The sequence below is a fragment of the Pleurodeles waltl genome, chromosome 2_2, assembly GCF_031143425.1.
Source record: "Pleurodeles waltl isolate 20211129_DDA chromosome 2_2, aPleWal1.hap1.20221129, whole genome shotgun sequence".
NCBI classification, from domain to species: domain Eukaryota; kingdom Metazoa; phylum Chordata; class Amphibia; order Caudata; family Salamandridae; genus Pleurodeles; species Pleurodeles waltl.
This window is the reverse complement of record NC_090439.1, coordinates 871,629,295-872,782,727: the sequence shown is the minus strand read 5'-3', so window position 1 is coordinate 872,782,727 and position 1,153,433 is coordinate 871,629,295. Positions and strand designations below refer to the sequence as shown.

The window sequence follows — 1,153,433 nt, the reverse complement described above, 5'->3', positions numbered from 1 at the left end:
CTGAGTGGCAGAATGTTCTAATAGCCTTAGAACCCGCCGTAGCGGGCTCTACTGGCTATTAAAGGCCCTTTCCCTTGTTAAATGCCCTCGCCTTCGGCTCGGGCATTTAACTCGGGAGCGGGCCTTTAATAGCCGGTAGAGCCCGCTACGGCGGGTTCTAAGGCTATATAAGACCGGATGCTCCTGCTATGCTTACACAAAGCATAGACGCAACAGTACTAGCTATATTAACAACTGGTTTGCAATAATAGGTTTCAAAAGTATTATCATTTGTCAAATCCCCTGATCTGAGAATATCCTCAAGTCCAACACCAGCCCAAAAAGCCTTTGAAATCATCGCTTCTGTACCGGAATGAGCTCCAAAAGCGTTAATGTCAATACCTGGTTTATGAGATTTCTGGTATGATATTAAAAGTTGAACGAAGGAGGACGCTCTCAGATTTGTGGGTGCTAATAGATAGGTTTTCAGACAATTTCTTACACATAATTTAGGTTGTGTTGGAAAATATGGGTAATGAACAGAAGATTAATTTGTTTTTGTCCTTCTAGAAATCTGAAAACTTACCCCAGAAGGGGTATATTGTAGAGAAGATGCATCTATGGCTTTACCATGTGACACACGTTTCAACAAGACCAGGCACAACAAATCTTTCAATTTCGCAGACGAAAATGTTAAAGAAAGTTTGTCTTTGTTCCTGCCATGAAAGAAACAATTGCAAATCTGAATTAACTTCCCACAAATAGTTATATTTACGTAAAGGAGGATTCGAAAATTGTACCCCCTTCAACAAACAACATAATAAAAGATATTCACCCACCAGTCTCCCATTCACTCGGACATGTTGCTAAAGCCTGAAGATCTGGTCTCCAACTGTAAAAAAGAGGATGTTATGAGTTTTCAAGCACGCCTGGTCCTTAGTAAGTTAACAAGGGAACGCGTATAGGTCGATGAACCTTTTGAATCGCATGGAGTATCCTATTCATGAAGTGATCATTGAAATCAATAATTAACATAAACTACCATTAACAAAACATCTTCTCTTGAATAACCACAACTCGGTGAAGAGTAAAACAATTTTTATTTCCCTATTGATTACAATTCTAAATCATCTGTTAGATCAATCTTTATTCAATTAGTTCAATTATTAATTTGTTAATGAAAACATCATCTCATAACTTGAAGAAAACCCATGCATAAAAGCATCTACATATGCCAAAGGAATACCAGCATTAATAACAGAGTTCAGCAAATAGCTCATCAGTCATTTGTCACTGTCAAAGTCACCTCTAACAGCCTACCTAACCAAGATTAGCATCGGCATGTGGGGCTTCATGCAAAACAATTTAAAGAAAAACATTAATTTGGAAAAGATCTATCTAAGAGAGAATTCTATAATCAGCGCAGTTGGTACCTAGAAGAAAAGGCATAATTAGTCAGTCACACTTTCATAGCTACCTATCCACAGAATGGATCAGCAACAAAGTCAGTCTTCGTCTTCAGGTCATCAATTAGTCAGCTTAACATCAGGCTCTCAGAGTATGAGCCCAACAACAGGACCTCGGACAGCATTTCCTGACGTCATCAATTCACCCCTCGCATCTCCTAAATTCTCTCGCATCTGAAGTTTTTAGCCCCTTGTCATGACTTTTAATTAGGGTCTCCCAGTCCATCCCCCTAATTCCTAATTGGTCAATCAGTCAGCAGATATGACTTTAACATATAGTATTTGTTTACCAAATCTACTATTTTCCATATTAGTCCTTTCACAAGATGTGGATTGGTCTGCTATACGATGTCCTCATCATCCGGCTCTTCAGGTATCAAAATTGTTGCATGTTCCTCTTCAGTCACTGCCTTCATTGTTCAAGTCCTGGGAAAGTACATTTAGCCTACTCTACACATAATTGTATCAAATTGTCTTCATCATCTCCTGTCTGCCAGTACATTGCAGAAAAGTCTAGCTAAGCAACTTTAACGTCGAGTGAGTCAAGGACAGGTCGTAGCAGCTTCTTGCAAACATGGTTATTGTTTCTGCTCTCTGTGTGCGAGGCCTAGGAAGACTAGGCCTTAAATTCAGCTAAGTTAACACTACAAATTGAAGTAAAACATAGGTTATACATTTCAATATGACACTTTACTACATTTTTCTCATATACAGGGAGTGCAGAATTATTAGGCAAATGAGTATTTTGACCACATCATCCTCTTTATGCATGTTGTCTTACTCCAAGCTGTATAGGCTCGAAAGCCTACTACCAATTAAGCATATTAGGTGATGTGCATCTCTGTAATGAGAAGGGGTGTGGTCTAATGACATCAACACCCTATATCAGGTGTGCATAATTATTAGGCAACTTCCTTTCCTTTGGCAAAATGGGTCAAAAGAAGGACTTGACAGGCTCAGAAAAGTCAAAAATAGTGAGATATCTTGCAGAGGGATGCAGCACTCTTAAAATTGCAAAGCTTCTGAAGCGTGATCATCGAACAATCAAGCGTTTCATTCAAAATAGTCAACAGGGTCGCAAGAAGCGTGTGGAAGAACCAAGGCGCAAAATAACTGCCCATGAACTGAGAAAAGTCAAGCGTGCAGCTGCCACGATGCCACTTGCCACCAGTTTGGCCATATTTCAGAGCTGCAACATCACTGGAGTGCCCAAAAGCACAAGGTGTGCAATACTCAGAGACATGGCCAAGGTAAGAAAGGCTGAAAGACGACCACCACTGAACAAGACACACAAGCTGAAACGTCAAGACTGGGCCAAGAAATATCTCAAGACTGATTTTTCTAAGGTTTTATGGACTGATGAAATGAGAGTGAGTCTTGATGGGCCAGATGGATGGGCCCGTGGCTGGATTGGTAAAGGGCAGAGAGCTCCAGTCCGACTCAGACGCCAGCAAGGTGGAGGTGGAGTACTGGTTTGGGCTGGTATCATCAAAGATGAGCTTGTGGGGCCTTTTCGGGTTGAGGATGGAGTCAAGCTCAACTCCCAGTCCTACTGCCAGTTCCTGGAAGACACCTTCTTCAAGCAGTGGTACAGGAAGAAGTCTGCATCCTTCAAGAAAAACATGATTTTCATGCAGGACAATGCTCCATCACACGCGTCCAAGTACTCCACAGCGTGGCTGGCAAAAAAGGGTATAAAAGAAGGAAATCGAATGACATGGCCTCCTTGTTCACCTGATCTGAACCCCATTGAGAACCTGTGGTCCATCATCAAATGTGAGATTTACAAGGAGGGAAAACAGTACACCTCTCTGAACAGTGTCTGGGAGGCTGTGGTTGCTGCTGCACGCAATGTTGATGGTGAACAGATCAAAACACTGACAGAATCCATGGATGGCAGGCTTTTGAGTGTCCTTGCAAAGAAAGGTGGCTATATTGGTCACTGATTTGTTTTTGTTTTGTTTTTGAATGTCAGAAATGTATATTTGTGAATGTTGAGATGTTATATTGGTTTCACTGATAATAATAAATAATTGAAATGGGTATATATTTTTTTTTGTTAAGTTGCCTAATAATTATGCACAGTAATAGTCACCTGCACACACAGATATCCCCCTAACATAGCTAAAACTAAAAACAAACTAAAAACTACTTCCAAAAATATTCAGCTTTGATATTAATGAGTTTTTTGGGTTCATTGAGAACATGGTTGTTGTTCAATAATAAAATTAATCCTCAAAAATACAACTTGCCTAATAATTCTGCACTCCCTGTATTTTCATTATTTCATACAATTTCAGTTATCTTAGTACAATCTCGTACACATGGCGGTCCTACCCCGATGGCACATTTTCAAACATGCACATTATTTTTCTCTACGATTAATTCTTCTACAAAATTTTCATTATTCAAACATGTAAACATCATTAATAATTTTCTAATTAGTATATTTGCTTCAGCAGTCCCTCCTCTGATGACTAAATATGTAATCACACCTTTCTTTACCAACATTTTACAATTCCGTTTCTGATGTATTTTGTCTTCTTCTTAATTTTTCCCTATATATTCTTTCCCTAAGTTGTTCTTCCATCTTCTGATTATTTTTGGACCTTCTTAATTTGATTCTCTGCCATAATTTACATATGCCCCATAATCCTAATATGCAAGCAATCACAATTAATATTCTCTGTACAATTTTCAGTAATACCCCATTCCAAATTTGACTAAACCAATTACCCACTGAAGCAAATCCTTTTCCAACTGTCTCCCAAACTCCTGGTTCCTTTAATTCTTTCACATCCTTACTTGAATTAGTTAAGTTAGTTAGTAAGTTTCTTATCTCCTTATCATTATTGGGACTATATGAACAGCAATGCCTAGCATTAATCATCCTACAGACTCTGCCGTCTTTTGCTAAAAGTATGTCTAAAGGAAGCCTATTTTGAAGCACCATAGCTCTATCCGCAGCTAATTCAGTATATAACAGAAGTATTGCCCCTGTAAAATTTGTCAGCATGTTATCCACAATAGTAGACAACTTCTGTATCTTATTTGCATTCAAAATAACTCCTACAGAAGGAATTACTGCACAGAAAATATCTCCCACAATTGCAGAAGAGGTTTCCCTCCCCTGTCGCTTATGATGTAATTCAGTCACTTTCGGGAACTTATTTAGGTCATCTAGCTGATAAATGTTAGGGAAAACTATCCCTAAATAGCATGTCCCATACTATCCTCTAGGAAGACGGTAATAAGCATTAAGTCCACAAATATAGTAGATCCCAGGAATCGCAGGGTCCTGACCATTCAGCATAAAGGTCCATTTACTCTGAAACAGAAACACATGCCTACATTCACTCTACCCACAAATAAAGTGTCTGTGCATGATTTTGGCCTATGCATACAAAGCTTTCCTACATGTAAAGCATCTAAAGCTAACTTCCCTTGTGTTTTAATAGCAGTGTAAGCATAATCATTCCTATAAATCCTTTTCTCTAATCCCTTCTCTAGCTTTTCCTTCAATGCCTTTCTCCTGTCGTCAGTTTGCCCTATGAAGCTCTTTTCTAATGGTGTAAGTAAACATGTTAAATTATTCTTATGAGCGTATGCGGTACCAAACGTTAATGTCGGTTCAAATAAGCCTCTAACTAATATTATATCATGCTCCTTAGCTATCTTACTCAAATACTTAATAATAGGAACAAATGAAAACGCTAAATCATAATTGGAATAAAAGTATTGTATATACTCTTGGTTATAGAATCTTGTTAGTAGCAGACTACAGCGTATGCCATATGTTAATGGCAGACTATGGTACGTAACCCCTTCTTCCACTGAGGAAGGAATTTGCATGCATACAAGACAAAAACAATCTCTTGCATCCGTAGTCTCAACATACTCACTCAACAAGCGGAAGCATTAGAAGAAAGCTCTCCTTGAGCATTAGCATAATCATGCAAATATTTCTCATCTAAACTTGAACCTTTCTAAAACTGTTAGTGTAGTAGTTTCAGGAACAGAATTAATAGCAGCCTCTTTCATATCATGAATAGACATCCCCACAATCATTATTATAAACATTATTTCACACATAACTGCCACTTCAACACTCAAATACCTAGAATACCTAACATTCCTAACTTGATTATTTAACTCAGCCATGATCTGTAAAGAATCAGAAAGCAGAAGTAACTCTTAGATAAAGTGCAACAGAGAAAAAAAAAAAAAAATGAAGAAAATATCTCTATTCTCACAGTTCAGTTTCACATCCAGGAACCCTTCTTTTTTTTTTTTCCTTTGTCAAATTCGATTAGCAGCTTTTCACATCCGGTTTTCAATTGTCATATCAGGTTATCAATGTCTCTTCCAGTTTTATTTCAACAGTCTTTTCTTAGGTTTTCTATAGATCAGCTCAACAACTCAGTCTTTTGAGCACCTTCAAGTTACATCAAAGTACTGACTTCTCTATCAAAACAAAAGGACATAAACTCATATTGCCATTCATTTGTAGCTGCATATGCCCACTCAGGACCTGCGTATCTTCAACTCACTATTCTCTTTCTTTTCAGCCTACGCTCACCACCTAATTCTCCTTCACTCAATTCATCCTTTCTCGTAGTATCCACTTCTTCTTCTATTGTTTCATTTATGACCAATTCCTTCTTCTTTCCGATTTGTGATTCAGGCCAATTATCTCCTTTTGTCGTTCCTTCTGTCAGTATTCTCCTCAGGATTGGACTCTTTTCCTTTTCTTTCTCTATGGTGTTTTCTCTTGATGGACTTGCAGCGGGTTCAAGGGGAGTCAAATCACTTTGGCTTTGATCCGTCTCAACTCTTTCACCCTCTTGATCTGGCACCCGCTCTGTTTGCTTTCCAGCACCGTCTGCTTCTGGGAGACCTCCTGTTGTGCTCGGTTCTCCTGCTGTATCCGTTGAGATAGGCTCTTGCTCACTCTCCTGTAATACTTTACTCTCGTCTCTTGGGACTTTCACAGTTTGAAATGTACTGACATCACCTCCTTGCTGAACAACACCATCCTGCGCCATCAATGGACACTCCTGCTTCCAGTGACCCACGCACAAATTACATGGTAACTTCTTTTTCATTCCCTGCATGTCATTCTGATAGTTCAGAATGATTTGGGTACTGTGGTAGTGTACCAAAATCATGTCCATTCCACGACTACTACCTCTCACTTGAGGCTGGAACATAATAGTTCTCTGCTGCTGCGGCATTGGTTGTACTAAAGCTCCTTGCACTCCTGTCTGAGCTGCCTTTATCTGCATCACCATTGCTTTCTCCTTTTTCTGCTTCAATTCAATCTCATCACTACAGTATTTTGCATACCGCAACACCTCATCAATCGGCTTTACCTGCTAGCAAATCAAATGACTTTTAATCATCTGTCCTATTTCTGGTCTCAACCCTTTGATGAATCTGAACACAAAGTGCAACATGTCTTTTGGCTCAATTGCTGCCTTACCACTGTACTCCTTGAATGCTTTCAACAATCTCTCATAGTAAGTATGTATTGACTCCTTAGTTTCTTGAACTGTTCTGTCAATTCTCTGCCAATCAGTGTTTTTGGGAGAAGTTCTCGTCTTCAGGAATTCAATCACCTTAAAGTAATGTTTCATCACCTCAGGTGAGGGTGCACCTGTTACTCTATCCCTTTCCGGTTCACTTGTTGGCCGATCCACTGCTCTTTTTCATTCGACCCACAAATCAGCTGGAACCACTATCTCCAACAATGTATTTAAGTCTTCCCACAGACATTTAGAGAGTTCCACAAACCTGTCTGTCTGCTGATACCACTCAACTGGTTTCTCTCTCAGTTTTGGATAATCATTTGTGAATGACAATATATCACTTCTGTGCCATGGGACATGAACAAACTGCCCTCCTGGAATTTCTCTCATCTGAAGCATTTTCACTGATTCCCTTCTTTCTGAACATTTTCAGACCCTTCTTGAGAATTTCGTTTTCGCTTAACCTTCTTCTTTGCCCATCTACCTTCCCACTTTTCTAATGCTCCCCAGATCTGAGCACTCTGCAACAATTCTTTTAAATGAGCCATCATTCCTGTTGACCTCATATGTTCAAAGTCCTTTTCCTCAAAACCTAACCTGTAGCTTTGTTTCAAATGTTTTGTTTTCTCAATCTCGATGTCATGTTTCTCTGCCAGCTCTGACAATTTCTGGTGTATCTTACCCACCTCCTTTGTAATCTTTGGACACAAGTACCTCAGTTCTTCCTCCGTGTAGGATTCTAATCTATTTACTCCCGTTGTTCCTTCAACTAGCTCTGTAGCTTCTGTAGCTAACCTCACACAATTTATCTGATCTTCACCCTTAGATGTATTATGAGGTGTATTTAGACTGTCCAACCATTCTCTCAATTGCTGAGCTGTCAATCCTTGTAACGAAATGTTATTTGCATTTGGCACAGGTACCTGTTGCATCGCTCCGCCTTGAGTTTGCGGCGACAACGTTTTCAAACCTTGACTCGCATTCGGGCCATTTATTGCATCTGGAAGCCCTACAAGCGGACTAAGATCCATTAACGGTCTAGATCCATTAAAGGTCTGACCCACAGATGACATCATCTGTACTGGATCACTCACTCCCCTTCTCACAAGGCTTTGTGACATTTTACTCTGATCTCCTGCACTCACTTTCTTTTGTGCAAATAAAGGTACCGCTGGACCAACAGTAATCGGTAGCGATATCACGTCTGGAGCTGCCCTGACATTTGTACCTTGTGGGAAAGTTACCCCCATAGCCTGATTCATTATTGGTGTAACATCTGACTGTGTTCCTGTTATTGGTGTAAACTTCGGCAAACCCTGTGGCTGTGCTGGAGGCAATAACATTGGAGTCGGCTCAGTCTGAACTAGCATTGGCCTTGGGAGCACTTGCTCCGATGGCACTACTAAGTTCGAGATCGTCTCAAGAACTGGCACGTCTGGATAAATTCTCTGTATCGATGGCGGATGCATCTGTGCTTGGACTACAGTAATAGTCCCTGCATTAGGTGTACTCTGTACTACCCCTGGTATCTATCCACTATCTGTCTGCACTGGTCCTACTATTCCTGATACCTGCGCTGAAGCAGTCGGATCAGAACTAGTACCTGGACCCCCTGGATGGGTTGCATATGGCGGAGGTCGATCCCTCAACAACTTTGTAATAAGATCCTCAACATCTGAGTCCTCATCGTCTACATAAGGCTTTTTGTTTTCTTTGGTTCCTGTACTTTCACCTCCCTTGGCAGTATCTTCTTGCTCTGACTCATCTTCCTCTGCGATTGCAGGAAACAATTTAATTCCCTGCAGTGTCTCTTTTCTCCACTTTTTCTGTTCCCAATCCCACCTAGCTTCTGCTAAGGATTTCTCCACTCTCGTCAGTCTCCTCTGGCCACTAGCTCTCAAACCGCTAAAGCCTCAAACTGTGCTGGTCTCGGTAATGGCTTTGTCTCACATAGTGCCATTCACAATTCGTCCAAAATTCTCAAATTAAATGTTCCATGCTCTGGAAACGCTAAAGCTCCTAACTTCTTTGTCAACTTGCACCACTGTTTTAACCAAAGACATGGTGCGACACCTCGTTCCTCCATTACAATATAAGCCGGAAAATTTTCCGGTGGTGTTGGCTCCCCCACTGACGCCTTAATGTAAGTATCACCCTTCATAGCACTTCTGAACGCCTTGAAAAACTTCATTTTGTCTATTGTTTTTATTTCGATAAAAAAATGAAATGACTTTTATTCCCAAGATTCCCTTCACCCGCTTACTCAACCAATTTGCTCTTACGGACGGCTGCCAATCCGCTCGCGACTCTTCTTACTAACCAACCTATCCCAGCGTGGCACACTCTGACGTCACATTCACACACTGCGGCTGACAAAGTCTTGTGGCTTGTCCTCCTAAACTTCAGTTCACGCAAAAACTAATGCAAACTATTGCGAGCACTTTAACCAAATACCAATAACTAAAAAAAAACTGCTGGTTTACTACAGGAAGGGACACAATCGCTTCAAAGATCTTACGGATTTTCACCAATAGCCCTTTCCCTCATATAGCTATTCCTCTTTCTCAGTCTCCCTCATTCGCAAGCAAAATTGGACCTGCGAATTTTACTCTCAAATGATCAATGGGTCTGTCCTGGTGCACATAGGACTCGCCAAATCTAAGCCGAAAAATTATTTTGCTCCTTTAACTCACACACCGACTTGTTGACCACGCCCAATCAACCTACTAAACCAGGCAGATTACAACATATAACCAAGTGTCTCCTACACTTGTCAATATACTCCAGCGTCTTTTTCTTCGCTACAATTGCCATTTCAGAAAAAAAAATCAAACCTCATAAAAATACAAACAACTTAACCTTAACTTAAACTACCACCATAGCCAATAATCACCACATAACTAGTTCTCCAAGGAAACTAACCATCAAGCTGCTACCAAAAACTGTAAGCGCGCCTGGTCCTTAGTAAGTAAACTTACAAGGGGACGCGTGTAGGCCAATGAACCTTTTGAATCGCATGGAGTATCCTAGTCATGTAGTGATCATTGAAATCAATAATTAACTACCATTAACAAAACATCTTCTCTTGAATAACCACAACTTGTTGAAGAGTTAAACAATTTTTATTTCCCTATTGATTACAATTCTAAATCATCTGTTAGATCAATCTTTATTCAATTAGTTCAATTATTAATTAGTTAATGAAAACATCCTCTCATAACTTGAAGAAAACCCATGCATAAAAGCATCTACATATGCCAAAAGAATACCAGCATTAATAACAGAGTTCAGCAAATAGCTCGTCAGTCATTTGTCACAGTCAACGTCACCTCTAACAGCCTACCTAACCAAAATTAGCATTGGCATGTGGGGCTTCATGTAAAACAATTTAAAGAAAAACATTAATTTGGAAAAGAATGGTTCTGCAACAAAGATCTTCATCGTCAGGTCATCAATTAGTCAGCCTCACATCAGGCTCTCAGAGTATGAGCCCAATGACAGGACCTCGGACAGCGTTTCCTAAAGTCATCAATTCACTCCTCGCATCTCCTGCATCTTCTAAATTCTCCCACATCTGAAGTTTTTAGCCCCTTGTCATGACTTTTTATTAGGGTCTCCCAGTCCATCCCCCTAATTCCTAATTGGTCAATCAGTCAGCAGACATGACTTTAACATATAGGGGGTCATTACAACCCTGGCGGTCGGTGTTAAAGCGGCGGTAATACCGCAAACAGGCTGGCGGAGAAAAAAAGGGAATCATGACCCTGGTGGAAACCGCCAACAAAGACAGCCACTTTAACACACCGCCCGCCACGGCGGTACAGACAATTAGCGCGGTGGTCACCGCCAACAGACAGGCGGAAGACAATGTACCGCCCATAGTATCACAACCCGCCAATCTGCCACCTTTTCCAGGGCGGATTCACCGTGGATAAAAACACGGCGGAAACAGTTTCTGCAATGTGAAAACGCTCACCTGAACACATCCCACGAGGAAGGAGGACACCATGGAGCCGGAATTACAAATCCTACTGGCCCTTGTATTCCTACTCATCTACGAAGACCAACGCCGGCGCCGGCGAAGACAACAGTAAGTACTGCACCTACGACATAGGGGAGGGGGGAGGCAAAAGTCAGGGGGACACACACGCAACACCCCCACGCCCACCCCCACCCTCGCATATTACAACACACACACCAATGCATGTAGAAACATCACAGTAACAACCCACAACCCCCCCGGAAGGATGCAAAGACAAAACGAAATCAGTTCAAACATTGTAATGTATCAATATACATGTCTCAAATATATACAGATATATTATAAAATCATTCAAAAGTATATACATTACGAGAAGTAGTGCAGATATGCACATATCAATGTCCGTGCACCACTAGTCCAAAAATGTATGGGCGAGGCCCACACAAGATACCTGTCCACAAACGGAGAGAACACTGCCGGGGCATCAGAGAGAAATACAACAGGCACGTCTGGGGGAAGGGAAGGGGGGGCACCTCAACCGGATGAGTGCAAAGCCAGATCCACGACGGGGCTCCATGCCCATTGATGTATCCTGGGGAGTGCAAAGCCAGTTTCTCAAGTCTCTACAGTGGGTGGTTTGCCCACTGTTACATCCTGGGGAGTGCAAAGCCACAGTCTCTCAAGTCTCTACAGTGGGTGGGTTGCCCACTGGACCATCCTGGGGAGTGCAAAGCCACAGTCTCTCAAGTCTCTACAGTGGGTGGGTTGCCCACTGGACCATCCTGGGGAGTGCAAAGCCACAGTCTCTCAAGTGGATAACAGTCTCCACTGGTTCTGGAGGGGGAATGGTGCCCAGACTGGATTAGTCTCCCCGTGACAGTTCCGGTCCCGTCACTGTCCCAGCTGCACATGGGATAACGATGCTTGATGTGGCGGTCTTTTCCTTCTTCAGCGGTGCATGCCCTGTTCAGCGGTGCTTTGCCATGGCGGTCTCTGGACTGTTCAGCGGTGCTTTGCCATGGCGGTCTCTGGACTGTTCAGCGGTGCTTTGCCATGGCGGTTCTGGACTGTTCAGCGGTGCTTTGCCATGGCGGTCTCTGGACTGTTCAGCGGTGCTTTGCCATGGCGGTTCTGGACTATTCAGCAGTGCTTTGCCATGGCGGTCTCTGGACTGTTCAGCGGTGCTTTGCCATGGCGGTTCGGGACTGTTCAGCGGTGCTTTGCCATGGCGGTTCAGGACTGTTCAGCGGTGCTTTGCCATGGCGGTTCTGGACTGTTCAGCGGTGCTTTGCCATGGCGGTCTCTGGACTGTTCAGCGGTGCTTTGCCATGGCGGTCTCTGGACTGTTCAGCGGTGCTTTGCCATGGCGGTTCTGGACTGTTCAGCGGTGCTTTGCCATGGCGGTCTCTGGACTGTTCAGCGGTGCTTTGCCATGGCGGTTCTGGACTATTCAGCAGTGCTTTGCCATGGCGGTCTCTGGACTGTTCAGCGGTGCTTTGCCATGGCGGTTCGGGACTGTTCAGCGGTGCTTTGCCATGGCGGTCTCTGGACTGTTCAGCTGTGCTTTGCCATGGCGGTCTCTGGACAGGGCATTGGTGTGTGGCATGACGTTCTCTGGACTGGGCATTGGTGTGTGGCATGACGTTCTCTGGACTGGGCATTGGTGTGTGGCATGACGTTATCTGGACTGGGCATTGGTGTGTGGCATGACGGTCCCTCATTGCCCAGCGGGGCTGTGGCTGCCGGGGCCCTCCTGGGCAATGACTCTGGCGGTGGTCTCCTGACCAGTGACAATACTCGTGCCCTCCTGGGCAATGACTCTGGCGGTGGTCTCTTGACCAGTGACGATACTCGGGCCCTCCTGGGCAATGACTCTGGCGGTGGTCTCCTGACCAGTGACGATACTCGGGTCCTCCTGGGCAATGAGTCTGGCGGTGGTCTCCTGACGAGTGACGATACTCGTGCCCTCCTGGGCAATGACTCTGGCGGTGGACTCCGAACCAGTGACGATACTTGGGCCCTCCTGGGCACTGACTCCGGCGGTGGCGGTGGTCTCCTGACCAGTGACGATACTTGGGCCCTCCTGGGCACTGACTCCGGCGGTGGTCTCCTGACCAGTGACGACGGTGCTGGCGGTGGCATCCGGGCCGCCGGGAAGGATGCCGCCCTTCTCTGCCGTGATGCTCACACCAGGCTGTGCAGACTTCTTCTGGCCCTTCCCCACCTTTGGAGGAGTCACAGCTGACTCTGCAATCCCCCTGGACCCCTGTGAGTTGTTTTGCCTCCAGGAGTCTTCACACGGTCCCGTCGGCCACTTTCCAACTTCAGAGCCTTTACAGGGAGTGGACTGGCAGTGCCTTGGCTCCGTGTCACACTGCCTGCCCTGGTGGCCGGTGCACTCCACACACCTTGAACACGCACCACTGGTACTGGAGGCTTTTTGGCTGAGGCGCTACGACGGGACTGATGAATTGGAGGAGGGGTGGGGGCAAAAAGGTCAACTTTGCAGAGGGACAGTTTCTGACGAACACTGGGATGGGTAGCTGGAGGGGGTCTGGGAGTGGAGGAAGAGGAGGTGGTTGTAGGAGGTGTCACTTTAAGTGTTTTGGGTGCAGGTGCAGGTACTGGAGGCTGTTGTAAGGTGGATGGATGTTGGGTGTGTGGGTGCCCGCGTTTGTGTACTTTGGGAGGGGGCGTCACAGACACACCGGGAGAGGACACAGGGGACGTGTAAATGGGAGTGGAGGTGGTGATTGCAGGTGAGCGGGGTGTGGTGCTGGGTGTTCTGGTGCGAGTCCTTGTGCCTGTAGATGTAATGCATGCAGGTGAGAGTGTAGACGACACTGGGAGGGAGGAGGGAGACGATGAGGACACAGTGGAGGCAGTGAATGTTGCTGTGTCCTTATGTGGGTGATGCTTGTGTGAGTGCCTGTGGGATGTGTGGTGTCTATGTTTGCCTGAGCTACTTTTGTGTGTTGAGGTGTGTGCATGCTGGTCTGATGGTGTGCTTGGGATGGGGGGAGGCTAGAGACAGGGACAATGGCTGCCATCAGTGCTGAGGCCAGAGATTGCAGGGTTCGCTGAAGGACAGCCTGACCAGAATGAATGCCCTCCAGGAATGCATTACCGTGTTGCAACTCCCTTTCTACACCCTGGATGGCATTCACAATGGTAGACTGCCCAACAGTGAGTGACCTGAGGAGGTCAATGGCCTACTCACTGAGGGCAGCAGGGGTGACTGGGGCAGGGCCTGAGGTGCCTGGGGCGAAGGTGATGCCCACCCTCCTGGGTGAGCGGGCACGGGGCGAACACTGAGGGGCTGCTGGGAGGGCAGTGCTGGTAGGGGAGGTGGCGGCTGTACCTGTAGAAGTGGGGCGCACAGATGGTGCCGCCACCACAAGGGAGCTCCCATCGGCGGACGAGTCCGTGTCGCTGGTTGGTGATCCGGTGGCCGACGTGAAGCTCCCCTCGCCCTCCGTCCCACTTGTGCATTCTGAGTCCGTGGTGTGGCCCTCCATGGCCATGTGGGATGCAGCTCCCTCGTGCTCTGGTGCCACTGTACCTCCGCCTGATGATGCTGATGCACAAAAGAACAGGGAGAGCACAAAAAGGGGGGGGAAGACAGAAGAAAGACAGGTTGAGAGCATGGCATACCGCTACCGTTGGCGGACAATACAGACACAGCAGCCCCCTGCACTACGCCGTGCTCCTGGCCTCTACAGATGCAACTTCTGGGATCTGGCCTACATGGCTATGGTGGACATCTGCACACATGGATGCCACAGGGGCATGTATACCTGTACTTGGCACTCTACTGCGGTGGGGTAGAGTGCCACATGGCCTGCATTACGGAGGGGCCTAGCCTACGTATTTCTGCCTGGCCTAGGTACACCCACAGCCCTCCTCCCTCAGCCAGCCCCTCCACTGCGCGCCAAGTACCCAGAATGAGGTTGTACTCACCCCCTTGTGTCTGCTGTGATGCCCTCAAGCGCCCATCCAACTCCGGGTAGGCCACCGCCAGGATCCGGAACATCAGAGGGGTCATGGTGCAACGGGCCATCCCCAGCTGAGCCTCCGCCGTCTTCTTGCTCCAGCGGCGAATGTCCTCCCATCTTTTACGGCAGTGGGTGCCCCGTCTCTGGTGGACCCCCAGGGTCCGGACGTCCTTGGCGATGGCACGCCAAATGTCCTTCTTCTGGTGGGCGCTGACCTACATGACATGCACAAGGGAAGAAGAGAAGTCATTACCAACTGCACCGTCGATGTGAGTGTCCCCCCTCCCTACCCTAGACATGTGGCACATTCATTCACATGCATTAATGTTCCCTGAACTCTGCCCCCTTCCCTCTTACAACCAGCCCTCTCCACCCAGGCCTAGCCCATACAACGTGCTACCTGTGTACTAACCTGTTGGTCTGGAGGACCGTAGAGTACCGTGTACTGGGGGAGGACCCCGTCTACTAGTTTCTCCAACTCCTGAGCATTGAAGGCAGGGGCCCTTACCCCAGACGCAGCAGCCATCGTCGCTTCCAGACCGAGGTCACAGCAGCACTTGCAGTGTAGGTCCTCTCCTGTCGAAGATCAGGTATCTAGTGATTGAACAGATAGAAAATGGTGGTGACGTCCGTGGCAGTGACGTCCGCGGCGGTGCGTATCATCACCGGCGGCACACTTGTTCATTGGCTCCTGGGACCCATGGGGTACAATGCTAACCAATGCAGCATTGCGCCGCGGTCTACGACCGCCTACCGCGACGGTGTGCAACGGCAACGCAGTTACCCCACAATCCCATTGTCCCAGTTTAGAGGTCAGGCAGCCGCCATGTCAGGGGCCCACATGGCTTCATTTACTTCTGCGTCACACATAGCTAGGCCTAAACTCAACACACATACAGGAAGGGTTTTGTGTTTGGTGTCGTGTTCTGTGTAACTGTGGGTACATACCTGGAAAAAAGTTGACTCTGTGGTCACTGTTGTCCTTCGTAGGCACCGTCATTTGGGACAATTGAGAAGATGGCGGAATCCTCCAGTGTACCGACTGCTGGTGGACCTGTTGACAATGGAGGAGCGACATTTAATCGTCACCTACAGGTTTGACCGTGCCACTATCCATGAACTATGTACCCAGTTGGAGCCAGACCTGATGTCACCAATCCGCCATCCCACTGGAATCCCCCCCGACGTGCAGGTGCTGTCAGTGCTCCATTTCCTTGCAAGTGGGTCTTTTCAGACAACAGTGGCCATGGCATCAGGGATGTCCCAGCCTATGTTTTCCAACGTGCTGTCCAGAGTCTTGTCTGCCCTGCTGAAACACGTAAGGAGATACATCATTTTCCCTGAGGTGGAAGATCTGGCTACAGTGAAAGGTGACTTCTATGCCCGTGGACATATCCCCTACATCATAGGTGCTATTGATGGGACCCATGTAGCTCTGTTCCCCCCCCCACAGGAGTGAACAGGTGTACAGGAACCGGAAGAGTTATCATTCCATGAATGTACAGATGGTATGTTTGGCAGACCAGTACATCTCTCAGGTAAATGCTATGTTTCCTGGCTAAGTGCATGACGCATACATCCTGCGGAATAGCAGCATCCCTGATATGATGGGTCAACTCCAGAGGCACAGTGTGTGGCTATTAGGAGACTCTGGTTACCCCAACCTGTCCTGGCTATTGACCCCAGTGAGGAATCCCAGGACCAGGGCAGAGGAACGCTACAATGAGGCCCATGGGCGGAGTAGGAGGGTGATCGAACGCACCTTCGGCCTTCTGAAGGCCAGGTTCAGGTGCCTCCATATGACAGGTGGTTCCCTATTCTACTCACCGAAGAAGGTGTGCCAGATCATCATCGCCTGCTCTATGCTTCACAATCTTGCATTGCGACGCCAGGTGCCTTTTCTGCAGGAGGATGGTCCAGATGACGGTGTTGTGGCAGCTGTGGAGCCTGTGGACAGTGATGAGGAGGTAGCTGAGGAAGAAGACAACGACAACAGGGAGTCAGTCATACAGCAATATTTCCAGTGACACACAGGTGAGAACATTTTCATTTTTACCATTACATTCACTCTCACACGTCTTCCTCTATCCTGTGTGTAATTTCATAGGATTATTTGGTAACTGAGTTGTTCCTTTCCATTACGGTTTCACAGGTGTGCTTACCAACGTGTGTCATCTGCATGCATCCTTCAAGGACTTGTGATGTGTGACATAGGTATGTTGCCTTTACAACTAGAAACGCATTTTGACACTGTCATTGATAATACATTTTACCAAATCATAGACTGACTCAACATTGTTTTGTGGTTCAAGGGTGTTTATTTAAGTGCTCAAAAATGGAGGGGGGTTGTAAAATGGTGATGGGTGATGGTGGAGGAATGTCCATGGCAGAGTCCAGTCTATTAGTCTCACAGGTGCACTGCCCATATGGGCATAGGAAGTGGAGCTGGGGCAGTTTAAGTATGGACAGGGTAACAAAGTGGGACAGTGGGCGGACAATCAGGGTGGTCTCATTTCCTGGCGGGGTCTTGCCATCTTGCTCTGTCCTGTTCCTGGATCTCAGGGACCACTTGTGTGGTGGTTGTCCGTCTGCAGGGGGTGGGGTGCTGGTGTGGTGGTCCTGTGGTGGGGCGTCCTGTCCACTATCGCCAGCGGAGGTGGTGGGCAGTTCATCGTCCATGCTAGTGTCAGGGGCCCCTTGGAGAGCCACGGTGTCCCTCAAGGTCTGCTGTATGTCCTTCAGCACCCCTACGATGGTGCCCAAGGCGGAGCTGATGGTCCTGAGCTCCTCCCTGAACCCCAAATACTGGTCCTCCTGCAGGCGCTGGGTCTCCTGAAACTTGACCAGGACCGTGGCCATCGTCTCCTGGGAGTGGTGGTATGCTCCCATGATGGAGGAGAGGGCCTCTTGGAGAGTGGGTTCCCTTGGCCTGTCCGCCCCCTGTCGCACAGCAGCCCTCCCAGTTCCCCTGTGTTCCTGTGCCTCCGTCCCCTGGAACGTGTGCCCACTACCACTGCCCCCAGGTCCCTGTTGTTGTTGGGGTGGTGGGTTAACCTGGGTTCCCTGTAGTGGTGGACACACAGCTGATTGACCTGTCCTGGGTACGGAGGTTTGGGCCCGCTGGGTGGGTGCTGTGCTGGTGTTACCAGAGGGTGGAAGGTCAGTGTTGGGCTGTGCCTGTGCAAGGGGAACCGACTGTCCCGAGGCCCACGATGGTCCGGGCTGGTCATCAGGATCCAGTAGGGCAGAGCTGCTATCGTCACTGTGGGCCTCTTCTGTGGGTGGAGTGGAGTTGTCTGGACCCTCCGGTGTGGTGACGGTCCTTCGTGATCCTGCAGGGGCATAAGAGCATGATTATTGCATGTGTGTGTGTCATGGTGTGCAATGGGTGGGTGTGCGTGTACCCCAGTGCAAGCATTCCTATGTGGGGGCTTGTGTGATGAGGGTTAGGGTTTGTTATGGGTATGTGCAGTGAGCATGCTTTAGTGATGGGTGTCCATGCTTAGTTGTGTCATGCAGGGCTTGGTGTTGGGATGTGTGGTTTGTGTTATTAGTACATTAGTGAGGAGTTGGAGTGATAGGGGAGGGTGTGAGGGTGGGGGTGTGTGATAGCATGCAGGTAGGGTGGGGGATATGACAGTTAAGATTTGACTTACCAGTGTCCATTCCTCCACCGACTCCTCCGAGGCCCTCTGGATGCATGATGGTCAAGACTTGCTCCTCCCATGTTGTTAGTTGTGGGGGTATGCCGCAAGTCCGCTGAACCGCGATGTTGTGCCTGGAGACCGCTGAACGCACCTTCCCCCGTAGGTCGTTCCACCTCTTCCTGATGTCCTCCCGATTTCTTGGATGCTGTCCCACAGCGTTGAGCCTATCCACGATTCTGCGCCGTAGCTCCATCTTCCTGGCTATGGATGTGTGCTGCACCTGTGAGCCAAATAGATGTGGCTCTACCCGTAGGATTTCCTCCACCATGACCCGGAGCTCCTCCTCGGAAAAGCGGGGGTGTCTTTGGCGTGACAAGGGGTGGTGTGTGTCTGATGTGTGGGACGGTGTCAGTGTTGATGTGTGTGGTGATGTGTAGTGGTGTGTGGTGTTTTGTGCGTGGATGTTGTGTGGGTGATGGTGTTGTGTGCCTCTGTGTGGTGGGATTGTCTATTCTGTGCTGTCTCTCTGGCCTTCGTGACTAATTTGTGGTCGTAGGTGTTTGTGGGTGATGTGGGTGTGTGTTTTATATTGTGTTGGGTGTGTGGGAGTGGTGTTTGTATGTGTATCAGGTGTGTGTATTTTGAATTGTCCAATGTGGCGGTGTTTTGGAGATGTGTGTGTATTTTGAGCGCGGCAGTGTGTACCGCCAATGGAATACTGCGGTTGAAAGACCGCCGCGTGGATTCGTGGGTTGTAATAGCATGGGCGTGTTTCTGTTGCCGTGGAGGTGGAGGTTTTTTTTTCACCAGTTTAACACTGACCTTTGGTGTGGCGGACTTGTGTGTGTGTCTGTATTTCGGCGGATTCCGAGATGTGGGTCATAATAGCTGTGGCGGAATTCCGCGGCCGCGGCGGTGTATTGGCGGTCTTTTGCACGGCGGTAAGCGGCTTTTACCGCCAATGTTGTAATGACCCCCATAGTGTTTGTTTACCAAACCTACTGTTTTCCATATTAGTCATTTCACAAGATGTGGATTGGTCCGCTATACGATGTCCTCATCATCCGGCTCTTCAGGTATCGAAATTGTTGCATGTTCCTCTTCAGTCAGTGACTTCGTTGTTCAAGTCCTGGGAAAGTACATTTAGCCTGCTCTACACATAATTGTATCAAATTGTCTTCATCATCTCCTGTCTGCCGGTACATTGCAGAAAATTCTAGCTAAGCAACTTCAACGTCTAGTGAGCCAAATACAGGTTGTAGCAGCTTCTTGCAAACGCGGTGATTGTTTCTGCTCTCTGTGTGCGAGAACTAGGAAGACTAGGCCTTAAATTCAGCTAAGTTAACATTACAAATTGAAGTAAAACATAGGTTATACATTTCAATGACATATTACTACATTTTTCTCATATATTTTCATTATTTCATACAGTTTCAGTTATACTATTACAATCTCGTACACATGGCGGTCGTACCCCGAGGGCACATTTTCAAACGTGCACATTATTTTTCTCTACGATTAATTCTTCTACAAATTTTTCACTATTCAAACATGTAAACATCATTAATGATTTTCTAATTAGTATATCAGCTTCAACAAGTTTAACCAGTTAACCAGGATGCAAACATAACTATCAGCACTGGACCACACTTTGAAGAAATCTCCTTGAATATAGAACAATGTAGATGCCAACCGCTGGAATCCTGAAGATTCCTGTATCACCCAATCTGCAATGGTGTTGTGGTTTCAAGGCAGGTATTTCACTTGAACTGAAAGTTTCTGTTTTAGACTGAACTTTACAAAGCTCTTGGCCAAATCTTGCTAAGGGTTTGAACGTTATTTGTCTCTGATGACTGATGTAGTGAACTGCCCAAAGATTGCTCATTGTTAACAGAATCAAACTACCGATTCAATACCTGGTGAAGGTTCAAATTGTGAAAGAACATGCAAGTAATTCTAAGCAACTTATGCACAATCAAGATTCCTGATCTGACCAAGTGCCTCCAGTCAAAATATGACCAAATCTTGCACCCCAACCAAATCGACTGGCGTCGGATTCCAAAATAAGATCTGGAACAGTGGAAAATATTGCTGTTCCGTCCCAAGCCTCTAGGTGATTTAGCCACCATCGTACCTCTTCTTGAGATTCCAGATCCAAAGGAATTCATTCTAAATAAGAAAGCCCTTTGCAAAAGTGATGAATTTTAAACTGCCGAAGAGCCCCATAATGTAGGGGCTCTGAAAAAATGGCCTGTATAGAAGACGCTAAAAGGCCAACTAAACAAGCTAAAGGTATTAAAGAAATTAGCGAAAAAATTTAAGAATATTGAATTTCCTTCCTTACAAGAATGACCTTTTGTTGAACAATCGCCTTGTTCGTGTCTATGAGAAAACCCAGAAATTCTATTTGTTGGGAGAGGGTGAGAAATGACTTTTTCCAAATTTACGCGAAAAGCAAGGTTCTGCAATAACTCCAGACAACTGTTGAGGTGTGTCTGAAGTTGAGTTTTGCCTGAGCAAAAAGAAGAAAGTTGTCTAAATACACAATAAATATGGTTCCTTGAGCTCCTAAGTGGGCCAACACGGATTTCATCACCCTCATGAAGCACCAAGGTGCTGAAGAGACACCAAAAGGAAGGGTTCTAAATTGGTAAACTTTAATTTCCCTTTAAAAACTGAAGGTACTACCTGTTTAAGTGGGTCCACCAGAATGATCAGATATGCACCTTGCTGATCTAAGTGAATCATCCAATAGTTCTGAAGTAAAAAATCTCTTAGATGAACAATCATCTCCATTTTGAATTGGTAATAGACCACAAAATTGTTGAAAGATTTCAGATTTATTACTGGACAAACTTTTTTGTATTTCTTCTGAACTAAAAATATTGTACTTATGAATCCAGAAGGGTAGAATTTTGTGGGTTCTATTACCCTCTTGGAAAGAAGAGACTGAACCTTTATTTGTATCAAATTGGATTGTTTTTTAGAAAAAATTAGAGGTTGAGGCCGGAAATGCTGGGAACGGGTTTGGTATAAATGTATACGCTAGCCCAGAACCGGTTGAAAGACCCAAGGATCTAAGGTATTTGATCAGACATCCGTCAGGAAATATTTTAAACGACACCCTATGGGAAGACGGTCAGAAACGTAAAGTCTTACCTGTAGATTGTGATCCTCTATGCTAATAGCCTCTTGAGCTGAAACCTCTGCTCCAATGGAGATAGTAATGGGGTTTGATGTCCTGATTGAATGCTTGACCATAGGAGCCTTTATAGCTGATTCCTCTAGAGCGCTAGCGGGTGACAATGGAACTCCGGGCTTTTCTGGCCTCCTGAAAACATGAGAGCCAAAGATTTTTCTCATGGAATACAGAGCCTTGTCAGTAGAAGCAAGGTTGCTACATATTTACTCAACTTCTTGATAAAAGTGTCTCCAAATAGAAGGCCATTCACCTGTTGACCCTCCTCATTGGTCGATTAGTTGCCCAATTTACGGTCAGTTTTTAAGAAGATACTTTTCCTTTGTTCCTGGGCTATGTAAGCATTGGAATTACCTAGAATACATATAGCTCTCTGAGACCAATTAGATTACATTTCTGGGCCAACTTGTGAATTGTCTAATTCAGCATCCTCAGCCAAACCCAGAATTCTCATAAGAAAATCACTTAGGTCAGGGAGTCTGTCCTGACAATTAGTCCAGGCCCTGTCCACTCCTTTCCTGGGATCTTTCCCAAGCTTAGAGAAAAATATTAACATGTTAGGATCAATCACAGGAGTAGCATTTATACTGTCTGGGAGAGAAGGACAGGGACATTCAGAATGTAACTTATTTCTAGTGGGTTTATCCAGTGGGAGTTTAAGATGGAGGGCGATATAATCTGCTACATGATCTGAGGGGGACCATTCCAGAGATTTTGGGTGATGAATCAAAGTCGGGTCAAACATAGGTTCCCCCAAATGATCTGAAACCATTGGCTTTGCATGTTGGGAACATTCTCAACATTCAACTGAGAAATTCCACGCCTCTTCTCAGGAGGCCCTTGCCAAATCTTAAGATCTGAATCCACGTCATTGTTATCCCCGAGAACATCATTTTAATCATCGATATCAGCATCAGTATCACTCAGCTTAGTAATTTGTATTGGAAAAAAATGTTTTATTTCCTGCATTATGAATCTCTCGGCCTGGAGGACCTGAATTTTTCGGGGATACATTTTCCATAACAATCAATGTATTTTTATTAGATGATAAGTGCCTTTTTCCTTTCCCTCAAGCAACGCTATACTTCTGATCAAGCATTTTTTGACAGAGGCTTCCAAAGATTTAGCAATGCCAGTTATAGAGGATGAAACCACTTGTTGAACAGAGTCTTTAACGAAAGAACCCAAATCCTCTATAAAATTGTGAACCTCTTCCTCCTCGTTATCGCTTCCTCTGTACATTGTTAGAAAAAGAGAACATAAATGGAGAAATAACTAGGTCAAGGTAAATTAATACAGGTTAAAAAAAACTTAAAGGTCATTGTATAATTAAAATTAGTTACCAATTAAACTAAGTATAATTAATATTATTTATGTAATTACATTTTTTTTGTCTCATATCATGGAGAATTGAACCCTTTGTAAATTTAGAGTAAAGTAAAAAAGGTCTGTAGTGAAAAACTGCAGGAAAAACAATAAATCTGCTTATTGGATGTTCCTTTAAAGGATACTTAAGGGAAAGGTTAGACAGTTATAAGGCCTGCCCACTGGGTGGAGAGCTGTTTGTGAGGAAGAAGCTGTGCCGGAGAACAGCAGAGCAACTGATCTCAGAACAGAGCATGTCAGTGGATGCCTTTGTTCAAAGCTGTTGACGAGGCCGCAAAGCGCCAAAGACAGCACACGACTGGAACAAGGTAGATGAGAGCCACGCCGGAGACACCAGCAGCCAAAATTCCCAGAGGGAAGATCGCGATCGGAAGACGCAATAGGCTGAATCTACAGAGGAAAGAGCAAAGAGCACACATCAGAAGACGCAACTGTCTAAAATGTAGGGTCACAAGCAAAGACAGGACAGCGCACAACAGTGAGAGGAGAAAACTATTAATTTCAAATCAAGAATAGCAGAAACCACCCCAAAACACTACTCATAGACAGTAATGAGTGACACAACTATACATAATTAAGTGATAATTATGAAAACTGACATATACCATAACACAATATGTATCTTGACTGTGAGCAGCAAGAAAAGAGGGCTTGTTTCTCCCAGTCAAGATAATGATTAGGTTACACGTATTTTGATTAGTTGAGTTATTGTGGTTACATTGTTTTCTTTTTTTACCTGATGTTTCTAGGTAATGCAGGTCTTTTATTCTTGGCTGCTATTGGGATTCAAAGCAAGAAAAAAATGTAACATGAGCCTTTAGTCTTGTAATAAAATGTAATTCTATGCTCTTTCACTAATAAACATTCTTCTATCAACTGTTCCATCTTTGTAATTTCTAGTTGTGTGGGATGGGATTGTGCAGGATTGGACCTGGTTGTGTGCATTAGTTTTCTATTTCTAGGAACGCAGACACAGAAATTGTATGATGTATAGTTATCTAGGAAAAGCCTTTGGTTTTGAGACATTTTCATTGTGTGAGGAAGTAGATTAAGATTCCAAGATGCATGGTTCTGTAAACTGTTGAACATTTGGGGATGGACAGTTGGTTTTTAGGAAGTGCACTAGAAGCCGAAATATAAATTTTTACACTTTACATTTTGGTATCACTTCTTTTAATTTTTAATGTGGTGTGCCTCTCTGAGCCCCCGGGTTACTTAGGATTTAGACACCTTACATCACTGTACAGAGCTAAAATTCACGTGGATCAGGTAGAGTAGGAACTGATTCATAACAAAGATCCTGCTTCACATGATTGATTCTATGTCAGGATTATGAATCATCTTTCTTCACTTTTTATTCAATTTTTATTAACAGAAGGTTCAAAGTTCAACAATAAAAAACGAACTACAACACCCATGGGACCACATCCCCATGGTAACCAATGTCCAATCACAATGTTATCCGACAGTCCGTATAAATATCCCTCCGTGACGACGTCCGTCCTCTCTTTCTTCACTGCTCATTCGTCAGTTAAGTGTCATTCCTTACTGTCTCTGAGTTGGAAGAGTGCTTGCGTGTTATTTTTGACTTTTGCGTCATTCTTGTGGTCTTCGCTTAGCGCTCGCCACGCGTGTGCTTGTTTGACCTTGCTGCTTGGCACCAGGGACACGCGGTAGGCATTTTTACATTGCCCGAGTGCGGTTTGATTTAAATCTATGCCGGGTCCACCAGAGGGTGCTCTTTCACGCGCTCTGGTTCTCGAAGCATTTCCTCAAGCGATTTGAGCCCCGTAAAGCGCTCGATCGCCCCAGGGCAACGCGCTAGGGTTTCCAGTGAGTCCCTGCTCACTTTTAACCCTCCAACCCCCGCATTCCACCGTGTTTGCGGTTGATTGACCTCTCTTGCAGAGAACAACGTGACAATCGCGGATCGCGCGTCGAGGCCTTGCTGTCTCTGACTTTTCCTGACAGGTGTGCGGGGGGGCTTCCCTGTGTATATTATAAGGGAGTTTTTTCTCCTGTCATTACCCTCTCTCTGTCCCTCGATGCAGTCTTCACAGGACCACGACAATTACCCCAACCTGTCCCCTGGGAGGGCTCCTCTCAGCGGGTGCTGCCCCCTGAGGTGGACCTCCTCATTACCCAGGCCATCAGTAGGGCCTTGGCCCCCTTAAAGGATAGTGTGGCCAAGCTGTCGGATCATGTGTGTAAGGGGAGAGGCACGTTTGGGGGGACGGGGGCTGACCAAAAGGGTACGGCGGCCCCCAAGAAAATTCGCAAGCGTGACGCGGGCACCTGGAGGGCTTCGGTATCCTTACTGAAGCGTTCCATTAGAGTGCACGCACGCTGAAGAGTCCACCCTTCCGGGAGGGTTCAGAACCCAGAGAGACCGGTGAAGTGGTTCACCTCATACTGGACCCTGACGCGGGGTCACCCAAGCGGGTCGAGGGGGACACAGAAGGGGATTCCTCCTCGGAGGAGGACCAGGATTCAGGGCGTCCGTGGCGTCCAACCTCCAATTTGTCTGACCCGCAAGAGGCTGAGGACTCCGATTCAGAAATGTTTCAGCCAGAGGATATATACCATCCTAGATCCTCGGAATGGCATCCAGACAAGAGAGTGGCGGACTATGTCGCCAGAAAATCCGGCAGCCTCTAGAAAAAGAGGTTAGAGCCAGGTTGCGGGTCGAATGCCCTCGCCCTACTCTGCCAGACAAAGTAGCGGCAACTCCCGAAATAGACCCGAAGATGTGCACGTTCTTCGCTATATACGTGAGGGATCCCAAGAACGGCATAGACCGCTCCTGGAGGGGTTGCCAGGACAAATTGTTGGACGTCCTGGGACCCCTAACTCAGATCATTCAACTCGCCGAGCACGCGAAGCGCAACAATACTCCCATGCCTACAGATATCGTGGCGGGATGGGCCCAGAGGGCGGTATGCCTTTTAGGAAATGCCAACTGTGCCCTCTTGGCAGAAAGGAGAAGGTCCCTTCTCATTAAAATCGACCCCAAGTTAGGAGAACTCTCCAACTCAGAGGCTGGGGCTATTGCCCAAGGGAATTTGTTTGGCGATCCCTTCGTGAAGGAGTTGAGCAAATTTGTAGCCACCTTTTCAGTGCTTGATAAGGCGCAAAGCTCCATTACAAAGATCTTCCCGGGGAAGGTTTTTGGCGGGGCTGGAAGAGGCAGGGGTCGCTCCTCCGGCCGCGTGTACCAGCAAGGCCCCAGTTCCTACCCCTCAAGGAACAACGGATGGAGAGACGGCCAACAGGGCGCCTTCTTCCCCAATCGGGGTAGAGGAAAGAACAGAAGGGGAGCCTGGGGTGGAGCCAACGCCCCCGGAGGTGCCAACGGTGAGTATTACCCTTTTTTCCCCTCAAATTCTCGGGGGGGGCTGCAATTATTTGCTCACAAGTGGGCCCAGTTAACATCGGACGCCTGGGTTCTTCAGACAGTGTCAGGCTTCCACATAGAGTTCTGGGGGACTCCGGTTCAGGAAGTACCACCGCGTCCCTTGGTCATTTTGGAGTTGGACAGGGCAATGATAGACATGGAGGTCCAGGGGCTCCTGCAAAAGGAAGCAATTTGCATATCTGTCCGTCATCCCAGAGGTTTTGTGAGCAATCTCTTTTTCGTAGAGAAAAAAGACAAGGGCTTCCGACCAGTCATCAACCTCAGAGCCTTCAACGAGTGGGTCGCTTATCGGCACTTCAAAATGGAGGGCATTCACATTCTCAGGGATCTCCTGCTGCACAGGGATTGGATGATTCGGTTGGACCTCAAGGATGCTTACCTTACGGTCCCAATCTTTCCCCCTCACCGACGATTCCTTCAGTTCATCTGGAAGGATCAGGTGTTCGAGTTTACGTCCCTGCCGTTCGGACTGTCGTCAGCACCGTGGTGTTTCACGAAGCTGCTCAAACCAGTAGTGGAGTACCTACGGTCTTGAGGGATCCACTTGATCATTTACCTTGACAACATCCTCCTGATGGACCAGTCTCGCATGCGGCTACTATCCAATGCAAACACAACTATTCAGCTCCTCCAGGACTTGGGGTTCGTGATAAACCCCCAGAAGTTGGACCTTCTTCCCTCTCAGTCCATGACCTTTCTGGGGTTCCTCATCGACTCCCAGGCGGCCTCCCTCAGTCTCCCAGGCTCGAAGATTACAAAGATCAAGAAGGAGTTGTCCAAAGTCTTGAGGCGGGACAGGATCTCGCTACGGCAGTTGGCCAGAGTGGTGGGACCCCTCTCATCCTCGATTCAGGCTATCTTCCCGGGCCCGCTCCATTACAGGGCCCTCCAGCGCCTCAAAGCTCATCACCTACGGCGTGGCCTCTCTTACTACGAGCTGATAGCTCTTCCCCAGGAGACGCGGACAGAGATCCAGTGGTGGCTGGATCATATGGAGGCGTGGAATGGCAGGGCGATCTTTGGAGCCTGGCCGGATCTTGTGATCGAGTCGGACGCCAGCCGCTACGGCTGGGGGGCTCGATGTGGGGATGTCTCATTCGGGGGACGCTGGACCCACCGGGAACTCAGCCTCCACATTAACTGCCTGGAAATCCTAGCGGGTTCCTTTGTGATCAGATCCCTGACGCTGGACAAGGTCTCCTGTTGCATTCTCCTGATAATGGACAACATTTTGGCGGTACGGTATATCAACCGTTTGGGGGGCACCCACTCGAAGGCCCTGGCGGAGTTTGCAAAGGACTTCTGGCACTTCTGCCTCCAACGGCAAATATCGGTGACGGCGGAACACCTTCCAGGGTCCCAGAACACCCTGGCGGACTGGAACTCCAGATATCTGGAGGATCCCAGCGATTGGCGACTGGACAGAGCGGTGTTCCTCGCTTATGGAGCGCTGGGACCCCTGTTCAGTGGACCTCTTTGCATCCAGGTGGAATGCCCAGCTACCTCAGTATTTCAGCTGGTATCCGGATCCCGGTGCGACGGCAGTGGACGCTTTCCTTCAGGATTGGGGTCAGGAGCAGAGTTATGCGTTCGCCCCTTTCCTCTTGATCCCGAGAGTGACAGCGCTGATTCGTCGCCAAGGGGCGACAGTGATCTTGAGTACCCCGCTTTGGAGGTCCCAGGTGTGGTTCCCTTCCCTTCTGGAACTCTCCCGCGATCTTCCAATTCCGCTTCCGGTCGGCCCGACGATCCTATTGAATCCAGAGGGACAGTCTCACCCGCTGGTCCTTCAGGGCCACCTCTCTCTGGTGGCTTGGAGGATTTCCGGTATTATTGGACGGACCACAGACTTTCACAGGAGGCTGAGAAATTCATCAGACAAGCCTGGGCCCCAAGCACCTGTAAGAGGTACAGATCAGCCTGGAACCGCTGGGCTCGTTGGTGCGTGGGAAGGCACATCAATCACATGGGGGCCCAAATTACAGATATCATAAACTTCTTAGCGGATCTAGCGGAATCCAGTCAGTCTTATTGTTCGATTACCTTGGTTCGATCCGCGATATCGGCGGGACTCTCCCCGATTAACAATTCCCTGGTGGGGAAACACCCGTGGGTGTGCAAACTGCTGGAAGGCATTAGATTGGCCAGACCTCCTGAACCCAGGTATTCTACGCTATGGGGTGTCAACCAAGTTCTGCGTCTTTTGACCTCATGGCCAGACAACCAGTATCTCTCATGGAAAGAGTTGTCAGCAAAGCTAGCTACTCTGCTATGCCTCATCTCGTGCAAACGAGTCTCAGATGTGAGAGCTCTAGATATATCCGCTAGGGTTTTTCTTCTGAGGGAGTGACATTCACGATATCCAGACGGACAAAGTGTAATACCAGGTCGGTAACTTATCCAGCATTTGAGCATACACCCAAACTGTGTGTGGTAAGGTGTCTAAAGACATATGAGGAAGTGACGGCCAAACTCCGCCCACTGGGGGAAAGACAATTGCTGATTTCAATTATTATTAAGAAACCCTTCAGGGCAGTATCCTCCCCCTCCATTGCCCGATGGGTCAAGTGGGTCTTGATGGAAGCTGGCATCAATGTTTAGGTCTTTGGAGCTCACTCCACCTGGGGGGCTATGGCTTCCAAAGTAGTTCAGTTAGGGGGAAGGCTGGAGGACATCATGAACGCAGCTGACTGGTCGTCAGAATCTACGTTTAAAAAGTTCTATTTTAAACCTATTCACGAAGCCGCTTCATTAGTGGTAAGTAAGCCTTAAACGTGCATAATCCTCGCCTCTGGTCCTGACATAGAATGAGAAATTTCCTAGCTATCAAGAAGGAAAGTTTCAATTCTATTAAGGACGCGGAGGCGAGGATTATCCCACCCGACATCACGGGCATGTCGCCCTCCCAGGATGAATTCACCGGATTTGGAGGTGGTATTCATATTTTCCTGAGTTGAGACTGTGGTCTTCTAAGGTTGTAAGTTCTAACCGATTTATGATGTTGCATACATTGTAGTTCATACTATTGAGGGGAGTGGGATCTCAGAATGGTCGTTTACCTCACCTGTTTATACTTGGAAGACATGGGCTCCAATCTCATTGTTCACATTTCTTCCTAGGAACGGAAGCTGCACCAACCTAACGACAACCTAACTTCATATCGCAGTGAAGTCGAGGACGGACGTCGTCACGAAGGGATATTTATACGGACTGTCAGATAGCATTGTGATTGGACATTGGTTACCATGGGGATGTGGTCCCATGGGTGTTGTAGTTCGTTTTTTATTGTTGAACTTTGAACCTGCTGTTAAGAAAGATGATGCATAATCCTCACCTCCGTGTCCTTAATAGAATTGAAACTTTCCTTCTTGATAGCTAGGAAATTTCTCATTCATCCTCATGCCTGGTAGGATATGAATTGCTCGCACCATGTCCAGAATTCCTTCCCGAAACAACAGCTGCACCCCCTTGAACCCTCTTTAGTATAATTAGATTATTTATAAACTGCTTTATTACCCATAGGTGTCCAAGCATTATAGAGAATATCAACACCATCACCCCTCTTTGGATGCAAGTCTGCTGATTCTCAAAGCTGCACTCACTCCACTCTAGATTGAAAATTCTTGACATTTTTGTTTAAAACGACTCGCCAACGAGAACCTTTTTCTACCTACTCACCTCCATATATGCATCTCCTCCCCTTAAATCCTGCCTGCTGTAGTTAATCCTGTCTACTCGGCCTCCTACATTTCCTTTACCTGTCTTCCACCCCCCGTGCCCTGTCACTTTCATCTTTGAATACTAACCATACTTTACTCCTTCACTTTCCATAATCCTTCCTTCTCCTGCTATCAGTCACTTGTTTTCACACAATCATATTCCTTCCCACTCTGATTCCTTCACCCATCATCGCCTATTACTTCCCTGCACACTCACTTGGTCCATCCTCCCGGCATTCATTCTATTTGTGTCTGTAAACTCTCTGATTCTTACCCTTTATCTCCACTCACCTGCACCACTGGAGCTTCTTATAGGGTATAATCCTCTCCTCTTCATCGTCATTGCTTCTACCTCCCTTCTACACATCCTGTTTTTCATCTGACCTCTACTTCCTCCAGCAGCCTCTCACCTTTCAACTCATGACATAGCCTCTGTCCCCTCCAGATCAAGCCTTACTAATCTCCCCTCCCTCTGCTCCACTTCCTTCTTCCCCTCTATCCAACCCTGGAATGCCACTACTGATCCTACTTGACTCAGTGAGTGACCCCATTCCTACTCTTCCTTCCTCCCTCCTAACCAAAGAATTCATCTTTATAAACCCCCTTCTTCCTATCTAAACCTACTAAACCTACCCACGTACTTTCCATTAAGCATTAAGAATCCTCAGGAGAAAATGCAACTTCGAGAAAACTGGAGAGATTGTAGCCATGATACACAAAACTATCAATAAAATGAATAGCAGATTATGCTGCTTTATAAGTGAAGCCCTGTTTGTCCTGTATTCTCCTGTCCCATTCTAAATATCCTAATTTCTTCTTATTCTGAACCCAGACTCTACAATCTTGCATTTGCTCACATGTTCCTAGGCTTTGTCTCTGATATGGCTCTATAACATTACAACTCTGCATGCTTGTGGACTTCAATCCCTGGTTTGACAAACCTGTATTTTCCATGGCCAGGTGTCTCCTATCCAACCTGAAATCTTGAATCTCGACCAATTGACCTCTGGTCCCACCCACGCAGCTACATATAGAGTTGGTGCACAATTGACCTCTTATGGCCTCATCACAGTGACCCAAAATATCATGTCACCTGGTATGAATGTGTTATAATTCAGTTCAGCCTGCCCAACTCACCTTCCTCAGCCCAGCATACTAGCACAATCACCTAAACAACTGCTAAAACAAGGAATAATTTGCTGATCTATACTATATTTTACTTACCAAACAACACGGTGATTTCAATTCAAGGTTTCTGACTCAGTCATTTCAGTTCTAGAGTTCTGACATTGATGGGTGTTTGAGCTAGTGTTTAGTGGACTGATGTGGTCACGTAGTAATGCCAATCAATGCTGGAATTCTAGGCAATATCTGTATTTCCCACTGCCAGTCCCAAATGGAACAGTGCTGCTTTGTACCTGTCTGTGTCTGAGGAGAAGTGTAAAGGCACCAGTTCAGTGTTCTGGGTAATGTGCCAGATGAGTACTCTGATATCATGGCATGATGCAAGTATTGGTCAGGTGGTGGGCATGACTTCCACTAGGAGATTCTGAAATCACACCAATGATAAACATGTGCACTCCAGGATGTCATGCATTTGAAGACTAAAGGAAAAACTCTCTCTGGTGTGGCACACTATTGTTTCCTTGGAGGGTAAGATGTTGCTATGACTGTATAATGCACACAGTATGAGTATGGGGAGATACTTTTGGGTAAAGATGTGCACCACGCATTGATATGAAGACTTTGCATCCCAACAATTGATGCTCTGCTTACATATCTTTTCTGTTTAAAGGTGAAGAGTCTCTGACGGATCCTGAAAATCCTTATCTTGGATCATTCCTGATGGTGCTTACTTTGGAATTATAACAGACAATATTTTAGGAAAAAGAAAATCTGAAAAAGCATTTCCACTGAACCGAATAAGCTGATAAAACCTTCCCAAGTTTAAAAACTTGTAAGGGTGTGATCACTCAAACTGAGACATCGTGACCCTTCCAAGGAATTCATCATGGACACAGACACATCCAAGAGAGCAGTGGGAACAGTTTTGCTGTATAAACAAGAAGATGACACTCTAGAGCATCCCATATTTTATCTTTTCCATGTTTTTACAGCCTGTGAATGTAATTACTCAGTGCTAAAGAAAGGACTGCTGGAAATGTAACACTGAGGTCTAAAGAATACAAATAAACCTACAGTCCCTACAGAAATTTCAATGTAAAAACAGCAGTGTTTTCCACAATATGACATTCACATCATGCATATTTCGGAGTCAAGAAGTATAGAACCTTAGTTTGCTTGCTTTTCCTCATCAAGTCATAGGAATTATGCATTCCTTTCTACTAACAGCTACACATGCATAAACATATCCATATGAAATGGAGGAAATGGTTAAAAAGTCTCCATTATCTAGTCAGCAGAATTTTTATTTCCCACAACAAGTACTTTTCATCCCTACATCAGAGTTACAGGAAGAAAGGTTAAGAGTGTTCCATGATTTTGCTTTGCCAGCACATGAGGGGTCCAAATTTCACCCTGGATTTGGTCATTCAGTCCTCCTGATAGCCTTTGGTTCAAGGAGATGTACTAAAATACATTCAGGCATATCCAAAAAGTGCTTAAGGAAAACACATACATACTAAGCCCTTTGACTACAAACAGTCCTAACTATTGGCATAAAATTACTATTGATTTTATTGTGGGTCTGATACGTTTTCTAAATTGCACTTTTCACCTTTCAAGACTATTCCCTCAGCTTCCTTCATGGCTAAAGGATTATAATTTGCCCCCGTGAGTTTCCACACACAACTGTTTCTGAGAGAGGTGCTGAATATTTATGAAGATTCTGGAAAGCTCTTTGAGAATCGTTAGTGAGAACAGAATTTGGCCCTGGGTGTCATCCTTGGTCCCAAGGACAAGCTGAAATAACAATGGTGGGCCTCATACAATATTGTATTTTTACATTGTTTAGGTACTGCAACTCAAAATAATTGGTAACTTATCTGTCCTTGTCAGAGTGTGCTTATAATAATTCCATATATTCTGTAACTAAACTATCCTTTTTCTATTGTCTCCCAGGATTCAATCCACGTATATTTCATGACACGCTTTGCCTTGATCCTGTTGTCCAAGCTACTTGAGATTGCCTCGAACATCTTCAAGAATAAAGACAACATGCATTATACAACTTGTGAATGGCCAAAAATACCATGAAAGATTCACCTGGCAGACACAGAACAACTCCCCCAGATCTGCATGTTGGAGATAAACTCTGGTAGTCTTCCAAGTTCCTCTTAGCTCACCAATTAGTGGTCAACTTATGGCCACGTTTCTCTAGACCCTTTTCTATTGTGAAAGAAATCAATCTTGTTGCCTTCTGATTTCCTCTTCCAACCACTTAGACAATGAAATGTCCAAGTGCAAAATCCACACCAAAATAAAAGCTCAAAATAAATGCAAATCCAAACTAAAACTAAAACAAAGTCACTCCTCCAGTCCAGATTTTGTGCGGTCTTGGCCATCCTGGGTATATGAGATTGCTTTATTGCTCATATAACTGAGAATAACAAAGAAACTGATGTCTCCTGAGCTGAAGAGAGCAAGGTCTTTGATATCAGCATGCAGTTTTTAAAAAAATAATATTATTTAGAACAGACAGAAATTGATTGGACTTTTTTCCAAGTCTCACTCATACTTATTGTAGGGCTAATTCTGAAGATATGCTCCGTGGAATTGGTGAGTGCCATGAATCCACGTATTTTTTCACATTATATTTTAAAGTTATAGGCTCGGCTGTATTTAATCTGTTCCAGTGGCAAAGGATACATGCCTTCTGGGTAAGGATGTGGTTGTGAAAGTTGCACTTCAGTCAGATTTGATATTGAGGAGCAGACATGGACGGTGAATCAGTTTTCTAAGAAGGTTACATAGTGCTATGTTCAACGAGTTGTGAGTCTTGAGGGCAAGGCTTCTGACCTGCATGTGAGTGCTGGTAAGAAATTTGCTCTTATTACCTCTGAAATATGAGTTAGTGATGGACCTGACATATTTCTGGCTAGTGTTTTGAGTGCATGCTGCATTGGGGGTATTTGGGGATCCATATATTGAACATATGGTTTTAAGGCACCTCTTGTTTGAAGGTGGATTCCTAAATATGGATGAGTTTACCTCCTCAAATTTTCCTTCCTCCATTTAGTCTCCATTTAAATGTGTGTATTGAAGAAGTTACTAATTACATAATCTTTGTCTTGGAATGCTTTACTTCTAGCCGTTATCTGCAAATAATTCAAAGTGTATTGGAGGTTTATCTGCGTTTGACCCAAGGCCACAGGGTTATTGGCTTATTAAATAACATATGAAGGTTTGTTGTTTAGTTTAGAAGGATATGCACCTGTTGTTTTAGGAGCTGGTCTCAGCATGGAATATATGTTCATTTATGGTGATATCTAATGTAATTATTATTTTTTTACATGTGTTTAGTTTTTGTAGATGCTGTTACTGTGCATACTGGAGGTATGTGTATACTGGTATGTCCTTAACTATTTATTTTACCTTTTTCATTTTGTCCTGGTGCTATAACTCCCAGCTTTAATTGACTTGTGTGTCATTTTTTGCAGTTCCTAAGCATGGCCTGGTATGGTGTGTGACTTACTTCAAGCCTCCCCCTTGCACCATAGTGATCTGTTTTGGACATTTGTTGTTGCCATTCTCAGCACCATTCTGTCTATACCTGGCAAATACTTGTCAACTGGCATATCACTATCCCTCCCACTGATTATTGAAATATTGTGAGCATTCACAAAAATACTTTGGTTACCTCTCAAAACAGTGGTTCATCCATGTTATATTATGGGCATTCTTGGCATAATTCTGGATATCACTAGCATAACAGTAGTGGAAAACCCCACAGTATGGTGGACAGCCCTATTGTTCAGCAGACCTGCCAAGTTTCCTAGTTGCATATGTAATGTGTTGCTCCAGTCCAGGCTTTTTCTTTGAATTCTGCGAATTGTAGACTTGCTTATTCCGTTATAAAACAGGACTACAAGCACCAGAATTCCAAGGGAAAGACCCAGACTGATGCAGCACATCGTTCACGGACGTGGGAAATTTTGTAGCTCTGATTTGGTGATCTTCCTTTATTGTTCAGACTGCTGTATTGATGATTTCTCATATGTATTGTTATTCTACCAATTATATTGAAAACGTTTTTTATATTATCACTACAGCTGTCAAGGGGTTGTGAATGCAACACTGATTTAGTCTGTCTGATCTCTGATCCATTAAGGCAGAGATACTCAAAGTATGGCCTGGGGGCTGCATGCGGCCCTCTTGACCTCTAATTGTGGCCCCGTGGTTAATGAAAGCACTGGGCTGCTGTACACGTGACAGAGCAGGAACATTTAGAAAACCGTGAAATGCACATTATTTATTTACACGTTAACTAAAGTAACAGGAAAGAAGCAAAGATGGTGTCCTAGCCAACTTAACTTTGGGAACACCTTTAGTTTTAAAGACATCTTGCACTAAACATGTAGAGACATGATAAACTTCTCTTGAAACTTCAAAAAATGGTGCTTTATTAACATGCATGAGCGTTTTTCCTTAGTACATCAGGTTATGTCAGACATTTATTAGCAGTGATACTTTTCAAACATGATCTTCGAAACAATCATGCTGCCCACATTCGGAAATCAATGGCATTAGAGTCATTTGTCAGGTGCATCTTGTGCTTAATCTTGGTTGTTATACAACTGGACCAACATTATAGTTTATTAAATAAACCACAAGAGAAGGTATTGTACAGCGCACATCCTGAACTCGTGTATTTCAAGGACTCTCATGTGATAATGAAGAAAAATGAGGCTAAGTGAAATTAATTAATTGCCTATGATCACACAATTTGGTCAAGTGGGAACCCAGCACAGATACCAGGCTTTCTGGTTTCACATTTTGAAATTCAGCCATCAGATGAGGCTCTCTTTTCCTCTCCTGTTTCACAAGAGCAGTTTATGCTTTGACTTTAATTCTTGGTGCATGAGAATAGAGCATTGGTAGCAGAAGTCACGCAAAGGCTCAGTTTGTTGTCCGCATCTGCTTCGCATCCCCCTACTCCCACCTTTCATCACCCGACCCCTTCCCTGCTGGTTTAGGTGCAGCCCTAGGGCAAGCCACAGAGTACTTTGTGGCCCCCGAGGAAATGTTTGTGAGTACCTATGCCTTAAGGTCTCAGTTTAGCTGGAGCACTAGTGCATGAGCATTTATGACTCATCTAACTGCTGCGTATGCCTTTGATTGAGAGAGGTGCATAACTTCTAGTTTTTCCACCATGCCAATGCCACACAGATTCTCAGTCACAGTGAGAATCTCTCATATGACTAAGGGTCTGCTTGGAAAGATCCAGAAGGAAAAATGAAAGCACGTGGAATGTTAATATGAAGCAATGTTACATGCATTTTGAAAAGTAGTAAGCCATGTGACATTGCATTCCTTCCTTTTGTTTTATATCCCGTTCGCTACTGTCCAACTGCATGCGAGGCATCTGTCTGCTTCCTAGAACTTGTGTGTTGCCACTGGTCATACTAGAAATAATATTTTATCAACACACTAAACTGCCCCTGGTTACAGCCTTGCATCCAACCAGGTGCGCAGGTAATGTCAACAATCACAAGTCGGAAGGCTACTTTCCCATTGTTGCCTTCCAGGCAACCAATCAACTATTAAATGAAGTGTTCTGTTTCTACCCGCCCTTTCCCAACGCCAATCATTTGTCCTCTGAAATGTAACTGGATCCTGGAGACTACCAATCCTCTCCCTATGCCCGTGAGCGCTATGCATTGTCCTCCAGTGGCCTTCAGTTGCTTATTCCAACCTAGTTTCCTCTCTTCTTCAAAAACGTGTTTGGCACACTAATAAATATTTAATTCACAGGGCACAGCAGCAATTGCCGGTTTTCTATGGTAAGAAAGCATTGGCACATTCCGATTGCATTATCATTGATGCCAGTCTTGCATTCCAAAGAGCGGAAGCCTTAATTTAAACCACGGCAATAATGTTTCTCATCATTTTGTTTGTGCTTAAGTCAGGCACCTCGGCGGGTTTTTTTTAAAGAAAAGAAAGGAAACGTGGAAATTACTTTAAGTCGAGCAGTGTCGGAGAGCAAGGGAGCGTGACACGCACACATGGCGGTGCTGCTTCCTAGTCTGTCAGAGGCGGCCTCGCGCGTCTTGTCCGTGTCTGCATTTGTTTACAGGGCTCGAGACAGTCGGACTCACGTAGGCCCGGCGCCTGCCTCAAAAACGCCCACATAGAAAGCGCCCCTCACAACAGGCTGCAGTCACTGCCCACGCTGCACTTATTCGTGCCTGCGGACACTTGCGTATCATATCTGTGTTCTATTAAGCACATTTTGCTTCTGTAAAGGCTGCGATGCCGAATGTGTCCTGGTTTTAATAAAGAATAAGTAAAGTGGATTCCGATGCAACACACAGCCGTTATAACGTGTTGCTCGTTTCAGCTAAGATTCTCATTTAGAGTATTTGGGTAAGGCTGCGGAGTAGTAAAAATATGCAGTAATCGAGCCACCACACATTTTTACTTGTTCTGCTGATTTTCAGCTGTGACACAATTACCAGGGTGCTGTGCAGTAACTGTGTCACAATTGTCACCAGCAGAGATGGTCGGTAATCGACAGTAGAGGCATTAGATTTAGGTTTGCATGTCAACCATTGGATAATTAAATAATAGTAGTGTGTGGTGATGTGCTACTATTGCAGAGCATTACACCTGCATCTCGTTCCCACTCTTAAATAAGGTCTTAAATCAGAAGTCCGTGCGGTAATTTCAGCACTAAATTTGAACCTGCCCTTGGTAGGCGTTTTCTTTGCCAATTTGTAAATGGTCAGGGGTGAACCACTTCCTAAATGCACACTTTGTATCCTGTGTAAAATGTTCTGCCAGTCTCTCGTCAGGCTTACTGAAGCAACTGCATCTTAGATAATAATGCATGTACTGCAATAACTAGGATAATAAAGCATGACAGGATTAAAATTGTGACACGGAGAGTAAAGCATAAACATAACGTTACCATATTGTCACTATAATCTTTAAAATAATTCCTAGCTAGGCTATGTTAGAGCACAGCATGTTAAGCTCTAGTTCTGCCCTTCAGGTTCCCCTGGGAAGACATCATCCCTCATACCTGAGCAAGAGGCCTGTAGTCTACATAAGCAGCTGTGGCGAAGCACTCATCAATCAGCATACCTCAAGGTGTAATGACTGGGACAAGGATGAGAGATGTAGCTGTAATGTTCTGACTACTAACCGGTAGCAATCTTCATTAACCTTAGTACTACTTGTACTCGTCACAGTCATTCCAAACACTCCTTGCCTTTGATTAGGCATAGACATTTCAGGAGTATTCTGTGTAAGGCTACCATTATATAGCACCAAGGAGGGTGGGTAGAGCTTACCAAGAGTTCTCCTGCACTTTTCTGTCTAATAGATCGAGTCACCTGTAATGACTGTGATGAGGATGAGCGACACAGAAGTAATGCACGTTTGGTCTTTCTGGGCTTATAACTCTGCAACCGCTACATGGAGTTTGAAGTGATTTGTGGCATTCAGCTCAGCAAATTATCTCTAGTGCACAGGGCTACTACATGTCACGTTTGCATGCCCCCTGATGGATCTATTCATGATCAGTGCACAATCATCAGGATAAGGCATGATGGTCTCTTTCCTGCAGCGATTGTGGTGGCCTCCAATACCATTTCATTTTTTACTTAAATAGATACTCCCCCTGAAGGATGTCACCCTATGTTTGACTATTTGACTGGAGATTCCAACACTGTGAAATCCGGCCATGGAGAGGAGTCGAGCACCCAGGTTTTTTGAAGGGTGATGATATCCATCTTTCAAAGATTTCAAATGGCCTCTTTCTTTTCATTGCCATTGATAGACCTCTAATATCCCAAGTACATACGGGAATTGAATCCGACTATTTGCCAAGTCATTCCCTAGAGACGCTGGGCTAATGCTCCCAGGAGCCATGCTCAGTCTGTGATTTTTGGCTGATCACAATAGAGAAACAGTGCTACTTTAGGTTTCAGAATTAATCACATCATGTCTAGATAAAGGTGAGAGCGCCATCTTTTGCTAGATTTTTCTGCGGCATTCTACACAATAGCTTATCGGACACTGCTTCAAAGGTTAGCTGACATTGTCAAATGTGGGTCAGCCCTTCAGTGACTCAAATCCTTCTTTAGTAACAGAGGTCAATCAGCTTCACTTGACTATTTCCAATCTGGCAATAAAACTCTTATATATGGAGTCCCTCACAGGTCTTCACTAAGCCCAACGTTATTTAATGTTTACATTGCCCCTCCGGCTCAGATCATAAAATCTTTTGGCATTCAGGTTGTCCTGTATGCTGATGACACTTAGCTTATTTTATCTACAGGACAAAAGGCCAATACCACACAAATGGTTTTCAAAAACAGTATTGTTTCAGTGATTGATTGGATGAATAAGGGCAGATGGACATGTAACTCTGAGAAGACCGCAAATCTTGTTGTTCAGCCCAGCTTAAGATGATTGGTCATACAACTGGTGGCCAAAGGAGTTGGGGCACCCCCACGCATTTCCCCCTCACAAGCCATCTTCTTTGGCAGAAAATCTCAGGATGAAATTTGATAGCGAACTCTCCTTTCATCCTCAGACTATTATGGTGGCAGGCACGTGTTTTCCCTCATTGGAACTGCTCCTGAACAAGACCAGCAGAACCATAGTCTCTGCCTTGATCACCTCAAGACTTGGCTATGCTAATGTTCTCTACTTAGAGCTCCCAAAATATTTGACGGATAGATTACAGATTGTTCAAAATGCAGCTAATTTTGAAAATACCATACAGAGTGTCCATATCGGTTCATCTGAAACAGCGTCATTGGTTGACGATCAAAAAAGGATACCATTCAAGACTCTGGTGTTGGCCAATATAACTTTATATACAAAGGGCCAAAATATTTCAGTGAAAAGCTCATTCGTTACTGTTCTAAGGTATTGAGATTGGCTTGAGGCCACTTTTTCAAAACTCCAGGATCAGATTAGAGAAAAGGGGAGGACTTTCCTTCTCCTTTTTGGCAACCTGGTCATGGAATGATCTTCCATTAGGCTTGTGGTTCATTGACAAAGACATTTCCAGAAAGATGCTGAAAACCTGGTGATTCAGTGGCAAATACGTTCTCTGTGTACTTTAAGTGCTTGTCTCTTTTTCATATTTTAGTCCTGGTATGCCTCTAGGCAGCTGTCCGCTCTATAAATTATTATTATTACTATTATTATCATCATCAACACAGTCACTATGTCAGGAGGTGGGTGAGTCAGACAGGACTGCCACACACGCTTCCACCTGACATAGTAATCCAACCCTGCCATATTTCCTGCAATCTCAAGGTCAGGCCTGGCATGTATCATTCAATATTTCTCCATGATTGTTCATTGAGTCCAGGAATGTCCAAGACATGCCAGGATGGTGATTAGTTAGACAGGGGTAACCAGCGCCTTCTTCCACGTGCTGCAGATCTGGCCCTACCATTTTCACTGCTATGTAATATGAAGGATTTTCTCAAAATATATTTTTGCTGGTGTGAAAATTTAATTAATGTGACGACCACAATAAGAAGTAAACTGACAAAATATTCTTCAATATGGAATTATCGACGAGCAGAGTGGAAAGTGTCCTATGCTGGGGATGAAGCACATTGAGGTGGTGGTGTCTTTGGGGTGCCGGAGCCTCTAAATTCTAACAGCAAATCGAAGCACTTTTTAAGATACTCCATATAAACAATGTTTGGACTGGATACCGTACACAATGGGCAATGCAGAAAGAAATCCAAAACATATGGGTGATTTTGCAGCTCTGCAAGCCTCTTTCAATTCTTAGTACACAGAATGTTACGTGCTTGTCCAACTGCGCAAACATGGGCAATATGGTGTCTAGGAAACTAATATGGAATTGTTAATTATAGCAGCTAAATTGTATAATTTGGAGGTAAAACTTGAGCTAATGCGGCTCAGAATGGACTCTCTCACTACAAGGGTATATGAAAGAGAGGCAGCATGAGATCAAATGAAAAATGTACCAGGGCCCTTGAACACGCTGTACTGTCTCTCACAATAGAACTAAATGATACCAAAATTAGTTTAAAAGACCAAGAAAAAAGAACTCGAAGAAAAAATGTATACATTTTTAGTGTTCTAAAGAAAATGGAGAATGGATACATGGAGCTATTTCTTGAAACAAATAGACAGAAAAAGAGTGTCTTGGAGTAATCAAGGTCCAGTATATACACTCCCACATCTAAAATGATTAACAAAACAATGTGCTGTTCCCTAAGCAAAGTTAGGGCTGACACCAATTATTTAGCCCAACCTATCTCGGGCTGGATGGGATATAGAAAATATCGGAGCAAGACCCATCACCCACCCCTTTGGGTGGCATGCTTCATTATTGGATTAGCTCCTCGTTGGGCCAGCGCTGCAGTGCCCCACAGACCCCTGAAAAGGGTCTCTTTGCCAGAAATCTTTTCTCGAATTTGCCATGTGGGATTGGGAATCCCCTCCCCCCCGCACATCCATTAATGACTAAAAATGTAGATTGGTCAAATCAAACAATATTAAAATGAATAAGGGATCTCTTAAAATTACTTTTTTGTAAGGTTCCCTGTCAAATGTTAAAAATAAAAGAGGTAGAAATATAAAGGTAAATAACGCACCTCTGTATTCCCCTAAGAGGTCGACATCTTTCTTGCCTAGTGCGTCTCAAAAAATCAATGGCAGTTCTTCAAGACCATATTCCCTAATCTACAGCTAGAAAGGCCCTATGCTGTATCTATATAGTGACCCCAATGATTATATCATCATTATTATGCGAGCAAATAGGTATGATTGTATACCTATACAATGTAGTTGAGCCCCTTGGATCCGGCCTGAAGGGAGTCAATAAAATATATAATATAAGACAGACAACATATAGAAGCATTGAAAGAACATAAAGTGAGTCACGTGGTGCAGGGAACAATATGTGAATTAGTAAAAGCAAGCAAAAATGAAGTTTCAGTATAGCTCACCCAATCCCTACTCGAATCGTGCCCCTTGCGAATCATAAGAACTTCTGCGTACCATAGCAATTTCTAAACACAAAAGTATCCACTCAGGTAAGTATATTTCTATCCAGTTGAAATCTGTTGCTATCTATGATGCCTACGGTCAAATGGCAGAAGTTTGTATTCTGGTCACTTGCCTTCTGGTCCCTTGCCTTCTGTAAATTATATATAGAGACAGCATTTTTCGAGTGGCAAGAGTTAAAGTGGGCAGCAATAAGGATAATCACAGGATTTTGTTTTATTCTGATTTCATGACTGTGATGCAGAGAACCATGAAACAGTTTAAAAAGTCAGGGATAGACTTTAGGACAGATATGTAAAATATTCTAGAGAAAAACAGACTATAACGGGAAACAAGTCTCAATTAATTATGGACCCAGCAACTGCAGTAGAGTATTCCTCCACCCTCCTCCTGGGAGTACCTAATATTATCAAAGGAGAAAACAGCATGCAAAGGGGCTTTCGGAGCACTGCAGAATGTGCACAAGCCCTGGTTATTAACACTAGAGCAGCACAGGATCATGGCACCCCCTGGATTGGGTGGACGAATAGCCATTCAGACCTCTGTCCTCCAGGTATGTCACAGAGATGTGCAATGATCCTGAAAATAGCCTTATCATTGTCGAGTGGGTCTTCATTCTCTGATCACTTCAGTGGACGAGGAATCAACCACTGGGATTAGTATTTATATAAAAACGCATACTACTGTTTACTTGCAGTCAGAGATAGAAAAATATAGCTGTTTATGCAGCATTTGGCCAATTGTGAGTAAATTATGTAGAGGCATTAACTAACACAGCTACACATACAAGGTACAACACTGCGATGAGTGGCAGTACCGTAGCAGTGACAGGCTGAAAAGAAGAATGTTTTTTTAAAGTGAAATGGGACACATAGTGAGGGTGATGATATACATTTATACGACTAAGAGTAGTGGGGACTAGAAACTCTGGTAAACATATATGTGAAGATCTACATTTCTGGATCCCTGCAAAGTTGTGGATGATAGGAGAGGGCCTTGCATTAAGAAGACAGTGCAATGCGTACAGTGCATCACGTTATCCACACACTGTTGGTAAGTAATGTGTAAGATGGATTTTAAATACCTATTTTGATCTTGAGGTAGCATGGAGTCTAACTTGTAGTGTTGTCCCACTAACAGGTTTTACAAGAACACAGGAATGCATGAGGATGAACAACTGAAATACAAATCTTTCACTCCTAGTAGAGTAAAGGGTTTCCATGCACCCTTTAAAGTCAGAAAACATGTAGTTGATGGTTACTTCATTAGGCGGATTTAGATTTATAGGGAATCACTTCCACGTTCTGAAGTAGGATATCTGGGGGAAGAGTAGAAGTGGAAGTATAACACCTCTACCTGCACTAGCTTAGGTGGCTGGCAACATTCCTTGTTTTGACTACTTTACTGCAGCTTAATTAGTCACTGACTTTGCCCGGCTCTTTGTTGTGTTTACCCTATTGATTCCCCTTCCTTCCTCTTCTGAACTTATCTTCACTTTCCATCCTCTTGAACTTGCCTATTACAGTTGAATTTACTTGTGGATGCATTTGTTCTTGGCTGCCCTCTCTCAGCATCCTAGGGCTTCAGTCCTGGTTCCAGGATATACATGGAGCTCATCTCTATTTATTCATGCTGAGAAAGAGGTAGGTTTATCACTGACTGCAAAATATTACACACTGGTTACTTGAGAGCATAATGCATGCTCATTGTTTCCTGTTGTATGCTTTTCTAAGCATACTGAGCCATGGTTTTGTGAAGGTGAGCCAATGTCTATTACCTGCACATTACCAGTATTTTAGGTGTCTCTCCCTTCCACCAGATTGAATGAGGAATCAGATATGGTAATAATTACTCCTGCGTATCATTAATTCAGAGATTTGTTTCACAAACAGGGCACAGAGACTCCCCCCCCCCTTCCCCCACATCACAAGTATGCTGACGTTTCTTGATGGTGACAGCATTCAGTTGCAATAGTCTATAAATGGTCCAGGGATTAAGACAATAGGTGCTGTCGTGGTGAGTTTAAATATTATCTCAAAACGCCATCCTCCTTAATTGTTAGAGGATAGTTATTGGCCTATGATTTCGTGCAGTTTATAGTGGAACCCACCCAGTGCCAAGGAAATAACAGAATACAAGTAGAAGTTGATTACTTCATAAAATTGGGTCACATTATTTCCCCTAAAAAAGGCTTACTTCTTCATAGACCATGTATATAAATGACATGGATTACCAGCCCTTATTATCACCGATTGAGGCACACAGTTCACAGCACATTTCTGGATACAGTTGAGAACAAAACAGCTTCCACATATGTCCATCTAATAATCATCACCCCTGGATGTACGGACAGACAGAGAGACTGAATCGATCCATAGAACAGCATCTACAATTGATCATTACACAGAGTCGAGCAAGTTGGCAGACTATGCTTACAATAATTCTCTTCATTCTTCTCTGGCACTTCACCTCTGTACTGTTCCTCTGTTACACATCCATGTATTTTCCCTTCTACCATTTCCTCCTCTAAAGTACCCTCTACTGCATGTGTAATAAAACAATTATGGATCACTAGGCAGTTAGCAACACAGCTTTGGCTGATGCACCTGTGTGCCAGTGAGTGGTACTGGGACCTGAGAGGAGTTTGGCAGCATTTACAGCAACCCCAGAAAAAAGCCTGGTGCTCTCTACTGATGAAACGCTAAACCCAGAAACAGGTGTATAGAGATATACAGCACTAGCTGCATCTAGCTAGGTGAAAAACTACACGACAGATGAAGTAAGCACAAATTTGTACTGCATTTCCCATAATGTAATGGGGCAAACTGCATGCTGGAGTGTGAGACAATGTGCTCCCAACTGTTTCCAGCAACCCAGCATTTCTCAAAAGCCACAGCAGATTATAAAAAAATAGGCTAACAAACATCACAGACTAGCACCTTGTTATACGGTGCAGAAAAAGATCTGGCTCCCCATTAAAAATGTTCATCCTGTCGGTTCCCATTCCATCTTTGCTCCCTGATATGTGGGCCCTTTTGAGATCAAAGGTTTAAAGGGCTCAGCAGCTGTACAACTTCAGTTACCCCACATTAATCTATCCATCCTGTTTTACATGTATCTAAAATGAAGCCTGCAGTATCCTGAGCAGAAAATACTCCTCTCCAGTTCTGGTTGATGGCTTCCAAGAATATAAGGCTAATGCTATTTTAGATTCATGGGGAATGCATCATGGGCAGCTACAGTACTTGATAGCCTGGAAGGGTATGATACATCTGACCTTTCAAATGAACCTCCGTCTGTTACACTTACATCCCAAAAAAACTGTTTAGCACCAGCTTGCACCATTTCTGTTCACCAGCTGGGCACCATATTTATGGAATGGTGCAAGCCGATGCAAAGGGTAGACTAGCGTAAAAAAAAAATGACGTTAGTTGGGTGGGGCTGGCGGTACGGAAGAAGGGAGTTTTGCACCAAAAAATGACGTTAGGCAGGTTAGAGTAAAAAAATGACTCTAACCTGCCTAGAGTTATTTTCTGATGGAAAACCATCCATACCACAGGACTCCTGCCTTGGAAAAGCCAGGAGTCATGCCCCCCACCCCAATGGCCAGCACAGGGGACCAGGGTCTCCTGGGTATGGCCATTGCACCCTGTGTCATGTAGGGGGGCCCATTTCATGGCCCCCAATGGCACTTTAAAAAAAAATTACTTACCTGTACTTACCTATACTTACCTAGGATGGGGTCCCCATCCTCTGCTGTCCTTCTGGTGTGGGTGGGGTTGTCCCAGGGCCTAGGGGATAAATATGGCACTAAGGCCATAGAATACTTTTTTGCATGGGAACGCCTACTTTGCATCTCATTGACGCAAAGTAGGTTTCCACTTACAAAAAAATGACTTTAACTCCATAAATTTGGCGCTAGATGGGTTTAGCGCCAAAGTATAAATATGGAGTTCATTTTGCACCGAATTTGCGTTAAAAAAATGATGCAAATTTGGTGCAAAACAAGTATAAATATGCCCCAAGGTCTCTCATTTCTAGTTTAGTAAAGTGTTCCTACACATTGTCTAAAGAAAGGTGAGGTCAGGAATGGAGATAGTGCAAAGGGGTATTTGGAGGTTAGCTCATTAAGTTTAGACTTGCAGGGAATCACTACAGGGATGCCTTCCTACACTAGCTCATGAGCCTGGCAACATTCAATGTTTACTTTGGCACCGACTTTGTCCTGCACTTATGAAGTTTTCCCTATTAGTCCCCTTACCTTGACTTTCCATCTTCTTAAATACTGAACTTGAAATCTCCTTGTTGATTTATTTGAGCTTGGCTCCCTGCACTCTGTGTCCTGGGATTTCAGAGCTGACTCTAGGTTGAACACGAAGTTCATCACTGTTTACCCACACTGAGAATTTAGTAAATGTATCAATGAATGCAAAATAACACATACTGATTGCTTGTGGTATGAGTATACTGATTATTTCATGGCGTGTTCTTTTCAAAGAGTACCAAGCGATGCTTTTGTAAATGTCCAGAGCTGATATCCAGTGCCTGCGTTAATCAGTGTCTTTGATGTTTCTCTTTTCCCTTATTTCCCCCTGGTTCCTAAATTGAGAAATTCCCATTCATTATTTCAGTTGGAATGGGTGGACAAGTAAGATTCTATGTGGGCCCATTTTTTATTTCAGTTGCACTTTTTCCCTATAACTGACGCCCACAAGTGGACGCCCCTCTGACACCAGGGGCAACTGTGTGCTTTTAGTGTGTAACACTTAGATAGAACCACTGGGGTGTGCAATAGTACTTTAGAGGTTACTGAGAGGGAGGTTCTAATTAGGATTTTACATGTGGATAGTTGAGAACGAAATGAGGGTTGGGGGGTTAAGTGGCCATAGAAAATGTTTGAGTTATTGCTGCAGAAATGTTATGAAGAACAGGCTGTGCAAAGAGAGGTTCGGTGATGATGCACCGGAGGGATACAAAAGGATTTCGTGAGTGTGAAAGCTGAAATGCAAATCCAAACGATTAGAAAAATAAAGTGGAATATTGATGCCTCAACTTTATTAGGCAAAGTAAAGTACTATCATATGTAAATAGGCTCAAGATAAGATTTCTAAGGCTTCCAGAAACACAATTTGCAGCTAGCAAGGGTCAGAACAAATTCTATGCCTCATACTTTATAGATTTTATGGGAACACTTGCACTAATGGGAGTACTTACACTAATTCATAGATCTCTGCACATTAGGCATACTTCAGTACAACTGGGCTCAGAAGATAGGTTTATGGTGGTTGAGGTGTATTAGAGGAGCAGCCAGTAGTGATCTGTAATGTATATGGACCAAATACAGACAAACCTTTTATACTAGGCTAATTGTTCTTTACATAATGTTGGACAATAGACAAAAATTGTACCCTAAGCAGTTCAGATATGCTACTGGATCCATTTATTTATTCTTGATATAGTGCGTCAGGACCCTGATCAGAGGACTATAGAGCGCTTTGCTGAGACAAGAAAATGCACAGATCAACAGTGAGGCACGCAAAGTCTTTGGAAACAGGAATTGTAGATCTTCATAAAACAGAGATGGTGATATCTTTGTGGTGCACAAGTACAACCAGTGTCGAGATTACGAAATGTCTTTTAGGAAGCATTATGTGAGTTTTTTTGTAAAAAGCAGAGATCAATGTAGTCTGTTAGACGTGTCGTTATAGCATTCCAGATTCTTGGAGCTCTGATCATGGACTGTTATAAATAGTAGAGATATTTGACCTCTGAGATTTGTAGTGTGAGATCATTGAGTAAGAATCAATTTCTGCTTTATTTATCCGTTCATGACTGGTCCTCCATCGTAGATATTTTCTCACAACATCTCAGACACACTGTTCAAAAGTGTACAATGCACCCCCAAAACCTGTCAACTAACAGCCTGATGGATGCTGTTTTCTCTCTCTGGTTCACCTCAACCTCTATCTTGGCAATTGAAAGTGGAGTCTGTGTGATATGGTGTTCAGCTGTACTAAAGCTAAACATATTATCCTATTTTTATATTAACGAGCTCTCAGACAGTGACCAATATTTTTGTCAAGATAGCATAAGCTGTTCTCGTAAGACAACCATTAATGATATTCTTAGTAAAAAAAAAAAGTCAGGAATAGTCTCTGGGAGTCTTCCTCAGTGGTTTCTAGGACAATAGATGTCCATGGGAAGGCTCGTCGGTTCTGTGCGATGCTTGTGAATGCCTCTCCCGCCATAGTATGGGTTTCTCCCTCCCTAGTTCAGTACCTTCCATGATTGTACAATACTTTATTGCCCGTTTTAACTCTGGAGGTGCAGGCAGCACCTGTGATATCCCTTGGTCAGCGGGGCAGGGCCACTCTGAGTGGTGTGAGCCTAGCATGGCCCACTGAGCAAGAATGGTGGTGGCCTAGCCCTGTCCCGTCTCCCTCTCCAAAGCTGTAAGACACGTGTAGTGTGCCAGCACATGCTGGTTCAGGCTTGTGGCTGGAGCCCTTTCACTGACTGCAGAGAAGGCTATGTCAAGGTCATGGTGCTCGTGGTCCAGTGGATCTGGCACTTGGGCCCTACCTTGGGCACAATCATAAAACCCATTACCTAAATCTAGGTGCCCACCCCTCGCCCTGACTGTGATTAATCAGAACTTACTGCATGCCTTTCCCTTGAAGTAGCGCTTTCTCTGGCAAGCTGGATACTTTCATCGAAAGAATGCAGAATATGTTTAGGATTTTCTAGCACCTGATATTTTTGCTCAGCTTCTTCAATGGAGCACATGCAGGTTGTGTTCATGACACCCTCTGATCTTGATATAAAGTTATTAAAAGGCATTTCAAACCTCCTGTAGCTTTTCTTTAATCCTTCCCCCGCTGTGTCTACAGCAAATGGAAATAATATAAGGACAAAGTGGCATGGAAGGCACCAGCCTAAGTGAAAGCCTTGTGGCCCTAACACAGTTTCACTGAGTATGTTTTGACACAGCGTGTTCACACTGCATATACCATCTAGAAACTTCAAACTTAGAGAAATATATATTTCAGGAAATAATCAGCACAGGCCGGAGACTCAGCAAAAACACACCTATATAACTTACTTTCTGGAATGGTTTGCAGTTCTGCAGGTAGGTGGATATTTTGAATAGGAACTCTGACTAAACAGTCTCTTAAAAAAAGGCTTCTCCAGCCACCTGTAAGTAGCTTTCCTGTGTGCAGCCCACTCTAATAAAATAGAAGCATTTGCTTTGGTGAATTTATATATGTACCTCAAAATTTAAAACCCTGTATTTGAGATGTAAAGGTGTGTATTTTCAGAACTCATAAGCTATTGTTTGGAGTAAAATGGTTGCATTTCCAAAGTATCAGTAAGAGCTCAAAGTTTGAGTGATAAACATTCAGCATCAGTGAGGCTTATTACCAACCTTTGGTGCCAGGGGCATTGCAGCTATGGCTGTCATATATTAGCCATGTCAAGGCATTTCAAATTGATAAAGCCTTTTTACATTACTCCTGGCAGCCCTTTCTAATGCACTGAGGTCGTTAGTGGTAATCTTGCATGCAGTGGCCACTAATGTAATCTTGTCTGAAGTGGTCACTATTACAACACCAATAATATTAGTAGCTCTGGATCATTTTCATTAAACATAAGTAGCTCTTATTAAAGAAAAGGTTGGAGAATCCAGTAGCGTTCTCCAGGATCCTTTTTTCCTGAGTTTTAACATTTCTTAGTAGTTTCTTCTAGAAGCCACTATGTTTAGGGCTCATGGCTTCATGCATGATGTGTTTACTGACTGCAGGTCTCAGATCAGACTGTGCTTCAATCCTGTTGCTAAACTACATACACCCTTCCAATTTCTCCCTGAAAAGTTCCACCCTCCACTTGCAGCTTGTACTCCCAGAGGAAACACCTGACTTCAAGCTCTGGCCAGGCCACAGGCTACCCATATGCAGGGGTAGAGTGGCTTGGGTTGAGGACACCTTAGTCTCCTTCGGGGTCTCATGTAAGCTCGGCTATGAGAACATCTCCAGCCTAGTTTAACACACCCAAGAGTAGAGCAGACTGGAAAGCAAACAAGCCATGCTAACCAGCGCATCACCCACTGGGAGACACAACTAGAGATAAAGACCATGCTAGATTATAAAGGCCTATATTGGTCCTACAGTCCAACAAACTGTCAAAGGCATGCAACGCAGACGATCACGTGCTCCATGCTTAGTGATGGCGGAAAGCAGAGTGAACCAGGGGACACAATCAGGAATCAAACTGTAGAGAGGCTAGACTGTCCATTCAGAAAGACAAAGAAATAGAAGCGAAATAGAAGTTTAGAGGTGTTTGTTCCTGCACGGGCCACACAGGTATCAGAGAAACAGTCAACGTTTTTCTAGAAGGGAAATACTCCGAAGAAAAAGTGAAGCACAAAACATCATTCCAGGAAAGGCATCAGAAGAAGCTGCTAGATATTCTGCCAGATGTGTTGCATCAAGCTAGACATAAAATGCAATCTTACACGTTTTACCAATTATTTTTATACTTCTGTGAACACCTTTGTAACAAAACGAAACTACTGTTTGGCTCATTCACTATGTGTTGTGCATTCATTTTGTAAACACTGGTGTATCTTGTCATGTCAATAAAGTGTATGTGCATTGAACGGGACAGTTGAACTGGAATAGCACAGGCCGGTCGCCTCTCTTACGCGTGTTCACGAAGACCCAATAGGAGGGCCCACAGCCTGCAGTCCTCTTTTTATGGCACTCCAGGCTCGATGTCGTTATCAGAGTGCAGCCTCTTCTGTGGCAGTGAAGTCACTGTCTATAATGAATTACTAATGTTCAAAGTCCAGCGGCCTGAGACTACAATAGTGCAATAGTTCTTATTGCGGTGATGTCTGCAGCGAATGGTCCGATGGCAAATCAGTGACTAATGGCCCACGGTTCCTTCAGCACTGAGACAGCTATGAACAATGTGTTCAAAACTGAGTCGGAATATTACTGTGCACCAACACGCGACATGAAATGATGTATGCAACCGTTGTGACACTGCATGTCCAGCAGCATGGGTGATAGGTTTCATTATTTGTTTAGATTAGTCTTTGTTTTATTCTATTTGTGATTGAACTGTAGTTCTATAAATTCGTTTTTTCCACTAAATGGGGTTTCGATTATTATTATTTTTTCCGAAATGGGTTTCTATTGTTTTGTTTTCTCTGAATTTAAGCAGTGAACAGATCTCTTTATAGTGGGTTTCAGTTCTATAATCCAAAGCATCTAATCACAGAAAATCAGTTCATACTTTTTTAAACAAGCAGGTACTTGCGGTTATGCTATCACAACACTTGCAGATTTATACAGTAATGCAAATACAATATGAAACTATACTTTTTTATTTAAAAAATATGTCACGCTGATGTGCTGCATGAAACAGAATTGAATGAATAAATAGTACTTTAATATCAGGTGGAGCGTGTGCAAACATAAACGGTTTATGTACACACCGACGCAAAAAAAAGCACTGGTTACTTGAAAAGATTTTATTTCAGAAATATAGTCTTAAAGATATTTTGACGCTCAATCTCTGTATCAATATGAATTGAAACAGTACAATACAAAACTTTATTTACAGAGCTCGAAAATGAGCCGCTATATGCACAGAGGGGCGCTCAGTCTTTGGTTAAAGCTTTATCATCCAAGTGCATTCAAGTCCTTGAGCGCAAGTGGTGAGGGCGCTGCCTCAGTCAGGGGTAGGGGTAGTATCAAGGGCCACCGGGGAGAATAGGCTAGGTCCAGCAGCAGATCTTGCAGGTGGTAACGGAAGTGCACTAGGCAGTTTTGGGGAGCAAGGATGGATAAATATATGAAGGGGCACAGTGAAGGATAATGTGGATGGAAGCCCGGGTGCCGATGTATTTCCAGTTGGGATATAGAGAATCCTCGTGAAGAGATTTTGAGGGTACCAGAAAATCTAGTGATGTGCTGAAAAGTGGAAGTAAGGTTGGTGTAAATGCGGGCCTGTGGGTGATGAGAAATACTGACCAGAGTTACAAAAAGCACAAGGATGGTGAGGAATGTGAGGAGGTGGTGTTGTGTCAGGCCCAGACTCAAAGGCCACTAGAATGGCTGGGCCTAGAGCGTGCACCATGCTGGCTGGAGAGGAAGTGGTGGCTGAGTGGAATGGTAGAGGGGAGCTCTATGTAAGAATGATAGTCTTGGGCTGAAGGGGTATTTTAGGCGTGGTTGCAAAGAGTAGCAGGACTGTGTGCAGAGCAGCCTGGCATGAGTGAAAAAGTGTTCTAGGCTGCAGGGATGAAACAGATTTCCCGGGCTTGAGATAAAGCCTGGCTTGGAGAAGTGCTGGAGTGAATGGAAAAGCCACGCTATGTACAGAGTTCAGGTAGCTGGGCCAGATGGACAGAGACAGATGGTCAGAGAGAGGCACGGCTGGATGAAGAATCCTTGGCATAAGGGAGAGAGTCCTCGCAACAAGAGCATCCTGGTTTGGCCGCACAGTCCTTCACTTGAGAAAGAGTCCTGACTGGGGGCAGAATCCTGGGCTGGTCAGAGTCCAGGCTCAGAGGAAAGTCCAGGCTGGTGAAAAGGCCTGGGCTTGAGGGAGAGTCCAGGCTGTGCTAGCAGTCCCTCCGGGGGCTGTGAGTCAGACTGTGCCTCCGCAGGTCGCAGTTTCGCCTGAACACTTTGCCGCACTGCTCACAGCTGTAGGGCTTGATGTCTGTATGGGTAAGAAGGTGAGTTTTCAGATTACTTCTCTGATTAAAGGTTCTTCCACAAGTGGGGCATTTGTGTGGAGATTCCTGTTCAGATTTGAAGCAAGCAAAGGATTAATCCTTTCCAAACTACCTCACAATACGTTTTAGTCTCTTTACACTGAACAGCACAAAACAGAGGTGCCTGGCACCCCGTGAGGTAAGCAAATATTAATTAATTCTATAACTTAACACCATTTCACTTCTTACCCCATAAGAGTGTAGCACTGAAGCATGCAGCTATTTTATTTTTTAAAAAGGCATAATGCAATTTGTCTATCACAAATTATAGAAGCCAGTTTAAACATGCCTTTGAACAACAACACTGACAAATCTCTTTATAAAAAGTAAAAAGCGCAGGATTCACACTGCACATTGTTTCATTACTTCTGCCTAGGTTTTATTTTCATGAAAGGGAAACAAACTCTAAACATTGTAATTGCAATAAGTGGTCACTGTTAGCTGCACTTTGAAGACCGCAGGTTTTTAAGTCAACTATCCCAAAATAAACATGTAAGTGATATTAAAAAAAAATACAGAACATGTAATATGGTCCTATATTGCCATCTCTAGATTCTAGTGACATTTACAAACCACCAGGCTGAATGATGCCACCGGAACCATTTAAGAACAATATTTAATCACATTACATGGTTAGCCTTAATGTCTAATGCATAGATATATCTACATAGACACACACATACACCCATCAAAAATACATATCTATTAGTATTTTGAAGAACAATGAAAGTCAAATTACTACTACATGTCTCTATATGTGCTATAAAATACAGTGCTAATGTGGTCAACTTGCCAGATAACATTACAAAATTCTAAATCATGCACGCTTGCAGGCAAAAAGACATACACAGAAAATGCATACATGCCAACATCCGACTTAGGAGAGATAATATACATTTCAAAAGCAAATACAACTCTATTATTTTAGTTTTCGCCTAATTAAAACTACCATCGCACCAATATAAGTGATGAGTTAAATTTAATGTACTTTATGTGAATCTCCCTCTTTGTTTTTTCTAAATGTGGGCATGTGTGATACATTTCCCAAATAGTTTCCTGGGTTTGTAAGGCGCACATTTGACGACCAATGCGCCTACTCTACGGCCTGGTGCGCAGTGCTGTGGCGGCTCGAGCGCGGCCTGAGCGCGTGCTGCGGCGCGCGGCGATGGGCCCTCACCTGCATGTGCAGAGTTTTGTGCACCGCCAGGGTCCTCGACTGGCAGAAGCCCTTCCCGCACTCCTGGCATTTGAACGGCTTCTCCTTGGAATGGATGTATCTGTGGGTTAAGAGAGAGCAGGGCTCAGCGGAAGCAACAGGAGAAAGACACACAAACAAGACCAGGCGCTCGTGTACGTTTCTGGAGATTTAAAAAAAAAAATTGCGTCCGTTTTGTGGCACAAGATTTATCCTTCTACAGCAAACAACAAACACCTTCTTAGAGTTTCATTATTGTGAACAAATGTATTCATTTCTACTTTCAATTTAATGCCGTTGTGTGCGCGCGGTATTGTGACAATAATATGGATGGCCAAAGACGGACACCTGGAAGCGTCACTGCGCGAGGTGGCGGTCTGGTTGTCACTAAAAAATGAAGGTCTTCCTGAAAACCCTGGGATCCTGAGGGCAGGCCTGCGAGCGCACGTGCGCTGCCGCGAGACACGGGGTCTCTTCGCCTGAGCCTGGGATTAAATTGAGGAACGAAACGAAAGCCTCGAACCGCTAAACCGGGACATGTAGGCGCTGTGCGCAGGCCTGGATAAAATAGCCTTGAAACGTCCCAGAAGGTGAGGAGGGCAGCTGACGCGGGCGCCTCTCCTCTCAGGCGCCCCTCACGCGCGCCGGTGCAAACCAGGGATGAGTTTCTATGTCCGTGTGCGCGGCCCCGTCCAGCAAACTCCCACGGAGGGGGACTCCTGTACTCCTCGCCCCTAACACTGCTCGGGGCTTGTTATGAGACAGAATTACATTATTAGGTTGATACTAGTAACACTTTTCCTGGGCTTGGAAACGACAAAAACCGCAGCAAAAAAATGAAATCGATAAAATACCACAAAAGGGACATATTGCCTCGGCTGAGGTCTGGCTCCCCATCGCTGCCCGTCTGTCTTACAAGTAAACGTTTCCGTTTCCGTACTATACAGCATGCTTCTGGTTGTCACCTTCGCAGGGGCGTAAGGTAAGAAGGCCCCTGCGGAGCGTGAGGCGTCTACAACCCCCCAAACAAGTCACAGGGGCCCCATTCCGCCCAAGGCCCCAAGCAGTATCTGTGAGCTACGGGCGCTTCGGGCGGGTGCCCTTGAGTTTCACTGATGTGTTGTACTATCAGTTACCGGACGCGCAGCCGACAACGATTCCTTCTAATTGGCACTTTGCCTTTATTATGGTTATACCAATAGCAGCTAATACTATTAGCACCACTGTTATTAATAAAAATGAAATCAAGTAATAATAATGATCTACTAATAGCGGCGATAATAATAACAAAACAACAACAGTTATTGTTATTATTAAAAACAACAGTAACAATAATAGTAACGGCAGTAATAATGATAATAATAGTAGTAATAATAATAATACATCAAAAGAACAATTATTAACAAGCAAGAATAAAAGTAATTCTTATCATCACCGATAATAACAATAATAATGGTTGTTCGTTATTATATTGTTGTTAACAATAATGGCGGTTGTTCTTTATTATTATTGCCCATTTCATTTTAGAGTATCAACGCAATTATTTTTATGATAGATTAAAATATATACAGCACCGAGAAGCGGTTCGATTTCAATAATCACAGATTCGCTCCTTTGGTGACATTAGTTTATTGTAGATTATCCTGGATAATTTGCCTAGAAAAATTCAACATATGCCACGTGTCTCTTAAACAGACAGTAAACGCTATTCTTCATTTATGACAATTCTGCAGTGTTATTGTTACTTACGATTTGGTCATTTTCTTAGCCAATACTTCGTCGTCCCTAATATTTTTTGGTAGTTATAGAATTTGGTACTGTTTGTTTAAAGATCTAAACTGGGTTTACTGACATTAACAGGTGTTTCTTCGGGTTTTCTCCGACTTTCTGGATGTCTCTATAATGAGCTCCCTCTGTCTGCAGTCTAACTTTGCTCTTACAGTTCCTGTGTTTTTCTATTGTTCTGCTATTTTTTCTGATATTTTTCTCTCTGTGAGTCTCTCTTCTCCGTCTACAATCGTTCTGTGATCACTATCTCTGCCTTCTCTATATTGGCTCTCTGCCTCCCTGGGCCCATTTATTTCTCCGAAGACTCTATGCTGTTTCGGTGTTTTGTCTGGGTGTTCCTCTCTGATGTCCTGTGGTGCTTCTATTTTCTATCTTTTAGTGCCACCTCTATGGTGTTTCTGTTTTCCAAGGTGCCTTTCTCTACAATTCTAATGATGTTTCACTGATTTCTTGGACGTCTCTCTGTCATCTCTTATTCGTCTCTCTGTTTTCTCTTACAAAGAGCCGAGTGAGTAGTGTTCCTCTGAGTTAATTGTGAAATAGCCAGAGTTACAATTTACAAATCACACACTATAGCTACTGCATAAATTAGCTGCCACTGAAACACCTGCTCCTCTGGGATATCGAGCCCTATAACAACTTGTTTTCTTCTCTGATTTTATGTATTAGTATATTTTATTAAAGATCACCGTGAGGACACCAGTATAATTGGCTTATAGTTAAAAAAAGAAAAATAGTTCAGCTGTTTTTGGGCCCTCGATACTTAATTTGCCAGGTTGTATAAACCCCAGATCGTATTGCTAGACAGGGATTGCTCCTCCAGTTGGTGCCTGGGCACACCCTCGCTAAATGCACCAGCACATACCAGGGCCAGGGTCGCCACTTCCTGCTGCACATGCTCTACCTCTGCATTTGCTAATGTGCTGCACACTACATAGCACAGAAAAAAGGTTAATCTTCTGCTCTGTGTTTCTACTCTTGTGCAGGTTCAGTCAAACACTACATCTTCCCTGATGAGCGCCTTCCACCACCCCTGGCCAGGGTGCGGTGTCCCACTGCATAGAATCTGCAGCCCTTCCTTTGGAGAGAACCATGGAGCACTTGTTGCGCTTCCGGGTCCCTTTGGTAGCATGCCCCCAGGAGACAAAGGATGAAAGGGGCAGTGGAGATTATGCATAAAGAAGACAGGAAGCACTACTTTGTCTCATCTTGCATCAAGAAGGGCCTGGTTGAGGATACAGGGATCTAAAGCAAAGGTAGAAGTAAAACAGCGTAAAGTGATTCTCAGCGTCACACAAAGTTAACACATGAGAGTAAAATATGTGTGATCTGCTTTGCTTGCAGTTTTAGAACCACCTTCTGACTTATGGATTAGTTAAGCAGGAAAGACAAAAAAAAGATTTCAGTAACACTAAGGAACTATTATAAACATGTACATGCGTGTAAACACTTAATGCGTTTTACCAGAATAAAAGATTTTTTAATCAGTTTTAGGTCTGGAAAATCCTGATTTATATTATTAATTATTGCAATAGCAAAGAGTATCCTATATTTTGGTAAGAGCTCCGTGAGTCCCGATGAACACAAGCTGGTGTGGCCCAGCAAGTGCTGTGTGCACAGTTTTACTCATGCCTGTTTTATTCGGTGCACCACTTGCCCCATTAGTTATGCAGTGCTCTACTGATCTTTTTTGTAAGTGTTTCTCTAATTCGGTTTCATTCTGCAGTGGCGCCCTCTCTCGCTCGGCTTTCTCTATACTGTTTCTCTGGCCAATGTACCCTTGAGTGTCGCCTCGTCTCCTACACAATGTTATGAAGGGTGTATATTTTTATTAAGTTATATCATTTTTTAAACTGTTTGCTACTGGTCTGGAGTTGTGAATTTGGTTTGGTGCTGCTTCATCCGGTAGTGCTGGGTACTGTTCACTACCCATGAATCCTCCAGAAGTGCTGCATGCCCTACTGACAGTTTTGCGTCCATTAGGCAATCCTCTGTGTCCTGTACCCCCCTCCCGTTACCACTCAGGTAGCTTCTCCAATCCTACCATATAACCTGTAGTGCCTCAGCTAATCAAGTTTGCAGGCTTTATCGCTTGTGACCCTTCACTTGTTTGTGTGTTCCCTGAGATCCATTTGTGATGTGGTGAAGCCAGCCCTTACCATCACCTGTGACCCCAGAGGAGGTTTGTCCGCTCTCTTTTGCCATCTGAGTGGTTTATTTTGCCTTTATAAGTCACTTCTTCCCACCAAGGGAGTACATCCTGACCCCTTTCCTGATCTGTGGCCCCTGAGATAGGTCTTCTTCCCTGGCTGCTTTACTTGTAGCCCCATAACTGATTTCTCCCACTCTTCTCATGTTCTGCAGTCCCTTAGATGGTATCACCTACCAAATCCTCTGTGACTTAAGAACTGGTTCTAGCTGTCCTGCTCCCTATCCATTTGCCTTAAAAGTGGACCCTCCTCTCCTCCCCCCTCACCTCTTGACCTCTAGATGGGCTGTCCAGTCCCCTCACCTGTGGTCCCGCAGGTGGTCCTGCCTCCGGAAGGCCTTGTGGCAAATGTCGCAGGTATATGGCCTCTCGTCAGTGTGGGTCCTCTCGTGGATAAGGAGGTTGTAAGACTTAGTGAAATGTCTGCCACAGAATTTGCAAATGAACTCCTTCTTGGTCTTGGAGGGCAGTCGGCCCCGCGAGGGCTTTCTGTCAGGGGACAGCTTACTGATCTCAGAGCCCAGAGTGGCCCCCGGTCCTGGACTCAGTTTTGCCAGATCCCCGAGCTTGGGTGGGTCCTCCTGAGTGGCGGCAATAGCCAGGTTGGCAAAGTCAAAGCGTGGCCTGTCCTTGCGGTGCAGAGTAGGAAGTCCTCGGGCAAGGCTACCTTGCTTGGGGTGGAAAAGGTGGGCAGCAGCAAAGGGCAGCCCAGGAAAAGAGAAGCGAGCGTCCAGCAGGCCTTGCGCAGCTGCCATTTCAGTGATAGTTGAGCTGCTGATGCCGTGCAAGCTGGGATAGCCCAGAGTCCAGTGGTTCATGTGCATGGTCTGCACCGCGCTCAGTCCATAGAGGCCCTGCAGCTGGTCTACCGCGGCCGGAAACGTGTTGACAGCTTGCAGGAAGGAGTAGTTGGTGAGCTGCAGTGATGGGTGCAGGGGAATAGGGGCAGGCAGCGCTTTACTCCCCATCTTCCCTTCCCAAGCAGGCGTAATCACAAGAGGCAGTGCTTCTTTTTTCGGACTGCTGTGCTCCACTCCGACCATGGGCAGGAATCCTAAGGAAAGAAGAGGGTCAGACAGTCACTCAGGTGGCATTAGCACTAGAATCACTCCGAAGGAGAAGAGGGGCAGACAGTCACTCATGTACCACTGGAGCAGGAATCAATCTCAATGAGAGAAGAGGGGCAGTCACTCACTCGTGTAGTATTAGCACAACAATCACTACCAAGGAGAAGAGGATCAGACAGTCACTCGTGTACCATTTGAGCAGGAATCAATCAGAAGAAATGACGGGCAGACAGTCACTCTGGACTTAGGGTGGAAGATTCAGCACTAAGTCACTCGTGGCATTAAAGTAGGAATCACCCCAAGGAAAAAAGAGGGGCAGTCACTCACATGGCATTAAAACAGGAGTAAATCTCAAGGAAATAAGAGGAGCGGGTAGTCACTCGGGTGGCATTAGGAGGAATACATCCAAATGTGAGAAGAGGGGCAGGCAGTCACGCATGTGGCATTAGTGCAGGAATCACTCCAACGGGGAGGAGCGGGGCAGTCACTGGTGGTACACTAAGGGACGTGTTCGGGATAAGAAGGATGAGAAGGGCAGCTACTAATGTTTTATTGGGTAAGAGGTGAGGGCCAGTGTTCGTCATGTGTCCTTGTAGGGTGTGGATCACATTGCGAGCGAGGACAGTCAGTGGCGTGACTGCGAAGTTAAAACCATAAGGGGAGAAGAGAAGAGCGGCATTTCATTGCGAGTATGTGAAGAAATAACTTTGAAGAGGAACCTTTTTTCCGGGTTTCACTCACACAGGACAGTTATCTGTGGCATTCACTCGTGGAATACACTCCTGGCATCCTGACAGTTAACTCTGCAGTCACTCCTACCTCGCTACCGCCCCAATCACCCCCTAGCAACCCTGTGCATATCTTCACGGGCCACTGAACACCGACTGAACACCCACCCCAGGAGGAGATAGGCGCCCGACCACACACCACTTTCTATGTGAAAACCACAAGTACAAATACCGCACAAATACCCAAAAAGGCGAAAACCCTATTATTCCTTAACCGTTATTTTCTGTCAGTATATAGTGCCACGACTGAAGTCAATCAAATGTTACGTTAAAGACAATAGAGTGGGTTTTTTAAGCAATTATCGGGCTAAGCAATGTTTTCAGAGTAACACAGGAAGCTCCACGCTACCCAAGTTTGCTTCTGAGACTGACAGTGCGTGCGTGCGTGTCTGCGTGCCTCAGCGTGGGGTGCGTACGCATGCGCACTCTACGCGCGGAGCCGACGAAGCCAGGAGGGCGCCGCGGTGCCAGTGCGGACTGCTGGCGGTCCGCGCGGGGGCGGTTTTAGGCACCTCCCTTGCGGTAACAGTACGTGTGTGATCGTAGCTTCTACGCGCCGAGCACAGTGTGCCCGCGCTCAAGATAACCGTTCGCAAAACAGACGCCTTAGACTAAGATTGGGGATACCGGGCCTTGCGGCCTCCCACCCCCCGGGGAGGTGTGTCCTGATTTGTAACACTTTGCAGAGTCCATTAGGCGTCGAGGGATCATCTTCAGCGGAGGTGGAGGGGTAGGCTCGTCTCTTCCCAGCCCCAGTGCTTATTTTCTTTCCTTCAACATCATCTAATTTATCAGGATTTCTGAAGGGGGAAAAGTAACACTTCCCAGCTCTCCGGGCTTCGGCACTTTGCATCCAGATCCTTTCCAGATGGAGCGGGGCGGCAGCATCTGTCCAGAGGTGCGCAAGGAGGGGCTCCTCCGACAGGGGTGGGGAGAGGAGGTTCTGCATGACCAAGCCGCTGCATTTTAAACTGTACCTGCCGGTGATCGTTGAATCTGCCTGCACCGGCATGTACCTTCATCACCTCGAACCTTCTGTCTGCAGGACTGTGTAGAGGTTACGGACCTCACCGTACCGTACCGAGGGATATTTCAGGGGGTAATTATGCATTTCACTACTCAATGATGCAGGATTGTACACGAGTTTATTATGCACTTCTCTGCGCCCCCTGCAGGATAGTACATGGGGTTATTCACTTCTCTAACTCTTCCAAGGGATTTAACAGAGGGTTATTGTGCACTTCTCTACACTCTCTTGCAGGATAGTACACCGGGCTATTATACTCTTTGCTGCTCCCCAGTAGAATTATACAGTAGATGTATTAAACCCTCCGTATTTGCATGGACTTCAGCACGTCACCATAGTCTCCTTACAAATAGTACAGGTCATAAACACATCACCATGCCCTCTTTCAGACAGTGCATTGGGCTGCACGCACTTTTACATCCTCCTGCAGAATCGCACGGGGTTAAGCACACTACGTGCACATCACGTAAACTGCAGGGTTGTACAGGGGTAAACGACATCACCATGCCCCCCTGCGGATAGTGCAAAGGATTATATTAGTTCAGTACCTTTGAAACGTGTTGGTAAATTTCCACAGAACAGTGCCATGGTGCAAGTTAAGCACCTCACCCTAACCTGCAGGTGTGTACACGGGCGGCTATGCTACAGACGTCTACCATTTTTGTAGTCTACATATCCTGTGCAGGGACAGGAGACAAGCTAATGAAAGATCACGAGGCACGTAGTGTCGCCCAGGCTCGAGACGGTTCGCAGACAGCTGCGCCACCGTGAGAGTTCTGAGGACTTTGGGAGGGGGGGGGGGGTAGTAAAGCGCTAACCGTGCCCATACTGAAGCGGTTCACGTGTGCTATACACGTGCCAGGCCAAGTGCATTAGCACAGTTGTGAACTGAATGGTATTAGCACAGCACATTCTAACTAACGGTCTTGCAAAATACCCATTTAATGAATCCCACTCCTGGGATTTAACCCCTAGTGCTTGGAATCTCCTTGGAACAAACAGAAGGCGTTCAACCATAAAGTGGAAAATGCTATTTACACCGGTGTTGAGGGACAGACGTGGCCTCTCTGGTCACCCCCGAGCACTCAGTACTGGTAATAAACAGCACTGTGGGCATTTGCATACATCACATACATTCGTGACTATGTTGTGTTTGTGCACAAACAGGTTTATTTTAAATAAATACAAATAGCGGCAGATTAGCAAATGGTTGTTAATATCAACACTAGGCCTCTAACATCTGTGCACACGGTATTTCTAATAGTGACGGTAAATGCTGCTGATACAGTCTCTCGGGCGCCCATTTCAAGCAGAGGAAGTTACGAGGTGACTGTGAACAGTGTACGCTATGCGCAGATATGGACGGGGGTGTCTCCGTGCCTCCCTGGGCGCTGCGGCCCTCATCCGCAGGTATGTGACCCCCGGGAGAAGATGCGTGGGGGTAATGAGAGCTGGGGACAGTTTCACTCAGACCACTGGACCGAGGCTGTAACCTCCCTCTTCTAGTAAACATTCCCACTGTTAATCTCGCGTGGGGGGGGGGAGAGGGGGGAGGCGTTTTACCGTCGAAGACATCCAGGAGTAAAAGCTTTTTTTTCCAATTAAGACGCCTCTCATTGCCTGCATGGTACAAGGCATTACTTAGAAAAAACACTGCAACACAATTGCCACAGATGGAAGCGCACCGAAAGACAAACGAAAATGAACAGCCAGCAGGAAGAGCTCATTCACAGAAACTATAATCCATTGTGAGCATTATGTGCAGCTGATTTGCACAAAACAAGACAAATGGAATGTATGAAAAGACACGCTAACATACACAAAACACACAAATTAAAGTGTACAAATACACCAAGTGAAATGTCATAATAGACAATCAAAATACACAAATGATAATAAGAAAATCTGGTGCACAAATATACACAACACACAAACAGTTACGGAGACAAGTTAAAACGTACAAGTGGAAATAAAAATTAAATTGCACAAATAAAATAAAACACAGAAGCTAAAATGTAGAAATACGCAAACTAAAATGCACAAATATCTGAAATGAAATCCACAAATTACAATTCAGATTAAATGCAAAAGGCGCATCTATTGGGACGAATCATAAATAAGCCGTTCTCTTATACGGCTTTAGTTTGTTCACATTCAGATACAGCCGCCTCAAACAGTCGTCAGAAAACGACAAACTGCGTTTGACCGTTGTATATTCCGGTTTCAGATTGAAGTGTTTTTATTTTTTTCTAAAAACCGACACATGGTCCTCGACGCACCCTAGATCGCAGGGTAAACTCGCACTTCTGTGCGCGAGATGTACCCTCGGACACATTTCTATAACTCGCCTCGCTGTGGAATTCAGTCGGGGTCGCATCTGGACATTCTGTTTTAACGTTAAATTTTAGTTCTTGTTTTGTTGTTCAGTATGATTCAAAGCATCCACGTCACACGCACCTCCCACGAATACAGACTGACCCCAAATTTACACGTATCATCTCTAGAAAGCACTAATTCAAAATAAACCCCCCTTTCCCATGATGTCCTTTGTTTTACTGACTACAGTCTGCCTTCATAATACGTGCGCGCAGATTTCCCTGAGCTGTGGCTGTGAGTATTCAGCCACTGCAAGTCTGAAGTTCAAAGCACTCGGAAGAGGTTTGATTCCGTGGCACCAGAATGGAGGCTTGAGGCACTTATATCAATTTATTTTTGTAATAGTGTAACTTCCTTGCCAGTGAATCCATTGATACACCCCTCCCCGCATAATGTAGGCGCTATTAGAACCTTCCGCTGCCCCTATCGCCCCCGCCATTTTAAGTCGTCTGAACATAACGTGTGGTAGAAGCCTTAGGGGTAGAACCTCGTAGGCTATGGGTGCAATGACATGTCTTTTTGGGACATATTTGATTTGTATTGCCACCTATTTGAATCATTGTGATTATTACTACTAAGTTATGTATTTATCAAAGCAAACGAAAACACATCGATGTACAACTGCCCCCTCCCCTTGAGTTTTTGGTGAGGGGACACCTCTCCACCAGAAAAGTATATCATTTAATTTACAGGTTCTCGGAGCAGTGTTCGACGCTTGTTTTTCTCCACTTTACCACAATGGAATTTCCCTTCCCTGCGCCTCTTGGCGGGCATTCGCGACCACACGGAGAGGTAGGTGGTCTGTCAGATGTGGGGCCAGAGGAGGCGGGCTTTCCCACTTCTCCACACTGCGTGATCCTGAACAGAGCGCTCAGCTTCCCGTGGCCCCTGTTATAAAAGCATGCAGCGTTCAGAAACAGCTTGGACCGGTCTGAGGCGCTATACTTAAACAAGTTCGTAGTTTCTCGTGTAGTTCATTATGGGTAGTTATTTAGTTCGCACTTCAGCGGGGTATCAGATCAACCTGTTGTGCAGTAAGTGTTCGCCCTTGGCGGAGTTTAGTACGAGTAATGGCACTAGCACATACAAATCATGCAGAGACTTGAGCGGCCAAGCCACCGGGACTGCGGGCATAGTTCCCAAGCTGTTCTACGTAGCTGCAGTCATAAGTAGGCCTCGTGGAATCCACGCGTAGATTGAGAACAAGCTCTGGGGGCTGCAGGCTTTGCCCCTAACAGCTTGCCTCCTAGGCAGCCTGGATATCGCCGAAGGCCAAGGCTCAGGGTAGGCAGGTAGTATAAGTTAGCCTTCATGGCCTACATGCATAGCGCTTAAAAGCAAGCACTCCTCGCAGGATACTGGGAAGAGCAAGTCTGGCAGGTGGCATGCTTAGCGCCGAGACCACATCTTGAGGTTACCCATAGCAGGCCGCAACGCCTGCAGTTTATCAGCCAACCCGGGGCCATAAGGCGACGACCACACGGGCCTGGTGTGCGCTTAACTACGAGAGGCTTGAACAACCTGCGAATTACTCTTCCAAGAAGAGGGCCCTCCCCTGTGCCGAGGAGGACGGGAGGGGTGGCACCAGAAGGTTATAACTTTACTGTCACTGAAGCTGCTGCTGACACGGAACGTGAGAAGCGTTTTCAGACTCGACAACACATGATACATGTATGTTTCTATGGGCTGGAAGTATGAGAGACTCTAAGAACCCACAGCCTGCGGCCGGTTCCAGTGAGCCACTGAAGCCGTGTCTTGGTCCAGACCACAAGGGGCAGTCCCTCGGGGTCCCGGGGGGGCCCACATATTGTCACTGATCCCGATCTTTCTTCCTCAGCGATATGTTCTTATTACACCTGCCCCACTCGCCGCTCTGCATGTCACCGATTTCCCATGCTCCCCTCGCCGTCCGCATGTCACCGATTTTCCCTGACCGCTCGACCCTACATGTCACTGAATTTCCCTCCCCCCCTCATTCCCTGTGTCCCTGATTTTCCGCTGCTCGTCCCTCTTTGTGTCAACGGTCCCCCCCACATGACACACGTTTCCAGGCCCTCGCCGCCCCTGCGTGCGGTCACATCCCCGGACTTAGTGTGTTTCTCCCTACCTGCATGACGGCGGGCACTGCCCCACCTATAAGTTTATGGCGCTGCCTGTGCCTGGCACCGGGTTTCTCAGGCAGTGGAGGCGCCAGCGGGAGCCCAGCCCGGGCCTTTAATCTGACAAACCGCAGAGGCAGGGGCTCTGTGCAGGTCAGGCACAGGGCACAAGCCAGCTGTCTGTGTCACTGCCTGTACTATGCACAGAGTGACTGACCCTGGACGCACTGCTTCCAGCGCAAACACGCACGTGCTGTGCACAGAACAACCATGAATTTCACTGTAGCGATTAGTAGTGGCACTGACCGCTAAGTGACCCCCGCGCCCCCGAAACAACGTAGAAAGAAAGCTACAGGGTATATCCCCGGTGTCCTGTGTGCACCTGTGGGCGATAAGTGCACAGTGTAATACTGGCTCTTGTGGAACATGTGTGCACAAATGACAGGGCAATAGAGGGGGGTCTGTGTGTGACCCCACCTCTGGGTGATCTCGTTCACAGTGTAACACTGGCTCTCGGTTGCACCTGTGTACGTAAGTGACAAGGCAACGGTCTATGTGTGACCCCACCTGTGGGCGATCAGTGCACCATGTAACACTGGCTCTCGGTGGAACCTGTGTCCTTTAGTGACAAGGCAGGGGTCTGTATGTGGCCTCAACTGTGGGAGATCCCTGGAGAGTGTAACCTGGCTCTCGGTGGAACCTGTGTGCATAAGTGACAAGGCAACGGAGGCGGGTCTGTGCGTAGCCGCAGCCTTTGAGCGAACCTGTGCACCGGGTAACACAGTCTGCCTCACCACCCACGGCAGATAGGTGTGTAGACATGGGAGCAGGCGTGGCCCTGGCAGTGTAAACTGTTGTGCACTGCGTGACCCAAACTCTGTGAAGAAGCGCGTTACACAGGTGTCAAAGCACAACAGTCTAGGCTCCAGTCCACAGTGGAAAACCAGATGTGTGAACAACCGCTACACGTAAGCCGGGGAGCATCGTGCACCATTAATCACTGAACTGCACAGGCACATAAGTGATAAATCACTGCAGCGCAGGCGGGCTATGGCCTCGGCAGAGTCATGCGCTCAGTGTGCCGCTGGTTCTGTGAATCAGTGCCCAGCAGTGCCACCCCAGCAGCTCAGGCCCCTGTGTGCACTGACACCCCCTCTCAGAGAAGCACTCCGCACACGTGACTGCAGGAGTCTAATCTCATGTTCACAGCATAACATCTCCTCCACATGGGTGACGAGGCTACAGTCACTGATCTAAGCTACAGTGGGCAGTGTAACACTGAAACTCTCAAACTGCACTGCACATAGGCGGCAAGACGTGGCTGTGTGACCCTCTGCAGTTTTCTAGAGTGCAGCGCGGACTCTGGGAAGGAGCGCTGCACATAAGTGACCAGTGGCGCTAGGCACACAGGGAGCTCGACAGCCTAAACTCGTATGGGGAGTGTAACACAAGCAGCTCTGCACATTGCTGAAGTGGTGCCGGGACGGCTGAGTCTGATCTAGTAGGGTTCTGGTTTATAGTATTTGTAACACTGGAACAGGTTCCACTGTTTTAGACACGCGTGTGTGATTCCGACATTCTAAACCACCGTTAGTTGTGCAACACTGGAACAGCTCTGCACAGGCGTGTCACAACAACAATCGTGAACTCTAGTGAGCGGTGTAACTCTGGACCAGCACTTCAGAGAGATTACCTGCTGTTCTGACAACACTCTAAACTCCAGTGAGTAGTACAACACTGGAGCAGCAGTGCAAAAAGGGGATAGGCTGTTCTAAGCACGGATGTGTAACTGCAACTCTACGTCAAGTGAGTCGTGTGGCACTGGATAAGCTCTGCAGGCAGGCGACGGACTGTTTTAAGCTCCAGTTAGTAGTGTAGCACTGGAGCGGCAGTGCAGAAATGTGATAGGCTGTTCTAAACATGGGTGTGTAATGACAACACTCCAAGCTCCAGCGAGCAGTAGAGCGTAAATGTGGTAAGCTGTTCTAGGCATGGATGTGTAACTGCAAAACTTTACGTCCAGTGAGTAGTGAAACTCTGGAGCGGTAGTGCAGAGGTGGCAGGCTGTTCTAAGCACGGGTATGTAATGACAGCAGTCTAAGCTCCAGTGAGAGGTGTAACACTGGAGCAGCAGTGCAGACTGCTGTAAGCACGCGTGTGTAACCACAACACTCAAAGCTCTCGTGATAGGTGAATCACTGCAGCAACAGTGGTGCAGTGTCCCCTCCGTGACTTCAGACACTTACCCAGCTCCAGAGGCTGCTCCCGGGCCTCCTCGGGCTCCGCTGCGGCTCCTCTGTCCTGCTCTCAGCGGCTCCCAGGGCCGGCCGGTGGCTCCACCGAGCCTGGGCTCAGCGGGGCTCCCCGGGGGGACTCCACCCGCCCGCGGGCATGATCAGACTGTGACAGCGCCGGGCGCGGGTCTCTCGCTGCTCCGGGCTCCGCGGCTCTCCCCCTCCGCGCTCCCACAAAGTTTCCTCCGGGTCTGAGCGCGGGCTCCGGGCGCCACCACCTTTCAGCAGCGAGGAGGCCTCCACCTCTGGCCCCGCCCCGCGCCCCGCCCCCAGCCCGGCCAACGCCCCGCCCCTCAGGCGCCGGCCTCCCGAGCCCCGCCCACATAGAACCTGAGCCCCGCCCATCAAAGAACGGAGAGCTTCGGCCCGCACCGTTCGGGACACGCCCATTGATGACCACGCCCCTTATGTTTGTATGTAACTGGTTCTTAAAGGGCTACAGCACCCGTTCCAAGGCTGGAACTTCTGTCTGGGGCGCTTCAACGTGGGAAATAAGTGTCCTATAATTGCACTATAGCCAGTGCTTTAAATGGGCCGGTACTCTCCGGTACTGAGTACCGGCACTTCTTTATTTTGAGACGGAGAGTACCGGCACATCTCAGGAAAAACGTAATACTTTTAATTGGAGATTACCGGCACTTCTCAGAAACAAGCAGGTACTCTATTAAAGAGTACCTGCACTTCTATTATTCCATTTAAAGCACTGACTATAGCAGTAGTAACATATATAAATATATATTAATACTACAGCAGTAAACGCCATGAATGTAGTAGCTATATTTATTATTATTGTCTGTGAAACCCACAGGAACATGACCTTTCCCCCTAAGCAGGAGTAACTCTGAGAGATTTGGTATGGTCTGAAGCGCACTGCGGTGACTTCTGCTGACACCTGTTTGTTTGAACACAGCGCCGGGTCTGTGACACCTGCATGCGTGGTACCCGGTGGGCCTATCGACATGTAGGCACTTTAAACGATTAACTGTCCCTGGGGGGCGCAAATCGGGGAATTGTGGATCTTACAGGAGGGAGAGTATTCTGCAGCTAGAGCGAACATGTACATAATTTTACTAATGTTGAAATGCCGATATTTTTAGGATGAGAAAGTATAAACAACCACTGGAATGTAAGATGTTTTTAAATAAAAAATCCAGTCAACATTTCAGGGCTTGCGACTTTTACGATCTGTAAGCTAAATTGAACCGCTCTCTAGTATCCGAGATGTAATTTCTCGTTAATTCGTTCTATTATCCATAAAGTCGGACTCCTAGTGCGGCCCCTTATGTGCCTAGTTTTCAGAGAGAGAGCTCTGATATGGACTGGCATCATACTAGCAGAACACAGCCCTGTGCCCTCTGCCCGCGCTGTACATACCACCGGGGCGCCTACTGTGCCAGGCAGATCTGTCCTGCAGATGATTACGCATACTGCTCCCAGTGCTCCGATTTTATTCTAGCGCTTGCTGTCGCACCTCAGCCGGCTCACAGCACTGTAAAAGAAACCGCATCATTTACCGCTTCAATGGCACTCTTTTCATCGACTTATGAAGGAGGAAAGGCAGAGTGGCCCGCCCAAGATTCAAACCTACGATCTCCAGTCTGCTTAAAGTGGCGGCAGCGAGCGCTTGACTCACTGATTTATCCCACCTGCCCGAGCGCCGGTCACCGCCGCCTTCTTGTTTCAATGGACTTTTGCCTTATTCAGTTCTCTTGGGAAGGGCGCCGGCCCAGAGCGGTGCTTCTGTTACCGCAAACTACTCAGCTCAAAGCCAGGAGACGTTATTAGAAGCAGCTTTTAGCGGCCTCTCATCACCCTCTGTTCCCAGATCCCAAGGGGTACTGCAGCAGATATACTCTTACACATCCAGCATCATGACACTGAGTGCAGGAGGTTTGATGAGAAATGACCATGTCAAGGATCTAGAATGCTAAGTGTAAACTACAAACACTGCTCTTCAAAATCATCACATTAATCAAATAGGCACTCGCACAGCTCTTAATATTTTTTAAAACGGTTGAAAAAAAGAGTGTACAAACCTAAGCCACTAACACATACATATTGCATGCGTATTTGCTTTTTATTGTACAAAATGCTGTGAAATGTGGGTTACATCATTTTTAGAACATTCCGAAACTATTCTGCAAACCTTTGCCATTGCCCATTGTTCAATAACCAATCTGTTAGTAAAATGTAAACACAGCCCGAACTTTCTAATTCTAATCAGTGCCCCGCAGAGAACAGGCTCAAACATCTCTCCGATGCAAAGAAAGAATGTGTGTTTTTAACAACCCCAAGGGTGTTTTTATCGTCTCTATAGCCTTAGCTATATACGTATGTGCCGTTCTCTCTTTTTTTTTTACTCTATACAGCAAATAGCCTTTTCAAAATGTTTTAAGTATCAATTTCTGGTGAAAATTACAAATTACTTAGGCCTTGTGGTTTATGATTTCATTTGAACTGCTTGACTGACGTACGGGACGATATTAAAAAAAAAAAAATATATATATATATATATATATATATATATCATGAATAGCGTCTCATACAGTTTATTTTTCCATAATGTAATTCATACAGTTTATTTTTTCATAATGTAATTCCGACGAGTTCCCGATTTAAAACAATTAGATGGCTGTTATTTTGACAATGTGTTCTAGGCAACAGAGTACAAGCAACGCATGCATTCTGTTTAATAATGCTCTGTCAGACATCCGGTAAAGTAAACGATTTTCTTAGCTTCTGGGCATACACGAATTAACAAGAAAGCCACATATTTTCACACCAGTACAATATTTTAGCTAACCTTCCGTTCATCGCTCGTGCGTTGTATTCTTTTTGTTAAGCGCCCTTCTCCTGACTGCATTTCAAATGCTTGCTGTGGGATCGATATACTTAGGGCAGGTGTTCAGCAGAGCTGCCTCTAGGCGCTACGGAGGGGCGCCCACGTCGGTGTTTCGGTACTCACTGCGAGGCAGGACTCAGGAGCCGGCGCCTGAGCTGTGCCCGAGGAGCTGCCCCACGCAGATACCCACCTCCATCCTCGCCCCCACGGAGGCTCCTGGGGGCGCCTGGAAGTCCAGGGACACCCCGCCGCCCCCACATTTTACCTTTCGTTGGCATTGTTTTACTGCAGACTTCCTACCTCTATAAACGAGTTCCTTACAACTCGAGGACCTACTGCGTGTTTAGGAAATCACAAAGTACTGAAATACTACGATGTTAACACGCTAGTGACAGACACCCCTCTTACAGGAGACCCCACTTAGCGCCCTGTGGTGGGCTCCCTCCCGTGGAGCTGCGCTTTCATGTGATACCAAGTTTGAAATAAACAGGCGCCTCGATAATCCTTGGGGTGGGGGGTGGCTGGGGGTACACTCGCGCACTGTACCCCCTGGCACCCTGTTTCCATTAGTTTCTCTTCCAGTGTCATTTCCTGGGGTGTCATGTGTTGTGTGTCCTCGGCGCCTCACACTCTCCTTTGCCACAAGCACGGAAGTGTCAGCGCCCCTCGTGTGTGTGGGACCCCCCAAGTGGCTACAGGTGCAGTCCGTGCAGCCTGGAGCCCCCCTCCTCTCACCCCACAGACAGATCACCGGGAGCACGTGCGCTTCATGTCTGCAATATGCGCCCCTTCTCTGTAAATGTACACCTCATGCCCCCTAGAGCAGGGGGCGGGACACCCACAAACCCCTTCAGGCAGCGGGCGCTTCACTTCAGACACCCCGATAGTTGGATGTTCTCAGGTCCCTGTGGTTCTAGGTGTCTTCTATCCGTGCTGCAGCGCGCTGCTCGCCCCTTCTCGGTGCAGGAACGAGGGAGGAGTTTTGGGGGGCCCTCACCCCACTGCCCTGGGAGCAGCGCTGGCGGGGGTCACACGTGTCTTCAGTTAATACCCACGGACTGCCCGCCGTACCTACATCCGTCCATCCATCAAACTATCTATTCATCCATTCATTGCTGTATTGTCTCTTTCACTCTCTATTCTACCTTTTTCAGTGAAGTTGTATTTCTTTTTGACAATATCAACATTTCTGAGGAAACATACAAGACAGGGGGACAGAGCATCAATTACATGCAATCACAGTGAGTGGGAACAGACAGAGTAATCCTACGCCCAGTGCTCTCATATAGCTTTTTCTCTAACTGACCATATCTGTCTTTACATATTTTCTTGTACCTAGTTATCTCCGTGTCCCCGCACCTTTGCGTCACTATACATCAAATTATTTTCCCTATACCAGTTCATGTATTTTTCAGTTTCGATGGTTCCACGTGTCACTAGCTCTGATATTTGGATGCCACAAATACATTAGGGAGTGGATCATTTCACAAATAAATAACTATGAGTGTGTCTTTCATGTTTCGCTCTCACTATTGCACAAACAAACAATGTTTCAATTCACAGCATAATGGTATATCCTCATGTTATGCTCCATAATTCAAAGGAATATTACCCTCTTGCATTGGGGACTTGAATGAACCGGGAAGCCTGGAAAGTGAGTACATCTGAACCGCCCAAGGATACCTACTTAGTTTTTAGCATTAATTTCAGGCTTACAGGCTGCCATAACATTTTTTTTTTTTTTATGAATATATACTTCATTAATTAGTCTGCTAAAGGTATTTAATTTTCTTAACAGTTGTGGACATCCTGAGTAGCTGTGGAAGACCCCTAGGGAGTAAGAAGCAATGCCTTCAAATGAAGAAAGCTAATAATCACATCAAGCAGATTCCTTTATTTCAATCAACATTCTAGTCATGATGAAAAAAGAACAAAAACCATCACTCACTGCCATCTAGCCACTTATTGCAAGCTCAGCATCCATTACAGCAGCTGCAAACCTCTTATCACCTATGATGAGTCCTCCCACAGAACCAGCTACCCCTCCAGTCACTGCTGGGCTGTGTCCGCGCCTCTGGCCCCGTACAGTGCCCCTGCCTTTCCGAAAGGTTCATGCTCTATAAATACCACAGACTTACGTCCCTTTGGCGACCACAATCACTCAAACAGCGGTGATTTCAAATCCCGTATGTTTCACGTGAATTTCACCGTCTAGAGAACTGTAGTGTGCACAGTCAGATATTGCATTATTCATGTCCATTGTGGAGTCCAACCAATGGGAAGGCCAGAAAATGTGTTTATTTCCTTGAGTTTGTTTTTTATCAGGAAATAAGTGATTTTGTTGCACGAGTGAGCGTTGTAGGAATCATCAAAAGAGTTGAATTTTCACCATTTAATCTGCATTTTAAACAGGGAGTGAGAAGAGAACTTAGACATTGTTTACAATGAGTTGTTAGCAGCTGAAAATTTCACCGAACATCTGTTAAATGCCTGCACTGATAACAGTAGTTTAAATTGAACACATCTTTCGTCTAACATAATCACATACATTTAGTCATGTTTTCTTTTGTTTACAGAATCGACTACCAGGTAATAAACTGTGGTATGCAACGTGCTGCTTCCAATGAGCATAGTCCTGTTCGAAAAATACATGGTGTCTTACCAACTATGTAATATTTGAAATATGCAATAGGTGATTTGTGTGGTCCAGTAATGCCACCTTTGACTTCCGGTGATACTGACAACCCCCTCAGCGTTGTGGGCTGTTTCCCCAGGGATACCCCGTGGAATGAAGGACCATGGGATATCGTACCTGTTATGTTAGGCATTGCTGCAATGTGGTAACAATGGTAATTTAAATTGTGTGCTACAAAAATGCCAACAACACACCACCGGTTGCCATATTGGCACGAAGCCTGAGGATGCAGGCAACATCGAGACGAAAATTGTGTGTGAACAGTGAAGAGAAAAGCAGTCAGCGGAGAATCTGTGGATCAGGCTGCGGATAAATATGAGTGAAGCAGGCCGCCGGAAGGAGAGAGGGGCACTGCACAGCGGTAAAAGATGGGCCAGGTGGCGGAGGCAGGAGGGTGCAGCAGGCAAGGGAGGCGGGCAGAAGAGCGAGAGGTAATAACTACAGGGGCAGCGGGCAGCCTGAAGAGGCCTGCCTCAAGATTTTGCCTGGCTCAAGGTGTCTGGCGCCATCTAGTGGTACTATCTATGGGAGATGCCGAGCTGGGGACACCCGGGCCGAGACTCGGACTCCGACGTGATGGGTGTGGAAGATAGGCGTGGAGAAGGGGACGTGGTTGCTAGAGAACCGCAGAAGAGGTCGCAGGGACATCTGTGGACTGACGACTAAGGAGGGGACGACTGCACACTTAAACTCAACACATAATACAACTTGAGCCGACAGTCGCCTCCATACCACAGTTTGAACTCTTTCTCTCGCCATGGAGACCTGCTATGTACGGAAGGGCGCTGCGCAGAAGCGGCTAGAGACTCCCTTCCAGGGACACGCCAGATTGTGAGGCCTAAGTACTTTACGCCAGAGACCCTGAATATGTGTGTTTGAGTTCTTCAAGTCCATCATTACGTAGCTTTCTAGAGTGGATCCAACGCTTAACACACATTTAGAATACTGCGCATATGTTAACACACATTTAGAATCCTCTGCATATGTTAACACAAATTTAGAATACTCTGCATATGCCTTACACGCTCACCCAGTCAAGCCCTGTTTGGTATACAAAGGGTAACTTTTGAGATTAGTATTTAGTCACATAAATATACGTCCAGCCACTCTGTAAGCTTCTTCCACATCAGGCCAAGAATTTTATGTTTTTGAAGTTATGGAGTGGGAGTAACATATAGATGAGTATAACTGGGAACATTATACAGAGGACTGGTTCAGAAATGTATAGGAACAGTGGGGGCAGGAAGCCAACATTTTTTGTTTCCGTGTTTGATGTTTCATATTGCCCCCAACAACCTCCCGGAGTACCTCGGAGTCTCACCAAAGAACACAACGTGGACTGGATTCGGCCACGCGTAGTTAGTTACCAGCGGTTGAGATTAATTCAAGCATGGCGCCCATTACTTTTTTGCTTCTCTCTCAAAATGTACAAGCTTTTCAATAAAATGTAAAGCTGTGACTTGGGAGGTAACGTTGGGTACAATCAGGAAGAAATGAGCCTGGAGAGAGCACAGGGTTTAAAAGTCACTGTAGAAAACACGGGGACATTTTCGAAGGGGCAAGTGGGAGATTTTGTAAACAAAGTCGGGGGAATATCATTTCTCCATTGGCTTATGTTGAAGCAGAGGCAGAGGCAGTGTCAGGCGAGAAACAGCTAAAAGAACGCAATTGTGCTTCACAAATCGGGAGTCTCCCGCCTGAATCGGGTCTGTCTGTGTAGGCAAAAAAAGGCAGCAATTGGCAGACGGTCTCGGAGACAGAGTGGGCAGGAATAGAACTGTAATCCGTAGAGCGGGGGGCAGGCGCGCGGTGCGGGGGGCAACTCTTAGGGGGCATTCAGCCCATGGCCAATAAATATCTTTGATATGTGGGAGAGCCCTAGGCCCCTCACCACATTCTGCAGGAGGCGCATCGTGTTACCTTACGCAACTGGGAAGCAATTGGTTTCATGGGCAGGCAGCGCAGGCGCTTTAGGGCAGAGGAAGCACGAGGGACATGCAAGGGTGAGTATAAGATACACGGTGATGGGTAAAGGAGAGTGAGGCTCTTACGAGGGAGTCACGCCCTCTGACGGGCAGCGGGAGGCCAAGGACGGGTAGTGAGGGCAGTTGTATGTGAGGGAGGGGGCATGGGGCGGCAGGTGCCCTGTGCAGTTGCACAGTGACAGCTGCGCTGGGCAGGGTGGTGCCGCCGGGTTTCGCATTGAAAGTGGAGAACATGAGCGCCGCGGGGTGCAGGATGCTGCAGGTCTCTCGTGTTAAGGGGCCCTGAATGCGGCCTTGTGGGCACGGCCCAGGCTGTGAAGCAATCAGGGACGGAGCTTGGTGAGTAAGATTTGCCAACAATCAGGCTGGCACATAAAGTTAAAATACATTGTAAGACAAGCTGGGCGCACGAGAGGGGCAAAAGGGGCAGCGGGAAGTGAGAGGAATGAGGGTTGGTGGGGGAACTAAGTGAAAGGAAGCACATTATTTTGTGAAAATCAACATTTTTTAAGTCTTCCCAGAGTGAGGGAGAGCGTGTGCGCCTTTTGTGTATGTGTGTAACAATTCCTTGTGAAATCCGACAGACACCGCACCATAACTGGCTTAAATAACCTGTAGCCAACTATTTATTACAAAGTAGACTTATTAGGGGTGGGTGTAGCACCCAACACCCCCTTGAAGCTACGTCCCTTGAAGCAATGCTTTGCCGCGTGCTCTGCGGCGGTGCACAGAGCCCGGGCAAGGAGAGCTGGCGCTGCTGACAACTGTTAGGAACTGTTGGAGCTCAGGCAGCTCCTGCCAAAGAGCTGCAGCGCCGACTGGCGGCCGGGCCGGGGCACCGCAGCGGGGGGCGGAGCGGCCTGCAGAGGCGGCCGGGAGCCGCTCTTCCCTCACTCAGCCTCTGTGAAGCACTCTGAGGTGCTCACACCCACATTTTATTACCAGAGAAGGTGGCGTGGCCATGGGTCTACCCACCCACATCCAACACTCCATATCCACCCCGCGCACACATGGGCATCGGCTAAAGGAAACCCAAGCCCCCCTCCAGCCACCACACACACACACTGCAGAATGTGATGAGGGCCACGGGACAATACTATCCCTTAAGGATTGGGGGTTGCCTGCGCGGCAGCAGGACGCAGGAGCAGTGGCACACCTCGGAGCGCCGGTGGAATAGTTTCTCTTTCTTTCGGAAGAGCGGCACGGGAGGAGAGTGTCTGGGCTCGCAAACCCATTCCGACTCAGCAGTCATATGTCCCACGACACAGGCTCGAAGGTACCTTGACGGGGCCAACATCATCATATGAATCTAACAGGGTCACACATGCAGGGGCCGTGTCAGGTTAAATACGCTAGCGGGCCCATACCCCATCACACTTAGAGAAAGTACCAGATCTTAGAAGCATGTGGGCTGGTGGCCATCCAAAACTAACACCTTAAACGGGCCACACCAGACCATGTAGCTAGCGTTCACTGGGTAATTTAAATGGAAACATTTGCAGCTCTGAACAGGGCCCATCTCATCCTAAGTGCATGGTTCGTAGGCACTTTCTGACCTTCCCGTGAGGCGAATATAAAGTCCACGGAGTTAATGCATATTCTCCGTAGGCCCGCGAGAAGCGCGCAGAGCACACCTAAGAATCCTACATGCATAAATTAAATACTGTAAAAACAATAGGGGCTATGAGGTTCCAAGCTTCTTGTTATTTAATACAGCGCTTGCTAGCTGAGTTTACTCACTGCTGGTAGTGGCTGGTGTTACCATTTCCCGTGTCACAGGTATTCCTTTTACAAACCCACAAGACTGAATCTTTGAGTCGGCCCTGCAGTGTTTGGAATCTGTGACTTGTAGGGTACACATTGATGCCAGCGCCTATCTCCAGGAGCAACTTTACCTTCAGTAAAATTAGTTGGAAAGCTATACGCCACCTTCCTGGGCTCTAGTCGCCATGTATGCCAGAACAGCAAAGGGTACTCAGATTCCTAAAGCGGCACGGGGCCATCCGACTGTTGGCAAATATTTATATAAGTGCACGTATAACCGGCACATATATATATATATATATATATATATATATATATACATGTGCGTATGTCTATATATCTATCTCTACAAATATATATATATATATAAAAAAAATACACACACCGTGTGGATTCAAACATGTGTGTGTATATATATATATATATATATATATATATATATATATATATATATACATATATATATACACACACACAGTGAAGTCAAACATATATATATACATATATCTGTATATATATATATATATATAGAGAGAGAGAAATACGCTATTTCTGTCTGTAGTACAATTCAGAATATGATATGGCTCGTTATGGGGCAGTGTGTGAACATTGCCAGTCTGAGGCTAGAATGGTGCGATTCTTTTGGAAGTAGCTTGGGCAGTACGCACAAGTCTTTATAGCGCTGCGTATATTGGCGACTAGAACGGTGAGCTGCAATGGGAGATACATGAAACTTTTCGATAAGGAAAGTTGGCTGATCACCTGAGATTACATTTCTAAACCAGGCAAGGATGGGAAGGGGAAGCCCGGTTTACATCTCTACTTTACTTGATATGCTTCCTCTCCTCAGCAAGTTTTTAAACACACACCAGAACCATTTTAATATTTAATATTTCATATATTTTGAATTTGTCGTTTTGTATGAATAACGTGTTCGTTTTTCATATAATTATTGAAAGATAGTGATCGAGTCAAATCCTGTTAATTTCACTATCATCATGTCAGTATCTTTTCTGTTATTAATGTATTAATACTAGAGCTCTAGTCATATTATTGTTATTATTTAATTCATATTTCTGCTTTTATTATCTGCGTCATTATTCACGTTATTTTACTTATTATCGGTTGATGGGATTATTGTGAAATCTCAACTCAATTGAAATTACATGGGATGAAAGATATGGTACCTGTGGTGGCTCAGTAAACGCTCTATAGGGCAGGGAGGGCACCGGGGGCTACTGTGGGTGCCCCACCGCAGTCTTTTTCACCCGCTAGGCCCGGGAGCCGCATGCACGGGGCTGCTCCAGAGGCGCCACCTCAGAGCTCCTGCCCACAGGCCCCGCCTAGGCCGGGGAGGTGGCGCATTGGACCACCCACCCGCCCTCGGTTATCCTGCAGCCAGCGCCGCTCTCAGCCCCTCCCGGCGGAGCATATAGGGCCGCGGAGCCTGCAGGGCGTGAGGCGGGGTGGAGAAGCCGAGGGCGGAGGCTGAAGGCCCCACACTTTCCCTCTCTTAGGTGTGCTTTTGCTCACGCCATCGAGGTGATGTCACTCAGGACGTCACGAGTGTAATTCTGGCATATACACAAATCAATCAGTGGATTTCAAGGCACCTTGATATATAAAAACCCTTTTCAGATCAAGTTCAAAATAATATTTTTTACATTTCAATTTCGTTAAATGTACTTTCTTAACGCACGTTGAACTTGGTTTAAAAGGCCACATTTGTTTGTGGGGGCGCTTCTTTAAATGCGAATTTTAAAAGCAGTGTTTCCAGTTAGTTTATTGTTACATATTTTGAACCTGATTTGTTATTTCTGTTGCAGGGCGCTGGCACGATATGGTTGTTCTGCATTAAAAAATAATATGCAATCTTTTTATTGCGTGACTTTCACCTTCGCAATCTTCGATATTACACATCAGTTAGATAACTCTTTTAAATGTGATAAAATGTGATTTAAAAAATCACTCAGACCTGTTATTACTTCTCCTAAGTCTTAAAATGTGATTAGGGCACCTATCCCTGAACGAACGAACCGCAATAAAACGTAACGTTAAATTGAAACGGTGAAATAGAGGCGTGTAATATTACACAGAAGCCCACAGAGAAAATGTGCGACTGGCCGTCCTTCCCTCAGTCGCAGGTAAGTAATACCGCATCGTAGATAAAAGAAAGACAGTTACGAAGCTTAAAATATACCCACGTGAGTCAAAACCGTAGACGCACGCAGCGCGCACGCGCCCTCCACTCAGTGGATACAGGCAGGGGCGCGAAGGACACACAGTTCGGATTTAGGTCAAGAGTGATCAGTTCTATCACCGACCTATATCAAATACCAACAACGACAGTAATATTATTATTGCTATTAACTTTTTCCACCTGAAAGCCCTCTTTGCTGTAGTTTTGTGGGTCGCTAGCCCTGTAGATAAAGCTAGTTAATTTCACAGCGTTCGTTACCACTGGGTGCGGGGACGGGTCACGTGCTTCACGTATTAGGTACGACGTCTGACGGTGGGTCGCAGGCGCGAGGCTACTGTGTACACTTCTCAGGCGTCTCAAGGCTCCCAGAGTTGTTGCGTGGGGTTGGCGGGCCGGGCGAGCCCCCACAGCGCGTGCTGCCCACAGTGAAGGCCATTGGTTGCGCGCGGCTGTGGGGTGGCGAACTAGGCAGGTCGTTGTGTGATGTCACAGCGCGAGCTATTCCCCGGGGACTGTGCGTGGAGTGGCTGTGATGCCGCAGGAGAAGTCGTCTTCTTGCGGGGTTATTTTATGAGTCAACAGCTAGCTTCGGTTTATTTCAGGGACTCGAAGGCTGTCCGGCAGTGAGTTGTTGGAGGAGCTTGCGAAATCAGCTGATTAGTGTCAGCTCAAAGAGCAGCCTTGAAGGGGTGGGAGAGGAAGGTTAATGGTGTGATGGGGCCGTCTTCCTCGTTATCGAGGATTTTATCAGCACCTTCTGCTATAGGGCCAATAGGTTGCACATAGGTGTGTTCTGCAGACATATTACCCACTGACTTAATTACCAATGTCTTTGTAGATCCGGTGTCCATCATGTGACAGGTAGAAGCCCCCAGGCTAGAGAGATCTCAGTTCCAACCAGCATCTATCGGGATACTACAGACTGCGCCAAAGTCATGGGCTAAACATCATCATTGCATCATCATTGCAAGGGCTAGTGTAACTATTTAATTACACTGTCTCACAGACCTTGTAGGAAGCACACACGATGCCTGATGTGTAGAGCGTTAATAATGCACTCATAATTGTGTGGTCTTTTCTGCCCGACCCACAGTGGTTACTGCAGTGACGAACTGGGGCTCCAAGTGAGTGCGATGCAAGCTACCTAATCCGTGCCACGTGCCCTCAATAAATATGTTCACATGAAATGAGCCCCGCATGCAGACCAAGATGGTGTCTGTCAAATAGCGCCAAGTCCTTCCTGTGGGTCAGACTGATTAGTGAGCTGCAGAGATAAAGAAAGATCTGCAGCAAGAAATAACATTTTTAGAAGTACAAACCAATAAAATCAAAATACCGTAAATTAATCATTTAAGGGGAGGCGTGTCTTTACTGGATCTAAAAACATACTAACATCAAATGGGAAACAGGTAATTTATGCTGATCTTAATTCTGTTTCTAAAGCATGAACACTTTTTTACACTCAAACTCATGTTTACAGATGAATCATTGAATTACATGACCAGCAAATACAATTGTCACCTAACCGACGGGAACAGATTGGCTCTCTGAATGAGCAAAGATAGCAGACTGTGATCAAATAATCTATAAACTGAATGACCAGGTGAAACACTGCAGTCTGGCATAAGAGCCTCCCCATCTTGCATCCACAAGACGAGAGCAGGTACCACTGGCACGGTAGATCTGGGAGGCAGACACAAGGCTAGGACCCTTCTGCTCTCTGATAGCGGAAGTCATGTCAAGGTGGTATGACCATTTAGGTGGACGAGGGAAGGACCCATGAGTAAACACCCAGAAAGGAAGGGTTAATGAGGGGGAAATGTTTGCAATACAAAACGAGAAGCTAAGAATATATGGGTTGTGTTCTGAAAAAACAGTGGTTTTCTTTGGGTTGCGTGATTTTCAGAACCTCAGCCCTGTTGATAAAAGAGGGGGAAGAAGGGGATGAAGAAAAAAGCGGGATGGGGGTGCGGGGGCTACGGTTACTAAAGTTTGCTTATTGCTTCTCTTAGCTCGTTGGGGCTACTAAATACTTTTAGTTAGTAAGGCTAGGTGAGTCTCCGCTATTTGATCCTACAAGGGCGCTAGATACCAAGCCAAAGCACTCCTTTATGTGTGGTGTATGATTGTGAGATTTGAATAACTTTTTATTTGTCACACCAGCCCCATCCAAGCCTTGAACATATGAGTGAAAACCTACTTGGAACGGCCAGGGAGTGTAATATACAAGTGAGTAACAATATATATTGAATTTGAAAAAAAAATAGATTATATTAAAATTGTTCAAAAATGTGTTGTTTTGAAGTGATATTTCAAAGTTTTTTTTTTCTAATGAAAGGTGAACCTAAACTACCAACTAGATAGTTAAAGGTTAACTGGAACAAAATAAATGCATTGAGGGTTTTATTAGCACCAATTAAGACCTCTAGAATTTTAGTCAATTTATATGAAAAATGTGCTTCAAAATGCACACTTTGGCCCTTTTCTTTTCATTTCCCAAGGTAGTAAATGTTCTTCATTTTTCATAGTCATTTTAGTACAGGTGTCTACACTCCACCTCTTTCAAAGTTCACTACCTACCACTGCTTGTAAGTGGTTATCTTTTTATTTATATGATTTCTAAAAGGTTCACAAATAGAGAATGTAAAAAAAAAAACACCATCGTGCAGCCATGAAGAAAATGGTAGATCAGACAGCAGCACAACACTTGCTCCTAAGACATATTTCATTCTATGTCAATGCTTGCTTTTTAAACATATCGAATAAGAAAGCACATACTTTTCAGAGACACAACCGAAATGCAACAACACATTCCTGGATAGCCATTGAAGGTTTCTCTTCAATGTCACAGCAAGGGTTTGCCTGTTCTCTTGTGGGTGGCCGATGAGTACAGAAGGTCAGGAGTTAAGCCACTCTATCTTTCAAATGAACAGTTGTAGTAGGCCTTTTTTCTTATGTATCGGTTTTTATGAGGCAACAATGATGAACGATCACTAATTTCTAAGAACAGAAGAACATTTTAGAACAATTTTCCTGTGTCCTTTTGCACTTTTGCAATGGTGTCTCTCATTCATGGGAAGCGAGTCATATGAAATGAGTACATTCTCACACTATAAATCATATTTTTAACATTTTAATATCTTACTACATACCTCCGTTCAAAGTGGCCTGTTACTCACTGTGCTACAGCTGTCACTGGTGCCCAATGGTCCGTCCTAATTAGGGCAAAAGTCCTAAGCAAGCATTAGCAAAGCCAATTGTTCTGGCATTAATTTGTTAATACATGCAAAACACAGGAATGCACACGTGCTATTTGCGTATGATAGCACTTTAAAGCTTGACCCATTGGCTTTGCCAATGTTAAGTATCTCAAGATTGAGGATCACAAGACTTCAGTACAATAAGCTGTTGTTAGTTGTCTAGAGAGAGGATAGCAGAAAATGGCAGAACCACGGGCGTTTACCATGTGCCTCGAGTTACAAAAAGGAGCAATTTATTGCATTGACTCAGTACTTATATTATCATATTGAATTAATTGTTTCTCGAAAGGAACTATACTCGTACTATATTTAAGAAGGGCCACAACAGCACATATTATCAGCAACTTAGGAGAAGGACTAGAGTGGCACATACATCCAGTGACAAGACCACATCGCAGACAGAACCACACATAGAGAAAGATCACAGAATCACACAGAACCTACACTGAGGCAGGACCACAATGGCAGATGCAACACCGGTGCTAGAGAGGAAGGACTACAAGAGTACTTTCATTAAGCAACACTCAAAAAGGACCACAAAGGTACACACAAACAGAAACATAGAAAAAGGACCATAATTGCACACAGAAGCAGTGCCATATAATGACCACAGTGGCACATGCGAGTCACATTGAAGTACCACAATGAAACATACAGCCAGGGTCATAGAAGAAGACCACAGTGGCAGACAGTCTTTGTGAGGTTAATGCTCACAATGAAAAGCAATCAGACAATCCAGCTTCGAGAATGAAGCACGAGCCTGAGTAAAGTAATAATACCGCTATCAAGAAAAATATGTAAATGTTGGCTATAGTTTTCAAGTTACTTTTAAAGAAAAATATTTGTATGCAAAAATGTTTCCACCCCAGAAAATAAATTTCTTTATGTGTATTGTGACATCTACCTCCAATCATTTACAGTGACATTTCACAGAGACCTCATACATAGTTGTCTAACGTGTACACGTGTGAGAGGTACACATGGTAATGGTTGTTTTGACATGACATTTGTGGAGCATGCCAGCTCTCCTTGCCTGTCACAGCTGCTGAGATGTGCAATACATTGTTCCTTGCCGGGATGGCCTGGGAGTGTCAACTTGCCACCAGTGCAGGCCACACAGTGGCTAGGTGAGTTAGATTTTTGGCCATTTTGAGGCCTAGTTGAATGTGATAGAGGCAAACCGAGGAGTTTGTAGCATATGTGACAGAAGTCATCGGGTGGTTAGTGCAGGTTTAATATGTGTGCTGTCAATACCAATCTGGTTCTGCCTCATGGAGGCTTTGCGACCATTGTTTAGTTCACTGGGTAAGATGTCCTGCCTGTCCTCAATGGTTTCATCTTGGGTTAGTATGTCAGGATGGAGCTAGGTAGACAGACACATCTCAGAGCTGGTGTGTTTTTTTGATATTTGGAGAAACAGTGCCTCCTGGGAGTCAGAGTCAGGTCATTGTCACCACTATACACACTTGACAGTTTACATCGTCCAAGGGGTGTAGAGTTCAATTGGGTTTTCTCTACTAGATGGGTTTGGGCAAGTGTACACTGATTTTGGTTTTGGAGTATGTGGAACAGGGCCTATTGGGCTGAGCTTTCCGGTCAGTCCCACTGCTTCCCAGAATTACACAAATGGTATCCACACAAGTGAGTACACATCAATTGGGATTTCATAGAAATTGCTATTTATGCATATGGACTCTGTGGACCGCTCAGCCCTCCACAGGGCTTGGTCGCCCCACTCACTGCTGCCGCTCCTGCCTGCCTTTGCCGCCTCCTGCCTGCAGATTCCTTCGCTCGCTCGCTGCTCCTGGGATTTCCCGCCGCTGCCTCCCTGCGGCCCCGCCCCCCTGTGATTCCATTCGCCGGACCGCTCCCGCCACCCAGCTGCTCCTCCCTCCCGGCTCCTTACTTATGACGCCCCCAGAGCGACCGCGCAGCGGACGCGCGCAGCGGGAGCTCCGACTGAGCGCCGAAGGTGCGCCAAAGGTAAGCCCGTCTGCGCCCGTCCGCGCCTGGACCGCGCCCAGCGCCAGACCCCCTGGTCCTCGCCCTCGCCAGCACACCCTGCACAGCTACGATGCCAGAACCCTCCACGCACTCAACGCCGGCCGAAACACCGCCTGCTACCGAGCCACCCCGAGACGCACCCACGGACCCTTCACCTGCCTGACCTGCCGCTTCACCAGCCTACGACCCAACACTGCACCTACTAAACCGAGCCCCAGCAACAAACACCTGATGTGCATCCTGCTCAACACCCGCTCCGTTCACAGGCATGCCGTCGAACTCTGGAACCTCCTCGACTCGACAGCACCAGACATCGCCTTCCTGACAGAAACCTGGATGAACGCCTCCTCAGCACCCGACGTCGCCATCGCCGTCCCAGAAGGCTACAAAATCACCAGGAGGGACCGCGTCAACCAGACAGGAGGAGGCATCGCCATCATCCACAAGAACACCATCCGCATCACGACCAACTCTGATGACACCTTCACCTCCGCCGAACACCTCCACTTCCAGATACACACCAACCCCAAGACCACGCTCAGAGGCACCCTCATCTACAGACCACCGGGACCACGCACACAGTTCAGCGAAGACATCACAGACTTCGTCAGCCCCCACGCCATCAATTCCACCGACTACATCCTCCTGGGGGACCTCAACTTCCACCTGGAGGACGACAAGGACCGCAACACCACTGCTCTACTGGACAACCTGGCCAACCTCGGACTCAAGCAACTGGTAACCACCCCTACACACCACGCCGGCCACACGCTTGACCCAGTCTTCTCATCCAGCAAATATGTCACCTTCAGCCACTCCACCAATCTCCAGTGGACTGACCACAGCTGCGTCCACTTCAGCTTCAGTAAAACGACGACCCACCACCACCCTCAACAAACCCCCCGCAGGAGCTGGAACAAGATCACCGGCGACCAGCTCACCACCTTCCTCAGCCAGAACCCCCCCACCAGCTCAACGGACCCCAACGAAGCCGCCAACAACCTCACACAGTGGATCACCAACTGCGCAGACGCCCTCGCACCACTGAAGAAGAACCCCCCCAGCAGACGCAGCAGCAAGAAAGCCTCCTGGTTCACCGACGAGCTCATCACCTCCAAGAAGAACTGCCGCTCCCTGGAGAACACCTGGCGCACCAACCAGACCACAGACAACATGACGGCCCTCAAACACGCCACCCGCAAACACCACCAACTGATCCGCGCCACAAAGAAGACAGCCTTCAAGGAACGACTGGACAACAACACCCACAACAGCAAGGAACTCTTCAGCATCGTCAAAGAGCTCTCCAACCCCGACGCCGGAAACAATGACATCACTCCCTCGCAAGACCTCTGCGACTCCCTCGCAGCCTTCTTCCACAACAAGATCGCCAACATTCACAACAGCTTCGGCCCACCAACCACAAACCCCACCACCGAACCGATGCCCCCCACCGCCACCCTCCGCACCTGGACCCCAGTCAGCACCGAAGACACAACACGCACAATGAACACCATCCACTCCGGATCCCCTACGGACCCCTGCCCACACCACATCTTCAACACGGCTGACCACATCATCGCACCCCACCTCCGTGACATCGTCAACGCCTCCTTCAACACCGCCACCTTCCCGGAGTGCTGGAAACACGCCGAGATCAGTGCCCTGCTGAAGAAACCAACTGCAGACCCCTCCGACCTCAAGAACTACCGCCCCATCTCGCTCCTCCCGTTTCCTGCCAAAGTCATCGAGAAGACCGTCAACAGACAGCTAGCTGCCTTCCTCGAGACCAACGGATCCCTCGACCACTCGCAATCCGGCTTCCGAGCCAACCACAGCACGGAGACCGCCCTCATCGCAGCCACAGACGACATCAGATCCCTAATGGACAATGGGGAAACTGCGGCCCTCATCCTCCTGGACCTCTCCGCAGCGTTCGACACTGTCTGCCACCGCACCCTGGTACAGCGCCTGAACAACACCGGCATCCAGGGGAAGGCCCTGGAGTGGATCGCCTCATTCCTCGCCGGAAGAACCCAGAGAGTCCGCCTCCCCCCGTTCCGGTCAGCGGCCACCGAAGTCATCTGCGGAGTTCCACAAGGGTCATCGCTCAGCCCCACCCTCTTCAACGTCTATATGAGCCCCCTCGCAACCATCGCACGTCAACACAACCTCAAGATCATCACCTACGCCGACGACACCCAGCTGATCCTCTCCCTCACCAGCGACCCGGACGCCGCCAGAGCCAGCCTACACGAAGGGATGAAAGACGTCGCCGAATGGATGAAGAACAGCCGCCTGAAACTGAACTCAGACAAGACGGAGGTCCTCATCCTGGGATCATCACCATCCGCCTGGGACGACTCCTGGTGGCCCCCCGCCCTGGGAGCCACCCCCAAGCCAACGGACCACGCTCGCAACCTAGGCTTCATCCTGGACTCCTCCCTCTCGATGACCAGACAAGTCAACGCCGTCTCATCTTCATGCTTCAACACCCTGCGCATGCTTCGAAAGATCTTCCGGTGGATCCCCACCGAGACCAGGAAGACGGTCACCCAGGCCCTCGTCACCAGTCGGCTGGACTACGGGAACGCCCTCTACGCCGGCACCGCCGCCAAACTCCAGAAGAAACTCCAACGGATCCAGAACGCCTCAGCACGACTCATCCTGGACATCCCCCGACACAGCCACATCTCCGAACACCTGAGAGACCTGCACTGGCTCCCCGTCAACAAAAGAATCACGTTCCGACTCCTCACCCACGCACACAAGGCCCTCCACGACCTGGGCCCCAAGTTCCTCAACAGCCGCCTGACCTTCCACAAGCCCACCCGCCAGCTCCGCTCCGCCAGCCTCGCTCTCGCCACCGTCCCCCGCATCCGCAGAGCCACCGCCGGAGGAAGATCCTTCTCCTACCTGGCAGCCAAGACATGGAACTCCCTCCCCATCCACCTCCGGACAACGCAAGACCATCTCGCCTTCAGGAAGCAACTCAAGACCTGGCTGTTCGAGCAGTAGCGTTTCCCCCCCCCCCCCCAGCGCCTTGAGACCCTCCGGGTGAGCAGTGCGCTATACAAATGCCTTTGATTGATTGATTGATTGAGCTTGTGTCTGGAGTGTGAGCTATATAGGCTCCTCTCTTTCTATTACACACACTATACAAACGGTATCCACAAATCAGAGTAACATGACATTAAGAGTTGGGAAACTGTGCTCTTATATGTACACTGTGTTCCAGTGCTTGTAGTCAGAGTAACAGTGCCTCCTGTGAGTTGCAGTTGGGAAAGTCCAGGTACTTGACACACCTGGCCAATATCATCCCCAAGGTGAGTACACTTGTTTTGTGAGTTGACAGACAGGGGTATTTGGACAAGGGTACACTGTGCTGGTGTTTGGAGTCACAGAAACAGTGTCTGCTGGGAGTTGCAGTCTTGTCAGTCCCTATAGTACACACACTATACATATGTGAACCCCCAGGTGAGTATACTTCATTTGAGACTTGCCAGACAATGGTATTTGTAGCAGTGAACACTGGGCTGGTGGTTGGAGTTACAGTAACAGTGCCTCCTGGTATTTGCAGCCCTGTCAACCCCTGTACTACGCACTCTATACATACAGATAAATCCCAGGTGGGCATACTTCAATTGGGAGCTCACATACAGGAGTATTGGAGTGGAGAACACTGGGCTGGTGAGTGGGGTGAAAGTAAATTAGGGAAAAGGTGAGTTGTGGGCATGCATGACATAGCATTTTGATGACATTTGTGGTGTTGTGACTTACCGGACTCCACTCCCCCAGGTATGCAGGATGGCCAAGGCCTTCTCCTCCCAGGTAAAGAGGTGTAATGGGGCCACCTCCAGTGTTCCTGGCATGCAGCTGGCGCGTGGAGGTCAGGGAACGGACCTTGCCCCTGAGATCATTACCCCCTGTTCCTGATGTCCTCCCTTGTGTGCTGGGTGGTTCCTACAGTTTTCACTCTGTCGAAGATCCTCTCCCACATTTCCATTTTCGTGCTGAGAGGAGAATGCTGGACCTGTGCTCCAAACAATTGTGGCTATAGTCTCATGATTTTGCCCACCATGACTTTTAACTTCGTCTTTAGAGAAATGGGGATTTTTGGAATGCGACATGGTGGAACTAAAACAAACAGGGGGAGAGACTTACTAAAGAGGGGACGTGCAATTGGGTGAATGGACAAAAGTGTGTGCAGAGTGTTCAATGTGATGGATGAAAAAAGGGTGCAGAATCTATGTTCTCTATGAAAAAAGGTGCTCGGGCTTCGTTATCTTGCTGTGAAAATGCAGAGGATTGTGGTCTGTGAAGGGGTGTTTTATAGTGTCCTTTGCAAGTGTGTCGAGTGTGGCAATGTGTGTCAGCTGTGTTGTTTTCAAATCCATCCAATGTGCCGTTGTGTATTACTCTGGTTCGGACTGCCATTGGCTAACCGCGATTGGTGCCTGTCACTGCGACTTTGGACTTGCAATACAGTCATTGGTTGGTCACAGTCCTTAACACTTAATGTATCTGTCACTCTCCATTCTAAAAAAAATACTAAGTATAGGCAAAGTTTCAATAAAAACGGAGAAACAAAATTGTAGTTCAATTTTAGTCTTTGTAGGAAAAAATTAAACATTGCATGCTGAGCACACAATAATGTGCTACCAGCAAGATACTTCCTTTGCATTGCCTAGAAGTTTTGGGTTCTTGTCGGCAATCCATCCAATAAATAATCATCAAAAGGGAGAGCTGAAAATATTCCTGTAGTTGGAGGTGAAACACCATGTACATTTTAAATAATATATATACATTGATAAGTAAGGAAGAGTATCAAAAGAAGTCTTGAAAAACTGGCATATGCTATAAAAAGAGTTAACATCCGGACAATTCAAGAACTACAAAGAAGGGCAGGACTGGGTGAATTAAGTTAAGATCATTGGCTTGTAATTCACAGATGATTTACAAATTAAAGGTTGGTCACAAGGCATTTTATGTATAATGAATTCCATGTTTCCTTCGAACCTCTCAGAAAGAAAACAATATACACAAAGAAAAAACTCACAAGATAAAAAAAAACACTTAACAAAGTTAAGCTAAACTATGCCACAATCCAGAATAAACTATAATAATGTATTTCATTGAAAATAAAAGAGATTGTCATTACCATTTTCACTTTGCTGCTTCCCACCAGTGCCCTCTAGCGATTGCCTGCAAGATTTGGACATCAACTCTGTGTTGCAATAAAAGTTGAACCCCAGTGACCAATTAGAAAATTAAGCACTGCGAAGTGAGCACAGGAGTTGGGGTACAGAAAGGAAGGACACACCAAATGGATCTTGTGTCAACAAGGTGGTGATTGCCACTTTGCTCCTCCAGCTTCCTTTCACATCCACAGAGTAACTGCATCTCAAGTGTAAGCAACATTGGAGCGAACTAGGAGGGAAGGGCAGACTGAAAGAGGGGCCGATTTTTTAAAGTTAAATAAGTTTTAAAATGGCCACATCAGGGAAGAGGCCAAGCAGCACCGACCAGGCACCAGATATGTGTAAAAAAGGCCACGTCTATTGAAACAGGTACCCCTGACATAAAATCCCTGGGTCTTTGCCTTACAAAACTAAAATCTCACTATACAAATAAGTTCACCTATGTTAAACTATCCTCTACCACCTAAATGCCCCCTCAAAAACGTAAACCTGCAAGTATCATCCTCCTCCTGGGATGATCTTCAGCAATTGAGACTTTTTAGCTTCCCATATAGTTTAACTGCAACTATTTACCATCCAACTAACTTAACATAATGAACCTTAAACGTCCTGCCTCGTCCGATCGTGAGCTTGTCTACCCATTCCCTTTCAGTCTGGATTGCTGCTGTCAACAAAAATAAACTTTGCTAACCCATGCCAACTTCTCAGCCAACTGCTCCTGCACCGCCTTCAAAGTGACAACCATACATAATTCACGTTCCCCTGCACACCTGTTCCAGTCTGAAGCCTGCCATATTAAAACAAATTGCAAGGTATCCTGCGCCCAAGCAACTGAAAACAGAGAGTGGGTGGGTGGGAAAAACACTACTAGGGCATAATACCAGCCACTGTGTCACCAAGATAAAATGGTGGCTGATGATAGAAAATGTTGGGTTTTATACCCCTGGGATATGTCATAGCCCAAACCAGCCCAAAACTGCAGCAGTTGGCAGACTGCACCAATTCCCCAATCTTCCCGGGGGGCAGACCTTCTGATGGTCAGCTGACCCCCAAGACCCCACTGGCAGATATAACCAGTGACATAGAATTAGTACTACAGTGGCACACACAGCCAGTAAGAATGAAGACAGACCATAATGGCTCGAACAACTAGTGACATAGAAGAAGGACTACAATGGGCCATACAATCTTTCTGAGACGCAAACTCACATTGAAATGAAACCAGCTGATGCTTGCATTAAGTGTGGACACAATTTACAGAGAAAGTGTGTTAAAGTTGGAAAATACTTGTTTAGAGTTATTTTTAAATAAATCATATATTTCAGTAGAGATGTTTTCCATAAAAAATGATTTTCTTGAAAACTAACACAATACATAATATAGAGCACTTACATACTTAATTTGAGATTATATTTTGAGTAAGAGTTTGCTCAAAATGCACAATGTGTTGCTTTTAGAGCAAGAAGACTCTTTTTAAAATGGCCTCTGAACTCATCTTGTACTCAATGCCATATGCTGGAACCAATGCAACTCATGCATTGTAAAGGAGGCACTTCCTAGGAGGTGGAATAATACACCAAACAGCTAATAGATTGAGATGAGAAATTCTTACTCTTATAAATCACGTTGTATGTATAATTTTTAGAACAATAGTATCAAAAGCACTGGCAGACAGCTAATCTGTCAAGCAAGACTAATTAGCATGGAAATTTGTAATAATGTCACATGGGGTGATCACTCAGAAAGTACTTTCTCAGCCCTATCATATCCCTCCTATCCCCCACTTTGGGGGTGGGCCTGTTCAACAGTCTAAATTGATGCACCATTGATTATAAATATATACATATGTATTCTTATCTAAATGACATGTGCAAGTATACCTGCTTGCAAAAGAGTGAAGGTTTTAGATACTAAGAAAGTATACACTTGAAGTATAGTCTATGCATTTATAAACATTTCATTATCTGCCTAGAATAAAGTAGTAAGCACATGTACATACTCACTTTTCATTTAAGTATAAACTAGTGAATATTGATATTATGATATTATCTAATAAACTATGTGCTATTAAAGTTATCTTTTATATTTGGGACTCATCAAATCAACATCAGTGTTGACGTATGAAGTCAAAGACAGTATTTGATACATTTAAAAATATTACATCATAAATGAAGTTTGTGAACATTAGTATGTTTTATTGGTTCTGCGAGTGGCCACTGACCCTATGTACACTTTACAAAAACAAGAAATACAAGTAATCAAACATAAACATGTGAAAAGAGGTGGTATTTATTTCAGGTTTACATTTTGAAAACCACGTTTATGCTTTCCACATATAAAAAGTAAATTGAACCTAGGCGTGACTTAAAGTAACAACATATTTGGACACGTCTGATACTTGGTAATTACATAGGAAAATTGCAGTTGTCATGGTGTAGTAAAATATGATTGATGTATTTTTTAAACCATTAAACAGGTGATATCTGCTTCCTAACTAGCATCAAGATAATGGGCATAATAAAGTGAGGAAATGTTATAGAGTTAAACATAGTGACAGATGATACATTTGTGCCATTGTGGCTTATACTTTCTGTAAGGCCCAAGTTCATCTTAGGTTAAAAAATACGGACTCCAGCTCTGATAAGTGATGTTTAGACATGTCTGGCTTCATTGAGGACAGACGAGAAGCTTGTAGAGAACCTGCAAGGATGGAGACAGTTGATGGATGCTTTGATTGAAAGTCTGTAGGTGAAAGTTTTTCTATTATTAACAATTGTGAGATACCTGGGCCTGTCATTTCCTTTGAATGTGATCTAATGAAGCGTAGAGGAAAATGCATATGCGCTTGTCCTCTTGACTGGCGGTCCTGTCCCGATGCTGCTGGGTGATAGATTGATGCTATGTCAGATTACTCTTGGACTTTCAGCCTTTTATGCCCTGCATAAATAAAACTGTTTCAAAACCAGCTTTAAAGAACCTGAAAGCACGATATTTTACTCATACTCACACCTCATTAAGTCAAGAAAGACGTAATAATGTGCAGTTCACTTCCAGTAAAGATTACCTTTTTATATATATTTTCTTTATTAAGAGAGTTCCCGAAAAATAAATCATTAGAACATTAAATTCATAAAACATCTTGGTCATTACTCATTAAAGCTTCATAAATCAGAATTTCACATATAATATCATCTAAGATAAAAACAATGTCTCCGTAAAGTTAAGATATCACATAACATCAAAAGTTATAATTGCACCTTACCTGTCAAACTTAATTTATTCCCTCCACCCCAGTGAAAGACAATCCATTTCAATATATGATTTCCTCATCCGAGACCCTCCCTTAAGATTTCCAATGACAACCTCAGTGGGCATTCTCAAAGATAAAGAGGATGCTGCTGTGGGGTGAGATGACTGGCTTATGGTGGGTGAGGGGGGTATGATTCAAAGTTTCCAGAGACAGTAGGTGTATACAATTGCATACTTTTGCACGTTTTCCAAAAACATTGGGGGTACTCTGTCCACTTGCACCCACCCTTGGTTATTTACCCAGTTTCTAGCATATCCATCAGAAAAGTGTGCACTCTGGGGCTGATCCTAGGAGTTTTAGGTCCCAGTAGAAAGGACACTGTGCAAGGTTTCTCTAACTTGCATATGAAATGACATAATGGGAAGCTATATCAGTTGATCTTTAACCCTCTTTGACATCTCTGCAGTGACTTCTCTGGAAGGGGCACGAGTAAAATGCATACAAACATAAGTAAATAAAATCCCTAAGTAAAATAAAATGATATCCTTAAGCTCTGTTAAGTAGATGTACATGATATTAATCTTACTAGATAGAAAATATGCTCCCAGGTCTCCCCTAAAATGATATCTTTACTCCATTGTTTACTGAGGGTTTCAAGAGTAGTGCATGATTAAATAATAGCCATCAGATTATTATTATTATTTTTCTTATTCTTATTCTTATTATTTCATCAATACGTTTCTTCCCAGATATAGGGGGTCATTATGAGTTCAGTCGAACTTCCGACGGGATGTTGCAGCCACACAGACTACATCCCCGCTGGCCCCATTAAGAGTTTCCCACTAGGTCAGCGGGTGGAAACCTGAGTTTCCGCCTGCTGGCCTAGCGGGAAACAGGCTACAGCATTGTCTCCGGCCTGTAATCGAGCCGGCGGTAATGCTGAAGCTTGCAGGTTGCACCAGCACTCTCGCAATGTTCACTGTCTGCAAAGCAGACATTGCAATGGTGCTGGTCAGGGGGGCCCCTGCACTGCCCATGTCAAGTGCAGGGGCCCCCCTGAGGACTCTGCACCTGTTCTCCTCCAGCATTTTCATGGCGGTGGTTCCGCAATGAAACCGTTTGCAGAGATGGGGATCGTAATCCCCAGGCTGCCCTGGCAGATTAGGTCCTCTATTACCTCCAGAACGCCGTGATCTCTGATCCCGGAGAAGCTAGTGAGTCCCTAGTGGCCAGGCCGCCAGGGTTGTATTGTGGCTCTCAGACCACCGCATTGGCGGTGGTTCGACCGCCATCTGCAAGTCTGGCGGTCTAGTGACCGCCAGATTCGTAATGACCCCCATAGAATGATAAGTTATGCAGCACAAAACATTGTAGTACTAAACCATATGAAAGCACCATGGGCAACATGTGCATTATTTCCAGATATCGCAAGTGACTGGATAGCAGTTTGAATTTGGCCTGTGGTGTTAAAATACCATATTGTTCCATTTAACTGTCACTGTCAAAATAGCTTAATTGTTAATTGCAGACACAACCAGGATGTGCAGTATTTTTCAGAGAGACATTTGCTGGAATTGGAGCACATTACCCACAGGTTACGTGCAGACAGGGCCGGCTTTAGGGCAGTGCGACTGGTGCGGCCTCACTGGGCTCTGACCTGGAGGAGGCACATTGACCTCAGAGGGAGCGCAGTTTTGGGCAATAAATTACGATTTAAAAACACCTGCTCAAGAGTTCCTTGTGCATCCAATTTTCATGATAACTTGTGATTTATGTTCCTGCTAGAGAGGGTGAGAGAGAGATCAGAGTTTTGTCTAGTGGCAGTTTTGACTCGCCATAAAGTAGCACAAAGGGTTAATGTGCCTGCTGCAAAGAACTGATCTGTATTTTATGTGGATAGCTGAGTGGATTAGTAAAACCAGCCTTTCTCAGAGCTTTAAAACAAATGAAATGTATGTGAGAGAGGGGCTATGGAGAGATGAGGTGCACTTTTTTCAGGTGGTAGTGAGGGAATCCAAGGAGGAGGTTGGGGAGGTGCAAGAGAAGATTGCCGCACCTGGCGCTACCAGTGCTAAAGCCGGCCTTGCTCGCAGATCACTACAGCAGACTCTCAACCTTCTGAGCTACATCCTCAGGGCTGGACCTGTCACCTGCAGACACTGCAGCCCCTTTCCACCGCACATTTTGGGTCTCTTACACCTCGCATTGACACTTTGTGACTGAACACTCTAAGCCTGCAGACCAAATACTCTATCCTTTCCTCTTGATTCCCATAGCACACTTTTGGTAGGTCATTTACTAATTCTGATTGTCTTTTTCCCTGAAGTCTACTGTCACCCTCTTAATATTTTTTTTTTACCCTTATTTCTTTAAACCGTGCTCTTCCCGGTGCCTCCCTGGGCCGGTGCCCTGCGCCTTCCTGTGATGTATTCCATTTCTACAGGGTAATCTAATTAGCACCTCACCGAGTCAGTGTTATTATTAGTCTCCTCGCTATTCTCAGCCACAGTTTCAAGTTCTGTCCACAATGGCATGTCTCTTGTCCTTCTCCAGCTTGTGTCAGGCCTTCTCGATATCCCTTGCCCTGATGATGACCTGCACATTTCTGTAGGCTCGAAATGCCATCAATGCGAAATACGTGTGGACCAGAAATCCAATATGTTTGATCTGCTTTGGAATAGTGTTATAACCATCATTGTTGATGCCTAACCTATAATCCATGTACTGGGCACCCCTTCTTTGTTGAATTTTATGAATTGTCTAAATATCACATGTGACCCACCTTCCTTTGGGCACAGCGCTTCTCCCATGCTTTCCCTTTATGCATTTTCCTGAGCTGCAACCCACAATAAATGTCTTTGTTGCTATTCAGCTGTCGACTTCACTCTGTATCATTTATCTAGTACGTTGTCCATGAATTATATAAAATCAATTTTCATGGTTACCAATGTATTTGTGTTTTTATACAGGTGGAGAGCTTAGGATCACCTGGAGAAAAGGAGCAAAAGCTGGATTCAAGGGCACAAACAAAGTAACCAAGACCAACACCCGCACTGGTGCTGCACGCATCCCAGCCTTCATCTCAGGACTCAGACTAAGATGGGGCTTGCTCTGCTGTTCTGTCACAGTGACTTGCTGACCAGTCTCACTGTTTTTAGAGGTGACCTGGTAAGAACAGAGCTGGAATGGACTGGCTGGCTGATTTTGATCACTAAAAAGTGCCCGGCCAGCCAACAAGCACTCTGGCACTGAAGCAAACAGATCACTGGAAAGAAACATTAGTTAAAAAGCCAAGTTCTACTTTCCTGTGGCAGTCAATTAGGTCTGCCTTTTCCCTTGGTGGAGCTTCACTGCAGGATTTGCCCAGGGTGACAGCTGCAGACTGCTTAACTAGGGTGGCCCCGATTGTTTTGAGACAATCTGTAGAAAAGGATGCTATACGTTAATTATTGGACAGGAAACTCTTCATGTGCCAGGAGTTTTGAAAATGAGTTCATGGAAGTTGCACATATCTCTCTCTCTCTCTCTCTTTCTCTCTCTCTCTCTCAAACACACACACACACTCACAAAATAATAATACAGTGCTGGTGCTTCCATGAGGGCGTAGGAGCGTCACCCCTCTGATGAGATAGCAGGAAACATAAAAAATAAAATGGTTAATAAAGTCAATTTTTTTACCATTTCATTTTCCATGCTGGCAGCAGCAGTTCTGAGGGCGGGCCAGTAGCAGGGAGGAACAGTGTGCACTTCAGTTTAAAGTGCGCATGTCACTTTGACCGTCTGCCTTGCTACGGCCAGCCTGATGTTCACTTTAAACACTCCAACCCAAGCTGTCCTAGACAGCTAATTGGAGAGCAATCACAGGCCCCCTCCGGCTGAAGGAGCATAGAACCAGCATGCTCCAGCCAATCCTGATGCTTCTCTCATGCTGCCTGAGCAGCGTCTGGATTGGTAGAGGGGAGTTGCTGGCTGGATCTCTGGGAGCCTGTGCTGCTGAGATGAAGAGGAGCACCAAGCATGAGGCAGTAGGTGAGTACATTACTATTATTTTTTATTTTACGTTGGTTTAACTCACTAATAGGCACTGTGAGGAACTGACAGTGCCTCCGGTCTCAACTCCAGAGCTCTCATTCGTGGCCCGTAATAAACACTGTTTAAAGCGGACCACCATTGAGGGCTTTGAGCTTAATGGCACTGCTGGTTTTTATTAGTGCCTGTCAGCGGATTAAATATTCGCCTCACCTGTTTTATTTGCCGCTAGCCGCCACTGCACACAAAATATCTCTGTCACTTTCTGCCAAAATATTAATCCCTATCCCAGGAGTACTGATCTCAGAGGGAGTGTGAAGTGCTTCTCCCAATGACTATACATCTGTGACATTGATTTATATGTACAGTTTTGATATAGTATGCCTAAATCAATCAAGGGCACTAAAATTCTATTTGCCAAAGTGTAAACCATTTCATTGCACATCAACTGCTCTCCCATAATCCTCTACCCATCCTTTTTCACTCTTACGACTATCCCATTGGTGTCTTGTTTAACCAAGTCAGGAGACCGTAACTGCACTGGGACAGTTAAATATGAGAATTAGTCTGCTGATCTTTGAATGTGTGTCTCTAGGGTGGGTGCAGGCAGGATGGGGTCCTCCGGTGTATGGACTTTGCTGGAGCCTCAGGACTGAAGGATCATTGGTTACGGTTCTTGGACGTGGTGGACATGATGTGATACAGGGAGTCCTCCAAGGGTGATACCAGGGCTTTAGAGAAGGGGAAGGGTGTCTGGCATTGCAAGAGGCTTGTTGGATGAGGCATTGGTAAATTTCTACTGGGGGAGATAGGTTGGCCTCTGCATTTTTATTTGTTTTTTAAGAACGGTGTATTGTTTTATTGAGTTCTCCGCATATGATGAAAGTGAGTCCGATCATTCTCTGTCACTGGCACAGTTTTGCTAGTGAAGGAGTTCACCATATTTTTTTCTAAATTTGTGTCATGAAGCAGTACAACTGCCACAAAGCTACCTCACAGAAGATGGATGACAATCAGAAACCTCAGGAGGATTTTAATGATGCCTGGAACTCCAGGGACAGGCAATCTGCAGCAAATAAACAGCCAAAATGAAATAGCAACTGTATTTGATTTGCATGTAGCATTTTTATAAAAGTTGCTTTTCTGTCCTATCATGACAGGTATGATGGAATGTGCCTAATCAATATACACAGGCAGAATCGAAACTGAAACTTACTGGGCTTTTAAATGGTTACAGACGACAAATGAGGTTAACGGTTAATTATTAAAGAAGTTGAGAAGGTCAATATACTGTGCTTTGACTGGGGTCAGGGAATGAAACCATTGCTTACGGTAAACGTCATTATCCTGAAGCAGGGCTCCCTCATCCCAGTTCTTCACAACTGGCCTCGACTAGCTTAGTACACAAGTCTGTACCATGCTAGTCGTATTTATTTTTCTATGTCTCTCAAATACAAAATGCTCTCTCCCGTTCCCCACATCCTGTGTGTAAAAGAAGACCAAAAGGAGATGCAGAACAGATCCTCAATGGGAGGGAAGGAGATGCACTCACTGGGACGAGGGGACCTGATTCTGAGTAATGAAGTTTACCAGTAAGTAATGGTTTCATTACCCCTCTTTGTTCCCACTCGTCCCAGTCCTTCACAACATGAGGATTTCACAAGCCCCAGAAGAAAATAGGTTCTGCACCAACTTTTGATACTATCAAGATTCATTATTAACAACTTGAACTAAAATTATCAGCTGTAATGTATCAACCTGTACTGTTTGACAAATGTATGGTGGGAAGCCCATGTGGCCATCCTAGCTATTTCCTGTGTGGAAACACCATCAGTCTCTGCCCATGAAGCTGACTGGGCTCGTGGATCAGCCTTTGATATGGGATTCAGGAGTTTCCCCAACTGAGTTGGAAGATTGGGAAATAGCCTGGTGAATCAATCAATCAATCTAATCAGCGTGAAGGAGGACAATTTCTTACCCTTGTTAACACTTCCAAAATAAATAAAGAGTGAATTTGAAAGACTAAAGTCATTGGTGCACTGTAGGTACAATCTGGCTGCTCCTCATCCACCTGGAGTACTAGTAGTGTTATCTCCTGCTGAAGATTACATTTAGAGCTAACCATGGAAACAAAAGTAGGTTCTGCTTTCAATATTACCTTGTCAGGTAAACATTTAGGGGTATGTAATGACTGGTGACCCTAATTCCCCAATTCTCCTAACATATATGATTGGTAATACAAAGGTCGTTTTCACTGCTTACTAAACAATTTTTGCAATCTCCAAAGGCTCAGCCTGTAGCCAGTGCTTAATTTGTAAATAAAAACGTGCCGGTGCCCAAAGCCCTCCTCTTAAACACACGGCTGTTGCAATTAAATGTGGGAGCACCGAATACTGAGGCATGTAATCCTGAAGCCATCTCGGGCCTGTCCGTCCATTTACAGCCAGTCCCTGCCCCTTCAGCTCACTCTAGCAGAGCTGTACTTTCTCCTTTTGTGACGCTTTTTCGTTTTTTATTTCCTCTGTCTTTCCCATATGTGACATTTTCTCGCAGCAAATGCTTGAGGCAGAAGAATAAACGCCGGTCCTCAAAAATAAGTGCTGGTGCTCCGTACCGGAAACAACAAGTACAAATTAAGCACTGCCTGCAGCCCTCTCAACACCATAGGTAAATCCAAGATGGAACAATTGCTGGAGCAACTGGTATACTCGAATGAAATCTCTTTATAACCTGCAGATTAAAGGAGTCAGATAAACAAGCTCTTCCTCACCTCTCCTGAATGCCTTAAAGGCTGCCCATTGGGCAGCCAGAGTTGACAGAGCTAGACATTTAATGAACCCCCCTCCCTTAAAAATTCCAAAATCTGATAAGGATCACCTAAAACAGGATCTAAAGACTTGGATGAACACCATTTTAAAATTACCTCTGATGTTTTTTGTAAGAGGCGCAAGTAGATTATTTCCGAGATAGTAAGATCAGTCTTCTGCTACCTGTCTAGAGCAACTCAGATTAAGTCAGTTATTCAAGTGCCAAGGCTTTAGTTTAAGGCACTCTAACTGTCTCAGAGGCAGCTTCAGAAAGTGAAAAGGAGATGGATTTATAGGAAATCTAAAGAATTGTAGTAATATAGTTGCAAAAAATAGATATTTAAGTTATTTTAATGAGTTTAGTAAATATTTTATGTGTTAGTATCGTTGGTATAATTGTTGTTAATTTTTTAAAGTATAGTTTGCCATTTTAAGTGATTTAGTAAAAGTGTTGTTAGTAATTCATAATGTCATAGCAGGTTTTGCATTCCTAGGAGAATAGGGTGGGATGGTATTAGAAATATTTATATTTTATTAATGTGTTTTCTATTGTTAATTAGGTTTTTTAATTGATTAATAATTATGTATATTTTTAGGTGTTATTTTATATGGTGAATTTAAAATTGAAAATGTATTTTTTATTTTATTTTAATAATTAGTAATTAGTAACAGTAAGCTATATTGTAGTAGCGTGTTGTTGGGTTTGTAGTGGTATTAAGTGGGAAGTTAAGTAATGAATAATTAAATATTGTTAATTAGCTTCTAATTGTTGATTATTTGATTAATTGTTAATTATGTTACTAGTTTAATACTGATTAATTTAAATTATATTTTAGTTGCAGGTTGCTGGGTTTGTAGGGATTAGAGTGGGAAGTTAAATGCTAACTTTTTAAAATGTATTATTTTATGATCGATTATGTAAGTTACTTAATTTATTAATGATTGTTTAATTGTTCTATTTCATTTATTTTCATATGTAGTTTTATATATTGATTGCACATGAATTTTTTACGGTGTTTTTAGGTGAGTAGGTTTTGAAGAAAATAAATGTGTACTTTTTTATAATAACTGATATTTCTATGGAATTTATTAATAGGTAATTAATAATGTATTTTACTTTTTTTGTTAAAAAACATTTAATTTATTCAATGGTAAGTACTTGTAATAATTTTTCCAACGATAATTGTTACTTAAATTGTATTTGTTTTTACGTATTAATTGAAATTGAATAAACCTAAATAGATTCCGGAATTTCGTTATTTTGTGCTAGTTAGGGAAAGTGATTTTAGTATATGTAATTTTCTTTCTTTCTTTCATTTCTTTCTTTTTTAATTTATTTATTACATTATTTATACAAAGACACATATGTACTGTAATTTAATGTTTTATGAAGTGTTTACAATATTTTACTAAATTAATAGGACCATTCAAATATGTAATACTTTTGTCAAAAACTTTCCCTTCTGTTACTTAGACTGGAGTGGGAATAGTAAATCTAATCCCTCCAAAATCCAGCATTTTCCCTACTGTTGTTTACACTGGAGTGGGATTAGTAAATTGAACTCCTCCTAAACCAGACACTTTCCCTACTGCTTTTTAGACTTCAGTGGAAATAGGAAATTCAACCCCTCCAGAGTCCATTGGTTTCCCTGCTGCTGCATAGATGGAAATGGGAATAATAGCAGATACTATATATATATATATATATATAATATACTAAATATACATATATTTATACAAACACATACATAGATATGTATGTGTTTGTATAAATATATGTATATGTAGTATTAAAAAAGTAGTGGAATCTATTTATTTAATATCCTATTAATGTTATATATTAAAGTATTGAACATATATTTCTTTACACTATATACATATATATATATATATATATATATATATATATTAAAATATTGAACATATATTTCTTTACACTATAATATATATATATATATATATATATATATATAGTGGAAGATGCAGGATCACAAGAAAACAACAGCCAGCCAGGGCAAAAATCTGGATCCCAAAGGATACAAAGAGCCACAAGAAAATGTAATATCCAAGAAAGAAGTGACTCAAACAGATGATCTCATTAAAGAACAAAAATATATTTCTACTACAACGTTTCAGCTTCCGCCTTCCTCAGGTAGTACAAGATGGTTTGCTCAGTGGCTGCACAGCTGACACTGGTGGATTTTCAAAAAGCATCATGAGTGAAGATTCCAATTGGAATGTGGAATCAATGCAGTCCTGAGAACTCTTCAGATATGCAGAAATCAAGTGGTATTGTCAGTGATGTTCAGTCCATCTGGATGCAGAGATTTTAAACGATACATCCAGAAATTTTCTTTGATGTCCAGTAGTTCTTCCTTTAAAACATGTTCCACAGGGAAAATCTTCAAATCTGATAGTAAATGGTCCACAAGGTTAAAATGGTTGGCTACAGGCTGGTCAAGTTTCTTGTTAATTATTGCCGATTTGTGGTTCTTGAATTGTGTACGGAGGTCATTCACAGTTTGACCTACATATTGTTTTTTACAGCTTTGACGTTGGCACTGAATCACATAAATAATGCATCTAGAGCGACATGTAAGATGGTGTCTTATTCCATAGGTCCTTTTTGTAACAGAGCTAGTTACTGATGATGTTTGTAAAAGGTATTCACATGTGATGCACCTTTTGGAATCACAGCAATGAACTCCTGCATTTGTTACAGCTTGCTTAAGTTCAGCTCTCACAATAAGTGATCGTAAATATATTTTTGTTCTTTAATGAGATCATCTGTTTGAGTCACTTCTTTCTTATATATATATATATATATATATACACACACACATATACACACACATATATTTATGTATATTAGAAAAACAATATTTTTGTATTGTTTGGGCAATATCATTGTCAGCGATATTTTTTTCATTTCCATTATAAGTATAGGAACACAATATTGTGATAAACGATATTTTTTGACACAATATTCTTGTTGTGATATTGTTTATCACAATAGTGATCCCTGAGAGGACCACCAGAGTCTTTCCCTCCAACTGGGACTGAAAAAACTGAGCTGCTTTTAATATATGCAGCCAGTTTTCTCAACTTGGAAGAGAAAAGCTTGTTCTCTTCGGACTACTATCACTTGCAATCCCAGTCTGCCAAAGATGCACCCTAGCCCTACAGATTGGCATCCGTTGTCAACTATAGCGGGAGAGGAGTAGACTCCCTTTTCCAAGTTGGGGATAATAGCCACCAATTGAGATCTTGGGCTATCCCAGGAGTCACTGGAACCTCTGCCTTGTAATCATTTGAAGCTGGATCTGAATGACTCTGGAGATGCTTCAACAGTGGTTTTAGGTGAAATCAAGACCACTGGGTCACCACTGTTGTTAAAGACATCAGTCCTTGCCGATGCTGAAGGATGAGCCAGTAGAGCAATTTAAAGGCAAATAGGCAAAGAAGATCAGCTATTGCGTTCACTGCCTTTTGAGCTTTAGAAAAAGAGGATGCACAGATTAGCCAATCGTCTGGATAGGGGAAGATAGAAAAGCCCCTAAGCTTTAAAATTTGCACCATACCTTTGTGAAAGTTCTTGGTGAAGTTAAAAACGTCTTCCAAATCTAGGGTAGTTAAAAAATTGCCTTCTTTAACCATTTGTGTCTGTAATGAGAACATCCAGGTGGACCCACTCGTTCAGTGCCTCAAGGGCCAGTACTGGATGAAAAGATCCATCCACTTTTAACACCAAGAACAGATTCAAGTAAAAACCTTCTTCTTCCTGCTGAGGAGGTATCACGGCTGCGACCATGCACCCCTATTCGGGGTGCACAGTGTAGCAGAATACCAGGGAGTAGGAGAGGAGGCTGTATCAGGGAACACTGGTGTTTCTGCGTTCTGTTGCACAGGCACAGCCTCCCAGAAGTCTGCACTAGTCACGGTCAGGATTCTTGAGTGCTGCAGTATCCATGTTGAACTCGAGTCCTGCTTTACCTGCATCTAATTAAACCTTTGGGTACTTACCCTATCCACAACAGTCAAGCTTCTGCTCATTCTCTGACTGCTTTGAGGATTCCTGCATTTCTTCCTTTTTTGCTCCTTGTGTTCCTAGCTAATTGACATTTTCAGATCTTGTCTACTCTTCCTCATCAGCACCTGTGGAGACTAAGTTGGTGAGGTGCATGTTTAAAAGATATTGTTAGACATATACTCACTGTCCAGTGCTGCATCTCCATGAACCTTATGGATGGTGATTATTTACTCAACAAAAGAAGGAAAAGACGGTTAAATTGTGGTCACCCTACTAAACTCAGTGACTAAGATTTAAGGACTATTCTTTGGAAATCCTTGGGACATTATTCAGTCACTATTCTTATAGAAATTTGATTTTTGCAAGACTTTTAAGGAATAACAATTCCAATGCATACCTGGTCAGTCTTAGACCTCTATCTTTTTGTTTGTCAGGTAACTATGGTACTGTACTGATGTCCTAGTAGTTGGTTTGTTGAGTACTTACTTTACATATATTCTGTATATATTTATTTTCCTTAGGATTACACTGCAAACACAGGGTTCCAGCTGATAGATGCTAGGAGGAAAGTGGGAGGTGTTAGGTAAAAACTTACACTTAACATTTCAGCCCATGCATGGTTAGGTTTATTCTTTAGGAGGACACGTTCTAAAACAAATATTGTATTCTTGTAGATACACAAGACACATATCATTGAGGGATGCCACAAAATATGTCTAGCCAAACATCTGTATAAGGAAGCGATCGTACTGCTTGTGTTCTATTTTTAAAGATAAGATGAATTTCAGCCAGACATATTTGGTGCTGCAATACCCACAGTTCTGACGCGTTGTAATAGTATATTGTGATCAACAGTGTCAAAGCTCCAGATAAATTTGATAGTATGAGTGCAGGTTTGGAGCTCATTACTGCTCTCAAATTGTCGATGACAGACAGAATTACTGTCTCTGTATTATGGTTATGGTGAAAACCAGCGTGTAGGGGGTCCAAAATATGTTATTTGTAAGTAGGAACTGACTTCCTGTGTCTTATTCAAATAATGTGGACCAGACACTGAGTTGAACTGTCATGATGTACAAACAGTATGTGACAGCTGTGTTCAGTTCACCTATTAATACAATTATTATTGAAGCACCCATCGTTCTGTTAAAGTCATCATAAAAGCTGATATTATTGCAAATTCATTTTTTGTGAAATTGTAGGTTTGAAATGTGATAGGAAAAGAGGCAATGTAATAAGCCATTTTAAACCTGTGCGTTAGGAATGTCAGTTAGTTGTGGATGACTGTGTCTCCTGCGGTCTCTAAAAAGGGTAATTTAAAACCAAAGCTCTATCCAGGTCTGTATCTACCAATGACTTTGGAGGTCATTACGAGTTTGGTGGTCTCAGAACCGCCAAGTTGGCAGTGGCGATCGTGCCGCCAACAGGCTGGCAGAGAAGACCACCAAATTATGACCATGGCGGTATTCACAATAGAATACGGCCAAAGCACTGCCGGCACTGCTTCTGCGGTCTGGCCGCCAGGGATGACGGTTGCCACCTGCAGGCCGGCAGAGACCATGTTTCCACTGGACAGATTACAAGGTTGTACCCCACCAAGGTTTCTGTTGTGGTCGCACCTCCACAGAAACCCAGGCAGAATCCAACTGCATAAAAGGAGAAACTCACCTTCAGGAAGCCATACTCGTCTGGGGCCGCCATGGAACCAGACCTACACGTCTTCTCGCTGCTCCTGCTCGCCCAAAGACTTTGGAATCTGCCACAACAACATCAACTGTAAGTACACACTCTTACCTGTTACTTCTGTAGATTGTCAATTTTTGTACACTCACACAACTGACATTCAGGAAAGGGGTGTGAGGGTGACACCCACATGTAACTGCACACTCACATACAGCCGCACACACACTTGCATATACACAACAAACACGCCAGGGCCACCAAACACACACACATACACATACACACATCACAAACACACACAGGTACGCACGGAAACACTGCACAGTTCCACACTCACACAGTACCACAAACACCACAACATGTCACAACCACAACACAACCACACCGTCTCCAATCTCTTGGCAGGGACCCACAGGGGACACTATCTAGATATACATCACACATACATCACAATGTAACACCAACAGGCATAAAATACATGCAAATACACAATCATACTACTTACTGATCGACTTACAACGAACACCATATCTAACATTTCAAACACATAACAATCACACAGTCAAAGCACACAAAGCCACACAGCACACCAAAAACACATCTCAACATAAACAACACATAATACCAACACAACAATACCTCTTGGACACACAAATGTTTATCACACAACACATACCCTAACACTTTCAGATAAAAACCATGCATACAACCTCACCTACTGCCTAACCAACACATGTAGCCCAAGCAGAACGCACGCACACATACAGACACACAACTAATGTGAGCCAGGAACAACCCCATATTAGGAAAAGAAAAGCATGACAAAGATGTAACCAGGAAACTAACAACTGTTTGGTTCAAATAATTATTAGAACCATAGCATTTGTAAAACAAAGGCCATAGGCCAGTCCATCATAAAACGTCTCAATGCACACAGTTCACATATGTGTGCCCCAAACTTGACTCCTGACTGCCATGTAACCTCCACAGGTAGGGGCATCTATGGGGCAGGTAGGCACCTCAGGGATTATCTGGTGTGGGGAGTGTTTGGGTTTAGGTCTTGTAGGGAGACCTTTGGGATCTGGCTTGGGAGGGGGGTGGACTTAGACTTAGTTTTAGGGAAGGGCTGGCATTTAGGTGGAGGGTAGACTTCTTGGCAGGGAGAGGGGCATGGGAATCTGCAAGGGGGGGCAGGGAAGGTCTCGGAGGTGGAAGGGCCGGACATGGGGAGGGACACAGCACGTTTAGGGGTATCACGGGGTGGGAGAGGAGTAGGGGAAAGGGAAAACTCTGCAAGGAAAGCTTTCTTTGACACACGGGGACAGCCATAGCAAAAGGGTTTGTGTGTGGAGGGAGAGGGAGTGGTTGTAAGAGGTGTTGGTGTGGATGTCTTGGGTGCATGTTTGTGCGAGGTATGCTTGTGGGTGGTGGGTGTCTGTTGGGTGGGTGAGTGAGGGCATTCATGTGTCTAGGGATGAGGGGGTGGAGGTGCTGTGAAATGCCGTGGTGGGAGGGTGGGTGAGTGTCTGTTGGGTTGGTAACTGCAGGAATGGTGGATGTGCTGCATGTTGGTGTGTCTCTGGTTGTGGTGTCTGCGGGTGTGGTGACTGGGGTGGATGTCTGAGGGTCTGTTGTGGTGCTGTCTGTGGGTAGGATAGGTGTAGTGGCTGGATCTGTGAATGTTGGTGTGGTGTCTGCAGGTGTGCTGTCTGTGATGCTGGAGGTGGTGGGGGTGTTAAGGCAGGTTGTGACTGTTGCTATGGGTGCAGGTGTGTGTTGCTTGTATGCATGCCGGTGGCATGTCTTGTGGTGCTTGTGTTTGTCAGAGTTACCCTTGGATGTTGAGGTGGATGCATGCTTGTCTGTCTGTGTGCTTTTGCTGGGTCTAGAAAGAGAGGTTTGGGGCTGGGAAAAGGAAGGTGGAGGGGGGATGGTAGACAAATGGTGACTGGCTGCCATCAGTGTGGAGGCCAGAGCCTGAAAGGATCTCTGTAGGCCAGCCAGTACACCATGAATACCGTCCAGGAACACATTACTCTGTTGGATCTGAGTTGCTAGACCCTGGATGGCATTCACAATGGTCGGCTGGCCCACAATGAGGGCAGCAGGGCTGACGGGCAGGGGCAGAGGTGCCCATGGCAAAGGAGACACCCACCTTCTTGGGTGAGCGTGCTCAGCCAACTGGGCGGGGAGCTACAGGGAGGCCGTGGTAGTAAGGGGGGTGGCGGACTGAGATGGTGCTGAAGTGGTCCCAGATTGGTTCACCATCGCCAGGGAGTGTCCACTGGAAGAGGATTCTGAAGATGTAGACGTGGATCCTGTCTCCCCTGTGGCACTCCCCTCGCCCTCCGGACCACTGGGTCTCTCGGTGTCGGTTGTATCAGTACTCCGGGTCCCGTGGCCTGCAACTTCCCCACTCGGCTGTGCCTCGTCTCCTTCACCTGCCGATGCTGATGCAGAGAAACAGAGAGAGGGTCATCACATTCTTAACATAGACATACATTACACAATATACAACATTAGCAACACATCTATGTCGAATAAAGCCCCAGGTAGGAACCATTTAGAGCCTACATCATGTCACAGCTACATACTTCCATCAATCCAATATGACAATAGTATCACCACAACATAAGGAAACCATCTGACCACTACATCAATATCCCTTTAGATCAGCTGAAACACAAACTATTCATGTACACGATGAATTGGCTACATCAAAAGTCCCTCCCGAACCAGACCATCACTGTGTATCAACAAATCATCCTTAGAAAATGCTCTTAACGGACAACACAATATCATGCCTACCCCTAATCCACACTTGCCCAGTTCATCAGCAGTAGTCATGTTACATGAAAGTACTCATCTCACTCCAAATACAACACAACATGTTGCTGTACATAACATTCACAATGTCAAATACCTCAGAAGAAATCACTACATGTGGCATACCAAAATTGTGAGCCTCATAAAATAACATAGAGGCCCTCATTCCGACATTGGTGGGCGGCGGGCACCGCCCGCCAAGCGGAAACCGCCATTTGGCCGCTCCGCGGTCAAAAGACCGTGGAGGCCATTCTGGCTTTCCTGCTGGGCCGGCGGGCGCCCGCCAAAGGAGCGCCCGCCGGCCCAGCGGGAAAGGCCCTGCAACAATGAAGCCGGCTCCGAATGGAGCCGGCGGAGTTGCAGGGGTGCGACGGGTGCAGTTGCACCCGTCGCGATTTTCACTGTCTGCAATGCAGACAGGGAAAATCTTTCAGTGCAGGGGCCCCACGACACCCGTTCCTGACATCCTGTTCCTGGCGGTAAAAACCGCCAGGAACAGGATGGCGGGAAGGGGGTCGGAATCTCCATGGCGATGGAGATTTAGCCCAAGCAGGGGAAATCCGGTGGGAACCCGCCGGATTCCCTTTTCTGACAGCGGCTTTAACGCCGCGGTCAGAATGGGCATTGAAGCACCGCCAGCCTGTTGGCGGTGCTTCCGTGGGCCCCGGCCCTGGCGGTCTTGGACCGCCAGGGTCGGAATGACCCCCAGAATGTCATACAAACATCTATCAAAAGTATCTAAAAAAGGGTTAGAATGAGTTTTGTGACACACTAATCTTACTCATTGACACACAGACAACAATGACATGTCCAGTAATAGGGGCCTACTTAGCACACAGGATACACCCACAGAGACCACAGGGAGCATACCAGCACCTGCAATACAATGGACACTAATCAAGTGCATAAAAGCAACATACTATTCCACTATTCATGCTGAGTATAAACTTCTACATGAATATATCAAAATACCTACATCACTAACACATGTCCAGACATGTGTAACCCAACACCTTTGGACTGAAGTAACACTGACATAATCCACTACTAATGTAGCCATGATTGACGCATACACCTAGAGTCCAGCATATTGACTGACAACATATCCCATTGCATCCAACATGTGTTTGTCAAATTAACCCCAGCTACACTATTAAGTGAGGCAGAAATGAGCTGATCATTACAAAATCTATCTTACCTGCCTGATTAGCATAGGTTAGTCTGGCAAAGTAGAGGGCTCAACATAACAATAGGCACGAAGTACCAATTGACATATGATGTAGGCACACAACAGTGTATTTTGTACCCATATAGGTATGGTACAGCCCTATGTAGTATGGACAAAATATATGGCCTAAGGGATCAGCAGGATAGCCACTTACCTTCTCAACACCATATACATGGTACAAAATATTTGGAAACACATGTCAATGATATATCTTGTACTGTTAATGCTTCGTTGATAAATGACATACACAGGACCTGTGTTCAAGTGTGATTTATTGTGAACAGTAAAGAAATATGTGTGACTAGAAACTTACAAAAACACAATATAAACAGTGAAGGGTTCAGTCATGGTGGCTGGAATCATGAGGGTAGCTGCTACACCATTAGGATACACATGTTCAGTGCCCTTGTACCATAGGAAAACGGAGATTGGTTTCAGAACAGTTAACAGAGGCCGTGGGGTCAGGTGAGTTTAGTGCACATGTGGCATGCCACAGAGGGGTACTGGCACATTTGGACAGAGGTGTAGTGGGTGGTATGTTTTTTGGGGTGATTTAAGGTAGTGAGGGAGCATGCAGGTCATGACAATTGGGTGATGTGGATTTTGTGAGAATTTACCGGATTCCACTCCCGCAGGTATTCCTGTCAGGCCCTCAGGATGCAGTATGTCCAAGACCTTCTCCTCCAAGATGTGAAAGTAGGGGGGAGGAGGCAGGGGCCAACTGCCAGTCTTCATTACCGCTAGGTTGTGCCTTGATGCCTTGGAACATACCTTCCCCCTGAGGTAGTTCCCCCTCTTCCTGATGTCCTCCCTTCTGCCTGGATAGCTGCCAACAGAATTGACCCTGTCAACTATTCTTTGCCTCAACTCCATGTTCCTGTCAATAGATGTTTGCTGGACCTGTGTTCTGAACAGGTGTGGCTTTGCCCTGACAATTTCGTCCTCCATGACCCTCAACTCCTCATCCATGAAACGTGGGTGTTTTTGTGGAGACATGGTAGTGGTGGTTGTGGTGTGGTAGTGTTCAAAGAAAAAAGGCTGCAGAAAAAGGTAAATGGTGAGGTATAGGTGCTGTGATGTGAGTGGGTGACGGTTGTTGTGGATTGTGTGTGGTAGTAAAATGTGTGTTGTGTATGCAGGTGTGTGATGTGTGCGTATTGAAATGTAAATTAGCGCCTATTCCTGTTTTTTGTTTCTCTCTTAACTGTTGCTTGTCTGTGGCAGTGTGTGGCGCTTTGGTTGCAAAGGATTGTGGGCTGTGTAGGGGTGTGTTTTATAGTGGAGTGTGTAGGTGTGTCGGGTGGGTGGATGTGTGTCAGGTGTGGGGTATTCAAACTATCCAATGTGGTGGTGTGTTCAGTGTGATGTGAGTTGAGACCCCGCTGTTCGCACCGCCAATGGTTTTCCGTCATGGCAGAACCGCTGTCGTGATTTGTGGATTGTAATCTGATGGTTGGATTTTTGTCGGGCTGGCGGTGCTGATGGTGGGACCGCCTCTTTACTGTCCTCCAGTTTCCTGGCAGTTTTGGAAAGTTGGCAGTTTTTTGGCAAACTTCACAGTTTGACTCAATACAGCGGTTGGATTACCACCAACATGGCAGTCTTTTGGCAGCCACCACCGTGGCGGTCTTGCCAAAAGACCGCCATACTCATAATGAGGACATATATGTTAGAACACAAGATCCCTAAAGCCTTGTCTAGTTCATAATATTGCTAATCCTGATGGCAGAGAAACATAGCTGTTGCAAAGTATGCGGATGTAATCATGTGGTAGAGAAGCAGGATTGAGCATTAAATAATGGGTTCCCTGGCTCATGAGGATCGGAAGACCCCAGTGATCCAAACTTTCAGTTCATACTATCATTACTGGGGGCCTTGTCCCCTGAAACAAATACTCCTGGCTACGGCCATGCCTACATTATGTCTGGGAATTTATAGACCTTGTCTGATACATGCTTGGATGGCTCATGTACCTGAATATGCATGGTTGTAGGTAGGTGCAAAGTCTGTATGTATGTCTGTATGAGCGCATGGTGGAGTTGACTGAACTCTGCATGTGTTTGCGTGCCCTTCAAAATGATGAATGGCTTTCAGTAATGGCCATTCAGAGTTCATGATGGACCTGGAAACTTGTAGGTTAGCGCTCCTTTTCCACCTGCACCGAGACAGGTGCTCCTGTGGATAGGAAAGATGCTGCTCTGTCCTTTGATGTCTACTCTGTGCCTCTGCTAGGGTGTTACCTGCCAATCCCACAACTTTTCTTTCTGGTGCTCTGCATCCATTAACCATTTGGCTTCCTCTTAGAGGGCAATATAAATTCCTTCTAGACCAGCCAAAAACAGACCAGGAGAGAGGACAGTGCGATATGACCCAAGCATGCACTGATCAGAGTGATCATGCCACCGCATATTGTAGGGGACTTCACATTTAAAAGGTGCAAATGCTTTGTTGGGTCAGAGCAGACCATTTGCACGTTGTCTTAGGACTAGTTCTTTGTTGCACAATATCTCATGAAATAGAGAAGGAGTTGCACACCCAGGTACATGAGATGGACTGTGAGCCACGGTTAAAACCTTGCTGCCTTTTAATACCACAGCCTAGCCTGAGTCACAATCCTGGTCGAATTGCTGCTATGACCCAACCTATAGGAGAGAAACCTGCCTCTCAGTAGAGAAAATGATGAACTGCAATTTTCATGGGAAATAAAAGCCCCCAGCTAAGCAAGAGGGTCTGCAGCACCAGATGTGGCATTACACCTGCTCCAGAAAACCATGGTGCCCCCAGCCAGGTGGTAAGAAACTGTTCATCATCACCATCTGAAGCTGCACATTGCCATTGGGGACCAAGGGGAAGAGTTGTCTCCGGTCACTGTCATGAGGGTGAGCCTGTTTTATCAGCAGGGGGCTTTTGTGCACATTATAGTCATATCCAGCGGTCTTGAGGAGTACCCTGCCTTTATGCCTGCTAGCAGGGGGATTCAAAGAGGTAGCTTGAAGAAATCACGTTGGGTTTGGAATAATTGACCACATCTTCCTACCCCCAGCAGTCCCAGAGGTATTCATGTTTGAACCACTGATCAGTTACCTCCAATCTCCATCTGACTAGCATGCCTCGGATATGCCCCTTCCATGACAATCCTCCTGTACCTCCATGAAGAATCATTGTTTTTATTTTTTAAGAATGAGGTGTGCACTTTGCTCTTTGGGCATAGGGTCAGTAATCTATTCTTTGGGCCAGAATTTTTTTGGGCATGTGCATCAAACCCAAATTAGCATACCAGCACCAGTGAAATCTCACTAGTACACACGTTTACAGCTGCTAATTGACGTGTTGCAGAGCTAACCTTGGAAGAGAGCTTGATCTATATGAACTCCTTCATTGGGTAATATTGGCCACAAGCCCTACATTAAGGGCCTCATTACGCGTTTGGTGGTCCTGTGACATGCTGGCGAAGAAGACTGCCAAATTATGAGTTTGGTGGTGGTACACACAGAAGGCCTCCAAACACCGCTGGCACCACCAGGCAAGACAGACCGCCGCGGTGGAGACACCAACAGTCCGGCAGAGACCATGTTTCCGCCGGACTCATTACGAGGTTGCACACCGCCAGTATGACCGCAGCGGTCAAACCACCACGGAACACCAGACGGAAACGAACAGTAGAAACACTCACCTCCAGGAAGCCATACACGTCTAAAGCCGCTATGGAACCACAACTAGATGTCATCTCGGTACTCCTGCTCGCAGAAAAACAATGGAATCATCGCCGGCGAGGAAGATAACAAATGTAAGTACACACACTCACCTGTTACATTTGTCAATTGTAATAATTTGTACAGTTAAATAACATACCATGGGGGGTGGGGGCTGCACTCACACGTAACAGTACAGTGACACACACACTCACATACTGCATCAAGGACACCCCCACATAGATAGCACACACACTGCAGCCAGCACACACACACACACCACGTGTCTTTACCACACAGTTACGCACGGCAACACAGCACAGGCCCAGGCTCACAGATTAACATACAACATACAAACTTGTTACAACAACACAACAACTGCACAAATATAAATATATGTCACACACTCACAACCAACACTATCCAGGGACTCAACACACATACAATACAATGTACAACCATCTGTGATGGAACACACCAAATAGCACCATCATACAACCTAGCAATCGACACACACAGCACATCGAACCTATTATGCCATGCACAATACACACAGACTCAAAGTCAAAACACACAAAGCCACACAGCACAACAAACACATATCACCACAAACACTATGCAATACCACAACAACAACATTTCAGCTACATACACATACCCATCACACAACACACACCCTATCCCTGGGGAACAACAGAACTGCACACAACCTCACACACTGCTCAAACAATACATGAAGCACAAGCAGCACACACACACAAATACTGGCTCACAACCAGTTTCAACCAGGAACAGCTCAAAACTAGGAAAGGAAATACAGGACAAAGATGTAACCAAAAACACCAACAACTAGTTGGCTTTAATTGACGGAAAATATGTAATGAATATGTATGTTCAAGGCCATAGGCCAGTCCATAGTGCTCAATATTAGCACCAAAGGCACAAAATTGTGCTGCTGCTTGACTCCTGGTTGCCATGTAATCTACACAAGTTGGGACATCAATGGGGCAGAGGTTCTTGGAAGGTGGTGGGGGGGGCGTGTTGGGCTTGTGCTTGGGATGGGGATAGGTTTTGCTTTGGGAGGGAGTGGACCTTTTTGGAAGGTGTGAACTTCTTTGTGGCAGGGGAGGGACATGGGTGCTGGCAGGGGAGCTAAGGGAGGCCTTGGAGGTGAGAGGGATGGCCTGGGGAGGGAAACAGATCTTTTGGGGTTCTCATGGGGTGGGGGAAAGAGTAGGGAAAAGGTCAAGGTTACAAAGGAAAACTTTCTTAGACACACAGGGACGGTCATCAGAAGGGGGTTTGGGTGTGGAGGGTGAGGGAGTGGTTGTCTGACATTTAGATGTGGATGTCTTGGGTGCATGTTTGTGGGTGGTGGTTGACTGTTGGGTGGGTGAGTGAGGACATTTATGAGTCTTGGGCTGAGGGGGGATGGAGGTGCTAGGTGATGCCACGGTTGGTGGGTGGCTGTCTGTTGGGGTGGTGACTGCAGGTATGGTGGATGTGCTAAATGTAGGCATGTCAGTGGTTGTGGTGTCTGTGGGTGTGGTGGCTGGGATGGCTATCTGAGTGTCTGCTGGGGTAGGATGGGTGTACTGGCTGAATCAGTGAATGTTGGTGTGGTGTCTGTAGGTGTGTCAGGTATTGTGTCTATGATGCTGGGGGTGGTGGGGGTGCCAGGGAAGGTCGTGACTGTTGCTGTACCTGCAGATGGGTGTTGTTTGTGTGCATGCCGATGGTGTGTCTTGTGGTGCTTATGTTTGTGTGCACTACACTTGTCTGTTGAGGTGGATGCATGCAAGCCTGTTTGTGTGCTTTGGCTGGGTCGGGGAAAGGGGGATTCGGACTGAGAAGAGGAATGTGGAGGGGAGACGGTAGATATGGGGTGACTTGCTGCCTATAAAGGTCTCTGTAGAACAGCCAGTGCATTGTGAATGCCCTCCAGAAATGCATTGCTCTGTTGGATTTGATTTGCCAGTCCCTGATAGCATCCACAATGGTGGACTGACCCACAGAAATCGACCTCAGGAGGTCAATAGCCTCCTCACTGAGGGCAATAGGGGTAATAGGGGCTGGGGCAGAGGTGCCTGCGGCAAAGGAGATGTCCACCCTCTTGAATGGGTGGGCACGGACAACTGGGTGGGAAGCTACATGGAGGGGGTGTGGCGGACAGAGATGGTACGTGGTGCACAGAGATGGTACTGGACTGGCCCCAGGTGGGTCTGCTACCACTAGGGAGTGGCCATTGGAGGATTCAGAAGAAGATGTAGCGGATCCAGTCTTCCCTGTGGCACTCTCCTCGTTCTTCGGGCCACTGGGTCCCTAGCTTTCGGTGGTGTTGTATCTGGAGGTCCCATGGCCAGAAACGTCCCCACTCGGTTGTGCCCCGTCTCCTTTCCCTACCAGTGCTGATGCTAAAGAAAATGAAGTATGGTCATCACATTCACAAGATGACACTTTCATCATACATTACACATAAGTCCCATAACATCCTGTTCACTAACACCCATAGGAAGTGCCAACATCATGTCACGACAAAACACAATATATGTCCCTCTAAATCAACACTGTAACACACCAGCAAAGCTAGCTGACAGGCACCTACAATACCATGATTACATAGCCCAATCATACTGATCATACCATTACAAGGTGACTATGCCACTTGATACTGGTTCCCTATCCAGAACAAAATAGTCAAGCAGCAATCAAGTAATAGCTCATAAACGTGAAATAACTTGCCACAAATCCAGACAACATACTTAACACACAAATACTTTACCCTAGTGTCATGTACCAGGCAATGGCACATATTGGAAAGTAAAGGCAAGCAAGCTTTATGTGAACAAGCCATACCTTCTCAATGTCACATAGTTACTACCATACACTATGGACACATACCAACATGTAACACCTCAAATTGTCACACATGCAAAAATGTAGTCAAGGGGTTCGAACATGTCACACACATGCACCAACTGTGATGTACCAAGGTGTGAGAAAACAGTGTGGACCAAGGCAGTTATGAAATTGGTCTCCAGAAAACAAACAATATCAGTCATGTAAGGACCAAGTAAGCTCAGACCAATGTCCCATACACAATCACAAATTGTCAATAAAGTGTATGTATCAAATGGACTACTGTACTGTGCAGGAAGGTGAGAAACAGACCTAGCTAACTATGCATTAATATGCCACTCACTGGCTATCAACATCACTACCCACACATAAGACATGGCGAGCCTGACATCTGTCTGTAGAGGATTTCTAGAGCCAAAGCACGTGATTCCAACATAACTGATACACCAACCATGATGCAAGCCAACAGCCTGGACACACTTATCAAGCTACTCACAGGTGTATATGAACTACCACAACTGCACCAAATAGGTGTCATGGCAAACATGAGGGTCCCAAACAGCCAGGCCTCATTTGACATATCCTCCATAGCAACAGCAGGTACACATAACAAATACCAATGTTGAGTCATGACCAAACCTTTCCATTTAAACAAGATGTTGACAATCAACTGTCTGGCCCATAGCAGTGATTAGGCTATCATTGCCTATGTATCATACCTGCAACAGTATGTCAGTGGACAAAGCTGTGTGTCCAGTTCCTACCATCAGAATATCAGCTTGATAGTTACATTCCTACATCTGATACCAACATATATGTGTTCCTGTAGAAATGTTGCAATATCTCAATGGTATCCAACATGCCTACAGTCTACCCTGACGAGACATTCCAAAAGTCTATGTACATCACTCACTTACCAAGGGGGATTACCTTGCAACAGGTGTAAATATGTTAACCATGTATGTCATGTGACATGCCAGATGGACATCACAGCTTCATGTGATGCTGTCAATTATCAGAAACCATTAAAAACTAGAGGTGACTTGCATATGTCTGACACTGTGTTGCGCATAATCATGAATCTTGAGACTATGCAGAGGACAGAGAGCAAGGACCTACACACCTTACCACTATGACATTGGGAGGATTGACCTGTTCGTGGGAATTAACACACAGTGAGCGCTCCCCTGGCTGTGGACTCCCAGTGTCCGCACTTTCCTGGCAATGGCATGCCAAACCCCCTTCTTCTGATGGGCACTGACCTGCATGGATGACATAAACAAGAAAGCATATCATGTTCACATGTACCACACTAAAACAGGCAGAGTTAAGTACAAGTCTGTTCAACAAGCCAAAAACTGATTGTCTTGAACATCCTCTCCGCTGATAGATAGACACTGAGACAGTGAGGGCATATGTGAAGTGGAATCAGGCAGACACCATGCATCTCCAGCACCAGCTGTCATGTTATCACATATGACCAGACACCAAGCACATATGAAGATGGGATTTTTCAGGCAGAGTCTGGCATAACACTTCCCCTAATCATGTGTAAAGTCATAAGAGGGGTCAGGGAACATACATGACACTCTCCACAATGTCTCAGGACTCTAAATCTGTCACCAAACATAAGTACATGCCCAGGAACTCACCCAATTTTGCACAACTTAAGTACAAAATCTGAAACTTTGCCCATCAGCCTTTGCTTACCATATCAAAGAATAGTAGAGCTATTGAAACATGTGCACATTATGCTCTTACCTGCTCCTCTGGTGCACCATAGAGCTGTTCATAGAGGGGTAAGACCTCCTCCACCAGCTTCTCCAGCTCTTTGGACGGCAAAGTTAGGGGCCCTACCACCTGTAGGACGTGGCATGATTGCTCCCAGAGACAGTACACAGCAGCTCAGGCTGGAGGTCTTGCTGGCAGCAGTGTCAGGAGTCAAGTGAGAGATTAAATATGAGACGGCGGTCACGTCTGCCATCGCCATTGACCCTAGACCGCCAAAAGCATTAATGTGTTCCAATGGCAATGTTCACCATGTTAGTATCTGCCTACCGCCATGACGACTTTCGCCGGTGGTCGCAGGTCGTTTCCTATTGTCCAGTACAGCAGGTCAGGCGGTCGTCATTTTAAGGCCCTTACATGGTCGGAAATATGATTTTCATGATGCGTCACAAGGTGTGAAATAAATCTACAGCATAGTCTTCAGTGCTGGCATTGTACAACCATGAATGAATATCCAGATTAAAGGAACATGTTGTCATGTTGACAAGATACAAGTAAGGCATTTTTGGTGGCACAGTCAGCACCCTCTTGACAATTGGCAAGATAGTTTTTGTGGCTTTTTAATGTAATGCATAGTTGGATGTCAATATATCAGAGAAAAGCTGAGACGTGCGCCAACATTTTCATGTCATAATTGAGGGAAGGTGATGAGATTTCACTAATATGACATCATTACTATTGGTCTGTGCTGTGTACCATGTTCCTACTGTGTCATATGGCATGTCAGATCATTATGAGAGTCATATGTATTGACACAAGGGACACAATGAGTGATGGACATACCTTCTTATTTTCTCTCACATAGTTACCCCGAAATGAGAATGGTCAGACAACCTCCAGTGTAACGTCCACTAACAGACCTTAAGGCCATGGAGGATCGACATGTCATTCAGATCTACCACCTGGATAGGGAGACAATCATGGCTCTCTGTCATGAGTTGGAGCCAGATCTGATGCCTGCCATTCTTCATCCAAATAGCATACCACCCATTGTAAAAGTCATATCAGTGCTGCATTTCCTAGCCACAGGGTCCTTTCAAAATACCGTGGCCATAACTGCAGGGATGTCCCATCCTATGTTCAGTCTAGTCTTGAAGGCTATACTGTCTGCATTGTTGAAACACCAGGACAGCGACATCCGAATTTCCACAATGTGAGGATTTGGCCCATGTGAAGGATGATTTTTATGATTTGGCACACATCCCACATGTAGTGGGAGCCACTGATGGTACCCGTGTAGCCTTGGTTCCCACACAGGGCAATGAACAGCTGTATCGGTACAGGAAGAACTTCCACTGCATACATTTCCAAGTAGTCTGTTTGGTGGACCTCTACATTACCCAAGTATGTGCACGGTACCCAGGTTCAGTCCATGATGCTTTCACCATGCAAAACAGCGCTATCCTGTGGCTGATGACACAACATTACCCAGAGAGGGCCTGGCTAGTTGGTAAGTCACATATGTCATGTGTGTTAGTATCCAGTGTCTGCTGCCAAATGTAAGGTTGTCCAAACTTTATGTTTGCACACATGTAACAATTCCCTACAGAGGACTCTGTCTACCCAAACTGTCCCTGTTTGTTGACACCAGTGAGATCCCCAGCCATGCCAAGGGAAGTCTGTTTCAATGAGGACCATAGAAGGACACGGCATATCTTGGAGTGGACTTTTGGGCTCCTGCAGACAAGATTCCATGTGTCAGATCATTGTGGCCTGCTGCATGCTCCACAACCTCGCCATGAGGCATCAGACCCCATACCTCCCAGATGAAAGGGAGCTAGCAGTTCCATAGGTTGAAAATGTCAAGTGAGGATGACAGTGATGAGGATGAAGGTGGAGACATACAGGCAGATCTCATCAATCAGTACTTCACATGAATGTAAGTATGTGATGTTCTGTAATTTGACTAACTATGTGGGGGAGTGGGGTAGGGCTTCTTTGAGAAGGGTCTTTGTATGACCATCTGACATGACATTTTGCTTTGCAAAAAATATTACTTGGCGTTGTGACTATCATGATGATCTCCTTTGTCAGTGTTTGTCACAATGCACAATCTAAGTTACCATTGTATTTGGGACATGTATTTCTAGGTCATGTTTACCGGTACCTGCCTAAACTCCTTGCGTTTTTACTTCCCAGATCTCTTCACAATGCCATCCTCATGTGTACGTTTCTGAATTGTGTCACTGGCAGGTGGGTTTAGCTGGTCAGACATGTGACATAGATTGATCCAGGTACTGTATGAAATTATTTTGGCGGTGTAGGAGCCCCATGCCCAGGCTGTCAGGGCAGTGGGATGGCAGTGTTCTGTTCCACACAATAAACCTGTTAGCAATGTTATCTGAGACTAATGGTGTCATATGTGTTATCATGTGTCTATGACACATGACTTCCTGTACAATCCTGTGCAATCCTGTGCAATCCATTCACTCAACCTTTTCCTTGCTTTGATAATAGTACTATCTAAATTGTATGTAGCTGTAACTGTGTTTCGTCATTGCAGGCCATTCTGCATGTGTGTCAAGACTGACGTAGGTGAGTACCATGCCTACAGATACCTGACCTGGGTAAGGGGAAGGTTCCCTGACAGGGGACATTTGTACTGACCTCTGTATTATGGGGTATGTTAATTTGGTAAGTATGGTATAGGTATGTGATAAGGGTCTAACTGATGACAAATTACACCAATTACACCAACTATTAGGATAGACAAAGTCTGACGTGCGCCTTACTTCAGTGGTCTGTGGGATGTTAGTTATTGACACATATGCTGTAGCACAAAGTTGTGAAGATGACCTTCACTGTGTGATCATAGGCATGTGGTCAGTGTAGGAAGCTGTATCTGTATATACTTTATCAAAATGAGATATAGTTTGCACAGAGTCCAGGGGTTCCCCAGAGGCTTAACAGAGGTTAAAGTAGATAATACGAATGCTCTCTTTTGTGGTAGTGTGGTCGAGCAGTTAGGCATATCAGAGGGTAGTGCAAAGCATTTGTTGTACACACACAGGCAATACATGAAGAACATACTCAATAATTAACTCCAGGCCAGTTGTTTTTATATAGCAAAAATATATTTTGTTACTTTATTTGTAGAACCCAAACGATCTTGTTGCAGGTGAGTACATTTGCAAATAAGTATATAACATATGTATCAATAGCACCTTGTTTATATTTGGCAAAGAAAATGGTTTACAGGCAAGTAACACTTTTCAAAGTTGACACTGTGCAATTATCAGAATAGTCCTGGGGGGAGTGTTAGTGCAGTTTTACGGTATGTACTCGACTTCCAGCTCCAGTCTCCAGGAGTTAGGATATCCACTGGTTGGGGTTCAGGATGACCCCAAACTTAAACCACCAGCAACATGGGGCCGACTGGGTGAGAGGTCAAAATTTTTCTTAGATTCTGAATGGGATCCTAAGGAGACTATGGGCACTTAGAAACAGATCTGCTGGTGGGTAAGTACCCGTGACTTCGGAGGGCAGACCTGGGGGTTTAGGTGAGCACTGGGGAGGGGCCACAGGTCAGCACCAAATACACACCCTCAGTGGCACAGAGGCGGCCGGGTGCAGTCGGGCTCCCAATGCTTTCCAATAGGTGGATCCCGGGGGTCACAAAGATGCTGGAGGCTGGGTCCGGGGGTCGGTTCCGGGAAACCACAGGCTGGACAAGGAGGAGGGCCGCCTGCTGAAAGTGGCTCGAGTGGTGGTCAGATTCCCCAAGGTCAGGGGGCTGCGGATGCAGGGGTACCTTTAGGCGTTAGGAATCTTCATTTGGTTTTCTCGCAGTCAGGAGCTTCCACTGGATTTAGGCTGCAGGCATCTTCACATTGACCAGGAGGCATCAACTTAGAGTGGATACAAGGTCGCAATCGCCTGAGGACCTGCTCTGGACCAGTGAGCCACCTGGACTCGGGCCCTGGGCGTCTGGTGCAGAGTGGGCAGGACTCATGGATCCCGGGCAGTTCTGGAGTCCTTTTGGAGGGTTTCTTCCGAACAGGGCTGCTGTCCTCTGGCGTTCTTGGTCCTCTGGTGGGCAGGCAGTACTCTGGGGGTTTGGTAGGGTCACTGGTCCTGCAGGATGTGTCGCCTGTTTGTAGCAGGGCTTCTGAAGCTGCAGACAGGCCAGTAGGGCTGGGGCCAAGTCAGTTGGTATCTGGAGTTTTCTCTGCTGGGGTCAGCTTAGCAATCCTTGCTTCTTTTTTCTTTGTGTTGAGATCACCAGGAATCTCATGAGCTAGGTTCAGGGAAGCCCTTAAATCCTGGATTTAGGGGTGGTACAGGAGTCAGGGGGCAGTAGCCAATGGCCACTGTCCCTGAGGGTGACTACCCCCTTCTGGTGCCCTCTTCCTTTGGGAAGGGGGCATGGACCTAACCCTATTGGTCCCTGTCTACTAGACCAAGATGGAGGATTCTGCAGGGAGTCTCTCACTTCAGCTCTGGACACCTTAAAGGTGGTACTAGCTGGACTGGTCATTCCTCCCTGTTTTACCTAATTTTCTCGCCTGTCTTGTCACCAAAAGTGGGGCCTCATCCAGGGGGCAGGCATCTCCACTAGCTGCAGTGCCCCGGACCACTGTAACAGGAGGCCTGAGCCATTGAGGCTCACTGCCAAGTGTTCCAGTTCCTGCAGGGGGGAGGTGTGAAGTACCTCCACCCAGAGCAGGTTTTGTTTCTGGCCTCAGAGAGCACAAAGGCTCTCACCTCATGAGGTCAGAAACCTGGCTGGTAGTGCAGGCTGGCACAAACCGGTCATTCCTGCACTAAAGGGTTGGTTAACATTGATGCCCTCTGGTTATATTTTACAATAAATCCAACACTGGCATCAGTGTGGGTTTATTGTGCTGAGACGTTTGATACCAACTTCCCAGATTTCAGTGAAACCATCATGGAGCTGTGGAGTTCGTAATGATGACTCCCAGCCCATGTACTGAATATGGCCGCACTGCACTTACAATGTCTAAAAATTTACCTAGACACTGTAGGGGCATATTGCTCGTGCAGCCATTTCCTCATCTGTGTATAGTACACCCTGCCTTAGGGCTCTAAGGCCTGCTAGAAGGGTGACTTACCTATGCCACAGGCAGTAGTTTGTGGGCATGACATCCTGAGGGGGATGCCATGTCGAATTTGCCTTTTTCTCACCACCAGGGTGTCACAATACATACTGCAGCCCTCCTTGGCCACAGTGCCCTTTGCACAATAGGTACCTGTTACAAGGGATTTAGCTGGGTGCCAGGGTTGTGCCAATTGTGAAAACAATGGTACAGTTTTGGGAAAGAACACTGGTGCTGGGGCCTGGTTAACAGGATCCTACCACACTCTCAGTCAAGTCAGCATCAACATCAGGCAAAATGTGAGTGGTAACCATGTAAAAAGCGGCATTTTCCTACAGTCAGCCTATATGCAGCACAGTGCTATAAATGGGAATTGATGATTGTCCACTTGTATCATTGTTTATTAATTGAATCCAGAATCAACAGTACATGTGACCTGTCCCTTCCCACATTTCCTACATTTGAGTATGTCATGTGAATTCAAGATATTTCACAGTCAACTGTTTAACATAGATTAAATATGAGTCTAAAACATTTATTGTGGTTTAGGTGGGTTTATTTACAAGTGCACAGGAAAATAAAATGAATGGGATCAAAACAAAGTGCAAACAGTGAATGGTTCAGTCATGGTGGATGTTATCATCAGAGTAGCTGCTACAACATTTGGAGTCTCAAGTCCTACTATCCTTGAAAAATACAGTGGTCGTAGTAGAGTCAACAGGGTGTATCAGTGGCACAGAAGGGGAACCAATCATTAGAGGATCACTTCCTGGCAGTGGTTGTAGTCCTTGCAGGGAGACTGGAACTGTAAGTCTTGCTTTCCTGGCGGCAGTGGTTGTAGTCCTTCCCCTGGCAGAGCCTCCATTCCACTGGCTGCCACAGATGTAGAAGGGGCTGATGTTACATGGGCAATGGAAGGGGTCTGGTGTTGTGGACATACCCTGCTCAGGGTGGTGTTAATGTCTCTCAGCACCCCTGTAAGGGAGATTATGTTGGCATTGAGGGCCCCCACTGTTGCATGACTTCCTGGTGGTTGTCCCTCTGCAGCTGCTTGATGTCCTCCATCATGGCAAGTACCTGGCCCATCACGCCTTGGGACTGATGGTAAGCTCCCAAGACTTGGGAGATGGTGTCCTGGCCAGTTGTATCCCTAGCAGCCACTAGCCCATACCCTCTTTCCCATGCACCCTACGCCCACGTACCTGCACCCTTGGCACCGTTTGCCCACTGCCACTGGTGCCAGGTCCTTCATTGTCAGGGTTTTGGAGTTGGGACTCCAGTACCTGTACTGGGGACACATGATGGTTGTAACTGTCCTTGGGACACAGGTTTGGGGCGACTGCTTGGGATGTAGATGCAGCAGGGATGGGATTAGTCGATGTGGGCAGGGTGAGGCTAACAGTTGTAGACTGACTAGGTAGCTTAGATGGGGCAGAGTCATCATCATTGTCTACATATCCAGGAGTGCTCTTTTCACTGAGGGCTTCATCCAGGGGGGAAGTGGCTGACTCAGGTGTCCTCTCCATGGTCTCAGTGGCAAGTACACCTGTTCAAGAAGTGGAACAGACAGTTGCAGATTGAAATGCAACATGTGGTGTGCAAATCTGACAGCTAGATATGCTTTGAGCCATGTTCAGATAGGCTTTGCTAGATACTCTCATTTGACAGTGACACCTGCTTTCAAATCTGGAGAACAGCTATATGGGATACAGACAATTCCTATTTCATTCACCTTGCTAGAGGATGTCAGAGTATGTTGGATGTTGGATGTCTGTTCACAAGCTCATATCTTGGCAGAGGTGTAGCTTTATATTTTTCATGTTACCTCCTTGTTAACAGTAGTTCATTATTGAGTCAACAGACAGCTGCATAGTGCGATGTGGAAACTGACCTGGACATCAAATTAGTTGTAACCATTCTACCTGGCCATATGTGTCAAGTTACACCAGGTACAGCCCACTGCTTACATGTTTGTTCCACCCAGGTGAGTTGATTTCAATAGGTGATGGAGGTGGGGGTAGAGCTAGCCGTGCCGACAATATTGCCGTTTATTAGACCAGCTCCCGCTGGCGTACTACAATCCTACATTATCCTGCAATGAAAACAAATAAAAATTAGCAAAATGGACCCGACATCAGCGCGGTATCCCCATTAGATGCCCTGCTGGTTTGCTTTCACTAATGACCAAGCTGACAAAAATCTCTGGAATGCTCTTCTTAGTTCAAAGAAGACATTTATTATTACTTCACCACTAGGTTCCTAAAAAGAGATTAGTAGGTCGAAAGCACACGTTTAAAAATAGTCACAGCAAGGAAAGGAAAATATAGCGATATGATTCTCAACTGCAATGTACACAGCAAATATATGTGATTATGTTATAGCATAATTACAAAGCAAAGGATAAAGTCAAAATTCATCACCGAAGGGCCTGCCAAACTCTTCATCTTTCTCATGCCAGCAAGTTGATGACCCCTGTTCAACTGTGAGACAGAGATATCCACCCTCATGGGAAAATGTCAGACATTTGACGTCCAATCCTGACTGAGGCCTAGGAATTTCCCTCGCCACCGAGCAGGGCCACCTTTTTATATCTTAAACAACCACGGAATGAACCCTCTAGAAGGCCCCTCCCTATCAGATGGAAATATTCAAACATGCTGGCTACTGTAGGTCAGAGTTGGAAGAAAAAAATAGAAAATTGGCCAACCTTTCAAGGCTTTCCTTCCAAGGCCAACCTGTTCCTTGCACTGGAGAAAAACAAAAAATATGTGCTTTCTTATCAAGAACTGTTCGTGTTCAGTGAGAGAAATACGAAAAACACAAGCTTAGTTTACCATGTGGAAAAACACAGCTCATCTGCAATGTCTCAACTGCAATGTCCAACGCCACAATAAAGCCAATAGGCAGCTAGCCTGAATACAAAATGTAATCTGCAACTGGTGAATATTGAACTAATATGCACAGTGGTGAAACACAAAGTCAGTGGTCAAACCTACCTATTTTCACTACACCTGCCGGCAGCGATGACTTGTGGGGAGCAGCCATTTGGTGGCGATCGCGTAGCGATACAATTCTGGGCCTGGCGGAGATGTGCCTCGCGGTGATGCCATGCTTGGAAGTTGCCACGACTGGTGAGCCCAGTGCTGACTGGGCCCCGCAGATACACATGCTGAGGGCGGCGGTAGAGGTGAGGCCCGAGCAGACAATCATGGGCTGAGAAGCTGACTGACGGAGGTCCGTGAGAGCCCCCAGGGGTTGGAGTAGGACCACCCTGTCTGTGGACAGGCGTGAGTGCCCTGATTGGCTACGAGGCTGCTGCGGTGAAAGGCAACTGTGGTGTGGAGCGGCAGGGGTGCAGGCGATTGTGGCCCTGCAGATCAAGATTACATGCTGCCCTGGAGACGAGCAGATACCCGGGAAAGGAGACCTGGATGTGAGTCCCCAGGTGAGGAGGCGAGGGTGCCCCTGCCTGAGTTCGGTGGTGCCTGGTGGTCCCCGCCACAGGACAAGAACCTACGTGTGTTGTGGTGGGGGGGCAGTCTTGCAGGGGGCCCCCCTTTGGGGACAGAAGAGGTGAAAGAGAACTATTGCACGGACAGTCCCCCCACTGTAATTTTTGGAGGAGTGAAAAGTTTCTGAGATTGGCGAGTAACAGATACCGACTTAGCTGAGGTGTACTCTCCTTTGCCCATTACACCACGGCTTTAACAGCAGCATCCCAGTAACAGGGGCTGGTGCGTAGATGTAGTGTGGTCCGGCCGGCGTGGTGGGTCTACCACGGCTGGGCTGTTCTTGCTGGCGCGGATCGGAGTGATCGCTCATAGTACGACCACAACACATTTGCTATACTTCGAGGAAGGGTGCAGTGCGGCCTGCCGGATAAATCGCAGTAGAAACTTCAGTTTGACCGAAGGACACCAAAGGCCCAGAATCATGGCGCTGCACCGCCAGAGGACAGAACCAGTGATGTGGATATAGACACAGAGTCAGATCTCAAACAAACACTGAAGACAATGCAGCAAAGCCTAACCAAAAGTGATAGTAAAATGTATGCACTAACGTTCCGTAGGATGTCAGATCATTTAGATAAGCATGCAGAGCACCTGGATCAAGCATGCAGAGCACCTAGATCAAGCCGAATGCCAGTTGTCAGAAGCAGAGGAGAAAAGGTCATGCTGGGAGGGGCACAGAAAAAGGTAGACAAACTGTTAGCGGCCCTTCAAGCCAAGCCAAACAGATTTGGAAGCGAGGTCAAGGCGGGACAATTTGCGCATCATGGGGGTGGCAGAGAGCACCAACATAAACAATATGGAGAGGTTTGTAGAGCAGCTCCTCATTGACCTCATGGACTGCAAAACTTTCTCTGAGATGTTCATGGTGGAGAGGGCGCATCGCTCCTTGGCAGCGAGCCTAGTGCCGGGGGCAATGCCCCACCCTATAACAGCGCACTGCTGAACAATAGGGATAGAGGTGCTGTGCTTCGTAGGGTGCGGGAACTCTAGACCCACGGTGAAGCAGAGCTATCCATACACCCAGACTTCACCCAGCAGGTGCAATATGCGTGACGGCAGTTCGCCCCAAGTAAGAGGAAATTGAGGGAACTAAAACTAGAAGATAGCATGCTCTACCCTGCTAGACTTAGAGTGATGGCGGACGGGAAGCGACATTTGTTCTCTGACCCTAAAGCTTTACAGCAATTAAGAAAGAATATGGAACGGACAGCTGAACAACATATTTCCCTGGAGCCAGATGTTGCAGCAGAACCCAGCGATTAGCCAGGATGTATGTTACTGTTTCCAGTACATTGTTGCGTAAGAGATAGCGGCTGGTTGGGGGTCGCTTACTAGGAGAGGGATTTGTGCCCTTACTAGTGCTTGGCGATCTGGCAACCCCCAGTGTCAGGAGTGTCAGTACTGAACAGCTGGGTTCCTCAAGAGCAGAAGCTAGACCCAACAACCCTTCACCAATGTTCACCCCAACCCCATATTACAGTCAGTTTGAGATAAGAGCAGAAAAGAGGAAGTGGACAAAAATAATAGAGACTGCCTCGCGGGGAATTCATCGCTGCTATGCTTCTCTGGTTCTTAATGTAAAAGTTACCTGTAAAGGAAGACATAAACATACCCTTTGTATTTAACTAGATGCTAATTTTCATGAAACGCTAATTCTGTTCAGTATACATCAAGGTTTCATACCCCCATAGAGCAAGACTTGTGCCCCTCTCCAGCTCTTGATTAATTCTGTAACTAATTAATTCAATTTTACAGCTCTACTGACATACTAGAGGATTTAACAATGCAACATTGTAGGAAGCTGGCTTTGTATATACTATATCAAAATGAAATATAGGCCCTCATTATGACCATGGCGGTATATACCGAATACTGCCGCGCTGACTGCCGCCAGCATACCGCAGCAGAGGCGGACATCCTTCTGCCAGATTATGACACATACATACAAAACCAACAGAAAACAGCCACAACCACAAATCCGCCAGACCCACTTAACGTGATTAACTGTCTTTACTACCACCCAGACCGTTATGCCACCAATACTACGCCCTCCAAATAATGACCCCCCAAACACCACAGCGGACATTCAACAGCGGTAAACCACTGGCGGTGCACACCGCCAAGGCGGATATGGCCATCCAACTACAAAACATGACAACATTGACCAGAACAAAAAAAATACACACCTGATTCCAATACACACACCCCACACACCCACCAACAGCACTATAAAACACACCCCCACATCACCCACAATCCTTTGCAAACACAAGAAGACGGTTACACTTTGGTTTGCCAAACCCAAAGAGAACTGCACACACATATCTCAACTACCTATTCATCCATCAAGCACCACACACCCCACCACTTCACACATAACACTCTGTACAACATACACACACCACACGCCACCCATATCCCCACAAAGGCACCCCCGGTTCACCGATGAGGATTTGCGGGTCATGGTGGAGGAAATAGTGAGGGTAGAGACACTGCTGTTTGGAGCACAGGTCCAGCAGATATCCATTGCCAGGAAGATGGAGCTATGGCGGAGGATTATGGAGAGGGTGAACGCCGTGGGACTACATCTACGCACAAGGGATGACATAAGGAAGAGGTAAACAACCAACGGGGGAAGGTGTGTTTCATTGCAGCAAGGCACCAACTCGCCACTGAGAGGACTGGCGATGGATCCCACCTCCTCCACAGCTGACAGTATGGAAGGAGCAAGTCTTGGCAATCCTGAGGGAGTCACTGGAGTTACCGGAGGACTAGACACTGGTGAGTCAACATTTACTACCTATCACCCCCTCATGCCTGCATGCCATCTCGGCTCCTCACCCTGACTCCCATTCTCCCACTCCATCCCACACAGTGCACCCCCCCAAATAACAAACCTAAATGCCAAGCCCTGCATGGCATACCCACTGCATGCACATTCCTACCAACACAGCATGCACACCCACCACCAAAGCATGCACAGCATAGAGAACTAACAATCCCACAATCCATCACCATACACAACCAAAGTTGGGAGGACAACAGCAATCACATACGGAAAGCTAGTAATGCTAAATATGTCACTGATATGTACCATAACACATCACTTACATCCCCACAGGTGCCCCAGCCAATGTCAGTGGCAAGGAGGTGCCACGGCTACTAAGTCCCCCACCTGAAGATGCCCCCAGTGATGACAGCAACTCAGGAGCTCTGGATCTGGATGAACTGCCTGGCCCATCTGGTACCACTGGTCAGTCGGCTACCCCATCACACACCCAGTCCACCGCAGGCCCCTGCCTCTGAATCTAACTCCACAGCAGCCAGCCAACGCCCCCACACCTCTGTCCCCAGGACACGTCAATCAGTAGAGTGCCCACTTGTACAGGGACCCGAGTCCATACCACACAGGCAAGACAATGAGGGTCCTGGTGTCAGTGGGAGTGGGCACACCATTCAGGGGACCCAGGTACAGAGGGCCAGGGACACTTGGAGGACACTGTGCACCAGGGGGAGGACAGGCCCCAGGAACCGACTGTCCAGGAGGCACTTACAAATGTCCTGGGGGCAAACCAACAATCGCAGAACAGGATGGGTCAGGTGATCACCATCATGCAGGAGAACCAGTATCTGACCAGGAGGTCATGCAGCAGTTGCAGGGCATAACTGCCAACATGGCCTCCATTGTAGAGGTGCTGTCTGACATGGCCAAAACCATGCTGGAGGACAGAGCACACCAGCGGGCCACTTCCACTAGCCACTCCACCTACATCTACTGCAGCTAGTGGTCAGGAGGCCCTGCCCCAGGACCCACAGGCCACCAGCACTCCCCCCCCTGCAAAAGGTGAACCACCCTGCGAACGTTCCCTGCGACCCAGACAGACACCCGAGACAGTTGCCAAGACCACCGCCGGGAAATGAGCCCCTCCTGATTGTACCCCTTGTCTGCAATGTGTCACCTTATCCACTTTGAACTTCCATTGCTCCCCTTCCTAAGGCCCCTTGGACACTGGACCTGTACTACAAACAGACTGGCCCACTACACTGGACTATTCCCGACCATCACCCCACTCCATTGCACTTTGCATATTTTACCAATTTTTCAAATAAACATCCTTGGACACAACTTGAGCAAGAGTGTTTTATGTGAAGGAAATGTACAATGTATTTACTGTATTGTACTGCATGATCCTGAGCAAATGTGCAGTGATATGTTGATCCATACTACATATGTGTCTCAGCAGTCTGTACACATCACAGCATTACACTGTTGAAACCACACCAACACCTGCAATAAGGGAAGGCATAGGTGACAGTTAGGTGGGATGCAAAGCTAGGGACTGGCATTATGTTACAGCCACAAAGCACTAAACATAAAGGTGTAATTTATAGTTTAACAGTCTTACCTGAGTGGCAGTGGAAGTATTGCAGTATTATTTGTGTCCCACTGTCCACATCCTCCTCTTCTTCCTCTTCCTCCTCCTCACTGTCCGTAGTGTCCACTGCTGTCACAGGTGCATTGTCACCAACCCTTCTCCTGCAGATAGGGCACATGGTGTATAGGGCCAAATTGTGCAACATGCAGCACACAACAACAATCTTGCAGACCTTCTCAGGGGAGTAGCATAGGGATCCACCTGTCAGATGGAGGCACCTGAACCTGGCCTTCAGGAGACCGAAGGTCCTTTCAACAATCCTCCTGGCACTCCCATGAGCATCACTGTACCTATTCTCAGCCCCTGTTCTAGGATTCCTTACAGGGGTCAAGAGCCAGGACAGGTTTGGGTAGCCGGAGTCACCTCGAAGAAGTGAGGGACACACATTTGCCTTGCACAATGGCATGGGGTATGACACCTGAAGGCATACACTTACATACAATGGGTGGGGACTCAGGCTCACCTATAAGCCACACTCTGTACCTCTGTAGTTGTGTCATCAGCTGTGGGACAAAGGCATCATGCACCGACCCAGAATACTTGGCAGTGGCATGGGAGATGTACTGGTCAGCAAGGCACACCATCTGGAAATTGAGTAAGTGAAAACTCTTTCTATTCCTGTACACCTGTTCATTGGCCGGGGGTGGGGGAGATGTGGCTAAGGCAGTATGGGTCCCGTCAGTGGCCCCAATCACATGTGGTATGTGTCCCATTGCATAGAATCCAGCCTTCACAGTGGGCAATTCATCTACCTGGGGAAATGCGATGTGGCTGCACATGTGTTTGAGCAAGGCAGCCAAAACCCTTGCTAGCACAATTGAGAACATTGGCTGTGACATTCCTGCAGCCAAGCCCGCTGTCACCTGGAAAGAGCCAGTTGCCTGGAAATCGAGCACTGATCGTACCTGCACAAGAGGGGGAATTACTTTGGTGCAACGGATAGCAGATCAGGCTCCAATTGTGCGCACAGCTCTGTGATTGTGGCCTTGTCCAGACGATAGGTGAGTATGATGTGTCCTCTAGTGTAGCCAAGTCCACAAGGGGTCTGTACACGGGTGCTTGCCTCCTCCTCCTATTCCTCTGCAGTGGTTGGTACTAAGGGGTCCAAAAGTAAGAAGGGAGTGACAACAGGAACCATGGAAACACTACATCAGTGTACACAGAGCATGTTTGTATGTTGGACACTGGAATTGTTTAGATGTGTTCAGTCAACAACAATGACACACTTTTAAATCAGTACATGTGTACTAGCAGTAGAAAATGGCAACCGCCTGTCCTGTATGCAGGGACAGGTGGAAGTGAGCTCACTCCGCCGGCGTTAGGCGTCAAGGCGGGAGCAGTCTGCACTGCCATGCAATTCCTCATTGCCTAACATGGGCCTCTATGGAGTATAGGACCCAATGATGATCAACGCCCGCGGTGACAATGTTCACCGCCGCGGCCGTGACCGACATTTTCTCCACTGCGTGTGCTGCTGTGACCTGTGTCTGAAACCTGCTGTGGCTCGTGCAACAGAGGAAAGGGCCCCAGCCTTTATGTCGGATGAGTTGGAGAGGCTCGTGGGTGGGGGCCCTACCCCTGTATGGGCAGTTGTATGGGCCTCCAGACCAACAGGTGAGTACACCATGGGTACGTTGCATCCAACATGGCTGTATGGAGATGTGTGTGTGCTGGCAGTGTGTCATTTAGGGGGGTATGGCTTGTGGCAGTGTCTGTGCAGTGGTAGAGGTCATGTATGTGCACGATGAGGGGCAAATGCAGAATGTGAGCCATTTGTTTGATAGGTTGGATTGTCTGGTTAATGGTGTCATTCTGTCTCTGTTTCCTCTGCAGCCCATCAGAAGAAGGGGTTGTGACATGCCATCGCCAAGGATGTCCGGACCCTGGGGGTCCATACCCAGCAGAGCACCCACTGCAGGAAACAGTGGGAGGACCTGAGACGCTGGGCCCGGAAGACAGCGGAGGCCCAGCTGGGGACGGCCTCCCCAAGAGGCAGGAGTGCCTATTGGAACCTGACCTTCCTGATGGCCCACATACTGGCGGTGGCCTACCTAGAGCTGGATGGGCGCTTGAGGGCAGCACAGCAGCCACAAGGTGGTGAGTACAGTGTGTGTGACAACCAACTATGTTGCCTGGCATGCAATTTCGGTGCAGGTTCTAGTCAGTGGATGTCCCAGTATGCCAGCTTAGACATTGCAGCATGGTCTAGCTTAGGTTTAATGGGTGAAATGCATGTTTTTGATAGCTAGGTAGCTGGCTTTGCTTTGCATGCCAGACAGGGCTTAGTTGGTCCCATTTGGTGTGCAGATGGCAGTGTTTGGTTCCTACCTACTGTGGTACTTAGCCAGTGGTATGCCAGTGTGGTCCATACTGCATTAGTCTCAGTGTGTGACAGTTATGTGTATGCCATCTGTGCTGTTGGTGCTGTGATTGATCCTGTGCTCCCTTTCTTTCTCCCCCCTTGTCCTTTTGACATCCTATCCATGTGTGCATTAGCATCATCTGGCGAAGGAACTGGGGCACCGGCTAGTGACAGGGGGCCGCAGCCCATGGGAGCCAGGAGGCAGAGTCCACCAACGCCGAGGGGACCAGTGGGACAGAGGGCAAAGGGAGCACCACAGGGGACAGGAGCCGATTCAACTAACTCTGATTCCTCCTCCGACGGGATCTCCCTGGTGGTGGCTGACCCCTCTGGGACCACGCCAGCTACAGGTTTTACTGCCACCCCCTACCAGCACCTCCCTCCCAGTAACCCCCCACTGAGTTGCCCATGCCCACTCACACAGGAGGGTGGGCATCTCCTTCGCCCCATGCACCTCAGGCCCTGCCCAGTCAGCCCTGCTGCCCTTAGTGAGGAGGCTATTGACGTCCTGAGATCCATTTCTGTAGGGCAGTCAACTATAGTCAATGCCATCCAGGGGTTGGCATCCCAGATGCAGCAATGTAATGCTTTCCTGGAGGGCATTCACGGTGGCTTGGCGGCCCTACAGAGATCATTTCAGGCTGTGGCCTCTTCACTGATGGCAGCCAGTATTCCTTTTTCTTCTGGCTGTACTCACCGAACTCCTGCACATCTTTAACTTCGTATGGCCCCCGGAATTTTGTAAGACCCCTTCCTACACATCCTCATGTTATTTTCACCAAATCTCCTTTTTTATGTTCTTCTCCAAATTTAAAAGAGATGTTCCTACTCTTCTTTTAACTACACTCCATCCTTCTAACAATGCAGACATCCAAGGTGGGTTAATTTTTGTGTCCGACCTCCTACCCCTCATTTCCTCAAACGGTACCTTGCCCTTCACACTATTCTTAGTAGAATGATAAGCCCATACTAATTCATTCACCATAGTGTGTATATTCTTCCTACCGCTTAACGCCATTAGGATAACTCCCTTCACCATTCAATTGCACCTATCAACAATACAATTAGCCTGTGGATTGTATAGGGCGGTACGAGAATGATAAATCCCACACTGGTTAAGAAATGTTTCCATCTCACTGGACACCAATTGTGTCCCATTATCCGTGATTAATTTTACTGGACATCCCTCCTCATTAAATATTTCTTTCATTGATCAAATGGTGCTACTAGTGGTGACATCCCTCAGGAACTTTACCACCAACCATTTCGAATGGACATCCACCATTACTAATGCATACCTCAGGTCATATGCAACTCCACTTAATGGCCCAATGAAATCCATGCATTTAGTATGCCACGCCTTTCCAGGATCTGGTATTATTCCCACTATGTTTTGTTTTCCCACTTTCAACTTTTCTTTTCACTTTACTTACAATCTACACACCTTTTAACCCAGTTGTCCACATCACTATTGACCCCTGGCCACCAAAAAGTCTCCTTCAGTCTTCTCTTGGTTAGCGTTTGACCCAAATGTCCCTCTTGTGCCAATTTGAATAATTTGTGTCTTACACTCTCTGGAGGAACAAATCTATCACTCCTTACCACAACATCTTTTTAAATCAAAGACAATTCCTCCAAAACTTTTTAAAATGGTCAACCTGAACACTCAGGCGGTCATTCCAACCCTGGCGGTCCGACACCGCCAGGGTTGGGGACCGCGGGAGCACCGCCAACAGGCTGGCGGTGCTCCCATGGGCATTCTGACCGCGGCGGTACAGCCGCGGTCAGAAACGGAAAACCGGCGGTGTACCGCCGGTTTTCCGCTGCCCTGGGGAATCTTCCATGGCGGCGCAGCTTGCTGCGCCGCCATGGGGATTCCGACCGCCATCCTGTTCCTGGCGGTTTTCGGCCGCCAGGAACAGGATGGCGGTATGGGGTGTCGTGGGGCATGGGCACTGCAGGGGCCCCCCTAACAGGGCCCCACAAAGATTTTCAGTGTCTGCCATGCAGACACTGAAAATCGCGACGGGTGCAACTGCACCCGTCGCACCCCTTCCACTCCGCCGGCTCCATTCGGAGCCGGCACCCTCATGGAAGGGTGTTTCCCGCTGGGCTGGCGGGCGGCCTTCTGGCGGTCGCCCGCCAGCCCAGCGGGAAACCCAGAATAACCGCGGCGGTCTTCTGACCGCGTAGCGGTATTCTGGCGGCTCCCGCCGGCCCTGCGGTTACCGCGGCCGGCGGGAGTCAGAATGACCCCCTCAGTGTACTTTCTCTCCTCCCTCTTTCTCTGATCATTTAAATTACTCCCTTCATTGTGTTATCATTATCCATTCCTTTACACCATTCTTCATGTGACACTATGCCTTACCTTCTATTACATCATCAACACTGGCTACTGCTCCTTCTTTTTCATATTCATACTCGTTGTTTATCTACTTCCTGCCAATCCAGGGGCAAGCGAGATAAACAATCTGCTTGGATGTAACGGTATCCCGGAATGTATTCAATCATGAATTGGTGTTCCTGCAACCTCACTGCCAACCTGGCTAATCGTGCTGAAACCTTGCTGGCAGCTCCTGGTGATAACACCCTCAACCGTGGCTTATGATCCATACGAAGTATTATCTTTCGTCCCCAAATGTAAGTTGTGAAGTATTCGATGCCGTATGAGGCAGCAAGTGTCTCTCTCTCGATTACCGAGTAATTTTGTTCCGACTTAGTCAGTGATCGTGAGGCAAATGCAACTGTCTCTTCCTTCTTGTCATGAATTTGCCCCCAAACCAATCATACTTGCATCAACTGTAATAATGGTTCTTGCATTAACATTGATCGGCACTGGTATTTTTGCTTCACACATCTCTGTTTTTATGTTTTGGAACACAATCTTCTGTTCTTCTTCCCATTGGAGCTTTTGACCTTTGCGCAAAAGCTTCCTTATGCTTTCAGTTTTATCCGCAAAGTTCTTTATGAACTTTGAATAATATTTGATAAGTCCCAAAAATCTCAATTGGTCCTTGTCTTGGGGAGAAGGAACCTTCCCAATTGCTTCCAGTAGACTCCTTTTCAGTTTGACTCCTTGTTCCTATCGAGTGTAATCCAAGTACTCGATTTCTTTAACCAAGAATGTACACTTTTCTCTCTTTAACGTAAGCCCTGCTTTCTTGATCTTCTCACTACGATTTTGTGTACATACCCTTTAAGCTCCCCTAACTTGTCAGTAAAAACTTCTTTATTCTCGTCTAAAATTTCTTCCAGGGTGATGTCTTCCAATACCACAACCCTGTTATGTGCTCTTGGATCTATCTTAATGTGTAAGTCATATTGATGATGCCATCCCAAAATTGGTGGACCATTGGTGGCTACATAAACCTTCCCCTCAACCTGTCTTCCTCCAAATTCAATTTTTGCCAACATGTACCCTACTATATCTATTTTCTCACCTTGATATCCACCTGGATTGATATCTTTGGGTAAAAGGTGTACCTTAAGCCATTCTTTCACAAACAAGTTCTGGGGTGTAATTGCATACAATGATCCAGAGTCTATCATTCATTAATTGAACGCTCCTTCCACGCACTGTAAAGTTCGCCATTGGTCTAGGCGGCCTGACTACATTATTGTTCCCTTCTGAATTGTTCTCTACTGACAGAACCCTGTCTGCCTCTTCTTCAACGCCATACATTCTTCATGGATGACCCCCACCCTAAATTTAGTGCTGGTCTTACACATGCGAGCAAACATTTTTTCCACACTTCAAACATTCTTTACCCAAAGCAAAACATGCCTTCGACTCTGCATTGTGAAATTTGCTCCCACATCTGGTACACATCTTACTAGAAGGTTTGTTAGCGTTGTTGTACACACTTTTGTTACTTTTTTTAGGTGTACATGCACCTTTAGTGCTCACTAATACATCATTACCCTCTTTGCCAATACAGTTTATATAAATTTCATCACTATTTGTTTTGTCCTTTTTTCCCATTTCCTTCATGCAGTTCTCGGATTGTTGCACTATTTTTGCTATTTCGATGGCATCTTTTAATGTTGGATTTTTTGCAGCCCGTAACTTCTCCTGCATGTTTTTGCTGCAACACTGTACTATCAATTGGTCATGTATCAACTCTACTGTCATCACACCAGATTGGCATTTGGTAGACAATTCTCTCAACCTTGTAACAAACTCATTGATGCGTTCTTCCAATCTTTGTGGTTGGGTATAGAACTTGTGTCTTGTCATCACAATGTTAACTTCCTTCGAGAACCTTTTTTCCAGTCTTTTCCTTGCTTCCTTGTATATATCCGCTGCCTATTGCACATCCTGCTCTAATATTGGAGATAAATATTTAAATATACGCTGTCTTTCCTGGCCCAATGTGCTGAGGAGGATGGCTTTTTTCCTTGCTGACCACAAATCCTGACCATCTAGTGCTACCAAATAATTTTCAAATATATCTATCCATTCTTCCCATGGAATAGGTGGGTTGCCAGATTGAATGAGGAAAGTAGGAGGTGGTACTATTCCTTGTGTATTGGTTGCCATGTGCGTTTTCTTAACGAGGGAATAATCTTCAATGCATTGTATATATAATCTCCAGATTTCTTTTAGTGTGTCCTTAATATATATATGTATCAAAAACGAAGTTGTCCTCATGTGAAAGCGCACTCCCAACAGGTTACATAAACGGAAAGAAAAAGCAAAGCCAGCAACGCACAGTGAATTCTTTAAGCAGTTTCATTATTCCAGGCCTTAGATTATAAAATCCTCTCTGGACACGTGTTTCTGGGTCAATCCCTTCATCAGCAGAGAAAAATATAAAAGTGTTTCACCCTCGTAGGTGCAGCCAGTGCTGGAAGTGTTCCAGGCATTTTCTATCTTAGTGAAAAGAGTGGCATGGCTTCAGTTTGTCTAATTACAGGCATCTGATTAGTCTCTTTAAATACCAGTCCGCCTCCACAGGCCTCTCAATTGAGTAACAGTGTATGCTGGTTGTGGTAGTCCTGTAATTTTTTCATTCTGCCCCAAGTGGGTTGCTGGAGCCAAACAAAATAATTAGATAATGTGCAAAACCTGTGTAAGCGAATCCAAAGTAAAATTGTCAGATTTGCGGTGAATATCCCAATCTGATTGCTCTTATGTGACAATCCATTTTTAGTCACACAGACCTGCTTCGATGTGCAGTGGTGCTGCTTTCCCGGCTGTACAGGCCGGTTAATTATCAAAAACGAAGTTGTCCTCATGAGAAACCGCACTCCCAACAGGTTTTATAAACGTGAAGAAAAAGTAAAGCCAGCAACTCACAGTGAATTCTTTAAGCAGTTGTAAGGCATTCTTGCAAATTCTTGTTACACTGTCCCATTTCCAAACAAGACACTAACCCATGATTTTATGAGTAATAACACTATTCTGAAATACCAGTAGATGAGCACGTTAGTATGCTCAAATTATGTGCATTTGGTTAAAGTTATAGAGGCAAAATTGATTCCTGCGTTGGCCTATGAATGAGTCATTTTTCACGGCCAAGACATTGTTGAATAAGCCACAAATAACGACCTATAAATCGGTTTTTAATGTGCCAAAGGACGTAGGTCATGCAGAAATCCACCTTGAGTTTAGACTACAAAATCAAACGTTGGTAAGACAGGCTGCCTTTTTAAAAATGTCTTCACATGTTTTTTTGTCTGCATTATTCTCAGTATGCGATTGCTTGCAGAGCTTACTTCTCTGAGTGGCTATTGCACCTTTGATTTCCAGGTTTCAGATTCTGAAACAATCAACAGAACAAGTCTACGAATCCTCATAAACCGATCGGTAAAGCAGTTATCAATTGAGATGTATAAACAGGCACTGCTAAGGAAAAGTAATGGTTGGTCTGCTGTCAACAGTTATGAAAAGCTTGAGCTTCTGTCCTCTGTGAGAGATCACTTCTTGACTTGCATAAAGAGTAAGTTTTTACAGCTGAGACCGGTACATTACCAGGGCTGGTCTACCAAGGTGAACTCAGCAGTGGACAGCAATGTGCTGCAGACCTTGCGGCTACAAAAGAGAAACATTGCTACACATAATTTGTACTTGTGCAGAATTATTGCAGGCAAGACAATATCTGCTGAAACCGTTGCTTCTAGCTGAAGAAGTGAGAACATTAAAGGAAGCTGTAAATTTGTGTCTGTCCGGCAGGTCAATCTTGGCAATGTGCCTTTTGGTGAAGTTTTTGTCTTTGGCTGACAACTTGCTGAATATGGCCTAAAGACAGTCAGTCATGGTTTTAATAAGGCACATTTGCTCTTTTAATATGCTTTAATCATGAAGTGCTGTGATTTATGTGGTAATTGTCATACATTTTAATGTCTTTAAATGAATTTTAGTATATATTGAAATGATTTTAAATAATCAATCAATAAATATTTACTTACTTACTTAGAGTGGATATTACAGAAACATTCTAAAGAAGCATGAGATATTCCAATATACTTAAAATGCCATCCAAGGTTGGGGATGCCATTGAATCTCGAGCCAGTCACCACAAAGTGACTCTTTAAGGTAAAGCCATAACAATGGTGTTAACATATCAGTTATTTATATCTTCATGGTGCCTAATGCAATTTTATACATTTCACTTTCCACAGAAATAATCAGAAGCACCATATCAATTGCTCTAGGGAAGCTGAACTGAAAATAATAATGGGGATTTGTGGGTACTGAAATCTTTTATTGACTATGTAGGGAAGTACCTTCTTTTTGGCATGATTCCCCCCACTTTTTGCCTGCTGTCAGTATGCTTTGTTTTTACTGGGATCCTGCTAACAGTTCCCTAGTGATTGTGCTCTCTCCCTCTAAATTTGGTTGCCTAGGACTTTGCACACGCCAAAATTGGCATTCTGGTGTCCCCACATAAGTCCCTAGTATATGGTCCTTAGGTACCAAAGGCATTGGTGCACCAGGTGTTCCCCTTTGGCTGCAGCATGTAGTGCGCCACCCATGTGAGCCCATGCAAAACGTGTCTGCAGGCCTGCCATTTCAGCCTGCGTGAAAAGGTGCATGCACCCTTTCACTGCACCTGGTCACTGTAAGTTACCCCTTTGGTAGGCCCTCCTAGCGCAGAGGTCAGGGTGCAGGTACCTTTGTGTGAGGGCACCAGTGCAGGAGTAAAGGTGCCCCTACAAACTCCAGCTCTATTGCACTAGACTTCGTAAGTACGGAAAAGCCATTTTACCTGTGTACTGGAGACAGGTCACTGTGTCCAGCTACATAATGGAAACTCCGAAATTGGCCGTGTTTGGTATCAAACATGTCAGAATCATACCCCAATACTGTTGCCAGTATTGGCTGTATGATTCCATGCACTCTGGGGGCTCCTTAGAGCATTGCTCCTACGAGTCTTCTGGAGTTTTCCGGGTATCCTGCGCTGCTGCCACTTTTCAGTCAGGTTTCTGCCATCCTGCTGCTTGACCAGCTTAGGCAGAGGAAGGCAGAACAAAGGATTTCCAATGGGAGAGGGAGATAACACCCTCTCCCTTGGAAATAGGTGTTACATTGTCGCGTGGGCTCTCATTATACTAAATCAGACTACTGGATTTCTAGGCAGCAGGATCAATAACGGTATGGGGACTGAGTCTGACCCACGTGTAAGGAACTCTGTCACCCTAAATCCGGTTTTTGCTCCGGCTAACTAGCAGTGCCTCATTTCTCCCACGGGGAAGAAATGATTGGGCAGCCGAGCACATGACATCTTTGGAACTTCTCAGGGAAGTCGTGGTCACTCAGATCCAAACCAACTCTCTCATTTACAATATGATCTCATATACAAATGACAAAGAAAGTATACGTTTTATATAATGATTTAATAAAACGACTGTATTTTAGATAATAAGGCGTGAGCCGCAATAACCAGAACCATACAACACAGTAGGATTGAAATAGTCACCAGGAGAGTAAAACATAAGAACAAAGCGATCATCGTGTCTAATAGTTTCTACTCTCCCTCTGCTTGTTCTTTTTCGAGCGCAGAATGTTAAGCTTCTAGCTTGCCTGTCTGTATCACTGGGGAGACATCAGCCCTCATACCTGAGCAAAGGCCTGTGATCTTGGTTCAGCATCTGCAACGAGGCAGTCAGCGTCTAGTTGTGGTTCCCTGGTCGGAATCTCCCTCTCGCGTGTATTGGGACAAGGAAGTGATTTTATAACTAACATGTCAGCGTGATCACAAAATGTCCCTACGCAGGAATGCCAAGTCTAAACTCCTACCACGTCTATCAGCAATGTACCAGACTGTACCCTTGACTGAAGCACGGAGTGAAATGTGTTATGGAGAACTCTAGTGCTGAAGTAGGCTAAACAGTGTGATATGAATAAAAAACAAAACCGTAGAACTGGCTATTTGAAAAATAACAGTACGAAGCCTAATAAACAGCAGTTAGAGCAAAGTGCACAGAGGCTCTAAGCTGCAAGCAAATGAATAAAACACATCCAGGGCAAAGTGCACAAAGGCCTAAAGCCTGAAGCTAACGCGCAAAGGATACATAAAACTAACCACACTACACCCTCCCCTTGTCGGTAGCAAGTGGTTCCAATAATATAAAAATATGCCCCAGATATAAACAATACCTAAAATTATATACATATTTCGACAAGGTCAAAAGACAACAAAGTCATAAATTTAGGAAACATGTGACGATAAAGCCAAATTCAATATAATGTAAATTTTGCAGGAGAGGAAAAAATCCAATTGTTAAACAGAAGCAATAGAAGCTCCTCCACTTCGATATATGTCAATATCGGAAAATCCACGCCACAAAGTACCATGGAGCAGGTGTGTTCCAAAGCCCCAAAACCATTCAGGGCGGCACCCCGTGCAGGGCCTATAAATGAGACAAAACCATCTTCCTCCAGGAAGGGAATCTCATAAACTGCCTCACGAAGCAAACGCAACCGTAGTGCACAAGTCTGGGAATGAGCCCTAATCGGGAACATCAACAGATCAGGAACATACATTCGTGTTCCGAACAAGCACTCATATGAAGTACGACCCCCCAGTGACCTTCTAGGCAAGTTATTAAGTGCTCTCTGTACTCCATACAGGTGGGCTAGCCAACCACGACCCGTACCTATAACTCTGGCCGTTAAGGATTGCTTTAAATCACGATTTAAACGCTCCACGATAGAATTTCCCTCGGGATGAAATGGAGACGAGAATTGGAGTTGGACCCCCAACGAAGCCATGGTGTCCCTGAATGCCTTAGAGGCAAATGCAGGGCCCTGGTCCGAATGAAAAGCCGCAACTGCAAATGTATCGACAAAGATGCGCAAATCTTTAATAACAGTTCGAGCGTCAGCCGAGCGCTGTGGCCAGACCCACACAAATCTGGAGCACGAATCTACAGCAACCAAAATATATTTGTATGCACTATCTGGTGTCAGCGGACCACAATGATCCAAGTACACACACTGTAAAGGTTTATTTGAAGTCAGAAGGGGCGTCTGCTGCGGGCGTCTAACCGACAAAGCTTTAATTTGTTGACAAATGTCACAACAAAGGACATACTGCTTTGTCTCTTTATAGAGACCAGGCCACCAGTAACGAGCCTGTAAAAGTGAAATCGTAGCAGCCACACCAGCATGTGCAGATGCCGCCCCCCTCATGTGCTGCAGAAATTAATCGAGGTCTCTCAATTTTATTGGGTAGTTCACGTACACCAATGCCTGGAATATTAACAACAGCATTAAGCGCACTACTCAAGCAGTAACTATATTTAGAAGGAAATCCTTTAGGAAATGGCGTGCCATCAGCCGTAGCTTTTACGGCAGCCGAAATCTCTGTGTCTGGTTTGGAACCCGAACGAGTCACTGCGGCCACAGTGGCAACAGCCACTGCTGATTTCGCGGCTTCATCAGCCAAAGTATTCCCAGCAACGTATATTCCAACGCGCTGGTGTCCAAGTGTATGTATAACATGGACCGTAGGAAGCGTCTCTTTCAGATCCGCAACCTTACCCCACAACAATTTGTGTTTAATGGTGTTGCCTTTAGAATCTCTGAACCCATTCAACTTCCAATAGTGTAGATATTCATTGAAAGACTGTACACAGTAGTAGGAGTCACAGACCAGCAAGGTTAAAATCGCCGGATCCGCATGCCCCAATGCTAACAATAGAGCTTTGAGCTCAGCAAGCTGTGCCGTGCAATCTCCCAAGGTTTTAGTATAAGTATGTCGGGGGCAGAACACTTCCCCCTCCATTGTACCGCTCACCACCGCACATGCAGCAGAATACTGTTGTTTAGTCCCAACCGCTGGTTGCGCAGAGCCATCGGTATACATGACCACCTGATATTGGTCAATAGGCAATGTGCCAGCAGGGACTGGGTATTCCATTTCATATTGAAGAAATTCTTGAGTCTGCAGTTTAGGGTCAAATATGTAATCTACATCAGTGGCCGTCAAAGACGTAGCCCATTGTATCCATTGCGGGTGTAAAGCTTTTGAATTAGGGACACTCGCTTTTGTAACAGCCTCTAAGGCCGGAATCGGGGAAACGACAACAATGCGTTGACCCTGGGCAAGCGGTCTTTCTTTAATCACAGCCATCTGTACGGCAGTGAGTATCTTCTCAGTTTGCACGAATCGTTCTGCAGCAGAATACAAGTGGGACTTGTATGCAATCGGGACTGTTTCACCCTCATTAAAGGTGACATATGTAAACCCAACAGCCCCAGGTATCACCCTGATGACTAAATGCGTTTTATTGTCCCGTGTGTGTAAATGTTTAACTGCTTAGAGATCAGTTTGCAAATCTCGTAGTATATGTGTATGCTCAATCGTCCAAAATCTACTCGAAAAATTCGGACGAATCAACTCGTATAAAGGTTTTATACGCGTAGCATAATCAGGAATGTAAGTTCTGCCAAAATTCAGAAACCCCAACAATGACTGGAGCTTCCGAACCGTATTAGGAGGCTGCAATAAAGCACATTTCTCCAAAAAATGTGGCGCTAAGCTCTTGCCCTCACTCGACAACTCATATCCCAGGAAAATGATGCTGAGGAAGGCAATCTTCGATTTCTTAAAATTAAATTTATAGCCAATTTCAGTAAACCCCACAACAATGCGTGATACACGCCTTAGATGTTGCAGAATCTCATTGTCCGTCAAATATATGTCATCCACATATGATAACGCTTCATGGTCCAACTCGTGCAGAATTTCAGTTACACGAGCCGAGAATAGTCCTGGGCTATTCTTATACCCCTGAGGCAAACGACAAAACTTTTTCTGAGAGCCAAACGCACTGAAACTGGTATAGTCCCGACTTTCGGGCGCTATATTCTGGCAGAAAAATCCATTCGAGATATCTAACGTTGTTTTGTATTTCTTACGCACTATATTATTCATAAGCGCTTGGCTATGTGAATTCTGTATTGCATATGTGCGTGTATGACCATTTAAATGTCTGTAATCCACCACTATCCTATATGAATGGTCCGGTTTAACAACCGGAAATAAGGGATTATTCATCGGCGAGACACAGGGCTCAATTACACCCTGGTACTCCAATTGTGTAAGAATTTTCCTAACCGATGCCCTTGCCTCAAATTTGATAGGATACTGCAGCTGTGGCTGAGGTTCGCCCTTTATTGGAATTACATGATAAGGTGATTGTCTATCCCACCCCACGTTATTTCTATATAGGGCGGGAGCCTGTGCTAGAGCCCATGTTTTACTATAGGACTCCGCTAGTTCTCTCGGAACAAGTGGTGAGAAGGAAGGTGTAATAACCTCCTCCCCAACCGGACAGTCGCGAACAAAGTCAGGTGGCCAATCCTGTTCGGCCAGCAGAACATCATATGATTTTACCACATGGTCCCAAAAGATGGCGTGTACAATGTGGTCAATGTCCCCTTCTAATCGCAGAGTCACTTTATATACTCTATCAGGATCAGAGACTCGCATATCCGCCGTTTCGACTTGTTTCAATAAAAATCTTAAAAATAAAAATAAAAATAAAAATTTTGTTTCAGTTGCTTTCACCTCCAGATGCTCTAGAAGACTCCGGCGAACTATTGTGACCTCTGCCGCGCTGTCTAACAATGCCAACGCCCATGTCTTGTTCGTCAAGAGAACTCTCTTCTTGAGCGGCATGTCCAACTGAGACTGCTGCCACTTTCTTCTTTTTAAATTGCTGTTTCTGTTGCAGCGGTTTCTCTTCTTGCTTAATAGAAACCTCAGTTGAGCGTTGTGAATCCTGTCTTGGTTTCACGTACTCCGTTCTCCGCTCTGACCGTCCACCTCTCTCACTTCTCTTCTCTGAGGAGTCCTGAAAGGAACGAGATTGGCATGTATCAGTATATTGATATCTATCAGGTGTCTTCAAATTATCCCTATTCCTGAGATTATACCTATTCCGCGGGGTCTCCGGTTGCGGAGACTGTCCCCCATCTTTCTTAGGTGTTTGCTGTTTCTTTTCCCAGCGCTTTTTAGTACCCTCAGGTTGCTGTTGTTTAGCATTGTCTTTATTATTTTTACCATGTAATTGGGGTTTTTGTGGTCTAGCCCCTAGGCTATCGCGACCAATACTGGAATATGTCTCTGCTATTATTCTCGGAAGTTCCCGCTCCTGATTAATCTGCGGAACGTCCCGAAGACGCATTCGCACTGCTAGTGCTACTGCCTCTCCCTTGAGATTACTCAAAATAATAGAAGAAACTGCGGCAAAATTGCCCATTAACTGCATGCCCAAATCTAAGACAGGGGCATCCCCATATTCATCTTGAATCTGTTTAAGCACTTCTGGTAAATTAGCTAATGTCGGTGTACCGTGTGCCGTAGTGTAGAGCGCGGCAAACACCGTGCCCCAGGTATTACAAAGGTCCACCGGAGGAACCATCCCATATGGCAAACACATCAATATTCTATGTTTATCCTGAGGTCCCGTATGGGGAAACACTGCTTCCAGCGTATTAATTTTTTGCGCCAGCCAAAATGGAGTTTCCTCACGTTTAGCCGGTACTTTACCCATAACTGAGTGTACAGTGGCCGGATTGATACCCGGAACCACCGCTTGTGGGTGCGCCGGAGCAGCACGCGCTGCGTTTGTATTTAGTGTCTGCATGACAAACTGAACTAATCGTCTATAAGTAGCCGTCAAATCTGTATATAAACAACGAACTTCAACCACTGTCAATTGAGCAGCCGCAGGGTGAGGTGTATATGTAGCCAATAACGGCCAGGTAGGACCATCATTACTCAGTGGACCTAACCTAACTTGTGCTACTGTGTGTGAGAGGGTGCCATCAAGCCAATTATGGTGTTCTTGATAAGATAAAGGTATCTCTATGTATGCATAAGCCCTGTATTGTCCAGGGACATTCGCAACAGTGTATTCGTGAAAAGTGTTTGTACCCCCATCAACTGCTAGAAAGACGACCCAAGAATAAAAAAGTTCTGTTCTATAGGCTGCATGGGCGTCCACCACAAAAGTGACCGGACCCCCCTGGACCGTCAGTCCATGTGCTATCAGATGTCCTGTGAGCGGGTGTCACATATTAAGCGCTACTTGCACCACTACCGGATTCGCCATCTAGAGAAAAACAGCACTTGGGTAGAGAAGGCACACCAATAACGGGGTTTTTCCTTTCAAAGTTCAAGCTTGAACAACCAACCACTAAGTAACAGGATGTACCTATAACGTGGTGGCGGAAACCCTCAGCCCCACGGACGTCTCCGCTTACGGAACCGAGGAGTCAAAATATATATGAGACCGAGAGAGTCAGCCGGACCTAAATATTAGAGCCAGACCAATTGATGGCGGCGCCATGTCGCGTGGGCTCTCATTATACTAAATGAGACTACTGGATTTCTAGGCAGCAGGATCGATAACGGTGTGGGGGACTGAGTATGACCCACGTGTAAGGAACTCTGTCACCCTAAATCCGTTTTTTGCTCCGGCTAATTAGCAGTGCCTCATTTCTCCCACGGGGAAGAGATGATTGGGCAGCCGAGCGCATGACATCTTTGGAACTTCTCAGGGAAGTCGTGGTCACTCAGATCCAAACCAACTCTCTCATTTACAAATGACAAAGACAGTATAAGTTTTATATAATGATTTAATAAAACGACTGTATTTTAGATAATAAGGCGTGAGCCGCAATAACCAGAACCATACAACACAGTAGGATTCAAATAGCCACCAGGAGAGTAAAACATAAGAACAAAGCGATCATTGTGTCTAATAGTTTCTACTCTCCCTCTGCTTGTTCTTTTTCGAGCACAGCATGTTAAGCTTCTAGCTTGCCCCTCTGTATCACTGGGGAGACATCAGCCCTCATACCTGAGCAAAGGCCTGTGATCTTGGTTCAGCATCTGCAACGAGGCAGTCAGCGTCTAGTTGTGGTTCCCTGGTCGGAATCTCCCTCTCGCGTGTATTGGGACAAGGAATTGATTTTATAACTAACATGTCAGCGTGATCACAAAATGTCCCTACGCAGGAATGCCAAGTCTAAACTCCTACCACGTCTATCGGCAATGTACCAGACTGTATCCTTGACTGAAGCACGGAGTGAAATGTGTTATGGAGAACTCTAGTGCTGAAGTAGGCTAAACAGTGTGATATGAATAAAAAACAAAACCGTAGAACTGGCTATTTGAAAAATAACAGTACGAAGCCTAATAAACAGCATTTGGAGCAAAGTGCACAGAGGCTCTAAGCTGCAAGCAAATGAATAAAACACATCCAGGGCAAAGTGCACAAAGGCCTAAATCCTGAAGCTAACGCGCAAAGGATACGTAAAACTAACCACACTACAACATGGCTTGGAAGGGGGAGCCTCCCCAAGCCACTGGTATGCTTTGACGGGCACATTTGGTGCCCTACTTGCATAAACTGGTTTGCACCAGTCCAGAGACTCCCGGTCCCTGCTCTGGCATGAAACTGGACAAAGGAAAGGGGAGTGACCAATCCTCTGTTCATCACCACCCTAGGGGTGATGCCCAGAGCTCCTCCAGGTGGTCACTTGATTCTGCCATCTTGAATCCAAGGTGGGCATAGGCCCCTGGGAGCATCTGAGTGGCCAGGTCAGGTAGGTGATGTCACAGTCCCCTCCTGATAGGTGGTAACCTTGCTAGGTGACCAATCCCCCTTCCTGGGCTATTTTGGGTCTCCCTCTTGAGTGGGTCCTCAGATTCAACATGCAAGATTCCAGCAGGACTCCTCTGCATTGTTTACTTCATCTTCTGTCCACTGGGAATGCAACTGGACCATCCAGGAACCCGCAATCTACAACTACAGCAACAACTTCACTCTGCAACATTGTTTCTCCGGCTCCTTCCGGCAACTGCAACATTTCCCCGGCTGTGCAACCTCTGAGGGCAGCGAGTCTTCAGCCTACAAAAGAAGTAAGAAGGAATCTCCCTTGGGATGAAGGAGTCACTCCCCTGCATCTGCAGGCACCAACTGCAATGACGATCAGCTACGTGGATCTGCTGTCCTCCGGAACTGCATGGATCCTGCATCACAGGTGGTGGTCTGGAGTGGTCCCCTTGGTCCTCTCTACCAGGTATCCAACTTGGGAGACAATAAGTCCTTGCCTCTTCTTGCAGGACAGTACCTTGAGCACTGTGACTCTTGCAGCTAGCAAGCCTTGCCATGGCAGACAGTACGTATTCCCGGTGTGCTGACAGGGTTGCCACACACTGGCCAGGACATGGCATGGGCAGTGCAGGGGACCCCTTGTGGCCTTCTTCATGTCTTTCCACCAGCTTTTTCATGGCAGTGACCCCGCAATGAAAAGGCTGGTGGCAAGTTGTGATCAGCATCAGCACTGCCGTGCTTGACCATGACTTGCACCGCCGCCAGCCCGTCAGGATCAATGATCCTGGCAGTGGCGGCTGTCTCCTGCCAGTCTGACTGGCAGCATCATAATCTGGTTATCGGACAACCAGAATTGGAGCTGTCGGACTGCCACTGCGAGTACAGCTTCTTAGGCCGCCGCACTCATAATTAAGCCCTTATTCTCAAATTATATCCTAAATGGCCATGAAAGAGGATTCAAGTTTAAACACCTTTAATAAAATATCTTCTGGATATATTAATCATGTAATGTGAAAATTATAGCCATTTAATGAACTAAAAGTTGAGAATTTCGTATTTGCTTAAAATGGTAAGAGAAATGAATACATAACTATCTACATCCAATGCTCTTAAGCCAGTAAAAGAAATACATCTATGACCCAAACACCACCAGTGCCTCAGAGGGTATGGCTGCTATTAGAGCATGGAAATTTTAAGAGGCATCACCTAGTGGCTTGTCATTATTTGGGGATAATATTCTCTTTAAGTAATCTTCTGAATACTATCAATAATGATTGCAGTAAATAGAACAATGGGTTGGAGAGGGTGTTTGTAAGACATTCACCACCAAATGCATTAGAGAAATTGAACTGTAACCTTTCAGATTTTGAAAATGCTTTCCTGCCTTTGGCAGCAAACTCAGGGGCTCATTACAAGTTTGGCGGACAGTTTACACCGTCCACCGAACTTGTAGCAGGGAGATTGCTGCCATAGGGCTACCTCTCTCCCGGCCCATTAAGAGTTTCCCTCTAGCTCGATGGGCAGAAACCTGAGTTTCCACCCGCTGGCCTAGCGGAAAACAGCATACAGCATTGTCTCTGGCTCGTAAACAAGCCAGGGGAAATGCTGTAGAGCGCAGGGTGCACCAGCACCCTCGCAATGTTCACTGTCCGCTTTGCAGACAGTGAACATTGCGAAGGTGTTGGCCAGGGGGGCCCCTGTACTCCCATGTCAAGTGCATGGGAAGTGCAGGGGCCCCCCTGGGGCACCACGCACCAATTTTCCTGCCAGCATTTTCATGGCGGTGATACTGTCATGAAACCGTTGGCAGAGAAGGGGGTCGTAATCCTCAGGGCAGCGCTGCTTGCAGTGCTGCCCTGGCAGATTAGGACCGCCGCAATCGCCAGACCACCAATATCTCCGATCCTGGCAGAGCTGGCAGTTTCCTGGCGGCTCACCCACCAGGGTTGTAATCTGGAGGTCAGACAGCTGCACTGGCGGCGGGCCGACCACCATCCACGAGTCTGGTGGTCTAGTGACCACCAGACTCATAATGAGGGCCTCAGTCTGAGTTTTAAAAAGTGCATGTTTTCACCAGGTGCATTTTGGCATAGGGTTAGCATGCTTTTTGTTTAATTGAGAAATCAGGTAACAAACCTTCATTTTTCTAGGACATATTTGCAATTATGTACTCAGTTTCTTTCAAAGAGATATCTGCTATGTTCTCTAGTGAACATTATGATCTTCTTAGCTTAGGGACTGGCCAAACAGCTCCAGAGAGGGGCATTATTACATTCCAATCCAGTGGTCCATGTGATATTCAGTTGTTTACTCTGAGGCTACTTGAAAGCAAAAGCTAATGAAATGTCAGTCAGTTTTTGCAAAAGCATTGTCAGCTTTAGACTACATCAGCGTTTCCCAAACTGCTGGGTGTGAGATGATTTTTGGTGGGTTGCAAAAGTCCAAGCAATAAAGATGCTTTCAAATTCAATATTTATCTTGTCACAATTCTTGTGCTTCAAAGACGGAGGTCAAATGTCAGGCTACGTCTTCTGAAAAATTGCTGCTTATTTTCTAACTCATGGATCGGTGTTTACATGCTCCTCCTATGCTGCAGTCGGGGGAAGAGAAGTTAAGTGAATTATGTGCCAATTTTGCTGGGATACAGTGGTTGTGAAAGGAAAGGCTGCAGGATGTCATTTTTGTAACACACAACACGGTGTCTGTGTACATTTAGTGGCCAGTTTAATGGAAAATGTGCTGTCTATAAATGACTCTGTGCTACCACATGATGCTTTAGTTAAATAAAAAAAATGTCCACTTCATATCCATTAAAGCCAGGTGGGTTGTGAATGCTTGTTGTTCTAAAAAATGGGTTGCAACTCTAAAGCATTTAAGAAACACTGGTCTACATGGTTTGTGTTTATATCACTATCAAATCATGCAGTGGAGCCAAGCACTATTGTTGCATTACTTACAACTGCTGACCATGTTTCTTTGTATAAAAAGTATTACTGATGAATAACTGTGAAAGAATGAATGAACTAGAAAGCAGTGGTTGCCTATTTCTTTCTGTAACAAGAATGATACAATAAGTAAAACACAAAACCTTAAAATATATTTTTCTGAGGAAGATGCCTAAAACAAGAGCAACTATACCATTTTTGTTTACCCAAGCCTCCATTCACCTTTACGTCAAAAGGTCATTTTCTACCTCTCCAAGAAAAACACAAAAAGTGATGGTTGGAATGCATTCATTATATATTTGTCCTTCAAATTCTTTTATTATTATTCTTTTTTATTACTGCATTTTTGTATCTGCAAAGAATGACATATAAACATCATCTATAAAATCCTCAATGTTTAATAAATAATATATTCTTAAAACATTCTGTGAAACTTGGTCCATTATCTTTAGAGTTGAATTCCATTTCTGTAATGTTTGACATACACATTTAACAATGTTTCTTCCATTTATTGCATGCTACTTTCACATTTAGCTGCTAAAATCACATTGTCCAATCACTGTCAGAGAGGCATGACATCCATTGTAACTTAAGAACCACTCCGTTGTTTTATTATTTATGGTTTCTTGTAAATTATATTACAAAAAGCCAACACCAACTATATTCTTGCCACTTTGCGATATTCTCCAGGAAAGCTTCATTTTTTTGCCTGGCCCATACATAAACTTATCACTTATGTGATATATATTGTTTGAGTTCTTGGTTGACAATATGTAGGATACATAATAAAAACACATAGATAAATATTGCAACCTTCAAAGAAAGTTCATTTTAATAGAGTGAACGTTTCTCTACAATTTTCAAGTTTAAGGCCCCTCATCTTTCATCTTTTTTCTTTCTTTTTTTATTAGAACCTCATCAATATTGTGTTTACTTGTGCTTTTAGTTAATAATGATCTTGACATCCAAACATGTTAAACCTTTCAGTGCCCACTGTAGTCCCAAGCCTTGTAGATGTGTTTGAATCATGTTTTGAAACTGGCATTGTAGTCGTCCTTTAGATCACAGTAAGACAGAGTTATACTTATCAACTAAGATAAGAGCATTCTCATTAATTTCCCTGGACATGCCAACAGTAAGAATACAGCTGTACATACCAGTGCTCTGTACTGTCAACCTCCACTGATATTTCTTTGAAGTAAATCATATTCATATAATTGAATAAATGGGGCTTCTAATATTGAGCCAAATAACATGGCTGACTGTGAGCTTCTTTGCGTAATAGCTTTCAGTAAAATCTTTGGATATCCTACCATTTATTTGAACTATAGCCTTCAAGTTGCTATACGGATAATGTATAAGTCCCCCAAATACGTCTGAAAAAACCAAGGCCCAGATTTAAGAGGGTCTAGCGCCATTCTAACAACATATTGGCGTCATTGTTTTTACATTAATGTGGCATTAGATGGCCAAAAACGCCAAGCCATGTTTACAAACTGGCGCAATGCATGCATTCCTACACTTTGTAACCAGTTGTGCTACATTATGCATGCGCCAGGCATAATGTATGCAAAGGGGGCGTTTCCCCGTTAGGGGGGCTGAAAAAAAATGGGCCAAAGAAATCTAAGAGATTTCTTTGCGACATTTTTTTCAGCACTTTTAATGCATGCTCTGAGCAGGCGTTAAAAGAAGGCTCCCATTGGTTACAGTGGGCCTCTGGGTGCTTTGCAGGATTAGTGGCAAAAAAAAATCCGCTAATCCTGCAAAGCACTGAACTAGTGTCAACAATTCTATATTAAATAAGGCGCACACATGGTGGTGCTAGGGGGGTGCTAAGGCGCGCTGCACCATGTGCAGCGCCACTTTTCATAAATATGCTCCCAAATCCCTTCAATAATGCTAATTAGAAGCTTGGATTATCCCATCAGCTGATTGTTCCCCCATCTAAATTGACAGGCACTGTAGAACTGCATGTTACCAAGTTTAGATCATAATATTCAACAAATCTCTGATGTTATATTTTCCATACCGACCTTTGATGAAATATATCTTAGTGTGCTGAATTGTTTTAGGAAGAAAATTCATGAATTTTTGGTTGGAATTTACGTTCATATATTAAGTGTACCTTAAGTAATAAAATTGTAAACATAACATGTTTATCTTTATCACGGTTTAGAAAAGAGATGTGTCAGAGGTACATCCATTGCTTTTGGTTTTATATTCCTATTTAATATGTGGTTACACATGTATAGAAATTAGGTATAAAAATATGTCTGGAACCTTTGGTGGTGCTCCACTGGAAAGTCTTCTAACTCAGGTGATTTCCCTGACTTCAGACCTTTAACAGTTTCTAAGATGTCTGTCTCCAGAAAAAGGTTTTATTACATAATTAGCATTGTCTTTTTTAACTTTGGTAAATTAATTTCTGCAAGGAAGTTTGTCACCTTATATACCAAAGCATCTATGCATGGAGTACTTAACTTCATATGTTATCCTAAAAGCCTAATTAATCCTATTATCATTGAAATTTATCACATCCAAATAATATATGATGGACACAATCAGCCTAGACACTCTCATGTGCTATATTTAATCCAACTCATTAGTAAATACTCTGGGTCACATTCCAGTCCATTATTTTTTTGCCCACTGTACCACTATAAAGTGGGACCAACCTCATGCAAATCATTCTGGGCCCTGCTTCAGTAGGAGTAGTGCAACCCAAAAGACTAGGCCAAATTCCCTCTAAATGGGAACAAAAACCACATCAGTGAGGTGCAGCTTAAGTCCTATGTCACAGTTAGTACGGTACCAACATCTGGGCATACCCATGGCAGTCAGGGCACAGCACTGAGAAAAACAAAAATGTGATGGCTAGAAGGCTTGAATTAATCAGAGTCACTGGAAGGTACTCTTGGTTACATCACATTCCTCTGTTTTCTCAGCTGTGGATGCAGCCAGGAGTAATTACTGAAAGTTGTGATTAATTTAAGAATTCCACCTTTCACCTTTTTGGTTTTCACATAACTGATTTCCCAGTCATTAGTCTTATTATGACACTTTAGCAATTACACCAATGTTGCTTTATACTCTTCCATAGCAAAGGCTCGTTAAGTACTTACATTTCTCAATATTGAGCAACCACTCTTAAAATGTTAAACAATTTCAATATATTCCTTCATTGGACCTCAATTTCTAGCCATTAACCTTAGGCGTTTACAAAAATCTAGAGACTTACAATAATAATAATAATTATTATTATTATCATAACTATTATTGGCATTTGTTAGATCTTCGCCACAAATAAGTTGCCTCTAACCGTCAAGCATCAGGGGAGTTCAGTGGGATCAGTCATAATATACTATATTAATTTACAAAAGCAAAGCAGTAGTCAGCCACTTCACTCTTCAAGACTTGAAACCCACTATTATAATTAGTTGCACTGTTAGCAGTATTATGGCTTGGTCATGCAGGCAGCAGCCAACCATGGGAAAAAGGTTATCACTTTGAGGCATACAATATCACGTAACAGATTAAAGTATTTTTATTTGGTAAGGAAGAGACAGAATCATCATAGTGCCCGTGTCAGGAGACGAGTGACTTGTTTCACATTTCCTGATGGAGAAGACATAGCAGGTTTTGCCAGAATGATAAAATGATGCGCAGGCTGTCACATTGACAACACTAAGGACTTTTGGCCCTAGAGTCTGATCACCACAAATCACATTTCTAGAGATTATGATTGTTCCCTCTGTCATCTGCTAGAACCAACGTACTACGAAGTTCATCACCATTCACATGGGAGAATCCTGCTGTATGTTCCATAGGGGAAAATATTCTTTGCAATGAAATAGACAAAAAAATCAACTTTAGGTTATTACTTTTTTTATGACCGTCAGGCAAGTTAAGAAGTTAAGGACAGAACCAAACAAGGACGGAGCCAGTTCAACATCCACATTATGGGATAAACCTCTTTCTCAATTGTTACCCATTTTTGTTCTAACATGTCATTCTGGCGTGTTAAAATGGTACAAAGGTATCAATCTGTGCTAGAATGGTGTAAAAGAGCTCCGGCTAGAGCCTTTTTGAGCCTCTCAAAGGCCTCTTAACATGCCATAGGCTAAGAGCCAGATGTATCAAAGGATTTTGTCCATTCTGTGTCTATGGGAAAATGTGTTCATACATATGGCCCTAAATTTCCTATTTGGACTGCAATCAACAAAGCAACAATACTTCATTTAATTCTCCCCAAATCTGCAACACACACATAATTCTCCACAAAACTGCATTACTGGTTAGTTCAAGAAAGACCATCGCCTAAGTCTGGACTAGGACAACTTTGAAGTCTAACACAGCTTAGAATGAAGCTGGGCCATCCTTCCACCTACCTGAAGCCAAAGGTAGGGCAGTAAGTTCTGTCTGATCTGACGCTTGCCTTGATTCTCATCTTGCTCCCTGGAGTACTTGCTCTCTGGAGTGCTTGCAGATTCCTACTCTGGTGGGCCTTCCAGCTGGCATTGAAGACTGCTATTTTATTCACGTAGGTGAAGGAGAATAACTTCAGCAAGGCCAACTTTCAGCAACTGTTTAAATGTTTACGGTGGTGTTCATCAACCCCAGCAGCTCAATTCAGATCTGATAAAGTTGAATAAGCAATGTATTTGTGACTACATTGAGACCATGGTAGTCCACACAAAATGCCAAGTCGGTGATACCTTGCTTAAACATCAACACTACTGGGCTTTCCAATGGACTATGGGAGATCTTAATAACCTTGACATCCAGCATTTTAGCTGCTTCTGACTTGATGCAGCACTATGTCTTGTCTGACATCTAATAGGTGAGGCTCTCTTTGCAGAAAATCTATTTCCAGTGTCAATGTTGTGCATGGACTCAAGTGAAAGACCTGAAATCTGAAACAGCAGCAATTTTCAGTACAACCCTGCACTCTTTGAGCTAAGTAGGTTTCAGATCCCAGAACCCATTCATGCAGTCATCCATACGGTCTGTGCACAGCATATTTGGAACAGGATCACTCTTTACCTCATCATTTTCTCCAGCTGCCAACAATACAACCATCTCAACATGTTAGTAGATTGTATTCAGTGTGTTATCATGACAAACCCAGTGGAGTGCAGAACCTAAGCAGAAGTACTTCTGTGATCCTGTAGAATCTGACTCTTGTGCAGCACCCACCTTTGCACCATCTCCTTTATTGTCCAGTCTGGCTACATCCCATCATGATATGCACATGCTTCACAACAGGTGACCTCTGTGACAGGTATGGTGGCACGGATAGGTATGTGGGAGGTTACATTTCTAAGAGAGAATTGTTTAGGTACTTCATCTAAGATCATGATCAGTCTGGTGGTGATCATCAAATTGATCCACACGTCTTCTCCCACCTCGACAAACAGTTATCATCTAGCGGAGACTGCAGTCCAGAAAGCCTGCTGAAACTGCAACATTGTGGGTCGAGATACACCTGGCAGCCAGAAGGGCAAGAAGAAGGTAAGGAGAAGAGTGGCCATAGGCACTGTCTACGATAGCTAGGACAATGTCAGAAAAGAAATGCAAACCATCTATTTAAAGTGGGGTGGCTATGTCCAAGAGGGTTACCCACTCACCGAATCCAGATTCACCAAAGCTGCCTCACTTTCCATTAATTGTGTACTGTGATCATGTGGATAGAAAGAGGGTGAATCAAACTCATACCATATAAATCCCACCATTGAGATCTTCAGCTGAGACTAGCTGAAGATCTGGACAGCGCCCAACTGGTCCCACCTTTCCTGTTACACAAGTTGGGAGAAGACAGAGGAAGAAGGAGATTGATTAAATAGATGGGTGGAAGAGAGAAAGCACAGAGGGGGACTCAATTGAGATTTGTCTCATGCCCTGACCAACCTCACATTTTCCATATGATTCCTTGGGTACAATACAACTCTTAGATATGTTGATGCCTTGGAATAGTAGAAAGATCGTTGATGGGGTTGTTGTCTGTGAGGGAAGCCTACAGGAAGATTGTCGAAAACCCTACTATGAACTGGCTGCAAAGTGAACGTACAGGACTGGAATTGACACGCTATATGAAGGGAGGTATTCACCTTTTATTAAGCGAGAAGAGAACTAATTTTCTGGGACTGTATGGTGTAACATTGGATACACTACTTTTTGTGATAATAAAAATTCAGAAAAAAATATTGAACATCCAACACTGACTTAGCATCATCCTAAATTGGCGACCAGTATCCCTAGCTCTGATTTAAGGATTTGAGCGTTGCCATAGTTTAATAACTTTGCATTTTCAATATTTTGTTTTGGAGAAGACTTGGGATCCTTACCTTAATGTGTTATTTTTGGCAATGGCTTGGGGAAGGGTAGTGGAATGGGGTATTGAGAACAGATGAAAGAAACGTTTACATGACTCTGCTCACAAACATCGTCCGATCACAGAACCTCAATATCGTCTCATACGCCGATGACACTCAGCTGATCCTCTCCCTCACCATGGACCCTGCAACCCCCAAAAGCAACCTCCACGAAGGAATGAAGGCCATCGCCGAATGGATGAAGAACAGCTGCCTGAAACTGAACTCTGACAAGACTGAGGTCCTCATCCTCGGTTCCACCCCCTCTGCCTGGGCCGACTCCTGGTGGCCTGCCACACTGGGAACCGCACCAACACCCACCGACCACGCAAGCAACCTTGGGTTTATCCTGGACTCATGGCTATCAATGACCCAGCAAGTCAATGCCATCTCTTCCTCCTGCTTCAACACCCTCTGCATGCTTTGAAAGATCTACAGATGGATCCCCACCGGGACCAGAAAGACAGCCACCCAACCCCTCTTAAGCAGCAGACTGGACTACGGCAATGCCCTCTACGCAGGAACCACGGCCAAGCTCCAGAAAAGACTGCAACGCATACAGAACGCCTCCGCACGCCTCATCCTGGACATCCCCTGCCACAGCCACATCACAGCCCACCCGAGAGACCTGCACTGGCTCCCCATCAACAAGAGAATCACGTTCAAGCTCCTCACCCACGCTAACAAAGCACTGCACAATGCCGGACAAGAATACCTCAACAGACGACTCACCTTCTCCACCCCAATCCACCAGCTTCGCTCTGCTGACCTTGCCCTCGCCACCGTTCCACGCATCCACAGAACGACAGCTGATGGCAGATCGTTCTCCCACCTCGCTGCCAAGACGTGGAACACCCTTCCTATCCACCTGCGACAGACACAGGACCTGCTAACCTTCAGGACAGGAAGCACCTCAAGACCTGGCTGTTTGAGCAATAGCAGCCCCCCCTCCTCAGCGCCTTGAGACCCTCACGGGTGAGTAGTGCGCTTTACAAATGCTATGATTGATTGAATTTGCATGGTGTGAAAATACTATCGACCCGATTACGATTCTGGCAGTCTGAAGACCGCCAGACTCACGGTGGAGGTCGGACTGCCGCAGCTGTGGCGGTCTGACTGCCACATTACAAGAATGGCGGTCGATGCCGCCAAAAGACCACTGTCTCCGCCAGGACACCTGATTCCAATGGGATGACGGCAGTCGTGGTTGTAATCAGCCACGGCGCAGTGAAATCAGCGCTGCAGTGATGATTACAACCGTGTTCTCCGCCAGCCTTTTCACTGCAGTTCAACCGCTATGAAAAGGCTGGTGGAGAACAAGTGCAGGGAGCCCAGGGGGTCCCCCGCACTGACCACGACATTGTTGTGGGCAGTGCAGGAGCCCCCTCCCCAGCACCGTCAGAATGTGCTGTGCGACAGTGGCATTCCACGAGAGCTAGGGGGGCCCTCTGTGCGACAGCATTGGACTCACCTCCATGTGGAGCTGAGTCCAATGCCGCCCACACTTTTTCCACTAGGCTGACCAGCAGAAACGTTGGTCTCGCCGGTCATCAAAGTGAAAAACTCCATTGGTCCAGTAGGGAGATCACCAGCTCCGTGGAGGTCTCCTCACCACGGGTCTGGCGGTCAGGTTTTCCAACTGCCACACTCGTAATCAGGCCCGAAGTGTCATCATAGCTGGCAGCACTGTTATGTGAAGTGGAGTCACTGGGGGTGAGCAACACTCTTTGTTATCATAGGTGCCATAATGCTTCACCTACTGGTGCATGATCCTTGTCTTTTCTAAACCTGTGCTACAGTTGTTGGTAGGTGGAATCACTCTCTGCAAGGATAATACATGAAAATCCTGAGCCAATGTTCAGGGCTTTAATTCTTTGTGAAACACCTTCTACTTGATTGATCAAAACAAATGCAAGCATTGTTCGCTCCAAGAAATGCACCTTCTCTGCAGGGATATGCAAAGATTATGGGCCAGGTATATTAAGAACTGGTTGCAAAATATTGGTGGCAATTTGTGACCAGCATTTTTGCGACCAGTGTGGAAATTTGCAAACCGACCTATGCATTAATACGTCAGTTCGCAAATTACTGATTCCTAGTGGGTCAGAACTACACTTATCTCATGAACATTAACCCCTCTGCTACCAGGCCTTTTCCCCTTCCTGTTCCAAGCCTTTTTGTGGGTATTTGGGGTAGTTCGCGCTTAGACCCTCATAACTTTATGTCCACATAAGCAACCCACACCAGATTTGCGTTCTTTTTTCCAACATCCTGGGGATTCTAGAAGTACCCAGAGTTTGTGGGTTCCCCTGTAGAAGACCAAGAAATGAGCCAAAATACAGCAAAAAGTTTTCTTTTTTTTCAACAAATGGGAAAAAAGGGCTGCAGAAGCAGGCTTGTGTTTTTTCCCCTGAAAATGGCATCAACAAAGAATTTGTGGTGCTAAAATCACCATCTTCCCAGCTTTCAGGAATAGGCAGACTTGAATCAGAAAACCACATTTTTCAACACAATTTTGGCATTTTACTGGGACATACCCCCTTTTTACTATTTTCTGTGCTTTCATCTCCTTCCAGTTAGTGACAGAAATGGATGTGAAACCAATGCTGGATCTCAGACAGCTAAACATTTCTGGAAAGTATACAGGATTCTGAATTCAGCAAGTGGTCATTTGTGTAGATCCTACAAGGTTTTCCTACAGAAAACAACAGCTAAAATAAAACAATATTGAAATTGAGGAGAAAGAAACAGCCATTTCTCTCCACATTTTACTCTGTAACTTTTTTCTGTGATGTCAGATTTTTAAAGCAATATACCGTTACGTCTACTGGACTCTTCTGGTTGCGTGGATATATAGGGCTTGTGGGTTCATCAAGAGCCCTAGGTACCCAGAGCCAATAAATGAGGTGCACCATGCATTGGGTTTTCATTCTATACCGGGCATACAGCATTTTATTTGCTGAAATATAAAGAGTGAAAAGTAAGTATCAAGAAAACCTTTGTGTTTCTAATTTGGCACAAGATAAGGTTTTGAGAAGCAGTGGTTATTTACACATCTCTGAATTCAGGGGTCCCCATACTAGCATGTGAATTACAGTGCATTTCTTAAACGCTTCTGTGTTCCCCCAAGTCTCCCGACAAAAATGGTACCCCTCTTACATGGGTAGGCCTAATGCCCGCGACAGAAAACGCAACATGGACACATCACATTTTTACACTGAAATCTGAGGTGTTTTTTGCAAAGTGCCTAACTGTACATTTTGGCCTCTAGCTAGGGAACCTACCAAACCTGTGCATTTTTTAAAACTAGACACCTACGGGAATCCAGGATGGGGTGACTTGTGGGGCTCTCACCAGGTTCTGTTAACGAGAATCCTTTGCAAACCTCAAATTTTGGCCAAAAAAAACACTTTTTCCTCACATTTCGGTGACAGAAAGTTCTGTAATCTGAGATGAGCCACAAATTTCTTTTCACCCAGCGTTCCCCCATGTCTCCCAATAAAAATGGTACCTCACTTGTGTGGGTAGGCCTAGTGCCCGCAACAGGGGAGAGCCAAAAACATGTAGAAATTAAGGGCGAACAAAAGTGGGTCTAAAAGGGCAGTTAGAAAAAAAAAACACTTGACAAGTGGGACAGAGTTTTTATCAGTATAGATGAGACAATGCTGAGTGGTAGGAATTTTGGGGATTCCTGCAGATTCCGGAAGGTTCCAGCACACAAATGTGGGAAAAATGTGTGATTTCCAGCAAGTTGGAGGTTTGCAGGGCATTGCGGGTAAGAAAACGGAGCGGGATGTATCTGAAGCACACCACCCTGGATTCACCCAGATGTTTACTTTTCAGATGTGTCTAGGTCTTGTATATTTTTCTACATGGCAGCGTCCCAAAGTCCAAAAAGTGCAGCCCTCACCTTTCTAAGTGGGACGATTTTGAGAGTTAGACAAGCTCTCATAGCCCAAATGTAAAACCAAAACACAAAATAATCAACTGTCCTCTTGCTTGCCATGGGATAAGATGTTTTAGTGAGTGGGGGGAGAGCTGAAAGACTGTTACCCCCTTCAGTTGGGATGGAGGCATAACCATGCCCATACTGGTTGGTAGCCACCACCCCACTATTTTTTTTAATTCCCTTGCATCTAGTAGGTTTTCTGCCCTTGGGAGTGAATCGGGGGTAATTGCCCCATCTGCCCACCGGTGGGCAGAACAACTTTAGCCCCATTTATTTGGGGTGGGGGTATGGCCATACCACCATCTTTTTTTGAAAAAAGAAATCTTCCATGGTCTCTGGTGGGCTTTCTGTCCCCCTTGGAGGCAGATGGGCCTTCCAAAATTACGCTGATGTGACCCCAAGGAGGGCAGATATGGCCAACGGTAATGTGCCCCCATGGGGAGTGACCCTTGCTCAAGGGGCTGCACCCCCAAACAAAACACCCACATACACACACACCAATCCCTGGTGCCTAAGTGGTTTTTGCCACCCGGGGGCAGATTGGCCTAAAATAAATTTTTCGTAATGGATTTGATTGGGCTGGAAAGCTGTCCAGCAATCTCCAGGGATGGTGGACACTCCATCCCTGCCATGCCTGCAGCAGCCTGTTTGCTGCTTTATGCAATGGCAATCTCTCCAGTGGGATGTTTTCGCTAAAAGTGATGCAGTGACACTATAAGACCACTTTCAGCAAATAAATGCAATGCCGTGCACACCCTGTGCCATGGCAGTCCACACGGTATTAACATGGATCACTGACACAGTACTGAGGTAAACAATATTGTTGACAAAAATATTATGTCAAAAATATAGTTTTCCACAGTATTGTGCTTCTATACTTATAATGGTAAGTACAAAAATAGCAGGGTTGAAAATATCGCTGTTACTAGTATTGTCAAATAGTACACAAGTTTTTTTTTTTAAATCTAAATAGAGTTTATAATAATAAATGTTAAATATTTTAATATATACATTTAATACAATGCCATTTAAATATATTCTACTGACATTTAATACTATATACAAATATATATTTATATAAACACATATGTATATATGTTTATATATATATATATACATATATATATATACACATGTTACTTTTTTATATTTTACATTTATTACAGCGAATATATATGATACAATTAATTAAAATATTTTACATATGAATTGTTTTAATACTCAGAACGTATTAATATGAAAATGAAATATAAATAATATATTATTATAATATAAATGAAATATAATATGAATATATATATTCATAGTAATAGATTTAAAATAGTAATGCAATTATATATATATATATACATATATATATATATATATACAGATATATATATATATATATATATATATACAGATATAAATACATATACATATATATCACACAGGAAACAGCACTGGCACTAGGCCTATTCAGGGCTTGATTTTATTACAAGACTTGAGGCTCATATTATGCTTTCATAAACACTCTGTTTGCGGCCTCGTAATGATTCCAATCTACTGTTACAAGACTCGCTTTGTCATTCACGCTTTCATTGCTTCAAGCAAGCTGGCTTCACGAAGCGTTTCATGGAGCATCTATACATTTCTCCTTACCTAGCACGACTCGTAATGGTAGGCTGGAACCTTTACGAGGCAGTGAACAGAGGGGGTAATTCCCAGTATGGCGGTAACTGAACCGCCACGCTGACGGTGGTCTTTTGACCACCACCAGGGTGGCGGTGCAGACCGCCATATAGCGAGTAAGGCGGTGAACCCAGCGCAACACAGACAACTGACCGCCAGCACTGCCACTGCCGACGGAAGCCGACTTCATGCTAGCAGAAGCCAATGTCCCTCCTGCCATATTCCGAGTCACCACACTGCCAGGATATGAAAAACCTGGCAGAAGCAGAAAGTACAAAGGGAGACACCCACCTCCAGGCAAAAAGACGCCTCCGCGGCCGCCATGGCAGACAAACTGCTACTCTTCTCAGCGTTGTATCTCGCCATATACATTCAGGGCCACTGACAATGACGAAGACGACAACCATCAGTAAGCCTAGCACAGAGGGGAGGAAATGGCTGTGATACACTCCTACACATAACACGTTCCTTGCACAGACAGCTAAGGCCACACACAGGCACACACAATATACGTAAATGGCAAGTACCCAATACACACACAAAGCCAAGCAGATACGTGCCAAACATACAGCACAACACACAGCAACACCACCAACACACCACATAACAGCAAAACTACAACTAGACCACAAACACTTCAATGCAGGCATAGACAGACACTTTGTGCGACACCATGAACTGTATGTAGAAATGACAATCAATAGTAGTGAACACACATCCAAACAATGACATAGGTGACAACACATAAAACCAACAATCAAGGAAATCTACACATGCAGCACCATACACATGGATGCACACAATTCCCCATACAATCCCACAAATAAGCAGTCACACACATTACAACATCCCCATGGCCCAAAACATCTACCCAGCATATGCAACAACACAGACACAATCCATACACAGACCTCACACACCGTTGCACACAGATGTCACACCACCATGTAGAAAGAAACTAGGACAGGCATCCCAACTTGCCAACCACAGCAATGTGGCCAGTTGTATTCTACTACAAATTATAAAAATAAACTATGTACAATATGTGCCAATGGCAAGTCCAATGTCCAGAAATGCAGGACACATTGTCCATAAATCATGGGCCCAACTTGACTCCTGACAGCAAATAGGCCTCCACGTCATAGGGGAATCAATGGGACAGGCAGGCACCTCAGAGGTGTGGGGGTGGTGGGGGAGGCTTGGAGGTGGAAGGGGCATGTTTCGATTTGGGCTTGGGAGGGGTGATTTTGGCACTGGGGGGTGGATTTCTTGCTGGGTGGAGGAGCAGGGGAAACACCATAGGGGGGACTCGAGGAATGGGAGGTGGGAGGTGGAAGGGCCCGAGAGGGGCAGGGGGACACAGCGTTTACGGGGAACATGGGGTGGGAGAGGAATAGGGAAGAGTTCAAGGGCGGCAAGGAAGACTTTCTTTGGTACACGGGGTGGTCACATGATTGAGGATTGGGAGTGGGGGTAGAGGGAGTGCTTGTCTTACGTGTTGGTGTGCTGTACGTGGATGCAGGTGTGTGCAATGTGTGTATGTGTGCGGTGGCTGAATGTTGGGTGGGTGCGTGTGCATTCATTGGAAGGAGGAGGGCAGAGATGCAGGAGGAGGGAATGGGAGAAGTGTGAGTGAATGTTGCAGTGGTGTGTGCAAGTGATCTGGATGTGCTGCAGGTGGCAGAGATGGCAGTTGTGGTGAGTGCAGATGTGGTGTGTGGGGTGTGTGTCTGTGAGTCTGCTGTTGTGGTGACTGATGGTATGACAGGAATGGTAGCAGGACCAGTGTGCGATAATGAAGTGATGGCATGTGTGAGTGGAGATGTGACTGCAAGGGAGGAGGTGGTGGGGGGAAGTGTCTGTTGTGTCCGCAGATGTGTGTTGTGTGTGTGCATGCCTGTGTGCACGTTTGTGAATCCTATGACTGTCTTTGTGCACCTTGTCTGTTGTAGGGGGTGTATGCTGATATGTAGGTGTGCTTTGGACGGGTGTAGGGAAAGCGGTTGTGGATTGTGAACAGGTAGCTGGAGGGGGGGACGGAAGATGAAGGGACACTGCCAGTCCCTGGATGGCATTCACGATCGTTGTCTGCCCCACAGAGATGGACCTCAGGAGGTCAATAGCCTCTTCATTGAGGGCAGCAGGGCTGAGGTGTCGGCAGCGAAGGAGATGCTCACCCTCCTGGGTGAGTGGGCATGGGCAACTGGGTGGGGTGCTATAGGGAGGGCGGTACTGGTAAGGGGGTAGCGGACAAGGATGGTTCTGTGGTGGTCCCAGATGGGAGCCCCCATCGGAGGAGGAATCTGTATCAGATGTGTTGGTAGCTCCAGCCTCTCTGTGGTGCCCCCCTCACCCTCCGTCTCACTGGTCCCCTCGACTTCACTGGTTCCCGTGGACTGCAGCATCCCCACTCGCCGGTGCCCTTCCTCTTTTGCCAGATGATGCTAATGCACACATAGACAGAGGTGGAGAGAGAGAAGGAGGGTGGGAGAAACAGAAAGGGAGGAAAGTATGTTAACCCACACATCCACTTCACATACAAACAATATAGATGACACCCTCTGCCGGGGAAACAAGAGACCATTTAGCAATCATTTACTTATGAGTCATGCGAGCAATACCCAAACTCACCTCATCCCTGCAGCCTAAACACCTGAATGAAGACCACTACATGGCTATCAACTGCCTAAATTACTTATCCAACAAACCAGCCCAGGAACATACCCATCCACATGTCATCCATTACGGGATGATACAAATCTGAGCACAGAGGGACTGAGAACACTAACTAACTGACAGGGATGTGTGGAGTACATGTGGTACAGAGGTCCATTGATGTAGCAAATGAAGCAATTGCAATGTTCATGTAACATGCCTGTTATTACCCATATACAGTGCCAAAATGACCACCTTGAACAACAACAGTACACGCAGAGATGGAGGATGCAGCCAGTGACATGATAGCATACTTGAGCGACCCATACCTACAGGTGAACGTGTGTCACAGTACCACCACTTCTTTTCCTGCATGGCTCAACATAGTTAACGTCACACACTCCTACATGATGGGTGTGACAACCAGGACTGTACATTCCCTAAATCACATCTGACTACCTAAATTCCTAGTCCAGTGAGGGTCACAGTACACAACCATGCAGTAGTCACCTGACAGTCAACACTTACCCCCTTGTGGCTACTGTGCTACCTTCAAGCACCCATCCAACTCTGGGTAAGCCACTGCCAGTATGCGGGCCATTAAGGGGGTCAGGGTCTGACGGGCACCCCTCGCATGTTCGGAGGCCATCCCCATCTGGTCCTCTGCGGTCTTTTGGGCCTAGCGCCTCAGGTCCTCCTACAACTTCCTGCAGTAGGTGGTCCGCTGGCTATGGCGCCCCAGGGTCCGCACTTCCTTGGCAACAGCTCTCCATAACCCTTTTTTCTGGTGGTCACTGACCTCCATGGGAAATATTGTGAAAATGGGGGACATGATGTTAGTTACAACAATACAGCAGTAACCTTTGGTGACACACACAAACACAGACCATGCACACTGCCAATATCCCACACCTATCCTGTGCATGCTAAACACCTGATCAGTCATGACAGGTCAATGTGCACACACATACATCGTCAAACACCACCCGACACGTGAGACAAAAGGCGTTGTACTGACCTATTGCCCTGGAGCACTGTACAACCACTCATACAGGGGTAGGACCACTTCCACCAGTTTCTCCAGTTCCTCCGTAGTGAAGGCTGGGGCTCTAGCCCCTGTAGTACGTGCCATTGTTGCTCCAAGAGACAGGACACAGCAGCACACGAAGTGGAGGTCTGTCTTGCCCGAAAGCCAGGAGTCAAGTGAGCTGGTCCATACAAAATGGCAGTTACGACCACAGCAGTCATGACCGGCACCGCCGGTGGTGATCGTCAATGGTCCCAGTCTCTCATAGATGTCAATGTTAACCAATAGGGAGTTGCACTGCGGTTCAGACCACCTTCCGCCATGACGACTTCTGCCGGCAGAATGAGTTCACTTCCAGCTGTACAATGCATGCCGGACAGGCGGACGCCATATTAGTCTGAAACATGACTGTCCTGAGTTCACACTGCGTAATAACCTGCATGTCATCACAAATAGATACATCAGGTCACATATTGTGGATAATGACACATGTAGTGAGTGTCTGGTGACATCACCACACTTGTACAGTTGTCAGCATATATGATCACTATAGTGGAATACATGGAAGATGTATGTGTACATGTCCTGTATACGTCCATTGCCACAGGGATCATGTGCCATCATCAGGTTAGGAATGGAATGTGGAGTAATGTGTCTTCCCACAACATGACAGCCAACTTGCATGAATAACACTTTGTGACATATGTCATACTTCAAATCAAATCATTAGCATTTATAAAGCGCGCTACTCACCCGTGCGGGTCTCAAGGCGCTAGGGACAAAGGGGGTGGTTATCGCTGCTCGAACAGCCAGGTCTTTAGGAGTCTCCGGAAAGCGGAGTGGTCCTGGGTAGTCCTGAGGCTGGTGGGGAGGGAGTTCCAGGTCTTGGCCGCCAGGAAGGAGAAAGATCTCCCACCCGCCGTGGAGCGTCGGATGCGAGGGACGGCGGCGAGTGCGAGGCCAGAGGAGCGGAGGGGGCGGGTGGGGACGTAGAAGTTGAGCCGTCTGTTGAGGTATTCCGGTCCCTTGTCGTGGAGGGCTTTGTGTGCGTGGGTGAGAAGTCGGAAGGTGATCCTTTTGCTGACTGGGAGCCAATGCAGGTGTCTCAGGTGTGCGGAGATGTGGCTGTTGCGGGGTACGTCGAGGACGAGGCGGGCTGAGGCGTTTTGAATGCGTTGCAGGCGATTTTGGAGTTTGGCGGTGGTCCCAGCGTAGAGGGTGTTGCCGTAGTCCAGGCGGCTCGTGACAAGGGCGTGGGTCACGGTTTTTCTGGTGTCGGCGGGGATCCAGCGGAAGATCTTGCGGAGCATGCGGAGGGTGAGGAAGCAGGCGGAGGACACGGCGTTGACTTGCTTGGTCATGGTGAGAAGGGGGTCCAAGATGAAGCCGAAGTTGCGGGCGTGGTCTGCGGGGGTCGGTGCGGTGCCGAGGGCCGTGGGCCACCAGGAGTCGTCCCAGGCGGACGGGGTGTTGCCGAGGATGAGGACTTCAGTTTTTTCAGAGTTCAGCTTTAGGCGGCTGAGCCTCATCCAATCTGCGACGTCCTTCATACCCTCTTGTAGGTTGGTCTTGGCGCTGGCGGGGTCCTTGGTGAGGGAGAGTATAAGTTGGGTGTCGTCGGCGTAGGAGGTGATGATGATGTCGTGCTTGCGTACGATGTTAGCGAGGGGGCTCATGTAGACATTGAAGAGTGTCGGGCTGAGTGATGAGCCTTGAGGTACGCCGCAGATGATCTCAGTGGGTTCTGAGCGAAACGGAGGGAGGTAGACTCTTTGGGAGCGGTTTACGAGGAAGGAGGCGATCCAGTCCAGGGCCTGGTCTTGGATCCCGGTGGAGCGGAGGCGGGTGATTAGGGTGCGGTGACAGACGGTGTCAAAGGCAGCCGAGAGGTCGAGAAGAATGAGGGCGACTGTTTCACCGTTGTCCATCAGGGTTCTGATGTCGTCTGTGAATGAGATGAGGGCGGTTTCAGTGCTGTGGTTGGTTCGGAATCCGGTCTGTGAGGGGTAGAGCAGGTTGTTGTCTTCCAGGAAGGTGGTCAGCTGTTTGTTGACGGTCTTCTCTATTACTTTGGCTGGGAAAGGCAGAAGGGAGATGGGGCGGAAGTTTTTCAGGTCGCTCGGGTCAGCCGTAGTTTTCTTTAGTAGGGCGTTGACTTCGGCGTGTTTCCAGCATTCGGGGAAGGTAGCAGAAGAAAAAGAAGAGTTGATGACGGTCTGGAGGTGCGGGGCGATGATGTTGTCGGCTTTGTTAAAGATGAAGTGCGGGCAGGGGTCCGAAGGGGCGCCGGAGTGGATAGAGTTCATGATGGATTTGGTTTCTTCCGTGCTGATGTGGGTCCAGTTGTTGAGGGTGATGGTCGGGGATGTGGGTTCAGTGGTGTTAGGTTGGGTCTGGTGTCCGAAGCTGTCGTGGAGGTCGCTGATCTTGCGATGGAAGAAAGTGGCGAGGGATTCGCATAGATCCTGTGAGGGCGTGACGGCGTTGGCGTTGGTGCTGGGGTTGGAGAACTCCTTGACGATGCTGAAGAGTTCTCTGCTGTTGTGGCTGTTTTTGACCAGTCAGTCGGTGAAAAAATTCCTTTTGGCAGTGCGGATCAGGTGGTGGTGTTTGCGGGTAGCGTTCTTGAGGGCGGTCATGTTGTCAGCGGTGCGGTCCTTGCGCCAGGCTTTCTCAAGTGCGCGACAAGTTTTCTTTGATTCTTTGAGGGTGTCAGAGAACCAGAGGGGTTTCTTGGTGTTGTTCTGTCGTTGCGAGCGTTTGAGGGGAGCAAGGTTGTCTGCGCAGTTGGAGATCCAGTTTGTGAGGTTGAGGGCTGCGACGTTGGGGTCGGTGGTGAGGGTGGGTTGGTTGGCGGCGAGTGCGGCGAAGAGTTGCTCTTCAGGGATCTTGTTCCACTGTCGGCGAGGGATGGGTTGAGTGCGGAGGTGGCGGGTCTCGCGTCGGAATGTGAAGTGGACGCAGCTGTGGTCGGTCCAATGAAGGGCGGAGGCGTGGCTGAAGAAGACGTGTTTGCTGGCAGAGAAGATAGGGTCGAGTGTGTGTCCGGCGATGTGGGTGGCAGTGTTCACCAGTTGTTTGAGGCCGAGGTTGGCGAGGTTGGCGAGGTTGTCGAGCAGGGTGGTGGTGTTGGGGTCGTTGTTTTGTTCCAGATGGAAGTTGAGGTCGCCTAGGAGGATGTAGTCCGGTGAGGCGAGGGCGTGCGGGGAGATGAAGTCGGCGATGGTGTCGCTGAAAGGGGCGCGAGGTCCGGGAGGACGGTAGACGAGGGATCCTCTGAGGGTGGTCCTCGGGTTGGTGCGAATCTGAAAATGCAGGTGTTCAGCGGCAAGAGGGGAGTCTTCAGTGGAGGTGGTGACGCTGATGGAGTCTTTGAAGACGATGGCGATGCCTCCTCCTACTTGGTTGGTGCGGTCTTTCCTGGAGATCTTGTAGCCTTCGGGGATGGCGGTGGCGATGTCTGGAGCAGAGGAGGCGTTCATCCAGGTCTCCGTGATGAAGGCGACGTCCGGTGCTGTGGAGTCTAGGAGGTCCCAGAGTTCAACGGCGTGTTTGTGAACGGAGCGAGCGTTGACTAGGATGCACTTGAGGTGGTTGATGGCGCGTGGGCTTGTGGTCGTAGTTGTTGCGTGGTGGAAGATGCGTTTGCAGGAGTTGCAGGCGAAGGGTCCATGGGTGCGTTTGGGGTGAGCTTGGAAGCAGGTGTTGGAGCGTCCTGGGTTGAGGGCATGGAGAGTGGTGGGGTCATAGCGGATCATCGGGGCTTGGGAGTGCTGGGGACCAGGGGTCATGGCGCTGGGCGCGGGCCAGGCGCGGACAGGCGCAGACGGGCTTGCCTCTGGCGCGCCTCTGGCGCACCCGCTGCGCAGTCGCGCAGCGGCCGCCATATGAGGTAGGAGGGGGGGAGGGGTCAGCTGGGGGCGAATGGGAGCTGGGGGGCGGGGGCGTGCAGGAGGTCGCGGCGGGAAAGCACGAGGGAGGGGGGGGACAGGTAGAGTGAGAAGAGCTGGGGGAGGGGGGTTTAAGGGTGGAGGGGGGAGAGTGTTAGGAGGTTTAGGAGATTAGGGAGAAAGATAGGTGTAGGGTTGTGAAGATAGGTGAGGGGGGGTTGTAGAGGTGGGTGAGGGTGAGAGGTAGAGTGAGGGGATAGGAAGATAGGTAATAGAGGGGGTGGCGGGAGGGGGGGAGAGATAGAGAAATAGGTAGAGAGAAAAGGTAGATAGAGAAATCGATAGATAGGGAAAAAGATAGAGAGATAGGAAGATAGGAAGATAGGAGGAGGTGGAGAGTGAGGGAGTTGGATAGTGGGATAGAGAGATGGAGAGATAGGTAGATAGGAGGAGTGAGGGAGGTAGAAAGTGAACGGGTTAGATAGGGGAGATAGAGGGGGGGATGCGAGTGGGGGAGGGGGATGAGGCAGGAGCAGGAGGGCAGGCGCGGGGAGAAGAGGACGGAGGAGGCAGAAGAGCTGAAGGCAGAAGACAAGAAGACAAGAAGAAAAGAAGAACAGAAGAAAAGAAGAACAGAAGAGCAGAAGACCGGAAGGACTGAAGACCGGAAGAGCAGAAGACCGGAAGAGCAGAAGACACACAGAAGAACACAGAAGAACAGAGAGGAGTACAGAAGAACAGAGAAGAATACAGAAGAACACAGAGGAAGACAGAAGAAGACAGAGGAAGACAGAAGAACAGAGAAGAATACAGAAGAACACAGAGGGAGACAGAAGAACACTGAGGAAGACAGAAGAAGACAGAGGAAGACAGAAGAAGACAGAGGAAGACAGAAGAACACAGAGGAACACAGAAGAACACGGAGGGAGATACAAAAAACGAAGAAACAGGGTGCAGAATACCACAGCAGAAGATGAGGAAGAAGAGAAGAGGAGAGAAGACGGGGAGAAGAGGAGTACAGAAGAAGAATACAGACGAGGAGCGAGGAGGAAGAACAGAGAAGAAGGAAAGAGGAAAAGAAGCAGGAGCAGGAGAGAGGGTGAGTAGCGCGGGGCAGAACGAGGGGCTGGGAGGTGGGGGGTACTTACTGTGGGGTGGGTCTCAGGAACTCAGGAACCTGGAGGAGCTGCAGCGGCAGGGGGAGCGACCTACCCTTGGGTCAAGGGTCGCTACCACTGTCGCGCAGCGGCCGCCATATGAGGTAGGGGGGGGGGAGGGGTCAGCTGGGGGCGAATGGGAGCTGGGGGGCGGGGGCGTGCCGGAGGTCGCGGCGGGAAAGCCCGAGGGGGGGGGGGACAGGTAGAGTGAGAAGAGCTGGGGAAGGGGGGCTTAAGGGTGGAGGGGGAGAGTGTTAGGAGGTTTAGGAGATTAGGGTGAAAGATAGGTGTAGGGTTGTGAAGATAGGGGAGGGGGGTTGTAGAGGTGGGTGAGGGTGAGAGGTAGAGTGAGGGGATAGGAAGATAGGTAATAGAGGGGGTGGCGGGAGGGGGGGAGAGATAGAGAAATAGGTAGAGAGAAAAGGTAGATAGAGAAATCGATAGATAGGGAAAAAGATAGAGAGATAGGAAGATAGGAGGAGGTGGAGAGTGAGGGAGTTGGATAGTGGGATAGAGAGATGGAGAGATAGGTAGATAGGAGGAGTGAGGGAGGTAGAAAGTGAACGGGTTAGATAGGGGAGATAGAGGGGGGGATGCGAGTGGGGGAGGAGGATGAGGCAGGGGCAGGAGGGCAGGCGCGGGGAGAAGAGGACAGAGGAGGCAGAAGAGCCGAAGGCAGAAGACAAGAAGACAAGAAGAAAAGAAGAACAGAAGAAAAGAAGAACAGAAGAGCAGAAGACCGGAAGGACTGAAGACCGGAAGAGCAGAAGACCGGAAGAGCAGAAGACACACAGAAGAACACAGAAGAACAGAGAGGAGTACAGAAGAACAGAGAAGAATACAGAAGAACACAGAGGAAGACAGAAGAAGACAGAGGAAGACAGAAGAACAGAGAAGAATACAGAAGAACACAGAGGGAGACAGAAGAACACCGAGGAAGACAGAAGAAGACAGAGGAAGACAGAAGAAGACAGAGGAAGACAGAAGAACACAGAGGAACACAGAAGAACACAGAAGAACACGGAGGGAGATACAAAAAACGAAGAAACAGGGTGCAGAATACCACAGCAGAAGATGAGGAAGAAGAGGAGAGAAGACGGGGAGAAGAGGAGTACAGAAGAAGAATACAGACAAGGAGCGAGGAGGAAGAACAGAGAAGAAGGAAAGAGGAAAAGAAGCAGGAGCAGGAGAGAGGGTGAGTAGCGCGGGGCAGAACGAGGGGCTGGGAGGTGGGGGGTACTTACTGTGGGGTGGGTCTCAGGAACTCAGGAACCTGGAGGAGCTGCAGCGGCAGGGGGAGCGACCTACCCTTGGGTCAAGGGTCGCTACCACTGTCGCGCAGCGGCCGCCATATGAGGAATGATGGGGGGGAGGGGTCAGCTGGGGGCGAATGGGAGCTGGGGGGCGGGGGCGTGCACGAGGTCGCGGCGGGAAAGCGCGAGGGAGGGGGGGGGACAGGTAGAGTGAGAAGAGCTGGGGGAGGGGGGTTTAAGGGTGGCGGGGGGAGAGTGTTAGGAGGTTTAGGAGATTAGGGAGAAAGATAGGTGTAGGGTTGTGAAGATAGGGGAGGGGGGGTTGTAGAGGTGGGTGAGGGTGAGAGGTAGAGTGAGGGGATAGGAAGATAGGTAATAGAGGGGTTGGCGGGAGGGGGGGAGAGATAGAGAAATAGGTAGAGAGAAAAGGTAGATAGAGAAATCGATAGATAGGGAAAAAGATAGAGAGATAGGAAGATAGGAAGATAGGAGGAGGTGGAGAGTGAGGGAGTTGGATAGTGGGATAGAGAGATGGAGAGATAGGTAGATAGGAGGAGTGAGGGAGGTAGAAAGTGAACGGGTTAGATAGGGGAGGTAGAGGGGGGGATGCGAGTGGGGGAGGGGGATGAGGCAGGAGCAGGAGGGCAGGCGCGGGGAGAAGAGGACGGAGGAGGCAGAAGAGCCGAAGGCAGAAGACAAGAAGACAAGAAGAAAAGAAGAACAGAAGAAAAGAAGAACAGAAGAAAAGAAGAACAGAAGAGCAGAAGACCGGAAGGACTGAAGACCGGAAGAGCAGAAGACCAGAAGAGCAGAAGACACACAGAAGAACACAGAAGAACAGAGAGGAGTACAGAAGAACAGAGAAGAATACAGAAGAACACAGAGGAAGACAGAAGAAGACAGAGGAAGACAGAAGAACAGAGAAGAATACAGAAGAACACAGAGGGAGACAGAAGAACACCGAGGAAGACAGAAGAAGACAGAGGAAGACAGAAGAAGACAGAAGAAGACAGAAGAACACAGAGGAACACAGAAGAACACAGAAGAACACGGAGGGAGATACAAAAAACGAAGAAACAGGGTGCAGAATACCACAGCAGAAGATGAGGAAGAAGAGAAGAGGAGAGAAGACGGGGAGAAGAGGAGTACAGAAGAAGAATACAGACGAGGAGCGAGGAGGAAGAACAGAGAAGAAGGAAAGAGGAAAAGAAGCAGGAGCAGGAGAGAGGGTGAGTAGCGCGGGGCAGAACGAGGGGCTGGGAGGTGGGGGGTACTTACTGTGGGGTGGGTCTCAGGAACTCAGGTACCTGGAGGAGCTGCAGCGGCAGGGGGAGCGACCTACCCTTGGGTCAAGGGTCGCTACCACTGTCGCGCAGCGGCTGCCATATGAGGTAGGAGGGGGGGGAGGGGTCAGCTGGGGGCGAATGGGAGCTGGGGGGCGGGGGCGTGCAGGAGGTCGCGGCGGGAAAGCGCGAGGGGGGGGGACAGGTAGAGTGAGAAGAGCTGGGGGAGGGGGGTTTAAGGGTGGAGGGGGGAGAGTGTTAGGAGGTTTAGGAGATTAGGGAGAAAGATAGGTGTAAGGTTGTGAAGATAGGGGAGGGGGGTTGTAGAGGTGGGTGAGGGTGAGAGGTAGAGTGAGGGGATAGGAAGATAGGTAATAGAGGGGGTGGCGGGAGGGGGGGAGAGATAGAGAAATAGGTAGAGAGAAAAGGTAGATAGAGAAATCGATAGATAGGGAAAAAGATAGAGAGATAGGAAGATAGGAAAATAGGAGGAGGTGGAGAGTGAGGGAGTTGGATAGTGGGATAGAGAGATGGAGAGATAGGTAGATAGGAGGAGTGAGGGAGGTAGAAAGTGAACGGGTTAGATAGGGGAGATAGAGGGGGGATGCGAGTGGGGGAGGGGGATGAGGCAGGAGCAGGAGGGCAGGCGCGGGGAGAAGAGGACGGAGGAGGCAGAAGAGCCGAAGGCAGAAGACAAGAAGACAAGAAGAAAAGAAGAACAGAAGAAAAGAAGAACAGAAGAAAAGAAGAACAGAAGAGCAGAAGACCGGAAGGACTGAAGACCGGAAGAGCAGAAGACCGGAAGAGCAGAAGACACACAGAAGAACACAGAAGAACAGAGAGGAGTACAGAAGAACAGAGAAGAATACAGAAGAACACAGAGGAAGACAGAAGAAGACAGAGGAAGACAGAGGAACACAGAGGAACACAGAAGAACACAGAAGAACACGGAGGGAGATACAAAAAACGAAGAAACAGGGTGCAGAATACCACAGCAGAAGATGAGGAAGAAGAGAAGAGGAGAGAAGACGGGGAGAAGAGGAGTACAGAAGAAGAATACAGACGAGGAGCGAGGAGGAAGAACAGAGAAGAAGGAAAGAGGAAAAGAAGCAGGAGCAGGAGAGAGGGTGAGTAGCGCGGGGCAGAACGAGGGGCTGGGAGGTGGGGGGTACTTACTGTGGGGTGGGTCTCAGGAACTCAGGAACCTGGAGGAGCTGCAGCGGCAGGGGGAGCGACCTACCCTTGGGTGCCCTACTTGGTGCCCTACATTGTGAGAGGTTCCCAGATTGTTGTTTGTGTCCCTGCACAGATATCATCACAATAGAGTGATGAGGAATGCACCAGTTTCCTGGCCACTCGTAGATCTTGATACATTGGAAGAGCGCCACATCATCCTGACCTATCAACTGAACCGTTTGTGCATCAAGGAATTGGTCGCTCAGTTGAAGCCAGACCTCCTGCCGGGTTTGAGAAATCCCCATGCCATTCCTCTAACAGTCCAGGTGTTGTCAGTCCTGCATTTTCTGGCGAGTGGCTCTTTTCAGGTTACAGTGGGACTGGCTGCAGGATGTTCACAGCCTCAATTCAATAAGGTGTTGCAGGATGTGCTGGATGCCCTACTCAAGCAGGTGCACAGGTACATTAGGTTCCCACAACCTCCAGAATTTCCCACTGTAAAAGCAGCCTTCTACAAAATATCAAATGTCCCACATGTAATTGGGGCCAGTGATGGTACTCACATTGCCTTGGTACCTCCAAGGACCAATGAACAGGTCTATAGAAACAGGAAGAGAACATATTCACTCAGTGTACAAGTCGTGTTTGTGTCTTGCAGACGAGTACATAACACACGTGAACACAAAATTTCCAGGATCAGTAAATGATTCCTCCATCCTGAGGAACAGCAGTGTCCCTGCAATGATGTCACAGCTACAGGGAGAAAGGGCCTGGCTCATAGGTATGTGACCTGCCCTCCATGTCATATGTTTGTACCCCTCATAACACAGTCAGCACTCTCTGGATACCCCAACCTGCCCTGGCTCCTGACACCTTTGAGACATCCAACTATGTCAGGGGAGAACAGGTACAATGAGGCACATGGCCGGACGAGGCGAGTGACTGAGCGGACTTTCAATCTCTTGAAAGCTAGATTTCGTTGCCTTCATGCGTCTGGTGGTACCCTAAAGTACCAACCAGGGAAAGTCTGCAAGATCATTGTTGCATGCTGCATGCTCCATAATCTGGCCCTCAGAAGGCACATCCCACTGTTGGAGGAGGGAGACATTGATGCTGGAGCAGTGTTTGGGGCCGGTGACTCTGATGCTGAGGGGGAGGCAGACGAGAATGAGGCACATGACAACAGGATTGACATGATTCGTCACTACTTTCACTGATGTACAGGTATGTGTGAACTGTATGTTATCTGCACATGGAAGATGGATTGCTGAAGCCAGTCTGTAGCCAGTATTTGCATGCATCAAGGTGTGTATGAGGGCTATACCCTTCCATCTTGGTTTCCGAACTTGAAGGGTAGTTGACTTACTATGAGGGGTAGTGGTAATGCACTGCTGCTAAGTACATGTGTGGAATGGTGGTGCTATTGCAGTACAGCCTTATAGTTGTACCAAAGGTTTAGGGTCTTCAGTCTGACTGTTTGGGGATATGTTAGGGGGACTTATCAGTCTTGTACTGCTGTGTAGGCATGTCATGCTGCATTGTCAGCTGCTGTGTGGCAAGAACCTGTTCCTGACTACTCAGGGAGGTGAACAATAGAGGATGTTACCTATGTTACAACTTTCCTGTCCCACTCATGCCTATCTAGGCCATTACATATGTGGTATCATAGCTCCAGGGCCAGTCATTCTGTGTATGTGTTCAAATGCTGTGGATGTATGTCTTTGATGTATGTCTTGGTTCACATGCCTTACAACTTTGTTCCTGATTCCATTTAATTTTCCCTCTTCAGCTCACATCGCTGTCTGCAAGCTGATTTTTGTATTGTCTGTTGCCATCGTTGACACTGGATATCATTACAATTTGGTTGTACTTACACGCATGCCTGGGTGTCCCACTATATCTGTCACTTCAACATTGTTGTGGTGCCGACATATGTATATATTTGCTGCTTTGAAACAAGATTGCCACTACATACAATGAAGAGACGTGCGCCATGACTTGTATGAATTTGTGTTTATTAAGTGTATGACATCACAGTCCAGAGGAGTGGGATAATGGTGTGGGTGCTGATCAGAGTGGGTGGTACAGCTGTTTGTCTCACAGGTCCTGTGGGATGTCTGGGTGGGTGGCCTCTTTTGCAGGGGGTCCCTCAGCTGTAGGGGTAGGGGTGTTGTGGCCTGTGGGTCCTCCTGCTGTGCTTTAATTCCAGTAGCAGGTGCTGATGTTGTTTGCACTGACATTGCCTGACTACTGAATGGGGCCTATTGTTGGGTTGAGGATGTCCACAGGATGTTGTTCAATTCCTTGAACTCCCCTAATATGGAGACCATGGTGGCATTGAGTGCCTGCCACAGCTGCATGGCCTCCTGGTGGTATTCCCCCTGCAGCCTTTGTGTGTCTTGCAAGGTGGTGAGTATCTGGCCCATCTTGTCCTGGGTTTGCTGGTAGGCTCCTAGAACTCTGAAGACGGCCTCCTGGCCAGTCGTGCCCTGTACCAGCCTCTCCCCTTGACCCATGATTGCCCTCCCACTGGCTCTTGCCCCCTGTGCCTGTGCCCCTGGTGCAGTGTGCCCCCTCCCACTGACACCAGGACTGTCACTGTTTTCTGTTTGCACCGTTGACTCCTGCACCTGTCCTGTGAGTCACACTGTTGTTTGATGTGACCTTAGGCACAGGTATGGGAAGGTGGGCTTTGCTGTGCACTGGATGCCACAGGGGAAGTGGTTTCAGCTGTGGGCAGGGTGAGGCTGGTGGACTGACCACTCATCAATCAATCAATCAAAGAGATTTATAAAGCGCGCTACTCACCCGCGAGGGTCTCAAGGCGCTGGGGGTGTGGGGGGGAAAAGAGGCTGGGAGGATCACTGTTCGAAAAGCCAGGTCTTGAGGCTCTTCCTGAAAAGAAGTAGGTTTTGGGTCTTGCGGAGGTGGGTTGGGAGGGCGTTCCAGGTTTTGGGTGCAAGGTAGGAGAAGGATCTGCCCCCGGTGGTGGTGTGTTTGATGCGGTGGACAGAGGCGAGAGAGAGGTCGGCTGAGCGGAGGTTTCGTGTGGGGGTGTGGAAGGTGACTCTTTCGTTGAGGTAGGCAGGGCCTGTGTTGTGGAGTGATTTGTGTGCGAAGATGAGGATCTTAAATGTGATCCTTTTGTCTATGGGGAGCCAGTGGAGGGATTTGAGGTGTGGAGAGATGTGTTCGTGTCAGGGGAGGTCGAGGATGAGTCGTGCTGTTGAGTTCTGGATGCACTGTAGTTTGCGCTTGAGTTTTAGAGTGGTGCCAGCTAAGAGGGCGTTTCAGTAATCAAGTCTGCTGCTGATGAGTGCGTGAGTGACAGTCTTTCTGGTCTCTGTGGGGATCCATTTGAATGTTTTTTTCAGTATGCGGAGTGTGTTGAAGCATGAGGAGGTGAGAGCGTTGATTTGTTGGGTCATCGAGAGGGAGGAGTCCAGGATGATGCCGAGGTTGCGTGCGTGGTTGGCAGGGTGGGTGCAGTGCCTAGCGTGGTGGGCCACCATGAGGGGTCCCAGGTGTTTTTGTGTGGGCCAAAGAGGAATATTTCGGTTTTGCTTGAGTTGAGTTTCAGGTGGTTGGCTGTCATCCATGTGGCGGTGTCGATGAGTGCATTGTGTAGGTTGGATTTGGCAGTGTTGGGGTTGTGGGTGAGGGAGAGGATGAGCCTGATGGGCAAAGTTTGTCGTCCATTTAGACTTCCAGGGGAGTCCTCCCCTATTGGACCTGCTTCCAGGCCTGGGCTTTCTGTCACTGGGCTCCTCTGCTGTGTGGTAGTACTTGGGAGACCTGTGGAATGAGAGGTATTGTGTCAGATGATGGTATTGTAGCAATGACACACATGGTTGTATGCCATCCTTAACTGTATTTGCAGGGCGGTAATGGCATTGACAATTACCAGTCCACTGCTTGTGGTACTATCAGTGGAATGTTACAATGAGCTTGTTTTGGAGGATAGTTAATGTTTGCCTTGCTACTGTCATTGCCATGTACTGATATGCATTCCTTATACTTATTGGTGATAGGGAGTGAGATGGTTTAACGTGCAATTGCAGAAATGTGATGTGGATGTAGCAGTCATGCAAGGGTAGGGAGTGTTGCATTGTGGTAGATGTGGTACCTGCTGCAGTGTGAGGTATTCATGCACTAGGTGGGCCTGTGAGGGAATGGTGTCAGTAGGGTGTTGTGGCATGCAAGGGTAGGTATTGGGTCCATGGTGGGTTTGTGCAAGTTAGGGTGGTGTGAGGGGGTGAGAGGGTGGTGGGGGTACATGCTGTGTATGGGGACATGTTGGCGGGGGAGTACAGTAGACTTAGGGGGTCAAGCCGGGGTTGGCGGTAGCACCGCCAACAGGCTGGCGGTGCTCCGCCGGGCATTCTGACCGCGGCAGTACAGCCGCGGCCAGAAACGGAAAGTCGGCGGTGTACCGCCGACTTTCCGCTGCCCATGGGAATCCGCCGTGGCGGCGCAGCTTGCTGCGCCGCCATGGGGATTCCGACCCCCTCACCGCCATCCTGTTCCTGGCGGTTCCGCCCGCCAGGAACAGGATGGCGGTGAGGGGTGTTGTGGGGCCCCTGGGGGCCCCTGCAGTGCCCATGCCAATGGCATGGGCACTGCAGGGGCCCCCGTAAGAGGGCCCCACTTTGTATTTCAGCGTCTGCTTTGCAGACACTGAAATACGCGACGGGTGCCACTGCACCCGTCGCACATCCTCCACTCCGCCGGCTCCATTCGGAGCCGGCATCCTCATGGAGGGGTGTTTCCCACTGGGCTGGCGGGCGGCCTTTTGGCGGTCGCCCGCCAGCCCAGTGGGAAACCCAGAATACCCGCGGCAGTCTTTTGACCGCGCAGCGATATTCTGGCGGTTCCCTCCAGGCGGGCGGCTCCCGCCGCCCGCCGGGGTCAGAATGACCCCCTTAGTGTTCAGTCCACTAGGAATTCCTGTCAGCCCTTCTGGATGTAGAATGGCCAGGACCTTCTCCTTCCACTGTGACATTTCTAGGGGAGCCGGTGGGGGCCCACCACCTTAACTCATAACGGCGATTTGGTGCCTGGAAGCCATGGCCCGTACCTTCCCCCTAACGTCATTCCACCTCTCCCTAATGTCCTCCCTTGTATGTGGATGGTTCCCCACTGCATTCACTCTGATGACTATCCTCTGCTAGTAGGTTGTTCTTCCAGGCTATGGGTGTCTGCTGGACCTGTGCTCCAAACAGCCGTGGCTCCACACTGCCAATTTTGTCAACCATTACCCTCAGCTCCGCTTCTGTGAATCGTGGGTTTTTTGGTGGTGCCATGGTGGTTGTGTTGTGGGTGGGGGTGTTTGTTGTGCAGGGATTCTGGGTGTGCTGTTTGTTGATATGAATTTGTGTAGTGGTATGTGTGTGTGCTCTGTGGTGTTTGTGTGCAGTGGTGTGTTGTGTGATGCGTGTTCAGTGTGATGGAGCCTGTGATATCTAGGTGCAGTGCCTTCTTCCAGTGTGCCCTTGCCTCGCTCTGTCAGAGTTTCTGGTTGCAAAGGGTTCTGGGTATGTGTGGGGGGTGTTTTGTAGTGCTGTGGACAGGTGTGTGTATGTGTCTCAGGTGTTGGGTAATGGTATTGTCCAATGTGGTGCAGTGTTCTGGTGGTGGTGCCTTTTTTCCCCCGGAGGTTCAGACCGCCAATTGGTTGCCGCTGTGTTGGGTCCGAGGTGCTGATTTGTGAATCGTTATTTGGCAGGTGGTATAGTCTTGGTGTGGTGGTGCTGGTGGTGCATCCCCCTTCTTCACGCCGTTGTTTCACCCGACGGTGTAGTTTTTTGGGTGTATTTTGGGCAGTGTTGTGTGGGTGACTCGTAATACAGCGGTCTTCACTCTGTCATCACTGAGGGTCTTTCAGCGGCCGCTTGCACGGCGGTCTTCGGTGATGACCCCAAAACTCGGAATGACCACCAGAGTGTTTATGAAAGCATAATACTCACCTCTGTGTCTTTAATAAAATCTAGCCTTTCTGACACCAAGGCTAGGATAATCTCAATTTTTGAACACACTCTGGTGGCATTATTGAACAGGAAACCTTTTAACCAATAGTCAATAATTCTTATTTGGGGATATACTTGCATCAAGTTAAAATAATCCCATGTATATGAATTATTTACATTAATGTATTCATTTTTTAAGTCATAGGGTAATGAATTGTTTTGAAATGAAGAACAGTTGATTTTTGATTTTTAATACTGTTTAACATCATGGTCAGTGGGAATAATTGGAGTATGGCCAGTTTGTATATTTTCAAATTGTTCTAATATGCTGATGGAGCTGTCAAAGAATGCCGTTCTAAAATGGCCAGAGTTTGCTTCTCTGTAAAATGGTGATTCCCTTTTCTATGTCTATGATTGACAATCAGTGACAATGGTTTTTTTTAAGAGGAGGTGCTTTTGTTTTGTTTAATCATATCAAAAGGCGGAGAGCCAAAACACGTCTGTTTTAGGTGTCAAACTAATAAATTGAATTTCTAAATCACCCTGCAAGTGTCTGTTCTTTTTACTGGTTTGTCACTATATATCCTCTGCATAGCGGTGCCTCTGTCCGTGAGAGTAGAACTCACATGCATCCACTTTTCCAGCTCCCTCCTAGGGATGAATGACGGGCACTCCGGGACTGCATTTTCGTAACTCTTATTGCCACATGCAAACAGAAAGACATGTTTTGGCACTTGGCTGTCATCATATATAATTATATATTACAATTGAATTTCCAAAGCACCCTGCAAGTGTCCGTCATTTTTACTGGTTTGGCGCTAAAAGAACATACATATATATATATATATACACACACACTTAAAAAACCAAAGGTTACAGGGACATTATAGTTAGGCTCACATTTTAAATGTACAAAACCATAGAAATTCAGCTGTTATAGTTAGAGTTATTTCAAGTAACTATAACTCATGCCCATGCCATGCACAGTTTTCCCATCAATAATGTTACTGCAAATGTTACAGTGATGTTATCAAAGATGTCATGAATGTTGTAACATCTGGGTTAATTAGCAGTGCATGGCGAGTTATAGTTAATTTAGAGCACAAATTATAGTTACTTGAAATAACTTTAACTATAACAGCTGAATTTCTGTGGTTTTAAAACGTGAGCCTAACTATAACATCCCTGTAGCCTTTGTTTTTTTAGTGAATTTCTCTTAATTGCTTTATGTTAATATAACCACCGCTGCACATGCGGGCCCTGTGGTGAACCCCGTATAACAACCAAACCCTGCACCACAAAAGTGGCGAGGGTTGGCTGCAGGGTCTGGCCTGTGTCTAACCCCCAACCCTGCGCCACATACAGCCTCCTTATTAGTTTAAGTGAGCATCTGGGGACAAAATGAAAAGCAAGCGTGGGAGACTGCACTTGTTTTTTTTTTTAAATTCATGATGAAATTTGTGAATATTGCCATGCATTAAAAAATAAGATTTTTTTTTGCCCTGGCGGGGTCCCCTGGGGAACCCAGGACCAAGGCTTGGGGGTCAGGGTATTCCTACACTGCCCCCTTTTGCTTTTTTGGGACTCGGCTAAAGCAAAGTCCCAAAATGGCTGCCAACACTTTCTGGTTAAAGTGTTGGCAGCCAATCAACTCTCTGTACGATATACAAAACATCCAAATAATAAAAAACATGCTTTCTGGACCAAAAGCTACCTTTCTGCCAAAATTGGTGTAATTCCGTCCAATGGGTATTAACATGGGAAACACACTTTTATTGAGCCACCCTTTTTTCTCGCCCCCCCCGCTTGTTGAATCACTGCAAAACTTTCCATGCACAACAAGAACCAATTTGACACTTTTTTTGGAAAATTTCATAAAGAGTGGTCAAACGGTGCCAAAGATATAGCCAACTCAAAAAACACTTTCTGTATGGAAACTAGGTCCTAACTATAACTACCTACTGGTGACCGATATACCCCCCTTTTTTCTCGAGCCCCACTTGGTGGATCACACGGAACCTTCCATGCACAACAAGAATCACCATGTAGCTCAGATGGCTCATCAGGATATGCACGATACGCCCCCTTTGTGTCACTGTCTAGAGAGGTGCAAAACAGCCTAACTGTCAAACTGACCCAGACAGACAATCCACAAACAGGCAGAGTCACAGAATGGTTTAAGCAAGAAAATGCCTTCTTTCTAAAAGTGGCATTTTCAAACAGACAATTTAAAAGCCAACTTCACTAAAAGATGTATTTTTAAATTGTGAGTTCAGAGACCCTAAACTCCCTATTTGTATCTGCTCTCAAAGGGAATCTGCGCTTTAAGGATATTTTAAAGGCAGCCCCCATGAGACAGATACGCCTTGCACAGTGAAAACTGAATTTAGCAGTTTTCACTGTTAGGACATATAAAACATATCAGTATATGTACTACCTTAAACATACACTGCTCCCTGCCCCTGGGGCTACCTAGGGCCTACCTTAGGGGTGCCTGACATGTAGTAAAAGCGAAGGTTTACGCCTGGCAAGTGGGTACACTTGTCAATTCCAATAGGCAGTTTAAAACTGCACACCCAGACACTGCAGTGGCAGGTCCTAGTGATGTTTACAGGGCTACTAATGTGGGTGGCACAACCAGTGCTGAAGGCCCACTAGTAGCATTTGATTTACAGGCCCTGGGCACCTCTAGTGCACTTTACTAGGGACTTAACAGGAAATAAAATATGCCAATCATGGATAAACCAATCAACAGTACAATTTACACAAAGAGCATATGCACTTTAGCACTGTTTTAGCACTGGTAAAGTTCCCAGAGTCTTAAAGCCAACAAAAACTGGTCAGAAAAATTAGGAGGAAGGAGACAAAAACAACTGCAGATGAGCCTGCAAAAAGGGCCAGTTGCAACACTCCACATATTATATCACTGATGGCATCCTCTAAGACATCTTTGATATTATTACATTTTTTTCAGTGAATATATATATACACACAAGCATATACACGCATACATATATATAAATGTATATATATATATATATATATTAGTGTATATAAATATATCATAATAATGATCATGTGACCAAGACCCACAGAGTTCGAAACGCGTCTTGTTTTGTTTATCTGCTGCTGGAAAAAAAAGTTTGCGAATTCATTGCCTCTGGTGTGGCTAATACCTTTTCTGATCCCAGCACGGAGTAAGGAGAGTTTCTGAATATATATGACAAATATGCATTTTTGTATGTACGTATATATACATGTGTATATATCTATATATATATATATATACATATATATATATATATATATGTAAGTGTTATATATATATATACATACAAAATAAAACCATACAAAATATAAACAACTGAATAAAAAATATAAATTAATGTAGACAATGATTAAAATATTAAAAATTGAAAAATCCAAAATAGCACAACTATAAAAAATACTTTAAACAATTAAAAAAAATAAAAATAAAAAAATTACAAAATATAAAAAAACAAAACAGTTAATGCTACACAATCTATTTAACCAATATTATGAAAACTACGGCAGTGTAAGAATTTCAAAAATACTATTTCCACTCTAGTTGATGTAACAGTAGGAAAAGTGTTGGAATGTGGAGGGGTTAGATATACTATTCTTACCCCAGTCACAGCAATAATAGGAAAAGTGTTGGACTTCGGAGGAGATGGATTTACTGTTCCTACTCCAGTCAGTTCAACGTATGGAAAGCTTTGGAATTTGGAGGGTTTAAATTTGCTATTCCCACTACAAAAAACACAACACTAGGGAAAGTGTTGAATATAGGAGTGGTTAAATTTACTATTACCACCCCAAACAACACAACAGTAGGGAAAACATTGGATTCCTGACGGGTAAAATTGACTATTCCCACTCAAAACATCACAACATTAGTAAAAGCGTTGGACTTTGGAGGGGTAAAATGTACTATTCCTACACCAGTCTGTGCAACAGTACAGAAAGTGCTGGATTGTGAAGGGGTGAACTCTAATATTTCCACTCTGAACAGTGCAACAGTAGGGAAAGTGTTGGACGTGAGAGGTATAAAATTTACTATTCCCACTCCAGTCTCTGCAACAGTAGGGAAAGCATTGGATTTCATAGGGTTGAGATCTACTGTTCCCACTCCAAGCAGCACCACAGAAGGGAAAGTGTTGAACTGGGTTAAGATTAATTTTACTATTCTTACTGCAGTCTAAGCAAGAGTAGGGAAAATACTTCACTTCAAACACATCACATAAATGAGTAACACCATGATTGTGGAAAAAAACTAAACTCTTAATTAAAAAATATTAATTCACATATACATATATTTTATGTATTAAAAAATAAAAACAATAAATCAGTTTACAGAATCACTATTCAATAAACAATGAATTATCAATTAATATTTTTTATTCAATTATTAATTAACTTCCCATCCTGTATCCCTACAAACCTAGCTGCACGCACCTCATATATAACTAACAAAACCTATTCCATAACTTACACATTTAAAATAAATTAAACAATTAACAATTAATGAATAATTGTTCATTATTACTTAATTAACTTCCCACCCTAGACACCTACAAACCTAGCATCCTGCAACTAAAATAAAAGTAAATAAGTATTCCACAATTTACAAATTTAAAATTCAATTAAATAATTAATTTACAAATAATAAATAGTTTTTTATTACCTAATTAACTTCCCACCCAACAACCCTACAAACCAAGCACCCTACAACTAAAATACAAGTAAATAAGTATTTCATCAATTACGTAATTCAAAATCAATTAAATATTGAGTTTTACAATTAATAATTATTTTTTCATTAATAACTACTTAATTACCTTCCCACTCAATATCCCTACAAACCTAACAGCCGTCAAATAACATATAACAAAAAGAAATATTACATAAATTATATACTAAATATCAATCATTTAATTAAATAAAATGTATTAAATAATTGTTATTTATTTATTACTTAATTTACTTCCCACTCTCTCCCCTACAAACCCACCAACCTGCTACAACACTAAATTACTATTAAAAATAAAAAAAACAATCTAAATCACTTGAAATGACAAGCTATATTTTAAACACAATGACATGTATATAAACAATAGTAACACAAAGTTAATATCTCAACTAAAACATCTTAAAATAATATTAAAAAACAATATTTTAACCACTATATTAGTGAAAACAAAATTTAAAACATTGATATTATTTATAGTACCTACCTCAAAAACAGATATTCTTGTCAATTATACTTGGGGATTACAATATCTGTGTACCACAATATTAAAATTCCAATATATCCATCAATTAATATTTCTAAAACTATATTTTTGTTCAAACACCATTAATATTACCCTTCAGAAAGTAACTGTTGAGCTCTGAATTAGGTTCTGAAAAGCAAAATGTCAAAGGCCCAGACGTGCTGGGAGTTTTCTTACACTGCGTAGGGTCATTGTTTTTCTTTGGGCAATTTCGTGCTGGTTACCTGTTGAGGACCCTGCTCACACACAGTGGTGTAACGAAACTTGAGGGGTACCACCCTGCAACGCATATGGAGGGGCCGACTCCAGACTCACTCAGGAACACTCAGGCCAGGGTACGGTGCTGACAGACCCCATGGAACTCTGGGGCCTCCCACACTGCAGGGGCCTTTGTTACGCCACTACTCACAAACAGGCACAAAGTCTTATATTGTTTATTAGCGAAAAAAAAAAAAAAAAAAACTAATCTGTGAATCACAGAACTGGGCCACAAGAGGATCCACCTCCAATCTGTGAGCATGAAAAGTAAAGAAAGCACAGACGATGCATTTATACATTGTCGTACAGAGAGTCCTAACGGAGATCACGTGGCCGAACTGAAACAAACAACGCTTTGCAGGTGAGAAACTGGATGTGGGTTAGTATACATTTAACATTATAAATTATACAAAAATGTAAACTTACAGAGCTCAGGAAGCTACTTGTGGATTTCGCCATGTATGAGAAAGAGCCTTTATACATCAACGGCAGCACATCTGGGTATCGGGTTAGTATTAGGTAGAAAATGGTTGGAGCTACCAGTTACACTATGGCAAATAATGATGATTTCACAATCTGCAGTTCTGAAAAGGGCAAGTTGGAGCTACCACTGACATTAGGGCAAATCATGATGATCTCACAATCTGCAGTTCTGAAAAGGACAAAGGAGCTCTGGAATCCCCTGCGTATGTAGGTCCTTCAAATGCTGAGATTACAGTAGCGCTGTGCTGGGTGAGCCTTCTGGCTAAAGAGTTCCAAGGGCAGAGCCAGATGAAGTGAAATGGGACACCTATCTCAGTATGGCTCATGTCCCATGGTGCCACACTCTTTGTTTTCTAAGCAAAACGGCCTCTGCCATGTCTCATGTAGTAACCATACTGTATGATTTCTATAGGTCGTCATGCATTAATGTTAACTATGTCAAGTCATAGGGATTTACTAATTTCAAGCTCATAATGGTTATGCAATTCAACCCCTCATCCTGTCACAGTGTCCATGTCGCTTCTCAGACCACTATTAACAAATATTGGAGGTCTCTTTACTCAGAAGATTGGTTTATGTCAAGATGAGTTTCCCATCTAAATTTCTATATCTGGTGCAGTCACTTCCTATAGTGAATCCCTGCTGCATGATGCCCTGGTCCAATCAGAGTTAAAGGGTTTTATCAGGGTGAGCAATTCACCATGGTTGCAAGACTCTTTTTAGAAGCTCTCTTCGGAAATAGGCCTTCTTGATAATCTCTGACATTATGGTCCTGATTACGAGTTTGGCTGTTTGAATACCCAACCATCAGACCCGTGGTGAGGAGACCGCCAGCTCCGTGGCGGTCTCCTCAACTGCCCTCTTAGGAGTTTTCCAATGGGCTGGCTGGCGGAAACAAAGGTTTCCACCGGTCAGCCCAGTGGAAACGTGTAGCGGCATTGGCCTTGGCTCACATGGAGCTGAGTCCAATGCCGTCGTAAAGGGGGGCCTCCTTAGCACACTCAGAATGCGCACTGCCTGCTGGGCAGACAGTATGCATTGCAACAGTGCTTGGGAGGGGAGCGGCCCAAGCACTTGTGCCGTTGAACCACCATGAAAAGGCTGGCAGAGAACATGGTTGTAATCAGCAGGGTAGCACGGACTTCAGCGCCACCCTGGCTGATCACAACCATGACTGCCGTTAACCCGTCAGGATCAATGATCCTGGCAGAGACGGCGATCTTTTGTTGGTCTGACTGCCAGACTTGTAATGTGGCAGTCAGACCGCCACAGCTGTGGCGGTCCGACCACCACTGCGAGTCTCGTAGTCTTGAGACCGCCAGACCCATAATCTGGCCCTAAATGTTACACTGTAGTGATCAACTTATGTGATGCCTAGAGTACAGCTGTAACATATTGTGAGAAGTATTGGGTATTTTAGCAGTAAGGTCAAGTGGTTGCCTGCGAGACACAGGGCTTGTAGACTCTCTTTATGCTTTTCCACCTCCGCTGGGATACTGGGTGTTGGCTGTCAGGGCATACCAGGCCATTACATTCCTCTTGACACTTACCCCAGTGATGGACACTCTAGGTTTTACTTCAGATTTTGGGAAGTGGCTCTTATATGCCTGCAAGAGAGGGGATTTATATAATCACTTCTTAAGGGTTTCCAAGTGATAACACACCTGCTACAACATTGGCTAAGTAATGCAGGCATTTGGTGATTAGCAACCAGGTTGCAGTCAGTGATGGGAAACATTTTTGTGAAGCCCTCTGCATACAATGACACATGACACGCCGTTAGGCTAGGTAGGTGATTTTAAGAAGCTGAAGCACATACACGATATGTGATATCATGATCTAACTATATGTTGCTTATTGCTTTCTCAAAATATCTACGACTGATGGTGAATGGTTGTGATGATTAAATTATATAATCACCAAAGGAAGAGAATCCTAAAGTTTGTATGTGACACAATGATTTGGAGAATGATCAGAGAAAGTGAGATGGAACAACAAGGATAATTAGAGTGGAGAGATAAATAGGTCCACAAGTATAAAAATGGAAAGGCAAGGGAAGCCAGCTAAGAGAGAGAGATGAGAAAGAGCACATCTTGAGGGCAGGAAGAATGATGGCCGAGTGGTTGAACAGTGCAGGGGAATAAGACCCATATGCATAAAGTTCAGCTAAAGGAAACATTTTACTGCTCACCTATTAGGCTTTTAAGGAAGTGCACACTCTGATGGGAATCAGTGGAAGAGTCTAGGTGGTCTCTTCATAGGCAGCTATAAGTCTAGAAGCAAGGTGGCAAGAGCTAATTGGCAAAGTGCACCTTGAGGAACACAGAATTATTACTATATAGAGAAGCAAGCACAATATGCATATCTGTACTAGCAACAGAATGTGTGAAATATATGTCTCAATAAGTGATATTACATTTGTATGTCACCATTACACCAAATTTTTGTATAACTTAAGTCATTATATTGGAAGTATTTACATCAGACGTCTTCACACAGCAGGAAAGTTTTCAGTCTTTTACTTTGCAAATAAATTTGTGTTCGATGGCATCTGTAGCTGTAGATACACATGTTCTGCATACTTCTGTCATCTAGTGTTGGTTCTGGATGTGTACAAGTTGTTTTTCTTCAAAGAAGTTGTCAGAGTCACAAGGTAAAATGACCCCTCCTGTTGGTGAAACTGCACATGGGCATGACTCCATTGTTGGATTTGTTTCCTTTCCGCCACTGGGTTTGGATGTGTTCTTCAGTGCTCCGGTTCGAGACCAATTCGAGCCCCTTCGGAATAATTTTTACTTTTTATACTCATCTGTATTGTTTTCGATCGTGTTTGATTCACATACTGCGAATGGGACACAAAACACACTTCGTCAGGTCAACGTTCTCCGCCCTTGGCCTCTGGGCTTTGCCCAATCGGGCCTTTCTCTTTACACACTTTGGTATCTAACTGAAATGTGCTGCTGATGGAACAAACACCTTTTCATTTTTGTCATAGGTGCCATGCCAAATACCCTCACATAGACCTCCACTTGGTGTGTAACCTTTGTTTATCACAGGTTCATAAAGAAGAGGACTGTGAGGGCCTGTTGATCATTTCGGTTGAAGAAGTCACTATGAGATTGTCGGGCACGCCAATGAGAAATGCAGCAAAAAGACCTCAAGGACACACCAGATTTCTTTGGTCTCCAGGACATTGAGCCGCAGGAAGAGCTCCACAAGGCTACTGCAGCCAAAGAGGAGGCCTTTTCCATTTCAGAATCCGAGTTGGAGGCTGAAGAGGGCATACAGATACCATTGGCGCAGCACGTAGTGAGTACAAAAATACCAAGGAAGCATTCCGCTTCAACGGAGACTAAGGCTATCGGGCCACCACTGCCAGTAGACATTGATCGTCACCAAATGATTGCCAAGGATGCCCTGCCTTCTGGCTCAGCTCCGAAGGCCCAGCCTAAAGACTCCTCCCACAAAATGGACTCTAAGGTTTTGGTACAAACCCAACCTGGCTGTCTTCGGTCCCAACAACTTCGACATCGAGCTTTTCGGCATCCAACTGAAAACATTCTGCAGAACCGAAATCAAAACATTCTTCAGCACTAAAAGTTTCACCATTCGGATCGAAACAACGTGTTTCAGCACCAGAGCCTCTTTTACAGATTATGGCAGAAAGCTTGATCCAAAACAAAAAACAATACATATTCAACCAAATACTTGTCTGACAGTTGCAAAATCTTTCCATCTTAGGCCTCAGACTTCATTTGAGGAGGCTACTGATTGTCCAACCACCTCCACAGAAGAAGAGGAAAAAGGACATTGCCACCAGTCCAATACCTCCACCTTTACCACCCTCTCCTCCACCTCCACCTCCACCTCCACCTCTTTCACCACATCATTCACACTCGGAGGCAGAAGATTTAATACTTGAAATTCCATTAGGGTCACCACACTCCTATCTAGAAGATCAGAGGAGGGAGGATAACAAGCAACAGCCATCATTAGATGCTTGGGACACATATGATATTGACCCACCAGAGGACACAGATCCTGATTTACATCCGGCAAAACCATCTCCACCAGATGACACTACGGCCCTCATTATGACATTGGCCATAAATCCCGCTTACCACCATGCTGACGGCTGCCAACATACCGCCTCAGTGACGGATATCCGTTCACCATATTATCACACACACACACACCAATCCGACAGAATACAGCCACATACACAAATCCGCCAGCCCAAAGGTCAGTGCTAAAGTGGTGGTCCCAAAACCCATACCGTTACGCCAACAAAACAACGCCCATCACATTATGACCCACAAATCACAACGGCGGACAATCAATAGCAGTAAACCATTGGTGGTACATACTGCCGCACTCAGAATGGACACCCACATACAAAACAACACTACATTGGCCAATACCAAAAACACACACCTGACACCCATACACACACCACACTCACACCACTATAAAACACACACACACATTAACCACAGCCCCTTACGAACAACAATTGCCACCAGGAGACTGAGAAGAACACAGAGACAACTAGACACAAACACCACTTACACCCATACACCCCTCACGCACTCCACATCACACACCCCACCACATTACCCAACACACCCTCACCAACACACATCACACAACACACATGGCACCACAAAGGCACCCCCGTTTCACTGAGGAGGAGTTAAGGATCATGGTGGGGGAAATTGTCAGGGTACAGCCACAGCTCTTTGTAACACAGGTACAGCAGATATCTATAGCAAGGAAGATGGAGCTATGGTGGAGAATCGTGGACAGGGTCAATGCCAGGGGACAGCACCCAAGAACAAGGGACAACATCAGGAAGAGGTGGAATGACCTACGGGGAAGGTACGTTCCATGGCAGCAAGACACCAGCTCGCCCAACAGAGGACTTACGGTGGACCCCCTCCTCCATAGCTCACAGCATGGGAGGAGCAGGTACTGGCAATATTGCATCCTGAGGGACTCGCTGGAGTTGCAGGAGGACTGGACACAGGTAAGTAAATATTTACCACCTATCACCCCCCCCAATACCTGCATGCCATCTCACACCCTCACTCCCAGCACTCCACAACATCCCACACACTGCACCTACGCATCTCACTAATCCAAATGCCAAGCCCTGCATGCCATACCAATGCATGGACACCCCTTCCAGCCATGCATGGACACCCATCACTAAGTCATGCACAGCAAAGGGAATCTAACAATCCCACAATACATCACCATACACAAGCAAAAGCTGGCAGAGCAACACCAACCATAGAGGGGAAGCTAGGGAAGTACAAATGTCACACACCTTAAGCATAATACATCATATACATCCCCCAAGTACCCCAGCCAAGGTCAGTGGAGAGGATGTGCCACCACTATCCAGTCCCCCAACAGAAGAGGCCCCCAGTGATGACAGTAACTCTGGACTTCTGGATCTGGAGGACCGACCTGGCCCATCAGGGACCACTGGACAGCTGGTCACCCAAGCCCACTCACGGACCACCACAGAGCCTCCCCCGTCAGGAACCAACACCACAGCGCTCACCCAGCGTACCCAAACCTCTGTCCCCAGGACACGTGAATCAGCAGTGTGCCCACCTGTACAGGGACCCCAGGCCACACCTCGCCCCAAAGACAATCAGGGACCTGGGGTCAGTGGCAGTGGGCACACCATTCAGGGGACAGAGGTACAGGCCAGCAGGGAAACTGGGAGGACTGCTGTGTGCCAGGGGGAGGAAAGAAGCAGGGAACTGACTCTCCAGGAGGCACTCTCTGAGATTCTGGGAGCCTACCAACATTCCCAGGACACGATGGGCCAGACTCTAGACAACGTGCAGGAGAACAGGCAGCTGCAGGAGGGACAGTATCAGGGGATCAGAGAGGACTTGCAGGCTAACAATACCACCCTGATCTCCATAGCAGGGGTGCTGGCAGACATGGCCAACATCATGAGGGAGGCAACAGCACACCAGCGGGCCCCTACCACTAGCCAGTCCATTGGACAGCCCTCCACTTCTGCTGCAGCTACAGGGCAGGAGGCCCCACCACAGGACCCACAGGCCACCAGCATCCCTCCTGCTGCAGAAGGTGAACCACCCCGCAAACGTTCCCTGCGACCCAGACAGAAGCCAGAGACACTTGCCATGACCACCGTCAGGAAATGAGACTCTCCTGATTGTCCCCCTTGTGTCCCACTCAGTCACCTTGTCCAACTTGAGCTGCCATTGCTCTCCATCCTATGGCACCTTGGGCACTGCACCTGTGCTACAAACAGACTGGAACAGTACCCTGGACTTTCCTCCTTCATCACCCTATTTCATTGCACTTTCCCCTCTTTTTTTAGCACTACAATAAACACCCTTGGATAAAACTCGACCACTAGTAGTTCATGTATTGCAAATTTGTATTGATTGAAACAGCTACATCCATTGCAAATGAACTGTACATAATGAGAGCATAGAATGAATGAGCTGTTGCTGGCTGTAATGATCACATTAGGACATTGTTGTCATATCACCAACATCTGTAAAATGATATTCCATAAGGTGACAGTAAGTAGAGGTAACAAATGGGTAATGTCAGCATACCACTGCCACACAGAATATAACAATAGTCATAGATATTGTAAGATGCACCAGTGTGTCATTGGAAGTACTGACGGATCACTGATGTTCTGTTGTCCACATCCTCATCCTCTGCCTACTCACCCTCACTGTCCTCAGGGTCCACTGCTGCCACAGGGGCATCTCCAGTCTCCTCCTCCTGCAGAAAAGGCACATGTTGTCTGAGGGCCAGGTTGTGCAACATGCAGCATGCCAATACTATCTGGCAGACCTTCTCGGGTGAGTAGCACAGGGATCCACCTGTCAGATGGAGGCACCTGAACCTGGCCTTCAGGAGGCCGAATATCCTCTCAATGATCCTTCTGGTTTGCCCATGTGCTGAATTATAATGTTCTTCAGCCCTTGTCCTGGCATTCCTCACTTGAGTCAGCAGCCACAATAGGTTTGGGTAGCCAGAGCTACCTGCAAGTATTGAGGGAGAACATTTAGCCACATACTATCCTATTTGTTTAACATCAGAGGCATACACTATCATACACTGGGTGGGGACCAAGGCTCACCTATAATCCACACCCTGTGCCTCTGTAGTTGGCCCATCACAATTGGGATGCTGCTATTTCTCAGAACAAAGGCATCATGCACCAACCCAGGATATTTAGCATTGACGTGGGAGATGTACTGGTCCGTCAAGCACACCATCTGCACATTCATATAGTGGAAACTCTTACGATTCCTGTACACCTGTTCATTCTACCGGGGGGGGACAAACGCAATACGTGTTCCGTGAATCACACCAATAATATTGGGGATATGTTTCATTGCATAGAATCCGGCCTTCACTATGGCCAAATCTTCCACCTGTTGGAAAGCAATGTAGCTGCACATGTGTTTTACCAGGGCAGACAAGAGGATTGAGAACATTGGCTGTGACATTCCTGCTGCTAAGCCCACTGTCACTTGGAAAGAACCCGTTGTCAGGAAATGGAACGCTGACAGAACCTGCACAAGAGAGGGGATCCCAGTCGGATGACGGATAGCTGAGATCAGGTCAGGTCAGGCTCTAATTGGGCACACAACTCTGTGACTGTGGCCCTGTCCAGTCTATAGGTGAGTATAATGTGCCGGCCCCAGACATCGCCATAGCCATCCCCGACGGCTACATGATCACCCAGAAGGACCGCGTCAACAAAATCGGAGGAGGAATCGCCATCATCTACAGGAACACCCTCAACATCACGACCACCACCGAAGACACACCCCTCGCCGCCGAACACATACACTTCCAGATTCGCACCGACCCCAAAACCACCCTCAGAGGAACACTCATCTACAGACCCCCGGGCCCACGCGCACAATTCAGCGAAACCATCGCAGACTTCATCAGCCCGCATGCCCTAGCCTCACCAGAATACATCCTCCTCGGGGACCTGAACTTCCACCTGGAGAAAAACAACGACAAGAACACCACCACCCTGCTCGACAACCTCGACAACCTCGGACTCAAGCAACTGGTGAACACCCCCACCCACATTGATGGCCACCCCCTTCGACCCCTTCTTCTCCGCCAGCAACCAAGTCTCCTTCAGCCACTCCTCCGGACTACACTGGACCGACCACAGATGCGTCCACTTCACCTTCAAATGGGAGACTCACCACCATTACACACAACAAATCACCCGCAGATGCTGGAGCAAAATCACCACAGACCTGCTCCTCTCAACACTGAACCAGAACCCACCAGCCAACATCACTGACGTCAACAACGCAGCCCACAGCCTCACACAGTGGATCACCAACTGTGCCAACAACCTTGCACCACTTAAGAACCACCCAGGCGGGGCCAGCAACAGGAAAACCCCATGGTTCACGGACGCCCTCAAAGAATTTAAGAAATCCTGCTGAACACTCGAAAAAACCTGGCGCAACGAACGAACCACAGAAAACATGACAGCCATCAAGATCGCCACCCGTGAACACCACCAGCTGATCCGCTCCACCAAAAGGACATCATTCAAAGAGCGACTAGACAACAACACCCACAACAGCAAGGAACTCTTCAACATCGTCAAAGAGCTCTCCAACCCAAGCGCCAGCTCCAACGACATCACACTGTCACAAGAACTCTGCAACTTCCTCGCCACGTTCTTCCACCGAAAGATCACAGATCTACACGACAGCTTTGGACCCCAGACCCTGCCTCCTACCACCGAACCAGCAGCCCCCCCCCTACCCTCAGCTCCTGGACCCCTATCAGCTCAGAAGAGACCAGAAGCATCAGGAACACCATCCACTCCGGCTCCCCCTCGGACCCTGGCCCCCATCACATTTTCAACAAAGCCGACACCATCATCGCATCCCATCTCCGGAACATCATCAACTGGTCGTTCGCATCAGCCACCTTCCCCGAGAGCTGGAAACACGCAGAAATCAACGCCCTCCTGAAAAAACCCACGGCAGACCCCAATGACCTGAAGAACTTCCGCCCCATCTCTCTTCTTCCCTTCCCGGCCAAGGTCATCGAGAAGACCGTCAATAAGCAGCTGACCGCTTTCCTCGAGGCTAACAACTCACTCAACCCATCCCAATCTGGATTTCGAGCCAACCACAGCACAGAAACCGCCCTCATCGCAGTCACTGACGACATCAGGACCCTGATGGACAACGGAGAAACAACCGCCCTCATCCTCCTGCACCTCTCGGCAGCCTTCGATAAAGTGTGCCATTGCACCTTAATAACCTGCCTCCGCACCACTGGAATCCTAGGAAAGGCCCTGGACTGGGTCATCTCGTTCCTCTCCGACAGAACCCAGAGAGTCCACCTCCCTCCCTTCCGCTCAGAACCCACTGAGATCATCTGCGGCGTACCCCAAGGATCCTCGCTCAGCCCAACCCTCTTCAGTATCTACATGAGCCCCCTCGCCGCCATTGCACACAAACACAACATCAACATCATCTCCTACGCCGACGACACCCAGCTGATACTCTCCCTCACCAAAGACCCAGCCACCGCCAAAACCAACCTACAGGAAGGAATGAAAGACGTCTCGGAATGGATGAAGCTCAGCTGCCTAAAACTGAACTCAGACAAGACGGAGATCCTCATCCTCGGACAATCCCCATCCGCCTGGGATGACTCCTGGTGGCCCACGGCGCTGGGCACCGCACCAAACCCCTCGGATCACGCATGCAACCTCAGGTTCATCCTGGACTCCCTCCTCACGATGACCAAGCAAGTCAACGCCATCTCGTCATCATGCTTCAACACCCTACGCATGCTCCGGAAGATCTTCCGATGGATCCCCGCCAAAACCAGAAAGACGGTTACCCATGCCCTCGTCACAAGCCGACTGGACTACGGAAACACCCTATACGCAGGAACCACCGCCAAGCTTCAGAAACGACTACAACGCATACAGAACGCCTCTTCACGCCTCATCCTCGACATTCCTCGCCACAGCCACATATCCGCCCACCTGAAACACCTGCACTGGCTCCCCATCAACAGGAGAATCACCTTCAGGCTCCTCACCCACGCACACAAAGCACTCCACGACATGGGCCCCGAATACCTCAACAGCCGCCTCTCGTTCTACCTGCCCACCCGTCAGCTCCGCTCAGCCAGCCTCGCCCTCGCCACCGTCCCACGGATCCGCAGAACCACCGCCGGAGGAAGATCATTCTCCTCCCTGGCAGCCAAAGCATGGAACTCCCTCCTCGCACACCTGAGAACTACCCAGGACCATCTCGCCTTCAGGAAATACCTCAAGACATGGCTCTGCGAGCAGCAGTAACTCCCCCCCCCCTCTCCAGCACCTTGAGACCCTCACGGGTGAGTAGCGCGCTCTATAAATGGACTGATTGATTGATTGATTGTCCTCCAGTGTGTAGCCAAGTCCACAAGGGGTCTGTACAGGGGGGTATGTCTTCTCCTGCTATTTATCTGCAGCGGTAGGTACCTAAGGGACAGAAGAGTGAGAAGGCTGTCACAATTTGAACAACTATACCGCCACAGCAGTCCACATCGTGCAATTATGTTTTGGGTCAGTGTAATTTTCAAAGTATGTGCCTATTCATCCTGTGACGCAGAAATTATCAATAGGCCTGTTCACCCCCCCCCCCCAAAATGACGACCACCAGTCCTGTGTGGAGGGATAGGTGGAAGTGAGGTAATTCTGCTGATGTTAGGCATCGTGGCGGTAGGTGGTCGTGAACTCCCGTGCAATTCCTCATTGGGTAATATTGGGCCCTATGGGCTACAGTGGCCAATGGGGATGTACGCTGGCGGTGACGGTGAACACCGCCGCTGACGTGACCGCCAATTTCTCAATCATTCCTCACTTGTTTTCTGACCTTCCACAGGAGAAGACCTGCACTGCATGTGCTGCTGTGACCTGTGTCTGGAACCTACCATGGCCTGTGTGACCGGGGAAATGGCCCCAGCCTTCACTTCGGAGAAGTTAGGGCGACTGGTAGATGGGGGCCTACCCCAATACGGACTGCTGTGTGGGCCTCCAGACCAACAGGTGAGTACAATGTGGCACGATGCTTGTGGCATGGATGCATGGGGATGTGTGTGAAGGCGTTGTGTAAGGGGGGTGATTATCTGTTGGTGGTGTAAATGTTGTGCGCTGGTCAATGTGTGTGCCAATTGTGATGGAAACAGGCATGGTGGGCCATGTGTGTGACAGCCTGGACTGTCAGGTTAATGGTGTTTTCCTGTCTTTATTGCTTATGCAGGGCAGCACCCATCAAAACAAGGGAATATGGCGTGCCATCGGCAAGGAGGTGCAGACCCTGGGAGTCTATGGAAGGCAGAGCACCCACTGTCGGAAACGGTGGGAGGACCTGAGACGCTGTGCACAGAAGACCGCGGAGGGCCAGCTGGGGATGGCCTCCCAACGAGGAAGGGGTGCCTGTCAGACCCTGACCCCACTGATGGCCCGCGTACTTCGGTGGCCCACCCTGAGCTGGATGGGCGCTTGAGGCAATCACAGCAGCCACAAGGGGGTGAGTACAGTGGGTATCATTACAACTTTTGGCTGGTGGGGTGGTATCTGGGTGGTGGTTGTGTGTTAGTTGGTGCCCCTAATGCCAGGCCAGACATTGCAGCGTTGGTCCTCTGAAGGTTAATGGTTGCATGGCAAATATAGGTAACCTAGCTTGTTGGTAGTCACTTCTAGGCAGGGCTGCGTGGGTCCCAGGTGTGCTGCATTTGGTGGTGTGTGCTCCTCCTCATGCCTTGGAGACTAGCCATTTCACTGGTAGTGCAATGCATAGTGTGTAGGCCTGTTCCCTGTGTGTGAGGGAGCTGTGTACGCCAACGGTGGTGTTGGTGCAGTCACTGACCCAGTGTATCCTTTGTCTCTCCCTCCCCCTTTCTTGTTTTGTCATCCTGTCCTTGTGTGCAGTAGCATCATCTGGCAGAGGAGCAGGGGAACTGGCGAAGGAGGGAGCTGCATCCCACAGGACCCAAGAGGCACAGTCCACTGACGCCGAGGGAAACAGTGGGACGGAGGGCGAGGGAGCACCACAGCGGAGACAGGAGAAGACAACACTGACTTAGATACCTCCTCTGATAGGAGCTCCCTGGTGGTGGCAGACACCTCTGTGACCACCCCAGCTGCAGGTACAGCCGCCACCCCGTACCAGCACTGCCTTCCCAGTAGCCCCTCAGCAAGTTGCCCTTGCCCACTCACCCAGGAGGTTGGGCATCTCTTTTGCCCCAGGCACCTCAGGCCCTGCCCCAGTGAGCCCTGCTGCCCCGAGTGAGGAGGCTATTGACCTCCTGAGATCAATCTCTGTAGGGCAGTCAACCATTGTGAATGCCATCCAGGGTCTGGCATCCCAGATGCAGAAATGCAATGCATTCCTGGAGGGCATTCACAGTGGATTGGCGGCCTAACTGAGATCGATTCAGGCTCTGGCCTCCTCTTTGATGGCAGCCATTGTCCCTGTTTCTACCGTCTCCCCTCCAACTTCCACTTCCCAGTCCCATTCTCCTCAACCCCAACCCATCCCAAGCACACATACAGACGAGCATGCACACAAGGCAACACACAAAAGTGGCACAGGCAAACACAAGCACCACACTTCATCCCACAGGCACTCACACAAACACCATACTGTTGCAGACACTACAACATCCACTACCTCCACTGTCTCACCCTCCTCCACCTCGTCCTCCCCCCTCCCAGTCACATCCACAATCACACCTGCATGCACTACATCTACATCCACTATCAGCATCACCACACCAAGCAGAACACACCTCACTGGCAGACACCTCCACAACAGCCATGAACGCGTCCCATGTGTCCTCTCCCACCGTGCCTGTCCCCCCCAAGGACACAAATGCAAGCACTCAAACACCTAACAGCCATCCAGCTCACATCAGCATACAGTCCATGCACCTGCATCCAAATCCAGTTCAGCAACTGTGGCCTTGCACTCCCCAGGACAAAACAATGGGCATGTTGCCCCCTCCAGAACCAGTGGGCAAGTCACCCACTCCAGAGACTGTGTGGGCTTGCACTCCCCAGGACAAAGCAATGGGCATGTTGCTCCCTCCAGAAGTAGTAGGCAAGTCACTCACTCCAGAGACTGTGGCCTTGCACTCCCCAGGACAAAGCAATGGGCATGTTGCCCCCTCCAGAACCAGTGGGCAAGTCACCCACCTGAGAGACTGTTGCCTTGCACTCCCCAGGGCAAAGCAATGGGCATGTTGCCCCCTCGAGAGCAGTGGGCAAGTCACCCACTCCAGAGACTGTGGCCTTGAACTCCCCAGGAAAAAGCAATGGGCATGTTGCCCCCTCCAGAATAAGTGGGCAAGTCACCCACATGAGAGACTGTAGACTTGCACTCCCCAGGACAAAGCAATGGGCATGTTGCCTCCTCCAAAAGCAGTGGGCAAGTCACCCACTCCAGAGACGTTGACCTTGCACTCCCCAGGACAATGCAATGGGCATGTTGCCCCCTCCAGAAGCAGTGGGCAAGTCACCCACCTGAGAGACTGTGGCCTTGAACTCCCCAGGATAAAGCAATGGGCATGTTGCTCCCTTCAGAACAGGTGGGGATGTCCCCGTATTCGGCTGAGGTGGCCCCTCATCCACCTGAGGTGCCTTACCACTTGCAAAATGATGCCCCTGCAGTGTTCTCTCCGGTAGTGTCAGGAAACATGATGGGCTTTGGAATGTGCCTTGTGTGCCCTCATGACTTTGGACTGGGCATTGGCCCTTTATGGACATTTGTATATATTTGGTTTGTGTGGTGGATTTTGCTATGCTAATACATTGTTGTTACTCTAGCATTATGGTCCATATATTATTCTGCCATGTCTCTTGTGCGATTGGTTTACGTGTGCAGCTGGTTGTGTGTATTGTGTGTGTCGTGCGTGTGTGTGTCACTGTTGTTTTCCTCCCACCCTCCCTTGTGTGCATGGCGGCTGTACTCACCGTCGTCGTCTTCCTCAGCATTGGTGTTCCAGGTGGAGCATGACATAGAAGATCATCTGGAAAACTTGCAGTTTGGGTTCCGTGCCGGTGTAGATCTTCCCTGTGTCTCCAATGGTGAGTCCTTTCACTTCTGAGCTCTGTTTCCACCAGGCTTTTGTTGGCGTTGGTACAGCCCCGGAAAAGGTGGCGGATTGCAGTGTCATGATATGGTGGGCGTTACTTTGTTTCCCGCCTGGCTGTTGTTGGCTACCTGAATGTTGTTTCCCTTGTGGTGGTTGGTGTGGTATATTGGCTGTCTATGGGAGTTACCACCGCCATGGTCATAATTTGGCGGTAGTTCCCGACAGCCTCTTGGCGGTATTACCCCCACTTTATCACTCACCACCAGGGTCATAATGAGGGCCTACATCTTTTAATGGGCTGATAGCTGGAGTGGCTGCATACCATCAGGTTCCATTGCATAAAGACCCTATAGAAAATGATTTTCTATTCAAAACCCTTTCATCCACCACTTGGGCATCTCAATATCTATATAGTTACACCCAGGGTTGACAAGAAATATAAACCAGCCCCATCAGATTCTGCTTATATTAAGGGACAGATTTCAGCAGATTTCTTAGTAGTCTCCTATGCTCGTGAAAGAGCTAATTCTCAAACTTCTGGGGATGCACCTCCTCCAGACAAAGAGTCAAAGCTCATTGACACTTCAGGTAAAAGGATGGGGGTTCAAGCAGCCAACCACTGGAAGACTGTCAACACACAAGCCCTAGTGGAAAGATATGACAGAGCACACTGGAAGATCTTGTTCAACATCTCCCAGAAGAACTTAACAAGAAGACAACAACTTGTACAAGAGGGCACGTTTATTTCCAATAACTGTATTAAATCTTTTCTTGATGCAGAAGACACAGCTGCCAGGGTAATAAACACAAGCGTATTATTACACTGTCATGCATGGCTAGGTATATCAGGTTTTAAACCTGAAGTCCAACTAATGTTAAATTTCCCCTTTGATCAGAAACATCTTTTTGATCCACAAATAGACCAAGCTGTAGAAAAAATGAAAAAAGAGGCGGATGTTTTCAAAGTCTGTGGGTGCTTAACAAACTCCTGGAAGCTAAGGCTCCTTTCGTAAAACAACTTTCAAACAAAGTAATAGACAATCAGCATCAGAATCATCTACCTTTTTCAGACAGCAACATTCACCATTCTCTTCAAGAGGTTTCAATAGAGGATCATATAGGGAAAACAATTCCAAAGATAAAGAGGTGCCTCCACTTGCACCACCCCTTCCACCACCCCTTCCACCTCAAAACAGTGACTCTCTCCTCATTCCCCCAATCACACAACAACTTTCGGGGGATGTCTACAACAATTTTACCATAGCTGGCAAAATATAACAACAGACCAGTGGGTGTTGGACATTATCCGACATGGTTACTGCCTGGAGCTAATAAACACACCTCCAAATGTACCACCAAAAGTACAAACTCTCTCTAGAACATCTCCAATTGTTAAATCAAGAACTACAGGCTTTTCATATGGTCACTCTACAAAATGTAATACCACCATTACAACAAAGAGACTTCATGTCAGCTCTAGATCTAAAGGATGCTTATTTCTACATCCCAAAGCATCCAGCACACAGAAAATATCTCAGATTTGTTATAAAAGGCAGACATTATCAATTCAAAGTTCTCCTATTCGGAGTAACAACTGCACTTTTTGTATTCACAAAATGTCTTGCAGTAGTTGCAGCGCATCTATGCAGACAAAGCATTCATGTCTTCCCATATCTGGACGATTGGCTTATCAAGTCCAGTTCCCTTCAGCAAATGTCTGCAGCACAAACAAACAACCATTCATCTTCTACACCAGTTATGGTTCACCATCAAAATACAAAAAATCACACCTATCCAATCAGGATTCAAAACGTAAAAACTCGATTGAGTCAACTATTTCTCAATCAACATGTTCCAGTACGAACAATACAAAAAATTCTAGGGATGATGGCATCTTGTATTGCAATAGTCTCATATGCAAGACTATACATGTATCCGCTGCAGGAGTGTCTGGCAAGTCAATGGTCTCAAGCACAGGGTGAGATACACGATTTAGTGTTAGTAGACAACCGCACTCCCTCTTGTCTGCAATGGTGGAACACACAAAATCTGACAAAAGAGCAGCCATTTCTAGGCCCTGTTTCCCAGCTCACTTTTGCAGCGGACAACTCACTAACAGGTTGGGGTGCTCATCTCCTCAATCTTGTGGGACACTAAACGTCAAGCTCAACACATAAATTACTTGGTGCTTCATGCAAGTTACCTACCACTCAAAGCCTTTCTAGTTCACCTCCAAGGCAAGACTGTTCTAGTCTGAACAGACAATACAACAGCCATGTTTTATTTACAAAAACAAGGGGGACGCTCTCTACAGTTGTCTCGACTAGGTCAGACAATCTGGCATTGGACAATTCGACTCTGCATTCAACTGCTAGCAGAAAACCTCCCGGGCACGGACAACGATCTTGCCGACGGGCTCAACAGGACGAGGCAACAAGTCCACAAGTGGGAACTCCACCCTCAAGTCCTACAAAAATATTTCTATCAGTGGGGATGTCCACACATAGATTTGTTCGCAACTGCAAACAACTCAAAATACCCAAACTTCGCCTCCAGGCTCCCACACCCCCTCTCCAAAGGCAAATCTCTATGGATGAATTGGTCAGGGATATTTGCTTATGCTTTTCTACCTCTGCCTCTCCTTCCCTTTGTGGTGAGGAAGCCCTCACCCTCATTGTGGTGGATCCCACTTGGGCACATGAACCATGGTTCACAACACCTCTCAAACTTTCACTAGTTCCACACGAGAAGCTTCCCCTACGCCCAGATCTTCTCATTCAGAACCATGGAGAAATCAGACACCTAAATACCAAAGAATTCAACCTTGCGATTTCGCTCCTGAAGTCACTGAATTTGGATATTTACACTTACCTCCTGAATACATTACCATTTTTAAGGAAGCACGCAAACCCACAATTAGAGCATGCTACACCGCCAAATAGAAAAGATTTGTTATTTATTGTCAAAACAAACAAATTGATCCGTTTAACGTAACTATTCAAGATACTGTTTGCTATTTGCTCTACTGCAAACTTGTGGCCTAGCATATACATCACTATGACTGCATTTGGCAGCAATAGCAGCTAATCTACAAAATAGGCAACATTTAACATTGCTCAAAATCCCAGTTATTAAAGCATTTACGGAAGGTCTCAAAAGAGTGATTCCAGCAACTGTGCCTTCAGCACCAACATGGAATCTTATTATTGTGCTTACCAGACTTATGGGACCTCCATTTGAACCTTTACATAAATGTCCAATCCAGTTTCTTTCTTGGAAAGTAGCCTTTTTGGTGGCAATCACTTCACTACGACATGTGAGTGAACTTCAGGCATTAACCTTAGAAGAACCTTTTTTCCAGGTACATAAGGATAGTGTAGTTCATCGTACCAACCCAAAGTTTCTTCCAAAAGTAGTTTCTGCTTTTCACCTAAACCAATCTGTTGAGCTTCCAGTTTTCTTATTACATTATCACAGTGATTTTTGTATCACATTGATGGAACTAAAGACTTTCGTAACACTAAACAACTTTTTGTGTCTTTTTCACCTCCACATACAGGAAACGCTATATTTAAAGCAGGTATACCAAGATGGATAATTAAATGTGTCCAAACATGCTATACTAAAGCTAAAAGATCTCTACCCATACCTCCTAGAGCGCACTCAACACGTAAAATAGGTACATCTACGGCTTTTTTGAGAAACATACCAATTATTGATATATGCAAAGCAGCCACGTGGTCAAATCCACACACATTTACCAAACATTACTGTGTAAATGTCTTCGCACAGCAACAGGCAAATGTTGGACAAGCTGTGCTCTGTACTCTTTTTCAGACAACTGCAACACCCACGGGTTAGCCACCGCTTTTGGGATGGCACTGCATTTACAGGCTATGCAGATCATGTGTATCTACAGCTACACATGTAATCAAACGGATTATGTTACCCTGTTAGCATCTGTTCGTGGCATGAAGTGCTGTAGATTCACATGTACAGCCCACCTCCCCTGACACCTGCGGCTGTTGTAGTACTTCTATTACACTTGACATGCATGAACATCTCTTACTAATACTATGGCCCTCATTATGAACATGGCGGTCCGTTCTGCTATGCCAGCGGTAGAAACCGCCAACAGAAGAGTGGTCCGGACCGCTAAATAATGATCCAAACAAAACACACGCATCCCGCGAAGCACCCACCGCCAGGAAAAGAGTCCCGCCGATGACGGCAGAGTCCGCCCACAGGCCGTCGGAAAGGCCCAACCTGCCCATCAAATTATGAACCACCATTCTGTCGCCAGTTAAGGGGCGGGAACCACTGCCACACAAAGCCAGACGGAAATTAACCAAATATAAGGAAACACTCACTGGAGTTCCACAGAATGTGCAGCGGCAGCCATGGACAGAGAGCTGCTGATCATGCCAGCCCTGCTCCTTGCCATATAACTACACGACCGAGACTGCAGACGAAGATGACGACGGTAAGTACCGCAACCTACGACACAATGGAGAAAAGGGCACAGTTACATACCCACCCACCCCACCCACACTGCAATGCCCCCAACCTTTCCCAGCAGCACAAGTCAGACATCCCACACCAAGAGGTACGTACCCGACGAAGCCCACTGCAACTTGAGCATAGTACATACAATAGCCCCACACCCATAAAAATGTCAAACAAACACCAGGGTGTAACTGTGTGCAGCCCAAACACAGGCCACACAGAAACTTTTATTATTAGTTCACTGAGCCAAAGAGTGCTAACAGGGCCAATGGCCAGTACATAAAATGTACATTGTCCTGGGCCACAAATGGCCACACCTGACTCCCACAAGTGCTGGGTACTCCACAGAACGGGGCACCATATGGGGATCCAGGCACCTCACGGAGGGGGGTGGGGAGGTGGGGATTTTCGACAGGGGTGGGACTTTGACTTTCTTGTGGAGGTTGGAGGGGGGTGGGCTTCTCCTTTGAAGGGGGTGGGGGCTGTTTGGCTCGGGTGCAGCTTGATGGCCTAGGCTCTGACCGGCCTTCTTCTTCACCGGGGAAGGTGCACGGAAATAGGAAGGCTGGACCGGGGTGGGCTGTGATGTGGAAGGAGCGGAAAGGGCAAGGAGGTGGGCACGTTCGGGGACAAGACGGGGGGGCCACTGGGTTGGAAGAGGTCAGCACCGGAGAGGAAAGGTTTTTGGGGAGCAATTGGGGTGGGCGTGGATGAAGGCGTGGGAGTGGAGGCAGAGGGAGTTGATGTATGGGGTGTAGGTGTGGTGTAGTGGGTGCAGGTGACTGCTCAGTATGCTGTGGTGTGGTGGATGTCTGATGGGTGGGTGTCTTGGTGCATTTGTGTGTTTTGGGAGGTGGGGGGTGGACAGAGTGGGAGAAGACAATCAGCTAGTGTGGATGTATGTTGGGTGGGTGTCTGCAAGTCTGGTGAGTGTGATGCATGTGTCAACTACAGTGTAGGTGGCGAGTGCAGGTGTGGTGTATGGAGTGCATGTATGGCTGTCTGCTATTGTGGTGAGTGCAGGAAGAGGAGCAGTAACAGTGAGTGAAGGTGCAGTGCATGAGGGTGTGGATGTAGAGGGGACAGACAGGGAGGTGGAAGAGGTGGGCACACTGGGGGAAGTGGACGTTGTTGTGTGTGCAGGTGTCTATTGGCTGTGTGAATGCTTGTGGTGGGAGGTGTGGAGCTCGTGTTTTGAAGTGTGCTTCTTGTGTGTTGAGGTGTGTGGCTGCGTGTCAGATTGTGTGCTTTGGACGGATGAAGGGAGTGGGGTGCAGGAAGGGGTCAAGGAGGTTGGAGGGGGGGGCGGAATGACCTGGGAAACCTTTCAACAGTGGGTGCTCCGCCGGTTGTAGACCCCCAGGGTCCGCACCTCCTAGGCGATGGCATGCCAAAGTTCCCTCTTCTGGTGGGTGCTGACCTAAAAGGGACACACAGAAATGTAACACAGAGGTCAGGCAATTGGCAAATATATACAGCTGGCTATACGTCCACTATGGGACGGACTGTGAAAACAGACTAACAGCACATACGCACGCAGCATGTCAAGAACCATGGCCCATCCAGGGTCAGAGGTGCACACGTATGTACTGCCAACACCATCCATTAGACACAACCATTGCCCACAATCCTCTGACTCACTGGTACCTTTGGCCGTCCGTAGAGCTTGGCATACAGGGGCATGACCCCATACACTATCCTCTCCAATTACTCCTGGGTGAAGGCCGGGCCCTTTCACCTGCAACACGAGCTACTTCCATGACCAGAGGCAAGACACAGCAGTACACTTAGTGGAGTACCTGCTTGCACGAGATCAGGGAGTCAAGTGAAGTTGGGTTGACGACTTCACGTACGTACCACGGCGGTGTGCACCGTCACCGCCAGCTGCAATCATGATACGCTAGGATTCCCCTTTGACATCCATGTTAACCAATGACTGTGCGCACGGCGGTATGTGGTCACTTCGACCACAACAGTTCTGGATTACAGGGGGCATACATTTTGCCAAAAGCTATGCATTTATAATACTGCTATCTGCCCAATACAGGCCCTAATGTTCACCTAACACACCTATGCATGTGACCTTTAACAATACCACACCTGACAAACCCTGATCAATAATTATGGTCTTGTTGATGTTAGATCAAAAACATTTAGCATTTGAGTCCCTACAATCAAGTCAGCAGTGCTCAATGACTGACAATGTGTGCCAATGTATGTCTTCCTCACACGTGTTTCAAATTCCTCCTAGGTACAGGCCCTTGTGGCAAAGAAGGGCCCCATCGGTGTACAGACCACTTGTGGATATGCAGACCATGGTGGAGCGTCACATCATAATCAATTACAGACTCACCCGTGCAACTATTCTCAAACTTTGTGTATTACTGGATCCTGCACTGACTCCGGCATATTGTAATCAGCATGCCATCCCTACTGAAGTGCAGGTGCCCTCTGCGCTCCATTTCCTGGCCACAGGCTCTTTTCAAGTGACAGTGGGCATGGGTGCTGGATTTTCACAGCCAATGTTCAGCTTCATACTGACAAGATTTCTGAATGCATTTGTACGACACCTGCAGTCCTATGTGAGGTTTCCCCAAAGTACTGACCTCCCTGTCATGAAGTCTGACTTCTATGCCTTTGCCAACATACCCCATGTGATAGGTGCCATCGATGGCACCCACATACCTAAAATCCCCCCAAGAGTCAGTGAACAGGTGTACAGAAACAAGAAGAACTTTCACTCCATGAACATTCAATTGGTATGTACTGCAGACCAGTACATCTCACATGTGAATGCCATGTTCCCCGGTTCAGTCGATGATTCCTTTGTGCTGAGGAACAGTAGTGTGCCACACAAGATGGAACAACTACAAGAGGACAGAGGGTGGTTCATATGTAGGTGTTTCTATCACTAACTGCCACCTAGCAAACACCCATGCTGTCTGATTCTGAGGCTTGTCAATGACAGTTCTGTTTTGCACATTTTTCTAGGTGATTCTGGCTATCCCAACTTGTGTTGGCTCCTGACACCAGTGAGGAATCCTGGGACAGATGCAGAGAGGAATTACAATGAGGCCCATGGACGTACTAGGGGGGGGTGATTGAGCACACTATAGGTCTCCTGAAGGCTAGATTTCATTGTCTACATATCTCTGGGGGTTCCCTGGCCTATGGGCCTGAAAAGGTGTGTAGAATAGTGGTGGCATGCTGAACAACGTGGCAGTGAGTGCTGTATATCCAGACCAGCTTCCTCAGAGAGAGGACAAGAGTGATGGTGATGATAAGGAAGGAGAAGATGTCAATTCCAGGACCCAACTTATACAACTATACTTCCAGTAACTATGTGGGAGTAAGGGTTGAGATTGGTGTTTGTGAAACATACTGTCAGTGTGCCTTGTCATCTAGGGGGGATTGAATGTACTAATTGCAACTGTTTCCAGGTCTGCATAGGACAGAATACAATTCAGTGGTTCTTTTTCTCAACATATTTAGGCACAACAACATGTAAGGCAAGTGTGTACTTTCATGCTACGCAGGTACAAATAAAGTAGTTATCAGCCAGTTGGATCCATACTTCACTTTGTTCACACATTATGACAGGGGACAGTGTTACAGGTGTGTTATGTGTTGTATTTGGTGCAGGAATTGAATCGTGCAAATTACAGTGATGACAGTTGGTCATGGGTGGATATCCTAAATGCCAACATGGTGGCAGCCTTGTTGTAAGTATTGGTAGGTCCATCATTGCTTACATGAGTTCTTATTTATAGGTAGCACTGTTTGGTGGTTGATTGTGTGGGATAATTGGTGGACAGATTGTTGCAGAGTCACTTCTTTGAGGGGGCCTTGTTTTTGGCAGGTGTTCCAGTCCCATATCTTGGCCAGAGGGTCCGTTTGGGCGCCTGTTGTTGACCTAGAGGGGATGAAAGGGTTGTTCCTTGTGTTTCCTCTGAGGGTAGTTCGTGGGAAGTTGATGCTGATGAAGTCATTGTGCGGTCTGTCTCCTGTGCTGTAGTGAAGGCTTCCTGTACTGTGTGGGTCTCAGACTGGGTTTGTACAAGCTGCAGCAGCGCACCTGCTATGCTGGCCATTGTGGAGTTGTGCATTTTCCACTGCTCCATGGCCTCTTGATGGTGTTCCTGCTGCATCCTCTGACTCTGCTCCAGGGTGGATACTATCTGGGCCAATCTGTCATGGGTATGCTGGTAGGCCCTCAGGACCTCAGAGCTCACGCCCTGGGCTGCAGGATCCATCCTGTGGCCTCCCCCCTGAGCCAGTGATGCCCTCCCACCGGGCCTAGCCCCCTGTGCCTGTGTCCCCTCTAGAGGTCTGGTGGTGCCACTTGTACTGGGGCCATTGTCTTCCTGCCTGTTCGTAGGGGGTGACTGTGGCCTCTGTACTTGTGTTCCACCAATCTGTGGCCTGGATACACAGGTGTGGGGACGGTTGCCCTGGGGTGCTGTTCTTGCCTGGGTGGTAAGGATGTCAGGGGTATCCTGGGTGGGGCTGATGGATGGTGACAGTCCAGGACTGTGTGAGGGGCCAGCCTGTTCATCAGTGTCCATGGTTCCATCCCCAGTGTCCTGTGAGGTGCCTCTGTCTCCCTGGGGGGCACTAGCACTCCTTGTCCTGTCCGTCAGGGTGGCATGGATGGTGGTGCCTGTTGGGGGAAATGGACATGTCTGTTACATTCGCATAGTCGGATGGGGTGTAGAGGCCTGGGTGGGCTTGTGCAGCTTACACACTTTGGGAACACGCAGGATGCTCTAGTGGGGTTAATATTGCTTTTAACTTAGGGTGTAGAGGTGCACTGTGGGTGTTTCATTGCAGGGGTGGGTGGCTGTGCACAGGGGAGGGATGTGGGCCTGTTACTGGGTTTGTGAGCATGCATTGGTGGTGGATTCAGTGCCTGTAGGCTGGGTGGGGTGTTGATCCTGGTGTGTGTTGGAGGGGTTGGGGTGGTGCATGCATTCCATGTGTGATGGATATGGGGTAAATGTAGACGACTTACCCGAGTCCATTCCTCCAGTGAGTCCCTCGGTGCAGGATGGCCAGTACCTTTTCCTCCCAGTCAGTGTAGTCGGGTGGTGTTGGTGGAGGTCCTCCCCCAGTCTTCTGGAATGCAATGTGGTGCCTGGATGCCATAGCCCTGACCTTCCCCCGCAGGTCGTTCCATCTCTTGCAGATGTCGTCCCTAGTGCGTGGATGGTGTCCCACTGAATTGACCCTGTTAACAATGGTCTGCCATAGCTCCATCTTCCTGGTGATGGGTGTGTGCTGTACCTGAGCCCCGAATAGTTGTGGCTCCACCTTCAGGATCTCGTCCACCATGGTCCTTAGCTCCCTTTCTGTGAAGCGTGGATGTTTGGGGGGTGAGTGTGGTAAATGGTGTCCAGGGTGGAATCGCGGTGAGGGTGCTCTTCTGTGGTTCGGTGTGAGTCTTGTGTATTGTGGCGCTCAGTGTTTGCTTCTGGTGTTCTCTGTCTTCATTGGCCTACTTTCATTGCAAAGGATTGTGGGGTGTGTCTGTGATTGTTTTTATGGTGTTTTGGACATGTGTCAGGTGTGTGGGTTTCTAACTTATCGAATGTGTGTACTTCTTACTGTTGGGCCACTTGCCGTCTGTGGCGGTCTGCACCACCAATGGTCGTTCATCTTCCACTGACCGCCAAGGTGATTTGTGCATCATTATTTGGAGGCCAGGATGTGGGTGTGCTCGGCGGTGGCGGGTGGGAGGTCCATCATTTCCGCCGACAGGGTCCTGGCGGAGACGGGTGGACTGGTGATTTTTGACGGAATCTGTTTTTTGGTTCATTATATGGTGGGTTTCTATTCACCGCCAATGGCGGTCTTCTGTTCACCGTCGCCACGGCGGTCAGCGGTGTTTCCTGCCGTGTTCATAATATGGGCCAAAGTCTGATATTCTAAGTAAAATATGTACTTCCAACAGCAACTGCAGCCTGTCAATTGATTCCCCCAGCGTTTTACTGAAGCTTCATACCAATGTTCTAATGAACAACTAGAGCATTACTACTGTGTATTTATGACAACACTGTGGCACACCTAAATGTCATCTTGATGGAATTAAAACTGTAAAACTGAAAGCATTTTCTTTAGAAATTAACGGAATGAGGAACTTAACTTTGTCATATTAATTATCTAAAATAAGAATACTGTTTCTTACAAGTCTCAAATAGCTTCCTCGGATATCTACATCTCAACTGACATAATTGATAACACGACTGATGACATCATCCACCATACTGCTGTTCAATTTACTCTGCAAACCAGTACAGCCTTGAAAATATGTGAATAAGCATTAATGGCCTTGAATCATGTAAATCATAAATTACATAAACATATATGCATATATGTGACAATTAGACTGCAGTCCAGTGCCCTTAAACTACACAGGTCCCATTACGTTGCCAAACCCCTACTACTCACAACCTTCACACTTTACATACATTGTCAAAGAGAATCCACTACCTCCAGACACCCAAGCCCATTTAAGTGCCCAAGCCCCTACTACGCACAGCCTTCACCCTGCATAAAATCTTCATGGAGAGCCCACTGCAGCTAGACACCAACGTTCCATTAACTGATCAAAGTTCTACTATGTAGCAGTACTCTTCACGGAGAATCCACTCCTTCCACTAAGTTTCTATGCCCTATTGGGTTGCTAAGGCCATACTATGTATAGTCTTCACCCCGTGTACAGATCTTCACAGAGAGGTCATCCCCTCCAGACAACCAAGCCACATTAGATCGTCAAGCCCCTACTATGCACAGCCTTTGCCCTGTGCACAACTTTCCACAAAAAGCCCACTACCTATGGACTCTCAAACTCTTTTAAATAGTGAAGGCTCTGCTATGCACAGCCTTTGTCCTGTGAACAACTGTATATAGAAAGCCTACATTCCCCACACGTGTGAGCCCCATTAGGAGGCTAAGCAATTGTGAAAAAGGTTGCACTTGTTAGCAGTACAGAAGCTACTGAAAACCCTGTGCATGGCCAGCCAACAAATAGGTTAATCACAATATAAATGGGTGTCATTTTAAATAATGCAGGTCTACTGGCTGTCTAAAGGGGTCACCACATCAATATTTAAAATTCAGGCCCATAGGCTTTGTCAAGAGGTGACCACATCGCTATACAAGGCAAGTCGATTGGCAATGTCAAGGGCTTACCACATCATTGTATAAAGGCAAGCTTATTGACTTTGTCAAGGGGTGACTGCATCAATATATACGGTAAGCCTATTGGCTTTGTCTAGTGGTCACCACATCATTATATGAAGACAAGCCTCCTTTTTTTGTCAAAGAGTGACCACATCATTAAACAAGACAAGCCTACTGGCTTTCCCAAAGGGTGACCCAATCAATAAACAAGGCAAACCTATTGGCTTTGTAAAGGGGTCACCACATCATGACATGAAGGCAAGCGTATTCGTTTTGTCAAGGGGACACCACATCATTATATGGAGACAAGGCTTTTGGCTTTCTCAGGGGTGGCCACATCAATACACGAGGCAAGACTAGTAGCAGCGTCAAGGGATCACCACACTGTAACATGAAGGCAAGCCTACTGGCTTTGTCAATGAGTGACTACATCATTATACACAACAACCCTATTTGCTTTGTCAAAGTGTGACCACATCAATATACAACGCAAGTCTACTGGCTCTGTGAAGCGGTTACCACATCATTATATGAAGTCAAGTCCATTGGCTTTTTTCAAATGGTTGTTGCCAGATCACTATACAAAACAATCGTATTGACTTCGTCAAGGGGTCACCCTGACAGGAGGCGAAATATTGAATATATGAATATATACATCTACACAGGACTTTTAGATTACACTTCATGAGATTTTGAGATAGAATATGAAAATATAATTGACATACCTGACATGTGGAGCCGACTGCGCCATACACATTCATATATTTTTTGTTTGCCGTATTGTAAACAAATACTGGCTTCTGATTCTTTAAAAGTTAAACAGTATTTTGAAATTATTATTAACTCTGGATACCCAAAATAATATTTTCTGGACATCTTCAATAAACATGAATACGGTATGCTATAGTGAATGACAGAATAATCCTAACGAGGAACTTGCAGGCGAAACATCTACCCCTGTTCAGTCATCGGTCACAAGAAATGTGTGAGGCATATACCATTGACATATAGGTTGTAACCAGGTGTGAAAGCACTTCCAAATTTTGACAAATATGGGTAATTTTTTCTCAAATTTAAAATACAACCACGTACTTGTTTTTTTCTGTCTACGATTTTTTATCGCCATTTATTTTGTCTGTCACTTTTGTTTGGTATTATTTATATGCCAGTGATGAAAAGACTAATTAAAATGTAATATTTTTAATATGTGCATAACCTGCTTTGTTACCCCATGAATTTGTGTCTGCTCTCTGACTTAGTGTCACACAAAAAAAGAAAACCGGCAGGAAGAGTAGCAGAGAGAGCAAAACACGTTCATAGCAGGAAAACAAAACCTAGGAGAAGGGCAGGGCAATAAAACTGATAAACGACGCTAGCAGCGAGCTGGCACTGCGCAACTGCCTGGACTATCCACATGCAAACGTAATTATCCTTCAAAATTAAATCGCCCTGTTGGCTAATTGTAAAATGTTTCCCAAACTCTTCCATTTAGACCAGAGCATTATGCAGGGGCCCTCTTCATGTGTGCCATTTCAGTGGCTTACCCAGGAATACTATTTTACTAAGTAATATGTAAATAAGCTGAGAATCTAAAATGAATCATCGTTTGTACGTCGTAATACATCCTTCATCCAGGACAAACAACTGCTTGACGCTAGCAGGGATCGTTTGTTTTATTTTTGCCCTAAATGCTCCAGTCTGTGGCTCATATATGTGCCACGTGGCTCCCGGTATCTGCCATCTGATCTTGTCCTCAACACCTGCAGGCCTCCTCGGCATTAACCCATCACGCTCCCCTTATCTCTCGTCGCAGACTCCTGCCGGAGCTCCCTCCCTTCAGCCCCTGCACCCTCGCGTGTTATCAGTGACCAGTCAGTGGCCCAACCGCAGAGGCCTCGCCTCGCAGCAAAGCCCGAGCTGCGGCCAGTAGGGCAAAGCGGCGCGCAATGCGGAAGGCAACTCCCAAACCGGAAGCGTTTCAGGGGCCGCTTCTCACTGTGAACTCATTTCATAGGTTTATCCAGTGATATTTTAAGGATTCTATATGCATAATCATGACACGAGTGAAGGAGCTTCTTTGTCCTGTTTGGTAGCCTACTTGCCAACATTTTCAAAGTAGGAGATTTTGAAAAGAAAATCGACGGAATGTATTTTCCCCAATGGCTTATGTTGAAGCAGAGGCAATTTTATCAAATTTACCTTCTCCTTCCTTTAAAATGTTATAATGTTGAGTCAATTATAAATTAAACTGCATTTTTACTCTATGAAAAAATGAATCTGATAGGTGAAATAACCTTTAAATGTCCTTTTTTCTTTCCTTTTTTTCCATTCCTTTTGTGCTAATATCTAGTTTATTGTTTGCTGTAGAGCTCAAGCAATTGGGAGGTCTCTTTGGGGGCACTGATAAAAATATAAAAATATCATAAACCACTGAGCTCTCTGCTTGTAGCTTGGAGATCAAGAACATCATTGTAAATAATATGGCAGGTGCAAATATAATATACCTTGCAAACTTTTTTTCCTGAACTATCATTCAAAGGAGGTATGATGACGTTGTTTCAGCCCTTCTTGTGATGAGTGACTTTGTTGCATATTGCCTGTGCTAATTATTTCCTCGTCTACTTTTTATTTCTTGTTCCCTGCTATCAGGGTTCAAGGAAGGGCAGGTTGGGTGACCAGGGCTGGCTGGTTAGCGCTATACAAATAAATAAATATGTGGCTTGTTCACAGTTCTGGATTCTGAGAGTGTTTGTGCATTCCTGAGTCTTTCTCAAAGACTGTCACACACATTGGTGAGGCATCCAGCTAATAATTACATGAGGCTGGCCCCTGTGCTTTAACCCCTTCGCTGCCAGGCCTTTTCCCCCTCCTGTGCCAGGCTTTTTTTGGCTATTTGGGGCAGTTTGCGCTTAGGCCCTCATAACTTTTTGTCCACATAAGCTAGCCAAGCCAAATTTCCGTCTTATTTTTCCAACATCCTAGGGATTCTAGAGGTACCCAGACTTTGTGGGTTCCCCTGAAGGAGGCCAAGAAATTAGCCAAAATAAAGTGAAAATTTCGTTTTTTTCAAAAAAATTGGAAAAAGTGGCTGCAGAAGAAGGCTTGTGGTTTTTTCCCTGAAAATGGCATCAACAAAGGGTTTGCGGTGCTAAAATCACCAGCTTCCCAGCTTCCAGGAACAGGCAGACTTGAATCAGAAAACCCAATTTTTCAACACAAATTTGGCATTTTACTGGGACATACCCCATTTTTACGATTTTTGGTGCTTTCAGCCTCCTTCCAGTCAGTGACAGAAATGGGCGTGAAACCAATGCTGGATCCCAGAAACCTAAAAATTTCTGAAACGTAGACAAAATTCTGAATTCAGCAAGGGGTCATTTGTGTAGATCCTACAAGGGTTTCCTACAGAAAATAACAACTGAAAAAGAAAAAGATTGAAATTGAGGTGAAAAAAATGGCAATTTTTCTCTACGTTTTACTCTGTAACTTTTTCCTGCAATGTCAGATTTTTGAAAGCAATATACTGTTACGTCCGCTGGACTCCTCTGGTTGCGGGGATATATAGGGCTTGTAGGTTCATCAAGAACCCTAGGTACCCAGAGCCAATAAATGAGCTGCACCCTGCAGTGCGTTTTCATTCTATACAGGGTATACAGTAATTCATTTGCTGAAATATAAAGAGTGAAAAATAGCTATCAAGAAAACCTTTGTATTTCCAAAATGGGCACTAGATAAGGTGTTGAGGAGCAGTGGTTATTTGCACATCTCTGAATTCCGGGGTGACCATACTAGCATGTGAATTACAGGGCATTTCTCAAATAGACGTCTTATTTACACACTTTCTTATATTTGGAAGGAAAAAATGTAGGGAAAGACAAGGGGCAATAACACTTGTTTTGCTATTCTATGTTCCCCCAAGTCTCCGGATAAAAATGATACCTCACTTGTGTGAGTAGGCCTAGCGCCCGCAACAGGAAATGCCCCAAAACACAACGTGGACACATCACATTTTTTGAAAGAAAACAGAGGTGTTTTTTGCAAAGTGCCTACCTGTAGATTTTGGCCTCTAGCTCAGCCGGCACCTAGGGAAACCTACCAAACCTGTGCATTTTTTAAAACTAGAGACCTAGGGGAATCCAAGATGGGGTGACTTGTGGGGCTCTGACCAGGTTCTGTTACCCAGAATCCTTTGCAAACCTCAAACTTTGGCTAAAAAACACATTTTCCTCATATTTTGGTGACATAAAGTTCTGGGATCTGAGAGAAGCCACAAATTTCCTTCCACCCAGCGCTCTCCGAAGTCTCCCGATAAAAATGATACCTCACTTGTGTGGGTAGGTCTAGCGCCCGTGACAGGAAATGCCCCAAAACACAACGTGGACACATCACATTTTTTGAAAGAAAACAGAGGTGTGTTTTTGCAAAGTGCCTACCTGTAGATTTTGGCCTCTAGCTCAGCCGGCACCTAGGGAAACCTACCAAACCTGTGCATTTTTTAAACTAGAGACCTAGGGGAATCCAAGATGGGGTGACTTGTGGGGCTCTGACCAGGTTCTGTTACCCAGAATCCTTTGCAAACCTCAAAATTTGGCTAAAAAAACAAATTTTCCTCACATTTCGGTGACAGAAAGTTCTGGAATCTGAGAGGAGCCAAAAATTTCCTTCCACCCAGCATTTCCCCAAGTCTCCCGATAAAAATGATACCTCACTTGTGTGGGGTAGGCCTAGCGCCCGTGACAGGAAATGCCCCAAAACACAACGTGGACACATCAATTTTTGTAAAAGTTTTTTAAAGAAAACAGAGGTGTTTTTTGCAAAGTGCCTACCTGTAGCTTTTGGCCTCTAGCTCAGGCGGCACCTAGGGAAGCCTACCAAACCTGTGCATTTTTTAAAACTAGAGACCTAGGGGAATCCAAGATGGGGTGACTTGTGGGGCTCTGACCAGGTTCTGTTACCCAGAATCCTTTGCAAACCTTAAAATTTGGCTAAAAAAACACATTTTCCTCACATTTCGGTGACAGAAAGTTCTGGAATCTGAGAGGAGCCACAAATGTCCTTCCACCCAGCGTTCCCCCAAGTCTCCCGATAAAAATGGTACCTCACTTGTGTGGGTAGGCCTAGCGCCCACGAAAGAAAATGGCCCAAAACACAACATGGACACATCACATTTTTTCATAGAAAACAGTGCCTACCTGTGGATTTTGGCCTCTAGCTCAGCCGGCACTTGGTGAAACCTAGCATACCAGCACATTTTTGAAAACTAGAAACCCAGGGGAATCCAAGATGGGGTAACTTGTGGGGCTCTGACCAGGTTCTGTTACCCAGAATCCTTTGCAAACATCAAAATTTGGCCAAAAAAACACTTTTTCCTCTCATTTCGGTAACAGAAAGTTCTGGAATCTGAGAGGAGCCACAAATTTCCTTCCACCCAGCGTTCCCCCAAGTCTCCCGATAAAAATGGTACCTCACTTGTGTGGGTAGGCCTAGTGCCCACGAAAGGAAATGTCCCAAAACACAACGTGGACACATCAAATTTTTTCACAGAAAACAGAGGTGTTTTTTGCAAAGTGCCTACCTGTGGATTTTGGCCTCTAGCTCAGCCGTGGGTGGCAGAAATGGCCTAAAATAAATTTGCCCCTCCCACCTTCCCAAACCCCCCCCGGGAGCGACCCTTGCCTATGGGGTCGCTCCCATTGCGTGACATTGGCGCAAAAAAAAAATCCCCGGCGCCTAGTGGTTTCTGCCCCCTTGGGGGCAGATTGACCTAAAATCTGCCAATCTGCCCCCAAGGGGGGCAGAAATGGTCTAAATACAATTTGCCCCCCAGGGGAGCAACCCTTGCCTAATATGTCGCTCCCCATCTCTAAAAAAACAAACAAAACAAAAAAACACAAAAAAACTATTTGCCCTGGCGCCTAGAGGTTTCTGCCCCCCCTGGGGGCAGATCGGCCTAATAATAGGCCGATCTGCCCCCGGGGGGGCAGAAATGGTCTAAAATTAATTTGCCCCCCTACCTTCCCAAACCCCCCCCACCCCCTGGGAGCGACCCTTGTCTATGGGGTCGCTACCATTGCGTGACATTGGCACAAAAAAAAAATCCCTGGTGCCTAGTGGTTTCTGCCCCCTTGGGGGCAGATTGACCTAAAATCGGCCGATCTGCCCCCAAAGGGGGCGGAAATGGTCTAAATACAATTTGCCCCCCAGGGGAGCGACCCTTGCCTAATGGGTCGCTCCCCATCTCTAAAAAAACAAACAAACAAAAAATAAACACAAAAAGAAAATTTGCCCTGGCGCCTAGAGGTTTCTGCCCCCCCTGGGGGCAGATCGGCCTAATAACAATAGGCCGATCTGCCCCCAGGGGGGCAGAAATGGCCTAAAATAAATTTGCCCCCGCCCCCGAACCCACCCTGGGAGCGGCCCTTGCCTACGCGGTCGCTCCCCCTGCGTGACATTGGTGCCAAAAAAAAAATCCCCGGTGCCTAGTGGTTTCTGCCCCCTTGGGGGCAAATTGACCTAAAATTATCCGATCTGCCCCCAAGGGGGGCAGAAATGGTCTGAATAAAATTTTCCCCCCAGGGGAGCGACCCTTGCCTAATGGGTCGCTCCCAATCTCTAAAAAAAAATATATATATTCTCTGGCACCTAGAGGTTTCTGCCCCCTTGTCCAAGGGGTCGCTCCCCATCTGTTAAACAAAAAAAAAAAAAAATCCCCAGTGCCTAGTGGTTTCTGCCCCCCTTGGGGGCAGATCGGCCTAATCAAAATAGGCTGATCTGCCCCCCAGGGGGGCAGAAATGGCCTAAAATAAATTTTCCCCCCAGGGGAGCGACCCTTGCCTAAGGGGTCGCCCCCCTTGCGTGAAATTCACGTAAAAAAAAATAACTCCCTGGTGTCTAGTGGTTTTGTCCCCCTTGGGGGCAGATTGGCCTCATAAAAATAGGCCAATCTGCCCCCAAGGGGGGCAGAAATGGCCTAAATATAATTTGCCCCCTAGGGGAGCGACCCTTGCCTAAGGGGTCGCTCCCCACCTCCAAAAAAAAAAAAAAAAAAAATGATCCCTGGTGCCTAGAGGTTTCTGCCCCCCTGGGGACAGATCGGCCTAATAATAGGCTGATCTGTCCTCAGGGGGGGCAGAAAAGGCCTTCCAAAAAAATGCCCCCCATTGGGAGCGACCCTTGCCCAAAGGGTCGCTCCCTTATGACAATTTCAACCAAAAACAAAAATCCCTGGTGTCTAGTGGGCGTTTCAAAAGCTGGATTGCAAGCAATCCGGCTTTTGAAACGCTCAGAGAGACTTCAAAGGGAAGGAAATACATATCCTTCCCTTTGAAGCCTCTCTGGGCCTCCCCCACGTGATCGAAAGAGAAATGCAAAGCATTTCTCTTTCGATCGCGCTGGAAGCTGAGCTTCCAGCACGATGGGAGGAGGCCCTGTGACAAATCAGCGTGCAATTGCGCGCTGACGTCACAAGGGGGGTGTTGGGGGGGGCGGGTGTGTAAGGGGAAGGGCTTCCCCTTCCATCCCTGCCTTGGGGGGGTGGGTGGGGAGCACAGGGGGGTAGCGCTAGCGCTCCCCCCAGTTCCCGGGTGCAGGACAAGGTGATCTCGTCCAAGGTACCCGGGAACCGGTGCCCTGGACGAGATCACCTCGTCCTGGGCACAGTAGGGGTTAAATCATTTATTGCATGTCAGAGTAATTATAATCTTAACATGCCTATGTTTCACTTATGTTTCCTCCATCACACAGCTAAGCGATGCGACCCAAGATAGGATAGGAGCACCACACTAGTCACTCGCAGTCACGCACATGTGACACCAAAGCACTTCACATAGGCTCATAGTAGGTACAACCGCCTCTGAACCAAGCACTGCCCTACAGGTTAGCATGCTACCCGTCCACAAAGCTCTTCAGTGTATCCTCAGGGTAGAAAGCCCTGTATAAATACTACAGCAAAACCATATGAGTCTAAGTTTGTTTTGCGATTCATCTATTATTGCATAGCTCATTTGAATTTGAAAATGAGGAAAGAAGGACTTTAAGAGGCAGTGGCGGGTCACAGTGCAGGCGCACCCATGTGCTATTAGCATTTTTGACTTCTGAGTCAGCGGCAGAAGTAGCAACCAGCTTCTCTGTTAATTATGCTGTTATATTTGTCAACATATAATTTAGCTTGCGGTTTCCACCATGTAAACAGTTGAATTAAATTCTATTTCAGGACCGGAGGAGAGGATTATGCCTTCTTTCTCCACTTTATTAAATTGCAGCGGAATATTAAAACAAGAACTACTATCCATGAGCGCCTGGGAATCAGAGTACAACAAAGAACCAATCAAAATATATAAATAAAACTAATCAGGATCAGGCAGTCCATAATATAGTCCATTAGCTGTTTCCAGGATTACTCTTTCTTTGCTGCTCGCAGTTAAAATAAATTGAATTCCTTTATTCTGTTTCACTGTTGGTTTTATTGCTTAATATTTTACAGTTTGCTAATGTTTACAGCTTTTGAAATTCATTGATTTTGTCATTTATTTAACTTCAACATCGCAGGAACGTTATCGTTCCTTCGCAATTGTATTTTAATTTTTACTGTGCACTACTTGCGATGTTCGAACGCCACCAGGTGACACCCATACGAACACTCATGCTGAGGAGACGCGCTGAGGTGAACGCGCGGCTTCGATTCCTGTCAGATTACGGAATTGAAGCTGCGTGCCCACCTCCAGCTGTGCGTGTGTCTCTCTCGGTTTCTTGTTTCAGCCTGGAGAGTGACTCCATTTATAAACGGTTTGTAGCCTGGCATTTCAACGCCCCGCTTTCACTTGGGTCTGTACCATTTTTTTATTTCCTCATACACCCTGCAGGATTAGTATTTGGGCATTCCTGCCCTTTAGGGACACGCTCCTAGGCAGCTACCTCTAATAATATATTTAAATATATATATATATAGAGATAGAGGTTTGATTCCCCTTTTAAATATCTTCTGTGCACTGGGGAGAGGTGTCCCGGGCTGATGACCTTGTTCCATTAGTGTGAATTCACACTTTTAATCCTCAGCTGACACCCAGCTCGCATAAAGAATTATAAGTATATATATACATATATATATATATATATATATATATATATATATATATATATATATATATATATATATATATATATATACACATATATATATATCTATACTGTTGCATATATAAAAAGAATTTATATTTTTGGAATTTCCACCTCTGGTTTATTATGGAATTAACAGATGATGAGGAGTTTTTTTATGCTGTTGATGCCTCCATTTATAGAGCAGTTTCTGCAGCAACTGATCCTCTTGAGGACAGACGTTTTCAACAGATTGCGTATGAGTGTGCAAAATTTACAGCCTCTGACCTAGCTCCCTCAAGGCCACCTGTATCCCTAAATGATTCTCAATCCACTACCACTGCCGCGACTCCAGCAATGCGTCGTCGTGAGGCAGGAGTTAATCACAATGTTTTCAATCATGTTAAAAATTCCCTTTTATCCCCTGTTGATCCCTCTCTTTCTTAGATCCTCAGCCACACTCTCCGTCTCTTCAATACACTGACTCCTCTGAGAATCAAGATGATGAAGACGTCGGTCTGTCTAAACTGTGGCTTCCTTCCACCTCTCAACCTACTCCTCACAATTCCTTTTCAGGCATTTCTGACATGTTAGACCCAGATGAAATTATCCATCCTAGGTCTTCTGAATGGGCCCCGTCTGATAACATCATAAATTATGTGGCCGGTCCCATCCGGAAGCCTTTAGAGAAGGAATCCTGTAATTATCTTAGGGCTGAGTGCCCCACCCTTCTCTACTTGACAAAGTAGGCACAACTCCTGAACTTGACTCCAGAATGTCTCCATTCTTGCAGAAATTCATAAAGGACCCAAAAAAGGGAATAGATAGGTCATGGCGACTTTGTCAAGATAAGCTCTTGGATGTTTTAGGCCCTTTAACCAAAATACTAGACATGGCTGAGGACGCTAAGTCCTCGGGTGTGCTTGTCTCTCCCGATATCCTCTCAGGTTGGGCTCAACGTGCTATAATTTTTTTGGGCAATGCAAATTTTGCGCTCTCTACTGAGCAGCGCCCTTCTCTCCTCAACCAATTGAATCCCAAATTAGATTTAGCTGATTCAGAAGCGGGCGCTGTGGCTCAAGGTGGATTATTTGTCAAACTCTTCATAAAAGAACTGGGAAAGTTTGTGAACACTTTTACTTCCTTGGATAAGGCGCAATCATCTATGAAGAGGGTTTTTCCCACCCGTTTTTTTCCACGGGGCAGGGTCTGCTTGACCGGCCGTACTCAAGCACCTCCCTCATTCAGAGGACAAGGCTCCAAGCAAAGCCAGTTCCAGGACCATTCCAGATTCACCACCTTCTACCCCACAAGAGGCAGCCGCTTCAGGGATCGAGGTGGCAGAGGAGCTTCAAGATCCATTTCCGGTAAGTGTTATTCCTTCTTCCCTTCTAAAAGTAGGGGGCCGCATGGCGGATTTTACCCAGGCATGGGATTCATTAACAAAGGAGACAATCAAGGGTTTTTGGATAGAGTTTGTTGGCACTCCCAAACAAGTTTCTCGTCCAAGTCCTCTTGTGTTTTCCTCTCAAGATACCATTCTGGTAGACGTGGAGGTTGCTGCACTGTTAGACAAATGAGTTATTTCTCTGACGGTGCCGCATCCTCGGGGGTTCATCAACAATCTGTTTCTAGTAGATAAAGCTGATGGAAGTCAACGACCAGTCATCAATAAATGGTTGATTTATCGCCATTTCAAAATGAAGGGGATCCACCGTCTTCGAGACGTGTTGCGTCCTATGGATTGGTTAGCTCGTCTAGATCTAAAGGACGCTAATCTGACAATTCCCATCTTTCCGCCGCACAGGCGTTTTCTTCAGTTCATCTGGAGAAATCAAACGTTCGAGTTCACAACCCTTTCATTCAGTCTCTCCTCAGCACCATGGTGCTTCACAAAAGTTCTCAGGCTCGTTGTGGAACACTTCAGGGCGCAGGGGATTCGATTACTCATTTATCTTGACGACATCTTACTCCTGGCTCAATGTCCCAGGAAATTCTCTGCCCAACTTCAGATAACTGTCAACTTATTACAAGACCTAGGTTTTGTTATAATCGAGTCCAAATCTCTATTAATTCCTTCACTATCGGCAGTCTTCCTAGGTTTCACCATAGACTTCACCTCCGCCACCTTAAGTCTTCCATCTCGAAAGATGGCAAAGATTTGTCACGAATTGCGACGTACTCTGACCAAACAAAGGGTTTCACTTCGGCAGATTGCTCGCTTAGTGGGACTCCTCTCTTCCTCTATACAAGCAATTTTACCTGGTCCTCTCTCCTATCGGGCTGTTCAACGTCTAAAGGCGTATCACCTTTGCAAAGGTTTAACTTATTCTCAGAAGTCCTTCTCTCGGAAGAATCAATAGAAGAAATACGTTGGTGGCTATCACACATGGAGGCTTGGAACGGAAGAGGAATCTTCGTTTCTGCTCCGGATCTCAAAATCGAGTCAGACGCCAGCAGATCAGGCTGGGGTGCTCGATGCAGAGAATTTTCCACTGGGGGAACATGGTCTCCGGAGGAACACAATTAGCATATAAATTGTCTGGAGCTTTTAGCTGGTTCATTTGCAGTCAAGTGCTGGACCAAAGACTCGATCCACTCGTGTGTTCTCCTGAATATGGACAATATCTCAGCGGTCCGTTATATCAACCATCTGGGGGCACTCGTTCCAAAGCTCTTTCCAATCTGGTGACCAGTTTTTGGCAATACTGCCTGGATCATCAAATTTCTGTCACTGCTCAATACCTATCAGGCAGTCAAAATCAGATTGCAGATTTTTATTCCAGACATTTCAAAGACTCCAGTCTTTGGAAACTTCATCCAAAGGTGTTTTCTCATCTTCAGGATTTATGGGGTCCGTTTATGGTAGATCTCTTTGCATCCAGATTGGATCACCAGCTTCCCAGATTTTTCAGCTGAAAACTGGACCCTTTGGTGACCGCCATAGATGCTTTTCTTCAGGATTGGACTCCGGAGAAAGGTTATGCCTTCCCTCCCTTGCAATGATAACTCGAACGTCCGCTCATGTACGTCGCCAACAAACAGACATAGTTTTGGTGACACCAGTTTGGAAGTCTCAAGTTTGGTTTCCGTTTCTACAGGAACTTTCTTGGGATTCTCCAGTCTGACTCCCCGTTTCCCTCGCTGCTTCTCAATCTGGACAATATGCCTCATAAGGTGGTTCTGGAAGGCTATCTATTGTTGATGGCGTGGTGAATTTCCGGGGACGGTAGTCGGTCCCAGGACTTTCTCAACAAGCTGAGGACCTATTATCAAAAGCATGGACTCCAAGCAAGTCTAAGCATTACAGATCAGCTTGGGGTCAATGGACCCGCTGGTGTTTTTGCGAAGGAGTTGCAATCCCGTGGAAGCTGGTGTAGTCCATGTTCTTAACTTTCTGGCTTACCTTGCTTCTAGAGGAATGGCATATCGATCCATTAATACTTTCAGGTCAGCTATTTCAGCCGGACATTGTATGGTTGATGGTGTTCCGTTAGGGGAACATAAATTAGTGTGTCGCCTCCTTCGAGGTATTAGACTTTCCTTACCTCCTGAGCCTCATTATTCATTCCTTTGGGATGTCAATTAAGTACCGAATCTGTTTGTGTTTTGGCAACATAATCATTATCTTTCCAGGAAAGAATTTTCTGCCAAACAAGCCATGCTTCTTTGTCTTATATCCTGTAGAAGAGTTTCTGATGTTCGTGCCTTGGATGTATCTGATAGAACCTTCTCCCCTTCTGGAGTATCCTTCACGGTAAGTAGACAAACAAAAAGTAATACCAGAATAATCTCTTATCCTGCTTTCTCAGATGTCCCAAATGTATGTGTTGTTCGTTGCCTCAAAGCTTCTCAGGAGATGACATCAGATATTCGCCCTCCCGGAGAGCGACAAATTCTTATCGCACCGCGTAAATTGCATAAAGCAGTTTCCTCACCTACCATTGCTCTGTGGGTTCGTTGGGTAATGCAGGAGGCTGGCATCAGTCTTTCCCTCTTTGGTGCCCATTTCACTCGTGGAGCTATGGCTTTCAAGGCATTTACTTTAGGCGCTCGTCTGGAAGATATCGTGAATGCAGCAGACTGGTCTTCGGACTCAACCTTCAAGAGATTCTATTTCAAACCAGTTTTTGATATGGCTCAATTAGTGGTAAACAAGCTTTGAACTAGCATAATCCTCGTCTCCAGTCTTGACATAGAATGAAAACTTTCCTAGCAATCGTAACCGAAAGTTTCAATTCTATTAAGGACTTAGAGGCGAGGATTATCCCTCCCCGTCTTATAAATTTTTTCAGGAAAACCATTGAAATTTAAAGGAGCCCTCCCCATATGTAGTAAGTACTTCCTAATTATCCATTCAGATTTATTGTATCTAGACTTTTAGAATGTAATGAATTGTTTAAATTCCTTCAGATGTCTCTTCCTTTCAGTCTTTTTCTTCAAAGTACCGAATACCTTGTTTTTAAGATTATCCTCTCTTCGTAGGAACTGTAAAAGCGAAACAAGATACTTAGCCATGGATGACGGCCTGGCTCACACAACGAAAGAGGAATCCTGGAAACAGCTAATGGACTACATTACGGACTGCCTGTTCCTGTTTGGTTTTGTTTATATATTTTGATTGGTTCTTTGTTGTACTCTGATTCCCAAGCTCTCATGGGAATAGTAGTTCTTGTTTTAATATTTGGCTGCAATTTAATAAAGTGGGGAAAGAAGGCATAATCCTCGCCTCCAAGTCCTTAATAGAATTGAAACTTTCCATTACAATAGCTAAGAAATTATTCATTATCCACATCATTTACAAGGAGAGGTATTGCATGAAAAGTTGCTGTTCTAACAGGGGTGCCCCAGTAAAAGTCTGACTACTTCCAGTGCACTTGCTGCTATATGTGTATATTTCCACAGGTGCATGGTATTCGTGTTCATTTCAGGTGTACACTGTTTTTTACTGACACTACAAATAGACAATGTCTGCACCCAAAACATTTGTTTTTTATCTTTTCTTCACATGAAAAACATTTTCCTTGTCATGTGTTCCCTTCTCTGCCTCACCAGAGAAAGAAGCGTCCTCTGCATTTTCCAGACTTTTTGCAGCATTTACACCTGATTGATTTAGGTCTAAGTTTAGAAGTACAGATACGTATGGAACAGGAATTGCTAATGTTTAGGAATACCCAAAAATGTAGGACTCTGCTAGCTGGACCACATTTCTATGAACTACTTCCCTGAAAACACACACTAAAGCTCTCATTAGGAGTTTGCCGGTCTGAGGACCGCCCTGGTGGAGGTGGCTGTCGCACCACTGCAGGCCCGGCGGAGTAGACCGCCATATTATGACCATGGCGGTGTTTCAACCGGAACACAGCCAAGTCACTGCCTGTCCCGCCAGTGCGGACGGGCCACGGCAGCCGGCAGTAGGCATCTCCAGGTGGTGGGGAGCATGTTTCCACCGACCATATTACGAGGTCACACACCGCCAGGATTTCTGCTGCAGTTGCCCCACCACGAAAAGCCTGCCGGAAACTAACAACATAAAAGGGGACACTCACCTTCTGGAACACAGGCACGTCCGCTGCCGCCATGGAACCTGAACTGAAAGTCTTCCCAATGCTCCTGCTGGCCATACAACTCCAGAACCAGCGACGAAGACACCAACCGTTAAGTACACCCGCCTAGCACATACTGGAGGGAAGGCCATTAGTACACACCCACACACAACACACACACCCAGCACGGCTAGCGACGGCCACACACATATGCAAACAAATGCCTGTAGCAGCGCACACACACACATACACACACTCACACACAATCCACACAGAACAAATTGCACATATGCAATACATACATGTAGAAGGAAAGCCAGGAGAAGTATGTTACCCTCAACATCAACGGGTCCCTGGTGCAGATATATTATATTGAAATTTCCAATAAATGAATACCTATATACAATATAGGCCTAATGGCCAGTCCACCTGTATTGTGTGCCCCAGGTACACAGCGCAATGTTCATGGCCCCAACTTGATTTCTGACTGCAAAGTGGCCTCCACATGGCAGGGGCATCCATGGGGGGTGCAGGCACCTCAGGGGTGAGGGGTTTCGAGGTGGGGGTTTAGGTTTTGATGGGCGTCCTTAGGTGGGGGTTTGGAGTCAGGGTTCTTTGGTCTGGGTTGGGGTGGTTTAGGTTTTTACTTTGATTTTGGGGGAGGGGGCTTGGGTCTGCGATGTGGGAGGGGTAACCTTTGCCTTTGTGGGGGTAGAAGTCTTAGGTTGGGGAGGGGCATGGCTGGTACCAGGGGGACCATGGGAGGACTGGGAGGTTTGGGGAGGGTAACAGGGCCCTTGGGGGGGAACAGGGACTGGGACAATGGGAGGGAACAGGGAAAGCTCTTGCAGGAAACTTTTCTTAGGGGCACAAGGTTGGTCATGGGATAACCGTTTTGGGAGTGGAGGGAGAGGTAGTGGTTGTGAGGTGTGTACGATGAGGTGCCTTGGGTGAAGATGCAAGTGTGGATGCCATGTGTGCGCTGTGTGACTGTTGGGTGGATGAGTGTGGGCGTTTAGGTGTAGTGGGAGGAGGGGGGATTAGATGCAGGGAGATGGCAGGGTGCATGTGCTGCTTGTGGGGGTGTTCACAGTCGTGCTGAGTGCGCATGTGGTGTATGGGGTGCATGTATGGGGTCTGCTTGTGGCAGGATCTGGGAGTGATGATGTGGTGACTGCAGGTGTGAGTGGTGTGGTGTCTGTGAGGAGGAGGCGGTGGGGGAGTTTGTGTAGGGAGTGGATATTGTTGTGTCTGCATGTGTCTGTTGTGTGTGTGCATGGCGGTGGTGTCTTTCATGGTGCTTGCATTTGTCCTTGCGATTTGTGTCTGTTGATGTGAATGCATGTTGGTATGAAAGTGTGCCTTGGATGGGTGAGGGGACAGGGCTGTGGGATTGGGAACAGGTAGTTGGCGGGGGGACAGAAGAAGAAGGGACACTGACTTGCATCAATGAGGAGGCCAGAGCCTTTAAGGATCTCTGCCTGGCAGCCAGGGCACAGTGAATGCCTTCCATGTAGGCATTGGACTGTTGCATCTGTGATGCCAGTGCCTGGATGGCATTCACAGTGGTTGACTGCCCTACAGAGATAGACCTCAGGAGGTCAATAGCTTCTACATTGAGGGCAGCAGGGCTGACTGGGGCAGGGCCTGAGGTGCCTGGGGTGAAGGAGATGCCCCCCTCCTGGGTGAGTGGGCATGGGCAACTGGGTGGAAACTACAGGGAGGGCGGTGCTGGTAACGGGGGTGGTGGACAAGGATGATGCTGGGATGGTTCCAGATGGGTCCGCCACTGCCAGGGAGCGTCCATCGGAGGAGGAATCCGAAGATGTTGTTGTCGATCCTGTCTCCCCGGTGACACTCCCCTCACCCTCTGTCCCACTGGTCCACTCGGCTCTGCTGGTGCCAACCTCCTGGTTCCCGTGGGCTGCACCTTCCCACTCACTGGTGGCCCTTCTCCTTCACCTGGTGATGCTGATGCACACAGACACAGAGGAGGAGATGGAGAGAGGGTGGCAGAGAAAGACAGGGTGCAATGGGTCAATACCAACACAGCATTCACACAGAGTAACAACATCAGTATCTGCTGCTGTGCCATGGCAGGCCATGCCCTCACCTATACATGCTACAACAGTAGGACACCATGGGGGAAACTACAGCAATGCTGATGTAAACTGCTGATGTGGGAACAATAGCACTCATGTACTTGATGAGACATCTATTGTACTCCTTATTCAATAGAATCCTGCATGGGTAGGTAGCATGGCCACTTATCCATTGACACATAGCACAGTGACATCTGGGTCAACTTTGCCTATGTACACATACAGTATATGGCAGCTGATTGAAGACTTACCAGTTACCTCTGTCACAGTGGTAGGCTCTTGTTGAGAGGATGTCCCTAGCTGGGCCTCTGCGGCCTTATGTGCCCAGCATCTCAGGTCCTCCCACTGCTTTCTGCAGTGGATGCTCTGCTGGCTATGGATCCCCAGGGTCCGCACTTGCTTGGTGATGGCACGCCAAATCCCCTTTTTCTGATGGGCGCTGATCTGCATGGGTGACACAGACATAAGGACAAAGGGGGTCATTCTGACCCCGGCGGTCATGGACCGCCGGGGCCAGGGTTGGCGGGAGCACCGCCAACAGGCTGGCGGTGCCCCGCAGGGCATTCTGACCGCGGCGGTTTGGCCGCGGTCAGATGCGGAAAACCGGCGGTCTCCCGCCGGTTTTCCGCTGCCCTTTAGAATCCTCCATGGCGGCGCAGCTCGCTGCGCCGCCATGGGGATTCTGACAGCCCATACCGCCATCCTGTTCCTGGCGGTTCTCCCGCCAGGAACAGGATGGCGGTATGGGTTGTCGTGGGGCCCCTGGGGGCCCCTGCAGTGCCCATGCCAATGGCATGGGCACTGCAGGGGCCCCCGTAAGAGGGCCCCACTTTGTATTTCAGTGTCTGCTTTGCAGACACTGAAATACGCGACGGGTGCCACTGCACCCGTCGCACCTTCCCACTCCGCCGGCTCAATTCTGAGCCGGCGTCCTCGTGGGAAGGCTCTTTTGCACTGGGCTGGCGGGCGGCCTTTTGGCGGCCGCCCGCCAGCCCAGTGCAAAAGCCAGAATCACCGCAGCAGTCTTATGACCGCGGAGCGGTGTTCTGGAGGGGGGAACTCTGACGGGCGGCCTCCGACCGCCCGTCAGGGTTAGAATCACCCCCAAAGTCTTGTAGAGTGGCATCACAGGGACAGCAGTGCACATCACACATCAGACACATATCATGACCACACTCGTGTGTCATCACGCCACTAACGCTCAGACTCCTCACCCATCTCCATGCATCCACTCTGTCTGCCTCGTCCCAATGCCTTTCATCCTCACAGCCATCACTATCAGACAGGACAGTGACATAAGATTCACCTGCTGCTCTGGTACCCCATACAACTGTCCATACAGGGGTAGGACCCCATCCACAAGCTTCTCTAGCTCCTCCTGGGTGAAGGCTGGGGCCCTATCCCCTGCATGACGTGGCATATTGGCTTCCAGAGTCAGAACACAGCAGCACACGCACTGAAGGTCTTGCTTGCATGAGTGACAGGAGTTAAGTGAGTTATGCTATGTAAATGGCGGTCATGCCCACCTGGTACATGACCATCACTGCCAGTGGTGATCACCATTTGCCCCAGTCTCCCATAAGCAACAATGTTATCCAATGAGGAGTTCCACAGCGGTTGAGACCGCATACCGCCATGACGGCTAACGCTGGCGGAATGAGGTCAGTTCCCTCTGTCCTGTGCATGCAGGACAGACGGCTGCCATTATACATTGAAATAGTGATTAGCAGTTGAATTTTAGGTATGCCATGGATGACATATAGTGACTACTGAATAGATTGACTATGTCCACACAATAAATACATCAACTTATGACTTTTCCTCTCTCCTAACCCCAGATACGGTGCAATGTTGCTAATGAGACATGCCCCTGTGTACCGGCGCCTAGTTGACCTTGCCACCCTGGAAGAGAGACACGTCATACAGACGTATCAACTGAACTGTCAGACCATCATGGAGCTGTGTATCCAGTTGGAGCCGGATCTGTTGCCTGCCATACGTCATCCCTATGCCACCCCTCACACAGTACAGGTGTTGTCAGTTCTCCACTTCCTTGCCTCAGGGTTATTTCAGAGTACAGTGGGCTTGGCAGCAGGGATGTCACAGCTGATGCTCAGTAATTTGTTGAAGGGTGTACTATGTACTTTGCTCAGACATCTGCCCTGCTACATCAGGTTCCCCCAACGTGCAGATTTGGCCACTGTTAAAGCTGCCTTCTACGATTTGGCACATGTCCCTCATGTGATAGGGGCCATAGATGGCACCCACATAGCCTTGGTTCCACCCAGGATAAATGAAGAAGTGTAAAGGAACCAGAAAAAGTTTTATTCCATTAATGTCCAGGTGGTGTGTCTCGCTGACCAATATATCTCACAGGTTACGGCCAAGTTCTCTGGTTGTAGGAAGCTGGCCTGGTGTGTAGTGGGTACCTAAGGTACTTAGACCTTATACTAGGTCCAGGTATCCCCTCTAAGTGAAGTTAGGCAGTGTCTAGAAGCCAGGCTGTGGATGAGCAACCAAGACTTATCTAGGAGACATGCAAAGCTCATGCAATACCACTGTAGTCACACAGCACTTACACACATGAAATAAACACTCAGTTGTACAAAAATAAAGGTACTTTATTTTTTTAACACAATACCACAAAATAGTAGAAGGGCAACTCTCCAATAGGAGGTAAGTAATACACTAAATATATACACTAGCAACCAGAAATAGGCATAGAAAAGGTTAGAAAACAGTGCAAATAGCAATCACCAATAGTGATCCTAGTGGGAGCCCAAACCATATACTAAAAAAAATGGAATGCGAACACAGGGACCCCCACCTAGGTAAGTGGAATGTGTAGAGGGGAGCTGGGAGTACTAGAAAACCACAGAGTTAAGTAACACAATACTCCCCAGGGACCAGGAAAGCAGAAGTAAATCACTAGATTTTCCCCAAACCACCCAAAAGGAAGGAAAAGAAGAAAGGAAGGCACCAAGACAATACTGCAAGAAACCAGCAGTGGATTCCTGAAGAACAAGACTTGTGGGGAGAGGGGACCAAGTCCAAAATCCACAGTGGAGTCCAGGAAGAGTAGCAGCTACTACCCACCCAGCTGTACTTGCAGGAGTTGGTCGACAGTGAGGAAGAACAGGTCAGCACTGCAGCCCTGGAACCGGAGAAGAGTTTCTGATGGATGCAGAAGATGTCCCACACTTGAGGGAAGACTGCAGATGGGTGTTGGTGCAGGAATTCCACAAACAAGCCTTGGCAAAGGCAAACTCGCAGTTAGTGGAAAAGTGGTGCTGCCGGGGACCAGCAAGGCCTAGGAGGACTCAACCCAGGAGGGGGAGTCACAGGGAACCCTCAGCATCACAGACATTCCATAGGAGCAGAGGAAGCATCCACAGGAGTCCCACAGAACGGGAACACAGAAGTTGCAGAAGGAGCCCACGCAGCACTACAGAAAAGGATCCCACGCCGCAGGGGCTGCACGTTGCCTGAAGATCCCTTGGAGGAGATGCAAACAAGCCTTGGCAGCTGCAAGAGACGCAGTGCACGGGGGTACTGTCCTGTGTGGGAATGCAGCGGCTTACCTCCACCAAAGTTGGACAGCTGGCAGAGAGGACCAGGAGGACTACTCCGGACCACCACCCATGATGCAGGATCTACGCAGCTCAAGATGAGGGGAGATCCACGCAGGTGGTCGTTGTTGCAGCAGGTGCCTGCAGATGCAGGGGAGTGACTCCTTCACTCGAAAGGAGATTCCTTCTTCTTCTCGTGCAGGCTGAAGAGTTGCTGTCTTCTGAGGATGCATGGCCGGGGAAATTTCGCAAAGCTGGCAGGAGCCATGGAAACAAAGTTGCAGAAGAGTCTTTTTCCTTGATTGCAGTGTGTCGGTCCCTGGAGGGTCCAGTCGCGGTCCCAGTGACCAGAAGTCAAAGTGGAGGTTGCAGAGGAATCCTGCTGGAGTCTTGCAAGCAAAATCTGAGGACCCACCCAAGAGAGAGACCTTAAAGAGCACTGAAAGGCGGATTGGTCACCTAGCCAGGTAAGCACCTATCAGGAGGGGGCTCCGACGTCACCTGTCTGGCCTGACCACTCAGATGCTCCCAGAATTTCCTTCAAACCTTGGAAACAAAATGGCAGAACCCAGGGACCCCGGGGGGCGTGGCCAAGGATCCAGAGATGGTGCACGCCTGATTTTCTCGCTCCGGAGGGGCCGGCTGGAAAACGAGAAAAAGCGCACCACATCTGGGCCGATCGGGGTCCGCACAGAGGTGTTGAACTGGGGGGCCGATACTGGGCGTGATCGGGCCCCCGTGGCGACCCCAGAGGGTATTGACGGGCAAACCTGGCCCGATCGCGAGGAGGAAGGCCGGCGGCCTGTACACGCGGCTGAAGCCGCGACCTCGCGTTGAGCCGCGGGCCGACGCGGTTCGGGGGCGGAGAGCCCGAGAACGGCGGGGGACTCCGGACGAGTCTCCCCACTGCAGAGGAGGTGCCGGTGGGGGCCTGCGGGCCCGAGTGAAGATACACCCCGTCGGGCGGCGGAGCAGCGCTGCTCCTGGACGCAGGCGCGGCCCCTGACAGTGTTGGGACCGGCCCGCGATCGTGACGGAGCAATACAACATCGGGGCGGCGGCACGGCCCCTGGGCATATAACGAGGCCGTTTGACCAGTGGAGGAGCACTGGGCCCTGGCAGTTGCCAATGCGGAGGTGAGAGTGGCGGATTATGGACCCCGGTGGGCCCCTGTGGGCCCTGAGGAGATCGTGGTGGGCCGGGTTGGCCGATTAAGGTGAGGCACGGCATGGGGCGGCCCGGGACCGCGCTGAACTGGGGCTCCTGTGAGCTGGCCTAGAGACAGCGGCAGGCCAGGCCCCCCCTGACAAGACCAAGCCAGCGAGGGAAAGGAACAACCAGCGGTGCTGGTGAGAGAGGGACCATACCCCGTGGAGGGAGCGGTGGGCAGCTTACCCGGCAGATGGAAATCATGGACCCCCCCGGGTACCCTGGAGTGTCAACGACCCCTGAATGAGTAATGTAGTGGACGGTGTATCTGAGGAAAATAGATCCTGAGGGGTGGCTGAGGGTGCCTGGACGTGATTTTGGCGCCACAAGGAGAACAAAAAGGAGACAGTATCGGTGCCAAGAGGAAGGGTGACCAGGCTGGGCCTACGACGCACTAAAGGGCCCAGAGCTGTAGAGACTAGCAATTAACCATAAAACGTCAACGCGGAGCCCCCATCACCGCGGCCCGGAAACAGCGGGGTCCGACGGGGTGTCAGGAACCTGCTAGGGACTGCCTGGAGACTGAGGTGCGGCCTACAGAGAACAGGGCGTGAAGACTCAGAGAGGAGCTTACGATACCTCTTGGGCTGCTGTCGGGGCCCCTGGGGTGTGACCCCCTACCCGTCCGATGCCCCCCAAGAGCCGACACAAGAACAAAACCATGGACACCGAGGCTCTGACTGAGCGCAAAGAAGCAGGCCCACAAGACCACTCATAAATCAAAGTACAGGATACCCTAGATAGAATACTCGGGGCGATAGAAGACACAAAGTCAACGTTGCAGCGGGAAATCAGCCAGGTCGCGGTTGAGGTGAGTCTGCTGAGAGCGGACCACCACAAACTGGTAGACGGAGTCAAAGAGACAGAAGCCGCATTGGCGGACATCGCACCGAAACAGAAAGACCTGGCGGCTGAAGTGACTTCCATTGTCGACAGAGTGACGAGCCTCGAAAAGAGAACTGAAGATGCGGAGGGGAGGAACAGAAGGAATAATGTACGTGTGGTGGGCCTCCCGGAGGGGGCCGAGGGGACGAACATGGTTGAATTCCTGGAGAAGTGGTTCAGCATGACAGTGGCGCCTGGGCGCCTGACTCCCTTCTACACGCTAGAGCGGGCGCACCGAGTGCCGTCGAGACCTCTTGCTCCTGGTAGGCCCCCCGGGCTGTGATCGCTAAACTGTTGCATTATAGAGACAGAGACACCCTCCTGCAGAGGGCCAGGGAGTCGGGCCCTTTCAAAGTTGCAAACGGGGAGGTGACACTATTCCCGGACTTTACTCTGGAGGTACAAAACAAGCGAGCTTCGTTTCTGACAGTCAAGAGAGCCCTAAGAGAAGAAGGGATCCAGTACTCGCTACTCTACCCAGCCAGATTAAGAGTGATGCTGGAAGGGAAGACTGCGTTCCTCCAGTCCCCTGAGGAGGCGTGGGAATGGCTGGAGACACATGGCTCCCAGGCGGGGAGGTCAGCAGGAGAGGGCCCGCCTGGGAGCAGAGCTCGCCGGGCTCTGAGGGGACGGAGGTCCAGAGACCGTCGACGAATGGCACCTACGCAAACACAGAAGGAGAAAGGCAGGAAGGCAGCCCTGGAAGCAGCTGCTCGCATGGGTGGAGAGGCGTCTCCCCAGGAGGGCTCTGGGGAGGAGTCGGACGACACATTGGTGTCCTCTGCTGGAGAACTGGAGCGCTCGGCCCGCGCCCCGAAGGTGACCCCGCAGACGGCTGACGAGCTTGGCTAACCTGGACCTGCCGAGGGCCCTGGAGATAAGGCATGACATGGGAACAAACGGCCCCTCCGGACCTGGCCACCCCCCGGACCAGAACCTCGCCTATCTAAACAGACTGGCGAGTACTGCTGATAAATGGTTGAACAAGTTGCACTGCTGCACAGTTTGCTGGGCAACCTACAGTTTGGGAGGCGCCCTGGGGATTGGGAGTTGGGATACACAGTTACAAGTTAATATGGCAAAGTGGGTGGTGGAAACCGATTATAGCAAGAACCTGAGCATGCGAAAGAACAAATCCGAGGCCTGGAAGAGCCGGGGACAATGTCACCAGACTGATATTATGAGATGGCAGACTACAATCTCTTAACATGGAATGTTAGGGTGATGGGCACACCAGCTAAAAGACATAAAATACTCTCCTATTTAAAGAGAAGGGGTGTACAGGTGGCATTGCTGCAGGAGACTCATTTGGCACCCGGGGAGGGAGAGAGACTGAGACGCAGATGGAGGGGGCAGGTATTCGCTTCGGAATATTCAGCTTACGCAAGAGGCGTACTGGTGTGGATCAGAGCGGGGGTCCCTTTCACAATAGACTCTTCCAACATAGACCGGGAGGGAAGATTTGTGATATTAGAGGTGAGGCTATATGGTATACCGATAGTCTTAAGTTGCATTTATGCCCCTAACAAAGACCAGGTACCCTTTATGACAGGCCTGTCGAGCCACCTCACACGTCAATGCACCAGAGAGCTATTAATTGGGGGGGACTTCAACGCAGTGCTAGACATAAACATGGACAGGTCTATCCCGCCTCTACAGGGGGCAGTGACAATCAAAACAGCCAAAAAGCTAGGCGAATGGTTGGGCACGTGGGGGTTGGCGGATGTCTGGCGAGAGCACCACCCAACTGCTAGAGACTACTCATATTACTCGGGTCTCCACCGGGTGCATACCAGAATTGATAGATGGTCTGCACAGCAGGCCTGATAAATAATATGACACGCTCTGAATATCTTGCCCGCACCCTGTCTGACCATAATCCCTTGCTATTAACGATGAGGGTATCGGAGGATAGACCCCCCATACCGTCGTGGAGACTGACCCCCTCGGCGCTTGAAGATCAGGCGTACAGGGAGGCCCTGAGCTGCCACCTAGCAGAATATATTGAGACGAACAGTGGGTCCACCCCTTCTAGGGCCACGGAATGGGAAGCACTCAAGGTGGTGACGAGGGGCTACTGCTTGGGACAGTCGGTGGGGGTGAAGCGCACACTTGAAAAGGAATTGAATGCCCCAGAGAAAGATATGCATGAGGGAGAGCTGGGACAGGGGCCTGCAGCTCAGGAGAATGAAAAATACAACCGTGCCCGTAGAGAACATTCCCGGATTGAAGAACAGCTTAGGTGCCACAACACGCAAAAATACTTAGCATCCCTACAGTCGGAGGAGGGCAGATCGGGGAGACTGCTGGCGTGGCTGGTCCGCCCAGGAGGGCATAGTGAGCCCATCACGTGCGTGCTGGATGGGGGGGACTCCGAAGGCTCAGACCGAGCCCCATAAATGACGCATTTAGGGAATATTATACGCAATTATATGGGAAACCTGTCGACCTGGGGACGGAGACCTTTGATAAGTACCTGCAGCAAATCCCACTGCCAACACTGAACACAGAAGAGAGAGATAGCCTGGGGGGACCAGTGACAGTGGAGGAAGTAATCGAGGCCATTGCGCAGTTAGCACCTGGGAAGACCCCTGGAACAGACGGTCTCCCCATGGATTTTTACAAAAAATATAAGTCCCTGCTGGCTCCCCAGCTGACAGAGATGTATGCGGAGGCACTGCACTGTGGGGAGCTACCGCGCACGCTGCGGGAGGCATTGGTGGTGCCACTCCCCAAGACAAACGCCAGGGAGGCATCGGTGATGGACTTTAGGCCTTTATCGATGCTAAACAGCGACTTTAAGATTCTTAGCAAGATCATGGCTAGCCGGCTGCTCCCCCTTATGACCAAGCTCGCACACGCAGACCAGAACGGCTTTGTTCCTGGCCGCAGCACCTCCCTGAATCTGAGGTGGGCTTTCACTGTTCTGCACATGCCCAAGGAACTGAAACCGCCAACGGGGGTCTTGCTCGCGGTAGACTTCGAGAAGGCCTTCGACTCAATCAGGTGGGACTATCTAAGGACTGTGATGTTAAAAATGGGACTGGGGGAGGGGTGGGTGAAATGGGTGGACCTGTTGTACTCATCCCCGCTAGCAAGAGTAAAAACCGGGAAAACGATATCCAGTGCATACCCAGTACACCGGGGAACCAGGCAGAGTTGCCCCTTATCCCCACTACTATTTGCCCTGGCAATTGAGCCCCTAGCGTCGCAGCTGCGACGGGAAGGCGTGGGTAAGGGTATCGATTGGGGTCCGACTGAGCATATTGTCTCCCTGTATGCCGATGACATACTTCTTTACCTGAGGGACGGGACAAGCGGACTCACATGGGCATTGGGGATCCTGGAGGACTTCGGGGGATTATCAGGACTTCGCCTTAATCGAAGGAAAACATTTGTGTTCCCCGTGCAGTTAGGCAGCGTACGCCCCGATGCATGCCCAGCGGACGTAAACTGGGCTCCGCAGACTTTTAAATACCTGGGCATACAAATATTTCACGAACTGAGTGACCTCCGGGATGGTAATCTTGCCAGGACACTCAGATCCCTGCGCTCCTCGGTGGGGTTTTGGCGCTCACTGAAACTAACAATAATGGCCAGAGTAGCGCTCTCAAAAATGATTATGCTTCCACGCCTCCTCTACTACTTTGCTAACTTACCATTACAGGTCCCATCTGCATGGTTCCGTGAGTTGAACGCTCTGCTCAGAGAGTTGGTATGGGACGATGGCCGTAGACGAACGGCGCTGTCGACCATCTGTAGACCGACCCATGTGGGAGGACTGGGTGCCCCTGACTTCGAGACATATTACTTGGCATCCCAGTTACAATGGGTGGCTGGCTGGCTGGCGGGCAGGGGACGACTGGACCTGCGTACTGCACACGGTGAATTAGACACAGCTCGGATCGTAGCACGTATGGCAGGCAGGAATATTGCCCCCATAGGGGACACCTTAATGTGTAGTGTTGCAATGAAATGCTGGAAACGGTGCACGAAAAGGACCGGAGTGGGCCCACCATACTCCCCCGCTCTCCCACTGGCGGCCGTAGCCCTGAACCCGGGAGTAAGGGAACGGGGGGGCTGGGACTGGGACCATGGACGAGAGCGGGGATGGTGACAGTGGGGGGGCTATTCAAGGAAGGGGTGCTGAGGAGTTTCACTGACATATCCGAGGGGGGAGTACCACGGGGACAATTTTTGCTCTTTAGGAAGTTGGTGCATACCCTGAAAGACCATTGGGACACAATTAACGCAGAACCCGCTGTCCACGGGGTGTTGCACCTCCTGTTGACAGCAGGAGAGGAACCTCACTTGATTGCTAAAATTTACCGGGCCCAAATTGAGGCTGCAATAGACCCCCTGCACTCACTAAGAGAAAAATGGGGGAGGACGGTTGGGCGGGACCTGTCAGAGACAGAGTGGACCAGAGCACTAGCTTATCCCAGGACGATCTCACGCAACACGAGGCTAAGATACATCCAATACAACTACCTACATAGAACATACCTCACTCCTCACCGATTGCACGGCATATATGGGGGGACACACAGGACATGCCCCAGATGTGGAGACGGGGAGGCTGACTTTGATCACATGGTATGGGGATGCACAGTGCTTCAGACGGGTTGGGGTGCGATGATGGCGGTCCTTACAGGGCAGTTTGGGACGGAGCTGCAGCCAACCCCCACCATGTGCTTACTGGGCCTTAGGGCCGGCGCCAAGGGGGGGAAAATTAGGGGTCGTTTCCTAGACCTTGCTCTGGCCCTCTATAAAAGACTGATTACGAAGGGCTGGAAGTCCCCCAGCCACCCCTCACTGACTGAATGGAAAAGCGATGTCACAAGATGGTCCAGGGCTGAGCTGCAGGTCCGTAAAGCCGAGGAGGCCAGGGGAGTTCATCAGACCCCCATCGCTCCGGAATGGGAGAACCTAGTGACAAACTGGGACGACCTGATGAAAAGACCGATAGCACCGAGGGGATAGGGTGAACTAGCTAATATGGCCGATAGACGTGACTGCTGGGGAAGGTCCCCGAAACCAGAACGGGGGAAATGTCATGAGCCTCACCAGACTACACGCAAGGACAGAGAGCAGAACGGGACAGGACACAATAACTAAAAAGACATTGGGGGGGGGGGAGCGGACGGCTGGCCACCCCCGCACAATTAGACACGCCCGGCAAACCTCCCTCTAGAAGCTGCACAGATCCACCCACACGAGCCAATAAGTTTACATACAGTTTGAAGTTGAGGGTAAGTCTGTTATAAGGTCACAAAATACAAAAGGTAACAGGGGACACTGAAAGAAATGACCCCCCCCCAAAAAAAAATGGAACGGTTAATGTGCTGGAAACAATGATTAATGAATACTACACTATATGGTAATTAAAATGAATAAGGGATTGTGAAACACAGTATCTGTAAAGCATGATAAGGGCACGGCCCAAATGTTTGATATGTATAACAAGAACAAGATGTTGCTGCAAATAGACCTACATATGTAAAACAGCGAAAAGTTAATAAAAATATATTTTAAAAAAAATAATAAAAAAAAACAGGGACCCCCTGGGGGAGCTCTGAGCACCACTCCTGGGGTGGTGATGGACAGGTGACTGGTCACTACCATTTCCATTGTCCAGTTTCGCACCAGAGCAGGGACTGGGGGGTCCCTGAACCGGTGTGGACTTATTTATGCAGGGAAGGCACCAAATGTGCCCTTCAAAGCATACCAGTGGCTTGGGGGAGGCTACCCCTCCAAACCCAGACACACCTATTTCCAAAGGGAGAGAGTGTTACCTCCCTCTCCCAAAGGAAATCCTTTGTTCTGCCTTCCTGGGCTTGATCAGATCAAGCAGCAGGAGGGCAGTGACCTATGTCCAGTACATGCGTAAAGTGACGTCCTCTCACTCACAAAGTCCAGGGTAATGGATCTGGAGTTTAAGGTGTCACCTCTGCTAGTGCAGGGGTGTCCTCACACACAGGTACCTGCACACTGCCCTCTGGGCTGAGAGGGTCTACCACAGCGGTGACTTACAGTGACCTCGTATAGTGACCTGTAGTGAAAACAGGTGCATGCACCTGTTTCACGCAGACTGCAATGGCAGGCCTGCAGAACCCTTTGCAGAATAACTGCTGCAGCCCATAGATATTCTTTGGTACCCCAATGCCCTGGGTACCTACGTACCATATACTAAGGGCTTACATGGGGGGACCAGTATGCCAATTGTGGGAAGCAAAAGGTACAGTTAGTAAAATTTACAGGAGAGAGCATAACCACTGGAGTCCTGGTTAGCAGGATCCCAGTGGACATTCATTCGGAAGAGCAACGTCCCACACATGATGGCAAAACTACAGAGGGACCGGGCCTGGCTCATCGGTATGTATCCAATAGTATGTGTTCCCCTGTAATCTCACCTCTCTTCACAATCTGCCCTGTTTTTCCACCGGTATTGAGATGGGTCCAACCTTTGTGCACACACGGGACTCTGGCTACCCTAACCTTCCCTGGCTGCTCACACCTGTGAGCTATCTGACTACAGATGCTGAAAAACGTTTCAATAAGGGCTACGGCAGGATGAGGCGCGTCATCGAGAGGACCTTTGGGCTACTGAAGGCCAGATTCCAGAGGTGCCGTACTCTACAAACCACTTAAAGTCTGCCAGATCGTTGTTGCCTGCTGCATGCTACACAGTCTGTCCCTGAGACGTCACATCCCATTGCTGGATGTTTAGGAGGTGGCAGCTGGACCAGTGGCTGATGAAGGGGACATAGTGTGTGATGAGGAGGCAGATGATGAGGATGCAGCTGACTCTGGAGCAGAGTTAATTCAACAATACTTCCCATGAGAAACAGGTATGTGTCAACTGTTTTGCATGTGACCTGTACTCCTGTCTGCCTTGTGACATAGCTCCTCCTGGTGTCTGTCATCAGTGGAGGTGTTGAGTGCAGCTCTCCCTCTGGCTGGGTGGTGGGGGGGACATTTTGCCCATCAGAGGAGGTGTTAATGTTCAGAAGTCAGTGTTATGTTCACTCTGTTGTTGTGATGCATCACTTATGCAATGTATTATCCATGTTCTATATTCCCTGTACTGCTATGTCAACTGCAATTGTAGTGCCAAACACAGTGGTGTCATCAGTATTGCTAATTATCTACACACTCCACAATGGGAGAATGTATAACCTAACTTTTACTGACTGTGGAACAGGCCTTTAGTTGAGTTTTGTCATCTGTGAGGGAATGACCATTGAGTATGGATGTCTAGGAAATGTGGATCTGACATGGGCATATGGTTGAGATTCCACCTGCCAAATCACACTAGGGATTTCAACATTGTACTGAGTGGCCAAAATTGACTCCTATTGTGATAGTTGTCCCTGTCTTGCTGCATGTTGCTCACCCTTCTGTGTATCTCACATACCTTTTCAGGACAATGGGTTGACTGTTATGACATATTTTATAACAGAAAATCTTACTTGTTACAATAAAGACGTAAGCAGTAGCTGTGCTCAAAGGTGTTTAATGTGATTCACAAGTGCAATGGGTGGTGAGTGGGGTCATGGTGGGTGAAATCAACAGAGTAGTAGTCCCAGTTGTAGGTAGTCCAGGTCCAGTATCCAAGGGGCCATGGGAAAAGGGAGACATGACAGTGGACTGTCAACAGGGTGTGTCAGTGGCAGACAAGGGAGAATGTTCAAGAGAGGGTCACGTCCTGGCAGTGGTCTTGGTCTTGACATCAGGTCCTGAAGGAGTCTGGATGGACTTCCTCGCTTGTGTGGGGGTTCCTCAGCTAGAGGGGGAGGGGTGCTGGTGGTCTGCGGGTCCTCTGGTAGGGCCTCCATTCCATAGCTGCCGCAGACGTGGAGGGCTCTGATGGAATGTGGCTAGTGGAAGGGGCCTGCTGGTGGGTGGCGGACGCACGCAGGATGGTGGTCAGTTATTTGACTGTGTGCCCACTCCCAGTTACACCAAGGCCTTCATCGTCTTGGGTGTGTGGCCTTGATTCTGGTTCCTGTACTGTGGGGCACGCTGCTAATTGACCTGTCCTTGGGACACTGGTTTGGTTATGAAGAGTTGGCTGTGCTGCATTAGCCACATTGGTGGGGGACTCTGATGTCTCCAGGGTGGGGCTGGAGGTGGTGGACTGACCAGTTGTCCTAGATGGGCCAGGCAAGTCATCAATATCCAGACATCCACTGGGCCCTTCATCGTGGGGAGGGCTGTCTATCTCTGGCAACCACTGCCGGGTGGCAGTGGCAACGGGACATGTGGATGGAAAGGGAGGGAGTTACATTGTGGAGAGGTATTTGTTTGCATCATTGCCTGATGCATGGAGTAGCTTGACTTGCTTCCCAGTGATGGCAATGACAGATGCACCACTGCAGACATCGCTTGCGGGTGACGGATTGTGCCATTGTTTCCATTGTCCATTGAGGGTTGAGGATAGTGGATAGTGGATAGCATTGCTGTCATTGCCGTGTGCTGGGACGCAGTAGAAGCATCCAGCTGATGTGGCATGTGCTATGGTTTTCCATGCAGGTGTCCCACTGTGAAGTGGGACTGTGATCTTTTGATGTATAGGGAGTGATGCCCTGTGGGAGTTGTGGTGCTTGGCATTGTGATTGGTATCCGTGCATTAGGGAGGGACTGTGTGAGGGTAGTGGCAGTGGGGTAGGGTGGCATGCAGGGGTGGGGCGTGGTGTGATTTGGGGGGTGCAGAAGTGTGAGATGGGGGGATTAGGGAGTGATGGGTGGTGGGGATGCATGCTGCACAGGAGTGGTTGGTGCCTGGGGAGTGTTGTCCACTTACCAGAGTCGAGTCCTCCAATGATTCCAGTCAGGCTCTCAGGATGCATGGTGTCCAAGACTTTCTCCTCCCACGATGTGAACTCAGGGGGAGGCGGTGGGGGCTCACCGCCAGTCTTGTGGATAGCAATCTGGTGACGTGATGCCATGGAACGCACCTTCCCCCATAGGTCGTTCCACCTCTTCCTGATGTCCTCTCTTGTGCCTGGATGGGTGCCCACTGAGTTGAACCTATCAATGATCCTCCGCCATAACTCCATTTTCCTGGCTATCGAGGTTTGCTGGACCTGACCTCCAAACAGTTGCGGCTCTACCCTGATGATTTCATCTACCATGACCCTCAACTTATCATCTGTGAAACGTGGGTGCTTCTGACGGACCACGGTGGTTGTGTTGTGGGTGGGGGTGTGTGTTGTGTGCATAGGGTGAAGTGTAGGGTGCTTGGTGAGGTCGGGTTGTTTGGTTGTGAGCTGGTGGTATTTGTTGTTTGTGTGCAGTTGCGATGGGGGTATTGTGTTTCTGGTGCAGATGTGTGGTGTGTGATGCGTGGGAAGTGTGTTGGTGTCTATAGTATTAACGTGCAGTGTCATCTGTTGGCTTTTCTCCACGATGTCTCTGTCATTAGTTGTAGCTGCAAAGGATTGTGGGCGTGTGTGAGGGGGTGTTACATAGTGCAGTGAGCAAGTGTGTGTATATGGCTCAGGTGTCGGGTATTCAGACTTTCCAGTTTGGTGTTGGGTTCTGGTGGAGGTGATTTTTAGACTGCAGCGATTCGCACTGCCAATGATTTTTTGCCGTCCTGATTTGTGGGTTATAATACGGAGGGCAGGATGTTGTTGGCGTGGCGGTGCTGGTGGTAGGACCATCACTCTCCTGCCTTTGGTCAGCCTGGTGGTTTATGATTTGTGGATGTTTTTGGGCGGTCTTCTGTTTGTGACTCATAATACAGCGGTCACTGTACTGCCATCACTGGTGGTCTTTCTTTGGCGGCCACCAGGGCGGCTGTCTTGCCAGAAGACCGCCAAACTCGTAATGAGGGTCTAAATGTCACTTAGCACTTTGAAAACAATCTCCACACATGGAAGACGTTCCACACTCTTCACATCTTAGCATGAAAAATATGCCTATCTTGCCTTTGTTAATCATGACCATAAATTATGCGCAGTTTTGTACTTTTTCTATGCATAAGTTGGCAAACGTGAGGGAAAAATGTTGGAAATCGTTGCTTTTGACTTTTCTTGGCCTTTTGCCATTTAAACATTTGAAAGCTTTATATGCATAGAACAAGATCATGAAAACCTCCAGATATAAGAAAGAACAGAGGCAACTGATGCATAACATATTATGAATTCAAAGCATTCATACAGAATTTGTTTTAAATTGCTTCAGCCTATTGGTTTCCTGCATGGCATCATTCACTCATACATTCCTGAAATAGATTGTTCACTTAATATTTCATCAAGAGAGTAGGTTTATACTTACAGGCTGTCCCTTGAGTACCACAGTGGTGTAACACAAAATGATAGGGCCCCCAATAGTATGTTATGTGAGTCTCATAAGGCTCTGGGTCCCCTTGCACCAAAGGGGCCTGAGTTACGCCCCTGAAGTGACTGGACTTAGCCTAGCTGAAGTCATTTTGGACAATCTGACATGCTAGGACCGTAAAGGGACAGCATTTATTAACAAGCTTGTTCATGCTTTGTAACACAGACAAATGCCTGCCAAGCACCAGCAACTGAGTGCAGGTATGACTGAGATGAAGCATGACCAATCAATGTGGTCAGCATCGTACCCATATTTGGTTTTAAGCAGTTCCTCAAGTAATGTATTTGGCAAAGTAAAAATATTATATTCACTATAAGGCGAACAGCTAAAGTTTGCTGTCCTCAAATATTGAGTTAGATACGAAAATATGTTTTGTGGTTACATTCTGAGTGCCAAAATTTCATATTTACCAGACTCTTAATTTTGGAAAATTGCTGTGGCGAACACCTGTAAAATATGACACTAGGTCAATATCGAGAAGAGTTGTAAGCATCAGTCTGTACCCTTTTTTCAAAGCACATCTAGACGAACTACCCCTACTCTCCATGACTGATCTGTAATTGTTTTTCAGAGAGTTACTTTTCAAAGTCAAGAGATGTATATGTGCTAAGAAGGCTGGACATGCTGGATATCCAAATGATATAACTCCAAGATGCTGAAGAGGACCAAGACGTTGAGTATCAGACAATTGGATTCAACATCCTCTATCGGGGAAGGGAAGCTATGCGAGGTCCCCTTTTCAAGGACAAATTATGTGTGTGCAGTCCAATAGTCCTTTAATGTACAACAAACATGGCCAATGCAAAAATGCCTTCCTAGCCTTCTCATAGGGAGAAGACGTGTTCTAATTGAAAAGCTGTTGACCTTAGAGCATGGAGGCCTGGGTTTAAATCACATCCTTGGTGCATGATTGTGGGCAAATCACCATTTCTCTCTGTATCTCAAAATTGTAAACATTTGCCATGTAAAATGCAAGAGTACTGTTTAGTACTGCTACACTCACGGTTTTCAACCATTTTATTTTTGCATTTTCGTTATGTCATTTAACATGAATACAAAACTAAGTAGTAGCCCATTCCTCTACCACACCATCTCAAAATTCTAACAGCTGAAAAGATTGTGCCCATAGAGTACACACAATTATGTTACATTCATATATCCATTTCTTGGACAACATCTACCGCAGTATTTTGGCATTGCTCATCACTCCCCCCCCCCCCTTCTCAACAACTCATTTTCACAGCACCTAATGTAACTAGTAATGTACAGTGTAATGTCTGGGTGAATAGGAAATGGCAGAAAGGTCGCCAGAAGGCCCTGGGCCATACACTAGGAGGCTGTAATCGTGCATATAGCTCACAGTTTTCATGTCAGAATATTAAGTGTTGCTACCATGCTGCCACTGGTGGTGAAGGGCAACACCACAATTTCATGGCAGGCTGTCTTTTGGCCGGTAGCAATGCCAGTGCAGTGAACTTACAGCCTGCTTTGTAGACTTCGCCAATACAATTACATGTTTACAATCTTCCCTATAAAACCCTGTTTTTGTTTTGTAATCCGGTCCCACAGATAACCCAAAAACATACACATAGGCACACAAGGAGACTGTCTGCTTTTCCTTATGCAGCAGCCTAATTTCTAAATTCTTCTACTGCAACAGAACTGCTCTATATAGTATGCTCTTGTGCTGCTTGGAAAAGGCCCTGTTGTGGGAAATAACTAAAAGAGAGCATAAAACACTTTGCTCGCATGCCAAAGACATTTAAGACAATAGATCTGTGTTGATCTGAGTATAAAAAAATGTAGAACTGAGATGAAACCCCATCTTCTTATCTGCCTGTTATGTCTCAATTTGGCTGGTTGCTTAACATACTGTCGACAAATGGTGATTGCATGAACTTAGAGTGGGCTCTAAAGGATGAGCTGTGATGCTGTGTCTTCTGTATGTTTTTTTTATAGCTCCACAATAGCTAACAAGTGTCCTCTTGCACTAAAACCAGAAACAGTATGAAAAGGCACACCACCATGGTTTCAAATAGTGGATTCAAAGGAACAGCGCATTCTAAGGGGAACTGCTAGGAAAAGTTGTGTCTTTCTTCCAGTCCAATGACAATACTTCTTTTATGAAGGTGGTCCCGTATATTGGCAGCTGACACTGTGAAAGGCCACTTACCAGTCCAGTCATCCCTAACAATAAGCACTTCACGTAGTTGGAGAAGGGCTCAACATAAGCTTCTAGAAGATAGATATAATATAAACATCATTTGAAACAAAAAAAACATTTGATGGTGCATCTTTCTTAAAAAGGAAGCCAATGCTTTGAATGGAAGAAAGAAACAACTGGCTCCAGCATTTAGGCCCAGCTGTGCTCCTACAGCAGTGTTTTGCAGCCATGGTAAACAGCATAAAGGGTCTTTGGGTAGACCAAAGTAACTACTGTAAGAGTAGACTGATGTAGAAAGAACAAGAGCAAGGACAGTCTGGGCCTTATATTGCTAGTTCAAGTGAGTAAGGATTCCCTTCGGGTTTCTCAGGTGGAATAATCTACAACCAACGTGATCTCAGTGTGGGGGAGGCTTTGTTAATCCAGCCTCTCTCCTGATACCCGCTTTCCTTATCTGTGGTGCTAGCATAAGGCAGACACTTGATGGAACAAGACAGGTATCATGTAGAACCCTAAAGTACATCATATGATAAAATGGCTTTAAAATCAAACTTGACATGCTCAAAGTGTGAGTTATAGATGTCAAAAGGATCTTATCTCAGACAGAGCTGCTCCATCTATCTGTGCTTTTGGGAAATTACCAATCAGGGTGCCTAGGTGAGCAAAGTATAGTGTAGCTGACAGAGTATAACCTGCGTCCGTCCACTACTACCCTAACTGATATTCTGTTTCAGCTCATCAAAAAAGTGGTGATGGTGGGAATGGTTTACTACTAGCTGTCTTAGGCCTGATTAAATTACATTTGGTATATGTCCGCAACTGCTCAGCGATAAATCACCCCAACAATTTGGCCAGATATACCAGAGTGGAAAAGGCCAGTAATTTGAGCGTCTGGATTGATATACCATTTTTTTTAACAAGGAGTAACAGTTTAGAGTTTTAGCAAACACATACAGGCAACAAAGAAAGGGTAGTGGAATTTCTGGGTGCATTAGCAATTTGTTAACATTTTGCTAACCTGCAGCTGGAGGGACATTTTTTGTGAGAATAATACATACTGCTTTTTAAAAGCTTGGTTTGTAATTTCTCTTCGTTGATTATATCAAACCAAAGTAGTTTGGTATACAAGTACCACATGCTAGAACTAAATGACACTTGTGGGTCAGAAGATGTTATGCGTATTGGGGATTTAAATTGTATTGTTTTACATTTTCTGAAAGAGGTATTTAGAGAGTGAGCCCCTCCATGCCTTTGTATGGGTGCAACGCTACCACAGTCACAAGGTGTGGAAGAGTTAGGAGTGCAAAACCACTGTCCACGATGATGGGAATGTATACATAAATATATGCTCACTGAAAAAAACAAAGTAAAAAAATTAGTTATGGCTCAAACTTGACAAATCACTCAAATTTGCCAGTAATTGTTACCAAAGCACATAAAACGTGCCATAACTCGTGCCACTATGTTGCTTTTTTGATAGCTCTTTTTTATTTCTGTGCCATTGGCAAATTGGTGTCTTGGGCATAGCGGACAGCACAAGCCTTGTTGCTGGGGCCAGGGCCCAATACCCTGTTGGCAGCCAACCTTCACTGCACACAGCCTACGGCCCTGCAACCTATCTTATTCCATCAAACAAAGTCAGGCACTCATTGTAGTGGCTTTGCTTTTGCTTTTTCTTCTACATTGACTCAAACTCGCAATGCAGAAATGATTTGCTAGTCAGACACAAGATGCTGTCAAATCCTGAACCTAATATGGCCACTTGCGATTTCCTTATGAGTTTCATGCCGTCTAGGCCTTTGTTCCTGCCAATCAAATTTCTTAAATAATTAAAAATTTGATTGACAGGATTTATGCATTATGACTCACAAGTTAAAACAGCAGAGATATACAGAAGTATTAACCCTCTATAAGCAACTTAGCAACTTTTTAAAATGCTGATATCTTAAAAACCTCCTTCATGCCAAGTTTGGTGTAAATATGTTCAGCGGTTCGGTGCGTGGAGACAAGGAAAAAAAACATTTGCAATGTAGTGGGTCTCTCGTTTGCTCTAGTCAGAGCTATTAGAGTTGTAAATTCGTAACTGGACTTTTCTTGCCACATAAATTGAAAATTAAAAGTAAAACAGTTGACATAAGCGAGCTGATTCAAAGTGCCACGGCCGCCATGAGCATGAGCGCGAAGGAGAAAGTGAAAAGGAAAAAGAAGTTCGCTCACAGTCAAACGTATCCACACATGTGCAATTATCCATGTAACAGGGTCAGAGTCCAAGGCGGTAACAAAACCCCCCAAAGGCGGGACAAAAGTAAAGCATTTACCAATGATAACAAAGGCAATTTTAAAGGCAAGCCCAGGAACGAGTGATAGTGATGGGCGTGTGGTGGGTGTGGTTAAAAGCCCACAACACTTATAACAGGTTAAAGTGCTTGCGCGCTCAACCTAATATATATATATATATATATATATATATATATATGCATATGTTTTTATTTGCCCACAATGTTCCAATTCAACTCCAGGTGATGACTTTTTAATCAAAAAGATTCCTTTTGGCAACAATATATGACTGGCACTCTGGGTGGCAATTTGTAATTATTATTATAATTATTATTATTATTATTGTTACTGAAAGTTCAATAAAGAGATCATGGAAATGTACCCAGTTACCCAACAAAATCCAGTCCTTGTTGAGTTTCGTTCTGGCCTATTGCTTTTACAGTCACCTACAGATTCCCTATTGGCCCCTCCATACTCACAAATACTAGCTATTTGGCATACATGGTTCAAAGCACACAGCGTAGACTTCATTTCATTGTGGAGCGTCACCGTGTGTGAAAATTAAGAATTCAGGAGTTACAAAAAATGGGTCGAGTCTCATTGCAGTTAATTTACTCCTTCTCAGTCTGTTGTAATCTGTTTGTACATAGTTTTAAGGAGCGCTCAGAGCCTGGGTGTTCTACTGTTGTCATGTTGGCGGAAACGTTCGAATCTTTGACAGTAGTGAGCAAAGAGAGATGTCATGCTTGATCTTCAAGATGAATTCAACTCCTAATATACTCAAGATGCCGTTTCCTGAGTGCTTTCATTACAACACAGTCCCCTTGATGAACAAACTTTATTCACAGTTAAATACTGTTGGTCTATTGAGAAACTTGGTACTTTGATCCTAGGGTTCTCTAGTTAGGATCCCAACTCTGTTTGATAGTGCATATAGGAGTTAGCTACATAGATTAATTTGTGTTGATCTCCATTGATTTTTTGAAAGATAGTGTCTGAAAGCTATACATTCCAATCTTTAATTTGATATATTAATGCAGACTGACCAAACTTTGCATACTTCAAAACAGTTTGAACTCTAAAGGTAGCAAGTGGAGTGCGCTTTTTTCTAACATAGGTAAGCTATGCTGATTTTTGAGCCAGGATCATGCCTAATGTGTGTCTCTGCATAAATAGATTAAAGGTTTCCTTCCTACTCCTGCTTGTCCCACTAATACCTGATTTGTGATTGTAGGGTGCTGGATTAAGGTTTAGTATTTAAGGTGCACCCACTCTAGGTGTGGCCCCTTTACCTAGCTTTTAGTTTTAGTGGGTTTCCAAAAAGGGCAATGCAGCATTGTTGAATGCCTTTTCAGCATTGAGTGCTATTGCTGCCACAGGGGAAGTTTTGGTTTTGGCTAACTGTAAGATATGGCCCCACAGTCTAATGCTGTCATTGGGGAGTCTGCCCTTGAGAAAGCCGGCCTAATAAGGGCCGATTAAGGAAGGTAATATTGCTTCAGTTTGCCTCGCTAAGATTGTTATGTATAACTTACAGCCCAAATTAAATAGTGATATTGGCCTATAGTTTTTAGGATAGGTACAGTCCTTTCCTTTCTTGGGGATAAGTGAGATTCTTGCTTCCGCTGTGGTACCCTGGCTAGTTCCAAACTCAATGTAACTATGAAAGAGATTGAGAAGAGTGGAGTGGAGCTTGTCTTTGGATTGTTTATAGCAACGAGCAATAAGTCCGTCTGGACAAGGAGCTTTCCCCAGTTTGGGTAATTTGGTGGCAGTCAGTAGCTCGGAGTCTGATATCCTGATTCAGGAGGACTTGGAATTGTGCATCTATTTTGGGAAGGTTGAGTTTACCTAAATACTCTAGGCTATCTGTGGAATTCACATTTGTATTTTCATTGTATAGGTTTTGTAAAAATCTAGAAAGGTGTGAGAAATTTCTATTGGATCTTAGTGTAAGCAGGCATCCTTATCTCCGGCTGGTGTCATTTGGGGGTGGTTTTGTGTGTATTTTAGGTATCAGGCTAAAACTTTTCCAGCGGAGTTGCAAGCACACAGTTTTATTGAGTTGAATTTAGATACCCATTGTACTGCCCTGGGGCTTAAGATTTTGTTATACTTGTATTTTCTATGATCTAGGGTGTGCAATAGGAGAGTTCCTTTCTCTGAGTGGTGTCTAATTTCCTGTTGTTTAATTTCGGTTTCTAGGGCCTTTATCTGGGTGTTTACAGATGTATTAGTATGGGCAGTAATTCCTATTATCTCTTCTCTAGTAGTGGACTTGAGGGCATCCTAAAGTACTGGGGGGGAACAGTTTTCCGGTCGGTTATTCTCAAAGTAGTTTATAATGGCTGATTTAATTGCTGCAGTGTGTGCAGGGTTTTGTAGAGTTTCTGGGATGAGTCTCCAGGATTTATCAGTAGGGCTAGAGTTGGACTAGACGAATGTGACATATATAGCTGAGTGGCCCGAGATCAGCCTAGGTTCAATGCTAGAGTCAGTTATTGTTCTTGCTAAGTTTTTGGACAATAAGGGGGTCATTATGACCCCAGTGGTCAGCAGTAATATGGAGGAGCGAACTGCCACCAGGCTGGTGGTACTTTCCTCCATATTATGACATTGGCGGTTTGGCTGAAGCCAAACCGCCAATGTACCACACCGACTGCCATGGCGTTAATGGCCGCCGGGCTAGAGACATCAATCTTCAGCCCGGCGGCCGTCACTTGCCTGCCTGCGGGATTATGACCCCACCTACCGCCATGGTTTTCGTGGCTTCCTTAGAGCCACGACACCCATGGTGGTAGGCACTATCAGTGACAGGCAATCCCTTCCCTGTCACTGATAGGGGTCTTCCCCAACCCCCCCTACCCCTCCACAGGTTCCCCCCTGCCCCCTTCCTCTCCAGACACCCCTTCACACACACACATACACACACTGATTCCCACATTCATCCACGCATGCATACATCCATTCACACACACATCCGCACACACTTACATACATACATGCACACATGCAGTTACACAACTCAACATAAATGCACTCACATCCCCAGACATGCACACACATACAACACGCAACACACACCTGCATACACGCATGCACAGACATACACCCCCACCCCCACCCCCACACAACACCCCCCGCCCCTGTCGGAGCACCCACTTACCTGTGTCCAGGGGGTCCTCTGGCAGGAGACGCGACGGTGCACTGCTGCCAGCAGCAGAGCCGCTAGCAGAACACCGCCAGCCATTGTATTCTCATAATACGGCCGGCAGCGGTCTACTGGCGTGGCACTGCTGCTGGCAGCAGCGCCACCTTACCACCATCCGCTGCCATGGCCACAGCCGGATTTCTGCCACCCTTCTGGCGGAAATCCGGATGAGGTCATAATATGGCAGACGGCTGGTAGCCGCGGTGACGTTCTTTTGGCGGCCGTCGCCGCGGCAGTAGGCAGATTTTACCGCCAATGTTATAGTGAGGGCCTAAGATGTAATCAAGCATGGAGTATCATTGGTAGGGAGTAGTAGAAGGTGTAATTCCTGGCGTCTGGGTATTGAAGGCACTGGGAATCAGAGAGAGAGTCGATAGCAAAGCAGTTTGTGAGAGGTGGAGGGTCTAAATTTAGTTCTAGAGCTGTGATCTATAGTTGGATTGAGTACGGTGTCCAGAAGCCATCTCATCAATGCGTTTCTAGAACCCTATATCATTTACATTAGGAGTGTAGATGTTCAGTAAATAAAAAATGTAGATTCTTGTAAAACAAGTATATCGCATTTGAATTTGTAGTTGTATTTGAGAATCTTCCACCTGTTAACTGGATGATTCAGCCTTTAGTGTTCAGTGAGACCAATTGCAGGGAATCTGTCACCACTATTGGGATAACAATAGGATATGGAATGCATAAGAGTCAGGCAAACATAAATAATGACATGGAACCCATAGGTGGCATGCCCACCATGATAAAGAGACATGTTTAAGCGTGTCTTCCAGAAACAAAGGCAATAAGAAAAAAGGGTAAAAGAAGCAATAAAAGAGGGGTAACATAACAATATAACCCATCAACTCTTAAACCTGCCCACACCCTCACTTACCAGCCCACCCCCACCTGAAAGGGGCACAACGTGGAATCCAAAAGAAATAGCCGTGCGTCTCCCGAGCACCATATGAAACCATGACCTAGATGGTAGACGGAAGGCATATATGTTTAGCTGAACTGCAGCCCCATGAATGAGTAAAAAAACGCACCATTCTCCATACTTGAAGGTGTGTGGAAACATATCAAGGAGGTTACATCTCGCATAGGCAGAGTGTCTTTTGAAGGATGCGTATGATGTCCAAGCGCACATAAAAATTATATATGTTTCATCAGGTTCTAACCGAAAACAGATATGGATACAATAATCTTGAGAGGATACATTTCAGCAGGGCAGTATGATAATCAAATCAGTAACACAATTATGATCACGGGAAAGATGAAGGAAAGTAGAGTATAGGTGAGGGAATATTTCAATCATGAGGGACAAGCTAATATCAAAGGCCATCTCCCAAAGGGGGGGCTATTGCACCTAAACTGTTGACAGTAGTTGGAGCCTAAATGTGTAAAGTAATCCAATGAGCATAGTAAGGAAACTGTATGTGTAACATATAATTACAGGCATAACAATATTGGCGAGGAAGAGACAAAGATTTCTGCAAGTGCATTACAGCGCTCCAGCATTGGAGGGAGAGGTGTCTAACTCAGCGTCCTGGAAGTTATCCAGAAAGGATGACAGGGCTCAACAGTCATCGAAGAGGCAAGTAAAGTAGAACCTTTATATGTAATGCGAAACCTGGCAGGACCTGAAAACAAAAATGGGATGTTCATGTTTCAAAGTCTAGGTCTGAGGGACAGAAAGCCTTTTTGTACTTGGACAGTAGTTTTGGAGTAGTCCTGCGAGACAGTTCTCCGGTGGCCTTCCCACTATATAAGTTTATGCTTACAGATGAAGTCTAGAATTAATTAGATGTGTTGGTAGCGCAGAGGCTTACAGATGATTGGACTAGGTGGGACAGAAGTTGCAGAATGGCCACTTTGGCATGAGGTAATCTGTGAACGCTTTCAAGTTTGAAGTATTTGTTGACAGATATTAGTATGATAAGGAAGCCAATCCTCCAGAAAGGTGATGCATGAGCCATGTTTCCCTTCAAGGCCTTCAGGAAAACCAAAAAATCTGATGTTGCCTCTTCTATTCCTGCCCTCAGGTTCAGTGATGTCTTGGTGCGTGGAGATGGATAATTTGTGCATTGAGCTGAGGTCTTTTTTTGTGGACAAGGATTTATCCTCAAAGTCACTGATGTGTTTTCCTGCCACAGAGAGCTTGTCAGTGATTTGTTTAATGTCTGATCTCATTCCAGACACATCTAGTTGCATGATATCTATGATGATTTTCATCGTTTGAGCCAGCTGGAATACATCAGATAGCTTTCTGAGGATTGTACCCATTGTTTATTTCAGTTCAGTTTTGCCTTTAATAAGGTATTCTGGCAGTGGTGGTCCTGGTTTTGACAGTTTTGTGCCTGTTACCAGTTTTGTGCCTGGTTTAGAGTCTTTTTCTGACATTTTGCCATTAGTGAACCCCAAAATTTGAGGTGTGAATTATGGAAGAGGAAGAGGGCCCACTGGTGTGAAGCAGAGGCCGGTAAATGAAAATGGAGTCTATTTTATCACTGGGTTGAAGATCCGTATGTGAACAGGTAGCCCAAAAGCGACAAGAGAGGTAGAAGTTCATTTCACTGCAATATCCAGGAGCTGTCAGGCAGAGGAGGGCGCCACAGTGGTGCCCGTGAGACCCAAACGGTAGATAACGCAGCAATCACAATAACTGTAAAGGTATTGTAATGCAACTCAGAAGTAGCAATAGTCCAGACCTCGGCTTACTGATGTGAGACAGAGGGCCATAATTCACTGTGATAAGGAGGAAGAAGGAGCATCCTGGAGTAGGCCAGTGAGCGCCCCGCCTCTCAGGAGTCACATATAAGTGAGATATCAACCATTCCATAGCCAGCTCACACTATTAGATTAACTCAAGGGGAATGTAAGAGAGTCTCTTCAGCAGCCCATAAGTGAGGAGAGGCCGGGTGAGCTGAATCACTGTAGTCAGGAAAGGTGAAAAGAGGCCTGCGTCATAAGCTCAGACAGGCCTTTCAGATAATATTGAGGCTTATTGGGGACCTAAATTACACCTCCAACTGATTTTTATGTCACCCGTGTTCCAGGAATGCGGGAGAAGGGATATAATCAGCACCCTTAGGGGCTTAGTCAGAGGACTCGCTGCGATCCATCCAGATCATTACTCACAGCCTTTTTGCAGAACAGGGCCTAGAGCGCAGGTGGAGAGCGGGTTGCATCTGCAGCTCATCTTCCAGGTATTTCTTCGAAGAGAAGCAGCTGAAAATATCTCACCTCATACCCTGGTGGTTCCGAAGTGCTTCACCGTGTGCCACGCTGAGTTCCTCCCATTTGGCTCAGAGCAAGACAGAGATTGCGGTGCCGAGAAGACGGACCTCGTGCTCGAGCAGCCATTTCCCTTCGCGTCAGGCCGCACCCGCAGTAGTATTTACTTTGAAATTATATCATTCTAGGGTACAGGATAAGTTCAGTAAACCAATCATTTTCTTATCCGCATACATAACCTCAGTAATACATTTATGTGGATCAGAAGTTATGGGACGTTTGAAGGTCAGTATGAAGGTATCTAACCACCTCTTCAGACCGATGGTCACTTTAGACAAGGGAGTGAAAGTCACAATTGTAACAGGAGCAATTATGGAAAACGCCAAAGAGGAAGATTTGAGATTTAGCAAGTCCCTCCTTTCATGGTTTTTTATCTGTGAGGGAAAGGCGAAGTATAAGTGGAATGACAGCTAATCTGTAATGAAAGAGTCGCAGAGAATGTTAAGCAATACTTTATATTCCTGATTACTGCAGTCTGCAGGCATCTACTAACAAGACAAAAGGGGGATGAAGGGGGTGTAGTAGAGGAAAAGCAGGAGTAGTTAAAGGGTTGCCAAGTTAGTGGCAGGTTTTTGAGTTGAGTGTGTAATCCTTGAGCACAATCATACCGAGTAAAAAGGGGGTTACCTTATGCTGGTGGTGCAATCTGGGGCCAAACTGTACAAGAAGGAAGTAAGTACATTATTTAAATTAACAACATTGAGACAACATTGTAGTCACGTCAGCGCAAAGACCGCTAAAACTTACCCCAGATGTAATGAAGTCAAATATGGATCCAAACAGTTGTGCGAACTGTATCGGATTATGAATCAAGGAGAGAGATCTTCATTATTCAGCTGAGCAAAGTCAAGGTTTCATGACTAATCAGAGTCTCCTCTGTAGCGGGAATTATAAGTTTATGTTAAGAAAAGGTCATGCTCATAGCAATATTAACAGTGAGATGTGGGTTGAACCCAACCACAAAAATTATGAACTTGCAGCCATAACAGTATTGTTGATAATGTCTGTGGAAAGGACAATTTACAATCATATTTTTGTTACGTACAGTAAAAACCAAATCCAAATGTGGAGTACAACTACTTGAATTTGTGAAGTTGGTGTGGTCAATGTTAACAATATGGAATTAGATGATTTGGTGGTTCTAGTTTAGAGATCGGTTAGCAAGGGGGTCTGGTGCATGGAACATGCAAATGATGCCACACTACACACCTAAATAAGGTATATCTATTCAATTTAAATAGTGTTACCATACTCCACAGAAAACAGTATATTTATACATATAAAATAGTATTGAAAATGTAAAAAAAAGGAAACATGTTCTTAGAGTATCAGGTTCAAATAAATAATTTAACTGCAACTGTTGTAAAAAAATACATTGCTTCTCACAAATATTTACCTTCAGATAGAATTGATCAATCATGACAAATCAGGGCAGAAGAAGATAACATATATTTCATCTTGTAATTGATATGCACAAAAGGGAAAATCTCTCGTATTTCTCCCTCAGAAGACTATAGGTTTGCTTCCTGAATGAAGCCCACCTGACTTAAAGTTAATAAAGAGTATCTAGGCTTAAAATTCAGATAAACACACATATAGAATTGTATATATACATTTTGGCAGCCCTGTAAAGGTTTTATGAGCCCCACAAAGGTTTTATTTGTGAACAATGTGAAACTTCTGGAGTGTGATGTATACATCACTCCAAGAGAAAAAGCCTGCCTGCTATCAATTTCTTTTAACCTTGATATATTTTAGCCTCAATAGAGACACACAGAATTTTTTTCTCGAAAATGGCGACCAGAAAACTAATGATAAGTCACCATTTAGCGCATTCAAACATGATTCATTTTATCACATTTTTTCACATTATTTTTTTAACATGGTGTCTGGTGTTTACAAAACACCTCTCACTTTGTAGCAAGAGAAAGAAAAGTAAAGTGAATTATATGACAGTCTTGCTAGAGTACAAGAAGTGTGAGGGAAAGCTGAAGCATACTGTATATGTTTTTCATAACAGAACAAAATGTAAATACGTGTAAATGAACTGTATACATTCAGCAGTTAGGAAAGTAAAAATGAAGCACGTTTTTGTAATTCTGAAGTGTGATGGAAACAAAGATTTTAATAGGGTCAGAACAAACTTTACATAGTGATGCACAAATAATAAATATTTACTAAAACCCGATTTCCACACATTATCATTTGTGTGCAATATAGTTTTATCAGTAAAACTGAGTTTCTGTGCAATTTTAGTGACCATTTCAATAGAAAATGTGCGGTCTGTAAATGACAATGCACTAACGCACAATGCTTTAGTTACATTAAAAGATTGCCCACCTCATGTCCATTAAAGCTAGATAAGTTGCGAACATTTGTTGTCGTGAAAAGTGGGTTGTGGTTCCATAATGTTGTAAAGCACTGACAGAGTATGTTTTGGGTTATTCCCCCTCAATCATTGGCTTGTTTGGATCAGCCAAATTTATCCACAGCTTTCAGACAGATTTTCCCTGTCATGCTACTGGCTAGCTGGTGCAAAATGTGGCCTCCTAGAAAGTGCTTCCATTGCAGTGCACTGGAAATATTTTAAGTCTGTGAAGTACAGTCCATCATCACATTCTTTGTCATTGTCAACTCTTTATCTTATACGCTCACTGCAGAAGACAATCCCCCTTGTTATTTTGTGCTAATTTAATATGGCTTCTTAATGATTTTATCAGGATTCCAGTATGAGCCCAACCCTAGCATTGGCAAGTTTTTTTTAATGAACTTTATTGTTTTTTTCTTTTAGGGCAAGGTCATCATTCAATGCATAGCAACACAGAAGGACGATGGACGGAGTGCCGAAACCTTTCAAACACTCACCCACCTTCACAATCATTGTTCTTTTGCTCACCATTCCACCCCAGTTTGGACCTAGCCATATGCAAATCAGTCTTAACCCTGTTCCACACAAGAACAGTCCAGCCTGAACTGCCAGGCCAAGTCCTCCCTGGACCGGAAACAAACATCCTAGGACTGTGTGACAGGTAAGTAAATCCTTAAGTAAGTAAGTAAGCAGAACACTAATTATGGGTTTTTATTTTCTTCTTTAGTTACCTTATACTTTAGATTATTCTCTAATCTTGGTATACGTCTTTAGGATGTTTCTTTCTTTTCCTCCTATCAAGTCCCTCATATATCTTCTTTTTTCTTCCTTCAAGTAGCAGTGTTCCAGGGCTCCATGATGTTGTCCATACCAGGAGAGGGAGAGAGGAAAGAGTAGGAAGCCTTTAGTAGGTAGGTACAGGGGCAAAACTAGTTGCTGTTTTCTACAAGACTGTTTAACTTTCTTATTACAACTTTCCTTTACCCTTTCCTGTGTCTTTCGGTGTGTAGTGCTCTGGTTAATTCCTAGGTTTTCCTTCTCTCTTTTTATCTCTCTAGGTTAGTAACATGCTGCTCCGTCTGTTAATCTGTGTACTCTTTATTAATTTTCTTTTTTATTACTTTTTCCATTAAAAAAATACATCACCAGCTTCCTGTCACCTTGTGCGCTTGTTTTCTATATTTTATTTGTGCTCTTGTATTTACAAGTGTCTAATTAGTGCCCAAGTAGCTCTTCCCCGCTTTGTGATCCTCTGTTCCCTTCCTGCTATTAATTACATTCTCTTCCCCTGCCCCTTTCACATACCTGGATGAGCCACTCTCCTCCTGGAACGTGGCTGGCTTCCGCGTATGCCGCTCTCCCTCTCGGTCTTCTCGCAGCGGACTTTCTCTCCGCATTGTCTGACGTCCGACCACTTTTATTTCCTCCTTTGGTTCGTCGTCCTGCTTCCCCTCTCCAGTTACCATGCTCTGTGTTTCTCCTTGCTGCTGTCGAACGAGCCTCCTTCTCCTCGCCCTTCCTTTCTCTTCCCCGTCTCTTCCGGCTTTTTCTGTGTCTACTTCTGGCATTCGCTGCCGTCAGGACGTATCGGCCGTAACGCCCCTCCGATGTTCTGAGTAGTGCCCTAGGGGTATGGGAGGTCCGCCCACGTTCCTTGTGCCCTGTTGCATTTGCTCTCCCTTGTGAGTGGCTGTTGAAGCCACAGCTCAATGGGGTATCGAGACAGAAAGTCCGCATTGGAATGTGAGGATCCTGGGGAATGTTTCACCTGAAACATAAAAGGTTGTAACGATAAGAACCACCGTAGTACTCGGGCATTTGTGTCCTTAAGTTTTGATAGCCAGGTCAGAGGAGCGTGGTCAGTAAGGAGCGTAAACGATCTCCCTAAGAGGTAATATTGAAGGGAGTCGATGGCTCATTTGATAGCGAGACATTCCTTCTCCACCGTAGGGTAATGTTTTTCTCTAGGTAGAAGCTTCCTATTGATGTATTATATTGGATGGAACTGTGCATCTTCCCCTTCCTGTGATAATACAGCTCCTAGTCCCTGATCTGAAGCATCAGGTTGTAACTGGAAAGGCTTCTGAAAGTCAGGACAGTGTAAGATCAGTTCGGTGACCAGTAGAGATTTAAGATAGATAAATCGTTGATATTCTAGCTCATGAAAGTTCACTATATGGTGGGGTTGCCGCTTCTCTAGTAAAGCTGTGAGAGGAGCGGCTATATCACAAAAATGTGGAATGAATCGTCTATAATAACCAACCATACCCAGAAAAGCCCTTACGTCTTTCTTATTCTTTGGGATGGGAATCTGTGTGTTGGCCTCCACTTTACCTACTTGTTGTTTGATGGTTTCCTTCTCTATCACATAACCCAGGAAATTAATTGAATGTCTACTTATGTTACACTTCTCCGGGTTAGCCGTTAGTCTGGCTTTTTGAAGGGCCTGAAGTATGTATGACAAGTGTTCTAAATGTTTTTCCCAGGTGGGACTGTATATCACAATATCATCTAGGTATGCCACCACATATTCCTGATGAGGGCATAATACAATATCTATTAATCTCTGAAAGGTAGCTGGTGCCCCATGTAACCCAAAAGGTAAAACTGTGAATTGGTATAGCCCTTAGGGGGTTGAGAAAGCTGTTTTTTTTCCCCTCTCTGATTCCTGTAGCGGGATCTGCCAATAGCCTTTTGTTAAATCCAATGTAGTAAGGTATTTGGCTTGTCCTAGTCGCTCTATCAGATCATCTATGCGTGGCATGGGATAGGTGTCAAAGTGTGATAAGGAATTGAGTTGTCAAAAGTCTATACAGAAACGAATAGAACCATTGGGTTAGGGAACCAATACTACAGGAGAACACCAGGGACTGGAGGAAGGTTCAATGATGCCTGCTTTTATTATTTCCATGACTTCTTTTTCTACTACTTGCTTTGTAGCTTCAGGTATGCAGTATGGTCGTTGTCGGCATACCCTTCCATCTAAGGTGCGTATGTGGTGTTTTATGAGGTGTTTTCTACCCGGTTTTCTAAAAAATACCCTCTTGTGGGTCTGTACTATCCCTTCTATTTGTTGTCGTTGGGATGGTGTTAGTCCAGTACCATAATGAGGCCCTACCATTTGGTTAGATTCCAGGTGAGTAGGGAACGCCGGAATTTCTGAGTCTTGATTTGTAGTAATATATAAATTCAAGCCATTGTCATCATTCTTCTCATGCCATGTTTTCAACAAATTAATATGATAAATTTGACTTTTATTGGACCCTGTGGGAATATCAATCCAGTACGTTACCGGAGTCACTTTTTCTAGGATTGTAAAGGGTCCCTGCGACGAGCTAACAATTTGTTCTCGGTCGTGGGTAGGAGTATTCATATTTTTTGACCTATGGTTAGTTCACGTGTCTTGCTTCCAATGACATATTGGGTCTTCTGTGTCTTTTGGGTCTCTTCTAGTTGGGTGGGTACGTTCTCCAACTCTGAATGTAATGTTTCTTTTAAATCCCTTGTGTAGGTAAGAATGTCTTTTGTTTCCTCCTCGGTTTCTTCCCACTGTTCAGCCGTCATGTCTAAAATGGTCCTAGGTTGTCTCCCGAAGAGAAGCTCAAAAGGACTGTGTCCAGTGGAGGATTGTATATGTGTACGTATAGCATATAACACTAATGGCAGTTATTTATCCCAGTCCCTACCTGTGTCATTTATGGTTTTCCTTAAGAGGTTCTTGATTGTTTTGTTGTAGCGTTCTACGAGGCCATCTGTTTGAGAATGGTATACTGACATCCGTATTGCTGGACACCCAAGCTCTGACATATTTCAGTCATTAAACAAGACATGAAAGGTGTTCCCTGATCTGTCAGAAGTTCCTTAGGAAATCCGACATGGGAACAAATTCTATCATGGCTTGAGCCACACTTTTAGTCGTCATGCTCGACAAAGGTATGGCTATAGGATATCTAGTCGCATAATCAACCAGGACTAAGATATATTGGTGATCTTTAGATGATGCCACTAAAGGGCCCACCAAATCCATACCTACCTGTGTGAACGCTGTTTCTATAATAGGTAAAGGGAGGAGGGGAACCTTGGGTTATAAGGAAGGGTTAATCAATTGACGTTTGGGACATTGTTGGCAATGTTTTCAAATGTTCCCATACATACCTGGCCAATAAAACTGTCTCATTGTGTATTCTTCATTTTTTTCTCTTGCTAAGTGTCCTTCCCTGGTCTCCCATGTGCTAAGTGTAGAACCTTGGCTCTGTAGTCTTTGGGAACTAGCAACTGTGTCTTTTAATTTCTTTGCTGCGTGACCACTCGATATAGCAAATCATTTCTAATGTTAAAATAAGGACCTACCATAGGACTGATATTGGTGATGGCAGTATGCCAGGCCTGTTTAAGGGTGGTGTCAATTTGTTGGGCCTGTCAGAAGTCTCCTGCGACAGATAATACATTCTTCATTGGATTAGTATTCCTTCCTTCTTTCTCAATATTTTCCCTATGGTACGTTTTCTTCTGTTTTCGCTTCTGGGCTTTTGTCAATCTTTCCCTTTGTACGTTCCTTTCTATTTCTACTGTAGAAAAAGGTGCTTCTGTCCACCAGGACTCTGCCTGGTTAGTATGTTTTAGGCTGTCTAATAGCTCTTGAAATGCCACATAATCAGTTCCTATAATGAGCTCCTCCACTAGATCAGGGATAACCCCTATGACAACTTGCTCTTCTTCTCCACGCCACTTCACCTCTATGACACCCACTGGATAGGTTTTTCTTTCATTGTGTACACATGTGATGAGTACATACTCTCCCTTCAACCACTACTCTGGGTGTACGTAGTTTGGGTTTACGACACTTTGACTACATCCCGAGTCTACCAGGGTCCGTCTTACTTGTTGGTTTACTAGTAGATATGTGGTTTACTGAGTACGAGTAGCCGTATTACCCAACCACAAAACTCTCCCTTTACAATCCCTATCTCCATGGGTTCTACCTGGTTCCGTTTCTGTGGACAATATCGTGCATATGGCCCAACTCTGCACAGTGATAACATTGGGGGGTAGACATGGGCTCCTTCAGTGGTGGTCGCTAAGGAGGTTTTTTTTCCATGTTTAGTCCAGTTAGAGGTTTTATGGCGAAGGGTTGAGTAGATGGTGTAGTAACAGGTGGGATTGTTCTTGTAACAGTACCTCTAAAGTCCGGGGCCCTGTGATAAGCACAGGCTAGTTCAATAGCCGAGGTGTTGTCCAAGCCGAGATGTTGTCTGATCCAATTTCAAGTGGTTGTAGGTAGGGCTTCTAAGTATTGTTCAAGTACTATGGCTTGGAATATCTCGTCTTTGGTGGTTTCTGTAGGCGACAGCCATTTATATGTTTCATGTTGAACCAGACAATAAAGTGTCCGGGGATTCTCGGTTCTCATCCACTTAGTATGTTGAAATCGCATGCTATAGCTTTCCTGATCTAATCCCACCCGTTCTAGGATAGCCTTCTTTATGTCTACAGAGGGAGCTATCCCACCTGGGTTTTCCGCTTGATAGGCTTCCTGTAGGGGACCAGTAAGTAAATGAGCAACATACTGGCCCTCTCGCTCTTGTGGCCAGGTAGCCGCCCTTGCTACCCTCTCAAAGTGTGTAAAGAATTCATCAGGGTCCTCACCCTCCTGATATTTGTGTAATACTGTGCTAGGGACAGTACGATGCACCCTAGTGGTAGCGATTGTCTCCGTGAGCTTTCCTAGCGCAGTTTCGTGTACAAGTTGATTGTTGGCTATAATTGCCTGGCTTTTTAGTGCCGTCTGTAAGTCACAATCTTCTTTGGCCTCTTTTATCTGTTCCTACCAAACTAGTTGTGTTTTTCCTTGCTGTTGTCCAATGTGCCTCCTTCTCCTCGCCCTTCCTTTCTCTTGCCCGTCCCTTCTGGCTTTTCCTGTGTCTACTTCCGGCGTTCACTGCCATCAGGATGTATCAGCCGTAACGCCTCTCTGATTTTCTGAGAAGTGCCCCAGGGATATGGGAATTCTGACCCCGTTCCTTGTGCCCTGTCACAGACCGTTTCAGGGTATCACCCTTCCTCAGCCAGGCTATCTTGAATCCCGTGGCACGGTGAACACAGGACCCACGTCTGGGCATACCCTTCCCACTTAGGACAACTTCAGAAATACAAAAGGATGATGGACGGAGGGCTGAAACTTTTTACACACTCACCCCTGGTCCCAAAACTGTGTATAATCCATTACTCTTTTGCTCAACATGCCACTCCAGTTTGGACCCAGCCATATGCAAATCAATCATGACCATGTTCCCCCTAGGAACAGTCCAGCCCAAACTTCCACACCAGGTCCTCCCTGGACTGGAAACAAGCATCCTGGGATCAGTTTAAGGGTATCAAGTCTTCCCAGGCCCAGCTTTCTTTCATTCACCCCTTACCATCTTTGCCTCTCACCCTCCTTTATACCCCTCCTCCTTCCTCTTGGTCTCAATCTTATCTCCCTTTCCTGTCTTTTGACTCCTCTTTTCCTCACCATGGGCCCCCCTTTTGCCTGTCTTTCTTTCTTGGATTCAGTTCTTTAAGCAAACCATCTGAATGCGTTTGTGTTCTACGTCTATGAGGCAGGGTCGCATTGGGATCACAATTAGGCCCGAGTACTTCAAAAATGTTGGTACACATTCCCGGATAGTGCCCTCTCATGCTACACCTCCGGTTAGTCTCAGTCAACTTGTTTTTAGAGAAATGTTTGGTTTTAGCTCTTTAAAGTCTATAAAACTAGTAACATTGGTGAAAAATAGAAGCAATGCATTTTAGCCGAGTGTGTGAGGTGAAATAAAATAGCTGATCTTGCTAGGGTTGCCACTTGGCTGGTTTTTAAATCACCCAGTGGGTGTTTTTTCCTCTGATCAGTATGCATTTTAAACAGGGAAAGTAAAGTGAAAGTACTTTAAATGCGTTCTAAAGCTGCCTTATTGATCCATGACTGATCGTTCAACTAAACAATGGCAGAAAACCCATGTTAAAAAAAGGATAAGAATGTTTTAATAGAAAGGTCCTCTATGTTAATTGTGCCGGCCTTTGCAGAATCTTAAAACATGAACAAACTTACTTTTTTGCAGTTTTAGATAGGGTGAACTCGGTCCAATGACATTTAAGCAATTTACATGAGTACCAGTTACCCTACTTAAGATCACATTTATTTTTACCATAACCCTGGGCAGATTAAATGATTTGCTCAGAATCATAGGATGTTCAGCCAAAGCTGGGAGACAAACTTAGTTCCCCAGGTCCAAGGTTGTGGGCTTTGGCCCTAACGTCACATCCTCTCTATTTTTTAACACTGGACAAGGTGGTGTCAAGGTGAGGCCTTTGCAAATACACCCCCCCACACCAAGGCCTGAGGACATTGGGACCAAGGTGGCAACTCCTGGCCAAAGCCTGCTCTCTTACTCAGCCTCTCCTCAGCTCACCCTAGCCTAAGGGAGATGGCCTGGCAGAAGAGGGGTCAAGAAAAGCACACAGCAGCAGCTGCACAGGTGGGCTGAGGAGAAAGTGGCCCAATGGCCACAAAAACACCTGCCTTCTAAGCGAGGCCCCTGCATACTCCCACCATTGCCCAACATGGTGTGAATGTGATGGCCCAGTGGGGAAGGGGCCAAGGAAAAGACCCTGATTCAAGGCCAGGTGGCCAAGTGGGTGGCCCGGGTGAAGTGAAGATGGCCCAACACCCAGAGCAATGCCTGCCCCCCAGGGAGGCCTTTTCTCAGACTCACACCTTCCCCCACCCACCAAAACCTCAGTGTGATGGCCTGGCAAGGAAGAATGAAGCAGAGGCCCTAAGACACCAGCCAACAGGTTTTCCTCAGGCACCAGCCCTATGCCTCACTGCTCACCTTCTCAATCCAACGCTATAGAAAAGGGCCCCCAAGTGTGCTAACATCACAAACACTGGTGCAGAAAGCCTGCCTGGGGTTAAATGCTACACTTCCTTGCAACCTTCGAAGATGCAATTCTCAGAAGACTCACATGGTGGGAATGGGAACAGCAGACAGGGAGAGACCATTGTCCAATGGCCATACATGCCAACATTTTAGGAGAGGAAAGTGGGAGATTTTAAGAAAATAAATGGGAGAATGTATTTTCACTCATTGACTTGTATTGAAGTAAAGGCAGTTTCAGGTGGGAAAGAGCCAAAATAAAGCCATTTTGGTTTAAATAAAGCCATTTTGGTTTAAATAAATTGGGAGTCTCTTCTCTGAATTGGGTCTATTGGCATGTGTGAATGACTCACACAAGGCACCAAACAGTGAAAAATGATGGGTTCATAGAGACTACCTAAAATGGACTTTAAAAAAATTTGAAGAAATATATTGGAGTCTGCTAGACAGGAAAATGCATCTCCCGAACATGTGTCTAGGCATAACCAACGGGTGTAATCAACAAGTGGCAAACAAAAACAGTGCATTACAATGTGCTCAAGACTCTTAAAGCTCATAAGGACCAAAAGCAGACTCCAAACTGTGAAACCATCATACTTGGGGCTGTTGTGAGGTTATTTTAGTAGTTTTTATGGGCATGTTATTTTAGCCATAGGCCTACAGCTTGTCCCCTTTAGCCTAGTAACAATTAATTTTAGTTTCTGAGCAGAAGCTCTCTCCTGTGATGATGTTTTATTTTCCTTTATCTCATACGCTTTTAGCATAGAAACTGTTTTCATTCCTTTTACTATGACATTCTCGTTCCGTGCGTTGCTCAAGGCTTTCTCCAATATGTTGTCAGTACAAAAAGGAACACCATAATTTTTGTCACTTCACGAGAAACATATCTGTTTTTTCGATAGAGCAGGTTTCTCAGAACACCAGCTGTTTTACTATAAAACATCACTCTGTCCCCATATGTTAGAGGGAGAGTTCCAGACAGAAACTTGGCACTGCATGCTGTTGCTTAACTGCAGCTGCCTGCTGAGACTTGGCGTCTTTCCTTTTACACAAGAGAGGATTCTCAGTAGACCAACAGCCCTTTTCACTACTATCATAATCAGGTACGGGGGATGGTGTCTTCCTAGGGAACCTGAAAGGTAGATTAGGGCTAACACTGCTGTGTGACTATGGAGGAACTTTTCATGTGTTTCAATTTCCTTGTCACTGCATTGCTATTATTCTGTTTTATTATCCTAATAATTGAAGTACATGCTATTTTATCTAGAACACAGTTGATACAATAAAATATATTCAACCGATTTCTGCTTCTGTTTGTCTTTGCATGTGTGAGACAAATGTAACTGAGAGAAAAGGATAGGATCCGTTACACCACAAATTCCCTGAGAAATCAGACTGTCATGCGCATGACTGCCACAAATCACTGCCATTTTTAGGTGCAGGTGAGGTACTGTTAGCTGGCTGGAAGGGTTAGACCAACAGCTTCACACTGTGTGGAACTGGACTCAGTTCTCCACAGCCTGGTGGTGCTGCCGCCCAAATCCAGCAGTCTAATTTAGTATAAGAGCCAAACACAACAGGGCAAACAAACAGTTCCGTAAACTAATGTACCAGTGTCTTTGACTAAGCACCTTAACTAACACAACGGATGTTTAACCTTTTATGCTTAACGCATCTGCAGTTTACAGCATTTTCCAAATTAACAGAACAGAGTGCACTGTATAGCAACTGATTGAAAAATGTGGGTAACTCCTGTAATGCCAACAAAGACACAATGCAGTCTTCAAGACGAGAAACCATTGTATTAGAGATTCTCATTAAGCACTTTAAGTTAAAAGACGTTTATACATTCTATGCATTTACACTTTTGCAGTCAGTCTCACAATTATGTAGATAAATATTTAACTGATAACTTATGGTCTTAGCATATAGACTATAATACTGCAGCTCTTTTACGCTATGTTGTTTTGGTGTTTTATTACAAACTCTGGCACAGCCATTTTATCAACAAGCCCTCGTTGTAAGGTGATGCAGCTAATTTGTTTTAACTGCAGCAGACATTATGTTTTAACTGATTATTATTAGAATGTTCTTATGTTATGGTGGAATTAATTATTAGAATGTCTGGTAAATTTCGGTAATAGTTTTTATTAACTATACACTATTGGTATTCACCCTCAAGAAGACTTATTTACTTTCTCAATGAGCCTTGATTTGCTTCATTTCGCTGTTCATGTCCTCTGCCATATTGTTGTAACATTCTCTTGCGGAAATTCCTGTATTCCTGACGTAAATGTCTGCGTTCAATTACTATTAATGTAACCCGATGTAACTCCATATTCTGTGTGTTGGGCCATGTCAGTGCTATATAAAATTGCAAAAATAAAATAAATTCAATGAAACGTACTTCTTTTCTAGCTAATGTACCAAAAAAAGTGATAAATGCACAATGAAGGAAAGACACATCCTTTCCTTTCAAAGCTATTATGAAGTGCCGCCTTGACTTTGGCCAACCAGTTCCTTCTCACCAACTTCCTATCATGGGTTAGGCGTTAATGCCTGGTGTGGAGGCATATTGGATTTGCCAATGCGTGTTACTCATACCCACAAACTTTGCCTGTGTCCCACCGAACTAGGAGGAATTGGGAAAACGAAGCTCAACCACAAGTCCCTTTAAATATCTAATGTGCGTTTTGGAGAACCTTGATAGTACTGTCGACCGTGCAGGGAAATTATGTTTTTATTATTTATTGTATGTGACTTTCTCGGTTCCCTCGACCCTGGCTCTGCCACGTCTAAACGCTACTAAGGTGGGAAAGATGCAGAACTGATACCCACGTTGCTCGGAGCACCGAGGCTCAAGCAGAAAAACAGAAGAGGGACATGCCGCCGCACTCCCACAATGCTCCGCTCGAGATTTCGCTTCCTGCTTTTCTCCCAGCCACTCAGAAACAAGGCAGCCCCTTTACATCTGAAGTTGCAAGTGTTGCCTTGACTGGTTTAACCACCAATCGCCGGGGGAGTTTGAGAGGCAGGCACCAATCACAGCCGCGAGAAGTCAGGAGGGCGGGTAGAGCCGGGCAGTGGGTTCGGTGGAGCGGCAGAGGTGTCAGGCTGGGTTGAAAGCAGCATGAAAGTTGTGTAGAGTTACACCTGATCTGCAGCAACAGAGAAGTGACAGTCGCTGCGAACACCGGCAGCATGGATCACCCGGCGCCCAAGAGGTAAGGGTCGAGCCTTGTGGACTGGGGTTGCCGCACTTTGGCCAGTGCACGAGACTGAAGATGATGGAGATCGTGGTGTTTGTGTCCGGACCCTGGTTATCACTTGGCCTGGCATCCCAGTGCAGGACCCCCAGTGCCCATGGACGCCCACTGTGCATGATGGCATGCATTCCCTGTTTACTCCGCCTTTGTATGGTCGTTTAGAGAGGAGCCCTTACTTGTGCCCTTGGTCTCTTTTGACTGGCAGAGTCTGTGTGCTTCAAAGTGCAGTCTCCAATGCTGAGTACGCGCTATGCAAAGAGCACACAAGTATCGTTTTAGTTAGTATTGTACGTAATTTAAGGCTCCTAACATTTGTTAGCATGTATTCGAGCTACAAGAATCATTATTCACGTACGTGACAGATGCAGCCCATGCGAGCGATTCATGGTTATCATCTAACATGTCCCGTGCGTGCATTACGTGTTGTGTTTGTATGGTCTCGGGATTATTTGATATAAAACCTAGCATTACAGTCATATTCTGGTCAGTTTTTATAATCATATGAACGTGCTTTGTATGCACCTGATATCTGGAGGCTTTTCTCTTCTGGCCACAATAGTTTTGATGTTTTTTGTCCAGTTTCTTTTTAACATTCCAGTTTCTGTGGGGCTTGCAGATTGCAAATAAAGGTATCTAGTGCTGCTCGTCTTCTGAATGTCAATGCCTGAATGATGTCAAGTGTGTTATGGCTTGTACAATGTTAAACTTTAAATCGATTCCATGTTATAACGCAAGGGTTATTTAAAATTAACTTTTCATGCCAATCTCAAATGTCGACAAGTTGCTAAAATACACTGTGCGAGTCTTCGACCGTTCGCCCATTGCATATGTGCGAAGTTTAAGTTCAGTGGGCCAGATCCATGCCAGCACCTTGGGACAACCACTAAAAATGTAGCATTTCAATTTATCCTAATTGTATGAAAAATTATCTAATGTGGATATCGAGAAAATTTAGCGTGAATTTGGCTGAAGTGTTGGCATGGTGCAGGAATGTGCTGTGCTTTAACAGCAAACTGACACTGTGTAGGGGGGTGAACTGGAGTAATGACACGTTTGTCCGACTCCATTTTTATTAGCAGTGCCATCTGACTTGGTGGCATGTATGAGAAAGGGTTGCATGCAGGGATGAGGGACAGCCCATTGTGAGAGGGAGCTGTCTGTGGAAGTGTCCCACGACACAACATTGCTCACCTAGTACCACGTTGGATATCCTTGAGGTATTTAATCATGAAATCACTGTTCTTTACAACTGTCGTGTATGTACGTTGAGGGCACACTGTTCATAAGAATGAGATTGTACTCAAATCTGCTTAGCCACCCTTTGTGAGGATAGCAAATTATTTGCAATATATCAATGACTGTCTTGCATGCGCTGAGCCACTCGCGTAGATGGGTGGGTGGGGATAATGTGGCACAACAGCAATCACAAATGTACCCATGTTTTTTAGCAAAGCCTTATGAGTCTTCTGAACAACAGACTTTGGCATGAGAGGTGATCACGGTAGCACTCTTGGTATCCTTTCGATGTATATCACAGACACCCATCTATGAGCACTGAAAGTATGGGTGCTAGGGGTTCTACAACACCCCCAGAATAACCATGCTGGAGTTAAGAAGGTAGATGAGCAATAAAGATGCCTTACATTTTTTACTTTATCTTGTCACATTTGAAGTAGTTCAAGAGGTCAAATGTCCGGCTGTGTCTTCTCACATATTGCTGCTTATTCGTTAATCACGCAGAATGTTGTTTACATTTCTTTCTCTGACCTCAAAGTGAGAGGATTTATAAATGTGAACTATGTGACAATCTTGCTGGTGTACATCAATGGAGTCTATTTTTCCCTAACCCACAACAAAATTTAAATCCTAGTAGATGAACCCTACAAATATTTCAAACTTCATCACCAGTTAGGAAATCACAAATGTGGCAATTTGTTTTGTAATTCTGAAGTATGAAGGAAACAAGGTTTTAATATGATCAAAACTATTCAAGACACTTTACTTAGTGATGTGCAATTAATAAATATTCGCTGTCATTCCATACATTATTCAAGACACTTTACTTAGTGATGTGAAAATAATAAATATTCGCTGACACCCATACATTATATATTGTGTGTGTCATATAAGCAAAACTGCATGTCTGTGCACATTTAGTAGCCATTTAAATGGGAAATGTGCTATCTGTATCTCACAGTGCAGTACCACTCCATGCTTTAGTAATGTTTTGTCAACAGTTTGCTCCAAAATGCATAACTAGCTACCTGCTACACCCTTACCCCTCTCCTTCTGAACGGGCTCGACTCATTTGCTACTCTTGTTCTTTGCATGATTCTTGGATTTTTCGCAATCCCTATGTCTTCAATAATGTAACACTGACGGCAGTACCAAATTGTTCTAACTCTAGCACTACTGCTCTAATCTACCAGTAGACCGATACTCTCACCCCAGCAGCTCAATGGTAAAACTGCAGTGGGAGCGTACTATTTGACCACAGTATCCTAACAAATTCTTTCTCCTTTGATTCCCTATCACACGACCATTTCCCATGTCTTTTGCCAGTCTTATGCCTGCTGATAAAAGTGAAATTCAAACCCAAGTAAATGTCAATTTCGCAGACAGTTGAAGTCAGTATCTTATCGGCTGAAACATGCCTTTTTATGGAAATGTCTTGGTATATTTAACCACTTACCTTTTAAACTGTATTATCTCAAATGGCTGCTCAGGAGAAGTCATACAAAGGCAACTAAAGGCTTTGTTTCCGTCTGCCACATTCCACTGGTTGGCTATGAATCATCCACAGTTGAATCCTCTCCTATTTTCTCAATGCACCTTCCTGCATATTAGGGAGATGCTATTCCACTCACTATTTCCAGTCAGAATAAACCAATTTGGCAAATATTAAATGTGTTCACATAAGATAGGAAAATAATCTCACATTTGAATGTTTAATATTGGCAGCAACCCAGTCGGATGCATATAATAATTTATTTTCGCTTGGGTAAATGAGGTGCCAACATTATCTTCTCTGTACTGCTGTTTTAATTGTTCACAATTTATTAAATGCAGCCTATGGTTCTTTGGTAGCACAAACGCCCTAAAAACCACATTACCAGTAAATACCTCCTGTAATTACAGGTGTATCATGTAGATATTCATATTTAGCATGAAGAATTATGTTCTTTCCTCACGACAGGCTTGCCTTGGTGTTTTTCACGACCTTAAACTAAGTCATGGATTATCACCCTACACCTGGGGCTCGTTTTGTCTACTTTCGGAGCATAAAAGGTTGTGTTGACTGTGCAGTGTTTAAAAAGCTATAATCCTGAAGTAATACAAACCGTAAACCTAGCACATTAAACAGCTGCAACTTTGAAATGAGTGGCTGTTGGCATTGATACATCTGTGTCTGTTTTTTCATGCGTTATGAGTGGACATTGTGGGCACTTTCTGTGGAGTCCTAGCACAGACAGGGGTTATTGGGTTAGGTTTGTGTTAATCGGAGCCATTTACCATTGGTGTCCTGGGCAGATCCTTACTCTTGAGCCCACAACCAAGCACACCACTTTAGCATTATGACTCTCAAAGTAGTATACTGGATCAGTGTGAAGCTTACTCTGGGAGGAGGTGTGGCGAAATTCAGAAGTTCTCTACATAAATGACATACAATGTAATACTATCCATCGGGATTCATAAATGCAGCATGCATTTATAATCACCCTGCTCTGATTATAGCGAGAAGTGGCATTGGCTACTAATGTTGGAAAGCATCATAAAAATGTTTCATGTACCACAATCTCCATTTAATTGTGTGTTGTCCCGGTAGTATATTGGGGGTTTAGCAAATCAAAGGACGGCCACCATATTGGTCTTGAGACTGTGTTTACTGTCCTTGTCTTGTAATGCAGGCTTTAAATCCCGTCCTCGGGTTTCCTTAGTTGCATACTATCCTTGGTAGTCAGTTTGTAGCACAAGGCTTCCATGTGGTATTTGGGTGACATAGCTCGACCCTACTCCCGGCGGGGTATGAACCAAATGGACCCAAGAGCCCAGCAACCAGGCACCTTGTGCAGGGACAATCAGCTGGTGTGCAGTCAATGGCTACTGCACTGATCAACAGAGACGGAGGCAGCACCAGTCATAGAGATGACAGAGTCATGGTGATCGCATCTCGAGTCTTGGGACTTGGAGTTCTTCCTCGGGTGCCAAACAACTAGGTGTCCACCCCGAGAGTACTTGGATGGGGTGTCACTTTCTGTGTTGATGCAGCTCTTCTCTGGGATTTCGCTTTTTCTTTTGGTTAGACCCTGGATTGCTGTCTGGCTTCACTTGGAGACTCGTAGCATTTTGGCACTTAGCTTATATAAAGGAGATTGCGGCCTTCTAATGTTCCTAATTACCTGCCGTGCACGGAGGTACACAACTTAATCATGCTGTGATGCCGCTTCAGGGACTCTGGTGCGTCTGCTAAGTGGAGTTGGACAGGTTCCTCTCCATGTGCACAGCAGATGTCTTTGTCTTCACCTGCCTCAAATCCTTTAATGCCACGCTCCTTCTGAGTAGGGACTACATCATGCAAGAACATGTCCTATGTCTCGCCAGAGTAGTTGGTGAACAGCTCTTCCTCGAAACAAAATCCAGACAGTCTATTCTGCAGCTGTGATCGAAGTTCCCAGGTTTCGGGTCCCGGACCTGGGAGGTGGGGTTAGCGAACCGTTCAGCATAGAGGATTTCTCTTTGCCACTGGTGCAGGGGCCCTTAATTATTAGTAGCTCAATATTTGCACACTGACTAGAAGTCCCTGCCCAAGCATTATACTAAACTGATAGAAAGGTGCTGTGTATTCCAGTGCATGTGGTGTACGACCAGTTCAGGGCAGTTCTATCCTTTTGGCTATTCTACACAGTATGAGTATGGTGAGGCCTTTGTCACTAGGCGTGAGCAGAGTTGAGGTGGAGCTGGAAATATTCAGACGGGAGAAACCCAAAACAATGGACACAAAGGCAGGGGAGACTGACCCACTCAACTACCAGTTAACCTGTGGGCATAGCCCTTCCTGACAACAATGGGTTAGGAAAGAGCAGGAGGAAGCTGCCTAGGTTCAAAGAGGCCTCTGCCTCATTCCGTTTTAACACTTTTTAGTCTGAATCACAGCATTCCTGGAATGTCTTGGTGCCTGCAATTTACACCTGCTGTCTGAACCGTACCTCCAACACTCCATCTTCGGTACCACTTGAATATAACAAATACAGAAATGGTCTCAGAATGGCGGTGTTCACCAGTGCCATACACACACCCTCTGCATTCGCTAAACGGATACAGAAGCAATATCCATGTCCCAGATGGATGGGCAAAAGACTGTGTACCTGGGGACTGGCAAAACCTTTTAAAAACGTGGGAAAGGCTAGTAGTTGATTCTTCCTGGCAGAGGCATATATAAAGGTATGGCTTGCCTCTACAACTGGTAGCGTTGCCATCATTGTCATTCCTCTGTTGTCTGGTGAGCTGGCGGTAGCCATACTCGGTAAGGAGAGTGTATATGGTGCGCCCATGTAGACAACACAGCCACTCTCTGAGTCTCTAATCAATGTCACAAAAGTACCTCCAGGGCACATCCAATATTTCATTGTGTGTGCTGAGTCAGGGGTGAAAACGCCTCAGCTTGTTGTGAATTCGAGGCAGGGGCACATGCTTTCCGAAGCCATGCAGGAAAGCTTTCTCCATCTCCGCAATAATCGTAGTGTACTGCTTTTTACAGACATTACTGCCTTAAGCCATTCTTAGATTTGCATGTACCCCCGCGGAGACTATATGAATACTAATTGATGCAGACCCTTATTTGTGTACACACACAAACAAAAGCTTGGCAACTATTTGGGGTAGTAGGTGCTTACTTTTGAATTATTTACTATGTGCTTTCCTTTGCCGAGCTTGCTTTTCTGACTGGAAATCTCTTTGGTACATATTTTAACTCATTTTTTGTAGAATATAATCACTGATATTTTTAAAGCAATCATTGTTGTCAAGTCAGTGTTATGTCTAGAGCTAGCTTGATCTCTTCTCTGAAAATAGGAACACATTTATTTTCAGTTGGAAATATGGATGATTATAAAACATGCATATTTAAATGCACAGCGAACTGTCTGCGATGATTTTTTGCGCTAATACCACCAAAAACAATATTGTGATCCAAACTAAATTCGCATATTTCCATAGATAGGGCTGAAGAGTGAACTGAGGATATGGAGCTCCGGAGAGCAGTTGTTGCAATCTGGCTGTTGTATGTGGGCTCCTATTTTACCAATGTAATAATTAGACTGCATGTCGCCAAGCAGAAAGCTTTTGAAATACTATGCATTCTACAAACATTTCACAAGCTATTACACCATACATGCCAACCCTCCCGATTCAGGCAGGAGACGACCGATTTCAAGGCTAGTCTCCCGATTCCTACTTGTAAAAACCGGATTCCTCTATCGGCTTCAGCTGACAGGGCCTGGTCTTATATAACTCGGAGTATGCATCGCCAGTAACCTGCACCTGCATCACACTCTATCTGCCTGCCATAGTGCTTTCTCTTTGCTCTTGAGAGGTAAGGAAAAAACTGTAACTTTGCGTATCTATTATCCGATCCTGCCGCAGCAGACTTGCAAGTCCAATACAAAACAGTAACGTGACTCAGCCCCCAGTAGAAGTCAATGGGGGAAATACGCCCAATCTTCTCTTCTAAAATGTTGGCATGTATGTTATATTATATTTCCAAGGTAGGTGAGAGAATGTATTGACTGTGCATTTAGATTGTGACTTTCTGTAAGTGTTGTCACGAGGATTCTTTTGAAGTGTAAGAAAGGCCAGAATTGAGTGTAGTGTTCACAGTCACCTAAGCCTCTCTTTCAAAATAAGGAAATGAGGAAATGTATTTGTTTTGGAAATAACTGTTAGGACACCAAGGCAAATATCTAAAAATTTTAACTGTGCTTGAAAATCTGGGACACTTGCTCACATTACAGTAAATGTTCACTTTTCTCAATTCTTAGCATCTCTAAATGTAAAAATATGCCCCTAAAGATGTTTTTAGCAGCCCATCTTCCCGGTTGCAGCTCCACCCTTCCAGTTACCTTTTAAGCACATGAGGATTCACCGGGGGCATCTCTTCACACCTCATGTTCAGTGTGCAAGACCACTCAATGGAAATCCAACCTATGCTCCACCAGTGACAATGAGCTATGCCATGTCAAGTCTTCTTATTCGACTGCCGAAGCCCTTTCAGAATTTTATAATTTATCAGTCTCCTACGGTAGCTTCTTCTCTGAAGACATTTTCTATGTTCTGGCCTAAAAGCAGCTCTAAAACGGTACCATCCCTTTCACCTTTATTTCCAGTGTAGCACAGTTATGCAGTATTTCTATCTAACATACCTACTTTGTCTCTTACAGTGGCTTTAGTTTTTTTTATTAGTCACTAAGGAAGACCTAGGTTGCATGAAATTATACACACCTTCTTTACTCAGCCATCGCAAAATTACATATACCATTGTGTAAGATAAAGCCATTTACAAACAAGGAAGAGCTGTAACATACAATTTAAAACTTGTAATACTTGTTTAGTTACTTTAATGACTTGTTCTTGAATCACTATACTACTTAATCTTCATCCTGCAATACATTTGTTGCTGTCCTCATAAATTAGGGCACGTAATCTTAAAATAACGATTAACGTTCCTTATTAGTTAATTTTTCTGCTTTACGCTCACCAAGGAACCGTCCTTCTCTGACTAACCCCTGACCTAAAGAAGAAATCTCTGTTATACACACACAATGGACATTCCTAAGATTTAAACAATGTAGTAGTGCACCCTGCTATTTTCAAATACTCTGCAAGTAATGTGTACACCTGCATACTATGTAGTACATTAGTCCACGTACCTGCTATTGATTTTAATTGGTACCCCCAATACAAAAATAGCCTAAGCAACTCTGGATGTAAAAGTCAAGTTAAGGATGGTTGCCTAAACACGGATCATGGTTTTTAAAGTAGTGTATTCTTGTAGAATGATGTTATTAATGGTTTGCTTTAAGGTATTGATCATATCTTTGTCAACACAAATTTATTTCCGTATTTGCACAAAAGGTTTTTCGATTCTGCTTGTAGTGGGTCACACCCAAATCAACTTCTACAAGCAATAACGATGGATAAACTTCTTAGTAACTAAGATCACAGGTACAGAACATTGTTGTAGCCTGATTACATCCTGATTGTAATGGGGAATACATTTCCTTATCGATCTTGTTTGTTGCTTCTTTAGTGTATATCAAAACAGCATAAAAAATTACAGTTAAAACTGTCACAACTTATTGCCTTAAAAACTAAATTTAGCAGCAAGAAGACACTAAATCATATTTCATTTTCAAAGTAATGCTTTTGTTTTTTCTCTCCTGTAACAAATGAGGTTTCGTGGAGAAGCTAGATGTTGCAGGAGCCCAAGTACTAAGAAGTACATCTACCCATTCTGCTGAACACACACCAGTTTTCCAAACAAACATCTACTAAGTCCCATATTTTAGTTTTGAACATATTTCTTAATAATTCTTTTTTACTATAAATATCTTATTAGCAGTAAAAGTTGGGCATCTGCAAACATTTTATCACAGATTACACCATGGGTGTCCATCAGATTGTTCTTTCATATAATTTCCAACTTCCGTGAGATGGACTTTGCTGATCTCATTCTTTTTGAAGATCTGAAATACAGGTTTTCAAAGGGGGGGGGGGGATTTAGAGCATAACTCTGCTTTAGTCATTTCTGTAAATCTATTTTTGCTCAACTTGCCCCCACTCTCAGTTGTACTCTTGTAAAGTATTCAAGAGTGATATAATACAATGCTAGTATCCTTGTCCTATTCATGCAGTTTTCACCATAAGTGATTGTAATTGTCCTTTTCGAATTTTTCAGTGTGTTCAATAATTGATATAATTATTTCTACCATCTCTTTTGACAAAAATTGGTAAAGGCATTATACTTTTCAGGGTAGACTCATCTAGATGGAAAACAGATAGGGGGTGATTCTAATTCTGGCGGGCGGCGGAGGCCGCCCGCCAGAATTCCGCCCCCATAATACCGCTCCGCGGTCAGAAGACTGCGGAGGGTATTATGAGTTTTTCCCTGGGCTGGCGGGCGGTCTCCAAAAGACCGCCCGCCAGCCCAGGGAAAAACTCCCTTCCCACGAGGATGCCGGCTCGTAATCGAGCCGGCGGAGTGGGAAGGTGCGACGGGTGCAGTAGCACCCGTTGCGTATTTCAGTGTCTGCAAGGCAGACACTGAAATACCTTGCGGGGCCCTCTTACGGGGGCCCCTGCCGTGCCCATGCCATTGGCATGGGCACGGCAGGGGCCCCCAGGGGCCCCGCGACCCCCCCTACCGCCATCCTGTTCATGGCGGCTTTCCCGCCATGAACAGGATGGCGGTAGGGGGGATCAGAATCCTCATGGCTGCGGAGCGCGCTCCGCAGCTATGGAGGATTCAAACGAGCAGCGGAAAGTCGGCGGGAGACCGCTGACTTTCCGCTTCTGACCGCGGCTGAACCGCCGCGGTCAGAATGCTCGTTGGAGCACCGCCAGCCTGTTGGCGGTGCTCCCGTGGTCGGTGGCCCTGGCGGCCACCGGCCGCCAGGGTCAGAATGACCCCCATAGTGTCTAGGGTATCGTGTGGGCAATTATTTTAACATTGTGGTCTAGGCGTGTTGTCAGTCGCTAGTTACGTGGATTGTAAAGCAAACCTTTTTTATGATTTGCCCTGCCACATTGCACTTTAGACCTGAGAGGATAGTCACAAGTGGATTATACAGTCCTTGGGGTATAATTTATGATGTATTCAATAGAATGTTGTGCTTCTTAATCTCTCAGGTTCATGTTTCTAAATCTGTCTTACAGTGCAGTGGTGTGGTGTCCTTACACTATTTAATATATCCAGAAGATAATGATTCAAATGTGCCTACTGGAATGCTACATTGCACACGTAGTCCTATCCAGTGCATATTGTATAGACTTTTCTTTATCAGTGATTTATGTTTAATTTACCAATTCTCATTTCATATACTGGGAAGTATTTTCATGGTATTCATTCTTTTAGTTATAGTTAGTTTAAACAAAAAAGTAATAGGTATTGTGAAATACTTTTGGTTCCACAAAAGTTTATTTTAGAAAAATAGTATCTGTCAGACGTAGTATAAAGAGCATTGTCAATGCTTTTGTGGTTCTTCCTCAGGAGCCTCGATGCTCCTAATAAAGAGTTTACATGGCTGGTGAATACCACTTAGGAATTAGTAGATGTAACTATAGACTTATTCACCACATAGGTTCTATTGTAGTGGTGATTTGCTTTTGCAGACAAGGGTTCTAGGAATATATCTTAACTGAACAACTGGACATAGCGTTGATGATGGTTTCCTTAGCAAATGTAAAACAGAGGATATTTGTGTATAATAGTCAAGATGAATTTATACTGTAACATTGATTTAGTGATAACTTTGAAGATGTTGTATCCTTTGAATTGTTTAAATGTATGTGATAATTGTATGATTGATGGCTTTCCCCAGCAAAGTGATTGACTTGTAGTATTCAATTTTATTAAGCAACTATAAAACCCCTTGTGGGGGGAAAAGTATTGTTACTCTACCTCTAAACCTTTGGTTAAACTATGTTTAAAGGAATGAATACTACAAAAAATGATCTGAAAGGATTCCGATTTATGGAGTGAGAATTGGTAAATGGAACATTATAACATTGATTAAAAAAAAAAAAGTCCATACAAGACCCATTGTTTATGTCTGTGTGTGCATTGGCTGTAATGGATCCCTCCGTACCAATTGCCGCAGTATCGCCACTTGTCACAACTTAGTCTTTTGGGTGCCATGACTTAATTTAGAATTAGAAGGGCTATTATATAAAGTTCCCCAGGCAGAATTATAATACCTAATCTATACATTTTGTAGGAGTAACTGCATGCTCAGCCTCTATAAACGTGCCTTTAATTCTTATCATTCTAGAATTGTGTTTTAAAAATAACAAGTGTGTGTGTGTGTGTGTGTGTGTGTGTGTGTGTGTGTGTGTGTGTATATATATATATATATCACCGAAACAAACTAAGGTTGCAGGGATGTTACAGTTAAAATAGAGTTAAAAAACCCATAGATATTCACTTAAAAAAACAAACGTTACAGGGGCGTTATAGTTGGGTTCTGAATTTACTCGTACAAAACCACAGAAATTAAGCAGTTATAGTTAGTTATTTCAAGTAACTATAACTTCCGCCCTATGGTAACTATAACTTGTGGCTCCACTATGCAGTTTTTTTTCTGCAATAATTTGACTTCTAATGTTTCATTGAAATTTTTATTGACGTTATGAAAGTTGTCATAATTGCTGTCATATCTGGGGTAATTAGCAGCGCATGGCGAGGGCGAGAGTTATAGTTACTTGAAATGACTCTAACTATGGTTTTGTATGAGTAAATTCTATTTCCTAACTATAACGCCCCTGTAACCTTTGTTTTTTTAATTGAATTTCATTTTTTTTTTTTTTTAACATTTAATAATTTTAATTAGTATACATTAATCCTGCCACGCACGACCTTTGGCCATGCGCAGCAGGGGTTAGCTGCAGCCAGGACCTGGAACCAACCCCCATAATCACGCAACCCTGCACAGCCTTTGGCTGTGCGTGGCAGGAGTTGGCCGCAGGGTCTGTCTCCCTGGGTGAAAATAAGTGTGAGAGGGTGTCTGTGGGTGTGAGAGTGTCTGTCTAGGTCTGAAAGTGGGTGCACGAGGGTCTGAGTGAGTCTGTGAGTGGATGTGTCAGGGTCTGAGAGTGGGTGCGTCTGTGTCAAGTGGTGTAGTGATATTTTTGTTTTGACAACTGTCTACGCGTCGCACCACTTTGCACTTGGCTTAGCTGTCCACCGTCACATTAGTGGTCACCAGTTACAGAGTCCATTTTGTAGTCAGCTTAGCCTTAGCTTCACCGCCACGTTAAAAGTGAGAGTATCTTTCTGTACAAAAAATGTTATGCAACGTGTTTTCTATTCTACGTGTCTGCTTGCTCTTTTCTCACCAAAGGGCTAGGACATAACGTGGAGGAGTCAGTCAGCCATCCCAATAAGGATGTACTAGAATGATGTTTATGTTACAGCAGGGAACGGCTTAGGATTGGGAGAGACACCTTGGGAAACTGGCCAGTTCCAACCTGTTTCTTTCAACTCTGACCTAAAATAGCCCGCATTTTTTAATACTTCTTGCGGAGCGGGAGGGTTTTTTCCAGAAATCTCTTTCCTCGTTTGTTTAAGAAATATAAGAAATGCAGGTCGACAGTGGGAGATTCAGAGACCTCAATCATGATTGAGTCATCGAATGCCTGATATATTTCCCATGAGGGTAGATCTCTCTTGTACTTGTTGCCGTTGAACCAGGGTCAGTGACTTGCTGGCAGGAGAAAGATGAAGCACCAGACAGGCCCTACGGTAATGCATTTTTATTAATTGTTTGCTTTGTATTGTGTATAAATATATATACTTATATAAATATAGGTGTTTGTATCTTTGCATGTATATATCTGCTGTTTATAGATTGAAGATTATTTGTACATGTTCTTACTACATTGTTGCACATGTTAAAAGTACACTTTCGGTTATACTGACCTTCCTTCACAAGCCTTGCAAAAAGATACAATAAATGTCTTATATAGACTAAGAAGTGCATTCCAGAGAATCTTTTCGACGCCTCTCAGTGTGTGTATTTTGGCTCGGTCAGCAGTAAAGCAAAACAAGTGGATCTGAGATTGGGTGCGCCAGTGTCTGAGTGGGTCTGCGAGTGGGTGCGTGAGGGTCTGAGTGGGTCTGTGAGTGGGAGCGTGCGTGTTTGAGTGGGTCTGTGAGTGGGTCTGAGTGGGCGTGTGAGTGTCTGTAGGTCTGTCAATAGGTGCGTGACAGTCTGAGTGGCTGTGAGTGAGTGCATAAGTGTCTGAGTGGGTATGTGAGTGGGTGCGTGAGGGTCTGAGTGAGGCTGCAAGTGGGTGAATGAGGGCCTGAGTGGGTCTGTGATTGGGTGCGTGAGTGTCTGAGTGCTTCTATCAGTGAATGATTACTGTATAAATGCTACTGAGAATGCCTTTTTTTTTGTGGCCGATATTTGTGAATTCATTGTGATGTTACATGTGGGGGTCATAATTTGACCCTCAAAGACCCCTATATTACAGCTCTGGGGGTCAGGGTACCTCCACCCTGACCCTTTATTCCACTTTTCATTTTATTTTTCAGCCCCGGGGGACTGTGTCCCGTTCCTAAAATGCCAGCTGCAATTTTCTGGTCAGGTTGCTGCCAACCAATAACAGCATTCCTGTTGGCACACACATTCACAGATTCGCTGTGAAAATCATGAAACCGTCACGATGGATCTGTGGCCCTAGAAAAACAAACTTATTTCCCTTTTAAATCTCAAAAACTATTAAACAGATTTACTCCAAATATCCAAAAGCGTAATCTGCATACCAAAACCTACCTTTCTGTCAAATTTGATGTAATTCCATCCAGCGGTTCGGGCTGTAGTTGCGTTCAAAACTCCTATGGGAATTAACATGGGAAATGCGTGTTTTTTTACACCTCCATCCCCTTTTTCTCGGCCTCCGCTTGACGGATCGCCCCGAAACTTCCCATGTACAACAAGATTCACCTGCACACGTTTTTTTTTTTTTGTTTTTTTTTAATGTTGTGAAGATTTGTCAAACGGTGGCAAAGATATAGACAAGTCAAAAAATGCTTTTTCTATGAAATCATAGTCCTAACTATACCTACTGGTGACTGTGAGTAATTTTATTTTATATTTATTTATTTATATATATAGCTTAGGAACAACTTTTCCTATAGACAAAGCATTTTTATTTTGCTAATAACTTTGGTGCTGTTTAACAAATCTTGATGAAATTTTCAAAACTGATATGCTAGTTGAAACGTTTCAGGATGATTTTTCAAGCTGCGGCTGAGAAAAATGTGGGTGGGGGGATCCCAAAACGCCTATTCCCATTTTAATGTCTATGGGGATTTTCTTTTTTTTTTTTATTATGTGACTACATCCCGAACCGCTGAATTGATTTACACCAAATTTGGCAGAAAGCTAGATCTTGGTCGACAAAGTTCTCTTTTTGTTATTTGGTGTAAATCTGTTCAGTAGTTTTGGAGTTATTAAAGAAATAAAAATATAGATATCTAGGGTCGTGGATCCACAGATCTGGGCAATAAGCAAGCCCCTGATTGGCTGGCTGCAACCTGAAAGGAAAGTTGCCACCGTCATTTTAATTTGTTGGGCTGGGCCTCCAAGGGAGAAAACAGAAATAAAAATACCTGTAAGAGGTCAAGATAGAGGTATCTTGACCCCAAAGGACACATGATGGGGTCTCTGAGGTCCCTCATGGGCAAATAAATTGTTCTTTTTTGGGGGGGGGGGCGATCCGTCATCCACCGCGGCACACAGCACAACCCCCAGTTGCACAAGCACAACCCCCAGTGTAAATACCCAGTGTAACCCCCAGTTGCCCAAGCACAACCCCCAGTGTAAATACTTGATGGATCCGTGGGTCTGAAGCCCACTGGAACAAAGAAAAAAAAAAAACTCACACAACATACCCCATGCTCACGGCCAAAGGCCGTTCGCAGCGGGGGTGGCTGCAGGGCCTGGCTTGTGGCTAATTCCTGCTGCACAAGTGTTTTGGCTGTGCACGGCAGTGGTTATATTAATGTACGGTAATTATATATTACTTTACGGAAACAAAAATAGAAATTTACTGAAAAAAAACAAAGGTTACAGGGACGTTATAGTTAGGTTTACACTTACCCATACAAAACCATAGAAATCCAGCAGTTATAGTTACAGTTAGTTATAGTTAGACTTATCTGAAGAAACTATAACTTCGTTGTTAAATTCCTTTAGGTCGCTGGTTATAGTTTCCTAACATAAGTATAACCATAACTGCTGAATTTCTGTGGTTTTTGTGCGGATAAAACATGACCCTAACTATAATGTCTCTGTAACCCTTTTTTATGTGAATATTTATATATATGTTTCCCAGTCTTGACGATAATAATTTTATTGTCTATTATGATGGGCGCAAAGCTAAAACAACTTCCACTGCTAACAGTCCAACCAACGTTCATACACAATGAATATAGAAATGTCTTCCAAGCTTCTGTGATCATCGAAGGATTCCTAGATTTGCCCTGGTTGCGATCACCAGGAGAAAAAGTTTATTTGGCCTTCCTGCTTGCTCCAAAGATAACCTTTCTATAGAAACACAATTGTCCTATGTGCCTCTATCTTTAAAGATTTACATAGTCACACCAAAATGTGGTGAATGTACTGTGTGTTTCAAATGGAAGCATGGGGCCTACTCATATGTAAAGTAATGTGATTTTAGTTATCAATACTTGGAGTGAGCTCCACCATCAGAAATGTGGGGCATTTCTCACCATAAAACCTATGATAGGTTTGGAAGGCGAGTTAGTTCTTACTTGCACCTTGAGCAAGTGGCAACATCTACAAGAGCTGCCTGTACTCGTGTCCTGGGATGAACTGGGGGAAACAGGCATGGTGGCTGGAACACAAATAGATCTGATTAATTTGTCAATCACTACACTATGCATAGTGTAGTATCTTGGCAAGCGATTCTAGGGTTATGTGAGCTTATCTTGCATGTTCTAACCCCCTCTCATTTCTTTCATTATGGTGATATAAGAGAAAATCAGTGTTGAGGACAGAAGAAATCTTTTACTACTTCAGCCAGAGGAGGTAATCCTTTTAGCTTGCTACTTGATATCTAAGCCTGGTATAATTTCCCCCAGATTAGATTAGATTCCAAGGTACTGACATTGCCTTACTGTGGGCTAACCCCTTGCAGTGATAGCATGTTTCAACTTTGCCATTCAGAGACCCACAAAGCAATGTAATTGTAAAAGAAAACCTGATGCGTTTTGGTAGTTTGGACATGTTCGGGTCTTACACTTCAGGTTTTAGCTAGGGTCTAGACTAGTGTCTAGGAAAATAGATTTCAACTTGATGTACTTCTGAGGGGCACTGCCTTATTAACACATTACATGCTAAACAGACATAAATTACTTGACTTCTGGCATTTTGTGTATGTTTGATTTCACCCATCTCCTTGAAATCGTGTTGCTATTTTGTTTTACTGGAGGCTCATGAAGTCTGAGAGAATTCATCTGTGTTCAAAGTATTTGTACCTATTGGACAGAACGCAAGTGTTTCTATTAGTTTCTCCTACAGAATGTGGCTTGTTTCGTATTATAATTCAAAATTCTCAAGTGGTCAGAATCCCAGTGAAGAACCTGTCGGTGAAAAGAAAGACTGCTTCTTTCAGGTGCACACGGACAGTTTCACATTTTCTTTAGCCAACCGTATCCTCCTCCTGATCTGAAGGGCTGTATGGTTAGTATCACAGTTGGCACCCCCAGTAACGATTAAGCTAACAGTGGTATGCACTTGTGCAAACCATGTTTCTTTCGTTCCAGACAAAGTACACGTTCTTGAGCGCATACACTGATAGGAGGTTATACATAGAGGAGAGTTCAGAAGTAATGGTTCTGCCATTTATTTATGTTCAGTTGGCATAAACAGCAATTCATAACAGACAGGGCTGTTGCAAATGCCGTTCTAGGGAACATCATTCATTCTAGTTCCATTCAAATTAGGAGCATGTTTTGTTTAATTGCCCCTCTGCCCTATTGGCATAAAGATACTAAAGTTTAAAATCTACTGTTCATGCCTACGGTTGGGATTATGTCCACTGTGGGCTGTTGGCAGACTAGAATTATGCCATGTGTACGTATTATCACTGGTCTGCACTTCTTTCTTAAATAGATTATTCATTTTTATGCCGAAAAACTAGTACCATACACACCAAACATTATATGTTTGTGCACAGGTTGAAGCTTATGGGCTAATAGGCGCCAAAAATGTGCCTGCGATTTATTTTATTGTTGATGTTGCTTAAACTATCCTATTTCCATAGCCTTTAATTAGCCTCAACAATTTGTGTAATAATATGTTTCTCATTTTTCTGTACCCAAAATTTCCCATTACCACTCACATGCTTGGTTCTCTGTCGGCAGGATATTTGAGAGTTATGAGGACCAGAGGAAAAAAAAGCCATTCTTTCCCGTTGACTGTGGCTCCTCTGGCAAGACACAACTGTTGCACTGTTGGCTAGCACTATATCTTGAGTTGGAATGTCTCTGATTTGGCGAATTACACCACTTTGGTATTATTGTATTTTTACTCTGAGTTTAAGTTAATAAAATATACGACTGAAGCACACTATAGGGTTCTTGTACTATGTTGGGAATGCAGTCTACCACAGGAATTACTGTCAGGGATTCATCGATGTTCCTCTGTGTATCTCAAGTTCCTGTTAGGCTGTTTTTTTCCTTTAATGTTCTTCATGTCAATAGGACACCCTCACCAGCCCAGAGAGTGGCATGCTTTATCAGAGTGGGTCTCATTACATTGGTAAATACTAATACCAATGTGGGCTACACATCTGAGAAACGGGAAAGCTCTTGAGGTTTTAAATATTGGGTGCCCTAATGATGTTACTGGTGTGGGTGTAGGCTGATGAAAACAGAGGGGGTAGGGGTACAGGTATATAAACAAAAACTACCTAGTGGAGGATTGAATTCTTGTATTGCTGCCTCCAGTATTTAAAAATAAAGTGGAATATTCCGACCATAAGAAAAGGCCTTATTGTTGCCATAGAAGGACGGTGCATGGGATTACTTTAGGTCCTGACCCGCTCTGTGAAATTCTCAATAGCCATAGAGAATAAAATGAGACCAGGTATTCCAGCTGTATATAACAAGTAATTGCCTCGAGTGGGTTAGAAGTCTACCATTACGCAGGGCCTAAAAAGAGCAGTGGTAGTAGATAGCGACTGAAAGAGTCTTGAATTGTTTGTCCCCGCCGACCCCCTCTGCCGCCTTCCTCCTCTCCCACCACCCAAGAATGCAGTGCAATCTTCACATTTGACAGCGCTTTACTTTTACTGTTTAGAGATGAAGGTACTTTGGTTAGGACACTTGTTCCAACGACTTCTGTATATTTTAAGCCTTAGTACTGCATATACTTGCCTTTTTGAGATATGCTGCGCCCATCATCAGAGAACTTAGTTGAAATTCCATAAAAAAACAAAGTAATGCTATTCAGTTATAATATTGGAAAGAGTCCGCTGAGATGATGGGTGCTCACTTCCGGTGACCCTTCCACTCCAAACCCCACCCTCGAGACACCCAACTTTATGTGCATTATTACACTGTATGAGGTCGGTAGCAGCGGTGGGCAGAATAGTTAACAGATATTGTTCAGTAACCCTGACCCTGGGCGGGAAGCGAGAGTTTCTAACCGCAGACCTATCGCCTCCACCCCGAAGGCCGCTTTTATTCCGCCTCGTGCTGTCCCTGTAAGCCGCGCCGGCAGGAGGCCGCGCTGAGCCGCGAGGTGTGGAGCCGTTATCCGCCCCGCGCACCTTGCGGCTGCCCGCACTCATGCCTCTGTGTTGTGCAATTCCTCACCCAGGCGAGGACGGGGACAGATTGAAGCCTCTGCTCGTGCACGAGTACAAGCGGAATTATTTAAGGCAGGTTAGAATGGAGGGAACGAAGGTTTTTTTTCTGAATGGAGACTTGCAATATCTGCGGGTTAGAGGCCCAACGTTCCAAAATGGCTTCGAATCGCGTTGAATGCTGGCCGTGGTGGGTGCAGTGCGCGGCCGTGGTGGGTGCAGTGCGCGGCCGTGGTGGGTGCAGTGCGCGGCCGTGGTGGGTGCAGTGCGCGGCCGTGGTGGGTGCAGTGCGCGGCCGTGGTGGGTGCAGTGCGCGGCCGTGGTGGGTGCAGTGCGCGGCCGTGGTGGGTGCAGTGCGCGGCCGTGGTGGGTGCAGTGCGCGGCCGTGGTGGGTGCAGTGCGTGGCCGTGGTGGGTGCAGTGCGCGGTTGTCCGTATAATAAGTGTTCGTTTTACGTTCTGCTGTTGTGGCAGTTAGCCTTGTCAGCACTGGCAGGCTATTTATACGATTTAACCGAGCTGGACTTGGTTCTTAAAATATGTCGATGAAAAGGCTGGAACGTGGAGGTTCTGAGAGAACGATTTCTTGCTCGGAGTTGTGCTATTATGGTGTGCAGAGCGCTCCTTAAAGCACATGTGGTTTCTCCCGCCTCCCGTGGTTGATCGCTGCTTCGCTTGGAGGAGGCTGGGCTTTGCTGTCGTGTTTCTGAAATGAGAGTATTTTAAAAAACAACAATTTATTAATCTTTTGTTTATATAAACTGTTTATTGCTCGTAACCAATTGGTTTAAAAACAATATCAATTTGATTGAATTTATTTCTTCCTTTATAATGTATGTGTAGCCACGCCACAGCAGGTATCTGGCCAGCATGAGATTGGATGCAAATCTCAGGCTAGCCGGGCCGTCCTATATTTTCCGTACGTTTATGATCTGCTGCAAACCAAAGATTTTACGTCTTTGGTAACTAGCACAAAGGAGCTGCAGGAACCATATTTTTCGTTGTCTTTATCTGTGACATTGCAGAGGGGCTGGAAGGGCCGTATGCTGAAAGAGCCAGAAAATATCAAAGGACGATGGCAGTTTTGATGACTGGTCGAAGATCCAGCGTGAGTTCATGCGCACGAAGTGGAGAGACCATTGGTAGTAATGTACGAGGGGCTACATTTACAAATCGCCCAACAAAAACGCTGTGTTGCCACTCTAGGTTTAAGAAAGGTTGTCAAGTCTTCAAGGTTACATTATTGAATGATAAAGTGAAGATAGATGGCAGCTATCCAGAAAAATTATGCAATGTGTTGTAAAGTTTGTACCAGAAATGTTTGGACGAAAGATAAAAGAACTTGTTCAATTACACGCAGGACAATAGGATGTATGATAACAGTATTTAAACAGTTCAAGGTGTGAATTTGCATAATCGCTCTGGGGTACCAAATGCAAGGAACTACATTCCAGCACGCTTAGTGGGTGCACATTGAGAAGTCTAATACAAAAACGCAAGCACTGTGGAGTAATTGCAGCAAAACTGAGACACTCATTCTGACCTGGTGAAGCTTCTGGCTTGGCACGCTCTCCCCCAGAGCAAATATTTTACCTCATGATGCAATATTTCCTCCGGGTGGATTAGCTCCCTGATTTCAGAGTTTCTTAGGACAAAATTAAGTATTTCTGTACTGTCAGATGTGGAACTGGAATATTTCTCCCTGCGCAGATTTCAGAAGACATTATCTGGCAAAATGTGTGCAGGGAAAAGCTTTGCTTCACTGTGGAATGTGTTAAGTGAATTGGTTGCAAAACCCATTTGCACCCGATTGACCATTACTGACCAATAAGAAGAGAAGCCTAAGTAGTGTACATTGAGCTTATGGGAGGCAGGTCAATGAGTGGACAAGGTGGCTTTTGATCTCCTTTGGTTCCATCAGGATCTGGCTACCTGTCTGTTCTGCTGCTTCTCTCTTGCCTTTTAGATGCATTACAAACACTGCCCCGAGAGTCTTTTGGTCCATAATATCCAAGATTTGTTGTTCAGCAATTGTCAAGAGTAGGGGAGCATTAGAGAGCCCTTTTCAAGTGGTATGTTTCTGCTCGCAGGTCCACAAAATCCAAGAATTGTTGTTGAAGTAGCTTTAAGGTGGGGGTAAATGGTGTATTTCCGAGCAGTAGGGACCTGCTTACTTATATTTGATATCCTGTTTCTGTTGCACTTGTCACCTACTTTTCAGCTCACAAATGTTCCTACATTTGTGTTGCTCTGTATGTTGTTTCACATTTTCAATTTATCCTGGTTACAGTCCTCTAGATCCCAGATATATTGGTTCTGAACTTTAGGACAACCTCAATGAGGCTACAATCGAGGTCCACTTCACCTTCATTTTAAATGTTGTCAATATGTACTTTGAATTGGCCATTTGTGATCACAGTTAAAACGTGTTGATTGATCAGTGTCTGTGCTGTAGCATAAACATTTTATTTGCAGTGCATTAAATGCACAGTTTCTGCTTACATTAACATAAATGTCCAGAATCTCAATTAACCCTTGCTTTTTGCATCTCTTAGGGATACAGTTTTTCTCAACCCAGAGTCCGCTTTTAATTATGCCACTGTCAACTTGGCATTATCTACTTCGTCACTTTGAATCCAGGCCTGATATGCCAAGATAGATGGTGACTGTAAGAGCTAGCATTGACAAACCCAGTGCACCAGCTGGTATCAACATTAAGGGTTTAAGCTTCAATTTGGTGTGCTTTTCGTAGTTCAAGCCTCAATTTACCATCATTACCCCCATCTTTCTGAAATAACTCTTGGAGGTGAGGTGAATCTCGACTATGAATTCATCTCCCTTGCCACTGCCTTTGCAGCTATGTGCGAATCATAGTCCTTGAATGTTATACCTGCCATGTGGTTACCATATTACATCATCTTACTGATAAATTAAATATATTGTAGTGTCCTAGTGGTGTGTTTCATACAAAGTATGTGCAGTGTGTTTCATAAACATTTACTGCCACCAAAATGTTTCCAAAATGTGTCTTAATTTGTGCAAAACCCCATCACTGGAAATGTGGAATGTTGAAGTGTATCTGCTGCAAGTTCATCTATATGGCATTTCGTATTATATGCTGAAGCACACCAGTACTTGTGTATTCCATTACTTGTTAGGGTCGAGTGTGCAAAGCGCTCTGTCCCTGGTGTAATCTCTCTGTGGGCTTTTAACCACGCCCATGTCACGCCCATCAGTTTGGTTGGTTCGTGGGCTTGCCTTTCAAAATTCGCTTGATTTCGTTAGTGAAAGGCATGCATACTTCATGCCTTTTCCAGTGTTTAGCTCGCCTCGATCCCACCGGCCAACTACTGAAAACAAACATACGAGGCTCCATGTTTTCGGTATAGTTTCTGGATTACTTTTTCTCCTTATTTCATAGGCATCGTGATCTCGCTGGGCAGTAGTCACGCGCTTTGCATGACATCGATCCTGTTACATGGATATTTACACTTTTACTGGTTACATGGATAATTTCACTTTTGCCGATACGTTTCACTTCGAGCGAATTTCTGTTTCCCTTTGTGTGTCTGCTTTGCTCACAAGCGGCTGTCGGCTCACTTATGTGAAACTGTTTTACTTTTCATTTTCAGTTTGTGGCAAGAAAAGTCCGGTTAGGAATTTACAACGCTACTGGCTCTAACTCGAGCAAACGCGAGACCCATTGCATTGCAAATGCTTGTTTTTTAAAAATAATTGAGACTCCTTTTTAGGGTCGAGCCTGCTTAGCATGCGCTTGCGAGACGCTGTAGTAGTTAGAAAAGGGCTCGGAGCCCCGTCCATGACACATCAGTGTCTTTCATTGGTTTGTGGGCTTGCCTTTTAAAATCTGCTTGCTTTCATTAGTGGAAGGCATGTATACGTCATGCCTTTTCCGGTGGTTAGCCCTCCTCGAGTGCAGCGACCAAGTACTGAAAACATACGAGGCTCGCTGTTTTCCATCCGGTTTGTGGACTACTTTTTCTCTTTTTTCACAGCACGATCACGCTTGTTTAGCAGCGCGATCGCGCTCGTTTTTTTTTCATTTAATGAGGCAAGAAAAGTCTGGTTGGGACTTGCTAATAGTTCTAACTCGGAGAAATGCGAGACCCGTTGCATTGCAAATGCTTGTTATTCTTGTGTCTGCTGCTTCATGCTCCACGTTTCTCCAGCGGCCAGAATTGTTAGAGGAGTTTGTCTACAGTATACGCTTTACCTGAGCTTCATGTTTTTGAGGATTTATAAGCATTGTATCTAGTATAGATTTATAGTGAGCAGAATGTTATCAGAAAATTGTGATGTTTAATGTAATCGTAGCTTTTTGTGTAATCAAGGACATATCTGTTGAACACAAATACGTGTTTTGTGTAGCTCTCTTAGATTTGTGTGGAAAGACTTTAGCAACATTGCTTTATGTTTTTGTTTTTTTCGGATCTTGAGATTCACGTTACAAATTGAAGTAATAAGAAACAAGTTTACAAAGGTGACTAGTTTCTGGGTTGAGAAATTCCCCATCCCCTTCCTCTCCTCGTCTGCTGCCGGTATAGTTTAATAAACTCACCAAGGCATGTTTTAGACGGGGACTAAAATATAACAATTTATTTTGAGGTGCCAGTGCCTCATTGTACTGCGAAAGAGAATCCGTTTAACGTTTTTCATTATTTAATGTCGGAAAATCTCATTGTATCAAGCTTGTGCTTAAATGTCTATGCACTGTCATGTGCGCAAATCCTGAGGACCGAGAGATGAGTGGCAGATTGTAGTTTTCACACATTGTTGCTGTGTGAAAAATTAATAGTGCACACTTTTAATCCATTTGAATTGCGCAGCCGGGCAAATTTAAAAAAAGATCCAAATGCTAAATATAAGATTAACACACCCCACAACCCATTTCCTTAAACATTTTTTCAACCGCAACTGATGCAACAATGTTATGCCTGGTACATGTCAAAGTGTTGCAGTCAACCCTGGCATACCTTTGCGGTTTCAGTTCATTGAAAGTAGGCATAACTGCAGGCGTATGCTGTTTTTTCTCTTTTGCACCTAGCACATGCACTTCTGCTGCTGGCACAATTCCTCCACAGCTCATGCATGTAATATTGCTGCAGCTGCCCTTCTCCGGACGCCTCATGTTTTTCAGTGTTTGTTCATCTGGTGATGGGAGTGCTGCTGGTGTGACACTGCATTCGCAGGTCTCCATGCTGCCTATGTTGCGCTATTTCTGTTATATATTCCAGGCATCACTGTAGCAGTCGCTCTGCTTCTGTATACCTCAGGTATGTAGTACTACAGATATCAGGATTATAGCTTAGTGGGCTGAGTGCCTGCACAGGGTCCTGCACATCATGGGATCTGTTGAGACGGAAACATCCTCTGCATGGCAAAAACGTGTACCCCTGCACTGAATGCACCATGTACTGTTGTGGGGCTCCCCAATGCTGATTTTCTGTTGTAGGTGTACACGGATCATGCATGTGTGCCTTGACCTAGGCCTGTCTCACGGATTGCGGTATTGGATCGGGAGCAGCAGCCAAAGCGCCACCCTTATAGTGGTGGAAGGCTACTTTCTTCACCAGGAGTTAAGCAGCACAAGCTCAGTGGTGGCAGAATATCATGTAGTGATCAGTAATAGTGAATAGAACCTCTTTACCCTGTTGCACTAGAGTGAAGCTTACAGGCTCACTCACCTTTCTAAAGTTCTGCTGCTGTGTGCTTACTCACCCTTGGACTACATCAGGTAGATGTGGAGCGCTACATAGCGCAGCAGTAGTAACTGTGTTTGCTGTATGTATACTTGCGAGGTGCTGCGTGTATGTGTGCTTGCATGAAGTACAATACATGAAGGATGAAGTGTTATGCAGTGTGCATGTAGTGATGCGTATGTTTAAAATAACACACCCTGGTTAAACACAGAAAAGCTTCAGGGCTAAACAGTGCACACATACTGAGTGTGTGTGCTGGAAACATGGGTACATGTAAATGTACAGTGCATGGAGGAACAGTGCTGGGCTGAAAGTAAGTGTGCTGTGAAAGTACACTGAGTGTGCCTGGTATGGCACATTGTATGGAGGATCCTGGGTTCCATTTGGGGAGGCCTAGATCTCCCTGGTAAAGACATGAGGAGGAGAGGAATCTCCACAGACAGATTTATGCTTTGCTGCATTCCTGTGAGCTGGGTGGGTACACACGGGAGGGAAAAGGAAGACCCTTCCTTTACATTTTGAAAGACTGCTCTTTGATTCAGTGATAGACCACAAGGAAGGAACCTGGACACACATAAGGAAGGCAGTTAGGGCCGATAAGAGAATCATAAAGAGTAGGGGTAGAGGGCTGGGATTAACCTTTTGATTCACATATCACTGAGATTGACATCCCAGTCACTTCCATGAATTGTGTTGTGGACAATTAGCTTCAAAATTGTGCCTGCTGTGGCAGACCTCTCCCATGAAAGAAGATGAAAAGGGGAAGTGCCCCTTCAAAAGAAACAGAGCCCCAACATAAAACCTCAAAGACCCAGACCCTAAATCACATTAGGTGTCTGGAAAAGGACTTTATAAAGGGGTGGTTGATTCCCCCAAAATGTCTCATCAGCCAAGCAGCCAGACGGGCTGTGTGAGAAGGGGAAGCTCTGGAAGACTTCTGCCTTTGCCAAGGACTGGCCTGCTAGTCTTCCTGCTGGGTGAGGAGACATCAGCCAGGGAAACCAAGACCACCTGCCCTGGATGCTGGAGCACCAGAGCCTGCCTGCTTTCAAGAACGGTGTGCCTCGTGAGGAATAGGAGAACGTTGGAGGGAGCGCAGTCCATTGGGGAGTCCTACAGTGAAGACTCCCTGTGTGAGATGTAAGGATTCGGCTGTGCACCAAAGAGGCCATAGTCTGTGTGCAAGACTGTATACAGCCACTTCCATGTGCCAGGAGAGAGCCACTGTAGACTGTGCCAAGTATAGAGCTCTGTGTGGAGGGTGAGAAGCCCACGTGTCCTTGTTGCGGTGATGCCGTATGCCAGAGGAGGCCACCAGTGAAGAAGTTGTGTAACCAGCGTGCCAAAATTCGTGAATGCCTGAGCAGCGACCCCATGTGCCTGGACGGGACGTTGTGGTGTGGGTGATTGCACGTGAAGAGCCTACATTGCGTCTGGAAGGTACTGCGGCAACCCTGTGTGCTGAAGGGGGTGGGTGAGGTTGCTGGGATTAAATCATCGAAGACGTAAGGACGTCTCCTGGGACTGGATTGAGGCTGCGACAGGCGATTCTAGCCACACAGAAGCCCTGACTGATCCCCGTGGGCCAAAAGGACTTTTAGGAGGAGCACACAAGGGGACTCCAGTCGGGAGCCAAAGTACTGAATTCCCTCCACCGGAGAGAACTTTACTTACAGCATCGCTAATCGGATTGCTGGCGACAGTGGCCGCGCCACTCTGGAGAGTGAGCCTGTGCCCACAGGTGCAGCCACATGTTCTGTGAGCAGCCTGATTTCTCTGAACAGGATCTGATCTCAGGCATGCTGGCGCTGGGGGGCACCTGCTGTAATGCAAATGCTTCTGTGCTCCAGAAGCGGTTAAGACTTGAATTAGGGAACTTTGGGGTTCTGGGGGATTCACTACTGAAGGTGCTGCAGCACCCTATACCATTCTGACTGAAATCCTGAAGAGTCAAAAGGGTAATACTCTTGAGTACGGCCTAATAGTTTGTATTCTCTGATGTAGCTAACAGTGAATCAGGAATAACCCTGAACACATTACAAAAAGGAGGGTGGGACAGGGATTCGCCTAACAACTACTAGAGCCCCGACATCAAGGGGGATTGTGTTATTGCATTTGAGTGTCGCAATTCATCTTCCTCAGGTTATCAAAATGGGAGTATGTAAGTTATTATAATAATTTTTAAGGGCCCAAAGGCATCTTCGTTTATGTTGGGTGCTGTAAAAAGTCTATTATTGATATTAGAATTATTAGTATACTGAATAGAAATTAACAATGAACACCAAGTGCAAAACATAGTGCTGCTCTTACATTGTTCTGTACATCTGGTATAGGTAATGGGATGCTGCCATACAGTTCTGTATTCCTTATATTGAAAATACTGTTGTTGTGGCACTGTTTTGAGCACCTGTATTATATATTTCTCCTGCTATTGACACTGTTTGTGTTACCCATGTGCACAAGTTACCATTGCCACATTGTGTCTGTGGATCAAGTACTGGTTCAATGGTGCTGCAATACTATTTATGTACACCCTTCAGTGATAATACTGCCTTAGCAGTGTTTCTGCACACATTAAGAAGATAGACCTGCTACTGTCACATTATGTGTACACCTGATGAAAGTAATAATGCTAACTTGCCCCAGTTTCCCTTTTCGATGTACAGATGGTACTGCTGTGCTTGCACTGTTTCTGTACAACCCATGGAAGTACTATTTCTGCCATACTTTTGGTTCCTCCTGGTTTGAAGAGATAGTAGTATTGGTTCTGCTATTAGATTGTTTCTCTATACCTCTGGCACGTGGTACTGAAACAATGATTTGTGACTACATTCAACAACTGATGCTTTAGTGCTGGGTGTCTACTTTAGTTATGTACCTTAATATAATAAGTGTATTTGTAAAGCACACTTTTCCCCCAGTAAGAATATCTTGTGGTGCTGTCAACAAATAACAGATTTTACTGTTCTCTAGTCAATGGCACTGATTTTATCGACCTTGGTAGGGTAAAACACTAAGTAAACCTACTGAGAATCAAACCTGTGACCATGGGGGCTACAGGTTGCAGGCGTCAATGCATTAATCCCTAAACCAGGAGCCCCAGCTGTCTGCAGATAGTACTGCTGTAGCACAGTGTTGGCAAGCCATACTAAAATAGCGGTGTCATTGTCAAACTATTTTCCATCTTGTGTAGAAAGTTATGCCCAGTGGTAGTCGTAATACTCTTTTGTTAATACCTAGGGAAGGCAGTCTTGAAACTGTTCTGTACACCTCTGATTCTTAGTACTCCTCTGCCGCACCATCTCTTTGTGCCAGATTGAGGTAGTGAAGCTGCTGTAACATATGTGCACCCTGAGGGACTCACAAGACCTTAGTTGACGCATGTTGTTTACGGAATAAGCTGGGATAGTGAAAACATGCAACATACGCTTTTTGCACCATTTTATGAGGCAACAAACAAAATGTTCATGAGGTTTATTACTTCAAAGGGGCCTTTATTGATCATAGGACACAAGCTGACTTTGCACACATTAGGTTGTGTTTTTGTGAAAATCACTCTCACTCTGTTCATCTGCTTGCACTGTGAGGAGGGAGGATCAGTTTAGACGAGCTCTATGAGCACAAAAGACAAAGGTAGATTTTGATTATTTTGTTTCTAAGTGCATTGGATACTATGCAATCAATCTTGTGTATTGTATAACCCGGAATTTAGAAAAGCAATGTGAACCTTCTACTGTGCAATCACTGCAGCCAGACAGACACTCTCCCTGACTTCTTGAAATACACATATAATTAGTTACTTTCTTATAGTATGTACTTCTTTATCTATTTCTTTATTTAATAGCTAATATTTATTATTATATTTTCCATTACATCAAGGCAAAAACCAGAAATAAATGTTACTCACCCAATATCTACAATTTCTACGAAAATAAGTTCCTTAAAACCTGAGACCTAGATAAATCAAACCTAAAAATAAACCTAAGCGTCTACATAAAGTGACTAAATGTGACTATATGTGTGTAAGTAGGTAGGGGGCGTGGCCAAGTAGCCGAGATGGCGCACGCTTAATCTCTTGGCTCCGGAGGGGCCGACAACAAATATGCCGCAATTGACCTGCCCGCGGGACCATCAGTGTGGAAAATCGGTGCCCGATGCTGCGGAGATCCAGCAGGGTGTGACGGAACCCGCTGCCGGAACGTCCAGGGCGCTGCCGGGGCCAGATTTGTTTGAGGCGTAGAGGCCGGCGTTGAGGCCGGGGACTGGTGTAGCGGCGCACGCCCGCCCGCCCGCGGCTCTGGCAGTCTCCCGGTCGAAGCATCGGAAGGGAGGCTGGGACCGACCCTGCTGAGATGCTCGGCGGGGCGAGGCACCCCGGCAGACCGGAGGAGCCGTGGAGTGCGCTGGTTGGCTGCTGTGGAAAAGAGGAGCCGGGCTCTCTGGCGGGAGGCAGCGCTGGAGATCAGAGAGTGGGGCAGGGCCCCAGTGGATTGGGAGAGGCGCCCGAGGCCACCTGGCCGACCTCACATCAGCAGCACGGTACGGGGCACCGGGGAGCGCTCCATCCCCTCTAATGTAACAAGGGTGAAGCGGTGGAGTGTGAAATAGCCCACCACCACAAGCGGACCGAGTAGAGCAGGACCGGCGTGGAAGACGAGGCGAAGGGGGCTCGTTGCAGCTGGTGCTGCACCGGGAACCACACTGCGGCCATTGGGGGAGCGCTAGGTGGAGATGGCGGCGGAGCCAGGGGCCCAGTAGTGAAGGTGGTAACAAGGAAGACCGCAGATCTCCTAGGAGAGAGCCCAATGAACAGGGGGGTGCGCCCTAAGGAGATTAAGGTATGGCTGAGTTGGTGCTCTGACTGGCACCAGTGGATGGAAGTAGCTGGCTTGGGATAGACTTTCCTTTCCTGGTGGATGAGCAAAAAAGAAACTTGAACACAAGAGTTGGGACCCATGTGGCCCTGAAAGACTAGAGTATCCCCACATTCGAGCTGAGATACGGTTCAGAGACCAGTGGCCCCTAATTGAAGAGACGCTGCAGTGGTAGACTGCTCACCTTTCTGTCAGTACTGGTATAAAGCACTGCAATTCCAATGTCATCCAAGAACCAGCACAAGAACAAAGCCATGGATCGTACGACGCCCTCTGACTGCAAGGAGGGAGACCCACAGGACCTCTTGCAGGCTAGAGTGCAGGACACCTTAGACAAAATCCTAGGTGCCATCAAGGATACAAAAACTACATTACAGCACTACATCAATCAAGTCGCTGTAGAGGTAGGGCTCCTGCGGGCAGACCACCAGAAATTAACAGACAGAGTTAAAGAGGCGGAGACAACACTGGCGGACCTAACGCTGAAACAAAAAGACCTAACAGAATATGGTGGAATTCTTGGAGGATTGGCTGCGCACAGTTGTGGCACCAGATAGACTGACCTAGTTCTTCACACTGGAACGTGCACACCAAGTACCCTTGAGACCCCTTACCCCGGGTAGACCACCCGAGTCGTGGTTGCCAGAGTGCTGCATTACAGGGACAGGGATGCTCTGCTCCAGAGGGCCAGAGAAGCGGGCCCCTTCAGAGTTGCGAATGGGGATGTGACGTTATCCCCGGACTTTACATTTGAGGTCCAGATCAGATGAGCCTCATATCTGGTGGTTAAGAAGGACCTCAGAGCGGAGGGGATCCAGTATTCGCTCCTATTCCCGGCTTGGCTGAAAGTGATACTGGAGGGCAAATCCTTGTTTTTCCAGACCCCTGAGGAGGCATGGGAATGGCTGGATGCCTGTGGAGGTCAGTTGGCCCAGCGTGCAAGAGACAACCCTGGGGAGAGTGGAATCCGCAGGGGCCCAGGGAGACAGAGGAATAGGAACCGCTCCCGGGTGGTCCCAACGCAGTCACAGAAGGAACTTGGAAGGAGGGCAGCCCTGGAGGTGGCAGCATCCATGAGCAGAGAGGTGTCGTCCCCCTGGGGGGTTCCGGGGAGGAGTCGGACGACACAGCTGTGTCCTCCATGGGAGGCTCGGGCTCTTCATCGATGGCCCGAGGGTGACCCCACAGACATCGGATGAGCTTGGGTAATAGTATATATATCCCGGTCCTGGGGTGAGGAGAACTGAACGAATATGAGGCCCCTCCGGACATGGTCCCCCGCACTTGAATTCTCGTCCACTCAGTCAGACTGGCAAGAGTTTTAGACAAACTGTTGAATACGTTGCACTGTTGCGCAGTTTGCCGGGTAACCTACTGTTTGCGAGGCGCCCTGGGGAGAGGGAGTTGGGTTTTATTGTTACAAGTTTTCATGGTGCATTGGGCGAGGTGGCGAGATGATCCTAAGTACACAAGCGAAATCAGGGGGAGACCGCACTCAGGGCGGGATCGGGCAGACTGTATTGCTTATAAGACACCTCCATGGCAGAATATAACATATTAACATGGAACATACGGGGTATGGGATCTCCAGCCAAAAGACACAGGATATTGTCCTATCTAAAAAGGAGGGGTGTACGAGTGGCAATGCTTCAAGAAACTCACTTAACCACAGGAGATGCAGAGAAGCTAAGACGCAGGTGGAGAGGGCAAGTGTTTGCCACTGGTTATTCAGCGTATGCGAGGGGCGCTCTGATCTGGATCTGGGCTGGGGTTCCGTTCGAAATAGTGTCCAAGGACATAGACCGGGAGGGAAGGTATGTGATAGTGGAGGGGAGGCTTAGCGGTATTCCAGTCGTGCTAGGTAGTATCTACGCCCCCAACCAGGATCAGGTCCCCTTTATGACGCAACTGTCGAGCCACCTTACGTCAGCAATTCGAGGGAATGCTAATTGGAGGAGACTTCAACGGAGTATTAAATGTAGATCTGGAACGCTGTTCTCTGCCGATTACAGGGGCAGTGACGCATAGAGTGGCGAAAAAACTAAGAGAATGGTTGAATGCGTGGGTCCTGCGTGGTAGTGTGGCGTGAACAACATCCCACCGAAAAAGATTACTCATTTTACTCAGGGCTACACGGAGTGCACACCAGGATAGATAGAGTTGTGTGTACAGCAGACATTGCACAGGGAATGACCCACTCCGAATATCTTGCTCGCACCTTATCCGATCATAACCCCTTACTGGTCACCTGGAGGGCGACAGTGGATAGACCCCCATCCAGATGTGGAGAATGACCCCTGCCTCATTAGAGGATCAAGCATATAGAGAATCCCTCTGCCCATATTTGTCTGACCATATTAAAATTAACAAGGGATCTGCCTCTTCCAGATCCTTGGAATGGGAGGCCCTCAAGGTAGCAACAAGAGGTTTTTTCCTCGGTCAGACAGCTGGAGTGAGGCGTACCCTAGAGCGGGAACTGAATAGCTTGGAGACGATAATACATGAGGGGGAGCGTAGAAGGGGGAATGGGGATACGGAACAGGAAGAGTATGTCCAGGCACGGAGATCCTACTCCCAGGTGGAGGAACTGCTCCGCTGTCATAACCAACAGAAATATTTAGCTTCACTTCAAGCTGAGGAGGGAAGATCAGGTAGGATGTTGGCGTGGCTAGTGAGATCGGGAGGGGATAGTGAACCCATCACGAGTGTACCTGACAGATAGGGGGGAACGTCTGTGTAGGCCAAGAACCATAAACTACGCCTTCAAAGACTACTATACTTACCTCTATAGGGCTCCAGGCGAGTTTAGGGCAGACAAACTAGATAGTTTTTTGCGTCTGCTCCCTCTGACCACGCTAACGCACGAGGAGTGGGACAGCCTAGGTGGTCCGCTGACAGTTGAGGAGGTGCAGGACGCCATAGTGCAGCTGGCCCCCAGGAAGATCCCAGGGACAGACGGACTCCCAATGGACCTTTTATAAAAGGTATTCCGTGCTGTTGGCCCCTCAGTTGGTGGAGACGTACACAGAGGCACTGCATCTTGGTGTATTACCAGGTTCACTCAGGGAAGCATTGGTAGACCCTTTGCCCAAGTCGAAGTCGAGGGAAGCCTCGGTAACTGATTTTCGACCTTTATCGATGCTGAACAATGATTTTAAAATTCTTAGTAAGACCCTGGCCAATCGACTGCTGTGCCACATAACTGGGTTAGTGCACGCAGATCAGAATGGTTTTGTCCCGAATCGCAGCACCTCCCTGAACTTGAGGCGCCTTTTGCTATTCTACATATGCCTGAGGAGGAGAGACCCTCGACAGGAGTACTACTCGCAGTGGACTTTGAGAAAGATTTCACCTGGTGGGACTACCTGAGACCAGTGATGCGGCGAATGGGCATGGGAGAAGGTTGGATAAAATGGGTGGACTTACTGTATACGACCCCGTTAGCAAGGGTGAGGACGGGCAGGACAGTATCTGATACTTACCCTATACACCGGGGAACAAGACAGGGATGCCCGTAATCGCCACTACTGTTCGCCCTGGCCATTGAGCCACTTGCGGCTAGGATGCGGGCGGTGGTGTGTATAGGGAAATAGAGTGGGGTCAGTCAGAACATATCATATCACTATACGCCGACGAAATTCTCATCTATCCTAGGGACGGGGAATCAGGCCTACCTTGGGCCCTGCTGACACTGGACCATTTTGGAACACTGTCGGGGTTATGCCTCAATAGGAGCAAAACGTTCGTTTTCCCCATGACACAGAATTGTGAGCGCCCCTCCTCCTATCCAGAAGACGTGGTTTGGGCTCCACGCACCTTTAAGTATTTGGGTATACAAGTATACCACGAAGTGAGGGATCTGCGGGATGGAAACATTGGTAAGGCACTCCGCTCCTTGAGGGCGTCGGTTGGGTTCTGGCGCTCGTTAAAGCTATCCATAATGGCTAGAATATCCTTATCTATAATGATTATGTTACCACGCTTCCTCTATTATTTCGCTTATCTACTGTTGCTCATACCCTCGGCATGGTTCCGGGAATTTAACTCCCTATTTAGGGAACTTATTTGGGATGATAGACGCAGGCGCACAGCACTTCCGGCCCTCTGTAGACCAACGCTAGCGGGAGGCCTGGGAGGCCCAGATTTTGAGACCTATTACTTGTCACACCAACTGCAATGGGTTGCCAGTTAGTTTGCTGGGAAGGGAAATTTGGACAGATGTATCACCGCTGGCGGGAAGGGCACGGATCGGATTATAGCTCAGATGATTAACAAAAGAGTGGATCGCCAAACGGACAGCCTGATGACGAGAGTAGCTGCATCATGCTGGAAGAGATGCACAAGACGGGTGGGCCCCTTACTCTCCGGCTCTACCGCTGTCCGCGCTAATATTGGACCTGGGGGAGGAGGGCTTGGTGGGTACAGGACTTGGGATTTAGAGGAGGGTGGGAGTGGAGACAGTAGGTGATCTATTCCGGGACGGGGTGTTGAGGTCCTTTGCCGACTTAGTAAATAGTAGTGGAGTCCTGCTGGGGCAATTCCTTCTATACCAGAAGTTAACACATTACTTACGAGAACACTGGGAGACCGTGAACGAAGAACTCGCCACACACCGAATATTACACCTCCTATTAACATTAGGAGATGATACCCACCGTATTACTAGATTGTACCGAGCCCCACAGGAGGAGGCTCTTGACAAAATGCAACCTTTAAGGGAGAGATGGGAGAGATCCCTGGAAGGCGAGCTAACAGACCCAGAGTGAGTAGGGTTTTAGCATACCCACGGGAGGTATCGAGAAACACAAGACTGAGATGTACCCAGTATAATTACACCCATAGGACGTACCTTACCCCACACCGCTTATTCTTAATGTACGGAGGTGATCCCAAACATGTCCCAGGTGTAAGGACATGAATGCAGATTTCGACCACATGATGTGGAGCTGCCCTGGAATCCAGCCGGGTTGGGGCAATGTTTTGACAGACCTGACAGGACTGTTTGAAACGGAACTGACTCAATCCCCTGCTGTGTGTCTTCTGAGCCTTAGAACGGGACTCCCACGGGGGAAGGTGAGGGGTTGTTTCCTGGACCTGGCCCTAGTACTATACCGGAGACAGATCACGTTGAGTTGGAAATTCCCCAGTTGCCCCTCACTGAAGGAATGGAGACGAGATGTAGAGAAGTGGGCCAGAGCGGAACTACAGATCCTGAAGAGAGAGGAGGAGTGGGGACTCCGCCAGACCCCCTATTGCCCCAGAGTGTGAGGAGATATTGACAAAATGGGTAGGGGTGGTGAAGGGGGAAGAAACCCCAACAGAAGGACTGACATGAAAACAGACCGAGGAGCAGGAATAGCGGGAAATGGGGACGCAATAACTGTGCTGAGGAAAGGCGAGCCCGAGGTCCAGATCATAAATGGAAGGGAGAGGGGAAGTGGATGTCGGCATGGGATTCGACTTTTAAGGATACAGAGCAGACTGAAATGGGGAAGGAGAAAGCAGACACTGCATGAAGGGGCTGCGGATCTAGAAAGAGCAGACAGGGAATGCAAAAAGAACTGACCCCGATCTAGGGAATATGTAAAGAGGTTTACCCCAGAAAGTGAAATCACCTGCTCGCATAGGCACCATCATATCACTAGTTTGTTTAGTTTTAGTTAAAGTCTGTTTTGGAGCTAGGAAATCAGATTGGTGGACATGGCTCTCGTAGTGATTTCAGGTACCCACACAAGACTTAAGTGAACCTAATAAGGAGAACTTTATAAATTGATGTAACGGTATAACGCACAATGTGGTGCCCTTTCAGATCATGTAACATCATGCGACACAGAACCGAGAGCCAACTTCTGTAATAAACTATACTGTGTTTGTATAACAGCAAAAAGTTAATAAAAAATATTGGGGGGAAAAAAAAGTATAATAAAGTCTCTTCGAAATTAAAAAAAATAAAATAATGTGTGTAAGTAGGTTCAGCTTGCTTTCTCAAACGTGTACTCCCCTCTTACTTTTTCTGGTATTTTGAACCTCAGTATGTTAAATGGTCTTACAGTTCTTATTAAGAGATCTTTTAAATGTTGAGTGTGGTTATTTGTTATTTTTTTTTTATATTTCTTTGTGAAATGATATTAGTTACCCATGTTTTAATATAATATGCTTCTAAATTACTAGTGGGGGTGCTGTGTGCAGTATGAGACAAATGTAATTTGGTTACTCAGGTTAATAATTTTGGTTGTGATAGGTGTGTTCTGGTTTATAGTTTAAAATGAATTGATACGATTTGTAAAGTGTTGTCTTTCTAGCGATGTCTGTCAGAAGTTGTTTTATTATAACACCTCAACCCTTTTTATAATTTAAACTTGAATATTAATGGATTATTTTAATAAGTAAAGATGGTGTGAGTACATGGTTGATGCTTCCATTTTAGGTTGGAAGTTATGGGTAAATATTTGACCAAAGGCTATTGCGTCCCATATATTATTGAGTATTAGATTGTTTCAAGTAAGTTATTTATCAGTGATGGTTAATAAATTAAAAATATTGTAAGAAATCAATAAAACATTGGAAGTCTCCCCACTGCAAAACAGTGTAATTTCCCTGGATCTGTTTATGCGTCTGAAGAGATGTAATGCCGTACAATGCAGAGGAGGCAATGTAGTGGTCAAGGAATCAAGTAACTTAAACCAGGTGAAATAATCAGACTGTGGTGCTCTGTTCATGTGTCTGGTTTCTGCCAATTTTTGAAAATGGTTCACACAATTGGCTTTTATTTAAAAGTTCTGTTTTTTTCCAAGTGAGTCCTTCATTTAATCGATTGGGAATACGTTGGATTTCACTTGCCTATTGAGCAGCCCCTTTTGTAATTCAGGATGGGCAATGAGTATTGTTTTTCATTGGCAAATATAAATGGGCAATGGCAGTTAATGAATATCGGCGGGGCAATAATATGGCACCCATCACTGTGGTTTATCACCAACCGAGTGACCAGCATTTAAAACGTGTATTATTTATATCTTTCTATATCATACTACATGTTTAAAATCTGCATCTCAGTTGTGCTGTGATCCTGCAGGCCATCTAACTCTGTCAAGGAGTGCTATATTTTAGTGTAGTTAGATCGAAGCATGGCACTTCTCCACAATTTATTTTACATCGTGAAAAAAAATAGCAAGATCCCATGCAGGAAGAAATGTGGCATTTGGCTGCCAAAACAATAGTAATGGGAAAATGCCATGGCAGGACATGGAAGCTCTGAACATGTTTTAACCTCTCTATTTGCGACAACACAAACTATTAGCAAAGCACAAACCAGGCTATAATTTTCAGGAATGGGAAGGTTCAAAGGTTAAACCAACTAGTTTTGTCCCCGCTGAGGATATGATCAGTCACTTCTTCTTCTCCACTGCTCAGCAGCTAGATACGTAATTGTTTTTCATATTCCTTTCATGGAATATGTGTGTGCGGTTTAGAGTTTCAACGATTCTTGAAAGCTATGAGTGCTACATTAGCGCGTTTTATGGTTCTTGGTTTTCCTTGCTATGTTTGCTTTTTTAAGCTGGTAGCTGCAGGAAGTCCTGGGCCTGTATTATGTAAACCGGACACTTTTCCTGTTTGCGACAAGGTGCATCTTTCAAAGAGTGATCCAGGTGCAAACAGGGAAAGTGTGCTGTATTCAGAATGCGCTACCCCCGGGCAGTGGTGAACGTATGCCACCCTGGGGGCAGATTGTTCAAGTAAAATACTGAGCAAATGCTTCAAAACTGCTTCATGTTTTAAAGTGCAGGCGGTATGCTCACCGTACTTTTAAGAGGAGAGAGAGATCCTCTTGCAGACCGGTGCAGTGAGTGATTGCAGAGGGATTTTTGGGGTGTCCATGGGACCCACTTTTCTCCTCGATGATATCCTCTGCACTTTCCATAATGGCTACCTCTCCATTCTCATTCTAATGTATTTAACTATTTATTTTATTTTGTAGACACCTATCTAAAAATAGACTAGTTCCATTCTGTACAGTGCTAGATGCCTCCAGGCTTCTCTCTGTCACAAAAAGAGGCAGCCTGTTACCCCCGCACCTCTTATCTTAATGGTTACCAATCAAGGCACCTTGCACTTGAGAAACTGTTGGCCTCTGAACCTCCAAACTTCAAAATATCTAGCCCAGAATCTTTCCTTGTCTGGAGACTCTCTGTCTCCCCTGCAGTGTCAATAGATCTCTCTTCACTACCCCTTTCGGAAAAATATCCATTAGTTGCAGATTTGTTTTCCCGGTATTTATCCCAGAATTTGGAACATCCTTCATCCTCACATCAAAAATATGCCTTCTCTTCATTATGAGATCCCTTCTTAAGGAACAGCTCTGAAAAGAATGTGTTATGTCCTGGCCAGTGCTGCCTTGGTGAGGAGCTCGTGAGCCTGTGCTCATGTTCTATGACTGAATGTGGAGTGCTGGGATTTTGGTGGTTCGGAGTGCAGTTGGTGATCAGGCCCCAAGAGCTCAGAGGATGCAGCTTGTCTCCCTCTCTTTTTTTTGTTCTGCTTCCTATAATAAATTGCTTGCTGCCTCCATCTGTATCAACGTGCCTGCCCCAAACAACAAGATACATGAACCTACAGTCAATTCTGCCATCATGAACTCCTTTCTCAGTGCCATCTGCGGTCTTTTCTTTATTAACTCCTTAACTCTAGGCAGCCGAACACTCCCTGTGGAATCCTCTTATCCGTTGCTGAACCTGTACTCTGTTACTGACAAACCTATAAATACACACATATATCTGCATTCCACAGTGCCAACGCTTAAAAAAGCAGGGCGAGCCGCTCCTGAGCCAGTGATAAGCAGAGAGACACATCTGACTATTCATTGCTGTTTTCTTTGATTTATAATCCTGTCCATCTCTTGTTCACTGCTGTACCATTTAAGATTCTGTTCTGCGTCTTCCAATGCTCTATTTTTACTTTACAAAATGCCATTATTCCCAGCATTCACACCTTGCCATTGCCCATTCTCTTATATGTCAACATTTAATACATGGTCTTAAATTGTGCCAGTTGTATTTCGGGTTGCTTCTTGTATGCACTAACTGCTGCTAAATATTTGTACCTTGTTATTTCTCATTGATACTGAACCCATATATAAGTTATCATAACCTGTATTAACCACTATTCATGCTTATACTGTTGTATACGTCCTGTCCTCTTCAACCACTTCTGCTTCTGTAATTCCTTACCCAAGGATGTGCTGCATAAAATTGTCTAGTTTATGCCATCAGTCAATGTAGAGTTTACTGACCTCTGTGTGATGTTTGTGCGCAATTCTCCTATGCAACCAACAAAAATCCAGTCTGGTTTAGTTTAATTTACATACAACTAATAAAGTAAAATTCTCAGATAGATGTCATCAGTAGCTAATTTAATGGAAGGGCGCTAGTGTCATTCAGTGAAGCATTGGCTTTCAGGATCGTAAACCAGCATATTTGACAACAGGGTGAGATTGCTTTTTCAAATATGTTTTCTGTCCCTTTAAGCTGTTGTTGGTAGGTAACCCCTGAGAACATCATAGTATTGCTCCATGGTTCTGTGTTAAGAGTCCTATTCAACCACATACCAAGCTTTTTTTTTTTTTGCAATTCATTTTTAGGTTTTGCCTGCACAACACTTATAAATCTTAAAAGGGGCTTACATACAGCCCTTGCTTTTCATTGATTCCTGTGCTTGCCACTTACTTTTCCTCCGTTTCCAATGGCCGTAGCATATTTCCTGCATTTACCAATGCTTGTTCCTCATGTGTTTGCTCCTGTCAGTGTCCCAAGGCCCAAGTACTGTTTTAATCCACTTTGGTGAAACTTCTTTTAAGTATGTCAGCATCCCTGCTGTCACTACAAGATTTACATTCTCACTTTAAAGCAACAGCGCTGCCAGACTGCCATGGGCTCAGGGTGCTGTGCTGGTCTCAGTGGAAACCTCGTGATCGCAGTTCTGCCTGCTTTGTGGGAAGCCACCTCCCCCATCACAACGGCACTCACCAGTTCCCCCCGGGGCAACGCGCACTCACCAATTCCACCGGGGCCCAAGCAGGGACCCACTCTAGAGCTAAAGCCACATCAGAGGCCTGTGCTTGTTCTTCAAGACAGCACCCGTATCAGTGCATGTCAGTCATGGACTTTCCTAGTGATGATGGGCAGAGCACTGTGCCTGCCTTCCCAAGACGGCTATGACTTGCTCCACACAGCACAGCAACAATGCATGTTTTCAGCGAACGATGGAAGTAGTGTTGTGGTAAGTGCATAGAACCCAGGTACGCATTTTAATAACGTGGTGCTTTGAGAATCTAACGAAAACAAGACCATTGGACATAACAGACTTATTGCTGAAGACCGAGGCACAGTAAGGTGCTCAAAAAAAAGAACTGCACCCATGATAAGGGCCAGCGGCAGCTGAACACACCAACTAAAACCTACACATTCCATTGCCATTACATGTACAGTACACACAGACATTCATTACAAACACACATTCCACGCTCCATGAGCCACCCACCCACAATGTCCATTCCTAATCATAGATTGTGCTGTGAAGAGATAAGAGATGTTCTCACTTTTCGCAACCCTTTCTGAACCATCAGAGCATACCCTTGTAAATTGTGCCTCCTTTGGTTCTGCATGGGCATCAAGCTGAATTTGTACTTCAGTTAATCATTGGCTATTCAGCCACTTTGATAATTCGAGTGATTACTGCACATTCTGGCCCATTTTCCTCCGGGTAATTTCAGCTCACTCCGTCACCTTTATCCCTTGTATATTTATTTTGTGCAGGCTTACACCCAGCAGCATGTCTGCCTCCCAGGTGCAACTGCCTCATTGATGAACCGTGTGCTTTCTGAAGAGGCCACAGCATGGGCGCTGATAGGCAACCAGGGATAGGAGAGAAGCAGCCGCATGCATTGTTCCAACCCTGCCAGGCTTCAGATGCTCTAACCAGCTGGAAACCTCACGATTTTCTTATGGACCAATGGGCTTCTGTCTGTGACAGTTTGTGGTACTTTTCAAGTATTTTTTCTTTGTCTTCCGCCATTTACTGAATCTCCCCGTATTATAATACCACTACTTACTGCACAATATATTGGCTTTCTCCATAAAATAGCCACAACACTTTTTTGGAATTTCAGTAACTTATATTGCACAACTGCTCACCAAGCTAAATCTTGCAACAACAAAAAAATAATATTAATCACATTTTATTTGATCGCAGTAAGAAGTAGGTCATTTAAAAATAAAAAGCTAAGCATATTTCAAAAGTGAAGTAAAAATAACAGTAATTTAGAAGCACTGTAGAGTGATGAATATATACCATATTGTTTTTTCTCTAAAGTCATGGGAGTAATCTGGATTTGTATGCTGAGACAAATCTATAAGAGCCCGCTTTGTCAGTGAAACGGTTGATTCTATGTCAGGACCGGAGGTGAGGATTAGGCTTATTTTTCCTAACTTTCTTCTTATAGCAGCCTCAACTTTTTAAAAAAGAACTTTGAACAAACTACATTTCCCATAAGTATTATTGCCAAATAAACAGTTCCTCGTATCAGATCACCTTGCCCCATATAAACACCACTGAAGACTGTCTTGTTTCCTTTTTCGTCGTGACTCATGGCAGCTCAAGATAAGTGACTTTGTCTCTTGTTTATTCATATGTGCATTTATTGCCAGCAGGAGCATTGCAGCAACACAGAGCGAAGGGGCTTGCTTTGCTGAGGTGCACGTGCTTCCTTGTTAGTATATTATCTGTTTATTTAACTGCTGTTTTTGTTTCAGCGTGGCCATTGGAACGGTTTCACTCCTACATGGCTACTCCTACTTCCAGCCTGGCTCTGGTGTGCGATAGGTTTGCAGACCGCTAGAGGGCTCGCACACAATCCTTGCATGCCTTGCGCGTCATAATCTCCTGCTGGCTGGCACATCAGTTGCACTCCGCTTGCTGGCAGTGACACGTGCCCGTCCACAGCTAAGCACGGGGCTGTCACTTGTTTCCACAGAGAGCCACCGCGACATGGGTAAGATTAGTCCTTACAAGGACTTTGATTAGGGACATGTCCCAGGTGGCAGTAAGACCCGAATAAGATACGGGTCATCCCGGGCCTCCTACGGCCTGCATACCTGTGGTCCCAGTAGGTCCTCAGTCCAGACTTTGTCACTCTTCACCATTGCTCCTTATATATATATATATATATATATATATATTTAAAAAATAGCTGCATATAGAGACCCCCTGCCTTGTTCCTTGAATTTAGTTCCTGAGTTCTGGACAAGGTAGAAGGGGTTTTAACCCAGCACTATTTTGACATTATGAGGGGCTATGAGTAATCGGATTCCTGTTTTGAGGAAGAGGGATTTACCCATCTCCCAATTGATGACCAGTTCTGTCATGTGATGGATGCCTCCATATTTAAAGTAGTCACTCAGCTGGTGGTGCCCCTGGAGAAGAAAATTGTCCAATTGTAGGCGCAATGCCAAGAACCCCTTGATCAAAGGAAAAATGCAACTGGAGAGGTATTGCAGCTGGTGTCCGGATCCCCAGGCAATGGCAACTAATGCATTTCTCCAGGACTGGATAGGTGTTCCCTCAGTTTGCGATGATAATGAGGCTGTCCATGCAGGTCCAGCTGCAGAAGGGGTACACAGTGGTGATCACCCCGACATGGAGGTCTTAAGTTTGGTTTCCGGCTTTGATGAAACTTTCTTGGGATTTTCCCATCCCTCTACCCCTATTTCCAGATCTGCTCTGAGATCCCTTGGAAAGGCTTCACCCGCAGTCCTCTCTAGCTCCCTCGGTCTCATGGCTTGGTTGAAAGTCCTGGGAATTTTGAGCGAAGCTGCCTCTTTACTCACTAAAGACTAGGCGGATAGCATGTCCAAACGATACCAATCCGCTTGGGCTAGATGATTGGGTTGGTGTGTCCAACTGCAATTGGATCCCTTGGGGAAAGACGTTGTGCATATCTTTAATTTCATGGCATCTCTTGCCACATGCAGCATGGCTTACAGGTCAGCTAATACCTTCCAGTCGGCTATCTCAGTGGATCACCTTCCTATAGATGGTCACCCATTTGGGGAGCACCTGCTGGTCTGCAAACTCCTGAGGGGTATACGGCTGTCCAGCTTTCCTGCTCCTAGATACTCCACTTTGTGGGATGTGAATAAACTTTTGCATCTGTTTAAATTGTGGCCCTCTAACAAATACTTGTTGAGGAAGCAGATGCCAGTTAAATTAGCTACCTTGTTATGTCTAGTTTTTTGCCGAGGAGTTTCGGATGCTAGAGCTCTGGATCTAACAGATCGAGAGTTTGCTCCTGAAGGGGTTACTTTTCATTTTACGCGTCCCACAAAATCCAAGTCTAAAGTTGTTGTGTATCATATATTCCCAGATTTTTCAAAGTTGTGTGTGGTCAAGGCAATCAAAGCTTATGAGGCGATGACGGAGAAGCTTCGTCCCCCAGAAGAGCAACAGTTGTTGATTGCACAAAGCGGTATTGCGGCTATTGCCAGGTGGGTTTGATGGGCCATGCAGGAAGCTGGCATTAAAACGTCCTGTTTTGGGGCTCATTCGGTAAGGGGAGCCATGACTTCAAAAGCTTTCTCTCTTGGTGTCAGATTGGAAGACATCCTCAATGCAGCGGACTGGTCTTCTTATTCTACTTTCATGAGTTTCTGTTTTAAACTGATCTCAAATCTGGTGACTTTGGTGGTGGACAAGCTTCAAACAAGCCTAATCCTCACCTCCAGTCCTGACATAGAATGAAAAATCTTCTAGCTATTGTAACAGAAAGTTTCAATTCTACTAAGGTCACAGAGGCGAGGATTAGTCCACCCTGCCATTTCATGCAATGGTACCCACCCGAAAGAATTAAGTATCTCATGAGTTGGGATTTCCTCGTTTATCAGAATGTTCACATGTACCTTGTTGTCTGGTATATGATTGCTATAAAGAAAACTCTCTGTATGATACTGTTGAGCTTTGCTTTGACTATGAGAACATAGATGTTTACACACAAAGAAGGAGGAGGCTCGACAGTCTTCAGTGGTGCTTATATGGGACAGGGCGATCTAATTGGAGGAACTGTTTATTTGCCCATAAAATTGATGGGAAATGTAGTTTGTTTGAAGTTGTTTAAAAAAAAAAAAAAAACATTGATGGCTGCTGTGAGAATAAAGTGAGGAAAGATCAGGTCTAATCCTCGCCTCAATGTCCTTAATAGAATTGAAACTTTAGGTACGATAGCAAGGACATTTTTCATTACTTATAGGAACTTCTTCCATGCCTAAAGAACTGCAATAACTGGTTCTGTGCCAACCCCAAAATGTCCCCAGACAAACAGTAACTAAATATTTAAATATGTTTGTCACAAAATTCCAAATCCCTTGGGTAGATATCCGGGTAGAGCATTCCCGTACCCATTTTGATGTTGATCGGATGAAGGAAATACCCATCTCTACCTTCTGGGTAATTATGTTCTAGACTTGAGTCACTTTTGCAGTGCAAGGTAATGCCACTTGCCTTTCCTTTTCCACAAATCACAGTTTTGTCACACGCCACACGATCACCGCTTATTTAGCATAATATGCTCCGTAGAGTGGACCTCTTTAATCCGTTGAGCAGCAGCCTGTTGTTACAGTACCACGCAGCAGTTAAGACAGCATTACCATATTTCTCAACATAATGCAACTCATCATGGATGAGGCAAGTTCAGTCCAGAACTCTGGAATGCCTAAGTTCGTTTGCTAGTGTTTTTATGTTGCTAGTAAACTTTCAGTTCCTAAATTCTTCTGCCCTGGTAGATAAATGTCATCAATGAAGTAGATGTCAGGGAGACACTCCTGGGCCACCTTCCTCTGCCTCCCCAGTGGGTGGAGATGGACTTTTTCCATTTCATGTTTATGTCTGAGACCATTGCAAATGCTTCCACTTCCTCCATTAGTAAAGGAAATGAGGTGTCCAGATCTTGTTATATGTACCAGGAGGTTATGAGTTTCAAGCGATAATATGTGTGTTGTTCCTCCACAGCTATGCCTTTATCAACTAAATTTGTACAGCACAGACAAACCAGTGACTCTTGTACTGGGCATGCAGTAATGGTAAGAGTAGACATTCCTGACTCAGCAAGTGTCAGTGTGCTTTCATTTTAGTGGACTAGATGTCCTTTCAATGCAATATGCGTGTTCTTGATCTTCCACATATCTTAGCCCGATTTCTGCTGTGCACTTAGGAATATTTGAACCAGAATTCCGTGCTGTCATGCCAAACCCAAACACCCGAATGACCAACTCCTAGAAGTTGTGTGCCAGACTTCAAAACGTCCTTCAAGGTCTAGCCCTTCAACACACTCCAGCAGACCACCCACCTTTATGTTACCTAGATATCCTGCTACCTCTTCTACTGCCCGGGGGTCCTGGTCACTTGTTTTGCCCGAATGTTATAGTACCTGCTGATGCAGCGTTTCTACAGACCTAAAGCAGAACGTAATTTATACCCATTCAATAACACACAACCAACGTTATAAACAAGTAGCCTATGCTTCTATGACATGAATGCTAATGTATATGCATATGTATGAAAGCAATGTCTTCAGAATTGTGTGACAGATGTCGCACCAGCGTGTGTTTTTTCGACATGGGAAGTTGAAACGGAAAGCAGAAAGTTCATCTATCCAAGGGTAGCCCAACTTATCTTTAAAGAAGATGGTTGCACCAAACTCTCAAAAATAGACATCAACAAAGAAGCATTATATTGCGTAGTACAAAATGTTTCGATAGAATTAAAAAAAAAATCACAGTTAATATGCATCACTAAGGGGGTCATTCCGACCCTGGCGTCCATGACCGCCAGGGCCGGGGACCGCGGAAGCACCGCCAACAGGCTGGCGGTGCTTCCAGGGCTATTCTGACCGCGGCGGTAAAGCCGCGGTCAGAAAAGGGGAACCGGCGGTTTCCCGCCGGTTTTCCCCTGGCCCAGGGAATCCTGCAAGCAGCGCCGCCATGGGGATTCCGACCCCCTTCCCGCCACCCTGTTTCTGGCGGTTTTCACCGCCAGAACCAGGATGGCGGGAACGGGTGTCGTGGGGCCCCCTAACAGGCCCCCACAAAGATTTTCACTGTCTGCTTAGCAGACAGTGAAAATCGCGACGGGTGCCACTGCACCCGTCGCACCCCTGCAACTCCGCTGGCTCCATTCGGAGCCGGCTTCCTCGTTGCAGGGGCTTTCCCGCTGGGCCGGCGGGCGGCCTTTTGGTGGTCGCCCGCCGGCCCAGCGGGAAAGTTGGAATGGCCGCCGCGGTCTTTTGGCGGTGAGCGCATGGCGGGCGGCGACCGCCTAAATGTTTTCCTCACCCAAACAACATTGTTTTTTTTTCTTTATTTTAAGAAATTTTTCTTGATTGTGATCGGTTCGAGCTGTACTTATTTTTTTGGCGCTCAAACTTTATATCCTTTTGTATGAGATCTGACCCATAAATCAGTCTCGTCTAAAGTCAGTTTTAATTTAAGTAACATTCTAGGAAGCACTGCGTGCATACCTTTGGAATCCCTCTGACAATTGTACATTGTCTCTAACAGGCTCAGTGCTCACACAGGCCCTCGTGAGACTGTGAACCACAGAAACTATATCACCTGTGAATCCTCGAGATGCAGTTCTCGGTCTTTGATTCCGTAGAATTGACAGGATCCACCTCAACTGTGACATTGTGCAGAGATGGGGAGTGTTCTCTCATACCCTTCATTTGTTTACAAAAAATTCACGCATAGCATTAGGAATAACGCTAATGCCAACCTGCATAGCTTCCTCTTGAAGTGCAATGGAATCATCAGGATTACAAAAATGTTCACATTTTTATAGGGGTGCCTAATAATCTGCTGTTGAAAATATTTTCATTTTTGTACATGCGGTTTTGTTGATGTTGAACAATGGCTGTCCATCAATGTAGATATGGATGAGGTCGTGCAGGTTTGTGATTGTCCCTATGACATTTGTAAATAGCTCTTGAGAAAAGCAACATGTGGAACATGTGGAACCTATAGTCATTGTACCTTACATTTCTTGTTATTGATCACTTGAAAGTGGCACTCGTTACACAGTTTATCACTGGGGCATCCCCTCGAGTTTTATGCTTAACCCCTTTTCCACAGAACTCTCATCACCTGTCTGTGACACGTTCAAGGTGGATTTATCCGTATTGGATAAAAAAAAAAAAAGTATAGCGTTTATTTTTTCCAGGCCTGCTCAAAACTCCCTTTCTACATAATGTGCATTTCACATAGTTCTTCTCTTTTCTTTGATTACCCAGAGTATTTGAGTGCATCTTCATAAGATCCCTCCCCTCTCTCCCTTGACTGGTGATATCTTCTGTCCTCCTCTCCCTAATCACTTGAGCTTCCCCACGGCTTGAATCTGTATAAAAACCGTTAATCCTCCACAAATTGGGTCTTTTTCCCATGTTACAATAGATGCATCTGCCATTTGGCAGAAATGTAACCAAAATGTGAGGAATTTCAGTGTTTTTACAGGGAGAGTCTATTTAAGAAGTAGTGTTGAGATCCATGCCTGGACTCCCTTCCACATATTTATATTGCAGAGCCGTCGGTGGTTGGTAGACTTCTGTATTTGCTGACCTTTGGCCCAAGGATGGCAGCCTTCCACAGGGGTGTGGCATTTATTAAAATATCTACTTGTCCAGGGGACAGGTTGCTTCTCAAATCTACTTGTCCTGTAAAAAGATCTACTTGTCCCTTTGGTGCCATGTAGTGTGGCGACAAATTATGGCAGCAATTAATAGCCTCTCTGATTATGCCAGGGCTACTACCATAGTAGGGCTTGAATACTTGGAGTTTCAATCCCTACTGTAGCAATTTCCTTATTTTGCCACCTTTCTGCATACTGGGGCTGGAGGAAGCAGTAAGCAATAGTTCCAGGGCTGGAATACCTTTGAGTCTGCAAACCTACTAACCTGCATGTTTTAAAGATTTTTACCAGCTTCTCTCTAATATTTTCCCATAATAAGAAAGGTTGGACATTTACTCCTGACAATGGCAGAATTAGAACTTCTTCCAGGGTTGGGAAGAAAGTGGCTGGAGGGAAAATGAACTTGCAAATGCTCAATAGATTTTCACATGAGCACATCTACATATCGTATTTACCCACGCTAAAATACAGTTCACAAATATTTTATAGGGGTACGACATATACTATGGGTGCACTTTTGTGACTTTCTTTAAGAATTTGGGGCCTCAAGTAGGTAGGTTCAGATTTGTGACCTGCAAATTGCAAGTCGCAAATCCGAATGTAGGATGGTGTCCTTGACACCATCTGTGATTCGCAAGGGCCTCGCAAATGCCCACATCATGAATAATCATGAGGTGGGTCGCAATTTGCGACCCCCTCACGAATGGTGGCCTGCTGGAGACAGCAGACCACCATGTCTGTGACTGCTTTTCAATAAAGCAGTTTTTTTGTTTTTTTTTTGTAATGCAGCCAGTTTTCCTTAAAGGAAAACGAGATGCATAACAAAAACGAAAAATGAAACGTTTTCGTTTCATTTTTTCAGAGCAGGCATAGGACCACTGCCTGCTCTGAAAAAATGTTTACAGTGACATTCACAATGGGGAAGTGGTCCCATGGGGATCCCTTCCCTTTTGTGAAAGTGTTAGCACCCATTTGAAATGGGTGCAAACTGCGATTGGTTTGCGCCCGCGTTCGCGGTCACAAAACAATCCTACATTGCACTGCGAGTTGCAATTAGGAAGGGAAGACCCCTTACTAATTGCGAGTCGCAAACCCGTTTTGTGATCCGGTAACCAGGTTACTGAATCGCAAAACTGGGTTTGTGCATCGCAATGTGCTTTTTGCACGTCGCAAACAGCGAAAGTCGCTGTTTGCGACATGCAAAAAGCTACCTACATGTGGGTCTTGGTCCCTAATTAGGTCTGGTGTTAACAAAGACATTTTGTTTTTATTAAACTTCTATTTCTCTCTCTTTCGGCTGGCTTTACTGTGAGTGATCGCATTCTGCTCTTCCACAAGGAGCATATTGCCACACAAAGTAGTTTTGTTCAGTGTCAGGAACTACAGTGGCAATCAGTGACGTAACGAAACTGGAGGGTGCCCCTTTGCAAAGAACATGGAGGAGCCTCCTCTCCAGACTCACTCAGGGCAGGTGCTGTGCTGACGGGGCCCCCTGGAGGGTGGCTGCGGGGCCTTTGTTATGCCGCTGGTGGCAACGTGTGCTTTAAGAGTTCAAAAACTTTTTGGGGGGTTTTTGCCAATGTTTGTTACAATGTTGAGGGCCTGGTAGCTCCCACAACAATAAAGTGTTACAAAAGCCATGTCAAAACAAGACACGCATTGATGAAACTAAAAGACTTATAAAAGTATGTCAGATCAGTTGGCTTTGTCAGTGTTTGTTTATTTTCATGCTTCCCATAATCGTGTTGAAAATGGTTACACTGATTTTCCATTAGAAATATTTTTGGGAAATACTAGCATGCATCAACACATTTTACTAAATGACACTTCATTTGCATCTAATCAGAGAGCATTCTGGGAGCATTATACTTAGTCTCTTAGCCTAAACTTTTCAAACATGTGTGTACACGTTTTTTTTTTTTTGTACTGGAACCAACGTCAGTAGTGAAGTGTGACCTTAAAACATTTATTTACAGCACGCACCCTAATAATGAAGGCTTTCAAATAATGAACCATAAATACAAGTTCGAACAGCATTATCTTTTGGAAACACATTACCTCAACTACAGAGAGTTCAACTCTCTGTAAACAGGCAGCCAAAGGGTTTGTGCTGCAGGGGGTTGGGCCTACTTGTCCCAAGGACAAAGTAAACATAAAAACTTGTTGCCCTTGACCCCAAACAAGATGTCCCGGGCGTCGGGCGATAGGAATTCCACACCCCTTCTTCCACCATAGGAACCCTGTTTTTTTATATCCATTGTCTGACATTTGCAGGATATTCTGCCTAAGTAAGACTTGTATCATCCATAAAAGCCATATTTCCTTCGATTTTTCACATTCTCTAGATTTAAAAAATATCTGGGGCAGGTAGTTTTCCTTGACAACTGTCTGACCCTGTACTCTAACACTGCAGCCATTCCATATCGACTTTATTTATTATAATTGTTTTCCTCAATTACAAGTCCTGTGAGTCACACTAAGGTTGCAATTTTGACCCTTCTATGTCTTATACAATTGATCCACCAAACGTTTGGGGTACTGTTTTTGTAAGGAAGACTGTGGGAATGCTGGCTGGCAGGACTTTTCTACCACCCCTTCCACAATTCGTGGAGTTTTGTATTCAATACGTTTGAACTAATTATTTTTTTGTCCAAGGTTTGACATTTGCTGGTAGGACAAAGTGGTGGAATCCTGAGCAGCTACACAACGCTTGATTTCCCAGATTCTTGTTGTCAACAGTGACTGAGTGAAATAGATTTTGTTGTCATAGTTAGAAGATTGCAGGATATTTTGGGTAAGCAAGACTATTGGGATCCACACAAGCCACACAACCCCTTGATTTACTTTGGTTAGTATGTTTACCTAGGGCCAGGCAAACCTGTCTCCAGATATGTTCTTGTCATTGCACAGTGACAAAATTGTCAATGCATAGATGCAGTTTTGTCTGTTCCCTGCTAGCATTATGACCACCCAGACTTTTGGTTGATTCTTGACCTTTTTCATATAACTGGGTGAGGGGTCACAAGAGAACCTCATCCTAGGCTCGGTAAACAATTCTTGTAAGTTCTTTATTTATAGTAAACAAATTGTTCCTTGGAGTTTATGTATATGTGCTCCATTAGGGCGCAGGATGGCAGGGAAGTCCCGCAATATGTTTACAGTCGGAAACAGACGTGGCTGGTAGGTAGAGGATATCGAGAGGCACAACTGTATCAGTATACCCAGCTCTCCACTCTTTATCTATTTTTTTTGATTATCAAAAAACAACTTTAATGTCCAGAGGGCATTTCACGTACCAAGAAGAACTGCTCGGGGATTATCGTCCCTGATCTGCTTTCTTGAAAGAGCTGAAATGCAGATGATGGGATAGAGGCCAGAGAGAAGTACACCTTGTGCCAGAAAGCCCAAATTCTCACTCAGTTTCCATTTTTTGTTTTGTCGAAAAAATTGCCATCAAGTCCCAGAATCATTTCAAATATTCCTTATCTGTTCTCCCCATTGGAGCTGAAATGCAGATGGTAGCTGGTAGTCAGGAAAACACACTCCTCATGGCAGGGAGCCAAACTCCAAACTCGGTTTCAATTTTTTTGCTGGTCAAGTGATTAACATACAACACCACGTGGCCTTTCTTGGTGACTCCATGTCTTCTAAGCAATTGACAGACCAATATTCACAAGAATGCAATAACCACATACGTGTTCTCTAGAGCAGGCACAACAAATCCTGAATTGGATATGGAGGGATGTCTAGTGTTGACTGGGGGAAGATACAGTCTACTGGAGTTTGGCTAGGAACTAGCCTAGTGTGGTTCGAGTAGTTCAGATGCTAATGGCCCAGGGGCCTCTGTCAACAAACAGTGAACCAGTGAGAAAAGGCTTGAAACAGTGTACCTGTTGGGGTTGGTACTCCAGTTTGGAAAGTAACTATCTTTTGAATCTCTTGTTGTCTGTCCTAGGAAGATACAGTTTGCGATTCAGGAGTCATTGTGACTTCTTTGTTACCCCTTTAGATACCAAGACAGGGCAGTGAAGTCAAGGTTATTGTCGAGACATTTGGAGCCAGCGCACACAAGCTTCCTGCTGCAGTGGGACAAGGCAGTCAGGAATGATGCATGTTCACCCTCACAATAGCAAAGGCAACAACTCTTTCCTGGGCCAAGATGGCAATGTTTAATGTTAAATGATAGTCTTGATTGGCTTCCTGAATTGCTGGCTTGGGAACATCCACATTTTCTTGGGAAGGCGTAGGCTAACAGCTCACACAGGGCCTCTAACTCAGCTGGACTCTGTACTTCACTGGCAGACATTTTGGCTTTCTGAAAGATGCCATGCAGTATCATCTGTGTAGTAGGCAGGATTATCCCCTAGCAGGTCGATCACAGCAGCACTCTCTTTAGGATGTAGGTTGAGGCTTATTTCTTCTGACTAGCAGTGTACTATCGCTAGAACAGAGTCCTTTGAGCTACACTGCTGTGCAGCTTTTTCCTTGTTTATTGGGAGTTTGTGGAATCATGTAGTGTTCAAGAGACTCGTAGCTTTGGCCAGGTTTAAACAAGCAAGTGATCTCCATCTTTCAAATTTTGGAGTCCATCAAATCCTGGAAAAGTAAGGTTACTGATTGATTAGTGCATGATGAGGTCATGATACAGTGTTTCCACTTGTGGGACTTTTGTTCTGTTTGATTAAAAATGTTTATTGGCGCAGTACAACATGAAACACACAAAAGGTGAAGGAATAAATGGAGGCAAATAGTACAAATCACTGGCAATCACTCTTAATAGCATTCCAACTCATACTTTTTATTGCCTACTTTGCAACTCTTTAATAAGGCCCAACATCTGTATATGGATACTGACCATGCTCCTCATGTGTACAAACCATCCCAAATAGCCAGGCAAGGAGGCAAGCTTCCTCAAGAAGGAATCACAGGCATCCCCACAACAATTTGGGCTTTGATGGCCTCATCATTGAAGTAAAGCTTCTATTATGTGGCATAGGAAGCAAATAACCCCATGTCTGCCCAGACTCTTGACCAGTTAGGGTGTTACATCAAGTGCACAAAAGATGATAGGAGAAATGCTTGCCAGAACAGGCATAGCAACTACTGAATTGGATATGGAGGGATGTCTATACAGGGCTCAAAATCATAAAAATGTTACTAGACCTGCAGGTCGAGTAACTTAAATAAACTACTCGACCTAACTGTAATGTACTTGACCCGTAAACGGGTCTAAAATTGTGTGAACCTACGCAGATAGTTTACAAAGTCAACATTTTCTTAATTCTCACATACGATTGCACCTTCAAATATATGAGCTCAGCATTTCTGCAGTACAAAAAAAACTCTTTTGCTTGATTAAGTAGACTAAAGTTTGCTGCATACAATCACAAGAATCTAGCCCACATACCCTTGAGGTCTAGCCCACATAACCTTGGACTTCTGTTAGTTTACTAACAAGATTTCCATCAGGACAGGAGTGTTTCTCAGTTTGTTTAAACACTCAATTTTAATAAATAGATTTCTTAACCATTGTCATCTACACACTAACATTCCAAGAAATGTCCAATAACCTCTCCACTAACTTGCAGCTTTACTGATAAAACTATATAGTGTATTAACAATCTGTGAAAATTGGGTTTCAGAAAACATATCCTTTGCACATCAACATGTAAAGTATTCTGATTTGTTTTCATCCTATTAAAATATTGTTTCATCACACAGAAATATAAAAAAGGGCTTTCACAATTACTAAAATATATTTTGAAATGTTTACACAGTTGACTTAGTCATTTAAATATTGTGTGTTTGGAAAAATCTGACACCCTGTATCCTTTTATTTTACGTTCTAAGCAGCAAGTCACACAGTTCACCTTACAAAGCCCTGGAACTCTGCATTCAGAAGGAAAATTAATTGTAAGAAAAACTGACCTTTGAACTCTGTTTGTGAACACAGAGCAAATGTAACATAATAACAAGATTTAAAGGCATCTTTTATTGCCCCCCCCCCCACTTTTCAACTAAACAAAACACCTGTTCATTGTCAACTCTCCAGAGGGAATGAGTAAGTACTAAAAATAGCTTGATCAAATAGCCAAATCTAGTGGTCGAGTGGGTTTTTCGAGCCCTGCTATAGTCCAAACCACTTGCAGTCACTCTGGGTGGTGTTCAGTCCTGGTGCAGTATAGAATGTTCCCATGAGGAGTAGGGTCAGTACTGATTTTCATAAGGCAAAGCTCTTTCTAAAGTGGCACAGTGGGCAAGAAACAATGGACTAATCAGCTTGAGAATCACAATCTTCTGACTCTTCTGCTAACCAGTTATGGTAGCCAACTGGTCACACCATTGTGTCAGGTGCTTCTAACTCTCTTGGACGCTGTTTTCTCCATTAGCCATCAACTTTGTCAACAACTTCCAGAGGCCCAGAATATAATACAACCATCATATTTTCAGTCTCAAACCTTCTTCACCAGTATTTGGGGGGCAAATATAGGGTGTGCAAACAAAAATCTCAAACTTTCTTAAATCCCTACATTGTATGGCTTGACAGATAGGTCATACTTTTGCCTCAAGAACTGCTTCAAGGCACCTTCTCTTATGTTCATCAGCCTTTCGTTGAAGTGCTCCAACAGCCCCATGGGTTAGAAGTGGTTTGAGGTGGAGAACCTGTATGTCAACAATAATTTTTTACTCACTGTATTTATAAAGGTGGACATAATATGTGTTCCTCCTTTTGCAAGCTTCATTACAACACCACCCCACAAAGTATTGCAGAACACTGTGCTCCATTGGTGTGGACAAACAGAATGTGGACAAACAGAAACTCAGATGTATCCAATCACTGGTTCACAGATGCATTGTACAAAAGCAAGCAGTGTTTAGAGAACTTTTGTGCAAATGGAGAAAAAAACTTTAGAGAACTTAAAGAGCTAAAAAAAAATGACAAAAAGGACCTAATCACTGCTAAACCAACATTCCTTCTACTAAAGATAAACCAGCCATTAAGCAAACAAAAAACTATTCCAAATTGTTATTGCCAAATCAACACCTCCCTATTAACTTTAAAGAAAAGTGCACTGAATTTTTAAAATACTGTACTATCAAAATCTTAACAATCTGTAAACACATACTTTCCCTTCCGTGTTCCAAACGGTCTCTCACTCATCACAAATATAAGTGAGCACATCTTTACCTGTAACTGAAGAAGACCTTTTACTATGAGGAAGTCCATCTGTTTCTTTTATTAAGTCTTCCTTGTTTGGGATACAAAGGGGTGTGGAATTTAATAAAAAATCTACTTGTCCTTGGGAGAGATTGCTTCATAAATCTACTTGTCCTGTAACAATATCCACTTATCCCTTTGGCAGGGGTGTGGAATTCCTATAGCCTGAGGCCCGGGACATATTGTGTGGGGTCAAGGACAACAAGTTTTAATGTTTATTTTGTCATTGGGACAAGTAGGCCCTGTCCCCATCAGCACAAACCCTTTGGCTGCCAGTTTACAGGAAAGGGAACTGTCTTCAGTTGGGGTAATGTTTGTGTCCATATGTTAATGCTGTTCGAACTTGTATTTATGGTTCATTAACCCCCGGGGTGCCCAGGACCTGGTGGTCTAGCCGTCGGCCAAGGTCGCTGTGTGCCGAGGATGAGACCACCTCATCCTGGTACCAACCCTCGGTCGAAGTGCTAGCGATCCCCCTGATGTCCTCGCACCCCCCTCCGATGGGCAGGGATGGAAGGGGAATCGCTTCCCCTTCTACTCTGCCCTCCACTCCAAACCCTCCAGTGACATCTGATGACATCAGCGTGTGATCGTGCGCTGACCTCATCAGAGGTCGCCCCCACCGTGCTAGAAGCTGATCGGAAGTGAAATGCAAAAGCATTTTTCTTATGATCACGTGGTGGGGGGCGGAAGAGGCATCAAAGGAAAGGAAAGGCCTTTCCTTTCCTTTGATGTCTCTCTCAGCATCGGGCTTCAGAAATGCCCACTAGACACCAGGGATTTTTTTATTTTTTGTAATCAATAAAGGGGAGCAACCGCTTAGGCAAGGGTCACTCCCCTGGGGGGGGTGGGGAGGGGCAAATTGTCCTTAGGCCATTTCTGCCCACCTCCCGGGGGCCGATCAGCCTATTTTTCTTAGGCCAATATGCCCCCAAGGGGGCAGAAACCACTAGACACCAGGGATTTTTTATTTTTGCTACACTTTCACGCAAGGGGAGCAACCTCTTAGGCAAGGGTCGCTCCCTGGGGGGAAATTTTATTTTAGGCTATTTCTGCCCCTCTTGGTCGCAGATCGGCCTATTTCTATTTGGCTGATCTGCCCCCAGGGGGGGACAGAAACCACTTCGGCACCAGGGATTGTAGGTGTGTCTCTGTGTGTGTGTGTGTGTGTGTGTGTGTGTGTGTATTTTGTTTGGGGGGGCAGCCCCTTGGGCAAGGGTCGTGCCCCATGGGGGCACATTACTGTTACTTGTAAATGCTCAACAGATTTTCACATGAGCAAATCTAGACATACGTATTTGCTTGAGCTAAGATGTAGTTCACAATTTTTTTTCTAGGTCCTCCATTTCCTGGCATACTTCTGTGAATTCTTTGTAGTTCATGAGTCGTAAATCTGCATAAATGCAAGGGCATATACCATGGGTGCACTTTTGTGACTCCTTTAAGAATTGAGCCCTGAATTAGGTCTGGTATTAACCAAGGCCTTTTGTTTTTATTACAATTCTTAGTCTCTCTCTGTCTATTGGCTGGCTTCACTATGAGTGACAACATTGTGCTCTTTCACAAGGAGCATATCAGCACGCAAAGTAGTTTTGTTCAATGCCAGGAACTACTGTGGCAATGTGTGCTTTTTGAGACCAAAAATATTTTTGTTTTTGCCAGTGTTTGTTATAATAGTTATGGCCTGGCAGTTCCCACAACTATAAAGTTTTACAAAAACTATGCCAAAACAAGATATTCATTGACAAAACCAAAAGGCTGACTACCAGTGTCGAACCTACTGAGTTTGACAATGTTTGTTTATTTTCATGTTTCCCGTAATCTTGTTGAAACTGGTTTCACTGATTTTTCTATTATGGATATATTTTTTCGAAATACTAACAAGCATCCATTCGTTTTACTAAGTGATGCTTAAAAAAATGTTACCTAAAATTTCACAGCAGCTTATAATTATTTTTCTTTTTTTTACCTCATTGCATTTTTTTAATGAACGTTTTCATTTTGAGATAAAAAATCCTCAATATTGTTTTCAAGCTTCTGCAAATATTTGCATCTTATCAGAGAACATGCTGTGAGCATTATACGTAGCCTCATATTGTTCAACTTTGCAACCAATGTAGACATTTTTATACTGGAACTACTAACAGTAGTGCTGCCCAAGCTTACAACATTTCCTTAGCACGTGCTCACCCTAATAGTAAAGGCTTTGCATTAATGAACCATAAATACAAGTTTGGACAGAATTAACATATGGACACATATGTTACCTTTACTGTAGGTGATTTCCTTCCCTGATCTATAATGTGCTATGGTAAACTGGCATCCCAGTGGTTTGTGCTGCAGGGGGTTGAGCCTACTTGTCCCAAGGACAGAATAAATATGAAAACATGTTGTCCTTGACCCTAAGCAATATGTCCTGGGCGTTGGGCTAGAGGAATTTCACACCGCTGAGGTTTAAAAAAAACGTGATCAGTCAATTCTTTGCTCTCACTGAACAAGAAAACGTTTTGAAAACCTGTTAGTTTGGTTTCCAAAAAGGCTACCTCACTGAAGCGACCTAAGTCAAGATTATCAGTGATTTTCACCACATGTTGGACTATGGAGAGAGGCCTGTCTTCTAGTTTTACTTGATATATGTGCAGTCTTTGGGGCCATAGATCATCAGAGACTCATCAAGCTCCTTGAGGCCACATGGGTTTTCAGACATTGTCCTAAGCTAGTTACATTCTTACCTGCCTAAATGAAAGCATAGTGGGAGAGTTCTGATCTGAAGCTGATTTAGTTGATTTCAGAGTTCCCCAGATTTCCATTCCGACTACCTACTCTGTTCGTTTATATAAAGAGCCCCTCTATGTCTTGATGGATGAATCTGGTATGTCCTTCGCCAGTACGCAGGCCCCCATGTGAAAATCACCAACTTAAGTGTTGATCATACTCTCAATAACACCTTAACCAGCACTAAAAAAAAAATGGATGTCAGCAAAACGTCTGAAATTAAATCCTAATAAACACAGAATTAATTTTCCTAAGCAGAGAGGCACTGACACACATACACACACAGACTGGATAGATTAAATAAAACAAGCATTGGCATAGCTAATAAGTCGCTCATATGCAAGAGCTATTGGCTTTACCAATGTCCTTTAGCCATGTTCTACACCAGCGAGACTAAACGTTAGTGGCATAGAGGAGAGCCACGTAGAATGGTTTAGAGTGGAATAGTGTAGAGTGGAATGGCAGAGAATGTTGTGTATTGGAGTGGCATAGTTTGGAGCCGATGAGAGTGGCATACAGTTGAGTGTCATAGAGTAGAGTGGACTGGTGTAGAGCGCATTGGCGTAGAGTGTTGCAGAGTGCAGTGGCATTGAATTCAGCAGCACACAATGCAGTATTGTAGAATGCTGTGGCATAGATTAGAGTGGTTCATATCGAGTGGAGTGTTGCAGAGTGGAGTGGCACAGAGTAAAGTCAAGTGACAGAGTGCAGTGGTGTAGAGTAGCGTAGAGTGCAGTGCTGTAGGGTACAGTGCCAAAGGATGCAGTGCCGTAGAGTGGAGTAGTGCAGAGTTCAGTGGCAGAGAGTGCAGTTTTGCAAAGTGCAGTGGTGTAGAGTGGAGTAGACTGGCATAGAGAGCAGTGCTGTAGAGTGCAGTGACGGAGTGCACTTGTGTAGAGTTCTTTGGTGTAGAGTACAATGGTTATGAGTGGAGTGGTGTAGAGTGCAGTGACGTAGAGTACAGTACCATAGAGTAGATTGTTTCAGAGTAGAGTGAAGTGGCATAGAGTAGAAGTAGTAGTGAATGCTAGATTGCAGTTGCGTGAAGTGGCATAGAGTGTAATGGCATAGAGTAAAGTGATGTAGAGTGCAGTGTCATAGAGTGCAGTAGTGCACAGTAGATTAGAGTGGCTTACAGTGGATTGGTGTGGCTGCAGGGGCATAGAGTTGAGTGTTACAGAGGAAAGTGCATTGGCATAGAAGGTATTGGCATAGAGTGCAGTAGCATAGAGTGCAGTTTTGCAGAGTGGCGTAAGGTACAGTGGCATAGAGTGGAGTTGTGCAGAGTAGATTGATGTGGCCTAGACAGCATGATGCAGTGGCGAGAAGTGCAGAGGTGTAGAGTACAGCAACAAAGAGTACATTTGGCACATAATAGAGTGGTACAGGGTAGAGTAGAGAGGTGTAGCCTGAAGTGGCATAGGGTACAGTGGCATAGAGTATAGTGGTGCAGAGTGCAGTGACATAGAGTGGTGTAAAGTGTAGTGGTGCAGAGTATAATGTAGTGGTTTGGAGTGGTGCAGAGTAGAGTGGAGTGGCGTAGAGCGGAGTATGCGTGGTATGGTAGCACACTGCCATTTACATACAACACATTTTCGGTTAAAATGACCATTAGATGTGCACAAATATACAGTTTCACTAATAAAACTATACAGTGCAGAAACGAAAGTGTGTGCAAACTTCATCACCTAGTTTAATGTATTTTGATTATATTAAAGTAGTTGTTTCCAACACATTTAAAAAGTAACAAAAAATGTGGTCCTAATACTGATATATTCTGAAGTACTTACACAGTCAGTTTAAATGTTGCCGTGTGCTAGAAAAAAACTCTTTCCTACCCTAGTATCCAGGAGGATTGGTACATAAATCCTCTCATTTGAAGTCAGAAAAAGAAAAGTGAACAAGTACCTTCAGAAGACAGCGCCTGACATTTGACCTTGATATTTGAATGCACAGCAAATGTGACAAGATGAGAACACGATTTAAAGGCCTATTTACCATAATACAATATTACAGAAAGGGAGTTAGTGGAAGAATACAGTAAACACAGTTTAGACAATGGGAGGGACGATCTAACCCTGGAGAGACAAAAGCAAATAAAGCCAGCAAGTAGAAAGCCAGAGAATGTGAGTTACAAGCCACAAAGCCCATGGTAATCAGGCAGAATGCATTTCTAGGTCAACTTTATGAAAGTCCCAAAAATGTCTTTAGCAAACCAGACAGATTGTGACCTAATGACATGGTTCTAAATTAAAAGTAATGCAGGAAGTCAAATTCCTAGGCTTTTGGGTTGATGCCAACCTATTCATATGTCAAGCATGACTTGCGGCTTACTCCACTGCTTCCCTGGCATCCCGCGTTATACAGCCTTAAACATTTACCTGCACCCTGGGAAGTCCTGCTAGGGAATGCGGGGGGACATTCTTCACATCGCTTGTCGGGTTGGCTGGAGGCATTTCTCTCCTGGGGGGGCTATATTCTTGCTCTCTGTAGTTCCTTCTTCCCAGAATTCCTGAGGAAGGGTTTTTAATTAACCAGTCCATCTTGGAGGTTCTATCATGTATTCCTGTCAGTGTTTTCCAGTTCATCATGGCGGCCTCACTTCTTCCTCTAAGCCACTTCTTTTTTTTTTGAGTATATAAGGAGCATAACTATCTTTCTCCTTTGCGTTGCAACACCCTTCGCTCCTGTTGGTGTCTCCTTGCTCCCGCTGGTGATTCTTGCTCCTGTTGTTTCCCTTCTGAACCATTCTCTTTTCCTGGTTCTGGCATTTCCACTAGCCTTTGCTGCCCCTTCTGAGCTTTGCTGCAGTCCTGGTCTTCCACCATCAGTTCTCGTCCGCATCAGCCTCCCAGGAGTCTCTGATCGCCATCAGAGTTTTTTTTTCCTTCGGGGTTATTCATCTTGGGGCCTCCTTCTGGAGTTCAGTACCTGCTTAGACATCCCATTGTCGGTGGCAGAAATGGTCGTCCTCTGCCTGTGGCAGGCAAGGACAGTGAAAACCTAGACTCACAGATTTTCCCATCGCTTCAAGGCTGGGGATAGAAAAGTCTGTCCACTGAAGAACTTGACTAACACCAAGCACGCTGTCAAGTCAGCTTGAACAGCTCTTTTCTCTTTGAAACATTTCAAACCACTTCTGCAACCTGATTTCCATTTCCTAATCCAATCCATAGTTCTTTCTAAAATTGATTATGGAAATGCATTATTTATTGAAGCTACAAAATTATAATGGGTTCCACTCTTCTGCAGGTTTGACCACAGATGTCAACTGACTTGATCAAATAACACCAGTGCTGAGAGATCTTCTTTAGTTAGAGGCAAGGTTTAAATGGAAACTAGACCTACATGACATTTGAAGTCCTAAAACATCAGCTACACTACCTACTTACTTACATTCCTCCCTTTACAGCTCAGGTGGTATAAAAAAACGTGGAATGAAAAAAATAAAATCCTATTCAGCTTCATTTATAAAATCCAGCTACATCCTTTTCTGGAGATGCCTGCCTACTATGGATCTCTCTTCCTGAGGACATCAGACTTCAAGAGACGTTAAGTCTTCCCAAAACAAGCTACAAACTTTAAATGGTTAAATGCAGGTTGGAGAGTAAACACCTGTAACATCATTTTGGTCGAATTAATAGACTAGGTTCCATCTTCCTGTTTATTCTTTCTTTTTCATCTTCTTTTTATCTGCTCTCCTACTCTAAATGTGAAACACTATTTGACTGAAGTTTTGTTTTGTCTGTGTTTGCTGTTACACAGTTAACTGTATTACTGAGATTCTGTCTTGGGGAAATTGTTTCATTGTAAAGTGCTCTGACGTGTAAAGGATAGAGCATCGCTGTATACAGAACTTCACGTAAATAAATACTTTAACCATGGTGTTTGTGAGTAAAGTTTAGAGGTTTTGGAAATATGTTACGTTCTTATAGTTAATTTGAACTGTAAGTTCACTCTATCATTTGTTTCTCAGTAAATTTCTGTTGTTTTTTGGATGATTTACTACATCCAAGTTGACCACAAGGCTTGCATGCACAGGGGGTTGGATGCAGGTTCAAACCTCTGGCCAAGCCCTGTGGCCAACCTTTTGCTGGCAGTAAATGTAAGTATATACTTATATGTGGTGGTATGTGTAGAGCACAAACCTAGCTCAAGAACAGTAGAGCACTGAGCACAAGACACAGCTGCTGGGAAGGTACAATAATTGGGGGAAGGATGGTTGACTCTTTTTAAGGCTCCGGAGATGTTATGCAGGGTCAGAAGGCATGGGCCGTTCCTGTCATTGAGGAGGAGTGCTTTGTTGCCTACTTGGAGTGTGGTTGTTTTAGTGATGCAGCGTGACCTGAAGACTGAATTGTTGTCCTGTAAAAAATGATTCTTGCTGAATTATTCCTATGCTGGGTGCCAACTCATTTCCTGATCAGTTATCCCTGTGAATAGAATATGGGTCATAGGGCAGAAGATAGTGAGGTCAGCTTGGTCCACGAATGGTTTCTTTAGCAGGCAAAGGATATAATAGGTCTTAATTACATCTGAGAAAGTTCCTTGGTCATGAAAGTGTTCCTTGGCTAAGGGATGCTTTTTTTTTTTTTTTACTTGAAGCAGGGACTGTGGCTTCTGGGAGAGCGGGTGCAGTACTCAAGGCTGCATCAGTTGGTTTCCTCACTGATGGTGGTCTTGTAGTAAGAGGCTTTAGCTGTGATCACGAGGGATTGATGATTACAGAGGAGTGTTTTGATTTGGATGAGATCATCCAAGAGCTTTGCTCCTCTACAGTTCTTTTCCTGTTTTTGTATAAAAGGTTTAGTTCTTAAGTGTACTGCGGTGCTAGGGTTTTGGCATGGTGGATTTCACTGGAACATAACATTCAGCATTAGTTCTCATGATGGTGTTGTAATTGGTGAGGAGAGTTTTGACATCTGTGGCAGGCTGGAAGTGTACTGGCAGGTTGTTTATTTCAGCTTGGATTTTCTCCAGATGGATGTATTCCATAGAGCAGAATATTACTTTTCCCTTTTTGGTGGTCCTTGATGCTGAGGTGTTGATTATGCAGTGGTGAAGGGGATGACAATGTGGTTGTTCCAGTCCAGGGCTATAGGATACTAGAGGATGCTGATAGGATTAGGTCCAGCATGTTGCGTTCGAATTGAGCTATGTAGTTACTGAATTTGTTTTATTTCCAGTATATTGAGAAGGTGTAGAAGCCTTTATTCATTATGTGCTTTAGCTGCTGGGAAATTTTAAGTCCCAGGGAATGTGGTGGGCGTATTGCATGGAGTAAGTGTTGGACTGGTGTGAAATGTGATGTTGGCAAGGCACTGAAGCCAACCCATACGGCCAGAAAACTCCTTGTGTGAAAGGTTTTAAGCTTTACATAGGCGAGTTGGCCGCAAGGTCTGGCCTGCAGTTAGTCACTGCCTGCATCCAACCTGCCTTCTGCTGTCCTACGAAAATTTAGAGATAAGTTCTTTTATTGAGTTTTGCTGATGGATCTCAGAAAAGCTTTTGCCTATCTCTGAGTATCTCTACAACCTAGCATTTTCAAGAATCCTCGCTGTGTTATAATTGCTTGTTCGCGCTTTTGACTAGGTTCATGCTATATAAATAAAACATACATATATACATTCACATATACAAGCACAATCATTCGCCATTTTACCATCCCACAGAATTTATTCTCCAACTTGATGTTCTTTTATTTTTTTCCCCAACAGTAAATTGAAAAAGCTGAGTGAAGATAGTTTAACTAAGCAGCCTGAAGAAGTATTTGATGTTTTGGAAAAGCTTGGTGAAGGGTGAGTACATTCAACTACTTTTGCAGTCTTTCCTTTCAATATCTAAAATGAGAAAAGGATACCACGGTGGGCTGGGAGGCAAGGCCTCCAACCCTGCGACATACAATTTCTCTGACATATGTTCAACTAGATTTTATTTGCATCTCGTATTGTTGTATGTGTTTTACCTGTGCCGATTACTGGAACCTAATATAAATATGTTAAGAAAACAATTTGGATTGATGGTAACAGATACCACACTCACCCACATGTTACGGTACAGCAGTGTTGCTCATATTTAGAATGGTGTGTAAGTTCTTTGGGACCATGGATTAATTGCTAGTGAAGCAGATTACAAGCCTGTATACATGGAGAATGCATGTAAGCTAACCATTTGTCGTGATGGCCATTGGCCACTCAATTATGAGTGCCCCGTTCTCCTAGAGTGCTGCTTTTTTTTTTTTTTTTCTAATTACAGGTTTTTATTGGCATCAAAAACAATATAATGACATTCTTAAGCAAAAACAGACGATATTGTATAGAATATAAACCATCAGCAATATGAGTCACTCCGGCCTAACCCATCAACTGGAATCTTAAATACAGATATTATATCAGCACACTGAAGGGTTATGTTTATTAAATCACCACCATAATTTCTTCCTATTTAACCTGCCCCCCCTCGTCACAATGTGCTCGTGTCCCCCAGCCCCTTCTTCCTCCCTCTGGGGTCCCACAGGGTCGATCTCCGAAGAATTAAGTAAGTCAGCCAGTATGACGGCCCAGGATTGCAGGTAATCGGTGAATTTAGCTTCTTTACAGGACTTACACATGTAACATTCTTCTGCAGTCGGTCATTTAGCCAGGTCACCCCTCGAGTCTGATGCATTTGGGACCCTGTCGGGCATCCACCAGATAGCCAATCTCTTTATTGCCAGTGTAAGTCCCAGTATTAAGAACTTCCTGCTTGGACTCTTTTTCGTTTTAGACATGGTCCCATATCCCTGGGAGTGTCCCATCCCATAGCTAAATTGAGAGCAGGCAGTATCCCATCCCAGTAACAAACCACTCCTGGGCACTGCCATATCATACGTATGGAGTCTGTGTCCTCGTGACCATATCGTGTGCAGGCAGAGGGCCTCATGGGGTATATTGTGTGCAGGGTCTTATGGAACCTATGTACCTGATGGATGATATTAAATTGTGTCAGTTTAAAGCGGGCATTAGCAGAAACTGTCCTAAACCCCTTGTGGAAAGCGGCCATATTTTTTGGCGTTAATTGGGAGTCTAGTAAGTGCTGCCACTTGTCCTGCACTGGCAGATCCTCCCTCAGTGCCTTGCATAGATGTGAAACCAATCTACATCCACCCTGTAAATGCAACCAGGCACCCAGGAGTTGAGACTCTGGGGGTGCTTCAGGAAAGGAGGGACATATTGCACGAGCAGTTGCTGAGAGTTTGGCATATTGGAGGACTTGCCCTAAACCAAAGGAAGATGGGTCGTCTGTTAGGGTAATGAACCGACCATCTGGATATAAGTCTCAAAGCTTCTTGCAGCTTTATTCACATCACTTGACCACAGTCATCGATTTTGCTATGTGGGAAAAGGGCCTAAGGACCCATGATGGTGTGTCGTAGGTGAATGGTGCCCATGGCAGCACCCTCTTACTGGCTTGTTCCCACATCTTACAAAGCTGGCTAACAACGGTGGGGGCCCCAGCCGGAGCCCAAGAGCCCATCATGAGGAGTTCAGAAAGTGGGAGGTTGCCATTGGTGCCTGCTAGTAAATGTGTTTCCCAAGTCTCGCTGTTGGCAAACCAATGTGGTGCATGCTGCAGCTGTGCAGCGAGATACTATAATTCCAAATGGGACAATTCCAGGCACCCCCGTTCCAAGTACGCTCGAGTGTTGATAGGCTTACCCTCTTCCTCCTGGCCACCCAGAGTAGCTTGGTGGTAAGCTTGGTGGTAAGCTTATCCAGCTCATCCTCCCTTCTGGGGATATCATACAGTGTCCCCAGGAAGATATATAAGTATTGAGGTAATGTAATAATTTTAACTAGCGCAACTTTAACCATTAATGACAGACGTAGAGTGTTCCAGAATTGTATAGAGAACTTAAATATCTGGCGTACTCTTCCCATATTAAGGTCCCCGAAACGGGCAGCGCCATGTGTGAATTTAGTCTCAATGTATTTCATATTATCTATTGCTCAGAAGATTGCCGTCTGAGGAAGTGACTCCAGTGGATTATTAATTGGACCTCCTATTGGGAGTAGCTGGGATGTAGCGTTCTTAACCTTAAGACCAGAGAGTTAACCAAATTCAGTAAGGAGCACCAAGGGAATAGGGACTGAATATTCCGGGTGGCTTAGAGCATGCATCATCCGCATACAGTAAGATCATGTCTATGCAGTCTCCAACCTGAAGACCCCAACCCTGTAGTGCAGTTCAGAGGCGAGCTGCGAGAGGCTCCATGGCTAAGGAGAACAGATTGGGGATTTGGAGGTACCCCTGCCGGTTGCCTTGGTAGAGAGAGAATCTGTCTGAGGCAGTGCCCCCCACTCGGACCGGAGCTGTGGATTGTGTATGCAGTACACAAACTCATTGTATGAGGGTGTTTCCGCCCTGTTAGGACATCCCATAAAAAGTCCCAAAACAAGGAATCGAAGGCATGTTCTATATCTAATAGGGCCAGGGTGTATGGGTCTTCCTCCTATGTGAGAGACTGCCAGACCAACGCAAGTCTTCGCGGGTTACAGACTACGAGGGATAAAACCACATTGGTCATCATGTATCAAACGGGGCTTGTGAGGTAGGTGGCTTTCGACCAGGATCTTACTTAGGATCTTTACGTTAACATTAAGCATAGAAAGGGGCCTGTACGAGGCAAGTTTCTCAGGGTTCCAATCAGGCTTCCCGCATAGAACCAGGGAGCAGACCCTTCTCGAATGCCTCTTTCTAGGCTTCCATGAGTTTTTCAGCCATCTTTCCAGCCCTTTGTTGATATAACTCCACAGCCGGACCGTCGGTGCCTATAGCTTTAGCTGTCTTCAGCAACTGTATTGCTGAGACTATCTCCTCCTTTGGCGGGGGCCCCCATAGTGGCCCCCTCATTTCTAGTTAGGGAGGGCAACGCAAGCCCCTCAAGTTATTACAGTCTCGCCTGCACCGAGCAGGGTTCTGGGCTTGCATAGAGTGATTCCAAATGCGATGCAAAAACTGTGGCCATGCTGTGTTGTGTACAAGCCCTAACCCCTGACTTGTCGCAAATCCCTCTTAAAGGGGAGCATGCCATTTGTTGCGGGGAAGGTGACCAGCATCCTACTGGCCTTATCGCCTTCTTTGTGGAGTTGCTGCCTAGATCTGGTACGAACACATTTACCTAACTTATCCCACGTCTCCAAGAGCTCCCTCTTACATTCCTTCCACTCCACTAGCGACCCTGGACACTCCATGACCACATTGTCTAGTGTGGCCAGACGCAGCTCTCACAAGTTTAGGGATTCCATGAGCTGCTTTTTCATCCTATATGATACTTTTAAGCACACCCCACGGAGCACGACCTTCATGGCATCCAACTCGACTCCTCGTGTCGATGCGCTTCCCCAGTTTTCCTCGAAGTAATGATGAAGTGTCTCGCGTACAGTCTCCCTGGACACTGGGTCAGTGAGAGCTTTGGCTCACAATCGCCATAGGGGTATTCTAGGGGGTTTAGAGACAATTGACAGGTGACCAGCAAAGGGGAGCGATCTGAGATATACCTAGCCCAGTAGGTCTCGTCTGTCGAACTGCGGGACATAGAACTGGTGGTCAAGCAATAGTCTATGTGTGTGTATGTCACCGCTCTGGGCACATGGATGGAGTATGCTTGAACTTATGGATTCCGCATCCTCCAATCTTCCTGGAGTCCCGCCAAAGTCATCATCTTCCTGAGAGCACCAGACATGGCGGGCATGGTATCCATTTGTGGGGGAATGCGGTCCAGGCCACCATCAAGCATGCAGTTGAGATCCCCCATAATAATGATCTGGGAGTCTAATTGCTCAGTCATGGACCCCAACACTGTACCAAAGAAGTCCCTGTTGTCTATGTGGGGAACATAAATATTCACCAGGCAGACCTCCCATGCATCCACAGCCCCCACAACGATCACAAAATGTCAGTGGGGGGTTAGGGAGTCAATCCTGGTCTCCAAGGTGACAAAGGGGACCCCAGGGGCCACCCAGATCAGTACACCCTAGCGTACCTAGAATATGACATGGCATAGAGTTGTCCCCTCCATCTGCTTCTCAAGGCAAAGATGCAGTTCCCCCAGGTGTGATTCTCTTGTAAGAAAGCAAATAACATCCCCTATCTGCGCAAATATGAATGCACCCTCTTTCTTTTCTAAGACAGTCCCAATCCTAGCAAATTCCAAGGGATCATCTGCCAAGCATCATCCTTAATACTTTAGATCTCATCTATTTCCTCACTTGCTGCTCTGGGACAAACATATGCTGACGCATTCTCCTGGTAGCATAGCGAGGAGACCAAAGTATATCATGTTTAGTTCGCCAATACCTATACTGCAACAGTACCATTGCACACAATAGCAGAAACCCAACCCCCCCTACCACAGGCAATGAGTCTAAACACAGAGTGCTGCTTTTTAATGAGGAAGGCGGAAAGAAAACCAAGCTGCCCACCCAGGCAATGTTATCTCACTTTTATATAGTCTCTGTTATTTAGGTTAGAAGAGTGCACTCTCTAGTATGGATCCATAAATCAATGAAGGGAAACATTAACAAGTGTAGTTAAACCAATCACTGGAACTGAAGGAGGATCAGTGAGAGTTTAATTGAGAGAATCCATAAACAAGCATTGGCAAAGCTAGTAGGTCTAATCTTAATCATAAACTTTGTATACATTTGTTACATCCACATCTTAGAAAACATCTGTGTTACGTGGGCGAGATCCTCCAGATGGAATATGGAATTGTGGCGATCAGTTATAGTTACAATTTATTATGGAATCCCCTTTGACCTTCAGTAAAAGTTAATTATAATTGGGATGCAGATATTTATTTACATGGCAAGATACTGATGCCACTGTACAAGTTGCCAAAGGATAGTTTTGTACCTAGGTTCTATCATCAGCAATGCGGTTGACTTCTCCTCATGTCACAACGTTAAATACTTTCACCCATCCGAACGTTTTAGCCAGGATCACTGAGCTTACTGGAACTTGTATGACAATGTTTATAATTGCAAACCAAAACTGTTAGCGGAGTCTTGCTGAACCGAAGTGGGAAGGGGTAAAGCTATACTGATTGCTGGGGAGGAGAGCTACAAGTAGTGTGGGATTAAACATGGAGAGCGTGGAGATGGAAGCAAGTGGACGAAAGAGTGCAATTGTGGAGCTAGGGGACAGAAGCACAAGGACAAAGAAGTAACAGTGGCTATAAGCATATGAGGGCAAGCATTAGGAAGGGGCCTGGGGAGAAGCACATGAGCAGGGAAGGAGCAACACAAGCACTGCGGACGGAAGGAGTATAGGAGGAAGACAGCATACTTAAACACAAAGAAAACAGCACTGCCTAAAAATGAGCAGTGGAAGGACACATGCTTCAGGGTAGGGACAAATAGACGAAGACGAAGGAAGCCTATAACAGCTGACCATTAAGAAGCAAGCAAATGAGAACAGCAGTGAAGCCCACCAATGGTAAGCATTGGGCGGCCTCTAAATCCACTTTTAGGAAACAAAAGGTCTCAAAGAGCATATGCGGTCTAGTCAAGACCTAAAAAGAAAGATGAGTGCTTCTGCGTTTTTTAATGATAACTGACAAACTTAAGGATGCTTCCATCTAGTCACAATGGTTGTACTCTGAACCTTTGGAAGTCCTTAACTTAGAAAGTGATAATAGACTATGAATTGTTAGAAATGTTGACAGAGCAGAGTATCTTGTATTATCCCGCCAACACAAGTGGGAGTGATTCCTTTTCCCAACATATATTGTTTTTTTTGGTGCAGTATGAAAAATGTACAGCATGCCAGCCACGCATCCATCCCCAAAAAGGTGGTTTATGCTGAATAACTGTCGTCATATGGTAGTTGCTGGTAAAGGAGCCCAAATATCTGAAAAATATAAAACCAAATATTCTTTGAATGTCATCAAACAGCCCTAACATAATTATGATTCTTACAGTCAAGAAATATGTTCTTTTGAATATACTCCTTTCCTAAGCCTCTTCCAAATCTAGCATTTATCATATTTTGGACATAATATCATACACTATGGCCCTTCATTATGACCCTGGTGGTCCATGGACCGTTAGGGCCGCTATGGCGGTCTCACTGCTGCGTGACCGGCTGTGCAGACCGCCATATTACGACAGCGGTGGTTTGACCACTGCCAAACTACTGTGTCCCTGCCTGTCCAGCCGCTTTACTGTGGCCCGCCGGGCTGGAGGTTTCCACCTGCAGCAGGGCGGTAGTTGGATGACCGCCGAGGTCATTCCGACCTTGGACACCGCCAGCATTTTCCTGTCGGTCTCATTGTCACAAAATGCTGGTGATAAGGTATCCCGACGACAGGAACTTGTGTTCTTGTCACCAGGATACCCCCCAAACATCTCCGCACACGCATGCATGCACCAACACACACACACAATCATACACAGTCACACCCACACCCCCACTCACACATCCACTCACATTTATCCCCATAAATATGCATACAGACCCATACACATAACACACGCACCCATATATTCTCCATCCCCCTCCCTTTAACTACATACATACATACATACATACATACATACATACAGGCACCAGCACTCACTCACACCCCCTCTTACCCCTTACACATTCACCCATGCACCCACCCCCCACCCCGGTCCACATGCATACACACACGCATCACTATCGCCACATTTACACACAGGCACACACGCACGCACAGACAGTCCCGCTTCCCACCCCCCTTCATGACACGCAAACACACACTCACACCCATTCACCCCCACCCCCCTCACCTTGCGGTCGGCACTTACCTTCTCCGACGAGGTGATCCTACGTTAGAGAACGGGACCGGCGCTCCCACTGCTGGCACTGCCACACCAGAAGATTGCCACACAGAATTACTAGTTGTAATTCTGTGGGCGGTCTTTTTCTGGTGTGGTGGTGCCAGCGGTGGAACCGCCTAAGAGCCGCCGGCCACCGTGATGAATGCCACCAGATATCCAACTGTTGGTGGTGCGGATATCTAGTGGCAGTCGTAATACGCAGTCGGAAGACCGCCAGCACTGGCAGTCTTCCGACAGCTGCGGCAGGCTTAGCAAAAGACCGCCGCAATCATAGTGAGGGCCTATATTTTCTACCTATTTTATAACACTTTTGAGTTTAATAGTTTTTCTTATTGAAGACATGTTCACATCTGTCCATCTTAGATTTGTTTTATCCAAGATCGTTTTTCTCAGTAATACAATTTAATAGGTAATGCACATTAGTAATTTCAGCACACCTGCTTACCTTACTGGTAAGTTGTTTAAATGTTCACAGTTTTTTGGTTTATAACTCCTTACTTTGGAACATCTGAAGGAGAATCATAGGGTCCTCCTAATTGGATATTAATCTTGCTATTTCCTTTAAGGAATAAAGGTTTGAGTGCTCTCAACCATTCCATCTTAGAGGTACGCAGTCTCAATCAGTTACTGTTTCTCCATAGGACAACTTCAAGATGCTGTCTTGAGATCAGTTCCTGACAGCCATTCATAACCACAATAGAATGTGTTCAGTAGACATTCTGGATGCTTATTTCCAGGTATCTTTCAGGAATGGCCTCAGGAAGCCTAGCTAAATCTACTTACTTGTTACTTAAAGCTTTTGAAAATGTGGGTTAGTCCCGGCCTATTACGAAACTTTGGTGAACAAATATCGAAGCACTCCTAACATATTCAACTGCATGAGCCAAAACAAATGTTGCTGTGGTTTCAGTGCCAGTGAACTCGGTCATTCAGTTACACCCATACTACATTAAAAAAAAAAACTTTGCCACATGTAACTTTTGCAGTTCTTCAAAGTTAAGTATATGGTTCAAAGAAGAGGTGTGCCATCTTCAAATGAATCCCCAACACAATCATGCAGTTATACAGTTTTCAGAAATAGTAGTCAACGTTATATACACATGCACATCATTCTTGTCCTAATTAAAACGTATCCTGCTCTCCATCATGTATATTCAGTCGTACTTGTATTTTAATGTGCAATTCCTATAACCTGAATGAAGATGTGATTGAAACTGTTCAGTAACCTAAAATCTGAAACATTGGGAATTATGCCCATTTGTTGGAGGAATATTTCCTAACCGTGGTAAACTCACATTTACATTACTAAGTGCTTTTTTTAAGTGAGCCTCCCCTCAGTCTACACAGAGATCTTGAATTTAGTACTTGTTTGCTGTGACTGACTGGGTTCACTACTGTCATTACTTGGCTGACTGCTTGGTAAGAGTTTAGTCTCACCAGGTAATCATTACCTGTAAGATTTCCGTGTAAGAGTTTAGACTAGGGGATTAATAGAGCCCATTTTGGCCTTGTCCACAGAGCATTTTGTAGACTTCGATAGTCGGTGAACTAGCTAGAATCCTCCCTGCCCTTCATATTTGTCTCCTCCTTGTAGAGATTTGTAGTCATTAAATTGCCTGTGGGTCTCTAGGGTTTCCAGGGGCCTCTGTCAGCCTAGTAATTCTGAGACTCTAGGACTAGGGATGGTTGAGCAGGGCGAGACTTGAAACCAAAATCACCCCTGGCAAAAATGCTCAAACTAGCCCAGCGCTGCAGCTGGATGCAGCTGGAATTTGGTCACAGGATTTCATGTTTGGACAAGGGTAGCCCATCCTACTCTAAATGCAGCCTAGAGTCTAACGGAGAATTACCAGAATAGCCAGTCTGGCTCTAGTCGTGAACATAGCTGCTGTGATTTCCAGGCAAAGCTGCACAAGCCCTTTCTGCAGCTCCACAAAGCAGTCAGATCCTGGACATCCGGGCCAAGGTTCTTCCAGTTCAACTGTCCCTCATATTGACCCTCAGAAGAGGGCCCAGGTTTCCAACATTCTTTTTGTGTGTGCTTTTTGCATCACCATGCATCAAAGCACCCTACTCATCAGAATATGTGTAGGACCACAGCACCAATCTATCTGGTATTGCTATTTTGATGGATCCAATGCATACCACCAGATAAATCGTCTGTAGCTATAAGAAGACATCATTCCAGTAATCTGGTGCAAGGTGGCATTTGTCAGAAAAGCCACACAAGAGTTCCTGATCCCAAGAAAACAAATTACCGGACATTTGTAAATGTATTCTTAATGGGATTTCTCCTAAACAAGACGAAGGCCCTCATCCACGGAAATGGAATGCTTCATCATCGAGCCCCTCTTCACCAAAATCCCAGATATTTGGTGGGCTCTACCTAAAACTCTTGAGTGGGTTGTCTATTTTTTTAATTCTTTTATATATTGCTACTTAGTTGCTAAGACTACAGGCACCCTAGCTAAAAAAGAGAGTTAAAAAGAATCTATGGAAGCTAAAATGTTATTGGTGCTTCAGAGTTGCATCACGAAACCTGAAAAAAGCAAGGGTCAATGTAATGTTAGCTCCTTAGTATTAGTATGAAGTTGTGTGCTTTTTTTCGTCCCATACTTGTGAGTCCAAGGGCGATGGGTTGCGGCCATTCATCAGGACTGGGGTCCTTATTTATAGGTCATCTAATTAGTTCTCTACAAGGTCAATCACTGTAGTCAAGAGAAGGAAATACTTTTATCCCTTAATGTGTTGTGTGTCACATTCACATAAGAGGTCATATCAATGCTGTACAGCCTCCTGGAGAAATTTTTGAACAGTAAGTTTGTAAAAGGATCCAGCATCCAAAACACAGCACAAGGAGCTAAAAGCACCTCTGTTATAGTTCTGTGTAGGGATTACCACAACAAAAGTATGACAGAGCCACCTGGCTCAAATAAGCTTATTGGTGGTACCTAAAGAAATGGTCGAAAGAGTCACTATCATTCATAGTGCTCCTTATGTCTGTGGGGAAACAAACGAGCAAGTCGCTACCTTTTAGGATGGATACACCTAGCTGTATGGAATTCTGTTTGCTTTACATAGTCAGTCTAAAGCTGTGGTTTTCAAACTTTGTAATGCTGCCTCCCACCAACCCCTCAGTGGAAAAAAAAATCAGGCCCCCCTCAAAATGTTTCACAATTATTCTAATAGGTTGGCAATGTTTAAATATGTCCAGGCTTATTTAAACATTGTAGTTAAGTTCTGTTACATTTTTAAGAATAAAAATACATTCTTTTCTGCTTTAAACAATGCACTGTTAACTACACAATGCTTCTTTTGGCTAGAACCTGACACCCCCCCTCACACCACCAGGATCACTGGAGGCCCCCCCTAGTGGGGCCCGCCCTCCCACTCCCACCAGTTTGAAGACCCTTGGTCTAAAGGCGATCAGACAGCCAGTGTTGTAATGTGGTGGTCAAACCGCCAAAGCCACGATGGTCCCACTTCTAAATTATGACTTTGGCGGTTATATGACCCCCAAACTCGTAATGAGGCCATAAGTAGGTAAGTGGCTGTCATTTTGAGATGATTTCATTGTTTTGGAATCGGTATTTCTGCTGAGATGAATTTGTATTATCATCCATGATGAGTCATTCACTCTGTTGGATTTGTTATGGTACTCTAATGCTCTTTGAAACTGTCTTCAAAAGTTGTGTATGTAACCATATTAGAATGTCAAAAAGTTGGGTCCTATTAAAAAGTTTGAGGTATATCATCACTGCTTCAAATGAAACAATCAAATGGCAACAATTGTGAAGAGGTTTTACCTTTCATATTTCAGTGGGTCTTCATTTTGAATCAATGTGATGAGGGCTGAATGGGGACATTACAGCTATTTGCATGTTAGTTAGATGAGTTATCAACTGTTCAATGCTTTCTGTAAGTAAGATTAATCAGTTAGTGCATATTTTTAAGGCACTCTGTGTATTGAGAAGGTCATAATTAGCTCCATTTGCTGTTGTCTTTGAGGTGTGAGCCCAATCTATGCACTCACTGCTCTTCAAACTTGTAAACGTTACTTTTGTCACACCTGAGGGCACATTCAGTACCAGTCCACTGTAGATAGTCTTGAGAATGGCCCATTTGTTTGAAATGGAACACTAGTTTCCTAGTAAGGTTTCCTGATCTTATATTACTTCGATGTTGAATAATGCATGTTCTTATTTGCCTGCCTGTCATGACAATGTATTGAGGTTTACAAAGGCACCGAAGCAGGTAGTTCGAAGGGCTGTATTACAAATGGTAAAGGACATTTGCTTCCATTGGTAAGGGAGAAACAAGTTAGGGGAATTGGTATGCATAGTGTCCTTTCATATTCTCCACTTCCTGCTAGAGAAGTGACCAACCACAGGTGGTAGTTTCCATAGTTTATTTTCTGCATCATTAGAATGCACTGTGGATTTTACATTTCTTTTGTAATTTGTTTCAGATTGGTAAGAATGTTGTAACATGCAATTCTGTCAGTGTGTTCGTCATTAAAAGTTTCAAGCAGTATATCCCTATTATTATTCCTTGTGTGTTTGGACTATTTTTTTAGGATTCACCATTTCTATGGTGTATTTTTTGCCAGAGCTTTGGGTTGTTCATCAAAAGTAAATATATCTGTGCAATTCCTTCTGATTCAACGAAAGTCTGAAAGTAAGATTGTAAGATTGTGGTGGCTGTCATTTAGATTCTTCACCTTTTGCTTGACTGTTATATTTTTGCTGTGCACTTTAGCCCTTTTAACCAGTTATAAAGTACATATGCTCCTCCATTCAGCATGATGAAATTTGGGTCTACTCCTAATTGGTATATTTAGGTATTGGTATATTTACGTACCTATAGGTCCCTAGTATATGGTACAAAATGTACTCAGGGCCTGTAAGTTCAATGTCACTAGTGGACTGGGGCACCTATTTGCCATGCAAAACATTAACACCGTAAAACATGGCTTCATGCCTACCATTGTAGACTGACTGTGGCAGATCGAAGCCTGCCTTTTAAATATTAATAATACACCGCTTTGTAGGCTTTCTAGTTCACAAGGCAGGTTACATGGTATTTAAAGATAGGAGGAAATTTACTGTTAACATAGATTTATAGTGACTAGCACCCAAAAGTCACTTTTTACTGTGGCAGGCCTAGCTGGCCTGTCCAATGTAGAAAACAGAGTATAGATTAAAAATCCTAATACTGTATCTTGTGAGGGGGACTTGCTAGAAACATATTTAAACAACAATTTTCATACGTATTAGAGTCTAATTCAATCGTGAAATCATTTTTCATAAATATTATGGAAAATAACTTTTAGAAAGTTACTGTTTACCTGCCTGATGTTCTAGAGGCAACATTTTCATTTGCTTTCCCATTTTTGCCAGCCAGTGATTAGCATTTGAAGAATTGTGAAAACTGCGGTTGGAGCAGAGAAGAAAGGCCAGTGTGTAGGGAGGTGATGTTGTTCACTTGACAGCATGGCCAGTGGGGTTGGGTCTAAGAACTGGGTTAAATTAAAAAAAGACCTCCCCTGTCACAGGCAAATCTTAGCTGACACGTGGGCAGAGCCCCTCCTTCGTGTCCCCCAGCAGGGCAGACTCAAGTTACAATCAGCCTCTTTTTGACATTACAGTGTCAAATCCTGTTTGAATATTAATTCCTGCTTGACAAGTCTACTGATTTTTTACATATAACACTGGGGTCACACTTGAAAAGAATTGAAACAAGATGCCAAAACAAATCTTCTGTTTCCACTGTTTTGTTGCTGGGAAGACCTGCTTTGTTCTAGCAGACATCTGCTTCTGGGTTTATGGGGGTTCAGTGACTGGATTTTAGTGTTAGATGTAGGAAGACACTAGGATTACCATTGTACACCCTCCACTCACACCCCGTACAATCAGCACCCAAGTTTACTATGGTAGAAGACTTCCACCATCTTGAAAATGCCCAAAGGGCATAGGGTTTGGCCTGGGAACTTTCCTCACATTTGTTAGGGCATGGCCAGGAATCCTTAAAAGCCGCTAGTTTGTGGCTTGCATTAATTAGGCATCTTCAGCCACCTGCTTAAGAACTTCCCTGGACATGTGGAAGATCAGTAGAGGAATAAACTCGCTGTCTGAGACCTGATGGGAGCCTAGAAGACTGGACCTGCTCTCCCTCTTTCACACTGGCAGGAAAAGTGCTCTCTAAAAGATATAAGGCTGAGCTCCTGTTCGAGCTACAGGGAGACGACAAGTTACAAGAAACCTTTTCCTTCAGCCACCCAGCTGCCCATTGGTCTGCTCAAAAAGGGAAGGACAGTACCTGGCCCTGCAGCAGCAGAGACTATCCAGGAGGAGAAGCCCAGCCATGATGTATAGAACACCCAGAGAACACTGACTGCCAAGTGGGAATGTCACAGGGACAGACTAGGTTGTGAGGATTTGTCTGGTCTCTGAAAGCGCAGCTGTTGTGGTGAACTACATGAGGAAAATCTGAGCCAAGCAACAACGTGCCATCCAGTACGTATGCAGCCCAAAGGGCTGGTGTTGCTGCTTGTGACGTGTGGTGCAACCTCAGAGAAGCTGTCATTATCAAAGATGGAGGACTGCACTAATCTGTAAGCCGCAGCTGTTGAAGCTGAGCACCCGCCAGACTAGCCCAGGGGTCGCAGCTTCCGAAGATGAGTATCCATCAGTTGGCTTGCCTTGCTTATAACTGTTGTGGTCAGAGAGAAATGAGTGGGACCACTGCCATAGTTGAACAAAGATTCCAACTGTGTAGGCTGACATGGGTGCCTTCCAGCTTTAACCAGGCATGTCGCCACTGACTAGGTGAAGTCGAGGCTAGTACTTAAGAGACTGTAAGACTGTAACATGAACAAACATATGCAGCAATAAGCATAAGCCATTATTTTGGGACTCATTGTGCTAATAACTTTTTGGTCTGACCTACAAGTTGTTGAGGTGACAACAGCTTAGTGAAGCTTGCACTTGTGTCTAATAATGCCTAACTTGACTTACTGAGATGTCACCACAGACATTGGAGGGCATGGCAGCGGGAGGTGAGGGGTCTTTAGAAGTTGTAACGCTTTATTGGGAGTCTTGGCTGGAATTGTTTAACCTTGTAGTTGTACACCTAATTAAATTGTGTAGTATTTCCCACTGCTGTGATAGTAAAGGTATTTTCCTTTAATGTAAAGACACTCGCAGAGCTAGACTGTGATTTATTCTTTCTGTTTCACTGTTGAGTGGTGAGTATCTGCCTTATCTCCTCCCCCCACTACCCACGTGAGAAGGCTTTGATTGCTCACTCTTGCTGCCCCGAGAGTCAAGAGTGAAAAGGGTGTACTTGGAGCAGTTTGCAGTGCCATAGTAGGATGAACCCCAGTGGCAAGTCACCCCAAGCACCATGGTTGTGGGCCAGTATCCCCTGTCTGCCTTTTGGCTTCCGGGCCTTGGTCTGGCACAACCTTATCAGGCATCTTGCATCTCCTTTCACCAGAGAGATATCCCTTTATCAGTCCTTGACTCCATCTGTTAGAGAAGTGCGTGTCCAGCTGTTTCTGTCTTGGGGACCCACCAGAAGTACAGCTGTGAGGAGACCTGTTCGATAAACTGTTAGGTCAGTCTGATGTTACGTTTCATTTTCTTTCTTGATTTAATGAACAGCAAGATGACTTAAAATCAGATATAGGTGTAAGTTGCACTACTTTTGCAATTTAACCCCAGTGTGAATTTCTGGGAAAAAATGGTACGACTGACAGGCTTTCTTTAAGGTTCTAGGCCTTTCTTGTTGAAAAGAAAAATACTCGGAACATGCAGAAATATTTTGAAATTAATGCAAGGAGTGGGGTTGGTGAAATCTGTGCTATTCCAACACATTAAAAGGTGCTTTCAGACTCAGACCAAATGCTGAACATATATGTGCCTGTCTGTTTGAAAGGAGACCACTGTGGTTTGTTCTGTATCATCTGCAGAACCAAAAATAACTCTGTGTATTTGACCCTTATAATCTTAGGGTTTATGAAAATATGGTAATCATTTATTGTGAAAAATGTGATTAAAATGTACTCTTGTCACACACTTCACTATATGCAATCATAAATCTCTCCTGCCTTTGCAGCAAGGACGAGAATTTGGAACTACATTTGCATTGTTGAAATGTTGTTCTTCATATGAACTATTCAGTTTTTCCCTATATCTAAAAAATGAATATGTCAAACCTACCTAACTGGTAATAATCCCTTATTAGAGTGTGTGTTATGCGTTTAGAAATAGTCCATCATTTTGTTAATACATTTTCAACCATGAGGTGATCAGATTCTGTAAGCCAGAAATGTATTCTCTTAAATTTCATCCTACATTTGCTTTAAGTTTACACTTCTACGCACTTCAGCAAAATACCATGGAGTAATTACAGGAGTCTTTGAAAGTTATGCATTTCTATATGGGAATCTTACCCATGACACTTAAAAACCTTATTTATTCACTCGGTGAAAAATGTGTTAGACTAAACATTAATTGGGTAGGTTTTCATCATTACGAGGATTTTCATTCATGAAAGACAACAAATACTAATTTTGTGATTTTAGAATTTGAATTTTACAAATGCTAATCCAACATTTTGCCCTCTTTAGTGACCCTGAGGTAGACTAAGCATTTAGTGAATCTGGCCCAATAATTGAGAGTAGATGAAAGAACATAGTTCATACTTGGGCTAAAATACTAATTATAAACCATGGAAGAGCATATGTTGCGGTGGGACCCACTCATGGCTATTCATCAAGAATTAGCAGCAAGCCTGCCAGGTAATATTTCAATGCTTTCACACCTTTGGTGGACTTGCCTTAATATCATGGGGGGGAAATAGTATGGCTCATTATTTCCACTCACTCCCTTGAAAAGTTTGTTGGTACCCTTATTAATCATGTATAACCTTATGTTCGATGGCATCTGTCGCTGTAGATACACATGGTATGCATGAGCTCGCCATCTGGTGTTGGGTCGGAGTGTTACAAGTTGTTTTTCTTCGAAGAAGTGTTTTCGAGTCACGGGACCGAGTGACTCCACCTTCTGTGCTCATTGCGCATGGGCGTCGACTCCATCTTCGATTGTTTTCTTTCCGCCATCGGGTTCGGACGTGTTCATGTCGCTCCGAGTTTCGGAACGGAAAGATAGCTGAAGACGGAAGATTTTCGACGGTATCGTTGCGATCCGGTTACAGATAGACACATACGACGACGCGTTGAACATCGAAGCGCTTCGGTGCCCTTCGGGGTAGATTTCGGCACCCCGTCGGGGCCTAGTCGGCCCGACCGCGTGGAGGACAACGCCGATGGATCGGACCCCGTTTCGATTCTGCCCCGAATGCCACAACAAATATCCTTATACGGACCTGCACTCGGTCTGTAATCTGTGCCTGTCACCCGAGCACAGTGAAGAATCCTGCGAGGCCTGTCGGGCGTTCCGGTCCCGAAAAACTCTGCGCGACCGTCGAGCGAGAAGACTGCAGATGGCGTCCACGCCAAAAGAGCGTCGACAGTTCGAGACAGAAGAAGAACAGGAGGAATCCTTTTCCATCCAGGATTCAGACTCCGACGAGCTACACTCTACAAGAACTGTGAGTAAGACGTCGAGATCAAACCCTAACAAAGGAAAGAAGGCCCAGGGGACGCCACTGCCAACCGGCCATGGCTCCACCCAAATTCTCGGTGACCAACAATCGGCACCGAAAAAGGCCCATTCAGTGTCGAGATCGTCCGACTTCGGTCGAGACACCGGCACGCAGCCTCCTCGGGACCGAGAGAGTGCTAAACAGAAGCATCGACACCGAGAGTTCGGTGTCGACACCGATCGACGCCGAGACAGTGGCGCCGAAGACCATAGAGGCCAAGAATTTTCGGCACAGAAAAAGAGGAAGGTTACCTCGGAGCCGAAAAAACAATCGACAGGGCTTTCGGAGCCGAAAAAAGCGACATCAGACCCTGTTTCTGGCTCCTATACCGAAGAGCATTCTATGTCTTCTCAAATGAAGAAACATAGATTTGAACAAGAACTGCAATCCACTGACGTGGATCACACGCAAAAGCGTATCTTTATTCAGCAGGGGACTGGGAAGATCAGTACCCTTCCACCTGTCAAACGAAAGAGAACGCTTCAGTTTACTCCTCAGCAACAAACAACACAAAAGGTAACACCTCCTCCCTCGCCTCCACCTGTAACTCCGGCTTCGCCAACTTACACCCCGTCACATTCGCCAGCTCACACCGCCATGAGCCACGACGACCAAGATCAGGATGCGTGGGACTTGTACGACGCACCAGTGTCTGATAACAGCCCAGACACATACCCAACTAGGCCATCACCACCGGAAGACAGCACAGCCTACTCACAAGTGGTGGCTAGAGCAGCTCTATTCCATAATGTGGAACTACACTCGGAACAAGTAGAGGATGATTTTTTATTTAACACCCTCTCCTCAACCCACAGCTCCTACCAAAGCCTGCCGATGCTCCCAGGCATGCTACGCCATGCAAAGGACATTTTCAAGGAGCCAGTTAAAAGTAGGGCAGTGACGCCTAGGGTGGACAAAAAGTATAAGGCGCCTCCTACGGACCCTGTCTTCATCACCTCTCAGCTGCCACCAGACTCTGTGGTGGTAGGGGCTGCCAGAAAACGGGCAAACTCACACACTTCTGGGGATGCACCTCCCCCAGATAAAGAAAGTAGGAAGTTCGATGCAGCCGGGAAGAGGGTTGCTGTCCAAGCAGCAAACCAGTGGCGCATCGCAAATTCACAAGCGCTGCTAGCGCGATACGACAGAGCCCACTGGGATGAGATGCAGCATCTCATTGAACATCTCCCAAAAGATCTGCAAAAAAGAGCAAAACAGGTTGTTGAGGAGGGTCAAAACATTTCCAACAATCAAATACGCTCCTCCATGGATGCAGCAGACACGGCCGCAAGAACCATTAATACGTCGGTTACCATCCGTAGGCACGCATGGCTCAGAACGTCTGGATTCAAGCCAGAAATTCAGCAGGCAGTGCTTAACATGCCAGTAAACGAGAAACTTCTGTTCGGTCCGGAGGTCGACACAGCTATAGAAAAGCTCAAGAAGGACACTGACACTGCCAAGGCCATGGGCGCACTCTACTCCCCGCAGAGCAGAGGATCTTATAACACCTTCCGCAAAACACCTTTTAGAGGAGGGTTTCGGGGTCAGGCCACACAAGCTAGCACCTCACAGTCCGCACCGCCCACCTACCAGGGACAGTACAGAGGAGGTTTTCGGGGCCAGTATAGAGGGGGGCAATTTCCTAGGAATAGAGGAAGATTTCAAAGCCCCAAAACCACTACCAACAAGCAGTGACTCACACGTCACTCACCCCTCCCACACAACACCAGTGGGGGGGAGGATACATCAATATTACGAAGCATGGGACAAAATAACTACAGATACATGGGTCCTAGCAATTATCCAACATGGTTATTGCATAGAATTCATGCAATTCCCTCCAGACATACCACCAAAATCACAAAATTTATCAAAATACCATTCACAACTTCTAGAGATAGAAGTTCAAGCACTACTGCAAAAAAATGCAATAGAATTAGTACCAAGCACACAAATAAACACAGGAGTTTATTCACTGTACTTCTTGATACCAAAAAAGGACGAAACACTGAGACCAATTCTAGACCTCAGGGTAGTAAACACATTCATCAAATCAGACCACTTTCACATGGTCACACTACAAGAAGTGTTACCATTGCTCAGAAAACACGACTACATGACAACCCTAGACCTCAAGGACGCATATTTCCATATACCAATCCATCAATCACACAGGAAATATCTAAGGTTTGTATTCAAAGGAATACATTACCAATTCAAAGTATTGCCTTTTGGTTTAACAACCGCTCCAAGAGTATTCACAAAGTGCCTAGCAGTAGTCGCTGCACACATCAGAAGGCAGCAAATACATGTGTTCCCGTATCTAGACGACTGGCTAATCAAAACCAGTTCGCTCACACAATGCTCACACCACACAAATCAAGTCATACAAACCCTCTACAATTTAGGGTTCACCGTCAACTTTGCAAAATCAAACATTCTGCCAAGCAAAGTACAGCAATATCTAGGAGCCATAATAAACACGACAAAAGGAGTAGCAACGCCAACTCCACAAAGGATCCACAATTTCAACAGGGTCATTCAACACATGTCTCCAAACCAAACAATACAAGCAAGAACAATACTACAGCTCCTAGGCATGATGTCCTCATGCATAGCCATTGTCCCAAACGCAAGACTGCACATGAGGCCCTTACAACAGTGCCTAGCCTCACAGTGGTCTCAAGCACAGGGTCACCTTCTAGATCTGGTGTTGCTAGACCGCCAAACTTACCTATCGCTTCTATGGTGGAACAGTATAAATTTAAACATAGGGCGGCCTTTCCAAGACCCAGTGCCACAGTACGTAATAACAACAGATGCTTCCATGACAGGGTGGGGAGCACATCTCAATCAACACAACATAAGAGGACAATGGAACATACATCAAACAAAACTGCATATAAATCATCTAGAATTATTAGCAGTTTTTCAAGCACTAAAAGCTTTCCAACCAATCATAACCCACAAATACATCCTTGTCAAAACAGACAACATGACAACGATGTATTATCTAAACAAACAAGGAGGAACACATTCAACGCAGTTAAGCTTGTTAGCTCAAAAAATATGGAAGTGGGCAATCCACCATCAAATTGGTCTAATAGCACAGTTTATTCCGGGGATCCAGAATCAGCTGGCAGACAATCTCTCTCGAGATCACCAGCAAGTCCACGAATGGGAAATCCACCCACAAATTCTGAACACCTACTTCACACTCTGGGGAACACCACAAATAGACTTATTTGCAACAAAAGAGAACGCAAAATGCCAAAACTTCGCGTCCAGATACCCACACAAGCAATCCCAAGGCAATGCCCTATGGATGAACTGGTCAGGAATATTTGCTTACGCTTTTCCTCCTCTCCCTCTCCTTCCTTACCTAGTAAACAAATTGAGTCAAAACAAACTCAAACTCATTTTAATAGCACCAACGTGGGCAAGACAACCCTGGTACACAACACTGCTAGATCTGTCTGTAGTACCACACATCAAACTGCCCAACAAACCAGATCTGTTAACGCAACACAACCAACAGATCAGACACCCGGACCCAGCATCGCTGAATCTAGCAATCTGGCTCCTGAAATCCTAGAATTCGGACACTTACAACTTAGCCAAGAGTGTATGGAAGTCATAAAGCAGGCCAGAAGGCCATCCACTAGACACTGCTACGCAAGTAAGTGGAAAAGATTTGTTTGTTACTGCCATCATAATCAGATACAACCACTAGAGGCAACTCCAAAACATATAGTAGATTACTTGCTCCATTTACAAAAAGCAAAGCTAGCCTTCTCTTCTATTAAAATACACCTTGCAGCAATATCTGCATACCTGCAAACTACATATTCAACTTCCTTGTATAGGATACCAGTTATCAAAGCATTCATAGAAGGGCTTAAAAGAATTATACCACCAAGAACACCACCTGTTCCTTCATGGAACCTAAACGTGGTTCTAACAAGACTCATGGGCCCACCCTTCGAACCCATGCACTCTTGCGGAATACAATTCCTCACCTGGAAAGTTGCCTTTCTCATCGCCATTACATCTCTAAGAAGAGTAAGTGAAATTCAAGCGTTCACAACACAAGAGCCTTTTATACAAATACATAAAAATAAGGTCGTCCTACGACCTAATCCAAAATTTTTACCAAAAGTTATTTCTCCATTCCATCTAAATCAAACGGTAGAATTACCAGTATTCTTCCCACAGCCAGATTCTGTGGCTGAAAGAGCACTACATACATTAGATGTCAAAAGAGCATTAATGTACTACATTGACAGAACGAAGAACATCAGAAAAACTAAACAGCTATTTATTGCATTCCAAAAACCTCATGCAGGTAACCCAATATCAAAACAAGGTATAGCCAGATGGATAGTTAAATGCATCCAAATCTGCTACCTTAAAGCAAAAAGACAACTGCCCATTACTCCCAGGGCACATTCAACAAGGAAAAAAGGTGCTTCAATGGCCTTTTTAGGAAACATCCCAATGCAAGAAATATGTAAGGCAGCCACTTGGTCTACGCCTCACACATTCACCAAACACTACTGTATAGATGTGCTATCCGCACAACAAGCTACAGTAGGTCAAGCTGTATTAAGAACTCTATTTCAGACAACTTCTACTCCTACAGGCTAAACCACCGCTTATGGGGAACTAACTGCTTACTAGTCTATGCATACCATGTGTATCTACAGCGACAGATGCCATCGAACTGAAAATGTCACTTACCCAGTGTACATCTGTTCGTGGCATCAGTCGCTGAGATTCACATGGACCCACCCACCTCCCCGGAAGCCTGTAGCAGTTCAGAAGTTACCTTCAATTTTGTACATTTGTATATATATTACTTAATCCTTTAATAGGTACATACTTACATTTTTCATTGCGCGGGCACTATTACTATAGTACAACTCCTACCTCACCCTCTGCGGGGAAAACAATCGAAGATGGAGTCGACGCCCATGCGCAATGAGCACAGAAGGTGGAGTCACTCGGTCCCGTGACTCGAAAACACTTCTTCGAAGAAAAACAACTTGTAACACTCCGACCCAACACCAGATGGCGAGCTCATGCATACCATGTGAATCTCAGCGACTGATGCCACGAACAGATGTACACTGGGTAAGTGACATTTTCATACTAAGTGGTCAGTACAAGGCAGGTGAACTTATTTTAGGTTCCATCCATGTTACCAAATGTTCAAATATTTACTATTATTTGGAGCCTCTATATCAATTCTGTTTCAGTGTAGTGCATATCTATCAAGGTTAGTGTCATGGCTCTCCAGGGGAGGGAAAGGCAAAAGATGTGAGATTGTGAGAGGGGTGTGGTTGAGGTCATTGTATTGGAAAATTACTGAGTCTTTTTGCAGTGTGTCACATACAATCTCAAAACGGAATGAGGAGGCGAAATTTCCAATTTACGAGATCACAGTTGATTTTTGATGAAAATCCTGTTAATATATGTGGATCATTCCTCGTGGTGATCTATTTAAAATCAGATTAATTGTTTGAATCATTAAAAGGTGTGTAGTTCTTGTTATTATTAGTTTTCCTTACAAAAACCAATATGATCATGCATCGAATCAGCATCAAGGACTCGTACTCAGACATTACAATACAGAAAGTGGTGAATTTATTATTTCATGTTTTAAGTTTTGGGTGTAATTTGAGAATTATTAGAACATTGAAATGTTGGGATCTCCATTACAGACAATGGAGTGCTCCGGGCTTTTACTGGCTGGTAAAAGCCCGGAGCGTCAACATTCTAATGTTCTCTTTGTTCACAGCAAGAGCTGTGAACAAAGGCCTCACGGAGTCAGTTATTCATTAGAACATTCTGCCCTCTAGTGGCAGAATGTTCTAATAGCCTTAGAGCCTGCCGTAGCACGGGCCTTTAACGCTGGAGTGGTTCTTTAATGGCCGGTAGAGCCCGCTAAAGCGGGCTCCAAGGCTATAGTAGAGTCCCTGAAATGTATTTTTATTTCTATGTGGTGTTTTCTATAGTACATATTTCAGTGTAAATAAGGGGGAAAAAAAGCATGTATTCTAGTGCATATAATTTAATAGACTATTCATGAGACACAACAGAGGTAGCTTTCTTTGACGTATGTAATTTGAGGTGAGTAGGCTTTGAGGAGGGAGCAGGGAAGTTGATACCGTGGGAGATATGCAGGTGGAAGGGTAGAGGAGCCAGTTGATCATTGTGCTGTGGCAATGGTTTGATTCCAGACATAGAAATGTTGCCCCTAAGGGGGAATGTACAAGAAGTCAGTTGAAATGTGCTAGCTGCAGGTGTTTAGGTGGGATTGGCCCCTCCTCCTCGCCATGTATATGTATCAGACACTGTATACTGGGGTACCTTGTTCATGTCTTCTTCAGTTCTGATGATTTCCAAAGGCTCGTTCCTCACCATAGGAGGACCTCTTTTGGTGGTTAGACCAAAAAATGTGGACTTCTCCCATCACCTTGAGTTTAGAGCCGGGCTATATTTATTTGAAGAATCTTCCTAAACTCCATTCATCTATGTTTTTTAATTTGTCCTTTTTTTTTCTCATACTTGACTCCTTTCTTCATCTATGTGTTCTGCTTCTTCCGTATATACACTAGTTAAAGAAAGACCAATACTAGAAGTAGTTTGACCTGTATTTAATGTGACTGTTATTGATGGAATGAGAGTTGTGATTTTGCTTTTGAACATTTTTGTACACATTTTAGTTACATTTGTAATAAAGTAAAAAGTGATTGCCCTTGTTCTATTTTAGGTCCTATGGTAGTGTGTTCAAAGCGATACATAAGGAATCTGGCCAAGTGGTGGCAATCAAACAAGTTCCTGTTGAATCGGACCTTCAGGAAATCATCAAAGAGATCTCTATAATGCAGCAGTGTGACAGGTATGTAAAGCATAGGTATCTAGGATAATTTATTTTTAGGTACAATGCGTTCCAAGCCAAGGGAGCATGTCATTGCAGTATTGCCACACTATGCATGCTGGTTCTTTGTTCACTTAAAAATGATACTAATTAAAAAATCTTATGTTTATCTTTTTTTATTTTTTATTTGATGGGCTGCAAAAATGACTGACAAAGCAGATAATCCTTTTACTAAATTGATTTGACTGCAAGACCATTATATTTTCTGTATTGTCCCACATTTGGGATTTAAACCTACTTTCTCTCTTTTTTTTGTTTTAATTGTAAATATAGCTGTTGTAAAAAAAAAGAAATACCACATTTGTGTTTTTACTCTGCCAAAATTGGCAGTGTCTGATATTTCTAACAAATCCATTATTGTTGTGATGCAAAACACTTCAAAAATATACATAACACTTCCTTTTACTAATCCAGTACATTGTTAAATTAAATGACAAATCTAAGAGAAACATTTGCACTTTCTTACTAGCCTAAAAACATAACCTATACCAGCAAGTCAAGACATTTTATTTTTGCTCTGGTTATTTGCTAGGGACATATGTTATATAATTTGGTCTATAGTGGTCTTAGATCATATGGATTTCACTGGTATTTTATAGCCTTCACATCTTTGTTGGATGGTGCAGAAACTCTGGATTAAAATACACCAAACACAATGCACGCCATTAATTGCCACACCTGAACACCAGACCTTTATTCTTTCTCTCAACATGGAACTTCTATTGTGGATATGAAATTCCAGTGCTAAGGGGGATTTAAGTATGATACTTCTGCAAAGACAAATCCAGTGTTGCTATGGACAAAGAAACTTAAGGTGTTCGACGTGGACTTTATTGGGCAATGTATATTAAAAGCCCTTGCAGCGTGTTCCCTATAAGTTAGATCTTCCTGGCTTCTGTCAACTGCCTGGTGATTACCAAATAATTCTCTTGGTGACAGAAGTCTGACCATTCACGTAACTGGTCTGTCCACCAGATTTCAGAGTCTTTGAACTCTGTTCAAGAGACAAACTGAAAGGCCTGCTAAATGGAGCTGTCGTAATCCAACTTTGACATCACTCATGCAATATAACATGAAATTGTGATTGATAAAGATAGATGGTTCTATATCTATACATATTCCCAACTTCTTAGCTACCTCAGTACGTCTTGGAGGGAGCCAATTACAGAAGGTCAGATGTATACTTTTTTGAGGGAAACCCTCATCAGAATGTTGATGTGGAGGATAAGTGTCTGTAGATTGTGATTTATCCAATGCTATAATGCCTTGATCAAAAGCAAGTCCTGACAAACAAAGAGAAAGTGATCCTAACTCTATTTTGATGTGTGGCATTATCATAATTCATAATATCAACTATGAATCATTCACTTGAAGAAGCCAAAGGTTGAAGAAACAATTTCATTATGCTTGATTAGATTACTCCTTGCCCCTTCACACTTTAGATGAGGATTCATTCATTGATTGTGTTGAATGTTGCTATCAGGTGTAAGAGGTAGGTATACTGAATTTGTATCTGTAGTCTACTTGTCCAAGGGACATAATGCTACATAAATACTCGTCCTGTACAAAAATCCACTTTTACCACCCACCCCTACACCAGTGATGTATACATCCTGGCACAGACCTCCCTCCTGCGACATATACACAGCCCTGCAACAATCCCTTCAACAGCCATACTGATACCCTTTACAGTTACACAGAAACCCTGCACAGGCATACACATCACTTCAAAGAATCACCTGCACAGACTTGGAGAGACGCACATACCCACACGCAGCTACAGGCAAACATCCAGAAAACTTACCTCTCTGGCACAGACCAGACACTCACAAACCCATATCTGCAACAAACACCTCCCCGTGCACAGTCACACACCCACACCAACCTGCAGAATCTGACTCCCACCTGCACAGAGAAACACACAAACCTTCAAAAACACCCACCCACCTCCACAGACAGTTTCAAACACTCTTGCCCTCCTTCTCTATCTCTCTTTCTTGCTCTTGCTCCCTCTCGCCTCAAAAACGTCCATAAATTGCAAAGTCAAAAACACATAGGTCCACCTACAAAAACACACATTTGATATGCACACCTAAAAAATGCACAGACCTACACAAAGAGCCTGTGCACATGCACACTCTGCAACAAATGCATATCTCCAGCATGCCTAACTTCCATCTAACCATCCACTCAGATCATAGATTTTGCTTCCTAAATCAGTGAGTGCAGTGAATGTTAGAGGAAGCGTTGCATTAGGTTCTGTTCCTAAGATGGACTGGCTTGTCCAAATGGGGATATGTTAAAGAGTGAGGGATCCCACTCAAGCTCTGTGCTGTCTATCACAGAAAGAATAGGACATTGTTACTCTCACTGAAACAGGTGAATTGAAAGGTTTGGACCACACGCTAGTTGTTTTAGTCATGTCACCCTGTTGGTTTAGGGCTCCTTCACTCGAGCTGGTCTCATTCCTCCACATTATCAATTCTTTCAAAGGTGCTTTCAGACATGTTTTTTGAGGGCCAACTTTCGTGCAGCATCAACGCCCTTCCGAATATCTGGTAAACAAAGTAGATCCTGCACTGGCATTTTACTCTTCCATAGTGCAACAGGAAGTCCATGAGGGACAGGCATCAAATGCCCAGGGGCAAATAACCCTGAGTAAGTGCACTGATAAAAGCAGCAGTATGAGAAAATAGCAGCAGACGGGACAAAAAGCAAAGCATAGTCAGGGGAGAGCAAACAGCTTAGGCCAGAGAACTTAGCAGCTCCCATGAAGCCTGCATCTGCTCCCACCCTCAATCCTCTTACAGGCGGTGCTAGAGATGTCCTTCACAGAGTTTTGTTTCCTTTGATGTGACTTCTGCAGGCCCTATCAATGCAGTGTGTGTTGGGCTCAGGAGAAATGCAAAGATGAGCTGTTGTAACTATATCCTCCCTGCAACATCTAATAGTAGTCCAGTGGAAGCTCCAAGCCCTCTCTCAGGCTCTCTTCCCCAGGAAGAAGTAGTGTTTTAGCTGGGGTGACCTCCAGATTCTTCCCCAGCCAAAACACGGCTACAGACTAATGATAGGGTTTAGCCCTCAAAACTTTCTTTTTCTCAGTGGGGTTTAGGCCCTCAGTCTGGTTTCTTGATTGACTATGAGAACCAGACTGCCACCGTCTGTCCTTACTTATACTAATTTAATGTTTAGCTGTCCATCGAACAAATAAACATTAACATTTCTTAACCCTGACAGAAACCAACATGTGTCTGATACCACTCAATATAATTTCCACACCCTCAGAAGGACTGGGGTACCGACTTAGCCGCTCAGCATATTTCTTTTGGCTAGAATTCTAATATGTAGAAAACACGTAAAGTGCTAGTAAATGGACCCATAAGGGCAACTGTAGATGACCTAGATTTCCAAGATATAAATGTTTTCCCTGCACTTTTTAGTACTGTGTCACGTGGAGTGGCTGAACGAGTAATCAGATAACAGAAAATGCTGAGTTTTGGTTCTTGTCTAAGCTTGTGAACAGCCTGACATTTAAGATAATGCTCAAAATGGAAGAATGTTATCTTGATGCAGAAGATTAGAAGTCCACCTTAAAACTATTTATCTCACTTTCAGAATTAGTGCATTTTAGGTTATCATATTCAGAAATCCAAGAGTGTCACCCATTTAATCGGGGAGCATATAAATCAAAAAGCCCAAATTGATCCTTCTTGCTCCTTATCATTGGATTTGTAATGGAATTTTTTTTATGTTAAAATACCACATATTGACTGGCTTGACTGCATAGTTTCCCTACCTATCTTGGGTTGAGTTTCTTGGACATCTGTCTCTGTTACTGAGTGGTATCCCATCGATTTTCCCTTATGCCCTGCTGTAGAGGTGCATTTTAAGAGGTTATGGCATTGGTTTGGTACTCTGTACAAGCCTTTGTTCTGTAAATCTCTCACCCAAACAAAGCTGAACATAGGTATAAAGTTCTTGGAATTGTTTCAATAAATTTTTAAAACTTGTGATGATGTGATATATTTGCTTATGATTTGTCTTTATGCTGAAGCTGAATCGAATGTGCTGTGCCTTTATTTGTAAAATTTTAATTAAACAAAAAATCAGATCATAAATGTGATGCTTGCTCCACAGCAACCTCCACAATCTTCCTCTTTGGTGTTCTACATTTCCCTCTGTACCCAGTTACTTGGTTGGTTTAAACCCCCATTCCTTGTGTTCTAATTTTGTATCTCCCATTCCAACATGCCTATTGTCATGACATCACTTTTGTACCTTCTCCCTCATAAAACCCCACATTCATACTCCTTTCTCCTCTAATCTATGAATCTCTTCCGTAATGTATGAAACTCCGAAAACCTATTTTGATGTGCTGTCCTCAGTTGCCCAACTGCTGCCTTCACTGCCTATATTTCACTACCTTTTCGCACTGAGGACCCAACTCACAAATGTTCTGTGAAAAAAGTCAAATATACGAACCCCTAAGATTGTGCCTAGGTATGGAGTAGATTTCTTGCTTTGTAGGAATTCTGGAAGAATTACAAGAGTACTCCTGGGATTCTCCCCATTTCACATATTACCAGGAGAGCAGTACTCGTGCTAAATAATTTCTGCATTGTGAAGTGGATGTCTAATTGCATTTGCACTTTCTAATTTAGGTCCAGATATGCATAGCTTTATTCTTGCCGCAAAAGGACTGAGTCACAAACTCAGGCCTTTTGCGACAAGAAAAAAGCATTTTGCTATGTACAAACTCTATTTTGCGATTCTGTAATCTATGTACCGAACCGTAAAATAGATCTGCAAATGGCTATTTGGAAGGTGTGTGCCGAGGGCGTCCCTTCCAAATAGCGAGTCGCAAGGGGATGTATAATTGTTTTGTGACTGCAATTGCTATTGCAAAACAATCGCAGTTACCACCAGCTTCAAATTGGTGGTAACATATTCGTAATTGGAAAGGGGTCCGCACCGGCGTATTTTCTGATGCAAAAATATTTTTTCAGAGGCGGTAGTGGTCCCACGGACCACCGCCTATTCTGGAAAAAATGAAACAAATGTTTTTGTTTGTGACTCGCAATTTGGTATTCGCCTACGAGTCGCAATTTTTGAGTCACAAAACTTGCGGTCGTACATCTGGCCTTTAATGGTTTTCCGCTTGGAGATGTTATTTCCCCTTGGAGAAACCCCTTCCATTAAATGCCTTTTAATTGTGGGGTGTCCTTTCCCTATTCATACCCCAGTGCTATATTTAACTCTTCTCTTTGCACGGAGACAATTTACAGGATTATTCATGGTGGTAAATTGCCTGCAAAATATTGTTAAGTGACATGCAGGTTTGTTGGTTTTTATCAACCTTTTAAAATCAAACCATTCCTGTTGTTGTGAACAAAGGAAGGGCTTTGCAATCTGTAATTACATTTAATTACATGTTTTCTGTGTACCTAAGGAGGACCTATGTGCACAAAAATGTTTAGAAATAGGGCCCGCATGCACATGTTAGTAATTGTATGCTTGCAGCTCAGCGCTTTGTCAGTGCGTTTTCTGCACAAGTACATTCCTACTTCCTACTGGCGGAGCGTGCCATAGTCTTCCATCCGTCTTCGCTTTAACGTTTCACAGCTGATCTCCTCTCTCCTACATTTCATGGGACAAAGCAGGAATTAGAGTGTTACTCAAAGTCTTTATTTATTTTGTGGATTTTGTGAGTGCATCGTGCTATTTTTAGCCAATTAAGAGTAGCTTCGGATATTAATCGATTTTTAATTATGCTTTCTTATATTGGCCTTACCGATGAAGTGAATTTGATGGGAAATAAATAAGAAAAATTGGAGCTATCATGAATTTTATTTTAAATTATATTAATGACATTGAGGGAAGGATTTTGTTTTTGCTTGAATTACTTTAACTCTTTTTCATAGAAAACCACAATATTAATGGAACTACAGTTCCCATAGTTAGAGAGTTAAAAGATATTACATGACAATTCAGGTGACCCTAACCATCTAATGGTAACAAAACAGTCCCAGAGTAATCTTTGTACCCTTTCATATAGCATCCTTTAACCCTCAAATCACTCTCCTCACTTATTCTGACTTCACATGTCTTTTTCTATTTTAGTTTTTGCACTGTTCATACACAAATGAGCTACCACACAGTAGGAAATATGCATTTTCTGCATGATCAGTCTGGATTTTTTTGCCTTTGCTGCACCCTAGTTTTGTTACTGCTTTGATCCCTGACTGTGCACTTTACTCCTGCCTGCCAGTAGAAAAGAGTATGTTTGTTCTCCCTTTGAACATGGATGGATTGTCTTACTCCTAATTTGTATATTTAAATTGCCTATAAGTAAGTTCCTAATATATGGTACAAAATGTACCCAGTGCCTGGATGTTAAGTGCCACTGGAAGCCTGCAGCACCTATTGTGCCATCCACTACAGTGGCAGTGCAAACATCCTTTAAGACTGAGCATTGTAGCCTGCCTGTAGCAGTTTAACAACTGCAGTTATGCCTGTCAGATTTAAATAATAATAATTCACCGCTTTGTAGGGCTTGTGGCCCACAATGCACGGGGCATGGAATAGGTGGAAAATAATACAGCTGTGTCCCTACACTCACAAGGCCCTAACATCTGTTTTCACTGTGGCAGGTCTAGCTATCCTATGTAGACATCCAAAACACAGTTTAAAATATTAATACTGTATTTTGGAAATGGGACCAGCTAGATAAATAAAACAAACAACTATTTTTAATAATTACTAACAATTCAATTCAATTCAATGGTGATGTCAGATTTTTAATAAAGAAATAAGTAAAGGGAAACTTTTAGGAAGTCACCTTTTCCCTGCCTGAAGTTTCTGGAAGCTAGCATGCATTAGCTCTCCAGCTTCTCCTAGCGAGTGATTAAGCTTTAATATGTGTGAATTAGGTGTGTAGTGCCTCCCAGGAACAAAGAATAATCTGGTCTGAATGGGCAGAAATTACTCCTCATACTCCACAGAATATACAGGTTGGGGGCTGTGGGCATCCTTTCTGACACTACAGTGTCAAATCCTACCTGACAGGTCTGCTGCATTCACATATAACATTTGGGGGTGCACTTGAAAGGCAGAGAACACAAGGCCAAGACAATTCTTGTGGATCTCCTGTCTGGCTGTTGAAGGATCCTGCTTTCGTCCTACCTGACTTCTGTCTCAGGGTTTGTTGTGGGTACAGTACCTGCTCCACACTGGAGTTTAGCGTTCGATGGGGGGGAGGACAGTAGGATTACCATAGTCCACTCCCCACAATTCTCGAGCCCTCAGCGCCCAAGACTAGCATGGCTGAAGGCATTCACCGACTATTTTTCTAATTCGGTTTATGATTTTAATTGTTTTGCATTTTGACTTTATTACTGCTATGGAAGTGCATAGATACTGTACGCATTTCCCTAATTTAAGCCATTTTACCCTGTGCCATACCAGGGGCTGCGCACCAGAGGGTTGAGCACAGGTTAGTTGAGTGACTTGGAGGGATTAACCTGACAAGGGTTGTGATTATTTCTTGAGGCGGGCAGTCGTCCAACCCAATTAATGATCCAATTTCTTACACACACTTGATCATGTTTTAGAACTGCATCAGTACTAGAGCATTTACAAACAATATCTAAAACCAAAATGTACATCTAATGCACCTTTTATAATGCATTATGAGGCATCACTACCGCCCCAATGTCCATGTAACTTCTGACCTAAGGAAGGATATTCCTTGCCTTTGGGTCCTTAATTCACAATGGCTTTCACATTTTTTAAACTTCTTTTTGGGGACTGCAGTCAAGGATTGTACTGTTTATAATCTTACTAGCACATAAGCCATATCTGAATATCGTTTAAAGGTTTGATACCCACAGAATCTCCAGTTTCTTCTCTCATTAGCAAATGTACTCTTGATGAGGGAGTTAATTTTTTCCCAACATGGAGGGGAGGGTTGTAGGGAAAGTGAATTTCCATTTACTCAGTTAATTCTTGGTTATGCAGATATATCTGTATATATATATATATATATGTTCTCATGCAAACATGGAATTCATAAAAGTCTGTTAGGAGTATGGTTTACAGGCCTACTTTAAGTAAACTCTTATGAATTCCTGTAAGTTGTAAATCTTCACAAATTAAATGACCTATATCTGTAGTTTTGTGACTTTCTTTATACATTTAGGGCCAGATGTAGCAAAGGGTTTTACCCATTCTGTGTCTATGGGAAAATGTGGCCCTTAGTCCCTAATTTAGTCTCATGTTATAAAGTGCCCCATAATGGTTTTACGCTGATTCACCATTATTAAATAATGGTTTTACTCTCATTAACCATTATTAATATTTTTTAATATTAGCACAAATCAAACGTGTATTTTCAAGTTGAACCTTTTTTCTGTCCATTTTAGTTTGGAAAGCCGCAATCATGAAGCTTGCTTTCATGCTTATATGTATGTTCACAGATAATTGGGGGGCATTCTTGGAGAGTTACAAGATGGCTTGGCTTCAGATTGTTACATTTTAAAAATACATGCATACTTCTTAAGCTAGAACCACGGTCGGTAATGTAAGGTGAGCTCACAGGTCACTGCATTTTCCTGACTTTGCATTAATGCATTAATGAATCATATATGTAAGTTTGAACAACATATGCAGTTGGTTCCAGCTAGAAACCATACTTGTGATCTGCAAATAGAAAGGCGAGCAATTAGCCAAGATGCAAACAGATGCCCCTGACATGGGTTCCATCTGTAGACATCATTGCTTGAAAAAACGTCCACCACTATAACACAGCCACCTAGGTATCTAGTGTTACAATTTGTTAGACTTTCAACGTCCACTGACTACAGATATGTTGTCCCTCTGCAGAGGATAGAATACCTTGCCTTGTCCTTTGACATGCACATGATCATGAAAGAACTTACTTTCAGTTCCAGACAGTTGATATGGACACTCAACTCTTCTCCAGACCACCACCACCACCCACACCTTTCCTTTTCCTGAAGATGGCCTTTCTGCTCCAGGCCTTCTTGTGTGACAGGAGAAATTGACAGTATTGATGATGTCAGTAGACCCATGCCAGACAGTGCAGCGGAATTAAATTGTATGTTCTTGTAAGTCCATGCACAACTCATTCTTTCTGTTGGCAATAGTGCACTGTTGATGCAGTGTCATGGACACCAAATGCACCATGAGTCCTAGAAACTTCATTTTTCTCTTTGGAGTGAAATCCATCATCTTTTTATTTATCAGTCACCCTAAATTCTGATCGTGTTTTACTGCCATCCTCAATTGTTCTTTCATTGTTATTGGATCCTGAGCCATGGGCATCAGAACATCTCAATGGACAACAACTATCATGCTGTGGCGCACTAACACTCTAGGACTCGCTTAATGAACTTGGTTATGCACCATGGGCCGGAGGAAAGACTGAATTGTAATTACATGAATTTGAAAACCTGTTCTTGCAATTGAAATCGTAGGAACCTTCTTTACGGGCTGAATATTAATATTCTGAGGTATGCATCCTTGGAAATTAATCTGACCGTATATTCATTTTCTCATAATAGACCTTTTATAAAAATGGAAGCTCTCCACCGTGAAAAAAACAACCCTTTGTTGTTGAATTTTTACAGTTCAATCACTGGTTTGAATAGCTTGTCCTTTTTTTTTATGAGAAAAATATTGTTTAGAAATATGAAAGGGTGCAGGGTGAATTGACAAGTGTTGCCTTTGAGTTCCGGCTCCCTGCTACTGTCAGCTCTTGCAGAGAGAAAAATATCTTGAGCCTCACCTGCTGAACCGGCATTATGAAAAACACCAAAGTTAAGCCCTTTCACTATCTGCAAAGCCCCCACCTCCTTTGCTTGTTAAGCAAAAAAGATCAAACTCTGCCTCCCACTACTACTTGTGAAAAGTGGTTAAGGCTCACCTGTATAACTTTCTGATGATTTGTTTGCCCCTCCTCCCCAATATGGGGTGTCTGTGGTAGCAGCAAATCTATATCTCCGTCTGGACAGGTATACGTGGCTTAATCTTTACTGTTCTTGGAAATAGCTTCCGAGTTCAGAAGTGCTGGGACTTCTGGAGACCTTGGCCATCTTTTGCAGCTCAGCAGTCGTGAAGCTGGCAGTCTTTTTCATGGGTGACTATGCATTTTCTGAAATGGCTCTCCAAAGGGTCATCCCACTACCAAGGGTCCGTCTTCAGTTGAGCAGTTCTGCTAACTTGGGACGTATTCTGAGCAACAGTGAACTCTTTCTCTCCACCACTATTGAAAGAATTTGCATTGCCTAACATGGAGATTGCCTGACGAATCTACTCCATGAGGACCTCTGGGTTCATAACAGGTCCCTTCTCTTTAACCAATATCGCCATGCCAATTATTTTTGTTTGCAGGCTCGCTAGATCTAGTAATTTGTTCTTCCATGCCCATTAGGGCCTCTCTATGCCCTTTTTGGGTTACCTCAGAATTTTCCGTTGGACTTTACTGTTTTAAGTAGACTGAGTCTACTTGCCAGTGGCGGCCGGCAGTTTTAGGAGGGAGGGGGGCGGACAGGAAGCACACACACACACACTCTCTCATTCTTTCACACACAGACATGCACGCACATCCATTAACAACACTCATAACATTCAAACATGCACGCACACACCAAACATTCATTTTAAAAGTTCACACACACTCATTCTTTCACATACGCACGCACGCACGCACGCACTTCCATTAACAACACTCATACCATTCAAACATGCACGCACACACCAAACATTCATTTTAAAACATCACACACACACTCATTCTTTCACACGCTCGCACGCACATCCATTAACACTCATAACATTCAAACATGCACGCACGCACCAAACATTAATTTTAAAGCATCACATACACACTCATTCTTTCACACGCACGCACATCCATTAACACTCATAACATTCAAACATGCATGCACGCATCAAACATTCATTTTAAAACATCACACACACGCACACACACTTACCTTCAGCCTCGAGGTCCCAGGAGGGTTGGGACTGCTGCCTCGAGGTCCCAGGAGGGTTAGGTCAGCCAATGAGGGAAGTCAGCAGTCCCAGCCTCGTCACAGAGTGAGATGGGGTCAGTGAGACTGCTGACCCCACCCCACTCTGTGATGAAGTGTCACTGATTGACACTCGCCCTGGGCACTTCAGGGCTTAAACCTGAAGCGCCCAGGGCGAGTGTCAATGGGTGACGCTTTCCTCGTCACCCAGGGGAGGGCCTCGAGGCATCTTTGCTGAGCCGAGGAGGTCACGCCCATAAGTGCTGGACTGAGGAGGTCACAGCTAAGTTCAGCTCAGGCAGCCAGGAGTCGGCGCAATTCGCGCATGTCTCACTCCTGGCTGTCTGAGCTGAAAATGAAGAGTGTCTGTCAGGCTGACCTTTGTTCAGCCTGACAGACACTCTTCATGAGGGGCAAAAGGTGGGGGGCGTGGCCCCTTCACCCTGAAGGACTGGCCGCGCCTGCTACCTGCCCTCTACAAAGCATCTGTAGTATTCTGCCTTACTGCTGTTAAACTAGGGTCACTTTCTCAGAGAGAACCCACTGAGCAGATCTGGTCAGGGTTAAAAAAAACAATTTTATAATGTCGTCCTTTAAAGTCTGGTCTGCTGGCTCTGACTCATGGCGTCTCTTCCTTGTTTGGTGTTGAGTCTGCACGTTTCATCCCTTAGAACTGTCTCTACTGTAAGTGGATGGATCTTCACCTTCTGCATTAAACATAATCATTCTTTTGAGGCACTCCAGGGCATACAGATAGGCAGCGTAGCTGCTTTTGTCATTAGAACTCTCCTGCAGCTGGGTGTTTTTCTTGCCCTTGACTACCACTTATTTGGCTTCTTTTTGCTCATATTCTGTGGCAACCTGTGTGAGAAAGTTGACATAAAATATGTTTTTCCATTCTCTTACCCGAGGGCTGCCACCCTGTATTTACTGATTGATCAGTTGCATAGTAGGCCCTCTTAAAAGATAAAATTATGTACATTTCTACAATATCTCGCCCATTCTGAGGGAGACCTCAAATCCATATTGCGCTATAATGGAATACCAAGAGCACTATACACTTTATCTGTTACTGCACATTTTGTGGAAAAACATTCATAATGAATGCGATGTCTGTTTTGTGCATCTGCAGGAAACTGTATTGTGTGGACACAGCTTAGGCCTCACCTCTCACACGCACTCATATATGAGGAACCACTGCTTGCAAAGCAACACAGTTGCTCCTGAGACTAGCCTACTGAAAGATTACCCTCATACGCCTCAAAATAAATTCCTTTGGAAGACAGACTGTGGCAGAACCAGACCTCAATGTGCCCTGCAGCACATTGACAGTCCTTGCCTTCCCATACTCTCTTCAGATGGGAGCAGAAAGATGACTGCTTCTGGGCCCTGTGTGTAACCCAAGGATCTGTGGTCCAGCTTCCTTGGATAGGAGCCTGAAGCTTAATAAAAGAGGTGGTGGCTCCACAGAGCAGATTTTATAAGGCTATAGTCGCTGTGTGGGAAGCAGGTGCTCTGTCCTCATCCAGGGTACACAGGCCCAATAATGTGTTGAAAGGTGGATACAGGCGTAGATGGTTGACAGCAACATAAAGTACTAAATGACAGAATTAACCTATACAAAAGCACATCTGTGGCGTACGAGCCATTCTATATGCCTTTCAGAACTCTGAAATACTACACATAAATACAAAGTATACAAGATCACTCATCGCAGTCTAGTGAACAGCAGTGGATACCTGTTAGAACTATATCGCTATGGTTATGATATAATTGGTTATTGATAGTCGTGTGTTTTCTTGGAATGTGTGATAACTTCCTGGTTCAGGATAGTGTACTTTTAGTTGTATGGTTGTTATTAATGGCTGCTAAGTTAAAATTAATGAAAAATAAAGTACAATCCTCGCCTCATATCCTTTCTAGAAAAGATGTGAATAGATTTTTTCCTTTTAAATTGGTATCTAATGAGGAGACAGAATTTGCATAAATCTTTCAATTGTACAATGTGCTGTAATATAAAGAAACAATTATGAAAATACAAAATAAGATAAACCAGAACATTGAAAAATGTATGCGGAGAGATGAGATAAACAAGATAGGTCTTTAAAATTTTAGGGTTGGGAAAGTTCTGTTTAAATTTGTACCTCAACCCATAAAAAAGAAATTGAAACACAGAAGGGAACAACTGGTAACATAAAGCAGGTAAGAAAAAAACTCAGTTGGTTAAAAAGAAGCAAAGAGAGGGGAGTGGATGTGTAGGTGAACCTGTGGACGGGAGTATGGTGAACCCCCAATTTGTGGAGGTTTGTCTCCCCTCATCAGGAAGAAATACACAAAGGGAACAGTAGTGCAGGGATAGAAAGAAGGAAAAATAAGAATTATGTGACCTCTCAGGTTTAAATAAAAAGTAATAAAATAAAGCCAGTTTTATAAAAATGCAATCTAAATTGGTTTCTATCAAATGTTGAATGTTATTTGTCTTGGAAAATCCCATTAAACAGTTCAGGGGGAGTGGGTTATCTGGCAGTTTACACGTGTGTTTCTCAGAGATCATCTTAACATCTACATTACTACCTCCAGAAAAGCACAAATTATAAAATGAACAAAGCTTGGTAAAGGGAGCACATATAATCATAGCTGGGTAAACCGGTGCACAGAGCAGGGTTTGCAGGAGCTATTGTCAGGAAAGAGCATTCCTTTGAGTAATAGTATAAGAGTGTTATTCTGCTAAATTAGGTGAAGATGGGTGCATTTCAGTTCCTTTGATGTAGCATTGCAGTGTTATATTTATCTAAATGTTGGTGTTAAGGTATCCTTCTTTGTCTCTATTTATAGCCCCTATGTTGTCAAATATTATGGAAGCTACTTTAAGAACACTGACCTATGGATTGTTATGGAATATTGTGGAGCAGGATCGGTCTCTGACATAATTCGGTTGAGGAATAAAACGGTAAGTGTTTACAAGCATGTGCAAAATGAGAGCCCCACTGTTGAAAGTCAGAGGAACTTGGATAAATCTTCGTTTCAGACAGACAGAACGCATTGTGCGACTCCCTCGTGGCCCTTCTCTGTGAAAGCAATTTAATATTTAACTATTAGAAAGAAGACGGTGTCTATTATTCTGTGTGTGATGTAGTTTTCGAAGGATGTTGACCCACAATTATTTTGTAGCTTTTGTATAATTGTATTTGTGAATAATTGCGTTGCCTTGCTACAGTTTTCCAGTAAAATGTATTGTTGTAGTGATAACATTCAAGTATGCCTTGATTTTGATTTTACTCTATTTAGTGTAGCGCTCCCTTTCCCTTTGTTTTAACCTCTACAATAAGAAGGTTATTTCGGTCTTTATTTAGATGCTTTTTGTACAGAATACTGGTGAAAGTAAACGACGTTTATTTGCATATTTCTAAAGCCCCGATAAGAGACGGGTGTCTCAAAAATGCCTTTGAATGAAAAATATAGTATTTCGTGGCGTTGAGTGACATGTTACCTGCAAGTATTTTAGAAATGTAACATTTCTTGTGGGCTTTCTTCTTGCCGCTGACACTGAGCAAACCCAAGCCACATCGCAAATATTTATTTATATTTGATGTATCACAAACAAATAATTTCATTGCATATTTTCAACATGTGAACTGTTTATAAAGTAATGTACTTTTTTTAACTGGCATGGAACATACTTGTTGTAATAATGTATTTTCTGTTCGTGTGCCGACTTGAAATCAGGATGTATTTCTGTGTTTGACCTCTGTGACTTGGCACTCTTCCAGGCGAATGCCATGGAAACAAGCAGGGACAGAAATATCCTTGAAGTTAAAGTTAGATCTTTTCATTGTTAGAGGCTTTGCCTTCAGCTGTGCACTGGTTAATTCTGAATATGTGAAACAACCCGCTTAACTGTGTTTACCTCTGCATAGGCCTGTGTCCTGTCCTTTCCAATTACCAATTAATTGGACTCTGTTTGTTGAAAACATGGAGAATGTGTCAGAAAATTGATCTAGAAGTCGGGAGGAAGGATATCTTCCGTCCATTCCTAAGTTCTTTATTTCCTCCTATCTCCATGTGATTTAAAACCTGTTTCGGAGCTTGCTTCATTTCATTTGTGTTCTCACCAAGGGACTTTGCATCTTTTTTAGATGTCACTTCAGACTTTGCATGCGCCATCGCTTGTGAGACATTTTGTTTACTTAAAAGGGGGTTGGAGGCCACCCATTACTTACCATTGGTTGGCTTAATTGTCATTCTGATTTTCTTACTTCTTACGTCGGTGTGTGCTAGTCTCACCTCCGCTTCATGTGTTTGCATATACCAAATACTTCTTTCTTGCAGTGCCCGGTGTCCTCGGTCACTTTCTGAGATACTTTTTAAAATTTAGTTGCAGCATCCCATAAGAGTGCATGTGTTTGCAGGCTGTCTTCCCCACCTCCAGTCCCGCGTTGTTGCTTGCACTCACCCTCCCATCCTATCAGTTTGTGGGGAAAAGTCACGGAGTTGACCCTATTGAGACAAATCCTTTTTTACATTAAACAAGCACATCATGTGAGGTTTTTGGCAGCCAAGCTTGCAGATAAAGTAATTTTTGTCAGTGTTGGGGTCAGACAGTGGAGGAACATTTACGGTGACTGTGTGCCCCAGAGGCACCCAGGACAGCCTTAAAGTAGCCCACTGACTCACCAACGACTAACCTATACGTGTAATTTCACAATGCGTAAGGCATTTATTTACCCTGCCTGCAGCTGCAAAATGGGGAGATAACAAGTGTGGTCCTTCAGGACATAACTACCTTTTTAACAAGCACCACTTTGTCTCAGCGAATTTGGAACTGATTTCTGAAAAAATACAAGCAAGACTGCAAGTTCCTCAATGCAACATTCTGTTTATGCATGTTGCAAGCATGTTGATGTATGCTGAGGGTTGGGCTGGTGGGACAAATGTGGTATGAGACAAAAGCTCCATGGACTCACTGAAGTGAATAAAGACAAAGACCCTTTTTGGTGACAAAAGTGTGTTTAGGAGATGGAGCAGTTATGGATTTGTCTCAATATAATTAGTTTTTATTATGAAGTATTCTTCTGTATAGCACGTCTGCCATTAACAGGTGCTCATGGTGCTCCAAGTCTCATCGCTCATCTGCAAATTATCCAGTCACTTAGACTGCCTTTTCTCACTATTTCCTTTTGGCTCTTTAAAATGATGATGTAGGCTTTTGGAAAAATATTACTGGTATTATATTTATATGGGGAAATAGGGTATCACACTAACAAACTCTCTCACACACCCACTCAGACAATCACAGGCACACCAGACGCAAACACCACCTACACCTACCACAACCTTCTCCACCCTACCACCACTCCCCAGCAGCCCTTACTACAACCACCTTATACTACCACCACCCCACCACTAGCACCTACTACCACTGCTCTGCCACCACCCTAACCGCCACCACCACCCTAACCAACCCACCAACTGTAACCATCACTTACACCGCCCTCCTCTAACCACTGTCACCCTAACCATGACAACCACCTTAACCATGACCTTTCTATACAGTGTCTACCACCACAACCCTAACTACCATCCTTATCAACACCACCCTACCCTTCCCACCATCACCCTAACCACCACCACCTTCACCACCACTACCCTAAAACTTCCACCCTCACACCACCAAATACTACCCTAACCACCAGCCTACCACCACCATAGTAGATGTAACTACCACTACCCCGCCACCCCACCACCATAGTACAACCTTACAACGACCAATCTAAACAACCTACCACAACCCTACCACCACCTTAACCATAACTACCATCCTAACCTAACCTCCACCCTTCCCTAATGACCACCACTGCCCCACCTAGCCATCACAACCACCACCATCCTACCTCCCACTTCCACCCTTCCTTAACCACCACCACCTCTCAAACTATCATCACCACATCCCTAACTGCTACCACCTTGACCACCTCCATCCTCACTAGCCTCACCATCATCACCACCACCCTTTCACTAAATTTGGCTCTTAATTCCTGTAGAAACTCGTCAGTTTTTAACAGCCATTTTCAACTCATTACTTGATTGTTGTTTTCATGGAAAGTTGTGGCCTATGTTTGCATTTGTTTACTTTGGAGTAACTTGTCTCGCCTTAAACTATGCTACTAGGTATCTAGTAAAGCTAATTCATATGAATGATTAAGATACATCTACACATTGTCTGTAGCTATTTATTGACTCATCAGCCTATTCTGTGGAAATCAATATGTCAGCCTTGTGAAGAAAGTCTGTTGTAGGGTGTTGCTCTGAATCCTAGGATGAGTGCTTGCTTGGAAGGTTAATTTGTATAAACTTCATATTTAATTGCCTTGTACATTTTAATTGCTGTGCAGTGGGAATAAGAAAACAGAGTGTTTATCTCATTACATGGCTTACTTTTAATAAAGCAACCTATGAATGCATTCAATCCTTCTTCGAAGACAGGTTGTGGGTGCTTTCCTTCCTCTTCTTGTGTTTGACCCTCCCCTGGAGAATGGCCCTACTGCTGGTGTTCTTTAACTGCTTACTTTTCAGTGACTCCTATTTTCCTTTTGGTAAAGCACTCAATAAGATTGCATGTGGTTACTAGCTATCTTGCTCTCATACTTCTCTGTGCCCCGCTGCCGCCCTCATGCTGCTCTCCCTGTGTGGTCCTCCTCCACACCCCTCTGTATTGTGCTTGTCCTTATTTGCTTTCTCCCTACTTTACTTTCTTGCCCATGTCCTTCTCCCCTTTTCCATATTAAGCTCTCTCTCGCCTGTGTGCTTCTGCTCTCCTGTGTTACATATTGCTCTGTCTCACCTGTGTTATGTTCTTCTCCCTCCGCCCCCATGTGGCTTCCCCCCACTCTTTATTGCTTCCCCTTCCCACATGCTGCCTTTTTTAAATTTACCATTCCAACTTGGATCAATAAATAAAAAGCAAAAAAATTCACCCACTCATTTTGTAGGCACGTACGTGCGCCGGGCACACGTCTACAAAAATGACAGGCTGCAGAGACTAGACCTGTTGGCTTTGCCAATGCTTGATGTGTATCTGCAAATGGCTTCCCTAGTCTTATTTTCACTGTTGCTGACCTTCATCATTTATCCTTTCGGTTCCTGTCCGTCCTTATTACGATTGTCAGGGCAAGACTATCAAGTCATTGCAGCGCTCAATACACTTAGAATTTTGTCCTCAAGAACCCCAGTCTCTATTTTGTTCATGTGGTGCTCTAGTTAGTAAGAGCTAGCAGTGCTGTTCCTGCACTCCTCTTGCTCAGGTTATAGGAAAGCTTGCTTCAATGTGTGTTGTTCATTTTCTATAGAGCCACACCATCAAAAGGTTAGATGTAGTCCTAACCAGTCACACTGGCACTATGCCATCAGCATAACTTTATCTTTTACGTGTTTGACACGGAGTTCTGCAACAAGCATTTATTTACACCTGGAAAGATACAAAGAGATATTCATTATTTGCGCTGGGAGTTTATACACTGTGCTGACAAGTCTTCATTAACCTATATCAGAATATCTTTAGAAACAATGTTTTATTTACCTTCTGACCTGGTGCCCGATGACCAGTGTACTGAACGTTTAGGCCGTTTTCTCCCCTATATTGCCTTTGTTCAGTTTCTGTTTGACTAAGACGCTGTCCACGTTCGATGGAAGGCCTTCAGTATTATTTTGCTTTCTCCTCAACACTTGTTCCTTACCTCAACATAAATTTGAAATATAATTTTTTATTACATAACTTAATCTTGACATGTTTTTTCTAATGGAATCATGACTCAAGGAGTCCTATGTCCCAACATTTCATCAGCAGTATTTACAGACATCAGCATTTTTTGTCATTATTCTCTAAATATACCAGATGCAAGCTTAGCAATTAGCCATCATGGCTTCATTCCAGTAACTCAGATTACTCCTGAGCTGGCCTCTTAGTACATTTTCCATACGTGCCCGCCAGTCTTAATCTTTAGCAGGCACTCTTTCCTTTCGCCCCCCACTCATTTTGCTACTGGAGTGACCTATTTCATCTCTCCAGTCGTACTGTGCTTTTCTAACTTCACACTTCTAGGCTATGTAAATGTCTGGAATGATATGCCACCCAAGCCTGAGTAGTCCCTGCTGTTGGGTTCTTGCTCTTTATTAAGCCTCAAACCTCAAATATGTTGTTAATTTGCATACACACATTGTGGCCGTATTCTGAATCCTGACTTTTCCTCCTATAAAGGTTCATCAATCTCCTTGGCATTCTGTCTTTTCCTCTTATGAAGGCTCATCAATCTCTTTCTTGGCTTAATGCTGGCAGCGGGGCGATAGACAATTGTCTCTAGGTGCACTTCAGACCATGGCCCAAAGCTAAGCCCTTTAACCTCATTACTACTCTATCTTCCCATTTATCTTCAGTTACTATGGGGGAGGGCAGTTTTAATGTCAACACCTAGTATCATGATTTGCTTGAATGTTTGATGATCTTGACCCATTTAATTTGTTAAAATGTAAGGGTTGCACCATTTTCATGTTGGTGCTTTGATGCGCTGGCCTCTACTGTAAGTTCTTGCAAGGCCTTTTGAAAAATATGGAGAACACATTACATTAACAGTGGTAAATCTGACTGTAAAAGGGTATGGCACACTTTTCAAGAAGAAGCACTGAGTTTACTCAGGTCACAACTCTTGATTGAATTGTTCAAAATAACTATTGACCTTGTAGACCCTTAGCCTTGCTCCACAGTGTTTCAACTTTCCAAGAACACTTTTGATTCTCTTTTAGACCTTTTTCTCATAAAATTGAAAACATTCAGTCTGCCTTCAGTTTCATAGTGCTCCATTTTCGGAGCACACCCCGGTTGCCATCACCAATTTCATTCTGCCTGCCAAAAACAATCTTTCACAGACTCCAGTGCCCTAAGCAGTTCTTTGCTCATCTCTTTGGTTTCCAAAATTATGGAAAAATAGATTAACCCTCAGCTGTCTTCTTTTATTGAAAACAATAAAATAGTACTGAAACAACACCGCTTGCAGTAGCAGATCTTTGTTCCATTTCATATCAAGGCAGAAGAGATGCTTTCATCCTTTTAGGTCTGCTTCATTTGACACTGTATTCATGAGGTTTTGACCCTTCTTCTGTCACAAGGTGGCATTTGTGGTAGCGGACTATCCTGGAGAAACTTCTTTTAGTTGGACAGCTCTTAAGTCACCTAGTCCCCCTCCAACCTCCATTCTTCTTTCAAGCCTGTTGACTGTGCAGTTCCACAGGATCCTCCAACCGCCCATGTTTAATCTGCATCTCTCATTATGTCTCTTCTTGGTTTTCTGTGATGTCTTCTGCTGATTGTTGGAAATGGCCCTTTTTGCAGGGTTATCCCCAAACTTTTTGCTTTCTTCCTCCTATTTTTTCAGGTCTGTTTTTCTAACACTGATGATACACAGAGATTGTTTCATTTAAGGATGACTTGGGGAACGGTCAATTTGAGTGTAAAGCATGTATGACAGATGTTGTTGATTTGATGAATTTTAATTTGATGAAAACTAACCAGTGTTAAAATGGAGGTGCTGATTTTTGGAGGCCCTCCCTTTGGTCTGGCCTTTATTTTAGTAGCCTACTGAATTAGGCACCCTCATGTTCCTTAGGCAACTGCCCAAAATCTTGGAGTGGTTTTTGGTGATTCCATTTGTTTTTCCAGACAAGTTACTGGGGTTGATGGCTCTTGATCGTCTTATCTCCAAATGTTGTGCAAGATTGTTCATCTTCTCCACTCAGCGAGCCGTCAAACAGTGGCACCTTTTGTTTCTTGTAATGGACACCCCAAAATGCATTTCCAGCCTCTTGGCAACTGTTGCAAAAGAGGGATCTGCAAACTGGATGCATCCTTACTTTAAGTACTTTGTGACAGAGTTCATTACAATTTACGATTTGAGATTGTTCATTGTTCACTGAACAACAGCAGATCTCAGGGCAATCTATGTGGAACTATCTTACCATCTCTGGTTGCCCTCAAACAACAATCTAGCTGATCCAATTCAGTCTTCCTCATCTCGTTTGCTGGAAACTAGCTAGGAGTCATCAGCTTGTTCCCTGATATTTTTTAATAATATACAAGAAATCCTGATAATAAGATTAATGTGAAGACTCAAGTTTTGAACTCATACTTGCCCTTCAGTTTCAAAGTCTGACTCAAATGTACCTTTTTGCTTTAAGAAATAACCTTCCTTCATACCTGAACAGTGTCTATATGTACCTTGTAGCAATCACTGCAAGTTAAAATATGTGTGTTTCTTTAGTACACGCCTGAACCTTGACAGACTGGTACATTTGCACTTGTGAGCTGAAGGGATATTCGGGCCTGCTTGCGAGTAAACGCTACGCTTGCTCATTGACTGATGTTTAATGCCAGTGTGCTGGTGAAGTGACCATAGGGGACTAATGAAGGAACCTCCTGGTTTCAGGGATGTGATGCAAATGGCAGAGGCCACAGAATAGTGTAATTGGTGCGTTTTTAAAACATGAAGCCTGTGAATAAGCATTTCTGAGTCTCACATTCTGCATGTAAGCATAGTAAAGAATGGAAATAACTGCTGCCCCAGCTTTTGATGTCCTTATATACTGCACACTGCAGAGCAAACAGCCTCTTGGGAGTCATGTACTGCTTAAAAAAATAAGAGAACCATGCTACTTCTCCTCTCTCTTTTTAAAAAAATATTTTTTTTGAGTGGGATGTAGAAAACATACATCATATATAAAACACAAAATCAATTCATCAATAGTGTTTCTTAACAGGAATATCATCCCTACGGGTATTACAAATATATATGTATATATTTAGCAAAACTAAACTCTATTTAGGTTTTAGATGAACTTAGCAGCAGCAACATACTAAAATGATGAATAAAAAAAACTACAAAGTGCCTCGTGTGGCCCAGTTCTGAGCAACTTCAGTGCATCCAGGACCTAAACCATATGTAGCAGCAAATGCCTAAAGTGCAAAGCATATAGTAGCCAGATGCACTGTGCAAAAACAATTTCCCCGAGTGCAACCTACTAAATGAACATAGCAACAAGATGTTAAAGTGCTGGGAAAAAAAGAAAAACAACCAAGTATTTCGTACAATCCAATACCTGACTACTTCAAATCATCCAGTACCTGATCCGTGTGTATAGCAACAGATGTTTGAAGTGCACAAGTAGTTAGCAGCCAAATACATTGAGCTGGACAATTTCCCCGAGTACTACCTCGATCAAAAAATCAGTTGCAGTTCAGCAGGCCACTTCGTAAATTATAAATCACAATAATGTAAAAGATCTGAGGAAGCAACTCTTCACATACAAAAACATCATAGACCTTCTCAAGCCACCCCTCCGAAGGGCCACCACCCGCTTAGCATAGGCCTCTTGAAATGTCCGAGTCCTAATCATTTTGTTGTGCCAATGAGAGTATGCAGGGACCACATCTGTTTTCCAATTTCGAAGGGTCAAAGAGCGCGCCACCGTAGGTGCTATTGAGATAAAATATTGTTGTTTATGTAAATGGTAGACTTCATAGGATAAACCAAAAAGTACCAGCATCAACGAAGGAGAAACTATCGCACCCAAAAATTGACTAATTGCCTGGAGCACCTCTTCCCAAAAACGTTGTAGCATTGGGCACTCATGAAAAAATATGGACCTTACCCACCTCCCCACCCCACATCGGCTGCCATGCATCTAAAGCACTGATCTGGATGCAAAGGAATCATACTGTGCTGACCATCTGGATAGAAATAACAATCTCTTAAAGTTGTCAGCTCAGAGCGATTGATACCCTACGTTGGAGAAGCGCTGCCGCTCTTTAATATTATATCTACAATTAGTTGACTGATGGACTTTGAGCAAGAGATCTGGAAGTATAACCTTACTATTCTGTTGGCGTAACAATTGGTACCAATTACCTACTCCTCCCACCCTATATATATATATATATATATATATATATATATATATATATATATATATACGAGAAACCATATTACGAGACTCCTCCTTCACTACTAAATAAATATTTTTTTAAAAACTGGTCATCTGAATGAAACTAAGCCATAAAAACATATTCTAATTGCCAAATTGTTGGAGTAATAATTCCCATGTAATGAAGTTCGGCCCATTGTAAAAGTTCCGCCTTTTTAGATACTGCCACCCCCCAGACTTCACAGTCCTGACGGTTCAAAGAAAAATAGGCAAATGTACTTGACTTGCCACTGCCAGACAATCAAATAGAAAATTGTCATGGACTGAGGTACCTGCTAACAACAGAACCAACAGATCTAATACGGCAGCCTGATAATATGTTCTGAAATGTAGTAAGGAGAGGCCTCCCTGCATTCTGTAAAGCTGTAAACTCGACCCAGGGTTGTTTCTTTGCCCAAACAGAACATCTTATTATAACTTCTTGTTCTTTAAAATACGCACTCGGGATTTTTAAGGCAAGATTTAAAAAGAGAAATAAAAACAATGGGAGAAGAGACATTTTAATCAATGCAACTCTGCAAACTAGGGAGAAAGGCAGTAATGCCCACCTTTCCAGTAACTCTTTTGTTTTTGCAAGATTTGCACCGTAATTTAAGGGAAATAATTGTGTAAAATAATTTTTACAAAAATCCCTAAGTAGCTCACGGGATGCTGTGGGATCCTCCGCAGAATAGGTGGAAGCTCAAAACAAGGTGAGTTAAATAATAAAAGTTCAGTCTTGGCCTGATTAACATTATAGCCACCTTTTCGCTCAAAATTGTCAATTTCATTCATAGCATTCAAGATATTACGACTGTCAGCCCTTAAATATACAATTGTATCATTGGCAAATAGCTTCATTTTAGCCATTTCCTCAGTAGGTGGCTAAATGGCTCGATTATTACGAATCCTAGAGGCCAAGGGTTCTATTAAAAAAAAAAAAAAAAAAGGAGCGGTTAAAGGCGGCAACCATGACCTGTGCCGCTATTTATCTTTACAACCCTGCCTCCTGCGTATTGATAATAATCTTAGCCTTGGTCCGCTGATAAAGCCACTTGATCATATCTATAATTAATAGGGGGATGCCGAATATACCAAGGATTAAAAAACAAAAACAAAACAACAATAAAGGGCTGACAAATTAACCAGGTCAAACCCCTTTTCTGCAACCATTATAAGGATAGCCACTTTCTCTTTATTGACTGAAAAATAGTCAGTTCATCTGTATTAGTTGCCATCGACCTTCTGGACAGAAAGCCACTTTGATCAGGATGAATTAATGATTGTGTGCATGAAGCAAGCCAATGTTCCCAGATCTTCATGAATAATTTATAGTCCACATTCAGTAGACTTATGGGGCAGTAAGAATTGGGATTTGTGGGATCTTTACCTTCCTTAATGAAGCTGACCACAACTGATTCTTTTAAATTTTGGGGTATTTCAGCGCCTGCTTTTATACTATTGAAGAGGGCTAGAAGAAATGGGAGGATTTCCTCTAAAAAGATTGTATACACTTCTGTAGGGGTCCCATTACCTCTACTCGCCTTGGCACTGGCGATACTCTTTAAGGCTGTTATAATATAATCTATTTTACTATTTAAAATACCTGTCGGACAGTACCCTTTTTTTGGCATGGTTACCTCCATTTCTTTGCCTGCTGTCAGTCTGTTTTGACTGTTTTCATTGGAATCCTGCTAACCAGGACCCCAGTGATTGTGCTCTTTCCCTCTAAATGTGGTTGCTTAGGTCTTTGCACACCCCACAGTTGGCATACTGGTGCCCCCATATAAGTCCCTAGTATGTGGCACTTGGGTACCCAGGGCATTGGGGCACCAGGGGTTCCCCATGGGCTGCAGCATGTATTGTGCCACCCATGGGAGCCCATGCAAAATGTGTCTTCAGGCCAGCCATTACAGCCTGCGTGAAAAGGTGCTTGCACCCATTCACTACAGACCACTGCACCAGGTCACTGTAAGTCACTCCTATGGTAGGCCCTCGTAGCCCAGAGAGCAGGGTGCAGGTACCTGTGTGTGAGGGCACTCCTGCTTGAGCAGAGGTGCCCTTATGATCTCCAGCTCCATTACACTGGACTTCGTAAGTGCGGGGAAGCCATTTTACCCTTGTACTGAACACAGGTACTGTGTCCTGTCCAGCTACATAATGGTAACTCCGAACCTGGGCATGTTTGATATCAAACATGTCGGGATCATACCCCAATACTGTTGCCAGTATTGGTTGTATGATTCCATACACTCTACTGGCTCCTTAGAGTACCCCCAGCATTGCTCCTACCAGTCTCCTGGAGTTTTCCAGGCAGCCCACACTGCTGCCACCCCTCAGACAGGTTTCACCCTCCTGCTGCTTGACCAAGCTCAGGCAGAAGAAGGCAGAACAAAGGAGTTCCTATGGGAGAGGGAGGGGTAGCCTCCCATGCCACCCGTATGCTTTGAAGGGCACATTTGGTGTCTTCCTTGCATAAACCAGTTTGTACCAGTCCAGGTACTCCCAGGTCCTGCTCTGGCACGAAATTTGACAAAAGAAGGGAAGTGACCACTCCCCTGTCCATCACCACCCTAGGGGTGGTTCCCACAGCTCGTCCAGGTGGCCACTTAATTCTGCCATCTTGAATCCAAGGCGGGCTGAGGCCCCTGGGAGAATCTGAGTGGCCAGGTCAGGTAGGTGACATCACAACCCCCCTCCTGGTTGGTGGTCACCCTGCTAGGTGACCAGTCCCCCTTTCTGGGCTATTTAGGGTCTCCCTCTTGGGTGGGTCCTCAGATTCGATGTGCATGATTCCAGCAGGACTTCTCTGCATCGTTTACTTCATCTTCTGGCCACTGGGACTGCAACTGCACCCTCCAGGAACCGACAATCTGCAACTACAGCGATGACTCCACTCGGCAACATTGTTTCTCTGGCTCCTTCAAGCAACTGCAACATTTCCCCAGCTTTGCATACTCTGAGAGCGGCGAGTCTTCAGCCTGCACAAGAATTAAGAGGGAATCACCCTTGGAGTGAAGGAGTCACTCCCTTGCATCCACAGGTACCAACTGCAATGATGACTGGCTGCGTGGATCTTCACTCCTCCGGAGCTGCGTGGATCCTGCATCACAGGTGGTGGTCTGGATTGGTCCCCTTGGTCCTCTCTACCATATGTCCAACTTGGGGGACAGTAAGCCCTTGCCTCTCCTTGCAGGACAGTACCCCTATGCACCACGACTCTTGCAGCTACCAAGGCTTGTTTATTCCTCCTCCAAGGGATCTTCATGCTCCATGTAGCCCCGGCTCCTAGCACTCCCTCCTGCAAAGCAGTCTCCTGCCTGCTGCTCCAGCGACGTGGGATTCCTCTCTAGGTGTGCTAAGTGGGCGTCACTGCAACTCCTGTGCCTGCTGCCAGTGGATTGCCTGTGGGGCCTGCCTCCTCTTCTTGTGACTCTCCGAGCTGCTGAGGGTCACCCCAAACTCCCCTCCTTGGGTCGAGTCCCCTGAACCTTTCTGGTCCTCTTCATCCTTGCAAACCTTCTTCTCTGTCTCTTGCATTAGCCAGCGCTTGTTGGTGGTTTTCTAGCACCACTAACCAACTGCATCTCGACCGCTGACATGGAACATTACTTCTGGGACTCCTCTTCAGCTCCTGAGGTGCACTGCTGACCTTCTTCATCAACCGTCGACTGGTCCTACATCCATAGAAGGGTGGGTAATGGGTCCTGCCACAACTGGACACTCCAACTCGACCTGGACTTAATTCTCATCCTCTGCAGGTCCTTTTCTGTCAGGATCCACTTTTGGGTTCTTCCAGTTTTGGTTGGGTCTTGCACAATCCTTTTCCAAAGTCCTCCTGTTGGTTTTGGGGGGAAACCAGGTGCTTACCTCTGCTCTTTCGGTCACTGGGGATCTCTCTGGTACTCACCTCTTGGGGTCATAGTTCCTCCAGCTCCCTTCTACTGATTCCACTTCCTTGGGTGGGGGACTGACTTTCACATTCCACTTTTTTAGTACATGCTTTGGCCTTCCCCTAGGGCCCTCTCTTTTTGCTTTTACCAATGCCTATTGCTTTGTATGCTATTTACTGATTACTAATGTGTATATAATAGGTGTTTACTTAACTCCAGTTGGGGGATTGCATATTCAGTATTCTAGTATTTGTGTTACTATAATAAAGCACCTTCATTTGTGTAACACTGTGGTTTTTTCATGTGTGATAGTGCTGTGTGACTATAATGGTATTGCATAAGTTTTACATGTCTCCTAGATAAGTCTTGGCTGCTCATCCACAGCTACCTCCAGAGAGCCCTGGCTTTCTAGGAACTGTCTACACTTCACTAATAGGGGACACCTGGTATAAGGTGATAACACCATAGTTGTTCACCACACACCAGGCCAGCTCCCTACAACACCTTTTTAAAGATCTGAGATTTTGTCAAAGCTGCAGCCCATTAAAATACTATTATAAATCGAGCTCCGTAACCAGCTCTGCTTCATAAATAGACCTATAATGATTTTAAAAGCTCCCAGACATTTCTATATTTTCCGTCTCCAATACTCCTGTTCTGGGATTTCAAATTTTATTAACTAATTGTTTATTTCTCTGAGTCTTAGTTGACCAAGCCAGGAATTTCCCCAGCTGTTGGCTCTCCTCATAAAGCTTCTTTTGGTGTGCTCTGCCACCCGTAATTTCCTCTACAAGAAAGAAAATCCCTTAGTAGTTCTTCTGCCCTGGATAACTGATCTTGGAGAGTCTGACAATTTATTTAAGGAGGGAAACTCCCCATTGATCCCAATAAGTGGTTACGGGCATCTTCTATCACTGTCTGAAGCTCCTGTATCCTATCTGCCTAGCCTGGCATAATTTGGCTTTGCAGTAGATATCCTTCCCCCTGACTGTGGCTTTAAAAGCTTCCCAGACCAAAAAAGAGGAGCAGGATCAATATTTATTGCAGAAAATGTGAGAATACTTTGTTTAGTGTCCCTATAACCCACGCTTGCTCCAGGAGCCGAGCCCTGTCGAATTGCCATCATGACCTTGGCCTCTGATTTGCTTCTAAAATTTAATTTGGCTTTGTAGGAGATAACCTGCCCCCTAAATGTCGCTTTAAAAGCTTCCCAGACCTCAAAAAGAGGAGCAGAATTAATATTTATTTCAAAAAAATTAGTGAATAAATAGGCTAGTGTCCTTAACCCAAGTTTGGTCCAATAGCAGAGCCCTGTTGAATTACCATCCTGACTTTGCCCTCTGTTTTGCTTCTAAAATTATGCTTAACAAGACTACTGACAATGCCCTTTCTTAAAGATTGAGCCACAAGTAACTAAAATCTAAACACAAACCCAACTGAAATCTTTTATAATAATAACTATATTGGGTTAATTTGGGATATGCTGCCCGCCCGGGATCCTCCAGCACAAGATGCTGCTTGATTATACTAAGGAGTTTGGCAGTTTTTGGTTTCATTTGTCTCCTATCCCTATTGGATGTGTCATGGCTCAAATTTTGAATAAAATTAAAATCCCCCATTACCAGTGATGCCTCGGTCTGTAATGCCAAGTTATTAACTTGTTCTAAAGCCTCAGAATTGTCAGATATGGGGCCATTATTATTGAAAGCATTCAATACCTCGCCTAGCACACTTGCTTTGACCCAGATCCACGTGGACTTATAGTCCATTGAAACCAACTTCATCTCTCAAACTGGAAAGCAATATGGCTATCCCGCATTGCCACACTTGCCGAGGCATAGAATGCCAATGAATATTTTTCTGGAATATGTAGTATCAGTTTCTTTTAAAATCTGCTCCTTGAAGATAATTCACCTCAGAATTGAACGAGGAAAGTCACTTCAATAAAGCCCGACCTTCTGCTTATTTAACAGTCCATACACATTATATGTAATAATTTTCATTTGTTGGTCCATTTGTTAATCTGTATAGTCGGACACTGCGTGTCCGCAGGTGGATCTTATCCACCTCAATAGGCACGCTTTCCCTTTTAAAATCACATTTCTACCTGCCTCTGATTTGATAGTCATGATAAAAGAAAAAAAACCTGTCCCCACATTCTGCTCTTTTTTTCCTGCAAGCCATTCCCCTTGACCCCCCGTCCTTATTTATGGGAATTACCCACCACCCTCCCAAGGTGACCCAAACCTCAAAAGGTGCCATCTCTTTGCACTCTGCTTCCCTTGTGTGCCTCCCATGTTCCTCCTATAATGTGCAAATATGTTCAAACTGACAAGTGAAACTCAAAATCAAGATGTAATTACACATTTGATATTGACAACTTTTTAGACGTTTTTGCAAGGAGGGCCTGCACCTCCTCCACTGCAATAATCGTATGAAATTGTCCATCAGCATGGACCTTAAGCTTCAACTACCGTACCAAAGATGCTTGAGTCTCTATTGATTTAAATTCCTGAATCATCCCTTGAAATATTTTGCTGCTGTCAATATCTGTTCTTTTAGCCTATAGTCCGCAAAATTAACTGTAATAGTTTGAGGATATTTCATATGTGCTGACAGATGATCAGGAATCCTATGTGCCCTCAAGATCGTCAAATTGACTGGTGCAGCTGGTAGAATATGTTCACGAATTGCTCTACGTTCTGGGCTCCCCCTGTAACTTTCTTCCTTTTGGGATGCAGTGAATCTGAGTTAAGAGTGTTTTGCATATTTTCCATTTCATCTAGTATTTTTTCTAGTTGTTGTGTCTTCCTTTGCCCAATTAAAACCTCTTTACCCAGAGACAGCAACTTATCCTCTAAGTCGGGGATTCTCTGTCTCCACCAATCTCTGTTGTATTTGTGACAGACTGTGCTAAATTTTTGATAATTTATCTCATGAACTTGTTGCTTCAGCTCTCTAATCTCCAGAAAAATTGTCTTGAACAAAGTTTTTAAGGTCTCTGGTTGCATTGAGGAGGCCCAACCATAACTTTCTTTAATACTTGATGAATTGCCTTCTGTAAACTATCTCTTGGCTCTGCAATTTTTGTTTGACTTAGCAGGGCTATGTTTTCCAATACACAAACAGGTGTTTCGCTCATAAACGCACTGTCCACATGTAAGTCCATGATAGTTTTGTTTGGCTCCCCCTTATTTTATTCTGCATCAATTTTCCCTCCTTATCAAGCCAGCTAGACAATGACTTATGAAACATGGGATAATCCTTAATTTTAGCAGCAGTATTAGTATTGGGGTTAACCCTCGCAATAAGTCCTGGCTGGGTATCCTCACATACCAGAGACTGTACCAGGGGCCCTTTGTTACAACCATTTACCTGCGCATGATTGAGGTGAACTACCGGCACAGGGCTGGCATTGAGGGCATTGATAGAGAGATTGGTATCCGCCATGCCCAATTGCTGATCCTCTTGGCTGGGTGACAAACTTTTCTCTGCCATTTTTCCTGTAGCAGCGTCTCTCTGTCCCACATTCCTTCAGGCCATCACAGCTAGCTGTCCCCGAGCAACATGCCGTTGAAGTCTTGCTGTTGGCGAGCTATGAACAGTTCCCCTTCCTCATCCTGATACCTTAGAGTGCAGTTGCTGCATCTTTAAGAGTCTGATCTAATTCCTAAAGCCTCCCAGGGGCATACCCCAAAATCTTCTTATTCCCTGTAAGGATCCCCCTGCCACGGCTCCTCATGGCCAATGCTCCCTTACCTCGGGAAGCCGGATAAACTGAGGGAGCCCGCTCCACCACCCAGTGCTCGAAGCTCCCCTTGTCCACTTCTCCATGTGTGCGTTCACGGTCAGAAAGCCACCACAACAGCCCTCAAAGAGACAGCTAGTGTCTGTGCTTTGTCGTGCCTCGTCACAAACCAACCAGGGAACGCATTACTCCTGTACCTGCATACGTTTGGACACCAAGAGCCTCAGGAGAGCCGCCATCATTCGCCAAAGCCTCTGGCCCCAATCGGATCTGCCTACTAAGGCTCTGCAGCTATAATCGTGTATTAAAGCATTAATTAATGCTTTTGAAGTTTGTTAATTAATTTTGGCAGTACAAAGGAATGAATTGCATAGGCATATTCTATTAAGGAATCCACTACAGAGACCTTACTGGTTTTGAGATTGTGAAGGAAATTGAGTTTAATGAAATAAAAAACTCAGACTCTGAGTGCAAAAGCCTTTAAAAGAGACAGACTAGCTTACGAATAGTGCAAAAATCCTTCACTTATTTGCAATGTTAAGCTGAGAGCAGTTTGGTTGAAGATTGAACAAAGTGCATGTGGACCTTAAGTCAGTAGTAGCCAGCCGAAAACACTCAGATTTTAACATCATTAATGGAATTCTTGGGGGGCGGAGCCAAGATGGCGACCGGGAAGGACGCTTAATCAAGCGCTCCGTCTCGGGTTCGCCTAACAAATACCTGCAGGGCGCTCCCGGGGCGCCATTTACTAGAAGCGGAGACGGGATCCGCGCCGAGGAATCCCGTTCCATATCAACGGGGCCGATCGAAGTCGACCATTTTTTCTGAGGCGTGGCGAGGACCTGGTCTGCCGGGCGCCTGGCCTCCGGAGCCCCGTTGCCAGGAATCCAGGACCGCGCTGCATCTGTACCAGGAGGGAGGTGCTGTGTGGCGCGGACAAGAGGACTTGTCGGAGCGACTGCCACCTCCGGGAGGCGAGGAACAGCCAGGGTGCTCCAAGCTCCGGCCGGAGTGCCCAACAATAAGGTGGGTGCGCGGCGGCGGGAGGGGCTCGTATTGGGGAGTAGTGACCCCATACCTGGGCCCTGCTTCCCCTTCTCGACCCCCTCCACCCCCCACCACCCCTCCTCACCATAGGTCCCCCCAGCTTGGATGGGGGGGCGGCGGAGGCTGATGCCTGGCTGCCTGGGCCCTCTGGAAGTGCCCCCCCTTCAACATCCACTAGCGAGGCACGCCCCCCCAGAGAAGACCCGGGGGCCGCAAGAAGCACTCGCTACCGGGGCTTGCGGGACACGCGTGCGGTCGGACCAGGCCTGGACCGGGCGGACGGCGTGCAGTGCCGCCTCACCGCGAGTGCGTCTGACCCCTGCGGTGAATCAACGAGCGCTGGGAGCTCGCTCAACGCTCGCCTGCGGGAGGGATCCTTCCCCCCCATCTCATCAGAGGATCCAGGGCCTAGGAGCTGTCGTCAAAGGGGGAATCGGTAGGGGCACGAGGGTCTTGCCCCCCTTTTATCTCCTGCCCACGCTGTTCGGCGGACCCAGCGGCGAGGAGCCCCCGCCCATCCGAGTCAGAACCTACCTCAAGAGACCAATAGGAGGGCCGAAATCTTAGAACGTGGAGTGCATATCGGTGGTGGCCCGCAAGGTCGTGCAGCCCCCCCCGCCTGACCAGCCCGGGGAACATGGGTGACCGCGTGGGTGCTCGCGAAACGAGGATACACAACAGAGAGGCGTGGGCGCGCCACCAGCGAAGTCATCCGCCTGGCTGCACCCGGTGGAGCAGTACATCCACCCAAAGGACATTTACAAATAAGGAAGAATGGCCGGGAAGTCCAAATCGGCGAAAAGCCAAGACCGGAACACGCACGGACCAGCAACCGGCGATCAACAACTCATACCTACCCTGCAGTCATTGGAAAGCAAACTCCAGGCCCACTCCTCACAATTCGAGAAAGTGCTACAGGCAATCATGGACACTAAATCCTCATTGGAGAGCAGGATAGACACGGTGTCGCAAGATCTGAACATCCTCAGAGTAGACCATCGCAAATTATCCGAAAAGGTGAAGTCAACGGAAGAGGCGCTAAGTGAACTGGCCCCCACAGTAGCGGAAAATCAAAAACAAATTCACCGCCTGGACGCAGAAGTAAAGACACTGCTGAGAAGAGCAGAAGAGGCAGAGGGCAGATCCCACCGTAACAACGTACGGTTTCTGGGATTCCTTGAAAAATCACTGGATCAAAATTCGGAACTCTTGCTGGAACACTGGCTAATCAAAGAGGTTCTGAATGGAGCCCCATCAAAGTTCTTTTCCGTAGAAAGAGCGCACAGGATCCCTGGGCGGCCCCCGTTCCCTGGCCAACCCCCAAGACCGTTAATAGCCAGGTTCCTGAACTTCAGAGACCATGATGCTATACTCCAGCAGTTTCGCAACAAAGGCCCATTTAAGTATGAGGACTCAGTTGTCAATGCCTATCCAGACTTCACTCAAGAGGTGCAAAAACAATGCAACTCCTATGTCAAAATAAAGCAGCGCCTCCGAGAACATGGCATAAAGTATGCACTACTATTCCCTGTCAAACTAAGAGTATCAACAGACGAACGCACCCACGTGTTCACCTCACCGGAAGACGCTTGGACGTGGATCTATGCCAAGGGGCTCGCCCACCCCCGAGAGGCGGATGGCACCGACGAGGACTGGTCATTGACCTCATCGCGGAAACGCTCCAAGAGGCGCACCAGGAGTCAACCCACGGAGAAACAGGCCGCAGAAGAGAGAGTTAAGGTCCTGAAAGAAACCCCCCTACTGACACAGAACTCCTTTGAGACTCTCAGGACGCACCCGGAGGAAGGCTCGGAGTCGGACTCAATCAGCTCAGACTCCACGTTAACAGATGTGCTAAAGGGACCCGAGCTTACCCCCAGGACCGCAGATGCACTCTGAACGAGTATCGCTGACCCAACCCCCGCCGGAACCGGCCGCCGCAACTGAGGAACAGAACGGAACTTAGCGTACCCCACTGTAAGTGGGCGATTACCACACCTGAACTTATGTATCTTTTCTTTATTCTTGAAAACTGCTTCCACACCCAAACTGCGCGCGGCTGGCGGCGATAGCAAACTAGGTGGGGGGGGATCAGCTCACTCCCGGGAGCGCCCCAAATCATCTGCAGACCGGGTCTGCAGAAGGATGCGAGCCCCATAACGAGCCGCATCCGGATAGTAAAATTGCTCCCCCACAGATATCCACATGGACACAGTTTTGTTCGCACCCCAACGGGGTGTGCAGTTTGTCGCTAGTTCACAGTTGGGGAAGGGATCCAGTTGGGGAGGGAAAGAGGGTAATAGTTAGTTTGTACACTACAGGTCCGTCCACAACACAGGGAATATTGCCAAGAGTGGGGTGGCCGACTGCCGGTGGGGTGGGGGGATCTGACTGGGTCCCACTGGCAGGAAGAGTGCCAGATGCACCATCACAAAATAAAACATGGCCCAACCTATAGCTCATAGCACGCACAAATATGATATAGTCACCTGGAATGTCAGGGGACTGGGGACCCTGAGCAAAAGGTCCCGGGTGCACGCACGACTTAAACACCAGAGCATACACATCGCAATCCTACAAGAGACTCACCTGCGGGAGCCAGACCTGCAAGAACTGCGGAGTAAATGGGGGGGACAGATAATAGGCACATCTTACTCAACCTTCGCGAGAGGGGTTCTTATATGGATAGCAGGGAGCGTCCCCTTCCTCCAAACATCGCACAGGATAGACCAGGGAGGCAGGTATGTGGTAGTGGAGGGTAGACTAGACGGCAAACAACTATCACTAATAGGGTTATATGCCCCCAACAACGCGTTACCTGTGTTCCTGAGTACGCTTACCCCAGCATTACTGGTGAACCCTGAAGCACCCGCCTTATGGGGTGGGGACTTTAATTGTATACCGGACCCAGCGCTGGACAGGTCAAACCCCCCCCACACAAACGATAGCCAATAGACACACCAGACGCCCACTGCAAGCATGGGCCAGCGATATGGGCCTCCATAACATATGGCTCGTGAAGCATCCACTACAAAGGGAATACTCATTCTATTCAATACCACATAAAGTACACACCAGGATAGACACACTGTGGGGCACTCAGGAAATCTGCACAATCGCCAGCAGGACAGAATACCTAGCTAAAACACTATCGGACCACTCGCCGCTCATAGTAACTTTGGGCTGGGGCAGGAAGCGCCAAGTGATCCCAACATGGAGACTTCAGGTGGAAGCCCTCCATGACCCAGCATTCACAGACACATTGAATACAGCGCTAAAACAGTACTGGGAATTAAACGCTGGCACCACAAACCTAAGAGCGGTGGAGTGGGACGCGCATAAAGTAGTTGTCCGCGGCCACTGTATCTCAACTACATGGGGGGTGAGACGTACACTCCACGCAGAGGTCAGCAAATTGAAAAAAAACTAAGAACACTAGAAAACGCAGTAGCTCGCAACGAAACACCATACACGACATTAAAGGATGCACGCACAGAATACGCCGCCGCCGACACCACACTCCGCGTTCATGATTACAAATAGCACTTGACCCGACTTCAAATGGAAGGCGACAGATCGGGTAGGCTACTCGCGTGGCTCCTGCGCGAAGACCGGCAGCGCCCCCCTATCGGGGCAATAGAGCCAGGCGCAGGTACACTGGCAATCACGCAGGAAGAAATAAATGACGCGTTCAGGGAATATTATACAAAATTATACGCCAAACGTACATCATGCACCACCCAACAACTTAGGTCTTTTCTGGCGGACTCACCCCTGCCCCAACTTACACAGACAGATAGACACTAGAGGCCCCCCTGGCACTAGGAGAACTCAGTATGGCCCTTGAGCAATTACCTAGGAATAAAGCACCAGGTGCAGACGGCCTTCCTTCAGAATACTACTCCACCTTTGCGACACACCTTAATACACACCTCATGAAAGTATTCGAAGAGGTATGGGCCAGCGGGACCCTTCCCCCCACACTGAGGGAGGCAATGATAGTGGTCCTCGCCAAACAAGGACGCGACCCCACAGACGTTAAATTCTACCGACCTTTATCACTACTATCCCAAAACGCAACACTTTTCTTAATATCCGGAGGCTGCTGAGCGTAATGGGCGACACTCTCCCGAACGCACCTGAGGAAGCGGTGATCTCACTCGATATTGAGAAAGCGTTTGATAGACTAGAATGGGACTTTTTGTTTGCCACTATGCAGCACATGGGTATTGGCCCAAAATACACATGCTGGGTATGTATATTGTATACTGATCCACAGGCTAGGGTGAAAACAAGTGGGGTCATATCAGGGAGCTTCCCGTTTAATAGGGGCACAAGACAGGGATGCCCCCTGTCCCCCCTGTTGTTCGCCTTGGCAATGGAACCGCTGGCCGCACGCATTCGTGCAAAAAAAGAAAGGTGGGGGGTAGTCAGGGGCGGGACCCACCACGCCATATCGCAATATGCAGACGATGCCTTGATATACATACGAAGAGGGGAAGAGGTGTTATCCTCGGTGATGTCGCTACTATCTGAATTTGGAGGGATCTCTGGCCTAATAGTTAACTGGGGAAAATCCTGTATATTCCCACTAACCAACTGGCCCTCAACGAAACGTGAGAATGCCCCACCAGGCCGCCTAAAATGGTTCTTCGATACATTTAAATACTTAGGGGTTAACATTTACCACAGAACAGAGAACCTCAGGGATGGTAATTTGGGGAGAGCGGTGACCTCCATGAAAGGCTCAATGCGATTCTGAAATAAATTACCACTCTCACCACTGGGCAAGGTGGCCTTAGCAAACATGCTGATACTACCCAGATTGTTATATCACTTCGCGGCCCTGCCACTTATTATTCCCCAAAGTTTCTTCAACAGTCTGAACGTTATCCTACTGCAACTTGTGTGGGGAGAGGGCAGAAAGCGGGTCGCACTCACCACGCTACACCACCCGGTAGCAGCAGGAGGGCTGGGCGCCCCAAACTTTGAGCTTTATTTCGCGTCTGCGCAGTTACAGTGGATACTGAACTGGATCCACAGGCCCAGTTCGGCGGAATCCATTTGGCTCAAGTCCAGACTTCAGGGAGTCCCCCTGCTCGTATGGCTCACAAATAAGCAAATCAGAGGGCACGCGGAAATCCATTGATGGTGGCAGCTCACGCATGTTGGAAGAGGTATATCCAAAGAAACGCAAAAGAACTTCCCTACTCACCGCTTCTCCTGCTAGAACGGCTTCCCGGGTGGGCTGAGGCTGGATCATATTCGCCTGCAACCTGGACAGACGCGGGCATACATACAGTGGGAGACTGCTTTGAGGAGGGGAAATGAATGTCTTTCGACTTCATGCAAGCCCTCACAGCAGTGGGCCCGGGACAATTCCTGGCCTATCATGCTATATGTCACGCAATCAGAAAACCATGGGCAGCTGGAGAACTAGAACCAGACACCTCTCCTACACTGCACCATATGCTGAGCTGCGACACCCAAGCAAAAGCAGTCTCAAACACGTATAAACTCCTGAATAAGCCCCCGGAGCCCAATTTGCTAAAAGCCTGGGAGAGGTGGAATGCCGTACTGCCTGCCCCGATCTCTGGGGCAGAATGGCAAAAAGCCATGAGCCACACTCGCAAGGTCTCAAGGAACCCCAGATTCTGATACACACAGTTTAACTACATACACCAAACATATTTAGCACCGGCCAGGATCAAACGCATGTTCCCTGGGACGGACCCTGTCTGCCCCAGATGCAAAACACCAGTGGCACAGTTCTACCACATGGTCTGGGAATGCCCACAGATACAAAAAGAATGGGCTGGGGTGGTTAAAACATTAGTAGAAATGACGGGTCTTGACCTGGACGTGAGTCCCAAGTCCTGCCTACTTGGCCTCAGGACAAGGGCGAAAAAACACAAACACATACACAGGTTTGTGGATCTGGCTTATGTAATGTACAAAAGACTAATAGCCATGAACTGGAAAGCCCCCAACGCACCCGACTTGAAAGCCTGGCTCACCCTCACACTGCTATGGGCCCGTGCTGAGTACCAGGTGCTAACGATCCTGGCGCGAGGGGGATTGCGTCACGCGGGTTGCGAAATTTGGAACACGTTTGTGTCTAAGCTAGAGGCAAAAAACGACGAGAGACCCCCGTGAACTGTGAATTGCTGTGAATACCTAGGCGGCCACATGCACGGACTCGCCCACAATGCAGCACTCCGTTAGGGGATGCATACACCCCCATTAACAACACCTCACCCCCACCGACAATACACTAAAACCCCACGAGTACATACCTTAGGCAGCGCCCACGGGCCAATACGCCCAACCACTAGACACTGGCACTCCAACAGTTCGCGCATCCGCCGCCTCTCCCCCCCCCCCCCCCACCCACCCACGCAGAAGATAAGACCCCACCCTGGGCGACTGCGGGACCCCTCCACACTAGAATGCGCTAGTCGTCGGCGTAGGCAATAACTTAAACATACTGATTAAATTGTCCGGACCTGGAAGTGTACTAGGTGTTCTTAGTTGTTTGTTTATTTTAATTTGTGCAAATCTACAAGTATTACTTAAACCATCAATATCCTGTCATTGATAACACGTGTGTAGCACAATGTTTTGTTTTCTTGGAAAAATCAATAAAAACATGTTATAAAAACAAAACAAAAAAAAAACAATTAATGGAATTCTTGAGTTTGGAATACCCATCAGAACGACCAGACGCAAGACAGTACAACTGAATTTCAAATGTTCTCCAGAGGCATAAATGTGTTATGAAGATAAATGCTAAACATCAGGAACAAAGGATTAGGCAACTGGGTAGTTGGCGGAGAATAAAGGACATATTTGCTGAAAGGTAGTCTCTGCAGGGTCTGATACATTAGTTACATTGTGAAACCTGTCTGGGTTGCCTTTGTCACTTACACTGTGAAAGGACTTAGAAAGGTCTTAAACTCATTGATTGGGAGTGTGTAGCTTTTGAGACCCTGCCAGGTTATCCATCCTGTAGGTTATCCACACTGCGAGGATGTCAGGTTCATAGCAGCGAACAGGGTGAAAGTGTGATTGGTATGAATTGAGAACATATTTAAAACTCTACATATTGCTTGGGACGTGGGAAATCATTTTGTTAGGGTCCAGTGTTGTCTTGTACCCCAGCCAACTAAATATGCCTCTGAAACAAATCTACCAATGAGAACTCTTGCTGTGGGTTTTAGCATAGAGTAATTAAACCCACTGTATTATTGCCCTGCAGGACCCAGATTTTTCCAGGTCATTACACACATGGTGTGAGGAAAAAGTGTCAAGTATCAAGTTCTCTTTGTAGAGCTAAACAAGACATGCAGAATGTGGTCAGTTATGAAAGGCCACTTTTAGAATACCAGTAATCATCTGGCATTTGAGAACATATTGATTCTGGAACAAATCCAGTTTGGTCCCCACGTGTTATTGTTGAGAGATTTGGTAGAAGTCTAGTCACAAGAATTTAACAGAGAATTTTATACTCTGTATTTAAAATCGACAGGGGCCTGTAGTAGGAAGCATCCAAACAGTCCCTTTCTGATTTGGGTACCAAAGCTGTAAATGCTTCATTCAACGTGGGAATAAACTTTTATTTTAATGGGACAGTTCTAACTACTTGGGAACAGTAGGTTTGATTGAACTCCCTAGGGAGCCTGTCTGTGCCCAGGCTTTTCTCCCTTGCATCTCAGATTTCCTGTTTAGTAATGGGAGATTCCATCTCCTCTGACTGAGTAATGAACAGCTAGGGCAGTGTTACATTCACCAGGAACAGGCCAAAGCTTTCCCTTGGTGGTGCTTCAGGAGCTGAATACATGGCTCTATTAATTTGCCCCATCGGTTGTTCCTGTACTGTTTCTTTAAAGCCTGCATCCTCAAGCATGGTGAGTTGAAGCCTCCAAGTGGGATCTGGCGTCTGTCGGTTTTGTCCTATTTAATACACAATGTCATGGTCAGATTTTGTGTTACTAATGTATGCAGCACTGAACATATTATACTGTAGATCACTTGTACATAAGATATGATACAGACGTACAAACTATGTGAGACTGAGAATCATAAATAGCATCACATTCCAGGGTTTAGTTTAAGCCACAAGTCTAGCAGTAACAAATGACATAGCCAGTGTTCAGGGTCTTTGGCTTCTCCTAAAATCCATGATTTCCCAGCCTAGTTCGCTAGTTTCTGAAAAAGCATATTCAGAAAGGATTGCTGTTATATGTGGGGGGTATATGTATACTACTGAGTACCACAGGCATGTCAACTAATCTACCTTTCACAAGTGAGGGTCTAACTGTATAGAGTCACCTACAAAAGGAACTCCTAGTCAGAACCATATTAAGGCACTGTGAAGGCTGGACCCCTGTGAAGGTGGAGTGGGAGCTAGGAGAAGAGATGCTGCCATGTCCTGAAGCCTGCGACAGTAGCAAAGACAAGAAGCACTGCTATGGTCTGGAGTCAGCCTGTGGCAGGAGCTGGTCCAAGGAGAGAAGGCACCATCTCCACCCACTATCAGCCAACAGTGTCAGGGTCTTGAAACAGTGGAGGGCTGGCACGGGTTATTCAGTAGACATGAGCTGGGCGGGAGAGAAGAAGCATTTGCAAAGCGTGAGTCTTCTGGAGGACCTCGGGTTCTCAGGTCCAGTGAAGGATGCAGATATAGCATCTCATTGTTCTTCAGGTTGGAAAGTCGCTCTAACAAAGGGTGTGGGCTTGGAGGGGAGCGTCCAGGTGAGATTCTCTAGGAATTGGTTCTGAGAGAAAGAAGTGCCCTTGCTTGGGTAGAAACACAAGAGGAGTTACCTCCTAGTTCCTAATTGGAAGGTGAGAATCAAAGGCCAGTGGGGCTCCTGGAGTACGGCACACAGAGAAATTTCAGACAGTGATTCCAGGATTAACGTGCTGCTATAAAAGCAGATCTCCTGAGAGAGATGACGAGAAGCAGAACAGAGGGAGTATCTGAACCTCTGTTTCTACTCTTACTAACAAGTGGGAAGGATTATAGGGCACAACTGAGGAGTTAACATGGGGCATGGAGAATCCACCAAAGAGGCAAGATTTGGTTCTCAGTTTCTCCCTCACAGGTGGCTCCAGAGCAATTCCAAGTTGCTTAAATGAGCAAAACAAAGACCTCAGCTTTGGTGGACTGTGGTGCCCCTCATATGAACTGGAGTATAGAGCATGCCATAACTACATGATGTACTTGAATGCTGGAAAACAGTGAGCTGACATGGCCTGGAATTATGTTGGACTATTTACTGGTACCCATGTCACAGGCAGAGTATGTAGTGGAGAATATTTGGCCCCTCCATCGTCACTGCCGTCTAGTACTTTCTATGCTAATCAAGTGGGTTTGCCTGGAGAAACACAATACGGGCCTGCCGTTAGAATTTATTTTGCACCTCTTACCTGCCATTCATATTCCCTGGTTGTTTCAGATTACAACTATACATTTATTCTGTCTACACATTGTGTATTATGATGGGATGTCTAACAAACTGTTGTGGTCTAAACTGCTCCTGTGTCTACACCCATACATAATTGCTAGCTTGCCCAGTACCAACCAGCGGCTTCCAGTACAACTTCCCAACTCATTAAAGAATACCATTTGCTCAATGAACTACAAACATAATGCTTCTTGAAAATCTGAAATTTCACCAAGGTAAGTAACCAGGAACGTGTTGAGGGGTTGGACTGATGTTGTTCTATGTTTGGTTCCATACCAGTCACCAAGTATGTGGAGACCAGGGTGTGGAATTTTTGAAAATATCTACTTGTATAATAGGCCAGGCTGCGTAATAAATCTACTTGACCTGTAAAAACAAATCCACTTGTCCTTTGGCGCCATGTAGTAGCCATGCCCTTATTTTGCCACCTTTCAGCATATCTACATACTATGGTTTGAGATGAGGGTAAGCGATAGTTTCATGGTTAGAAAGCCCACTTGAGTCTGTGCAGACCTACTAACTTGCATATTCTACGGGTTTTCATAATCTCTTCTCTAATCTTTACCCTTAATGAGAAAGGTTGGAAATGTACTCCTAACAAGGGCAAAAGTAAAACTTCCTCCAGGGTTGGGGAAAAGGTGTTGTAAGGAAAGTGAACTTGTTAACTCCCAAAAGATGTTGGCGTGAGCAACTTTACAGATGCATCTGTGCGTGTGATAAAATGCAGTTTGCAAATATTTTCTACGGCGTGCTTGAATGCAGTTTACAAATATCTTCTAGTAGTAAGATTTCCTATCCTACTTCTGTAAATTCTTGCAAATTCATGAAAGCGGAAAATATGCACTAATGCAAGGACGTATACCATGGGTGCACTTTGTGACTGTCTTTAAGAATTGTGCCCCTAGTTGGTCATCCAAAACCTTTTGTTTTTATTAAATGCTGTTTCTCTACTTATTGGCTGGCTTCACTGTGACAGCATTCTGCTGTTTCACAAGGGGCCTATTGCCACATAAAAAAGTTTTGTTCTGTGTCAGGAACGACTGCGGCAATGTGTTCTTTTGAGACTAAAAATGTATTAGCTTTTTGCCAATGTTTGTTATTATGGTGAGGGGCCGGCAGCTCCCACAACAATAAAGTTTTACAAAACCCATATCAAAACAAGACATACATTGACAAAACCAAAGGGCTGATCAGCAATGTCAGACCTGTCAGCTTTACCAGTGCTTGTTTATTTTCATGTTTCCCACAATCTTGTTGAAACTAATTTCGCCGATTTTTTCATTATGTGTATATTTTTGGAAATACTAGCATCAACACATTTTACTAAGTGATGCATCAAATAAATAGTACCTAAACTATCACTGTTGTTTAGCAAAATATTTGTTTTTCATAGTTGCATTTTTTGTGAACATTTTACTTTGATAGCTAAGAATCATCAATCTTGCTTACAAGCTTCTGTAAATAATTACATCAAACCAGAGAGCATTCTGGAATAATTATACCTAGCCTTATATTGTTTTTTTTTTTTTTTTTTAATATATTTTTATTGTTAACAATTACTGCCTTACAAATATATAACAGTTTATAACGTACCTGAGTTCTCGCCTTATTCACAGTTATCTTTGTTATCAGCACAGATGATTTTTACCATTTCGAAAGTATAACCACGTTATTAATACCATCTGTGACTCTCAGTAGGGCTACTTCAGAATTAGTGCTTCAGACTCATCTCTCTACTTTCCCCCCAAGTGTGGGTGTCGTGTAATGATTTTTATTTTGTGACTACAGGGCTGGCTTAAATTGTGTTAAACCAAAGTTAAACATTAAACTTAAACTTGCTGGCACCGTGTAGAGTAAGTAACTACATTCGCTGGAGTTTGTCATGCTTGGGTTTCACCTGTGAGTGGGATGTTGCACTGCTCTTACTCCCTTCATGCCCTGTTGGACGAGCTGCCTTTCGTACCCCGTGTATGTCTGCTTCCCAGGGCCCTCGGTTCAGTCCGGCTGTTATTACTACACTGGATCCACCCTCTGTCCTGCTGATCCACTAATAGGACACTCCCGAGTAGACCTGAGGTCTACCCTCCCTTCTTCCTAATTACTGAGACCTCTAATTTGCTGGCTCCCCCGTGGGTGTTCCCGTCTCCCTCATTATGTCATCCCAGCTTGTCACTATGACCTCCCATTCTGGCGCTATTGGGTTTTGGCGCAGGCCTCTCGCCTCTTCACTCTTCAGAGCCTGCAGTTCAGCTCTGGACCATTTCGACACATCTCGTTTCCACTCGGTCAGCAGGGGACGTCCCGGGGTCTTCCTCCCTTTTGCGATCAGTCTCCTGTAAAGAACTAGAGCCAAGTCCAGAAACCGTCCTCCCACCTTCCCCCGTGGTTGTCCCCTCCCGAGGCCCAGCAGGCATAGAGCGGGGGTCGGGGACAGGGATATCTCCAATAATCTCGATAGGTCAGCCATTACTGCCCCCCAGCCCAGCTGAATCTCCTGGCAGCCCCATACCATGTGGTCATAGTCAGCGTCAGCGACTTCGCATCTCGGGCATACTCTAGGGGTTCCATCGTACATTAGCATTAGTCGATGTGGTGTGAGGTACGTCCTATGGAGGTAATTATATTGGATATATCGCAACCGTGTGTTGCGGGAGACCCTCCGGGGGTAGGCCAATGTCCTGTTCCACTCTGTGTCTGAGAGATCTCTACCTATCGTCCTTCCCCCATCTCTCCCTCAGTTGGCCAAGCGGGTCCAACCCATCCTCAATTTGGACCCGATACAGTTTAGTAATTAAGTGGGCCTCCTCGCCCGCAGTCAGCAGGAGATGTAATACCTTATGAGTAGTGGGCTCGCCGTTAATCGTGTCCCAGTGCCTTTTCAGGGTGTGTTCTAGTTTACGGTATAGTAAGAACTGTCCCCGGGGGACCCCTCCGTCTATCAGATCATTGAAGGACTTCAGCACCCCTTCACGGAACAGTCCCCCTATTGTCTCCACTCCCGCCCTCTTCCATAGTCCCAGTCCCGAGCTCCCCGGAATGTTCCCGCCTGGTTCGAGGGCGAGAACCGATAATGGTAACGCTGGGGAGTACGGCGAGCCAACACCGACACTCTTTGTGCATCTCTTCCAGCACGACATCGCTACTCTTGTCATCAGGCCATCCGTCCGGAGGATGATCTTCCTGTTTATCATACGTGCAATGATCCGATTTATATCTATTACTTCATGGGTGGTGCACCTGTCTAACTGTCCCCTACCGACGAACCACCCGGCTGCCCATTGTAATTGGGACGCCAGATAGTAGGATTGGAAATCTGGGGCACCCAGTCCACCTAGGTGGGATGGTCTGCAGAGAGTTGAGAGCGATGTGCGATTGCGGCCGTTGTCCCATATTAGCTCTCTGAGTAGGGTATTCAACTTGCGGAACCATGCCGAGGGGATCTGCAGGGGTAGATTAGCAAAGAAGTAAAGGAAGCGGGGAGCATGATAATTTTTAACAGCGCTATCCTGGCCATAATCGTTAGTTTCAGGGATCGCCAGAACCCAACAGAAGCTCGCAAGGAGCGGAGTGCTCTATCTAGGTTACCCTCCCGAAGGTCTGCCATGTCATGGAATACCTATATACCCAGATACAGGGCGTTCATAGTTCGGCATTATGGGGAACATGAATGTTTTGCCTCGGTTGAGGCGGAGTCCTGACAGTGTCCCAAAGTCTTCCAAATTCCTCAAAGCCCATGGGAAACCGGCCTCCCCGTCCCTGATATATATATATATATATGAGCACATCATCCGCGTATAGCGATATGACGTGCTCAACGTGTCCCCACTCCACTCCTAGACCCACTCCATCCTTGCGCATCCGGGCGGCCAGGGGCTCAATGGCCAGTGCAAATAAGAGCGGGGACGGGGGCATCCTTGTCTAGTTCCCCTGTAAACTGGATAGGTGTCAGATATTGTCCTGCCCGTCTTTACCATCGCCAGTGGGGATGCATACAACAAATCCACCCATTTTACCCAACTCTCACCCATTTCCATTCGCAGCATCACTGCTCTCAGGTAATCCCATCTGATTGAGTCAAAGGCCTTTTCGAAGTCTACCGATAGTAGCACTCCCGCTGGGGGCTTCACTTCATTGGGCATGTGTAAAATAGTAAAGAGACGTCTTAGGTTTAGGTAGGTGTTACGATTCGGGACAAAGCCATTTTGGTCCTCGTGTACGAGTGTCGGTATATGGACAAGCAGACGATTGGCCATTACCCTACTGAGTATTTTAAAGTCGCTATTTAGCATAGACAGGGGGCGGAAGTCAGTCACCGATGCCTCTTTGGATTTTGTTTTGGGGAGTGGAACCACCAAGGCCTCACTCAGGAAACACGGGAGCACCCCATGTTGTAGTGCTTCCGCATACATGTCCACTAACTGGGGGGCGAGTTGTGTCTCAAATTTTTTATAGAAGTCTATAGGGAGGCCGTCCGTCCCCGGGGTCTTCCCAGAGGCTAGTTGTCTTATAGCCTCTCTGACCTTCTCTAGGGTAACCGCCCCCCCAAGCCATCCCTCTCTTCGGACGCCAGGGACTTCAGTGGGATCTGTTGTAGGTAGTCATAGAATGCCGCTACTTCGATTTCTACGGGCTTCCCATACAGTTGGGCGTAATATTCCTTGAATTCTTTGTTTATGTGGTCCGGCCTAATTCTGCATTCTCCTTCCTTGTCCAGCACATTCGTAATGGGCTCTCCTCCTCCCCCGGGCCTCACCAACCACACTAGTATTTTCCCTGATCTGCCCTCCTCCGACTGTAATGAGGCGAAATATTTTTGCATATTGTGGCATCTAAGTTGTTCTTCGAGCTGGGAGTGGTCTTTTTTTGTCTGGCGGTATTCCTCGCTCTCTTGTGCTTCTTCTCCCTGTTTCAATTCCCCCTCATGTATTTTCTTTTCTAGGTTAGTTAATTCTCTTTCGAGTGAGCGGCGCACCCTGATCGACTGACCCAGACAGTAACCCCTTGTCACCACTTTAAGTGTTTCCCATTCCCTGGCTCTAGAGGAGGCAGATCCCCCATTGAGCTTAATATGGTCGATTAAGTGTAGTCTCAGGGCTTCTCTATACGCCTGGTCCTCAAGAGCCCCAGGGGCCAATCTACATGACGGGATAGGACGCCTATCTTCAGTCGCCCTCCATGTTAATAGTAAGGGGTTATGATCAGATAGAGTGCGTCCTAGATATTCCGAGTGGATCACACCCCGTGCTAGTGCTGCGGTACATACCACTGTGTCAGTTCTAGTATGGACCCGATGCAGACCGGAGTAATACGAGTAATCTTTGTCCTTCAAATGTTGTTCTCGCCAAATATCTATAAGGCCCCAAGAATCCAACCACTCTCTATGTTTGCTAGCTATCTTAGTTGACACTGCACCTTGTAGCGGAGGTGTGGATGTGTCCAAGTCCACGTCTAGTACGCTATTGAAATCTCCCCCAACCAGATGCTCACCCCTCTGCTAACGAGTGAGGTGACTCGATAACCGTGACATAAAAGGGGCCCGATCCTGATTGGGAGCATATATACAGCTCAGGACTATCGGAATGCCATGAAACTTCCCTTCTAGGATACGAACCTTACCTCGCGGTCTATATTGGATGAACCTACCTCAAGGGGGACCACTGCTCGTACCCATATCATTGCTTTCCTTGCGTATGCTGAATATTCCGTAGCGAACACCCACCCCCTCCATCTACGCCTTAGTTTTTCCGCTTCTCCCGCTGCTAAGTGGGTTTCCTGCAGCATTGCAATTTGTATGCCTCTCCTCTTTAGGTATGATAATATTCTATGCCGTTTGTCCGGGGTGCCCATCCCCCTGACATTCCATGTTAGTAGGTTGTATTCAGCCATGTGGTGTGTCTGGCCATTAGTGTCTATCCCATTCTACCCCAGATGACGGTCCCCCATTGTGATCCCTTGGGTTTCTGATATGATTTAACTCCATCTCCCACAGTGCCAACCTAACTAAGAATTGCATTTCCCAACTCCCCCTCCCCAGGGCCCCTCTCGAACAGCAGGTAGCCCATGAACCTGTGCAACAGTGCATCTTATTCAAACTTTTAACTACAGTTCTCGCCAGTCTGATTGATCAAGCGAGATTCCAATTGGGGGGTAGGCCATGCTCAGAGGGGCCTCTTGTATGATTATTTCTCACTGCCTCAGGGTTCACTCGTAAGTTTAGACATTAAAGGTTGTCTGCTGACCGCGGGGTTACTTCCGGGGCCCGCCCCGAGCAGCCTGTGCCCCAGGCTGAGGACCTCCCAGTGTCATCCGATTCACCTCCAGAACCTTCCAGGGGGGACACCTCTCCGCTCATACGGGAAGCTGCCTCCAACGCTGCTTTCTTGCTTTTTTCCTTTTGTTTCTGGGTCGGCGCCAGGCGAGGGCGGCCCCGGGCGCGCCGTCCACCAGGGCCCCGATGTGATCCGCTCTCATTTGATCCCCGCTCGCCTGTCGACCCAGTTGAGTCCCACGGGCCTCTAGCCACTCCCACGCCTCTTCGGGGGATTGGAAAAATGTGGTTTTGCTGTCACACATCACTTTCGGTCTGGCTGGATAAAGCAAAGAGTACTGGATCCCTTCCTCTCTTAGGGCCCTCTTAACTGCCATGTATGAGGCACGTTTATTTTGGACCTCCAGTGTGAAATCCGGGTATAGTGTCGCCTCGCCATTAGCTACCTTGAATGGGCCCACCTCCCTTGCCCTCTGCAGGAGAATGTCTCTGTCCCTGTAGTGTAGCAATCTAGTGATCACCACTCGGGGCGGTCGGCCCGGCGCGAGAGGCCTCAATGGTGAGCTCGTTCCAGTGTAAAGTAAGGGGTTAAGCGATCCGGCGCCACAACTGTGCTCAACCATTTCTCGAGGAAATCCACCATATTAGCTCCTTCGGCCCCCTCTGGGAGTCCCACCACTCGCACATTGTTCTGCCGGTTTCTCCCTTCTACATCTTCTGCTCTTTGTTCTAGGCGTGCTACTCTGCCCGCGAGGCTTGTCACCTCGGCCTGTAGGTCTTTTTGTTTTGGTGCTATCTCTGCCAGCGAATTCTCCGTCTCTTTAACTCTGTCCGACAGTTTATGGTGGTCCGCCCTCAGGAGCCCAAGTTCAATCGCCACCTGATTGATGTCGTGCTGCAGTGTTGTCTTTGTGTCTTCGATGGCCCCTAATATTTTGTTTAGTGTGTCCTGTACGTTAAGTTGCGACAGGTCCCGTAAATCTCCTCCTCTGCGCTCGGAGGGTGTTGTATTGTCCATGGTTCTGGACCTGTGTCTGTTCTTGGGGGACATTGAGTGTGTGAGGGGCCGCTCTTCCGGAGACGATGCGTGGTTCAGATTATTCTTACAATCGCGGTGCTTCCTGTAGCCTCTACCGTCAGGCCCGTTCTGGCCAACAAATTGCTCACAGTGAGTCTCAGAGCAGTCACAGGATATTTTTACACTTAATCACTGGCCTCCGGGGACCCTGGGCATGGATGAAATCCCTGTCTGGGCTCTGAGGTGGGGTCCCAGCCCCCTCTTCTATCTTCTTGCACTGGGTAGCTCCCCACGGGATGGCTCAAGTACCCCCCACCAACTCACTCCGGAGTACGGCGCAAGCGTACCTGCCCCCCCCCCCCCCCCCCCCCCCAGATCAACAATTTGGGGGCCCCGCTCACCTTCTTGTTACTTTGGGCTGTCAGGAATGCCCTCCATTCTTCACTCCTCAGGTGGCCACTCCCCGGGTCTGGATTTGCCTCGCTGCATGATGCAGGCACCCCTGGTGCTCTTACCGGTGCCCGGGAGACTCCTCGGTGCCCTCCGGACTTTTCTGTGGTTCAATGATTCCAAACCCAGGTCCTCTGGTCCCCGGCAAGGCCTCGGTTATTCCACGTCCTCCTGGGGAGTTGTCAGCTCCCCCACCCAATATGATGTGGGTTCCGCCTCTTCTCCCTACGTGGGGGGGGGCACAAGCCCACACCAGCTGCGTCCCCCGGGCCCTCGGTTTCGCTCACGATGTGCCGCAGGAACTCCAGAGGGTCGGGCCGCGCCCACTCCTGATCTGCCCGGGCGCCTCCGGCTGGGATCCCGAGGCGCCTCGGGGCTCTCTGCGGGACGCCGCTATCCGCAGCAGCTCCGGTCGGGCACTCTCCCGAAGGGCGCCCGCTCCAAGCTGGTCTCAGGGCTGTCGAGGAACTCAAGCCCCGCCCCCGCCGGGAGCTCGCCCCAACACTCTGGCAAATGGGTTCCAGACTCCGGGCCCGCACATTTTTATACTTGAACCATTGTTGGTAGTGCGCTTGAGAGGGCTAACCACCGGAAAAGGCATGACGTGTACATGCCTTCCACTAATGAAAACAAGCAGATTTTACTAGGCAAGCCCACAAACCAATGAAACACACTGACGTGATGTCAACAGGGCTCCGAGCCCTTTTCTAACAACTAAAGCGGCTCTCTGCGATACGCGAGCGCATGCAACGCAGGCTCGACCCTAAAAAGGAAGTGTCTTGACTATTGTTTAAATGTTAAAATGTTAAAATGTTTATTATTGCTGCGATAATGGCAAGCGTGAATATTGACCTAATCTTAATCACGTGCTTTAGTTAAGGGGGAAGTTTCCCTCATCAGCTGAACTGACGTTGAGTTAATTATGCGGTCTATAAAATCTGATGTGGGGAGTAAATTTGTGGGACAGATGTAATCACTTGATAAAGACGTAATGTTGAAACGCGTTGTGATATATGCGATATTTGATGCCCTCCGAGGAAATAAATAGATGACATTTTATTTGACAGACCCCAGGGGTGCCACGTTTATTTACTTGTTATAGATATATATATTATTTTTATTGGTATTTACTTCAAAACAGTAACAATAAAACCGTACAATCTCCTGTCCACACAACAGTTACTTCCATGCATATACATTCTATGAACACGCTGTCAACCATCATCGCGCTTGGTAAGCCATAGATGTTAACAGTCAGATATGCAGTCAGCGATGTGTGTGTGTGTATATATATATATATATATATATATATATATATATATGCAAAAAACAAGGAAGAACTCTGGGAAGTTCCCAAATTTAGGTGGAGAGCTGCTCTAGTAAGGAGCACCCTGCTTATCTAGCAAAGTTTTTAAGCATAGGATCAGCACAGTGCTATCCTTGCCGAGCTAGATAGTGACAAAGTCTTTTGCCATTTGTACAGCAAAATCTTTAAGCATAGGATTGACATAGTGTCATCCTCGCTGAGCTGTAAAATGACAAAAGCCATTTACCACTCCAGGCAGCTCCTCCTCATACTTTTCCAACTGTTCTCTGCTGTAAGCCATATGCTGCTACCATTGTTTCTTGATCTGTGAAGACCTACCCTCACAGCAGCTGGCTACCCTACGCTTGGCCAGTAGGAGAGCCACCTCTGCCAATTTACAATTTGCTGGTTGAAGCGATTTGACATAGCCTAAATGACAAATATGTGGATCACATAAAGCTGGTTCACCAAAGACAGTAGAGAGGATGCCTGCAACAGTCACCCAGAATGCATATATTCTGGGACAACTCCACGCAAGGTGCAAAAAATCTGCTGCATGACATCTATAACAGCTATCATCCTGCCGTAGCCCGAATCTAGCCATCTGCATCGGTGTGTTGTATATTTGATGCAAGAAGTTAAAATAAATTACACGCTAATTACCATCAGCAGTGAGTCTACCTGTCAGGGCACAGCAGAATGACCATTCCAGAAGGTCACTGGAGTGTCAAGTACTCTGTTCCATCTATCCCTAGGGCTGGATTCTGGTACAGCGTGTCTCCCCTTGTAGTATTATATAGAGTAATAATTAAGCCAGTGTGTGCAGGTCTGGTGAGTAGTGCCTGAAGATCCACAGAAATAGGAGGGGACATGAGGAAAGCATGGAAACTATTCTCTCAGTGCTGTTTGTAATTGCAGATATGTAAATTTCATGAGGGGGACTCACAACTCTTTTGTGGCAGATCTGAAAATGAGACAAAGTTGTTGGCGGGGAATAAGTCCCCAAATGTTCGCAGTCCTGCATCTCAAAATAAAGCTAAATAAAGCTTTTGCTTCTAGAGTGACCGAGAGATGAGGGTGGTGTTCAAAGGGGATCGCCGGAGCATATAACGGGACTTTGCGGGTGCCTATGGACTGCCATGCTTTCAGCATGCCACCAATAGTACTTATAGTGCTGCGGGCTCTTGAGTGCTTGACTAGTGTTCATGTTGTCCATGCTGGTGTATTCAGTAGATTCAAATTGTTCTATTTATAGCCAGGCATCTTCCAGTTCCTTAAAAAGTGTGTGTGTGTGCTGATTCGTGGCCATTTTCAGTGTTGCTGGGAAGAGGAGCACATACTTCAGCTCCAACTCACGTAGCTTCCCTTTCACATTCATGAAGGAGGCTCTGTCATACTGCGCCACCAGTTTGTAATTCAGGCAGATCATTACCTGTGGTGCCTCAATTTCATTACATCCTCTTCCTCCGGCAGGCTGCAGTATGGTGTCTTCAGCCCGCTAATTGAATTTAATTTAAAATCAGTGCCACTGTGAGCCTTAAGCGAAAACAGATCACAGCACACAATATGGAATAGTAGAACAAAAAGAGTCATAGCATTTTGTAATGTTTAAATAAAGGTAGATGAAGCAATCAGGCACATCGGTATTCAGATCTTGTCTTGAGAAGCGAGTTCCTTTATTGTGAGCGAAGTTGTATTCAATAAGCAAAGAGCATCATTCCAAACACAGCCAACACGTGTTTTGTCACACTGGTGACTTTTTCAAGGCTGTAGAGAAACATATATATATGTACTTGATGTATCAATAGCAGATTTACATACATAAAACAATTGTATGTGACAAACGGATGCTATCGTATACAATAATTGGTGCGCGTAGGTGACAAGATCAAAGAAATCAAGCAAGCAAATATATATACCATGGACATGGCTAAGAAATTCCAGAAAAGCACCTGTGTGTACCTAAAACACCCAAGTTTAAAAAAGTGCAGAAAAACGGCAGAAATCTTATAAGTTAACCCTGTATTAAATGGTGTGGGAAATTGGAGTATCCAAGTGTAGTGAAGTGGAAAAGAGCTCAGTTAAAGTGACTGAAAGCCAAGTGATAAAACTGAGAAAAAGTAGCAAGAAGGGTTAGACATAAGTAAAAACCTAAAGTCAGACAATTAAGGAGACTAATGGTCTCAGAAGATACCCAATCTGACGTATTGGTGACAACAAGATAAGTCTGAAAGATCTCAAAAATAGTAGTAAGTCCAAAAAAACGCTCAGTTGTCTAAAAGAAATGGGGGGAAAACAGAGTAAACTAAAGTAAATCATGTTAAACATGAACGTTCCAAGTTAAAAGTGATGGGATGCAAAGGTATCCAAATGTTAGAAATACCTGTAGCTATTATGCCTATGGACGTAGAGGAGATGAGGTGTTCCCATTCCCCCAGAAGATCTGGATCAAGGTCATCAAAAGATGGAAAAATGATGACTCGCAGTCCCCTAGGTACCTGTTTAAGTTCAATGTATCGCTTTAGTGTGGTAGCATCCCACCATCTGGCTAACTCATGTTTTTTAAGCCTTTCAAGTTTGATAAATTTTTGTCTTAGACCCTCCTTGTTGGTCGAAGTGGTGGCAGTAGAGGAGGAAGTAGGTTTCCTTGCGAACAGTTCAGCGGCTAGAGTGTCACGGTTGTCCTCAAAGGAAGCCATGTCCCTAAAAAAGAAGTATAAAAGTACTTATCAGTGAGTAAATGTAACCCCAGGTGCAGCCCACCACAAAATGCCAAACAAGGCCAAAACATTAGATATAACGGGTAGTAAGGGTGAAGATTGGCCGCACTCAAAGGGGAATGTACAGTAATGTGAAATATTTGAGGAACAGAATATGGTGCACGTGATCAAGTGCCCTACTACCCCTGGACACAAACACTGTGTAAACTTATACACAAGTAATAGTAAGCGAAAACAGATCACAGCACACAATATGCAATAGTAGAACGAAAAGAGTCATAGCATTTTGTAATGTTTAAATAAAGGTAGATGAAGAAATCAGGCACATCGGTATTCAGATCTTGTCTTGAGAAGCGAGTTCCTTTATTGTGAGCGAAGTTGTATTCAATAAGCAAAGAGCATCATTCCAAACACAGCCAACACGTGTTTCGTCACACTGGTGACTTTTTCAAGGCTGTAGAGAAACATATATATGTACTTGATGTATCAATAGCAGATTTACATACATAAAACAATTGTATGTGACAAACGGATGCTATCGTATACAATAATTGGTGCGCGTAGGTGACAAGATCAAAGAAATCAAGCAAGCAAATATATATACCATGGACATGGCTAAGAAATTCCAGAAAAGCACCTGTGTGTACCTAAAACACCCATGTTTAAAAAAGTGCAGAAAAACGGCAGAAATCTTATAATTAACCCTGTATTAAATGGTGTGGGAAATTGGAGTATCCAAGTGTAGTGAAGTGGAAAAGAACTCAGTTAAAGTGACTGAAAGCCAAGTGATAAAACTGAGAAAAAGTAGCAAGAAGGTTTAGACATAAGTAAAAACCTAAAGTCAGACAATTAAGGAGACTAATGGTCTCAGAACATACCCAATCTGACGTATTGGTGACAACAAGGTAAGTCTGAAAGATCTCAGAAATAGTAGTAAGTCCAAAAAAACTCTGAGTTGTCTAAAAGAAATGGGGGGAAAACAGAGTAAACTAAAGTAAATCATGTTAAACATAAACATTCCAAGTTAAAAGTGATGGGATGCAAAGGTATCCAAATGTTAGAAATACCTGTAGCTATTATGCCTATGGACGTAGAGGAGATGAGGTGTTCCCATTCCCCCAGAAGATCTGGATCAAGGTCATCAAAAGATGGAAAAATGATGACTCGCAGTCCCCTAGGTGCCTGTTTAAGTTCAATGTATCGCTTTAGTGTGGTAGCTTCCCACCATCTGCCTAACTCCTGTTTTTTAAGCCTTTCAAGTTTGATAAAAAAAAAAAAAATTGTGAGCCTTGTTGTGGTCTTCAGTGAGGGAGGAGATTTGAAGGGTCATCGTGCTGGCATTCTGATCTCTTTCCACCATACAAAGGGAGACAGATTCTGAGGGGCTACTTGATTTTGGAGCCAGGTTTAAATATAGGTTGTAACATTTGAGGCAGTCTGTGCTCTCTGGCAAACCAACAGCCTTCTGCATCCTCAGTGTGCCCCTCCAGAAATCAGACTCATTCCTTGAGCATGCCTGTTGAAGTCTTAGGTTTAAGAGAGGAGGCCTTGCGGTGCACTCCTATTGTGGTGTGCTCTTCCCTTTAGTTTCTATTGGTATTTCCCTTAATAGCTGCAGATCTGGAACCACTGCATCTGTTTTTGTGTCTAGTGCATATCCAAGCTTGCAATTGTTCAAGATTCTATTTAATTGTCTGGAGAGCACCCACCTTCATCTCGAAGAGCTTGCTTGCACTGTACCTCTCGTGCGATCATGCAGGATTCAGTTCAAGTATCTTCCATCAGCTGACTAATCTGCAGCATTGTATTGCTGCCTTTTGATTTGGCCATGGGTCCTGAGTAATTGAGATCACTTCTACTGGTTTGTATCAGTTTTCTGTTGCAATGATTTTTGCCTTCTGGGGTCAGCAAATAAGTGTCCAGACACCTCTTTATCTGTTACAGCAGATTGTGTAATCAGGGAGCACTTTCTCCGTGTTGCCAAATGTTGTTCAAATGACATCAGGTTTGAGGATGTTTTGTACATTATCTTGTCCAGGCTGACCAGTTTTCTGTATTAGGTTGATGCTTTAGCGACTAGGTCCCCGACCCGCCTTACACACTCTGATTATCTAATGTAGCATCCCAACACTATTAAAACAGAGTAGGCATGAGCAGGTGTTCTCACCTGCAATTCTGATTGTCTCTCAAGCTATTTGTAGCTAAGTTTAACAGCTGATGCAGTGGGGAGGCCTTTCTGTATGCAGGTGTAGTCACTTCTTGGTATATGCTAATAGGCTAGGCTAAACAGTTAGTCCCATGTGACCTCAGAGAGGTTGATCTTGGGGGGAGGAGATTAATGAGAGAGTCCCCAGCCCCCACATCTTGTTTCACCATCGATTAATAAATGTAGTGTTCTTCCACACATTAATTGTGGGAGAACACCAACCTGTTAGGTCATCATGTTTTCGGCTGGGGCGAGCCTCCTGTCTGTTCTTTATTTAATTTGTGGGCTCAATCAGCTCTCACATGCATCATTGTTTCTGTCGGGTACAGCGGGAAAGTGCAAGAGTCATTTCTAGAAGCAATTGACTGAGCGTGCCATACACCGGGATAGTTCAGGGGGTAGGCATAAGCAGGACATCTGCTCATCCGCATTCCAGACCGTATCCTAATGGCCATATAGATGGAGGCAAGGGCTTGTCACACATATGAAATCACCAATACGCTTTTATGCTTTCATACATCAGTAGAGGGGTATAGGAAAGTAGCCTCTAGCTAGCACGGTTACCCCCACTTTTGGCCTGTTTGTGAGTGTGTGTGTCAGTGTGTTTTTTCTGTGTCACTGGCATCCTGGTAGCCAGGACCCCAGTGCTCATAGTTTGTGGACTAATGTGTATGCCTTTGTAGTGCCTAACTGTGTCACTGAGGCTCTGCTAATCAGAACCTCAGTGCTTATGCTCTCTCTGGTTTTAAATTTGTCACTGTAGGCCAGTGACTACATTTACCAATTTCAGTTGTCATACTGGACCCCCTTATAAGTTCCTAGTGTATGGTACCTAGGTACCCAGGGCATTGGAGTTCCAGGAGATCCATATGGGCTGCAGCATTTCTTTTGCCACTCATAGGGAGCTCAGACAAACCCTTACACAGGACTGCCAGTGCCGCCTGCGTAAAATAACACACATGTTATTTCACAGCCATTTTCACTGCACTTAAGTAACTTATAAGTCACCTATATGTCTAACCTTCACTTGCTGAAGGTTAGGTGCAAAGTTACTAAGTGTGAGGGCACCCTTGCACTAGCAAAGGTGCCCCCACATAATTCAGGGCCATTTCCCCGGACTTTGTGAGTGCGGGGACGCCATTACACGCTTGCACTACATATAGGTCAACACCTATATGTAGCTTCACAATGGTAACTCCGAATATGGCCATGTAACATGTCTAAGATCATGGAATTGTCCCCCCATTCCAAATTTGGTATTGGGGAGCCAATTCCATGCATCCTGGGGGCTCCACCATGGACCCCCAGTATTGCCAAACCAGCTCTCTGAGGCTTGCACTGCAGCTACAGCTGCTGCCACCTCACAGACAGGGTTCTGCCCTCCTGGGGTATGGGCAGCCCAGTCTCAGGAAGGCAGAACAAAGCATTTCCTCTGAGAGCAGGATGTTACACCCTCTCCCTTTGGAAATAGGTGTTAAAGGCTGGGGAGGGGTAGCCTCCCCCAGCCTCTTGAAATGCTTTGAAGGGCACAGATGGTGCCCTTCTTGCATAAACCAGTCTACACCAGTTCAGGGACCCCTTCTCCCCTGCTCTGGCGGGAAACTGGACAAAGGAAAGGGGAGTGACCACTCCCCTGTCCTTCACCACCCCAGGGGTGGTGCCCAGAGCTCCTCCAGTGTGTCCTAGACTTTATCTACCTTACTTTGCAAGGTGTGGGGGACCTCTGGAGGCCTCTGAGTGGCCAGTGCCACCAGATGACATTAGAGACCCCTCCTGATAGGTCCATACCTGATAAGGTAGTCAATCCCTCTCTCAGGGCTATTTAGGGTCTCTCCTGTGGGTTCTCTGCAGATTCTGCTTGCAAGTTTCCTTCAGGAATCCTCTGCAACAACTTCAGACTCTTCTGACCTCAGATCAACCGCAGCCTGCTCCAAGAAAGGCTGTGACTGCAACAAAGTGTCTACAAGAGACACTTTTCTTCAGCAACCTCAGCTCCAAGTCAGCAACTGCAACAGTTTCCACGGTGTGCATGCTCTGGGGACTCCCTGTCTTCATCCTGCACCAGAAGAACCAAAGAAATCTCCCGTGGAGTGACGGATTCACTCCCCTGCTCCAAGCAGGCACCTTCCAAGATGACGACCTGTACCCTGGGACTCCTCTCACAACGACGAGCGTGCTCCGAAGGACACAGAGGGTGGACATCATCGACATAGACAATCCGGAGGTCCTGCTGACGCAATTTGGAGGAGGTAAGACCTTGCCTTCCCCGAGAACGACGGTACCCCTGTGTACTGTGTCTTCTTCAGCTGCTGAGGCCTCTGTGCACTCTTTGCAAAATTCCTTCATGCACAGCCTGGCTCAGGTCCCCTGCACTCCACCCTGCCACACTCAACTCGCTGAGTTGTTCTCCGGCGGCGTGGGACCTTCTTTTGTTGTGCTGCATCAACCGCGTTTTGCACCTCCTTTGAACCCAAATCCTGCGGCTTCTGGGGGTGCTGGCTTGCATCCTGAGGGCTCTCTAAAGTGCTGAGAGCCCCCTCTTCCTCCTCACACAGAGTTGAGGGCCCCAGGTCCCTCCTGGGTCCATCTAGCACCATTTTGATGAAAAACACACTTTTGTCGTAGCCAAGGCTTGTTGGTGCCTTCCAACACGAAATCTCATCTGCAACTGTGGGACATCTTTTGCATCACGCAGAAACCCGCTGGCATCTTCCTAGGGTGCATTTCTGCAGTCTTCGACTAACCGGGGACTCTTCTTTTGCACACTCTTCTGGGATGGCAGGGGCTTTTGTTCTTCCTGGAACTTCTTTCGACTTCTGGACTTGGTCCCCTTTATTTGCAGGTCTTCAGGTCCAAAAATCCAGCAGTTGTTCTTTGCAGACTTGGTTGGCTGCTGCAAAATCCCAAAAACAAGGTGTAGTGTGTCCTAAGGAAACTTGCAGTACTTTACTCCTGCTTTTCTGGGCTCTGGGGTGGGGTAATTTTTCTTACTTTTACTGTATTCTTACTCTCCCAGCGATTCTGCACACACTACACTTGTCTAGGGGGGAATTCGTGATTCACATTCCACCTTTTTAGTATATTGTTTGTGTTTCCCTAGACCTGTTTTCTCCCATTGCATTCTATAGGATTTCCTACTGTTTGCATTGTTCTATGACTATTTACTTGTCTAATTTTGGTGTCTAGTGTATATATTGTGTATAATACTAAACTCCAGAAGGAGTATTGTCTCTAAGATATTTTTGGTACTGTGTCACCCAAATAAATACCTTTATTTTTGGGTATTTGGTTAACACTGAGTATTGTCTTTACTTGTGTATAAGTACTGTGTAACTATAAGTGGTATCGCATGAGCTTTGCATGTCTCCTAGTTCAGCCTAAGCTGCTCTGCTATATCTACCTCTATCAGCCTAAACTGCTAGAACACTACTACTTCACTAATAAGGGATAACTGGACCTGGTATAAGGTGTAAGTACCCAAGGTATCCACTAAAAACCAGGCTAGCCTCCTACAAGGGGAAGACACCCACCTGCCGGTCTCAAACATATTGTTGAAGCAGAGCGTGAGTCTCTTTACTCAGCTGACTTAGAAGTAAACCAGTCTTTCTGTCCATTTATAACAGCCCCACAATAGAGAGCGGGGCTATTAGAGAGTCAGGATCAAGCTCAGCAGATGACCACAGGAGTGGCAGTCACCCATGGGAGCTCAGCAGATCATTGTATAGATAGTTGAGAGCCCACAGCTTGGCAGCCCCATCTACCAGTTTGGTTGCCATGCAGACCCATGCCCACCATCTGTAGTCCTCTCACAGGCTAGCGGGTGCATCAGTTGTTTCCTTTTATCAGTTGCACTCTGCTGTGTTAAGTTCTACTGCCGGACATAGGCCCTGGGGTGAATAGCGCTGGGCAATGCAGGTGATTGTAGTGGGCCTTATAAATAAATAGTTGGGGCCTTTGGCCCAACAGACCAGTTCGCCGGGACAGGCTTCACCTGGTACAGTGCAGACGGATGCATTCCATCTCCTGGGCCAGCTGCATCCCAGCAGTGGCATGCCCACCACTAATTTTGCTTCACCCCGGCCACATTGGAGTACTGCAGCATTTGCAAGCTCCTTTTCAAGGCAAAAAGCTGAACCAGCTTATGTTTTTGATTTGTCATGCCCCTTCCATCACACCCTCCTCCATCCTACAGTTTTGGTAGAAAATGCTGGACAAAATATTTGGGTCAACAGGTGAAGTCACCGATGGGTGCAGTAAGTTACATGCAGATTCGGTAGAGATGCTCATCTCTGTTGGACACAATTACAATATCAAGTGTGGTTAATTGTGATGAGCTTTGTGGAAGTGTGAGGAGGTACAACACCAAGTGATTATGCACCCTATTTGAAAGTCCATAGTTTTGTGTTGGTGAAGCACTTCGTGGTGGGCTACATGGAATATTCAACATTTAATGCGTACTTATCTCGGCAGCCGCGGTAGCCATTTACGTATGATCAAGGGGTAGGTCACTTTGTTGGCCTTTAGTTTTGGATCACTTTAGCTAGTTGGTTACACTGGCAGTGGTGTACTCTGTGATGCCAGCTCGTCTGATATTAAGAAATGGATTTTGCGGAACAGTCAGCAATAGGCTGCATTGTAGTGATCATTCTTGGAGTTGGCAGTAGTGGTCCAGAAATGATGAACCCCGTTATGGTCCTCTGACAGGGCAGATATCACGTGCTAGGTCGGGAATTGAAAATGGAAGGGTGATTGGCTGTGACACTATCAGGAGTCAGAGTTTATGTGTGATTGTAAGCAGTAGAATCCCTGGTCAGTCTGGAAAGAGTACATTTATTTATTTCACAGATTTTCGTAGCTCATGGTCATTCAAGGTACATATGCACTTTACGGTTAATCTTTAATGCGACACAAGGTCTCACAAATAACTGCAGTAGCATAGACAGTACAAGGACACTAAAAAGGTTTAAACTAAATTATGGAGTTGGGGAGAAGGAAAAGCAGGGGGTGGGGCAGTGAAAAGATGGAAGGTAAAAAAACGTGCTGGGCCAACAGAAGACTGGTAGAAGAGAAAGGGAAACTAACGTCAGGGGGAAATAGAAGTAAAGAGAAAAGATTACAATAGGCCTGAGTGAAATGTTAATTATGTTGGCGTCATTTGAAGAATTTCGGATTACTTTTGACTCAAAATTATATAAAATCGCAAGATTACATGTGTTTGCATAATTATGAGTAGTGTGGCACAAAAATCCTATTGCAGGGCAAAAAATGAAACAACAAATTTAGTGAGCCGCAGCTATTTGTGTTTTATAGCATGTAGTGCTATTTTGTTTGCGCAAAATGCATCCTCTGGTCCATTTTAGACACAAGGATGAATTTTACGCTAAGAAAATAGCACTGAATGCTATGTTATGCTGCTTGTGTAATTCTGCATATTCTTCCGTAATTTTGCTGTAATTATGCTCCTTGTGTAATTCTGCTTAATCCGAAGTAATTTGCAGTAATTACGCTACAGCAAGTTTATGCACATTATGCCCAACCCTTACAAGGAAGAGGGTGTGTAGTCCGGACGAGAGGGTGGTTAATTTGACTAGCAGATCAGTCAGAGTGATGAACTTCCTAGAGCTGTGGAGTTATTGGGTCAGTTAGAGAGTGACCATTTTTATATGTAAGTGTGTTTTCTGTTAGCAATGGACTTTCGAGACCATAAAAAATGATCCGGGGGATCAATCTCATCGTTTAAAAGTTCCTTAGTAGTTGGTTTCTCTGCGTCTTTGTGCTGTTAGTCGTTTTGAAAGTTGGATTAACATGAGCTCAGTGAGAGAGAACTTGAATACTTTGAATTGATTTTGGTTAACCACAAATGGGGTTTGGTTTGATTGTGGAAACATAACATTATCCCGAAGGGACGTTTCTTTTGCGCTGGGAGCGTGTGCTACAGATTTCCTTCTAATTTGAATGTTATACCTTGAATTTGAGTTTGTTAAAAGGGGGTAATTAGTTTTTCATGATCGCTTTTGCAGTTTTGCTGGGATTATGAGATCAGTCACATTGTATAATTATATTGCTCCGCATTTCCAGAGGTCACCCTTGCATTTTTACCGAAAAACACGACTCTTGACTCATTCAGCGCGGCTAAATGTTAATTGCAGTGAAGCCAGTTAAAATCTAATTGGATGCTCTTGACTTGTACTGCACGGCGAGCCAAAAGAACATCTGTGTGTAAGACTGACACAGTGACTGTGGGCGGACTAATGACGCCTTGCAGAAAATGGTTTTGACTTTGGGTGGCCCATAAGCAGGTAGGGCTGATGATCGGACTGTGCAGACAGAGTGTATTCGAATAACGGACTTATGTGCTGCTTTTCTAATGGCACCTTTCATGGTGTGTTTTTCCTGCATTAGAAATTACGAGCTAAATAAATAAAGTGTAACATTAAGACTCAATTTCAGTAAAAGATATTGAGGCAAAAATGTAGCCTGAAAGAATGTATATCAAGCAGTAATAATGCCTGATAAAAGTACTCCTGAACACTTAAGTCGATTCAATCAATACTTTAATTTAATAATTCATAACAGATTTTGAAGTGCAGTATGAGTTGCCCATTAAAGATATAAATCTTGCTGTAAATAGCCTGTGAGCACACCAACGTTGGGGACAAAGGAGTAGATAATATTATTTTGGGGAACAACATTTAAACTGTGGATTGCTTGGGGTTGCTTTCCAAAAAGGGTGGGTTTTAGGGGACCTTAAATTAGCAAGCTCTTGATTTGAACGATAATGTCAAGATGCACACTTCATAGTGTGGTGCTTATGGAGAGAGAGAGATCAGATCATCTGTCTAAGGGGTGTGTAATTTGGTTTTTCCCTTGAGATTTCCAAATTCTAATCTATTGAAACCACGTTTTTATAAATTTTTGATCAAACAAGAACAGATGATTGATCGCTAGTCAGATCATCAAATTCAGGAGAGGGCATATGACAAAGTGGGTACACTGTGACTTGTATATTATCTTATAGTATAAAATGATACATGAATCATTGCAGCTATGTTGGTAGCAAAATACTTTCTTTTTGGTACCTAACAACTGCTATATTGAGCATAACAGTCTTGCTCCTCCCACCCTCCCCTATCATTCCCTCCTAGGAGCGGCCTATAATTGCATCTGGTAGAGAAAATCATCCCTGGTGTGTGGAGGCACACATGAATACACTGATACTAATGCTAAGGTGACTTGGACCACAGGTCCGATGCCAGGGAGTTCCACATTGTTCCTCATCTGTCTTCGGGGGGCTTGAGCGATCACAAGGGGGCATCTATAAAGGGGTCTGTTGAGATAACTCAGTACCGCTTATCTTTTATCTCCCCATATAAACTTTTAGATGAAACAGGACTTAATCTAGTTTCCTTTCAAATGTAGCTAAAATTCGAGATTTTGATGTTGGGTGATTCAGAAAGTGGTGAACCAGTGATTTCTGGCCAGCTGGTGTTCTGGATGGATATGGAGCTCAGCGTTGCTCCACAAATTGAAATTTCATTTAATTTAAATCTTGTCTCTAGACCCCCAGATACTAAAAAATAAATTATTTCTGTTCTTGGCATAACAGGTAAGAACACTGATGCAACAACAACACTGCGATTCAGGATTGACGGTTTGTGTGAATCATGCATGATCACAGCAAATTCAAAATTCCTATGTTCTTCTCAAGATTATGGCATATTCTTACCTCCGCCCCCAAATACCTTCATTAGCTTCCATAGATCAGCCACTTAAATTGAAAGTGTTTTTTTGTAACTCAAAATACAGTTTATGCCAGTATTACAGTTTTCATAAGAAAATTTGGACGGCATCTTTCTGCCCATCTGTTGCGTCCTTCATTGCAGTAATAGTGTGCCCTCCTCTTCGAGGGACCAAGCAAGGTTCCTTTGTTATTGTAAGCAACTCAAAACAGTTAGTTTTCTAAAACACATTGGGTAGGAGAACTAGTTCAGCCTTCACTTGAGCTCTTCTAGCTTAACTCTTCCAAAGTTTGGTTTTATATTTTACCCTGTAATATGTGACAAGAAGCCAATGTAGCAGTAGAGCGCTGTATAAAAGAAATTTTGTGAATGATAAGAGTATGTGTAATAGTTGTTAAGGATTGTTTTATCTTTTTCCCCTTGTTTTCAGGGCCAAAAGCTGAAAACAGGATCGATCTATCTCTCTGTCTGTCTGTCTGTCTGTCTGTCTGTCTGTCTGTCTGTCTGTCTGTCTGTCTATCTATCTATCTATCTATCTATCTATCTATCTATCACTGAAAAAAAATAAAGGTTTCAGGGACGTTATAGTGAGACTCGGATTATACCCATGAAAAACCATAGAAATTCAGCAGTTATAGTAATATGACCTAGCTAGAATTTACACCCCCCGCAATGCACTCCTTATGACTTCACATATTACATCATTCATGACATAGTCAGTGACATCACTTATGACATCTGGAATGAAATCTCTAATGACATCATCCAGTGAGTGTTTAATAAATGTGTCTGAGACTTAAAGATGTATAGTAAGCTATTGCATAAGTTAAATTACTATTCTTTTTGTAATACTGAGTGATGCTATTTCTAACATATGTCATCTGATCTTTAATCCCAATTTTTAAGTGAGTGTACCATTTATCAATGAACTAGCCTCTACACTGACATGTCCCCTGCTGATGTATGTGTATAGTAGTGCTTTGCAAAAGTCTAAGCTGTTCATTGAGACTTCAAACCACAGGGATGTCTCAGTATAGTTCTGTTTTATGTCATACTGACCAGTTTCCTTAGACCTCTCTCCTTTGTGATGAATGACTGCAGTAGTAGATTGAACTAAGATGTTCACTTAGACCTTTCTCTAGGGTGATGGATCAGAATGTGACATTTACAACATACTGACCCCTCTGCTCACACCTTTATCCAGGATGAAGAATAATTTAACTAGTGGTTTGCAACACATTGACCTGTCTGCTAAGACCTCTTTTATTTATGTTGCAGTGGCTTGTGTAAATCTGGCATTTCACAAATGGTGTTGTTGTGGTTTGCAATAGACTAGCCTATACGGTTAAACATTTTACTTTGGTAATTAGAATTTGGAGTAGTGGTTCAGAAGAGACAGGACTATCTGCTGAGAACTGTCTCTTACGTGATAAGTGAGTGTAGTAGTTGATAAGCTTTTAGTGAGTTCTCTGCAGTATGTCCTTCACCCGTGTTGTCTTAATTTTTTTGGTTTATTTTGCAAGATGATGTCATCAGTGGTCATCAGTCATGTCACTGACCAGCACATGAGTGAGTTAATATGTGAGGTCATAAGCAGTGCATTACAGGGGTGTAAGTTATAGTTTGCTTGGATAACTATAACTGCTGAATTATTATGGTTTTGTGAGTGGTAAATCTGAGCTTACCTATAACGTTCCTGTAATCTTTGTTTTTTCAGTGAATTTCTAAGGTTATTTGAATTCTGTTTGCTATCTATAATGTCCCTATAGCCTTTGTTTTTTTCAGTGAATTTCTATGGAATTGTAATGCTATTTCCTACCTATATCGTCCTGTAACCTTAGGTTTTTTTTGTCAAGTTCACCTGTTTTTTTTATTTAAATTGTACTACAATTTCACCTTGAGTTCAAATTAGTAATATACATGTTTTAAAGTTAACAAATACATTTTATTAGCACATTTATTTCTATTATACATTTTAAAAGTAACTAATCAACATATATATCTGGGGGAAATCAGATTTCCAAATGGGATTAGCAGACTCTTAGTTGAATGGTAGGGTAGTAGACTGTTTAGGCAACAGATGTTTATTATCAAATGAAGGATAACCCACAGTAAGCAAAAATCATTAGAAATGGAATATATGTTTCCATAAAGCAGAGATCTAACAGTGACAGAGCTGGTGGATTGTGTTAAACTTGATAGAGTAAACAAAAATGCTAGAGGAGATGAAAGTGCTAAACATGTAAGAGAGTTATAACTGACGGCTTGGAGAAACTAATGGTTTAAATCGAGTCAGGACAGTGAAAAAGGACGGGCGCAGCTTTGCAGCCACCAAGATGGCTGCACACTAGCGAGGCTCTAAGCAGTCGGAGGCCTCATCTCTAAGCTCTGTCCAGCATCCTCCAGTGTTTTCACCCCAACCGAGCGCCGAAGCACTCTAGACACCGCCTTGGACCGAGGCATCCCTCGATAAGCTCCCTCCGAGGCCCGTCGAGGCTGTTGCCTGGAGGGCCAGACGTTAGAGCAGAGACGATCCCGCACCGCTGGTGGGAGCCCGCGGCCCTACACAAGAGTGGGAGAACAATACTGAAGGGGGGCTGTCTGCCATTGCCCCTTCCCTGCCATCCTCTGGCCCAGAAACCTGAAACGGTCGGACACTGCGACCTCTTGGTGGGGCTGCACTGGCTGTAATAAGTGACAGCAGAGGGATAGCCTAGGCCAGCTGCAGATACCCCGCGTGTGCCCAGCGGGCTACTGTCGTGAGGCGCTCTGGCCCGACAGTTTGGCCGAGTTGGAGGCCTGTTGTCGCCTGGGACCTGCAGATTAAACAGACGGGAATGTGTGCCCCTGCCTGGATAGCCCAATAAAAGCCTGAGAGTGACGCCCAGGGTCCCCGGCCTCCGACCTTCAGACGTGGCCTTGATGGCCTTGACGACGCTGGGCAGCGTGCAGTGAGGTGACCCCCAAATATAGCACAAGGTGTGGGACGGACGCTTGGAGAAGCCCATCGGGCTCTGGTTCTCCTCCCCACCCCCCTCCCAGACTCCAGGGATGGCTTGGGCGTTTGATCGGCACTTGAGATGCTGAAGGGGGCGTAGGGTAGAGGGGTGAGAGGAAGCTGAATGGGGCAGCCCAGAGGGGAGAGGCTGCTCTGAAACCACAAGTGGACAGGTGAGGAACTGCAATTCCAGATACAGGCTAGCGGTGGCTCCTCCTCTATAACGGAGGAGTGTTGCCCCACTGCCAGCAGCAGCTGCTGTTAATCTTTATTAACAAAAGGGTAATAAAATATATTTATTACCCTTTCCTTGTTAAAGGGACGAGGCCATGGATGATAACCTGGATGAAGGGAGTGCACTGTACACTTCCCTCAGTGCGCCTGTGTGTTTGGCCGGTAATCTCGGACAAACACCCATGCGCACTCTGATCTCTCCAGCCCGGCACTGTGTTGCCAGGCTGGAGAGAAAAAGCACAGACTCCCAGTCTGCCTAGGAGCGCCCTGGCTGGGCACTCCAGCCAATCCTAAGGCTGCTCTGAGCAGTGCCAGGATTGGCCGCATGGAAGGCTGGGAGCCTGTGCATGCTAAAAGGAGCGGTGGCGCGACGCTCAGGTGAGTTTTAAAAAACGTATTATTTTTATATTAAGAATACCCCCCGCACGCCCCTTTCTTGCAAAAACCTGCGAGCCACGACTGATACAGCCTGAACTGAGCTTTGTGCCAGCCCCTGCAGCCGATTACAACAGCAGGGGCACGGCCCGGGAGGGCCACAATGAGGGTCCCCGAGTCAACATGGTTAGGACAAAAGGCCACACGCTCACCCAAACCAACAAGAGGGACAAGTATGCCTCTCTCCGAAACTGCCTGCGACGAAGGCGAGCCAGACGACACAAGCATCAGATGCAGAGGAACCCTCCCTTGGCACCATTGTGGCTGCAATCACGGACCTAAAACACATCATAGACCTGAAAATTTACACAGTGACCATGGAGGTCAACCTCTGAAAAGGTAACGGAAGCCGAATCACACATAAATATGCTGCAAGTCTAAGAAATTGGAGGAACAGGTCCAGCAGCTTGCACAGCAACAAGCGCACATGGTAACCAGACTGGAAGATCAGGAGGGCAGAGCTCGCAGAAATAACCTCAGAGTGGTGGGGGTCCCCGAAGTGGCAGAGGGCCCCAGCGTTGACTTATTTCTGGAGGACTTGATTCTTACCCCCCTTCGGCATAAGCACCTCTCTAAGTTCTTCTCAGTTGACCGAGCCCATAATGCGCCGATACCACCGCTAAAATCAGGTGCCCTGCCACAGACTATAATTGCTAGGATCTTTAACTACAAGAATAAAGACGTTATCCTCCAAGCTGCCGGGTCCCAGGGCAACTTGAAGTTTGAGAATGCCTCCATCTGCTTTTTCCCCAGACTTAATCTTTCAGGTACAGTGACAGTGACGAAGCTTTGAGGAGGTAAAGAAATCACTCCGTGTAAAGAACTCCGATATATGATGCTGTATTCTGGAAAACTACGTGTGATAGCCGATGGGAAATTATGGCTCTTCTCTGTCCAGGAGGAGGCATGGAACTGGCTAGAGGGGTGGCGTGCCTCTGGCCACCGAAGGCAGAGAACAGCGGGTATCAGCCTCAAGGCAGAACAGACAGTGGCAAAACAGTTGGAGTGGAGGGTGGACCGACCACACAAGGGAACTCCGACAGGCCGGGTGGAGTGAGTTCCGGTGGACCCCAACCCACCGAGGGGAGGGCTCGCGTAGGTGCCAGCGATGGGGGTTGGAAATGAGACCAGTAAGGGGGGCTGCGGCCTCCGTGGACAGAAACTAAATTAAACTTGCCGCATCCTGGCTCTCTGTTTGGCTTGGGCCACAGGAGGAGCAACTGCTAGCCCAGGAGCACGGCGAATAAAGTGGATATTATACATAGATGAGAAAGGGAAGAGGCACGACTAACGCAGTTTGGCCTATTGTGATGGAGTTAGCCAACCCTATCTAGCATGTTTGGGCAACAGGCACTCTGCAAATTGGGGGTGGTGGGCAGTTCAGAGCCTAAGGTGCAGGGTAGCAGGGTGAGGGGGAGTTGGGATTTCGAAAGTTAAAGTTCTGTTACACGGTTGGGTTTACTCTTCTTAACATGCATGGCCCTGAAAGCCTGGTGGATACACAGGGTTGTTGGAAACAGGGAGGGGCACACCATATACTAATAACATCAATACCAACCACACTACACATAGTCACGAATGTCACAACTCTGACTCACGGTATGGTCATGGAACGTAAACGCCCTGAGCAGCAAAATTAAGTGCACCCTTGTGATGCAATACCTGCGCAGATGTGCCCCGGATCTGCTTCAGGAAACACACCTCCGGGGGAAACCTACACAATGCCCTTTATAGCTTTGAATATACATTTGTGGAACACTATGGATATACTACAGATGCGCACGGGACTGGGATCCTCATTAGGAGATTGGTGCAGTTTATTTTCCAGAGCACTTGGTATGACCCACAGGGCTGAAACGTGGCCCTTGTGGGCACGTTGGAGGGCATTCACTTAAACATATGTTGTCTATATCCCACCTAAGCTACACAGTGCCACACTACCCGAAGTCAACGATCTGCTTTTTGCAGATGCCCCAGGGACTCTTAATATTGGGAGGAGACATGATTGCAGTAATGGACCCCCAACTAGATTGGATGGGCGAGAGCAGCATGAGAGACTGTCGTAGAGGAATGCAGGCGTTTGTGGCAGCAATGGGGATGACGGACTTATGGAGGGAACTCAATTTCTCGTCGCCGCATGCGAGCCTCTCCGATCTGGATTATATCTTAACGCAACACGCACATGTGGCTACCTTCCAAGCAGGTTTATTTAAATGCGCTCTTTGTTAGCACAGCGTCTTGAAAAGCTCCATGCCGGGAATGTAGTTGGCTGGTCTTGCTCCTTTTAAGTATTAGTCTAGCTGCGCTATGTTACTACTTATACAGCGCTACTGCAGCTTATGCATCCACCTGCCTTAAGGCACTGTTTCCATTGTCCTGAGGAGGCCGGATTTGTTATGGCCGAAACGCGTCAACTGTAATCTCAAAGGAGTGAGTGTTGGAATTTCTGAACTATTGGATTTAATAATTTTTGGACTGTATCGGACACTTATTCCAGTGATTGACTTCACTCACTGATGGAAGATACTTTCCCTGTACAACTGTCACTACCTTCTAATGTGACTGCTTGCCACTGGATGGCCAAGCAGCCTATGTTTTATGTACTACGGTGCCCTAAAGGAATCGTTGGTTGATTTGTTTTGTCTATGTGTAGTACTTGTATATAATTAGATAATTTGTGTTTTTGCCATATATTTTGTTCATTAGTTCTTTAGGTGAATAGGTATTTTGTTGACACTATGATTGTATTGATTTAATTGTAATAAAGAAATTACGTTTCAGTGAAAAATTGAGGTTTTCACTTAGATATTTGGTTACATATTTATCCCTGCTGGATATCTTGATTTCAGTATACCTTCCAAGCAGCGGCACACTTAGCCAGAGGTATTTCTGATCACTCTCTGGTGGAGATCCAACTGCGGGGGCCTTCCCGGGACCTAACCTTGCTCCTCTTACCCCCCAAGGATCGACCCCTGGTACCTGTGCGACACGGAAACAAAAGGTATGCTCAGAAAGGACGCTGAGCTCTATTTCCAGGGCAACCAGGGGTCAAAACCGGGTGCATAGCTACGCCTTGGTGACGCTTGTATGATGTGGGGGACAAGGCCACCAAATTGTTAGCTTGGTTGGAAAAGAGAGATGAGGAGCGCTCCTGGGTCCCAGCCATCCTGAACCAGGCCAATGAGCTGCAGACCATTAACGATAGTTTTGCGACATAGTACAAAAACCTGTATTGGTCTGCAGAGGGGGCATCAGAGAAAGACTGCGCAGACCTCTTAAGGGACCTAACCTTCCTGACCATAACATGAGATGAGAGGGAGGTGCTAGATGGGGAGCTAACCATTGCGGAAGTCACGGAAGCTATCAAGAGCCTACAATTGTGTAAGGCAGCGGGCCAAAACGGGATACCTGCTGAACTATACAAAAGGAAGGCTAGTAAAGTAGCTAAACCCATACTGGACATGTTTGAGTATACATTGAGGGAGGGCTGCCTGCCAATGGATCGAAGGATGGCCACAATATTAGTTATACTTTAGAAAGGCAAACCCCCGACATATTGAAGCCCATTTAGGCCTATATCCTTGTTAAATCTGGAGGCCAATGTACTGGCTAAGATACTGGCAAATATATTATGTAGATTTATCAGCTCTGTAGTCCACCCAGACCATTGGGCTTTATGCCCCAAAGGAGCACACATCTAAATCTTAGGTGCCTATGTGGAGTACTCTGAGTACTCTATGCAACCGCTTCCCCCTAAGCGAATCAGGCAGCACTGCTGTCGCTGGACGCTAAAATGGCATTCAATAGTATAGAATGGCCCTACATCATTGCTGGGCTCAGCTTTGGGCCCAAGTTCTGTCAATAGGTCAGACTCTTATATCACAGGCTCCTGGCACGGGTTAGAGTCAATGGGGCAACATCTCTGGCCTTTCCTCTCCACAAGGGGACTAGATAGCAGTGCCCCCTCTCTCCTATGATCTTTGCTCTGATGCTTCAGCCGTTAGCGGCATGGATTCGTCTAGACCCGTTGGTATGGGGCTTAAGGTCAGAGGGTGATTGGGAGGCGCGTATCTCTCTATTCACAGACAACATATTACTGGGGCTGACTGCATGCTGGAGTGTGAGATAATGTTCTCCCTTTCTGGTTTTCCTGTTTAAGAAGGCTCCCTTGAGCCAAAGAGCTGACAAGCTCTGGTTGAAGCACCTGCGTGCCAGTGACTGGTACAGAAACCTCAGAGGACTTTTGGCAGCATTTCCAGCAACCCCACAGACAAAGCTGCTCTCTGCTGATGAAGGGCCTACCCAGAAACACATGTCCAGAGATTTACAGCACCTGCTGCACCTACTAAGGTGAAAAACTTTAGTTTACTTTATGGATAAAAAACGAACTTGTACTGCATTTACCATGATGCACTGGGGCTGACTCCATGCTGGAGTGTGAGGCAGGGTGCTCCCTTTCTGGTTAACACATTACTATATCTAACACAGCTCCCATACCCTGCTCCATGGCCCGGCTGGTGCAGAGCTTCCATATTTTTGGTAACCACTCAGGATATAGTATTAACTGGACCAAGTCGGTAGTCTTTACTTTGGCAGGAGGAGTGCCGCGACTTCCCTCAGACTGTGTGGCACCGATAGAGACAGGAGGATTCACATATCTGGGAATCTATACCACCCGGGATCTGCAAGAGTTTCTCTGCAGAAATGTTTGCCACAGCTTAATCACCTGTGACTCGATGTGGAGCACTGGCGAAAGCTCCCCCCCTCCTTAATGGGCAGAGTGGCATTGTCTAAGATAATGGCCCTCCCACGCTTCCTATATGCGTTACAAAACACGCCTTTCAGAATTCCCCCAGATTTATGCCGGAAGATAGAGGCTGAGGTTAAGCTTTTGCTCTGGGATGGTGGGCCTCTGCGAATTGCACTAGCGAAGTTGCAGCAGGGGTTATACAATTGGGGCCTGGCAGTCTCTAATATTAGACTGTACTATTGGGCAGCACAGCTCCTGGTGATAAACGAGTGGGCATTCGACAAGAGCCAGCATATCGTGCTGACTGAGAAGCCATGGGACACAGAGGGCACGAGTCGATCATATACCGCAGAAAAGTGGAACGCAATCTCCCGCACCACACGCAGGCAGTAGAACGGGCATAGAGAGAGGCCACAGCCTACCTGGGATGGAAGGGCAAACTTACCTCTATGACACCATTGTGGGGTTGGGACTTGTTCTGGAAGGTGGGGAACCTAACAGGATTCTCGAGGTGGGAACTCATAGGCATTGAGTATTTGGGTGATGTTTGGCAGGCCAGGAGCTAGTTCAATTTAAGACCCTTCAACAGGAATATGAACTAGCAATCACTGAACACTACAGATACCTCCATCTTCAACACACCCTCTGCAGACACATCCCAAGAGGGACACAACTACCAGAGTCAGCTCCTATGGAAGATCGATTAGTTAACGGAACCCATAGGAGGGGAAAGGCATCTCAGTAATATACCAAACGTTAGTCAGCAACTCCCCTGATTCACTGGGGCCGCTGAGAGCCTCCTAGTCATTGGACCTGGGAGATATAGAGGATGATGACTGGGCTGAAGCAACACAAAGCCCCCAAGAGTTAGGAATTAGGGTTAAGTTCCAGCTGGTGCCGCTCAAAATCCTACACAGATCTTACCACTCGAGAACCCTCTTACACAAAATAGGCAGAGCAGGCTCGCTGCTGAGTCTTGGGGGGATGTGGACAAGACGGTACCTTCTTCCATATCCTCTGGGACTGCCTGTTTATTCAGGACTATTGGAGAAAGATCACAACAGTCATGTCTTGAGCGCTATCAGTAGAGATGCCCATGAGCGCTAAATGGCTCCTACTAACGATTACAGAAGAAGGCTCCTGGACCAAGAATCAGAAACACTGGTTGGCGCTTGGGGTTGCCAAACGAAACATTGCACGGCCGTGGGGAAGTCAGCTTCCTTCTCACTTGCAGAATGGGAATCGGGCTTTGACTGGTGTCAAAGAGCCAAGAAGATGGTATATCAAAGCAGAGGTTGTCCCAAGAAATCAATCAAGTTTTATAGAACGCAGCTACTGACCCGTAAGGGTCTCAAGGCGCTGAGGGTGTTTGTCCTCGGAGCTTCATTTGAAGAGTCAGGTTTTAAGGTCCTTCCTGAATTGAGGTAGTGATGGTGACTGAAGTGCAGGGGCAGGATGTTCCAGCTCTTTTCCGCAAGGTAGGCAAAGGATCTTCCACCCGCCGAGGTCTTCTGTATGCGGGGTGTACTGGCTCGTGAATGTTGATCAGAGAGGTCTGGAGAGGAAGTAGAAGGTGATGCAGTGGTTCAGGTAGGCGGGTCCTAGGTGGTGGAGGGCCTTGTATGTATGGACAAGGAGTATGAAGTTAATTATTTTCTCGATGGGAAGCCAGTGGAGGTCTCTAAGGTGATTGGAGATGTGTTAGAGGCAGGGAATGTCCAGTATGAGTCTGGTGGATTTGTTTTGGATGTGCTGTAGTTTCTTCAGGTGCTTCTGGGTGGTGCCGGCGTAGAGGGTGACTGAGTTGACTTGGAGGGTCATGGTGAAAGATCCATGGAGTCCAGGATCAAGAAGAGATTGCATGTGTGGTTTCTAGGGGGAGGGAGTGGTGAGGGTGGATGGCCACCAGGAGTCATCCCAGACTGATGTTGAGGGTCCCAGGATGAGGATCTAGGTCTTGTCAGAGTTGAGCTTGAGGCAGCTGTCCTTCATCCACGTGGCGACGGCTTCCATTCTGTTGTGGAAATTCTTCTTGGCAGTTGTGGTGTTTTCTGTCAGTGAGATGATCAGCTGGGTATTGTCTGCGTAGGAGATGATGTTCAGCCCTTGGTTCCTGATGATGGATGTGAGCGGGCCATGTAGATGTTGAAGAGTGTGGGGCTCAGGGAGGAGCCCTGTGGAACTATGCAACTGATCTCCTTAGGTTCTGACAGGTAAGGTGGGAGTCTGCCAGACCAGAAGGAGTGTACCCATTGAAGGGCCTTTCCGTGGATACCAGCTGCGTGGAGTCTGGAGCAGAGGGTAAGATTCGACACCATGTTGAAGGTGGCCGATAGGTCCAGTAGGATGAGGGCTGCTGTATGGCTGCAGTCGAGGAGCGAGCGGATGTCATCTGTGGCAGCGAGGAGGGCGGTCTCTGTGCTGTGGTTGCTCCTGAAACCTGATTGGAAATGTCAAGGATTTTGTCCTCGAGGTGCTTACGGAGCCGAGTGTTGATGGCCTTTTCAATGACCTTGGCTGAGAAAGGCAGCAAAGAGATGGGGCGATAATTCTTAAGGTCCAGGGGGCGGATCTCGGCGTGCTTCCAGTCCTCTGGGAAGGAGTCTGTCTCTATGGAACAGTTGAGTGTGTGGCGGAGTCCGGATGCGATGGAGGTGTTGGCTTTGAAAACATGGTGAGGACAGGAGTCCATAGGAGCTCCAGTGTGGATGCTGCTCATGATGGTGTGGGTCTCATCCACCAGAGTGGGTCAGCAGTGCAGGATCTGTGATGGTCCAGTGGGTCGAAGCTGGGGGGTTGTTGGAGGGCTCGGAGGGTCTTGGGATCTGAAGCTGCTGAATATGTCTTTGATTTTCTGGGGGAAGAAGTTGGCTAGTCGGTCGCAGAGGTCTTGAGCTGGAGGGATTGTTGCCATTTCCGATTGCGTTTTGGGAAACTCTTTGACCACGGCAAAAGAGCTCTTTGGTGTTGCGAGCGGTGTAGTTGATACGGTCCTGCAGGGCGGATTTCCTGGTGACTCTTATGGGGTGGTGGTGGGATTTGGTGGCAACTTTGAAGGCCTGGAAATCTTCTGGGGACTTGCTGTTTCTCCATCTTTTCTCTAGTTGTCTGCAGGTGCACCTGGAGTCCTGGCGTGCAGGGGAGAACCAGCTGGCCTTCTTGAATTGGTGTTTAGCCGTGGTCTTACAGAGAGGTGCTAGGATGTTGGCGCATTCGGAGATCCATTGGTGGAAATTCCGTGCTGAGATGTTAGTGTCTGTGGTGAGGGCGGGTAAGACTTGCTGAGGGTGTTGGTGAACTGTTCCTCGGTGATCTTGTTACATCTTCTGCTTGGAGCGTGCGGCAGTGGATAGTCAGTGAGGTGGTGGATGCAGTGGTGGTCAGTCCAGGGAAGTGAGGAGGTGTTGTAGACTGTGATGTTGTTCCTGGTGGAAAAGGTGACATTGAGTGTGTGTCCAGCGAGGTAACCAGTTGCTTCAGTCCTATTGTGGCCAAGTTATTGAGTAGGGAAGCAGTGTTGGTGTTGTTGCCGTTGTCAGTATGGTAGTTGAGGTCGCCAAGGAGAAAGTAGTTTGAGGAGGCGAGAGCGTGCCGAGAAATGACGTTGATGATGGAGGTGCTGAAGGCTGGTCGGGGGCTGGGTGGCTGTAGATGAGGGTGCTGCAGAAGGTTGACTTGGGGGTGGTGTGTATGTGGAAATGGAGGTGCTTCATGAGGGAGGAGTGTTCTTCTGCATTGGTTGTCAGGCAGAGAGTGTATTTGTGTATGTTGGCCAGGCTGCCACCTGGGTGGGAAGGCCGGTCTTTGCAGAACAGTTTGTAGTCCCTGGGGATGGCGATGTAGATTTCAGGGGCAGATGCTGGGTTTGTCCATGATTAGGTGAGAAAGGCAATATCTGGGCGGGTGGAGTCTAGTAGGTCTGCATGCTTATGGAGGGAGCTGATGTTGAGGAGGATTCCGCTGAGTTGCTCCGGGTTGGTCTTTGAAGGGTCAGTGGTAGGAGGGTCTGGTGCTTGGTGTAGGGTGAGAATAGGAGGAAATATGGGGGGCATGGAGTGCCTTCACAGGATATTGATGGGGCTTGTGCAGGGCGGGAGAGGGGAGGATTCAGATAACAGCCAGCATGATCTCACAGGACTTCATGGACTCCCCTGCTATGGGCCGTAAAAGCGCCCTCCTCCCGTGTGGGTTCTCATATAAAAAAAACGTTGCAACATGTATCCTGCATAACGCAATAATACTTGTGAAGTCAGCTTCTATTATTTGTTTATTGTGTATGATGAGCACGTTCAATAAAAAATGTAGAAAGTGCATAAGAAATGCCATAATCTACTAGCTTTTTGTGAACACTTAGCAACGTGTGCTTACTGAAATTTTCAATAAAATTTAGGATATTTTTATGTCCATTATTTTGTGTGGTAAGACTCCACATAGTAGTCAAAATTTAACAAGCCCTAATTCTAAAATACAATTTTCATTATTAGAGTAACTTTATTTTGGAACAACTGCTTAAGAACGTGCAAATCTACTTTAAGGTGCTAAATTTGGAACATATACATCATTGATTCTGATTTAATTTTGATGTCTTAATAGCCTGTCTTTGGTAAAAATATTGGTATCAGTTTATTACAGGATCAATTATAAGCAGCTGTTATAAACCTTGGAATCACTTTAGATCAATATCTTCCTTTTTACAGTTGTCATATTGCACCCCCCCCCCCCCCGAATTCCACACAAAACAGGAACATATTTTTGTGATAATCAAGTATTTTCTAATAAAGTAGGAGATTTAAACCACTGAATACAACTGTTAAGAGATGACTGTTTGTGTATGTGGTGTTTCTATTGTGTGAACCTAGCCAAAAGGAAGCTGAGACTTTACAGGGTCAAAGACAAACATAATGTCAACGAGTGATGGGAGAGGTAGTTTGTTTGTAGATGGTTAATGCATTGTGATATAGTGCACTTTAAAGAGGTGATTCTTCACTTCTTTCCTAAATTTGAACAGCGTTAGGCTGGTCCTGAAGGATATGATGATGTTATTCCAGACCCGAGTGCATAGAAGGAAAAAGCCTGCTGCCTTGTTTTTTTTCTTTTTTACACTTCCTGTTCTGCAGTCTAATGGTGTCCTGGCTTCAGATGTGCAGGGAACCACCTTAGGTGGTGAGCTTGTCTGAATAAAAAGCAGGAAGGCCGTAGTGATGGCTTTGTAAATGATGCAGCTGGTTGTATTATGGTACTGGTCTACAGGGAGAGCCAGTGGAATTCCATTAGTATGGGTGTGATGTTATCATTTTTCTTAAGGCCCTGGATGTGACATGCTGCAGAATGGTGGATGCCCTCAAGGGGTGCCATTGTGGAGTCTAGGAGGTCGTGAAGGAGGGTGTTAACAAAATGCTAATGCATGTGTATGGTAGCTTGAACAGCAATTCTGAAGTCGTTTTATAGCAGAAATAGTTTCTCTTTCTCTAGAAGAAACAGCTGGTACCAGACTTGCCTGTGTTTTTTTAGCAATATGCTCCCTGAGGATGAGGTTGATAAAGTTTAATGCTGAAGTGATGATATATGCAATTGAGGAATTGGCACATGTTATATATGTATAATAAATGCTTGAGTATTTTCAAAAGGTTTTTGGGAACCACCTTATTTCAACACTAAACCACTTGTTCTTCAAAGTATTATTAAAGACCTATTTTCAAATTACACTGAATGCATGAGGCACAATCCTGTTGTCTTTAAACAAATTGGAATAACATTTGTTAACTTTTCATTTGTGCTTCAGAGTTCATTTGATTAACTTCTAAATTTATATTGCTTCATTTTCCTTTATTACATTAGTTCCCATGAAAAGTATCCCAGTTTACTCAGTGGATTCCGAGATGTTTCAATCTTTTCTCCAGTAGTTATAATTCACTGTTTCATTTACATGTATATTAGGACAGGACAAAACAATAAAGGAAAATCCACATGGTTTGTTTGTCAAGCTTTGATTAATAGTCCGTAGAGTTGTATTCACAGTTGAACTCTGTAACGTGGTACAATCATTGTGTCATCTTGTTTCTCTGTATATAGTACAACAGCACTTAATCAGAGCACCCGATTATTGATGTTTGCTCATAATGTCGCTATTAATTTTTTCTGGGAAATACTAAAGCAAGAACTAACCTCCATTAATTCTGATGTATCCAGTTACCTAACTTATTGAAAGAAATAAATCTAGACTGAAATGTGAAACGAAAAATGTTGCAATCCAGTTAATATGGGAATTGGGTAGTGGGTAGTGTGAATAGAGCTGCAGTTTATAAATTGTTACTATCATATTTAGGCATAATATTGACAGCGTGAAATTGAAATGGACATCACCAATGAAAACAGGTATGGCAACAGAGCCTTGATTTGGATGTTATTTAGAATTTCAAGGTACATTGGCCAACCTGCTCCTTAAGTTGTTTCAGTACCATAATTGGTAGTTCTACTGATCAGAGATTGGTGGAGTACTAAAGAAGGTAACTGAGCATGAGTTTAAGATGAACTCTAGTTTCATTATTTTGAGGATTATCAGGTTTAAAAAATCACCAGGTATGCACAGAATTAGTGTTCTGTTTAGTTTTGTTAGATAGAATCTTCAAATATGAGATATTGACTCAGTACAAATGATTTGCGATGTACGCAGTGGTGGGAGGAATGTCTGAGAGCTGAGTATTGCATTCATTTTTTAGGGGCACACAATTCCTAAATACACAGGATGAGATATTTGTGGCTTCTGGTGACCAATTGCTGAGGTGAGTTCTGTGAATAGGGGAGAATTAGGATTTCCTTTCCTTTCTCTGGGATTTGGTTTAGGGATATAAGATGGATGATATTTCTCAAGAACTTCTTATTGCTCTGTATCTGTATGTATGGTGCAAAAGCTGAGACATCATTGTATCAGGTGTCTCTGCTTGCAGTTTTATGATAATACAGTATCCCCTAATTTACTTTGCCAGAGGGATTTGTCTTTAGTTGGTTTTGACTGTGGCTACAGTATAGGGACGTTATTTTAAAAAAGAATACTTTTTGTGTGTATGTATTTTGGCTTGGCTGACTCTTGTTACTGGTTAATAAGACCAGCATTATTAAGACGTGGAGTGTGCACTATACCGAAGGCTGTTTGTTTTTTTGTTACGGGTACTACCACCAGAAGGTGTGTCTGTGGTGTTTGCTATATCAAACCAGATGTTAAGATTTTACTGCATTCTTATCCACAAAAGTATGACGTAGTACTGGATTGTTATGTTTCAGTATCTTCAGGTCTCAGGTTAAAGTTTTGAGCCACTATTTGTGTGTCGAATCATGTTAGCTTCTGATAACAAATTAATATTTTAGAATCTGTAAATAAGGGTCTGGCAAATTATGTTATGTTGATAACTGATTATATTAACTTTGGTCAATATATTACATTTATAGATATTTGTTATCATACAAATATTACAAATATTCTGGTTATATATTTGATGAATTTAGATAAATGCCTTGTTAGTTTTATCATTATTACTTATTTTTCTGAAGCAAATTGTAAGGTAAAGTTTGTGTATAATTTTTTTAAGGGTTTACGGCATTTTTGAAGGAACCCTGGAAGTTATTAATTAAGTCTTGCATTAAGTTAAGAACCTAAAATAGCAACAAAGAATTTGACCTCTGATTCATTGTTAAACAATAAAAAAACGGTTGAGCTATATGAAAGCAGAATTCATCAAATTGATGAGAGTACAAAATTTCCTAGCTATCATAAAGCAACATTTTCACTTCCATTAAGGACAGAGAGGCGAAGGTTATGCTGTTCCTTCTTCGCTTTATTAACTCAGCATCCACAAGGAACATTAACATCCTACTCTTATGTAGATTTATCAGTATCTGCAGAGACAAACAGTGTATAAATAAGAGAACCACCAAATATTGACAGCATCACACAATCATTTAAAGAACACGTCATAGCTTAGTGAGCAGCCATGAATAATGCAGAACAATGTATACAGAAGTCATTACTCAACCGGAATGAAAACATCTCACCTCAGACTTATTAAAACTTTTGGTGGCATATACTGGTCTCCGATTATTGTATGGGAATAATCCTCACCTTTTTGTCCTTAATAGAATTAAAAACTTTCCTTTACACTAGCTAGGAATTTTTGTATTGTGTGTCAGGACTGGAGGTGAGGATTATGCAAGTTCAAAGCTTACTCACCCCCAATGGAGCCATTTCAATTACTGACTTGGAGTAGAAAGTCTTAAAGGTGGAATCGGAAGACAAGTCTGCGACATTGGTAATATCCTCCAAACAGGTACCCAACCCAAAGGCGTTAGAAGCCTTGACACCTCTCACAGAATGCATTCCAAAAAGGCAGTTGTCAATGCCTGCTTCCTGCATTACCCTCCTGACCCAGTGGGCTTTGGAGAAGAAGCTGCCTTGAAAGGCTTCCTGGGGGAAATAAGGACCTGTTATTCTCCAGGGGGTCTCAGCTCATCTGTCATTGCCTCATATGCCTTAATGCATCTGGCGACACAAAATTTGACAGTATCAAGAAAAGAAGGATAATTAATTATCCTGGTGTGTGTCTTTGTGAGTTGAGAAATATGAAAAATAACCCTGTCTGGGGTAACAACTCTACTTGTAATCTCTAGAGCCCGGGCATCCGAAACTCTACAACATGAGACTAAGCGTGGGAGCATGGCCAATGTACCAGAAATCTCCTTCCTTGAGAGATACTTATTACTTTGCCGTGACAGAAGAAGATTAAGCAATATATTAACATCCTATAGAGAGGAATACCTGGGTTCTGGTGGGATCGAAGGTCGAATACCCCTTAGCAACTTCCATACCAAAGGATGTACGCCCCACCTTAAGACCTTCAATGGGGTAATGACCGGCTGACATCTCCAGACAAAATGAATTTACCAACCTGTAAGCCATGACTTCCGCTGCCATTTCCAGCATGCATTGCATGCACCAACTAGACCATTTGAACCAGGCAGACTTGTAGCGGCATACTGTGGAAGACTACCATGCCTTTCCGAGGAGAGCTTGAGCTTGTTGTGAAAGTCCCAGGACTTGCTATCATTTCCGGTAATCTGCCACACCATGAGGCGAAGAGACTGTTCCATCACTAGGTTGTGGAGATTCCATGGAGGGTCCCACAGGAGATCGGGATTCAGGGATAGAAGGATTTGAGAATCTCAAGAAAGTTCCATCAGAACTGGATACCATGCTTGAGAGTTCCAAAGAGAGGTCATCAGGGTCGCCAATTGCTTCCAGACCTACGCCGGTGATCGAGTGATCATGGAGACAGCAATCCTGTGGAAATGAATCATTTGCTTCTGCCAGCGGGTCCAGCCTCCAGCTGAAGAACCGGTCCAGTCGATGACACAGGTGAGGCAGGCCAGGGGCCGGAATATCCTGGGATTGAGTTTCCATGTGCTTGCATCCTGAAGATGCCTGAAGTTCCAGTCCGCTACAATAGTGGAAGAGCCCAGAAGATGCTCCTCTGTCAAAGAAACCTTGTAGACAAGTTAGCATTCCCAGACGTTCCCGGCAAGATCTGAAAGAGCTTTTGACTTTGTTTCTCCGAGGTGGTTGATGTTGCGCACAACGGACACATTGTGCATCTTCAAGAGGATGCAACATTATATTTTGTCTTTGGTCCAAATTGGCCTGCGAGTAGCTCCAGGCAGTTGATGTAGAGAGTTCTTTCCTGAGAAGACCAACTTCCACCTGTGGATAACTCTCCACAGCAGGCACCACAGCCCGTCATACTGTTGTCCAACTTGATGATAAGGTCTGGACTGGAGCTGAAAATTGCCCTCCCATTCCATGAGTCCAAGTGGGATAGCCCCCACTGCATCTCCTCCTTAGCTTTCAGAGTGAGTGACACCAGTTCCACATTAGACAGGCCGCGTCTGAGATGGAAGGCCTGCAGGCGCTGCAAGGCACGGTATTGCAGGTACCCTAGAAATATCACCTGGATAGAAGATTAGAGGAGGCTCACTCTACGTGCTTTCTAGCATAGTGACGTCTTAGGTTTCACCAAGGTTTTGTGAAGCATCTGCCTGTTCTTGTCAAGTTCCCAGAAGGAAGGCTAAGAGAAGATTCCACTGACTTTATGACAAACCCCAGGAAGGCAAGTGACTGCGTCGGCATGAGCAGAGGCTTCTCTGAATTGGTGATGAAGCCCAGGGACATGAGGAGAGACACCGCCAGTTGGAGCTGTTCTGAGAGATGCCAAGGGCATTACTCCATCCAGGATGTCGTTCAGGTATGATCAGACGAACTCCTGGGCCTCCAAGTGCTCCATCACCATCATCCAGTACATTGATGAAGCACCAAGGGGCTGAAGACAGACTGAAAGGAAGATCAGTAAATTCGAACACCTGACCTCGCCATTGAAACCGTAGAAACCTGTGCTGAGGAGAAAAAATTAGAATCAAGAAGTTTGCGTCCTTGAGATTGAGGCGCACAATCCAATTGCAAGAATGCAACAGATCCCATAGTAGATGGATCCCCTCCATCTTAAAGTGGCGATAGACCAACCACCCATTGAATTCTTTGAGATTGATCACCAGGTGGTGACCCCCGTTGTGCTTCTCCACCAAGAAAAGTTGCTCAGAAGCCCACAGGGATGAAGGTGGGCGGGGATGATGGTCTGTTTTTCCAGCAACTGTGTGATGTCAGAGTCTGAGGGCGGTATCTTGCTGGGAAAAAACAAAGTGTTGACGGTGAGGCTGAGAAGTGAAGCCATAAAAATATATATGAAACCCTCCCATAGTCAGAAGCACACATGCATCTGAGGTAATCCTCCACCACTTGTCTGAAAGTTGGGCCAGCCTGCCCCTAACGGGCACTTGAGAGGAAAAAGTTGAGCTCTCCGTTCGAACGTCTGTGGGTGAACTACCCTCTTCACGCACTTGTGGGGCCACGGAGGCGGGGGTCCAGACTTGGAGGGGATGAAACAGCCAAACCGATTGTAATCTTGCCACTGTGTACGTCTGCCCTGACCCTGGAAGGAGGGCTGTGTTGCAGCGCAACCAGCCGTGTGCCCCCTACCACAACCAACCCCTTAAAAAGCCCTAGGTTTGAAAATGTGTTTGGTAGAGCCCCTGGGTCACCGCCCCTGAGTATGCCAGGTCTCCCAGCTTGGGATCGACCTTAATCAAAAAAGACCTGTGGCACTCTGTAGATAGAGGGCAGTTCGCATTACCCAGTAATACAGTGGCTCCCAGTGTCCAGCCTGAGAGTACATCTGGTGCCTTAGCTTCTTCCGCCATGTCTAGCGTTTGGGTGAGGGGCCCTGTCACATCTAGGAGTTTGTCCCGGCAGGCCCTCCTGGACTAAATAATACCATTTTTGGGGTCTCATGTATTTAGAGAGGAATGTCGCCATTTTAGAATCAAGCTCGCGATGAGGGCAACCTTGCCTTCCAAAGAACAGAGAGGGCATTATGCCCGGAGGCAATTCCGGACCTCCTTGGCTAGATGTTGTCTAGGAAGCCTCCTTGGCAGCCGGGCTCTCCTCGGAGGGCCGAGGTTGTATTGACCAGGGGTGCATTTAATTGTCAGGGTCTCGCCTATCACCGTCAGGCATAGCAGAGGTGTTGGAGGCCGGAGCGAACCATTGGAGGAGGGGCGCTAAGGCCTGGATTGCTCACCCTCCACCTCAGACCCTGTCAGGGAGTCGTCTCCATCGGGATCTGTATAGGAAGGGGGTATGCTTGTCTTGTCTCCGTGAAGGGATCAGGAGTGTGGGATTACCAGAGTGTGGGGCATCCGTGGCCAGGAAGGCCCGCTTAAGCCTGTCAAAGACATAGGTATCCAAGTCGTGTTTGTGCATCACCTTGTCCTTGCCAGGCTGAGAAAGTGGCAACCCACGAGATTGTGTGGCCAGAGGGGGGCCAATGCCTTCCCTCTCAGAGGAGCAGAGGGCAGGCCGCAGCCAACTATTGCAATTTCCTCTCAAAGGGCCCCATGGCTTTGGACACGTCCTTCTGGATGGATTCAACCACTGCATCTCAGAATTCATTTTCCAGAGGGAAATACTGGGCCTGCTCTTCCTCCATATAGTAGGCTTCTTCACCCTGCATGGCAGGAGGTTTTTGGGCGTTCGGGTTACCAGGCGCAGTCACAGCAGTGTTCGTATAAACCAACGGTACTCAAAGTACAGCCCGCGGGCCGCCAGCGGCCCCACGGACCTAGCTTGGCGGCCCGCGAGACGCACACCAAACGCCACATCATAATGGCAGCAGTATGTAAACATAGAAGAGGGCCGTGGGAGCATGCTCCCGCGGCCCTCCTCTATGTTTACATACGGCGGCCATTGTTTATGGCGTTGCCCTGACGATCCTGGAAGCCAAAGCCCCATAAAAGTCAGCGCTTGCAACTAACTTTTATGGGGCTTTGGTCGTCTGCTTCCTGTCACCGGCTCCACGTCTGCTGCCCGCCTGCCTGCCTGCTGTTCCACATTTGTGGCATCTTTACAGTGCTTTGAGTCAGGTAAGGCTCTTTGGTTATTTATTTATTTGTTTTTAATGTAGTGTGTGTTACTGGGGTAGGCGTGAGAGCAGATTGCGCTGTGTGTGTGTGTTACTGGGGTAGGGGTGAGAGCAGATGGCGCTGTGTGTGTGTGTTACTGGGGTAGGGGTGAGAGCAGATGGCGCTGTATGTGTGCGCGCTGTGTGTGTTACTGGGGTAGGGGTGAGAGCAGATGGCGCTGTGTGTGTGCGTGCTGTGTGTGTTACTGGGGTAGGGGTGAGAGCAGATGGCGCTGTGTGTGTGCGCTGTGTGTGTGTGTTACTGGGGTGGGGTGAGAGCAGATGGCGCTGTGTGTGTTACTGGGGTAGGGGTGAGAGGAGATGGCGCTGTGTGTGTTACTGGGGTAGGGGTGAGAGCAGATGGCACTGTGTGCAGATGGCGCTGTGTGTGTTACTGGGGTAGGGGTGGGAGCAGATGGCGCTGTGTGCAGATGGCGCAGTGTGTGTTACTGGGGTAGGGGTGAGAGCAGATGGCGCTGTGTGCAGATGGCGCTGTGTGTTACTGGGGTAGGGGTGGGAGCAGATGGCGCTGTGTGCAGATGGCGCCGTGTGTGTTACTGGGGTAGGGGTGAGAGCAGATGGCGCTGTGTGCAGATGTCGCTGTGTGTGTTACTGGGGTAGGGGTGGGAGCAGATGGCGCTGTGTGAAGATGGCGCAGTGTGTGTTACTGGGGTAGGGGTGAGAGCAGATGGCGCTGTGTGTGTTACTGGGGTAGGGGTGGGAGCAGATGGCGCTGTGTGTGTGCGCGCTGTGTGTGTTACTGGGGTAGGGGTGAGAGCAGATGGCGCTGTATGTGTGCGCGCTGTGTGTGTTACTGGGGTAGGGGTGAGAGCAGATGGCGCTGTATGTGTGCGCGCTGTGTGTGTTACTGGGGTAGGGGCATTGTTTTGAAAAAGGGGGTGGGGTGGTTGTTCCCCCTCTAAGCCCCGCCCCCTCTAAGCCCCGCCCCCCGCTGTCACTTCAGTGCGGCCCTCGGCCGCAAACCATACTGCAATTTTGGCCCCCGAGAAAAAGTTTGTGAGTACCCATGGTATAAACCAAGGGGGACTCCCTGGGGCACTTATGTGCCCTTACAATACCTGCGCAGGACTTGGGTGCTTGTCCCCACTATGCACTTAAAAGAGCTAAACAGTAGAATCCATACAGACCCTTCATTATGCGCGCTTCGCCTGCACGGTGCTGGGAGCACTTATGCATGGTACAGAACCTTTAAACACCCAGCGTCCCACTCCAGGCCCGACGGGGATTCAGGAGTCTCCGCGATGGACTGTCAGTGCGATGGAAGCACATCGCCGATCACAGAGCCCCAGAGGGGCCCCCTCACATAAAGCACCCATCGCCTTCTAGCGGCCAGCGGAAAGCACTGTGTGCCACACCCGCTAAGGGCAGCTCTCGTAGGGACTGTAAACATTCTCATGAGGGGAAATAGTGCAAGGCACTAGAAAAACATGACAACTTGATATAAAATAAACTATGATGGCACATTGCTTTCAAGTTCAGACGGGGCACCCGCGATGATCGCAGAGCCCCAGAGGAGCACGGCACGCCCTCTGGCTGGCAGCTGGCGGGAGCACCGCTGACCAGACTTCTCTAAGGAGCTGTAAACATTCCCGTGAATGAGACGGGAAGGTTATTATGGACAATCAGAAATTATAAGCATTACCATAATAAGAATTCCGATAACCATTACTTGATTTAGTCCAGAGTAAAGACTCGAGACCTGGCCTGATGGCTGTGGAGCAGCGAAGAAAGAAGGGGAATTAGCACTGACAAGGGACTATATAATGATGAACTGAATACTGATTGGATGTTATTTTGGATGTTTTTATGTCTACATTCCCTGGCTTTCATGGGAAAGGTAGTTTATTGGATGTTACTGTTTCTAGTGGCTGCAGTGTTAATAAAGTGAAGAAAGAACAGCAAAATTCTCGACTCTGGTCATGACAAAATCAGAAATATTGCTGCAAATGTTGCGTTGCGTGAAAGTAGATACGAATTGGAGAAAAAAAGGTTCCGAACAGTGAGGAAGACGTGGTCAGTAGGGGAACGCGATTGCCTCAAATATATGCTTTGTAGGAATAGTACATCGAAATAAAAATGAGCTGGATTTTGCACAAAGAAAACACAATCCTACTGACTAGCAGGCTTCACTGAAGAAGAGGTAGACGAAGCTGCAGCTATGCATGAAAGGATTGGTTTTCTGAATGAAGGAGAAGAAGGAGATAAAAACAACGAGGACCAAGATGGGACTTCTGTTCTATAATATGATAGACAGGGAGTGAAAAAAGTTAGGTTATGAAGTATGCAGAGAGACCAGAGAGGTCACATATGTAAGTGTGATTCAGGCCTCAGTGAGTCAGAGGAAGTAACTGTTGTCACAGTGGATGAGGATGCGATTAAGGATTGATTTATTGCAAAGGACAATCCAACATTTCCCTAGACTGATGAAAACCATATGGGGTATAAGTTTGTAGTTGATTGTAATTGCGGTATTAGAAAAAAGAGCATAGCCTTCTTAGCTCTCCTAGTACCAGTGTCCTCGACTTGACCACCATTAAGGAAAAAGGGGCCTGTAGAAGATGATTATTCAGGGACAGAAGTGTGCCATAGACCCTTCCCAGCCACACTAGAGTCAGCTTCTATGAAGTATGGTCCTGAATGCAGAGGCACAAAATGGTGGCATGGGGGAGAGGGGCCTGTATGAGCATCCCAGAGGCAGTGAGGACATGAGAGACAGCCTCACCTCTTGTGCTGCTCCGTACCAACCTGCTGTTCCATACAACCGTGCTTGCCCTATCCTTCCACCGTAGGGTTCTCACAAATGCTGTGATAGATCTGTTTGTATAAAAGGAGAAGACATCCTCTCTAGCCCTGGTGACCAGTGAAAAACGCTCGAGCAGGAAGCCACTGGGTGTGGTATGGAGGCTACAGCGGGCATGATGCATGATATTTCTAAGTGATGAGATGGTATAATTAGTGCCTGATCTTAATGACGGAGCAGCTTGTAAAACCACTGGTTCGGACCTCCTCGGGATTTTAGATTGTAACTTCACTCATTTTACTTTTCTTCTGAGATAATGTTCAGTATGAAACATATTATTCGTATTTGCATACTGTGGCGATGCCTGTTTGAGTTTCCAGTATTGGGAACTACATAGGTACTTTGTAGGCTCTGACTATATTTTAGTTTGTGTGACGAGATCACTTATACAACATTGGTATGTAGCATGGCATGCGTGCTAGCAGAAATATTTTCTTTGTCATGGTTGTTCGTACCTCACTATTCTTAACAAGAACGAAGTCCGGTTATGTAGTAATGAAATACAACCCCAGTAACCATATGGTGCTTGAATTAAATGCATTTTCATTAAACTATATGGACTGTTCATTGTATCTGTTCTCTTTGAAATGGCCACCTTGGTAAATGTACTGTTGATTCTCGCATGTAGAAATCTTGTGAGTGCGTGTTCCTGAGACCTTTCCTTTATTTTAAAACCACTTATTCGACAAATCTTGGAGGAGTGTGCATTCCTTTGACAGCTCACCTTACTTTATTTAGTCTTGTACTTTGACTCCTTTTCAGGTTTATCCTTTGATAGTTTGCCAGGTTTATTTTGTAAATTGGCAACTAGTCCCTAAAACTTGTATCATGTGTGTGGCATTCCTACATCGCAGATAAGATGCTTTTTTAATCTGTGAGTTATGCTGGAACAGTGCACTCCTTAATGTAATTAAGTAAAATATCTCCTTAATGAAAAGCATTTCAGATATGTGTTTTTTTTTATTCTTTATGCTGGTTTTGGCATGCTAACATCCTCATATTTACACTTGAGGGGTTCTAGTGTGGAAAAATATTATTTTATTGCTGAAGGAGGTTTAACTCTGCAAAGTACCATTGATGGCTGGTCTGAACTTAAAAATCATATCTAAATTGCTCATATTAAACGAGCTTCCCCCCCCCCCCCCCAAGGATGACCACAGGGGTGTGTGAAGTAGGGGGTGGTTTGAAAAATTGGATCAGGTGGTGCGTTTCACAGCATAACTTTCCAAAGAAATTGGCTATGAAGCCAAAGGCTCTAATGGTAGTTATGAAGGCACAGTTATGAATTACTGCAAAACTTCATGGTCTGATGCACGAGGCAGACTCCCTCAAGGGGTGTTCGAGGCTGTTCGCATATCAAGAAAATGTTTAAGTAATCGAATCGAACAATGCCTTTTTCACTTTTCCGTGCAAGTTTTTTTTATTAGAAAAGTCAAATGTTGCTTTTACAGGCACTTTAATAATGTGCATACAGTATGACATCGCCTGAATCATTAATAATGTGCAAACAGTATGACATGGCCTGGATCATTAATAATGTGCATACAGTATGATATGACCTGGATCATTAATAATGTGCATACAGTATGATATGACCTGGATCATTAATAATGTGCATACAGTATGACATGGCCTGAATCATTATTAATAATCATACAGTATGACTTGGCCTGAGTACCTTTTAAACACATATAGTGCATATGCCCTTTCTTCTATCTTCTGTCGACGTTCACGTCCTCGCCCTGCTGCTTCTCAGATCAATTAACACAATGTCTCGACTTTGTAAGGCTAAGGGGAGGAAATGAAAGTCTCACAATCTGAGCCCTAATAGCATCGCCGTTACTCGCCCTACTCGGATCTTGGCCACATCTATTTTATAGCAGTTATTTGTAGATGCTGTTAATTCATAAAAAAACGTAAAATGTAAATCATGAAATGCTTCCTCACAAATTAAGAAATAACAGTTACTACAGTAAGAAAGTTCCCTCTGCATTCAAGGAGATGAAGCCGAATTTCACCTATGCATGTCCCCCATCAGCATGAATTGGCAATCAAATCTTGAAATATTATAGAGCTGCATTAATTATGTCCCAAAATAAGTCAGTTGTTTTCAGAAAGCAAGATATCCCATTTTATTCAGAAGCTAGCCTGGTTGCACTAGGTATGTCTTGGTGTCCCAACAGATGCTCGTTGATGTCATCATGAATCTTGTGGGGCATAGCTAACTACAAAGCAGCAAAGTCTTGCTCCTAGAAAGGGGAGACGCTGGTACGGCATCACAGGCAGGGCATTACAGTGCAGAGAAGGGTGCAGTTAAGAGGCTTGCTGGAAGGGCACAAACACATCTAAATTATATTTCTACCGACCCTTTCACAGGTCTCCCCTTGGTAGCTGCGCTTTTAAATAGAAGCCCCAACACTAATGTGTGCTTTGACCTTCAGTCTTATTTGGAGGGGCTGATCAAGAGATTCAGTGTGGTGTTTTGCAGGCGTGTCTGTACACAGATGTGCCTCTTTGATACAGTACCATATGCCATCCTTGAGGATAACCACATTCATCGAGGAGGGCCTGGATGCCACCACTGCCTTGGGGTCCATCTTGCTGCAGCCTTTCCTAGCACTGAGTGCCCTAGTTTGTAGTCCCAGTTCAGTTTCTACGTCGTTCTGTTTAGGGCTTCTCTACCGCTTTTGATATTATATTTACTCCCTATCATTCAGACAGCAATTGGCAAGAACATGAGACAGAATCTACTTAGTCTTCACTCTGGCAGGAGAGGGAGTCTGGATCACTGACACTTCTTGGTACATTAAACCTCTAAATAAAAATTCCTGAATGTCCCTTCTCACTCGAGTTCGTAGAGGTTGCCGGTTCATTGGCTTTCCTGATGGGGGTTTACTGTTCACTTGGGGTCATCAACAGAGTCCTCAGCAGAGGAGCTACACTTGAACACAGTGTGGAGAGCGCCTTCCTGCACCATGCACAAAACATACATTATGCATACGTATTTACTTTCACCAAGCCGCAAAAACTACAACCGCAGTTACCAATCAACCGTGTGAAATACAATCAGGGTAAGAACAGTGGTCAGCCAATCAAAGTGCAACAGAGGATTTAATAGTCTATTCTATTGCTTCAGTCTTTGGTGGACCAACAGCATGTACTACAGATGAATTTGTCATGATTCCTACTCTGCCTACAACTGCACGTAAATATAGTGCACATCAGATACTGGTGCTTCAGTTTGAAATAACTAGTATCTCGAGAAGGGGGGGGGGGGGGGGGGGGGGAGACGGCCAATAGTGAAGTGTACAACAAATGTTATTCTACCTGCAATCATAAATAAAAAAAACGAGTACATACTGGGGTTGCACTGGTTGGTCTTGGTTGAAGAACCCAAGGAGTTTCTTTTAGCGCACCGAAATCCGAAGAAAAGAAGACCATTGCTTGATTAATGATAACTAAACTACCTCCCTCATACATAGATCCACTTGGAGGACCCAGAAGTCTCAAGTCAATGACTCATAACATTGGATCCCGAGAGCACATCTAAGTGCCAAAGCTGGTGTGCTGCAAAATATGTTATGATGCTCATATTGTCTGAAGTGAGTGAGAGTATGAAAGGAGGTTTATTCTGTTAGTGTTTGAGGACACAAAATTAGATATTTTCTTAATATGATGGCATGTATGAATGATGAGGCATGGTGATTTGGTGATTAATACAGTGTGTGTGTGTGTGTTTTGTGTGTGAATAACAGAATTATTGTGTGTGCAGCCATAGTATTGTATGCTTCTTTTTATACTTGGATGTGGTTCTCTATGGCAAGTTTTATAATTTTTTTGGAGCGTAGTGATGCTCCTAATATGCAAGTGTGATGGGCCAGGTATGTTGCCATGTTTGTCTGCATAAATGCGGTGTCATATGTGAATTACACTATTGTGTTCTTGTTCGAGGCACTGTTAGTTACTTGTGTGTGGGGCAGGTGCTGAATCTGTTGCATTACAGTAGAAAGTGGAGCATATGTGACAACAGTGGCAGTGGTAGCTGTGTGATTTCCTATGTATTTCTTGATGTTTAAGTGGAGCGCTGTACGTTATTTGTAAAAGTATAAGCTGTGTCTGACAGGTAAGTGTGCAGTGGCAAGCTCTTAAAGAAGTGTGTGACATCCTCGTGTGTGAGAACAGACAGAATGTCCAATGGGTTGGGGCAGATTCTGCTTCCAGTATTTGAGAACAGACCCTTTCTCCACCGTTCAGTTATAAATACAATACCCAGGACTTGAAGGTGGTATATTTTGTTTAAAAGGACAATCGTGATGTCTAATGTGTGAGGGCATATGCTGTGTTTTATGAGGATACAGAGTGTTTTTAAGGTCATTAGGGTTTATGGGTTCTCTGCATTTTTGTCTGAGGAAACATGTATGGTTTTGTGCATCCATACAGTGCTCTTGTGCTCTATTTTTGAATAAACACTGTTTCGTATGGCCATGAGCAGATTGGGGCCTTTCCAACAAGCAGAGCCACCTGTGATGTCCTTGTGGTAGTTCAGGCAGCACCCTCAGGTCAGAAGTGGTCTCATCAGGGTCAGTCTTGTGGTGCTCTCCTCTCAGAGTAGGTAACCCCTGACCCACCGATTCTCTCACTGTAGATGGCATTCACCTCCCACCCCTTACTCTTTGTCTGTGCCCCACTGTACGAATGTTTGGAAACATTACCACAAAATAAACATTGTGTTGTTGGGGTGCCCTGATGACCGTCCCTCCCAGCTCTTTTTTGCCAGTGGGAACTCATTGCCATGGATGCCGCCAGTGAGCATCTGGCAACTGACAATGATCCTCCTCTGGGCAAGTACCCCTTTCCAGTCTAAGGATACTGTGGTCATAGGACGGAAAACATCCTGCCCATGGGCCTTGTCACCCCACAGATTAGTTTTGGCAGACATTGTTCTGAGGAACCAGTCTTGTTACCACCATAGTATGTCTGGCAGAAGAACACCGCAGAGTAGTGACAGGAACTGCATTCACTGTGACCTCCTGGACGTGATGGCTACCAGCATTCCTTCTAGGCCCACCTTCACCCAAAGGATACTGGAGCATGCTCTACCCTCTCCTCCTTAGAATAACCTCCCCGAGGGCTGCATTGTCCCCCCCTTGTGGAGGTCCCCTCTGTGGGTTCCTTCCTGGGACATTCAGAGCCCCCCTTCCTATGCCCTGACTGGAGACATCCATAACACTGGGGCGAAGGAACGGGTGCCCTGGCCTTCTGCCCAGCAACCCCTACTCTCCTTATGTGCTCTGAAGAGGAATTTGAGTCTTCCCCTCCAAACTCTTTTGGGGCCCTTTGGGGGTAGTCTCTGTGGATTATCCTGGCCTTTCCCTTTGTCTGTGGAGGTGAACCTGATCCACCCTTCTTGTGGTCACTTCCATGTACCTTCATCCGACACACTGGTGCTGCTAATCCAGAGATGAACTTCCTTCCCAAGCTCTCTGGGTACAGTGAGCTTGGTGTCTATGCGGTGTTGGTCCAAGTCCATAACACAGTCACTTAAATGTGTTCCTTCATAACCAGAATGTACTGTTCATCATAATCATTTACTTTTCTGCTCTCCATCCAACCATCCAGTGCTTTGCTAGAAGAATCCACAATCACTGCCTATGGCTAGTGTACTCCCTCTGACTTTCCCTTAACTTCAGGTGATAATCCTCAACGGTCAGACTAAACTTGGTGATAAGGGCGTCTTTCATGGGGGACTTTTTTCTCCTTAGGAACCAAGGCTGCCTAATTCTCTTCCACAGCGAGTGCCAGCTTTTTCTCAAGGACAAGGGTAGCCAGCTGCAATTTAATGGCCCTCTCTGCTTACCTGTCCTCCAGCTCTTTTAGTTAAGCTGTGGCAGGACACACTGCTCTCTGCTCGGAATACTGCAGGTGATCTATCCCCTGCTGGCTCATCCTCCTCTGACTCTGGATCATCTTCAATGTCAATTTTGTTTCCTTCCTCCACCTCCTCTTTTCCCTGGCCCACTCGCTCATGTGGAGTGAACTGCAATATGTGTACTTACTCCCAGGCACTAAGGCCATTCTGATAGTTTTCCTTCTTGGGTGTCTTCACCAGCTTTAGCCCTCTTTCTTTGGACATGCTACTCAGATCTGCCATGCTGAGGCTCTCCATGCTGCTCAGTTCCACTTACATTCTTTCAAAAATTACAGGTGCAAAAAGTTATAGGAAAGAATGAATTTAGAAAAAAAATCGAAAGTGGCCCATTAAACATAAAAGGAGAATTTAAACATAGATTTTTAATGTCACTTTAAAAAGGATTTTTTTTATTCTAACTTAGTAAGCACAACTTAAGTCCTGGATCCCACCCCTGAACAACAATGTACAAACTGGATTATTATTTGGGGTGGGTGACTACCCACCTTCAAAAATAACCACAACCCTTTGTCAGAGTGAACTCTCAAAGTCACTAAATTATCTGAGCTCAACACCTTAGTAGCTATTGCACAGAACAGACAGGCTTAACTTAGCCCCTTCGCTGCCAGGCCTTTTCCCCCTCCTGTGCCGAGCCTTTTTTGGCTATTTGGAGCAGTTCACGCTTAGGCCCTCATAACTTTTTGTTCACATAAGCTACCCACGCCAAATTTGCGTCCTTTTTTTCCAACATCCTAGGGATTCTAGAGGTACCCAGACTTTGTGGGTTCCCCAGAAGGAGGCCAAGAAATTAGCCAAAATACAGTGAAAATTTCGTTTTTTTCAAAAAATGGGAAAAAGTGGCTGCAGAAGAAGGCTTGTGGTTTTTTCCTTGAAAAGGGCATCAACAAAGGGTTTGCGGTGCTAAAATCACCAGCTTCCCAGCTTTCAGGAACAGGCAGACTTGAATCAGAAAACTCAATTTTTCAACACAATTTTGGCATTTTACTGGGACATACCCCATTTTTACGATTTTTTGTGCTTTCAGCCTCCTTCCAGTCAGTGACAGAAATGGGCATGAAACCAACGCTGGATCCCAGAAACCGCAACATTTCTGAAAAGTAGACAAAATTCTGAATTCAGCAAGGGGTAATTTGTGTAGATCCTACAAGGGTTTCCTACAGAAAATAACAACTGAAAAAGAAAAATATTGAAATTGAGGTGAAAAAAACATAAATTTTTCTCTACGTTTTACTCTGTAACTTTTTCCTGCAATGTCAGATTTTCGAAAGCAATATACTGTTACCTCTGTTGGACTCTTCTGGTTGCGGGGATATATAGGGCTTGTAGGTTCATCAAGAACTCTAGGTACCCAGAGCCAATAAATGACCTGCACCCTGCAGTGGGTTTTCATTCTATGCCGGGTATACAGCAATTCATTTGCTGAAATATAAAGAGTAAAAAATAGCTATCAAGAAAACCTTTGTATTTCCAAAATGGGCACAGGATAAGGTGTTGAGAAGCAGTGGTTATTTGCACATCTCTGAATTCCGGGCTGCCCATACTAGCATGTGAATTACAGGGCATTTCTCAAATAGACGTCTTTTTTACACACTGTCTTACATTTGGAAGGGAAAAATGTCGAGAAAGACAAGGGGCAATAACACTTGTTTTGATATTCTATGTTCCCCCAAGTCTCCCGATAAAAATGATACCTCACTTGTGTGGGTAGGCCTAGCGCCCGCGACAGGAAACGCCCCACAGCGCAACGTGGACACATCCAAATTTTTTAAAGAAAACAGAGGTGTTTTTTGCAAAGTGCCTACCTGTAGATTTTGGCGTCTAGCTCAGCTGGCACCTAGGGAAACCTACCAAACCTGTGCATTTCTGAAAACTAGAGACCTAGGGGAAACCAAGATGGGGTGACTTGTGTGGCTCAGACCAGGTTCTGTTACCCAGAATCCTTTGCAAACCTCAAAATTTGGCTAAAAAAACACATGTTCCTCACATTTCTGTGGCAGAAAGTTCTGGAATCTGAGAGGAGCCACAAATTTCCTTCCACCCAGCGTTCCCCCAAGTCTCCCGATAAAAATGATACCTCACTTGTGTGGGTAGGCCTAGCGCCCGCGACAGGAAACGCCCCAAAGCGCAACGTGGACACATCCAAATTTTTGAAAGAAAACAGAGGTGTTTTTTGCAAAGTGCCTACCTGTAGATTTTGGCCTCTAGCTCAGCCGGCACCTAGGGAAACCTACCAAACCTGTGCATTTCTGAAAACTAGAGACCTAGGGGAATCCAAGATGGGGTGACTTGTGTGGCTCGGACCAGGTTCTGTTACCCAGAATCCTTTGCAAACCTCAAAATTTGGCTAAAAAAAACACATGTTCCTCACATGACTGTGGCAGATAGTTCTGGAATCTGAAAGGAGCCACAAATTTCCTTCCACCCAGCGTTCCCCCAAGTCTCCCGATAAAAATGATACCTCACTTGTGTGGGTAGGCCTAGCGCTCGCGACAGGAAATGGCCCAAAACACAACATGGACACATCACATTTTTTCATAGAAAACAGTGCCTACCTGTGGATTTTGGCCTCTAGCTCAGCCGGCACCTTGGGAAACCTAGCAAACAAGCGCATTTTTGAAAACTAGAGACCTAGGGGAATCCAAGATGGGGTGACTTGCGGGGCTCTGACCAGGTTCTGTTACCCAGAATCCTTTGCACACATCAAAATTTGGCCAAAAAACAGTTTTTCCTCTCATTTCGGTGACAGAAAGTTCTGGAATCTGAGAGGAGCCACAAATTTCCTTCCACCCAGCGTTCCCTTAAGTCTCTCGATAAAAATGGTACCTCACTTGTGTGGGTAGGCCTAGCGCCACGAAAGGAAATGGCCCAAAACAGAACGTGGACACAACATATTGTTTCACAGAAAACAGAGGTGTTTTTTGCAAAGTGCCTACCTGTGGATTTTGGCCTCTAGCTCTGCCGGCCCCAGGGGGGGCAGAAATGCCCTAAAATAAATTTGACCCCCCACCCTCCCCAAACCCCCCCTGCCCGGGAGCGACCCTTGCCTTCGGGGTCGGTCCCCCTACGTGACATTGGCGCCTAAAAACAAATCCCCGGTGCCTAGTGGTTTCTGCCCCCTTGGGGGCAGATTGACCTAAAATCGACCAATCTGCCCCCAAGGGGGGCAGAAATGGTCTAAATACAATGTGCCCCCCAGGGGAGCGACCCTTGCCCGATGGGTCGCTCCCCATCTCTAAAAAAACAAACAAACAAAAAAACAAAATTGCCCTGGTGCCTAGAAGTTTCTGCCCCCACGGGGGGCAGAAATGGCCTAAAATAAATGTGCCCCCCGAACCCCCCCCCGGGAGCGACCCTTGCCTACGGGGTCGCTCCCCCTACGTGACATTGGCGCCTAAAAACAAATCCCCGGTGCCTAGTGGTTTCTGCCCCCTTGCAGATTGACCTAAAATCGATTAATCTGCCCCCAAGGGGGGCAGAAATGTTCTAAATACAATTTGCCCCCCAGGGGAGCGACCCTTGCCTGATGGGTCGCTCCCCATCTCTAAAAAACAAACAAACAAACAAAAAAAAACCACAAAAAAAAAAATTGCCCTGGCGCCTAGAGGTTTCTGCCCCCCCCCGGGGGCAGATCGGCCTAATAATAGGCTCAGGGGGGGGCAGAAATGGCCTAAAATGAATTTGCCCCCCCAACCCGCACCCCTCCCCCCGGGAGCGACCCTTGCCTACGGGGTCGCACCCCCTGCGTGACATTGGCGCCAAAAAACAAATCCCCGGTGCCTAGTGGTTTCTGCCCCCTTGGGGGCAGATTGACCTAAAATCGACCAATCTGCCCCCAAGGGAGGCAGAAATGGTCTAAATACAATTTGCCCCCCAGGGGAGCGACCCTTGCCTGATGGGTCGCTCCCCATCTCTAAAAAAACAAACAAACAAAAAAAAAACACAAATTTTTTTTTTGCCCTGGCGCCTAGAGGTTTCTGCCCCCCCTGGGGGCAGATCGGCCTAATACCAATAGGTGCCTACAAGGTCGCTTCCCTTGCGTGACGGCGCAAAAAAAAGATCCCTGGTGCCTAGTGGTTTCTGCCCCCCTTGGGGGCAGATTGACCTAAAATCGGCCGATCTGCCCCCAAAGCGGGCAGAAATGGCCTAAATACAATTTGCCCCTCCAGGGGAGCGACCCTTGTCCAAGGGGTCGCTCCCCATCTGTAAAACAAAAAAAACAAAAATCCCTGGTGCCTAGTGGTTTCTGCCCAGATCAGCCTAATCAAAATAGGCTGATCTACCCCCCAGGGGGGCAGAAATGGCCTAAAATAATCCCCCCCCACCCCAGGGAGCGACCCTTGCCTAAGAGGTCGCTCCCCTTGCATGAAATTCACGCAAAAAAAAAAACTCCCTGGTGTCTAATGGTTTCTGCCCCCCTTGGGGTGCAGATTGGCCTCATCAAAATAGGCCAATCTGCCCCCAATGGGGGAGAAATGGCCTAAATATATATTGCCCCCTAGGGGAGCGACCCTTGCCTAAGGGGTCGCTCCCCACCTAAAAAAAAAAGAAAACATAACAAAAAGAAAAAAAAAAGAAATGATCCCTGGTGCCTAGACGTTTCTGTCCCCCCTGGGGGCAGATCGGCCTAATAATAGGCCGATCTGCCCCCAGGGGGGGCAGAAAAGGCCTTCCCCAAAAAAATGCCGCCCCTGGGAGCGACCCTTGTCCAAGGGGTCGCTCCCTTTTGACAGTTTCATGAAAAGAAAAAAAAAAATCCCTGGTGTCTAGTGGGGTTTCAAAAGCCGGATTGCAAGCAATCGGGTTTTGGAAACCCTGTGAGAGACTTCAAAGGGAAGGAAATACATTTCCTTCCCTTTGAAGCCTCTCGGGGCCTCCCCTATGGGACTGAAAGAGAAATGCAAAGCATTTCTCTTTCAGCAGGGGGGTTGGGGGGGTCGGGTGGGAGGGGAAGGGCTTCCCCTTCCATCCCTGACTTGGAGGGGTGGGGGGGAACCCCACAGAGGGAGCGCTAGCGCTCCCTCTGGGCTCTGTGCACAGGACGTAATGGTTACGTCCTGGGCACAGCAGCACTGTGCCTCAGGACGTAACCATTACGTCCTGGGCACAGAAGGGGTTAGAGCAATGTGGAAAATATTTATGCAGTACCAAAACAGTAATAAAGTCAGAATACAAAACAATAAAAATCTTTAACCAAATTTGAAAACAGAGAAAAATACAATGACTCCAAAATGACAAGAGTCCAATAAGAGGAACCCGAGATATGAATTTTTAATGTTTTACGTAGGCATAGCGCCAAGAATCATGAAGTGCCAATGATGATCAATGGTTGCTGTGAACCGGCCCCTAGGCCCAATTCGATGCTGACCATGATGGAGCATGGGTTGGATACACCAACCAAGTTCATCCTGGTCAAACGTTTTACCTTCTGACTTTAGTCCTTTAAGTCCTAATCCACTACTGGATTACACTTCTGAAGTCCCCCAGGACCTCATGGGAGGCACTTACAGACTCACAGAGTGTTAGGCAGAGGCCCATCAGCAGGTTCCAGTCCAGGTCCAATTGCCTCTGCTCAGCTGGGTACATCTAGAAAAAGGTCTCTTATAGCTTGTTGTCTCATTGAAGCTTGTAGAGGAGGATCATCCTTATAACCTTTGGAGTCCACTTCTTTGTGCCTAGTAGTAGAGGGAGCTGGTTCAGTCCTTCAGGAATACTCTTGAGACCTGTTTTGATCTTCTTGAGGCCCAGAGAGGGATCTGAAGCGGATGCATGTAGGTTCCATATTTATTGCTGGAACTAGCTAGCGGGTGGGAATGACTCCTGGGTATACCCTAACAAATGGGGTAAAAGTTCCCAGGGAGGAGTCATCTCTGTCCATTCAAGTGAGCCTATGTTTTGCTCCTGGGAGCCATTTCACTCCCATTCACACTTATTCAAGACTGAACACAGGCTGGGAGAGTCTTATATTAATTGGCCTTCTGACAGTACAGGCAGTTAGAGTTTAACTTTCTAAAAAGTTAATTTTCCTTAATATTTATTTTAAAAATATTCTAGGATAACCACACAGAAAAGGCGGATTTCCTACACATATTTCATCCATTTCAAACAATCCCAGCTTGGTTGGCCTCACACCAAAGAAAAGTGAAAACATGAGATATACATTTGCTGAATTGAAGGCAGTACTTGTTAACCAGTGCATTGCTGTACACTGTTTGAAGCCGCAGGGGGGCCGTGACAGTTGGCATGGTAGAGGGACAATTGAATGGACCGAGGCAGAGGATGGGTAAATTAAGCCTACAGTACAGGTTGAGACCTTAACGGAAGACTTGATAGAATGGGCAGTTCTAATATTAGAATTGTCAGATCGCCCGTATGGGCTGCGTGTCTATAGGGTGCGTGGAGAGTACCCAAATACAGGAGCTACCCATAGGGCCATGTCTCATGTTCATGAAAGAGCATGAGAGCAAATCTGGTGCACCATTATCTATTCCGCTGCGTTGGGTAGGATAAGAGAAGCAGACGTTGAAAAGCCTAGAAACTGTGCAGAACATTGGAGGGTGTGCGCCCTTAAATGATGCTTCTGTAAAAAGAGAATGAATATACCAGGGCTGACTAGCCCTACAGAGAGAATATTGCTGATGACGTCTCCGAATGTATACTGTGAACCGAAGAAGTTGAAACACGTAAAAAGTCCATCGTCAATTGATGAAAATTAAAAATATTTAAAGCATTTTATAACATAGAGAATTTATTGCGATTCATCAAAGAGAACATTATCAAAGCTCTAATGGTGGCAACATTCTTTTTACTGCCCTTTGTTAGACATAGTCCAAGCTTAACACGTTTGCAGTTCTTTATTACATCGTTTTATAGAATGATCAGCTTCCAAATATGTTTTTAAGTGTATTATCACTTGCATCGTTTCTGTTGTGTAGTTGTATCCTTTAGAGTGGCCCTGCCTCCCTCACTGCAGCTCACCTGCTCTGACGCGAGTCGGCACTTTTCATGGTTTCAAGAAACATATATATTGTTTGAAGTGTGGCCTGAACTTTGGTTTCTTCATAAACGCATTCGCATTCGCAAAGCCACTGCCGGAGGCAGGTCCTTCTCTTACCTAGCAGCGAAGACCTGGAACTCCCTTCCCAGCCACCTTCGCGCCATACAAGACCACCTTCACTTCAGACGGCAGCTCAAGACCTGGCTCTTCGAGCATTGAACCCCCCCCCCCACAGCGCCTTGAGACCCTTACGGGTGAGTAGCGCGCTTTATAAATGCGACTGATTGATTGATTGATAAACCTTGTGTGTGGTTGGCATATACCACACAGTATGACGTAGAATTTAGTCACCTTCACTCTAATGTTCCCTATGATTTGTATGCAGTGTTCCATTTAAAGGAATGTAATTGCTGATTCGCATGCAGTGACTTGCCAGTTCTCTTTTTCTGAAATTATAAGAAAATATCAACAACAATGCTAATTTGTTAATGCTAATTTGGTTCCATGCATATGTAATAACTTCACATATTTGTTCGTGTTCATTCTTGCCAAATGTTTGTGTTTTTTTTTTTTTTTAGTTAACAGAAGACGAAATTGCAACCATTCTTAAATCTACACTAAAAGGACTTGAGTATTTGCACTTTATGAGGAAGATTCACAGGGATATCAAGGCAGGAAACATCCTACTCAACACAGAGGGGCATGCTAAGCTGGCTGACTTCGGTGTAGCTGGACAGCTGACGGTAAGCCACAGCTGCAAGTCAACAGCAGTAGAGCTGCCTAATTCGGACTAGAGGCACCAGAGAAACGGCCTGCTTGACTTAAAACAAAGTGCTGCTTCCTTGGGATTAAGGTGCACATATTGAAGGCTACTCTGGTTGCGGCTAGACTTTGGGCCTGATTCTAACTTTGGAGGACGGTGTTAAACCGTCCCAAAAGTGGCGGATATACCACCTACCGTATTACGAGTTCCATAGGATATAATGGACTCGTAATACGGTAGGTGGTATTTCTGATGGATACAACTACCTGTGGATTCCTCACCTCATGAATACTCCCATGGCGCCAGCATTCTACGGAAATCTTCTTACTAGTCTCTGCACGTCGACGAGGACGTCACTGTCTCGCACGCGACGCCGTCTGACGTCATACAGGCAATAAGAGGTCCTCGACGACGTGCGGACGTCAGTTCCCTTTTTTCCGTGCATTCGAAACGGTTATCTTCGAGGGAGCAACTGTTACTCTTGCGGTTACAGTGTATATCTTGCTGCGTACTCTTTCTCCGTGGAAATAATGTCGCAGAGAAAGTCTGGATTTAAGCCTTGTCGTGAGTGTGGAGGCAAGATGTCGGTGACGGATCCTCATTCCGATTGCCTTTGGTGTTTGAGCTCCGACCACGACGTCTCGACTTGTGATTCATGTCAGCACATGAATCCGAAGGCCCTTAAAGAACGTGAGGCGAAGCTGTTTATGGCCAAGTCAAAGGAGAAGCATCACAAGAAGTCTTCTCCAAAACATCGGCGTCATCGAGACTCCCGGCGCCGTAGAGAATCTCGGCGTCATTCAAGGGAGGCTCGTTCCAGGTCTCCGGATCGGCGCCGAAAGACATGGGAGGTCAGCCCCACGGTGACGCCGCATCCTTCGACGCCGTTGCCCTCTCCGGCGTCACCAACTTCGCCTGGACAGGCGTCGGTGATTGAGGTATTGGAGCCTCAAGTGTTTTCTCCGGCGCAGACGCCGAGGCCGGAGTCGGGGTCGCCTCCGAGACAGGCACCCCAGTATCCGGCTTTTCCCACCCCTGGAGCCGATAGTTCCGCATTCTTGAATGCGATGTATGCCATCTTCCAACAGATGGCTCCAGGGGGTGCTCCGGCTGGGCCTTTGGCCTTTTCTTTGGGTGATCCTGCGCCTCTTCGGCCGGCACCCTTTATGCCCTTTCTCCCGTTTGGGAACGTGGGCTCGGCGCCAGTGTCGGCGCCGGTGGCCGCTCCGGTGGCTTCTGAAGGATTGGCCCCGGGGATTTCCATCCCGTCGACGTCGGGATTTCGGCCTGTGACTCCGGTGGGTCCATCTGCTTCAGCTGCTCTTTCGTCGGCGCCGAAGTTACATGTGGCGCCGGACGCGGCGTCGGTGGCTTCTGAAGATCGGCGCCGATCTTCGACTTCGGCGGAGGCATTGTCGACTCCGCGTATTGAACAACGACTTCATTCGAGGAGACGTGCTCTCCGGGTACTAGAAGAGCAGGAGTACCAACGAGCCCTAGAGGAAGGAGAGCTAGAGGACTCGGGTGATGGGCTGCGTGGACTGGAGTCGGCCAGTGGGCTGGACACTTCCCCTGAGTGGGACCTTTCGTCCCCGGGGGAATATACTGAGGAAGCTGCTTCCTTTCATACAGTGGTACGGAAGGCAGCTAGTTTTTTGGACCTGCCTTTGCCGGTGGTGGAGGCAAAACAAAACCTTTTGACGGAGGTGTTGCATCCGGCCTCAGCCGCGGCGGAGCCTCTGTTACCTTTTAATGACGCTCTGCTGGATCCGGTTTTAGAGGTGTGGAAGAGGCCGGCATCTTCCCCAGCAGTTCACAGAGCCGTGGCCAGGAGGTATCGGACGGCTCCAACTGATCCTGGTTTCCTATCTAGGCACCCTACGCCGGAGAGCTTGGTAGTGCAGGCCTCCTGTTCGTCCAAGTCAGCGCCTGGTTCTTTCCCGACGGTGCCTGGGGACAGAGACTCAAAAAAGCTAGAGGCGCAGTCCAAGAAGATTTTTTCGTCCTGCAGTCTGGCGTTAAAGGCCACTAATGCGACCTGTATCCTGGGGAGGTATATTCATGCTCTGATGGATGACATCTCCTCTTCGTTTACAGAGCTTCCCCAGGGTCTTTTGGATCTTGTCTCTGATGCCCAGGCTGCTGCGACCCAAATTATCCAGACGGGACTGGATACCACCGACTCGGTAGCCAGAGCAATGGGCACAACTGTGGTGGAAAGGAGACAGGCCTGGCTCCGTAACTCGGGCTTTTCGGCAGATGTACAGTCCACATTGTTGGATCTCCCGTTTGATGGGGACAAACTGTTTGGGGCTAAGGCTGATTCGGCCTTGGAACGTTTTAAGGAGAGCAGGGCCACGGCTAAGTCGTTGGGACTCCAAGCTCCTTCTTCCACGGCCTCTTCCAGATTCTTCAGGAGGTTTCGTGGATTTGGGCGTGGCTCTTCCTCCTCTTCCTTTCGGGGAAGATATCAGCAACCTGCCTCTTCCCACCCCTATAGATCTTTTAGGGGGAGGGGTAGGGTCCGCACCAGGGGAGCCTCTCAGCAGCACTCTGCCTCTTCCTCATCCTCTGGCGGGGTGCAGCAGGGGAAGCAGCCTTAGGCTTCCACCATTTCCCACTCACTCCTCTCCTGTAGGGGGAAGATTACAGCATTTTCTCACCAAATGGGAGACTGTTACGTCGGACACTTGGGTTCTCAGTGTTGTGGGAAAAGGCTACACCCTTCCCTTTCGGGAGTTTCCGCCCCTCATCCCGCCCCGCCCTTCGTATTGTTCACAAGAACACCTCCTGTTGCTAGAACAGGAGGTAGAAGTCCTCCTTTTAAAGGGCGCGGTGGAGTTGGTCCCGGAGCAGGAAAGGGGTCAAGGAGTTTACTCAAGGTATTTCCTGATTCCCAAGAAGGATGGTCGTTTGAGACCAATTCTGGACCTGAGGATCTTGAATTGGTTCCTCAAGCAGGAAAAGTTCAAGATGCTGACCCTAGCACAGGTGCTTTTGGCGTTGAACATGGAAGACTGGATGGTGTCTGTCGACTTGCAGGATGCTTACTTTCATATCCCGATACTCAAGTCACACAGGAAGTATCTCCGGTTTGTGGTGGGATCGCAACACTACCAGTTTGCGGTCCTTCCGTTTGGTCTTACTTCAGCACCTCGAGTCTTCACGAAGGTGATGTCGGTGGTTGCGGCAGAGCTCAGAAGGAAGGGGATAGCAGTATTCCCTTACTTGGACGATTGGTTGATCAAAGCCAAGTCCCCGGAGCTTGTGTTGCGTCATCTGCAGTCAACAACCCAGTTGTTGTTCGACCTGGGCTTTTCGGTGAACGAGCCCAAATCTCACCTGGAGCCCTCTCAGCGCCTCCTGTTCATAGGGGCAGTACTGGATACAACATTGGGTCTGGCCTTTCCTCCGCCTCAGCGGATTCAAGATATTCAGGATTTGGTTCCAATGTTTCGAAATGGAGCGGTAGTTCCAGTCCTCAAGGTCCTTCGTCTGCTCGGTCTTTTTGCCTCCTGCATTCTGTTGGTCATGCATGCTCGCTGGCACATGAGGGCTCTTCAGTGGTGCCTCCGAAGGCAGTGGTCTCAACACAGAGGGGATCTAGAGGGTACTGTCAAGATCTCCAGAGATGCTGCTGTGGATTTGAAGTGGTGGATTGCAGGCAACAATCTTTCACAAGGAAAGCCGTTCCAGCAGTCGCCACCAGTGGCCACAGTCATAACGGATGCTTCCACTCTAGGGTGGGGAGCTCATCTGGGGGATCTGGAGATCAAAGGTCTTTGGTCTCCAGAGGAACAGATTTTTCACATCAATCTGTTAGAGTTACGGGCTGTACGTCTGGCTCTCAAGGCCTTCCTCCCTTCCCTTCGTGGTCAGTCGGTACAGGTCCTAACGGACAATACTACCACGATGTGGTACATAAACAAGCAGGGAGGAGTGGGGTCGTACCTTCTCTGCAGAGAAGCTCTTCGACTATGGTCCTGGGCAAAGGACCATCGGATTTGCTTGATAGCAAACCATCTGGCCGGAGTCTTGAACGTGCGTGCGGACAGTCTCAGTCGCCACTTCTCGGCAGACCACGAGTGGCGTCTCCATCCAGATCAAGTCCGTTTAATCTTCCACAAGTGGGGGTTTCCTCGGGTAGATCTGTTCGCCACTCGAGAGAACGCGCATTGTCCGTTGTTCTGCAGCCTTCAGTATCCGATGCAGGAAGCGTTGGGGGACGCGTTTCAAATGACCTGGTGCGGCCAGTTGCTTTACGCGTTTCCTCCCATACCCTTGATTCCTCGAGTATTGAGGAAGATTCGCCAAGACCGGGCTCTAGTAATCTTAATAGCTCCGGATTGGCCAAGGAGGGTGTGGTACTCCGACCTTCTCCAACTCTCAACGTGCCCGCCGCTCCGTCTCCCTTTCAGGGCAGACCTCCTCTCACAGTCGCAGGGGCAGGTTCTACACCCCAACCTCCAGAGTCTGCACCTACATGCCTGGAGATTGAACGGGGCAACCTGAGTTCCTTCTCTCTCCCGCCTGAGGTAGTGGATGTTATATTAGCGGCCAGGCGACACTCCACTAAATCTATCTACGCTAATAGGTGGTCTAAATTTGTTGCGTGGTGTGGAGAGAGGCAGATTGATCCTTTACATGCTCATCTATCGGACGTTTTGTCTTTTGCTCTATCTCTGGCGCAGAAAGGCTGTGCAGTGGCTACCATTAAAGGTTATTTATCGGCCTTGTCAGCCTTCATATGTCTTCCAGACCAACCATCTTTATTTAAATCCCCTATTGTTATCAGATTCTTGAAAGGTCTTCTAAATCAATATCCTCCAAAGCCATTCGTTATGCCGCAATGGGATTTGTCCTTAGTCCTGACTTTCCTTATGGGGTCCCCTTTTGAACCTATGCATTCTTGCCCCTTGAGGTATTTGGTTTTAAAAACAGTCTTCCTGATGGCTATAACATCAGCAAGGAGAGTGAGTGAGTTGCAGGCCTTATCAGTAAAACCCCCTTATACAACTTTTTATGGGGATAAGGTGGTGTTGAGGACCAAGGCTGCTTTCCTCCCGAAGGTTGTTTCACCCTTCCATTTGGCTCAGGCAATTACTTTGTCCACGTTCTATCCTCCGCCTCATCCTTCCAAAGAGGAAGAAAGACTGCACCGTCTGGACCCAAAGAGAGCGTTGAGCTTCTTTATCGATAGAACAAAGGATTTCAGGCTGGAGGATCAGCTGTTTATTGGATACGTGGGCAAGAGGAGAGGAAAGGCAGTCCACAAGAGAACACTATCCAGGTGGGTTGTTCTTTGCATTAAAATATGTTACTCTTTGGCAAAGAAGGATCCTCCTGAGGGCATTAGAGCTCATTCCACCAGAGCTAAGTCGGCCACTTCGGCCTTAGCCAGAGGTGTTCCTGTGGTCGACATCTGCAAGGCCGCAACTTGGTCGTCCCTTCACACTTTTGCAAAACATTACTGTTTAGATTCTGAGGTTAGAAGGGACGGCCATTTTGCACGGTCAGTGCTGCAGGATTTCTTGGTTTGACCATTTAGGCACCCACCGCCGGGCGTGGTACTGCTTTGGGACTCTATTCATGAGGTGAGGAATCCACAGGTAGTTGTATCCATCAGAAGAACGAGTTACTTACCTTCGGTAACGACTTTTCTGGTGGATACATTAGCTACCTGTGGATTCCTCACGGTCCCACCCGCCTCCCCGTTGCCTTTATGGTCTTGCCAAGTAATCCTTGAGTGTGCTCCTCTTGGTCTTTGAGGGTGCAATAGATGTATATATATAATATATTTATATATATGTAGGTATATGTCTATATATCTTTATGTATATACTTGGTGTGTGTATATATTTTAAAAGAGAGAGTTTTATATATATATATATATATATATATGTACATAAAAAGATTTACAGTTATTCATACAATGTGGTGTATTTTTACATTATAATGGATGTTGCTTTGTTCTTTCATTGCATTGCCTGGTTGTTCTCATGCACGTAAAAAATGATTGGTACTGACGTCCGCACGTCGTCGAGGACCTCTTATTGCCTGTATGACGTCAGACGGCGTCGCGTGCGAGACAGTGACGTCCTCGTCGACGTGCAGAGACTAGTAAGAAGATTTCCGTAGAATGCTGGCGCCATGGGAGTATTCATGAGGTGAGGAATCCACAGGTAGCTAATGTATCCACCAGAAAAGTCGTTACCGAAGGTAAGTAACTCGTTCATCCGCCACTTTTGGGACGGTTTAACACCGTCCTCCAAAGTTAGAATCAGGCCCTTTGTGTCGAAGTGCTTCCACAGCCGGTGGGTTGCAAGAGCAAATCACAGTTCACTAGTTCTCCACCTAAATTTTATTTGATTTCCCTTTCAAACACTTTTTTGCAGCTCTAGGTCTTGAAAATTATGTAAAGCAGTTATTTGTGGTATCCTTATGTTGACATGTCACTGAATCTGGCTCTATAGGGTGGCCAGGTTCCTGATGCATATATGAATAGAGTGCGAAATCAGGAAATTGTGAAAACCAGACCTAGAATACAAGATTTCCTTTATTTTGGGATTCCCTCCTGCCCACTGGTCCACTGGCAATTGATTATTGTGTATGTCTTAAAGTGCTGGGCAGTTTCTCAAAGGAGCTTCCCCCATATCTGCAGTGCACACTGTGCACGTGACATTTGTGCAGCTGCCCCTACGTACCATGCAGGTCGGCTGCATGCACAATTGGTAAAGATAGGTACTGGGCGTGTGCACAATATTTGCTTGTGGACTGGATCCCGGCATCTATGTGGATCAACGGATTAAGTTCAGCTGACGTGAGCTGGCCATGACTTGCCACCAGTCTGTGTACGTTGGAGTGGAATTCACTGGATTGTATGCACTGTAGTGACTCAGCGCAGAGGTGAAATAACTGCAACTGTCATGCAGTATATGGGACCATAGAAATGGGTTTAGAGATAACAGCTGCGTGTGCTGTCCATTTCCTTCTTCTAGGTGTTATGTGGCCTATAGAAGAGGCTAGGTGCTTATGGGCCCTATGCCTCATTCCTGTTTTTGTTCTTTCTGCTAGGGTAGCATCTTATAACACACTGCACTTACCTCATTCATACATGCAAGTTTCTTTATGCCACATGTCTCCTGAAACGGTGCGCAATGAAGCTAAAGCATCGCATTACAAGATGGCCACTGACACTTCCTGTGGCTTTTGGTGTCTGCAGTAGATAGTGGACAACTACCTCAAGTGGATGGAGCTCTGAATGAGCTTCCATGGAATCGCTATGCAGCAATTAAGCTAAAGTATCTCATTACAAGATGGCCACTGTCACTTCCTGTGGCTTTTGGTGCCTGCAGTAGCTAGTGGGCACCTGTCTCAAGTGGATGAAGCTCCGAATGAGCCTCTATGGAATCGCTATGCAGGCGTTTGTCTAATTCTCTGTTGTGACTAGTAGGAAAGGTACAGTAATGCAGTAGAAGAATTGTTTTGCGGAAGGGCTGGCAGCAGACCATGCATAGATTTGGCTACCGCTGCCATGTGTCCTGTGCCCTTTTGTTCAGACATCACTGTCATGCATCTCGCACTAGTGATAAATGGGAAATGCACTATAGTAGATTATGAAACCTTTATAAATGTTACTGTACATTGGGGACATTTTAAAGATTTTGGGGGCCCTAGGCTGATTCTATTTTGAGGGCCCCTGTTCCTAACAGCTTTGAATTTATGATCCAATTTCAACTCTTACCTGCCCTCTTTGGTCATATTACTGTCTGTGCACATGTACACTCATCCAAATTCTAAACGTGTGTACGTCTAATATTCAGGGATAGTGATATGTATTTTCAGTAGTGTAACACAGCAGCAGCTCACTAATATTACTGCAAATAATCTCTGTGACACCCTCCCCTTTCTCTAATATCAAGTCTTGTTTTGATCTAAAAGAAACATTTAATGGATGTTGCATGAAACATAAACTCAACATTTTCCTATAAAATGTCTATAATAGACTCTCTGGCATCACCCACATTAAAAATAAATTAAAGGAAATCCGTATTTAAAACAATCTGTTTGAGAATTATTCTAGATTATCAAGGCAAGACTCTCTGCAGAACAGAGCTGGCTCTAACAGTGGTCCCCTTGAAAGGCTGGGGCCCTGGCCCAGAGCCCATTTTTCCCCTGCCTTAAAACATCTCTGAAGGCCGTGGTGAGGGGGCCTGTATGTCAGAACCCACTAGTCATTGTAAAGGTTTTCCAGTGCCATTGGCTAGGAGGTACCCACAAAAGGCACTGAAAGAGGCCCATACCCAGTTGGCAAATAGACTAACACTGGGTTCCTGACCGGTTGACTATGATCACAATATTTTCAGAATCACTTTGGCTAGAAAGATTTAGGGAGATCTCCTGTAGCCACCCCAAGCCAGGAGTGAAGTGGAGCTTTTTTCAGGACATCCAGGGCTAGAAGTGGCAATATTGAATTCTTAAGGGTAAGGGGAGGTGAGAGTGAAGCATGCTTTCCTGCCTATCAGTCTGCAGGCCATGAGTCCTCTCATAGACGCCCATGATGCTGTGCTTCAAGTCTGTCTTCCTGGGCAGTAGTCCGGGCCAATCTTGTGTCTCCATGGCAGTCATCGTGAGAACTGTTAAACATAGTTCTTTGCTGGTTAGGTTCTCATGCAGGTAGGTCTTCTGTACACAGGTCAGCAGCACCGACTACACAGTCTTGACTGGACTTCTGCTCTGTCTTGAGAAGAGAAGCTACCTGCAGAGGTTCTAATCCCGTTCTTCCATTGTCTTCACTCATAAAGTGGTGTATAGGACCTCCTTGGATGTCAAGACGAAACGTTCAATCCTCTACTTTTCACTAGGACCTGAATTTATCCTTTCCTGATTGCCTGGGATTCCCAATAATGAGATGTGCAATTTTCAAATCTTGAGGGTCCCCTCCGATCCCGGGAGGTTGTGGGTTATGGCCCCAGCTTGATAAGCCTGTGTGAAGGCCATGTGTGTCAGCTACTCACCTTGAGCCTAAATTATGCTGGTTTAGTTATATATGTGTAGCGGGTCCAGACTGCAGGCTATTTTCTACAACAATGCAGATTTCACACATTGAATGGGGAAGGGACCCGTTTCATCCTGGCAAAGAAACTTGGGATAATTGAATGTGGTGGTGGGCTGCCTCACTCCACCCACAGAAACAAATTATTCTGGCAGGGGCACATAAGATTGTATATATGCAAGTTCCTGGGTTTGGGGCAGACCATGGCCAGCATTACACAAAGTAAGTAGTACACCATCTTGAGGCACACATACATGCAGAAACCAGTGAATCCCACCCTTCACTTGACCAGGCACATATGAAACCCACCACACCCACACACATTAATGTACAACTCGGTTAAGTCATACACCGCATATGTCCCAGACATAATGGAGTCCAGGGGTCCCAGATAGGTGCAAACTTTACCTGAAGAAATTCCCCCCTCCATAAGGGTAAAAATAAAACAGCCTATTACCGACTATTGATTATGTTGCCAACACTGCCAATCCACAACTAACCTGGAATGAAAGTCACCCTCACAAACAGGGCTAAAGTTTGGGTTCCCCCTCAGCATCAACGCTTTTTTGTGACATCTTGCCACCAGTAAACTGTGGTACTCTCAATGGGCTTACATTAATGTCTAGACTCTCCCCCTCCCTCTCCGGATATAGCGCTAGGCCAAACAGATGTGAAATCTGCACTTTTTTTTATAAATGTCCTCTTATTTTTTCAAAAGTTCCTGTAAAAATTAAAAAGTATTTTTTTAAAAAGAATAAATAAGGCAGATCCTCCTTTTATTGTCTGTGCCCTGCCTCAAAGCCAATAAAAGGAGGGTGAGCGACAGGCCAGCTGACAGCAGAGGGATCAACTTCCTCTGACTGCAGAGGTGTTAAGCTCCTCTGTGGCCTTCCTGTTATCAGCTACAAATACACAGGGCCCTCCTCCTGTGCTAGCAATCTGTGGCCTCGCCCCCAGGATATCTGCCAGGACCCCCTGCATCTCCTGTGCTCTTTGGTTTGTGCCCACCACAACCTCTGACCTTTCTAAAGCTTTCATTCCCTCATTCCCCACCACCTGTGCTTCTCTCTGTTGTGACTCCTGCTGTGGCTGAAACCCCTCTCACCCTTGCCTCTCCTCCTCCACTCACCTATCTCACTCATGGCCCTCGAGTCTCCTGTGCCCTCCCCATGCACCCTCCTGCTGCCCTGTGCACTTTGGAATAGAGGTTTTCAGATGCCAGAGAGAACAGTGTTTTCAAATTTAACTCAGCACTCTGGCACCAGACATCCTCCTGTTCCGAGGCGCGATGTACTGGACACTTAGCCGGGACTGTGACTTGGCAGTGTCCAGCAGTGATGGACCAAGCAGTATTTGTATGACAGGCACATTTTCTGCGTGACACAAAAAAGCAATACATTTTGGGGTTTGGGACTCCAAAATTTACTTCTTTGCCTTGGAAGTTCCCATCCCAAGCTGCAAAATCCTGGGTGCAGACTGATTGTCAACCTCACTGAGGGAAAATACACATTATCTGTCTTTAAGTGAACATTTAAACACAGCAAAATTTGCTGCCAGCAATATGTTTTAGTGGAAAGTGTAGCTATTAACAAATCAGTGCCTTCCCATTAGTGAAAAAGTTTTTTTTTTTTTAGAACCAAATTTGTAATATTTTCAGTAAGTTGAAAACAGTGCACATACAATAAGCTCCGACAACGACAATAATGTCAGTACAAGGCATAGGACACAGTCCGTTGCTGGACAACCAGTGCTTGGCAGTACGTTACAACAAAACACCATTATATGCCCACAATTTCCCCCACATTTTGTCATGTTTTTTCCGGACACCCTCGAGCCTCATAGATAGTTTTTTCCTGATGCGCACACCAATCCACCCCCACCTTCCACCCCGCCAGCGAAGGATCCCTGGGAAGCTTCCATCCAATGAGCAATATTTCTCTTGGCAACCAGGCGTGCAACGCCTATAAATGTCCGGTCAGCCCATGGACCCCCCAATTCTTCCAAAAGCCCCAGCAGCGCAACCCTGGAGCTTAAGTCTATTGGATGCCCCAGGACCTCTGCCATTTCCATACCAAACCCCTCCCAAAGGGTTGTATTCGGGACAATTCCAAGTCATATGGAGGAAATCACTCCCCGGGAGACCACGCTTAGCACATGCCACCGCCGCCACACCGGACATCCTAGACATTATTGCGGGGGACAGATAAGAAGCGTGGAGGTAGTTGAACTGCACCATTCGCAGCCTAGCCGATATGGCTAACTCATGGGGGGGCCAACAATGCCTCCCGCCAGTCGTTCTTGTCCAGTTCCCCTACCCAGTGCACCCATCTTCTGTGCAGATGTTCTAACCCACCTGTGAGCAGCGATTTGTAAATTTGGGACACTGCTTTCTTCTCGAGGCTCCCAGTTAACAATTTGGCCTTGAGCGGGTTGTGGTCGGGGAGCTGGGTGTGAGTTGAAACATGGGCACCCAAATCGTGGCGCAACTGCAGGTATCAGAAGAACTGTATCTGGTGCAGCCCATATTGTTCTCTCATGTCCTAGAATGACATAAGATTATCTCCTATATATACATCCCCTAAGTAAGTAACCCCTATTAAATCCCACTGTTGAAAGCCCTTTAGTGCGGTGAGTTGATGAAGCCAGTCTCCGTGCCACAGTGGGGTCATTTGAGTAAGAAGTCGGTCCCATTTTATAAGTTTTAGGGACGCCCTCCAACAATTCACCGCCACCCGGGTGCAAGACGCAGTCTGGACTGGAATCCCGCTGACATTAAGCATATCCAATAGGCCTCCAAAGCCCACCTCCCGGAATTCAAGTCGATATGCCAGGTCATTCCAACCCTGGCAAACCAATCATTTATGGGCACCACCTGTGCAGCTAAATAGTAAAAATATAAATCTGGGACACCCAGGCCCCCCTCATATGGGGACTTCCGCACGGTATGAAAAGCCACCTTTTGCCACCCTCCATTCCAAATGAAATTTGTAAATTTAGAAGTGAGAGTAGGGAACCACACCTTTAGTATTTGGTAAGGGTAATGTGCAAGGGCGTTTAGGTATCGAGGTAGCCCCATCATTTTAAGGAGGGCAGTGTGCCCCAAGGGGTTGAGAGGGAGATCTGCACGTCCCTGTCCAGACGCGCCGTCAAGTTCCCGGAGTTTAGCACCCACGCCAAGTCAGGCAGAAGGAAAACGTGGACTCCCAAGTATTTAAATACGTTTCTCCACAAGGGGACCTGGGGACACCACAATCTATCCTCCTCATCCGCCGACCTCCACCTAGGCAGACTTTTGGGCGTTGACACAGAGCCCAGACACTTTCCCAAATCATTCCAGCAATTCCATGCATCTGGGTCCCGAGGTGGGCGGATCACTAAGAAACACCAGCACATTGTCTGCATACAGCGCCACTCTGTCCTCAATTCCCTCTCCCCATCTCCAGCCCCATATTTGGGTATTGCTCTGCAGCAAACACGCCAGAGGCTCAATCGCCATCGCGAAGAGCAGTGGGGACAGGGGACAACCCTGCCGCGTTCCCTGACAGATTGGAAATGTCTGGGAGAGCACCCCTTTCACCCGAACCTGGGCCGTGGGGTGTTAATACAAGAGAAGGATCATCCGGCGGACCAAGGGTCCCAACCTCATGCGTGCCAGAATTACCTCCATATAGTCCCACAAGACTGTATTGAATGCCTTACAAAAATCTATGAGGAGAAGGGCCAGGGGGTTACCGGCCCAGGAGCCGTGGGATAAGGCCTCCTGAACTTGCTGAATACAGTGACGCGTGCTCCTACCGGGCATGTAGCCACATCGTAAAGATTCAGGAGATGAGGTACCAACAAGGAGCGGAACTTTTTGTAGTACTCAATTGGGCAGCCTTCAGGCCCAACGGTTCTACTCCCATTAAGTTCAGAGATGGCAGCATCCACCTCTTCTGCTGTCAGCGGCCAGTTATGGGTAGCCGTCAGGCCCGGCGGTTCTACCCCCATTAAGTTCAGAGATGGCAGCATCCATCTCTTCCGCACCCATGATCATAACCAGGTACCATGAGGTCCTCTATTCTGCCTCCTGTGATTTTTTCCAGCAGCCCCGCCAGGCGAAGATTATTTCTTTACAACCTGTTTTCGGCATTGTCTGCCCTCTCCTCCAGTCCGGACACCTTTGAAGTGAGCTGGGTAATCCGAGTTTGAAGTGCAGACACTACATCCTCCAATGTAGAAATTCTAGTCTCCATCACCCTCTCAACCACTCGCTGTAGATCATGACGCACCAGGGATAGGTCTACTCTGACCCCCTACTTTGACTCAACCACTTCCCTGCAGTTGTGGATTGCTTTCAGGAGCGTTGCCATGTCTGGAGGTGGCGGGGGCGGAGGGTTACGTTTACGTTGACCTCCCCCGTTACCCCGGATGCCTGGCCGGTACAGGAGTCCCTGGGTGTTTTGTATTTCAGTTTGTGCAGCTTTAGTTTGGGTGTTTTTGTCCTGGCCCATTTCTGAGATCCTTAGTCTGCACGTCCCCTCTCAAGAACAGTCTCACTTAAAAGCAGGATCAGGAGGCCAGGGCCGCGATAGAACACAGCTTGATCTCTCCCTCCGGTCCCAGCGTGTCCCCTTCAGGACATAGGTACCTCCCGGACCATAGGACCTGGACCCGTCTCAATCTAGGGTTCAATAGAATGCGGGTCTTGGCAAGGGAGCCCCAGCAGAGGCACAAGCTGGGCGCAATTATCTCCAGTTGTGTGGGCCCAAGGCCCACATCAGTTCCAGTCCGGGCCTCTCAATGGCACCCCACAATCCGGGACGGCCCCACTTCCACTTCGCCGCTGGCCTGGGCCACGATACAGCCCCAACACCCAGGCCCCCAGCACTAGCAGCCAATCCGCGTTAAGTCCAGCCACTCCAGGCGATTGGAGGGAAGTTCACAGTCACGGGGGTGGCCAGGGGACCGAATCACCGTGTGTCCCTGAAGAGGGTGTGTACTATAGAGGGCAGCTCTCCAGGAGACCACAAGACCCAGTGGCCCCTTGAGGCGGCACCCAGCCAAGCCACACCGCTGCGCGGGCCCCCCGCAGGTCACCCCACGGATATCTCTGGCAGCAATGCGTTCCTTACAAGACCCCAACTTATTCAGCCGTGGGGCCACCTGGAGAAGGGGACCTTCTCCCAGGCCCTTGTGCAGCCCAACTCAGCGGCCGTGACATGATCCACGCAGATCAAGCGCCCCCCCTGGCGTCCACCAAAAACAACAATGCAAACTACTAAAGCCATTGTATACAAATCTTACTTAACAGTTTACGTTTTGGTTTGCCCGTGCTGAAAAAGTTGCGGTTGGTTAACAATTTGTCCTGTAAAGAAATAAGTTTTGCCACTCACTCAAGCTGTAAGGAATAAAGTAGAGTGTATCCTGTAGGGAGTCTTTTTTTCTAGAATGATTGATGGAAAGATAAAGCTGCTATTATTTTTGTGATATTGACCGTGGCGAAAGACCTGAGAAGTGACTGTAGGTTACTTTCCTTGAGAAGACTGGAGTTTAAATTTATTATTAATAATGAGACATTTGAACAGTTTGGTTTACATATGACGAGAGTATTAATAGTAAGTACTTAGTAATATTTCAGATCCGTGGACAATTGACCCCAAAGTATCTATTGCACTCTCTTGCAGCATGGTTGAACAACTCCTCTATACCTTTTTCATCGTTTTGTGAGCCTTTATCGAAGTGTTGTCAGGTAGCATCGCACCACATTTGCATCCATCAATAAATTCTTTAAAGAACTTCATTGGAGCTTATTACCATGCCCTTATGCCCATAAAGTTGTGCCACAGTGTTTTTGGTGAGCGCATATACTACTAATGTGTAGTCATTACTGACTATTCGTTAGTAAAAACTTCCAGTCATCTTCTAATTAAAGCAGTCCTTTCCATGTACTGTCATGCTTGAGTTAATAGCGTATGTGGTTCAGTTGCTAACACCATATCCAAAACAAGCTCTCAATGAACTATGTAAAATTTGCATTTTATCATGCACACTGTTAAATCGCAAAGTGCCAGGTGTCTTAGGGCCAGATGTATGGTGCATTTTACCATTGGCAAAGGGTCCTATATACCAATCCTATTTTGCGAGTCAGTAACCTATTACCGACTCCCAAAATAGGGTTTGTGAGTTGCTTTTTGGAGGGGGGAATGTAAAGGGCATCCCTTCCAATAGCGAGTTGCACTGGTATGTATGAATGTTTTGAAACTGGGAATACGGTCACAAAACATTTCCAGATTACCACCAATGTCAAATTGGTGGTAAGCCATTCACAAACGGGAAGAGGTCCCAAGGGACCCCTTGTCCTTTGTAAATGGGGTGCCAACATCGGACCGCTGCCCACTCTGGAAAAAAAAAAAAATGAAAAGAAATCTTTTCATATTTACTTTTGAAATGCAGCCCGTTTTCCGGGCTCCATTTAAAAAAAATGCTTTATATAAGAAGCAGCCACAGATATGGTGTTCTGCTGACCCCAGCAGGCCACCATCCCTGCGAGTGCCAGTCATTCCCAATTGGTCGCAGATTGCTACTGCCTCATGAATATTAATGAGGCAATTCCCTTGCGACCTATTTGGGAATCGCAAACAGTTTCTTAGACACTGTTGTACATTAGTGTTTGCCACTCGCAAATTACGAGTCTCAAACATTGACGGTCTAACACCTGGCCATTAGTGATCTACATGCTTGAAGGGGTTAGTAGCAATGTGGTCTGCGCACACAGAATCACATCTATTCATGTCACAAGCATGCTGTGTATCAATGAGTTTTCAGACCAGTTTGGTTTTCTTTGAGTGTGCTCCTGAGTTTGCTTCTGAGTGTGATTTCTTTTTTTTTCTGTCATGTTAAAAAATTAAGCTATCCTAGCTGATTGCCCACATTTATGTTTTATATTTTTTGCACACATTGTACTGACAGGATACAATGGCCAAACGCAACACTGTGATAGGCACTCCATTTTGGATGGCTCCGGAAGTAATTCAAGAAATTGGCTATAACTGTGTGGCAGACCTTTGGTCCCTCGGGATCACATCCATCGAAATGGCGGAAGGCAAGCCCCCGTACGCGGACATACATCCTATGAGGGTAAGTTTTTTCAACTTCTAAGCTGGCACTATTCATTCAAATGCACCTTCTGGTTAATTTGGGATGATATTTGGCCTGGTAGCTTTTTTTGTTTTTTACTTTGGAACTATGATACCTAGGTTTTAATCCCAGCTTTAATGCTTGATTAAAATAGTCGTGTGATTTTGGGCAAATCACTGTTTCTCAGGGCCTGAAATTTTAGTTTTGTATGACATAAATATTTAAAAAATGTACAGTTGTCCAGTTCGTAACGCCATCCCTTCTATAATTCCCCCATCCCATTCCAATCACATTCTGGTTTGTGTGATCTAGTCTGAAATGGGGTTCACAAGCCATTCCATTCTGTACTGATTTTTTTCCTGTTGAGTGTTACTGTTAGAAGCCCCCTCTACTAATTGGAGCTAGGTCTGCTGATATAAAGTAAGTAAACAAATTAAAATAGGTTTGACATGAATTACGTCTCTTTGCCATTGTGTGTATAGTTGCTGCTGATGGTTACTTCTCTCTAAACTGTTTGGATATGATGAGGTGGTCTAAGTGCAGGCAATGCTGTAAAGGTTATCTCTGTGAGTTTTGACACATTACAGTCAGCCTTTGCTGAAAAAAAAAGTATGTCCCTTTTTTTGTTAATATCCGTGGAGTATCAATATTCAGTACCGTAGGGACGTTGTCTATCAACAAGGCTCTCGCCTGCCCTCTACTGGCTCCCCGTAGTTATGGCAGCTTTTCTCCACGCATGTTTCAGCTCAATGCGTTTTGTTTTCTTCGTTGGTGCTATTGTTCTAAAGGTTGATTGATGTCTGAGTTGTCATGACCCCAAGCTTTGCCTGGAAGGGATTGACTTGTGGTTTGCAGCAGGTGACGAGAGTTTTATATAAGATATAAAGGCTTTTTTTAAACAAATCTGACAAAACATTATTAAGTGCCGCGGACTGATATGAGGATTCAGCTATTCCCCCTGCTGAACGCAAAACAGATCCTACATCAGGCAGTAATTTTGTTGTAGAATGGCGTTAAACCTGAATGGAATTGGTATTTCTGCACGAATAGCCTGGTTTATAAAGCTGTTTTCAGTTGCACATCAGGCTTAAAGGATGCATCACCTCACTTCCTCTAGCTACCACAAGACTTGCTGAATTGACATCCTACTGGTTTAAATTTGCAGGCAGTCGTAAGTTATGTAAATATATCTTACCGCTGATTCACAAACCAAGAGACATCCAAGGCACATATAATTAAAATCTGATTTTTTTTCAGTTAGCCGTGTAGGTGAATGGATAACATATGTACTCGGGGATTGTCAGTCTGAAGAGGTCGTGGTTCCCGGGGATTTAGCAGCAGAGAGAGGATTTGAGGAGTGTTCCAGAAAGGCAGTGTGATTTGAGGCCAGTTATCATGAGCACATGAGGCTGTACTTTTGCACTTCTGCTCCACGTAAACATGAATTAATTTGGGAGTGGACACCATTGTGAGTTCTCCCACCAGGTAGTAGACAACAGGGACACTTCAAAAGCCTACAGCGTGCTGTTTACTTTTAAGGGTAGACCTAAGTGAACTTTCATGTGAGGTGCACTAATCTGTCAGTAAATCACCAGATGTGTGTAGCAATGGATTTCATCTATCAAGTAAGTGCTTGTTGAGGGCGGAAGAAGCAAGTTCAATTTAGTGAATTTCTAAAATTACATTTAATCACAATTCATGCAACTAGGACACTATAGCGAGGCCAGTTGCAACAGTAGAAATAAATCCGTTTTCATCCAAGCAGTGAGGGCAGTATGTCTGAGACAGGTTGCTGGAGTAGGCACAAGTCTTTTAGATCGAGCACGCAGGCGCTTTGACCTGTTGTAAGTGGTGTGGGCTTTTAATCACACTCATCGCGTTAACTCGCTCCTTGGCTTGCCTTTCAAAAATCACTTGACGTCATTGGTAAATGCTTTACGTTTGGCAGGCCTTGAGGCTGTTTTTGTCACACCTTGCAGACTGCCTCTGTTACATGGATTATTGCACGATTGCCCATATACTATACTTCAGCATGAGCAAACTATTTTTTTTTCTTCTTTTGTGTCTACCCTTTCTGTTGCATGCCGGCCATGGCTCTCACAGCGTGAACAGACACAACAGTAAACTCGAATGGCTTATTGAAGCGCTGGTCACATTGTTCATAGTTACCTAATCAGAGTAATTTCTTGTGCCTTTCCCTTAAAACACTTGAGAATGGTAAAACAGAAATCCTCAAAGCAAACGTATCTCTCCCATCACAGCGGGAGAGCCAATACTACAAAATTCACTGCACTCAGGAAACTTACACCATAATGCTTTGCAGGCAATAACTTTTACAAAACCTTTCTGCTCATAACTCAGCCTGCGGTGGTCCTAGGACAATGGGACTGCAACCAAAATGTTCCCCACAATGTGCTCTTTCTTTCAACATCATCTCTGAGTCCCCATACTATGTTAGTGGGGACTCCAAAATATTAACCCCTGCCACCACAGGGCTGCTATGGTGAGTTTTATTTTATGAGGTCGAGCTATTTTTTAGAATCCACTCCACCCTTCTGGGAATGGAAAAGAACGTGTTCTGTTCAGTCAGAAACTAAATTAGCAATAAAGATGCCTTTGAATCTTATTCTTGTCACATTTGCTCAGTGTTCAGAGACAGAGGTCAAAAGTCAGTTTGTCTTCTTACAATGCAAATACTTTTCCTTGTGACTGCAGAGTTCCAGAATTTTGTAAGGTGAACTGTCTGACCTATGTGAAATGAAATACTTTTTGTATCAGGTTTTTCCTAACACACAGCATTTATATAACTAAGTCAACTTTACAAACATTTCAGAATATATGCCAGTAGCTGAGAAAGACCATTTTTTCTACTTCTGTGTGATGAAAAATATATTGTGATAGGATGAAAAAAAAGTCAGAACATTTGACTTGGTGATGTGCAAATGGTAAATGTTTTCTGAAACCCAATTTTCACAGAGTATTGTTAATACACTATATAGTTTTATCAGTAAAGCTGCAAGTTACTGGGAAGGTTTTTGGACTTTTCTTGGAAATGTACTGTCTGCAAATGACAGTGTGCTACCACATCATGCTTTAGGAATATCTTTATTAACAGTGAGTGTTTAAACATAAACTGAGAAACACTCCTGGCCTGATGGCAAAGCTATGAGTAAACTGAGAGGCAAGTCATGCATAGATCATGTGTACCCTATATGTGGGATAGATGTATTATACATAGAGCAAATGTGTAGTGTATTTAATCAAACAAAAGAAGATTTTCTTTACATCAGAAATGCTGAACTCGCATATTTGATGGTGAACTCATATGTGAGAATGAAGAAAAAGGTGACTGTAAAATACAATATTTGCCTAGGACACACAATTTGAGACCCGTTTCTAGATCATGTACATTACAGTTAGGTCAAGTAGATTATTCAAGCTACTGGACCTGCAGGTTTAAAAACATTTTAAAGATTTTTTGAGGCCTTCACCATTTATTATCTTTTTAAGTTCTCTCATGGTTGGAACTATTGTTTTACAGCTGAGAGAAATTATGTTTCATGGGCCTTGTTTGTAATATCATTGCAATAGTCTGGCTAACCTTGAAAATGTGTAATGCACTATGCCCTCTGGGGGCAAAATATATGGTTAAACTGCATTACCTTCACCTAGGGGCTAACAATATAGTTGCAATAAGGTATGTAACCTTATTACACTATGACTGTTTGAACACTCTTGATATGTTTGGGTGACCCTTCTAGTTTATTTCTCCTCTGTGGCTGTCTTGTGTCTTTTTTTGGTGAATTGTCTTAGCCATCCAGCAACTCTGATGGTGGGTGGTGACAGTGGTATTCTATTGGAATTAGCATGGTAGATTTGAATTAGGATGCTAAATAGGAACATTTTCATTTTTGGTGCAGATAGAGGAAGAAGGAAAATGGAAGTGCTATAGTTATATGCAGGGCTACTGGAATTATATGACAGGACATGACGAAATTATGGGGTAGTTTTGACCACTTTATGTGGCAAGAAAAGTCCAGTTATAAATATGCATTGTCAATAGCTCGAACTCAAGCAAATGCAAGACCTATTGCATAGCAAATGTTTGTTTCATTTGTGCAGAGAGGCCAAAGCGGTTTAAAGGAGAAGGCACAAGTCTTTTTTCATTTGTGCAGTAAGGACAGTATGGCTGAGACAGGTTACAGGAGTAGGCACAAGTCTTTTCATTTGTGCAGTGAGGACAGTATGGCTGATGCAGGTTACAGGAGTAGGCACAAGTCTTTTTTTATGTCTGACCGTCAATAAAGTAATCTTTCTTTGGGCTTCAAACCACGCCCAGATCACGTCAGTCTCTTTCATTGGTTACTGGGCTTGTTCTTTAAAATCTGCTTGCTTTCATTTGTGAAAGGCATGCATACGTCATGCCTTCTCCTGGTGTTTAGCCTGCCTATACAGCACCGGTAAACTACTAGAAACATACGATGCTCGATGTTTTGAGCCTGGTTTCTGGACTACTTTATCTGTTCATTTTCCCCGCAGCGTGATTGCGCTGGGGTTTTCATGGCGCGATCGCGCTCCGTTTTTTCGTTTTCTATTTCAGCGCGACTGCGCTGCATTTTACATAGCCCGATCGCGCTGTGTTTTTTTCTTTTAATTTGTGTGGCAAGAAAAGTTTACAACGCAAATAGCTCCAACTCGAGCAAATGCGATCCCCATCGCATTGAAAATGCTTGTTGAATTTGTGCAGTATGGCTGAAGTGCCTACTCCAGTAACCCGCAAGTCATTTTTCATATGTGCAGTGAGGACAGTATGGCTGAGGCGGGTTACAGAAGTAGGCATAATAGTTTTTTTCATTGTGAAGAAGATTTCTACATTCGCCCCCAGTCCTATTAAAAAATTAGGCATGCACAGCCTATGTGAAAACAGTAAAGTTTATGTTACAGTCAAATGCCACAATTTATTAGCAGATGATGGAGTAGATTGAAACTTTTAGTATATTTTTCCAGGAAATGTTGCGAGTTAGACCAGGAATGTCACGTTCATTAATGTAAAGTATCGTTCACTGGTCAGGCTAGGGAGCTGGGAAGGGGAGTCACTTGTCAACATTTTAGTTTTCAGTTCAAGTGCAAACCTGCTAAAAGCACTGGTATCTAGAATCCTGTGGAAACTAACTGCTGACCAGAAGATTTGTGTGTTCACGTTTAAATCCTTTTAGATCAGAAGGTAAATCACATATTTTACACTGATTGGACAAAGAGTGCATGAGTAATATCTGTACAGAAAAATGAAAGTGCAGATAACTATAGGACCACATCTCTTATGCTCTGCAAGCAGTGCAATCCCAGTCCGGGTCACGCCCCTTGCCATGGCCGTCATGGCACTATTTAACAATGCAAAGCAAATTGTTAATAATAGTACTGAGATGAGCAATGAGCTCTTCCTTTGATGAATACTTGTGTTGAAGCTGTTCCCAGCGCTACAAGGAGGAACAGATGCAAAGAGATGTCATCCAGAGACTGGAGAACAAACTCTCTTCCATCTGTAGATCGCAGTGCAATCAAGTTTGTTTAATGAGTGTAACACAAACATAACATATGGGAGATTGCTGCATTTTAGAAACTTCTACCTATTCTTGTGCGGCCCAAAAGCAGCCCAATGTGTGTATATATTATAATAATATATGATACGATATGATATTATATTCTACACCCCCGATAAACTCAGTGTCCCCTGATAAACCCAATGCACAGAACATGCTGTCTTCAGTTTTGGAAATTAAAAAATTTCATCCAGCACAGCCCAAGCACATTTCGACCATGGCCACAAGAATCATAATTATTCATTGTGTAACGGATTTCATTACAGAGGCCTTATGTAAAGTACGTAAAAACTGCAGCGAGTGGAAAGTTCCTGGATCCTCGTGGGTGCCAACTGTATGGCTATCATGGTAAGGTTCTGTAGTTGCCTCCCACAAGATCACATTCAAGATCCTGTGCATAGTCCAGACCTTCTCCTGGCTTCCAGTAATTTCTATATTAAGATCAGCAGAAGAATATCTGTTGAAAGTCCCTAGAATCCGGCAATAAACCCATAGCAGCGCTCTCCCACGGATGGGAGCTATTGCTAAATCTAGTGGATTAGCTAGGACTGTGCTGCTAGGAGGGTAGATCAGTGAAGAAGGGCCTTAATGCAAGCAAATAAGGGAATGCCTTTAACAATGATGATTGATTGTTTGCGTCAATGTATTTATTATGCATACCGTACGATGATGTCTTTTGCATATAATGCATATTACCGAAGCATGCAAATGAGCGACATGCTGCATTTGGGCAACAAAGGAAATGGCACATTTAAACAGCGGCCTGAACCCCCTTGCCCTGCCCTCCCGAGGGCACAGGTTAGGTCTGGACAAAGAAATCCTGTGGCACCATGGGTACTCATGCAAAGCCAGCTAAAGCGTGACTTAGACTGCATTGCCAGCATCTCTTGGCTGCTCTCTGGCCCTTGACGAGATCCTGAAAACCCTCACAAGGTCGACAATATCTGTGAATGTATCCTCCATCATAGATGCCTTATGGGCCCTGTTATGGGTCTGTGAGGCCTTCTGCATAGACCCACAAGTGGCAAGAGAGTTCATGCTGCTCCCAGTACTGTGCTGTGCTGTTTTTAGCACATGCGCTGGCTACAGCGCTTTTTTTGGTAATTGAGGCACACAACCCCAGTCTGTGCTGGGTGAACAAGGGGCTCTGTTTTGTTGTTAACCTGGGCCTTGATGTTTTCCGTTTATATTTTAGGCCCTACTTGAATATTGTTACTGATTGAAGGATGATTGATCAGATCGACCTCTTTGGGTTCAGATGTCAGTAGCTGAGTGAATCTGAGATCAGTACATAGAAGCTAAATGAATTTAAAATAGAAGAAAGGTTGGTGATGAATCTATATACGCCGTAGACTGCCAGGCACTTTTGAAATCTGGAGCTTTGGAAACAATATGACAATGTGCAAAACTTGAAAAGCTGTCTTCAAAGTGATCAAAAATCATGATTTTTGATTTAGTGATCCTGGAGAGAGGCATCATGTTATTTATTTACTTGTACGACGGATTGCTACCGAGATGTTACCCCTTAAACCCATTAGCAAATTTTTCATTTGTACTGCAAATGGGTCTCGTCCATAGTTATTCACCAGAGTTCTTGAGGGGGCCCCCCTCCAAAGTACACGGAGCGCCCACCCTCCGAGCTCACTTGGGTGCATCAGGCCAGAGTACTAGATTGAGGGGGCCTGCAGGGGCATTTGTTAGGTCACTAGTTCAGCCGAAATGCGTCTTTTTGGCATTGATTTGCACAACAGAAAAATACATTTGTGCAATCTGTCCACTGGAGTGCTGTTTTTCTGTCCTTTGATGGTGAGCAGAGTGTGTGTGTGTGTGTGTATATATATATATATATATGTGCATATATATATATATATATATATATATATATATATATATATATATATTCAATGGTATGTGTAGCTGCAGATACACATGCTGTGCATATCCCGCCATCTAGTATTGAGCTTAGAGTGTTACAAGTTGTTTTTCTTCGAAGAAGTCTTTTTTTCGAGTTTTCGAGTCACGGGATCGAGTGACTCCTCAACTCTGTGACCTTTGACATGGGCATCGGCTCCTTTGTTAGAATGTTTTCTTTCTGCCGTCGGGTTCTGACGTGTTCCCTCTCGCTCCTAGACTTTCGATTCAGAAACTTTGTATTTGCTTTCTTATTCCGTCGGTATTGTTTTTGAACACGTTTACATCTGCAACCAATCCAATAGTACCGTCGGGATCAAGAAAACGCCCTTTCAGGTGCTTGCACCCTTCTTGGGCCTGTACGGGCCTACCACACCATAGCCTGATGGATTGGACTCCATTCCGATTCTGTCCTCGATGCTACGCAATATTCCCTTATACTGTCCAGCACTTGGTATGTAATCTTTGCCTTTCTTGTGAACCTCGAGAGGAAGATTGTGAAGCTTGCCATTCGTATTGGTCGAAAAATACACTGCGTGATCAAAGGACAAGAAGACTCGAGATGGCGTCGAAATATACAGAGTCCACCGACAGCTTAGAGGAGGAGCAGGCACAGATGGCTGTTTCGATCCAAGATTCCGACTCCGAACAAGGATCAGAAGACTACAGCCAGCCGATCACAGCGGAACTGCATGTGAGTACACCTGCCCCTACACCCACTTTAACAAAATCGAGCAAGGCCTTGGGTGCATCACTACTGGAAAGCCATGGTTCCACCCGAAAGAAAGTAGTCGGTGACTGGCCCTTGGGTTCGGTGCTGAAAAAGTCCAAATCACCCCATCAACAGGTCACGCCTGTTTCGGTGCCGGAGTTGAGCAAGAAAATAACAAGCTCCACCTCCAAACTGAGCCGACGCCTACAATCTTCGGATCTGAAATTACTGCGTCCGGCTTTGGAGCCGAAACCTCAGCTAATATTTTCGGGACCGAAACAGCTCGGAACCGCTTGGAGCCGAAAACAACCTTCTATACAGAAGAGACAGGACTTTCGACCCGTTTGAAACATATGCCGAAAACAGCCACTGAACAATCCTGGGCACAAAAACATCAGAACATCAAATAGAGGAGTCTGATATTCAACCAATTTTGGAGGTTACGGACAGTAAGCAGAGAAGAATACATATCCACAAAGAGACTGGGAAAATTATTGCTTCTCCACCGACTAGGAGAAAGCTAGCATTTCAAGAGACTCTTGATACTGCTCCACCACCAGCAAAAATGTTCAAACGAAAGGATAAGCCATCACCTCTCCAGTTTTCTCTACCACATTCGCCACAGCTTTCTTTCTCACCACCAACTACTACCCCACCACCACTACAGTCACCATTACACTCCCATACCTGTTCACAGGGAGACACAGTAGACCCATGGGGCATGTATGACTCGGATCCTATACCGTCCAATGATCCTGATCTTTACCCTACTAAACCATCACCACCAGAGGGTAGTACAGTTTACACCCAAGTTATATCTAGGGCAGCTGCATACCATGGGGTCCAAATGCATGCCGAACTTTTGGAAGAGGATTTCCTTTTTAATACACTATCCTCTACCCATAAAAACTGCCAGTGCTTACCAATGCTTCCTTGTATGCTTAGACACGCAGATGACATATTCAAAGAACCAGTCAAAGCTAGGGTTCTAACCCCAAGAATTGATAATAAAAATATAAGCCTTCACCAACAGACCCAGTTTGTATTATGCAACAACTGCCACCGGATTCTGTTGTGGTCAGTGCAGCCAGGAAATGGGCTAATATTCTGTCTTCAGGGGATAGCCCACCCCCTGACAAAGAAAGTAGAAAATGTGATACTGGGGAAAAGGGTATCCACACAATCAGCCAACCAATGGCGTATTGCCAATTCCCAGGCCCTGTTGGCAAGATATGACAGAGCACATTGGGATGAAATGCAAGAATTCTTGCAGTATCTACCCAAGGAACACCAAAAGAGAGCGCAGCAAATTGTAGAAGAGGGACAGGCTATTACAAATAACCAGATTAGATCTGCCCTAGATGCAGCTGACACTGCAGCTAGAAGTATTAATACTAGTGCTACAATCCGACGACATGCATGGCTAAGGTCCTCTGGTTTTAAACCTGAAATACAGCAGGCAGTGCTTAACATGCCTTTCGATAAACAGCATCTCTTCGGACCAGAAGTAGATACTACTATTGAAAAACTCCAAAAGGATTCCGATACTGCAAAAGCCATGGGAGCCCTTTATACCACACCTTTTCGAGGTTCCTTTCGGAAACAACAGTTTAGGGGAGGGTTTAAATCCCAAACTGCAGAGGCTTCCACCTCCCATCTAAAACAGACACAGCAGTATTATTCAAGAGGGTAATTTAGAGGCTCTTACATAGGACAAAACTTCAGAGCCAGAGGAAAATCACTGCCTCAGAGAGTGCTACCACACCCACAAAACAATGATTTCCCAAACATCCCACAATCGCACAGGTCACCTGTGGGATGAAGACTGCAACAATTCCACTATCACTGGCAAAACATCACCACAGATCAGTGGGTACTCTCAATTATCTGCAATCGTTATTGCCTAGAACTCATCTCTACCCCACCAAATATTTCCCCTCATTCTCACAGGCTCTCTCCAGAACACACTATTCTACTAAAACAAGAGGTACAATCTCTATTACTAAAAGGGGCAGCAGAAATGGTTCCCATCTCACAGGCAGGGACAGGAGTATATTCGCTATACTTTCTTAAACCAAAAAAGATGGTACTATCAGATCCATTCTAGATCTCAGACCTCTAAATCTATACAGTGTCTCTCACAACAATGTTCTCAGGCACAGGGTCAGTTACAGGATCTAATGTTGTTAGACCGCCAAACTTACAGATCTCTGCAATGGTGGAATCACAACAACTTAACAAAAGGGTGGTCCTTTCAAGACCCAGTGCCACAGACCAGAATCACAACAGATGCGTCAATGACAGGTTGGGGAGCCCCTCTCAACAACCTAACCATACAGGTGGAATGGGACTCAACACAATCAACTTACCACATAAACCACTTGGAAATATTAGCTGTGTTCTTGGCCATCAGAGCATTCCAACCTCAGATCATGAACAAGACAGTCTTAATAAGAACAGACAACATGACAACGATGTATTATCTGAAAAAACAAGGGGGGACACATTCATCCCAATTGTCCCTTCTAGCTCCAACAATATGGAAATGGGCAATTCACAATCAGATTCCCTCACTAGCGGAATATATCCCAGGGATACACAACCAGCTACTACACCTTCTAAGCAGGACGCAGCAACAAATACACGAGTGGGAGAGTCACCCACAGGTACTTCAATATTACTTTCAAATGTGGGGAACACCAAACATGGACCTTTTCGCCACAAGCGAAAACGCAAAATGCCAAAACTTCGCATCCAGACACCCACACCCTCAATTCAAGGGCAATGCTGTATGGATCAACTGGACAGGGATATTTGCTTACCCCTTTCCCCCTATCCCATTAATTCCATTTCTAGTCAACAAAATGCGTCACACCTCTGTCACCATGATACTCATAGCTCCCATGTGGGCACGTCAACACTGGTATACAACACTTCTGGATCTGTCAGTAGTGCCCCATCACAAACATCCAAACAGACCAGATCTGTTAACTCAGAACAAAGGTCAAATCAGGCATCCCAATCCCAGTGTACTCAACTTAGTGATTTGGCTCCTGAAATCATAGAGTTTGGATATTTACAGCTTCCGTTAGAATGTATGAACATTCTAAAACAAGCACGTACACCAACAACCAGACAATGCTATGCAAATAAGTGGAAACGGTTTGTCTACTACTGCCAACCTGAAAATATAGATCCACTTAAAGCGTCCGTACAAGAAATTGTGTGCTATTTGCTTTATTTACAAAAAGCAAACCTTGCTTTTTCCTCTATTAAAATTCATTTAACAGCCATATCAGCGTATCTACAAACCATACAACATACTTCTCACTTTAGAGTTCCTGTCATAAAAATATTTATGGAAGGACTTGAATGCATTATTCCACCCAGAACTCCACCTGTTCCTGCATGGAATCTTAATATTGTACTCACAAGACTAATGGGCCCACCATTCAAACCCATGCACTCTTGTGCTATTCAGTTTCTCACATGGGAAGGTTGCTTTCTTAGTAGCGATTACTTCATTAAGAAGAGTAAGTGAAATTCAAGCATTTACTCTAGAGGAACTGTTCTTCCAAGTACACAAACAAAAACTAGTACTTAGGACAAACCCAAAATTCTTACCTTAAGTGGTTTCACCTTTTCACATTAATCAGTTAGTGGATTTGCCAGTCTTCTTTCCACAGCCAGACTCCGCTGCTGAAAGAGCTCTACACACTCTTGACCTTAAGAGAGCTCTAATGTATTACATAGACGGAACAAAACACTTTAGATAACCTAATCAGCTTTTTTTTGCTCTCCAACAACCACATCAAGGTAATCCCATTTCAAAACAAAGATTATCCTGATGGATTGTGAGATGTATTCAAACATGTTACCTTAAGGCAAAAAGGCAACTATTACTAACTCCAAAAACACATTCCACTAGGAAAAAGGGTGCTTCTATGGCATTCTTAGGAAATATACCAATGGCAGGTCTATGCAAAGCTGCCACATGGTCCACACCACATACATTCACAGAGCATTACTGTGTGGATGTTTTATCTAGATAACAAGCAAATGTTGGACAAGCAGTGTTAAAAATACTATTTCAAACCACTTCAACTCCTACAGGCTAACCACTGCTTATTTAGGAGGAGAAGTGCTTTTCAGTCTATGCACAGCATGCAGCTACACATGCCATCGAACGGAAAATGTCACTTACCCAGTGTACATCTGTTCATGGCATGTAGTGCTGCAGATTCACATGCGCTCTCCCTCCTCCCCGGGAGCCTGTAGTCGTTTTAGTACTCAATTGTACATATGTTTATTTATTTATATATATATATACACATATATTTAAATATATATATTTGCATGGACTTCTTACTTCGTATATATCTATAGTTGTACATACACAATATTTCACTCCTTACTTCACCCTTCTGCGGGAAAACAATCTGACAAAGGAGCCACTGCCCATGCGCACTGTCACAGAGAGGAGGAGTCACCCGATCCCGTGACTCGAAAAAAGACTTCTTCGGAAAAAAAAAACTTGTAACACTCCGAGCTCAACACTAGATGGCGGGATATGCAGAGCATGTGAATCTGCAGCACTACATGCCACGAACAGATGCACACTGGGTAAGTGACATTTTACATATATATATGTATATATATATATATGTGTGTATATTTTTTTAATGTTTATGCAGTAATCCCCGAGCCATACATCTACCTGCCCTGTTGGAATGCCCCACTGTGGGGCATTTAGAATGTTAGTTAGAGAAAGCCCTGGTGGGCATGAAGATACTGATAGTTCAAACTCAACACTTAATCAATAAATTTCTTTTATGAACTACATACCTGACTCTGGAACTGTGATTTCTTCATAATGTCATAAAAAGTAACTTACCTGTGTGGTAAAATACCAGGTTATAAAGGTACCCTTTAAATAGGTTATGTGGTACTTACCTGTGTGGCACAAAATGCATGGTAAAGGTGCTGCATGGTAAATGATGTGTATTAATGGTGACATCCATACTGCACCAGTCTTTCCTCACTATAACACTGATGTAGTACACATCCGAGTGGGAGATGTCATACCCGAATATAGTCCCATGGAGGCCAAGGCACTGATGGGGGGCCTGGGCAGGGGAGGTGTTTCTCAGATATATCGCACCCTAATCACCAGCACCTCGGGTCCCCTGGGGGGGCTCCGCCAGAGATGGGAGGGGTGGGTAGGCCCCATGGAGGAGATGGAATGGGGCGAAGCACTAATGGCCCCCCGCACCCTAGCGATCGCTACCCGCCTTCGACTGATACAAACTTACTATCATCACACAGCGTACCTCACAACCGCCAAACTACACAGAGCGGGCCTCCGCCCCACAGCGGAGTGCCCCCGCTGCAGGAACCCTGCAGCTGACTTCTTCCACATGGTATGGACCTGCCCAGCCTATTGGGAGGCTGTCTTGCAGGAGGTCTCTGGGGTCTTGCAGGAGGATATAGAGAGAGAGCCTCTGTCCCTCCTCCTTGGGATCATGGGCGACACCGAGCTAAGGAGACCAGATCGAATTTTCCTTGGGGTGGCATGCCTGGTGGCCAAGAGGGATATAGTGGCGGACTGGAAGGCCAAGAGTCCCCCAACACTGGCTAAATGGAGACGGGGAGTGGATTGGTGCGCGCAGAGCGAAAAACTTGTATATGAGGCTAGAGGTTGTCCGAATAAGTACAATAAGATATGGGGGATATGGGAGGGCGCACTAGGCTCCTGAACAATGTGCAATCCCCAATATAATGTGTTGCCTGGGATAATGGGTTCGACCAGTGTTGGATGCCCGTTGGCATCATGTTTGATGTATGTATCACTGTTTTCATTTTCTTGCAAAATCAATAAAAATTATTTATAAAAAAAATACTGATGTAGTATTTTTATCGGTGTAAGTCAGAATCTCGATCTAATGGCCACCTCTCTTGGGTATATTTACAGTATTTGGATATAATTATCATCGCCCACTGATCCCATGTATTCCTCCCACTTTTCCCTAAGTGATTGCAATGAGTTCTTCATATTGTTCGTCAATGTTTATGTTTATTGGATAGTTCCTCAGTGTTGATGATTAGACTCTAAATTCCAGTGGAGATTGTTCTGGGATGTTTTCCAGCAAATCCTTATATTTTAGGAGGGCGTGTTTGATGCGTATAGATTTGAAATGGTGTGTGTGCATGTGCCAGGATGAATTCCGCTGTCAGATTTGCATATAATTTGAGGACGGCCATCCAAGCCCAGCTTTGATATTCCTGTATCTTCCTATTTCTTAAACCTGTTTTTTGAAGTTTTTTCTCAAAACTCCAGTAAACAATTGAATAATCAAATTGTCCTGAATATATTTCATTCTCGACAAAAGTATGCTCGTGATTAATTTTATGTACACACATTCTGCTGGACACTAATGTGTCAAGTCTTAAATACTGATTCATAGTCCTTCCTTGTTGGATCAAAGGTTAATATTAACTGGGTTGTACTTTATATTTTGTAATTCCAGTGCTTCATTGAGGCCCTCCTTTTTCTATTCATCACTGTTGTCATTTAGTGGGACTTACTTGTCTAGTGCCAAGACTGTCAGTTTCATTCCCTCCCTTATGATTTTTTTTCTTCTTAAAAATTATAAGCAAGGGGAGCATTTTACGTTGTGTATCTTATTTCAGATTTGTGTTGTGTTGTCACGTTCTTGAATTCCCTTGTTGTTTTTTTCCTAAATACAACAGATTGCATATACAAAGAATCCTCTTCTAAATTGTATTTTTAGAGATGTATGCGGTAAAGTTCAAATTAATTGCAAATTAACCATGATAATTGATAGTGACTACCGTAACTGCATTTGACACACCTGTAGGAATACTGTGTGTGTGGTGTAATCCACACTATGTTAAATATTTTGATAGACGTGTTTCTTTTGGCAGACTACATTTCACCAGATTTCAGGTAAGTGTTTCCTTAAAGAACGGATTAGGTGAAGGGTAGTTGATTGTATCCAAAATATGCAAATTTATTTTGCGCAATTTTCTTTGGAGCATTGATTTGTAGGCAAAAGGTGATTACATATCCTAATTGTTCTCTTTTTCTTTCTGTTGAGATTCCACTGCCACATTTCGCAGTGTACACTGTGCCCTCTTTTTGAAATGTGACAACAATTTGTTTTTGCATAGCCTCTTTGCTGCAGTTTATCACTTAGAATATTCATAGCAGTTGTCCACATAGTAAATTGTTTTGAGGGGTTGTGTGTAATATGTATTATAACAGAGATTTGTATTCTGGTCTGTGTCCTTCCTATACAATATGATGTATACCTGTCATTTCTCTTCAAGCAATACATAAAAATATGATTTTTTGTGTAATTCATTTTTAATTAAAATTTGTAACACAGAAATCTGTGACTAACCTTTTCTAAAATCCATGAAGTTTTCAAAATCCTTCCCATGTACAAAAAGTATTGTAGATTAACAGTTTGCTGAAAACATCAGTAGACTCTGAACTTTCTCAGTGAGTATTCTTGTGTGCTGGCATCAGAACCAGCAATAATTCTCATTAAACGTGTCAGTCATTGTTTAAATTCCAGTCAAATGTTCCCACACATGAGGTACTGGAGTCCCTGCACCTCTAGAAAAGATTGGGTAGATATTATGTTACCTGAGTGGAGGTCCGCAGGTGGTATGATAGATCTGGAAGGCACGTTCACACCTAAGCTTGTTGCATGTTACAGCTTTGCAGCTGTGATAGATCTTTTCCAGCTTTACCACAACAAATGAATTGAAATGCTAGGAATTTGTAGCCTGGATGGGAAGCGATCCTTACTTTCAAGGAGATGCATTTTTCTTGTATGATAGGCAGCACACAATTTATGAAGACATTCTCACTTTTCTTGTAGATAGATAGCACACAATTTATGAAGAAATTCACACTGAGCGCTTGTGCCACACAGTGTAGCCAAATGGCTATCAAACAGTAAAACTAGAAGTGGTTCAGTCTGTAAAGTGAAACAAAATCTCAATGAACAAACGTACCACTAGTCATAGTAAAATATGCTCTGGGATAGTGTTTTATACTGTTCGACTCCCACCTAGCCTGCGTGTCGCCACAGCAGTCATTATGCTCTATAAAATACTTGTCAGTTCTGGTGACTTAACGCTTGCCCCACCCTTACTTGTTATTTGAAACTCATAGAGCTAGATTTTTTCCCTGGGTCCTTTTCTCCTTGAAGGATATCTCCTGCTGCAGGAGTAGGTTCACTTTGGTATGGACCCTATAGTTGCCATACTTAATATGAGTGTACCAGAGGCACCGACATATGGTTTCCTAGATATCTCTCATGAAAACTTTGAAATTTTTAAGCAGTCACAACACAGTTCACTCAGACACAAATAGTAAATGCCTCCAATCAGCCACTATGCTTGTGAAAGGAGCATTAACGCTTCTTGTGAGAGTTACAGCAACATACTCAAAAACTGGTTGAGGAGTTGCTTTACATCCGAATTATGGAAAACACTATTAACATCCACTAGAGAATTCAGAAATAAAGCTTGTGAGAAAGTTTACATTAACATAAAATCATAAAGCACTTTAGGTGTCATCAGCCCACCCTTATCATTGAAAAACACTCTGGAAAAGCTCCTCAGCTTAGAGAGCTTAAAGCTTGCTCATGTAGCAAGCCAAAATCCCAATAACTTGGAAGGCCATCTTAGGCTTCACTTCACTGAAGGCCACAGATTTGAGGTTCTCATAAGAGAACAATATTTAAGCCCAAAATAAAGCAAATGGCTGGAGTAATCGAAGGACCTCATCAAAGGAACACTCTTCAATCTTATTTTGAGTGAAATTGAGCATTCTAGAGTCTGTAAATGCCAGTCAAGCCTGATGCGGCCTGCATGCATCAACTTGGATGCCAGAGGAGGCAAGAAGAAACCAAAAGAAAAACATTAATCGTTAAGAGTTTTCTTCCTCCTCAATGAGATTGTTTAGGATTTACTGTAGTTTTCAATTGGGAATACAGGCTTGGAAGATGTCGGTGGTTCAGTGTATTGTCCTACAACTTCGAAAGTGGTATATACCCGTGGACTTCCTCTACTTCTGAGGGGTTCAGGCACATATACTGACGTCTACATCATTGGATTTTCAAAGCCATAGTCTAATTTGCCTCATTTTCAAGGCAATCAGACAGGCATGGCCCATCTTTGTATGTAGTATGTATTGGATGAGAGTTCCAGAGCTGATACTTAATTTTATCAGACAGTGTTTTAAAAGAACTTTGCTGATCTAGACAGTGCTTGAAGTAAGCTGCCAGCCTCATGGCAGTTTTCCTATTCGGAAACTATTCATGCGTAAGACGTTTAATGTCTCTGCTGTTTTGCTAATTTATTCATATCCCACCCACTTTCCCTCTCTTTTTCTTGATCCAACTGTTGACAGGAAAAAAGGAACCAAATGTGAAGTAGAGAGGGCAGATGCTGAGCACCCAATTCACTTGGCATTGTGGGGTATTAGCCCGATTCACAGAGAAAGGCGTAAATATCCAATCGCAGATCAGTGCAGGTTTACAACTTTCAAAAATTCACAAAAGTTTGCAGAATTATGTCTGGAAATATGCATAGTTTTTCTTGTGTATTCCTCAAACGTTTGTAATTTCCACTTTCTCACATCAAAATAGAGATGTGTTTATTTTCACGTGGAAAAATAAACTGCTGATCAAGTGCAAACCTTTTTTCACCAAAAGGGAAAATATTTTCTTTGTAGAGAAATAACAACCCACCCCGCATCAGTTGGAGGAGAGCCAGTCTCATGTACTCGTTTCCCACCCGGAAAAGGATTTATCTCCACAGTTGACAATAGTAAATATCTGACCTTGCTCACGGGGTAATAGGAGAAAATGGTTGATAAACATATAGGGCCAGATGTATCAAAAAAACGTTTTGCGTTTCTTAAAGAGAGAATTTTAAGAAATCGCTTTTTAGCAAATGCAAAATGGTATGTATGATTTTTGCGATTCGGTAATAGCGATTTCTTAAAATTCGCAAATGCTGTTAGCGAATCGCAAATAGAGAATCCGACCACATTCGCAAATTAGGAAATGCAAATCCCAGGCTGCTGGGGACCTAAGCCCCCTCTGCTGCAACCCCAAAATATTTTTACACACATGTGAAGCACACACATGCCTAAGAGGCATTTGTGCGCTATATGTCAATTTAAAAAATGCATTTATAATGCATTTTTTAAATGTGCACATGGTTACCACCAAACTTTAGTTTGTGGTAATTGCATTTCCTAAATGCCCAATTCGCATTTAGGAAATGCTTGATACATGTGCTTTGGAAATCGCAAATAGGAATTCCCTATTTGCGATTTCCAATTTAGAGAATCGCAATTTGCGATGTTCTAAATGGGGTCGCAGTTTTAAGGAATCGCTATTTTAGCGATTCCTTAAAATTGCACTGTGAATGCCTTTCATGCATTGTGAAAGGCGTTTTTGCAGTCGCAAATGGCCGAATTTTGCAATTTGCACCGTTTGCGAATGCAAAAAAGCTTGATACATCTGGCCCATAGACATTCCCACCCTGCACACCGCTGTGGACTTACTCACTTGAGGTTCTCCCTATGATTAAACTCTTGTTTGAGTGCCAGTCCAACTTTCCTGAATTGGCAAAGTATTTTTGCATTCATAAAAAAGGTTAATTGTTTTTGTGTGTGTGTGTGTGTGTGTGTGCGCGCGCGCCTATTACCGACCGTCATGCTTCTTTGGTTTAATTCCCAACAGGTTTAAATACATCTATTTCTGAACTTCCGCATGTTGGATCTGGTCGGTGGCAACAAGTGGGTTCCTTTCCGGGAGATGTCAGTAACCGCTATGCGCATGTTATTTATAACCAAAGTAAAGATTTTCCACGGACAAAGGAACTGGGGGTTGTGTGTTTTGTAACAAACATGCTCTTGGCCATTTCTGTTTTTTATGGGGTTTCGAGGACTCGGGCAATAGATTGCAGAAAAAGATAACATGAGGTTTTTGTTTGCAAACCAGTTAGTAAAGTGCTCGGCATTTTTTCAGTTACTGAGCACATTTTAATGACCCTGTTATCTGATGTTTTCGTTTTGAATTGTCTTGTTGCAGCCAGCTGCTGCTCTCCGAAGCGACCTGTTGCCAAAGAACAATCTCTTTTAGTCAGATTTCCTCGCACATCAATTGAGTCGGTACTAATAAAGCAAACAAGACTGAGGGCAGTTCCAGGACATTTTCCCTGCAGGCTCAAGAATGAGGTCCTTTGTTAAACTCTGCATTACCTTTCATACCCCTTTGGTTTCCAAAAATAAGGAAAGCATCTCCATACACAGTTGGTCTTCTTTTGCTAGTTCAGCCTTCTCATCCCATCCTATGAAGCAAGCCTCACCCGCATGCTGTTGAAGCGTCCCAGAGGGCTCTCTGTGCTTCCTTCTGTTCATGGATTAACGCTGCAGACCGCCCCAAACCCAGCATTAAAAAAATCAAACATACCCGCACAAAACTGGCTCCGTGGTTCCTTTTTGGAAAACACTAAGGGTTGCCTGGTGCCCTAATTATGACAAAACTTCAATATTCGGCAACTTTGCAAACCTACTACTGTTTATGCACACATCACTTCCATTCTTTCTCTTTAACCTATGGAGGCGTGTGCTCTGTTCTCTGTTCCTCGGCCCTGAGCTCAGAATTGCATGGATTTGGAGACAGGCTGGAAAGAGGTACTGAGTGGATTGTGTTTAGCTCAGTAGTAGAACATATGACCTCATATTCTGCTTAAAAAAATCCTCAAAGAATTGAAGCTGTGCACCAATATGTTATAATCATGGGGGCTGGAATTAGGAAGATTACTTGGTCTCTATTTAAATGGGACTTGTATATTGTTAAGTGGTTAACATACAAAAAGCATACTTGGTTGATTGAAGGTGTGTGTACCGACTCAGGCAATAACGTGGATGCATTGTAAGTTATTGGTTATTTTGGAACTGAATACACATTTTAAAAAGAAAAGTTGGTAGGGCTGACTTGTTCAGCTTTTGCCCAGATGCACTCGGGACTCCCAGATGGTCATCCTCTCATTTTAGGGTTCAGTTATAGAATTTATGGATTGTGGGAAAAACAGGCCCAAGGATGATTAGTGCATTACTTCCATCACACCTGATCCCCACTAATTACTGAATTTCTACGTAAAATGTTCTTGGGACACCAGTTATCCCCTGGATGTTTATTTAGTTGTTTTTCATCAATGTTTACATTTTTGGATGAGGCAACTTGTATTTCACAAATTGATCGCTTTTTCAAAGCTTAAACTCATAATACTATGTTCATTTAGATTAATAGATTCGTTTCAATTAAAAGACATTCTAGATTTAAGTATTCATGGTATAGTTTAGATATTCATTATGAGATTCTTATGAACTCAGTTGTTGCTTTCGCTGAATGAATCCATAATTTATTCAAATCCCATTGAGTAGGAGAACTATAAGCCCCATGATAACGTTTCAGACTCACAAGCAATGTTGTTTCTCCAGTTAGTGTGTTTACGACGTGACCAATCTGAGAAACAATTTTTATATTATGAGTGGAGTCAAGACACATTTTGTAGCCTGGCAACACCTCATTCCTCCAGGTTAGGAGGATTAGCTGAGAGGTTTCAAACAAATGTGTCCAAATTAATTTCTTCAATGGATGGAGGACCTTAAGGATCCCTGTGCCTATGCCCAGAGGAGCCATCATGTGTGGCATTTTGAGTGTGACCTTGAGACTTGGTTTTTATTTCCAAAGACCTTGCTCCAGGGAGGTTGAATTTCGGCACATATCCAGAGCAGATGCCTAATGTTTCTCGATTCTCCTGCTGCAGGCTTCTTTGCCAGCATCAGTTGATATTTGACAAGCCAGCAGATTTTATTTTGGAGATGCAGGCAGTTGTTCAGCATGTCCTCTAATGAACTGTCAACTCTTCCAGCTCCCCACCATGATAGGAATGTCTAAGTCGTCTGCCATACCGTAAGAGCATTTGAGCAACTCATGACCAGCCGTCCATTTGCAGCTCCCTTGTTCTCAACCAGTTGGCTACAAGTTAGTTAAGGTCGCCCCTAAAGCTACAATGTATTCTCTATTTTGTTCTTCTCTCTGTCTGGGATTATCCCCAGATTACATTGTTTAAATGTGAGTTCAAGCAACCTCCCCATTAATTTGCTACAACACTTCAGTTAAGTGGAGTTCCACGTCATATGAAGAAAATTAGCAATTAATTCACCACATCTTGGACATGTTGAGGATTTCTCAGGGTAAATCTAGGTTATCTTCTGTGGGGTCAATTAGTTACTATGAAGTGCCGAGAAACCTATTGTTAGACATGGCATCCTTCAGGTAGTCTTACCCCAGGCATTTTGCCTTTCCCTCCCTGTTTTGTTGCTGTATCTTTTCATTGGCCTTAGGACTCTGAACACTTTACCACTGCTAACCAGAGCTAAAGTGCATGTACTTCTCTCTTAAAACAAGGTAACATTGGTGTGTCCACAATTGACATATTTAATTTACCTGTACGTCCATCACAGAGTGATATATCGCATGCCCATGGCCTGTTAATTAAATGCTACTAGTGGCCTGCTGCACTGATTGAGACACCCATTAAGTAGCCCTGCAAACATGTCTCAGGCCTGCCACTGCAGAACCTGTGTGTGCAGTTCCACTGCCACCCCAGCTTGATACCTCAAACCTCTTGCCAAGCTCTATGCTTCCCTTATCTTACATATAAAGGACGCTTCAAGCAGGCCCTAGGGAACCTAAGGGGCAGGGTGCCATGTAAGTAAAAAGGTAGGATATATACTTTCAGTTTTTATGTCCCAGTAATGAAAAACCCCTCTAGTGTTTTTTCATCACTGTGAGGCCTACCCCTCTCATTGGCTAGCATTAAGAATTCCTTATAATAACTTTAAGTTGTAATTCCTGATCTGAGAGGAGTAGCTGGGTCGTGTTTAGTACCATTGGAATGGTAATAATAACTCCTCTTTACTGGTAAGGTCAGATTTATTACTACTATTCTAGAAATGGCACTTTTAGAAAGGAACTGCTGCTCTGACCTGCTGTGCTGCCCTGCTGCCAGCTGATCTCTGCCCTGTACCTTGCAAGGATTCCCCAAGGCAACATCAGAGTGACTCCAGTGTCTGCCTGGTGTGCTCTGCCTGCCCAAAGACCACAACCGGCGAACTTCTACCCACTGTGATTGGCCGTCATCCAGGCTGTCGAGCCCCTTGGTGCATTTCCTGTGGATGAGTCTGCCGCTCAAGACTATTTCAGCGGCTCCCAGAGTAGCAGCTGTGCCCCAAAGCCGGCCTGTGCTGTATAAACTACTCAGTTTCTACTTGCATCTGGAGCACTCTCAAGGAGGCGTTGTGCCCCTGTGGCTGCCTACACCAGAGAAACTGCCCTGTCCTTGTTGGTGGCAAGCCCTGCAACAGGGACTCCCCACGCTGCCTGTCCCTCACCTGGCTTGGTAAGTCTGGGGGCCAGATTCATCCAGGGGGATCCCGTTGTCGACTCCTGTCTCCGCCCTTTTGCTTGCACCAGCATTCCTTACCACGACACAGGGGGAAGGAGCCTGACTTCATAAAAAACACCATTCCCGCTTGAGTAAGGAGAGCGTGACTGGGGAATTACCATATTAACTTGAGGCAAAGCACCTCTGCATATTGCGAAACCCATGAAGGAGCCAGACTTCATTAAATACACCATTCCTGGCTGCTCAAGTATGGAGAGCACAGCCGGGGAATTATCATATTAGCCTGAGCCGAAATGCCTCTAGATATTGCAAAACCTGCAAGAGTGCAGAGCGAACTCTATGTATTATGTATGTAACTCTATGTCAGTACTCAGCTACATATTTTTAAATTCAAATGATTTCATTATTATTGTCCGTATCTAGTTTTAACCCATAAAGTATCCTCTATTTTTCTAACACTGTGTAGAGTCTTTTTTGTCGTGCCTACAGTGGGGTACTGCGTGGGAAGTGCACAAATACTTTACACATTGCCTTCTAAGTTAAACCTGCCTGCTCTTGGCCAAGCTACCAGAGGGTGATCACAGGTTAATTTAGGTGGTGTTTCTGACTTGCCCTGACTAGAGTGGGTGGATTCTGTTTGGCTGAGGGGGTAGCCTAGCCAACCAGAAGCCCCATTTCTAACACCTGTTTTTTGGAAGAAATCACCTCTCCTACCCCCACTCTGTATAGGACAATGTACCTGAAAGATGTCTCGGAAAATTGTTTCTCATCAGCATTTGTTCCTTAAACATTGACAGGCATATTTGTATGCCACTCATTTGGCCATAGTCTAACACTTATCTTTCTCGCACATATCTCTCCTCTGCTATCACTTTCAACTCGTGCATTTTAAACTAGACACCGGCAGCTACCCGTTCCATGCCCCGCCCCCCTCTGCTTAAACAGGGTCAACTGCACCACGTAGAGTTGTCTGTACCACTTGTTTTATCCACCTCATTAATGTCCTCTAGCGTTGTGTGCATTTACAGCAGCATCACAATAGTATGTCATGTCATGTCTTCGCAAATACAAATGTACTCTGTTAGGGTAAGTATTGTTACTTCTCGCATTCCATGTTAATAATTTCCTTGATCCCTATCATATCATATGTTTGCGCCCGTCCTCTTCTCCTTCCCTTCATCGTCGCAGCCTTGTCATGAGCGTAGATGAACATGAACTCCCGCAGCCGGCACCTTGCCTACTGTCTCCCTAAAGGTCTTTACAGTACCCAAACTGTGCTCTGTTGTTACCTTTAATCTGTCCCATCCCCCTTTTCTTTGGCAGCACCTGAACCACTAACCATCCCTATCCTGAACTTTGGTGTTTCATAAGCAGAGAGGAACAAGTTGAGTTGGGGGTCGGGTGAGGTACCGCTCCAGAGTGCAGGTGCTTCCACACAGGCTTGTCAGCCATCAGTTCATCACAATCTTGCTGCCCAAATACATTTTCCTCTTCCCTAACACTCCGGTGGTAACACCTGTCTGTGCTGTGCAGTTGTTTCATTCTGAAACTCGTGAGGCTGTGTTGTTTTGTTCGCGTAGTGGCTCTGGTTCTTTTGCTGTAGTAGCATCATCTTGGACGAAGATTCTGCCCGTTTGCCTTACATTACCATGTGCTCAATCCACTGTGTCTTTGCTCTGTCCTTGTATTTCTGTGGGTTTCGACACTTTTAGGCTTGTGAAGCGTTTTGTGCTACAAATTGAGCTATTCCATAACACTCTTGGGTTGGTGAAAAATGGCGCTATGCCTCCTAAGTTTCACAGTATGTAACCAGATTTGTTGGGTGCATTGGCACTCGGGAGAGTATCCTGAGGCATCAACTTATGCTTCCAAACAACAATCAACTTGTGCTTTCACACAATGCCTGCAGTTTCTGTTTCATAGTTTGGAATACTTAAAAAATTCTTGCACTCTTTGAATAGTCCACAAAAATGAAGATTTAATAGATGGAGGTCCCTTTCTTTCCTGGTATAGCGGATGAGGATGGCTCTTTCAGAGTAGTCAGACAATAAGTGCTCTGGGTTGGGTGGCTGGTGAGGATACCTTACCTAATGTGCCTATCCTGAAGAAGGCAAACAAACCCTTGGTTTCAATGTGTTCAGCATCCACTCCTCCAGAAATAGCTCTTCTGAAGACCCTTGCACCATTTCCGTAAGTCTAGAAATCTCAAGTTGTTTCTTCTGGAGCACACATCTACATGTTCCATTGTCTCCTCCTGTTTGTGGGTCAGCTCGATCATTGCCGTAATCAGGATTTGCTTTGTCTTCACCTCTTGTTGAAGGTTCTCCACATTCCCCTTCTATCTCATGCACTCTGTCTGCAATGTTCCTTATGTCTGCATGCATACATTCTTTGGATGCATGATTTCTATGGAGACCGTGTACATTTTTATTTCAAGTGCCATTTTGAAGCTGTGAATTGCTACTATAATATATGTCCTCGGCTAGAAACGGTCATCCAGGCAGTTCAAAGGGGATTGTTTCTCCCTGCTCACCTCACCATATTGCCACAGACATCTTTACCTCGCTTGGCTTTTCCACCACTTACATCGGCAGTTCACACGAGGCTCTCCCTCACTCACTACTATACACTCGCCCTGGCCTCTGCATTCTCAGTGCTGCACCCAGGCAGTCACCATGTCAGAACAGCATGGTATTCTTGTGTGTTTAGTGGCTGTCATGCCAGCACGTCATCTCATATTCTCCATCTCCTTGTTTGAGGTGCTTGTTTGTTGTAAGCACTACAAGGGAGGGCTTAGCGTTATCTTAAAAGCATACATTCACAGTTGAGGCCAGTGCGGGGTTTCCATCATAGACCCGCTCCATTAGTGCACTCACTTGAGTGTTCTCTGGGTGTTTCCAGAACCTTTCACTTACATCCGGTCCCACTTGCCCTTATTGCCCCACAGATGAACTGACAGGTGTCTTTTCTCTCTTTCTTCAGTTTCTCACGTTCTGCCCTTCATCCCCGCTGTCCAGCCTTATGCTCTGTTTCTGGGTGTATCGGGCTTTGCAGAGTAGTTAATTTATTACTACTTGACTGGTCCCTCTAGGTTATCCCTTGCCCAGTAAAGGATTGTAACATAGGTAAATTGTTATGTGTACCAATATTCTATTTTAGTAATTGTTTTATTTATGACTTTTGACGTCATAAATAAAACACTTATTTTCTGGTCCACTTATTCACTGCTTCTTTCACATTAAGAAAATTTACATGTTGTTGTGCCCCTGGCAAGACTTTTATTAATAATTGTCCAACTAGAGCATCATTTGTAGGAGCTATTATTCAAATAAATTATTGTTTGATCTGAATGTTAATGCGCAATCATAAACATATCATCATTACAAAATACAGTTATCCAAGCCCGCTTGGGCGATCACTAACATAGAACCGGACACCCACACTCTAGTATAGTCTACATATACACTATAGGAAATGGGCAGAGAATTATCTGTTGGTTCTATAAGGCCCACTCCCGCTACAATCTGTTACACCCAGAAGTTCAAGTTCCTTAAAACGCTGCCCGAAAAAGAATGAGCCAGGTACAATACATGAGCAAACTGTTGGGCAACAATGGCTTTAGATTATTACTATTCTTCATCCTCCATAAAGCCAACCTCCCGCTGTCCCAGCTTAACCCAACGACCAGCATGGTCTGCACCCGCTGTGGGGCTATATCAACTGTCCTTTGTCACATGTTCAGGTCTTGTAAATTCATAAAACTTTCACTAGACCTGCAGAGCTAGTAACTTGAATAATCTACTCAGCTAACTGTAATGTACTTGACCCGTAAACTGGTGTCAAATTGTGCGATCCTAAGCAAATATTTCATTTTATTGAACCTCCTTTCTCTTCATTATCACATGCGAGAGCACCTTCAAATATGTGAGTTCAGCATTTCTGCTCTACAAAAAAACATTTTTGGTTTAACAGACCTAATGTTTACTCCATGCATAGTAAAAGTCTAGCCACATAAGGGTACACATCACCCCCGGACTTGCCTCTCAATTCACTAATAGCATTGTCATCGGGGTGAGGGCAGGAATATTTCTCTTTTTACGTTTAAAAACTCACTTTAATAAATATATTGCAGAAGCATTATGTGGTAGACATTTACAGACAGCACATTTTCCACTGAAATGGCCACAAACATTCCCACTAACATACAGTTTTACTGATAAAACTAGATAGCGCTTAAACAATGTTTCTAAATCGGGTTCAGCAAAAATATTTATCATTTGCACATCACCAAGTGAAGTGTTCTGATTTGGTTTCATCCTCTAAAAATATTTTATTCACCATACAGAATTACAAAACTGTGCCTTCGTAAACTACTGAAATACCGAGGGGAATGCTGGGTGGTAGGACATTTGTGCCGACATGGTGATCCCACACAGAAATGTGATTTTTTATTTATTTAGCTAAAATTAAGTTGTGCAGGCGATTCTGGGTAAATAAACATGTGGGGATCCATACAAGCCACACCTCCCTGGACTCTCCCGGGAGTCTAGTTTTAAAAAATGTCTGGGTTTGGTGGGTGTCCCTAGATGGCCTCCGAGGCCCGGACCTAAAACGCAAGTTCCCCTCTTGCAAAAACAGGTCGTTTTGAGATACGTTGTATTTTGGGCCCCTCCCTGTCTCGGGCACTTGCCCCATCCACATAAACGAGGTAGCATTTTTATTGGGAGAACAGATGGAACGCTGGGTGGTAGAAAATAATTGGTTTATTTCTGTTTCTGGAAGGATATGGCACAGAAATGCAAGGAAAATGTGTGATTTTAGTTTACCCGTCATTGTGGTTAAAAAAAACTTGTTTGAATCTACGAGAGGCACACCTCCTTGTACTCCCCTTGGGTCTCAAGTTTTCTAACAAATCTAGAGTTGGTAGATCTTTCCTAGTCAAGAAGCGAGCACGCTACCAAGTCTCTTACTTCTGTGATGTCTCAAACACTCAAATTGTGACCAAAACACCCTTAGGTTTTGTTAAAAAGACTCCTCTAGCGTGTCCTGTGCTTCAATGCCTGATTACAGCAGAGCAGGTTTATTTATTTTTATGATATCACACACACTGGTTGGATTTGGCATGAGGGTGAGTGATGGTTCAATATATAAAATGTTATTAACAAGAGATTTCAGAACAATTAAATGCTCTGGTAATAATTGATAGGTCAAAAAACTAAATACATCACACTAATGCCAGCCATGAAACTGAACAAAAATGATTATACGATACAGACCAAGCAACGCTTGTGGGTGCTCCCAGAATTCTTTTTGGTGTGGTACATTCTGAAGCAGGCAGCACACACAGCCCAGGTTTAGGAGGACAATCAGGGCAGTGCATATGACTCTCCTTTCGCATGCCTCTTCGCATACACACTCTACATCGTTTACATGTGATCAGCAAAGTGGCGATCTTTCAATCTAGCCACATCCTCCACTACTCCAACTTTAGGAACACTTGCCTGTTCCACTCCAGTAAGACTGCCTATCACAGACTGCTGAAGCTGAACAAATGTCATCTTTGACCCTGGAGAACAATATTTGAATACAACAAAAGCATTAAAGGTTGCTAAGTGGAATAAATGGAAAGCCAACTACTTATACCGTATGTAAGCCTTACTAACAGCAGTGTAAGATTCCAACCTCTGATCAACACCACCCATGTGCTTATTGTAGTCCAAAAGGCATACAGGTTTGCGCACTTCAGCAGCCTGACCACAAACAGACACAGGTGAATTACTTTCATCACGGATGGTCGTGAGCATGTGGACATCCCACCTGTCTGAAAATTTCACAGCTAGCAGTTCATCACTACGCAAGGCACTGCACTGTCCCCTCTCGAGTTTTTTACACACAAGCTCCTTTGGATAACCTTTACGGTTAGAGCGGACTGTGCCACAAGCAACAGTGTCCACTTTGAACAATTCCCTGAAAAATTACACACCAGTGTAGACATTATCTAGGTACAAATGGTGACCTTTGTTAAAAAGTTGTCTACCAAGTTCCCACACAATTTTCTCACTAACTCTAAAAGTGGACTTGCAAGTGGGGGAGGGGGAGAATCCGTACCAGTGGAACCCCTACCAGTGTAGACCTGGAAATTATAGACCTACCCTATAGTACTCTCAGACAGCATATACATCTTAATTCCATGACGTGCCTTCTTGCTAGGAATGTACTGCCTAAAAACCATACGGGTCTTGAACAGGACCAAAGACTCGTTCACAGCTGTTTCTTTCCCTGGAACATAGATCTCTGAAAATCAATCTACAAAGTAATCAAGGACAGGCCAAATCTTAAAAAGATGGTCACAATCAGGGTGATCTTGTGACAGTGCTAAAGCATTATCAACAAAATGCAGCATCCGAAGCAGAAGCAAATACCAATCACAACTCATGATTGCAGGAAATATGGCTGTTACCATCATGGGACTGTTAGACCAATATGAAGACAGTGACGGCTTCCTTATCAAGCCCATCAAAAAACCGAAACCTAAGAACTTCTTCAACTCTTCCATATTTATCGGAGTCCACCGGGAAGCTCTAAAGCAGGCCTAAGTCTGAATCTGTTGTCCCATAAATACTATTCAGCATACAAATTAGTCTGCTCAACAGTCTCACCCAAAAATACATCATCCAAAAACAACTCAAAGAAATTTATAGGCAAAAAGTTTTCAGTGCTCTATACCCTTCGACACAACAGTTAAGTCAGGCAACGCATGCTGCATCATGTTCAGGGCAACTCTAAAGTTCAGGTCTTCCAAATGGAAGCCTTTCAGCCCCAGGCTGCAGAACTATCAGCACATCAGTGTCCTCTTCTAAAACAGGCACTTCATCCTCACTAAGAGTGGCTTCATCATCAGATGATTCCTTTCGGACGGAAAATTAACTGCCTGAATCTTACATTTCCTCTTCTGCCTCAGGTGCAGAGTCAGTCTATAAACATGGTCAGAGGAAGATTAAAAAAGCGTACCAACAATCTATTGAGTGGGCACCCTGCAGCTAGCCATGATCCTTCCTAACAAAAGCAACTTGACAAATACATCATCTCCAACCAACACTGTGTATGATAAGTTATAAACAAAATGTGGCTTTAGCACAAAGACCTTTATACTAAAAAAATAACTATTCACTTGCCTGAGACAGCTAGACTCACCAGCAGCTACTATGCACAGACACAGCAAGCTCCAACAATATCTCACTAAAAAGGAGAAACAAAATAAACTTACACATAAGACAAAACAATACACATAGTGCACAAATCCAAGGATAATTTCACACTCAATAAAACATAAGCTAAATATATTGGTATTATTACACCATTTACAAAAAACTCACCCATGGCAGTGATACTCATTGAAGTAAACAGTACATAAAAGTTTTTCTTACCAAACACAAGCAACTACGCAAACTGCAGATCTACTGCTGGCGAAACTGCTGGCAGGGATAACAGCCAAGGAATTAACATCTTTGCACTAGAATAAAAAAGGAGATATAAACATTACGATCACAAAGCAAATAATGCTCCAGTCCACACACACCAAATTGGGGTGCAGATGGGCCTAAAAATATGGCCAAAACATTCACCCATAAGGGGGATTGACCTTTGCCCACGGGGCAGCTCCCCACAACAACAGCAGCAACATAGTGAATAAAATGTCCCGAGTGTCTAGTGGTTTCTGCCTCCCTTGGGGGCAGATGGACTTTTAAAATGTCGCCGATCCGCCCCCCCACCCCACAGGGGAGGCAGAAACTGCCAAAATAATTGCCCCCTAAAGGGAGCGACCCCTCGCCAAAATTTGTAATCCTTGTTGTCTAGTGGTTCTGCCTCCTTGGGGGCAGATCGGCCTTAAAAATGGCCGATCTGCCCCCAAGGTGGGGTACAGAAATGGCCTTAGTATGGGCCCCCTAAACAGGAGCAACCTTTGCCCAAGGTGCTGCTCCCGGTGCATGCAAACCCACACACAAGAAAACTCCCTGGTGGCCCAGTGGTATTCCTGCTGCACGATTGCAACCCTATTTGCGATTGTGTGGCAGGAATACATTTGAAAGAGACACTGAGGGAAAGGAAAAACTCTTTGAAACCCCCCCACCCCTCCTAGGTGGAAAAATATACCTCCTTCTCCGATCGCCACTGGAAGCAAATGGCTTTCAGTTCCGCTGGCCTGCTCTGATGACGCCAGTGTGTACGGTGTGCTCTGACATCATCAGATCGCCCCGGGATGGGGAGAGTTTGAATGGGTGGCAGCAGGAGCTCTTCTGCTGCCATCCCTGGTTGGGGGACTTAGGGGTGGCGTCCGATGGGGGGGTGCCAGCACTTCTCCCATGGGTGGGTGATAGGACGGCCAGGGCCATCCGATGCACACACACACTGCAGCGTCAGACAGCCCCCGGCCCTCCCTCGCATGCAAGGAGTAAAAGGGCTACAGGAGCACAGATCTGCTTGTGGTAAAGTATAAGGAAAAGGTAAAAAGTTGATTAAACTTGGAAAACATTATTAGGTCAGTCAGAGATGGAAGCCAAGGGTCCACATGCCTAGCCTAGGAAGAGAGGCAGAGGGATGGGATATGACAGCAGTACAAAACGGAGTCCTTCGGCCCACAAGCAGCACTTGGTCAGGATTATGCCACTACAAGTCGGAGCCCATTCTTTAAATTAATTTACTACATGACTACTTACTTTGCTTATTTAGTTTTTTTTGGCTGCTTCTTATACTTAGATAAGTTTATTTTGTTCTACGAGGAAGATATTTAAAAAAAAAAAAAAACTTTTTTGCTATGATCGCTTTATTACTTTTAAGAGCACTCTAGTAAGCCTTGAAAAAGTTGTCTTCGAAAAAAACATGTCAGCTGTTGTCACCATCACATAAGTATTGCTTGACTTTACAATTTTTTTTACACGGGAAGGAGGTTAGCCACAGAGCTCGACTGCTCTGGTGGGAGCCTGGGTGTTCGCACTTGTTGGGTGTGCTTGTTAATAAGTTATTGGGACTTTCTTTGTGAAGGGACCCCTCATTTATTTTCATGTTGTCCATTAGATTTACTAATCTTGCTTTAGTAGTAGACAATTCCCTTTTAATAATAATAATAATAATAATAATAATAATGTAATGTAGTACTGTAAATTGTCAGCCAAAGGGTTTGTGCTGGATGGGGTTGGACTTGGATGACTTGTCCATGGACAGCATACATATACACACATCTCATGGGCACCTGGCTATAGGAATCTCACACCTTTGAACATAAAGCAGCACGGAAAGGGGCCAAACTGGTCTTATACTGCAATCCAGGTGAGAGGAGGGTGAGCTCTATCTCCTGCCAGTGCTATTGTATTTGAAGATCAATATAACGCGTTCACCTAACTTGAAAAGTGTCCCTTCCAACTGAATTTGTCGAGTATAACGTCACACACTGTGATCCATAGAATCGAAAGGCTTTCCATCATGTCTGTCTTTGTGTTAAGACTGCCTCCTCCACCATGTCATGGAATGAGGCGAGATGGGTTCTGCCTGTTTCCTCTAATATTCCTTTGGAAATGTGTCCAGCTGTGGCTTCAGAATATAGGTATTCAGAGGCATCCTGCAACTTAATTACATCTTGGGTATGTGATCCTTATTTCTGCACAAGCCAAGATGATCCAGCACCTGTTCATTTAGTCACCTCCACCTATCATCTCTCGTGCTTTCTAGCCCTGTGTACGTGTACACACACACACACACACACACACACACACACACACACACACACACACACACACACACACACACACACACACACACACACACACACACACACACACACACACACACACACACACACACACACACACACACACACACACACACACACACACACACACACACACACACACACACACACACACACACACACACACACACACACACACACACACACACACACACACACACACACACACACACACACCAATTCTCAGTGCTGTTGTTTAAGATCTCACTTCCAGGATCTGGTATGCTTTATTGTCCAAGATCCCAAAAGAGATCCGCGAGATGGTAGGCATGTGAAAGAAGCAAATGTTTCCTAGGAGGGTAGAGAGTAGGCTGTTCCTCTGATGTGGGATCGAATATCAAGAGCCGTCATATCCTCTTACGTTTCGATATTTACATAACTGCTGTACTGATTATTTCTGTGTTGTCCTCTGACATTTGGGATTCGAAAACCTAAAACATCCCTTGAAACTACCACTGCATCGAAAGAATTAACCAGAACTCATGTAAAATTAGCTTGTGGTGTCAAATGAAAATACACTAGAAAAGTTCATTATTAAGGGGATTGAAAATTAGATTACTTAGAAAAAATACAGGGCTCAGATTTCTTTCTCCTGATTTCTGGATCTACACTTGAGGCAAAAAATGTATATTGTTCGGAAGTGGGTTTACTAGATATATTGAAGTAGACTGAAATTGCGGTTGTCAATCTATATACAGAGGCAGCTTGGATGGTAGCTTACTCACTAGACCATTTACAGCTGAGATGTCTAGTGCCTGTGCTGAAAATGGGCATCTGGTTGCGTTCCACTTGTTTGCAGGCCTTGTACTCTGTCTGCCCCCCTTCTTCATGGAGGCTCTTGAGTGGTTGAACGAACATAATGTAGACTGCGCATATCTGCACCTTCCTAATGGCTAACATTGGTGCAACTAACATTGGTGCAATAGAGAAGCCCTCTGTATCCTAATTGTAACTCTTCTACTACCTACCCAGAGGAGCTTGCTTGCAATAAGGCACATGGCATCCATGCCACACCACTAATAATAGACGATGTGGATAGGTAGCAAAGCTACTTACCTGGAGACGTGGGTTTTAATATTCTTGCAATTCGGCAGAAATGTCTTTATCTTTTTGTGCCTTTTGTTGTAAATGTGTTATGTGAGCATGGGCAGTGACAAAGTGTGCTGTGTAATACTGTTCCAGTGACACACAACCAGCTGCCCCACCAACACCCATTTCACCTTCATCCTCACACCTAAGGATGCCTGTAGCACCGTGAGGTTGAGAAGATCCCACTACAGTAAAAAAGGTTCCTTAGAGCATTCTTCTGCTGCTTGTGGCATGGCCCATGCCATTTTGGTGAACACTTTAATATGAATAATAGAAGGAGAATGCTCATGATTACGTCTGTAGTTAGTCGCAATTGAGTCACACTGTAATGTAACGGCTTGTGTATCCATTGATGCACCATAAACGCTCAGTAGATTGTAATGCGTATCACTGAAGAGACTGGTTACGAGATTCTGCACCGAGGTAGGTGCATCTGTAAAATAATTTATTACCAATGAGCTAGGAAGCCGGACCATGAGTTACTGCCCGGTCCATATTATGGTACCTGCTTGCGCTGCTAGGTACATATATAAAAGAGTTTATTACCGAGGAGTAAGTCATACCATGAGTTAGAGCCCCATCCAGGAGTTAGGTAGGTGGACCACGAGTTAGTGCCCTGCCCAGATTGTGATACGTGATTGGTCCTTTGCAGAATCTGGTGATTTTAACGGACACTCTAAGAATCGTAAAATAAAAAGAATACTTTTCAATGCACTAACATAATCTGATGCACTAAGGTGAAGTGGTTCTACATGTTAGTGAAATACACATATTGAATTTTGAAGTGACGTTAACATATTTTTATGATTTACTGAAAGAAGTCTTTAAAATTGTAGGACTTTCCTAAAGTTAAGCGGTGCAGGACAGCCTAGTTGCTTCCTTTCTTTAACTTCTATTCACCTTTAAATAAATGCTTGCCTGTTTATTTTACATCTTTTTAATGTTAGTGCTGCTGCTGACCAGGAGTCGCATATATAAAAGTCAGGAGAGCCGTGTGCGCCCCCAGGCAGTACTTTGAGTATTAGTGTATAAGAACAGCCCACAAAGTAACAGAAATTGCCCAATAATTCCTCAGAGAACTCCATTAAAAAAGTAACTATAAACTCGACAATTCCTTGTTTGTAAATCACAACTCGCCTATGCACTGCTCTATTACAAGCGCTCTAACAACTTCTAACTCTGCCTCCTAAAAAATACTCTGAAATAAATTAATAACTCTTGGTGGCACAATAACCATTAAAATCCAATAGCACCCACCATCCCACATACCTTGGTAGACTATACGAAGACCTGAACAAAAAAAGGCTTCCAGCACAAAAATTTTAGTAATACACGTGATCACCATGAAAACTATAAAACACATATCTGATAACACAACCAAAAACATCTTATCACACGGAAAAACAAAAGGCAATAAAATATACTGCATGAAGAATGTTCATGGTACGAACCCCAAAGCCAGAAAGAAAATAAGCCCATAAATGTACCACACAACTCCAGCACGTAACATTGTAACGAAACCAACGGACAGGAATAGGGAAATTGTATATCCGCAGTAGCATGAAAGCTCTTGCACAGTTGTAACCCAGACCGGTTTGTGCATAAACTCTCCAACTGCTTGACCCTAACTCATATCGTCTATGCGCCGCTCTTGTACAGAGGAGTCTTCAACTGTCCCTGAATTGGAACTCTGGAGTATGGTTGGAGCGGCCATGATGGATTCGGGATAATGTTCCGGATTGTGGGTGCATAGACGGAGAAGGCCCCATGTTCACTCAGTGCTCTTAGCAGGTGCTCCTACTAGATGAGTGAGTTTGAATATTTAGACTTCTGCGTGCTTAGAATTATACAAATGCATATCAAGCGTAGTAGGTTAGATCAGTCTAGATTGCATGAACAGCTGCATAGGGTCATAGAACTGCTGTGTTATCATTGAAGAGCTATCCTTTCACTAATAGCCCTTCGGAGAGCTGTTCCAGGAGTTGGAAGGAGTCTCACACATTGACGTTGCTTTAGCGTTCCCAGGCTCACACGACCCCGGAGCCTCTGAGGCACACGCTGATGGCTTCCATCTTGTTTCCGTTCCGCCGTACAATTGATACCGGCAGGCATGAAAGGCCGGCACATTTGCCTTGCTTTTGCTGGCCCTCGCAGTGGGCTTGTGGTATTTTCGCAGGCCGCTGTGCGTTGCTCAGGAATGCTTGCTGAAATTCCCATGTACCTTTTGTTGCTGTAGGCTGCTTGGCACTGCCGCCAAGGCACTTCGCGCGCCAGCCGGCCACTTCCTTGTCAGCTGCATTTACTGCTCCATCGAAAGGTTAAATGGCTTTTTAACAAGTGTTTTGGCGACGAGGTAATTATGGATTTCATTCAAGTACGCACAGCTTCCTTTCTGTAACCACTGCGCAGCTATAGAGTTGTACAGGGTTTCGTTTTTAAGGGAGGCGATAAAAGTTCACGTTGAAAGGATGTAATTGATATTGATTCTATTGTATTTACACTTCTAATTCGCAGGTTCTTGGTTTGAGTATATGCTTTGTATAGCACTTTTTATGCAACTTGAGCTGAGACTGTCTGCAGCTCTATTTGCGAACTGAAGACCAGACTGATATTGCTTTTAAAACAAGCATGGGCAAAGCCAATACGTCGCTGCTTTACATACCTGAGCTGTTGGCTTTGCCAATTCTTTTTTGATTCAAGATGCATATGCAGTCATGAACGGCAAACTTAGGATGGTTTCCTATAAAAGGAGGCTTATTCCTAGATGGCCACCAAACACCATGGCTCACTTACTCCCACACATCACGGTGGGTTGAAACTCGTGGAGTTACACTCAGTGGAATCCTGCAGAGTTACATGAAAACTCTGGGACTCCGCAGAGTTTTGTGAGCAGCTGGAATTTGCGCATATCATGCTGCTCATACTGATTTTTAGCGCCAGAGCTCCCTCCGGCCTGTAAAATCAGTGGAAAAGGCACCACCCGGCGTACGCACGAGGGTGCTGCTTCTTTCTGCTACTCGAGTAGATTTTCTACTCAAGCAGCAGCTTTCTCAGCGCCAACAGTCGCGACCTGCTGTGACCACATGCGTTGAGAAATCTTGCTGGTAGGTGTTATAGCACTAGGGGGCGCAAATCCTTGCTCGCACTTGCCAACTTAATGTTGGCGAGCAGCACACAAGAAAAAAACTCTGCCACGGGGTGGTTGACAGAGGTTTCCCAGATCTTAGTGCAGTAAGCAAAACGCAGAGTGGGCAAAACTCTGCAAACTCTTCTTGGGAGTGGAATTTTTCACCCACCCCTATTCACGATCCATGCGTGCGCATGTGTGATGATGCGTGCATGTGTCATGATGAGGCCGTCTTTTTTAAATTTACCACTCCGTGATGGCAGGTGCCCTTCAGAAAATGGTAAATTGGAAAAAAGAGCTACATGTGCAAAAAAAAGTGTAGTTTGAGAAAATGGTGGCTAGCAGCAGTTTGCAGTTGCTGGCTCTCCAACTTAAAAAAAAAAATAGAAGTAAGGGAAGGAGGGCAACAGAGGTGATGGGTCAAATTTAAAACTAAAATAAAAAAGACAAATGTGTTGTGGGGTTTAGGGAAAACAAAGGGCAAGCGGGGCAGGGCAGGGAAAGAAACTCAAAGAGCAAAGGGAAGGGAAATGGAAGCAGCTCACGGAGGGGAGAGCATGACAACATATGTACTCCCATGAAGTGCAGAAAGTACAATAAAAACGTAGTTCTCTGAATGCAAGCAAAGGAAGGATTCAAGTCAGTCATTCAGAACAGTGGGAGACTGGAATGCTTATGGCATCAACAAAAGAAAAGGGAGTAAAGCCATAGAATCAAGATCAGGCAACTGGTTAAACAGAGCAATCATATCCATCTAGGGAGGGCATGAGCCAAACAGACTTTATGTACAGTGCAAATAATAGGACTGGTTAACAGACAGCTAAAGCTTTTTGTAGTCAAAATCTAGAAAAGAACAAAAAACCCTTGCTTTCCTCATATTATGCCACTTAAGGACTCTACCATCAAATTGCTAAGGTAACATCTCTTATAGCCTTAGAACCCGCCGTAGCGGGCTCTACCGGCTATTAAAGGCCCGCTCCCGAGTTAAATGCCCGAGCCGAAGGCGAGGGCATTTAACAAGGGAAAGGGCCTTTAATAGCCGGTAGAGCCCGCTATGGCGGGTTCTAAGGCTATTAGAACATTATGCCACTCAGGGCAGAATGTTCTCTTAAAAAAAACAAATTGTTCACGGAGCCCGAGGGGATTAGAATCCCCTCGGGCTCCGTGAGGCTTTGTTCACAGCTGCTGCTGTGAACAAAGCCCATTGGAATGTTGGCGCTGCGGGCTTTTACCGGCCAGTAAAAGCCTGCAGCACTCCATTGTTTTCAATGGAGCTGCCAACTTCCAATGTTCTAATATGAAAATAGGAAGCTACATTTAAGGTACTTCCAAATTACATGGTTTCAACTTTCTTTTGGCTACATAAGGGGCATAGATGGAGACACTCTTCCTCGCCCACTCTCTTTATTATAGTCACATAGTTTTAACTAATACCAATAAATAAAAACAATATTAGTTGTGGTCTCAACAGGGGACTGACGTACAGAAATGTTTAGTTATTTGCAGTGAGGAACCTATTCAGATTGGTCAGTTAGACAACTCTTTACATCTCTGAAAGCATATTTTTTTGCATTATTATAAAGATTATCTCTAAATAGAATTAGGTAATAATTCTGCAGAAGGAGAAAAGGAGGAAAATAACTTGTGTTAAATATATGTGAAACACTTGGGCATTCGCCTACCTACTTGATGTTAACTAACAACCAGTGAAAATAGCATCAAAACATAAGGAAGAGAAGAGGTCAATACCAATCAAAACAGTCATACCAGTTGTGTCTCTACCAGGCACCGCCCCATGGGCCCACAAGTATGTAATTTTTCGCTTTAGGAAAAATATTTAATAACTGTTTTCTATAATAATGTTTAATAGAGGCTTGATTATTTTAAATATGCAGAGGTGAGCATTGAGCTCTACGCTCTTTCACTACCAACTGAGCAAGCAGAGGATTAGCCACGTTTTGCGGTAGAATCCTTGTTAGTTATGTATTGTGGAAAACTCCTAGATAATTGATTACAACACTATCCTAACAGCATCACAACTAAACCCTATTGCCAGGGGCCTGCCTGGTGTGGCTACAACAAACTTACAAATGTAATGTTTACGTTACCCTGAAAGCAGTAAGACTGGGAAAGGTGACAAAGTCTCTAGGCGAAAGCATAAGTTAATCCTCGGAAAAAAAGCAGATAGCTTAAAGGACAAAAAAACAAAGTTGCTATTCACCTACTATTCCACCAGGGGCATCTTTCGGCCCAGGGCTAACCAATTATTTCCCCCATAGGTTTTAGGTAGCTACAGTGCTTACTTAGGAAATGAAAAGGTGCCGGTGCTCAAAGCCCTCCACTTAAACACGGGACCGCTGCAATTAAATGTGCGAACACGGAATACTGAGGCAGCGTAACGCTGAAGCCATCTCGGGCCTCTTTATTCAATTTATAGCCACTCCCGTCCCTTTCGCTCGTCTTCAGCAGCTTTCTGCTCTCTCCCTTTGTAACGCTTTTTCGTTTTTCTCTTCCTCCATCTTTACCAAATGTCTTTTGCTCGCAATTAATGTTTGAGGCAGAAAATTATGCGCCGGCCCTCAAAAATAAGTGCCGGTGCTCAGCACCGGAAATTATAAGCACAAATCAAGCACTGGTTAGCTAACAAATCATTTAGAAGGTGCTAGACTCAATACTCTTGTTACAATTCTGAGTCCTGCTGGATTTCTTGCTGCTGCTTTTACATCCTAGTCCAATAATTCCTTGTGAAAGGTGGGATCTGATGTCTTTTATCTTTTTTGGTCCCCAAAACATGCAAAGAACAGTATTTTCCTGTCTTCCATCTTTAGAGTGTCTCTAGCATTGGCTGCTGCTCCCATGATGGGAGTCCACAGTGCTGTATCTCAAAGAAGTGCAATGCCTGTGCCTTTGTTAGAGGAGCCCCCTGGCTGTGACCCTCTTGAGGGCAACCTGCATACTTTCCATACCACCTCACCTTCTCCAGCATGGACGAAGTCCAGATGTTCCTGTAAAAAGGGCCGCACTGTTTCAGTCAAGGTGGTGTACGGAGCTACCCAAGCAAAGCCAGTATGCAGATGCTGATCACTCTGTGCTATTTTGCAACCTTTCCATGTGATTGTCCAGCAGAATCGGGTTTCCAAAGACTCTTTGCTCTTTTGCATGAGCCTGAAAGTGACCACCTTGCTATCCAGTGTAAACACTTAGTTTTCCTTTTTTTTTTTTTTTTAACTGTTGCATCCACACCTGCTATCCTTGGCTCCATTTTTGTCAAGCTGCACTTCCAAAGCAGAGACTGTGTTTTTCCATTTTGCACAATTTATTTATTATGGTTTCTAAAGCATGTCATCTCTTTCTGTCCTATGACTAAATTGTGTGCAGCAGTCTCTTCTCTGCTATGCCCACTCACTCCGCTCTAGCCATCACAAATTTGTGTGATCTGTTGGTCCACCGGCATCCACTTTGGTGGCTGAGGACTTCGCAGTGTTCCTCAGCCTCCATACTGTGCCACTGCTTCTGAAGACGCACCACTCTGCTCTCTCCAGTGGTGTCGCTCTACAGTGGGCTGCTCCTCTTCTTCAGATGCCATTTTGTTGTAATTGCAGGCCACGGGGCTGCTCCTCAGCCACCGCCTTCTCCGCTTTGGTTGCCTGTCAATTTGATGTATAATCTGCCTGTCCTATGTGCCTCTTTAATGGTGCCGGCAGCCAGCAGTGTTACTAACCGTCTGTGTTCAGGGCATAGGCCAGCATCCTAACTAGCCATTGGAGCTCCAAAGGGAGGCAGCCATGCCATTTGCCACAAGCTCTGCCATCCTTGGTATATGTTTTTTAAGGACTGGTTGTCATTTTGAAAATAAAATATTTTTATTTTACTGTGGTTGGTTATTGAAATGGTTTTAATGAACTGTTGGGACATTGTAATTGAATTGAATCAAATGCAAGTGTTAAGGCGTCCCTTTATGATAATTTATTACACATCAGGACTCGTTTTAGGCCAATGAATCTTTTGACCCAGTTGAGGGACACCTTAGGACGAGATAGCTAATCAATATGTCAATCAATACGTCAATAATGTCATCAATATTTATCACAACAATACATTTCACTTTAGTCAAAGACATTAATCAATTTCAAGACACTACCATGACCTTGCAGTCATGAATAACCACACCAGTTAAGTAGAATTTTATGAGTTGTATTCCCTATTAGTTACAATTCTAAAAGCAGATGCGTTAATCTCAAAACCAAGAAGCACAATAGCATAGTCACGATATGGCAACTCTGATAAGATTTCATTAAGGCAAGAATCACAAACATTAGAACATAACACGCCGTAAACATAGATCAATTTAGCAAAGTGTCAATAACGCATCAGTTCAACAAAGCATAGTTTTGTTCGTTTGTCTATTTGCGTCAATTTGGTGAACACCTGTCCTAACCGCTAATTAGCATTGGCATGTTGGGCTTCATGCAAAACAATTTAGAACACCAATTTGGAAAACATCTAACTATGGTCTCTGTCAAAAGTAAGCAGTTGGTACCTAGAAAGGAAAAGCAAACATACAAATCACAAATGTATTGTCATAGTTACCCTCCAAGGTTCAGGTCAGCACTCAGGTTCAGTTTTCGTCTCCAGGACATCAGTCTAATCATCAGCAGTCAAAATTCAGCTCCAGGGCAAAAAGGGCACTTCCCTCGTAAGGAGGCAAAGTGTAAAATGGGCAATCTAGGGACAAGGATGGTTTTAAGTAAACCAACAAGTCACCGAACAGAGTGACAAAGTTTCTGGATAAAATCAATAGCATTCCCTACCTAATTCTAAATGGCTCCCCGTGTCATGGGTTTATATCCCTTTTTCATTGTACATTCCCCTGAAATTCTATTGGATCTTAGTTATACCCCACTATCTTTACCCAATAAAAAGATGGATTATGTCATTAATCTTTCACCCCATATTATTTTACAAGCTTTTCATTGGACCACATGATTGACGTCTTCGGAGGTAGCACGTCCGGTATGATTTCATCCTTTTGTAATTCTTTGCACATCTTTTGGTCAGTAGCTCCATTGTCTTCACCGGTTTAAACGACCTTGTACAATACATTAATCTACACTGTTGCATTTTGATTAATATTTTCTACAAGCAATGGGGATTTCATGGGAACGGATCTACTATGGTTACATTCAGCCTCTAGTTTTGAAGAAAACAAGGGGTCATGTCCTTTTGCGAGTCAGCACACTGCAAGATAGGAAAAATACGTTTAATATGAGAGCAAAGCAGCTAAGCTCTGGCTCATGCTAATTTAAGGCCTACAAAGATTTTAGCACAAATCCAGTAACGCAATCATTAATAATTAGCATAAAACTTATTCTTCATAGTAAATTATAGCATTAGTCATTTTTATTAGTCCACGTATACATTGGCGGCCACTCCCCGTGGTCACATTTCAGGTGCACGTTTAAGCAAAAACTCATTACTTCGGTTTCTATGCGGCATTATCACACATTAATTCATAAACATTTCATGTTAATATAGATTATATAAGCTACGCTCTCTCACAAGCACAAGTTCACACTTCAAATGCAGATCGTATTATGATTGCACTTCCAGCGTTTTACGTCCAGAACAGTCAAACTTCCATGTTTGAGGCCCCCTGGCACCTGACTAACTGGAAGACTGAGAACAGAAACAAAGTAACTGAGCAATTCCTGTAGAACTTGCCTGCCTTTTTAGGTACATGCAAGTAACTGTTGAAGAACAACCATGTAAATGTCTAGACTGGGCTTCCACGCATCTGCACACATACATGCACAGTGAAGCTACTCTCACTCTTCACAATATTGCAGAACAGGGTGACCATTTCTGCATGTACTGGTGTCCTTCATAAGCATGTTCTACATTAGATTGAGTAAAAATGTAGAAGTAACTGCTTTTACAGCAAAGTACTTCTGTGTCTAATCTATCCCGCAGATCTTTTGTCATAGCAGAGGATGTTCCAGCTGCAGTGTCCATTAAACTTTTGGCCAAGTGATACTCTGTACTCCTGGTCCAAATTCCTTGTTTAGTTGTAGACCACAAAGTAACCTTTTCTGCTGTCTTCTGGTTCACTCAGTACTTGCAGAAGAGGGCTGCTCTTTCTGGACTTTAACTAACAATGACTTTGGTTTTCTGTTGAACACCGGCTTAGTGTCAGAGTCTCTAAGGGCAAATTCATTTTTTTTTTAAAATACAAAAGTAAGTCCACCCATCTCTGACTAGCCTGTGCCACTTAAAGCTTGCTGAGGATGCTGTTCAGTCACGCTTTGTGTGCAGTCTCCCTGCATTTAGCCATGCCTTGAGCAATACAAAAACGTGATGATGCAATGCATGCATTAATTTCAGCCACTAGTAATTACTTTGGCCGCATACCCGTCCCATCATTTTATGTTTACCTTGCCATCTTAAGACAAGAACCAGCCATATGCAAATCATCGTTGATTCTGCTTCCATAAGAACAGTCCCACCCTCACTACCATGCCACGTACCCTCTCAGCCGGAATACATGCAACCCCAGACAGCCTATTTGGGCTCACTAGGGTACAGCTTGGCTCCGGTGGCACAGTGAGCGCGTGACCCACGTTTTGCCATAGCAGTCACACTTAAGCATCATGCTGAGGAAAACAAAAATATGAGGGATGGACCGGAGTTAAACTCAGCCACAATCCAATCGTAGTTTTTTTTTTACTGCGAAGTTGCCTTCGGCAGGAACTAAGCATATTCAAATCTGTCTTGATCCTCCACCAATAGTAGTAGCCTAGCCTGAACTGTCAGCGAGGCCTCCTCTGTGCAGGAACACAAGCAAGCCTAAACCAGGGTCGGCCTTGTCAGTATGCTGAAACTTCATTCCCATAGTACAGTGAACCCAGGACCCACGCAGGGGCGTACTCGTTCTACTGAGGGCATCACACTAACCATTTGCCATAAGGCTTGTTATGAGCTGCCCCTAAATTGCGATGGTCCTGACAAGGGGAGCCCATCAAAATTGTGTTTTTAGTTTTAACATAAAGATGTTCGCTGCTCAAAGCAGCCAACATCTCTGTCTGAAACTCCAGAGTAAAACATGCGACAATCAACAAGGAAACACTGATTCCCATGTGATATTCCTTAGAAAAACCTATTTCCCACCCATGAATTATCGGAAACATCTGTAATGGTAACTCTGGGTGGGTGGGAGGGTGGGGGAATAACACTGATTTTTAACAGGCCACTAATAATGAAAGCCTAAGAGTTACTTCAGCCCACCATCTGATATAATCACGGTCCTGAGAGATTGTTTGAGCATGTTACACATAAATATTTTAAAATATGTCTGCCTTTTCTCCTTGTTATCATTAAATGTAGGGACCACTTAAAACTGTTCACTAGCTGGTTAGGTTAAATATTTCTACTTATGGTTGGCTTTTTTTAGGGAAGCAATATTAAAGTGGGTAGATTCTTTAAAATGATTCGATATTGTACCATTCCTGTTCCTGCAGGAAGATGTGTTATAGCACTCACAGAGGCCTCTTACTTTCATACAGTAATACAAGCAGATTGTGAAGTATGATTTCAGGCATGTTGTTTCAGCGATCCAAGTAGAGAGGTGTTGTTTTTATGAAGCACTTATTATTTGAAGGCAGATGGTTGGGATGCGTGTAATAAAGTTGGCTTTGAAAATATTACCTTTACATTAAAGTTGAGTTGAAATTGTTGAGGTAATAAAGTAGTGTCATTCATTATTAACTGTGACAATTCCAAAAATGTTGAACTCTAAAAGTATTTTTTATTACATCCTTTTTTTAAATTATCTAACTGATGCTAATAATCCCATAGTACCACTTGCCACTTCTCATTCCTCAACCCTTTCAACCCCAAACTACCACTTAATGTTACCCTTACCAGAACCCCAAAAAAGCACCGCTTACTGCCCCTTAACTCTACCAATCTGTGAATCCTACCAACCTCTTACTATTGCATAATGCTGTCCTTTCCGGAACTATAAGAATCCTGAATTATCCTTTATGCACCTTTTCTTATACCCTAAAAACCCCTTAACGCTACTCTTCCCTGAATTTAGAAACCCAAGACTTATCGTTATTGCTACCCTTCTCTGAACCCTAAAAAACCTTTACTACCCCTCAACACTACTATTCTGTGAACCATAAAAACCTCAGACCACTCTTAAAGCTACCCGTCCCTGAACATTAAAAGCCCCTAATCACCCCTTAATGCTGCCAGTTCTTTATTACCCCTTAATGCTACAGTTTCCTGAATCATAAAAGTCCCTTGCTTGTCCCTCACCACCTTTTCCCACCTCACTGTAAATGCCCTTTCGCCCCTGCTCTGAGGACACTCACCTTTGCCAATCCACAACTGTCTTTCATTCTATTCTGAAGTAGACATTTTTTGACAGGTCTATTTTCCAGTCCACATTTCCCCCCACAGTATTTTTACAACAAACTGGTGGTTGCACAGTCATATAAATCCAGTGGCAAATGAACTCACACTTTGTTTCGACCCGACAAATACTTCCTGCATGTACGAGAGTGCAAAGTTGCAAACCATCAGTTTTCGCATACTCATTTCCGAGTCATTGCTTTAGATTGTGGACCTGAAACTTAATACAAACCGTCGGATTTCAAACAATTAGGGGTTAAAAAAAAACACTATTAGGAACTGTGCAAGTATTACCTTTGGTAGTCCGACAACACAGTAGGGGCTGCCAGCACCGTAAGAAGCGTGCTCGGAGGCTGGCACTCTACTAAGATGGCGTCTGTCCCCTGCATTTTATTTTGCTTATTGGGTCTTACACTTGCCGCACGTGTTACTGCTGAACCGCTGCTCAGTGTAAGTGCGGCTGAAACATTGCTTCTGGGGTGTGCATATTGTGTAGGAAGAGCTCCCCCGACTACAAATGAAGTTTCTTCTCGCTCTGCCTTTTTGGAGAGGAAAATGTTTATTTCACGGATACTAGAGAGGGACCAGCGGGGCATGTGAGAGGAAAAGATGACCCTGTTATGTGTAATTAAGTAGCGCGAGCAGAATGTACTTCAATTGTGAAAGACAACAACTGAAGAATAATTGTTCCGAAATGGGCAACATAAACTCTGCTTCCAAATGCGGTCTCAATTATCGCTAGAAAAAGCTCATCTTTTATGGCTTGTGCGCGTAGAGGAAATTTGAAACACAAGTTAGTTGATGGTTGGTTTTCTGTGACTTTGATTAATCACTTTGAAAGTTAAGGAGAACCATCATTTCAAGATTCCGCACTGCAACTGAAATAATTTGAAGGACGTTTGGTGTCGGTTACCTCACGTGTTGCTGTTATACTGTTTTTAAATGTCTGCCTCAGAGGGCTAATCTCTACTTAAAAAAGGGAAATAATTCTGCTGAATGCCTTCTGCGTTATTCAAAAGAACAGGTCAGGCTGGTCTGTGGTTACATTGCTAACGTCTTTGAACAGTCCTTGAGTAGCAACGGTTGAATACAGTCCTTTTCCCGACCAATATCATTTTTTAGGTCGAGCGCCCTGGCCTGTTGTAATCTATCTTTGGGCTTTTAACCACGCCCACCACAAGCCCATCATTATCACTCGTTGATGGGCTTACCTTTCAAAAATCCTTTGATATCATTGGTAAATGCTTTATATTTGTCCCTCCTTGGGGTAGTTTTGTTACCGCCTTGTCCATCGACCCTGTTACATGGATAACTTCACGTTTGACTGAGAGCGAACTTCTTTTTCCTTTTGTGTCTCTTTGCGCTCACTTAGGCCATGGTGCTTTGAATTGGCTTGCTTATGTCAACTGTTTCACTTTTTTTTTTCAATTAATGTGGCAAGAAAAGTCCAGTCAGGAATTTGCAATGCTAATAGCTCCAACTCGAGCAAACGTGAGACACATTGCAGTGAAAATGCTACTTGTATTTTTCTACCTTTTTGTTTTTCCCCACCTACCGAGATGATAGTTATTTGTAGAGGAAAACAATGCTTCTGATGGATACAACTACCTGTGGAGTCCTCACCTTATGATTCCTCACCTTATGAATTCTGCCAATGCACCAGCATTCGATGGCAATTTTTCTTCCCAGCTCTGCACATCGTCGAGGACGTCACAACTGGCTAACTCCACGTGACTCTGTCTGACGTCATCGTAGCAATAAAAGGTCCTCGCTGATGTCAGATCCCGTGCCTTCGAAGCTTAACAGTTTTCTCCTAGCACTTTGGAAAGGCTACTGTTGTCGAAGGTGTCGATTGTTGTTACAATTTCTTCCTCTTGCAAATCCGGTTTTAAACCTTGTCGGGAGTGCAGGGGTCGCATTTCTGTGACTGATCCACACAATGATTGCCTGTGGTGCTTGAGTTCTGAGCACGACATAGAGGAGTGTGGGTCCTGCCAGAAGATGAACCCGAAGGTGCTCAAGGAGAGGGAGGCAAAATTATTTTTGGCCAAGGCGAAGAAGGACAGGAGTCATTGGAGGTCTTCTTCCGGAAAATCCTCAAAGTCGCACAAGAAACGGCGTCAGCATCATTCCCGGCGTCGTTCGGATAGAGGTCGCTCTCGGTTGAGATCTTCATGCAGTCGGCGTCGTGGGAGGTGAGTCCGACAGTGACCCCACAGTAGAGTCCTCAGTCTTCTCAGGCGTCGTCAGTCTTCGAGGTGGTTGAGCCTAAGGGAAGTCCTCGCTTCTCACCTGGAGCACAGTTGGATGTTCCGGATCCAGCACCGATGCTGCAGGAGGAGCAGCAGTATCCTGCCTTCCCCACTCGGGGAGTGGATCCAGCAGCATTTGTGAATGCCATCTTTAATATCTTTAACACCATGGCTCCTGGTGGTGCACCGGCTGGCCCTTTTGGCCTTTACATTTAGCGTTCTGGCTCCATACAAGCCGGCGCAGTTTATGCCCTTTTCTCCTGTGGAGGGTGTTGGTCCGGCAACAATGGTATCGCCTGGAAGACCTTTGACGCTGATGTCTTCATCTGCTAGACCAGTGGAGCCGATGACGTCACCCCAGGTTCGATTGATGCCGGTAAAGCAGCCCCAAGAGTCCACGGCCCAATGGATTTGGTTCCGGCTCTGAATGAATCCGGTGATCGGGGTGTGTCTGCTGGTCGTCAGCCAAACTTGAAGCCGATGTCGGCGACGTTGGCGAATTCCATGTCGACGCCGAGATTAGAGGCCAGGTTAAGAACTAGGAGAAGGGCACTGAGGCTCTTAGAGGAGAAGGAATATCACAGACAGCTCCTGGAGGAAGGAGAAATTGCTGAGCCCCTGGGGGCTATCAGGGCTTGGACTCTGCAAGTGGTTTAGACACTTCCCCTGAGTTGGATCTAGCCTCTCCAGGAGAATACACAAAAGAGGCGGCCTCTCTTCATTTGGTGGTAAGAAAGGCAGCAGAGCTCCTGGACCTCCCACTACCTACTGCAGAGGTTAAGACCAACATCTTGACTGAGGTCCTGCATCCTGCTTCAGCTGCTGCGGAACCACTACTTCCTTTTAACGATGCTCTTACAGAGCCCATTGTGGAAGTCTGGAAGAAGCCTGTGACGTCGTCAGCTGCCAACAGATCAGTGGCAAGAAGTTACAGGGTTGCTCCGGGAGATCCGGGGATCCTGTCACAACATCCGACTCCGGAGAGTCTGGTGGTCCAGGCTTCTTGCTCCTCTCGTTCGGCTCCAGGTTCCTTTCCTGCTACGCCTTCAGACAGGTAGTCCAAGAGGATGGAGCAGTCAGCCAAAAGGACCTTTTCATCCTGCAGCATGGCCCTCAAATCTGCCAATGCGACTTGCGTATTGGGCAGGTAGATTCATGCCCCGATAGACGCAAACCTGTGGTACCTGATCTGCCTCTAAAATTGCAGGGACTCCTGTCGGATGCGCAGGCTGCAGCTAGGCAAGTCATCCAGTCGGGCCTCGATACTACAGACTCTGTGGCCAGAGCGATGGGCACTTCTGTTGTCACCAGGAGGCATATGTGGTTGAGATCTTCAGGATTCTGTACGGATGTCCAGATGACCCTTTTGGACCTACCCTTTGATGGGGACAAATTGTTTGGAGCTAAAGCTGACTCTGCCTTAGAGCGTTTTAAGGAAAGCAGGGCTACTGCCAAGTCCTTGGGCCTGCAGGCTTCTGCTACCACATTCAGGTCATTCAGAAGGTTTAGGGGGTTTGGGAGAGGAACTTCCTTTTGTGGGAGACCTCAGTCGGCAGCCCAGCAGCCTTCAAGTCTGCCCTATAGGTCCTTTAGTGGGCAGAGTAGGGTAAGAACAAGAGTATCCACCCAGCAGCACACTGCCTCCTCCTCTTCCTCAGTGGGGACACATTAAGGAAAGCAGCCATAGTTCTCCGCCCATTGTGTCTCGCGCTTCTCCTGTAGGGGAAGGTTCTTTAATTTTCTCCGCGAGTGGGAGTTAGTCACATCGGACTCCTGGGTTCTCAATTGGTTCCTTAAACAGGAGAAATTCAAAATGCTGACCGTAGAGCAGGTGCTTCTGACATTGAACAAAGCGGGTTGGATGGTGTCTGTCGACTTCCAGGATGCTTACTTTCATATCCCTATTCTGAAGTCGCACAGGAAGTATCTCTGGTTTGTGGTAGGGTCGCAACACTACCAGGGTCCTTCCTTTTGGTCTTACTTCAGCACCTCGAGTCTTCACGAAGGTGATGGCGGTGGTTGCAGCACATCTCAGGAGGAAGGGAATATCAGTATTCCCTTACCTGGACGACGGGTTGATCAAAGCCAAGTCTCCAGAGCTTGTGCTGCATCACCTGCAGATGATAACTTGGTTATTGTTTGATTTGGGTTTTTCGATAAACATGCCCAAATCTCACCTGAAGCCCTCTCAGCGCCTCCTGTTCATAGGGGCAGTACTGGACACAACGTTGGATCGGGCCTTTCCTCCGCCTCAGCGGATTCAGGACATTCAGGCGTTGATTCCAATGTTTCGAAATGGAGCGGTTGTTCCAGTCCTCAAGGTCTTACGTCTGCTCGGTCTGTTCGCTTCTTGCATTTTGTTGGTCACTCATGCATGCTGGCATATGAGAGCTCTTCAGTGGTGCCTCCGGAAGGCAGTGGTTTCAACACAAAGGGGATCTCGAGGAGTTGATAATGATCTCCAGAGATGCTGCGGCAGATCTACGATGGTGGGCTGTGGACGTCAATCTTTCACAAGGAAGACCGTTTTTACTACCGCCTCCGGTGGCCATGGTCATAACGGATGCTTCCACTCTAGGGTGGGGAGCACATCTGGTGGACCTGGAAGTTAAAGGTCAAAGGTCATTGGTCTCCAGTGGAACAGATGTTTCATATCAATCTGTTGGAATTGCGGGCGATACGTTTAGCTCTCAAGGCCTTCCTTCCCTCCCTTCACAGTCAGTCGGTCCAAGTCCTGACGGTCAACACTACTGCGATGTGGTACATCAACAAGCAGGGAGGTGTAGGGTCATACCTTCTCTGCAGAGAGGCTCTGCGGCTCTGGCCCTGGGCTCAGGACCATCGGATTTGCTTAGTGGCAAACCATCTGGCCAGAGATCTGAACATGCATGCGGACAGTCTCAGTCTGCCTTTCTTGGCCGATCACGAGTGGCGGCTTCATCCAGACCTGATCCACTACATCTTCCAGATGTTGGGGTTTCCTCAGGTAGACTTGTTTGCCACTCGGGAGAACGCGCACTGGCTGTTGTTCTGTAGCCTCCAGTATCCAGTGCGACGAGCGTTGGGGAGGGACACGTTTCTGATGTCCTGGAACGGCCAGCTGCTTTACGCATTTCACCCCATACCCTTGATTCCTCAGGCTCTTAGGAAGATTCACCAGGACTGGGCCGAAGTTATCTTAATAGCTCCGGATTGGCCGAGAAGGGTGTGGTACACAGACCTTCTCCAACTCTCACTGTGCCATCCGCTCCGACTCCCTCACAGGGTCGACCGCCTCTCGCAGTCGCAGGGGCAGGTTTTACACCCCCACCTCCAGAGCCTGCACCTACATGCCTGGAGATTGAACGGGACAATCTGAATTCTTTTTCTCTCCCGCCAGAAGTGGTGGACGTTATTTTAGCAGCCAGGCAACACTCCACCAAGACTGTCTATGCCGGTAGATGGCCGAAATTTGTTACTTGGTGTGGAGAGACACAAATTGATCCCTTAAAGGCTCATTTATCTGATATTTTGCTTTTTGCACTTTCAGTGGCACAGAAGGGTTGCGCAGTTGCAACGGTGAAAGGCTATTTATCAACGCTGTCGGCTTTTCTTTCCTTCCTAATCAACCTTCCTTATTAAAGTCCTTTGTAGTTCGTAGGTTCCTTAAAGGGTTATCTAACAAGTTTCCTCCCACTCCGTTTGTTATGCCTCAGTGGGATTTGAATTTAGTCCTCACTTTTCTGATGGGTTCACCTTTGCATTCTTGCCCATTAAGGTTATTGGTTATGAAGACAGTTTTCCTCACAGCCATCACGTCTGCTAGACGTGTGAGCGAGCTACAGGCTATTAGTGTAAAACCATCTTTCACCTCCTTTCATGCAGACAAGGTGGTGCAGAGAACCAGGGCGGCTTTCCTACCAAAGGTAGTTACTCCATTTCATATGGGGCAATCCATAACACTCCCATCCTTTTACCCTCCTCCCCATCCTTCGAAAGAGGTGGAGAGACTGCATCAGCTTGACCCAAGGAGGGCTTTAAGCTTTTATATTGAAAGGACCAGAGAGTTTTAAGTGGACGATCAACTCTTCATTGGCTATGTGGGGAAGAGGAAAGGAATGGCAGTCCACAAGAGAACACTGTCCAGGTGGGTCATTCTTTGCATTAAACTCTGTTATTCTTTGGCAAAGAAGGTTCCTCCTGTTGGTATCAGGGCCCATTCCACCAGGGCTAAGTCTGCCACTTCAGCCGTGGCAAGAGGTGTCCCAGTTGCTGAGATCTGTAAGGCTGCAACTTGGGCTTCCCTCCACACTTTCGCTAAGTATTATTGCTTGGACTCTGAAGTTAGGAGGGACGGCCATTTTGCACGATCTGTGCTGCAGGATTTCTTGGTGTGACCATTCCGGCACCCGCCTCCGAGTGCAGTACTGCTTTGGGACTCCATTCATAAGGTGAAGAATCCACAGGTAGTTGTATCAATCAGAAGAACAAGTTACTTACCTTTGGCAACACCTTTTCTGGTGGATACACTAGCTACCTGTGGATTCCTCACAGTGGCCTTTTATTGCCACAATGACGTCAGACGGAGTCCCGTGGAGTCGAGCAATTGTGACGTCCTCGTCGACGTGCAGGGCTGGGAAGAAAACTTTCCGTCTAATGCTGGCGCATTGAGAGAATTCATAAGGTGAGGAATCCACAGGTAGCTAGTGTATCCACCAGAAAAGGCGTTACCGAAGGTAAGTAACTTGTTCTTTCCTGGCATTTTTGCCTCCTGTTTCTACTTCTGTGTTATCCCACTCATATGAAGTACTTGGTTCTTAGACACAATTTGCTCAGAAGACACAGATTGTAAAAAAAAAAAAAAAAAAAAAAAAAAAAAAGCCAGGGCCCAGATCACAAGGAAATGTTGTCCGGTGCCAAAATGGCAGATTTCGGAATCTGGAGACGTGTTGTAATCCCACTATTATCTGCTGAGTTCGGGAGTGCCTAGAGGCATATTCATTGCTGCTAAGGTCCATTTTAACAACACCGGACCATTCTGTTCAGACCAGAGGGGGAAAAAGGGGATTCCACCAACCTCTTCACCATATTACAAATATTTCTTCCTTTTCTCCACACAACCTGCTGATCTGAACTACCTTTGAAATTATATTGTTAGAAATGGGGTCTCTAGTTGGCTGTGGGTTTGCACCCTGTCCAAGTAAGGACCCTCACCTAGGCAGGATAAGGGAGATACCCACTCAGATAACCCCTGCTCACCCCTTTAGTAGCTTGGCACGCGCAGTCAGGCTTATCTCAGAAGCAATGTGTAAAGCATTTGCACATAACACACAGTAATAAGTGAAAACACTACAAAAGGACACCACACCAGTTTTAGCAATATAGCCAATATTTATCTATATAAAACAAGACCAAATACGATAAGAATCCAACATACAGAAAGAAAAATATGAATTATGCAAGATTTACTCAAAACCTCAGTTCCTTGAAGTCGATAGCTCCACCTGGGGCTATCACGGCATCTTGATCAACAAAACCAACAGTTCAGGCCGGCTCCAGCGTTGCAGGCCAGCTACAGTGTCGGGAAGACCCGCAAACAGTACCTTGGATTTGCAGGTTGTCGTGATCCTCGCGGTGAGCTCCGGAGGGCGGCGTCACTGACGTATCGGTGTCGGGTCCGGAGTCGGTGCAGGAGTCGTCGGGCCCTTGAAGTCACACTCGTTGCAGATCGAACTCCAGGCTGATGAAGTCAGATGCGCCGGCGTGGATGGCATCGGGGCTGCGGTGCGAAGTGGGACGATGCGACGTGCGGTGTCCACAGGTCACGGTGCAGGCAGCGTCGTCGTCGTTGCTGAAGCGCTGTCATTGGTAGGCCCAAGCCAGCGGTGCGGGACGATGCTTCGTGACCCTTACGAGCGGTGTCCACAGGCCACGGTGCAGGCAGGATGCCTGGGGACGACACAGGAGTCGATGGTGCTGGCGTCGGTAGATCGGGGCTGCGGTGCGGGATGGGACGGTGCTTCGTGTACCTCACGAGAGGTGTCCACAGGCCACGGTGCAGGCAGCGGAGCCGGTGTCAGCAGGAGCGTCGTCGTGGATGCCCAGGCTATGGTGTGAGCAGGCGATGCCGGAGTGCGGGGCGCACAGGTCGCGGTGCGAGCAGCGGCTCGGTGAAGTCATCCGATGATGCCGTCAGTGAGACCAGGGTTGCGGTGCGAAGCGGGGCAATGTGACTCCTTGTGGCGTCGGCAGGTCACTGTGCAGGCCAGTGGCGTTGCAGTGGTTTCTCCTCTTGAACAGCACAAAACACACAGTTCCCTGTGCTGCAGGTCGAGGGAACTGAAGTCTTTGGTGTCCCTGAAACTTCCAACAGGAGGCAAGCTCTACTCCAAACCCGTGGAGAATTTTCTCAAGCAGGACACACAGCAAAGTTCACCCTTTGCACTCTTTTCAGGCAGAAGCAGCAACTGCAGGTCAGTTCAGGAAAGCAACACAGCAAAGGGACAGTACTCCTCCTTCAGCTCTTCTCTTGGGCAGAGGTTCCCCTTGATTCTAGAAAGATTCTAAAAATCTGGGGTTTTGGGTCTGCTTCTTATACCCAGTTCTGCCTTTGAAGTTTGAAAACTTCAAAGCAAAGTCTCAAGTGTTTGCAAAAATCCTTCCTTGTCCAGGCCAGGCCCCAGACACTCACCAGGGGGTCAGAGACGGCATTATGTGAGGGCAGGCACAGTCCTTTCAGGTGTGAGTGACCACTCTTCCCCTCCCCTCCAGCACAGATGGCTAATCAAGATATGCAGGCTACACCCCAGCCCCCTTTGTGTCACTGTCTAGAAGAGAGGTGTGAACAGCCCAACTGTCAAACTGACCCAGACAGGGAATCCACAAAGAGGCAGAGTCACAGAACGGATTAAGCAAGAAAATGCCTACTTTCTAAAAGTGGCATTTTCAAACGCACAATCTTAAAATCAACTTTACTAACAGATGTATTTTTAAATTGTGAGCTCAGAGACCCCAAACTCCGCATGTCCATCCACTCCCAAAGGGAATCTACACTTTAATCAGATTTAAAGGTAGCCCCACATGTTAACCTATGAGAGGGACAGGCCTTGCAACAGTGAAAAACGAATTGAGCAATATTTCACTGTCAGGACATGTAAAACACATTACTATATGTCCTACCTTAACCATACACTACACCCTGCCCTAGGGGCTACCTAGGGCCTACCTTAGGGGTGCCTTACATGTAAGAAAAGGGAAGGTTTAGGCCTGGCAAGTGGGTACACTTGCTAAGTCGAAGTTACAGTCAAAACTGCACACACAGACACTGCAGTGGCAGGTCTGAGACATGATTACAGAGCTACTTATGTGGGTGGCACAACCAGTGCTGCAGGCCCACTAGTAGCATTTGATTTACAGGCCCTGGGCACATCTAGTGCACTTTACTAGTAAATCAAATATGCCAATCATGGATAAACCAATCAACAGTACACTTTCTATATTGGGCACTTGCACTTTAGCACTGATTAGCAGTGGTAAAGTGTGCAGAGACAATAAACCAGCAAAAACAGACCTAAAAAAATAGGAGGAAGAAGGCAAAAAGTTTGGGGGATAACCCTGCAAAAAGGGCCATTTCCAGCATATATCAACAAGTTGTTTTGTTCTTTCCTGTTAACACGACTTCTCATTTTGTGTAGTTTCTTGAGTTTATTGTCCAGAGGCCTGGTTCTTCTAGTTTGTTATGTTGTAAAGCACACTAACACCCATTACTGGGATGGAGCAACACTGTGTTAAAACTTAAAAATATAAATAAAACCTCCTCAAAACATTTCCAGCCTCCTTGTATCTAGGATTTACCTAGGCTGTACATACAGATTGATTGCAGCAACCTCACACTCTATTTAAGGAGGTGTGGCGGAAGATGTACGAGAAAATGTAGTCATTTGTATCGCTAAATGGCATGACCCTTGCTTGTCAACTCAGAAGAACCTTGACACAGAACCGGAAGAGTATCTTCAACTGTCTCCATTTTGGGCATACACTGACTCAAGCGAAGTGTACATTTTACCAAAAGGAAACCCTCCCACCTGCTGTTTTTTTCATGTATGGATCTGAAATGTTTTGCTTTTGGCACGCCAAGTGGGATAGACTCTGTGTTTTACTCAGTGGGTAATACTTCTATGATGCTGAGAGTCTGCTTCTAAGAAAGTGGCATTTCTCATAACAGAGCTGAGCGTCACGGTGGTGACTGACAAAACCCCATATGAGGTAATTTGTGGACGAAAAGTATGTTCGGAGTTACGCCCGGATGGTGTGCAAACACGGAAGTCAATGGGAGAATTCTGGTTTGAGGTCCAGAGAATGACAAAATGGTAGGTCAAAGAAGTTAAAAGACAGGACTAAAAGGAAGAATGAGGGGCATAGGTTCTGAATGTGCTATAGAAAATAAAGGAGTTCTCACAGTTTTGTGACTTTGTGTCTGTTAGGAAATTCTGAGGTAATGCACTATAATCAATAGCAGTCAAAGGTGACTACTAATGGGTAAGATTGTCCGAAGCCTTCTTGGTTTAAGTCTTGTGGGGGCGGTACACCCAAGGGTCACTAATTTTGCAAGATTTAGACTCAAAGCTAAAACCTGCAGCAACCTTCACGAAATGTAGGGTGGCTAGTTTTGTTTGTGCAGGAGATTGGCATAAAGAGATACAGACCCCATTAATGCGGGATTGAGTGTGGCATTCATCTGACTGCATGAGGCCCAATATAGACTTATCCAGCCTGAAAATTCGACTTGGCTTAGTAACTGCCACAGAGGCTAAGGAGATGTGGTTCAAGTCTTGTTACAGCCAGAGATTCACTTCTCCAATGCAGCTTTTGGAGCCTCCTGTCTTTATGTCTGCCGTGACAGTTTTGGTCTGAAAGAGAGCGGTGCATCCATGGTTTTAAAGGGAGCGTGGTTTTATGCTGGTACCCAGTCATGACAGAGTAGGGACGAATTCAAGCTGCCCATGGGCCAATTTTGTAAGAAAGGGTGAGGAGACTAGGACATTCAGCCCTCTATATAAAGCCAGCAAAGCATTATATCAGCAGCTGGATTAGCATCCTGTACTGTACTCTGATATGCATGCCTTAAGTTTTTTTTTTTTTTTTTTTAGTCAAGTGGAGAAAAGGGGATATGATGTAGCAATTCCAAGGTTTTTCTATGATGTTATGGAATTCTTGTGTTTGGTGTTTTGTTACCTTGACTTAGACCTGGGCTGAGCTATTAATTACATCTGCTCCTGGTGGAGCCTCTGCATGTACCTGCCTGTCGTCTGCTCAGTAAATGATCCTGCACTGTCAAACGTACATTCCAGCCTTGGCAACAACATAAAAAAACACTGGTGTTTGTGGCTTAGAAATATATGGAAATCACAGAAACTGGTTAGTGAAAAAGAAAGGCACCACTTTATAGTATCTGTGAGAGAAGTTGTGGTACCTCCTGGATGTATCAGAAGGCTTAAGTCTTTTTTTGACCCCACCAATGGATTCGACCTGGCAGCCGTATGGAAAAGGAAGCTGCACTTTTCATTATGTTCTCCCTGAGGACACGCAAGATGGGCCCTACTTATGCAAGGTGGCGAGTGAGAGAGGAACAGTGGTCAATGGTGGAGGAAGACGCTTTGTTGTGAGAGGAGACGTGGGTTACGTAGAAGTCCTCTATCAGATATGTGGCTAGGAGGTGACCCGGAGCTTTGCACAGCACTCAGATCTGTTGCTAGCATGAGCTGAAGAGTTAGCTGAAATACCAAGAAGGGCTGTAGGTTTTTTAGTTCCCATGGTTGTTTCATTTGTCACATCATTTATATCTATGTGAAGAATAACCTTACTCATGTATTAAATATGCATATTGACTACGTGTAAAAAAGAATGGTGAAATGCTGCAATATGTCTATGATCATGTGTACTGTTTGACTAAAATAATAAAAAGAGGTTTACAGCGGGGAGTGTGGGTCGCGGAATGGCACCTACTAAGACACGCACGTGGCACGCTGCCTGCGAAGGATGCCAGGCACCAGCTGCGGGCCAATGGCAAATCGGCCAGTACGGGGACAGTTGCAGAGATTCGCACAACATCTCAGATTGGCCGTCTGGCCTTGAAACCCTTGGCTACACAGAAGCCTGAGTAAGACCAGACTCCGTCACGGATCTCCTTTCCTCTTAGCCTTCAATCTCACCAATGGCTCAGGCTTCTCTGCTAAAGCAGTGGGAGTGGTCTGGTCAGCTCCCTGACCTCCTCCCCCAGTGCAGGATATTTTGTTTCTCCTCCTGGTGAGGACGATGATTGTCAGCGCAACAATATAGCAGAGGCTTGAGAAGATAGCCGTGCCGCTCAAGGTAATTCTACAATAAGCATCTGCAGCCTGCACTTGGCCTGTGGTTTTCATATCAGAATTAGTGGATATGACAGATTCCTTTATACAAGCAGCTCAGGCATGTCAGCAGATATCAAAGATCGATAGGAATTGGCAGCCCTTAGGAAAGAAATGTTCATGTTGAGAGTGACATTGCATTTTCTCAGAATGCTAATTATTTATTTCTGACTGTAAATGCTACAACTGCTATGGGTGTTAATGAGCAATTAGTGACGCAGGTGTTGAGCTCAGTAAATGCAATAAAGTACTGAATCAGGATATGGTCTGGGCTCCTGGTACTGATGTTTCTAATGAGCCGTTGGCTGATTGTGTATTAGGGATATGGAAGGGAAGCGCCATTTGGACATGCAAGCTTTATTGGATCAGTTTGGACATCTCTATAAGGAAATATATGGCTGTGCAGTAATGCTCCAGCGGAGTGAAATAGATGGCTACCTGCAGACTGCAGGAATACCTCGTCTGAGCTTACCACTAATATAGTGTTTAGAGGAGCATATATCTCTTCTAGAAGAGAAGGCGATTAGGTCTTTTCCGTCAGGGAAAGTGGCATGGAACTATTCTGGTTGAATTCTATAAAACATTTATAGAATTACTGGTTCACATATTTATGCTAGTGGTTTCTAGTATCGATCAGGTTGGTGATACACCAGAATCCTGGTGTTATACCACCATTACAGTTTTTCCTAAAAAAAAGAGAAGCCACCTGAGGAAAGTGGGTCATACCGATCCATTTCCCTGTTCAATGCTGATGCTACATGCAGAGATTTTGGTTTTCCAGCTTGTTGTAGGCATACAGGATGTAGTTTCTCTACAACAACATGGATTTATCCCGGGTATGACACATTACTCACTTAAAAACTGCTATTGCATTATTTGATGTAGCTGATATCAAGGGAGAACAAGTCTGTATGATTCTATTAAATGGTGAAAAGACGTTCAACTGCGTCTCCTGGGTATAATCATGGTCAACAGTGCAAGCTGTGGGTATTGATGACATGTATGTAAAGCGTGTTAAATGCCTTTACAAAAAAAACAATATCTAGGTTGGTGCTCAATGGACTCAGCTCTTCACTGTTCAATATATGAAGGGATATGCGGCAGTGATGTCTACCAGCCTCTTTACTATTTTTTTTGTATGTTCAGCCTTACCTGAAACAGCTTGGAAAAAATACTTTGATCCAACCGGTTGTGCTGAGTGGGTTAGAAATCAAAATTAGTGCATATGCAGACAATGTGGCTGCATATTCATCAAATCCACTGCAAGCCATAGAACAAATAGCATTAGAGGCTAAGATGTTTGGGGCTATCTCTGGATAAGGGTTGTACTTAGCAAAATCACAAGCCATACTTAATTTTGCAGTGGAGGCAAATGTGGAGAGGATTATTCCAGAAGCAATTTATTTAGGCGTTAGGATTACAGGTGAGGTGGAGCGGATTGTGCATCTAAATTACAAGCAGTTACTTGTCTGATGTATAGATAATATGAGGAGTTGTATCCGTCTTCCAGTTAATATAATAGTACATGTAACAGAGAGAAATTTAGGAAGATATTCATTATAACTATTTGCTTTGAGCAAGCGGTTGGATGGGGCAATTAGTAGATTTTTCTGGGGGTACAAGAGGGCCGGGCGCTCTACTCACCTCCGTTTTCATTTAGTTGAATACAATTAAAGAGAAGATTTGTTGTAACATCCCCTGCTTCATGGCCTCAGTATCTTGACTAGGGATTTTCTGGCACACAGGGAAACCCTGCCAGCTCCAAGCATTTCTGAAAATAAGAGACCAGTGACAATTTACTTACATGTGGACAGATCTCGCCATGTTTTGTGACCCAAAATGTGCTCTATACTTCAAACTACATCAAAACAACAAAGAGCAATTTCTGCACATTTACATACTAGAAAGCACATGGAATTGTGTCCAGCAGCAAAAGTAATATTGCACAGCATTCTCACACTTCCTAAAATAAAGAAGGGCCAACACCCTGAATATGTCTAGGCTGATGTGGCGATAAAGAAATAAATCTCAAATTTAGAGTGGAGATGCCTGTTGTATTTGGACTTGGCTGTCGGCTAGTTAGGGAACCCAGCCCTACTTCAGCCATTTCTGAAAACTTGAAAGCTTGCATGGATCCTACCATTTCATTCCTAAATTTCAAACTATGCCTAGAAAATTTTATTTCCTAATGTTTAGATACTGCATAACATAAGCAATGGTTAAAATCCTACCTCCCTTTCATACATCTCACAAGATAAAACTGGACCCCACATATGTGGGTAGGCCTATTGCAAGAGACAGCGAAATGCTCTAAACCATTGTCATTTGTAATCAATATGAACTTCACATGGTCACAGTTTGGGCCCTCACTTAGTGAGCATCCTGTTCATACTACTATGATCTTCTGGCAATTATGAAATAGCTACTTACATTTCCAATAAATACATTAATAGTTTTGATCCAGCAGCAGGCGGTTTAGCTTTTCCCCAGGAGTTCAACTCTTTACCCTTGCCGTCAACACCCTTTGTGAGTAGGTAAGAGATTTTTCTGTTCACTTAGAGACTTTGAAGCCCATACGAGTGGACAAGTGGGTCTTGGACAGCTTCAGATTTTAGTCACTTGTTTTCTGGGAAACTACCAAAACGTCTTTGGAAATAAAAACCAACCACTTGAAGATTCAGGAGGGGAAATGACAATGCTATTGTTAATGTTAATAGCATATAACAAACGCAAGGCTGTCCTGCTGCTGGAGATGTGCAGAGGCGGTTCCTGCATATGGGTGGAAAGATGCTGACCCACTGCTTTGATCCTCCATTCACCTGGGCATATATAAAGCACATGGTTGTCGGGGTTTCATACCACAGCAGGACTGGGTTGCAATCGTATTTTCAAATAGCATCACAAAGGGAGTGGGTGTAGCAGTTGCCATGGAAACCTGCATCACAGTGTAATTGAAGTGGGTATGACAGACTGACTGGGCTCTGGACTCAGCCACCCTGACATGCGTACTAGGCTTCTCACTCCAAATCCACTCTGTTGAGGCCATGGGCTGGGCAGCATAAGCACCTCTCCATGTCTTCACTGGGGCGCTTTGTTGACTTGCCTACCAAATCCTGGCAGAGCTCTTATGCTATATAAAATATTAAACTTCATAAGAGCTGTGTCATATTGGCTCCTGACGTTAGTGCCAAGCAAACCTAAGCTCTCACACAGAGGATCCAGACACCGCAGAGGTAGGTAGATCATGCAACATGGCACATTTTGGTGCCACTTTATTTTAAAGTGCACAGCGATTGGCTGTGTTGATTATCTTCTGCCTGGGCATCCTTCCTCGTCGCGTTTGGGAAGATATGGGCAGGTGAGGTACGTGTTGGCAGCTTACAATGGCACTTGCACTCAAAGTCCAGTTGGAAATTATAATGCGGTAAAGTGCTTTTATAAAGCCTCATGTTTTTCTGGAGACAAAAGTGTACAATAAAAGAATGTGGTTTTTAGGGTTTAGGGACAGGTAGAGATAAAGGGAGGTAATACCTAAATAAAATATACATATACACACATACATAGATAAATATACAGGTATTCCAAACAAATGTGATCATTGGAATCGCCTGCTGCCAAACAAGCTGGGGCCTGGCCTTTGTCACCGACCAGCAATATGAGTAAATGAGCAAACAGACTTTATGCAGCAAAAGTCATGAAAATCACGAGCACACACACATTTTCTTTAAAGTACTAGGGGCAAGATATAGCAAGGCTTCTGTGCCTCACAAACAGCGAAAATCGCTGTTTGTGAGGTGCAAAAGCCACATCGCGATGCCCATTCCCATTTTGCGAGTCGTAACCTGGTTACCGACTCGCAAAATGGGAAATGTGAGTCGCAAATAGGGAGGGGTGTTCCCCTTTCTATTTGCGAGTCGCATCGCGATGCAGAATTGCTTTGTGACCGCGAACGCGGTCGCAAAGCAATACGCAGTTACCACCAATGTCACACTGGTAGTAACCCATTCGCAAAAGGGAAGGGGTCCCCAGGGGACCCCTTCCCCTTTGTGAATGGCTCTGAAATTTTTTTTTCAGAGCAGGGAGTGGTCCTTGAAACTGCTCTGAAAAAATGAAACTGACACGTTTCATTTTTTCGTGTGTAATGCATCTCGTTTTCCTTTAAGGAAAACGGGCTGCATTACAAAAATAAATAAATAAACTGCTTTATTTAAAAGCAGCCACAGACATGGTGGTCTGCTGTCTCCATTAGGCCACCATCCCTGTGAGTGCTGCGACTCGCAAGGGGGTCGCAAATTGCGACCCACCTCATTAATATTAATGAGGTGGGCCTTTGCGACCGACCCCTTTGCGACTCGCAGATGGTGTCAGGGACACCATCCTGCATCCGGCTTTGCGACTCGCAAATTGCGAGTTGCTCAGACTCGCAATTTGCGAGTCGCAAAGCCGGAATTTGCTACATCTGGGCCAAAGTAATTTATTTTATTTTCTGTAGCAACATGATGAGAATATAGGTATCAAAATTTGGTCACCTTGAACTTTCGGCAGACCCATAATTCATTGCGTGAAAGTCCCGTATAAATGTGAAAATAGACAAAGGCTGATGGAACTACCAATGATCATAGACTACTTATTCATCAGATTCATAATGTAGAGTTCAAAAAGTATTTGTACAGATTTTGTTTTAAGTGAAAACTAAGCAAAACAGTAGTATGCATGTGTGATGCTGTATACTTTTGCTAATGAATTAATTAGTTCGTTTCATTTGACACTCATATCTTTACTGTAATTGACAAGATAAGATGTATTGTGAACAAAAATGCACGGTAAGAATACACAGTATACTACAACGCGCTGTATTATACACATGGTAAAGATATGCTTGATAATGTACATCTGTTACAATGTTAAAGTGATGTCTGAAAAAGTAGAAAGGAGTTCTAGAAGCTTTTGAAAACTTGCAAAGAGGAAAAAGCTGTATTCACGTCAGAGGAGAGATTGAAGTGAAGAGTTGTCTGAAATCACGATCACGGCTGATTTGGGTTCTTGTAGGAACATAGGCGGTGATTCTAACCGCGGCGGGCGGCGGTCGCCGCCCGCCATGCGGTTACCGCCAAATGACCGCACCGCGGTCACAACACCGCGGCGGCCATTCTGGCTTTCCCGCTGTGCTGGCTGGCGACCGCCAAAAGGCCTCCCGCCAGCACAGCGGGAAAGACCCAGCAACGATGAAGCCGGCTCCGAATGGAGCCGGCGGAGTTGCTGGAGTGCGACGGGTGCAGTAGCACCCGTCGCGAATTTCAGTGTCTGCTAGGCAGACACTGAAATTCTTTTTGGGGCCCTCTTACGGGGGCCCCTGCAGTGCCCATGCCATTGGCATGGGCACTGCAGGGGCCCCCAGGATTCTCAAGGGCAGCGGAAAGTCGGCGGTACACCGCCGACTTTCCGTTTCTGGCCGCGGCTGAACCGCCGCGGTCAGAATGCCCAGCGGTGCACCGCCAGCCTGTTGGCGGTGCTACCGCGGTCATTCGCCCTGGCGGTTTTTACCGCCAGGGTTAGAATGACCCCCATAATGTGTATTTAATCTGTTAAGAATTTAGGGGCCAGATTATTCAGGCACTTCAAGAGGATGCATTCCAATTCCTAATAGATGCTTTATCAGATTTGGGGCCAGTGAAGTGACCTTCTGGTAGAGGTGCACAGTCACTTTTGTTGAGCCTCTTGACTAGTTGCACCATAGCATTCTGTGCCACATGCAGTGATGGTTCTAGTGTGCAGGAAGCCCTCCTTGAAGGGAACCTCAGTAATCCAACAGTCGGTTGATAATAGTTCTGATTACAAATGGCGCTGTGTCCTGGAGATAGTTATGAAAGAAAGGTGCCTTTATGCATGTGATGAAAACAGCTGCTGGCGACGGCTCCTATTTTGAGTGTTAAGTAATCAGCGTGAAGGAAGGAGCCCAGTTCTTTTTTTTTTTTTTTTTTTTTTGTTTTTTTTGTAGCCAATAGACTTGTGTCTGAAAGTATCGGAGCAGTGAGAGAGGCCAGTCTAGATCTATTAATACAGCAAAGATTATAAGGTCATATTTTGGGGAAAGGTTACAAGGCATTAGAACACTTATAAAGTAACTTGAGCGAAAATCAGCCTATCAAGCGAAAATCTAAAAGTCCTATTTTCTGAGAGCAGTGTCACTGTACAATTTTCTGGTCTCATACTCCATACTTCACATGAGACCAGAGGCAGAGTACCACCATCTCTCAAGCCTGCCTTAAGATAATAAACAAACATGTAAAACCTTTTGATGGATCTGAACATTTGGAAATGGACCACCAATTAACCCTTGCTATGTGTGACTTTTGCAGGGACACTTACCTTCTTTGATTGACTTTAAAAAGGCACTACTTGATGCTGTAAAATCTGGTGCAGGTTAATGTGTGGTAGCTAAGAGTAATTTGGCTGACCATGCTGATTTTCGTTCTTAGAGTGAAGCAGAAGTCAAAATTCTGATGAATAAAATTCTGACATGATACTCATGTTTTCAGTTCAGCAGCAATTTAGCCTTGGTGGAATATTGCTTCATCAGCATATAACATTTATTTTGCTCCTTTCCTCCAGTTGCTAAAACGGCTCCCATTTAAGAGTACTTGATTGTGCTATTGAAGCAAGTGGCGATGCAATTTCAAGCCTTAGTATTCCTGTTAACAGAATTATTGGCGGGGAATGCATTCATTCTTCTATATGGAACTTTATTTTTAATTTCTTAAGGTCAAGATCATTCTCACAACGTATCTCAAGATCATCCTGAAAGCTCCATTAGAATTTCGTTTCACCATTGGAGTTGCTGATTTTTCATTTTTTTTTCATGTTAGGATCCCTCTTCAACAAGGGAATGAAATACTCTAAACTGTAAGCTAAGAGTTGTATTGGCAGTTCTTGAACAAAATAAAGATTCCCGAAAATTGCATCAGGTGTTTGTGTTCTGGTCTCACTAATAAAGGACAAGCTATTCCTAAACTAAGGCATCACTAAGTGGATTTCAACTTGTACAGGTGTCTGACAAAACAAGTTAGACAGGATTTGTCTGTGCAGTTTACAAACATAAGCAGACAGATAGCTGTACAGCTCAACTCTATACACAAGAATCATTTTAGGGTACTGGCAACTTTGTAGGAAGTACTATGAAGCCAGAAAGGACTGCGTGGATGGGGAGTCCAGGAAACAGGTCGTCGAGATAGGTGATATTTTGGAATAAGTTTGGTTAACCCACATCCCTTATTTATGTGTGCTGCTTGCTAACCTAATTCAAAGCATTTAACTCAGTGAAAGAATTAATGCTGGAAAGTAAACATAATTACAGTTCTCAGTTGTTGGCACGTTTTGGAGTTTCACATACAACCCTCTCTCTTCATAAAAAGTCTCTATAGAGATAAAGCTACATGCTTTTGCAAAAAGTTTGATGACCGTTGAGATTGGCACACACGTCTTTCCATTCAGTGGCTGTTTTCTGGCAACACACAATGAAGTAGATAGGTGTCATAAACCTATCTATTAAAGGTATCTCTTCAATAAAGCATTGTTAAATATTCCAGGGATTCCCTGCCTAAAAATTGAAAAATTAGGAATTATTCTAAGCATGTGAAGCTATGGAAGATACCAGCCCTGGAGGTCTTTAGTTACAGGTAAGGTAAATAATTAACTCCCAGCAACTGGAGTGACACTCATAGAATTGCAATCTGCAAATTACGCTGCCCTTTTAGTCAAGCATAATGGTGGACTCTAGCCTAGTCCTAAAGGAGTGCTTTAGAAAAGAACATAGATTAGAAACAGTATGAGAGATAATATTGCAGTTGAAATTTCCGCAGCAAATCACATCGAAAGCATAGACAAATTACAGTTGAGGGGTTGGGGGATCCCTATTCCTATCACCTGCCTTGACCCTGTGTCTAATAATATGCACCGCCTATTGCCTAGACAGCCATAAGCATAAATTGTGAAGGCATCTACTACCGAATCTTGCTCCTCTATAGATTTAGTTTTTGCTTACTTACCCATCAGTAGCAGGCCTTCTTAGAAAAGTGCTAATCACTTGAAAGGACTTTAAATATTGCAGTCAGTCTGCATCAACATAAAACTTTAGAGATTTTCAGAGCAACATTGCTAACAATCTCTCAGTCCTCCAGCTTTTGTTGTCGCTTCTCATTTCTGTCCATCCAAGACTAACACGTTCTTCCAACACTCGAGTAATGAAATCATATCCAGTGACTTTATTTATTTTTTAGGTCCGAGTCCTTTTTGAAATTCAGTAGATGGTATGACCTACCTTGTGGCTAAAGAATGTGGAGGCTGAGTAGATAATCCTCTGATCAATCTCTTCTCATATGTTATGTACCACTGATCAAAGGTTCAGTTTTCACTGTTGTCCTGAAGTTGTAGTTTTGTGTACCTAGAGATCGAATTCCTTGTCTTGTTGCCTTCCAGAATACTGGATAGGTTATTTTCCTAGCTTTGATATTTTGTTTAAACTAATTGCATCCTAGACGCTTGCTGGTCATCTGTTCCTCTGAGACGGAGACTATGACTGCTGTGATAACTGTGGTGGGCAACATTCAGCTACTGTGCTACAAATTACCCTTTCACTTTTATCTTTCTCCATTTGTCAGTCACCCTCAGTGTTACCTTCCATAATGCAATCTCTAACTATTTATATGTTTATTCCCTGTAAAACAAGTCTTAGACCTCCCACTGCAGTGGTATCTGGCAGGAACAGCTTATTAAACAGGGTTCTTAGTGCTAGTGCTAAATCGTCCCATCCGACAAGTCTCTCCGCTCTTCCCAGTCTTCATTTACATGCTATCTCTCAAGGAGCCAAAGTTGGATATAAGGCAGCTCAATACTTGGCAGTTACACACTACAAGCAACACATGTAGCTACACAGTCGGAGAAGGGGGTATTAAAATGCTTCTTGCCATAGGTTGGCAAAATACTTGTTCCAGCTCGCCTTTCATCTGTGCATCATAGGAAGATTTTACTAACCGATGTGCTGACTTCAGACACCTTGATCGCTGATTGAGAAAGAGTGGCCTCAAGATGCACTACGGAACAAATGAAGTCTTGTTTTTCATTTGGCGCTTACTCATCTATGCCAGCTCCACTCATCCCATTTGCACAAACAACTTGTCACTTTTACCTGGTCTTTTAAAATTCTGAGGTTCTATCTTGGCACTAACCATAGAATGAACATTTACTTTATTCGAGTGAACTAAGGAGTCTTCTTCAGGCTTTGCTCTTCTCACCTGCTTTTCATTTTACTGTGGTAGGTGTAGGTAAGTCCCCTCTTTTTGGCATGGTTACCCTCACTTTTTACCTGCTGTCAGTATGTTTTGACTGTTTTCACTGGTATCCTGCTGACCAAGACCCCAATGATTGTGCTCTATCCCTCTAAATTTGGTTGCTTAGGACTTTGCACATCACACAATTGGCATACTGGTGCTCCCATATAAGTCCCTAGTATATGGTACTTAGGTTCCCAGGGAATTGAGGCACCAGGGGTTCCCCATGGTCTGCAGCATGTATTGTGACACCCATGGGAGCCCATGCAAAAGGTGTCTGGAGGCCTGCCATTGCAGCCTGCGTGAAAAGGTGCATGCACCCTTTCACTACAAGTCACTGTAAGCCACCCCTGTGGTAGGCCCTCCTAATCCAGAGGGCAGGGTACAGGTACCTTTGTGGGTGGGCATCCCTGCATGAGCAGAGATGCCCCTTCAACCTCCAGCTCCTTTGCACTGGACTTAGTAAGTGTAGGGAAGCCATTTTACCCTTGTACTGGACATAGGTTACCTGTGTCCAGCTATATGGTAACTCTGAACATGGACATGTTTAGTATCAAACATGTTGGAATCATACCCCAATACTGTTGCCAGTATTGGTTGTATGATTCCACGCACTCTGGGTGCTCCTTAGAGGACACCTAGCATTGTTCCTACCAGTCTTCTGGGGTTTTTAAAAAAACCCGAGCTACTGCCACCCCTCAGACAGGTTTCTGCCCTTCTGCTGCTTGACCAGCTCAAGCAGAGGAAGGAAGAAGAAAGGGTTTCCTATAAGAGAGGGAGGTAACACCCTTTCTCTTTGAAATAGGTGTTACATGGCTTGGGAGGGGTAGCCTCCCCAAGCCATTGGTATGCTTTGAAGGGCACATTTGGTGCCCTCCTTGCATAAACCAGCTTGCACCAGTACAGGGACCCCCGGTCCATGCTCTGGCGCGAAACTGGACAAATGAAAGGGGACTGACTACTCCCCTGTCCATCACCACCCTAGGGGTTGTGCCCTGAGCTCCTCCTGGTGGCCACTTGATTTTGTCATCTTGAATCCAAGGTGAGCAGAGGCCCCTGGGAGCATCTGAGTGGCCAGGTCAGGTAGGTGATGTCACAGCCCCCTCCTGATAGATGATACTCCTGCTAAGTGACCAGTCCCCCCTTCCTGGGCTATTTAGGATCTCAGAATTATTAGGCAAATGAGTATTTTGACCACATCATCCTCTTTATGCATGTTGTCTTACTCCAAGCTGTATAGGCTCGAAAGCCTACTACCAATTAAGCATATTAGGTGATGTGCATCTCTGTAATGAGAAGGGGTGTGGTCTAATGACATCAACACCCTATATCAGGTGTGCATAATTATTAGGCAACTTCCTTTCCTTTGGCAAAATGGGTCAAAAGAAGGACTTGACAGGCTCAGAAAAGTCAAAAATATTGAGATATCTTGCAGAGGGATGCAGCACTCTTAAAATTGAAAAGCTTCTGAAGCGTGATCATCGAACAATCAAGCGTTTCATTCAAAATAGTCAACAGGGTCGCAAGAAGCGTGTGGAAAAACCAAGGCGCAAAATAACTGCCCATGAACTGAGAAAAGTCAAGCGTGCAGCTGCCACGATGCCACTTGCCACCAGTTTGGCCATATTTCAGAGCTGCAACATCACTGGAGTGCCCAAAAGCACAAGGTGTGCAATACTCAGAGACATGGCCAAGGTAAGAAAGGCTGAAAGACGACCACCACTGAACAAGACACACAAGCTGAAACGTCAAGACTGGGCCAAGAAATATCTCAAGACTGATTTTTCTAAGGTTTTATGGACTGATGAAATGAGAGTGAGTCTTGATGGGCCAGATGGATGGGCCCGTGGCTGGATTGGTAAAGGGCAGAGAGCTCCAGTCCGACTCAGACGCCAGCAAGGTGGAGGTGGAGTACTGGTTTGGGCTGGTATCATCAAAGATGAGCTTGTGGGGCCTTTTCGGGTTGAGGATGGAGTCAAGCTCATCTCCCAGTCCTACTGCCAGTTCCTGGAAGACACCTTCTTCAAGCAGTGGTACAGGAAGAAGTCTGCATCCTTCAAGAAAAACATGATTTTCATGCAGGACAATGCTCCATCACACGCGTCCAAGTACTCCACAGCGTGGCTGGCAAGAAAGGGTATAAAAGAAGGAAATCTAATGACATGGCCTCCTTGTTCACCTGATCTGAACCCCATTGAGAACCTGTGGTCCATCATCAAATGTGAGATTTACAAGGAGGGAAAACAGTACACCTCTCTGAACAGTGTCTGGGAGGCTGTGGTTGCTGCTGCACGCAATGTTGATGGTGAACAGATCAAAACACTGACAGAATCCATGGATGGCAGGCTTTTGAGTGTCCTTGCAAAGAAAGGTGGCTATATTGGTCACTGATTTTTTTTTGTTTTGTTTTTGAATGTCAGAAATGTATATTTGTGAATGTTGAGATGTTATATTGGTTTCACTGGTAATAATAAATAATTGAAATGGGTATATATTTTTTTTTGTTGAGTTGCCTAATAATTATGCACAGTAATAGTCACGTGCACACACAGATATCCCCCTAACATAGCTAAAACTAAAAACAAACTAAAAACTACTTCCAAAAATATTCAGCTTTGATATTAATGAGTTTTTTGGGTTAATTGAGAACATGGTTGTTGTTCAATAATAAAATTAATCCTCAAAAATACAACTTGCCTAATAATTCTGCACTCCCTGTATTGTCCAGCTGTCTCTCTGATGTGCAGCGCCTTGAGACCCTCACGGGTGAGTAGTACGCTTTACAAATTCCCTGATTGATTTATTGTTCCCCTGCACTCGTTGCTTATTATGGCAATGTTCTTTTGCCCGTCCCCTGCATGTTGCACTCAGTCTTGTGTCCTCCACTGTTGCTTTTTCATCAGTGCTTCTCCCTCTCCTACTCCGCATTGCTATCTAACCGTTTATTCTCCCAACCCTGCTCTACGATGCTTCCACCCCCCCACCTTTCATGTTGCTTGCTCTTCAACGTCCTCCTTCTCTGTCACCGTTGCTTCACCTCCCCACACCGTCCCAAATCACTCTTCTCAGGTTGCTCCATTGCTTCCCCCAGGTGTGCTGAAAATAATGGTTTTGTTGGATTTTTCTTTTTGTTTGCCGGACCAACTCGGATTAGCAAATGCGAAGGGAAAAAAAAAAAAGAAGCTGCTGCGTAATTTTGTTGCCACATTTATGTGTGGTGCACCTCCTACGAAATGACATGGCTGGCTGCATCATGGCCTTTTTTTTTTTTTTGTCATTGTTTAGCATGTAAAGAAGAACCTTTTTTTTCAGAAGGACCGGTTAATTCGGCTATAAATCCATAATTCGCACAAGGAATACATGACAATATAAATCTAATGATCTAGGAGTTTAAAGAGTGGAATACATTATATATAATGCAGCATTTCTACTTAAATGTAAAATTCACATTTAATTTTGGTTAATGGCAAAAGTTAATTTCATATATTGCAAACACTAGGGCCCTCATTACGAGATTGGCGGTTTTTGGGCTGGACCACCGTGCGAAAACCCACCACCAGGCCGCCAGTGGTGGCGGTACAGTGACCGCTGCATTACGAGTCATAAAGTGAAAACCACTGTAAAACATCCCGAAATCGAACACCGCCAGGCTGAATGAGGGCGTGAGAGAGGCGGTCCCACCACCAGCACCATCACAACTCTGCCCGCCATATTACAATGCACTTTTGTGCACGGCAGTCACTGCATGGCGGTGAACCCTTGGCGGTTCGGAATGTCCAATAGGATTGCGTTGTTGCAATGGGAGACTGGGGCCCACAACGATCGTTGCTGGTGGTGATGATAAGGTACGCAACGGCCGTCACAGCTGACATCTCCCCCCTCCCTGATGACCTCCTCGACGTGGGCTGCAGTGTGGCCCAGTCATTTAGGTGGGTGGACTTTAATGGGGAGATAGCAGGGGGGCTGCTGTGTGTGTGTGTGTGTGTGTGTGTGTGTGTGTGTGTGTGTGTGTGTGTGTGTGTTTGTGTGTGTGTACGGGTGTGTGGAGGTGTGGATGTGTGTGTAGGGACGACAGGAATGTTTATTTCTATTGCCGGGTGTGTTACCATCAGGGTTTTCATGGTGGGGCGACTGCCACAAAAACCTGGTGGTAAGCACCCTTGTAATACGGCTGGGGGTGTGGGACATCCCGCCGGACCAGAGGAGGCCCACATTGGCGGGCCTGGTGGTAGTGTGGCTGTATGCTGTCAGCCACACCATTGTGCTCCTAATACGGCGGTCTGCACCGCCGGGCCCGCAGGGGTGAGATCGCCACCTCATCCTGGTGGCCCTCGGACCTCCGTGGTCCTAATGAGGGCCTATGTGTGGCTTTACTTTTACATTGAATATGTTGTAGTGAAATAGGACATAAGTTGCCATACCTGCATGGTCCTGTTCTGTATCCTGAGAGTTCGGGTAATAGGGAGTGTATACTGTTCATTAGTACATGTGCTTACATTTAACATCTGGTTAATGAGTTAACTGCACAGCACATTACGCAGCTTTTTTTATTTTCTCAATTAAAAAATAAACATTACCTAAATCCTGTCATTTAATCGCTTTCTTTTTCATTCCTTTTTAAAATGTAGTACAGTTTTTAAATGTCTGTGAACATACTAGAGTATGTACTGTGCACTATGCAATATTGAACAAAATAGCTTGTGCAATTCACTAAGACTTTTCTAACTCATGTGCGTGTTTTTTTCAGCATTACATGAAAACCGTTTTGATTTTCCAAACGTTTTCTGCAAATGCACACATTCTCCCAAGTGTTACAAGTTAAGCCTTGTTCCCATGTAAACTATTTTTTAGACCTTAAAAGTGAAACTTGAACGGTTTTACATTTCTGGTTCAATGCATGTTTTTCTTACACCAGTTATCTGTCTCTCTTAACAATTGACATTTCTCATCGTTTCTGAAGTATTGCGCGTCTGTAGATTTATATTTTACGTCTGTCAGTTTGATAAAATACATTTTGACATATGGGTGCCCTTGTGGGGAAATCTTGGCGGGTTTAATGCACATACTTGCAAATTACGCTTTGGCTTCCTGCTCCGACATGTTCTGTAAGATAAAAAATATCTGTGATTTTTTATGGACATTGAACACTAAATGGTAGTACTGAGTTATGATACATTTACAATTGATGTGGAGAAGACAAGGCTGGGTTCTCATTTGACCGTTTAGCTATTGCCCGGCTGCTACTTTTTAGGCGCTGGCTTGATCAATGGTTTGATGAATGACTAAACTAAAATAAATTCCCGGTGAAAGTGAATAGCAGAGACATATTAATAACAGATGGATGTTGCTACTTTATTATCTACTTAAATTGGTTGGCTGTTGGACAGTGTGGAGCAGCTTTGGTAAACTTACTCCATTTTCGCATGAGTTAATTAAAATGCAATAGTGTTTTGGTTGTTTTCTTTTGTCTTGTGTTTTTGTAGGCAACTTTATTGGCTTTTGAGTTCGAAACAGGCGTTAAAAGTAAACAGAAAAAATGGCATTACCCCGATTAACACACAACTTCCCTCCATATAAATCCTGACACAATCACCATTGTGTTGTGTCGTTTGTTATGTGATATTGTGCCTTTTTCTTAACTTATTCATCATTCTGTGTGCCCTGCGTCTTCTGCGTACTAAAATATAAAAGTACTAAAATATAAAAGAGAAACTTGTGTTTTTGTTTTATGTGTCAAGTCAACAAAGGTCTTTACAGTCCTAAACTATTACTCAAGCACACACACCCTTTACCAGCCTCAAGGAAAGGTCGAACTTAACTTCCTCATAATCCTGGCAGTTCTTCATCTTTCAAACTCCAGTTACTGGTCAAGCTTCGAAGATTGTGGTTCCAGTAAGGTGGTGACTGCTACCACCTATACATAAGAGAATGAAGAACTCACACCACAGAGGTTTTGTGGTGTTTCCTGAAAACTCTTCATCTGACATTTGCAAAGATATTATACCCCAACAAATCAGTGTTGGGCATTATGAGAACAGATGTTCACTAGACAATCCTCACTGTTTTCTCAGTGCTAGGCACCCCTATGATCTTCCTTATGACATAACGTCTCAATCTGTATTATGACTAAGAATATCACGACAATAAATTATCATGGTAGGGAATCCTTGCCTCAAGAAAATTCTCTATAACGACTGTAAGACATTACTAAGTGTGCCTAAGGATATCAGATGTTTATTAGGCAAACCATGTACACCCTCGACTTCCATGTCTGCTGCCAAGGAAGCACAACTTGCCGCTTCCAACATTTTCAAGGAATTACTTGGTGATGCATTTTTAGTGGGAAATCAGGCCAAATGATACAGATAAAAGCACCCATGACAACTACATTGGCTAATAAAAGGCAGTTTTTAAAATAATTATAAAGGTGACTACAATTTCTTGTAAATATGTAGACTTCCACATGCATATATCCAACAATATTTTCATCTGATTGGCCTTAATGAGGTAAAATGTGGAAAGGTTGAAATACGATCTTGTGATGAACTTTCAGAATTATTCATGAGTAGACATGTATTTAAATCCTGGCGTGCCTCAGGAGTGTGGAATTTTATAAACTATCTACTTGTCCTTGGGACAGGTTGCTTCATAAATGTACTCGTCCTGTTAAAAAATAATCTACTTGTCCTTTTGATGCCATGTAGTGAGGTGACAAATTATGCCAGCAATCTCATTATATAAGATGTGTGATAATAGCCTCTCTGATTGCGCCTGGGCTGATACTATAGTAGGGCTAGAATACTTGCAGCTTCCTTGTTTTGCCACCTTTTTCACAGAACTACATACTAGGGCTGGAGAAAGCAGTAAACAATAGTTCAAGGGTTCGAATGCCCCTTTGAGTCTGCAAACCTCCTAACTTGCATGTTTTAAGCGTTTTCACCAGCTCTTCTCTAATATGTTCCCATACTGAGAATGTTTGGAAATGTGCTCCTGACAAGGGCAGAAGTAAAACGTCTTCCAAGGTTGGGAAAAAGATGGATGGGTGGTTAGGGAGAGTGAAATTGTATGAATGACTTCATGATCTACTTCTGTAAATTCTTGTGAAGTAATTAAATATGTAAATATGCATTAATGCTAAGCCATATAAAACATGGGAGCACTTTTGTGACATTCTGTAAGAACTGGGCCCCTAATTAGGTTTAGCGTTAACCGAGAACTTCTGTTTATATCAAAATTCTCTATATATATCCAACTATTGGCTAGCTACACTGTGAGTGATAACATTCTGCTCTTTCACAAGGAGCATATCCGCACACAAAGTAGTTTTGTTCAGTGACAGGAAATACTGTCCAATGTGTGCTTTTTGAGAACAAAATTATTTTTGCTTTTTTGCCAATGTTTGTTACAATGCTAAGGGCCCAGCAGGTCACACAAAAATAAAGGTTTACAAAAGCCGTGTCAAAACAAGACACGCTTTGACAAAACCAAAAGACCAACCACCAGTGTCAGACCTATTGCTTTGCATATGCTTGTTTATTTTCATGCCTCCTATAATCTTGTTGAAACTGTTCACAGCGATTTTTCATTATAAATTGAAATATTAGCTTGCATCAATGCGTTTTACTAAATGATGCTTCTAAGAAATTCTCAGTAGTTTAGCTAAACGCTTTTTTTTCCTACATGCATTGTTTGTGAACATTTTATTTTGAAAGCAAATAATCATCAATCTTGCCATCAACCTGCAAATGTTTGCATTTAATCGAACAGCATCCTGGGAGCATAACACCTAGCCTCATATTCTTAAACTTTGCAAACGTTTGTACACATTTTCTTACTGGAACTACTGTCAGTAGTACAGTCCAAGCTTAAATTGATTTAGAGCACTCAGCCTAATAATAAAGGCTTTGCATTAATGAACCATAAATACAAGTTCGAACAGCATTAACAAATGGACACAAATATTATTTCAACTGCGGATAATTCCCTTCCCTCTTTATAATGTGGCACTGTAAACTGGAAGTCAAAGGGTTCCTGCTGCAGGGGTTGGGACTACTTGCCCAAAGGACAAAGTAAACATGAAAACTTGTTGTCCTTGACCCCCAAACAATATGTCCTGGGTGTCGGGCTATAGGAATTCCATACCCGGATGCCTTCTTGACTATATTGAGTGATTGTGGGTAAACTAGTTTAGGTGATCTTGGATAAACCAGCTTGTGTCTTTGTGCCTAGGGTCTCTTGTTTTATTGGTAGCCTCTGGAGGTGATTTAATTCACAGTGTGCAGTAGAAAAGAAAATTCATTAATTGTGAAACATTTTTAGAGAAGCAGCCAGTATAAGTCAGAATCACATGTGCAAGAAACATGTCACCAGAACGATTTGTTAAAGATTCAATATTGTTCCACTGCACCGATATCTTGTATTTACATTTCTAGTGTGTTAATTTGACATCATTACTTTCTGGTTATATTTTAGTAACGTTACAACTGAGAAAATGCCTTGAAATGTGGGTTGGCATTCTTTTCTACTCACTTTTAAATAGACGTGGAAACAAAATAAACGATTCTTCTTTGTAATTAGAAATAAGGTGCTGTAAAGAATATGTGCTGAATTTCAAAGGAGAGATTTCTTTTTTTAATATTGTGAAGAGATACTGCTGCCAAAAAAGTTTAAATGTAAGGTGCATTACTGTATATTTCTAGAAGAACTACATTAATTCGATGGGGCATCATCTAATAAGCTGAATCAGAGCATTTCATTGTAGACCTCAAGGGGAGTTGTGGGGTGCCCCATTCAGCTGGACATTGTAGACGGGTGTCTTTGAAAGCAGTCCTGAAGAGTTATACACTTGCTGTCAAAGTAATTTTGATCAAGAACATTAGCTGCTCCAAGGAATCAGAACATTTACTTTTGAAAGCATTTCGTTTGAAACAAAAAAACACAAATGTACTGCCACTCTGTGGTGGTCCTTACGGGAAAAGACGTAAGCACAAGAACTGTATTAGGTTTTTTTTTTTTACCTTAAGTCTCAAATTCATTTTTGTTGTAACATTTGGTTACAGTTGGGCGACAACGCATAATTTTCTCATGTGAACTTTAAGAAATAATATATGAAAATACTCTTTCAGCCTGCTTGTAACGTGTGTCTGTGTGTTTTGTTTTTTTCTTACCGGTAAAACATGGTTTGCATGAAAAACGTCAGGAGCGATGTCAGCAGGAACTGGTTGAAGCAGAACACGTCTCTTGGCAAGGCATTTTCTGAACGAACCAGTCTCTCACAGACCACACATTACATGATTTTATGCAATGCGAAATTTTGTGTTTTTTTCTGATCTGAAATTCAGGAACTTTGCCTGCATAATCGAAGTTTAGCCCTGGCCTTCTTTGATCACGGAATCAGATTGCTTTCATTTTTGTGACGTTTTACTTTCTAAGTTGTATTATTCTACCTAACGTGGCACTGACCTTTTACAGTTTTTATTGTCTATATGCTTGTTTTACTCAGGTGTACTGCACGCATTTGTTGGGAAGAACCCTTTGTCTACTCATAGTTGGATGGTGTCAGCTACAGCGGTTCCTCTAAGTGCCAGTGTACTTGTGTTTACTGGGCCCAACCTCCATTGCAGGCCCGCTTCCGTCATTTGTAGACCAACTTATCCCTTGATTCAAAAACACATTTTGCTATAAGGACTCCTGTATGGCCAGTGGACAATTTCTGTTTTTTTTCTAATGTTTAAGATGTTAGTGATTGTCTACGTATGATGGTGAAGCTTGAGTTCATTGGGTTACCTTGATTTTCGTTCTAGCCCTCTCCATTTGCCACCTTTCACCCTTTTTGTGATAGCTAATATTTTACCTGTCTATGTGCATGTTGTTTCCTGCATCTCCTGCTCTGCATGGTTGAGACTTGGGCATGGCCAGGCTTTCTAAAATGATAGTCAGGGGTATCTTTGACTGCTTTTGGCTCCGTTTTGTTCATGAACATCTAGATGTTGGGCATACTCTACCTTATCATTGTATTGCCCACTCACTTAACCTATTTTTCTCCGCATGCAAGGGGCATCCTATTTTGTAAAACGTCTTAGGTTATGCAGTCTGAGATTTCATTTATCTTGATGCAGGTGTTCCAAGATCGAGCATTAAACTAATGTATCATTCTCGTTTTACTGCTAGCATTGGAGCCATTCAACATTCTTAAAAGATATTGGTACTTCCATTGATCAGTGTAAGCTTGTCCAATCAGCTTCATAACAGATAGGTTCCTTAGCTGGCTATTGAAGTTTAAAATGTGGGCTTATTTGTTTGGTTGTCATTGATGTTTTGGAGGCTTCTGCAGTCTTTCTGTTAGAGATCTGGGAACCTGCCAGTTGACATCAGAATTGTAAGAATAATCCAGCCATCGACGTCACTGTGAAGTTGATAAACTCCAGAGTAAGGAGGATCTGCAAAATGTAATCGGTGTTTATCTGAGTGTCTGTATTTGTAAACCAACAATGTAACTCCAACAAGGTCTCCAAGGTGAGTACCCAAATTGCTGGAACATGTCCATACACCCATCTGTTCTTTTTGGCCTACTTAAGCTGAGTTTAAGAATGTTCCAAAAGGCTATGAAAATTGCACAAGATAGACAGCATTTAAATAGTGAAGAATGTGCAGAGCAAAATGACTCCTTAATTCATTATTACCAACAGCCTTAAATCTCAGTTCTTGAACTCACCACGTCGCAAAGTATCAATGAGATAACATAGGAAAACGGCAGGTCGGTGTTCTTGGTGAGTCACAAAAGTTTCTTATAAACACTTAATTTGAGTACATGGTTACAAGGATTCCTTCAGTACCCTGGAAATGAAAATATCTTTAGCCACCAAAAACATAACCCAGCTAATACATTATGGGCCATTAAGTCAGTGGATTGTATTAGTATTTGGAATAAGTGGATGGCAGGCATAGGTGTTTCCTTCTAAACATATTTCTTATACATAATAATAGAAATCTTGTTTGATGCACCTTTGTTCCACCGCATGGTGGTGAACACGACAATCTCCTCCACCCAGGGGGGGGAAAAACTGAGAAAAGGGATGAAGTGGAATGGTGGATTCAACCCCTGGTACTAACTAGGCAGTATGTCTACCCCCAGGAGGAGGCAGAATGTAGACAATTTAAATTTGCAAAACTCAGTAATCAGTGACTCCAGAGTCTTTACATGCAGCTCCCAATCACCTTCCTGATCAGTATGTAGCAAGTTTTTCACTAGAGTTATCATGTGTAAAACATTTCTCCGTTACTTGCAAAGTTTGGATTTTTCTTCACATTCTTTGACAAACTCTACAAACTTGGTTTTCTGATTTTGAACTGAGTGTATTGCCTGTCTTTGCATTATGTGTTTTGAGTGAAGTGCTCCCTGTGCCATGTTCACTTCTGAGACAAGATATGCAAAACCTAGTTTGTGATTCTTGTTCCAGAAAGCATTCCAACTCATTGTTCCTGTAGCCTCAGATATGATGAGCATACCTTGTAAAGAACAAATGTAATGAGTTCCACTCAATATTGACTGGACAGTTGTGCTTCCAAAGATTTCAGCCTCAATAAGCGCATTGTCTATGCTACATCCACTGAGATAACTTCCTGCATAATGCAATGCAGCCTTTGTCATGTGGAAAACACCCATCATTGGATAAAGATAATTAAATTCTGCTGGATTGCTCATACAAATGTCAGCTACAGTACGGAAAAACACCTTCATCACAGAAAATTGGCAGGATAGGTTGGTCTTCAAGCTGAGCACTTACATTTGTTAAATTTTTTTGAGCTGTGCATACAGTTAAGTAGTTTGTGACTAAAGATGGTATTACTGGTAAAAATCCAACCTTCTTGAGCGGGGAGGTATTCTGGGAGATCAGAGCATGAATTCAAACTCATGGAGGAACTGACTTTTCTTCATCCGTCAGTCTGTACCGAATGAGTGATATGATAAATGCAGTAAATGCAGCTTTGCGGACTGCCGCATCAGGTAGAAGAAGATCCATGTCCTCAGCCACTTGAAAACTTTCTGGTAGACTGGGATGTGTTGATGGCTTATAGCGATTTTACACATATTGGCAGGGCAGTTGGGTTATAGGTTTGCAGCTTTGTTTGCTTTTGCCTACCGCTGACACAGCTTGTTTTCCAGCAGCTACTTTATTAGTACAGTCTTAAAAAAAAGCAACATGGCAGTATAATGTTTTCTGGATATTCCGGACAAAAAAGAGCGGACTTCAAAATCAAAATTATCAAGAGCAGCAATTGTAAATCCTTTCCTTGTAAAGTGACCTGGAAGTGGTGTGCTGCCAGATTCACAAGATCTTACAGCATGAACTGCTAACAGGTTCCTGCTCCGTACTATATCATTTTAACTTGTTGATACACCAGTCCTATTCATCGAAGTGAGTAGCTGGCAGTCATCATGTGTAGCCGAGTTTTCTTTTTGCCATGATGTAATTCATAAAACATGATTTGGAAAAGAAAGTACATTTGCACAGTATAAGCCTGTCAGTTCATGGGATCGTCTTCCACTTCTTCACATGTATCTTCAAAACCATTATCAATGTTGCCGGTTTCTGTCCGAACTCAAGAACTTTCGTTTGTAACAGTTTTGCTTTGCTGATATTAAACAATGATATAAAAAATTTTAAGACAACATCAGCCATTCTTGTTGAAGCACATGATTTGCAGAATTCAGGGACATCACAAAATATTTCCTTGGGTCTAAAATCTAAATCTTTCAGGACATTTATTAAAATGGTTCCTGCTGATTTTACTGCATCCTGTGATCTTACTTAGAAGGTAATTTTACGTACCTGAATAACAACCTTTTTATTGCACTCCACTGAACAAACAATGCTGATGCGTTCGGATTTCAAGTAAACACACTGCGCCCTAACTAGCGTTATCATGCGAGTTTGCCATCCCAGTGCTAATAGAGCGCTATTCTTTCCCTTCACCTTGTCTCCTTTACTAGAGAGAGAGTTTTAGATCCACACTGGTAAGTTCTAATGTAGAGCACTTCCACTGCATGCAGATACTTTATGGTGCTGCTTGCCTTCAAAAAGTGTTTTTAATTGTCTAAGGTGGTCTATGATTCTGTCTCATCATGTGTGTTTGTGTGTGTGTATATAGGACAGTATTGTGATTTTGTGTGATCACACATCGCATCCCACCAGCGCCGAGCACTGCTCACTTTTAATTTATAAAAAATGTTCTAGTATGTAGTTTTAACAATTTGATTTTTGAGACGGATCAGTAAACACTGATTACTTGATGCTGCTAGTCTGAAGCATTGCCTATGCAGTCACTGCACTCAACCCTTGTTTTTGACAAAAAATTATTTTGCAACTTCAAAGTAAATTATACTATGCTTTGTTGAAAAGATGGAATATACACCCAATAATATCAATTGAGCAAATGTAGCGATGTAACAGGATATATATCCCCTCAAGAATGTGGGGTACCTGGGTTCCAAGCAGCTTGGGCTTCTCTTAGTTTTCCCCTCCCCGTCTGGGGTTGAAATAAACTAATCTGATTTAGATATCCCCCATCTGTTGTGAAGGTATTGTTTGCGTAAAATATTCTTGAGACTCTGGCAATCAACTTTTTCCAGGAAGTGTTTGCCCTGAGTAATCCCTCACTGGAATGGTGTTTCATACCCGAGACCCAGCAGAGCCAGATATTTATCCAAAGTCAGCCACTGCAAAGACCTCATCTCATGAATCAGAACTTTCCCTAACCTGCAGGGCACCATTTATGCTCAAGCTGTCCATCTCTATGGGGCCAGTTGATGCGTTTAGATGGTGGATGGAACCCCACTTTGTATTTGAATAAGATACTTAGGGCCTGATTCCGAGGCCGGCGGGCGGCGGTCGCCGCCCGCCTGGCGGGAACCGCCATATGGCCGCTCCGCAGTCGAAAGACCGCAGAGGCCATTCAGGCTTTCCCGCTGGGCTGGCGGGCGACCGCCAGGAGGCCGCCCGCCAGCCCAGCGGGAAACCCCTCCCCACGAGGAAGCCGGCTCCGAATGGAGCCGGCGGAGTGGGTATGTGCGACGGGTGCAGTTTGCACCCGTCGCGTATTTCAGTGTCTGCATTGCAGACACTGAAATACACATTGGGGCCCTCTTACGGGGCCCCTGCAGTGCCCATGTCATGGGCATGGGCACTGCAGGGGCCCCCAGGGGCCCCGCGGCACCCCCTACCGCCATCCTGATCCTGGCGGGAGACCCGCCAGGAACAGGATGGCGGTAGGGGGTGTCAGAATCCCCATGGCGGCGGAGCGCGCTCCGCCGCCATGGAGGATTCTCCCGAGCAGCGGAAAGTCGGCGGGAGACCGCCGACTTTCCGTTTCTGACCGCGGCTGAACCGCCGCGGTCAGAATGCTCGACGGAGCACCGCCAGCCTGTTGGCGGTGCTCCCGTGGTCGGTGACCCTGGCGGTCACCGACCGCCAGGGTCAGAATGACCCCCTTAATGTTCATCCTGGACGTTTCTTCCTTGTCATCCAGATACCACAGTGGTCTGTTAATCTGCGGAATAAAATTTGGGTAAAGTTTCATGAGACTTTGTGGTATGCTAATACTACACAGGCATCATTTTTCATTTATGATACATAATTAAATACACCTTCTGTGCTGTATCACACGTAAGTTCTTATATGTATAGGGGAGCTAAGCTATGGATAAAGGACCGAGGACACTTTAGAATATTTCATGGATGGTTTGGGCTGTAGGCTTGAGGCCTGAGCTACCAGCCTTCGTTATTACTCTGCCCCCTCACCTTTCTGTGCCACAAGTGTTGGTCCCTTCTGTGCTGAGTATCTGCACCCCCCCTTTCGTCTGCACTTTCATCCGTCTGTGCCACAAGTGTAGGACTCCGTGCAACCAAGATACCTCAAGCCCTGTGACTCCTCCGCTCAGTCCTAACTGCTTAGCCATGCGCAGTTTGCATTCTGGGACATGTAGTGCTTCTTTTCGCGCAGTACTGCAGGTTGCATTTCCAGCATGACACCTGTGACTGCTCTTTTGAGGGCCTCTTTAATTACACTGAGGATGGTTAAACTTGTAGCTGTACAAAGAGCCCCCCTGCACTGCTGGGGCTGCAGGCAGCTCAGTGTTTGGTGCTGCTGAGTAAGAAGTCCCTCTCCAGCTTTGTGCTCCCACAACCATTTTCTCGGGATGTACCCTTTTCTGCTGTGTTTCAGATATTTGCTCACGGTCTTCCCTTTATTAAAACCATACTCTTGCTCCACTATGAATCTGTCTTATTGGTTATTTTGTAGCAGCATTACCTGTATGCCAGAATTCTCTATACTAAGCCCTAGAGGGCATAGTTTTGTGTGTACTAAGCATGTGCTTGCAAGTTGTTCACAACAAAGGAATTAGTGAAAAGAATGACAAAGTAGAATTAGAAAAAGTAGTGTGGGGGTGCAGCCAGCACGGTATTGTGTGAGATAATGCATTAAAAATAAACATGCTTCCGGCGGCTGACGGGGCATGCCTGCAGTTTATTTGACTTTTTAGGGGTTCACACTCCTGTCTTCCCTTGAGGCATCTTTAAGGCAGCGAGAACCACCACTTATAATATTTCGAAGGATCAAACGCAGGGAAGCTGCTGCGGTGTTACTCGCCAGTCATCTTGTCACCTTGTCACTTCGGGCCTGTTAACCACTCCATAACACATGGCTAAAACACAATACCATTGACAACGCTAATACATCTCGGATCGCCGGGACCAATTGGCTTTGCCGATGCTTGGTCTATATTGCATTACTCGCACCCCTCTTTTGCCAGTTAATCAGCATGTACATACATATGGCACAGTTCTTGGAACCTCACCAAGTGAGCTTCTAAATGTATGCCAATGACTCCCAAGTCCACTTCCAGGCCAGATACCCAGGCCATCATTGCTTCGTGTCCTAATCTTGCATTTCAGTGGATGAAATTATGCTACTTTTGTATGAATGTTAGTGAAACAGAAAACCAGCCGTTGTGAGTGACAGAACTTGGCTCCATACGTTTGGCATGGCTCAACAGCCCCGGACCACCTCTTCTTACCGCAAAAAAGTTAGGAACCTGGGAGTTATGTTTGACAACAATCTCTTGTCCACAGTTCAAGTCAATGCTGTGGCCAAAGAGATTACCATAGAGCTTTCCAGCCAACTGAAAATCTTCATGCTCCTCCAAACTAACTATTGAATAGTCCTTATGATAGCATCTACGATATTGCAATGTACTCTACAATGGACTCCTGCTAGCACCTCTTTGACGAGTTGCAAAAACCACAGAACCAGACAGCAAGAATGAATCTGGATCTTTGCAAATTTGCCCACATCAAACTGGATTTGGCTCGTGGTGGATGGAAGGAAGGGTCAACAACACAGTCATCCCCACTTTCCATAAAGCTTACTGGGAGGTGGAACAGTCTACGCTCTACTTAACCCCCTCACTACGTACCAGTCAGAATTCTCTGCCCATTGACTGCACACCTCATCACTCAATGCACCTTCAAACATCTACAACATTTAAATAGGCTAATCCTTGGGACTCCACGGTCATAAACCTTTGCGTGCACTGGACCCACACATGAGAGCTGAGCCAAATTACACACTTCAGAAAGTGATTGAAAAGTGAGCTCTCAAATGTGCTTGCAACGGAATAATAGATAAGAATGGGTTGTGGTGGAAAATGTCAGAGAACATTCCAGTCCATGATATTCACACAGGTGCCATAGACACTGGGCACTCTGATATGCCTGCATTGAGACGCATCGAACTGTACTGAACTTCCTGCTAAACACATAAACTTTATAAGTTGTAAATGTCAGCGGCACCAAATATCAGCTCTATCATCGTGCATGAATGTCCTCTAGTAATCTATAGTTCCACATTTTATGGCCTTTGCGATGAATAATCTCACCAGTGGACTACCAGTGGTACTTTCCCTTTAGACCAGAGCTTGATTTTCCTCCATGGTGCCCTCAAAATGTTCTGCATAGCTACATCTACCAAGCAGAAATTAGTGAGAAAATATCCTTCTTCATAAAGTATTAGAATGATTATCTTGCCGGTATTCAACCAAAAACCCTCTAGTTTATGAGAGGCGACCCAGCATTTGTAAAGGACCATCCTCTTCACAGGCAGGGCCTTGTATGGCCTTTCTACAGTCCTAATTCAACGGGAATGCTTACATTTCAGAAGTATAAATGCCACTCTTTGGAACATATTGCTTCAGATAGAATGTTCACCCCAAAGGCAGGGCTGTTTCTGGCTTTACAGAGGGCTCTGCATCATGTCCTGTCAGCAGTCTAGGTGAGGACAGCTGACGTCACCTCTTTGCAAGGCCATAATTAATGCGCATAGTGCATTAAGCAATGACAAACGAGGAACTTGTTTTCAAACTACTCCCCCGCAAGCTCCGACTGGATGACACAACACTGAGATCACATTCACGGGGTCGGCGCTCAGGCACATTATTGGAAGTGACACTGCGAATTCTAAGCGCTCGCTCTCTATGCCAGTATAGGAGGCGTCCAAAACTAACAAAGTGCGACTTAAAAGTGCCCTGACGAACATCAGAACTGATATCGGCAAAAAAACATTACAGGTTCATAAAATGGTTAGCTGTGCAGACAAGAGCTTGAAAGATTGCGTTCCAATTCTACAGAGACAGAGGAAGTAAATTGAAGGCGTAATACGCTTTTTGCTTGTGAAATAAAAAAGCTTCCTTTGGAATACATTTCAAAGCAAATGCTGACTCCTTGCAGGAACACAAACCCTAACAATGAGGAATAAAAATAGCAATTCTGATTGAATAAAGACATACAAGGCAAAAACACAGTGCGAACCAGACCTGGTTCCACATAGCTTTAGTTTCTATTTATCAAACAGAACAATCTTTCCAACTTTCTCCTTTCCTGTTTAAGCCTAAAACTATGTGATGTTCTGTTTGCATTACAATTACACTAATTCAATGCAGGTCACTCGCTCTTTACTGGGTCCAGATGACATTTAGTAAATTAAACAAGGGCCAATTAGTTACAAGAAACCAATGTGATTGCCTGTGGGGAGGTCATACAGTGGCTACAAAACATTGCAACGTGCCCCAGACCCCGGCCAAGGGCGATAGAAGGTCAATGTTAACTAATTGTTTGCTGTGTTAAGTGTCACACTTTGGGGAGGTTTTAACAGATAGGGGTTTCGTTCCCTCAGCCCCCACCCTCCCCAGCTAATCGCTCATCAGCTTTTCATGCCTAAATTCTGCAAAAGGAAATACAAATTTCACAAATACCAAGCAAATCTTAGCCTGTGTAGTGCAAGAGGCCTTTTCCTTCGTAAGATGTCTATGTATAGGGCCAGTGTATGAAACTTTAAGTACTAATCTGCAAGAAGTTGACTGGGTGTCCCGCTGAAGGGAACCCGAATAAGAACCGATTGTGACCATCAAGCACAAGAACGTAATTGTTATGCAGTAGAGCGATCTCTCTGCAGAAATAGAGGATGGACTCAGCAATACCAAGTAGGAGTATCCGTAGATGAGTATTTGGTTACAATCTTTTTTATCTTGTATTACTCAACACTAATGAGAGAAGTAGCAGAAATAGAAAGTAATAAAGCTGCACAACCCTTGTTTATTTTGTGTAGTTTACTTTTCCCACTCTTTCGCTAGCCATTAGCAACACAAAGAAGTCTGTTGAGTGACTTAAGATGAGACATGTGGTCCAAGGACACAAGCTGTCACTTCCGTTACACTTGGCATTTTGGTCAGCCTGCAGCCAAGCTGCTGTCTCTAATTACTGTTCTGAGTATAAACTGATGTGCCAAACTGGAAATGCTGTTAAGTTATAAGTTTTCTCTCTTTCAGTCACATATGTTGAGCCTCCTGGTGAGAATTCTTGAGTCAACTTTCTTTTTCTCTTTCTCAAGAACATCCTGGTTGATGTGTTGTGGTGTTGACATGGAGCAATCTCTGTCCTACGCCTTTTAAATAAAAAAAACCAACACATTTTTATTATTTTTTCAAGGACCTCAAACAATACACTGTATCCATTGTCCATTAGGTCTTCACAGGCAGCACAGTTGGTAAATGTATTGTATTTCAGTACTTACTGCATGCCTCATGGTCTCCTTCTGTCCCTAAACCTACCACCATTTTCTGAGTATAACGTAGGCCATTCGAACATAGCCTTCCTATCCATTCCCCTATATTAGTTGTCTGTTGAGGAGCAGACACTATGCTATGTGCCCAGTCTTTGGTGTTATTTGTGGTGTTTCCCATTTCTCTAGCTTCTTCAGGCCTTTTTGAATTTTCTCAGTTAGTCTCCCCTCCTAATAGACTCTCTGCTTCCATGATACATGAAATCTTGGTAGTCACAGTTACTTAGCTGGAAATACCTGATTACCTCACATTTTTACAATGTCTTGTTTTGCTGTTATAAATCCAAACTCACAGAACATCAGTTTTGTCCTGGGTATATCAATGTCATATAGAATGCCTTGTATAACAGATTGGAGACTACCAGTTATGTGCACCTCCAGCACTGCCACTAGTTCCGAGATTACCTCTTTGCAATATGTCTGTACGTTGGGGCAGTCTCAGCTCTTTTGGAGAAAGGTACCCTCAGCTGCATTCCATTTACCACATATGGGAGAGGGCACCCTGCCCACTTTGTGTAGCCTACTTCTGTTATAATGAGCTTTGTGTAATACTTTTTTTTTTAGTTAATATCAACCTCACTTTCACAGATACTTCTCTAGGATGTGTCAGAGCGACCTCTCAAACAACACCCGTTTGTCCCAAAGTGCTTTCTCAAATAGCAGTAGGCTTTTGGTTTCTTATTTGTGAGGGTGCCATATATGCAAGAGAGAGCTTTACCTTTTAAAATGTAATTTTTACACATGTACTAAATTCTCTAGCAAGTTACTGTTGTCTGTCGTACTCTTAATGTTACATATAATTATTTGTTTCGCCTTTAGTTTGGGCAGGAGAAATTGCCCTTCCTTGTTGTTTGAGAAGGTAATTTCTCAGCCTTCTTTCTGCATGCATCACAACAGCCTGCATATTATTTATGTCTATTTCACTGAAGTTTTGGGATTGTAGATTGATTAAAAAAAAATTAAAATAGCTACTCTGACTCTCTTAGCTTTCTAGGCAGATCTTTGTGAAAGGCAACAGAATAATCCCCACTTCTCTCATAGTACCACATCTTAGATTAATGTGCTAATATCAGTAATGAAACAGTGAGATCTCACCCTTGCACCCTGCAAGTACACGGAGATATTATTACATCAGCGTATAAAGGTCCCAGAGAAACCGGCCCACTCCTCATACCCTGCTAATGCCATAAGCTTAATCTTTGTCACACTGGGATGACTTTGTATTGGATTTTTAAAATCCGATGTATTTCCTAATATAACTCTTTGTAACTAAAGGTCCGATTTAATAGTTGGCGGACAGAGTGATCGCCATTGGCCTGGTGGAGGATTTGTTGTCTCCCCCCTGCTCATCTAAGAAATGACCACCAAGCCTTCGGTCATTTCTAAAGCATTGTCAAGGAACTGCCATCATGACGGTTCTGGTCAGTGCTGTCTACAGTTTGGTTTAGGGCTCCATCAGCATGATGGAGCCATGCACCAAACTGTTTTCTTTTTTATTTTCAAAAGGAAAATCTTGAAGCGGGATTTTCTTTTGAAAATAAACAAAGAAAATGCCCCCCTTGCTATGGGAGTCTTCTTCCAAGGCGAGGACGGCATACCTGGCGGTGACAGGCAGTGAATACTGACCCCTAATTCCATCTGCCTAAAATAAGTTGTGTGGAATTAGTGGTCTGCCTTAGATGGCCCTTGCTTCACAGGGCCGTAGGAGGAGTTTAATCACGCCGTGGCGACAGATTGTACATACCGCCAAGATATGGTCCCTTGGTATCTATAAGAATTTTATTGCTACCAGTATTAAAACATTAGCTTAAGTGAGGCACGCTCATTAGTGAAATACTGTTTGTCTTATTTACACAATGTTCATTTCAATGTCGACCTGCTAACTACATGAACTGGTGCCCGTGAGATCATCTCATGCTAGACAACTAAAAAAAGACAATTTATTTAGAAATGCAGAGATCTGCATGGGTTTATATTGTACTCAGGCACTACTTGTTATGTGGATGCCGTAATGTGCCTTTTCAATTTGGAATCATTTATCATTGCACTGTAATATATACTTCATTTCAGTGATCTGTCTGTACATTTAGCACAACCTGAATAAAGAGCGTGTTGAAGAAATTGTTTCCATTTTTAATTTGATATTGGAAAATATTACTGTCCGTTTTGTAGCTACTGAGAAGACATGTTGGATTTTCTCCCAAATTAAACTATATTAAGAAGGTGTCTGAAATTACAAGCGGAATGGATATTAAAAATTGTTAAATAATTTGTCACACGAGATATGTCAAGGTAGCGAAGCCTGTTCTTGTTTCCACTCGGCTCTATCCTTACGCCCCACCCTTCTGATCCACACTCCTGTGGTCAGATCCCAAACATCTTTTGTACTGTCTCTATTAAAACCTTATACTATTTGAATTTTTTTGAACTCTGAATTTTTATGACCATTTGAAATATTTCATGGCCTGATCAGAAATATTGAGTAAATAGCATTTATATTCAGGGTATGTACAGAATTAGAAACGTAATAAAAAATAGACGCATACAGATTCACTGCAGTGTTATTTATTTTTATAGCCCATATGTCAGAACAGAACAGCGATGGGCTCCGTTTCAGGAAGTGACATTAATTTCCGAATATAGATGACTGTGTATTTTAACATGGTTTATCGAACCCATTAATTTAATCTATAAAAAAAACTCGATGTATGCATAGAGTGGGTTTCATGAGAGCACCCGAATGAACCCACTAATCACTGGATTAACCAATTACATTTGAATTCCAGAGCAGCGTGCAGCCTGGTGTAAGAGTGCTTCAAAGCCTCATCAGGGTTGGAAAGTGCTATATAAATGCAACTGTAATACAATATTGTGTGGGAGTTGCTAGGAAATCATTGTTTTAATCTTCCGTTTGAAAAAAAGCTTGTGGTTCCGATTGGAGGTCAAAAACTGTAGCGCCTATTAAAAAAAAAAAAAAAAAGTAGGCTAGTAAGCCAGACATAGTGTTAAAAAAATGAAACGTGTTCACTGCGTTTGTGCTCTTATCAGTTGCAAAAATATTGCTTTGTGGTGGTAGTAAAAATATAAAAACTGCATTAATGTTTGTTTTGGTTCTGACTAAAGTACACGTCTGTAACTAGAGAGGTTGGTGGGTGCAATTTTATACAGTAGGTTATTGCTCAGAGATAATAATGAATAGCGGATGACCTAGAGACAATTCTCCTTGGTACCTGCTGCTGTAAACCTTTGTTCACAATAAAGTGAAATGTTGTGCAAGGACAACAAATGCAATCTTTCTGTGAAATAGGATCTTAAGGCATAAGAGCGAGCCTTTCATCAAGCGGAGCAGGTAGGTTGTCACAACTGTAAAACGCAAGAATACAATGTCTTCTTAGTTAGGATGGGCTATTTTATTTCTAGGGCCATCTAGTTGAGTTTTGACCTCCAGTGCATTTTTTAAGACTGCCTCTAGCTGCCTTTAGCATTCTTAGAATGGGGCCTCCATTACTGAGCACAGTAAACGGAATATGAAATCAATAGGGATGTTTACTTGGCACTCCTTTTTGTTTTGCTGGTTACCATCTTCTCTGTGCATTCCAGCATTTTTCTTTTTCAAGTTTAATGACCTTAATAATCTTGGCTGCCATCTTGTACTAAATCAGGGGAGTCCAGTGCTGGCCCATGAGTGCTGGACTGAAGTCAGAATAATCAGAGACTTGCACACAATGAATATAAATAGTATTAATTGACATACTGATTATCCCGAAAATCGTATATTGCATCAGCCTCTCTGCACGACTCTTGGACACACATGATATAAAAATCAGCATTTTGCATTTGGCCTATATAAAACCTTAGTTGCCACATTCCAGGCCACCCTAGCTTGTCTGTACTGGTTGAAGACAACAACAATAAAGAACATCTGCCGTTGTTAATAAACATCTTCAGACAAGTCCCTCAAACAGTCACTCCCCGTATGCCATAACACTACATTTTCATAATGTATAGGTCGCAGCAAGTAGAGGGCACAATAATATTTACCCATTTTTCCACAGGCCTTTTTCTTATTAGCACATAGATTTTCTTTCTCTTCTGCCAATGACCATTAGGCCTATCCATAATATTCATTTAACGACCTCATATTGTTTTTAATTTCCTGGGACATCATCTCCCTATTATACTCTTCTTTTCAACCACCGTATAACAGGCCATTTTGGAAGACAATAGAATTTTTTTTAGCTTACGCATCAAGTATTTTCAGTTCTATTATGGTCACGGAGGGGAGGATTATACTTCTCTTTGTTTTCTGAATAAATCACAGCAGCCAGTTAAAACGCTTAAAAACTTAAACTACAAAACCCATGAGCCCCAGGAGTCCAGTGTCCTGCTCAGTCACGGGCCTGCTCCCTGTATATATGCTCCTGTTACCATAGTCCTTCCTCTTTCTTTGCCAACTTCAGCAATGATGCGTCAAAAACCTGAATCCAACGAGCAGCTCTTCGGAACCTTAACTTGTCCACCAACAGCGGTAAGTCCAACTCTGCAGATGATGCAGCAATTAAACAGAACATCATCCCTTGATCCTTACATCAAGCTCACATGGATTTATTCTCCCTCCCTGAGGGAAAATAGAATAAACGCAAGAGATATCATTGAATCATATAAGTTAACCCCTCTGCTGCTAAGTCACCCCTTTACCCATCCCTGTTCTCATGGGGTAGGTCACGCCTAAGTCCCCATAATGTTTTGGCCACTTAAGCTATCAATGCCAAATTTAGATTCTTTTTTCCCCAACACCCTGAGTATTTTAAAGGTACTCAGGGTTTGTGGATTCCCCTGGAGGGGACTGAGAAACTTGTCAAAATACAGCTACATTCCTTTTTTGGGGGGGAAAAAATTGAATAAAGTGTGCAAAAGAAAGTGTTGGTTTCTTTCCCTGCAAATGACACCAGGAAAGAATTTGTGGAGCTAAAATCACCATCTTCCCAACTTTCAGGAACAGGCAAACTTAAATTAGAAAAACATATTTTTCAACACAGTTTTGGCATTTTACTGTGACATATCCAATTTTTCCTATTTTTTGTGCTTTCAACCTCTGTCCAGTCTGTGGTATAAATGGTTGTGGAACCAATAATTGATCACAGAAAGCTATACATTTCTGTAAAGTAGACACAATTCTGAATTCAGCAAGTGGTCATTGGTGTAGGTCCTTCAAGGTTTTCCTATGGAATGTTACAGTTGAAATAAAAACAATATTGCAATTGAGTTTAAAAAAAAACAGCCATTAGTGTCTGTTTTTATCTGTAACTTGGCATATTTTTTAAAGCAATATACTGTTACGTCCGTTGGACCCTTCTGGTTGCGGGGGATACATAGGGCTTGTAGGTTCACACAGAACCAAAGATGCCCAGAGCCAATAACTGAGCTGCACCTCGCAATGGTTTCACATTGTGTACCGGGTATATAGTAATTCATTTGGTAAAACATAAAGAGTAAAAAGTAGGTGTCTGGGAAACCTATGTATTTCTAAAATGTACACAAGATATGGAGTTCAGAAGCAGTGGTTATTTGTGCATGTCTGAATTTTTGGGTACCCATACTAGTGTGTGAATTAGAGGGCATTTCTCAAAATGACTTCTTTCTTACACACTGTCTTACATTTGGAAAGCACAATTGCAGAGAAAGACAATTGGTAATAATACTTGTTATACTATTCTGTGTTCCGCGAAGTCTCCCGATACAAATGGTACCTCACATGTGGGGGGTAGACCTAATGCCTGCGATAGGAATGTCCCGAAGCACAATGTGGACACAGCACATTTTTCCACTAAAACAGACCCTTTTTTTTTGCAATGTGCCTAGCTGTGGATTTTAGTCTCTAGCTCAGCCAGCACCTAGGGAAACCTAGCAAAGCAGTACATTTTTGAAAACTAGACACCTAGGGGAATCCAGAATCTCTTGCAAACATCTAAATATGCCTAGCAAAACACTTTTTCCTCACATTTCTGTGATGGAAAGTTTAGGAATCTGAGGAGCGCCATAAACTTCATTCCACCCAGCATTCCCCTAAGTCTCCTGATAAGAATGGTACTTCAGTTGTGTGGGTAGGCCGAGTGCCTGCAACAGGATACGGCCCAAAACTTAATTTAGTTACATTACATTTTTTCACCCAAAACTGACCCTTTTTTTTTTTTGCAGTGTGCCTAGCTGTGTAGCTTGGGCCATAGCTCAGCTGGTACCTAGGGAAAACTAGCAAACCTGTACATTTTAGAAAACTAGACACCCAGGAGAATCCAGAATGGGGTGATTTGTGTGGCTCTCACCAGGTTCTGTTACCCAGAATCCCTTGCAAACCTCATTTTTATAAAAATTTTTGTTAATGGAACCTTCTGGAATCTGAGGGGAGCCACGCATTTCCTACCACGAGGGGGAACCAAAGCGATCCAAAAGGGCAGGTTTTTTTTCATACATTTTTAGGCGGACTCTGCTTTGGACACCCACACAAGTGGGGCAGAATATTTATGGGTACAGGTGGGGCAATGCTAGGTGGTAGAAATGTTGTGAATTCATGCTGATTACAGAAGTTTCCATCTCAGAAATGTAGGGAAAATGTGTGATTTCAGACAGAGTTGAGGGTTTGCATGGCATTGTGGGTAAGAAAATGGTGTGGGGTGCATGTGAAGCTAGACTCCCCCAGATGCTTAGACTCCCCCAGATGTTTAGTTTTCAAATGTGTCGGGGTCTGGTAGGTTTTTCCGGGTGGCAGCATACCCAAGTCCTAAAAGTGCAGCTGCTCACTATTGGGATGATACTGAGAGTTAGCCAAGCTCTCTTGTCCCATAAGTAAAATCAAAACCCAAAAAAGTGAAATGTCCTCTTGCTTGCCATTGGGATGAGATGCTTTAGTCTGGGGGATGGGTAAAAAGACTGTTACCCCCTTCAGTTGGGGTGGGGGGCCTAATCATCCCCCTCTTTTTTTTTTTTTTTTTTTTCTCTGGAGTCTAGTGGGCTATCCCCCCCCCCCCATTGGATAATTATAGTTACCCCATCTGCCCCCCTGAGGGGCAGAAAAATGTTGTCCCCATTTATTTGGGGTGGGGGGCCATGCCCCAGCTCCTTTTTACAAAAAAATATCTTCACTGCAGTCTAGTGGGCTTTCTGCCCCTATGGGGAGAGGGGAGTGGGCTAATGATTCCCATCTGCCACCCCCGGGGGTCAGAAAGACTGAGGCCTTTTTTTTAGGGGAGGGGGTATTTTTGGCTCCCCCCACCCCTACACTAACAAAAAATAGTCCCTGGTGTCTAGTGGGCTTTGTGCCCCACTGAGGGGGCAGATTGCGGGTAATAACCCCCATCTGTCTCCCAGGGGCGACAAAAAGACTGTGCCCATTTGGGTTTGGGAGGAGTGAGGGCACTGTCATGCCCATTTTGGGCAGCCGCCCACCCCTATGTGATCATAAAAATATCTGTGGTGTCTAGTGGGCTTTCTGCCCCTTTCCCCCAGTGGGGAGCAGATGGAGGGTAATAACCCTATCTGCCCCTTTGGGGAGGGGGACAGACTGACTGACAGCCTATTCTTTTGAGGGTGTGGTTAGATTGTCAGGCCCATTCTGGGAAGCCCCCACGCTTTTCTAAACAAAAAAAAGAATCCTTGATGCCTGTTGGGCTTTCTGCCCACCCGGGGGGACAGATCGGGGGCTATTGCCCATATCTTTAATAGTGCCTAAATAATATAGCAGAAGCAAAAGCCCTCTCCCAAGGGGCCGCTCCCTCTCCCTGGAGTCTGATGGAGTGAGTCACTGCTTGGGGATCACCTTCCACCATAGGGATTTCCTGGCTTGTGTGGGAGGATGTCAAGGGGCCGTCCGATGCACACGAGCACCTTGACGTTAGATGGCTCCCAGCTGTCTGATACAAGGAAGGGATTAAAGCAATCTCAGCAGGGAAAGTTTCAAATAAACATCATGACAAAATCATCATGTCCATAATAAATACCATAATATTCTGAATGTACATTAAGCATTTGAAGCAATATCATGTTTTTTTGGGTGGGATAATGCTCACCTCCGTGTCCTTAATAGAATAGAAAATTATTGATAGGTAAGCTCGAATTTTTTTCATTCTATCTCAGGACCGGAGGCTTCGGATTATGCTAGTTTAAAGCTGGTCAACCACCATAGTTGCAACATCTAGAGTTAGTTTGTGATAGAACACTTTGAGCGTGATATCAGAAGACCATTCTGCCGCTGTCATAATGTCCTCTAAATAAGACCCAGCAGAGAGAACCCATGGTCCCACGCACAGTCAGCCCCAGAGGGGAAACATCAATCCCAGCTTCTCCTAACAACCATTTAACCCAGGAGGCCAAAGTTGCAGCTGAAACTTGATGAGAAGGTCTGTGCAGGGAGAAGAGCAACTGACCTGCGGAATCTCTGCAAAATACCCAGGCACCCTCCTCATAAGCTTTCAGACATTTCAGCACACATAATTCCTGATAGTGAGGAAAAGGCAGAGGAAGGACTATGGTAACAGCAGCTGGTATACAGGGAGCAGACCGGTGATTGGGCAGGACACTGGACTACTGGGGCTCATGGGTCTTGTAGTTTAAGTTTTCAAGTGGTTTGATTAGCTGCTGTGATTTAGTCAGTAAAGAGAAGCATAATCCGAAGCCTTCATCGGTCCTGTCATCGAATTTAGATACTGATGGGACATTTATGCTGCCCTACAGCTTGGCAGTGTGATAGCAAGCCACCATAAGACCTGTGTTATCACCTAAAACGGCTCCATTTTATGAATTGCCCCTTTGTGGTTATGACAGACAGAACATTTGGCATGGATGTTAATTTTCAGTGATGCCCTCGATTCAGATGTGTATGTTGCAGCATGAATGTGCACAAGGGAGTTAGCTGTGATTAGTGCACGAGGATCAGCTGTCTGAGGGGCAACTGCGCCCCAATTGTGACTCCTTTTCTATCCACCGTGAAAGGGGGGCGTTTCTGTTGCTTTCATTAGCGCTACTGATGAAATGCTTGCACGGCATGCCTAAGAGGCCTACTGAGCAAAACGAAGCACTCTCGACATAAGAACCTGCTTCTCGCCTGAATGATACATCAACAGGGTTTTATATTCCCCCCCATAAAACAAATAGCGTGTGGACAGCTAAGCAACGCATTATATAAACAAATACAAGGAGAGCTCATTTTTGTCAACATTGACCTTCCCTTTAAGTGATTTGTGAAGATAAGCTAAAGAAATACGACGTAGGCGAGGCCGCCGTGCATGATGCTCGTCCATGTGCCTCAGCTTCTGGTTCTTGTCGTTATCAGCCCCAACTGCTGACTGTGGAAACAGGGCCCAGTCGTTTAATTTTATGGAGACTGGGCACCAGATAAGAGCATGAACGCATTCTTGTTCTGTCAGATTCCAAAAGCAGAAACGTTTCATCTCCTGAGGCGGACATTTTGTGGAGCCTTCCTTCTGTAAAGCTTTCACATGGGCTGAAGTTAACAGTTTTCATGTGGGAACGCAGAATACATTCCAGTTGGAAAAAGTTGAGCGTTTGACTGATTTAAGAAAAGGAAAAAAAACTTCTACTCCGACGCCACATCATTATGTGACTACATAATGACGTGGCGTCGTGGAGAAGATTTTTTTTTAATCAGTTTATTTATTTTAGCAGTAGGAAAAGTGCAACCTGCATCGAAGTAATAATCCATACAATTAAACAGAGTTAATTCCACCACATTTGGCCTTATATTTTAGTCAGATATAGCAATAACTTGCTCTTTCTAAATGACCCGTGCCTAATGCTCACAAATGGCCCGTGTACACGTTTTTGCTTCAAAAAGACTTATGATGCCAAAAAACGAAATCTCTAAACTTCTAAACCTCGCTTGTGCGTCGCAGTGCAAGCAGACTAAGGGCTAAGTGGAATATGACCTAGAGAGCAGCAAGGTCCCCACATTACCATTTGCTGATCACCACCCTCCCCTTGGCCGCTTATTAAGTGCCAAACCTTCCTTGTTGGTGAAACCCAAGGACCGTGCAAATGATGTTGCTTTCATCCTATAAACTTCACACGTGGATTTTACCATAGTTCTCTAGAAGGGGCATGACCATGGTGCACAACTTTCTTTTCATCAAGGAGGCGTCATGAACCGGGTCAGATTGGAAAGGCGGGCATTCGCGAACTGCGTGATGGGCCGGTGCCTCAGGGTCACAAATGGGCCGGTTTTATTAGGGCTTCAGTGAACCGGCCCACAGAGCCTTACAATCTTGCAGGCCCCTGCCCGGCTACTGTAATGTATATTATCTTGGCCGTGGCATCCCCCCACCCAAGCCAGGCTCAGGGCCAGTTGAGAAGCATGGCCCTTGGGCCATTGTCGCCTCGAAGCGCCCCCTCTCCCGCCCCCATGTGTCTGACCTGGCCCTGCAGCAGTTTTTCCCTTGATGCCTGCCTATTGAGCCATCACATTCTCTCCATAGTGAGCAGGGAATGAGGGAGTATGCAGAGGCCTCGCTAGGGGCAAGGTGTTGTCACCCCGGCCCCAGTGTCTTTTAGGCCCTGGAGGACAGGGTGGTTGTGCGTTTGCGCAGGCCTAATTGTGAAGCGTTTCCCAGCGAGTCCCAGCATCCTGTGATTTTGGGCAAATCAATTAATTTCATAAAGCTTCAATAAAAATGTGTTTGAACTTGAGTAGTGGGACTAGTGCTCATGTAAATCACTCCAATGCCTTTGCGCTCACTCTATATCAACTACACAAACAACAAGTAAACTGCCAGATTCTGCAAAGCCCCGAGCCATGATAAATAATGAGGACTCTTTACTTAAATACTTCCATATTCCTTTTTAAAATGGCTTTTCTGTCTTTGTCTTGGTTTAACTCACCTTTGAGAACATTTTTTAATGTACTTGTGCATTAAGTTTGCTTTTAAAGTATGTAATGACCAGAGCTAAAAAACACCAGGTTTGGGTGATTGTCATTTTCATACCACCTAGGGCATTAAAATATGACGGTCAGTCTAGCCATAGTGCAGTGCTCCTAGTTTTTAGCAGCTTTACAGGTTCTATAAGCTTTCAAATGCTTAATTTAACATTTCTAAAAATTTAGTGTACTAAGACTAAGCAAATGACGACCAATGAAAGGACAATCTGTTAATGTGGGCCACTTTTCTTGGGAGTGCCCAGGCCTAATTGTGATCTCAATCCGACCCTGGCCATGAAGTATATATACTCATTGGCTTTCATTGCACATTTTCTGCATCTAGTCGCTGTATTCCAAATGGACCACCTTGTTACATTATTCCATGGGAGAGGATCCTATTGCAAAACTAAAGTGTCCTTGTTAATACAGATTGTGCCTGAAAAATCCCAAGTGCTAACTCTTGTGTCATGCTACATTTACATCCACAACATTGGTGAGTATGTGAATATACAGAGGCTCCCTAATTTATCCATTGTTATTCAGGGTATTACATGTGTATAGCCCCTCATGCCGGCCATTAAAAAACAAACTTAACACCAGACCAAAGCCATCTTGTTGGTTACGTCAGGATGCTCCAATTGTATGTTGTATTTCTCTAACCTATCACCATTGCAAACACATCTACCACTGTTTGCTACTACCTGTTATATTAATATAGCCCCGTCATACCCATAGTGGTCTCTATAGCATGTGTGCACATTCCACCTGCAGCCCCACGGGCACAAAACACAGAACTAGTGCCACCTAGTTGATAGAGCAGTACTGCTTCAGCACTACATCTCATTCATGTGAATGCCCTCAATAACAATAGATACATTATGTAGTCTCTACATCTTCACATGCTCCCTGCAGCACCAAAAACATCTAGTTGGCAAATCAATGGCACAGCAATATCGTATTCCACTGCTAACACAATCATGTCCCATTGAGCCAGCATGAACATGTTATTCAGGCCATCCAGCACTCTCCACACACAACACAGCATCAAAGCCATATCTCTGGCAGCAGGAGACCTCCTTAACTGCACATCCCTTCACAGCAGGCTCAGCAATGGACGATCATTCACCATTAAAAATTAGACGAATGGCAATACCCTATGGCTGGCACACACACTCTCTTACAAACATAAGCATGTCAAAGCTCACCAGTTTGCCCTACATTCTGCGCTTCCCAAAAGTTTTAATTGGTAGACATTCAGTGACACGTGGTTCATGTGAAATAAGGGACTTCAGCTAGGAATGATAGTAACTCTAAAAGAATCAGCATTGATCACATCACTGAAGGGGGTGGAGCCAAGCCGGCGACCGACATGGCCACGTGTTGTTGAAGCTCTGGTGAAGGGACACTCCGAGCCTGTCGGAAGAGTGCCTCCGCTTCACCACTCTGATGCAGAGTGAGCATCTGAGGTAGGTGGGGGCAGCAGGAGGGCTGCTGTAAGGAAATGCCTCCTTGGCATGGTTACCCCCTGACGTTTTGCCTTTTGTTGATGCCAGTTGTGATTGAAAGTGTGCTGGGACCCTGCTAACCATGCCCCAGCACCAGTGTTCTTTCCCTAACCTGTACCTTTGTTCCCACAATTGGCACAGCCCTGGCACACAGATAAGTCCCTTGTAAATGGTACCCCTGGTACCAAGGGCCCTGATGCCAGGGAAGGTCTCTAAGGGCTGCAGCATGTCTTATGCCACCCTGGGGACCCCTCACTCAGCACATGCACACTGCCTCATAGCTTGTGTGTGCTGGTGGGGAGAAAATGACAAAGTCGACATGGCACTTCCCTCAGAGAGCCATTCCCACCTCACACTGCCTGTGGCATAGGTAAGTCATCCCTCTAGCAGGCCTTACAGCCCTAAGGCAAGGTGCACTATACCCCAGGTGAGGACATATGTGTATGAGCACTATGCCCCTACAGTGTCTAAGCAAAACCTTAGACATTATAAGTTCAGGGTAGCCATAAAGAGTATATGGTCTGGGAGTTTGTCAAACACAAACTCCACAGTTCCATAATGGCTACACTGAAATCTGGGAAGCTTGGTATCAAACTTCCCAGCACAATAAATGCACACTGATGCTAGTGTGGGATTTATTGTAAAATGCACCCAGAGGGCAACTTAGAGATGCCCCCTGAATACCAGTCCAACTCCTAGTGCTAGGCTGACCAGTTTCTGCCAGCCTGCCACACCCAGACGAGTTTCTGGCCAGATGGGGAGAGTGCCTTTGTCACTCTGTGGCCAGGAACAAAGCCTGTACTGGGTGGAGGTGCTTCTCACCTCCCCTGCAGGAAGTGTAACACCTGGTGGTGAGCCTCAAAGGCTCATGCCTTTTGTTACAGCACCCCAGGGCATCCCAGCTAGTGGAGATGCCCGCCCCTCCGGCCACTGCCCCCACTTTTGGTGGCAAGGCAGGAGAGGATAATGAGAAAAACAAGGAGGAGTCACCCACCAGTCAGGACAGCCCCTAAGGTGTCCTGAGCTTAGGTGACCCTTGCCTTTAGAAATCCTCCATATTGAGTTTGGAGGATTCTCCCAATAGGATTAGGGATGTGCTCCTCTCCCCTCAGGGAGGAGACACAAAGAGGGTGTAGCCACACTCCAGGACAGTAGCCATTGGCTACTGCCCTCCTGACCTAAACACACCCCTAAATTTAGTATTTAGGGGCGACCCGGAACCCAGGAAATCAGATTCCTGCAACTTACACAAAGAAGGAGGACTGCTGAACTGAAAGCCCTGCAGAGACAACGGAGATGACAACTGACTTGGCCCCAGCCCTACCAACCTATCTCCAGACTCAAAGAACCTGCACAGCGACGCATCCGACAGGGAACAGCGACTTCTGAGGACTCCGAGGACTGCCATGAACGGAAGGACCAAGAAACTCCAGAGAACAGCAGCACTGTTCACCTACAGCAACATTTTTGCAACTTTGAAACAACTTCTAAAGAGCTCACTCTTCCCGCCGGAAGCGTGAGACTTCACCCTCTGCACACGACGCCCCCGGCTCAGGCTTCAGGGAACCAACACTGCAGAGAGGATTCCCAGGCGACTGCGACCTCGTGAGTAACCTGAGACGACCCCCCGCACTCCCACAGCGACGCCTGCAGATAGGATCCAGAGGCTCCACCTGACTGCGACTGTCTGGAACAAAGAACCTGACGCCTAGACCCAGCACTGCACCCGCAGCCCCCATGCCTGAAAGGAACCAACCTCCAGTGCAGGAGTGACCATCAGGCAGCCCTCTGTCTAGCCTAGTCAGTGGCTGGCCCGAGAAGCCCCCCTGTGCCCTGACTGCATCGCCTAAGTGATCCCCGGGTCCCTCCATTGTTTTGAATAGCAAACCCGATGCCAACTTTGCACACTGCACCCGCCCGCCCCTGTGCCGCTGAGGGTGTTCTTTGTGTGCCCGTTTGTGTCCCCGCCAGTGCTCTACAAACCCCCCCCCTGGTCCGCTTCCCAAGGACGCGGGTACTTACCTGCCAGCAGACCGGAACTGAAGCACCCCTGTTCTCCATAGGCGCCTATGTGTTTTGGGCCCCCCTTTGACCTCTGCACCTGACCTGCCCTGTGTTGCTGGTGCGGTGACTTTTGGGTTGCCTTGAACCCCCAATGGTGGGCTGCCTGTGCCTAGGAGACTGAATTTGTAAGTGCTTTACTTACCTCAGAAACTTAACTGTAATTCCCTCCCCCAGGAACTGTTGATTTTTGCAGTGTCCACTTTTAAAATGGCTTATTGCCATTTTAACCCATACTGTGTGTACTATTGCTTTAATTCAAAGTTCCTTACTTACCTGTGTGGAGTACCTTGCATTTTATATATTTACTTCAAATCTCGAATCTTGTGGTTCTGAAATAAATTAAGAAAATATATTTTTCTATATAAAAACTATTGGCCTGGAGTTAAGTCTCTATGTGTGTGTTCCTCATTTATTGCCTGTGTGTGTACAACATATGCCTAACACTACCCTCTGATAAGCCAACTGCTCGACCACACTACCACAAAATAGAGCATTAGAATTATCTAATTTTGCCACTATCAACCTCTAAAGGGAACCCTTGGACTTTGTGCACACTATCTCTCACTTTGAGGTAGTATATATATATATATATATATATATATATATATATATATATATATATATATATATATATATATATAGCCAACTTCCTACAGCCGCCATGGGACCCTAGTGGCTGGAAAGGCTGTAAGAGCATTGCCTTGCCGCCGTGGCTCCCGCTCCCGGCGTAGGCCTTGGTGGAGCCCTCTTTGCCCCATGACGATGGCGATCTAATTCGCAGTAAGCACCTGGGGTCTGCTACCTACAGTGGCCTCTCTAGACGGGTACCCAGGTGCGCCCCTGTATTAGCGCTGGGCGGTGACTGCCACGGGTCATGTGGACCCCAAACAACGCAAGTTGCCATTTGAAAAATCAAGAGTCCTCACACCGGCTGACACCGAGACAACTATGGCGGAGGGCATGACTGGATGCCAAGCCTTGGACCATCAGACAGAACTGCGCTCCATTTTTCTAGAACTGTGCTCTGGGTTCCAGGGCATTGATGCACGGTTTGACTTTCTAGTGACTTGCCTGGACAAGATGGGAGAGCATCTGGACCACCACAACACTTGACTTCATGTAGCTGAAGAACCCATCTGGTTGCTGGAGGACTCCTGCACCCAGTCAGATAAAAAATGCCTGAACAGATTGGAATCCAGACTATGCTTTGTTGCTGTGAAAAATGAGGGTCTTGAGGCATGAGGTTGCCATAACAACATTAAACTTGTGGGGATTACGGAGACCACCGCTACTGGGCGTCTGGATACCTTTGTGGAGACATTACTATGTGAACTGCTGGGGAGCCCAAACTTTACTACCCCTTTCACAGTGGAATGAGTACATCGCTCCCTTGGTCCTCAGCCTTCCTGGGTGTGCTATTGCATCCTGTTATTGCCAGGTTTTTGAACTTCAAGGATTGTGACACTGCACTGCGACTGCCATGAGAAAAAGGCCCACTCCAATATCAAGGGATGTCCTTGTCAATCTTTCCAGATTTTATCATGGTGGTTCAGGAGGTCCGGTGCAGGTTTGCCCATAAAGCTCTCTAAACACCCACAAAGCTCTCTACAACACGGGCCCTGCCTACCTCAATGAGCGACTCACCTTCCACAATCTCATCCGCCAACTCCGCTCTGCCAACCTCACCCTCGCCACCATCCCTCGCATCCATCGAACTACAGCCGGCGGCAGATCCTTTTCCCACCTCGCCGCCAAGACCTGGTCCCTCCCTGTCCTCCTACGACAGACCCAGGACCTCCTGACCTTCAGGAAACACCTCTAGATCTGGCTATTCAAGCAGTAGCAATCCTTCCCCACTCCTCCTCCCCCCCATCAGCGCCTTGAGAATCTAGCGGGTGAGTAGCGCGCTTTACAAATGATTGATTGATTTGCAGATGCCAAGGCAGAACTGCGCAAGCTGGGGCTGTGCTATGGAATGTTGTACCCGACCAGACTTAGGATTGATGTTGATGGCAAGCTCCTCTTTTGCGATACTCCAACCGAGGTCTTGGTGTTCTACAGGAAATATACCCTGGAACACTCTCCCCCAGCCACACAACTGCTGAGCATTTTGGACCTTTTTCCACCCGACTGATGCCCCCTCATTGTCACTAACTCACAGTGGTACAGGCATTGCTACTACCCCCCACTATCATTAACTTCGCTAGCACCCTGCCAATGTTTGTTCTCCCTCATTCCATTTACAGGACTAACTTTGTGAATGAGGAGTTCCCTGTTGTGGTGTTGCACTTTCCCCATGGTTGACACCAAGTTTGCATTTGGGTTCTGTTGTATGTCCCTATTGTTGAATTTACTCAGTATGTTCTTACTGAGTGTGGGAGGGGGGGTATGGGCTCTTGGTTTTGTTTATGTGTTTGCTATTTGGGTTCTTGTTGTTTTTCTGACACATAGTGACCGATCACGCCCTTCCTTACACATTCATCTACTGATACCCCGATCATGCACGCTGCACCTGGGACTTCTGCCCAACAATCCACCGTATTCGTATCCCAGAATATCAGGGGCCTTAACAACCCCGTAAGGGAAAGCAGGCATTACACTGTTTAGGCATGGTGCTGTGATTGCTTTTCTACAGGAGACTCACTTCACTTTCAGGTCCGCCTCTACCTTTGCTGCTCAATGAGGTCCTCATCGTTTGTTTTCTAGTTAGAGCTCCTACTCCTGCGAGGTCTGTATATTGATACACTAGAGGGTCCCTTTCCACCTCATCTCTACAGTCGCTGACTCAGAAGGACGATACATTTTTGTAAAAGGCACATTAGCGGGCCACAGGATATTGCTGGCCAACGTTTATGCTCTGAATACAGATTACCCCGATTTCTTCCCTCACATTATCGATCCAGTTGGCCCTCACGGATTCTGACTGCATAATTTTCGGTGGGGACTTTAACATGATCTGGGACCCAACGTATGACGCCAGTGCCAAGACATTAAAACTGAAATCACTGCGCATCCTGAGACATCTCTGTGATACCTACCAGCTGCGTTTCCGTGGCGCCTGCGACCACAAAAGTCACTGGCATACACCCACTACTCAGCCCCTCACGACACATGGACATGTATAGATTTTTGGCTGGTGTCTCCACCGGTGTCCACATGGTCGACTTCTGTTATGCACCTAACACACACATTATCGGATCACTCCTCAGTGATCATGACCTGTTCTATCCCTCACCCAGGGGTGCGGGAGAGTCTTTGCCGGTTCCCTTCGCTCGATCTCCAGGATGCTGTGTTCAGCTCCGACCTGCAGGCTGCAATTACAGAGTTCTTTGTTCTGAATGCAGGAATTGTCTCTACACATGGTACACTCTGGGAAGCCTTTAAGGCGTACACAAGGGGCATATGCATAGCTGCAGGCTGCAATTACAGAGTTCTTTGTTCTGAATGCAGGAACTGTCTCTACACACAGTACACTCTGGGAAGCCTTTAAGGCGTACACAAGGGGCATATGCATAGCTAAACACAGTGGCTTGCTAAGAAATATACATACTATTATAACACAAGTTGAGACAGCTCTTCGAACCTTAGACCAGACTGACACGTGTGGAGGTGCTGTCTTGATCTGAGAAGGCACTCCGCCCTTACGGAGGAGTACCGGGACCTCGTGGACTGTGAGATTCTCTATCTCAGGAGGTATTCTACTGCCTGCCGTTATGGCGAGGGTGACTGCCTGGGGCACACGCTGGTGTGCCCCCACCCCCCCCCCCCCTTGTTCGGCGACACATGCACCAGAGCGGTGCACGGAGTGGGGGTTGCATACAGCGGGCACCCGGGAAGTATAATCTGAGCTTTTAGCGTATTATACTGCATTGTATGATAGTTGGCATTGCGGGGATATACCATCCCTAGCACAATATCTTGTGGAGGTTGCCATGGTTTGGCTTACTTAGCCCAACAACAATTTCTCAGCGAACTATTTACTTGCGAGGAGATTATGCAGGCCATAGATGCCTTGGATGCTTCTAAAGCTCCCAGGCTAGATGGCTTCACCGGTGAATTCTATATAACGTATAAACAAACTCTATCCCTGCATCCTTTGGAGGTGTACAGTGAGGCTGTCACTCAGGGTGTATTGCCCACAACATTGAGGGAGGCAGTTTTTACACTCTTGCCTAAGCTGGATAAAGATCCGCGATATTGTATTTCCTACCGACTGATTTCACTGCTGAACTTTGATACTAAGATCCAGGCAAAGCTTTTGGCCACTCGCCTCTCTTTACTGTTGGACAGCATCATTTCCCCATTGCAGTCGGTGTTGTTTCCCATTGCTCTACGAATATCAACCTTCGAATGTTGTTTGCAATGCTTCATAGGATTTCCGCCTCTGTCCTCGCAGCGGTCGCCCAGTTGGACGCCGAAAAAGCATTCGCCTCTTTCGAATAACTTTTTCTTTTTGCCACTTTTGACAAACTGGGACTTCCTCGGGGCTTCACAGCCCTGATTAAATTATTATATACTGCCCCTACTGCTAGAATACTAGGGGGCCCAATGGGAAGTCTTTGTAGTCTTGTTGGCCTCGCCATTAAAACCTGGGGAGGGGGAGCGGCCACTTGGGCAAGGGCTTTGCGCCCCTGTATAATTTGGCACAATTCAGTCTTTCTGCCCCCTGGGGTGGGGGGGGAGGGGTCAGTAAGCCCAATAGGCACCAGGGATTATTTTGTTTTGTTTAGGAATGGGTGGGGCTGCCCAGATTGGGCACAGCAATGCCCCCCAAATATTAGGATAATAGGCAGTCTTTTGCCAGCCCCTCGGGGTGAGTTATTATCTCCAATCTGCCCCACTTGGGGGAGGGGGTCAGAAAACCCACTAGACACCAGGGTTTTTAAAAAAACAAAAAAAAACAAAGTAAAAGAGGGATGAGGGCTGCCCATCGTGGCCATGCCCCCATTCCATATAAATGGAGACCAACGTATTTTTTTGTCAGTGTAGGGGTGGAGGCTGTCCAGAATGGGCATGGCAATGTCCCCCACCTCCCTAAAAAAAAAAAAGGCCACATTCTTTCTGTGCCTGGTGGGCGAGGGCAGGGGCAGACGGGGATTATTACCCCTGATCTTCCCCCTGGGGGGCAGAAATCCCACCAGCCACTACGGAAGAATTTTTTTTTTTTTTTTTTTTAGTGACGAGTGGGGGGCATGGCCATGCCCCCACCCCGAATAAATGAGGACAACGTCTTTCTGCCCCTCACCCCTGGGGCTGGTAGGGTAACTACCCCAGATCGGCTCAGAGAGGCAGAAAGCCAACTAGACATCAGTTAAAACAAGCATTTGCAATGCACTAGGGTCTCGCATTTCTCCGAGTTACAGCTATTAGCAGTTGTAAACTCCCAACCGGATTTTTCTTTCAAAATTGAAAGAAAAAAACAGCGGGATCGCGCTGCTACAGTTCACTCGTAATGAAACCTATCGGCAAAACTGCAATTAACTTTAATGGCACTTTTGCCGATTGGTTTCATTACGAGTGAACTGTAACAGGGTCGATGTTATGCAAAGCGCTCGACTTCTGCCAAGCGAGATCGCGCTGCAAACAAAAGATAGAAAGTAGTCCACAAACCTGACGGGAAACAGCGAGCCTCGCATGTTTCCAGTACTAGCTCACTGCGCTCGAGGAGGGCTAACCACCAGAAAAGGCATTACATATGCGTGCCTTTCACTAATGAAAGCAAGCAGATTTTAACAGGCAAGCCCACGAACCTATTGAAGACAACTGACGTGACGTCAACGGGGCTCCGAGCCCTTTTCTAATTCCTAAAGTGTCTCGCAAGCGAAACGCATGCGCAAGCGCATACGACGTAGGCTCGACCCTAAAAAAAAGGGGTAGGGTTTCCCGCCATCATTGGAATGGTTATGCCCCCCCACCCAATTGAAGGGGGGTAACAGTCTTTCTGGCCTCCCACTCACTAAAGCATCTCATCCCAATGGCAAGCAAGAGGACATTTGACTCTCTTGGGTTTTGATTCTACATATGGTCCAACAGAGTTTGGTTAACTCCCAATATTGTCCTACTTGGAATGGAGAGCGGCTGCACTTCTTGGACTTTGGTACGCTGGCACCTGAAAAACCCTAACAGACTCACACTTCTGAAAACGGAACGGATGAGTCCAGGGTGGTGTGCTTCACATGCACCCCACCCCATGTCTTACCCACAATGCCCTGCAAACGTTCAACTTTGCCTGAAATCATGCATTTTCCCTACATTTCTGTGAAGGAAACTTACGGAATCTGCATAAATCCACAAAATTCCTACTACCTAGTATTGCCCCATCTGTACTGATAAAAAGTTCTGCCCCACTTGTATGAGTGCCCAGAGCAGTCAACCTAAAAACGTATGAATAAAACCTGCCCTTTTGGACCCGCTTTGGTTCCCCCTCAATTTCGACATGTTTTTGAGCCTTCTGTTTTGCAAGCACTTGGCCTACCTACACAAGTGAGGTATCAATTGTATTGGGAGACTGAGGGGAACGCTGGGTGACAGGAAATGTGTGTGCGGTGATCCCACACAGAAATGCAAGGAAAATGTGATTTTTTTTTTGTAGTTAAATTTGCGGTTTGCAGGGGATTCTGGGTAAGAAAATGTTTGAGGATCCATGCAAGCCACACCTCCATGTACTCCCTCAGGTGTCTAGTTTTCAGAAATGTCTGGGTTTGGTATGTTTCCCTAGATGGCCACCGAGCCCTCACCAAAAACGCAGGTGCAACCCTTGCAAAAACAGGTAGTTGGGTGATAGATAATTTTAATGTCTCCACAATACGTTTTGGGCCCTTCCCGGTCGCGGACACTGAGCCCACCCACAAAAGTGAGGTAGCATTTTTATCGGGAGACCTGTGGGAACGCTGGATGGTTGGACATTTTTGGCTCCCCTCAGATACCAGAACTTTCCATCACAGAAATGTGAGGAAATTGTGTCTTTTAGACACATTTTAAGGAGGTTTGCAAGGGATTCTGAGTAATAGAACCTCATGAGAACCACACAAGTCACCCTGTCTTGGATTCCCCTGGGTGTCTAGTTTTAAAAAATGTACGGGTTTGCTAGGTTTCTTCAGGTGCCAGCTGAGCTACGGCCCAAATTCAACAGCTAGGCACATCGCTAAAAAAGAGTCAATTTTGGGTGGAAAAATGTCATGTGCCCAAAATACATTTTGGGCCCTTCCCTATTGCGGGCACTTGGCCCACCCACACAGATGAGGTAGCATTTTTATTGGGAGACCTGGGGGAACGCTGGGTGATAGGAAATTTTGGCGCTCCTAAGATTCTAGAATTTTCCATCAAAAAAATGGAAAATGTGTTTTCTAGAGAAATGTTAAGGTTTTGCAAGGGATGCTGGGTAACAGAACCTGGTGAGAGCCACACAAATCACCCCATCCTGGATTCCCCTGGGTGTCTAGTTTACAAAAATGTACAGGTTTGCTAGTGTTATTACCAATTGTCATTTTCTGCATTTGCGCCTTCCAAACGTAAGACAGTGTGTAAGAAATAAATAAATCATTTTGAGAAACGCCCTCTATTTCACGTGCTAGTATAGATACCCTCAAATTTAGACATGTGCAAATAACCACTGCTTCTAAACTCCATATCTTGTGCCCATTTTTTGAAATACATAGGTTTCCTTGATACCTATTTTTCACTCTTTATATTTTACCAAATGAATTGCTGTATACCAGGTAACCAGTGAAAAACTATTGCAAGGTGCAGCTCAGTTATTGACTCTGGGTACCTCGGGTTCTTGGTGAATCTACAAGCCCAATATATCCCCACAACCAGAAGGGTCCAGCAGATGTAACAATATATTGCTTTTGAAAATCTGCCATAGTTAGAAGATTCCACTTTGGCGTTTTGTTCTGTGGCGTCCTCGTGTCTGTGAAAATAACACAACGGAGGTACGCAAACCATTATCAGGGGGTTGTGTGTTTGTTTCATTCCTGTGATTCAATTTTCATGAATATTATTGATATTACACTCGACAAATGCAGGATTTTACATGGACATATGGTCCTATGTTATTTAATAATACAATGCTATGGGGGGGGGGTCTGAGGTCATTCCCCTTCAACTTGATCCAACTCAAGTAGGATAATAAATGGTGGCATCATCAAGACCGGAGCCTTCGAGCCCTGAAGAAGTATTTCAGAGACGAAACATGTTGGCGGCTGTTGGTTCTACATTCCATTTTGACTTGGACTTTAAACACTGAATGGACTTCATTTCCTGACACACAAAGACCATGCCAGTGGATATGGAAAAGAGACATTACATATTTTATACTCCTGTTATGCTTAAACTTATAATTTTGTTGATAAAGAGTGTGAACAATAATAAGTATGTTTTTTCTATATGAACTTATTAGTGATAACACAAGATTCCTAAAAATCTTCTTTTGCCTTTAGTTGTTTTGTTGGGCGCTCCTGACTTGTAAATAGCATAGTTAGAAGTTACAGATGAAAACGTAGACAGAAATGGCTGTTTTTCTCAACTCAATTTCAATATTTTTTTATTTCAACTGTTACTTTCTGTAGAAAAACCTTGAAGGATCAACACAAATGACCCCTTGCTGAATTCAGAATTTTGTCTACTTTTTAGAAAGGTATAGCTATCCAGGATGCACGATTGTTTCACACCCGTACCACTAATAACTGAACAGGCTGAAAATACAGAAAATAGGAAAATGGGCTATCTCCCTGTAAAATGCCAAAATTGTGTTGAAAAATGTGGTTTTCTGATTCAAGTATGCCCGTTCCAGAAAGCTAGGAAGATGGTTATTTTAGCACTGAAAACCCTTCATCAATGCCATTTGCAGGGAAAAAACAGGCCCTTTTTTCCCCCAATTTTTCCAAAAGTCCCAAAATGTAGCTGGATTTCAGCTACTTTCTCAGTCTCCTCCAGGGGAGTCCATAAACCTTGGGTAACTTTAGAATCTCCAGGATTTTGGAAAAAAAAGCACGTACATTTGGTGTGGATGCCTTTCGTGAACAAAAAATTATGGGGACCTAAGTGCAAATTACCCCAAATAGCCAAAAAAGGGATCAGCACTGGGAGGGAGGAGGGGAGAGAGGACAGGGGGAGGCCTAGTAGCAAAAGGGCTAAAAGTTATGTTTCATTAATATTTAATAAAAATCTGACCTCACCATTGAACTGGATTTTAGTAGCTATTAAAAATATAGTTTAAATAGTTTCTGAGCTGGCCCCATTTCTGAGAAACATTTTTCAATCTGTACTCTGATTTTCTGCATAGGAGAGCTAGGCCTGCCACACTGAAAATAGCTTTTATGGCCTTGTCACCATAGGCACATGTTAACAAAAAAATTCTACATGCCCCACTTTTAAATACAATGCACCCTATCTTATGAGATACATGGCCTACATGGGGTTGGTTGAATTTCTTATATTTAAAAGGTAGTTTTGACCTGTCAACAAGTGTAATTTTAATGACACTATAAGTTTAAGGTGCAGCAATCAGGCTACCGTGGTAAGTCTGGAGCAATGTTTTCCGTGTCACACTAGTGGATAGCACAAAAAGTGCTGCAGTCCACATGTGAAATTTAACAGTTCACGCAATGAGTGGAGTTTCTTCCCCATACAGTATGGCCTTATAGGAAAGGTGAAAACACCATTCCGAATAGACAGTTCCTACTTGTTTTAGGGGTCAAAGCACCTACAATAGGCACTGGAGAGCAGTGCCTTAGTTTGAAGAGTAAAAAAAAACAGCAATAAAGTAAAGCAAAACAATGGGAGTGATCTTGCACAAAACGACATTTTCTCACACCCAGAGATTCCCCCCGGCATGGGGGCTCTCTGTTATGGCGGACAGTCCTTCACTTGGGTGGACGCACTTTAAGAGCTGGCAGCAACCTTCAATGCAGATCCTTATTTCTTTCTTTCTTGTTATTTTTTTTAATTTAAGTACTCTTACCCAACAAATAATAACCTGAAAGTGTTATCATTTGACCTAACAGAGTTGGAAGCGGTTACCAAATAACAAATTCATTCTTCAATGTCTACATAGCGTGAGAATCGTACACAGTGCAATATACGAGATGCTGGATCTGTTCTGAATGTCAAGGATTGTGGCTTACATTCTCCACCTCAATTCCTGTGATATAGTGAATCAAGGAATTAAGGAAGAAAGTCACATTGAAAAGCAGGTCACAGATATAGCTAACGGACTAGCAGCTGGTGCATTCTTCTCGGCTGAAAGCCTGGAGTATGTCATTAGCATGGTGCACATAAACCCATTGTAGACTTCCAGCGTCTTCTCCCATCAGCTTGATGTCAGAGTGTGTATATTTAGTAATAGCGTGCCAGCTAGTGCATACGTGAGGAGGACCAGTGCATTACTTTTACTTTAGACTTAGGGTTTCTTTATTCTTCCTTTGACTCTTCGCTGTATCTCCAGCTTGGGGTACCTGACCTCTGCACCAATTTGCGGAACTCTTCTTTACCTCTTGGAGCAGGTTTCAGATTTCCTAAGCTTATAGAGTTCTAAAAACTCATCTTTAGCTAACGTGAACGCCTTTAAACCTTTAGGTTACTTTTGTTTCAATAGTATGAACCTATGATCAACATGTCTTCACGTCTTTCTCTAGAAAAACAAGTTTAAAGGTATGTCCATATGGAACTGGTATATGTGATCTCGAGAGGAACTGACGATATGCATCGAGTATGATCTTTGTCATAAACTGGATTTGTAACCATTGATGCCCTGTTGTGAGGCAATTCACCTGGAAGCCTTATTGGCATCAATATAATCTTTATGGCTCTAGTCATTCATTAAACTCGAACATCTAAGCTTTCTGATAAGGCATTCTGCTGCTGTATATTGATTGGAAACGTTGTGACGGGCAATCAGTGGTATGTGATTTTCCATTAACAGTTTTAGTGGTTGCCTTTAATAAGTTGGTTCAAATGTGTTCTTCGATGAATACAGATTGTGCAGTACGAGGTGCGGTTTAGGTAAACTTCATGGACATCTAGATTCACAGTTGCTTCCTTTGACTGCCAATAGATACTGCAACCGTGTTAATTTTAAATTAAGATTATCTGAAGATAAGGCGAGGCTTCAGAAGCTCGAAGTTCAAAAGGTATCTCTGGTTTCAAGGACTGCAGCAATTGACGGTTGTCAGTCAGGGGTTCTCTTTCCGCTTCTGGGTAAGGGGTTGAGAGGAGGAAGCCATTTGCTTTCAGTAGGCAAAGGAAAAGAAGGCTTGTCTCGCGCATCTCACACTGATTGTTATGGCAACCTGGAGGGCTCACAAAGGGACCAGTTAAAAGCCCAACTTATTGAGAATCGCTAAAAAGGACAATGCTAGCTGAAAATAAAAATAAAAACAAATGTTTCTTCTTGCTCATTGTAGTGAAGTGGGCTGTGGTCTGATGGCTAAGCGTCTGGCCATGAAAGATTATGGTCTGGGATCTGACCCCAGTTTTTACATTTGACTAAATGTTAACTAATTTTCGCATAACACTTCTGCTACCTGCATCTGAAGCTGTGAACGTTTATTTTAATTAATGACAATTGCGTCAATATGTGTATTCTAAACTATTTGTAAAGTGCTGTCATTCTGTTGCACTTTTCATCACCACTGATCATCCACCATTGATCAACATAATGATTCTGCCGCCTATGATCCAGTATACTACCTTATTAATCTACATAGTGTTTCTGGTACAAATGATGATGCACTACAGATACTTGTAAAAAAATGTGACAAACACTAGTTACAGGCATAATTTGTTCTAGAAAGGTTTACTTTTACAACATGGTAATTACAAAACATCTGTCAACGAATACACTTGCTATGAAAGTTTAAGTCTTTTACCACGAAACTGCCTTTACCATGAAAACTTTGTAGTAAAGGCATGGCGGGTAAACACATATGTGTGGTAGAAAAATAAACACACACACACACACACACACACACACACACACACACACACACACACACACACACACACACACACACACACACACACACACTTAAACATATATTTTATGTATACATTTGTGGAAATGTTTAAATACATATTACATATATAGTATATATATTTGCGTATTATTATATATATATATGTGTGTGTGTATATATATATATACACACACACACATTGTGACCCACAAACCATACCCACCCTAATAATTCCCTCACCACTCTAAATCCCTTACCAACCTAATAATGCTTTTACCACCCCAAAACCCATACCCACCCAAAACCCATAAAATGCCCCTACCAGCATAATCCCAGACCCACCATGAACCCTAAAAATGCCCTTACCACCCAAAAACTCATAGCCACCCTAAAAACCACATATATATATATATATATATATATATATATATATATATATATATACTTAAACCACTTAACACTAACCTGTACTTCCCTGCAAAACCATTACCACGCATATACATTTACCATTCATGCCTTTAGAAAGAAATGTGTTGTAAAGGCATGCGCGGTAAAGGTATATTTGTAGTAAAGGCATGCGTGGTAAAGGCATATTCGTGGTAATGGCACCATTCATGCCTTTAGAAATAAATTTGTTGTAAAGGCATGCGTGGTAAAGGTATATTCTTAGTAAAGGAATGCGTGGTAAAGGCATATTTGTGGTAATGGCATAGTTGTAAATGCATTTCGTGGTAAATGCATCCTTGTAAATAATGTTTCCCGGCTAGAATACTTCATGGCTAGTCACTGTTGTGTGCCAGGTATGCAGATAGGCCAGGCAGTGCTATACTATAGGCAGTGTAAATTAGCAAGGCAGTGGCATATGTCCGGGCATGCCTTATAAGCAAGTCCATGCCATGTGTTTCAGATATACCTTATTGACCAGTGAATGCAATGTTTGCAGGGTATGCCATTATTCAGTCAGTCTCACGCTCATAGCCTAGTCAGTGTGGTGTATGACAAATGATAGTTAATACTGCTTTGTGTAAAGAGGCCTAGTTCCACCAGCTACCACACATATGCATACACTGGCGCACATACACAATCATTTCTGTCAACTCAGCGGTCCTTCCTATGAAGCGCTATGTGCTCCTTTTTGCGTCTTGGTTTCTGGTGAGTAATGGAGGGTGTGCATGATGCTGGCTGCCATAGATGTGCCCTGAGCCGACAGGCAGGTGCTGTGTTGGGCCTGCCTTGGAGAGTCACTAAATATCCTTTAGCCTCCAGATAGGCCCAGAACTAAGGGTGGTTGGCTTGTTGGAGAATGTGACTGGGCTGACCACTGCTGTCAGTAAGACAGCATTCTTCTGGGCACATATATTTCTGACCCTAAATCCCGTGATTGTGAATGTCTTGTTACTGTACTCTCAAGGATATGGTTCCCCCCTAATTGCCTTGTGCAAGACCATTGTTTTACAGAAATCCTGCCTACGTTTTTTTTCAAAGTAAAGGTTGATGGGAAGTGTATCTAACTCAGAATATTTGCTTAAGGATCAAATGGGAAAGCATCCTATAAGAATAAAAAGTAATAACGGATAAAACGAGGAAGGATTACCTCGGTGGAGCACAGCTCCTTGTGATGAAGTGTTGTGGGAATGGCTCCCTTCCTAACGGACGGGCATGCCTCTCGGATTTTAGCCATGAAAGAAACCTTAGAGCCCTTAAAATGTTTTCTTTTGATTTGCAGTAAGAAATACTGGCTGAGACGTTTTGTTTATTTATACTGTTATAATAAAATACTTGTGATCTTTACATATTCTCTATAACCCCTGGCATTGTATTCTCTCTTGCTAGGCCATTTTTATGATTCCCACAAATCCGCCGCCAACTTTCCGAAAGCCAGAGCTCTGGACTGATGAGTTTACTGATTTTGTTAAGAAATGTCTGGTGAAGAATCCGGAACAGCGAGCTACAGCAACGCAGCTTCTGCAGGTTGGTTTGCAAAAAGGGAGTTAATGTTCGCCTGCTCTTCTTTCTTTATCTGACTGGACCATATAGGGCCCATAAAATCTAACAGACCAAAAATAGGTTTCGTCATCGCCATGGCTATAAATATGCGCTTTGCAAGTTTGCAGGTAGTTTCCCGGTAGTGTTGTAAAGGGTAAGTTCCACATAACACACTTTGTTAGGCATTGAAAAACCCACTAAGCGAGGTACAAGAACCATGCAGACATTATAATTTTTCCAATATGACTTCTGAAATTTTCTCCAGCTTTACCAGCTGAAATTAAGACTTATCATTCATATTGCTAATGTAGGTGATGAGCCAGGAACCCAAATTTAGGCCATTGGTACCACTTTGGGGATGGGTTCTAACATGATTTTTTTGCATGGTATGGATGCCTAAAGATGGAAAATATGTGATAGCAAGTCATCACTCTTTGCCTTTTGTTTGATGATATAGGATTAGCAAGAATAGCCCAAAAAAATAATGGTTTTCATATTTTTGATAAATAGCGTACAAATTCATTATATTATGTGGAAAAATAAATCTAATTACACCAGATTGGTTAAATTCCATATATTTTAAAAATAATTATGCTTATTAATTGGAATAATAACACTATAATCCTTAAAATAACAATAAAACATCGTATTCCTCATATTGATATGGATTATATGCATAATTTTCACTTAAAAGTTCAACAAATAATAGGTGTCACATCTTACATAGGCAATGTATGTCATGAGTGAACATGAACATAAATTTATAATTCACATTTGTCGTCATCTGAATATGGGTCATAATTTTCTGCGTCTGATTGATTTTCACAGGCGGGAAGTCTGCCCGTCAGTGCACTTGAGGTTATTTAGACAGCACACACATGTTGGCAGTTTGCAATTCCTAATGCAGTTGCAAGGAAGTAGACCTAACACAGCCTGAGGTGCTGGCTGCCCCTCCTTCCAGTCCACTATCAGCTACTCTGCTCCCTCGTGTTTTTCCAGCTTCAACCCTCTCCCAATAGGACTAGGTGTCTATGGACCCTTCAGAAGTCATCACTTGCTTATAGCAGCTTGATAATTTGCATGTTTGGCATGTTTCTTCAGACAGCCCCTGAAAAGAGGAAGTTTTCTTTACTCAGAATAGGTGATATCTCAAGTCATTCATGTGATGAACCGAAGATTTTGGTGCATACAGCAAGCACGAGAATTGCTCCAATTTGTCCATTAGTTCTTCAGAGAGATCCCATTTGTCTCTGAGCTGCGAAAATGTTTCCTATGTATGTCTTTTGGCAGATGGGATTTTGAATGAATTTACCTTTCCTTTTCCTGCAAATGCCTGTACTGTTTCACATCCAGTAAACATACTGAGACCTAGCATAGCTTTTTTCTCTAATGTCAAGGACTGACTTAGGTGTTTTAGTACCCCATTTCAGAAACATTTTAGCCATGATGTCATAGAATCCCAAACACATTTAAACACATCGGTGTCATCTGAGCTTATCATTACTGCCTCATAACCCTCATTAGCAGCTTGTGCAGCATGCAGCAATAAATGACCATTTGCTTCTTCATTTGTACTGTTGAGATCAGGCACTTTGTGGCTCCCTTTAGATGTGATTTTGTAGCATTTATCTTCACAAACTGGTGAGAGGGCATACAGTGCTGCATTCAATGCTGAGGGAAGAGGTGAGTTATGTGAGCCAGTAGAGGCTGTGGAAGAGGTGATGATGGAAGGAAGGAAGGCTATGCCTAAAGATGCACAGTTCAGGGCAGACCACCAAGGAGCTACTCAAACTCAGGCTAAATCTGAGATATCAGTTTAAGATAAATTACTCACACCGAAGCTGGGAGGCTGTCCCTAGGAGTTGTTACTGTCAGATGCGGTGTTGAGGGAGCATGTTTGTCTCTCTTTCAGTTCAGTCGGACTCAGCGGATGAGGCCACTGGGTCTTGGGGGGGGGGGCAGTGGAGCGAAAGGGTTGCTGGAGAGTGTTCTGAGTGATGTAAGCATCCCAGATAGAAGGGACAAACCCTTGATCCCTGGAGGATCTGGACAAAAGTCTTCCCGAATGGTCAAAAAGAGGAGACCTCATGAGGAGGCTAGGTCCACAGATGGTTTAGGGGATGGTTTAAAATGAGACTATACTGCCACCCCTGGCCTGGAAGACCACTTGTCGGGAGAGAAAATCATGCGGAGGTGGCTACATTGGAGGTGATATACCAACGTATCATGGCCCATCACTAGGAAACTCAGGCAGGTAGCCGTAGGGGTCGAACAGCTATCAGGAAGCTGCATGGTGCTATTCGTAAAGTGACTAAAGCTTGTTCAGAATTTTCCCAAAGAATGGGTGAGGTGGAAAATAGAATGCTAGCTCTAGATTCTGAAGCGGCTACCAGTTGACAGAGGGCAGAGGCACTGGAATCTCAGGTTGTTGACATCCCAGGGGTGTGGAATTTAATAAAATATCTACTTGTTCATGGGACAGGTTGCTTCGTAAATCTACTTTCCTGTAAAAAAAAATCTACCTGTCCCTTTGTTACCATGTAGTGCGGTGACAAATTATGACAGCAATCTCATTATATAAGAGCTCTGATAATAGCCCCTCTGATTATGCCAGGGCTAATAGTATAGTAGGGCTTGACTACTAGCAATTTCCCCTTTTTGACACCTTTCTGCAGAGCTTCATACTGGTGCTAGTGGAAGCAGTTCTAGGGTTGGAATGTGTTTGAGTCTGTGCACACCTACTAACTTGCATGTTTTAAGGATTTTCTTCATCTCTTCTCTAATCTTTTCCCATACTGAGAAAGGTTGGAAATTTACTCCTGACCAGGGCAGAAGTGGAAGTTTTTCCAGGGTTAAGAAGAAAGTGGTTGGAGGCAAAGTGAACTTGTAAACGCTCAATAGATTTTTGCTTGAGCAAATCTACATACACATGCATATTTGCTTGTGCTAAAACACAATTCATAATCAATCAATCAATCAGTATTTGTAAAGCATGGCCACTCACCTGTGAGGGTCTCAAGGCGCTGGAGGGGGAGGGAAGGGGCCTCATCTGAAGAGCCACGTCTTGAGGTTCTTTCAGAAGATGGTGAGCGACGGGCTTTGTCTGAGGTGCAGGGGGAGGTTGTTCCAGCTCTTCGCTGCAGTGTAGGTAAAAGATCGTCCTCCGGCGGTGGTTTTGCGGATGCGAGGGGCGGTGGCCATGGCCATCCGGGTGGAGGGATCTGGCAGTGGTGTGGAAGGAGACGTGGTGGTTCAGATAGGCTGGTCCTGTGTTGTGTTTGGCCTTGTACGTGTGGGTGAGAAGTTTGAAGGTGATTCGCTTCTCCAATGGTAGCCAGTGGAGGGTCCTCAGGTGTTGGGAGATGTGTTCTCGGCGTGGGAGGTCCACAATGAGCCTGGCAGTAACGTTCTGGTTGAGTTAACGTTTTTTTGATGTTCCTAGTTGAGGTGCCGGCGTAGAGGGCGTTGCCGTAGTCGAGCTTGCTCGTGACTAAGGCGTGGGTGACTCTCTTGCGACAGTCTGCTGGGATCCATCTGAAGATCTTCTGGAGTTTGCGGAGTGTGTGCCAGCAGGAGGAGGTGACAGAGTTTACCTGGCGGGTCATGGATAGGGAGGAGTCGAGGATGATTCCTGAGTTGCGGGCGTGCTCGATCGGCGCAAGGGGGACGCTGAGGGATGAGGGCCACAATGAGTCGTCCTAGGCTGAGGTGGTGATTCCGAAGATGATGAGCTCTGTCTTGTCGGAGTTGAGTTTGAGGCAGCTTTCTCTCATCCAGGTGGCGACAGCTTCCATTTCTGCGTGAAAGTTCCTTTTGTCCATTCCCAGGACTTTGGTGATGGGGAATGATGAGTTGTGTGCATATGACACGATGTTCATACCGTGGCTTCTGACGATGGCAGCAAGAGGGGCCATGTGTATGTTGAACAGTGTGGGACTCAGTTAGGATCCTTGGGGGACTCCGCAGTTGACTCCTGTGGGTCTGGAGGTGTATGGTGGGAGTCTGACCCTCAGTATTCTCCTGGAGAGGAAAGAGTGGATCCATTCCAGGGCTCTTCCGTGGATTCCGATGTCGTGGAGTCTGGTGCGCAGAGTGCTGCGTGAGACCATGTCGAAAGCTGCTGAGAGGTCAAGGAGTATGACTGCTGCAGTGAGGCCACGGTCTAGGAGTAATCTGATGTTGTCGGTGGCTGCCAGGAGTGCTGTCTCCATGCTGTAATTGCGGAAACTGGACTGGGAGCTGTCCAGAGAGTTGTTGGCTTCGATGAAATTTCTTCAAAAGAGAGCGTATTTCGGCGTGTTTCCAGTCCTCAGGGAAGGTGCCTGTGCTGATGGAGCAGTTAATTGTGTTACGAAGCTCGGGAATGGATGCGCTGGCTCTGATGTATATGTGGTACGGACAGTGGTCCGAGGGGGCTCCGGAGTGGGTGCTGTTCATGATGTTGACTGTTTCCTCTCTGGTGAGCGTGCACCAGGCATGGATGGTCTGGGCGGGTTCTTGGGTGGTGGGGAGTGGGGGGGGGGGGGGGTTGATCACAGGTTCCGGTGCCAAGTGACAGAAAGCTGTCGTAGATGTCTGTGACCTTGTGGTGGAAAAAGGAGGCAAGTTTGTTGCAGAGGTCCTGTGACGGGGATGCTAGTGGCTTCGAAGGGGGGATCTGTGAACTCGTTGATGACTGAGAAGAGTTCCTTCAAGTTGTGTGCGGAGGAGTTGATGTACTCCTGGAGGGTGTCCTTCCTTCCATTCTTGATTTTTCATCGTTGAGCGGCGGTTGCGGCTATGCATGAGGCGAGGTCTTCGCTGGATTGGCTATTTCTCCATTTTTTCCCTAAACGTCTGCAGGTATGCTTTGATTCTTGGAGTTCGGTGGTGAACCAACTGGCCTTCTTAGGTACGTGTTTGGCTGATGTCAGTTAGAGAGGGGCTAGAGTTTAGGCGCATTCGGTGATCCATGCGTTGAGGTTGCGCGCTGCTGTGTTGGCGTCATCAGAGGGGGAGGGGTTTGGCGAGTGATGAGGTGAGTTGCTCGTTGGTGATTTCGTTCCATTTCCTGTGGGGGGTCCTGGAGGTGCGTGGGGGGCTGCTGAGTGCAGTGATTGTGCAGTGTATACAGCAGTGGTCAGTCCAGTCTGGGGTGGAGATGGTCTCAATGGTGATCTGGTCGCTTGAGGTGAAGATGAGGTCCAGTGTGTGTCCTGCGATGTGTGTGGGAGTGGAAACCAGCTGTCTGAGGCAGAGGGCCGGCGAGGTTGTCGAGTAGAGCAGTGGTGTTTTGGTCGGTGTGGTCCTCGAGGTGGAAGTTCAGGTCGCCGAGGAGGAGATAGTCGACTGACAGCAGGGCATGGGGCTATCGATGTCCACAACGTCGTCTATGAAAGCTGGGCGGGGCCAGGTGGCCTGTATACCAGGGTGCAGCGGATGGAGGAGTTGTGGTTGGAGTGGACCTGGAAGTGAAGGTGTTCGATGGTGGTGCAGTGATCTTCTTGGACAGCTTTGACACGTAGTGAGGACTTGTGTACTCCACCTGGGCGGGAGGGCTGGTCCCTCCTTAGGATGCTGTAACCATCGGGAATGGCGATGGCGATGGCTGGACCCGAGGTGGGGTTGGTCCAAGTCTTGGTGAGGAAGTCGATGTCTGGTAGGGTGGTGTCGATCAGGTCCCAGAGTTCAGTGGCGTGTTTGTGGAGGGAGCGAATGTTCAGAAGCAGACAGTTGATGGAGTTGTGGAGGTTGTTGGTAGCTTTGTGTGCAGCTTTGTGTGCAGAAAGTACCTTCGGTTTTTTAAGGTTGGTGCTGAAGTTGCAGTTCCTGCAGGTGAAAGGTCTGTGGGTCTCTTTGGGGGAGATGGTGCAGCAGTTGTTGAGATTTCCAGTGTGAGAGGCCACTAGACCACCCTTTTATTGCACTTTTAGAGGGGAATTCGGAGATTTGTCCCGGTGTAGCAGGACTAAGAGAGTACAAAGTCCTTGCCTACGTGGATGATATTGCAGTGGCTAGCTCAGACCCTTCCTCAGCCTTGAACGAGATAGAAAAGGATCGTAAGCTGTTTGGGGCTTTTAGGTTATAAACTGAATGTTGCCAAGACATAAGTGGGTTGTACTAAAGGACTTTGATGTAGTGCCCCCCCGCAGGACTGAGAAGGCTACATATTTAGGGGTACAGAGGACAGCAGATTTAGGACATCTGGTTTTATTAACTATGGCTCCGCTGCTGGATACTTTGGGGCAGGAATTGAGAAGACTTAACTCTACCGAAACTCCTTTATCTTTTTTGGGGCCAATTCCCTGGAAGACAATAAGTTTTGGCTGGGGAATTTTAAAAGTCTGTGCTTTACTTTTCTTTGGGGGTTTAGGAAGGCAAGGAGGGCGGTGAAGCACATGATACTCCCTAGGGAGCGAGGGGGTTGGGTAGTTATTACCCTCACTCTTTTTTACTGGTCCTGTATGTTAAAGCACATGAATATATTGACCATGGGTAGGACAGCTAGGCTAACAGTAGCAGAAGCCCGCTCAATCTATGAGTTTGTTTTAGGAATGGATGTCAAGGGATGGCTGGTGAGGAATATTGAACCTAGCTATACACAAGAAGCATACAAGGTGTGGCAGCAAATCACAAGGGTTGTCAAGGTAGCTGAATTTAATTATTGTGCACCTTTATGGGGATCGCCGGCATTACCTGTCATTTTTCATGACACAATCAGCAGAAGGTGGGGCACAGTATGGGATTACGGTGCTCGGGTATCTGTTTGAAGATCAACTGTGCTCTTTTAGTGAGATCCAAGAAAGATATGGGCTGACTAGGGGTCGACTTTTACAAGTATCTCCAGATCAGGGATTTTATTATCAAGTCATGCAAGAATCAATCTTCGATTGGTCATGTCCCTCTAGCTGTGGCTATTGATAAGGGAGCTAGGATTGGGACAATATATACCTTGTTACTGCAGGAACTGCCTGACAATCTAGATTCTGTTAAAGCCAAGTGGGAAGCAAGATTTGGCATGGGAGACTTAAAAGTACAGCAGTCGCTTGATGTTGGGAGAACTTCGTTGACCGCAGGTTTACATTGCCATCATTTTAAAACTATTTTTGCTCTATATTATACCCCACTGAAGCTTTGTAAATGCGACAGGAGACCTAACAGCACTTGCCATTGCTGCAGGGATCGTCAGACAGAGCGTACATATGTCTTTTTCTTGTCCTACTCGCTCCCCTTTTCTGGGTGATATTGCCATGTTTATTACTCAGATCATAGGAGAACAGGTACAGATCACCTCTGTGATGATAATGTTAAGAGTTGTTGAAGCCGAGGCTGGTGGGGAGGCTGTGAAGAAAGAGTCTTTATTTTTATTTTTATAGCAATGGCAGTGGTACAAATGTTTATATCATCTGGCTGGCTTAGCACAGAACCCCCAACGTTCACTGAATGGAGATCTAGAATTTTAACAGTGTATAATATGGAAATGAATCTATATGGATGTTAGGGTCTGAATGCACGAAAAGTGGGGAGGAGGATTTGGCTACTTATTTCTAGTTGGCATGGAAAATTGGAACATGATGGACCTGTTTAGAGCCTGTGGAGGTCAGTTAGGGGGAGGGGTGGGCAGATTATGGGATATCTCTCTGGCTCCAATCTAGGGATACAGGAAGACACATGTCTTTGATTTACACCTAACTGTGTTTATGTTTGACGGAGGAATGTTGAGGCATTGGGGATAAGTGCTTATACTCTGCTCTCTGTTTTGAAGGGTTTTCTGTTTAAATGGTTTGATGAAGCACATTTGCTTCTTTTGCTTTTTTCTTGTCCACCATCAATTTTGGTGTACTGTGTACTGCCACCCTAATTAAAAACTAGATAATAATTTTTTTTTTTAAAAACAAGGTACAGAAAAGAGGGTAGCAAGGAAGGTTTTGAAGAATAGTATTGGTACTAGATCCTCTATCTGATTCCGCTTATATACACATTGGCAATAAACATAAACGTACAGGAGATTAAAGAAAAAATGCAAATTGGTACAAATTCTGGTGCAGATAATTTATCTGTGACTTACCGTGTGTTGAAAGTTTCTTCTACACCTCTTTTTCTGAATCAGATGTTCAGGGATTCACCACATGATTTAGGTTCATTACCACTTTTCATCCATCATACTCCTGTACCTAATTTGAGTCAGGGTCTTCTGATCTATCAGACAAATATATACGCCCCCAAAGCATTTGTTTTCAAACTTTATTTTCACAATATTAAGGTTTTTCTTTACTTTTGGTACCTCTTCCTATAACCAGTGATGAAGCAACTTTTGTAGTGTCCTTAAGGGAGGAAAGAGATGTTAGTAGGCCTGAACCCCAGAATGTTTTCTGATTTTTTTTTTTTTTTTTTATCACGCTTGGATTTTAGTGGAATAACCTATTTCTTGACTTTGTTACCTTTATCTGGCTCCTAAATGCTGAGGGACCTATTCGCAAAGATAAATAGCATTTTCTAGAGCAAGTTAATTTGAGTAGCAGTTTTTCTGTAAATACGTATTGATATTTCAGTAGATTTCTTGTATTTGGCTACTATGGGTGTAAAACCACCTTCTATCCTTGCAGTGCACTCCGTCGTAGTGCTCTCAATGGTTTAACATGGTTGATTATGACACAGTAAGTTGCAAAGTAGTGATGTTGACCCTGTCAGGAGATAACCACTCCAGTAGTTAAATAACTTTAATGAACTTGAACGGCATATCTGTAAAGTGAGATGGTAATGTCCCATATAAAATCAACATCAGCTCTCAAACGGTTGTATTTATTTCCAGGTATCAAAGTTCAGTCCGTCACTGGGGCTATTCCAGGTCGGTGACACATAGTGCTACCAGTCAGTTAAGCTTATCATTGAAGGACAAACTTTGTGATAATGGACTCTGATTTTATTGGCCAAATTAAACAACGCATGTAGTGAACCCTTATAGTGACCTCTATCTAGTTTCTCTTTCCCATCAGAATCAAAAGTTGTTTACTGTAATGAATTGGGGTGCCTATGAATGGTCTCAGGAATTAAATGACAGAGGCTGACAGCTCACACCTACATTGCAAACCTTTGCACAGTAGTTACAGTAATAGTAGTCCAAACAGTCACATAGTGGACTAGGCACTCTTCGCATACCTGATTTGCAGCCACCACCCACATTTCTGATGAATCGGTATTTAGAAAGCCATGTTGCTAGTGAGAGCTGTGTATTCCTCAAAATATTAGTTCAAATTGGTAATGCTGGCCTGAGTTGGAATCTTTTCCTCAAATCACTACTTTGGTGCAATATGAATTGTATTTGGTTGATTTTCCAGTCCTATAAACTCATTTACTGAAGCATTTATCAAGTAGGTTTTCTTTTGGTCACTCAGCCAAAGCCCGTTTAGTTCTATCAATACAAACCCAAACGACTACACAAAATCCACAGAATCCCAGGTATTCAACTCTGTTAGATCAATGACAACCATTAATTGTTTTGGCCTATCTTGTACAACATTGATATCTATTATAAGCACAGTTTATATTCTAAGCATATCTCTAAACATCTGTAACAAAAAAGAGTAATTTCAAAATGTAAAAGACGCATGCCTACCTAAAAACAAAAAAAATAAAAGGAAAATATAAATCTATCCCAACTCTTCCAAGGTAAAGGCTTACCATTGGTTAGTGATAACAAGTTGCACCCAGTTCACGATCCTTTGCCTTGAGTCTGTGTTTATCTATTACTGACCATGACACAAAATTCTGATCAAACCTTTTTAATTTTACTGCACATTTTGCTTAATCTTGCTAGCTCTCAAATGCTCTAGAGAAGCAGTGTTTGACTCAAAATGGTGCCTATCGCTATATTGTCACAATGCCCCAAATTTAAAATTCTGTCCAGTCCAATCAAGTTTGTTCCCAAAAAGTGTACTTGCATAACAGAGACAAAATCAAAATATATATAACTCAGAGGGAGGGTGACTGTTTAGTTGAGAAATTCTCTAAGACGGAATGTACTGTTCAGCTCCTACCCATGCTTAAAGGCAGGTTAAAACCAGCTACCAAGCTCTTGAAGGACCCTATTAAAGCAAGGGTAGGAACCCCAAGGTTGAAATGCAAGTACAAAGCCTCACATTCTGATCCACCATACATAAGGAGACATGTTAAAGCGTAAACTTTGATCGTCTACTCTGCACACAAGCATTCAACTCTCAGGGACGGAAGGCACTCCGCTGTCCAACAAGGAGAGTAAGTAGTTGGACACAGCAGGTAAGGAGGTGGCCACGAGGGCCTCTAACCACTGGAGCATTGCCAATTCTGTTGACTTACTGGCACGATACAATAGTGGACATTAAGACCAAACGCAGGAATTGCTTCAGCACCTACCATCTGAATACCAAAAGAGGGAGAGAAAGTAGTCACAGAGGGCAAAAGAATTTCAAACACAACTATGTTTGCCTTTGATGTAGTGGACACCACAGCCCAGGGGGGGTCAATAAAAGTATCCTTATTCCATAGCATGCATGGCTCCATATCTCTTGGTTTAAACCAGAGGTGCAAAAACACCTATTTAATCCCCCCTTTGATAGGGAACATCTGTTCGTGCCACAGGTCTGCCAAATGTAGAAAAAAGTAGAAAGTATACAGATATGAATAAAGCCACTGGGGCTCTCCATACCACTAACTTCTCCTTTCGAAGGCAGCAATACCGTGAAGGTTCTCAGACCACCTCCCCAGACAAAGACTCTTTATCAGAGGCAGTAACAGCAGACATACCACCCTTAAACCCTAAAGGCTACTGTAGAGGCTAGCATAGGGACAAAATAGAGGAAGAGCCATGGGAGGTTCTGACAAGTTGTTCTCCACCACCATCACAAAACACTGACTCTACAGCTGACCACATAACACACGTTAGGGGGAGAATCGGGGATTTCATGTCGCACTGGCAAAAAATCACTTAAGGCAAATGGGTTCTTCCCCTACTTCAACACGGTTAGTGCCTAGAGCTTCACTCATTGTGTTTTTTCAATAAACTTTATTGGGTTTTCATTCATTCCATCAAAGCCAGAGCGACAACAAGAAGCATTCAAGTCTACATCTTGTCAAATAAAGTTAATTACAGGTTCATATTTTTACATTCTCAATCCAAATACTCTATTATCCTCAGCTGAAAAGCAGTAATTATCCAGGTTGTCACAACTTCTGTTTAACAATAGTAACTCCTTGCTCACTCCTCATTTCACATGGATCAGATTGTTGCATAAGCTTGTCAAGGTGCTTTATTGTTTTCCATTGCTGTAGTCTGGTTAGTTTATATCTACGAATGTGGGTGTGTGACTCAAGGTCCAGTTGGGCAATTTGCCCCTGCAATCCTTCAGTTAGGTCACCATCCTGTTTTATGGACTATGGCCTCCCACTGTTCTGCAATAGAACATAGTTTCAGACACCTGCCTTTTTCCTTGTGTAGTGCTCTTCCTTCCACCTCCGCCCAAGTTATGGCACATGGTGGGGGCGCCGATTTCCACTGCATTGTAATGCACCACGTAGCCAGCCATCTGTAAATCTTATTTTCACTTTAGATCTGGGGGATCTCAGAATGTACCAATTAAGCAGGCCTCTGAACTTTAGCTTGTCAGAAAGTTCTGCTAGGTTTCTATGGACTGTATCCCACTATTGTCGCAGTGATGGGCAATCTCACAGGACGTGCTTAAAGTCTGTGGGGGAATGATGACAACGAATACAGTGGGAACAGACAGCTGATTTTCTGTGGTGTTAGGTAAGCTATATGTAGAGTGTTAACCCCTTCGCTGCCAGGCCTTTTCCCCCTCCTGTGCCGAGCCTTTTTTTGGCTATTTGGGGCAGTTCGCGCTTAGGCCCTCATAACTTTTTGTCCACATAAGCTAGCCAAGCCAAATTTGCGTCCTTTTTTTCGAACATCCTAGGGATTCTAGAGGTACCCAGACGTTGTGGGTTCCCCAGAAGGAGGCCAAGAAATTAGCCAAAATACAGTGAAAATTTCGTTTTTTTCAGAAAAATGGGAAAAAGGGGCTGCAGAAAAAGGCTTGTGGTTTTTCCCCTGAAAAGGGCATCATCAAAGGGTTTGCGGTGCTAAAATCACCAGCTTCCCAGCTTTCAGGAACAGGCAGACTGGAATCATAAAACCCAATTTTTCAACACAATTTTGGCATTTTACTGGGACATACACCATTTTTACGTTTTTGTGTGTTTTCAGCCTCCTTCCAGTCAGTGACAGAAATGGGCATGAAACCAACGCTGGATCCCAGAAACCGCAACATTTCTGAAAAGTAGACAAAATTCTGAATTCAGCAAGGGGTAATTTGTGTAGATCCTACAAGGGTTTCCTACAGAAAATAACAACTGAAAAAGAAAAATATTGAAATTAAGGTGAAAAAAACATAAATATTTCTCTACGTTTTACTCTGTAACTTTTTCCTGCAATGTCAGATTTTCGAAAGCAATATACCGTTACGTCTGCTGGACTCTTCTGGTTGCGGGGATATATAGGGCTTGTAGGTTCATCAAGAACTCTAGGTACCCAGAGCCAATAAATGACCTGCACCCTGTAGTGGGTTTTCATTCTATACTGGGTATACAGCAATTAATTTGCTGAAATATAAAGAGTAAAAAATAGCTATCAAGAAAACCTTTGTATTTCCAAAATGGGCACAAGATAAGGTGTTGAGAAGCAGTGGTTATTTGCACATCTCTGAATTCCGGGGTGCCCATACTAGCATGTGAATTACAGGGCATTTCTCAAATAGACGTCTTTTTTACACACTGTCTTACATTTGGAAGGGAAAAATGTAGAGAAAGACAAGGGGCAATAACACTTGTTTTGCTATTCTATGTTCCCCCAAGTCTCCCGATAAACATGATACCTCACTTGTGTGGGTAAGCCTAGCGCCCGGGACAGGATATGCCCCAAAACACAACGTGGACACATCACAGAAAACAGAGCTGTTTTTTGCAAAGTGCCTACCTGTAGGTTTTGGCCTCTAGCTCAGCTGGCACCTAGGGAAACCTACCAAACCTGTGCATATTTGAAAACTAGAGACCTAGGGGAATCCAAGATGGGGTGACTTGTGGGGCTCTAACCAGGTTCTGTTACCCAGAATCCTTTGCAAACCTCAAAATTTGGCTAAAACAAAACACATTTTCCTCACATTTCAGTGACAGAAAGTTCTGGAATCTGAGAGGAGCCACAAATTTCCTTCCACCCAGCGTTCCCCCAAGTCTCCCGATAAAAATGATACCTCACTTGTGTGGGTAGTCCTAGCGCCCGCGACAGGAAATGTCCCAAAACACAAAGTGGGGACATCCCATTTTTTGACAGAAAACAGAGCTGTTTTTTGCGAAGTGCCTACCTGTAGATTTTGGCCTCTAGCTCAGCCGGCACCTAGGGAAACCTACCAAACCTGTGCATTTTTTAAAACTAGAGACCTTGGGGAATCCAAGATGGGTGACTTGTGGGGCTCTGACCAGGTTCTGTTACCCAGAATACTTTGCAAACCTCAAAATCTGTCTAAAAAAACAAATTTTCCTCACATTTCGGTGACAGAAAGTTCTGGAATCTGAGAGGAGCCACAAATTTCCTTCCACCCAGCGTTCCCCCAAGTCTCCCGATAAAAATGATACCTCACTTGTGTGGGTAGTCCTAGCGCCCGCGACAGGAAATGTCCCAAAACACAAGTGGGCACATCCCATTTTTTGACAGAAAACAGAGCTGTTTTTTGCAAAGTGCCTACCTGTAGATTTTGGCCTCTAGCTCAGCCGGCACCTAGGGAAACCTACCAAACCTGTGCATTTTTTAAAACTAGAGACCTTGGGGAATCCAAGATGGGGTGACTTGTGGGGCTCTGACCAGGTTCTGTTACCCAGAATCCTTTGCAAACCTCAATATTTGGCTAAAAAAACACATTTTCCTCACATTTCGGTGACAGAAATGGCCTAAAACCTCTGGCGCCTAGAGGTTTCTGCCCCCCCCCCCCATGGGGGCAGATCGGCCTAATACTAATAGGCCGATCTGCCCCCTGGGGGGCAGAAATGGCCTAAGATAAATCCATCCCCCCAACCCCCCCCACGGGGAACGACCATTGCATACAAGGTCGCTCCCCTAGCGTGACGGCGCAAAAAAAAGATCCCTGGTGCCTAGTGGTTTCTGCCCCCCTTGGGGGCAGATTGACCTAATAACAATAGGCCGATCTGCCCCCAGGGGGGGGGCAGAAATGGCCTAAAATAAATTCCCTCCCCCTCCACCTCCCCTCGGGGAGCGACCCTTGCCTACAAGGTTGCTCCCCTTGCGTGACGGCGCAAAAAAAAGTTCCCTGGTGCCTAGTGGTTTCTGCTTGGGGGCAGATTGACCTAAAATCGGCCGATCTGCCCCAAAAGCGGGCAGAAATGGCCTAAATACAATTTGCCCCTCCAGGGGAGCGACCCTTGTCCAAGGGGTTGCTCCCCATCTGTAAAACAAAAAACAAAAACAAAAAATCTCTGGTGCCTAGTGGTTTCTGCCTCCCTTGGGGGCAGATCAGCCTAATAACAATAGGCCGATCTGCCCCCAGAGGGGGGGCAGAAATGGCCTAAAATAATTCCCCCCCCCCCCCCCAGGGAGCGACCCTTGCCTAAGGGGTCGCTCCCCACCTAAAAAAAAAAGAAAACATAACAAAAAGAAAAGAAAAAAAATGATCCCTGGTGCCTAGAGGTATCTGCCCCCCCTGGGGGCAGAAAAGGCCTTCCCCAAAATATGCCCCCCCCCTGGGAGCGACCCTTGCCCAAGGGGTCACTCCCTTTTGTCAGTTTCAGGAAAAAAAAAAATCTCTGGTGTCTAGTGGGGTTTCAAAAGCCGGATTGCAAGCAATCCGGCTTTTGAAACCCTGGGAGAGACTTCAAAGGGAAGGAAATACATTTCCTTCCCTTTGAAGCCTCTCCGGGCCTCCCCCATCGGATTGAAAGAGAAATGCGCTGGAAGCTATGGGGGAGACCCTGTGACTAATCAGCGCGCGCTGACGTCACAGGCGGGGTTGGGGGGGGGTCAGGGGTGAAAGGGGAAGGGCTTCCCCTTCCATCCCTGACTTGGGTGGGTGTGGGGGAACCCCACAGAGGGAGCGCTAGTACGTCTGAGACCAGGACGTACTGGTTACATCCTGGGCACAGCAGCACTGTGCCTCAGGACGTAACCATTACGTCCTGGGCACAGAACAGGTTAATTGAATAAAGCTAAAAAGTGCATTTCTTGAATCCTTACGGAGGTATTTTAAGGCTCCTCGCCATTTCTTGTCATTGAAATGCCCTCCCCGAGAATTCCTCCTGTGACTCCCTTGAAGGCTGCAGGGCTATAGCTGCATGTTCTGATGGATACAACTACCTGTGGATTCCTCACCTAATGAATACTCCCATGGCGCCAGCAATCGACGGAACTCTTCTTACTAGTCTCTGCACGTCGACGAGGACGTCACTTTAGCCCACGCGACGCCGTCTGACGTCATACAGGCAATAAGAGGTCCTCGACGACGTGCCGACGTCAGTTCCCTTTTTTCCGTGCATTCGAAACGGTTATCTTCGAGGGAGCAACTGTTACTTCTGTGGTTACAGTGTATTTTTGCTGCGTAGTCTTTCGCTGTGGTAATAATGTCGCAGAGAAAGTCTGGATTCAAGCCTTGTCGTGAGTGTGGAGGCAAGATGTCAGTGACGGATCCTCATTCCGACTGCCTTTGGTGTTTGAGCTCCGACCACGACGTCTCGACTTGTGATTCATGCCAGCACATGAATCCAAAGGCCCTCAAGGAACGTGAGGCGAAGCTGTTTATGGCGAAATCGAAGGAGAAGCATCACAAGAAGTCTTCTTCGCCAAGACATCGGCGTCATCGAGACTCCCGGCGCCGTAGAGAATCTCGGCGTCATTCAAAGGAGACTCGTTCCAGGTCTCCGGATCGGCGCCGAAGGACATGGGAGATCAGTCCCACGGTTACGCCGCATCCTTTGACGCCGTTGCCCTCTCCGGCGTCTCCGACTTCACCTGGACAGGCGTCGGTGATTGAGGTATTGGAGCCTCAGGTGTAATCTCCGGCGTCGCAGACGTCGAGGCCGGCGTCGGGGTCGCCTCCGAGACAGGCACCCCAGTATCCGGCTTTTCCCACCCCTGGAGCCGATAGTTCCGCATTCTTGAATGCGATGTATGCCATCTTCCAACAGATGGCTCCAGGGGGTGCTCCGGCTGGGCCTTTGGCCTTTTCATTGGGTGATCCTGCGCCTCTTCGGCCGGCACCCTTTATGCCCTTTCTCCCTTTTGGGAACGTGGGCTCGGCGCCGGTGTCGGCGCCGGTGGCCGCTCCGGTGGCTTCAGAGGGAGTGGCCCCGGGGATTTCCATCCCTTCGACGTCGGGATTTCGGCCTGTGACTCCGGTGGGTCCATGTGCTTCGACTGCTCTTTCGTCGGCGCCGAAGTTACCTGTGGCGCCGGACGCGGCGTCGGTGGCTTCTGAAGATCGGCGCCGATCTTCGACTTCGGCGGAGGCATTGTCGACTCCGCGTATTGAACAACGGCTTCATTCGAGGAGACGTGCTCTCCGTGTATTAGAGGAGCAGGAGTACCAACGAGCCCTGGAGGAAGGAGAGCTAGAGGACTCGGGTGATGGGCTGCGTGGTCTGGAGTCGGCCAGTGGGCTGGACACTTCCCCTGAGTGGGATCTTTCGTCCCCGGGAGAATATACTGAGGAGGCTGCTTCCTTTCACGCAGTGGTACGGAAGGCAGCTAGTTTTTTGGACCTGCCTTTGCCGGTGGTGGAGGCTAAACAAAACCTTCTAACAGAGGTGCTACATCCGGCCTCAGCTGCGGCGGAGCCTCTTTTGCCATTTAATGACGCTCTGCTGGATCCGGTGTTAGAGGTGTGGAAGAGGCCGGCATCTTCCCCAGCAGTTCACAGAGCCGTGGCCAGGAGGTATCGGGCGGCTCCAACTCACCCTGGTTTTCTGTCTAGGCACCCTACGCCGGAGAGCTTGGTGGTGCAGGCCTCCTGTTCATCCAAGTCAGCGCCTGGTTCTTTCCCGACGGTGCCTGGGGACAGAGATTCAAAGAAACTGGAGGCGCAGTCCAAGAAGAATTTTCGTCCTGCAGTCTGGCGTTGAAGGCCACCAACGCAACCTGTATCCTGGGGAGGTATATTCATGCTCTGATGGATGACATTTCCTCATCATTTACAGAGCTTCCCCAGGGTCTTTTGGATGTTGTTTCAAATGCCCAGGCTGCTGCGACCCAGATTATCCAGACTGGACTGGATACGACCGACTCGGTAGCCAGAGCAATGGGCACAACTGTGGTGGCAAGGAGGCAGGCCTGGCTCCGTAACTCTGGCTTTTCTGCGGATGTACAGTCCACATTGTTGGATCTCCCGTTTGATGGGGACAAACTGTTTGGAGCCAAGGCTGATTCGGCCTTGGAACGTTTTAAGGAAAGCAGGGCCACGGCTAAGTCGTTAGGGCTCCAAGCTCCTTCTTCCACGGCCTCTTCCCGATTTTTCAGGAGGTTTTGTGGATTTGGGCGTGGCTCTTCCTCCTCTTCCTTTCGGGGAAGATATCAGCAACCTGCCTCTTCCCATCCCTATAGATCTTTTAGAGGGAGAGGTAGGGTCCGCACCAGAGGAGCCTCTCAGCAGCACTCTGCCTCTTCCTCATCCTCTGGAGGGGTGCAGCAGGGGAAGCAGCCTTAGGCTTCCACCATTTCCCACTCACTCCTCTCCTGTAGGGGGAAGATTACAGCATTTTCTCACCAAATGGAAGACTGTTACAACGGACACTTGGGTTCTCAGTATTGTGGGAAAAGGCTACACCCTTCCCTTTCGGGAGTTCCCACCCCTCATCCCGCCCCGCCCTTCTTATTGTTCAGAAGAACACCTCCTGTTGCTAGAACAGGAGGTACAAGTCCTCCTTTCAAAGGGCGCGGTGGAGTTGGTCCCAGAGCAGGAAAGGGGTCGAGGATGTTACTCAAGGTATTTCCTGATTCCCAAGAAGGATGGTCGTTTGAGACCAATTCTGGACCTGAGGATCTTGAATTGGTTCCTCAAGCAGGAAAAGTTCAAGATGCTGACCCTAGCACAGGTTCTTTTGGCGTTGAACAAGGAAGACTGGATGGTGTCTGTCGACTTGCAGGATGCTTACTTTCATATCCCGATACTCAAGTCACACAGGAAGTATCTCCGGTTTGTGGTGGGATCGCAGCACTATCAGTTTGCGGTCCTTCCGTTTGGTCTTACTTCAGCACCTCGAGTCTTCACGAAGGTGATGTCGGTGGTTGCGGCAGAACTCAGAAGGAAGGGGATAGCAGTATTCCCTTACTTGGACGACTGGTTGATCAAAGCCAAGTCCCCGGAGCTTGTGTCGCATCATCTGCAGTCAACAACCCAGTTGTTGTTCGACCTGGGTTTTTCGGTGAACGAGCCCAAATCTCACCTAGAGCCCTCTCAGCGCCTCCTGTTCATAGGGGCAGTACTGGATACAACATTGGGTCGGGCCTTTCCTCCGCCTCAGCGGATTCAAGATATTCAGGATTTGGTTCCAATGTTTCGAAATGGAGCGGTAGTTCCAGTCCTCAAGGTCCTTCGTCTGCTCGGTCTGTTTGCCTCCTGCATTCTGTTGGTCACGCATGCTCGCTGGCACATGAGGGCTCTTCAGTGGTGCCTCCGAAGGCAGTGGTCTCAACACAAAGGGGATCTAGAGAGTACTGTCAAGATCTCCAGAGATGCTGCTGTGGATTTGAAGTGGTGGATTGCAAGCAACAATCTTTCACAAGGAAAGCCGTTCCAGCAGTCGCCACCAGTGGCCACAGTCATAACGGATGCTTCCACTCTAGGGTGGGGAGCTCATCTGGGGGATCTGGAGATCAAAGGCCTTTGGTCTCCAGAGGAACAGATGTTTCACATCAATCTGTTAGAGTTACGGGCTGTACGTCTGGCTCTCAAGGCCTTCCTCCCTTCCCTTCGTGGTCAGTCGGTACAGGTCCTAACGGACAATACTACCACGATGTGGTACATAAACAAGCAGGGAGGAGTGGGGTCGTACCTTCTCTGCAGAGAAGCTCTTCGGCTATCGTCCTGGGCAAAGGACCATCAGATTTGCTTGATAGCAAACCATCTGGCCGGAGTCTTGAACGTGCGTGCGGACAGTCTCAATCGCCAATTCTCGGCAGACCACGAGTGGCGTCTCCATCCAGATCAAGTCCGTTTAATCTTCCAGAGGTGGGGGTTTCCTCGGGTAGATCTGTTTGCCACTCGAGAGAACGCGCATTGTCCGTTATTCTGCAGCCTCCAGTATCCGATGCAGGGAGCGTTGGGGGACGCGTTTCAAATAACCTGGTGCGGCCAGTTGCTTTACGCGTTTCCTCCCATACCCTTGATTCCTCGAGTATTGAGGAAGATTCGCCAGGACCGGGCTCTAGTCATCCTAATAGCTCCGGATTGGCCAAGGAGGGTATGGTACTCCGACCTTTTCCAACTCTCAATGTGCCCTCCGCTCCGTCTCCCTTTCAGGGCAGACCTCCTCTCGCAGTCGCAGGGGCAGGTTTTACACCCCAACCTCCAGAGTCTGCACCTACATGCCTGGAGATTGAACGGGGCAACCTGAGTTCCTTCTCTCTCCCGCCTGAGGTAGTGGATGTTATATTAGCGGCCAGGCGACACTCCACTAAATCTATCTACGCTAATAGATGGTCTAAATTTGTTGCGTGGTGTGGAGAGAGGCAGATTGATCCTTTGCATGCTCATCTATCGGACGTTTTGTCTTTTGCTCTGTCTCTAGCGCAGAAAGGTTGTGCAGTGGCTACCATTAAGGGTTATTTATCGGCCTTGTCAGCCTTCATATGTCTTCCAGACCAACCATCTTTATTTAAATCCCCTATTGTTATCAGATTCTTGAAAGGTCTTCTAAATAAATATCCTCCAAAGCCATTCGTTATGCCGCAATGGGATTTGTCCTTGGTCCTGACTTTCCTTATGGGGTCCCCTTTTGAACCTATGCATTCTTGACCCTTAAGGTATTTGGTTTTAAAAACAGTCTTCCTGATAGCTATAACATCAGCAAGGAGAGTGAGTGAGTTGCAGGCCTTATCAGTAAAGCCCCCTTATACAACTTTTTATGGGGATAAGGTGGTGTTGAGGACCAAGGCTGCTTTCCTCCCGAAGGTTGTTTCACCTTTCCATTTGGCTCAGGCAATTACTTTGTCCACGTTCTATCCTCCGCCTCATCCTTCCAAAGAGGAAGAAAGACTGCACCGTCTGGACCCAAAGAGGGCGTTGAGCTTCTTTATTGATAGAACAACGGATTTCAGGCTGGAGGATCAGCTGTTTATTGGATACGTGGGCAAGAGGAGAGGAAAGGCAGTCCACAAGAGAACACTATCCAGGTGGGTTGTTCTTTGCATTAAAATCTGTTACTCTTTGGCAAAGAAGGATCCTCCTGAGGGCATTAGAGCTCATTCCACCAGAGCTAAGTCGGCCACTTCGGCCTTGGCCAGAGGTGTTCCTGTGGTCGACATCTGCAAGGCCGCAACTTGGTCGTCCCTTCACACTTTTGCAAAACATTACTGTTTGGATTCTGAGGTTAGAAGGGACGGCCATTTTGCACGGTCAGTGCTGCAGGATTTCTTGGTTTGACCATGTAGGCACCCACCGCCGGGCGTGGTACTGCTTTGGGACTCTATTCATTAGGTGAGGAATCCACAGGTAGTTGTATCCATCAGAAGAACGAGTTACTTACCTTCGGTAACGACTTTTCTGGTGGATACATTAGCTACCTGTGGATTCCTCACGGTCCCACCCGCCTCCCCGTTGCCTTTCTGGTCTTACCAAGTAATCCTTGAGTGCGCTCCTCTTGGTCTTCGAGGGTGCAATAGATGTTGTATATAATATATTTATATATGTATATATCTTTGTGTATATACTTGATGTGTATATATATATATTTTAAAAAGAGAGAGTTATATATATATATATATATATAAAAAATTTACAGTTATTCATGCAATGTTGTGTATTTTTACAATGTTATGGGATGTTGCCTTGCTCTTTCATTGCATTGCCTGGTTGTTCTCATGCACGTAAAAAATGATTGGTACTGACGTCGGCACGTCGTCGAGGACCTCTTATTGCCTGTATGACGTCAGACGGTGTCGCGTGGGCTAAAGTGACGTCCTCGTCGACGTGCAGAGACTAGTAAGAAGATTTCCGTCGAATGCTGGTGCCATGGGAGTATTCATTAGGTGAGGAATCCACAGGTAGCTAATGTATCCACCAGAAAAGTCATTACCGAAGGTAAGTAACTCGTTCTTCTTGGATTGCCCTATACAACCATGTTACCAATCTATGGTCATGTCCATAGTATGTAATGTCTGTAGCAGAGCATTAGTGGGGGGCACAGCAAGAGACTCATCCTAGTTTTGTCTAAAGTATCCTCTAGTACTTCCATATAAAAGGAATTGTTCTTGTGGCAAAGTGTACTGGTCATATAGCATGTCGAAGTCCATCAGTTCTCCTTCATTGTATAGGTCTCCAAGGGTGTGGAGGCCAACCCCTCCCAAGCCTCTGATTTTCAGAGAGCGGGTGGACCCACTCAAGTAAGGAATCCACATATAGGAATTGCTGGAGCAAATGGCAGTGTTGCCCATGTATGTGAAGCTCTTGCTCAGGGTCTTGGCATTAGTCAGCAACAGTGGAGTCAACCCCTCCCACCCCCTTTCTCAGAAAACAGTAGCATGCTCAAAACTCCTGCTTGAGTCTGGGTGGTTGTGTATCTGGTTTCCTCTGTCTGGTGGAAATCTTAACTTGGCCAGACTTGTTTGTCATCTTCCTGTTCCCCATATAAGGGTTGTTTGGAGTCACTCTATTTGGCTAAAATATTTCTGTGAATCAGTAGGGGGAGATTTGCAAAGTAATAAAGCAATCGGGGATCCATCATCATTTTGTAGATTGCTATATGGCTCAAACAGATAACAGTATGTTAGTCCAAAAGACCACCTGAGAGTGCAGAGAACCTGCAGCTCTACCCAGGCTGCTATCCAACAGGTCTGTATGAGCGTGCTAGATACTAATTCCTGTATACCGGGATGTGGTGGCTACCCATTGTATGTTATGGTTCCAGGTTTGACCTCTCTGCGCGAACATTATGCACCAACGGGAAAACCCTGTACTTTGCTGGGTTGACTTTGAGCACCGAAATGTGACCAAAGTCAGTAAGTCCCTGTGGTATTGGGGTAAAGTCAGCCCCCACATCTTTGACGTACACCAACATGACCTTATAGAGCTAAACTGCATGCATGGTGTTGACCGGTGATGAGCCCCGGCTGCATGGCTAGGGGTTCAATGCCAAGCACGAATGGCAGGGTTAATAGGGGCACTCCTGCCTCATTCCCCTAGATATTGTATATGCTGCTGAAATATTGCCCTTCTACCGGTATCAGAGCCTGACCCGTTGAAACAGCTGGTGTGGTATCCCAAAACTGTTCATGGCTTGGAACGGGTGTTACCATCAAGGGTATTGAGTGCCTGTTTGAGGTCAAGGGATTGGCATGCTAAATGTGGCCACTCTTCAGGGGCCCCCTCCATAATTTGGCAAAATCTCCTATCATTCAAGAATGTGTTACTTCCAGGGAGGAAGCCATTCTAATCCCCGTGGATTAGCAAAGGTAGTATTGCACGTGGTCTCATTGCCAGTATCTTGCTCAGAATTTTATCATCTATATTTAGGATGGAAATGGGACAGTAGGTTGCCAGCTCTGTCGGAGGGTGCCTAGGCTTCAGTATTGAGGTTACTATTGGCTCATTAGTCGAAACTGGAAGGGTGCCCACGTTTAGTGCTGCCTCATACATGTGTTGTAGTTATAGAATCAGTAAAGTAGCAAAGGTTGAGTAGAATTCCGCTCACAGGTCATCAGATCCTGTCACTTTCCCTATCAGTAACTGTTGGAGGGCCTCCCTGATCTCTTGCTCAGAGAGCAGTCCCTGGGCAAGACCGGGAACTGCAGTCTCGCCAGAACGGTCTCGATGGCCTCGTCATCAATAGGGTCCGGGGTCAATATAGGGTAAAATGCTGCTGGAATGCCCCATTAACTTCTGATTTCATATTGATTTTAGCGGCCTTTCCTCATCCCGATAGATAGTATGGGGAAGGGAGTCTGCTGGTATCTGATTAGCCACACTAATAAGTGTCCTGCTCTATCCCCCTCCGCATGTGTGTGTTCAATATGTAAGTTGTAGCCTAAGCAGTAAATTCGTTCCAACAGAGCAGCCTGCTTATTCAACGCTTCTTGTAATTGTGGCAGTGCTGCTGGGTTACTTACAACTGTCCTCTGAAGAGTTATAACGGAAGCCTCTAAGGTTTTCAGTTATTCTAGCCGTACACCTCAGCCTCCTGTGGTAGACTGCAGACTGGTCCCACTGATAACCACAGTGAATGCCTCTTTCTCCACTAAGGTGGACAAAGCTGTGCCCTTGTTTGTGCCAAAGTAGTCAGTTGCTGTGTTGAGTAGCATGTCTCTAATTAGTGGATTTTTGAGGCACAATGGTTGTCTAGCGCTGTAAGCATACTCCTCAACATACATGTGCCTCATACCTCAGCTAGGATCAAATAAACTTTCTGGAGAAAGAGGTACAAGCCCTCCTAGAGAAAGGAGCAATCAAACCTGTCCCTGTACAGTACCAAACGAAGGAGGTTTACTCCCTATACTTTTTTATCCCCAAGAAAGATGGGTTCCTCAGACCAATCCTTGATCTCAGACCCTTCTACCAATACATCCTTTTGGAACACTTCCACATGGTAACCCGTCATATCTCTGTTGCAATAAGGTGATTTTCTAGCAGCAGTGAATCTAAAGTATGCACATTTCCACATTCCGATCCACCCAACCCACCAACCCTACCTGCACTTTGCGGTAAATGGACTTCATTACCAATACAAGGTCTTGATTTCTGCATAACCACTGCCCCAGGTGTTTCCACCAAATGTCTAGTGGTGGTTGCAACTCATCTAAAACGAGGGAACATTCACGTATTCCCCTACTTGGAAGATTGACTGATCAAGAGCTGAAGCGATATCCAGTGTCTTGCTGATACACAAAATGCTGGATCTACACGCCTTAGGCATTGCCATCCACGTTCCTAACTTGCATCTGGTCCATTTACAAGTACAACCTTTTCTAGGATTAATCCTAAATTTGGCAACAGGCAAAGCTGACCCCAGCCAATAAGAAGTCATGGCTTGCCAACAGATTGATCTAGTGTTGGTAAAGTCCAGTGTTCATCGTGCCCTGCCATGGTAGAACAGCAGGGCCGGCCTTTCAAAGACCCTTTACCACAGGTCAGCATCATCACAGACACATTGCAAGCAGGATTATGCGCCCACCTCAATTTTTCAGCAGTACAAGCATTGTTGAGCTCACAACAGCAAGTTACCACATCAACTACTTCAGACTTTAGCCATCAAACCCGTCCTCCCTCAAATGCAGGGCAAGGCCACAGCTTCCCCTCTAGGTCCCCACACCCAGTTTGTGGGCAGTGCACTATGGATGAACTGGTCAGGAATTTGGATGCATATGCTTTTCTACCTTTTCTGTTTCTTCCACTAGTGATGCACTAGATGTGACAAACATCACAGGTACTCATCCTTATAACCGTCGTCTGGGCCAGACAGTTGTGGTACTCCACTCTACTCGAAATGTCCATCAGCCACTGGCGTAACAATAGCCCCTGTAGCCCCTGTGGTGCAGGGGAGGGGGCTTCCGAGCTCCAAGGGGTCCTCTTAGCACAGTACACTGTGCATGGTCTGCAGGCCTCTGGCCTGAGAGATCCTGACTGGATGGGGAGAGCCCCCCTCCATGTACTTTACAGGGGGACCCCCTCACGTTTTTTCATGCCACTGCAACCAGCACCTATGAGATGCTCCCCAACAGGCTAGACCTTCTCACCAGAAAACAGGGTCAGACCAGACACCCAAGACCTCAAACAGCTCAGTGCAGCGATTTGGCACATGAGATCCTAGAGTTTAGGTACCTGTGCCTTGCTCAGGAGTGCATTGAAATCCCAAAAGGGATATGCAGGCCAACTACTTGACCTTGCTATGCAGCAAAATAAGAGGTTTGCCCACTACTGTATCCCAAAGCACATAGAACTATTAAAACCAGTGGTCCAGTACATTAAATGCTACCTCCTTTATCTACAGCACTCTGTTAGCATAGACTTCCATTAGAGTCCATTTAGCAGCATAGCAGTTCTGTACACCAATTCTCAAGGCTTTCATACAGGGCTTCACAAGATTCAGTCCCCCAAATCTTCACGTAGTCTTCACCAAACTCACGAGTTCCCCTTTTGAGCCAATGCATCCCTGCCTCCTTCAGTTCCTGTCTTGGAAGGTTTCATTCTTAGTTGGTATAACCTTACCCAGATGTATTAGTGAACTACAGTCACTCAAATACAAGACCCCTATATCCAGGTCTGCAACAACAGGGTAGTACTACAAACGATCCAAAGTTTCCACCCAAGGTGATTTCCCCCATTCTTCTCAACCAGACCAAAGGACTCTGTTTTCTTTCCACTGCTACAGAGAGAGCCCTCAAGACTGGATGTCCAGAGGGCTTTCATGTACCAAACCCTTTTGTAAGGCAGACTAGCTGTTGTAGATTTTAGTAAACCCCAGCAACGTCAGCCTATTTCAAAAGCTGGGACTGCCAGATGGATAGTCAAGTGTATCTAGACCCTGCTACATTAAAGCCAAGAGAGTTCTTTCTGCACCACCTAGGGCACTCACTATACAAAAAAGGCCTCCTCATTGTCTTTCCTTGGAAACATCCCTCCAGCTGATATCTATAAGGCAGCTCCTTAGTCAACCCCACACCCTTTATTAAACACTCCTGTTTGGATGTTCTTGCTAAACAGCAAGTTTTTGTCGGCCTGATGGTCCTAAGGACCCTTTTTCACACATCTACTTCATCCACACACTACCCACTTTCGCCTACTAGGTTAAAAAAATCTAACATGGAGTCAGTGCCCATGCACAATTGCCTACATAAAGAGGAGCCCCCAAATGCTTTGTGACTCAAAATACGTATTTAAATGAAAAGTTGCAAACGTCCGAGCCCAATGCTGCAAGGCCGAATTATGCAGAACATATGGATCTACTCACTACCTTCTACAAACAGATGCTTACATGGTAAATAGCATTTTCCCTTTTTTCTGTTAGACAGATTGTTACACATTCTGACAATGAAAGCACCTGTAAAGTCTAGCGGATGTAGCGTTGTTTGTCAGCTCTTGTCCCTGTCTTCTGTGGAAAATGTACATTGCAATATACTTTTAATGCAGTGTGTTCTCTGAAAAAGTAAGGAAAAGGAGTTTTGTGTGGTAAAAATGGGTGTTCTTTAAAGGATATTTATTTTCTGTTGTCTTTTCAGCACACCTTCATCAAGAATGCTAAGCCAGTTTCAATTTTGAGGGATCTGATTACTGAAGCCATGGAAATCAAGGCAAAAAGACACGAAGAACAGCAGCGTGAATTAGAAGAGGAAGATGAAAATTCGGTATGTTTTTTTCTTCCAATGGAAAATGCATGTTTCTTAATATATCAGTGTCTCCAGGAATGTCAGTTAATGACAAGAAAGCCGTTAAGGGTTACACAGCCCTATTGCTTCATTGGATAGCTAGACATTTCGTCTGCAAATATTTTCAAGGGCCCTTTTTTTCTGCAGTACACTGGATGATTTTAACTTAACTATTTAGAGCCCAAATAACTATATGCTTGCAGAGTCAGAATGAGGATTATGCAGACCTGGTGCCTTTTAGATCTTAACTTGCGCTATAGATGGCTGTATACCCGGAAAAGTAAAGCCTTGCATTCAGTGACTTGGCTGTGCAGGGAGCTTTAGCTCATTAACAGTGGCAAGTGTATGGATACATAAGGTAATGAAGGCTATGAACAAATGTTGAAACAATCGGATCAACACCTGACAAGTAGAGAAAGATGCTGGACACAGCAGGCAAGAGAGTGTTGATGGGGACAGCTAGCCACTGGCGTATTGCCAATTCTGTTGGCCTACAGGCACAAAATGGTGGAGCTCATTAGGACCAGATGCAGGAGATGCTTGAACACCTGCCACCTGAATTACAAAGGGCAGAGGGACTGGTCAAGCAAGAGAGCAAGACCATCTTGAAAGCACCTATACGTATGCCCTTGAAGCAGTTGACACAGCAGGGCGACAGGTCAACACAAGTATCCTTGCTTCAACATCCCGCATGGCTACATATCTCAGGATTTAAATCCGAGGTGCAACAAGACCTACTAAATCTCCACTTTGATGGAGAACATTTTTTGGGGCCACAAGTCAACCAGAATGTTGAAAGAAACTTAAAAAAAGGATACTGACATGGCTAAGGCCAGTTGGGCCCTCCAAACCACTAGTCAAAGGGGGGTCCTTTTGAATGCAGTAGAATTGTGCAGGTGGTAAAACCACCTCCCCAGATGTGAGCTCTTAAGAGAATCAACAGCACCCCTATCAGCCTTAGTGCTCCAGAGGCTACACAAGGGGGCAGAATAGAAAGAGCAAACAACACTGTGAGAGACGAAGGGGGTTCCTGCAAGGGAGACTTCATCACTATAAAACATTGACTTCCTACAACTCCAACTCAACCACAAAATACCTGTAGAGAAGAGAATCAGATATTTGCAGTTAGAATGGCAAGACATAAGCATTCCAGCCATAGTTCATCACTGTTACTGTTATTCACTCCCCCCTTCATCATAACCCCCACAACACCATGGGAAAGGGGTTTACTCTCTATACTTTAGTATCCCCAAAAAGGATGGGCCCTTCGGAACAGTTCTCGATTTCAGACCTCTCAACAGACATATAGTGTCAGAATACTTCCACATGGCAACCCTGAAAGATGTCATACCTCTGCTGCAGCAAGCAGACTTCATGGCGGCACTGGACCTGAAAGATGCTTATTTCCACATCCCCATCCACCCATCTTATCAACACTAACTGTGCTTCATAGTAAGTGGCCAAGAATATCAATTCAAAGTCTTACCTTTCAGTGTAACTGCTGCTCCAAGTGCCTTTACGAAATGCCATGATGTTGCTGCAGCACGTTTAAGATAATAAGCATTCATGTTTTCCCTTATTTGGAAGATTTGCTGGTTACAGACTCTAGTGAATGGCAATGTCTCATCAATACTTTCAAAGAGCCCTTTCTTTCCATTCCATCCTCTGCATGTCTACTCTCTCTAAGCGCAAACCTGTTCTGTCACATGCATGTTTGCCTTAATCTCTATTACTGTCTTTATGCAGACAGCCCATAACTCTCTTACAAGATCACAACCTCTTCTCCTTCCTCTCAAAGCCATACCCCGGCAACCTAATAATACCTACTCCAATCTAACTCTTCTATTAATCCCATCAAAACTTGTGCATGAGCTCACATGCCTCCCTCACTAATAATCACACCTTAACCCATAATTATTTAGTTGATCATAAGGAACCTGGAATGACTGCGTGGAATGGATTGTTGGGTACACAAGACTTATCCCAGTAACTAACACTACTAAGTAACACTGGACTAAACACTAACCTTGGATTCTGGAGCAGCGTGCTGCCTCTCATAAAGTGCTTCAGCACCTCGTAAGATCTATATAACTACAATTATAATTACAATACTTAAGACAGAAGCTTAGTCCATTTGTAAGTGCCGACTCTTTACTGATAGAAAAGAGAGGTACTAGTTAATAAATTAATTCCTTCTTATCACTTAATGTGGTCAAGTAAAGAAGATAGAATATAAGCCCTGGTCATTGTAACAAAACTCTACATCCAGACTCCACACAACAGTACTGGCACAACATGTAAAACCTGAAAGTCTATTGGATTAAATCGCAAAATAATTATAGTGCTACATTTTTCATTATTCTCATACATTTACACTTTTTTGGAGATTCACAAACATCTTGAATACAAATTTAAATCTACACAAATTGTAAATTTTTGTCTAGACCTATGTAGAGCATAACTGAAACACACATGCAAATGTGGCAGGTATTACAGGAATCTTCCTACTATGTTTGCTGAAAATCTCCGGCATTGTTTAGATTAAAGTTCTGTTCACACAAATGGTAGGGAAGACCTTCAAAAATATTTGTGAGCACACAATTTTTTTTTTACTTTTATTTTATCGGCATTTCAGCTGAAGCTTAAGCAGGTATAACACAATACCTTATTCTCTTCATGGCATACATCTTAGCATTTCTACAAGTGGCATAATTAAGTGAAAATACAAGTAATCATGCCTTATAGGGCCATTGTCTTGTGTCCCCATCAGTACGTATTAATGCCATCTAAGGACCACCAATCAACTTCGTTGGCTGTAATAATTATAAAGAGAACCAACCAAAAATGAAGCCAACAATATAACAAATCTAAGAACTAATAATCTGCCCGTGGTCCTCGTACTTATGCAATCAGGCTGTGTGACGATAGTAGGTGTGTAAATCATCTTTTATGTAATTTCTTGAAGTCAGTGCATGAGGATAGTTCCCCGATGGATTTGGTGTGCAGGGGTAGTAACAATTTCTTCTTGTGCCATTTCCCTGGAAGTTCTGAAGTCGTCTCAAGGGCGCCCTTCCTATACCTCTCTCCTATAAACTTGCTATAATGCTTCCTGTATCGCTTTCCAGGTCTGTGTCTACTCCCGCAGCAATGTTTTCCCACCCATCAATGACCTCTGTCCACAGTGGGGACCAAGGGCCTACGCCTCATATTGTGAACACACAGTTATGACAAAAGAGTGATGGCTTAGTGCAGTAGTTCCCAACCTGTGGTCCGGGGACCCCTGGGGATCTGCAAAGCTTCCTCAGAGTGTTGGCGACTGTTTCGAAAATTAAATAATATTAACACATTAGGTCCCTAGCTTTCAGTAATGTCTCAGTGGGGGGGGGGGGCCCGGACTCCACTAATTCAGTGGGGGTCCCTGGGTTCCAATAATGATAAAGTGGGGGTCGACAGAAGTCAAAAGGTTGGAAACCACTGGCTTAGTGGGTATCCACCAACTTTCCCTGGGCCACCACCATACTCCTCTCTTGTGAACACCCCTATCCTGTTTTTGTATGTAAACTCTAATCTGCAGGAAATATATGCATTTTCCCCCAGTAGTAAGTTCTATCTGTGGTGCTAAATGTATGCATATTCTGATTTTAGCAGATATGGTCAGACATTTGCCTTTTCTGTTAACACTTTTTGCTCCCCTAAGGGTCACTTACCTGCACAACAGATTTTGTAAATGAGGCCCAATAGTATATATTGGAAGGACTTGATAAATGTGGCACAGAGGATGATGGCAATTATATTAGATCATCATGAATTTTATAACTTTTCCAATATCTTTTAGGAATTAATCTAACCAAGTCACTGTACCTTTAAAGTTACAATTATGTAGGACAAGTTACCGCCTACTGTCAAAGAATATGCACCATAACATATTTAATAGGGCAGACATTTTCAAGGCTGAAAATTATGATTCATTTTATAAATATTGAATTCCCCTAACTCTTTAGTCATGACCAAATTCAGAGTTTATTGTCTTGTTTGGTGTATCAGGTACATATCATGTTAAGACCGGAAAGACCAGCTTTTGTGGATGCTGTTGTTCAGGAAGGATGTGAAAATTCATAAGAGAATTGAGGTCAACAGATTACATGAAAAATGTGTATGGTTGTAAATCTCAAATGGCTTTATTTCATACCCCCATGGCAGTCAAAGGATCACCTGATTAAAATGATACATCTATTTGGAAAGTACACGCTAGGCGTCCGTACTGGAAGACGCCGCTTTTCTCGATACTCATCTGCCGTTCCAGCGAACTGGTGATTCTGAACATAGATTGGATATCAGTCACGCTGGAAGTTCATATTGGATTGATATTAGTTGATGAATACTTGCCTTTAAATTGTGGTAGACTTATAAGCCCTGAAGAAGTCGTAAGGGATTTAAACATTTCCCAAGACGAAACACGTGTTGGCTGGATGTACAATCTACCTTTGATGTTCTGAACTTGTCAATAAACCTGTGGATTCATCTGTGGACTTTTGAAACTTGTTCTATGAGACATGGACCTTTATGATATTGTTTATTTATCTTAGTAATCTATACGTGGTTCTATAAGAGGGGACCCCTCACTGTGTATTGTATCTATTTGGAAAGTATCACAAGACTCTAATCAATTTATGAATAAAGTTTAACATTTAGAGTTAAGACCTTTTGATTGTAGTCCCTTCTCATACCTAGTCTGAAGGTTTTCCAACTCAAATCACATATATCTCTATTTAACCTAATGTCCTGCTTTCAGTTTTATCTGGTTCGGGCCTGAGAATCATGTCTTCTGCTGGACAAACGTAATTCTTGTTCTGGTTCTTGGGTAGGTTGCCTCACTATTATTATGTAGACATTGCCGTACAAGCTCTGAAAAAAATCTTAATTGGTGTTTTGTCACTTAAGTATCTCGGATCTGCTGTATTTAGACCCTTCTTGCTGCTTTTTTTTATTTTTGAAAATCTTTTTATATTTGTAGTTATGACATGTATGCCTGATTGCTCCTGCTGACTTGTGACTAGCAGAAGACCAACATAAAGAAGGTTAATTCTCTTGTACTCGCTGTACAAAATGACTACATGACTATTGATAAAGAATATTTAGAGGTCATATTATGGAAACCAAGTATCAAAGAGCTACTTTGTGTGATGAATACAAATTGGAAAGACTTCCTTTAGAAGCTTGTTCATGGAAGTTTATCACCCTAGAAATGCAATGATTACTTAATAATAGATCCTCATTAAGTTATTTCTATTCTATATAATAAGAGATCTAACGGTATGAAGCTGTAATGTCCAAAAAACAGGTAACCTTACAGCTTTTTAAATGTAATTATAGGATCACAGCCACGCTTTAACCAGAAGGCGAAAGTATCTGATATTTCACCTAGCGGCCATGTTTTAACAACCCAGGCTGCTCATAAATGATCTTATGCGCAGACAGTATAAAAGAGGGAAGGCATCTGGAGACAATGATAGAGAAAAGTAGGTCCCTAAGTAATGAGAACGGTTTGTAAGTAATTGGAGCATTGTCACTTTGTCACCCTTCCGTATCACTTTCCTTGGATTATGAGGTTATTCCAAGCAGTCATGTTTAACAACCTGTAGCATCAGTGCAGGAATTGTGCACCAACCAGGGAAGGAGGGTTTCACACATTGCTAAGGAAAATTAGCACTGTTCAAAGTATTACTAACATAAGTGATATCATAAAAGGTCTGCCTCTGATAAATCGGTCTGCCCACAAGAGCGTCTGCTTGCAGGCATGTGGGGTTGCCCAATAGCTGACAAGCACTCAAGAAAACAGAAAGGCCAAATCAAAAAGTGCCGAAATGGGAAATAAATCCTCTAATAAAAAAATGCCAACCTTCAGAAGTAGCGATGAAGCAAACAAGTCGGAAACTGCGAAGCATAGAAATCATGCAATTGAAAAAGACCTTGTTGCAAAAAATACAAAACATTTTGGCCTGATTTTACTGCAGTGCGTCATACTTGAAAAAGAAAACCACCAAACAGGCCAACAATTTGGGGGATTGAGGGCCAGATGGTTCCATGTTCTACACCATCTTCCTAATGAGGGAGACAACTATCTACTCATATCACAAGGCGCATGAATCCCCAGGGTAAGCTACGCATCAAACCTTCATCATACACTTGTTACAATTCTGCTTCTTGAGTAGGCCACTTACCTTTGACCAAATGCATTACCACATGAAAATTTGGAAGATGTCAATCAACAATAATTAGTGAATACTGAGACCAAGCAATAGAGCAAGGCCTGAAATCACTCCATCAAACATATACCAGCCCGTTGTAAATACTATAATAACCAAAGGTGACAAATCTTGGCTTCCTTATGAAACACAAACCCCAGCATCAGAGTGATGGATAAAAAAGACCACTAGCCAAAAGTAGAATCCAGATTTTCTATTGGTGCAGCGGAGCTCCATAGAATCACATGCTAGTAGATACTCAACCGAGTTCTCAACCCAGGCAACGGTTCTAGTCACTGTAAGACAAATGCCCAATTAGAGCAGTATTGGGGAAAGATCCCTAGCTAGAACTGCTAACAGTGACCAAAGTGGGGATGAAAACAACGCACTATCAAAAAAATATTACTCTGGAAAGACTCTAAAGCCCCCACAACCCCCAACCCCGAAAAGACAATATACCACTCTATTTTCAGAATGAGGGTAAAGAGAAAAAAAACGGATAGTTTTCTGCTTCTGCTGCAAGGTTATCAAGCAACCATCCACAGTTCAAAAGCTCTTAATTGCCAAAAAACTTTAAAACAATCAGCTGACAGAAAAAAAAGTTGCAGGATACTAAATCAAATAACAGAGGAAGCTAGGGTTAGGATACCATGAAAAGCAGGAGACTTCAGTGTGCATAGAATACACTGTTTCATAAGATTCTCTATCAAATTACTCATTATCATAAACTGCAGGGGACAACAAATTGATGTGGCCTAGTAGGAGCACGCCTCTTTTATCTGAATGTCCTTTTTCACAGCATCAACGTTTTATTAGAGATTATAGATATAAACGTATTAAATAGAATATAGGTACATCAAATAATGTTAATCCGTGTAAAAAAAAAACTACAAACACCATATTTGCACTGGGAGCTTGAACATTCTCTATATAAACTGTTATAATTATTGCAGTGTTTCACATACATTTTAGGCTACCCTTCTGTTCTTCAAAAAAATCCTGTCACGGAACGTAAAAAATACTGCATCAGTTCATTAACTTGAAGAGAAAAACAGGTAACCCAGCCACAACTTGACATGACAGACACTCCAAGGCGCGGCTGAGCAAGCAGCACATCTGTTCCAGTTCACTCGTCTCTGACTCCACGCCATGCTCGGCTCCACTAGCTCTGGGTTGCAAGTCCAGCAACAAGGCCTATTGTGTCTTCTACCGCGTGACCGACAGCGAAGAGCCTGATTGGACCCTGCACTGTTAGCGTGACGCTCACGTGCATCTATGAGCTGGAGTTAGCACTCCAACCCCATACAGACTACGCATGTGCGGAGGACTGATCGTAGATCGCCGGCCCATCGATCGCACGTGCACAGTTGGTGCATGGCCTCTGGGAGTGTGTGGCAGAAGCAGGTCTGCCCTGCAGCGTTCTGTTGAAGTCATGACTAAAAAGAGGTGGAGTGGTGCTCAAACGCCATATGTGCGAGCCGCCCCTGGACTTTGCTACAGAGGCTTATAAGGAGTCCGAATGTAGTATTCGTGCTGCTATCACTGATGGCCATTCTTGCCCAACTAGTTATTGGAAAGGCCGCAGCGTTACAGTCATGGCCCAAGCCTCCCTTATGGAAGAAGCTGAGAGCACACGCTCCTTGCATTAAAGGCTTGTAAGTGTTCCTTTAGAGTTCGTGTCATCGCCAGGCATTTGCAATTTGAGTTTATTGTACTTGCAAACGTTTTCCGTTAGCAGTGTAACCACTGTTGAACTCAGGGGATCCAGAAAAGTTGCTGCCAGGCCAGCCTCTAAAAAAACCGTGCTTTATTCTTCCCGTTTCTGTAGCAAGCAGAGAAAACAACATGCTGATTGTGGAATGCATACAGTTTGTGATTGTTGATTGATGTACAAAGAGAAACAAACTGGCTGATTTTTGTAAGCTGCCTCGAGTCTCATTAACCAATACTAACAAAAACATATTTCGCCTATTTAATTAAACAAGCATGACTTGGACGTTATATTTTTATCCATATCATTTTATATGCTGTTTAAATGTGGTTTTCTGTTGGTGCGTGTGCTGTCATCGAGGACGTGTGAGCAAAATGTGTTTGCAGGAATGGAGCCGATGGAAAGGCAGATGTGCGGAGCTGCCACTGATGGTCTTTTTCATGGGGAGGGATTTTTGTGAACATGGATTGATTAGGAAATGTGTACTGAGGCCAAATCATATGTTTTTCTAATTGTGTGTTGGATATGAGAATGTCTTCACAGCACAAACAGTGCAGTCGGTGCTTTCTGGTGTTTGCCTTTCCCTGCTTGTCTACCTTGTTGATTCAGGCACAGAACCAGTGGGAATCACGGAGCACTTCTAGTTGCACCATTGCAGTGGATGTCATTAAGATTATAACATCTGTCAAGTTGTAATAGTATTTGGATTTACCCCTTTTCCTTAGTGTTGTTCTACTATCTGCCTCATCATTTGTAAAAGATGACGGAGAGACAGATACAGTAAATGGCTGGTTGCCTTAATTTAACAATCTTGTCGGTGGTGTATAAATTTACGTACCAGTGTATTGGTATTCCGAAAAGACACAGTTTAATGAGAAAGGAAACCTTTCTTCATTGACCAGCTGACTTAGCATCTGGCTACAGACTATTGCTGCTGTCCTTTGGCAAGCTAACGAGTTCCATACTACCGACCAGGGCATATCGCTGATATGTACTTTGTTTAATTCACACCATTATGTTGCAGGTAAAACTGATACAGTTTATCTTTACAGTTTGGGAAACATGTAGTTATGGTGCCACTATGTGCTGCTGAAAATATTACTTGCAAGCTATACACTTTGGTATTGCAAATTAAAAAGGTAACGCTCTTTCTGGTGGGTACTCTATCTAGCAGCAGATTCCTCACATTAGGATATTTTTCTGCCCTACTGGATCTTGAGAATTGTGTAGCAGTGCTTCAGTGCACAGACAGATAGTGCTGTGTGGCTGTGCACTGACTCCATATCTCCTCAGAAGTGACAGGACTGAGACACTTATAAGCACCACCCCTGACCACTGATGTCAGTTTTTTAAATTTTTGTTTTTTTATGTTCTCTCGTGCAAAGAGCATGAACAATTCTTAAGAAACAGTGTGCTGACCAGTGACTTGGCATCTATTTAGATGTTAGAAGAGGTCACTCCACAGAAGAACGGAGAGGGGGAAGGACAATGAGGGCTATGAATTTAGATAGCATATCTACCAGAAAGCGTGTTAGTGAAAGTAAGTAACTTGTTATTTTGATGAATACTTGCAACCTCGGATTTCTCACCTTAGAATACATACCAAGCAGTCCCTCCCCAGACAGGAGGGTCTGTTTAGCGGGCTTTGACCAAAAAGTATTGCAGAAACAAGTGAACAAAGTGTCTTTCCCTCAGACTTAGCTTTTGGGAAAGTAGTGCTTCTTTAATCTATGCACCAATTCCCACGTCATAGCCTTGTAAATATCAACAACAGGCACACCTGGCGCCAACACAGTGGTATCAGCTTGGCCCTGATAGAATGGGCTCTCAGACTTTCCAGGGCCTGCTTCTTGGTCAGTGCAGAGCAGATATTAATTCAAAGGACAGTGCATTCATCTCAATACAGCCTTCCCTTTTAATGTTCTAGAGAATTCCACAAAAGTTTCATTGTCCCTTTAATGGTCCTTGGTACGATCAATGTAAAAACCTAGTCCTTTAGGGGTTCAATTGTTGAAGTCTCTCCTCTTCTGAGGGGTGAGGGGGACCAAAGAACGCCAGTAGAGTGAATGAATGTCTGATGTGAAAGGGAGTCATAAGCTTTGGTAAGAAGATGATCTGAGACCTCAGCACCAATTTGTCTGGAAAGAAGCAGGTGTGAGCTGACTTATGTGCAATGAAGAAGGCAGTCTTCAGGTTCAGGATAGGCAGTGAGCAACTATGCATTGGCTTGAAAGACATACATATGAGGAAAGTCAAGACCAAGTTAAGGTCCCACTGTATCATCACAAGCGGTCTGAGCTGGAACATGTATGTCAAACCTTTAATGCACCTAATTACAACAGGTGGTTTAAACGAGGATGGTTGGTCCAGCAAACTTAGTAAGGCTGACAGAGCAGACAACCTTTTACAAGACCCACTAGATAGCCTTTCTCGGCTAAAAACAAAATAAACAAAAATACTTGTGACAGCTTCACCTGTAAGGGAGAGAGGAGGGGATGTTAGTGTCCTGAACAAAGTGCACCAGGTTATGAACATGTCCCAACACCAAGCAAAGAAGCATTTCGTAGAGGGATGTTGAGCAGTGAGGATGACACACAACTTCTGACAGTATATTTAAGCAGTCGGTGGCTGCTGTTTAATCTCCACGCAAAGAAGTGTAAGTTGCTGAGATTCAGCAGGAGGAACCTGCCCTGCTGCTTAGAAAACAGGATCTCCGTAAGTGGTAACCTTCACGGTGGACACATGCTCGTGTGCAAGAGTTCCAGTGGAACCAAAATGGCCTCTGAACTCCACCTTCTCAAGACGACCCTCCCCTCAAACCCCCAATCCTATAGGTTTGGGTCCGTCACAACTGTCTGCTTTGAGTGGGGAAGGGATAATTGCCTGCTGCAGGACGAATTGTGATTAGTGTGATTGGAGAGGCCAAAAAGAGTCAGTTTCTCTGACGAGGATCGAGCCTGAAATGTCAGGATCCTAGACTACGTATCCCTGACTCATTGTAGTGGAGGAAAAGCCTGGAATTCTACTGTGTTCATCACTGCCCTAGTAAATAAATAGTCTATGTGATGGAATTAGAAGGGACTTGGGCTCATTTATGGTAAACCCCAATGATGTTACAAGTTTCACCACTATCCAGAGGTGGTCCACGATTGACTGGTTCAGGCCTGCTTTCAGTAGTCTGTCATCAAGATATCAGACTACAGGAACTCCCAACCTCTGAAGATGGGTAGTGACAGTTACGTCACTTTTACAAACACCCTAAGGGTGCTGGTGAGGCCAAAGGGGAAGGGTGAAAACTGAAAATGGTCCTGATTCACCTTGAATTAAAGATATTGGCTGTGGGGCTGCAGAATCAATATATTAAAATACACATCCTGCAAGTCCAAGGATACCATCCAGCCTATGGGTTCAGAGCAGAGAGGATCTGAGCATTTTTAATGTGTCCTTCCTCAGAAAGGTGTTCAGGAATTTGAGGTCCAAGATTGTCCTGAGGTCCCCGTTCATTTTCAGGATGAAGAGTTAGTGGGAATAACAACCTCTGCTTTTCTCCAAATAAGGTACCGGTTCTATGCCACTGTTTTAGAAAGACATGGACAGATGTTGTTCCGAAATTCATTCTGGTATCGGAGCAATATTGGGTAGGGAGGAAACAAAGGGCATGGCATGGCACTTTTGAACAATCTACAAGCCCCTTTTGTTGTGTGTGATGGATCACCAATTTTGGAGGAAGCCCTCTATCCTACCCTCCATCAGTTGAGAACGAGCCTCTGAGAACTAACTAAAGCCTTATGTTGGCTGTTTTAGGTGACACTATGATGGAGGAGTGCCGCCGCTGGTGGCCTCTGCACTATCTGCCAGTTGGGCTGACGGCTGCATCACTGGCTGGGAAGGCTGTCTGCCTATTCCAAACAGACAAAAGATGATGGGAGGCATGCTTGCAACTAGTCTGCCCACTGATGATTGCCTGGGGTAGCATTCCAACTCAACTTTTTTTGCCCGAAATTTCACCTTGGACTAGACCCAGCCTTAGACCTGCTCCAGTAGAAACAGTTAAACCTGAACTTCGAAGCCCGGTCCTGTCTGAAGCAGAATACAAGCAACCAAAACCGTTTTGCATGCTGTGGATATCTGAAAAATTGTGATAATTTAAAATAAATATAGCAACTTTTTTTAGTGCCGTGTGTGAGCTTATCTCACACAAAGAGACTGGTAATGTATTCCGGAGATTTACCTTTAAAACAGCATACGGGTGGCCCTAGTTTTTTTAACTCTGTAAATAACCATCAGTATTACTTTTGAAGTCCTGAACTGTGATAGGGTAAATAGATTCTTAGTTTGCATTTGACAAGCTGCGGAGCAGTTGTATTGATAGATCTATGAGCCGGTCTGAGTGCCTCCAATTTAATGTATGATTGGTCCGGCAACCTCTGTAGTTTCCTCAAAGCATTAGTAATGTTTTCTCTTTTAGGAACGATGACTCCCGCTCTCAGCGACTTACAGTGGTAGTACCTAACAGGACTGGATTTATCTATTCTAATTTAGAGCAAATGAACGCCCTTCCATTGTGACTTTACGAAAATCAGAAATGACCACATATGTCTCCATATAATTAGGATAAAGTATTCTTTGTTTTACATTATAAGGATATTACAAGCTATCGAAGAGTCCTGTGCTCACAAAGAGCAACGAGGCTGAAGGCCCAGTTAAGGCCTGGGAAATCCAGGATGATTTGCAATATCCTTTTAAAGTACAACAGTGGGTATTTTATTCATTATAAATGTATGATCATGCATCACTTTTACCACAAACGTATTAATTCCATGGGGTCATTCTTTCATATGAAAGAAATCGTATGGATGCTAAATATCATAAAATGTATATTATAAAAGAGGGATCTGTCGAAAAATTAAATACTGCAGAAAATAGTTTAGTAGCTAGTTGAGAAAAACATTGCAGTCAGGTTTACTGTTCGTCAGCTTAGGGCTGCAGCTCACAGTAAGTAGCAACACGCACATTCTTTGCTTTCCTGTAATGAACCATGTGTGAAAAATTAACGTTTCCATAAATCTCTATTTTCTGCAGAGCTCTGTTAATTTTTAAAAAAGAAAGAGTAATTTTTGATTTTCATTGTTTAATTTATACTGTATGACTTTTCTTTCACCTTGGCTACAGGCTCGGACATCAGGAGATACCACATTACAACTCAACTGTTATAAGTTGTTACATTTTAGTAGCTATGTCTTTTTGTTATTACAGTTTACCGGAGGCGTCACAGACCTACTCTGATAGGGAAATTAGAGACAGGTGCTTTTTCTGGAATTGCGGACTTCGGTGTATTGTGCTTTTATATTGTAAGAACCAAAAATATTAACATGTGTATCTGTTGCGATAGCGGAGTCCAGTGCTACTCCTAGGATTTAGATGTGCTCTGCGGGGCCAATAAAAGCCAATGCAGTCTGTATATCTTGAAACGTGTCTTCACTTTGCCCAGTTCAGCTTTCATCTATTCTAGAGAAGGTTAGTTTTATTCTCATTTAGGCTCAGCCAGTTTGCATGAATCCTAGCCTGAATGGCGAGAAATATCGATGTATTCTGAAGAACCATTACCAGCCATCTAAGTCACCACATGCGTGCCATCCGCCTAGTTCTGAAACAGCGGTAAAAGTTGATGGATGGGCTGACGCCGATCTTACGGGCCCAAGTGGAAGTGCTTTCCTCTACGCCTGCTGGGAATTGCCTGCCAATTTATCAATCTGTCCGTGCTTAGTGACACTCTAATGACTTCCCTCACTCTGGGCAGCAGAGTAAGCTGCGTTTAAGGCAACCGAAGAAAGTGAGGAGGAGTTGTCAGCAAGGTTTGGATTTAAAATTGGCAGCAAAACTGCAACCTGAGACAAACGTGTGCAAGGTGGAGGCCTAAAGATGTACGCCAGGGATGTAGCAACCCACACTTAGGATTGCATGAAGGCATGCTGTGTGTATTAAGATATGATGCCAGACTTAACGCTTTTAAAACTAAATAAACATGTTGTTACAATTATCAGCACACATATGTGAATGCATACAAAGTTTATGCTCAGTTTGATTGAATGCAGACATTATCTAGTAAATAGATTTAAATCGGACCTCCTTAGAAAGTCTTTGAGCTTCCCTATGTGGGTAGCTGCTGAAGCTGTGAAGTCCTTTAGTAGGTGTTAATATTAGTAGGTAATTAGTGGGTCATAAAATGAAGTGCTTGGTGGTGAGCCATCTTCAGAACGAGAAGAAGAAAATACGGGTTCCACAGTAAATCTTTGCCATAGTAAGCTACATATCTGCATACTGATTGTTCATTTGATTGCTACAGAGTTTGAGAAATCAAACATTATTTTTTATTTTATTTGATAATATACAGAACTGTACTTGATGGCACTTTAATGTCTGGATGACATACAGTTGTGTTGCGTTATTTTAGAGGCAATGCTAAGTGTGTAATGTTTTCTTGTTATGCAATGACTGCAGTGCAAAATGTGTTCACCGTTTTATCATTTAAAAGCTAGAGATTAAAGGACAGTGTTGAACATTTTAGACAAGAATTTGATCCTATGTTTTATTTACATTTTTAATAAAAAAGACTATTGTTGTGTCATGTTATGAAGCTTTGTAAAGCGCACTATCACCCAGGAGGTTCCTGGTGCTGAGTAGGCGAAAGCCTAGCTAAACCTTCAGCCTAGTGGGACTATTCAAAAAGACAGGTCTTTAGCACCTTGTGGAATTCAGGAAGTGGGGAAGAGGCTCTTATGTGTAGTGGCAAGTCTTTTAATGCTTTAGGAGCTATTTAATACAAGGATCAGCCACAGGATCTTGTTTTCCATATGTGTGGGATGTGTGCGAAGTGTGCAAGTAGGAGTCTGGATGTGCAGTGGTGACTGGAAGGTTTGTGAAAGCAGGTGCTATTGTTCAGGTACGCTGGGCTAGTTTTATGTAGTGCCTTGAAAGTGTTGGTGAAAGGTTTGAATGGGAAGCCAGTAGAGTTCCTTGAGGTGTAGTGGGATGTGAGTGTGGCGTGGGAGGTTGAGAGTGATTCTGGCTGCCAAGTTCTGAATGGTCTTCAGCCTTCGGACAGTTTTTTATTGATCCTGGCATAGAAGGTGTTCCCGTAGTCCACCTTGCTTGTGATGAGGGCATGAGTGACAGTTTTCTGGGTGCTGATTGGGAGCCATTTGAAAATCTTCCTCAGCGTCTTCAGGATATAGAAGTATGAGGCGGTGATGACAGTGATCTGGGCGGTCATGTGGAGTTTGTGTCAAGGAGCATGGTTTTTGGCATGAATGAGGGGGATGGGAGTCAGTCCTGGCTCTGTTGGCTACCAGGTGGAGTCCCACAGTGAAGTGCTCTTCCCGAAGATTACAATTTCTGTCTTGTTGGTGTTCAAATTCAGACAGTTGGTCTTCATCCAGTGGGCAATTTCAATCATGTATGCAGTGAACTTGATCTGGGTACTTGGCTCCTTGTCCCTGAGGGAGAGAATGATCTGTGGGTCGTTGGCATTAGAGAGGATGTTGATGTTATGAGAGCTAATAATGCTGTTTTGAGGACATTTGCATGCCTCGAAGAGGGTTGGGCTTATGGAGGATCCTTGCTGAACTCCACAGATGAGGTTGTGGGCATCCAAGGTTTATGGTGCCAGGCTAAGTCCTTCCAGTCGGGAGGGAGCAAATCTATCAAAGTGCATATCATTGAATTCTGATGTTGTATAGTAGTTGGGTAAGGAGGGGGTGGATGACCATGTCAAACACGCTGGAGAGGTCCAGGAGGATGAGGGTGGTTATGAGGATGTCATCCATGGGCATAATGAGGGAAATTGCAATGCTGTGGTTGGTGTTGAGATGCCAGTGATCGTAGAGGGATTCAGTGAGGCATCAGTTGATGGTTTTCTCTAATACCTGGATCAGGAATGCTAGTAGGGAGATAGGCTGTAGTTGGCAAATGTTGAAGGGTCTGTGTAAGCTTTCAGCAGCAGTGAAAGGACAGTTGCATGTTTCCAAGCATCTCAGAAGGTCATGGAAGAGGTCGAGACTTCCAGAAGGGGTGCGAGCGTGGCGCTGATAGGTTTCAATCCTTCAAAGTAGGTGTTGTGCATCCGGGTGTGATGGGGCCCATGAGTGGATGGACTTCATTGGGGAGGAGGGGTCCTCTGGTGTGCCGATAGTGATTTTGTTGCTGAAGAATTGAGAAAGATTTTTGTAAAGGTCCTGTGAACGGGTGATCGAGTTAGATGAGGCCACTGTTGAGGTGAAATCCTTCACAATGGCAAATAATTCTTTGCTTCTGTTGGTATCGCTGCTGACCACGAGAGCAGCACGCTTGGTGATCCACGTCATTTGGTGGTACCATCTCAAGGTGGATGTGAAAGTGCTCCTGTGTGCATTGTCCTGGCTCAGTCTCCATTTTTGCTCCAGCCGTTTGCAGTGGCATTTAATCAGTCTGAGTTTCTGTGTGTACCAGCTAGCATGAGATCTATAGCTTGTTTAAGGACAAATTACGTACTGACAATTTTAATTTCACCATACTCCGCAGCCTCTTTTTGCCTCCTGGTTGGTTATCGGGCACGATTTCGGTCAGTCAGAGTTGGTGACATTAATTTATGGGATATTCAGAAACATTTACATTTTTTGGGGGGGGGGAGTCACGGGTAAATGTAACTAGCTTAGCTCCTAACAAAAAGCAATTCAAAAAGGTTTCAAAAGCCTATTTCGGCTCATGTCACCTAGTAGGTACTATAGAACCCGCAGGGGCCCTTTTCAACTAAGGTTTCTCCATCCTTACACCCGAGGTGACACATGAGTTTCAGATTCCAAACAAACCACAGTCACTCTCATCCTTCCACGTGTGAAACTGCGCTTTGCTTTCCCCCTGTAAGGAACCTTTTTCTTATCCTAATTCCTGTTTGTTGGGAAATAACCTATTTACAATTCCCTTAGTCCCGCCTGATTTGTACATGTTCTGAATCTCCCTTAAAGTAATGATCACCATCTCTATTTGACCAACTTCCTCCTCGATAATCAACCACGAGGCAAAAAGAGGTTGCCGAGATTCAAAGATCGCTAGCCTTGGTTATAATCATGCACAATTTTTCTTTAGACTTTTTACACCATTAACGCAGCATGGCCTACTAGTGCGCAGTCTCTAGCGCCATCTACTGGACATTTACATGTTTGCATCGATATTGAGACTTTGGAGAACTATCCGATCCGAGTCTGATAACTTCATTCAACACAATTGTATACTTTTATTAAGCGAGAATAAATTTTACTCCGTTTAATAAATCCAACCAATTTATATAGATTGCGGTTGATAGTCTCGGGTCCGAAACAGATGAATAATCCATGTTACTACGCTATCTATCTTGAAGAAAAGATAGTATGCCGCGGCAGCCCACTGTAGAGCTGCAGGATAAATGCGTATGCTAGTGTGCGCGCACACCTACGTTTACTTGCTTGGGTAAATACGGTAACCATATTTCGTATATTGATGAAGAACATGAAATAGGGAAAGTTTAGGATGTTGTAGGCTAAGCATAATTGTGTATTCCTTTTAATGGGCAAATGTGAATTGAAAGACATGACTGCATATTCCCACGTTTTATAAATTCCTGAAATATATAAATGTATTGCGTGTAATGGTTTGATTTATACCAGAATTCAGTGATGTTGCAGTTCACATTAGCTTGCATTAAAATCAGCTGTTAAATATTACATGTAGGTTTTTTATTGTATTTTTTAAACCGGCTGTCTCTTCAGCAGACGTAGAATAAGGATGTCATGCTGAAGGTATGAGTTAATATTTTAATACCTGTACATGCTGATACATGACAAGGCATTCAGCACAGTCCCAAGTGTGCCGGATCCATACCAGATTCTATGGACAACCATTGAATGTATAAATGATTTGTATTTGGAGTGACTGCATGCAAATGCATTTTATGCGGAAATCCTGTGGCAAGGACCCCAGCCCACTAGACCTATATTGCCTATACCTTTGATTCATTAAAAACAGGACCTGATCACTCGATTGTGGTACCCAATGTGAGTGTGTCTGTTTCTAGTGGGTAGTTTAAATGTATACCTTGTTGCTCGATGAATCCATTATAGCCAGCTGGCATCGGCCCCACCTCTCGCCCCTCCTCCCACCTTGGAGCTATGGTGCATTGTGGGGCTCATGTCAGTGTATTTTGTGTGTCCGTGTGTATGCACGGGCAGAGGCAACTAACCCTTTGTGGGTTGCTGTCATCTTCCTTTGCTAGTGACCACATATCACACTATTAGGATTGAACGACTACTGTGAGAACTTGGAGGCATATGGTCACCCATTGTGACTGATCCAGAAGGGTAGCCATCCTGTACCAGTACGGATCATTTATTTCCAAAGAAGCTTACGCTGTCGTTCATTCATTTCACCCTTTGACAAGTTAAGCCAGATAAGACTTGCATTTCCTTTTGAAGTCTGCCTTCATGACTAGTAGTGCTAGATGGTAAGACAACCTCCTATGCACCTTAAAACAGTGCAAAGGGGATGATTCACTGCAGTGCGTAATTTGTAAATAAAAACGTGCCGGTGCCCAAGGCTCTCGTCTTAAACACGTGCCGGCTGCAATTAAATGTGGGAACATGGAATACAGAGGCGGCGTAATCCTGAAGCCTCTTCAATCCATATAAAGCCACTCACTGCCCCTTCAGCTCACTCTAGCAGCTTTCTACTTTCTCCCTATGTGACGCTTTTTCGTTTTTCCCTTCCTCTGTCTTTCCCATATGTGTCTTTTGCTCGCAGCAAATACTTGAGGCAGAATAATAAGCCCCGGCCCTCAAAAATAATTGCCGTACTCAGCACCGGAAACAACAAGCACAAATTAAGCACTGATTCACTGCCTCCTTCCAAGCTGCAGTAACAAGCTGGATCAGCATCTGAACCACTGATGGCTGCAGAGGGGCTGGAAACAGAACGTGGACGGGTTTAACATCGGTGTGGTCCTTTTCTTAGGATTGTTGACAGTGGGTAATCAGCTCGACCTTGCATCAGTCTACATTAGGCCTCCTTTAATGAAGTAACGTGGCTTTCAAATGGTTCCTGTTAAAATAAGAGGGCAAGCGATGTTGGGACGCCTACTAGTGCGGGGGTGCTGAGAATGCTGCCACAGTCCTCTCAGGTCTCAGAACCTCTCACTGGCGCAAAGGTGCATTTCCAAAAGCTCGTCAGCGTGCTGGCTCAAGGGAGCCTTTTTAAATAAAAGGGGGATATAAGGCAGTGAGCTGTCACCATCCTTCTGTTTAAAAGGGCTTCCTCGAGCCAGCACGCTGATGAGCTTTGGGAAATACACATGTGCGCCATGGAGAGATACTGAGACCTGAGAGGACTGTGGCAGCATTCTCAGCAACACCTGATGAAATTCGTGTTTTTGATCTCTACTGATGAAAGCTAAAATGCAGAAATACATGTGTCTAAATATGTACAGCACTAGGGGCAAACTGTACTGTGATTTGAAGCAGTGTGCTTCCTTCTCCATTCTCTACTGGCGGGAGCTGTCCGCAGATGCCAGTGGCCACCAGAGAGACTTAGATTTGGCATCAGGCATTTGAACATCTGTGTGTTAGCCTCTTTCACCACTAAGCAGTGTAGAACAGTGCAGCTGAAAACATGGTTAGAATGGTTTTCCCTAAAACACCAGAACAAGTTGGCACAGTTACTTGTTAAAAAACAAAAAAACAAATATCAGAGTGTGTTCTTCAAAAACACCTTAGTTACAGACGTGTTGATTACATTTAGATACATCCATGGAGCATATGTTTTTATGACCCAAACAGTTTTCTAATGGACGCCTAAATGTGTTTGCTACTGAACAAAATGTTCTTAAATGTTGTGGCAGAACTTGATGCTGTCAGATCTGTAATATTTTGGGGAAATAAGTTCCTAGGTCCCACTTGACCAAAATACATTTGTAGGATGAGTCCTTCTTGCAAATTCCATCTAAAGGCCATCAGGATCACTTGCTACTCTCTCTTGGTGTAGTAAGGTTATAGTAGTATACAATCTTATAGCTATTTTTGATTTTTAGTCCCACCCAGGTGTCCACACGAGACTTTCTTGGATACACTTCTTGATCTTAAATGACAATGGTCATTGACCTTTCCTTATTCTGGGAAACACTTCTATGAAGTTCTTTAGTAGTGAGTGCCTGAAACTATTGGAGTCCTAATCAAAACCCCTACTCCTACTCACCAGAGGTCTGCTCAAGCATTGAAGACTCACCCAAAAGACCAAACAGGGTTCAAATTCCAGGTGTTCTTATTCACATGGAAAATATTTTTCTCTCCAGATCCGAGTATTTTCTCACCTCAGGCCAGGATTTTATGGTGTCAGATTGCCTTTTTGAGTGGGATAGCTGCTGTGAACTGCCTTCCAGTGAATGTACGTGGTTACCCTGAATGGGATATTTATGACCCAAGATTTTTATTTTACGAACATTTATACAACATGATCTGTGCTGCATTTCACAGAGTAACCAGCCGTGTTAGGATTCTCCATCTAGCAGCAAAGTCCTGGAACAACCTTCTGATCCACCTAAGGATTTCTCCCTCCATCCAGGATTTCAGAAAGAGGCTCAAGACCTGGCTGCTCGGCTAAGACCCTTGCAGCAGAATCCAGCCCTTATATACCCTCACGGATAAGTGCACTCTACAAATTTGATTAATTGATTAATCCATCAGCCTAACCAGGTCAATATTGAATACCACTGAGATGCAACTTGGCTGTGTTAGTTAGCAGGTACAGAGGGTTTATCAGAGGGTTACTTCAAAGGAATCCTGTCAGTGAAACACAACCCACTTCCAACACAGCCATGTCTCCAAACATTATTAGGTGTGCAATAAACCCATTGTGTGGGGGAAGGACACAGCCTATTGACATGTAAGGAGTGAAAGACCCTCCCTCTCCCCAGCCCAGAAGACTGTCAGAATGCAGATGGATACAGATGCCCCTTCTGTCACACAAAGTCCCTCCGGTGTTATGGCTGTCTGGGATGTATGCACCAAGTGTAGCTGTCTCTCTTCCCCAAAATGTGGATTGGAGTCAGACTGCAAAGCACTAGAGTTATAAGCACAGAGTAATGCCCATGTTCCAAAAGTATGTAGAACAGCACTGCCCCAATGTAAGAGCAGTGTCCCCTCCTTGCACCACTCAAAGCCTCCCCCTGAGGCTTGTAACCTGAACTCAGTTTGTTAACTCAGAATTTTGGAGATTTAATCAATTGTATTACACATCCTTATTGATTGGTTCATTCAAAACATATCTTATTTTTGTCATTCCATGGAAAGCTTGATGAACCTCCACTGGAATGAATGTAATGCTCCACTGAATGAATGAATGAATGAATACTCCATTGGAAAATCGTTGTCATATATACATGTACATTTTACTAATCTCAATGTATTTCGGGCTGTTGCCCTTCATCAGGGGATGTTTAATTCTATGTAGTAAAGACAAACAAATGTGGAGTCACTAGGTACTGAAAGCAATTCAATATGTCACTAAACGGTCATGAATGTGTGAAAGTGTATACCAAAATCTTGGCGTGTCATCGCCAGAAACAATCCATCACCATGCTGCAGTCCAAAGCTGTATAATACACTCCCAAAGCGGTACGCATTAGAAACAAGTGATAGAAGGTGAATGTTGGTGTCAAATATCTCTTCAAAAACATTCATAAATCAAGGTTAAGTGCATGCTCATTACATGGTCTACACATCTTGCCAGAAAGATGTGAACCTCTGCATGAATAAGATGGTAGAAATTAGTGTGACCGGTAAACTTTTTATGCATGGGAGTATTCATGCTTGAATGTAACCCCAAAGCCGTGATTAGTAGTGCATAGCACTAATTAGAAAAAGCATCAGGTGAACACGAGCCTTAAGTTTAACTATTAAATTGAGAAATCATAAAATTTTAACATAACGTCCAAAGCCATATATGAGACTCCCATAGTGGTGCAAATAACAACCAAATGCTAGAGTCGATCAGGAAGATGAATATTGCTAACAGACATATCTTCAGAAAACATGCATGGATCAAACGCAGGAGACGTACATTGCTCAGATGAATCGCATACGTCTATTTTGCGGTTGTAAAATGAACCACAGCACTTATCTCCATATACTCAGGGCTGCTCATGGCAGTCCTTTCGCGACATCTAACACTGTCGCCATGATATCTCTGTTAAATCCCGCACTACTCGAAAATAGAAAACAGACGTCATGTTTCTGCTCCTCATAATGGGTCCCACCATAGTGGTGGTTAGATAAACAATGAGAGTATATGTAAAATATGTGTAAAAAGAAAATAAATAAGCTTGATATGTTTCTGTTTGTCATGTAATTTTAACCAAGTGACTGTTGACCGAAACTCATAGCCAAAGTTTCCCTAAAGATCACAAATTACTAAAAGGTAATGTTCTCAATATAAATGTGTAATATGTCAATCTTAAATAAAAAGTCAATGTAGGTCTCATGCACAGGGGTAAGCAGTCAATGTACATCTCATACAAATGAAGTAAACTGACTGTACATGAACACTTACGGAAGGTATAAAAGACAAAGTTTTGTGATGTAAATGCAAATACTTATGTAATGTGTCTTATCAACAAGCAAAAAATACAAAAAAATATTCTATGTATATCTATAAATAGCGTAAGTGTAGCTTGGCAGCATCTACCCTCCTGCAAATTCAAGAGCAGTTCATTTTATAAGTAGCAGCTAAATTCCAGCTGGTCATTGAGTCCTCTGGGACTAAGGATATCCAACCTCCTAATCCAGTAGATTTCTCTCTGTAATAACAGTTTCCTGTGATCTACTCCCTCTCTTGGTCGCGCTGTCTTCAAGATAGTGATACTTAATAGGCTGATACTCTGACCCAGGGTGTTAAAGTGTACAGCCACTGTGGATTTATCATTCTTCGAGTATTAGTTTTCTGTTCTGTAACTCTGATCTTTATTTTATGTTCCTTCTTCCCAATGTATGCCAGCCCGCATGGGCATTTCAAAAGGTAAATTACATTTTTAGTGTCACAAGTAGCTGTAGTATGAAGTCTGATTTATGTACCTCTCCAGGGATGCGTAATAAGAGCACCTTTGATAATGTTATTACAATGCCCACTGATTAAACAAGCCATGGTTCCTTTATGGAGCTCAGTGTCCTGTGAATCATTTTGATGTTCCAGTATCTTCATTTCATTTTTTAACCTCTCATAGGCAAAAAGGGGAAGTTGAATAAATAAACCTCGGAAATCCTCTTCCGTTTGTGACATTCACCAATGCCTAACTATGATCTTCTTGAGTTTTAAACTTCTAGTGCAAAATCTGGATATGGTAACCATTCTACTGGCTTCCTTAGACACTTTTTTAGATATTAAGAGATCAGATCAGTCCTTAGTCTTAACTCATTCGGTTGCTTTTTCCATTACTGGATGGGGGTATCCGCATTGAATAAATCTTTGCACCGTGCTGTCTTGGCCTTCATCAAACTTGTGTGGATCAGAAATAACGTGTTTAATTATTAACAATTGTGAATATGGTAAATGTGTCTGAATATGTAAATGTGTCTTCAGCTCATATTGGTGGAGACTGCTGTACTACAAGAGGTTATCACAATCCATAGGCTTGGTATATACATTGCGTTCAAGTTGGTAATTATTCCAGGAGATTGCGACATCCAGAAATGTGATCATTTTCTCATTGATGGTATAAGTAAAGGTGATAGTCATCAATTTGATTAAGATTCTCAATAGCCATAATCAAATCAGATTCAGTGCCTTTCCACATAACAAAAAAATCATCAATGTATTACCACTATGTCAGCAAATTATTTTGCCATGTTTGATTAGACAATATATGATCTTGTTCAAACTTGTACATGAAAAGGTTTGCGTAGCAAGGATCTGTGCATTTTCTCATGGATGTTACAGGTTTCTGTAGGAAATATTCCTCATTCCATGTAAAATAGCTGCGGTACAGCATGAAATGTAACAGCTCCATTAAGAATACTTTTAAACCTTCATCTATGTTGGTCTCAGACAAAAATTGTTCAGCTGCTTCTATACCGACCTCACAACGATAGTACAAAGCAACAATTACATCCCTGTATGCAAGTCAGTACCAGAGATTTTATGTCAAGACCGCAGGCTACATTATGCAGTAAATCTTTTATTGCCACCACTCAGCAGCATAATGAAGTAAAAGAACACAGAACTTTAAAACATTCCAAAGCTTATAAAGTCCCCCAACACCCAGTCCTTGTTCTTCTTTTATTGCTGCTTCTTTTGGAGATAAGCATTCAGCTTCCCCCTTTCATCTAAATGATTTGAGAGTATTTCGCTACCTTTCCTAAGGTTTTGTTGAGGTGCGCCGATGTATGCATGTTAAGAATGCTTAGTTTAATGTGCACTTCTATGGGAGCTTTGTGTTTTCTTTTGAATTTTTGTGGCTCGCTTTGCAGTTGCCTTAAACTGTTCTATATAATTTATGCTGGTCTTACTGTGCCTTCTGGTTCTCTAAGCCGCATTTTTTTGCTTTGACAGTAGTCTTCCCAAGGTTTCGTACTGTGTAACTGCGGCAACACCCCATGCACCTACTACGGGTGTTGTTTGCAGAGCGAGGGGTTTTTCTTAGGTGCCTCTTTTGAATCTGTGAGGCCAGGAAGCGTGCAACCTCTCTTTCGGCGTGCGGTTCTCCTGTCCTGACTTGACGCGCGACTCACTCTGTCTCAAAAGCTGGGAAGCACATGTTGCCCTGACTTGCCACGGCTCACCGTTGTTGCAGATGCCTTTGGGCCTCGCTCCTTTTTTTTAGACGTGGGGTCGGCATTGAGTGAGACCCAGTGTATGACATTTAAGGATCTCGCTCACATGTTTAGCCTCCGCCATCTTCTTCTTCGACTAGACTGGGAACGCTTTTGCCCTTCGTTGTCTGTGTTCGTCTTTTTTAGTACTCTCTGGCCAGTTTGAGGAATAGTTTCACTGTGTGATTTACTGAGGAGTTATTTCTGTTTTGAGGATATTTCATATGATCCTTTACTAGGGTACTATTTTGTGGAAACTGATTTATATAGAAATTTTATTATGGATCAGGCCGAGGCTTCTCAGGGTCTGAGTTTGGAGGAAAGACTTAATAGTGCTATAGATATAATTTCAAGAGAGGTATCACCTAGAATGGAAAAGAACCAAGGTATGAGGCTAGTGATAATTTTAAGAGATTAAAAAAATCGGGTGGTCTACCATCATTTCAAGATGGAGGGCATCCACTTGTTGAAAGATGTCTTACAAAAAGGAGATTGGATGACTCAACTGGATTTTAAAGATGCTTATTTGACGATCTCAGTTTGGGAAAAACATCAGAGGTTTCTCAGATTTCTTTGGAGGGATCAGTTGTGGAAATTTGTGTATCTTCCCTTCAGCCTGTCCTCTGCTCCATGCTGTTTTCCAAAGGTACTTCGCCTTGTGGCAACATATTTGAGAGAGAGGGGTGTTTGTTTGATTATTTACTTGAACGATATACTGATCATGGATCAGGACTTAATGTTTTTGAAAGCACATACACAGAGGGCAGTAGATTTTCTGGAAGGTTTGGGATTTGTAGTGAACAGGAAGAAATCGGATTTGGCACCGAAACAGCAGACTTAGGGCCTGATTACAACTTTGGCGGAGGGAGTTAATCCATCCCAAATGTGACGGATATCCTGCCCCCCATATTATGAGTCCATTATATCCTATGGAACTCGTAATACAGTGGGAGGGATATCCTTCACATTTGGGACGGATTAACCCCCTCTGCCAAAGTTGTAACCGGGCACTAAGTTTCTAGGCTTTGTGGTGGATACAGTGGAAGGTTTGCTAAAACTATCCAAAGGGAAGTTGAAAAGAATGACTAAAGAGCTGAAGAATACTCTAAAACTGAATGTGGTTTCATTATGAACTTTGGCTCGTATTTTGGGTCTTTTATCGTCGGCAATTCAAGCTATTTTCCCAGGTCCATTACATTATCGGGTCTTGCAGAAACTGAAGGCAAAGCATTTAAGAAATTGAGGTATTCAGAAACAATTGGGTTGACTCTAAAGGCAAAGGAAGAATTGAGTTGTTGGTTGACGAACATAGAAGCTTGGAATGGTCGCATAATTTTTGGGGAGAACCCAGATTTGATTGTGGAATGGGACGCAAGCTTAGAAGGTTGGGATGCAAGATGTGATTTGCTAAGCACTGGTGGTCGTTGGTCAGATCAGGAGAAGAATTTCCACTTAAATTGCTTAGAGTTATTGGCAGGCTCTTTTTTTTTTTACAGGGAAATGTTTTGCAGATAAGATGGTCCGATGTTCAGTCCTGTTGAGAATAGACTGTGTTTTGGTGGTGAGGTATGTCAACAAGATGGGAGGGCCTCGCTCGAAGGGCCTAGCAGACTTGGCATTGTTCTTTTTGGAGTACTGTCTTCAGAGAGGTCTGAGGGTGCAGGCAGAACACATTCCAGTTTTAAAGGATGCAGGAGGTGGATTGGTTGTCAAGGAATTTCTGAGACTTGAATGATTGGATGATAGAGGGGAATGTCTTTAGGGAGATAGAGAGGCGGAGAGTTCCTTTCTCAGTAGAGATTTTTGCGAACGGGCTCAATACTCAATTGAAGAGATTCTTCAGTTGGATACCAGAGACCAGATCCGGAGGTAGAAGGGATAGATGCTCTCCTTCAGGATTGGAGGGGTCTTAGTCCATATTCTTTTTCACCCTTTGCAGGGCAATTGGTGTGATTTGCAGATGGAAGGATAAGCTGGGCAATTGGTATGATTCACAGGTGGAAGGAGACAGTAGTAGTCCTGCCCCTTTTTTGGAGACCTCAAGTATGGTATCCAGTCATGTTGGAAATGGGTGTAGACTTCCCTCTGATTTTTCTGAGTTTTCCCGAAATATTTCAGGGCCCTTAGGGAGAGGTTCACAATTTGATAATCTCAGATCATCTAGTATTAGTGGCCAGGACACTTTCAGGAGAATCTGGAAGAAACCGGGCCCTTCAGCAGAAGCTTCTAGACTTATTGAAGAATCTTGGACACCAGGAACTAGAAAGACGTATAAATTATCGTGGAACAAATGGTTTTGCTGGTGTGTGGAGAGGGATTTGGATCCCGTTTCAGTGGATGTAGTCCAAGTAACCAATTTTGTATCTGATTTATACGCCAGGGGCTTGGTCTACAGGACTATAAACATGTATAGGTCAGCAATAGTGACCGGAAACACTTTGATTAAATGGCTCTCTGTAGGTCAGGATATTATAGTTAAAAGATTGTTAAGGAGTATTAGAATTGCTGAATCTCTAGTGGCTAAGTATTCCTCACTTTGGGATGTAAACAAAGTCCTCAGGTTTATTGAGAACCGGGACCATAATGATACGTTGAGTATGAGAGATTTGTCTTTCAAACTAATTCTACTGCTGTGTCTAGTCTCTTATCGAAGGGTGTGTCATGTACGTGCTTTGGAAATATTTGGTCACTCCTATACACCTGAGAGAATATATTTTAATTTTAAACATAGAACAAAGACTTATTCAACTTCTAGTTTAACCCTTATTTTGACGAGAGACTAAATTTATATGTGGTTAGATGCATGAAAGAATATGAGAGAAGAACGAAATGCTTCAGACCGTCTGGTGTAGCAAAACTTCTTACCTCTTTTAAGCAACCTCATAAGGGTGTCTCCTCTTCAACCCTAACAAGATGGGATGAGGGCGAAAGAGTTGATGAGTAAAGCAGGTGTGGATGTGTCTGTGTATAGTGCTCATTCAGTAAGAGAAAGCGGCAGCTTCAAAGGCAAGCCTGTTGGGTGGAAACTTGCAAGACATTTTGCACTGCGCTGATTGGTCAACTTATTGTGTTTTGACGTTTTTATTTTAAACCCGTTGAGTGCGCTGCAACATGTTTGATTGAAAAGTTTTGAACTTGCCTAATAGTAGCCTCTGGTCTTGACATAACATTTTGATTTTCAATAGCCTTGGTGAACAGAAAATCTGGATTTTATTAAAGACAAGGAGGCTAATATCATCCCACTCTTTTGTTACCTTGACTTTGTTTGACAACTGTATTTTTTCTTCAGGTCAGGTTTGATTGGTGAGAGGACACATCATGTGGTGTTTATGGACGGAAACTTCGTTTTGCAGCTTGGTTCTGGTTATTTGTGTCTTCTAGTGTTTTTTGTTTCAATGGATTTGTCAAATTCAATAACAGAAGGAAGACAACTGGGTGTTTGGAGACCTTATAAGCTTTGAAATGTTTCAAAGTTCTGTGTTCTTTTACTTCATAATGCTGCTGAGTCGTGGCAATAAAGGATTTACTGCATAGTAGTAGCCCCTGTGTCTTTAATAAAACCCACATTTTCGGTTCTCCAAGGCTAATGAAAATCTAAATTTTGCTGAGAAAATCTGTGGTGTCTTTAATATATGTAGTCAATTTCTGTTCCATTGATTGCAAAAGTCGATCCAAGTACTTATTCATAGGTTCGTGTATAGACTTCCTAATAGCACAATAAGTCTCAAAGGAGGTTGTTTACGACCTTTGTGACATTTGGGTACCAGATATATCCTAGATATGGCCATCAATTTGATTAAGAATCTCAACAGCCGTAATCAAATCAGATTGAGTGCCTTTCCACATAGGAAAAACGTTGTCAATGTATCACCAATATGTCAGCAAATTATTTTACCATGTTTGATCAGAGAATATATGATCTTGTCCAAACTTGTACATGAAAAGGTTCGTGTAGCAAGGAGGTGCACAGTTTTCCATGGATGTTCCAGTTTTCTGTAGGAAATATTCCTCATTCCATGTAAAATAGCTGTGGTACAGTGTGAAGTATAACAGCTCCATTACGAATAATTTTAAACCTTCATCTGTGTTGGTCTCTGACAAAAATTGGTCAACTGCATCTCTACCCAAGTTATGATAAAAAGAAGTGTACAAGGATTTCACATCGATAGTACAAAGCAACAATTTCATCCCTGTATGTGAGTCAGTACTGGAAATTTTGTTCAGAAACATCTGTGGTGTCTTTAATATATGTAGTCATATTCTGTACCAGTGGTTGCAAATGTCAATCCAAATACTTCCCCACAGGTTTGTATATAGATTTCCTAGTAGACACAATAGGTCTGAAAGGAGGTTGTTTAAGATCTTTGTGAATTCTGGGCAGCTATATATATCCTAGGTGTTTTAGGAATGTCCAACGAAAGGTATCTTTTGTCCTCCTCTTCAATAGTACCCATATCAATAGCCTTGTTGAGAAGAACAAATAAGATTTATTGAAATTCAACAGTTGGGTTGTGTTCCAATCTCATATATGTAGTTTCATCATTCGCATGATCATGTACATTTTGTCTGTAATATGCACTATCCATGAAAACCAAATCACCACCTCTATCAGCTTCACAACAGGTCAACTCCTGGTTGTTGGCAATTTGTCTAACAATTCATCTTTCTTTCATGGTCATGTTTGAGTGTCTTATTACTAAAGACTTTTTTTCAATTCACATTTCTCAATCACTTCAATAGAGTCCAACACTTTATGACTAAAGGGTGCAGTAAATATACTTTTAGGTTTCAGACCTTTTAAGGTATTCTTTTCTTTCTTTGGTGTTTTTCACTATGTTTTCAAAATAATGTCGCAGCTTAAAATTCTTCATGAACTTCTAGAAACCAACCACCAACACATTGGGGTGATATGTTGGTACAAAAGAAGTTCCTTTTTGCAAAGTTGCCAATTGAGTTGATATTAATTGATGTTTGGAAATATTAATGACTAAGTTATTGCATTTCATGACTTCGGGCTCTTGGTCGCCATTCTCAAGTCCCATGGAGGAATGTAGATCTTTTCTTGCCACCTTCTTTCCTGGTTTTTCGTTGGCTGTGGGGTGGTTTCTAAAATAAGAAACACTACCTTCCTCCGATGGTGAATCCTGTTGGTTTATTTACTGGATTTATTGCCATCAGATAGGGTGAGTGTCTCCAGTCCAATTCGAATATGTTTAGATTCTGTTTCTAATGAGGACATCTCTCCTCCAGAAGATCTTTGAAACTGTATTTTGTCTTTTCTTAGCCATAGACCTCTGCCCAGTTATAAACCTTTCCAAGCCTATAATCAATAGTGTAACGTTTAAACATTCTAATTCTGCGTTCATTAATCTCAACAGTATAGTGGTCCAACTGTCTGCTGATTCCAGCATACACTTTATCCCATGTGTTTCGTTCAGTTTTGCTGCTTAGCTCATTGTTTAGTTGAATAATCTCACTATTGTATTCATGCAATAGTCTAGACAGTTCTTCCACGATTAAGTGAATCAAATCCAAGGAACATTTGTTCAGCATAGCATACCATCGCTCAATGAACTTGGCGTTATTTTTAAAAAGTGTAGGTTTCAAATAAATCTTTAGTCCTCTTGGGATCAGTTGCGACCCATGATGTTTATAATTAGAGTGCTCGAATGCAACCTTTGATTAACTTTTCTTTTTGTGCGCCAGATTAACTGTTTTATGTTATTCTCAATCTTTTCTTTTGGTGCGCCAGATGAACTGTTTTATGTTATTCTCAATCCTTCCAGTACTTGTACCAGGTGACTCCACTTCCCCTATGAGGGAATAGATTCGCTGTGCTTCTTCTGATGAGAAACTAAAAACACTGGCCCTATTATTGGTAAGATTTGAAATTTCTTCGTATGACATGGTTATCTTTGGCTGCTAACGTCTGAGGTCAGACACTTCTAAGTAGATGTGGTAGAAATAGACAATGCACTCCCTTTATTCAGAATAGGAATGTGTGGTTAAACTTCTTCAACATTGTGCATAAAGGGTATCGCTAATAATGTGATTTAACAATTTAAACGCCCATGCAGTCTAGCATACGTTGGAAAGACAGAGCGTGAAATAAAGACCAGAATTACAGAAAATAAAAATAATATTCAAGTAAAGAATGATAAATCCACAGTGTCTGTACACTTTAACACTCTGGTTCATAGTATCAGCCAATTAAGATTCATTATCTTGGAGTCAGTTGACCGAGAGAGGGTGTAGATCACAGGAAACTGTTATCACCGAGAGTAATCTATTGGAGTAGGAGGTTAGATACCCTTAGTCCCAGAGGACTGGCTGGAATTTAGCTGCCACTTATAAAATGAACTGCACTTGGGTTTTGCAGGAGTGTAGATGCTGCAGAGCTATGTTTGCAATATTTATAGATATATATTGTATAAGATGCATCATTTTCAAGAATATGTATACATATACATATAAAATATTAATATTTTTGCTTGTTGGAACCATAAGACACATTACATAAGTTTTTGTATTTACATCACAAAACTTAGTCTTTTATACCTTCCTTAGGTGTTCTTGTACACCCTCAGTTTACTTCATTTGTAGGAGACCTACATTGACTGCTTCTTTGTTTAAGATCGACATATTACGCATTTAAATGGAGTACCTGACTTTTTAGTTATTGCAAGGTACTCCTCATATTTGTGAACTTTAGGAAAACTTTGGCTACGAGTTTCGGTCAATGTTCACTTGGCGAACATTACATGACTTACAAGAACATATGTTTGTTTATTTTCATTTTACACAAATTTTACATATGCTTTTATTTACTTACCTACCACACCAGTATGGCAGAACTTGTTATGAGGGGCAGAAACATGAAGTTGTTTTTCTATTTTTTTTTCTTGTGGCATTTAACACAAATATCATGGCGACGGTGTTGGGCACCGCAAAGGATTGCCATGAGCACGCCAGTGTATATGGTGGTATCCGATGTGGTTGATTCTAATGCATGCAATTTATCTGAGCAATGTCAATGTCCTGAATTTGATCCATGCATGTTTTCTGAAGATATGTGTTAGACCTGACAGCCTTAGGGTGGTCACCCCTAACTTTTTGCCTGTCTCCCTCCACTTTTTGGACACTGTTTTTTAGACTCTGCGCACTTTACCACTGCTAACCAGTGCTAAAGTGCATATGGTCTCTCCCTTTAAACATGGTAACCTTGGATCACACCAAATTGGACTATTTGATTTACTTGTAAGTCCCAGTAGAGTGCACTATATGTGCCCAGGGCCTGTAGATTAAATGCTACTAGTGGGCCTGCAGCACGGGTTGTGCCACCCACTTTAGTAGCCCCTTCACCTTGCCTCAGGCCTGCCATTGCTAGGCCTGTGTGTGCAGTTTCACTGTCACCTCGACTTGGCTTTTAAAAGCACTTGCCAAGCCTAAACCTCCCCTTTCTCTACATATGTCACCTCTAATGTTTGCTGTAGGTAACCCCTAGAGCAGGGTGCTGTGTGGGTAAAAGGCAGGACATGTACCTGTGTAGTTTACATGTCCTGGTAGTGTAAAACTCCTAAATTCGTTTTTACACTACTGTGAGGCCTGCTCCCTTCATAGGCTAACATTGGGGCTGCCCTCATTCATTGTTGAAGTGGTAGCTGCTGATCTGAAAGGAGTAGGAAGGTCATATTTAGTATGGCCAGAATGGTAATGCAAAATCCTGCTGACTGGTGAAGTTGGATTTAATATTACTATTTTAGAAATGCCACTTTAAAAAAGTGAGCAATTCTCTGCACTTAAATCTTTCTGTGCCTTACAGCCCACGTCTGGCTGGGTTTAGTTGACAGCTCCTTGTGCATTCACTCAGACACACCCCAAACACAGGGTACTCAGCCTCACTTGCTTACATCTGCATTTTGAATGGGTCTTCCTGGGCTGGGAGGGTGGAGGGCCTGCTCTCACACAAAGGACTGCCACACCCCCTACTGGGACCCTGGCAGACAGGATTGAACTGAAAGGGGACCTGGTGCACTTCTAAGCCACTCTTTGAAGTCTCCCCCACTTCAAAGGCACATTTGGGTATAAAACAGGGCCTCTGCCCTACCACCTCAGACACTTCCTGGAGAAGAAACCTGAACCAGAAACTGCACCCTGACAAGAAGAACTTCCTGGCTGCCTAAAGGACTCACCTGACTGCTTTATACAGAGGACTGCTGCCTTGCTGTTGCCTTGCTGTTGCCCTGCTGTCTTGCTGCTCTCTTGCTTTGCTGCAGAAGTGCTCTCCAAGGGCTTGGATAGAGGTTGCCTCCTGTTCCCTGAAGTCTCAGGACAAAAAAAAGACTTCTCTCTTGCAACTGGACTCCTTGTGCGGCGAAAAATTAGACGCACAGCTTGTTCCGTGGTGAAAAATTCACCACACGCCGAACCGGAAAGACGCCGCTCGACTTCGCGAGGAAAAGATCGACGCGGCGCCTGTGGTGCGACCGGAACTTCGACACACAGCCCATCTGGACAAAGCCGCCCGACTTCCAGAGGGGAAATCGACGCAGCGCCTGCCGTGAGGGAGAAAATTCCACGCATCGCCCACCGGAACAACACGCAGCCGGTCAACAAGCCCAGGATTCCACGCACAGACCCCGGGGTGTCTGAAAACCCTGCAACCCGAAGAGGAGACCCGTCCGCGTGCCAGAAATCGACGCAACATCTTCCCCGCGTGGAAAATAACGACGCAAGTCCGTGTGTGAAGTGGCGAAACCGATGCACACACAATTTTTCCACGCATCTCCTCCTCTGCGGCCCTTTGCGGAGATTTTTCACTCCAACCAGGTACTTTGTGCTTGAAAGAGACTTTGTTTGCTTTTTAAAGATTTAAGACACTTTATATCACTTTCCAGTGCTATCTTTACAATTTCTTATTGCATCTTTTATCGTTTTGACCTGCAAATATCCAGATAAATATTATATATTTTTCTAAACACTGTGTGGTGTATTTTTGTGGTGTTATATTGTGTTATTGTATGATTTATTGCGCAAATACTTTACACATTGCCTTTTAAGTTAAGCCTGACTGCTCAGTGCCAAGCTACCAGCGGGTGGGCACAAGATAATGTGGATTGTGTGTGACTTACCCTGACTAGAGTGAGGGTCCTTGCTTGGACAGGGGGTAACCTGACTTCTAGTTGCAGATTCCTTACCTTTGAATTTCCCCAGGCGTCAGACTGGATCCGGAGATTTTTCTTCGAGCAGTACCTCTGCGCACGTTAGGTGGAGTTGGTCGACTCCGTGGGCGTCGTTGGCGTCGTGCTTGTCGTGATGACGTTGCGATTGTATATAGGCACCACCCCGGCGTGCTGACATCAGTTCTTTTCTTTCCACGCCAGCCTACGCGCAGATCTGGAGAAGAGCTACCTCAGTCGTTTTTTGACTACGTCGACTTTTTTGTCTAATTTTTGACAAGTTCATGGATGAGTTGAGGGTTGTCCCCCAAGACCGGATTTAAGCCCTGGGACTCGTGTTACCAAACTATGTCGGTGATGGATCCGCACCTCATGTGTCTCTGATGCCTGGAGCGTGATCATGACCCGAAGCTGTGCTCTGCCGCACACGGTCCCGTTCGATAGGAAGGTCTTAGGACCGGCTGCGGAGTCACCACCACTCCTCGTCCTCAAAGTCATTGGGACATCCGGGTCACAAAAAGAATAAGTTGAAGAAGGACAAGTGTTCTTCGACTTCACCCTGTCGATTGGATGATACGACGCAGGAAGAGTGTCGATGCTCTAGGCCTCCATCAACAGAGCCACCTTCTGGGTCGGCTCCACGTATCTCAAACTTCCGGGAAGCCGGAGCCACCCCGCCCAACTTAAAGAATTTTACGAGGCCATGCATCTCATTTTTGGGTGATCCGATTCACCTTTCGGGCACAGGTGAGTTGGTTGGGGTCCCCTCGGTTTCAAAGCCGTCGGCTTCGTCCTCAGCTCTGGAGGGCCTCTGCGGATCCAGTCTGACCCGACACCGGGGAAGGTTGCCTTGGCATGTCCGGGGTCGGGTCAGACGTTGATGCTCCCGACATCGGTTGAGCCCACAATCGACGCTGATCCTATAATCATACCCGACGACCCAAAGCCGGAACAACGTCGATCGATGCCGATTCCGTTCTCTATGGGCTGTCCTGGGCCCAGGGTCGATCCAGACCCTTATTCTTGTGCGTATGGATACGGGGAGAGTATGGACCCTTTAGAATACCAGCTTGACCCACAAATGGACTGGGTGCAGGATTTTGGTGATGCAAGTGGTCTAGACACTTCCCCTGACACTGGTATGCTCTCTCCTCCTAGCGTGGCTACGAAGGAGGGTGCTTCTTATTCTGTGGTGGTGAGAAGGGCAGCTGAGGTCCTGGACCACGAGCTACCTTCTGTGGAGGTTAGGCCTGACATCCTAACCGACGTGCTTCAGCTGGGGTCTTCCTCTTCCAAGTCCCTTTTACCCTTTAATGAAGCACTGATAGATATCCTTTTGGGTACTTGGTCCAGACCTAGCACAGGGGCTCCTGTGAATAGGACGATTGCTCACTGTTATCGGCCTGCGCCGTCAGACCCAAAATTCCTGACTCAACACCCCACGCCTAATTGCCTTGTCATCCAAGCTTCTTCATCATCTGACGTATTCCCTGCCGCACCCCCGGATAGGGAATCAAAAAGACTGGATAATTTGGGGAAGAAGTTGTTTTCTTCCAACAATCTAGCGCTGCAGTCCGTGAACACCGCATGCCTTTTGGACCGCTATTCCCATACTCTCTGGGATACGGTCGCACAAGTGGTGCCTGCAGTTCCGGAGGAGGCTTGGGCTGTCCTGTACCAAGCTGTAACAGATGGGAGGGATGCAGCTAAGTTCATGATTCGTTGTGGACTGGATAGGACTGACTCTCTGGGCAGATCGGTTACATCGGCAGTGGCATTGAGATGCCATGTCTGGCTGAGAACTGGCTTTTCGGGAGATGTCCAACAATCCTTGATGGACATGCCCTTTGATGGCACACGTCCTTTCAGGGACAAGGCGGACTCTGCGCTCGAGCGCTTTAAGGATTCCCGAGCCACGGCCCAGTCCCTTGGCCTCGTGCCCGCGCCTAGACCCCAGCAGTCCACCTTTTGCCCCTTTCGTGGCTACGGAATGGGGCACCCAGCCACGTCCTTTTCCCACTGGCCACCGACCTGTGCATGCTGTACAGCCCCTGCGCGGCCGCAGACGTGGGATCCCTCGTTCCTGGGGATCAGGGAGCCAGCGGGTCACCCGATCCACCCCACCCCCTCTTCAGCCTCCAAGCCTTCCTCGCCGGCAGGTACATCAGGAGCCAGTAGGTGTCAGGATACGCCATCACCTGCCCCAATGGCAATCCATTACCTCTGACAGGTGGGTACTCCAAATTGTCCAAATGGGCTACTTCCTCCCCTTCGAGACATCTCCTCCAGCTAGGCCACCTTCATACAGTCAGATATCGGAGGATCATATGGTGCTTCTCCGCGAGGAAGTCCAAGCCCTTTTGGCCAAAGGACCTATAGAGAGGGTTCCTTTACCAGAAGTAGGTTGTGGTTGCTATTCCCGCTACTTTCTGGTTCCGAAAAAGGACAAAGGTCTTCGACCTATATTAGATCTTCGGTCCCTCAATCTTTTCCTAAAAAAGAAGAAGTTCAAAATGTTGACATTGGCTCAGGTCCTATCTGCCCTGGATCCTGGATACTGGATAGTAGCGTTGGACTTGCAAGACGCATACATCCATATTCCCATCTTGCCGGCCCACAGACGTTACCCACAATTCGTGGTAGGTCACGAGCACTTTCAGTTTACCGTGCTTCCCTTTGGCCTTACCAGTGCCACTCGGGTGTTCACGAAGGTGATGGTAGTGGTGGCAGCTTATCTGCGCAGGTTAGGGGTCCCAGTGTTCCCCTACCTCGACGATTGGCCGTTGAAGGCAAACTCGCCCCATACAGTTGTTTCCCACCTTCAGACCATGGCGAACCTTTTGCATTCGCTGGGGTTTACTATCAATGTGCCGAAGTCACACCTGACTCCTCCTCAGACGCTCCCTTTCATAGGAGCTTTTCTGGATACAGTGCAGTTTCAGGCATATCCTCCCGAAAAGCGAGTCCAGGATATTCAGGCTATGATACCGATGTTTCAGCCTCTGTCCTGGATTTCGATGAGAATGACTTTGAGGCTGCTGGGCCTCATGGCCTCCTGTATCCTGCTGGTTCAAAATGCCAGATGGCATATGCCGGCTCTGCATTGGGACCTGAAGTTCCAGTGGGCCCAGCATCAGGGAAATCTCTCCGAAAAGGTCCAGATCTCGTAAGGGACTGCGAAAGACCTGCAGTGGTGGTTAACGAATCAGGATTGGGTCAAGGGCAGATCCCTCTCCTTTCCCCAACTAGATCTTACGGTCATGACAGATGTGTCATTTCTGGTATGGGGTGGCCACATGGGAGAGGCAGAGATCAGAGGCATCTGGTCTCTGGCAGAAACCAGGCTCCATATCAGTCCTCTGGAGCTCCGAGCGATTTGACTAGCATTGAAAGCATTTCTTCCCTCCCTCATGGGGATAGCAGTACAGGTGTTCAGAGACAACACCACCACCTTGTGGTATTGCAACAAACAAGCCAGAGTGAGGTTGTGGACCCTTTGTCAAGAGGCCCTTCGTCCCTGGACTTGGCTGGAACATCAGGGCATTTCTCTGGTGGTTCAACACCTGGCAGGCTCCTTGAATGCCAGAGCAGATGAACTCAGCTGACGATGCATGGTCGACCATGAATGGCGTCTCCATCTGTAGGTGGCGCAAGGTCTCTTCCTGCAGTGGTGAGAACCTTGGTTAGACTTGCTCGCCTCCGTAGAGAACGCGCAATGTCAGCTGTTTTGCACGTTGGACTTTCCAAGGCGGCACTCGCTTGGTCACAAGTGGAATTCAGGCCTCCTGTATGCCTTCCCGCCCATACCACTTCTGCCCAGAGTTCTGAGGAAGATCAGGCAAGACCAGGCCCAAGTAAAACTGGTGGCTCTGGACTGGGCACAAAGAGTCTGGTATCCTGAGCTTTTGAACATGGCCATAGCTCCTCTGATCAGACTGCCCCTTCAGGAGGGTCTTCTGTCGCTGCAGCAGGGGAAGTTCCTCCACCCGAACCTAGCAACTCTGCGGCTTCATGCGTGGAGATTGAGCGGTGACAGTTGACGTCTTTTGACTTGCCACCCGAAGTCTGTGACGTTATCTTGGCAGCTAGGCGTTCCTCAACCATAACTGTATACACCTGTCGTTGGAACAAATTTGTGGCATGGTGCATCGACAATTCTGTCGACCCTCTATCTGCTCCTCTTTCTCAAGTCCTTCTCTTTATTCTTTCCCTTGCCCGGCAGGGATCCACCTTGGGCACTCTGAAGGGATATCTCTCTGCTATCTCTGCTTTCTTGAGGTTACCTGATCAGCCTTCTATATTTAAATCTCCCATAGTTGGGAGGTTTCTTAAAGGCCTCACACATCTCTTTCCTACTATCCCATTCATCATACCCCAATGGGATCTCACCTTATGTGTACCCCGTTTGAACCGCTTCACAAGCGTTTTCTATGGCTCTTAACTATAAAGACTGTCTTTTTAGTTGCCATTACTTCTGCCCGCAGAGTTTGTGAACTACAGGCTCTGTCATCTAAGCCACCTTTTCTTGCCATACATCCTGACAAAGTGGTGCTTCTCACGAGGGCTTCTTTTCTACCTAAGGTAATGACTTCCTTCCATGTCGGACAGTCCATCACCTTGCCTACCTTTTATGCACCCTACATCCCTCTCATGAAGAGGACAGACTCCACTGTCTGGACCCAAAAAGAGCATTGGTGTTCTATCTTGATCGTACCAAAGACTTCCGGGTAGACGATCAACCCTTTTGTAGGATATGTGGGAGCAAAGAAGGGGTAGGTGGTGCAGAAGAGGACCATTTCATGATGGGTACTCTTGTGCATCAAAATGTGCTATGCTCTGGCTAAAAAGCAACCCCGTGAAGGTTTGCGAGCTCACTCCACCAGAGCTACTGCTGCTACCACAGCACTAGCACAGGGAGTTCAAATCCTGGATATATGGCAGGCAGCAACGTGGGCATCCCTGCACACTTTTACTAAACACTACTGCCTAGACAGTCAGGTCCGAAGGGACGGCTACTTTGGCAGTTCGGTCCTGCAGGACTTTTCGGTGTGATCTTGGTTCGCAGCCACCACCGGGGATGGTATTGCTCGGGTATGTATTCAAAGGTAATGAATCTGCAACTAGAAGTCTCTATCAGATGTACAAGTTACTTACCTTCGGTAACAAAATATCTGGTAGAGACATATTCGTGTTGCAGATTCCTTACCGATTCGCCCATTCTCTCCGCAGTGTGAACTGATTACTAGGGACAGGAACTTCCCCTTAAGGGCCCTAGTTTTGGCGTACCACTCTTGGTGTTCTTCATGGCTCCGCGCTACTGGCGTGGGAAGTTGTGAAAAGAAACTGACATCAGCACACCGGGGTAGCACCTGTATACGACCGCAATGTCATCATGACAAGCACAATGCCAACTACGCCCTCGGAGTCGACCGACGCCACCTGACGGCACGCAGAGGTACTGCTCGAAGAAAAATCTCTGGATCCAGTCTGACGACTGGGGAAATTCAAAGGTAAGGAATCTGCAACTAGAATATGTCTCTACCAGATATTTTGTTACCGAAGGTAAGTAACTTGTACGTTAGCAATATTCATCTTCCCGATCGGCTCTAGCACTTGTTTGTTATCTGTACTAATTTGGGAGTTTCCTATATGGCTTTGAACGATATTTTTAAACTTCATGATTTAATATTTAAGCGTAAGGCACGTGTTCACCTGATGCTTTTTCTGATTAGTACTATGCATTACTAATCACGGTTATGGCGTTACGTTTAAACATGAATACTTCAATGCATAAATAGTTTACTAGCCACACTAATTTCTACCATCTTATTTATGCAGAGTTTTATGTCTTTCTGACAACGTGTGTAGACCATGTAATGTGCGTGCACTTACCTTGATGTATGCATGTTTTTGAAGAGATGTTTGTCAACAACATTTGCCTTCATGGTCGGTTTTAGCACTTGTTTCTAATACGCACCACTTTAGGAGTGTATTATAGGACTTAGGGCTTCAGCATGATGATGGATTGTTTCTCGTGATGACACACTGAGATTTTGGTATCCACCTTCATACATTCATTACAGTGACATATTGAGTTGCTTTCAGTACCAAGTGACTCCACATATTTTGGGTTTGCTTCTTAGGATTGAACATCCCCTGACTAAGGGGAAGAGTCTGAAATGCAATGGGATTATTAGAATGTACATGTGTGTATATATATCTATGACAATGATTTTCCAGTGGAGTAATTCATATGGATGTTCATCAAGCTTTCCGTGGAATGACAAAAATAAAGATGTTTTTTTAATGAACTAATCAGTGTGGATGGAATGCAATTGATTCAATATACGAAATTCCAAGTGAACAAATTGAGTTCAAGTTACAAGCCTCAGGAGGAGGCTTTGAGTAGTGCATGGAGAGGACACTGTTCCTGCATTGGTGGTAGTGCTGTTCAACATGTTTTGGTTATGCCCAGGATCAGAGGGTGATACCCTTACGCACACAAGCAACTGTTGACGTTTAACTATGCATTCTTATTCCGAATAAAGGGAGTGCATTGTCTATTTATAGGTCTTTCTAAAAGTGGCATTTCTAAAATAGTAATGTAAAATCCACCTACACCAGTAAGCAGGATTTCTCACTGCCATTCCAAACATGCCCACGCTATTCCTCACAGATCAGAAATGACCACTTAGACATATATAAGGGAATTCTCAATGCTATCCTATGAGAGGAGCAGCCCTCACAGTAGTGAAAAACTAAATAGGCTGTTTGTCACTACTAGGACATGCAAAACATATACGTCCATGTACTACCTTTTACATCCCCACACCCTGCCCATAGGCCTATATAGGACCTACCTTGGGAGTGACTTAGGTGTGGTAAAAGGGAGTTTAGGCCGTGGCAATTAGTTTGAATTGCAAATCCAATGTGGCAATAAACTGCGTACGCAGGCACTGCAGTGGCAGGCCTGAGACAAGTTAGAAGGGCTGCTTCAGTGGGTAGCGCAGTCAGTGCTGCAGGCCCACTGGTAGCATTTAATTTACAGGTCCTGGGTATATGGCATACCATTTTACAAGGGACTTACGGGTAAATTAAATAAGCCAAACAGGTGTAAGTCAATTATACCACGTTTTAGGAGAGAGAGCACATGAACTTTAGCACTGATTAGCAGTGGTAAAGTACCCGGAGTCCTGAAGCCAATAAAAAGAGGGTCAGAAAAACAGGAGGAGAAAGGCAAAACGTTTGGGGATAACCCTGAAGAAAGGGCTTTTTCCAACAGTTATGAAGTTAATGTGAACTGGAGGAAGCAGTGTTGAGAAATTATGTTACGAGAAAAGCAATGAACTTGTATATTCAAGAGTTTATCATTGACTTTTTCCACTGCACATGAGAGGCAGATACGAGATCAAGCTAATTTACTAATCAGATTTCTTGAACTACCCGCTGGTGCAAGGCTGCAGTGTCAGAACTTGGTGTTCCTTTGAATCACTACCAAAGTGCAAATGAGGCACGTCTGGAGGAAAAAGTAGAGAGGGGCTGGATAAAGAAAAAATGTGGTTAGCAGTTCTGCATTTCCAGGTGCTTAAAGCATTATTGTTCGTGGATTCCATTAGTAACTTTGGATAGTGCCCTATGCCTTTCTCATGCATCACCATCTGTAGCTTATGCCCACAATTTGTAACTAGAACTATTGAGCGCTTTGCAGTTAACAATGATGAATTGAGACCACTTCAAAGTCATTGTTAAGTTTTAGTGTTATCATTGGTTAAGCCGACCATTTATTTGTTTATCTAGTCATCTGAATTTAATGACCACCCGATTGAACCACTGGGCAGCTAATCAGAATGTTCCCATTGTCAGCTACAACTGCTGAAATAGGCCCACTCAATGCATTCGTAGTTTCTAGCACCATGTCCGTCTATGGTGTGCTCTCCCAGTGGGCTCAGCCCTACTGCTGCCACTACAGCAACACCCCTTTATCTCTGCTCTCTCAGCATTGCTTATTTTAATAATGCCTTCAGTGAAGAGAGTGGTGACTCCAACATACTGTGGCTGTCATGAAAAGGGCTCCTTTGCCCCTATTCGTTTAACCAACCCTTTGTCCCTGTGCACAGAAAATACACTCTTTTTTTGCTACCTATGTGTCAGCTCCACAGCTACCTTTGCTGAGGGGGGGATGCTTCAAAGCATCAGGAACAAAATAAATATAGCAGCTTATTTATTTTTGTACTATTCTGTGGTTGTTTGAGCTTACATTACCCACAGCAAATCCAGAGTTTGAGCTGGAAAGCTTTAACAGAGAATGTAGGATAGTTTTCCCTTAGCCATCCCTCACCCATAGATACAGCCAGATATGTGCATCAGGACTGAGGAGCCGTTATAGGTCAACCCTACCAGACAGTGTACCTCTTTGGTTTAAGAAAGACATATTGTGGGCTTACCAAGAATGTACTGGGGCATGAGTCCAGCCCACTGCTTAGAATTGGTTGACTTGCCTGTCATTCTCATTAGCTTGCTTCTTATTTGTTTCTGTGCTTGTCAATCTTGTGTTTGTCCCTCCTATTGAGCATAACATCTTTACTATTTCTTCTGATTGGCTGGCTTCTGTCCTCCATTGCTTGCTTTTAAAACACTACTTTTTTCTTTTGGTTAAGCGCTCAACTAGAGTGCATGTGTATTCCATCTGCCTTCCTTGTGTACTTCACTTTTCCTTCACTAGAGGGCTGATTATGAGTTTGGCAGGCGGAAATATCCGCCTGCCAAACTCCCGATGTGTTGGTCGTCGTGCTGCTGGCAACCTCCCCGCCGGCCCCATTATGACTTTCCCACTGGGTTAATGGGCGGAAACTAAGGTTTTCGGCCATCAGCCCAGTGAAAAAAAAGTGCAGCTGCATTGTCGCTGGCTCATAATAGAGCTGGTGGAAATGTTGCCGCACGGAGGGGGCACAACACCCTCGGAATGCTCACTGTCTGCACATGTATTCCAACATAGTCAACTTCATGTGATAACACTAACCATCTAGTGCACATCACAACTCACTGCTTAATTCCCAGGCCTTGTTACTCAGGACGGTGGGACTCATTTTCTCCACGCCAGTCGGACGCAAGTCTGACTGTGCCGCAGCGGTCCTTAAACCCACGGGCTGCAGGTCCCTGGTGAGGCGGCGAGCCCATAGATAGCAGTTATTTATTAAGTAAGGTACTGGAAGGACTGTCGTTGGGAGGCACCTCCCTCATCCATGGTGTGACCGTCCTTATCACAGCCCGAGCATGCCCATCTTACTTAATTGCATTGAGATTTGAGAGTGCGGACGTCAGAGATATGGCTACTGTGCACGCAGGAGCTTCCAAATGACCCTGCCTGTTATCTTTCTGTTACGCAGTGATAACATAATCATAGCGCAATAAATAATGTTCTACTTTGAAGTTTTGTTTAACACTTTTGAGGTTTTATTTTATCAGTAATTGATGTAATGAGAACGGCAGGGGATGGGCAGCATTTAATGGTGCTTCTTTTTTAAATGTGGCATCGACATTAGACGTTTACAGCGAAGTTAGGTTTTTCACTTCATATTTTGCATGCAGGCAAGTGTGAAGTTATCTTGTGCACCTTTTATATACACACATTGTTGGCTGTTGCCATGTGACATTAAATGTTTTAAAGTGCCTGTAGGTTTTAGAAGTTCCTAAATAGTGTTTACCTCAAAAACATAGTCATTTATTTATTTAATAATTCATTAATGTGGTTCAGTGCAAGCGCTTTCATTGCCCCATTAGAACCCTGAGAGTTTGGGAAGTAGAGGCTGTTACTTGTGTGTCTTCAAGGTATTTGATTTCTGTTAGGGATGATTCCCCTGAACCACAAGCAGTGAATGGATCACAACAGTGCTTAACTTGTAAAAAAAAAAAACACTGGCAAAGCCAATAAGTTTCGCCTATGTCACCTTTTCTTTTGCTTTGTTATTGTTTTATATTAATTTTGTTTTGCAGTCCATGCTGCCATGCAACCGGATTATTAAAAGATCTAGAAAACGTCTTGTAGCTTATGAGGATGTTTGAAAGACACATGAGTACAAAAGTCTACCTCAGAAACTAATGAAATACAAAATGCAAAGCTGGTTACCCAATTGCAAGCACTGGCGAAGCACTGGCAAACCAAATAGGTGTGGTCAGTGCGCCGAGGATCCTCAGATGTGTATATATATATCTATGTCACTGAAAAAAAAACAAAGGTTACAGGGACCTTATACTTATAGTTAGGTTCTGAATTAACTCACACAAAACCAGAGAAATTCAGCAGTTACAGTTATTTCAAGTAACTATAACTTGCGGCCTCAAGTAACAATAACTCACGCCCCCGCCATGCACACCTTTTCCTTCAATAAATGGACATCTAATGTTTCATTGATATTTTTATTGATATTATAAAAGTAGTCATGTAATTAACAGTGAATGGCCAGGGCATTTAAAAAAAAAAAACAACGCTTTTTTTGCAGTGGTATGGTTGCTCTGGGACCCCAACACCAAAGCTAAGAAGTCTGGGTGTCCCTACCATGCTTTTATCTTTTTTCTGAAATTCAGCTAAAGCAGAGTCCCAAGATGGCTACCAACACTTCCTGGTTGAAGTTTTTGCAGCCAATCAGATCTGAGCATGAGATTGGGAGTATTCGCAAAGTCTTTGCGCCTCTCGATATCTATATTTCATTTTCTTTTAATATCTCAAACTACTGAACGGATTTACACCAAACAGCAAAAAGGCTTCTTTCTTGACCAAAGGCTACCTTTCTGCCAAATATGGTGTAATTCTATCCAGCAGCTCGGGCTGTAGTCATGTTCAAAATCCCTATGGGAGTTATAATGGGAAATGTGCTTTTGTTGACCCCACTTTTTTTCTCAGACCCCACTTGACGGATCACCCCAAAACTTCCCATATACAACAAGATTCCTGGGAACACTTCTTTTGGAAAAGTTTGTGAAGATTTGTCAAACAGCACCAAAGATATAGCCAAGTCAAATAACACTTTTTCTATGGAAACATGATCCTTACTATAACTACTTACTGGCAACTGCCAGTAGACAATGTGTCCAGTTCATAAAAAGTTAAGCAACTCAAATGAAATTGAATGCTTTCAGGCACCTGCAGTTTTACAGACAATAAAGCAGCCAGCAGCTAGAGTGGGTGCTGTATAATACAGTACATCAAACCTGTGTCTGCTTAGGGTTAACATTGCTAGAACCCTGGTAGCACGCAAAAGCTAATGAGCTCAGTGAAGGCCAGACTCCAGGCAGGGGATCCGAGCGGACACCTCCTTTAAGAAAGAAAGCCAGAGTTGGCATCGGGAAAGAGAGCCCTGCTCGTCCTTGAGAGAGACAAAGCACTTCAATACGATGGGGGGAATTCGTACCTTTGGACTATTCTCAAAGCTCACAAGTACAAGAGGAGCAGGGCTGGAGGGGGAGAGCGCCAGTGGCAGCAATTCCTGGGATGGGAGCATGCACTGCAGGGGCCGCTAGGAGAGAAGAGCTCAGAGTAAAGGAATCTAGAGTGGGCGCACACATGGCACAAATTTCTAGGGCGGGGTACAGCGCAAGCGCAGGTAGAGTAGGGGCACACAGAATGGACAGCTAAGAAAGGCACACATACAGCATGAACAGCTGAGATAGGTGCATACATTTCATGATCAGGTAGGAAGGGAGCACACATCGCATGAACAGCTAAAGTGAAACCAATCATATCATGAGCAGCTATGGTAAAAACAAGCATGGTGGTAGGAAGCACACAGAACACGAGTAGCACAAGTGAAAGCCCACAGCATGAACACACATTTATGAGAAGGTAGTACAGAAACACAAAGAGCAGTTAACGTGGAAACACTTGTGGTATGATTTGTTATCTAATGAGCAGATAGCGCAAGAGCAGCTTGAAAAGGAGCACAGCTAGAAGGTTCAGGGGCACAGAATGTGTGAGCACTAAGTGCTGCACAGGCGAAACCTAAAAAGATTGCACCCTTCCATAAATTTCGGCTGCCAATGTTTAACTAGAGGAAAAGGCCTGGTATTTATCAGGATATGTAGATTTTGGTGCTTGGAGCACCAAAATCAGCAACTTATTCCCCAAAATGTTGGTTGAGGTGAAAATTCGGAACATCTTGGTGGCAGGTGTTTTTGGATGCCATAATTATCATATCTGACACAAGCCTCTTGTAATCAGGCTCTCGGCCTCTCGCCTGTGCCCACACTATCTGCTTTCTGTTATTCATGATAGGGGCTGGGAAGAGGCTAGCCTTGGTTCCTTCCTGAGCTTCAAAACTGTTCATGCTTATGTGATATGATGAATGTTCAGATGAAGGTCTACAAACTAATATATACTACCTCAACTTTAAAACCAAATAGCAAGAGTCTAACGTAAACATATTTTACATTATGGTTTCCCAAAATTCAGTCACTACGACTGGTTGAAAATCCACGCACAAATCTTTGCATGTTGGATGTCCATCCACTCCACATCTCTGATGCAAGTTCAGTTGTTCATTACTGAAGGAGAGTAAAAGCTAGTGGCACTATAAATTATGGAAAATACAGATATTTTGATCCTGCCCACAGATCCCAGCCTTAATGTTTAGAAAGGGTAGATACTTTCAGGTCGACTTTGCACTGTTTTAAATAGCAAACAAAATAAAAGCCTGTCCCCGCAGGTTCTGGTGCGCTGTGTCTGTGTGTAATGCAATTTGTGGTCATGCAAAGCATTCTGATATCTTCGGGTCGACTTCACGCTGTATAAAGATGCAAAAGAAATAAAAAAAGAACTGGCAAGGGGTGGTAAACAAACAAACAGAGTGTGGGTGAGGGAGGGGGATAAAAGGGGAAAGAAAGTACAGGGTGCATGTCTCAAAGTAAAAACACAGTCGTGAGTGGGAGGAGGGCAGAAGTGCAGATGTCGTGCTCATTCAGTAAATAGTAAGAAACAGTTCCTGAAGAATGAAGTAACCAGTGGAAGGATACTGGCCAGTAGCCAGTGATCAGTGACCGGAAGGTGTACTTTGTCCAAGCTTCACACAACAGCATTGACGGCAAGAGCAGAGCAGGAAGTGAAAACAGACGATGCATTGGCCATGTGAAGCAAGCAAATTAGAGCAACGTTAGAGTCAACCAATGGCAAGTTCGGGTAATTAAAGATGTGGGTTCTAAGCCCCTCTTAAGATTTTTTTTTTTAAATGCAAAAGACTTCTCAAGCTCAGCATAAGCGCTGAACAGGCGAAACCTAAAAACAGTAAGTGCCATGGCCCTTCTCAGGAGAACACTGCAGATTGTACCACCCTTTGCCGCTGCTAGTACTGCCTATGCCAGTATCAACACAAATAATCCCTCTCCTTCAACTGTGGCAATATGGACTATTCCAGGCCACCCAAAGTTACAAGAATGGTCTGGGAAGCAAGTATTGTAAATTTTTAAGGTGCAATAAATTACTAATCACTGTTGGTGTGCTCACCTATAAATTAGACAAACATCACCACCAGATCTTGCACTGTCATTAATGCTGTTGTTAAGAATTGAGTGCTGTTGCTGAGCAATGGCACACTTCTGATGGATACAACTACCTGTGGATTCCTCACCTCATGAATACTCCCATGGCGCCAGCATTCGACGGAAATCTTCTTACTAGTCTCTGCACGTCGACGAGGACGTCACTGTCTCGCACGCGACGCCGTCTGACGTCATACAGGCAATAAGAGGTCCTCGACGACGTGCGGACGTCAGTTCCCTTTTTTCCGTGCATTCGAAACGGTTATCTTCGAGGGAGCAACTGTTACTCTTGCGGTTACAGTGTATATCTTGCTGCGTACTCTTTCTCTGTGGAAATAATGTCGCAGAGAAAGTCTGGATTTAAGCCTTGTCGTGAGTGTGGAGGCAAGATGTCGGTGACGGATCCTCATTCCGATTGCCTTTGGTGTTTGAGCTCCGACCACGACGTCTCGACTTGTGATTCGTGTCAGCACATGAATCCGAAGGCCATTAAAGAACGCGAGGCGAAGCTGTTTATGGCCAAGTCAAAGGAGAAGCATCACAAGAAAAAGTCTTCTCCAAGACATCGGCGTCATCGAGACTCCCGGCGCCGTAGAGAATCTCGGCGTCATTCAAGGGAGGCTCGTTCCAGGTCTCCGGATCGGCGCCGGAGGACATGGGAGGTCAGCCCCACGGTGACGCCGCATCCTTCGACGCCGTTGCTCTCTCCGACGTCTCCAACTTCGCCTGGACAGGCGTCGGTGATTGAGGTATTGGAGCCTCAGGTGTTTTCTCCGGCGCAGACGCCGAGGCCGGCGTCGGGGTCGCCTCCGAGTCAGGCACCCCAGTATCCGGCTTTTCCCACCCCTGGAGCCGATAGTTCCGCATTCTTGAATGCGATGTATGCCATCTTCCAACAGATGGCTCCAGGGGGTGCTCCGGCTGGGCCTTTGGCCTTTTCTTTGGGTGATCCTGCGCCTCTTCGGCCGGCACCCTTTATGCCCTTTCTCCCGTTTGGGAACGTGGGCTCGGCGCCAGTGTCGGCGCCGGTGGCCGCTCCGATGGCTTCGGAGGGATTGGCCCCAGGGATTTCCATCCCGTCGACGTCGAGATTTCGGCCTGTGACTCCGGTGGGTCCATCCGTTTCATCTGCTCTTCAGTCGGCGCCGAAGTTACCTGTGGCGCCGGATGCGGCGTCGGTGGCTTCGGAAGATCGGCGCCGATCTCCGACTTCGGCGGAGGTGTTGTCGACTCCGCGGATTGAGCAACGACTGAATTCAAGGAGGCGTGCTCTCCGGGTACTAGAGGAGCAGGAGTACCAACGAGCCCTAGAGGAAGGAGAGCTAGAGGACTCGGGTGATGGGCTGCGTGGACTGGAGTCGGCCAGTGGGCTGGACACTTCCCCTGAGTGGGACCTTTCGTCCCCGGGGGAATATACCGAGGAAGCTGCTTCCTTTCATACAGTGGTACGGAAGGCAGCTAGTTTTTTGGACCTGCCTTTGCCGGTGGTGGAGGCGAAACAAAACCTTTTGACAGAGGTGTTGCATCCGGCCTCAGCCGCGGCGGAGCCTCTATTACCTTTTAATGACGCTCTGCTGGATCCGGTTTTAGAGGTGTGGAAGAAGCCGGCATCTTCCCCAGCAGTTCACAGAGCCGTGGCCAGGAGGTATCGGACGGCTCCAACTGATCCTGGTTTCCTATCTAGGCACCCTACGCCGGAGAGCTTGGTTGTGCAGGCCTCCTGTTCGTCCAAATCAGCGCCTGGTTCTTTCCCGACGGTGCCTGGGGACAGAGACTCAAAAAAGCTAGAGGCGCAGTCGAAGAAGATTTTTTCGTCCTGCAGTCTGGCGTTAAAAGCCACTAATGCGACCTGTATCCTGGGGAGGTATATTCATGCTCTGATGGATGACATCTCCTCTTCGTTTACAGAGCTTCCCCAGGGTCTTTTGGATCTTGTCTCTGATGCCCAGGCTGCTGCGACCCAAATTATCCAGACGGGACTGGATACCACCGACTCGGTAGCCAGAGCAATGGGCACAACTGTGGTGGAAAGGAGACAGGCCTGGCTACGTAACTCGGGCTTTTCGGCAGATGTACAGTCCACATTGTTGGATCTCCCGTTTGATGGGGACAAACTGTTTGGGGCTAAGGCTGATTCGGCCTTGGAACGTTTTAAGGAGAGCAGGGCCACGGCTAAGTCGTTGGGACTCCAAGCTCCTTCTTCCACGGCCTCTTCCAGATTCTTCAGGAGGTTTCGTGGATTTGGGCGTGGCTCTTCCTCCTCTTCCTTTCGGGGAAGATATCAGCAACCTGCCTCTTCCCATCCCTATAGATCTTTTAGGGGGAGGGGTAGGGTCCGCACCAGGGGAGCCTCTCAGCAGCACTCTGCCTCTTCCTCATCCTCTGGCGGGGTGCAGCAGGGGAAGCAGCCTTAGGCTTCCACCATTTCCCACTCACTCCTCTCCTGTAGGGGGAAGATTACAGCATTTTCTCACCAAATGGGAGACTGTTACGTCGGACACTTGGGTTCTCAGTGTTGTGGGAAGAGGCTACACCCTTCCCTTTCGGGAGTTTCCACCCCTCATCCCGCCCCGCCCTTCGTATTGTTCACAAGAACACCTCCTGTTGCTAGAACAGGAGGTAGAAGTCCTACTTTTAAAGGGCGCGGTGGAGTTGGTCCCGGAGCAGGAAAGGGGTCAAGGAGTTTACTCAAGGTATTTCCTGATTCCCAAGAAGGATGGTCGTTTGAGACCAATTCTGGACCTGAGGATCTTGAATTGGTTCCTCAAGCAGGAAAAGTTCAAGATGCTGACCCTAGCACAGGTGCTTTTGGCGTTGAACATGGAAGACTGGATGGTGTCTGTCGACTTGCAGGATGCTTACTTTCATATCCCGATACTCAAGTCACACAGGAAGTATCTCCGGTTTGTGGTGGGATCGCAACACTACCAGTTTGCGGTCCTTCCGTTTGGTCTTACTTCAGCACCTCGAGTCTTCACGAAGGTGATGTCGGTGGTTGCGGCAGAGCTCAGAAGGAAGGGGATAGCAGTATTCCCTTACTTGGACGATTGGTTGATCAAAGCCAAGTCCCCGGAGCTTGTGTTGCGTCATCTGCAGTCAACAACCCAGTTGTTGTTCGACCTGGGCTTTTCGGTGAACGAGCCCAAATCTCACCTGGAGCCCTCTCAGCGCCTCCTGTTCATAGGGGCAGTACTGGATACGACATTGGGTCGGGCCTTTCCTCCGCCTCAGCGGATTCAAGATATTCAGGATTTGGTTCCAATGTTTCGAAATGGAGCGGTAGTTCCAGTCCTCAAGGTCCTTCGTCTGCTCGGTCTTTTTGCCTCCTGCATTCTGTTGGTCACGCATGCTCGCTGGCACATGAGGGCTCTTCAGTGGTGCCTCCGAAGGCAGTGGTCTCAACACAGAGGGGATCTAGAGGGTACTGTCAAGATCTCCAGAGATGCTGCTGTGGATTTGAAGTGGTGGATTGCAAGCAACAATCTTTCACAAGGAAAACTGTTCCAGCAGTCGCCACCAGTGGCCACAGTCATAACGGATGCTTCCACTCTAGGGTGGGGAGCTCATCTGGGGGATCTGGAGATCAAAGGTCTTTGGTCTCCAGAGGAACAGATTTTTCACATCAATCTGTTAGAGTTACGGGCTGTACGTCTGGCTCTCAAGGCCTTCCTCCCTTCCCTTCGTGGTCAGTCGGTACAGGTCCTAACGGACAATACTACCACGATGTGGTACATAAACAAGCAGGGAGGAGTGGGGTCGTACCTTCTCTGCAGAGAAGCTCTTCGACTATGGTCCTGGGCAAAGGACCATCGGATTTGATTGATAGCAAACCATCTGGCCGGAGTCTTGAACGTGCGTGCGGACAGTCTCAGTCGCCACTTCTCGGCAGACCACGAGTGGCATCTCCATCCAGATCAAGTCCGTTTAATCTTCCAGAAGTGGGGGTTTCCTCGGGTAGATCTGTTCGCCACTCGAGAGAACGCGCATTGTCCGTTGTTCTGCAGCCTTCAGTATCCGATGCAGGAAGCGTTGGGGGACGCGTTTCAAATGACCTGGTGCGGCCAGTTGCTTTACGCGTTTCCTCCCATATCCTTGATTCCTCGAGTATTGAGGAAGATTCGCCAAGACCGGGCTCTAGTAATCGTAATAGCTCCGGATTGGCCAAGGAGGGTGTGGTACTCTGACCTTCTCCAACTCTCAACGTGCCCGCCGCTCCGTCTCCCTTTCAGGGCAGACCTCCTCTCGCAGTCGCAGGGGCAGGTTCTACACCCCAACCTCCAGAGTCTGCACCTACATGCCTGGAGATTGAACGGGGCAACCTGAGTTCCTTCTCTCTCCCGCCTGAGGTAGTGGATGTTATATTAGCGGCCAGGCGACACTCCACTAAATCTATCTACGCTAATAGGTGGTCTAAATTTGTTGCGTGGTGTGGAGAGAGGCAGATTGATCCTTTACAAGCTCATCTATCGGACGTTTTGTCTTTTGCTCTATCTCTGGCGCAGAAAGGTTGTGCAGTGGCTACCATTAAAGGTTATTTATCGGCCTTGTCAGCCTTCATATGTCTTCCAGACCAACCATCTTTATTTAAATCCCCTATTGTTATCAGATTCTTGAAAGGTCTTCTAAATCAATATCCTCCAAAGCCATTCGTTATGCCGCAATGGGATTTGTCCTTAGTCCTGACTTTCCTTATGGGGTCCCCTTTTGAACCTATGCATTCTTGCCCCTTGAGGTATTTGTTTTTAAAAACAGTCTTCCTGATAGCTATAACATCAGCAAGGAGAGTGAGTGAGTTGCAGGCCTTATCAGTAAAACCCCCTTATACAACTTTTTATGGGGATAAGGTGGTGTTGAGGACCAAGGCTGCTTTCCTCCCGAAGGTTGTTTCACCCTTCCATTTGGCTCAGGCAATTACTTTGTCCACGTTCTATCCTCTGCCTCATCCTTCCAAAGAGGAAGAAAGACTGCACCGTCTGGATCCAAAGAGAGCGTTGAGCTTCTTTATCGATAGAACAAAGGATTTCAGGCTGGAGGATCAGCTGTTTATTGGATACGTGGGCAAGAGGAGAGGAAAGGCAGTCCACAAGAGAACACTATCCAGGTGGGTTGTTCTTTGCATTAAAATATGTTACTCTTTGGCAAAGAAGGATCCTCCTGAGGGCATTAGAGCTCATTCCACCAGAGCTAAGTCGGCCACTTCGGCCTTAGCCAGAGGTGTTCCTGTGGTCGACATCTGCAAGGCCGCAACTTGGTCGTCCCTTCACACTTTTGCAAAACATTACTGTTTAGATTCTGAGGTTAGAAGGGACGGCCATTTTGCACGGTCAGTGCTGCAGGATTTCTTGGTTTGACCATTTAGGCACCCACCGCCGGGCGTGGTACTGCTTTGGGACTCTATTCATGAGGTGAGGAATCCACAGGTAGTTGTATCCATCAGAAGAACGAGTTACTTACCTTCGGTAACGACTTTTCTGGTGGATACATTAGCTACCTGTGGATTCCTCACGGTCCCACCCGCCTCCCCGTTGCCTTTATGGTCTTGCCAAGTAATCCTTGAGTGCGCTCCTCTTGATCTTTGAGGGTGCAATAGATGTATATATATAATATATTTATATATATATAGGTATATGTGTATATATCTTTATGTATATACTTGGTGTGTGTATATATTTTAAAAGAAAGAGTTTTATATATATATATATATATATGTACATAAAAAAGATTTACAGTTATTCATACAATGTGGTGTATTTTTGCAATATAATGGATGTTGCTTTGTTCTTTCATTGCATTGCCTGGTTGTTCTCATGCACGTAAAAAATGATTGGTACTGACGTCCGCACGTCGTCGAGGACCTCTTATTGCCTGTATGACGTCAGACGGCGTCGCGTGCGAGACAGTGACGTCCTCGTCGACGTGCAGAGACTAGTAAGAAGATTTCCGTCGAATGCTGGCGCCATGGGAGTATTCATGAGGTGAGGAATCCACAGGTAGCTAATGTATCCACCAGAAAAGTCGTTACCGAAGGTAAGTAACTCGTTCTTTTGGCTCAAACTAAGCACAGGGTCACAAACAAACTCAGTGAATACCATAGATTAGGGTTTGTCTTAACTCACATTTGGTTTGTTCCAATCCCTAAGGAAAGAATGATCTTATCACATGTCTGTACCCTCCTTGAGGTTAGCACTTTCATGCCTTTTCTGAACATGCAGTCCTTTAGTTAGATCTCAGCACTTGGGACCAGTTGTTTCTACAGACAGATCCATGGACATTGATAGCCGTTTATTCTTGTTTCATTCATCTCAACTCACGTTAGTCTGTTCATAGTGTGTGCCAATGTCCATGGGTGTTGCACAGCAACATGGTAGGGAGGGCTTCTGTTCGATCAAGCCGTAGGCTTGGTGCAGAGCGGTTTAAGGTGAATCCTATTCTGTATTGCGAGTCATAGGATGGACTTTTGGGACAAAGCTTGTTTTCAAAATCATATGTGGGTGCCTGATTCTGGATCCTTCACAGAGTTTGAATTTGTACCTTGGGTAGGTTGGTTTAAACAATGGTGCAGTTGTCCACATCAGTAATTATAGCTGTTCTACTTGGTGGGAAGCGGGAGCACTCTTTCGGTGATGAGAGCTGAATATTATTTCCTCCAGCCATCAGCTGAGGGCCTAAGGAATGCCACTGAATCAATAAATAAACCCACGTTTTTCATATTGCCCAGGGGGCACTGCTTATGCCAATGTGGTTACCAAATAAAAAGCAAGGTGTCTCTGGTTCTTTCCTTTGTGGTTAGCTGTTCTGTGGTCGATTTGCTTCATTCAGAATGGAAGTACTTGAATTTAAGGATACTGCTTGGGCTCTCTTAGTTCCCATCTGCCAGGATTAGGGATATTTGTATAAAACAGCTAACCCATAGTGCTAAAAAGGACCACACTTTACCAAGATTCCTTCTAGAATTGTCTTGAGAGAAATTCTTTCAAATTGAAAAGGTAGTGAATTGACAACAGCATCTTACAGGGAATACATTTTGGTATAACTGTATATGTAGTAATTTGAATGTTCACCATTGTAATCATCTCCTTGATAACTCTTTAGTAATTTGAGGTTAGTTTATGGTGCATGTTACCCATAACCAGCCTGCAAATATTAAAAGTATTATTCTGATGAATACTTCTTATAACAGATTCCTCACCTTTACAATATACCTTGAGGCGATCCAGGACAACAAAGCCAAGCTCTACATTGCTGAGCACTGAAGAAAGTCCCGTAAAGGCTGCTTCCTCTAAAAGCCAAGGCCTCGGATCAGTTCCTGTGCTTGTGGTCAGTGCTACAACAGACATTGGTGTGTTCTAAGACTTCCAGTAAATTGAAGCCGAAAAAGAAACACAAGAAGTCCAAGCACACCTTGTCCCAGCCTTGCCCCGCTCTTTCTAAGAAGTTGTGAGGACATCAATGTGCCCTGTGGTTTTGCTTCCTCTCTACTACTGAGGAACCAACTCCGCACCTGATTCAAATGCACCCCGAATTTTTGGGGTCTGTCCGCAACGCCACAACAGATTGAGGCATGTAAGGAGGTCATGCTTTCCTTTCTTGCCACCCTACTGACTCCCCTCTGGCATGCCTTCGGCTCTATGGATCCGAGTAAGACTTCAGTAGGGTTACAATCAGCGGGTCTACCGCCGGCACTGTCATTGCCTCCTGAACCCACTTCTGGCTCAGCCCTGACTCTGGAGCTGACATCACGCTTGGCATCACAAACCTTGCTGGTTCCTGCCATGTCAACAGTGGCACAGATGTTGCTGATACTAGAGGAGGGCATCAAGCCCATAGTTCTCTGTGCTGAGTCCATCTCTGCCAAAGCTATCCTGGAGTTAAATACTTTTGCACCTGGCCCCCATACAATCTGACTCAGATAAGACCGCGCTTTTCAAATTTTATAGGGACATACAAGATGTCAGTGGTCTGGACATTCCTCCCCCACCCCCAATCCCCGAACTACCACCGCAAAATAGGGCTTTCCTCCCACCCCTCCCCTGCCAGCCCTTCCATGGAAGAGTCTGCATTATTCACCATGGTCATTAGATGGGTAGCCAAAGTCTTAGATCTACAATTACTTTCTGTTGATATGTTTTTACAGAAATGTGCAACTAGGACAATCTTCATTTGAACCTCTAGTGCAGTGGTCTTTTTAGTGCCAAGCCCCCCAGTTGAAAAATAAACAAATTGGGCCCCCCTTCAGAATTTTTCACAAATATGTTATAAAGATGGCAATGTTTAAATATGTCTAGATGTATTTAAACATTGCAGTTAAGCACTATTGCCATTTTAAAAATGCAATAACATGTTTCTGCTTATCTGTGAAATGCTTGTTTTGGCCAGAGCCTGGCACCCCCACCCCGCCGGATCCCTTGAGCCCCCCCCAGTTTAAAGACCCCTGCTCTAGTGCTTAGCAACTAAGTCCTGACCTGATTTCCTCGTAGGCATTGGACCAAACCGTGCACTTGTCCACCCATGAACAGACAGATAACATGTTACTACAGACCTGCTGCAGGTGACCTGGCCTTTGTAACACAGCACTCTGTTTCTCAGAACCTATTTGCACAGGTCCCTACTAGCAGGGTTGAGATCAGTTCTTTTCACACTACTCCTGCTCCCCTTATAGACAGAGAGTCAACATTAATTGAAATATTTGAAAAGAGGATGTTTTCTTCCTCTAGCCTCACACTCAAGTCAGTCGATGCCAGCTGTTTCCTGGGTCGGGCGGGAGTGGTTACTCTCCCGCATTATGGGCCTCAGTTGCAGAGATCTGACCAGCAGTCCAGGAGGAATTTTGCATCCGTTTGGAACACACCAGTATGTCATCCGGTCAGGCCTGAAAGCAACAGACTGCTTTGGCAGGGCGTTTAGGTTGACCACCCGCCCGTAATTGACACAGACTGCCAATAAGTTAACCCTCATGTCCATTGTTTGTGGTTGATGTTTCAACGGACAGCATTTTTCTGTAATTTCAACATTCTGCAGAAGGACAGCATTCAATTCCCACAGTGTAGATGTCTAAGCTGAACTGGAAGGGAGAGAGTCTCCTGTGCTGTGAATCCTGGGGAGAGACAGACAGCTAAACAAGAAACCAGGGCACCTGCTAAGGAATGTAAATGTGTGCAGTTGGTTGATCTGTTATTGAAAAAGCTGCTTGCTACCTGGTGTTGGTGGTAATTGAGGGATTTATTTTAAGCTTATTGATGGTAATGATTTTGAGAGGAATTGTAGGGGTGCTCCACGCTGAGCTGTAGACTGTGTACTTTTACTAGACAGTTATAAAACCTTTTTATCTTCAACTTAAATTTACTTGCACATTTTGTGGCAGCCTTTCTTACACTGTATGTAATGCAAGTTCAGAATTATGACTTGCACATTCACAGCGCTTTCTGTGACAGGCAGGGACCTCCCATTACTAAAAATACAAAAGTCAGTATTCCCTGCTGCACCAAACATGACTCAATTCTGTGGGCCAACAAGACTAAATTCTGTGGGCCTCTGGTTGCACACACAAACATCTGCAGTGATCACATTAATAAATAGAGTTTTCATGAAATAAAGTAGATAATTTCCCACTGATTAGTTTAACATGCATTTATTTTTCATTTAAGGTGTGTGCTATTTTATATGTCATTGAAAGACCAACAAATTAATTACAGAATAGTTTGTTCTTTCAAGCCACACCTTTGCCTTGGCCTCCAAGCTGACTGGCCCTGTCCTCTTTGTATTCAGGATCACAGTATCCATACTTTTTTAATGCTCTTTGACCACTGCATTGAATAGCTATGTAAAGTCTGAGAAAGCCAATGGTGTCGTACCTTCCCAAAGCTTCACTCTTCCCCTTTTTTTTAAAGATATTGTGTCAGATAAGCTTGTGATCTGTATTTATGTAACACAGTGTACTATTTATCTGACAGAATTGTACTCAAAACTGTCCTCTTGTGTTAAACAGGATTGAGAAAAAGAAATTAATCTAGTCAGTAGTGCTTATTTGCACTACATGTGACCAGGAAACCTGGGTTCAAATCCTTGCTTCCTCGCATGACTAAATTGTGTGATCTAATCAAAATCAATTTACTTCATATGTCTAATTTACTTGACAGTAACATTTGAGATGGCTTGTTTTGTTCATCCAGGTCTTTGTCAGGAGGGAGGGTTAATAGATGTTTTAAATTTCATGTTTAGAAACTTTCACTTCAAATAAATGTCAGTGCAATGTTGTGATCTAATGTACTACATTGAAGCACTACCATATGTTAAAGAAACACTTTCCACATTTTAAAATCTTGATTATGTTCTTATATTTTGTTGTTATGTAGTTTATGTCTCAAATATTTTGAAGATTCTGCATTTTTTACACTTATGGATGAGCCAGACCACTAGGACAGCCTTTGCTCAACCACAGAGCCATTTTAAGACCTGAGCAGAGTGGGCAATTACCCAGGGCCCAGCCTTTCAAGAAGCCTTGCCCGCACTCTACAAACGCGACCAACAGACCATTGCATCATCAGAATATGCACATGTTTTTTGTGTGTGTGGGTGAAGAGGGGCTTCTACTTGTTCAAACACTTGACCATGCCATTTCTGTTTCTGGTCTCTCTGCTGAGACTATTCTCCAGGTGCACAATACTTTCCAATACTCATGGCAGACCCATCTTGATTTTAGGAATTGTCCCAAATTGTTCTTTCTTTCTTATTTGTCTGTTTTTTTGGCAACAACCCTTTGAATCAGTTGGTGTGGATCTCCCATCTGATCTTGACTTTCCACTGCTCTTCAATTCTCTTTGTCTAGTGGTCCAGACATAAATGTAAAGTCCCTGATGCACACTCTAATGAAGCAGTTGGACCTCCTTGGTGATGTGAGACTACAGATAAGTTGTGGGTACCTCACATCCTGATATTATGTATGAGTTTGTCGCCTACACCATCTGCTCTGCCTCATTCATTTGTTTTTGGTTTGATGTCTAGTGGAGAGTGAGGTGAGGTAGATGTCTTCCCTAAACTAGCATAGTGTGAAAAGTTTACGTAACTTAATGCTTCCAAAAATGTTTTCCGTTGTTTTTAAAATGATTAGAAACATACTCAAATTGTTGGTGGTGCTTTCTCTCCAAGAACGATTGGGTAGATTTGCTTAAGGACTTCACTTTACCATTGAACAAAGACATAATGTGCCACCTGAATGTAGCATACCTAGAGGCAGTCACATACAGAGCACAATGTATAGATAGTGCAGTATACAAAATCGTAATGATAACGTAGAGAGGTACGGCCTCTCCTCAGATCTGTCCGTAAAATTTAAAAAAATCAAACTTTGCCCTGAATTTTTGTCCTGAATTTTCATCCTTTGTCCTGAATTTTTACAATCCTGCCCTGAATTTGCCTGCATGCAGGTGTGCATGCCAGGTGGGCACCTGAAGAACGTTTGGATCTAGCGTGGTGCACTGGCACTTCTTGTGGATGAGATCCACAGGCTTCCCGGGTGATGTTGAGGCATCACTCTTGCATATACTTTTTGATGGATGTCGCCTCTTTGACAAAAAGGCTGACTCTGCCCTCAAGTGATTAAAAGAGGGTAGAGCTACTGCACGCTAACTCAGTTTTTCCACACATGAAATGACAGTTTCCTCCACAATACCAGAACTTCTCGGCATGAGCATCTGTCCTCTCATCAGGCTACCGCATTGGGAGGATCATCTGTCGCAGCAGCAGGGTAAGGTCTTGCGTCAAGGCATGTGCAATGTGCATCTCCCTGTGTGGAAACTGAGCAGCTGCAGGTGACCATTTTTGATCTACCTCCGGAAGTAGTGGATATCCTCTTGGTGGACAGTTTTCCTTCTATAAAATCTCTCTATTCCAGATGCTGAGAGAAGTTTGGGGCTTGGTGTGGAACCTACAACACAACCCATTGCAAGCTAAACTGTCAGATGTATTACTCTTTCTTCTGTCTCTGACCCAGCAAGAACTTGCAGCTTGTAGTGGTTATTTGTCAGCCCTTTCAGGATGTTTTGTGTTTACCTAAACAATCGTCCTTTTTCAAATTGCTTGTTATGATGTTTTTTCTAAAAGATTTGGGCCACGTTCCCCCTAAATCTTTTGTGATATTACAGTGGGACCTTAATGTTTGTCCCTATTTTCCTTCTTAGCCTTTGTGAACTGTTCCCTATGTTTCCTGATCCTGACGATAGTCTTACTAATTGCGATAATCTTGCTCCTGGTGTGAGTGAGCTTCAAGCTCTGTGAAATCCAGTCGCCCTGCGTGGCCGGGCCACGAAGGAAGATGGCTGCCTAATCCCGGAGCTCCGCACTGCTGCGACCCTGGGGAGGCGGCGGGGGCCTTGCTGTGGCCACACCGAAGAATCTGTCCGGCGGCGGAGTGATCCAGAGGCCTCTGGGCCCCTGATCCGGGGGTGAAACGGATCGTGGCCAAGACTTGGAGGGCCAGCGGCCGCCCGACGGGAAGAGGCCTACTCGGGGGGCAGAGCAGCGCCGTCCTGGTCCCGTGGTCGGCCCACTGAGACAGGGCTGAAAAAGAGGTAGAGCGGTGGGACGGCCCGGTGAGGGGCCTCGGGGACTCTTACCACGCTCCGGGCCCTAGACACCCTTAGCCCCCGAGGAAGGATCAGTGGTGGATCACGGAGGGACCGCGACGAGACCCGCGACGAGACCCAGCGCCAGAGGCCTGACCGAGGGGGCGGAACCGCACCCTTGAGTCGGAGAAACAGCAGATATCCCGGCTACCACGGACCGGCAGCGCCCGGCACCCTCAGCGGGGATCTTCGAGCCTACTCCTACATCGGAGGGAGAGCGGGGAGCAGGCGGAGAAGGAAGGGACATCGACCATCGAACATCAAACTGCAGGAACAAAAAAGGGACATGCAGTAGGTAAACAGATAAAAGAACTATCATCTACAAAACCGACAGAAACAAGTAAAAATTTAAAAACCAGGAGGACAGAAGAAGAAACTAACAAAAAAAAGAAGTAGAAAGAGAGTGAAAAGAGACAAAAGGACCACTATTGGACAGGTAAAACAAATAAAAGAACATTGAAACTAAATATCCATTACCCACTTCTGCTTCTCCAACTCCAGCTGTTTGAACTCCGAGACAAGAACAAAGGGTCCCCACTAATGCCCGCACTAGAGATGGGAGAAGATCATCAACGGCAGACACAGACAGTGACGGTGGTCAGGAGGTAAAACACCGTAGAAAGGGCCTCACTCACCCCTCCTTCGACCCACCCTAAAAGGAGAACCATCGGGACACTGACAGGTGAGGGGCCAGGGACAAAGACCGACCAACTCGCGAACCCCTATCCCAAAGAAGACCTCGGTCCAACCAGGTAGCCTTTGCAGACTAGTAAGGGGATGTCTGGCAGCAAACCGAACCACAAACTGGCAGGCAAGCCGGCAAGACAGTTACTATTCTCAGAGGCGCTCCACCAGAAATGAACAACCCCCATGACAATGGAGACCTATCCGTCATCACCCTCAACCCAGCCTGTTACGACATCGGACAAGGAACAATCCACCATTATGGAACGGATACCACACGAGATCACTGCTGATGGGCGCCGAATAGAGGGAATAGACACTTCCATATCCTCATTGACAGGGGTGTGGAATTTATTAAAATATCTACTTGTCCAGTGGACAGGTTGCTTCTCAAATCTACTTGTCCTGTAAAAAGATCTACTTGTCCCTTTGGTGCCATGTAGTGTGGCGACAAATTATGGCAGCAATCTCATTATGTAAGTGCTCTGATAATAGCCTCTCTGATTATGTCAGGGCTACTACCATAGTAGGGCTTAAATACTTGCAGTTTCAATCCCTACTGTAACAATTTCCTTATTTTGCCACCTTTCTGCAGATCTGCATACTGGGGCTGGAGGAAGCAGTAAGCAATAGTTCTTGGGCTGGAATGCCTTTGAGTCTCCAAACCTACTAACCTGCATGTTTTAAAGATTTTTACCAGCTTCTCTCTAATATTTTCCCATAATAAGAAAGGTTGGACATTTACTCCTGACAATGGCAGAATTAGAACTTGTTCCAGGGTTGGGAAGAAAGTGGCTGGAGGGAAAATGAACTTGCAAATGCTCAATAGATTTTTACATGAGCAAATCTACACATCGTATTTACCCATGCTAAAATACAGTTCACAAATATTTTATAGGGTACAACATGTACCATGGGTGCACTTTTGTGACTTTCTTTAAGAATTTGGGGCCACATGTAGGTAGGTTCAGATTTGCGGCCTACAAATTGCGAGTCGCAAATCCGAATGTAGGATGGTGTCCCTGACACCATCTGTGATTCGCAAGGGCTTCGCAAATGCCCACCTCATGAATAATCATGAGGTGGGTCGCAATTTGCGACCCCCTCGCGAATGGCGGCCCTCACAGGGATGGTGGCCTGCTGGAGACAGCAGACCACCATGTCTGTGACTGCTTTTCAATAAAGCAGTTATTTTTTTTGTAATGCAGCCCGTTTTCCTTAAAGGAAAATGAGATGCATAACAAAAATGAAAAATGAAACGTTTTCGTTTCATTTTTTCAGAGCAGGCAGTGGTCCACAGGACCACTGCCTGCTCTGAAAAAATGTTTACAGTGACATTCACAATGGGGAAGGGGTCCCATGGGGATCCCTTCCCTTTTGCGAAAGTGTTAGCACCCATTTGAAATGGGTGCAAACTGCGATTGGTTTGCGCCCGCGTTCGCGGTCACAAAACAATCCTACATTGCACTGCGAGTCGCAATTAGGAAGGGAACACCCCTTACTAATTGCGAGTCGCAAACCCGTTTTGCGATTCGGTAACCAGGTTACTGAATCGCAAAACTGGGTTTGTGCATCGCAGTGTGCTTTTTGCATGTCGCAAACAGCGAAAGTCGCTGTTTGCGACATGCAAAAAGCTACCTACATGTGGGTCTTGGTCCCTAATTAGGTCTGGTGTTAACAAAGACATTTTGTTTTTATTAAACTTCTATTTCTCTCTCTTTCGGCCGGCTTTACTGTGAGCGATCGCATTCTGCTCTTCCACAAGGAGCATATTGGCACACAAAGTAGTTTTGTTCAGTGTCAGGAGCTACAGTGGCAATCAGTGACGTAACGAAACTGGAGGGTGCCCCTTTGTAAAGAACATGGAGGAGCCCCCTCTCCAGACTCACTCAGGGCAGGTGCTGTGCTGAAGGGGCCCCCTGGAGGGCGGCTGCGGGGCCTTTGTTATGCCACTGGTGTGCTTTTAGAGAGTTCAAAAACTTTTTGGGGGGGGTTTGCCAGTGTTTGTTACAATGTTGAGGGCCTGGTAGCTCCCACAACAATAAAGTGTTACAAAAGCCATGTCAAAACAAGACACGCATTGATGAAACTAAAAGACTTATAAAAATATGTCAGATCAGTTGCCTTTGTCAGTGTTTGTTTATTTTCATGCTTCCCATAATCGTGTTGAAAATGGTTACACTGATTTTCCATTAGAAATATTTTTGGGAAATACTAGCATGCATCAACACATTTTACTAAATGACACTTCATTTGCATATAATCAGAGAGCATTCTGGGAGCATTAAACTTAGCCTCATAGCCTAAACTTTTCAAACATGTGTATACACGTTTTTTTTTTTTTTGTACTGGAACCAACGTCAGTAGTGAAGTGTGACCTTAAAACATTTATTTACAGCACTCACCCTAATAATGAAGACTTTCAAATAATGAACCATAAATACAAGTTCGAACAGCATTAACTTTTGGAAACACATTAACTCAACTGCAGAGAGTTCCACTCTCTGTAATCAGGCAGCCAAAGGGTTTGTGCTGCAGGGGGTTGGGCCTACTTGTCCCAAGGACAAAGTAAACATAAAAACTTGTAGCCCTTGACCCCAAACAAGATGTCCCGGGCGTCGGGTGATAGGAATTCCACATCCCTGCATTGACCTTAGAAACCAAATCCATTCGGTTAGACATTGCAAGCTTTCAAACCAGAGTGACAGGCCTGGAACATCGCATGGGATCATTGGAAACACAGATGGCCACATCCCAGGATAGAGACCAGGACCTCCTCTACCTCAAGAGTAAACTCACAGATTTGGAGGACAGAAGCCGAAGAGACAACATTCGCCTACTGGGAATCCCGGAATACGAAGAAGGCACCGACATACAGGCCTTTCTGAGCTCCACCCTCCCTAAACTGACTTCTCTGAATTTTGATCCACCTCTAGAATTCCAACGCGTACATAGGGTGGGCCCGAAACGTTCCGATACATCCCTTAGACCTCGTCCGATTATCGCTAGCCTCCTACGCCACAATCAGACCCGACAAATACTACAAACAGTGCGCAACCACAGCCCCTTTCGGATAGGCCAACACGACATACGGATAACTGCTGACTACTCAAAGGTGACTAATGAGCGTAGGAAGGCCTTTCTAGCTATAAGACCTTGACTTCGCCAACTAGAGATGAAATACAGCCTCTTTGACCCCGCCAGAATGTGGGTCACCAAAAACGGAATATCCAGGGACTTCTACAACCCAGAAGAACTGAAACAATTCCTTGACTCCTTCCACCGTCAACCTACGGACTCTACAAGCACAAACTGTCCACCAGACGTCTCGGGGGCAACGAGGACGACAGAACCTTTCTCTTAGGACTAGAGAATGAAGGCGCTATCCGCCATGACACCGACACCGGCCAAAGGGGCAGAGACCTAGAGAGACTAGCTAAATCGCATGACGATAGAGGACAGGTCTTACACGCGGTGGCAGTCCATACCCAGCTATCGGAGAGAGATAAATCCCGCTCACCTCTGAAACCAGCGGCCGCACCCTCCTGAGACGACTATCTACCACAGTGCTCACAAGAACAACTATGATAACACCGAAGGTCAACCGGCGGCAACCCTATCGACAGATGAGTACACATTTGGACTCTATAATTGCACCTATCCTATAGACAACCACAACTACCTCCTTTAAAGATAAATGTTTAATAGATCTATGCTCTCTATAGCATACTGTAAGGTTCTATGTTGCAATAACACAGTATGAACTGTCTGCTAAAAGGCGCAAGGTACACATATCAGTGCACACACCAGGCTTCACCGACATACACAGGCCACACACAAACTAGGATCTCACTCCAAGAGGCTGCAACTAGACTCATAACCAAACTTCTAACAAATAAGTAGACACCCCTCTCACCCAACTACAGAACAATTCACAATAACAATGCCACATAGTCACACATGACATAGTATGTAAACCATATCAATAAACCTTTCTGCTAGATTCTACTAATTTCCAACCCTTACACGGAAACCCAAAATAAACGAAACAAGCCATACACAGGGACACAAACACTGACACCCAACAGGGTAATAGACCAGTGGGAGATGCCACAGTAGGAGATATTACATTATATTATACTATGCAAAACAGGGCGTCGCACGATCATGATCATACCACCGGGCTTGTTAATAACCTAAAAATCCCTAAATGCACTACACAGTATTATGACGCAATAATACATTACAAGACACATAGGCAAAGGGGAGAAGACTACGTTAGACACGTATGGACCAGGACCTATTAATACTCCCTATCAACCACAGGGTATGCCCCAAGATACGCGATCTAAACGATAATGACACGATAACAACAAGGAACCTTATTATACTATGTTATGTTATGTTATAAGAAGTAATAGACTAGATGCATGCCATGATATATATTGCAGTGTAACTATATGAGTACAGAAACTTCTAATTTGTAAATTTGTACATTGCAAATTGTTAATTATTATTATGTTCAGATATATTCCATAGCCCCTACCCGGCCCCACACTGCAGCGCCCTACACCCCCCCCCGGCCCCGCGTCCCCCGTCTCGTCTTATCTACTCACTTCCTCCCTTATTCTATATATTATATGTTATATCTCACTATATTATATTATATTATATTACACTGTATCTCATTTCTTACATTTAGTCTGTTAACACACTTTCCCCAGCCCCTGCCAACTCTTCCCTTCCCTCCCTTCCACCACAGCATTCCATAATGCAGAACCTAACATGATGGCATAAATCGAGCACAGAGGTTATCCAGTACCCCACAGGCACGAACACACCAACCGTATGATACATCATATTAGACAACGATGGACGTAAGAGCCCCCAATAATGCACGGCCACATACATCTATATCAACATACTAGGCCCTCTCAGTTACTCGCACGTTGTCCTTCCCTACCCCGTTATCCTGCCCGTACCTCTCTCCCTTCCATCCAGGACAGCAAACCCCGATCATAACTACCAACATGGCAACTGCCCCCCCTCGGGTCCCTCCCACTGCGCGGTTGCGACCCTTCCCCCCCTCCTTTTCTTTAAGAATTTGGAGCCAGCGCACCTCCCTACCATAAACCAGAACCGGCTGACCTCTGCCCATCCGCCGCCTCCCCGGCAGAGAGATCGCTGTGACGGCACAGAAAACTCCGATAGGAATCGGACTCGTCGTCTACAGACCTTCCCACAGGAGGCTTCCAGCCCCTATTTGTATTTGTACCCGTCCCCTCCACTCCTTCCCTCTTTCGACCCTCCTTGTTATTTTATTTTATTTTATTTTATTTCATCTCACTTCACTTTATTTTGTCCTATTTATTAACACCAATACCCTTCCTTCCCTCTCTCATCTATAACCCTCTCTCAATCTTCTCCCCCCCCGAATAATTTTCTCAACCCCACACCCCTCCTCCCTTTCCTGTCGGAGTGTTCGGACCTCACCAGTTGATCCCTCTTCCCTCCCTGCCTAACATCACTCGGCGAACACAGACCCTATTTCATTGGCAAAAGTACCCCCCTTATCCTACATCTACCATCCACAGGATCGCTGAGATCTTGTTCTACCATCGAGAATGCCAGGGAACGCCCCCAACACGATGTGCCCACTACGAATCCTCTCCTGGAATGTTCATGGCATGACGAACTACATCAAACAGAAAAAGATTCTATCCTATCTCCAATCCAAGAGAGCGGACATAGCCCTGATCCAAGAGACACACCTAGATAATGAAGAATCCAGCAAGCTTAAACGCGACTGGGTAGGAAGGGTTGTCTTTAGCTGCTGCCCAACCAGTCGGGAACCCGGGGGCAGTACGCCTCACAAATGCGGTGTAGCAGTCCTACTGCGTAAATCCCTCCCAGCTACGATCATTAAAACATGGAATGACACGGAAGGGAGATATGCATTCACTAAACTGAAAATAGGAAACACCTTCCTATGCGTGGGCTCTGTTTATGCACCAACGGCCACAAAGCGCCCCTTTTTCCTGCAACTAAACCGTCTATTGACTGAAATAGGAGCGACCCGCTACATTATAGGGGGAGACTGGAACCTTGCCCGAGACGCCATAATGGACAGGACAGGCCCTATAGATGCGAGCAACAACCAAGATAGAGCACTATTGACAGATATAACCACAGATGTAGGTTTAGTCGACTGCTGGAGGCTCACACACCCAAAGGACAAAGAATACACCTTCCTATCATCCGTTCACGGCACCCAATCACGCCTTGACTATTTTCTAGCATTGCATACCATAATCCCCCAAATACAAGACAATTGCATCCTAGATAGTGGACTCTCAGACCACTCCCCGATCCTTCTCTTGCTACAAGCAGGGCTGGCCTCCCCCGGTTGTAAGCCATGGTGCTTTGCTATACATAGATACCGCTCCCCACAAGGGAAGGAACAACTTAAGGCCCACATATCCACGTTCATGACCGAAAATACGGGCTCCGTGGTGTCCTAACGGGTGCTATGGGCAGCGGCGAAGGCTACCCTGAGAGGGAATATGATGCGTGATGCTGCACTAGCCAACAGAGATAGGAAGACCCGTCAGCGTACCTTAGAAAACGAGATCCAGAGTCTTACCAAACAATATACACCTCATCCGACCCCTGAGCTACGCCGCTCACTCAAACGGGCCAGAATGGCACACAACGAGCTATACACAACACAGGCAGAACACGCGCTACAAAGACTGCGCAACCGCCACTATGAGCAAGGAGAAAAGGCGGGTCGCCTTCTAGCGGCACAGCTCCGGCATAGAGAAGCTGCTTCTGCCATCCCGGCCATTATGTCCTCCTCAGGAGCGGTACTGACCAACCCACAAGACATTGTGAATGAATTTGCTGCCTTCTACCAGCATCTCTATACCCCTGAAATACCGACCGACCACGCGCGGGCTGAAATGTTTTTCACTGTGGCCAAAGTACCCTGCCTATCGGAAGCCGGCCGAGCCCTACTCAACGGCGATATAAGCAGAGAAGAAATAATACAAGCAGTCGCAAACCTCCCTTACCATAAATCCCCGCGAGAGGATGGGTTCCCTGCCGAATTTTATAGATGGGCCGGGGAGGAGGCAATCACGGCAGTACACGAAGCGCTCTCAGAAGCATGCCAGGAGGGTTCTCTGGGCGCCCTTTCTAATAGAGCCACAATCGTCGTCTTACCCAAACCAGGGAGAGACCCCTTGCTTTGTGGCAGTTACCGCCCTATCTCACTCCTGAACGGAGATGTCAAATTACTAGCTAGCGTCCTAGCAGTACGCCTGCGTAAAGTGATCCCATCCTTGATCCACAATACCCAGGTAGGATTCGTGCCGGGTCGCACCTCTAGAAACCATATGCGTACCCTGTGCCATACACTGATCGAATCGCTACACTTACCAGAGGAGGCACTGGCCTTATCCCTAGACGCAGAAAAAGCATTCGATCGTGTTGAATGGCCCTACCTATTCACCACCATGAAACACTTCGGCCTCAGGGACCAATTTATTTCCAAAGTCCGACTATTATATGACCATCCAACGGCACAAGTTAACTGCGGGGGCTTTCTATCAGACCCATTCCCCATTGGAAGAGGAACCCGACAAGGTTTCCCCCTTTTGCCACTTTTATTCTTACTGGCGATGGAACCCCTGGCAGCCACCATACGGAACTCCCAACAAATAAAAGGTATCCCGCTACCAGGGGGTTCCTCCAAAATCTACCTATACGCAGACGATATTCTATTAACCCTGTCCGATCTGGAAAGATCCTTACCATCATTGCTCTCTGTCATAGAGAACTTCGCACTCTTATCTGGCTACCGGGTAAACTGGGACAAGAGCGAATCGCTGCCCCTATCTCGCGCTACTACGAGGGCCGCAATCCACGGCCTCCCATTCAAATGGACCCCGACTCGCCTCAAATATCTTGGAACATACATTAACCGAGGCCTAGAACATATGGTAAGGGACAATCTTGATCCCCTCACATCCCGGATGAAACAGGACTTCGCCAAATGGTCACTATTGGGTTTATCCATGTGGGGCAGGACACAGGCGGTCAGGATGGTTACACTACCACGCTTTACATACATATTAGGTATGCTCCCTTTGCAGGTACCCCTCTCCCTTCTCCGGATGATCGATACCTCAATAAGATCTTTTGTCTGGGGCTCTACACGCCCAAGACTGAAGCCCGCAACACTATTGGCACGACGTCCCTACGGTGGATTAGGCTTACCCTCAGTAGAACAATATTCCTTAGCACTACAACTATCGCAACTGGCTTACACATTACCTGGCACACCGGACCCTCCACAATGGGTAACCACGGAAAATATACTCCACGGACAGCATATAGAGTTAGGTGGGGTATACACTGACTGTTCCCAGTCGGCAAACCCTATCCTTAAGGCCACAAACACAGCATGGCGCAGAGCACACCGCCTGTTAAGTACACACCCTTTCCTGCACGCTCAGGCTCCTATAGCAGGAAACAAATGCATAAAAATAGGAGGAAACACCTTGCAGTGGCCCCAATGGAACACGGCTGAAGTCCATAATATATCCCAAATAATAGATGATTATCACCTTAGAACCTTTGACTCTCTACGGGAAGAATTCGGCATTGACAACAAACAAGAGTGACGATATATGCAGCTTAAACACTGCATGCGCAAAACACTAGGTACCCCCCGTGGACGATTAAGATATCACCCATCGTTACTTACCTGCAAACATGGGCGTCATGGCTGGCCTATATGCAGAGATAACGAACCACCTATACTCACAGCCCCTCCTAGAGCGGCTGCGTTTAAAATGGCAAGAACGACTGGAGACAGATTATACCGAGGAAGAGTGGTCGGATGCAATGGAGGCCCTAGACAGGGGGGTCCGAGAGGCCCGATTGAAATTCTGTTTATTTAAAATCCTTCAAGACTGGTACTGGACTCCCATGAAACTCTTTAAAGCAGGCCTGATACCACACGCGAAATGCTGGCGATGTGCGAACCTCCAATGCGACCTTCTTCATATCCTGTGTCACTGCCCAACTATACAACCCCTATGGGACACAGTACGTCATACACTACTGGATATCATACCGATCCCAGACCCGATACCACTTATTTTCCTACATAATATGCGCCTGTACCCCTCCCTATCACGATCCCAAAAACAGCTGATTCACACGGCAATCGCCACAGCCAAAATTTGCATTCTTAGACACTGGAGGTCTAGCGTAGCCCCAACATCAGCAGAATGGATGACAGCTATGTTCCAAACTGCCACACATGAACGCGTAATTTACAATCTACAAGACCAAGCAGCTCTGTTTGCGGAAATCTGGAGTCCCTTCCTGACGGGACCATGATGTAGAGGGAGGAAGACTGACGGACAGGGACAGCAACACCAGCGGCCAACACTCCAGGACCCTCTCCATCCCCACTTCTCTCTTGCCCCCCCTCCCCCCCCCCATCATTAACATCACCACTATTCTTATTAATATTTCTCCTCCTCTCTCATCCAGATTACCCGTTTCTAGAAAAGTTCACCTACCCAACCCATCCACTCATACATCAGAGGACTTGCTCCCCCTTACCCCATCTGGCCAGTCCTCGAACATTTAAGGTACCTAGAATGACCTAGACTCCTGATATACCCAATCCTAGGCCCCTACGGGCATTCCCTTACTCACCATCTTCCATTCAGTATCTTATACCTCTCCCAGACAGGAAATACTCAGAACACCCAATTACCAGGAAGCACTGACTATAGGACCCTTCCACCCCTCCCTCTACATATCCTCTTCTCCCTCTCCTCCCCTCTTTCCATTCTCTCTCCCAACTACCCCTCTTCCCCCTATCCCTCTCCCAAATGGTTTCGCCTCTCTCTTCCCCCCCACGTCTCTCCCCTATGTTCTCACCCCCCTCTCTCTCCCCACCACCCCGGGCTGACATCTTTACACCCATTAACCAGTATATTCAGCAGATTGTATGCCCACATATATACACAGAGTAAGGATTTGATGTAAAGTCGAAAGTTGAAAAAATGCCTATATATACACATATATTTTGTAATGCTTTATGTTTCCCATCAATAAAAACTATAAAAAAAAAAAAGAAAAAAAAAAAAAAAGAAATCCAGTCCCCCTTCACCACCTGCTTTCTGGACAAACTGGTGCCAAGGACAAGAGTAGCCTTTCACTCAAATGCTGTTACTACCTTTCATGTCATACAGTTCATCACTCCTCTGATGTTCTTTTCACCCTCATCCCTCAAAAGAGGAGGTGAGATTCTATTGTTCAGACCCCAGAAGAGCGCTCAGCTCTTATGTCAATCTTGCCAGAGACCATTAGATGGACAATCAGCTCTTTGTGGGATTCTCCAGGGCAAATAAAGGCAAAACAGTGCAGAGACGGGCTTTGCAAGATGATTAGTCCTCTGCAGGGTCTGTTATTCGATGGCCAAAAGCAGCCATAGGGTTGAAGGCCCATACCACCAGGGCCATGACTGCTACCATTGTGTTGGCATGTGGAGTGCCTGCCATGGATTCTTGTCAGGTTGCAACATGGGCATCAGTGCACATGTTTACGTAACTCTACTGCCTTGACAACTAGCTCTGACTGGAAGGTTGTTAATTCCTTCTGTCCTGCAGGACGTTCTGGTTTGGGTCATTCCACAGACCCACCACTGGGTAGGTACTACTTGGTATCTATTCTGAAAGTGAGGAATCTGCAGCTAGAAGTAGCCATCAGAACAAGTTACTTACCTGCAGTAACCCTCTTTCTGGTGGATACTCTTAACTGTAAATCCCTCACCACCCTCTCTCCTGCTGAATCTGTGGAATGGACTTTTTTCCATCTGAAAAAGTTCCAATGTAGAGCTCAGCATGCTTGCATGAACAGCCAGTTTTTGGAGTCCAGATGCATGATTATGTCTGGAAAGAAAATGACGTCCGTATGCTTGGGTGGCTCCTATATGCTGGATCAGACTGCACATCTGGGGTGGAGCAGACTCTGTGTAGCCGCACTACACCACCTACTGGCACACAGTTCGTATTTACAATTCAGTGTCCATCAGTGGAAACCATAACAATAGACCCAACTTCCCCCAAAAATGAGCTAACTTAATTTGTCAAAAATAAAATAAAAAAATAAAAAAAGAATTACACAATATTGTGTTTCACTCATCATTTCAAAAGGCTGCATTCTAGATCTCATCATTGCTACCAAGTGAAGATTAAGACACCAGTCCATTTAGAATGGTTCGCTCACTTCTTTATCCCTTCTTCCCCTTTCTTCTCTTATTCTTGGTTGTAACCACAGAACTAGCTAAGAGACCTGAACAGTGGGGTTAGAGAGCCTGAAAATGCCTTTTCTGCTGCTCTAGAAGGGTGCAACAGCTTTATCGTTAGGATTTGCGATGTAACCATAAACTTTATAAGCTTGCAATCGAGTTCCGACACCCCATGACAGCGATCATCGGCATATGAGCTCAAAAAAACAAAAACAGAAGGAAACTCTTCCATTGCGAATCTCACAAGACTAGAGAATAAGAGGGGTAATAGCAAAAAACACTTTTTGAAGTTAAATCTACCTTCTTCAGAACGGAATCTGATAATGCAAAAATTTGCCATAAAACCTTTTTGAAACAATAAAGGAACCATATGATCTCCTGATAAACTAAATATGATGCAATTGTGTTTTTAGGGACCATAACAGTTGAATTGTCTCGTGTGTGAAGATTGTACTGTGTTTTCAAGCAAAATCATATGTAAAACCTCACAAAACCTTTTTGAAGTAATGAGACAATCTACTGAGTTTCCTTTAGCAGATGATACCAACTGTGCCAAAGAAACATATGAGAAGTTCTTGCCCTTTTTTGTGGCTTAGGTGAAAACCATAGAGTCCACCCTATCACCTTCCCCTTTAGTCCAAGAATGTTGTGATTTCATTCAAAAGTCTAAGGATACTTGGTATTTTTTCCATGTAAGTGTGTAGATCTCAGCTGGTTCTGGTTGTATCTTGAAAATTAATTTCAACACAAATGTGAAAACGCTAACTCCCATCATTCTGTTCTGCGCCAAGGCATTCCTCTTGGCTGTATTCTCCATATCGCTCTTCTCAGCCTTTAAATGGAACCACATGCCTTCTCTCTCTGCTGAAATAATCAAAATCGCAATACATCACCTCTGACGTAGCCCACTCAAAAAAGAGTTCGTTCTGATCATGCCCCCAAACTGCTTGATTCCTTTTCAAGCCTGTCACATGCACTGTTTATGCTGGATTGCCATACACTAATGTGGAACACGCCAGATCCCAAGGCTTTACCTTGGGTTATAGTATGATCTTTCAAACACACATCAGCATCATCTGAATAGCTCCTTTGAGGTATAAAACGTTTATCCTAGAAGACAGGTTTAAACAAGGTTTAAACAAGTGATTCTGTTCCTTGAGGTTTCGAGAATGGGCTATTAAGTCACTACTCTTACAAGATCCTCATCTACTCTTACCTCTTTAGCAGCCCTACATGAAGAACTTGGCCTGGCCAGTGGTTCAAGAGAGTTTAAGCTTCTCTTTTCAATTCTGAACAAACTGAAATGGCTCCACGTTGAGTCAAGAAGTATCTATAAACTAGCTTGATTAACGCAGAAGACATTACTCTCTGGAACCTACAAATATTCTTGCCCAGGCCTAGATTTACAAAATGCCAGGCACCTCGGCTAACAATAGAAGAAAATGCCTCTTCTATGGTAGTTGTACAAAGAGCAGCAGAAGTGCTACATTTAGTGGTCAGTTGACCTTTGACCAGTTGAAATAGACTGCCACCAGTGATGTTGAATTCTTGATGAAGCCTCCTATGTCTGAAAGCTTAGTGGTACTAGTGTTGGCGAGTAAAGTCAGTCCTAATGCCCTTCTGAACAATCCTTTGGCTAGAGGGGCATCATATTGTCACCTTTGGGAAGAGAATTTTGACTCCAGCTAGCTTTGCCTTAAAATCCTTGAATGCAGAGTGTCTTCTGGGCAGGTACAGCCATGCTTAATGGGACATGGCCCGTGAGATCTTGCCAGTTGTCTTGTAAAACGGGAGAGTCTCGCTGGCTCAAACGATACATGAAAAAGAAGGGGGATGGGAAGATTGACTGGTCCAGTGCACGTTCTCCCAAAACACAATATAGCAAAATAATTATAGGTGCCTGTTCCAAGCTAGAGGGCACACAAACACCTCTCACAGTTATACAATAGTACCGGTGCTCCAATGTCCGACCGGGCCCCCCAGAGGGCCACCTTGCCCTTGACACCTGATGTTCTGGAGAAAGTTTTTATTTGTGTCCTGATGAAGCGCCAGTGGATCCATTTGGATGATTTTAGGCGCAAAACATGTTGACTTTTTGCAGTGGTCAAAGTCATTGTGCTTTTGCCTGTATGTAAAGTGTGGGACCCTTTCACTCTACCTGTGTTTTTAATCTTGACCGGATACACGCTCGTCTATTAAAATATTTCTACACGGAGGAGGGCTCAAGGCAATTTTATTAGGTATCTCTCTAGCTGTTCCTCAGTAACCCAAGATCTTCAGTACTGAGATTCACACGATTTTTACGGCTAGGTGGCCCTCTGGAGGGCCCAGTCGGACATTGCAGCGCTGGTCTGACGTGGAGCATAGCCCGATGATGATACATGAGGGGCCCTGCTTCAGTACTATTGTATACTTGTGAGAGGTGGTTGTGTGCCCTCTAGCTTGTAACAGTGCACCTATAATTCTTTTGCTCAAACGATACATGGCCAGGGTGCAATGAGGTATATTCTACTGGCTGGATTAGAGACCACAGACCGTGTTGGCAAAACTATTACCACTTGTGCAGTGCTTCAAAGGTTTGCCTGGATGAGCTCAACTGGGGTTTCAGAAGGTGATGAAGCATCTTTGACATGTCCTTTGATGTCCCCATATTGTTTGGAGAAAACGTTAAAGGCCTGATTTAGATCTTTGCGGAGGGGATAAGACGTATTACGATCACCATAGAATATAATGGAATTGTAATAAGGCGGACGGGATATCCTCCGCCAAGATCTAAATCAGGGCGTAATTCTGTATCAGATCATGCCTCTACCTCTCCTGCCTCGAATTCTACTGAAGACCAAAACAGACCGGTCCAAAGTCCTTTTAAAAGAGGTAAGCCAGGAGAGTATTCCACTCAGAACCCTCCAGGATGAGCATTTGTCCTCTGCACTTTCATCTGTGGAAATTGAATGATGGCAGTTAAATGTGTTCAATCCATCAGCTGCAGTAGTCCAAGTCATCCTTGTAGTCTGTTTGACAATGCCCAGGTAAAGTGGGTGATGGGAGAAAAGTGTTGGTTAGTGTTAGACCCTCAGCAGGCCAAACTTTCAGATGTATTGTCATTTGTCCTTTCGTTGGTCCAGCAATGCCTTGCACTGTGTACAGTTTAAGGTTAGCTGTCTGACCTTTTATTAAAGGTCTGATTACCATTTGCCTCAACGCCTTTCATCATGCTACAATGGGGTTTGACCTTAGTGTTGAAATTTCTTATGTGCCCACCTTTTGATCCGAAGTACAACTGCTCAGTGGCACTTGATGCTGATAATTTTTTCCTGGTTGCCATCACCTCTGCACTCCGCATGAGTGAACTGCAGGCGCTCTCAGTGCATCAGTCCTACTCCACTTCCTTCTCAGACACATTAGTGCTAAAGACCTGGGCAGCCTTCTTACCCAAAGTTGTGACACCTTTTTACGTTGTCCAGTCTATCACTCTGCCAATGTTGTGTGCACTATCTCACTTTTCAAAAGGGGAGAGGCTCTAATAGCCCATCCCAAAAGGGCTTTCGGTTTCCACATTGAAGGCACCAAAGAACCTTGTGCAGATGGTCAGCTATTTGTGGAATTCTCAGGCACAAAGAAAGGAAACGTGGTGCAGAAGAGATGTTGTCAAGATCAAAACCCCTCTGCATTAAAATCTGCATCTGCTGAACAGGAAGGAACCCCGAAGCCCTGCAAGCTCATTCCACAATGACTAAAGCCTATAAGATGGCATTGGCAAAAGGGGCGCCATTTCTCGACCTCTGCCAAGCTACGGCACAGGCATTGGTTCACACTCGCACAAAACATGCAACTTGATTGCCTGGTCCAAGAGGAGATCCATATTGCCTTCTCTGTCCTGCATGACTTTCTAGTTTGTCGGCTCCTAAGACCCACCACCTTCCATAGGTACTGGTGTGGTACCTATTACAAATGTGAGTAATCTGCAGTTAGAAAGCATATTCACCAGAAACATCAAAGGTAAATTTATTTATCTGATAGAGACTTCTAGATGTAGATTCTTTACCTTAGAATTTCCCCCAGGTGTCAGTCTGGATCAGGGGATTTTTCTCAAGCAGTACCCTTACGTGCCGGTCGGATCTGCGTCTGTTGTCTGAGTCGTGCACGCCGGATATGACATTGTGGGACCTATAATGTTGCCACCCTGGCATGCTGATGTCAGTTATTTTCATTTTGCACTAGTCTACACGCAGACCCAAATAAGAGCTACCCCTACATTCATTTTTTGACTGGACTATTGTTGGAGCCTTTTTTGACAGTCTGGTACGCTGAGATGTCGTCACGTAAGACTGGATTCAGGCTTTAAGACTCCTGTCATTGGATGAGGTCTATGACTGATCCGCACTTGGTATATCTTTTGTGTTTGGAGCGTGACCACAACTCGAAGTCGTGCTCCGAATACTGGGCCATGAGTCCAAAAGCTTTGAGGGAGCCCGGCGCTCGGCTCTGTGTTACTTCCGATCTCAGTCAAGAGGAAGGTCCTGAAATCGGTTGTTCCTTGTCGTCCCATTCCAAGACCTTTGGATGCTCAGGTAAGCATAAGAAGAAGTCAAAGAAGAGCAAGCATTCTTCCTCTTCGCCCCGTCAGGCATCTGACGCGACAGGGGAAAAGGAGCATTGTCGTCTAAGCCTCCATCCTCGGAGCTTACTTCTGAGTTGGCTCTGTGCTGCACTGAGTTTCCGGGAGCCGGAGTCACCCCTGCCCAACTACGTGAGTTCTACGAAGCCATGGGCCTCATCCTCGGGCAGTCCAACCCCACTGAAGCGCCTCCGGCGCAGCGCGATCAGCAGGGGCCTTGTCAGGTTCTGCGCTAGGAGCTTCGGCTGGCACCCAGGGATCCGTTCCCAAATCCGAACCGGTGTCAATCGTGCCATCTCGACCTTCCCCGACAACAGTTCCAGTATTGACACTGCTGACGCAGCCCGTGTTCACTGTTGGTGTCAATCTCATTGCCGACTCCAACAATAAGCTGGACTATAGTCACGCGACACCGATTCCGACTTTGGCCGGGACCTTGCTCCCTAGGTCGGATTCTGACCCTTACTGTTAGGTGTTGGGGTACGGTGAGAGTTTGGAGGGGTTGCAGGACCCTTTAGAATACCAGCTTGATGAACCTTTGGACTGGGCTGTGGACCTGGGTGAAGCCGGTGGTATGGACACTTCCTCTGACACTGGCATGTTTTCTCCCCTAACCATGGCTACGGAGGAGGAAGCGTCCTATTCCATGGTGGTGAGGAGAGCGGCCAAGTTCCTGGGCCTTGAGCATCCATTGGTGGCCTCCAGGACTAATCTCCTGACTGAGGTGCTTCAGCCTAGGGCTTCCTCTTCTGAACCCCTTTTGCCCATTAATGAAGCCCTCACTGATGTCCTGCTGGGGACTTGGTCCAAACTCAGCACAGGGGCTCCTGTTAATAGGAAAATCGCCCGCCGCCATAGACCAACGCCTAATGACCCTATGTTCCTGATGCAACACCCAACCCCTGAGAACTTGGTTATCCAAGCCTCCACATCCCCAGGCGCATTCCCTTCCACCCCTCCGGATAGGGAATACAAGAGACTGGATTAGCTCGGAAACAAAATGTTTTCTTCCTCTAGTCTGGCATTGCGGTCTGTGAAGACAGCATGCCTTTTGGGCTGTTACATCCATACTTTGGGCTGTTTTCCATACAGGAGGCCTGGACCATTCTCTCCCAAGCCGTTGCTGATGGGAGAGATGTAGTTAAGTTCACAATACGATGTGGACTGGATACGACCGACTCACTAGGTAGATCGTGAGGCACCCTGCTTGGTTGGAGATGTCTGGCTTTTCAGGGGATGTCCAGTCCACTCTTATGGACATGCCCTTTGTCTCGGCGCTTGAGCACTTTAAGAAGTCCTGGGCTATGGCCAGGAAATTAGGCTTCACAGCTGCTCCTCACCCCCCTTAGTCTGCTTTTCGCACCTTCCATGGCTATGGAAGGGGCACCCAACCACGTCCCTTTCCCCACAGCCACCATGCCACGCAATCTGCCCAGCTTCTGCGTGGCTGGGGACATGGGAACCAATGCGGTCATGGATCAGAGGGCCAGCGCTCTGCCCAGTCCACTGCCACTCCAGCTGTGGCCTCCAAACCTTCCTAATCTGACGATTCCCCATCAGGGACCAGTCAGAGACCAGATTCAACATCACCTGCCCTGCTGGCAATCCATCATGTCAGACAGGTGGGTTTCGCAAATACTCCGAAGGGGCTACTCCCTCCCCTTCAAGACTACCTCTTCATTCGTGCCAACATCCTACGATCTGATGACAGAGGATCACGTGGTGCTTATCTGCAAGGAGGTTACGCTCTCTTGGTCAAGGGGGATATAGAGAGGATCCCTGTGTTAGAAGTAGGTTGTGGTTGTTATTCCTGCTACTTTCTGGTGCTCAAGGGGGACAAGAGTCTCAGCCCTATCATAGACCTCTGGTCCCTCAACCTCTTTTTCTAGAAGAAGAAGTTCAGTAAGCTCACTCTGGCTCAGGTCCTTTCTGCCCTGGACCCAGGAGACTGGATGGTAGCATTCGACTTGCAGGACACATTTTTCCATATTCCCATCTTGCCTGCCCACAGACATTACTTCCAGTTCACGGTAGGCCACGAGCATTTTCAGTTGACTGTGCTCCCCTTTGTCCTCACCAGCACCCGTCGGATGTTTGATGGCAGTGGTCGCAGCTCATCTGCACAGGTCAGGAGTTTCAATCTACCTCTGCAACTGGCTGTTGAATGTGGGCTTGCTCCAGGCTGTCGTCTCCCACCTCCAGACTACAGCAGACCTTCTCCATTTGCTGGGGTTCACTATAAATGTGTCAAAGTCACACCTGACTCACCTCTCAGATGCTCTCCTTCATCAGAGCTGTTCTGGACACATTGCAGTTTCAGGCCTATCCTCCTGAGTGGCGAGTCCAGGATATAAAGGCTTTGATACCAGTGTTTCAGCCTCTATCCTGGATTTTGTTGAGAATGACTCTGAGGCTGCTGGGCCTCATTGCCTCCTGCATCCTGTTGGTGGCACATGCTAGATGGCATATGTGGGCTCTGCAGTGGGACCTGAAGTTCCAGTGAGCGCAGCATCATGGGAATCTCTCTGACATGGTCTAGATCTCTGAGTGAACTACGCAAGATCTGCAGTTGTGGCTCTTGAACCGCGATTGGGTCAGAGGCAGATCCCTTTCCTTTCCCGAACCAGATCTGACAGTAGTGACAGATGCGTCACTCCTGGGATGGGGTAGCCACATAGGAGAGGCAGAGATCAGAGGCATCTGGTCTTCCGTGGAGTCTGGGTTCCATATCAGTCTTTTGGAGCTCAGGGTGATCAGGCTAGCATTGAAAGCATTCCTTCCCTCTCTCAAAGGGAAATTGTTGCAGGTGTTCAGGGACAGCACTACCGCCACGTGGTACTGCATCAAGTAGGGCGGGGTGGGGTCATGGACCCTTTGTCAAGAGGCTCTGCGTCAGAGCAGACAAACTCAGCTGTTAATGACTGGTCGATCACGAATGGTGTCTCCAGCCAGAGGTGGCGCAAGGTCTCTTTCAGCAGTGGGAAGAGCCTTGGTTAGATGTTTGCCTCTGCAGAGAACGTGCAATGTGAGCTGTTTTGCACGTTGGAGTTTCCAAGGCAGCACTCCCTTGCTGACGATTTACGTCTCGAGTGGGACTCAGGCCTCCTGTACCCCTCTCTTCCTATACCACTTTTGCCCAGAGTTCTCAAGAAGATCAGAACGACCAGGCCCAAGTAATACTTGTGGTTCCGGACTAGGCACGAAGAGCCTGGTGTCGTGAGTTATTGAGCATGGCCATCTATCCTCTGATCAGACTGCCCCTTCGAGAGGATCTTTTGTTGCAGTAGCATGGAACGGTTCTCCACCCCAACCTGTCCAGTCTCCACCATCTTGCCTTGAGATTGAGCAGCAGTATTTGACAGCTTTTACCTTCCGCCCAAAGTCTGTAAAGTTATCTTGGCAGCCAGGCGTCCCTCCAACAAAATGGTATACGCCTTTCGATGTAACAGTTTTGTGGCAAGGTGCACAGACAAGTCTGTTGAACCCTTCTATACCTTTCTTTCCGAGGTCCTCCTTGTTTACACTTTCTTTAGCCCAGCAGGGTTCTGCTTTGGGCAGCCTCAAAGGTTATTTGTCTGCTATCTCTGCTTTTCTGAGATTACCTGACCAACCCTCCTTGTTTAAATCTCCTAATGTCAATAGATTCCTAAAGGGTCTTAACCACTTGTTTCTTCCTTCTCCTTTATTAATGTCCCAATGGGATTTGATTCTGGTTCTTACTTTTTTGATGTGTGTTTCTTTTGAGCCACTGCATAACTGTCCACTCCGGCTTTTAATTTTAAAGACAGCCTTCCTTGTAGCCATCACTTCTGCCCGCAGGGTGAGTAAGCTGCAGGCCCTTTCTCCGAAACCACCCTCCTTTACATCTATCCTAACAAGGTAGTGCTTAGTACCAGGGCTTTCTTTTTACTAAAAGTGGTCATGCACTTTCATATAGGCCAATCAATCACCTTGCTTACCTTTTACTTGCCCCCACATCCTTCTAAGGAAGAGGAGATACTCCGCTGCCTAAACCCAAAAAGAGCGTTGGTGTTCTACCTTGTTTGTACCAAAGTGTTCTGGGTGAATGATCAACTCTACATTAAAACTACCAAAGAGTTCCGGGTGAATGATCAACTCTTTATGGAATATGTGGGTGTGAAGAAAGGTCAAGCAGTGCAGAAGAGGCCCATCTGCAGGTGGGTCGTTTTCTGCATTAAAATGTGCTACGCACTGGCTAAAAAGCAACCCCTGGAAGGTTTGCGTGCTCACTCTACCAGAGCAACATTTCATCCACTGAATTAGCATGCGTAGTTCCAGTCCTAGACATCTGTCAGGCAGCAACATGGGTGTCTTTAAACATATTCACCAAATTCTACTGGCTGGCCAGTCAGGTGTGCAGGACTTCCTAGTATAATCTTGATTCCAAGACCTATCTCCGGGGATGGGATGGTAAGGTAAGGAATCCTCAACTAGAAGTCTCTATTAGATTAACAAGTTATTTACCTATGGTAACGCATTATCTGGTAGAAACATATTCTAGTTGCAGATTCCTTACCGACCCACCCATCCTCCCTGCTCTGCGAACTGATTTCTAGGAACAGGGACTTCCCTGTCAGGGCCCTAGTTCTGATGCACCCGTGGTCTGTTTTCTTCATGGCTCTGTGCTTCTGGCGTGGAAAGTCGTGAAAATAAACTGATATCAGCTCACCGGGGTGGTGCCTTTATAGGCCCCGCAACGTCATATCCTGCGCTCACAGCGACGGACGTAGAGCCGACCAACACCACCTAACGGCATGTAGGGGTACTGTTCAAGAAAAATCTCCAGATCCAGACTTGCACCTGGGGGAAATTCTAAGGTAAGGAATCTACAACTGGAATATGTCTCTATCAGATAATACGTTACCGAAGAAAAGTAACTTGTTCTTTATTGTCACCAGGCACATAACTAGAAGACTTGTTTTCCACATACACTGCACGTAGTCTCTGGGAGAAGAGGATGTATCCCACAAACTGAACAGAGACGGGTGGACAGCATGCTACAAAGTAACATTGCTGGTCTTAGAAAGGTGACCTCGTGCTACAAGGCGATATTGCAAGACAGAGAAAGACAGGCAGCATGCTACAAAGTGACCGTGCTTGCCAGAAAGATGGGCAGCATGATACAAATCGACAGTTGTGGACGTAGAATGGTAGGAGGGCGTGCTAGAAAGTGACATTGCAATGATAAAACATGATTTTACCCATACAGATATGGAGACGTGTCAGATTCACTAAGTCTTCACTTATTGTTTTGGGTGCATAAAGTACTGGGAGCCTTGTATCTGACCATGAGGCACATCGTAGCATTAACGGAATGCTGACATGCAGCATAGTCCCACATGGCAGACTTATCTTTAAGATTAGTGTTAGCATCCCCTTAAAATATTCTTCCAGGGCAACATGTAAGCAATCCTTGTAATCAACTTATTTCATGATGAACTCGCCAAGCATGTTGTCATGTCCGTATTGTATTGTCTTGCATCATAGCCTTGATAATTTAATAATCCCAACAAATTATGGCAGAGATCAGACCATCTTCCCACAAGCACACCTATTGCACTGCTGAAGGTAGGTTTGGGCTAGTATTTGTTATCTCCATGGCTCAGGGGCTTCATATGACAGGACGGAGTAGGGTATGTGACACTAATATGGTGAACAGCAAGTGTATGTGTCAATGTACTCTGCATCCCATGCAGCTTCATATGATTGAAGATATTCTTGGGGAGACACTTGGATGCCTGACACACATTGTACGCTTTACTTGAATGCCCTCTTCAAAAAGTTTACGACCGGCTTTCTGCCTGAACAGAGTAATTACAGGTTGCAGTGGTCACTGTTAAAATGGCACATGCCATCACCAGTAGCCATCCTCCTCCACCTTTTTTTTTGTTAAGTTGTATGCCAGGTTGTATTTTATTGTTTGGTTGTTTAGTTTGTGCACTGCTTTCCTGCAGCTGACGTAATCTTCCAAGAGAGCTTGTCTATTACATTGGAGTCCCCCATACACATTGCTTCAAGCCCAAATGTGATGTTCCTTTTGTACACAAAGTTCATGCCTCACAGAATTTTGTTGGTAAACACACCTACATGGGGCTTGCCTGGCTTCCGTTGGGCCATAACTCAGGAGGTCTTTTCTGGTAATTAGGGGCCGAGAGAGATTTTCAAAGGATATCCTGGGATATGGAAGATGTTTTTACCTTAGCAGAAACATTGTGAGGCTTTGTCCTGTGGTGCAGAATGTTTCAGAACAAATTTTGGGGAGAAAAGTGATTCCAGGTGGGCATAGTACCCCCTCTGCAAATGGTTAATTTTAGGTTTATGTATTAACTTTAAAAATGAGGCTGCCCATCTTCTTTCACGGCACTGTGCCGTTTTCAGACAAAGACAGGAAACTTTATAGGACTTGTAATGTGAAGCTTATTTATTGAAAACATGAAGTTCGTATTGCTGCCAATACATCCCAAGCATAAGATAAAGTTCACACCAGAAAGTGCAAAGCATTGATCCTTTGGGCAAATTTAAAATCCGTTTCAGGCAGTAACTCTCCAAGATACTTTGGAGTCAAGATCTAGCATTTCCAAACCATATTTCGTATTGGGTGGGATCTTACATGTGTAAGCCGTCATAAGATGTGTGAAAGAATAGCCCCTGCATTCATTATTAATCCTTACTGATACCTTTGAAGTTAGGGTTGCTCTTATGTTCAAAGACTTACAATGCTCACCCCAATTCGTACTCTTCGTGCATTGTCATCCTGAATGTCTATGAAATTACCACTTCTACTTGACTGTTGCCTATAATCCATATACAATTACGTCCCCTCTTTCCAAAGACCATTGTTTTAGTTTTTCCAGCATTTACAATTAAAACTAGCTTCATTTACTTAATTTACTTTAATGAGATACTGCAGACCGTCAGCATTGTAATTCAACAGTTTGAGATCGTCCACATATAAAAGACATGGGATGTGGGTAACTCCATTTTTGGTAGAATTTGTTTCATTTAAACAGAGGATAACTCAGAATAACCTATCCCAGATAATGAAGAAGGAAGAACACATCATTGACTTAAACCATTGAATGTCGCATTTTATCTTCAGAGGCGCAGGTAAATCCAATTCTGCTTGTGTTGAGTTGGGAGTGCATCCTATCTGAGTATGAGCTAGTAAGCCTGCTGAATTATTCCAAGTACTTACTTTTTCCCTCATTTGTTCTCTAACAGCAAAAGCACAATCTATGTTTTTGGTCACTCGTGTCCAAACTGTAGTCCATAAGGCAAAGCAATGGACTATTGTAGAATAATCTCGAATTACCTCCTTCTTCAATCGGTAAAAGATTATCATCATTAATCCAGATGTCCTAAGATTATTTTAGCAAATATCTTAGAAACTATGTCAATAAGACTGATGAGTGTACAGGTCGTTGGTATAGGCTCACCTGCCTTCTTGTATATTGGTCTCACTACTGCTCCTCTCCAAGAAATTGGGATTTGTCACATCTGTGCAATTCATTATAAATAGGGGATTAACACTGATAGCCACCAATCAGTGTTTTCATTTTGCTGCAGGGAGAGTATCTGTACCAGCAGGTAACGTACATTTAGTGATATTATTGTCTCCGTAAGTTTCTTTATTGAAAACAATTGTACAGTGTTCGAGTGAGATACATCCACCAATGGGTGGATCCATAGAAGATATAGCTCCACTAGATCAGAATGAAGGCCAAATCTTGAAATGCCCTCCTGCCCTATTGTCTGGTCTCATGCACCTAGATATCGATTTGCCCAGCAACAATATCATAATAAAAAGGAGCAGGAAACGGCTTATCAACAAAGACTGATGAGACTGCTATGAAACATCAGTACATTAACTGGTCGCATAATCACTTTGTACTGTTAACCCAGAATGATGATCCACGTTTGCTCTTGCAGAAAATACTATAAGTTGCCCCGTCTTATATTTGATGAATGCGAGTCCCTTGCATCTGTATTTGCCTGTTGATTTGCAGATTTCTCTTTTGAGGTATCCTGTACAAGTTCTTCAAAGATGTGCTGCTTCTGTAGTTGCAGGAACGTGCAAGTATAATTAATTTTCCCATAGATTTATAATGCTTCTGCGGTGCACGTAATTAAGTTCAATAAGTGATTGTCTTACACTGACAGTTATCTTCTAGCTATAGTAGTGTGATGTAAGGAGTGGAGTTGAGCTTTCTTAATTTCTTTTAATGGTTATTGTGGTAAAATGCTAGTCTGTTATTGGAAACAGAGTTTTGGTTTGTTAACTTTTTGGAGTAGGTGACGTGCTAATTGAGGCATTGATCTTGTTAACACAATGCGTGTTACTTGGTATTTTTATCACCTTGTTAGATCTTGTTAGACTGTGGCAACTGGATTACCACAGATTTTGGTCTTGGGATTCAATGGGGTTCATGTCTCTCAATGTAGTGCGTCACCTTCTTTTCTATTGTATAGATTGGATTGTTGTTTAGCACCGTCATTGGAATTGGTTGTCTTCACTGTCAGTAATGTTGGTAATAAATTTGGTATTAATGGTTTTCATATGTTTATTGTAGCCTACCAGTAGCTGTCGCTTCCCAGTGGATCACGTTATCTGGATGTTGTGATGCACCTTGCAAATAGCAGCTGCGTTTTCCTGTGTGTATTGTTGCTTGCCTAGAGATTCTCTTTTGGTAGCCACATGACACCTTAATGCAGTGGCAGCTCCTCTCTACTGGTGGTCTCATGGTCCAGTGTGACATTTTTGTGGGCTTTTGTCAGTGACAGTCATTGCTGTGGGACCATTACGTTTTGAAATCAGGGTTTTCTTACTGACAGTTTGGGCAAGTGCCAGATTTTCATTGGTGGGTTTTGCTTATTGACAGTCTTTGGTGCACTGATGATTGAATAGTATGGGGCATAAATGTAACATTGATCAGGCATGTTTTATGCAGTGCAACATGACCTTTGTAGTATGCAGTAAAACAAAATGCATTCCCAGAAATAGAAGACGTTTAAGACTGTTTGCCTGTGCTATCAGAATCTAACACAGCTGATTCATTGACTAGACATTCTTCGGTCTCTTAAGCACATTTAGTATGTTATAGGGATGGTATTTGGATGATGTGGTTTCACAGTGCTGCCTTCTGCGTGCTGTATTCCACTCTGATTTTATGATTCATAAATTGGATTATCTTCATCTCTGTGTTTTGCATTCCTTGAACATTACTGATCGGAAATGCTGTTCTGTCCCTTATTGGAATGAGCTGTTAACAGAGCTTGAGCATCTGCTGAGCAGATCTTTCGCTTCTTCAGATGATCTGATTATTTGCTTTCTAACACAAAATACCTGCTTTTAACCAGTGAATGTGAATGTGGGTGTTCCTTTAAATCGCACATGAACTGCATTATAACTGCCTCTTGCCCTTTATTGGAAATTCACACCACGTGCTTGGGAATGGGCAGCTAAGTTCAACAACTTTTACAAATTCAAACATAGAACCCAAAGAGCAGCAAATATGACCATTTTGCTTACACGAGAGCCTTTTGCATATATATTAACAGTGCTCATTAATTGAAAGTGCTCTTTCTAGTGCATTTAGTGAATTAACCCCTTCGCTGCCAGGCCTTTTCACCCTCAGGTGCCAGGCCTTTTTTTGGCTATTTGGGGCAATTTGCGCTTAGGCCCTCATAACTTTTTGTCCACATAAGCTACCCACGCCAAATTTGGGATTCTAGAGGTACCCAGAGTTTGTGGGTTCCCCTGAAGGAGAACAAGTAATTAGCCAAAATACAGCAAAAATGTCGTTTTTTCCCAGAAAAAATGGGTAGAAAGGGCTGCAGAAGAAGGCTTGTGTTTTTCCCCTGAAAATGGCATCAACAAAGGGTTTGCGGTGCTAGAATCACCAGCCTTCCAGCTTTCAGGAACAGGCAGACTTGAATCAGAAAACCACATTTTTCAACATAATTTTGGCATTTTACTGGGACATACCCCATTTTTGGTATTTTTTGTGCTTTCAGCCTCCTTCCAGTTAGTGACAGAAATGGGTATGAAACCAATGCTGGATCCTGGAAAGCTAAACTTTTCTGAAAAGTAGACAAAATTCTGAATTCACCAGGGGGTCATTTGTGTAGATCCTACAAGGTTTTCCTACGGAAAATAACAGCTGAAGTAAAAAATATTGAAATTGAGGTAAGAAAACCAGTCATTTTTCTTCACGTTTTACTCTGTAACGTTTTAATGCAATGTCAGATTTTTGAAAGCAATACAACGTTACGTCTGCTGGACTCTTGTGGTAGTGGGGATATATAGGGCTTATAGGTTCATGAAGAACCTTACGTACCCAGAGCCAATAAATGAGCTGCACCTTGCAATGGGTTTTCATTTTATACCAGGTGTACAGCCATTCATTTGGTGAAATATAAAGAGTGAAAAATAGGTATCTAGGAGATCTTTGTGTTTTCAAGATACGGTGTTGAGAAGCAGTGGTTATTTGCACATCTGAACTCTGGGGACCCCATACTAGCATGTGAATAACAGGGCATTTCTCAAATAGACGTTTTTTTACACACTGTCTAACATTTGGAAGGAAAAAATGTAGAGAAACAGAAGGGGCAATTGCACTTGTTCTGCTATTCTGTGTTCCCCTCAAGTCTCCCGATAAAAATTGTACCTCACTTGTGTGGTTAGGCTTAATGCCCACGACAGGAAACGCAACATGAACACATCACAATTTCCCAAAGAAAACACAGCTGTTTTTTGCAAAGTGCCAAGCGGTGGATTTTGGCCTTTAGCTCAGCAGGCATCTAGGGAAACCTACCAAACCTGTGCATTTTTGAAAACTAGACACCTAGGGGAATCCAAGATAGGGTGACTTGTGGGGCTCTCACCAGGTTCTGTTACCCAGAATCCTTTGCAAACCTCAAAATTTGGCCCAAAAAACACGTTTTCCCTCACATTTCGGTGACATAAAGTTCTGGAATCTGAGAGGAACCACAAATTTCCTTCCACCCAGCATTTCCCCAAGTCTCCTGATAATATTGGTACCTCAGTTGTGTGGGGTAGGCCTAGTGCTTGCGACAGGAAATGCCATAAAGCACAACACAGACACATCAAAATTATCAAATATACTAAAAAGTACCTGTTCTTGCGGGGGTGGGGACCTGCGTTTTTGGTCCTGGGCTCAGCAGCCATGTAGGGAAACCTACCAAACCCAAACATTTCTGAAAACTGGACACCTGAGGGAATCCAGGGAGGCGTGACTTGCGTGGATCCCCCAATGTTTTCTTACCCAGAATCCTCAGCAAACCTCAAATTTAGCTAAAAAATCAAATTTTTCCCACATTTCTGTGTGGGATCACCTCACCGGGACAAATTTCCTACCACCCAACGTCCCCCTCAGTCTCCTGGTAAAAATTATACCTCACTTGTGTAGGTGGGCCAAGTGCCTGTGACAGGGAAGAGCCAAAAACATGTTGAAATTGAGTGGGAACCAAAGCGGGTCCAAAAGGGCAGTTTGGAAAAAAACATTTTTAGGCTGACAAGTGCAGCAGAATTTTTATCGGTATAGATGAGAAAATGCTGGGTGGTAGGAATTTTATGGTTTCCTGCAGATTCCGGAAGGTTCCATCACAAAAATGTGGGAAAAATGTGTAATTTCCAGCAAATTGGAGGTTTGCAGGGCATTGTGGGTAAGAAAATAGTGTGTGGTGCATGTGAAGCACAGCACCCTGGAATCACCCTGTTTAGTTTTCAGATGTGTCTAGGTCTTGAGGATTTTTCTAAATGGCAGCGTCGCGAAGTCCAAAAAGTGCAGCCCTCACTATTCCAATTAGGACGATTTTGAGAGTTAGCCAAGCTCTCATGTCCCAAATGGAAAACCAAAACCCAAAATAATCAAGTGTCCTCTTGCTTGCCGTGGGATAAGATGTGCGGGGGGAGAGCTGAAAGACTGTTACCCCCTTCAGTTGGGGTGGGGGCATAAACAGACCCATACTGGTTGGTCGCCACCACCCCACAATTTTTTGTTTTTTTATTTTTTTGAATTCCCTGGCATCTAGTAGACTTTCTGCCCCGAGGTGTGGATCGGGGGTAATTGCCTCATCTGCCCACTGGTGGGCAGAACAACTTTGGCCCCAGTTATTTGGGGGCGGGGTTCTGACCCCACCCTCTTATTTTGAAATAAAATCTTCCTTGGTCTCTGGTGGGCTTACTTCCCCCCTTGGGGGCCTATGGGCCTTCCAAAAATAGGCTGATCTGCCCCCAAGAGGGGGGCAGATATGGCCAACAGTAATGTGCCCCTGTGGGGAGGACCGTTGCCCAAGGGGCTGCCCCCCAAACAAAACACACAAATACACACACCAATCTCGGGTGCCTAAGTGGTTTCTATCCCCCCCTGGGGGCAGATCGGCCTAATATAAAAAGGCTGATCTGCCCCCAAGGGGAGCAGAAATAGTCTAAAATAAATTTACCCCCCAGGGGAGCAACCATTGCCTAAGGGGAAGCTCCCCTTGCGCGAAATTGGCGCAAACAAAATAATCCCTGGGGCCTAGTGGTTTCTGCTTAATAAAAATAGACCGATCTGGCCCCAAGGGAGGCAGAAATGGCCTAAAATAAATGTGCCCCCTAGGGGAACGACCCTTGCCTAAGGGGTCGCTCCCCTTGCTTGAAATTGACGCAAATAAAATAAAAATCCCTGGTGTCTAGTGGTCTCTGTCCCCCTTGGGGTCAGATTGGCCTAATGCAAAAAGGCCAATCTGCCCCCAAATGGGGCAGAAAGGGCCTAAAGACAATCTGCTCCCCACATATAAAAAAAATCAATAAAAAATAAATAAATCCCTGGAGTCTAGGGTTTTCTGCTCCCCTCCTGGGGCAGATCCGCCTAATTACAATAGGCCGATCTGCCCCCTAGGGGGGCAGAAATTGCCTACAACAAATTTGCCCCCCGAGGGAGCGACCCTTGCCTAAGGGGTTGCTCCCCATATGTAAACACATAAAGTAAACATATAAAAATATATTGAAAAAGGAATTAGGGTTAAGGTGGTGAGTGCTGCCCTTTCTTTGCATGTCCTAAGTACTCGAACTAGTATGGGTGCTTGGGTCGAGAGGACCAACCCTATAGGCCTAAAAAAAAACATAGGTTTTACTTCATGCATATCAGAAGACCCAGCAAAACACCATACATTCAGTCAGTGCACCACCATAGTCTTTTGAATATTGTAAGTGTTAATAAGAATTATAATCCATCCAAGTCTTTTGGGAAAATATTCCAATTTATTACTCCAATCCATTCTCCTTGGTCATTTTAATCCTTCAGACATTCATTAGCCAACACGTTTCATCCAAAACGGACTTCATCAGGGCTAAAAAATTACAAATATAAAATACAATATATCAATATATGCAGCATGAATTCTTTATGTGACAAATATACCCTCATACCAATCACCATAATGCCGTGTGTGAATTAAAATGACTCATAGATTCACATTTTTTACTTATCCTCATGACCAATCCTATAGCACACCTCCAACTATATTATTCCTTAAATTCCTTATTCCTTAAATACCCAACTTCTTCCCTCAGGTAGGTCGCTTCCCCGCCGCTGCAGCTCCACCTGCCCAGGCCCCTGCCACTTCTTTGAAGGTCGTAGGTGTTCCTTTGCGCTCTGCTCCTGTGTATTTCTTCTTATTTCTCTTTTCCATTGCGCTCTGCTCCTGTGTATTTCTCCTTATTTCTCTTTTCCATTGCGCTCTGCTCCTGTGTATTTCTCCTTATTTCTCTTTTCCATTGCACTCTGCTCCTGTGTATTTCTCCTTATTTCTCTTTTCCATTGCGCTCTGCTCCTGTGTATTTCTCCTTATTTCTCTTTTCCATTGCGCTCTGCTCCTGTGTATTTCTTCTTATTTCTCTTTTCCATTGCGCTTTTTCTCCTGTGAATTTCTTCTTAATTTTCTCTCCTGTTCTCTTTTCCCGCCTTCCTGCTTCCCGCATTCAGCTTTCCCGCTTCCCGCCGCTGCCACCCGTGCGGCCCCGCCCCCCCTGCTCCCATTCGTCGTCCTCCCTCTGGCCTCCCAGCTGACCCCTCCTCCCCCCCTTCCCTCTTATGGCGCCTGCTGCGCGGCAGAGACAGCGACCCTTGACCCTCGGGTAGGTCGCTTCCCCGCCGCTGCAGCTCCACCTGCCCAGGCCCCTGCCACTTCTTTGAAGGTCGTAGGTGTTCCTTTGCGCTCTGCTCCATTGCGCTTTTTCTCCTGTGAATTTCTTCTTAATTTTCTCTCCTGTTCTCTTTTCCCGCCTTCCCGCTTCCCGCATTCAGCTTTCCCACCGCTGCTCACATTCGTCGTCCTCCCTCCCGCCTCCCAGCTGACCCCTCCTCCCCCTCCCTCTTATGGCGGCCGCGCGCAGCGGGCATGCCGCTGGCGCGCCAAAGGCAAGCCCGTCTGCGCCCGTCCACGCCTGGACCGCGCCCAGCGCCAGAATCCCTGGCCCCCACCGCACTCAAAACACCCGACTAAGATACGACGCCGCCTCCCTCAACGCCCTCAACCCCGGACGAACAGCCGCCTGCTACCAAGCCAGCCCTAAACGTACTCATGGACCCTTCACCTGTCAAGCCTGCAAGAACACTTTCCACCGAGCCTGCGGACCTCCCACCGGCACCAATAACCACCTCAAGTGCATCCTCCTCAACACACGCTCCGTCCACAAGCACGCCATCGAACTATGGGACCTCCTGGACACAACAGCACCAGACGTCGCCTTCATCACAGAAACCTGGATGAACGCCTTGTCGGCTCCTGACATCGCCATAGCCATCCCCGACGGCTACAAGATCGCCCGGAAGGACCGCATCAACCAAACCGGTGGAAGAATCACCATCATCTACAGGAACTCCTTCAACATCACGACCACCACCGAAGACACCCTCCTCGCCGCCGAACACATACACTTCCAGATCCACACCGACCCCAGAACCACCCTCAGAGGAACTCTCGTCTACCGGCCCCCGGGCCCACGCGCCCAATTCAGCGAAACCATCACCGATTTCATCAGCCCGCACACCCTAGCCTCACCAGACTACATCCTCCTCGGGGACCTGAACTTCCACCTGGAGAAAAACAACGACAACAACACCGCCACCCTGATCAACAACCTCGCCAACCTCGGACTCAAGCAACTGGTGAACACCCTCACCCACACCGCTGGCCACACGCTCGACCCCATCTTCTCCGCCAGCAACCACATATCCTTCAGCCACTCCTCCAAACTACACTGGACCGACCACAGATGCGTCCACTTCACCTTCAAACGGGAGACCCACCACCATCGCACACAACAAATCCCCCGCAGACTCTGGAGCAAAATCTCCACAGAGCAGCTCCTCTTAACACTGAACCAAAACCCACCAGCCATCACCACTGACGCCAACAACGCAGCCCTCAGCCTCACACAATGGATCACCAACTGTGCCGAAAACCTCGCTCCACATAAAAGCCACCCAAGCGGGACCAGCATCAGGAAACCCCTGTGGTTCACAGACGCCCTCAAAATATCCAAGAAATCCTGCCGTACCCTCTAAGAAACCTGGCGCAGAGAACGCACCGAAGAAAACATGTCAGCCCTCAAGATCGCCACCCGTGAACACCACCAGCTGATCCGCTCCACCAAAAGGACATCATTCAAAGAGAGACTAGACAACAACACCCACAACAGCAAAGAACTCTATAACATCGTCAAAGAGCTCTCCAACCCCGGCGCCAGCTCCAACGTCATCACGCCCTCACAAGAACTCTGCAACTCCCTCGCTACTTTCTTCCATCGAAAGATCGCAGACCTACACGACAGCTTCGGACCCCAGACCCCGCCGCCCACCACCGAACCAACAGCCCCCACCACTACCCTCAACGCCTGGACCCCCATCAGCTCTGAAGAGACCAGAATCACCATGAACACCATCCACTCCGGCTCCCCCTCGGACCCGTGCCCCCATCACATCTTCAACAAAGCCGACTCCTTCATCGCCCCCTATCTCCGGAGTATCATCAACAGCTCGTTCTCATCGGCCACCTTCCCCAAGAGCTGGAAACACACGGAAGTCAGCACCCTCCTGAAAAAACCCACGGCTGACCCCAACGACCTGAAGAACTTCCGTCCCATCTCTCTCCTCCCCTTCCCGGCCAAGGTCATCGAGAAGACCGTCAACAAGCAGCTAACCAACTTTCTTGAAGCTAACAACTCGCTCGACCCTTCCCAATCAGGATTTTGAGCCAACCACAGCACGGAAACCGCCCTCATCGCAGTCACCGATGACTTCAGAACTCTGATGGACAACGGAGAAACAACCGCCCTCATCCTCCTGGACCTCTCGGCTGCCTTCGATACCGTGTGCCATCGCACCCTAATAACCCGCCTCTGCTTACTGGAATCCTAGGACAGGCCCTTGACTGGATCATCTCGTTCCTCTCTGACAGAACCCAAAGAGTCTACCTCCCGCCCTTCCGCTCAGAACCCACCGAGATCATCTGCGGCGTACCCCAAGGTTCATCGCTCAGCCCAACCCTCTTCAATATCTACATGAGCCCCCTCGCCGACATCGCTCGCAAACACAACATCAACATCATCTCCTACGCCGACGACACCCAGCTGATACTCTCCCTCACTAAAGACCCTACCACCGCCAAAATCAACCTACAGGAGGGAATGAAAGATGTCGCGGAATGGATGAAGCTCAGCCGCCTGAAGCTGAACTCCGACAAGACGGAGGTCCTCATCCTCGGACATTCCCCGTCCGCCTGAGACGACTCATGGTGGCCCACGGCTCTGGGCACCGCACCAACTCCCTCGGACCACGCACGCAACCTCGGATTCATCCTGGACCCCCTCCTCACTATGACCAAGCAAGTCAACGCCGTCTCGTCATCATGCTTCCACACCCTTTGCATGCTCTGAAAAATCTTCTGATGGATCCCCGCCGAAACCAGAAAGACAGTTACCCATGCCCTCGTCACAAGCCGTCTGGACTACGGAAACACCCAATACGCAGGGACCACCGCAAAGCTACAGAAACGTCTTCAACGCATACAGAACGCCTCCGCACGCCGTATCCTCGACATACCGCGCCACAGCCACATATCCACCCACCTGAAACACCTGCACTGGCTCCCCGTCAACAAGAGGATCACCTTCAGGCTCCTCACCCACGCACACAACGCTCTCCACAACATGGGCCCCGAATACCTAAACAGCCGCCTCTCGTTCTACACGTCCACTCGTCAGCTTCGCTCAGCCAGCCTCGCCCTCGCCACCGTCCCACGTATCCGCAGAACCACCGCAGGAGGTAAATCCTTCACCTACCTGGCAGCCACAGCATGGAACTCCCTCCCCGCTCACCTAAGAACTACCCAGGACCATCTCGCCTTTAGGAAGCGCCTCAAGAAATGGCTTTTTGAGCAGCAGTAACCCCCACCCCCTGCCTCCCCAGCGCCTTGAGACCCTCTCGGGTGAGTAGCGCACTCTATAAATGCATTGATTGATTGATTGATTTCTCAAAAAGTTACAGTCTTAATACACATTTTTGGTCCAATCATCGTCTATTCAGTTAGTGAAATGTGCTAAGTGGTACTCCAATAGTACAGGATTTGACTGAAGGCAAAACCTCTTATTTACCACATATCTGAGTTTATATTCATATCACGTGTAATATTTACATCAATATTATACTAGCCTTATGCACAATTACATTCCCTTTTTCCCTAATAAAATTTGTAATATATTGTTTAAGTCCATTCCAAACTAAATACTATCATGTGACATATCTGTCCACTTCGTTTTTACTCACATAAAATTAAGATTCCTTAAAGAACAACAACCTGCTGAGAAAATTACATATTTAACATTTAAGCCCTTGTTGTTATCAAGGGAAATAGTAACAGTATCTACCATCAACATATAGATTATAGATCATCGTTAACATGTCGATGTACACTTCTATATGTCCAATCAGGGTCCACCTGATTCGAGGGTGCCCAACATATTTAAGAAACATTATGGCGTCTCAGAATATTAGTTACATATTAACAAAGAAATAGAAAAAGAAAAGAAAAATTCTGCCATGTTGACCGATTTTAAGTTCAATATCATAAGTAGATCCACACAGGCATTTTACACATGATTTAAGTAATACCATAACCAACTATAAGTGAACCACCCATATTCTAGTCCCCACATATCTCAAAATTCCACTCGGCCCACTCAAGGTTGTGTATACAAGTTAACTTGAGTATTTAAATCAGTTACCTAAACGTTAATATCTCCACCCTTCTAACATACCTTAAGTGTGGCTCTCTGTCGGCGTTCCACGGCAAAACACCATATTCTGAATCTCATGGAAACCAGCCATGTTACTCATCCCCTTTATATATACCGTTAGTCCTAATTAGTCACACCTATGTGTTCATACTCTTTCCATCACACAACTCATCCGTTCCTGTGTTCCCAAGTCCGCCATGTTGAAATAGTTTAATAGTCTATCTGATATTCATACCAAAGGCCATGTTTTCTTAGTGTAGCAAGACATAACCCACATTAAATCAAGACGGCAACGCCATCCTTTAATTGACGTCCCGATTACTAAGGGCTTAAAACCCAAAATTAATACACGTAACACTACCGGTTGGAGGCCGCCATCTTTGAAAGGTGTCCCGATTGATTTATACCCCCTGATCTCAGAGGTTATGGTACATTTAGTTATCCATAAATGAATAATATTAACATGTTACTTTCCAAATACCCCACCTGTCATAAGCCAACAATGTGCCATCCTCCTTCAAAATAAGATGCAATAGAAAATTGAGACCATCACTTAAATGTCTGTTATGCACAGACAATATGTTTTCTCTCGATAACAAAACAGTGTAACCAACCAGGTATCCTAATCACTGAAGTCTTTCTAATCAGTGGTTATCCTTCACTTACCCAAATGGCAACCACCGTCTTGGAGAGACATCTTAATTAATATGTACTCTCTTATTCATAAAATTATAAAATTATCAAAATGCTGTACCATTTGAGAAAAAAATATTTTAAATTGCATCTTCCAAATGTCCTGTGTGTCATAGACCAGTTGATGACCATCGTTCATCACAATACTTTGGCGCCATTGGGAATGTAATCAAATATAATTTGATTCACAGTCTCAATTTTTTGTTATGTCAGCACAAAAAAGAGAAAGTGAACCCATGTTTATAATAAAACACATCAACCAAAGGGAACCCCTTCAAGGATGTTAATATTCCTTCACACTTTGTTAACGTGTTTCAATGAAATAATGAAATTCACTATTGACATTCAAATCTTCTTGAACTGTTCTCAAACGGTTTATCCAATATACCTCTCGTTGTCTCAATAATAATTCTCTATTTCCTCCTCTTTCTTGTATGGGAACATGTTCAATCACATGGAACCAAATACACATATTTTCTGGATGAATATGTTGAATATGTGTGGCAACAGGATATCTGGGGTCGTTATTTTTGATAGCTCTCAGATATTCCATAATCCTAGTTTTTAAACTACATTTACTGCTACTGATGTATATTTTATCACAGGCACAACCCAAAACACACACTACAAAAGTAGTATTGCAGTTAATATAAGAATCAATACCATATTCAAATCTGGTTTTATACTTAAATCTCTTTAGACTGTTCCTACCGTTCTTACATATAGAACAGGATCCACAGTCAAAAAAGCCCTTGGGTTTCTCATTGAGCCAAGTGCCCCTTTGTGCACTTGTTGTATTATCCTTCACATAACTAGGACGTAACATATTCTTAAGTGTATTACCCCTCCGATACACTATTCTAGGATTCTTAGAAGTAGTCCCAGTCGGTAATATAGCAGAATTCAACAAATGCCAATTCTTTCTCAGGGCATTATATACGTGACTGCTATAGAGATCAAATTTAGTGATGAAACGGACCTCAGAAATCTTATTATTAGCTTTCTCTTTCTCTTTTTCCCATTTTTTGTTTTGCAATGTGTGTTTCCTGTCGACTTTCATAATTTTTGTTTTCGCCTTTTCCAAGATACTTGTTTTGTACCCCCTTTTGTGGAAATCAGACGTAATTATCTCTATTCTCTTTTCAAAATCCTGCTGTTGGCTACAGTTACGCCTGGCCCTGACCATCTCTCCATAAGGAATTAATTTGATTGTCCTTTTTGGGTGAGAGCTGGTGGCATGCAGTAACACTGTTACATGCAGTAGGCTTTCTGAAAATGTCACTCTGAATGACCTTATCAAGTACCAATAACTTGAGATCTAGAAAGTCAATAGTTTTAGCATGATATTTTAGGGTTAATCTTACATTAAATTTGTTATTATTGAGAAAGGCATGATAGTCAATGAGATCTGAAGGGTTCCCGTTCCATAAAATAAGAATATCGTCAATGTATCTACCATAAAAAATGATCTTATCCATCCATGGTTGTGCCTGTCGGCCCCAGGCATGCTCCAACTCATACAAACCCATAAAAAGGTTTGCATAGGATGGAGCAAACCTGGAACCCATCGCAGTCCCCTGTGTTTGTAAGAACCATTCTCTATTATGGAGAAATACATTATTGGTCAGATCTAGAATCTCTTTCTAGAAAAAGAAATTCGAGACTTGAATTTACCAGAGGCTACACAAAAGAATTATGAAATTTTGAAGAAAGAACTAATGAGTTATCAAATATTCTTGAAGGAGAAGAATCAGAAGAAAATCATCCGGGATGATAATGACTATGCAAGAGGGCGGATTTTTACATTTGCCAGACGTTATGATGATGTTCCCGTCAATAAAAGTGTAGCGCAGAATGATCGGAGCAGACAAACAAGTACCTCATCAAGCAGTATTTCGTTTTCATCAGCCGACAGTGACCCTGGAGAAGGAACAAGTACTTCAACCAATGTGAAATCAAGTTTTTTATGCAAGGTACAGAGGTTCAGGTTAGGCAACAAGAAGAGAGGAGTCAGGGAAAAAGAAACAGGACAAGAAGAGGAGGAAAGAAATGTAAAAATAGGGGTACAGACCCGACAACAGACCAAAAATACGAGAACAACAAATGTTTAGATTCTGGTGTAGTTGAATTTGGGGGAACTAATACTGTATTTAATGATGAGGTTTCTAATGATATTAAGATCATTAGTTTATCATCAAGAAAGTTATGTCAGGAAGAAATTGAGGTCCTTAATAAAGGTTTAAGCTTTTGTCCAAGTACTAAATGTGATTTTGTGGCCTTACACATAGATCTTTTTAAGTTTGTCAGGAATTTAAAACTGAAAAAGTTTTTTGCGGAACATCCAAAGAAGGTTGAACATACCAACATTGAAACAAATGTATGTAATTTGACTCTAGCGGACTTGAGGGATATACACACTGTAGTCACTCTTGATGATACGGTAATGACTGATAATCTGACTGACATAGCTGGAGAACTAAATATACAGGAAAATTACAATACCATTAGCACTGTTAAATTACCGTCTAAATTTATGCCACCTAGCATACAGGGCAATGTGATAGACGAATTTCATCAACAAATGACTAGAGATTTGTATAAAATTGAAGACTTACACCATAATAATAAGAAATGTGCACATAAATTCAACTTAACTTTAAAAGAGAAAAACATTCTGATGAATCTAAAAAAAGATCAGAATCTGGTGATTCGGGAAGCAGATAAGGGCGGGAATGTCGTGCTTATGAACAAGGAAGATTACCTTAAAGAAACTGAAAGACAGCTATCCAATGAGACCTGCTATAGAAAGCTTAGCAGTAATCCCATACCAAGAATTCAGAAGGGGATTAATGCCAGATTTACAGACTTTCTGGATTTTGCCCCCCCCGATTTTGCATTTCTCCTCCGATCTGCACCAGCGCGGAGGGGCAGGCCTCTGATGAGGGGCAATTGTGCACTGACGTCATCAGACGCCACGGGGGTTCCCCTTCCATCCCTGCCCAGTGGAGGGGGGTGCGAGGCCCCTAGGGGGTGCGCTAGCGCTTCCCCCTAGAGCCCCTACTTGGATGATATGGTTATGTCCTGGGCAGCCCCGTAACCGTTGCGTCCAAGGCCCTGGAGGGGTTTAGTCATTTATATTGTGTGAAGCTAAATCGGAACCAGTGATCTCTAGGTGCTATACAACCTTAACGCTGAACCATGTTTTGCCTCACAATAACTCCAGAACCACCTACTAGGTAAACTACAGTTCCTTAAAGCCACTTCTAAATCTGAGACAGCCCTTGTCAAGTGTAAGTCTGAAGTGAAGGCAGTTTTGATGAAGGGTAACCTGCACTCTAAATCATTTTCAACATCCTAACTACTAAGATGGCACAGTGTTTTAGAATGTTTTTTAACCAGTACCCCAGGGTCTGTCCATATAGGGCTGTGAACTGGAACAAAATTTGGTGCTCTGAAACTGCAGGGACCACCAAGTGGTGAAACCCATGGTCTCTTCTCAGACCACAGACTGGTTCACCATCTGCAAATGATTCTGTGATCAATCTGGGAGTTGCTTGGGGTTATTTAGAAGGATCTTCTCCAACCTTTGTTTTTTCCCTCAGTTTGAACTGCAGGAGAAAAGGCAATGGACAATGGTACATTCAGAGTTTGTATCATTTGTGAGCAATTCGGAATAATCATTTTTTGCTTGCTTTAAATTGGAGGCAGGTTACCGCCATCCACTCCTGTACTGCAGGCTAGCATTGACTAATAGTCTTGTATTGGTCTGCTCCAACACAGTGTCAAATAAATTTGAATGACATCTGTGTAGCAATGGCAGAGTATAATGGTATAATGGCTGCCTGATTGGAAGGAATATGAAGGCCGATGACCCTTCTGTTACAACAAAGCTAGCCCAAGCAAGGGAGACTTAAATCTTGCCAAACGTAATGTGTGTGATCTGCCAGAAAGTAAACAGATGAACCACTTAGAGGGTAGGACTGGCCACTGTGATAAGCTCTGATAATCGGTACAGAGAGGTGTCATGGTCCGCTGTGTCAAGTCATTGAATAGTCTAATAAAATCAGAAGACTGGTTTTCTTTGCTGCCTCTCTGGATAGAATCTCAGACTTCATTAAGGCAGTCTTAGTTTTGTATTGGGGGGGACTGAGTAAACCCTGGCTGTGCATAATGCTGCAGTTTATTGATTTTTGTTTTTCAGCTGTACTTGGGCATAGATCATACAGCCTTCTTAACAAAAGTGAGATGACTGTAGCATAAGTGACAGGAATTTCTGTTTGGATTATCATGCCTTGGTTTGTCGGTGTGGCAACTAGTTGAAATGTACATGATTCTAGTGTGTTATTTACTTTGACTTCTCACATCTCATTGTTTCTAATTTTGTTTATTATTTAAACGTGTCCTCTGATCATCATCGTCCGATCTTTTGGCTTTGACTGACTTTGACTGTCTTTGACTGCATGTCCTATGTAGATGATAACCAACTTATTTTTAGACTAGGCCACCCCATAGAGGAGATTCAATATAGTCTCCAGTTTTCTTCCTGCTCACTGAATCCTGGATGAGCAGAATGTGCTGAAGCTGCGTGGTGATAAATCCTGCCTGCCATTCCACAGTAATTAAAATTATACCTGGTGGATGCTGCTTTTCTTTCAATGCTGGATTACACAAATACAGCTAGCTAGGTCTCCCTACCAAACTACTAGTCAGAAAGTGGCTGTAAGATTGGTTTAAGGACTGGGTAAATTTAATCACATAACATGCCCAATGTAAATTACACCAGCTACCAGAGGAACACATAATTATGTTTAAAGCATTGTTATGTGAATTTGTATAGCACACAGCTACCACAGGAGGGTATCCTGGTGCTGAAGAAGGAGCTGCATTGGACTAGCCAGGGTCGAGCGAGGTGATGAGCCAGGTTTTCTGTTTCTTGCTGATTTCAAAAACTGAGGAGGTAGCTCTGATGTGCAGGGGCAGGTCATTCCAAGCTTTAAGAGTGATATAGAAAGCATGACCACCTGATCATGTTCTGCATATTGGGGTGGCCTGTTGCATTGTGCTGGGTCTCCTGAGACTTTCATGGCACTGCTGTTCTTGCAATACAAGCCCATATCTTCTTGATCACTAAAGACTCCTCCAACACCAAAATCAACTTTCACAATGCCATGATGGACCTAGTCGACTGGATGAGAGACAGCTGCCTCAAATTGAATTCCGACAAAACCAAGGTACTGATCTTTGGAAATAAAACCTCTGCTTGGGGCCATAGCTGGTGGCTGGAAGAACTCGGACCCTCTCCCACCCCGACTGACCACACTTGCAACCTCGGCATAATCTTCGATAGCCAGGTGACCATGAAACAACAAAGCAATGCATTCGCCTCCTTATGTTTCCACATCTTCCGCATGCTCTGCAAGATCTTCAGATGGATCCCAGTAAACACCAGAAAGGTCGTCACACAAGCCTTCGTCACACAGCCGACTCGACTACAGCAATGTGCTGAACATCGGTATCTCCTCCCAGCTCCTCAGAATACTTCAAACAATACAGAACGCCTCAGCCAGACTCGTCTTAGACCTTCCCAAGTATACCCACATCACTCCTCACCTCAGGAAACTCCACTGGCTCCCAAAGCCTCACAAACGTGGACTGTCCTAAATCAACCATTGGCTGAAATTCCACCTTCCTTCGAGAGACCTGTGCTCCTGTTCACTCGTCCTCACACATGTCCCCCGCACCCATCGCACCTGCAGCAGGGGCCGCGCAGTCTCCTACATCGCCGCCAAAGCCTGGAATGTCCTCCCCCATCACCTCTGAATAGCACCCTCCGTGGCAGACTTCAGAAAGCAACTCAAGACCTGGCTTTCTAATGCAGATGTAGCAACCGCAGCTCCCAGATACCCCTAGTGGTGGTAGTGTGACACTTTACAAAAGAGTGATTGATTGATATCTTAAGATACCTTCAGGCTCATCCCCTTTGTTCAGCATCTCATGGGGTGGCGCTGGCCCCACATTTCAGCCTGTCTAAGTTGAGGCAGGTTGCTCTCTGTCCTAGTGCTGAGGGCATAGAACCAATTCCAGCTGAATATGCACATTTTTTCAGATCGCAGCTTGATTTGCAAAGCTCTGAAGCTTCATCTTTCTAATTAAGTGTAGTCTCTTTCTGTAAGCCATTTTATTTAATGTTTTTATAAATATCAAGGTGTCCTTAGGTATTCAGTGTATGTACAAATGTGTTATGCATTCATTTATTGAATGAAAGCCTTTGGACTTCCACACGGGCAGTTTCTGACCTACTTGCTCCTCACTGATGGGGCTAGACTGAAGTAGAATTCCAGATCACTAGAACTATAAATGTATGAAGTAAAGAGAATACTGGTATCCGGGGTATTGACAGCAATGCCATTACCTTGGAAGTCAGGAAAATGTTAGGGCTTACCTGTATAACACAAGGTGGTCTGACTGAAAGCTCTTTGTAGGGATATTGGGGGAATTCACAGATGAGGAATGGAGCAGAGTGATCGGTTGTAGCCTGGTGGTGCCAAGTAACGCCAAATTCAAACTCTTCCATTTTCATTACTTACTTACACTTTGCTTGGCTGACATCATCCCATTTGTAACACAGTTTGGCTGTACTACCTTACTCAGACCTTAGGTGTGTCTTTTCTGCCTCCCATTGAATATCGCAGGAAGTCGAAACAGAAATGCAGAATTATAGCTGGCTTTCTTCTTAGCTTTACACATGCCAGACGATCATTATGAAAGCTAATATTCCTTAATATAATCTCTCATCTTTCTTTGTTTCACCAGATTTTTTTTTGTCCAGTGTTGGTCATGATTGGAACAGTGTTCGAATTTTAGACACCCCTCAGAAAAGTTTATTTTAATTGGAATTAGGTTTGATTTCTGAATGTCAATAATATAACCTAGATTCTATAACATTTAGTCACCCGTGGAGTTTGTACCATACCCAGTAGGGTCTGTGCCATACTCTTGTGCACATGTGAAAAATGTTCCTCATTTCAACGTTCCAGCAGAACTGGTGTGCTTTCCGGCACAGGAGACCACTGTCAGGAGTCTGTTTACAAGTGCTTTCTGTATATGATGGTAGCATGTGCTCACAAATAGAGGGCTAGACTTTGTTGGGGCAATCCACAGTGGTGCTCTTTTTAACATGGGTATTTTCTGGATCCATGAATAGGCCATGCCACTAATAGCCTGGTAATTAGTTGTGCAAAACTTGAGGGTTGTTTACTGCATCTGGTGAATATCATTACCCAGAAGTGACATATTTTCCAGGTGCGGCAACTGCCTCTTATTAGTAGTTTCTGCCCGACAATCAGTCATAACATGTGGATGCAATATTTATTGCACCAAAATCTGCATGTTTTGCCTGTTTTCTGGCAAAATATGTCAGAATTTACAGCCTGACATCGAATCAGGCCATTAATGATTGGTGGTAGCTGGTACATGATTCTTTGATAAACATTAGAAAATGACGAGATACTCAGAAGAACAAGTACAAGTCTGATGTGTACATGGAGTTAACAACTTGAGGAAACAATTGGGTAGGCCTGTGAATGGCCTGCAGTGACAGGGTCTGGATAAGCGCAGAATTGAAAAAAAAAAAAAACCTGTCTGTTGAATGCAATAGGTGAGCCTCCTTCAGCATCGTACTGGGGATAGAGGCCTTTTTACATGACCCCTTGTAAGAATGTATTTTTCCTAGGGGCCATGTAAAAAGGCAATACTATGCTGAAGGAAGCCTACCAGCTCTGCCTGCAACTGCTAGACTGGCCACAGAATCAAACAGGTGCGACCAAATGTCACCTAGTCTTATCTTGTTGAAAGTTGCTTCACAGGGATAGTGGTAGAGTTAGCTGTCCCCCTTTCCTGTATGTCCTAACTCCCACTTGCTTCCTCATCAGGCTTGGCCTGGGAATTCTTCATAAGGCTTGGTCTGGGAATTCTTCATAAAACCATGGTAAGTAAAACCAACAGTTCAAGCAGGTCAAAGTGTGATGTTCCAGAGCAATCCTGGAAGAGTGACTGGCATGGAAGCAAGGCTAGGATCTTCACCCTTTAAAGAAGGGTATGGACCTACTGCTTTGTCATGTGCTTTTTGGTGTGAAGCAGAATCTGTCTGAATGGAACCCGCAACCTGCTTGTGACGGGTTCACTTAAAGACAGTAGTACGTTTGAGTCACAGTAGAGCTATTGAGTAATGAGGTACGCGGTCAGTAGAGAATGGAAACTCTATATCGTTTTCAAGACGAATAACACTGTTCTAACACAACTACTGCAAGTGACCTATGTGTAGCCTGACATTCTATGAAACTGGATATTGCTAATCTGAGAAGTTTTATAGGGAGGACAGATGTTGATATGGGCAACTGTTAAATAACCTGGTAAGAGAAGAAAGGGGCTAAGGCATGCTGAAGAGAATTCTGTGCAATTAATTGCGTGTACTCAATCTTTCAGTCAGTCAGTCAAGAAGAAATTTATTTCGACCAAATAAAATATATACAGCTAGAAAATTTAAAAGTCACCTCCCTATAGACTTTAAGTAGACACAAATAGCACAATTACAAATACGTCAGAAGTGTCAGCAGATAGCATACAGGTGGATAACTCGTGACATAACTCCCTACAACAATCAAGTACTTAATGAACTAACAACAAAATACAGCAATAAACGCACTAGACATCATAATAAAAGGCAATTTGCGTCAGTTCATGTCATAGAACATCATAAAAGAGCAAGTGCTTTAGACAAAATTAAAGAACTGTAGCCATTTGGGATGCCAGAGTCAGACCATCAAAAGTAAACAAAAATCACTTCAAGTAGAATTCACAATTAGAAGAACGAGAGAACAAAAACTTTGTTTGCTGGCCCGCCATGTGCTCCTACCATTATATATTATTCTTAATAACTGCTTCACTTGAAAAAGAACAAAGTCATCTAGACTACGTAATTTGAAGAGTTGTTTAAGCTACTGTAGTAGCATGGGTGCTTTTTCTGACATCTTCTGACATCGATTCAGATCGTTCAATTTAATTCAGACTTCAAAAATGCACAAGCATAAATGTAAGAAACGCATTTAAGGGAAGTATCTCCAGTGAGGAAGGGAGCTATCCTGCTTCTTGGACGGCCACATTCCATGGCAATAGATTTAACTTTGTTTGTGAAGAGGCCGAGGGCAGTCAAAAAATACACAAAGTTATCTTAACAGTTTCTGAAGGCCCCTACCTGTTCATACCATAAGTACGCAGTCGTCTGCACACATAAGAACGGGTAGGTGTTGCATCCCAATCCTCAGTGTGGCCGTTGCAGCATTAATGAAGGAATCCTCAAGGCCATTAATATAGAAAATAAAAGGAAAGATTGCCAAGACACACCTTTGCCTAACTCCCTTCCTAATCTTGATTTAAGGGATACATTCCCATTTGAGCCCATACTGTATTCTGCTTTCTACATCAGCATGCAGTTGTGCAAGGAGGTGTACAATTTTAGGATTAGCGCCCATATTAATCAGCATGTCCCACAGCTTACCCCTAATGACATTATCCAAGGCTGCATTTAGGTCCATGAACGCCAAGAAGAGACAGCCCTCCTTGACGCTCACATACTTATCCACCAAGCATTTGCAGATTCAAACATTGGTCTGATGTTCCTAAACCCTGACTCAATCCATATTAGTGACAGGATATGGGTCACAAGTGACAGGATGTTATTGTCATTTTTCCAACCTTCCAGTTAGTCTAAAAGAACTCTGCCCAGAACCTTAGCTGCAGCGTCAATCAGCGATATAGGACGGTAGCAATGGGGATCATTTCTGTCACCTTTTGAAAAGATTGGTACAGTAGTGGCCCTAGACCAAGCAACAGGCTGGCCAACCCTTATCGCGTTCCTAAAGACATTCACTAGAATAGAGGCCCACAATGCCAAGTTGCCTTTAAAAAGATCAACTGGGACCCCATCTGGACCTGGAGCTTTGCCGAAATTACATCCCCTAGAGTAACATCTAAATCATCTGTGTCTCCCACACCAGATGCATTGATAGGAAAGGTATAGCCAGGGGACTCCAGCTCATTGTGGTCATAAAACTTTTGTAAAATGATCAACCCAGACGTACTAAGGAGTAAAAACCTCTATACTAATGTTAGGGTTAGATGAAAAAGGGGGGTATTAACCACTTTCTACAGCTGGGTTGCATTCTTTGTCACAGAAGCATTAACCGACTGCTCCCATGCCTTACCTTTGATTTCACTTTTCCTATTAATCATAATAGCTTCTTTATAAAGCAGCCTGCATTTCCTCAACTCTGATGGAATCCTAGGAAAGCTTTTCAAGGCCCACATGAGACTGCCATGAACGCTTGAGTAAGCCTAGTCAAACCATTTGACAGGCCTCTGTGGGTGGTGTCTAATGGACGTTACTAAATGTTCCATGACCGACTCACAAATGTCCACAACAGTACCCAGGACAGACTGTAGGTTAGGGTTATCACTAAGGCAGGATTCAAACTTGTCCCTGCAATTCCCCCACCAATTGTACCAAAAAGCCCTCAGTGTCAGTGTCCCTCAGTTTCCTTGGTCATGTATCCTCAACAGCCTATTTAGCTTATCTCTACATGAATTATTCTCAAAGTGCGAGAAATTGGAAGAATGGCTATCAGTTAACTCCGCAATAGAACATAGTCTGAGATTAAAATCAACCCCTATTATTATAAAATCACTACTTAAACCTGCTACCATCTCATCTAAGCTATGTGCAAAAGAGTCCACAATTTGGACATTGCTTCTGGCAAAATTATTAATGGTAAAAATTGCTGGGTATGATTAAGAGGCACCCAGTCATGGACAGGGCTATCAATTGGAAGAAGGGAGAATCCACCCGCATCTTAACCACTTTGGCTGCCAGAGTAGTGCTTAAAGGTGTTAAAAGCCCCCAACTATAACGCCAAGTCAAGCAGGAGTTGACGTAGCATGAGAAGAAATGCATAAAAAAAATGAAATTATATATTAGACCTCGCCCAAGTTTTCTGAACACAAACTATCTGTTATTTGGACATCGACGTTACCCAATTACTGTCTGACTCTTTACCATTGATGCCCGCAATGTTCCAAAAGAGTACATTCAAATCTGGTGTTGAACCCCTGTTGAAGCCTAAGTCAGGTGTTCTAGCATCTGCCATAAAAGATTGACCCATGTCAGCTTGACCTCCCAGCTGTGGAATGGCCGAATGTTCCATGTGAACGTCATTGACTGCCAACAAAACGCTAGAGGAGCTACTAGGAGCAACCACATCAATACAGCAACCTGACCGATCATTAAGGCCCTCGCTTCCTCTGATTGGGTCAGTTACAGGGGCACTCACATCCTCCCGTAAGAGTCAATCGACCTCTTTCAATGGGGGGAAAAGGTTGTGTAGATACAGCTAAATTATTGGTTCCTAGTACATAATCCCTGTGGCTCAGTCTAGGCTGAATAAAATAACCCAAAGGGACCGCTTGAATTCTTTGCAAGAATTCCTGTTGGCTGGCAAGCTTGTCCAAAATGAATCCCACCAGACATGGGTCACAAAAGTTAACTACATCACAGTCACTGGTCTCCTCCTTCCGGAATTACCCAGCCAATGAACCTTCTTTACACCGTTTATGCCCGTTAGGAGCATAAAACTACTAATACCACTAAGTAATTTACCAAACCAGTGTGTCACCTTGTTCTTTAGTAGGTAATCTTGTTCCTTGAGTGATGGCTCAAGAGGCGGGACGTTTTTTAGTACAACTGTATAATGCGTGTACTCAGGAGGGAGCTGTAACACCCGCAGATTTCTATTTTCAGCTCTATTAGCCAGAACAAATTCTATAGGCAACTGTTGAAGTGGTCTTACTCCAAATCCTCCTGATCAACCTGTAGGGCTCATAGATGAGGGTTGTACAACACTGGCCTGGTTTACCAGATTAGCTTGATGGCTAACCCTATTCACAACAGTGTCCCCTTACCCTGATGCAGTAAATGGGCCAGTTCCATTGGAGCCAGAATGCCTGTCGCTCCGTCCCACAATTTCAGATGATTTAGAATTAACATGTGACTGGAGCTCTTTCAGTCTGGTATCAGTACTCACCAAGGCCGCGCCCAGGGTTCCAGTGCTTTCTGAAGTGCAGCCTCTAAACCCTGGACTTCACCTTGTTCTATTCCTCCACTTGGCTCGCCTGTTGGTCCAGTTTACCAGAGCTTATTTCCTGAAGCCCTCGTCAAGTTAACAAATTTAACAGGGACAGAACTCTTCTTTCCAGTAGGATTTGAGGCACGCACCTGATTTGCTAATGTAAGGGGGAGGTTGGATTTCCAGGGGCACACTAGTTATATCCAAGTTACCCTCACTAAAGCAACAGTTAGACAAACTTGTGGTGTTACCACTAGGCTCACTCGCAGTGCCCCTCTCAAGGGGGATACCAGCTAATCGCACTGCTGCCGCTGGGAGAGGTGGCTCCTTGGGGGTAAAACAGGACATAATTTTTCTGGCGACACCCATCCTCTCCTCCACGGATTCAGTCTCTGTGTTTATTGCAGTCATGGTAATAGATAAAAAGGTCGCTATGTAGACTTAGGCTCGCTTCTCCTTGAAGCTTGCAGCAGTGGCAATAGCCTTTCTCTTACCCATAATTCGTGTAGGGTCTTTCCTGGGCGTCACTGTTCCTCTTCAGTCTTGTTTCTAAGACCCTTAAAATGTGTTGGTTAATACTTTGTTTTAAGGGCTTAGACACAAATATAAGTTAGAGCTGTGTGAGCCATTTCTTACAAATTATATGGTTAGAAATATTTATTGGACACTCTGGGTAGGGGACTTCATTTCACCTTGAAACGCCTATTAACAAACATATTTAATTATGGACTGTTATTTTTCAAAGACAGGTTGAAGATGCTAGTGTCTCCAGCAAACTGGCATAAGGTGCCTTGTACCCAGTCTTTGACACAGCTGCCTCTGAGTCATTGGTGGTGCAATAAGAAATTTCATAGAGGACTGAAGAGAGCGATACTAGAAAGTCACCGACTATGGCATGCCAATGGTAGACTTTAGAGCTAGCACATACTTCTTTAATCACCATGGGAAACTGGCAAGATACCCAAAGGAACAAACAAGCAGAAGACTGATGAGCACATGCAGTTCACGACTTGACAAAACAATCAGGTAGACTGTGGTATGGCACACTGTCACCATGTATACATAAGTGCAGAATTAAAAAAATACAAATGTTGAATGTAGTCGATGAGCTTCCTTCAGCATAGACAGAAACATATGGATGTTAACTAGGTAAAGGTTGCTTCCCAAGTGTTGACCTCACACAGTGAACCAACAAAGTTGGGGCACCTGATTTCGCGGGCTCAGTTTGTGGGAGTCAGTTGGGGGTTAGCAAATAAGGTTGTTAATTTATGAAATGTGTCCTGTTATATGTTTGATGGAATGGGAAATTAAGAAATGTGCACTGTGTTGAAAAATGGGCCACAGGGTCCCTATTGTGCTTAATGAGGCATAGTATTTCTAAATGAGTTGCAATTATAGTACATTAGAGTGTAGCAGCCGTTGCATAATAGTCTGGATTTCCCATGTTTATTTGTTTTGTAAAGCCTTGGCTTGTGACATTGACGCTTTGTAGTGTTAAGTAACAGTCAAGCACTGGTTCATGCTGATTATCCTATCAAGGGGATGAACAACCTTATAGAGGGAAGTAATATGATGATACAGTTCCTGGACTACAAAGTACCTGAGCACACACAACTTACAAAAAGGACTACATTTTGAGGGCACATAATATTCACACACCTTACTCTTCCAGAGGCCAAGGAGTTTGCTTTCTACTTGATAATAACCAAAGTTCTCAAGTTTCCGAGGGCCATGTCGAAGAGAAGACCACCCAGTCCAGGTTTTTCGCTTTACATCCTAGGGTTTGTAGTCCTTTTAATTCCATTTTAAACGGTTCATTGGGTTAGTTATGTGCTTGCTGAACACAATGCAGACTGGCAATACTGAAGTAGCAATTCAGACAGTGGAAATGCAGATGGAGGCATTAGCTGGGAGTGTACTGTGTGTAGAACAGACAGTAAATAAAACCGAGAAAGAAGTTGGTGCTTTCCAATGCTCGTCCACCACTACCCTATCCTACATTGGAGGAGATGAGTGAGTTCCTGAATTTTATGAGTTGCACTATGATCATTATGACGATGCAACTGGAGACCCTTGAAAATGTGTGCAGACCCAAATCCGCAACCTGGGCTTGCCTCCATAAGAAGACACGGGTAGTCTCTTGGTTATGGCGATGGCCCCGCTGGATTTCCTACTGAGCAACACTGGGGCCCTTCAGCAGAATTCATTGAGGAAGCCCGCAGGCTATCTGCTAAAACTTGGGTAGAGAGCATGGTGGTGGCACAAACATGTTTTTTTAAAGGGCACATGAACAAGGGGAGGATTCTTAGATCCGTGACAAAATGTGAGGAAGTGAAATATGATTGACACTGGATCATTCTGTTTCCTGACCAGAGGCCGACAGTGACACAGGGGAATGAGTCCTGTTGGGTTTAAAGAGCAAGCTACAGAAGTTTGAGTAGTATCTTCTGTCTGCATGGCTTAAAGTGTTCACTGTTTGTGCTGCACTTGACACGCTTAGTCCTTCCTGGAGAGCATGAAAAAGATAAGGGTAGCTCTCTTTTGTTGCAAACCCAAGTGATGACCTTTGAGTCCACCTTTTAGAAGGAGGTGAATCTACCACGGCACACCCTCCTTAAAGTGCACTGAGGGTAATGTTTAAGCTTAGTGACTGATGTTTTTCCACAACACCATCTCGTCTGAAAATGGCTGTTCCCTTCGACAAAATAAATATTTAGAGTGCAGAAGGACGTTCAAATTGAGCTGAAATCCAGAAATAATGTACACCCAGCAGCCAGCCCACCAGGGTTTTACCCAGTGCTTTAAGTGGGATAGATGTTGTGGGGGAGTCTCGAAAATAGTTGTGGCAAAACTAGTATGTCTTTCCATAAAACATGGACTTCACAATTAACCCCTTTGCTGCCAGGCCTTTTCCCCCTCAGGTACCAGGCCTTTTTTGGGCTATTTGGGGCTGTTCGCACTTAGGCCCCCATAACTTTTTGTCCACAGAAGCTACCCATGCCAAATTTGTGTCCTTTTTTTTCCCCAGCATCCTAGCGATTCTAGAGTTACCCAGAGTTTGTGGGTTCCCCTGATAGAGACCAAGAAATTAGCCAAAAAACAGTAAAAATTGCGTTAAAAAAAAAAAAAAAAAAGGGCTGCAGAAGAAGGCTTGTGGTTTTGCCCATGAAAATGGCATCAACAAAGGGTTTGCGGTGCTAAAATCACCAGCTTTCAGGAACAGGCAGACTTGCATCAGAAAACCCAATTTTTCAGCACAATTTTGGCATTTTACTGGGACATACCCCATTTTTTATATTTTTTGTGCTTTTAGCCTCCTTCCAGTTAGTGACAGAAATGGGTATGAAACCAATGCTGGATCCTGGAAAGTTAAACATTTCTAATAAGTAGACAGATTTCTGAATTCAGCAAGGAATCATTTGTGTAGATCCTACAAGGTTTTCCTACAGCAAATAACAGCTGAAATAAAAAAATATTGTAATTGAGACGAAAAAAACAGCCATTTTTCTTCACGTTTTACTCTTTAACTTTTTACTGCGGTGTCAGATTTTTTTAAAGCAATATACCTTTACATCTGCTGGACTCTTCTGACTGTGGGGATATATAGGTTCATCAAGAACCCTAGGTACCCAGAGCCAATAAATGAGCTGCACCTTGCAATGGGTTTTCATTGTATACTGGCATACAGCAATTCATTTGGTGAAATATAAAGAGTGAAAAAAAGGTATCAAGAAAACGTTGGTATTTCCAAATTGGGCACATGATAATGTGTTGAGAAGCAGTGGTTATTTGCACATCTCTGAATTCTGGGGTCCCCATGCTAGCATGTGAATTACAGGGCATTTCTCAAATAGAGGTCTTTTTTACACACTGTCTTACATTTGGAAGGAAAAAACATAGAGAAACACAAGGGGCAATAACAGTTGTTCTGCTATTCTGTGTTTCCCCAATTCTCCTGATAAAAATGGTACTTCACTTGCATGGGTAGGCCTAATGCCCGGGACAGGAAACACAACATGAACACATCACATTTTCCCAAAGAAAACAGGTGTGTTTTTTGGAAAGTGCCTAGCTGTGGATTTTGGCCTCTAGCTCATACGGCACCTAGGAAAACCTACCAAACCGGTGTATTTTTTTCAAACTAAACACCTAGGGGAATCCAAGATAGGGTGACTTGTGGGGCTCTCACCAGGTTCTGTTACCCAGAATCCTTTGCAAACCCCAGAATTTGGCCAACAAAACACTTTTTCCTCACATTTCGGTGACTGAAAGTTCTGGAATCTGAGAGGAACCACACATTTCCTTCTACCCAGCATACCCTTATGTCTCCCGATACAAATGGTACCTCACTTGTGTGGGTAGGCCTAGCGCCCGTGACAGGAAATGCCCCAAAACATAACATGAACACATCACATTTTCCCAAAGAAAACAGAGCTGTTTTTTGCAAAGTGCCTAGCTGTGGATTTTGTGGACACATCAAAATGATCAAATACTAAACTACCTGTTTTTGCGGGGTGGGGGGGAACCTGCGTTTTTGGTCCTGGGCTCAGCAGCTATGTAAGTAAACCTACCAAACCTAAACATTTCAGAAAACTAGACACCTGAGGGAATCCAGAGAGGTGTGACTTGCGTGGATCACCCAATGTTTTCTTACCCAGAATCCTCAGCAAACCTTAAATTTAGCTAAAAAAATCACATTTCTGTGTGGGATGACCGCACCGGGAACCTTGGCATCCGTTCCCACATGTGCTTGACCATGATAATATCTAGCCATCTGAGTTGCCAAACTATTTGGCAATACTACTCGTCTTTCTTCTGATACCCACACATCGTCCTCCCTCTGGACACATTTCATTCTAACCCATTCTCTCTTTTCTTCTTTAGGCACATTGTCCTGTAATACTTTCAATTCTTCCATAGTATCTACAACATGCAAGGTATGCTTAGGGTGCGTTTCATTGTCATCGTGTAGCTGTACCCATTTCCCTTTGAAAGATATACAGTTCAGTGCGCAAAACCTTGTGACTTGATCCACATATCCATATCCCATGGAAACAAAATCTTGAGATTTCAGATGCACACTGAATTTCACCATGGCAGTCTTCTCAGGCAACGGAATAGCTTGTAATAGTTAATGAATTTTCTCGCCATTCCTCACTGGTAAACCAAAAGAGGTCAGGAAACTTCTCTACGACCACAATTGGCCAAAATTGTGTACTATTCCAACTCCATACTGACTGTGTAAATGGTGACCTTAAGTTGTGCAGAAGCATGGTATGCTCTAGTAAGAGCTCTGCCACTTGTGCAGAATACGCTCCTTGAAGCTAGAATGCTTCCAGTATACCAGAGATAGTGCTCACGGCATATCCTGCGCTCAATACTCCCATGTTATCTCTCAGGCAGGAGCCATCGACAAAGACAATTTGGCCATTCTCTTCCAAGCAAGTGTCTCTACTAGCTGGTCTTGGTTTTGTGCATAGTTTGGTTACTTCTAGACAGTCCTGTTCAACGTCACCCATTTTATCAATTTTGGCTTTTTCATTTTGAAGCAAAGTTGCCAGGTTAAGCACTATACATCTTTTGATCGATACTTTTGGGGACCCCAGGATGACTGTTTCATATCTGGTCAATCTGGAGGTCGTCAAATGTTGGGTCTTGGATCTAGTGAGTAAAACTTCAATTGAGTGAGGGACCATTATGGTTAAGGGGTGTCCCATCACAATGCTCTCACTCTGAGTGAGGCTGTGTTCAACTGCTTTGACGGACCTCAGATGGCCTGCTAAAGCTGCTGCAACTGGGTCCAAAGTGGCTGAAAAATATGCCACTGGGTGATTTACACCAGCATGTACTTTAGTCAAGATAGACAAAGAACATGCATCATGCTCATGACAGAACAACATGAATGGTTTTGTGTAATCAGGCATACCCATAGTTGGGGCTTGACACAGACTCTCTCTCAATTACGCAAAGTCTTTCATACAGGTTTGGTCCCACACTAGAGGATCAGTAACCTCTTTGTGAGACAGCTTCTGCAAGTGTTTCGAAGTACATGAAAAATTTGGAATCCCTGGGCGGCAGTAGCTCACCATTCCCAAAAACATCCTAGAATCTCCCTGCGTGGCTGGAGGATTCATTTGCAATATAGCTGCAACCCTTTCTCTGTATATTTTCCAAATTCCTTTCTCAGTTAGGTGTCCTAGGTATCTTACTTCTTTTTGGCAGTACTGCAATTTAGCTGGTGACACCTTATAGCGATTCTTTCCTAAATGGTTCAGCAAAGCAATAGTATCGTACTTGCATGCTTCTTTTGTTTTGGATGCAATCAACAAATCATCAATGTACTGGACTAATGCCGATTGGAAAGACATTTCCATTGGCTCCAATTCTTTTTTAGGATCTGGTTGATAATGGAAAGTGACTCTGAGAACCCTTGTGGGATTCTACACGAACAGTAGACTTGATTTAAGAATTTGAAATAGAAGAGAAATTGGCTGTCCTCACGAAGAGGAACAGAAAAGAATGCGTGTGACAGGTCCACTGCAGTGAACCATTCGACACCGCAAGGGATCTGGAACATAATCACTGCGGGGTTGGGCACCACCGGGCAACGTTTAACCCCAATGCCATTTATTTTTCTCAAGTCCTGAACAATTCGAAACTTTCCACATGGTTTTTGCAATCCCATTATGGGTGAATTACATGGACTGCTTAACACTTCCTTCAAAACACCTTGGTCTACAAATTATGCAGTTATTGGAGTCAGTCCTTCAATTGTTTCTAGTGTCGTGGTACTGAGGAATCTGGGGAAAGCTGCATTTGGCTTAACTGTAACTTTAGCTGGCTCAACTCCTTTTATCGATCCAATATCTTTTCCTGGAAAATCCCACACCTTCAACTTGACAGTTCCCTGTAAATCGGAAAGAAGAAAAAAGAATTAGAGGATTTTCCTCATGCACTGTGTCACAATGTGTCTCTGTGAGTAAGTCATCTTCATCATCACTGTTTGTCTGAATTTCAATCCCATCATTTGAACAAGTAATTGAACATTTCGTTTTGCACAACAAATCCCTTCCCTGTAGGGACACGGCTTGAATCACAAACTTTAAATTTGTGCAATCCCTAAAATTGCCAATCTTAACCTGGACAGGTTCTGTAATTGGGTTTGTCAAATATTGGTTGGCAACACCTAACATCTGAACTATTTTCCCTGAAAGAGGCACGTTTGTAACTTCTGCAGCTCTCACTGTAGAGCACGTAGCTCCAGTGTCAACAAAAAATGAGACTTTGTGTCCCATCACCTTTCCTTTAACATAGGGACCTTTCTGATCTACCTCTGGTGATGCGGTCAACACGCATTCTTCCTCATCCAAACTGTCCCTCACCCAATCATCGTTTATTCCACTCTCACTGTGTAAGGGGAATTGGTGTACCGTGTTGTTATTCTGGTTAAACCTTTGACCTGTGACCGGCCGAGAAAGCATCACTTGCTGTTGTCCCACTGGGGCTAGAGGTATTTGAATTTGCTGTCTAGATACCACTGGGACTTGAGGTTGCATCTGAGGTATCTGTAATTGTGGCAACTGCACCTGCTATATGGGCTGGAAACCTTGCATCTGATTCAGATTATTTTTGAAAATTTGAATTTGGACTCCTCATTCTCGGTCCTCTTGAGTTATGGAAAGAATTAACATCATTCATTTGCTGAACAGCACCTCCCTGATTTACCATTGGGCACTTCCGTTTCCAATGCCCGAGGCATCCGCAACCATGGCACAGCAACATTCTTTTTATTCCTTGCACTTCACCTTCTACCACTACCATGCTAAAATCAGGACCACGATTTACACTTCCCATTCCTCCGCCACCTCTACCTCTGCCTTGATTTTGAAACGGCACGATGCCCTGTTGTTGCTGTTGCGGAACATTTCCCTGCATGCCTGTTTGTGTCGCTTTAATCTGCATCACCATTGCCTTCTCTTTCAACTTTCTTTGTTTCAACTCAATCTCGTCACTACAGTATTTTGCATATTGCAACACTTCATCATTCCGCTTTGCTTGCCAGCAAATCAAATGACTCTTAATCATCTGGCTAATTTCAAGTTTCAGTCCTTCAACAAATCTGAACACAAATGAATCATGTCTTTTGACTGAATTCTTTCTGTACCACTGTAATGCTTAAACGCCTGTAACAGTCTCTCATCCTATGTTTATATGGATTCCGTTGCCTCCTGAGCTGTCATATCTATGCCCTGTCAGTCAGTGTTTTTGGGCGAAATTCTTGTTTTAAAAAATTCGATCACCTTATAGTAATATTTTATTACTTCAGGAGATGGTGCACCAGTTCTGGATCTCTCTCTCTGGTTCTTTCGTCAGCCAATCTACACTCCTCTTGCATTCCACTTATAAATCTGCTGGGACTACTATTTCTAACAGAGTCTTAAAGTTTTCCCATAGGCATTTTGCAAGCTGTACAAATCTATGTGTCTATTGGTACCATTCTACTGGTTTCTCTCTCAATCTGGGGTAGTCATTTGTAGATGACAGAATGTTACTTCTGCTCCAGGGGACATGAACGAAGTTCCCTCCGGGGATTTCTCTCATTGGTAATATTTTTACTGGGTCCTCAGCCTGTTGCATATTTGCAGGTAGGGTTTCAGAATCCTTTTTCTTTTTATCGCTTTTCTTCACCAGTTGGCCTTCCTACATTTCGAATGCTCCCTATGTTTTAATAGTTTGAAGCAATTCTCTAAGGTGTGTTTTCATTCCTGGAGTTCTCAAGTGTTCATCTTCCATGTATGACTCAAGCCTGTTTACTCCCATTCTGAATGTTCGTATGTATGAATGTATCAGAATCCTATTCTTAGTTTTATAGTTTGCATGCTGCTTTAGTCCTTTACCTTGTAATTCCTTTAACACCCATAATTGTTTGCTATATTGCAGTGGTCGCCAACCTTTTCTGTGATAAGAGCTACTTATGTTCAGTGAAATCAATGCTCAGCTACTAATTTTATTCGTGTTACACAGTGACCACATAAGACAAGATTAAATTAATGGCTACCCCATGTAAGATTATCAGCAGTATTCACCTCAGTGCATCAGGCAGGAGTGCCAGCATGAATGTAAAGGAGACTTTATGAACTTGGAGAGCCTGTACCTGGGTAATACATCCAAGCCCCAGATTTAATGCAACTGGCACAAAGGTTATAATTCGAGTGATAATCCTTCCCCATGATTTATCACTCAAAGTTCTTCTTTAAATATATTTTGAAAGATCATCCTTGTTTCTCCAAAAACAGCTATTTTATTGTGAATACACCCTGTTATGTCCTTATGTCCTTTCTTGATGTCAGGAATTAAGTGGAATGTGAATTACAGTTTAGGTACGGGGTCTTACAGATTAATGCTTACACATGCAATTGGGGAGGGGTAAAAGGATGTGAACTCTGCACTCTCTGTACCTTAGGGGCTAAAGAAGACGTTGTTCATTTACTCTTCTTTTGCCCAGTATACAAGAAACCAAGGGATCGGTGGATCAAACCCGTTTGTAAATATGTGGGGGTCAGATCCTATAAAGAAGCAGTGCGCATATTTCAGTCCAATACTTCACAACTAGTGGTGTTTGGCACAAGCAGATTCCTATATAATGTGTACCTTATCAGGAATCGACTTGGTCACAAATTGTAACGCTTTGTCAGGTGGCCCGCTCATCCCCCTCCTTGCAAAGGTATATGATGCACTGTTTTATCGACAAGTTGAAATTGTTTTTTTTTTTTTTTTTTTTTTTTTTCTTTCCTCTTAGTTCTGGTTTTTAATTATTTTATAAATTGTTATTTATATTTTTATACACTTAATGATACTGCTTAATCATGGGGACATCCATATACTTCTTGCCAACTGTATGTATTGTATCTTATATTTTATTGTATAATGTATTTATGTATGTCGTATTTATTTCCTGTCCTGACTTTTATGGCAATATTTGCCGAAATAAAGTAACGAACGAATAGGTAGTGTATGATGTCAGGATATCATGGTTACGACTGACTCCAGAGGCCACAGTTTCACTGCTGCCGGAGGAGAGCAGTCATAGATACGGAGTGCTGGTTTCTTCATTACGGAATAAATCTTCTTTACAACTTTTCAATGTATCTTCTTTACTCATTTGAGAATACAACATAAAATGGCGATGAGTGGAGCAGGAAACCGTTACATTAATGTGAACTCACAAATGGCATTCAATTTTTCCGTGCTTGTGACTTCATTTATATCTTAATTGACTGTCCATCACTGAGGAAGGTGAGCGATGCATAGATAAGGCCAGACCGTTATTTCCTAAAGAACTGCTAAAATGAACTTTCCATTTCTTGCCTGTTAAAGCTATCAGCTGTTGGAATACTTGCTTGTGCTATCATAACATTTAAATTTGCTCGCAAAACATACTTGTGCTGTGTCATCACAGTTAGAACTTGCTCATGCTGCTCAGAAAGACCACACGCACTTGAGGGAACGTATTACAGAGAAACATGCATTTGAGTCAGCTATTTATCACGCGTCTCTTTCAGTGCATCTTTATCACAACACATGCGCTTCAGCCAGTGAGTATTTAATGTTTATGGACAGACTTGAGATGTGTAAAGATTTCACACATGGTTCACCTAACCAGCAGCAAACCACAATAAAGATTTTACGATGTCTGATTTAAAACATAATTTTGTGTCTTTTTCTTCAAAACACGATCACTGTCTGCCGCGGAGTCTAACAAGCATAATTTCATGATAAATATGTGTTTTATCTTAAGATGTTAATTACACACGCAGGCTCACGAGCACATTGTCATTTTGCCCACAAGTGCTTTACCTTCTAATGCAGTTTTCAGTATGGTAACAGCATCCTGTTTGCTGGTTTGGAGACGCGTCGGAGGATGAACGCTGTGGAATATTGAATCTACAATTTGAAATAAAAATAAAATATCCACCTTCCCTGCGGAGAGCTTCCTTCCTACGATACCATATAAATTGGCGACGAGCGGAAGAACCTACATGGGACGTGAAGAAGTGTCCCTCAGTGTGTCGGAAATCAGACGGCTACCAATGGTTACGGTTGCTGTTTCCCTGGAGTATTCAAGTGTGTCCTGATGCGGATTTACTAATTGAAGGTCACACGCGTTGTAGCACCGATCTGGTAGGACTTTCTTAGCCTTAATTCGGCGCTGATCTGTGTACACGGTTATCGTTACACAACGGGGACCTTGTTCCTGAGCCTCTGTGAATTATAGGGGCAGGCACTTGCTCGGCGTGCTGGAATTTAAAGGGGCAGGATCCTTTGCGAAGCGCATTAAAAGGGAAGTTTAGAAACTTTAAAGACAAGAATTTCAACAGCAAGCAGATTTAAAGGGGAAGTGAAGTTACAGACAACAAAGAGATGATCGTATCGGCAACCCTGTTATTGCCATCTGTGGGATTTTGGTTACTTGTGATGACGCTTGCATGAAACAGCGGTGACATGCACAGCCGGATTTCTGCGTTCACCTTCGCCTATCCGGTGAAGAGACATTTGTGATTTTGCTTGATAAATCAGTAATATGGAGGCGTATAATATATTTTAAGTTAGATACGTTTGAAATAATTATAACATAGAGTTACATAGTGTAATATTAGTTTTGCAGGAAATTACTTATTTAGAGACAGTTTCTAAAGAGAGTTACTTTTCAAGTTAGTCAGACATGCAGATGGCAAACTTGCCTAGTGCATTTTTAAATGAACCAGGCCTGCCTAAGGCAAAATGGAGTCAATGGTTCAGGTCGTTCAATAGTTTTTTGATTGCAATTGATAATGTGAGTTTCCCTGCTGTAAGGAAAAAGGCTATGCTATACAATTGTTTAGGTACAGAGGGGCAAAGAATTTTTGACCATTTACCAGAGGTAGATTTATTTTCAACCACAGATATGGATGAGTACAGTGAGGCGGTTCAGAGATTAGAGAAACATTTTGAAAAAGAACCCAGCATAATTGTGGAGAGACATACATTTTTTACCCGCAAACAACATGAACATGAAACAATTGATGACTTTATTGCAGAATTGAGAGTAATGGCTTCTTCATGTGAATTTGATGGACCGATAGAACAATATTTAAGGGATCAATTGGTGGTAAATTGCTTTGATCATAAAGTATAGGAAAGATTATTATGCAGTCGTGTTCCCATGTTAACAGAGACATTAGATATAGCTAAAGGGATTGGGAGGTCATTATTGGCTTCAAAGGAGTTAAACAAAGGTAAAATGTCTTCAGGTGAGTATTAACTCTATCTTATGTAAAATGAAATCGATTGGACAAAATAGGATTGAGGGGAGCAAATCTGATAAGAGTGGGGTTTGTTTTATATGTGGATCAAAAAATCATTTGGTGAATGTACCTAATTGTCCAGCTATCGGCAAATCTTGTTTTAAGTGCAGGAAAGTGGAACATTTTGCATGAGTGTGTAAGAATTCTTCTAGGGTAATGCTGGTTGGTGAGGCGGATGTGCAGGAAAAAATCTTCAGAAAGAATGGAGAGTGAGTTTACTAAGAAAGTGGTGTTGTCAATAAAGATGGTTGATACAAATCCAGACAGAGTTCAAGGGGGTGTGAACCAGTGTGTGAGGTGAAGATGGGCGACTGGTGCGTTCGAGTTACAGTTGATTTAGGTTCACTGATAACGATCATTTCAGACAAACTATTTTTAGAGAATTGGAATGATTTGGAGTTAAATCCTCCAGATATATACACCAATGCTTTTGGGGGTCAAGAGATAGACTTGTGTGGTTATTTCATGGAGACCTCGCATTATAAGGACAGAATAATTCGGGCAAAAGTATATGTAGCCAAAGGTGGGTACAATATTTTAGATTGGAAGGAGCAGGGTAAGTTTGGGATGGTTCTTCGGCCTGGTACCTCACAACCAATTTCTTTGATTAATGAAAGTGTGGAAGGTATAGATTCTTTGGATCGTGTCTTGTTGAAGCACAAGGAAGTTTTTAAAGATGAGTTGGGAAAGGATATGAACACAAAATGATGTTGAAGCCGAGTTCTGTTGCTGTCATTCACCGGGTCAGAAATTTTCCATTGTGCATAAGACAGAATCTTAAAGTTCATTTAAATCAATTGTGTGTGGATGGGGTCATTGAACCCATTGAATCCTCTGAATGGATTTCTCCCATTATCGTGGCTGTTAAAAACTCAGTAGATTTTAGACTGTCTGTTGATTTAAGATTGTTAAATAAAAATATACAGGTGGATTGTTTTCCGTTGCCAAGGATTCATGACATGCTGGCGCAGCTTAGTGGCACAACGTTTTTTTCCACAATTGATTTGAGGGCTTTGTATCATCAAGTTGAGCTTGCTAATGAGTCTAAAGATTTAACAGCATTTAACACACCATTTGGGGCATTTTGGTTCTTGAGAATGCTGTTTGGGTTAGCATCTGCAGCTTCTGTTTTCCAGAAATTGATGTACCAGCTCTTTGGAGAGGAGACAGGAGTCTTGATGTATCAGGGCGATATTTTAATATGCTCAGATACAATGCAATCTCACTTAAGCAAACTGGATAGAGTATTGGGCATATTGGAGGAGCATGGTGTGTCAGTTTCTAAACAGAAATGCAAGTTTATGTTGAGAGAAGTGGAGTATTTGGGTCACTCTATAAGTGAGGATGGAATTAAACCTATGAATGACTTATTAGCGGTGATAAAGGAATGTTCTCAGTCGGAAAACAAAGATCAGTTGAGATCGTTTCTGGGACTGTGTGAATACTATTCCAGATTTGTGCAAAACGTTGCCTTACAAAGTGAACCTCTCTGGAAACTTTTAAGGAAAAATGCAAAATTTGAATTGGAAGGAGAACAAGTGGAAGCATTCAGTGTTTTGAAGAAGTTGATCATCGAAACACCTGCTATTCAACCTTTCAATGGCAAGGCTACATCTGTAGTGACTGTGGATGCCACTAATCCGGGGATTGGTGCTCTGATCACTCAATTGTATGATGGACAAGAAACCACAGTGACATTTGCTTCCTGCAGACTTTCTCCATCAGAGAAAAATTACAGTACAATTGAGAAGAAAGCCTTGGCTTGTGTCTGGGGTGTTCACTAATTTTAACTTACTTGTGGGGTAGAGAATTTTTGATGGTCACAGATCATATATACACCTTTAATGTATTTATGGATTGACAAAGGCATGACCAATGCTAGTCCCAGGTTAGTTCGTTTATTTTTAAAAATGCATGTCTTTAAACTTAAGATGAAGCATATCCAAGGAGGAGAAAATTGTAGAGCTGATTTTCTGTCCAGATGTCCAATAAGTGAGAGTGGTGACTCTTCTGATAATAGTGAAGAGGAGAAGGAGATAGTGATTGGAAAGATTGATGGCCTTGTTGCATCGGATGGAGTCATTTCAAGAAAGTGTTGGGAAGACAAAATAGCAAATGATCCAGTGTTAACACATTTGAAGGGTTACATTGTGTGTGGGTGGCCAAGAGAAGGTCAAGTAATGGAAGAACTTAAACCATTCTTTAAGGTGAAAGACAAATTAAGTGTAGAAAATAATTTGGTTATGAGAGGTACAAAACTGATCCCTCCATCTGAATTAAGGAGTGGGCTGGTCAAATTAGCTCATTGGGGGCATGTAGGAATTTCAGGCACAGGAAGAAATTACGTTTGTATTATTGGTGGCCTGGTATTGATGCGAATGTGTAAGTTATGGTGGGGAGTTGTAGTGAATGTTCTCAAGCTGAGAAAACTATAAGTGTGCGGAATACTCCTGTGTGCCCTGTGGAATTTCCTTCAAGGCCGTGGGAAAAAATTGGCTTGGACTTTATTGGACCTATTGGGGGCTTGAATGAAGGGAAGAGATTTGTGTTGTTAGTTGTGGATTATCATTCTAAATGGGTGTCGTATGAATTTTTAAGGGAACCTAAAACCACTTTTGTGATTATGTTTTTAAGGAAACTTTTTAAGTCAGAAGGCATTCCAGCTTTTGTGGTCACAGATGATGGGGTGCAGTTTGTCACACATCACATGAAATAATTCCTAAGAAACCTAGGGGATCACACATTTGACAACTGCTCTTTATAGTCCTCAAGGGAATGGAATGGTGGAAAGGGTGAATCGCATGATGAAGGAAACAATTCAGTTGGCAATTGATGCAGGTGGGTTGGTTCAAGAGGCGGTAGGAGACAGAATTTGGTGTTATCATAACACTCCGCATTCCATGACTGGAGTAACTCCTTCGCATTATTGAGGGGAAGACACTCGTTTAATGAGTTGTCACTCAAGTGGATAATTGAAAAATCGGATCCAGATAAAAATATTCCCAGTTTGTAATCTATAAAGGACAAGGTGGGAGGTTCACAAGCGAAGGCCAAAAGTAGATATGACGAGATTAAAAAAGTGAAAGACATTGATTTCAAAGTGGGGATTATGTTAGGATAAGAAGACCTTACAAAGTGAAAGGATCCAAGTACTTTCAGGAGACTGAGGTGGTTCAGGTGCACATTCTGTTAGAGTTGAAGATGGGAAGTGCTGGAGTAAGAGGAAGGCTGCCAAAGTGGACAAAGGTGTGGACAGGGTTGCAGACAGGCTAAGTTTCCAGCCACAGGATGAGGGTTCTGAAGTTAATGAGAGCGGCATGAGTAGAGTGAGTGATTTGCAGGATGGTAGGGCATTTTATGAGCCTGGAGTGTTGGATGATGATGTCTATGTTGCAGAGTGTGCTCGGTGCTAAACATCTGAGGCGTTGGGCTGTCAGGACGTGGTAAGGGAGGAGATTCAGGATGCTGTTCAAGACAAGTCCATTAATAGATGCCTTCCTGAAAGAGCTATTATCAAACCCAAATATTTGGATGATTATGTGTTTTAATAATTGATTTGTTGTTGTAGAAGAACGGAGATGTGTTATATCTTAAGATGTTAAATACACACACGCGCTCACGAGCACATTGTAATTTTGCCCACGAGCACTTTGCCTTCGAAAGCGGTATTCAGAACGGTAATAGCATTCTGTTTGCCGGGTTTCGAGACGCGACGGAGGATGAGCGCTGGGGGACATTGAATCTACAATTTAAAATAAAAATAAATATAAAATATCCACCTTGCCTGCGGAGAGCTTCCCTTCCTACGATACCACAATATGCCTTTACGAAGGGTAGCTTTTAATAAAAGTTGTACTCACCAAGCTGAATGGTTGCCTTCATCTCTAGGCTGAATAACACACTGTTCTGTATACAAAACTGTTCTCGCTCAGGATTGGTCAATATAATAGGTTATTGGATTGGCCAAATATTCAAAGTGATTTTCATACTTATGAGCTAATTTTGTCAGCCATCTTGCAGTTTGTTTACCCCATTTTACAGTATAACTGTCAAAGCTGAATAAGAGTGCTACTGCCTTAAAATCTAGGTGCATACACAAAAAATTGAAATGCAGACTGCTAATCTTCCAGTTTCGTTCCTGCCAGAACCTGGCGCCATGGTACAAGGCATTTGAAAGCTATCTTTTAGCCATTGATGGAGTAAACTTCAATGCAGCTAGTAAAGAAACATTATTGTATAATTTCTTGAGGACAAAAAGCCAAAAGAATTTTGACCATCAACTACAAATATAGCTTCCACCAACAGTTGAATGGGATATGTTTACGGAGGCAGTGAAAAGACTTGAACATCATATATTCACAAGAAAACAATATGCACACAAGACCATTGCCAATAACTTAGCAGAACTTCACATTCCGGCTGCATCTTGTGAATTTGGCGGTCACATTGACCAGTATTTAAGAGATCAGTTAGTGGTTAATTGTTATGAAAATAAGGTCCAGGAAAGAATTTTGTGTTGCAAAAATATACCTTTAAGTGAAAGAATAGAAATCGCAAGAGGAATTGAAAGATCAGTGACTGCATCAAAGGAATTAGGAAGCACAAAACAAGATAATGTTGAAAGTGTAATAGCTGTTACTTTTGTTGGAAAACCGCAGGTTGCAGTCAAAACATATGACAAAATCTTTACAAATGTTTTAGGAAGTTCTTTCAGGTGCGGATCTAAAAATCAAATGGGCAGTTACAAACAGTGTCCTGCAGTAGGAAAAATGTGTTCAAAGTGCAAGAGAAATAGTCACTTTGCATGTCTCTGCAGAAACACATAGAAAATGAGTTATATAGATAGTCAAGAGAAAGCAGTTGTTGTGAACCAAGTGGGAGAACCATTCGACAAGAACAGAGTGGTGCTATCAATGATCAGAACATCGCATGTTACAATGTTGTCAGAGGAAGAAGGTTCAGCAAAGAAGGGAGACCCAGTGAGGGAAATAAAAAATTGGAAAAGTACTTTTGAGGGTCACAGTGGTTTCTGGTTCCCCAATAACCATTGTATAAGACAAGCTGTAGGACACAGAGTGGAAACATTTAAGACTTAGTCCATCAGACATTTGCACTGTGGCTTTTGGTGGTCAGAAAATTGACATGATGGGATATTTTCGTGAAGGCATCACTTACGAGGAAAAAAACAATAAACACGGATTTGTGTTGTAAAGAGAGGGTATAACATTCTAGGACGGAGAGATCAAGGGAAGTTTGGGATGGTCCTCAGACCTGGCACTTCTCATCCTATAACACATGTGAATATGGAAGTGACGTCCCTTGCCGAAGTAATGGACAATCATAAACCTATTTTTGAAAACAGGTTGGGATGTTAAGAGGGTTCAGACATAAAATCATCCTTAAACCCAATGCCATCCCTGTTGTACATAAGGTTTGCAATATACGCCATAGTGTAAAAAGTAAACTAAAAACACATTTGGATGATTTGGGTAAAGAAGGGGTTATAGAACCAGTAGATGAGGCTTCTCCAATGAGTAGCTCTTGAGCTACTGGTAGCTCTCCAGCTACCTGTAAGTAGCTCTCCTATGCGCAGCTCAGCCCACTAAATTAAAGGATATTGCTTAGATGAATAACCATATGTATACCAGAATTGAAAATTGCATATTCAAAATGAAAATGTGTGTATTTTCGGAGCTCATAGGCTGATGTTTGGAGAAAAATTGTCGAATTTTCCAAATATATCTACATTCCAAGTTGCTAATACCATTCTTGCATTACAACTGGCAGGTCTGTCTGATGCACTGAGGTAATCTTGGCTGGAAGTCTTGTATAGGATGCCCATTAATGTGATGTTGTCTAAACAATACTAATAATATCAGTGGCTCTGCATAATTTGTATTAAACATTAGTTCTTGCTATAGAAAAGGTTGAAGACCCCTGCAGTAGATTCAGTGCAGTGGATCTCACCTATTGTGGTAGCTTTTGAAGGAATCTGGAGACCTCAGACTCTGTGTGGATCTCCGATCATTGAACAAGCACATACAAATTGAATTGTTTCCCATTACCTAAAATCCAGGAGATGCTTGCTCAATTCGGTGGAGCAAAGTTTTTCTGTGTGTTCGACCTCAGAGCTGCCTACTATCAGGTCAGGCTGAGTGAAAAATCAAAATCATTGGCGCCTTTTGATACACCAGTTGGACATTTCTGTTTTCTACGCATGCCGTTTGTCTTAGCCTCAGTGACTTCGGTCTTTCAAAAGCTGATGTTTCAGTTGTTGGGTAAGGAAAGTGGAGTATTAACATACCAGGATGACATAGTGATTTACTCTGAGTCTTATCATTCTCGCCTCAAAAACTGAATAAGGTACTGAATATCCTCGAAGACCATGGGATGACTCTAAACAAGGAGAAATGTAAATTCATGGTGGAGGAAGTAGATATGTGGGACACAGCATTTCAGCAAATGGAATCACGCCCAAGGAAGACCTTATTAAAGCAATCAAAGACTGTCCATGTCCTGTGGATAAGGATCAGCTAAGATCATTCATGGGGGTCTGTGAATATTATTCTATATTTGTCGAAAATTTTGTGTTGCAAATTGAACCTTTGAGGAGGTTGCTGAGATGTGGGGTTAAAATGTCTTGACGCAAGAGCAAAATGATGCTCTTGAGTTGTTGAAATCTCTGGTCAGTGCGCCAGCACTGCAACCGTTCTGTGATGATATTCCTTCCATTGTCACGGTGAATGACAGTAATTTGGGGTTTGGTGCAGTGTTGAGCTAGTTGGTGAATGGAAAGGAATGTTGTATAGCTTTTACCTCGAAGAGACTATTGAACGCTGAGAATAACTATATTACCATTGAGAAAGAATTGTGGTCATGTGTATGGGGTGTGCATCATTTTATAACGTATTTGTGGGGGGTGAATTCACATTGGTAACTGATAAGCCTTTTGGTTATCTCTTCAGTGACAAGGGTCTTGAAAGTGCGAGTCCGAGATTGGTCTGATTGCTGTGAAAGATGTATGAATTCAATGTCAAAGTGAAGCATATTGCTGGAGCGAAGAATTGTAGGGCTGATTTTTTTTGTCCAGATGTCCCACTAGACAGGCTTGGAAGAATGAAATGCTAGATGAAGAAGAGTGTGTGATTGGATTATCGGGTGAAGTGAAAATGGTGGTAGATGCTACTACCCATCAAGAATGCAAAGTGTGGAGGGAGGGTGATAATTGTCACAGTCAATTGGGAAACCTTATTGCTCAGGGTTGGCCCTGGGAAGCTGTAGCCACTAATGAGCTGAAACCTTATTTTAAGGTCAAGGATGAGCTAAGCGTTGAAGGAGGATTGATTTTGAGAGGAAGTTCTCTCATTCCCCCAACTACATTAAGAAACAAATTGATGCAACTGGCTCATTTGGTCCGTGTGGGTGGTACAGGTACCAAGAAGAGACTGAGAATGTATTATTGATTGCCTGCTGTGGATGTGTTTGTGAACAGAAACATGGAATGCCAAGCAGCAGACAAGTCTTTGAACACGCATAATATTCCCTTAAGTCCCGTGGAGTTCCCAGAGAATCAGTCCATGGGAAAAATTGGGTACAGATTTTATTGGTCCAGTTCCCGATTTTATTGGTCCAGTTCCTGGAAAGACATGGGAAAAGATTTATGTTAGTACTAAGCGATCCTCAAAGTGTACTTCATAAAGATTCATGCTGGACCCCAGAACGCACAATTTGATTACTTTTCGCAAGGAATTAGTTCACTCTGAAGTAGTGCTAAGGTTTTTTGGTTTCTGACAGGGGAGTTCAGTTTGTTTCTCACCTCATAAGAAGTTTTTTAGAAAGATTGGGAATCAAACATCTTACTGTTGCTTTGTAATAGCCCGGTGAGAAATTGAATGGTGGAGGGGTGAACCGCATGCTTAGAGAAACTATACAACTAGCATGCAAGGCTGGAACGAATGTTCAAGAGGCAGTGCCGGACAGAGTATAGTGCTACCACAATACGCCTCATTCTACCACAGGAGTGCCCTTTTTGTGTTGTTACGTGGCAGACATTCTACGAATTATTTGTCGCCACATTGGGTTTTGGATGGGACTGAAGTCAGTGGAGACAGGTCCATTATTGATCTGATTAAAGGAAGGGTGGGAAAAACTCAAGAGAAGAGCAGACTGAGGTACAATGAATTAAATAAGGTCAAGACTGTTGGTTTTTGTGTCGGTGAGCAGGGCAGGATTAGGAGACCTCACAGTTCCAAGAAGACCACTTTTAAGTTGTATCCTAAAACAATAATAATTTGAGTGTCTAAACATGCAGTACAAGTAGAAAATGAGAAATGGTGGAGTAAGAAGAGTGTCGCTAAGGTGAAAAAAAGAATGTGATGGGAACCCAGCCTCATATGTCTTTCCAGGCAGAATAATGCACAACAGAAGTAGCCCTGGGCCACTACTTTTTCAAGACAGCGGCAGGGCTGCTTTCAAGACCCCCAGTGACACACGCATTGCCTACTGTGTTACCCATTGTTATTTATTACAAGCGAGGACATCTCTTCCCTCGAATGACCATGCACTTTTGATCACAGCCAAAGTGGTTTGAAGTTCTTACAAAGCATGTGCCTGTTAGACATTTGCAAAGCTGTTAGCCTGTTATCGCTTGCTTTTTGCAAATGCTATGTTCTTGATGCCTCCTTCTGGGGCAATGCATATTTAAGAGGTCTTAAACAATGTATCCTTGACTGTGTGATGCTGCCTTTTATCTTATTTCATTATTGTTTTCCTTCTATGCGAATCTACGCACAGGTTGGGTTTAGGGGCGGGTCTAGGCGTATGAGTAGTTCATAGTTACTTATCTGGTGACTCTTAGTTCTACCTTTTAGACTCTTTCCTGTTCATCTTCCTCTCCTACCAAGGGTCAAAACTGTCACAGTGGTAGGCTACTTAGTAGTTGAGGCACAGTTTAATGGCATATCTTCTAGCCGTTTTGCTTATCTTCAACCCCCAACAAAAGACTGTTTTTTGTTGTAATTCTGAGATTTGTCTCATGCTAACCCACCTATATACGTTTACAGCCAATAGTGAATCTCCACATGGAAATTACTATCTCTCCTGATCGACCAAACCCTCTTTCTCTAAGTGAAACTCTTGGTTAAAACTGCATATTGCCCTTTGTTGACTGTCTCTCTCTACCCCCTGACCCCCCCCCCCCACCTAGATTCTAAAGAGTGCAGAGAGTACGGAGGTTGTTCCCATCCTGCTGATGCTTACCACTGTAGAATCAGCAGCATGCTTTCTATCGACATTTTAATGTTGAAGGTCATGTCGATATCCACTGGCTAGGAATTATGTGGTGTGAAATGACATTAAGAAAGTGTCAATGACTCTGTGAGGAGCCATGCAGCTCGCAGCCTGCAACGCCCGCTGCCTTGCCTCGCCTGGTCTTGGCTCGACACTCATAGCTTTGGAGCTCCGTAGTATGTGCTGGTCTCTCCTTGCCGGGGCAAGCGTGGTGGCCTTAATCGGCTGCTGCGGGTGCGTGTCCCAGGCCCCTACGGAAATGGCCTGGTCAGTACCAAGCGTCGCTTGCGGGTGTGCCTGGTTGCCCTGCTCGAATCCCCCCCATCTCTATTTTTTCTTGTGATTTCGCCCCCTCCAAGCTGCCTACTGATCTGCTCGACCAGCCCTGCCCCCGCCCAGCCCCGGCAGCTGTGTAGGGTGCTTTCAGCATCCCTGGTGATCTGGGGGGAAGGAAGCAGAGTCTGCGAACGAGCGGATGTTGGGCCTAATCTCCTCCAGGGCACGCATGCAGCGGTTGCAGTCTGTGTGCTCAGCTTGTGTGACCTGCATCTTAAGTGCCCAGGTCACCCCTACTCTAACCAGAAAGCCTTCTGTATCGCCTCAGTACCTGGTACCTGTGCTCGCTCTGAGGAGGAGGAGGAGGAGGGTGTGGAGCCGGCCCACAAGATGCCAAGGATACCAAGGACGCAAAGGTGAGCAGGGTTTTGGGGCTGACTGCGGGAGCCATCACAGGTTGATCCCTGGGCCTTCTGATCTCCTGTCACTGGGGTCCGAACTCCCCCTCTGAGCCCCGATACAACTTGACAGATATCACCAAACCTCATTCTGCACACAGTATCAGAGTCTCAGAAAGCCATCAATCTATTGGGATCTACCCATTGACCTAGTTCAAAACATCTCGGCGCTCAGAGTTCGAGTGTTACCTAATATCACATACCAAGAATAACAAAAGTCAGCAAAAACTTGCCATCATGACTAGAAGGAAAGCCCAGCCCAGGGAAAAAAACCTATTGATCTCGTAGACACCCTCTTCTCCCCCCCAGCATCGTTGTCCTCCATCAACACCAAACAAAACATGTTCGCTAAGGCCCGTCTTTGGCAATCACAAAAAATGGAGCTCCAATTAACCTAATTCAGCCTATTGCTTTAAGTCTTGCGGACCTGAGACACAGGCTAACTATGCTGGAAAATTCTCTTAGGCAGTCAGAAGTGGCTCCATTCTGCTCGTGCTTTCCATTGATTGACAAACTTAGCTCCCTCCCGGATATACTTTGATGACTAGTAGACAGTGTAAAGAAGGCGTCTTCTGTTTCAGGGAACAATATCCCCGCCTTGCTGCCAACCAGGACCATTGCAGCCTAGGTCGTAGACCCTTGTGTCGTTTCAGGGAGTATTGTATTACTGCTGCCTCGCCACCAACTAGAAACCCCTACAGCCAAGTCTGCAGAACCCAATGTTGTGCCTTCTTCCAAAGCTTTAACACAGGCTCTAGAAGTGTGCACACAGGAGCCCCCTACCCTGAACCTCACCATCAGGGTCCCGCCCCCTCCTATCTCGACTGAAGAGACTGCTCCAGTTCCACCCTACAACACATCAGTCTCTGTGGCATCAGCTCCAGAAACAACAGGCAAACTCTCATGTAGGGTGAAAAACACATTGAAGAAGCAGTCAAGGAAATCGCGTCTCGCAAAGAGGAGATCCCTGCTAGCAGAGACATCCTCTAATACTCAGGCAGCCAGATGGGGCGGCCCCCCAAGCTCTTTCCCATTTTTAACTCAGCTCTCAAATCAGTTGGGGTCTACATGAGGAACACAGATCGAACAATCGGTCCGCAAGCTTCATCGCAACCCCCCCTTCCTCAAATTAGGGCCAAATGGAGCTAACGGGGCAGCCACAGAGCTGCCTCCAGCCAAACACCTTGCAACTAACTTTTCAATAATAGACCCATGGGCAAACACTGCCCATGAAATAACAGTCAAGCCTAACACACCGGTGACCGTATTGACCATTAATTCTGCTAATGGGCCAAACTTGGCCCAATATACGATTCAGAGAGGCACAGGCACCCCGAGCCAAGCAAAAGAAATGGAGGAAAACATCGCCCCACATGATGCCGTCTGGATGGAACAGTGAACAGACTTTATCCCTCGAGCCCCAACACTATCATAAGGTCCTTGCAGGAAGCCGGGACGTACAAAGCCACACACCTACTAGACAGGTGGCCTGGACCTCAAAATTCACATCTGACCCGGGGGCTGAAATGGCAGAACCATGGACCAGTACCAGTTTTAGGGGCAGCGGGTCTGCCAGCGGTACACTTCTCACTAAAGGCCCTTTGGGCCACAGTAGCATCAGCCAAAGACTCCACACTCACTGCGCACCCCCTACTAGAAATCTTGCTAACATGACCATATGACAACCACTGACAGATTACACAATACCATCCCCCTCTATCATCGAGTTTACCTGTCCACAGTGCAAGCAGAGTACCCGTCGCCGAGCCAAAACCATCATTGCAATGATCTGTACAACGCCCAGCGGCAAAGAGAGAGGACAACTAATCACATTCACAGTCAGGGTCAACAGCCAAGCCACCAAGGCTGTAGTGCCCCAGCCAGCAAGTCTCATGCAGACATCCCGGGCCACTTCTGGGTGTCTCTCAGTTCTGCGGTCTCCTCCACATCAATAGGTCCTAGAGCTCCTTCCCCCGACAAGGGGATGCCATGCAAGACGTTTCCGTAGATCAATGTGAACTGGTGTTTATTCCGCACTCCACTCCACAGGGGGTCAACAACATCTTAAATGGAGGCAACCTGCTAGGTCTTTTCCAACACATTCCAACATTGAAGGACCTGAGATCAGATAAACTAATCTGCGTTAAATTCACCCAGTTTCCAGGCAAAGGATCATCGGATGCCACAATAACCACGTGGCAAATCGCGAAGCTCAGAGAGGCCATCCTGTTGGAATCAACGACCTTTCAGGTCTGGGGCATTGAGCAATCGAATCCCTGTCCATCAAAATACACCCACGTTCTAGTGCCAAAGGAACCCACCAGCCAGCATAGAAGCATCTTCAGAGGGGCGTGGGGCCCTACCCACGACTGGCTCCCTAACGCATCCAAAGCGGCAAACTCATTGGAAATAATATGCACCCCCAGTAACAGAAATGTCAGATATAGGCCTAGCAGCAACGATCATAACCGGTGAAAACAGCTGAGCAACTTCAAAGGGGCTTCTTAAGAGGCTTATCCCTAGCTTCAGCCACAAAATCGTCTTCAGGCCAATAAGCCCAAAAGGGTGCCTAAAATCACAATTACCTCTTGGAATGTGGCAGGCCTAAAGTTGATTCTAGCAAGCAAACCAGCAGTGGCTTTCATGAACGAGACTGATACCCTTTGTTTACAAGAAATCTGGGGACTCACTCCAACAGTTCTACCCGTCTTTTACGAACTGCTTAAGTCAGCTAATTGCACTAACTTATTTGGCCGGCCCCTAGAAGGCCTCTCAATCTTCGTCAAGCAAACTGCCAAGCTGAAAGCCGTTCCCACTCCATCCTCCTTAAGCTCCATATGTCTGGAGAATGCAGTGTGCAGAGGGCCCAGCAGGGGTGTGGAATTAATAAAATATCTACTTATCCATAGGACATGTTACTTCATAAATCTACTAGACCTGTAAGAAAATCTACTTGTCTCTTCGGTGACATGAAGAGCCGCGACACATGCTGGCAGTCTTATTATATGAGAGCTCTGATAACAGCCTCTCTGTTTATGCCAGTGCTAATACTATAGTAATGCTTGAATACTAGCAATTTCCTTATTTTGCCACCTTTCTGTGGATCTACATACTGGGTCTAGAGGCAGCAGTAAGCAAACGTTTCAAGGTAGCATTGCCCTTTTGAGTCAGTGCAAACCTACTAACTTGCATGTTTTATGAGTTTTCACAAGCTCTTCCCTAATCTTTTTCCATACTGGGAAAGGTTGGAAATTTACTCCTGACAAGGGCAGAGGTAAAATGTAATCCAGGGTTAGGCAAAAAGTGGTTGGAGGCAGTGCTTTAAATGGAAATATGGAAGTGCAGGTACTCACGGTGTAGAGTACCTATTTGCTCCTGAGAAGTGCTGGCTCGCTCCCATTAAATATATTGCAGCTTTGCATAGAAGTGCAGGTACTCTCACTTTCACCTTGAAGAAGTGCAGGTACTCAGTACCGGACAGTACTTACCCATTTAAAGCACTGGTTGGAGGGAAAGTGAACCTGCAAACACTCAACATATTTTTGCATGAGCAAATCTACACATACATATTTTCTCGTGCTGAAACGCAGTTCACAAATATTTTCTAAGAGTATGATTTCCTGGTCTACTTCTGTAAATTCATGAAGTATGTAAATCTGCAGTATTACAAAGATGGGTGCACTTTGGTGACTTTCTTTAACAGTTGGTCCCCTAATTAGGTCTGGCGGTAACCAAACCCTTTTGTTTTTATTAAAAAAATGATTTCTTTCTATCGGCTGGTTTAACTGTGAGCAACAGCAATCTGCTCTTTCACAAAGCGCATACGGCACCCCAAGTAGTTTTCAACAGTGCCACAAATTACCGAGGGAATGTGTGCTTTTTTAGACCAAAAAATATTCTTGCTTTTTGCCAATGTTTGTTACAATGGTGAGTGTCCGGCAGCTCCCACAACAGTAACGTTTTACAAAAGCCATGTCAAAATAAGACACCCATTGACAAAACCAAAACACTGACCACCAAAGTCTGTCTAGTTGGCTTTGCCAGGGCTTGTTTATTTAAATTTTTCTCATAATCTTGTTAAAACTGTTTTTCCATTATGAATATATTTTGGAAATACTAGCATGCATCAAAACTGTTCACTGAATGTTGCTTCAAAGATGTGGTGCCTAAAATTTCACCGTAATTTATCAAACCGTTTATTTTCCTAGGTGCATTTTTTGCTGCAAATTTTATTTTGAAAGCAAACAATCAGCAATCTTGCTTTCAAACTTCTGCACATATCTGCATCTCACCAGAGAGCGTTCTGAAAGCATTACATCTTGCCTAATATTGTTGAACTTTGCAAATGTGTGTACACATTTTTTTACTCGGACAGTTCTGCAGTCCGAGCTTACAACATGTATTTAGAGCACTCACCAAAAAATTAAGACTTTGCATGAATGCATCATAAATACAAACCCAACCAGCATTAGCATATCGAGACAAATATGACCTCAACTTCAGACACTTCCCTTCCCTGATCCATAATGTAGTGCTGTAAATTGGGAGCCAAAGGGTTTATGCTGCAGGGGGTTGGGCCTACTTGTCCCAATGACAAAATAAACATGAAAACGTATTGTCCTTCACTCCAAACAATATGTCCTGGGCAACGGGCTATAGGAATTCCTAACCCCTGGGCCCAGGCAGCGCAGGAGGGGAAGTCCAGAGATGATCCACTACAAGTCTCTGCCACAGGTCTGTTTGTGTAGCTTTAGATATTATGCAGCAGAGGGGTTAGGTTAGGCCTCAGTATCTACAGCTTTGACTGTCAAGTACAAGTTTCTGCCTGAGTAGTGGTGGGCCTCAGTCTGAGATCAACAGCAAGGATGAAAGGTATATTTTCTTCTTCTGAGTTGATTTTAGTTGTGAGACGGTGGACCAGAGATGGAAACTACTGGAAAATATTCCATTACAGTTAAAGGGAGCCACTTTAACTTACAGGACCCTACCAATTTCAGAGTATCCATAAGTAGCCAGTCACACTTGTACACATGCTGATATGCTAAAAGCGCCAACGACAAGAATGTTAACATTTCTAAAGATATGATGTGACATAAGAATGGCATTTGGTGAATTCCTCTTCACCACCTGGATTGTCCCTTAAGGTGCATATCTACTGTGCTTCATGTGTACTTCCCTTGTTTTCAGTAGAAAGATCTTATTTAAAAAAAAAAAAATAGCATTTGGTAGATTGACTAGCTAATATGTGGAATCTGGGTGTGGGGGTTATGATCATGGTGGTGATAAAGGAATGAATTATTGTAAAAGAGATTTGAAGATTGGACGGCAGAGCAGTTTCTTGTGTAATTGCCAGCATGGCTGCGAGTGGAGGACTTTTTCCAAGGAGAGTTCTCAGAGTAATAAAAATGTGTAGCACTTGTGACTTTTGATACCTGTGTATGTTTGATATCTACTATAACATAGGTGTTTATGCTGATCATAGGTCTTCATCAGTGGAACATAGGGATGGAGATAAGAAGGGGAAAGACAACTAATTAGTAATTAGTAGGCCTCAAAGTGTTGAAAAGAGCAGAGTAGGGACTCAGTTTGCATGGGTAAGCACTAAAATTTCTTCTGCTCCATACAAAATGTCTAACTGTTACAATTGTAAAGTAAATGCATTATTACAAGCAAAATAACATAGAGGCTAAATAATTAGAACAAGAGGTTCAATAGATAGCTGTAGCTCTGTCTGAAAGGGATTGTACATCCGCCACTTAACCCCGAACATCAGCCTCCACTTTCAAACCCTCACAGAGACTCGTTTCAGTGACACTTCAGCACATAAGATAGCAGAGCACACTCTCTACTAACTACAGTATACTGAACAAAAATTATCTAAGAGCATATTCAAAGCTGAAGAAACAGAAAACCAATAGTACCTCAGTGAAAGCAATGTCGGTTCATTAGATGGCATATTATTCACGTTGGTCAGTAGAGAGGTGGTTTCTGGTGCTTGGAGGCTGGGCGGTGGAAGGTGGGCTGGGCACCAAGGAGCGTGGAAGCAGAGACTTGCATAAAAAAAACGAAAGCCATTTGAGAGGTGGAAATTAGAGGGTTATAGGCAGGATGAAGGGGAAAAAGCCTTCATAACCAGTATATTGTGTATGTCAAGAGTGATTGGTGAACGTTTCCTCTGTGTCAGCACTTCACACCCATATTGCATTCCCTAACCTTTTTTATGATTTCCCTCTTGGTTGCTTTCAGCTTGCTTCATTCTTCTGCGTTTCTTTGGACATTAGTCAGTATTTTCCAGCGTAAGAGGGGTTTCTTGGATCTCCTGCCTAATATTTTGGGTCTGTGATTGATTGCTTATAGTCCCAGAGCTAGTCACAGTTTTCCAGTCCCCAGGCACTGGTAAAATGGTATTACATAATGATGACAATATTTTTGTAGATGTTAGAAAGCGCTATTCATCAATTTTTGTAGCCTCTGTGCAGTATCCTGATTATCCTGCTCAAATGTGATTTTGAACAACTCCACTCGTTGTAGAGGTCTGCAGTGTCTCTCGCTCTCCTTACTTCCCACCATCACCCATCCTCACCGCATCCATTTTACTCCAAGGGATTCTGAAAGCCTACGGTTCAGTCAAGGGTGCAGTGGAGGAAGGATTGGGATTACTCTCTTATTCCTGTGACACTGATTCTTCTGAATTCCTGATAAGGCAGAAGTGCAGAAGTAACTGCGTAATGGCCTTTCTCCATATCTTGTAAATAAGGGGCCAAAATGTAAATCCCTTTAAAAAAATGTGCCACGGTTTTTTCCATCTAATTTATCTTTGTTCTTTTATACCATCTGTCCAAAATGGTGCACGCCATTTTCAAGGTGAACATCTTCAACCTTGTGCAACAGATAATAAATATATCAAAGTAAGCCATTATACTGGGCGTCTTAAATATCTGAGTTGATGTCTTCTCAAACACTTGCGCCCAGGGCCTTATCGAGGGCTTGGAAAGCCAGGTATTAGCTTACACACCTTTGTGGCAGTAGCAAGGGACCCACACTTGTAGCCCTCTCCCTATTAACTTTATCTCCATCTTTTGAGTGGGAAAAAAGGTAATGACAAACTCTTAGCAAAAGGGGTCATGAAATGAAGGATGAGGGAATTAAAACATTAGTCTTACTGTTCTCAGCTATGTTTTTTTTATATAACATTAAAATATCCAGTGTATGTTGGAAATCATTTTCAACCTTTACATTATGGGGTTGGGCCTGGCTACTAATTATATTTGAATCATTTGCATCGTCTCTGTGGATCCATGGATGCTATGTGTAATCAAAATGCTAGTTCGTTTTTCAGTGGGCCTTAACTGCTTTACTGGGTTTCGTATGGGCAGTTAAAAAAAAAAACATGGCAGTGCAATTTTGAAACACTATACAATTGTGATAATCCTTAGATGTTCATTTCATTGGCCTAGTACCATGTGCTGTGTTTTATGGTACGATGTTTAAAATGGGATACACAGTTGAAGAGGTCTCCTCTAGGGTCGTCTCTTCATCCTATGCTATTAAAAGATGTACTTTTAATCAGGGCAGATTTTTATTCATTCTTCTGCAAATGCAGAATGTGCTAAAGCTGTCAAATATATGGTTCATGGAGCAACAACAAGCATTGATTGGTCAGCCTCTCAAAAATATTCTTTGCTGTGTGAGTTGAAAGTAAAATGTTAACACTGCTGTTGACAGCAAGGCATTTAATCCTCATGCAGTTATTAGAATTTGTTGATGCAAAATACCTATTTAGTCATTTTTATGTTCGTTTACAATGTTGTGCTTTTTGCAGGTGAAAAGCTATATTAGGACAAATAGTCACTTAAGAATTGCTCCATTTTGAGCTTAGTTCCCCTGTTTGTGTGCTCCCAGGTTCAAAGTGTGAATTATAGATTTTCAAGAAATGTAACATAAGATATTGTAGTGCTGCACTTAACCTAGTGTAGTGATATGTCTTTTCGTGTGAATTGTGTAATTAATTGGATGATATTGCCGGCCTCTTGTTTCCAAAGTATGCATCAGAACAGTTAGAACAGATGTGTTTCTATTCCATAGAGTGATTTGCTTGTTTAGTTGACAGCCTGGAAAATCTGGGCTGAATAGAGCATAAGTGTCCTTGTCCTTTGAGGCTATTACTAGAAGCTGTAATTTGCTTATCATCATTAATGAATTAGTGATATGGAGCCAGCCTGCCTGTGTGCAGTTTTCCTCATTTTTGCATTAGGAAAATGTAATCATGACATTGTGATTGCAGTTTACTTTTTAAAATCTTCAGTTGTCCTTTGTTCATCTCTTGACTCTAGAGTATATGCTATGAAGATGTTTTAGTCAATTGTATGACTGTCGAACTGATTTTAATGGAATTCGCCTATAGTGCTCCTATCACCACCAAAGTTTCACCTTGGTGCTGAGGTTTGAAACTCACCATCTCACGATTCAGCCAGCTGATCTAATGCGTCAATTAGAAATTGAAAAACTCTTCTGCCTGGACTAAAATTTGTCCCCATCCCACGACCCCTTTGAAAATTTTCATAATGGAATATTGACAGAGAAAGGCAAGACTTCATTTGCCCCAGGTTGTGCAAGACCTGTGCTGCTCTTGGATTTAGCTTAAAGGTTTAGAGAATTTGGACATTTGGAAAGTCCCTGTTTTTCTTAAATCGTAGTGTTGACCCACAGAGATTTGGTTTAGGAAGATAAAATATACACATGTAAACAAACATTAACATAAGACTTTATTAGCCAGAAGTGAAAATAAAATTCCCTCTAGGGGGCACTTTTTCATATAGGTTCCACTTTTTCACTACTGTGCCTTATTTCCGCTTGTCTTCTTCTAATACCCTTCTCTATTAGTATTGCATCTTCTGCACCCACTTCGTGGGGATTATTAACTCTTCTTTGCCTCACCCTAATACCACCTTCTGTCACATATCTTGTCTCTACTCTACTAAATATGACTCACTTTGATATTTTTTGCTTTCCAAACACCTGACCAAGTGAGAAGCAAACTATTTTAACCCCTTCGCTGCCAGGCCTTTTCCCCCTCCTGTGCCGAGCCTTTTTTTGGCTATTTGGAGCAGTTCGCGCTTAGGCCCTCATAACTTTTTGTTCACATAAGCTACCCACGCCAAATTTGCGTCCTTTTTTTCCAACATCCTAGGGATTCTAGAGGTACCCAGACTTTGTGGGTTCCCCAGAAGGAGGCCAAGAAATTAGCCAAAAAACAGTGAAAATTTCGTTTTTTTAAAAAAAAATGGGAAAAATGGGCTGCAGAAGAAGGCTTGTGGTTTTTTCCCTGAAAAGGGCATCAACAAAGGGTTTGCGGTGATAAAATCACCAGCTTCCCAGCTTTCAGGAACAGGCAGACTTGAATCAGAAAACCCAATTTTTCAAGACAATTTTGGCATTTTACGGGGACATACCCCATTTTTACGATTTTTTGTGCTTTCAGCCTCCTTCCAGTCAGTGACAGAAATGGGCATGAAACCAACGCTGGATCCCAGAAACCGCAACATTTTTTAAAAGTAGACAAAAATCTGAATTCAGCAAGGGGTAATTTGTGTAGATCCTACAAGGGTTTCCTACAGAAAATAACAACTGAAAAAGAAAAATATTGAAATGAGGTGAAAAAAACATAAATTTTTCTCTACGTTTTACTCTGTAACTTTTTCCAGCAATGTCAGATTTTCGAAAGCAATATACCGTTACGTCTGCTGGACTCTTCTGGTTGCGGGGATATATAGGGCTTATAGGTTCATCAAGAACTCTAGGTACCCAGAGCCAATAAATGACCTGCACCCTGCAGTGGGTTTTCAATCTATGCCGGGTATACAGCAATTCATTTGCTGAAATATAAAGAGTAAAAAATAGCTATCAAGAAAACCTTTGTATTTCCAAAAAGGGCACAAGATAAGGTGTTGAGAAGCAGTGGTTATTTGCACATCTCTGAATTCTGGGGTGCCCATACTAGCATGTGAATTACAGGGCATTTCTCAAATAGATGTCTTTTTTACACACTGTCTTCCATTTGGAAGGAAAAAATGTAGAGAAAGACAAGGGGCAATAACACTTGTTTTGCTATTCTATGTTACCCCAAGTCTCCCGATAAAAATGATACCTCACTTGTGTGGGTAGGCCTAGCGCACGCGACAGGATATGCCCCAAAACACAACGTGGACACATCACAGAAAACAGAGCTGTTTTTAGCAAAATGCCTACCTGTAGATTTTGGCCTCTAGCTCAGCCGCCACCTAGGGAAACCTACCAAACCTGTGCATTTCTGAAAACTAGAGACCTAGGGGAATCCAAGATGGGGTGACTTGTGTGGCTCGGACCAGGTTCTGTTACCCAGAATCCTTTGCAAACCTCAAAATTTGGCAAAAAAAACACATGTTCCTCATATTTCTGTGGCAGAAAGTTCTGGAATCTGAGAGGAGCCACAAATTTCCTTCCACCCAGCGTTCCCCCACGTCTCCCGATAAAAATGATACCTCACTTGTGGGGGTAGGCCTAGTGCCCGCGACAGAAAACGCCCCAAAGCGCAACGTGGACACATCCAAATTTGTGAAGGAAAACAGAGGTGTGTTTTGCAAAGTGCCTACCTGTAGATTTTGGCCTGTAGCTCAGCCGCCACCTAGGGAAACCTACCAAACCTGTGCATTTCTGAAAACTAGAGACCTAGGGGAATCCAAGATGGGGTGACTTGTGTGGCTCGGACCAGGTTCTGTTACCCAGAATCCTTTGCAAATCTCAAAATTTGGCTAAAAAAACACATGTTCCTAACATTTCTGTGGCAGAAAGTTCTGGAATCTGAGAGGAGCCACAAATTTCCTTCCACCCAGCGTTCCCCCACGTCTCCCGATAAAAATGATACCTCACTTGTGTGCGTAGGCCTAGCGCCCGTGACAGGAAATGCCCCAAAGCGCAACGTGGACACAGCCAAATTTTTGAAGGAAAACAGAGGTGTTTTTTGCAAAGTGCCTACCTGTAGATTTTGGCCTGTAGCTCAGCCGCCACCTAGGGAAACCTACCAAACCTGTGCATTTCTGAAAACTAGAGACCTAGGGGAATCCAAGATGGGGTGACTTGTGTGGCTCGGACCAGGTTCTGTTGACCATAATCCTTTGCAAACCTCAAAATTTGGCAAAAAAAACACTTGTTCCTAACATTTCTGTGGCAGAAAGTTCTGGAATCTGAGAGGAGCCACAAATTTCCTTCCACCCAGCGTTCCCCCACGTCTCCCGATAAAAATGATACCTCACTTGTGTGGGTAGGCCTAGCGCCCGCGACAGGAAACGCCCCAAAGCGCAACGTGGACACATCCAAATTTGTGAAGGAAAACAGAGGTGTTTTTTGCAAAGTGCCTACCTGTAGATTTTGGCCTGTAGCTCAGCCGCCACCTAGGGAAACCTACCAAACCTGTGCATTTCTGAAAACTAGAGACCTAGGGGAATCCAAGATTGGGTGACTTGTGTGGCTCGGACCAGGTTCTGTTACCCAGAATCCTTTGCAAATCTCAAAATTTGGCTAAAAAAACACATGTTCCTCACATTTCTGTGGCAGAAAGTTCTGGAATCTGAGAGGAGCCACGAATTTCCTTCCACCCAGCGTTCCCCCACGTCTCCCGATAAAAATGATACCTCACTTGTGTGGGTAGGCCTAGCGCCTGCGACAGGAAACGCCCCAAAGCGCAACGTGGACACATCCAAATTTGTGAAGGAAAACAGAGGTGTTTTTTGCAAAGTGCCTACCTGTAGATTTTGGCTTGTAGCTCAGCCGCCACCTAGGGAAACCTACCAAACCTGTGCATTTCTGAAAACTAGAGACCTAGGGGAATCCAAGATGGGGTGACTTGTGTGGCTCGGACCAGGTTCTGTTACCCAGAATCCATTGCAAACCTCAAAATTTGGCTAAAAAAACACATGTTCCTCACATTTCTGTGGCAGAAAGTTCTGGAATCTGAGAGGAGCCACAAATTTCCTTCCACCCAGCGTTCCCCCACGTCTCCCGATAAAAATGATACCTCACTTGTGTGGGTAGGCCTAGCGCCCGCGACAGGAGACACCCCAAAACGCAACGTGGACACATCACATTTTTTCATTCAAAACAGTGCCTACCTGTAGATTTTGGCCTCTAGCTCAGCCGGCACCTAGGGAAACCTACCAAACCTGTGCATTTTTGAAAACTAGAGACCCAGGGGAATCCAAGATGGGGTGACTTGCGGGGCTCTGATCAGGTTCTGTTACCCAGAATCCTTTGCAAACCTCAAATTCTGTCTAAAAAAACACACTTTCCACACATTTCGGTGACAGAAAGTTCTGGAATCTGAGTGGAGCCACAAATTTCCTTCCACCCAGCGTTCCCCCAAGTCTCCCGATAAAAATGATACCTCACTTGTGTGGGTGGGTCAGGTGCCTGCAACAGAATAAGGCCCAAAACTTGTAGAGATAGAGGGGATAGCACAGCAAGTTTATAAGGACATATTCTTTTATACATCTTTAGACTGACTCTGCTTTGGGGACCCACATAAGTGAGGTGTCATTTTACTTGGGAGACTGAGGGGAACACTGGGGAGTAGGAATTTTGTGCTGGAGTGGTGATCTTACGAAGAAAAGTAAGGAAAATATGCTTTTTTAAGCACATTTTGAGGTTTACAGAGGAGTCTGGGTAAGAAAATGTTGCGGGATCCACGCAAGCCACACCTCCCTGGACTCCTTGGGGTGTCTAGTTTTAAAAAATGTCTGGGTTTGGTAGGTTTCCCTAGATGAAGGCCGCACACAGGACCAAAAACATAGGTGCCCTCTCCCCCCCAAACACAGGTAGTTTTGTAATATATCGTTTTGATGTGCCCACATACGTCCGTGATGTGCCAAACACAAAAATTTTGAAAAGAAACACACTTAGGTTATGTGAAAAAGACCCCTCACCCACCAACCTAGTTGGTGGCATGCTTCATCATTGGGGTCCCACCTGAGGCACCTAGCGTGTCACAGGTGTGCTGCGACGCCTGATTACAGCAGAGCAGGTTTTGTCATTTTTACCACACATACTGGTTGGATTTGGCACGAGGGTGAGTGATGGTTCAGTGGATCAAATTTTACTAACAAGAGCTTTCACAAAAATGAGATGCACGGTTAGTAACTGAAAGGCAAAAAACTGAACCAATGACTCACAGCTCGTGAGCTGTAAAGCCGCGACAAGGCACCAACCGCTTTACAGTCCATTCACACAACTTTCATACATGACACACACAAGGCCATTCACATCGCCAGCCACGGGCCCAGCACATTACAACACTCACATCGACAGACAGCGCCACTCAAGGGCCCATCACTTACATACGCCCACATGCCTGATACAACAATCACACCAGCTGATGGGAGTGTGTGGACTGGTGTTTGGCTGGCAGTGTGTTGCAGTAGCCAACAGCAAGTCAATATGTACACTCTCAGCCAAGCCCCACTCCACACACAATGGCATCATTTTTTTTTTTTTTTTTTTAACAGAGGAACCCCTAACTAAGTAGAAAGAATTACAAAACTACAAACACAAAAGCTCTAACTAAGAACATGACAGAAATGCTAACCATGAAACTAAACACATGAAAATACAAAACAGACATGAGTTTACACTCATGGTTGTTCCCAGAAATTCTTCTGGGTGTGGTAATTCTTAAAACAAGCACCGACACACAGCCCAGGCTTTGAAGGACAATCTGGGCAGAACATTCGAGTCTCCCTCCGGATACCTCTTCGAAAACACACTCTACATTTCTTAGCTGGAAAGTCTTTTTTGGGTGTGGGAGGAATGTGCTCAGCAAAGTGGCGATCTTTCAATCTAGCCACATCCTCCACCACTGCTTCTCTAGGAACTCTGGCCTGTTCCACCACAATAAGGCTCTCTATCACTGACTCCTGAAATTTCACAAATGTCATCTTTGACTCTGGAGACCTATCCCTAAACACAATAAAAGCATTGAAGGTTGCTAAGTGGAAGAGGTGAAGTGCTAACTTCTTATACCAAACGTAAGACTTACGAATAGCAGTATAAGGTTCCAACCTCTGGTCAACTCTATCTACACCTCCCATGTGCTTATTATAATCTAAAATGCACACAGGTTTGCGCACTTCAGCAACCTGGCCCCAAACCGTCACAGGGGAAGTACTCTCATCATGGATGGTACTTAGCATGTAGACATCCCTCTTGTCTGAAAATTTCAAAGCTAGCAGCTCCTCGTTCCGCAAGGCACAGCACTGTCCTCTCTCAAGGTTTTTACAGACAAGCTCTCTTGGATAGCCTTTCCGGTTAGAACGGATTGTGCCACAAGCAACTGTGTCCACTCTAAACAATTCCTTGAACAATTGCACACCAGTGTAGAAGTTATCTACATACAAATGGTGACCTTTGTTGAAAAGTCGTCTACCAAGATCCCACACAATTTTCTCAGTAACTCCAAAAGTGGGAGGACAACCAGGGGGGTCAATATTGGAATACCTACCAGTGTACACACGGAAACTATACACATATCCTGTCCTACTTTCAGACAGCATATACAATTTAATTCCATATCGTGCCCTTTTGCTAGGAATGTACTGCCTAAAAACCAAACGACCCTTGAAGAGGACCAAAGACTCGTCCACACTTAACTCTTTGCCTGGAACATAGACCTCCGAAAACCGATCTACAAAATGATCAAGAACAGGCCTAATCTTAAAAAGACGGTCAGAATCTGGGTGATCTCGTGGCAAGGCTAATGCATTGTCAACAAAATGCAGCATCCTAAGAAGAAGCAAATACCGATTACGACTCATTGTCGCTGGAAATATAGCTGTTGCCATCAAGGGACTAGTAGACCAATACGAAGCCAGTGACGGCTTCCTTATCAACCCCATCAAAAAAGTCAAACCCAAAAACTTTTTTAACTCCTCCAAATTTTTGGGAATCCACTGGGCAGCTCTAGAGTGTGGCCTAAGTCTAGCAGCGTTGTCCCTCAAATGCTGCTCCGCATACAAATTAGTCTGCTCAACAATCTCTTCCAAAAACATATCATCCATGAATAACTCAAAGAAATTGATAGGCATAAAGTTCTCTGTATTGGCGTTACACCCCGGGAGACCAGTAAAGGCAGGCAACTCTGGCTGCTCCATATTTGGGGCAACCCAGACATCAGGTCTTATAACGGGAAACCTTTCAGCCCCAGGTTGCTGCACTATTGGCACATCAATGTCCTCTAAAACAGGCCCTTCATCTGCACTGAGTGTGGCTTCATCATCAGAAGATTCCCCTCCAACAGAAACATCACTGCCAGAATCTCTGACTTCCTCCTCTGCCTCAGATGCAGAGTCCGTCTCATAGTCATGATCAGACTGTGACTCAAAAAGCATACCAACCACCTGCTGAGCGGTCATCCTGCGGCTAGCCATGATCTCTCCTGCTAAAATTAACTGGACAAATTCACCACCAACAACCAGCACTGTGTAAGACAAGTAACAGAGTGTAGCTTTGTTAGTAAGAGTTATAAACTCAAAAACTATACCGCTCACTTGCCTGAAAAAGCTTGATTCACCAGCAACTACACAGCAATCACCAATGATATCCCACTAAAAATAAAGAAAGAAAGGCAAATTAGAAATAAGACAAAACAAATATCATTGTGCACAAACCTAAGAACAATTTCACACACAATCCTGCATTTAGTACAGCCCCTACAAACATGTCATTCATGCATTGCAACAATACTCCTTTGGAGTAAATTGTTTTTACTTACCTAAAACATGCAACTGTGCAAACTGCAGGTCAACCACCGCCAAAACCGCAAGGAGCCACAGCAAATAAAGCAAAAGCTTTGAACTAGAACAAAAAGGAGGAAAACATTTTTTATCACAAATGCAAAGACTTCTTCAGTTGACAAACACCCCACCATCAAACATTTAGAAATTGGTGCCTAAGTGGATTCTGCCATAGGGGCAGATGGGCCTACTAAAAGAATAGGCCTGTCTGCCCCAAGGAAGCCAGAAAATACCTTTAGTAGTGTGTCCCCATGGAGAGCGACCCTTGCCAAAGGGGACAGCCCTCAAATAAACAAAAAAACAAAAAAACACACACAACACTATCCCTGGTGCCTAAGTGGCTTCTGCCCCCCTTGGGGGCAGGTGGGCCTAAGAAAATAGGCCCATCTGCCCCCAGGGGGTGTAGAAATGGCCAACAGGTCAATGCCCCCCTTGGGGGGGCGCCCCGTGACCAAGGGGACGCCCCCCCACAAAAAAAATAAATTAAAAAAAATCCCTGGCGTTCTAGTGGTTTCTGCCCCCTTTGGGGGCAGACCAGCCTAAAAATAATAGGCTGATCTGTCTCCAAGGGGTGCAGAAATGGCCTGGGTACATGTGCCCCCAAAGTGGGGGGCGACCCTTGCCCAAGGCCCCCCCCATCCACTAACACACACACACACTATCCCTGGTGTCTAAGTGGCTTCTGCCCCCCTTGGGGGCAGGTGGGCCTAATAAAATAGGCCCATCTGCCCCCAGGGGGTGTAGAAATGGCCAACAGGTCAATGCCCCCCTTGGGGGGGGGCGCCCCGTGACCAAGGGGACGCCCCCCCACAAAAATAAACAAATAAAAAAAAATCCCTGGCGTTCTAGTGGTTTCTGCCCCCCTTGGGGGCAGACCAGCCTAAAAATAATAGGCTGATCTGTCTCCAAGGGGTGCAGAAATGGCCTGGGTACATGTGCCCCCAAAGTGGGGGGCGACCCTTGCCCAAGGCCCCCCCCATCCACTAACACACACACACACTATCCCTGGTGTCTAAGTGGCTTCTGCCCCCCTTGGGGGCAGGTGGGCCTAATAAAATAGGCCCATCTGCCCCCAGGGGGTGTAGAAATGGCCAACAGGTCAATGCCCCCCTTGGGGGGGGCGCCCCGTGACCAAGGGGACGCCCCCCCCCACAAAAATAAACAAATAAAAAAAAATCCCTGGCGTTCTAGTGGTTTCTGCCCCCCTTGGGGGCAGACCAGCCTAAAAATAATAGGCTGATCTGTCTCCAAGGGGTGCTGAAATGGCCTGGGTACATGTGCCCCCAAAGTGGGGGGCGACCCTTGCCCAAGGCTCCCCCCCATCCACTAACACACACACACACACACACACACTATCCCTGGTGCCTAAGTGGCTTCTGCCCCCCTTGGGGGCAGGTGGGCCTAACATAATAGGCCCATCTGCCCCCAGGGGGTGTAGAAATGGCCAACAGGTCAATGCCCCCCTTGGGGGGGCGCCCCGTGACCAAGGGGACGCCCCCCCACAAAAAAAAACAAATAAAAAAAAAAATCCTGGCGTTCTAGTGTTTTCTGCCCACCTTGGGGGCAGACCAGCCTAAAAATAATAGGCTGATCTGTCTCCAAGGGGTGCAGAAATGGCCTGGGTACATGTGCCCCCAAAGTGGGGGACGACCCTTGCCCAAGGCCCCCCCCCATCCACTAACACACACACACACACACTATCCCTGGTGTCTAAGTGGCTTCTGCCCCCCTTGGGGGCAGGTGGGCCTTACAAAATAGGCCCATCTGCCCCCAGGGGGTGTAGAAATGGCCAACAGGTCAATGCCCCCCTCGGGGGCGCCCCGTGACCAAGGGGACGCCCCCCCCCACCACAAAAATAATCAAATAAAAAAAAATCCCTGGCGTTCTAGTGGTTTCTGCCCCCCTTGGGGGCAGACCAGCCTAAAAATAATAGGCTGATCTGTCTCCAAGGGGTGCAGAAATGGCCTGGGTACATGTGCCTCCAAAGTGGGGGGCGACCCTTGCCCAAGGCCCCCCCCATCCACTAACACACACACACACACACACACACAATCCCTGGTGTCTAAGTGGCTTCTGCCCCCCTTGGGGGCAGGTGGGCCTAACATAATAGGCCCATCTGCCCCCAGGGGGTGTAGAAATGGCCAACAGGTCAATGCACCCCTTGGGGGGGCGCCCCGTGACCAAGGGGACGCCCCCCCTCAAAAAAAAATAAAATAAAAAAAACCCTGGCGTTCTAGTGGTTTCTGCCCACCTTGGGGGCAGACCAGCCTAAAAATAATAGGCTGATCTGTCTCCAAGGGGTGCAGAAATGGCCTGGGTACATGTGCCCCCAAAGTGGGGGGCGACCCTTGCCCAAGGCCCCCCCCCCATCCACTAACACACATACACTATCCCTGGTGTCTAAGTGGCTTCTGCCCCCCTTGGGGGCAGGTGGGCCTACAAAAATAGGCCCATCTGCCCCCAGGGGGGCAGAAATGGCCAACAGGTCAATGCCCCCCTTGGGGGGGCGCCCTGTGCCCAAGGGGACGCCCCCCCACAAAAATAAACACATAAAAAAAAATCCCTGGCGTTCTAGTGGTTTCTGCCCCCCTTGGGGCAGATCAGCCTAAAAATAATAGGCTGATCTGCCCTCAAGGGGGGCAGAAATGGCCCTAAAAGACATGCCCCCCAAAGGGGAGCGACCCTTGCCCAAGGGGGCGCCCCCCATCCACTACACACACAATCCCTGGTGCCTAAGTGGCTTCTGCCCCCCTTGGGGGCAGATGGACCTAAAAAACATAGGCCGATTTGCCCCCAAGGGGGGCAGAAAAGGCCAACAGTTCTCTGCCCCCTTGGGGGGGGCGCCCATTGCCCAAGGGGGCACCCCCCCCACATAAATACACATAAAAATTAAAAAAAACTGGTGATCTAGTGTTTTCTGCCCCCGTTGGGGGCAGATCTGGCTAAAAAGTAGCCAATCTGCCCTCAAGGGGGGCAGAAATGGCCCTAAAAGACATGCCCCCCAAAGGGGAGCGACCCTTGCCCAAGGGGGCGCCCCCCCATCCACTACACACACAATCCCTGGTGCCTAAGTGGCTTCTGCCCCCTTTGGGGGCAGATGGACCTAAAAAAAATAGGCCGATCTGCCCCCAAGGGGGGCAGAAAAGGCCAACAGTTCTCCCCCACACATATATGCACATAACAATATAAATCCCTGGTGATCTAGTGTTTTCTGTCCCCCTTGGAGGCAGATCTGGCTAAAAAGTAGCCAGATCTGCCCCCAAGGGGGGCAGAAATGGCCTAAGTAATTGCCCCCTAAAGGGGAGCGACCCTTGCCCAAGGGGCCGCTCCCCGCAAGCCAGAAACAGAAAGTACAACAAAAAAAACAAATCCCTGGTGTCTAGTGGGCATTCCTGCTGCCCGATCGCAATGCGATCGGGCAGCAGGAATGCTCAAAGAGACACCCGGTGCCTCTTTAGCCCCAACCCCCCACCCACCGGGAAGAGGAACTCACCTATTCACTCGTCGCCGCACAGGAAGCAAATGGCTTCCTGTGCGGCGAGAATCCCATAATGAAGTCAGCGCGCGATTGCGCGCTGATGTCATTATGGGGAGATGGGGGGGTCGGGGTTGGAAGGGGAAAGGCTTCCCCTTCCATCCCTGACTTTGGGGGTTGGGGGGGAAGCACACAGAGGGAGCGAGAGCGCTCCCTCTGGGCTGTGTGCCGAGGACGTAGTGGTTACGTCCTCGGCACAGCAGCACTGTGCCGCGGGACGTAACCACTACGTCCGCGGCCCAGAAGGGGTTAAAACCATTTATCCTCCTAACCATTATAAATACACAACTAAAAACTTCAAACTTGAGATTTAAGTGAACTCCATGAAACTTAAATTGTTGACCAGTATCACTGCATCTGTAAGGGATACTTCAGAACTTACTTCCTGCTCTTCACCTCTCACATTGGTAGGTGGGTGATTCGCTTCATGAGTTTTTGAATGCCTCTACTGCTGTCAAAATACCATACAGGCACAAACTAACAGTTTCCCCCATCTGCAAGTTTCAACTGCAAACTGTACCTCTCAGTCTTTAGTAACAGCAAAATCATGATCTAATTGAACACCCAGAATCTTGTGGTGTTTGATTTTCCCTACGAATCCTTCAGGATACATTTCAATATTCCTTCTTCTTATTCATACAGCCCATCACCAGTTGTACTTTCTTCTAAACTTAACACCCTGCTTTCACATATTCCTTCTACCCCTGATAGTCTTATTGCTGATTCACATGTCACCTGGTTATCGCTTTCTGACTCCTCTCCTAATTTCTCTCCCACAGCTTATCCGGTAGTTACCTCCTTGTTTGTTTCTCAGGCTATTCTCATTCAAGTAATAAATAACTGCCTCGGGCTGTCAATCTCATATTCTAACTCCCTTTTGTCCTCCATCTGAACTGTCTAGAAATCCTCCCCCTCCATTTTTCTCCCCTCAGGTCTCTTTACACTGGTTGATCAAGAATCATATCTCACGTCCTCTTCATGTCCCTTCTCACAACTTTCCTCTCTCTCCTTTCACCCTGAAATGTTCCCTCTCACTTCTATTGGCAGACCCCTCTCAGCGTCTCCCTATAGCTCTTTCTCTTCTTCTTGTCAAGAAGGTCCCACACTTCCTGCACATTATGCTACATGTACTTGTCATCAAACCCATCTTCTGCCAAACATACCTATCCCAAATCCATGATTGCCTGGTTGATCACTGTGTCTCCTCTTCAAAGACAATACATCTTGCAACATTCAGACCTGTTTTTAATCTTGAACTGCTAGAACACTCCTCCTTAGATTGAGTCTAACCTCATTCACATGTCTATGCACAAGAGTACTGTAACACAACCTGTGGAGAAAATCGATCTTACGCTTGCACTCAAGTAAATTTGTCATTCCATAGACAGTATATATGAGTTTCTTCAACCAGCTCAAAAACTTAATGGCCTGCATGTGAACAATAAGCAACTAGGCTGGCTACCTTGGAGCATCGCGATTCTCATCCTCTAAGAATGAAATCTCATTCTGATGATGGGGAACTCCAAGAACTCATTGAAAGCTGTTGAAGGCAACTTTTGCCTTTCTCCCCCGTTCCTGACTAAGCCTAATTCAGCTTCCCATTCGTGCAATCACTAACCACCAAACTTCTTGGGCCTGTCTTACATCTAGAAAATTAGGACATAAGGACATACTAACTTTGTGTAAGTACCTAATGAACTGCTAGTTACTCTCTTTTACTAAAACCATTTACTGTCTTTGGCGTCTACGGCATTACAGCAGTGGAATAGCTCATATTAGCACTGCCCACAACCACAGACTCAACATCTCCATCAGATCTGCAACTTTCCCAGAAGGTTGGAAGCATGCAGCAGTCAACGCCCCCTCAAAAAGCCATCAGCTGACCCACAGCAACTCAGCAACTTCTGTCCTTTCTCCCTACTCCCCTACCCAGCCAAAGTGATTAAGAAGGCCATTAACAATCAACTCGCCACCCACTTCAAACTAAACCACCTGCTGGACTACACCTAATCAGGATTCAGAAACAACCACAGCACTGAAACAACACTCATCGTTGCCACAGACATCCAAACCCTCCTGGACCGAGGAGAGTCTGCAGCCTTCATCCTGCTCGACCTCTTTGCAGCCTTCGACACGGTCCCTCACAACACACCCATTAGAAGACTCCATTACATTGGCATCCAAGGACCTGTCCCCAACTAGATTGGCTCCTTCCTCCTGGGAAAATCCCAACGTCAGGCTGCCACTCTACTCATCAGAAACCAAGAGCCTAATTTATGGACTCCCCCAAGGATCAGCTCTCAGCTTCACCCTGTTTAACATCTACATGACTCCGCTCACCACCATCATCCGATTCCCAAGGCATCACCATCATATCTTAGGCCAATGAAACCCAACTTATCCTATCCCTCATTGACAAGACAACTACCACTATAACCAGCTTCACCACCTGCATGACCATGGTAGCAGAATGGATGAAATCCAGCTGCCTGAAGCTTATCTCTGACAAGATGGCAGCACTGGTCTTTAGGCAACATGAACTCTCAATGGGACTCCACCTGATGGCTGACAGTGCTGGGACCAACACACACAGACCATGCAAAGACCTGAGAATCATCTTGGATGACATACTCAACATGACGGCACAAGTCAAAGCATTGAGCTCCTCCTGCTTCTGCATGTTATGAAAAATCTTCAAATGGATGCCCCAGAATGCCAGATGTACTATGAAATAAGAACCCATCATAAGAAGACTCAACCACGGCAACGCCCTCTATGCTGGAATCCTACACAGACTCCAGACCATTCACAGATTCAAGACTCACCCTTAACCTTCCACGCAGCACCCACATCTCACCACAATTCGGAGAGCTCAACTGGCCCCCCATTCACAAACGCAGCCAATTCAAACTTCTCACATACGCATTCAAAGCACTGTACTACATCGGCACCACATACCCTAACACCTGCATACATTTTCACCAACCTGCCAGACACTTAAGCTAAGCTTCAATGTCACTTGCACGCATCCCTCTCCTTCACAAAAGCAGTGCCGGAGGATTGCTGATTCTCCCACATAACGGCCCAAAACATGGAACGACCCCCCACAACCCATTAGAGCCTCCCCATCGCTTCTTCAGTTCCGCAAGAAGCTAAAGGCCTGGCTCTTCGACTAACTCTGCAAGGCTACTCACCTACACACCTCCCCAAGCACCTGGATACCCTTACGGGCTATTAGTGCGGTATACAAATCTTCATAAAATAACATAACAGTTAAACACCATTTGGAAAATTTCAGTACTATTGTTAGTCCCAATCTTGGGATCCTTATATTTACAGAAACCTGATTTAAAGACACTGCACATTATGTTTTCAATCTCCTCTTCCCTTAACATTAGTCTGTCTTTCCATATGATTGTGAGGTCAGACAGGACAATAGAGTTGCAGTTATCCACAAGATTACAGTCTGTTGTAGGCAACATCCTACCGAACACTATCTCTTCTTTGAATCAGAGGCTAGTATATTCCTTAGCAACTTCAGTTCAAGGTACACAGCTTTCTACCTGCTTTCTACGTTTCCTCAGCGCAATAATCCAAAAGGACTATACTCCATCATTGCTAAACATCTCCTTCTGTTAACTGATGTCTCCACTTTCAGATCCCTTTTACCTTATCCTTTGCCAGATACAAAAGGGTTATCCAAGAACAAAAAAAATATATGGTTTCAGGGCTCAATAAATATCTACATTCATACACTTCCATTCAAGACTCAGATAATCCTTCCCTCAGGTAGCCACCGGCCTGAAATTAAACGTTGGCAGAGCTAATCAGAACGATGTATGAAAGATTTGATTGATGAATGCACTTGTCTGAAAAGCAAGAAAAAAATATCAATATCCAGTGCCCCATGGTTCACAAAAGCTCTGTATGAGAAAACATGTGATCAGAAGATTAGAGGACACTTTCTTGTCTAAATCCTTATATATCAAATCTTTTTTTGATACCCCCAAAAATTGCTCAAGATATCTGTTTGATATAGATAAAGCGGTCAACAGCCCCTCCATATTTGGCATAACTGAAGTCCCTGAATCTAAATGCAAAGACTTTGTGAAATTCTTTGCTGAAAAGTCAAATCCATTGAACTCTTACTTTGCTCAAGTCTGTGATCATCTGACTGATGATAATCTAATCATTATCTTCATAAGAGCTCAGATGTTCTCCTCTCATTTTACTCTTACCTCAGAGCCTGGGAATCTCAAAATCATTATCAGTGTTAACTCTTTTTTTTTTTTTTGTGTGGGCGTTGGCCAGTGGCGGAACCCCACACTACCTCTCCATTGCATCCTCAGCCATTGTCCAACACTGGGGAGGCTGGTAATCCTTTTGGATTGCTACATACCTTGCAGGAAGAGTGGTGGTGAGTCCTGGGTGGCTCTGGTGGAAGCTCCTGGCAATGGGCTCCGTCACTTAGGAAGGTGCAGACATCCCGACCTCTGACAACTACCTAAAAAAAAATAGCCCCCAAACCTGTACAGTGAGCTATCAGGGCATTATCAGGGCATTAACAGGGTGACGGTAATGAGGATCGATTAGGAAGAGCTAGGGCTCATGGCATATGCTCAGGAGGTGGCCATCTTTTCATGAGGACTTCACTGAACAAACTAGATTGCTCAAGAAATCAAGAATGTGTAGGTATGTCCACACTAAGAATCCCTCACTATTTAAACAGCCGCCTTAGATGTGGGGTACCCTTGCCTATATGTTGATAAATGAATAGAATATTTAACTGAGAACTGACTTACCAATACTTGATCGTAACTTTTAATCTATAGTTTGCGCTCTTTTATTTTGAAAGGTAACAAAACAAAATTGCCATGTTCAAAAAACGGTCCTTTATAATTAAAAAAAAATGGCATATTTAAAGCACTGTCACTCTTTGGGATTTAGTCTGTTCTATAGAAATCTGCGGATAAATAAGTAAGGGTCAGAGTAAGAATTGAAAACATATTAGCAAACTAAATTAGATTAGGTATTAATGACTTGCATGGCTGTTTCCCTGTTAGGAACCTTCTCCACTGGACATAAACTAAAGTATATCCCTCAACAGTGTTAAGCATAGATGCCAAAATACATAGATGCATAATCGTGGGACACCAATCTATGGAAATTGAGGTTTGCACATGTTCCATTGAACAGTCTGCATATTGAGTGTCTATGGATTATACGAATGTGCTAAGAATTTTTTAACCCCAAACAAAATTGAGTGTAGGTGCAAACTTTAAATTAATTTTGACTATTGTAAAAGTTTTATTTTCATTCCTAAATTAATGTGTTCATGCACCTTTCTCAATTTTTGCTGCTGGTGATTTCCAACACATTTTTTAGTCCATTATAGAATAACTATTTAAGGCATGCAGATACAAAGAATATCCTAACATAAATTTATGAGGCTGATGCTCAAAAGACGGGGAGAACTTTTGAACCTCAGATTACCTCATTTGCCTACTTCTCTAGAAATGATTACTGTCCGGGAAACAAAGTAATTGTTAGCCTGTTTCAAATTTGGTTCATCCCGCCAAAAATAACTGGAAACATATATGTTACCTTGCTTACAAATCTTATGAGAAATTAGCTAATGTTTAAACATTTTCATTTTAGGCTTCCATGCACGTCTGTTGTGAAACACACTTGAATCTTCAGTATTTACAAAACTATAGTTAAGGAACACAAGCGTAGAGTAGTTTTAGATATTCATAAATGTTTTTAAACCTTTTCAGCCTATTGCTTATGAGGAATTTCAGAGTGCTACATTGTGCTGAAATTCATGTAACATATTTCAGTAGCTATGGGTACTAGAAGTATGTCATGAACGGTCTTCAAATAGTTAAACCAGTCTATATGTGTTTGTTACACTCTACAATATGTGCACGCTATCAAAAATCATATAGTATTTATAATTATTAAAGCAAGTTTCATTTTGATATAATGTTCTGGTTAGGAATTGGATAAAGAAATGGGGTCTTGATTACAAATTTTGTTTCATACTTTTTTTAAAACTTTGTTTTATTGAGTTTAAAGTTTAGCAATTTGAATCTGTGGGTACAAGACACATGCCTCACCAACTCCCAGGTACGGGCCCTGTCTTCATCTGCTATAGGTTCCCCATAATCTCCAGCCCAGGCTTTAATGACTGCATATGGGTTATCCTCTCGGATTGCACTATAAAACAGAGTGATCAGGTGCCTGCTTCACACTTTTAACAAGATTCACTATTGACTAACGTACACATTCTTATAACAAAGTATTTCATAATATAAAGACTACTGTAGGCTGGGGAGAACAGCCTGATTTGGAGTAAATGAGAGGACACGCTAGTTGGTATTTTGACCCTATGTCTCAGATATAGGCACATGTTGTGTAGCAAGTTCTTCTTGGCAAGCTATCTGCAATAGATTGTCATAAAGTGATGCCATCAGTTTGGTTGTAAATGGGGAATACATAAGGTTTATGGAGGAATGTGAACACATTTATAGTCACAACCCATTGTTAAATATCATTACCATAAAGTTTTTTTCTCTGAATATAATGACACATCTATGGTGTTGATGGCAAACTAGTCCTGTGATCTCTAGTTTGATCAAAAGCTTACTGTCCCAATCAATGCACAGAATAATTTTCTTTTTCTTTGCTTTATCGATTGTAGACATTTATGACGTCGTTTGTTAATGTTAATCTGGTTAATTATATTTCGGATTCAAAATGTAAAAGGTTTGTGTGAAAGTGTGTTGTAAGCATTGTGTGTCTTTAATCTAGACTAACATCTTGTAATTTGATATTTATTTGAAATGATTTTCTACAGGACGAAGATGAATTGGATTCCCACACAATGGTGAAGACTAACTCTGAAAGTGCTGGTACAATGAGGGCTACAAGCACAATGAGTGAAAGTGCACAGACAATGATAGAACATAACAGCACAATGCTAGAATCAGACTTGGGAACTATGGTTATTAATAGTGACGACGATGAAGAAGAAGAAGATGGAACTATGAAAAGTAAGGCTTTAGGCTTCTTCTTTCTTTCACCATTCCTCACGCTACCTCCCCAGTATGTAATACAAACATCATTCTCCATTTGGAGGACATGCATCTAATTGTACAGCTGAGCTAGAGGCCCAGCTTTTCATTATCATAAACCAATTTTTTGTTCATATGAATTGATATTTATACATATGCTTTATCTACCGTATTTTCATAAAATCGGTTATTACGTTTACATGTGTATTTTTTTAATAAAAAAATGTATTTGATCTTGTGCTGCTTTTTCACAAAACAAATTAAAATCAGCATTACTGAGCCTGTTCTATGCAATTTGTTTTCCATGTTTTTGAACATTTCGGCATTAGATGAAACATATATAAAATCAATTTCATATTTTGGAGCCAAGTTTATTTCTTTATAATTTTGTTCATTGTAGGTGGCACAAAAAAAAACGGAGTATCATGTCAGAGAATTAGGTTCTCTGCGTATAAAACTCATTTACAAAATGATATGTGGGTTCATGGTGTGTAATTCTGAAGGAAGGTTTAATTTTAGTAGTAGTTTACAGCTTTGTATCGGTTGCGTGTTGAATTAGCTACATGTTGTGAATTTATATAGTCATACCTCGTCTCTACATTAACCTGAAAGTGGAGGTATGTTCAACTGAGAAAGTCAAATGATTTTATGCCAATTACACGTAGATGTGAAACAGTGATTTTAAAACAACATTCACCACTTTGAACAATGAATGTATGAGAGTTTGAATCTTAACCATTACCCAATAGTATCTAGAGAATGGTTCCTTCCAGAAGTTGCTTCGTAGGCAAGAAGACAAGTCCTTGAAGCAGTCAAGAGAGAATTCTTTCTAACAGGGATAAACATATATAATCTTTTCCCTGCTAAATACAAATATAATTTGGAGGTAGAAGGAGAATTTATAGTCTATATTCATGTATAGACATGATTAGAGACACATGAGCAGAGATTTCATACTTGTTATCATCTTACAAGATTGTAAGTCATGCTAGAACAATAATATGACTGGGAAAATATATGGAGAGTACTCTGAGGAAATTGACAATGACTAAGGCATGAGTTAATTTGTTGTCACTAATGGATGTTATGGTTTATTCAGCCTTCCTAGAGTTGATGGTAAATGTAAGCTTGATCTCAGTTTTACCATGTTTGGCATTGAAATGTTGAATGTGGGCTTAATGTTTAATATTGAACTTCTGAGTATTTTTTTTTTTGCTATCATTATTTTGGACATTGGGTACCTTACTGTGTGGTAGTATGAGTAAACTGATGTTCATTTCTTAATGGCAAGTAGTTACGTAGCTAAGTGAACATTAAAAACAAATTGAATGGGATGAAGTTATTTGTAATTCGTTTAAATGTGAATATGTTTTTGTTTTTTCATTTCTTTCATCTGAAGACTTTAGCCCTCATTACGACCCAGGCGGTCCGAAGAACGCCAGGGCCGCTGTGGCGGTCTCACTGCCAAAATACGAGTTTGGCGGTTTGCCAAAAGCCAAACTGCCGATACTCTGCCCGTCCTGCCTCTTTTCTGTGGTCCATCGGGCTGGAGGTGAGGACCTCCATCACGGCGGACGCCAAAATACCGCTAGCGGTAATACAACGCAGGAGACCACCAGTATTTTCTGGTGGTTGTACTGCCAGAAAAAGCTGGCAGTCTTGCATCCCGGCAACAGGAATAAGCATTCCTGTCGCCAGGATATACTTGCACACACTTTCACATACCGGCACGCATGCACTCACATGATTCTACGCACAAACACACCCCCACTCACCCATGCAACCGCAACATACACACCTACTCACACTGACATACATACACATACACCGCTGACATGCACACATTCACTCCCATCCTCCCCCCTCCAGCGCATACCCACATTCACGCCCCCCTCACCCGCATGCATCCATTCACGCACCCTCTCACCTTCACCTTCCGCACTGCATAGACCCATTCACTCCCCCCTTCCACACTGCACACACGCACTCACCCCATCCATCTGCATTCACCAACATACACTCACTCACCTCCCCCCGCATTCACAACATTCTGACACACACTCACACCCCCATCGTCCCCCCTCAAAATCCCCCCTCCTCCCCTGTCCGACGATCACTTACCTCATCCATCGAGGTAGTCCGGAAAGGGACAGGTCCTGGCGCTTCCACCTCCGGCAGGCGCTTCCACCTCCTTTTGACATGGTGGTGCTGGCGAGGAACCGCCTCTTCCCAGCCGACCATCAGCACGACTGCTGTTTGATTTCTGCCCGATTTCGGGCAGAAATCTGACAGCAGTCGTAATGTGGCGGTCTCTAGACCGCCAGCACTGGTGCTCTTTCAGCACCCGCGGCTTTGACGGTCTTGTAAAAAGACTGCCAAAGTCATAATGAGGGCCTTTGTCTTGCACTTTTATTGTCTTATTGTTGCAAATGTATGCTTAAAGAAGTGTTGGTTACTTTGTAAGCATTTATTTGTAGATTTCATACTGCCTAGTGTTGGATTGCAGTTGTTCCTCCAGTTTGTAAATAAAAAAAACTGTAAAACATTTATTTATAGACCAACTCTCACTCTTAACCGACAGACTGGGGTGAGCCAGCGTCTAGACTGAGTGAAGACCAAGAGTATATGGTATTTCTAAAACCACACCCACCAGTTCTACATGTTTTTGTTTTGTTGTGAACATGGGTTTTCATCTTATGGCCCTTATGAATTGCTTCATAATACTTTTTATGGGCAGAAAGAGTATATTTCCACCTGCACATATATTGTTAAGAGTGTATAATGTTTCCAAGTTTGGTATTGGTTTCTTTACATTGTCTAGGTCTACCTTATGATGCCTCGATAAAGAAGTTGTTTGGATTCTTATTTTAAGGGCCATTTCTCCTGGTGTTTTTTTTTGTTGCTCATCTTTGAAATTGGCAGGAAAAAGTTCCAAAATTTTCTACAAGGCTTAATCAAAATGCACATAACAATATCTTTAGAATGTAGTCAACAATCGCTTGACATTCGTACTCCACAGTAACTGTCTTTAAGCCATTTATGCAACCTGTTGATTTTATCTCTGTTGTAAGAGTTTCCCAAGGTAGGTTGGGTAATGGTGGGAATAGTAGGCATCCCTGTATGGTTCCTTTGTGAATTTTCACTTCGTTTGAAAGAAAGTTGGTCTAGATGGTGCCATCTGTTGAGCCTTAATATAATGTAGCTATTTCGCTTGGAAATGCTTCTCAAGTGCACACGTTCTTCAAGATTTCATCTAAATAATGTTACATCAAATTGCCAAAAGCATTTTCAGTGTCCAGCCTTAGCAGTAAGTGCTGTTTTTTGTATTTTGACTGATATTGTCTGAGGCTCTTCTATCTTGAATGTATCCCTACTGATCAGCAGTAACTAAATTATGAATATCTGTACTTCGTCTTTGGCCCAGATTGTGGTTCATATCTGGGTATTAGAATTTATCAGTGAGATAGGTCTGTAGAATGAACAAATCTAGGGAGCTTATACTGTTTTGTTTAATAGAATGGTGTTTGAAAGATATTATTTTCTCATACTATGAACCTAAGAGAGAGGCAATCTAAGTTTTATATTTTTTTTATTGGAGATAGCAGTTAGACCGTCATTGCTAGGTGATTTGTGCAGTTGAATGTTGGGTATAGAAATAAGTATTTCCTTTGGAGTTATTAACATATCAAAAAATCATTTGCTGCTGTTCTCTAAGCAGGTCATTCTGGTTTATTTAGAAATGTCTTCATCTACTAGTTTTTGGGAGTTCTGAAGACATTTTCGTAATAGGTTGTCAGTGGCTAGTATTTGCAAAGTTAATGTTGTATTTCTTCTCTCAAGTCAAAGAAACACATTCCTTTGTTCTCCTTTATTCTTTGCTCCAGAATGATTTGTTATCACTCACGCAGAAGAGTCAGAGAACTTCCAGTTCAGAAAACTCTAATTTCCAGAGGACAAACTGAGATAAAAAAAAACTTCAGGACGTTCAGGGAAGCGGACAAAGACGGCAAGTGGGATAGCAGATGTAGCAGGAACAAAAAGTACTAGGAGAATTTAGAGCAAGCAACCAACATAGCAACACACTGAATCGCATATTAGAGCTGCATAACTAGGTAGAGATTTTAAGATGAGCTGAGATACCACAAAAAGTAATCGTAGCCACATGAAGTTGAGAACGATTCACAGAACTACTAAGCTGAAATGGTTCTAACCTAGTTATTAGTATTATTATTTAAACATTTATGCAGCACAGCTGTGTCCTGAAAGGTAGCTTGTCGCTAAAACCCTAAACAAGACATCCTATAGCAGCTTAAGAACCTGCCAAAGATTGTTTGGGGGAGAGACAAGTTTTCACAGCCATTCTGAAGCATAGCAAGTTAGGTATATGTCGAATAGAGGCAGGCAGCTGATTCCAGAGTTGGGTTGCGTTTAAAGAGAAAGTTTGTCCTCCCTGATATGTAATCAGTCCCTGGACAGTGGTATAGATCCACCATCATGGAGAAAAGCTATTATTTCCCCCAGTTAAAAAAAAAAAAACTTGTTTAGATCCAGCTGTTATGAGCAACTACCTGCCAATCTCCCTATTGTCCTTTCTGACCAAAATATTGGAATGTCATGTTAGTAAAATCCTATCGAACCACCTGGAGCATAACATCCTTCTCGATGAGGGCCAATTTAGCTTTTGGCCAGGTCACAGAACTGAATCAGTGCTCCTTAAGGCCAAGGATGAGCTCAGAATGTTGATCGATAGCGGCAGAACAGTTATCCTGATCTTATTAGATCTTTCAGCCGCTTTCGACATGCTAGACCACAATATTCTTTCAGAAAGACTCTCTACAGCAGGAATCAAGGGAGCTGCACTAAACTGGCTACAGCCTTACTTGTGCGAAGGCAGTCAAGATGTTGTTCTTCTACCTTACCGGTCTGCCTACAGGGAGGTGGAGCAGGGGGTCCCCCAAGGGTCTGCCCTCAGTCCGACCCTATTTCATCTCTATATGAGGCCGCTTGTGACCCTTATTGAAACTCAAAACATGCGTGCAGTGAACTATGCAGATGACACACAATTAACTGTAGCATTGGATAGCGACTATCAGATGAGATTTTGGACTTTTCACAGCTGCATGTAAGATATCGCTACATGGCTTAGTGCCAACTCTTTGAAATTTAATGGAAACAAAATCTTGTTTTTGTGTTGCTCAGCTAATAAGGTTCCTTTTGCTTTACCATCCAAGTTCTGGCCCTTACCAACTCAGGCTGAGCTTTCTCCTTCGGACGCAGTCCGCATGCTAGGAGGGATATTCAACAATAATCTATCCCTGGAAGCTCATGTTAGTAAAGTAGCTGGGACTTGTTTCTCACTGCTACAGGGCTTACGGAAAATCCTTCCTCTGTTGCTCTCATCTGTTAAATCATTGGTCATACGCAGTGTGAATTTAAGTAGGCTAGACTACTTCAATGTGCTCCTTCTTGGAGTGCCTAACTACTTGCCGTATAGATTACATTGTGTTCAGGCAGTATCTGCCAAACTGGCCCTTGATAGGCCTAGAAGATCTTCTACTTCAGAGGCCTTGAGGGAGCTGCACTGGCTCCCAGTCAGGCTGATGATTGCTTTTAAAGCCCTCTGCATAGTGTTTAAGGCCCTCCAGGGCTATGGCCCAAGATTATTTCAGAATAGCTTCCAGAAGTATACACCTGAGATGAGTCTCTGCTTGTCACTACCTAATTTTGTTAGTGTCACCAAGTTCAAGAAAAGTCGTCTTAAATTGAGTGAGGTGGAATCTTGCACTGCTAGTCAGTTTTCTGATACCCCAGGATCCTGCTCCAGTTTGCATCTGTATACAACGCTCCATTATCTTGTTTACACTTCCCTTGGACATTGGTTGGGATTTGTAAGCTGTCCCGAGTAAATGCTCTATAAATACTAGAGATGGTTCTCTGCACCGTGTCCAGTTAGTAATGGTCATTGTTGTGATGGATTTGAGTCGGGGACGTCCTAGAAACCCTTTCCATGTATGTCCTGGGCATCTTATGACTCTTACAAACATTAGAAACTGCCCATTCGAAGTGCCAATCTTTGCTTGGCTTCTTCAAATGTTAAGAATGTATCCATCTACTGATATTTTATGTGTGCCCTCCGTCTACCTTGTGGCCTCCATTCTCACCTGCGCTTATAAAAGAAATGTGACTATACTCTGCTTCACACTTCTGTGTTCGAGGCCCTGCCTCTACCCGCAGGCACCCTCCTGTGCCTCATTCCTGGTGGCTTAGTGGCCATCTGTGTCCTCTTTTTTCTGTTGTACTCCTTCTTCTGCTTCTCTCTCTTTTTTTTCACTTTTTGGTGCTCTTGCTGCCCTCGTGGGCCCACCCCACCCTCGAAGTGCTTTCCCCCCCTCAAGCTTCCCAGCTGACCTATTCCTCACCTCTCCCTCCCTTCTTAAGGGTGGTCGCTGCGCAGTGAGGGGCAACTTCACTGACCTTTCTGGCCAGCGTCCGTTGCTCCCTCATGCGTGGCCACTGCTGCTGCCGCTATTGTCCCTGACAGAGCCTGCTGGCTCTGTGTTCCAAACCCACCTCCACCCCCAGACACTCGCCTGTGCCGCACCACTGGTGGCCTAGTGGCCTTCTGTGTCTGTCTGGTTTTCTGTCTTACCTCTTTTTCCTCTTTTTTCTGTTTTACTCCTCTATCTACTTCTCTCACTTTTTTTTGCACTTTTTGGTGCTCTTCCACTCCCGCACTTCCCTCCATGCTGCTGTGGCCCATACGGCACAACCCCTTGAAGCCCTTTCCCGCCCTTCCGCCTCACAACTGACCAATCCTTTCCACCTCCCTCCCCTTCCTAAGGGCTGCCACACGCTGCCGTGCCGCTGGCGCGTCAAAGACAAACCCATCTGTGCCCATCCGCACCTGGACCACGCCCAGCGCCACAGACCCTGGCTCTCGCACCATCCACCGATTCGACGCCAAAACCCTCAACACACTGAACCCAGGTTGTTCGACCGCCTGCCACCTCGCCTCCCCTAGAGGCACCCACGGACATTATGCCTGCTGCAACTGCCACTTCACCTTCTCTGCACTCCAAATGCCAGGCCCCCAGCTGCAGAATCGTCAGCCCTCCAGATCGCCTCAAGTGCATCCTTCACAACATCTGCTCCCTTCACAAGTACACTGTGGAACTTTGGGACCTGATAGACTCCACCTGCCCCGGCATCGCCTTCCTCACCGAGACATGGACAAACACCGCATCCGAACCAGATATCGCCATCCCCAGTGACTACAAACTGTTCCGCAAGGACTGACCTTCCAGACCAGGCGGTGGACCAGACATCGACCACAAGAACACCTTCCGCCTATCAATCAACACACAGGAACACTTCCCCCTCATGGAGCACCTCCACTTTCAAGTCCACGTTACCCTGAAGACCACCATTCGTGGCACCCATTTCTACAGACCACCCGGCACAAGCCCAGACTTTAGCAACTCCATTGTTGACTTCATAGCCCCCCACGCACTTGCCTCCACCAACTACATACTCCTTGGAGACCTCAACTTGCACATCAACGACCACAACACCTCCTCGCTACTTGAGAACCTTGACACAATCGGTCTCAAGCAATTGATCACCTCACCAACGCACACCGCTGGACACAAACTTGACCCCATCTTTTCCGTCCGCAGCAACGCCATAATCTGCGACTCAACACTACTACACTGGACTGACCATCACTGCATCAACTTCTCCATCACCACACCTACAGCTCACGTCAACACCGTCTGTCCCCCCCCCTCCTCCCAGAAAATGGAACCAGACCACAGAGGAGCAACTCATCAACACCCTCAGCAACTCGCCACCCCCGACACAACAGATATCAGTACCTCAGCACGCAACCTCCACCAGTGGATTGCCAATTGTGCCAACACCCTAGCTCCACTCCGAATGACCACAGGGGACAAACCACCAAGAAAGCCAGCTGGTTCACCTCCTTACTTCAGGAATTGAAGCGCACCTGCAGGAGACTAGAGAAAAAATGGAGGAACAGCAAATCCCCGGAGGACCTTGCAGCCTTCAAATCTCCCACAATATTCCACCATGGCCTCATCAGATCCACCAGAAAAACACCCTGCAGGACCTTATTGACGGCTCCACTCACAACACAAAATAACTTTTCGCCATCTTCAAGGAGTTCCCGAAACCACAAGCAGAGGCCACGAACAATTCTCCATCTCAGGAACTCGGCGACAGACTAGCCGCCTTCTTCCTTCTGAAAATCAAGGATTTCTATGACAGCTGCAAACCCTAGCCTCTCTGAACTCACCAACAACGCCCCAACTCAGGTCCGCTGAACCCTCACAGTTCCTGCACGCCTGTACCCCCCTCACGACGGACGAGACTCACTCCATCATGAGCAGCATCCACTCTGGAGCCCCCACCGATTTTTGCCCCCACTACATCTTCAACAAAGCCAGTAGCCTCGATCCGCATCAACTGCTCCCTAGAGTTAGCCACTCTCCCCGAGGACTGGAAGCACGGCGAGGTCCCCTTGCTCTTGATGAAACCCACCGCCGACCCCACGGATCTCAAGATTTACCCATCTCTCTGCTGCCTTTCCCAGCCAAGGTCACAGTAAAAGCAGTCAACACTCAGCTCCTCCAACACATCAAGGACAACAATATCCTGGACATCTCCCAATCAAGATTCACAACTAATCACAGCACGGAGACTGCCCTGCTCGCCGCCACAGATGAAATCCACTTTCTCCTCAGCCAAACAGCAGCCCTCATCCTACTGGGCATATCAGCTGCCTTTGACGCAGTCTCTCACCACACCCTATGCGCCAGACTCCACGCCGCATGCTTACCTGGCATAGCCCTTCGTTGGATACACCCCTTCCTGAGAGGCAAAACGCAGAGAGTCAGACTCCCCTCACACCTGTCAGAACCTACAGAAATCAGCTGTGGAGTACCCCAAGGATCCTCATTGAGTCCTACATTGTTCAACATCTACATGGCCCCACTCGCCCCCGTCTTCAGAAACTACGGATTGAACATCGTCTCCTATGCCTATGACACACAGCTGATCTACTCCCCGACCGAAATCCAACAACGGCGAAGAAGAACTTCCAAGACGGGATGGAAGCAGTCGCCGCCTGGATGAAGGAGATATGCTTTAGGCTAAACTCTGACAAGACTGAGATCCTCATCCTGGAACCCTCCTCCTCAGCCTGGGACAACTCTGGGTGACCTGCAACACTTGGCAGCCCCCCCACCCTTACAAACCATACATGCAACCTCAGCGCCATCCTCGACTCAGCGCTCACCATGACAAGACTGGTCAAATCTGTCACCTCCACCTGTTCTCACACCCTCCAGCTGCTGCAAGACTGTAACACACACCCTAATCACAAGCAGACTTGACAACCTCAATGGCCTCTATTCTGGAACCACCATGAAGAACCTGAGCAAGTTACAACAAATCCAGAACGCCTCCGCCAGATTTATCCTTAACATCCCCCGCCGAGAACACTTCACAGGGCACCTGAGAGATCTCCACTGATTCCCGTTCGAGAAAAGGATCAACTTCAAGCTCCACGTACACGCTTACAGGGCCCTCCACAACCTTGGACCCTGCTACCTCAACCCCTGCGTCACCTTTTACTCCCCTGCCAAACCTATCCGCTCCTCCCAGCAGTCACTCACCACTGTACCCCACATAAGGAAGTCCTTGGTTGGAGGAAGATTTTTCCCCTACCTTGCGGGAAAATGTTGAAACACCTTGCCTCTCCACCTCTGGCAGTCGCCATTGCTACCTCAGTTCAGGAAGGACCTTAAGACCAGGATCTTTGACTGAGCCTTGAGGACCTACCCAACAGCACCTTGAGGCCCTATGGGTGAGTAGCACGCTTTGCAAATGTTGATTGATTGATTGAAAGTGCAGTTCATTTTCCAAGTATCATCCTGTCAGCAGAGACAATGCTGGGCTAGGTGTTTCATCTAGCACTGGGACAAATGCTGCAGTTGAGATGCCAAGTAGTAGCACTCCACTCTAAAGCCAGAAGGGCCACTCCACCCTGTTCATATGTGAGATTACAAGGGTTGAATTTGATCTTGGGCGGATTCCTGCCAGAGCGGGCAACATTCCATCTATTTTTCATAATATTGTTCTAGCCAACGCCCTCATCGCATCCTGGAATGCATAAAAACATCACTATTTCAGCTAGTGCTACACAACACATTAGAGGCAGCAGAAGTTGTGTCCAAAAGTCTGTTCCTGAAAGAATCCTGCCAGTGTTTAGTTCATTATCTTCCTTGCACAAATGTGTAATGCATACCCCCTGGTAATTCAGGGATTCAGTTTGCTGCATCAAGCCCAGATCTGGAAAACGCTCAATGTGTTGATGGGCCATGGCAGTCATTAGAAATTGTCAGTACTTGGTCCAGTTTGTTCCTAGCCCTGACAGCCCTCCAATTGCTCCCAAAATTTAAATAATGCTTGGAACTGTATCTTCACGGATTAGGTAATCTTTACCCCCTCATAGTAGATTGGGCGTATGGTATTTTGGACCAAAGTTCATCGACTTTAAGACTTGGAATATAACTGTCAACACATTATATTGAATACTTTTTCGATATCTAGGGATGCCACAGCATAGTTTGGATCATCAGATTCTAAATATAATTTCACATGTGCATTTGCTAAATATAATTTTAAAGTGGCCCAAGTTGAGTATTGTGATCAATCCTGACTGGTCAGAGTGCACTAATACAATAATTATTTGTAGCATTCTTTGGGATGCCTCCTTTTTTAATATTTTGACTTCTATGATTATCACTGTAGGATCCCACATTGTAAGCGTCCATAGCACTAAAATCAATGCCTCCCTCATTGTTTCAGGCAAGCAGCTGGTTCAATATGCTTTCTCTCCTACCTCCAACATCTTACCCATAAATTGATCAGGGCGACAGAATATAAAACTCAGTGTGTAATCTCTCCATACATAGGGTTTTGCCATTCTTCATTTCCCCAAGACCCTCTTACAGTTCTTTCGTGGTAAACCATACTTCACTTTCTTCCCTTACCTCGGGGTTCAAGCTTTGGAATTTGTCATTTTTCAAGTACGCTTTCACTTGTTTGTGGTCTAGGGTCTGTGTCAGTATAGTACAGTAATTATTCTTCCTGTAATATAGTCCCTCCATTAGGTGTTTTTATCAAGCAGTTCTTGATTAACTTCTTGCTTTTGCTGCACTTGTTGTTCTAGTTCCTTTGTTCTACCCAGCTCTCTCACAGTTTCCATCTAGAGTTGTCCTTTCACACAAATTATCTTGCTAATAGCTGCACCCCTTATCACTACTTCCCACTCATTAACTTTAGTCTGTGTTGATCCCCAGTTAGTGTCAAAGTAGTTTCTTAGCAGTGTGGGAAACCGTTCATCTCATAACTGCCTAGATAGCATTCGACGCATGGCAATCTGGGGGTGCTGTTTGACACTGCTATTATGTCAATAACGTTGGGGAGTAATCTGAGAGAATTCTACCAAAATAGTCTATTCCTGTTCAGTCCCAAATCAGCTTGAGACTAATAAAAAATGTTATTTGCTAGGGAATCCATGGCTCATATGCTATGATTGTATGTGTAGATGATCTGCTGTGTCATCCAAATGTAGAATAAGTCTATTTTTTGGGGTCCTAGTTTCAGGGTGTCCAACATGAAGTGCAGACATCGTGCATTAGTGGGCGGCCCATAATCACTGGGTTGCCCAAGAGAGTGCAATTCTCGTGTTATGCGTTCATGGTGGTTAAACAGTTGTATTAGTAATACATATTTGTGTTAATTTGTCCCACACCTGTGGTATGTTCGCTTTTATGATTCCCCCTTTGTTTCTTCATGAGTAATATTGCCCCTAATGTATTCTTGATTGTGAGGTGGGTTTACTGTAAGAAGGTTATTCTAATATTTTGTCTTTTGATAAAGTATAATGAATACATTGGTGGTGTTTTGTATAATTTTATGCTCCTTTGCATTCCATGTTATCTTAACCAAATTAATCTCCCAGAAAGCAATTCCACCACATTCAATAGTTCCTTGCATGTCAAATCAGCACTCTCAACCCAGCACATCCATGATTTCTTCTAGATCTGTATTAATCTGTTGCATCAAATATCACACTATTTGTGTCTTAAAAGAGCAGCATATATCTCTGGCCCTCTTATGAGAGTCTACGCTTCACGGCTTCAGGAGGCTTCTTTTCACTTGGAACCCAGCACATGTAGTCAGGATAGATCTGAATCACCAATCCCTCATATTGCTATGGCTCACTTTACCTAACCCACTGGAGGACAGCATCCCTGTCACAATAATTTAAGAATCCGACTAATATACCATGCTGTGGGGCAGGGAGCCTTGGTGGTGAAGCCAATGTTGTATGTGCTCTTTCAATTAAGAAAGGTTGGTGCGCCTCCTTGGCTTCAGAGTGTTTAGTATCCAATTCTCCCGAAAATGTTGACCAGCTGGGCTCTCTGCTGTTTCTGTGGACCCCAAAATTTGCAGGTTGTTTCATTGAGACCTTCTCTGAGCATTCTTATCTCACTTAGAATTTGTGTAGTTTCCTGGAACTTTATCATGGTTGCATGCAGCTTAGAGATGGTTGTCATGGGCGTCTCCACATTATCCTTTATTGCTTTGGTACAGTCCCCTAGCTTCCTCCTTATTTCCACAGATTCCATGTCGATCTTATGTTGGAGCTCTTGCCGCAAAACTCCTTTTTTTAGCACGGCTTCTGACATTGGTTCCAAAGAGCCTCTTTGTCCTTGGCCAAGTGTGGGATGATTGCCCTCACTCTTATCCCCTGTGCCATTTTGTTCACCTGTGAGGTGTTTACCATTTTCTGTTCCACTGTGCCTACAAGCATTTTGTAAGGTTCATGTTTTGTCTTGTTACCTCAACCATAAAGCCTATTCTTTTCCAGCAGGTCTGTATCTAAGTCACATTGCTATAGCTAAAGGTCTCTCCAAAAGTTCTATTTATTCTCTTTTCCCCGCAAAATGAGCTGCTGGTCACCCTTGCAACAGGTGTTACCCTCAGTGGTTCATTCTACTCTGGGCTTCTTCCTTGCTCCTTCAAACAGAATGTCGGCCTCCTGTACTTCTCTGTGGCCATTTCCACTCTTAAGGGATTGCGTCCTGCATATTCACTTGTCTCTTTACTGTGGATCAAGTTCAGGGGAAAATTCTGCAGTGCTGTCATAAACAGACAATGCGTCCTTCAGCCTGTGTACATCTTCAGAGCCTGTTTGTTAGTGAGGGAGACAACAAAGGTCCAGTGTTGCTTTCTCTCTTATCTCTTTGATTTCTCTTTGTCCTCCTTGTGGTGCCAGGCCCTCAGTCTGTGAGCACCCCAGTCCCCACAGTTCTTGCCAGTTCTCTTCACCGCCTGAGCTTTCCTCTCAGAGAGCTAGTTCAGCCTTTCACTCCAGGCTGTCATCACAGGTCCTGTGGGAGCTGACAATACAGCAACGCACAGCCCTCTTCAAGCTACTGAGGTGTTCAGCACCCTGCATACAGTGACCTCACTACCCCCACTCACCTCTTTCTTGTACATCCACAGCATCTTGATTTGAAGGAGGTCCAAGCTCAACCACAGTTGTGTTTTGGCCAGTTGACACACTGCAGTAGCCATATTGATCGGCACTGCAAGGTATTCCCCAGGGTCTTGGAAAAGTTTCAAATCTACTGTGCGTCTCCCTACTGCTGTCGGCCATCCAGCAGAAAGCAGGCTTCACACTCCTGCGCTTGAAGGGTGTGTATGGCTACAGCAACCCAGACGTTTCAGTGGAGCCTCAGCAGTTGACATATTTACGGCCATCTTACCTGCCACACCCTGTTTCTAGCACATGCTTTACATATTTAATGCATTAGTTCAATTTGTATTCCTAAAGTGTGTTTTAATCCTCCCCTTTTATGCCTATTTATGTTTCTGGAAATTTAGCTCTTTGTTTGGGGTGAAAAACGAATTAACCTCTATTTTTTTTTTTAATCTTTGATGAGTTTGCCTCATGCATAGCATTTAAAACACCACCAATTTCATGTTATGCTTGATGGTTGATTTATCTTTTGGAAGTCATCCATATGCCTTCTTTTTTTCTGTAAAACCTTGTATTCTAAAAACCTACATTAATATATAAGGATGTTTCTGTACATTTTAATTGATTTCATTGTGAAGGTAAAGACTTTATCCCAATTAGAGAGGTTGTAGAGATCTCTAGTGGCCTTGAGTTTAATATCTTGTGCATTGCGTAGTACATTTACAGGTACTGCACTGCCCAAGAGAAAAAGATCTATTCTAGTATGGGATTTAGGAACATTCAGTTAGTAGGTGTCATCCTTTGCCATTGAATACATTAAGCACCATGGGTCTGTAATGCCTTGCTCTTTACAAAATGTTTTGAATGTTCTGTCTTTCTCTGCATGTTAGGATACCTACCTCCCTCCAGGACAGCATTTCCAGGCCTGGACATTTAAGTGACAGCCTAATGGATTTTATGTGTTGTAGTTTTCTTATGCTTTCATTAAACTAATTAGACTAATTCAACTGAAATCAGTAATTTGTAGGTGAAACGTTCAGGACTGGAAAGGGTGTCTATGATGATTGGAGTGATGCCATCTTTGGAGGGGTTTTTACTTTTATCCAGGAATAGTTCGGGCAAGATTGACGTCTCCTCCAACTAAAAGATTTTGAGGGTTAATGATAATTAAAGTATCCACTAGTTCATCAAATGTTGATAAGGTTGTCTAAGGCAGCTGTATACATTAACTATGGGCATGATCTATCTTACTGCAGTATCTTTAGCAATCACCTATATTCCATTTCGATCTTTCTTATAGTTATGGAGGCCAATTTTAGGCCCACACAGATGAGAATAATTAGTCCACAGGATTTAGTTCTGAAACATTTATATGATGATCAGCCCATTCTCTTTATAGTTTCTGAGCTTCAATGTTAATTGAATTTCCTTCAAAAGCTCTATTTCACACTTTACATGCTTCAGAAGCTTTACCTTTTTACCTTTTATGAACATTGTTCATACCATTTATGTTCCAAGAGAATATTTTTTAGTGTCCTGGTCATTTCCTCCTGGTACGTTCTAAAAAAAACTTGTGACACCTTTAGTACGTGTATTTGGTTTGGCTGAATAGTGTGAGATTTACAAACAACATTCATGTAATGAATAAAAGGTCTCAAAACAAAAAGTGAATACTAAAATTATTAATTTATTGATAAATACTGATTAAAGAATAATTTTACACATGCTTGATAAACGAGTATGAATGTATCTATGGACAATGTTAAGCTATATGTAACTGTAAGTCTTAATTGCTAAAGCCTATACATTGTATAAAGATGAGATTATTGTAAACACTTAATGAGATTAGTAGAAAAGTGAAAGCAAGTAGGGTCTCTGGAGAGCTATACTAATCCTATTGAGAACTGTCTTCATCTAGAAAGCAGACATATTCAATGAATCATCCCTCCCAGGGCAACCAAGTGTTTATGGCTTATATGTAAGTATGTATGTGGATAGTATCTAGAAATATCTACAGTTATATAATTGGGGTAATGTGTATAGACCGTGTTTTTTATTACTGTACAATTACGGAGATTTGATGTGCTAATTAGTAATTCACCTAGTACTACCTTGTGACTGTAGGTTATTGTTAATGTACCCAGGTTTTAGAAGAAGGTGCTTTGTTGCCATAACTATACATATTTAACTTGCCAAATGCCACCAGCATGTACACTGTTCAAAATATACTTTGTCGATTTGACTTAAGATAGTCTCTTATTAATGTAGAAACATGAAGAGACATTTATTGGTGATACACTCTTTGGAGATGTTGAGTCTGACCAGCTTGATAACTTTTCACTGTGCTATAACTTGCTGGTAATTGCTAGATTAAGGAGATCAAATTCAGCAGACTCAAGTCTGTGCACATTGATGTTTTATGGGTGGAAATGTGCTATTGAAGAGATAATCAATGTCTTAAAATCGTCAGATTCTGTTTCACCGCATTGCTGCCTCCTCTCTTTGCAGATCAGTCCCCGTTACTCCTTGTTTAATTGTTTTATCTGTTATTTCACAGCTGACCTGAGACATAGACCTCTGGCAATTTTGGATTCACCATTCTAATTCAGTGTTGCATTGTGAGGAAGCCTCATAATCATCCTCATTAGTTATTTGAAGGTCAAACTTAACATCTGGGGTAACTGCCTCATCATTTGTTAACTATTGATTGCCGTTCTTTACTATTCCCTACAGTGAGTTTCCCAATTCGATCGACCTTTCCTATCTCTAGGTCTTAATCTAGTGAGACATTATAAACGTTAGTCTGAGAAGAACTAGGGACATGATTATGGCTTTTGTCAAATGATACAGGCTCCCCTTAGGCCTTAAGTTTTTTTGTTTAAATCTACATTAACATGTAAGGGTTTTTGTATACTTTAGACGCATTTAATTTGATTTTCTATAAGCTTCATTACTGCCTTTAAGATTGTCCTTACATCTGAAAGTTCATTAGACTGTGATTTGTACAACTGGCATTAATCTGTTTTAAGATATTCTTAATGCTGCTCCTGTCACATCTAGAATTTTATATCACAGCATTTGTAGTTGCCTTTTGAAGTGATCCAATTGGGACCATGATATCTGAGTCAAGGGGTCCCTGCGTCTCCAGAGAGTCTCCAAACACACTCCTGCTCAAGTGTTCCTGCCTGTGGCCTCATATAGTCAAGGTCACTCACACCTTCTATCGGCCATTTCCCTTACACAGTGGAAATAGTGAGGTCTGACACTGATCCTTTCCACTCTGTAGTGCCTAGAGTTGAACAGTCACTCCCTAGCTCTGATGTCATGTCATGTGTACTTCCTACGTAGGTGAACTCTTCATCTCCATCCCCCTTAATTGGTGAAGGGTTTGGAATGTTAAGTGACGTGACTTCAGATTTGAAATAAATACAAACCTTGAGATATATTAACCGGATACTTAGGTGTCGAAGAACAGCAAAGACAAAAGCATGGATTCTGATTACATTGGGGTTTTGTGGACAGGTTATTTATTCTAATTGCAGAATGTTGAGCTTTTTCCTGTTGTTTGCTATTAGTGGCTACTGAGGTGCGGCAGTTAAATAACGTATACACATCGCTAGCCTCTGTGCCTTTAATGAAGCCCAGATTTTTCAATAATGCACATATGTAGAATCTATATTATTTTTGATGAATTAGCTGAATCCTACAGAACATGCATTTGATGATTAGAAAATAACTTCCATGATGCACCCAGGAATGTGATTTGTCTCCAATTTGAGGGACATTATTGGTAGCTTTTCTTGAACACTGAAACTGTCTAATTGCTTTCCTAGGGTAAAGGTATTATGCCCCATCTAATGGTGGTGGAAAACATTAAGAAAATATACCTGCCTATTTATCTGTTTTCTGTTTGATTATTGATAATGGTACTCTGTCCAGCCCTGGAGAAGATAAGGATTTTGTTACTTTTATTATCCTACAGACATGTCTTCTAAATTTCTATTTCAAATTCATGGGCTTGAGAGTAGATAACAAATATATACAAGAGGTATCTAAATATCAGCAAAGTCATCCAGTCAAAACTGTTATTTTTCTTGTTGTGATCTAGAACGTTGAGCAGCTCATCTCCACTGGTCTCTAAATTTAGTCTGTTTCAGTTCACAATTGGTTGCCTTACCCACTCTTGTGTTCTTTCCCATAATGTCCCCATAGTTTAATTAAATGCATACCCACTTTGAGGCCAATATTTCTTATTGATGTTTTTTACCTAAGGTTTGTAAGACTGTGCTGTCTTAATTTGTTCTCGCAATCTCCACCTGAATCCAACATTGACTTTGCATGATACGTCTTTTCGTTTTTTTAATTTGCAGATCTTGTTAGCCTAACCATTAACCAAACAGAGTTGAACAATGAGTTATTTTATCGTTGAATTTAGAAATATAGTACTCTACAAGTAGGCTGGTTGTCTTTTTTTCTGGATCCTTTCATGTCCGCAGAGTGAGTGCTTAGTTGTATACATTTTATAATTTGGTGTATGCTGCTCAATTGAATTGTTTTGCCTGTAGCTGTACCTTCATTATTAAAGAATGATGGTGAATCTTGCATTCTTTAGTAATAATCAGTAATTTTGTGTGCTCATATAATTAATAGAAAACTAAAACATAATTTAGTAATAATCAGTAATTTTGTGTGCTCATGTAATTAATAGAAAACTAAAACATAATTGTTTTAGACTTTAAAGAGCCCTTCACCTAAGTGGATTGTCTTGGTTCATCTCCTGCAATTCTTCAATTCACGAGCTGTCATCCAGTGCGCCTAACGGGCAACTCTTTTATCAGAGGTAAAATAACTCAACTTCCAAACTGGGAAAATCAGTTGGTCATTCAACTTGGTTATGTTTCCTTGAATAACTTGAAAATGGAATGTCAGCATTACAGTCTCCAAAATAATGAAAGCGAAAACAGGTGGAGAATGCCGAAGGTCCTTGTACATCAACACATGTTTAACAAATGTCCATCAGTAGTAGTCCTTTTCTTGCGCAAATGTTTGTAATGCGTGCCAGGCTAGCCAAACACCTGCCACATCAGGTGTCAAAGTCTCACACACTGTAACCAGTGAGTGGAAACCTAAACCATAAGAACACAAAGGCCAGGGCACAGCCAACGTATAGCATTCGTGTAGTATATCCAAGTGGTGATTCAAGAATTGAGTCGAAGTCCAGGTAAACAGATGACACAGGATATTTATTGCATGTGAAAGCAATCAGTTGTTCTCCCAAAGCTTACTCCAACTATGTATTTTATATCTAGTTTAGTATTGTTAGATCCTGATTACTGGGCGTGGGTGAATTCTGATCCCTGTGCATCCTAGAATGTGAAGTAATTATAGTAACCCCTGCCAGATTTCAGCAGGTCAGTGTGAAAAAATTCACCAGGGGAAAGTGTGATAAAATATGGTACATGCAGAAGTTGGTGCATAAAACCCAGATTCTGCATGTAGTTCATTATTTTCCAGTGCAACAGTCTGGTTATAAGAAAGGTACTAAACCCGGTAAATACCTCTGACATTGGTATTTACCAGGTACAGTAAATAACTCACTGTTTACCCCCACCTTGTAATCATGGACTAAGTGTTGGAATTCTAGAAAATAATTCAATTATCGTAGAATGTTTCACCTAAACTGTATTTAAATGAGAAACAAGCAGGTATGTAAAAAACATGTTTCGTAGTCCAATTGATTCTCGCTCAGTTCAAACAAGGTTTTTATTTGTGTACTGATTTTCATTTACAGAGGATTTAGCAGAAACTACTCCTGAAACCACACTCAGATTAAGTACTTGGGCTGTTGAGCTAGGATCAGCAAGGTTAAGATGCTATTTGATTGCATTTTATCTTTATTGTTTAAACCTTTATATACATTTCTTAGAAAAAGTACAAAAGGGCAGCAGAAAACTATGGGGTATGAATTGAGGTTACACATGGAATTACTTGTCATATTAATTTGGCATAAGAATAAAATAAAATATTTACCAAAGAAATATATTTTCCTTTTTTCCTTATTTGTTGGCTTTATTTAGGGGTGGTGTTTTATCAAGATACTTTTTCTGTTCGAAAACTGAAATAGCATAGTGAAGCGTTTTCCCTGTAAAATGTATAAGCATCTGTAATTATTTATTATTATACACTCCTTCATCATTTTTTGTTTTTGGTTTAAGCTTCTGTGTTTAATAGGTACGGCATATCAGAACGAATATGTAACGCTTAGGTCGTTTTGTTCATTTTCATTCTTTCAGCATAACTATTTGGTTGTTTTGTTAAAAAAAAGAACCATCGCTTATTTAGCCAGAGATTTGGTATTTGTATACTTTCACTCAACAATTCTGATGGTGCCTGCATGTCTGTCTGCCTGCTTTGAAATGTTCTTTTCTCTTGGGTTGTTAATATTTTGGCTATTTTAGTTGGAATTGTGATCTAGAATCACAAAGGAGTTTGGTAGTAACTTTGTAATAGATTATAAAATGCCTCAAGGGAATTCATAAATGGGAAGAGAGTACGCTTTATGGCTTTGCAATGATTCATTGTACTGAAGTTGCTGTCTGAAATGCTGCTGTAACTGTAAATCTCCCATTTTGATAATGAATGACCTGTCAAAATATCAATTTTTAAATTGACATTTATCATTTGCTTATTATATTTTAGTTGCTTCCTTACTCATAAGTGTCTTGTGGGCCACATCTTGCATTATATTTTGAATTCTGTAGAACGGTGCAGCTTTGTTCATTTAACTCTTTTGGTAAAGTAATAGGAGACAATGGTTTCCTCAAGAACTCTTCAAAATAGTAGGATTAGCTTGTGTGGCATTATAAAAGCATTCTTTACATAAATTGTTGATTTCTTCTTTTTGAAACTGGGATTCAAGGGCTTCTTACCACAGGCTCATGAACTAACACATTAATATTCATTTATTAGTGGTTCGGATTGTTCTTTAATTTATGAAATCATGCTCACTTTTTGGCATTTTACTTGAATGTTCAGCTTTAGTGTTATTTTAAGGGTGCAGAATTTAATCTTATATTCCAGGGTGAATTCATGGGGACAAGGTCTGCTTGTCAGCTGTCTTTGTGAGATACACCAAAGATCACAGAACTATACGCGATTTTTTTTTTTATTTTCTTTTTTTTATTGCTTTCTGGTGTGTGGTCTCTTTTCCCACTTGGGGATCTCTTGTTTCAACTATCACTGTTTGTTTATTTTCCTAAAGTATGCTTATAAAAATGATTCATCATTATATGCAGGTGCAGCTTTCAAAGCATTTAAAACACGTTGGTACTGGATTCAGTGGAGTGTTTTTTTAAAGATTCTAGACAGATGATTTTCGTCTTCATTTAAGAATTTTTTGCATGAGTTAACCAGTAGCAAGATTTTTCTGCTATAGTATTTAAATTGATTGTAAATGAGTTTCACTTGGATGTGTATTTTGTGATAATTATACCAAGGTTCACGTGGACATTCTGGATTGCAAGCATTCTTTTGAAGGATGCACAGAAGTGACAATGGAAGTATCTGGTGAAGTAAGTTGTCATTTCTGAGCTCATGCCCCCATTTCTTCATACACACTGTAACACATTACCCACTAGCAGGCTAGCCATACATGTAACACACAGCAAGAGTAAACTGAACTCCTAGGATGTGACTGTGTGCACAGTAGCAAACTCCTAGGATGTGACTGTGTGCACAGTAGCAACACTGTAAAAGACTTCTGAGGAATTTTCTTTTGGCATAGAGCAGTGAACGATTGGGTGACATTTGGGTGTGGAGAGTGTGAGCAGTGTCCTGCTGTTCTCAACTCTGACTTGACTTCCTTCCTTTGCCTACAAACGTGGAAACTATTCTCTCTGTGCAAAAACCACTTTGCATGTGGCAGTCTACTTGTTGAAAGGCTACCTACATTTCCCATGCTTCCCTCTTGAATGCAAGAAATATTTTCCTATTATCTGACCGCATTCATAAAATGCTCTGCCAAGTGGAAACGATTTCCTAGAACTCTTCTTTGAAAATGAAAATTCAAACAAATTTAGCTTGCTTATAGATGTGTTCGCTTGCCTGCCTTGAGTGCGTGGTTTTGATCATTGCTGCTCACTGGGGAAGGTTGAAGGGAGAGAAAGGAATCCGAACCGGGCATTTCAGTTATTGCAGTGTCATATGGTAATATAAATGTAGCATATTAAAATACCTGTTTAAACATACACTTAACTTCGCATTTTCAAACTGTTGATTGGGGACTGTTCCTCCATCAGGCGCCAGTTCAGTTTGTTGGCGCACTTGCAGTATCTGGGAAGGGTATATGGAAATAAGACAAACGTGCTCGAAGGAATTCTCTGTGTTTACTGGCATATGCTGCATGTAGGCCTCTTCTTTGTAAACCCACCTTATTGTGGTTTTGCATAATTATCACAACATGTTTGCTTTAGATTTCAAATATTCCTTTTTACCTAAGCCATATGCATCACCGATTGTCAGTACTTCCGACGGCTCTCTGTCTCCCATGTTTCCTCCCACACAAACAATCATAACACTTTACCAGTGACCTGCAAATTATGCCTCATCTTCCCGCAGGCATCACTGACAATACAAATCTTCCAGTTGTAATTACTTTAGGGCTCGAGTTACAGTTATTTAAGATAACTTTAAGTGACGAATTTCAGTTGTTTTGTTAGTTTAAAACTGAATGTTTTAACTCTTTTTCACCTTTTTTTAAAATGTTGCCGCAGATTCACTGCAAATTTTTTAAAAATATGTTTTTTTCAGTGGGACCTCCCCACCAGGCCTAGTCGGAAGTGTATACCTACCTTGTCCACTTATATATTTATTTTTTTTACCTGTTTTCAGCATCTCGGGACTAAGTCCTGAGTCCTCAGGTGGCTGTTGCCACATCGTTTTTTTATGTGGTAGCAGTCAGTCAGAGCTCATCTTGAGATCTGTCGGCTTTGCAGATTCTCCGCGGAGTGAAATGTACAAAGTTTTTGAGCCTTAATATCTCAAAGCAACTAGAGAAATTTACACAAAATCACTATGAGCACACTTTCTGTACCATGATCTGCTTCCTGTCAAATTTGGTGTAAATCTGTTCAGCCATTTGGGATGTGGCTGTGTCTAAGTTTGTTATGGGAAAATTAATGGGAAAAACATGTTTTGGGCCCCTTCGTTTTCTCAGTTCCCCAAAACTTTCCATTGAAGAGATGAGATGGAAGAATTTTTTTTTTATTATTTCCTGAAGATTCGTCAGATGGTGCCAAAGCTATAATCAAACCAAAAAAAAAATTTCCTTTGAAGACACAATTTACTGCCACGGGGGGGGGGTATATATCTACATATATCAGTGGCCTCCAGCCTTTTTGTGTAATAAGAGCTAATTATCTTGAATGAAAATCATTTTGAGCTACTAACATTTAGTGTTTTAATAGTGACCTCGTCAGACAGATTACATTAGTGATAGCCATATGCCAGATGTGAACAGTGACTCCTCAGCTCATCAGTTGTGGTTGCCAGCAGTAAAGTAAAGCCTCTGCATTGGTAATACGTAGGAGCCATAGCTGCATTGCCCCTGACACCAAGGTAGTAATATTAGTAAGAGTTCACCCAATGCCATATGATTTCTCTCTCAAATTTAAATACTTTTCACTAAACATGAACTTATAAGGTTTGAAAATAAACATATGTTCGATGGCATCTGTCGCTGTAGATACGCATGTTTTGCATAGCTCGCCATCTGGTGTTGGGCCGGAGTGTTACAAGTTGTTTTTCTTCGAAGAAGTCTTTCGAGTCACGGGACCGAGTGACTCCTCCTTTTGTCTCCATTGCGCATGGGCGTCGACTCCATCTTCGATTGTTTTTTTTCCGCCATCGGGTTCGGACGTGTTCCTGTCGCTCCGAGTTTCGGAACGGAAAGATAGCTAATTTCGGAAGATTTTCGTCAGTATTGTTGCGTTCGGGATCGGCGTAGTTAGATTCAACACCGCATCGAAGATCGAAGAGCTCCGGTGCCCTTCGGGGTAGTTTTTCGATCCCCCGTCGGGGCCTGGTCGGCCCGACCGCGTGCAGAAGAACGCCGATGGAACGGACCCCGTTCCGTTTCTGTCCCAAATGCCACAATAAATACCCCTATACAGACCAACACTTGGTCTGTAACCTGTGCCTGTCACCTGAGCACAGTGAGGACACTTGCAAGGCCTGTCGTGCGTTCCGGTCCCGAAAAACACTCCGAGACCGTCGAGCCAGAAGACTTCAGATGGCATCCGCGCCGACAGCCCACCGGGAGTTCGAGGAACAAGAAGAGGAGGGAACCTTTTCGATCCAAGAATCGGACTCCGAAGGATTCGACGATACACAAACCGTGAGTAAGACATCGAAAGCCACTCAGAAGAAGATTTACAAGGCCCAGGGGACGCCACTGCCACCAGGCCATGGCTCGACCCATAAATTCGGGGACCGACCGTCGGCACCGAAAAAGGCCCAAACAGTGCCGAGATCGTCCGACTCCGGTCGAGACACCGGCACGCAGCCTTCTCGGGACCGAGAAAGTGCTGGAGACAAGCATCGACACCGAGATACCGGTGTAGACACGGCTCGACGCCGAGACAGCGGCACCGAAGAAGATAGACGCCGAGAGGTTTCGGCCCCGAAAAAGAAAAAAGTCACCTCGGAGCCGAAAAAAGATGCAGACAGGGTTTCGGTGCCAAAACAAACTGCAACCGACCCAGTTTCAGGCTCTTATACAGAAGAGCACTCGCTAACCTCCCAAATGCAAAAGCATAGGTTTGAGGAAGAGCTACACTCAACTGATGTAGACCATACGCAAAAGCGTATTTTCATTCAGCAGGGGACAGGAAAAATAAGCACCCTTCCCCCTATTAGAAGAAAGAGAAGATTGGAGTTCCAAACTGAACAGACACCACAAACAAAAGTGGTGAAAAAAGTTACCCCACCACCCTCTCCTCCACCTGTGATTAACGTCTCACCAGCACAAACTCCATCACATTCCCCAGCTCACACCACCATGAGCCAGGGTGACCAAGATCAAGACGCATGGGACTTATACGACGCCCCAGTGTCAGATAACAGTCCGGAGGCATACCCTACGAAGCCATCTCCACCAGAGGACAGCACTGCGTATTCTCTAGTGGTGGCTAGAGCAGCACAATTTCACAATGCAAGCCTCCACTCAGAACAGGTCGAGGATGACTTTTTATTCAACACACTCTCCTCCACCCACAGCTCCTACCAAAGCCTGCCTATGCTCCCTGGTATGCTCCGGCACGCAAAAGAAATCTTTAAGAAGCCGGTCAAAAGCAGGGCAATCACACCAAGAGTGGAAAAAAAGTACAAGGCGCCTCCTACAGACCCGGCTTTCCTCACTACACAGCTGCCACCAGACTCTGTCGTTGTAGGAGCAGCTAGGAAAAGGGCCAACTCCCACACATCTGGAGATGCACCACCCCCAGATAAAGAAAGCCGCAAGTTCGATGCAGCTGGTAAGAGAGTCGCAGCACAAGCTGCAAACCAGTGGCGCATCGCTAACTCCCAGGCACTACTTGCGCGCTATGACAGAGCCCATTGGGATGAGATGCAACATCTCATTGACCATCTGCCCAAGGACCTACAAAATAGGGCAAAACAAGTGGTTGAGGAGGGACAGACCATTTCCAACAACCAAATCCGCTCCTCCATGGACGCTGCGGATACAGCTGCACGGACAATTAATACATCTGTAACTATCAGAAGGCATGCATGGCTCCGAACGTCTGGATTTAAACCAGAGATTCAGCAAGCAGTTCTCAATATGCCTTTTAATGAAAAAGAACTGTTCGGTCCAGAAGTGGACACAGCGATTGAGAAGCTCAAAAAAGACACGGACACTGCTAAAGCCATGGGCGCACTCTACTCCCCGCAGAGCAGAGGGAATTACAGCACATTCCGTAAAACACCCTTTAGAGGGGGGTTTCGGGGTCAGAGCACACAAGCCAGCACCTCACAGGCAACACCGTCCAGTTACCAGGGACAGTACAGAGGAGGTTTTCGGGGACAATATAGAGGAGGGCAATTCCCTAGGAATAGAGGAAAATTTCAAAGCCCCAAAACCCCTACTACTAAGCAGTGACTCACATGTCACTCATCCCCTCCACACAACACCAGTGGGGGGAAGAATAAGTCATTATTACAAAGCATGGGAGGAAATCACTACAGACACTTGGGTTCTAGCAATTATCCAACATGGTTATTGCATAGAATTTCTACAATTCCCTCCAAACATACCACCAAAAGCACAAAATTTGACAAAACATCATTCCAATATCCTGGAGATAGAAGTGCAGGCACTATTGCAAAAGAATGCAATCGAATTAGTGCCAAACACACAAATAAACACAGGGGTTTACTCACTGTACTTTCTGATACCAAAGAAGGACAAAACGCTGAGACCAATCCTAGACCTCAGAATAGTGAACACATTCATCAAATCAGACCATTTTCACATGGTCACACTACAAGAAGTATTACCATTGCTAAAACTACACGACTACATGTCAACTTTAGACCTCAAGGACGCGTATTTCCATATACCAATACACCCATCGAACAGGAAATACCTAAGGTTTGTATTCAAAGGAATACATTAACAATTCAAGGTACTGCCTTTCGGATTAACAACCGCACCAAGAGTCTTTACCAAATGTCTAGCGGTAGTCGCTGCACACATCAGAAGGCAGCAAATACATGTGTTCTCATATCTAGACGACTGGCTAATCAAGGCCCATTCGTTAATAGAGTGCTCAAATCACACAAATCAGATCATACAAACCCTCTTCAAACTAGGGTTCACCGTCAACTTCACAAAATCCAACATTCTGCCGTGCAAGGTACAACAATACCTAGGAGCCATAATAGACACAACAAAAGGAGTAGCCACTCCAAGTCCCCAAATAATTCAAAATTTCAACACCATCATACAACGCATGTATCCAACACAAAAGATACAAGCAAAGATGGTATTACAACTCTTAGGCATGATGTCTTCATGCATAGCCATTGTCCCAAACGCAAGACTGCACATGAGGCCCTTACAACAGTGCCTAGCATCACAGTGGTCTCAAGCACAGGGTCATCTTCTAGATCTGGTGTTAATAGACCGCCAAACTTACCTCTCGCTTCTGTGGTGGAACAACATAAATTTAAACAAAGGGCGGCCTTTCCAAGACCCAGTGCCACAATACGTAATAACAACAGATGCTTCCATGACAGGGTGGGGCGCACACCTCGATCACCACAGCATACAAGGACAATGGAACGTACATCAAACAAGACTGCATATAAATCACCTAGAACTTCTAGCAGTTTTTCAAGCACTAAAAGCTTTCCAACCAATAATAGTTCACAAATACATTCTCGTCAAGACAGACAACATGACAACAATGTATTATCTAAACAAGCAAGGGGGGACGCACTCCACGCAGTTAAGCCTGCTAGCACAAAAAATTTGGCGTTGGGCAATTCACAACCAAATTCGCCTAATAGCACAATTTATACCAGGGATCCAAAATCAACTCGCAGACAATCTCTCTCGAGATCACCAACAGGTCCACGAATGGGAAATTCACCCCCAAATTCTGAACACCTATTTCAAACTCTGGGGAACACCTCAAATAGACTTGTTTGCGACGAAGGAGAACGCAAAATGCCAAAACTTCGCATCCAGATACCCACACAAACAGTCCCAAGGCAATGCCCTATGGATGAACTGGTCAGGGATATTTGCTTACGCTTTTCCTCCTCTCCCTCTCCTTCCTTACCTGGTAAACAAACTCAGTCAAAACAAACTCAAACTCATATTAATAGCACCAACTTGGGCAAGGCAACCCTGGTACACAACGCTGCTAGACCTATCAGTAGTACCCCACATCAAATTGCCCAACAGGCCAGATCTGTTGACACAACACCACCAAAAGATCAGACACCCAGATCCAGCATCGCTGAATCTAGCAATCTGGCTCCTGAAATCCTAGAATTCGGGCACTTACAACTTACCCAAGAATGTATGGAAGTCATAAAGCAAGCCAGAAGGCCATCCACCAGGCACTGCTATGCAAGTAAATGGAAGAGGTTTGTTTGCTACTGTCATATTAATCAAATACAACCATTACACACAACTCCAGAACATGTAGTGGGTTACTTGCTTCACTTACAAAAATCTAACCTGGCTTTCTCTTCCATTAAAATACACCTTGCAGCAATATCTGCATACCTGCAGACTACCTATTCAACTTCCCTATATAAGATACCAGTCATTAAAGCATTCATGGAGGGCCTTAGGAGAATTATACCACCAAGAACACCACCTGTTCCTTCATGGAACCTAAATGTTGTCCTAACTAGACTTATGGGTCCACCTTTTGAACCCATGCACTCCTGCGAAATACAGTTCCTAACCTGGAAGGTTGCATTTCTCATCGCCATTACTTCCCTAAGAAGAGTAAGCGAGATTCAGGCGTTTCCAATACAAGAACCTTTTATACAACTACACAAGAATAAGGTCGTCCTAAGGACTAATCCCAAATTTTTGCCAAAGGTTATTTCACCGTTCCATCTAAATCAAACAGTGGAACTTCCAGTGTTCTTTCCACAGCCAGATACCGTAGCTGAAAGGGCACTACATACATTAGATGTCAAAAGAGCATTGATGTATTACATTGACAGAACAAAGAACATCAGAAAGACAAAACAACTATTTATTGCATTTCAAAAACCTCATGCAGGAAACCCAATATCAAAACAAGGTATAGCCAGATGGATATTTAAATGCATCCAAATCTGCTACCTTAAAGCTAAACGACAGCTGCCCATTACACCAAGGGCACACTCAACCAGAAAAAAAGGTGCTACCATGGCCTTTCTAGGAAACATCCCAATGCAAGAAATATGTAAGGCAGCCACATGGTCTACGCCTCACACATTCACAAAGCACTACTGTGTAGACGTGTTATCCGCACAACAAGCCACAGTAGGTCAAGCCGTATTAAGAACATTATTTCAAACTACTTCCACTCCTACAGGCTGAGCCACCGCTTTTGGGGAAATAACTGCTTACTAGTCTATGCAAAACATGCGTATCTACAGCGACAGATGCCATCGAACTGAAAATGTCACTTACCCAGTGTACATCTGTTCGTGGCATCAGTCGCAGTAGATTCACATGTGCCCACCCGCCTCCCCGGGAGCCTGTAGCAGTTCGGAAGTTACCTTCAACTATTTGTATATATATCATCTCAACCTTAAATAGGTACATACTTAGTCAATCCATTGCATGGGCACTATTACTACAATTCAACTCCTACCTCACCCTCTGCGGGGGAAAAACAATCGAAGATGAAGTCGACGCCCATGCGCAATGGAGACAAAAGGAGGAGTCACTCGGTCCCGTGACTCGAAAGACTTCTTCGAAGAAAAACAACTTGTAACACTCCGGCCCAACACCAGATGGCGAGCTATGCAAAACATGCGAATCTACTGCGACTGATGCCACGAACAGATGTACACTGGGTAAGTGACATTTTCATTTTGTCTCGTATCCTCGCTTTACAATTTTGGAATACATACATTAATTCAATCAAGCAAAAGCTTTGAGGACATATTTATAATGAGATATATATTTTATTGTTTTCTACTAAAAGGAGATTACAGGAGTGTTATATTTGGGTGAAAATGTCAGTTACAACATATAATTGTAAACTAAAAAAAAACTAATTCACAAGCTCTAGTTGTCTCAAGTAAGTCTAACGTACTCTGAAGTAACTATAACTCGCTCCCCCACCATACACAGTCTTGTCATCAATTATGTAATTTCATGTGTTGCAGTCAGAGCGATTATGTCATGGATCATGTCACAAGTAATGTAATATGTAGGGTATTTAGCAGTGCACTTTGCGACCCCACACCACTTTGCACCCCCCCACCTTGCGCACCTCCATTTTGCGCCCCTCCACTCTACTGCACCACACTATAAGACACAGCAGACACAACACTAAGACACAGCACTCTGACACTCTAGTCCACTCTACGACATTCTGCTCCACTCTTTACCACTCCACTTTACTACACTCTAGGCCACTCTGCTCCCCTACACTCTACTCCCTTGCACTCTAATCCCCTGCAGGCTACTTCTCACCACTCTACTCCCCTACACCAGTCCACTCTATGCCACTCCATTCTACAACACTCTTCTCCACCTAACAAAACTCTCTATGCGACTGCATGTCACTTTACTCCACTCTGCAGCATACTACTACACGCTGTGCCACCCCACTCTGCCACTCTGCTCTTACAACACTACTCCCCTCTTTGCCACTCTACAACACTCTATGCCACCCAACTCTACACCACTGCACAACACTTAATGTCACTCCACATTGACTTTCTGACATTCTACACCCCGCAACTCCATGACACTACTGCAATCTGTGTCATTCCACTCTGCAACAATTTTCTTCATTCTACGCCACTCTACTCTACAACACTCTAATCCACTGTGCCCAACTCCTCAGTGCCACTCCATGCCATTTTGCTTGCAAAGCCTAAAGTTCTTGCATAGGTGTGACATATTGGCTTTGCCAATGTTTGCTTCCATGCCCCTGACGGATGCGTGCAGCCTCTGTTTCCCAAGCCACAAGAGCTCAGGCACTCTACTTCCCTCCACTCTACACCACTCTACTGTATGCCACTCCTTTCTACAACACCCGTCTCCCCTTTACAAACTCTCTCTATGCCGCTTTATTCCACTCTGCAAAATACTACTCCACTCTGTGCCAGTCCACTCTATACCACTCTGCTCTACAACATTACTCCCCTCTACAACACCACTCCCCTCTTTGTCACGCCACTCTGTCACTCCACCCTACGACACACCACTCTGTACCACTCCAGTCTATGCTACTCCATTCTACAACAATCTACTCCGCTCTATGTAACTGTCTATATGCCATTCCATGCTAACCCACTTCTCTCAACAATACTCAAAGCCACTGAACTCTGCTCCACTGCACAACACTCAATGCCACTCCACATTGACTTTTTGACATTCTACACCCCTCCACTGTACGACACTCAACACCCCTCCACTGTACGACACTCAACACCCCTCCACTCTACAATACTACCCCAATCTGTGCCACTCCACTCTACATCAGTCTTCTCCGTTCTACGCTGCTCAACTCTGCAACACTCTACTCCACTGTACCCAACTCCTCAATGCCACTTCATGCCAATTTACTCCACTCTATGCTAATTCACCCTACTCTGCTCATCATTACTCTGACACTGACACTATGCCACGCCACTCTACGCTGCTCTATGACATTCCACTCTATGCTCTACTCAACGGCACTGCTGGGTGAGAGTGCACATTTTTGCCCTACCCTAGCCCTTGCAGACGGGGAAACTGTGTCCCAGGAGTGGGCTCCACAGGACACAGCAATGTAGGTGGCCCCAGGTGATGGGGTCCCCGGGGCATTTTCAGGCTTGGGAAGGGGGCTGCGTGGCCCCCCTCCGCTTGTTAGGTGGCAGTCTACCAGACTGCAGAGCTGTCTGGTTTGCTTAAGACATCTTGGAGGACATTCAGAAAGTTGACCTAGGAATGCCTTCTGCCAATTGCCTACCATTGGCTTTGTGGCTTGTAGCTTACATGTTTGGTGTTTCCATTTGCTGGCTTTATTTGTTTTAAGCTGGCCAGCTTGAATGTGGTCCTTCCCTTGCCAAAACCTTATTTACAGAATCCTTCTGATTACTCCCTTTCTGTTAACAGGCCTGTAAATCTTGTTCTTATCTTGTCACATTTCCAGTGCATTAAAAGACCGAGGTCAAATGCCAAACACTGTCTTCTGAGGGCACCTGTTTACTTTTCTTTCTCTGAATTCAAAGTGAGAGGATTTATGCAACAATCTTGCTGGATAGTGGGGGTAGGAAAGAGTTTTTATCCAGCACATGACAGCATTTAAATAACTAAGCATTTCAGAATATGTCAGAATTATGAACGCACAAATGAAGCACATTTGTTATTTCTGAAGTGTATTAGAAAAAATATTTTTATATGATTAAAACAAATCATTAAACTAGCTGATGTTATTTCTACACATTTTCTTCTGTACAGTGTATAGTTTTATTAGTAAAACTGTATGTCTCTGCAAATGTAATGGTCATTTCAATTGATAATTTGTTGGCAGTGTGCTACCACACCATAAATACTCCACTCTACACCACTCCACACCAATGCACTCTACTCTACTTTGTATCACTCTACTCTATGCCAATGCACTCTTCACCACTCTACTCCACTGCACTTTTGTTTCCACTGCACTCTACAACACTCCAGTTTAGGCCACGCCAGTCTATTCTGCACAACTCCACTCTATGCCGCTCTCTGCAACACTGCACCCTATACCAATGCACTGTACGCCAATGCGCTTTACTCTGTAACAGTCAACTCTATTCCCCTGCACTCTAAACTAATTCACTGACCCCACTCTAATCTACTCTGCACCACAGCACTCAGTGCCACTGCATTCTACACATTCTATGCCATTACACTCTGTGCCACGCTACGCAACTTCACTCTGCTCTGCACCACTCAACTCCATGCCACTGCACTCGACTTTGAAACAATCTACTCTATGCCACTGCACTCTACATCACTCTACTTCACTCCCTATGCCACTGTACTCTTAACCACGGCACTCTACCCAATGCACTCTCCACAACTGCACCCTGTCACTGCACTCTACGCCACTGCACTCTAGCCACTCCATTCTTCTCCACTGCACTATTACACTATACTGTGCAACACTGCACTTTCCGCTACTGAACTGTACACCACTCTACTCTGCACTACTATATTTTACGCTACTCCACATGACTGCACTCTGTCACTGTACTGCATGGCACTATACCCTACTCTGCACCGCTCTATGCTACTCTAGTGTATGGCACTCTGCACCACTTTAGGCCACTGTACTCTATGCCACTTCACTCTACTCTGCATCGCTCCCCTCTGTGCCACTCTACTCCGCTCCTCTCTGTGCCACTCTACACCGCTCCTCTCCGTGCCACTCTACTCTGCTCCCCTCTGTACCACTTTTCACTGCTCCCCTCAGCAACACTCTATGCTGCTCCTCTCTATGCCACTCCTCTCTGCGGAACTCTACACTGCTCCCCTCTGCGCTGCTCCACACCACTCCGCCCCACTCTACTCTATGCCAATATACTCAGCAAAACTCTACACCAATGCACCCTACACCACTCCACTCTACTCTATGGCACTCCGGTGTATGCCACTCTACACGACTCCACAGTATGTCGTTCCAGTACACAACACTCTTTCCACTCCACTCTACAACACTGTACTCCACTTTTTGCCATTCCACTCTATAACACCCTTATCCAGGCTGCTAACTTCTAGACATGCTGAACAGCAGTCACGCTGGTGTACAATGTGGATAAACCACTTTGGCAAAGCCAATAGCTCCTGCATAGGCGAGACATATTGGGTTTGCCAATGTTTGTTAAATTAGCGGCCCCAGGGATGGGTTACCCAGTGCCTTATTTTGACTCCTGGGCTCTGGCCCACCCTGTGGGGTTATTTTAATGTTAACGTCAATGGTCCCTGCCATTTTGTGTTTTTTTTTTTTTACTGTGGGACTCCCAGCAAAAAAGCATCTCTTTTTTTTTCGTCCTGGGGGTCCTACTGGGACCCCAGATCCCCCCTCCTCCCCTCCCAAACACACAAAAGTGCAGGGTTTTAGGGTATCCCTACCCTACCCCCATAAATTGTTTTGTTAAAACATTTTCTGGACAGAACTTAGTCCCCGAATCCTGTAATGGCTGCTTCAACGTTTGTTTTCCTGTTGCGGCTAGCCACTCAAAGCAGTTGCTCTTGCTGGAGTTTCATGCTCGATCCCACGGGACCCTCCCTCCAGCGAGATAGTCAAAGGAAAAAGAAGACCCCTCGGCCAGTCAGAATGCTTGATGTTTTTGAAGTTCTGAGCGCGGGACGTTTGTGAGAGTCCTTCGACCACAACCCTCTAGATATACAAATATTTTTCAACCTTAATTTCTTAAAATTACTGAACGGATTTACACCAAATGACAAAAAGCATGATTTCTGGACCAAAAAGTAGCATCCTACAAAATTTGGTGTTATTTCTTTCAGCTGTTTTAACTGTAGCATGTTCCAAAAATCCCTATGTAAATTTCATGGGGATTTTATGTTTTGACCCCCACTCCGTTTTTTCAGCACCTAATAGACACCCCAAAGCTTTCCAGGAAGACACTCCTCAAAAAAAGCACAATTTTTTAATTTTTAAAGAAAGTTTTCTCACGATTTACCAAACTGCACCAAACGTTATTAGCAAGCCAATATATATATATATATATATATCCAGTATCTCCTTAAAGAACTTCTACCCTGGCGAGGTTGTTGCGTGCACCTGCATAGCGATCCGATAAAAATTGTTTCCGTTTATTGTGTAGACAGCTCGCAGCGAGTTTCAGCAAGGGATAGCCTTGATTAACATGGTATACACGTTTTCCACTTTGATTCTTCAGCACTGATGTTGACTGAGGGCTTTAGTAAAAAAATGTGCAGTTAATTTCTGTCTTTTTTAATTTAGAAGGAGAGTACTCTGAGTCCTCGTATAAATCTGTAACAGCTAAAGATTCCCAGGAGGCCTCGGATGAGTAACTGTTTCTACGTAACCTTAGTTTCGTTTCTAAGGAAGTGGGTGGAGAAGTATTACAGCCAATTCTCGATTTTCACTGTGAACATGCATTTATGCCTGCCTTTGACAGCACTATATTGTGTGAATATCTACACACCCACGAGTTAGGGAGTGTTTCCTGACTCTCTTGTAATTGAATTTACTTTTTATCTCAAATTCACCACATCTTTATATATAGAAGTGCAAGAGATCGGTTGGTCGGAGATAGATTCTATTTGAGCCGTAATGTGGTCTGTATAAAGAATTGAACATCTGATGGGGCAGTGGTGTCATTATTTGAAATGTTACATTGATTTATTAAAGGGTGTTTAAACTATTTATTTGACAATCTAACTGACCTTTATCTAAGCTGATAGGACTTACACAATTTTATACATTTATTTTGTCACTGCCCTAAGTTCATCATATATTGGTACACGATTTTCTCTTGACGGCATCCCATAGATCTGACCAAACCCAACTTTATATTAACTTTTAAAATGTTTTTAATGCATAGCTCTAATTATAACAATTTCAGAAATAAAGATTACATGTTTAACAAATGTGTTAGTCTGCCAAATGAGTTATAGTAAAGCATTCAATTGATGTTGATCCTCGTGAATTTAACATAGTTAAATATAAAAGACCCTATCAGCTTCATTTAAAATGACAAAACTTTTTAAGAAAATAATATTTCGTTGACAGCAAAGTAGGAAAACTTTCTGTGGTCTCCAGGCAAGCTTTGGTGAAATTCAGAAATGGTATTAATGTTTTCCTTTTTTAGTACCTTTATTTGTTTTTTCGTTGCTCCATGTCTGTTTAACTAATCATGGAGATGATTGTGGTTCACTGGGCAAGAATTGGTAGGTTTATCCAGATTGTGTATTTAGACTTCAAGAATGTAGTTCAGTGACTATTAACCTTGTAGATTCTTATGCCATACTAGATTTGTTTCTAACAGTTCCCCCACCTCTATTACCTAAACCTGATAATGCGTTTATGGTCTGATTTACCTGATAAAATTGATTGTGGTGTTTGGTTGCCCCCTTCTTTTATTTGCTGTAAAGGATAATCATAAACACTGAATTATCCATGAAAAATGTAATTGTGTTTCCATCTTGAATAGAGTTGTGGAAAGTTGAGATTGCTTTGGTAAAAGATGGGTGTGGTGAGTTAGAAGAAGTATTTCATATTTGTAAATATTATTTTAACATTCTGATTTATAAGCGTTGTATGCTTGTTAAGAATTTCTTATAAAAGGAGCTGGCATTTGTGGTCTGATACTTGATGCATTAGGGTTTTGTGAATATTTTTTTCCATTCAAGAAAAAAGATTCCTTGTCTGTGTTATGTTTAAAATAATTTTTGGGCCAGGTAAACAGTGCTATTTTGTACTCCCAAAACACTGCGATACACAAAAACCCTTTTGCAAGTTGGAAACGCTTATCCGACTTCTAAAAGGGTTCTAACCACTCTTGTGACTTTAAGTACGGAGTATGAAATGGGCATCCCCTCCTAAATGCGATTCAGAATGGCATTATTCAAAGTTATTGACACCTCAAATAAAGTGCAACTGATTGATTACTTTGGGAATCGGGTTTGGCGGCCTGTGGAGGAACAGGTAGTCGTGAAGTCAGCGAGCGTGTGCACCCCCGACCAGCGCAATCCGTCCACCTCCAACTCTCCAATGTGTTGCCAGATAGGAACATTTATCTTAAGTAGTACTTGTTTGTGTAAGGAACACTGGCTGTGTCAACAGAATGTTTGCCTTTGGAATTCCAATGCAGTGATGAAGGTCTGCAGAACTTTGCAGGCCAGCATCCCTTCGACAATAGCCAACCGCTGCGGGTGGCAGACAAGGAACCTGCTTAATTAGTATTCGGAGGCAGATAATCTTTACACTTCCTGGTGTGCCAGTTGCACATCCCGAGTTTGCAAACAGAAATAGCACATCTGGACGGGCCGTTTATAGCATGCTACTTAGCATTGCCTTCCTAAGAAATTCTTCCTCCCAGAGGTGCCTTCCCACTCTGTGTGGCTTCTCTGCCGCCTGGTGGCACGGCTAGAAACTTTGTCAAAAGCTGTTAATTCAGAGCTTTGCGCTCTGGTACCATGCACATGTGTGTTTATTAATACACAACCCCTTCTCTCCCCTGCATGCATACATGCCCTTGTAAGCCCCTTTTGTCTACCAGACTATGTGCACTGGTGCCTTCTTCTCTTCCATTGGTCAAATTCTGCATGGCCCCACAATCCCAGTTCTTTATTTTTTTTATTATTTTGCCCGTTTTGCTGTTTTTCCCACCATTCATTCCCACCATTCATACCTTATCATTCAAATATATTAATGTAGGCCAGAATGCTTCAGCTTTAAGCCATGTACATAGTCTCATCAAACGCTTTTAGCAGATGCACACGCGAGTTCTGCACCTTTAGCTGATGTGTGGTACACCTGAGAAGAGCTTGGATTTCATCGGTAGGAAGAAGAGACAAGAGATGAGTGAAGGATCTTGGCCACTGGGTAGGACCATAGCACCCTTCCAGCCTGTAGGAAAGAAAAACACCCTATAGACAGACTCTCACCTCCTGTGTGGACGACACTCACCAGCCCTCCGCATATTGTGTGAATAACCACCCAAACGTTTAAGACACCTTGCCATACTTGTGGGACCAGACCATCTGTTACCCAGACGTCTTTGAGGTTCTTGGCACATGGACAGGGGAGCCATACATTTTGAGTTGAGTAGAGGCATTAGTGAATGAAGGCATGTCTGGTAGCTGTTAGGTGTGCCCAAAGGGAGTCCTACTGTTTAATAAGTTAAAGCCAGACTGACGTAAATATATCCTGTATATGAAACAAAGGAAATAGACATGCAGTGTTGCCATGCACAAGTGTGACACAGTGTTTCTGACTGAATTGGCTGTCCATGAAACTGGAATTTTATTTTCTGCTAAGGTAAGCAAAATTAATCTTTTTGTAACAACTTTATTCATTTGAGTTTTGCCATTTTTAAAAAATGTATGCTGCAGAAATATGTCGGAGGAAAACAAAAATGTAATGGTTCGAATGCTTGAATTAATCTCAGCTATTAATGATTAGGCAGACCAAATCCCAGTCCAGTCCATTGTGTTTTTGCTCACTATGCTAGGCCTCATGCTGAGCCTCAAAATGGAACTTGACATATACAAATCTGCCTCAGCTTTTCTTCAGACGGAACAGTCCAGCCCTAAATGCCGAGTCAGTGCCGCTCTGTAATTCGGTTTCGCATTTGCTCCAGTTAGAGCTATTAAAATTGTAAATTCCTCACTGGACTTTTCTTGCCACATAAATTGAAAATGAAATGTAAAACAGTTGACGAAAGCGAGCTGATTCAAAGAGCCACGGCCGCCAAGAGCGCGAAGGAAAGACACAAAAAGAAAAAGAATTTAGCTCACAGTCAATCATATCAGCAAACGTGTGACTATCCGTGTAAAAGGGATGAAGGCCAAGGCAGTAACAAAACTGCCCAAGGAGGGACAAACGTAAAGCATTTACCAATGATAACAAAGCAGTTTTGAAAGGCAGATCCAGGGACCAGTGTGTGTGATGGGCGTGAGGTGGGTGTGGTTAAAAGCCCACAGTACGAACAACAGGTCAAAACGCTTGTGCTCTCGACCTAAAAATGATGGGCTGGAATTCGGCCCCATGCAGTTGCCAGTGGCTGGGATTTTTTCAATAATTCCATCCATCACCTTGTTATTTGTTGCTGTTAATTCCTTAAGTGCAGTTGGTATGCCCAGGCTTGGCCCTGTGCTGTAAGATAGGCTGAAACCGGTGTGGGGTTACTTGTGTTCCCCTTTGAATGGACCCTCACTTAGCAGTTCAGGATAGACTGCTGCCATGAGGAGCAGGCTCAGCACTGATTTGGAAAAGGCGGGCCCAAGTCTAGAGGGGCATGGTGGACTAAAAAAGATGTACCAGAATCCAGCGTTAGTGATCGCCAGTGGCAGAGATTATTTTGAGCATTCCATCCAGCACTTTATTTGTTGAAGATACAGGTAGAGACATTATACATATGTTAGTGTAGTGAAATATGCTGTATTTTCATGAAAGAAAAGTCTTAATTCGCACACCAAAATTATTTTGCTACAATAAAGGTCGAACTGTCTGCAAAATATCGCGTATCACACAGGTGGGAATATTGGATAGCCTTTGGCACAAAAATTAGTCAACTTTGGATACACTTATGAATTAATCACAACAACAAAGTATCTCACAAACACTACCCATTAAACATATGTCAACAAATAGTTTAACCGTTCGGATCCTCCTGCACTCAATACAAAGTGTCCTGTCACCTTATAGAAAAGCTCTGGAGAACCATATAGTGGGAAATTGAAAGCCACAAGGAAATGCAGTTCTACAGCAACTGTTTTATTTACAGGAAAATTCTCCATATGTGAAAACATGCGTCATGGTCATTAACAACTGGGATGTGCGCGAACATAAAAGCTATATTCAATATATGTAAATCAGGTTGAACTTGCATTACCACCAAATAAACATCCCGCACCATTTAACACTTTATGCTGCTTATGGCTTTTTAGACAGCATAAAATCAATTTCAGGAATTGTAACTCTGGTTTACATGAGTCAACTACAAATTCAAAAACCGCACTCGTTGAGTAGAAAGTCAGAACAGGCTCACGGCGTCCTACAACCGTGCCACTTACCAGTTTCAGTATTCCAACGCGACATGCACCACGAGAAGTTCAGTATGTCCTGTTTCAGGTCAGTTCTCTTAGTAATGTGGTTCTGGTAGTTTAACTTTGCAAAGTAATTTCTCTAATCATTATACACCTGCCATTAGCATTATGCATGCTTTGAACAAGAACTAACATTGGGGGCATGTGCTTTAGCTGGGCCAAAGCTGGCTATGACTTGCGTTTCTGTACAGCTACAGTCAATGACCACCAAAGGGAGAACTCATCCCCAGCGGAGAAAGCTACATCAACTCGCCTTTCTTACTGCATGGAATACTTTGGTGCAGCACAAACAACAATGTGTAATGCCTGCAAGAAAAGTGTTTGGTGGATTCCATGCATGTTTACAAGAGGCAGCAGAAAGTCTGATCGTTCCACAGTGACACAAGAACACGCGAGTACTGGCCGGCGTTACAACCCTCCGGTTGAGTGCCTTATAAAACAACCCACGGACAATAAAAGGAGATCTGCACATGATGAGGAGAGCAGTGTGCCAGATTTAAGAACACTGATGTAGCACCAAAAGGTAGCCCAATTGTAGCCCATTAGCAATGCCCCAAGGAAGGAGGGGTTGCAGCATGGTGACATAGACGGGGGGCAAGACGGTGTCTGTGCAGGACACACAGGTGTTGCACAGACTAAGGTCTCTTTTCCTGGCTGCTTCTTTTGACTCCAGTGCATCTGCGTCCTCGCAGGACCAGCCAAAGAGTCAATGGAGTGGTGCTCCCTTTGTTATCGGTTTGGTATTGTCACGGGTAGTAGGAGGCTGGCAGTCACAGTGTGAGCATTTGGTGTAATTACACACCCAGAGAGCAGAGGAAGCATGGCAGTGAGCAGGCTCAGCAAGGGGCCGAGAGGGCAGAGGATGCGCAACAGTCATGAAGCGGGCACGGCACTGAGCAACGGCAAGGAAATAGCTACTGCTATGCTCAAAGGGCTGAGAGAGCACAGCTCTAACACAGCTGTGGCATTAAGAGGAGATTTGGGGGTGGGGACCCTGTGTAAAAAGTAAGAAGCCCCAAAAGACCAGATAAACAAACCAAGCAGAATGATACAGTATTTGGTCCCTGCTTCGTGGGACAAGCGAAGAGGGACAAAGAGGCAGTACTGACCACTAGCATTTAAGGATTTGTAAAGGACACTGAAACAAACAAATCAATAGCAGGATGATGGCTGTAAGCCCACCAAAATGTATACTAAAGTATACACAAGGTCGTAGGGTTATGCTCAACCTAAAAAAGTAACTAAGGAGCATCACATCCACAACACTCTGGATAAACAAGATAACTTTATACAGTGAAACTAATAGGGTAATTGTGCCTTTGCTCCCTCCAAAAAGCATAGGAGGGGCTGCAACTGAGACCTCTTTAAGTTTAATCAAGCAGTAGCAAGAAAAAAAAGAAGGAAAGCATACACTGTTACCAAGGTCTAGGGGTGTAGGGAAGTAGTATGTATTACCACCAGTCCAGTCAAGGCTGCCCACAGCTAGCTCCAAGTCAAGCTTATTATTGCAGAGTTATTGCCACGGGAAAGTCTGGTTGCTCTCTTCAACTATCCCCTCTGTGTGTTATTTGTGCTTTGAGACCCTTCTCTCTCAGCTGGATCAGAAGGCGTGCCCTCATGAGCACAATTATTTTCCTTGTTGTACCCCTGCATGTTCTGGTATATTCCCAGGCTTTGGATGCTCATAATCTCTCGAGCTTTATTTGGCAATCACTTATTGTTCAGGGTGAAGCAGAATGGAATGTCATACCTGTAGGGGTTTTTCTCTTGATGCATGAGTGCTTTTATATTCTTATGACTTCTGCTGTTTGCAGGTCTGGAAGACACATTCTGAATCAAAAAATATTATTCCCTGCAAACGTGATTGTATCACACTTATGCAATGATGCCTTCTTTAATTTTAATGTAGTGGGCGCAATTCAGAACTTCTGGAACCAGATCTTTTGGTTATTTGACTGTGGATAACGTGTTGTATTCAATTCAGAAAAATATCTCTATTATATAGGGGCAAATCCTGAAACAAATCCTCTTGATGGATTTTGAGGTCGGAATTCGATACTTTACTATTGATGCCACATATCTGAATGTTATTTCTTCAAGAATGGTTCTCAAAGTCTTCCATTTTGTTGGCTAGGTCCCTTTGGTGATGTTCCAGAGCAGCTAGCCTGGCTTCCAGTTCAACTCGAATGGGTCTATTTGGCTGTGGATGTTTCAATGTGATCAGCTCTGTCGGGGGAGAATAGTGTGTAAATCAGTTTTGACCTTCATAAAATCTTAGTGCAAAGATATGGTATATTTTTTAAATTTTCCAATTTAAAGCTGGATGTGTCTGTTGGTCAGTGGGACCTGGAGATCTTTATTGTCTAGTTGAAACCTTTCTCAGGTTGCGATGTGCTCTGTGAATTCAGGGTCATCAATTTATCTATTTTCTGGGAGTTCAGCATTTCTTTATAGATTGTATTTTTTGACTTTTTGCCCATGACAATGCCATTCTTGAGATAGGTCAATGGCCTCTATATGGTGCATGCCAATCTAGTGATTAGCAGATTTCAAACATACTGATCCATTGACCTGTCTAGACATTTCTAGGGTTCTGAGAGGCCACCTGGTTCCCAAGAAGTTCTATGCTAAGCACGGCCTGTACATGTCCACACTGCTTTCCGCTGTAATTAATCACACTCTTTCACTGGGCACCCACTTTTTCTCAATTCAGCTTTGGGTCCACGGAAGTGGGCCTGTGTCTATAGCCAGATTATGTTAGAACCCACCTCTCAGGCTGCTGCCCTGACATCTGCTGCAGTCACAGTATAGTACCCCTTTGGCCTCCCCAGGCTTCCTTCCATCCTTCATTCTCTTTTGTTGTTGTTCTGTCTTTTTTGTAGCTTTTTTGCCTTTTTTGCCTTTGTTCACTCTTCTGCCACTCAGGCCTCCTTCACATCTTCTTGAGTTTCTTAAGCTGCCCCCAAAGCTGCACTCTAGGCAGGGAGTCAACAGTAGGGGTAAACAACACAGCTTACTTTCCTGCTGCACTGGGCTCCCTAGTCAGATACTTCCTCTGGAAGTGGGGGTGGGGTAGGGTCTGGGCTGTGGAGCTTGCCCTTGCTGACCTCCTATGGGCATCCCCTCCAGAAGGCAAGAGAAAGACTGCTGCTCATGGCCCCTCTGGCAAACAACTTTGCAGTGACGGTCATTTTGGAATTTGCTGCCATGTGAATTCTGACTTTCAAAGAGAATCCACCCATCTCCGCACCATTCCAAGGCACAATAATCAGTTCTAGTACTTCTTGCTTCATCAGTGCACAATTGCCTGTGCACTCAGTGGCATAATGAAGCTTGAGGGAGCCCCCCTGCAAAAGTACATGGATGGGAGCCCACCTCCCCGGCCCATCATCTACCACCTTTGCTGAGAGGGGGGAAGAGGGGCTTAAGCGTGCCTATCCCCACCCCTACTGAACTGCAGGGGCTGTGTGCAGTATGTGCTTATGCAGTTTTCTCAGGGACGGATGTAGATATGTTGGAAGCCCCTGCCCTTTAACCTGGCGCAAACAGCTTTGTGGGTCCCTCCCTTGGCCATGCCCCCGCAAAATTCATTTTAAGGCAACCAACCCATTGGCAGTCAGATTTTAGTCTGGCAGCCACCATTGTAAGGCCATAATCCGGGTTTCACCTCATTTAGGAAGAGGCTGATGAAAAACAGTTTTGAAACGCCTGGTTAGGTCGAGCGCACAAGCACATTGACCTGTTTTAAGTGTTGTGGGCTTTTAACGACACCCATCTCACGCCCTTCACTTTAATTCTTTCCTGGACTTGCCTTTCAAAAATCACTTGATGTCATTGGTAAATGCTTTATGTTTGTCCCGCCTTGGGGCTGTTTTTGTAATGCATTGCAGACTTGCCCCGTTACATGGATTATTGCACGATTGCCATGTACTTCTGCGTGGGCGAACTATTTTTTTCTTTTGTCTCTCCCCTCCTTGCTGTATTCCGCTCACAGCGCGAACAACCACAACAGGGTGAACTCAAGCGGCGGCATTGGTTCGCTGGTCACATTGTTCACAGTTACCTAATCAAAGTAAATTCTTGTGGCTCTCCCCTTAAAACACTTGGAATTGGTAAATGCTTTACGTAAAACAGAAATCTTCAAAGTAAAAGCAGCTCTCCAGGCACAAGGGAAGATCCGGTACTACAATATTAATTGCACTCAGGAAACTCTCCATAATGCTTTGCAGGGCTTTACTTTTACAAAACATTTTTGCTCATAACTCAGCCTGTGGTTGTCCTAGGAAAGTGGGACCACCCTCAAAACATTTACCACAAGGTGCTCTTTCTGTGTACACCATCTCTGGGCCCCCACACTATGTTAGTGGGGACTCCAAAATAATAACCCCTCCCACCATTCATTATCTTTTTAAACTCTCTCATGGGTCTTGTTTGTGATATCATTGCAATAGGCCTGCCAGCCTTGAAAATGTGCAATGCACTACGCTCTCTAGTGGCTATATATATGGTTTCACTGCATTATTTTCTCCCATTCTTTTTTTATGAGGTTATGCTCTCTAAGGGCTGATTGTATGGTTACATGACCATGTTTCTTCTAAATGCTATTTTTATTGTGATGTCCTCTTGGGGTGTTCTGAGCATTGCAGTCAACATACTATTATATTTGTGGCATGAAAACCTGCCCATAATGTTTTGCAGTGCATTACTTTTACAATTTTTTTTGCTTATAACTCAGCCTGTGGTGGTCGTTGGGCAATGGGACCACCTTCAGAATGCTCTTTCTGTTTACGTCATCTCTGGGTCCCCACACTAGGTCAGTGAGGACCCCAAAATAATAACCCCTCCCACCATTCAGTGTCTTTTAAGCTTTCTCATGACTAAAACTTTTATTTTACAGCTTGGAGAAGTTTTGTTTTTAAGGTTGTGTGTAACATCATTTCAGTAGGCTTGCTAGCCCTAAAAACGCCCTCTTGGGGCTAAGTGTATGGTTAGACTGCATCACTTCCTCCTGGATTTTTTTCATGGGGTTACGCCCTCAAGCGGCTAACAATATGGTTACGTGACAATGTTTCTTACAAATTATATTTTTGTTAAGTATGGTGCCCTTTAGGAGCTGTTTTGAGCATTACAGTCTAATGACAGATGTTTATTTCTCATAAACGTTTATATGATAATTGTATATGTTTTACTCATCTCTCCTTATTACAATTATGACCATAATTCAGGACAAATTAACATCTTTATTACACTATGACTGTTTGAGCACTCTTGATATGTTTGGACGAACCTGCTAGTTTTTTCTTCTCTGTGGCTGTCTTGTGTCTTTTTGGGGGAATTGTGTTGGCCAGCCTACAACTCTGATGGTGGGGTGGTGAGAGTGGTATTCTATTGGAATTAGCATCGCAGATTTGAATTAGGATGCTAAATGGCAAAATGTTCATTTTTTGCAGATAGAGGAAGAAGGTAAATGGAAGTGCTTTAGTTATATGCAGTGCACTGGAATTAAGTGGCTGGAAAATACGAAATTATGAGGCAGGGTTGACCAATTTATGTGACAAGAAAAGTCCAGTTATGAATTTACAGTGCCAATAGCTCTAATTCTAGCAAATGCAAGACTTATTGCATTGCAAATGCTTGCTTCCCGTTTTATTTGTTGTATTTTAACATGGAGCACACAGAATGTAACGAGGTTATCACTATTCATGTGCCTAGATGTCAAATAACAGGTGTTAGATCGTCACTGCCTGTGCCTCTTGTTAAGTTAGGCCAGAGGCATCTGGGCTTCAGAGGCATCTCCGAGAGACTGTCTCCACCTGCAGGAAGAAAGCAAAATATGATATCAGTTACTGCCTGCAGCTCAAGCAGAATGTAAAGTGGTAGTCGGGGAACGAACTGTGGCTAAACAGCGTACGGGTTGACTTTCTGCGACATTTGTTATTGATGCTACAACACAATCTGCTGCGCTTCTATATAATCCCAACTACACGAAGGAATGATTCATTCAGCATCTCTTGGACCGTTGTCTTCCTCCTGCTTTCGTTTACAGTAATCGTTAGCAGGCACGCTCGGGAAGCCAGCTCTGAAGTGAACGTGGAGATCCTGTTCTTTGTGTTGCTCTGTTCTCGATGTGCTCTACGTGTAGTGAACACACTCTTCTAGTCTGGAATGTCTCTTCTCCTTGCTGTAGTAAACGTTTCCGAAGATGGGACGTGCCTCGTATTTTTGAAGGAAACATGAGGTTTAAGCTTTGCACTCAGCCATATGAGACTACAGCTGTCGTGTAAATTGTTGCTATCTTGTTTTCTGCTGTGATAGAATAGGTATGACAATGGCATAGAAGTAAATATAGTTGTGTCGAGACAGTGTTTAACCTGGAAGCCAAGCAGAGACGTAGCAATTGAATTTGCAACATATATGTTTGAGTGGCTAGAGGTTGGAGAGGCGTGCACTGTTGTTTAAATTGAATGGGAGGATTCTCTCTCATTGTAGTACAATTGAGAATGCCTGGATTTCTTCCAGTTACGTGCCCTTGAAGTCAGGCTTTTGTGAATGTACTCCGTGGAAACGGATATTTCTCACGCCTCAAACTTCCTCTTTACAACCTCCACAACCTTCTCACCTCCATGCCGATGCTCTTTCACCTTTCTGCCTTCCTCAACTCTTTGAACACAGCACCCTGCTGATAACTAGGCCTACACTTGGTGTAACCCACACCGCCCTTTCCTGGTTCACTTACTACTTGGCGGATCACTCAGGCTTCATCATCATGCTCTTCTAGAGCAGCTCCAACTGCTCAGCCTGCTGGATCCACAGATCTCCAGTCTTTGTCCTTTTTTCTGGATCACTGGTGTGGGGGACATTATATACTTTAACTTTTGTTACTATTTTTTTCCTTATGGCTCCAAAATTATGTTCTCTTTTCCTTGTGCCTCCTCTTTGGAGAGTCTCCCTAGTCTCCCCCTACTGGGCTCTGTTGTTTTCATCATGTTGGAGGCATAGACGAAAGGTGCATACAGTTGACTATGGTTGTGGGGAAGAGAGAGGAGAGAGGCTGAGATTGACTAGGTTTGTGCGTTCTCATGTGCCTGCCACTTGATTCTGTTTCTGCATGCTCTGACAAGGTGGTTGTTGCTTTCTGAAAGGCTACTCGGGTTTTATTCTGGACATTTAAGCCTGCACGTTCATGTTACTTCATCTCCTTCTGATGACCTTCTTCTCTGTGGATCGAGTAGGCAGCAAATTATGCCCCTTTGAAGAAATACTCACTGTTCCACCTGACAGAGAGCACCTTCCCCATCCCTCCCTTTTTCTCAACTTTGCATGTCCGAAGGGTTTTACCTCCTGTCTGAGCCCAATGCAGTTTTCACCTGGACTGATTAAAACCTGCCCTAGAGAGGCTGGCAAGTCATTAGGTAATTTTAGGTTGAGGATTATGATCTCTTAAAGGGTCTCGGAAGTGATAGTGTGTCCTCACAGTCATACTATCCTAATCATAAGAGGTTCAGAACTTTGGAGGTTGAGCCCACCTGTGTTGAAACCTGTGAAATGAGTTGCCACTTTGATAGATTCGTCATACCCTTGGGTTGGTGACAGCCCAGTATCCTAATAAAATAGGTTACCAAAACTACAGTTTGTTCTTGAACAGCAAAGGGTAGCACACCCACTCCCTACAGGAATGAAAGTGTGTCCTGTGGAGGTTCGTTTTCCATGTTTCTACCCCATGACTATCTTTTGGGCCTAGACTCGAAGGAAAAGATGTGTACTGGCAACTCCACACAGTACTTAGCTCACTGATTGACTCTGCTAATTAGGAGGAGCGCTGCACCATTACACCTGAGAAGAAACAAAGATCTTGGATGGCAACGTTTTCGGTGGCCTCTCTTCTGACCAAGTCCAGATCCAGGCTGCTCAAACCCTCCTTTTGCTGAACTTCAAGGTCAGGAGGACACACTTGTCTGTGAAGACACTGAATTGTGACTGCAGAGAGGAGTGGCAAATCTGTTTCTCTCTCTCTGTTGAACTGTGACTAGAGCTGTTGTGTTTTAATAAGTGACCCTTTTGCAAGGATCGTTAGTCTTGGCTCTGTTGCCCTATGGAACATCTTTCACTGGATAACATTAGCCCCCGGCCCCCACGGTAACAGAAATTACAATCTGTAAGACCTATAATAGTGTTTGAGAACATATCTCTGGATAGCAATGTTTTTAGAGACATCTAGTTTTCAATGCTAATCCTAATTTTGTGTGTAGAATTATATCGCATTATGTTCTTAGTCTTTTCTTGTTCCAAAGTAAAGAACTTACTGGATATTGGTTTTATTATCTGTTAATATTGTGTTACCTGTACTCTAAAGCCCTGATTATGAGTCACATGGAGCACAATTACCGTATGAAATTCCCCTCCCCTTTAAGTGGGCCAATGTTCCCACACCTATTTACCCCAGTATTGTAACACCAAAGCCAGTTTTGCTGAGTGGTAATTCCACCTGGTAAGAGTGCATGAGACTTTGGCTGCAGCAGCTAAGACTCCTCTACTGATTATTTTTTTCTGGCAGGAGGTAGCATTGAATGCCCCCTGCCAAACCTAATCTGCTCCATCCCTCCCCTACTCTCCCACACACCTCATCCTGCAGCCCACACAGATGTGGTAAATGTATGCATTAACCCACATGGATTTGTGAGCTCCCTGTGGTTCATGATGGATAAAGCCAGTTCCATACTGTAGTTCCCCATTCCATGGGGTTCAGGTCGTAACTGCACGATATGGGTGCAGTGATGCTGCATAGTAATTTCAGTCTTGCATATTAGTTTACACCGCCATGACTGTGCAACTTGTAATCGGGCCTAAATGTCTAAACCTACATCACCCTCTTGAGTAAGCCTTCTCTTCTGATGGATACAACTACCTGTGAATTCCTCACCTAATGAATACTCCCATGGCGCCAGCATTCGATGGAAATCTTCTTCCTAGCTTCTGCACGTCGACAAGGACGTCACTCTAGCCCACGCGACGCCGTCTGACGTCATACAGGCAATAAGAGGTCCTCGCCGACGTCAGTTCCCTTTTTTCCGTGCATTCGAAACGGTTATCTTCGAGGGAGCTACTGTTACTTTAGTAGTTACAGTGTATTTTCTGCTGCGTAGTTCTTCTCTGCGGTAATAATGTCTCAGAGGAAGTCGGGTTTCAAGCCCTGTCGAGAGTGTGGGGGCAAGATGTCCGTTACAGATCCTCACTCCGACTGTCTATGGTGTTTGAGCTCCAACCACGACGTCGCGACTTGCGATTCATGTCAGCACATGAATCCGAAGGCCCTCAAAGAACGTGAGGCTAAGCTATTCATGGCGAAGTCGAAGAGAAAGGAAAAACATCACAAAAAGTCTTCTTCGCCAAGGTCTCATCGGCGTCATCGAGACTCCCGGCCCCGTAGAGATTCACGGCGCCACTCCAGCAAGGAGACTCGTTCGAGGTCGCCTTCGGCTCGGCGTCGGAGAACTTGGGAGGTCAGTCCCACGGTCACGCCGCATCCATCGATGCCGTTGCCCTCTCCGGCGTCACCGACTTCGCCTGGACAGGCGTCTGTGATTGAGGTGATGCAGCCTCTGGTGTTGTCTCCGGCGTCACAGACGTCGAGGCCGGCGTCGGGGTCGCCTTTGATCCAGGCACCCCAGTATCCGGCTTTTCCCACCCCTGGAGCCGATAGTACCGCATTTCTTAATGCGATGTATACCATCTTTCAACAGATGGCTCCAGGGGGTGCTCCGGCAGGTCCTTCGGGGTCTTTGGCCTTTTCATTGGGTGATCCTGCGCCTCTTCGGCCGGCACCCTTTATGCCCTTTCTCCCTTTTGGGAATGTGGGCTCGGTGCCGGGGTCGGCGCTGGTGGCCGCTCCGGTGGCTTCAGAGGGATTGGCCCCGGAGGTTTCCATCCCGTCGACGTCAGGATTTTGTCCTGTGACTCCAGTGGGTCCATCGGCTCCAAGATCTCTTCGTCCTGCTCCTTCAACGGTGCCGAAGCTGCCTGTGGCGCCGGACGCGGCGTCGGATATTTCTGGAGATCGGCGCCGGACTTCGGCGGAGGCCATGTCGACTCCGCGTATCGAGCAGAGACTACATTCGAGGAGGCGTGCTCTCCGTCTTTTGGAAGAGCAGGAGTACCAACGAGTCCTGGAGGAAGGAGAGGTTGAGGACTCTGGTGATGGACTGCATGGTCTGGATACGGCCAGTGGGCTGGACACTTCCCCTGAGTGGGACCTTTCATCTCCAGGGGAGTATACGGAGGAGGCTGCTACCTTTCACGCTTTGGTAAGGAAGGCAGCTAACTTTCTGGACCTGCCTTTGCCGGTGGCAGAGGCGAAGCAGAATTTATTGACGGAGGTATTGCATCCGGCCTCTGCTGCAGCGGAGCCTCTCTTGCCGTTTAATGAGGCTTTGCTTGATCCGGTGTTAGAGGTGTGGAAGAAGCCAGTATCTTCCTCGGCGGTTCATAGGGCTGTGGCCAGGAGATATCGAGCTGCACCATCTGACCCTGGCTTTCTTTCTAGACACCCTACGCCGGAGAGCTTGGTTGTGCAAGCCTCCTGTTCATCGAAGTCAGCGCCTGGATCTTTCCCGACGGTACCTGGAGACAGGGACTCCAAAAAGCTGGATGCACAATCCAAGAAAATATTTTCATCTTGCAGTTTGGCGTTGAAGGCCACCAACGCAACTTGCATTCTGGGGAGATACATCCATGCTCTTATGGACGATATTTCATCTTCATTTACGGAGCTTCCCCAGGGACTCTTGGATGTTGTCTCGGACGCCCAGGCTGCCGCAACCCAGATTGTCCAGTCTGGGCTGGACACGACCGACTCGGTGGCTAGGGCAATGGGCACGGCTGTGGTGGCAAGGAGACAGGCCTGGCTCCGTAATTCAGGGTTTTCTGCGGACGTGCAGTCGACCCTATTGGACCTCCCGTTTGATGAGGACAAACTGTTTGGAGCCAAGGCAGATTCGGCCTTGGAGCGATTTAAAGAGAGCAGGGCCACAGCCAAATCGTTAGGGCTGCAAGCTCCTTCTTCCTCTGCCTCTTCCAGGTTTTTCAGGAGGTTTTGTGGATTTGGGCGTGGCTCTTCCTCCTCTTCCTTTCGGGGGAGATTCCAGCAACCCGCCTCTTCCCACCCCTATAGATCATATAGAGGGAGAGGTAGGGCCCGCACCAGAGGAGCCTCTCAACAGCACTCTGCCTCTTCCTCGTCCTCTTGAGGGGTGCAGCAGGGAAAGCAGCCTTAGGCTTCCACCATTTCCCACTCACTCCTCTCCTGTAGGGGGAAGGTTACGGCATTTTCTCCACAAGTGGGAGACTATTACAACGGACACTTGGGTTATCAGTATTGTGGGAAAAGGCTACACCCTTCCCTTTCGGGAGTTTCCGCCCCCCATCCCACCCCGCCCATATTATTGTTCAGAAGAATACCTCCTGTTGCTAGAACAGGAGGTTCAAGTCCTCCTTTCAAAGGGCGCGGTGGAGTTGGTCCCAGAGCAGGAAAGGGGTCAAGGTTGTTACTCAAGGTACTTCCTGATTCCCAAGAAGGATGGTCGGTTGAGACCAATCCTGGATCTGAGGATCTTGAATTGGTTCCTCAAACAGGAAAAGTTCAAGATGCTGACCCTAGCTCAGGTGCTTTTGGCGTTGAACAAAGAAGATTGGATGGTGTCTGTCGACTTGCAGGATGCTTATTTTCATATCCCGATACTCAAGTCGCACAGGAAGTATCTCCGGTTTGTGGTAGGGTCGCAGCACTATCAGTTTGCTGTCCTCCCATTTGGTCTTACTTCAGCACCTCGAGTCTTCACGAAGGTGATGTCAGTGGTTGCGGCAGAGCTCAGAAGGAAGGGGATAGCAGTATTCCCTTACTTGGACGACTGGTTGATCAAAGCCAAGTCTCCGGAGCTTGTGTCGCATCATCTGCAGTCAACAACCCAGTTGTTGTTCGACCTGGGCTTTTCGGTGAACGTGCCCAAATCTCACCTGGAGCCCTCTCAGTGCCTCCTGTTCATAGGGGCAGTATTGGATACAACATTGAATCGAGCCTTTCCTCCGCCTCAGCGGATTCAAGATATTCAGGAGTTGGTTCCAATGTTTCGAAATGGAGCGGTAGTTCCAGTCCTCAAGGTCCTTCGTCTGCTCGGTCTGTTTGCCTCCTGCATACTGTTGGTCACGCATGCTCGCTGGCATATGAGGGCTCTTCAGTGGTGCCTCCGAAGGCAGTGGTCTCAACACAAAGGAGATCTAGAAGGTGCTGTCAAGATCTCCGGAGATGCTGCTGTGGACTTGAAGTGGTGGATTGCGGGCAACAATCTTTCACAAGGAAAGCCGTTCGCGCAGTCACCACCAGTGACCACGGTCATAACGGATGCTTCCACTCTAGGGTGGGGAGCTCATCTGGGGGATCTGGAGATCAAAGGGCTTTGGTCTCCAGAGGAACAGATTTTTCATATCAATCTGTTGGAGTTGCGGGCTGTACGTCTGGCTCTCAAGGCCTTCCTCCCTTCCCTTCGTGGTCAGTCGGTACAGGTCCTGACGGACAATACTACCGCGATGTGGTACATAAACAAACAGGGAGGAGTAGGGTCGTACCTTCTCTGCAGAGAAGCTCTTCGACTATGGTCCTGGGCAAAGGACCATCAGATTTGCTTGGTAGCAAATCATCTGGCCGGGTCTTGAATGTACGTGCGGACAGTCTCAGTCGCCATTTCTCGGCCGACCACGAGTGGCGTCTCCATCCAGATCAAGTCCGTTTAATCTTCCAGATGTGGGGGTTTCCTCGGATAGATTTGTTTGCCACTCTGGAGAACGCGCATTGTCCGTTATTCTGCAGCCTCCAGTATCCGATGCAGGGAGCGTTGGGGGATGCGTTTCAGATAACCTGGTGCGGCCAGTTCCTTTACGCGTTTCTCCCCATACCCTTGATTCCTCGGGTGTTGAGGAAGATTCGCCAAGACCGGGCCCAAGTCATCTTAATAGCTCCGGATTGGCCAAGGAGGGTGTGGTACTCTGACCTTCTCCAACTCTCACTGTGCCCTCCGCTCCGTCTCCCTCTCAGGGCAGACCTCCTCTCGCAGTCGCAGGGGCAGGTTTTACACCCCAACCTCCAGAGTCTGCACCTACATGCCTGGAGATTGAGCGGGGCAACCTGAGTTCCTTCTCTCTCCCGCCTGATGTAGTGGATGTTATATTAGCGGCCAGGCGACACTCCACTAAATCTATCTACGCTAATAGGTGGTCTAAATTTGTTATGTGGTATGGAGAGAGACAGATTGATCCCTTTCATGCTCATCTGTCAGATGTTTTGTCTTTTGCTCTGTCTCTAGCGCAGAAAGGTTGTGCAGTGGCTACCATTAAAGGTTATTTGTCTGCCTTGTCAGCCTTCATTTGTCTTCCAGACCAACCATCGTTATTTAAATCCCCTATTGTTCTCAGATTCTTGAAAGGTCTTCTAAATAAATATCCTCCAAAACCATTCGTTATGCCTCAATGGGATTTGTCCTTGGTCCTGACTTTCCTTATGGGGTCCCCTTTTGAACCTATGCATTCTTGCCCCTTAAGGTATTTAGTTATTAAGACAGTCTTCTTGGTGGCTATAACATCTGCAAGGAGAGTGAGTGAGTTGCAGGCCTTATCGGTAAAACCCCCTTATACAAACTTTTATGGGGATAAGGTGGTGTTGAGGACCAAGGCTGCTTTCCTCCCGAAGGTTGTTTCACCCTTCCATTTGGCCCAGACAATTACTTTGTCCACGTTCTATCCTCCGCCTCATCCTTCAAAGGAGGAAGAGAGACTACATCGTTTGGACCCAAAGAGGGCGTTAAGCTTCTTCATTGATAGAACGAAGGATTTCAGGCTGGAGGATCAGCTGTTCATCGGATACGTGGGCAAGAGGAGAGGAAAGGCAGTCCACAAGAGAACACTCTCCAGGTGGGTTGTTCTTTGCATTAAAATCTGTTACTCTTTGGCAAAGAAGGATCCTCCTTATGGCATTAGAGCTCATTCCACCAGAGCTAAGTCGGCCACTTCGGCCTTGGCCAGGGGTGTTCCTGTGGTCGACATCTGCAAAGCCGCAACTTGGTCGTCCCTTCATACTTTTGCGAAACATTTCTGTTTGGACTCTGAGGTCAGAAGGGACGGCCATTTTGCACGGTCAGTGCTGCAGGATTTCTTGGTTTAACCATTTCGGCACCCACCACCGGGCGTGGTACTGCTTTGGGACTCTATTCATTAGGTGAGGAATCCACAGGTAGTTGTATCCATCAGAAGAACGAGTTACTTACCTTCGGTAACGACTTTTCTGGTGGATACATTAGCTACCTGTGGATTCCTCACGGTCCCACCCGCCTCCCCGTTGCCTTTCTGGTCTTACCAAGTAATCCTTGAGTGTGCTCCTCTTGGTCTTCAAGGCTGCAATAGATTTTGTATATATGGATACTTGTATATATATCTTTTTGTATATACTTGATTTGCATATATTTGTTTGTTTGAAAAAAGGAGAGTTATATTAAATCTAAAGCCATTTTATTGCAATGTTGTGTGATTTACAGTGTTATGGGATGTTGCTTTGCTCTTTTCATTGCATTGGTTTATTATTCTCATGCACGTAAAAAAATGTTGGTACTGACGTCGGCACGTCGGCGAGGACCTCTTATTGCCTGTATGACGTCAGACGGCGTTGCGTGGGCTAGAGTGACGTCTTCGTCGACGTGCAGAAGCTAGGAAGAAGATTTCCGTCGAATGCTGGCGCCATGGGAGTATTCATTAGGTGAGGAATCCACAGGTAGCTAATGTATCCACCAGAAAAGTTGTTACCGAAGGTAAGTAACTCGTTCTTCTTGGCCTTGGTACCCTGTAAGAGATATGTTTTAATGAAGGGTAATTGATCTTCCATTTGGAGTGAGTGCATTGGTATTATGGCCCCAAAGTGCTGTGATACTCATCTTGTTAGAGTTGGTGCCCAGTAACCTTGGACTGCCTTGAGACTTTCAACACCCCACCCCAAACCCCCAAAAAAGGTATCACACTTCTATAGCAAATAGTGTTTTTTTCCTGCAGCCACCTGGCACTTTGTAATACAAACAATTAAACTCAAAACATATGAACCATGGTACACTAGACCTTTTTTGATTTCACTTATCAGAGAAACATGTATAATGACCAGATTCTCTACACAAAAGGTCAGTTGTACACAAATCAAATTAAATGTGGCTTCTGCCTCCAGACAACGATGGGCGTTGTCTGGAGGCAGAAGCCTCCTATCTCCACTCTTCTGAAAATGCCTCCACCATTGGAGTGTTGTTTCTTTCCTAAAGCCAAGAGTGATTCCTGAATGCATGCGGTCCCAAGGCTATCTTGTCAGTGTCCCCTCGCTGTCTGGCTCTGATTTATTTTCATCAGTGGTCTTAGTATAATGTAACCAAGTACTTCCAACATCCAACATTCTCCTCTTGGAATACATTATTGTATGCTTTTCATGGCAGACATATTTGGATACCTCATCAAAGACACTACTTCCGTTCTTCTCAAATTCATAAATGTTTTTTTTACTTGAGGTGCCATGTGTAAAAGGTGTTCATGGTAATCAATAGTAAAATAATATGGTAAGTACACCCATTGAAATGTAGTTAATGGTTATATTTGAGCATATACTAGTAGGTACATTTGCCCGCAGCCTACTTGCAAAATTGTAATGCTTAAATCTGTTTTTTTATTATTTATTTTATTTATTTATTTATTTTTTATTTATCTACCACCAAGGAGATATCAGTAGACACCACAGTGGAGCATTCTTAGTAACAGTCACTTGAGATGGTGTTTGCCATACAAGAGGAATTTTCTTGTGAAAGTTACATTCAATACATTCCCATGAAAATTATTAGAATATATTGGTGGAACTTTGTCAGCCTTGCTTCTTATTTGTAAGGATATTTTAAATGTTTTAATTGGTTATATAAAGGATTTTGAAAGCGGACGTTTTCTTGGGTATGTGCAGAGTAACTAGCAACTACAGGTCTCACCTTAAGTATGCCTGTTTATTATTTTGTTTATATAAGTTATTGTTTTTACGTAAATGTTACAGGTTACAACTGTGAAATGTAGTTGTTTTAATTTGTATGGAAAAAATGTCTATTTGAATGAGGGTATAAGTAAATGTATGCACCCAGTAATGAATGTTTTAGTGTAACTGTATGTAGGTAGTGAGCCTGTGTTGCAAAAATATTGATTCATAGCTGGTTTGTACTGAACAGTATTTGTAACTTAAATACACTGATTTAATGTGGCGTGTAGAAGGGAATAATTCTAGGTGTTACGAACCCACACAGGGATAATTGTAATACGAGGTGTGAAATTGGCGCAGGAGTAAAAAAAAATCTAGCTTACGCGCCAAGAATTTTCAATTCTATTAAGGACACAGAGGCTTCAGATTATGCCTCTCTTTACTGGAAACAAACAGCAGCCAATCAAAACACTTAAAAACCAAAACTACATTTCCCATGAAACCTGTAGTCCACAATATAGACCAATCACAGGTCTGAGCCTTGTATATCTAACTCTGCAAACATAGTCCTTACTCTTTCTTTGCAATCAAAATCCAACAATACTTGACTCCCAGGAACTTGGAATCCTTGTAACACTTAAATGCCGCCAGAGAAACATCGACAGTCCTCTAATCTGAAGAGACCAACTTTCTTCTTTTACAAATCCATAATAATCAGGTAGTTTTGTTATCCGCACCTGAAGAAAAATAAGAACAAATGTGCAATAATATCTAATCCTTTATAAAATAATCTTATAAAATAGTCCAATAAAATGGGAGGGCATACAGATCTACAAAAACATTCATAGTATCGTCAAACAGTACAGCAAGATAAGATCATCATTATTTGCAGGGTGGGATAATCCTCGCCTCCGTGTCCTTAATAAAATTGAAAATTCTTGACACGTAAGCAAGAATTTTTTTTTATTCTATGTCAGGACCAGAGGCTTCAGATTATGCTTGTTCAAAGCTGATTTACCACTGCGGAAACAACATCAACAATTGGTTTGTGATAGAAAACTTTAAATGTGGAATCTGAGGACCAATCAGCTGCTCTCATTATATCGTCCAAACGAGAACCTACTGATAAGGCCTTAGAAGCCATAGCACCACAAACTGGGTGAGGCCCAAACATAGATACATCTATTCCAGTCTCCCCAATAATCCATCTGGCCAAGGTGGCCACTGAAACTGGGCCAAAAGGTTTCTGTAAAGAAATGAGCAATTGTCCTTGAATATCTCTACGATGTATACGTGTACGTTCCTCATATGCCTTCAAGCACTTGACAATACACAACTTCTGATGATGGGGGAAAAGCTGGATAAGAAACTCATCTAGAAGCTGTTTTCGTACGATTAGAAATAGTAAATGAAACTCCTGAAGGAGTAAATACTCTACCTGCTAAATCCAAAGCTCGGACATCCGATACTCTTCGACAAGATAAAAGACAAAGTAACACAGTAAGTTTAGCTGATAACTGTTTACGTGAAAGATCCTCATTACATGGCCAATTCTTTAAGAATCCTAAGACCACATCTTCATCCCATAACACTGAATATTTAGGCTGTGGAGGTTTAACCATTTTAATTCCTCGCATCAGTTTACATACCAATGGATGTTCCCCAATAGGTTTCCCTTCTAAGTGAGGATGACCCGCAGAAATAGCGAATCTGAAATTGTTAATGGTTCTGTACGCTAGACCTTGAGAAGCTAAGTCAGAAAGAAAATTAACAATTATTTTAATGTCCGTTCCCAGGGGATCAACACCTTGTTCACTACACCAACCAACCCATCTTTTCCAAGAACATTCATATCTCTTGTGAGTGGAAGGGGCCCAAGATTGGGATAAGAAGAACAAAGCTTTGTCTGAAACTCCTGGCACTTGCCATCGTCTCCGGAAACTCTCCACGCCATGAGTGGCAACTGCCCCAGAGTCATTAGGGGATGTTGAGATCCCACTGGGTCCAGCAATAGGTTCGGATCCCTGGGAAGTGTTAAAGGTTTTGCACAAGACATTGACATTGCAACTGGAAACCAAGGTTGAGCTTTCCAAATTGGGGTCACCAGAATTAAGTCCGACCTCTGTCTCTTCGCCTGAGATAGTGTTCTCTAAATCATGGAAAAAGGAGGAAAAGCATAAAGAATCCCCTTCTCCCATGATTGCAGAAATGTGTCCTTTCCCAACGCTTGTGGATCCGGTCTCCAACTGAAGAATCGAGTCAGTTGGGTATTGAGTCTTGAGGCAAACAGATCCATTGAACAAGGGCCCCACTGAAGATTCAGTTGTTGGAATACTAGACGATTGAGCTTCCAATCGCTGCCATCCCTGAGGAACCGAGAGTTCCATCTGCTATCAGATTGGCCCGACCCGGTAAATATTCCGCCGTCACTGAAATGTGATGTTGAAGGCAGAACTGCCAAAATTCCTTCGCTATCTCCACCAGAACACGAGATCTGGTTCCCCCCAGCCGATTGATATATTGGACCGCCGAAATGTTGTCCATACGTAGAAGGATGCAACATTTCGCCTGTCGAGGGGAAAGGGATCAGATTGCAAAAGCTCCCACTAGAAGTTCCAGGCAGTTGATATGTAATTTCAGTTCGTCTGTCGACCATCGGCCTCCTGTCTGAACTGAACCACAACAAGCCCACCAGCCCCACCTGCTGGCATCGGACTCTATTATCATCTCCGGGACTAACGCAAAAATGGCTTTGCCATTCCATGCATCCATGTGAGCTAGCCACCAAGCTATTTCCGCTCTCGCTTCCTCTGACAAGCCAATCTGTTCCGCGTAGGCTAGACCCCTGCGGAGATGTAGGATCTTCAATCGTTGTAGGGCACAGTATTGAAGGGGACCCAGAAAAATCTCCTGAATGGAAGAGGTTAATAGACCGACTAGAGTGCAAGGGTCTTCAACGATATAGTCGGAGAGACAAGGGCTCTCTTCAAGTCTTTCTTGATGGACTTCCTTTTTGAGGAAGGCAATAACAGTTGGGCTTTGACTGAGTCCACTTGATAACCTAAGAATTCTATAACTTTGGATGGAATCAATATTGACTTGTCCGAGTTGATTAGGAAACCTAGGTCTTGCAAGAGTTGGATCGTACAAGAGAGGTGTAACAACACTGAGTCTTCTGTCTGGGCCATGATCAGAATGTTGTCCAGATATATGATTAGGTGCACACCCCTTTCTCTGAGAAATTCCACCACTTGTCTTAAAGGTTTGGTGAAACACCAGGGAGCGGAAGACAGCCCAAACAGGAGAACGGAAAACTCGTACCAATAGTCTCGCCATTGGAATTGAAGAAACCTTTGATGAGGTTCGAATACAGGCACTGTAAGGTATGCGTCTTTGAGATCCAGACCTACCATATAATCTCCTTCTTGCAGAAGATCCCGTAACAAGTGGATACCTCCCATTTTGAAATGGCGATAAACTTCCCAGGAGTTTAAATCTTTTAGATTGAGCACAAGACGCGAACCGCCTCCCTTTTTCTGTACTGGGAAAACAGAACTTACAAATCAGAAAGGGTGATAACTCGATTTGATGATGGCATGTTTGTGAAGTAGGGCCTGAACCTCTGCATCTATGAAAGAGCTCTCTATCTGGGAAAAAAGAATGGTCCGAGGAAAGAAAGTCTGTTGGGGATGAGAGTAGAACTCCAGTTGAAATCCCCTCACTGTCTGCAGAACCCCAGGATCTTGGGAAATGCGTTCCCAAGCACTGACATGTATTCTGGCCCAGTTGGGAACCAGTGTCAGGTAGTGAACGTCCTTGCAGTTCATGTTACCCAAATCTAGTCAGTGATTTAGTAAAGGGCTTTAAAGCCTTTATGAGAGCCTGATTTACGGAATCCTGGACATGGTAAACCCAAGGCTTCCACTAATCTCTCCTCCATATGCTGTTCTTCAGCTATTTCAGGAAGATCCTGTTCATATTCATCCTCTTCGGCGTAGTACGCCATAATTTCCTTGAGGATGAGTGATGGAGTTCAATGGGGGCACCAGTGTCCAGCAGGAAGAAACTCGAAAGAGTCAATCAAAATATATAGAATATACTTCCAGTATTTATTGCAGGCTAGAATGTGGAGGGAGCTCCAGCTATAAGCCCAAGGCAGAGCCTTAATCACGATTATTCTCCCCGTCGGGCGTTCAGGGGCTAAAAATAGACTTTGTCTGGCACTGTGCCATAAAAACGAGTTAGCGCGCTGTGTTTCTTCCGACCGACCACACGTTAATGAGGATCGGAGGAAAATGCACGTGCGACGCTAGAAATAGAGAGAGGACTAATCCTTTCGTTCTGCATGCGTGGTCTCAGAGTCGGAGGGACTCCGAAGCTTTAGTTCCGTCTGAAAGGACCCCTGGGGCTAGTGCGCTTCCCTGAGCGGCCGCAAAGCCCAAAAGGGAAACCCCTGTTGAGTGCTACGCTGCAACCATAATTAAGAGCATTTTTAAATAAAAATAGCGATTGCGCGTGCATCGCCGAAAGGGGCAAGAAGCACCACGATGCGATAAAAGCCCTGCTCCACGCTGCAAAATAATAAATATATAACCAACGGGATAAATCACTATCACAATGAAAATTCAAAGGAGGAACCACTTATCTTAGGGCTGCGAGCAGCAAAGAAAGAGGAAGGACTATGTTTGCAGAGTTAGATATACAAGGCTCAGGCCTATGATTGGTGTATATTGTGGACTACAGGTTTCATGGGAAATGTAGTTTTTGTTTTTCAGTGTTTTAATTGGCTGCTGTTTGTTTGCAGTAAAGAGAGAGATAAGCATAATCTGAAGCCTCCGGTCCTGACATAGAATTCACAGTCTGCAAATGGCGGTGGGTGTCTGCTTTGCGCGTGCTTGAGCCGTGGAAGGTACAACGGGCGCATGATCAAACAGAGAGCATATAGCACGGCGGTTGTGTACAGTTAGGAAGGATCCGGAAGTGGTGTCCGGAGGTAGCACACAAGGACGGTGGGCCAATTTGATATTTTAAAGGAGATGAAATAGAGAGGAAATAGCATAGCCCTTCCTAAACAACTGAAAAGTGTTAGTATACACAGGGAGCAGTACAGATAAATGTGTGTGCAGTTGTTGGACCTCCAAAGTGAGTTTGAAAGAAATGTTGGATGTATCGTTTTAAAGTTCATGGCGTAGTGAAAGGACTAGTCTTGGCGCTGTCTTGCAGATTTGGAGACAAAGGGAGACTTGCTGTAACGTATGTCATTTTGTTTAGCAAATCAGTAAGAGCGTAAATGTGAAGACACGATGGTACAGTGACCAATCAGAAACACAGTTGAGCACCAATACAACTTCTGTGGCACCAGGAAGGTGAAGCCTTCACATCAAAAGATGGCTGTGTAACCCGAGGGTAGAAAACAGGAAACGTGATAGTAAGAAATGCAAATATCGCTCGTAAATCAGCAAAGATTTAAGATGAAGAGTGACTGTCTGCCATAACTGCAGGAAATGATGGTGAACGGCAGTAGTATCCCAGACCTCCGTGAAGCCCGCACGTGAAAGGAATAACAATGTTAACAAGGTAGTAAGATGGTTCAAAATCGAGATAACATGTGTGCGTGCAGTTAACCTTTGGGACATAGGTTTTAGTACATAAAAATGGAAAGTGAGAGAAATTCAAAAGTACAGAACAATGGCCGGCTGTAAATTATGAATGAAAATGCCACCAGGCAGGTCAAAGGGTTAAGCAAGATGAGGGTGTGAGTGGCGAAGCGGTGACTTAAGAGCACGGGGTGGGAAACAAGCACCTGAGAGCGAAAAAACAAGGTGAATCGCAGCAGGGGAGGCACACAGGGTACATTTGTAACGTGCAATGTTAATAGTTGCGGAAAAGCTTGCAGTGGGCATGAAACACAGCGGTGTATACGTTTATAAGCGATCTATAAAACATGTTGCAAAGATGTAACATTGTATTGATCTCGAAACCTGTGAATCAGTACAGCTCACACAGAAAACAAGCATTGGCAAACTCAATAAGTCTCACTCTGCGATTGTGTTTTAGCCATTCTGTAAGCCAGTGTGGCCGCTGTTCAGCATGGCTAAAAGTTAGTGGCGTGTGGAGTGGGGTGTGTAGATTCGAGCAGGGTAGACTGGGGTAGAGCGGGTAGGATAGATTGGTGGCAGAGTGGAGTGGGGTAGATTGCCACAGAGTGGAGTGGGGTAGAATAGAATGGGTGGATTTGGGTAGGTTAGAGTGTGGGAGTTGGGTAGATTAGTATAGTATATTGGAGTGGGATAAATTGAATTGGGGTTGAGTGGTGTAGGTCAGGTTGGAATTGGGTAGACTGGAGTGGAATAGGGTAGATTGGACTGGGATATATTGGGGTGGAGTGGGGTAAATTGGGGATCAGCTGAGCGCAGTGGATTGGGGTTGATTGGCGTGAGGTAGATTGAATTGGGGTAGATTAAAGTGGAGTGGGGTAGATTCTAATGGGGTAGATTGAAGTGGAGTGGGGTTGATTGGAGTGAGATAGCTAGGAGTGGGGTAGGTTGCAGTAGATTTGAGTGAGATGGATTAAGTGGAGTAGTTTGGAGTGTAGTTGGATAGATTACTGTGGGGTATATTGAGGCGGAGTGGGGTAGACTGGAGTGGGGTAGACTGGAGTGGGGTAGGCTGGTTTACAGTTGGGTAGGTCGCGTAGGTTCTCATTATCCTAATGAGACTACTGGATTCGGGCAGCAGAATCACCTGTACTGCGGGGGAATGAGTCTGATCCTGCACCAAGTGACACCTGTCGGCCTATTCCAGGTTTGTTCCGGCTAACTAGCAGTGCCTCATCTCTACCCAAGAGCAGGGATGATTGGGGCAACCGGACCCATGACTTACATGACTCCTCAGGGGAATTGTGGTCACTCAGATCTCATCCAGTCTCACACATACAAGGACAATCAGAGGCAGAGTATAGGTCAATAAGGTTTTATTGAAGTAACTGCATCTTAGATAATAAAGCATGAATTGAATAACTAGGACGATGAAGCACAATAAGATTAAAATTGTGACAAGGAGTGTAAAACACAAGAATAATGCTACCATATTGTCACTAAGGTTTGTAGAGATAGTTCCTACCTAAGCTGTGTTAGAGCACAGCATGTTAAGCTCTAATTTTGCCATTCAGGTTCCCCCAGGAAAACATCATCCCTCATAACCAAGCAAGAGGACTGTAGTCTACATAAGCAGCTGTAGCGAAGCAGTCACCATACAGTTGTGGTCATCTGGCTGGAATCTCCCTCTAACATACATGGGTCAAAGTAGTGTTTTTATAATAAAACAACTGATGTTCCAAGAAAGGATCCCCATGTAAGAGTGTGTATGTTTCTGTGAACATTGGAGACAAAGCGTACCACTTTTGCCGGCAACCTATATTACTGCAGCCTTGAGAAAAGCACAGAGTGAAAGAAGTGTCTTGTTTAAGAACGTGGTGCTGACCTAGGCGAAGAACAGCTAGATAGAAAAAATAAAACAAGACCGCAAATGTGGCTAATGTTAAAATAATAAAACAAAGCCAAATAATATATATCTAGGTTAAAGTGTACAGCAACAGGCCTAGTATGCTAAAATAACATGTATAAAATTATAGCTAAAATGGCTACTCAACAGGTAGATTGGGGTGGAACAAAGTAGACTGGAGTGAAGTAGATCAGGGGAAATTGGAGTGGGGTAGAGTGCAGGGGGTAGATTAGAGTAGGGTAGGTTGATTTATGGTTGGGTAGATTAGAGTGAAGTAGACTGGAGTGAAGTGAATTGGGGTAAATTGGAGTGGGGCGGATTGGATGAGATACATTAGAGTAGGGTTGTTTGGAGTAGATTGAGGTAAGGTAGACTTGAGTGGGGTGGATTTAGTTGAAGTCTGCTAGATGAGACGGAGTGGGGTAGATTTGAGTGGAATGTGGTAGTAAGGAGTGAAGTGGAGTGGGGTAGATTGGTTAGAGCAGAATTGAGTTTGGGGTAGAGTAGAGTGGGGTAGATCAGAGTCGGGTGGGGTAGTTTAGGGTGGAATGGTGCAGAATTGAGTGAGATAGATAGGAGTGGGGTAGAGTGCAGTAGATTTGATTGAGTGGAGTAGGTTGTAGTGTAGTTGGATAGAGTGCTGTGGCATATATTGGGATGGAGTGGGGTAGACTGGAGTGATGTAGATTGGAGTAGAGTAGGTTGGGTAACAATTGGGTAGATTGAAGGGAAGGGAAGTAGACTGGTGGAGTAGATTGGGGTAAAATTGGAGTGGGGTGGATTGGACGGGGTAAATTGAAGTAGGGTAGTTCGGGGTGGAGTGGGGTAAAGTAGATTAGATTTGGGTGATGTATGTTAGATTAAGACTGAATTTGGGTAGATTTGAGTGGCATGTGGTATTACGGAGTGAAGTGGAGTGGGGTAGATTGGGTAAAGTAGAATGGAGTGTTGTGGTTTGGGATGGAGTGGGGTAGATTGGAGTAAGTGGGTAGAGATGAGAAAGGGGTATCGGAGTGGGGTAGATTGGGTAGAGTAGAATAGATTGTGGTAATTTGGAGTAGAGTGGAGTAATTTGGCTGGATTGGGGTAGAGTGGAGTGGATTGGGGTGGTTTGGAGTAAAGTTGGATAGATTGAAGTGGAGTGAGATAAATTAAGAAAGAGTGGAATGGGGTATATTGGAATGGACTGGGGTAGACTGAAGAGGAATAATTGAAGTGGGGTAGATTGGGTTGGGGTAGGTTGGGGTAATGTAGATTGGAGTAGATTAGAGTGGAGTGGCGTGGGATAGATTAGAGTGGGTGGACTGCAGTGAACTAGGTTAAATTGGAGTAAGGCAGTTTTGAGTGGAGTGGGGTAGATTGCAGTGACGTGGAGTGGGATAGGCTAGGGCAGTGGGGCAGATTGGAGTAGTATGGATTAGAGTGGAGTACGGCGGTGGTTCCCAACCTGTTGTCCGGGGACCTCTGGAGGTCAGTGAAGCCTTCTCAAGGGGTCCGCGACCACTTAGAAAATTAAATGATATTAACATATTAGGTCCCCAGCTTCCAGTAATGACTCAGTAGGGTGGTTCCCGGATTCCAATAATGATCCAGTGGGTGTCCCAGTGTTCCAGTAATGATAAAGTGGGGGTCCACAGAAGTCAAAAGGTTGGGACCACTGGAGGAGTAGGGTATAGTGGGATGGAGTGGGGTAGAGTGGGCTAGAATAGGGTATATTGGAGTGAAGTATTTTGAATTAGGGTAGATTGATGTGGAGTGGAATAGACTGAGGTGAGTGGGGCAGAATGGAGTGGGGTAGGTCAGGGTAGAATGGAGTGATATAAATTGGGGTAGATTGGACAGGAGAGGGGTAGACTCTGGGAGATTGGAGTGCAGTGGCATGGGATAAACTGGAGTGAGGTAGATTGGAATGGAGTGGGGTAGACTGGAGTGAAGAAGTTTATATCGCAATGCAGTAAAATAGATTGTAGTGGAGTAGATTGGGATGGGGTGGGGTAGATCATAGCGGGGTGGACTGCGGGGGACTGTGTTAGATTGGAGTGGGGTAGATTACAGTGAAGTTGAGTGGGTTCGATTTGAGTGGAGTGGGATAGGTTAGGGCAGTGTGGTAGATTGGAGTAGTGTTGATTAGATTGGAGTAGGATATAGTGGGGTGAAGTGAGGTAGAGTGGGCTAGATTGGGGTGTAGTGGAGTAGAGTGGGATAGATTGAAGTGGGGTACATTGCATTGGTGTAGATTTGGGTGGAGTGAAGTAGATTGGAGTGGGTTCGAGCAGGGTAGAGTGAGATATATTGGGGTGGATTGGAGCAGAGTGGTATATTGGGTTGCAGTGGATTTGGGTAGAGTGGAGTGGGATAAACTAGAGTAGGTAGACTGGGGTGGGGTAGATTGGAGTAGAGAAGTGTAGATTAGAATGGAGTGGGATAGATTGGAGTGGAAAAGAGTAGATTGGAGTGGGGTAGAGTGGAGTGGGGTAGATTGGGTGGATTATGGTGAGGTAGATTGGAGTGAATCGGGGTAGAGTGGAGTGGGGTAGATCAGGGTAGAGTGGAGTGAGATATGTTGGGGTAGATTGGAGCAGAGTGGAGTAAACTAGGGAAGAGGAGTGCAGTAGATTGGGGTAGACTGGAGTGAGGTAAATTGGAATGGAGTGGGGTAGACAAGTGGAGAAGTATAGATTGGAATGAGTGGGATAGGTGGGAGTGGAGAAGAGTAGAGTAGAGTGGGGTGGCATGGAGTGGAGTGGGGTAGAACGGAGTAGAATAGATTGGGTGGATTACGGTGGGTAGATTGGAGTGAATTGGGGTAGATTGGTGTGGAGCGGGGTAGATTGGAATGGGGTAGATTGGAATGGGGTAGATTGAAGCGGGGTAGATTGGAGTTGGGTAGTTTGGGGTGGAGTGGGGTAGAGTAGATTAAAGTGGGGTGGAGTGGATTAGAGTGGACTGGAGTTTGATAGATTTGAGTGGCATGTGGTAGATTCAAGTGGAGTAGATCGGGGTGGAATGGTGTGTGGTAGATGGGGGCAGAGTGGCGTGGGGTAGGATGAGTGGAGTGGGATAGATTGGGGCAGAGTGGAGCTGTAACGATTGGAGTGGAGGTAGATAGGTTAGTGAAGAGTGCAGTGGGGTAGACTGGAGTGGAGTGGGTTAGATTAGGGTGATTTAAAGTAGGGACAGTTTGAGTGTGGTATATTGGAGTTTGGTACATTGGAGTGGAGTAGATAGGAGTAGACTCAGGTGTGGGAGATTGGGGAAGGGTATATTGTAGCAGGGTTGAGTCAGTGAGGTAGATTGAGTGGGTTGGAGTGGAGTGGTTAAGATTATAGTGGTAGATTGGAGTGGGGTGGAGTGGGGTATATTGGAGTGTGGTAGATTGTGGTGAATTGGAGAGGGGAAAGTTATGGGTGAGTGGGGTAGATTGGAGTGGAGTATGGTAGAATAGAGTGGAGAGGAGTTGGATAGATGGCAGTGGAGTATGGAGTGGGTTAAATTGGAATGGGGTAGATTGGAGTGGATTTGGGTCGATTGGAGTGGGTTGGATTTATGTAAAGTGTGGTGGATTGGGGTAGAGTGGAATGTGGTAGATTAGAGTGGAGTGGGGTAGCCTGGGGTAGATAGGAGCAGACTGGGGTAGATTTGAGTGGATTGCAGTAGATTGAGTGGGGTGGGGTTTAATTGGGTTACAATAAGTGGAGTGGCTTAGTGTGCAGTATGCATGGTGTGGTAGCGCACAGCCATTATGGAAGCACATTATGATTGAAATTACCATTACATTTGCACCAGAAAACGGTTTTACTGCATTTAAAGATAATGGCCCTCATTCTGACCTTGGCGGTCTTTTCGCAAGACCGCTGAGTTACCGCCGCGGTGAAGACCGCCGACCGCGGCGGTGTGCCGCTGTGCGCATTCTGACCGCTGGGAGCGTTCCGCCGGAAAACCGCCAGCAGCCACACTGGCGGTCGGCGGGAAAGTGGAGACTGGTCAACCTCCACCGCCACGCCAGCAGAACACCGCCCACAGAATTACGACCCACATTTCTGTGTGGCGGTCTTCTGTTGGCGGTCACGTCCCTATGGCTCCCGTCGCCTCCCGGAGGACCAACGCACAAGGTAAGTTGATCGTCCGTGAGGGGAGGGGGTGGGGGGGTGTTGTGTGATGTGGGCGTGCATGGGGGTGTGCGTGTGAGTGTGTAGAGTGGGTGTGTGAGTGCGTGTATGCGGGCGGGGGGTGCTGCTGTGTCTATGGGTAATGTGTGCTGTTCGGCAGGTGCGCATGTCGGCATGTATGTGTGCGGGTATGTGTCCCCGTTGTGTATGTGTGTGTAGGGGGTGTGTATATGTGCATGTTGGGGGTGTGTGCATGTCGGGGTACATGTATGTGCATGTCGGGGTGGGGGTGGGGAGGGGGTTCGTACCACCTCTGGGGGGTGGCAGGGGGGTGGAGGGTGTGGGGGGAGGACTCGGGGGGGCAGTGGGGGGTGGGGGAGACCCCTATCAGTGCCAGGGAAGGAATTCCCTGGCCCCGATAGTGCTTACCGCCATGGTTCGCACGGCGGTTCCCGCCCGCAAGAAACCGCGGCGGTAGGCAGGGTCATAATACCCTTGGCGGTCTTGGGACGACCGCCGGGCCGGAGTGCGCAAACTCCAGCCCCGCGGTCATGACCGCCGTGGCGGTCGGAGTGGAGAAGTAGCGGTCGGTCGCGGCGGGGACCGCCGCGGTCAGAATGCCATTTTTAATACCGCCGGTCTGTTCGCGGTCCGACCGCCGTCTCTCCGCCGACCGCCAGGGTCAGAATGAGGGCCAATGTGTTCGAATGTCATCAGCTAGCGTATTGGTGTGCTTATATCGTATTCAAATATTTTTTTCCACTGCACTTCAGAATTGCAAAGAAAATGTGCTTTATTTGTTCTAATTCTGATTTATTCCACAACATCAGCACAGTTCATTTTTAGGGTTGAGACTGCAAGAGCATGCGCTAGTGCATGTGTCTCTCTTGCAAGATATTCTTGTATCCAAAAAGAGCTTGGAGCCTGTCTGTTGCTTACAATTTGCTTGCTTCAGTTCAGCTTCACTCTTCTTTGCAGGCATGGTCATAGGCCAGCGTAGCTGAATCATCCCTTTCCATGCCTGCGGTGAAGCAGGGACCAAGCACAGATCGATTCAACTTAATCTGTGCCCACCCGCTGGTCCCAACATGATTGAGGTACTTTTTCTTGCCCCCTTCTACCCAATCTCCCTCCCACTCACTCACCCCTCCCTGCTGCTCCATCCAGTGTTCACATTAGTTTCAAGTTACTCTAACCTCCCCACTCCGCATTCTTGCTTCTCTCGTCCCCCAATCACCCTCCTTACATGTTGCTTGCTCCCTCCCGTGTTCTGTGGCTACTTGCTCGTCCTTCTCCCACTGTCATGGGATGTTGCTTGCATATAGAGAGAACTGGATCTGAAGGCATTGGAGCTTTTTACATGAGCATCAGTTACATTACAGACTGGCTCAATCATTTTTTAGGCAATGAGAAATTAAGTGATTTGCCCAAAATCACAGGATGTTTAGCATCCTGCCGAGACTGGAACCCGGTTTCCCAACTACTAAGTCGGCTGCTCTAGTCCTTAGACCACATCTTCTCCCCTTGTTATAGGAATTCAAACCCTGCTTAGCTTTTAACTTGTGATTTATTGCTTTATTTCTCATGCAGGGGTGATGTACTCAGGCTGTTAGGCCGACACCGGGAAATGTACTTTTTTTGTTCTCCCCATCTCCTCCTCAACCCCCTCACAACAGCTCTCAGTATTTTGCATGTGTGCCTACATGAAAGAAAAAAATGATAGGAAAGAAATGAGCTAGGCGCCTTTTTTTTGGTTATTTTTACTTCAGTCTCTGATTTAGTTTTATTAAAGGCCTCCGCCTGCTTTGTTTTTTAATCCTATTGAAGAGTGTGTTCTGCTGTGCTACATAACCTTTTTTTTTTTAAAGCACTATGGCGTGGTCAGTGCTGGCAGCGCCATAGCGCATTTTGCGTTAACCAGTCTTGCTTGTTATTATATAGTGGGAACTCAGTCATAGGGACATTGGAGTGCTTTACGTTTAGCAGCAATTACATTGCCCGAGGTCACATACATTTGTAAGCATGTGCACAGAATCACAGGATTTTGAGCAACATCAGACTCAAAACTGATTGTAACAGGAATCGGCCCCAGTGGAGTACAATACATTAACCATACTCTACATTAACCATCTGTCACATCACACATGGTCACCCTCAGCTTTTTTTTATTTATTTTTTTATTTTATTTTAGGATGTGCCCAGAATCTGACAGTTTTTGGGCCAATGCCGGACTCAAACCCAGGTCAGGCTATGCCATAGGGCCACAACCTCTGCCCTCCACCACTCCCTCTATTCTTCATCTTGTCCTGTGCTTCTCCCTGCCCTCCTCTTTCTTCAGCATCCACCCAGACCCGCTTTCTAGTTTATTCCCTGTGAGGAAGAGGGTGCTCTTTAAGGCCGTGTGCTTTAATCATAAAGCACTTTATGGGCTGGGGTCACATTATCTCAGGTCCACCCTTACTTGGTATTTGCCTCGGAGAACACTGAGATCCTCTGGACAGTTTAAGATGACAGTGGCGTGATGCAAGAAAGCTAGATGGGGCGTTCGGTCTTCTATGATTGCACCCGCCAGACTTTGGAATTCTCTCCCTATCTATATTAGACGTCTCAGGCCCCCCTGTCGTTTCACGAACAGGTTAAAACATGGCTTTTCTCACCTGAGTAGATGGGCAGATGATGTTCTCTCCCGCTACACGACTGTTCTGTAATGGTTCTTTTCGTCTCTTTCTTCTTTCAGTCTCCTTCTTGGGCCCTCCTCCCTGTCTCGGCGCTTGAATACTTTTCTGGTTTAATGCGCTATATAAATCGCATATACAAATACAAAAATACTGCATTTGTGTCCCTCATTGTTTCTTTTGTGCACCTAGAACACACTGTGGTGCAGACTGCGGTAAAGTTGATTAACACCTTGTAGTCCATTTGTTTACTTGCTTGTCCTCAGAGACGGGTCTCCCTTTGAAGTTACGATTACATTAATGAATAAAGCAGCACTTGTGCACATTGTGTTAAATTCGCGATGGCTGTGCACGACTGTGCTGCACTGAGGCTTCTCTCTGTTACTCGTGAGAGGGCTTCCCGAAGCAGCTACCTGCTGCCTGCGGTTTCCGTACTTTATATATCTGCTACTTTACAGCGCTTAATTGTATCTCTGATGTCACAAGTTGTATTAGTTAAAGTACTATCACCCCTGTTAGCTGAACTGCATAAGGGGGTTAGTGTTTGAATAATCTGTGCAAACAGACACCTGGTGTAGTATTAATAAAATACATTAAAGCTGTCCAGTTTGCTGGTACAATCACCTTCTCTCACTTCCAAATGACTTACTCTCTATACTAGTAGTTTATCATTTAATGCCAAGCACCCAGTCTCGTGACAGCAGCATGCGGGTAGACACTTAGCAATTTCTTCACTACTGCTCTGCTAGCGCTGAACCATTAAATGTTAAAGTTGCTTGGTATTTCACCCCAATCCAGTCCACCCTGCCCCAATCCAGTCCACCCGCTCCAATCCAATCCACCCCGCTCCAATCCAGTCCACCCCGCTCCAATCCAGTCCACCCCACTCCAATCCAATCCACCCCACTCAATCCAATACACCCCACTCACTCTACTCCTCCTACTCCACTCCATGACACTCTATTCCCAACAAATCCATTCTACGACGCTCCACGCCACTAACTGTTAGCCATGCTGAACAGCAGCCACACTGGTGTACAGCATGGTAAAACACATTGCCAAAGTCAATAGTTCTTGTATAGGCGAATTGGCTTTGCCAGTGCTTTTTATTTTGTAGTGTGCTAGAGAAAAACATCATCCTTTCTCCTATTATATGGGTACTCAGCTGGATCATCCCATAAATTCTCTCACTTTGAAGTCGGAGAACGAAAAACACTAAGTTCCTTGGAATAGAGCGCCTGATGTTTGACCTCTGTCTTTTGAGTGCACAGCAGATGTGACAAAATAAGAACAAGATTTAAAAGCCTGTTTGTGGAAGAAGACAGTAAGTATGGTTAGGCAGCGGTAGGGACTAACAGAACCTGGAGAGCCTAAAGCAAATAAAGCCAGCAAGTAGAAACCCAGAAAGAGTGAGTTACAAACCCTAAAGCCAATAGTAATGAACGAGTGGAATGCCATCAATCCAGACAGGTAAGCTGCGACATAAAAAAAGCACTATGGCGGGAGCAGCAGTGATTGGGAGAGGAAAGAAATAGTACCTCAGTCTTGTTGGGAGCAGCAGACACGCACTGATTAAGTTGATTCAAGATTAAGTTAAATACACCTGTGTTTGGTACATGCTTCACAAAAAGGATCGTAAGTGACGTTCGGCCTGCACTGACCAATTGAGGAAGCTGCAAAGAAATATCCTAAGTTGGCCGGGAGTTATGCGCCCAACTTGAACATGTAGTTATCCAGTTTGGGCTTGTCAGATTAAAATACGGGGCTCGTGGACCCATTTTTAACGGAATGGTTAATGAGGTATGGTGTGAAAAATACGATAATGTGTGACTAAATGGGTAGTTGCTGCTATGTGAGGTTTATCCCTGACCTAGGCGATGACCGTAATGATGAAATAACTCCCCCCAAGCTAAACTTTATGTTGCTTCATAATGATGCTATGCGCCGCTTTTATTTATTGCTTGTGTTGTTTTATAACAAAATCCTATAAAACTTCTTTATTAAAAAAAAAAATGTTTTTTGTGTTAACGTGCAGTAAAATGGAGGTAGTCTGTTCTCTTTTCTTATGCTCCCCCCCATGATACTGTCATATGAATTTGAAGTTATCACTGCAAAACCATCTGCTTTGGCACTCTCTGTGAAGATTATTGTTAAAGACATGATTGCAATGGGATATGCTAGGCTGCCTTTTATTTAATCTGACGTCATTGCTGCCTGGATGCCAGCTTGGCCATTGAAGTGGAAGTCTGCGTGCAGGCTGCGGCGGTCTTGTGCTTCTACGTGTTATTTCCTCGGCCTTTTGTTCTGGGTTCACCCTGATGCGCATCGCCTTCCGAAGAACAGCAACATCCGTAATGTGTGAGGATGAAGATGGAGAGGTACTGCCAGGAGTTAGAGACTGTTTATTCTCAAGGCCGTAATCAAAACAAATCTGTAAGTGCGCGTGATTACAGGGATTTGGAGGTCTCACAAACAAAACACCCACTCACTCGATACACTTTTGCTAGTGTTTTCAAGGACAAATAATTTCTAATTAAAGTGGACCAGATGGATTTACTAAGCCGTTTTTGGCTACTCTGCATTTTAGGCCTCGTCCACCGGGCAGCAACAGCTTTCTGGTTGAGACCTTTCGTGGGCTATACCAATAATTTATAGGGGGCTTACAGCTATCTTACTGCTTCCACTGGTTGACTTTGTTGTCAAACTAATTCGCTTACTTATTTGAAGGTTTTCCTACCCCTTCCTTCCTCTTGTTGTGTGTGTCCCTCTAGAATATAGCCTCTTTACCATCCTTTTAATTGGTTGAAGTATATTTTCATTACTCACATTTAGGGAACTACTTTTTAAATTAAGCATTCCATGAGAGTGTATGTATTTTCTAGCTCTCTTCCTCATGGCGTGTGCTCCCTCTGCCCCCTCCTGGCCCAGATGCCCGCTTACCCACATTGCTGTCTCCCTCATGTCCTGCTTTTCTTCTCCTCGCCCAACAGGCTTTGTTTTTTCCCCCCTCCAACCCCCCCTTAGTATATTCCCAACCGCTCTTTTGTTGCTCCCCCACCCCTTGCAGGCGTCAAAAAACTGCAACATAGATAATAAAAAAAAAAAAGAAAATGGTGAAAGTGCTGCAAAAATAAAAAAGTTGCCGAAGGAATGCTTGAATTAATCTCAATCACTGGTAATCCCTCGAGGATGCCTTCCAGACTATCCTTTTTCACTCACTGTGCCATTCTAGAAAAAACCCTGCCTTATGCAAATTAGCCTAGGTCCTATTCCTCTAGTAACAGTCCAGCCCGGACTGCCAGATCCCCTCCAGATAGGAACACAAGCGATCCCAGACCGGTTGCGACCTACGTTGGTCTCATTAGTGAGGTACAGCTTGAGTCGTATAGAACAGTGAGCATGGGACCCTGTTGTAGGGTGTCTGCTACAATAATAACAAGGTAATGAAGGAATACTTTTATTAATCTCAGACATTGACAATCGCTCAGGCTGCTTTGCAGACCATCGTTTTTCACTCCCTTTGCCATTCTAGATGCATCATTCTGTAGGCACACGAGTGGTGATATATGCGTGCACGTCTGTCTTAATGTTGGCACACTTTTACAGAATGATGCAAGATGCAACTGGCAACAGCATGTGTGTCATCGTACCTGTTTTTATTTATTTATCTTTTTTGTGGATTCTGCACAGCATCAGCAAAAAGCACTTTACCTTTTACTGATGCTATACACTATCACCAAAAAGCATTGTCTAAGCTAGAATGTCCCATTGGGGAGACCTCTTTGCTCTGCCAGTGCTTGTTTTATTACTCGTAATGATCTGCTTTCCTTTGATCAGAAGATGGTGCAAGCTTTTCTCTTACACCTTAATGACAACCAGGATCAGCAACTCGGCCTGGTGATGGCGTTTTGCCCATTGTGATTCTTTAGAAGATAACAATTATGAGGTAAAGGTGGCTGCGACCCAAAATACATGAGTTCCCAAGGAGACAAACGTGTATCTCCACCACAGTCACACTCCCATGGTCCAGACACAGAAAGATACTAAGCTCTGCTCGCGGGGTGTTCTTATTTAATTACATGTAATAAAAACAATTCATAAGTTATCCTTCTAAAAGGAAGAGCTGTTAAGATTGAAAGCAGTAACCCTAACTTGTGTTGAAATTTGCAGAAAAGGGCAAGAAGGATGACCTTAAAATATTTCTGATCCACAAGTTAGTGCCACACATATTTTTAGATCTGTGGTTTGACATCACAGCTGTCACAGGCCTTTTGCCAAGAATATATGGAGTGGGCTTTAGATCTGCTTTTTCAAACCATTGGCTTTTGTTGGCCAACCTATTTCAGCCTTTGGCTTGAGACCAGGGCCAGCTTTAGAGCTGGTGACGCCTGGTGCAAAAGTCTTGTTTGCTGACCTCCTCCTTGGATTTCCTCATTATCACCCGACAAACGTTTCCCTCATCTCTCCATAGCCCCTCTCTCACATACATTTCATTTGTTGTAAAGTGCCGGTAAAGTCTGGCTTTACTAATCCACTAAGGGATCCATTAAAAATACAAATCTGTTGTTTGCAGCTGGCATATATACCCTCTGTGCTACTTTATAGCAAGTCAAATCTGCCACTAGACAAAACTTCCATCTCTCTCTAGCAGGAAAATTCATCACAAGAGTTATCTTGACATTTTTATTGCTGCCTGAAAGGTGGACGGCCAAGGAACTCTGTAGCAGGTGTTTTTAAATTCTGAGTTATTGCTTAACACTGCACCCCCACCCCCAGAGCTCAGTATCCTGTCTCCAGATTAGAGCCCAGTGTGGCCGCACCACCCTAAAGCCAGTCTTGCTTGAGACTTTGGCAGTCACGTCTTGCTCAGCGGTGTATTCATTTTTCACTTAAGGCTGTTGGCTGTATTGGTGTATCCTTCCACCTCCTCTAAAATGCTTGCACTGAACTGAATGAGAGACAATTTACAACTCTAGCTTTTTTTAGCACTCTGCTAGGTCCCATTCACCTGTCTCCTTTTAAGGTGCGGACAGTGCTTGTGTTAGTGCAGTTAGCCAGACCTATTCATATTGCATAACTTCCTTCCATATTCTTTACTTTTCTGTACTTATTTTAGGGAGTGGCTGCCATATTCTCCCTGAGAAGCAGTGTGCTTTCTCCCCACCCCCACTAACTCAGAGGCATCAGAGATTCTTGCTGATTTCACAGGTTTTTTTTTTTTTTAGGTTTTTGCTATTTCTTGCCTCCGTACTTATTGCTGTGGTGCATCTCCTCCTGTCCCCAGCTCTCATAAAGCAAGCCTTGTCTTCCACCGGCCTCTCCTCTGGTGCACCTCACCACACACCCCTCACACGTGCTATCCTTCCATTCCCATCCTTCTCTATTCTGGCACACCTTATTTTCCCCCATCTTATCTCATCTATCCTTCTGTTTTATAACAAGCCTGCTGACTTCTCTCCTGTGGCACAACTTGTTTCCTTTTCTGCGCTCTTGTGACATGTTGTTTTCATCGTTCTTTTGTTCACTCTTCCTCCTTCTGTTGCCTTCTGCTCCCTTCTAGCGCACCTCCTTATCCCTCTTTTCCTATGACTTGTCTCTGCCGGTTCTTGGCCAGTACACCCTCTTCTCTCACATTCTCTCCTCTGGCACCACTCCTTATGTCTTATTCAGTCTGGTTCGACCCCAGGTATCTGCTGGATGTTTTATCATTACTCCTTAAAGGCCTTTTACACTCTCCCCACATGCATTAGGCTGTTTGGTGTATCATTCCGCCTCCTACGGAGTGCTTCCAATGTAATTCATGAAGGACTATTCTCCATCTGAAAAGAATAGTTATCACTTTTTCACATTTAATCCATGGACTACAGTGCATACCTTGACTCTATAAGGTTTTCTCTTCAACAGTATGACCTGACATCAAGATGTCTCAACAACAAAAGCCACAATCTTGTAAGACTTTTGGCTGGCCATCTTGTGATCAGGCCATCCTGATGTCGGACAGTGCTCACCTGCATAATTCATCTCTGATTACTGAACTTGTGTTGTGCTTTTTACATGGATTCCTTCACATTTGTTCAGAGCCCTGTCCATTTTTTCTTTCAGTAATTTCATTTGCTCCATTGCACCAAGTTCCATTATTTCACTTTACAATTCTTCGAATGTTTTGGTTTATTTAACAAATTCTCAGTGTGTTTAATCAATTTTTTATATGTTAAGCTGAGCATTCGTTGCTACCATCTTTATATGTTTAAGGCAATCGGAATTCATGTTGTCAAAAGAATGGAAGCACAGTCCAGGCAGACCCATTGCTAGCCTTTATACCTTTATATATGTGTTCGATTAAATGACTTCCCACCCTTTACTTTAGTTCTTTTTTATGCACTTACTCCAAATCCACTTGATTTTCTGGTATCACTGCCCTTTCCTGATGTGCTCGGTCTGCTCCTGTCTACTCTTCAATGTGGCTTGTTGCCATCTTACTATGGGACAAATTGTCAAGTTTCTAATTCTGCTTCCTGCTGTCACTTCATTGGTGGAATACCGGACTAAAGGCATATCAATAGATTTTGTAGCATGAAGTTAATTTACTGATGTGTTTAAATAACGTGCACACGATTGTTCCGCTTCCTATTATGCACCCTAAATGCAAAACTGGGGGTCCGGTAAAGGGGTAAAAAGGAGGGCAAGTATTTAGTAGACATCAACGTATTTGAAACGTAATCCCATTCAGAGTCACATAGATGTGTTTGGGAAGAGCATTGATTCAACCTAAATAAAGAAGCAAAGGTTTAATAAATGAGGAAACTTTTAACCCTTTCTGCAACTGAAGCAAAGTAAGAGTTAACTTCATATCATAATGATGAGTCACTGATAAAGCACAAAGGAGAAACGAGCCGTGTATTGTGAATTTCATATGTGAAGATGCAGACAAAAGAAAGGAAATCAAATATCTATTAAATAACAATATAGGTTACTTCTGAGAGTTAATCTTTCTTCAAACAAATATATATGAAGCAAGCATAGTTTGTCCTTTTCTCTGTTTGGCCCTGTTAAGATTTAAATGAGACAAATATGGTCAATTAATCATATTCTAAGTTGACGGATATTTTCCATCAAGACAGAATGAGTGCACTTTGGCTTTTCTTCGGCAGTGATTAAGGTTACTGCCACATATCTCTAAAAACTGTGCTATGCATTTTGTAAAATATGTTAACTAAACTTGCATGCTATAAAAAAGAAAACTAGTATTTGAAAATGCGTTCCTGATAGTTGACCCAATAGCATTTTAATACAAAACTAAGCATGCACACAACCTTATCAGCTTGGCTAGGGTCCTTTTGCTGAAAATGTAAGTTGTATTTTGTGATTTGCTATGGTATGCTGCTGTTACTGTCCTTTTATGAGGATGAAGAGAAGAGGTAAAGAGGTCTAAGAAGTTTTTACAATTTTTAGCAAATCTAAATTCTGTCTTTTTTTTCTTAAACAAGGCTCATCCCGTGGTAAAACCTCCAAGATTCCGTGACACGTGGTCCCGCCCAACTACACATAACAAATGAGAATCAGTGATTGGTTACAAAAAAAGACAAAAAGTCTATGTAAAAGGTTTCCAGAAAGAGAAATTCCAAATAACACCGGAACTGATGTTTCTTATTTCGGTTCGAAGCCTTATGATATTCGAGCTGAAAGACACATTCGCAGTCATGATGTCACTTTGTAATTGTAGTAGTATGTATATAGCGCTTACAAACCCCTGATGAGGCGTTGACTCGCTTTTCGGCAAGTAGCACGCTACTCCAGAACCCAAAAGGAATTAGTGATGGATTAGTATAGGGAAATATGAGTACAGTATTAGTATTATTATGAGTTAATTTGAGCACAGGATATGTGTTTGTTAGTTGGATTGACTAGAGTAATGGAGGGATAGAGGAGGGAAGAATCCAGAAGTGCTAATTGGGAATTTATAGAAATAGGTTGAGGCTTGGGATGAGTAAAGGAGAGATGGAGGAGAGAAGAGTCTGTGAAAAAGGGTTAGGGAGAGCATAGTAGCAGGAGGGGTTATGGATGGGTCAAAGGTGAGATAAATGAGGGAGAATTTAGTAGGGTTGTTTGAGAGTTCATGGTAGTAAACTGAGGTTTGGGGTGAGCTAGACGCGGTAGAGGAGGGAAGAGCTTAGGCAGGGTTATTTTGGAGTTGTAAGTAGTAGAATGGGTTTGGGATGAGTCAGAGTGGGGATGGAGGATAAATTGATAGAGACGATACAGTGATGAGGGAGACAGAGTAAAGCTTACAAGAGAATAAATGTATTTATATGTTTTATTTATGTATTTTATTTACATATATATATATATATTTAATTAATATTAATATTTCTATTTTATTTATTATTAATATATATATTATGTTTTACTTTAATTTAATTGTGTATAAATTGATTTTTATTTATTGATTTTCTTTTCTTTATTTTTTACTTAATGTTTCTCTAGCACACTAGAACTAGAGTAATAAATAGATATGTAAATACATAGTAAGGGAATATATGTGCAAGGACTATATTAATGGATATAATAATATGAGAAGAAAACTAGTATTGTATAAACACAGACTTTTCAAGATTTGTAATATTTGAAGTTAATAAGTGTACTTTTATAACATTTATTTATCTTTCCGCAATTTTTGAGTAGCGAAATCCTTATGATGATAAAATATTTGATCAGTGCGATATAAAAACAAAAGCAGGGATTCATAAGTATCTAATATAACAACGTATCTAGGAGCTATGCAATGACCTATGAACATGTTAATCATAGAGTAATATACACATATATATGTATATACACACGCTTATTTATATATATATAGAGAGATTTTCCCAAATTACCAGTGTTGTACATTCTTCCCAAGATTCATAAAAATAGAACTAATCCACCAGGAAGACCTATAGTATCCTCATGTGGTAGTGTATTAGAAAATGTCTCCAAATACGTTGATTACTTTTTGAGGGAATTTGTTGTCAATCTTCCATCTTATGTCCGTGATACCAAGGATTTCTTAGGTAAACTTGAAGGAATTGTTTGGGAAGATGATTTCCTGTTACTAACTCTAGATGTTAATTCCCTGTATACTATTATCAACCATGATATGGGTATTGTAGCTTGCAGACATTTTCTAGATGCTAGATCACTGAAATACTTGGCACACACTGACATGTTAATAGATATGATTAGATATTGTCTGACTAACAATTTCTTTTTGTTCAATGGGGTCCTTTATCAGCAGATCCTCGGAACTGCTATGGGCACTTGCTTTGCTCCAAGTTTTGCCTGCCTGTTCTTAGGCTGGTGGGAAGAGAATATTTTCAAAGATGAAGAAAAATATCCAGAAACCAGTCAGGCTATTTTATGGCTAAGATATATTGATGATCTTTTCATCATTTGGAAAGGTTCAGAGGAAGAAGCTTCTCATTTTGTGTGTAAACTAAACAACAATGATTTAAATATAAGACTGACGCACAAAATAAGTAGTCTATTGAGTTTTTGGATACAATGATAAAGATTGATGGAAACAAGATTAATACTGAACTCTTTCGTAAATGCACAGCAGGGAATAGTTTATTACATGCCTCAAGTGGACACCCAGATTAAATGGAGTATCCCTTATGGAGAACTGCTAAGAGCGAAAAGAGTTAGCAGCACAGATGAAGCTTTTGCAATTGAGCAAAAAGAAATGACCATGAGATTTAAACAGCGGGGATACCCTGATTGGGTTATTAAAAAAGCTATCGATAAAATCAAGGCAACAAAAAGAACTGATATTTTATTTGACAATATCTCCAAACAGAAGTTGGATGACAATGACGACACCAGACTGATTATGACTTTTAGTGATGATACAAAACAACTTAGTAACATCATTACAAAAAATTGGAAGATACTGAAAAGTGACCCCGTTATTGGGGATTCGATATCAAATAGACCTCAGATTACGTATAGAAAAGGACGAAGTTTACAGGATATGTTAAGATCTAATGATATCACTACTATATCTCAACTTAGAGAACATGGCCTACAAGGTTTTTTTCCCTGCGGGCATTGTAAAGCATGCCGCAATAGTATTAGGCGCAAACAATATGCACTATGTAAACCTGGCAAAAACAGGTTAATCAGTCAGTTTATAACATGCAGTACTCCTTTTGTGATCTATATATTGGAATGTCCTTGTAAAAGATGGTACGTTGGAAGTACCAAACATAGTGTTAAAAAACGGATTCTGGAACACATGCGTGCTATAACTTCAGTAGACGATCACTACCCTGTAGCAAGGCATTTTAGAGAGAAACATAGCTCTGATTGGACCCAGTTATCCTATTTTGGTATCGAACATGTCCCCTCATCCCATAGAGGGGGTAATAGAGAACTAACATTGAGGAAGAAAGAGTCTAAATACATTTTAGATTTAGAGACCAAGACACCTAAAGGATTGAATACTGGGGAAGAACTGAATACCCATTTATATGATGATTGAAATACAACTATAATAGGGTATAATTTGGGTAATCGTGACTATTAGTGTATTTATTAAAAGATGCAAGTATTTAAATGAATATATTAACTCTTTTAAATATCAAATATGTCAAGTTTTACTTGTTTCTCTTTTTAGTGTTTGTGATATGTTTTTAGTAGTGTTGTAGGAGTTGATTAGATTGGGATAGTTATGATCACCTATTTAATATATGTATATGTTTCTTTCAGATTTAATGGGTCGGCTGAAATTAATACTGATGTCTGCTTGCCACCGCTCTCTTCATATTGCACGTTATTGGGTGTTGACAGTGCAGGTTATAAGATAAGAAAATATGATAAGATTTTTATTATACGATTGGTCTGGTGTATTAGTATTAATCATGTAAGAAGTGGTACAAGGGTACTAGTACTGTAGTCATTGTGATTCAGAAATAATTATTCTAATTATCCTTCGCACTGTGTTAAATATAGTTCTCCGTCGGGCTTATAAATGATAATAGTTTACAATATTTTATGATAATATATTAGCCGGGTGTTCTATTTTTTGACATTAAATTTCAAATTATTATTATTTTTCCTTCCACCGCTACTTGATACTGTCTACATATCTATTTTATACGATCACAAGGTTATATAATTATCTATCTATATATTTATATGTATTTATTTATTTATTTATATATTTGACCAATTGTGTGTATTGATATAGATTTCATTAGTTACTATACTCCAGATGTAATGTATGAATATACAAGATTGTACTTGAGGGTTCTTATCTCATACCTTGCATTTGTTGTTTGTCTCATCTCTATGTCTATGGGTGAATAGTATTTAGTAATGTTTGATTGGTGGTGAATACCACGTGACCAAGGCTGCTGTGTCAGCCGAAACGCGTTGTACTTTGATTAAACTTGGCTTGCACTTGCTTTGAATCCTGAGTGTGCAAATTATACTTTTTTCCTTTTGTTTTGGTGATATATATATATATATGTATATATATATATATATATATATATATATATATATTTAACCGTGAGTAAATATACATTTGTTAAACAGGCTTAAAGAGCATGTGTATAATTTATTATTATGACATAGTAACGATACATATTTCCTAAAGAACTATACATATCTAGAATATACACATAATCAGTTTATAAATATTTATCAACACAGGCATATGCATTCCATTGCTGTTTGGATATGGTGGTTTTGAAGGAAAGAGCCAACTCTTGAGTAGTCTTCTTAAGGCAAGATATTCATCCGTGGATCTTATATTTGGGGGTCATGAATTCCATAGTTTGGCTGCTTGGATGGAGAAGGATGTACCACCTATTGTCTTTTTCTTGTATGGTGGTGCTTTAAGGCGGGGTGCCATCTTGAGCGGAGGTATCTTTGTTGAATGTATTTGGTTATTTTGTTCCTGCTTAAAATAGGTCCTTTTCCATGTACAGCTTTGTGGGTGATACAGAGCAGCTTGAAGGTGGATCTTCTGGCAACGGGTAACCAGTGTAGTGCTCTCAAGGAATGGGAGATGTGGGCTTTACATATGATAGTAGCCTGGCAGCGGAGTTCTGAATACGTTGTAGTTTTTTCATAATAGATAGAGATGATCCATGGTAGAGGCCATTGGCATAATCCAATTTGGATAGTACAACAGATCTAGTAGTCTGTCCCTTGTGTGGAAATCCGAGGTGGGGGAAGATGCGTCTCAGAGTCTTCAAGGTGATGACGCTTGATCGTGCTAATTTGTCTACTTGAGCATTCATTGTTAACTTGGAGTCCATAGTAATTCAACAGTATCAAAGGTAGCCGAGAGGTCCAAGAGAAGTAGTGCAGCAACTCCATTGCGGTCAAATTTGTTTTTAAGATCATCCCAGATTGCTATGAGTGCTGATTCAGTTGCCTCTTCCTGGGCGGAATCCAGTTTGATAGTCTGAAAGTATGAAATTGTTTTCAATGAATTGTGACATCTGGGCGAATGCTGCTCTTTCTATCAGTTTGCCCAGGAAAGGTCCATTTGTGATTGGTCTGTAGTTGTTGGGGTCCTGTGGGACTAGGTTTGTTTTCTTTAATAACGGACGCTTGTATGCCTTTTTCAGGTCTTCAGGAAAAGCTCCTGTAGTAAAAGAGTTATTGATGATTCTTTTTACAGGTGTGGCAGCAGAAGTAGATAAAAGAATGTTCATGAAGAAGTGTGGTGGACAAGGGTCAGAAGGGCAACCGGAAGGCCTGCTTGCTTTGACCAAATCCATTAATTCATCTTGTGACATTTGTTTGAAGGAGTGCAAAGGCTGGGTTGGTTTATTCTTGGAGGGGATTTCAGAAAAGTGGTTGGTGCTGATGGTTTTCTCCTGTTTTAAATAGGAGTCCAATGTGTCTGACTGGGTTGTGTAATGAGTTGCCAGTTTGTTCGTGAAATCTTGAGTAGTGGGATGATTTAGGTTCTTGAAATTAATTGAGAATTCTATAAATTTCTTTGGTTACAGATTTTGCATTTAGAATTCTGTCTGAGTAGTACCTTTTTATTTTTTTAGCTTTTTTGATAGATGATTTGTATATTCTGTTAAGTTTGTGTAGCTGAAGTTTGCCTTGAATGTTGTTTGTTTTGAGCCAGGTCTGTTGCAACCTTCTGATTTGTTGCTTTATCTTTTTAAGTTCTCTGTTTCTCCAAGGTGTTGGTTTTCTTTTGTCCTGTTTAGTTTTTCTGAGTGGTATTAGGATATTGAAAGCTTCCTGTAGCCACTAATAATGTTTTTGAACAGAATTACTTGTATCTAGATCTGTTTTGGCTGTTAGTTGTGTTTCTAAGTCTTTGAAATTGAGTTTGCTCCTTGGTCGAAAGATGCATGTATGTAAGTTGCTATGGGGTGTGTTGATTTGTGGTGTTTTATGCCGGAAAGTTATCAAATGGTGGTCTGACCATGTGATTGGCATGATGCTATGAATGGTAACTAGTTCAGGCTTTGCAAAAATTACATCTAGGATGTGTCTAGTGATCTGTGTGGGATTGTGTGCAATCTGATGTAGGTTCAATGTGATTATGCAAGTGGTGATAGCTTTTGGATGGGGCAAAGTGGGTTTGTGAAACCAAATGTTTAGGTCCCCAAGAATGCATAGGTTTGAGTATAATGTTATAAGGTTTGAGACTGTATCTAGAAAAGTGTCTGGGAATGTTGAGTTGTTAGGGGCGAGCCTGTAAAGGAGAAGAAAGTTACAGGCAGAAGTTGGAGTAGGGTTGCATCCGGTGAGGAGGGCCTCAGAACCTTGTATGGAAATGTTGTCTGATTTACTGAGATTTATTGCTTGTTTGAATATAATCACTAGTCCACCTCCTCTCTTCCCTATACGGTTTTGTGTGATGGTTTGATAGCTCGGAGGAACGGCTTCATGGAATACTGGGGCCATGTTATCTCCCAACCATGATTCCGTTATGAATAGTAAGTCAGGTTATGTGTCCGTGAGCAGGTCGTAGATGTGGTGCTTGTCTTTTTTAGAGTGATTGAGCATTTATGAGCATGCAATTTAGAAAATGTGTGTTTGTGGCGGTGTTGTTTTGTTTGGAGAAGGGTGAGCAGTATATTTTGAGCTTGTAGCAGGTGTGTTGTTAGTTGTGATAACTGTGTGAGGGTCACAGTAGTCCTGTTTTTCAGTAGTGTTCCTCTTCCAGCAGGTTTAGGAGGCATTTTGTTTGGTCTGTGTGTGTTGGTGGTGGACTTGGTGGCTGGGAGAGACATGAAGAGTGTACTTTTTTTTGTAGCATAACCTTAATATGTAGTAGAAAAGGGGGGCCTTCATTTATAGTTCATTGTTTCTCCCCTCTGCCCGGCACAGACCTCACTCAAACATGCTATTATCAAGTTAGCCCTCTGTCTAACAGTCAGCGATGGTGGAATAAATGACAACAAGTACTATGTAAAATGTGAGCATTACTGCACAAGATTGCAGATCAGCAACAAGAGCCTGTCTTCAAAAATTACACTGTTAATTCTAGTTGTGTCTTTGAACCAGTTTGATCACATTGTTATATCTGCAGTGGTATAACAAAGGCCCCCGCAGCCCTCGTGGTGCGGGGGTTCTCCCGAGCTCCGGTGAGGGGTTGCCTCAGCACAGTACACTGTGCACGAGCGGCAGGCCCCTGTCTGGGTCCAAGGAGAGGGGGTCTCCCTCCAGGTACTTTGCAGGGGGCCCCCTTCAAGTTCCGTTACGCCACTGAATGTTTGTTGATTCTTTGGGCCGGAGCTCCAACCTTTGTGTTAATTAATACTTTTTGAGACTTTCATGCACCTTGACTAGATTCACAAATGTCTGTCCACAGTTCATTTTAAGTGCAAACATGTTTTTCAATTTTGGGATATGAATGGAAAGCCTTGCGTCGCAGAACAAGGTTTTGCAGATTTCTATGCCCGGGTATTTTTGTAAGTACCCTGGAATAGCCTAAGAAATAGGTTTAGGGCTATGGGTACGAACTGAGTATTTTTCAAGGAAAGAGGTATGCGGGCGGTGTTTGTCAATGGAAAGGCGAACGAGCTGTGAGTATTCACAAGTCTTCATAATGGTTTTCTACACCAAATTATGCACCTAAAAGTATGTCTACATCGTCAGATATCACAAGGGTGCAGTAGGACAAGGGCTTTCTTCGCAATCCAGTATTTACGAGTGGGAAAAAGTTGAAATGCATTTATGTTATGAAACTAACCAAAATTCACTGTAAACTAGCAGGTTTTCTAACTGTAGTGTAGGTGTAAGTCTTAAAATTGAATTTTGTAGATTTACGTGCATGTGCTGGATATCTTTTCAAATCTCTTGAGATGATAACTTCATGAATATTATAGGCTTAACTACGAGTCATGGTAAATTCTCTGTGATTGGCTTTATGATATCTTTCCTCCATAAGTGGGAGCAATGTTGATTGTTATTTTGACACCTTAGCAGATTGTTTGAGCTATTCAAGCACTTTAGGCCCTGCAGCTGGTAGTAGGAAAGTGCCATGCAAGCACAATGCAGTACAGTAAAATGGAATGGGATGGGACAATGTGGAGAGAGAAGTGCACGGGGAAAAGTCTAAGGTGATTTTTTGGCTCAGTAGTATCTGCCTTATATTGGGGCTATTGTTCATGGTTGTTAGCAAGACAGTTATCAGATGAATTACTGTCTCTAGTTGCAATAAAAATGTTAATCTTTTGGGACTTGCATGGCAGTAGGGTAATGCACTATATATAAACACCAAAGCAATACAGCACAATATAATGTGATGGGACTCCACCAAGATAACAGTGTACAGAGAGATAAGTGTTGTGGGTTAGTTTTTTTCCCATAATACCTGTTAGGAATTGAAACGTATTTCCCTGAGGTTTTAGACTTGAAGTACAAGACTTGTGTTGATTGTGACATGTTATGACGAAGTACTGTGACTTTTCTGGTCTCACTGTGAACCCGCTCTTTCTCTCTTCAGGAAATGCTACGTCGCCACAAGTGCAGCGGCCTTCTTTCATGGATTACTTTGACAAACAGGACCCAAAGACAAAACCTCAGGAAAATTCTAATCAGAATGTCCATGAGCAGTTTCACATATCCAAAAATGTTTACCCAGATAACTGGAAAGTTCCTCAGGATGGAGACTTCGACTTTGTAAGTAGCTTACATTTAGACCCACTTCAAATTTTACTGCCGATTTTTTTTTAATGAAAATAAAGCTTCCCTTTTCTTAAGTAAAGAAGATGGTTTGAAGACTTGTAGTAGAGTGACTAACAAATCTGAAGACATCTGCTTTATCGAGCTGTATTTGTACATATTAAAGGTTCCATAATCTAAAAATAATATAAATTCTGCAGTTATGATTAACTCCGACTTAACATGTGAGACCATTTTATAAATATATCTGATTACTTTGGAGATTAATACTTTGAGTACTGTTGAAGAATCTGGTCAAATGCTCCAAAATAATGTATATGGACCGAAAATAGAATGTTTGCTGAAAGGCACACTAGGCATGATCCAGAGGATAGCGGTACGTTCAACTTAGTTTTCACTCATGGTTTTATGTAAATCTCTCTTCCTCCATTTTTGAGAAAATAAAAAGAAGAAATGTAGGGATATGTCGAGTTTGTGGACTGTTTGTCATTGGAATTGAAATTGGAACTTGGCTGAAATGAAATGCTTTTCTGCAATTTGGAATTCATGTAGCATCTTCCCTGCTCCGCCAGTGTCACTATGAAATAAATGTTGCTTGTGCAACATGGGGGCATTAGTTTTATACCCTAACTTGGGGGCCAATTAGGGTGCGCCACAAATTTATGTAAAGTGCCTATTCCACTGGCAGAGTTTAAAATGATGATGCAAGATTTGTGAGATAGTTCAAAGAGAATGTAGTGATTGCTTCTAGATTGAGTTCATGAACTTGTTTGTGAATCTAAACTGGAACTGAAATTCGAATTTGGTTGCCTGATACATTTTTCTGTAATTTACAGTCTATGAATCAGGCTAATTTACAGTCCATGATGCAGGCAAACGCGGTTGACCATCTTTTGGAAAGCGCCCATTGTGCAGCCTGCCTCTTTGCCACATCTACTGCTCTCTCACTCAGATCTGCCTCTGCCAGAGCATACACTGCCAAGGCATTCACATAAATGGTGTATAGTTGGGGTACTAACACTGATCCTGTTCAGCCCACATGAGGACCAGAGGACTTGTAGCTCTGCTTCTTCTTCAAAAATGGCCAAAACAAACATCGGAAACCTAATGTGAGTAATAAGAGGTGTTCAATAGCAGTACCTCCCTGTCGGTACAGCTGCACTTCTATGAAGCCTGTAATTCCTGATTCCCACTGTTAATTCGGTAACTGTTTTCCATGCTTACTAGACCACCACCACTGCTTAATTTGAGCCGGGGGGTTGCAGGTGGGTCCCACTGGCACTCTTTTGTGTGGACTGGAACTTATATTTAAACATTAAACTTTGACCCAGAAAAAGAGAGAAAGGCAGCGAACAGGGAATGAAGGAGGACTTCAGTTCAATTCAATTGTATTTGGATCGCGCATGGCTACCCAGCAGGCTTCCCAGCACTAGATTCAACACAGCCCGCCACTAAACCAAGATGAACATTTCCTCAACCATATTTAGAAAAGGTTTTTTTTTTAAAACATTTTCCTTATAGGGCTTCAGATAGTTGACTTCTAAGGGAGGCTGGAAGAGCATTCCAAAGCCGGGAGGTGAGAAATGCAAAACTCCACTCCTTGCTCCTTTTGATGTTGGGCACCACCAGAAATCCCTGGTTACTAGAGCGAAGGGCCCTTTCTGGGGCGTAAGTGGGTAAGCTGAGAACAAATAATAGGTGGGCCTTTTCTATGGGTGGACGGGTGCGTGAAGCAAAGACACTGGAAATATATAATTTTTTTCAGCTGGAAGGCAGTGCAGAGCTACGAGGGCTGGACTGGCTGATTGATGCTTTGCTAGTTTTTGAAGGATTCTTGCAGCAGCATTTTGTATCACTTGAAGCCTTTTGATCACATATTTCGGGCTCCCAAGATACAGGGAGTTGCTGTAATCAAGGAGAGAATTTTTAAGACTCTGCTACAATATTCTTCTAGTTGGGAAAGGTAGCAATTGCAAGAATTTCCATAGAGATCTTGGAATCCCAAAGCATGAACCTGCCAATTTTTTAACTTGAGTCTCCATCGTAAGCTTGTCGTCTATCCAGACGCTCAGGCTTTTTACTGCTTAGGCTGGCTTGGGTCGATTGCCCAAATAGTCTGGCCATGAGAGTTCCTGACACCTAAAACTATTATTGCCAAGAACCAGAACCTTTGTAGCATAGCCATTAAGATTTAGCCTAGTTGCTAGACATTAAGGGGGTCATTACGACATTGGCGGGCGGCTACTGCCGCCCGCCAAGCGGTAACCGCCGTGCGGCCGCCAATGCGGCCGCACTCCTGCGGCCCCCATTACGACATTCCCGCTAGGCCGGCGGGCGCAAACCAAGTTTGCGCCCGCCGGCCCAGCGGGGATGAGGCCGCAACATAGGAGCCGGCTCCTAATGGAGCCGGCGGTGTTGCGGCCGTGCGACGGGTGCAGTTACACCCGTCGCGCTTTTCACTGTCTGCATGCTCCTAATGGAGCCGGCGGTGTTGCGGCCGTGCGACGGGTGCAGTTACACCCGTCGCGCTTTTCACTGTCTGCTATGCAGACAGTGAAAAGCGGGCCAGGGCCCTGTTAGGGGGCCCCTGCACTGCCCATGCATGGGCAGTGCAGGGGCCCCCAGGGGCCCCAGGACACCCCTTACCGCCAGCCTCTTCCTGGCGGAGCAAACCGCCAGAAACAGGCTGGCGGTAGGGGTGTCATAATCCCCAGGGCAGCGCTGCTTGCAGCGCTGCCCTGGCGGATTATCACCACCGGGGCTAAAACGGCAGGAAACCGCCGGCTCCGGCGGTGCGACCGCGGCGCTACCGCCGCGGTCGTAATAAGGGCCTCCGTACCGCCAGCCTGTTGGCGGTACGGACGCTACATTACCTGACCCCCTAAATCTTTAACCTCTTTGAGGCAGGATTTTAATTGGATGGTAGTTTGAGTGGTGTTACGTGTAAGAGCCAGGATGACCTGAGCGTCATCAGCATATGACACTAATACAAGCCCATGTGATTGAACAATATAAGAAAGATGTAAAAGCAGTGGCTACGGGAGAAAGCACGGATGAAAAAGACCCTACAAGAGTGCAGTATATATTGCAAGGAGAATATAGTGATGGATGAAAGAGGCATATGAGTTGAGATGAAGACTAGAACACTTTGGGATTCAGCAACACCGACATTCAGAACCGGTGTCTGCAGTCTTAGAAAAATGTAGGCCTTGACATTTATTCTTTTACAAACTAAGCACTGCACAGCACTTCTTCCACTTAATCCTTGTTTGTTTAAACTCTATTGCCTGCTGTAACATACATACACCCCAATGCTAGTTCTAGGCACTAAATGGTTGTACATGATATCCTAATGTGCTGGCCTTGTATATTTACACGTGTGTTGTACATATAGCTACATAGATATATCTAATATATATTCAAATAAAAAAACACAGTTATGAACTGAGTTCCCTTATGCACAAAAAGACACTGACATTTGTGGGAAAAGGTATGCATAGCGCATCGTAACAAATGTCACCTGCCACGTTTTACTCTTGCTAGACTACCTCTTTTTCAGTACCATTGACAGACACACATGGTGGGATACGTGAGTTGTGGCATACATTGTGTTCGATGCACAACTTAACTGTCACATTTCAGTTGCATTTCATGTTTGAACCACAACTTCGTTCCTACTTATATATTTTTTAATTTACATTTCCAGGGTTTTTATGATACACTATAAAAGGCCATGCTCAGCAGGGGTTAGCCTAGGCCCACCATGCAAACCTCCTCAGGTGACCACCTCCCCCTGCGTGCAGTCTTCTGTTTTCTGCAGCAGGGCTTTTGTGGAGGTGGGGATGGAGGGAGGTGGGTTGGTTTTGTGTTTTTTCACCTTTATTCACCAACTGTTGTGGCAAACATCCCTTTTTTTAACCAGTTGATCTTGTGGTAGTTTTCCTCCATCTGCTTCTTTCCAAGCCACTTGTTATGTGCACCTTGCACTCCATATAGTAGAGGGTGAACTTTCTCAGTGCTGAGTTTTTCTTGCTGCCTTTGGAGCATCTCCTTAGGCATGCTTGGCAAAGTTCTGCTATCCTCCACCTCTGTGCGCACTTGCTCTCTTTGGCCCCCGCTGTGCTCCTCATGCTTTGACTTTGTGTCTTTGCATGGTTGAGCAACCAAAGGAGTAGTGGCTCAGCTTCACCACGCAGTTTTCACTTGTCCTCCCCCGGATAAAAAAAAATCCCACATGTCGGTATGCTTCTCTCTTGCATCACCAGGGCACTGTAGTATTTCTCTACCTTCTGTTGTGCAGGCCCAGCTAATGTTCCTGGCAAGTCTGCCTCTCCTGACTGTGGCATGTTAGTAGAATATACAGCAGCGACTTGCTAATCCACCCTCTCTTGGCTTTTTCTCAGCAAATGATGCTCCGATGCTTCTGCCACATGTTACCAAGCAAAAGGCACTTTTTCTTTTTGAGCAAGGTTACCCGAGCTGACATTCAACCAGCACCCCAGCATGCTCCTTAAATTGTGAAATAGTTTATGGGCGTATGCACACATAAGAAACACCTATCTCTCATTGCTAGGTGTGCCAGGTTTGCTGTTTCACAATAGGAGCTGTGAACTTGGCAAACTTAAAAAAAAAACTATGCACATAATTGAGCACCCCCCACCACACCCCTCAACCTCCCCCCACCCCCCCACAAAGTGGGATTTGGTCCCAAAGCACACCTAAGAGGGCATTTTATGTGGAGAAGTGTTGTTTTTTTAATCGTAACATGTGTTGGTAATGTATGGACCTAGCAACTAGGCTGCGGTCTCCCTATATCTACAATGTTACTCTTACTCCACAGACTTTTGGCACCATTTTAATTGTATTGAATCTGTGGCCTGATTGTCGAGGCCATGGGATACCAGCACCACTTGAGTGCACCTAGACTAGAGTCTCAGGATCTAACCTGGTACTCTGAGAAACATGCTGGGATCCACACATGCCACATCACCTTGGATTCCCCTGGGTTTCTGTTTTTCAGAAATGCCCAGGGTAGGTGGGGGAGCCATGGGTGCAGACTGATACAGAGCCTGAATACTTACTGCAACCAACCCCCTTGGTAATGGAGAGGAGATTAGGATTTCTCTGAGTGTAGTTTTGACATAATGATCCAACAGAGAGCGGGTAAGCCCCTACCTATTCTGCCTCCTTTTTGGGGCAAAGAATATTGTCAGGTGCCCTGGTGGATGGGGAGGAGTATAAGGGTAAGGCAATTCCAAAACTTGCCAGTTAGCCACAGCATTTCTTGTCTCAATTTTGGTTGTCTGGTGGACTTGCTGTCCTCCCTGGGTGGACAGATTGGTGGTAAATGTGTCCCTCAAGAGGGGGTAGAAAGACTGGGGCCTGGGAAATAGGACCCACCAGGACATGCACATACATTTTTTCATCTTCTTTGGGGATTACTGCTGCCTTGTGGGCATATTCGGTGGTTACCCAAATATGCCAACCTCCGGTAGTCAGAAAGCCCACCTTACCACCAGTGGGGGAAAAAATGATAAAAGGAATGGGGTGCAAGACTTGCCGTCCTGGCATTGGCCTACACCCCTCAAGTCCCAGGCCCCAGTCAGCCTTTCTGCCCTCCAGGGCGGTAAAATGGAGGTTTATTTCTAAATGTTCTGTTCTTAGGGGAAGAATGCCCTCTAGACTGTTCTTAGGGGAAGAATGCCCTCTAGACACCAAGGATTGGGGTGCAGAAAAAGGAATTGTATGGAGCACCAGCCTGTCTTTCTGACCTCCATTACCAGGGGAGGTAGTTGTAGGGTGTAACCCCTTTCCTCTAGCACAGGGTTCTGCAAAGTCGGTCCTGGAGAGCTGGGTCCATGCCAGATTTTTTGCATATCCACATTTAGAAAAATGTAGATTTCTGAAACATCTTATTTCTAAATGTGGATATGCTAAAAATCTGGCATGGACCCAGCTCTCCAGGACCGACTTTGCAGAACCTTGCTCTAGCACATATGTCAAATCTACACACAAAGAAATTTCCTCTCACTTGCCGTGGGGTGTGTGTGAGTGCGGGGTGATGGGGGATGGACCAGGTTGATTCCCCAATCTGCCTTTGAAGACAGCAGAAAGACTGCCTGGTACCAGGGAGTGGGAGATATCAGCCGGGTGCCAGAATGGGTCACCCACTCCAAATGTATTTGTCTGGGCTCCAGTCTCTATTGTCTTTCTGCCCGTAGGAGCCCCTACATTGGGGTATCCCCCGAGTCTGACCCTCAAGCAGGGCAGAAAGACTCTCTGGTGCCCAGGGGTGGTGAGTACAGGCCAGTGGCAAGATGAGTGGCCCCCATCAACCCAATAGTGATTTTAAAGTATTTTCTCTACTGTGAGGTGGATTTTCTACCCCTCTTTGATGGGCATATTGCAGTTACAATCCCCTATTCACCTCAAGGGGACATAAACACTGTCTAGGGCATGTGGGCGGTGTCTCGGTCTGGTGCCAGGACGGACTAACCCCTCTCCTTTTTTGCCAAAAAAAGTTATCCCTGGAGCTTAGTGGTGCTTTCTGTCAACCTTAAGGTGGGCATGTAGGGGTAAATCTCCAATCTGCCCACCCCATAGAGGCAGAAAATCTTTTTAAACTATTGGCTATGCCTTGTGGGCTGCTTCTTTTTTTTCAGACGTCTCTGGCATCCAGTGTGGATCCGTCCTCCGGGATCACCTTCTTCCGGAATCCTAATGTGGTGGGTGCTCGGGGATCTGAGCTATGCCAAGGACACCTCACAGAGGGAAACGAAAAAGAGCTTAAAGGCCCCTTCTGCTTTCAGTTTCAGTAGTGATCATGTCAGCTCACAATGGTTGCCTATGATCAGTCTAAAAAAAAAAAGCTTGAGGCTGGTGGGGAATCTTTTGTGCATCTATCCTAGCTGGGATTTTGTGAACGGAAGCCATCTAGTGCAAATACCAAAGCTTTACAGCCCGTGGTGCAAGGCATTAAGGTTCACGTTATCTGCACTACAAAGATGGTGCAGGGAATGTTAACATCACGTGACCCATAAAAAGGGGGTTAGTGTAAGCCCTTCTCCTGTGAGAAACTGCCAGTTATGCTAATAGAATTTCACTTAACTAATGAAATATTAAGTATCTTGAAAGTGCCTAACTACTGGCAATTGGAAGTTATTGTGGTGAATATTCGATGTGTGTTTCCCCCACATCACTTTTTCACTCCTCGTCATTTAATGACTTAATAGCTGTCACAAGGGAAAATCATGGTTAGAAATGCAAAGATAATTATTAAGGTAGATATCAGCATAGTGTATTGATTACTGGAGCTGATGTACAAACCTATTTGGCTGATCTCAAATCAGTAGGCGATAAGTAAATAACCCTCAAAATAAAAATCAGTCTTCTCTTTTAAAGGAAACAAGTTCAACTGTTTCTGTGATTAATTCACGTCCTCAAGCTCCCAGTAGTCAGTGTAGCAAAATGCACTGAACCAACCTGTGAAAACCTTCTGAAAACACCCAATATAGCCTGCAACACAGTTGGACTACTGACTCCGCTAGAAGATGGAGTACTTGTGCTGCAATTTCTTGCCATGATGCCGTTGATCAATGTAAAGAAAAGTCCAACACTGTCTCGAAGAGCAGACTGTGGTACAAGAGCCACTTGATGGCACAATATAGACATTAGCACTCGCCCAGTCACGCAGCTGGCTTGGCGGTAACAGGAAAACTGCACTATGCACTGTTCAGTGTGTTGTAAGGCAGAGCTCGCGGAGACACACTCAGACCCCCAACGTTGAAGACACAAGGTAATTGCTACGTGCAGGTAACCGTGACACAGAGCTTGACGAAGGAAGGCTCAGGGCAGGGCTAGATAGAGCTGGCGGAGGCATGCAAAGACCCAGTGCCTTGGAGCTCATCACTCATACCCCTCACGTCTAGACAGTAAGTTTAGAGAACCAACAGACAGTGAGAGGAAATAGCTCAGCACCTTATTGTAAGAAATACCAGAAGTAGACTTCCACCCAGACTTTCATACAACAGGACATCCATGACATCTGGTTGGTTCTCCTTACTGAAGGCAATCGTCAAGACTGTTTGATGGACTCCTATGCCTATATCCTCATTTTTGGATGCCACCTTGTATGATATTTCAATTATATTTTATCATTTTGGGCTCAGAAAGCTTTCGAACCTCTGGCATTCAGAGGTGTTAAAATGGTGACATGTACAAGAGCTTTTTTATGGCTGTTGCCCATGCTTAAAGGCTGCTTCTGAACATCTTTAGCATTTCGTTTTATTAACCATCTCATTAATCTATCAGGGAATCTCATTGTGTATAGCCAGCTGAAAGATGGCTTAGTAACCTCACTCAAGAACAAAGACAATAGTTCCACCTCTGAAGCATCAAACATTTCACCAATCATGTAGCTTCCTGTTCCAGCTAAACTAATAAAAAATCTTACATCCAGCAAGTGTAAATCTTTGCAGACTGTAGACATAGTTTATTTCCACTTCTGTGCTGTTTTGCTTTAGACCTCGCTATGCCACAGTGACAAAGCCATTGGGCTTCTGGGACGACACCTATGGCTTAATCAACAAGGTGGCCACATCACTGTTGGTACTTTTAGGGCTGACTTCAGCTTTTAACACTGTTGACCCCATTTTCTAGTAGAGCGTTTCACCGCCATAGTTGAGGCCTTATCTAAGATGACAAGGTTTCATAGTTTTTGAACAACAGTTAGAGCAGGACAAACTGGGCCTTTTTGCCTCTGAGCCCTGAAAGCTGGAGTGTGGAGTCTTGTAGGGTTCGCCCTGGTCTCCTCTAGCTTGCATTTTTTTTTTTACCTGTGCCCTCGTTTCACCTCTTCATTAAAAGAGAGGTGGGTGTCCAATCTGGCACCAGTGACACTCAGGCCTACATTAAATGTCTGTTGACCACTGCCCAGACTTTGCCGTTGAACATCTCTTATATGATATTCTACCCTAGATCCAGTCGAATTATCTCTGGATGATCAAAACATAGAAGGGATTTTGGACCTTTGTTATTAACAATTGCACCTTGAGAAAGTTTTTACTTTACTTCTCCAGCTACTAATGCCTCCCTACAACACTTTGTAAGATCCATGGTGAGCAGCTGCCATATCCATCTAAAAAAAGCTAAATCTTTCTTACCTTTGCTCCCAGAAATAAATCCAGCCTTAGTGGGCGCGGTCCTCATTAACTTTTGGATTGATCGCTGAAATACCTTGTACGCTGGTTAACCCAGAGAGTGCAGAAAGTGACTCTTAGAGCCATTACACATTTGAGTGTGAGGGGTCCTGCCTCCTCCACTCGCACAATAATGTACTGGCTGCCAGTGGTCAACCGTATTCACTTGACAACAGCCTGACTGGCCTTAAAATGCTTTACCAACCAGGCCCTGCTCTGTTTGACCACTAGTGTGTGGTCCCTGCTTTTAACTCCCTAGCTCGGCCGTTCCTCCCATCCCTTCTTACCGGCCGCTTGGTGTGGCATGCACTGCGTCGCCCTCACTGGCCAGCCGCTTAGGAAGAAACTCAAGACTTGATGTTTGACTTATAGCAACAACAAACAGTTGTTTATTGGTTCTGCTAAAAGCCAAACCTCTAGATTAAATCACATCAATGAACAATTAAATATACTAAAATACAGTAGATCACACAAACTTGATTCATCCTGTTATTAAAATAAGATACGAATCAGTTAAAAGTATTAAGATTCAATATTCAGTTCAGGTTAATTTTTCAAATTATCAAATTAATTTAGATTAATAAAGGGAGGTGACAGGCTGGAAAATAGCGTCAGAATCCGTTTTATAGTGTAAGGACATGGCCTTAATGCATAGGCTTATGTTGCGCGTTTTATTAATTGGTTTATTAATACTAGCGCCTAGAGGCGCAGTTGTGCAGTAGTCACTAAATAATTTATGCTTTGAGTTTTTAAACCGCATTGCACTAGCGTGGTGGCCTTCTCTGTTGGAGATTATGTGCTCCCCAGCATTCACCTCTCCTAGGTAGCATTTAACAGCTGAGTGAGTTCACTCTTCAGAAGCTGCCTAAGTCTTATCTTCCAGTCAGTCATCTAATTATTCGTTGTCGGTAAGGGAGAAAGCTTATTTTATCCATTTTGACTCAAATCATGCATGCCATTTTCTCCACAGACGCGTAATGAAATTTCTTATATATTCGTCATTGAAAAAGATGCGTCTTTTGTTACTTTTTGTAAACCGTGTGAGCTGCAAGGATTGTGGGTAATAACGTGAAAGATATGGAAAAGATTACTTTATATTTAGAACACAATCTAAAAGGAAGATTTATTGAGGCACCTTTAACTGTTTTGTAGCTTCATAGCAATTGGAAAGGAGTGTAAATAGAAACTGGGTTCATGGCTAATACTACCTTTGAACCGTCTTTAAGTGTAAACCATTTGCACTTAGTAAGAAGCCTTTGCATAATAAATTATTGACTGTTAAAAAAATACATTAATTTTTCAAAGAGATTTCATACAGTTATTAAATCATTCATGAGTTCTATAAATAATGGAGCCCAATTGAAGAAGTCTGTTTTATCTCCGGAAGAATATACTTAGTGGCTCTGCATGACAAACATCATTGTAAATGAAACATTTAGGTTTCATGTGTGGGGGCGACTCACGGCTTTCAAGTCGCATCCAGTTACTTTCCCTGCGCAGCTCACTCTGCTCCTACAAGTGTGGGTGGTTAAGGCTGCATCATGACCAGGAAATTTCTCCAAGCAAAACAGCATTCTGAGCTTTATTTTTATATGATGTAAAATGTATGGAAGGTTGTTAACTCCTTGTAAACTACTATATTTTTTATTACAGACACGTTCTGACTTTAGGACATGCTTGTAATCAGGAATGTGCAAACGTTTTCTGTTCTCCAAGCAAAGTAGTATTTTGCCTGGTGGAATTCCCTCATACCCCTTTTGTTGTAATTTGGCACCACTACTAGATATTTACCTCATCTTAGGGTAGAGCAAGCCCTATGTGTAATCATGAGGCAACCCAGCGCCAGCCAGAACATTTAGATGAAAAGGTATTGGGGTTTTAAAATATGGTACAATGTGGCAACCTACAATGTGGCAAGTGGTGATCAGCGTATCTTCACGTATCGGTGATCAGAATATCATAACTTTAAAATACATGGAATAATGAATTAGCCTAGAGTCTAAGCAAATTCAAGTTCTCAAAATATAGTGAGGCCACTTCACTCACACATAAACACTCAAGATTTTGAGAAGAGATAAAAATGTTTTCCTAAGAAAATGACGTGAGGTTGCTTGCTTCTTTATGAATGGATGTGTGAATTCAAGAGTAAGCTACACAACCCGAACCTCCCTTTCACTAACTTGACCCCTGGGGTGAGAAGCCTCTTCTTGAGATTTTGGTTTATGCAGTTACCAGTGGTAGATCTCAGCCGGCCCAGGTCACAAGAACATCTTCTAAAACGTGTGAACTAGAAGGTAAAAAGATATTTTATCTCTTACTTATTTTCAGACCTTTAAGAAATCATTGCAGTAATTTTAAAACCAACATTTTGAGCAGTATGTTGTGTATTGAGGAGAATGTCATGTGGTACCTGCATATTTAGTGACATTTCTAAAATTTGTATTCTGCATGTTATATCAAGAAATGTTTGAATTTTAACAGAGGAATCCCGATAGATTACATTTTGGTGTTTAGGGACGTAGGCTGCCACATACATTAGAATGATTTAAATGTACACAGAAAGAATATTACAAGTTTAACTCTGAGTTCTCTGACCTTATGTTCAAGTAACTTTCAAGTAACTCCTCAATTGATGACCTTTCCACTCCACTCTTCTGTAAGAAGAAGTAGTAAAATTAGTCTTAACCTAAGAATGTTGTAATTGATTGTGTGTCATCCCTTCATTGTTACTAATAGCCAGTTAAGGACACCTGCTGTGACAAGCTGCACACTTATGACTGCGTTACACATTCATAGTTCTTAAGTGCTGAAGTTAGGCGAGTTGAAAGCAAACCTTTCAAACAGATAAAAGCTGATCGTGTGTCTCTGTTATAGTTATAGTTAGAGGGCAGAGCCTTCCTACAATGGCTTGTAGTGATTCAGGTAGGATGTAAGTTCTTTATTTCATGTTAGCCTCTTACACAACAACAAGAAGATCCTCTTCAGGGCTCCATTTTCTGCCTAGCTATCAGTAATGCCTATCTTCCACTGCAGACCCCACACCAGCATTGTATTACCTCGTTCACTCATAGCATTCAAATAACCAGCTCAGACATACAGGGAATGGAGACACGCAGGATACAACCCACCACCCTTTCTTGGAAGCAACAAATTAAACAGCCAGTGCCTTATGTATAAAGTACAGGGACAATCGTTCACAATTGCTCACTGTCCAACAAGTCTAGTTTACACGTTCACCGAACAACAATCTGTTAAACTCTCATGTGTCTACACTGACGCACAAAGACAACAAATAGCAGGCACAGAAACTCTGCAAAATGCCTAGACATGAGGCTCCCCCATAGCAAATGTCAAACAAAAAAATGAGTCAACAAGTAGGTTGTTAATACCATTGCACAATGATTGAAGGCTTTTAGGTGTTGCCACCTCCTCAGACATGAGGCCCTATCACCACAAGTTTGCACACTCACAATGGCACCAAATAATACTTATTCATGCAGGATATATAGTTGGGGAATTCCAGTCACATGAGAGCTAGGGCAATGGACCCACCTGCTCCCTTCAACAAATGTTTTTTTTTCTGTTATCCTCAAGTCTGCACGTTCAAGGTACAAACAAAACAGAAAGTTCAACCATACATTCCTCAACTCAAAAATCCCTTGACCAAACTCCTGAACAATACCTGTAGTCACACTGATGTCACCATGTTGCATCGCCCAAAAGGAATGGATATATCCCCACAAGAACATAGCCCATTCCACACATAAGTGCAGCCCAGCACTCCAACTCACCTAACACTCATTCACACTAGCTTGCAAAACCAATATGCACAACATGCTAGATGTAAGAAAGCACCTAAATATGTACCCAGCACCATTTCCCTTTGAAGCAACACAGATATCATATGGAACAAAATGATGACAGCCTCCAGTACTCTCCCTTCATTTCCATGCACTTGTCTAACCTCCCCATTTATACAAAATTATGATTGTTCCTGGACACACACAGGTAAAACAAGCACAATAGAAAATAAAGACACACTAGAACTCACGCTTATATATTGTGCCTCCAGTACCAGTAAAATGTCCCTTTTATACACAGTGACGACTGGTCTCACAGCACACTTAAGCAGAACTTGTGGCTTTAGGCCACAACACATGGAGTACTGCTGTTATACAGTTCTTGCGCATCAAGTAGGACTGTATATCTGGTCAAAATAAATGTTGACTGATAGGGACTCAGTCCGCAAATACTATCAGGAAATGTGGACACCGTTCCTAGCTAACTCACAGTGCCTCATCCAAACCCCTAAACAGACCAGGGTACCAGATCGTATCTGCAGCCTCGAAACATGAATACTTGATTCCCAGGAAATTGTAACCTTGTGACGGGTACTACTCACTCCAACTTTTACATGCCACTGACTACTACCATGAATCTTCACATGACAGGGTACTACTGTTCACCAATTTCGCAAACCATGCGGTGCTCACTCTTTCTCAGGCAACAGGGTAATACTCTGCCTGACGTCAGTAAGCCTAGCATCTGAGCCTTTGCTGTTCCCCCGGTTGCACACCAAACCACGTGTGCCTCCTTAGCACTAACTAGTAGCACGATAATACACACCTTGACGGGCTATCCTCATCCCTATCTTTTAACACAAGAATCTACACAACCACTGCTTGAATCCACAAACGTCAGCTGAAAATTAAATACTATTTGCCCAATCTGGTATCAAGACTTTGCATCTAAAACACAAAGCAGAAGGTCACACAATGTAAGTCCAACTCAAATACTCAAGGTTACCAATTGTATAATAACTGAAATTAATAACCCACTTGCAACATTCAAAGTTGTAGAAATGAACTTATGTTTTACCGTTTCTAGATGCTAGCAATTATGGAACTTTACAAAAACACCTCCTACAGCTAAGTGTTTTGAAGCCATCTGAACTCCTCAAAGACATCTAAATTGTCCATAGATTTTTCTAAATCAGCCAGTACAAGTATAACGTGCTTTCATACACAATCAGAAAACACACATTTTATCTTTGTAAAGACTCTAAAGCCAATCAGTTCTAAAGCTTATCTAATACATAAGTTACTTTCATCAACAGGACCAAACCATTATTCTTAGACACACGAGAATTACTTTTCCCACATACTAAATACATCACATAGTAGTATATAACTCTTTTAACTTTCATACTCAAAGCTCACAGTGAACTTTCCACAGGCATAAGTAAACTAATTGACAATTTTTGATAGTAACCTCCAAGCTGAAAGTAATGTGCTCCACAGTCCACCCTCTATTTGTTGGAAGTCTCTCATCTATGTCCATGGCCCACTGATGGACTGTGCTTCTTAGTCATTCACCTAATTATCTCATGACAATGTTTACAAAATGGAGTATTCTTTTGTTACACTCCACGACCACTGCCGTGCCCCCTTTCATTGATGGTCTACCCCTCACATCAAAGTGGAAGGCTGCTAATAGTTGGTTCACCACATTATAACAAGTTATCAACATCCCTGCTGGTAATGCCACAATGGATGACTTCAAAAGTGCATCCTCTGTAGGCATGCACCGAGTTCCCTTTACGTGCAATGAGGTTAGTAGAATTCGGACACTCAGCATCCATGCACCAGCTCATTAGGTGGTTCTCGCTCAGGGCGTAGATGATTGCACACTGGCCACAAAGATTTCCCTGCACTCAGCACATTTAATTTCATGTTGTAAGTGGTCACTGCTTAGCAGCTCACCTTATCACACACTTGTAACTTTTTACTGCCTCATATTGGAGACTTTATGCTCGTCTGGCTTCTTGTCTTCTACTCCTGTTCCTTACCAACCCTCCATACTGAGCTGCTCAGGCCCACCAGCCCCGATAACACCTTTTGCTAGTGAACATGGGTTTTGCCGGCCCCAGACTATCTCTCCCTGGTCACAGGGATGGAGCTCCATCTCTAGACAGGCCTCCTCCTCGGTTAGGAACAGCTCCCAACTGCCACCAGGCCCGCTGCATCTCTACACAGATTGTTGCATCAGCTCATCTCCACATTGTAGTCATTAGAGGGCAAAGTCTTCATTTAAGAGCCTGGACCTATTCAGGTTAGAGGTAAGTTGTTTATTTCATGTCAGACCCCTAGGCTACAGCAGGTCGGTCCTGTCGCAGCTCCGCCCCCCCTACTTTCATATCTCCTAGTTTGCAGTTCAAATCACACACCATCATTCTCATACAGGGGATGGGGACACACAGGATACCACCGTCACCTAAATTAAACAGGTGGAGGCAAGGTTGAGTGAGTTGATTGAGATGGACAGCATCTTTAACCTCATAGTTAAACGGGCAGTCAGAAGTCCAGTATTCACTATTGTGCCCCCTACCGGGCACCATTACTTTTCAACTTTAATTTCTATTCACATAAGCCATCCCACCCCTGCACACCGCCCCTCCATGAGAAAACGGTGGCGGCTTTGTCTTTTGTATTAGACCACTCCTCTGTAGAGTGCTTATGGATTTTGTGTAGGCTAAGCTCAGCAGGATGGAGCAAGGTGCGCTATCTCCAGTGTTCCTGGTTGCAGCATGTGCCATGCTTCTTTCCCAGCTAGACCCAAAGCAATTTTACTAACATTGGAACTGGAGTGCACATTGGATTTGTATTACTTTATAACCGGGTGGACGCAGAGATGCTCTATGTCGGAGTAGGAATGGGGGTTGCCACACCAACTATACTGAAGAGGCTGGGCAAGAAGGTATGTGAATGGAATCTCAATTAGGCTGGGAAAATTAGAAGTGAATCCTTGACAATGGGGAACAGAAACTGGCAGAAGAAAGACTCATTAGCAGCAGGCTTATGTGCCACACTCTCTGTGGTGACAAGATCAATGCACAGTAACCTAAACAGATTTGGAATGTTCAGTCGTCAATTGTTCAGGAATGGAGTCACAGAGCAAAGCATAGAACAACTGTTCATCCTTGCCACGTCAGGGTAAGCTTCTCGGGCATCCCACTGGCCCACATCCTAAAGAAGGAAGATTTCCAGCGCTGAACAGTGGAAGTGGAGATAAGATCTGCTAATGCAATGAAACCCTATGTTGTACCAATGAATTCCCAATTCTTACCTTCCACCTGTTGCCGAGAGTGTTAAAAGGCAGAGTAAGTCCATATGGATTTCAAACCTGTGATCACAGCGCTTATTAACCCACTAATATAGATTAATGTAGCTCCAACGTATCCAGTTTATGACCTGAAGGTTCCTTGCTGATCTCTACACTAGGCCGTCAGATCACTGAACTATCCTGCAAGAGAAGGGAAACCCCTGCTTTTTCCTCTGTTGCAACAGGTGCATTAGGTCTTCTGACACAGCAGCGCGACTCATTCCTCTCCGTCAAATGGGCCAAATGGGCAAGGGTTGTTTTTCAAAATTTTTGCAGCGGATTTGTGTAACCTTTGTAAATTTGCGGGAAAATTAAATAAAAGAATAATAATTTTTTGGCTCCAGGCAGGCTCACTCTGGGACCCAATTACATTGCCTCGTGAGAATAGGGTATATCTGCCCTGCCTCAGGTTTTTTTTTTTTTTTCTTAGGAATCTGGACTGGATCTCAAGTCCTAAGATGGCTGGCCATCACTTCCTGGTTGATCTTGTCGCAGTGTGTCAGATCTCAGCAGGTGATCTGTTGGCTCCACAGATCCTCTGTTGCGTGAAACATACAACCTTTTTGAGCATTAAATGCTCAAAAACTACTTAACGGATTTATGCCAAATCACAAAAAGCACTCTTTCTGGACCAAGATTTAGTCTTCTGCTGAATCTGGTGTAAATGTATTCAGGGGTTTGGGCTGTAGCTGTTTCTAAAGTTCTATGGAAAAATGAATAGGGAGGAAAACATGTTTTGGGATCCCCATTTTTCCTTAGCCCCCGCATGACGGATCACCCCAGAACTTTCCATGCGCAAACTAGTAGCACGTTTTTGGAAAGTTTTGAGGTGATTTGTTAAACAGCACCTCACACAAAAAGACATTCCCTATGGAATAAAAATAAGTAATTCACCATTTCACCATTATAGTTCCAACGCACACCAGAACCGTAACTCAGTTTTTAACTATTTTTTTTCAGTTAGCTGTCAAGAGTTCCAAGTATGCAAAGCTGAATTGCTTTAGGAATCCCCTAACAGCACCTGGTCCCATTCTATGAATTCTCTGGTCCTGCACTGTCTTTTTGCTAAGGCACCAAACACTCAAGAACGATCCTTAAAGTTGACAAAAAGTTACCACCAACAAAGTTTGAAAGAACTAAGATATCAGCAAGCTCAGTCAGTGAAAAAGAGTAAAATGTTTCTGAATCTACATGCAGATGAGATTCATACTTTTGGGACACGGACAACCGGAGAAATGAATTCATAGGAAAGGATAGTCTCAAAGATGTATGATTCTGTGTCTGTGCAAGGTTCTGGAAGTTGCAGGTTTTCCTGGTGTCACACTTTCCTTTTGTGCAAGTAATGTGTTTTGTATTTTTTAAATCATTGTTACCTCCATTGTGAACTTGCTGTGGGATACGACAATCCATTACTACTGCCTGTGTTCAATCCTGTTCTCTTCAGAACACGATTTCCACTTTTCTTCAGTAGTCACAATGATATGGGGGTGCTTCATATGCAAGAATCGTAGAAACAGATTAACAAGCTTAAGATATCGTTTTGGCTAATTGTATGTCCTTTAGCCATTGCATGTCTCAAATGTTACGCTCTTTCTGGGAGTCGAGAAGATGTTGCTATTTCACTGAAGTGCTGTTCCACCCCTCTGCCTCAGTCACATCCACACTGTGTTTTTAATGATTTCCTTACCATCCTGGTGATTTTGGCAAAGAAATGCTCTGACACAGTGACATTAATGATTTGAGTTTCATGCAGAGCTTTCCAAGATGGCACCATGTAGGTGAATAGTACATCTGATGCCTGTGCTTGGTTTCCACACTGTCCTCAATATGAACGCTTGCTCCACTGAAAGCAGGCCTGCCCATAATAGTGCACTCTGTTGTGCTTTATCCTGCATGCAATGATGAACTCTGCATGCGTAGCTCCCTCTTCTACCTCTGAGTCAGTGGAGTGAGGTGTGTCAGTGGCTCTAAGCATTGATTCCCCTGAGACTGGGGAGCGTTGATCCACTCTCACCATATCTCGCCTCACTTCACCTGTGGTATTCTATTCAAGTGTTGTTTCTCCTTCCAGTCATAACTGGGTGAAATCCTTCATCTCACACAGAACTATATTAAAGTGCAAAAATAACCACCCCAAATATGGCTGACTCCCCCTTAATGTGACATACACGTAGGAGAAGTCAGCTACATTACTTCCTGTTTTCTTTTCATTTCTCATAGATTTGCTAAAGCGCAAGTTGTTTTGCAATATTATGTCATTTGTTTAGAGCTTTGTTAAGCAAGCTCTTTTATTTTGCTGTTTTCTTACCCGCTTCAGATGTGTATAGCTGAGCTGAACATGGTATGTGCTTAGCGCGTCTCTGCTGCCTGCTGCAGTGGCATTGAATGTATTGTGCTGGTTAAACATTCAGACCTGCACTAGGGTGTCTCTCATGTTTTTGACAAATACGAGTAGTGTTTTGGGGTTAAGATTTGTGCACCTGCGGTCCCCTGAGGTTTGCACCTGGTTGCTTAGCAACTGCTGAAGCAGGAAGTGCTAGCAACCGGTTCAGCGTTAAAAGGGCTTGTTTTGCATTTTGCTTGGTTAAGCTGTTGAATGGATCCTTAGGTTTAATCTGCTGGTTTTATGGAGTCAGGCAAAGCAAAAGGGAAAAGAAAGCACATGGAAATGGGGAGCAGCCTGCTGGGTCTGAGCCTATCACTGCAGTTCATTTAACCTATGATTCACTTTGTGGCTGAGGCAGCTCTTCATGCAAGGGCTGCTTCTTTGCCTCCTCCTCCTAAGGTACCTTAGTCAGTCCCTGTGAAGACGGGAAGAAGATGAGGAGGGAGTTTTACATGGTCATTAACGTGCAGGGTCCTGAAGTGTCTTAAGTACTTGCACATATCAAAGAGAATCTGGATATCTGGATTTACCACTTTTGGTTCAGAAATCTCAAGATGATCATTTCTTTAGTAGATATCAAAAGAAACAACCTGACTCACTTCCATTATATTCATCAATTAGGAAGGTGGTATTTCATGAATCTGAGAATATTAAGATGCAAGCATTTCCTCGATTTCTTACTAAATGCTATCCCACTGATTGTTTTTTTTGAGCGGTTCCCCCCTTGGTTAAACTGGATTCTCTGATGGCGGGCTGGCTTCCCAGTGGTTGTTGGTTTCTGAAGATGCCTCCCCAGCAGAGCTGGTGAACAAAAAAGTTGACACAGTTATTAAGAGGGCAACGGCTAATTTTGATTTAAAAACTAGTGCCTCTGCTAGGTATGCTATTCAGTCTCTGTTAAAAGATTTCCAGTCCAGCAAGGAAACATTTTGTAGTAACCTTCCCATCATGGAGTGACAAGGAAGACTGTTGGCAGGCATGTCTTATGATGCACTGGGAGTAGTGGCAGCTTCATCAGGGCCAGCTATTGCAGGAAGAAGGCACCTCTGGATGAGAGGGTGGAAGGCAGAAGCAGCTCAGAAGAATATGCTCATTACCCTCCTTTTCTGGGATCCAGTCTGTTTGGACAATAACTAAAACAAATGATCACAAAATCGGCGGAAAACAGGAAATTGTTCACCCCAATCAAACTTCCCAGGAGAGGCAAGGACTTTGGATATAAAAGAGCCTTTGGGGAAAGTACTATCAAAAACCATCTTAGCTCTTTCAAGGTAGGGGTCGTGGGTGGGTGTCCCTGGAGCTGACAAATCCCTGTTCACTGCTTTAGCCTCAACGCGCACCAGTCCTCCACTGCCCCACCAGGTCATGACTGTGCTGTGGATGTTCCATCATCAGGTGGGGCAGGGTGGGGGTGATTAAAATTCTTTGCTCAACTTTGGCAAAAGGAGATCAAGGACATGTGGGCAGTCGAGGTAGCGACTACTGGTCTAACCATAGACGTTTCATCCCCACCCATATACTATTTTTGTTTCATCCCATGGAAAACAGATCCTCTCAGTCTTCTTTAATGAAAGAATTCAGGAGTTTTTGGCAAAAGCAGCATAGTTCCAGTGTCTCAGGCAGAGGAGACAATATGATGGTATTCAGTTATTTTTCTGGTCCAAAAGGTGTCAGGGGGGTCTTCAGATCCGTTGCTGATTTACAAAAATGTGAATAGGTTCATTTCACATTAAAAGCTCAAAATGATGACCCTGGATCCAATTCTTCCTTTAAGAAAAGACAATTTCTTGACTTCAGTAGATGAGAATAATGTTTTTTTAACGTGCTCATCGACACATATCATCAAAAATATCTTTGCTTTTGTGTGGGGCAAAGACATTTTCAATTCCAAGTCTGCCATTTGGTCTGGCATTGGCACCAAGGACATTTACAAAGACTGTACGTGTTATTTATTTGAAAGAAATGAGACTGTTCCCTTATCTGGATGATTACCTGAGTCTTCTGGTTCTTTCTCTAAGATGGGTGAAGAATACCTGGAAGCTTCCAAGACTCTGAGCAATTTTGGTTTCCTGGTGAACCAGTAAAAGTCCAGTTGTCTGTTTCTCCCTCTGACTCCCACAGTCATAACAACAGATGCCAGGGGATGGGGCTGGGGTACATTTCTTGTCTCCCATCAGATCTAGGGAAGATGATCTCCAGGCCAGGTTCAGAGGTCATCAAATTGTAAAGAATTTTAAGCAGGAAAGCAGGCCATCTAGCATTGTTACAGATTGCTCCACTGATTCAAGATCTTCCAGTGCTGAATCGAATGAGCAATCAGTTGGTAAGGTATTATGTACACTGCCAGGGCAGGACGGGTCCAGCAGCTTTAGCAGATCGGACCCAGCTCATTTGTTTGTGTGGAGAACAACATATTTTTCTTTCCAGGTAGCGTACCTCCTGGGAATAGAGAATGTGCAGGCAGATCATCTGAGCAGAGCATTTGCAACCTCTGCCTCAGTGTTTCTATATCTGAGGATATTTCAGCAATTGGTGCAGAGGTTTGGTGTTCCAAAGATTGATCTCTTCACCACCCCAGTGAACTGTCAGATCCCTGTTTTTTGCATTTCCACCCTCTTTTCTGATAGCCAGGGTAATTCAGAAGGTGATATCAGAACAGGTTGGGTAGTCATAGTGGTTCCGAATTGTCCCAGGAAGAATTGGTTTCCCCTTCTTTTGAAGTTGTCAGTTGCTTTCCACTGTATTCTACCTCCAGTTCCTTCCCCGCTGTTGGCACCAGAAGTGAGCAGATCATCTCTAGAGAGATTGCGGCTGACGGCCTGGAGCATTAGAGGGTAAACCTTCAAGCATTGGATAGTTCTGAAGAGTGACAGAGACAATTCAACAATTCAGGTGTCCGGCAGCTCTTAAGGTTTATGCAAGAACCTGGAAATCTTTTTCAAGTTGGTGTCTCATGAAATCTTTGTCCCCGAAAGAAAGTGATTTAATCAGAATTCTGGATTTCATTGAAGATGGATTCATGTTAGGTCTGGCAGATTACAGCGAGGAGTCAATGGTCAGCTATTAGGTCACTTAGGAACTCAGGACTGGAAGATCTAGAACCATTGGTATCCAGATTATCAAAAGAGTTTTCTCTTAAGCGTCCAGTAGTTCATTCTAATGCTCCCTCCTGGAATCTTCTCTTGGTTTTAAGATCTTTACAGGGTCCCCCTTTCAACACCCTGGAGACAGTGGATCTTAAATTATCAAAGTCTTATTTCTATTGCCAATTAGTTCAGGACAAAGAGTAGGCGAATTAGGGGCATTATCCATTTACATGACAAGGACAGCATCTTGTAGAAAAGTGCAGTCTTTATTTGTGGCTTTTGGCTTATCTGGCTGAGGCTTACGACTATCACTGGTGACTTTAAGTAGATGGTTGAAACGTTATTATTTTGACTTATGAAACTTCTGAGAACTCTTTCAGGTCCTTTTCGAGGGAGGTCTTCCAAAGGTATGGCAGCATCTTGGGCATTCCATAAAGGAGCCTCCATAGGAGACATTTGTATGGTGCCCACATATTACCATTTGTTGGTGGGTGAGGAAGTGTCATCTGCCTTCGGTGAAACCGTGTTGCAGACAGTGCATCACACATATAATGTCTAAACTATCACGCTGTACAGTGTTGGTCATAGCATCATATTTTTGTGTGCTGACTCTGCTTAGTCTCTCAATTGGGTACCATCTCACACTGTTAGGACTGTGAAGACGAACCTGCAGGTAATGCCGTGCTTACTTACCGGTAAAGTTATTTACTCCGACTTCAAGTCTTCCTCGTCACAGTCCTGGGTCCCTCCCTTCCTCTCATTGGAGGAGAGACAGGCGGAGTATTCTTGAAAGCTTTTTTTGCTCTAGTACTTCCTGGAAGTGATGTAACTGACTTCTCCTATTTTTATGTCACGGGTACAGTTATTTTTGCGCCTTAATACATTTCTGTGTGTAATTAAGGATCTCACCCAGTTAAAACTGTGACCAGAAACACCGAACCTGGAGTAATTAAGTTTGCCTGCAAGTAACCAGGGCACCTTTCTACTCCCCTAAGTCGCTCATAATCAGCATGGAACTAGGACCTCTTCTGTTCTTCCTCTCAGGACCATAACTCAGTCTTGTTTCCTAAGTGCAGGGTACCATTGAATAACCCTTCTGCAGTGCTGAATGTTTACTAGCCTATGGGTGGGGGGCGCTCACGTTTTCACTGGGGTTGGAGTTAGGCCTCTTTGATTTATGTTCCAAAGTATTTTTATGAAACGTTATGAGAACCAAGATGGCTGCTCTAATGTGTAGAAAAGGAATCGCCGTTTGCGAAATAGCAGAAAAATTAAATTAATGTTTCAGAAACGATTGAATCTTTTCAAATTTGTAATGCTTCGGCAATGTAATTTTTCAATTAAATGCCAACCTAATTTGCGCCATTTCTGCTGCTCTCCCCGTTTGCATTGTTCATGCGCCGTGTTGCCTCAGCTCGTGTACGCCTACATATTCCCCGTAGCCCAATGCTGCTAGAAATGTGCTCGGGTGATATGAGATGAGATCTGCCAAGTGGCATGAACTTAACTCGAGGCATTTGCCCTCCCCTTGAAAAAGGAGAAACGGAGCTCTCTAGACTGCCTTGTAAATCCATAAGCATTTTGTATTATCTTGAAAAGAAATGTTTCAGGGATTAATGTCAGACGGGGCTCACATCTGATCCACCATCACTCTATTAGATATTTACTTATAATTAAGATGCATATTATGTGGATGCGAAAAATCCGATTTTTAAACCATGGTCCATGGCCTGTATTGACTTCTCACGTACCCCTGCAAGGTGCATGCATTCCTTCTTGGAAATGCAGGTGTAGTTAAGAATTCAATAGTGCATGGTCCCCCAAGAGCTACCTGACGGACGGGTATCAGTGATCTGATGCAGGCTGGAGCCCCGGGGAGGCTTGGGGGTCAGGCCGCGTTTGAAGCTCTCTTGTATACACACCGCTGTGCTTCTCTTTCACCTTTTCATGGGGTTCACCAGCTTGCAGTGCGTGAATGTGAAGACTTGCACATTTTGTGTCAAGGGGCTGCGCCTGCGCGGCTTAGAGTAGCCCGTGCTCCAGCTCTCCGCTTTGCCTCAGTGATCCTCTGCGCATGAGCGGCCTCGCGAGGTTTCGAATTATGAGTGCCTCAGTTTGAGGCGTTTGTTCACTGGGCTTGCAAGTGTGTAATCGTCGCGTCAAACTCCACGCTTCCTTGACAGGGTTCAAGGGTATGGCATCCATTTTAGGACATCCTCATTCCTCACTCCTCATCCCTACTTCTCATTCCTGCTTCTCACCCCTGCTTCTCATACATCATCCCTACTTCTCATCCATCATACATCATCCCTACTTCTCATCCATCATCCCTACTTCTCTTCCATCATCCTTACTTCTCATCCCTGCTTCTCATCCATCATCTCTACTTCTGATCCCTGCCTCTCATCCATCATCTCTACTTCTCATCCATCAAACATCATTCCTACTTGTCATCCATCATCCCTACTTCTCATCCATCAGCCATCATCCCTACGTCTCATCCATCATCCCTACTTCTCTTCCATCATCCCTACTTATCATTCCTGCGTCTCATCCATCATCCCTACTTCTCATCAATCATCCCTACTTCTCATCCCTGCTTCTCAACCATCATCCTTACTTCTCATCGATCATAAATCTTCCCTACTTCTCATCCATCTTCCCTGCTTCTCTTCCATCATCCCTGCTTCTCATCCATCATCCCTACTTCTTATCCATCATACATCATCCCTACTTTTCCTCCATCATCCCAGCTTCTCATCCATTATACATCATCCCTACTTCTCATCCATCATCCCTACTTCTCATCCATCATACATCATCCCTGCTTCTCCTCCATCATCCCTGCTTCTCCTCCATCATCCCTGCTTCTCATCCATTATACATCATCCCTACTTCCCATACACCATCCCTAATTCTCTTCCATCCTCCCTACTTCTCATCCCTCATCCCTGCTTCTCGTCCATCATAGATCATCCCTGTTTTTCTTCTATCATCCCTGCTTCTCATCCCTCATTCCTGCTTCTCATCCCTGCTTCTCATCCATTATCCTTACTTCTCATCCATCAACCCTGCTTCTCATTCCTACTTCTCATCCATCTTCCATCATCCCTACTTCTCATCCATCATACATCACTGCTTCTCATCCATCATCCCTACTTCTCATCCATCATTCCTGCTTCTCTTCCATGATGATGTATGATGGATGAGAAGTATGGATGATGGAAGAGAAGCAGGGATGATGGATGAGAAGTAGGAATGATGTATGATGGGTGAGAAGTAGGGATGATGGAAGAGAAGCAGGGATGATGGATGAGAAGGAGGGATAATGTATGATGGATGAGAATCAGCAATGATGGATGAGAAGTAGGGATAATGTATGATGGATGAGAAGCAGGGATGATGTATGAGAAGTAGGGATGATGTGTGATGGATGAGAAGCAGGGATGATGGAGGAGAATTAGGGATGATGTATGATGGATGAGAAGTAGGGATGATGGAAGAGAAGCAGGGATGATGGATAAGAAGTAGGGATGATGTATGATGGGTGAGAAGCAGGGATGATGGATGAGAAGTAGGGATGATGGATGATGGACGAGAAGTAGGGATGATGGAAGAGAAGCAGGGATGATGGATGAGAAGTAGGGATGATGTACGATGGATAAGAAGTAGGGATTATGGATGAGAAGCAGGGATAATGGATGAGAAGTAGTGATGGTGGAAGAGAAGCAGAGATGATGGTTGAGAAGTAGGGATGATGGTTGAGAAGCAGGGATGATGGATGAGAAGCAGGGATGATGGGAGAGAAGCAGGGATGATGGGAGAGAAGCAGGGATGATGGATGGGAAGTAGGGATGATGTATGATGGATGAGAAGCAGGGATGATGGATGAGAAGCAGGGATGATGGATGAGAAGTAGGGATGATGTATGATGGATGAGAAGTAGTGATGTTGGAAGAGAAGCAGGGATGATAAATGAGAAGTAGGGATGATGTATGATGGATCAGAAGTAGGGATGATGTATGATGGATAAGAAGTAGGGATGATGTATGATGGATGAGAAGTAGGGATGATGGAAGTGAAGCAGGTATGATGGATGAGAAGTAGGGATGATAGATGAGAAGCAGGGATGAGGTGTGAGGAATGAGGATGTCGTAAAATGGATGCTGGACAGGGGGTCACCAAGCGTGCTGAGTGCGGCACAATTAGGCCTGTGTATACAGAAAAACACTTAGTTAAATAAAATGAAATATTGTGCAGCCTTGAATTCACTGGAAACAAACACACAGTTGCATTTCCTCTCCTCCCTCTTCACCCACCATGTGAAATGCGAAGGCTGTTTTGGGTGAAATAGAATGCAGCTCTCTCTCATAACTCTGATTGGCTGTTCCCAACCAATCAGTGTGAAGGTGTGTTTCACAAAACTGAAAATGTGTTGGTATGACTGAGGGATGATGGAAGAGAAGCAGGGATGATGGATGATAAGTAGAGATGATGTATGATGGATGAGAAGTAGGGATGATGTATGATGGATGAGAAGTAGGGATGATGGAAGAGAAGCAGGGGTGATGGTTAAGAAGTAGGGATGATGTATGATGGATGAGAAGCAGGGATGATGGAAGAGAAGCAGGGATGATGGATGGGAAGTAGGGATGATGGATGAGAAGCAGGGATGATGGATAAGAAGTAGGGACGATGGATGAGAAGTAGTGATGATGTATGATGGAAGAGAGGCAGGGTTGATGGATGAGGAGTAGGGATGATGGAAGAGAAGCAGGGATGATGGATGAGAAGTAGGGATAATGTATGATGGATGAGAAGCAGGGATGATGGATGAGAAGTAGGGATAATGTATGATGGATGAGAAGCAGGGATGATGTATGAGAAGTAGGGATGATGTGTGTTGGATGAGAAGCAGGGATGATGGAGGAGAATTAGGGATGATGTATGAGAAGTAGGGATGATGGAAGAGAAGCAGGGATGATGGATAAGAAGTAGGGATGATGTATGATGGGTGAGAAGCAGGGATGATGGATGAGAAGTAGGGATGATGGATGATGGACGAGAAGTAGGGATGATGGATGTTGGATGAGAAGTAGGGATGATGGAAGTGAAGCAGGTAAGATGGATGAGAAGTAGGGATGATGTGTGATGGATGCGAAGCAGGGATGATGGACAAAAAGTAGGGGTGATGTATGATGCATGAGAAGTAGGGATGATGCATGAGAAGTAGGGATGATGGAAGAGAAGCAGGGTTGATGGATGAGGAGTAGGGATGATGGATGAGAAGTAGGGATGATGTATGATGGATGAGAAGTAGGGATGATGGATGAGAAGTAGGAGTGATGGGAGAGAATCATGGATGATGTATGATGGATGAGAAGTAGGGATGATGGATGAGAAGCAGGGATGATTGATGGGAAGTAGGGATGATGTATGATGGATGAGAAGCAATGATGATGTATGATGAATGAGAAGCAGGGATGATGGATGAGAAGTAGGGATGATGTATAATGGATAAGAAGTATGGATGATGGATGAGAAGTAGGGATGATGGAAGTGAATCAGGTCTGATGGATGAAAAGTAGGGATGATGGATGAGAAGCAGGGATGATGGAGGAAAAGTAAGGATGATGTATGATGGATGAGAAGCAGTGATGAGAAGTAGGGATGAGGAGCGAGGAATGAGGATGTCCTAAAATGGATGCTGTACAAGGGGTCGCCAAGCGTGTTGAGTGCGGCACAAATAGGTGAAATACAGTGAACTCATCATCATCCAGAAGCTTCAGAGATGACACACAGACAAGACAACACAGTACTTAGCCACATAGGTACCAAAACTAAAATTTCCCAATGCCACAAAATGTCAGTAATCAAATATTTCCATTTGCCATCCACGCAGTTTACCGAATTTCATCAACATGAACACAATGGCACAGTGAAGTTAGTGTACCACAACAGCTGCTACAGCCACAACATATCATAATTAAAGTCACTCAACAAGCCAAAGTCCTAGTTGAACAATATTCCAAGCCGACAGTCGCCTTTGAACTCATTATTTTTACCCACTCTGATGCTTATTTTGTTTCCCGTCTCTGCCTGCTGCCTTCCAGCCTTGATTTGTAACCCAATCAGAAAGAGCGCTCGCAGTGTCTGCGAGGAGGGCGGTAGTAAGCTCATTCTGAATAAAATCAAAGCAGGACAGAAACATCCTCTCTAATTGCCAGGCATGTTTTGCAAGGTGACTATTGTTTTTTTTTTTTTACAAAGACGACTCTGAACTGAGCCTTAAACATGAATCCCTTCCTGAGATGTCACTGTGTCTGCCGGCGGCCGAGCTGACACTTTGTAACTCTTGTGACTACTGCAGATGCAGCAAGTAGTAGGAAGTATTTGATTTTTGGACATAGGTATCGGAAAAGCTTCATGGATTTTAAACAGTTCATCATAAGTTCACTTAAGCACGTTTTCACAATTAACATTCCACTAAATACAGTTATGACTTATAGAGTTTCACTTGCCACAATACCAGTATGGCGCTCGGTCTGTCTGATCATTGTGAGTGGTACAGAGCCTTGAAACCGATGATATTTATTTTATTTACGTGCGTTGGCTTCAAAGCATGCAGGGTATTTGCAGACTGAGTCACAGAACATTTCTGAATACCAGCGCAGCACCGACCCCTCACGGTTGCTTTACTTGCATTGCCTGTGATGAATTAGCTTTGTATTCATGACCTGAGCTGACCTCCGGGTCATTGTGTCAGACATGGACAGAAACCAACTCAGTATGCATCCAAGGGTTATTAGAAGTCACTCTTTTTCAAATACAAGCGTACCATAAATTATAGGGTAAAAATTATTATGTTTCACAGGTCCGAGTCCAAACATACACCTTGATTTCCGTCTGGCTTCGCATTCAAAAACTAGCATAATGCAAAATTTAGAAACACAGCCACTATGCTTCAAATCTAAACTCCACTGCTTTAATCTTCCGACTGGTGGGGGACTTCCAAGCATTTCTTACAGTACAGAGCAGTTAAACAACATATGCCTGATCATGCCACATAGTTCAACTCTGGCCACAGCATAAGATAGTTAACACATTTTCACAGAATCCACGCAGCTATTTTACCTTAGTCAACAACTGCCTTTCAGCTTGCGAGGTCAGGAGCTTGCGAGTTTTATGACTCGCCTCCACCACTCCCTCGTGCACAGTGCTGTTACAGGTGGTGCAAACGAAGAGGGAAACGGAGAACAAGGAACACAATTGGCCAGTCACTGCATGGCCTCATAATAAAGCCATGCAGTGGTTGGCCATTGTTCCGTAGTCCTGAACCTCCCACCCTCACACTGCCTCATGTACAGACCCACTGAGCCAGAGCCCTATCACGTGTCTAAACCATTCCAGACACTGCACCCATGCTATGTTCCCAAAATACAGCATGAGAGCAATTTCAGGATTCGCTCAGGCAGGTGAAGCCAACGCTCATAAGGAGTACTGGGGCCTGCAGCAGGGAACTCCTTGGCTCACCAATTGCACAGTTAGTGAGAAGCCTGCAGTGCACATGTCGGACAGGTCGCAGAAAGGCAGCCGGCCAACCTGACATGCACACTTTGAAGTGCGATGTCTACGAGTGTCTGCTGTCAGTTGTTTTTAAGCCCCACCCCTGCACCTCTCTCTATGCAACCCGACCCACGGCTGTGACAAAAGTAATGCTGCACCTGCGGCTAAGAAAAACAGGGGCAATATATATAGGGGGGGACAGCATCCCGATGCCCCAATAGAGGAACCACCACTGCTGTGGTTCTATCTGAAACAAAGACCACCTCAGCATTGCCTCTCAAGTAGTAAAGACCTCTCCGAGGGCTTTAAGTGAGTGAGATGCAAGAATTGGGAAGTATCCAAAAGGGGCATGGCCTTAGTAGTTAAGGGCATGATTTAAATATGTAAACTAAATTTCTGCGCTTCCCAATGTGTGCCACCCTACCAGTATTTTGGTTCCTCCCAGAGCATTCTGTTATTGCATCCAGATATAGAACACAACAACTGACATACACATAAAACCAGCCAGGACTGTTAGGATTGTCAATAATTGTTAGCTATTAAAGATAAATGAACAACAATAATTTTGTTGAAATTAATACCAAAAATTAAACATTCCTGAGGCCTGTGGAAAGGGTAGTGGTCTTCAAAGTGTCTCAATCACTCTTATTTTGTTCACTCTGTGGTACATGTATGTCCTTTTCTCTTCATATCGTCTCCATATGCAGAGCTTACACATTACATCTTTCCTCTTCAGCACCCTATTCTCGTTTTGTCCTGAATACAAAGTCTTGCTTTTCCTTCCTTTTACCTCTCCCTCAAACACTCAACACATCCACTCGTGTGTAAGCAGAAAATTTTCTTTTTCTTTTGTCTTGTCAATATTTTGGCCACTGTGAACTTCCTTCACACACATTTGCACAGAATCACAATTGCAACAGGAAAACATGACCATTGCTGTCTGCACTCAGAAGAGAGGCCAAGGACTGGAGAACTATGTATTCTAAACACCTTTTTAACTCACAAGCACTGTGTGAAACTTGGACTGCCTCGTGGCCAGATGTAAACACCTGGGAGCAACTTTGATCAAAGTATGCACTATACAAGTGTAATATGCTGCCGGATAGGGCCAGTAAAGTTAAGGACATAATTATTGGGCCAGATAGGCATCCTTTTCAATGTCCCTTTTTTTGGGTGAGCGCAAAGTGCTCCGTCCCGTGTTGTAATCTCTCTTTGGGCTTCAAACCACTCCCATGTCACGTCAGTTTCTTTCATTGGTTTGTGGGTTTGCCTTTTAAAATCTGCTTGCTTTCATTAGAGAAAGGCATGCATAAGTCATGCCTTTTCCAGTGATTAGCTCTCCTCGAGCGCCGCAACCAAGTACTGAAAACATACGAGGCTCCACGTTTTCGGTCTGGTTTCTGGACTACTTTTTCTCTTTTTTCGCAGCGTGATCTTGCTGGGCACAAGTCGACCGCTTTGCTTGACATCGACCCTGTTAGATAGTTAATTGCAGTTTTTCCGGTTTTGTAGATAATTGCAGTTTTGCCGGTTTCGTACATAATTGCAGTTTTTCCGGTTACATGGATAATTGCACTTTTGCTGATAGGTTTCACTATGAATCACCTTTTATTTCCCTTTGTGTGTCTGCTTTGCACTGATGGGGCCGTCAACTCGCTTATGTGAAACTTTTCAGTTTATATGAAAAGAAAATTCCAGTTAGTTATGTGAAACTGTTTTATTTTCATTTTCAATTTATGTGGCAAGAAAAGTCAGTTTAGGAGTTTACAATGCTAATTGCTCTAGCTCAAGGAAACACGAGACCGGTTGCATTGTAAAGGCTGGTGAATTACTACTGGGTCTCAGACCTGGAGGGACCCAGCCCACTTAAAGCCTTCACCTCTCAACAAGAGACGAATCTGCAGCATCCTACACGGGAAAGTCTTTTTTATTGAAATATACGTCCCAGCAGTAGCCAAAGGTTTGTGCTGTTTATAGGTGTAAGGAAATGCCTCCTTGGCATGGTTGCCCCCTGACTTTTTGCCTTTGCTGATGCTATGTTTACAATTGAAAGTGTGCTGAGGCCTGCTAACCAGGCCCCAGCACCAGTGTTCTTTCCCTAACCTGTACTTTTGTATCCACAATTGGCAGACCCTGGCATCCAGATAAGTCCCTTGTAACTGGTACTTCTAGTACCAAGGGCCCTGATGCCAAGGAAGGTCTCTAAGGGCTGCAGCATGTCTTATGCCACCCTGGAGACCTCTCACTCAGCACAGACACACTGCTTGCCAGCTTGTGTGTGCTAGTGAGGACAAAACGATTAAGTCGACATGGCACTCCCCTCAGGGTGCCATGCCATCCTCTCACTGCCTATGCAGTATAGGTAAGACACCCCTCTAGCAGGCCTTACAGCCCTAAGGCAGGGTGCACTATACCATAGGTGAGGGTACCAGTGCATGAGCACTGTACCCCTACAGTGTCTAAGCAAAACCTTAGACATTGTAAGTGCAGGGTAGCCATAAGAGTATATGGTCTGGGAGTCTGTTTTACACGAACTCCACAGCACCATAATGGCTACACTGAAAACTGGGAAGTTTGGTATCAAACTTCTCAGCACAATAAATGCACACTGATGCCAGTGTACATTTTATTGTAAAATACACCACAGAGGGCACCTTAGAGGTGCCCCCTGAAACTTAACCGACTGTCTGTGTAGGCTGACTAGTTCCAGCAGCCTGCCACACTAGAGACACGTTGCTGGCCCCATGGGGAGAGTGCCTTTGTCACTCTGAGGCCAGTAACAAAGCCTGCACTGGGTGGAGATGCTAACACCTCCCCCAGGCAGGAGCTGTAACACCTGGCGGTGAGCCTCAAAGGCTCACCCCTTTGTCACAGCCCAGCAGGGCACTCCAGCTTAGTGGAGTTGCCCGCCCCCTCCGGCCACGGCCCCCACTTTTGGCGGCAAGGCTGGAGGGAACAAAGAAAGCAACAAGGAGGAGTCACTGGCCAGTCAGGACAGCCCCTAAGGTGTCCTGAGCTGAGGTGACTCCAACTTTTAGAAATCCTCCATCTTGCAGATGGAGGATTCCCCCAATAGGGTTAGGATTGTGACCCCCTCCCCTTGGGAGGAGGCACAAAGAGGGTGTACCCACCCTCAGGGCTAGTAGCCATTGGCTACTAACCCCCCAGACCTAAACACGCCCTTAAATTTAGTATTTAAGGGCTACCCTGAACCCTAGAAAATTAGATTCCTGCAACAACAAGAAGAAGGACTGCCTAGCTGAAAACCCCTGCAGAGGAAGACCAGAAGACAACAACTGCCTTGGCTCCAGAAACTCACCGGCCTGTCTCCTGCCTTCCAAAGAACTCTGCTCCAGCGACGCCTTCCAAAGGGACCAGCGACCTCTGAATCCTCTGAGGACTGCCCTGCTTCGACGACGACAAGAAACTCCCGAGGACAGCGGACCTGCTCCAAAAAGACTGCAACTTTGTCTCAAGAAGCAGCTTTAAAGAACCCTGCAACTCCCCGCAAGAAGCGTGAGACTTGCAACACTGCACCCGGCGACCCCGACTCGGCTGGTGGAGAACCAACACCTCAGGGAGGACCCCCGGACTACTCTACGACTGTGAGTACCAAAACCTGTCCCCCCTGAGCCCCCACAGCGCCGCCTGCAGAGGGAATCCCGAGGCTTCCCCTGACCGCGACCCTCTGAAACCTAAGTCCCGACGCCTGGAAAAGACCCTGCACCCGCAGCCACCAGGACCTGAAGGACCGGACTTTCACTAGAGAAGTGACCCCCAGGAGTCCCTCTCCCTTGCCCAAGTGGAGGTTTCCCCGAGGAAGCCCCCCCTTGCCTGCCTGCAGCGCTGAAGAGATCCCTTGATCTCTCATAGACTAACATTGCAAACCCGACGCTTGTTTCTACACTGCACCCGGCCGCCCCCGCGCTGCTGAGGGTGAAATTTCTGTGTGGGCTTGTGTCCCCCCCGGTGCCCTACAAAACCCCCCTGGTCTGCCCTCCGAAGACGCGGGTACTTACCTGCAAGCAGACCGGAACCGGGGCACCCCCTTCTCTCCATTCTAGCCTATGCGTTTTGGGCACCACTTTGAAATCTGCACCTGACCGGCCCTGAGCTGCTGGTGTGGTGACTTTGGGGTTGCTCTGAACCCCCAACGGTGGGCTACCTTGGACCAAGAACTGAACCCTGTAAGTGTCTTACTTACCTGGTAAAACTAACAAAAACTTACCTCCCCCAGGAACTGTGAAAATTGCACTGTGTCCACTTTTGAAATAGCTATTTGTGAATAACTTGAAAAGTATACATGCAATTGAAATGATTCAAAGTTCCTAATGTACTTACCTGCAATACCTTTCAAACAAGATATTACATGTTAAATTTGAACCTGTGGTTCTTAAAATAAACTAAGAAAAGATATTTTTCTATAACAAAACCTATTGGCTGGATTTGTCTCTGAGTGTGGGTACCTCATTTATTGTCTATGTGTATGTACAACAAATGCTTAACACTACTCCTTGGATAAGCCTACTGCTCGACCACACTACCACAAAATAGAGCATTAGTATTATCTCTTTTTACCACTATTTTACCTCTAAGGGGAACCCTTGGACTCTGTGCATGCTATTCCTTACTTTGAAATAGCACATACAGAGCCAACTTCCTACATTGGTGGATCAGCGGTGGGGTACAAGACTTTGCATTTGCTGGACTACTCAGCCAATACCTGATCACACGACAAATTCCAAAATTGTCATTAGAAATTGATTTTTGCAATTTGAAAAGTTTTCTAAATTCTTAAAAGACCTGCTAGGGCCTTGTGTTAGATCCTGTTTAGCATTTCTTTTAGAGTTTAAAAGTTTGTAAAGGTTTGAATTAGATTCTAGAACCAGTTTTAGATTCTCAAAAAGTATTCCAACTTTTAGAAGCAAAATGTCTAGCACAGATGTGGCTGTGGTGGAACTCGACACCACACCTTACCTCCATCTACAGATGAGAGAGCTAAGGTCACTCTGTAAACTAAAGAAAATAACCATAGGCCCCAAACCTACCAAAATACAGCTCCAGGAGCTTTTGGCAGAGTTTGAAAAGGCCAACCCCTCTGAGGGTGGCAACTCAGAGGAAGAGGATAGTGAATTGGAGGAAGATTCCCCCCTACCAGTCCTATCTAGGGAGGACAGGGCCTCTCAAGCCCTGACTCCAAAAATACTAGTCAGAGATACTGGCTCCCTCACAGGAGGGACCAGCAACTCTGAAATCACCGAGGATAACCCCAGTGAAGAGGACATCCAGTTAGCCAGGATGGCCAAAAGATTGGCTTTGGAAAGACAGATCCTAGCCATAGAGAGGGAAAGACAAGAGATGGGCCTAGGACCCATCAATGGTGGCAGCAACATAAATAGGGTCAGAGATTCTCCTGACATGTTGAAAATCCCTAAAGGGATTGTAACTAAATATGAAGATGGTGATGACATCACCAAATGGTTCACAGCTTTTGAGAGGGCTTGTGTAACCAGAAAAGTGAACAGATCTCACTGGGGTGCTCTCCTTTGGGAAATGTTCACAGGAAAGTGTAGGGATAGACTCCTCACACTCTCTGGAAAAGATGCAGAATCTTATGACCTCATGAAGGGTACCCTGATTGAGGGCTTTGGATTCTCCACTGAGGAGTATAGGATTAGATTCAGGGGGGCTCAAAAATCCTCGAGCCAGACCTGGGTTGACTTTGTAGACTACTCAGTAAAAACACTAGATGGTTGGATTCAAGGCAGTGGTGTAAGTAATTATGATGGGCTGTACAATTTATTTGTGAAAGAACACCTGTTAAGTAATTGTTTCAATGATAAACTGCATCAGCATCTGGTAGACCTAGGACCAATTTCTCCCCAAGAATTGGGAAAGAAGGCGGACCATTGGGTCAAGACTAGGGTGTCCAAAACTTCCACAGGGGGTGACCAAAAGAAAGGGGTCACAAAACCTCCCCAGGGGAAAGGTGGTGAGACAGCCAAAAATAAAAATAGTAAAGAGTCTTCTACAGGCCCCCAAAAACCTGCACAGGAGGGTGGGCCCAGAGCCTCTTCACAAAACAATCCTGGGTACAAGGGTAAAAACTTTGATCCCAAAAAGGCCTGGTGTCGAAACTGTAGTCAGTCTGGACACCAAACTGGAGACAAGGCCTGTCCCAAGAAAAGTTCCACTCCAAACTCCAATCCAGGTAACACTGGAATGGCTAGTCTCCAAGTGGGATCAACAGTGTGCCCAGAGCAAATCAGGGTCCACACTGAAGCTACTCTAGTCTCTGAGGGTGGGGTGGATTTAGCCACACTAGCTGCCTGGCCGCCTAACATGCAAAAATACAGGCAGCAGCTCTTTATTAATGGGACAAGTGTAGAGGGCCTGAGGGATACAGGTGCCAGTGTCACCATGGTGACAGAGAAACTGGTTTCCCCTGGCCAATACCTGACTGGAAAAACTTATACAGTCACCAATGCTGACAATCAAACTAAAGCACATCCCATGGCAATGGTAACTTTAGAATGGGGAGGGGTCAATGGCCTGAAACAGGTGGTGGTCTCCGCAAACATCCCAGTAGACTGTCTGCTTGGAAATGACCTGGAGTCCTCAGCATGGGCTGAGGTAGAGCTAAAAACCCATGCAGCCATGCTGGGTATCCCTGAACTGGTGTGTGTAAAAACAAGAGCACAATGCAAGGCACAGGGTGAAAAAGTAGAGCTGGAGTCTGGAAAAATGGCCCAGCCTACCAAGAGAAAAGGAAAGTCAGTTGGGAAACCAACTGCAACACAGTCAGAAAAAGAGAACCTCTCTTCTCAGGAAGAAGTTCTGCCCTATGAGGGAACTGAGCCTTTGGAGCTTGAACCTTATCAGGTTGAGCTCTTAGGCCCAGGGGGACCCTCAAGGGAGGAGCTGTGTAAGGGACAAGAAACCTGTCCCTCTCTTGAAGGCCTTAGGCAGCAAGCTGCTGAAGAGTCCAAGGGCAAGAAAAATGGAACACATAGGGTCTATTGGGAAGATGGACTCCTGTACACTGAGGCCAGAGACCCCAAACCTGGTGCCACTAGGAGAGTGGTAGTGCCTCAGTCGTTCAGAGAGTTTATTCTGACCTTAGCCCATGATATTCCCCTTGCTGGGCATTTGGGACAAACCAAGACGTGGGAGAGGTTAGTCAACCACTTCTACTGGCCCAATATGTCCCAGAAGGTTAAGGAGTTTTGCCTCTCCTGCCCCACCTGTCAATCCAGTGGTAAGACAGGTGGGCACCCAAAGGCCCCCCTCATTCCACTTCCAGTGGTGGGGGTCCCCTTTGAAAGAGTGGGTGTGGACATAGTTGGTCCACTGGAACCTCCCACAGCCTCAGGAAATATGTACATCCTAGTAGTAGTGGATCATGCTACTAGGTATCCTGAACCTATTCCCCTTAGGTCGACTACTGCCCCTGCAGTAGCCAAGGCCCTCATTGGTATCTTTACCAGAGTGGGTTTCCCTAAGGAGGTGGTGTCTGACAGAGGTACCAACTTCATGTCAGCATACCTAAAACACATGTGGAATGAGTGTGGAGTGACTTACAAATTCACTACACCATACCATCCACAAACTAATGGCTTAGTTGAGAGATTCAACAAGACATTAAAAGGCATGATCATGGGGCTCCCAGAAAAACTCAAAAGGAGATGGGATGTCCTCTTGCCATGTCTGCTTTTTGCTTACAGAGAGGTGCCACAGAAGGGAGTAGGATTCTCACCCTTTGAACTTCTGTTTGGTCATCCTGTAAGGGGACCACTTGCTCTTGTTAAAGAAGGCTGGGAGAGACCTCTTCATGAGCCTAAACAAGACATAGTGGACTATGTACTTGGCCTTCGCTCTAGAATGGCAGAGTACATGGAAAAGGCAACGAAAAACCTTGAGGCCAGCCAACAGCTCCAGAAGTTTTGGTATGACCAAAAGGCTGCACTGGTTGAGTTCCAACCAGGACAGAAAGTCTGGGTTCTGGAGCCTGTGGCTCCCAGGGCACTCCAGGACAAATGGAGTGGCCCTTACCCAGTGCTAGAAAGGAAGAGTCAGGTCACCTACCTGGTGGACCTGGGCACAAGCAGGAGCCCCAAGAGGGTGATCCATGTGAACCGCCTTAAGCTCTTCCATGACAGGGCTGATGTGAATCTGTTGATGGTGACAGATGAGGATCAGGAGGCAGAGAGTGAACCTCTCCCTGATCTTCTGTCATCAGACCCAAAAGATGGCTCAGTAGATGGAGTGATCTACTCAGACACCCTCTCTGGCCAACAGCAAGCTGATTGTAGGAGAGTCCTACAACAGTTTCCTGAACTCTTCTCCTTAACCCCTGGTCAGACACACCTGTGCACCCATGATGTGGACACAGGAGACAGCATGCCTGTCAAAAACAAAATCTTTAGACAGTCTGACCATGTTAAGGAAAGCATTAAGGTGGAAGTCCACAAGATGCTGGAATTGGGAGTAATTGAGCGCTCTGACAGCCCCTGGGCTAGCCCAGTGGTCTTAGTCCCCAAACCTCACACCAAAGATGGAAAGAAAGAGATGAGGTTTTGTGTGGACTACAGAGGGCTCAATTCTGTCACCAAGACAGATGCTCATCCAATTCCTAGAGCTGATGAGCTCATAGATAAATTAGGTGCTGCCAAATTCTTAAGTACCTTTGACTTGACAGCAGGGTACTGGCAAATAAAAATGGCACCTGGAGCAAAAGAGAAAACAGCATTCTCCACACCTGATGGGCATTATCAGTTTACTGTTATGCCCTTTGGTTTAAAGAATGCCCCTGCCACCTTCCAAAGGTTGGTGAATCAAGTCCTTGCTGGCTTGGAGTCCTTTAGCACAGCTTATCTTGATGATATTGCTGTCTTTAGCTCCACCTGGCAGGATCACCTGGTCCACCTGAAGAAGGTTTTGAAGGCTCTGCAATCTGCAGGCCTCTCTATCAAGGCACCCAAATGCCAGATAGGGCAGGGAACTGTGGTTTACTTGGGCCACCTTGTAGGTGGAGGCCAAGTTCAGCCACTCCAACCCAAGATCCAGACTATTCTGGACTGGGTAGCTCCAAAAACCCAGACTCAAGTCAGGGCATTCCTTGGCTTGACTGGGTCCTACAGGAGGTTTGTGAAGGGATATGGATCCATTGTGACAGCCCTCACTGAACTCACCTCCAAGAAAATGCCCAAGAAAGTGAACTGGACTGTGGAATGCCAACAGGCCTTTGACACCCTGAAACAAGCAATGTGCTCAGCACCAGTTCTAAAAGCTCCAGATTATTCTAAGCAGTTCATTGTGCAGACAGATGCCTCTGAACATGGGATAGGGGCAGTTTTGTCCCAAACAAATGATGATGGCCTTGACCAGCCTGTTGCTTTCATTAGCAGGAGGTTACTCCCCAGGGAGCAGCGTTGGAGTGCCATTGAGAGGGAGGCCTTTGCTGTGGTTTGGTCCCTGAAGAAGCTGAGACCATACCTCTTTGGGACTCACTTCCTAGTTCAAACTGACCACAGACCTCTCAAATGGCTGATGCAAATGAAAGGTGAAAATCCTAAACTGTTGAGGTGGTCCATCTCCCTACAGGGAATGGACTTTATAGTGGAACACAGACCTGGGACTGCCCATGCCAATGCAGATGGCCTTTCCAGGTTCTTCCACTTAGAAAATGAAGACTCTCTTGGGAAAGGTTAGTCTCATCCTCTTTCGTTTTGGGGGGGGGTTGTGTAAGGAAATGCCTCCTTGGCATGGTTGCCCCCTGACTTTTTGCCTTTGCTGATGCTATGTTTACAATTGAAAGTGTGCTGAGGCCTGCTAACCAGGCCCCAGCACCAGTGTTCTTTCCCTAACCTGTACTTTTGTATCCACAATTGGCAGACCCTGGCATCCAGATAAGTCCCTTGTAACTGGTACTTCTAGTACCAAGGGCCCTGATGCCAAGGAAGGTCTCTAAGGGCTGCAGCATGTCTTATGCCACCCTGGAGACCTCTCACTCAGCACAGACACACTGCTTGCCAGCTTGTGTGTGCTAGTGAGGACAAAACGATTAAGTCGACATGGCACTCCCCTCAGGGTGCCATGCCAGCCTCTCACTGCCTATGCAGTATAGGTAAGACACCCCTCTAGCAGGCCTTACAGCCCTAAGGCAGGGTGCACTATACCATAGGTGAGGGTACCAGTGCATGAGCACTGTACCCCTACAGTGTCTAAGCAAAACCTTAGACATTGTAAGTGCAGGGTAGCCATAAGAGTATATGGTCTGGGAGTCTGTTTTACACGAACTCCACAGCACCATAATGGCTACACTGAAAACTGGGAAGTTTGGTATCAAACTTCTCAGCACAATAAATGCACACTGATGCCAGTGTACATTTTATTGTAAAATACACCACAGAGGGCACCTTAGAGGTGCCCCCTAAAACTTAACCGACTGTCTGTGTAGGCTGACTAGTTCCAGCAGCCTGCCACACTAGAGACACGTTGCTGGCCCCATGGGGAGAGTGCCTTTGTCACTCTGAGGCCAGTAACAAAGCCTGCACTGGGTGGAGATGCTAACACCTCCCCCAGGCAGGAGCTGTAACACCTGGCGGTGAGCCTCAAAGGCTCACCCCTTTGTCACAGCCCAGCAGGGCACTCCAGCTTAGTGGAGTTGCCCGCCCCCTCCGGCCACGGCCCCCACTTTTGGCGGCAAGGCTGGAGGGAACAAAGAAAGCAACAAGGAGGAGTCACTGGCCAGTCAGGACAGCCCCTAAGGTGTCCTGAGCTGAGGTGACTCCAACTTTTAGAAATCCTCCATCTTGCAGATGGAGGATTCCCCCAATAGGGTTCGGATTGTGACCCCCTCCCCTTGGGAGGAGGCACAAAGAGGGTGTACCCACCCTCAGGGCTAGTAGCCATTGGCTACTAACCCCCCAGACCTAAACACGCCCTTAAATTTAGTATTTAAGGGCTACCCTGAACCCTAGAAAATTAGATTCCTGCAACAACAAGAAGAAGGACTGCCTAGCTGAAAACCCCTGCAGAGGAAGACCAGAAGACAACAACTGCCTTGGCTCCAGAAACTCACCGGCCTGTCTCCTGCCTTCCAAAGAACTCTGCTCCAGCTACGCCTTCCAAAGGGACCAGCGACCTCTGAATCCTCTGAGGACTGCCCTGCTTCGACGACGACAAGAAACTCCCGAGGACAGCGGACCTGCTCCAAAAAGACTGCAACTTTGTCTCAAGAAGCAGCTTTAAAGAACCCTGCAACTCCCCGCAAGAAGCGTGAGACTTGCAACACTGCACCCGGCGACCCCAACTCGGCTGGTGGAGAACCAACACCTCAGGGAGGACCCCCGGACTACTCTACGACTGTGAGTACTAAAACCTGTCCCCCCTGAGCCCCCACAGCGCCGCCTGCAGAGGGAATCCCGAGGCTTCCCCTGACCGCGACCCTCTGAAACCTAAGTCCCGACGCCTGGAAAAGACCCTGCACCCGCAGCCCCCAGGACCTGAAGGACCGGACTTTCACTAGAGAAGTGACCCCCAGGAGTCCCTCTCCCTTGCCCAAGTGGAGGTTTCCCCGAGGAAGCCCCCCCTTGCCTGCCTGCAGCGCTGAAGAGATCCCTTGATCTCTCATAGACTAACATTGCAAACCCGACGCTTGTTTCTACACTGCACCCGGCCGCCCCCGCGCTGCTGAGGGTGAAATTTCTGTGTGGGCTTGTGTCCCCCCCGGTGCCCTACAAAACCCCCCTGGTCTGCCCTCCGAAGACGCGGGTACTTACCTGCAAGCAGACCGGAACCGGGGCACCCCCTTCTCTCCATTCTAGCCTATGCGTTTTGGGCACCACTTTGAACTCTGCACCTGACCGGCCCTGAGCTGCTGGTGTGGTGACTTTGGGGTTGCTCTGAACCCCCAACGGTGGGCTACCTTGGACCAAGAACTGAACCCTGTAAGTGTCTTACTTACCTGGTAAAACTAACAAAAACTTACCTCCCCCAGGAACTGTGAAAATTGCACTGTGTCCACTTTTGAAATAGCTATTTGTGAATAACTTGAAAAGTATACATGCAATTGAAATGATTCAGAGTTCCTAATGTACTTACCTGCAATACCTTTCAAACAAGATATTACATGTTAAATTTGAACCTGTGGTTCTTAAAATAAACTAAGAAAAGATATTTTTCTATAACAAAACCTATTGGCTGGATTTGTCTCTGAGTGTGGGTACCTCATTTATTGTCTATGTGTATGTACAACAAATGCTTAACACTACTCCTTGGATAAGCCTACTGCTCGACCACACTACCACAAAATAGAGCATTAGTATTATCTCTTTTTACCACTATTTTACCTCTAAGGGGAACCCTTGGACTCTGTGCATGCTATTCCTTACTTTGAAATAGCACATACAGAGCCAACTTCCTACAATGGGCAAACCCCATTTTCAGAAAAGCAGAATCATATAATGAGAGGATAATTAAAAATAACCAAATCGACTAAAGCAGAGCACTTAACCTAAACCTCTCTGTTGGACCTGGCCCTTTTACAGGGTCATTCCCCAGACTTTTTGCTTTTTGCCTCCTTATTTTTCGGACCTCTGTTGGCTGACGTTTTGACTCTGCCCGTGCTGAAGTGCATGTGCTCTCCCTTACAAATTTGGTATGATTGGATTCTACCTGATTGACATATTTAATTTACCTATAAGTCCCTTGTAAAGTGGTATCCCTATACCCAGGGCCTGTAAATTAAATGCTACTAGTGGGCCTGCAGCGCTGCTTGCGCCACCCACTGAGGTAGCCTGTCAAACCTATCTAGGGCCTGCTAGCGCAGAGCCTGTGTGCGCAGTTTCCTGCCACAGGGACCTGGCATCCAAATTGACTTGCCAGGCCCAGAACTCCCCTTTTACTACATGTAAGTCACCCCTACGGTACGCCCTAGCTAGCCCTTTGGGCAGGGTGCCATGTACGCAGAAGGAAGGACGTGCCATGTTGCATGGCCTGTCCTGGTAGTGACAAACAGCCTAACTTGGTGTCTCACTGCTGTGAGTGCTGCCTCCTCATAGGATTGCATTGGAGATGCCCTGCCTTATGTGTAAGGGGTATTGTCTGATTTATGAGGGGTAGCGTAGGCATGTTTGGTATGGTTGTGATAGTGGTGAGAAATGCTGCTTACTTGTGTAGGTGTATCTTTTATTACTATCACAGAAATGCCACTTCTAGAAAGTGCACATTTATCTGTGCTTATGACTTTGGTGTTTTGCAGCTTGTCTCCAATCAACGTCTGGGCAGACTGATAGTTTGGGCTTTGTGCATACTTCTCAGACAGCCTGAACACAGGGAGGGTGGAGGTGACACAGAGGTGCATCTACATATTGTAAAGCCTTCCTGGGCTGAGAGAAGGGAGAGGCGGGGCACACCTGCATTTGTAAAGACTGTGCCCTGGCCTCACACAATAGGGTCATTAACCCCCCACTGATGTGTGGGGCCTGTGCTGAAAGGAGAGAGGGGGCACTCCCAGAACCATTTGTAACTGGCTGGAACCTCCTCTCCCTACCATTGTGAAACACTGCAAGAACTGACTATAAGTACTGGGGAATTTTCCCCACAATTTGAACATTCTTGGAACTTGAAACTGGACAAAGAACGCTGATGAATGGACTCACCAGGAAACCACCTTGGACTGCTGCTGTTGTGCCGACCTGTGACCTGCCTGGTCACTAGGAGGAACTACCACCATCTGCACCCCTTGTGCTGGCCTGCAGCTGGACCCACCAGCCCTGTACTTCTTCTTGTGTTTTTGTTCCCAGGGGCAGAGTGCTGTGGCTCCTGACCCCTGCCACGAACTCTACAGCTTGTCTGAAGCGCTTGGAAAAAGCGCTCTTTCTGAAAACTACTGCAGAAGATCACCGCTGCAGCCCGGGCTGCAGATTTGCTGTAGCACCTTTAAAAGCGCTTTATTTCTTCCCCCTGCATCTACTTGCCCCTAATTCCCTAAGCGGTGCTCCTTTCCTTGAGCCGTTTCACTTAGAAGGAGCAGTGGTGAGGCGAACCGGGACGACACGCTTTTAAAAGCGTTCCTTTGTTCTTCCCATGCCGGAGTCCCCACGTCTGCCGGGGAATCCCGAGCGCATCTGAACTGTGCATCAGATGTGCCCCCGGGGCACGAGAACGACGAGGACAAGAGCCGGCGCGCTCTTAGGGGGTACCCCCGGGGCGTGGCATACTCCAGGACGCCCCCGGAGTGCTGCCAGGCTCCTTCCTCTGCAGGATCTTCCTGCGGCAGCCGAGAAGAACAGCCGAGCAGCACGCGCGCTGCGTCGGGTGCGGCTGCTCCCCGAAGGAGGTAGACACATCATCCGAGGTCTCCCTGGGCCCCCCTCTGTTGCAGAGTTTAGGAGGAGAGGCCAGCCTCGAAGAGGAGACTCCGCCCCACTAGGCCCTGAACTTTGCAGGAGATCGTGGGCTGGTGAAAGCCTCATCGGAGGCCCGCACCGCCTGGTCTCCCTGGTTGTTCCGTGGCGGGATGTGCCCGCTCGATTAACCCCCCTTCCCTGTCGGAGGGTCCATATCGGCTGGAAGCCACCCCCAAGATCGCGGGTCCCAGAAGGGGCTTAATCCATGAGCCGGCGGGTGTGCGTGCCGCCCCCCCCCCCTCAAATAATCATCACCACGGGCCCCGTAGTGCCCCAGTTGCAATGGGGAGCCCTCCTCGTATGTTTCGTGGCACTAAAGGTGCCCTTCAAGTTCAGGACAGGTATTCTCGCCGCTAGACCCTCTCCAGATGGTTCTTTTAGGGGCTTGAAGCGGCAATTGGGCTAACCTGTTTTAGGGGTAACAGAACATACAGGTGTTGATGGTTCTTTTTGTGGGCATCTTACACCAATCTGATGTCCTGACTTGCCATATGGTTTAAAGTGCTTCTGATATAGGCCTTTGTGATACTTTTATGACAAGTGTATTTTTCTTACTGTAATTCCTGACTACTGCTTATGTTGCAGAATCCTGAGTACTTACGTGTTCTAATGTGACAACTGCATATTCGTGCAGAGTATTAGTAACTTGTGTAACATTCTGACAACTGCTAAGGTAGCAGGGTATTATCCATGTGTAATGTTGGTCTAATGATGTTTTGTGCAATACAGATTATTTTTACATAGCTCAGTGTTTGGTTTACTTTGTGGTGTATATTTTGCGTCACGTTTGTTGTGTTTTGTGCAAACGCTTTACATATTGCCTCCAGGTTAAGCCTGACTGCTCGTGCCAAGCTACCAAGGGGGTGAGCAGGGGTTATCTTGGACATGTAACTCCCAAGCCCTGACTAGAGTGGGTAAGTTCTGCCTGGCTGAGGTGCATACCCTAGCCAACCAGAAATCCCATTTCTAACACTCTCTATTTAAGTCTCTTTACAGGAGAGGACTGCCAGAATGTACCAAAAGCTTGTGTCCCAGCAGACCTATGTCCAGCTTACCTACACAAGAATATTCCGAGCAGTAGCTCTGCAGATTGTCTAGCCAGAACCATGCTGAATGACTCGCTGAAATCACCAGTTCGCTTACCTGAAGTCATAGTGACATTCATAAACCTCATTCTAAAAAAAGCACGGCCTTTGACCAAACACACCTTCCAACCACTGCCCAATATGCAGTTGACTACTTATAGACAAAACCACTGAAATATCTGCCTCAAGATAAATATAACTGAAAATAACCTTCTGTCAGATTGCCAAAATGTCTCAATACTTGTTCTCTCCCGGCCTTTAATTGTGTTCCTCGCCCTACACCTCTGCAGAGGCTTAATAACAATGGAGTACAAGGAGCAGAATTGAACTCAGTCTCATTGTTCCTATCAGACAGATGACTCCTTATCATCTTGCTTCCCCTGTTTATTTCAACATCACTTTAGTTGTGTGCTAGTTTATCTCAGTACCCTACCATTGTATGTATGTATTGATATTTATATAGAGCGAACCTATAAAGGATGCAGTAGAGTGCCGCACATTATTACATAGGGGTTGGTATACAACCTACAAGATTGTTTAAATCAAGTGAGTATTACACAGATACTTTTCACATATCTAGACACGGGGGATTAAGTCCTTTGCCCAGAAACACATGATGCTGAGTCAAGCCATGAGGCTGGCAACCAAACCTTGGTGCCCAGGTTCCAAGGTTGACACTTCTAGCTGCTAAGCCACATTTCTTTCCTACCATTGCACCCCTCCTTTTCAACATCTAATGTCGCTCTTTGCTGAACCTAATTCCTTTGTTCACCTTAACTACTACAGTTATGTAGATAACATACAAATCGTACAGAAGCTTGAAAACTCATCCAACCTTAAATCATGTTCTATTAGACAATGCTTCCAAGCATTGGAACAAAGGATAATATCAAACCACCTCAAACCAAATATGGCAAAAGCGAAAATTCTTACACGCTGCAAATGGATGAAACATCAGCCTTCTATAACATGACCGTGACAACTATTAAATCATCAAATTAATCAACCCAAGTGAGAAATCAAGGGATAATCATGGGCGTCATTCTCTCCCTCATAGCACAAACTAACAAAGCTTTTAGAAACATTACCCTTAAAGTAATCAGACCAACTTTCTTCCAGCAAACCCTACTCCTATATAGTCCAGCACGACATGTATACCATAGGCTGACTTCTCATCTGATCTTTTGTATTACAATTGGAGAGAACCTCTTTCTCTGCCAGATGGCTGAACTCCCACTTCTGACATCCTCAGCATGGAATCTGCTCAAATGTTGAGCTTGGACACCTGCAGCGGTAATGATTTTTGTGCCCAGGGACCCTCATACTGAAACACAAGACCCTCCTGTGGAGCAACCCAAATGGATTTTTTTCAATTTCGTCTTTATTAGCATTTAACACAAAGAATTCTGGGAACAGCCCAGGCAACCAGGAGCCACTTGGTTATTGACATGCGCGGATCCCCTAACAGTTGTCAATTTAGGCAGTCAGATATATGCTGTGCATCACTTCAAGACAACTCAAATGGAATTTTAATAGAAAAATGCTTACTGGCCCTACTTCACAGCCATCTTGAAGGATTTGCTCTTAACATGCAAAAGTATCGACTGTCAGTGAAGCACCAAGAGAACTGTTGTAGTTAAAGGTTTTGAAAAGCACTTAACCTCCCTCTGTGCTGTCAGATGAGAGCATGATGTGACATAAGGTTATGCCGTGCTGTGTTATATTCATGGCCTCGTAGCGCTTCTGATAATCTATGGTCCCCACCATTTCTTGAGGCTTGGATTGCAGACGGCAGTCTGCACGATATTGTGTTGCAGCTGAATAAAAGTAGAACGTAGCCCTCGTCAAAAGAGACGCAGAGTGGGAAAAGGCATATGGCTTTATTTATGGTTTGGGTACTTCCACGCATCTTTGTCGTCGTTAGGTCTGTTTTGTGTCACAGAATGTAGGGTTTGAGTGCCTATCACACTCAGACGTTTTATGGTCTGCGCTGGCTATTGGCACCAGTCATGCCTGCTTAGTCTCCAGGTCCTTCTCTTCTTTTTGTGCCTGCCTGAAAATGTATTATGAGCAGTTTTAACATATTCTGCTGATTTTATTTTACCCTTGTGAACATTTTTTGTTAAGCACCTTTCTTATTGTTTTCTGTTAATTTAGCTATGCTAAACCTCTATAATCAGTAACAATACGTCTGGCAGACACTGATCTTGTCTGTAGCCAGACCTTTACAGGGATTACAACCAGTGCTTAATTTGTAAATAAAAACGTGCAGGTGCTCAAAACCCTCCTCTTAAACACGCGGCTGCTGCAATTAAATGTGGGAACACAGAATACTGAGGCGGCGTAATCCTGAAGGCATCTCGGGCCTCTTCAATCTATATAAAGCCACTCCCTGCCCCTGCAGCTCACTTCTGCAGCTTTCTGCTTTCTCCCTTTATGATGCTTTTTCGTTTTTCTCTTCCTCGTCTTTCCCATGTGTGTGTCTTTTGCTCGCAGCAAATGCTTGAGGCAGAAGAATAAGCCCCGGCCCTCAAAAATAAGTGCCGGTGCTCAGCACCGGAAACAATAAGCACAAATTAAGCACTGATTAAAACTCAACGGGCTGACAGTTCGTACTAATGGGATCAGAACATCAGAGAGTGTAGTCGAGAAGCCACTACAACATAGTGCTGCTGAAAGGAAACGCAAAGAGGTAGCGAGATCAGTATAGGGTTAGCGTGCAATAGGAAAGTGGTTTTGTGGCCCTGTTAAAAAGATTTCACCTGAGCGCGGTAGGAGGCTTTTAGAGAAAACATACTTTGCTGTCTTGAGTCTGGCTAGCAGGACAAAGTTCTAGAATCATCAGGCTGAGCGGGGGCCCTTCTGGCGTGCAGTAGAGAGTGGCCCACTGAGCAAGACTTGCCTTGGATTTGGGGCCTGAAACCTTTCGTGTCTGACTCTGGGGGAAGCTGCCCCTCCGCTACTACAGCAGTCAAAAATAGCCAGATTTAGACATTTCTCTCACTGCAGCATACTGGCAGTATTTCTACCTGTGGAGGCAAACCTGCTGGCGGGTTGTGCTTCCTTAGTGAAAACGCTGCAAATATAGGTGAAATAGTCACTGCACCTACTCTCTGCATATGAACTGCAAGTAAAAAGCTAGCTCTAAAAGACTTGGAATCAGCACCCCCAGCCCCCGTCGGCATAATAATAGTTTTAGTACTAAACGTTATTATAGAAGTATTTCATAACCACATGCAGTAGATTCAAAAAACACGTACTTGCACTCTGTCATGCTTACAGACTTTACAAATAATTCGGTTAGAACTAGCATTTAAGGTACTGCTCACCCTTGTCTAAAAGCGCTTGATTGAACCAGTGAAAACTTAAATGAGTTTATTGAAAAAATGAACGCCAACCATTACTTCCCTTCCAAAAGTGACAAATTGAGAATGGATCTTAATTGCAGCATACCTTTGCTGGCATTCAGAAGTGTTTTACTGACAACAGCTGGTGTAATTTATGATGTATGCCACACACTACTACAGAACCTTGTTAGGCACTGACGATGAGGAACAAAAGTAATTATATGATAAAGACTATTAGAACATTGGAATCTTGAGAACTCAGTTGAAGGCTTTGGAGTAGCCCAGGGCCAATAGTCACAGATATAGACCTTCTGATCCAATGTTTGTCTTTCTTTTTCTCTTTTTAATGTAGAACATTCTACTCTCAGTGTTTGGAGCATCCTAATAAAGCATTATAGCCTTTCGGCTTTGGGTTATACCAGCTGTTAAAAGCCCTCACCTTCATTATAGGCACCAGGGGCGTATCTTGGTCAGTAAGATCGGGGATGTGAGCTACAGATTTTCCAACCATCATGCTGGCACATAATGTAAAAATACATTATTTTGGGGTGCATGTGAGCTGCTTAAAGGACAGTGGAAAGGGAAAGGAATGCAGATTAGTGTGGGTACAAAGTGAGGAAAATCACAGTATTTTGTAAACCTAACATTTCTGACGATTTTTAAAATAAAAAAAGGGAGAACGTTTGTGCGTTTTTGTCTGTTTGTTTATATATATAAATTATTGGTGAAATCCTGCAGGCACCGCACCATACCCAACCTCACCTGTACTCAACTATTTATCACGGAAAAAAACCAGGGGTGCCCGTTATGCTAGCCTTGGGTACATCCTAGAGACGGTTGCCAATTTCTTAAGATTAACTCCAGCTAAAACGATTGTTTTGATGAACTCAGATTGGAAAATGGCCCTCTGGTCACAGACATGTTAGCCTGCTCATAATCTTTCAGAGCCGTAAAAGAAACTTGGAATTACTTAAAATGGATTCCGACCATCCCTTAACTGTCCAGCAATGTGCGGTATCAAACACTTGCCTTTTCCGTTTGAAACAGCTGCAGTGCATCCTCCTTTTTCTTTCTCCACTGTATTTTAGAGATTAAGGGGGTCATTACGACCCCAGCGGTCGGTGGAATAGTGGAGGTATTACTGCCAACAGGCGGGCGGTACCTACCTCCACTATTATGACATTGTCAGTTTGGCTGTATCACACCGACCGCCACGGCGGTAATGACCACCGGGTTGGAGACTACAGTCTCCAGCCCGGCAGCTGTCACTAGGCCGCCCATGGCATTATGACCCTGCCTACCGCCATGTTTTCAGTGGTTTCCGTACCGCCACTGAAACCATGGCGTAGGCACTATCGGTGCCAGGGAATTCTTTTCCTGCCACTGAAAGGTGTCTCCCCCGCCCCCCTCCCGAAAGCCCTCTGTAAGGATGGAAACCAGGACAGCATCTTACTTGGAAAGGTAGGATTTATTGATCAAAGCCTTTCCTTGCCGAGTTCTTCCTCAACGCGGTGCTCTTTTCCCCGTCAGCAAACAACTGCCGGGAGAGAGAACGCCGTACAAACATTCCAGGCTCGCGGCTCAAGAATACACAAATACAGCCGCAAGCCACATCAGAACACATCCTTCTCCGTTAACACCCACAATAAAACCCCCAATTTAAATAACGGAAGAAACCCTTTCAGAACAAATAAAACAAAGAAAAATCATAAGAGAGTCTAAAGTACAGAAAATAACAGTCAAAACAAAGATGTTTACATCATGTTACATAATCATTCAAAAACACAGGAGGTCTCCTGAAACTAGGAGTCCTAGGAGACCTAACACTCAGATCACAAGGAGAAGCTCTCATGGAACCCAAACGAACGAGCATTAGAAACACCTTCACTGCCACCAACATTCGCATCTCCACCACCTTGAACCCTTTCACCACCACGAGGAACAGTCACATCTTCATCTTTCATCAACATAAATCTACTACAATCATCACACCTCTCTCCATTCCTCCCACTCAGTGAAGCAGCAAATTTTGCAACACGCCTGATATTCCAGCGTTGACCATTTTCAAGCACAACATGCCACCTGTGTACCTGATGAACTCTGAACTGACCTAAAAACTTACAAAGACCCTTTTTTGTTCTTCCCAATTTAATTTTCACCCAATCACCAGGTTTAATCTCTCATCATTGCAGCAAGTTCCACTCACCAGGTCCCCATTGAATACACCACCAACTCCCAACAATTTCTCCATCCATGAAAGTTTGAGTTTACTGACAGGTTTCCTACCTCTCATGTCAACAAACGGTATTCTACCTGAAGTTGTATTCACCATGGTGCGATATGCCCACACTAATTCCGAGATCACTGATCCAGCATCTAAACCATTGACCACAGCCAATTGCAGGCCACCCTTGATCATGCGGTTAGCCCGTTCCACAATGCCATTGGCACAAGGATTGTACAATGCTGTACGTGCATGCCTCATACCACATGAGTCTAAAAAGGCTTTCATCTCCTCAGACGTTAACTGTGTACCGTTATCCGTAATCAACACCAATGGAAACCCCTCCTTCGCAAAAATCTCTCTTAAGACACTTATGGTAGCCGATGTTGTAATCTCACACATAAACTTGACAATGAGCCATTTGGAGTGCACGTCCACCATAACCAAGGCAAAATTCCTTCCTCTGCCGATACCAGACAAAGGTCCAATGAAGTCCAAGCAGACACTATGCCAAGATTTACCAGGACCAGTTATGCTACCCCCAACAGACTGCTCCCCCACACTTAACCGTTTCTCACTCTGAATACACTCAGAACATCTCTCTACCCATCTCACCACATCATCATCCATGCCAGGCCACCACAACTCCATTCTCAATCTTCTTTTGGTAATTGTTTGACCCAAGTGACCTTTGTGTGCAATACCAAACAAATATTTGCGCACACCCGCAGGCGGAACAACCTTATCACCCCGTAGGATCATCCGACCATCAACTTCTGAAAGTTCATTCAACACTTTGTTGAAAGGCCGCACTGAAACCAGAAGAGTAGTGTCTCTCCTCCCACTCTTCCTTATCACAACAACCTGCAACAAAACTTCATCTCCTTTCATAGCCAAATCCCAGTCGGTTTCGTTCACAGCACATTTACTCCAATGCACAACTTCACCTACAGGCGCAACAGCTGCCTCTTGCTCATGCTCTAACACATTATCCCGATCAACAGACTGCCACTCAAGAGGCAGACGGGAAAGACAGTCCGCTTGCACATTCTTCTAACCAGGAATGAACTCCATCTTATAATGAAATTCTTGTAAACGGGAGGCCAACCTAGCTAGTCTCGCTGACCCCTTACCAGTCCCACCAGGTGACAACATTTTTAACAAAGGTTTGTGATCAGAACGCAGCGTGATGGTACTGCCCCAGATATATGTGTGAAAATAATCCACACCCCATGCTGCAGCCAAAGTCTCACACCCAATGACCGCATAATGTCTCTCAGCAGTAGTTAAAGTCTGTGAAGCAAAGGCAACTGTCTTCTCCGCAGACCCATGCATTTGAGACAAAACAGCTCCAATACCCATTGCACTTGCATCAACAGTAATAATTGTTTGTATCCTTGTATCAAAAGGTACCAGAATGCCAGCATTGCACACTTTGTCCTTTATCAATTGAAAACATTGGCATTGCGCTTCTCCCCATACAAAACTAGCTCCCTTGCGCAAAAGTACTTTCAGACATTCAGTCTTGCTGGCAAAGTTCTTGATGAATTTGGAGTAATACTCAATCAAACCCAAAAAGGACCGCAGTTGATCTTTGTCTTTGGGAACTGGAGCAGATCTAATAGCAACGAGCAGGTCTTTCTTTGGCCTAACACCATCTTGCGATAGTGAATGGCCAAGATACTCCACCTCCTTCATCAGAAATTGGCATTTTTCCCGACGTAAGGTCAAACCAGATTGCAAAAATCTGTCCAAAACATCTTAAGAGTGACATTATAGTTCTCAATAGTGTCACCAAACACTAAAATATCATCCTGAAAAAATAGAATATTGTCCAACCCTTTGAAAATATGGTTCATTATCCTCTGAAAAACGCTGGCAGCAGATGCCAGACCAAAAGTCATCGGGTAAACTGAAATGTACCCTCCATGGTGATGAAAGCGGTGAGGGCTTTGGAAGCCGGATGAAGTTTAACCTGGTGAAATGCGTGCTTCAAATCCAACTTTGAAAAATATTTAGCATCCTTCATAAGCAAGATAAATTCTTTAATGTTTGGCAAGGCAAAACTGTCTGTGACAATGTTCTGGTTCAACCCCCTCAAATCTACACAGAACCTCAATTTGCCATCTCTCTTCTTAGAAATCACAACAGGCGACAACCACTCAGAGGCCTCCACAGGCTCAGTCACCCCACTGTCAAGCATTTCTTTTAGAAGCTCTTTTTATGCCCCCTCTTACCGACACTGGAACCTTCCTAACCTTGTGCTGCACAGGAACAGCATCCAGCTTTAACTTAATTTTTTTGAACATAGCCTTTCAACTCTCCCATCTCTTCTCTAAACTCCTCCTTAGCCCCATTCAAAATGTCAGCAAGAAAAACATCCTCAATCACTGCTACCTGACATGGGGCACATGGATTGATGACAATGTGAAGGTCATACTGGTGTTGCCAACCCGAAATAGGTGGACCGGACTCCGCTACATAAACCTTGCATACCACCTTTTTCCCCTTAAACTCTATTTCAGAGAGCATATAACCGATGATGTCTATTTGTTCACCTTGATAACCCCCAGGATTAATGGCAATAATCTGGTTGAAGGCCACTTCAGGAAAAACATATCTTAAGGAACAATGGTATATAAAGAACCAGAATCCACCATTAGTTCCACAGGCACATTTTTTACAGTAAACTCTGCCTTAGGTTTCTGCATTCTTTCCGCTTCCCCCCCGCATTATCAGACCCAGACACACTCAAAACCCTTTCAAATTTGTCACCCATGAGCACGTCACCAACAGCATCACTAACCATGGCCACCTTCCCTTTTCTCCCTACACACTCTCACAAAATGCCCTTTGCGCCCACACTTCCGACATTCTTTCCCCAGAGCAAAGCAATTCCTGGACTCAGAAGTATGATGCTTGCTCCCACACCTGTTGCACATCCTGCTACTAACCCTCAAATTAAAGGAAGTACCACTGGACCTTTCCCGGGACGATTTATCCGCAACAGCCACATCACCCTCAATCAGCGATACCTGCTCAGAACCCTTAACTTCTCTCCTCTCCATTTGTTTCATACAAAACTCCGACTCTTCAACCACCTTCACAATTTCTATAGCATCCTGCAACTTAGGGTCCTTCGCTGCCCACAATCTCTCCTGCATTTTCTTACTCCTACACTGTACTATGAGCTGATCACGAATTAACTAGTCCGTCATCGCTCCAAATCTACATTTAACAGAAAGCTCCCTCAACCGAGCAACAAATTCATCCACAGATTCACCCTCCTTTTGTGGTTGGGTGTAAAACTTAAACCTTTGCATGACCACATTCTCAGTCCTGGCAAACCTCAACTCTGATCTCCGCCTCACTTCCGAAAATACATCATCAATAGGCTGGCCAGACTGATCAACAGCCTTTGGCAAGTACTTGAACACATGCTGACCTTCATTGCCTAAAGAAGTAAGTAAGATAGCTTTTTTCCTACTGGAGGAGAATTCTAAACCGTCCAGAGCTTCAAGATAATTATCAAATACGTCTATCCACTCCTCCCAAAGTATTGGCGGACTTCCAGGTTGCACCGAAAACTGAAGAGGAGAGTGCACAACAGTGGCCACCATATCCATCATAAGATCCGAAACTAGTGTTAAAGATCTTTAAGAGCAAGTATGTCCGTATGATCAAGAGAGGAAAAAAAACAAAATAAAAATGTAAAGTTTCCTCACACAGATGTTTGACAGGCAAGATCAACCATGCAGTAGCAACACAGTAGAGTCCAGGTGTGCCTATCACCGCAGAAGGCACTTATCTCCTTGAGTATTTATGTGTACCTATCACAGTGAAGGAATCCTTTTACAGAAACGAAGAGAACTGACATGTCATCCATGCAATGGTGAGCGATTCCACGTAGGCACTGTCTGGTTAAATTAGAGTTTTCCCAACTCTCAAAGATGGCCGCCTCCAAACGCACTGAAGCGTCAGCTAACGTCAACACAGCGTTCCCAGGAAACCAACCAGGTGAGAAGCAGCAGTTCAAACAGCGCACACGCAGTGCAGCCTTCACAAAGGTGCGCAACCTTAAACAGGTGCCAAATATTTAAAACTCACGAGCACCCAGCCGACGATCAGGTTACAGGACAGCTGAAGAAAATAAAAACACCATCACAGATCGCCGGTCCTTATGCAGTATCAGGATTCCCACGCTGAAACCTGAAATCGTGGATTCATAGCATCCGCGTGAGGAGGAAGTCTACCTGCTTACTGACGCTCGTCGTCTCAAATGAAAGGATGGAAATCAGGACAGCGTCGTACTTGGACAGGTAGGATTTATAGATCAAAGCCTTTCCTCGCCGAGCTCTTCCTCAGCATGGTGCTCTTTTCCCTCGTCAGCAAGCAACTGCTGGGAGAGAGAACGCCGTACAAACATTCCAGGCTCGTGGCTCAAGAATACACAGATACAGCCGGGAGCCACATCATAGCACCCTCCCCCTCCCTTTTCCGACCCCCGCACATTTACACACCAACATGCACATACAGACACACCCATAAACACATGCATTCACATACACATCCATACACACTCACAGCAACACTCACAAACGTACATCCAGGCACACACGCAATCTCATGACACAACATGCACGTACACTCACACTCACTCATGCACACACACAGTCACACACACCTCCACAACACCCCCGCCCCATCTCCTGTCGGAGAACCCGACATACTTGCATGCAGTGGGTCCTCCGGCACGCGATGGGACGCAGCGCTGCTTCCAGCAGCAGCGTCCACCAGCAAAACACCATCAGGCCGTATCATGGGACATGATACGGTAGGCGGTGTTTTGCTGGTGTGGCGCTGCTGCTGGAAGCAGCACCACCTTACCGCCATCCGCTGCCATGACCGTCGACGGTATTCCGCCAGCCTTCTGGTGGAATTCTGTCTACAGTCGTAATGCCATTGATGGTCGGTAGCCATGGCGACGATATCTTGGCGGCCGTCGCAGTGGGGGTAGGTGGCATTTGCCGCCAATGTCATAATGGAGGCCTAACTCTCTTGTCTCATTGTTTTAGACTCTTAAAAAAATCTCTTTAACCTGGGTGCATCTGAGCATGCCATGACCTGACCTCAGTGTGTCCAAAATGCCACCACTAGGCTCCTCATGACGCGCCTGAAGTTAAATGACTTCACTCCACATTTTGAACAGCTGCACTGGGGTTCCTGTGAAGAAAAGCCACCAGGCCTGCTCCAGAGGATGTTTTCTTGCATTCGGTGTGTCAATCAACTTTCTTTGAAAACTCTAGGATTTTCACTGATCTGGCTGGGGATGGGAACGTTGTAGCCACCATCAGCCCACCCCCCTCAGGTGGGTACAAGTGCCTTTAAATGTTCAGCATCTCTCTGAACTCATGAGTGCACGCCTGCCCTGGAGGTAGCACATTCAGTGTAATAGGGCGCACTTTCCCTGTCTGCACCCAACGCACCCCTTCAGATGTTCCCCATAGAGCGCACAGGGACATGCGCCCCTTCAGTAAAATGACCCCTGGCTTCTTGCCTTACACACATAAAATGATTGTCTTTTGCATTACTTTCATCTTAGCGTCATTAAACTACCATGATGAATGTCGTGCTTTAGAAATCTCAGTGAGCACACATTAACATATCATACACATAGTAGTTTGGGATATTTTTTGCTCTGCAGTTTGGCAACTCTAGTGTGTTTCTCTTTCCCGTCAAATCAAGGATGTCACCTTGATGATAAAATGGTGGAAAGGCAGGCAAAATCCGCATAAGCCGAAAACCTGACGGTACAGTCTTGCGTGCCTGATTACTTTTTGTGTACGTTAGCCCTGTGACTGTTCTTTGCGATGTGCCCTGCTTTACCCCGTCCCTCATACCGGCTCCAGCTGCGAGAAATACCCCCGCCCATGTTTCTCTTTAACCAGGATATCCTTCATGTGACGTCATCTGCCAGTCACCTTTGTTTGCAACTATAGATTTGAAATGTAATTGAACGCAGATCTTGTGTGGCCGAAAGCACAGTTGTTGGTTTATAACTATTTGATTCAGACATGAATGTGCTCTCCATCTGTTACTTTTAGTTTAGCCTGGCCAAATTGTTTTTTTTTTTCTTGGGGCTGGTGTTCTTAATATTTTTTTCGACTTGCCCAATTTCTTCAAAGGCATTTCAGCGTGCCTGTTTTTGAGTTTTTAAAATTGGTTATTTTTTACTGTCTTTTGCTAAGCTGCTTCATTATGCAGTTTAAATCCCAGCCCATGCTCACAATAACATAATTTCATGGTGATTATGTTGCAAATGCATTTGATCTGCTTTAAGACCACTGAAGCACTGTCTTTGGAGAACAGATGGCGTTTTTATACTTTGTTCATTTTCCAGAAACTTACGTGGACACAGAATTCATCTACTTCCATTAGGAAGGTTTCTGCAAAGCCACGCTGTGCACAGTTCTCTGTGAAAGGCTTGGCAATCTGGATACCAGAACTCCTTGGATAATTATACAGCAACGCAACACAACTCCTTACTTGCATATACTCATGGAAAAAGCCTATGGATTTCACTGCAAGTGACCTGCTAATTTCAGTGGGCCCGGGAACAACTGGAGGTTCAATGAAACACCACACACGTCTTCTTTCCCAGAGCTTTTGGCTGTTCAAAACCGAGAAAAACGCACGCGAAGCTGCAGGGAGGAATGGGGATTTGCCACGTGAGTCAGACCTGGGATTACTGATTCACCTGGTAATTCCCCAGAGGAAGTGTGTGGTTGCCCTCAGGATACCCGGTGAATTCACACCTGTGGACATAACAGGGCTCCTGGTAACTTTAACTCTGAGGGGCGAACTTCCGAGGTCTCAGTGAGGCCCTAGGCACCCAAAGCTGCAACTCATCCGAGAGACCGCTCACCTCCAGAACAGCCTGCATTTAAAAACTGTTCGAGTATCCACTGTGCGTGGAAAGGTACAAACATTTCAATGAAAAACCCGCCCTCCCCTTTTACCGATGATCCTAGTGAGATTTAGCAGCCGTGCAACAAATGGAAAGTGTTAATGAGCAGGCAGGTCTCCAGGGGTCTCTCATGGAGGTCTGTTTTTCCTGAATGTGAAACAAGTATTGAAAGAAACTGTTCTTTACTTTGACTCTTTAAAGCTGCCCCATAACATAGCTGAACTGTGACTTTTTCTAAGGGGGGCATCAACAGCCAGTCTTTTTCACACTTATTGAAATGGTCATTGTCTAAACCCTGTACGTGTGCACCTTGTGACACCAGGGTAATATGCCCAGAGAGCATACCAAATAATAACTAAAAACATCTTCAATTGTCCTGGCAGCCTGACTGACTTATCCTTTCTCGAGCCTCCCTTCAGCACACCACGTGATAGTCACTTATGCAACTGGTAACCCCACTTGTTCATATCCCTTCTCCACCGGACTGATTTATCCATTCTACAGTCCACCGTATACTTCTATCCATTGCACTGTGCAACTAGATACTCCACTGGCCTGCATCCCTCATCTACCTGATTGATTTATCCATTTTCCAGTCCACCGCCACTGTTGTATACAAATATCCACTGCACTGTGCAAGCAGTAACCCCGTTGGCTCGTATCCCTTAGTAAAGAAGCCTTCCAGGACGCCTGAAAAATGGGAATCCGCTACACACATCCAACACTGGCACCGCCAACATCCACCAGTCAGTGCCCCAACCCACTGTCTAGCGTACAGTAGTTTTTATGGCAGCTAGGCAGGGGACAGGGAGGCTCCTGGTGCAACGGCTTGTAAGTAAGCCGTGTACGCATTTGCAGGTAGCAATTGATCAGGATAGATACAGTATGTGCAGTATATCCACCACTGCGTCTGTCTTCCACTCTTCACACTGGCCAACACCAGGCTTTGTGTGGATAACCACAGTGCGTGCTGCTTTTCTAACACTGGCATTACCAGGCCACTGATGAACAGCCAGCGTGAGCCATATGTTTTGGTTTGTAATAGCAGCACAAGATGAGACATTAACTCCCCACCAAAAAAAATAAAATGTTATGGCCCGACTCATTATGATGGCAGAAATTAACCCATAGTTTTTGCCAGGGAAGCAACGATATAGGTGCCAGGGAACCAACTTGAGGCTTTCTAACTCTTGTTGTGCTTGGGCTTCGGGAGGGGCTGAACCGGTAGTGTCCCCATGGCACTATTTAAACACCTAATGTTACCCGCAGCAACATCAAGGCAGTGTAAAGAAATATGTGTGCAGTTTATTTTTCAGGCAAGCCAAAATACGTTCTGTTCACAGCACACACACATTTCTGGTTTAAACAAGAAAGCACAGAGATTAGGGGCGACATGTACGAATATTTGGAATTGCAATTCCTTAATTGCGATTCCATGCAAATCGCAATTAGGAAATTGCAGTTCCAAATGTAAGGAACTCCATTGAGTCTCTTTTGCAATTCTGGTGGGTCCAAATAGACCTGCCTCATTAATAATAATGAGGTAGGTTCCAATTTGCGACCCACCGGGAATCGCAACAATCACAGGGATGGTGGCCTGCTGGTGTCAGCAGACCACCATCTCTGTGATTGCTTTTAAATAAAGCAATCGTTTTTTAAAGTGCAGCCTGTTTTCCTTGGCTACGTTTAAAAAGTAAAAAATGAAACGTTTCAGTTTAATTTTTAGGGGCAAGCGCAAAGCACTCCATCCCGTGATGTAATCTCTCTTTGGGCTTCTAACCACACCCATGTCACGTCAGTCCCTTACATTGGTTCATGGGCTTGCCTTTTAAAAAACACTTGCTTTCATTAGTGAAAGGCATATATATGTCATGCCTTTTCCAGTGTTTAGCCCTCCTAGAGCGCACCGAGCAACTACTGGAAACATACGAGGCTCCATATTTTCCGTATGGTTTCTGGACTACTTTTTCTCTTTATTTCGCAGCGCGATCAGATCGCACACATTTTTTCTCTCCATTTAATGTGCCAAATGTCTAGTTAGGAGTTTACAACGTTAATAGCTCAAACTCAAAGAAATGCAAGACCCGTTGCATTGCAAATGCTTGTTTAAGAGTAGGCAGTGGTCCGTGGGACCACTGCTTGCTCTTAGAAATCGTTTTCACATGCATTCACAAAGAGGAAGGGGTCCCCTTGGGATCTCTTCCCCTTTGCGAATGGGTTAGCACCAGTTTGAAATTGGTGCTAACTGCGATTGTTTTGCAACCGCATTCGCGGTCACAAAACAATCATACATACCATTTAGATTCACTATTAAGAAGGGACGCCCTTGACATGCCCCTTCCTAATACTGAATCGCAAAACCCAAACTGCGATTCGGTAATGAGTTACCGAATCGCAGTTTGGGCTTTGTACATCCCAAAAAGCATTTTTCTAGTCGCAGACAGGACGATTCTGCAAATAGGCCCCTTTGCGACTAGAAAACTGCTTCGAACATCTGGCCCTAAGTCCTGGGGCTCTGATACATATCCATGTGCTCAACCCCAGTTGCAATCCATCCTCAGAGAGTGCTAATGGGTCCCACCGCAACCACTGGCACAGATTAAATATTGCATGTAACAACCGCTTTTACAACTGATAACCCCAGGCTACTGGATTCTACGCCTTATCCTGTGTAAAACACTCCATTTCCTGATTGGCACTGTGAAAACACCCAAAATTATTTCAGTATCTGTTTTGTCCGTTTGCATTGTACATAATTCTGGTAACCTCAGTTTTATCTGTTGTGGAATATGTGACCCTGCGTAGAGAGGGAACGCCAGGAAGGTGGTCTGGATGCAGATTTTCGACTGAGAAGACCCATTATGATCCTATGGCTGTGCAACACATTGCACTGTGGCCCATTAAGAGCATTCGCTCCAAAAAATGGCCTCGAAAAAATATGACCTACTTAGTGGTAGAGTGGTGAGTTGAAGACCTGCAAAGTTGTGTTTGAACTCATTTAAAGAAATGTAACCGCATTGAACCCTTGTCTTACTTTCAGGAAGCTATCGATCTGTACAGAGTGCCTGGTAGAGAGATCTCTCGCTGCGTGACTGGGCCTGGAAGTTGGGCCTGGAGTGTTTTCCTTTCAGTGGAATCTCTGATGGTTTGCATGCCATATTTAGGCCGTTTTATGTTAAGTGCAGAAATGTAAATGTCATTATTTTTCATTCTGTTTTTATTGATGTTTAGGTCTGGCCTTTGAGACAGCTTTAGTTGTTTCACCAGACTATTTTTCCCCCCAAAGAATTCATACAAAAGATACATAAAAAGAGGCCATCCTTTGGTCTGTTGAATTGCATTTACATTTTACTTCTGCCCACCACAGCACATCCAGATGGCAGCGGGTCATCCTACTTTACCCTTTGGCTACCTTGTATTTTATTAACAGCACAATGGTTGCCACTTTGTTCACAGCTGCTTAAAGTATGTGTCTTTCTCCTCAGCGAGAAAGATATTTTAAAGTGTGTTCTTAATGTTATTTTTGTATGTTATCTTTAAAACTGCTATTTATTTTGCCTGCACTTTAGGTCCCAGTAAGATGGTGACTTATTTCCTGTCTCCTTTTTAAAGTTTCTATTATAACGTTTTCAAGTGACATTTTGAGGTTGTAGCTGCATGCAGTTTGAGTTCTTGGATGAGTGATTATTTCATCTTGTAGTCTTCATGCAAACAATACCAGAAATATGCGTGGCACAACCGAAAGGCTTGGGTGTTTTTTTTAATCGTTAGTAAAACAGCCACATCAGTGAATGTCTTTTTTTTTTAATGTAACATTTTTATTGCAAGCACTTGGTGTCTGCATTTAGGTGTCATTCCATTTTCTTTTTTTTATTTGTGTGACATGAGCTCGAAATGCAAAATGTAAAAGAAAAATGAACCAGCATTCCAAGGCCAGGCTTATTGACTTGGCAAAGGCTTGCCATATAATTGCAAATCAAAAATTAAAAAGCTACTACCTCAAGCACCATAGAGTCATTGAACTGAGATTGTACTTTGCTTTATGGATTTCGCTTTTATGCAAAAAGGACCATATTCCCTAATATTAACCTGTTTAAATATGTTCTGCCCTGATACGCTTTCCTCTTTAGTCGAGCCTGTATTGGTATATGGCCTAAGATCATTCACTGTTTGGGGCAGTATCTCCCTTCAAGCCACTGGATTCCTTGGGAAGCTTGGTTCAACAGATACATTTTCGTGTGGCTGAAACAGCAAGAAGCTCAGAATACATTTCCTTCTTTTTATTTCACAGTACCAGTTTCTCTAAGCTTGTGTTAGTAGTTGGGGGTGGGGCCTTTAAAATGCATGCCCTCTAATCTGTTTGCCCGTAAAAGGAAAAATGTGTTAAATTGATTAATCTTAGGTTTTATTTAGTTTAATCTCAAGTGCACTCTCTAGGGAGCCTATTGTGTGCTGTTTCTTCTAAGTTATTTGCTCCATAAAAGTCCAGGGATTACTCATCCCCAGGCTTTGTGATGACAATAGCCTCAGTAGAGCTGCACCTGCTACAAATTACATCAAATTGTGGGTATTTTCAATGATGATTCTTTAGTGGTGAAGTTTTACAATGCAGGGATTTGAAGTATTTGATTTTGAGAGTATAATCAAATGGAATTCTGGGCATTTGTTGACGGTTACAGTCACACTACTTGTCGTTATACAGCAATTAACTGACTGATCATCAATAGCATATGATTGTATCCTTTTTTACATGTAACACCAGGGAAGTTGGGGGGCACGTGATCAGTGGAGGAGTTGTGATCGGCATTAGTTCAATAGACTATCCACTCTTATGCCTTCCTGTTCATAATATGTTCCAGGGGCATACACACAAGAGCATGTGGTTGGGATATTGTAATTGTGTTTATATAGCACTTACTACCTTGACAAAGACGTCAAAGCACTTTTTGGTGAATAGCATGCTAAAAAGGATTAGTGGTGAAATGGTATAGGGAAATAAGAGTTAATTTGAGCAGTGGACATTTGAGTTGGGTGGAATAGGATAATGGAGGGCTAGAAGAGGAAAGAGTCTAGAAAGTGTTATTTTGGAGATCTTAGTAGTAAAATGAGGTTTGGGATGAGGTGAGCAAAAGGAGAGATGGAGGAGGGAAGAGTTTTTAGAAATGGATTAGGGAGATCATAGAAGTAAAATGAGGTTTGGGCTGAGTCAGAGGAGGGATACACAAGGGAATAATTTAGAAAGGGTTGTGAGCGAGACTATAGTATTCAAATGAGGCTTGGGGTGATCCAAGGGGGGATAAAGGAGGAAAGAGTGTAGTAAGGGTTATTTTGGAGATCATAGTAGTAGAATGAGGTTTGGGATTAGTCAGTGTGGAGGTAGAGGGTAAATTGAGAGAGATATAGGGTGAGATGTAGAGTAGTGCATTGGAGAGAGTCAAAGGTTTTTTTTTCTTCTACAGTAGGAATTAAGTAATAAATATATAGATACACAAGTACAGAGAGTGTATACTTCTATAAGGAAGATACTATATAAAGTTGTATTTTATAAACTCTTACTTTCACCTGTTGCTGTACGTTAAGCTAATTTATTTTGGTACTTGTATAACTAATTTTCTTGTAACTATATCTTCCTCAATATTTCAGAGGTGAAGTACTTGTAGATAAAATTGTTATGATAATATTTACATAGTGTGGTAAATAAAACAGAGACGCATAAGCATTTATTTAAATAACAAATGAAAACTATTCAGTTTGTGTGTGTATGTGTGTGTGTATATATATATATATATGTAAATATACACATATATATATATACATATAAGTACATAAGTGATAGATTCCTAAAATGTTTCTTAAAAGTGTATCCAATCTGAAGAATATGGAGTGAGGATGTGTCGCCACGTAACATAAATAATCCACTGCTGCTTGGAAATATGTCACCTAATCTATTAGCGGAGGCAAACATGCTTCAACCCCATTTCCAAAAGTCATTGAAGTACCTTGTATGTTTCCCAAAGTCATAATGGGAGTATGGAATGGGCCATTACTTCGCAGAGACCAGTTTTTCCAGCATTTGCTGTACTTCGAGCTGTGTCATTCTTGGTTCCTCATTTCAGCTTGGGCTCAACAATGCAGGAGCTTTCAGACACATGAGACTGTTCCGAGCCTGCACTATCTGTATTCACCATAGTTAGTGTACCTCATCAGATAGCTTCTCTCCAGGGGGACACAGCAGACTGTGTTAGACTTAGCTTAGAAAAAAGTCAGCAGTGAGTTTTGCTTACTTTTTAATACAAAGATACAGAAAATGATGACAGTACTCTCATCATTTTTATTGAAACACAGCCAAATATTGGTCATTGGTAATGGAAGGCATATCATGAGAAGAATTGTGGCTTTTATGGGTCTGCAGCCACTCCTAAGTTAACTAGAGTCAAAATTCCACATCCTTTTGTTACTATGATCTCAAGATGTTTAACGCCCTCAGAAGACTGCTAAGGTTGCAATTTGAGTTCCCACTCTGCTTTCTGCTTGTAAGTAGAAATATTTCGTATTTAGTCCAATTTAGCATACGGCCAGTGTATCTCTAGAACGGTATCTCTTCTCATATTAGTGGAGTCGGGTTATATGCATTGTCCTTTAAAGGTAGCATGAGGTTGCTTATATAGAAAGATATACTTATACCATCAGTTTGAATTTTATCCACCTAAGTTATGAAATGTGCACCTGTTCCTGACCTGTCTGGAATTTGGAACATAAAATGCTACACAAGCCAACCACTGGCATTCCCAGCATGCTGCATGGCCAGATCATGAAAATCATTCAGTTCATTACAGCATCATTCCTGATACAATAAACTTTGGATCAGCCTATCCCAAATGTGACCCGATCTATTAAGACCGGTAGCAGCATCACTGGCAGCGGTCTGTATATTTAAGATTTTGTGCAAATTTAGAAATGACTGTGGTGAGGATGAGGAACGTAAATAGACTGGCTGATTAGGTTTACTCAACAGTGTGATCACCCTTCAATGGTTGTGGAAGGTGTACTCAAGAAAGCAATACATTCCTTTTAAGATCTGGACATGCAGCTATGGTTTTATTGCTGACAATAACTTCCACTGCTCTTCCCTCCTCTGAAAGCTATGATTAGAGCATACATTTGTCCAAATCCCCCTTCACTCCTCCCCCCCAGTTCAGGTTATGACTCAGCCAGATATTGTGAGATTATTTGCTTTATGCCAGAGCAACTGAAGAATATTATGGGGTGTAATCCAGTGTTTAATTTGTGCTGGTGTTTTATAGTGCTTGCCACCGGCATTCATTTGTAAACACTGCCATGTATTTATGAAAATTCACCATGTGATGGCGCCATGTGTGTACTATTAAGCACTGTCCATTGATGGAGCATTAAACTATTGAATACAGCTTTAAAAATGATAGAATTACATCTAAACCTGCAGTTAAAAAAGCGGCACACGTTGTGCCAGCTGCAGTAGACCCTTGGATAATACTTTGAGGCCCGTGCATGTAATGTTTTCCAAATTAAGCATTGGTGTAATCCTCTATGTCAAAAGGTGCCTTCTTCCATTTCTGTAGTGGACTCTCATTATAAGTCCGTCGTAATTTATTTATCTGTTTCACCCAGCCAGTAATAAGCCCGCTGGTATGATTTGTTTTGCAATAACTATGCTAACCTAAAATTGGTCTGAAAGATATTTGTGAGATCAAATCTTCACATAGATCTTTCTTTACCTACCCATCATATTACAAAGAAGGTTGAAATTCACAAGAACCACAATTGTGATTAAAATACTAGGGTTTCAGCAGTCTAATTTTAGTTTGGTGACAGTGTTGATATGCACAGGTCTTGGTCTTATCAGTGAAGGTTGGAGCAGAGGTTGCTTCACGAACGAAAGACCTCCTAGGAGCGGGTGTGAGTGGGAGCAGGAGATTGGCCGTGTGACGGTATGGGGGGTCGGTCAGCAGTGACTCGTGTAACTTGACGGAAGCCCATAATACATTGAGGTGCTTCCGGGGTTTCCGGTTCAAAAAAAAAAGGAAGGCAAAGCAGTAAAATAATAGTGAAAAGTAACAGTTGTCTCCTGCACCGTGGCTTTTCTGGTAAGGTACTTTATGTGACTGTTCTCAAATGAAGTCCGTTCGCCTGAACATCATTTGTGTTGATTAAGAAGGAGAGTGTTGGCACCTTTGTTGTATGCTTTTCAGTCACCACATATCTATAATTGTTTTGTAGGTCTGTGTTAGCCAAGACCTCTTGATTTTATTGAAATAATAAGGATGCTACTTACAGGTGTTTCCAGCCAGCCCTCTTCTCCCATTGATCCGTTATTGTGTCACTCATATTTTTCCACCCATTGCACCACGGGACAGTTTTTCAGCCCATTTCAGCCAATGGCTAGCTTCACGGTGAGGGGCGGCGTTCTGTCCCTTCACGAGGAGCACACACAATAGTTACTGTAAATTCCAGCACCACTATGGCAATGTGTGCTATTTAAAACGAAACAAAATAGGTTTGCTGTTATTTTTTTAAAAATATTATTAGCGACACGGCTTGTGGGAACACTAGACCTATTATCTTTGCCAGTGCTTGTTATTGATTTATTATGGCTTCTGAATCCGAGGCTGGCACGGTTATGACACATCTGCTCGACAGAACGAGCATGTTGTAATTGCAATAGTTTCTAACTATCAGTATAAGTCAACTGTCTTTATGCAGGCGCAGTTAAACATGCTTAATGTATGTCAGGAAGAGAAAACGTCACTGCTTTAATGATTCTAATCATTGCGTTGTATTTCATCCAGTGGCGAAATCTGAAATAAAAACAAGTAACTGCGGAGAACTCGAGATCTTCTCATTGATTGTTGTTACTTAAAAATAGATTGTGGAAATCTGTTGTGTGCATCTTTTGCGAGGCCCTGCTCGTCAGTGTCTCTTGGGCGTGTCAGTGGTGAGCCTGGCTGCTCATGCATGGCACGAACAGGCAGAGGCAGCAGAAGTGCATGATTATCCAGGAGAGGCTTAAAAATAGCAGCGCTCTCAGCAGACGCCTGAGCAGCGCGGGCCTGTTCTCGTTTCACTCTCATCTGAAAGGGCCGCGTTACAGGCGGCGTGCTGGCCTCGCACCGCGTCCTACTGCAGAATTGGAATATGCTGAAATCTAAGGGCTTTGTTTTCTAGTTGTATCTTGGGTGTGCTTATGCTTGCTTAGGAAGTGCAGAGTATGTTGCACAGGGCATTATACGGAATGAAAGCCGCGGCCGATGTCTTCTTGTAGCTAAGAACAGCACCACCTTATCTTTAAGTGCACACAAGGTAACAGGCATGGGCAAAACTAATGTTTGGCTCGAATGCGTCCGCTGCATTAAAACGCACTTCACGCATACTGTATACGCTTGTTGCATGCACAGTGCGGTTTATTATCTCATTAAAGCCTGCCCTATTGATTTTGCCAGTGCAAGGGAAAAGTAGCAAAACGGAATTGCTTTTTGTATGCAATGTGTTTACGAGGTAAACAATTGAATGTGTCAGAGAGCAGGCTAATTGTGTATACTTTTTAGATGTTAAATTGTCCCCTGTGCATTTCTGTGGAAGCTCGCCCAATAGCAAATTCACTCAGCCAGAAATAAGCCGGCTACACTCGAGAACGCCCCTCCGTATCTCATATGCTCCTACCCTCCCCAGTTTCCCTCTTGTTCTGAAAAATCACATTTTCTTTGCAGCTTTCTCCCTGTCCATTCTCCTAGTAATATCGTCAGTACACTGTTTTACTTTTTAATTTCCACTTGCCTTTGCTTCGTATTATTACATTTCTGTCAAACCCATTAGCTGAAACCCCGGCTCCCAGATAAAGAATGACTGGCTCGGATTCCGGCCGTATCTGGGTGAGGACTTGCCTCAGGCCGCTCTCGGTGTGCTGTGTACATAAGCCACAGCACTCTGTTTTCAGACGGAGCCGAAGACCTTCTCTCATCCGTGTTTGTTTTAGATTGAGGTCTGAATGTTTTTTGGAAGCTGACTGCAGCTTTTCTATTTGTTCAACGCCTCGTCAGCCTCGGGCAACATAACATGAAAATGGAGTGCTGTGATCTTGATGTTACGCTGCGGATGAGTGATTATACTCTTTTGTAGTGCAGCAGACACTCAGTGTTCGTGAGCGGGCAGCGCTCACTCAGTGGTTCACGCCTTTCTGTTCCCACTGGCCGTGCAGCTCTCTCCTTCGTGGCTCAGGCCACAGAGGGTCGGCCAGACCTTTATCACCCAGGTCCCCGTTTACCTTCGCTATTAGTGAGAACTGTTTCATATTTATATATAGCTTTTATCACCATTTGGAAAATTGTGCGCAGTTCCTGATTACTGCCGCCTCCTATCTGCTGTAAACGGTTTACAGCATTATTAAGCAGCATTCTTGCAATCAGGTGCTGAACCGGAGATGTCGCATCCCGCGCCCCTCGGGGTCGCTGACCTTCCACAGCACCTTTTCACCATCGCCGCCACAGATTCACCGCGGTACGGGCTGCCGTGAGGGTCAAATCTGTAAACATTATCAAAGCTGTTGAGGTACAGCGGTTTCGATTACTGCGATTATGCTGTCCGACCTACAACCTCGAGTCCAGTAAAGTAGTTCGTATTACTCAACTGGCACCAGTTTAGGGGCCTTGAGATCAGACTGCAATTGGGTTTAATAATGGAAAGCTGTAGTTGGGTACTGTAATGGAAACGTGTTTGTTATTGAATATGTGACGGTGTAAATGTGTATACAATTACAGCAATGAACATGGGAGAAGAAGCTCCCTAGTCCACTGGTATGCCTTTATGTTTTTTGGGTTAGATTCGCAAATCACAGATTAATGGTCCAAATGGCTCTAAAATGTAACCCCTTCATGGCCAGACAGGAACAATTTTTACTGCTGCATTGATTTGCACTAAATCAAGCAAAGGCATTTCTCCGACTAAAGTTCTCCTTAGATGCAAAATGTGGTGTAATTCTGTTCAGCTCTTTTTTTCCGTGTCGAGGAGGAAAGAATCCTATTGGAACTAATAGGAGAAATGTCTTTTTTGCACCACAGCCCCTTGACAGAGCTGTGCAAAACCTGCAATGAAGAACCCAACGGGAAAGTATCTCTTTTTGGAAAGTTTCATGCAGATTCATCAGGGCCAAATATATTTAGGAAAAAAAATGCCTTTTCAGTGGAAACTCTGACCTAACCATAACTAGGGGCGCTATCACTACCTGTGTTATAAGTCACTATAAATATATCAAGAAGGGTAAATCAAGACACAATGCAATAGTCTTGTACCTGGATCCGAAATAGTGACTAACAAGGTCTGCACACTATACACTGGACGCATTCAGAAGCACCCAGGGGTGATGCTTTGCATTCTACAAAAAATCCAGTCATTTAAAGGCTCTTTAAACAGGACTAACAAAACATCAATCCAGTATCTACAGCAAGGTGATGGCTATTTTCTCTGGTTGAAACACAGCAAAGCAATATCAACCCATATATGAATAGGACTTGATAGAGAGTCTCTCCATTACATATGATGGCAGTTACATTTCCTTTAATATCAGTAGATATTATAAGAGTTCTATTTTACGTTTGTGTTTCCTGAGGATTTTTGACCACTTGCGTTTGCAGTGACATGCTGCACTCTTATTTGTTAACTTATCTGAATTCTATGTACATTTAGCCTTAATCCACAAAAATCGCCCTAAGGCAGTTTACTTAGCAGCTATCTTCTATATACATGAATGTTCATTCACAAGACAAGAGATTTTCCTGTGAGCTAAAGTGACCTATTGCAGACTCTACGATTTGCTCAGGTTCCTTACTGCAAACATCCACACACTGACACTATGGCACTAACGAAAGGGGAAATTCTTGCCAGCTTTCAACTTTCTAAAGTTGAATTTAGAAGGGAAATCTAGACTGATCTCACCAAGGGCTTCTCAGACAAAATGCCGATCTAATCAAGATAGCCACCCTTTGTTCCTCTAGCAATTCAGTGGGTGCAAGATTTCTAGACATGGACACAGTGACTGAGCAACTCAAAGTAACTGGAGCCTCTCTTGAAAGAAAAGTAACCCATCTGCAAACACAAACGGAAGCAATTGCCTTGAAGTGCTAAAAATCTCTTGAACCACGCACAATGAGTCAATATTCTCATACAGGAGCTGCAGGAAAGAGCGGAGGAAACCACTTAGAATCCTTTCTCTTGGACTATTCTCTCCAATCCTTGTGATAGACCACATAGCGATCCAAGTGGAAAGAGTCACTGTTGGGCCACTGAGAACTAAAACAGGGAATTACTCTTGTTTCAGAATAATGGGTGCACCAAGACATCACTCCTACAGTACTTCTGAGATTGCAATGATTCCTAGCAATCACATCAGATATGGATCAAAGTATGACTTTGGTATCTCCACAGACAATCAGAACGGTAGAGGGGGCCACTTAGGGGCAAGCCCTTATGGGATAATGGATCACTTTTGAAGGTCATTGGATGTGAGACAACGGGGGCAAACTAGGGTGAATTGATACAGGAGCTCAACTCCACCAGCCACACTGAAAATACAGACCTCCTATGTGGTGATGTAGACCAACTCTTACTCCTGTGTTAACGTGGACCTCTGTTACAATGTAAAGGAGGCCTCCCAATGGAGACCGCTCCCATCCAGAGTAAATAAAGCCCTGTGCTTTCCATCCTTGATCAAATATTGACAGGAATGTAATGGACACCCACCCCTTTTTTAATTTCCTTTTTTAATTTCCTTCTTTATTTCCTTCTTTATTGCACGTTTTCACTTTCTCTTTGCAGTCGTACTTGGGGCTGAAGGTAAGGTAAAGGTGAATTTGGGCATGAACCTATGGGGTAGCCACACAGCTCCTACACAAAAGTGACCTGCTATAGTCAGAGTCACCTCTTTTCTTCATTTGGCGACCCATTTAAAGCACTGGTTTCAGCTCCTTATTAACTTTTTTTTCTGATAATTGCTATGTGATTGTAAGTTTAGTTGTTATGAGGTTATGTTTGGGGTGGATAGATTATTTATTTCACTAGAGGTACCAGAGGGGATTCACACTTGATTTAGGCTATGTTGGGAAAAGAAGTAGAGGGTTGGCTATAGCAAAGGGGTAATTTCAGATTGCTGTGAAAGAACAGCCCCTTTTGGTACATGATGGTTGGAAATGTGTCATTGAACATGAACACCCAACAAGAGAATCACGTTTTGTCCGTCCTGTGGCAGGAATAATATATGACATTCTAGCCCTGTAAGAAACACACCTGTGGTGACATGATGAACTTCGCTTCAAGCATAAACATTATCCAGTATACTACTGGTCATCGGCATGAAAAAAACGTTGTAGTCTGGCACTCTTTTAAATAAATCTCTGCCCTTTACTCGTGCAAGAAGTAACAACAAAAAAAAGACAAAGAGGCGAGATAGTGTATGGTTGCAGTGCGGATCGAGAATAGGCGGGTCACAACAGGCACTGTATATGCCCAAACCACTTAACAGAATAATTTCCTAGCTGCTTTTCTCAGCGGGTGGCTGGATTTAATAATAACAGAAAATTATGACCTGTGTGGGATGCTCAGAAAAACAAATCAGGCATCCCATTTTATTGCTTTTCCCAATAACCTTAAACCACAAATGATCCTAAGCCTACACGATCCCAGGAGAAAATTCTACAGAGGAACTTAACATTCTTGGATCATGCCATTGAATATGTTCCAGAGTTGGCCATCTGTTAGAAAGCAATGCCTTAGTGCCACCTGTACTCAGCACCAAAATATTTCAAGTAATGATGTCAGATCATGCACAGGCTGAACTCATTTTATGCTGGAATTCTCCAGGCCCACCGCTGGGGTGAAGGATAATGCAGTCACCGCTGCTCTGGACCCCAGTCCTGGGAGCGGACATTCCGTCTCACAGAGGGGGGAAATTTCAGTTAACCAACACTGGAGGGGTGGTCCTCTTATACCACTGGGACGAATGCGAGACAGTGCACTGGAGCTATAGTCAAACCCAAAAAGCTGAAGTGTAAAAAAAAAACACAAAAAAAAACAACCCCTTAAAGAGTGAACTCTTTAAAGCTGATCAGGCGTACATGGAGCACCTCTGTCCCACGGTGTCATCTCTGAATTCCACACCTAATGCTTTAGCCATTTATGAAGCAGAGCTCACCCTGCTCTGCCTTAAGGAGAGCTCATGGCAATAAAATGGAACCACGCCTTGCCTGGGATATGAGACAAGGGTAGAGACCTGATTACATAGGCGAAATACGACATTGTGGAGGCCTGACCCTTACCTCAAAAGAAGAGAGGCTGGAAGCATTCTGAAGTACCTACACCGTCTTATACTTTTCTACCCGTTCTTGAAAGAGGACCAGATACAGACATAAAGATTTGTGCCTAATTTAGGCCAATAGTGCTCCTTTATGTCCATGTCAAGTTATATCCAAAGATTCTTGCAACTAGACTGGAGCCTTTCCTCTCCGATCTCACTCACCCGAACCGGTTGGGTTTTCATAAAAGGCTGGCAAACACTTATGCATTTTTTAGAGTAATATTCCAGAACATGGTCTGTTATCAGCATTCTAGACCCCCCCTTGCACTTAGGACTTTGGCGGTGTGCCAGTCTAAGAAGTAAAAAGCCATTTGACTGCAACCAACCCTGCAACCCACTAAGCAATATCGAAAGAGATGTGTTTCAGGTAACAGTCACTTTTGGGAGGTATCATGGGGAAGATTAGTGGAACCCAAACTTGTTCATAATAGAAAGGTACATTCAGGAACAGTAAGAAACAATGGAAATATTTGAAAGGCTTATTTTAAAATCAAAACCCTATCCTAGTGCACACAGTACAAATAATACCTGTGATAAAAACAAACAGAACAGTAAGTTGAATTGTTTGATCACTGCGATCACTGTGGAGCACAGAATGGTTACTTCTTAAACTACTTGTCTTCCTAGAAATGAGAATTTATTTAAAATGGTAAGGTATTCTCTCTTGCATTATTGCACTTTGGTGAACATTGCTCCAGGCTCTGTAAGAACATTGCCTAACCCAAGGAAGCCTAGGGAGCGTCACCCTATTGTCACACTTACTCCAAGGGATCGACACCAGTGTAAATACTGTGGTGGTCCCGTCGTAAACAATTGCTTATTTCAAAACGGTCTAGGAAGACGGTCCCAGTGGACATCATAGAGGACAGCAGGACTAATTAAGAGCAACCTCCGTTATTGGGGGCTTTTAGTGAGTAAATCAGAGACGTTAGGTCCTTAAGAAGACCCCTCACCTTTGGGGCATATTTGATGACGGCCAAAACATAGTGACCATTAGCACAGGCTGATAGGGTAATTAATACCCCCGGTTCTTATACCCTTTTTTGTTTTTAATCCTGTTAGGGCATTCACTAATAAAGTAGAGGTTAGGATAGCTCTAGGTAGTTTTTAATTCTTCACTTTCGATGTCTCTGATTGATGTGGAGTGACAGCTCACACCCCATGATAAATAATATAAGAAAACCCTTGCTCCCACTTTTAATGGCAGAGCACACTGTGGACTCATTTGGGTCCAGGATGTGGGAAATCCAATGATGAAAATTGCCACAGTTCGATGTAGGTGAGGGGCCAGCATTTCCCAGATACATCTCTGCATTTGGAAAAGGCGACACCACTATGAACTGCTGAATCTTTTTGAGGTGTGATTGTTTACATTGGAAGAAGAAAGGTTTGTGGGATTCACCTCTCACCCTCCATAACCTCCCACCTGCTGATAGTCTCTACTCCTAATCTTCACCACCACAACCTGTTTCTGCATTGAGGGTGGCATTGAGGGTGACCTGATTTCGGTCAAGAGCTCGCTCCCCCACGTCCGCAGCACCACCTAGCTGTGTCCGTGTCCCTGACCCACGCCCACGCTGCTGCTAGCGTGTTCGAGGCCCGTCTAGTGGGCTTCTGGTAAGCGTCGCTGAACCCGTGTGCATTGTGCCGTTTTCACTGTATTTGTGACTGTATTCTGTGCCTTGCTTTAATTTGCCTTTTTGCCACATTTGCGTCGCTAGACTCGTGTGCATTGTGCCGTTTTCACTGTATTTGTGACTGTATTCTGTGCCCTGTTTTATTCTGCCTTTTTGCTCCATTTGCTTCCATTTGTGCTTTTTGACTTTTTTTGACTGCTTTTGCCCCATGTGCGCTCCCCTTCGCCGCGTTTCCCCGCCGCTGCCTCCCTGCGGCCCTGCCCCCCTCGCGCCCCCATTTGCCGCTCCCTCCCGCCTCCCAGCTGCTCCTCTTCCCCCCTCCCCCCTCCCTTCTTAATGGCTGGCGCTGCGCGTCCGCGCAGCGGGCGCAAGCCCGTCTGCGCCTGGACCGTGCCCAGCGCCACCGCCCCTGGTCCGCACGACCCCCGCACCACCAGACGCTGCTACTCGGCCAACCAGCTCATCGCCTTCAACCCCGGCTGCTCCACAACATGCTACCAGGCCTCACCAAAGTACACCAAAGGACCCTTCTCCTGCCGCGCCTGCAACTTCACCTGCGACAGAACAAGGAAACCCGCAACAAAAGGCACAAACCACCTCCACTGCATACTCCTAAACACACGTTCCGCACACAAGCACGCCATCGAGCTCTGGGACCTGCTCGACACCACCTCCCCAGTCGTAGCCTTCCTGACCGAAACCTGGTGGAACGACTCCTCAGCACCTGACATCGCCATAGCCATCCCGGACGGCTACAAGATCATCAGAAGGGATCGCCCCAACGGAATCGGAGGAGGAATAGCCATCGCCCACAAATCCACCCTCAAAATTCACACCCACACGGACGACACCCTCAAGACCGCCGAACACCTACACTTCCGGATCCACACCAACCCCAACACCACTCTCAGGGGAACGCTCATCTACAGACCCCCAGGACCACGAGCACCCTTCAGCGACTCCATCGCCGACCTCACGAGCACCCACGCGCTCCCTTCTACGGACTACATCCTCCTTGGAGACCTCAATTTCCACTTGGAGAACAACGACGACGCCAACACCGCATCTCTGATCGACAACCTCTCCAACCTCGGCCTCAGACAACTGGTCAACACACCCACCCACACCGCCGGCCACACGCTTGACCCGATCTTCTCCGCAAGCAACCACGTCACTTTTAACCACACCACTGAACTTCACTGGACCGACCACCACTGCATCCATTTCACATTCAAGAAGCACACCGAGCACCACCGCACCCAACAACCAACTCACCGTCGCTGGAGCAAAGTCACTGAGGACCATCTGACCAGCACCCTCTCCCAGAACCCACCCACCGACTCCACTGACCCAGACACCACCCCACTCAACCTACGACAGTGGATCAACGACTGCACCAACACCCTCGCACCACTCATGAGGGCCACAGACAACCAAGAAAGAAAAAAAGTCGCCTGGTTCACTGACGAACTCCTAACCTCCAAACGCGTCTGCCAGAAACTAAAGAAGAAATGGCTCCTCAAACACACACCCGACAGCCTGTCAGCCCACAAGGAGGCCACCCGCAAGCACCACCAGCTAATCAGACTCGCCAAACGATCCCACTTCACAGAACGCCTGAACAACAACGCACACGACAGCAAAGAACTCTTCTGCATCGTGAAAGAGCTCTCCAACCCCAGCTCCAACGTCAACGACATTCCACCATCCCAAGAACTCTGCGACGCCCTGTCCACCTTTTTCTATCAAAAGATCACCGACATCCACGACAGCCTCAACACCACGCCTCCGTCAGACCCCACCCCCAGAAACTCCATCTGCATCAACCGCCTGACCACCTGGACCTACGTAGACGACACTGAAACACGCAGGATCATGAACTCCATCCACTCAGGATCCCCTTCGGACCCGTGCCCCCACCACGTTTACAACAAAGCCGACTCTACCATCGCCCCCCAACTTCGAAAGGTCATCAACTTATCCTTCGAAACCGCAACTTTCCCGGAAAGCTGGAAGCACGCCGAAATCCACGCCCTCCTTAAGAAACCCAAGGCAGACCCCAACGACCTCAAAAACTTCCGACCGATCTCCCTGCTCCCTTTCCCGGCGAAGGTCACCGAGAAGATCGTCAATGCTTAGCTTACCCACCACCTCGAGGACAACTCCATCCTGGACCCCTCCCAGTCCGGTTTCAGACGCAACCACAGCACCGAGACAGCACTCCTCGCCGCCACAGATGACATCAGACAGCAAATGGACAACGGCAAAACATCAGCCCTCATCCTCCTGGACCTATCCGTAGCCTTCGACACGGTCTGCCATCGCACCCTATTAACACGCCTCCACGAAGCCGGAATACAAGAAAAAGCCCTCAACTGGATCTCCTCATTCCTCTCCGGCAGAACCCAGAGAGTCCGCCTCCCACCCTTCCGCTCCGAAGCCACCAACATCATCTGCGGCGTACCCCAAGGCTCCTCACTGAGCCCGACGCTGTTCAACATCTACATGGCCCCCCTCGCACAACTGGCTCGTCAGCACAACCTCAACATTCTCTCTTACGCCGACGACACCCAGCTCATCCTCTCCCTCACCAAAGACCCATACACCGCCAACCTCCACGAGGGAATGAAGTCCATCGCTGAGTGGATGAGACACAGCCGCCTGAAATTGAACTCAGACAAGACGGAGGTCCTCATCCTCGGACGCACCCCCTCCGCCTGGGACAACTCCTGGTGGCCCACTTCGCTGGGAGCCCCGCCAACGCCAGCCAACCACGCACACAACCTTGGCTTTGTCCTCGACTCCGCCCTCACCATGTCCAAACAGGTCAACGCTGTTTCCTCCTCCTGCTACAACACCCTCCGCATGCTCCGTAGAATCTACAAATGGATCCCGACGGAAACCAGAAGAACGGTGACCCAGGCCCTCGTCAGCATCAGACTAGACTACGGCAACGCACTCTACACAGGCATCCCAGAAAAAGACATCCGACGCCTCCAACGCATCCAAAACGCCTCCGCCCGACTGGTCCTCGACGTACCCCGCCGCTGCCACATCTCCTACCACCTGAGAGACCTCCACTGGCTCCCCGTGGACAAGAGGATCACCTTCTAGCTCCTCACCCACGCTCACAAGGCACTCCACAACGCCGGACCAGCCTACCTGAACTACAGACTCAACTTCTACGCCCCCACCCGCCAACTCCGCTCTGCCAACCTCGCCATCGTTCCCCGCATCCAGCGCAAGACCTCCGGTGGCAGATCCTTCTCCTACCTTGCCGCCAAGACCTGGAACACCCTCCCGACCTCCCTGCGACAGACCCAGGACCTTCTCACCTTCAGGAGACTTCTTAAGACCTGGCTCTTCGACCAGTAGCAGCACCCCCCCCCCCCCCCCCCCCCCTTTCTCAGCGCCTTGAAACCCTAGCGGGTACATAGTGCGCTTTACAAATGTTGTGATTGATTGATTGATTTGCAACAGGGAGGAATGGAGCAGTTTGCTTACAGGAATGTAGGCATTTTTTTTTGCCTGAGGTAATTTATATATGTGTATGTGTACCTATATACTCCCACTCAAACTCCACATAGTATATTGAAACACCGAGGATGTGGTATAATTGAGTTACCATTTTTGTAGTAGCGAAAGAAATCAATACAGTTGCAAAGTAGTGGAATGAAAAACTAATACACCTACAAATAAACTTAGCAATTGAACAGGTGATCATTTAAGACCTTTACTGGGCTCTGACCTATTGATCCTGAGGTGGCTTTGCAGAATTAGGATTGGATCGGTGACTGAGAAAAATTGCAATAAAGAATAGGCCGTTTTGCAGTCACCTCAGTCTTTCTACCTGTGTTCTTGGTTTATGAGAATAGGCTGCAGATTTAAGGCACGCCCAAAGAGCAAGAGGTGCATATGCTGAAGTGTCCAGGAACCAGTTAGCTTTGCCAGGAAATTCTGTTGTGCTATATACATAAAGATCACATTGACAGAAGTAAGGGTTACCACCACAGATGGACCATGTTTTCAGCCCTGGGATTTCTTTATTTGCATCCCATTTCTAGGTTTATGTTCGTGCAGGTTGACGAGAACAAAAACCTCAACTCCGTGAAAAAAACAGGTTCAATGAAAGCCCAGAACTGGAAAATATTTCCATGTGAAATGGAACAAGTGGTAACATCACCTGCATTCGATTACCTGTTTTTAATAATTGTAGAAGCGGCACAACCTTTCTGTTGCCAGTGACTTGTGTATGATGTGTTTTATACTAGCCCACTTTGCACACGGTGTACAAGATCAGTGTACAGTCCTGACTTTTCGGAGAGACTGGGGTAATTCTCCATCCAATACATACTGGATAAACTATGGTTAGTCTGGGCTATTTTTGTGAAGATGTTGACTGAAAAGCCTTTAGATGAACGGCCCCTCCTCAGGTGGACCTAGTGAAGAATTCAAATCAGAGGCCACAGCTTAGTGTGTGGAATGACTCCACTGACCAAGTTACCGCTGACCTCCCACCTGTAGCGCTGTATCCTCCTCCACCAACCGCCTTCCTTCACCAGGAGCCCGGGCCCACACTACCGTCCTGTAGCAGTGGGCGTGGACGGTATGGGGCTGGCTATTGGTCTGATCAGCACATTTATTTATAGAAAAATTCAGGACATTATCCTTGCTTAAAAGTGCAAGTGACATACCCCTATATGCTACCTTTCTAACAGGCAGTACATACGCCTATAAATGGGCATGGGTGCTGGTGCACACATACACATACAGCTTTTCTTTGCGTAGCACTCATTTTTATTATTATCAAACTAAGTCGTACCAGTTTTAATAAATGCATTTTTGTGAATCCTGAATTGGACACAGTAAGATTTGATCCTGTGAAATGTAGGTTGCCCAAAGATTTCCAAAGTCAGAATATTAAGCTGCTGACCTCTGTGAATAGTCATATCTACTGGCAAAGTGTTTCAGCTGGTTCTCAGTGTATTAAGGTGACCAGGACAGGGATGTGAGTGTATCTAGACAATTTCTGTCTTAAGATATCCCTGCTTACTGTGGCTGCTGTAGTGCACTGTGAGTAATCTATAGATGACAGCTTTGGTTTTGATGCAGGACAGCTCGGTAATGCATGCACTAGTTGCAGAGACCCAATTATAATCTGAAGATTATGATTTCCAGTCTTTATGGATTATACACGTTTACAGTGCGCACGGTATGTTTATGAATCCCCACACGACTAGCCAAAGCTTTCATTTTTCTTGATGGTAATAAAAAGAGGACCAAGGAGATGGATCAAAGCAACACTCACTACAAAAGCAGTTTCGAAAAGTGACTCGAAACTATTGGGGCAAGAGCCCGTGGCTGCTGATCTACACCTGGCAGGGGCTGCAGGTGGGTGCGGCCTTCAGGGCCATATTGGCAGCCCACAAGGCCCTGAATGTAGTCCTTACAAGCAGTTCCCCTGGAGAATGTCTGCCTATCGTGCTAACCTGACTGTCCCTGAGTACCAATATTCTGCACTTTCCAGTACTTTGCTTTAAATGTGGAAGGTGATCATTTTCATAACCTGAATTTAACATTTGACTAAATGTGGAGGGTGATCATTTTCATAACTTGTTGAATCGTGCAGATTCTCAGGTTGGAGGTGGGGGATACTGAAGGGAATGGCCTGGTGAGCTGGAACCTCAATCCCCTCTTTCCTGTTCGATGGCAGTGGGTCAAGTCACTTGGTACTTGTGCAGCACACTTATGTCTTTGGAGTGGCTGCATAGTATGCCTGGAGTTGGTACTATTCGTAGGTCTGGCTTGACAATGCAGCTGTCTGAATTACCTGTTGCTACAAATACTTTAAAATATACATAGAGTGGACTTTGGCGCCACCTAGAGGAGTGTTACTATCTACCCACATGCTATCAACTGATATTTATTCTACCTACTACTGAATCTCGCATTGCCATGCATGTGGGGCTATTTAATATCTCAAAAGTATACTGACTCTTCCTACAATAACTTATTTATCTCATAGATGCAGAGTATACAGAAAGCATCAAGTTTTGTGTTTTCATTTCTGTAGTTTTTTGCGAGCACTCAAAATGTAAGCCAGAGCTGTTGGCTTTGCTAGTGCTTGTTTAATATGTAATTGAGTAGATCAAAGCAGAGCATGTTGAGAACACTGAGCCTAAGTATTATTTTCAAATCCCTTGTTATATTTGCATTAATGACACACCTTGTTATTTTGCAGATCTTTTTCATGATTAGCCATAATCCTTTATTTTCATCCATTGAACACACTTCTGTCAAGAATTTAAATCCGTAGACAGATGTTTTATAATGTAATAAATCTGTTGCTGTAAAATCATAAGGTCATACAAGGGAAAATCGCTAATGTCTGTCTTGGCATTTTCGTAACCGAAAACTAATTGCTGGTGTTTTGATAGATTAAGTCCGAGGCCGTCCTTTGTTTAAATTATGTTGTGACTTGTGCAGGTACGCCGTGGTTTATGATGTAATGGTATAATTGGAAACATACGGTGGCTAATTGAAAATATTAATGATAACAATATAGAAGGTCACTGTTAGAGTCTGGTGAGACTTCCCTAGTACAAACCATGCTGCATGAAAATAAACTTCAAGTTTTCAAGTGATTAAATATTACTGAATCTAACATACTTGCAATTGATGACAGTTTATGTAGCAAAAACATGTTTTCAAATTCAACCCACCTCCCCAATCTATAATTTAACTTTCATCTCATAGCTTGATATGTTCCATTCTCTTTCATACTTTTACCCACTCATTGTCACGTATGTTCACACCTTTGTGGTTAGCTTTGGTTATAGCACCTAAATACAGGTTTAAAAAAACCTCAGAAATTCACTCTATAAAGCTCTGTTAAAGTGCAGTTATGGTTACAAATTAAAATAAAACACTGAAATCTGTAAGTTATGGTTAAGGCCTCAATAACTAACACAGTAGCCATGCAAAGCACAACATGTACTCGAAATGCAATGTTTTTGACGTAACAATATTTATGTAGAGAAATAACATCTCAAAGACCAATGTAATGAAATAACAGTAGATACCCAAACCAATATATAATAGTACATTCATAACCATCTGTTCCACCTTGCTAAGGGTGATGTGGTATGTAATCTCACTTGTAAAATTATTTGTGACATTTATAATTGCATCTGCCACATTACTTTTGAGGTAATAAGTATTTAATTTTGTGTGCAAATTACAATGTGAATGGCAGTTATGCGAATTATGAATTACAATCCTAATTATAGCTCACAAATTTCAGTGGCTTTTCATTTCTAGTTATCACTGCAATGTACATGTATTTGTTTTAGGGAATTAATATATATTGCGTGTTTGGGCCTTTCATTTTAGAGAATACAATCATATAAAAACAGCGAACCATAAATTATGGGAAGTAATTCATGGTTCTATGTGAAATATAGATTTCATCATCATGACGTCACCAAAACCACTGTACAGAGCATTATTACTGTCAGGGTCACTAGGATTATGCGGCAAGGTTTCCTAAAGTAGGAGCAAGAAAGGCTAATTATATAGTACTTTGGCAGTATTATTTTCATCCACTTAAGCTAGGAATATCTGTTTTGTGAAATCTTGAGATACCGTGACAAATTAGGTGATATGTAAGGTAAATCTCCAATTAAGTGGTAAACAATGCAGCCCCAGAACCACATAAATGTAGAGGCGCTGACCATTTGTTCATTGGTGTATTGATTCATGAAAGTTAAACTTAAACATTCTATTTTCAGTCAGCACCCATTCTTAAGTGTGCTTTGCAGAAAGATTTTTTGCGATCTGAGTACCCCAAAACAAACATGTAATATAAAAGATACATGTATTGCCATCTGTGTTTTGGCTGACATTTACAAACCTCTCTGCCTTTGGCCTCGCAAGTGAAAATTTTACTTGAATCCTTTGATGTCACTACTGGATCATATTACATGCTCACTCAATGCATACCTTTCTGTTTCAAAACAAAAAATATACATAGATAATCACTGGAAAAAAACAATGTTTAAAGTCAGTGACGTTATAGTTAGGCGAAAATGTCTATTCAGAAATTAGAAAATATAATTTTAAATGAAAAAAAACTGAAATTCACCATTTACAGTTAAGTAGAATAACTATAACTTGCACACTTGCCATACACAACTTATCACATTACATACTACATTACTAATGACATGCTCTATGATGTAACTGATTACGTCACTGATGATAAACTAGAAGGAAAAACCAGCTGATATCCAAGAAGCTGGAACATCCAGTGTATTCACCTTTTCGTCTCATTCTATCCTGTGTTCATTTCTGCACCCACCATCTGAATTCAAGAATACCGCATCTGCTGTTACCGACTTTCACTGTACAAGAATAGCGCATATCACGATGTGAGTGCCACGGTCTGTTGTCCCGGTCGTTGATGTCAGGCCTCTTTTTTGTGGAATTCCCTTGTGGTATTGATCTCGGGTAGGATAACTTTTCTTTGGTCCATAAAGGGCCGAGCAGCACGTTTTTTCATTTTCAACTGACAATGCCATTTATATTCTAGTTCAGTTTCCATCCTGTCTCACCTCTTATTATCCGATATTTTCATTTGGGGTTTCCATCAGTTGCCATAACAACCGTATATACGAGATTTTATCAATTTACTTTTCCCATTTCAACAGTAAGAGCGTTGAGTCAGCAACATGAGCGAAAATCATTAACACAAGATCATCAATTCAACCTACAATCCAAGCACTATATAAATGACACTTCTGACTTTAATTGGCAGTGTTTGTTGTTGATATTCAGTAGAAAACTCTAGCTTTATGAAATTAAGAGACGTATCGTGGTTAATAAGTGTAAGAATTTACATGGAATATACTTTCCATGGAATAATTTGCAAGATACTTTCATTGTTCCAATTACCAAAGAACCAGGGATGATGAATGCCTCTTTAAGATTGAAGTGCTTATGAACTATTACCAAAATAATCATGCTAATCATGCAGGATTCCTTCGTAGGTCTTACTTTCATGAAATCACCTCCTTAAAATTAAAAGGAGTTCGCAGACAAAAACGTTTTAATCTCTTCTTTTCACCTAGAATTGTAATAGGGTTCATAAAGGGAAGCAGCAGTAAAGATATGAGTTCCTGACTTGCCTTAAACCATCTCTACTGATTGCCTTGTCGCTTTGGAATTAGACAAGACTCTATGCTCCTCGAGGTGCTGTATAAATTATTGAGTAACTCTTTGATTTACTCGAATAGAATTAAGGAATATTAATATTTTAAAAACAATGCTCTGCACCTGTTCATCAGTCTAAAATATTTCTAGCTTCTAGCCTTCTTTAAACCCGATACGTTCATGCTGAACTACTTTTTATGTCTGAACAGTTTTGTTCCCTGCAACAGTGTCATTTAAATCCTGTTATTTATACTGAATGGCTGGTGAATATCACTGTACACACCTCGGGGATGCCTGGAGGGCCGGTGGTTATGAGATCTGCCTTTTCCCGGCATTTTTGTGTATTGTAGGGGTGTAGCCTGTCCTTTGTTCCTAGAATATGCAAGATAATTGATGTCTTCCTGTACCTCAAATCTGTTTCTTGCATGGTTGGATTTAAATGCTTCCCGATTTCATCGATTCACTTTCCCTTAAATGTTAGTGAACCCTCTACACTATGCCACAAAGATTGATTTGTGTAGTTTCATTGTTACCTTGGTGATATAAGTGTGGGCACATCTGATTGTCACGATAATGCCATTATAGTGAAAGTAACATTGCACTTTCCATGGGGATTTGAAGGAACCACATTTTCATTACAGCTCTGGCAATTTTTGGTCTAAGTGAGCCAAATTCAGTTTGGTCTGGTCAGAGCTGCATCTCTGGGTTCATGTTTTATGTAGTAAAAAATAAATAAAGAACAGTATCATATTTGTATGAATTCTTAAAAAGGCGAGCAAAAAAGTTTCTAAGTGTGAAAAGCCCACACTGACAACAAACATTGTGTGATAGATAGATCAATCACTATTTGTAAAGCATGGCTTCTATTTGTAAAGCATGGTCTCAAGGCGCTGGGGGGAGAGGGGAGGAGCCTCATCTAAATAGATAGATCGATTGATGCCGTTCACATTTGAGTGAAGTTTTCAAGAAGTTTTTTTTAGCAGTTATCAATTATTCTAGTGTGTGGGCAGAATGAGAGAGGAGTTTTATTACAGAAGTATCTTAACAACATCCAGCGGGCAGTGCTCTATGAAACCATTTCAAATGCATGTTAAAATACTGGTTTGTGTGGTTTCATAATTGTGTGATTTCATAAAAAACGATTAAAGTTATTATTATATATATATATATATATATATATATACACACACATTTACGTGTGTTAAAGAAATGACATCATATGTTATACATTGTAAATGCCGAATGATTACAAGTACACCATGAGACAAGTGACATGCCCCATTGCATTATTCACCAGGATTTGAGTTTTTTATGTTGGACTATGAGTGTTTTTAGGTCTTACCTGGGACAGCATAGGAGCTATTGCTTCTGACGATTTATTGTTTCTTTAAAAAAAATAAACTGTAAGAAGGGGCTTTTAGCCTGTCCATTACTTACCATTGGTTGGTTTCATCGTCACTCTAATTTTCTTGCTTCTCATTGGTGAGCGCATGGGTTTCACTTTCTTCTTCTTCGTGCATTTGTCCCTTTGATGGAGCATGGGCCAAGTACTGATAGCTTTATTAATGTCCTGCTGCTCGCACTGTGATTGAGGTACCACCTTTTTTTCTTGTTGCTTACCCTCTCTGCTCCCCTCTTTTTGTCCCCCTCTGTTTGTTACTACCACCCCTTCCTTCAGTGCCCTGCCACTTTGTTGCTTGCTTCTTTTATTTCTCCTGTGCCGTCAGCTTGGTCCCAGCCCCTCCCACTCACCCTCTGCTGCCGCCAGCTTGTCCCCAGCACTTCCTTCCCAACTCTCCATTATTCAAGTCACCTCCCACCCCCACTCCCTGCCTCCCTTCCTCAGTGTCACCTCCTGCACCCATCCCACAATAAACAAAAAGCGGTTTGACTCGAAAAGCACTTACTACATTATAGCACTGCTATTTTTTTTACAGTTTTAACCACAAGATCTTGTTTTAGAAGCTTGCATACTTTCTTGGCTGACCTGCCTGTGCCGAGATACAAACTTGTTTTTAAGCAGCGATGTAGTCAGATGTTGTGTTGTGCCTGGGCACCGAAAATACTAGCACTCTGCACTTCTGCTTAAGTAGTAACTTAATCAGTGCTCATCTTTTTTGTCACTCCAGGCAAGGATCACAGAGGCTGATTCTTGCGTGCTCAGCTGACTCTTCCTGACGTCCCAGGTCCCCCACTAGGTGTTGGTAGTCAGGACATTTTCCATTCATGTTGCGTGCATCATTAACTATATTATTATTAAATGTGTTTATTGGTCCACTTAGCTCTACTTATTTTCATTACCACTGGAAGGATGAAGGGCTGATTCAGCACTGGCTGGATCTTCAACCCCATATTGAAGATGAGTTTTCTTAATAGGCTCTTTAGTCAGCCCAGCACCACAGTGGTAATATTTCCAGACTTACCCTATACACTGCCATGCGTAACAGCACACACCAGGGCCCTATTAAATATCAGGTGCACTGTTCATATCTGATAGAGACTTCTAGTTGCAGATTTCTTACCTTAGAATTTCCCTCTAGTGGTCAGTCTGGATCTGGAAATTTTTCTTCAAGCAGTACCACTTTGCACCATTAGGTGGCGTCAGTCGACTCTGCATCCATCTTTGGCATTGTGGTCACCGGATATGACTTTACAGGTCGTATATAGGCGCCATCCGGGGCGCTGACGTCAGTTCTTTTCTTTCCACGCAGACCCAAAGAGAGCTATCCCTACAGTTGCTGCTTGACTTGCTTTTCAACTTTTTGTGAGACTGGCTTCAAGCCCTGTGACCCCTGTCACCGTATGATGTCGGTGACAGACCCGCACCTCCTATGCCTGTGGTGTTTGAAGCATGACAACAACCTGATGTCGTGCTCCGACTGCCAGGCCATGAACCTGAAGGCTTTGAGGAAATGGTCTCTAAAGCTACACGTGGCTTTGCGCCGTGCTCGGTGTCGCTCTGGGTCAAGAGGAATGTCTTGAGACCGCTTGCATACCCATCACAACTCCGTTCTTGTTCCATTTGAAATTGTCGGGCCAGTCGGGTAAAAAGAAGTTGTAGACAAAGCACAAGCACTACTCGACTTCACCCTGTTGGTCGGGCAACTAGGGAGATGGAGCGTCCTTGCCCTAGGCCTCTGTTTTCGGAGTCCACTTCTGGGTTGGCTCCATGCCTCCCCGAGTTTCCAGGAACCAGAGCCTCCCTGCCCAATTGAAGGAATTTTACGAGACCATGCACCTCATCTTTGGGCAGTCCACCCCTGTTGGAGAGCCTTAGGGCCCCACAGGGTTGGCAGGGGCCTGTTTGGGTTCTGCAGTGGCAGCTTTGGCCTCGGCCTTGGCTCTGGGTGGGACCCAGGAGTCCGCTTCCGGATCTGAACCGATGTCAAGTGTACCGCTGCCACCTTCCCTGGTGACAGTTTCGGTGTTGATGCTCCTGACGCCGCCCAGGCCTGTGGGCGGAATCAATCCTGTACTCATTGTTGACTCCCACACAGAGCCGGAGCAGTGTCACTCGACGCCAGTTCCGACTTCGGTGTGGACCTTGGTCCCTAGGTCAGATCCTGACCCTTATTGTTATGGGTACGAGTTCTGTGAGAGTATTGACGGGTCGCTAAAACCATTAAAACACCAACTTGAAGACACTAATGATTGGGCTAAGGAACTGGGTGAAGCCAGCAGTCTGGATACCATCCCGGACGCTGGTATGCTTTCTCCCCCTACAGTGGTTACGGAGGAGGAGGCGGCATCTTACTCCATGGTGATGCGGAAAGCGGCCCAGTTCTTGGGCCTGGAGTTGCCTTTGGTGGCTGTCAGGACTAGCCTCCTGACTGAGGTGCTTCAGCCTCGGGCTTCCACGTCAGAACCCCTTTTGCACTTTAATGAAGTCCTCACTGATGTCTTTCTGGGGACCTGGTCTAAACCCAGCACAGGGGCTCCTGTCAATAGGACAGTAGCCCATGGCCATAGGCCTCCACCTAACGATCTGGCTTTTCTGACCCAACACCCTATCCCCGAAAGCTTGGTCATCCAAGCTTCAACATCCCATGGCACGTTCTTTATGGTAAACGGTTGCACAAGTGCTGCCACAGGTCCTGGAGGAGGTCCGGACCATTCTGTCCCAAGCTGTTGCTGATGGGAGAGGCACAGCTAAGTTCATGATCAGATGTGGACTGAATATGATGACTATCTGGGCAGATTGGTTACTTCAACAGTGTCTTTGATGCGCCACGCCTGGTAAAGGACATCTGGCTTTTTAGTAAGTGTCCAATCCACTCTGGTGGACATGTCCTTGATGGCACTCATCTCTTCGGAGACAAAGAAGACTTGGTGCTCGAGCGCTTTTCGGAGTCCTGGGCTATCGCTCGGTCCCTTGCTACTGCCACTCGCCCCCCCTGAGTCTGCTTTTTGCCTGCTTCATGTTCACAGAAGGGGCGCCCAGCCACATCTGTTCCCTTCCAGCCACCATGCCGTGCATGCTGCTCAGCCTCTGCGTGGTGGGGATGTGGGATCCAGTGTCTGCGCAGATCAGGGAGCCAGAGGCATAGCCAGTGCCTCCCCCATCTCCCCACTCAGCTGCATCTGCCAAACCTTCCTAGTCTGACGCTTCCCCGCCAGGGACCAGTCAGCAGCAGGATTAGCCACCACCTGCCCCGCTAGCATGCCATCATGTCAGACAGGTGGGTTTTGCAAATAGTCTGAAGGGGCTACTTCCTCCCCTTCGAGACTACCCCTCCATCCATGCCGCCATCATATGATCAGATGTTCAGTCTTCCGCTAACTCAATGACTGGCTGTTGAAGGCGGGCTCACCTCAGGCTGTCGTTTCTCACATCCAGACTACGGCGGACCTCCTGCATTCGCTGGGGTTCACTATAAATGAGCCGGTCACACCTGACTCCCTCTCAGATGCTCCCTCTCATCAGGGCTGCTCTGGACCCAGTGCAGTTTCAGGTCTATCCTCTTGAGTGGTGAGTCCAGGATATTCAGGCTATGATCCAGATGTTTTAGCCTCTATCCTGGATTTCAGTGAAAATTACTCTGAGGCTGCTGGGCCTCGTGGCCTCCTGCATCCTGCTGGTGATACATGCCAGACGGCATATGCAGGCTCTGAAGTGGGACCTGAAGTTCCAGTGGGCACAGCATTAGGGGAATCTCTCCACCATGGTCCAGATCTCGGACTGGACTGCACAAGATCTGCAGTGGTGGCTTTCGAACTGAGATTGGGTCAGAGGCAGATCCGTCTCCCTTCCCCAACCAGATCTGACTGTAGCGACAGATACATCACTCTTGGGATGGGGGGCCACATGGGAGAGGCAGAGATCAGAGGCATCTAGTCTCCGATGGAGTCCGAGCTCCATATCAATCATTTGGAGCTCAGGGCGATCAGACTGGCTTTGAAAGCATTCCTTCCCTCTCCCAAAGGGAAAGTGGTGCAGGTGTTCACAGACAACACCACTGCCATGTGGTACTGCAACAAGCAGGGCGAAGTGGGGTTATGGACCCTTAGTCAGGAAGCACTGCACCTCTGAACATGGCTCGAACATCAGGGCATATCCCTGGTGGTTCAACATCTGATGGGTTCTCTGAACACCAGAGTGGATGAACTCAGCTGTCAGTGCCTGAACGATCACGAATGGAGTCTCCATCTGTAGATGGCACAAGGTCTTTTCCAGCAGTAGGGAGAGCCTTGGTTAAATCTTTTCGCCTCCGCAGAGAAGTGCAATGTCAGCTGTTTTGCTCGTTGCAGTTTCCAAGACTGCATTCCCTCAGCAACGCTTTTCATCTTGAGTGGAAATCAGGCCTCCTTTCCGCCTTTCACCCAATACCACTTCTGCCCAGAGTTCTCAAGAAGATCAAGAACGACCGGGCCCAAGTCATTCGTGTGGCTCTAGACTGGGCACGAAGAGTACGGCATCCAGAGCTCTTGAACATGGCCATCGATCCTCCGATCGGACTGCCTCGTCGGGAGGATCTTCTGTCGCAGCAGGTGGGGCTGTTCTCTACCCGAACCTGTCCAGTCTCTGCCTTCTTGCGTGGAGATTGAGCGGAAGCATTTGACAGCTTTTGATCTTCTGCCTGAAGTTTGTAATGTTATCTTGGCAGCCAGGCATCCCTCCACCAAAACGGTATACACCTGTTGATGAAACAAATCTGTGGCATGGTGAACAGACAAGTCTGTTGACCCCCTCTCTGTCCCTCTTTCTGAGGTTCTTTTGTTTCTTTTTTTTTCAGTTCCAACAGGACTCTGCTCTGGGCACCCTCAGGGGTTATTTATTTTCCATATCGGCTTTCCTCTGATTGCCTGACCAATCCTCCTTGTTTAAATCTCCCATTGTTGGAAGATTTCTTAAGGGGCTTACCCATATCTTTGCTCACTCCCCCTTCATAATGCCTTAATGGGATTTGAACTTTGTTCTTACTTTTCTGACATGTGCTCTTTTTGAGACACTTCACAACTGCCCACTTTGCCTGCTTGCTCTGAAACCAGTCTTCCTTGTAGTTATCACCTCTGCCTGCAGAGTGAGTGACCTGCAGGCTCTTTCTTCGAAGCCACGTTTCATCTCCATCCATCCTGATAAGGGGGTGCTTCGTACCAGGGCTTCCTTTCTAACCAAGTTAGCCACACCCTTTCATGTAGACCAATAAACCGCTTTGCCTTCATTTTTAACACACCCACATATTTCTTCTAAGGAAGAGGAGAGACTCCACCTCCTGCACCCAAAAGTAGCATTGGCTTTCTATCTTGATCTACCAAAGAGTTCCGGGTGGATGATCAACTCTTTTGGGTTATGTGGGTGCAAAGAAAGGTCTGGCTGTGAAGAATAGAACTATCTCTAGATGGGTTGTTGTCTACATTAAAATGTGCTACGCACTAATTAAAAAGCAACCCCTGGAGGGCTTGCGCATTCGCTCTACTAGAGCAACAGTTGCAACCAATGCATTTGCACGCAGAGTTCCAGTCCTGGACATCTGCCATGTAGCAGTGTGGGCGTCTTTGCATACGTTTACCAAATGCTACTGCCTGGGCAGTCAGGACTGAAGGAACAGGTACTTTGTCAGTTCCATCCTGCAGGACTTCCTAATATGATATTAGTTTGCAGACCCCCTCTGGGGATGGTATTGCTTGGGTATATACTCTAAGGTGAGAAATCGGCAACTAGAAGGCTCTATCAGATGAACAAGTTATTAACCTTCGGTAACAATTTATCTGGTAGAGACATATTCTAGTTGTAGATTCCTAACCGATCCACTCTGCTCTGTGAACTGATTTCTAGGGGCAGGGCCCTTTAAGGGCCCTAGTTCTGTCGCACCAGTGTCCGTGTTCTTCATGGCTCTGTGCTTCTGGCATGGAAAGTTGTGAAAAGAAACTGACGTCAGCATGCCAGGGTGGTGCCTATTCGACCCGCGATGTCATATCTGGCGGCCACGACTCCAGTGACTAGCGTGGAGTCGACCAGTGCCACCTAACGGCGTGCAGGGGTACTGCTGGAAGAATAATCTCCAGATCCACACTGACATCTGAGGGGAAATTCTGAGGTGAGGAATTTGCAACTAGAATATGTCTCTACAAGACAACTTGTTACTGATGGTAAGTAACTTGTTCGTTTGCACCATGTTTCACCTTTAAACATCTGTGCCGGGCGCAAACTTGAGCATGTGCCCCAGATTACAATGAATGTGCTGCCCTAAGGGCATCCATAAACTCTGGGCCGCCCTGGGGGCAACACTAGAAGTGAAAGAGAGAGTGGCTATTCCGGACCCTCTTCGTTACTACTGAGATACACAACTGGTGACTGTTAACGACTGGGCCTTTGCTGACCAGGGGGACCTGACATTCCGGGTGCATAGACAGATGATGGGCAGGGGGAATATGAGCCTGCCCTCTACGCCCCTGCGAGTGTGCAAATGCTGCTGGTGCATACTGTGACAGTGGTGAGGGCATGGTGTGACGCCACACGTTTCCTTGGTTGGGGAACTACCTTGATGGCCCGGACCCCACAGTGGTGTAGTGATCTATTGGGGGACCTGAAGATCCTGGGTGGGTTCCGCGTGTGGTCTCTGTTGGGGATTGAGCACCTGGGAAATGCCTGGAGGCGTCAGACACTTGTAACGTTTGAATCCCTTTAGCAAGAATATGTTATGGCGGGAACAGAGCGGTTCAGACACTTGCAGCTGCGGCATACGCTGGGTTGATACGTCCCAGAGCATGACCAATTGCCTGAGGCCACCCCCCTGGAGGACTGCCTTTCGATGGAGCCTCTGGTGGCAAAGGCCATATCCCTGTTGTGCAAGAAATTGCTGAATAATTCCCCCAGACCCGATGATTGCAATGCACACCAAATGGGAGGCGGACTTGGGAGCATTGAACGACGAGGACTGGGGAGAGGCGAGGCAGGGTCCTAGGGTGGTGGCGATCAAAGCACAACTCAGACTGATATAGTTGTGGATTCTGCACAGGCCATATTATTCCAAGGTGATATTGAACAAGATGGGCAAGGGACAGTACTCACATTGCTTGCGGTGGTGCGAGTTGGAGGGCACCTTCTATCATATACTATGGACATGCCAGTCATAAAGACCTACTGGGAAGGGATTGCCAGGGGAGCAGCCCGGGTGTTGGGGAGAGAGGTCCCGTTAGACCCCAAGCTGCTTCTACATAATGTGGTGGGGAAGGAACACTGCCCGGAACAGCAAGCATTATGGTTGGCTATAGCTGCAATAGTAGCCAAGCGCAACAAAGCGCGGCAATGGGGTGCTGAGTCTCTGACAAACATCCCTGGGTGGGAGACAGATCTGGAGTGGTGCTGCAGCGCAGAAAAGGTAATCTACGAGAGCAGAGGCTGCCCCAAGAAGTGGGAGAAAATCTGGGGAGGGTGAGGGGATTACAGATGTATGGTGTGACCTGTGGTGGGCTCTGTGTGGGCAAGCGGGGGGTGGGATCAGGCCGTGCCTGAATATGCGACGGGGGGGATGTGTTCGACCTACATGTTAAAACCCTTGAAATTCGATATTTGCTATGATTGGTCTCTGAGCAGTAGATTAATGATGGGACTTTTTTTATTGACATCTGCTATATTGTACAATGGCTGTTTCGTTATTGAATAAAAAGATTTTTTTTTTAAAGTTTAAAAAAAAAAAAAAAAAAACGAGTGTGGCTGCTCTGCAGATATGCCCTTGCAGGCGGGTGTAGTGAGTGTCTCCTTTGTTTCCTCTAGTGGGCTGCCCTCGGGGCGCACTGCAGTGCGCAGTCATGTGTGCCTCTTGACTGCTTCTTTGCCTTTGCGCCCACATCCATACTATGGCGCTGGGGTTGCATGAGGCCACACCCTCATGTAAATGACGGAATCTCGCCCCGATTTAGCGCTAGCATTACATAAACTAGCGCTGTCAGTATCACAGAAGGGCCTCCAAGCACCTGCAGCCCTTCTGTAATACCGATGTGCCCTGGGAGAGTACAGAGCGGGCGAGCAAGCCCGTTGCGCCCCCCGGCACCTGTGTAGTGCAGCGCCTGAGCTGATGTTGGAGCGCTACCTTCTGTGCAGTGTGGAATACTTTCACCGGAGCGTGGCATCAGCCTCCAGTTTTGTTTTACTTTCCGTCCGTTAAGTCTTGTGTAAGTGGCTAACACAGGCAGTCTCGCTGTCTAGTAGCATCCAAAACAAAAGTGGGAATGTGTTGTGAGGAGATATGTCTTCTACTGTCCGGCAGTGCTTACAGGTCCATCTGTTACAAGTGGTGAATGAGTTACCAGGTGTAATCATCGTCACTGCTGCCTCGCTGATGCCGGCGCTACATCCTTCCAGCTGAGAGCCGCCTCTCGCTGGGCCTTTAGGATATTGTGGCAGTCTGCATGGACACTTCATACAATCCACGCTGAAATGTTGTTTATTTGAATTAATGACATTTCCGTCCTGGCTTCTGGGCGCTCCTTTCATCGCCATTGTTATGATCATCAGCCTTCTGGACAGCTGGAGTAAACTTCAGACTCTGCGTGTGGCATTTCCAGCACGTAAAATATCGCTTCATGGATCAAGCCTTTCCATGAGTGTAGGTGCACAGCTAGTTGTGCAAACGAACTGATTCAATCATTCCTTCACATCAACTTTAAAGATCATTGGGTTTAAAAACTCTGTTGCAGGTGGTAAACCTGCAAGAAATGCACCAGCTCATACAAAATTATAAGCCCAGAATGTTGTTATTAAACTTCACAGGTGGAGCTGGCACTCGTTTTAACACCATTGGTAGGATGAGAAGCAGAGTCAGTTCTGCTGTGAATCGGCCATGCGCGTCCCACGGGGATATAAGAGGTTCTGCTCCCAGCAAGATTTACAACTGAATTAATGGCATTTCGCAAGTCTGGACCTTGGGGCTTGTCAAGTGCCAAGACAGCCTTGAGTCCAGAAGTCCGGACATGCACTGATGTACCCACCACGGCCCTGGATAGTGAGCCCACGCTTCACATTGGACATGTTTAGATACGTAATTTACGCACCATCAGCTGTCCAAGGGGCACACAATGTACTGGGCAGAATAAATGAGTTCATTCGAGGCCATTTGTTGTAATTCCGGTAATCTTCTCCCAGTGAAAGAAGGCCGGGGCCTGCCCTCACTCCCCACCCTCGAGGCGCTGTGCAGTCATGCCCGCAAGTATCTCTAGCCCAGTAAACCAGCGCCTGCAGCGGCACTGGCTGTGAGCACACGTTCACCCCGTTCCTAAATGCAGGTCTAGGACAAATGGTGGTAAAACACCGCACATAACTTACTGTAACTGGGACTTCAAGGCACATTCTTTTGGGAGTCTGTGCCACAATCTAATGATTCATTCTGTAAATAGCATACTAAGATAGAGGGATAAATGCTTTACTTCAAGCTTTGATGGAGTTTGTTGAAATCTAAGGCTCATGAAAACTTTAAATAAAATTAAGGTGTCCTGCTGCAGCATTTCGACCATCGACAGGAGGGTTTTAGGATGGGCCACCTAAGGAAGTGGTTATCAGATTGATGTAAACTGTTTGCCTTACAGTTGTCGTACAGCCACATTGGCTAAAGAGCTATCTTTTTTCAGGCAGAGATATTTCTCTGTAGCAGTACACCGAGTCTTTTGCTCATCAGAACACTGTGTATTTCCCCTCCGTGTTGCATACAGGTCCTGGAAACGCTGAAGCCCACCGAGCACTGATAGCTGCCTCCTGTGTCAACCCATGCAATCCTGAAGGCAACCCCGTGTGCCAGCCCTCCAGATGCAGCTGAAAGCAGCATCCTCCTGCAGCTCTCTGATCCCGGCACCAGGCACCGTCCCCAGCTCACCGAGTCCTGGAAGATGCCTCCTCCCCATCCCTCCAGCCCTGACAGCGGGCTTCTGCCTCCGCCCGTCCCACCCGCCTGGAGGTCTGCTACCCTCCAGACCTACTAGTGTCTGTTTGGGAAGTCCAACCCTGAGATAATCTGATAAAACAGTTTTTACGCTTATGAGGGCAAACCCCAGAAACCTTTGCCGAAAGCTGAACCCCACTTTTAGGCCCTTTTGCAGAGTGGGAAGGTTAGTGATGTCTGCAGCTCTGTGTCTTTCCCACAGTGCACAGAGCATGATGGCGCCTGCATATAGTATTACGCATCCCTGTGCCTTCACAGTGACATGAACAATGGCCACATCAGCCCCCATTTCTTTTTGCATCTGCATACAATTCTTTTTGCAAACAGCTTTGGCAATTGCAGTAGGTCCAAACAGTGGTGCTGGACCGATTTGTAGAAGCATACACATTTGGCAGTGTTTCTTTTAAAAGACAACAAATACTGCCAGAATATAACCTTTGTAGGGCCCCTCTATTGTTTATTCACTCAGGTATTGTGGGGGTGCTGAAGCACCTCTCGCACCCATAGTTCTAGCATCACTGGGTCCAAAATGTGCGACGTATTGGCATTGCCAATGCTTCTTTTATGTACTGCAGCACTCATGGGTAATTAGTCCAGATTTACAAAAAAAAATGTGTGTCATAGTAAATTATACTTAAACTGCCAATTGCACTTCTATCACACAAAACTGATGGAAACTCGGATTTTACTTGTGATGCCATGAAAATAACCAAGATGCACACACTTCTGTCAGGTTCTCTATGACACTTGGAAGCAAAAAAGAGGGAGCCCCCAACAAAGTGGGCAGTACAAATAGTCTAAACACCTACAGTCTGTTGATTTTATGTGTAGTCAAACTATTTGCAATACTTTTTCACACTTACACCTTCGAAATTGTACTTAAATTAATAAGGCACTCGTATGGGAACGGCTATTGTTTAGGGGGACGTGAGAGGGAAATGTTGTTTGTAATAGTGCCCAGATACACATTTAACAGTTTGCAGACAGCAAAACCAAATTAGGTACCACACAGTTCACGTCTTACTTATTTCTGATCAAACTATTACTGGTTGATTTCTGCGGTTTGTCTTTGTCCTAATGGTGTGAGGCCCTTACCCCCGACATCCCCAGCCCCCTCCCACACGCAGACTTCTGTATCACTGATAGGATAATGAACCTTGTTGGTTGATTTTGTTTTTTAAATGTTTGAATTTACACTGAAATAAAAAATCCTTAAGAAACATTGACTGGTAAATGCACCTTTTGGAACATGGCTTCCCTCAACTTTATCCTCCCCACGACCAGTCTGCCCATGTCTGTCTAAAATTAAAGTTGTGTGTGAGTCAAAACACAACTAATCTAACTGTATCCACGGGGTCACTATCATGAACGCTGATGTGTGTGTATTTATGAATTCAATCACAGGTGAAACTGTTGCTTCCTCAAGGTGAGTTAAGGCAAAAGCTTCAGAGGATCACCTAATAATGACAGTGAAACAATACTGTTAAATGCCCGAAACAGGATAATTACCTCCCTCCAGGTCATTGCCAACATTGTTTTCCAGTCCTGGTCTTGTGCATGATCACCTAATGAATTCTGGGTTTTGTGGTCATTTTTGTTTTCGTTGAACTAATTAAACTAACGCATCTGAAATCAATGATTTGTAGGTAGTAATTCAAGACTGGAAGCAGTGTCCTGATGACCTGCAGTAAGGTGAGCCCCCTTTTCAAAATTAAACTTTTATTGTTTACGAGGACCTCTGCAGAAGGTCCAGCTAGAGCACTGAGAATCCTTCCACGATTCCAGACTGTAGAGTCTGTGATAGGACTGCATAGCTAAGATGGAGCAGTCAAAATGCTGTGTATATTTTGAGCTGCTGATAACTTTGGTGCTGTTTGACACATCCGCCCCAAAACCGACAGATGTTTGGTCCATTCATCATAATTTCACTGTTTCACATTTCGTGTATTGTGGGTAGGGGCAAATTTATTTGGCGCAATCCAAGAATAAAATTCCCCATTTTAAATCTCATAAGGATTTTTCTTTCTGGCCCAACAAAAAAAGTCAAACTAAATTAGACTTCATTTAATTTACCATGAAGCTAGAACTTTCCTCAGATCCCCTTTCTTTAGCCTTCTGTAAATGGTTCTTCAGCTCTATAGATGTTTCTGTTTCAGTAATATGTTGAGTGGCTTCAGAGGGTGGTACTTTTTTGAAAATCTCCACAGAATCTGGAAGACATTTCTTCATCTTGTATTCTCTGGTAGAATGTGTGAAGATTAGTTTAGAGAGAACAAAGTTATTTGTAGGAGTGAGGTCGACTCAAAAGTATTTGCGATTTTGATTTGAGTCCTATGTAGCCTGGATGTGGCGCACATAGACATTGAAAATGGCAAAAAGCCATGCGCATTACGCTACTGAGGCTTAAGGAATGGTTGCAGAACATGGCTAAAAGCTAGGCCCTCCACCCAAAGTCTGCTGAACATGACCGATGGTTGTGCATAATGGGTGCTCGGTGGGGTTCCATGTGGCAAGCGTCTGCTGCTCACTACTGATGTATTACAACTGTGCCTCAGTAATACAGCTAATACAAACTTTGCATCCTTCTTCCTTGAACTCCTGTTTATGTTTAAGATGTTATTTACATTTTAACAGAAAAAATATGTGAGCTAAACATTTGAAACCACGAGTTTCAAATTTGCAATTGATAGATATTTTCCACACGCCTGCTCCATTACTCTTAGTTATCAGCCTATGTACAACATTCGGGCATGGTTGTTTATATACCGTAATGTGGTTTAGATTTCTGGGACAAACTCTGTGTTCTTCGTATGATACTTAACAATATTTCACTCAGGCCACCTGTGTACACTACATTTCCACTCAGGACAGTAGACACGTGGTTCTTCCCAGAGCTCACCTCAGCTCCTAATTTTAGTCACTTGGTTTGAAGTCCTTGTTGACAGGCCTAACTACCCTGCCCACGTAGGTTGATGGGTGTCACTGCGAAGAACAACTAGTGGCCTTAATCTGAGTGACTCAGTTACTTGGTAGTTCAGTGGGTTCAGGCCTACTGTTTAGTTTTCTTTCAGTAGTGTCTGTGATAATTACTCTGTAAGTTTTAATCATGGTTAGAGTAGGCATTACCTTCTATTTCACACACCTACGATGTGCTCATTTTGGTGTTCTTTGCGGTGCCTTTTCATCATTTCCCCACCTATTCTAACTTCATACATTTTAGATTGTTTCACTTTGGTCTAGTTGTTTCTTGGAACTAAGTTCTCCTATGTATTTTAAAGACCTTATATGCAGAGCTTAATTTGTTTTTTTTTAAAAAGTGCAGTGTCCTCCTCACGAGGCCACGGAAAGTTCCAAAACAACTGCTAACCATCACACTCCAACTGTGACAGTTAAGGCTATTAAAGTTCACCCAAAGCTATAAGAAAGATGTGGGTGGCAGAATTTTCTTTCGTTTTTAATAAATATTGCATCGTTAACACCATGGGTGTGCTCTTCTTAAATTTAGACTGACAGCGCCACCATGTGGTAGACTATTATTACTGCTGTTGTCGAGATTTACTTTCTAATGTTGTGCACAGTAAATCACCGGCACAAAATAAACACTGCTTTTAAAGCTGGATAACCATGAGCTTAGAATCTTTGTACTGTTGTAAAATTATTTTAAAGTTTAGCCGATCTCTGTTGCTCACTGTCTTGTCCGTTGAGTGTTAAACTCGGCAAGCACAATTTCTTTGTTGAATATTTGGGAAGATTTCGTCTTCTCACATGCTGCTATTAACTACAAACTCTGCACTGTGCAGCAGTCAGTGTTAGGGTGGATTCAGGGTCAATTTGAATTGGTGGAGCTCCATCCAACCACATGTGCCACATACCTCAAGTGTTCTTGCAGTAGCCCACTAGCTGTAGTCTGATTCATACCCTACCTTTATTTCAGGAGCTATTTTCGGCCCTTTTAAATTATATTCCACTTTGATCTGTATGGTATATTTTTTCATTTCTGTGAGCCACGCCCACATTAGTGAGTTCTGTTCTATTTTGCATAGTATCTCCTGCAACCACCTCCCTCCACCTATTATCAGGATTGACTGTATCTTGTTAAGAAATGGACAGTGGGGAAGAGGCAAGGGTGAAGTGGTCAAGAATAGAAAGAAGCAGAGAAACTCAGAATTATTTTAGATTTTATACTCTGTTCAGCCCCCCAGGTTTGGTTATACCTCCCCAGTCGTTTATGCTGAGAGGTAGGACTAGCAGCAAAGAGATCATGGGCTTTGCCTCTGACAGTCGCAGTCATTCCCAGATACTTTACCCTTAACCCACGTGAAAGTCTCAGCCTATCTTACTCTTGTATTAACAGTTCTAGTGCATTGAGAAAAACAAAAGTTCAACTGACTTGCCATAGAGTTATGGAAGAACCACTTTGGTTTCGTGTAAACAAATTTCCTGTTGGAACATATTTTAAAAGTATTCTGAAAATGATGTAGTTAAGTAAGCAGCACAGTGACCAGCACTCTAAAAAAAAATCTCTCAACTGGCAAAGTCAAATAAACTTGTATCTCTGTAAGCTTTACCTTATTATTAAAGAACAGACTTCATACACAGAGCGCTTCTGCTGCTAAAGCTGATATCAGAACTCATGATGCTAGTGCTGCAAGACCCTGACTGGCACCAGCCAACCTCTCTTCCTGACTAATAGAGAGCCTGTTGGCAGGGAGGAGGGTTTGCGAGTTTTATGTTGTTACCTCTCTTAAAGTACATGCTTTTACTTTCGAGATCTTGTCTGTGTATAGGAGATGAATCATTGCTGTGATTATATGGCGGGCAGTTTGTTTTACTACTTCTATTCTCGATCCTTTTTTATTAGTTACCCTACCCCAGGGAGATAAACATCCATATAAAATGAATATGTGCTCCCTGCGCGTTTCTTGCAGAAGTAATGAGCGTTTGGAAGAGAGGACTGGAATCCAAATGTGAGTGACTCTCGCTGCATAAATGGAATGAATGAGTAGGTTGATTTTGACAGCAATGTGGCCTGACAGCTGAACACATGGTAGGGTGTCTTCTGCATGCAGGACATACCCATTTCTAACTGAAGGGTGGAGAGGATGTTTCAATTAATTACATGCACAAGTGCACTCATTTTGGGTGAAATACCGTGGGTGGTGGATTTCAGAGATTACTGCTCTGGCAGATGGTAAAGTCAGTGGTATTTATTTTTAGGGTGGGCGAAGTTCCCATTTTTTAATGCGCAGAACTTCAGGCACTTTCATCATTACTGTATTTGCCTGCCCTGGATTTACACCATAAGTTAATACTATCGAAATGCATTACAAAACAAAAAATCCTCGTTCTGGGCACTTGGGGATGCAAGGAAAGAGGAATTCTGGTGCCACCAGGTAAACAGCACTGCCAGGGATGGGACAAAGCAGCTACCGCAGTGGTAGGTACATTCAGTTCATTGCAGTGGCTGGTCACCTGACATTGCTCTTTGAAACAACTTTCCCAACAGAGGAGCTTGTGTGTCTTGCGTGCCTGCCAAATGTGTGTGGAGACAATATCTAGTCTGCATTCCAGATAGTGACCGTGAGTTATGTTTTTGATGGTTAATAAGATTAGGCCAAATGCTGATGCTATTTTCACTGATAAATACTGCCATTTTTAGACAGTTTTATTTCTTGTAATTGGAAGGTCAGTGGTAATGTAGTTGCCACAAGCAGTAATCTTACCACTGAAAGAAGGGTGTCTACAGCAAATATTATTCTCCTCTTCTACAGCAGGGCGTACTTTATTTCTGGCCTAATTTCTCTTTCACCTCCACCCTTGAAATGACAGCCCTTTACAGAATAGCGCTAAAGATAGCCCAAGAATTTGAAAATGTTCACCCCTTTTAAGGACTGGGCGCTTCCCCATAGATTATTGTTTTTAACCTAATTAAACAGGGGAATATCTATTGGTGGCTAAATTGGTAACTTGAATCTAGAGACCTACATTCTAATCCATCCTTTACCAAAAATGATATGATTCTTGCAAGTATGTATGTTATAAAACAGACAGGTGCACTGTAAACATGGTTGTTGTCTGTATATATGTAAAAAAAAAAAAAAAACACTAATTTCTCCTATCTCTCACAAGTAGAGCACTTAATAGCAGAAGGGCCGCCTACAAATGTCTACTACAATTGCAGGATTTTCAATTCACGCAGGACAATTGACTTCTGGCCAAAGCCATCAGTTCCTCCTCAGACAGCCCGAGAAATTCCAGATAGGTCGTTGGAATGTTGGCCATTTAACCCTTTTATTTTTTGTAATCATATTTGCCTTCTTAAAGGATACTGTAGTGTATTATGTTTAAAAAAAACATACCTAATAAACTGCAAGTGAAGAGGTAGCAGCCTCCAAAACGCGAATGCCTTTGATCTTACTTACCTTCTTACAGATTCATGTTTTATTGAATGGTCTTGACTTTAGGCAGGGTTTCTACATATGAACATGTCTTTCCTGGCTAACTGCCCCTCATATGTTAAAAAATAAGATTGAAAGGGGTCCCTGTGTTGTCTTATGCATCAGTGGCAACCACACTAAAAAGGAGGGCTGTAGGGAAATTCATCCTTTAGGGTCTCCCCAGATTATTGATTTTATGATACAGAATGTACTTGCTTATTTTGACTCTGGCACTAGGAAACTGGTAAACACCCCCGAGTGCAAGTGATCTGATCCCTAAAATTAGTGAAAGATTAGCTAACCCACTTTTGCATATCTATAGCCACAGTTACATGGTGCAGCGAAGTGCAGCGGAGAAATAAAAAAAAATCAGATGACACGTATGGGCTGCGGTGTAAAATTACACCAACCGAATGAGCAGCATATCATCAGAGCACACCTTTTTAAAAGCTTACATCTGACATTAGCTAAGTCACTCCTATGCTTTACTATGAGCCCACAAGGCGTGGGTACTCGGGAATAAAAATTATATTTTTCATACATTAGCTTAGCGAGCAGCTGTAGAAATCATATTTACACTGCTGTAGGTTGTTGTTAATTGTACTCCTGACGTTGTATTTCAGAAACGTGTTTTTCTCTGCCTGAAAGCGTGGGCAGTATTCAAACTCTGCAAGACTCGCCTCTTCCAGTGAAAGTAATTAACTACTCGAAGATGCTTGGAGAGTACCTTTCTAGGATGAAGTCTCGACCTAATGTCAGGATATAGTTAGTGGCCATTCACCCCTGCTTTTCTTGGCATGTGGGACATGGAGGGACCAGGAATACAGACGGACATTATAAAGAACCGACTGGGAGGTAGTCGGCATGTTGATGGTAAATTGATCTCTCGTGTGAGGGAGGCCTTTGATGGTGATCTGTTCTTAGCCAAGCTATCTGCACTCACCACATGAAGACCTGGGATTAGAAGTACCCACAGCTGTTTTAGGGGGCTTTCCTCATTTCAGCTGGAAAGCCCGTTGGTGTGAATGCAAAGCTCTGCACATTGATACAAGGGTCCTGCCACACTGAATTGATATTGTATGCCCTAAAGCAGCGGGAGGTACTTCAGAAGAGAGTTTGGCTAACTGTGGAAGCTTTCTTTGGCTATGGCTCTGAAAGAATTGAAATTCTTGACTGTAGCCTTAAGGAAGGAAAAGAAGGCAGATTTACTGCCCCTCAGAGAAAGAGGGAACATTTGAAGAAGGATTCAGATTTTCAGAGGAACTGGACTGTGGGCCAGATGTAGCAAGGGTTTTGCGAGTCGCAAACGGCGAAAAACGCCGTTTGCGACTCGCAAAAGCCACTTTGCTATGTTGAAATGCATTTTGCGAGTCGGATCCGACTCGCAAAATGCATTTCCGAATCGCAAATAGGAAGGGGTGTTCCCTTCCTATTTGCGATTCGCAATGGTATGCAATTCCATTTGTGACCGCGTATGCGGTCGCAAATGGAGTCGCAGTTACCATCCACTTGAAGTGGATGGTAACCCATTCGCAAACGGGAAGGGGTCCCCATGGGACCCCTTCCCCTTTGTAAATGGACCCCAAAACATTTTTTCAGGGCAGGGAGTGGTCCAAGGGACCACTCCCTGCCCTGAAAAAACCGAAACAAAAGGTTTCGGATTTTTTGAAATGCAGCTCGTTTTCCCTTAGGGAAAACGGGCTACATTAAAAAAAAAAAAAAAAACTGCTTTTTTTAAAAGCAGGTCGCTAACATGGAGGCCTGCTGACTACAGCAGGCCTCCATGTTAGCGAGTGCCTATACTCGCAATGGGGCCGCAATTTGCGACCCACCTCATGAATATTCATGAGGTGGGTCATTGCGACCCCATTGCGAGTTGCAGTCGGTGTCTGAGACACCGTACTGCATACCAAATTGCGAGTTGCAATTTGCGAGTCGGAAGGACTCGCAAATTGCAACTCGCAATTTGGTTTTTTCGTACATCTGGCCCTTTGTTCCTAAGGAAATGGGGTCATAAAGGACACGGATATGTGGTAGGAGTTACCCTAGAAGAAAGCTTAGATGTTTAGAAGGATTTGAATGAGCCAGCCTGAAAGGTGACTGCCTTTGCCTCTCGCCTCTGAGCCTTGGTGAGAGAGAGAGCAGTGCTGCTTTCAGTTTTTGGTGCAAGATTGGAAATGGTGGCCACTTTTGGTACTGCACATAGATAAACAAGAAATGTTGTGATCCTTTTGTACCTCTACGTGTTTTTTTAGGTCGAGTGTGCAAGCGGTCTGATGTGTTGTAATCTATCTGTGGGCTTTTAACCACGCCCACTGCATGCCCATCACTAGCACTCGTTCATGGGCTTGCCTTTCTAAAATCCTTTATCATCATTGGTAAATGTTTTATGTTAGTCCCGCCTTGGGGCAATTTTGTTACCGCATTGCCCATTGACCCTGTTACATGGATAATTGCATGTTTGCCGATACATTTGACTGCAAGTGAACTTCTTTTTCCTTTTGTGGCTCTCCTTCACGCTCATGGTGTGCCAAGAAAAGTCCAGTTAGGAATTTACAATGCTAATAGCTCTAACTCGAGCAAACGTGAGATCCATTGCTTTGCAAATACTTGTTGATATTGTCTTTAAAAATATGTATCTCTTGAGCCCACCATGGAGTTTGATCACTTTGGGCTTTTTTACTAAATTTGTTTAGATATTTTTGTTTTGTTTTCTGACTCTTATGTCGTTTTGAAGTAGCTTTAATACTTAACACATTTTTCTCTAGAAAAAGTCTGATGGTTTGTGTCATTGCTACTAGGAGTTTATCCCATTTTACCTAGCAATGTACAGGATCCTTAGTTTTGTAGGCATTTTTGCCCAATTAATAATCCAGGATCTCAAAAAATTCCCAAAACGAGAGGACACTGATTGAACTGGGATGACTTGCCTTAGAGGGAGGAAACATTCTAGATGTATTCCTCTTAAGCAGTTCTTAGCTGAACGAAAAACCCTTTGGGGCTGCAGTCCCACGTCTGCACTTTCAGAATCAACTTGGGTCTTTCCACTTTAGAGGTTTAACAAAATGTCCAAAGAGCAGCTATCGCTTCATTCCCGATCAGCAGTAATACCACCAGAGGGCCTGTTGACGTTTGTTGATGCCTGAGCATTTCATATTAATGTATTCAGCGTTGAAGAACTAAATAGCCTCCTTCTCGACCTGAAGACACACAAAGCCAATGTGTTTTCTGATGGGAGATTCACTGCTAAAGCGGACACCTCGGAGGGATGCAGGGTTAAGTGCATGAGTATGATTCAGCACAGGTACCCAGGGTACTGGATGTCTTTGGTCACTGGCTTTCTTGAGCCAACAATGGGCATATTTTTAACACTGGTACATTAAAGGCTGCCATGCGACGATGAGAACTCTCTCAACATTTGCATTTGTATGGGAGGCGTCTTATGTATACATTAGTGTTGCTGTAATTTAACAGGTAGATATTTTGTCTCACTTCCTGTTGTTCACTGGTTCTTGTTCACAACCTCCTCAGTACTTATTATTTCTGACCAGTATTATGCTTAGAGGTTACAGATTCTATATGACATGTAAATCAAGTTTACTTCTAGAATCAGCTACAGCGTTATAAATAGCATTATATTTGCCAGCGTAGCAATGTTCAGAACTTTCTGTTGCTCATAGAGTAAAGTTAAAATGGTAGGAGATGTTCACAAGGATTCAGACAGCATTTTTTACAAACAACATATTGTAAATGAATAGCCATTAATGCCACCTTTCTTTTTTGTGAAATGAACGGGTGCTAAGAGGTACATGTTTTTCTAGTAAACAAAATGGAGGATCTTTCATTTGAATTGAGGGTTAGAGTTGTGTAAGGTCTCTTTCAGTGGTGCGACTGTGCATTGAACTCCACGCTAAATCCTAACGGGTCTCATTTCACATGCAGTATGCTTCAGGTGATGAAAACCTGTGTTTGCTTTGGGTGTTCTTTTGGAAAACTGCATGCAGCATTATAACGTGCCTAGTGCTCATGCTGAGATTACGATTTGTGTAGTCTAAGGGGGGTGCATATTAAACCAGTGATTACCTCCTCCCAGCCCTGCTCTTCTAGTAGCTCATGAAGGACCCTCAATGAGGCAGACCTCATCACCTCACCGTAATCCAGGGGATCGGATAGTGGTGACTCTAACTCCCCAATCACCCCCCCTCCACACCCCCCCACACTGCCATCCTTACGCTTCAAAACAAATGACAAGATCTTGGGGCGGGGGGCGGAATTGCTAGCGTTGGGTGAAAGATCCCATTCACCTAGTTTACCACTTCGACCCCCTCCTCATCCACTGCTGCGTGCCTGGGGTCGGAGGCCACAGTGAGAGGGGGATGGGAAAGGCTGATCATACCTCTGAGTTCTCCAGCCGTCCCTTCTCTTGCCAGCAGGAGGATGTCGTGGTTCTGGACAGAAGCGAGGCACGGTGATGAGCAGCTGAGAGGGAGTGGTATTAGTCCAAGGCGTGAAAAGAAGAACAGGGGTGCGAGATATATCAGTCACAGGCTTTAGAAACACAGGCATAAAGTTGGAGAAACAGAGAGAGAGGAGAGATGTAGAGGTGTTAGGCAGGGGGAAGGTGGAGACAGCCACAACATGCACAACCATCTACTAAAGGAGGGTACTCCAGTGATTCAGAAAACGTAGATCCAGAGGTAGGGGAACCAGAGCTAAGAGGCACAGGTAGCTGTGACAGGTGGACAGATGAGAGGTACAGTGCTGAGGGTCAGTGAGGTCGAAGGCACTAGAGGGTGGCAGATCAGTGCACATGAATGGTGGGAGGTGAGTTAACACGCACTGAGGCGCGTGAGAGAATGATAAGCGTACGAGCGTGTGCGCGTTAGTAGGGTTGAGGGCTGGAGTGACATACTGACCTCCTTACTGTTTTCTGATCTATGTACGTTTTATGGTGTACGTTTTCCACCTTCATCTCAGCATAAATCCACAAATCCTGCCATCTGGAATCAAGAAAATTAAATCCACATTGTGGTTTCTAGGTCTGTTATTTTTTTTCTTCAAGTAAATTCAGCTTGAAAATTCCGGGAGTTCTAGATACTGTATAGTAACGATAGTTGAGGCAACTCAAAACGACCAAATCTGTGCACAGTCTGTCTTGATGCTATGGATAATTATCACGATATACACAAATTATGCCAAAGTTCACAGTGTCCCTTGACGTAGCTGATCATCATCGCTGCAGTATACATGACAATAACAGGCAAGGTCAAGACTGAGCTACCCACAGCATGATTGAATTCAGTGTATAGAGCTAAACATTGTCTGTAGTGTGTGTAGTGTGTTAGTACACTCTGTTTTGTGGTGCAAATGTAATCCTTTAATGCATGGGCCGTCCATGTCCCGGGCCTGAGTGCTTACCCATTATGGGTACTCTGCATGGAGTAAATACTTTAATTAAAAAAATGTCAAACAATTCATTACCAAAATATTGTCGAAAAATATAACAATTTTTTTACCTCGGAAGTTGTGGCTATTTTATTTTTGCCTCGGACTGCATGGAAAGAGCTTCGCGGGCTGCCTGAGGTCTCCCCTCCACCCCAATAATAACGATCAACATCTTTACAGTAACGTCAAAGTAAAACGAGCCAATAGGTTTGTTTTACTTTCACTAAATCAGTGCTGGGGGCTTATCTCAGCCCTCGAGCACTGATTGCATTGGGAGTGTTATTCTTGGAAAGGGGAGAATCTTCCTTTTCTAATGGTATCTCTGGCCACTGAATTCCTGCTTGGGGATGGCCACAGGAGAGCGATCTCCAAGCAAAGATCCTTCCACTAGGCCCAGGGACATGAGAAAGCGTGGCCCTTTAGGCTAGTGCTTGTGCTCCCTGCCCTCTCTGCCCCAAGGAATTGATGAGGGTAATTACCCCCAGTCTGCCCAACTTGGAAGTGAGGGAGAAAAAGCCCACCAGACGTGAGGAAAGCTGTTTTTCTTTTAATAAAAATTGGGGATGTCTTACCATGGGCATGGCAGTGCCCCAACCTAAGTAAATGTGGTAACATTCAATCCCCATCCTGTGCAAATGAATGGATGTGATTACCCCCCTTCTGCTCCCCACCCCTCCCACGGGGGTACAGAAAGCCCACTAGACACCAGGAAATATGTTTAAAAAAAATATAGGGGTAGGGACTGGCCCCATCCCAAGAATAAAGCTGACAGTCTTTCGGTGACTACCCCAATCTGCCCCCGAAGGAAAGGGGGGGGACAGAAAGCCCACTAGACACCAGGCAAAGCTTTTTTATTAATAAAAATATATGGTTGGGGCTGCCCACCATGGCAATAACCTCTTCCCAAGTAATCGCAATGTCTTTCTGCCCGACCCCTGGGGCAGATGGGGGGTAGTTACCTTCAGTCTTAAGCCCTGGGTGCAGAAGGCCCACTAGACATGAGGAAAATTGTTTTGCAAAAAAAATAGTTGTGGGGCTCCCACCATGGCCATTCCTTCACCCCTCCTGTCCTCCCCCCCTAAAAACAAAGCAGACAGTCTTTCTACCCCCTGTGGAGCAGATGGGGGTGATTAACCCCAATCTGCAATCCAAGGAGGGGCGGCAGAAATCCCACTGGAGACCGGGGAAATGTTTTTGATAAGAAATATAGGGAGGTGGGGGGCCCACTATGGGTATGGCCACACCCCCACATCATTTAAATGTGGCAACAATCCTTCTGCCCCCTGTCAAAATTTGCAAAGGGTTCTGGGTAAGAAATCCTGCTGAGAGCCATGCAAGTCACCCTTCCCTGGATTTTTCTCAATTTCTAGTTTTGAAAAATTTACAGGTTTGCTAGGTTTCCCTAGGGGCCCAAATCTACAGCTATCCACATTCCAAAAAAGAGCCAGTTATCAGAGGAAAACATGTGATATGTCCATGTTGTGTTTTGAGCTGTTTCCTGACCTGGGAACTTGGCCCACCCACACAAGCAAGGTAACATGTTTATTGGAAAACATGGGACATAGAATAGTAGAACGTTTGTTATTACCAATTGGAGTTTGTTGCATTTGTGCATTCCAAATTGAAGCCAGAGTGTAAGAAAGACGTAATTTAGAAAAATGCCCTCTGAATCACATACTAGTATGGGTACCCACAAATTCAGAGATGTACAAATAACCCCTCTCCTAAACTCCATATCTGATGCCCATTTCAGAAAAAAACATAGGTTTTCTTGATTTCCATTTTTCACTCTACATATTTCACCATATGAGTTGGTCTATACCCAGTACCCAATGAAAGGCCATAATAAGCTGTAGCTCAGTTGTTGGCTATGTATACTTCAGGGTCTTGGACAACCTACAAACCCTATATATCCATGCAACCAGAAGCATCTAGCGGACATAGTGATGTGTTGCTTTTGTAAATCACCATCCTGACAAAAAGTTACAGATGAAAACTTTGTAACAAATGCCAGATTTGTTCTTTATTTCAACAGTTAGTTTCTCTGCCAAAAACTTTGAGGGCTCTAGACATATGGACCCCTTGCTGAATTCATATTTGTGTCTATTTGTCACAAATTGTTAGCTTTTCTAGATGACCCATGAGTTTCACACTGTTTTTTTCCACAAACTGAAAATAGGATGAAAACACCAAACATAGAGTCTACGTCTTTGAAAAACACCAAAACTATGGTAAAAAATAGTTTTTTTGATTCAGTATGTACCTGAAATCTGAGAAGAGAGTGATTTTAGCACAGCAGACCTTTAATTTATGCCATTCTCTGGGAGAAAACACACTTTTTTGCAGAGCACTTTTTCTCCGCAGTTTTCCCCCAAAAATTAAACTTTAGCAATATTTTGGCTATTTTTTTGTTCTCATAAAGGCAAATCCACAAACCCTAGATACCTTTAGAATCCCCAGAATGTTGGAAAAAGGATGCATGGATGGCGTGAATACCTACTACCCCAATTAGCCAAAAAGAGCTCAGCAATGGAGGGGGGAAAGCCCTAGCAGTTAATAGGTTAAATGTATCTAGTCTTTTGTTTATTGTACATGGTGACTGATTATAAAACCTCGATGTGTTTAGGGCCTATTATGTGCCCTTCCTCTGGAGAATATATGATCAGTTTGTTGTTCAACATTTATCTCTAAACTTTACGTGGATGGTGGGTGTCTCTGACTTGCAATATCCTTCGCAGGGAATCTAAGGTACACTGGAAAAAATGTGCATACTTATAGCATTTTTTTACTCAGTGTTTTATGTTGTGCCTCTGCTCCACGGGTGTTAGTGTGCCTGCAGAGGCAGCATTAGAGTAGTGCCTGTGTGGGATATTCTCAGGTTTAGTTGGTCATGTAGATATTCAGGAATACAGAAGAAGTGGCTTTTCAGTCATTGCCTGAATAACAGTAGTGTATTTTCAGTTCTTAGGTCGAGTGTCATGAAAGTGAGGTCTACAGGTGGCTCTTAGAAAGCTTGATTCAGTGCTCCGGATGATTTGAAAATAGGCGCTTCCAGGGGCGATGTTAGGTAAAGTTCTCTAGAGGTGAAACGGGTGTGTGCACCTGCTTTGTGCATGCTCGGGGCACTTTCGTATTACAGAAGGGACCCACAGACCCTTGTCAGCTACTTCTGTAATACTGATAGCGCTGGCACACAGGCAGCGCCAGTGCTACTGTGAGAGAGCATTCCCTCACTTGCAATGGGGGATTCAGTTTGACTCTCTGCCTGTGCTATATTAGGGATGCGGGTGCAGAGGCAAAGATCCGTAATACAGCCAAAACGGTGGTGCATTTGTAGTGCTCCCCTGGAGAGCAGCACTCTGGATAGGGGAAGAGGATCCCATGGGCTCCCCACACATTTGCTTGGTGGTAGGTGCAGTCACTCACTGCACCCACCACCAAGGGGGATCTTGGTCCTCATTAAAGTGCAAGCAGGTTGCCACCCGAACAAAGAAACACAGAGTCTTGTAAGCAGCCACTCCATATTTCACTGAATGTGCTGCCTTCAGGGCAGCGCGGTTTGCAGCCGCCATGAGGGCAGGGCATCACTTGTAATAGAGCACACTATCCCAGTCCGCCCAGGTGCAGCCTTCGAAAGGTATGCAGTGCTGCAGGCAGGGAAGGTGAGCCTTACATATAATACCGGCCCAGGCGTAACAGTAATTGCTTCGGAGGCCTCTTTGAACACCTCACGAGAAAGGAGGTTACTTTAAAATAATGGCTGTGTAAGCAAGTCAGCCTAACTTGAATGTAATCCTTGCTTAAGTGACAGCCAGTGTAGTTCCCTCAAAATGGGTGAAATGTGCCTGTATTCTCTGGTGGGTGACTGAAGACTGGCCTTTGAAAGAAGAATTAGCTGGAGGAGCCCAACAGCGATGGCTTTGCTGAAGTCTAGTCTGAATATGACTTACATAGATGCTGTGGTTTTCAGGCGGATGGGTGACCATGGGTATTTGATCTTTAGTGGCAATGTAGATGAAAACTGGCAGTGGGTGTTAAACCTAAAGATTTTGCTAATGTTGAAGGTGGTAGGATGAAACAATCCTCCGCAGCTTCATCAATCAGAGCTGGGTTGAGTTTCTTTCAAGGAATTTAGCGGTAAAAAGTGGTCCACCACCCAAGGGACTCTGATCTTTTGTGTGGTGTGTTATTTTCCATTCTTCCTTCAGCATCTGATTTCCTGATGCCTCTACGTTATATGCTGAGATCGTGATGCAGGATTGTGAACCTTTGGATTGTCCTATAGCTGCTCAGCATGGATACCTTGACTCTCCCAGGATCTCTTGTTTGTCTCTCTTTGGTCATAGATAGAGTGTTAGTAATATATTGATGAGTGATGCCTAAGTAGTAAGGAGATGTGTTTTAGCTCTAATGAGGACACATTTGAGATCATTCCATAGAACGCCATACAGTATGTTGTATTCTCTCTTTAGCTTAAGCTGCTGTAACAGCTAACCAATTGAAATGAGTTAAATAAGTTACAATGTTCTGGGTGCTTTATTATATATAAAATCGAGCTGTTGATTATTGAAACTCCTGAAGTGTGCAGCTCGAAAACCATTCCATTGTGTACTGACTTTCCCCCTGTCTGACCGGTATAGTCCAAGAAGAAGCATCTTCAGATGACAGAAGCTTTGCCAAAAACTCTGCATCAGGAGAGGCTGATGCTGTAGCAGGAAATGCAGTTGGAACTGAGTAGAAACATTTTACACTTCTGGAGATAACCTCTAGAGTGGGTGTGGCCAGCAGTACACATGGGGAATGCACGCTACTGCTGGTGGAAGAGGATCCAGATTCTGGAAGCACTCACGGATTACCTAGAAGTACAGGTTTTTAAAAAGTGGTAATGGTGAGACCAGAGCTTGTTTATCTGAGAGCCGGACGGCTATCTCAGTCCGAGAAGCAGCAACTCCCAGCTTTATCTCATGAAATGCTAGCAGGCTGGTAGTTTATGTTTCACATGAAGCCTGAAATCCAGCTACTTGGATGAGTGATAACTCTGGGACTTGGCATATTTGTCTTGCTCTGGTTTCCCTCACAGGTTTTTCTAAAAGCCCAATTCTAAACAACTCTTGTGCACGAGACCTTCTATATTAAACATGCTTTTTGATTCAAAATCAGATGGACTTGAACCAGTTTAGGGATAACAGAAGTATATTTAACATCTACAGCAGCATAACAGACATTAAGCAACTTAAAACAGTGTTGGCAATTACAAGAACTATGCCTTAGGCGTGATAAACGCTTACCACTCAGACCGGTCTTCATGCTTCAATTTGGATTAACACAAGAGAACAGAAAATGCACAATATCAAACCCCTGTGATAGTCTAGTTTACTTACGGTCTTATCAGCATAGCTCATGTCACTGATACTACAATCACAATTATTTAAAGGAGAGTTTAGTACAGCGCCTTATTTTGCTATTAGCCTCTACATAGTCCTTGTTGAGCTAGATTATATTATAGTAATAAAACGACCACCAAATCCATCTGGGTGCAAGAGTGGGCAAAATTTGGCATTGCTTAGTCGATCCCCTCAATTAAAACAGCTCAGTTTTTCGCACTCTCTTGATTCATTGCACTCGGGCCAGAGGGGTCATTTCAAGCTGTTTAAAGCCTCAGTCCCAAGTAATTTGCCTATCTGCTTTTGTTTCTTGAGGGCTTATTGGAAGATCAGATGATAATTCCTCTATGTGAAGTTGTAGCAAACCATATCTGCGCACAGCCAGAAATTTGCCCTAGTTGGTGTTGTGTGTGACACAATCTTTTAAATGTATCCCTTTCTTCATCTAGAGGGTGTTGAATTGTTTCATGGCTGGCTTCATGTGATTCCCTCTGCAGGTCCAGACAGACTTTGACTGCCTGGCACTATGCAATTTGCAGTTGATTGACAAGTTTCTTTGAAGGTCCATGCAGATTATTCTGTAGTAATCTATGCAAATACTGAGCCATTTCAGTTTGCTGTCCTTAGGCTAATGTTTTCCAGTACAGATTCTGCGTCTCTCACGAGTCTTAAACCCAACAGCAAGTAGTGCACAACATGGGTTTGTAGCCCTCTGATGACCTCTTTGTCCAGCAGTTAGCAATAGATCATCAGCACGCTAGGGTATGTTTGTGGTTTCTGCAGGTGAGGGGAAAGAATTGGCTCTTTCAGCTTGCTGGGGATCCTTCCAATTCAGAAGAATGCATTTATCTTGTTTTGTGAGATTGGGTGAGAGTGTTGAGAATACCAGTTATGTGCACATGGTGGGCACTTATCCATTGGCAGGTTGAAGCCTCAAGTCACCAATGCAAGTCTTGCCACCTTCTCCTCTGCCATGGGTTCGAAGGTCATGAATGAGGATTTAAATATGATAGCTGGATGGATGTTGAAGGATCTGTATTATTTACAATAGATTCTCAAATTTTTTAAGTAGGCTTAAAGACCTCAAGTGGGTTATTGCTAAGTTGCACAAGGTGTGTTTTTAAAAGAAATGTCAATAACAATCCTTAGCCATATCAGGAAAACAGGCTGTGACTTTGTATAGTATTCCAGTCCCTGTAAACCAGTATAAACAGAAAAGATGCCACTGGCAGTATGATTGCAAAAAATGTATTCGCCTGTGCCTCTGAATGAAATCTGGAATTTGGATACCATTCCAGGGGCCTGATGTCAGAATTTTGTCAGAAACTGTGCAGCAACGTTTTGTGAATGGAAAGGAGTTTTGCAAAATGACCCATGTACTAGTAGGTCGGTTCACAAAATTCCAAATCCTAGTGGGTCGCAATTCGACCTACCTCCTTAATATGTACAAGGCAGGTTGCAAATTGCAACCCACTACAAATGGTGAGAGTCACAGGCATGGTGGCCAGCTGGGACCATCAAGCTACCATGACTGTGATTTCTTTTAAATAAAGCAATTTATTTTAATGTGGCCCATTTTCCTTAAAGGAGAATGGGATGCGTCTAAAAAAAAAAAAAAAAAAAAAGTTAAACCCCTCTTTCACAAACCCACTCCTACCTTCAATTTATCCATCCTCCCGCTTCTTCTCTCTTCTTTCCCCATTGGTGCTGCCTACTCCGGTGCCCCACCTCTTGCACCCGCTCTTGTGTTTCACTCACACTTTTTTGTTCTTTTCAGTTCTTCCAGTCCTCTCTCACTGTCTCGTCTTTCCCCACATGCTTGCCCATTCCCTCTTCTCTGCCTATTCCTTCACAACTGTTCTGTTTCCGCTAACCCCCGATCACTGTCCTAGGGGCTGCATTGAATTTATACTATATTGGGAGAACACATTGATCATGTTTAGGTGACAGCCGTAGCCCATATGTGTACTTAAGTATATTTCGCTTCTCCACCATATGTTGCCCCGATGTAATAAAGATAGAAAAGAAATAACATAACGTGAAATTTTGTGACCAAACACATCGAGGCCATTTTTGTTGGGTTCCCTGGCTAGCTGCAGTTGAGCAGGTGGGTCTGACACTAACCAGCTGAGTCCTGGGTGTGGGGAATTTGATGATAAGTAGCTTTAAAGTGTTTGTCTTTGACCTTGAGTCACAGTCGGTCAACAACAAAGAGAGAAAAACGTCAGGTCTTGCAAGGTTTTTCTGAAATCGTTGGTCAGCAATGCCCCTGTTTCAGTACCTGTGTGTACTCCAATCATTTCAAAATACACGCCGGGGGCCGCGATGAGGACGTCCCAGGGTTTAGAGTGACAGGGGAGAAGAGGAAAGTCCTTTGGTGAAAAGCTCAGGGCCGCGCTCAGTTATCAGACTTGAGTCTACATGACAATTTAAAAAAATCGTTGGAATGACAGAATTGCAAACTGGAAAGGATTCACACTTTCAACTTGTAACTTCTGTCTTAATTTGGAGCAACACCTGGAGCAGTCAGAGTGCCCCCGTTGCCTTCAGTAACCTCTGTCTGACCCACTCGGGATCCAGTCCACGGCGCCTGATCACTGCTGGTGTGCGCTGGACCACTGGACTCTGGCCACCTCGTCATTTTGTTTTCCACAGTGATTGACCTGTAGATCCTTTTTTTAATAAGATCGGGACAATTTTCCTAATAGTGAAACATCTTCATCTACAGCTCTGCTCCTCTTTGGCGGTGCAGTGTTTCGTTCCCGCTTTGTAAATTCATTTTTTCCAAGATAGTAAATGTTCATCCATATCTAGGGGCAAAGCGATGGAGAGGAGTTTGTACACGTTACAGCTTCAGGAGTATTCCCTCCATGGCTGGTTTACTTTCACATCGGTTTCAATCCCAAGTGTTAACCAACATTTCCGAACTGAGAAAGCTGTTACATCTCAGACTTGCACACGTAAATGAGATCCTATTTTTTTTGTTTTAGTCTTTTTGTGTTTTTTTCCTGTTAACTAGAGATCACAAGGCTCTCCAGCCCTGTTTATGATGGGTCAGGTATACATGTTAGTTTGGTTTGGAGGTATCTACCCACGACTGCCCTCTTTATAATTTCCCAGCAGAAGTTAACTTAATGTCTCTTGAAGTAGATAGTCTCATTTTGTTTGTCAAATACATCTTTCATCACCGAAAGCATGCCCACCAAGAGCAGAATTTAAGAATTATTTTCTATCCCTTATGACACCGCCTTTTAGCCGAATACTTCCACCTCAGAAAAGCAATTAGCTTTTTTATTGCTCTACCCAGACTGCACTCTGCGGCTGATATATTTTAGCTAATCCTAATTTAATTTCTCGTCAGAACCTACCATCAGTTGGCTTCCAGAAATATACTTTTTCAAAGGGAACGAGGCAATTTTAATGGCGAAGGGGTTAGTTTCCCGTTTATAATCACTGCATGACTTAATGTACTAAAACGTTCATCTGTGGCTTCGAAGTGATTAAACTTGCATGGATCATTTAAAAATGGAGTACTTATATTTAAATTAATTTTGGAAGTGTTTGCAGAAGTCAGAATTGAGCCCTGTCGATTGATGAGAAGACGCGAATACCAGAGCAGCGTGTGTCACAACAAATGTAATGAAAGGGGTAGAAAGATGACACGAAAATATAGACCGTGATAAAAAAAAAAACTTGAAGTTTCAAACTGCTCTGCAACATATTTATTCTGATTGCGTATGTGAGGAAAAAGTCTGACAGATACAGATGCCATTGATTTTTGTGAACTCAGGAAGCGAGCGGATTGACGCAAAGAAATACAATCTATCTGACATATGAGGCACCCGGGAATAGACCGTGAGCTCGAAATAATTCTTATAGGAAAAGCTGTGCTTTCTTTCTGTTGGAACAGACATTTAATGTCTTCGAGAACATCTAAACCCTCGCGTCTCTTTCCTTCTTGTCAGTATTATGCTCTTACTGCAGAAAGCGCCTGCGAGGAAGATTTCGAAAATAATTCTACTTTAAAAAGTATTACCAGCCTTGACAGTTAGAAATAAAGGCCTTGGTTGGAAATCCCCTGGCTCTAAGAGTTCAATTTTCTAGGGTCGAGGGCACAAAGATCACTGTCCCTGTTGTTATCTCTCTATGCTATGGGCTTGTAAATTCGCTCATCACTTTGGTTGGTCCCTGGGCTTGTCTTTTAAAATTCATCTGATGTGATTAGTGAAAGACATGCATACCTTTTCCGGTGTTTAGCCCTCTTCAAGCGCACCGGCCATCAACTGAAAACATAAGAAGCTCCATGTTTTCTGAATAGTTTCTGGACTACTTTTTCTCTTTGTTTCATAGGTAGCGCGATCTCGCTGGGCAGTAGTCACACGCTTTGCATGACATTGATCCTGTTACATATATGCCGGTTTTGTCAGTTACATGGATAATTGCACTTTTGCCAATTCATTTCACTGCAAGCTATCTTCTGTTTCCTTTTGTGTGTTTGCTTCACGGCCGTTGGCTCGCTCATATGATACCATTTATCTTTTCATTTTCAGGTTATGTGACAAGAAAAGTCCAGTTAGGAGTTTACAACGGTAATAGCTCTAACTCGAACAAATGCGAGGCCTATTGCATTGTAAATGCTTGTTTCTGTTGCTTGAGTTGATGGGGTGGCTCTGCTTTACCACCACCACCGTGCTCCCTCATACAAGCCGCACCTCAGGAGCCTCTCTCCATCTTAAATGTTAGAAGGTTGAACTGCTCAGTGTGTCTTTTGTCACAGGAAGAACAGTCTGTCCTTTTCAGGCCCACCACAAGGGTTCAGTGTGGCTCAGTTGTGGTGTGTGGTCTACAAGAACTTGGGGGAGGATTTATTTCCAGATTCTCTGTCTAGTTGAGGTTCTCCTAGCATACTCACCATATTGGTGTGACCTGATGGTCCTCTGAGCTCCAGTTGCCCTGTCTAGATAAGCTAGAGCATGCCTCCATTCCTTCCACTGAGTGACCAAGAAGGACGTGTATTGTATAGTGAGCCGTTAACAAGGAATCCGTGACCTTAGTTATACCTAGCTTGAATATGCTGATTAATGTAATCTACTTCTATCTTCAGGATTTCTGATTCCTCTGTTTTAAGGCTCTTTTCAATGTGAAAAGGCCATTAATAGCCCTGTTATTGCTTCTTTTAATGCATTTGTCCTTTGTGCTTTATTTATTTCCCACTTCATAAAATCAGACGGAGTCAAACAAGGGAGCGTGCCCTTATGTACAGTGTGATCCTTCAGGCACCACCTAAGTACCTGAGAAGCAATGTAGTGCATAGGTATCCTTTGACTTAGGGCAATCTATAGAAACGCTGGAAAGCATCACTGCATCCGATAACAGGTGTGCAAACTTAATTTATAGCTGATTGCTATGACTTTAATTACAGCGTTCATTTGCAGAACATAGCTTACATTTTGCACAAGGGACATATATAATCTTTGTTCCCTTTTAGAAACTCTTCTTTAGAGGCTACTGCAGGAGCTGAATTTAAATGCCACTCTCACGTTCTGTGCACTTGGGATATTTTACAGTACACTTTCGTGGCCAAGTCGGTGCTAACGTGCATCAGACTGCGCTCTGCTCAAGTTAAGGCTTGGTATGCCTATGCTTCTCTATGGTGCTTCGCTTTGTCTTGTGTCGCTTCGAGAGAGCTTCACAAGTAGGCTGGCTTCATTTACCCAATAGACATAAAAGACTGGTTGAGTGGGTAAACCTTTTATTTTTGATACTGTTGCCAAGGTTAGGAACAGCAGTACATATCCTGATGCATTTGTCTGGCTGGTTCCAAATTAAATTGGATTTGTTTTCATTTTTTTAAACATTTGCCTATTTGACTAACCAAGCAACGTGGAAACTTCCTTTATATTCATAAACTATGAATATCTTTATCAGTGTAACCAAAGATGGCTACTATTATTACAACAAATTGTCTGATTTCATATTTTCATCAACATATAGGTCCAACTATCTATAGCCAGTTATAACATTTCACTCCGCTGTCCAGGAGCACAGGGGCACTTGGTCCCCCAGTCCCTTTTTCTGCTCTCTGACAGTAGGATTCGTGAATAAAGTTTCCTGCCGTTCACCTATTTCTTCACTGGAATTCTGTTTTTTTGTGAAGCTCTCTAGTCACTTGATAGAACTTTATGGTTCATCTTCTTTTTTTGTTAGGCAAAGCCTTTAATTTCGAGAAAAAGCACTAAAGTGTAAACATCACATGAGCCGGAAATCCATGCTTCAAGAAGGCCATAATGCCAGAGGATCATAACGCAAAAAATGCCACAAGACAAGAAGGGCATAAAGCAAGGAGACATGGATAAACGCAAAGGAAGTTATTTTAGGAAAAGCCATGATGCCACTTCGAGTTTGTCCTCCGATTTTCACTTTGCTAAGCTCATGTCAATTCTCACCCCCATTCTCTAGCTTCCAGGAAAGTCCTACCAGTAATGTGGCTTTATAGTAAATATGTACTATTTTAGTACTATGCTGTATTATCATAATATGTATTCATAATAAAAAAATTACTTCTATGTATTTTTTAAAAGTTAATTTACAATTATTTATGTTGTTAACTATTTTAAATAATAATTTATTTGTGCATTTTTCGCAGCAGGTTTTATTTTAAGTTCCTACCTACATTATGTTCCATGAAAGTGTGTTGTTGTACAAGTGGTTGGCACATTTAGTGCTGGAGTTACCTCAGGTCTATGGCCACATGGCTACAAAATGCACAGAGGAGTTCCTTTGATGCTTTAGAACAATAATGCATTTTTATCTGTTTAATACCTATTGATATTCAAGAAGCTTTAAATTATGTGTGCCGCTTTTTGAAAGAGGCAAGGAGCTAACAACCCCTTCTTAGTTGAAAAGCTGTCTGAATTTCCAAGCATCTACACCAGGCTGAACATTAATCCCATGTCCCAAACTTAGCTGAGACCAGAGCACTGTACCGGGTCAAGGGCAATGACACAATTAATATGTGATTGAAGATGTAGATGGATTCTGAGAGCAGAAGTGTGCTGTTATAGCATTGTGATATAGTTTTCTTTAAAGGAGTTTGTCTTCAGCTCTTTTAGAATTAGAGTGGGAGGTGTGGCTGTCAAGATGGCCACCAACATGCAACTATCGGCGCTCCCGGATCCCTAGGTCTAATCCTTCTATATCCTGCCCTTGCTTCTGGGGCAGAAGGCCTGGAACTAAGAGCCTAAGCCCCCTGACTGCTGCTGAACTGAGGGACGGACCTCTGAAGGCCTTCACGGAAGCCTGAGGCCTGAATCCGAATCAGAACTTGCGACCACTGCTTGATCTCCAAATGGCAGCTGTGACGGATGAGCTCCTGGCAATGTAGCAAAATTAAGGCTATGGAGGATATGCTGAGACTGCTGCTGCAGCGGCGTGGGCCAGAGAGCGGTGAGATCACGATGCAGGACATTGAGAGAGCGGTGAGCCGTGTGGGGAACTGCAGCGCTGGGCTAGCCTGCTGAGAGCCGAAGGTCTGGAGGACACACAGGGAGTCGCGGCTGCCAGATGAGCCTGACGGGGTGCAGGTGAGGAGGGACTGAAGGCATGTGAGTTGTGCCTGGCCCCAAACGTGACCAAATTTGGCAGCCCGGGCGGGAGTTACGTGGGCTGATGAGCCAGGGAGTGCAACTACAAGGGACTGACCTGTTGCTGAGAGAAAGTGAGCAACAGAGAGGTAGCGCTCCTGCAAACCCACTGCGAGCACACTGCAAACCAAGATTGACCTATATGCTGCAACTGCTTCTGGCAAGGGAAGATGCATGGACACTGCCTCTGCACTTGGGGCCTCAGAGTCGATTGGCCCCATCAGAGCCCAGATACTGGCCGCCATAGAAAAATTCTAGGCAGGCACTAGAGGCCAAAATTGACTCAGTCGTGCTCAACATCAGCCTACTCAGAGCAGACCTGTGCAATGTGGCAGAGAGGTCCCTGGCCACAGACAAAGATGTTCAGGTGTTACAGGACAAACTCAAGACATTAAAGCTATAGTGAGCAAACCCACAGACCTGAGTAGACAGCTGCAGGACAGACCCGAGGACGCAGAGGGCCGCTCACAACACTATAATTAACACTTTATGGGATTCCCTGAAGGGGCTAAAGGTTTTTAGAGTCAAGTCGACGCTTGGCCTGATGGCGCTCTCAGATATCTTAGTAGTGGAGAGAGTCCGTAGAGCATTGACCCAGACGCCCCTGCTGGGCGCACTGCCTCAGACATTGAACGTGAAAATACTCAACTATTGAGATCGCAGTCCAATTCTCCAAAAAGACAGGAAGGCGGTTGAACTGCACTTTGACAATCATGTGATCCATATATCCCCAGACTACACGCAGTGGGTGTAATGGATAGGGCAGTCCTTCAGGTTGGTAAACGCAAGCTGCAGGCCATGGATGTGCTATACATGCTTTTCTTCCCTGTGAAATTAAAGGTCCAGCATGGAGGGAGGTTGCACTTCTTTGCTACATCGGATGAAGCGTGGGACTGGATAGAACATCCGTCAACCTGGACTCAAAAGCGACAACATGCTTGCAGATCTAGTAGGGCGAGGCAAAGGATTAATGGGACTACCGGTCGGAATCCTAAATGGTGGCCCGCATGTATGGAACACTGGACCTTGAAAAAAGGTGGCTGGAGAGAGAGGGCCAGGGCTCTGGTGGAGGTGGTAACAGCGGTGACTGCCTCTGAAATACCTGATAATGTAGTGGATGAAACTACAGACATAGTGTGAGTCTGAAAAACATAACTAACCACGCACTATGGAATCATTAAGTGTAGTGACAGACTTGATGCTGTATCTTGTCCACTCTGTGAAATTCAGGTGGATTTATAGTGTTGAGAACAATAAGCCCTTGTATTCTCTATGGGGAGGAGACTATACACTGAGTGAGTACTGTGGGGCTAGTAGGCGAATACTTAACTCCTGCACCCCCACATTTTTTTTTTTTACAATTTAGGCCATTAACTAGGTTGTTGTTGGAAGATAGTTGTATTAGCACCCAGAAAGATTGCAGAGCTGCACCGTTCCCTGGCAGTATGGGGCATCACGACCTGTGGATATGGGGGAACTTGTGGTATTCCCTAAGTTAGCATTTCAAGGGACTAGAGATATTTTTTACCTCATTGTGCAATGTTTGACATGGTGTAGGATAGGAGGTTGAGGGATAAGAGCGAATATATTTGGGAAGATACAGTTGGCTAGATTGACTGTTTACCTTGAGAATGGAGGGGGGCGAATGATAACAGTGCTCAGTGATGCCAGAGTCTTTATTTGAGTTCTGTGATCCTGTGTGGTGTGAATTGTGATATATGGAATGAATATGGTAGGGGGTGGCCCCCTGAAAACAGGGCTGGCAGGAACACCCTTGGAGCGTGCTACGCGAGCTGGAATAGTCATGTGGAATATTCTCAATCTGTGCATATATGTCAGACGCTACAGAGTACAGTCCTTCGCACGCCATCTCTATATCATTTTTTTAATACTTGAGGTGCACTAACTAAACAGTGAGGAGCAGAAGCTGGGGGAAAATTGAGAGGCCCACTGTACGCATTGACCTAACTCTAGCTGTGCACAAGGAGTCACCAGGTGTGCCAAGGCTGATATGTACTGGTATATGGCACGCTGGACAGGTGTAAGCTATGTCTCCCTAATGTCTAAGCCTCTAGTACAGACAATAAAGATCTTTATGTCAAAATCAGTAAGGAACTAATACCATACATAGATATACCATTAATTTAGGTAGGCAATTCCAATTGTGTTTTGGATGGGTGGGTAGATAGGGACCCACCGGTTAAGGACGAAGCCCTATATGACCGCGGCACTGTGGGAGGCAATGATGAATGTTAACTTTTTGGACAAATGGAGGACATGTCACCCGGGCAGGAGAGTGTTCTCCAGCTTTACTCTAGTGCGCAATGCCTACAGCAGAGTGGGTAGGTTCCTACTGACACGGGCAATTGCCACCAGAGTGGGGAAAGTGGAATACATGGTGTGATTCTCATCTGACCAAACCCCACTCCTGACAGAAAATAGGGAAGACGGTTCATGACCCCATACCCCCTCTGGAGATTGGCCGGCAAGGTACTACAAGACACCATATACAGGACAAAACTTGGAGAAGTACCAAAAAAAGATTAGAGCAGGAATGGGGTGGTCCTTACTGATATGGGGACGATCGTGCTAATTTTGTAGGTCCCAAGGAGACACCAGCAGAAGGGTTCATTAATACTTTTGCGCCTCTATACACTGTGTTGTTGAGGACATTTTTTGGTAAAAGTTGTGAGAAAACTATATGTAGCAAATACTGTGACATGAGAAACAAGATCCATGTTGAACAGCTGTGCACAGCTGGAATTGTGGAAGGAAATCTCTGTTCAAATACTGACCAAGACTACCCTCTGGTTGACACAGGCTCGTCTTTCATTCTCGGCCCCTTCTTGGTTTACTCTCATTCCTACAAAACACTTTTTTTTCCATAAAGATCCTTCAAGCTGATGGGAGACGCTGGAATTTTCTTTGTTCCCGCTTGTGCTCTGCTCTTTTTAGAGACCTGTTCTTTCTCGAGGCAGTGTCTTTCTGACACACCCTCACTGGAAGAATCAGTCAGGAACTATATATTCCACATGATTTGGGCAGCCACGGATCATTCTTTACTCTGGGACTCTAATTTCACTTTAAACTGACAGCACAGTGATCAGATCATTTTTTAAGTTGATCTACAGTTGTGGAACCCTCTAGATATTTCAAGTTCAAAGATGACTTTTTCCACTGTGCCTGTCCTCCACTTTCAGCCCGCCCATGGCATCTTCTGCCACAGCCTTTTCTTTGATATTGGCACTGATCTTACTAACAAAGACCGTAATTACCATATCAAGATGTTGTCAAAAGTTCTTTCCCAAATGGTGTTTCTAAACTGGCTCTGTTAATAAACGGTTATTATAAAGCCCAACTGGAGACTAGCCCTATAAAACACTCTGTTTTTGTTTTACTTTATTTGCTGTGATTTCAGTCTCCAATCACTAAGGTTTTATTCTTGCACTTTTGTCTACCCCGAGTTAGCTTTCCCTTTACTACTGCACATTGTTCTTGCATAATACATGCACTAGTAGCCGTGTTGGCTCTTGGACTAGGTTATGCTACCCGGAAAGAACCAAACGTATGTCACTGAAGTGGGTTACTGAATCTTTGGAGGTGTTAAAGCTTGGGGAGAGTGTGGTAAGTCTGATCTACTCTTTCTGTTGTATTCCCTCAATATTGCCTAACACTAGTTTTGGGTAGAGTTTCATACCGGTGATAAGATGGTGGTCATACTTATTATTTAATGCTAAGCTGAATGTGCTCACATTTGCTTTTTTAATTGTTTAGCCTCCAATTTCAAATTCATTGACATTTACAGTACATTTTAAACATTTCAATTGTACATTTAGCCAATTTATTTATATAGACTTTATTAATCTGTTAATATTATTTAATTGAGGCCAGGTAAGTTGGGACAGGCACCCAACAGGGCTGCCTGCTCTCACCTGTACTCTTTGCTGTGGCAATAGAACTAATGCCCATTTTATTGCGCAGAGAACTGGAGGCCTGTGGCATACTAGTACACAAAACTATCCACGTCATCTCATTGTATGCTGATGATGCTTTGCTTTACGTTCATTCTCCCACGGAGGCAATGCCTATGCTAGTGCAACACCCAGAGCGTTTTGGCCGGGTATCGGGGCTACGGATCAATCTGAGAAAAACATTGTCTGCCATGGGGAGATTAGCTGGGGTGCCCTGAGATCAATTACCAGCCCTGGGGATCGAATTGGAACAGGAGAATTTCTGGTACCTGGGTACCGATAGAGCATTAAAGAGACACAGATGGAGCATCAAAGAGTTAATGTCGACGGCCTGGTGCACCAGGGACTCACCAGCTTGATCACTTTCTGGAATACATTCCCCCTGTCGGTCATAGGAAGGCCAGAGGTGGCACAAATGGCTCTTCACCCAGATGCCTTTACCTTATCCAAAGTACACGGTTCCCCTTACAAGCACATTTTTTTAGGATCGTAGATAGTCTGCTTATCTCTTTGATATGGGCAGGGAATCGTAGTAGGGTCCCCTTAAAGATACTGATACTGAAGAGGGACATGGAGGAGGGAAGCGTAGCCCGCCCAGATATGCACATTTACAACATGCAGCTAGGTGGCTTGCAAATTAGGCAAATTAGGAGAAACAACTCCTACAGGGGCAGAGGTGGGGGGGTGGGGGGAGGGTTGACACTGTCACGTCTACTAATACGGGGAGGCCAAGAAGCCACGTTAATGCCCTATCTGATTAGACAAACCACTCATTTATGGCAAACAGTGGTGAAGAAGATATTGCGCGGATCCTCATTTGACAGGAAGTTGCCCCTCTGGGAACTAGAGGTCTTCAACTATATTGACCAAGATAGGTCCCCGTATCGCATATTTCGACTGTGTACCTTTACTGTTCTCACTACAGTCCTAGCACTTGTGGGGGCAAGTGCGTGATCGTGGGATTAAATGGAGGTCCAGTTTTGTGTAGGGAAGTATAATAGCCTGTTTTCGCAAACAATGTTTTCCAGTCATTTATTCTTATGCTACCTTCATTACTGCTCTTCTAGCTCACTGCACTCATTCTCCTGTCTGCAGCTCCATCCCCATCTCCCACTTCCTCCTTTCTCTGCTCTCCTCTGGATTCTGCACTGTTTTCACTGCCTCCTTTCTGAAGCCCATGAAAGGCCAGTGATCTCCTCAGAACCCTTTCCTTGCAAACAATTGACAGGAGTTATTGAAAGCACAGTAAACATTGTGTTATTTTACTGCAGGTGCTGATAGCTGCTCTGGTTAGTAAGAGACTATTTGGGCTAACCATTCATGTTCCTGTGATGAGCTAGGAGTCCACTTTTGGTAGCGTGCTAGGCATCCCATGCAGGATCGATACCTGATTATGACGCTGAACAACTTGAGCCTGAGCCTCACAAGGGAAGATGGTTTGGGGTAAGCGGGGGCGCACCGTTTCTGGAGGTTATTAAACATATTTGTGACGGTCAGGACCTTTCGTTACCTGGTGTCTCTTGTCAGTTGGATTCTTCTCAGGTTTTGGTTCTTTTGGGCCTGATGGTATTCCAGTTCTCAAACCCATCCAAGATATGTTGACTGTGAATGGGAAGATGTTGCTACATCTGGATTCCCTAGTTCTTGACCTGCAGGTAGCCACTGGAAGACTTCCACAATGTGTTTCAGCAAAATGTGAAGCTCAGTTCCCTCTTGGCCCGTATGCCTTGAAAAGTGGTTACTAATGATTGCATCCCACCAGCTCCTTAAGATAAGAAAGGGTAAGAGAAACCCAAAGCTGTACACTGCTTCCATCTTCACTTTTTTGACTGTTAATTATGCACAATCCTTTATGGAAGACTCTCAAACCCTCTCTGAAGGTGTGCTGAGGGGTAGTCGTTATAAAGATATGCTGAGGCCACAGAGTTGTTGGGTCCCTTTTTCTCCTGACACCACTTATGATGGTCTGTGCTCACTGCTACATTATCGTAGGCTGTCATCTCTGATTGCAGGCATAAGCTGGACGGCGCATTGGAAACTGGACACATCTTGGACACTCCTCATTTCTCACGTACCCTTTTTGGGCCTAAGTTGTTTGGGCCACAGCTGGATGATTTATTGGAGCAAGTGATTTATTGAAGTAGCTGCTACAGCCTGTCAGGGGTCATTCTCATTTTTTTTGGCAAGGTAACAACTGCTCCAACAGACAGGTTATGGCAGATGGCCCTGTTGTGGATGAGCCAATGGTCATGTCCTACCTTTGTTGACAAATCCTGATTGTCTCATACTCCCTTTAAACAATATCCCCATAAGGCCTAACTACCCTAGACTGCCTGCATGATCAGATGGGGATAGGATTCATGATTCACATGCAAGTTCAATGGGTTCTGTAGGTGATGGTTTTCTGTTATCAATTGGTATTTTCGATTTACCCCTCCATATCATTGGTTCTGATCTACATCTGTGCCAGCTGGTAGGGGGAAATGTTCTCTTATCAGAGGAGTATCATCTCCTAAGGACAAATGGGTTGTGGTAAGGGTGCCCCTTCATCAAGTGGGCTATAGATTGCACTCCATTATTTTCATTGTTTTCAAACCACCAGGTAATGTCCAGCCCATCTTGAAACTGAAAGGTTTGAAAGGGTGCTTTCCAGTCATGACCTTCAAGATGTCCTTACCGGATTTTATGTTGACTCTTGATTTACAAGATGCGTATTAACACATCACTGTTTCTACTTCCTCCCTGAAGTTCCTTTGCTTTGTAGTGAGCAGTGAAGACTTCCATTTCTGTGTCCTAGCAAAAGGATATGTACTCCTCAACTGGATATGTTCTCCTTCAGGCCGGAAGTTTCTCTAATGGAATTTTGTTTTCTTTATCTATGTCTTCCTTTTGGAATTCTGTTATGCTCTAATAATTTTGGGTGTTGCTTTGATCTGTGTATGTTCTTATAACTGGGCTGCCAACAGAAGGTGACTGATATATCTTTAAGTGGTTAGACTGTGACTAGGATGACCCAACAAGGTGATGATGCTGAGATTTCCGATAACCTTAAGTGGTCAGTGTTAGCAGCTTCCCCATCGGTCCAACGACCTTCCTGTCCCATTTCAGCCTCTCCAGCTGCCTTCCTTGCCTTGGTATTTTTATGTTGTTTGCTGGTGTTGACAGGCAGTTATGGAAACCCAGTTGGAGGAGCAAAATGTATGAAAATAGACTACTCAAATGATTTCTGTAAGAAAAAAAAACAATTTACATACTTTGGGTTGAGGGAAATAGTGTTGCCTGTTTTACATGTGAGAATGCACTGTTATGTGGTTAGGACTGTGTAAGAAATTGGATTATAATTTGGGATTGGTGACTACCTACCTCAAGGAACAATCACAACCCTTCACTGGGTGAATCCTCATAGTCACTAAATTAACCTGAGCTCATCCCCTTGCTAGCTATGGCACGGAGAAGACAGGCTTAACTTCGGGCAATCTGTAAAGTAATAATCCAGTATCACAATAGTGATAAAGTTAATATGCAAAATGATAAATCGCTAATTAGAAAAATTGAGGGCAATGTAATAAAATTACATAAAAATGACAAAAATCTAATACTGTGAACAGGAGATATTATTATTTTAAGTAAAAATATTGCACAGAAGCACAAAGCGCCAATATTAGTCAATTGGTGTAATAGACAGGTACCTAGTTACAATTTGGGGCTGACCACGATGGATCCTGGGTCAGATACATTAAACAAGTTCATCCATCCTAATCAAAGATTTTACCTTCTGACTTAGTTTTTCAAGCTCCAATCCACCACAGAAATACACTTCTAAAGCCCCCCCAGGACCTCAGGGGAGGCAGTTAGAGGCTCACAGGGTGTTAGGTAGAGGACAACAATAGAGTGCAGTACAGGTCCGGTTGCCCCTGGCAAGATGGCTAGGAGAAGGCCTCTTGCAGCTTGTTGTCTTCCTGTAGCCTCACAGAAGGTCAGCCAACTGAACCTTGGAGTCTGCCTCCTAGTCCTCGGTACAACAGGGAGCACGCCCAATCCATCATGCCTGACAGATAGCAGGTCTGATCTTGTGCAGCTCCAGAAGGTTTGCTGAAGTGGACCCCTTGAGGTGCCACATTAATGCCTGGCCCTAGCTAGTGGGTAGAATGATTCCTGGGCACAGCCTAACCAGTGGGGTAAAAGTTCCTAAGGGTAACCCAACCCACATTTGTAGTAGCTCCTGTTTGCCTTGCAGAAAATAGGTCCAGAATGCCATGTGTCAAGACATTTTCAAGATGGAGAAAGTCTTCAACCATACTTGTAGGAGCCGGCTCAGTTTGAGGTGGGGTCCTATGGTGTGGCATCCTATACTGAGTCCAGGCAACCATTAATGATAGTAAATAGGTATCCAGAGAGCAAAAGCTGTCTAGAGAGCAAAAGCTGTCTAAGGATAGCGGAGGCGAGCAGCTGAAGCTTATCGCTTGCAATACCACAGTAGTCAGACAGTAACTCACTCACAAGAAAGAACTACACAAGTGGGATACTTTATCACAGCACTACTACTAGACTAGCATTGATATCTCTCCCCATGGAGATATCTACACACAATATATACACAAAATAACCAGCAGAAATAGTATAAAATATACAGGGCCCAATGGGGGGGCCCAAACCACATACTAAGTAAGTGGAATCGAAATAGTGAACCCAGCCAAGGTGAGTGAGGTAGTTAGTTAGGTGTTGGGGGTAGATGAAAACATCAGAGCTACGTTCAGTAAGTGTCCGCAGCGACCAGATGCAAGGTAGTTACCCACCCAGTTGTCCCATACAGTAGCACTGGGAGTAGTGGTTGGAGTTTGTGTGATTCAGGACCCTTTCAGTGGACCCTGAGGAAACCAACAGACGAGACGAAGGTTGGGAAGTGCCACCACTTGTGAATACCCAGAATACAGGAGTGCCTACACCAGGTGACCCAGTTGCAGAGGGGAGAGGGGACTCTCTCTTTGAAGTCAGTGGATGCCTCAGATTTTCAAGCTTCTGTCACGACCAATGGACTAGGCCGGTGGAATCCAAGGGACAGATCCCGTATATCGAGGTCCTGAAAAGGAGGGAGACAGAGTCCAACAACCTTGGAGGCGCCCAGGTGATGCAGGTGGCAATGCCCACCCGCCTAGAGGTGAAGTTCCTGCAAGTCAGTGGAGGAAGAAGTCTAGCTGCGGGCTCCAGAATCTGCAGAAGATCCCCGGAGTCACCTACGAGTTGTCCCTCGAAGATCACCAGATTGCAGGAGGGTCAGTGACCAGCCAGGTCTCCAACAAGCACTGGCAAATGCAAGTAGGAGCTAAAGAGGTATTGGCAAATTTATGGGGACCAGCAAGGCCCGGGAGACTCTACCCTTGAGGGGGAGTCAGGGCTGGCCCTCAGCACACAGGAAGGCCAGCAGAAGTAATTGGAGCCCCCACGAGTGACCTACAGGCGATGGACACCGGGAGTAAAAGGAGGCTTCAACAGCACAACAAAACAGAAGTCCTACGTCACAGGAGTTGCAGGACAGGGGCTGCTCTTTGAGTCGCAGAGTGTTGTATGCCAGCGCTTCTTGGCACCTGAAGATCTGGAGGAAGAGTCAACAATCCTTAGTCCAGTGGCAGGAGCAGGGGCCCACAGTCTCCCAAGTTGGTCAGGAGACAAGCAGGACCCAGAGAAAGCCACAGGCTCACCACCTGTGAAGCAGAGCCTTTCGATGTTCGTGGAACAGTAGACCTCCGCCAGCCAGTTGATATTGTTCTGAGGTGCCTGCAGATGCAGGAGAGTGACTCCTTCACTCCAAGGGATAGTCTTTCGTGCATCCAGGAGCAGAGTCCTTGTGATCCTGGAAAATGCACAGGCTTGGATGTTGCAGAATTATTGCAGGACCCAGAGAAACAGTGTTGCAATTGGAGCCCGCCCACCAGAAGCAGACTTGTTCATTTCCAAATTACACCAGCAGCGATTCCAGTTGCCAGGAGCAGAAGGTTTCTTGCAGAGTCTTGATTGACGCATCTAAGGACCCACCTTGAGAGGAACCCTTTAGCAACCCAGAAAGGGTATTGGTAACTCTCTGAAGAGACCCACCTATCAGAGGGGGTCAGGGACGTTATCTACCTGGCCTAACCAGTCAGATGCTCACAGGGGCCTCTGCATGTCCTATTTCCAAAGATGGCAGAATCAAGTGGCCACCTGGCAGAGTTCTGTGCACCTCCCGAGGGTAGTCACTCCCCTGTCCTTTGTGCAGTTTTGCGCCAGAGTGGGAAGCGGGGATTCCTGAACTTGTGCAAACCGGATTATGCAAGAAGGGCACCAAATGTGCCCTTCAGAGCAGTCTTTTGGCGCTCATAGGCCACCCCAGCCTAGCCCTGAGACACCTATTACACAGGAGGAGGTGGTCACACCTCTCCCTTGCAGGAAATCATTTGTTCTGCCTCTCCGGCCTGAGCCAGGCTTGTCAGCAGGAGGGCAGGAGAGTGTCTGGGGTCAGCAGCAGAGTGGGCTGGCAACTAGACCCCATAAGGCTACACAGGCAGAACTAGGGGTCCTCTAAGGAACCCCCAGAGTACATGATGTCATGCAGCTAACACTGGAATCTGTGTAGTTGCATGATTTCAACATGTTTGATACCAAACATGCCTAGGTTCGGAGAAGCCAATATGTAGTTGGACCACTTGTGTTGACCAGTGTCCACTACATACCTTAAGATGGCTTCCCCTCATCTAGAGTCCAGGAAATGGGCCTGGGGCCTGTATGGGCACCTTCACTCTTAGGGACATGCACGATTTACAGTGTCTTAAGTGCAGTGACCAGGATATAACCCAAGCCTTATATCTGTGGTGAAAGTGTGCATGCACCATTTCACGCAGGCTGAAATGGCAGACCTGCAGACACAGTTTACATGGGCCCCCATGGGTGGCATATTACATACTGCAGCCCATGGGGGGGACCCCTGGTTTACCAATGCCCAGGGTACCTAAGTACCATATAGTAGGGACTTACCTAGGTGTACCAGTGTGCCAACTGTGGGTGTAAAATGTTTACCAGCAACCAAATTTACAGGAGAGAGCACAGACACTGGGGTCCTGGTTAGCAGGATCCCAGTGTACTACAGTCAAAACATACTGTCACCAGACAAAAGAGGCATTTGCAATGCAGTGGATCTCGCATTTGCTTGAGTTAGAGCTGTTAGCATTGTAAATTCCTAACTGGACTTTTCTTGCCACACAAACTGAAAATATAAAGTAAAACAGGTGTTATCCCAACAAGTGGCAGCAGGCTAAAGCGCAACACACCAGACCCCTGTTCCCTACTATAGTTTGAAGATTAAAAAAAAAAGTTTTTTTTTCTTTCTTTCTATATTATTATGTGTGCACTCATACCACCACCAGCTGCCAAGGTGCACTCCTTTGAAAAAGGAACTTAGAACAATTAGAATAGTAATGGTCCACCACAATGAACAATATTAAAGAGTCCAATTCCTTAATGTGGATCATTTAAATCTTCTCTTTATTCTTTTTTTCTCTTAAAACAGCACACATTCATAGCAGAAAACAGCCAACGCGTTTCGTCCTTAGAAGAGGACTTCTTCAGGGCTGTTATACAACCAATATGGTTCCCTTATAATATACACAAACAATATATTTACAAATATACATTCAAGACAAAACACAATGGGTTTAGAGAAAATAACATACAAAGATTATATACATTCTAAACACTACACAATTTTCTAAACCTCCATTTGTGAATGAAACCAATGCAAGGGAAAATCTCAATAATAAAAATGGACAAAGAGAATTTTTACAACCACAAATACATAAATAGACAATAATACCGACAATCTCCATAAAAAACATCATAAAAACACATAATTAAAAAAACTTTACACCAAACCAATTATCTGCTTTAATGAAGGTGTTGATATAGATATTGTTAGAAGACAAACACCCTTTATTTATCATGAATAAAGCAATGAACCATTCGTGATTTGTTCATACATTATTTCAATCAATGTTTCTATAGGGAAAAAATAAATTCTTAAAAGTAGTATTCATCACATAAAAGGAAAAAGAAGTTTACTCGCAGTCAAAGTTATCTGCAAAAGTGTAATTATCCGTGTAACAGAGTGGGTCCCCTAGGCGGTAACAAAACTGCCCCAAGGAGGGACAAACGTAAAGCATTTACCAGTAATAACAAAGGATTTTTGAAAGGCAAGCCCAGGAACGAGTGATAGTGATGGGCATGCGGTGGGCGTGGGTCAAAGCCCATATACATACCAACACGTTGGAAAAGCAGCACTTGCGCGCTGCCATGCTCAACATAAAAGTGGGGGTACTAAAACTAGAACCCAGCTTACTTCAATACTAAAATTGTCTGGCCAAGGGAGAAGATGCCCACCTAAATCTGGGGCTCTGCGAGGTGGTGGGATTTGATTGGGGGCGGAGGCGCACTGAGGCCGGGAATACTACTGATTGAGCTCTGAGGACTACTCTGCAACGCACTCCGGCTGTGGGACTGTGCGGGGGCACTTCTGCCGCGTACATATCTACTGTGCTGCTCAAACAGGGTGCAAGCAGGGGAGGCCTACCTCGTCATGCGAGTCCGCGGCCTCACGTACCAACGAAGTGCAGCCGGAGAAGACTGGGAGCAGCAACCTCAGGCCGATGCCGATGGACCCTCCCCCAGCACCAGAACAGTAGCGGCGAACAAGGTGAGGACTCCGACCCTCCCCCGCTGCACGGGGGACCTCCCCTGCTACTTGTCCCCACTCTCCTCCCCTACAGCAGTCAGCAGCATAACACTGGGCCCTGGACTCTTCCTGCACTAGGCTGCTCCGACTAGCGGCCCGTGGGGTAGCCGCAAGTGTATACTGGGGGATATACCCTGCGTCGCCAACACTCCAGCATCGTTTTGAGGGACAGCGGGTGAATTCAAATCTCCCTTCCCTCCTGCAAAGCCTCAAGAGACCCTGCGCCACTTCCCTTATTAGGCAGAACAGAGGGGGAGGCTGCTCAGTGCTCACAGTCTTACACTTCGTATCCATCTTTCTGTGCCGTCATCGGGGAACGACTGAATGACACCTACAGCAAAAGACCACAGCAACACAGGACTTGCATGAGGAATTTGAGAGCTACCTCCACCGGCATTGTTGCTGAGTGAAAAAGAGGGGCCTGAACACTGGCTGTTAGAGGTGACATGATCCCTCGAGAGGGGGGAACCTTACAAACAGGGAACAATTGTGCGAGCTCAGCAATGCTCCACCCTCCCCCCACCCACCATCCTTTGAGGAACTCAGTGAACAGGTAAAGGACCCAACGATGGCGCGATTAGGACAAAAAGAAACAGAGGGACCTCCACACATCCCCCCACTCAAGTTTCGAAAGCGAAGGTCAGACGGCAACACCTCACTGCCCTCCCATTCAACCAACCTTCTCTGGGGAGACATCGATGATGGAACAGACTTGATGGCCCTGTGTACTTCTCACCGCTAAAACACCTGAGCAGCTACACCAGACTACAGCAAGGGTCTCTGACAAAAAACCCACTCCCCCCACCCCTACCACCCCTGGAAATCGCATTAACCCGACCAGGCTTTGCTTACAGGCCACACCAGTACTGTTATTTGAGGTGCTTATATCTAGCTAAGAAGTAGGACAAGAGGGTCAGCTACCACTTATCCCTCTCATGCCTAAAACTATCCCTTGTATGCTTCTACACAACGTGACGTTCTTTGCAGAGCGAAGTCTAAGACTTAAGCCTGTGGACTGGACCTAAATACTTGGTTTTGAGATGCCCAGTGGCAAATCAGCAGGTAAATCTGCTGGGAAGACGGCACGACAACTACTTTTTTCTGAAGCATGCCAACACTCGTGAACCACACACACTGCTACAGAACCCCCATTGATGGCCCTATCCCACACCATGCCCAGCCCAGAGCAGGAAGCAACCATGGAATGCATACTTCAGGAGGTCACGGCTTTGGGCCGACGGCTTGAGGGAAAGGATTCTGCTATATTCTCACTGAAAGTGGAGATGAAGTCCATGGGCCTAGACATAGTGAGCTTTCAGTCTTGTGTATCGGGGCTGGAGCAACGAGTGACGACCATGGAAGACCACATTAACACTGCACAAGACAGAGACCAGGAACTGTTATACTTACGCAGCAAGCTGGTAGACTTGGAAGATAGGAGTCAGAGACAATGTCAGCTTTTTCAGATTCCCGGAACAAATTGAAGGAACTGACACCTAAGCCTTTTGGCGAGACGTCTTCCCCACGCTAACTAACCTAACCTTCGACCCACCACTGGAGTTTCAAAGAGCGCATTGGGCCCAAAACGACAGGAAGACGACCTCCGACCGATTATTGTCTGTCTCCTACGCCACATGCAGGCGCGTGAGCTCCTCCTAGTGGCTTGGTCTCATGGTCCATTTCGGAGAGAAGGGTACGAAATCCACCTAACGGCAGATTTCTAAAAAGAGCCCAATGATCGCTGGAAAACCTTCTTGTCCCTCAGACCCTGGATGCGCCAATTAGATATGAAATATGGCTTGTTTGACCCAGCAAGGATGTGGATCACCAAAAATGGTATGTCCAAGGACTTTTGTGAACCAGAGGACCTGCGGCTTTTCCTGGACAATCTACCGCCACAATGAATGGAAACAATACTGCCGGCCAGACGAGAGGACCTGCCCTCTGACACTCAGTGTGCACTGCCCTCCCCCCCCAATGCCTAAGGAGGGAAAAAGCCACCAAGATCTGAACCATCATCTCAGAGGCAGAGACTTGGAGAGGCTCACAATGACACATGATGACAGGGGACAAGTACCACAGGCAGTGGCATACCACGCTCAGCTATTAGACAGGGACAAGTCTTGCTCTCCTCTGAAGCCTACTGCAGATCTCCATCAACCAGGAGACATGACCCAATGGTATGCCACGATGAATATGAATGTTCCCCTATACATTCTCTGCATTCTCCTCTTCCCCATAAGTGCTAAAGGTGCAGCTGCCTATAAGTTCTCTGTAGCCCCCCACCATCATGGATACGACCACTGGCAGCCGGCCCAAAAGACAGCAGGCTCAAGCCACATGCTATCGGTCAGCAGACCCGCCATATGGATGTCATAAGGAGGACAGTGTTTCAGGATCTTATGGTACCCTAGGGCGCGATAGGCTCTAAGTGGATCCCCATCAGCAGAGACGAGCCACTCCCCCAATTCGATTCAATATAACTGTGCTTGTGTCTCCTACCCCACCTCTTTGGAAGATCCCTAACCCTCTTTTCTTTCTAACCCTCCTAGCCGCTCTCTTTTCCTTTTTCCTCGCCCTCTCTTACTCCCTCCCCCCCACACACACACCTGTTTAAAATAGTCGTTGCTTTTATCTACCCTTCAATAAAACCATGATGGTGTATTCAAATTGGCTATGTATCTGTACCTCCTTTCTTGGAACTGTTATATCTCTCTAATAAAAAATTTCAAAAAAAATAAAAAAATCCTCTTGCCACCCTATTCCCTCCCTTTCAAGTGTGCCCCAAGTGTTACATGTTGCTCACAGACCTGCTAAGCTGAATTTGACACTGTAGTGTAAAAAAAGTTGCCGATGGCCAACCCTGAAAATTCTTTGGAATTCAGAGGAATGGTCTCTGTCCAGTCAGGTAAGTTTATTGTTTGCTGTTGGAAGCTATTCACACCTTTTTACAACTATTCAAGGCTAAGTGCAGGTTTAGAGCTGGCAGAGGCATATGCTAATTAGCCTTCTTACAGTGTAGGCAGGTTAAGAGTAATTTTCTAAAAATTATTTTTCCCTAATATTTATTTAGAATCTAGTTACACCATTGAATTGGATTTTTAATAACTGCTAAAAAGGGCAGTTTAATTATTTTTTTAGTTGGTCCAATTCCAGATATACAGTATTAGTTTGTTAATCTGGACTCTACAGCTGTGCCTGCCAAAGTGAAATTGGCTTTTAGGGACTTGTCTCTGTAGGAACATGGTAACATTAATGTTCTACATGTCCCACTTTTAAATGCCACGCTATCTTGTGAGCTACACCATTTACAATGGGGTAACATTAACATTTGATTGGTAAGTTTTTACCTGTTGAAAAGGGTTATTTTTGACAGTTCATAGTGCATGTTTACGCTGCTACAGTCAGGCTACACAGGGTTGGCCAGAGCCATGTTGTGCCCTCTCTAGTGGATGGCACAGTAGGTGCTGGAGTCCACATGAAACAGTTAACATCCAGATCCTGGATACACGTTTTACACCATACTTTAGGGTCTTACAGGTAAGTTACATTTGCCAATTAGGGATAAGCCAATTTAACCATGGTTGAATAGGAGCACAAGCACTTTACTACTGGTTAGCAGGGGTAAAGTGCACCTTGTCCTAAAGTCAGCACAAGTATAGGGTCCAGAAAAAGGTGAAAAATCCAGGATGACCACAAAGAAAAGGTGGTTTTCCTACAGACGGTGGTGAGGAAGAACATGCCACAGAATAATGAAGATGATCAGTAAGTAATACATTTTTTTGTAATATATCTTTATTCAATTTGTATGTCCAAGTAGTAATCAATTACAACTGTGAACATTACGCAAAGGAACTTCAATCCTCCCTCCCCCTGGCACAGTAGTACACGTCACATAAGAGAGTCAGTATTCTGCAGTTAGGATCATCTCTTTCACAGTTATCACATTGAGAGGTATAGCAGCTGTTCTGGTGCACTCCTCCCTCTCGATAAAACATAGAGACTCCCCACCACAGCCATAGTTCCTAGCGGTTCGATCACTCTGGTGGCACCCAGTGTGCCAATCTTATTTGGCGGGGGCATCCACCCCCATGCCCCTGCCAATGTGACAACCTCTTCAGATTCCCTCAATACCATCAAACGTGCCCCTCATCTCTCCAAAGCCCCTCTCTCAAATGCATTTCATTTGTTTTGGTAAAGGCTGGCTTTACTAATCCACTCAACTGTCCGCATAAAATACAGATCTGTTCTTTGTAGCAGGCGTATTAACCCTCCACACTACTTTATTGTGAGTCAAAACTGCCACTAGACAAAACTTCGATGGAAATCTGTCTATCTATCCCGAACATGAATCACAAGAGTTATCATACATTTTTTATTGCTGCCTGAAAGCTGGCCGCAGAGGGAACTCTGCAGCAGGCGCTTTTAAATCGTACGTTAGTGCTGTGTGTAGGTCTGTGCCCAGGGCACCCCCCTCCCACACACACACATTTTAGGCCTTCCTTCACCTTCCCTCGTTCAAGCGCCGTCCCCTCACATCGTGCTGCCGGGATACAACTGTCGCATGCTGAAGCCACGATGCAGTCCTGTGTGGGGAGCCGAATGTGACTCCACGCCGTTTCCTGAGAGTCCAGGAGCCGCTGCAGTCACACATTGGACACGTGGGGCCTATCTAGAGCATTTTAATGTGTCTGATGTAGGGCTGTGCCGCGTGCTGTCTTTAATGTGCATTAACTTTAATGGTTTTCATTAGTGAGGCAGAAAAAGGTCATTCTACAAATCATCCTTATGTTAAATATAGGAAAGTGCCATTAATTGTCATGCTTTACGTTGGCCACCTGCTCGCCTGCTTCACACTGTGGCAATCAATCTTGCTATTCTGTACCCTGCTGCTCGCCCTTGCCTTGATGCTTCATTTGTAACAGAAGTTGATGCTGAAGCCCTCTAATTGCTTCACGTTTAGATTTCCCATTCGCTCACTGTTTAAGTGTAGCTAATAAAATGTAAACGTTTTAGTGTTTTTGGTTGCAAGAGCATGTTTTGTGTCGTGTTTGTATTAGCACCGCGCCTGGCATTGCAGCATTAGTAAGTTTCGCCTTCTGCTTCATCACATAATGGGACGATCCATCATCAAATGTAGCGTTTTTTTCCGCCGGGAGAAATTTAGGAAGATGAATCTGTCTGGAAGAGTTTGTGGAACGTGTTCCCTCAGAACATTTATAAAGTTAGGCTCGGCATTTTGCCAAGGGTTTGACAGTAAAAAATGAGTGACCATCTTCAGATCTGCATTTCGGGACAGCGGTTGTTTCAAGTTTTAGCAAAGTAGAACATTTCATCCAAAGTTTTTGTAAGGCACTTTCTGCAGTTTTTCCGAAATATTGAGCTATATTTAAAAGCATTGCCCAAAATAATTTAGAGGGTGTTAAATAATCTAGGGCAGCGCATCTCATTGTATTTGCGGCCGCCTTTCACCTTTTTCAGTTAATATTTTGAGAAACGGGTTCAATGCTCTTCGCAGTACAGTGACAACCAATGAAACGCCTTCATCACCCGTGTAAACCTCCCGGTGCTCTGTCAGCCGAAACATTTGACAACAGCACAAGAAGTACGAAATGGAAGTTCTGTCGATTTGTTTTTAGGGTTCATTTTTGAGTCGGCGACGTCGGTGGCCAATTTAAAACCTTTACCTGAAGCTTGTACCACTGATGCCTGGTGTATGTGTAAGCGTTGCAGGCAGAATGGAAGCAAGGGGAACCAAAATATTTCATGATCACTAAGTTGAAGCGATTAATCCAAGAAGAACACCTTATCCCCCGCAGTCAGAGTCTAAACAAGGAAGAAAAGTAATAAATAACTAATCATCATCAACATAAAAGGTGTCATCCAAACAAAGAGAGTCTTCTGTGCACAAATAAAAAAGTGAAGAACTCACCAAGTTGTTTTCTAGAACCCTGTCCTTACTAACATCTCCCCCATCACCCTGCTCTCCTTGCTAGAGTATTGCAGTGCCATGTTTTAGGACTCCATCTCACCAGCATGTGCACATCCTTTCAGGAAGGGATCATCTCCCTACCATAAAACAGTCCCTCAGTCCTGACATCTTGCAAAGTGAAAGGCATATTGCTAAGCTTTGTACACACTTTTTCAAAATGTGAAAATAGTTTGGGATTAGTGGTGTCTAATGAAGATTAAGAATTGCACACACATATCTGCATATCCTTTCACTTGTCTTCAGGATGGCGGAGTGGGCAACCTAGATTATGGCTACAAGGCTGTCGCCTCCTTTTCCACCCATGATACCTTTTGCAATCTCAGCTAAGGGTGCCTACTTGACCAATTTGATGCTGTGGCTGAAGGGCTCGAAAAAGAAAGTATTTTCCTAACAAAACAAAAAAAATACCATTCTCCACTACTCTCTTCAGACTTCATAATGAAGGCCTGATCGAGAGCAATGCAAATCATGGTCACTAGAAGTAATTTATATCAGGCAACTCCCTCAGGACCTTAAAGCCATAGCACATTCTTCTATCAGTTGAAGATCTTGCTAAATTTTATAATCTTCCTCCTATAAATACTATTGATAAGATTGCTCCTGTCGAACAAAGAAGTTTCAGAGAAGTCTTCCGCCACGTGGTAGAACAAAGTACTCTACACCATGAAAAGGACACAAGAAAACTGCAAAAACATGGAGAAAACTACAAACTCCTTAAATGTTATGAGCACCGGAACTACAAAGAAAACTGCACAAAGACTCTGTCCTCTTCACTGAGGTCAATTATAAAAAAAAAAAAAAAAAAAGAGAAATCAGTTAAGCCTCACAGCAGCACAAAGCACCCTTCCACACTATAATCCCTAGTTTGTCTGTTGTCGCAACCAACATCAACTCAGAACACATTAGAAATATATAAGGAACTCAAATTACACCTAATTCACACCCCCTCCAGCTATAGCAATAGAAATATCCCATGATTGTTGTCCTTTTGCTAGCTAGACATACACGTCTTACTACAAATTGTAGCCCGGCAGTCCTTCCTCATGTGCTAAGACCCAATCTCAGCAAACATAGTAAAATATTGTGCTCAGGACCTAACTCTTAATAATCCTCAGAAACATCCACTCCTCACTTAAAACTACATGTTTCCCTCGTTCTTAAAATCCATTGAACAAATTGAATCTAGAAGCTACAGCTATCCTGAAATTAAGGCTAGTCTTCACAATTCTTTTCATTGGAAAATATAAAAAAGCAGTCTCTTTGCATCATCTGTCCCACATATCAAACGAGGACCTGTCCAGTCCTAGTCTGGATCCCACTATTAATGCAGCACTTTATAACAACTCTTCAGATGCTAAAAAATATTCTTTGGGTGCTATACATGGCATGCCTGTTATTATGCCTTTTAGTATTAATACAAATGAACACAATGAGCACTCTGGATTCTTTCCATGATGGGGAAAGTATGCCAAGTCTTGAATTGGTCCACGTCAAGATGGCAGTTTGTAAAAATTTACTCCTTACATTCAGGTGCACGAGGCTGTTTTCTGTCTCAATCTGTACTCAGCTATTTAAGAGCCTCAAAAAGATTTCACTATCAATCAATACAATCTAACAACACGCCAACAATACCCAAATGTACCTAAGAATAATCAAATCCATCAGACAGCTATGCAAAAAACTATGGGGACGGTGTCTTTCTAGACAACAGGATTCCATGCTCAGGTATGGGGGATGATGTCACCCCAGGGGGGAAAACTGAAGGGAGGATTAGGGCTTATCACGCTGTGCTCTAACATATCTTAGGTAGAAAAAATAAACATATATACATATATATCTCATTCCTAATGACAGAATGGTGGGAATGTTTTTGTGTTTCACTCGCCTTGTCACAATTTTGCTTCTAGTGTCTTTTATCATTCTAGATATTGCAATACATGCCATTTTATCTAAGATACAGTTACTTCAGTAAACCTTATTGAACTATTCTCAGCTCCTGTTTGTCTTTGCTTGTGTGAAATTTATGTAACTGAGAGAAAAAGATGAGATCTGATCAACCACAGTTCCCCTGAGGAGTCCTCTCAGTCATGCGCCCGGTTGCCACAATCATCCCCGCTCTCGGGTGGAGATGAGGCACTGCTAGTTGGCCAGAAAACCTGGATTGGGCCGACAGGCGTCACATGGTGTGGAATTGTACTCCGTACCCGACAATTCAGGTGATTCTGCTGCCCAAATCCAGTAGTCTCATTAGGATAATGAGAACCTACGTGACAGAATGTGACCAAAATATAATTCCCGGTCCTCTGATTCAGTGAATTTTCAACTCCATTCCAAAAATTGCTTGAAAATTTCCTGTCATTTCACCGACACTGGCCCCTTCTGCTAAATTGTCAAGTGTCATCATTGACCAAAATACAACCATGCTGCTTCACATTTCCAAACTGACAAAAACACATCTTTCTTAATTCATCTTTTTAGACAGCTGAACCTATTCTTTCTTCCTTCCCAAGAATACAACATCCTCTGTCCTCCCCGGACCCACCCAGCCTTCACACAGACACCCATATTCTGCACCTTACGTTGTCAGAGGTGCTAATAAATGAAGTTCCATCATTCGCATAATTAGAGACATGCACTGGCTTCCCCTTAAAGTCAGATTCAATTTCAGAATGGATCACAACACTCATGAAGCTCTTCATCTTGGCTTACCTGGATATCTGAAACACAAACCCTGAACAACAGGAGCACAAAAAATGTTAGAAGTGTATTCTGTCTACTGCTTGAAAACTTTGAACCAAGCCTTCTTGTGCCAAGCACCAAGACTGGAACTTATCCACAGAGAAACTTGGACTTAATCTATGCTTGAGTTTCTGAGAAAAGACCCCATTGTTACCATGGGTCCCCCCAATTTTGACTGTTTGAATTTGCTGGCTCTAGGATTCTATGAATGCAAAAACAACAGATGATTGACGGAATGCAGAGCAAATCAAACATTCACCCCCAGTCACAGATCTGGGTTTAATCCATCAGTTTTTTTGCTTGCCATGCCATTACAGTTCGGACCCAGCCATATGCAAATCAGTCTTGACCCTGTTCCCCATGGGAACAGTCCAGCCCGAACTGCCAGGCCAGGTCCTCCCTGGACCAGAAACAAGCATCCTGGAACCGTTTTCAGGGTATCACCCTTCATCAGCCAGGCTAGTTTGAATCTGGTGGCATAGCAACCACGGGACCCACGTCTGGGCATACCCTTCCCGCTTGGGGCAACAAAGGCAAAAACAACAGATGATGGATGGAATGCAGAGCAAATCAAACATTCATCCCCAGTCACAGATCTTGGTTTAATCCATCAGTTCTTTTGCTTGCCATACCATTCCAGTTTGGACCCAGCCATATGCAAATCAGTCTTGACCCTGTTCCCCATGGGAACAGTCCACCCCGAACTGCCAGGCCAGGTCCTCCCTGGACCAGAAATGAGCATCCTGGGACCGGTTTCAGGGTATCGCCCTTCATAAGCCAGACTATCTTGAATATGGTGGCAGATTCTATGAGCTTTTTCACCTCTGAGCAGCAGAAAGTGCCTGCCCACCCCCAAAAATAAAAATATATGCGTAGCATGGGAACCCCCATGTTTGCTGTGTTCATCCCACTTATAATTCCATGATATATGATGTGTAAAATATGCCTGTAGCATGGAAGTTTAAATGACATGCAGGATGCAGTATATATTTACACAACTTACTTCTATGGCAAAGCCAGTAGGGCAGGCTGTAATGTGATAGACAGCATTTGTGTATGCAATGCATTTAAGCAACTTGTGTGAATGACTGTTTACATGCATTGGTGTATTGATGCCCGACATTTTGGCTTTGCTAGTGCTTGTTTTATATTGCTTTCAGAAAATCCTTTTTGTATCTTTCCAAAATGATTTAGTTAATGCCCAGGTGACCTTCCAGAGGCTACCAGAAAACGTAACGCACTTACCCATAGTCAGTTGGATACCAAGTTTTCTCATTTGTTCCTTGAATTAAGCCAACCTCAGATTCCTCTATTGAAGCTGTGTGCTCCATATGGCATGTAGGTTTGAACGTTTAGTAGATGACTTCATTGAAATTGCAACTAAAGCATATTTTAGATTATTGCCGTCTACTGGAAAAATGACTTCTTAAAATCCATTGCCTACCTGATAAAATAATTCTAAGCCGCGGTTGATTTGGCTATATGTATGTGGTGGCTATAGAATTTAAGGGGGAATCCGTTAGGTGCTGTGGCATTTTTTTGTTGTTGCACAAAACATAATTTAATACAGACTCAGATGATGTCTCATAATCTGTCGCAATAGCAATGTGAAGTCAGAGGAACTGTCTAAAGCTTTATTTTTTAATTTGGTACCTACAGTTCTTGTGAATGACAAAAATGATTATTTCAGATTTGGTTTATCTGTATTCCTCTTCAGCAATAATGTAAGTTTCGTCAGAAAGTTTGCTGTAACTTTGAATTTGTCTGTGACATCAAAGAATCATGTTTGCCAAAAGTATGCTTTAATCCATTGAGTAGTGTGGTTGCCAAAGCTACGTCCACACTTAGTGTTGCTTTTTTCTAGTAATAAAGCAATTCTGATGGTTCTTCCTTAGCAGAGAGAATTTTCTCCTGAATACTGAGATTTTCCAAATGTACTCAATCCATGTGATCTATAAAGACGATGACTTGGTGAGAGGAAGTTTCATCAAATGAATGCTAGAATTTGATTCTGGACTCTTTTTGTCTTGGTTGCAGTTAAAAAACTTGAGCTTTGAAGAATTGCAAATGAGGTTGAAGGCACTGGACCCCATGATGGAGAGAGAAATCGAAGAACTGCGCCAGCGATACACTGCCAAGAGACAGCCCATCCTGGACGCCATGGACGCCAAGAAACGGAGGCAGCAGAACTTCTGATGCTGCACTGTCCCGAGAGAAGGTTCACGATGACCTTTGTCAACCTATCAAACGTCAGGCCGAATAGTTGCTAAGAAACAAACTTTCTATTGTCTTTAACAGCCGAACAAAGAGTGCTGATAAGAGTACACAAATCTTCTGGTGCCTAAGGCAATTCTTTTTAGAAACAGAAAAATGAAGAAGTGTATTCTTTAAGCCCCAAAATGGACAGTCTCCTCTGTGGTGGCACCATGTCTAGGGCATTTTGTGGCCTTGAAACAAAGTACCCTACGTGTCCTTTTTTCTTGTTTTTGTTATTTTTTTATCATTTAAAATGCCCAAACACACACAGCATACATACTCTTCAAAATACTGGCATTACAGATGGACATTGCTTGCTGTGAGTTTACTGTCTTGACAGTTTTCAGTTTTGTTTTGTTGTGTTTTTAGCGGAAAAAGACAAGGAAAATATAAATGAGAATAAATTGTATACTTATTGAAACCCGGGACTGAGCCATGGTTTCCCGGGTCTGAATCACTGCTATTCTTCTGACCATATGACCAGAGGAGCATCTCTTAACATTCCTCTTCACATGTCGTGGCCAAATGTTGATCCACACAAGTATACGTATCCCCACCCCCGACTGCTGCATCTGCTCTCAGTGTACATGATTTCTTCCCTGAGTTAAATACACACAAACCGAGATCATCTTAAATGATGGATGTTCGGATAAAAGTTGTTCAGTCAATTCAAATAATCACCATTCACAGTGTAGTGGCAGGAGAAAGCCTACTTACTCTTGATACATGGCATATTCCTCTCTTTGAGCCACATTTCCCCTTTAATGGGACTAGGTGACTGACTACCCATGTTTTATTGCAGCATCCCGTTGCCAGGGGAGTCATTAAGTCTACAGTTACTTCTGTTTGTAACCACCACAGACGTGATGCATGTATCTCTAGAACTCATCTGTCAATTGAATTTATTTTGTTTGCTTGCTTTCGTTTACTGTTATATTTATTATATGTTTACTTGGTCAATTTATTTATTTAGATTTTTTTGCTTGTTAAATCAGTAGGGTATTTTTGAGAGTAGGACAAGGTAAAGTCGTGTGCAAGAAACCCTACATCCCCCCCATTCTACTTTTATGAATATGATATGCAATGAGTGTCCACTGTATAATATTATAAGGTCATTTGCAATATAATGTTATGCATCACAAACTTTGTAAAGATTGTAAAGACAGGAGTATGGACGCCTCTGTTTTTAAGCAGTTGCCCTGATTTGGTTGACTGTAGAAAAGTCAGTGCCTTTGTTACTCGTGTATACTAAGGTTTGAGCCCAACCTAATTTATTTTTAACCCAATTAGTTTTTAATATCCTAGTACTCAAATAAATCCTTTACACCCTTAGGGATGAGTGACAGGTTATGCTTGTAATGCTGTATGTAATGGTTCTATTACATTTGATGCCTTGATGCCCAAAATGCACACATTATGCGTGACATAAATGGATATCCTTGTCTTTGCCTGTCGATTCCCCTTAGTTTCCCAAAGAGCCCAGCTTTCTTGCTATCATTTGTCCTTCACTGGAGGGATTAACCTCACCAAATTACCAGATAAAAATGAAGATTACACATTTTCTGGGTGCAGTTACCAGTAATATGTAGTGTCCGAGTAATTGGTTTTGTCCCTACATCGATGTATATGTTACCTTATTAAACTGTGCAAATATTACAAGATCATATGGGGAGCATTTGTCGTACAGTACTAATAGCCACATTCAGGTGAAAGTTAAGTGAAAGTTTAACATTATTCTATGTGTATGGAAAAACACCACAAATCATTGCCATTACAACTCAGAGAAGTTTCCCTTTACTTGTGCAACATCAAAACATTCCAGACAGATTTATTTAACTTTGCCTTGTAAAATAATGTCAGAAAAAATATGCCACTGTATTCCAGCTCACAGGATTTTAATGTGTTTCCGTTTAGAAAATACGGAGCACCAAAGGAATGCTCCAAATTGAAAACCAAAGAAACGCAGTGTCTGCTTTTCAATAACTGTGCATAGAAACATGCATCATTTGGTATTTGACATATCAGTGCAGGTCTGCCATGTTATTTTTGTGTTCTCTTTCATGTATGGCAGATACCCTATCTGTTGTGTCCATTTGCAGTGAATTGTATACATTTGACTTGGGTCCGTTGGATTGTGGGGATTTGTGTTTCAACAGCGGAAATCAATGACAATGAAGGCGTGGTTCATGCTGCCCAGTGTCAGCCTTTGGCGCATTCTAAATGAGCAAGAAAATCACAAATGTGTTTAGGCAACTATTATATGTGTAACTTTACTGGGACCAATGTGATGCCTTGAATAGAATGGCCATCTTGTTAAGGAGTTGATCTGTCTTTTATTTTGTGTGCACATCATGAAGTCAAATAAATTGTTTTTGTGGTGATTGTTTCATCGTACTTGTGCTCTATGAAGACCATTTCAAGGAGGTTGTTGTATAATTCAGCAAAACACACAGTTGTGTGCATTGCTCTCCATCAGCAGTTTGTTGTCTGGTAGGTTTTGCTGCAATATCATGTACACAGATCACCGTAAAAAAATAAATACTAGATTTCAGGAGGATCCAAGACTCTGCTTCCCATTTGCAATTTATAATCATCATCTAGGGTCCAGGAGCTTTCAGGTTGGGTCACAAAGCAAGATTAAGAAAGTCTCTTTTAAGCTTGTGAGAAAATCTTTCTGTTGGTCACAGTAACCTTTAGCTCGTCATTTCCCTTGAGGCGCATTGCTTCTCCAGAATTGGATCTTTCATGGATTTGCATGCTTTAATAATTTCCTATTGTCAAAATGGGAGTCCCGCAGTAAAACTAGAAAAGCAGTAGAATGTTTAATATAGCCGAGGAAGGCTATTGAACCTTCACTTTAGTGACATATAAAAGATCCAAATTCCAAGGAATTAGGCGACAGCACCCTCTAGAACACTCCCCCAGGAGGCTTTCTTCCCTCAGATTTTCTACCGAACATTGTGTGAAGGGAGTCTCCACTGAGTTCTTCTCAGTTGAACTATATTGTTACTAAATACAGGAAGATTACCATTAGTACAGTCTGTACTGTCGACAGCCTACCATCTGTTGGAGAGATCTGACTGCCTACAATGTCAGACTTGACTAAAAAAGGAATTTTCAGGCCATGTGGAACTTGTGGGAAGAGGACCAGGGCACACATTTTAAAAGGTGCGCCCAGTACAAACGAGGAAAATGATCTACATCTATGATATGGCCCTTGAACCAAATAACTACACTAATTTCAATATTACACACCATCAAATCAATACACAACCTAACATACACCAGACCACATGCAACTTCCAAACATGCAGACACAGCCACATCACCCACTTCAGCTCCTTCTACCAATCCACTCCCACCCTCTACCCCTACTCCTCCTTCCCAAGTCTTAATTTTCCTTGCCTTGACCCCCTTACCACACCTAAATGCACCCCTCCCAAGTAAAAGCCGTGAGGTGCCTGGAACGTGCCTGATAGATGCCCCTGCCTGAGGAGGTTACTCCTGGACTATATGCAGGAGGCAAGTAATGGGCAACAAAGCCAGAAGAAATTGTATATTAAAAATATTATTCACGTTCATATATATTACATTGCCAAAATAATATACATGAGAGAAGTATTTCAGGAATGGTTACTAGAGTTTTACTTTCACAAAATGTGTCCTACATTGATTTTTTTATGTGCAACTCATTATGTTAATGGTAATGTAATTGACGTTACAGTGAGATACATATTCTTACCCTTACTTGCATGTAACACTGTAAATAGAACATTCCTCATTTGCAAAGTGAAAACATTGTCATCAATTTCTTTTGTGATGGATAATGAAAATATGTTGGAAGCATTCATTTTGGCAATGAACACTTACCCCAAAAAAGTACAATAGACATATTTATGATTGGGTGTTGTTAAAGTTGTGTTTCATCTAATCTCTGGAAGATTAAAAACACATGCACTTTGTAAGTCAATTTCAATTTTTATAGGACAGCTTTGTAACTGCACAGGTCCAGGGCAAACATCAAGTGACCAGTCAACGTAAACGAGTAATATGGAATGCTTACCTTCGATTTTGGTGACAATGGGATTGATTTGCTTTGTGGCCAAGTTGCAGCAGCAAAAGCAAGACTTGGACATTCAGATTCATGACGGAAACAGAAGTGCAGAAGAGAAAAGGGCAGGGTTCTACCTTATATCTCTTCCAATCCGCCAACTCAGGTGTGGAGGTTTCCCTACCACAGTTGCGCCGGTAGGAAGGCACTTTCGTGATTTGCCGGGCGTGAAAACTGTGCTCCTCCTGATGGCTGATATTTATGAGACACCGTCAATGTGGACATAAAACCCTGGCGGAGTTGGCAGGACTCGAGCAGTTTATTATCTATGGGCCCTTCAACATCTAAATAGAGTGGGTGGACTTCCTAGTCGGTGGACGGATTATCCAACAGAAAAGCGACGGCGGGATCAGTTCCACCAAGATATAAATCAGGCTGTACGTGACAACATTAGATCTCAATTATGCCTTTTTTCCATATTCTAATTAACCCAAACCATCACAAATTCTGAAGGTTTGTAGTAGCCGGCAGACATTATCAGCTCAGAATTCTCCCATTTGGAGTAAAATCCGCTCCACATATTTTCACCAAATGCCTAACTCCAATAGCTGCATTCCTGAGACAGAAAGAACACCAAGTCTTTCCGTACCTAGATGATTGGTTAGCAAAAGCCCCTTCTGCAAAGAAGTCAACCAAGGCATGTGTAAGTCTTTTCAACAAATTAAGATTTAAACTGAACCCACAAAATAAGTCTTTTGGCCATGCACTAAAATACCCAACAAAAGACAAGCCAATTTAATACAGTTGGCAAGGGCATTGCAAATAAAAAAAAAGTCTGTTTCAGTTTGCCTATTACACCCCTATTGGAAATTAGGTCTTCATGTAATCCCTTAGTGCCATTTTGCCACCTTTGAACGCAACAATTTCAGGAGGAACTAGACAAGCAGTGAATCAAAACACAAGGATCTTTCCACAATACAATTCCCATCTCTTCAAAGATGCAAACTGCACTCTCATGGTGGATTCAAGACATCAATCTATTGACAGGCTTGATTTCCATACCTCAATTTCCACATTTTGGAATTACAACAGATGCTTCCCTAGAAGGTTGGGGAGCTCATCTTCAAGATTTGGAAATCAGCGACAAATGGGAGTTGTACCAGCTAAGTCTGCATATCCATCTCTTGGAGCTCAAAACAATTGAGTTACGCTTACAGCCGGTCCTCCCAAGGATAAAAGGGTCTGTGGTGCTTATACATAGAGAAAACTACACAGTACATCAACACACAAGGTGGCACCAAATCTCCAGCACTGTCTCAAGAGGCCCAGCAAATATGAGAATGGTCAAAACAGCAGCAGATAATGCTGAATTAGAACATGTACCTGGCAAACAATGTTCTAGCAGACAAACTTAGCAGAACGAAAAACAACTGCCATGAATGGGAAATCAAACAAGATATATTGGCAGAAATGTTTCTACAATGGGGCAAACAAAATCTAGGCCTTTTTTCTGACTCCTCCAAATCTGAAATAGTGATTCTACTCAAGCTGGCGTCCACAACCTGGGTTGTCTGGGAATGCATTTTTGATAGCATAGTCAGAAATCTTTGCCTTTGCTTTCCCCCAATACCTCTACTGCTGAGGCTTCTCAGAAAAATGAAGATGGAACTATGCAGGATCATTCTTGTAGCTTCAAAAAGGCCAAGGCAACAGCAGTTCACAGTGCTGCTACTTCTGTCAGAGAAACATCTAATTACAACCACTTCTTTATGTACTAACATTAAACGAAGACCACGTACTTCACCCTGATTCAAAATCCTTACATTTGTCGACTTGACTCCTGAACACAATGAATTTCCACATTTTTTGTATTATTTTATTATTTATTTAAACATAAACAGGAGCACATTGCCGCATTACAGTAGTATAATACCTAGACTAGCAGAATGTATAAAGTAGGTCAGTACAGTAATCTAATGGGTGTTCGTTATGCAATCGATGCAAACAATAAAAGGCAAGGACTGAACAGTATTACGCGAGGAATATGCAAGTATGGATAATATGGCTTGGGGGGTGCAGGGAGGATATACCAACCTCGGCCCAAAAACGGGGCATTTGTCTCCCATTTCTGATCTCAACAAATCTTATAGCATTCTTCTATTTGTCCAGTCACCCACTTATGACAAAAACTGTAAAACTGTAGAGGGGAGGAGCTGCACATCAAAGAGCACCTTCAGCCCGCAATCAACATCCCCTCCAGAACCTCTGGGCAACTACCACAAACTCCCCCTCAGATGTCACATCAGCATCACAGGACACTTCGCCCACCATCCCCCCACGTGTGAGCTGGTATGTTCTGAAGGATTCCCCTATATCTAGGGGGCGAGAAAGGCTGGAAGCATTTTGAAATACAATTCAAGCTGCTCATTAATGTGAGTAATTTCTCTTACCCAGTGCTTGAATTTGGGAGCCTGGCCTCTACCCCATCTACACACCACCTGTCTTTTTGCTAAGAGGAGTGACAGTGATAGTACAGGACAGCTCCCCCATAGCAAAAATAATTCAACATTGGGGTCCAACGGTAACCTGCAGTCCACTATTTCTAATAAGATGGCCACTCCAAGACCACCCTACAAGACCAGGCCAAAGGGAGGAGCCCTGCTTCTGGGGAGCCGCACCCGACAGTTTGCATCCTTGTGTAAGCACAGCTTGTGCAGCAGAACTGGTTTAGTATGCACTTCGCCTGCAGTATTTTGTAGTGAGTGATACAGAAGCGGCTACCAAAGGACACAGTGTCTGTCAGACGGCAGGCAAATGACCAAATCATATCACCATCTCTTTCCCATTCTGCCTGCACCCCCCTCGATAGGGCCTCCTTCCGTCCTCAAAAGGCATTGTACAGTAGTGTTATTAGGTGTGTAGTAGAGGTTGTGGCCAACAAACTCTCCAGAGGTGCCAACAGCTCCTGCTCCATCGGGAACTGCAGAAGCGATATATGACAGCAGCTGCGCAACCTGAAATAAAGAAATGCATCAAGAGGGGTACATTGGGGGTTCTCCTCTGTACTCCACCGATGTAAGAAAGGAGCCATTCTGATATAGTTCCCCCTCAGTTAACAACCCTCTGTCATGGAAGCACGTGTGGCCTCTCAGCTCATTTGTGATGGGCAGCAGGGGGGTGAAATTCCAGCAGCAGTTTTTGCGAGTATATTTAACCGGGTCCAACCTTTTTAGTTAGCCTGTCCCATGCCCGAATTGTGCATTCCCCTGTTGAGTCATCTCTCCCAGTGTGAGACAGAGGTCACCCCAAAAAGAAGGGCAATGGAATCAGGGACATACTGTCAACCTCAACTGCTAGGTGAGACAGGGAGGGATCTATACCAATAGTGAGCGATAGCGAGGGCACTCAACCCAACAACATCCTGCAACATCCCCATCAGCACTCAGGTGCGACTAGTCAATGGCCCCGCCACACACTAGTAGATAGGGGTGCACAAGCAGACCAGGCAATTCAGAACAGAGCACCTGCGGTGTATCCAGTAAGGAGAAGGTGCAGGGAGCCCGTGCACCTCGCCCTCACTCAGGACAAGCCACCCAGGAGAAGGAGCTGCGATTGGGAAATAATAAGGTTGAGGGGGCTTCAACTACCTCACGGTTTGGCTGACATCCCGAGCAGCATCAGATCTCACCTGTCCGGCCAGCCTTCAGCACCAACACAGTCCTAGACACAGCCACACCCTTGCAGAGCACCACACACCTCCCGGAGTCCAGCAGCGAGCCCAAGCCAGCATTCCCCAGCCCGTGGGAGCCTCACTCCCCTTCACTGCCACCCATGCGACTGGATTCTCCGCTAAGCCCTCTGCTGCCCCTCGACCGCAGTCCCCAGCTCCGTCAGGATCTAGTTGAGGTGTGACTCCCGATCTCAGCAATAATCACCTCAAGCCAGCGCAGCTCATGCTGTTCTGCCGCAGCAGTCAAAGTCCCAGCATTACCACTGTCATCTGTGCTCAGCGGCCTCAGCCTCTTCGCAGCCATTTCCACTATTAATTGAGCTGTCACCATGCACCAATGACAAATCCAGTCTCCTCAAGTGTCCAGGATCCCAGCGCTGTACGAGGACTTGCGGTGACATGCATTCTCATGCTGATGTTAACGGATACTGGTCGCGGACGTCAGGAGCCTCACACAAGTGCAGCCATTTTGCGCGCTGGTTCTCTGGTATCCCCTGAATTTGCACATTTGTACATCTTGCACAGTACTAAAGACATTTTAGCCAGAACCAGGAAGATAGTACAAACAGAACTATAGTTTCAAATGGAAGAGTTTTTGTCTCTAGTGTCAAAAGTAAAAAATAAATCCTATAACATCTACACCAGAGGTGATACCGCCTTACCTGTTACATCTTGCGCGCACACACACACACGTATTGCTCATGCTGCCATAAAGTACATTTGGCAGCCATTTCATGTTTCAGAAGATCTTCTACAACACTCTCAAAGCAGGCTCATCAAAGAGTTTCTCAGAGGACATTTTAGGGTTCATCCTCCAGTAAAGCATCCTCCTCTTCTCTAGCTACTAAATGCTACTGTACTCTCACAGTTAATGAAAAGCCCATTCAAACCCATTCACCAGGCAGAAATTAAATTTCATCCCTTTAAAATGATGCTTTTATTAGTGCTAACACCAGCGGGAGAGTAAGCAAAATACAAGAATTCACCACTCAAGAACCTTCTATGCAATCCAGGAGTGATGAAGTGATTGTAATGAATCAAGATGTTCTTCCAGATGAAATAAAGATGTACAACGGCATGTAGTCACGAGGAAGCTTTATTCCAATATATAGGAGGTCCCATCCAGCCAAGATCCAACTGTCAGCCTCTCCTCACCAAGCTCTCTCTCTCTCACCTCAGCCATGACATCACCAGATTCCAATCCACTCTCAAGAGTTCTACATTCCTATGCATACTACACACCTCCCCCCTTTTACAAACAACAACAACAAAAAATTGAACCATAAAATACATCAAGAGAGCAAAATAAAATTAAAGAGCCAAAAAAAACTAATTGAACATATTACATTTGAGAACCACCACTCGATTGAGATTCCACATCTTTGAATCTTCTGTTCTTACGGCATTCTTAAATAACTTCACCACTTTTACAGGCTTGGATTTATGTGTACTTCTGCCTTTGTTGACCGGGCCATGAATAAGTACCCAATCTCCTACTTTAACTTTGGTTACTCGTGCTGATTTTTTTGAGTCGAAATATCTCTTCCTAGCTTCTACTTTCTTTCGTTCACACTCTCTCCAGCTGTCATCTGACACAATCATTCCTGATCTTGACTCCACATCGTTCCCCCAACTGGGAGCTACTAAGGTATTTGGGTGTCTGGCTCTAAATAATTCAAAAGGTGTTTTTCCCGTGGTGGAGTGCGGGGAAACCCTGTATGCCTCAATCCTTTTAATGACTTATTTTTTCCAATCCATACCATTGTCTTTGGCCAACACAATTGTTTCTTTCAAAACTCTGTTGAAACGCTCTACCATGCCATTGGTTTCTGGATGGTAAAGTGCACATTTCTTGTGTCGTATGGCACAGTCTGCTAAAAACCGTTCCATTTCCCTAGACACCAACTGCACACCATTATCGGTGAGGATGGATTTTGGAAACCCTTCTCTCCCAAACACTTCCTTCAGAAACTCAATTACATGCCTCGTCTCAATACCTCTGGTAAATTTGATCTCCGGCCACCTTGAAAAAACATCTACCAGCACCAGGAGATATATGTCCACACCCCCTCCACGGATGGGTCCCAGAATGTCTAATGCAACTTCTTCCCAGGGTTGAGCGGGGCGTTCTCTAATCTCCATGGGTTGAACTCTAGGTTTGACTGTTTTCTCACTCAACACACATTGCAAACACTCCCTAATGGTCCTCTCCACCTGCCTATCCATTCCTGGCCACCAATATGTCATTCGCAAACGCCCTTTGGTTTTAGAAATTCCCTGATGACCCGAGTGGGCAAGAGAAATAAGCTCCTGTCTAAGCGTGGTAGGAGGAACTAACCTTGTGCCCCTAAACAGTAGGCCGTCTCTATTAGATAATTCCCCCTTTACATGCCAAAACTTCTGTGTCCCTGCACTCCCATTATTTTTGTTCCACCAATCTTTCTCTAGCAAAGAAAGCACTTCTATTACTGTATTATCCAAAGCGCATTCTCTCCTCCATCTCTTTTCTGTGACCACATCGTTATCAAAACTACTGCCTCCTATTTCACATACCGCTTCACCGTCTGAATCATCATCACTCCCTTCTCTTTCCTGACTATTACCTGTAGACTGTACCAACCTTGATAATGTGTCAGCGACCATGTTCTGTACTCCAGGAATGTATTTTACTTCAAAATCAAAATCCTGTAACGATATCACCCACTTTGTGATCCTGCTTGATATCGCATCAACCCCTTTCCTCTTATATATCTCACAAAGTGGTTTATGATCTGTCCTGACTTCAAATTTGCTGCCCCACAATAAATATTTTAGTTTCTTCACTGCCCAATGCACTGCCAAAGCTTCTTTCTCTATAACAGAGTAATTCAGCTCAGCATTTTTCAAAGCTCGTGACAGAAATAAAACCACTTCCTCACACTTCTGATTACCTTGTTGAAGCACAGCCCCAAGACCTTTCGCACTGGCGTCAGTAATCAAAACTGAAGGAAGATTAGGGTTGAATTTTTTTTGCTAAGGAGCACAAATTAACTTCTCTTTGATGTCTCTGAATTCTCTTTCACAATTATTACACCACACAAATTCCACACCTTTTCGTAACAACCTCCTCATATTCACACAAAAATCCGCAAAATTCTTAATAAACTTCCCATAATACTCAGCCATTCCAATAAACTTCATCAGTTCTTCCTTATTTGAAGGAGATTGCAAATTCTTAATGGTGTCTACTAGTTCTCTCTTCGGTGATATGCCTTCTCCTGTGACCATGTGACCTAAGTATTCAATGGAGTCCCTCTGGAATTTGCACTTCTCCATTTTTATGGTTAGACCACACTCTCCCAGCCTCATCAAAACTCTACATACCCTCTCTTCATGTTCAGCATCATCTTTCCCAAAAACTAAAACATCATCTTGATATATTCTTACACCTTCAAAACCCTTTCCAACATTCTTTGAAAGACTGACGCTGCAGAAATCAGCCCGAATGGCAATCCTGTGTATCTGAATGTTCCAAATGGAGTTACAAAGGCAGTAAGATTTTTAGATTCTTCAGTTAGTCTGATTTGATGATATGCTGATGTTAAGTCTATGGTGGAGAAAACCTTCGCTCCTTGCAATAACATTAACATATCTGAAATGTTTGGTAGGGGATATCTATCCACAATCACATTTTTATTCAGTTCTCTCAAGTCCACACACAAACGTAGACTGCCATTCGCCTTCCTGGCTGCAATGACGGGTGCCAACCATTCAGTTCCTTCAACTTCTTCAATAATTCCTTCTTTCTGAAGTCTCTCCAGTTCTACCTTCATTTCTTCACGCAAGGCCACAGGTACACCACAAACTTTACTACACACCGGCTTAGCTCCCTCCTTGAGGTGTATATGATGAGAATAGTTCCGAAGACACCCTAATTTGTTTTGAAACACGAAAGGAACCTTCAATTTTAGTTTCTCCACAAAGTCAGTGTCTTTTTTAATTTCCTGGACAACAGATTCATCACGTTCCTTAATTTCGTTTATCTCATCTTGATCTTTGATCTTCACAGGAGGATCACTATTAGGATCAAGTATCACTCCAAGATCTTTCTGATGAAACCAACTCAGGATACTGTCTCCTTCTTTTGAAACATAGATCTTTGCATTGATCAACTTGTGTTTGAATTCCAGTAAACCTCTAAAGTAACCATACAGTTTGATAGGTTTTCCACCATACGCACGAGGAGTGATATCAGGTTTGTATAACTTAACTTTGTTAAAGAGTTTTTCGAAATAGAACTCTTTTGATATGATGGTAATCTTCGCTCCAGAGTCAAAAAGAACCTTTGTTCTTTCACCATCTACCAGAATTTCATCAATGGGCCCTCGCCTCCCATTGCCGACTTGGAGAATAATTTGGCCACACTCAAAATCATCTCCATCCATGTTATTTCAATCATCATTAACTTCATAGATACCTCCTTTCCTACTTTTGGTTCTGCAAACACTGGCAAATGACCTTTCTTTTTGCACAAATTGCATGTTACTTTAATGGCAGGGCAATTTCTATCATTCGCCATGTGGCCCTGCTTACCGCAACGAAAACATTTCCCTTGAAAGTTTTTCTGTTCCTTTCTATAATTTTGTTTCAGAGAGATTTCATGTTTGTCTCCATGACTCTTGATGAGATGTACAGAGTCACATTTGTTCTCCTCTTTCTTAATTGCCTCGACACATTTGAGGGAATGTTCAATTTTCTTTGACAGTATTACAACCTCATCTAGTGTCGGATCATTTTTTGCCAAATTTCCTCTCTGACCTTCTCAATGTTGCAGCCCAGCATAAACTGATCCCTGATTCTCTCATCCAAAAGTGGCCCAAATTTGCATGATGATGCCAGTTTCCTAAGGGCTGTAATATAGCTCTCTACGGTTTCACACTCTTCCTGGTTTCTCCTGCCAAAGTGGTATCTCTCGAGTATGGTGCTAACCTTTGGAAGATAATGTCTATCCAACTTTTCTATGCACATCTCATATTCATTTAGGTTCTCGTCAAATATGTCTGGAAGATTATCAAAAACTTCCTGACCTTCTGATCCTAAACAATGTAATAATAATGCAGTTATCCTTTCAACGCTAAGTGATGCACCACACACTTTTGCGTACCTCTCAAAAACTTTCTTCCACTTTTGCCATTTTATAGGCGGTTCTCCTGGCAAAGCCAAGAAAAACGAGGGCGCAGTAACATTCTGCATAATTGTGTGTTCCAACTCACAAACTCCTGTCTCTGAATCCTTAATTTTAAGGTCTTAAATAGTTCGTTATAATAGTTATATTAAACGTATCTTTGTGCTTGGTAGAAAAAAAAATGGTCTCCTTTATTTTTTTAATCTTTTAATAGCTGCATTATACATTGGCCAAACTATTGGTGAGCTTGAAACAGCTGACGCGGAAGTGTGTGCGTTTAAGCTGCCGTGTAGCTGACTGGTTGCTTTATAGTTAATATGAGCTGATCCGATCCAGATAACTCCGTAGGATTAGGGCTATGATACAAATGTTTATATATATTTATATCATGAAGAAACTGGCGCGCAGTGCTTGTGCGTTACAGTCGTTGTTAAGCTCATGTGCAGGTCCAAAGCTCCGCCGCTGTACGGTTTCTATAGAAACGCGTACACAGGCCAGCTGATTAGATCAAACGAAGCGCTCGCGTGGAGCCGGCGCGCGCTCAGCTGTTTAGTTAAGAAAGAAAGAAAAAAAAAACAACGCACGCTGGGAGTCAACGCGCACGGTCCTTCCTCTCAACAAACAAGCGTTCAAAGGACAAAATGAAAAACAGGAGAACAATAAAAACAAAAGTCACCTTCTCCCGTTAGTACTCCTTGAGTTCTGAATCAAAATCCCTTGTTGAGACCTCCATGTAACCAGCCGTTTAGATGATGTAGAAGGCTAAAAGAAACGCATCCCATCCTCCGTCGCCAGTGTAATGAATCAAGATGTTCTTCCAGATGAAATAAAGATGTACAACGGCATGTAGTCACGAGGAAGCTTTATTCCAATATATAGGAGGTCCCATCCAGCCAAGATCCAACTGTCAGCCTCTCCTCACCAAGCTCTCGCTGTCTCACCTCAGCCATGACATCACCAGATTCCAATCTACTCTCAAGAGTTCTACATTCCTATGCATACTACAGTGATCCTGTGAACAAATCCAAAATTCATCCCAAAGGTGCTATCAGAATTTCACTTAACCTTTTAAGTGCAGGTGTTGGTTGGCCAGTTGCTGACACCCGCACTACCTCACCAGTGCATGTGTCGACCATTGCACCAGAGGGAGTCCTTTATTCAGTTTTTTAGATCAGGCTGCTCGGGAAGAGCTTCCCGAGTAGCCTATTTTTTTTGTTGTTGTTTTTTTACTGTAATGATTATTGGTCGCACAGGGTTCATTGACGTCATTACAGTACAAGTGAAAGTAAAACAAGCTGATGGTCAGTGATCAGGGGTTAGCTCAGCCCCCCGAGCACTGATTCTAACAGAAGAAATATCATTGGAAAAGGGAGAATCTCCCCTTTCGAAAGATACCTCTGCCCAGTGGATTCCTGCTTGGGGATCACCACAAGAAAGCAATCTCCAAGCAGGGATCAACCCACTAGACATCAGAGATAGAGGAGCAGTCCCTTGGACATGGGCTTGTGCTCCCCCTTGCTATTTGTTTAATACTACAGCCTTTCTGCCACCCCAGGTGGGCAGATATGGGCAATTACCCTTGATGTGCCCCACCCAGGGGAACAGAACGACCACTAGACACTAGGGTTTATTTGTTGGAACTGTAGGGTTGTGGCTGCCCAGCATGAGCATGGCCATGCCCCCACGTGAAAGAAATGGATGGAACAGTCTTGCTCCCCCCACCCAGGGTGGCAGAGGGGGATATTTAACCCCGAAATGCCCACCCCAGGTGGGGCAGAAAGCCTACTAGATGACAGGGATGTTTAAAAAGCATATATAGGGTTGGGGGTTGCCCTGCCCCCACCCCAACTAAATGAGTCAACAGTGCTCCCCCCTGACCCCTCCCCGCCGGCGTGACAGAAGGCCCACTAGACACCAGGGATTTTAAAAAATTGAATGTAGTTTTTTTAAGGACTATAGGGATGGGGGCTGCCCAGCATGGGCATGGCATGCCCCACACCAAAGGAATGAATGGAACAGTCTTTCTGGCCGACCCCCAGGGGGCAGAGGGGGTTAATTTACCCCGATTTGCCCCCCAAGGGAAAAGAAAGCCCATTAGATGCCAGGGATTTTTAAAAATTGAATGTAGGTGTGGGGGCTGCCCGACATAGCCATGTGCCCACCCCAGCTAAATGGGACAACAGTCCTTCTGCCCTGCCTGGGCGACAGGGGTTAATGTGGGTAATTACCTCTGAGCTCCCCCCCCTGTTGCCCTCCCCCCGGGGGGCACAATGCACACTAGACACCGGGGTTTTAAAGGTTTTTAGGACTATAAGGGTGGGGCTGCCCAGCGTGAGTGTGGCCATGTCCCCACCACGAATAAATGGGGAAATTAGAGATTAGAGTAATCCAGGACGGTGTGCTTTGCATACATCCCACATCAATTTCTTACCCACAATGCCCTGTAAACCTCAACGTTGACTAAAAACACATTTTCCTCATATTTCTGTGAGGAAAACTTCTGGAATCTGCAGGAAGCCACACATTTCCTACCACATGTCTTCTGTTCTTGACTCTTCTCTCTGTTCTTCCTTACTCCCCTCCACCTCTGTAACCCCCCCTCCCCTATCTTTCTTCCTTACTCCCCTCCACCTTTAACCCCCCCCTATCTTTTCTCCCCTCTACCTGACCCCCCACCCTCCGCTTTCCCGCCGCCACCTCCTGCAACCCTTGTCCCGAGGGTAGGTGACACCTCTCAGCAAGACCTGCTCAAAACAGTCTCTCCTCTGCTGCCTGACTCCTCTTCCTTGACTCTTCTCTCCTCTTCTTCTTTACCCTTCTTCTTGGCTCTTCTCTCTTCTGTTCTTGACTCTTCTCTCTTCTGTTCTTCTGTTCTTGACTCTTCTCTCCTCTTCTTCTTTACCCTTCTTCTTGGCTCTTCTCTCTTCTGTTCTTCTGTTCTCGACTCTTCTCTCTTCTCTCTTCTGTTCTTCTGTTCTTGACTCTTCTCTCTTCTGTTCTTCTGTTCTTGACTATTCTCTCTTCTGTTCTTCGGTTCTTCTGTTCTTGACTCTTCTCTCTGTTCTTCCTTACTCCCCTCCACCTCTGTAACCCCCCCAACCCCTATCTTTCTTCCTTACTCCCCTCCACCTTTAACCCCCCTCCCCCCTCCTCTATCTTTTCTCCCCTCCCCTCTACCTAACCCCCCCACCCTCCGCTTTCCCGCCGCCACCTCCTGCTCGGCCCGCCCCCCCTGCTCCCATCCGTCGCCCCCCAGCTGACCCCTCCTCCCTCTTATGGCGGCCGCTGCGCGGCAGAGTTAGCGACCCTTGACCCGAGGGTAGGTCGCTCCCCCTGCCGCTGCAGCTCCACCAGCCCAGGCTCCTGACACCTCCCAGCAAGACCTGCTAAAAACAGTAAGTACTCCCCCCGCCCAGCCCGCGCTACTCACCTCTCTTCTCCTGTACCTCTGTCTTCTGCCTTCCGCTCTCTCCTCCAACCTCTCTCCGCACCTCTGCTGTCCTTCTTCCCTTCGCTCTCTGCTCCTCTTCTGCAGCCCTCTTGCTGCGTGTTCTGCTCTTCCTCGGCCCGCTCCTCTTCCTCACTCTTCCTGCTTCTTTCTGCATCTTTGGTCTTCTTCTGTGCTCTTCTCTGTGTTCTTCACCTGTGTTCTTCTGTGTCCTCTGCACCCCGACTTGCGTGTTCTTTCTTCTTTCTTCATCTGTGTTCTTCATCTGTGTTCTTCTTTCTTCCCTGCACCCCGTCCTGCGTGTTCTCTTCTTCTTTGTCCTTCTTCTGTGTTCTTCATCTGTGTTCTTCTTTCTTCCCTGCACCCCGCCCTGCGTGTTCTCTCTTCTTTCTTCATCTGTGTTCTTCATCTGTGTCTCTTCTTTGTCCTCTGCACCCCGTCCTGCGTGTTCTCTCTTCTTCTTTGTCCTTCTTCTGTGTTCTTCATCTGTGTTCTTCTTTCTTCCCTGCACCCCGCCCTGTGTGTTCTTTCTTCTTTTTTTGTCCTTCATCTGTGTTCTTCATCTGTGTTCTTCTTTCTTCCCTGCACCCTGTCCTGCGTGTTCTTTCTTTCCCCTCTGCTTCTCAGGTCTCTCCTCTGCTGCCTGACTCCTCTTCCTTGACTCTTCTCTCCTCTTCTTCTTTACCCTTCTTCTTGGCTCTTCTCTCTTCTGTTCTTCTGTTCTTGACTCTTCTCTCCTCTTCTTCTTTACCCTTCTTCTTGGCTCACCTTTAACCCCCCTCCCCTATCTTTTCTCCCCTCCCCTCTACCTGACCCCCCTGCTCCCATTCGTCGCCCCCCTCCCACCCCCAGCTGACCCCTCCTCCCCCCCGCCTCCCTCTTATGGTGGCCGCTGCGTGGCCGTGCCGCTGGCACGCCAAAGGCAAGCCCGTCTGCTCCTGGACCGCGCCCAGCGCCACGACCCCTGACCCCCAGCCCTCCCAAACCCCGCAGCACCGCTACGACCCCAACACCCTCCACGCCCTCAACCTGGGGCGCTCCAGCACCTGCTTCCAAGCCAACCCGAAACGCACCCACGGACCCTTCGCTTGCCACACCTGCAAACTCACCTTCCACCGCGAAACCACCCCGGACGCCAGCCCACGCTCCAACAACCACCTCAAATGCATCCTGATCAACGCACGCTCCGTCCACAAGCACACCATTGAACTTTGGGACCACCTGGACTCCACCGGACGTCGCCTTCATCACTGAGACCTGGATGAACGCCTCTTCGGCCCCCGACATCGCCATAGCCATCCCCGATGGCTACAAGATCTCCAGGAGAGACCGCACCAACCAAGTCGGTGGAGGAATCGCCATCGTCTTCAAGGACTCCATCAAAGTCACCACCTACACCGAAGACACCCCCCTCGCCGCCGAACACTTGCACTTCCAGATCCACACCGACCCCAGGACCACCCTCAGAGGAACTCTCATCTACAGACCCCCTGGACCACGCGCCCTCTTCAGCGACTCTATCACTGACTTCATCTCCCCGCACGCCCTTGCCTCGCCGGACTACATCCTTCTCGGTGACCTCAACTTCCACCTGGAACAGAACAACGACCCCAACACCACCGCCCTGCTCGACAACCTCGACGACCTCGGTCTCAAGCAACTGGTGAACACCCCCACCCACATCGCCGGACACACGCTCGACCCCATCTTCTCCGCCAGCAACCACGTATCCTTTAGCCACTCCTCCGTAATACACTGGACCGACCACAGATGTGTCCACTTCACCTTCCGACGAGAGACTCGCCACCTCTGCACACAATCCATCCCACGCCGACATTGGAACAAAATCCCCGTGGAACAGCTTCTCTCCACTCTCAGCGACAACCAACCCACCTTCTCCACCGACCCCAACGACGCAGCCCTCAGCCTCACGCATTGGATCACCAACTGCGCGGACAACCTCGCTCCCCTCAGACGCCTCCCAAGACAGACCAACACCAAAAAACCTATCTGGTTCACAGACACCCTCAAGGAATCTAAAAAAAACTGCCGCACCCTCGAGAAAGCCTGGCGCAAGGACCACACCACAGATAACATGGCCGCCCTCAAGAACGCTACCCGCGAACACCACCAACTGATCCGCGCCACCAAAATAAATTCCTTCACAGACAGACTGGACAAGAACACTCACAACAGCAAAGAACTCTTCAACATTGTCAAAGAGCTCTCCAACCCTAACCCTAACGCCAATGCCATCACGCCCTCACAAGACCTCTGCAACTCCCTCGCCACCTTCTTCCATCGTAAGATCACCGACCTACACGACAGCTTCGGACACCAGACCCAGCCAACCACCACAGAACCTACAACCCCAGCCATCACCCTCAACGCCTGGACTCACATCAAAAACGGAAGGGACCAAAGCCACCATGAACTCCATCCACTCCGGTGCCCCCTCGGACCCCTGCCCACACTTCATCTTCAACAAAGCCAACAACATCATCGCCCCGCATCTCCAGACCATCATCAACAGCTCGTTTGCTTCTGCCATCTTCCCCGCAGAAGTCAACGCCCTACTGAAGAAACCTACGGCGGATCCCAGCGACCTGAAGAACTTCCGCCCCATCTCGCTCCTCCCCTTCCCTGCCAAAGTCATAGAGAAGACCGTCAACAAGCAACTTACCATCTTCCTTGAAGACAACAACCTACTCTACCCCTCTCAGTCCGGATTCCGAGCCAATCACAGCTCATCTCAGTCACAGACGATATCAGAACTCTGATGGACAACGGAGAAACAGTCGCCCTCATCCTCCTCGACCTCTCGGCTGCCTTCGACACCGTCTGCCACCGAACCCTAATATCCCGCCTCCGTTCCACCGGGATCCAAGGACAGGCCCTGGACTGGATCACCTCCTTCCTTTCCAACCGCTCCCAAAGAGTCTACCTCCCACCTTTCCGCTCAGACCCCACCGAGATCATCTGCGGCGTCCCACAAGGCTCCTCGCTCAGCCCGACGCTCTTCAATATCTACGTGAGCCCCCTCGCCGACATCGTACGCAAACACAACATCAACATCACCTCCTACACCGACGACACTCAGCTGATACTTTCCCTCACCAAGGACCCCACCAGCGCCAAAACCAACCTGCAAGATGGAATGAAAGACGTCGCAGAATGGATGAAACTCAGCTGTCTGAAACTGAACTCAGACAAAACGGAAGTCCTCATCCTCGGAAACACCCCGTCCGCCTGGGACGACTCCTGGTGGCCCACAGCCCTTGGCACCGCACCAACCCCCTCAGACCACGCACGCAACCTCGGATTCATCCTGGACCCACTTCTCACCATGACCAAACAAGTAAACGCCGTATCATCCTCCTGTTTCCTCACCCTCCGCATGCTCCGAAAGATCTTCCGTTGGATCCCCGCCGACACCAGAAAGACCGTCACCCACGCCCTCGTCACGAGCCGCCTGGACTACGGCAACACCCTATACGCAGGAACCACTGCTAAACTCCAGAAACGTCTGCAGTGAATTCAAAACACCTCCGCCCGCCTCGTCCTCGACATACCCCGCAACAGCCACATCTCCGCCCACCTGAGACACCTGCACTGGCTTCCTGTCAACAAAAGGATCACCTTCCGACTCCTCACCCACGCACACAAAGCCCTCCACAACAAGAGACCCGAATACCTCAACCGTCGCCTCAGTTTCTACACTCCCACCCGTCAACTTTGCTCCGCCAACCTCGCTCTCGCCGTCGTCCCTCGCATCCGCCGCACCACGGCAGGTGGGAAATCCTTCTCCTACCTGGCAGCCAAGACATGGAATTCCCTCCCCACCAACCTCAGGACCACCCAGGACCACCTCGCATTCCGGAGGCAACTCAAGACCTGGCTCTTCGAGCAGCAGTAACCCCATCCCCCTAGCGCCTTGAGACCCTCACGGGTGAGTAGCGCGCTTTATAAATGTTTATGATTTGATTTGATTTGACATAGCATTCTCCCAAGTCTCCCGATAAAAAAAGTACCTCCCTTGTTTGGGTGGGCCAAAAGTCCTTGACACAATAGGCCCTAAAGTGGTTCATGGAGGATCAGCAATGGGGAGAACTGCAAGGAATGTGGCTGATCTCTGCCGCCACCCAAGGAAACCTACCAATACAGACATTTTTGAAAAGTAGACTACTATGGGATTCCAGAATGGTGTGTCTTGTGTGAATCCCACAAGGCTTTCTCACCCACAATGCCCTGCAAACCCCAAACTTTGCCTGAAATCACACATTTCCCTTACATTTCTGTGATGGAAACTTCCGGAATCCACAAATTTCCTAACACCCAGCATAGCCCCACTTGCACAGATAAAAATATTGTGCAGCTTCTGTGGTTGGGCATACCGCCTGTGACAGAAACGGATCAAACCGAGGTCAGTAGGAAGGTGCCCCTAGACATCCGTTTCTGTCACAGGGACCCATGCCTCGCCATTCACAGTTTTCTCATCAGTAGTTTCACTGCAGATGTTGCAATGATATTAATCAATGATTTCATAGAAAGTGCCATAATAGATGTGAGGTAATTAGCAGTGCATGGTGAGGGCACAAGTTATAGTTATATTCCTCTGCCCAGCTAATTTCGGCCCCAAGAACCCAATCTCCCGGGGTCCACCACATTTATTTCGGGGAGAGAGGTACGTGGCTCCCCTCCCTGGGCTATATTTGGCCCCGGGGATCACATCCCCTGGGGCCCATTGCTTATTTTATAGGGAAGGGTGACAAGAAGCCCCACTCCCTGGGCCGATTTCAGACATAGGTACCTCATCTCCTGGGTCCCAGCCATATTCTAAATGGGGAGGGAGTCACGCATCACTCTCTCCTCAGATCAATTTCTTACCCCGGGGACCCCATCTCCCAGGGCCCAGCCATATTATGAAAGGGGAGGTGGGACACAGCCCCCTTCTTGGGCCAATATTGTCCCTGGGGACCCAATCCCCTGGTGCCTGACCACTTATAAATGGGGGAGTGGGCTAAATGATTGCTCTCGCTTGGTTGGAGCTTTAAAATTGCTCCCTCTAAGTGAGAGCAAACACAGATTTACCTGTGCGTACCAGTGCCGGCAGGGAAACCGATATGCCTCAGAGGTGGGCACACGGAGACATAGCTGGAGTCGGACCTAGGGGATGGGGTCCCCAGAACCAACAAATGGCTCCCTGAAGTGGGTCGTGGAGACTTCCTCACTATTTCAAGCATGGCTGGGCCCCATGGGTTGGGGTCCCATGGACCCCACCACCAGGCCTAGGGGGTCAGGGTATTCCTACATTGACACCTTGTCTTTTTTTTTTTTTTCTTCCCCTTTTCTCTTGGAACTCGGCTGAGTCCGAGTACCAAAATGGCTGCCTCCACTACCTGGTTGAAGTGGGGGCAGCCGATCAGATTTCAGGATGAGATCTGTCAGATCCGTGGACCGTCCGTGTCTCTAGACATACATAAATCTTTTTTCTTAATAACTCCAAAACTACTGAACATATTTCAACCAATCACAAAAAAATCTTTCTTGACGAAGAGCTAGCTTTCAGCCAAATTTTGTTTAGCTGTTCAGGTTGTAGTCATGTCTAAAATCCCTATGGCAAATTGCCTGGGTAAAGCTCGTCTTGGGACCCCTCCTCTTTCTCGTCCCCGATTGATGAATCATCCTGAAACTTTCAAGACACCAGGTAAAATGAGTGGCAAACTATTTTTGAACATTTTATGAAGATTCTTCAAACAGCCCACAAATTATTAGCAAAACAAAAAACGCTTCGTCTATTTAAACTAGATCCTAACTATAACTACCTACTGGCGACACCTTGCCTTTATGCTATAGCATGTTCACACTAGGCAATGTTTAACGTTCTACTGCTTTTCTAGTTTTACTGTGGAACTCCCATTTCTTCGATGGGGGATGATTCAAGCATGTGAACTTTTGAGAGATACCAGTACTGAAGAACCACAGTTATATGTAAGTAACTTATTTTCTTCTCCTTTGTCCCCAGTGCCTTGTCAGTGCTCAGTTGTGTGGTATTCTCTGCCAGCTAATCCCAACAAGATTGCCTAAAATCTGTCAGTATATGCCTTTTTTGTTCATTCAAGGAAAGTAGTTTTTTTAACGCTGAATTATTTTTTTGCATTCTGACTTGAATTAACATGACATGAAAAAAACAGTGCTCGAATGATTTTTCTTTATAATACAGCCATGAAATAAAATAGGAGGAATAATAACTACACAGAAATGACAAAAGGAGCAGCTGAGTTTTAGCGATTTTGAAATATTCTCGAAATTGAGGGTATTCATGGTTCTCTTAGCAGAAAATTCAATTAGTAATGGTGTCACACATGCACTAGCTGCTCTGCTTGTAATACAATACCTAAAGCTAATGTTGCCAAACTTTGCTATCCCGAAGAATACGGAGCTGTGTAATTTAGGGCAAACTGTTTTTTTTTTAGGTCTGGCGCTAGTTAAGACCTTTTGAATTTACTACATTTACATGTATAAATGTACTTACTTAAGAGGGTTTCAGCCAGATCTTCTCGCCCTTTATAGTGTTGTTATGTCATTTATATTTTTCTTCCACCCACTGCATCATCCAGCACGGTGCAATGAGTACACCTAGTTCAACCACTGGCTGTCTTCACCTTAAGTGACTGCATTTTGCTCTTTTACAAGGAGCATCAACACACAAGGTAGTTTCCTTCAGTGCCAGCGTTTTTCTTTATTATTACTCTAATGTTATCTTTATGTTTAGAGTCTGGTGTGATGTCAGAATGCTTTCTACCAGCTCTTCATGTTTTTGCTATTAGCACAGGTCACATTCTATCTTTATCAATTCCTGTTTTCGGCTAATGCTGTTGTAAATTTCTGTTGGACTGGCCTGTGTTTTTCTGACTGCTGCTGTTCCACAGCATAGCAGTCAATTAAAAACTTTATAAAGGTATCCTATTTTGAGTATGGATGCAATGAAGTGTATGTCATGCTGGTATATGTTTGTATAGAGTACTAGAGTTAAACTTTTAAACCATGTATATCTTGCTTGTATGGCTTTCTAGTTTACTTTCACTGCTTTTGTATATTGTGTTTATGTAGACATTTAACTATTGCATTGGGAATTGAAGCTGTGCCTTTTATTCCAATTATCTAGCTATCTATCTATCCACCTGTCTATCTACTTCTCAACCTGTCTATCTACCTCTCTATCTAGTAACCCTCCCTCTGCCTCTCTGTTTACCTGCCCTTCTATCTGTCTCCCTGTCTGTCCACCTCTCTCTTTGCCTGTTTTTCATTGCAGCGCATATATCTCTATCCATCTATGTCTGTCTATCTCTATGTCCAGCTATACAGCCCTCTCTGTACATCTTTGCAAGCCTCTCTGTTTGTCTTTGCAAGTCTCTCTGTTTGTCTTTTGCACCCTCTCTGTCTATCTGTGATGAAGATTTCCAAAAACATTACAAAAACGCATTATCCAAGGCAAAAGGCTGACAGCCAGTGCCAGACCAATTGGCCTTTATAGGTCCGGTGTTATCCAAGACCTGTTAAACTTAAAAAATCGTGTGCAGCATACATCATGGTGCAGTGAGTGAGCCCACTTCACCCATTGGCTGATTTCACTCTGTGGTACCGCATGTTACCTTTTCAAAAGGAGCACATCCACACACAAACCACTGCCAGGAATTTCTATTGCAATGTATGTTTTTTCTGACAAAAAATATATTTTTGTCTACCCATTTTTCTTAGATTGATGAGGACTGAGCTGCTTCCCAAACAATAAAGTTTTGCAAAAAGCATGATGAAACACAATAAGAATTATCAAAGCCAAAAGGCTGGCGGCAAAACCTATTGGCTTTGTCAGTGCTTGTTCATGTTGTGAAATTTTAGATTAGGCACATGACAAACTTAATTGCTTATACAGCTGCAGCGGTTATTACTAAATTCACCCCACAAAACTGGTTGTGTGCTGCTAACTTGAGATCAGGAGGTACATAGTTGTGGTTTTCGAGGTAAGATTTTATTAAATAACAACAGCAGGACGATACATAACATCTGCTTGCCACCAATACTTTCTCCCACCTTCCTCCCATAGTATTCTACCCACAAAATTCCGCCTTCTTTCTTCACCAACACTCCTACACTATGGTTACCCCAACATTTAAAGAGATAAGACCTAACACATCCTTCCCCTTACAACATTAAAGCAAATGCCTTATAATAACATCATACATTTTTAAACGCTAAACCATACTAATAGACACCATTGAACTAGTCCAATCCCTTAAAAATAGTGCAAAAATATCAACACAAAACCACATTAATTAATAAAATCAAGAACATTTGGAAGGAACTTCTTTCAGTTAGCAAAAATATAATCATTTAATATCAAGCAGTACACTGTTCCTTCAAGATACCAAGGATATAATCATGGAATTTGCTCAGTACTTTTCTTTTCCTTGGAGACTCTGCTTTCTGAACATTCACCATTCATCATCCCACACTCCTGACTCTTAATGTTATGTTTGTTTTTGTTTTTGACCTCCATATCATGAGCTAATGCAAATTTGTCCTTATTCCACCACTTGCCATCCTCAAGTTTGACCACTTTCCTCCTCACCTATAACACCTTATTCAGAAAATTGTGCAGGAGTAGATTGACAACCAATGTCCGGTAAAATTTCGTCAGGAATACCCTCTTTATCAAAAAGGGACTCCAAAAACTTAATGATCTTCAAAGTATTGGGAATCTTCACAAATTTCACTTTTGGTCAGCAGCTAAAAAGTCTGCAGCTACTATGCCATACTCCAACACACCACCAGAAAGAACCATGGGACCAGTAATGCCTATGGCCAGTTTTCTCCAAGCTTTATTGAGTAGACTTATAGCCTCCATGGGGCTAGGCACCATGACCTGCGATTTATCCCTAATCACATAATTCATACAATCCCTTACATAATGTTCACTGCTCTTATCCAAACCTGGCCACCAAACATTTTCATGAGTTCTCCTCTTCATCTCACACATACCCATGCATCCTTCGTGAGCTTAAAGCTCATTCCCTGAGAACATTTTGACCGAAATAGAATAACATTCATGATGGACAAATCCTCAAAAACCTGTTTGTACACTTTCTCTTAACCTCCAAGGAGATCCATTGTGACCACCCTTGGAGGATGCCATGCTTCACCTCCTTCATCTGCTCGTCCACATCACATGCAGCTTTCCATTCTTCCGCTAACATGGCACCCTCGGAATGACCTTCAACAGTGCACACCAATGCTGTATCATCCTCACGCAATCCTTCTTTCTCTACAACCTGGCCCTCAGCTGGAAGGCAAGAAAGACAATCAGCTAGCACATTCTTAGCACCAGGCACATACTCTACATGAGAATCATACTTCTAAAGCCTACACTGCCACTTGGCTATCATGGGAGTGGCACGTCCCCCACCCTTGGTGGTGAATAACTGTGTCAGGGGTTTGTGATCAACTTGCACAGTGAAATGTTTGCCCCATAAGTAAGGTTTAAAATGAACAATGTCCCACCAGCATGCCAGTGTCTCTTATTCTATTACAGAGTATGATGACTCTGCACCTCTCAAACTTCTGAAGCAAACACAACTACTTCATCCCTACCTTGCCTACTTTGCATCAGAACTGTACCTAGTCCCCTCTGACTAGCATCAATCATCATTATGCTTTCATCACAAGTGTCAAATGATTTCAGTGGAATACCATACATTACTTCATTCTTGGTCAATTTGATTTATTGATCGCAATCCACACTCCAGGCAAATTTTACATTTAAAAAAAAAAAAAAGGGTCGTCATGTTGTATGTTTTTTTTTTTTGCACACCTGGGAATAAATCTGTTATAGAATTCAATCAGCCCCCTTAAGGATCCTAGGCCCTCATTCTGACCCTGGCGGTCAGTGTTAAAGCGGCGGCCAACCCGCCAACAGGCTGGCAGCCTAAAAATATGAATTCTGACCCTGGCGGGAACCGCCAACACAGGCCGCCGCTTTATTACGATGCAAAGAGTACACTGTTCCTAACTCTAAGGTGAACAATTAAAGTTTAGGAGCTAGAGCCCTCACACACCCAAAGGGTGTCATGCTTCATCATCGGGAAGCTCCTCGTCAGACCGGCGTGTGCAATGTCTGACGGGCTCCCCTTTCGGGGGCTCTTTGCCGGAGATCTTTTTATATATGGTGGCTGCCGTTAAATCAAGAAGGTCAGGCACTCAATGTGGCAGGAGAGTAGAGAAAATATTAAGATTGATTAGGGACCCCTCAACTAGTCTGTTTACTGGCAATACAAAGGGGTCACGATCAAGATTAAAAACATAGTTAAGTGGACAATGAGAATAATGCTCAACCACTTAAAAAGCCTGGAGTACTGGGAAATTGTCACCTGACCCCTAGGGTCTGGTCAACATGTTTCGCGTAAATGTGGTCATGAAAGATCCTCTAACGCTTCATCGGGACCTATATCAGATTAGACTTCTCCTGGCTATATATAAATGAACTCAATAACCTATTATGTATGTGAGAAAAATTAGGTGCCAGTCACTTACATTTTGAGTAAACTGTCCCGTCAAAAGTCTCAAACAAAAAAAGGTCGCCCTAGAAAAAATAGAAAATAGACATACAAACAAATCTGAAAGCACGGTTAAATGACCATTCACACCCAATGTGAATCTGTGCACAAAGTGATGTCAAACAAAAGAAAGACTATGCTTACCCGCCCTCTTCGTATGGGGGGCCCCTTGAGAAGTAGCACGATCCAGCCTATTGCTTATAGCAGAGGTTAAACGTTGTCAGTACAGTGAAAAATATATCTATGTAACCATTATATGCAGTAGAAACATTCCCTCTAACAGATGGTATTGATGCTGACGATCATCGACATACAATGTAGTATTAACTTACAATATATTAGCATAATTACTAAATTGGTATCATGTCTAAAAATAAAAAGAGTGGTAACCACGTGTAAGTTCCTGCTTATCTACTGTAAGTATCTGTTAAATCAGCTGATTCACCGGAACGATTTAGTTACTGGTTCCGTGCAAACAATCGTACTCGAGTTGGAGCCAAAGCCGGAGAAAAACACATCCGATATGAAAATACTAATCGTAGTGAAAAAATTATCTCTACAATCAACAATCCTCAAAGCAGGGTGCCCAATAGACTTACTTTTAAATAGGCTTCCTTGATTCGGGAAACCTACCCTCGGCGTGCTCTCCCCGGAGACACTAAGCCGAGGTTGGGTCAAGGTATTTGAAGCCTGGCGCGGGAGCTAATCGCTTCCGCGTTGCCTGGACGTTGGTTTCGTTAAAAGAGAAAACGGAGTCGCGAGTCTCCAGATCGTGAGCTCGCATCGGCTTTCACTCTGTTAGAGTTGCGGACAAGAATGCTTGCAAATTAAACTTCTACGTCACGAGTCTTAAGTAGAAGGATATAATGTCAGCATAATGGATAGTGATAACAAATAGTAAATCATCGTAAAGAAAAACAAAAACAAAACTCGGGTGACTCTAAGTAATAAGTGGCATCGAGTAGTTCTCTGCTTAGTATGGCGGCCATCTTAAGAGGGTAAAAGGGGCTCGACTCAAATAACTTAAGGAGGTGGAGAGAGAACACATGAACACTAGATATATTTTCTCGTACTAGGTCGTGCTCAATACATGACGAAGTGATCCACTGTCAGGATCAGAACTTATGATTGCAGATAGTATCTCGTGGTCAAATGAGACTACAAGTCGTAATAGAGAGAGATTGATGTCAGGCCCAAGAACCAGAGAGTTCACAGCTAAGTCCATCATTTAGGGCATATGGATCGTTGTGAGACGAATAGTCCTAACTTAATGTGAATCAGTCATTGGTCTCATAAGACTATTAGCGAGACAAGGACACCCAAGGGATATCGTCGTTCAGCCCAATGGTATTAGTGTGTAATCTAAAGACCCAGCGTTGTTCAAGCCTGAACAGTGATTGAGATGAGTCGTTAATAAACTTAGGAGCTTCCAAAACAACCCAGCGTAAGTCATCTGGATTATGGGGTTTCTCAAGGAAGTGAGCACATAGTCTGGTGGTTATGCGGCCACATCTGATATTACTCCTGTGTTCATTAATCCGTGTCTTGACAGGTCTAGAGGTCATTCCGATATATCGTAGACCGCATGGACATGTTATCATGTAAACACAATTCTTTGTGTTACAATTGGTATGTTTGGTCAAGTTCCATCGGCCGATGGGTGCCAAATCGAGTGTTTTTGTCTGTTGTGTCAAAAAACAAACGTTACATTGTCCACATGGATAATGTCCTGCCACTGGAGGGAGATTCCAAAGTGTCGACTGAGTCTGGATGGTATTTCTGGGGCGGGTATGAATTATCAAGTCCTTGATGTTCTGTGACCGTTTAAAAGCAAATAGAGGTCTAGGAATAGTGCAGCCACTGCTGCTAAGTATTGACCATCTTTTCAGAATAAATCTTGATCTTATTAGACAGAGGGGTAAAGGTGGTAACACATGTCAATAACTTGCTGTTATTCCTAGTGTTCGGTGCAAGTAATGCTTCGCCATTATTATTCCTCGCTCTTTTACGGGCTCGATTGACAATGTCCCGGGGGTAGTTGCGTGCTAACAACTTGGTTTGGAGGTCATCAGCCTGGGTATTATAAGTGTGTGTTGAGCTGCAGTTGCGTCTTAGTCTCAAAAATTGGCCAAACGGTAAGTTATTGCGTAAAGATTTGGGATGATGGCTGTCGTATGTGAGAAGACTATTGCGGTCTGTTGGTTTGTGATATGTGCTAGTGATTAATTTGCCATTCTGGATGGTGATCAGTAAATCCAAAAAACTAATCTCATTAGTAGTCATTGTGGATGTAAATCTCAAAAAAGGGTTAAGTGTATTAACCCATTCAGTAAAGGTTGAAGTAGTCTCCAAAGGACCATGCCATACTATCAAAATGTCGTCGATGTAACGGCGCCATAATTTGATGTTGGCAAAAAAAGGATTTGTGGATGGTAGAATAAATTGTTTCTCAAAGTTGTACATGTACAAACATGCCAGACTGGGAGCAAAAGTGCTGCCCATACAAGTGCCCCTTATCTGGTGATAGAAATCATTTTCAAACTGAAAAAAGTTTTCAGTCATTGCTAGGTGCGCACATTGCATGATGAAGGAAACTGGTGACGTGAGATCCTCACTATATTCTAAAAGAGTTGATTCAACTACCTGTAAGGTTGCATCCTGTGGGATGTTTGTATACAGTGCTTCAACATCCAAAGTGATAAGACCGTGAACATCAACCGTCTCATTAATTAGATCGATCAAATTTAGTACATCCTTGGTATCCTGTAAATAGGTGGACGATTTTTTGACCAATGGTTGTAAAAAATGGTCGCAAAATATGGACAATGGTTCTAATAGGGAACCAATACCTGACACAATAGGCCGTCCCGGTGGTGGTGAAATGCCTTTGTGAATCTTGGGAAGGCAGTAAAAGTATGGAATTTTTGGGTGAGGTGTGTCTAAAAAGGCAGCTTCTTTGGAAGAAATCCAAGTGTTATTAGTTGCTTCAAGTATCATAGACTTAATCTTGGATTGTAATCTGGGGGTGGGATCCCTGTTGATTTTAGCATAGTAAGTATCATCACTAAGTAGCCGTAGACACTCATGCCGGTAATCTCCGGAGTTCATTATTACTATCGCTCCTCCTTTATCAGCCTGTTTGATGACGATAGTAGTGTCTTCATTCAGTGTCTTGAGGGCCTGCCTTTCGATAGTGGAAATATTGATAAAAGGGCACTTAGGATGTATTGTCGCTATGTCGGTTAGGACAGCTTTCTCGAAGGCTAGCACCTCACATGGAATGGTTGGAGGAGGTGGAGTAAACGTAGATTTAGGTCTGAGTCCCGAGTCGGTCTGGACGCTGTCAGATGGTGTATCAGAAAAGTAGAATTGTAATCTAATTTTGTGGAAAAATTGTGAAAGTTCGCAATTTAACCTGAAAAGGTCTTCAGTCGGTGTGGGCACAAAGCCCAGACCTCGATTAAGAACCCTGGTTTCTATCACAGAGAGTTGTCTGGTTGAAAGATTCACTACTAGGTTCTCGGGGGTTGGTTCTTCCCCTGGCTTCTGGTGATCATCTGGGGTTCTTCCATGGCCCATTGAACACGTCTCCCTCTGCCTTGCCTCTGCCTCTGCCCCGGCCTCTGCCTAAAAAAGGGGGCATGTATGGCATAAAGGGGCGAGGTTGGTAGAAGGGATAGGGTGGCTGCCATGGTACATGCTGATTTACTGGGTAGGGAGAATAGTTATAGAACGGAGGGGTGGGTGAATTCTCATCCGTGCTCCATCCATCGGAGGATGAGCTATTACTGACTTTGCGTGGTTTTCTGAAGGAGGATTGAGAGTCATCTGATGAGCGCGACTGTCCGTCTGTCTCAAAATCCTCAAGAGTGTAGGGATAGATTTTTTCTCGACTAAACCTGGTGATGTCTTTTTGAAGTTTTGTGATCTTTTGGTTCGTCAAAAAGACTTTTGTGTCATTTAGTTCTGTATTGATCTCGGCTAGCCGAGTCTTAAATGCCGCCAGAGTCACGGTGGTTTTTAATGTGCCTTCTAAAGAATTAATCTGGATGGTAATGGAGTCTGCCAACCGTCTGGAAGTATTGATGATAAGTACTAACCAGTCTCTGGTGCATTTCCACGCTATCTGAGCCCAGTCTTTCCTAAATGCAAGATCTTGCAGGAAAATCCGGGGTATATTAGACACTAAAAGGCCATTGGGGGCGATATTAGCTCTCAGGTATTCGGTCATTATGGTCCCGTGCATAACAGTTTTTATAAGATCACGCTTCAAGGTGGACAATTTGTCCCAATCTTCTTTAAGACTACCCATCGAGGCTGACCCATCATTGTTTAAAATTGACGGTGTTTGCAAGATTGCTGCAACCATTTCATCGTCAAAACTCAAACCCTGGAGAGTGTCCATTGTATCGAAGACACTGGGTGAGTATTAATAGCTAATCCCACAGTAAAAAACTGTGCAGAAGTATCAACAAAAAGGAGGGATCGGGAGAATTGAAGGTCCAGTGTACGTACTCCCAATATGATAAATCGATGCAAAGAGTACACTGTTCCTAACTCTAGGGTGAACAATTAAAGTTTAGGAGCTAGAGCCCTCACACACCCAAAGGGTGTCATGCTTCATCATCGGGAAGCTCCTCGTCAGACCGGCGGGTGCAATGTCTGACGGGCTCCCCTTTCGGGGGCTCTTTGCCGGAGATCTTTTTATATATGGTGGCTGTCGTATTACTCCAACCGCCACGGCGGTACAAACAAACAGCGCGGCGGTCACCGCCAACAGGCAGGCGGCAGACAATGTACCGCCCACCCTATCACGACCCACCAATCCGCCACCTTTTCCGGGGCGCGAGCCCCGCCGATAAAAACATGGCGGAAACAGACATCTCCAATGGAAAACGCTTACCTCGACACACTCCACGCGGAATCGGAACAGCATGGAACCCGAACTCCACATCCTCCCAGCCATTGCCTTCCTGCTATTCTTCCAGGATCATGAACCTCGCCGCAGACGACAACGGTGAGTACTGCACCTACGACACGGGAGGGGGGAGGAGGAAAGGTTACGGGCACACACATACGCCACACACCCACCCCCACCCTCACCCCCACCGAAATACCTACACAACTATGCAGATAAAAAAGTCAGAGTGACACCCCAACCCCCCCCCAAAAAAAACAAAGACAAAAGGCAATGAATGTAAAAGTAGAACCATATTATTGCAACAATAAAGTATAGCGACCTTAGCAATATATGAAGAATGAATACACATCTAGAACTCTATCCATACAAGTAGCAAAAGTCCGGCCCAGTCATTCAAAGTCTAAATGTCCGTGGGCCAATGTGCAGCAACACATGGGCAAAGCCCACACACGAGATCGAGTCCATTGGAGAGAACACTGCTGGGGCATCACTAAAATAAAAAGACAGGCACCTCAGGGGGAAGGGAAGGGGGGCACCTCAGCCACATGAGTCCACGACGCCAGATCCACGAAGGGCCTCCATGCCCACTGTGTCATCCTGGGGAGTGCAAAGCCACAGTCTCACAAGTCTCTACAGTGGGTGGATTGCCCACTGTGGCATCCTGGGGAGTGCAAAGCCACAGTCTCACAAGTCTCTACAGTGGGTGGGTTGCCCACTGTGCCATCCTGGGGAGTGCAAAGCCACAGTCTCACAAGTCTCTACAGTGGGTGGGTTGCCCACTGTGCCATCCTGGGGAGTGCAAAGCCACAGTCTCACAAGTCTCTACAGTGGGTGGATTGCCCACTGTGGCATCCTGGGGAGTGCAAAGCCACAGTCTCACAAGTCTCTACAGTGGGTGGATTGCCCACTGTTACATCCTGGGGAGTGCAAAGCCACAGTCCATCAGGTGGATTACAGAGACCACTGGTCATGGAGGAGGCATGGTGGGCAGAGTGTGTCGTGAAGGCCTGCCCGACACAGAACCGGGACTGCCAATGGGCCAGCGGTGCTTGACAGGAAGGGCCCAGCGGAGCGGTGCTTGACAGGAAGGGCACAGCGGAGCGGTGCTTGAGATGAAGGGCCCAGCGGAGCGGTGCTTGAGATGAAGGGCCCAGCGGAGCTGTGCTTGAGATGAAGGGCCCAGCGGAGCGGTGGTTGACAGGAAGGGCCCAGCGGAGCGGTGCTTGACAGGAAGGGCCCAGCGGAGCGGTGCTTGAGATGAAGGGCCCAGCGGAGCGGTGCTTGAGATGAAGGGCCCAGCGGAGCGGTGCTTGACAGGAAGGGCCCAGCGGAGCGGTGCTTGACAGGAAGGGCCCAGCGGAGCGGTGCTTGACAGGAAGGGCCCAGCGGAGCGGTGCTTGACAGGAAGGGCCCTGTTCAGCGGTGCTCCTCACGGTGGGGCCCTGTTCAGCGGTGCTCCTCACTGCGGGGCCCTGTTCAGCGGTGCCTGTCTTGTGTTTCCAGTGAACCACACCTGGCCAATACTTGCCGCTCAGTCTGCATCGGACCTTTCCGTTGCGGGGCCCTCCTGTGATGGAGTCCTGGGGCCCTGGCTCTCCTTCAATACCCCCGGAATGGGGCTGGGGGGGCCCTCATGGCCAGGTCGGCTGCTCCCTGCCTTTTGCTCCTTGCTGCCCTTGCCCTCCTTGGCAGACTGTCCGTGGCCCTTGGCTCCCTTACCCGATGTGGCAGGTGACGGTGCAAGGCTACCCTCCTTGGGGGCAGGCGTATCAGGCCTGTCGCGCCTGCCCTTCAGTTTTTTGGTCCTCTTCCCAGGGGGGGGGCTGGCTGTGCCTTTGCTGCTGGACGATGTCCCAGCCCAAGGAAAGGGCGGACTCCAAAAACCAGGCATGACGTTCTTTGGAGTTGCTGGGCTGGTGGTGGCTGAGGTGTTTGTGGAACTCTTACGGGATGGAGGGGGTGGGTCAGGTGAGGAAAAGAGGTCCACTTTAGAGAGGAAAATTTTCTTTGGAGCCATGGGAAGGGTGGCTGGAGTGGGTATGGGAGTGGAGGAAGAGGATGTGGTTGTAGGAGAGTCAAGTGTGCTGTCTTTGGGTGCAGGTGCTTGGGCAGGAGGCATACGTGAGGTGGATGGCTGTTGTTTGGGTGCCTGCCTGCGTTTGTGTGGTTGGGAAGCGGGGGTGACAGACACACTGGGAGAGGATACAGGGGACGTGTACATGGCAGTGGGGGTGGTGACTGCACGTGTGCGGACTGGTGTGGAGGGTGTGCTGGTGATGGGTGCAATGGCTGATGGTGGTGTGCTTGCAGGTGTGTGTGGAGACGTCACAGGGAGGGAGGAGGGAGACGAGGAGGTGGGGGACACAGGAGGTAGTGGCTGTTGGCATGTCTGCATCTGGATGTTGCTTGGGTGAATGCTTGTGTGTCCTGTGGTGCTTATGTCTGGATGAGCTGCCCTTGGGTGTTGAGGTGTGTGCAGGCTGGTCTGTAGGTGTGGACGGGATAGGCAGAGGAACAGGGGAGTGGGACTGGGTGGAGGGAGTCAGAAGAGGGAGGCTGGAGACAGGGACAATCGCTGCCGTCAGTGCTGAGGCCAGAGCGTTGAACGATCTTTGATGGGCAGCCTGACCCGAATGAAGGCCCTCCAGGGATGCATTGCTTTGATGCACCTCCCTCTCCACACCCTGGATGGCATTCAAAAGGGTAGACTGCCCAACAATGATGGTCCTCAGGAGGTCAATGACCTCCTCACTGAGGGCAGCAGGGGTGACTGGGGCAGGGCCTGAGGTGCCTGGGGCGAAGGAGATGCCCGGCTTCCTGGCCTTGCGGGCACGGGCCGAAGGCCGAGGGGCTGCTGGGAGGGCGGAGCTGGTGCGCTGGGTGGCGGCTGTACCTGTAGGATCGGTGGGCACGGATGTTGCCGCCACCGCAAGGGAGCTCCCTTCCGAGGACGTGTCGGTGTCGCTGCCGTCTCCACAGGTCCCCGTGGTGGAGCCCCCCTCGCCCTCTGTCTCACTGGTCATGTCGGAGTCCGTTGCATGGCCCTCCGGGGCCATGTGAGATGCAGCTCCCTCTTGCGCCGATGCCACTTCTCCTCCGCCTGATGATGCTAATGCACACATTCACAGAAAAACTAAGAAAATGGGGGGGGGGGGTGGAAAACATAAAGACAAGTTGAGTGCATGCATTGGGGACACCGTTGGCGGAGAGGACAGACACAGAAGCCCCCTGCACTACGCTGCGCACTTGGGGTACACTACTCATTCACTGGGACATGCCCTACAAGCCTATGGGCGACAACTGCCCACACAGTATACACTGGTCCATGAATCGCGTTACTAAGCACCCTACAGAGGTGGGGGGCGGGGGCACAGGACCATACTTCACGGACGGGCCTATCCTACAGAAATCGCCTTGGCCTAGGGATACCCACAGCCCTCCTCCCCCACCCAGGCACCTCCACTGCGCGCAAAATAGCGGAATGTGCTGGTACTCACCCCCTTGTGTCTGCTGTGATGTCCTCAAGCGCCCATCTAAATCGGGGTAGGCCACCGCCAGGATCCGGGACATCAGGGGGGTCAAGGTACGACTGGCACCCCTCCTAGGTTGGGAGGCCATCCCCAGCAGAGCCTCCGCGGTCTTCCTGCTCCCGCGGCGGATGTCCTCCCACCTCTTGCGGCAGTGGGTGCCCCTTCTGGTGTGGACCCCCAGGGCCCGGACGTCCTTGGCGATGGCACGCCAAATGTCAATCTTCTGATGGGCGCTGACCTATGTGACATGTACAGGGGGGGAAGAGAAACATCATCACTTTTCTGCATGCTCGATGTGAGTGGCCCCCCCTCCCCAACCTTGCCATGTGGCACATGCTCTCATCTGTCGTGCCATGCATTCGTCATTCGCTGCCCTCCCCTCCATTGTACATCCTCCCCACTCAGCCCAGGCATTGGGCACTATGCATTGCCCCCCGTGTACTCACCTGTTGGTCTGGAGGCCCGTAGAGTAGCGCATACTGGGGGAGGACCCCGTCCACGAGCTTCTCCAACTCCTCGGAACTGAAGGCGGGGGCCCTTTCCCCAGTCGCAGCAGCCATTGTCACTTCCAGACCGAGGTCACAGCAGCACTTGCAGTATAGGTCCTCTCCTGTGTATGCTCAGGTCTCGTGTGATCAAGCCGAGAGAAAATGGCGGTTACGGCCGCGGCGGTGCGTGCCGCGGCAGTCCGTACCGCGACCACCAGCGCTCACCGCCATTGGCTCCTGAAACCCATAGGGTTCAATGTTGTCCAATGCGGCTTTGTGCCGTGGACTGCGACCGCCTACCGCCACGGTGTGCCACGCTTGCGCAATGACCTCACTTCACATTGTCACACTTCACAGGTCAGGCAGCTGCCTTTTTAAGGGCCCACATGGCTTCATTCCTACTGCGTCACACATGGCTAGGCCTTGCACCGACAATCATACTAGCCATTCAATCCCGAGAGATTCGTGTACTGGGCATGCTGTGGGCACTTACCTGTGGGTTGCTTGACTCTGTGCTCCATGTTGTCCTTCCTAGGCATCGTCCGCTGGGACTTGCGAGGAGACGGAGGAATCTTCCCGTGTACAGACCGCTGGTGGACCTGTCGACAATGGAAGGAAGACACGTCATACTCACCTACAGACTCAACCGTGCCACTATACAGGAACTGTGTGCCCAGCTGGAGCCAGACCTGATGTCACCCATCCGCCAACCCACAGGGATTCCGCCTCTAGTGCAGGTGCTGTCAGTACTGCATTTTTTGGCAAGTGGATCATTTCAAACTACCGTGGCCATTTCATCTGGGATGTCTCAGCCTATGTTTTCAAAGGTGTTGTCCAGAGTGTTGTCTGCCCTGATGAAATACATGCGGAGCTACATCATTTTCCCTGAGGTGGGTGACTTGCCTGCAGTGAAGGGTGATTTCTATGCCCTTGGACACATTCCCAATATCATTGGTGCCATTGATGGTACCAATGTGGCTTTGGTTCCCCCAAAAGACGATGAGCAGGTGTACAGGAACCGTAAAAATTATCATTCGATGAATGTCCAGGTGGTCTGTTTGGCTGACCAGTACATCTCCTATTTAAATGCCAAGTTCCCAGGGTCAGTGCATGACGCGTACATCATTCGAAATAGCAGCATCCCTTATGTGATGGAACTGCTACAGAGACACCGTGTGTGGCTAATTGTTGACTCTGGTTACCCAAACCTGCCTTGGCTATTGACCCCAGTGAGGAATCCCAGGACCAGGGCAGAGGAACGGTACAATGAGGCCCATGGGCGGACTAGGAGGGTGATTGAGCGGACCTTCGGCCTCCTGAAGGCCAGGTTTAGGTGCCTGCATATGACTGGTGGATCCCTAATGTACTCACCAAGGAAGGTGTGTCATATCATCGTGGCCTGCTGCATGCTTCACAACCTGGCTTTGCGACGCCAGGTGCCTTTCCTGCAGGAGGATGGTCCAGATGGTGGTGTTGTGGCCGCTGTGGATCCTGCGGAGAGTGAAGAGGAGGAAGACGAAGAGGACGACACAGACAACAGGGACAGAGTGATACTGCAGTATTTCCAGTGACACACAGGTAATAATCTACTCCTGCATTGTATTATATCTGTAACTGTAGTGGCTCTCTACTGTCTGACCTTTCACCCCAATGTATGGTAACTTAGTTGTGTATATCACTTCCTATTTCAGTGATCTGATCCCCACGGAGTGCCCTCTGTTTTTTTTTTCCCCATGGACTACCGCTGTGTGACACTGGTATGTTGTCATCACAATGTAACTAGAAATGTTTTGTTGGTTATATCGAATACATTTGGTTTAAATAAATAGATAGCAGAATCCAGTTGGTTAATGTGCAATAATTGTGTTTATTGAAGTTTTAAAATAGGTGTATAGTTCAAACAGGGTGATGGTGGAGGCATGTCCATGGCAGTGTCCAGACTGTCGTTCCTACAGGTCCATTGTCCATATGCCTGTGGAAGGTGGAGCAGGGGCAGTTCAAGGTTGGACAGGGTAAACAAGTGGGACAGTGGGATGACATCCGGGGGTTTCCGTGCATGGCGGGGGTCTTGACATCCTACTCTGTCTTCTTCCTCGATCTCAGGCCTTTCTTGCGGGGTGGTTCTTGTTCTGCAGGGGGTGGGGTCCGGGAGGGCCGTTGCTGTTGTGTCGGGGCCTCCTGACCACTAGTGCCGGCGGAGGTGGTGGGCTGTTCTTCCTCCATGCTAGTGGCAGGGGCCCTTTGGGGGGCCACATGGTCCCGCAATGTGGTGACAATCTGGTTGAGTGCCACCACGATTGTACCCATTGCGGAACTGATGCTGCGCAGTTCTTCCCGGAACCCCATGTACTGGCCCTCCTGCATGGCCTGGAACCTGGCCAGGACCGTCGCCATCATCTCTTGGGAGTGGTGGTACGCTCCCATGATGGTGGTGAGGGCCTCTTGGACAGTGGGTTCCCTAGGCCTGTCCTCCCTCTGTCGCACAGCAGCCCTCCCAGTTCCTCTTTGTTCCTGGGCCTCTGTCCCCTGGACGGTGTGCCCACTACCAGTGCCCCCAGGTCCCTGTTGTTGTTGGGGTTGTGGGTTACCCTGGGTGCCCTGTACTGGTAGACACACCGCTGCTTGACCTGTCCTGGAGACAGAAGCATGGGCCCGCTGGGTGGGTGCTGTGCTGGTGTTTCCTGAGGGGGGTAGGTCTGCTGTGGCCTGGGGCTGACTGAGGGTAACCGACTGTCCAGAGGTCCCCGATGGTCCGGGCTGGTCATCAGGTTCTAGGTCGACAGAGCTGCTGTCATCACTGGGGGCCTGTTCTGGGGGTGGGATGGACAAATCTGGACCCTCCTGGCCGGTGTGTTGGCGTTCGGGCCCTGCAGGGGTAAAAGAATATGGTTATTGATTTTGTGTGTGCCGTGGCGTGCGATTTGTGGGTGCCCTTGTCCCCCAGTGCTGGCAGTCCCATGTGGGAGGAGTTGTGAGGGTGGTTTGTGGGGGGGGGGATGGGTATGTGCAGTGGTCATGCTTAGGTGATGGGTGTCCATGGTTTGTGTTGGCATTCAGGGGTTTGGGTTGGGTTGGGTGGGTTGTGCTGGTGAGACATTAACAGGGAGTATGTGTGCTGGGGGGTTAGGGGTGAGGGTGGGGGTGTGGGTTGGCATGCTGGTGGTTGGGGGGGGTGAAGTAGTTGAGATTAGACTTACCAGAGTCCATTCCTCCACCTACTCCAGCGAGGCCCTCAGGATGCAGGATGTTCAAGACCTCTTGCTCCCATGCTGTGAATTTGGGTGGAGTGGGTGGGGGTCCGCCGCCAGTCTTCTGCACAGCGATGTTGTATCTTGACACCATCGACCGCATCTTCCCCCGTAGGTCGTTCCAGCGCTTTCGGATGTCTTCCCGATTTCTGGGATGCTGTCCCACAGCGTTGACCCTGTCGACGATCCTTTGCCATAGCTCCGCCTTCCTGGCTATTGTGGTGTGCTGCACCTGTGTGCCGAAGAGCTGGGGCTCTACCCTGATTATTTCCTCCACCATGACCCTGAGTTCTTGGTCCGTGAACCTGGGGTGTCTTTGGGGTGCCATGGGGTGGTGTGGCTGAGGTGTGGGGTGGTGTTTGTGGTGATGAGTGTGGTGGTGTGTGGTGTTTTGTGCGTAGATGTGGTGTGGGTGATGATGTTGGGTTCCTGTGTGTGTTGTGGTTTGCGTTCCCTGTGCTCTCTCTCTGTGTATTGCGCCTTGTCTCTGAATTTCGATTTGTGGGGGTTTGTGGGTGATGTGGGTGTGTGTTTTATATGGTGATGGGTGTGTGGGTGTGGTGTGTGTATGTGTATCAGGTGTGTGTATTTCGAATTGTCCAATGTGGCTGTGTTTTGTAAAGGTGTGTGTATTTTGAGCGCATGTGGGTCGTAATGGCATGGGCGTGTTTGTGTGACGGTGGAGGTTTGGTCATCTCCAGTTTATCGCTGACTGCTGATGAGGCGGGCTTCAGTGGATGTCGGGTTTTTGGCGGTTTGGCAGTTGTGGGTCAGAATGACCGTGGCGGTTTACTGCGGCCGCGGCGGGATGATGCCGGTCTTCTGACCGGCGGTAAGAGCCTTTTACCGCCAGGGTCAGAATGACCCCCCTAATTCCTAATTTATTCTTGTTTTCAGGTGACTGAAAATCCTCTTTTGCTTTAACCAAGCTTGACATAGGCTCCACCCCTTTTGCTGACAGTTTGAATCCCAAATAGTCTATACTAGGAGTGTATACTAAGAGTGTTAAATTTGAATTTTATGGCAGTGAGCGTAACCCCTCTTTCTTTCAAAATGGACATCACCTAATGTAACCTACTGTCATGCCGGTCTTGTACATCATCTTGGAATGCAACAACACCTTCCAGTCCTTTAAACAAACTTTTCACTACTCTCTAGAACACAGCACAAGCTGATGCTTGTCCAAAGGGCATGCGTTTAAATTGGAACAGACCCTCAGAATTTATGAACAAAGTAAAGTGCCTAGATTCAGGATGCTGATTGATTTAAGGGTATACAGAGGTCATATCAAGGAAACAAAGAGGTTACCCCCTTCAAAGTGGATGACTTTTATGTGATATTGGGCAGTGAGTGGTAATCTATCCATATTTGATCATTAAGGTCACGTAGATCCACATACATGCAAAAAGATCTATTGCCCTTGTGAGCTACCCAGTCGGAACATTCAATAGTTCCTGTTAGACTTTTCATCCTTGGCGTGGTCTCCTTTGCTGTTTGTGTTACTCTGGGCACTTTACCACTGCTAACCAGTGCTAAAGTGCAAGTGCTCCTATACAAAATGTGTATGTAATTGGCTTATCCATGATTGGCATATTTGATTTATTAGTAAGTCCCTAGTACAGTGCACTAGAGGTGCCCAAGGCCTGTAAATCAAATGCTACTAGTGGGCCTGCAGCACTGGTTGTGCCACCCACCTAAGTAGCTCTGTAATCATGTCTCAGACCTGCACTGCAGTGTCTGTGTGTGCAGTTTTAAACTGTAAATTCGACTTGGCAAGTGTACCCACTTGCCAGGCCTAAACCTTCCCTTTTCTTACATGTAAGACACCCCTAAGGTAGGCCCTACGTAGCCCCAAGGGTAGGGTGCAGTGTATGGTTAAGGTAGGGCATACAGTAATGTGTTTTATATGTCCAGGCAGTGAAATATTGCTAAATTCGTTTTTCACTGTTTCAAGGCCTGTCCCTCTCATAGGTTAACATGGGGGCTACCCTTAGATTCCCTTTGGGAGGGGATAGACATGTGCAGTTTGGGGTCTCTGAGTTTACAGTTTAAACATACATCTTTTAGTAAAGTTGATTATGAGATTGTGTGTTTGAAAATATCACTTTTAGAAAGTGAGTATTTTCTTGCTTATACCATTTCTGTGACTCCGCCTGCTTGTAGATTCCCTGTCTGGGTCAGCTTGACAGTTGGGCTGGTTGCACCTCACACTAGACAATGACACAAAGGGAGCTGGGGTGTAGTCTGCATTTCCTGATGAGCCATCTGTGCTAGGAGGGAGGGGAGGAGTGGTCACTCACACCTGAAAGGGCTGTGCCTGCCCTCACACAATGCAGTCTCCAATCCCCTGGTGAGTGTCTGGGGCCTGGCCTGGGCAAGGCAGGATTTCACAATCAAGAGAGACTTTTCTTTGAAGTAGGCCTACTTCAAAGGAGAAAATGGGTATAAGAAGGGCACCCAAAACCACAGATTTTAGAACACTTCTGGAAACCAAGAGGAACCTCTGCCTGGAGAAGAGCTGAAGCGCTGAGGAAGAAGAGCTGCCCTGCCTTTGACTGTGCTTTGTCGAGCTATCCAGCAGTTGCTGCTTCTGCCAGAGTCAGAGGGCAAAGTCTGGACTTTGTGTGCCTTCCATCTTTGAAGATCTTCAAGGGATTGATTTAGAGCTTGCCTCCTGTTGTTTGAAGTCTCAGGGACAGCAAAGACTTCTCTCTGCCACCACCTGGAGTCTCTGGAGAGACTCCTACTCTGCCAAGCGGTGCCCATCCAGTTCCTGGGACCCTGAAAGGAGAAGCTGGCAGCCTAAGAGGAAGAAATCCATGCACAGAACGGCGTGCGGGGAAAAGATCGACCCGACTCTGATCTGCTGCTGAAAAATCGACGCACCACCGGCTTTGCAGCTGAAAATCAATGCTCGTCTGCAATGCGACCGTAGAATCGACAAGCGGAGCTGGAGAAACGACGCGCAGCATTGCTTACGGAGGCTGGTGAGATTGCATCCTGCGCTGCAGGGTTTTCAGATCATCGTGCGGCTGGATTTCCGATGAAAGTACAGCTGGACGTGTAAAAACAACGCAAGGCCTGCCCGGACCCTAGAGTGCTGACCGGATCAACGCATTGCTCGCCTGCAGAGAGAAGAAACGGCGTGCCCGACCTGAAAAAGGAGAAACGACGCACGGTCTCGCTCGTGAGTGAAATCTACGCCCTGCAAGCCCTTTTTGATGCACACTCACCGGTGTGGGGTTATTTTTGACGCTCCCAAGGTACATTTTCACTCTAACAGTGTTATTGTGTGTTTAAAATTACTTGAAGACTCTTTTTGCATTTTTAGTGATAACTTGACTTGTGTATTGTGGATTTTTTGTTGTTTTGGTCTTGTTTTGTTTAGATAAATATGAACTATTTTTCTAAACCTGTGTTCTCATTTTGTAGTGTTTTCATTAAGTTACTGTGTGTGTTGGTACAAATACTTTACACCTAGCACTCTGAAGTTAAGCCTACTGCTCGTGCCAAACTACCACAAGAGTAAGCAGGGGTTAGCAGAGGTTAGCAGAGGGTGATTCTCTTTTACCCTGACTAGAGTGAAGGTCCTTGCTTGGACAGGGGGTAACCTGACTGCCAACCAAAGACCCCATTTCTAGCAGGTTCAATAACCCCCTGCCCACACAGTTTGCACTTTAATCTTATGCATGAACCTCTTGAATACACCTAGATTTTCTTGAGATACTTCTGGGTAAGCATCCTCCCATGTATTATTTTTAATGGAAAGAATTGGCATGTACTCTTTCCTTTACACAACTTCATTGTGGATTATTGAGATCTAATATTATTCCCAAATTCTTCTGATCATACCAACCCAATAAACAAGCACCATCCTTTGCTACATATACAACCCCTTCTGTGATACTTAAATTGTGCCTCAAACTCCCCCACTACATCTTTGTGCTTGCCTCCATATCCAACAGGTCTAATCAATGACTCTTTCAGTTGAATTTCACTAAAAGTCTCTGTCCAATTTCTCTCACTTATAATGTTGAAAGAGGATCCTGAATCTGTTATAACCTTTACTTCTATCCTCTTGATGGTTGCAGTGCAAAAAGGCCTTTTTATCATGTCCAGGGGCAAACCCTGCACAACTTCATAATGTTCACCTTTAATGGTTATATCGTTAATTGCTAATATCTCATAGAGACTTATAACTGTAGATTCCTTACCTTTGAATTTCCAAGGCATCAGACTTGATCCGGAAACATTTGTGTGAGCACTATCCCTGCATGCCATCGGGTGGCTTCTTCAGTTTCTTGTGGTGGTGTCAAAAGTGATGTTGCAGTCACCTATAAAGGCACCACCCAGGCGTGCGGACATCAGTTCTTTTCTTTCTGCCTTAGTTAGCACTGATCTGGAGAAGAGCTACCCCTCTGTCTTTTTTTATAGTTTATTTTTTATTACTTTTTGCTGACTATTTTTGGAAGTGTCTCAAAGGAATGTCTTCTAGGAAGACAGGCTTCAAGCCATGTAGTGCCTGTCACAGCACCATGTTGATTACAGACCCCCATATGGTCTGTTTATATTGTATCGAGCACAAAGTCATCCTCGGACAGCCGGGCCATTGCACCAAACGCTTTGAGGGAGGGGTCCCTAAAGCTGCTTGTGGCCCTTCATTTGTCACCAGCAAGAGCAACTCCTATGAGATCTTGGCCCCGATCGAGCAGAAGGTCGCGGGACTGCTCCAGGAGCCCCAAGCCCTCTTCATCGCACTAGAGGTCTTCGAAACACCTAGGGAAGAGGCACAAGAAGAAGAAGTCAGCCAAACTGATTCCACCTTCACCCTGTCCATCGGCCAACGTGACGAGTGAGGAACATCACATTCCAGAGCGGGTGCCAGGTCCAACTTTGCGCCTTCCCTCATTTCCAGGAGCCAAGGCAATCACCGCCTGGTTAAAGGACTTCTGCGAGTCCAGGTGCCTTGTGTTTGAACAGGCTGACCCTTCCAGAGTGCTTTTGGGCCCTGCAGGGTTGGAGGAGGCCCATCAGGTTCTGCACTGACAGCTCTGGCTTTGGCTCCGATGGGGTCTCACAGATACAATCTCAGATCTGGATTGGTGCCAGACATGACAACTGAACCTTCTCCAGTGCCAGCAGAACCTTGTCTGGTGCCGATCCCGTTGCCCGAGGGGCCAGCCTCATTTTCATTCCTGACGACTGGGAGTCAGAACAGCATTGATCAACGCTGATTCTGGCACCAGGCTAGGCCCATTGGTCCTAGGTGATTGCCTTGGTGTTTTCTGGAACAGCCAGGCATGGGGGAAGAGAGGGAGGGGTCACTGGACCCTTTAAAATACCAGTTAGAGACCCCAACGTCAATGGGCTAGTATGAAGAATAAGGAGATGCCGGTGGACTGGACACCTCACCAGATACTGGCTTGCTCTCTTCCCCACAGTGGATACAGAGGAGGGAGAATCTTATGCAATGGTGATGAAGAGGGCAGCAGGGATCCTTGATCTTGAACTTCCCTCCATGTCAGTCAAGACTAACCCCTTGACAGAAGTGCTTCAGCCTAGGGCTTCCTCATCTTTACCCCTATTTCCCTTCAATGAAGCACTGACTGATGTCCTGCTGGGACCTTGGTCCAAGCCCAGCACAGTGTGAACAAGACAATCGCCCGTTGCCATGGCCCTGCATCTGTGATCCTAGTTTCCTTACCCAAAACCCAACCCATGAGAGCTTGGTAGTCCAAACCTCAGCTTCCCATGGTGTGTTCCCTGCTGCTCCCCTGGACAGGGCATCCAAAAGGCTGGATAGCTTAGGCAAGAAAATGTTTTCTTCCACCAGCCTAGCATTGCAGTCAGTTAGGCCTACATGCCTGTTGGGCCGTTATTCCCATTTCTTGTGGGATACGGTTGCGCAAGTGCTGCCACAAGTCCAGAAGGAGGCCTGGGCAGTGAAGGACAGAGGGAGATGCAGAGAAGTTCACCATTAGGTATGGTTTGGACCTGACTGACTCACTTTCCTTCACTGTGGCCTTAAGGCGCCATGCCTGGTTGAGACCTGGCTTTTCAGGGGATGTCCAGCCCAACCTCATGGACATGCCCTTCGATGGGACTAGGCTCTTTGGAGAGAAGGCAGATTCTGCGCTGGAGTGCTTCAAGGACTTTCAGGCTACGGCAAAGTCTTTAGGCCTCTCAGTGACACCTCACCCCCAGTGAGCCTTTCTCTCCTTTCGTGGCTACGGAAGGAGTGTGCCACTGTGCGAACCCAATGTCAGCCACCGTCCTGTGCAAACTTCTCAAGCTGTGCGAGGATGTTGACGCAGTGCATTATGACCCTGTGGGTCTGGTAGCCAGAAGTAATCCACCACCAATGCTGCGGCAGCTGGAGCCTCTAAGCATTCGTAGTCTGGTTCTGCAAGACCATGGGTGCCCAGTTGGAGAGAGAATCCAACATCATCTCCACTGGCAGTCCATTACATTGGATAAATGGGTCTTGCAGATAATTCAGAGGGGCTACTCCTCCCTTTTCAACCTTTCCCTCCTTCTATACAGCCAACGCAAGAATGGCTGGTGGAGGATCATCTGTCTCTGCTTAAAGAGGAAGTGACAGCTCTCTTGGCCAAGAGAGCTATAGAAGGAGTTCCGATATCAGAAGTAGGAAGTGGTTGTTATTCTTGCTACTTTCTGATTCCCAGAAAGAACAAGGGTCTTCATCCTATTCGAGACCTGCGAACCGTCAATCTCTTCCTGAAAAAGGAGAAATTAATGATGCTCACTTTGGCTCAGATCTTATCTGCCCTAGACCAAGGAGACTGACTGGTGTGGTTGGATTTGTCGGATGCATATTTTCAGATTCCCATCCTGCCTGCCCACAGGTGTTACTTGCATTTCCAGATAGGCCACGAGCACTTTCAGTTCAATGTGCTTCCCTTTGACCTTACCAGTGTCCCCTCAGATGTTCACCAAGGTGATGGCAGTGGTCGCAGCTCATCTGCGCAGATGAGGGGTTTTAGTCTTTCCCTACCTCAACGACTGGCTGTTGAAGGCGGATTCGCCACAGGCTGTCATCTTCTACCTTCAGACTACAACAAACCTCCTGCATTCACTGGGGTTCACTATAAATGTGCTGAAGTCACACCTGGCTCCCTTTCATTGGAGCTGTTCTGGACACAGTGCAGTTTCTGGCTTATCTCCCAGAGGAGCAATTCCAGGATATTCTGGTTATGATACCAATGGTTCACCCTCTATCCTGGATTTTGGTGAGAATGACTCTTAGGCTGCTGGTCCTCATGGCCTCCTGCATCCTGCTGGTGAATCATGCCAGATGGCATATGGAGGCTCTACAGTGAGATCTGAAGTTCCAGTGGGCTGAGCATCAGGGACATGGTCCAGATCTCAGAGGGAACTGCAAAGGATCTGCAGTGGTGGCTGACAACCCGGGATTGAGTCAAAGGCAGGCTCCTCTTCCTTTCCCAACGAGATCTGACAGTAATTTGGGAAAGGTGGAGATCAGAAGACTCTGGTCTCCGGCAGAATCTGGACTCCACATTAACTTGACTTGGAGCTCTGTGCAATCTGGCTAGCATTGAAAGCATACAGCTAGCATTGAAAGCATTTCTTCCCTCTTTCAATGGAAAGTTGGTGCAAATGTTCATGGACAGCACCACCATGTGGTACTGCAACAAGCAGGGTGGAGTAGGGTCATGGACACTTTGTATAGAGGCCCTGCATCTCTGGACATGGCTGGAACAGCAGTGCATTACCCTGGTGGTTCAACACCTGGCAGGTTCTCTGAACACCAGGACAGACGAACTCTGCTGTTGATGCCGAGCGGATCACGAGTGGAGTCTCCATTCAGAGGTGGCGCAAGGACTCTTTCAGCAGTGGAGAGAGCCTTGGTTAGATCTGTTCGCCTCCACAGAGAACGTGCAATGTCAGCAGTTTTGCACGTTGGAGTTTCCAAACCGGCTATTGCTTGGAGACGCTTTTCATCTTGAGTGGAGTTTAGGCCTCCTACACGCCTTTCTGCCTATACCACTTCTGCCCAGAGATCTCAAGAAGATCAGGAATGACTGAACCCAAGTTATTCTTGTGGCTCCAGACTGGGCAGCGAGAGTCTGGTACCCCGAGCTTCTGAAGATGAGCATCAATCCTCCGCTTAAGCTGCCCCTTCGGGAATATCTTCTGTCACAGCGGCAGGGGAGGGTTCCCCACCCGAACCTGTCAACTCTCCGCCTCCTTGTGTGGAGATTGAGTGGTGACAGTTGATAGCTTTTGACTTCCTCCCGAAGTCTGTAAGGTTATCTTGGTGGCCAGTCGGCCCTCCACCAAAGCGGCACACTCCTGCTGTTGCCAAAAGTTTGTAAAATATTGTACAGAAAAGTCTATCGACCATCTTTTTGCCTCTCTTTCTGATATTCTTCTCTTCATTCTTACCCTTGTCCAACAGGGCTCTGTTCTGGGCACTCTTAAGGGTTACCTTTCTTCCCTGTCCACGTTTGTTCCTGCGGCTGCCTGACAAAACCTCTTCAAGTACCCTAATGTAAATATGTTTCTGAAAGAGCTTGTACATATGTTTCCCCTTTTTCCCTTCATCATACCTCAATGGAACCTGAAGTTGGTTCTCACCTACCTTGTGTGCTCCTTTTGAACCCAGCCCAGACAGTCAGGTCCGCAGAGGTAGGCATTTCTCCATTCAGTCCTACAGGACTTTCTTGTTTAGAACATTTGTCTGCACCCCACAGCCAGGAGGATATGGCTTGGGTATCTATTCAGAGACAACGAATCTGCAGCTAGAAGTCTCTATCAGATGAACAAGTTACTTACCTTTGATAACACATCATCTGGTAGAGGCAGTATCTAGCTGCAGATTCCTTACAGACCCATCCATGCCGCCCGCTCTGTGAACAGATTTCTAGGGCTAGGGTTGTTTCCCTTATTCAGGGCCCAAGTTTTGACACACATTTGTCAGTTCACTTCATGGCTCTGTGCTTCTGGTTTGGAAAGTCATGAAGGGTGACTGAAATCCATGTGCCTGGGTGGCGCCTATATAGGTGAGCGCTAAAATTAACATTAATAATTTTTACATGTATTCCTGCATTTGATTTAATATATAAGATTTATTAACATTGAAATTTAATGTGACACATAATGTGCCTACTTTACTGGCCACCATCATATGTAAGGTCCATATATATGCCCTTTTATAAATAATATACTGATCCTGTATTGAGAATCCTGATTGTTTAAAAGCATTTCTCTGTCAAATTAATGGCTGACTAATATTAGTTTTTTTGTGTGACTGCTGGGCCTCAAGCAGAGCAAGGCGGCAGCGAGAAGTTATCTAACCGACAATTTTCTAGAAAATGTAACTTTAAAGTGATCTCCTGTCCGCTGTTTAACGAGTCCTTTGTCTGAATCTCAAAACTTGTTCAGAGCTTGTATTAACAAATGTATTTTCTTTTGGGGAAATGGTGTAGTCCAAGAATATTTCTACATCACTGTAACTGTTGGTTCGAAGCGTATTTAATAAATGGAGAAGAACTATGAATTCTCTGATAATGGATAGAAGGTTCCACAAGTTGATTCTTATTGTATCGACTGGATGTACTCAAATGGAGAAGAACCAATCATCAATGTGCGGATGTCTGTCTAGCATATTTCTCTGATATGTAGTAAATCTGTAATTGGACAATCTTCATCACAAGATGCCACTGACCAATGAACAACGTGGGACAGTTTTGACGTAACCATCCTGCACTTGGAGTGCGGGCCACTTTTGCAACAGCCACTTTTTGCGATTGCCATTGCCATTACTGCCACTATTCTGATGTCAATCTATGACAACCAGCCACTTTGATTCTCTGTCACTTTGATTCTTGCCAGCCTGTCTACTGACATTCTGGCACTTTATTATTTTGTGTTATTTTCTCATGCAGTGATGCTGGTGCTTACATTAGCACTCAATGCTTAGTAGTGCTTTGCTACCAGCCTTAGACATTAACTTGATGGTTCAGAGCACTTAGAGTCCAAATACTGAACCGTCCCCTTTCCCAAATCCCCTCTGTCCTGATGCTGATGTCCCTCTGACAAAGATGCCAGTTTGCTGATCCTTAAGGATAGGCATTATAAAATTGCTATGTTTATTGTTGTATTGTCTTTTGTTTTCCCGGTACCAACTGCTGTTTTGATAGCGCCATGGCTAGATGCTTTCTAAATTCTATATCAGGACTGGAGGCTTCGGATTATGCTTTCTATTTCTTTACTGAGAAAATCACAGCAGCCAATCAGAGTTAAAACATTCAAAAACTACTTTTCCCAACATTCCCAGTAGTCCATAACATGCCCAACCCCAGGCCTGCTCTCCATATAAATGTCTTTGTCTCCTTAGTCCTTCCTCTTTCTTTGCTGCTCGCAGCCAGAGATAAGTACTCAACATTTCACTGTCCTAATGATCTGTATTTTAAACTTTTTTTATTGATTTTCATGTATGACGTGAAGCGGGAGCGGGGTCGGAACGGCGCTTCGCTAAGGACTTTGTTCCTCCTTGTATTCACTCTCTATGCTTCGGACGCCTTTCCTGTCACACGGTTTCTAAACCCTCGGATCGCCATTGCGATCATGTGTTTCTAATAATGTTGATATTGAAGCTCACCCACAGGGCTCTCCGTAATCTCAGAGGGTGTAGCTGGTCTCTTTGAGGCCAGGCAAGCGCTGGACTGAGAGGCTAGTCCTCTCTCTAGTTCAACACACGTGCATGCACAAAACGATCTCCGAGGCTCTTTTCACACGGAGCTTTGTTTCGTTACAGCGTGTCGTGTTTCTGATTGCCAAAAAAACCCTGAACGCCCGGCGGGGTGTATAAATGAGAAAAGGCTCTGCCTTAAGGAAATTTTATGTTCAGGGTCTCCCTCCACTCTGATTTGCATTGTGTTGAGAGTTTTACTCTCTTTGGTGATTAGGAGTTTGTCTCGTGCTTTATCCTGCAAGGGCCATTTCACCTACCCCCCCCCCCCTTTTGAACTCCTCCATCTCCTCTGGTGATAAAATGGCAAAATAGGCCGAAGAGGATGAATATTATCAGAATGAACCTGAGATTCCATATGAAAATCAAATGGAGGAGAGACTAGTACATGCCCTGGGTTACCATGTACAGGACTCTGTTAACCAGGCTCTAATAAAAGCTTTAAAACCTTTCACTCAACCCCTGGTGAGGTTTGGCCAAATAGAACTGATGGGGAGACCCCCCACCCCCGGCACAAGGGTCAGGATACCCAACCTTCTGAAATGGGCCCTGCCCAGAGAGCCTCAGTGGGGGGATTGCTTCATCAGCGGAAATTCTAGCGCAGATGACCACTTCGGTCCTACAACAGCACGAATACGGGCATGGGGACTCCTTGCACTCTCAGAGAAATGTTTCTGCCCCCTCAGCACCTCGCACGGAGGCGTCCCACACCTCTGCTTCCCAGTCCCCTGATTCAGATAGAGCACTGGATGAGCCCAAACAACTGTTTAAGAGAAAGCACAAGTCTCATCATACCACCGACGAGACAGTGGTTCAGAAGAATTTAATTTTTGAACCAGAAAATATTATCTACCCCAGATCCACGTACTGAGTACCCTCTATGGAGGTGGCACACTGCGTGCAAGAGCAAATCTGTAAAGGTTTCGACAAAGACTTGCGGAATACCTTGCAATCTGAGTACCCGCGTCCCTCTCTCTTAGACAAGGTGGCAGATACCCCTGAGCTGGACCCCAGTATGGCTACTTTCCTCAAAAAGTTTGCTAAAGACCCGAAGAAGGGCCTGGATGGAGCCTGGAGAGGTTGCCAGGACAAATTATTAGACTTAGCGGGACCCATCACAAAAAATTTGGAATTGGTAGTTCAAGCGAAGGAGGCCAACACGCCACTAGATCCTGATGCAGTGTTGGAATGGGCGCAAAGAGCTATTTGCCTCCTTGGCAATGCCAACTGCGCCATCTCCACGGAATGCCGCAAATCTTTTCTAATGAGGATTGATCCTAAACTAGTCGAATTGGCCCCATTAGAACCTGGAACTCTGTTCGGCAATAGATTTGTCAAAGACTTAGGAAAATATGTTTCCACCTTTTCCGCCCTTGACAAGGCTCAGGCCTCAATGAAGAAGTTGTTCAGTGGGGGCCTTTTTCTCAGAGCCGGACGCTATAGAGGCTGAGGTTTCTGTCTGGCCTCTGCAAGCTACCCCCAAAGAGGTTGTGGTTCCTACCATGCCACTTAAGGATTCTACCCCTCACGGAACAGGAGAGGCCGAGGTCGTGCCTATAGGCGCGGTGGCAGAGGGGGTGTCAACACCTCAGACATTGCAACAGGTGGGAATAATTCCCTTTTCGGAGGTTGCTCTTGGGGGGGAGATGGAAATGGCATATTCAAGCTTGGGAGGGTATCTCTCAGGATCTATGGGTTCTTCAAACAGTTCAGGGGTACAAACTGGAGTTTTACTCCCCTCCCAGGCAACAAACTATTCCCCCCGCTATGCACTTTTCCCAAGCAGAAAGCTTTTTCATAGACGACAAAATTGCTTCTCTTCTGTGCAAACACGCTATAATAAGAACCTCTCCTCACCCTACAGGTTTTGTCAGCACAATCTTTTTAGTGTAGAAAAAAGGTGGGGCTTACTGGTTAGTCCTAAACTTAAAGGTTTTCAATTCTTGCATAGTATACCGACATTTCAAGATGGAAGGCATACATCTGTTAAGAGATCTCTTGCAGGAAGGAGATTGGCTTGTTCGGCTAGATCTATAGGACGCCTATTTAACAGTGCCAATCTTTGCACCTCATTGTTGTTTCTTCCGATTCCGTTGGCAAAATCTATGGTTCGAGTTCTCAGTCCTTCTGTTCGGTCTGATTTCGGCCCATTGGTGCTTCACCAAGCGTCTGAGGCCAGTAGGACAATTCCTTCGGGAACGAGGCGTTTGCCTCATCATTTACCTAGACGACATTCTCATTATGGCACAAACCAAGGATTTGGTGTTAGAGCATCTGGCGTGGACCATTCATCTTCTTCAGGAACTAGGTTTTCTGATAAATTCAGAGAAGTCAATTACAATTCCTTTACAATGTATAGAGTTCTTAGGTTTTCAAGTAGATTCTGTGAAAGCGTAGCTAAGATTACCTCTTCTGAAACGATCTCTGATCAAGAAAGAGTTACGGAGAGCCCTTGCCTCTCTGACTATATCAGTGAGAACCCTTGTTCGCCTTTTGGGGCTTCTGGCCTCTTCTATTCAGGCGATATTCCCGGGTCCTCTGCATTACGGGCCCTTAAACGGTTGCAGATCCTACATCTTCGCAACGGGTTAGGCTATTCAGGACTGGTTTCTATGATGGATGAGGCCAGGGCAGAGATCCATTGGTGGCTGGATCACATGGATGCCTGGGATGGCAAAGCAATATTTGCTTCTTCTCCGGAGATGATAATAGAGTCAGATGCCAGTCATTGGGGTTGGGGAGCCTGATGCGGGACAGTGAAAACGGGAGGCCGTTGGTCTCCGATAGAGCTTACCCTTCACAATTGCTTGGAGTTGCTGGCGAGAGCTTTTGCGACTCGCTCCCTCTCTACTCACAAGGCCAGTTGTTGCATACTATTACGTATGGACAACATATCAGCAGTGAGGTCCATAAATCGCCTGGGCTGGACCAGATTTCGCGTCCTTGTGGACATTGCCAAGTATTTTTGGCATTTTTGCCTTCAACACCAGATCTCATTGACGGCAGAATACATTCTGGGACGCTCCAATGTGGTAGCGGACTGGAACTCTAGCTTTTTGAGGGATGGCAGAGACTGGAGACTTCATCAGTCGATTTTTCGCGCTCTGAGGATGTGGTGGGGCGAGTGTTCGATAGACCTTTTTGCGTCACGAGTCACGACTCAACACTCAGATCCCACGGGTTTACAGCTGGAGACCGGATCCTCTGGCCCTGGTACCAGATGCTTTCCTCCAGGACTGGTCCTTGGATCTCCTATATGCATTCCCTCCACTCTCTATGATTAAGAGAGTACACTCTCAGGTGAAGAGACAGTTGGCGGAAATTATTCTGGTGACCCCTCGTGGTTTCCAGTGGCGCTGTCTCTATCATGTGCAGCCCGGATCCTCCTCCCGTCCTTTCCATCTGGCAGAATTTCCTCACCCTCTGATAATACAGGGACTCTTGTCCCTCATGGCCTGGAAACTGTCAGGGGGCATTGGCAAATGCCATGCGTTTCGAGTGACGCTATGTTCTTCTTATCCCTATCCAAGGCTCCTTCCACACATAAGAGATAAAAGCCTCTTGGAAGTGATGGATGGGTTGGTGCAGTGAGCAGAGTATTGATCCTGTGGGGGCCCACATTAGCATAATCGTAAATTTTCTGTCTGATTGAGCCACTCAGGGTTTGGCTTATAGAACCATTAATAACTTCAAGTCTGCTATTTCTGCACGACATCCACATATTGAGGGAAAGCCAGTAGATGAACATCCCCTGGTTTCTAAACTTTCGAGGGGTATCAGAATGGTTAAAACCCCTCAACCTAGATATTCAACGTTATGGGACGTAGATATTGTACTAAGGTGTCTGAGAAACTGGCCGTGTGATGATCTATCTCACAAACAGTTGTAGGCCAAACTTACAGTTTTAATATGTCTTATTTCATGCAGGCGAGTATCTGATGTAAGAGCACTGGACTTAGCAGGTAGAGTATTTATTCCTACGGGAGTAACCTTTAATATTTCCAGATGCACAAAGTCTGCTACTAAATGTATTTCTTACCCGGCTTTTCCCCTTAACCAAAAATTGTGTATTGCAAAATGCTTGAAGACTTATGAGGATTGCACTCGAGAATTTCGCAGAGATGCTCGAGGACAATTACTCATTTCCTTGCAAAAGCCGTTTTCTCCAGTTTCGTCAGCCACTTTGGCCAGATGGGTCAGATGGTTATTGGGAGAGGCTGGTATAGAAATTACCAAATTTGGGGCACATACTGTGCGTGGCGCCATGGCTTCTAAGTCATTTGGCGTTGGTTCTTGCTTAGAGGATATTATGACTGTCACAGATTGGTCTTCTTATTCTACATTTAAGGTCTTTTATCATCAGCCTTTTGTTGATGTAGCTTCTGTTGTAGTGAATCAACATTGAACTAGCATAATCCGAAGCCTTCGGTCCTGACATAAAATTTAAAAAATCTAGCTCTCGCGTCAAGAATTTTCAATTCTATTGCGGACACGGAGGCGAGATTATCCCACCCTTTTTTTAAGAGAATGACTATTAATGGTGTTCATAAGTAAAAAATTACTGTTAGAATTCATTTATGATGTTTTTGTATGTATTATTATGATGCCCACCTATGTTTATTCTTAACCCCTAGGGTGCCTTGGACGAGGTGATCTCGTCCAAGGCACCAGTTCCCAGGTGCCTTGGACGAGATCACCTTGTCCTGCACCCGGGAACTGGGGGGAGCTGTGCTCCCCACCTACCCCCCTCCCCTCCCCCCCTCCCACCCCCCAAGGCAGGGATGGAAGGGGAAGCCCTTCCCCTTCCACCCCTCCCACCCCCCCTGTGACGTCAGGATCGCGCTGATTTGTCACAGGGCCTCCTCCTATCGCGCTGGAAGCTCAGCTCCCAGCGCGATCGGAAGAGAAATGCTTTGCATTTCTCTTCGATCACGTGGGGGAGGCCGAGAGAGGCTTCAAAGGGAAGGAAAGTTATTTCCTTCCCTTTAAAGTCTCTCTCTGCGTTTCAAAATCCGGATTGCAAAGCAATCCGGCTTTTGAAACGCCCACTAGACACCAGGGATTTATTTTTTATTTTTGAAAGTGGCATAAGGGAGCGACCCCTTGGGCAAGGGTCACTCCCAGGGGAGGCATTTTTTTGGACGGCCTTTTCTGCCCCCCCTGGGGGCAGATCAGCCTATTATTATGCCAATCTGCCCCGGGGGTGGCAGAAACCTCTAGGCACCAGGGATCTTTTTTTTTTTTTTTTTTTTTTTTCCCTTTTTGGTTTGTTCTGTTTTTTTGGAGGTGGGGAGCGACCCCTTAGGCAAGGGTCGATCCCCTAGGGGGCAAATTATATTTAGGGGGCAGATCGGCCTATTATTAAGCCGATCTGCCCCCGGCGGGGGGCAGAAACCTCTAGGAGCCAGGGCAATTTTTTTTTTGTTTGTTTTTTTAGAGATGGGGGATGGGGAGCGACCCATTAGGCAAGGGTCGCTCCCCTGAGGGGCAAATTGTATTTAGACCATTTCTGCCCCCCTTGGGGCAGATCGGCCGATTTTAGGTCAATCTGCCCCCAAGGAGGCAGAAACCACTAGGCACCGGGGATTTTTTTTTTGGCGCCAATGTCACGCAGGGGGAGCGACCCCGTAGGCAAGGGTCGCTCCCGGGGGAGGGTTGGGGGGGGGGGCAAATGTATTTTAGGCCATTTCTGCCACCCCTGGGGGAAGATCGGCCTATTGTTATTACGCCGATCTGCCCCCAGGGGAGGGCAGAAACCTCTAGGCGCCAGGGAAATTTGTTTTGTTTGTTTTTTTAGAGATGTGGAGCGACCCATTAGGCAAGGGTCGCTCCCCTGTGGGGCAAATTGTATTTAGACCATTTCTGCCCCCTTTGGGGGCAGATCGGCTGGTTTTAGGTCAACCACTAGGCACCGGGGATTTTTGTTTTTTGCACCAATGTCACACAAGGGGAGCGACCCCGTAGGCAAGGGTCGCTCCCGGGGGGGGATGGGCAGGTGGGGGGGGGACAAATTTATTTTAGGCCATTTCTGCCCCCCATGGGGGCAGAAACCTCTAGGCGCCAGGGCAAAATTTATTTTTGTGTTTTTTTTTTTTTTTTTTTTAGAGATAGGGAGCGACCCATTAGGCAAGGGTCGCTCCCCTGGGGGGCAAATTGTATTTAGACCTTTTCTGCCCCCCTTGGGGGCAGATCGGGCGATCTTACGTCAATCTGCCCCCAAGGGGGCAGAAACCACTAGGCACTGGGGATTTTATTTTTTTGCGCCAATGTCACGCAAGGGGAGCGACCCCGTAGGCAAGGGTCGCTCCCGGGGAGGGGTTAGGAGGGGGTGAGGGGGAAATTTATTTTAGGCCATTTCTGCCCCACCTGGGGGCAGATCGGCCTATTGTTATTAGGCCGATCTGCCCCCAGGGGGGGCAGAAACCTCTAGGCGCCAGGGCAAATCTTTTTTGTGTGTTTTTTTTTTGGTTTGTTCGTTTTTTAGAGATGGGGAGCGACCCATTAGGCAAGGGTCGCTCCCCTGTGGGGCAAATTGTATTTAGACCATTTCTGCCCCCCTTGGGGGCATATCGGCCGATTTTAGGTCAATCTGCCGCCAAGGGGGCAGAAACCACTAGGCACCGGGGATTTATTTTTTGCGCCAATGTCACGCAAGGGGAGCGACCCCGTAGGCAAGGGTAGGGGGTGGAGGGGGCAAATTTATTTTAGGCCATTTCTGCCCCCCTGGGGCCGGCTGAGCTAGAGGCCAAAATCCACAGGTAGGCACTTTGCAAAAAACACCCATGTTTTCTGTGAAAAAATTTGATGTGTCCACATTATGTTTTAGGCCATTTCCTTTCGTGGGCGCTAGGCCTACCCACACAGGTGAGGTACCATTTTTCTCTCAGATTCCAGAACTTTCTGTCACCGAAATGAGAGGAAAAAGTGTTTTTTTGGCCACATTTTGAGGTTTGCAAAGGATTCGGGGTAACAGAACCTGGTCAGAGCCCCACAAGTCATCCCATCTTGGATTTCCCTAGGTTTCTAGTTTTCAGAAAGGCGCTGGTTTGCTAGGTTTCCCCAGGTGCCGGCTGAGCTAGAGGCCAAAATCCACAGGTAGGCACTGTTTTCTGTGAAAAAATGTGATGTGTCAACGTTGTGTTTTGGGGCATTTCCTCTCACGGGCGCTAGGCCTACCCACACAAGTGAGGTATCATTTTTATCGGGAGACTTGGGGGAACGCTGGGTGGAAGGAAATTTGTGGCTCCTCTCAGATTCCAGAACTTTCTGTCACCGAAATGTGAGGAAAACGTGTTTTTTTAGCCAAAGTTTGAGGTTTGCAAAGGATTCTGGGTAACAGAACCTGGTCAGAGCCCCACAAGTCACCCCATCTTGGATTCCCCTAGCTCTCTAGTTTAAAAAATGCACAGGTTTGGTAGGTTTCCCTAGGTGCCGACTGAGCTAGAGGCCAAAATCTACAGGTAGACACTTTGCAAAAAACACCTCTGTTGTCAAAAAATGTGATGTGCACACGTTGTGTTTTGGGGCATTTCCTATCGCGGGCGCTAGGCCTACCCACACAAGTGAGGTATAATTTTTATCGGGAGACTTGGGGGAACATAGAATAGCAAAACAAGTGTTATTGCCCCTTGTCTTTCTCTACATTTTTTCCTTCCAAAACTAAGGGAGTGTGTAAAAAAGATGTCTATTTGAGAAATGCCCTGTAATTCACATGCTAGTATGGTCACCCCAGAATTCAGAGATGTGCAAATAACCACTGCTCCTCAACACCTTATCTTGTGCCCATTTTGGAAATACAAAGGTTTTCTTGATAGCAATTTTTCACTCTTTATATTTCAGCAAATGAATTGCTGTATACCCGGTATAGAATGAAAATGCACTGCAGGGTGCAGCTCATTTATTGGCTCTGGGTTCCTAGGATTCTTGATGAACCTACAAGCCTTATATATCCCCGCAACCAGAAGAGTCCAGCAGACGTAATGGTATATTGCTTTCAAAATCTGACATTGCAGGAAAAAGTTACCGAATAAAACGTAGAGAAGAATTGCTGTTTTTTCACCTCAGTTTCAATATTTTTCTTTTTCAGTTGTTATTTTCTGTAGGAAACCCTTGTAGGATCTACACAAATTACCCCTTGCTGAATTCAGAATTTTGTCTACTTTTCAGAAATCTTTAGGTCTCTGGGATCCAGCATTGGTTTCTCGCCCATTTCTGTCACTGACTGGAAGGAGGCTGAAAGCACAAAAAATCGTAAAAATGGGGTATGTCCCAGTAAAATGCCACATTTGTGTTGCAAAATTGGGTTTTCTGATTCAAGTCTGCCTGTTCCTGAAAGCTGGGAAGCTGGTGATTTTAGCACCGCAAACCCTTTGTTGAAGCCATTTTCAGGGGAAAAAACACAAGCCTTCTTCTGCAGCCACTTTTTTTCAATTTTTTTGAAAAAAACGATATGTTCACTGTATTTTGGCTAATTTCTTGGCCTCCTTCAGTGGAACCCTCAAAGTCTGGGTACCTCTAGAATCCCTAGGATGTTGGAAAAAAAGGACGCAAATTTGGCTTGGCTAGCTTATGTGGACAAAAAGTTATGAGGGCCTAAGCGCGAACTGCCCCAAATAGCCAAAAAAAGGCCTGGCACAGGAGGGGGAAAAGGCCTGGCAGCGAAGGGGTTAATAGTCGATAGCAGATTATTTGCACTGTTTCCTTTCATTAATAGGTTCGGTTAACAAGGGCACATGGATACCAGAAGAGATGCTAGAGGTGTGGAACGTACACCAGGGTTCAGTTGGTGGCTTTATTTTGTTGGTCTTCGTTGGAGTTGGAAGACTTCAGTTCTTGGAGTGCAGGTTATCTTGTTCAGTTATTGCAAAGAAAGAGGAAGGACTAAGGAGACAAAGACATTTATATGGAGAGCAGGCCTGGGATTGGGCATGTTATGGACTACTGGGAATGTTGGGATACGTAGTTTTTGAATGTTTTAACTCTGGTTGGCTGCTGTGATTTTCTCAGTAAAGAAAGAGAAAGCATAATCCTCGCCTCCATGTCCTTAATAGAATTGAAAATTATTGATGCAATATCTAGATTTATTTTTTATTCATGTTACTAAAACTTTTGCATGAAGCCCAACATTCTGATGCTAATCTGGAGTTAGTAAGGTGTTTTCTCATTACCTATGATCTGATGTTGTTCTATTGTTGAACAAATGTACGTTATGACTCTTGTCCAGATGTTGTTGCTAATAATTTGTGTTTCGCCACTGAGAGCATTGTTTTAGTTGCTTTGATTAAATGAAGATTCTTTAGGCATTTTGGACAATCTGTGTTTTTTCTCTGTTTGTATCATTTGGTTTTGAGATAAATTTACATGACCTTAGTGTTGTTAATTTAGGAAAATAAATATTTTAACTGAAATTAAAGGTATGGTTATTTGTGGCCAAATGGGTCATGGTGCGTTCTTTACTGACTCTCTAATGATTTGTATTGCTTAATATTGATTACTTTTATGTGTTACTTAGGGTATGATCATTTTAAACGAGTCAAAAGGTTCATCAGCCTTGAGGACGCGTCTTCTTATAAGTTATTATAGCTGTGCGTGCTCACAGTTTCGGTAGCAGAGTTTGATGGTTATGTCTTTTTAAGAGCATATCCTACGTATTTGATTTTGATTAAAGATTTTTTTTTTTATGATGCAATATATGGAGAAGATGCGCCCCTAAACGCCCAAGGTGACTTTCCCCGGTCCTTGGAGCTTGCCTATGTTGTGTTGGGAGTGTTCTCAGCATTCTATTGAAAGGGAGAATGAAGTAGATTATGCGCTTGCACAGCTTTAGCTAATCACAGGTGAATTGAGTTGTTTGTGAGAGTTTAGGGAGTTTACGTACTCCAAATGATGATGTAGAAGGAGTGTGTGTACTCCAAAGTGTGAGAGTAGGGAAGTCAGTGAACTTCACATGTGTGTGGTGCTTTGTGCTAAAAAAATTGTCCACGTGGTTGTTGGTATACGGGCCCTGCGAGGTCTAAGACTCCGGAGTATATTGAAAAGTGTATGAGACACTTGTTTTTTGTTGTAATCTGTCAAGTTTAGTAGGTCGATTGGGCGTGGTCGACAAGTCAGAGTGTGAGTCAAAGTGAGTGAGAGAACTTTTTGACTGAGATTTGGCGAGTCCTATGTGCACCAGGACAGACTCACCGATCAGATTGAGAGTAAAGTTTGCGGGTCGAATTTTGCATGCGAATCTGGGGTACTGAGCAAGAAAGAATAGGTGCTAGAGTGGAAGCTGTCAGTGAAAAATCCGTAAGGTTCTTGAAGCTATTGTGATTCCCTACCTATAGTAAATGGTCAGATTTGTTTTATTGGTTTTGTTGAAGTGCTCGCAATAACTTTGCATTAGTTTAGCAGGCCAAGCCGCAAGACTTTGTCAGCCTCTGTGTGTGAATATGACGTCATTTGAGTCACGAGTGAGAAGAGTCGCGCACGGATTGGTGGACAACCGTGAAGCGTAATTGGTAGAGGAGCTAGACAAAGAGGATTGTGGGATTAAAAGTCATTTCCTGATTATCAATTTTGTGAAAATTAAGTTTTTGAAAGCTTTGAAAAGCACACTTAAGGGAGATGAATATATTCCAGCTAGGGTAGGAGAAGACTGCCCACCAGAAGGTACTCTGGCATATATCGTAATTGAGGATAGAGGTACCTGAGCATGTTTTTGGTTAAAACATTGGTGAAAAATTACAGAAAAGGAAGGGAACCTAGCGTTTCCTGAAAATTGAACCTTTAATTTGAGAATTTTAGAAAATTTGAGACAAGTAATGTATGGTTTAAAACCTCCGTCGAGACCAGCTCAGTTTGAAGCATTAGCAATCTGGGAGCTAGTAGCCAGACAACAACAAGTGTTGAAATTTGAAAGAAAAATGAGTAGAGCAGAGAAAACACTAGTGGAAGCTAGGTGGGATGATGAACAGAGACATTGGAAATTAGATACTCAACAGAGAATTATGATGTTTCCTGCAATTTCACAGGACAGTGAGAAAGAAGCAAAGAAAGCATCTAGAAAATCAAACTGGAGCCCATCTGAAGATGGACAGCAGACCTCGAAGGAAACCAGGAAGTCTTTGACACCTGATGAAGAGTCAGACTATGATGAGCTTATTGTACAGTTATTGAGAAATTGTCCACCACCATATGTGGCACAAGAGAATGGTCCAAGCAGTAGTGTGAATACTTCTGCACCGACACCGGGTAACATGTCACAAAGTTCTATACAGAGTAATTTTAACATGACATAGTTCTGTACAGGTTAAGCCTAATATGACACAGAGCTCAGTACAGACTAGTCCTTGTTTAGTGCAGGTATTAATACAGAGCAGTTTTAACCTGCCTGCTTCATCTGCAGTACAAAATGCCACTGACTAATGGACAACTTGGGACAGTTTTGACTTACCCATCCTGCACTTGCAGTGCAGGGCCACTTTTATGACTGCCACTTTTTGGGATTGCCATTACTGCCACTATTCTGATGTCACTCTATGACAACCAGCCACTTTGAGTCTCTGTCACTTTGATTCTTGCCAGCCTGTCTACTGACGTTCTGGGACTTTATTATTTTGTGTTATTTTCTCATGCTCCATGCAGTGATGCTGGTGCTTACTTTTGCACTCAATGCTTAAAGACTGTAGCGCTTTGCTGCCTACCTTAGACATTAACTTGATGGTTCAGACAACTTAGTGTCCAAATACTGAACTGTCCCCCTTTCCCAAATCCCCAATGTCCTGATGCTGATGTCCCTCTGATGAAGATGCCAGTTGGCTGATCTTTAAGGATAGGTATTATAAAATTGCAATGTTTATTGTTGTATTCTCTGTTTTGATAGCGCCATATCTAGATGTTTTCTAAATTCATGTTACTAAAACTTTGCATGCAGCCCAACATGCTGATTCTACTCTGGAGTTAGTAAGGTGTTTTCTCATTACCTATGATCTGATGTCATTCTATTGTTGAACAAATGTACGTTATTACTCTTCCCCAAATATTGTTGCTAATAATTTGAGTTTTCACTATTGAGAGCATTGTTTTAGTTGCTTTGTTTAAATTAAGATTCTTTAGGATTTTGGACAATCTCTGTTGTTTCTCTATTTGTATCATTTGGTTTTGAGATTAATTTACGTGACCTTAGTGTTGTTAATTTAGGGAAATAAATATTTTAACTGGAATTAATGATGTGGTTATTCGTGGCCAAAAATTGTATACCGCACAAGGAATTTCATATACAAATCTGATTCAATTGATGAACATGCACAATACTTGTTACTGATGAGATTGCTGGTGTGCCTGTCACCGTGTGTAAAGGCCGTAATAAAGCCCCAGTCCAACATGGCAGTTTCGTAGAACGTCACAATGTGGTGAAACGCGTCAGCTCGTCAGCATGCAGTGGTGCAAGTTCCGATCCCACACGCTGGGAGTCAGGTGACAGCTTCACGCGCTCAAGGTTCACGTGTAGACAACGGGGCGAGAGAAGGCTGCTCTCTCAAACATGGTGACATGGATGCTGGGACACGCATGTTGGCCCTTGCAGCTTCATGCACTATGGAATCTGAACTCTCCTCCGGAACATGCCCACCAACTTATAATACACCTTCGGCACGTGGCTGAAGTCATCCTGCCGAAGGTGCACTTCGTCGCCAATACATAGTCGTGGTTCTTAATGTACGTTTTTTATTAAGTATAAATAGGAGGATACATAACATCTGCTTGCCACCCATAGCATTCCACCCATAACATTCCACCCATAGCATTCCACCCATAACATTCCACCCATAACATTCCACCTTCTTTCTTCACCAGCCTTCCTACACCATGGTTTACCCCGACATTCCAAGAGATGCGACCCAGCAGGAGGCTGTTAAAACCACGGCAAAATGCCAATAGAAAGGGCGGCAAATCAAGAAGAGAAAATATGTGGGCAGCCTTTATCATATATACACGCACGTTCACAAATCTAGACCAAAGAACCATAAAGACGGTGCAGATCACGTGAAAGCAACATTTTACCAGTGACCCAAACGTGTGGAACGTTTTTGGGTTATCAGAGATATACTAGTGGTAGAAATGTATCTCGTCGGTATCCAGCAGAAATGGCTTTTTACTCTGAGACATAAATACTACAGTATTTACAGAAATGTATTTGTACTCTGAGACATTAATACTACATTATTGTGAAAACAAAGTACACCCTTTTAAGAATTTATGCTTTTCAATATTAAGAAATATCTGACTTTCAACTGCAGCTCACCAAGTCGTAACAGTCGCTATATCTGACCTCATGTGACAGTTAACAAACTCAATTTTAAGTTTGTCATTACTTATTAAACAAATACAGTACAGCTACGTTTTACTCATCAAAAAGTAAGTGTGATTCACTAATTTGCGAAACCCAGTTTCACAGCATTAAAAAAAAAATGTTTTCCTATTAGAGCAGAATATAGGAGTTACATACTTGAATAACATAGAAAATAATGATAGCAACACTCCCTTGCCCTGTGCCCATAACATCATGGTTATGAGTAGAGATCCTTTCAACCAAGTGCACTTTATAATGTTGTAAATATATAGCTATCCTCAAAATCAAGAACCCTCCCACCCCAAGTATTGTGCTTGCCTTTATACTAACCTTAAATTCATTCAACATGGATAGACAGTTAAAGCCACGTTTGTTACCACCTGTAGGTCTTTGATCAATGGTTGCGGTAGGGCCACAAATTTTACCCTTTAATTTCTGATATCGTAAGCCAACCTCTCCATTGCTATCAGGACCCATAACCGCTGAGCCCAGTTGTTGTTTCTGAGGGGCGTCGGCCTTTCCAGTGGCCAACAATTTCCTTGTTTGCTGCTAGAAGCATGTGTGTTATCATTGTCTACTCTGTCCCCTTCAGACATTTCCAGTTCTTGGGTTTTAATCCCAGTAAGGTAATCACTGGATGTCGGGTCAGGCAGATCGATTACCCTCTTTATATGACTGAGGACCTCTTTCCAAAACATACCTAATACCGGGCATTACCACCAAACATGTAGAGTCAAGCCCTCTGTCGAATATCCCCTCCAACACTTTCCATCAGTATCTGGGTATAACCGCTGTCAATTCTGAGGGTTTAATACCAATCCTACATCAATTTATGACATGTCTGTCTACCATGAACACTTGTCACCACCCTTGGAATAGCCATTTGGAACCTAGACCACTCTATCTCCATAATCACAGTCTCCAAAATGCCCTGCCAGGGTTGCATATAGGCCCCCTTTTGTGTGTTTGGAAGGGATTTGAGCGTACTGTGCATCACTGATGTGAGGCTCTTAGTCGATTGATAGGTGGGAAACAGATTTCAAAACAAAATTAATTCTCTTGTAGCGGCTTCTCTGTTCATCAGATTTAGTACCTAATGTCTACATTTTTAGGAACTAAGTATATCTGTTCCGGCTGTTTAATATTCTGTTTTACGATGGCTGATGGATTTAATTGTATTCTTTTGGACAAATCCCGCAACATGAAATAGTCCTCCTGCTTTCCATGCCATGAAGTGAAAAGTATCTGGGGCTGGTGTAAAATTTGGGTTATTCAGCCAGAAGATGAAGGGTGACGGGAACAATTAAATCTGTGTGGATCGCGCAAGGGCATTTTCCATAATTCCACGAGGGGGTATGTAATGTCAGGAATGTAGGCCACCTTGGGCTAGACATGTCTTGGGAGCCATGTAAGAAGATCCCACAATGGTCTACCTATTAGGTCCATTTCCATAATGAGCCATTGTTTTTCTTTTTCACTGTGGGACCATTTGAAAGTAATGCGCAGTTGTGTGCCCTTGAAATCGTTTTTTTATGTCTGAGACTGCCATTCCCTCCGAATTCCTACAGCTCTGTAGAACTTTCCAATTGATTTTGGAGTTGCTATTTTGCCAGATAAATTTATTGCAAGATGGTTGAAATTGAGCCATATTTGCCGCATTACTTTGAAGTAAATGTTTCCACAAAGGGTTTATCTCTCAGGTCACATAGGACGAATGAGCCCCAGTCTTTTACTTGGTCATTCCAAAATCCTTAATCATGTCTTTCTCAGCTTTACTGGTGTGTTTGGTTTTTCTTGCATGATCCACTGTTTCTAAGCTTTAGCTACTTGGCAGATGACATCACATTGTCATTGTAAATGTGCTTATATATTGATGAACTCATGATGTACTCAGCATGTAGCTCTTGCAAATCAAATCATCACACCTCTTAATATGCTTCGTGTGAGTTTTCGCCAAACTTATTGGTCGTTATTACAAACAGACAACTCATTGTAGTCTTCTCAGAGGACATTGTTCCAGAGGTCTTTGCAAACCTAAGCCTGGCATTAACGTGCTTTTTGGAAAGGGTTTCTTCTGCTGACTACTCTTCCATAAAAGCTGTACTTATTCAGTCTTTCCTTAATGACCAGTAGATTCCTGGATGTCGGTATGGGGTTCTTTGCAACCCTAAGGAGCATCGTGCAGTCTGGTCTTGGGGTGAATGTACTGGGGTCCATACTCCTAGTTTGATTAGCAACCATCTTGAACTTTCTCCATATGTAGATAATATTCCACATTCTAGAACGGTGCACTTCACTTTCTAACCTTCCTCAGACTGATGACCAGAAACAGTTCTTTTCCTGATGCCTTCACATGATGGGTTATGATCCAGGCATACCGCAAAGTTGAATGCTCCAGACAAATCTGACAAAGTTTCTATTTTTATTTCATGACGAAGTGAAATTTGCGTGTGTTTCAATGTGAAATGTGTTTGATTTGTGACATGAGGTTCGATTTATCGACTGTTAGGTCTTGGTGAGGGTTGGGTAAATGTCAGAAAAATATTAGTAAGTGACACCCTAGAATTTTAAGAGGAAGTACTTTCCTTTTTACACCTCTGTATATTGTGTATGCTGCCGCGTTCTGCACAGAAAGCAGCAATGTTTTTATATTAAGAAAGAAAATAGCTTTGCCTCCTTCTTGAGGGTCATAATGTGAACCTATTTGAAATCTTCCTAGGTCTGTTAAGAAACCCCCAGTGCCTGACTCGACATCCTTCTCCTTTGATTTGAGGGACCACACTTCACAACTATGTGTTCATCCATACTTTACTGTTGATGTGTGTATTTGGAAAAGTAAATATAAAGGCACGCTTCACCATGATTTTGAATTTGTAAAAAACATTTACAGGGCAGTCACAACCGTTGGAAAGATGGATCTTCTTCAGTACAGCATTGCTTTTCAGAGATCCTCCAGGGTCCTAACCTCTGCGTCGTTTTTCCAGTCAATAGTCCCGTCTGCCCATGGCCACTCTTGAGCCCTTAAATAAAGTTAGGTATTATTTGTTCCAGAGTACTTTTTTAGTCTACGATAAAGTTATATGCACCATGATTTTTTTTTTTTTTATATCTTATGGCCGTTGACACTGTCACAACAAATAAATGTTTCTTTTTTTAATATACCTTTTTTATTAACATTTTATATTACAGAAAAACAGTACATAAACCATGGCAGATGGGAATAAATGATCGCTGGTGTAGAAACGTCTCAAGTATGTTATTAAGTCATCAATCTAGCAAGTCGGTACCTTTCCCTCCCGCAGTCACCCATTCCCTTCCCCTCCCCATAAAACATCCCAGCCAGTGGAGGAGGCCGCGAGAGAAGGAAGATAGCCGGAGAGACTTTGGCCGGGATCGTGGGAGTGCAGAGTAGGTTTAGCGGATTGTCAGGCATGTTGACACACTTATAATGGCAGCAAATACCGGCTTCCCGAACCTGCAACTGCAATGGGATGTGCATCTGGGCTCACTCTCCATCACGGACAACAAGTGCTTAAACCCAGCCCACCTTTTCTTGTTTGTTCTGGCCCTCTTCCCCTCCCTAACGTGCGGTCTGGCCCACAGGTATGGTCAAGTGGGGCCCTTGTTACACAAGCCAGATTTTAGTGAAGGCTGTCTGGGTTCTCAGACTCTTTGCTACTTATTGAGTCCATGTCTGTGTTATTGTAATTTCCCCCCACCGTGCAATGTCATCTAACGCTTTGACATTGGTTCGGACTACCCTCAAGCGCTTCTCTTCAGCCTGTGCCCATTCAATCATGTCTTTCAGCCACGTGTCGCTCATCGGTGCCTAAGGCGATAGCCAATGAATTGCAATTCGTCTCTTTATCAAGACCAATCCCAGAGTAGCAAACTTGTGTGGTATTTTACTTTTTGACTTTCGGTATGAGCCCTAGCACACATTGCTTCACATCTAATTCTAGCTCTGTGCAGGTCACTCTTTTAAGGATTATCCAAATTTCTTCCCACGTTTGCACCGGTCTGCTGTTCCACATCATGTGCAGGAAGGTGGCACAGCCATTCATATACTTGGGACAAACAGGAAACTCCTAGAGAAATATTTTGTACAGTCTCGAGGGGGTCAGATACACATGATGCAGGACGTTAAAATGAATCACCCTAGATCTCTGGTTACTGGCTATAGTTTGAATTAGAGCGCAAGACCCTTCCCACTGCATGCACCAAGAGGAGTACCTCTAATTCCTCCTTCCAGTTCATCCTCGCCCATAGTGGGGTGTTCATGGGGTCTCCCTTTTGAGCTTTGTATATTCTAGATACTATGTGTGGCTCCACCCTGTAGAAGTGCCTCCATGATGGTGGAGACTGGGGGTGTCTGTGGGAAATCTACCCAGATTTCTCTGGCCGTGTTACTAATTTTAGCAAATTGTAAGAGTTGCCTCTGACAATTGTTAAAGGTTTTGCAGGCGCCCCCCATCGCAAACATGATGAACGATGGATGCAGGGACCACTAAATGTTTCAATACCACACTTTTGTTTTCTCATGGCTGTAGTATGAGCATATATAGTACATGAAGTCACTTTGGCATTTTCAAATCAAATCTACTGTAAACAATACATGCATTGTTTACATTGGTGTATCAAATAGAAAATATTAAATTCACAACATTTTTTGTACTTAGAATATTATTCACTTCATATATGAAAAACCCATTTCTCATGATCGTTATGTTAATTTACAACATGCTTAAATAACTATGGGCTAGATGTCCTGTTAGGAATACCGATTTCATAATTGCGATTCGCTCTGAATCTCTATTAGGAAATCAGTATTCCTAAAGTATGAAACTCCTTTAAGTTTCAATAGCAATTCCGAGTGGGTCGCAAATAGACCTACCTCATGCATATTAATGAGATAGGTCGCAATTTGCCACAAATAAGGAATCACAGCCATCACAGGGAGGGTGGCCTGCTGAGCTCACAGACCACCAGGTCTGTGACTGCTTTTTAACAAAGCAATCTTTTTTTAAAATAATTGCAGCCTATTTTCATGGGTGTCATTTAAGGGTCTCCAGGGGTCGCAGCTGTTTCCTCTGGCTTGCCCTTTGCTACACCTGGCCCTGTCTTTGTGACCCTTGGTCTCACAGGTGGCAAATTCAGTGCCACGAACAGAGGCAGCTCCTCGTCATGGACCTCAGGGGGGCTCCACTCTGTTTTCTGTCATTTTTTTACCACACTAATAGTGAATCATAATATGGTATTATCTATCAGTGAAGCAAAAATGCAGTACAAATAGCTGGAACATGCCCTTCCAGGGCAGCTGAAATAAGTGAAAAAAAACATTTAAATGAATGTTGTGTGCGTGCTTGCAGATGAGTGTGTGTTTATGTAAGAGAGAGAGAGTGTATGTAAGTGAGTGAGAGTGTATGTGTAAGTATGTGTGTGTGAGTGAATGTGGACGTCAAAGGGTGTGTGATGTCACTTTCACTACTCCTGGCATTTCAGTGAATTGACGTCCATTCCCGTTTTCATTAAAGTAAAACAGGATGTGTTTAAAAAGAAAAAATGAAACTTATAAGTTTAATTTCATAAGAGTAGGCAATAGTCCATGGGTATGGGTTACCACCAATTTGAAACTGGTAGGAAAGTATTATTGTTTTGCGACCGGAATTCAGTGGCAAAATAGTAATACATACCATACTGACTCGGTATTTCGAATGCATGCCCTAAACACACCCTTTCCAAATACTAAATCGTGAAAGCAAAATGTGATTTGGTAAGAAGGTACTGAATCACATTTTGCCTTTTGTACATTGGAAAAAGCATTTTTCCAGTCAGTAACTGCCAATGGGCCTTTTTTCGACCTGAAAAATGCTTTGCACATCTGGCCCTTAATCTCTACAGCGGCTCAGTTATGAAATTGCTGGCTATCCCTAATCATATCAAGGGCATGGCTTGAGGAAAAAGGGCAGTAGACTTTCCAACTGCCTCGATTAAGCACATGTTAAGAATTCCCATTGCTATGAGTGCCAACATGATGTGTGAAAAGCAGCAGTGAAAACAGTGATAACAACCAAGATCTGGACAGCCAGGAAACCAGTGCACTCAAGTTGTATGACAAAATAAATGGTGATGTGTTGTCAGAAGATGATGGTTGATTTTCTCTGGTAAACCAAGACTCGCTGAGTTTCTGTAGTCTATTCAGGACTGTCAAAGGAATTGACTACCATGATTCCTTGGCTGAAAGAAAGGAAAGTGTACCCGACAACTCGAATGTGATACAGGTAGCTCTTGATAATATTTATGATTTGTTTCTCTAGGTTTAGCTCAGAGTCTAAAATGAAGTCAAGGTCCCAGTGATAAACTTTATTGTGAATCAAAAGTATGTCTGGCTTGGATAGGTTCCATTTTTTAGTTTTTTATTATCTTCTGTTCCTTTCAGTACATATAATTTCTATAGGTGCCGTTAAGCCCGACATTGGATTTTGTGGATCATCTTTTAAGTTTTTTTTGTGTTGCATCATCATCATAAAGGTAGGTATCCACATTAACTTGTTTAAAAATACATTCCACGAGTTGAACTTACAAAATAAAACCTAGTGGAGAAAAGGCAGACTCTTGCATGTCTCTTCATCACCAAGGTACTGATGTGAAAGTTCCCAATTGGACTAGTGGGTTCTGTTTAAGATAAGGGATTTTATCCACTGAAGAGCATTATCCTTGATAGCTAGGTTTTCTAAATGTTTTGAATACTAGCTTGTGGCCTATGGTGTAAAAAGTAGCAGAGCGGTCCTGGAATATAACAACTCCTGAACCTAGGCTGCATTCTCTAGTCAGCACTGACCAAGGTAATCACTGATTCGGCACCAAACCTGGCATAAACTTGCTAGTGTAGTCTCTAGCAATTATTTTTCCAAAAATAGTTTAAAGCGCGTAGTGGCCACTTTTTCTAGGAACTTTGTTATAAATGTTACCATTTAGTTACTTCATTTTTTAACCATTTTTTATTAGCGTGCTCTTTGTCGAAGTAGAAGCAAATGTGTCCTATCTAGTACAATATACAATACAATACATTTTCGGTGAGTCCATCACTGGGTCATACACGGTACGACGACCTATCTGTAACAACAGGAGTCCTCGGTTCAGCTCTCATGCACCAGAACAAACTTCCGCAAAAATAAACCGGCCATGTCATCGCAACTAGTCATTCAGTGATGGTGTTAGTAATACAATGTATTCTTTCCAGCGCCAGTGCACGTTTCTTCCATCAAGGTACAACAGTCGGCGGGAGCAACATCAGGGGCCGGTGATATCTTGAGTCTAAAAGAATGATGGGGCGTCGTCTGTTAGTTTTGAGTGCAATGCTTACCATTCAGCTCCTCTTGGTGCGTCTGTAGGCCTAGGACCAGCGCCTTCCAGCCTGCCGCAGTGGGGTCTTTATGGAAACCACAAGCCTCTTCCCGCCGAGTGCCACTGCTTCGGCCCACCCCCACTTGGGTGCTGCGCCACACCAGTGCGCTTCACATTGGAGTTTAGGGGCTTTCAGAAGCATGGCTATTAGCCTACGAGCTATTAGTAGTGCCAGGTCAATGAACCAGTTAGCAGCTTTAGCTGTTTCAAACGCCCTAACAGTTCCAACAATGAGCCCTCTTTCGTGCACAGATCTATGCGACCTGTCACCTCAGTTAATGCTAAATGTTAGAAATGAACAGGGATTCAGAGATGGCTTTTTCAACAAAGGTGTAGCAACAGCAGTTTTGAAGAGTGAGGGAACCTTTTCAGGGTTAAGTGAAGTATTGATAATGTGGGTAATGGCAAAAGTGACAGGCTGACTATGAGATTTTAATCTAATTTCAAGCCAGACTCTTTACTTTAGGATGATAGTTTGATAGATTCTTTTTTCTGAGAGGTATATAAAGGCAGAATAGACAGGTTTATGATTGGATAAGCTGTCAGTTGTGTAGTTGAGTTCTTGCTGCTTAGTGCCAAGATTAAGGTTTTCTCAAGTGTTGCTCACTTTATTGTGGGAAAAGGCGAATAGTGTATCCACTAAATCTCGCTATGGAATGACACTATTTGTAGATGCCAGGTTATTTAGAAGATCCACTGTTTTCTTGCACAGGTTTTCAGGTATAGTTATATGTTTTATACAGAGTCCTTTCTAGTCTTTTAAATGTTCCTTTCTTTTTTCTCCTCTGAGGAATAGAGTGAACCAGGGGCATGATTGTATTTAGTTTTTAACTATTTTGTTTCCTTAGTTGGGGGAGAGGGGATCCTTACCTTTGAATTCTCCCCAAGCTTCAGACTGGATCCAGGAGATATTCTTGAGCAGTACCCCTGTGTGTCGTTAGGTGTTGTCGTACAGTTCATGTCTGTCGTCGGCATTGGCTGCACTGCATATGACATCGGGGTCCCATAGGAGCCATTAGAAACGGACTACTGGTGCGTCAAAACGAATGCCCTGAAAGGGGAGTCCTTGCCTATAGAAATCAGGTAATAGAGCGGGGAGGGTGGGAGGGTCGGTAAGGAATCTACAGCTAGATATTGTTTTTATAAGATAGCGTTACTGAAGGTAAGTAACATGTTAATCTGGTAGAGACTTCTAGCTGCAGTCTCCTTACATTTGAATAGATACCCAAGCAATACCATCCCTGGAGTGTCTGTGAACCAAGTTCATACTAGAAAGTCCTGCAGGACCGAATGGGCAAAGGTCCCGTCCCTACAGACATGACTGTCCAGGAGTAGGGTTTGGTGAACGTGTGCAAATATGCCCACATTGCTACCTGACAGATGTCAAGGACTGAAACTCCGTGTTCTAACAGTGGTTTCAGCTTTAGCTCGGGTACAATGAGCATGGGTTGCTTTTTGGCCAGTGCATAACAGATCTAAATGAAGAGTACAACCCATCTGGAGGTGATCTGCTTCTACACTGCCCAACCTTTGTCCACACCTCCATACCCTACAAACAGTTGGTCATCCAGCTGGCACTCTTGAGTACGATCAAGGTAGAATGCTAACTTGCTTTTTGGGTCCAGCCGTTGGAGTCTGTTTTCCTTAGAAAGATGTGGGAGGGTGTAAAAAGTTGTCAAGGTGAGGAATTGGCCTACATGAAAGGCTGTAACCACTTTCGGCAGAAAAGAGGCCCTAGTGCGAAGCACCACTTTGTCAGGATAAATGAAAAAGTAGGGCAGCTTAGATGACAATGCCTGCAGCTCACTCACCCTGCAGGCAGATGTAATGGCCTCAAGGAAGGCTGTTTTTAAAGTGAGAAGCCTGAGAGGACAATTGTGTAGAGGCTCTAAAAGAGTGCATATCAGAAAAGTCAAAAACAAATTCAGATCCCATTGGGACCTAATGAATGGGGATGGAGGAAAAAGATACGTAAGACCTTTAAGGAACCTATGTATAATAGAGGACGTAAACAAAGAAGGTTGATCAGGCAACCTAAAAAAAGCAGCAATAGCAGACAAATATCATTTAAGAGCCACCCCATAGCAGAGCCCTGCTGGGCCAGAGAAAGGATGAATAATAGGACCTCACAGAGAGAGGGAGAAAGGGGGTCATAGACTTGTCTGTGCACCATGTCTCAAATTTCTTCCAACGGCAGGCATATACCATTTTGGTGGAGGAATGCCTGGCTGCCAAAATAACGTTACAGACTTTGGGAGGAAGGTCAAAAGCTGTCAACTGTTGCCGCTCAGTCTCCATGCAAGAAGGCGGAGAGTGTAAAGGTTCGGGTGCAGAACCTCCCCTGCTGTTGCAACAGAGAATCGTCTTGATGGGGCAGTCTGAGCAGAGGATCGATGGACATGCTCAGCAGCTGGGGATTCTGGGCTCTCCATGGCCAGGCTGGATCCATAAAAATTACTTGGGCCCGGTCATTCTTGATCTTCTTGAGAACTCTGGGCAGCAGTGGTATGGGTGGAAAGGCATACAGGAGGCCTGAGTTTCACTCAAATCTGCAGCTAGATATAGGGGCCGATTACAAGTGGCCGTCTGGCCACCACATTTTGAGGTTGACAGGCAGACCCGCCAACCTACAAACGTCCCTGCCAGGATCCAAGATCATAACAGGTTGATGGCCATCCTGGTGGTAATCAGCCAGGGCGGTGCTGAACTCAGCGGCGTCCTACTGATTACAATCTTGTTCTCTGCCAGCCTTTCCATGGTGGTTCGCCATGAAAAGGCTGGCGGAAAACAAGTGCACTTTCCGTGGCATGGGCAGTGCAAGAGTCCCAGTGGGCATTTCAAGGGTGCTGGTGCACCCTGCGTGTGGCAGTATTGCAGCCGGCTTAGTTATGAGCTGGGAGCAATGCTGCTGCACCTTTCCCACTCGGCTGACCAGAGGAAAAAATGGTTTTCGCCGGTCAGCCCAGTGTGAAAATTGTAATGGGGCCTGTGGGGAAACCACCTGCACCCTGGCGGTCTCATCTGGAGTTTGGCAGACGGATGTTTCTGTCCGCCAAACTCCTAATGACCCCCATTGTCTCTACCAGGTAAGGTGTTACTAGAGGTAAGTAACTTGTTCATTATTCTGGAAGAAAGCACATTTCCATCCAAGAGGAACAGGAGGAGAGTGAAAATTCCAGGTGAAATAATGTTATGTTTCAGGGGAATCTAGGAGCAGAGGAAAGCAATATTAATAGATACCAGGATTAGAGCCAAATAGGTGCCAGTGACTGGCTGCAGTAGTTGCATTATACTACAATATTCAAAGTAATCTTTATTATTGGGCAAAATGGAACAAAAAATGTTGTTAATCAATGCCTGGTGTATACATATTAGAATTTGTTCATCTGTGCCTTTCAGATTTGTCTTTATCAGGGGTCCATTGCGCACATTATTCAGCAATCGACGGACACACGACGTGTAGAACATGAAGCATGGACCGAGCAAGGAAACCAGATTATGGCATAACAATGACTACCACAGCCAGTATCTGGCACTTATTTGACTGTGCACCTTGCACCACACTATAATCCTAGTTGGGTTCAGTTTGTGGAATATTGAGACCCTTTGGCTTGAAGGAGTACCAAGGTTATATGAACAAAGACCAGCACACTTGTATACAGTGTGGATTGAAACTGAGTGTACACTCGCAAAGTGTGGTGCCTGAAGTATATGTATTAATGGACACTTCCTAAACATGTTTGTAGACATGCTTTGACATACCCAAGAGATAGCAATTCAGATTGAGTATCTAGACTGGCACAAATGGACCTACAGAATAACATTCACCAGACGTTTTGGCAAGAGTTAAAAAGAATGCTTGGCGAAGAAACTGTGAATGATGTTTAGTTTCCCTTTAAAACAGGCTTGGTTCACATCTTGCAGTAACCTTTGGCCATCACTTTACAGAAAATGAAAGCATTGAACCCTTACACAATTTCTATAAGAAAGAACTGTTGATAGCAGCACACAGTATGTCTTTTTTCACATGAAAGTGTAATTAGTACTCAACTAAATGTTTCATAGAAGCCTGCAGGTTTCTTGGGCTGTATGAGGTGGTTGGCAATTCACGTGGCAGCAACAAGAAGAGTGAAGTCCAGGATTGCAGAATGTTTATTGTAATAGGCGACAAGCATCCCCAAATGAGAAAGCATTCAGGAAGAGAAAAGAGCAGCATTATGGCAGCAGAGAAAAGATAATGAACAAGAACAATCCAACCAGGGGGACTAGTGTCTCTCGCATTGCCAAAAAGGTGCCTTTCTCATATAACGTAAAGAGTCTTTGGGCACAGAGAAGGGTTATGCCCTACGTTGGTCATCTAATTTGGACCCCTTGTTAAGGCAATGTTTGCTATTGAGGGTGAACTTAATTTGGAGATGTAGAGACCCTGAAAGGAACTCTGAACTCATTTCCCTTTCCAGTTTTATCCAAAAATGGTCACACAAGGTACCTACCATCCTCAAAAAAGGAAGCTGAATAGCTATGTTGATTTACCACTCCTAATAATTTATTCCGGATTGCAGATGGTACAAAGAAGGGAGGGTTGGTGGTTTTGAGCTAGACCTATCAAAGGTGCCCCCATATCTTGCATCCCTATCGGCACCTAATAAGATGCAAGAACACTTTGTATGCACTACGCTGCATTCCCTTGCTGGTCCATTGATAGTGGAGTGGAGATCTAAATATGGCAATATGAGCGAACCAAGACAAGTGATAGTAAACCTATGGGTCAGTGGTTGCCGTCACAGCTTGGTAGGTGGGCGGTGCATGTCTAGAAGGCATTGACATGATAGATGCATTGTCACAAAAGCACCATCTACATCATCACTTCTTTCATTCTTCAGAGCATAAGACCTACGCTCATATTGATCACATGCTAATTGACAGTTCTTGTTTTAGTCAGCCCTGAAGAGGCAGAGCAGGATCTACTGACTTTCAGATCTTTGCCCCTTGACCTGCACTTTAAGGGGGAGAGTACAGACTGAAAGTGTAAAAAAGCAGACAGGTGGTGAGGTGTTCAAAATATCCTATACCAATCTGTCATCAAAGGCTAGATCATAGCAAGGGCTACCCCCTTGAAGCAGAGAAAGGAAGTCTGGTTTGTGAATTTGAAAGAGGTCCTGATTGTCATAGAAGCGTAGCACAAGCAGTCACTATTCCCAAAGGTTTGGTACACAGTAGTTGGTTTGATGGGTCCAGTTAAGCTTATAGAGAAATCTGAAGTACTTACTCCCTTTAGATAAGGTTTACGCTAAGGAAGTATTTCAATCTTTTGCATTAGTTTAGACGCACACTAAAGTTATACATTTAGGAATTTTGTTTTCTAATTCCAGTTAAGTATGTTAAAATAGAATTTGGATGATACAACGCAGGATATTTTATGGAACAGTTTTTCAACTTCTAAAATGCACTTCCCTCAAAGGCGTGAATGTGAATCTGCATCTATTTTTCCTATTGCAATGAGAAAGAACTGACAAAGATCATTATCTAACAGCTTTGATGGTAGTTTATACAGATTGTTTAATACACTGAGCCTTTCCTTTGGGAAAATGTAAACATCTAGAATATCCTAGTTTATTTTTAATTGTGTTTAATGCACTTGCTCCAAATAACATGTTTTATTGGGCTCCTTCTGTTTTCAATAGTATGGCATAAACATATTTATTTTAAAAGATGGAGAAATGGGTTTCTGCTCCCATTCCCAAATAGTGCATGATCAGCAATTAATGTAATTGTAAACATTTAAAGAAATTGTGTGCTTCCTAATAATTCTGAGGGCCACTATGCTAAACTCTCAACATCCACACAGTAATCTTTAGATGCTAATTCTTTGTTGGAAGATAATAGAGATGTAGCTTCTAGTTTTCTGTCAGAAAGGAGAGCAAGCTTACTTTGTATATAAAATACAAAAATCCACTGGGGATAACAGACGTAAATTAAAAACTGATATTAAATAGGAAATAAATGTAAAATATATCTTGACAGTAGTTATTTGGGGTAGTTTGTGGACTAACAATCATTCTCAAATTTCAGCTAGGATTTCTTAAACTTTTCATATTTTTTTGGGGATAAAGCAGCATTATTTTATCCCAGATTCTTTATATAGAAAAGGTTTTAAGTCATGAAGAATGTTGGTCATGTGGTGTACATGTAGCAGATAATAAACAGATAATAAATATGTTTTTTATGCATAATGCCATTCAGGGGGCCACGGGGCAGGCAGAGGTTACTGGGCCCAACCGAGGTGGTTGATGCTTTTTACCCTTGATGTCCCAGGTCCTTCCCTACTATTGATCCAGCTCAACTGGGTCAAGCACCTCCTTCTGCACCTGACTCTCCAGTTAGAAGCAGTCAAGGCTCCCTCGAAGGGAAACTTAGATACATTTTGTTGAACATGACTCATAACTCAACGTGCAAGCAGCACACACATGCAAAGGTAAGCAGCAGTCAAAAAGCAATAACACAGTCCCCATGGAAGTAGGTACCCTCGTAGTTGTCAGGCCACTCCCAGAGTACCCTCTGGATCTTGCTGCCTCCAAAATGCTTCTTTCCTTCACCGGCGCACCGGTCTTGGCGAGCAGGCAGGTGCTTTTGCTACAGACTCCATAGGCAGCTGGTCTTGGTTTCCCTGGGTGATATCCCCTCACCCAGCAGGGAGACTAGCAGGCTGTGTCCCTATTTGTGGTAATAGGCAGAAGTCTTGCAGAGCTTCCCCTCCGCATGCAGCCCAGCTGGCTGTTCAGCAGATAAAGGTTGAGAGTCTCAAACTCCCCTACTTATAGTTCTTTTCGAGACACCAAATGTGATTTAGAATATGGACCTTTGAAGTTTTATGTCAGGGTTCTGCTTCTTTGAAATGGACATCTCTCCCCTTCATCCTTCCTCCTGAAAAGACATCTGTCACAGCAGGCAGGACTCGGAAGCTAATTAACCCACAACAAAGTTAATGGGAATGGCCAGAGTTCACACCTGGATGTCAGCCACAGTGATATGTGCATCAGAGGATAATTTTGGTCCCTCAGTCCTACTCGTTTTGATTCTCTTATCAGCCCCATCTCCCTCTCCCTGACAATTGTCCAGGCCCCTTTCTTGTGATCTGTCACTGAATCAGGACATTTTAAGTGCACAGGGAGAGCCTGGCTCTCCCTCACCCAGTGCTTGTCCTGCCCTGCTTTAAGGAATGCAGCAATATACAATTATGTCTGTGGGAGATTTTTCTACTCTGCATGTTTTCCATCAGCCAGGCCTGGGCTTCCCGAATTGGAATCCAAGGTCCTCCATGTAATGTACTAGTGCAGGCATGTCTGCACTCAGTGTACATTCACAGCACACTCCACTGTCTAGTACTGTTGTGCCCATGTACCATGCTACCACCAGCATTCCCGCATGCAGCATACACACTCTGCCTGTGCACACTGGTCAGTACTACAGTCTTTCTGTGCTGCACCAGGGTGTGTCACTTTAAACACACACTGCTAGTTCACACACATTTGCCATTTGCACACTGTCCACACTGCACCCTCTATGTAATGTATGTCTTCAGCACTTGTTCTCATCACACACACACTTCCACATCAACCTGATGTAGGCCAAGGGTGAGTTAAACACACAGCAGCAGAACTTTTAAAAAGGTGAGTGAGCCTGTAAGACTCTCTCCAGTGACATAGGGTAAAAGGGACCTGTTACTACTATTGATCCCTACATGGTATGCTGCCACCACTGCGCTTGTGCTGTTTTAACTCCTGGTGAAGGCAGTAGCCTTACACCATTATGAAGATAGCACTTTGGGTGCCCCTCCCAGTCCAACAAGACTGCAATCCGTGAAGATAGGCCTATGTCATCTGTGAGATAGGCCTATGTCATGGCGCACACGCATGATCTATGTTTGCCTGTGATAAAAAGTCAGAATTAGGGATCCAGACAGCAATACAGTTGGGCACTCGGGGGAGGGGTACGCGTCTTCACCATGCAGAGGACTTTTCCGTCCCAACAATATTTCAGATCCTTTTTGATTGAGATAAGGGGGAAATGTATATTTGTAGCACTTGCATACCATTCTCTGTAACATGCATATTTTTAGGTGGGATTACAAGACATTTGGTTGCCGTTCAGTATGAAAAGTGTATAGATCAATTGTTACCATTGCCGTAACTGTTAATATATCTCTTTGGCACAATGTAGCAAAAATCACTTAAAACATGATGGATCGTGATTTATCCCAATCCTCAACTACATTGAGTAAATATAACTTTAGCTTAATTACCCATAAAAAGAGATACAAATGTACTACCATTAAGTTCTTTTTAATGTAATGCCTCAATTTTTGAGCCTCTTGCTGTTTACATTTTGAAATTTCCTTAAGGGAAGCAGGTAAGTAATTACCTCCAGTTTATGTATCCTAAATTTATTGAGGAATGTGTTTTAATATCATATTTATTACCATATTAACGTATATTGTACTCCATAAACGCTGGTGCTCTTGAATTTTTTATATATATCTATATATAACTTTAATCTAGTGCTACACTTTTATATATTTTATATGTTTTATTATATATAATTACCATATTGCATAATGAACTACTTGTTATGTATTTCTATACTACTTTGTATAATAGCAATATTTTCTTTAAAATATTGTAATTAGTTACTGTTCATGGAGATTTTTACTTAACAAAGCTTTTCTTAATCTCTGAAAAAATAACCTTATGGATATGGACAGAGCAGAATACCCTCTTGATTGCTGTGTCCACAAGAGGGTAGATTAAACCCCTGGACCACTAATTATTGCGGGTCCAAAGAGTATTCTTTTTAGGATGTAATGACCCTTACCCACCAAGGTAGCATGCTTCATTATCAGGTTATGCTCGACATTGATTGGCATATGCAATAACCAACAGGCTCTGGAATTAGCTCTTTTTTTGGAGATCTTTTTTTTGATTGAGGAACCCCTGAATTTTTATATTTCAGTTTGTTAGATTGGGCACTATTTGATAGAAATGTAAAAATTACCTATGGTAAAGGATTTATTATTCTATAATTATCTTCACAGCTGCAAGATTAAAATTAAGGTGGGACTTGAGAGGAACTAATTATCTGAGAAGTCCACATTTGGTTGTGGTTGAAATGTTTCCTGTCCTTTCGCCTCTAAAACTATGTTTTATAAATCCTAAGCTATTCATCAACCTTCTGAACTACTCTTTGTCTCAGTAGTAGGACCCACACTCATACGTGTATAACAGTATTCACAGAATTATGATAAGGGTCATACTGAACCTCTTTTTACTTAATATTTGCTTTGGACCTGAAAAACATATATAAAGAGACTAATATAATTCATTGTATTTCTCATGTCTATATGTTTGAAACAAACAAGGAAATTACTGGTGGCCACCGCGCACACACATGCTAGAGGCAAAATCACAGTGCACAACTCATAAACATTTCATGCTCAATAAGCGTGTTTGGCAGGAAAAGTGCTGTCATGCAGGTGACTCCACTCATATTCACTTTGTTCAATTGCAGATGTTTTGGAAGAGAAGAGGGGACTGAGTGTCGCGGGCTGGATTACCCAGTATCAAGATATTCTTGGCCCCATGGCCATCATGGAGCTTGTGTCCTCCTTGTCACACCCCACTTCATTGCGGTAAAAGAGTTATACATCAATACATTTGTGCTACAGTACTCAGTACCTACATCAGTGAAAGAGAGTGGTCAAGGATACCTACTTCTTCCTGAAGAAAACACAGGCATTAAACCTGCAGCCCTTAAGTGCTCTTGTCCCTACTGCTAGGATCATCTCTGCGCATCGCAGCATACCAAGCAGAGGTGGAGCCAGGAAGAGCCATGCTGTGGCCCAACCTGCATTCTGTGCTTTGTTATGCCTTTAAGGCATTGTGTTTATGTGTCCCATGCTTATTTCACGTAGAACCTTCAGAGCCCGTGAGATCCACTATGGCCAGTTACTTCCCTGCTGGCAGGAGGGCAGCCACGTCTGAGGCAGGCTGTCAATACACTTCTACTTATATTCCTAATTCGAGAGTTGACACGTTACTACAATTTGGCGATGAGGAGCCACCACACAGCCTGCCTTGTGGCACTTGAAGCCCGTGTGTGCGTGTAGAAGGAAGAAATCAAGGCCACAATTGAAGATTGTAAAGGACTCTTCACTGTATGGCACCGTATGCAGCAGCTTAGGTTAATGTGCAAGTAAGAGCATTAAGTGGCAGTGCCAAGATAATCATTTGGGACTCGCGCTCAGGATCTTTGTGTGCGACCGACATCTTGCGTCAGCAGCTCAAAACGTTCCGTGAAGTGTTTGCGCACAGGAATTGATCGCCTGTAAAAGAATCATTCTAGCAACGCGATGCACAGCTCGCTAACTAAACTAGGCCAAATTCCACAAAAAATAATGTGAAAAAACGTGACGGCACCCATCTTTAGTGTTTGGGTAGACTTCTATTTAACCCCTTCGCTGCCAGGCCTTCTCCCCTTCTGTGCCGAGCTTATTTTTGGCTATTTGGGGCAGTTCCCTCATAACTTTTTGTTCACATAAGCTACCCACGCCAAATTTGCTTCCTTTTTTTCCAGCATACTAGGGATTCTAGAGCTACCCAGACTTTGTGGGTTCCCCTGAAGGAGACCAAGAAATTAGCCAAAATACAGCAACAAAATCGTTTTTTACAAATAAATGGGAAAAATGGGACAAAAGGGCTGCAGAAGTAGGCTCATGTTTTTTTCCCTGAAAATGGCATCAACAAAGGGTTTGCGGTGGTAAAATCACCATCTTCCCAGCTTTCAGGCACAGGCAGAGTTGAATTAGAAAACCCCATTTTTCAACACAATTTTGACATTTCACTGGGACATACCCCATTTTTACTATTTTATGTGCTTTCAGCCTCCTTCCAGTTAGTGACCGAAATGGGTGAGAAACCAATGCTGGATCCCAGAAAGCTAAACATTTCTGAAAAGTAGATAAAATTCTGAATTCAGCAAGGGGTCATTTGTGTAGATCCTACAAGTGTTTCCAACAGAAAATAGCAGCTGAAATAAAAGAATATTGAAAACTAGACCCCTAGGGGAATCCAAGATGGGGTGACTTGTGGGGTTCCGACCAGGTTCTGGTACCCAAAATCCTTTGCAAACCTCAAAATGTGGCCAAATAAACACTTTTTCCTTTCATTTCGGTGACAGAAAGTTCTGGAATCTGAGAGGAGCCACACATTTCCTTCCAACCAGCGTTCCCCCAAGTCTCCCGATAAAAATGGTATCTCACTTGTGTGGGTAGACCTAGTGCCCGTGACTGGAAATGCCCCAAAACACAACGTAGACACACCACATTTTCAGAAAGAAAACAGAGCAATTTTTTACAAAGTGCCTAGCTGTGAATTTTGGCCTCTAGCTCAGCCGGCACCTGGGGAAACCTACCAAACCTGCAAATTTTTTTAAACTAGACACCTAGGGGAATCCAAGATGGGGTGACTTGTGGGGTTCCGACCAGGTTCTGGTACCCAAAATCCTTTGCAAACCTCACAATTTGGCCAAAAAAACACTTTTTACTCTCATTTCGGTGAAAGAAAGTTCTGGAATCTGAGAGGAGCCACACATTTCCTTCAAACCAGCGTTCCCCCAAGTCTCCCGATAAAAATGGTATCTCACTTGTGTGGGTAGACCTAGTTCCCGTGACAGGAAATGCCCCAAAACACAACGTAGACACCATATTTTCAGAAAGAAAACAGAGCTGTTTTTTACAAAGTGCCTAGCTGTGAATGTTGGCCTCTAGCTCAGCCGGCACCTGGGGAAATCTACCAAACCTGTGCATTTTTGAAAACTAGACACCTAGGGGGATCCAAGATGGGGTGACTTGTGGGGCTCTGACCAGGTTCTGGTACCCAGAATCCTCTGCAAACCTCAAAATTTTGCCCAAAAACACTTTTTCCTCTCATTTCGGTGACAGAAAGTTCTGGAATCTGAGAGGAGCCACAAATTTCCTTCCACCCAGCGTTCCCCCGAAGTCTCCCGATAAAAAGGATACCTCACTTGTGTGGGTGGCCCAGGTGCCTGCAACAGAGAAATGCCAACAACCTGTAGAGATTAAATGGATAGCACAGCGAGTTGATAGGCACATATTTTTCTTTTATACATCTTTTAGGCTGACTCTGCTTTGGGGACCCATGCAAGTGAGGTATCATTTTACTTGTGAGACTGAGGGGAATGCTGGGTGGTAGTAATTTTTGTGCCGCAGCGGTGATCCTACAAAGAAAAGTGAGGAAAATGTGATGTTTTAAGCAAATTTTGTGGTTTGCCTAGGAGTCTGGGTAAGAAAATATTGGGGGATCCAGGCAAGCCACACCTCCTTGGACTCCTTGGGGTCTCTATTTTTTAAACATGTCTGTGTTTGGTAGGTTTCCCTAGATGAAGGTCGCACCCGGGACCAAAAACATGGGTGCCCGCCACCCCCAAACACAGGTAGTTTTACAATAGATCATTTTGGTGTGTCCACATACTTATGTGATGTTCCAAACACTAAAATTGTGAAAAGAAACACTTAGGTTATGTTGAAAAAAACCCTCACCCACCAACCAAGTTGGTAGCATGCTTCATCATCGGGGTCCCATCCGAGACACCTAGCGTGTCACAAGTGTGCTGCAACTCCTGATTACAGCGGAGCAGGTTTTGACATTTTTACCACACATACTGGTTGGATTTGGCAAGAGGGTGAGTGATGGTTCAGTGGATCAAATTTTATTAACAAAAGATTTCACAAAAATGAAATGCACTGTTAATAACTGAAAAGCCAAAAAACTGAACCAATGACTCACAGCTCGTGAGCTGTAAAGCCACGACAAGGCACCAACCGCTTTACAGTCCATTCACACACCTTTCATACATGACATGCACAAGACCATTCACACCGCCAGTCACGGGCCCAGCACATTACAACACTCACATCGACAGACAGTGCCACTCAAGGGCCCATCACTTACATACGCCCACAGGCCTGATACAGCAATCACACCAGCTGATGGGAGTGTGTGGACTGGCATTTGGCTGGCAGTGTGTTGCAGCAGCCAACAGCAAGTCAATATGTACACCGTCAGCCAAGCGCCACTCCACACACAATGGCATCACTTTTTTTTTGTTTTAAAAACAAAGAAACCACTAACTAATTAGAAATAATTACAAAACTACAAACACAAAAGCTCTAACTAAGTACATGATAGAAATGCCAACCATGAAACTGAACACATGAAAATATAAAAAAGGCAGTTTATACTCATGGTAGTTCACAGTAATTCTTCTGGGTGTGGTAATTCTTGAAACAACCACCCACACACAGCCCAGGCTTTGAAGGACAATCTGGGCAGTACATTCGAGTCTCCCTCTGGATACCTCTTCGAGCACACACTCTACATTTCTTAGCTGGAAAGTCTTCTTTGGGCGTGGGAGGAATGTGCTCAGCAAAGTGGTCATCTTTCAATCTAGCCACATCCTCCACAAACTGCTTCTCTAGGAACTCTTGCCTGTTCCACCACAATAAGGCTCTCTATCACGGACTCCTGAAATTTCACAAATGTCATCTTTGACTCTGGAGACCTATCCTTAAACACAATAAAAGCATTAAAAGTTGCTAAGTGGAAGAGGTGAATTGCTAACTTCTCATACCAAACGTAAGACTTATGAATAGCAGTATAAGAAGGTTCCAACCTCTGATCAACTCTATCTACACCTCCCATGTGCTTATTATAATCTAAAATGCACACAGGTTTGCGCACTTCGGCAACCTGGCCACAAACAGTCACGGGGGAAGTACTCTCATGATGGATGGTACTTAGCATGTAGATATCCCTCTTGTCTGAAAATGTCAAAGCTAGCAGCTCATCATTCCATAAGGCACTGCACTGTCCCCTCTTAAGTTTTTTTTACAGACAAAGTCCCTTGCATAGCCTTTCCGGTTGCAACGAATTGTGCCACAAGCAACAGTGTCCACTCTAAACAATTCATTGAACAACTGCACTCCAGTGTAAAAATTATCTACATACAAATGGTGACCTTTGTTGAACAGTTGTCTGCCAAGTTCCCACACAATTTTCTCAGTAACTCCAAAAGTTGGAGGACAACCAAGGGGGGTCAATACTGGAATCCCTACCAGTGTAGACACGAAAACTATACACATATCCTATAATACTTTCAGACCGCATATACAATTTAATTCTATATCATGCCCTCTTGCTAGGAATGTACTGCCTAAAAACCAAACGATCCTTGAAGAGGACCAAAGACTCGTCCACAGCCACTTCTTTGCCTGGAGCATAGACTTCTGAAAACCGATCTACAAAATGATCAAGTACAGGCCTAATCTCAAAAAGACGGTCAGAATCAGGGTGATCTTGTGGCAAGGCTAATGCATTGTCAAAAAAATGCAGCATCCTAAGAAGAAGCAAATACTGATTATGACTCATGGTTGCAGGAAATATAGCTGTTGCCATCAAGGGACTAGTAGACCAATAAGAAGCCAGCGACGGCTTCCTTATCAACCCCATCAAGAGAGTCAAACCCAAAAACCTTTTCATCTCCTCCAGATTTGTGGGAATCCACTGGGTAGCTCTAGAGTGTGGCCTAACTCTAGCAGCGTTGTCCATCAAATGCTGCTCCGCATACAAATTAGTCTGCTCAACAATCTCTTCCAAAAACACATCGTCCACAAATAACTCAAAGAAATGAACAGGCAAAAAGTTCTCTGTATTGACTCTACACCCCGGGAGACCAGTAAGGCAGGCAACTCTGGCTGCTCCATGTTTGGGGCAACCCAGAGTTTAGGTCTTCTAACAGGAAACCTTTCAGCTCCAGGTTGCTGCACTAATGGCACATCAGTGTCCTCTTCTAAAACAGGCCCTTCATCTGCACTGAGTGTGGCTTCCTCATCAGAAGATTCCTATCCGACAGAAACTTCACTGCCAGAATCTCTCACTTCCTCCTCTGCCTCAGATGCAGAGTCCGTCTCATAATCATGATCAGACAATGACTCGAAAAGCATACCAACCACCTGCTGAGCGGTCATCCTGCGGCTAGCCATGATCTTTCCTACGAAAATTAACTGGACAAATGCACCACCAACAACCAGCACTGTGTAAGATAAGTAATAAAGTGTAGCTTTATCAGTAAGAGTTATAAATGCAAAAACTATACAGCTCACTTGCCTGAAAAAGCTTGACTCACCAGCAACTACTCTGCACAGACACAGCAATCACCAATGATATCCCACTAAAAAGGAAGAAAGAAAAGCAAATTAGAAATAAGACAACACAAATATCATTGTGCACAAATCTAAGGACAATTTCACACACAATCCTGCATTTAGTACACCACCTACAAACATGTCATTCATGCATGGCAACAATACTCCTTTGGAGTAAATTGTTTTTATTTACCTAAAACATGCAACTATGCCAACCGCAGGTCAACCACCGCCAAAACCGAACAAGGAGCCACAGCAAAGAAAGCAAATGCTTTGAACTAGAACAAAAAAGAGATTTTTTTTTAATCACAAATGAAAATACTTTGTCAGTTGACAAACACCACACCGTCAAGGATTTAGAAATTAGTGCTTAAGTGGATTCTGCCATAGGTGCAAATGGGCCTACTAAAAAATAGGCCTATCTGCCCCAAGGAGGGCAGAAAATACCTTTAGTAGTGTGCACCCATGGGGAGCGACCCTTGCCCAAGGGGCCACCCCCAAACAAAAAATAAATAAAAAAAACACACTATCCCTGGTGCCTAAGTGGCTTCTGCCCCTTTGGGGGCAATGGGCCTTAAAACAAATAGGCCCAAGGGGGGCAGATATGGCCAACAGTTCAATACCCCCTTTTGGGGGGAGGCCCCCTTGCCCAAGGGGACACCTCCCCACATAAACAAACATATTAAAAAATCCCTGGCGTTCTAGTAGTTTCTGCCCCCCTAGGGCAGATCAGCCTAAACATAATAGGCCAATCTGCCCCCAAGGGGGGCAGAAATGGCCTTGGTACACATGCCCCCAAAGGGGGGCGACCCTTGCCCAAGGGGCCGCGCCCCCCATCCACTAACACACACACACACACACACACACACACACACTATCCCTGGTGTCTAAGTGGCTTCTGCCCCCCCCACATAAATAAACATATACAAAAAAAATCCCTGGCGATCTAGTGGTTTCTGCCTCAAAATAATAGGCTGATCTGCCCCCAAGGGGAGCAGAAATGGCCTTGGTACACGTGCCCCCGAAGGGGGGCGACCCTTGCCTAAGGGGCCACTCCCCCATCCACTAACACACACACACTATCCCTTGTGTCTAAGTGGCTTCTGCCCCCTTTGGGGGGAGATGGGCCTAAAAAAAAATAGGCCCATCTGCCCCCAAGGGAGGCAGAAATGGCCAACAGTTCAATGCCCCCCTTCGGGGGTGCCCCTTGCCCTAGGGGACGCCCCCCCCCACATAAATAAGCATATAAAAAAACAAATCCCTGGTGATCTAGAGGTTTCTGTCCACCTTGGGGGCATATCAGCCTAAAAATAATATGCCGATCTGCCCCCAAGGGGGCAGAAATGGCCAACAGTTCAATGCCCCCCTTGGGGGGGTGCCCCTTGCCCTAGGGGACGCCCCCTCCCACATAAATAAACATATAAAAAATAACTCCCTGGCGTTTAAGTGGTTTCTACCTCCTTTGGGGGCATACCAGCCTGGGGGCAGAAATGGCCACAGGTAACATGCCCCCAAAATGGGAGCGACCCTTGCCCAAGGGGCCGCTCCCATACACCAAAATCATGCCTTATAAAACAAAACAAAATAATCCTGGCGTCTAGTGGTTAGGCCAATCTGCCTCCAAGGGGGGCAGAAATGGCCACAACAAACATGCCCCCCAAAAGGGAGCGACTCTTGCACAAGGGGCCGCTCCCCGACAAAAAACACAATATAAATAGACAAAAAAAAATCCCTGGCGTCTAGTGGGCATTCCTGCTGCCCGATCGCAATGCAATGCCTTTCCTTTCCTTTCCCCCAGTGCCTCTTTGTTCCAAACCCCCCACCCGCTGGAGGAGAAACTCACCTGTTTCTCCCTCGTCGCTCTGGAAGCAAATGGCTTCCAGTGCGACCGGCACCCAGTAATGATCTCAGCGCGCGATTGCGCGCTGATGTCATTACATGTGGGTGGGGGGATGGGGGTGGAAGGGGAAGGGCTTCTCCTTCCATCCCTGCCTTGGTGGGGTGGGAGGGAAGCCCACAGAGGGAGCGCTAGCGCTGCCTCTTAGCTCAGTACCGGGGACGTAATGGTTATGTCCTCGGCACATGAGCACTGTGCCGGTGGACGTAACCATTACGTCCCCGGCACAGAAGGGGTTAATACAATAGAGAACTCCCCATACAATGGGGTGCATTATGTGCAGCGTCTTTCAGTGCCTGTTAATATCAGTGATAGACCTGTAAATTTCCTTGACAACAGCAAAATGGAAACATTGGTCAGTGAATTCAGTAGAGAACTCCACATTACTTTGGTGCTGGCAGGAGGGGAACCAGGTCTGAGGCTGGCTGTCAATAAACCTCGACTTATATTCCTAACTGGAGAGCTTACCTATTACTACATGCTTCCAGACATATATGTGTCAACGTGTGACGCGGTGCCCAGCAGGTGTATCTCGAATGAGACTAGTGCCATTCAGTCCTTAATTTGAGTTGGTGGTTGCCAGTGGGGGGCGCCGGCACTTATTTTTTGAGGGGCGCCACTTACTTTTGGCATCAGGCAATTACTGCAAGTAAAAGACACATATGGGAAAGAAGTAGCAAAGAAAGACAGAAAACCGTCACAAAGGGAGATAGCAGAAAGCTGAAAGGGTGAGCTGAAGGGGCAGGGAGTGGCTGTAAATGGATTAAAGAGGGCAAATGCTTTAGGATTACGCTGCCTCAGTATTCTGTGCTCACACATTTAAATGCAGCATCCGCATGTTTCTGAGGAGAGCTTGGTCACCGGGACGTTTTTATTTACTGGCGCCATTTACTCAGTAGGCACCCTTTTGAATGTGTTTTTTTTAAGTGTGTATTTATAGAACAATCCCTAACTATTGGTGCATGTGTGTATATGTGATGGGGTGCAAACTAATACTGTTTACATATTTTTATTCATTTATAAACTGGGACCGGCAATAATTGGTGGCCCAAGGGTATAACCTACCTGCTGTAGGAACAATAATTGGAATTCCACACCATTTTTGTGAACGAGTATTGAGATATTGAGATGGGAGAAACTGTGACAGACCGTAATCGGTCCTCTCGCTTCCTTGGCATATAAACAGAGCAGAATACCTACTCACACCACAGAATATATACTGCGAAGGGAACTCGGAAGCTGCAATCAAGTTAATAACCAAGAAAAGGGCTTTCTAACTGAGCCTTGTGTGATGGAAGGGACATCCTCATTCTGGAGAATGGAGAGGTCGAACTGTTATTTGTTAACTTAAACTCAAAGGGCGGAGGCATGGCGAAGACGGCGACCATGCTGGATCTCTGTACTCGGAGCTCCATGTCAGCCCTGCATCTATCCTGCAGTAATTGGCGGGATTCGCCCCTCTGGTGCCCATATAGCTTGGCCCGGTCCCGCAGCACCCCCCGACTGCTCCGCCACGCTGTGACCTGCTAACTTGGGGGCTTCCGGAGAGTGACGACGAGTGGGACGGGCCGTGTCAAAAGAGCGCTCACCCTCACCCAGCCCCAGACTGCACTGCACCTACGTTGAGTGACCCGGGGGACCGGACCTGCTCCGCACCCCTGCAGTGGGCATCAGAGATCCTTTGGAGCCAGAGACCGGACCTGCGACCAGGGTGATGCTGGACACTGCGCTGAGAGGCGGCGGCGTCGCTGGTGTTGTCCAACCACAGCTCTCGCTAGGCTGCTCAACTGGGAGCCGACATCGGAGCAGCTGAGATGCTCGGCTGCGCCTGCTTTGGAGGAGCAGGGGAGCGCTGCTGAACATTGGGGGCCTCCTTCCTCCCTCGCTGAGTGAAGACACAGATCCTTGCCTACTATAGTATAGGGACTGGACACTGAGTGGCGCCGGGCCTACGGTTGAGCCCCCCTGGCTAGGCCACATGACATGTCCAGAAGCCTTCCCCTTCCTCCTATAAATTTGATGGGCGACTGCAGGCAGGACCCCTCCCAGCAAGCAAGAGATATGTGCTGCTTTTTCACCTACTAAGGAGGGGGTGCCCAACACTACCACAGAGGCCTCTTGAGGGAATTATGAAAGAGACATGGACATTGACTGCTGATTCTCGTGCCCATCACAGGGGAGTGGGGGGTAACCAATTGATTAATGCGGCTTAGCTTGCCGCCCTGTCAATGATGCTGCCACACTACAGTTATTGCACGAGCCAAATATTTCAGCCCATGAGTACCCTGCCTTGAATCTGATCCGGGTGAACTTTGACTCCTACTCCTACACAGTGCCCTGTCGTCCTAATCTTCATGTGACCTCCTTGCACTGCCCAGCTGCTGCCTAACATGATGGTGAAGACCAGGTCCCTTAAATAGCTGATGATGGGTGCCGGCGCCTTCCAACCCCCCGGACAAAACCGTGGTTAGCTTCCATAAGCTTGAAGCCACACTACAAGCTCATTCATTGCAGTTTGATAAGGTCCTGCAGGCTATCTTGGACACCCTTGTTCTCCCTTGAGACTCGGGTCAACACCATCTCTCTGGAAGTCAATTTATTGCAAGCAGACCATCACAAACTGGTTGACCGCGTTGGTAACACAGAATACCTTTTGCCATGGTGCATCCGACGGTGCAGGATCTACAAAATCATCTGAAGCAGGTTGAGTCCGACATTTCCACACTCCACCGCAGAACAGAGAACGTGGAGGGATGCTCCTGGAGGAACAATGTTCGTTTAGTTGGCCGTTCTTGAAAACTGGCTGGCTGCGACGGTGTGGAGGGCCAGATACCGAAGTTCTTTTCCATCGAACAAGCGTACCCCATCCTAGGGCAGTCCCCCCATGACCAATAATAGGCTGGCTGCTCAATTACCGGGATCAGGACATGCTCATGAAAAGATTCCAGATTAAAGGACCATGGCAGTACAAGGACAGCACGATCACGGCCTATCCTGATTTTACAATGACAGCACAACACCAACAGAATGCCAAAGTTAAACTGCGTCTTCGCAAGGTGAATTTGAAATATGCCCTGCTGTTTCCAGCAAAGCTCTGTATGATTGATGGCAACAAGAGCCATATCTTTCACTACCCAGAGGATGTTTGGACTTGGCTACATGCCAAGATCTTGGTGGGCTACGCTCTGAACAGGCATTGGATTCGGGCTCAGATACTGGTGGTTCACTCTCCTCCAGTTCTCCAGCGCACCCGGGACCGCAGGTCACACCACGCTCTGCCAATGACTTATGATGACATCATCCCTCTCGGTGACAAACAAGTATTCACCAAGGGGATGCCTTATTAGGTGGACTACACTCCACTCTGCAGGTAAGACATTTGAGGCTAAGCGCTTGGATGTTTGACCCACCCAATTTGATTGGGATCACGCCAGGCCTGCTCCCACTCTTCACTTGGCAAACCCCCGCACCAAACTATTCCTTAAGGACATGGCCATTATATAGTCACTTGCTGTATACCTGTTACTTTGTTTTTTAGAGAGTCGCATGAAACCTATTCGCACTCAGGCCTGCGGAATGGGGGTTGTTCATTTTATTGCTTTACTGGTTTCATACTGCACTGTCTGGATGATTTGGGAGGGGATCATAGAGAATGGTGGGTTACTACATTCCGGCATCTGGGTGACTATACCCGATATCTATGGCTACTACTTACAGCACAGTCACATGGAATATTGGAAGCATAGTTACGCCGGCGGAAGGCATAAGATCTGTGCATACCTCAGGCGGTGACGAATACACTTTGCATGCTTACAAGAGACTCACCGAACTAAGAGCAAATTGGATAAGGTGAGCAGACAGTGGAGTGGACATGTGAATGGCACAGGCTATTCCTTTTATGCCTGAGGTATCCTTATCTGAGTTGCCCTTGAGGTTCCGTTTGTGAAGTGTGGGGTCTTAGTCAACACAGAGGGCCGCTATGTGGTGGGGAAGGGCACCCTAGACGGGCGCCCTTTTTTATTATTAACCTTCTACTCCCCTAACACCCCTCAGGCAGTTTTCCTGGTTTCTGTGTTACCTACCATGCTATTAACACCACAGGCTCCGGGGATGTGTGGGGTGATTTTAACTGTATACAAGATACAGATTGGGACCAGTCACTACCCACTCTACCAGGCACAGCCAGTATACACGCCATGAAACACTTCCAACTTTGAGCCAGGACCTTTGACCTCCACGACATTTGGCAGATGGGTCACCCGGGGGAACGTCAATATTTCTATCATGCGCCGGGGCACCAGGTAGGGCTATCTCTTCTGTAACTGAGTGCTGGACCCTGATATGTACCTTTGAATATCTGAGCAGAACTCTTTCAGACCATAACCCGCTTAAAGTCAACTTTCAGTGGGTGAGACCATGACCGTTTATTCCCTCTTGGCACCTGGGAACCAAGGCCTTGCACAACACAGCTTACCGTACTACATTAGCCACACAGATCTCCACTTATTTTGCTGAGAATGCGGGTACTGGGGCAACTAGAGTAGAATGGGAAGCAATGAGAGTCGACATGCGAAGACTCTGTGTCTCCACAGCGTGTGGCGCCCACTCCATTCTAACCTGAAGTGTGCTGGAGTTGGTGGAGCTTTATTGTTCTCTTGAGCTGGAGGCAATCATGGCTCCATTGGCCCGCCGAAGGTGGGCGGCCCTGCATGGCAGATATTGGGACAAACTCCAACGGTTGGACAATTTAAAATATAAAGCTTCTGTGGCCCACCAGTATGCTGATGGAAACAAACCTGGCTATGTATTGGTGTGGTTACTATGGACAGAAGTTCCCAAGACCTTGATGGGGCCATTCGGGACCACACCGGAGTTGTCAAGAACACTCAGACAGATATTAATGAGAGGTTTACCAGCTATTACGAACATCTATACTCTTCCCCTGGGCACCACTCTCTACCGCACATATAAGATTACTTACAGGCGGGATTGCTCCCCACTTTGTCCCTGCTGCAGCAACAGGAACTTGAACAGAGCCTTCCAGTTAAAGGAAATTGCATTAGTAATCTAACAAATGGCATGCAGTAAAACACAGGGTACCGATGGGTTCCTGGTCGAGTACTACGCGGCCTTCAGGGACACCCTTGCTCCTCGCCTTCTTGAAGTTTATAGTGGGGCTCACAGGCACGGCATACTTCCAGAGTCACTTCAGGAAGCCTTAATTATTGTGTTACCACAGCCCAGCAGAGATCCTATGGAGGCTGGCTCCTACAGGCCGCTGCCAATGCTTAACATTGACTATATATGATCTTAAGTAAATTCCTTGCCAATAGACTGCTCCCTCTACTGGGTACCCTTATTCACTTGGATCAAAATGGCTTTGTGGCAGGCAGATCCATGCATTTTAATATCAGGTGCCTTTGTCACATTGTCGACGCTTCCGCTACAGAGCCGAACCTTCCAGTAGCGGTCTCCTTAGATCTTGAGACGGGATTTGACACTCTAAGTTGGAACTATCTGCTTCAGGTCCTGCAAGCTTTTGGTGTGGGCCCTGGTTTCTTGAGATGGATTAAGTTACTGTACACTGCACCGAGGTCCCGAGTCCGCACAGGCCAATGTATCTCGTGCTCCTTTACCATAGAACGAGGCACTCGCCAGGGTTGTTCTTTATCACCGGTGTTGTTTGCGTTGGCCATGGAGCCTCTGGTCGCTGTATTGCATAGGAAAGGACTGTAGTGAATCCTAGTTTGTTTTAGTGGGATAACAGGAGTTAGCTTAGCCGTAGGCTTGTAAACTCGTGCCCCCGTCACCCAGTGACTTTTAACCTACTTAGCTTGCTCTGTCATAGTCCATTTAATTATTTATTTCCTTTAAAATGGCGGCCTTGTTTATAGTTAGGCCACTTGTTATGGGTTCTATTATCAGTGTCATTGCGCCAATGCGTCAAGATCAAGCACGAAAGACAAACATACAGTAGGCATTCACACTTAGGGATTTTCCCTCTCTATACTCTCGAGGGATTGTTGATATTAATTGCCGTCCCAAGCATGCCTGTTATCTATTGTTATGAATAACACTTATGTTAGGGGACCTTGTAGATCTGTATAAATACAACACACTTTCAGACAGATAATCAGAGGGATTCCGACCAGAGGGCATCGCCACCATCGCTGATACCGATGCTGCAGTCATCTTGACACTGATCCAGTCTTCGTGTCCCTGCGGAGTCTGAGATAGAGACCTCATTCCAAGGTAACGAGGGTTGGGGGCTCCTCTCATGGACACGGTTTTGGCAGATTAGGTTTAACGAACCCAGCTCTTCCTTTTTAGGTAGGAGGTTAGACCTACTCTCCTTAGGGTATTAGGGCTTATTCCATCTTTTACATATACATATATTTTTATCTTATATTGCATAATGGTAGGGGTCTTTATAACAATGACTCTCCTCTTTACAATACTGTTGCTTGGTATATTCATTATCCTAATCATTGCAGTTCATGCAACTTATCACAAATTGCAGTTATGTTGAATAAAAACTATTATAACTTTACTGCATCTGTGTTATTGCCTTTGTTTGTATGAGACATTATAAATCTGTGAGAAAAGGAAAAGGGTAATTTCCGTTTAACCACGACAACCCTGAGATATTGTATTTTGAGTCCATGCGTAAGCGACTGCTACAAATCACCTTTTACTATTGTGTTTTCGGTGAGGTACTGCTAGTAAGCCGGTAAGGTTTGGACAACAGTTACAAATAGTTGTAGGTAGAGGCTTAGTCACCTACAAACGAAAGTACTGTCATCCTGAGACCAGCAGTCTTGCTTAGAGCAAGAGTCCAAACTACGACATGGCGCCACCAACGATGGTGTTTAGGCACTAATTTACGGATACCCTGACTATCACTGTCTCACAGACAACAGGTACCCTCAGTACCATTATACGGAGACGTCCGTGGTCTTTGGGCGAATCCTCCTCAGCCAAACAGGTAACACCTGCTTAGGCTGTAGGTTGTTCGAGCTCGAACTCACAAAAGGAAAACTTCCCCTATTTTGGTGTTCCGTTTCTCTAAACAAATATGGCTAATACCATAGAAATTCCTGCAAATGCTAGACATGCACTTACACAACATTTATTAGCGCATGGCCTTACAGAAGAGGGCGGGGAAGTTACTTTGATTATAGAAGCAACTGAAGCATACCAAACGGAAACATTTTATTGTTGGGTTGCCTTTCCTGAGGCTGACCAACGAACGCACACATTTCACACTTATGACATTGCGGACGTACCCGTAAGGTATGAAGCATACCAGTATCATGAAATATCGCTCACATATCAGGAGCATCAAAACTGGTTTGAAGGCGCCCTACCACATATACTGCGGCGGGTGAGGCTAGGTCCTTTAAGTAATGAAGGGCCTACGTGGCCCATGTTTGCCACATATACACCTCACCCAGGCATACAGACTATGCCGCTTGTAGATTTAAGGATATTATATAATGAATTAGTGGCATTATATAGACGATTGGTCCAGTTCGTAATGCGAACATTGAACACTACACCAGCGCGTTCAGCACCGCCAGTAGCTGGTGGATATCAATTGGCTACTGGGATTAATCCACAAACGGTGCATACCATTATGGGTAAAGTGCCATCGGATCGAGAAAAAATACCGTTCTGGATTGCTCAGAAAACAAATCAGCTGGAAGCTGTGTTCCCCCATACGGGGCCACAGGAGAAACATAGATTGCTCACTATGTGCTTGCCATTCGGGATGGTTCCCTCGGTTGATGAATGTGCCACTTGGGGTACAGTCTTCGCTGCTGTTTATACTACCACGCATGGTACCCCTACACTGGCCAATTTGCCGGAAGTATTGAAACAAATACAAAATGAGCATGGGGCTGCACCGGCCCTAGATCTGGGGATGAAATTGATGCATAATTTTGACGCCGTCTCCTCGATAATATTGAGTAATATTAAAGGGGAAGCAGTAGCACTGGCGATACGCCAGCGTCTCCGGGAAACTCCACACCAGGAACAAGAGAGACAGCTACCCAAAATAATCTCTGATACCTATACTAGTATAGGACGGGATGGGCTGGGAGCCAAACCTAAAAAATTGGACATACCAAGTACCACCCATAAGGAAGGTACGAAGCAGGCACAAGAGGGCTCTAAGAAGCGCTGGGAAAAACAAAAAGATTTCAAGGATAGGAGAAACAAAAGAGCTGATTCTCCTCATCCGGAGTACTCCGAAAGGAGATATAATCTCAGAAATAGGGATAACATTAGAACTCCAGACAGGTATACTGATTCACGTCCTTCTCGTTCCTTTAAGGACGCACCGGATAGACGTAGCGAGAGAGGGGGCCGTCAAGATCGACGTCCGGAATACGTGAAAGAAAAGAAAGACTCGCCACAGTCTACTGTTAAAAAAGAAGAAAAGACTCCTCAACAAAAGCCACAATTTAAAAAGAAAAAAGTGGCTGCACTGACCATTAAAAATGCCAGTAGTATTGAGAACACTGTTGAGGAACAAGAAGTGGGCAGTGACTCTGTTGGACAGCGCGGCAGAGGTCACGATATGTCGCCAGAATCTGAAAGATCATCTGGATGCGACAGCAACTAGCGATTACATCGCAGTTGAAACGGCTGATGGCCGCGTACTTCCACCCGATCGGGTTTTTGATTTAACAATTCAGATAGAGGGAGACGTGGAACGCATTATTAGTGTAATATTCTGGGATGAACTTACTAGTGATATCCTGTTGGCCGAGAGAGACTGGCCACCTGAACATGTCCGCATGCTCCCACATGGGGAAGATGTCATTTTGCCTTCTTTCTCCGATCTTGTTCCGGAGACAGACAAACAAGCATTAGCTGCTGAATGGGCTTTAGCGCAGGCACCTGCATTATATCGCAATCATGTAGGATGGGACAAGGACTTGTTGCCATGTTATTCCCGTTCGGTCTACACCACACCCGCAGCCACAATACCCTGTTAAACATGAAGCAAAAGCTCCAGTGACGGAGATACTGTCACAACTTGAATACCAGGGAGTAATTGAGCCCTGTACATCGGCAATGAATAATCCGCTATTTCCCGTTGCGAAACCTGATCATTCATATAGAATAGTGGTTGATTATAGGCACTTGAATAGTCATGCACGCACTTATGCTATACAAAATTCACACAGCACAGCGCTAATTAATAATATAGTGCGTAAAAAATACAAAACTACATTGGATATATCTAATGTTTTTTTCTGCCAGAATTTAGCACATGAAAGTAGAGACCTAAGTGCATTTTCCTATGGTTCTCAGAAACGCTTTTGTCGTTTACCACAAGGCTATAAAAATAGCCCAGGACTGTTTTCGGCCCGTGTCACATCAATATTACTGGAGCTTGATTCCGAGGCATTATCATATGTGGATGATATCTATCTCACTGATGACACCCTTGACATTCATCTTGCCAGGGTCGATCGGATAATTTTGGGATTTGCCGCCTTCGGATATAAATTTAATTTTAAGAAAAGCAAGATAGCCTTTCTTAGTGTATTGTTCCTAGGATATGAACTGTCAAACGAGGGGAAGAGTCTGGCCCCACACTTCCTAGAGAAGTGTGCTCAGCTACAGCCTCCGAACACGCTTAAGAAATTACAGTCATTACTGGGTTTCTTTAATTTTGGCAGAACATATATTCCAGATTATGCTGAACGCGTAAAACCAATATATGACTTAATTCAGCCCAATTATTCTGGCAGGCGATGGACAATTGAACACACACACATCCTAAGGGACATACAACGAGACATGCTAGAAGCTAGACACTTGTACACACGGGACAATAAAACAAATTTGGTCATCAGAATAATAGCTGGTGCCCTAGGATTTACCTATGTCACCTTTAATGAGGGTGACACAGTGCCAATAGCATACAAATCACATTTGTACTCCAATGCAGAAAAACGTTTTGCTCCTACTGAAAAAATTCTGACGGCAGTTCAGATTGCCGTCATAAGGGAGAGACCGCTTGCCCAGGGAAAACGCATTGTTGTTGTCTCCCCGGTTCCGGCCTTAGAGGCTGTCACTAAAGCGAGCGTTCCTAATGCTAAGGCATTGCATCCACACTGGATTCAATGGGCAACATCTCTGACCGCCACTGATGTTGATTATTTGTTTGACCCAAGACTTCAGACACAAGAATTTCTCCAGTATGAACAGGAGTACCCCGCTCCCTTACACATATTGCCAATAGACAGTTATGATACCATCATTTACACTGACGGATCGGCACAACCGGCTGTGGGTACTAAACATCAATACTCGGCAGCTTGCGCAGCCGTGTGCGGGGTAATGGAAGACGGAGTTTTTCATCCTCATAATACGTACACTCAGACCTTAGGGGACTGCACAGCCCAGTTGGCCGAGCTTAAGGCTCTTCTTCTAGTGCTCGAACATTCAGAGCCAGGAACACAGACTTTGATCGTCTGTGATTCGTATTACTGCGTCCAGTCATACAATGAATACCTCAATCATTGGATACTGAACGGGTTTAGAGATTCTAAAGGGAACACCATTAAACACAAAATATTGTGGGGAAGGGTGGCTGATCTTAAGGATAAGCTGCCATGTGTCCATGTAGTTCATACATTGGGGCACCAACGTGTAGGAATACATGTTGCCGGTAATACATTGGCTGAGAAAGCAGCCAAAGCTTCAGTAGCTACGGCTTCTGTGGCTGCAGTGACTCGTTCTCGGACGAGGTTGGATAATGAAATACTGCTTGCCGTTAAAGCCTCGGCTGCAGGCAAGCCCCTTCCGAAAGGATACCCTACGAACTATACATATCATATCAGTGCACAGAATGTTGATTTTGCAACAATTCCAGATGTTGGTGATCGAGTGATCCCAAATGAAGATCAGAGATTGGAATTGATTACAGCTGCACATGAGGGTGTCGCTTCTGCACATGCTGGTATACAGGCCACTATCACCATTCTACAACAACGGTACTGGTGGCCTGGTCTATGCAGACGGACTAAACAGTATGTCCTTTGCTGTGACATTTGTCAGCAGATTAAGGGCTCGACTATCAGACGCTCTCCGCAGACATCTCTCTTAGTGTCAGACAAACCACTCCATTGTGTGTACCTGGACCATTGTGGTCCTTTGCAACCTGATAGTGCATACAAATACATTTTAGTGGCTGTAGATTCCTGTTCTAGATTCCTGTGGGTATGGCCACAGCGGTCGGCTGACGCCCGGACTGTTATAAAAGATTTGCTGATCTTTATCGGTACATATGCGGTTGCAGCATTCCATTCGGACCAGGGCCCTGCATTTGCCTCTAAGGCTTTCAGGGACACCATGAGGACGATGGGTGTTGAACTCCATTACTCCTCACCATACCATCCCGAGGGAAATTCGGTCGTGGAGAGGCGGAATCGTGATCTAAAGCAGTCCTTAACAGCTTGAGTATTAGGTTCAGGCCGTAGTTGGTTACATCACCTATATGGGGTCCAGAGAGCACTGAAGAATCTGCAAAGACGGTCCTTGAGGGGCAAGTCTCCATATGAGGTTCTCTTTGGGACAACTATGTATGTTCCCGATCTTGATGGCCCTGGTATGGTGGCAGCAGAAACACCATTTGACATAAAAGAACGTCTCGCTGTTTTACAGGAGCTTCAACAATTCCGTGATGATAAATCATCTGCAAGCGCTGCCACCTTGGGAATAAGGGATTTGGCGAAAACTTCGACTGGCTGGATTCCTAACGTTGGGGATCTGGTTTGTGAGAAGATCGCTGTGAGAAAAGAGTTTGGTCCAGCATACAGAGCACCTGTACCGGTCTTGGGGATAAAAGGCACCAGGACTGTCATCCTTCCACCATTGTCTGGTTCCAAATCAAACAGATTCATCTCCATTGATGACATCAAATTACACCATGTGGCCGATTCTTCACAGTAGACCAGGAGGTCCCTTGGGTGGTTCCCGATCCCCTCTCACTACCCAACAGGACATCCCTCTACATAGTAGGATGACAATCGCTACTACTGAGTATGCAACTATGTCAGCTGCTGTTCCAGACACTTCCTCGACCATGGGGAGGGCAGAAAATGAACTTTTGTTGGTTCCTGTAACAACTTCGGAGAACACACCGCTACAGGATTTGGCTGTATTTTACACGAACACTTCCACGACTGGTAACGTCATCTATCATGAACTTCCAAGAACAGTGGGTGGGAATTTGATGAGTCCTGTGTTTGCGGAGACTTCCTCTGGCTATTTTGTGGACATTGATGATTTTTCTTCAGATTCATCCTCAACTGAGACTGACAAACTTTCCAGAGGTAGCAAGTTCTATCAATGGCTTAAAAAGAACTATTTGATATATCCATGGAACTATCTCTGGTTCTGTTTGACATTTATTGCATTGTTTTTATGGATTGGTTTTGTGACTGTTTTCTTTTTACTAATTAATGGTCACTATATTGCTGATCGCTCCTCAGTGGAGTCTGTTGATGTAATTTTAACACTGCATCATTCATCACATAAGGTCCGACGTGATTTGTCCCCTGTCAATATTACAGCTATTCCAATTTCTGATGGGATTGTTTGGGACAAAGTTCCGTTCGATATATACGGGCCTACAGAGATAATTCAAATACCATACGTGTTCAAAATTTCTATGTCTGATGTTATTACACCTAATGTTGTCTCTGATGATTGGGATGTCCAAACAGTGGATTCCATGCTAACTGAAATGAAGGACTACTCCGCTTTTGGAAGTGATATGATTTTACAATGAATTATGGTGAAATGTTCTGCTATAATAATTGGGGACATCACTACCTGCACCGTGCAACTAGATATAGGCCTCTTTTTAACTACACACAACACCACGGGTGGGGAGTCCACAGTATTACAGAGACAAATTCACATATTTTTCTTGGCATGATACAACGAAAGCTGAATCTTATTATTTTAAATTACCAACGCCACACATTAGAAAATTGTTGCTAACAGATACAAAACTGATTTATTCAGATCCCTTTGTTTCCCGACTTTCGATTGAGGGTTATGAATATTGGAAGAACACTATCGATTTGAAGAGTGTATGGGGGACGCAAGATTGGCAGATACAGGGTAGGGAGGCTTTGTTTCGAGCTTGCTTAATTCCTGTGCAAATGATTTTTTTAAATGACACTGTTGAGCAGACATCATGTCTGGGATTAGCTAAAATAAAGGATCTAAACACGCCCAGTATCCCTACACCGACAAAATTCACAGATTGGCAACACTTTCTAAATGTTTCTGAGGAAAGGCTAGATGCATTGGTTAAGGCTGGTGACTATAATTCTTCACTTTCCAGTCCCGGGGGATGGTTGGTATGGCCCACCGATACTGATGAGACGTATGCTCTCCAGGTTGCGAGATCATCAGCCGAGATACAATCCCTTTTAAATACCGATTTCCCCATACACTTTGGAGAGTTGGTATCGAAAATATTCAATGCTTCAAGCACCACTGGGATTGTTCATTTCTTTAAGGCTGTCGGGTCTGGTTTCATGTCCATCTTCCAGACTGTCTTCGGAGTCATCCCATCAGCCATCCATTCACTCTTTTCCAGTGTGTTTGGTGGCTTTCCAATTATTTTGGCTTTAATTGGCGGACTACTACTGCTATATTTTCTGATTTGCGGTGGTTGTTTTTTTCCAGCGACACAGAGCAATGGAGCCGCTCCCGTCAACCCCGCTGTGCCGTGAACGCGTGGTTCGGATCTTCGGTACACCTTTGCTGGTGGAACTAGAGTTTGACTGGTCATTGTCATTCCGGCCTCTACTATGGTGTGTACAACCGGTGTTCCGCTGCATATGGTGTCTCTTTGAACATCTGCCTATGGTCTGTCTTGCTGTTGCACCAACATCTCTTGTGGACCACGAACTGCTGATGTCCCCGATGAGGGTTCATACACGGTCATGCCCCTTGAGACTGAGGTTGCTCCGCGAGGCCACCTATGAGCCTTCTGTTATACAAACTAACATGGATGAGGACGCTGCAGCGAGTGTCGATACACCGATGAATATGGCTCACTTCTGCTCTGTGGATCCGTTTGTCCGTCCAGCTCTCAATTTCACTTCAGACGATGTTGACTCATTTTTAAGATCCTTGAATGGTGACTTTGATGACATTCTTCAAGATCCTGCATATAGCACATAATTTGGTGAATTAGCTTGCCAGTTCCCGGTTCTAAAAACTAGCAATTTAACTGAAAGTTTGCTATACTTGTCATGGTTTATATTAACATCTCAGCATATTTTAACACACAGCATTTATTTTTGTCATTACGTAAATTTTTTCAGTAGCAGCTTTTTTAGCGCTTGGGTTTCCTTACCTTCATCATACCTGTTACGGCAATGGGGAGGGTGTAGTGAATCCTAGTTTGTTTTAGCGGGATAACAGGAGTTAGCTTAGCCGTAGGCTTGTAAACTCGTGCCCCCGTCACCCAGTGACTTTTAACCTACTTAGCTTGCTTTGTCATAGTCCATTTAATTATTTATTTCCTTTAAAATGGCGGCCTTGTTTATAGATAGGCCACTTGTTATGGGTTCTATTATCAGTGTCATTGCGCCAAGGCGTCAAGATCAAGCACGAAAGACAAACATACAGTAGGCATTCACACTTAGGGATTTTCCCTCTCTATACTCTCGAGGGATTGTTGATATTAATTGCCGTCCCAAGCATGCCTGTTATCTATTGTTATGAATAACACTTATGTTAGGGGACCTTGTAGATCTGTATAAATACAACACACTTTCAGACAGATAATCAGAGGGATTCCGACCAGAGGGCATCGCCACCATCGCTGATACCGATGCTGCAGTCATCTTGACACTGATCCAGTCTTCGTGTCCCTGCGGAGTCTGAGATAGAGACCTCATTCCAAGGTAACGAGGGTTGGGGGCTCCTCTCATGGACACGGTTTTGGCAGATTAGGTTTAACGAACCCAGTTCTTCCTTTTTAGGTAGGAGGTTAGACCTACTCTCCTTAGGGTATTAGGGCTTATTCCATCTTTTACATATACATATATTTTTATCTTATATTGCATAATGGTAGGGGTCTTTATAACAATGACTCTCCTCTTTACAATACTGTTGCTTGGTATATTCATTATCCTAATCATTGCAGTTCATGCAACTTATCACAAATTGCAGTTATGTTGAATAAAAACTATTATAACTTTACTGCATCTGTGTTATTGCCTTTGTTTGTATGAGACATTATAAATCTGTGAGAAAAGGGTAATTTCCATTTAACCACGACAACCCTGAGATATTGTATTTTGAGTCCATGCGTAAGCGACTGCTACAAATCACCTTTTACTATTGTGTTTTCGGTGAGGTACTGCTAGTAAGCCGGTAAGGTTTGGACAACAGTTACAAATAGTTGTAGGAAGAGGCTTAGTCACCTACGAACGAAAGTACTGTCATCCTGAGACCAGCAGTCTTGCTCAGAGCAAGAGTCCAAACTACGACAGGACCAGAATGGGGCGTTCACGTCGGGCACCCTCATCATATTGTCTCCTTATATGCTGATGATGTCCTTATCTACCTACGAGATCATGTTTCTACATTACCACCCTTATACACTCTTCTTGTGCATTTTGGTGATTTAATGGGCCTTAGAATAAATTGGGGGTAAATCCTGCATTTTTCCATTGCTGAGCGTTGAGCAAGCTCAACAACACTTACTGGATAACTGCTGCCTTCCCTGGGTCTTTGATACCTTCCAATATCTTGGGTTGAACATTTATCATACATCTAGGGATCTACTCGATGGCAATCATGGGAAGGCATTGACTTCCATATGTCAGCCCATGAAGTTCTGGATGCTTCTGCCCCTGTCACCCATGGGAAGAGAATCGATTGTTAAAATGTTGGTCCTCCCACATTTATTGTTTTTCTTCGCAGCCTTACCAGTGCTCCCAGCCACATCCTTCTTTACCACCCTGCATGGTTTAATGTCGGCTCTGATATGGGGTCAGGCGAGTAAGACAGTGTCCTTATCGACCCTCCAACGCCCAGGCTTGGAGAGGGATCTATGGATTTCTAATCTGGAACTATACTTTGCGGCGTCCCAGCTCCAGTGGCCCACGCATGGTTAACAGGTGGGATGTCAGAGGACAATTTGATATGGGCTCACCTGAGCAACATGGGTCTTCTGGAATGGCTTTTCTCCCCAGACAAACCGGAGTGTACTTTGGGAATGCTTTTGCGCGCAGCCAAGCATACATGGACTTGATACATATGTATTAGGCATACACCGCACACCTACACCTCTCAGCTATTTCTTTGGAGCCTACCAGCCCTAAACAGGCTACTGGACTCTCACAACCTGACCCCGTGAAGGGATGCAGAACTGTCCGCTTTAGGTGCATTGTACAGCGAGCGCATCCTACTTTCTTTCCAAGACCTACAAGATCAGTATGGCATAGGGGCTGGCCTCTTTCTATCTTATTCAGCTATGACGGAGATTGCGGATATCTGACCCCAGGGAATGTCTGACCCCCCAATACACCTAGGACTCCAATGTATATTGACACACGGCATTGGTCACAAAGTGATTTCGATCCTGTATACAGCAGTATATCACAGCAAGGGTGGCCTCAGAGAAAGAAACGATGGGTGGACTTCTTGTCCATGACACTTACAACAATGGACTATGGCCCAGGAGCAGGTTCAATGAGTCTCCCGAAATGCACATCTGAAATATACACAATTTAATTATGTATGCCAGACTTATCTCACACTGTTTCGCCTTAGCAAAATGTTCCCTGGGACGCAGCCTAGATGCCCCAGATGCAATCTGGACTGCGCACCTTTCATTCACATGGTATGGGAATGCCCGTTTCTCCTTCATGGCTGGACCCATGTAATGGAATTAATATCAGCCATTATAGAAGTCCAGATCCCTCCAACCACGCTGCTCTGCTTATTGGGAGTAATGCCTCACACAAAACAATAAACATTATTTGAAATTTGTTGATTTGGTGACTGTTCTATATGCCTGATCGCTATGCAGTTAAAGGCACCACACCCCCCTACGATAGTCTGTTAAGCTCCGGGTGACCCACAAATGGGCTTTAGCTGAAGGAGGCCTTGGTTTGAGATCCTAGATCTCGGGGTGGCCCCATCCCTGTTACGACGTGGGACACTTGCATCCTTCAATTGTTTAATAAACTACATACCTCTGTGGACAACTGATATCACATGGAGATGGAGCCATATGTGTCCCGATCACTTTAGACATATGCCTCGGTTGCAACTCCACATCCCGGCTGGGTGCATGCCCCCCACCCTGATGTACATGGTTCCATGCTACCGAGGCCCTATTCCATACTAAGAATTTGTGCCTTGCAATTAAAACTATCCCTATACCCCCTTCCTCTCCCGGCATATGGAAGGATATGTCTTCTTCATCTTGCTGACCTCACCAGACAGCTGCTTATTGCAGAAGTGTTGAAGTGTTATATTGTTGTTAGGTGGTACTATTGTGTGATATGTTTTCCTTTATTGGCTTAGCTTGTGTTTCTTTCAATGTCCTGAGAACATACTTCCCCCGGGTATAATCATCTCCACCAGTCTAATGTGACTCTGGGCTCCTGCTCAGTATTTGCTGCGACATCAGCTGCAAACATTTTTATTTGATTTATTGTTCCGCATAGGTATCAAGGCCTTTGTATTGCTCCTTTATGTATGTTTATAGACTAAAATGCCAATAAAGAAATAAAAAATAATAATAATAATAAACTCAGAGGGCAAGATAAGTTAATGAAATGCAGGATTATCTGCTATCAGAAGCTCTGGAAAGGCATTCAGAGCAGGAGAGGGAGATCCGAGAAAGTCCACTCACAAAGAAGAAAGTACTTGTGGCAATTCCTTGTCTTAAATAATTAAAAGACCACAAATGAGATGGGTTTTCGGCAAGGTTTTTCAAAACATTTGCTCTCTTACTGCCATGATTAGAGAGGTGTCTGATGACTCCAAAGAATCGCTAATAGTGTAGCAGTCTATGTGTGAGGCCACTGTAGCTCTTGTACTCAAGCCCAGCAGTGTCTTGTTTCATCTTACTGGCTCATCTCCCAACTTAATATTGACTGTAAGATTTTATCAAAATGTTGCCATCCAAACTAAACCGGGCTGGGCTAGTTCTACCACATAATATTGTGGATTGAAAGGTTAGCAGTAGGTAAGATGATAGGACTGAGATATCCCTAAGTAAGAGAAACCAAATCTGAAGTTATGGGTTGGGATGGTGGAACCATCCCTCCTGATGTGAATTAGGGAGGAGATGTTATGAAATAGTTGAATATGCATTAACTTTCTAAGAGAATAGAAAAATTATAAAATGAAGAGAGTTTAGACATGCGAGAGTGCCACTTCCTGTGTGTACCTTAGCTGGCAAGAATCTTGCAGTGTCATTTCTCATTTTTACTGTGTTTACTGTATGCTAAATATATATCCCTGGACTTCAAATTCAGTAGCAAGATAAACAAACAATGGCAGGTCACACTGTGTGATCTTTGCATTTCCAAGCCTTTGACATGCACACTCGAGGGGTCTAACGTTCCTTGTCCCTATGGTTAGCTACCCATTGACATTGTCCACTTATGCATGGTCATATTTAAGATCATGGAAGAACTTGTGGCGACATTTTAGTGTACCTACCGGCAGTGTATGTACAAGTGAATGATCATGATTTATTTTCTGTTTTTTCTTTAGGTTCCTCTTCCCGAGTATTTGTGCACTGAAATTCGTAGACAATTATTTAGTGTTCCTAGGGCTGACAATCATCCTCCCTTATGCTGTTGGTGAGAAGGCATTGAAAAGGCAAGGCACCGGCTAATCTTTGTAGCAGGAGCGCAACACAAGCCCTTGTGGCTGTGGTGGAACCCCACCACTCAGGGGGCCTCATTCAGCCTTACGCCTACGATTATCTGTGAGATGTGGGCTTCTCTGGGGCCCCTCATTACATTCTGCAGAGACCCCGTCATTTCGTGTCACGCCACAGCGTTGCATGTTCATAGCTGCCCTGTCCAGAGAGTAGTTCATGAAAAAAGGAGCTCAGTTGGTAAAAGTCTCCACCTGTTCTCTAGGGACTTCCACACGGGGGCGGCGCCTCGCAATGGTGTAGTAGCATCAACCGCCTCCACATCCCCACCCCACCACCAGCAACAACTGCAAAACTCTTATATTAAAAACAGACTCTGTTTATTTTGTTTTTACTATAAAAGGGGCCGGGCCATGGCCGTGACAGGGTCAGAGGGGAGTGCACAGCACTCCCTTCTCAGTGCACATGTATTTTGGGCACTGGTCTCTCTTCAGCCTGGCACTGCGTTGCTGGCTTGGAGAGATCAGGCCGAGGCTCCCACTGCCTCGGAGCACCCTGGCTAGGCCCTCCGTCCAATCCTACCACTGCTTTCATGCTGTCTGCAGCATAAAAGCAACTGTAGGATTGGACGCAGGGCAGGCTGTGCCTGCAATGCAGGATGGAGCAGAGCAGAGTGGATGAAGCAGAACGGAAAAAAAGAATGTTTTTTTTTTAGTGCACCCCCCATTGCCATATTCCACGCTGCCCCGCCCCTTTTCCCTACCACGAGCAGCACCTGCCTCCACATGGATAGATTGTGTCCTCTCTGGATCACTCATTGGTTATCCATCCACAATTGGATCTTTAGCTTTTAAGATAAAACACTTTCAGAACTCCAGATATTCTAGAAACGGGCTACCCTAATTAGCCACATTACGCCAACATTGACATTTCCCCATTGGCACCTGGTAAAAGAAACGTTAGATAACCCCTTGTTGCATTTACAAAGTGCTGCTTTCTGTGCTTTCTTTACAACATATGTCTAAGCTAAATCTCCCATTGTCTCCAACCAGAAAGCTACAGTCTCTCAACTGAAGTCTACTTTCCATGTGGTCAACATGTTTGGTGGAAGATACTTTATGTTCAAGGCTCCTCTCTGTGGAATTATACGCCTATAGTGCTTAAGATAGAAAATAATTTCCTAAATTCATGAAGTCCTTAAAAATATACTTTTTCAGTGTAATGTGTGAGGGGATGCTTGCCAACAGGCTGGGGACACCATTCCCCATGCCTGATTTCCCCTTGGTTGAAGAAGGAGGAAGGGTGGTTTTCACATGCGCTATACAGAATGCGTTCCTCTCCCACAGCATGGGACACATGCCAAGAGGCCGGGGTCACTGAGGATTATGATCCGCATGCAGAAGGAGGGGCAGCCACGGTGCCTTGCACGCAGGAGTACCATTCCTTAACATCTGTAAAGCCTCTACAAAGAAGTCTATGCATACCTTCACCAAGCACTACTCTCTGTGGCTGACAAAGCTGCTGGTAGGGCAGCGGTCCTGTACATTCTGTTTTGTTGAGGTAAACCCACTTATCCTCCTTCATGTCTTATTGTTGATTTTAGAGTCCTGGGAGTCTGAGATAGCCATCCTCAAGGAGACAGTTCAAAAGATCAATGAAATATCAAATATTTTGGCTCACAGAGCCCAATAAAATAAATACTGCAGACCAAGGTATCAAAGACAAAGCTCATTCAATCATTCTTCTCTGCCCCAAATCAACCGTGCTTCACTCGCAGTCCAAGCCCTCATTGTGACACATAGCAAGATTTATTTAAGGAAAGATCATTCACATATGCTCATTGGTCACTCCTTGTAACTTTCTGCTTCTTTTCAAGTGTCACAACTATGCGCCCAAATGAGCAGTCAGACACAGAGGACGAATAAACAAAATGTATGCCAGTCCCAAAATGTTGTTTGCCAGATGGAAAACTCAGTTGTTTGTATACTCACCCGTCCCCTGCTTCTCCAGCTCCATGCATACAGAAACGGGGCCCACTGCCTGAAAACAACTTGTTGATGCCAACATTGTCCATGTCCCTGAGCAGAGGCAGGAAGGCATGGTCCCTTGAAAATAACTTTACTAGAGTGCAAAGCCAATTACAAGGAAACTCCCAAACGCCCTTTAAAGCAAACAAAACTTTGCTCTTGCATAAATTAAAGGTCGACCAGACTTTTTCCTGGGCACAGGAGGACTTATACAATGCAATCAGAGGTAGCCTAGAAGAAAGGTTTCACTACACAAATCCATTTCTATATGATGTGGGGGAAGTTATCAGAGACCCACACGTGCCACAACTAGGAAGTCTATGTGATTGCAATTATGGAGGCAACTTAATGTGTACCGAGCCTTGTTGCACGAAGCCTGAGAACATTTGCATTAAAAAATGCTGACTTCCGAACTCTAAAGCCCTGCCCAAAAGAATGACATTGGCCTTTCTTGTCATTCATTGCATGTGTATCATTGTTTGTGCCACCCCTTGATTTTTTCTTTTCCTTCTTTGATATTATTCATTTTATGTCTCTCCCTGGCGTAGACTACTATTTAAGTAGGCCCAATGATTGTGTGGCTGAGACTAAACAGTTTGACAACCCAACATAATTAAAGAAAATGTTTTCTATTCCTTCCCCAACATTTATATTGAATTAATTGGAACATTTTTGGTTTCTGTTCCTCTTTTCAAACTATCATGTGCTGAATGTATCTATTCTTTTTGTGTGTAAAGGCCACCTGGCCGAATGTTAAATAAAATTGAGGCTAAACGTGAGTGGAGTCATTAAACTGATGAAAAAGAAGCTACCTGCGTCTTTGCAAATAGCAAAATGGCATTTAATGTATACATCCAGACATCATAGAGTTTCCACCATCACCGGTCATAGAGCAAAGTTACATCCCTTGGCTGCTGATATCCCTTGGCTGCCTATTTGTAGCCAGAGGCCTGAACTTGTGAAGTCTGTCCTGTGAACGGATGGGAGTTGGTATGGATGCCTCCTACCACCACTGAGGGTTGATGCTTAGAAAAGACCTATGTTTCGGAGGAAAATGGTGAAGACATAAGGCGCAGCAGAGTAAAGGGAGCTTCAGTTGAGTATGGGACTTTAAGTAAGCATTGAAAATCGCTGGCTATACTCCTGCTGTCAGAGTTTTTCTTTTTTATTTAAATGGTTTTATTAGTGTTTTATTGTTGAGTTGAAAAGGGTTTTTATAGAATGCACATAAACCCTAAGATATTTTGGTACTACCACTGGGGTAAAGAAAACCTGCAGTTCTGTGGCTCCTATCGGCCAATCACCTAATAAGCAAATACATTTTGAGACATTTACTATATCTGGCGTTGCTGGCAATTTAATGCAACAAGAAAGTGAGGGCTTTCAATGAGTACGGTCCTGGATGCAAACAGCCTGATTGCCACAGCGAGGACTCCAGTGGAGTGAAACTGTAAAAATGTGGTAGGATTCTGAATGGAGGCAACGTTGAAGGGGTATAGAGGGAGAAATTACGGGATATGTATTTCAGCCCAGACTCATAAGAGGTTTGATCGAACAGTCATAGGGTTTTGAAAACAATGTTCGAGCATAACCGCCAGTGCAAGTCACTGTGGCTCTTAGAGACCTGATCAAACTTGCTGAGTTCAGTAACCAGTTACACAGCCAGGTTCTAAATTGATTGAATGTTACCAATGATGCAGGGTAGGAGGCAAGGTTTGAGTCGAGAAAGTTTTCTCTTGAACAGGAATTTCAAGCTTTTGCACTTCAAAACATGGAAAGGAGAATATCTTATCTCAGGTTGTCGTTTCCCTTGATCAAAACATTGGTCTTGCTTGCGTTGAACGTTCAGCAGTTAGCCCTCTTAAAGCAGACAAGTGCGCAGAGTAAAACGTTTTTGGCATAAGAAATGATACTCCAAAGAGTGAACAACAGCAGAAAGGGGTTGTATGTAAAGATTAAAACCAAATGAGGACAAATATAACATTTGTATTTTGTTTATTTTTTTATTGGAAGAGTTCACACAAATCCATCAATTCCTCTTACAACAACATTCTTACACAACACCCGTTATTCAGCACATTATACAGCAATAAACAAAAATGGCTCACCATATTCTTATGACTTATCCCAAATGCGACATCAGTATTGCACATTATCCGAGATAGTAACCACTGTGAGCATATCACCCTATTCAAAACCTTCCCACAGCGTCAGGAATTTATTATATTAGCCTGACCGTGCATAACAACGTTCGTTCATCATTTTGAACCGCCAGTGTTCGAAAGAGGGAACAACTTCAGTCTTACGATTTTGCACGGTTACAGACTTTGCAAAGAGGGTAATCAAAAGTTTGCTCTCCTGCTCGACTTCATACTAGCGTCCAATGAGTAATCCAATAGTCTTGCTTATGGATCATTAGGAAAATGGATGTTTACTGTGCGTAACAGTAGTCCTGTATAGAGGCCCAATACCCCGTAATCTTTGGACAGTTCTAAATGATATGTGTCCAATTACCTTCTCCCTCCATCAAACATCTGAAACATTTTGTTGGTATCTGAAGATTTAATTTAAAAAGGCCAGCTTTCTGTAGAACAGCCATTTAGTATAAAACTGTGCACAGTGGAGATTCATCACCCTTACCAAGGAAAAATGATACTAATTGATCTTATGCCAAGTCTCCACTGAGCTCTGCAAACCCTCCTTCGACTGCCATTTCTGTTGAGCTTTACTAAAAACATCGGCTTTCTTGTATTTTCAAAATGACCTAACAGGTCGACCTGCACTGGTTTCAATCAGTTCTTGCACTAGATCAGGACTCCCCTTTGTCCCTGTAGGATCTAGTTCCTTTAAAAAGTGCCTTATGTGAATAAAAGGCCATTGGATGGGGATTTTCTAATATCTTATACTGTGTTCAATATCGGTCCACACTTTCCCTGTGTCAGAATTTAAAAAATCAGTGATACTATAGAAACCATTGTTCTCCCATCTGAGTGCTATTTCCCAATCCAATAATGAATGCGACCCCAGTAAAATGCCTGTTAAGCGAGCTGAGCCATTAATGATGGTATGTCATAATATCTGAGCAATTGCTCTTTACCTTTTAAGAGCCATTGCAACAATTTATATCAGACCTTTTTGGGTGATTTAGTGAGGCATAGGAAATCATTTATCTTGTAATTCCTGCAAGATTAGGTTTAGAAAAAAGTTGCCACTTTACCAAGAAGAAACTAAGATGCAAATTTTTGACTCGAAGCAGTTTCAAGAGTAGAATTCCCATCCCTAAGTTAAGATAAAGACAACCACAGGCGCTGTGACTGTGTTCACCTTAGAAGAAGTTGATGAGGTCATCAAATCCTTAGCCAACCGGAAGGCTTGTGGGAAGGTTGGTGTACTGGCTGAATTTTATACAAAGTTTTTTACCCATTTTAATTCTTGAAATACTGAAACTCACCAATCACATTTTAAGCGGAGGTAACATCCCACCGTCATTCAACACAGCCATCATAGTTAGCTTTCTAAAAATAGATAAAAAGCCAGAGAACATTAATTCATATTGACCAATCAGTCTTTTGAATACCAATTAAAAAATAGTGATTAAATTGATTGCTAATCATATGAACAAAATGATCAGAACACCAATTAATCGGGATCAATGCAGTTTTATCCCCGGCAGGCAACTGTCCACTAACACCAGTTTCTTGGTTGAGGCTCTAGATTTCTTCAGGCAAAAGCAGGTCCCTGCCCAAGTGTTACTGTTAGATGCCAAGAGGGCTTTTGATTTGGTCAGCTGGGAGAGTCTTTTCTTTATATTTGTGAAGTTTGATTTCCCTATAAACTTTATTCAGGTCATATCCAGAATATATGAGGGAGTGATGGTGTGGTTAAACATAAACTCTGGTGATATAGGCATGTGTAAGATATGGTGGCAGGAATGCCCTCTCTCACCCATACTCTGCTCTCTTTATAGAACCACTCGCGATAGTTATAAGACAAGACAGGAGCATAGAATCTCCTCTAAGTGGAATGGCAAAAATCAAGCTGTATGTTGATGGTGTAGCATTGTTCTTAAAACCTAGCCCTAGAATCAGAAAAAGGTTTTTGACAACTTTCAAGAGTTTCAATTTATAGGTTGGCATAGGATTAAAAGATTAAAGAACAAAATTCCTTCATAGAATTGCATGATAGGCACTTTACCTTTAAAAGTCTGAACCCTCGTGAATTCGAAACCCAAGCGATATCTGGGAATATACACAACAGAGGACACAAATAATCTGTTTGCACTAAACTATAAACCCTTGATTAGAAAGACTCAGATCTATTTTTTCGAGATGAACACTTCTACCTATAGCCTTAATAATGGGACGATTTGCACTGATTCGTATGTCCGTGCTTCTGTTGTTTAATTTGCTATTCATCCCTCTACCCTGTGCCCCCCAGATGACATTTTTAAAGAAATAGAGGGAATGTTTCCCACGTTCATTAGGGCCAATAAAACACACAGGATAGTGCTAAGCACATTATATATGCTAATAAAAGATGGGTGCTTGACTTTACCTGACTGAGACAGGATTGTTTTGCCAGCTTTGCACATTGTCTCTTTAGATTTTTTTAACTCCAACAGTGCTGTAAAATCGATTGATAACTTTTTCTAGACAAAGACGAACCTTGAGGTACTCTGCAGCAGGTAGTAGATTGGCCCAAAAAAAGGATTAGAGTGCAGTTGACAATGATAGGTGAAAAATGAAGTAAACCGGGCTAGGACGATGGCCTTAAGGCCCATTGCTGTTGGTTGATGGACTAGATGGAGTGGTCCAATGAATAGAAGGAGGGAGAGAGATCTGAGAGAAACAGCCCACAGAGCAACCAGAATCCTGACTCGACCAAACAGTTACAAGGGCAAACTCCACCCACATGCCCAGGTGAAAGCACACATGCATGCAGTTGAATTCCCTGCGTATTGGCGAGCAGCTGTCCAATAGGTAAAATATTGTTTTGCGTGTCTTAACCACTGCTAGTAGCCGGGAAAATGGATGAAAGTTAGTTTAGTCCCTGAATAGAACTGCTGTCAGGACTTCTCATCAACCTTTGATTTGGTTCCAAGAAGTCGACTCTGGGAAAAACTGACCGTAATGGGCATTGATCCCGAACTCCTGGCATTAATCCAACTGCTGTATAGCGTGACTTCCTCCCAGGTAGGACTTCACCAATCAGGGATTATCAGCAAAAAAGTATATACTATCAGAGGGGTAAAGCAAGGTTGTCTCCATGTCCCACTTTTGTTTTCCCTGTATATGAACGATCACAAAGTTAGAAAAGTCACAATGACATTGCAACAGTAAAGGGCTTAAAGGTTCCTGCCTTGCTTTACGATGATGAGCCCATCTTCATAGCAAAAGCCCCTAAAGTCTTGCAAGCACAGCTAGCGCTATGGAAGATTACTGTAAATTAAATACATTAAAAATCAATACAGGGAAGTCTAAGATTATGGCTTTTAGGACCGAGCACCTAGGAAGTATTCCTTCTTTATAATTCAAGTAAAACTGGAAGAAGTGGCATCATTTAAGTATCTAGGTGTGATACTAGATAGAACTTCAAGCTGGAAACCCCACATACAATCAACCGGAGGGAAATCTGAAGCCACTGCAAATGTCATCCTACAATTAGCATGCAAACATAGTCATCGTTTTTCAAGCTTTATTGATAAAGGCTATCAGGCAAAAGTGGGAAGCCAAATTGCTTACGGAGCAGAGCTATGTGGAATGGCCAACTCCACGGAAGGAGAAGGTCACTTTGAGAGAAAGTTTTGGAAATCTCTGCTCAACCTGCCATCAAGCTTTCTAACAGTAGCATTAGAATAAGACATCGGCTCCCCTCAATTGAAATCGGGTACCATGTGTTCCCCATTAAGTATGAACTACAATGATTGACATTACAAGGCACGAATTGTATGCATTATGCATGGAAAGAACATTTCTCCTTGAACACCAAATCATCATATGTAACTCAATTGGAAAAGGAAGCCAAGAGACTTGTTTTGTTTAAAACGGCAAACGTGAACTTGCTTTAAATCAGAGATGTCATGTTGGCATGTTCGATCCGTCACCCAGTGCCCAGCAGTATCTTCTGCTCCTAGAAAACCAGAGGGGAAAAAGAGTGTTTGCATTGGCAAGTGGAAGCTGCGTGCTGCTGAATGTTAGCAAGCACAGAAGAAACCCTGCCGCCACGGTCAATTGTTTTGTGGGGAAAAAGAGCACATGGCTCACTTTATGTTACATTTCCATCTGTAGAATGCGGTCAGATCACACTCAATAGCCAAGATTACAAATGTTACTGCGGGGAAAAAAAAGGCCTGGCACACTTTCTTACATTGTCTTCTGCGTAATAAGGTCAGATCACACTCAATAGCCAAGATTTTATGCAAAGAACAATTAGAGAATGCAGCAGAGAACTTGTTTTTTTCTTTTCAGTGATTTTTCAAGTTTTTAATTTTAGATTTTAATCTAATCTTCATTCACCAGAGAATATTGGGTCACATCTGAGATGAACAACCTAGAAGGGGTGCAGATTTTTTATTAGTCACCAGGTTGCTCTCCTCTTGAAGGATGGCTCACCATCTCATGCCCTCCTCCACCACAGTCTGATTATAAATTGTGGGTGGAGTGGGGGTGGGGGAGACAGTGCAAATGGAGCTACAGCACGTGGATCAGACTTCCGAGAGGTTTCAAAATGATCCGATCCCAATTGCTTTCCCCGGACGGATTTCGGCAGCTCATGCTTGCAAAAACTTATTGGAAAAAGGTAGGCATGGACCACCCCTGGCTTGCCCCTTGAGACACCTGGCACTGTCTGGGCGACCCCTAGCCTTAGAGGTGGAAAATCAGTGCAAGGAGCACAGTGGCTGCTCGCCCATCCGTTAGAGCTCCACTCTCTTTGTTTCCTCACAATGTTTTGTTACACTGACAGTGAATAATGAAAGATTATTCACTATCAGTGAATTAAAAAAAGAGAGAAAACAAAGAGAGTGGAGCCCTAACCGATGTCCATTTTTTATTACAGTAATAGTGAATCATGTTTCATTTTTCAGTATTAGTGTAATAAACAAATGGAATACAATTCGCAGGGATATAACCTTTCCTGGCAGCCGAGGTGTTTGTGTGTGTAAGTGAAAATGAAGGTCAAAGGGCACGTGATGTCACTGGCATTTTGATGAATTGACGTTCATGAAGGTAGAAGGAAAATGCAAAACAGGAAGAATTCGGTGTATTTAATACCGAGTCAGCGCTTAATTCATCATTTCCAAGTTAAAAACTCAGAAGACGAGGAATTTACCACATCAGGTAAACTAATTTTCCTTGGATATATTTCTAGGGGTGTGGTAAATACCGCCTCCTTTTCTGCACAACTTGGAATAAGGGCCTAAAAGATTTTTTTGTACTGCAATACTATATTTCTAAACCTACAAGCCTCTTGTTCGAGCTATAATGTGAACCGCGTTTGTTTGACTTATTTGGCATATGATTTCCAGAGGGGGCTGGCAGGATCTTTCGGCGCACTCTGTGTCATCCCGGCTACTCTGCCGCCGCCCCTGCCAGCGAGGAATGACAAGCGTCAGCCCTGTAGCGCGCGCGTGGGTGAAGTGATTTAACAAGGAGCGACGTTGTGGGGTCTGGGCGCTGGCGTGAATCATCCAAGATTGATTCCGACTCGGCGCTCCCTAAAGCTAGAATTGAGCATCGCCTCGCACGTAGCGGATGAGGAGGAAATAAAGCCCTCCTGTTCTCGAAAGTTCCCCATTTACCCGCGCCATCGACTCCGAATACAGTGGTATGAAGTGATCATCATCTGACCGATAATGATGCCACGCGCCGCATTGTTATGAGTGGTTAATCCGTAGCAAACTGTTTATTTGTTCTTTGTAAGGTGTGTGGGGGAGAGGGGGCACCTCCTGAAATCTCCTTATGATTTTGACAGGTTAGATATTCACATACGCGTTATGTGCAAAAGAAATCTGGATGTGGTAAATTGAGGGAAAATAATTGGTCGCGTTGAAATGGTGCTTCTCTGTACCTGGTACCGGCGATCATTAGTCTGAGTGCGTTTCCTGAAGTACATGTTGAAATAAATAGAAGAGCTGAAGGAGCCGTGCCTGTGAGGAATCAGTTACTGCTGGCCCATCTCCATTAAATGATCTACCTATCCCAGCATGCACCCGGGAAGTGGCAGAAGCATGCAGAATGGAAGAGAGGATGAACAGGGATATGAATAAAAAACACAGCAAGGATGTTCTAGGTAGCAGAAATATGCCGTCAATGACATACTTCATTGAAATATATAGATTTAGTTATTTTTATTTACGTATTAGCTCATCGTTTCAGTCCTGGACACAGATACTATCTCTGTAGAGAAAAAAACCTTCCAATTTACAAGGTGTTACACTCTGTTGTAAGAATATGGACAGGTCTGAGAGCCACATCATGTGTAGTTGTGACATGGTCCTTGCACAGGCTCCTAATTACTATAAGATTATTTTATCAGATACATGTAAACAGCTCAGCCTCAGCTGAACTAAGCTGGCAGCCATGTTTTCTTGACCAAGCAAGTTGCCGTCTCATAGCCTAGGCGAGGAGCACTTTTGGCATCTAAAAGCGTGATTTTCAAAAACTTGGAGAAATCGCCACTGCCAGGCTTTCTCTCGGCTTCTGTCGCTCACATAAGCTCACCCTCCACCTGCTCGTTAAAATAACGGAGCTTCGGAACATGCGACTGATTCTAGAAACTTCTGAACTTTGGATAGTACATGTGTGTGCTACGTTCTATCCAGGAGCTCCACTCTTTATCTGACACTGGTGGCTCGTTTTTCTGTGATGCTCACTTTTTAATACATTTATAGATTTAGCCTAAAGTTGAAATCTAAAGTTTTCTTCAACAGTTTCAATGATTTAGGTCTTGAATGTAGGTGCTGGGCTTCTGCTGCAATGCCGGTGTGCTGGACATCAGGGAAAGCCGGAGGCTCTATGAGATCAGCTGAACTATGGCAGTCCACGTCAGTGCCAGCCATTGTATGAGAGGGCCATCTACTTGTGTACTGCTATTTGACGTTGTACACACCCACTGCACCCATTGACCTTCCTCCTTATTGTAGTCTCGGGAAGCAAGAGTCTGTGGGCAGTCCTGTTGATGACAGGTGGCACCACGTCTAGCATGCCATCTCTGCTGGTGGCAGACCATAAAGTAGTAGCAAGCAGCAAGTTTGTCACTAACCCAAAAGGAACATCGAAACATAAGAAATCTATGCGACCGTAGAGGTGTCATAGGTACCATCCTGGGTTACCCTGGGGTGAGATTGCATATTTAGGAGCCTTCAAGCTGAGCGAAGTACTACAGATAGTTTGTAACTTTTGTTGTGATTGTTGGTGACTACCGGATGTTTACCATTTAGCATGGCAACTGTACTCTGACTTGATGCTCCTACTTCACAGCCAGGCCCTGGAACGGCTTCTCCCTGCACCTCAAGAGCTCCCCTACTTCAACATGACGCTCCTCCTACCTCGCAGCCAGGGGACCTAGAATGTCCTTCCTTCTCACTTCATTCGCTGCCTGACTCCGACATGATGCTCCGTCTCCTACCTTGCAGCCAGGACTTGGAGCGGCCTTTCCCTGCACCTCGGGATCTCCCCTGCTCTACAGGAATTCCAAAAGACGCTGAAAACCTAGCTCCTCGACCTCAGCTGAAACTCTGGACCGTGCTAGCACCTGGATACTCTCTTGGGTGACAAGTGGTGCTCTGCAAGTCTACTGATCCATTGATCCAGACCTTTGTCTAGACGTTATAGAAGCGTGAGTAGCCATAAAAAGAAACTTTCTAAAATCCAGACCAGAGATTCCCTTGCTTCCCCCAGTGGAATGCTCCCTAAAGGGCCCATAACTTGACAGTTTCTTTTTCTATTATCACTTATTGCAACTTAATGGGGACAGCTATTGTACCAGGTGAGTACTCTACCTAAAGTGCAAATACAATTGAGCACTTTTAGGTATCAGTTTTTATATGTGAGTATATTTTAGCTTTTGTATGAGCAAAGGCTATTGGCCGAATATGAAAAAGTACAATACATTGGAATGCTGTGACCATTGAGCACTCGCTGCAACTGGAGTGTTTGACAGGTTTTGAACTTGAATGGGTCACTCCATTGGCGATGATACTCCATTTAAGACAGTGGTTCAGAATCTGCAGGGAAATTCCGGGTACTTTGGGACTGATGATAGTGTCTATTTATTCAGACAGTGATACTACCAATGGACTGGATCACATATAATTGTCAATACCACTTATAATCCTATTGCAGTGGTATGATTATCTCAGTCTGCTAGAGACTCTCTGTATCCCTTCCTTTAAAGAATGTGCCAGTCATTTAAAGTTAAGCCTTTCAATCCTAGGCCTGTGTCCAGCGTATCGAGAATGCGGCTTATTACACAATTGTGGTGAATGAGTGGATACATTTAACAATATTGCAGAGTGATATGTTTTACGCTGTCTTTCAGACTTAAAGACAATCCTTCCTGTACAAGGATATCATTGGTGGAGCATTTTTAAGTTCACATGAACAGAAAGCCACAGTGTAACCTAACGGGAGAGCCTACTTGTTTAATAGAGTGTGGTAGAAATAACCCCTACTAGTTTATGGGTTGAGTGCTGTCTGTAAGTAGATTGTAGACAGGATGTGCATACCTTCATGTGCTGTGGTTTTGTTATTGTGTGTTGATGTCTTCTACTTAAATCTCTTCAATTGTATCAAATTAATTAAACTATCTTCACAAAGTGGGGATAGTAGTTACGTTTATGCTATGTATTTATCATTTACAAACTTCAAAGTGACTGTTACGTTCCTTTTGGTACACGTTCAGTTGTTTATAAGAATAGTGTATACATTATTTACATGGAGAGCTCAAAGGAAGTGATGTGTGTGTGTCTGTCTCATTCATAGAGCCTTGCAGTCGGAGGGCTGCGATTTTCTGAAGTCTTCTCTGCATTTCTATCAACCGACTAGGTATCTAAGATCCTCTTTCAAATATATGATCGCGGTCCCTCGCTGTAACAAGGCTAGGTGGGGAGACCGTGCCTTTACGGTAGAAGCCGCGAGGCTTTGGAACTCCCTGCCTCTCACGCTCCGACAAACTGCGACTCATTTTATCTTTAGGAAAAGCCTAAAAACCTGGCTTTTTTCTCAATAGGCACTCGTAGTTGGAAGCTTGTGCTTTTCCCGGGGTTCTCGATCAGATTAGCGCTTCGATGCTTCTTGCTGGAATGCGCTCTATAAATAAACCAATACAATACAATACAATACAATACAATACAATACAATACAATAGTACCCCTACTGAAAATGATAGTATGGCTAATGAGATATGAACAACATCATTTTACAACATAATGAAACATTCAATATGCCTTTTTTGTTCAGACCATGGGTGGTGCCCTAAAGCAAACTTCTCTTTCATATTGGAGGTTAAATGCCTATAATAGTACGCTTTGTTTTTTGTGGCACAATGACTCCTTGATATTTCTTTTTGATTCTTGTGGAAATCTGGGTCAGGACCGATTATATGACGGAACACCGAATTAAAAACAACTACTAACCTTAACAACGAGGTCGGAACACCGACCTCGTCCTTACTACTAATGATTTTACCACGAATGCCTTAACAACGATATTTCGTCGTAAAGGCATTCCTGATAAAATCATTAGCAATAGGCACCATTCACCCTACATCCCTCACCCCACCCCCCCAACCCCACCCCAAAACCTAAAACCCGCTGACCCCCACCCACTCCCCAAAACCAAAAACGCCCCACCCCCCAACCCCACCCTAAAACCCCCTGACCACCCACCCACTCCCCAAAACCAAAAACGCCCCACCCCCCAACCCCACCCTAAAACCTAAAACCCCCTGACCCCCACCCACTCCCCAAAACCAAAAACGCCCCACCCCCCAACCCCACCCCAAAACCTAAAACCCCCTGACCCCCCACCCACTCCCCAAAACAAAAAACGCCCCACCCCCCCAACCCCACCCCAAAACCTAAAACCCCCTGACCCCCTACCCCCTCCCCAAAACCAAAAACGCCCCACCCCCCCAACCCCACCCCAAAACCTAAAACCCCCTAACCCCACCACCCCCTCCCCAAAACCAAAAACACCCCACCCCCCCAACCCCACCCCAAAACCTAAAAACCCCTGACCCCCCACCCCCTCCCCAAAACCAAAAACGCCCCACCCCACCCCATGGTGGATCCATGTGTTGTTTCTTAGCAATGACTTGACGTAAATATCAAGTTGGACTATGGAGCTAAGTGTGAAACCAAGAAACTTAACAGCAATAATAGTGCTATGATCATTCCACAAATATTTATGTTTTTTTAGCCAGACCCAGGGAGGTTTGCCGTTAGAACTGGGGGAAATTTAGAGGAATTCAACCTTGATAAGATTTAATTTCAGTTTTATCTGACTCACCAATCTTATAAGTCGGATAGACTAGTGAACAGTCAGGACGTCCTTGACACATTTGACCCTCAGATGTAGCTAAATGCCATCAGTAGGTGAATAGAAAGACATTCCAAGAAAGGCAGCCTACAGAGCAAAGAGGTTCAGGATAGACAGTGAAAAGAAAAGGGGCAAGTAAAGAGCACTGTGGGAGACCAAAATAAACACTGGATGGTTTGGAGATGACGTTTTCTCTTCAAACGTGTTGGCTTCTCTTATCCGAGTAGGACTTGAACTGATGTAGAACTTTGCCATCAAGTCATATTCTTTTGTTTAGTATATTCATATAATCATCAAACATATAAAAAGTAGTGGTGGATGATGTTTTCGTTACACCGGCATACTGTTGTGCAATTTCGGTAATTTTGCATTACTTTTGATGCATGAAATTACCAAAAATTACTCTATTATGCCCATGCATTGTAATTTAGCTGCCGCAGAAGCACAGGAACAATGAACAGAGTGTATGTGGTTCTGTTCACGTTCTCTTGTATATAGAGCTAATTTTATGTCAAGAACGGAGGCTCCTATTATGCTTCTCTAACTTGCTTTATTTTAAATAGCAGCAGTCAAGAAAACTATAACTCCCATGAGGCTTAACAAGTCCAAAGCCAATGGGAGAAGAACAGGAATAACAGATGCACCAATCACTATACACGGTGCCACGTAACCACTAAGCTTGACTGCGACCAGCCCTCTTTCTTGCTGCTCGGAGTCAAGATAAGTGGTGTTTTTATTCTCTCCTACGCTTTTTCAGTGGTTATTGTTGTTATATTTTAATTATTGGTTATATACGAGCGCTTACTTATCTCCGTGCTTAAACGGCCTTTGCGGCATGCGTTTCCGCTCCTCGCAGCGTTTTCTTTCAGCCCGAGGCTTTTGAGCTGCGCTCGCACTTGTCTTGAGGCATTTTGCCTCCATTACACGAACGTTCTAAAACGAACGCTCCTTACCGCTGTGTGCCGGGTTGTTCTTCCCACAACCCGTTCAGAGTCCCGGAGCCTCGCCTCCTCGTCTCAGCTCTCGCATTGTCCTTTCCTGACCCGGACACGCCTTAGGGGCGTGTTTTTTGTTCCTTTATCCTCCCATTACTTCCTGGTTGCTGTTAACCCTTTCTACAGGGGCTCTCTTTTTTCTTCCTCCCTGATACAATTGTATTAGTTTTGCCTGTACCATTCCCTTTATAATGGATCCTCAGGATTCACCTTCAGCCAATATGGAAGATTTTGGAACCCTCATTAAAGAGGCTGTGGTAAAAGCTGTTTCAGCTTCAATGTTAAAAATGTCAAAAAATTTTGAGACCACTGTTCAAAACATGGTCCACAAATCCTTCCTGGCCCATTCTGCGGGGGATAGCAGAAAAAGAAATTACAAGGATTTGTCTAACCAAAAACCATCCGCTAGCGCTGTTTTGACTGGTGAAGCTTCTTCACCCATGGATGAGGACGAGTTTCCTCCCAGGCCTCCTTCTCAGGAGGGGAATAGTAATGTTTTCATTAAATGCAAATCCAAGGTTAAACATTCTGTTACAGCGCCAAAACAAATTGTTGTCTCCCACATTTCAGATACCGATGACGACGTTGGTGATGCAGATGAGGCAGATGACGTCTCTGACATATGGGGTTCACAGTCTCAGGCTTCCCCTGCTAAAAAGCCTAAACTAAATGTTTCGGAGCCGTTTTTTGCCAAAACCATTTTAGACGCGGATGGTAACCCCATGTTCGACCCATCACTTTTACATCACCCTAACTCCACGGAGTGGTCTCCGTCTTCTCACATGGGTAAATACATTGCTTCCAGACTGAGAGTTCCTCTCGATAAGCAGACACGGTCTAAATTGAGATCTGAATGCCCCAGACCATCACTCTTTTCCCAGATTACAGCGACCCCTACAATTGACGATTCTATACTTACCTTTTTCTCTAAATTCGGAAAGGACCCCCGTAAGGGGGTAGATAAAGCCTGGTCAAGTTGCCAGGACAAACTGCTCGATGTTGTGGGTCCTTTGGCTCGTATTTTAGATCTCGCTGAATCAGCAAGAATGGATGAGGCGGACATTGATCCGGCTGAGCTATCCTTATGGACACAGAGAGCCTTTTGCCTCCTGGGCATCGCTAACGCCTCCATCATTCACGAGAGAAAGAAAGGTTTACTCCTAAAATTGGACCCCAAGTTGTCAAATCTGGCCTACATGGATCCCGGCGTTAAAGCTGATGGTCATCTTTTTGGGAATACCTTTGTTAAGGACTTGGGAAAATTTGTTTCTACTTTTTCCTCAATTGACAAGGCTCAACAAAATATCAAGAAAATATTCAATCATCAGGTTTTTGCCAGGGCCGGTACAGGCAGGAGCCGCTCTACCGGCCGTCCCTTCCAAGGAAACAGAGGCTCCTACTACTCCTCTCAGTCCACCTATCCATCTCAAACCTACAAGCCCCAGTTCTACCCTCAGCGTGGCAGAGGCTACAGAGGTCGTGGGCAGCGTGGATTCCGATCCCACAACAACCAAGGTAAGCCCTGTTTCTGGCCTTACTCCAATAGGGGGACGACTTCGTCATTTCACCCAAAAATGGCGCTCGCTGACTTCAGATCCTTGGGTTCTCAATACCATTATGGGTTACCAAATAGAGTTCTATGCCACTCCCGTCCAAAGGTACTTTCCACCTCCCCCTCGTTTTTCCACAGAGATGTCTTCCCTGATTTCAGAAGAAATAGCTTTGTTACTCTCAAAGCGAGCCATCCAAAAAGCCCCTCTAGATTCCTCTGGTTTCCTCAGCTCTCTCTTTTTGGTGCAAAAGAAAAACAAAAAGTTCAGGCCTGTGATAAATCTCAGGGATTTCAATCAGTTTGTCGTTTATCGACACTTCAAGATGGAGACCATTATCCATCTCAGGGACATTCTTCTTCCTTGCGATTTCATGGTACGTCTAGACCTTCAGGAGGCATACCTTTCAGTTCCCTTCCATTCGGCCTTTCTTCCGCACCTTAGTGCTTCACCAAGTTAATGAAGCCAGTCACGGCTCACCTCAGGTCATTAGGCATCAGACTTCTAATTTATCTGGACGATATCCTCATACTACATCAGAATCGTGCTACTCTCTTATCTCAGTTACAAATAACTTGTTCCCTTCTCTCCCAACTCGGTTTTCTTCTCAACGAAGCAAAGTCCAATGTTCTCCCTTCTCAAAGAATAGACTTCTTAGGGTTCGAGATAGACTCTTCGTCCGCTACTCTCCATCTCCCATCACAAAAAGTACATACCATAAAATCGGAAATTCGGAAAACACTCAGCAGGTCACCGATCTCCCTCAGAACTCTGGCCAGGATTGTGGGCCTTCTGTCGGCTTCCATTCAGGCCATTTTTCCAGGCCCTCTCCATTACCGTGCTCTCCAGAGATTAAAAATCCGTCATCTCAGAAGAGGTCTTGCGTATTCAGAAATGATAGCTCTCGATCACGAGTCTCGTTTAGAACTCCAATGGTGGATAGACCATTTAGATGCCTGGAACGGCAGGGCTATTTTTCCATCAGCCCCCGATCTTGTATTAGAATCCGATGCAAGCCTGACGGGTTGGGGCGCCCGCTGTGGCTCAATCTCGACTGGGGGTACATGGTCACTCGAGGAGTCCAGATTGCAAATCAATTATTTAGAGATGCTTGCGGGCTCCTTTGCAATCAAAAGCCTGGCAAAGGACAGGGTGCAGTGTACCATCCTCCTCCGCATGGACAATGTTTCGGCTGTCTGTTACATAAACCATCTCGGAGGGACCAGATCGAAACCCCTTGCAAACCTCGCAAAAAGTCTTTGGGAGTATTGCCTCCTCAACGAGATTTCCCTCTCAGCAGAATATCTCCCAGGTTCCCTCAACCAGACGGCGGACTGGCACTCTCGCTTCCTCAGGGATTACAGCGATTGGAAACTTCATCCTTCAGTTTTTCGTTCTATATGTCGCAAATGGGGCCCTTTTGCCATAGACCTTTTCGCCTCCCGTCTCAACTCCCAGTTACCCCTCTTTTTCAGTTGGCGCCTGGACCCTGTAGCTTTGGCCTCCAACGCTTTTCTACAGGACTGGTCCCAAGCAATCAATTATGCGTTTCCTCCTTTCTTGATGATCACCAGGGTTTTGGCCCAGATCAGACGCCAGAAAGCCACATCAGTACTGGTAGTACCTTTCTGGCAGTCACAAATGTGGTTCCCACCCCTTTTGGAGTTAACAATCGATTCCCCTCTTCTTCTCCCGTCATTCCCTTCTCTTCTTCAAGATCCTCACGGAAATCCTCATCCCCTTGTCATCAACAACACACTTCAACTCTCGGCATGGAAGGTGTCGGGACTTCCCGACCTTCCGTCCCGATTTCGAATGAAGCTGCGGACCTCATCAGCAAAGCCTGGGCCCTAGGCACCAGAAAGGCATATAGCTCTGCTTGGTCGCTTTGGTCTAGCTGGTGTGTGGGAAGGGACCTCGATCCAGTTTCAGCAGATATAAATTATGTCATTAATTCTTAGCGGCGCAAGCTGGTTTACGTAAGTCATACAGGACGATTAATCTATACCGATCAGCAATTTCCATGCACCATGATCAGGTCAATGGCAAACCCGTTGGGGAACATCCTCTCCTTTGTCGCCTGTTAAAGGGAGTAACATTTTCTTTTCCTCCGTTACCCAAGTACTCAAAGTTGTGGGATGTGAATGTGGTACTGAATCTGTTTTTATCTTGGCAAGATAATTATGAGTTGTCTTTAAAATCACTTTCTGCCAAACTAACCATGTTACTCTGCCTAGTTTCTATCAAACGTTTATCTGATGTTCGAGCGTTGGATATTTCTTCTCGACAATATGCCCCTTCAGGTGTATTATTTTCAGTTCATAGACGCACAAAATCTAATTTACATACAGTATTCTACCCATACTTTCCCAATCAACCTAAGTTATGTGTTGGTCAATGTCTTAAATGTTATGAAGAACGCACGGCTGACCTCAGGACGTCTTCCTCTTCCCAGTTGCTCATTTCCTTTCGCAAACCCCACAAACCTGTTGCTTCAGCTACGCTTGCCAGATGGGTTCGCTGGGTTATGTCTCTTGCAGGGATTGATACCTCTGTTTTTGGGGCTCATTCCACTAGGGGTGCGATGGCCTCTAATGCCTTTTTGGGTTGGTTCTAGCCAGGAGGACATTCTGAGGTCAGCCGATTGGTCTAACGATAATGTTTTTAGAACATTTTATTGTAAACCGGTACATACTGCAACTTCTGTAGTGATTAATATGCTTTAAAAAAGCATAATAGGAGCCTCCGTTCTTGACATAAAATGTAGATTTTCCTAGTAATTTATGACGGAAAGTCTTAATTTTATTAAAGACACGGAGGCGAGTATTATCCCGCCTCGAGTGGGACAAACTTTCTTAATTTTTTGTCCTTTCCCTCCCTTACAGCAACATCTACAACAGCGCAACCAGCTACCTGATCAAGCCCTGGTTATGCCAAACTCGACCGTTCCTTTTGATCTCCAGGATTCATTTCAGAAAAATTCTCCGGACATCTCCCGGCTTCCTCCTCGTCTCTTCTTTTGCCTGCACTTACTTCAGGAACTTTGTTCTTTGGTTCTGGCAATTGCAATCATTTTGACAATTTTTCCGTTGTTTTCACGCATAGACTAAACCCTCGCATCAAGAAAGAGGGCTGGTCGCAGTCAAGCTTAGTGGTTACGTGGCACCGTGTATAGTGCATCTGTTATTCCTGTTCTTCTCCCATTGGCTTTGGACTTGTTAAGCCTCATGGGAGTTGTAGTTTTCTTGACTGCTGCTATTTAAAATAAAGCAAGTTAGAGAAGCATAATACTCGCCTCCGTGTCTTTAATAAAATTAAGACTTTCCGTCATAAATTACTAGGAAAATCTACATTTTCATGGTCTAAAATCAACCCCTTGGGTGTAAAGTCATTTTTATTGCCAACAAATTATAACGTTCTTGACATCCAGGCAACGTGTGTTGTCCATAAGGCCAGTGGACTTTCCCAAGGGTGAAACATAACAGCAACAAGGCATTATTTACAAAATACACCTTTTAAGGTCCTGGGTTGAGGAATTCATTAACAATTCAAAGGAAACACACCTGGAACCAGAAAAACACCAAACAAACAAACAATGCTGAAAGGACCATCATATTGTGACGTGTAGTGCACTGAAGACGAAGAAGTAGATAGGCACTTGCTGCCTGAAGCCATGCAGCCGATGTGGCCTATTTGTTAAGTTAAGGGCAGAGCACCCTTAACTTAACAAATTGGCATAGTTCCCACCTACTCAAAAGACTGACACAGCTCCTGATTGGGGTGCAGAATAACCTTCAACAATCTTTCTCTTCTTCAGACAAATGTACTTTTTAACAACATTAAGGATTTTTTTTTTTACTAAAGTTCATGAATCTTAAATGCACAATTAATAGCTTCCTTTTACTGCAGATCCCCAAACAGTTAAGTTTAGACCGTGACCTAGCATTGTCAATAATCATTTCCCTTTTTGAGAAGAAAACACCTTTTTCATGCTAACTACCATAAAATGTAATATAAACAATACATACGTTTTAGCGTCTGTAATCCGGTCCTATATTCCCATCTCTTAATTCCAGTAACATTAACAAAGCACTCAGCCTTCAGCCTAGTGGTTTCTGATGTCACCAGAAGCCCAATGGCAATGTTGGACCGTACCTATACATACTTGGAGAGGATACATTGCAGGAAACTAATGCGGTGGGTGAAGTAGAGACGTGGTCCTTAGGTTCCTCAGTCTTCGCTGGCAGTAGGATGCCTTTAGGTGAGGTGGAAGGTGGTTGTCTAGGAGCCTGTGAGGCGGAGGTGACTGTACCGGTGCTGCGTCAAGTGGGTGTGAGCGGGTTTCTGGACAGCACATGAGGTGAAATATCTGCTCCGCGTGTTGGCTGTAAGTAGCAGTGAGTGTCATATTTGTGAGTTTGCAGGGCTGAGGGTGAGGGTGTGCTCAGTTCAGGTTGGTTTTTATGGGGACCCGTGAGGGTGAATTATGTGTGGGCTTGAGGAGGGAGAGCTGGTGCTTGTTCTTTTCCATGTTAAGGACGTGCCCAAAGTTTGAACAATCCAGGTTGAAAAAACATTTGCTCAACATAGTAAAGTTCGTTCCCTTTCATTATTACTGCTGTCTGTGATCCTTTGGCAGGTAAACAGCAAAGCAAGGGAAATGGATGGGGGTTACACGTGGCCTAGGGATTGCTGGAGGAAGTAGCTGGTAACCCGCAGCTACCCACCTACATTTTCTGTTGAGATTGCATACCAGCTCCATAAACAGAGCAAACAGTGTTCAGTAAGAGACCTGCCTTGGTAGAGACGCGTGGACTCATCACAGCAAGGGCATGTGGCTTCCTACCAACAACCTTCAAGCATTTAAGAGGCAACGGGTTAGAAAATCATTGGCAAAGCCAATAGGCCTGGTTTTTATTTGGTAAACCTATGCAAACAGCATTTCTGCATGCCGGGGATTAAATGCATTACCATATTAAAGGCAGATCCATTGATAATGGTCATAGTAATGGTAGTGTTGGTGGTGGTAGTGTGCTGGTGGTAATGGTGATGCTTGCTTGTAGTGGTAATGGTAACTATAGTGTTGGTAGTAGTGAGGAAACTGCATTGTTGAGATTGCAAAAGGTTCTACATTGGCACTGTATGACATTTTGCTAAATATAACTATTGATTGTGGCTTCGTACCATGTGCATCAAATTGAAGGTCTTGCACACTAGAGGGGCTGCTGGGCGCCCAGCATTCAAAGAGGTGATCAGCTCGCCGAGAATGTCAGAGGAGCTGCTGGGGCATTCAGCATTGAAAAGAAAGGAAAGCGAGGCAGAGCAGAAGCCAGAACCCCCATGAGGCATGCGTAACAAGGAGGATGGGGCAAAGCTGAAGCCGGGGTGACTGAACCACAGTCATCTGGTGACAAGAAGGGCAGAGCACAGCAGAAGCCAGGACAAGCACGAGAACTGTCTTATAACAAGGAGAAGGGGCAGAGTGGAGCCTGGATATAGTGAGACATGGGAACAGCCATTTTAAGGTCATCTAAGCGCAAAAAAAGCAATTGTGTGGCCATCTTAAGTCCCACTCAAATCCCTTCTGATAAAAGATTTAAAATATGACTACTGCACCGAATATTACTACAAAAATACTTTCCATGGTAGGGGTGAGCATGTTTTTAATGCATGGTAGGTGGATACAAAGCCTCGAGCAACGCCACCTGTTTTGCTGGTTTTTCATTTGCTTTCCCCAGATTAAAAAAAGAATGAAATACAGGTGCAATGCACTAGAACGCAAGTAATACTTATTCCTCGTAGCGAGGAATACCTGCGACTAAGAATATGTGTGGTCGAGCAGCAGTAATTGCATTAGGTAATCCCACGCCCTGGCCCCTGACAGTGCCTGGCAGCATCCTTCCTATCAGAGGGGCCTGTGCCTGCTGCCCACACACTACAGTGCCAGGAATGCCCTGCAGGCAAGCTCCACACACAGGCTTCCGTGCAGGGAAAGATGCTGTCAGGAAAACCGTCGGGGTCCAGACAATGCAGTAAATGCAATCATCATTACAATAATTACAGAGGCAACTATGTTGGGCTTAACTTTTTTGCTCCTGAGGAGTAACCTTAATTCAACTCCGCAGGCAAACAAAACAGCAACTTCCATCTATTTTGAAAGTCCCCCACCGTCTTGCTCCTACAATTCATGTATGAGATGAATACCTACATTTGTGATGATTGTACTTTTCAGATGTAAACTAGTCCCTTGTGTATTGCACTGGAACCACTTCCTAAGAAACAGATTGAAAGTCCGAGAGCCTGACAGTGAGACAGTGGGAAGACCATGCCTCTGAGCCGATCCAAGATGTGATTGACATTTTCTCAAACCAATGGATAAAGGGCGGGTGTCAAAGGATGATACCAATGGCTGATGCAGGCTGACTCCAAGCCGCACTCTCTGTATCTTGGGAACAGTAAGTCCTGCAGGCAGCTGTGCTGTCAAGCGAGACCTAAGAATATGGATGCGTAGACAGCAACAGTGGGAAACGGGGACAGCAAATCTGGGGCGAGATGTAGCAAGGCATTAGCGCCTTGCAAACGTCGAAAAACGCCATTTGCGAGGCGCTAATGCCTTCGCGTGATGCAGAAACACATTTTGCGAGTCGGAACCGACTCGCAAAATGTGTTTCCGACTCGCAAATAGGAAGGGGTGTTCCCTTCCTATTTGCGGCTCGCACCACGATGTAAGTTGATCCAACTCGCAGTTACCATCCACTTGAAGTGGATGGTAACTCATTTGCAAACGGGAAGGGGTCCCTATGGGACCCCTTCCCCTTTGTGAATGATCACAAAAGTATTTTTTCAGAGAAGGCAGTGGTCCTATGGACCGCTGCCTACTCTGAAAAAAACCGAAACAAAAGGTTTCGGTATTTTTTTCTAAGTGCAGCTCGTTTTCCTTTAAGGAAAACGGTCTGCAGATAGAAAAAAAAAAACTGCTTTATTTAAAGGCAGTCACGGACATGGTGGTCTGCTGTCTCCAGCAGGCCACCATCCCCGTGAGTGCCTAGTCATGCTATGGGGTCGCAAACTGCGACCCTCCTCATTAATATTAATGAGGTGGGTCTTTGCGACCCCATAGCGAGTCACAGAAGGTGTCTGAGACACCTTTCTGCATAGCAAATTGCGAGTTGCAGTTTGCGAGTCGGAAGGACTCGCAAATTGCAACTCGCAATTTGCTTTCTACTTACTTCTGGCCCCTGGTGCGGAAGAGTGCACATTAATAACAAGGGCGTTTTGTGTGTAATCCTCTGTTCTTCCAGTTTCTCAAATTTGCTTGAGCAGATGGTTTATTTCCCTTTCTTTTCCACACGTGAGGTTGATTGAAACGAGAGTGACTGAGGCAAGTCACTGCTACACTGAATTTCTTTGACGTTCAGCGCTGCCCTAAAATGTTCAGGTTAACGCTGAAAGCACAATCGGCCTGACTTTTTATTTGAGTGTCAATCACCCAGCGCTGACTCCAGCGATGGCAATCACAACACAACAGAGAAAGTGACACACATCGAAAAAACAGAGCCCTGGTTCTTTCTCTTTATTTTTGGAACACTAATAATGACAAAAAGCAGTTCCCTTGAAGAGACACTGAAGATTTTGCACTTGTGCTATGGATTACAGCTGTGTCCACGGAATGACACATTTGGCAACTAACCTGAAGTGTGTATTGCTGCAGCAGAGTAAGAAAAAGTGCAATTGCTTCTCACTTGGGTACACAATTGTATAGCTTAGATACCCACGAATATAGCAAGACAGTGCTGCGGCAAAGATCTGTGCACAGCGCCGTGGTCTGTATTCACTGAATGGTCTTAATACACCAGCAGGGTCAAGGGTCACATATTAAGAAGCAGAAGTTGTGGACCCTTCAGAGATGGGATGCAGACCATTCGTGCAACTTCACTAAAGTCTTAGGGGCATATTTATACTCTATGTGCGCCTAATGTGCATCAAAAATGTTGACGCACATTCAGCGCAATCCGTGCACCATATTTAAACTTTGATACCCGAGCCTGCGAATGCCAAAATTCCGCCGTGTGCGTCATTTTCTGGATGCGGGAAACCGCCTTGCGTTAATGATATGCAAGGGAGGCATTCCTGTCCAAAAAATTACTTAAACACCCATGCGCCTTATTTACCCAATAGTACAAAAATCCCACACGGCCGGGAGGCGGAGTCGGAATATGACGCACAGCCCGATTTGCGTAAATAAAAAACGCCTGGGTCAGAGCAGGCGTTAAAATGGGGCAAACACACCTGTACTTAATGAAAACACACAGAAGCAACAGCAGAGCTCCAAAAGGAAGACATGGAGGTGCTTTTCATCCAGCATGCACGGAAACGCAGAGCACAGGACCAACAACAGCAGCTTCTACAACACCAGCAGGGACCCCAAAGGCAACACAGAAGGCAGGAGAGGATATTCTGGACCAGGACAACCCTTCTGGGACTCCGCCAACAAGACATCATCCAGAGGTACGGGCTCAACTGGCAAGCCATTCAGCAGCTGCTGCGCAACATTGAGCCACAGTTGGCACCCAGCTTGCAGAGACCCCGCACCATTCCACCAGAAACCAAGCTGCTAGCTGTACTCCACATATTGGCAAGTGGCTCCTTTCAAATCACTGGTGCCCTGGTTGCCGAGATCTCACAGTCCTCATTCTCTCCCTTCCTACCTAAGGTACTCAATGCCATCATCTCCCTCACACCCCGCCATTTTAGCTTCCCAAACACACAGCAGAAGCAGCAAGAGACCAAACAGGGCTTCTACCAAATCAACGGCTTCCCACACGTGCTTGGTGCCATTGACTGCACACATGTACGCCTTGTGCCACCTGCTGCAACTGAACATCTATACCGCAACAGGAAGCACACATACTCCATCAATGTTCAGGCCATTGTCGATCACCGGGGATTGATCACCAACATTGTGGCAAAGTATCCTGGGAGTGTACATGATTCATTCATCTTCCGCCACTGCACCATCAATCAACACTTCCAGGATGGACGATATGGAAATGGCCTGCTTGTTGGTAAGTACAGAAACCTACTTATATACACACTGCACAACAACCCTTTAGAACAAACAACACGTACACCACTACATTGACACGTGGCCAGGAAGACAATGAGGTTGTGACACTGCTAGGCATGTGTGAAATCCTGACCCATTTGGATAAAAACATATGGACAAATGACAGAACCAAATAACAACAGATGCCACTCCACAGACACAAGGGAACAATTTAAAACAACACAATGACATGGCCTCAACTGGCAGTACAACTTGGACGATCAATCTTTCAATATCACATCAATAACACTCAATCAAACACCCTTCCAACCAATACGTACTGTGTAAGGGGTGTGTAATGTGTTTTGCTGCAGGTCAAACACCATGACACACATAGCATGATGATGACTACAATGAAGGTCACATGGAATCATTGAGGCTGTACCAATATCTCACATCACTCCTGCTCTCACATTGCCCACTACCAATAAGCAAGTGGACTGTGTGAAGAACACATATTGGTGGGACAATATTGAAAGTACACATTCTTACACATATGGATTGAGACAATTTCACACACACACAACAGATGTATAGGCATACGGACCTTCTGACACTATAAATGACAACCTCACAACCAAGTTAGCCAGCTGAACTAGAACATGTTCAGTAGTATAGGTACAGGTTAGAACAGGAGTCGACTTGGCAAGGGCAGTGAAATAGGTCTGCAGAGAATTTTTCACACATGTGAAATTTATGCATAGTCAATTGTCAACAAGTCAGTGCTGACAACATATGGAGATGTGTTGTACATTGTCACCTAGCCAAATCTAAGGGTCTCACTGATGTTTAACTAATTCTATTGCATATGTGAAATTGGATGGGATGTCCAGGGTATATAGATGCAACCGTGTTACCACCACTGTGGAATTAATTCTGTGTATGGAAGTATAATGCCCCCCCCCCAGTTAAGACAGAGGGACACCTCTTTCACATGACATAATGCAAGGGAATACACACTGTACTGCAACTCAACAAAAATACTGCTGACATCCGGTCAATCAGCCAAACACCCGTTCAGATAAGGAAACAACCCAATGCTGATGGAACATCCTAGAAGCCTAGGATTCCACAGAATAACACAAACACAGATGAGTCACAGACAACACAAGAGAACAACTGCCATGCAAAGTGATAATCATGGTACAAGCTACATCAATATGTTCTGACCCATTTTCTCGTTCAGCTGATCAAGGGTATGGGATCCAGCCATGGATCATGACCCCATTTGCAAATTCAAGCACTGCAGCAGAGAGTGCCTATAATGAGGCACATCGGAGGACACACACCATAGTCGAGAGGACCTTTGGCATCCTGAAGTCAAGATTCAGGTGACTCGACATCACTGGACGCAGCTTTCTATACTCACCTGAAATGGTGTGCAAAATCATTTTGACCTGTGCCATCCTGCACAACATATGTGTAAGAAGGAACATTCCCCTACATGAACCCGACCCACAAACGCCTGAAGAGGAGGAAGAGGAGGATGCTGTCCATCAACATGAGGGAGACCATCCAAACACAGTTGCAGGATTGCGTCGGAGACAACATATTGTCCACAATTTCTTTTAACTCTACTCATCCATCACCACTGTCTTACCATATGCCAATAAACACCTATACTATTCACTATATCATGGTCTGGGTAATCATTTTTGCATAACATTATCCCTAACAATCAGAATCAGAGTGTAGCTTCATGGAGCATTGCAGAAATACAGATTAGGATACAGAAAATTCCACATAATATTTGATGGGTATGATTTTACAGACAACTTCACACACACTGTAAATGGCATCTATCCTGTCCATTTCACATTTGAAGGGCAATATCAGAGGACCACAGCTATTTCACACATACATGTTGGCAACATGGTTCATTTCAGCATATGGCACACAACTGAGATACCATCAGTCAATAAGGTAACAAAATGCCTCATACATGAGGCAGTGGATGCGCTATTGTATTGGTGACAAGAAGGTATGACCAGATCCTTGACAGCAGTAAGTGTGACATCAGCTATCTTTGAAAGGAGCATGTGTGACAATAATTCCATATAAGCAGCAAATGGATAGCATGAGTGCGCCAGGTATGACTAGCATTGCTCACAAGACATCCCGTGCACATGCCAGCCCAGGTCTTAAGTATTGCCACTGCCATGTTCCCTCTCTAACCCCACCCTTCTTCAGAGGGCCCTGGAAAGGGAATATGTGTACCCAGATAATCCCTCATCTACACACACCCAGACTCACATTCTGAATCCAGTGTGCTTCCCTCTTTAGTATGGTATGCCATAGTCATTGTTCTTCTGTCTGCATGGACTTCTGGTTGAATAATGCACTGCCTTGTAGTCTGTAGGACCTGTAATCACCTGTCCATTGCTTCCCATGTGAAAGGTACTGTTGGCCCTTTGAACTTGAGTCTCACCTACCAGAATTGTGAGAGACTGAAGCTGCACACACCTGTAAGCACATCCATGCAGACCAGCCATTTGAACATGCACTGCACTTGCAGCTGCCTGGAACAGCATAGAAGCTGCCATTTTATGTATTACACTGTTATGTATTGCCGTATAAATCACTTGTGTAACACAGGCCTTGGGTTATTGTGTTACATTCCAACACGCAGGACAAACACAGTTTTCATTTTCCACAGTGTTGTTCCAGCTTTGACCAGTCTCAGTCTGCTCACTGTGTATTTGCCTTGTTAAATATTTGATCCCAATTGACCCTGCATCCTGTTAGCCTGACTGGTTCCTGTCTTTGCGTTACCATAAAGGTTCCCTGTGGCTACATTTGTCTCATAGTTGCTTTCCAAGCCCTCACTTTCCTCCTGGGGTATTGTGTCAGGTGGGTCTACAATGAATACTTGAATACATTGTTTAGCATAATCAGTTTACTTATCGTACCATGGGGTGGAAGTTGTCTCCAAATAGCCTAATCATGGCCCATCCCTTGTCTGGGTTTCATGTATGCATGAGTGACAGATAGTGACAGTGTACCATGGCTGTATGCATGGATTGGGAATGGTGCCTCCTGCACAACAAACAACGTCAGATAATGTGCATGAAATGTCAACACATGTTAGGACCCTGACAGTCCACACGTTGATTCACATTACCCCCAACATAGTGATGGGGCTTGCGTGGTGAATAGCTGTGAGATTAATCAGCACAGAGGCACTGATGTTCCCGGATGCAGTGGGAATATTAGAGGCCAACCTGTGTACAAATGTTGTGAGTAAACCTGCCGGCTTAAAATCCCTGATCCATTAACTTTGTCAGCACACCAAGGTTGCCCTGTTGTCAGTCTCATAACACATCTGCAGTGGCATAGTTGGACTATCCCCATGTGTGTTCTCAATTCCTCTTCGTCTTTCCTTCAATTCAGCTGTGAAGGATACTTTGTAAATGCAGGAAATGGCTCCACAGACTCATGACTAGACCTGTACGTAACTGTGACAACATGGACCCCAATAATGACACAGGCTACACATGACCCCACACACTTGAACCGGACACCTTTGTGCAATTTACCACAGGAAATATGTGAACATGTGCTGCTTGGTCTGCTGGTCCTCCACTGCCACAGGAGAAACATGGCTCATTTATATGACTCCAACTGTGGCGTGACATGACATTTGTGGATTGGATTTGGGACTCAGTGTCACAAACAATGTACCCACATAGCATTATCCAATGCCTGACTCATGGGTAGTTTACAAACAAGTGCCTAGGAAGTAGTATCCAACATTCCAGGACATGTGATAGCTTAGTCTTGGAACATTGCCATGATCAACCGTCTTCGATCTATCCTGTGCATGGTTTGTCATTGGTGGTGCTTATGTCCCAAAAAACCTTGGAAGTTCACACAGCATTTGTTGCTACGTGTATGACAAACACATTTCCTTTCTCATTTCCACACTGATTAGCATCTGAGGGTTGGACACATTGACTCCACATGCAGACAAGCAGATTTGAGAAAACGTGTCTTGTGCTGTTCACACATTGGGACAACTACAATAGTAAGAGCCAATTGACACATAGGCATTGAGTTACTGTATTGAGTTGCGTAGCCTTGCTATCCTCTCGACGCAAAACATGCCCAAACTGGGTAATACCTATTTGTATTCCACATGTTTGGCCGTCTATAGTGTCAGTGAAGAGTGCAAATCTGGTACAACAACTAGAGGAACATGGTCTGCAGTAGTATGATCTGTCACATGTGCCCATACACCGGAATGTACAATGTTGGCGCAATCAGCCTATCTCTGTATTGTCACACCTGTCATGTACTTTTAAAAATGACCCAAACCCAAAGACAGAAATGTTGACGCATACGCGTAAAAAAAGACACACATGCGTCAAAAAATGACGCATGTGCGTTGAAAAATCGACGTTCATTGCCATGATACATCCATTGGCCCTGAGCGGTAATTCCCACACTGTACCCCATGAAATTGGTTAAGTATGAAACATAATTGAAAATATGGATGCGGGGTTATTTCTAATCATGTGCGTTAAAAAAAATGACGCACAGACTGTAATCGTTATAATATTTTGATGCATAAGAATAAAAATACCCCTCATTTGAGGCAGGAAGTGATGTAATAGGATATTCTGTTTACAGAATTGGTACAGTGGGTGTACTTTCACTTTCACTTTGCAGTCTGTAATATTTCCTGACTGTGTGGCTGTGTTTTGACTTGTCTCTCTGTGCATTTTGCGATTTTGTCTCCTGTGTGGTCTTTAAATTCTCTTTTTGTGTATCCTAAGTGTCAGTGGTATCCTGTGTAAGTATATTTTTTGTAATTTCTGCTGTATAAATTTGTCTTGTTGGGAGTCTGTTGTGGGGAGTGTTAGTTTGGGGATAGTTGGGCTGTTTTCTGGTAATTTTTTTCATTTCCCTCTCCTACTTTCCCTTCATTCTCCTCTGTACTCCTTTATTTCCTTTATTTGTGCAAGCATGTTGGGTAGGCCTCGTCTTGGCAGGATGGGAGAGGAGGAGCTGGGTGGATTTATTTAGTTGGTGTGCCACTTCCTACCCTTAATGACCGTGGCAGGTGGGCGTGTGATACAGGGGTATCACACAGAGGCAAGGAGGCTCCGATGGGCAAAGGTCCTGTACCATCTTAAGCGAATCTACAATACACTGCGCAACGGTCACCAGCTGAAACACCGTTGGGCTGACCTGGTTGCCCGGGAGCAAGACTTGCTGGACCACCTGGGGATCGTGATTGGTGGCCCTGCTGGTGAGTACAAATCAGAGTAATGTGCTCATTTAAATGCTCTGTAGTGACAGTAGCATATTTGTTCATATGCTGCAGGCAATGTTTTTGGACATGTGGAATGCAAGTTAAATATACAGTTGCCTGTGAGTTATACAATAATTCCTACACATTACCGTCATTTGTTGATGCAACAGTTGTACTAACTTACAAAACACAACCGGAGCCTGTAAATTAGTGCTGCCTTCACATCAATAGATGATGCAAATGTGGCTCTAACATATGTTTTATGCATGGTCTGTGAGTGTACCAGGAAAGACATGTTTTAAATCCAGATATTTTCAAGAAATAATGTGTCTCTCAATTTTTTCGGATACATGTCTGAACAGGATTCTGACACATACGTAACAAGTCATAGCTGACCTCAGGTAACATCTTAGACTGATATTTGGACTTTGTTGTGCCACAATTAAATTAGGGATGGATGCCAAAAGTAATGCACATGGGTTCATATCTCAATGTTTGGTGCAACTTACTATAGCTGTGGCACATAAAATGAAGCACATGATACAAATTGAGGGGTAACAACTGTCCCTGGAGCTCTGTACAAAAAGTGTACAATTACCTTTGTGTCTTACATTGGTCTTAGTCACAATAGCTGGGTGACTGGTATTGCAGTCCTCCAGGAAAGTTGATTTCCATGTCTCTCATGGATGCACATGATGAGAGGAATACACTCCATGAATGAGTCTGCAAACAAATGATGGAGCATGTTTGCCACCACATGATGGTTAGGGCCACTGCTTGTGTCAAGATATGTGTGTGTCACTCACTGGAGTGCCCGGGTCTTTACATGTTTGCAGTGGTGTGTCGGATGCAGTATCATCATGTCTGAGAGGCTTGTCTTTCAATTTTATTATTACACATAGTATTTGTATTTGGAAGTGTTGTACAGCGCACAGACATTGAGCACATTTCTCCCTTCCATGCTTTACAGGTGGACCTGCCCCCTACACTATCGGAGAGGTGGTTCGATTTGCGGACCCAGACATCTCCAGTAAGTGTTGATATTTCTGTTCTGTGTTGTGTTTGCTGCTGTTGTGTGATTGACTCCTGTGTGTTGGACACATAGCAGGGTATGATTCGCTGGTCAATGATCGGATATGTTCTTATGTTCCTTGAGTGGAGTATCATTTTTAGGCCATCTTTGAGTTGGGCAATCATTAGCGTATAGTCATAATTTGGGATTGTAGGGCAGTCCTGTAAGCACGGCCATGTGAATAGGGATGACTTTTGTGGATAAAACTTAAATTCAGAAAATGTAGCAGAGGACCATAATTGTGATTTAGTCAGAAAGTCAGACCCTGATTCTCACAGAATAGGGATGCCAACGTCTTAGCCACAGACTTCAAATTCCCTATTCACTAATGAACATGTTTGACTGTATGTTTGACTTCCTAGCAGCATGTAGCTCCCCATGTTGTGCTACGAGTATGAGGCACTTGAGTACAATGGCCTAGGTGTGCATGCAGCTCATGGCCAGATGTGTGCTTGCATCTATCTGCTTGTTGTAAGTCATGTGTTACTGGTAGGAAATTATGTTGACAATTGTCTGCATTTCCAAACATAAGTGTGGATGGGATTGTCCAAGGTTTGGGTGTATCCTAGTTGGACATCCTCCTTACCTGTGGTAGGCTGCCCAAACCCATGTTCAGCTGTCCAAAGCTTCCTGTGTGTCCTTGATGTTTGAAAGTATTTGTTTCTTGTCCACCCCCAGCCCCCTCAGGCACAGGTGTAGGGTTGTGAAAAGTGTACCTAGGACTGATGATCCAAGTTTAGTACGCAGACATGTAAATCTGTAAGTCACTTGTCCAAACCTAGGATACCCACTCATGATTAGCAACTGCATCCTGTCCTGGCAATTCCATCTACAACTCCCAGATCTTGTGGCCCTTGATTGTCATCAAGAAGATAGTCATTAGTTGGCCTGTCACTGGTGAAGGACTTGCAGCATTTTTTTACGTGACAAATGGCTGAACAATGATGCATAGGTCATTCAAGTTGTTACCCATCTTTTAGAGTATTGCTGTGCTGTTTGATAGGACATGTGTAAGATGCATTGGCATGTACTTCCTCAGGGACAATCAGTGATCTGTATGATGATATGGGCTATTTCTGGTACATTAGATGTAGAGTCTGATTAACTTCTGAAGCCATATCACACAATGAAGTACCTAATGTTTGGTTTTCTCTTTGTTTTAACAGCTGCCAATATGAATCCCATCCAGATTTGGGAGTTTCTGCGCAGGGGGATGCGTTACCGCCACATTCTGTATGTTGAGTTGGGGTTCCGCAACATGGAAAGGCGTTATCGCCATGAAAGAACCTCCAGAGTGTGGAGGGCATTTGCCGAAGGGGTCCCTTCCGTGTCCACCACAGCCACCACCACCAGCACCACCACTACCACCCAGGTGGCACCAACCTTAGCAGGCACCTTTGCAGGACCGTCAACCTCAACTGCTGCAGGACCTGTCACAGCACCACGCACATCCTCCTACTGGCATGGCACCGACAAGGAGACATACTTCTTCAACTGGCACCCAGACCACCCCTGCTGCAGTCATTGACCCAGCAGATTTTCAGCAGATGCAACGGAACTTGGACCGTATGTTGAGGAAAATGACCAGGCTGCAGCAGGAGGTGGCACAAGTAAATAGGAGGGTGCGTACCATATTAAAGACCCTGCGGAGGGCGAACTTGTAGACAACATACCCTCAGCCATGATTCCCTCCCCTCCCTCCTCTTTCCTTGTTCTTTTAATTAGTGGCTTTAGGGGGCTTAGTGTTAGGTTAGTATAGGCTGTTAGTTTAGTTAGTAGTAGTGGGTGGGGGTATGATACTTTTAATATCTGTTTTTTATTATGTATGTCGGTGGGTGGGTGTGTTGGGGGATGATGTTGGGGTTTTGGTGTTTTAAAAAATATATATATATAAAAATACAAACAAATATATATTTGATTAGTATAAGATTGTATGTGTTTAGGTTAGTATATGTTGTCCTCCATGTGTCCTGTCTTATAAGGGGGGTGGGAGGGTTGATGTTTAGATCGTTTCGTTAAATGTGATAAGTAAGTTTAGCTTACGTTAGTTAGGGCCAGTTGTGGGTAATGTGTAGTTAGGATAGGTTAGGTAAGGTGTTTCCCCTGCTTTTAGCTTCTGTTTTTACTGTTTAATAAATATTTAGGTAACCTTTTACAGTATGTGTCACATGTTTGGAAATCAGGGCCTTGGCGTGAGTGAACAGTCTATTTTGTGTTAGCTTTTGTGTCCCATGCTGCAACCAAATCCCAACTGAGCTGTTACATTGGCAGCTACACCAAAGCTACTTTGCTAAGATTCTGCCATCCGTTGCACCCACCACTCACGGTTACTATGGATCCCAAAGTGTTGTTAATTTTTGATGTATGTTTTCAGTGTCACATACTTTGCTACCAGAATTGGTATTGAGGACACTATGTTAAGTCTGCCTGCAGCCTGATGTCCAAACGAATCCTTATAAGGTGAGTGGTAGTATGCTCTCATGTAGTATGGTATACATCATTCACACCTATCATTTGTTACAATGTTCAGCCCGGTTACATATTTGTATGTAAACTCATACACATCCATTCATGCAGTATGGTGTGTGTTAGGTAAAATTTGGGTCAAATGTCACATACGTAAGTTTTGGCTTGAAGAAATATTTAAACGCAATAATTTTTGGCTTAGACATCCCTTGAGGAAGCTTTATTCTGCCCAACACAGCATTATGGTGTATAGTTTCTATTTTCCTCAGAAATAACCCTCAGGGCAGATGATGGTACAATCCAGACCACTGTGCATAGTTATCAGCCAACATTCTTTCAGGTCAGGTGTATTGACAATCTATAATCATTGACCTGAGGTAAACATCACTGATCCTCACGGTTGATGTGTCACATTACACAGAGACAAAGTTGTTGTGTAAGTGCTATTTATTAGAAAGTGCTGTAGTGCTATATGTATATTGTCCATGATTGTAAATCCATTAGTGTGACACCTTCCATTGTGATCCTACCCAAGTGCAAATGGACATGTCATTGGACATGCTGGGATGAAGTGTCAGACAATGCAGACGGACAGCATTTGCCAATGAGTTAGTGAGAGACAATCACAGGGCAGGGTAAACAGTGGGCTGAAGAACAGTGCTGAGTACAGTTGTTGCAAGATTGGCATGTTACAAAGCACAAGCCCTTGGCAATAGGTGGCCATGTAGCAGGGACTAGTGCTACCGGGTACTCTTACGGGTGAAGGTGATCTGTTCCACGTCTTCATCTTCTGATGTGTGTGTTGTCTCCTCTGCCCTTGGTGGTGGTGGTGGTTGTGAAGGGGCAACACACACCTCAGTGTTTGAAGACATGGAGTCAGACATCCCGGTAGCTGCCAACTGTGGGCCTATTAAGGGCAGTACTGCAGCAAGGAGGAGCTGCTGGTTCTTAAGAATAGCAGCCACATCACTGTGGTAGGCAGCCAGGTGGGCCCTGAGGGGTTCAATATTGCATTCGTGCACGCGTTGACAGGATTGTTGTTGTAGGTGTTGTGTCAACTCTATTACAGCTGTGCTGATTTCTCTCAACCCTTTTTCAAGTTCCTGCAAGATTGTTGTTCGCCCTTCTATGGCTGCTGCCTGTTCTACAGTTGACATCATGCACGAACGCACCCCCTCTAGGCTGGCTGTCATATTTTCCATCCCCACCCGCACCTCCTTGGCCAGCTCCCGCTGTACTCCAACTACAGTTCTCTCAAAGCTGGTGCCATTGTCGTCTGAGTCCTCAGCTGGGTTGGAGCTGGCAGGTCGTACAATTGGGGTGGTGGGTGGGTCCTCTGTGATGGCTGCTAGTTCTGTGCTCCTCCTTGTCACTGAAGGTGGGGTCTGGAGGGTTCCAAGGACATCTTGGAGGGTCTGCTGGCTGATGTTCATCAGTTTGTCATCCATGTCATCAGGGTAGTCCTGGACAGGCATATCCGCAGGAGAGCCATCGTCCTCTGCAATGAGATATGGTACAATTAGTGTGTCTGTGTTGTGGGATTTTTAATGTGACGTGCCTGCCTTCCTATTATTTTCAAATTGTGATCTTGGTTCCTGTTCATTGTTCCTGTCTTTCATATAAGAATTCTCCCAGGCCTATGCCCCACCTGCATGTCACAATTATTGTGGTTAGTTTGTGGACTTGTCATCATCACATCCTCTAGGTGTTGGTTCTGGCCAAATTGTGATTTGCCACCTTCTTGTCCTACTCAACCGTCAGTCTACTTCCATTCTCATGGTGAGGCCTTTCACTGGCTGTGGATGTTCTGATGGCACTTGCACCACACTTAACATTCTGGAACTGCCCCAGTCTCTGATATTTCACATCCACCTATATGTTGCTGAGACCTAGCATATACTATGTATTGCATTGGTATGGCACGATACGGATGTCAGCATTGGTAGTGTGTACTGCTGATGTTGGGAAAGGTGTGCTACATTGGATTGCACTGATGGTCCTAGCAGTGTTCCATTTCCTCCTCTGACTGTGCAGGTGTATTTCTGTAACCAGTTACATATGTCCTCCCTCAATGCTGTTGTATGAGCAGTATGACATTTGGGATGTTGCATGGTGTCATTGGAGCTATTGTGAGCCAGGCATAGGGTGGGCCCTGACATATGCAGCATGGGTATGACATTAGTGCTGTGTACCTCATAATGTTTATGACAATGGCTGATGTTTGTTGCAACTATGGACAATCACATTTGATAGGATTGGAACATTTGTATTGATTTCAGGGGATTGATAACATTGTCATCCTGAACCCTCTAATTTGGGTGTGTTTGATCCATGGGGACGTTACTGCCATTAGCTACTTGAGCTGCACACACACAGCAGAGGTGGTAATGGCAACTGTTGTCAATGTTAAATTCCACTTGCGGATATGGCCTGAGGTTGTTAATTGGGCCCTAGTTCATGTAGGGAGAATACTTGCTGACATGTGACAGCATGCCAGTTTTACGTTGTACCCTACCCTCCTGGCCTGGCTTTACCTTTCCAACATCCTTGGCATGGCACCATACCCCCATGCAAAGGTTGTTGGTGTAGTGTAGTACTGTGCCCCAGGTTTCCACTGAACGGGCCATGCACCTGTACCGTGCCCCTTTACCCATGCCACTCCCTGAATATCATGACTTACATGCTTTGTGTAGTAGGTATGTCCCTTCCGGTTACAGTTAAAAATTAGGCATTTTAGTTCCCCATGCGACTTACCCTGCATGTGTGTTGTCTCCTGGTAGTCTGCGCGGTCCTGTCCTTGAATCCCTGTGACGATCTCCTCTGGGATGACGGCTGCCACCATCTCCTCCATGTGGTCCAGGGCCTCCTGCGGTGCTGGACTCCCATGGACTCCCACCTCCAGTCTGCAGTGCTGCCTTCCTGTTCCTGGCCATCTTTTCCTTGGTCCTGCGCTTGTAGTCATGCCAGCGTTTCTTGCACTCAATGACTGTTCTCCGTACTTCTGCCACACTGTTAATCTTGTCAACAATTTGTTGCCATATTGCCTCTCTCCTACTAATTGGCAACTTTGAGGTGACAAACAGTTGGTGCTGGTGTTCCGTCACCTCTTTCACCAGAATTTCAGGCTCCTCTGCACTGAAGCAACACTTTTCTTCTTCTCCCTGTCCTGGGTCTTGTGTGGGTCCTCCTGGCTGGTTCCTGGTCTGTTGTCATCTTCCTGGGGTCTGTTCAAGCATCTGGGATCCATTTCGGCTCCCCTTAGCACATTTTGCTGTGTTTGCGCCGCTTTTTGATGCAATTGGGTCAAAAAACAGCGCGTTTCCAATTTGCGACATCGTAAACCGGCTCACAGTCATTTTAGCCGCGTTAACGTAGTTTTTCTTTACGACGTGACGCATTGGTTTGAGTAAAAAAAAAAAGACACACCTGTGGTATGCGCCGCCGTGCGTCAAAGTATAAATTTGACACCCGCACAGTGCAAAGAAATGGCGTTAGCCGGCGGTAACATTTTTGCTGCAAAACTGCGTCTGCGCAGTTTTGCGTCAAAAAGTATAAATATGGCCCTTAGTGCTTTTGAAAAACGATGGCATTTTTAAGCAAGCACTTATAGAACGTGACAAATCCTTTCTGGGTGAGAGTGGAGGCCTGATGCTAAGCTCCCTCTCTGTATTATGTGGGAAAAAATATACCACAGTTGGGCTTTTTACAGCCTAGGGGCGACTTCTCCATTAGGCGGAGGAGCGTCACCCTCTTCCGCCAACTGTGGCAGCTGCAAACCTTTTACCCAAAAACGATAATAAACTGTGTTTATTATCCTTTTTTTTGTAACAGGGGCAGGGCCACTGGTATGACAAGCAGTCAGAGTGCATGCCTGTTTGGCCATCCTTCTATGCCGACCAAACAAATATGTGCAGTAGGCTCTCTCCAGCCCAGCAACAAAGTTGCTGGGCTGAGAGAGCCTGCACAGGCTCCCAGTCTTGCTGGGAGCACCCTGGCTGGGCGCTCCCAGCCAATTCTGATGCTGCTTTAAGCAGCGTCAGGATTGGCTGCAGGGCAGGCTGGGAGCCTGTGCCTGTAACCTGGAGCTACGAGGGACAGAGGAGCGGCGCGGCGGCAACGGAGGAGGTGAGTGGTTTAATTTTTTTTTTATAATAATTGAATTTTTATTTATCCCACGCGCCGCCTCTTCTGCTTGCTGCGAGGCACAACTGCAGCCTATCGTCGCCAAAATATTAATTGATCATAGCCTGATATGCAGCTTTCAACAGAGCTTGTTCGCTATTTAAAGGGCTTTCACTATCGATGCTGTGAAATCAGCACAAACAACTAGTTAAAACCCAACCCGAATTCTTACTGAGCTAAAAAGCAGATCTTAATAGCTTATTCAAGTTTACACTGTCTTTTGTTTAAAAATAGATTTGACCGAGGCTCATCAGAAATCTGTGTGCCCTACTGGATCTCTGGATGCGCAAAAAAGATTCACTGAGGGACAGATTATGTAGCACTGGTCGCAAAATACTGGTTGTAATTTGCAACCATTATTTTTTGTACACTGTGTGGTAATTTCCAAACCAATCTACGTACTAATAGGTCAGTTTGCGAATCACCGATTTCTAGTAGGTCACAATCTGACCTACCTCATGAATATTTATGAAGAGGTCATAAATTGTGACCCTCTCGTAATGGAGCCATCACAAGGATGGTGACCTGCTGAGGTAATTTGACCATCATCTCCATGCCTGCTTTTATATAAGGCAATTATTTTTTAATGCAACCCTTTGAAGGAAGTCCACGGGCAATTTAAAAACAGGTATTTGAAAAGCCAATAGGCCTACACAACAGCGATTGGCTTTGGCAATGTGTTTTTGCCATGTTGTACACCACTGTGGCTGCTGTTCACCATGGCTAAAAGGTAGTGGTGTGAAATGTCCTAGAGTGGAGTGGGGGAGTAGAGTGTTGTAGACTGGATTTGTTGGAGTGGAGTATCGTAGAGTGGAGTGGGGGAGTAGGATGTTGTACAGCTGCGCAGAGGGGAGTAATGTTCAGTGGTGCAGTGGAAGAGAGAGTCGCAGAGTGGAGTGGTGTAGAGTGGATTGGGATGGAATAGGGTGCAGTGGGTTGGAGTGGATTGAGTTAGTGGGGTGAATTGTATTGGGATACAGTGGGTTGGATTGATTGAAGTGGGGTGGGTAGGATGGGGTGGATTTGTTTGGAGTGGGGAGGATTGAAATGAGGTGAAGTGGATTGGGGTGGAATGGAGTGGGATGGAATAGATTTGATTGGAGTGACTGTACTGGGCTGTAGTGGATTGTGGTGGGGTGGATTGGATTTGAGTAGGGGGTTTGGGGTGGGGTGGATTGGACTGGAGTGGGGTGGATTGGACTGAATGGGGTGGACTGGATTGGAGTGGGATGGATTGGAGTGAGGTGGATTAGACTGGAGTGGGGTGGACTGGATTGAAGTGGGGTGGATGAATTAGATTGAGTGGGTGGACTGGGATGGGTTGATTGGATTTGGGTAGAGTGGGGTAGACTAGACTGCAGTGGAGTGGGGTGGGTTGCAGTGGGGTACACTGGATGGGATAGATTAGATTGGAGTGGAGTGGGTTGAAATGGGGTGAGGTGGGATGGATTGGATTGAGGTGGAGTGTGGTGGACTGGAGTGGGGTGGATTGGATTGAGATGGGTTTGGTTGGATTGGATTGGGGTGGATTGGAGTGGGGCAGATTGCACTGAGGAGGGGTGAAATGGATTGCGTGGGGTGGGTTAGATTGGAGTGAGGTTAACTGGAGTGGGGTGAACTGGAGTGAGGTGGAAGGGAGTGGAGTGGAATGGAGTGGGGTGGATTGGATTGGATTGGATTGGCGTGGGGTGTGGTGGGGTTTGATTGGAGCAGAGTAGATTAAATTGCAGTAGGGTGGATTGGAGTAAGGTGGATTGGACAGAATGGGATGGATTGGAGTAAAGTGGATTAGATAGAGTGGGGTGGACTGGTTTAGGGATGGGGTAAACTGGAATGGGGTGGGGTGGATAGGAATCCGATCCTTTGCAGACACAAAAAGGCTACTTACATCTAGTCCTGAGTTCTCTGCTGACATTCCTGATTCACTGTTCTGTATAACAAGTGCAGTTGGTATCTTGTATTATCCAAACTTCTTCTCGATAATTGATACGTTCACTCTAAACTTTCGTGTGATAATACTAAAATCTCACAGAGAAATCTGCTAATGTCAATAGTCTTCATCACTCATCCATGCTAAGCTTCATGATAATAGGTAGACTGATTTACACCTTTACTCTGGATAATACTCAGATTATGAACATGTGCTGAATTTATCTAATACTTTCCGATTCCCCACAGTTTCAACAAGCGCAGCTCCAAAACCCCCGTATGTTGTTTAGAAATAGTGTGTGACCACTTGGAAGCCTGAACAAGAAACACAAAAATATTTATGGAGCAGCAGAAAAGATGGCGAAGTGAAACATCGAACAGTAGTATAATAACAATCATGTATACTGTGTAAGGATAAATGATCCATCTAAGCAACACTGTGCATCATTTCAATCAATCAGTAGGTCTTGTAAAACATGGCTTGTCACCCCAGTAGGTCTCCAGGCGTTGGTGGGGTTTGGGAGCCTTAGTCAATAGGTGGTGGTGGTAGAAGAGCCGAGTCTTGAGCTGCTTCCTGAAGTCCTTCAGAGGGGGAGGTGCGCAGGTGGAGGTTGTTCCAGGACCTGGCGGTGAGGTAGGAGAAGGCGCACCCTCTGTTGCAGTCACACGTGTGGCTCAATGGTTAGAGCGGCAGACCCTGAAGCAGAGATCTGGCTCAAGACCAGGGTTCAAGTCCCGCTTCGGCAGGTCTTGGGCTCAATTCCCCTTGAACAGATAATTCTCGCCTCGGTGCCTAATCTAATTCATGGGTCCCACTCTGCAACTCTGGGCAATAGCTTGCTTAATCTCCACAACGGCCCCAACAGCGCTTGGATGCCTGGCTTCATCCTGGGGGTGCTCAGGAGTGGGTGCCTCACAGGGAAAAGCCAGGAGGGGTTCCATAGCGGTATGAGTACAGCGCCTTGAGACCCTAACGGGTGAGTAGTGCGCTATACAAGTGCTAATTTACATTTTACATTTACACAGTGGATGCAGGGGACGTGGGCCAGGGCGAGGGAGGAGGAGCGGATCTGGTTGGTTGGTGGAATGTCAGGCAGTCGTTTATGTAAGCAGGTAAGAATATACAAAGGGTCCAATTGAAAAATTTCCCGTGTCAAATGCCTAATCATGCAATGGATGTGGGAACTTAGACCGGAGGAAATGGACCCTTATCCTCCAAACTTGGCATTAACTAACAGATATGTGGTAGGTTCCCACTTATAACAAATACATTAAAGCAACCAATTGCCAATTGTTCTTGAGATTCCTTGAGATATTCGAAAACTTTCTCCAAGAGTTATCCAAATTAAAGTTAATTCAGACAAGAGAGATCAATTCCATATTATGCTTGATTAATTAGATCATACAGGGTGAACATTCAACCAGCCGACACATGTTTCACCCAACGGGGTGCATTCACCTGGGCTTTCTCAAGGCATAAAGATACATAATGAAACTCTTATTGGTATCCTGAACAACCAATAGCATAACAATTATTCCATGTAACTAGTTTGGGCCACGAAATGCGTAGTGGAACAGTCAAACGCGTCCGTCGCCATTAGTAGGGCGAAATTGGTTGCTTTAATGTATTTGTTATAAGTGGGAACCTACCACATATCTGTTAGTTTATGTAAGCAGGTCTGGCTTTGTGGAGGGCTTTTTAGGTGTGCGTGAGGAGCTTGAAGAGGCATCTTTCTTGGACGGGGAGATAGTAGAGGTCCCTGAGGTGAGGGTCAATCCTGGTTCTTTCAGGGAAGTTGAGGATGAGTCTTGCTGCTGAGTTCTGAATGGTCTGCTGTCAGTTCAGGAGCTGTTTGGTGGTTCTGGTGTAGAGTGTGTTGCCATAGTAGAGAAAGCTGGAGATGAGGGCCTGCGTGGCTGTCTTCCTGGTTGAGATGGGAATCCATCGGAAGATCTTGTAGAGCATGCCGAAAGTGTGGAAACAGGCCGAGGAGATGGCGTTAATCTGCAGCTTCATGGTTAGTTGGGTGTCCAGGATGACTCAGAGTTTGTGTGCATGGCTTGTCGAGGGTTGAGGGAGCGATTGGCCAAGTGCTGAGGTGTGTGCCTTAAATTGTATATGATCAGTGTTCACCCATCCCCAGAAATCAGCACCAGGAATTCTGACACCATTGCAGTTGAGGCACTCAGGGCAGGGTTACAGGTCCATTACCATGTGAAGGACGTTTCCGTCCCAACAGTATGAAAGACCCTGGCCCGAGGAGCAAAAAGTAGGCTGTAGTAAAAACCAATGGAAGCGAATTAAAAATGCTTTCAACTGAATGAGCCCTGAAGCAGCTGAGAAAACACAATCACCCTGAATGTTCTCATTCATTGAATATGTTTTATAACAAGCAATAGCGACAGTGAATATTATACCTCTATTTGATCCTTAGCACCGGTGCATGAATATCATATTGAGTTACATGGTGGTTCGAGTGCTTTAACAGTGGGAACCAACAATCGTGTCAAGCAGCATTGGTAACAGTTACTCAAAGGGACTACAGCTGCTGCATTTACTTTTTTTCAGATGTTGCTACCCATGTTAGTGATTCATGAGTATTTTAAGTGCAGTCCAGACTGCTTTGTGTAAAATGTGGAACAAACAAAACTATCCAATCGGCAGGGGGATAAATCTGCATAGATCTGCCCCGAATATATCTGACTATGAGACGTAAAGAGAGGAAGTAGCTTATCTGGAGGCAGTTGTAATAAGAGCTCCAGGCACAGCCAGCCGTCATCATTCATCAGACCTGCTCATGGCGGTGTCCTTCTGACATCCGGTGTGAGACAAGCCCTACTTCCGGCACACTGAGAGGGACCGGCTACGTCAGAGAGAGGCGGCCTACGGAGGGTCAGCAGAGCGAGCCAGAGGACTGACACAGGTACATGTGGCGAGAGAGAAATAGGACTTCAAAACTTCTTCCGCGGTCCTCTTCAGGAAATCTGACAGCCCCTCGCTTTGAGTTGGGGGATGAAAGAGGATGAAAAATTTTCAAGCTTACGCGTTAAGAATTTTCAATTCTATTAAGGAAAATAAAGCATAGAAAGAGAAGCATAATCTGAGCTTCCGGTCCTGACAGAATTCTCTTGCAGCTAAAGGAAGACCTGCTTTTATTGTTTAGTGAACTGTGCTGGGCCTTGGCACTTCAACGCCTCGGGAAATCTGATCGGCTTTACATTAGAAGTAGCAGAACCCAATCCAATATCAGACGTAAGGAGGACGTATGAGTAGATGGACGGAGGCATTCATGCTTAACAGTGCACCTTCTAACAGCCTCAAAGCACTGTCACCTGTAGCACAATTAATGCCAGACCATGTCACCATGGCACAGCCAGCCCTGTAAGGATGACAGCCAGAGAGTCTTTCTGAGACGCAGACCCATGACTGGCAGGTCACACACACATCTGGCAGCAGGCGCTCATCCGACTAACCTAATTCGCAAGATAGATACCATATTCATGACAGAAAATGGTCCACAGAGGAAGTGCTTATTTTGGATACACAAATCCGTGCCTCAGTGATTTCAGTGGCAAAGTAAACTTCACTGAAGCGAGTTGGTCTCAGGGACACATGCTCTAGCAGCAAACGAGATCATGTGGAAAATGCTTAGATGCCCCCAGCCCAAGGGAATGATAAAACACTATGCCTCGTCCAACCCCTGAGTGAGGGGCTACCTTCCACAGCAATGTCACCCCTACTAACAGGATCCATGAGGGCTTTCACCGATGCAACCCCCATGCGCCCTGATCCTGCAGAGCTAGGTCTCTGCTCCTATTTAACACACACAAAGCAACCCCTGCCTTTTCACAATGTATAGGGTAATTGTCATAGACCCTTCCAGAAGCTGCATCCCTCCCAAAAAATGTCTTCTGTGAAGGTAACTGCCAAGAGGAGTGGAAAAAACTGAGGAACTGAGGAGCATCATCACCAAACATGGCGGATTTCCCGTGGGCTAGAGCCTATGGTACCTGTACCATGGCGAGCGAGATATCCGTCATGTTTTTCACCATATCCTGTGCACCAAACTCTAAAGAAAGTATTTTAGGTACATACAGAGCAGCATCACGTGCAGAGTCTAGTTCTGGAAAAACACTAAAAGTTCAGGTAGTGGTGGGCTCGTGGCAAAGCAGGGGGGATAACAATTAGTGTTAATTTGAATGGGAGAGCCTGGTTGATTGATTCCTAGCTATGATTCACTCTCATTAAGCAAGGACTCTGACGAGCAAGAGGAACAAATGGGTAATATATGGTTAAGATTACTTTTCCCATTTATAATGGGCATCTCTGGAGTCTTCCATACATTCTACTGTCGGGAATCCGCAATGTACAATTCTCTCTATTAAAAACAATGACATACTGCAATGTCCTTCATCAAGGTAATCAAGCATCTTTATCCTGTTTACTGAGTTAATTGTAATAGATTCCATATGGCCTTCATATTAGTACGAGATTGCCGTCTCCCTGTGTTCTCATGAATTAATCTGTCTGTTCAGTTGCTGACAATTATGACATACTTTAATACCAGGGGCTCCAGAGGGAGCAACATAGATAACAATTCACCACAATGCCCTGGGTGGCGGAGGAAGCATCACAGACCCTTTGGCCAGCTGTGACATCATCGGGTTGACCTCTGCCCTAAGCCTTCTCGTGAGCAGCTAGAGGAAGGACAAACGGTAGGAACTACAGGAAGCAGACAGGGCTATAATGTGATGTTTACATTATGTTTCTAATGCTGATTTATGACCCTCCTGGCAGACATCTGTAACAATAATGCCAGTGGTATTGAATGGTACGCCCGAGGTAGGGGTCTCCAGCTTTATAGATCCGTAATTGATTTCCATGCACCCTATGTTGGTCCTGCTCATGTCTTTTGCTGAGCACTCGTGAGTTCTGAGCCTCCTATTAAATGATGGAATATAGTGTGGGTCCTCTCTGTAGGCAATTATGTGCTATCGCTGTTAACCATGTTGTAAGACAAGAAATATGGTGCAAGAACGAGAAGGAATCTATAAATCTATATTTTCAGGTTTTTTTT

General features: G+C 44.9%; 2 protein-coding genes across 4 annotated transcripts; one reads left to right on the top strand and one right to left on the bottom strand.

Moving 5' to 3' along the window:
- Positions 1-52,025: 52,025 nt before the first annotated feature.
- Positions 52,026-68,359, bottom strand: OSR2 (odd-skipped related transciption factor 2). 2 transcript variants are annotated; one of them, XM_069220542.1, is made up of 4 exons: positions 68,087-68,359; positions 58,787-59,537; positions 54,469-54,568; positions 52,026-53,318 (listed from the first exon to the last, which is right to left on the bottom strand). In XM_069220542.1, exons 2-4 carry the CDS (start codon positions 59,524-59,526, stop codon positions 53,136-53,138), a joined length of 1,023 nt encoding a protein of 340 aa, XP_069076643.1. In that variant the 5' UTR covers positions 59,527-59,537; positions 68,087-68,359; the 3' UTR covers positions 52,026-53,135. The 2 variants fall into 2 exon arrangements, with proteins under 2 accessions (XP_069076643.1, XP_069076645.1); XM_069220544.1 differs by having other exon boundaries at positions 52,026-53,236; positions 68,087-68,358.
- A 202,629-nt stretch (positions 68,360-270,988) lies between these two features.
- Positions 270,989-1,002,876, top strand: STK3 (serine/threonine kinase 3). 2 transcript variants are annotated; one of them, XM_069220541.1, is made up of 11 exons: positions 270,989-271,141; positions 333,821-333,901; positions 357,396-357,524; positions 371,450-371,564; positions 457,782-457,946; positions 473,973-474,140; positions 588,750-588,887; positions 615,337-615,462; positions 772,037-772,232; positions 857,660-857,835; positions 1,000,277-1,002,876. In XM_069220541.1, the coding sequence occupies exons 1-11, from the start codon at positions 271,119-271,121 to the stop codon at positions 1,000,433-1,000,435; spliced, it is 1,476 nt and encodes a 491-aa protein (XP_069076642.1). In that variant the 5' UTR covers positions 270,989-271,118; the 3' UTR covers positions 1,000,436-1,002,876. The 2 variants fall into 2 exon arrangements, with proteins under 2 accessions (XP_069076642.1, XP_069076641.1); XM_069220540.1 differs by lacking the exon at positions 270,989-271,141 and adding an exon at positions 289,939-289,985.
- Positions 1,002,877-1,153,433: the final 150,557 nt, after the last annotated feature.

Coding starts and splice junctions, on each gene's coding strand:
- STK3 (XM_069220540.1), top strand. CDS start 289,954: ATGGCTTCGAATCGCGTTGAATGCTGGCCGTG. Junction 289,986..333,820: donor CGCGTTGAATGCTGGCCGTG/GTGGGTGCAGTG, acceptor TTTCCCCAACAG/TAAATTGAAAAAGCTGAGTG. Junction 371,565..457,781: donor TTCGGTTGAGGAATAAAACG/GTAAGTGTTTAC, acceptor TTTTTTTTTTAG/TTAACAGAAGACGAAATTGC.
- OSR2 (XM_069220542.1), bottom strand. CDS start 59,526: ATGGTCGGAGTGGAGCACAGCAGTCCGAAAAAAGAAGCACTGCCTCTT. Junction 54,569..58,786: donor GACCACCTGCGGGACCACAG/GTGAGGGGACTG, acceptor CTTAACCCACAG/ATACATCCATTCCAAGGAGA. Junction 53,319..54,468: donor ACAAAACTCTGCACATGCAG/GTGAGGGCCCAT, acceptor AAATCTGAACAG/GAATCTCCACACAAATGCCC.